The sequence below is a fragment of the Miniopterus schreibersii genome, assembly GCF_964146895.1.
Source record: "Miniopterus schreibersii genome assembly, chromosome: 3".
NCBI classification, from domain to species: Eukaryota; Metazoa; Chordata; class Mammalia; order Chiroptera; family Miniopteridae; genus Miniopterus; species Miniopterus schreibersii.
Window position 1 is genome coordinate 88345709 of NC_138103.1, and position 1153433 is coordinate 89499141.

A 1153433-nucleotide genomic window follows, 5' to 3' on the forward strand; every position below is an offset into this window, starting at 1 on the left:
TGTCGCTGTTGTCCCACATCATTTCAAGTCTGCTTTAAGGATAGCAGGACAGCTAAGGTTATCCAGTGGAGGCTTGGTGAGCACTGGACATCAGCACGCATTATGCATATCCTTGCTCGATGTGTCTAGAAAACAAGCACTTTAATGACAGAGATCATATCTTTCTAGCTCGGAGCAGTATCCCTGGTGTTTAACACCAGCATCCGATGCATGATAAATACAGTTGAATAAATTACTAAGTCAACATAGCGTGCCCTATTTAAAAATGTGCTTGGCGTGCCTGAGTAAATAATAAAGGCATATAAGATACAGATGATTAGTTGTAAAACAAAGAGCATATTATATGCACTCTTGTTTATATTTGTTTGGTTTTAGCTTTTCTTGATGAAGTATTATGCGCTGTGGACGGACACTATGCATATATGATGTAATCTATACATATCAATTAAAATTTAAAGCATGTAAATGAAAGAGTGTGAATTAAGGATAAGGTAGAACATAAGCATAGACTAGTTTATTGAAACTTTTTTAAGTAAAGTATGTTTTGTTTTTTATTAATTTCCTTCAGAGTAGATTGAGGTTGTTACCAATAGCTCGGTCATGTTCATATGGTTGCTATTTTTCCATATTCTCTCACATCTACCATTTAATTTCATAAATATTCACATGAATTACATATAACATCCTATCTATCAACCTGTTTACATGTACAGTCTTATTTGGAGTTCTAATGTTTCTAACTCATAAAGCAAAATTCAGCATAAAATCAGTAAGTGCTTTGTGCAGTTGCATCTTCTAACAATAAGTTATGCAATCAAGGAATTGTGTGGTGAGATCTTACTGTCTGTTAGCTTTTACATATATTTCTTGTTGTCTGTCCCATCTACTTTACCCTTATAATTTGGAAAACATGAAAAAGAAATGAAAAAAAAAAAACAATACTTGTTTCCAGTTGCAGGCAAATATAAGGAAGATGCAATGTGACCTTTGTGAGACTCTATATCACTGGACACTCTTTATTCTACTGCTTGGCTTGTATGCATGTCATCAGCAAAATCCAATATAACTAGTTCAATCTTTGCTTTAAATTCTTTTCAAGCATACATTTAAATATTTAAGATTTTTCATCAACTTATTTTCACATTCTTTTTCTGGGCATTGTTCTCATCTTAGAGATTTTACCTTCTTATTTTATTTGTCCCTATCTGAATATGGTACCTCCTAGTAGAACTATGATTATAATTTCAACTTTTAAGCCAAGCATTGGCAAAAGCAACATTTAGGAAAGTAGAATAATTTTCTCTTTGGTATTGTGGGAAAATAAATTTCATAGCCATTTGCTATGATGGGTTATTTTTGCAAATGTAGCAAGGTGATATATTAGGGAAAGGGGCAAACAAGTCTGGCGGGTTTACTTCCATCAGTGTCTTGGAGGTGCCTATGGTTGGGTATTTAATACTGAGTGCTACGGTGAAAGAACATGCCTTAGAGGTGCATAGTGTGCTTCAGGGGTGGCTGACACTTGAAGAGATCTTACCCCAATACGGTCAAGAGCCTTCATAAGCCATTATCAAAGCATAAAAGAGGGCATCTCTGTCTTATCTGTGAAGTTGGAAAAGTGTTCTTTAAGAACAATTCTATCATCTGTATAAATATAAATATTAACAATGTGACTATAGGTGGAAAAGGCATTGTGTTAGAAATATCAGAAAGGATAGAAACACAGGATTGAAAACCAGCACAATGCAGGTGAAAATAATACTGTTTTGTTTGTGACCATTGAAATATAATTTAGAGAGTAAAAGGTAAATTGGTTTCTGGATTGAATTTAGTCTTTCTAAACACAATATTCTTTAATATTTAAAATTGTTATATTAGCATGCTTTCTTCCTAACTCCAGAGTTATTTTGTAATAATAGAGATAAATAATGTGCAACTATTTATTCACTGTAAAATATTCACTTGCAGGTAGGTTGTTAATAAATAACTGTTTTGAGGGCATGCATTGTTTATTGCTATAAATAAAATCAGTGGTTTTATATATGGTATACATTTTTCTTATATATAACTGTAATAAATTGTAATTAAAGTCTCAGCTACTCCAGAAGGTAGCTTAAATATTTTACATATAAAAGGTGATTTTGATATAATACTTATTTATCAGTATCTGCTGCTAGCCTTTTTTTTTTTTTTTTAAATTTAAGAAGCAGTGGTATTTCCACAATACCTGCCCATGTGGAGGTTACCTATTAGCAAGTGAAAAAGACAGATAATAAAATAATAACATATATAGCACGTTAAAGCAGAAAATGTCACAGAGAATAAAATAAAAGGAAAGGAAAAACTAGGGGAGATGGTTCAATTTTTAATGGGAAAGATAGGGATGTACTCACTGATAGGTAATTTTCCCACAGGTATATGAGAGATATGAAGAAAACTATGTGCCTCTGGATCAAGGACATTCCAGGCAAAAGGACAAGCACCAGCAGGGACACGAAGGCAGACATGAGTGAGGTGCAGTCTAGAAGCAGTGCTGGGGCCCATGTGATGGAGGGAGTGAGACAGTAACAGGAAAAGAGGTGAGAGAGAGAGGTGGTCAGATGGCTTAATGCCTTTCTGGCCATTGCAGAAATGCTGTGTTCTTGTTTTTGCAGAGACAGGAAACAATGGGGGAGCTCTGAGCTGAGGACTGGCATGATAATATACTTTAAGAGCATCAGTCGAGTGTCCTGCGGGGATTACCATGAAAGCAGTGAAGGGTATCACTGGGAGTCCAGTGAGTAGGTGTTTTACCAGCTCTGCTTGACCAACAGCAGTGGTCTTGGACTTCAAGATCAAACTCATGAGACAAAATAGGATTTACTGAGCACCAAGTTTGTTTAGCTAAAGAGCACAGGAATGGGAATGTAGTGTGCATAGGGGCAGTCTGGTGGGGCACATGGGATGTATATGCCAAAGACAGATCCCCTCAGCTCTGGGGAGCCATCAATATGGAGGTTTTTTCTAATTTCATACCTTCTATTGCCTGGTGCAACTTCATTTAATCAATTTCAAATAACTTTCAATAACTTGTACTCACCAATTGCAGATAACTGAATAACCAATCTCCACAAGATGGTATGGGTACTGGATTCCACACACAGCGTGCATAGCAGGGCTCAGATTTATATTAAAAAACGGACAATAATCTTAGGCTCTCCATAAATTAGTGTATTGAGATTAAAAAGATTAAAACCTCAAATTCTTGAGACTAAAGGAAATGCTATGAATCTTAAAGATGCCTTTCCCTCCCCCCAGCCTTTTCCTAACCTGCTTTGAGATGGAACCTCTGCAGGCTGCTTATTTAGTGGTCTGACCCAAAGGAGCCCAGTGACTTTGTTCTTCGTCTCAAAAGCCTTTCTGGATCAGACCAGATCAGACATGTTCAGGGTGGTATGGCTGCAGATTTCACTCCTATGGGGGATATAAAACTGAAACTCACAGGCACACACAGGAGTGTGGTGGTTACCAGGGGGTCGGGGGGTGGGAGGCTAGTAAAGGGCAAAGAGGACCCAATAAATGGTGACAGATGATGATTTGACTTTGGGTGGTGAGCACACAACACCGTATACAGATCATGTATCATAAAAATGTACACTTGAAACCTATATCATCTAATTAACCAATGTCACCACAATACATTTTTTTTATAAAAGCCCTTCTGGGTGGGAACTTTGCAGACTCTGAAGAGGCTTCCTTTTACGGTTCTTACGTTAGAACCATTCTGAAGGAACATTGGTTCTTTATCCCTTGTCTCTTCAAGGCAGTTCATGAGCAAACAAAAGAAAACCACCAGCTAACATACAAGAAAAAGAAGTATCCAAGTTTCCATCTTAAAATTAGTACTTGGCAACTTCTGAGGCATTGGAAGTCACCAATTATCATTCTGGGTAGTGAGATACCACATCTCTTTCTTATAATTAGCACCAATTTCTGTTGGTAATTCTCTTCCCCACCCCTCATTTAGTTTAATTAAGAAGTGTTCTAATTAGGATGCCACATGCTACTGCTCCAATTTCCTCCTTTCATGAACAGTCTTTGAAATTTTTCTTATTCTTTTATATAGACAGTGTGGAGTTAAGAATGTTGGATAGGTTTTGCTATCTATGAATAATGTCCCATATCATAATTAGAAACTGGCTATAATCATCTCCCATTGCCCTCAGTTATCAAGTTTTAGCTGAAATCCTTATAAAATATACAGTTTTTAACATTTTAAAAGAGTATCCTGACCATATTTATAAAGCAGTGTCATTTGTTAACCCATCCAACTATGCATGTTATGTCTTTTCTTATCTGCCTGGAAAATACACAGACTGGAGGATAAGTGGGGTAAACTTGACTTTTAATGATGAATCCCCTGCTTCATCAAACACTTATTCAGCAGAATTAAAGATCAAATTATTTGCAAACTGACTAAGGTATAAATATTTTGCTTATAAAATATGCAATGTAAAATACCATATTTCAAAGAATACAGTAAATTTGATTACATGACATTTTTTTAACACTTGTAAATGATGCTTTATTCTGTCAAGAATCTCAACATCATCACTCACCCAATTTACTTAAATGCTAAATCACGCAATGTAAAATGAGAAACTACTTAAAATACTTCTATTTATAATTTCTTCTGAAGTATACTTTCTAGCACCATCCTCAATATTCGTGCCATGGTTTGTAAAACAGAATAGATAACATATAATGAATGTGAAACATAGGTACTTTTAGGTAACTAGCTTTTGTACAATATAGTTTATGGAAGTGAAATATTCAAATAGACATCTAAATAATTCAAACCTCTATTCGTTTTTGAATGGAACCACAGGCATGTATAAACTAAACAATGACTGGCGTCATATAAGTTAATACACCCATTCCACCTGAAAATGTATACATTTTCTAAGAAAACATCTCTGAAAATCTTGGAAATTATATTCAAATATGGCCGCACTGAGAATTTACTTGTTTCTTATATGCATTAAATTATATCTTTACAAAAGTTAAAATTTAGTTACACGTGCAATTTATTAATTGAGGAGGCATTTCAAGGACATTTGATTAGTATATGATGAAAAAGTAGATATTATTCACTTAATTAAGAAAATGACATAAACCTAACTAAATTAGTAAAATATATAATTTTCAAGATTTTCTGCAGTTTTTCAATAACTCCAAGTTATCCCTACTCCATGACAGATTTAATTGCTGGAAAAAACATAAGTAAATTTACACTTCTCATTAAAATCAAAAAGAATGATATTTAGCAAAACTATTTTTCTTGAATTTCCAGATGATTCCTACTAAAGGTATTTTATTGACTAATATTATAATATGATTAATGCTGACCTAGTAGTTTTCTGCTTTCCTCTAAATTACAATTATCTATATGACTAAAGGCCATGACTATCTGCTGTTTATATTATCAGGCAGAGAGAGGATCTAAGTAATTTATAGTGCTTTTGAAAGTCCTCTTACCTTTGCATAGAATATGTGCATATTTGCTTGAACTAAATATGATACTGCAAAAAGTCAGGACAACAATTGTCATTCCACAGACAAAGATAGCATCTCAGTGGGGAGAGGAGGGAGAGCCTATCCCGGGACCACAGGGAACATCTGGAGATAGGGGAGGGTCCATTTTTAGCCTGTGAGCCAGGCAACCAATATTCCTCTATACTCTTCCCACCGCAAAAGCTACACACGGCCTCGGGGACAGAACATATGTTGCATTTCAAAGAATTTTTAAAATACATTTATTATATTTCAATTTTCAAATTTTTAAAAAAGGAGAAAATATTTTATATCTATTTAGAACTAAATAGATGTAAACTAAAAAAGAATGAGCTTTATTTTATAAATTTAGGGATTATGTTTTCACTCTTGTTAGATTACTAATTCCTGTGGGTCACAAACAATATTTTATAAAATAAGATTTTCAACTTTTATTGATATATTGTACCTATTTAACTGAAGTATACTTAAGGACTATCATGGGTCATGAATTGTTGTAGGCAATGGTGATGAAAACATTCTGTTAATATAGTTTGCGCTAGAATAGACACCTTATATTAAGAAAGAGTGCAAACAATGTCTCAGCAAGCATTTGCTATGAATAGCAGAATATCCAGTTATAATTGTGTTAAAAAAAGAAATGTAGATATTTAGGTGGTTAAAAAATTAAGAATTGGTTTTGGCATTAAATAAGATATTGGCTTAAATGGAATGAACACAACTCACTTTTGTTTCTTACCCCTGCACCTGGGATTTGCTGGACAGTGAGGAGGAGAAGGTGGGAAGGCAACATGGTGAACTATTGTGTAATTAAAATGCACTTGTTGTATGTTAGTAAAAATAAAAACTACTCAAAGAATGAATTGACTCTGTTTAGCAGGATCAAGAATAGAGACGAAGAAGAAAATTTCTTGGCTTGGGTAATGAAATACAGTGAAAGGGCCCATGGAATGCAAAATTTCATACACACATGAACATACATGTACACACACGTATACAGAAATATCTACATATATGTAAATACATATATTCACAATTCTACACATGCTGTGTGTGTTTTTGATTATTTAAAGAGATCTGAGATCCTTAATAAAATTTTGTGAAAATTCATAACAATGTAAAAATTCAATGTTGTTAAGACATAAGAGTAAAACTCAGTTTTACCATTTTCTAGCTGTGAGTGTTGGATGAGTTATTTACACTTTGTGTGCATTAGTTTCCATATCCAAACATGGTATTAATAGTAAATAAGTTCCTCAAAGAGTTGTAAATTGAGAAAGTTAGTTAGTATTGCTATATGCCTGCTAAAAAATCAGTGATTGTTTTTAAATGACTTGTTTATTGAACATTCTTTTATAGCATCTAAAGAATATGATTGCATGTTGGAAATTAATTTATAAATTGATATTTCAATGTTGAAGTACAAAATGAGTAATGTTTTGTTTTCATTTTGTCCATTCAATATCTGTATTAAATCTCCGTGAATCGATAAGTAATGCAATGTTTCCAGAAAAATAAGTCATGTCTCAATATGTTTTAGATTTATTTTAAATGTTAATTTGACCATTTGGAAGGTCAAAATTCTGTTTTCCATTTATTGATATGCATACTAACATCTTGTAAGAAACCTGTTCAATTAAGCAAATGTGTTTGACATTTTTAAATGTTAACACATATGCTTTATTGTCCAATATAATAAATAGATTACCAAAATGCTCAGTCCATTTTGATTTTAAAAGAAAGAGCAATCACGAATGACAATATTTTTCTTGAAATTTATAAAGCACAGGGAAACAAACAGTCATTATATTGTAGCTAAGAATGAGATAACCCCATATTTCTGAGAAGTAGAGATATATTGGTTCTGAAGCAAAGTTTAGTTGTTTTTAGAACGTGAAAGTTAAATATAATTGGGGGCTGGTGATTATAATTTAAATTTCTATTTTCTCAAAAACAACATATATTTATAAGGAAGAAAAATAAAACTTTAATACATTATAATCTGTCTACAGCCCGGGTTATGTCAAATTTTTTTACTTACATATTAGTTATTAAAATATGATAAATAAAACTTCCTTAGATAATTATTTTTATGAACTTTATTAAGGTATAATTAATATACAAAGAACTGCTCAACTTGATGAATTCGGATATAAGCAAACACTCATTTTATCATCACCAGAATCAAGGCAATAGACATATCCAACACACCCAAAGTTGCCTTGAATGCCATTGGTTTTGTCTTTTTGTTTTTGTTTTTTGGTATGATGTGATCTACCCACTTAAATTTTGAAGTGCATAATACCATTTTAAGTCCCAGCACTCTGTTGTACAGCAGGTATCTAAAAATTATTCATCTTGCATAACTGAAACTTACACCCACTGAACCACAACTCCCCATGCCTACCACCTCCCAGTCCCTGACAATCACAATTGTATTCTCTGCTTCTGTAACTTTGATTATTTAGATACCTAATAGAAGTGGAATCAGGAAGGATTTGTCTTTTTGTGACCAGCTTAGCATAATGCCATCCAGGTACATCCATGTTACAAACAGCAGGATTTACTTTAAAAAAAAAAAAAAAAAAAGCCAATTATTCTCAAACTCATCCAGAAAATTGAAGTGGAGAGAACACTTACAAACTCATTTTATGAGTTTAGCATTACCCTGATACCAACACAAAAATACAAGAAGGAAAGAAAGTTATAGGCCAATATATCTGATAAACATAAATGCAAAATCCTCAACAAAATACTAGTAAACCAACCTCAACAGCACATTGAAAGCATCAGATATCAAGTGGGATTTATTCCTGGGATGCAAGAATGTTTGTTGAAACATCAGTTTGTATTATCTGCAAATCAATTAATGTGCTACACTACATTAACAAAATGAGGAATGCAAGTCACATGCTAGCCTTAACAGACTGGTTCTTTGTTATTGAAAATATTTGTAAATCTGAAACTATTTCAAATTGAACAAATTATAAGAAATAAAATGAAAACAAGCTTTAGATAATTCTTTACATGTTTTCTTTTTCACAAATGGATTGTGAGCAATGAAAAAGTGTTCTAAAAACAATAATTATAAAAATATACTGAAGTATAGGTTTACAGGTGGAAAAAAGACATAGATCATAATTAAAGTCAGGAAATTTTAAAGCAAATTCTGAGAAAGTAAAAGATGGTCCAGTTGATTTAACATAGGAAGAAATTTTGGAGAATCATTTGCATCTACAGTTATTAATCAGGTTTTTGCAACAACAGTAATTACTGTTTGACTCTTTTATGCCACACAGGGTCTCCTGTTTCATGGGAGAGCACACTAAACCCTACAAAATACAATGCAAGCAGGGCCAAAATATACTGCCTGCCTAAATAGTATTATCTTCTGTCTTATATTATCAACCATTTTTAGTAACTAATCATATTTTTTCTTTAATATAGTTGCCCCAATTGAAGAGCTGAAACCAGCAAAGAGTTATTTTCAGAAGACACAGAGAATAAATATTGTTTTATGGTCTGTTTCTGTTTCCTTTGTTGCTGCCTTGTGCCCGCTGGAAAAGTTTATTAATATTCCATCATTTCCAATTACCTTTTTCTTAGGGGAGGTAACCTGGGACAGAGGGATTTAAAGTTTTAGGAGAAATTGACAAGAAAAGATTTTTCATTGCACAGGGTTTAATATTGAAACAGTCTTTAATAAATATATATACAAAGCAAATGAGGTGACCGATTTTTGCTGAATCTATTCATTTAGTTATCTATAGTACTATTTATATTTATTCAGACTTTCTGTTTTAGTTTTAACATGATAAACAGGGAAAATAACAGTTTTTGAATAATTTGTGCCTACTATCAGAAGGCTCGATGAATTGCTTAAACCACTCGTTATTTTATATAAATCATTTTGTAATCTATAGAAAAGCAATCATGGTCAGATAATCACACAAAGCTATTCTGTTAAATAAAAAATGTTTAAGGCAATATCTTCTTAAAGTTGCTAATAAATTCAGGTGTCAGGTTAGTTCAAGATAGCTCTCTAGAATTTTACCGTGATCATTGTGTCACCGTATGAGAGTGCCCATGAGGTTACATTAATAATTACACACTTCATAATGGTTGACAAAGATCTATCTTTTTGATTGATGGTTAACGTGGATTGAGGAAAAACATGCCCAGGTTTGACATCCAAAAAAGTCCAGAAGTAAGTAAAACCTTAGAAGACTATTAGGCAAGCAATGTTGTTATTAAGAATGTGAGAGAACTTGAAGCATAATATTTGTGGCGAGAGACTGGTGTGTTTACAACTAAGATATCTAAGGGGAAAGAGCTTTGGGTAGTTACAAGATCCACAGTGGGAACTATTGTGAAAGTAACTAAAAGCAGGTGGAGATGAAAATCATTTGGGCGGAGAATTATCTTAATTAATACACTTAATTTTGGACACGTCTCCTTTCAGAGGATACTGAAAACTCCTAGGATTGTTGAAATATTTGGGGTGCAAATGAAGGGAGATTTTTGGACGAATGAAGAAGGGTGCCAAAAGAATACTTTAACTAGGGGAGATTATTACAAAAGCAGCTTCCTGCTCATAAGAAGGTTTAAAACAAATAACAGCAACAAAAACTTTTAGAGAAAGTAACATTCCGGGAAACTACAGCTGTTCTATAGTCATGTGACATATGGTAAAATGTGTAGTTTACAGGAAGGAAAATGGCAAAAAATGAATGCACCTTTAGACAATTTCTAGGGTTTAGCTAGAACCTGGAGCTTGAGAGGAATTAGGTGAAAAGAATACGTGGATTGTATTCACAATTGCATAAAGTTTACAGTGGACATGAGATGAGAGATCTCATGTAAAACCTATTGTATATCACAGGCCAATTATATTTAATCTTGCAATGGAAGAAATCTATATTTTTACACAAAGCAATGATCTATAGAAAAACTTCATGACAAAAGATAAGAAGAGCCTCCATGTGTGAGAAAGTCATGCTGCCCAACGTGTTATGGAATAAACATGAATTACCCTAATTCCTTCAAATACACATTGCTTAACTCTTCTATGTATATGTCGGTTTTCCAATTTAAGTTGTTTAACCATGGCTTTAAGTCTTTCTTTGGGATAACTTTCCACATTTCCCCATGACTCTCTTCTGTATTTTATTTCACAAACCACATAAAACTAACCATGAAGCAATCCCACGGTTCCACCATCTGTAATCCCTCACTCCGGCTGATGTTTATGGGCATGTGGGTTCATATATGTCCTCCGCATTTCCCAGTGCCAATGGGACAGAAATTAGACACCACAGTGAACATGCCATGTTCACACACCAAAGTCTAAACCCACCACATCAGATATTCCGTGTGTCTGTTGACATCTGTGATTTATCAATTAATAAACTCCCATATCTTTATATTCCCAGAATCAAGGCTCCCAAAGTAATTATTACATATGAGATCCCTGTTTGATCAACAGGGAGTCACCCAAATTTCTTTTGTACACTATTATATTTGGGGATGAACAGCTCTTAGAAGACAGCTCGGTGCTACAAAAATGACAGATTGAAGAGAGAAAATAGCAAGAAAGAAACCAATTAAATTTGATATTCATTGTTCAAAAACGTGCAAAAAGAGGCCCATCTTAACAACTTTTAGGGATATAAAGGATACATTGGATTTAAAGATACATTCGATATTTTGAAAAAAGATGTTTTGGGGAGGGTATAAAAGTCGATGAACTGGAAGCAGCTGAAAATAATTGTGAGATGCACTGATCTGCTGCTGAGTTTTCTGAAGTCCTTCCACCCTCTTAATGCTCGAAGGATGATCCCTGTTAGAGTTTCCTCCTTGATCTAGTGCACAGTGAGAGTGAGAGAAGCCACCGAGAAGGGTGAGACAGATCAGCCATACCTTGAAGTGGCCGAGGACCCTGCCTACCTGGAGGTTAGGGCACTGTGGACTTGTATCCTTACTTAGAGGTGCATGTGGTAGTGTGTCAACAGTTAGGCTATTATGGGTAATTTTGTATCGGAAATGCTGCATTATGTTGTATAATTATATGATAAATATAATGAATTTGAAAACATTTAACTCAAAGTGATTGAAATTTGTATCTTTAGAAAAATGCTTTTATTAGTGTCCAACATGTTGCTCAATCTAAGTTTCACATAAATGAACATACCATATTTCCTTATTAAATGTAGTAAAATAATAAATATTATCTTTGTATAAACAAAAGGATGTGTTCATTTCTACTGCCTGCAATTTTCTCACTTCTGATTATTTTAAAAATAAATGAGAAACAATTTTTTTCTTTTATTGGTTTCAGAGAGCTATGCCCCAAAGCAATTATTGTACATAAAGGTATTTTTAGATGGTAACTGTTTTCTCTCCATACCCTGTTCTTTGTAGTCTATGCATTTTTATACCAAGTGCATGTAGATGCTGCATATCACATTCACAGCCCTAGGAAAAGAGGTAATGAGGGATAACATATGAAAGTCCATAGAAATAGTCAATCCTGGGCTTTTGACTTTTATAATTCTAAGTTTTAACTTAAAATAAAAGATGTAGGAGAGTCATGGTTACCAAATTATCTTATGCCCAAATCTAGATACAGATAAATAATGTGTTGAGTCAGGGCTAGAGTCTTAACATTGGTGGATTCCTGAGAGCAGAGGGGGAGACCTGAGAGCAGAGTGTGTGTCCCCCAGGCCCTGGAATAGACTGGGGAATGTTCTCTATCAGTATGCTAGTAGGATGGTCTACACGGTGTGGATGGCCAGAGACACCTGAGATATGACCAAAGAGAACAAAGCTTTAGAACACTAGAGTGCACCTGGAGGCAACAAAAATAAGGCAGAGATATCATAGGTTTAAAAGGCAGGAGAAAGGGGGAGAAAATGAACAATGCCCTGTGTGGGCAAATTACTAAACATGAGTCCAGAGGGTGGACGTCTGAGGGCAAAAATAATACCAGGGAGACCTAGACTGTTCCTCTATCTCAGAACCACTTATTCTTCAGACCTCCTGTAGAAATTCAAAGGAAGTTCATGGGACTCTAAATTAACTAATATTAAAATGCCTTAATGTGTAAAATGGTATGTGAAATTAAACTGAAGTTTTAATACATAATTCATTTCTGCAGACTAAATATATGGGGTAACATTCGTGCCAACTAGTATACAGTAAAAATTAAAGAAATACACTAATTGTGAAAGTATTAGATTTAAAAGCAAATTTCTATCTTAGAAATATCATCCAGTTATGAAGTGCTCGTTGAGATTAGCCTTAGGAAATATTTGTGAACATTTTTCCCCCCACTTGTTTTCAAAGCTTCTAGACACAGAAGAAATTAGTGCTACTTTTGTATCACTACTTATTCTCCTACAAGATTCTTTTCATTAGAAATAAAAACACAAATTCATTCATATTATCCTGTGAATAACTGGTTGCAATTTAATCTTTTAAAAAATAAGCAAAGTGTAATGTTGCACTCAGAGACACTCAGGAGTGACCCCATGTTCAGCTTTTTTTCTTTTTTTCTTTTTTTACTTATCAGTAAGTCAAATGTGGAGAGAGCTGGTAGAATGTCCATCTATCAAGAACTGAAACAAATACAACTGAGATTGTTTTGTTCAGTGTTTTCTACTGATTCTGTAATTCAATCATTGTTTTTAAAAATGATTTTGCATTATATATAGATGAATGGCAAAATTCTTACTAATAAATCTAAACTTAAAATTTTCTTTAGTTAGAGTGGCATTAAATAGCAAGTAAAAAATCACCATTAAAAGCTTAGAGAAAGACAATGGAAAAAATAAAAAATAAAACTTTGTATTTTAGTATATTTAATGGAAACTTCTGTGGTGTTTTCTACTTTTTGAAGGAGCCTCAATTAAAAAAAAAAAATTAATCAGGGCCTCACAAATTATAAAAGTGAACCTGGATTAATATGTAGGCATATTTTAAAACTTGGAAGAAAATGTTTGTACAAATCCAAAATAATGTGCTTTTAATTGAGAGAACTCAGATTTCAGCCAACTAAAAAGAAGTTGATTTTATAATGAAATTACAGCACAAAGGCTAAGCATAGAACTTTCCTAGAGTTACCTAGAAAGCACAAAGGTAGTACAATGGTATTTTCTTTGTACTTTTAAAAACTGTCTTTTCTAAAACAGCATAAAATGCCCAATTTAAATTATATTTTATTAATTTTCTCCCAAAATGAGATTGCCATGTGTCACTTGAATTGAAAGAACATGTTGAAGTTATAGGTGGAATCTATATAATCTTTGAATATTATTCTGATAAATTTGTCCATATGTTTAAATTTATTTCAACATTTGGTAATAAACTAAATAAGCAACCTTGTATTTACCATCCTAGTTATAGTCATCAAATCAGTTTAATGGATGTTGCTCATATCATCTTAATAAGAACATCATCAGTATGAAGAGAATTGTTTCTGTATCAAGGTCTCATTGCCAGGGTAGGGGAAATTATATCTTGGTTTTGTTCTTACATTTGCCTTTAAGATAAGCAATGTTCTCTTATGTCAACTAAAGAAAAAAAAGTATCTTGAGTATTTGAGATTAAAAGTGGCGACAGACTGAGTGGAAGCTACACTGATACTCTCCCAGGACCCAACTGGAATTACAACTAAAATATAGAAAAACCATCCTGAATAAGCAACTGCAACTGAAGACGAGCTGGAGAGCACACCCATAACCAAGGAGGAAAAGCGGGGACCACATAGAGTCTGAGCCCTGCACCCCACACCCTGCTGGGTTCTGCAGCGCACATCAGAAATAGCCCAACCTTCTCAGCACCAAGGACAGAGGCATCATGCTCATGGCTGGGTTCATCACTGTATTTCTTCTTTTTCAATAAAGCAGTCAAACTTCAAAAAATAAAAATAAAAAAAAAATAAAGAAAAAGATATCTTAAGTGAGGGACTCATATTTTAGACTCAAAGAAGAGATTGATCTTTTCCTCACACCTGGGCACAACAACGGACAGTAATTTGCATTAAAATGTTGTCATTAAGTTTATGAGAAAAAAATCAATCTTGTTTTAAAGTTTAATGTGTCACCCTATGTGATAGGATTGTTAGAGAAGTGATAAGATGTTTTTGGCAGAATAAAGTTTAAGAAAAATGATGCTCTGACCTTCAAAGAATTGTACTACTTGTTCTTTATTGTGTGTTTCTTCCGCTGTAATCTCTAAAACAAGAAGGAAAGTGACAATTCTTGAAGATAAAGTAGATTTTTTAAAATTAGCTGACAAGCCAAGCATGTAGCAGAGTATGTGGGAACTAACGGTGAGAAGAGGTGGTCATTATCTTAGGTAGCTAATTAAAGTAACCACACTTCTAACCTACCAGGGTTAATTAGTTAGGGAAAGCATATTTTTAACCAGCTGGGTCAACTTTTCAGGAAGAATATCATTGAATTAGGCCCCAATGGCCCATAAAACTGTTTTTGAGGATAGTTAATAAAAAATCCAGTAAGAGTAGAATTGGATAAATACCATGGGTTTCATTATTGATGAACAGCAGAATACAGTGATACTCAGATAATTGCCACAAAGGGGCAAACAATGTACAAGACTGATTAAATGGAGAAATAAAGGAAATCAATTGTATCTTCACTGTTTTACTTTATATTTCATGGATATATATTAACGTAGGTCAATGATTATTGAGAACTCACAAAATAAGAGCTTTACACATTTTTCCTAATATGACATCTATGCACTGATCCTGCTTATTTTGCCACAGGCGAAGTGAGGTAAAAAATAGGGATGTGAATTTGAAACCCAAGGAAAGAAAGAAAGTAGGGAAATTATGAAAACTCACACATATTTAAGAAAATGCTTAGTAAGGAAATATGGGGTCTAGGGATATGTAATTTATTTAATAACAGGAAACACACCTACTCTTACGTGGATAAATAGTGACCATCAGAGAGTTAGAAAATGCACAGGGTGGTTTATTTTTTTCTTGGCTTGGGGTAAAGTAGAAAAGGGCACAAAAATTATAACGACCATCCAATGCTAACTGACTGCATAAATAATTGGGTATGAAAGAGAATTCATTACACTGTGGAAGAGCTGGGTTAGAAGGCACAGCTACAGGAAGGAAGAAGTCACAGAATCATCATTCAAGAGATAAACTGTGGACACAGAGGTTGTAAGTACATAAATATAATTTTAATAATAAGTAATGCTTTAATGTATTAAGACAATGGAGCTTAGCAAGGCTTTACCGGATGGTCTAGTCTATTCTGATCAGTAAAGAAATTGGTACAGACATAGGGTGCTGCTCTCCTAAAAAGCTAAACTATATCTCACTCAAAGCATTATTTCTCATGCCCCAGGCTGCAAGGTAACAACTACCAGAGGGGTGGCAGGGCAACAGACGTAAAAGACTGCAAAATATAAAAGTCACCTGCTATAAATTTGGAGGCAGAAGTCATGCTTATAAAACTTGATTTATTAAGGAAGACAGTGGTAAGTGTTTGTAGCCATTGACGAATTTTCAAAGATATGAGAAGAAGGAAAAGAGAGATTCTAGGAATTCAAGGCTTTCCAAGTACAGGGCAGTATATTCCTGAAATGGAATTTTATAAGAGGCCATTAAAACAAATTTGGTCTAATAGAGACCCAGGAAAAAGGTCAAATTAAAGATCACCCTCCCATCCAGTAAGATAATAAGAGAAGCAGGGGGCTAGAAAACAGGCAAGTAAAATACACTCAGCAGCTGTGTCTGGAAAGGAATTTTAGGTGGCAGAGACAAATGGATCAGAAGTTTATTAAGCTTCTGTAGGCTTATCAAAGAAACTGTTAGTTCATCCAGGGAAGACTTTAAATCGTCAAGATTTTTTAATCCCCAGGTACCTACTTTCTTTCAGGAGAGGAAAGGTTCATTGTAGACCCCTCAAGGAAAATATTGTCTCCATTCTCCAGTTCAGACGTGGCCAAGGTGAGTAGTGAACAGTTCTCAGAGATCAGAGACAGAGATAGCAAAAGCAGTAGACAAGGAGTTCCCTCCAGTGAGCAGAATAAAAGTTTAATCAAGGTCACTCCTTCACTCCCAGCATCCTGCCTGGGAACTTCAATAAAATCTGTTCCTGGTGGGATTTAAATTATTTTTGGTGTCAACAGTGTCCGCATCCCATTCTCTGCCTTTCCAAATGGGAGTGATTATTGTCTGTATCAGTGCCTGCCCCATCATGGCATATTGGGTCTGTGTGCTAGAGCGGGGAAGATAATTTGCCTTTTAAATTTGTAGGTCTCCAGACAAAAGAGAGTCACATCTGGATCTGATGGCTCCTAGTGACATGGACTCTGAGCAGTAATCAGTGACCAGATGGGACTTTATATTGTCTCTCACAGGGAGGGGTGAGAAGGATCTATGTTGGGAAGTGGAATAAAATGATTTCATACCCAAAGTGCTCTGTCACAGATAAGAAGATTGTTCCAAGCACTGTCTTCTTAGGAACACAGAGATCTGACCCTCCAAGTCTTTCTCGCAGTTTGGCCAGGGCCCGCTTGATAAGCTCTGCCCGGTAGAGTGCAGACATATGTGATCTAAAACACGTCGAGGTTTGGCCCCGAGGGGTGGCCCATCATTGTAGGACGTTTCCCTGCCCGTCTTTGCCCTTCAGCAGGGAGTTTGGGGTTTGGCTTTTCCAGATCTACGTCTACACAATGGAATGGCCTGATTCCTAAGTTGCCCCTGAGAAAGGGCCGGTCTGCGACAGACTGAAATGAATAGAAAATAAAAACTTGCTGTGCTAATACAAGGATATTTTGAAGCTTGTTTGTTATAACGACGTAGCCTAGCCTATCTCCTCTAATAAAGGAATAAAGACTATTCATAAAACAGATGGGAAAACAACACTAAACAAACACAAAGACAAACACTCATGAAAACATGGCGATTAAAGGACAGTGCCCCCAAAGCTCCACGTAATTGTCTTACGCTGCCACACTAACCAAAAAGCAGTGATTTTTTTCTCCTGAGTCTCTGCGTTGGGGACACATGGGAAGGGAGAAGCAGTTCCTGGACACGTTGGCTGCAGGAAGCTATGAGCAGCAGATTGCCTCTTGCACTGGCCAAGGCTCAGGAGCCCATCCTGAAATGAGGGGTTATCCAGCTCTCCCTATAGACCAGAAGAAATCTTTGCCCAGTACTTTCAATTCAGTAACTGAAAAAATGTAGAGAGCAAATCCATCAATTCATATACCCACAGCCCACCAAGATCTACTTTCCAAAGCCATCAAAACACAGAAAAGCAGGAAAAAAGACACCAGTAACTCTGGTGAAAAATGAAGGACTGTTGGGAAGAGACACAGTGGACCATCATGAGTGGGATGAGCGAGAAGGTCGGGGGGAAACACAGAACACAGAATGAGCATGCTGTCCAAGATCGAATATGAGGAATACTGACTGCAACGACTCGAGAAGAAATAACCAGAATAAAATGAGGTGATAGCAACACTACCAAATGTACTTCTCAAAGAAATAATCTTAATGAGGTACATCCACTCAAGTATAAAGAAAAGGAAATCCCATATTCAGATATTCCATACGACATGCTAAAGAAGTAGAGAACATGAAAATGGGTCAGAAAAATGTTAGTATAAGGGAGGAGAGCCAGAGTAGAAATTTCAAATAACATTGATCTAAAGAGAAAACATTTTAATGTAATAAAACTTAAACTTTCAAATGCTATAGAATAGATTTTATAATGCAGATGTAACAGCACGAATGTTTATACACCAAATGACTATAATAACAGCGAAATACAATAAAGCCAATTAAAATGTGCAAGTGAAAAAGAAGACAGAATAAAGACAGACTCAGTGAAGGATTCGTATCTCTATCAGAACACTGAAATAAGATAATGGAAGGAGAAAAAAATAAACTAAATCATATATTTCATTTGTACATAATCATATGTGTGCAGAAATAGAATCATAGGTATATATGATGCAAATATCAAAACACCATGATCCAAACTGGTTTTAAATTATAAAACTTATATATCATATCACAATATAATCAATGTTAATGTGCTGTATCTTCACAATTAATCCTAATGACCCAAACACTTTCTAAATTCCTGCCTTCATATTCTCAGCATTTTCTAACTTTATTAAAGTAAAATTGATAATTAAAAATTGTGTATAAGTATACAACTTGATAATTATATATATATATATATATATATATATATATATATATATATATATATATATATACACATACATACATACATATAATGAAATAATAGCCACAACCAAAGTAAGCAACATAAAACATATTCGTCACCTCACAGTTACCTTTTTTTGTGGCGGGAATACTCAATGTCTACCTTAGCAGATTTCAATCACACAATACAATGCAGCTGACTGTAATCGTGTGTACATTCCTTCTCCAGAACGTCTCCTGCATAACTAGAACTTTGCCCAACATCTCCTTATTGCCTCCCTCTTCCAGCCCCTAGCAACCACTGCTCTATGCTGTAAATTTGATGTGGGATGACTGATGCTTTGCCACTGATTATATTGTATTTCTATGTTGGAATCCAATCAATAGCATGCTTTTCTTCCTTCATGATTCAGAAAACCAAAATAAAAAGAGTAGGAGTCAGGCAAAGGAAGGTCTAATTAATATTTAAAAGGCGATGAAGGTACCAATGTATAATATAAGAAAAATGAGCTCCCTCTGACTGCACCCCAATATTGAATATAAATTCACTCACAGTCATTGGCATCACTGACCAATCTCACAGCAGGCTACCCTTCCTGAGGCAGGGACTGTAATAGCTTTTGTATGGAGCAGCAGAAAGTCGACCTCCGGCAATCAAGCAGGTTCTGCAAAAGAGAGCAAGAAAAATTTCTGCACTCTCAGTTCATCCTTGCAAACTCACCTTTAAAGTAGGCCCTCTGTTCTGGTCCAAGGTGCACTTGTATTTACCCAGCGGAGTCCCCTTCACATGAAAACATGAAGCTAGGAAAAAGGGAGGCTTTCTGTTACAATGTATATTTTTAAGAATGTATTTATATGTGTCTTTCGCAAACTTTCAAGTAATGGTGACAGATTATTTTCACTGAGATTATCAATATATATCCTTAATACATTGCCCCAAATAAAGCAATATTTTATAGATAATATAGATAATTTCTGGTGTAAACAAATGCAAGTCACTACTCATATTATTCCATGTTGCTTAAAATATATTCTATCTCAGGAGTACATATATTATATAAAAGGAAATTTATTTATTGAGAACTTTCTGTGCAATGTGTATGCATTATATGTGTATATACACAAAAATGTACACATTTTTGATAGTGGATATGTTTGAAAATGAGTTTTCAACAGATTATCTAATGACTTCCTTTTTCTCTGAGAAGTAGGAGGTAAAATCATCTACTGACATGAGAATGAAATCATAATTTTGGACAAACCAAGTAGTTTCTACATTTCATTTCTTTTTTATTTAGATGATCAATTACTCTATCAACCTAAAGTACTTATAAGTAACTTGCAGTTATACAGACATATAAAATATTATAATGCTTCTTTGAAAAAATATTTTAAGCTTCTATTTAAAAAATTGCCAGTGAATACATTATGATTTTTCCCCCTAAAGTGTCAAATTTTAACAACATGTTACATGATGTCAACATAACTTGGAAAGTTTCAGCCTGATTTAAATACAGCAATTAAATCTAACACACAAAATATATCTACTTGTAGCTAATTGCTTTTATTTAAAGCATGTTCAGCACTTCTGATTCCTTTTTGTTTCAGAGGAAGAAATCCAGGACTTTCTGACATAGCTTTATGAGCCTGCCAATTTTATAATTGTCAAAAAAGGCTAACCACAGTAAATTTCTAAACCTTTAGAGCAATTTAAAATTATATATATTTCATTGATTTGTTAATGTATTATCATTATTTTTATTGATTTGAATTTTTCTTTCCTGGTAAGTAACATTTCCAGTAAAAAGAAAATCACAATAAAACACAAACTCTTGGATACAAAATAATATCTTGCTAACTTAGGTTTTTAATGAGAATTGGGTTAAAGTTTTATATTAATTTAAAATATAGTATAATATAAACCCTTAACAATGTAAAGAATATTTATCTAAAGTCTATACACACCATTTCAAAATTAAATATATAAATATATGGTTTATAATTTTGCATTATTTCATTAAAGTTATTGGGGTAACATTGGTTAAGAGTATTATATAAATTTCAGGCATACATCTCGATAATATGATGTCTGTACACTCTATTGTGTGATCACCACGCAAAGCCTAATCTCCTTTTGTGACCATGTTATTTGACTCCCTTCCCTTCTTTGTGCTTACCCCACTTTCCTTCCTCTCTGGTAACAACATTCTGTTGTCTATATCTACGAGTTTGTTTTTTTGTTTGTTGTTTGTTTGTATTATTTATTCATTTGTTGCATTTTTAATACCCCCACATATGAGTGAAATCACACAATTCTTGCCCTTTTCTATCTGACTTATTTCACTTAACATACTGATCTCAAGATCCACCTATATTGCCACAAATGACAATATTTTATCTTTTTATGGCTGAATTGTATTCGATTATATATATGTACCACATCTTTTTCTAATCATCTGTTAAAGAACACTTAAACTGTTCTTGCCAAAATTGAAAACACTATTAGATTAAGAATAAGGATCTTACATCGATAAATTAACAAACTAATATACTAGATTCTTACTAATGATAAAAATATAATATCACCACTCTGTTGAGAATTCTCAAAATCTGTTGTTAGATTTATGCAAAATGCTATAGAATAAATAGGTAGTTTATGTTAAATATATGCTCTATATAGGAATTCAGAAAATACAGTAATTTGCACAAGAATGTAAATCCTTAAGGGACTATCTATATTTGTCTTTCTTATATCTTCAGGCTTAGCATAATATCAAGCAAACTTACGCATATCTTACATACATGATGAAATTAACAAAACAGTGGTAAAACTACAGGGTAAAGACTGATTTAATTTAATCATTAATGGAACATTAGAATATCAGTAGAGCAGCAACCTATGTACAATCATAATTTTGATTATAGAGATTCACATTCAGAAAATAGTTTCCAAGTTCACATGGTGACTATAATTAGAGACTGTATTTTAGAGGTCATCATATTTATACTTAAGTTTTAGATTTAGCTATATTTTCAGTATAGGAGAATAAACATTATAATTCTATTCCAATAAAATTTTTAAAATATCTGTTTCAAAACAAATCAAATAATTATACATATAGATTAGAAAAGATATATTATTTAGTAATAATTTTCTTATAGAGTTCAGGAAAAATAGATTTCTGTTATATTTTTCTTCTTCATATAAAGGTAAATATTATAAACACAGCAATGACATGCAGTTTCTCCCAGATAAGAAAGCAATGTGGTATGAATAAATGGAGCACAAGAAACTGTTTTAAAAGCTAATCCATTTTTAACAATGATAATTATACATTAAACTACATACTAAAGATATTTACATCTGAAATAAATTAAATAAATGTTATTAAACTGTCTTTAAAATGCTGTACTGTAGTAGAATGGACATTGAATTGGGTTAATCATTCTAATAACTATTTGTATGAACTTTGGAAACCCTTAACATATTTTCCATGCCTTGAGATTCTAAGCTATAAAAAAGCAGTGCGCCTTAGACTATATTAAGAATTTTAGGCTTTATGAACCATATTCACTCACTTCATAAACTGTCCTTTCCTATTAAGAATAGTGCCTCTGGAAGCTGCATTAACTTTTTCTGGCTAATTAGTTTAATTTTTGTGTAAGGCATAACTTTGTATGCAAGGATATGTGGCTTCATTGAATTCCAATTATTTCCACTTATACTAAATTATTTAGCTTTCACTCACTTTTTGGCCTTTTTCTCTTTTGAGTCTAATGAATTAAAGTCATAAAAAGATTTAGAACAAATAAGATGAACCATTTACTTTGAAACCATTTGATGGGCAATAATGAAGTAGTCATTCTATAATCTATTATCTACATTTAATTTGCATTGGTTACTTTCTCCCAACTATCCTACAAAGGAACAGAAATAGATTGCTTGAGATATTTAGCCTCAGTCCTACATTTATTCTTAATTTCTAGTTCATGATTGACCTTGAGAAAATAAAAAGTTAGTTTAGTATTAACATATCTTAAATTTTTGCCTAATTTAATAATATTATGAAATCTCCAGTCTTTTTAGAGGGCAACCAAATTTATTAATTTACTTAAAAAAACAAACTTTACACTCTTTTCTTTTTGGTATTTTTTAAAATCTGGATCTAATTCTATATTGTTGCTGTTGTTATTTTGCTTTAATAATTCTTTCTTTGTACTTAAAAAAGCCTCAAAAGCCTAAGTTTAGGGTCCTGATTGAGAAAGCAGCAGACCAGCTAGAAACTTAATGGTGAAATACTAGAAATGGAGAGAGTCTCTGGCTGGCTGGAAAGTCATAGGCACACACTGGGAAGAAACAAGAGTCAACAGAAGAAAGCTAAATTTGAAGCACAATTTAAATTCTCCTGGCTCTTGAACGTTCAACACAACCCACATCAGATCCACTGGCAGTGGTGGAAAACTTAAACACTTGCAGAGTAAGCACACAACTGTTGCCCAATTATTGACTAACCAATAAGTTAAACAAATAAAGGTCAGCTCCTACAAGGAAATGCTAAAAAAATTAAATGACAGAAAAAATGATGGGGCAGAGGCTAGAAGCCTCACATAGTGTGGAATACTCCTTATCAAATAAGTTCAGACAGGTTATAAACATAAATAAGTAAATAAAAACTAACATGGAATTCAGAATTGCTACAATGTGCTACCTGAAATGTCTTAGAAATATGAGAGAGAGAGAGGGACAGAGAGAGAGAGAAAATTTGAAGAAATATGGCTTAAAGCTTTCTATGTTTGATGAAAAAATATTAATCATAAGTTTCAATGCGTTGATGAACTCCAAGTAAAATAGATACAAATACACCCCCACACAGTACTTAACTACTAAAATTAAAACATGGAAAGTCTTGACAGTTGCAAGAAAAAAACATCTTCCACATACAAAGGAACAAGAATGTTATTAACATATGATTTCTTATCAGAAACTATGGAGATCAGAAGACAGTGGAATGATGTATTCAAAAAATTGGAGAAAAGAAAAAGCTGTCAATCAAGAATTCTATGTGCAGTAAGAATAATTTTTAAAATAAAAAATCAATGTGAATAAAGATATGCCAAAAAATGAAAGACTATGAAAATGTGTTGCTAGTATACCTAGCTTACAAGAAATACTATACGGAATCCTTAAGCAGAAAGAAAATTATTATAAATAATAAATCAAATCTATATAGAGTTCAGAAATAATAAATATAATGGTTAATATGAAAAATGCACAAATACATTTTCTATGTCCTTTTAATTTTTCAAAAAAATTAATATAGATTAGTAGTTGTAATAATCTATTATTTAGTTATTTTATATATACTAGTAATGCTGTACACCATTGTCATGAGGAGAGTGGCAAGCCAAAATTAGAGAAATATATAGGAACAAAAGTATCCAGGGTGAGAACAGTGCACCTACAATACAAAGTCCCAGTTAGGCACAAGCAATCCTGGGAGAGGAGAGAAAATCTGCTTTGTGAGAGCAATGTAAAGCCCTCAAAATTTCCTGAGACTGAAAAAGAAGGAGAACAAAACTCTGCAGTTTTACATTGGGGATTATCAAGGTAGAAGGTAATGAAAACATAGTATATGAGCTATTAAGAAGATACCTATAATACATTAACTTATTTAATAGTTTATCTATGCACTGATATACCATTAAATATAGACAAATATCTATCTATTCAGAAATAAATTTGGGGACATAAAATTTCACAGTCTGCTCTTTTTTTTTAATCCTCACCCTAGAACATACTTTCCTGGGGTTTTTTTGGGTTTTTTTTAAGAGTGAGACAGTGGGAGGGAGAGAAGCAAAGAGAGAGAGAGAGAGATCAATATTAGAGAGACACATTGATTGGTTGCCTCCCACATGAACCCCAACCAGGGCCGGGAATTTAACCCTCAACCTTCAGGTGCACTGGCTGGTGCTCTAACCACTGCGAGCAACACTGGCTAGGATACAGTCTGCTCATTTTTAATTAACAAAAAATTGTGAAGCTTTACTTATGTCATTAAGCATATATATTATTTTAATTATACTTTACTCTTTTCAGAGTTTATAAAACTCCAGCATATTATTAGAATGGTAACTTCTCTATCTTTGGTATTTCATTTATAGCAATTTATCCTGTTCTATTCATTGTTGACTTAATATAAGGACTTTCACATAAATTTAATTTTAATATCACATGAAAATGAACCTATACATAAAACTTTGTATAGATAATATTATACTTAGATAATATTAAACTTAGGATGTAAGATATTCAACCCAAGAACTTAAGGCTCAGGGTGGTGCTTTCTGGCCAACTATTTTGCTTGAAAGGTAATAGAGATGAAGAGTACTTTACTCAATTGCCCACTGTGTGTTAGCATTTAATTTAATTCAAAGAAACAGTTCAGTTAGGTAAGAATTATTAATCTCCATCTGGCAGAAAAATCACATATATAGTAAATACTTCCATTAGATGTGAAACATGGTCCTCTTCATCATGTTTTCAAATAAATCACAATTCATAATCTTAACATCATCTCTGTGACCTGTGTGCACCCTATTATGAATTAGGGGGAAAGGAGAAGAATTTATATCTGTAGTACATCTTGGCTGTTTGCTTGCAGTTTAAAATTGTATAAATTATGCAATCTTTCTCCTTTCTTTCATTTAAAATGTGAATCAGTGTTCTGTTGAGAGATGGTATCAGGTGACCATATCGTATTTTGATATTCCAACATTTTTCAACCACTCAGTTTCCTGAAAATTTTTCCTTTCTGGGAAGCATCAGAAGGCAGTATTGTAGGTATTCTGAGATATTTGTCTCCGTATCTTCTCCAGTTTCTGGATCAGTCAGGCTGTGGAATGTAATGTGGCTATTGAGAAATGTTTTTGTTTTTTCTCTCTTTCTCCATTGTGAGCTTTCTGATATTTCCCTCAAGAGGCAGTTAAAAAACCATTGACCAGAAGTTCCAGGTCTAGCTTTGCCAATTAAGAATCATGCAGGGTCCCCAATGTATTCCAGGGTGTTATGTATTACGGAAATCATACTCTTCTCACTGACTTCAGAAACCTTGACAGTTCTGCTTTTGTATGCTGGTTTTAAAAATTCCTTGAATTTCATGTTGAAAGTCATATTTAAGATTCTGCCATCTATCAAGCAAACATGGACAATGGCTTTTATACTTCGTATAATAACCACAAATATTGAATTTACGTGTGTATTGTTATTTAACTCTGAAAATGTCCTTTCTCACAACTGTAATTGATAATCCTTAGGGCATCATTGTTAAAAAAAGAGGTTACAATTGAGGAATATTCGATGATAATATTCTACAATATAGTAACACTTCTGAGTCAAAATCTAATAGAGATGTTTGAAATAATTTTAAGAAAATGTTTGCAAAGCATGTCAAGTTGCTTTGAAGGAAGTTCAATGTAAACACAAATTATACGAAGAAGTGAAACACAGCTGGGGTATATTACAGAGGATAAACTTTACTATTTTAGCTACAATTGTCTGCTGGACATATATTGACAATTTTACTATGTCTCAGTTTTTCTCTCTATAAAAATAAGGAACTTAGTTATTCTCTAATATTCCTCTGAAAATGGTAAATATATGCATATTATCTACAGACTATAGTTTAAATTTATGAAAGTAAAGTGTCTTGCAGTTAAATTATAAATATTTGCTTGCACTTATTTTCATTTAACTTATATCTATGCATAAAAATAGATGGATGCCTTATAATTTTGGGGGGGAAGATAATTTGAAGAATTTTAAAAATCAAATTTTAATTTATGGGTCTATTTTTGCATATTATTTTGGACTATAAATATAGTTTTTCAATATTATATCTTTCCTCTTATATCACTTTTCCTGAAACATATACATACAATTGTATAAATTGAACTATTCCAAAAATAAAGTTTTAACAACACAATGATTTTATCAAGGCTATTTTTACTTGAACAGTGTTTGTCTACTAAAGCAGGCCTGGATAGATATGGTGCTACTACATAGTAAATCCCATAATGAAGATATAAAGGGCAGTGCACAAACAGCATGCAGTGCAGCTAAATTTTCCTGATGGGATTGGAAATTGTATATAGAATGTTAATTTTTCAACTTGAAGTATGTGAAGGTTTATACAAAGATAAAGGTGTAAATTTATTACAGGAATAGAGAGAAAACATGGAGCTGTAAAAGACCCATTACTTTAGGAAATGACAGAATATTTTACGTGACTTGAGGTAGCAATGAAACTGAAAACACAGTACGGAGCTGGGAGCTTTCAATACCCAGCTAAGGAGATTTAATGAAAAACCATGACATATATAATGAATGAATAAGACTGAAATCATTAGATATGGACTCATATTTAGATAAATAAATATACGTTATATTGTTTGTATTACACCATTCTAACTGATAAGTTGAAAATATATAACCTGGGGTACATATTAGCTTAAAACTAACTTGAGATTTCTAAATATCTTTGCATCAAATTATCCCATCACACTGCACTACACTGCACACACGCACACACACACACACATCACAAACATCATCAACACCCATGCAGTTATCATCAAATATAATTTTTAGAGATGAAAATGTAAGTTCTGGAAGTAAGACATTTGATCTATCCCATTAGAAAAACCATAACTTTTAGACTAAACATTTGAGGTTATGTGCAGTTGGAAAGAGAGGTGAAAACAGAGCTCTGGAAGGTTCTCAGTAAAATCTAGAGGACTTGAAAAGTAAAGAAGATATGGTGAGAGTTGCAGGTGTTCAGGTTACAGGGTAGTGTACCAGACTCTAAATGGGTAACAGTACAATGGAGAAAAAAATCCACCCTCTGTATTCACATGTCACTTTAGAACTGAAACCATTTTAACATGTTTGCTGGGTCATTTTGTTCTCACAATTATCCTGAGGTAGACAGAGAAAAACAGACCAGATGCATTATGCACCAAATTATAACACTACTTATGTTCATATCCTTTACCTAGTCTACTTTTTCTTTCTTTGCTTCTTTAAAAATTGATAATAAAGTTCATCTTCTAATATGAAGGCATTTTGTTCAGATAGATATTTGGCTTTATTAATGAAATGGGTACAGGTGATTATAAAAAATATGCACAGCATTAGATTAACATTGGGCAATTTATATAATTTCTTAAGTTTATTAAGAAAATGTTCAGACAACAGATAGCATCGTGCATATTGTATAAGTTTTCTACGATTCTGTAAACAAATAACCACAAACTTGGTGGCTTAAACAATACACATTTATTCTCTCACAGTTTAGGAGGCTAGAAGTTTGGTATCAGTATTACTGGGTTAAAATCAAGGTATGTTGTGTTGGCAGGGGCCACAATTCCTCTGGAGGCTAATGGGAGAATTCGTCCCATGCTTCTTTTTTCTTCTGATGCTGCCAGGTTCATTGCTTTGTGCCACATAACCCCAATCTGTGCTTCCATAGTCAAGTTGCCTTTCTTGAGTATGTGTGTAATCTCCCCTGGTCTCCTTCTTATATAGATACATGTCATTGCATAAAGGATCATATCCAGATAATTCTGGATAATCTCATTTCAACCACTTATTTTTATCATTTCTTCAAAGGTCATGCAAAAGCCTCCCCCCCATCCCAAATAAAGTAACATATACCTTCTTGGGATATTCTCAAGGTACTAGGTCCTGATATCCTTAAGGGACATTATTCTGCCTCTTATAGTTTTCTTTCTGGCCTCCAAAATCCATGCCCATGGCATGAGGAAAATGTATTCACCACATACCAACATCCCCAAAGTCTCAATACACTAAAGCAGTGATTTTCAATATTTTTCATCTCATGGCACACATAAAGTAATTACCAAAATTCTGCAGCACACCAAAAAATATATTATAGTTTTTGCTGATCTTACAAAAAAATTGGTATAATTTTGATTCATTCACACTGGACAGCTATTGTTTTGTTGGCTGTCATTGTTTAATTTGAGAATCTAAAGGAAAAGAGGTCAGTGCCCTGACTAAATAGTAAGGTATTGCAAATTTAAAAAATTCTTGTAGCTCACCAGTGTGCCTGCCTCGGCTCATCAGTTGAAAATCACAGCACTAATGCATAAACACAAGCCCCAAATGTCACCTAAATACCATCAGTTCAAAAGTGCCAAATCTCATCATCTCAATTGTGTTTGTCATCTCTTCAGCCCTCATAAAAGGTTGCCCAGCCACACAATTGGTCTTCTTCCTAGTGCCTGCTTTCCTATGAGTCATTGTCCTAATTTTTCTATCTGAATACACTGAGAATTTCCCAAATCATTAAGTGCAGGTTCAATTTTACTTGAAAGTTTTTGTCCTAATTTATGTCTGTCCACTGCATTTGTTTTCTGTAAGGAGGCTATAACATCAATGCTTTGCTTGGAAATCTCAGCTAATGTTCAAGTTTCTTGCTTACAAACTTCACTTTTCCAAGAAATCGTAGGGCACACTTGAGCTATGTTTTTCTACCCCTATAGAGCAAGGACTGCTTTTCCTCTGGCTTCCCATGATAGATTCCTAATTGCCTTCTGAGCTATCTCCAGAAGTGCCTTTAATCCACCTTTCTACCCATAGTCTGTTTATGCGACTCTATCATTTTCATATTTTCTATCATGTGCTTCAAAATTCTTCAAGCCTCTACCCATTATCCGATTCCAAAGCTCTTTCCCCATTTTCAGGAATTTATTCCACAACATCTCATATCCTTGTACAAAAATCTGTATTAGTTTTCTATGGCTTATTTAGCAAATTATTACAAACTAGGTGACCTAAAAGAACATATATTTATTGTCTCAAGTTCTGGAAGCCAGAAGTTCAAAAGCAGTGTAACTCAACCTAAATTAAAGGGTTGGCAGGGCTTCCTTCCCTCCAGAGGACCTATGGGAAAATTTGTTGCATGCCTCTTCCACTCCTCGTGGTGGCCTCTGTATCACAATACCTTCTCTGTGTGTATTTCAAATTGTGTCTATCTACCCTCCTTTTATAAAGATAAATGTGGTTGTATTTAGGACCCAACACTTAAGATCTTTAATCACATGTGCAATAATATCATTTATTTTCTACATAAATGAACATTTCCAGATTCTAGGCATTAGGACATTATTTAGTCAACTACACATGTTTACATACCATTGCTTGTTCAAAAGCAGTTTTACTTTACTTAATGTCACGAAAATTTTGTTATTTCCAAAATTTCCCTTTTGTATTAAAGCATGATCTCAATTATTGAAGGAACTAAAGTATATTTTTTTTCAGAATTTCAAGTTAGATATCATTTAAAGGATTTTAGAGTATGTACTATTTTATTGTCTGATTTTCCTATTAATATATAACACACAGGCTTTATTTAGAATAATGGCATTTTCTTAGTGGGCTAACTATTAGATGTATTTATATTCTATTTTCTGGCATTCAGTAAATGGTTGGTCATGTAAATGTTATTAAAGGCCTAAATTTTTACATTATAAGATGGAAAATTCTATTTGTATTTTAAGACACATGGCATTTCATTGCCTTCTGGTAAAAGCCACAGCTAGAACATTAATGCATATCTTTAATATTCTCTGCTAAGAAGCAGGTTATTGCAAGAAAACCTGCTGATTTGAAGCAATAGGCTAATACAAAAATGTAGCAATTATAGATATACTACTATGCTGCAGGAATTGCCAGCCCTTGTATTTTAGCTCATTGTACTACAGTCTTCTTCAAAGGACGAAATGAGTCTCCAGCATTTGCTCCTGGGGAGTGAAGCTGTTGCAGTTTGATTTGGGGAATGACACTTCCAAATGTCTAACTACCTGTATTTGAAATGCAGATACTTACTCTCTCACAGATCTGCCTGGCTATCTGCTTATCATAATTGAACATGCAGTTTGAATCACTTAGGAAATCTGAACCAAAGAAAGCAGGATTATATCTGCTTGCTCATTAGTGAAATGCAAATGCGGAGAGCAATTAGGGTCTTGTCTTAGGGATATAAGATAGTGTGTGTTTGAATAAAAAAGTGTCATAGCACAAAACAGTGTAGGACATAATAGACTGGAACCACATTGCTTGAGGTGACTCCAGCTATGCTCCTGAGCCTGTGTGACATTGATCAAGTTATTAATCTCCTTTTCAGTAAAATACAAAAAGGGACTACGGTCAGTTTTATTATTGTTTCAAATTATTCTCTTCTTTCCTCAAGAGGCATACAACACCTCCTGACACCATAGTGTTGTGGTGCCCCTCCAAACATTGCTATGCTATTAATAATCAAGATTAATCATGTGACTTGTCATTGGCCAAAAAAATGTGCATGGAGTGGCCTGTACCACTCTGCACCAAGTTTTGCCTTCACCTACCCCACTTTTGCCAAGGACAGTTTGTTCTCAGGTAAAAGGTGACCTTTAAGCCTGAATCTCTCAGAATTAAGAAGCTGTGAAAAATAGAGCCACAGCCAACCCACAGACGTTAAAAAGGATGGGCAAAATACCAAACTCACTCCTTTGTGAGCCACTAAGATACTGAGGATTGTGCAGAACTGCACATAACCTAGAAAACGCTAAATAATACAAGTATCTATTTAATGTGCTTATTATGACTAAGATTCAGAGAGGGCAGTTGGTAGCACTCTAGGTATATAGAAGTATGCAGATATGTTTTCTCATTATTATTGTTACTGTTTTAAAAATCCAAGGAGTGATGGTATGAGGGATTTTAAAGGAGTAAGAAAAAATCCTACTTCACTGGTTATAATGTACTACACTGAGTCTAGGAGTGATGGGTATATTTTTCTAATTCTATTGGGAAATAAACAATAGAAACTGATTTTTGGTGTGAGTTTTCAAATACTCATGAGATTTATTCATTCAAGAAAAATCAGATAATCTCCCAAATCTTTCATATTTCATATGCCACTGCCCCCTCCCCGAAAACAGTAACAAAACTGGTGATTATATTATTTCAGAACCTAAATTCATTCTTGATTCTCCCCCAACATAATAAGGCTTTATTTGGAATAGGGTAAAACAGCTTTCAACAATGTTGTTTTTGATAATCAAAATTACTCTTAGGAGCATTAGACTGCGTTATTCATGTAACATGCAGGAGCCCAAGAGGGTAAAACTTTTCCTAGAAAGCTACAGTGATGCCCTGTTCTCCCCCTAAACTCCAACCCTATCCCATAAACTCCACCTGCTGGAAATGTAAGTGGCCACACTTGTCCTTCGAACGTCAAGAGCCTCTAAAGTAAGTGCGCTTGATGATTCCAGGTGTATTTCACCTGTAGTTCTATAATTTAGTGTGTATATATACTCTAAGTAGATCACTAGATCCTCATGAGCAGGAATTGATCTCTTTTATTTCTATTTATCGAGTATTGGCCCTAGATGATGGTCAGATTAACTACTTGGTTCAGCTTTGTCCTGCACATTAACAAATTACTGAATATGAAATGTTAATAGCCGTCTGAGAGGCAGGTGGAGGGGGCCTGGAGGAAAGAAGGTGAAGGGATTAGCCAAAGAGCATATATGCACAACTCAGACACAGACAACTGTGTGCTGATGGCCAGAGGGAAGGGGGGGGACTGGGTGCAGGTGGGCAAAGGGGGGACATGGGGACATCCGCAATAGCGTCAACAATAAAAGTAAAGTTAAAAAATATGGGGCAACTGAAATAAACATACTTTATTCCCTCATTCTTCTGCATGTTTTGTTCCACTGATCTCCAAGATCCATCAGTCCAACTTCCTTAATGGTCTTCTTATAAAGGAGGGTTTTCCAGATTTTCAAACAAAATTTGCTTTCGGTAGCCTTTTCCTTCTATTGTGTTCATTATATCTAAAATTCAATGATAAGTCAGATAAATATATGATTTGTGAAGGAGCTCTTATTGAAAGTATAATCAATGTAAAAGTAACTTTAGAGGTATCATGGATCCAGTAATGTCAAATGCCAGCCAAAATTTCTGACTTGCCCTGATTGCCATTTAGCACTGATAAGTAAAGTCAATTAAACTTTCCAGGGTCAATTGTATTTTTAAAAGAGTTTTATTTATTATTAATATGTATTGGGTACCAATAATATGCAAACCATTATAGGAAAGCTAAACTTATACATAGTGACCATTTCATTACTAAGTTGCATAAAAGAGACTAAAATGCTGTTAGCTAATATATGTAAAATAATTATTTTGTTCAAATAGTATGTTTGGTACATGCATTTAACCTATTTAACCAATGTAATGACTCAATATAGTAAATATTACTATAATTTCAGAATTATTAAAGAATCTTAGCTTGATCAAGACTGTAGAACTAAGACTTTGCAATCAACAGAAGACATGTTTATGTCATTGAAAACAGGTTTGTACCACTGTAAATTCTGAGTTTTAAATGTTACAATATTTGCCGTCTTATATTTCATTCATAAAAGGCTTTGGCTTTTGTTTGTTTTGTTTATTATAGTCCAGTGTGGACTCTATGGCAGATATAATTTTAGGTGCTGGAAAACAGTAAACAAAATAAAGCTAGCAAAAAACCACAAAAACCAAAACCAACACTGGCCTTCATGTTTCTTACGTTCCACTGGTTTAAATGTCCTCTCCTAACATTCTCTTCAAGTTATTTAAAATAGTAAATAAAACATACAAAGCCTGTAGTAACTTTACCAGGTAAAGGGATGAGACAGGAGACCTACAACACAGGGTATCCAGAGACAAAGGCATGAGTGACACATGATTTACAGGCCACAGCAAACGAAACTGCTTGAATCTAGGGTTTCAGAAAAGGTAAGAACACACTGACACTGGATGTGATAGCATGTTACAGATTCTGAAGTGTTATAAGAAATAGAGGGATGATCAGATTTTTGTTCTAGAGGTAATTTGGGTGACTAGGAGGAGTTAGGTCATGAGGAAGCAAGGGGCAGGACCATGGGTGTGAGACTGGGAAGACATTATTCAACTACCGCCAAAGTCAAAGTGTGACTTCATGGTTCTGACTTCACATAATGGCAGTGGAAATGGAGACTACTGTGATATAATCTTAAGCAAGGGAATAAAAATAAAGTTATCCAAAAGAATGTCAATATAGATATATAGCAGTGCTTTTGAAAATGATTTTCTTCAATGATGGTAAAGTTCTATAAATCTAGACTGTCCTATGCAGTAGCCAAAAGCCACATGCAGCAATTGAGGTTTAAAATGTGACTAATTGTTTCTTTTAAATTGAAATATTATCAGCTATGGCTCATGACTATCTCGTTGGCCAGAACAAGTCTACATTGTGGGTGAAACTAAAATGCATGAAACAATTTGGGGGAGATAAAGCAGTAAAAAAAAAAAAAAAGAAGCTAAACAGGCTATGAAGATTAAATCTAAAACAGTAAAAATTAATGGTTAAAAAAAAAGCCAACAACAAGGGTAAAATTGGAAGGAAGTAGTGAAAAAAAATATGTATCAGTAGAGATTAATGAGTAGAATAGGAAAATGTACAAAGCAAAAGTGGATCTCAAAACCATTCACTCATGGAAGGCTGAGGAAAATAAATAATTAAAAATCATTCATAACAAAAGAACAGATCCTTTACTATTTATTTTCATCCACTACTAATCAAGTTTGTACTCTTGCTTTCTCCTAATAAAATGGGTAATGAGGTTAAGTCTAACTGTCTAATGCATTTTGGGGGAGACATTTCATTTAAAATGTCATGCAAATTGAAATTCTAGTGAACTTTATAATTCACTATCAATTCTAAATAATTTTCTATCTTATTTTTTCTTCAAATTCACTTGTGATAGACTATAGTGTTTTGATTTTTTTTGTGTTTTTTTTGTTTTTAGCATTATATGAAAAGTTCTATATCAATTTTATACAAGGAGATTAATATGAACATTAATTTTATATCAACCAATTTTTACCCCCCAGTCTTATAATTATTTTAATATTATCTAGTATGGGTTTCTACAGTAATTTTTACCTATTTATTATTATTTTATTATAGCTAGATACAAAACATAGATTTTCATTTTCTACATATAGTAAACACATGTATTAAACTCTACTAATCAAGTTTGGGATCATATTTGATTTAATGATATGAATTTGACCATGTTTTACCAATTACTGATTCAAGATAATTCCCAGATAATTAAACAGGATAAAAAGTACTCAAATGTAATTTTATTTTCTCTCAAATATAATGATATTTGCATGTTTAATGTGATATAAAAAATCATTTACATTTTAGAGCTTAATACTAGTGGCTTTTGCTTGTTGATTTTATATGTATGATGCATATCACATATATGCTATTTATCGCACTAGTTATAGTTTTTCATATTTGAAGTATAATAAATGGTAATCACAAATAAATAATAGCCAGTGATAAAGTAAAAGTCTGGCTTTGGTTGAACTAACTCTCTGTCACTAACCATTTAAAAAGTAGAGATGGATTCTTCCAGACTTTCTTCTACAAATCTATCTTTATATACTTTTTAATGTAACAATATTCTTTATCTTTCGATTCAGCTGGCCAGTTTACTGTTGTTTTCTTGACGTCTTTCCTTGCTTGTTAATATGTTGACTTTAATGCCCATACTGATTGTGTTTCGGAGCACACACGCATCATGATCCATGTACTCAGTCCCCACTTGATACATACATAGGTTGTTTTTAATATTAAGATAATACAATGTATAACCCTTGGAAATTTTTGTGCCTATACCTTTGCACACGTGTACCATTCATTCTTTACAATAAATTCTTGAAAGTAGAGTGGCTGATTCAAATAATAGTCATTCTTTAAATTTTGTTCTCAAATTTCTGTACCATTTGAATTTTAGACAGTTGCATGTTCAATCCTGTTTTTCCTCAGGCTCTCAATAATTTTTTTTAAAAATGACAATCAAAGTATCACAGATTTTTTTTTCCTAATTTTTTAAAGTAATTAAACATCTGTTGATATATTTGTTAAACAATTTGTAAAAAATAATTTCAAGTTTTCATAAACTTTTAAGAATAATAAAGAAACATTAAAGATGAACTCTGTAGACATCTTTTCCTTGGCCAGCTGGCTTGATGTTTGGCTTTGCCAGTAGAGGGTGCTGGAGAGACATTGTAAGGCCAGAGAGGAAAAGAAAACTTCTTGAAATGGGCTGTTTTTCTACATAATAACCAGAAACTCAGCTGGAACAGGTGTGTGTGCAGGGGCTATTTTTCTCTACGGTGGCCCTGACGAATAAATTATGCTGGCACTGACTGGCAAATACCCCCACCAGCCAGCAGCAGGCAGCCCGTGAAATCCTGTGGCTCAGAGCCTGGGCTGCGCCTGGCCCAGCGGGCAGGGGCTTCTCCAGATGAGCTGCGGCTCCCAGACTCTTCAGGTTCCCTGCCGCGGGCAGGCTACTTGCTCCTTAGGCCGCCACTCTCCCCGTTACCTGGAGCTCAGTGTTAAGTTGGTGCCCACGCCTTGAATTTCTAATTCCTTGTTCATTCTCTGTCTGCCACAGAAACAGTAATTATCTTGTGAAATTTCAACTTCTGAATTCCTTAAATTTCTCCGTTGACCTTTTACTAGATAAAATTGATTTTAAAGACAATTTTCTGTTCCCTTTACTACTGTCCTTCCTCTCTCCCAGCAGGATCTAGCTGGTAAGTTTAGTTTTCATGTTTTGTGGTACTGTTTTCCTTCTGATTTTCTACTTTTTCCCCCCCTATTTTTGAGGCCCCAATACCCAAGTAATGAACAAATTCATTCAACAATAATTATTGAATGGTCAAGTGTTTTCCTGTTACTTTGAAAGAACATTTTTTGCAGTTAAACATGCCATGACTTGCTCTTTTTGTTCTGCTAAACTGCCTCTGTGCACCACTTCAATGCTGGGCCATTTATTTCACATGGTAATGTATTTGGAAGCAAATTAACCTATATTATCCTGTCCTCTACTGAAAAAAAAAATTCAACTTGAGGTTTCCCAGGGTAATTATTTCTCTATTTTTAATTTTTTTTATAATTAACAATCTCTTCCTTTTTTAAAACTTGTTTCTGAACAACCTTCTTAAACTGTATTTTTCCAGGATACAAAGTGTTTTATACTTTTGTAATTCACTGTAAGGATAAGTTGGAAAAACAGAATTTTAGAACTTCATCAACAAAATTAAAATATCTTAATTTTACTCCTAAATTGCCTGTGTTATTTAGTTCTCAGTTTTCAAATCTAGACAAGAGGTATTCTGGCTGGTAATTTGTCTGGGAATATTAAAATCTCTTTCTATATAATTTCAGTTGGGGAAAAGGGCAAGTTAACCTGATCATCCCTATAGGGATACACCCTCTCTTCAGGCAGAACCAAGTTTGAGGACATTTTATTGAGTTTCCTCTAAATCGCACTCAATCAGTTCCTTGACCATTTCCTCTTAGAATGTATTGCTAAATTTCGGCAAAATATATAATTATTCCCAAAATAACTAACAATAGTAGCCTGATTACAGTTATTTGGGAAGTTTAGTCAAGAAATTCTGCCAGTTTCTTAAACAGTGTATTATTATTTTAATTTTAGTGATAAAGATGGGCTGTTTTGATTATAATTTTAAATCATATTATATCTAAGACACCTCCAATTAGATATATTTTGTAGTACTAAACTATTTGCCAAATCCATGGGGGTACTTTCATAAAAATTCTAAAAATGAAATATTTCTAAGGGGAATAAGATAGGGCTCTTAATAGGTAACCTTGATCATGCATATTAATGTATTATCTGAACAGGTCGAAATGATAAGATGGCTGTCCTCTGGAGATGTTGCTTTTGTGACTAGTAATCCTAGAGGTATCCAAAGGAGAGCAAAGAAAGTTAAAATACCATCATTTTTAAAACTATAGTGTACAATTATCTTAATGTGCCTGCCAGGCATCTGAAACTTTTCCCTCTATTTGGTAAATTTATAACAAAAAAAGAATTGATGAGGCTCACCTCACACTACAGAAGAGAAATACAGTAATTTAGTAGGTTTTATTAGTATTTCCAATTATCCTTCACTACCCGCTGCCTTCACTATAATTATCCACTGCCTTCACTATAAAAAAGATTTTACATTTTTGCCTTTTGCCAAGTTATTTTAAGTGCCTCTTTATGGCAGGAGTTTAATTTTCTGCTCCATTAACATCATACTTGGCCATGTCACTTGCTTCCATCAATGAAATGTGAGTGGAAGTGATTGTGTACAAAAAGCAGAAACTTTCACAGACAACAAAGCACTCCGCCTTTGCACCCTAGATCCTGGCATGAGAAGTCGTAAGAAGTAGAATCTCTGTTCACATAAAACTGACATGTAAGATAAATAAGATGCATATTATCTTGTTAAAATTAGGGAGTTATATATGTCGCAGCATAATCTGAAGGAAGCTGTCCAACACATCCAGTGTCCCACCTAATGTCTGGACATATAACTGTAACCCACTGGAAATACCCATGAAGTAGGAGCCAGTGACAAAGATACAGAACAAGTGGAAAATACATTCTGTTGGCAGTGGTGGCTGGATGAGCCAGGTACATTCCCCAGGAGAAAGAAATGTAAAGTATTTATAGTTTAATGCTGGCCACAAAAGCTATAGTGAGAGCTGTGTTATACTTTTTATTTTTTTACAAAAAACATGGTCTCTGCAGTTTCTTCTGTATGGTTTTGACTGTAGCTCCAGCTTCTGTTTAGCCTGTGTTCTTCCAGATTTAGCATCCCTTGAATTTCTGTGAGCTAACAACCTGTTTCAGAAACTGTCAATAGAATGGGTTGTGGGCAATCATTTAGGGAAATGGAAACAATCCATTGCTGGTTGTCTGGCCATGTTAAAGACGAAGGCCTTGACCATGCTCATAGATACAGAGAACAAATTGGTGGTTGCCAGAGGTGGGGGTGGGGGTTTGGGCAAAATGAGTGAAGGGAGTCAAACTTTACAGACTTCCAGTTATAAAATAAATAAGTCATGGGGAAGAAATATACGGCTTGGGGACTGTAATTAGTAATACTGTCTGCATATTCAAAAGTTACTAAGAGAGTATATCTTAAAAGTTCTCATCACAAGGTAAAAATCCTGTAGCTATGTACGGTGATGGATGTTAGCTAGACTTACTGTGGTGATCATTTTGCAATATATACAAATATTGAATCACACTATGTTGCATACTTGAAACTAATACATGACATATGTCAATTATACATCAACTAAACAAAAGATGAAGGCATTTTACTGCTACTCTTATTGGGTGATTCTCAGACATCTTGGCCTGATGTTCAAAAAAATAATAATTAAATTTTAATCTGTGATCACCTGGAAAAAGCTGTACAATGAAAGCAACGATTTAAGAGGCTGAATGGCCAATCTCACACAACAGTATAAGGATATAAAATATTAACGGCTATAGGGTGAGAGAATTCTTTTCATAGTACTGAATAGCTTAGAAATGGGGAAAAAAGGGGGGATAAGTTTCCTAAATATATTCCTCAAGGTGCTGGCTGAAGCCTAGGGGCATTTTATGACTGAACTTAAGAACCATGTATTGTTTGGAGCAACTGGGCTGCAACAGATGAATCTAAGTGGAAAGTGTAAATTTGTAAATTGTCAAATTACAACTGTGGTTAAATTTAACATCTGAATAGGTCATTGGACATTTTTATTGGTTGTTTTATTTGTTTTTTTCTTCTCAAAAGCTGAAAATTATTAAACATTTTGGAAGCATAGAAAGAATCTTATAATCTTATAACAAAAAATACCTTGAATCCTGCCCCTTTATTCTTAAATGTCACCTTCCAATCTCCCAAGGTCTTTGCTGTTATTTTCCACCAACCAGTTATAACCTCACTAGAAATGGAATTAGAATACACTGAAACCTCAAAAACTCAGTATTCCTGTCTTCACTCTTATGGCATTCTTGAAAATACCAAAGGTTACATTCAGTGAATTCTGATTCTGGTGACGAAGGAGTTACATATATATTGTGATCTTACCCTCCAACGCATAAAACATATATGTATATGCTGAAGAAGCTATTACAAACACAAAAAATAAAGGTACTAGAGTACTACAAAAAGGAAGCAGAAGCTGGAGAGAATTTGGCCTTTAAGAGTCGTTTTGGGGTAAAGCCTATACTGATTTTTTCCCTGGCCCTAAAGGAATAGCCAGTAGATATGGTATGGATTTGAAAGAGTGGGAGGAAATGCAGGAAGGAGGGAGGAACGGACAGAGAGGGAGGATTGAGTACAAGGTGAAAACTAGGCTTTCTGCAACCAAATGTAAACATAATTTACAGGCAGGTTTTTTTAATTGGCTAGAGGGATTGAAACACATATTAGTAATCTGTAGTAGACATTTTTGATACAGTAGTTTCAAAAAAATGAAACCATCATCTGAAGATACTAAGACACCAGGAAAGAGAAGATTACCATCATACAAAATTGAAAATTACAGAAAAAAAATATTTAATACCAAAGATATAAATAAAACAAGGCAACTTCCTTGAAGCAGTAAAAATAAGGAAACATGACTAAATAGAATATAAGTTAATAATAATTAGGAAAGAAAAATGTATTTAACTTGTAACTGAGCTCAAAATATAGCAATAGTATATATACAGCAACCAACCTTTAGGTAATAAACATTCTCTTTTCAAGAGGGGAGTCAGGGATCAATAAATTGTACATATATTCTCTACCTGGTCTTTGAAGAACTTGGGATGTAAATTTTAAAAGTAGAAAAGAGGAACAAAATATCACCCTTATTGCTGATAGAAATAGGAAAGCTTTAGATCTGTATTTAAGAAGAGTTTGATGATACTGAATGCCATATTTATGTGGTCTTATCTACTAAATTATTGTGGGAGATGGTTCAGGGTTTATCTTCCCCCAAAGGTGAAGTGTGTAGGGTCATTTTAGAACTTGGGCATGCTGTGACCAATGATTTCTGAAGAGAAAGTAAGTAGATGCTGAGTTGAAAATCTTGTTATTCTAATATTTTCAATCCAATAAAACTTCACCTTCCCAAGTTCAAACTAAATAAAGTCATGGAAACATTAATTAGGACAGTACTTTGGAAAAAAACCTGTTTGAATTTAAAGTAGTAATGGGGAAAAGGTATTATTGTGCTCTTATTTTCTTAAGCTTTGGTTTTAATGATTACATCTAACAAGAGAGTTATTTCCCACAGGAGAAGCTATCAGAAGCCTATCTGGTCTCCAAATTTGGGGGCTACCCTCCAAATGGCAATCACCGTGCCTTTCAAAATACCCAATAACGTGGAGGACAATTTCTATTTTCCTGCCAGTAATCTCTGAAATAGACTGCACATTCATGGAATCAACTCTAAAACCAGTCTGAATCCAAGATTGAGAAAAGTTTCTTTCTGTCTCACTTTGTGTGCCTCCTTTGTCAAATAAGAGGTTCTGCATCAGTATATATTTTCCAGTAACATGAAATACCTCAATGTAATCAAATTTCCATGGGGCAAATTTTATAGGGAGGTGTAGGGGGGAAATGGACCAATCCCCAACTCCACAGTAGCTCTCTCAGGCAAAATTAATGATGCCAAGACATTAGAAAGAACTTAATGGGGTTAGAGTGAAGGGGGCTATGTTCTTGTTCAATGGGCCCACAATTCACATCCTGTGAAATTCAGCTCAATGAGAAAACATCTCTGACAGGAAGTTGATTTGGGCACTATTAATTTACCATATGTGTGGAAAAATAAATTTGTCTAAGCAAATTATGTTTTCTCTGAGAGATGAGTTAGAGACATGCGCTGTCTAGTGTTGACACCAGTTCCTTCATGAGGAAACTTTTCTTCATTATCAAAACCTCATAATTTCCTTTCTTCCTTAGCTGTAATTTTCTGGGACAAGTTCTGCTCCATTCTGTCTCCAGTTGGTGACACTGTTCCCCAAAAATCTCTTGAGATGATGCATTTGCGTCCTGTGCCCTCAGTGAGGTTTGCATTGCCTTTTGCCTCTAGGTTTCTCAGGAAGGCTAGTGTCATCCCAAAGATACAGATTTGAGCTGTTAGAAATTATGCTAGTATTTGCTAAAGTCTATAAAAGCCACATGGAGTCCTAGTCAAGCTGAGGGCTCAGAGGAGCCTGACTAGATTTGTTCAAGAATCATTGTAAATACCTGTATATTAGAAAGTTTTCGTTTGTATACCACTAAGAAAAAAAATTATGATTTTTCTGCCAAAAATAAGATTATTTGTTTTATTATTAAATCAGAATCATATAATTACATGGGTACGATCATATATATAATATTTATCATTGTTCCTCTCTAATTTTTTAATAGGATACAAAATTCTTTGGCAGATATATTTTTCCCTTTTTATTGTTATCTGAGATTTATTTATATTTTTCATTTTTATGCCTAGGCAGTAATCCTCACTATAAGTAACAATCCTTAGTTATCAAATGGTCATCCTATTATATGAACCTTCTCTTTTTCTCACTGTAGTTTATTTGATTTATTGGATAATGGTCATGATCTGTGCCATGATTAACAAAAAGCTGTCTGAAGACAGGACACTGATAAATATTTTAATTTTTAAAGATTTTAATCTAGTTTATATTTGCCAAAATATTTAGAAGTATATAATTTGCCTCTATTCTTTAAAATGAAAAGACACCTGAAGTCAAAATTGTCCTGTGACTGACTATTCCTAAAATCAGAACAAAGCAAATCAAGCAAACAGCAAATATCAACAAAAATATTCCCTCTTCGTGTGTTTTCATTTAGCCCCCAGTCCTCAGGGAGGGGAATTCATGACACATGTCAACCCAGGGAAACTGATAGATCACTGAACTAGTGGGGCAAGTGTCAGCTTTTCCTGTAAGTGAAGAAAATCTCCTGCCCCACCTCCTCCTATGAGTTCTTCCCCAGAAATCCTTTTCAGAAAATAGCTTCAGAAACCCATCCGTCCTGTGGCCGTTAGCCTGTCCTCTCCTCGGTGATTAAGGGTGAGCAGTGCGCCCGTATCCCGGAGGCCCGTTTCCTCACTTCACCCTCACGCGTTCAATGGGATTCCAAGTGAAGTACACTCAGGCTCAATGAAAAGTAGGAAAGGAATTACATTAAAATGAACTCACAGATTCAACAAGGTGGGAAATGACTTTTCAACCCTGGCTACTCTTAGAGGGACGGAAACCTCGCAAACCTTAGCCCCATTAATTTAGAATATAGATCTAGAGAAACTCTTTGAACGGGAAGAAATGTGGTTCTGGTCAAATGAGTCCTGTGCTAGACAGAACTGAATCTAGCAAAAGGCGTGACATGTTCCATATATCCTGAAAGTTACATTAAAAACCAGTCAGACATCCAGTAAAACACAGTTGACCTAATCTGGATTATAGTTTTCATGAGAGATAAACTAAGGCATTTGGGTTCCTAGATTACACATCCCCCCGATCAAGATTACTTTGCTCTTTCCTGTTCCTTTACTCCTTTCTTCTTACTTTCTAGCAATATCTCTAGCATTTCCCCTTACTCATGTTTGTCCAAGGTCTGAGCCACACAAAGTATTGCTTATTGACTGAGCTGGCACTAAAGTAGCAAGACATTTATCATCTTGTGTGTCTGTGTGAATTGAAAGTGCTTGTTTTTGTTGTAATTTTGAGATTGAAAGTTATTTATCTCTTCTTCATTCTGAATTTAGAAATGGACACAAGTAACCAAATGAACAGCAATAAAGAGTGCCTTGGTTATAATCGGTAAACTAGTAAGCTTCATAGCATGTTATAATTTATGCCCAAAGTGAGCATGAGATTTTCTTTACTTTCCAGGTGTAAGTCTTGATGTTGGGAGACACCTGAGGGAAAGACATTGACACAACTAATTTCAGGCCTGACTGTGTGGTTTGCTTTATAAACCCCAGTGCCAGCAGAAAAGACAGCGTCATAAAAAGACCCTAAACCGTCCTTAACGTCCATATAGGTTCAGTGGCTCTCTCCTTTAGTTGGCTTGGCCCTGTTTTTCCCTCGGCACTCCAAATTGTGATGGTAAATAGAATCAACTTCCCTTCCCCAAAACATTCTAGGAAGATTCAATTATTTTAATAATTTTCTATTTTTTGGATTATATGTTAAAGGATGTCATTCTTGTTTAATTTACCCTAAAATATGTGGAGCAATGAGTCTTAGTAAACAATCCCCAAAAGAATAACAATAAATTTAAGACTATGGGAAGATTATTATATAAATAAATAATGGGAAGATTATTATATAAATAAATTTTGATCATTAGCAAATATATCTAAATGGCAACAACATTATACTTAGAAGAATAGAAAATAAAAGGAAGCTTTGGTTTTCAAGTACCAAAACCAGTTTCAAAAAACACCATAGAATACAATATTTTTTTTAAATACTTTTGCTTAGGAAGCCCTTGCCTATAAAAGCTGTACTCTACATCTGGGCTCAGTTATAGCATTGTTACTGCCATTCCCCTGAGATTTTAATCAAGAGAAATGAAACATTTATCACAAATAAGCATGCCTTGTCTATTTGTCAGGTTTGTTTTTTTAAAATCAGTATATGATTTTTAGTCATCACGCATATGTTTTTTTATAACCTAAACTTTCTGTTGTATTTCCAAAATAGTGAAGGAGCCATTTGTTCATTTTTCTAGATGTATTAATTCCCTTCTGTCTCTTCACTCGCCTGGGGCGGCTCTATCGTTTCACAAACATTAAGCACGTGTTGTCTAAACAGGGCGATGCTGCGGTGACCTACACTGAGGTTCTTTCTGTCCTGTTGTGGCATCGGACATGCCACGCCCTTTCATGTATCTTGCAATGAAAAGTTAGTTTTTGTTTTTTGTCTACCCAGTAATGCAAATCAGGTGGAATTTCCTATGATGAAATTCCTGTTAGTCATATTTATTTTGCACACATGCATTAGTGTACAGGCTTTTCAAAGTCATGAGTGGACTGTGCCATCTTCTCTAATATCCCTCCCTGACTCACTGGCCGTTTCTCCCTTCAGGGTAGATTGCATAGTCTTCATTTTATGCTATCTTTGGAGCTCCTTGTCTTCTTTTCCAAGATTTTTTTCTTCTACTCCAAGTGTTATGTTCTAAAGCACTTTCAAGGTTAGATTAGATTGTTCCAGTGGCTGTATGTTTTTGACCCATGTCAAAATATTCTTTTCCAAATTGTATTTGTAAGAATTACTGTGTAACGGTTTATGTTCAGAAAATAAATGAGAAAAGTAGGAATTTAAAAACCAACTAATAACATTGAGAAAACAATGAAAATAACACTTTATTGTTTAAATTATTAAGTAAAATCCAGTTAAATACTGCTTAGCAGTTTGCAAGAAGTGACCACCCTTGTTAAGACAGGGAAAACACAAATAGAAGCAATTATACTGGTTGTAATGCTTGCACTTAGGTTAAACAACTACAGTCTGTGGAGAATCAAAGTAGATGCAATATAAAAAAGAAAACGGATTATTCCTCAAAGAATGCAATAAGAACAACAATGCATAATTAAGGTGTATCTCATGAAATTTTCATTATGTTAACATATTTACATACTTTTAAACATAACTTATTCCCAAACTCCAGGCACATAAATAGCATAATTATTTAGACTTTGAATAACTGTATTTCTAGATCATATTGTGTTCAAATACACTTGTGTGTGGAATATAAAGGTAAAAAGTTTAGATATTTTAAAAGCCTACAAGTAAATTTTGGCCTGTCAAACACTATATGTAGTAGTGTTGGTATTTGACAGATTTGTTTGTTAAGTGGCTTTTGAAAGAGTGATGACGGTCCTGAAATAACCAGCTCTGAAAAAAGAAGGATGATTGAGAACAAAAGTTTTCTTTTTTGAAAACAATGATTACCTGTGGTTTTGATATGCTTTACAATTTTTTTTCTCTCCTCCACTGTTTTCTGTATTGACATCTCTAGTTCAGGACAGAATACATTTCTAGCTAAAAATGTGTAACGGAACAATTTATTCTTGTTAAATAACATTCAAATTTGATTGGAATATATTTTCAGCTTTGATAATCCATCTTCTGTCATTATGGGTGCACTAAAGCCCCCGGGCATGAACTGGATCTTTCTCATTCTATTTGGCATAATAACATTTCCTGATTTCCTAGCATTTCCCTTTTCCATTCACAAGAGGCAAAAATTATAATGTCAGTGCCTCCATCATCTTTACTGGGCTTTGGTTTTAAAAACTGCTTTCTTTCATATGCTCTTTATGAACAAAAATATTTTTAGATAAGCGAGATAAAGATGCTTTTACTTTATTAGTATTTTTTCACTGCTATCGATAATAAGAATTAAACATATATTAGGTTTCAGTACTGAGGATTTTGACAAGTATTTTAAAATTTAGCCAGCATCTAAATATAATTATATCTGATAATTTTTCAAATAAAAAATAGTTCACATGAAGTACTTTATAAATTTTTTTTGCATTTTTATATAATAAGTGACAGAGAAATGAGACCATTGTGATTTATATTAAAAAATGAAACTTTGGAGGAACTGTTATTGTTTCTCTGTAACAAAAGCAATATTTCAGCTTTTATTTTTTGAAACTTTTTTCATTCACAGAATACAAGATACCCACACTTAAGTATAAGTAGTTACCCTCATATTTAACAGCAACATGTTTAAATACTACATTAGTAAAGGCCAGAACTCAAGGAAGGTGATTTAATGTTTATGATGTTCTTAACTTTTCTGAGTTTAGAAATTCATTAAATGAGAAAAAATGGGAAAGAAAAGGAGCTCAGAATTCATAAATCTAAGAAATCTGCCTATGATAGTAATCCTTTTAAAACAAATCTATTTTTAAAAAATCTTTGGCTTATGTGAACTATGAAAAAGTGTAATCATTCCAGAATTTAAAATAAGCTACAAAATATGCAGTGCAAAAATATTTTGGTTCCTATTAATCTCATCTTTTTTCAGACTTCCCCAATTCCTTAAAATTTCTTAAAATATACATATATAGGAATTACTTGTTCTCCATAAAATTCAGGTAAATATTCCTCTTCACTTTTAGGCGCACACATTGGATCATTCAAATTTAGGAAACCTTTCTTGTAAATGCATGCACATCCTTTTAAACTATGACTCTGCTTCTATGATAAAACAAACCCCAAAAAAGAGACCCACTTTAAACATGAGAGAAAACAAAACAAAACAAAAATACACACACAAAACCATGAGAGCTCAGCATACGGGGATAACTAGTTGGGATAAAGCGGGTCATAGCTGTGTGTCTGGCTGTGGTTCATGAAAGGACAGGCACTGAAGACCTGGGGGCCCCCTGGGGCCATTCAATAAGGCTCATAGAATTCTGGGGCACTTCTTATGCTTCTGCTGAGTAGTGCAGATTAAGATAGACTCTATTAAAGGAAAAATGTCGTGTAAACACACCTCCCTATTCAGCTGATGTGTCGTGTTCACGTGAAAGGCAACAATTAGTGTGCAATACTCTCAACACACGGATGCATAAAATAAAAACACCTCCAGATGGTAATCGACGGCCTATATTCCTCTTGCTTCCCCTCACAGTCTAACCAGCCCACAACCCAGATCCAGACCCCTAGGCAAATTTCTGCCCTGCAGGAGACTTCTAATAATTCCACTGCTCTGATCCTTTCCCCCTGTTGTCTCTTCTCAATGTGGTTTCCAGGCGGATTCTGGGAACCTACAAATCAGTTCATGTCTTTCCACTGGAAAAAATTTAAACTCAAAAATCAAGTCAAAAATCAGGTTTTGGTGTCTAGAAGGTTCTAGGCGATTAACCTCCATTCCCTTTTTGACATATCTCTTCTATTGTCTGCCTCCGTTCACCCTGCCTCGCTGACCATTTGCTGTTTCCCACGAGCGCCTAAAGCTCGCATTAGCTTTCCCTCTACCTGGAAAGTTGCGCTACTTCATATCTTCATGGCCCCTTCCCCTTAAATCCTGCCGGTTTGTGTGCAGGCTTTTTAAAGATATACTAGACCAACCTCTTTAGAATTACCAAGGCTCAGTGTTCTTATGCCTCAGTCTGCAGCTTTTATAATGCGCACTGCCTTCTCACAGACTGTGTAATATTGCCTTTATTGCTATATTCAGAGCACATTAAACAGTGCCAAGCACACAGTCCGCATTCAATAATACTGTTGCAATTTGTGAAAGTTTTCTCAAATATCCAAGGAGAAACTGTGATGCTCAGGGAGAGTTTATGTGTGTGAGTACATGTGCATGTGCATGTGCATGTGGTGAGAGACAGAATGAGCGTATGTACACATATGTGTCTGGATTAGATATGAGCCTTGGCATAGTGCACCGAAAATGGATATTCTTCATACACAGAAAAGGATTGTGTTAATGTCTAGGGAAGGGGAAGAAATTGTGTAGAAGTAAACATTGTGGATTTTAATGTTCTGAACCATCTATTTCTTATTGTGCCAGCCACGAGACTGTAGATTGTAGAAAACAAAGATAAGACAGATGTAGAGAAAAGCTATAATAGTCAATGTTTGTTACACACTGAGCATTGAGCTACAATTTATGGACATCATTCTGCTAATTCCCCTGCATATTTAAGAAGGTAATTTGAACAGCAATTTGATGGAAAGCGGTTCCAATGGTAATCCCAAACCATCTTTTGGCAAAAGCTGGGATGACACAAACAGCCTCAGCTGAATATTAGCAAAGAGGGAGTCATTCTGATTTGAGGCTTATGGAACAAAATCACGCTGAACAAAAGAAAAGAATGTCATTTGAATTGTCAAAGTATGAGCGAAACTCTGAATATATTGTTTCATTTTATTTGAAATAGGAGCAGCATTCATTAAACTTCTATGAACTGTAACTAAAATTGGAACACAACAAAGAAAGAAATATTTGAAAACTTATATACTAATAATAGCTTAAAATAAATTTAAAAGGGTAAAAGTCAACAATAAAATTAACTGTTTTTTTTTTTCCCAGATATATCACTATTAAAAAACATCTGAAAGGACTCACATTAGGTAGCCCAATGGCATAAACATGTTTTGTTTGTTGTTTTATTAAGGATGCTCAGAAAATGATGAGGTAGTGGAAGGCATATGGCACCGTTGACTTTAGTATTACTATTTTTTATGACATGATCCAAATTCTGTAATTTGAGAGGACATTTTTCTTATTAGAAGGCTTTGTACTTAAGGGAAAAAATTCAAATAGTACATTAGATTAATGCTGCTGGTAAAAATAACATGAAAATATGACAACTACAATTCTATTATTTGTGACCAATTTACTTATATACGTGTATATATATGCGCAGAGTGAACATTTTTCAAGGGAAATCATTTTTATGTTAATATGATAAACTTCTATTTGCATACGTACAGAAATCAATATTCTAGAATTTACTAGAAACCAGGGTTGCCACCAGTTTCTGGAAAATAGAGTGAAAGCACATATATGCTTAACATATATGGTGGTTGAGGTAACTTCTTGAAATATCCCATTTTGTTCTGAGTTATGGTGTTAAAGAGTAAGAGATGTATTATTCATTTTCTGTCTTAAAAATTTAGACAAGGCTTGGGTTCTGAGATACAGGTCATTGCAAAGGGCAGAATTGAAATAGGAAAGAAGAGCTTCTGGTGTTTCAGTGATGTCCTGAGTCAGAACCACTGATGAGTAGGCCACTCAAATGAGAGTGGGTCAAGGGTTTGGAGGAGGCAGAGCTGGGAAAATCCAGGAGAGAAATACAGAGGCTGGCAAAAGTAGGTGTACAGTTGTGAATACATAAAACAGAGTTCATTATTGCATTTTTTAATTTATGAATTATTTTATCATTTGTCTTATTATTATTGTTGTTATTACTTTGTAAATTATGATTTATCTTTTAGGTAATGATGGCTAGTAGTTTTGCCTACTTTTGCCCACCACTGTGCTGAAGCTAGTTGAAGACAGGGAGAGTTGGATGGAAGGACAACGGTAGGACTTTGCAGCCCTTTTGAGAGTTGGATTTCCCTGTTAGGCTGGGCTACCTGCCATGGGCCAGGGAAAATACATATACATGTGGCAGTGAGGAGGTGGAGCCTCTCATCTTCCAACATATCACTCACATGTCAACAACAAAACCTCAGTAATCAGCATAACGGAATGGAAAGATGATTTCCTTCCTACAGGTCTCTTGTACCATTCTAGAAACGGAAACTGACCTCTGCGTCTATGTAATCAAGTTGAATACTACAGCCCTAGATTGAGGATCCAAAAATGTCTAAATTAAAATATGAAATGATATTTTGATACAAACAAATATACAAATAGAAACATTGATCAGTGCTTATTTCAAGAGTGGCCCTTATTCTTTATCACATATTTGAATTATTTATTTATTTATTATTTTAAATATGTCTTTATTGATTTCAGAGAGAGGAAGGGAGAGGGAGAGAGAGATACAAACATCAATGATGAGAGATTGATGGGCTGCCTCCTGCACGCCCCCTGCTGAGGATGGAGCCCGCAACCCAGGCATGTGCCCTGACTGGGAATCGAACCCTGACCTCCTGGATCCTAGGTCGATGCTCAACCACTGGGCCACACCAGTCAGACAATATTTGAATTTTTTTTAAACTGAGCACATTTATCATATTCCAAATAATGATAAAGCTGTTTTTACTATTTGATTCCAACATACCTAGAAGTATAACTATTAAAAATGAAAAAATAAATTTACTTATCAAATATCAAATATGTTTATCAGAGATATTTGAACAGAGTTGTGAAACTGAAATATGCTACTCCTACTATATTTGCAACTACTAACCAGGATGGTGGGATTTATAGTACTCCAGGGCCAATCACGGGGGCCTGTGGGTGTATTCATCTACAGTGCATTTTAATGAGCTACATACCTACGGTCCTTTTTTTTAATCCTCACCAAGGATATTTTTTCCATCGCTTTTAAAAGAGAGTGGAAGTGGGGGGAGAGAGAGAGAGAAACATCGATGTGAGAGAGACACATTGATCGGTTGCCTCCCGCTCAGGCACCAACTGGGGCTGGGGATCGAGCCTGCACCCGAGGTATTTGCCCTTGGTCAGAATTGAACCCAGGACCCTGCAGTCCATGGGTTGATGCCCTAACCACTGAGCAAAACCAGCCAGGGCAATACCTATGGTTCTTTAATGATTTTTGCAGTTTTGTAAATCTCTGTTTATAGAGTTAGAAACAAACTAAGAACAAAATTTGTCCCAAATCTTATTTGGGAAAATATATTACATAATAGTAAAAACTCTGCTTCAGAGATAATTTTACATTACTGATAAAATGTTTATTAACTTGCTGATAAATTTAATGGTATAAAGAAGATTTCTGGGAACCTAGTGACCTACAAACCCAAGTAATGTCAACAAATGTCTTATTTTACTTAAGCAAATTTTGCCTTGTTTCCCATTGAACTGTCATTATTTAAAGTTCCTCTTTTGTAGACATCCTTATGAGTAAAGGATCTGGTAAGTGGCCTCCAGAGTTCTCTTTTTGGCATCATGTATGAAATAAAATTTTGACATTGTTTGCAATTATCCAAAGTTCATTTGTTTTATTTTATTTTAGTGAAATATTCACTAAAATTTCAATGAACTGTGACTAAATTTGGAATATACCGCGACAAGGAAATAAATATTTGGAAGCTTATGTACAAATAATTAAATTTTCCACTGAGATTATTATGTTTTATTACATGATTCCTTATGTCAAGTGTGCAACTTCCTAAAAATACATAAAGAGTATTATATAAAATAATATAAATGTATAAAATGAGAATGTTTAAAATATTTTGGGTTGCATGGTACTGTTCTGTCTGATGTTGTAGTTATATTTTTAAAATATAAATGTAGTTAATTTTCTTTCAATTAAAAAAAAATCCCAATTATATAGCTTAATTCCAGAATAAAGACCTCAGATTTTTAAACACTTTATCTGTAACAAATAGGGAAAAATCAGTTTTTAATAGAAAAAAATGCATCACAAATAGTTACCATGAGAGGAGAAAGAACTTGGCAGTTTTCTATATCTCTTAGATATTTGTCCTATCCTTGCTTGTTGCCTAAAAGGTAGCAGTTTTCATCAATAGCAAGTGACTTTAGTTAATCACTTAGTGAGCACACAATGCAATATAGAGATGATGTGTTAAAGAACTGCACACTTGAAACTTTTATAATGTTATTAACAAATGTTTCCCCAATACATTTTAAAAAATGAAAATAAAAGGAAGGAAACAAAATACTCTCTCAGATTCACAGGAGGTGGTGTTTATAACTGCAACACTAGACACTATAAGTTAGGAAAACATCCGGGTGCTGCCTTCTTCCAAAATCTTTTACTAAATTTCCCAAAGATTTTAATTATTTTTTTTATAACTTATAAAGAAACCCAAACTTTGCATAAATGGTTAGCTTCAAGATGCCTAAAGACAATCGCATTCTAAGGCCTACATTTATTTACGTGAAAGAAAATGAAGCTGTCATTTTGAAACTGACAAAATATTTTCTCTTAATGTAAATTCTTTGCTCTTCAAATATAAATAGATTTTGATGTTCTGAATTTCTTTAGATAGCCTTAATTTATTCATAGGATGAAATGGCCTCTGTTTTTCCTTGCAGGGTGAGAATAATCAGAAAAATTGTATAGTGTAACTCGCATCTTCTTTTTCTCCTAAGAAGTAGGATGCAAGCTCTCGACTGAAAATCCTCAACATATGTATTCCCAGATTATTTTAGTTTTTGTTTGGTTTTATTGCTAATATTCTTTTCAGTCCAGCTTCCTCCCTACCCCACAAGGGGATTGGTTCTCAATTGCAGGCATCGCTTGTAATGAAGGGATGCAAATGAGAAAAGGGCTATTTAAACTCTCCTAGGCACCTAGCAAATGTGTCTCTTGTTCTTATAGTTGTATAAAGGGGGGCGAGTTTCTGCCCTGCTGGTTTGGCTCAGTTGGTTGAGCACTGGCCCATGCACCAGGGGGTCACCAGTTCCATTCTCGGTCAGCACACATGCCTGGCTTTCGAGCTCGATCCCCAGCAGGGGGCCTGCAGGAGGCAGCCAATCTATGTTTCTCTCTCTCCCTTCCTCTCTCTGAAATCAGTAGAAACATATTTTTTAAAAAGGGAAGGATTTCTTAGAAAGGACACTTATCTTTCTGAAATTTTTTACTGTAACTGAAATATCCGTGAAAGGAACTGAGAAGGATTTCCCATTTTGTATCCAAAGAAAATAAAAGTTTATGTTGCATATAAACGAATAAGAGGTAGAAAATTTGCACAGTACTAATTACATCACTTTTTCCTTTGACTTTAATTTTTGTTTATCAAGGCTGAATATCATAAAACTTAGGAAAAACAGAATTGGAAAGTTACACCGAAAATAACATTCACTTAGTATGAACAACTATTTTTATTCTGATTTATTTCTAAATTAAATGTATATATGTAAAATTTTAAATACTTAAATATGAAAGTGAAGTAGTTTTTAAAATATGAGTACAGAATCCCTTGGGGTTTACAACAACATACTGAATAGGGGAACATTTTAATATCCACTGTGGTTTCTTTCATAAAATTTAATGATGTATGTGCCACCACCTTTAAAAAGTTTATGATGGGGGGGAGGGGAAGTAAATACCTTTCACAGCTTTCATAAAAATTGCTTTATAGAACTCTGACCATGAGATGATATAAATGCTATAAAGAAAGTGAGTCAAAAGGTACATTAAATAAATAGAACCAACGGCATCATATGTTTATGGGATACTATAAATCATCTGAATTTTAACTCTTAGAGGCAATAATCGTTTCATTTTTCCCCACTCAGTATTATTTAGTAAAGCAGTTTTGTTGTCTTTTTAAATATGCTCCCACTTGTGTACTTGTGAATCCCCACCAATAATTTCAAGAACAGAACAGAATTAGAGCTTTTATCTACAGAAGAAAGCCATGATGAAAAATATTTTCATGGATGTGACAGAAAAGTCATAATGCATAAATCATCAAAAATATCCCCCTAATTATTTTCTGGAATATTTAAAATTTTCAAAAGTGATTCTGAGTTGAAATTTTTAAAACTTATGAACATTCAAAAGTTTACTCAGCTGTATCAAAACACACATCCATTCCTTTGTGTTACTATGATTACATGTAGTTATTTGTCCCTTCTTTTAATTAATATCTAATAGGATCATGAAATTCAGACCAAAAGCTTATGGCAAATAGACTGGCTGTGGGAACAGACAATTCGTGGGCAGTGAGAGGAGCACAGTGACAGAAGGGTGAGCTTTGGTCATGGATGCTGAATGAGGGAAGTGGTGACTCCAGCATCAGGCCTGGAAAAAACTAAGTTAACATGCTTCAAATTTGAATTCTACATTGAAAACTTCATTCAACGATTGAAGAAAGCACACAAAAAGGTAGACTAAGTTTACATTTTGCTTTGTAAACCACAGAAAAAAAATTGGACAATAACTGTGAAATGTCTGTTGATATTGATCTCATGTCAATAAAGGATATGAATCATCATCTCCAGTAAAAAGTTTGATATTTTCTATTTTTAATTTAAAATTAATGTATTCATGGGGGGACATGGTGATAGAATGACACAGGGACTTTACTTGGGGTGGTGAACACACAATACAGGGTGAAGATGATGTATTGTGGAATTGTGCACCTGAAACTTGTATAATTTTGTTAACCAGTGTTACCTCAATAAGTGCAATAAAAAGGAAAAAATAAAATAAAATAAAGGCATTCATGCTAATAACTGGTCTGTGAGTATTAACTTTGACTATATTTTCATAAGTGTTCTTATTTTAATGTTCTAAGTACTTTTCGCATTCAATTTCTCATTATAATTCATTTTAGCCCAAGGTATGTAATGATTTTTCACATAATATATTTTGATGTTAGAAATATGAGTATAATGAACTTGAACTTAATTGAACTTTGGTCACAAAATACAATATAAAAAACCCTCAGCTCTGGTTTGAAAGAATTTTGTAAGTATTGTGTTACAATGCAGTAATTTTAAATGTTTTATGGGTCCATTACAATGATCTGCTGTATCTCTTCAAGCTACAAAATCCATGTACAATGGTCACTGATTTTCTAGGTTCTTAGCAGCTCCAACATTAATTAGCTGTATAATATTGAACAAATTACATTAACTTTCCCATATATAGAGTGAATAACTTTGGTACCCACCGTATAGTATCATTGTGAAGATAAAATGAATTATATTTATTTTCAATGAAGCACTTATCAGAATGTAAAGTGTTTGAAATTGTATTTCTGGAGAAAGCATATCATTTCTTGAGGAGATGCAAAATGGTGCAGTCACTTTGGGAAGACTGGCAATTTCTTACAAACTAAGTATAGTCACAGCATATAATCCACCAATCATTCTTCTAGGTATCTACTCGACTAACTTGGGAACTTATGTCCACATGAAAACATGAATGTAGATGTCTATAGTAACTTTATTCAAAATTGCTACAAATTCGAAGCAACCAACACATCATTCAATAGGTAAGTGGATAAGCAAACTGTGGTGCATCCAAAAAGGGGGATATTATTCAGTGATAAAAAGAAATAAGTTATCAAGTCGCCTTACATGCATATTGCAATGTGAACAAAGTCAGTCTAAAAAGGCTATGTACTACATGACTCCAATGATATAATATTCTAGCAAAGACAAAACTATAGAAACACTAAAATGCTCAGTAGTTGCCAAGGTTTTGGGAAAGGACAAATGAATAGGTGAAGAATAGGAAAATTTAAGGCAGTGAAACTATCTGTGTGCTTCTATAATTGTCCATATGTGATATTGTGTTTGGCACCACCCAACAAACTTTATATTACAAGAGTTGACCTTAATGTATTCAAAAGAAATCACTTATAAAGTTCAGCTATTCTTAGTGTAATATGCAGAACTTGAAAAAATAATCTGTATAACAAATGTATGAAACAACTTCATTGAAGGGTAGATATTGAAATCACAAATACGTAAAGGATTTCACTATTCTCCAAATTTGATGTTTAGATATAATGCAATGTTATTCAAATTACTAAAGAGATTTTTCTTTAAAGTGAAACTTGAAACCCATATTTGAAATATATATATACATATATATATATATGAACACATATATATTTAAATTGTCAACACCAGTGGAGACATGCTCAAAGATTAAGGTGGGAGGTTTTGCTCAAACTTCAAAGTGGTCTGAAAGTCATAGCAAATAGAAATGATTTTGATCTTACTAAAAATATAAACACAACATATCAAATACGTTGAAGCAACCTAAACAATAAAGAGACATTTGTATCTCTACATATTCATATTAATGTATTGAAGTAATCAACTCACTTCATACTTTGTAAAACAAGGAACAAGAGAAGAAATTAAGCCTCACATAGCCTGAATAAGAAAAATATCAGCGCATAAAGCAATGAAATAGAAGAAAAACATAATTAAGAAAATCAATGAAATAAAATGATGAATTTGTAAGTAAATCAATAAAAATGATAAACCAATAGTCAGACTAGTGAGAAAAAAGGGAAAGAAGACACAATTTACCAGTGTCAGAAAGGAACAGAAAGGAGTAGTAGAATTAGCACTACTAATTCTTGCAGATATTTAACAAAAAGGATAGTAAGGAAATATGAGCAATTTATGTCACTAAATTCAATAACTTAGAAAATGGGAACATTTATTGTGAAAGACACAAAATACACAAATTACAAAACTCCCTCAGAAGAAATAGATATTCTGAATAGCACCAGACCTGCTTTTTAGAAAAGTGTTACATGATCATACCACATAAAACCTCTCCCAAAAGAGATAAATTGTCCTTGTCAGAATAAACCTACTGGTTTGATACCAGTCTGGAGACAATTTTAACAGATTTTATTGGACCAAGTGATAGCTCAATGGTTATCATCAGCGGAGAACAGTACTCATGAAATTAGAGAGGAAACAATAGGACCACTAAACTCTGCCCACATCTCTATCTAGGTAATGGGTAACATTTGCCAGATTTCTTGTGAGACTCTCTTTGGAGGACAATTCAACTAGAGTCAAGATGTTCAAAAGTGAGAACGGAGCCAGAACTAGGAAGTGTTCTGATTCTCAAATTAAATCGATTTGATAGAAACAAGCATGTTTCTCCTGGCAGGGGGCCGAGACTGAAGATATGGATAAGTGGAGCGGAGATTTCCCTTTAGTTATTTATTCTCAGCATGTGGGGACCTGAGTCATAAGGATGACTGGCCTTCTGAGTGTGGGAAAGCACTGAGAGACACAGCCTGGCTACTCATGATTCTTTCCAAGCCACAGATAAACTCTAATGCTGTCCCTTTAGAAAGAAGGAATGCCACCGCACCTTCTTCAGCCACGTAAGATCTATGGGAAACTTGTCCTGATCTGACCCGGCTTGTGAGAAATATGTCCTGTGTCGCAGGGGTCAGGGCTGAGTGCAAGAAAGCCACATAGTATCAAAGTAATAGAACAGAATTAGGCGCCAATGACCCAACAGCATAGGCCTGACGATTATAGGATTTTTTTAAAAATGAGAGAAGAGAGTTAGTGAGTCAAAGATGACCTAAAAAGGATCTCCAGCTGCATATTTAAGACCTTGTGATGCCCTGATAGATAAGCTTTTTGGACAATTTGCAGAAAGGTACCAATATTTAATCTCTGGCAAAGGGAAAACTAAAAATATAAAAAAAATAAAAAATTCACCAACTAGAACTACTTTAAAATGAATGTAATTTCTTTGTAAAGCCTCTCATTAAATTGAGACCTCTGATTTAATTAGGTAGGGTCCTTTTCAAGCCAGTGATAAAAGGAGCAAAAGTCAAAGAAACTGAGTTAACAATTGAATGTGGGATAGAATCCAAAGAGAACAGAAAAACGAAGGAGAGAGAAGACAGCTGGGCAATATATTATGTAGCCCCACAGATTTTCACTAGTTTTATTCAAGTTAATGATGTTTACATTTATTAGACTTAAAAAAATTCTCTTCTTAATCTTTTTAATGAAAAAATGGCAAAAGAGATGATATAAAGAGTGTTTATGTAGATTTGAAATGACAGAGAATAACTCAGCCGTTTTTTACGGAAAATACTCAAAGAATAACAGTTTCCTCACAAGTTATTTTTGACATTGATGGGTAGCAAATAAAACTCGTGAAAACCAGAAAATTCAAATAACAATGTTCAAATTTTAGCACGTCTGTATGAGTTGACTTCTTTTATGTTTTTAAATTCAGTGATATGGCAGGTAATGCTTGCACTATTCTTTCACAATTTTGACAGAAAATACTAAAATATATAGTTATTCAAAATCTTCTTATTCATATACAAAGCTTACCATCATTCCACAAAACGACTTTTATTAATGTAGTTGAATATATAGTGAGACAATTTTACAAGAAATTTATATTATATTGTACTCATTTATTTAACCACACAATTATATCATACTTATAAAGTTACTGCAATGAATATATATAGGTATCTGTTACACTAAAAACCAGTGCAACATCTTAACATACAATTGTTTATACTCTACAGTAACATCTGAAATTTAATTTTTTAAAAATCACTATAGGGTAAGAGTGAAAATGTAAAGAGAGAGGGAGCGAAACAGTGAATATAAATATGAGTCACACAGCTGTTCATACATATATTGGCATTCCATGTAATTTAAAGGACTTTTAAATGAAGAATGGCCTTCCAGATATCCTATTTATTCCAATAGTTGTGGATCATAAAACCTATCATTTTATGACTCAGGCTAAGCTGTAAACGCAGTATCCCAGGACACAAATCCTTCAGTTGCCTTAGGATTCCACTGAAAACTGACATCAAACATAATTGGGTCCTTTCATCTTTAACTTAAGAAAGTGGTCAAATTTTCTCTGTATGTGCCTTGAGAGAAGTTTACCTCTCTTTATGTATCTTTATTTGGAGAGTTACTTGTGCAAAATCCTACCTGCCAACTTTGTCACTAAAGATCTAAAGGAGAACATGCAAGTTGTATTTAAATGAACTCTACACACAGTCAACAACTTTTGATGTTAGAAATTTTTGTTTTTCAATTAAACCACTAAAATTCTTTTACTTTTATACCTATTTTAACCCCTAAAACATCATCTGCAGCTTAATTTTGGAAATAAAAATTCTATCTTTATTCATATTTCAAATGGTTTAAGACTTGTCTATTAAAGTAAATTTTAAAAATAAAGATGTCAGGAATTTTCGACCAGTGTCAATGTGTATCTTTGATTTAATACCCCTATCTAGAACAAGTGCAAAATATATGCTTAATAATGTTTAATTACAAAATGTTGTATTTCCCAATATTATTATTGTGATAAATATATGTAAACTTTGTCAAAATTAATGATTTAAATCACAGAGAATGTACCTAAAGCAAAGTGGTATTTTACTAAATAACAATTAATAAGGTATAAACATGGATGACTTGTAAACCTTATTGAAAATATGTCTGTGAAGATTCTGGTTTTTGATTTTGTTAAAACCAAAAACAAATGGAGACCAGCCTTGAAAATTACCTGAGCAGACAAAACAAGTTTAGTCATGCAAGCAATGCTTAATTTAGCTTATTTGCGAGACTAACTTGACCTGGGTAATTTCTTGCTTAATGCCTCCGGAAATCATAAGAAACACTTAAACTGGTTCCCAAAATTGATATGGGTAACTACTAGCCAATTCTAATATTATCACTACTCACTGTGAAAATGAACAGTCACTGCCTTCCCACTATATAAGCTGCTTTATAAAAATATGCCTGTATTTTGGTTTGAGTGCTCCCAGTTCACTGTCTTTTTTGATGTGCGTACAATCAACTTTTACTAATTACGATTTCAATGATTCATTGATTTTACTTCTGTTGTTTCTGAACTTTTGACAGTTCACAGCATCAGAGTTGGATTCAAAGACCACCACCAACTCCATGGAAGGTGAGCAACCAGGTACTAGTACCCACCTAGCCCACTGAGCTCCCTGCTTTCTCACTGACCCTGGAGTTTGGGAGTAAGTCTCTACTGGAGAGCTCAGCTCTCCTTGTGGTTAGTGCTTTCCAGCTTTATTGCTCATAATTGTATTTTATTTGTTGAAGCTTCTTGATAAGTCAACCTATTCTGTTCAAAAGAAGGGAAATCATTTGATAGTGTTTCAGAAAATAGGGCTCCTTGTAGCTAAGGGGGCTTAAGGAAGCTAAAGGGAAAGACGGGTCCACTTGGTCTGAAACTCTCTCTTCACCTCCCTCAAAAATGCCTGCTTTCTATGGAAGAAAGGCATTCAAAAGGCAAAAATAAAATAAATGAAATAAAATAAATTGATGAGCTAGATCAACCATCAGGACTAGACATGGTAGCAAAGATATTGGAATTACCAGGCCAGGAATTTAGAAGAACTATAATTAATATGCTAAGGGCTCTAATGGAAATAGTAAGTAGCATGCAAGGAAAATGGGCAACGTAAGCAATGAGATGGAAATTCAATGAAGAACCAGAAAGAAATGCTAGAGATTAAAAACATGAATGAGAATGAAGAATATCTTTTATGGTCTTCTTAATAGACTAGACATAGTTGAAGGAAAAAAACCATCTCTGAGCTAAAGAATCTATCATTTGGACAGAATATAATAACAGGCGGTATATTATCTGCTACTCTTTGTTGAAATAAGGTGCTGTCAGTTATGTAGCACTTCCAGTATGTATGCTAGCTCAGCATCACTCTCAGCAGGAAATAAGTTAAGCACCTGAGAATGTGTGCTTGCCTGAGATGACTGCTCTCATGCCAATATCCTGAGCACAGCTGGTAGAGTTGTGTTAAAATGTTGAACTTGTCTTCTATTTTGAAAGCACCAGTGGCTCGAAAGTTACCATGCATGTTAATTGTCCCACTTTTAATGTTATCATTAATAATTGTATATGTCTTCATAAATATGGGCAACTTCATGAGATCAGGGAATATTCTTTGCAGAACACATGCCTGGGTTTCCAGTTTTTCAAAAATCATGCAGACATTTGCAGTTATAATATTAAGTTATTTTCATTTGCTAAGGGAATTTGTCATTTACATAAAATCAACCCCCCTACTTTTATACCCAAATTAAATTAGTAGTTGCAGTTTTTTCTTTTTGTAATTTTTTCAATTAAGATTAAAACTATTTTCTGCATTTTACTGTTTGTATAGTCCAGACACTTCTGTTATATTCTGTTAGTCAAACAGTCACAGGCTACTCAGATCCAAGGGAAGGAAAGAGGCCACACAACTCAATGAGAGAAGTATCAATGAGTGACTTCAAGTTCAACACACTTATAATTTAAATGGAATGCAATTAACAATTAGCATGGCTTCTTACAAATAACTTTTGTTATATTAAAGCTTGCTAAGTGTTTAAATACATGCTAATGTTAGATAAACTTTAAATGTGCTATCATTTAGGACAATATCTTTACAAGTGCTCATTGTAAAATATTATAACTTTTAGATTCATTTCCAGAGAAGGCAAAATTTATTGTTTTTACTGTATTCTTTCATTTAGTCATTCATCTACTAAAACAGAATTTTTCTGGACAGTAAACTATACTGTTGTGTGATACCCTATAACAGAGAAAGTATTGAGTAAATAGCCATTTGCAATACTATGTAACGTATTATAACAGAGAAGCACAAGGTTTTAAGTACACAGGAGTGATGTCTAACCTGGTTTATTTTGGAAAAGACTGAATGGAGATTGGCTCAATGAACAGTTTTTCACTTCAAAGGAACTGGAGGTAGTAGAATATGAGCAGAGGGGAATTTTATAATATACTTCACTCAGAGCTGATTCAGAAGGACAAAAACACAGGCAGACCTGGGTAAACACATATCTCTCTGAGGCTGGAGAGCTAAAAGGTGGCAAGTCATAAAAATCGCAATTTGTAGCAATATTGAAGGAGCTGCTTTATATCTCTGAGGAGCATAGAAGCAGAAGGGCGGTTTTATCAGAGCCATTTGTGCAAACATCCCTTGTCCTTCGTCTTGAAGAATGGACAGATGAGAGACATGAGTTGAGTTTTAAAAAACCGAAAGCAAGAGAGATGTTTAGGAGATAGTTCCTTGTGATTCTGGGGAGAAAGGATGGTTACCTAGATTAAGATGTTTGTTGAGAGACACAAACTTGAACATCTTTGAGACAGTAAGATCGCTGGCTTGGCAGGTTCAGAATGGGCTGGGATTTTAGGATTTTTTGTTTGTTCCTTTTTGTTTATGCTCATAGTTCAGGTGGGATATTTCATGATATTAAATTTATTTTGTAATTTTGACATTTATTTTGTAATGTTGAGGGGCTGGTAGAATATCTAATGAGAAACTGTACCGAATGTTTGGACTATGAGAAAATCACTTGGTTGGGAGGTCCAGACGAGCTCTCAGTGCCAAGGTCGTGAACCAAGGCGCAGAGCTGGATTGGAAGGCGCACAAAGCGAAGTCAGGGCAAGTCTAGGGCAGATGCTGAGGCCTTGAACACCCGTGTCTTGGAGGCAGCCTGGCTTCTGAAGGGCATTAATAAGGGTCTCTAGAGTTAGGGTGAAGAACAGAGGTATAGAGCACCAAGGAAATAATGAAATAAAGCCTTTCCAAGTTTATTTTAATGTTTAAACTGGGAAATATTTAAAAATATTTAAATATTGAGGGAAAAACAAATAAAAGGAGCAAGAGGGCAATTGTATATTTGGAGAAATTGAACGAACGGTTAAACCCTTGGACAGCAGAAAAACATTTTCTATTGGATAAATCAAATCTGTAATAGGGAGGAGCAGCTATTATTGTATTAATATCTAGTGAAGGGAAAACATATAATCCATTAAAATGTTTTAAAACCTTACCTATAGGAATACTGCATATGTATCTTAAGAATAGATTATGGAACATAAATAGAGAGAAATACTTCTTTCTCCAGTGATTGAAAAAAGCAATCTCAGATTTTGTATAACCTGACAGAAGATGTATTCATTCATACCTATACACAAATCTATACTTTTTTTCTTGTCATTGTGTTTACATCATTAAAATCTGACTATAAAAATGTTTTGAGCCCTGGCGGGGAAGCTCAGGTGGTTAGAGCATTGTCCTGATGTGCCAAGGTTGTGGGTTTGAGCCCGGGTCAGAGCACATACAAGAATCATCCAATGAATGCATAAATAAGTGGAACAACAAACTGTTGTTTCTCTCTCTCTCCCTTCCTCTCTCCTTCTCTAAATCAATTAATTTAAAAAAATGAAAAATTTTTTGAAAAATTTCTTTATTCAAATAAAGAAGAAATTATGTGTATATATATATATATATATATATATATAATTTTTAATTTATCTTTATTGTTGAAAGTATTACAGATGTCCCCTATTTCCCCCTATTGATCCCCTTCACCCCACATCCGCCCCACGCCCGGGCCTTCCCCATACTATTGTGTGTTTCCGTGGGTTATGAGTGGGTGGGGAGAGATTAATCATAGATATATTTGATTAACATCTATTTCCTTATTTAAATTAGCTACAGTATGGATGTAATGTAATCTTTTCACCTATTCTCTTATTGCTGAGGTCATTCAAATTTCACTATTATAAATAAAAGAGAGTTGGTAATTATTTGATATATATATTTGCACATATGTCTGGAAATTGCTACAAGGTAGATTTCTGATAGCAAAAGTGCAAACTCAAATAGTGAGAAAGTTATGTATCATTGAATAGAACTAACAACGTACCAATAGTCTATTCAGATGTGTATATACCTCTCAAAAATAAGGTCTATTATTAAAAAATAAGACTCATTCATCCTATATCTCCATTGTCACATGAACACAATGACAAACCAGCTATGTGTGCTTTAGATTTAAAACAGAAAGAAAGAGAGGCAGCGAGAGAGGATGCCCAGGTCTACACTGTCTTTACCTCATTTAAGTCAAGGTATAGGGACCTGAGCAGTCTTTCATGTCACAAATAATCATGAAGTTAATACACAATGACACAGATACAAAGAGAATACTTTGGATGACTTGGATAGCATCACTCTTACATAAAGCTATGAAATAAATCACAACTCAATTCAGAACATCGATTTTTCTCTTCCTAGGATTGAGACACCTTGCACTGCAATTTTGAACTGAATTATTTTCTACTCACCTCACAGCTAACAGAGTTGAAAATTAAGTGAATTTCAAGTGAAGTCAGGTGAAGCCATTCCATATTCATGATTCAATGTCTACAGACAGAAATAGAATTATTTATATTAGGATTTTGAAGAGCGTAATGGAGGACTCTACTAATGATTTGTGAAAAGTGATCCAGCGATCTGGAAATGACATGAGTAAGTAACGTCTAATCAAAACTTGGTTCTCATATGAATATTTCTATAGAGAATCATGTTGACTTACATTATAACTTGTGCTTAAAAAAAGAAAGGTAAGAAAAAGGTAATTAACCCATGCTAGCCAATTTATTTTAATTACATTCATCCTTTCCACTTTATAAATAAGTGCTCCAGAGATGCTGCTTTCATTTTAAATTGAAAGCACTGAGCGTGCAGTCTTATAACGCTCCCGCTTTGCATTAATAACAGCTCATTGACTTTACTTTTTTCCCTGTTTTCTTCCCATGTGCATAAAGGATGAGACGTTATACCTGAAAAAAAAATCATGGGAATGCATTTATTAAGAGCTACTATATAAGTGTATGTATATATAATATGGAACATGAACAGGGAGGCAGATTTCTTTCCCCAGTGATTTAAAAAGGCAATGTTAGAGGGCCTGGGGGGGCGGGGCAAGGTGGAGGGGTTAATGGGGGGGGAAGGGAGACATCTGTAATATTTTCAACAATAAGATAATTTTCTTAATTCAGTCCACCACTGTCTGTTAGGTCACAACTATCTGACTAAGACTATGCTAGACAGAAAGATTTAAAAGCTGTGATAGTTTCTAATCTTCAGGAGTTTACAATCCAGTCACTGAAACACGTAGGAGGCACATGAAAGAATTAAGGTTTAGATAATGACATTTGGGAGGAGATAAAGGGTGTCTACATCAACACACAGCCAGACACTCTTCATCCTTACTTCAGAGTTTTGCTGATCTATAGGAAGCGGTCCACCCCCATGCCCCCAAATAGAAAATATTTTCTTAAAAGAGAATAATAATTAGCCTTTTAAAATGCATCTCTATGAAATATTATTTGTTATCATTTCTTAAATGTGCAGCCTGTGTTGCAAAGGGTCCTGATTATTATGTTAAAATTCCTGGTCTCCAGGATCTTATCAACGCTAGGAGAATGACTAGAAGATTGACTATAGGATTGTAAAAGTTTCCTGCCATAAAAATCTCAGATAATATTTCAGAAAAAAAGATAACTTTGTGTGACTTGATTTACATGTAAGAAAAATAAAGGAAGCAACTACAACGGCCTCTCCTTAGTCCATACATCAAGTTTTAGAGCTTCTTTTATATACAAATTTGGTATTTATATACACATTGTATATAAAATATGTAAATAAATACTATATTATTTAATTACTTTCATTTCATTTTATATTACTATAAAATAAAGTCAATACTCTTTGGTACACAGGAGTACACCTAACCATTTTTATTTTTTGGCTGTGGAAAATGATTGTTCCAATATCTGTTTTAAATAGTCATTACCATCTCTGCAGTATTGGTTGGTCAATACTGTATATCTACTTGTATCATAAAAAATTATCTAAAATTTTCTACCTCAAATTTAATAAAAAATAGCCTCATTTATTGTGTTCTTGATACCCTATTATTTCTGAACACACACACACTATTCTAATTATTTCCTTCCTCCAAATCCTTTCTCTCCCATAAAAGTTCCAATATGTTTAAAATTTAAATGTTCACCTATCTTCTATTCAAAATAATTTTATGGTGAACATTGGGCATTTATATTAATTAGAATTAGCAAAGTTTTCACTTTTCAAAATAGAAAGAAACCTCCTATTAGTATATCTTGGTCTTCACATTAAAAAAATATTTGAACTGAGTGTACACATACTAAGGCAAAGCATTCAATAAAATATTTTTCCAAGAATTATTTATAGCTCCAGCAAGGTATTTCCATTTGCTTCTTGCAATACCATAAATGTATTATAAATAATGTAAAGAGTTCAAGGAAGTTTTCATTATATAATTGAAATTCCTGATGTTAATGCCCTTCTATAATCTGTATTCTCACTCTTATAAGGACATGATAGAAAATGCAAACAATGCACACATTTGTGAATCATTTCTGCAAATCCTTATACAACTTGATGTTTTAGTAAACTGGAAGATAAATGAAAAATTTACATGGCATTTTATCAGAAACAGCATGATTTTCATTATTAAGATTTTGACTGTTTACCCCAAAGGTCAAAAAGTGGTAGTTAGAATTATTTCTGTCACTAGCGATTCTAGTCATAAAATTATGAATACGGTAGCTGTGACACATTCATCTAGTATTGCTCAGCCTAGGAAATGTCACTATGAAATGGAGTTAATGATCCAATAAAGGGTTTTCTCCAAAATGGAACAACAGGGATACTGAAGAAATAGAAGCACAAGGTTTGAAAGCACTATGCTTGTATTTAATGGACACAGTTTGGGTTATTTTAATTTTTATTGATTTCAGAGAGAGGAAAGGAGAGGAAGAGAGAGAGAGAAAAACATCAATGATGAGAGAGTCACTGATTGAGCCCGCAACCAGGGCATGTGCCCTGACCGGGAATCGAACCCCGATCACCTGGATCCTAGGTCGACGCTCAACCGCTGAGCCATGCCCGGCCGGGCTGGGTTATTTTTTACCTACATTTTTATATCTAGAATTGAAAGTCTCTTCAATTAAAAATAACAGAACATGCACTTATATTAAAACTTATGTTTTTATACATAAGTAATATAAAAATGTTTTTTTTAAGGAACATTAATCATTTCATTTTACTGGATCTTTGCATGTTTCAAGGTCTTCAGTGTGAAACAGGAAGAAAGTAACCTACTTGCATGTCACCCATTCCCTGCAGCAAGGCCTCATAGGATTTACCTAATACATAAAGCAATAAGAAGTATATTGATATCTACATGAAAATTGTGGGCAGTGACTATGACAATAGATAGAATATTTGATTTTTAATGAACGTAAGGTTATTGTTAGAGTAATTAATATGAAAGTATCCATGCTCTCATTAAAAACTAAGCAAATATAAACAACTAACCGGGGTGTATATTTTCAAAATAACTTATTTACATTATCCTATGCCTGAAGTCAAACTTACGGATTCCTCCATACGATTTCCATGTGAATAGAAGTAAAATGTCAACCCTAAGGAGCTGCAAGGGATTTCTGTTCCTGAGAGTTTGGTTGACTAGATAGTCTGAAAAGTCCAAGTGTTGCAAAACAAATACATCTTATATAAAGTGTCATTTCCTTTCATTTTAAATGTTTTGCAAGCTCACAGAAAACAGGAAGTCCCTAAAGGCAAAATAACACAACAAAAGTAACTAAGAGCAGGAACAGATGGGGTGAGCAAAATGCAGCTATTGGCTTCACCATGGAAACCAAATGTCAGTCCTGGCCACAAGATGGATGTTAACCATGTTGAAGAATTTGGTTTTGAGACACTGAGGCAGGGAGAACAAATGAAACTGATACATAAAGTTTAGGCCTTTGTAGGAAGAATGCTCTGAATAAAAGGGAGGGCTTCAAAAGAAAGAAAGGTCAATATTTCAAAAAAGACTAAAGAAAGTCTTCAAGAATAAAATTTAATTTTCTCAAAAATTTTAATGTGAAATTTTCAAAAAGGATGATTACTATCTTTCCCCAGAAAATGTAAGATGAGAACTTAAAAAAAAAAAAGTATCTCCAAGTGTATGGATACATTATGGTGGATTCACATAACAGAATACTATACAGCCATGAACATAAACAAGTCATAGCTCCACACAACAGCATGGCAGAATGTGGTGGAAATAACTATCGAGTTTTATATAGTTTGAGCAATGACAGAACAAATCAAGGTTATTAGCAATCAGAAGAAGGGTTATCTTGGAGGGAGATAATGATTGGAACTATTTTCTGGTATGCTGACAATGTTACATTTCTTGATTTGGATGCTGATTTCACAGGAAAGTTTAATTTATAAAAATTCTTCCATGTATACGTTTATGATCTGCACATATTTCAGCATACATATTACTATTCTTGAACACATTAGCTTAAATAAAAAGGGAAGACTTTAATATAATTTATCATCTAAGTGGTCATATTTGATATAGTACTACTGGATCCATTCACCATGGATAGATTTATTTCCATTTATGGAGCTTTGCTACTAGCTCTACTCAACCTGCTGCTATGGTCTGGGTTCAGATTCCCAATCAAACTCCCAACACAAAACAGGCATCCCTCCACTTTAACTAGACTTAGTTTCAAGAAACTATTTATGATGGAAAACACTGTAGCTTTCAAAACAACAGCATCACATAATTTTTGAGACTCCCAGTTGCAAATTCCAGTGCCCTAACTTAAAAGTTTGACATGTGGTCACCATAAGTAAGATTGAGAATTTGCCCCCCCTTTTCAGTGATGGCTTGCCATATTTTAGGCTCCTCAGGTGGTCCACACACATACACTTCTAAGCCACGAGCTCACCTTATCACTATCTTTTCATTTGATCAGAATTTGTCTTCCCCTTTCCAGGTGCGCTGCTTGCTCAATTACAGTTTCCTTGAAAACAGCTCCCTCTTGTGTCCCTCTCTGACTTAACAAATCCTTATCACGCCCAAGCTGAGCTTCCAGAAAAATCCTTTCCACTGCTGGGTCCACACCAGATCCAGTTTCCAAAGCCCCAGGAACACCCTATTCCACTGGGGCCAGTGATGGCTGAGTTACCAAAAGTGCTGAGTCCTGGTGGTGATGGTGCGATTCAAGTGAATGCTGACCACCTCTAAGAACTGAATTACCCCGGCCACTGTGAACGGATTGTGTTCAGTATGCAGGCAAGGCTTCCATAGGCTTTCTGAGGTTCCAGAAACAACTGGTCACTCGTCTTTAGCTGCCGTATCATACTAATATTCACTTTTGGACATTACTCTGATTCCTACAGTAGCCATTTACATAAAGCAGCCTCCGACCTAGGAGCAGGCCGTGACAATGCCTCTGCCTTCCTACCCACGCAGGTGCCAAAACGGGATGTCATATCCTGGTTCACAGCCGCATGGTGGGCCAGCTGCTCACTGCGAGTCACAAACCACACAGTCTAGTTCTAAGGCAGTATTTCTTTTAAGGTTATAAAAGAAACAATATAAACATAAGCAAGAAAATGCTACGGAAATGATCAATTTAATGGCTGTTAATCAGGAGTCACCAAGGAATCCTGCTTGATGTCTGGTCTCTAAGTCATTCAAATGCTTTTTGGGAAAATCTTATAATGGCTTCCATTAGATTCTCCTTTTCACTGGAAAACAAAACAAAACAAAACAAAACAAAAATATCTCTTGGGTTTCTCCCAACCCAGCAACACAAGTTAAGGGAAATGGCTGAGAAAATCATGATCTTGCTTTGTGCAGCGAAGTCCTGTAAGGAGTGATAATTTCCTGTCTGTTCTCCTGGTCCCTCTGTGTGCTTCTTTTCAATTGACCACAGTTACTTTCTGTTTCCACCCCAAGGTGGTGTTTGCTGACCCAGATGGCCCTGGTAGTGATACTGAAAACACACAGCGATGGCCTTAGCATAGCTTCTACTTTGTGTGACAAATTTCAGAGGGAAGGCGGGGGTGAGGGAGCGGGGGGGGGGGGGGGGGGGATTAATCAAAGAGTTTATGTGCATAGATGCCTAAGCCATGGACACAGACAATAGTGTGCAGAAGGCCTGCGGGGGGGGTGCCGGGTGGAGGGGATCCATGGGGGCGCAAAGGGGGACATCTGTAATACTTTCAACAATAAAGATTTTTTTTTTAAAAAAAGATTCAGTCGTTTCTCCTCTGTAGGTTCCTCCCACAAAGAACACGGTCTTCCTTCGCTGCCACCTTCCTTAGCTGGCCCAGCCATGGCCAACTTTATTTAGGTTCCTGCTGTCTGTTCTTATAATAAACTATACAAAAATGTTCGGTGCTCACATTCACCGAAACTGGCATTACTGATCAGTATTAGTTTGTCTCATGCTGATTAGATGTTAAAAAGTATCATTCAGAGATAATGTCTTTCTTTTTCTTTGCTTCTTTGTGGTAAAGAAACCAGTGAAAAGTAGGTTCGTAAATATATGTTAACTAAATGTATATAGTTAAAAAAATGTTTTGTAATCTGGTATATTACTTTGCTAGGTATTTTGCATGACAAAATACCACAGACTGGGTGCCCTAAAAACCAGAAATTTAAATTCTCACAGTTCTGGAGGCCAGAAGGCCAAAATCATGGTGTCAGCAGGTTTGTTTTCTCCTAAGGCCATTCTCTGGCTTGCAGATGGCTGCCTTCTTGCTGTGTCCTCACATAGCATTTTCCTGTGTGTGTGCATCCTTGGTATCTCTTTTGTGCCAGATTTCCTCTTTTTTGTAAGGATACTCTTTATATTAGATTAGGTCCCATTCAACAGCCTTAGTTTAACTTAATCACCTTTTTAAAGACCTTATTTCCAAATGCAGTCATACTCAGAGGTACTGTGTGTTAGGGCTTCAACATACCAATTTTGAGGGAGCCACAATTCATAATATTTTCTGGAAAATGAAATTAACTCTAGATAACAAAGAACACATTGGCTTTTATTTTCTTCCCTCCCTCCCTCCCTCCCTCCCTCCCTCCCTCCCTCCCTCCCTCCCTCCCTCCCTCTTCCTTCCTTCCTTCCTTCCTTCCTTCCTTCCTTCCTTCCTTCCTTCCTTCCTTCCTTCCTTCCTTCCTTCCTTCCTTCCTTCCTTCCTTCCTTCCTTCCTTTTTTCCCTATTTGGTCTGACAATGTCTCTGGAGAGTGAATTCTGAAGACAAGAATAATGCCTTATTTCCCTTTCCATCTCTTCACACCTAATAGCCTGGCAATTAGTAGAGTGAAAAAAACAGTTTGTTATATTTCATTGCATTAAGCTGAGTTAAATGCAAGGACACAAAATAGAGCTAATTCACCATTAAACAACTGATGTTCACTTAGCACATACTTAATACCGAACTTGAGTAAGAAACCAGCATCCTTTTGATTGTCCTCTGGGTCTTTAAAATTTTCCGTTCATTTTCTTACACAGCTTAATGTGTTAATGAAATCTGTAACAGTTCCACACTCTCTGGTCTGGATATTTTCAATGCTGTTTTCCAGGTTCAACTATGCTATGAACTAATAAGGACAGATGAAAACCGCCAGAATTGCCATAGGAAAGTAATCAAATCCACTTTATTTTTTAAGATTAACTTTGAAAGTTAACCACGCTTTAGGTAATTCATTGTATGTTTGCTCAGCATACTAAGCTTGGGATTCTGTTTAGCACAACTTGCTCACTTTGTTATTATTTTAAAAATCATGAGCATATGTGTGTGTGTGTGTGAGTATATTTGTGTCCATATGGGAACTAGATAAAATGTGCCTTACATGTGAGGGTTTATCTATTAGTAGCCTTTATACAATTTCAAGATGCTAAGTTGTAGCTACAAATACAGGATGGAATTAAATCCAGTTTTCTAGAACGTTTACATCTCTCAGGAGTGGAAGGGTGTTTGATCATTTTTGGAATATAAAATAATGATTGAATGTGATGCGATATGCTTCCACATGAGTATTTACAGCATGAATACATGAGCTCAAGTCATTTGCTACTCCACATGAGTCAGGTAACAAAATGCTCTTACGGCGATTGATTTTTTTATCATTAAATTTAAAATTTTGCTGCACATAGGTTTTCAAATTAAAAACTCTAGAAGTGTAAAAACTAGGTTTATCTTTTCAAAGTATTTGTATATGTCTTTCATAACAATTGAGAAACAATGTTTACTTATGGGATGATTAGTAATTGTGTGTGTGTTTTGGAAAAGGTTTTTTGTGTGTGTTTTTGTGGGGGGCAAGATTGGTTGAAATGTTCACCTGCTTTACTATTTCTGTCGAAGCAGCTTTTTCTCAAGCCAGGATGAGTGCGCCGATATCTCTCAATAAATGTGACTATAAGAAGCCCAACCTACACTAGAAGGGGAGACCGATATCACGCAGGAATTAACAACTGTGAGGAGTGTTACGAAAGGACAAATAAAGAATTTTATGTAAAAGGATACTCAGTACAAAAGCAGGGATTAGAGTAAGAAGGAATAGAAATCCCAGCTCGGGTGGCTGTCCTGCTCTACCCAGGAGCTCACAGGGCCTCAGTGAGAAGACGCCACAGGCCGAGAGCCACGTCAGTCGCCAGCTCACCCCCTTGGTTTGCCTCCCCCAGGATTGGCACCTGTGGTGCCTGTCATTCACCAGCCAGAAACGGTTACTTAAAGTATATTATTCAGGTTGCAATTATTTATGGTGACAGAGCCCGTCTCTACCTTTACCAGAATGAAAAGTTTTATTCTGTTTTCAAATGGACTTCCAGTGCATTTTCGTAATGAAAACATGCCGAGCAACTTCCCATCACGTGGAACTTCCAAATACCTTCTGTTGCCATTTACTTACTTGACTTCACCATCCCTTCAATGAGGGGTTTTTTTGTTTGTTTTTAAATTTTATTATTATTCAAAATATTACAGATGTCCTTTTTCTCCCCAATGACCCGTTCCACCCCGTTCCTTCCCCCTCCCCAGTCCCTCTCCCCACCATTGTCCATGTCCCTGGGTTGTGCATATATGCACATAAATTCTTTGGTTACTCTCTCCCCCTCCACCCCAGACGCTCACCTTCTGTTTTTCAAGGCTGTGCCTTAAGATACGGCCCCTGCTCTCGCTCGGCTAGAACTCAGTACAGTTCCTTCCTCACTCCCACCCCTTTAGTTGACAATATCTAACAATGTCTTATTCATTTGCTTTGTTTTTTCCCCTCTTACCTGTCACAGAAATGCATCACTTTCACGTATTCTTTTTTCCTTAGGTATTAATGTAAAGCTAGCTGGTTAATCTACTGGTAGATTTATCTCCTTAATTTCTAACCCCTTTCACTCCTCCTTCTCTCACATTTTGAATAAAATTATAGATATTTTTTAATTGGTAGAATAAATATAATATTTGGTTAATACAAGTGTGGAAGAATAGGATAGAAACCACTCTATAATGGAGGTAAAATCACATATTTGATCCAGGAATGTGTGGGAAGAAAAAAACTAAATGAGTTCCAATTAAACCAAGCACCAGGCTTCGTAGACCCAATGCTTATTTTTCATTAGAAATTGGAAGAGCACACTCCTGGGAATATAATGTTTTACAGGAAGATTCTTAACTTTATGTTAATTAAAAGGCAGAACTAACCTCAGACTGAGTAAAGAAATAGCAATTGCTTTTTAGCATAAAGCACCAGAAAGAGCTTCATGGCATTTAATTGCTATGTGTGAACTTGAAGTTAATAGTATTTTACTCTAATAATGTATCACTCTGCACTAAAAAAGCCTCATAACTATTTATTGCCTACTGTGTTCCAGTGTCAAAATGTTCCTTCATGTTATATTTCTGTTGTTGTTTTATGTGTTGTTGTTTTTTATTGGAAACAAAATAATTTGCTAAAAATGAAGCTTCAAACTTACATAAACAAATATTTTAAAATTGTAAATAAATATATTTTGCTTTCTTAAAATTCTTATATTTTATATAAATCTTTATTTTGACACTGAAGTAATAAAGACCATTGCAATACATTTTAAGTAGGTATTAGTGAAATATATTTAATGTACTTCACAGTTGGAATAATGTGGCCACATTGGGAACTTTGAAAAATGAAAAGCAAACTTTAATATAAAAATATTTTGCTATATCATTATCAAAAATTTTATAAGAATCATCTAAGTAAACTATGTAAAGGACAAATCAAACAAATTTTCAATCTAAAAACAGGCTTTCACAGAATATTGATTTAATGCACATTAACACACTAAATGTTTTAAGAATGCCCTGGCCTGTTTGGCTCAGTGGTGAGAGCATCAGCCTGCAGATTGAAGGGTCCCGGGTTCGATTCCGGCCAAGGTCACATACCTGGGTTGCAGGCTCGATCTGCGGCTCTAGTCTGGGCGCATGCAGGAGGCAACCAATCGAAGTGTCTCCCCCACATCAATGACCCTCTGTCTCTCCCTCCCTCCCACTCTCCCTGAAAAGCAATGGACAAATATCCTTGGGTGAAGAGTAACAAAACCTTGCTGAGTGCAGCCTGCAGTGGGCCTTGATTTGAGCCATAAAGATCATTACTCTTTATATACTCTCTAAGAGCTCTATCCATGTGTCTTTTCCTCAGAACTCCTTGGTTTTTGTTAGATCAGTCTTGATGAGAGGGAGTCCATATGGTTTACTCCTACCTTTTTGTCTCTTGGAATTTTTAGAAGTAATGTTTTTGTTTTGTTTTGGATGTACCACTAGACAGCAAGCACAATTAAACTTCTGTCATGTCATAATCCATAAACCTTGGGGATTTGAGTTTGCAAAATACCTTCTATAACAAACTATGTGGAATGTAATTATCATTAAACATTTTCTCATCATAAAATTAACTACAAAAAGTTCAATATGATGCATGTTATTACAACTTTATAACTAATTCTCAGCATAGTTTTAATTTTGCTCTTCTAATATCATACTCCAGTTACTCAACTTCATAACTGTTAGAAAATTCTGTCTTAGTGATGTTACTCAATAATATGATGGAGATATATCGGTTCAATATAAATAAACTTTTATGAGTTTTTAGTGACAGTATTTTTATAGCTGAAGCTTGCTAAATACTTTTGAGTACTTATATATCCCTAACTAATTTTTTCATGGCTAAAACAAAATAATGAATACTATTTTAGTGAAGCAATTGTTTTCACTTAATTTTGAATATAATGAACCACTGCATGTAATAGATAAAGGTACTGTTTTGATTCTTGAGCTCGCTGGGGTAATATTATGCATTGATCATGGCCTCATGGTAAATTTCACTGTCCTTGAAATACATTGTTCCAATATGCCATTTTTACAGATATCTATATTTCTACACAATTTTAAGTCATTTTTAGAGCAGTTTTAGGTTCACAGTAGATTGAAAGGAAGGTACAGAAATTTCATATACATCCCCTAAGCCTGCACATGGATGGCCTCCCCCATTATCAACATCACTCACCAGAATGGTACATTAGTTAAAACTGATGAACCTACATTAACACATCATTATCACACAAAGTCCATAGTTTACTCTACGGTTCACTCTTGGTTGTGTACATCTTATCCGTTTGGATAAATGTATAAAGGCATGTATGCATCATTATGTCATACAGGGTATTTACATTCTTTAAAAATTCTCTGTGTCCCTTCTACTCATCTTTTCTCCCTCTAAACCTATGGCAATCACTAAAATTTGTATTGTCTCCATAGTTTTGTCTTTTCAGAATGACATATGGTTGGAATTATATAGTATGTAGGCTTTTCAGATCACTTTCTTTCACTTAGTAATACGCATCGACATTGCCTCCATGTCTTTTCATGGCTTGAAAGCACACTTTTTATTTAGTGCTGAGTAATACTGCAATGTCTGAATGTACCTAGCTGATTTATCCATTTACCTACTGAAGGACATTTTGGTTCTGTCCAAGTTTTTCCAATTATAAATAGCACTGCTGTAAATATCATAGTTCAGGTTTTGCATGGACATAAGGTTTCAACTCCTTTAGATAAATACCAAGGAGAATGACTGCTGACTTGTATGGTAAGAGTATGTTTTGTTTTCTAAGACATGGTCAAACTGCCCTCCCAAGTGGCTGTACCATTTTTCATTCCCACAGCAATAAATGAGAGTTCCTGCTACTTCAAATGCTCATCAACAATTGGTATTGTTGGTGTTCTAAATTTGGACTCTTCTAATAGGTATCTATATCTCACTGTTACTTTAATTTGCATTTTGCAGATAAAATATAAAGATCATCTCAAATATTTTAAAAATTCAATTAAATATAACACAAATGTGATTTCAGTGGTTTCTAAAAAGCCTCTTCTTGGGAAAAAGTGTAATTGACTTAAAACCCATAAACTTTAATGGGTTCATGGAATGAATGTTATACCTAAACTCAGCCACAAATAATACACTAAATACACAAAATAACCCCACAGTCACTGGGCAGTCTTGGCAGTTTATAAGAAAGGCTGAGCTTCATCATTGTTAATAATTTTATAATTTAGAGTTGCTGCATAAATACTAGACCTGAAATCTCCACCTATCAAGATTTTAATTCTTTTGGTTACACATATGGTTTCAAGTAAAATTCTATAAATAATCAAGTGACTTGCATTCAGTCAGTATAAGAATGTACATAAGCCTTTCTAAGTAAGTAATTCTAAATTTAATTTATGGCAACTCAAAAGAGAGATTACACAAAATCAAGATGCACCTAGAAACACTGCTGATCCAGAATGATATATTATAATAGATCCAGCTGAGAGTGCAGAAACCAAGTCATCATGAATAAATATATTATAAGAAAAGCCTTGAACAGCTTAATAAAATCCTGTAAATCACTGCTTCAGCTTGATCTACTGAGTCAGCATCAGCAAAGATACACACAGCATTGGTAAATGTGATTGAGCTTAAATTCTGTTGCTGTAAAAGAGGTTGGCTGATATTAGCAACCATAGAACTTAAACTTCCTTGCAAAAAATTTTTGAACCACATTTGTGACTCCTAATATTGTATTTTGTTTCAACACTTCCTTTGGACTGATAAAATGCAAAACTGTATGTTAATTCAATTTCTTTTAGTTTTTCAGTTTTAAAACCATATAAAATTGCCTAAATGTATCTCAGTTTGGATGTCTCATGAACACAATTTTAGCATGCCAAAATCAACCAATCATTTCTATCTAATATAAACCTCTTTTCATTTTTTATGTCTTATTATTAAACTTAATTAATATTTAAATGTCTATTGCTTGGCCATCCTTCCAGACATGAACTGGCTTAACAGTTACTACTTCTTACTGAAACTACAAGGAATCCCTGATTTTGCCTGTGATCTTTTGACATCCAACCCATTTTCAAAGTTCTGGAAACTGAGTTTTCTAAATCACAATAACTTTTTAGTTGTAGTGATACTTTCCTAAAGGAAATTAGATTTTCTTGGGTATAGTTTGATTTTCCTGGATTCACTCTAGAAATCTTTCTCTCCCATTAATGTATCAATCTCTAAACCTTACACAACTATATTTGCACCAAGTGCTCCCATGATATGAAATAATTAATATCCTAGTGTCATTTTTATTTATGCTTTTTAACATCTGCAAATGGCATTTCTGCTTTTTGATATTTCTTTACATCTAACCCAAATTAAACCCTTCCTCCTCCTGGAAATAATTTCTAAGTCTTGCCTTTTTCCCTATAAGCTGTTTAATGCATATATACACACACACACACACATATATATATATTCCATTGTAATATCTAGCTCATTGTAATAATTACTTGTTTTTTGTGCCTCTACCTGGGAGGTAGATAATATGCTTATAATTCCTGGGCCCCTAGCATTTGACACAAAGCTCAAGACATAAGTGATTTTGATATTTAAATGTATAAATAGTTGATATATAAATGATATACAGAAGATATTAGCACACAATTAGTAATCTGACAACATATTTAACCTTGAAGTGAGATAAACATGTGAAGCATATAAATTGTTTATAGAATTTATATTAAATCTCTCAGATAACCCCACATCTCCACCTACAAAACTCACTTCCCCAAAATAAAGAAACAAAATTATGTCTACTGACTAGATAGTGTGTTTGGGCTCAAAAATGGAAATCAACCATCATTTTATATTGTGATGATTAAAAGAAAAAGGTAAACACATGTTCTTATATGTAATTGTCTTAATAAGATACAATGATTGAGTCAATAGGAAATTAGATTTTTCTCATCTCTGGTTGCATTAGAGAGGGAAATAAATCATTGGAACTGAAGCTTGCATCTCCTATTAATAATGTGAAAGTCTTCAGCATAAAGTTACAGTGAACACCTGACTATGATTTGATTGAATAAACATGATATCTTTAGTAAATAAGCAAACGAACCAGATACCTACACTAGCATTGCATTAGCTGAAATTGCATTCATCATTGTTATGTTAACGACTGAGACCCAATATTTCTTTTCTGGTTCTTTTAGAATGGAGAAGAGAGTAGATTGTATTATATAGAGAAGCTTGGAAGAATGAAACAATCCTACACAACGAACAGGGTGTGAGAATTTGGGGTGGGCACATTGAGTCCTACCAATCAGTTCAAATTCATTTTATCCAATCACTTGTTTAATTCTTAATTCAGTTGGGATATTTAAGAAACATTGGAAACATCATTCCTTTTATATTCCATAGTTGTAAACTACAAAACTATAACAGTCTTTATATTTAATAATAGCGTTTTAATGTTTATTTAGCATATAGATGCATTTAATACATTAAAAATACTTGGGGCCCTGGCTGGGTTGCTCAGTTGGTTAGTGCGTTACACCTGTCAGAAGGGCTATCAACAAACAAGTGTTGGTAAGAGTGTGGAGTAAAAGGAACCCTCATGCACTGTTGGTGGGCATGCAGATTGGTGCAGCCACTGTGAAAGCAGTATGGAGTTTTCTCATGAAATAAAAAATGGAAATGCCTTATGACCCAGTGATTACACTTCAAGAAATTTATGCAAAGAAATAAAAACACTAATTCTAAATAATATATGCACCCCTATGTTCATTGTAGCATTATTTACAAAAGTCAAGATTTGAAAGCAGCCCAACTGCCCATCAGCAGATGAATGGACAAAAAAGACGTGGTGGAGATTAAGGATGGCAGCAGACTGAGTGGAAGCTACACTGACACTCTCCCAGGACCAAACTGGAATTACAACTAAAATACAGAAAAACCATCCTGAATAAGCAACTGAAGACGAGCTGGAGAGCACACTCATAACCAAGGAGGAAAAGTGGAGACCACATAGAGACTGTAGGCACGAAAAGGCTGGCTGGGCTCCCACAGGCAGCAGCTGAAGGTCCAGAGGGATCTCTCAGCTGTGGGGATTCCCACTGAGGACTCTGGGGCCTAAACCCCAGGCTGGGCGTCCCAGCCCAGAGACCAGAACTGAGAAAGGTGCCCACAAAACATCTGGCTCTGAAAAGCAGCTGGGTTTCTGTCTGCCAGGGAGAGAAGGCTGGAGCTGCAGGCACCCTCTTAAAGAGCCAACCCACAAAGTTTCCTGTGCAGTCACTCACCTTGGGCTCCGGTGCAGGGAGGGCAGAGTGGACTGGAGCTGTGTGAAGAGAATCTAGGGTTGTGGGCTCTGGAGTTAGAGCTCAGAGGGCACCCCTCTGGATTCCTGTGGGGAGTCATTCCCCCATAGTGAAGAGGACATTTTTCACAGGCGTACATTTACCTTCCAAGCAGCTTTTGCCTGAGGAGGAAGCAATTGCCTCACTCTGCTGGAAAACCTCTACCCAAAGGAGTTTCTACAGCCTGAGGCTCATTAAGAGACTCATAACAATCAGCTTCCCCACCCATGGAGTTTCTACAGCCTGAGGCTCATTAAGAGACTCATAACAATCAGCTTCCCCACCCATGGAGTTTCTACAGCCTGAGGCTCATTAAAAGAATCAGATTAACCAACAGGCCGGCAGAGGCAGATCTCAGAGTGCTTTGAGCCTTTGCCTGATCAGTTTCTGGACCCAGGCCTTGGAAAAGCAGGCTTTGGTATACATCTTGGTCCTGTCCAAATGCACCCAAGCCACAAAAGAGGGGACCTCAAGCCATGGGTTGTTGATAGCTCCGAACACAGTACTCAAGGTCAGTCACATGCAGCTTCTGACACTGGCCTGCACCAGACACCTTCTGAAAAGACTGAGAGTCCTAATACATAGAAACAAACCCAAACAGGCAGCCAAAATGGGGAGACAAAAAAAAACAAGCCCCAAATGAAAGAACGAGAATCTCCAGAAAAGGAGCTAAAAGAAATGGAGATAAGCAAGCTATCAGATATAGAGTTCAAAATACTGATTGTAAGTTCTCTCAAATAAAAAGCATGTATCTGCCATGTGTTTTGCTTCCAGGTTGGACTTTTAAAAGCATCCCATATGTTTATTTCAAAGCCTTTTCACTTCAACTGGTTGTCTCCTGGTAGCTCTGAAACATGGCAGAGCCAAAGGTGGAATAAGGTCCATGAAGAACCGTGTGGAGAAGAGGCAACCCACTGACCTGAACATCACTCTACAGCGTGAGTGTGACTACATTTGAACTTATTTTTACAGTAGTTAAGTCTAAGCTAAGAAAGACATGGTTAAAGTGTCCCTCCTCTAGATTCTAGAGAAAAATGGTTTACAGAAAGCAAATTTTGTTTTCTTGCTGCTAAAGATAAGTGGGGACCCAATTAAATACATTTAAAAATACATGTGAATAATATTTAAATCTAAAATGGTGAGAAAATACAGAATTGTTACACATTTACTGATTCAAAATCAAAACATGATGGACCTAGAGGGTATTATGCTAAGTGAAATGTCAGACAAAAAACCCCACAAATACCATATGATTTTATTTATATGTGAAATCTAAGAAACAAAATAAACGAACAAATGAAACAGAAACAAACTCATAGACATAGGGAACAAATTTATAGTTGTCAGGGGTAGGGTTGGAGAAATGGTGGGAAAAGGTGAAGGAATTAAGATGTACCTATTGCCAGTTACAGAAATAGTCATGGGGATGAAAGTACAGCGTAGGGAATATAGTCAATAATGTAATAACTATACCATGTCAGATGAATACTAGACATATCGGGGTGATCACTTTGTAAGTTATATAAATATCTACTCACTTTGTACACCTGCAACTAATATAATACTGTATGCAAAATGTAATTAGAAATTTAAAAAAGAAAATTAGCCTGGCCAGTGTGGCTTAGCTGGTTGGGACTCGTCCCTGGCACTAAAATGTTGCTGGGTTTGATTCCCAGTCAGGGCTGCAGGGCAGCCCATCGATGTTTCTCCCTCATATAAATGTGGTTTTTTTCTCTCTCTCCCTTCCCCCCCCCCAAAGAAAAAAAAATCAATTAAAAAAAAAGAAAATTGAATTCCATTTTTAAAAATTTAAGTAAATAAATAAACACAAATTTGATTTTTCAAATTAGCAACTCACTCATAAACACACCTACATATATAGGCAATAATTAAGGTCATTTGTCACTTTGCTTTACGACATTATGCCATAGATAAAATGTGTCCCTCCCCTATTTTTATTTATTGTAAGGGCATCATCCATTTACTTAAGATGGGTTTCAAAATACAACAAAAATATATGATTACTGAAACTGCTGAAATCATTGAGTCCTTCCTAAATTTCAGAATGAACTTAAATTGGTCATAATATAAATTATTTATAAGAAGAAATGATTTTAAAAATGTGTGCAAAACATTTTCTTTAACGTAAATCATTATTGTTCAGAATACATGTTAATTAATTTTTCCTCGAAATTATCACCTCTTGATTTTAACAATAAAATATATGCACTCAAATAAGGAATGTTAAAGGTACATACAATTATTTTCTTTGTTGTAATTGTATAATCAAGGTATTTTAATTAAAATATGACAAAACTATCTCAAATTAAGCAGAATGATAAACTTGATTATATATGTTAGATATGGGATGTTTAATGAAGTCCTGAGAAGACAAGTTATTAACACTGTCTGAAACTACAGAAGTGTATTTTAGAAACCACAAAAATTTCTGAAGCTTTGTTGTAAGAGTAAAATTTAACTGACTTAGGAATATACACTATTCTTTTGGATGGGAAAAATAACTTTCAAGTTTTTTGAAACATATATATATATATATATAAACATATTGGGGGAAGATGTGACTTTTGTTATAGAAGCTTGCAAATACCTCATCAAGTGTTTCAAAAAGATTTGCTCAGTGAACCATTTATAACTGTAATTAGAATTATTCCTTATAAATAAAAATGCCCTGTAAATATTTACTCCATGCTTAGATTTAGAAAGTGTTATTTTTGAAAAATAATTATACGTGAGCGGAGTTGTGTGTTTATGTTTCCTGGACAATTCATTATATGGATCTATGTGTACCCTAGACTAAGCTTTGGGAAGACAGATATTCTAGTCTGATGTCTCCAATTCACATAAGAGAAAGAGTAAAATAAAATATCATTGGTGATAGTACAAAAATATTGGTCACAATATTTCATAAAGAATCATAGCTAAAAGTATCAAAAAGTATTTATTTATTTTTATTTCAGGCAGAGTTTTTTTTAATGGTATTTGCATGTATACACCCCTGGAGCGCACCAAGTCTGTATCCTTGGATTTTACCCTTCTTTTTACTGCGTTAGAGATGGATTTATTTTAGAGGAAAGTTATTTAGCTCTGTTAGATTCACCTGTTATTTTCTAATAGGCATGGTTCAGCTCAGCATCCAAATTCTGAAGAATTAGTCCTGCTCATTTCCATTTAGATGAGTGCTTGATTAAAGCACAATGGCACTCTGACTTCTTAATAGAAACCTCTATATATTTCGATAAGAAAGTGTAATCTTTTTACACGGTTTAAAAGGCTGAAATTTGGATGCTGCTCAAACACTAAAGATTTATTTCAGTTAGCATTTTCATTGTGATGTACTTATTTTCCAAAGTTGTGCAAGTGTATAATGCTTTCTGGTAGGATATTTCCCCCCCAGAATAGTATTTTAATTATCATAGGGAACTTGAAAATTAATAGGCAGTATATAAGAAGAAACATGTGAAGGGTAAAGAGGTCAATACAGTAATGAAAGCATTAAAATTGAGGCTGTGAACTCAAATATTGGAAAAGTACAACTGCATAAGCCTCTAAATATTTTCCAACTTTACCAAGTATACACAAACTTTCTCATTAATCCCAAATATCATAAAGGATTTCCTTCTGTCAAAGGTCAATCTTTCAGGAAGTTCTCTCCTTATTCTCCACTAGTGACTTATTAAAACAATTATCCCTGTGGTTACTGGTTCTTTTCTGTAATACGCTCTGGAATCTTCCACTTAAAATAGAAAAAGATAAAGTAAAAGTGGTGGGGGGAGGGGCTTTCAAAGGGTCAGCTAGGCCTCTGTCTAGCAGGGCTGGGCTGGAAAATAACCCAGTGAAATTCGTTCTGACATGGCCTTCCTGAGTCCGAGGAAATTTCTCTCTTTCTTTCCCTCCCCCAGCCCATTTTGGTTCTTGACTTACGGTCACCAGCTACTAAACCTCTGCAGCCCTGCAACTCCTTGTTGAGTTTATGCTCTGAAGACCCGTCTCTCTAATGCTGATATCACCAGGACTGCAATCTTTAGTCTGATTTGTACAAAGTAAAGATAATATCCGTAGCGGCCATAAGGGGTTGCCGGCCTCACTGTGGATCTCACTATTAGGCAGTTTCATCCATGGCTTTAATGCCCCCATGTGACACTGTCCAATCATGCTCAGTCCAAGGCCTTACCAGAATGCCACTCCTCAGGCCAGCGGGGTGTAGGAGAGCGCGCAGGGCGCTGCTGGTGCCCAAAAGGTAAAGGCGCACTTTATTCATATTTATGTTTTTGTTTGTATTCGTTTATATTTGGAGGATCTGTTGGGAAAATTCTGGGTAAATGTCCCTCCTTCCTCACATTTCCTACTACACGTTCTCATGTTGACAGGCACAGTTGTAGCCCTTTTACTCTCAGGAAGGGAGGGAGCCTGAGAAAGCAGCTGTTAGGTTGAGGGCAAGTCAGAAAATAGAAAACACAAAGCCTGGCTTCTTGATGGCATTTCAGCTGCAGATGTAAACAACCCTATGGGTGCCTGACCTTTCGAGTCTCTGCTATATGAGATAATACGTTTTCCTTATTGAATTGAGATTTCCTACTTTTTTTTACTGGCAAAAGAGTCACATCTAGTGCATACTTATGTACAATTCTGGAGGGATGATTTAATAAGTTAATTCATGCATAGCACATAGCAGAGAGCCTGGTACACAAAATACCTTAAAATGAAAATTTTTACTATTGAATTTTTTCTTCTATTATTATTATATTAGATATAGTGTCTCGTAGTTTGAAACTTTAGATATACCTATTTTTCTTTCTCAATAATGAAATTTACATAATATTAAGAACATCTCTATTATTATATGACCAAGTAGCTTATCTCCTTAACATTAGTTTTTGAACAATATTTTTGGATGTGTGTTTTCTGATAAATTTCTGTATTATAATATCAAACTTTATTTCCTCCTGCAGAGGATTATTTTAATCTGACAGGTCTGCAACATCCTCAATGAATGTTTTGAGTGAGGAAACTGAACTGGAATTTGGAGAAGTTTTAGCCATTTAGTTGATATATTTTTTCGACTATGTTTATTTGTGTATCATACTATAATCTACATGTATGCATGGTTTTCCCCTTTTCATGTTTCTGTGCTTCACATGCTCCAAGGAACAAGGCTCTCATTTTCTCCCTGGTTTTAAAGGAGCAGTTGTATTTCTCTTCATATTGATAGATATTTTTGTCTGCCTCTTAAGGAGACTTCTAAATAATACTTGTTTTCTGCCCACTTACACCTCCACAGTCTGGGATGACTGTTGCCTCCAATTCATGAATCTTTCTGGAGTTCATCTGCACAAACAGATTTCTTCCAAGATTATTTCAGGAAGGTTTAAACTTTCGTGAATTTTCTGAATCCCTTAGATCTTGTCTATTCTATTTCCAGACTTACTCATATTGCTGCTGTTATCTTGTTTGTTTTCCTAATTCTTTGTTAAGTTCATGCTTTTTTATAACTTTACTGTTATTTTAGTGAGTCTTAAGTGGGAATAGAGATGAACACATATGTTTAATCCAACAGTCATTTCCAGATGTTTTACTGTCTTTTTTTTGTATTCAGTTTCAAATTACTTTGTACATCTCTATAAAATTAGTGCTTCATTACTTTATCTATGTCTTGCTTAATAAATTTTAAAGCACTATCTAAAATCTATAGGACAAGATTCAAATATCTTTCTTCTGGAACCACGTTCTGCCCCCATATTTGATTCATATTTTCCTAAACATGACATTGAATATTTCCACTCACATATTGGCTAATGCCCTACTCCCTTCCAGACCTCCTTTACGTTTTCTCCACTACTGTCTGAACAGAAGTGCTACTCCCATTTACAAATGTGGGTTTCTGGAGGGGTGAATTTATTTGTTCAAAGTCAAATAACAGTGCCAGAGTCATATTTGTACCTAGAACCACTGATTTCAAAGCCCGGGTAGTTCCATTACACCAAGACACTCTATAACTAAATGGTCAAGTCTGCAATCGTCTGGATTGCATCTTTGCTATAGCATACATTGTTTAGCAGTCGAGCTCTAAACGTGAGTTTTGAACAAACAAATAAAAATTCTCTGTACTTCTCTTTTGCAAGTAGAAATTATATATGCAATAGAGAGAAGGATTGTGCAGAAGAAATTGGCAAGCCACAGAATTCCTTAGGAAAAAACAGAAACCCTCTGATTATCCTTACCACAGATGACAGACACTATATTCTAAGCAAAATGTACTGTTCAGAGGTTTTAGATCACTGCCTTTGATCAGACACAAATCAGTTATATTAAACATAATTATACATCGGTTTTATCTAACATTTTGATGTGAGCAAATCCCTAAAAGTTCTCAATTTGATTCTAAGGAATAAATTCTATAGACAGAAATAATTTATTTGTATTTTAAAAAATTAATCAGACACCTGTAACTATATTCTTTTTTGTGATTGGGAGATTCTACTCAAGAAAATTGTGTCTCTAGCACATGAAAATTAAAGAATGAGAATGTATTTTGCTGGATTCATACTGAGGGTCAGAAGTCACTGTTTTCTGCTTAGTAAATCCTGCAGCAACATTGAAACAAACAAGTGGGGTCACTCAGCTTTGGGGCACTGTACACCATATGGGGACTTTCTAAGAATGTTGGGCTGTGAAAAGGGTAAGTACGTAAAGTTATACAGGATATCAAGTTAGAAAACACCAAAGCACAACTGTAAATTATATGAAAGATAAATACAACCTGAAAGGCCTTAGATATTTATTTCAAAAGCTGTGTTTTTATTAAACATGTGTATACAACAATAATAGGCATGGCATTTTTATAGGTTGTTTTGTCAAAGTGATGTTTCCACAAATTCTCAAATGTGCAATTATGGTTAAATCTTATTTTATTTAATATATGTCAGAGTGTTAAAATATTTTATCATTTTTCCTACCCAACAGCACCATGAAATATATATTATTTCTGCCCATTTTATAGCTACAAAAATATCTAGAATATTTAAGTAACCTTAAACCACATGATCTTTTCACTGTCCTACTGTTATTAAATGATAGAGGTAGGTTTTCTTTTCTTTTTTTTTAATATATCTTTATTGATTTCAGAGAGAGGAAAGGAGAGGGAGAGAGATAGAAACATCAATGATGAGAGAGTCATTGATCAAGCCCGCAACCTGGGCATGTGCCCTGACCGGGAATCGAACCCTGATCGCCTGGATCCCAGGTCAACGCTCAACTGCTGAGCCACGCCGGGCCGGGCGAGTTAGGTTTTCTCAATCACAATCTGAAATTTAAGTTTTTCCAAACCACTATACTGTTTTGTTGGGTGTAGAAATAAGGAAATCTTAGTCTATCTTCTGCTTCCAGGATTATCTTACTTTGTCCAGAGCGATATCCAAATTTCAGCTCCCCTTTAAGCAAAATGAGGGAATTTCACTTGTAAATTATGTTCCCCTCCTCCAGAACACATCTCTTTTTTGCTTAATTCTCCAATGTGGCCATAGAGATTGGGAACCTCACATATCGAAGAGCATATCCAATTACAAGGCCCATTCGTGGGGAAATTAGACTAGAGAAAATTTGTTTCTTATATGAAAGACAATCACTGAAACTTAGAAGACTATTCATTTTTTTTATATCTAGATTTTCATTTTCAGTCAATTTTATATTAGAATCAAAACTATATTTACTTTTGTACATCAGTTAACTAATATAAAGATGCATAAACTACAGGATCATTTAACCAACTGTGGTATGTAGACATATATCATTAACAAAAGATAAGCTGACATTTGTATATTATAATTTCTTTTCTACTGAGAAACAATATTAAACATTATGTAATTTCTAGTTACTTCCATAATTATTGATCAACATAATTCTCTAATTAATCATTTATATATAAAACACTAATGTTTATGCCACTTCTACCTCTTATTTATAAATCAGAAAATGTCTCTAGGTATAAACTATGTACTACTCATTGAGTTATTTAGAGAAGTATTACATAAGTAGCCTCTTATTTACTCTTTTAAATTTATATTTTATACCCCCAGCCTAGTGTCTTCATAGTTTAATTTTTTTTGCATCTATTAAAAAATAAAAACAGTATTAATGTTGTCGTGTTATATTAATTTTAAAATAGTAGCAAATAATTTTGGTTACTGGGCTCAGACATAATAGCATAACTATTAGGTCATCATGACTGAATGAAATACAGAGAGTAATGTAATTAAGAATTGAAGAAAGAAACATAAGAGAGGGTGATAAAGGAAACTTCACTCAGAAAACCTTTACAGAAGTGAAAATATATTTTGTCTCAAAATTTGAGGTATAATCCAAAATTGCTATGTATTATTTCCAAATGAATGTTTAATTTTATAAACCCCATTTATATAATTATATCAAATAATTGAGGAAATATCTAGTTGCCATGGCCTCTACTTATGAAAATTTGATATGTTTTCTTTATGATGGATCAATGTAGCAATGTCACCAAGATTTTTTTAATACAATATGTTTAAATTTTTAACTTTTAGGATATATTTATAATTTTGAAATTTTAAAGTTACGAGTAAAATAAAAATAAACATAATTAAGAATAATAAGTAACCTAATTAAAAGTTACTCTTTAAGAAACAAAGATTAATAAAATTATGAAATGGGACAGCAGAATGAGTTCAGAGATGTAAAGAACATTTTTCAAGTATGATCAGCTGTCATTAGGAGAAACCAGTTTGCAATTGTCATATTATAGATCTGTATAGTTCAACAAATTTATATTAGGGAAAAGTATACTGCAACATTCATAGGTGGAAATAATCTATTCTGTTATTAAGAGATTTTAGAAGATAGATCAGAAGAGCCCAAAGTAACATCATTTTTTCAGCATTCTTTGAATTAAGAAAACATTTTATACATAAAAATTTCAATTATTTTTATCTTGAAATGCTATTATTGTAATCCTCAACAGAAAGGATATTAGCATAACACAAGTGTAAATATAATATTCACTGCTAACCATAGTCTGTCATTGATTATCTAATAATTATAGATTATAGAGAATGCTAATGTTTTTTTTAGTTATTTATTGATTTTGATAGAGAGAGAAATCAGTTTGGTGTTCCACTTATTTATACATTCATTGGTTGCTTCTTGTATGTGCCCTGACTGGAGATCAAACCCACAGCCTTGGAGTATCAGCACAACACTCTAACCAACTCAGCTACCTGGCCAGGGCCTGCTAGTATTTGTTTTTTATCATGAGTTTCTGCAAATTATTGCAATTGGAATTTTCTTTAATAATAGTTTGCAAAGCAATCTACATCCCCTTGTTTTCCTTTTATTACCTTTTGTTTCATTTTGCTTTGTTTAGTTTACTTACTAGCCAACGTATTTTGTTTGACAATTAATATTACATTCTTTGCAGAACACTGATCAATGAACAATATTAATCCACTCTAAGACACAGTTGCTACCTTTACTATATGGTTTTTATGACATGGTTCATGTTTTGATATATATTTCTTGCCTGCTGGTAAAATCATGCTTTAATGATCAATAGGGAAGAAGCAGATCATCTTTCCCAATCAAGAAATCAGATGTATTTATTAGATGAGATGTAGATAAAGGGCTAAGTGAAGACCTTAAAATTATCTTGTATTAAAACTAATTGTATCTTTGTATTGAACCAAGAAAACATCTCAGTATCACTTCACTACATGTTAAAGTTATTGGAAAAACACTCTTTATAGAAATGCTGTCCATAATATGAAGTAATCTTTTCTGCCTTACATCGTTGAACTAGACACTGGAGGTATTTTATTGCTGGTCTCTCCACATGATACTAACTTTTACTGCAATGGGATATCTGCCTTAGTTTGAGTCTTTATTATATTAAGCCACATTTATTACCCATCTCTTTAGGGTAACAAAAATGTTCTGCTATGTGTGTGGTTTCCAATGTTTGCCTTTGACTTAAACAGGAATTGAACGGAGTGTCCAGTTGAGAAACTGCCAGAGGCATTCAAATGAGCCATATGCCATTAGCAGGCATTATATACTCATAAATCCCATATTTATTGGGAGCATTTTGCAATTCCAGAAGGTAGTCATAAAGTTATCTTGGCTATGTGTTGGAACAGTAGCAAACAGGAATTGCTGTCATGAAACCACTAGAATGAGGCTATGTGTCTGATGGCCTGAAATAGATGCTTATGTTAGAAAGAACTTCAAGGCATATGGCAGTCTCCAAACTACTTGATACAAATCAGCAAAACCATTGATCTAATCATTTATCTTCAGAAAATCTGTTCAAGTAAGACATTCTTAAAAATGTTTGATACAAGAGAATTTATTGCAGTACTACCTATAGTAAATGTAAATTAGGAATACAGTAGTGGTAATAACAATATGTTATTAATATTTATTGAGCCTTTAACTATGTGATTGACCGTGCCTAGCTTAAATTTGTAAACAACCTACTAAGTTAGGTCCAACTATTATATGCATTTTGAAAATGAAATAACACATGATACGTGCTTTGAACAAAAATCTGACGTTTTTGATATTTATGAGTTAGAGTATGCTAATGTCATTTAGACTACATTGCAAAAGTCTTTAATAACAAAGTTTATTGTAAAACTACAATAGAGTGTGTCTGCTTGTATGTATGTATGCATACTTTATATGAACCGTGCTTTATAACTAAAACGTGCAAGAAATATTCACTGTGCTCTTAAAATCAACTAATTCTGTCCTCAGTCTCATCAAGCAATGTGTGTGATAAATTTATTCTCAGTCATTCTTGGGATTTGCCATTATCTCCAGGTGGGGCTGGATTTATGGGTGAGCCACTAGTTTAATGCTCTGCAGTTGCAATCTTGAGATTCTTAGTAATGTTTTCTTTGAATTTGCATCTTCTCTGTGAATTTTGATGGGATAATGGAGTATGTATTGGGAGCTTCAAGACTCAACTCTATTATGGTCTGGCCATCTCTTTCCTCATGGCTAGAGTTCTATAGCACACACTGCCCCAGCCTCATTGTCTTCACCCAGTGATCTCGCCTCCCCCATTCCCTCTGTGTGTGGGCATCTGAGATGGGATATGGCAGAAGTAGACTTTGCCCAATGTTGTCAGTGCCGAAGTGGGTTTGGTGGATGACTCTGCCAAGGTGTGCTTCTTGCCAACTCCCAAACCAGGTACTGAGTGCATCTGAGAATGGAGGCTGTTGGTAATTATGATGTGAGAAGGTACAGCATGGCCATAAAGTCATGAATATTGTGAGTACTGCGGACAACCAATAGACACTGGCAATGATTCATGTTTCTGTGATATAGCTACGCATTCTATGGCTGAAAAATCTCCATAAAGGAAAAGCTGCTCACAATGCAAAGAAAAAGGGCCCCAGCTGCCAGTAATGCTAACAAAATAGAGGAAGGGTCACATCATGCCCCACAGCAAGTTTCCCCAGCTATTTTCATAAGACTTGCCCCTCTTGACCATTTCCTCATCTAAAAAGCGAGGTTTCTCTTTAATTTTCATGTTTGTTTTATCATTTTGTGATCATGTTTTTTAAGGCATAACAATGAAGAATGAATGAGGTTAATTTCAGTTAGCCTTTTCTAAAAGTTCATTCTAAACACAATGACTGATATAAATGTGTATAATATTAGTAGTTATATTTATAAATAAAACACACACACACATACACACACACAAAGTGCTTGACCTTTCCTACTTGCTTTCATGTCTCTGTACACTCTGTAATATTACTTACTATGGCAAAAAGTTACTCCTGCAGTATTTACCACAAAATCTTGCTCTGTGGTCAACCAATCTTGTTAACTTTTAACTTTGCAAATAGCATTAGATCTCTCTCTCCCTCTCTCTATCCAGAATTAAATTACCAGTACCCATTATTTCTCTAAATTAACATTTTATTTTTTCTATTTATTTCTTTGCTTTGTACTTACATTTATTATCGTATTTCATGATTTCCCCCAAACACATGCATACGTACACACACATGCACATAGAGTCTTTAACTGCAATGGAGGCTTGAGTAGGAGATAAGATACATGAAGTAGGAAGAAAGAGAAACTGTTTGAAAGCCACAGGTACCAAGAAGAACATCCACCCCAACACGGTGCTCTAATTATTTATATGTGGGTTAAAAAAGTGCTTCCACTGTGACCACTGCAAGAGATCAGTGTTCTCTGGAGGGAGGAAGAATTATGGGATCAATGAGCTATTCAGGACGCTCAGGCACTATTACTTGCTCCAGTGAGGGACTAACTTATCACACACTGCCAGGAATGAAGGTGGGACGGGGCTCTGTGGGGAACCTGAGTGGGAGATAAGATATGAAACCTCTAAGGCCATCTGTCCTTTTAAGAAGAATTAGAAAACCTTGTACAAGCGTTAGGAGTTGCAAATATCAAGTGTTTACAATAAGAATATAGCTTCAGGTCTATTTACCAAAAGGAATTAAGAATCTGAAGCAATAATCATGACTGTGCTACTCATATCTTGTGACTGTGGGCTAGGTCCTCAATCTTATTATTCATGCTTTCATTTCTTCAATTTGTGAAATGTAGATGACATAGTGTATGAGTTAATTAGTAAGTCTCCCTAAAATATAGAGCATTATTAAATGTAGTCAGAAGCACTAATCATTCACGTTGACAAAAGAACAAGTTTGGGGCTAGAGGACACCTTGTTTGTGGTAACAGCAGCAAGTGCTCTTTAACTTCTAATTTTATGTAAGTATCTTGTCTTCATTAGCAAAGATGTTTTCTGCTTTGATGCCGATAAATTGGACAGATCCTTCTAGTTGGTGAATATTGGCACCAGCCAGGTAGGTATTTTGTTAATGATCTCCATGGCACCTGATGTAATTAATCCCATGATAACAGACACATTGATGTAGCAAATACTGCTTGTGATCTAGGGTGGAGAGAAATAAATATAGTACTTCCTAATTGTGTGACCTTGAGCTAAGCACTTACAGGAGATTCAAATTTATAGTGGCTAAATATTCATAATCATCTCTTGTTCAGGACAGTTGTAAGTTGTAAGTCTTCAGTGATATTTTAAAGTATTTAAAAATGTTTTTTCAACTGCAAACAAGTAAACCAATATCATTACTATATACTTGCTCTAATTCTTCCAGGGAGCCTAAGTAGAAATGGTCAGTTCATAGTAATGGACATGACCAAAGTGGAGTCCCAGAAAGCAATAATGAAAGGGTTTACAAAATCTTAAAGTAAGATTGCTCAGCTTTTTAATTTTTTTCCTTCAACCACCTTCAGTTAGGAAAGTGTTAGAATAATCAGGGTTGAGGTTCTGCAGGTAAATAATATAAAGAAAGATAAAAGAGTAGATCAAAAGGTTTGAGGAAGTAAGAGAGTGATTATTATGGATCATGGATTCACAGTTTGGAAGAAAAAGGAGAGAGAACTTGCGGTTGAAGGAAAGGGGCGGAGAAGAGCAAAGTGGTGTGATGTAAAGTCCTAACCAGAGACAACTGGAAAATGTGGGCTGAGAGTTCGGAGTGTGATGCAGTTACTAGGAACAGCAGAAGCATGATTAAATTCTGTTCTTACTGGGGCCCCCAGGTCTCCTCCAGCACAATGCCATGAGTGGCATGTTCGTGTGGTACCAACATATCAGAGGGAAGAACCCCCCATAGCTCTGTCACTCCTGGGCGATGTTCAGGAACCCAAGGTACTGTGTCTGCTCCTGTGCACAGGTCCAGCCTCCACACTGCTCCGCTCAGTCCCTTCCTTCAGCACCACCCACCCCCTTCCTCATCCTCAGCAAACTGACTGAAGTCATCTCATGGGTCCCACAATCTTCAAGTTCTTCTAACTTGTTTTCAGCCTTGGGAAAACCAACCATTTGTTGACTTGCCTTTTCCCAAATTACCATCCTCTTTATTTCTAATCTGGAACACCTACTGCTTTACTCAAATTTAGGATTTTATAAAAGATTGGAAAAGTCTTTGGCTTTAAACAGCTGCTTTCTGCTTTCCTGCAATAAATGTCCATTAAGCAAGAAAACAGAAAACCTAAACTATCTGATTGAAACTGTAAGAGCAAATAGATGTAGGAAAAAAAATGAACCTTCATACCACCCCATTTGCATATTTCTGGTCAGCGCCATTTGTATCTGGGTGTGGAGTAGTGTGTATTGTATACCCTGAAAAAGGTTTCCAAAAAAGAGACTTATTGATGCCTTTTCAAGAATGACTGCAGCTTCACTATCAAAGTTCATTCCTTTGGGCTAGCATGGAGTCCAAACTGCAACACAAACATTCTCCCAGAAATAGCACTGGTATTACCAATTACTATGCCTTAATGTAAATTAATTTATCAACTCTTAGACTCTGACCATGGACAGCCAGTACTCTGCAGGTTGTTTAAATTGGACATAAAATAGTGTTTTGCTGGAGGTGGGAAAGGGAGTTTCTGAGCCTAACTGATATTCTTTGCCAAATTCACAGAGTGGTGTTTGGAGCCATCCCTGTCTGAAAGGAGGCAGCCAGAGTGGGAAGAATTACAGGAATATTTGCTTTCTCTATTTGTTCTTTAGTTTTAAGTAGATCTCAATTTCTGATAGTGAAAGGCCATATAACATTTCAAATTTATCTTTCTTAATAAAATCAGTAAAGAATTAATGTAAGCAAATTAAAAGTTAAGCTTGTCACAAAGGGGGGCATCATTTGTTTGACACTAGTGAACAGCCTGGATTTTAATGTAAAATATTTTTACAAAAGAAAATTATGCTGAGTTACACTCAGGGTAATTAACTTTTCAGAGGCAATAGCTTCAAACTTTCTATGTTTCTTGAAAAAAATTACTCCCAAGTAATTTGTTTGACTTTTATGAACCAGGGTCCAGTTATGGTAGGTATTACAGAGGAGCAGTAGCTGTTCAGCAAGAGGATGCTTCCCTCTGTGCTCTCAACAGCCCCTGGCTGGACATACAAAGGGCACAGAACTGTAGGAAGTTTGTAAATGCTTTGCTTTAACATCATTGTGATGCAGCTGGTAAGGCTGCGAGAGACCAGCTTCTAAGCAGTGAGAGTCAGGCAAAGAGTTTGAACCTACACTGTCAAACCCTTCAGTTCCACCCTCTTCACAATATCTAGCACAGCATCTCTTGCACTAGGTTTATACAGAGCCATTCAGGAGAATGAAATGTTTATCCTACAAATAATGGTTGAAAAAATATCTATCACATTCTAGGGCATGAGAGCCTTCTGGTTCCTCTCTCCCCCCGTCTTGTCTTCCAGTGAGTGGGTACACATCCTTTCAGTTTCTCATCCTGGCACACAGTAAGGTCCTGGAAACTGACGGCATGGCCTTGCACAACTTTTTTCAAGGAGCAGCCATTCAGAATATAAGTGGTGATTCCATTTCATAATTGCATTGCATTTTTAAAATATATATATATATATATATATATCTTTATGATTTCACAGAGAGGAAGGGAGAGGGAGAGAGACAGAGAAACATCAATGATGAGAGTCATTGATTGGCTGCCTCCTGCACACCCCCGACTGGGGATCGAGCCCGCAACCCGGGTATGTGCCCTGACCGGGAATCGAACCCCGATCGCCTGGATCCTAGGTCGATGCTCAACCGCCGAGCCACGGCCGGCTGGGCACATTGTATTTTTTCTAATTTAAGCATTATGTCTCTCCTTGGCTTTCCTACTAAGACCTTATGATTCACAAGATTTGACAAATAACACACTGTGCTTTTTACCTAACATTAGAATGAACATAGCTAAATACACTTGTGCTGCTTTTTTGTACACATGCAGAGGAATGAAAGAGAAAGTGTGTGGCTGGCAACAGCTGCTGACAGCTGGAGGAAATGCAGGAGATACCTGAGGAAAGCCAGCAGTATTGGGTACCGGTGGGGCTGGGGAGGCTCTGTATTCCAGACAATGTTTCTCTTTGTTCTGGTTTTCTTCCAGAAAATTTATGTGTCTGTGCAGCAACCCCATGATTGCTTAAGTATTAATTATTAATTACCTACTAATGATCAATAATTAGTTAGTAATGCAACCTCTACATATTTCATAGAATTTATATTTTATAAAATGTATTTTAAGTTATTTGTTAGTTACAATGTATTTGTACTCACGTAAAAAATATTAGGCATGGTTTGAATGATGATCTAATTTTTAATAGTAAATATATCCTGGACTTCTGGGAGAAAGGGCCATTTTAATGTGTGCAAGTTCACTAAACTGTGGATGCGTAAATCCATATGTAAATGTCAGACTTGCCAAACTTGTTAGATACATAAGTATAGACCAGTGAAGATGCTGAATAACAGTTCCAAATTATAGTGGTTCAGATGGGAAATATGAGATGGAATAGGGGAGAATGGCTAATTAAATATTAAAATTTTCTATAAGGATCTGGAAGATAGTGCTTTATTAAATATGACATGCACAAGAATGCCATGAAAAGGTATTGTGATTAAAGGTGTTTTTATTTGTAAATGTATTTTAACATTATAAACCAACTCTTGAGTCATCTGGGAGCCACACCTAATCATTGGCAGTTTGCTCAACCTATCAGTGTAACTCTAAGAAACATAATTGGGGGACTAAAGAAAAAGGTTTGCAAGCCTTCTTGCAACAATTTTTGCAACACTAAGAACTTGCATCACTAAGTTGGCGATGTAGGGTTGGTTATGAATTAAGCTCTGCTGGTTCTCCTCTTTAATTTTACTGTGAACCACTGTAGCGTGTTTCAATTTATTTTATATAATCTGCACCCAAGTAATTCACACTGGAATGTAGTTATTGCATTAAAAAATGCCTTGTCAAAAGTGATTCTCCACAGAAGGGAAACTTGCAGCTTAATGCTATAACTTTTTAAAATCTTTTGAATATTGGATGTGACCAGTATGTAAACTAGATGGTCTGCTATTCAAAGATGCTTCAGGATATTTCCTCAAATAGATATACTTAATATGCATTTGCTATATTTTCCATCTCTCCCTCTGTGAATTACAGCTATAGCCTCATAATTAGCCCTGATTTTACCTTTATTCAAGTTCAGTCTTCTACGTACTGTCTAAACACTTTGAATTCACTCATTTCATCTGAGTATAAGCAAAACTCTTTAAAGTGATTTAAAATCCCCACATGATTACCATGCCCCTCTTAGTTCTCAGACATCCTGAATTACTCTCTCCCTGTTGCCCCTCTCCTCCTTCCTTGACCAGACTGACCACATAGCTTTCTCCAACTGTCCATGTTAATTCCACATTTGGATTTTGTTCTGCCTGAACCAAATTTCCCCAAATATCTTCATGGTGAACCTCCTCACTTCAAATTTTTGCTGAAAAATCACCAAAAAGAAGGCTTACTCCTATCAGCCTAAATGAAAGTGTAACCCATTTTCAGGCCCGCTTACAATCATAGACCCTTTCCTTGTTACACTTTATTTTTCATTCCATAAAAACATAAATTATCATGTCAAACCTAATTTATGTGTTTATGTTTATTTTTATCTGTTGCCCCATCACCTCTACAGTATAAGCTTCATGAAGGCAGGTGTCTTTGTTTGGTTCACTGAAGGATCTTGGGAAAATGGAATAGAAGATGGCTCATTGAAGGCCATCAATACCAATATATATCTTTTTATTAAAAAATCCTCACCCAAGGATATGACTTTTTATTGATTTTTAGAGAGAGAGGAAGTGGGAAAGAGAGAGAGAGAAAGAGAAACATTGATGTGAGAGAGAAACATCCACAGTTTGCTTCCCATAAGTACCCTGATTGGAAATCCAACCTGCAACCTAGGTATGTGTGCTGACCGAGAATCGAACCCCCAACCTTTTGGTATATAGGACAACATTCCAACTAACTGAGCCACCCAGCCAGGGCTATTTTTTTTTTTAAGTTGAATTACATGAAAATGAAACAAAAGCAAGCAACACTTAAGCCAAAATATAAATGGTTGTGTAAAATTGTCAGTTACTTTTGGAAACAACTGGACAAAAGTGAGACTTTTTTTTTTTTTAGTGTATAGTATTGTACAGTATTGAAAATTCACTTTGGACTATTTAGAGCCCCTATGATGTTTGAATTTTGATTAAGCAATGTCTTTCTTTAAGTTCACCAAATCAATCCAGCAAGCAAATCTAAATGTCTAAACTCAGGCTTTCGTTTGAAGTACATATTAAATGATCTTTGAAATTAAGCGTTAATGATCATGACCGGTGAAGTAAATTTCAAATGCCATATTATCAGGAAGAACTTCATAAGAAAAAAATGTCACTTGACTCATTTCAATAAGCATTATTATGTTCAACAAATCAAGGGATAATTTAATTTTTCATCATATTAAAGGTTTATAAATTTCATCTAGTTTAATGTTCACAGGTACTCATAATTTTTGTTCACTTGGTATTTTTTAATTAAATCCTTAAGTCATGCAGTTTTCCCTGTGAGTAAAATCTTTCTTTTTTTTTTTTTCACCTCCTTTTTAAAAATATATCTTTATTGATTTCAGAGAGAGGAGAGGAGAGGGAGAGGGAGATAGAAACATCAATGATGAGAGAGTCATTGATCGGCCGCCTAGCCCGCAACCCGGGCTTGTGCCCTGACCGGGAATCGAACCCCTATCGCCTGGATCCTAGGTTGACAACAGCTGAGCCGCGCTGGCCAGGCTAAAATCTTTCTTGCATTTTGCAAATAAAGGTTATGTGCTACAGTATTCAAACCACAAATGTTCTGCAATGGCTCCATGAAAATATTGACCAATTTGTTCCTGAAACAAAATGGGTTATTCTCTTGGTTAAGTCTTAAACCATAGTGAGTATGACATGTGAAAAACTGCAAAAGATTTAGTGGAGTCTCCCCACCTTCCTTTTTCTGTCTTTTACGTTTCATTATAATGAAGAATTGAAATATAACTCTGAGCAAGAGCCCACTGCAAAGCCATCCCTTCCCCTTTTAAATAATAAGCTTCGGATAGTGAAAGTGTGAAATGATGAAAGGTTAGAATATGCCATAATTCATTCTTGCAAAGGTTATAATTGCATCACAATTTTGGTCAAAATCAAATCACTGCTTTCATTCTTCATATGTTAGTCAGATTAGTGTCAGATGAATACAATACAATGTTTGTTTCAACGGATCAGGATACTAGGTTCTTGCAAACCTTTAGTCTTAATGACTTTCCAAGTTACCTCGTGCATGAAGATTTATGTGAACCTACCCTTTCAGCTATTCCCATGTAAAACGAAAACCAGCCTATCTCATTTCAGGAAATGTGTCTCATATGGCTGTTCACATTCCCACGAGGATGCGAAGGGTTTGAAATCAATTGCATGCTTTCCAGACTGCCATCTGCAGCACTCGATCTGAAGCGTCAACCCACGAGCACGGGAGCATAGAGCAAGGAAATTGCCTCAGTAGCGTCACAGTGATATTTCATTACATTTTGTATTTCAGGGCCAATGGGAATCTAAGAAACGCTGCTAGGATATTATTGTTTAAATGTCGCAAATTTTAAAGGCTCATTCATTTTTCAAAACATATTCAATTCGGTTGAAATAAGTACAGATTAGCATCATAGTAAACTGTCACCAACCTATAAATAAATTTACGTCTGTCTCCCACCCCTGGGAACACTTGCATCCTTTCTCATGGGCCTGAGCCATTCTCTCTGGAACCTACCACTTGCCTTACTGTCACCTCTGAGTTTGAGACATTGACAACCCAGGTTTACTGTCCTCATGTAATAGTAAAAAGAGATTTGATTTTTGGGAAATACAAAAAAATATGAAATCTAATAATTGTATGAAGAAACTAAAATCCCTACCACCACATGTCAATTATCAACTCCTGTTTTGAATAATATATGCAGTGGCGCCAAAATGGCACATTTTCAATTGAGTTTTTGTTTATTTGTTTTCTCAAATGTCTATTAAATTCTATATACTTAAAACAAAAATGCTATCATCTCACTGTCTTATTTAATAATACTCCATGGCTCCTTAACTTTAAATACCTTATAAATTTTAAAACTAATTTATTGTTATTATTATTATTATTTTCTCCTGGCGAGATCCTTGAGAAACTGTTCAACTCTCAGGGAAATTTTACATTCCAAAGAAATGTTATCTCTGTAGCACACCATACATAAAGTAAGAGTGACCAGTAGAGATAGATACAGTAATCTATAAATCACTTTCGATTTTTTAGAGAATTTCCCCCCCTAGATTTATTTCTTTTGGCCATTTTACAAATCACATTTTTATATTTGGTTCTCTCTTCCCACAAAGACCTCAATTCTAACTTAAGTGATTAGTGCAGGAAAAAGGACTTTTCAGCCTACTCCCCCCTTTTTTATCTCTCTATATAAAACCACTGCTTGATACGTTTCTTATCTAAGTTGGCCTAAATATCGTATAACAAAATACTATTATGCAATATTTTAGTGAGGTATGTTTTCTGGCATATGGTATGTAAAACAGTAGTTTGTTTTTTTTCTGATATCTGTCACTGATTTAATTTGAATTAAAAAGTTAAATATATTTTAAGGAAAAATAAATATATAAAAATGCAAGTTATCACTGAACACAGGGGAAACAGGGTGAAGGATGAGCGTCTCATTCTCACTACTTTTGGCCAGAGACTAGTTACTAGTTACACCTGACAGGGAGACTAAAATTTCAGCAAAATCCCCACAGTCTTGTCCTTCTCAGGAACCAGAAGACAGAGTTCAGGGCAACCACAGCTCCTGGGGTCTGAGGGGAAATCTCAGAAAGAAGAGGATCGGGGAGGGGATACATCCAAACCTTTCTCTCAGATTCTTTACGCATTTGTGTACTAGCTGCAATTTATTTGTCACCCCCAAATCAATACTTGAATTACTTTCATGATTATTCACAGACATAAGCAAAGCAGCCAACAATTTAAGCGGCCCGACAGGCGTGGTCTCAAATGAGGCTGAACAAGGCAACGCTCAGCCTTCTGGTTTCAGCTTTTATACTTTAAAGAAGTTCCCCTTTTGTGCCGCCTATTTAGTGTCATGTTTATTTGCACTTTTATGATTTTTGTGGCTGATTTTCTTGCTTAAAGTGGCTCCAAAAAGTAGTGTGAATTGCTGTCCAGTGTTTAAGAAAGCTGTGATGTGTCTTGCAGAGAAAATAGGTGTGTTAAAGAAACTTTGTTCAGTTTTGAGTTATAGTGCTGCTGATGTGAATCCCAAGATCAGAAATAAATAATATACACTGAATGGGGGGCCATAAACAATAAAACATGGTTATGTATTTACCAGCTGAAAAAAATATTGTGACCAGAGGCTCGCAGGAACCTAAAGGCATAATTAATGATTACTATTTGCTAGTATGATTGATACCCTCTGTCTTCTAAAACAAATGCAAAATATAGCTAAATATCAAGCATACGGGATAATTAGAGGGCTGAAAATTAAGGATAACACTAGTGAGTCTATTGTTGAGCCCCACACTTTTCTATTTTTTGCACCTACTAGAGGGAGATTAGATTTATGATAAATAAAGTATGGTGAAGTTTTACATGAACTATAATAGAATAAACCTTTCACAATAGATATTCCTTAAAAGTGTGTTTTGATTTCAATAAACAAAACCTAATTTTATTTTTAGAAAAGTTATATATAGCCATCCATGGTCAACAGAACAAGCGAGACTGAATCTTCCAAACCTCCCTGACCTCTTAATTTCAACAATGGTACAAAAAATACACACGCATGATACAAAAAATATACATATGGCAAGAGAAGGCAAAAAATAAAGAAATACTAAAATGTAATTAATGTTCAATCCGTTTAAAATCAGAAATCAGAAGTCAACCAGTAAATATAGTTAGAATTTATATTTATATTTGAATTGTATCTCTATGATATTTTGGCCTAATATACATTTTAAAATTGGAAAGTACTTAATGTTAAGGGGAGTTTACTTCCATATATATTGCCACTTAACAAAAAAACAACACAAAAAAACAAGCAAACATTAAGCAAATCATTCTCAGGTATTCTATGACAAGTAAAATGAATTAGAGTTTTTAAAATGTAAATTTTGTGTCTTTTTTTATTGTGACACAATAAATTTTGTGTCTTTTTAATTTTTTTTTTTGCCTTGGGCTAATGTAAGCTTCAAATTCTATTTCAGAGTGAGTTTGATAATTCTATTTGAGGAGGGGAAAAAAAGGCTTCAGGAGCCAATTAAAAATCTACTTTGGGGACCAATTTCAGCCTGAGGAAATAAGCCATTTAAAGTTAATTCAAGTGACTTCTTTAAAAGTAGAAATTTGTTTTCTAGAAACTGGGTTTATTATTTTGTTTTGGATAGATTTAACTTTTCCAAAGACTGAGAATTGACAAAAATGTCAAAGACATGCTGTGATACAGACATGCAAAAGAACTAGTGAAGCACAAGTGTAAGAAATGAAATTCAACATTTCAGACATGGCTTCCTGAAAGGCAGAGCTTCTCTGGTGGCTGAGAGACAAGCAGAGTTAGAGCGTTAAAGAAAGTAGGAAAAGACATTCCAGAGGGTGGGGAAACAGGAGCTGAATAAAAATCAAAAGTGTCAAATTTATAGAAGAAAAAATGTTGCAAACAAAATAGGCATGTAGCCCGGCTGGTGTGGCTCAGCAGTTGAGCATCAACCCAGGGTCCAGGAGACTGAGGTTCGATTCCCAGTCAGGGCATGTGCCCGGGTTGTGGGCTGGATTCCCAGTGTGGGACATACAGGAGGCAGCCCATCAATGACTCTCATCATTGATGTTTCTCTCTCTCTCTCTCCTTCTCCTTTCCTCTCTCTGAAATCAATAAAGATATATTAAAAAAATAAAATAAAAGTATGTAGCCAAAAACTATGAGGGACTGTTTTCTAGATGAGAATGGAGGCTTTTTTTTTCTCCCCCTAGACCCTAGTTAGATCATTAAGGTGATAGGTTCATACAATAAATTTTTAAAATATGTAAATTATTTTGATATCTGATTTGTTAAATATGTGATTCAGATATATTTGAAGAGCAAAGAACAGATACATCATCTTCTAATTATACTTCAATCCATTCTGTCTTTCTAAATTTTAGACAATGGATTAGATATAACAGAGGTCATAGCAATAAAGAAATGAAAAAAGAGAAATAAGAGCAATCAAATCCCAATTTTTGCACAGAACAAGTCCTAAGGGTAATTAGTTTCAGCAACAGCTCTCCTATGCCTTCACGGTCATTAGTCATAACCTTGATTCTGCCAAATTTTTAACAAGCATACAGTGTTTTAAAAAAGATATTGAGCATGCAACTCATCATATTACTAAATAAACTGGCCATGTTCATTGTGCTCTCTTAAACCATTCTTTGATAATTTGGAAACAAAATCAATCCATATGTATCAAAACAATGGATTAATATTATCAAATATAGTAAAATTATAAGAAAATATTATGTAATAATCATGCATTTTATTTTGTGATATAAATATTGATGGTGTTACCACTGTCTTACATTGTTGTGGCCCTCAGTTTAGTTTTCTATATTTCTTTGACTTTTTTTTTTAATATATCTTCACTGATTTCAGAGAGGAAGGGAGAGGGAGAGAGTTGGAACATCAGTGATGAGAGAGTTGTCATTGATCGGCTGCCTCCTGGATGCCCCCGACTGGGGATCGAGCCCACCACTCAGGGAAGGGGCCTTGACCGGGAATCAAACTACAATCTCCTGGATCCTAGGTTAATGCTCAACTGCCGAGCCACACCCGGCCGGGCAATATTTCTCTGACTTTTAATTTAATGACTTAATTGGTTGTGTTTCAGTTGTTGGGTAAAATTTTTCATCTGTAGGTCTTTTGTTTATTTGATGTATTTTGGGGGAGTGGGACAAAGATAATTGCAATACAGGTTATATTTATTTAATAAAAAGGTAATTTGGAAAACATTTCACAATTATTACAGACACTGGAATCCAAGCAACCTTTTCACTTCACACTATCATTCTCTGAGACAGTTTTCGGTTGTTTTGTAGTTATCTAGCTATAATGTTTTAAAGTAAGTGTTATTTTGAGCATAATTTTTAAATTCTCACAATGACTTGATTTTATGAAGGCTTTCTTTGTTGTTCTGGGACATATGAAGTAATTTATATTCATTTGGCATTCCTAAACAACTTTATGTTTATGCATAACATAGAAAAGCAAGAATAGTTTAGATGATAGTGAAGTTATTAGTAACGAATGAATTCATTGCTATTATGTTAATTGTTCATTTTTTGCCCTATAAAGATATTAGGAGGGAAAAAGAAGTTATTAGAAGAGAGAAAAAGCCTAAATGGGAAGATTATAGGAAAAATAATAAACAGAATATTATGCATTGTGCTATAACACGTAAACATTCAGAATGAGTTTAAAGCAAAAATACTCTAACTCTAACCTGAGTAAGACTAGAAAAAATTTGTATCATTAGCAAATAAATAATATCAAATATAATGTTATCTGGAAATGTACAATGCCAATTTGACATATTGTGGTTAATTTGATCTAATTTCACTAATGTTCTATAATTTGGGAACAAAAACCAAATATTTATTTAGGTTTCAGATATGTAACTTAAAACATGGAGTTAACAGCCCAATGCTTAAGTCAATTTATGTATTACTTTGATTTGTTATGTTTCCACAAGACTGGCCTACACTGCTATTGCCTGAAAATGCATATATTATTACACACACACACACACACACAAACTACATCTGCTCATTTCCAGTTATTTTATTACTTTGTTTAAAAAGTTTCTCTTTGGGATCCAGCTAGATCAAACAAGACCATGACAAAGCCATTTAGTTAAGCTGTTGAGACTTCATCCCTGGGAAATACGTAGTAAGCAAAAGTTGTACATTTGATGGTGGCCAATTGAGTGGAGGCTACACTGACACTCTTCCCAGGACCAAACTGGAATTACAACTAAAATACAGAAAAGCCATCCTGAATAAACGACTGCAACTGAGGACTAGCTAGAGAGCAGCCCCATAACCAAGGAGGAAAAGTGGAGGCCGCATAGAGACTGGTAGGAAGTGCAGAGGCGAGAGGGCTGGCTGGGCTCCCACAGGCATCACCTGAAGGTCCCGAGGGATATCTCAGTTGTGGGGGGTTCCCTCTGAGGACTCTGGGGCCTAAACACCAAGCTGGGCTTCCACTGCGAGAAAAGTGCCCACATAAAATCTAGCACTGAAGAAAAGCAGCAGGATTTCTGTCTAACAGGGAGAGAGGCTAGAAATGCAGGTACCCTCTTAAAGGACCAATGCACAACGTTTTGCATGCAGCTACTCACCTTGGGCCCCGGCAGAGGGCTGGCAGAGTGGACTGGAGCTGTGTGAGAAGAATCTAAGGATGCTGGTTTGGGGTATAGAGCCCAGAGGGTAGCCATCTGGATTCCTGGGCTGAATCATTCCCCCACACTGCAGCAGAGGACATCTTTCTCAGGCAGACACTTATCACCCAAGCAGCTTTCACCTGGCAGGGAAGCAACTGCCCCACCCTGTGGAGTTTCTACAGCCTGAGGCTCATTAAGAGACTGAATAACAATCAGCCTCTTGGTGCTTTGAGTCTTTGCTTCTGGACCCTGGGCTTGAAAAAGCAGACCTTGGTGCACATCTTGGTCCTGCCCAAACATACCAAGCCCCAGCAGAGGGTTGTTGATAGCTCCAAACAGGGTACTCAAGGCCAATCATAAGCAGTCTGACATTGGCCTGCACCAGAGACCGTCCAAAAGACTGGGAGTCCTTGTAGATCTGCCTAATACATAGAAACAAATCCAAACAGGCAGCCAAAATGGGGAGACAAAAACACAAGCCCAAGTGAAAGAACAAAAGAATTCTCCAGAAGAAGAGCTAAATGAAATGGAGATAAGCAATCTATCAGATATAGAGTTCAGAATACTGATCATAAGGATGCTCAACAGCATGAGAAAAGGTATGGAAACTATGAAGGAAATTAAGAATGATATAGTAGAAATAAAAATATGTTGGAAGGAATAAATAGCAGATTAGGGGAAGCTGAGGATCGGATCAATGAATTAGAAGACAGGCAGAAAATAATCACAATCAGAGAACAACATTTTTTTTTTTAAAGATGACATTCATAATACTTTCAACAATAAAGATAAATTTAAAAAATAATAATAAATAAAATAAATAAAAGTTTCTCTTTGTACTAAATTATATGATAGATAATAGTCCCTGGTCTTAATTTTCTTCTTTGCTTTATACATTTAAATAAAAACAAGGTTACTATCAAAGTAACCTGAAAATACATACTTTAAAAATACAATGTATATTTCTTAAGTAAAACAGAGATACACATATTTCATAAAACAGTATTGTGACTTATAATGTTTTTTAAACATCTATCTTTATTGTTGAAAGTATTACAGATGTCCCCTTTTCCCCCCATTGATCCCCTCCACCCAGCATCCATCCCCACAGGCCTTCTCTACCCTATTGTCTGTGTCCATAGATCAAGTATAAGTTCCTTGATTAATTCCACCACCCCCCCGCCTCGCTTCTGCCTTCCCCCTGAAATTTGTCTGACTGCTCCACGGTTCTATATCTCTGTATCTGTTTTGTTCATCAGTTTATTTTGCTCCTTAGATTCCACATATGAGTGAGATCATATGGTACTTGTCTTTCTCTGACTGGCTTATTTCACTCAGCATAATACTCTCCAGGTCCATCCATGCTGTGCCAAAGGGTAAGGGATCCTTCTTTTTACAGCTGCATAGTATTCCATGGTGTAAATGTCCCACAGCTTTTTATCCACTCATCTACTGATAGGCACTTGGGCTGTTTCCAGATTTTAGCTATTGTAAATTATGGTGCTATGAACATAGGATGCATAGATTCTTTCTGATTGGTGTTTTATTAATCTAATTCTTTTTAATTGGAGAAGTAGATTTTTACATTTTTCTTTTTTAGAATGAACTCCATATTTCTATCATAATCTAGGAACTCCTAAGTGTTATTTGTATTGTAAAAATACCTTCTGACCCTAGTGAATTAGACCTGCACACAAAATTTAGTCACAAATGCCCATCTTTATGATGTCAAGAGCATCATGAGTAAACTTTCCAATCATGAGTAACCAGGTGCAGTCAATGTAAATATTTGTTGTGCAGTTATTTCCAATTTTAGATCCACATGGTATCATGAAGCTTTTGTTTGGGATTTAAAAACATATTTTGTTTCTTTTTAATTAAATGCTTCCTTAAGAATATCACATTTTTTAAAATGGAAATCAGATCTCTATATGTGATAAACTGAAACATATTGAAGGATATAATATATTGGAAAATAGTTATGTTTGTGATTCCTGCAAAAAAATACCAACGTAACTAAAACACTGATTTTTTTTTTAAATAGCAAGTTTAATTTGAACTAAACTTATTTATCTTAAAGTGACTTTCTCTTATTATGCATTTTTTCCTAACACTGTCACAAAAGAGGGATAAAACAAATAAAATGTGTTCACTAGATATTTTTCTACTACAACTTTATATTCACTGTGTAGAAAAGTAAGTGGAGGTGGGACAAAAAGACCATTTAAAATTCAAGAGTTTTTTATTCTATATTCTATTTATTGTTTAAATTTTATTGTTAAAAAAATGAACTTCCATGACCGTCTTCTTAAAGTAAGGCTTAATTGAGCCAAAAATGCTAGCCAAGAGAAGACTGGTCTTGGCCTAGACTCTAAGTCACCAGCAGCACGACTCCGTAGAAAGAGAGCATGTCCATCATCCCAGAGTCACAGTGTTTTTATTCATTAAGGAGGAGGGAGGGGAAGAAAGAGGTAGTCTGAAAAAATTAATGTTCATTATGGGCAAAGGGGTGGGAGAAGGTGAAGCGGGCCAGCTCTGGGATAGGTGCAGAGTCCGCAGCGAGAAATATCTGCTTCTGTAGATGGGCTGTGGGGAGCAGTCCAGAAAGCCCACGTGTAAACAGCAAATGGAGGCTCCTGGAGTTAGACGGTGCCTAGCTAAAATAATCTGTGGAAATAGCTGCCTGGAAATGAATCCAAGTTCCAACAGGCAATAGAAGGAATGTGAGCAATCTTTTGTTAGCTGGCCAGCAGCCATTAACAGACTAACAATTCTGCTTTGTTCACTCTCCTGATGCTGTAATTTAATTTCAAACATCTCTGAATTTTTTTCTTTTATATATATATATATATTTTTTTTTTCATATATATATGTGTGTGTGTGTATATATATATATATATATATATATATATATATATATAATCAACTTATTTAGTATAACCAAATGTCTTTGTTTTATAGATATAAACATATAAACACAAGCTAAAATTTGTAAAGTAAAAACAAAATACATTAAAATAACTATAAACCTGAATGTCCGTTTCTGCCCATTCCTGGCTGTGGTCATAATTAACACTCAACAATGATTCGATCACAGCCTCAGGGTAATTGTTATTTCAGTGGCCTAAATTTCAAGAGAGTATGACCCATGGTCATTACTAGGACAGACTCTGAAATATGGCTTACTGTTCAGACCATTCAGGACACACTACAGAAACAATGCACAAATAGATTCAATGTTGCTTTCAGCCTAGAGAATTCATCATTTCAAAATAAAACAAACACTGTCAGTGATCCTCACTGACAAAAGTAAGTTATACAATCCAGTTATATGATAGGTTAAAAGTAAAATAAAAACCAACAAAACAAGCAAAGCCAGAAATATTTTGTGTCCCATTTTCTACCCCATAAAAATGATTTGAGTTGGAGCCCACAGCTCTACATGGAACAGAGTTAGACTTTTGAATCAATTCCAGACATGTTGATTTTAGGGCATTGACTTAAGTGTCTTGGAAAGACCCAGAGTGTGTGTCTTGGAGGTAGGAAATAGTTGGAAAGTTTTCTTTAAGATATTTTCTCATACATCAATACTTGAGAGAGTACGGACTAGAGTTAAGTCAAATTTCCTCCTTTCCATTATGGCAACATGTAATCATAACCCTACGAGTAATCAAAGGCACATTCTATGACTAGAGCAAAATTGAAAACATATGAAATTTTATATTTCATTTATGTTAGTCAAGCCATAAGATTGACATTGTGGAATGGTTATAATATTCCATCCATGCTTTCCAAAGTTGTTTAATTAATATTTTTGACAGAAAATAAAAAATATACAAATTGAACCAGTACTGAATTTCTAAGCAGGGCACATCTAATAAATAAGCAATGCAAACATTATTACAAGTGATCAGATGGATTTTTATTGCCTGCATGATAATATATTTTACTGTCATAAAAGCTACTAGAAGCAGTGTTATCAAACATGAGTGCTAATTAAGATTTGATTTTTCTTTATGTTTGAAGTCAATATACCAAAGAAATGCAATAGCTTCAATTATGCTTTTGCAATTTAAAATATTTTCTTCTTAAAATTTCCAGAAAAACTTTCTACAGTATCTACTAATATATCATATTGCAGAATTTAGTCTCATGAATAGTAATCAGAGTCTAAAGGGTAAATTAAACTCACTGAAAATATATGCATTATTGTTTATTTATATAAAAGAGAAGTGATACTTTTAAAAAAAAATCAGAAGGTGAATATTGTAACATTGATTCAGGCATTGCATTTTAAAAATATTAACTTACAAAAGAGTAAAATCTTTTGTTGTTGTTGTTTTTGTAAACCCATAGCATGTATTTCAAATTCCACAAAAGATAATTTAATAATCACCTGCTATTTAACAAACACATCTTCTAGAAAAGGAATGATTAGGTATTCCAGGTATAAGAATTTATAAGATACAGAATTAGGGCAAAGGGGAGAGAGTTTAGAACTCGTCAGAAAATTCAAGTAAGGGTTGATTGAGGAGAGATCTCTTTTAGGGTAATATTGTAATATTAGTGCACTTGTTTGACAAGGAAACAGGAGACCCTCCAGGATACACAAAGTCAAAGGTGTATGCACAGAGCATGACAATTAATATCCATTTGGAACAGTCAGGTTTTGCTAATTGTGAGTGCTGGAAAAAACTTGCATATAATATTCAGAAAATTAGGTCATTTTAGGAAGTATTGAATTCTGTTGAATAGGATATATGAGTAGAATGGATAAAAATTTTTGGAGAGAATTAGCTTTGAAGCCAGCAACCTGCAAGGGTAAGATTAAAATATAATAAAGCATTTTATTAAAGCCTATATTGAAGATTATGTTAAGTCTATGTTAAAGATTATGTTAAAGTCTATGTTAAAGCCTGTATTAAGACAATATAGATGTGCATAAAATAGTGAATAAATATGAAATGAACCCAATGCCCATCATGTCCTCTCATTTCCATCTCTAAAATATAAGTTGCTTCAATCCTGCAATCTGCATCATCACAATTTCAGTACAAGCTACAGTCATATTTTATCTGAAATCCTGCCGCAGGTACGATATTGCAACCCTTCTGGCCTCTTCTGCACCTGTCACTTTACTGCTGATGAAGTACTTTGTACACAACATAAGTGTGGTCATTGACTTCCAGTTGCACACTAATGAAGACCAACCTCCTCTGTATGACCCTGAAAGCTCTTCATGGTCTGGCTCCTTCCTGTCCCTCAAACCCATCTGCCACATTGCCTGTTCCTCTCCAGCCATGCTAGCATTCTTTGTCTTTTCCAACAACCACAGGGTCTTTGCATGTGTTCGTTCTCTGGAGGCCCAAACTGTCTCTCCTTGTTGCATCGAGTGTTATTTACCCTTCAGTTATTAGCAGGAGCATGGCTCCTTTGAGGAATGATTACCCTGATGGAATTAATTGCCTCTGTTTCCCATTCCCATGGAATCGGCTCTTCACATTTGTAATACATGTCACCTCTGAAATCTTACATGCGGGTGTGATTGTTTGATATTTTCCTCTCTCACTAGATGAAAGGAGAGCAAAAGGAAATTGTTATGTTTGGCTGACGAGACCCTACCCCATGCATGATATATAATAAGCATGCATATGAACCTTTTGAGGCTATATTGTAGAAGTTCGTATTTAGCAGTCTAAAATATCTCTACATTTTTAAAATAAAAATACGGAGTGGCTACAAGTTTTTGAGCAAGGGTGTTTAAGCAATGAAAAATGCATTGTGAGGCAATCTGAAATCAATATGGAAGATGGAATGAAGTAGAAGAGAGATGATCCAGAGAACTTCCGGAAAGAGCGGGAAATAACCAGTTAAACTAGGACGGTGCCCACTGAAAAGGAAATGTGGAGACTGAGAAGAAAGCCAGCTGCAAATGTAAAAGATGACAATTTTGAATCAAATGGGAAAGTAGAGATAAAAATACTAGGCACAGAAAAAGGAAGTACAAATGTTGCCAATCTTATGAATAAAATTAATGAATGTTATTAATAAATTAAGATTGCATATTTGAAAACTTAAAATGAAATTCCTAGGGAAACACAACTTACTAAGACAGAATCAAGAAGAAATTAAACTTTATATGTTTAATAATCATTTAATTGTTTAGCGGTCAAACATCTCCTCATAAGGCCTTGCCTGGGAATGGCCTGGGCTGGGGGGCCCTAGGGCGAGAACCTCAGAATTGAGTTGCTTAGGCTAAGCATGGAGATCATGGGTGAGCTTCCAGCTTCAAACTGGGTGCGGAGCTGATGACAGTCGCAGGCCTGAGTTTTGGCTGCAGCTCAGAGCTGCAGTGCATCGGCTGAGCGCCAACTCTGGCGTGTAGAGGACGACTTTTCTCTATGAAACCTGTCAGGGAAAGCCTTTTACTCAAACATTAGTAATGTTTTATTATCTGGCAAAACTTTCAGAACACTGGGCATCTACAGGGCAGTTTCATCTTGGGTATATATTTTGTTTGGCTAGAAAAAAATTTTTTATATTGAATTATAAAGTTCTGAGACAGGTTGTGCACACTCTGATTTGTACCTCAGCCCCCACCCAGCTGCAGCCCCTATTTATTTCACCAGCCTGGCTACTGAAGGCATTTAAAATTATAACCACTTCCACCAAAATAATTGTGTTCTAAAACAGTTCCTTATCCAGTGTCTGTCTCCCACTTCAAAATATTGAAAAAGTTGCTACATAGGTATGCATAGCACTGGAGTTTTTAAATATATTTCCTGGAATTTTTTCAACACTTCTCAATGTCTGTGTACCTGCTGTCAGATAAGAATGTCAGATGTGTAGCTTTGGTTGTTTCAGTTACCAGTAGCAATATTCCTAGTAGCCTCACTCACGGGGCTGTCAAAATTAACTTCACATATTTGACCAACTGTACCTTAATATTCCAAGGCTCTCTGTTGTAATATATTTGATTTTCTCATATCACATGCTATTTACCTGAGATAAGCCATTTTTATTAAAAAAAAAAAAGGAATGGACTAATTTTGAGTAATTGATTAAAATGAAATAAATCCCTGAAGCTAAAAGGTTAATAACACCTTACAGGATAAAAGCTTATTCAGTTCTAATTAGTAATTATTGCATACAAGAGATAAACAACAGAAGATTTTGTAGTGTGTGTATGTAGAATATTTTATAATGTATGGGTATATTCCTATCTAGAAAGAAAGGTGGATCTATAACTGTAATTGAAATGAGCTCATTACTTTGTTTGAAGTGAATTCTCTGGACAAGTTCCATAGATCATGATAGTATTATACCTTACAGTAAAGCCTGAAGTGGAATGTGAAAATAAAGTCATCTATTAAGTTAATTGCTCTAAGCCAACCTACATTTTGAAAAACAGCTTTGAAAATTAATAGCCAATTAATTCCCAGCTGCTATTTAGCTTAAAAATGATCTCATTTCATAACTCAGATTAAGTTGATATTTGTCCACTTATTTTACATTTTTAATTTGCATATTCTTACATTTTTCATTAAAACAGTTTATATGTATGTTTTTTTCATGTCAAATGAAAAATACAAAGAACTAATGTTACCCTGTTGGCAAAAATAAAAAAGGCTACAAATGTACACACACATACAAACATATACATTCATGTATATGTAATTTTTATCTATTTCAAATGGTCAACCCATGCAGTATGGACTGAACGTTTGTAGGTTGAAACCAAAATTGTGTGTTGAACCCTAACCCCTGATATGATGTTAATTAGAGGTGGAAGGAAACTTTGAGATATAATTAGGGTTAGATGAGCTCATGAGGATGTGGCCCTTATTATAGGATGAATGCCCTATAAAGAGAGGGAAACACAGTGTGTGTGCGTGTGTGTGTGTGCGTGCATGTGCCCATTGATTTTGAAGGATATCCATAAAGTATTGAGTAAAAAAAAGGTGAGAAAAACTGGATAAAGTTCTTATAATAGGATCTTAATTTTATGAAACACTCGCTCGCACGCACCAAGGAAGGCTATGTTAGAATGTAACCTGGAAGAGAGCCCTTACCAAGAGCCCAACCATGCTGGAAAACAATTCTTGGACTTCCAAACTCCAGAACTGTGAGAAAGAAATTGTTCTTTAAGCCACCCAATCTGTTAAAAGCAGCCTGAACTGACTGAGAGACCATGTATCAATTAAGTATCTAGATGATATATGCTATAATAGAACTTTTTAATATAGTTTATTTTAAACTCTTATTTAATTTTTAATATGTATAACATTCACACTGTTTAATATACATGTATCATGTGATCGTTCCTAGTTACTTTTTTGTGTAGATTTTGTCTTCTTTGACTTGTTTTTCTACCCTAATTTTCTACTACTAACAAAATGATCCTGCACCTCACCACTCATTACTTCAATACCACATTTAATAAGAACATCTTAAATAGTTTATTCAAGTTTTATGAGAGACTTATGGACATGTATGTCTTGCTTTTCTTCATAAAATTGAGATCCTATTATAAGAACTTTATCCAGTTTTTCTCACCCTTGTTTTTACTCCATACTTTATGGATATCCTTCAGAATCAATGGGCATAGAATTTAATTTTTTCTCTGATACTTTTTAATCTAACTTATTTAGGTATGCTTGACATATCCAAAATTGTATGTATTTAATATACATAACTTGATGAGTTTGGAGATACATATACATCCATGACATTCATCATCCCTACAGTCTATGGCATAAACATGCGGACCTGGAGAACCTACATTATACTACATGAAATAAGCTAGACACAGAAGGATGAATACTGCATGATGCCACTTATATGGGGAATCTAAACCGTCCAATTCAGAAGCAGAGGGTAGAAAGGGGGTTACCATGAGCTGCAGGAAAGGTAGAAATGGGGAGGTATTAGTTTGAGGGTATAAAGTTTCAGTTCTGCAAGATGAGTAAGTCTTCAGATCTACTGTACAACACAGTGCCTGTAGTTTAAAACACTGCATTGTGTACTCAGTTTTCAATGAAAGCATGATATTAAATTTTGAACACATGCCAAAATGTATTCAGTCATTCCCTATTGATGAATATTCTGCTGTTTTATTTTCTTTCCATTTTAAAGTATAAAGTGGAAATTATTCTTGCCTGTGAGTTCTTAGATACTAATGCCTTTATTTTTTATGGGATGCATTTCTTGGAGCAGAATTTTTCAGAGGAAGAAAATATCTTTTTTTTTTTTGCCAGATTGATTTATATCAGTAATGCATATGAATAAACTTTATCTCTTATCCAAAAAAACCTCACAGCCTTTCATTTTTTGTAGTGTTTTGTTTGTGTTCTGGTCAATAATTTACTGTTTCTTTTGAAACTCCCTATGTACTTAGGAATTTGAGCGTTCTTTCATAGGTTTGGTGACTACGGGGATTTATTCTGAAAATTTTCTATTCATATCATGTGCAAATGTTTTAGAATATTTGTGTTTTTCTTGTCAACTTTAAGAACTAGTAGTATATTTAATATATTTGCCTAATTTTCCCAGATCTAAAATTTGTAAATTGATTTTGTTTTCACACTTTGTTGTTAAAGTTTGATTTTTATCTATTCAAATGTGACTTTGTTCTTCAAAGGCAACCTGTCTTACAAATGTATGAAACCACCTCACTGATGGAGGGAAAGCAAAAAGGCAACGATCAAAGCCATTTTGGACATAAGTGGAGTCTGTAAACGAAGTCCTTACACACAGTATGTAAGCACAAGGCTCCAGTTCTTAATGTGTTTCCCCCTCACAGGCCTATGGGTTAAAAACTCTGATACTGCTTTATATGTGTTCGGAAACTAAACAATTAATTAAGTTTTTGGCAGGTTATGGGAGCCAGGTTTCTTATTGTTAGGGTAAGAGTTAACAGATAACTGAGGAATGAGGAAGGTTATAATAATCCACATGAGAATGAATTAGAGTTTGATAATTAGTAGGAACTCATGTTTAGATTAAATCAGATACTGCTAGTGACAGAGAAATATTGAAATATATATATATATATCCATATCCATATATATATGAATATAAATATATAAATATATAAATAAATATATATATATATGAGTTAGTATATACAGGTATATATCTTGCTCTTTCTGTTGAGAAGACCTACAAGCAACAACATCCAAAAGAAAGAAACATATTGAACACTCGAATCTTGGTTTCTAGGGCAATTCTGCTATGCCAGGAGGCAAAGCTCCTCTGAGAAATCATGGCTTTTTAAGACTATGACAAGAAATACACAAATGAGCCTGGAGCATCTCGCATTGCCGGGACATAAAGAAGTTCTGAAAAGAAACACCTTCATGCTCAACATCCACATAGGTGACAGGGGTGCGTCAAAGGGACACAGGTGCCAACTACAAGACCTCCAATGGCTAAAGATATAACAATCTGAGAAGCAATATAAATAAAGTGATATTTAAGTAGTATTAGATTGTAATCCAAGATATAAATAGTCATGAATCCAGAATGAAATAAGTAACTGATTGAATAAATACACAGATGGTAAAGAAAAGACGAATATCCAGTGCAAGAGAATTCCAAAATAACTATGTAGAAACTTGCCTGTCAGGGAGATGTAACAGTTTCCTGCTCCTTTCGTGTGGGCTGTGCACAGTGCCTGCATTTCAGAGAGTAGGTATGAATGAAAAAGAGGGAGGTGGATACTTTCAGGGAAACCTGACACACTACTTCAGCCTGGTGCTCAAGGTTCATATCCACAATGATAAGTCATGTTGTAGTACAGTTGACCGACCCCTGAACAACACAGGCTTGAACTGCATAGGTCCACTTATATGCAAATGCTTTTCAATAAATACAATTGGGCCATCCTTTCACGTCTGGGGATTTCCAATGATGGATCAAAAACACTGTTTCAGTTCCCAAGTGGTTGAATCCCTATGTGCAAATGACTGACTGAGGAGTCAAAAGTTATGCACAGATTTTCAACCGTGTAGGGGTCAGTATCCTTAACCGCCACATTGCTCAAGGGTCAGCTACACATACCTTTGGTATGATGTGACGGTGATGTCACTTTCACTCTGTGTTCTTCCTCCTCAAAACATATAGCACCAGCCTAAGCATAAGAAAAATGTCAGATAAATCCAAATAGAGAAACTTTCCACAAAATTCCTGAGCAGTAGTCCACCAAACTGTCAAGCTTATCAAACAAAGAGTCTGTGAAACAATCATGCCAAGAGGAGACTAAAAAGGTAAGACAACTATGTGTGATATGACATGTATTATAAGCTGGAAAATAAAAATGCAAATTAGGTAAAAAATTAATAAATCTGAAAAATGCACTTTCGTAATAATAAAGCATCCATATTGGTTCACTAATTGCAACCATAATTATGAAAAATATTAATAATAAGGAAAACTGCATACAGAACATATGAGAACTCTTTATATTATCTTGGTAATATTTACATAAACCAAAAATTGTACTGAATAATTTACTTAAAAATTACTACAAAAAAATTTCAGTTTCCAGTTAGTTCAAAATACGTCATCAATGTCTGCTTTCCTGAATGATTTCTTTTACTTTTTTTATCTTTTCAATATTTGTTTTTAATTATCTAAAATTTATTTCATATAGTACAATGTGTTGCTATATTTTCAATGATTTCAACATCATTCTTGCTGCAGAATCAATTAGTGTATTGAGTTAAAAATTTTGACATGTATCTTTTCTCATTGTGCATCACTGAAATTTTACACTTATTCCTACAAGTTAGTGTATTTAAGCATTTTTATAAATGTATTCGTTTTTATGAGTCTATTAGATCCATAACATATTCGGTAGCAACTGTTGTAAGAGGAGCTGACAAATTAACACAGACCATCCTAATGTGCGATGGTGCTGGGGAGCAATGACGAATGGCGTTCATAAAATATGTATCTTAATTATAGTATTAAATTTATTCCTCCTGTTCCTTTTGAGTATGCAAGGTAGATTTGCTATCCTGCTTAACACTATAAAAATCTTGTAATATTAATATTTGAGTGTTTTATTTTTCAATATTAAAAATACGTATGAAACAATTTTTCAGATAAAAAATTAATATTTTATTGAATGCAAAATGCAAGATCAGATCCATTTTACCTATATTCTTTATTGAAATGGAAATTGTACACATACGCCTCACCCTTCACCCTATCACTCAGTGAGCATTTTAATATGCATTAACTCTCAATCTATGATTCAAACAAAGCAAAATGCACAATGATGCTGCCTGAATATAAAAACTTTACATACTTTTTAAAGGAAGCTAATAGTATAGAGAAAAATAACACTTGTAATGGGTAGTGTTTTCTTAAAAATACAACTGAGATTACCTAAAATATTTAGTTGTCATCAACAAACACAATGATATTTTTTGTTTATTAGTAAAAAAGTTGGGTGGCTAATTGCTATTGAACTACAAAGGGATATTTTGCTTGGTATCATACCTAGAGTTCTAATTCCCCCATGGCATACACAACACATATAATTAATCAAAGTTATAGTCATCAATAAAACAAATAATTAGAAAGCAAAAATGTCAACACATGTACAATCAATTAAATGCAAATGAAGAATGAATACCTAATATTTACATATGTCAGCTTAGCCTTGGTTCTCACCGCTGTAATCACCTTCTTTCTTACTGCTAACTATGGCCACTTGTTAGTCATCTAAAAACTCAGAATATTTTGAATCTCAAAAATCAAAATGTTTATTTATCTATATCTCTTCATCATTCCATGTTGAAACAATTCAATCCAGATACTCCTACATTCAGCTAAGCAAGGTAGGTAAGTATCTGCATGAAGGGGAGAGGGAAGGATGCCCAGCGGCCGGGTTTGGAGTTTGGAGTCTAAGTTTAATGAAGAGAACTTCTGCCAAAGCCATGGAGAGAAAGGAGGGCATCCTTGAGGTGGAAAGGACAAGGGTGAATGTTGGGGTATTGGAGTATGAGTGGGGTTATTAGGAAGTTGTCAGAGGGTAGATTGCAGGTTTCAGCTACAAGACAACATTGGTTACATACAGCAAGATTAGTCAAATAAGCCATGAACATATGTGATTTTTTTGGGGGGCAGGGGTAATTTTCACATTTCTAATTGATCTAACTTGCTTTTTATTTATGAACAGCCTGCAGTCATATATCTGCTGGGTTGAATAATTTTGGCTGCCTTTGGGACCCCCTGCTCTTCTCTGTTTCTATGTAGGAAATAAATTCTATTTATACTCTTTTATGCCCATATTAAAGGCTGCAAGATCTCCTAGCAGTGCTGCGCCTGTGTATTAGCGAGGGGCCAGGGTCACCTACCGCTCCCCCACTAAAACGGGCCTCCAGCATTTTTCAAGTAGAGCATTTCCCAGTTACAGAACTGCTGAGCAAGAGCAAAAACTTCAGTGTACTATTTCTGTGTTGAGAAATTGAAGAAACTGGCATCCAGAAAAAAATACAAAAGTTAAGAACGTTCAGCTACAAAAAAAAAAAAAAATGGTTTCTCAATACTTTCAATAGAATAGAAAAATAACCTTCGAAAGCCCTTCTCAACAAGCTGTTATGCCCTACCACACAAGCTCACCCTACAAAGCGTGAGGGCCACTGCTTTTGTCCTGTCATCCATCTCATCTTTACGACTTTATTGACTTTCTTCTTTCAAATGTCTTAAATATCGAATTCCAATTTCCTCCTTAAAGACAAATATCTCATAAAGATGTGGAAACAGTAACACAATGGCTGTTTGGGAAGAAATCACTGTAGTCCATTACTGAATTCACAATGAAGGAACAAGCACTTTTGAATCAGAGAAGATGGTCTATTGAGTAAGCTGATGCCATAGCTCCTTTGTGTGATGTTTCTAAATAAAAGTTATATTTCTGGGTGTATGTTTTGGTATGATATTTTTAGAAGCTTCCCACTATTTTCTTACACATTCTTTGAATGTTATGCATCCATGAACTGTATTTTACAGAATCCATCATGCTCACATCACAAAAACAGAGGATGGGTAGCTTTGAGGAGGAATGCAAGTAGACACATTTTCTTTCAATTTTAAAAAAAGCCTGTATTCATCCCTGTTGAAAAATGCACATTGCATAGTGCAGGCTTTTATGCTGCAATCAGGTGTGAGTAATGTAAGAATGGAGGGTGAGTTCTGACAAAAGGCTTTGCATTTATTACCTCTTTCTGAAGAAAGACTGAAGCAAGAAATAGACACAAATAATAAGAAGCAGTTCAATATACAGCAATTGCCACTATCCTCCAAATTTTCAACCTCTATAGAGAAATATTCAGTTCTTTCAATTTTTTGTAAATATATGTAAAACAGTCTCCACTTTTTGAAAAAGCTTTGGAAGGCGTGTACGCCCTTCCAGTGTCAGATGTTTCTCTGTGACTTCAGGTAATGCATAGAATTTGAGCTTTCACAGAGGTTCCATAAATGATTCATTCGTTCTTAGATTTACTAATCTCCTTCCCTATAAATTGTTCTTGTGTGGGCCAGTTAGTTCATTAAAGCGCCGTCTTGTTGACTATTTGCAATGCTTACAGGTAATTTCGTATCTGAGAAATCAGGTCTTTTTCACCAGAGGAAATTACATGATCAGTCATTACGTAAAGGAGTATCCTTGGTGAAATAACAAAAATGATTCTTATAGCCAAAAACTTAGAAATGGATAAAGTGAAATATTTTAAAATTACTTTAAGTGCAGTTTCTTTAATTCCAAAACTACATAGTAATGACTGGATGGAAAATTCAGACCCATTTATAATTGAGACTTTTTGCTTAGAGATTGTGCAAAAACATAGGTTCTTGCACACATCTCCAAAGTACTTCAGTGCTTCTTTGATCATAGTGATCAGTCCACCACCAATAAATTCATTATCCCCTTTGGAAAGCTTCCATCAGGCTCTGAGAAACATTTGTTTTCAGGCAATTTATGGGGCAAGGGAAACACCTTAGGGCCAGTCATCCATCCTGGTGCTTCATCCATCCAGTATGAAGACATGAAGATCTCTATTCACTTTCAAGTCAAGGAAGAACCAAAAAAAAACTCATTTCATGTTGTCCTTAAAGGCCCTTAATTGCTACCTGCATCTCTTCACCCCTAATCAAACCTAACACATCTCATTTATTAGACTTTGGATTTTCAGAAGACAGTGACTGCTAATGGAAATAAGGAGTGTTTGCTTTGGATACGGTAAATATCCCTAGAGTAAGAGATTACGAAAAAACTGGAAGCTGTATACAAACTAGAAAAATTTCGAACCTTTAAAATAAATTACTAAGGAAAAGCCTGGAAAAAGCAAACAAACAAAAAACAACAACAAGGACCCTGGAAGTTGTTTGGAACAGGAGAAGGGAAATAATAAGAAAAAAGAATAACAAAATGTGTCACCCAACAGGTTAGATTGAAACAATAAAAAATGCATAATTTTTGTTACCTGAACAATATCAATGGCCATTTATGTGAGCTTCCCATCAGAATAAATAATGTAAGATCATAATTAAAGAAACACAGCCCTAGCCTGTTTGGCTCAGTGGTTAGAGCATTGGCCCATAGACTTTGGGGTCCCAGGTTCGATTCTGCCCAAGGGCACATACCTCCGTTGCAGGCTCAATCCTTGGCCCTCTGGCTGAGGTTGGGGTGAGTGTGGGAGGCAACCAATGGATGTGTCTCTCTCAGATGGATTTTTTTTTTTCTCTCTCTCCCTTCCACTCTCTCTGAAAAGCAATGGAAAATATATCCTTGGGAGAGGATTAATAAAACAAAAAAGAAATACATAATTATGTCATTTTTCATTGAAGAAATTTTAAAAATTATTAATGCTTCAGAAGGCAGTGTATGTAACTATTTTTTTCTTAAGACAATCTCTATGCAGTAGCAATAATTATAAGAGTCAAGTGAGGTGGTAACTATACTATCACATTCTTAATGATGTTTCTGTAACTGATGTGATTGAGCAAAGCTAAGCTTGAGTGAAAAACAGAAAAACAGGAAATAGACATGGACTTAATGAACCCATTTCTATTCATTATTCAATAACCTATACTGAAGACAATATTTTAGGAAGTAATGTTACCCACCTTAGGAAAAATTAAAAAGTTAAAAACTGTGGACAGTTCTGCAGAAGACAGACATTGAATACGTAGCCGATAAGATACGTTCTGAAAGTGCTATTATTAGGAAAAGGAGAACCTAGTCATTCCTGTGAGTGAGATGGATGTTATTTAGCCAGGGTAGCGAGGGAAACAACTTTTTGAGGAAACTTTTGATCTGTGACCTAAATGATGAGAAAGATCCATCTACGTTAAGACCTGAGTAAAGAGTGATCTCCTGAAAATAAGAGTAAGTACAAACTGAAACACAGGCCTAGAAGAACGCAAGATATTAGCTTCCAATGAATGCAGTGAAAAATTACTGCAAGCTTTTAAAGTGTTTTAAAACTACAGAAATGCATTCTCTTACAGTTCTAGAGGCTGAAAGTCTGAAGTCACTGGGCTAAAATGAAGGTGTCAATGGGGTGCACTCCTCTGGGGGCTCTAAGCAAGAATCCTTGCCTTTGCCCTTGCCCTTGCCCTTGTCTCTTCCAGTTTCTGGTGGCTGCCAGCATCCCTTGATTTGTAGCCACAGCACTCCAGTTTCTTCCTCCATGCATTCTCTTATAACAAGTAGTTTTAAAACACTTATGTTAGACATTCCTCAAAAAGTTAAAAATGGAACTGCCTTTTGACCCAGTGGTCCTACTTCTAGGAATATATCCTAAGAATCCTGAAACACTAGTCAGAAAGAATTTATGCACCCCTATGTTCATAGCAACACAATTTCCAATAGCTAAGATTTGGAAACAGCCCAAGTGCCCCTCAGTAGATGAGTGGATAAAAAAGCTGTGGGACATTTACACCATGGAATACTACGCAGCTGTAAAGAAGGAGGATCTCATACCTTTTGGGACACTGTGGAGGGACCTGGAGAATATTATGTTAAGTGAAATAAGCCAGCAGAGAAAAACAGACATTGAATGATGTCACTTATATATAGAATCTAAAGAACTGATGAACAAAATAGATTCAGTAACATGGAAGCATGAATCAGATTGACGAATCTCAGAGGGAAGTTTGGGGGGGTGGAGAGGGAGAGATTAACCAAAGAGTTTATATGCATATAAACAAGGACACAGGCAATAGTGTGGTGAGGGACTGGGGAGGGGGTGGGGGCCGGATGGAAGGGGTCAATAGGGAGAAAAAAGGACATCTGTAATATTTTGAACAATAAATTAAAAAATAAAAATAAAACACGTTAACATATTTAGACTTAATGATATAAACTTTGGTTTGCTTATGGAATCATTGACTATAAATTGTTACTTTAGAAGTCACTTTATTCTATGTACAGTATTATGCAATATATAAACCTTAGTTAATACTAGAAATTCCTCTTCCCTGCTCATTATGTGTGGTTCTGCTGATCTCATCTGAGACTAGTATTCCTTAATTCCTACTTTCTGTTCACAATGTGCAGATTCCAACAAACGACAGCACAGGAGATTCTCTGCATCAATTACTACCTTTACCTCTAGTGATGAGTAGGCTCTAGTGACCCCTAATGACATCTGCAACTCCGTATCCATGCCCCAGTGTAATCTTCATTTGAGCATAGGTGAGACCTTTGACTTTTTTTAAACAAAAGAATATGGTGTGATGAGATGCTACTTCCATGTCTATGCTATGTTAAGATGAAAAGGACACTTGTTTAGCAGATTATTTCTTTTGCCTTCTCAGCTTGCATGCTTTGATGAAACAAGCAGCCTTGTTGGGGAGACCCACTGGCCTGGAGCTGAGGGTTCCCCATCCTAACAGGTGGCAAATTGAGGATGACCTCCAGCTGACAACCCACAAGGAGCTGCAGTTCTTGAGCAAACAACTCACAAAGAAATGAATTTGGCCAACAACCCCATGAACTTAGAAGTGGCTGAGCCTCAAATGAGACCATAACCCTGGACAAAAGAAAACCTCACTGTAACCTCATGAGAGATCCTGAAGCAATGGACCAGGTAAGCTGTGTTTGGGCCCCTGACCCTCAGAAACTGTGTCTGAGATAATATATGTATGTTGTTTATAGCTGCAAGGTTTTCTGAAATGTGTTATGAAACCATAAATAACTAATATATTTCTGAACATAGTTTCTTATCTCAGTTATGACAGATTTCATATGTGTCCTTGATTTTGGGTTGATCATGTATACAGGAACTTCCCTAATTTTTTTACTGTCAGCCATAGCCCTTTAGAGTTACAGATTTATGTATTTATGACAGGAAACATTCTTAATCTGAAAATGTCTTCATTCTAAGCATATAATTATTACAATAAAGCAGCCCTCTTAAATGTTTAATGAGTAATGGGGTCCTCAAATTTTTAAAAGTGTAAAACAAGCATTATTAACATTTTGATTCAGAAATTTCCTTGTTGTTGGGAGCTGTCTTATTCATAATTTTATATATATATATGTATGTATATATAATATAGCTATGTCATATATAATTTATATATACCTACATAAACATTTGTTTATGCATATATATTTTATACATACACACATACATTTTAATATATATATAATCTGTGTGTGTATATACAATTCTTTATATAAAACTATGTAGTCATGATAAACGCATGCTAAAAATATGTTGCATTTAAAATATAAACCATAAACATGATTATTTTCATAAAATTATTTAGCATTGCAAATGCCAATGAGAGTCAGTATTAGTGGGCATTTTATCATCCATGACCCAAAAGAAAATTATATTTCTGTTTTAATTCTGACATATGGTACTAGCCTTTGTATGACATTCTTGCTCACATTCAGCATTTTTGACACCAGATTGCTGCTTTCTGTGGAATTTGAGATGACATGAATAGTAACTTTGAATTAACTAGAAGTCAGTGGGCTGTCAGTCTTGGATAGGCCTTACATTCACCTGCTTGAAAGTCCAGATGCCAATGCCATGATGCTTAATCCCTTTTGTAGATTTGGATGGCAACTATTTTTTTTCCTTTCACTTCTTTTCAAATTCTAATAATTATTTGGAAGCACAGAGGCAGTAACTCACGAGTTTCATGGAGTATTTCTGCTGAGAACTCTGCCTTTTAAAGCTTCTAAAATACCTTTTATCTTTTTTCACTGAAGACTAAAATAGCTATGTTTGTAATTTGGTCTTTCTTTCCTTTTACACAATATTAGAAGGAAGTCATTCTTAATTGTAAATATAGATGTTTTCATGTATATTTGTGTATCCACGCATGTGTATATGTGCATGTTTTCCCCAAAGGATCTATTCAGGCAAAAATGCATAGTATTCAATGTAATCAAATGTAATTTGATTTAAATGTCTGCCTTCTGAAAAGCTCTTTGGTGGGATACTGAAAAAATATACTGTAGATTCTCAACCTGAAGTGCCAAAGCGTAAGATTTTTGGTAAACTTCAAGAATCTCAAAATAACCATGGTGGAGATAATATTAACAACCAGAAGGCAATAAGTCTGGTATGTGTTTCTACAAAGCTGCAGGGGGGAAATTTTTCATATTTTTTAATAAAGTTTTCAAACAAAGGTTGAAAACTAATTCAATGAGCACAATACATCCTCTAGCTAGCTTTAAGAAGTTAAACAATTTTCTTTTATACTTAACCCTTTTCATTTATCTATGTATCATTTTTCAAAATATATTTCAACACATCCTAAGATAAAACAATCTCCCACATAATTTATGAATCACATACAACCCTATAAAAATAAACAAAAATTCCATTAGTGTCATTTAATATCAAGACAATATTTAAATTTCCTCAGTACCCACAAAATATTTTTGAAATACTTTATTTTTTCCTGCATTAAGGTTAAATTGAGATTGGCACATTAAATGTAATGACTGTGCCACTTATGGACCAAGTCCTCTGATAAAACATCTGTGAACAATGTCAAATGTCAATTCTTCAAATAGTATCAAAAAAGCCATTTGCTGAAGCAAAGCTGCTTTATTATATTTTATTGAACTAATACACCCCTTTACAGATGTCGGTATTGTTTTAACGTGGAAAAATTAGGGGAGGTAGTTATGGACTTCACTGAAAACCAAGGAAGTAGATGGGAGGAGGCAGTTTATGGCACAGACGCTTTGGACGGGTTAGGACAACGAGGTGCGGCTTAAAGGGCCTTGGTGAGCAAGGTGCTAACCCCAAAAAGTAAGCTACCTTACCTCCCACAGTGGGTATCCATCTCCTGGACAGAGGGGTAAACTACTGTTCCTCCCCCCTCTTCCTCCTCCCTCCTCTTCCTCCCCTCTTCCTCCCCTTCCTCCCCCCTCCTCTTCCTCCCCTTTTCCTCCCCTCCTCCCCTCCTTTTCCTCCCTCCCTCCTCTCCCTCCCCCTCCTCCTCCTCATCGCCTAGACCAAATGCTTTGGTTTCAATTCTCAGAAACTATTAAATTCTTATTACTTCTTGTACAATTTTTATAACTTTAGCTTCAATGTTTAAATGCATTATCCATTTTATTAATTTTATTTATTATGTGAGGCAAGCATGATATTAATTCTTTCCCATATAAATACTTAGTTTTCCCAGCACCGTTTGTTGAAATGACCCCCGTTCCCCATGGAATTCCCTTGATAAGCCAACTTGGCCTTGTGTTGGTCTCCTGGCTGGGCAGCCTTAAGTCACAGAGCTGGGCTGCTTCTCAGCTCTGCAGGAAAGAAGCCTGGAAGCCAGGCCTAGCAGAGCTGGCGTTTCTGCAGCTGGGAGGCAGGATCTGTTCCACGCCCCCCGCCAGCTTCTGGGGGGCTCAGGCATCCCTTGACTTGCAGATGGCACCCTCTATCTTCACACTGTCCCCTCTATGCATGTTTATGTCTGTGCCTAAGTTTCACTTTTTAAAAGGACACAGGTACATTGGGTCAATGTTCATAAGGAACATTGTTACATTTCTTTCCTCTCCTTGAATACTGCATACACAGAATTTGGTTTTATGTAACAAAAAATTCAATGCAAATATTACTCCACAGTGCATAAAATAATTATACAATGCAAAGATATTTTATTTTTCAAATCCTATTTTAATCACAACGACAAGACTGGCTAGCATGTATTAGTAGAGCTTACTATATTCTCTGCACTATGGTATCTCACTGATTCCTCACAAACACCCTGTGCTTACATATTAAAAAATATCCATGAACTAGGAAATACTATGCCATTTTACTGATAAAGAAACTAAAGCACAGAAAGTCTATGACATTTCCCAAATGTCACATGGCTAGTAATTGTAGAGATAAGATTTATGAGCAGATTTAGCTAAATTCAGACTCCACATCTTTACCGCATTAGACTGCATTATATATTTTATAAGAAAGATACAGAAACAAAAGCGTAAGTATCTCTGTGATAAAGGAGTTAAAAAAGGAAGTTTCCTTAGAATGTTTTTGTAATGTATCAACTTAGAAACAACAATGTCACGTTATTTGGTATTGTAATTATTTGCATCCAGAAACATCTTTTTATTTCTTTATATATTCAACTGAACATAAGTTCCTTTAAGTAACTTTATTTGCCAAAAAAAAATGATAGTGTATTATACGTGTGATATTTTTGTTTGTTATAAATGTAAACTATAATACATTTTTCTAAGTCTTGGATGATCACAGTAGAAGCTGATTCACTGATAATTCAACTAATATTGGATATTGACATATATGTATATATGTCATATAATATCTGTCAGTACCCAATGGTTGTTGCTGAGGTGTATGGTTCAATCATAAAAAACAAAAACAAGAGCTATTCCAGCCACAACATTGGCTTAGGTTGGGGAAATGTCTGTGGGGGCTCAACTAAAGTAGTAAGCACTCAGGTGAGTGCCTGGGAAGTCCTAGCCAATAGTGTCACTATCTATAGGCTGAGACTGACATAGCACAGTATGTATGCACATATGTATATTCACAGATATACATATAAGAATTTCTTCTTGCTAGTTTTTGTCTTAATGGTAGTGTTGGGGGGCATGGTATGTGTGTTTGAGTTTGGCCTTTATTTTCTTGGTTTTATAAGGGGTATTTTCCATTCCATTGAGAGTAACTGACATCTGGATATTATTTGGGGGTCTTCTCATAGCATAAGTTTAACCAAACAGCATCTGCTACTGATGGTTACTTAGAAAAGTTCATCTGCTCCACAGGAAAAGAAGCATTTATTTAAAACATTAGTTATATAGCTGTATCTGGCCTTTTTATTTGCTTTTATAATCTGAACTACTGCTGTGACATGTCTTAAAAAATAGAATTATTATTTACTGTAATTAGACATTTAATAGACTGACTCATGAGAAGTTCTTGGACATCCAAGGCATCAAAGAGTCGATTATATTTTTAATCTTTATAACTACGCAAACAGTGCTCCTGAGAGATATTACTCTTGATTAATAGCAAAACGTAAGTATTAAAAGAAAAGGCCTATATTTCTCCTTGATTTCTAACTGCATGCTCATATGCCAGTTGCCACAGACAGTTTATTCAGCTGGACATTTGGGACATGTGGGTTACATTTTTACAGCTGCTCCAGATAGAAAATCTTTTCAGTATCTATATATTCAATATATCCAGACAACAAAAACAGCATTTTACAGTTGGCAGCTCCTCTGAACTTTCCTGCCTTCCTTGTGCCTGAATGAATTGATATATATCTTAGCGGAATCCACAGCACCAGGAGTTTCAGTTCCCATAAGCAAGGTTTTCAGAATGAAATTGCTTTTATTTTGATCTCAAGTTCTACATTCCCTATATTCAGAAATTTGCCAAAATAAGCTTCTGAAAAAAATGTGACTCTCTACCATATTGCCTCCATCCCCCAACCTGATGACATTTAGCCTTGGTTGCATCGCCCTCTCATTTGTATTGAAATGCTCTACTACTGACTTTGTAATAGCAAATGAGGCTTGCAGAAAGCTCCATCCAGAGAGTCATGTTCTTCTGTAAATGTGATAATTGCCCCCATTTGACTACTGATTCATTTGGCCTTCATCTGGGTAATTAAGAACAACAGAACTGTGATAACCACCTAACCACATGGTATTCTGAACATGTGCAACACCCTGTTTAAAGCATACCAATTTAATTAAATACATTTTGCAAAAGCCCGTTTTAAATTAAAAGGTGATAATTTTTTAAATTTACACTTGAAGGTTGAAGGCAGCTACTCTAGTGTTCTTTGGTCAAATATTATAATCAGTCATAATGTGGTGCGGTGTTCATTCATAACTTAGTTTTGCCTCATTTTACTAGAATGTGTGTGGAAATGTCCCTTAGTTGCTTATGTAGAATATATAGAATTTCATATATAGATCTTTATTTTGCTATATTACAAAAAGCTTGAACTTTATATTTTTGTTTCACGATTATCTGAAAAAAAAGGAATACTTTGTTTATAAAGAATAAAATGATCAGAGTTTAATTGCATAGGCAATATTACTTTTCTAATGTTCTTTTTCTAAAATATTCTCTTTCATTAGTTGGTTAAACTGATTTTGATAATGTTTCAATTTTCATTTGTGTTGGAATTATTCAACATACCCTAAAGTTGAATTATATTAATTTTAGCATTTGCATGAAATGTTTGCAGACTTCATTCAGCAATTCACTCTATCCATAAATTAATAATATTACATTTATTTCAAATACTTGAGTCTCCATTATAAGAAGGCAAATAAAGAAGTGAAGGAGGAAAAGACAATTTGTTAAGCATTATTCCATCTCTAAGTTCATTTCCAAAATAACTGATCCTCCCCCCTTTTCAGACATGCAGAGAGCAACAATGAACTCAGGAATGATGCTTTCCTCCAATAACTTTAGGGAATAAACTATGATAATTTTCAGTCAATTGTTGGTAATTCCACTCTTCTTAGCCTGTTATTAGTTTAAGGTTGGGCATATGATCAAATTATGGCCACTGAGAGATCAAAAGACACCCGATATGAGACTTCTGGGAAAGATTATACTAACAATAAAGTAAAAGTAGGGAAACATAAAAAAAGACCCCTTTCTCTTTGGATAAGAGATATTGTCATGTGCTAACCTGGAGCAGTGGCGCCTCTGTTGGAAGAATGATGTTAACCCTTGTTGTAATGCCAACGACCATGCCAAGTGTCGTGCTCAAGATCACCGGCTGCCTCCTTCAGGGGCCAGGCGCGCTAACCCCTGAGCCAGGGGGGTTCACTCTAGATCCGGGGACAATCCAAAGAAGACCATGGAGCCGAAGGAGGAGGAGACATTTCCTTTATTCAGCTGATGGCCAGGCTGATGTACAGAGAAATGAACTGTCTTCCCAGCAGGGCCAGCCCGGCATACACGGGGGACAAACCTGCACCCCTGGGGACAGACTGGACCCCTGGGGGACAAACCCCAAACCCACGCCTCTGAAAGTCCTGGGCCAGTCTTATAGGAGCCAGGATGATAGTGGCTGTCAGCCAGCGATGGGTCAGCCATTAGCCGGCTGACGGGCATCTGCTATGACTCTGCTCTATCATGTTCACGGAACTGCGGCCTTGGCCGGGAGAAGGTGGCGGGAAGGCCTCAGCGTTCCCCTTTCCCCCCACATGTCCATCACGGGAACTGAACTCTAAACCCCTCCACTGTTTAGCTGCAGAATTAAGTACCCTGGAACTGCCTTCCTGCAGAATATTTAGTCAGTGATATACTCACCAACCTTCATGCTGAACACATTTCTAGGTGAGTATTCTGTTCCTCGTGGACAAAAGTGATGAACAGAAAGGGAGAAATATCGCCAAAATGATGGGCACAGTCTCTGGCCTAGAGAGAGTTTTCTCTGCTTATCCCCCAGCCTTTTCTGCCCCTGAGACGGGGCAGTTACTCATCTGATTGATATACTTTAGAAAACAAAAACCTCACAACTACATGTAATCAGTGAGCTCCATTTTCTCCTTTTGGGAACAAATGCCACTCAAAAAGGACTGGGTGGGTAAATCTGCGGAATCCTGAGTTTCAGATTCAGGAGGTGCTTTCAGGCTCCCATCCTGCAGCTCTGCCCGGCTCCATTCATTTGCAGTTAGGTATTTTAGACTGCACCTACCCTCCTTCTGCTGTCTGTCAGCTAGGAGCCCGTGGGGGTAGCATGTCTTGTCTTAAGCACTCAGCCTCAGCAAGATCACCCTGGGCCTTCGAAAGGGAGAGGCAGCCCCAGCCTTCGACACTGAGAAGGAAACAGCCTTGGCCCCTGAGCCTGTGTGGGAGTGGCAGTCATGGTGAACCCCGGATCACATTTAGGATAGAAACGTCAACATACAAATTTTGAGGAGGAAAATAAAAATTCAATTCATAACATCCTGCAAATTCAAATTCAGGATAGCATATTTTCAGGAGAAATTGTAAATATTTGACCAATAGTCTTTAAAATTTGTTATAGGGAAAATTTAGAGGGTAGAGATCAGAGAGTCAAAAATACCAAAATATTTAGAATTTTTTACATCTCTCCATTTCCAGCTGTCATCTGTGCTAAAGCAATATCCTCCCAACTGTTCTCTGCAATACTTAAATTTACCAATGGCTTCCCACATAACTTAAAAATATATTGTAGCCTGGTCGGCGTGGTTCAGTGGTTGAGCATCGACCTAGGATCCAGGAGATGGAGGTTTGATTCCTGGTCAGGGCACAGGCCCGGGTTGTGGGCTCAATCCCCAGCAGGGGGCGTGCAGGAGGCAGCCGATCAATGAGGACTCTCATCATTGATGTTTCTCTCTCTCTCTCCCCCTCCCCCTTCCTCTCTCTGAAATCAATAAAGACATATTAAATATGTGTGTGTATATAAATATATAGTAAATACTTAACATGCAAGGTCCTCAGCATGATCTAGCAGGCCCCAGCTGCTGGTTTCTGTAGCCCTTTTTCCGCTTGCCCACAAGGCTTTTTTCTATTTGGTTTATCCTTTCAGCCACAAGTTGATTCTGTAGCTTTATCTCTGCACATTCTCTTGCCTTCATCAGAAGCACCTTTTCTTTACTCTACATGTCAGGCCAGATCTCTGCATTCAGTCCCTGACCACTATATCACACACAAAGCAATTTTCTCCACTCCTTCCCCCTGTTTGTTTCTGACTTTGCAATTTTATGGGATTATTTTTTCCTATATTAAAGCGAATATACCTATATCTGTTTTATTAACTGCTTTATTTTCAGTGTTTATCACAGAAAGGTTGACACATAATATGTATTTAATGAATATTTCATAACTACATTGAATAAAGAATGAATAGACTAAATGTTTAGCAGGTAGGTTTTATAGCACCTGGTTGTTAATTTGATGTAGTGGTGAGAAACATCTTTAAAAAAAAGATTATGGTCCAAATGAATGTGGCCATTAGAAGAGTTGATGAGAAAACTTAGGCTAAAATTTAAGGTTTTTGTTTGGAAACCATAGGAGATGGGTTTGGAGAAGCAAAATGGGACAGAGGTAGTTTTAAAAATGTATGAGAGGACTCATCAGTATTATCAGCTTTTACAAATATTATATACTAATTATGTACACTTATTAGATATCACTATGGAGTTAAGCAGTTTAAATGCGTTATGCCATCTCATAATATTAGTCCCATGATTGGTTTTATAGGTTTTGTATATATTGAAGAAAAAAAATGAGAGTGAGTGAGCCACAGAGGTAAAGTAACTTTCCCTAGGTCCTGGATCTGAAAAGGGCAGAACTTCTTGAATGTTGAGACTCACTGACAACAAATCTTATAGCCTTCAGGGGTTTGGATAATAAAATAAGATCAGGCTGGAAGCATTATTTTGTAATATTTTAAAAGTATCAGTAACAGTTCAGAATTTTAAAAGTACTGTCAAATTATCTCATGTGACTCCAATTGAAATTCTATTAGATAAATGGAATTGTGACTCTGAAAAAGAGATTATCAGGAATCTGACTTTTTATTCTGGTTTTCCCACCTAGCACCACTGATGGTTCCAAAAAATGATATATTTTAAATGAAATGGGACATTATTGAGATTTGGAGCTCTTCCATTGCCTATTTACCTGAAATGCACCAATATAAAAATATGGGCATTCATTGGATAGGAAAAGTGGTACCAATCACCATGGAAACATAAAACTATTGAAATCCATGATCCCTACCCTAAGCAATCCTATAAAAAATTTTGGTATATGGTAAAACTCAGAATACAGAAAATAAATACAAGGTTTCTGTTGCATTCAGTCTTTAGAACTAATGGCCGATACGTGACAAGCTTATTGGATTTACCTTATGCTCCTTTCTTCAGCTCAATATCCTACTTGACAACTTGCATTTTAGTGAAGAACAAAAGGGATCATACAGAAAGGACCAATGGAGAAGTTATTTTTGCCTATGTTTATATATATAACCAGGTGTCATATATATATAGACACATAGACATATAGACACATGATCCTGTTTTCATATTAGAAGTGATGTCTCTAATCCTGGTGCCTAATTTTGTCCATAGTATATAGTTGGTTATATAGTGATAATAGTAAACTGAACAGATACAATCTTATTTTCATTAATAGATATGAGTCTAATAAATATTATAGTTTCATGTATTAATTCAATAACTAATAAACACAGGTGAATCAGTGCAATGGATATTGGAAATACAAAGTCAAATAACATGTGGTTCATATCCATAAGAACCATAAGTTTCATAAAAACAAAATTCTATTAAAGTAGCAGTTAATAGCAGAGTGTTCCGTGTAGGGTAATCTTGGAGCAAATACAGGTTAGAATTAGAAGTAGGAGATGGTATTGAAGGCAGAGAAATCATCAGGTTACACAGTCAAAGTTATACAACTATTGATTGGTACAATAAAAATTAGTAGCTGTTTCTTATAAATCTAATTTCAAGATTTCTTATTTATTTTAAGGGATGTAGAGCTTGTTGCAGTGGCTTACATGTTAAAGCTAGAGAAAAGTAGTTGAGGGGGCAAAGGAAAAGGGAATCCTAGGAGAACATTGGCACATAAAAGCTATATAGACAGGATGATGGAGGGGGAGAGAAAACACTAATCTGATGAATCAAGGCAGGTAAATGAGAGAAGTCTCTTTTCACATCTGAACTTGGGCAGGGGTTTGAATATTAGGAAAAAAATGTTTCTTGCCTTGAAAATGCCATCATTTAAGAAATCTATATGTATGTTCAAAGCAGGTTGCAAAAAAATCAACTGAATGAGATTTAATTCAACCTAATGTAGCCAACCACAAGGCACAGATAAAAACACTCCTTTTCCCTACACAGAGCCCTAAAAGAACTGAAGGGGCAGGACCACCCTGCAGAGCTGCAAGGATGACACTGTCACTCCAGTTTGCCCAGAGGGCAGATCATCAAACCAAAAAGAATTATTCTCTATCCTTAAGATTTAACAGAATTTTCCTTGTTAGTTTTTGGTATACGTCACCTATTTCTTCTTTCCAGTTCCTTCTGTTAGAAATGGGCATGTCTAGCTGACCTACTATTCCTGTCCCACTATTGTACTTAGAATCACATAACTCCTCTGGCTTTCCAGGAGAAGAATTTTGCCTCAGGATGAATCATAGCTCAAGTATCTCCCATATCTGATTATTTAGATGATATTTAGATGAGACTTCAGATGTTACAGTTATACTGGAATGAATTAAAAATTTTGGTCAGTTGGGGTGGAATCGATGTATTTTGCATTAAAAAAAAAAGGGCATGGACTTTGGTGAGCCGAAGGTAAATGTTATGGACTAAATATCTGCGTCCCACAACATTTATATGTTGAAGACCCAATGTGACTACATTTGCAGATAGGGCCTTTATGAAAATAAGGTTAAGTGAGGTCATAAGGATGGAGCCTTAATCCAATAGCATGGGTGTCCTTATAGAAATGGGAAGACACCAACGATTCCTCCTCCACATGAACACAGAAGAAAGGTCATGTGAAGACATAGTGAGGAGATGGTCAACTACCAGACAGGAAGAGGGCTCTCACCAGAAGCCCACCGTGCTGGCACCTGGTCTCAGGCTTCCAGCCTTCAGGACTGTGAGAAAATTAATTTCTTTTGTTTAAGCCACTCAATCTATGGTCATCAAAACATCTGGTTGTACATTTGTGGGTTAATATGTAGTTTGCTTTGCACACATAGTGCCACTGTCCTCCCATTGCAATCAATCTCAGTCTTGGTTCTTAAAATATGTTATTTATTAAGCTGTAATCCTCCCTACAATTAAAGATATCTTCAAATGTCTTTCAAGCTTGCAAAAGGCAGTGATGAAAGTATGTGAGCCTAAGAGCCAGAGAAAAGTTCACAATTTAGAAACAAGTCTGACAAAATAAAATGCATTGAAAGAGGTTATGCCTAAAAACTAAGTTTGGAAGTGCACAGGTCCCAATCTACTATGCATGCAATGCTTTCCTGTGCCTTCACCACACTGTTGTAGTTTAAAGTGGCATCTATATAGTTATTTTTTGTTTTACATTTTGTTTTACATTATTTTAAAATCCCTAAAATAATTATTATATAAGCTACTGACTTTGGCATTTTAATATGTAAAATGTTTTTGTAAAAATACATATAAATATGTATTTGCATGTGGTGCACCTGTAGTATTACTTAAACGGTGTTTTGACAAAATATATATATTTATCATATGTATGACATGAAAAATTTTAAAAATAATGATTTTAAAATCTCTCCAAAATAACTTATTTCATCTTAAAATTTTTTGTTAATATTGAAAACTGTTATAAGAATTTATATAAGAAAATAATAGAATGTATGAATACAGAGGGGAGAGAGAGAAATGCAGGATGAAGTGTTTTAAGCTTTTAAAAATAGTCACCAAAAATTAATGGCAGAAACATATGGATATTGGAATGTATTCTTATTTTTAGTTCATATTTATCTGCCTTAATGGAATTTTAGACAACTCTCCAATTAAGAGCAGCTGGGCCAATTTAAAACCTACTAATAAACCATGTGAATATGAATGGTTCCAGACACTCAGAAAAGAGGAGGATTCCCTAAGAGGGAAGCTATCCACAGGATTCAACAACACTAACTGCTAGCTTTTAATAATGTTTTTCAAATACCAGACAGATGCCTCGATAGAATTTCCAGTTCCTCAGAGGATGTAGCTAAGCAAGCCTGAAGTTTGTATAAAAAGTCAGTTCTTATAGTTTTGAGTTTAATTGTGTCTTTCCAAAATTCATATGCAGAAGTCTCAACATCAGTCTCAAATGTAATTGTGATCGTTAATTTTATGAACCACTTTGACTTGGCTAAGAGACGCCCAAAACATTATCTGGTAAAACATTATTTCTGAGTGTGCCTGTGAAGGTGTTTTGAGAAGAGATCAGCACTTGAATGAGTAGGCTGAGTAAAGAAGGCCACCCTCACCAAAACATGTGGGTACCACCCAATCCAGTGGGGGCCTGAATAGAACAAATGGGAGAAGGGTGGATTTGCTCTCTGCTAGAGTTGGGACATCCATCTTCTCCTGACCTCAAATGTCAGAATATCAATGATCCTGGTTTTTGTGCCTTCAGCCTCAAAGGAAATTATATTATCAGCCTTCCTCAGTCAAGTTTGGAGATGGCAGATTGTTGGATTTCTCAGTCTCTATAATCATGTGAGCCAATCTTTACTAATAAACTTTCTCTCTCTCTCTCTCTCTCTCTCTCTCTCTCCCTCTCTCTCTCTCTATATATATATATATGTGTGTGTGTGTGTGTGTGTGTGATATATATACTATTGGTTCTGTTTCTCTAGAGAACCCTCACTAATATGGTAACCATATTTAAAAATAAGGTTTTCAGAGAGATAAGTTAAAATGAGGCTATTACGGTTGGGCCTAATTTCAAATGACTGGTGCCTTTATAAGAAGAGAAAGACACCAAGAAAGTGTACACACAACGGAGACCATGTGGAGAGGCAATGAGAGGGCTGCCTTCTGCAGACCAAGGACAGAGGCCTCAGAAAAACCCAACCCGACTACTACATTGTTCTTAGACTTCCAATCTCTAAAACTGTGAGAAACTAAATGTCTCTTGTTTAAGACACTGTATCTCATTTTTTTTTTTTAATGACAACCCTAGGAAATTAATAAAGTCACTAATGGAGGGAAAGGTACTTGGGGGAGCTTTTTGTTCTATGTCCCATAGAATGTGATATTGGACCAAGGGCATATTACAAATACTAGTTGATTTAATTCAGTTCCAGAGGAACATAGTTTTCCAAGCATAACCTCCATGCTATTATTATCAATATCATCTGAAAACTTCTTAGCAATACACATTTTTGAGCCCCAAGGCATTACCGAATCAGAAACACTGGGGATGGGATCGAACAATCTGTTTCAAAGAGCCCTCCAGGAGACCTGATGTATATTAAAATTTAAGAAAAAGTGTTTCTGATCTTCTGAACTAGCAACCAGGCAGGAGGCATGCATGAGTGATGCAGCCCAGGTGTAAGTCATCAGGAAAGGTCTGGCATCATGACAAACGAGAGAAGGCACACAGTTGCATTGGGGTCAAGGCCAGCCAACCCAGCTGGTTAATAGAGAATGACCTTTACTTTTTTTTTAAGGTAAAAAGCAAAATGGATTTGTAGATGGATATCACATGAATTTTAAATGTTGGTCGTCAATTCTAGTCATTGTTAACTGATGAACTAAAACATGCTTATGGGACAGTTCCATCCTATGTCACCTCTAATTAATAAAGGAGTTTGAACGTGGGTAATGTGATGAAAGTTCTTTTCTTTTTTATCTGTAAGATTCCTTGCTACTAGACTCAAAGAGAAGCAGAGGATATTGAAAAAATTATACTTTTTTTTCTTATTCATTATGATTTTTATACATGTTGGTTGGAGTAGAGATTTAAATGTACTGTGTGCATGTAACTCTTCACTTAGAAAATACAGTTTTAGAGTTTACACGGTTCTTTTTTTCACTGTTCTTGTCCCAAAGCATGGTTTTGATTTTGGCTCATTTAGAAACAGGCAGGCTGATGTTTAATAGCACGTCTCAGGTGGACTGAGGTCTGTTTTCAGAGCCCTTGCTGCACAGAGCAGCACTCCCACGGCCATCTGTGACTTGTATGTGGGGATTTAAAGATGGGGACGAGCTGAATGGGACAATTTCTCCTCCACTGACCATCTGCCACAGGTGCGGGAACAAGCACTGGTAGTATTTAATCTTCAGATGAAAGGTTGAATTAGCTGGCACGAGTTTCTTACTAAATCGCTGGGCCCACTGTTTGAATGCCACTTTCTCTTGCAGGACCTAACCTAGATTTTTGAATGCTGTTATTTGCTTATTTGAAGGGTTTTATTTTGGCACCACTTAAAAATGAATGCAGGGAGGGAACTAATTAGTGTTTTATTAAGTTCTTAATGGTTATAATGTAAAAGCATTTGCAAGTGTCCTAATCATCTGGTCTCTTTCTCCGACCCACTTCCACCCCTATTCCCACCCCAGGACTGCTGCTAAGAGCTTGAAGATGATATTTTCTGCCAGTGACACTACCATGAATGCTGACTATTGTTGGAAGAACATGAAATAAAGTCATTTCAAGTAAAGGATAAAAATTTAGTTTATCAAATAACCTATAAAAATTATTAACAGAATTCCTAAATATTTAAACTAGATTGGTTCAAATATGACAATTTATTTAAACTAGTTTTAATCATACATCCAGTTTGTCATTTTGGATAAATAAATTTTATTTTATAACCTAATTGATTATACTTAAAAACAATCTTAATTAAAATAAACACTTGGAAAGGAATTATTACTTTTATGATTAAGATAAAAACATTAGTTCAGAGAGGCTAAGTCACAGATCAAAAATACACATTTTTGATGTGTATTTAGAGTTAGAATTCAAACTCTATTCTATCTTTTTTTTAAAAAATATATCTTTATTGACTTCAGAGAGAGGAAAGGAGAGGGAGAGAGAGAGATAGAAACATCAATGATGAGAGAGTCATTGGTCGAGCCCATAACCCGGGCATGTGCCCTGACTGGGAATTGAACCCTGATCTCCTGGATCCTAGGTCGACACTCAACCGTTGAGCGACGTCCAACCAGGCAAACTCTATTCTATCTTAATCCAAATAATAATAATAGTTTTTTTCTACACAATTAACTTATACATTCCTGAACACACAAATTCCACAGTGTCAAATAATGTTGGATGGCTTTTAACTTTATTAACTCATTCCCAAATTCATCAAAAGACTCAAGACTCTAAACACTACTCTGCTAAACTTTTATGTCTCAGGCAACAGGATGCTCCTCTTTATTTCTCTTCCCCAGACACAGCGGTGACTGAATATATCTTCATTATTTTTTCCTTAGGAAAGAAATGATAACACTTCTATGTGTCTTATATGAGTTTCTCTGTATAAAATCTGTGATCTTCAAATGTAGGTTTTCAGCATTACTTGAAGAAGTCTTTTGAAGTCCACTAATTTATGACTATTATGACTTCTCTCCTTCAGGTCATGGGGTTTCGCCTTTCTCTCAATTAAGGGTCACTTGAGTACTCTCAGAGCAGTTCTTGGGACAGATTTATGGTTTACTCATGTAGAAAAGAAGCACTTAGATTTTGATGTTTTCAGAAGTTATGAGGCAGCCTCAGCCTCTGGCCTCTCTCAGTGAAGTTATTATAAAAGCAAATTCAAGTTCATAAATGATGAGCTCTAGCCTTCTTGTCACCATAAGTTCCTACACCCACTTCTCTTTCTGGATTATGGAGCTGGAGTTGCAAAATTCTGTCCTTCCATGGACATAGCTCATATATAATGGATCATACAGCTGAGATGGAAATATTACTGTTTTATCTAGTAGCTAGGTATGTTCCCCTCTATCTTCAACTCAATTTACAGTATTTGTGTCTACCTCACACTTTATATTTAAAATATTGACTTTGCCAGGTGTATTATTCCTTCTAGGTTGCATTCCCCAGTTGCTCAACCAAACACTGTTGCAGGTACTTCTCTGAACATATTTTGTGGATATGAATAAAATATATAATCATTGATTTTTAAATAAGGAAGATCATGCTAGATAACCCAGAGTGTCCTATTTTGACCAGCTGAAAGACTTTAAGAGCAGGTCTAAAGTTTCCCTGATTGAGAAATATTGCCTATGGGCAACAGCTCAGCCTATGCTCAAGAGTTGTAGTCTGCCCTTCCCTAATTCCTGCCTACCCTGCAAATAAAAGACACAATATCATAATCAATAGAGTGGATTTTTTTTCACGAAAAATTTATAACAGGAGAGAAAACATTAAACACGCCCCAATTTCTATTATTCTATTACTATTTTAAAATGTTACCCCCAAATTAGTGACTAAAAACAACAGATATACTGTCTTCCAGTTTTGAAGATCTAAAGCCTAAAATAGATTGTGTCGAGTTACAGTCAGGGTGTCTACATGGCTGAGTTCCTTCTGGAGCCTCTAGGAGAAAGTACTTCTCAAGGTCAAAAATGTTACATTTGCTAATTTTTCTGAATAAAATTAAATGTGGTGCTGCACCTGCCTGAATTACTTTGGGAAGAAATTAAATATCTGTTATTTTAAAGACTGACTCCTCTCCCTTTTTTCAATATTATAAAAATATTATGTAATTCAGAGAAATGGAGGAAAAGACTTGTTTCCCATTTATGGCCACCACCCCTGAGATTGCCACCCCTCAAGCCGCCATGGGCCATTCAAAAGCAAACAGCTTCAGAAATCTTGACATTGCACTTTCCCTACAGAATGTTTACCAATTACATTTATTGTTTTAGTGCTTCAGAGCTATGTATTGATTATATGGACAAAAACATAATTTTAAATGTCAATTTTTTCATACAGTTTAATGGTTTTGTTTGTTTTGAATCACTAATGTAATTGTTATTTGTTAAACACTGAACCAAAACATAAACGTGGAGGATTCAGAAGTGCATTGTTTACAAAGCATTCTTATTCTTTAATAATGTTTAGCCTGTAAATTCTTGCATCCATAGATGAGACTTGCTTATTGCTGGAATGTAAGGTCAGCATCATTCCTATTCCTATATTTTTAATTTTTATAGGTTTAAGCACTGAGAAATGTTATTCTCAGAAGTAAGTAGATGAGGGTAGAAGGGGTTTTCTTATAACAATGTCACTCAGTTGTTCTTCAAAGAATTACGGCAAATGTTACAGAGTGATTTACCTTAAAAACTGTTTATAATCATTTGTGTACTGACAACTCAATTATATATTTCTTCAAGTTTTTCAAATAACTTAGTATAATCACCTAAAAAATATTTTGTAAAATGTTTGTTATCCATTCATTAATCATTTACTATTTAAAAATGGAGGTAAATGTTTTGCACTGACCCCTTTGTTTTGCATTCTGGAGACTTCAACACTTGAGGCAATGCACCAAAGTAAAGTTCAGGAAGCTTGAAAAGTGTACTTTGTTCTTGAGAAAAGAAACCCATGGGAGAAAGATTCTTTCGATAGGGAAGAGTCAAAACAGAAACAGCAAGAATTAGAAGAGAGTTATTCAAATCTGACATCTGAAAACTGGCAGAATTATCTTCCTGGCCGAGGACTCTTCATTAAGCTTTCCCTTAAGTCCAGGGATCAACAGGCCTCAGACTGAAATTAGAAGCCTAGGTGACAAATTAATCAAATCAATTTTATTTTCTGTAAAGTCAAATCTCCACATTTATTTTACAGTTTGATTCAATCTGTTTTGAAGCCTCCCTTTGAAAATCACCTCAATCCTGAATTGTAATTCTAAAATAGATATGCAGATAATTACATTAAGAGATTGTTACATCATCTCTGGCTGCATTTTAGAGACTGAATGCTGCACTCAAGAGTTGGTTAGCAATGGAACTAGATCCAATACCACAGATCACCCCATAGCAACTTCATAAGGGAAAGAAAGCCTGTGGGGTAAGAGAAGCACATAAGAGAAGCACTGCAGACCAAGGAAGATGGAGGACTTCTGAAAGGTCAGATAATTTTCATTTCAACAGATGATTTCATTTCTCTACCTTTCCTATATTTTGCAGACTCTAAGAGCAATCACATTTCAGAGAAGACAACCATGCAAAATCGCTGAAGGGATCTGCTTGTGAAATGAGTCTTTCCATCACTTGGTGGGGTTGAAGGAATAAGCTAGGTAGAGGAATACATTAATAAGATTGTATGCATAGGCTTAGCTCCACAAAGAATATTCACAAAAATCCAGAGATATATACAAGGAGAACTCACTTTAGAGATGCAATATGGCTCTCGCAGCAAAGGCATCTGGGAGATGTTGAATTCGCTGTGACTGTTGAACTCTCTGTAACCTCACATTTGACTGACTACCCCAAAAACTGGAATGTCACCCAAAGACAAATGCCATGTCCCCAGGAAGGAGATTAATGAATGTATAGAGTGTAATAATTTTCTGATGTTTTATTTTAACTTTTCTTTTAATTTAGTAATATATTGTTCTCTTGGGAGGGTGACACAACCACCTGCCATCTCGTTTTACTACTAACCCCTTGCTATTAACCCCTTTAAAAAGGGACCCTGTTCTGGGAGGGTGTGGATTCTTCACAGCCCTTCCACTGGAAGTAGCTGCTTTACTGTTTATGTTAGTTTCTCCTATTAAAGCTCTTATGACTTTGAATAAGACTATGTGTGAGTTCTTTGGAACTGATCCTGAATTTAGACTTTCGGGGCTTTTCACCAACAAATGCATATCCTTGGGATTAAGGCATTTGTCTAAGGTCCATTTCTAAGTGTTTCAAAAGACATGCTGGTTTGAAGTTTTGCTCCACTCTTACAGAATGACCAGAGCTGTGGAGGTTACAGACATTGCAGATGAAGCACTCTTGCGGCTCTCCACACAAACTCCCTCACTGATATTTTAGTAATGCTGACCCCCAGTCACCTTCAGTATTTTAGGTATAGCCATGCAGGGTTGTTGCTAAGGTTCTCTGTGTGAATTTAGGCATCATCAATTGGCTATTACTGAAATGTCATATAAATCTTAAAACATAAATAATTTTGGAATACTGTGCAATTATTTATAAGTAGATAAGAGCACTTGCATTGTTATGATTCTTTCAGATAATTAACTTTGCATAAAGGAAAAGACTTTGACAAGTAATAGGCACTATTTCTATTTCAATGTTTTTAAACTAATGACATATAATTCTTAAAAAGTCAAATAGAGTGTTAATTTTTATTTCAATGTCTCTACCTGCAGCTATAAAGTGGAAAATGATGTTAAGAGCCCTACACTTCAACATCAATAACTCTTAATATTATACACACTACCATCCTAATACTATCTCTATCTCTATAAGTGTTCATTCTCACCCCCCCCCTCTTTTCCTCCCCATCTCTCTCTCTCTTCCTAGCTCTCTGGTTCTCTTTCTTTCTCTCTGTCTTTCTGCCTCAGGCTAGGTTCCACTTCCAGATACAAGAATTAATTCAACTATGCAGGCAGATTGAGTGTTCAGAAGTAATAGCATATCCAAAACAAGGTTACCTTTCTCTTTGCTGAGGTAGAAACTGCCAACAGACAATATGAGTTCAGGATTAATTAAAGGTGTGCCATTTAAATCAGCTCTGGACAAGGTGAGAGTTTGAATCATTACCAGATAAATATGTAGTTTTACTTCATCCCCAAGGGAGAAAAAGAAATCAGGGTAAGATTAATGCATCTTTCTCAATGGTATGATATATGGACTGCAAGGAGCCTCATAAGTAGTAATAGCATGGATTTAAATATACTTTGTTTCCTTGGATAAATAATATTTATATCATATAAGAAGCCTACAAGATAGCAAAAAAATTTTTAAAAAAGAAAATAAGGAAGGCAGGAGCCTCTACTAATTAAGCAACAACCACAAAGTTTTAGGACAAAGGGGCATTCTTTGGTAACATGGTCTAAAAGGATGTTTATTTAGGTAAAAAGGAAAAGTACATTTAGTGTAAGTGTTGTTGTAAAGTCTCCTTATTAGTTGTGAAAATAAACAAAATCCTCCCAAATGAGAATAAGCGAAGAATATTTATAAGGGCCCGACAGGGCAAGGGAGGCAGCCACCATCACTTGTGGAGACTAAGAGCCAGGCAGAGGAGTGGGAAAGATTTACAGTGGAAACATGGGAAGCTTCACATATGTCCCATGGGAGACTGTTGCCACACGGAACCCAGAAGTGGCCTAGCTAGAAGTGGGTCATCCCGTGGGATTGATTAGGGCATATAAGTGGCTTTTGGTGGTTAGTCCTAAATTGGATCTGGAGAGCAAAAATTAGGGAAACTGGCATCTCTCTACCAATTTCTTATCATTTAGGGCCAAATGCTGCAGAAGTTGTGGGTCAATAATCTCTTTTAATCTATGGGATGGCCATTGCCTATTAGTATATTCAATCTCATAGAAACTGCTTCAGAGTAACAGGAGTAACAAGGATTTAGGAAGATCACAAAGTGCTTAATCTCTCCTTTCTGGACATGGTGATTGGTCCAAAAAAATCCTTTTTCATTCAAGCTGCATTTATAACATTGTTCCAACTCCCCCAGACTTATTAGTTAGGCCCAGGAGGCTAAACTGGGACCCAGAGTCTTTCAGTAACACATCTGCACTTGGAACAAAGAGAGAACAAGACTCGATGAGGTAAATAGGAGAATGTGAAACATGGAATTGACAGCAATTCTACCCCCAGAACTGTGGCAGAGGCCAGTCTGAGAGATAAGGCTGTGATCCAGGGGAGAGTAGAGATAGGAAATCAGTAGAAAGAACATCTAAAAACAGTAAGTACATGTTTTTGTGAAATACAAAGCCAAGCAGTACCCTTGCCTTTCTTGGGATTTTGCACAAGAGCCAATTAATTCTCCTTGTTTGCCAAACTGTTTTTGTATCTGCCTCTGGCAGTCAAATGAATCCTGATTATTACTCATTAAGTATTTATGAAGCTCCTGAATGTATCTGACACTGTGGCATGTAATACTCGTGTTCCCTGATATTTGGTTATTTCCTCCTTAAGGGGCATGGAGACTACACGTCCAACTCCCGTGCCTTTGCTGTCACGCAGACTCATGTAACTTGTTCTGGGCAATGACATATGAGCCAAAGTGACATGTGTCATTTCTGAACTGGGACATTTAAATGCTGAAGCAATTTTTCATCTCTTCTTGTCTTCTCCTATAAAATTTTATGTAAGAGGCCTCGTATCATTTCAGTGACAGCGGGTGATGATTAGCAATGCAGCTGAAAGGCCCTGAACACTGGAAAGTGAAGATGGATCAGAATTTTGGCTTTACCCTGGGGATATGCGATATTCGGAAGATATTCTTATTATATATTCTGCTCAAAACAATATGTTGTGACAATTGAAAGTGATGACATTCTTTTAAGTAGGGAGTTGATGTGGGCAGACGTGTTTGCAAAGGATCACTCTGGCTACCTTGTTCAGAATAGATTGGAGAGAAGATCAAGTTAAGGCAGAGACTAATCAAAAAGCTTGGAATCTGCATGAGACAGAAAAAGTGGCTAAACTCCCCTTTACTGACTTTCCATACACAGCCATGAATGTTCTTTGGGTTCTATAGGCTGGTGAGTGAAAGAGAAAAGTAATACAGTTCCCTGAAATGCATAAAGTTCATTATTTAAAAAATAGTTATGTGCCAGCCTGCTTATAATTTAATTTTTATGCCTGAGACTACCTTCTATGAGCACATTCTAGCAACCCATAAAACAAATAAATTGAAACAGAATAAAACCTATTAGATATTAGAACTGTAGACCAGATTAAACACATTACTACAAAATTTAAATATGCAATTTCATGTCTACAAGCACATTAAGTTGAAAGAAACTTTAACTGAATTTATGTAAATTAATCAGTGAAATATGCTTTGGTATGCAGCATTTTGGGGGCATATTGAATATTCTTACTCTGTAAAGAACATATATAAAACGCCTCAGGGAAGATATGTTCTTTACGCATTTCCTTCATAAAGTGCAGAAGAAATAATGGTGAATGTGTCATTGTCTTCAGCGTGATTTTGGTGGACATAAATAAGATTCTTGGTGAATAAAATACAGAACCAAAGTTTATCATTTTTATAGTTTTTCTCTTTCTTTAAAAAAAGGTCATAAATATATATATGTATGTGTGTATATATATATTTATACAACTCAACACCAAGAAGACAAACAATTCAATTAAAAAATGGGTAAAGGACCTGAATAGACACTTCTCCAAAGAGGACATACAGATGGCCAAGAGACACATGAGAAAATGCTCAACGTCATTAATCATCAGAGAGATGCAAATTAAAACTACAAGGAGATATTACCTCACACCTGTCAGAATGGTTACCAACAATAAATCAACAAACAACAAGTGCTGGCGAGGGTGTGGAGAAAAGGGAACCTAGTGCATTGCTGTGGGAATGCAGACTGGTGCAGCCACTGTGGAAAACAGTATGGAGGTTCCTCAAAAATGGAGCTGCCATTTGACCCAGTGATCCCACTTCTAGGAATGTATCCTAAGAATCCTGAAACACTAATTAGAAAAAACATATGCACCTCTATGTTCATAGCAGAATTACTTACTACAGCCAAGGTCTGGAAACAGCCCAAGTGCCCATCAGCAGATGAGTGGATAAAAAAGCTGTGGCACATTTACACCATGGAATACTATGTGGCTGTAAAAATGAAGGATCTCTTACATTTTGCGACAGCATGGATGGACCTGGAGAGTATTGTGCTAAGTGAAATAAGCCAGGCAGAGAAAGACAAGTACCATATGCTCTCATTTATATGAGGAATCTAATAAATGAAATACATGGAACAGAATGACAGATGTCAGAGGAGAAGGGGTCTGGATGAAAGAAGGTGAAGAGATTAGCCAAAGAACAGGTATGCACAGCCCATGGACACACATAACAGCATGGTGATGGCCAGGGGAGGGAGGAGGGCAGGGGCTGGGTGGAGGTGGACAATGGGGGGGAAATGGGGGACATATGTAATAGTGTCAACAATAAAGTAATAAAAAAGAATTTCTATCATCAGAATTGTTTTCAACACTATGGGATTAATTTTTATCTCTTCCTTTTCTGTTTTGTCTTGTCAATTAGGAGAAAACAATAAAACAAAACTGATTTTAAAAATAAGAAGAGAGAGAGAGAGAGAGAAAGAAAAGAAAGAAAGAAAGAAAGAAAGAAAGAAAGAAAGAAAGAAAGAAAGAAAGAAAGAAAGAAAGAAAGAAAGAAAGAAAGAAGCAGCGTTGAGGTAAAGAGACAACTTGGAGAAATAAAAGCCTTCTAACAGCCAGCTTGCAGAAACTAAAACAACTTGCAATGATGTACAAAGTTGTTTTGATGCTTTTGTAAATCAAAGTGAAAGATAAATAGGAATCTATTAGAGGGGGGTTTATATGTACGCAGCTGGTGAAAGTCACTGCTTATAAACAAGAGTTATGATCGCTGCTTGCGTTGTAATTTGAATGCAGTATACTGGTAATGAAGATAGCAGCTATATGTTAATCTAAGAAATATCAGTGGGGTGGGTGCCCAGAATTTGGAGAATTCATTCTGTCTCCCACTCTCTACATACATGTGCATACATAAACTGACGCAGATTCAAGAGAGAAGCTGAAGAACCAAAAATAGACTCTGAACTTGCTTGATATTGTAGGCAACTTAAATTACAGTTTTTGATGTTATCTGTGATCAGCTCATTTACGTTCTATTGTGTTTGCTTTTATTCTGTTTTTTTAATGCGTTAAACAATGCATAAAAATCTGCAGAGCTCTGCAGAAAATGTGAATGCACTGGTTTTATTCTGTGGCAAATCCTAGTCGTTCTCTCACAGTATCAGTTTTTTGTTTGGAGCTCTGAGTGTTTGTTTGTATGTGTGTGGACTTGCACCTGTGTGTCTATGTGTGTCTGTGCTAAAAAAAAAATAGATAATTGACATAGCAAAGATATTTTGCATCGGTGTCAACCAGCCTCTATTTAAACAAAAAAATCTAAATAGCTTGTGAGAATGGTAGATGCATATTGTTTAAGAAGAGACAACTAAAAAATGTAGAATAGTATTTAGGTGTGGATAATAAACATGTAAGTAAAGCAGAAAATAAAATTATTCAGCTCTGTCCCTAAACGCATATGATCCTCTTTCCATGCTTTGAAGGTCCTACAAAGCAGCAATCTTTCATCATTTTATTATTCACTATCCCCATTACTTAGATCAGTGTTCTGCAAATTATTTTGCTTCAATGACTTTAACAAATACCAGAAACTTTCAATTCACCACTCTAATTATCAGAGAATTTCAGTGACTCATTGAAAACCAAACCAAACAAAACCAGACTTGGTAAGTGGTTTGCAAAATGACTTTAAGTTCCATTTGCTTTTACTGCAGACATGACAATCTGTCTGTCTGTGCCTGTCCTCTGTACTTACCAATTTCATTAGTAACACCAAATTTATGGAAACACCAGACACTGACATCACCAGGGAAAATCAAACAGAACTTAATCATGAAAACTCATAGAAGAAAGGAAGCGCATTCAAGTTCATGACCAAGTGGTGTATCAAGGGGCTAGATACCAGTGTCGTTTTGAGGAAAACCCAACTGCAGATGACAACTTCTGAGGAATTGAAGGTGACCTCACTTCTCAGATAGCTCCGCACCCTAATCCAAGTGTGCCTTTACACTCACAGCTGGAGCCAGTCTATTGTTTTAGATTTGTCTGGACAGATGCCAAGGACTAGCTGACCTCGGCCTGGCGTACTTCACTTATCACGATTATACGGTGTGCCATTTGACTAAAGGGCACAGCATAGGTCAGTGCGTTTCAGCCTAACAGCAGGTTGCATTAATCCTCCTCCTTGGAGTTTATGTGTGTGCTTAGAACTGGAACAGAACTTCAGAACTAGAATTAGGGTCACTTACCTCCATGTCTGCCGAAGGTCATGAGATCAACTCTGCAGCCCTTGAAATATCTTTATCCATAAAAATGTAGTATTTTTGCCATCTTCTATTTTACTCCCAGTTCATTCTGAATTTGAATAGGGAAAAATAGAGTGTTATTTATTAGTGTCCTGTAAGAACCTTAAGTAATACTAGCTGCTTCAACAAAGGACCCTCATGCCCGGGTTGCGGACTCAATCAATGACTCTCATCATTGGTGTTTCTCTCTCTCTCTCTCTCTCCCTCTCCTTTCCTCTCTCTGAAATCAATAAAGATATATTTAAAAAAACAAAAACAAAAAACACAAAAAAAACAAAACAAAACAAAAACCCACAAAAACAAAGGACCCTCAAGGTTAAAGTAGATTACAGGTTATTTATTTATTTTTCTCATGGACAACATTTAAATGAAGACATTCCTGCTCAGTGATTGGCTTTCTCAATATGGTAACTGAGGAACTTGGCCTCCTCCTGTCCTGTAGCTCCAACCTCCCAAGGGCCTCAGAGCTCTCCATTTTCAGCTGACAAATGTGGAAAGAACCTGAGGATTCTGAAGAGATTTATATGGTCCAAGCCTGGGCAGTGGGCACATTAACTGGGACTCAGTCACATGAAAATGTGGGGAAGTTGTGTACCCAGGAATAAGAGAAAAGAATTTCGGTGAAGAGCTAGCAACCTCTGTCTTAGCTTTTCAAAATCCAGCTTTGTGGAACATAGATTTGGAAGACTATGTAGATATTATATTATGTAAATGTGCTCACAACACATTTTGTTGTTGTTGTCATTAATGTGTCTGACTGTCATTAACATGCTTTGACTATTACAATGCCCCATGTACCTGCAGGTTTCTTGGACCAATGACTTCAAACTGGGGCTGAGGTAAGGGGGTTGTTACATACATATCCAAAAAAATCCTAGATTCAAGTCTTCTGAGGTCTGCATTATATGAATATAAGGAAAACGTGGTAACAGACCCTTAAATCAGTATAAGACCCTTTCTATAATCCATTTTTCTCAATACAAATTTTATTTTATAACAGCTATGTTCTAGTATACAAAAAATATTTTCAACCAACAGAAATTATAGAAACTATAAAATATCTACATATATTATTTTATATTTGATTAATGATTATTTTCCAATTTAAAAATTAATTATATTAATTATGTTATTTTATCCACATGCATTGAGTGGAGTCAGTGCTGATTCTGCTTTCCCTCCTCTATTTGCCATTTGTTTTCCTTGTTTGCCGTATTGTCTAGTAGCTAGAATTCACTTTCCCAACAGACTCTGTTACTTATCATTACCCCATGATTTCATTAGGTATCATTTATGTAAAGTATAAGCCTATAATTACATGTTAAGTTTTGCTTGCCTGTTAAAGTGTAATGTGCAAATCATAGAAATATAGATGATCATTTCCCCAACTTCCTAAGTGTTTCTATTCTGTACCATATATTATATATCATATGTTATTGGGAACATACTTTTGGGCACCCAGTTGAGACTGTATTAAATGAAAATGATGCCCCCTTGAAGGTGAGAAATGTGAAAGACTTGTATGTTGCTGTAACAAAGATACAGTAAATAACATAAAAATTCGTCTTTCTTTATAGTAGTAGTAAATGGGTAAGAAGTCAAGCTTTGCATGGCTGTCCTACTAAAAATATTATTTTAAATTATATTATATATTATAATGATATAATATACTTACATATATAGGGTGTCCCAAGAAAAAGTATACACACACTTTGAATAATTATAAAGGAAGTGTTTATTAAAATACATTTCATTTTCAAAATTGAGCTATCAGCTGTTAAAGTGTGTATACATTTCTGGGGGACACCCTGTATATTCCATCCTTTTGTTTGATAGAGCATTGGCCTCATCTGCATGAGCAAAAATAGACAGTTTTTTGTAAGATCTCTAGTCAAATTTACCTATGACAAAAATTACACTCATCTGAATAAAAAGGCAGTACTGAAATGGGAAGCTCATTTTCTACTCTAAAATATCATCTTTTGCTTTCACCCCAGTATCATTTCTACATTATTTATTAAACCCAAACCAAGAAATTATATAAAATATGGGCAAAGCTATATTAACCTGGAGAGTTTTAGCACTTATAAAATAACATATCATTCATGTTACCCATTAATGGCCCATTATGTTCTACATGTCCTAAAGTGTGTCCAGATGCATGTTTTTCTCATAGGCGAATGCAAAGTCTATATCCATTGTCTTCTGCCAGGAATTCAGAAATTAGTATTTTGGTGTAAGAGAATTATATGCAAGAAACTGAGGCTAAGCAGCCCTCCTATAGACCGTGTATAGTGTAGTCTAAATGTTCTTGCTGCAATGAATTCATCATGCCCTTGCATGGCAAAAATCTAAAATCATTTATCAACTTTGTTGTTTAATAATGTTTTTTAAAATTAGAAATAAACACTCTTGACAGTGATGAGTTTAAAAATGTGTGTTTTAATGAAAAATTCATGCAATGTTGATGAGAACTGTGTTACTTGCAGAATTTCAGTGCTGTAGTTTTGCCACTAACCATATGAACACAGATGTATCGAAGCTTTAAAAAGGGCAAAAAAAAAAATGAAGTGCTCTCTGGGCACGAAGCCCAGAGAAAAGGTGTTTCCAAGAGCCTCATGATTACATGTAGAGAACAGAATGTTTAACCCAAACAAAGACCAGATTAGCCAGGTTCAGGAGACTCAACAGGAATACAGTTTTCCCCAGACACCTCATTATAATTCAGCTTTGTGAACAATGCTCACCTCACAGTTTCACACATATCATTAACATCCTCAGACCTACACAACACCCACTCTCCACAGGAGATGGTTCTTACCTCTTAGAAACTACAGAGAAAATTAAGAGTCATAGAAGAGAGGGACAAAAAGACAATTAAACTCCTGGAAACTACTCTTTTTTACATGAGTTTAGGTTACTGACTATTTTTGTGGTTAAAATAACCCTAGGGAAAGCAAATTTCTTGAAACAATGAAAATGAGCCATTTAGTTTTCAAACTGTATAACACACAATAAAGCCTTGTTCTTCTCTCTCTTCCATTATTTTTATCATCAAGGCATAAAACATATTAATGTCTTATCACAAATAATGACTCCACGAGATTATGTTTGTTTGGGAATTTCAAAGTCATTTCAGAAGAATTAATTCAGGTGTTCCAGTTTGTCTGAAAAGCTAAGTAATATCATTAAAAGGCCCAGTTTAATTGCTTTGATAAAACATGTTTGGCATGATAGCCAACCTTTCAGATTTTTTTACATTTCATTCTGTACCTCATCTCCTACAATGACTCACTTCTCTTTCTCTCCTCGAATTCCTTCTCTTAGAATTTAAAGGCATTAAGACTTAAACTTTTAAAACCTATGTGGTAGCATATGATTATCTATACATTCATGAAAATTTATTAAGTGTCTAATCAGAACCTTACTTAGTTTTGTATATTCAGAAAAAAACACATATAAGCCCTCTTAGCAAAGGGTTCCGAATTTAATTTAGAGGACAGCAGCGAAACAAACAAACAAAATGGGCTCTGATGTCCTGGTTAGTCCTAGAATTATGGCAAAGATAAAAGATGCTGATGGCCAAGGTTAGGCTTGAGAGAAGTGATTTTCAACCTAGTCTTAAAGATTTATGAGATTATGGTCAGGCGGAGATGAAAGCCAATCTATTATGTTGAATTGTTTTCCCAACTCCTGGATGATAAATACCGTTTTTTACCTCCTTCAACTTTCTCATCCAGGTGGCATTGGGTACATAATAATAGTATGCAAAATGCTACAGGAAAGATTCCACCATGTCTTACACGGGTGGTTATGAGTTTAGAATTGAGGTATAATACTTGAGGGAGAGGTCACTGAATTTTGACAGCCAATCTGAAAATTTTAAGTTTTAGAAAAATATGGATGCAACTTTACCATAACTGTCAGTGGGTCATTGGAAAAGGGAAGGGAAAGTAATAAAACACTGTTTGTGTGACAACTCCCAGGTCCAGAGGGAATATTCCTGCCAGTTCATGTTGTGTTTGGAGGAAGTCTTCAGCAGGGACTTGGCCAGGCCGGTGGCTTGGGTGGTGAATAAAAGCAAGGCACATAGGGAATTCTGCAAGGGCTCCACAGCCTAACTATGGGTAAAGTACGGTGAGGTCTCAGTATTCTGTTGGCCTTCCTTTGTATTGGCTTCTCTTCCATCAAAATAATATAAACATGAGAAAGTGCTCTCAAAATTAGAGGGCACTTGCAACTCATTTCCTAGATCCTGTACAGTGAGGCGTGTGCTCAAGGGAGCTATGAGAAAAATAAATATTTAATAATTAATCCCAAAATTGTTCTGATGAGCTACCATCATGAAAAATCAAGGGGAGCTAGAATTTATAGGACTTTTATACACACTGATAAAAGATAAAGTTTCTTTGGTAGAACTTTATTTGCTTTATCAGTTCATTTTAAATAATATTAATAATAAAGCTTATAACTAGGAACTTTTCAAAACTAGTAACTGCAGAAATAAAAGAGAAATTAAATATAGAGGTTGAAATTCCATACCATTTTGTTAGTAACACTAAGAATATAATGAGTATTTTGTGTGATAATTTGGCTAGGCAGGAAAGTGTCATCATTTTGAAAATGTCTTGACATTATATAAGACTGGAATATAAAAAACAGTGGCTTTAGTAAATATCTGATTCAGTTTACTGCAAAATCCAGTAGAAACCTTTTTAAAATGCCTGTAGATTCCATTCAATCTTACTAGATTATGAACAAAAAAGAAAGATTTTGTTAAATGCCCCTTAAGATAAAATGAAACTTTTTGTTACCTCCTAAAACACTGTATTTAGTTTCATTCCCATTTTATAATATAGCACATGATGTGTTTTCTTTCACAGGTAAAAATCTAACAAATGACAAGAAAATGGTATTGAGTCATGGTAAAAGCAAGATTGACATGGGTACTATATTGTGTAAACTCAAAGGATTCTAATTTGTTTTTTTTTGAAGTTCAAGCTCTTCTACAGATATTATGTGTGTTTGCATGTGTGTATTTATATTTTCCAAAATTTAAGAATAATAAAATATTTGTATGACTTTCATCTGAAAATGTTTCAAAATAACTTGCAAAGACTGAAAGTTCATATTAACCCACAACCTATGACTAGAAGGTAAAACTAATGTAAAAAGTTAAAGAAGGAAATTGTTTTCTTTTCTCAGTATTACATTATGATTTATTGCAAACTGTATTGATTATCAATTAATGATCAAAAGTAATGAAAATCCAGAGTTCATATATCTCATTATTTGAATGTTATGAATATCTCCACATAAAAACGAATTACTCATGTTATTCATGTGATAATGTATTCTCTCAGTGAAGAACAAATGAACTTCTGCTTTTGGTTGGTTTTATGTATGAATTAAAGCTTTAGAAATGTCCATGAAACACTGTAAGTGTACTGTGCAACAATTCAGTGTTGTAAAATTCCCCCTTTTCTTCACCTTTTGGTTAAACTATCACTGGCACATTTTTATTTACCGGTTATTTTATCAGTTAAAGGACATAATTTACTGGTAACTAGAAGAATATTGGACAACTATTAACTTTTATATTCTCTCTAGGTCATTCTGCAGGTGTCACCTTCCAGCCTATTTGTTTCTGCATACTCTACATATTTAATACCTATGAATTTTCTTTTCATAATATTTGTTCACTCACCCAAATCATTAATAATGTTAAGTGAGGACAAACCCAGCTCCAGCACTCCCTTCCACCTTGAAAGATTGTGCTGACATAGAGGTTGTATCTGATGAATTTCTTTTAATTCTTCAGGGATTATGGATGTTGAATTAACTTCCCAGGGATGGAATTCTTTAGTACATATTTAAGACAAACTTCTTTAATGCACCCTAGAGAAATGGTATCCAAAATAGTACCTGAAAGAAGGAGATTTGTGTCCAGTGTGGGCACGCTGCCCGAGGATTCATTTTTTGAGGTTGGGGGAGAATGGACTGGTAAAAGCTGAAGAAAGGAGAGTTAAAGAAATGCACAAGTCTGTCTTTGCCAATTTCGTAAGGACCCATTCAGAAAATATTGCAGGCTCTAAAACGATGCCTTTGTTGAGATTATCAATTTGTTTAAATTGATAATAACTTAGTCTCTATTCAGGTGTTGGAATAGGAAAATCTGTCATGAAAGAGGTTTCTAGTTTTCTAATCTGAGAAGTCTATTTTCTTATTATCAAAGTCAATAGACATATCATGTAAGAAAAACATATTTGGATTTGTTTTTCTGTTCTCCTAAAAATTGGTTTACTTAAAATTGTTTGAACATATGATTTTTATACTAGTAGAAAATCATAATAGAAACAGATTAACAAGAAACTTCACATTGTCTGTATTGAAATTAAACTGAAGATAGAGAAGTTTGGTATTTGTTTTCAGAGAATATGACAATCTTCATAAAACACAGTCTATTTCAATAAAAATACTTTCCCTAGCAATAATATTAAGCAAGGAAATACAATGGAAAGCAGAGGTGCACACTTACAGAGAGCACCTTTTTTCCTTCCCAAATTCCATTTTATTTATTTTTTATTTTTTGTTGAATTTATTGGAATGACATTGGTTAATTAAATTATGTAAGTTTCAGGTGTACAATTCTATAATGCATCACCGGTATATTGTAATGTGTGTTCACTACCTCAAATCAAGTCTCCTTCCATCACCATTTATCCCCCTATTCCCTTTCCTAACCCCCTTTCCCCTCTGGCAGTCACCTTACTATTGTCTGTCTATAAGGTTTTTGTTTTGCTTAATTCCTTCATCTTTCATTGTTGTTGTTAATCCCCACCTAATCCATTGATTTTATTTATTTATTTATTATTTATTTATTTATTTATTTATTTATTTATTTTGAGAGAGAGTTGGAAGGGAGAGAGAGAAACATCAATATGAGAAAGAAACATCCATTGGTTGCCCCTTTGCATGCACCCAGGCCTGGGTGGGGATGGAACCTGCATCCCAGGTATGTGCCCTTGACTGGGTATCAAACCAGAGACTCTTGCTTGTGGCAGCTGGTACTCTATCCACAGAGTCACATCAGCCAGGGGAATTCCTTTACCTTTTTCAAACAGCCTTCCTACCTTCTTCTCTCTGGCAGCTGTCAGTCTGTTCTCTGAGTCTTTTTTTATTTCGTTTGTTAGTTACATTTGTTCATTAGATTCCATATAGAAGTGAAATCATGTGGTATTTGTCTTTCTCTGATTGGCTTATTTCACTTAGCAAATTCATTTTCTTGACCATAGTTGTATTAAAATATTTCTATTCTAAGAGAGATTCCAAAATATTTAGAATTTAAACAATGCACTTCTAAATAATGCATATATTAAGAAAGAATTCAATAGGACATTTGAAATTGTTTTGAATTAAATAAGTAGTAAAATGCAACATATTGAAATGCCTGGACTAAAGCTAAATCTGTAATCACAGAAATTTTATGCTCATATTAGAAGACTAAAAATATCTCAAAGCAATGATCTAATTATCTATTTCCAAAACCTATAAAAAAACAAGTTCAAATAAAAATGAAAGCAAGAGTGTATATAGTCAAAATAATTTAAAGTAGGATCTCAAAAAGATAGTTGCGTACACCTATTTCCTTGTCATTGGCTAAAACTCTTTCATTAACTGATTTCTCTTGTTCATTCAGCCTAAGGTCTCTTTTGCTTAAAAAAATCCCCAGCTTATTCCTCTCTCAGAGGCTTTGCATTGCTACTTCCTCTTATTAATTCTGCTGACAACATTCCCACCTCTGTACTCAGGGATATTATGTTAATAGCTTGAAATTAGACATGGTGGGAGTGTCTACCCCCTGGGAAATCAGCGAACACCACAAATCAAGGCTTTGTTATTTGGAGCACTAGTTTATTAACACCACTGTTTAGTAACTATTACTTAATCTGGTTTATCAAATCACTCATGAAAATACTGAATTATATTGCTTAAATGCTTAAAAATTAATAGATGTGCTTTTTAAAACTTCTATATCTAATTAACCCTTTGGGATAACTTTGGTATGTATCCCCAGGAGACGAGATAGTTGAGTGATCATTTACTAGTTAATCTTGAGGTGACAGGGAAGAGCCCTTGTGGAGATGTTGGAGTTCTCAGAACAATTAGATAGATTCAATTTGGGTCATAGATTGAGTTTTAGAATACCTCTCAAGAGGATGTTGATTTTCCTATATTGTTTACGGCCTTAAAATATGTATATTAAGCATTAGTTTTCTGGCTTTTATTGTTTTGGTGGTTTTTTAAAAATAAATATAGTTCTAAAATGGGTAAAATGCTTGTGGGATCAATATATCAGGGCCTTTGGGGTCATATTTTAATTGCTTGTCATGGTGAATATCTTGACTCTTTACTGTGTAACATCTTGGTTTTATAATAAAGTAATTAGTCTTTTTTATTCTATACATTCAAACTAGAAAAAAATAAGGAAAATAATTCACTCACTAATTAGTTTAATGACTTAACAACTCAAGTTTTAAAATATAAATTTGTTTAAACTTCAATTTTTTTCTATTTCATGGTGGTAAAGTAATTTCTGGAAAATCATTTCTGCCAAAAATATCTTTTAGTTTTAATTCCTGATTGAAACTTTTATAAAGGAGAAATTCTCTTGGTTGTGTTAGTGTCAAAAGTAGTCTTCTCAGACACAATGATGGACATTCCATTTTCCTTAGATAGACAATTCATACTGATATAACCAAAGAATATAATCCTATGTAACACATGTATATGCAAGCAGTACATGAAATACTTGGTGTGCTGAGACAGAGATAAGCTCCTACAAGGCACTGATTATTTAGGCTGCTAGTTGCTGCCTAACACACTCTCTCTCAAGTTGTAACAGTTATATAGGCTCTGTTTGGTCCAGATGATGGAGGTGAGTTTAAAGTTTGTTTTTTTTACCCTAATATTCATAAGATTGAACAACCCTTCCCTTACCTCAGTCTTGGATTTTGAGAGATCACTACAGAATCCTCAGTGAGAAGTTCCACATGGTAAAACTTCACCCAGATGGCTATTCCCTACCCCTTCCCAAAGCCATGCCTTACTGTGAGCAAGCCAGAAGCTGACTGGATTAGACAGTAATCATCGGCCTTGTTCAATTTCTGTACCCTCCTCATATGGATAATGTTGAGGAAGAGCTAAGAGGATGCCAGATACCAGAAGTCCACGTCAGTTTTTATAGAATTCTTGAAACGTGGGCTGCATCCCTGTTTCAAAGTTGACTAAGTTGGAGACGTAAAAGTTTAAGACAACCTACAACTTTCACTTCATAGTTTTGTATGATGTACTAGATATCATGCTAAAATATATGGATAATGTAATACATATCATGTGAAAATGTGTATTAAATCCTACAGCAAGCATTCACATTAAGATAACATAGTTTATGAAATCATTTTTCTATGAGAAGTTGCAGCAGTGTAGGTCTGCACAAGACTGGAACATGCAGGAAAAACCTACCTCACTCCTGGTTTTCCCCAATACTGAGTAAATGAGGCAGGGCGTGAGGCCTCGGAATAATATTTGGAAGCTGACCACGGTTATCAACTGATATCTGTATAGTTGGGAATATGTAAGGATGTAGCATAGCTATTTTGGTTATGCTTAATTACTAAAAGGATTTTTGAGTTAAACTAATTTATATTCTTATGAAGAAAAGATCCACAGCTAATGATACAATAATATCACTTAGCAATGCCTCATCTCAATTGGCCGGCTTAATCAGCAAAACAATTTATCTTCTAGCAACATGGAACGGAGGCTCAGGACACCGGCCTTGCTTTAGGCTCTGCTGGAACCCCAGCTGAGCCTTTCAGGATTGGCTTAAGGGGCAGGGGACTTTGGAACCTGAGGAATGTACTTTCACACAAATAAAGCCCCTTTTCTACATCTCATTCTCCTGTGAGAATCTTAGAAAAGTCTTTTTCTAAAGGTATCACAAGAACCTCAACCCCGCCCCCACACGGGCAAGGAATTTGATTTTCCTGTAACAAGCCAAGCAAGTTACTCTTTTCCAAGACTATGCTTTTGTGCCCAATGAGGTATTTGCTTTAATCCCATTACAAAACTGCTAGCATTTCTCAAAAGCAAAACAAAACAAGCACGGGAACAAACAAAAAAAACCAAAAAATCCCAAGAAATTTTAATGAATCAAACTGCCTGGTGTCACATTTTCTATTATAATTACCATGGAACAGGTCTTGATTTTTGCATAGTTTGTTAGCTCTAATACCCATTCACCTTTTCATCAGTCAAAAAACAAACAAAAAAAACAAAACTCTATTTTTAGCTGGACACACAATCATCTGAAGTAAATACTATATTCCCAATTATTTCTTGACACTAAGCATGAGGACTGTGATTAATTTTTGGACCATGAATTGCATGTGAGAGCAACGTAACTTCTAAGAAGTTAATTTTGAGTGGAGATATATCTTATTTTTCTGCTTTTCTCCTTCTTGGGCTAGGAGCTGTGGTAGCTGGATGTGGAGCAGCCAGATGAAAGCATGAGATGAAGCATGTGGAGGAAAGCAAAGCAACAAGGTAAAATGAGTCTGGATGTCTGATGAGCGTGGAGACTTCATATCTCCCCCGGGGTGTTTGCATACACCTGAGAGGAAAATGAACCTGTCAGTACTGCTCAAGTGCGTTCTCAGCCTGGCCTGTACATTAGAATCATCAGCAAAACTTTCAAAAAACATCAATGCCCAGTCCTATCAAGGTCTCTGGAAAATTGTCCATGGCCTGTAACTTTCCACTCAGGCATCTCTAAGCCAAGCTTATCCGCCTATTACGACCAGAGACCACAAGCTGCTCCCAAGTCACCTTGCTCTCCCCATGCTCAGGTCCGTGGTTGAATTTACCCTCTGTCCTTCCGTAACCAGGAGGGAGTGGGACAGTATTTTCTCTGAGCTGACCTTGTGCGGTGGAAACTTGCCAAATAAAAGCCCACAGAAAAACAACCACCCTGAATTCCTGAATTTGTGTTTTAATCTCAAAATTAAATCCTTTCACAGTCACCATATTTTAGAGCCTGATCTCATTTATCTGGGCAAGGTCCAAGGTACCAGTGTTCTGCCTTCGCAGGCAGATGGATATCTCTGGGAAAATATTGTTATTAGTGTTCAGTGACACAGAACTGAACATAACTGATTATTTGGTTGATTGTTCGTATTTGGAGTCAGGTAAAGTAGAATTCCAAACCATAACTTACTGAGTGCGTCGTTTGGGACAAGATGATAATCTTTGAGTCACAATTTTGCTCATCACAAAATTAAAGGTCCTCCAGTCACCCCCTTTCACATTAGAAAAAAAGAAAAGAGCAAAGATCCTATTAGTAATTTAAAGGATTTTTGTAAAGTTTAAGTGGTTTAATTAAGCAGTTTAAAAACTTGTATTGTTCAGGGAAGTTCTTCAGACCTTAAAAAGTGGCATTTGTACATGATTTTTCTCTATAAGATAAACAACTTAAAGATATAACTTTTGATATTTTTATGTTTTTATCATTGTACCAAATTAGCTATGACTTTATTTAAATTACAGCCCATGCTAATTTAAAGTTTTAAGTCTTGTCATAATTATAATTATTTCAAAAAGATATTCATGTTATCATCTGATGAAAAACTGTAATAATAGTATTTGTTTAAAGAAAATGTTCTGGTTTTAATCCTGCAATTTTTGGATTTCTTTTCTACTGTGCAAGATTTTCATATAACAAAGTATCAGAAGCCAAAGCACCCACAAAACATAAATATGAACAAAAAATATCTTTCCTGAACAAGTTCAGGCTTTATAATTTAATTGCATTTACACTGATGAGTGCACACAAAGAGAAATCAATCTGTGGGAGTTTATTTCATTGGTATTGAAATTGTATCTTCCCTGATAAGCTTGGCACAAAGTGCATAGCTTGTCTTCTAAATTCATTAAATTATTCTTTTGCTGCATTATGTGGTGTTTTGTAGTTTATATGGGCTTGCTAAATAGATCTTCAAAATTGGTTTTCCAAACTACAGAATAATAACTTCCAATATTTACCAAAAATATCTCATTTACTATAGAGACACAATAGAAGGGCATAAAATGAATATAAATATTCAATTTATTCAAGGTTCTTCTGAAGTCATTCTGAAAGTATTAAAAAGAATAGGCTGAAAACCCAGGTTTATAACACTGGTTATTGTCTCTACCAACTTAAAAATACCATTAAAGCTTGCTCAGTATGTTTTTGAAAATAAGAAAAAAATTTATTTTTACTTTAACTATATTGCAGGAACTCTGGGAAGAAAGACAGAAAACAATTGCAATGTATTCACCCAAACAAGACAAACAACCATGGACATCCCTTCAAATCAATCAGACAATCAATCAGTCATTCAGGAGAGCTGCCGTCCATTCCCTCGTACTTCACAAACGCTTCCACCAGGAGCTTGCTTGCGCCCTGAGTGCAGCCCTCTCTGGAGCAAGCTCTACATCTTTCCCATGACTTGCATATTAAAATTTAGAAGTGGAATCCTCACCTTACTTAATTTCTAGGCTTTTAGAAAAACTCAAATTCTACACCCTGGAATAAAATAATCTATTCTCCTAGGCACAAGTAAGCAATTGTCCTCCTGGATCATGAGCTTTATTAGTTCAATTGTTGGCAACAAGTTGATAGACTTTTTTTTTTCTGTTCTCACCTCCAAAGCTCTAAGCCCTTCAGTCTCACTGAATGATACTTATAATTTATCTCACCTTAATCTTCTCTCCATCTAAGCCTTCCTCTCACCAGGTCACCCCTTTTATTAGTTATCTATTGCTGCTTATTACACCAAATCTCAGTGGATTAAAACAAAGAAACATTCATTATGCCACAGTTTCTCTAGGTGGGGGATTAGTGAGATCCTTTGTTCATGGTCTCTCATGAGGCTGCAGTCAGGTGGTTGGCCAGGGATGCCAACATCCAAAGGCACAACTGGGGGAGAATCCACTTCTGAGGTCACTCAAGTGGCCATTGGGAGGCCCTAAGTCCTCCCTGGATGTTGACTGGTGACACTGGCTTCTTGCCATGTGGGCTTCTCATCGAACATCTTTCAACATATCTGATTTCTATGTGAGAATGTGACAGAGAGAGCTCCCAAGATAGAAGCCACAGTCTCTGTGCAACATAACCCTGGAAGTGGCATTGCCAGAGGCTGAGAGCAGTGAGCCAATTGTCCAGCCAGGGCAGGGGATTCCTCCGGGGTATGAATACCAGGATGTAGGGGTCAAATGGGGCGATTTTAAGCTGCCTACCAAGTCCCAAAATAATAAATTACCAAGCTGCTGTTCAGTAAATCAAGCACAGCAATCTTCCCAGCGTCCTGTCCATTCCGCTCACGGTTCCCACTGCAGCTGGCCTTCCACATCATGACGACGTCCAGTCTGTTGGCACCTCTGCCTTCTCCCATTCCATGAGAGCCTCCCTGGAGCTGGGGACTCCCGAGGACAAAAAATGTCTATTGCTCTTCTCAACCCTTGTTTCGTGTTAGAATCAATTGGGGAGATTTTTTAAATTCCAGTACCCTGGACCAACTGAGATGAACTGAACCAGTATTTCTGGGACTAGATGTTGGGCACTAATCCTTTATAGCAGCTCCTCTTATGATTCTGATATGCAGTAATATTTAGCAATTGACATTATACACACTACGATTACATAATTTAAACGTTCTATTCTCAGTAACCTAAAACAGGGATTGGCCAACTGCTTCTCCTGGACTAACTTAAATGCACCACCTGGTTTCGAAGTAAAGTTTTATTGGAACATAGCCACATTTATGTATTATCTCTGGGCTGCACTACAAGGTCAGAATTGAGTACCTACTACAGAGATCACAGGGCTGAGGAACGGAAAATACTTATTATCTGGCCCTGTAAAATGTTTGCTGAACTTTGACCTGTCCGATGTCACATGTCTCTTTTTTTTTTCTCACCATCATGTTGTTAGCTTCTTCCTTGAATTAATTCACCTATTTGATTTCTACATATTTCTAACTTTTGAACACTGCTGAAGGAAATCATACAGGAAAAATATTCTATTATCTTAAGGCAATGATCATCATTATGAACTAGGTTCTTAATGGTGACGGATACAACTTTTCAAAAATTCTCCACCATGCCCTAGTTGCTGACACCCCCTTCCTCCCTTATCTCTCAGCACTTTGCCACTATTATACAGAGAAGATATGTCATTGTATTCCCAGCTGCCTGGCGCTGAATCTATATACCCGCCTCCATGTGCAGGCATCATCTTTCTTTCTCCTTGATCCTGTGAAGGTGGCTGAGCTCCTTCCCTCTGCTGAAGGTGAACTCCTTTCCCTGAGCTCAGCATCTGTTCCCACCTGGCTTTGTGTGGAAATTAACATTGTTAATAATCACCTCTCTCTACTGTAAGTTCAACATTCCTTCCCACCCAGACCCCCTCATCAATATTTAAACAGATCACTTGGTTTCTATGAATACTTTTGTATCAATGTTTGTCACTTTACATCTCTAACTTCTAAGTTTCAGGTCTATATACATCAAATTTCTGTTCAACACATCAACCTTTCCCCACCTCAACTGGACAAGCTGCTCCAGAAAATAAATCTCCTACCATCTGCTATGCTAAAAGGAGAGTCATTACCAAGCTGTTGAAGAGATCTGGGAACTTCACTGTTCTTGATACAAAGTTTTAAATTACACATTTTATGCACATGCCAGGCCCATTTTCAGCACTGTTCTACCCCCACAGGATAACCCTCTCCAGGGCTTTCATGGTTTGAATGACTTTACATTTTGTTGACTTTCTTCTTGTCGCCACATAAAGACACTTACATTTTGTTAAAGAGAAAATTTTACAGTGGACACTTGTTAGAAACAGCAAGGAAGGCTTTGTCCGGTACTGTTGCGACATGTGAGACTGTTGCCGTAGGGGAGAGGTTGAACTGAACTCCAGATAAGCAAGCACGTCTGGGGATGTGCAGCCAGAGATCAGAACAGAGCCAGGCCCTCAGTGGAAGAAAATTGATTAGGTATCAAGTAAGGGCATTCTTGTTAAAATGGATTTTGTCAAAGGCAAGAAAAAGTGATCAGATATCAAGCGTGTGGGGACCCTAGATAAACTGCTTACCGGGATTGTTTGCTAAACCTGGAACTGAGAAGAGAGCCAGGAGGAGCCTGACTGTGTGATAAAGGAGGGAGTCCCTTCAGTTTCTCTGGCATAAGTGGCTGCGGGGCTGGAGACCTTGCTGTTAAGACGTGTATTCTAGAAGGCCTGTGATAACCCGATGCAAGATTCAGGAGTCATCCAGGATATGTCACCCATATTTATCACTTGCTTCGCCTAATGCGTAACACAAATAAGATTTGCTTTCTAAACCTCTAATCACAAAGAGGAATTAAAATGTCTAGTGCACCTCTTCTAGTTATGATTAAAATATTATGTGAACACTCTAGTGGCTATATTTGGTTTTCAAACTATGCTTATGAGTTTCAAAAATTAAGTGTATAGCATTATATACATTATGTTATATATTTTATTAACTACATTATATATAATTCTACACATATATACATCTATATCTGCTTTCTTCCGTTAAAAGATAAACTGAGACATATTATAATTTTTAAGAGTTTATTTGAGCAAAAAATTGATTTGAATCACGCAGCATCCAACCTAGCAGATAGACGCTCCGAGGAGCTGTACGAAATAAAGGCCTTTTATAGGCAGAAGGGCACAGGAAAAAGAACGTTATACCAGGTAAAAAGGCAGGTAGGTTTTTGTAAAGTTACTTTCCCTTAGGGGGTGGAAGGGACTATCCTGCAGATCACCTACCTAGTGCTGATCCGGTGAATACTGATTGAGTAGTTTAAGACCAAAGAGTATGTCTGAAGCTGGGTGGAATAGTGGGAGATTAACAGGCACATAAGAAGCCATTCCTTTGGCCTTTGATAAGAGACATTATTGTATCAGTCAGACATCTTCACAATCTAAAACATATTTTTACATTTTATATTATTTTTAGTTATTTATGAGAAATTAATAACTCCACTTATTACCTTCGATACAAAGAACCTGCAGCCACATTAACTTATTGCATCTTTTGAAGCCATTTACAAATTAAATTGCAGTTGAAGGGAGTAAACACACATCCTAACCCGTTGGCTTTGTGCAGTGGGTCTGGTTCACCACGGGGCTGTTGCTGCACTGAGAGCGGGGGGAACTAAATTAGCCAATGAGGGCATTTATCAGTTCAGCAAACCTGGAAGTGAGTTTTGTCATTGAGCCCCTCCCTCAAGCAGGGACCAGGCTTTAACCACCTTAACATTTATAACTAACGTCCTTAGACTTTTTTGCTCTGTCTGCCCAAATATAATTAAAGCTCCATGAGGCAAGGTTTTCTGTCGGTTATTTCATTCTTGTTCATCAGTATGTCTACAGTGTCTATAACCCGCTGTACAGCAACCATTCCAACATTATTCTCTTTTAAAGAGAAGCCAACATTTTAGCCTGAGTGGAGGGAATACATGCTTACATTTGGCACTGATTATATATTGTTTTTATGACTCTTTTTCTAACAAAATCATGTTTAATGTTAGAGGAAAATAATTTAAAGTAGTTTTATGCCTGAAGGATATTTTTCTCATATGAAATTTAAAATATAGTGACAGTAATATTGACTTTTATACTAATTCGGCGTTGGACGCAGTTTTCTCATCACAATAGACTATGCACTTGAAAACTGCTTGTTCATGTAATCCTGATTTATGAATATGTAGCATGTCGGGGTGGAGGAAGGGTAATGAAAATCTGTTTCTATGTATCTCTTTCCCTAAACATAATTTAGTATATTTATTCTTTTGGTCTCTATTCCCCAAGTAAAGTTTTGCAATGAGCACTTGGGAAAGTCTGGATACATGGAAGATAATTTAATATCCTACACTTAGACAACTGGTGACTTCATTTTGATTTTCCATTTAAAGTTTATAGTCTAATTAAAGAAAGTGCCCATATATCTAGAGATAATCATGGATAATAAACACATACAATTTCCATTATCAGTGGAGATTACAACTGAAGCACAAAAAGAAATGGAAAAAAAAGCTATCAGCAGTATGCAAATGCATATTCTCTTTAACAAATTGTTAGAGTGAAAGTATGGAAATAATTCAACACCTTCAGAGCTCATATACTTTGTGATCATCTTTAAAATGTATTCAAAAATATTTCTGTGTGCAAAGCATTTTTATAATGATCTTGTTTAAATGGCAGTATTTATAATAGTAAGGTATAAAATTACATTGCAGAACACAATTATTTCTCTCTCTAGAACACACATAATAAAACGAAGTTAGTTGTGTTTTTTCATAAACATGATTCTTAGTGGTGCTACTTGACCCTGCACAATAAGGGTACATTTTTTCTTAAAGTAAACACAGTAGAGTAATTCTTCACTCAGAAGATATAGTTATAGGGGCTGAAAACATTTCCCTTCTTTTTCTAGGTTCTTTGGTCTAATAATTAAATTGACAAAAATATAGCTCAGTTGGTTGGGCGTCATCCTGTGCCCTGAAAGGTTGCCAGTTCAGTTCCTGGCCAGGGCACATGCCCGGGTTGCAGGCTGGATCCCCAGTTGGGGGCATGCAGGAGGCAGCTGCTCAATGACCCTCTCTTCATTGATGTTTCTCTCTCTCTCCCTCTCCTTTTCTCTCTCTGAAATAAATAAAGATATATTAAAAAAACAAAACAAAACAAAAAAACCTTACTAAATAGATTGCAGACTGTACATCTGGAGAGAACATTATTTGCAAAAAACATTAAAATCTAAAACGGATAAAAATATTATTTCCTCAAAATAGGAAGTCAATGTTGTTACTGTATCGAATCTCATAAAAAATGTTGCTTATATTACTCTAAAATTCACATTGTAAGTAAAAATATTTATTTTGATACAAAATAGCTTTTATTCATAATACTCTAAGGCAAAACTGAAAATCTTTATCTTCTTACAATTATTGTTAAGTAATTTATGAAGGTTCTTTTTCATAAGAAAAATAATAAAAGCAGGAATACTTAGAGCTGTAATTTAAAATAAAAGTTTTAGAATTGTACAAGCTAGGAGCAGATTGTACTTCAGGCACTCTGTCAAAATGTAACCACTAATGCACTAAATATTTGTATTCATTCATTAGCACATATTCAATAAATTCCTTCCCACCCACCCCCAACAGGCAGTGTGTTGGTATCAGACATACAATCGTGGGAAGAGAGAAATTGCACCATATTATTGAGCTTAGAGAAAGTAAACACAGGCATAAATAACATTATTTTCAGTTGTATAAAGTGGTTCACAGAAAACAAAAAATGGACTGAGAAAATGAGCAGAGAAGAAAAACTTGGAATCAATAGAGAAGGCTTCACCGAGGCAGCACCATTTAGGCAGAAACCTGAACTATGAAAAGGAATTAGCAAAGAAAATATGGAGACAATACTTGGACCAACATGTGCAAGAGCATGTGCACAATTCCTGAAATTGGATAAAGCTTGGACTATTTGGGGAATTAAGACCAGTTTTGCCCCACCATGTGAGCTAATGATGGAAGGAAATGAAGAGATACACATTGATCAAATAACTCATGGCCTTATAGGCGGAGAGGAAGAGTTTGATTGTACCCTAAGTGACATGAGGACCCATTGAATGATCTGAAGAACAGCAGAGCCATAGCCAAACGTCTACCATAGTAGGATCTGCTGGAGGGAGAGCGAATAAGGGCTGGAGGAGGTGGGAGCTGCTGGGACAATAACTCGAAGAGATTAATTTTCCTCAGATGTCAGTTACTAACCTTCCCCAAGTTTTTTTCATTTCAGTAGTGAGGTCATCATGCCCAATTACCAAAGCCAGGAAACCAATAGTTGTTATTTTCTTTCTCTTGTGAATTAAGCTAATGGTAGTAGCAGACGTAGAGAAAAGTAGGCATGTTGCATATTATTTAGGAGACTAAGTCAATACACTTGAAATGGGTTAGACACAGGCCCACAGGAAAGTGAAGAACCAGGAGTGGATTCTAATGGTTTGGCTTGGGTAAGTGAGCAAGCAATGACAGGGTAGATTAGTAATGCATGTTTTAAAATACAATAGCCGTGCGAAACTGAGCATAACTCAAATACTAAAAAATCATAATAATGACATTGGATTGATAGCTTGCTTTTAGAAATATTTGTAGTGACACACAAGTAGAACCTCCAGGTGAGAGCATTCGCAGGCATGATAGAGACTGTTAGATCCAAGAACCTGTAAGCGGTGGTTGATGTTCTGTGAGCAGCAATCCCACTCCATAATTCCTTTGTCCTGACTCATCCTTAAATAGCTTTTGAAAATATTTAGAATTTTACATCAGGAGGCCCGATTGCTAAGCAGATCATGTCTTAAGTAAACTCTTGTTTGAACATAGTATTCAACATTTTTATTTTGATATTTTAAGGAGACCACAGAATTTGAATATTTCAGTAATGCATATGAACATTTACTAAATACACATGATGTTCTTGCATCCTCATATTCTCTGGAACTCTAAAGGATCCTATGTATAGTAGTGTTTTTGGTCAGACTGTAAGGTGAATGAAAAAATGGCACTTATCCTAATGTAAAAAAAACTTTCGCTCTCTCTCCATTGATCACTTTGGATGATGAAAGAGGTGTATCACCATTTAACTAAGAAGGGATGGCTTCAGGAGCTGCTCTAAGTGCTTTCAGAGATGGAGTTGCTGAAGGAAAAAGTATTGAAAACAATTGGTTTAGCTGTTCAGAGAGCGGAGAGAATGAAACAGTGATCCATCAATGTGTGGGCAGACAAGACGCTGGAAAATTGGGTAACTTGGAAATCCCTGGAAGGCGGCTCTTGAGTGCATTAGATATTTTGGGAAAATGTTATTAAATGGTGAACAATTGTTTCTTAAAGTTTCTAACTGTTTGGAATATAGAGTTACATGAAATCAAAGATTCCATTGTTATTCTAATAATGGATCAATCTGAATCTACTGAAAATATCTCCTATGCCATATTAATTTCATTCTTACCAGAGTGATATTTTAAACAATGTGGATTTGCCTGTGCTTGTGAACGTATATTCAGTAAAGTAACCAAAAACTTGTTTTTCTTCTGTTCTTGCTAATTTAATCTATTAAAAAATTCAGAATATGGGGCCCTACTAAATCTGCATTTTGATAAGATCCCCAGGTCACTTACAAATGCATTAAAATTTGCAAAGTACATTTTTATATTTTCTTCAGAGTACAGCCTACAACACAGAAGTGTCGCTCTTAAGTCAATCAACATTTTCCAGGGGCTTTCTTAAAGCTTAAAAAGAAGTTCTAATTTATAAATGGTAACTAAATTTAAGCTTTTTTTCTCACTATCCATGCTGCCTCACAGAAAAGTATATTTCAGCTTTAAAATTATCTTTTTGTAGTAATTCTTAATCCAGAAACAACCCACTTCATTATTCACCACAAACTATCACTGTATCTCTTTTCTTCCCATCTATAGTGGTTGTATTTCCAAGGGGACAAGATTTTAACAACCACAGAGTGGAATATATAACCTAAGGTCTATTTCTATTCAACTTTTGGGCATGGTTCAATCCTGTGTTCATTCACATCTAAAATCTGGACACCTCGTCCCACACTCTGTTGCCAAATCAGTCACTAGAAAGTCATGGGCAACTTAGAAAAGCTTTAAATGTACAAAGCTTTGCATTTTGTTTCAGTTCATGTCTGCCGGGTTCTCTTTTTTTGGTGGAAACTAACAGACATCATAACTTAGCCTAGACTAGTTTAAAGGTGCTCAGAACACTTACGCGAGCCTAGGGTTGGGCAAAATCATCTAACACAATGAATAAACTGTAGAATATTGGCATTTACCCTCGTGATCATGGGCCCAACTCACTGTCCCTGCTTGGAATCAGGAAAGAGTATATTGCAAGCCCTGGTAAAAACTCAAATTTCAAAATATGAAGTATGGATTCTACTGAATGTATGGCTTTCACACCATCGTAATGTTGAAATATCATAGATTGAATGATCATTAATCAAGACAACCTGTACACACACTTACACACAAAATTAAACCTCAGTAAGAGTCTCTCTCCTCACTCTCTCTCATATATATATGATAGATAGAAAGACAGATGATAGATTAGATAGATAGATGATAGATTAGATAGATAGATGATAGATATAGATAGATGATAGATAGATAGATGATAGATAGATAGATAGATAGATAGATAGATAGATAGATGATAGATAGATGATGATGATAGATAGATGATAGATAGATAGATAGATAGATAGATAGATAGATAGATAGATAGATGATAGATGATAGATAGATAGATAGATAGATGATAGATAGATAGATAGATAGATAGATGATAGATAGATAGATAGATGATAGATAGATAGATAGATAGATAGATAGATAGATAGATAGATAGATGATAGATAGATGATAGATTAGATAGATAGATAGATAGATAGATAGATAGATAGATAGATGATAGATAGATGATAGATATAGATAGATAGATAGATAGATAGATAGATAGATAGATAGATAGATAGATAGATAGATAGATAGATGATAGATAGATGATAGATATAGATAGATAGATAGATAGATAGATAGATAGATAGATAGATAGATAGATAGATGATAGATAGATAGATAGATAGATAGATAGATGATAGAGATAGATAGATAGATAGATAGATAGATAGATAGATAGATAGATAGATAGATGATAGATAGATAGATGATAGATAGATAGATGATAGATAGATAGATAGATAGATAGATAGATAGATATAGATAGATAGATAGATAGATAGATGATAGAGATAGATGATAGATAGAGATAGATGATAGATAGAGATGATAGATGATAGATAGATGATAGATAGATAGATAGATAGATAGATAGATAGATATAGATAGATATGATAGATGATAGATAGAGATAGATAGATGATGATAGATGATAGATAGATAGATAGATAGATAGATAGATAGATAGATAGATAGATAGATAGATGATAGATAGATAGATGATAGATAGATGATAGATAGATAGATAGATGATAGATAGATAGATAGATAGATAGATAGATAGATAGATAGATAGATAGATGATAGATAGATAGATAGATAGATAGATAGATAGATAGATGATAGATAGATAGATGATAGATAGATGATAGATAGATAGATAGATGATAGATAGATGATGATAGATAGATAGATAGATATAGATAGATATAGATAGATGATAGATAGATAGATAGATAGATAGATAGATAGATAGATAGATAGATAGATAGATAGATAGATAGATGATATATAGAAATATGTGTGTGTATACCCCATTGCTATTTGTTATGGGAATGGGGCTATAGAATAAACCCCTTCATTATCATTTGTAAAATATTTCTTTACTATAAAATCATGCACTTATTTTCTTAGTGTTTAATTTTCTTTGGATATAAAATATTATTTTGTTCCCTAGATGCAGGTAAATATGAGTTGAGACAGTCATATGCAGTCAAAATACACAGCATATTTTTTAATTCTGGAAAATATATATGTACTTTGGAATGTATTATTACCTCAGTTCAGATAAAGAAACCAAAATTTCTGGCAGACAAGTAGATTTCAGTCTGAAAAAAAGCAATAGTGAGTTTAACAGATGGCAAATTGCTCACATATGGAAAAACATGGAACTATACCAATATCTATAAAAAATGTTTACATATTGCTTTTAATTCCCTGGAGAGAAGTATAAAATTCAAGCAACAATTCAATTTTTATTTCCTGATTTGTAATTATAAAACTCTAGCAATTTCTTTTTCTTTTTCTTTATCTACGCAGTTTTACCTGAAGCTTTAGAGAATTATGTGAAGAATATATAATAATGGACATTTTACTTCCACAAGAACAGAAAGAAATTTATACTTTTATGCCCTGAAGAATTAACTCTTTTCTGTAAATGACATATGGTAGAGAATCCTTTTTGAAAATAAATACTCTTTATGCTGAATGGGTTTTTAAAATTTAAATTCATGACAAGTCAAAATACAGAGCAGACCAATTGACGTAATATAGGATTCAGTAATAAAAAGTTTAAACATTTCATAGTTCTTCCATTCACTTTAAATAGAAATTTTAGAGAAGATATTTGGGAATACACTGACAGACTACACACATCCACAGACACATAAGCAGCTGAGGGAAATTATCACAACTACAATGATTCCACTGAAGATCAGAAATTAAATTTTTTAAAGATTTTCAGTGGAAGCTCATAGTAAATAAAAGTAATATAATCGTTGCTCAATACTATTAATCAGCAGTACACAGAAACTTTAGACCATCTCTATTTACATCGCTTAATTATCAGAACTGAAACCTGAGGCCATCTGTGTCAACATGAATTAAAAGTTTATTTCAAAAAATTATTTTCAGGAAGATAGAACTGTAAACCAAAAATAACTTCATTGTTTGCTTCAGGAAGTTCCTGCAAACCAATTTATGTGTGTAAACAACTCTTGTCTCAGACAATAGATTGCTCATGTGGGCAGATAGCTGTTTATTAAATAGCAGTTTATTTGTGAAGACTAAACCAAGGCCCTCAACTCACAGTGTTCCTCAGTCTTAAGTGCTTATGTGACACACTTTACTTACTCTACTCAGTTACCGGCCTTGAAAGGCCCATCTTAACCCCCTGAGCCCAGGCTTCAGTAGTCTATTCATAACATAGTATCTACTCTTGGAAATCACCACCCTGTAGAAGTGGTTTGCTCCCTCTTAGCCACCCTTCTATTTCATTAGCTTTGCTTAATCAATGTTTTAGTTGGTTTCCCAGGGAGTCATTTGGATGGACCTGGAGAATATTAAGTTAAGTGAAATAAGCCAGGCAGGAAAGACAAACATCTCATGATCTCACTTATATGTGGAATCTAAAGAACATAATAAGTTGATGAACAAAATAGATCCAGTGACACAGAAGCATGGAAGAGATTGACAAATCTCAGAGGGAAGGTGGAGGTGGGGGAGGGGGGGAGATTAACTGAAGAATTTATATGCATATATGCATAACCCATGGACACAGACAATAGTGTGGTGAGGGACTGGGGAGGGTGGGTGCAGGGTAGAGGGGTTCAATGGGGAAAAAAGGGGACATCTGTAATACTTTCAACAATAGAGATAAATAAAAATAAAAAAATAAAAAACAATTACGGAGTTTCCACAGGAGCCAACCAACACCCCTTTGCATTATTGTTCAGGATCCCAGAGTTTCCCTGAGGCTCCTTGAATCATCCCCTTGGGAGACTCCCCTGATTACAGTGATGAAATGTTTTCTGTTGGATCTTAAATAATTTTTTTTCATAGGATTCTCAAATTCTGTTTATTTTTGACACTTAGAAATGAGAACTGCTTTTTAGGAATCCTTTGACCATTCTATGATATTTTATCCTTGACAAAAACCTGCCTTAGTACTTATATTGTTGATTTTCCTGAAGTATTTTTTCATTAAATTTTTATAAGGCTATAAAGTGAAATTTATAGGAAAAAGAACTGGCTTAAGGCCAATAAATTCATCTCTTAGGATCGCCCTAAAGACTGATGAGTTCAACGGATCTTGAGATCAACATTCTTATAGAACATAGTGTGTTTTGAGTTACCTATCAAAATAAACAATGTTACTTTCAAAGGTATTCATGGCTTCGTCAAAGAAATATTTCTCCTGCTCCCCAAGATTTTGTCAGTGCTTTGTTTTCTGAATAGAAGTTCCACCATTTTAGGTTGGATGTTTATTGTACAGATAATGTCTTTTGACTTTATAGGATACTAGACCTCGACAAACCATATCCACGCCTAATGGAATAGAAGACGCATATTAATAAACCCTGGATGAAGTAATCATCTAGGTGAAATAATATTGTTTCTCTTGAGGAGGGAAGTGAGTGTGCAGAAAGAAGTGTGCAAATGTATGTTTCATGACAAGTCCTCTTTTCTTCTGGAATGCTAATATTTAGGGCAATCTTGTAGCCTACAAGTTGGTAATAATGGAACCTGTTTTAACTTCAAGTATCCTTTGACAAAGAGATCCCTCTTAAGCCAAATAGGCCTAACTTGGACTCTTATGGAAGCAAGAAATCACCTTATATTTGGTTTAAGTCATTCATTATACTTCCTAGATCTGTTTTACAAAGAAGTCAACATTACAATATACTAAACCATGTAGGCATTTATATTGATTTTGACTACATTTTAGAAATAATAATAATAGATATCTGGTATTTTGTGCTTACTGTGCACCTGATACTATAATGATTGTTTTAAATTATATTATCTCATTTGATTCTTCAACAAACTTTTAATGTGGGTACTAAGAAAAAAGACTGAGAAAACTTAAACAGTTTGTACAAGCATATAATTATTTTTCTCTCCAGTTGTATAAGGGATTTTCTATATTTAGTTAATAATTTTAATATCAGTGAAGCTGTGAGCAGTATAATAGTTGAGTTCTTTAATGTTTACTCAGCATCACCACTCTATCAATTTGACAATGATTAATCTATTCAAAAAACGCCTATGGTGATTAAGGCAGTATGGTAAGCAGAATAATGGTCCCCAAGATACCCACATCCTAAGGCCCAGACTATGCGACTGTGTGACTTTTCAGGGCAAAGGGGATTTTTGACCTGTGATTATGTTAGGGACACAGAGATGAGAGATTATCCTGGGTTTTCCTTATGGAAAAAATCTAACCATATGGGTTAGAAACAGAGACCCTTTTTTGGCTATAATAAGAAGAAAATAGGACTATGAAAGAATTGTCAAAAATGCAACATTTGTTAGCTTTGAAGAACGGAGGATGCAGACCACAGGCCAAGGAATGAAAGCAGCCTGTAGAAGCAGGACAGAGAAGAGAGCAGGTTCCTGCCTGGAGCTCCCAGGACAGCAGGCTGCCTGCCCACGCCCGACTTATCCTATGCAGCGATTTTCAACTTTTCCATCCCACGGCACACATAAACTAATTACTAAAATCCTGCGGCACACCCCAAAAATATATTTTTTGCCGATCTAACAAAAAAATTAGGTATAATTTTAATTCATTCACACCAGACAGCTATTGTGGTGCTGGCTGCTGTGATTTATTTTCTTTTATTTGACAATCTAAGGGAAAAGAGGTCAGTGCCCCTGACTAAATAGTCAGGTATTGCATGTTTTAGAAATTCTTTTGGCACACCAGTTCAAAATCACTGGCCTAGTGAGACCCACTTTAAACATCTGATCTGCAGAACAGTAATATAATATATTTGTGTTCTTTTAAATCACGATGCTTGTAGTAATTTGTTACAGCAGCAGTAGGAAAAAGGTAGTGTTTTGATAAAGAAGAAGCAATGACGAGCATGAGAGCAGAGTTTCTTTTCTCCAAATGTTTACAGTAGAAAAAGAGAACAAACATTCGATATACAGGGTCCCACAAATTATTACACTTTCATTGTAGCTGGTGCTGTGGAAAAAATGGGGGTTCTGTAGGATACAGAGAATATTCATTGAACTTAATCAGCAGGAAATGTTTATTACTGAGTATTATTGTGTTTGTAAATAACATAATTATATTAAGTAAAAAGTGAAAGTTTGCTTTAAAGAAACTTAGACACTGAAAGGAAATGGAAGTCTTAATGGTTTGACATATTAACTTTAAACTGAAAAAAAAAATTGAAAAATGATAAGCAGTCTGACCCATAGAAGGATTGTGCCTGATTTTTAAAATCAAAAAGTCCTCTAAAATTACGAATCTAGTAAATGTCCACCCTGATTCAAGAGCTGTAGTAAAATGTACCTTAAATTACGTGGGATTAAGCTGGAGAAGGAGCAAACTGAATAAGAATGAGACTTGGAAAAGGAAAATCATCACTTAGTAAAGTAGTTGAATCTTATTTTATACTTTCTTGGCCGCTGAAATGCTATCAAGAAAGCTTGCCTCTTCCTTCCCCGTTTTACATGTGTGATTGTATCAGCTGAGTTGTTTAAGTGATTTTCTCCCTGAAGTGTCAGGGACAGTCACTCCCCACTCGGTTCTTCTATGTACATTTCAGAGCGGCACGGACTCTTCACTGTAAGTGAAAGGGATGTCTGTGCTGATTGATTTTCTGCGTGATTACTGTTTGTGATTGTCCTTTTCCCAAGATGACATGTAATTTTCTAGCACAGGTCAGACTATTTTTCAAAAGAATTACATTCTCAGCTTTTGCAGAAAGAGATGCCCATTTTCTGAAATGTAAACTTGAATTTCTGGAAAAGAAACATCAAATTCTCATACTAATCTGTAAAGTAGCTACATATTGTTATTTTTCAGAGTGAGACATCTCTCAAAGTGGCTAGTTTTGATGTATAACAGAAGCAATATTTTATTTTTTCTGTTACCCTGAGCAGAATATAACAGGCTGTGTGTGTGTGTGTAAATGGGATATATAATATTGCATACAAGGAAAAAGCTCATTTGACCAAGTGCATACTAATAACTAAACCAGAATTTCTTTACAGTATTGAGTTGTTTTTTCTAATTGAATAATTAAGACATCCAATTATTGCTAGCTGCTTCACTGCACACACACAGACGCAAGCAAATGTACTCCGCAAATATCTTATGTACTTTTTGTAAAGAAAATAATGCTCACGAAAAGTAACTTGTTTCCATGATACTGATTATGTCAGCACATTCCCTATTTAGCATAATGTAACATAAAGCTAGCATGTAGCATTTATTAGAATGCACATTCAACCAGGGTATGTTTTTGTTCAGTCTTCTCTGTGCTTGTCACCTAAATGAGCACTTGGAGTCTAGCATGTGCTTAAATAATGCCTGTTGATTACACAGTTAGTAGATTTTGACACAATGAGTGGGGTCTAAAGTATATAGCACAATCATAACCTTGTAAAAGATTACCTTAACTAGTATTATTTTGCGTTTTTATCAGTGTAACTGCTCCAGATATCATCAGAGGGCTTGCTTTTAAAGCACAACAAAGTTTATTAGAACTCACTGTGCCAAGGAAATCTGACCCCTTAACAGATTCTTAGCAGCGCCTCAGTAGGGAGACTCAGAGCAGGATCCCCCTGGTTGTGGAGTATAGACTCTAGTGAGTTAAGTGAGTTTTGAAAGGTAAGTAACATTGAAAACTTAGAATACAATAGTTCAAGATTGGCGGCCACAGCAAGGTAATAGTTGTGAAGCAAGCTTTGGTAAGTAAACTATTGTCAAATAGGTAAGATATTTGCTCCAGGGAGTAACATGTTGCTTCAGATAAATTGTCCGCAGCAATTTCCTAGGGCAAACAGTAAATTTATTTTATATTCAATTCCTTTTTCCTTCCTGGGCAAAGGCTTACAGAAAATAAACAAAAAATAACTAAGTTACATTGACATTGGTTGTTTCATATCTCATATCCCTCCCTCTTTACCCTGAGTTGGAAGAGAGACCATTATTATTTGGCAACATAATCAATCTACTATTTGAAGAGACATAATTATATATGAGATTTCTGTTGGGAGTTACTTTGACCACTATGTAATCAGATTTTTTTATGTTCTCTTGTTTGGATGATCATCTGTTATATCATTGGATGGGAAAGCATCTGAACAAAAGAATTTAAGACCCTGGAAATCACATTTTTGAACAATGCTATGAAAGAATGACAAAGGAAGGAGCAAGATTAATATTTGCAGTCCATTTCTAAAAGAGCCAAGAAAACCCATTTTAGTTGTTGTTTGTTCATTTGTTGCTTTCCGTTTTATGTCCCACATATGAGTGAAATCATGTAGCTCTTGACTTTTTCTGTCTGACTTATTTCACTTAGCATGATGTTCTCAAGGCCCTCCCATGTTGTTACAAGGGGCAGTATTTCATCTTTTCCTATGGCTGAGCAGTATTCCACTGGATAATGTACCACATCTTCTTTATCCAGTCATCTAGTGAAGGACACTTCAGTTGTTTCCATATCTCGGCCACTGTGTACAATGCCGCAATAAACATAAGGGTGTATATTTCTTTCCAAACAAATGATTTCAAATTTTTTGGCTAGATATCCAGAAGAGGTGTTACTGGTTCATATGGCAACTCTATTCTTAGTTTTTCGAGGAGCCTCCATACTGACTTCCATAGTGACTGTACCAATTTACATTCCTGCTAGCAGGGAGTGAGGGTTCCTTTTTCCCCACAACCTCTCCAGCACTTATTACTTGTCTTACTGATCACAGCCATTCTAACAGGTGTCAGGTGCTATGGCAGTTACCAGAGGGAAAGGAGGTGGGGTGCCGTAAAAGGTAAAGGGGGCCACATAGATGGTGATGGGAAAACATCTGACTTTGTGTGGTAAACACACAATGCATTATACAGATGATGTATCATAGAATTGTGCTTTTGAAATCCGTTTGAATTTTTGCAAAGAAGACTTTAAAGTTTTGCCAGAATTAGCCTGATGATAGTTGAGACAAGCAATAAAAATACACTTAACCTTTTCAGCAAAATTTCGGCCAAACTTTTATTGAACATAATGGTCAATTTTCCACACTGTGCTAATAAAGCTGAAAAGCTCGAACTAAAACTTTGTGTTAACTCACATTATTAGAATGGAAGAGTGTAAATCCCCTCTCGAGTTTTAATATAAAATTTATAACAATATAGTTTAGGATGTCCCTGAGAATAAAATATATTAAGAGCAAGGAGGATCTTGACAAACTCCAGGTCCATTGACACCAAGGACATTGATGTTTCTACTGGATGAAGGAATTAAAACCTAGACACAACAGCATTTGGCACATAGTTTTGTACCAGTCTTGTTCTTTGAACATAAGTATTTTTCTTTTAAGCAGGAAACTGCACATTGATTGAAAAGAGTTTATATTCATGTATTTTATTTACAAATAATAAAATTGGCAAATGTGAACTGTTCTTTGATTCATAAGTTTGCCAAATAAAAGAACTCTCACAATATTTCCCAGCTGATTACCATGCAGACCATACGGAGAAAAGAGAGTTATTTCTATCATCCTTCCTTTTTTAAGATAAAGAGATAAAACTTGTGTTATTTATTTAATTCTGGGTTCCCTTTTCCATTAATATCCAAGTTATCATAGTATTACTTATTTTGATCATTGGAAAAACCATTATTACCAAAAGGCTGACATTACCGAAAGTTAAATGCCTGTGACGACAGGACAGTACTTTGAATCAGGACGAATTCGAATGGGCGCAGGAAACAGCTCTGGAGCTTTTCATTCCTCTGAATATCAGCTGCTTTCCCGGCCCTTCAGAAACGCTCTGCTTCTGGGCAGAAATCAGGGGCGTCCTGAACAATGGCCAGCTCCTTTTTGAGAGCTTCCCTCTACCCCTAATTGCCAAGTCCTGCCAGTAATTTAAACATTAAATGATGGAAAGGATTTTAGAATCCAGCACAATTAGAAAAGTCTTTTTTCTATTAGAATGAAGCATTGTCTCTTGGGTCTAAAAATCTACCGAAATCACATTATTAAAATAGCTAGCCTGGACACTATCTTTCTGAATGATTTTAACCTTTGAAATAAGTGTTGTAGCCCTAGGAGATCAACACCCCACTTTTCCCTTTATGGGCCTTCTGCTGTGTTTCTACAGTGAAAGACACACACTGTCAGGACCATGCCACATGTGACGCTGGCTGGCAGCCTTTGAGAACGGCAGACAGACAATAAATCATCCAGAGCTGGAAGTCATTTGGTGCAACTTTAAAAATGTGCCTTACCGCCCATCACAAAATGCATTTTAATATCAAATATTTTTTCACTTAAACTTATGTATCAACCTAAATATTGGGATATGAAATGAAGTTAATTGATTGGGCAATAATCCCTCAGAATGTAAGTACGACCTTATTGCATTTACAGGACAGATTTGGTTCTCAAGCCAATCAAGTCGTCAGTATCACAGCCATGTTTTAGTCCTGAATTGTGTAGAGAAGAATTTATGAAAAAAGGGTGAATACAGATGTTTTTTTAATTCCTGAATTTATAATATCTTGGCATTGTGAATTTAGAAGGAAACATTAAAAATATTTAAAAACAAACACTTTAGGATTTATGACAACTAAAAGGGAAGCACTGTAACAGACACAATTCCTCTCCAAGGAAAGATTTTTGTCCCACTGCTGGAGTCGTATCATAGGAAAGCCTTCGGCTGCCAGCTCCTTGAAGGCCCATCTCAGCCAGGACAGTTATCTGCCACATGTTAGGCACTTCCTGGAGCACACGGCATCCAAACTCTAATTCAGACAGGTGTATAAAGCCTGACTATTTTGCCCGAACTGGGACAATCCAGACATGTCCCTCCAGTTCCAGAAAAACCCATGGCTCATATTCTTGCTCTCTCTATCCTGAGGCTACAGCTGCTGTTCGAGTGGGTGCTACTTAAAAAACTGTCAAGTACCAGATCCCCAGAGTAGGCAACACACGCTTCATATAGTGTTAGAAATAGAGGCCGCCATGTAAATTTTGTTTCTGCAAAATATTTCAAAAACTTTCATAAAATATACGTATTTATTGGTTGATTAAGTAGATTTATGAGAAGGAAACAATGGTGGGAAATGAAAGGAAGTATAAGATACCACTAAATAATCAGTCTCCCCATATTGAGCAAATATACAAGGTGCATATGATCTTTTCTCAGAGCCAAATATTTCAATGTCATGTGTGTGTGTGTTTATTGAAATTGTAGATTTAAACGGATATCATATATGAAGAGATTCCAAAGAGTATGTCTGGAAGAGTGGAAGATTAACATGGACATAAGAAGCCCATTGCTTTAGGCTTTGATAAGTGACATTGTATCAGTCTAATATCTTCACAATCTAAAATATATTTTACACTTTATATATATTTTTAGTTATTTATGAGAAATTAATAACTCCACTTATTACCTTCGATACAAAGAACCTGCAGCCACATTAACTTATTGCATCTTTTGAAGCCATTTACAAATTAAATTGCAGTTGAAGGAAGTAAACACACATCCTAACCCGTTGGCTTTGTGCAGTGGGTCTGGTTCACCACGGGGCTGTTGCTGCACTGAGAGCGGGGGGAACTAAGTTAGTCAATGAGGGCATTTATCAGTTCAGCAAACCTGGAAGTGAGTTTTGTCATTGAGCCCCTCCCTCAAGCAGGGACCAGGCTTTAACCACCTTAACATTTATAACTAACGTCCTTAGACTTTTTTGCTCTGTCTGCCCAAATATAATTAAAGCTCCATGAGGCAAGGTTTTCTGTCGGTTATTTCATTCTTGTTCATCAGTATGTCTACAGTGTCTATAACCCGCTGTACAGCAACCATTCCAACATTATTCTCTTTTAAAGAGAAGCCAATTTGTAACCTGAGTGGAGGAATTACATTTGGCACTGATTATATATTGTTTTTATGACTCTTTTTGTACCAAAATGATGGCTTAGTGGTAGGAAAATAATTTACAGTAATTTTATGTCTGAAGCATATTCTCCTCATGTAGAATTTTTAAAATAGTGATAGTAATATTGACTTTTATATTAATGTTGGACAAAGTTTTCTCATCACAATATACTCTACACTTGAAAACTGCTTGTTCACATAAGAGCTGACATTTCTGAATATGTAGCACGTCGGGGTGGAGGAAGGGTAATGAAAATCTGTATTCTATGTATCTCTTTCCCTAAACATAATTTAGTATATTGATTGTTTTACTCTCTATTCCCCAAGTAAAGTTTTACAATGAGCACTTGGGAAACTCTGGATGCAACAAGGATAATTTAATATCCTACACTGAGACAAGAGGGGACTTCATTTTGATTTTCCATTTAAACTTTATAGTCTAATTAAAGAAAATACACATATATCTAGAGATAATCATGGATAATAAATGCACATAATTACCATTATCAGTGGATATTACAACAACTGAAGCACAAAAAAGAAATGACAAAAGAAAAAGGATATCAGCATTATGCAAATGAATGTTCTCTTTAAGAATTTGTTAGAGTGAAAGTATTACAATAATTCAACACATTCAGAGCTCATATACCTTGTGATCATCTTTAAAATGTATTCAAAAATATTTTTGTGTGCAAAGCATTTCTATAACGATCTTGTTTAAATGAAAGTATTTAGAATTGGATGGTTTAAAATTACATTGCAGAACACAATTATTTCTCTCTCTGGAACACACATAATAAAATGAAATTATTTGTGTTTTTTCATAAACATGATTTTTAGTGGTGCTACTTGACCTTGCATAGTAAGGGTATGTTTTTCTTAAGGTAAACACACTATAGTAATCCTTCACTCAAAAGGTATAGTTACAGTTACAGGGGCTGAAAACTGTTCCCTTCTTCTGTTATAGGTTCTTTGGTCTAAGAATTAAATTGACATAAAACAGAGTAACAGGAGAAAAACAAATTTTGTGTGTATGGGAGCCACATTTTAAAAGTTTCTGTAGTTGGATCTTTAAATGTTATTTCTAATTGATAGACATGCCCACAAATAGGCAAAAAAAAAAATTATTTATCAATTAAATAATCATAATTTACTGGACTAGTACTCTAGAAGGTTAATCCATGAGAGATAGGCCCTCTATCTGTGGAAACACTTATAAACTATTATGACCTACCATGTCTACATAATACCACTTAATTCTTATTGGCAAGAATGCTATTTACACAAACAAAAAAGCTCTTTAAAAAGTTTTCTGTGTATAAATAAGCCGTATCTGTTAACACTGATTAAAGATGACAACAATAATAATTTTCCTTTTCTGTATAAGTATCTGAAAAGTTTTGATTACATTTTACAAATACACATCGCTTTAATTGCAGCTTTATTATCCCCAGGGCTTTTGTTAATTTGATTAGCAAAGCAGCACACAATTCTAATAGCAATGCATTACCTCTGCAGGAGAGGTTTTGGAGTAGCAACATCTATTTATTCTGTTCATTACTGCATAGGCACCTTTAAGCATCTTCTAAGCAGTTCATTAATGCTTAAACATGGAATCTGTTGCAAAGCTGTATTATGTATATGGGACTACAGCTTTTTGAGGACATATATTATTGAAAAATTTAGTAATAGCTTTTCTAAAACCATTCCTTAATATAGTCATTAAAAGAGTGCAAAAGAGCCTACTCTAGATATTAGGTTGAGAAACTCTTTAGCGTGTAGTATATGCTGAATGTAGACAATGTAAACTCATCATGTGCAACTATTTATATAGGTGAGTCACAATTCAGTAGGCCTAATCAAAAGAAAAATATCAGGACAAGTTTACACGCTATATGCCAAGGAAAAACTCTTTCAAACTGCTTCCCATAAGAAATGCCTGCGTGCTAGGGGCCCCTTCGAAGTATTCTACAGCACTTAGAACTGGGAGCTGGAACACAGCGCAGGTGAAAAGATAATCGTTCATAGTGATGTGATCTGCTGGTGACAGTGGAATACTGTGTACTGCTTTTCCTGGCAGCAGGACCCTAAGGCAGGCACTCCTCTGGCATTAAAAGAAGTAAGAAAGAGATTTTCTAAGTTTTGAGGGAGAAATATAGAAATGCTTAGATAGAGGGTGATATTGACGCTAATAGATTACCCCCCCCCCCGAGGCATTGGCTCATTATAACATTTTGTGACTTTCTTTGCTAATATCGTGCATAATTCTGTGGGTAATTCATTTTTATCCCTGCAGTTTGAGAGCAAGGAGAGGAGCTAAAAAAGAGTGAATAGCAGGGAATCAGTATGGAGACCACATTGCTGGACAGACGTGGAATCCTGAGCTTTGCCCACATCACAGAACAATGTTGAAGCTTAAATTCAGGAAAGAATGAGATCTCAGATGTTGTGAGGGTTGTTTTTATATTGATTTTCAGCCAAATCAGAATTTAGGACGTCCAAAGGACATGTACAAAATGCCATAGTTCAGAGTACGTTCAAGGGCCTTTCCCTCTCAAGACCCTGTCCGTCTTTTGGTGGCCTCAGCAGCCATGTGGACTAAAGTCACTAGTCCCAGGAGCCCAGGTCCCCAGGCCTGTCACCTTTATGTAATTTGAAAGGGATCGGGAGGTAGAAAGCAGGAATTTATCAACATTCAAAGGTCTACTCTATTGCTTTATAGGAAGATTTCTGCTGTACAACACCTAAATTCTCCAAACAGTATTTCTTATGACCTCTTTGGGTTTACATAAGGCTTTAACACAGCTCTCCGGGCCCTGGCTTCCACAGGACACGAGGCTGTGCAGGAAATCACCCAAACTTAGCAAAAAGTTGGCTATCACTGGAGGGCGTTGAATCATTAGAGATACACTACATGCAGCATAATATTCTTACTATCCCAATTCCCATCCAGATCCTCTGTGGCCAAATTTAAACTCTACTCGTAAGTAAATATTTGTATTTATTATCTATGACCCATTTTTGACAAGATGTATCTTGGAAGATAAAATGAGGATATCAAAGAACAATTTCTTATAACAATGCGTATGGCTTGGATAATAATTGTATGTTCTGTGTATCTTACTGCTTCTCAGTTCCAAAGCTTATTTTATTTGTAACAAATCACATCATTTTATGCATCAATTTTACTGCCAGGATTTCTGAAAGAGTTGTCAGTGATCAGTATGCAGAAGCCAGTTAGCCTCCACTGCAAAGATAATATTTCTGGAGTTATAATGAATTTACATTATTTCTAAGGACCTTCTGAATAAGAGAAGCCTCTCAAAGTGATGGTTTTAAAGGAGATAGTGCTTTGACAAAAAAGGCAACATGGGACATTTACTTGCAAATGATATTTTTGAATTTAAAGATAAAAAATATAGGTGTGCCTTGTTGGTTATAAATAACTCTATGCTTTATGTTACATAGATGCTTTCCATATTATTAGAAAATGTGCCACTTGAAAAAGGTCATGAAAATAGCTAATTTATTAAAAAATGATAAATATCAATTACACATTTAAAAATATTTTAAATGTTAATATGCATCCTTCTAAAATTTTTCCTGTCATCTTCTTCTGTAAGGTAGTTTTTCATTAGTAAAATTTTAAAATAAAAATTTTAATGGGGTTTTAAAACAATTCAGTAAGTTTAAGCATGCTTGTCTTCTGTAAATTAATTTGTTAAGGTTTTAATGCTATTAGTTTTATATCTATATAGCTAACTTAAATACCCAAATATTAATAGTCATGATTTTACCCCTGGCTTTCAACTGATCATACATATTTTTAAAAATTGCTTTTAAAATATTTTACTTCTTAATTACATCTTATCAAAGTTATAATTATACATGGCTGATTTTAAATGTTAAATTATTCTTCAAGGTTTAGAAAAAATAGAAATTCCCTACCTCATTCTGCATTAATAAATCTTCACATCTTAACCAATTCAATTCAAATAGAGATCGTCCTCTCGCAGTTTTGAATAATATTCTCTTATGTGACTGCCTGCTGATCCACTCTATAGGGTTTTCCCTAAGTAAATTGAGATGATCAATCTCTCCTTCATGATGTAATTAAAATGCATCACATAGACTTTAATGAGGTTTATCATGGGACATATACTCATGAGTTTATTATTCATCTTTTTTGTCCTGGTATTTTATATGGTACTTGAAATGTAGACAAATATCAATATATATTTATTTATGCAATAACTAAACAAAATAAAAAACTACTTTAAAAAATTAGGTTACTAATATTTAGGTCATATTAGGTCATATTATTAGTTCCCATTCACTTTGGTTGATTTTTAGAATATAAAATTGCTCTTAGAATAGAAACAATACTAGACTTAGAAAGGAAAAGAAAAATCAAAAAGTGTCAATATACTTGGTTTTTAAATATAGGCAAAATTGACAGTGCACAATGATAGCTATACATTGAAAGCAACTTGTTTCATTCTTAAACTTGATTGTTTCAAAGGCCTCCCAAAGAGAGGCTATGTAGAGATTTTAAAATGCCACAACCTATCGGACCTTGTCATAAACCCATAAGTGTGGCAACAATATTTTTACTTGAAGATGTTCATAAACCTTCAAAATCCTTGAACATAAAAAAGGCAAACTGTTCACTCCTGCTTCTGTTTCTACTTTCTTTCTTGGGCAGTTACTCCTCTAAGTACCAGCAATCGTTTTACTAAAGTAAAATAGGAGAGTGAACTTCATTACAGAGTCCAAAGCTCTGTCCCGGCAGCGATAATGATGCACAGAGGCAAGGGAGTGATGCAGGAACTTGATATGTTGGGACAACTTTTAATTCAACTGGTAAAAAAAGTTACATTCTGTATCCAGAAGTTATTTTCTCCCCTCTCTCTCATCTATCTATCTCCCTATCCATCCATACACCCATCTATGTATCTACCATCTGTCTATCTCTCCATCCATCCACTCATCTACTCTTCACCTGTTTATCTATCTATATCTATGATCTTTATTTAAATATTTTCTCACCATCTCAGTTGTGCATGCTGTGTCAACCCCTCTCAACCCCCTCAACATTCTTACAGGTGAACTACTTAGGTCAATGTATTACTGTCTCTATATTTTGTAATATTAATAAGTATGAAAATGTGTGAAGTGCTTTTTATACATTTAAATCTTAATATTGTGATAGATTGTAGCTATGAAAGTTTCAATGTTGTATGTTTGATCAATGATAGGGAAAATACTCAATAAGAGCCAATATATACTTTTCAGGGTTTACTTGAACACTATGTTGCTCATAGAATTAGAATTAAATTTTGTTTTATTTAAAATTTGTTGAAAATGTAATGAGGTTCCACATAAGTATTTTCTTTCAAAGTTTAGAAGAATAATCTTGGATTAAAACTTAAAGTTTCTGAAAAACATCCACATGAATTGATGTGTATTTTTTTTCTCCATTTGTTTATAAAATAAAAGTATCCTTCAGGGACCGTTTTTTTTTTTTCTTTCTTTCTAATATGCAGCCCTAGCTCTACTGCAGAGTGTTAAATTTCTCAAATGTGGTTTTCAGAGTAAATTAAAATTATACCGAAGTCTTTAGTAGTTAAAAAATGATACTCTGAAACTAAAGAAATACTATATAATAATAGTTCTCCCTTTTCCTTCTCAGGTTACTAAACCTCCTAATTATCTTATTTGATCACTTAAATGTTAGCCAACAAACAATAATGCTATTACTAACATCAGAGAGTAAAAGTCCACTGCCTAAAATGATCCAAAAGGTCACTTTCATGATTTATTTATAAACGTGTTTTTCTTTATAAAAGAGAGGCTTTATTTTTAAGAATAATATAAAAATCAATTCATTCTTCTGTATATTTATATTGTCATCTGTAGCTAAAACTTTTCATCTAATATCAGATTGTAGGCAGGAGTTTATATCTAATTATTCTAGCAGATGTGCTGTAGAAGATGCAGAAATAAAATATGGAGATTCATATTGGCGGGTTTACCACTGGGATCAAGTACTTTATTAAGTAAAATGTTTTGTTCAGAATTCTTAGCCTAGCACAATTTGATAGAGATTCCCAAATATCAGAGCATTTTAAATAGATTCTTACTTTAAACCTGGCATGTTTCTTGTAATATAGAATATAATTCCATTGAACATGTCTCTCTGTAAAAATATAAATATGATAAGAAAAGACTCAGACTAAGTTAAGTTTTATCAGCCATCAGTTTGTTCTGAAATGACACTGACTTGAAAAATGACTTATCGGGGTTCGTAAACCTTATTCTGTTAGCTACGGCTAGAGGTAGTCTAAAAGCTTTATTATCACAATATGTAATTCAAGACAAAGTTCTTTTATTAGTAATACTACTCAGAAAAGTATTTTTCTTTTGAATGTGTCAGTGCAAACTTCTTAAGGTGTTTCCAACATTATCTCCCATCTCTAAATTTAGTTTACTCCCAAACAAATGTAATTACTTTAAATATCTAAATTACTTGGTTGAATTTTATCTAATTTTTTTTAGTTCCCGGGTAGATATGAATTAAACAATCAAAGCCACCAAATTATGCTCTCTTTGCTGCTGCTGCCAACCTGTGTGACCTGGTACAGTGTGAGATGCCCACGACAGATGCCCTTTCCCTAGCTCACCTTCTCATACAGAGAACCATTTTTATATTATGCGATGAAGCTTTAATGTACTACAAGATGCACTGATAATAATACATTCCTGAAATCATTGAGAACGTGAAGAAACATAACAGAACAAAACCAGAAAACATGCAATAAACCTTTACGTTCAAATGCACTCCTCAAATCTGAGTAACATACACATTCAAATATTAGATAATAAGTTCCTCAAGACCTCCATTTAATTCTGCTGCTCCACTGGGCTATTTGTTTGATGATACCAAACAGTCTTCAAATCTAAAATACTATTTTTGGAACAACAACAACAAAAATAGCAATGGTATCCAGGCTAAAGCTATGCCCTAAAGAAAATATTATTGGCATCTGTTATTCCTTTGTTACTTAGTAAATAGTAAAATCCCTGTTTTTACCTTCTGAGAAGTCAGTTAGATACCACTTCTTTAAAAATTAAGAGACATTCACTTCTCTCATATTCTTCCTTTCCACTCCAGGGCTTAGTTACTATAATCACAAAATAAAAGGATGTAAGAGAAAAAATAAATACATCTATCTTGTATTTGAAAAAGGTTAAGAAAAAAATTAGAGAAAGTAAAGTTTGCCCTACAGAAATCATAACATAGTGCATTAGGAGATGATTAAAAAGTGTGAAACAATAGAAATATAGTCATGTCAAAACAGATTTACATAGGGATAGTCATATAGATAGTCATATAGATACCGATTTAAATAGCCACATACTTTATTATGTAGAATAGTAACTCACACAAAGGAGTTACAAGATTATTAAAACACATCTTATGAGACTGTTGTTAGGTAGGAAGTTAGAATGTGCTGCTGGGGTGGGGCCTGCCCTGGGATCCTGACAGGGGCTGGACCAACGCTGCCCTCAAACCACCCCTGTGGGCAGCCCAGCAGCCAGCAGGCCGCCTGAGGACAGGTTCTTGGTACAAGCTCAGAGGGAAAGGACTTGACCTCAGTGAGACCTTACTAGGGCCCTGAACTAATTATAATAAAATTTGCGTTGAGGTTTTGACCATCCCCCCTGGGTTTTTCTGTATGCGTTTGGGAAGGGGCATGAGCAGAAGAAACATTATATAACCCTTTTCTGTCGATCATTCATGATGCAAATGAAAGTCTCTACCCAGAAAGTCCCTGATTTACACCATATAACCCAGGAGTTTGGTGCCAATGTCTCCCTCAACTGGTCCACTCCTTGCTTGGAGTGTATTTTCAATAAACCCCACTGTGCTTAACTCCTTTTTGTTGACCTTAAAATATTTTCTGCATTGAGGAGAAGAACCGAGGCCCAGTCCGCAACATCTTCTACATGGTAAAATATTCCTGAGCACCTGGGAATGTCGGTGGTTGAGTAAAGTAAGTGGGTGTTCATAAGACAGCTATGGCCTGGAGATACGCATTTTGGGGCCTCTGAGTCTACATGGGATTCAAAGCCATGGAAGGGAATGCATTTTCCTAGTGAGAGAGTCTGGCATAAGAAGACGTAAGATTAAATGCATAGGAAATTCGAATTTAATTAGCAGCTGTAGGAAGATGAGACAGCAGGGAAGACTGGAAACAAGGGGTGGGAGTAGAATGTGACTGACCGCAGGGAATTGGCCCGCTGACCACCTCAACAAGGAGGGAACAGGACACACAGAGGCCTGGGGAGAAACCAGAGGGAACCGCAACTTGAGATACTCAACTCAGGGTAGGTTTGGTTGCTTACTGTGTTAAAATGAAAATCATCCATCAGGAATAATAAAACTGAGAGGTAACATTATAGAAAGAGCATATGACTTAGCCAAAAAAAGAGAGAAAACCTTAGGAAATGGAGAACAGATATGTTTAAAGACGATGATCTCTCCTCAACGTACAATTTCTGTATTATTTTTAATATTTTCAGATTTAACAGCAGCAAAGTTATTCCTTTTCTAAGTCATTTTATTATTTGTTACATGGGGAGATGTACTCAGTATTCCAGCCACAGAGAATAACTTAGGTTATGACTGTTAAAGCATTATGATAATTGAGGGAACTGTTAGTCCAGTGGCCTGAAAATGTGACCTCTCTTCCCTGTCCATCCTGTCTATCACCAGTGAAAGGGCCTGTTAAATGATGATTACTTAGAGAGGGCTGCTTTTTATTCCCTACATTTATGAACACACAACTAAATGAATTAGTTTGATGAATGAATCATACAAATGAAAAAACTCCACAAAGAATAATATAAAAAGCAAAACTTATAAGTGATAGGTAGAAAAATGCATACGTCTACAATTTTGGATATTTGTGCTATTTTAGCTTCTTAATTGGTATAATTCGCTTTTTTATCTTGTAGTTACTGAGATTAAACCGTTATCGAAATAAAGCACTATAAGGTAATGTGTGACTAAGTTTAAAACCATGAGTAATTCATTTGAAAATCGTGGGTTGACCCACTTCAACGGTGTCTGCAATGAGCCGAGTGAAGTGATTTCTTCTGGAACTGCACCTGGTTACTGCCTGAGATCCTCTCTCCTGCTCACAGATCAATACTGCACTCTTTCATTCATCAGTGATCATAAAGCTTTTCAATAATTCTAATTTTAAAGAATGATTACAGCGAGCATATAGTCATTGATTGCTTAAAGGTTGCAGCTAAAATGAACACAAAGGTAATTTTATTTTTAATGAGTGAGCCTTTTTGAAAGTCAAGCATTTTCCCTCTGACAAAACTTTATGCATTATGGTTGTGTATCTGATTATGCGTGAGCTCACACTGTGTGTGTGTGTGTGTGTGTGTGTGTGCGCGCGCGCGCACAGGTTTAGCAATAAACTGTATTGTTCCATAGCTCAGAAATTATTCTGCTGAATTGAAAATTCGTTTTAACTGAAAAATGGTTATTATTTTAAAGTTTAAAAATGGATTTTAAAATAGTTTAATAATCTGTGACGATACTACATATATGTTTACAGATTCTTTTGTGTTCCTCACATCAAGTGCTGGAACTTAATACTCCCCCCTTGAGTCTGGGTTGGGTTGAGCGACTCAGTTTTGGAATAAAATACCACAGGAGGATTAGAATGGAACTTCCGAAGTAAGGTTATAAAAAACTAGGGATTTAGTAGTGCCTTCTCTCCCTCCTCACAGGTTGGGGTGCTCTCTCTTCTCCCCTTCTCTCCTCCCCCTCCCTCTTCCTTCCTCCCTTTTCTCCAATCACTGTCTCTGGAGCCCAGCCACCGTGTAAGGAATCCCAGGGTATCTTGTCAGAGATGCCGTGTGGAGAAGAATGATGCCTGAACACTGAGAGGCACGTGCCAAGAAGCAGCCTCCTAGGTAACAGCAGCACCCACCCCACAGTGCCTACAAGTAGCCTCTTCAGCAGCACCCAAGGCTCCAGAGGATGCAACCTGGACTGACAAACTGGCTGCAACTTTGACGCACGAGGCCTTGAGTCAGAACCGCCTACCTAATCCATTTCATTGTGTCTGACTATGAAATGCATATTTGTTGCTTTAAACAACTAAATGTTGGGGTAAATACTGGGGTAATTTCTTTCATGGCAATAAATAATACATGGTTATATGTGAAATTTTAATGGAGAGAGAATTTCATTGCAATACAATTGATTAACTGTAAAAGCTCTACTAACATGATTTCCACCTTCATCTTTGACTCTAGTGATGCACCAGGAGAAAAGAGCCTCTTAGGTCCACTATTGGAGGCTTCAATAATCAGTGTTTATTACTCCAAAATATGCCTCTTGGTTAACCTCACTGTCTGAGTCCTGCATGTAGCAAGTGCTTACTCTTTGCTTGATATTATATTATCTTCATAGGTGTATTTAAATGCTCTAATATTGGGAAGATATAAGTAATTTGCATAAGATATTGACTCTTAACATTTTTATTCTTGAAAATTATGTTCACTTCATCCTTTTGATCATGTTTCTAGGAGCTTGCTGTTCAGTGCTAATTAAATGTGGAGAGGAGATGTTATACTGTGAGTCTCTTGCATAAAGTCAGAGGAAGCAAATCATTTTTGGAGAAAGATAATGAAGTGAGTTGGAGATAGAATTCCTTTTTTTCTCTTCACTACAGATAAAAACAAAATGGTAGAAAAGAAAAACAACAGGCAATACAAGGCACAGGGTTTGTGCTTTCTTCTCCTCTAGGGTGTACTGGAGGAACCCATCTGAAATGTTACCCCAAAAGTTATATGGAGCCATCACATCAAAGTAGAAATAATTACCTCATGAAGTTAGATAGCTTAACCCTAGTTTAAGAGACTAGGGAAGTAGGTGTTAGCTAATTGGCTTTGTCCAAAGGGGAAAATAAACCTCTACATCTTTATGACAAGAGATAGTTCTATAGCTTGGAGCATGGTGCTCTGCAGAAGGTAGGCCCTCCCCTCCCCCAGAAGAGATAGAGCCACTATATTCCTTGATATTTATATTTCAAAGAAGTGGCTCCCAAGTCCTTGAGAAAGATATTTCTAGGTGTTTACACTGGCAGGAGGTTTATTTAGTCTTAGAAAATTTTTTGCCTACATCTTAAAGAGGCAAAAAGAGAACTTATAATTACGTGCTTTCTAAAGTGAATGCTCTCTGGAGGTAAAATTAGCCTCTCATTTTTATTATGTATTTGCTCTTACAAACATGTATATTCTGCACACACGCCCCCAAATAAACAAGCTGCCAAAAATTATATTTTTAATTTCTGTCCCAAGTCTGCCCTCTCAGTAAGATTTAAATAGCCTGTGTCCACTAGGTCATGGCCTTCCTGCGGCAGACACCACCGGACCCAACACTGCCCCTCATTTTCTGTGGTTTCACTGGCAGTTCAGCAGACAGGTCTTGACAACCAGAGACTCTTCACAAAATCCCCTTCCCACCTCAATGCAATTGTTTTGCTTTTGGCTTCAGAGCCCATTCAGCCTCATTCAAGCAAACCTTAAAAGCAGGGAAGTTATCACCCCCAGAGAAATCCCTCAGTGGGGTGCAAGAGCTGAGGGATAAATGTTTCTACCTTCATCTTTCACACACACAGTTTAGAGTGTCTATTAGTCATCCTCCTAGGGGTCTTTGGCAGAACTGACTTCCTATTGCCCACAGAAACAGTCATAGTAACACATCCTATACTAGCTTTGCATATTTTTCTCTCTCATTTCTGCTGCTCCCTTTCCCTAGTCCCAGCCCTAAAAGATCCTTCTGTTTTGAAGACAAGTGTTTACATTGGTCCCAACTAGATAATCCAGGATAATCTTTGCATTGCAGTGTTTATAACATTGACAACATCTGCAAAGCTCGTTTTTGTCATTAAGGCAACATATTCACAGGTTCCAGAAATTAGAGCATAGACATCACTGAGAAACCATTCTTCCACCTACTATAATACTCACAGGCGATACATTTATCTGGATGTTTTCTCTGAGTAGCAAAAAGTGTTACATATCATGGTGGCAAAACAGTGCCACAATGTTACTAGCGATTAGACCTCAGTTCAGCAACCTCAGTACTTGAGTTCTGGCTAAGAAAGAATTCAGAGTTGAGACTCAAACTATAAGAGAAAGTTTATTTAGAAAGTCACAGAGGTAGAAGTGGGTCATAGAAGAAATGGGCTCAGGAAACAATTACAGAGGCAAAAGAAGGGGCCCTTGGAGCTTAAGAGGGAGAAAGGTAAAGGCAACGTGCCTGGGGGAATAGGAGGGGAACAGGAGTGCTCCCAGAGAGGGGGAGTGCTGAGTCCTTCATCTTAAGGGCTTTTAAGAGTGAAGATTTTAGGGGAGGTCCCAGGGGAGGATGTCAATAGAATATTCATCAGCTTTCCAGGTTTGTCCTTTCAGGGTCGTGGTCTCTACTGATTGGTTGGTGCCAGGGAAGGGGCGATTAGTCAATGTAGCTGGTCCTGAGGTCAGTCATGGTATTGCTTGTCTGGTTTTGCTGCTTTTCTAGGCCTGGAGCTGAAACACAACTGAGACCTAGGTGTATTTGATGGGGGTCAGAACCTCATTGTTCTGGGGACTTAACACTTAAGGGCTACTCTCCAGCCCCATTGTTTGTTCCCCCTCTAAGAGGGGACGGCTAACCTGCATGACTAACAACATGCCAGGAGAGGAAAGGTCAGGAGAGGGTCTGAGTCACATGACCAGCAATAGGAAAGGTCAGGGGGTCTAAACTGAATAACCAGCAGTATACTAGGGGAGGAAAGGTTATCCTAGGGGCAAGGTCATTGTTTTCCCAGTTTTGCCCTTTGCTAGGCACCCAGGCCTTTCCTCCCTGGTGACCTTCTGTACCTGATCCATTGTCTTTTCTGTTCATGTCTGTCTAACTGCCTACCACACGAAGAGTAGGGTTCTAAAATATTTGTTGTGTTAGAGATGAATAAAGAAGGTGCTAACATTTAATTTTTATGACATAAAAGCGATAAAACAAGATACTTGTAGAAAATTTCAGATCTTGAAGGGATTAGAAAATAACTCTCTTATTAGTCAAGAAGTCATAGTATCTGAAACTTATGCAGAAGAAATTTCGAAAGGTCCTAGGTCTAAATAAGCCATGTGTTAAAATATTTTGTTTACCACCCTGATATTAATGGTTGACTAACAGCCACAGGCTGTTCACAAAAATTTATCATTACCATCATAGGACCAAAATTACCTAGGGCTTTTGATAAAAGGATATGGCAACCTGACCACATTATACAAGCTAAAGTTCTTCATATCCAATACATTTTATATAAAGAAATGTGTTCAAAATAAAGAAAAGTGGGCTTGGAGGGAAAAGGGGGGGGGTAATATAAGTGGAATTGTAAGAGAATGAGGAAAGTTACTATTTCAAAATAACCAGTCCCTTTACAAGGGGATTATGATTCAGTTATTCTGAAACATGTTTAGTTCCTATTAAATGTCCAGCATTGAAATATAGAAAATTTAGGTATTTATAAAATTACGGGTGGTAGTACCTTCTCATTCCCTTGTTCGCGTTATCTCTTAGAGCCTCCTGATATTTGGAACATCTGGTCACCCAATCATTTAGCTTTACCCTCAAAGGTGCTTAAATTAAATATACAAAGAATGAAGGGGATGCAGTTTTTTGTACTTGCCGTGCTATTTAGCGACAGAAATTGAGAAATGTGAGAATAAGTTTGCCATCGTGTAACAGATTCAGAAAGCGGTCATCAGTAAATCACAGGGCCACTGCCACCCCCTCTACTTACCCACTGGTAAGTTCAGGACTTAACGCAGTAATGACCACCACTACCCTTGATGATGGCTCCACCACCACTGCGTTTATGCTTTCTAATAAACTTTATGAACATTCTCAATCTCGTATTTTAAATCCCCCTTAGCTTATGTATTTCTGCTAGATTCTAAAGGCCAGAGTCAGATGTGTTTTGAGAAATTACTTTAATTTGTGAGCAAATGTTCATTTTGGCACCTGCAGCCACCACGAGACTCACAGAACACCAGAGCACTTTTCCTGTCCTGACAGTGACAGCCCTGCATCCATTAGCAAGAGAGCCACATTTCAGCGAAAAGTCCCTAGATTAGCTCCCCCTTCAGAGCTGTGACCTTTGGATGATGAATGTGTCACTAACCCAAATATTTTTACAGCTTTTAAAACAATATTTTTTGTCAAAGCTTGGGACTAGGAATTTTTTATGCAATATGTGAAACAGATTCATAATATTAAAATATGATAAATGAGAAGGGTGAAAAATAATACACTTTAAGGAGACCAACCTTTCAAACCTGGAATCTCGTGCCCATGAGGGAACTGCAACTGAAAAGTTTCAATCTCATAAATCAGAGCTTTAATACCTTGCAGTCAGCAGAATCACATGATAAACTTGTAAAACTGTAGATTATCAAATTCTGCACCCAAATATTCAAGGAGAGTAATCAGGAATTTGCATGTTTAATATTTTACTCCACATGGGTCTACTGACAGATGAGAGAAGTCATTAGGAATTTGGTGTTTGCAGTCAGAACATCAGCATTTAAATCCCAGTTCCACCTTTTACTAACCACCTAATCTTGGCAATTTCCTTAAATTATAAGCATTAGTTCCCATAGCTGAAGAATGTGGGAAATAACTGTATCTATTGCACAGGATTAAATATGGTAATCATACAAAATGGCACAGAGTCAGTCCTCACAAGAATTATCGGTTGTCATTATTGTTTGCTGCCTGCAGAACGAAAGTAAAATAAATCTGTCTTTCCAAAACACACCATCTGTATCTAGGCAAGCTAGTTCCAAGTAGATGTTTTCTAAATATTAAGTTAGATGTCCCAAAATATTGTAAGAAATTTTCAAGGAGGTTCTGGTGTATACTCAACAGGAACACAGTTATCTTATAATAATGGGTTAGGTGTGACAGTAATTTCTGTGACTCATAAAAACCCTCATAGGAAACCAAACATTCTACAAAATATATGACAAAGTGAACTCTTTGGTTTTTTTGTAAATTAATGTGTTTTGTGTTTTTGTTTTTTTAAAAAAAAAAAGTCAGCCTTTTCTACCTCCTGACATCAGGCAATATTCACAACTCATTATCTGAGAAAATAGAGAAAAGAAAAAGCTTCACTCCCCTCACTAAAGAGGTCATACTTATATAAAATCCACACTAAACTACTGGCACTCTGGATCTGAGGCTGTGTGATTCCTATTATTTTATCAGCCCGGGGAAAAAGGTCAAACGTTTAGAAGCCCCTGCAGGGAGAACCTCTGCATGATCTTTTGTCACCGAGAAGAAGGGAGTTGGCAGTTACGAAGCCCTTGTTCTGGGCAGTTAGCTCTCCTCAGCTACTGAAAGGCAAAGCAGAATAGCCAGAGGCTCTCTCCTACCAAATTAAACACCAATTTGTAGAGCACAGGCCAAGATCTGGCAATAAGATAAAGCCCAGGGGCTTCCAACCAAGTAATAAAGGCAAATCTTTATGAGCAGAAGTAGAATAGAGGCGGTGCTGTCTTCTCATTCAGTGTTGCTCAAAACGCATTTCTATTGCATACTCTCAGATGGGGAGAATATTTAATAAGTAAACTCTTCAAGGTTTGTTAGAATCAAGAGAATTTAATGAGAGCTAGGTACCAGACTATCTGATAATCTTGAGGGGAAAACTTAGTCCACGTTTCAGCCTGAAATAAATACAAGTTGGAGCAGACACCTGAATCACAGGCAGTACATCACCAACAAGAATAATGACTTCTGTGTGGAGCAGAAGAGTGAGGGTGACAGCTGGTTTGCGGCAGTGCGTGTCCCACTGTTAGGAACTGCCCTGCATCACTGCCTGGATCCGAGGCCGCCATCCCTGAGGGGCGGGCGATGAGAGTTCTGCCTGAGCAACTGGAGAGAAATGACTAGAGCATCCTGGTTGGACAGCTGGCCGAGGTGAGCGAGCTGCCCTGGCTGAGCTTGAATGTCTTGATGGACAAGTGCCCCATGGGGCATGAGGCTTAGTGGCTGCTGTGGTCTGAATCATGCTCCCCTCATGTGTTGAAGCCCCAGTCCCCACTGCGATGGTATTTGGAGACGGGGACTTTGGGAATTCATTTAGTTCAGACAAGCTCATGAAGGTGAGGCTCTCATGATAGAATAAGTGCACTTGTTAGAATGACACTCCATAGAGTTTGCTCTCTCTTTAAACATCTGCAGGCCAGGAAGATGGTTGTGACCAGAATCTGACGATGCTGACACCTGATCTTGGACTTTTCAGCCTCCAAAACACTGAGAAATAAATTGATATTGTTTAGGATGAACAGTCTGTGCTGAGCAAGCCCCGGCAGTGACAAAATGTTCCTCTATGAAATACCAGGAAGGGAGCAGCTCCAGCACCGTCCTGGGCTTCCAAATAGAGGTCACTGCAATGTGAGTCAGACCCATAATGCTTTACCATTTGGCCTGCAACATGTGTAGGTTTTATGACATTGGGTATTAAAACCAGGCAATATCCATCAGGAGGTCATTAGAATTTTCTTGTATTTTCATGGTTATAAGCCATTTGCGATTTCTCTTGTGTGAATAGTTTGTTCATATCTGTTTCAATTTTTCTATTAATTTGCTGGGTTAAAAATGTTTTGTGTGTTCTTTATATAGTTTGGAATCTAATAAGAATTAATTAAATTATGTTAATAATTTATGTTGCTGTGAAATAAAATAAAACTAGAAATAAACCAACATGTTTATATATCGTTTATAATGCAAATTCATGGTGAGTCAGCTGGTCCTTTGTTCTGCATCATGGTCATTCTGAGATCCATTCCCTAGAGCCACTCTCTGGTGAGGACATTTCTGCTCCCCAGGGGCAAAGAAAAACAAAGGAAACAAATGGAGAATTGGCTTTTAAAGCTCTGACCCAGAAGTAACACTGTTGCACATGTCACTTTGATTCAGATTTTATTGATCAAAGAAAATCAATGGCCACACAGCTTCTAAGTTGGCAGTAGGCAAGTTAAGTCATTCCTGTCACATGTCTGGCAGGAGAGATTAAATAGCTGCCACACAGAACAGTATAAATAAAATCACAGTTACTTGGCATATATATTTCTCCCTTTTATCAGTGTGTTGGTGGGGTGACTTCTGGACAAAAGATTTTAATGATAAAGTTGTCTAATTTATTAAAGGTTCTTGTTATTTCTTCCTTGAGTGTTCTTAAAGAAATATTTTCCTATAGGTGTTCTAGTATCTTTTCAATGTTTATAATGCTTCACTTTTCACATGGACACTTTTAACCTACCTGGGATACTTTTGCTAATCATTAATATTATATTTTTTCATTTACATCATCTTTGTATTGAAATATATTTTACATGCTGCACTGTGTAAGTTTAAGATGTACACCATGTCGAGCTGATACATGTATGTGCAGTTATGGGATGGGCCCTGTAGCATTAGCTACGCCTCGGTCACATCGCATAGTGACGTTTCTTTTTGTATTTTTTCTCCCTCCTACTGTTACTGCTCCCGGGATTGCATCTGTTTTCCTCCTTCCCTCCTTCACAGTCTTTCTACTTTTCCTTCCCTCCCTCCTCCTTTCCACGGGTTTACCGACCGCCCCTGACTCTCAGGCACTGTGTCTGCTCCTCACACACAAAGATAGAAACCTAGGCACCTGCCTTCAGCCTATCAGGACGCTGACCTGCAAATAAATAACTGCAGCATAATGTCAATACTGTCATATTTAATTTTCATTTATTGTTACTTTGTCTAGTCACTTTCCTGTGAAATGAAGGTGTGCGATGTCAGCTTTGTAAATTTTAACTATATAGCATTTACTTCTAGAAACGGATGAAACATTTATCATAAGCTATGCGCATTGCTTCATTATTAAACAGAACTAAAGCCTTTTTTTTTCCTCCCTTGAATTTCTTCCATCTTTCATAGGCAAAATAAATTAGGGTGAATTTATATCTTTATTATATGCAACCATACAGCACAAATAAAAGCCTGCTATAGTAGGCAATAATTGTGTCCAAGTACATTTGGTTTTATTGTTTGATGAAATGCCACCTTTCCCTTAAAAGCCAAATCCTCTATTTCAAAAGGTTAAATAGGATGATATTTAAGTAGAATTCTAGCAGATTATATTTATAATGCAGAATATGGTCAATAGAAAACCAATCTCTGGCCTTGTTGAATTGCACTTAAAGAGGAAATGGACACATTTCCAGCCAGTTTCAGTTCCTAAATTGCTCTGCCATTGCAATCTGTGATTTTGTTCAGAACTGTTTCATTAAAAAAATTGCCTTTCAAAAGGCATACTAATAATGCATTCTACACAGGCATTAAAAATTAATCTACGTGGTAGAATATATTGACATGGAAAATGGTAAATAAAAAAGTAGGTTTAGAAATAGTAACTATAGTATAAAGAATATACATGCGCACATACTCCTCAGTTTGCAGATAAAAATAAAATTACATAAAAAGAAATATTCAAATTCATTGGTAGAAAAATAACAACATACAAGCTGTATCACACTCTTCTCAGCTTTGTCTCTCAACATGTTGTAAAACATCTAATGGAAATAAATACTTCTACCCCCGACATACCAGCTCATCTTCTATGCTAATAAATGTTTACAATTTTAAGCTCAAAGGGAAATCTATTTACATATAAGTCTATAAATAATTATTTCTGAGTACTAATTATATGCTGTATTCCTTTTTATTTTATTTGTTTTTCTTTGTTTCCTACAGTGAACATATATATTGTCTTTTAAACAAAAGTATCATTATAAAATCAATTGAAGAAATTAAAGTACACAAAAATCAGCAACGCCTAATAATAAAATAATTTTTTGGTTTTCTGAATTGTAGTCAAAGACCTAGTGCATTTGCCCATATTCAAATATTGATGGAAAGTAAAACACAAAACAAAAAAACCCCAACCTAGATAAAAATCAATCTTGTATTTTTTAAATAAAGCATTTAAATACTGCATAATTCACCAATTATGTTGCTTGGCATTATATAAGTCTGCTATTCTAAGGCATGGCTTGATATAAAATGTTAAATTATTCAGGTCTCTGATATTAATAAGAAAATAATTATTTGTTAAATTCTGTCTTTCGTGTAGATCAAGGGGGCGGAAACATATTATTAAACACATAAAACTACCGTGAATTTTAATGAGTGTTATAACTGATTGGCATTAGGGGAGCAAAGAAGCAGGACCTAATTAGTTTAGGGGTCCAGGAGGGCCTCTTAAGAAAATAAACTTTACTGAGTTCTAAAATTTAAAAATATAACGTGGATGAAAGAGAAATGGAACAATTTGGAAAGAAAAATTATACTATGACATTAGCCCTGAAGAAAAAATACCAGGAGTGCAGAATATCCTTTTTATTAATAAGTATATATATGAAGCTGGGTACACAGGATAAATTAATATATAAATTTTTAAAAATGTGTATATGAAATACACTGAGCTAAAACAGAGGGTTAGAAGAATGTCCCGAAAAGAAAATCCTACTCTCTCACTAATTTTATGCAACTAATATTCAATAATTTATATGTACCATATGCCTTTACAAGATGGTGCGATCGCCCTATTGTTTATAGTAAATCATTTCACATTATGCTTCTCCTTTTTCCTAATTGCCATAAAATCTGTACTATATGCTTAAAACTCTATTTAAAGAGGTGCTTGTGTGTGTGTGCTTGTGTTTTTTGCACCTCTTATTTCTTAAGGCTCTTTATTGAGTGAATAAATATTTCTTACCAGAAAAGGTGCCTTAGCTTGTACTTAATATGTCCTCTGTTTCTTTGCATAAGTAACAATGTTAAATAGTTTACTATTTAAGGCAAAGTGATACTGATTCCTGTTGTTTCTGTTTTCTCATAGGGCACAATTACGTGAATGTAAGCAAAAAGATACGTATTTACTCCTGCCCATCCATTTCTGCTCATTGACAAAGTGTTTACAAGTGGAAAGTGCCTGTTTGTGGGGGCTGGCGGGGGCTGTGGGGCGCTAACCACTCACCATTAGCCCTGCTTTCCTAGGAAATAAGTGGAAGTTAGTCTTAGTCTTGTGTTCACCTGATTCTACAGCTGCTGGAGGCAATGTTATTACTAAAGATGGCAATAGAGAAGGGGGTAATGATTGTAAAAAGGTTTCTCTATGAATGATAGAACAAACAGGAATCATCCATTTCACTCGCCTGAAGAGACCTTTATTTTCATTGCTAAAGAACTCTATAAACCTCAAGAAATGAGACTGCATGCAGGTAAAGAAAGTACTACTTGAGGGGGAAAATAACGGTGAGTTGTTAATTTTTTTTTTTTTTTTAATTCATGATACTTCCCCAATGCAGGATGTATTAACACTTTAAAACACTAGGGAAGCATTTAATATACTGAAGAACTTAATTTAATAGGACCCTAGGAACCTGAAAGCAACGGACTCAGTGGGAGAATCTGGCTCATTAAGTTCAGTGATGCAGCACCCAAAGGTATTGAATTTTAAATGAATTCACAAACCTAATAAATCACCCTGGCTGACAAGTGAAATATAATTTGTGAAAAATTTATTATCCATGATTAGCATGTATTAAACATAAGGTTTAAAAATCTAAGCAAATGTTATACTCCTAGTTGGATAAATACTCTAGATTGCAAGGAGACTCTGATGAATTCTGACATCAAGCTGCTCGTGGCAGAGTTTATATTTCTAATGAACATCATCTCAGTCTTTGATAGCTCATCCTTTACTTGCCACTCAGAGTAGCAAACGCTTCTCTATTCCTGTCACATATGCCCTTGGGCTTTGACTTCTAACTCCATTCACTCATCTCTTCTTGAATGACCATATATTTCCCATGCTTAAGCCAACGTCCTCAGTGTCATTTTGGAGGTGATGACAAATAACACAGCTTCTGTAGGAATAGGTTATGGCCACAGATAAGCTCTAAAATCAGCTGTGTGCTTTATGCCTGCCTTTCACTGCAGCAACACCATTCAAGGAAACACTCATGTTTTTAACTTCTGTCTTGGCCAAGATGGGTTTTCCCCATCTATGAAAACAGACATTACCTATAATTTCATTCATTTTCATGCATGGCAAAAGATGGCAAAATTCACAAACAAAGATTCCTAATTTCTTGATCTTATTGTCAACTTATGTGCCTGGTGGAATTCATTAACAATCATTTTTCCTATTGAAATTTGGACTTGATTGATACAAAAGTTGATAAGCATTTATTCTGCAGTATTCTATAAGACCATACTAAATACAATTCATGTCTTGGCTGTAGTGAATTAGATAGCAGGGGAGCATATCCATATTGAAATACCAGCAGCTAAAAATTCTAGGAAACTTTTATCATCTTTCCAAGTTGTAATTTTTAACAGTCTCCATATAATTGTTTAAAACTATTTAAATGATTCAAACATAATTTATGAAAAGACTAAGTTTGAAAATTTTATTGTAGAGAAATATCAAGCTGTTTTTTTGGGGAAATATGAAACTCAGCATTTACATTCTAAATGATAAATGATGCATAAATATATAGTAGACATATAAATGTGCAAAGAATCATTTACTTTAGAAAGTATACCCATAATTTCTAAAGAGCCTTTCTTTAGTTCTATAATTTATTTCAATGTTAAACTAATATTGCATTCATCCATCCATTTATAAACTTATTCAATATGTACTTTAAGCTTCTACTTTGTGCAATCTATATAAACTTTTTCTTGGGATCCTTACAATCCAGTATAAGTATTTACATCTTAGGTAGCAATAAATTCCACGAAAACATAAAAACATGATTAGAAATTAGGAAGTGTAATAATATGTGGAAAGACAGCTTTTAAAGAGGGGAAAGAGCACATGGAAAGGCCAAGAGGTGGGGATGTCTTTGGCATGTTCAGGAGTAACAAGGAGACTGCTATGTAGGAGCAGGATAAGTGACACAGTCTGAGGAGATATGATGTAAGTGAGACGTGGCTGGGTGGGGCCAGGGATCAGAGGACCTCTTATGGGGTTTGTTACAGACTTGAACTTTTACTTGGAGTGAAATGTGAAATCATATCAGGATAGTATATGACAAGTACAAAGACCTAGTTTACTATTTTTTTAAAGGCTGAAATGTAAGAAATATACAAATGGAGGAGAAAGCCACTGTCATCCATTTGGTGGTTGTTTCATTAATCTCTGTCAAGATATTTTTACATGATTATAAGACCCAGGGGGGCAGGGTTTTTTGTTTGATTTCTACCGTTGTACCCAGAATAGAACAATGTCAGAGATGGAGCCACTCGATGAATATTGTCTACTTAGTGAATATTGTCTACTTAGTGAATAGCATGAAGTGATGAACTGGACGAAGGTTTCAATGCCTGGCGAGATGCCAACATTCTGAACGTAGTTTGAAGGGGGAGGTAATAGATTAGCTGGTAGAAACTTCATAGGGTGTGATAAGAAATAATGATGACTTTTTTGGATTAGATGGAAGAAGGTAGTTGCCATTTATTGAGATAGGAAAAAAAAAAAAAGTGTGTGAAGTGAGTTTAGGAGCAGAGTGTAGACATGGGTGTTCGAACTAATAAATTTTATATGTTTAACAGATTTCCAGATGGAAAGATCACCTCAGAAGTTGTATATACAAAAATAATTATATGTGAGAATTCTGTTTATTTTTTCATTAATTACAACAATTTTACCTTGACCTCTGCTCTTATAATGGCTTCTGGTTTTTATTTTCCACAGTAATCTAGCAAAAAGTAATGATTAAAACCTGTTTAAATATCACACAGTTTCAGTATAATGTTTTATCATGAATATTCATTGGAAGCCTCAAGCAGTTTTTAAATGGTTTATGAGAAAAAGGCACATTTTGTGACCATGGGGGGAAAGAAGCCTAGAAGATGTATGGGAAAACAAGGCTCTGATGACAGTGTATGATCAGGAAAGCCTATATTCAGGAAGAATAAGCTGATTTTGCCATATATATTTTTTAATTTTATTTTTTGACTACAGTTTACATTTAACACTATTTTTTATTTGTTTTAGGTATAAAGCACAGGGGTTAGGAAATCATAAAATTTACAAAGTGGATCCCTGATATTTTAAGTACCCACCTGGCACCATACATAGTTACTGCATTACTGACTGTATTTCCTATGCTGTACTTTACATCCCCACGACCGTTATGAAGCTGCCAATTAGTCCTTCTTAATCCCTTTGCCTTTTTCACCTTTCCCCCAACACTCCTTCCTTCTGGCATGTTTTAAGAGAGGACCAAAGCCTCTCAAACTTTTAGCATAATAGAGCAAGTGGGTGGTTGAACGACAATGAATTTAGTCAAATTACTACTCCAGTTTATTTTTGGTGATTCGTTTCAAAAGTCCCATGAGGTAAACGTCAAGCAATAAGAATTTGGTTAAACTTCAATGAATTGTACAAACACAACCCAACAAAAATGATGGTTAGCTCTGTATCCTGGAGGCCTTTAATTATTTATTATATGTGTTTAGGAAGATTTCCTTTGTACAAGGTCTAAAGAAATCCTGGTGAGAGGGGGCAGGGGGGCATAATTATTCTATCTTAAAATAATAAAAATCATTGTTTTGAACTGGATCTTTATGGAAGCATGATGTTTGGCAGACTTAAAAATCTAAAACCATCTAAATGACACAGAACAATTATTATAAGTAAACCTCTCCTTGGTAAAATCTTAACTTTCCGTATCAAGGCCAATTCCTCAGCTTCCAATACATGCTTAGCACTAAAGCACAATGTAGATTACACCTAAATCTCCCAATCTAGCAAAACATGCTGGTGAAGGCCCTGATTTAGTGTCATTGCTGTTCCTTTACCTGTTTGCTTTCAAAATAAATGTAAACTAATAAAAAACATAAGCAATAAAAGAAGGGAAGACCCCCAGATCTGCTCAATCATGGCCTCCATTAACAATTTGATATATTATTTCTGTGTATAACTACTACATCCATTTAATCATGTTTAATAAGCTTTAAGATCATTATAATTGGCACTCTCATGACATTAGACAATTTGAATTATTTTGAAAGTCACATGCATAAAAGCTGCCCCATAAATTTTTATTTTCTGCTCCCTTCTTTTAAATCAACACTGATATTTGTAACTAATGTCTATCTATTTGCATAGATTACTATAAAATAAAACTACCCTAAACATTCTGCCTAGAATAGCATGTTATTATATAATAATAATGTATTTTATGAAATTAACATAAAATTACCTTTCCAGTTTATCTATGTTCTTATATTAACAATGCTATTTATTTTAGAGTTCATTACAGATTTTCATAGTAAATATTAAAAATAAAAACCTTGAGTTAATGCTTTAATACTCGTTTGTAATGGTAATTTTATAAAATGTTAGAGATATATGGTATAGTTTTGATTGTATTTGTCTAATGCATATTTAAAACTAACATTTGCCTATTTAAGAACAATGAATTAGATGTCATGGACAGCCATACAAAAGCCAGGAAAACTTTAATAATAGGGAACAGTTTGTTTGGTAATAATAATCCATTCAGCTCATCTGCTTAGCATATAAATTAAATAACACGAATCAAAGTGATTAGTATAAATCTATTACCTCTGTATGGAGTGTTATTGCTCCTTTGCTAGGCTGTTTATTAGAGTCTGTTATACAAGAAATACTTCATAAAATCCCAATATTTAGAATAATTTTTAGCTGAGTTTTTGAACTTCATATTTAATATATTTCTAATTGTTTCCAATAATACTAAAAGCAGAAGTGAAATGCTATCTAAGATATTCATTTAAGCAAGGTATGCTTATAATTATTTTATATAATTTAATTTAAGACATATGTGAAATGTACATACACTCTTTTTTTACAAAAAGAAAAATTAAATTGATTTTAGAGTGAGAGGAAGGGAGAGGAAGAGAGAGAGAAACATCTATGTGAGAGAAACATCTATCAGGTGCCTCCTCTGTATACCCCAACCCGGATAAAACCTGCAACCTGGGTATGTGTCCTGACTGGGAACTGAACTCAGCACCCTTCAGCACCGGACAATGCTCCAACCAACTGAGCCACACTGGCCAAGGTTGTATGTACATTCTTAATACTAATCCTTAAACCTTCAGAAGAACTTTAGTTAACTACATAACTCAGGAATTTTGTTGTTAAATACATCACTTATTTGTAAATATTTTTTAACTTAAGTAAGTGTTAACAATTACACTTTTTATATAGACATCTTTGTGCAGGTTTTCTGTGGATGTAAGTTTCACACACCTTTGGGTAAATATCAGATCATACAGTAAGAGTATGTTTTTTTGGTTTTGTAAAAAATTAACAGACTATCTTCTAAATTGTCTACCATTTTGCCTTCTCATCGGCAGTGCATGAGAGTTCCTGTTCCTCCACATCCTTGTAAGCATTTGGTGTTGTTAGTGTCCCAGATTTTGGCTAATTTAATAGGTGTATAGTGGTATCTCATTGTTATTTTAATTTGCATTTCTCTGATGACATGTCACGTGGAGCAGCACAGTTTCATATGTTTATCTACTATCTGCATATCTTCTCTGGTAAAGTGTCTGTTAAGATCTTTGGCCAATTCTTTATATGGGTTGTTTGCTTTCTTATTGTTGAGTTTTAATAATTCTTTGTTTATTTAGATAACCATCCATTATCTGATGTGTCTTTTACAAATATTTTCTTCTAGTCTGTGGCTTGTCTGCTCATTGTCTTAACATTGTCTTTCCAGAACAGTTTTCTTTTTTGTTTTAATTTTAATGAAATTCAGCTCACCAGTTATTTTTCATGTATCATGCTGTTGAGGCATTGCCATACCCAAGGTTATCTAGCTTTTCTCCCATTTTGTCTTCTAGGATTTTTATAGTTTATATTTTACATATAGGTCTATGACCACATTGAGTTAATTTTGGGGGATAAACTCTCTCTGTGGCAGGGTTTATTTGTTTGTATGTGGTGCCCAGTTGTTTCAACACCATTTGTTGAAGAGATTATCTTTGCTGTACTGTACTGCCCTTGTTCCTTTGTCAAAGATTAGTTGACTATATTTACGCAGGTCTATTTCTGGGCTCTCTATTCTTTTGCACCCATCTATTTGTCCTTTCTTTTGTCAACACCACACTGTCTTGATTACCGTGGCTTTGTAGTCAGCCTTGAACTGGGGTAGTAAAAATTCTCACTTTGTTCTTCAATATTGTGTTAGCTATTCTTGGTCACCTGTCTCTCCACACGATCTTTAGACTCAGTTTGTCGATATTCACAAAATAACTTGCTGGGATGGTCCATTTTTTTAGAATCTTAAATCCCCCTCCATCTTTTTTCCCTACAATTGTTTTTTTCTGAAGAAGAATTTGGGAGATTTGGCTTGTAGATTTTTTTTTGTAGGTTAGATTTTCTTGATTTTTTTTTATCGAATGCATATTCATGATGAAATTCAAAATATTCCTCTGGCCTCAATATGTCCCACAACTTGGCAACTGGAGTTAAACTACTTTTTTTATAACACTTTATTAAATTTATTGGGGTGACAATGGTTAATATGAACACATAGGTTTCAGGTTAAAGTCTTAATCAGACTCATGTTCAATTTTTTTTTGGTAAAGCTATATATATAGTGTTGTGTTATGAGAAAAAATATATCTATTCTTTCTTTCCTTTTTGTTTCTTTGATTTTAGTATGTTAGTAAAAGCTGGCACTCGTTACCTACATTCACTTGTTCATTGAGCATCGCAACGTGTTGCCATTCAAAATATCTTTTCTTTTTAATTATTAGTTGGATTTTTGTTGTTTTTAAAATATTAATACTAACATATTTTCCAAAAAGGCACCCTTATATAATCAAGAAAAAATATTTCTATATGCTGGCATTGTTACTACTTAGGTTATAATGCCTAATTGCTAATAATTATAAGGGTAAATTCTAACTGAAGATTTATTAACCAAGGCCCATGTGTTTAGTTTAAAAGCTCTAAGCCCCTTAAGGGCAGCTTCTTTTTATCTCCACAGTAGCTATCCTGTTGGTTTGCCCAAGGGGCTGGTAATCTTTTTATAAATGAATGAATGGGTCATAGCATCTTTTAGGTATCAGTAGAAATTGCTGAATGAGAGAGCAAACAGCCAGCTAAAATTAAAGCTCTATTCATAAGGATGGAGTACTGATTAAATGGGTCAATGAGAAACCGAAACAACAATCGTTTTTTTCCCATTGAAAGCTCGAAAGACCATGGGAAAGCATTGTCTGATTAATTGAACTAAAGTATTTCTTAGGCAGAAATAATTTCCATTCGGCATGCTCAGTAATGTTTTATTTAACTGCCTCCACTAGGGTTCCTTGATCAAAGCCTGAAGTGTGTGAGATCCTCAACAGCTATATTTGCTGTGCTGTCCCCCAAGAGGTCACCACAGTGACGCCGCAGACCCCTGACATCCACCCCTGTCCGTTGCCATAGACATCTCACTGGCAGTCGAAGAAGGTAATTAGAAGGTTTCTATGATGAGGATGTGCGTGCTTCAAGATGAGGTCTGAGGCTGCACTGCTGAAGGATTTATGAATTAAATTTGCCCGCTGAGCTGCAGCAAAGGTGACAGCATCTCCAGTTTACAACCGTGTTTTTAATTTAGACATGTTATGCATGGCCAGAAACAACAACAGTCATTTCCTTTTTACAAGCCTTATTACTTATAAATCATGACAGGGCTTAGCTGCATTAATTTGAAGGGATGAATAGATAACAGTATCAAAGCTGCTTAATGATTTTTAAAAAGTCCTTATTCCCTAAAGAAGCAAAAGGAAACAAACTAGCCTTTTCTATTTTTTCACATAAAAATAGATGGCGATGGGGAAATATTTAGGAGGAAGTATATCGATGCCGCACTTTTCTTTGAATGACGCCCAGAATTAAGACATGATGGCTGGCAGGTGGAGGGTGGAAAGATGAACAGGCAAGTACGGCGTTAATGCTCGTGTCAAGGTAGTAGGTTTAGATGTTTGCTCTACGATTCTATGCAAGGTTCTGTATGTTTGAAAATGTTTGCCATAAAGTGTTGGGAGATATAGGTTGAAATAGATAGGTACGGTTTTAAGATATATATAAAAAGAATACAAAGATTTATCTCACTTTTGCTATTATCCTTGGAAAACTGAAAACAAGTTGGGCTAAATTGCCAGTATGCTCTCTTTATGCTGCTAAGTATTTGGAAATTGGAACACCTATGCGTCTGAGTAGTGCTCTGAAAACTGCTCTTTGCAGTGCTAACCAGTTCTTCCCAGGATAGGTAGCTGAACTTCACGGGAAGCATAGCCGATCCATTTATTAAAAGATCTTCCATGTTAATGACTAAATACCAGTCTTAATTACTGTATACTAATCAATCTCAATGACAGTGTTATAGCTGCTTTCCTTTGAGTATTAATTGATTACTACAAGCTACTGATGGCCATAAACTCCTTGCACTTTGCACTTGCATTTCCTTTCTTCTGTGTTAGTACATAGTAGCCTCTACTAAAGAATATCCCTACAGGCTTTTCAACAAATTCTAGTTAGTATAACATTTCAAAAAGTATGAATCAAATGTCTGGAGATGGTATAAGATTCCATTAACAGACAATACATGAAAACTCCTAAGATGATATGTTGCTTAGGGCTGAGAAATACTGAATAATAATGCTCTGGAAGCCCAGAGCTCTGCACAAGTACATGCTTCAGGCAAGCTTGACATTTTTATTAAGACAAAATGGTGACTTAAAAGAAAAAGTCTACCAAGTTTTTCAGAAAACAAGGTGAGGTTTACAGAATTTGAGGCAATACAGTGCAATATTTAAGCATGAGGACCTTGGGTCAGGAAGCCCAGACTTAGAGCCCTCTTTGTAGCTCAGGGGCTCTGCGACCATGGGAGGTCCTGAAGTACCTCTAAGGCTCAGTTTTCCCATGGACAATACTGAGATAATAGTATTTATATATTTCTTGGGATTCTTATATACTATCAGATAAAATTATACACTCTCACCTATATTCTATACTGCTTGGAGAATAGTAATGAATAAATGATGGATATTGTTATTAACACTTCTTTTAGTAACTAATAAAGATGGGTATTCAAAATTAGGTTTTGCATCTTTAAAATAAACAAGTCACAGATTGGAAGAATTAATATCATTAAAATGTCCATACTACCCAAAGCAATTTATAGATTCAATGCAATTCCTATTAAAATACGCGTATTTCACAGATCTAGAACAACCATTTCAAAAATTTATATGGAACCAAAAAAGACCCCGAATAGCTGCAGCCATCTTGAGAAAAAAGAACAGAGTGGGAGGGATCACTTTACAGGACATCAAACTGTACTACGAAGCCACTGTAATCAAAACAGCCTGGTATTGGTACAACAACAGGCATATAGATCAGTGGAACAGAACAGAGACCCCAGAAATAGACCCACGCCATTATGTCAGTTAATAGTTGCAAAGGAGGCGAGAGTATCCAATGGAGTAAGGGCAGTCTCTTCAATAAGTGGTGCTGGGAAAACTGGACGGATACGTACAAAAAAATGAAACTAGACCACCAACTTGCACCATACACAAAAATAAACTCAAAATGGATAAAAGACTTGAATGTAAATCACAAAACCATAAAAATCCTGGAAGAAAACATAGGCAGTAAAGTCACAGACATCCCATGTAGTGGAATTTTCACTGATACATCTCCTAGGGAAAGAGAAACAAAAGAAAAAATAAACATATGGGACTATATCAAACTACAAAGCTTCTGCATAGCAAAAGAAAACAGCCTCAAAATACAAAGGAAACCCACGGTCTGGGAAAACATATTTGCCAAGGATGCATCTGATAAGGGGCTAATCTCCAAAGTGTACAAAGAACTCATAGTGCTCAGCAAGAGGAAGAAAAACAACCCAATTAAGAAATGGGCAAAGGACCTGAATAGACACTTCTCCAAAGAGGACATACGGATGGCCAAGAGACACATGAGAAAATGCTCGATGTCGCTGATCATCAGAGAGATGCAAATTAAAACCACAATGAGGTAATACTTCACACCTGTCAGAATGGCTCCATCAACAAGTCAACAAACGACATGTGTTGGCGAGGGTGACCCAGCACATGTGGAGAAAGGGGAGCCCTAGTGCACTGCTGGTAGGAATGCAGACTGGTGCAACCACTATGGAAAACAGTATGGAGGTTCCTCAAAAAATTAGAAATGGAGCTGCCGTTCGACCCAGCGATTCCACTCCTAGGAATGTATCCTAAGAATCCTGAAACATTCATCAGAAAGGATATATGTACCCCGATGTTCATAGCAGCACAGTTTACAATAGCTAAGATCTGGAAACAGCCCAAGTGCCCATCAGTAGGTGAGTGGATAAAAAAGCTGTGGGACATTTACACCATGGAATACTACGCAGCTGTAAAGAAGAAGGATCTCGTACCCTTCGGTACAGTATGGATGGACCTGGAGAATATTATGCTAAGTGAAATAAGCCAGGCAGCGAAATACAAACATCACATGATCTCGCTTATACGTGGAATCTAGAGAACTTAATAAACTGATGAACTGAATAGATTTGATGACATGGAAGCATAGATGAGACTGACGAATGTCAGAGGGATGGAGGAGGGCAGGTGGGTGGAGGGGGAGAGAGTAACCAAAGAACTTATATGCACATATGCACAACCCAAGGACATGGACAATGGTGGGGAGAGGGACTGGGGAGGGGGATGGGACAGGGTGGAATGGATCATTGGGGAGAAGAGGGACATCTGTAATATTTTAAACAAAAATTTAAAAAAATAATAAAATTAAAAATAAATAAAATAAAATAAACAGGGAAGATACCATTTTGAATTTGGAGTATAACTATAAATTCAGATTATTTAATAAAACTATATTTTTGTAGCTAAAAGACTGGGAAATCTAATGGATTCATGCATGTAGCTGTTTTAAAAAAACTTGTTGACTGGAAAAAATGTAGGTTGCTGAAATTATACATAAAGTTATTTTTCTTAGCAACAATATTATTTACGTTAAAAAGATTATATATACCACCACCAGGGGCAATAACTGTCTTGGTTAAATATTTTCCTCTTTTAAGTAAGACATTAGATGCCAGGCTACCCTAATATGTTTACCTTTTGGAGTGTCTTTTATTCCTATAACATTGGATGGGATTTTTCTACTTAAATTTATAACAACCACATATTATGCCTTTGAGATCTAGTTTTCCAAATTTTTAGAGCCCTTTAAAAATGAGATGTAAACATTTTACAATACGCAATGCTGATCCAACTTTGATAGAAATTATATATTTTATTTTAAAGTGTGTCCACTGACATAGTTTATTACATATGCAATAGAGATTAGTTGCCATAAATATGACAATCAATTCAGCAATTGAAAGAAGTATTCAGTTTCACTAGCTTTACCATTGTATCACAATCAAAGTCATTGACAGAATCTTTAATATTTGTTTAGGTACTAGAATGTTATAGTGGATTTTTAGCATCTTCAAGACATTTATTTATCTTATGTAAACTGCCATCCAAGTTAGGGTTGCAAGATTTAACAAATGAAAATACAGCTTGCCCAGTGTTAAACCACAAGTCATTGTTTGGAATAAGTAGGTCTCATGGAATATTTAGGATATACTTATATTATAAAACATTTGTTGTCTGTCTGAAATTCTAATTTAACCTTGCATCATGTGTTTTATCTGGCAAACTTAATCTGAGAAACGATGTTGAATGATTTCAAACTTTCAATTTTTTATACTAGCTCATTTTTTCTCTAAACTGGTAGGAGATATTGTAGTTAAAAACTGCATAGATTAACCTGACTGTTGTTGCTCAATGGTTGAGCATCGACCCATGAACCAGGAGGTCACCTGTTCAATTCCCGGTGAGGGCACAAGCCCAGATTACAGGCTCCATCCCCAGTGGGGGGCGCAGGAGGCAGCCAATTGATATTTCTCTCTCATTGATGTTTCTATCTCTGTCCCTTTGCTTTCCTCTGTCTCTAAAATCAATAAAAACATACATATTTTTAAATTGCATAGATTAATAGTTAGACTACTTATCTATATCTATATCTCTATCTATCCATTATCTACCTATTTTGTGGGTTTGACAGGTGTTTGATGAAGTGCGTCTACCATTTCAGTATCATACAGAAGAGCTTCATTGCCTTAAAAATTCTCTGTGCTTCACTTGTTCACCCCACCCTCCCTCACTCCAGAATTCCTAGCAACCAGCGATCATTTTACTGTCTCTTCCAAAAAGTCACATAGTTGGAATCGTACAGAATACAGCCTTCTCAGATTGATTTTCACTTAGCAATATGCATTTAAGATTTTTCTACCTTTTTCATGGCTTGAGGACCCGTCTTTTTTTTCCTGAGTAATATTCTATTGCATAGATTACCATAATTTGTTTATTCATTCAACTATTGAAGGAAATTTGGATTGTTTCCAGGTTTTTTAAATTATGAATAAAGTTGCTACAAATATTTCTGTGCAGGTATTTGTGTAACATAAATTTTAAAGTCATACAGGAAATACTACAGAACACAGTTCCTAGACAACGTTAAGACTATGTTTGGTTTTGTAAGAAATTGCCAAATTGTCTACCAAAGTAACTATACTATTTTCCAATGAGGAAAAAAGACAATGTTAGATCTGTTAAGGAGAACAATAGACCACAATAACTCGAGATTCCATAAAACTCACATAAAATTTTAGTAAAAATATATTTTAGTGAGCTCCTTTTTTGAACATATAAATAAGTAAATATTGAGTTCTTGCCCATGGCTTTACATCTGATCATCAATTCAATCACATTTTGGAAATAAATAATTTCTTTGAATTTGGGACCTATTAAAATACATGAAATCCTAATTTCTGCTAAACATGTGTTGAATGTAGCATTGTTCATTTTAAAGTAATTCTAATGTTTCTAAATGGAGATGTCCTTTAGTTCTTGAAATGTTATATAAAATAAAGTATTTTTTAGATGAAGAATTTCAGAAAATTTAACATGTTTATTGTTGTAACTCAAATAGAAGCCACTAAAAGTTATTATATTACTTGTCTCGACTTTGAAAACTTCTTTTTCTTCAAACAGGTTATATTACATCAAAATTGCAAGTTCTGGGAATCTTTGGTTAAGAAAGTTAAATCAATAAAATTGCTAATTTTCAGCCATGCAATCTTTGGACACATAGAGGAAGGAAATATTTCATTTTACTTTTAGTTCTATCTGTATAAATCACCCAACTGCCCTTTTCTGCTTTCCCCAATGGTGATATCGTACAGTGTCATCAAACCCTGAAAAGTTTGAAACTTCAATAGACTCACAAAAATGAGAGAATACATGCCCTCAGGTCAGCAACAAAATTCTTTTTTTTTATTACTATTTATTTCTAACTGCACAGACCCTGGTTGATGACTGTCTTAGGAGGACTTTTAAGGACTACTAAGGTGAAACTTTGGAACATAATACCTATATGATTTCAAGGTACTTTTTATATATAAAGTGATATTAAATTTCAGAATATAATAGTCAACATATATTAATTAAATATCCAATGTGTACTATTAATAGACGTATTTATTGAATGAATAATTTTAAAATGTTAATGGACACAACAGCAAATGAAATGAGGTATTTATTTGTTATAAATCACTACCAGTAATCTTTATGATGTATATTTATACAAATTTATCTTTTGCATGGTTTTACATGATTATGTTTTTCAAACTTAACTTATAAAGACATATGATGTCAGAGGCATAAACAGAAAATTACAGTTTTTTGTATTCTTTTTCTCTGCCTAGTTTTAAATTGAACTCATTGAAACCGATAAGCTTCAAGCCTCTGCTGGCTACTAAATGTGGGTCATGTGAAGGCAAAAATCCTTTTTTTATTCTCTTTAGAGTGACCAATTGTGAGCATGACACAGAAACTCGTTTAATTGGCCTTGTCTTCTCTACAACCCTTATAAGGACATGCAGTACTTAATATGAGATGATATATTGTATGACTCCACATAACCTGGTAGGTCCCCTACTCTAGGAATTATATCAGAGTAATATCAGATGTGAATAGCTGACAGCAAGTTCGCCTCTTTCTTACTGCACTACACAGAAGGAAATTACTAAAATTTTAAAAGTTTGTGATGCAGGAATAAGTGAGACCAGAAGGTGGGAGGCAGGCTTGGACTTTAAGGCACCACACTGTTCATGACTGACGTTCCTTTTGATGCGTTTTATTGATACGACTATGACGAAGAGGAACAATCCTACTAGATGTGAGATTCCCAGAAAGAAAATAAAGTAATTGTTTTCTAAGTATTACTTTTTGTGTTTAGGAGACTGAAGAATAAATTATTTCATCTGGTCTTGAGCATGTTTGCCCCAGATTACTGGGAATATATTGTCTGGGTGAGCCTCTAATTTGTTTTCTACTTAATATCCCATGCTTTTCTGCAATAAAAATCAATAAAGAAAGACAGACCTCCCAACACGATTATTTCACAATTACTTTCAGCAAATATGGCATCAATATAATGAGTAACTCTAGAATTTGAATTAGGTTTAGGACACCTGTTTAAAGTCCACGTTACTGAATTACGATATCATGGCAGATAATTTAAATACCCAGGTGGCTGGACAAACAGTAAATCAAACTGCTGGCCCTGCAACAAAAAAGCAAATTGCGGTTGATAACCAGCATTAACAGTGACTCGCAAGACCACATAAGCCAAATCAATAACTGCATACCAATCAGGAGTAATTAACAATCATCTTTCAATGTAGAAATATGGTCAGTCACAGTTCTCAGCTAATTGCAGCAACCTTTTTTTAATCTATAAATAATTCTAATTACATTCTATGAATCATGGCCAACTCTCATCCGATTTTTGTACCAGCCAAATAGAGATCATAATTAGAATAATGTTGCCACTGGACATAACCTACCCTTCTGATTTTCACATTGAAAGTAAAAATTTACCTATCCTTCCTAAAATATGACAATTGTGATTTTATATTTATGATTTTATTGTGGCAGGAGGACTTTGGGAGCTGCCATTTTCATGTGCAAAAAGTCTCTGCGCTGGCTCTCTTCACGCTTCCAAGCAAGAACTTTTTTCCACTAGATTTGCAATAAACCAACCCCAGTCTCAGGTTAAAGAATGGGGAAAGGCTCTGCAGAAAATCACCTTGGTTCCCTATGTCCAACTTGGACACGTGGTAAAATTCTGCTGCCTTAAATTCTTTCTCCTCAGTATCCCTGATTATTAACATAATCCCCAGTTTTCTGAACACCAGTGTTTGTTGGAAATATTTGAGCCTGAGCATAGACCTTACGGTCTCCACAGAGAGATTTTTATGTCAGCTATCTGGAAGAATAGACAGAGAGAGAGCTCCGAGGAGGGGTGTTGAGGCAATTTCATTTTTTGTTGCAGGTTTTGCAGTGTAGAGCCTGTGTGTATGTGGGTGTTGCTGTTGCTGTTGCAGACAGTCCGGGATTGACCTTTGCATTGGTTTCCCAGGGCTGCAGTAACAAAGTATCACAAGCCAGGTGACCTAAAAGAACAGACCTGTATTGTCTCGCAGTTTGGGAGACTGGAAGTTGGAAATCATGGTGTGAGCAGGGCCATGTTCCCTCTGAAGCCTGTTGAGGAGCCCTTCCCTGCCTCCTCCCGGCTTCTGATGGTTTTCAGGCACCCTGTGGCGTTCCTTAGTTTCTAGATAGGCCACCTCCATACTCACTCTCCACAAGGCCCTCTCCCTGTATTTCCATCTTCATATGAGGATCTTCTTTTAAGGACACCAGAGTTAGAGGATTAGGGGCCCACCATCCTGCAGTATATGGGCTCATTAATTTAACTAACTAGGTCTGCAGTGAATGCCCTTATTTCTAAATCATGTCACACTGTGAGGTATTGGAAACTAGGACTTCAATTTATCTTTTTTTTTTTTTTTTTTTTTTTTTGAGAGAATTCAACCCATGGCAATCTACTGTCATGATTTCCCTCAATATGGTCTCTGGCCCTTGGAAGGAACACTGGTCAGTATGTCTGTGGCTGCTTTTGTGGGCAACTCCACTACAGCTGCTGCTGCAAGTGGAAGTGACCACATGCGCTAGTCAAGACCTTGGGCTCCCGGAGTTCCAAAATTAATGAGCCCTGAGCAGGCGCTTGTCCCCATCTAGAATGCATAATTGTCACATGGGCTGAGCAAATCCTTCACTGCCCATATCCAAAAACCTTTTTGAGGTTTAGTTCATCCTCAATTATAAGCTATCAGCAACATAGAGTGAATTTAAAGAAAAAACAAATTACTTTGAATTTAAATGAAAGGAAAATTTTCTTGTTGATAGTTAATCATCTAATCCAGGTGATGACTATAAAGATGTAGATTTTTTTTCACTTAATTTCCTGGATTTTTATTTTAACAGTGTTCCACAGGTAGGATATTGTTCACCAGTTGAAGCATTGTAATCTACCAGTTATCCTACCTGCTATTACCATTCTTGAGTATCTAAACTCTTTTTAAAGAATTACAATGCTGTGATGAGGGCATCTTCACTGAGGTGCTCTAAACCTTCTGATTTAGTGCTGTGCATCTTGTCTGTGTGTCTTGTTTAATTTTACAATCACTAGGTTAGCATGACACCTGCCAGGGATACAAGAAACTGAGTGTGTATTTTAACTAGTTACTGCTTTTACCAGGTGAGTAATATAAATGATTACAGGATACTGATAGTTTATCTAAGATGCTTAAACAATGTCTGGTTCAGAAAAAAAGCTTCTTGAAGAGAGAAATATAAGTGTCTAAGCTGTGAGAAGTCTGCCTGATTTTTCCTGGCCCACTCAGGCCTCTGGGAAGAAGGAAAATCCAACTTTAACCATGATTTCTAAGCTACTGTTTTAGTCATTTGCTTCTACTTAACAAACCAACACAGAACAATAACTTATTTCTCATGATTCTGTGAGTTTTCTTGGGCACTTCTGATCTAACTTGGAGTGTTTTACAAAGCTGCATTCAGCTAAAAGATTGTTTGAGAAATGGCCTTGCATTCTCCAAACACTCCCCTCATGGTTTTTAGTCACTCAGTAGTCTAGGCCGGCTCCTACACCTCATGACTACTGCTTTCCCCAACAGCACATCTCTCCTGGCACATTTCATCCATCAAAGCCTAGACACAGGCTGGTCTAAAATCAAGGGACTATAAATAGACTGACCTTTCATGTGGGGAGTGGTATATGCATACATATTGGGAGTAATTGTTAGCAGCCATAATTGGAGACAACTTACCTCAGAATCAAATAACTGTGATTCAACATTGTTACTAATTCTACTTCTTACTTTCAATAAATGGTGACATTTTACTTTATTTATAATGCTCCAATCAGGGGACTGAACCCATAAGATAATTTGCACAGAGAGAGTTTTAAATAAAAAAGTTGAACTATAACAGAGTGATGCAATAATGAAAAATTGACTAGAAAAAAACTAAAAAATACTCAATTAGCAGATACAAGGAACAGTGTACATCCTTAGATCTGAATTAAGGTGCCCAAGTAAAAGTTATCCTCTACCCAGGGAAGCCCGGGAATGATAGCTCCAAAAGAAAGAGATATTTTTAATCACTTCCACTGGGGCAGAGATTACAGACAGTGATGATATGTAATTACAACATATTTTTCTAGTTCAAGTCACTGAGAACTTTTTTTCTATTAAAAACTAGAAATATGAAAATAGCAAATGAGATGGATAAGTTCTGGGGATCTAATGTATAGCACGGTGATTACAGTTAATCATACTGTATTATATACTTGAAAGTTGCTGAGAGAGTGGATCTTAAATGTTCTCCCCACAAAAAAATAAATGACAGTTATGTGACATGATGGAGATGCTAACACTACAGTGGCAATCATTTTGCAATAGGTAAGCATGTCAAATCAGCATGTTGTACACCTTAAGCTTACACAACATTATATGTCAGTTATATCTCAGTAAAGCTGGGGGGGGAATTTAAAAAATAGCAAGTATGATTATTTCTGATTGGACTAAAGATACTACAATAATGTTACCAAGCAATACAGACTTTTATTTATTCTACCGTAGAAAATGTACCGATTACCTCCACACTTTAACTGTCTAGACAACTTTGCATCACATTGTGTTAGGAAAAATAGTGACAAATTTCATGTCATTTTTTTTTTTTTAAGACGAAGAATTATCACATGGCCAATTCTCTGAGATCCTTTGGCTTAAAAATATTGTCTAAGCATGTCCTGAAAATGTTTAAACCATGTTAATTTATAGCAGTCTTTGAAAGTTTTTGAATGAAAATCAGAGAACAGTGTTTTCACATAGATTTAAAAGAGTTGAAGGTAACATGTTTGGAAAATCAAAAAAATATAAAATGTTTCTTGAGACATAGCTTTTGCTTCAAATATCCTTATTAAAACACATAAATTAACATTGATTATTAGTAGGGAGTCCTGAGTTTCATGACTTTAGACTTGAGATATTTATTTTAATCTCCATATTTTAACCCAAAGGACATTTAAACGTCATTGTTTGGCAACAACAACTTTATATTTCTTGTGCTAATTATATGGACCATTAAACTAAAATATGCAAAGTAATTATAACTATTCTGAACATTGAGATGGCCACTGAAATGCATAAATTAAAAAAGAAACAAAGATAGATTATCTTATGAGGAAAAGTTATTTCTTATATAACAGTTAAAAAATAATAACTCTCTTCACTTATCTTCTCCAGAGCAAAATTATTGCTGGCCCACATCACTACCAATAGAATTATCAATTACTGAAATATATACACAATAATAATTAGTGACCACAGCAATAACAAACTAACTGAGGGAGCACACTCAGTTTGAAAATGTGAATGTAACAGGTTATAGAGCTGTATGCTTGTTAAATACTCAACAAGTTGTGTTTAGATTATGGCAATGTAGTGAAATTAAGGGGGAGATAGTTTATCTGGGAAAGCCTACATGGCGCACCAAAAGAACAAATACAAATGAAAATAGTTAAAATTACATTGAAAGTTCACAGCTAATGATAGAATAAAATATTTTGGCAAAAGTATAAATCTGCAAGTGTTTTTTTTTTTTTTTACCTGTGACAATGAACCTTGGTGGAAGTAACATCCAGAACCACAAACCCACAATAACTAAAGTATAATTGTCAAAATTTGATATGAAATAAAACGAGTAAGTGAATCAAATGCTAATTGTAAAATTCTCAATATCTTGATGAAAATAATTGCATACAAAATATAAATGCAATAGGAAAAGTATATAAACAATTTTAAAAACAATGTGTCAAAACTTGATAAAGGTATTAAACTGAGTGGCGGAGTTTACTTCAGAAAATACATTTCCATGAAGATCCCTAATTCTATAAAATATGATAGAGATATGTGATCTCACAAAGCAGAGCGTCAAATCACCACGACAAAATCCAGATGAAAATATCCATTCACGGCAGTGCTAAAGTGGGGCCCGAGCAGGTCTGCCTCAGGCCAGCCTGTAGTATGTGGGTTCTTGAATTTTGCAGGAAAGATTGCACAGCAGGAGTTCAGGTGATTTTGAGAGTACATTTATTAAAGCGGGGGACAGTGACACAGAGGAAGAAATTAGGGTGGGAGAAACAAGAGGAGAGCCTAGGCAGGCTGCTCTAGAAATGTTATGGGAAAGAAATGAGCCTACTTGGGGCTATTTTGGCTCACTGGGAGTCAGAGAAAAGGGGGCCTCGGGGAAAGGTTCAGGGGTTTAGCTGGAGAGGAGCTGCCCTTGCCTGCTGCTTCCCTGGCTGCAAGTCTCTTGGGGACCCTTAGAATTCAGGAGAAAGTTCAAGCCCAAGAAAGAAAAGGCCTGGACATGGTCCTGAGAGAGTCCCCACTGGGTCTTCTGTCTTGAGGCTTCTTCTCTCTCTTCTGGCAGCAGAAATCTTAGGGGAGGTCTCAGGGGAGGGTTTCAGCAGAATATTCATCAGTTTTCCAGGTGTTTATTTTTTTCTTTTTTAATATAAGATGTTGATATATTAAAATGAGAGCACAGAGGGACCAAGGTCATTTTCTGGTCAGCGTTGTCTCTATCTTGGATTTGTCTGGTTTTAATTGTGGGTTTTTGTTGTTGTTGTTGTTTCTCCCAACTTCATCTGTCCATGGATTTGGCTGGCACTAATGGCACTAATTGGGTCTCTGTTATCTATCTCCCAGGACAGGATGATTTAAGCTATTTGCTCTCTGGTTAGGGAGGAGAGGTGTAAACCATTTGCTCTCAAGTGTCCTTGGTTCAGGAAAGATAAAATCTTGCAGTTTACTAGCTGGCAGTAAATTGCTTGAATCGCTTAGCCCCACTTGTCTAACCATCTGTCTTGGTTTCCTTTTTCCCACTTGTCAAAAATTCTCCCAACGTCTAAGTATCCTGCCTCATCAGGAAGGGGTCCCAGGGTCAGAGTCAACATTTCCGATGTCCAGCATGAAAGATGCAGTTCAGGGAACACTTAGACCGACCAATTAAAGAGAAATCGGGGTGTTAAATTTGGCTATGCTTGCAAAGAAACATTCAGGAAAATAAAGAAGCAATTATCAGTGAGCTAAGTTTCAGACTTCTCTTGCTGTTTTTGTACTCATATAATGAATGAGCAGCATTGTTAAAAGCACATTAATGTGCCTTAGGATAGGACTGGCATCCGGCCAGGAAATTCTGCAAACGCAGTTCTAAGGGGAATAAAAAAGAAATAGAGAAACGCAGAGTGGAAGTCGTATCTTGCATTCCCTTTGTCTCTTTTGTATAGTCCCAGAATACTTTTACAAATCAGTTTATGCAGCAATGGGACTCAAATTCTGGATTTTTCTCTGGAAAAGAACATAAGCTACTAAGGTTACAGCTAGAGAATGACCTCTAGTGGCTGGTGTAAAATGCTCGGAACTGCCCACAAGTTACACCTGGCCCAGATCTTGACACAACCCCCATAGAATTACCCTGTTATAGGACTAACAAATAATATTCTCATTTCAAAGATGTTTCTTATTCCCCAGGTAAGATAACCTAATTTTGATAGTATATCATAGACCTTTCCTTGGAATTGCATATCTGGTGGATCTCACTACAGTAGGTATACTCTTTGAAAATCGGTATATGCAGCCTTAGAATTGAACACAGAGCAAAACTGTCTGTGTTGGTGATGGAGCAAAAGATAAAGGAAACTCCAAGACATCAGAGGACAGAAGTCTGTAGACAGAGAAAGGGCCATGGGAAGGAAAAGAGCCAAGAGAGTGCACTCTTTGGGTCAAAACTGAATGATCTAGTGATGCAAGGGATAGAGGAGAAGCTTCGTCCCAAACATAACACATTTCGAAGGAGTTTGAAGAGCTCAGCTAATAGAGAAAGGAACCATGCACATAACAGGCAGTTCTACTCCGTATATGGCAAAGTTTGGGGAGGGCGGGGGGTGCTTTGGATAATGTGACATTTTCTAGTACCTACATAAATAATACCTGATCACACACACGCTTCGTTTTGCCAAATAATTCTGTTCCTGCCATGAAGCCGGGCCCCTCAGGAGCATGTTATCAGACTTGGGCAAAAAGTGGCATTGTAGAGACAGAGGAGATAAGCTGAGAAGCACAGGTTCTGGATGTGCTCAACAGCAGCTTATCAGAAAATGGAAATTTCTGCCCAGGCCTGCAAAGGGGATTACAGATATAAGATATAGGGAGGAAAACATCTACAGTCCTGCACAGGGCAGCCAGTGTAGCTGAGCGTCTTACACAGGGGAGGAGATGCGGGGGTGCTGAGGCACAGGGCCCTGCTACCCTGGGAAGGAGAACCCTGAAGTCAAGTCAAGCAGGAAAAAGTGCTCATCGCACCACGTGACCAGCACTAGAAATAGGAAAAGAAGACAGGCCACTACTACCAAAGACTAAAAGCAAAAATCCAAAGCAACAAGTATATATAGAGAAAAAAAAACCCATTCTCTGATAAGTAACAGCAAAAGTGCCAGAAGAGAAATGACAAACAAACTCACTTCAGGTTGCAAATGATAAGCCCGGCGATTAGCATGAATTATCATAGCAAATTCTCCTGATTCTGAAGGCAACTCAACGTGAAAGAAGAATCCGGAGGAGTTTCTATATGTTGCCTCCTGGAACAACTTCCCACGCACTCACCGGGAAACGGTGGGAAATCCAAAATTGTTGTGGTGCCCGGGTCCAAAGGAGCCCCAAGGGAAAGCGCTCTGCTCTAAGCTCAGTCGGGAGACAGCGCGGCCTGTGAGCAGAGCTGGCCTTTCTCACTCCTCCTCTGCGCATTTGCCAGTCTGGACTCTAACAGCCCCTGTTTCTGTTTCTGCAAACTCACTCACTTATCTGGGGTGAAAACTCCCCGGCCACAGGGAGGAGAGGGAAGGGGGAGAGACTGGGTCCCCACACTCAGGTCACTCGGTAGCTTAGCTTTCCCGGGGCCCACAGGACACGCTTGGGGGCGGTGTGGAGAGAGGCGGTGTCCAGCAGGGTTGAGGAAAGCTCCCTACTGGGAGAAATGAGGGGAAGAAAAGGCCTCCAGGACAAGTGCACACAGCTGAGCCAGCTGCTACAATGCATATTATTCTGCCCAAAATGTTACAACAGTCTAACCTGGGTACTAGATGTTATAAAATTGTGTATGCTCATCTCACTTCTGCCTTCTATGATAATAAAGTTGTGTATATTTTATTTATAAATGAGACTTCAGAGCTCAGCTGCCTGATGCTAAATCTACCATTAATGAGCTATGGGTCCTTGGGAAAAGATGAATATTTATACTATATACTAACTACATCATACGTTTACTATGGGGCTGAAATTGTGAATGAATACGAAGTGTTATTGGAAGATAGATGCCTACTTTTGCCCACCCCTGTATACTTAGCATGTTGCAATAGTGGTCGCTTACAATTATTGTTGTTTTATTTGGCTAGTATTATTATATAGTGTTAGAAAGCACTTTAAAATACATTTGTAAAACAAGGAAATATACAAATAAAGACTGCACCCAAGTGAAACATGAAATTTGACTTCCTTGACAGCTACTATCCTAAAATTTTAAGGTTAATTTACTTAAGTGGTTGTCATGAACATTTTAGCAGATTTCTCTGATTTTTTTCTATGAATACCTACGATGTAACTTTACTCATATACCAAAATATATTAGTGGTTAGTGAATGGAAAAGTGATTCCTTTTTAAGATGTAAAATAGTTTTCATAGCTATTTTCAATCATATGGATTTTTCTTAATAGTATATTAATGCAAGATATAATTCTAATTTAATCTTAGCAAACATTTAAAAAACTCTGTATTTAAGTTCTTGGCATTCAGATGAAGGTTCTCTTAGGGGGAAAAAATGCTTCTTTACTTTAAACAAGTCGCTAAAAATACTATTAAGATGTATACTCTTCACATAAAGTAATTACAAAAATTTAATGTGAAGTAAATTTAGAAAATAAGACAAGAATGTCTCCAACCTACTGATATTTAATTTCAATCTAGCAAAGTGGATCTTGAAATAGCATTTATTTCCACACTATGCTACACAGACAGATTTATGCTTTGTTGATACTATGACATCTGTGTTACTATCTGGCTTCACTGTTTAAAGATACTTTCTAAACATCAGAATGGGGGGAAAAATGGTTTTTACAGATACCAATGTAAATCTTAAAGGTAAATTGATGGATTTAGTTGAACAGAAGATGCATAAACCATGAGATTTCAGGTGCAATATACTTATCTCAATATTTGGAAATACCGTTTTGAACATGCTATTCTCACTAAGCCAAGAAATCTGCTCTGATTTTCCACCGAAGTAGAAGGAAAATCAGGCTATATATATTCATCTGCCGATGAACATGAAACTGACTTTATGAATGGTGTGTTTCCCACAAATTGGGTACAGATTATCATTAATGGAAACAAGTGGATGTGGAGAGACTGGAACCCTGCAGAGATTTTCTTTAGCACACTCTCCAGTAAATATACACCTGCAAAAAACTCTCACTATGCAAATTTATGCAAACATAAAATGAACTGTTTGAAATGCCAGTGTGCTGAGGACTTCACACATGGCTATAAAAAAGACATAAGATTGGTAGACACATTCCTGTCTCCAAGATTATCACACTTAGAAGTAAAAATATTAACTTTAGATTCTTTCTTTTTTTTATCCCCATACCACTAGTCACTGTTATACATAACTCTATCAACTATTCCCAATCGTTACTAATTTCTTCATCATGACCTGGGATATTCATGTCCAAAGTAGCACAAAGAAAACAGAAATCCCTTGATGGTATTTCGATCAGCTTATGTGGAAATTTTGCCCTTCAAGGTATCACGAAATGATTTTTTTTTTTTTAATTCAAAGAAATAATGTTCCACTTGAGCATGTAAACAAGCTCTGAAGGGTCAACAACCATATCCTTAGAAACCAGGTTACTGCCATGTTTTAGTGTGATCCAAAGAAAATCAAGGGCAGGAGGCACTTTCATCTCTCACTTAGACTACAGTCTCTTCTCTTGCATATTCTATTAGGCAAGTTCCTTACAGGGAAATCTGTCCTGTACATTTTGTCAATCAAAATTCTTAATTTTCTCTCTAAGAGAGTCAGGCATGAGCCCATAGGTAATGGATGGTAGGATGACTTGAGTTATAAACACAATGTTGAACTAAAAAAGATTCATCATCAGCCCTGGCCAGGTAGCTCAGTTAGTTAGAGTGTCATCCCTATGCACCAAGGTTGTGGGTTCGATCCCTGGTCATGGCTCGAGAAAATTATGCAAGAATACATGCTATGTATATGACCTTAGTTTATGGCTTTCCAAGTTGACAGTTATTTTCTTTCTGGTGGGGAGAGGGATTAGTGATCAAGAAAGAACATGGGAGGCTTTTGGAATGCTGGTGATATCCTGTTTCTTGATCTAGAGGCAGTAGTAACCCAGGTGTGTTCATTTTGTGTTGTGTATTTGAGATTTGTGATTTTTTTAGGTATGTTACATTTAAATTAAAAAGAATGTTTTCTCCTACAATTGTCCAAATATACCAAGTGATTCATATCATGATTAACCTAGATAGCTTTGAGGAAGGCAATGAGTGTTTTCCTGAGCATGGTTGACATGAATTCTTATTCTGACACTTGTACTAATGACATATTCCTCTGGAAGTAATACAGCCCCTCTGTACCTTATTTTCTTCATCTGTAACATGCAATAATTTAAAGTCTCTTTCATATTCAAAATTTTATACCAGATGCTTAAAAATTTTCTAATCAAGCTCCATGTTGAAATCATTTTTTTTATTGCATCCCTAAAAATTAATATAAACATTGCTCTAAAAAGTACATTTTAAAATCCTTAATCCTAATATATATATGAAGAGAAGAGTCAAGCCCCTGGGTACTATTAGGGTTCAATAGGATCCCCAAAGTCATGCGGTAGGCCCAAGCATTAAAGATTCGCCATATGAAACCTCATGTACTTTATCAAGTGTTAACATCTACAAAACAGCACCAGGTAAGCTGAGACAGTTGCCTAAGTGAGCATGGTTATATGTTGGATGATGTCTTAACAAGGCAACTCCTTCCCATGGGTCCAATCCAGGTTCACATTGGACTCAGTGGATAATTGACACATTTTAATATTTTTGAAATATTCATTATTATGGTGACTAGTTGCATCTGATTATTTAACCTCACCAAAGTTCTTTTATCTATCATCTCTAAATGGCAGGCATGGCTCAATTTAGCCAACAAAGTACTCTACTGCCAAGATTTTGACTTGTGATTAATCCAATTATCTCCTCTGCTATAAGGAGAAAAGATTATATCCGATGGTTTTGTTTCCTGCAGCAAAGTAATTTTCTGCATGAGCAGCAATAATGCAATGTGGGAGATTTTAATAAGAGGCAATTATTTTAAAAATTAAACCTTAAACAGAATCCAGATTGTAATATGGAAGAGATGTGCACAACATTATGAGTCACTTTAAAAACTGTTAACCCTGCAATGTGCTCTACTGTGAAACAGAGCAATAAAGGACACATAACTGAAACAGAAGAGATTTCTATGTCTCCTACAAATGCATATACGACACTGAGACCGACAAGGTAATACTCCCTTCTTATGGTATCCCATAATTTAACCAGCCCGTGGCTTTCATCTTTGAAATTAATAGCCTTTTTTAAGACAAGGAAACATTTTCGAAAAAGGTACATGATGATCATATTTTTCTTACCAAAAAGAAATGTTAATAAGTGAGATTGGAAAGTGACCAAGGAAAAAAGTGAGCTTTGGCAAAATGACGTCACTGAGTGTGCTATGGAAAAATAGAGCCCGGGCCTCACTGTTCTCGCCTATAAACTGGGATTATCGATGGCACCTTGGAGGTATCTCTGAGAGCTGTGTCGCCCTCTTTTCTCTTTCCCTATGTCCCTGAAGACAAAAAGCTTCTGGGAAAGGGAGGCAACGTATATACGTATTTTGTAAGTTAATTGTCTTTCAAAATAGATTTTATATTTAATTACATTTGAGGTGAGATTTTTTATAAAAAGAACAAACACAGCAGGCAGAAAAATGCTGAGAAGGGAAAGGAATGGGGAACGTGCTTGGTCAGGGGGACACCTCATCCATTTACACATGAACTTTCCCCTCGAGGCCTAGGGGTTCCTTCAGTTCCTCACCCCACACATTCTTCCCTCTCTCTCTTGTCTTCAAAGAGTGCTTCACAAGAGTTAAAATAAATGAAAACAAAGTGCTGTCATTTTTAAATGCTTCCATTCTAACTTGAAAATATACATAGCCCATCAATTTTTTAACTCCTCAAATTATTTTCCATTTGAATAACTCCTTAGTGGTAATAAAAAGTTAGCATTTTTGAATTTAAATAATGTGGTGGGTCTTTGCTAATTATTTTATATAAAAGGCCACAGTCATGGGTATCCTGGCCAGTCACTACATTCCACTTATGCTCTAAATCCTCTTAGCCGGGTCTTTTTTCCCATAGCAGTTGTTGATATTTCAGTTTATTTCCTCTAAAATTAAATGTTCTAATAGATCAATGAAGAGTTATGTTAAATTATAAATCACTGATTATATAATCTGGCAAAGCCATCACTAAAACACTATGGTAGTGGCATAAGGACAGACATATAGCCAATGGAATGCATTTTAGATTCCAGAAATAAATCCATATATCTACGGTACAATTCATTTTGAAAAGCATGGCAACACCATTTAATAGTGAAAGTATAGTCTCTCCAATAAATGGTATTGCAACAATTGGATATCCACATGCAAAAGAATAAAACTGGACTTCTACCTCACACTTTGCATAAAGTTAACTGAAAATATATAGTCACTGAAACCATAAAAATCATAGAAGAAAACATAGGGTTAAATTTCTATGACTTTAGATTGGGCAGTTGATCCTTACATATAACACCAAAGATCAGCAAAAAAAAAACACAAAAAACAAAAAACACAAAAAACCCCATAAAATGAAATTCATCAAAATTAAAAAGTTGGGGGTATCAAAGGGCATGTACTGGTTTGCTAGCACTACCATAACAAAATATGACAGAGTGGGAGGTTTAAACAATCGAAATTTGTTGAAAAGAACAAATAAACAGTCAATACATGTTAATTTTTAAAAAATAATCTCATCATTTTTCTAATGTCATAGCCCAGATTAAGCTGTGATTTGGACTTTTTTGCTAAAACCTGAAGAGCCACCAGCTTTCCAGCCTGTGATATATGTTTCTGCCTCTCACCGCCCTGCTAATATCATACACCAAGTCTGTAGTTTAGGTCCCGTTTCTTACAGAGTCACATTCTGGTATCATATCCTATATTTGTGATTGTAATGCTTGGCTGTGAGTAACAGAGTCCTAAAAAGACTAGCTTAAAATGGAGACGTTTATTCCCCTCTGACAGTGACATTCACATGCAGGCATCAAGCGGCCATGGGCCAGGTTGCTTCCCACTTCTTTCTCTGTGCCCCTTGTACCGCTCCTCCCGGTGGCCCCACATAAGACTGTAGCCTCATGTGGGCTTACTCCAAATAGCAGTGCAGAAGGCTCAAAAATGCATGTCTGCAGCCCTGCAGGAAATTCCTAAGGATGGGCTGTTGTCTAACAGCTCAGCTTTTGTCCCTTCAGTCACACGCACTCCTCACCTCCAAGCAAGATGAGAAATATATCTTTTATTCCAGTCGGCCTTGATGTCAATGAAATATTAGAGGCGCTGTATGAGCAAAAGGGGCATAAAGTGACAACAAGCGATCTCTGCATGAAATACGTTATTGCTTTTTAAGTGTGCCATATTTTACAATAATTTTAACAATAATGAGAGAAACTTTATTGATAGTATCGAGCCGTAAAGGGGGTGTGATCCTTCTGACTTTGTGCTTTCTAAATTTATTTTTCTTTTACAAATTTTTAGGTGTCATGAACCTTCTTTTCTGATTTTTCTTTTTCCGTGCTGTGTCCAGCCACTTTCTTCAGGCTGTGTCATCTTCAGTTTGGAAGCTGGTAGACACTGTCAGGAGAGACTTGATCAATAACAGACTTAATGAAATAGCTTAACCTGCACTGTCTAGTAATAAGCCACTAGATGCAGGCTACTATGTTAACCTATATTTATATTAACTAAATGTTTTTAAAGAATTAAGATCTCAGTTTCTGAGATATATTACCCACACTTCAAGGGCACAATACACGTGGCTCATGACTACCATGTTGGATTACCCCAATATAAAACATTTTTTTCATTTAGAAAATAATTGAAAGTTAAATTAGACAGGGCTGAGCTAGTCCAATAAGACGAGAGGAGCAGAAGCAAGATAAGAGTTTTTCCAGCCTAGAGTTCATGAAACAGCAGTTTTGCAGAGAATAAAAAACATTTTTCATTAATAAAACATATATTATAAGGTCATGCATAAAGGAAGATGTAATTGGATTTTTAGCCAAAGGCAAGATTATAGCCTTTTATGTCATTCTAAGTAACTTTGAATTTATAATCCAGGCAAGGTCATATTTCTACAATGTTCCTGCAAGCAGGAGTCCACCAGATATTAACTGGGGCTGATACAAAAAAAAAACAACAAACACAAAAACAAAACAAAAAGGAAGAACAGGTTCCACAGACAAACATGATAAAGAATTTGCTCTAAATGTACCTTTTTACTGAGTGACCATTCATATGAGCATATCACATCTCCTAAAATTATCATCTAAAACTTATTTAAATGTATCCTAATACTCAAGAATACATTTAAATAATTTTTTGAAAATGATAGATTTTTCCCCTTATAATCAGCTAATAGTAGAACCTAGTCATGTATAAAAACTTCAATTGTAAATAATAAGTCCTAGAGGATTCTCTGCCCAACAGTGGATTGGTCAGTAATCCGTCCAAGAAAAGTCACTTGGCAGTTGTGCGAAGGATGGATTTGAGAAGGCTGTAATTAGAAGCAAACAGTTCTGAAAGTTTTTTCAGTAATCCCTGCAGATATGACAAAATATTTAACTGGAATAGGAATGTTATGGAGGAAGAGAAGGGCGTACATTTAAGACAATATTCAAAAGCTACATCATAGATTATGGCTTATTGAATATGTGCCTAAGGAAGGAAGAGTCCGACATGACTCCCCTTTCTGGCACTGAATGATAGCCATGCCAACTCCTGAAATACAGTGTTAGAAAAAATGATAAAGTATTACAGGAAAATACAGCCTTTTAGTTTTAAAAACAAAATTATTTTTAAGCAGTTGTATATATCCTAATAGAACTAGGTACTTGTAGCTACTTTTTACTGACCCAGATAAGATGTTTCATCAGTCTTTTATTATTATTGTTACATTGCCACTGCTCAAGACATTAATACATGCCAAATAAGAATAAAGGTTTGGAGCAATAGAAGGGCTTTACATCACAGCAGTGCAAGATATTTAAAATATGTTTGAACTTCCTTGGTTATCTGCCTGAAGACAATATGCTTTCATAAAGTCCAGGTTTCTTTATGTTTATTAAGTAATAACTTACAATTCACATAATGATATAAAATACCTGGTTCTTGTTATATCATCTTGTAAAATACACTATTTTGTTGTATTTTTATATTTTTCTGTTAAATGTATAGATGCAACATCTTGAGACAATTTACCTTTTTTCTCCCATTTATAATTCCTATCTACTTAAGAGTCTTATTCTGAGGATACAGAGGTAAACTACTTATGAAAATTATAAAGCATGTATACTAAGATGTGTACACATATATATGTAAATGAGTTCTTGTGTTTTTACGTGGTGCGCTAAAGCCACAACTTCCAGTTATAGATGGATTACTTCTGGGAATCTAATGTACAACATAGCTATTATAATTAATAATAGTGTGTTATATACTTGAAAGTTGGTAAAACAGTATATCTTACATGTTCTCACTACAAAAAATGGTAATTATGTGATGTGATGGAGGTGTTAGCTAATGCTATGTAGTAATCATTTTGTAATATATGCCAAATTAAATGTACACCTTAAACTTATACAATATTATATGTCAATTATATCTCAATAAAGCTGAAAAGAAATAATATATAGCAGTTAAGGAGATATAAAACAAATGTAAATAATAATAATAACATAAGTTGAAAAATGTGTTAAGAGAGATACATAGTTGCCCTGGCTGGTGTGGCTCAGTTGGTTGGAGCACCATCCCATACACCAAGGAGTGGTGGGTTTGATTCCAGGTCAGGGCACATGCCCACAGCGTGGGCTCCATCCCTGGTTGGGGCGTGCAGGGGAGGAGGGTGGGGACGGTGATCTATGTTCCTCTCTCATCAATGTTTCTCTCTGTCTCCCTTCCTCTCTCTCTCATCAATAAAAGCATATTAAAAAAAAAAAAAAGAAGAAGCCTTAAATGTCATCATAATTCTACCACTAATGAGAAAGGTAACTGTGTACACCTCTCTGGGTTCAATTCTTTTCTTATATAAAGCTAGAAATTGTTATATATTTCTTTTTTAAAAATTAAATTTATTAGAGTGACATTAGCTAATAAGATTATATAAGTTTCAAGTATTCACTTCTATGATATGTCATCTGTATATTGGGTGGTGGGCACACAATGCTATATTGCTTTTTTTTTTTTTCAGATGAATCATTGAAACTATAGTCTCTTAAAAAAATTCTTCAAAACATTTTATAGTTAACTAACTTTTGAAAATATCTACTACCATATTTCTAAGTTGAATAATCACAATATATTTAAGTATTTTAAAGAACTGAAAACTCAATATATAAAAACATATATACATATTTTTAATTTGCCACAGTTTTTGAGATAGATACAACTGAAAAAAACTTATTTTCTTGTATCTCTTATTAATAACATCTGGCAGATTCAATCTTCTGCTGGAATACCAATGAAAATTTAAAAAATATAGATCTTAAGGATCACTTCAATATCTAAAATATTATGATTGATTTAGTAGAAATGAGTTAATAAAAGACAGTGTTCTTTTTAAAAATTATTCTTTGTTCTATTTCTTCATTAGATTTTTGAAGAAGGTAAGAAACATACTATTAACAACATGCTTATAACACAGCATCCCAGAGAGTGAATGAACACCGACTTTCTTTCAGGTGTACCTCATCTAAAGGATGTTAGGCTTATGGTAATCTAAACTGTCAAGATATTTCTAAAAAATCTGTAAAGGTCTTCATAGGACAACAAACTAATTTTTTATGCTTCAGATAGAAAACAACAGAAATTTAATTGCAATTTTAAAATTATATGAGGTTAATAAATAAATTGAAAGTCCTATAATTCTTACAACTGGGAGTATTTTAGTAGGTTATAAAAGTTATAGGGCAATTAAAATCTCTGCTAAAGAGAGAAGATAATACACAAGTGAAACTCATTATTCCAAACTTGGTAAATCTGGAAATGTCAAGGAAATACACACAGAATTTTGGATGATTAATTCATAATATTTGAGGAATAATAGACAGCGATTAATGTGCCCCTAAACAGTGAGGTTGTTCCAGGTATGTCATTAAATAGAATAGAAAAGCTCCCTTGACATGACCTTCAGAGGAAGGATATGGAAATGAATTGGCCACTGGCTATTTCTTACTCCTGTTTTCAACATTCAGATGAGGCCTCGGACATGGAACAGAATAGACTCCACACACACCAATGCCCTTGTATATGCATAATGCGATTCATAAAACTTTCTTCAAACAACCATGGAAGGGCTCAGCATATGGGTAATGAGAAACAGGGCCATCTTAAAGGATTTACAAAGACAGGAAGCCCACAACCAAGGATGAATTGGTCCATGAGTAACACAAACAGCACCATGTGAGGAAACAGAGTACAAATTACAAGGCGGAATAGACTTATTTCACAGAACCTGTGAACTTGTCCGGGGCTATTTTATGTTTTCTCTGAAAGAACATTTAATTTGCATGGAAAATAGGGCAATTTTCATGACAATGTCCTAAATAAGAGAGAGCATTCAAATGTCATCAATTATGCTTCCTCTAAAGCTAGAATATAAAATGCCCTTCCTCTTATTTTTTTTAACTAAAAATGTGTATGTCATCTGTTTCCTTTTTTCTTTGATGGATTCTTATAATAAAGGTACCTATTTTAACATATTATCAAAAATTATAATGATTGCATTACAGTGGGAAGAATATTATATTATTCAATTAAAATATATAACTACAAAACCTGTTCAACATTAAAGTGAATGCCACAAAATTAAAAGTTAAAAAATTACCTTCTATTCTGTATTTGGTTACCAATTCATGAATTAAATTAAGAAATTATTTTGTGTCAAATTTAGAAACAACCACTTGTTTTTCTTCTATGTCTCATATCTAAAGTATTTGTTTTATATGCGTAGATCTTGATGAATGTTCATTAACAAGTACAGACACTTTCAGTAAACTTTTTTGTTTTTTAAGACTTTTAGACATCCTTACTTTCTCAAAATGTTCTTAAAACGTATTTTATGTAGGGCTTGGTAGCCATTATGACTTCATGTAGTCCAAGTTGCATACACAAATAGTGAGGAGAAAACCCTTCTTATAAAATGAACTAGTTTCCTAGATTTCTATATAGCTATGAGGCCTATAGTGTGTAGCCATGTCTGCAAATCTGTAGATGTTTGTGTCTGTATGTGGGGAAGAGGGGTAGATTATAATACTTTTTAACATGGCAAATTAGCCTAGATCGTGTTATAAACACTTGGGGCCACATGAGGGAAAGATCAAGGTGCAAAAACCAGAGGTGAAAATAGAGCTACTAGAACTATGCAAAGAAAAATAAAGATATAAAAAGAGGCAAATAACCATTCCCATAACGGTCTGTGCACAAGTAAAAAGATTTTACATCATGTAGAGAATATATAGCAAACACGTCTACTTCTTGACTTTTGCCATTGGGAGCTGGCAGTCAGAAGTCCTAAAATCAAGGTGTTGGCTGGACTGGGTTCCTAGCGGACACTCTAGAGGACAGTCTGCTTTCCTGCCATTCGCAGCTTCTGGAAGCCTCTCCATTCTTTGGCTTGTGTGCCTTTCTCCCAGGACTGTCCTCTGCTTTGTCATCACGCCCTCTGAGCTGACCTGTCCCTGCACAGAAACCCTGCGAGCGCTGGGCCACCCTCATATTCCAGCATAAGCGCCTCACCCCACCAGTCTGCCTCCGTCACGCCTTCAAGTCCCTTTCGCCATGTAGTGTAAACATATTAACATGTTTCGGGGGGGTCATTTTTTGGGGGGTGGGAGTGTAACAGAGCCTACCACGCTCTGCAAGAATTTCCATTCAGGTCATTTTAGAGGGTTGTTTTCTTTTTTTGTTGTTTTTAGATTTGTATGGGAGAAAAAACTGGAGACTATAGCTAGAGAAGGGGCAAAGGAAGAAGAATGGAAAGGAAGGAAAGAAGGAAAGAAAGAAGGAAGCAAGTTCAGTTCAGATGATTATAGCAAAAAAAGGTAATATTTATGGATAAATTGTTAAAAACATGACTGCAGGGTAGCCAAAATTACAGCTGTTTTGGAAGGGAGATTTCAAATGACCACTGCAACACTTATTTACATGCACAAGGATATTAAGGTATTTTAATGTTAGCAAAATAACTTTAGATCCTTTTTTTAGCAATTTGAAATCATTTAAAAATAATTCAAAAGTAGTCATATGTTATCTTTACATTATGTCTAAAACATAATTTTACTGTGTTAGCACAAAAACTATACCGCGACCAGCTGGGTCACAGGGAAGGAGAGATGTGGGATGGTCCAGTGTATTCTCAGCTCTGCCATATTCCCCCTCAGCTTGTCCTACTGAGTGAGAATTACTGACCCGAGGGCATGCTGGCAGATGTAGTATTTTACCATTTTACAAAGCATGGTGTCCTATGTAGAACCTGTCTGCTAACATAAAAGAACTTCGTTGTTAAACACAGATATAATGTCTGCTCATTAGATATTATTCAAAGCCTGACTCTTGTTAAAGCAGAAGTCATTTATAACTGTACATTTTAAATACAAAATGTATAGATAATCGCTAGCACTAAGTAGGAGAGTAACAGGATCTTACTACATATAATATTTGTTCACTATATCCCTCTTTTTAAAAATGCATGCCAAGTAGGCATTCCATCAGTGGTTGTGGGTATGTAGTTTTGTCTCCTAAAATACAGGTTTTTTTGACGAAGTCATTTACTGTTGAGATGGTATATGTCTCTGATATGTCTTTCTTTTACTGCCTCGTAGAAAAAGTAGCTCTTCATTTATTTCAATACTGCAGGAGAATCCAGCAAATGCTTTAAGCCGATTCATCTGAGAAATATCGGTTCTCTCTCACCTGCTATAGAGCAAACCTCCCACACGGACTAATTTGTTCTAATGCCCTTCCTTTCAAAGTTGCAGCAATATTTTCAATTACCTTTAAAGCAGCATCTATCGAGAAAGAATTGCATTTTACTTTATTGCCACACAGTGTTATAGATAGTTTTGCTTTTCGCCATGGGAGAAAGATCACGTGCCTCCCAGTGATATACGATGTTTTGGATTTTGCTATTACAGGAAGCGTTAAACATGAAGTCTAAATATTTTTATTATATTGCCAGGAAGATAACCAGTAAACCGCTGTGGATACAAAGGCTTTCGGGGTCATTCTTCAACCCTTTCTAAAGCATTGACGAGAGTTTCCTATTTTTTATAAACTTTTAAGCATGCAATTAACCGCATCGTTGCAACCCTTTTAAGCCTCTCCTCAAACCTTCAGTGGCTTTTTAGTCTGATTGAATTTAAAGTTCTCTGAGGCAGAGTGTACCAGGCTCCGAACAATCAGACTCTCCACTCCCAAGTCCTGAGCTAAGCTCTTACCAACAGCTCTCCTCGGTGTGAGCCGTTTGGGCCAACTCATTTTGAAAAGCGAACCTCGCTCTTATCTCCGAGCATCTGTGCTTCCCTCTGCTTGGAACACGATTCCTCTGCCCCCAAGAATGTGTGGAGCCCACTCTCTTATTTCCTTTTAATGTCACTATCTTTGATCACACTTTTGAACATTGCAAGCCCCCCCACCGGCACCAGTCATCTAATATATTGTATAAGTAACTTGTTTCATCTTTAGCATGTAAACTTCTCTGGAAAATAGCACTCAGAACACAGCAGTTGCTTTCCTATGCTTTACGTTTATCCCCAAAGCCTAGAACAGTGCTTAGCACATAGTCAATAAGTATTTGTTAAAGAAAATTTTGCCGTTTTTTGTCTGAATTATCAATTATCTTTTAATTGGTTATCCTACCTCCATTTTTATTTCCTCCCAACATCCATTCTCAGTACAACAGATATTTATATAAAATGTTTGCTCAACAACTTTTGACAAATGGAGAAGTGGAGACGGAGAGAATACTTAGGACGTGTGAGGCCTCAGAGGAAGATGCGCTGGGGAAATGGTTCTAAGAAGATGCCGCTGACTCACGGGCACTGCTCAGAAGATGCTGCCCCCAAGCCGAGGTTTACTCTCTCTATGAGCCAGATCTACACAAAGACAGAGAAACTCCTTCATAGGCACAGGATTTGTTTTCACATTTATGTTGTCTATACAACTACAAAAGAAACTGATGAAAAGGTGGGGAAATTTTGCTGTAAAAGTCATTAAAATGTGATTTTTAGGCAATAAATTACTAATGTTATATCTATAAAATTAGAATATTATCCTTATGTTGTGTGAATACCATCTCTAATAATTATCTGCCAAGAGGCAGTGCCAAAGCCCTAACCAAACATGTATTTAAACAGTTGATAAGACACAAAAGTTCAGAATATGTAAATGGAATGGAATGCCTTTTGAAAATCATCAACTACTAGGTGGTTAGCATTAAGCTGAGAGGACCCCGAGGTAATACAAAGCTGCTGGGTTGATTCCATTGTTTTCAGGCAGTAGGGGATTTTGAAAATGTTGACGAGTTCTGTCACTAAATACAATACTAAAAATGGATTTAGCAATGTTGAAGCAAAGATTAAAAATATTAAATGTCAATGATAAAAAATTTAATATCATTTTAAAACCAAATGTTTCTCCTTGCAAATGGTTATGATATGTATCAATTAGAAGTAAAACCCAAGCAGTTATTTTCTATAACAAATCCAAGAGCTGAGAGTTCAAAGATGAAAATGCCAAACATGGACCATTAAATTCTATTATGGCGTGTATGATTAAAGATTAGGAAACTAAGGAATGCTTACATGATTTGATTATCTAATAAATATATTTATTTATTTGAATATATAAATACCAATGTGTATATTTGTATCTATAACTGTCTATGTATCTTTGATGTGACATTTATAATAATTTGAATACTATTTATTGCAATTGTGGCTTATGAGGGCCATGAACATAGAAAATGTTTTTTTCCCCTGTATTTTCCCATTATGCACAGATTTTATTGACTTAAATTAATTATTAAATCATATTTTGTTAATATTCTATTAGGGTAGATATAATTAAACACCTTTTAAATCAGATTCACAGCATTTACAAAAGTTTTGTTAATATGTTTTTATAACATTTTATTTTGGCATACATATATAACCTTTTCATAAAACTTGAACTAAAAGTGTGTGATTTTAAAAAATATACGTTGGTGTTGGTTAAGTATGTGTTTGGTTACAAGTTTCTGCCAGACATCCGTCAACAAATGCACACATTATTTATATATTTCTCCATGCACCGATATATATATATATATATGTGTTAAGTACCCACCACGTGCCAGACACTAAATTATACATGAGACACAATCATTAATGCACTTATTTTAGAGTTAATAGATACATAAAATTTATATAGGTTAAACGTTCGCATTAGAGAAGATGCCAGACTTAACGATGCAGGATATTTAAATACAAGATGAACTTTAAAAGTGAAAAGAATGTATGTGTGTGTGTGTGTGTGTGTGTGTGTGTGTGCGTGTGTGTGTGCATGCGTGTGATCCTCTGCGGCGAGAATGCATGCTTGCTCTCAGTCTACAAACATACCACCGAGGAGTTACTTCCTCACTTTTAAGCCTCGTCTGATAACGCTGGTTAATATTTTATACGCGTCTTCACACCTTCACTCCTTAGAGAGCTAACTGAATGCTGTATATTTCCCCACCTGAAAACCTCAAGGGTTACAAGGTCACAAAAACGTGTCTGGGAACGGTTTCAAGAGTTGTAAAGGTAAGTTAAAGAGTGTGCAAGGCTGCTTTTGCAAGAATGTCAAAACACTGGGCCAAGGCCTAGCGTAAATGAGAGCTTGAGCAGCGTGACACTCAGGTTTCTGCTTTGCCCTGTCTCCATGCCTTTCCTCTTGCCGGCATCTGTCATTATGCAGAAATGGCACCGACATACACAATGAGAAAGCGGGTAGAGAGAGCAGGGGATAGCTGTCTGCCTCTGCACGCTTCCCTTCTAACTGGGAGTTCTGCTTTTTCCTTCTCATAGCATCTTGTTTCTTTAAGCCCAATCCCAACTCCAAAACGGATGGGTTTCTGTTTAGCCCGTGTGGAGACACTGCCCGAAGACAGCCTAACCCTGTGCTCAGAAACCCTAGATAAAGTTGAGGAACTTGTGACCTGACCACAAAATACTCCTTGGCCTCCTTACGTTAGACTTAACCGATGAAAACAGAGCCAAGTCACAAAACAGAGATAATTGCTTTTAAGATTTTCATGAAACTGTATTTAAATTAAAACTGTTAAAAGCCCAAGGAAAAACCCTTTTATTTTCCATTCATATCAAATTTTTACTTAGAGCAACAAAACCTAACCATGTACATCTTAGAAGAGCCGCATCTGCGTTCCAGCAAAATATGTTCTTTGTTTTAACTACCTGGACCAGGAGGGGGTCAGTGGGGCAAAAAGGGGGATGTCTGTAATACTTTCAACAATAAAGATAAATTTAAAAAAATAAATAAATAATTCGATACTCTGTAAATACATGTGAAACCAGTAAATTCTGTTGTCTTTCTAACCTCCCGGGACATGAAGCTCCATACCTTCCTTAAGAAATATGCTTTCCCTAGAATGTTCCCTGCTTAAGTTCAGTTTCTTATTTAGCAGTCTACTCCTTCAGCTCAACCATCACTTTCCTGTACTGTATAGTTTTCTTTGGTGTTGACAGCCCTTTGGAATCTACTCCAGTGAGACTTACCATTTTGTTGCATAATTATTGGTCCTTAGGGATAATTTAAATAATTTAATGTAAATTATTTAAATAATGATATTTAAATATTATTACCTTATATTTTCTCTTTAAACACCTTCCTTAAACTAATAAGCACACTTGTCCAGTAGGTTCTCTTTAATTGGGAAGGGGCTATGTTTTCTAATATTGGAGATTATGCTCACAGATTCTTGTATTTTCTTCCATATAATTATAAAATGGAATAGTAAGATAATGTCCTGGGAATTAGGGGACTTGGCTCTGCTGGTAAATCATCTCACTCGGTCTTAATTTCCTTAACTTTTCATCTATATTTTAAAAAGAATATTTTGTGTGTACCGTGGCCCATGTCTATCATGAGGCATCAACAGATATGAAATTAAATTGACTTACAATGAAAGCACATCTAATTTAAATTGGCAGATATGCTGACATTTAGAAGTCATTTCAAACAGAAAATATGTCACACTGAAATCACTGTTTTTCTGCCAAAACAAGCTCTTCATTATGATTTCTTTATTTCTGCCAAGGATCTTTCCTTTGAATCATTCTCATTCTACATTGTGGCTTCAACCCCGACTCTAAGTTCTCATAATTTCCCATACCCGTTGCCTCGCCCTATTGATTCTTTTTTAAAATTTAACAACATATTTTATTTACTCAAACATACTCAAAATATTATCCTTTTGACATGTAATCAATACTAAAGTTATTCATGAGATATTTTATATTCTTTTTTTTTTTTTTTTGCACTAAATCTTCAAAATCCAGTATGTATTTTCCACTTAAGACACATCTCAGTTTGGACTAGTCACATTCCAAGGGCTAAAGAGCCATGAGTGACTAGTAGCTACAGTGAAGTTGCAGACTATGTGCTGCCCTATTGGTTCTCATTCACTAGTATTGATCAACAATATTTTTGTTTTTTATTTGCTTTACCATCTCTGCTGTAATCCATCTTAAGGGCAAGTATACACTGCCAGAAATGAAAATGTCTAATACCATTTTTTAAATTTTATTCTAGGCAAACCCTTAACCTAGTATTTAGACATTTTCACAAGAAAATCTTTTCTAAATTGCTCCATGAAATGGTTATAATAATTAATACTAATTAACTATGTGCCAGGCATTATTTCAATCACCTTAATTTTATACTTTGATTTAATTTAGTTGTCATAATAACAAATTCACAAGGTAAGCACAATTTTTATCACCATTGTGCAAGTGACAAAACTAAAGTTATAAAACCTGCTCAATGCCTCACTATTATGATCAGATTGATGATTTGCATTCAAGTCTGTCCTGTTAATTGCATTACAATGCCACCCACCTTAGGTTTTTTAGTCTCTGAATGCTTATTTATCTGAATATGTCCTATATTTAATGTACATTCCTCGCTCATTATTTCCTATTCAAGCATATCTGTCTTTAAAAGACAAGTTGAGGAATCTTTGTAAGGTCTGATCTTGTTACTTTGCCCAGAGTGTTCTCTTTCCTTCTTTAGATTTTACCTACTGTCTATAGTATTGCCTGGTTATCACTCTCATGCCAATTATATGTCTTGTATTGCCTATCCCATGAGGATTGAATGTGTCATACCACCAAAGTGCCAGGTGCAGAGTCTTAGACATAAGAGCTTTCAATAAAACTAATAAAAAATAAAAGTTTGAGTGCATAAACTCACATGCATTCAAACAGGTTATAAAATATACACAAAAAATGTTTGACCACTACACTCTGTCTCCTGTTGTAAACAGAAAATAAATAACTAGATAATAACCTTAATATACATTTCAGAATTCAGCACTGTTTTCTACCTAGATTTATAAAGAACATTATTTGCTTACATTGGATTGATTTAGGACCCATAAACGTCAACCTGTTATTTTGTGGAGCAACAAATAATCACATATTCAGACAGTAACTTTCAAGATAAACTTACACTGAATATCTTTTCCTGATATACTATTATATTGAGTTTTTCTGAGAATGGTTAATGGAAAATCATAAAGTTTCTTATTTAATATGTTAAATTTCTTTACATATTTATATGAATAAACATAAAAAGAAAACATATGCTTTATTAATAAGAACAATGATGTGTAATTTAAAATAGCTTACTCATATAGCTTAGAATAATACTCAACATTTATGAACTGTAAGGGAGTCTTGAACTTTTGACCTACTGGCTTTAAATATGAAGATACCAATAACTGAGAGGTTAAGAGACATGCTCAAATTTACCAACATAAACTGACATTGGCAGAGAAATTCTAACTTAGAGATGCAGTTCTATATCCTAATATTATACCACACTGCTTTCCCAAGTTATAAATCAAATTTGAAATTATTTACAATGTTTTCATATAATATTTTTATTTGATTAATCATTGATTGGAATGGTTTTAAAATATAAATAAAGATAGAGCTTAGTGAAAACTAATTATATTCACTACTGGTGATTTCAGAGCTACAATATCTGATTAGAATTAGATCATCACTAAGATTTTGTAAATAATAAATTATGTAAAGATAGATATTGAAATTAAAACCATTACTGTAGTAGCTAATGAATATTCTTAATTCTCCACATTAAGGATACTTGAAAATGCTATTTCATGAATTGCAACTGAAAACACAATAATAAAATTTTATTTAGAAAAAAAAGAAAATGCTATTTCATATACTTTGTGTTTTCTGCATTCTACAATTTTACTTTTTTGCTTGCTAATATTGAAAACTAAAAACAATGACATTTTTTGTTAAGATTGACCCATTTAGAAATTTCACTCCTTTCTTGTTTTGTACAGTGATCTTCACATTTATATTCACCCTGTTTTACAAATGTTAAAAACAAACAAACAAAGGATTTGTTTTGTCCAGTCTAACCTCCGTATTCCATCAGGGCCCTCACTTTCACCCTCCATGCCAGTCCTAAAGGGGGTACAAATGAACCATGTAGTTAATATAATGTTTGAGGTTTTATTTCAAATTTCTTAAGTCCACATTTTTAAGGCAATATAGTGTGATTTAGCACAGCTGGTTTTCTAATTTTCAACATTGTCATAAAAGCAGACTTCTTAATACCTCTTTTGCTTTGAATATGAGAAACACTAGAGTTCAAGAATTCACAGGTACATTTTCTCAAAGAAATAAAAAGAGTAAAATCAGTGCTTAAAGGCAGACAGACCATGAGAGCCAGGCTGCTGGAAGTTACTTTATAATGACTTTCTAGGACTGCAGATAAGAGGGAGAAGGCAGTGAGTGTACCAGATGCTGATTCAAAGAAAACTGGAGAATACTTGGCATTTGATAAGTTACAGTCAACAGGGTTGGAATGGTAAGAGGAACTGCAAAGACCTTCTTTGAAAGAAGGCTTATTATGAAATTATTTTTGTAAAGGTACATGCCGATGTATCTTTCTTATTGAGTTAAAATCATAATTTAGATACTTCTCTGTGTACTTCCATCATTCTCAGATACAGTTATCCCACCTGATCTGCTGAATCAGAGAAGCTGATAACTGACAATTTTATATGATTCAATCTACAGTAATAAACAAGTTCATATTTCCACATCTATTATTTTTTAAAAATCCATCTTGATTCTGTTAAATCCTCTATCCTCTATTAACAAGTAATCATATCCCTGTGACAAAAAACTAGTAGGTCAATCTGAAGATATTTCAACTGAAAAATAATATAACATTTTTAAAAGAAACAGAAAAGGCTATCTTGTTAACATAGTGTAGTAATAAGCAAACAAAAAACTCAGTTGAATCAGATCAAGGCAGTGCTAACATATGATTCAACTGAGATTGTCAAGGTGCTTCTATTTCAACATCATCTCGTGTGTGTGTGTGTGTGTGTGTGTGTGTGTGTGTGTGTGTGTGTGTTCATTTAGTACATCAACATTTGCTCTCAGTGAAGTTTAGACTCTGTTTAACATTCATGTTCAATTGCCTCCTGTTATCATTTTATTATACTACTGCTAGTTTATACTTTTCTTATATTCATTCTGCAGATTTCCTGTCCTCTTTCCCCTTAAACAATTTCTAGGCTTTTCCTATTTGTTTTCCTTTGCTCCCAGTGGAATTTCTTTCATTATAAATACTAGACTGACATTGTTAGTAAGATAGACTTTTAATTTTTTCTCCCTATGCCCAGCAGTCTGAGACTCTTCAAATCATGATAGCACCAGTTGCACCAAGAGAGATAATTTGGGCCTAATTAACTTTTGTTCATTAAAAATGACCTTGTTGCAGTGAAACGGGCATTAAACAGCCTCAGCCTTCTCAGAGATACATTTAGAAAACTAGCAAAAGCGGATGAGATCTTTTGGACACTTCTAAGTCTTTTAGTGATACGACTTAGCTAATGTTAGATTCGGATGGTGTTATTAATATTATCATCTTTAATGAGATGATCCGTTTGTCCTGTGATGCACAGAGTTGCTTTTCTCCAGGGAGCACTTTAACGTTAGTAAAGATTCACTGTCCTGTGATGTCGAAGTCTGTGCTCCTTCTCATGACAAATATATGCATTAACAGGATAGGTGAAAAACACAAATTTCCATGATACTATGATATACTGATTTATACTACATTAAATGACAGAGCATTCTCCTTTTGAAAGAAAAGGAATTTAGAAAATACAGTGATGAAGGGAGAATAGACTTTGGTGAGCACACAGTGCAGGATACAGATGGTGTGGTTTAGAATTTTACACTTGAAACTTATGTACTGTTATTGACCAATGTCACCCCAATGATTTCAATAAAAAATACATGTTAATTTTGGATGTTTATATTTAATCCCCTTTGTTTCTTTATTTTTTTCATAGATCAAACACATAAGCTATTTTCAGGTTTTTGCTTTACTTATATTGTAAATCTATAAATAAAAAAATAGCATGACTATAGCAGGAAAGGATTTGGTAAAATCCTTTCAATATATTTTAACTTACCACCACTAACAGCTCTGTTAATCTGGGAAAAATTAGTTTACAAAAATAATATGTATTCTTACGGACTCCCTTTCAATATTTACTTATGTTCTACAAACAGTATTATCTATACATTTCATTTAAAATCACACAATTTTGACTGTTACTTCACATATCCAAACAGCCCTCTTCAATCCTTTTTGCTTTCTGCTATTTTTACCAGTTCTCTCTATACTCTCCATATATATATAAAATAGATGTAACAGACCTGCATATGAGCTCTCTCTGTTACAATGTGGGGACACAAAGTGATTGATAAATATGAGAATCAAATACTAGTTTATATCTAGTGAAAAAAAGAATATATACTTTATCATTAAAAGGTTTTATATCATAATTAGACATGAAAGCATTTATTTTTGAACTTAGTATTTCTGAGATAGTATCTACTACTTCAAATTACAGATATCTAGCCCTGGCCGGTGAGGCTCAGCTGGTTGAGTTGTCCCCCTGTGCACCAAAAGCTCACCATTTCATTTCCTATCAGAGCACATGCCCAAGTTGTGGGCTCGATCCTTGGTCAGGGTGCATGCAGGAGGCAGCTGATCAATGTTTCTCTCTGTCTCCCTCCCTCTCCCTTCCTCTCTCTCTCTAAAATCAATAAAAACATATTTTAAAAAATAAAAAATACAGATAAAAGGTAACATAAAAAAGCATCTGTTTAGCAGTAATATGAGCTTGCATTTAAAGTTAAAGCTTATATTTGCTGATATAGAGGAATAAAGTCACAGAAAATGATCTTGTTTAAAAGAGGCCTTTCTCACCATATTACAGGAAATATTATGCTGTGGAGCTGGTTGGGTCTCACTAACAATTATACCAATGTTCTTGGTCACCTTGGATAAACCACCCTACTTCTCTGGGCCTCAGTTTCCCCCTTCATGAAATGATGAAATAAGACTAGAATCAGTTTTAAAACCTAAATGCATACAAATATTATCCTGGGGGCTTTTTTAAAAGATTCATGCTCTAGTCCAATGACCCAAATTTGTCTGGGGCAGTTTTGAGCATCAGTATATTTTAAAGTCCCCAGAAGCTTTATAAAACTGGACTGGATGATATTTGATGATTTTTGTAGTTCTTAGAAGTGTAAAAAGAGACTAATAAACTATATGTTGATATGATATAGCCTTTAGAAGTCAGTGAACCTAAAATATATCCTTGAAAACTTGAGATGCCTACGCTATTTTTAAAAAAGATAATTCTTATTCATTTTTTACTATTATGCACCACTGCCTGTGAGCATCAGCATGTGCTTCTACAAATAGCGTCTGCCTGGAGTTTTTAATGACTGAGGCATCCCACTCTTGCCATTCATCAAAAACACACCCCCTGTGAGTAACCACGGTACAGTCTGCCTTCTTATGAAAAGTAATAGCAATTCACTAAAGCAGTATAGTGAGTGCTACAGACCATAAGCTTATTGCTCCAATTACTCTTCAATTCTTGGAAGATAACAAGTGAAAATGAAATCTAGTCTTAGTTATGGTTCAAAGACATTTCTCTGCCAAACAGAGGCATATGTTTTCAAAGATGAAACCAAAAATTTAAAGGAACCTACCAGATTCAACTTCTCCCAATACATATATTTAGGTACAAAGAATAAAGCGATACTAAGTTTGATAAGGCTGCAACTTGAAAAAGGTATGTAGTTAAATAAGGAAAACAACTTTTACAAGCATAAAAGAATTCAAAACATTGTCTTTTTATATAAACTTTAATTAATCCTTTCAATGAGTATCAGAATATTTTTCTTCAATAGCAAGAGATAATTTAAATATATATTATATGTAATAATGGGTATTTATATTTATATACTATAATTAAATATAAGTAGTATAATTTAAGATAGGTTAAAATATTATATTTGCATATTTCAATAAATGGCCATGATTCCCATTATAAATTATAATCTGTTTATATATTAGGAATTTATCAATTAGCTATTACTGAAAACAACCTGAACACAGAGTAGCTTAAACAAAGAATTTATTTCACACTCATGTGTGTGTGGGTAAGTTCTGGATCTGCTGAGCTCAACTCAGATCAGTTACCTGACTCTAAGATGTTGGTTGGGTTCAAGTCTATTCCATACATATCTAAATTCTGGGATCATGGTTACCTGGGATATGTTTTCTCATAGCAGATGACAGAGCAAAAATGGCTAAGCCAAGACTGCCTCTTGTAATCTCATCTTGGAACTGGAATGATGTTATATCAACCATATATAGCAGCCAAGGCAAGTCTTATGACAAAGGGGGGGAATAGTGATTTGCAACTAATATCTCAGTTTATTCCATTAGTTTGTCAGTTTATATATATATCAAGAGCTGAATATATGAGTGGTGCAATACAAAACACTAAATATCAATAGTGAGAAAAATAAATACAGTGCCTCCTTTCATTGTGTTCAAAGTCCAGTGGAACAGAGAATGACACTAATCAAACAATTACACAAACACATCTATAAATAAATATTTTATAGTGCAATTAAAGAAAAACACTAGGTGCTATAAATTATATAATATTGAAATTCAAGAAATCTTCACAGAAAAAATAATAAATGAGCTGAGAAATATGTATTATGTTATCCAGCCAAAAATACTGTGGCAGAGACAAGAGTGTTTAAGGCAAATAAAAGCCTCAGCCTTCCATATCTGGAGGTTCCTCATTGTGAACTGAACTAACTGAAGATTGAAAAAAATATATATTTTTTAAAGTCATGTCGTGGCCCTGGCTGGGTAGCTCAGTTGGTTAGAACATCATCTCAATATACCAAGGTTGTGGTGGGTTCATGCTCCCGTCAGGGCACAAACAAGAATCAACCAATGAATGCACAGATAAGAGGAACAACAAATCAATGTCCCCACCCCCACCCCATCTCTCTCATCAATAAACAAAATAAAAGAAAGAAGTCATGCTGTTGCTGATATGTACGATGTAGTTAGGCCTGGGATTGCTGCATCTGAACTGAATATGTACAGACTTTTTTCTTATTATTCCTTACACAATACAGTTTAACAACTTTTTACATAGTATTTGCATAATATTAAGTATTATAAGTAATCTAGAGATGATTTAAAGTATACAGTAAGGTATGCATTGGTTATATGCAAATACTACTTACTGCATCTTATGTAAGGGACTTGAGCATCCTGAGCATTGTTGGATTTTGGTATCCACAGGGAGTCCTGCATATACTGAGGGAGGACTGTGTGCAAATATTTTATAATAACAGGGATCATGTTGAAGAAAACTTAATAAAGAAAGTTAAGAGAGATGAAAGAGAATTGCATGGGCTAGAACTGTAAAAAGAGGTAGGTAGGGTCAGGGTTGTCAAGGTCCTCAATGTTGAATTTTTACCTAAAAGCAATAGGAAGAAGATGGTGAATGCTTTTGGGATGAAAAATATTCATATTTCCATTAAAAAATATTATTTTAGTTTTATTAAAGATATTGGATTGAGGCAAGAGTGGATTTGGAATTTGTTCACTCAAAAGGCAGCTTAGCCTGTTCTAGTTTGATACTATCAAGACTGGTGCATTGGAGAAAGATTTTGAAGCTAAAAGTCAACATAGTGAAAATTTAGTTGTAGAGTTTGAGAGAGAGGGAATTTCAAGGTTTACCCCTATAATTTGGGCTTATAAAACTGGAAGTCTCATATACTCTTAGAAGATGGTTCTCTTGACTTCTTTTACTCTTTCTGATGCCTAATTATTTTAAGTTGCATTGTCACTTGTCCATGAAAGTACATATTCAGTTACACTACCATTGCAAGATATTTTCTTGTCTTCATATTAGAAATGAACTAGAATGTTGTTTAAGCAAAAACAATATGATCTATCTAAAAACACCAAATATGATCACTAAAACCATTTCAAAAACAATGAGTCTTACTATAAATAAATAAAAAATATTGCTAATATTTTTAAAGCTATCACAAATTTAATTAGCTAAAAATCACTACAGATGATAAAAATGATCATTCATATAAATCATTTGATGCTCTCATGTTGTATTAAAGCTATTATTAATTGAATTGAAATAAATTATTTGTGTAAGGTACTCTGTGTTCAGGTTGTTTAGTTGGATTGAAGCTATTTCTTAGGAAAAAAAATGGACAGTCATTAATCTTCAATTTTAGGTCACTATACTGGTCACAAGAGAGTAACATTATATTACACTTATGCTAATCACTACTTGAGCAAAGAGTTACATATTTGCTTCCTCATTTACATCAATTTTTTTCTAAAATATACGCATATCCAAGTTTATGGGGAAAAACTACTACCGGTTATTAACTTGGATAGTTATCAACATTAGTCATTCTTCTGAAAATCTTTCCCTTCAGTAATGTTTAGAGCTAAAATAATTTATCTGATAATAATTCATAGTTGATGGTATTATTATATTACAGGGATGATAATTGGTAAGTTATAGCCATGTTAATGATCTTCTAATGTTCATCGTCAATCTGATGGTGTAGCAATACGCAGAAATCATTAGATTACTAAAATTAATGTACTATCTTGAGGCCAAATATATTTTTCAAGTTTTACTGACTTCTTAATATATGTCAAGGCCTCTGTTGGAATTGGTGATGCATTAACCTCATCTTCAAGGACTTTAAAATCTAGCATACATAAAAGTCTACATATTTTTATGTGTATTGCACAGCTTCTATCTTTTAATCCAAAAACTTAGGGCTCTTTTGAGTTCTCAAAGAGATTGAATAAAAGGGCAGGTAGGTCAAAACATATTAATACTTGCCCTTTTTTAGAAGAGAAGTACAATAAGAATGCCCCTGACATGAGCACCTTCTAAACTAAAGAAGAGTAATTCTATTTGTTATCTACTAATCCAGAAATTTTCAACTGTGTGCCATGGCACACTGGTGTGCCTCAAGAACTTTTAAAAAATACAATACCTGCTCTGGCCTGTGTAGCTCAGTTAGTTGGAATGTCTTCCCATGCACCCAAAGGTTGTGGGTTCGATTCCTGTCTGGGCACATATCTAGGTTGCAGGTTCCATCCCTGGTCGGGGTGCCATAAGAGAGGCAGCCAATCAATATGTCTCTCTCACAGTGATGTTTCTCTGTCTCTCTCTCTCTCTCCCCTTCTTCCTTCTCTGAAATCAAATTTTTAGAAAAGCAATACCTGACTATTTAATCAGGGGCACTGACCTCTTTTCCCTTAGATTGTCAAATTAAAAAATGAAAACAGCCGACACAACAATAGCTGTATGGTGTGAACGAATCAAAATTATACCTAGTTTTTTGTCAGATAGGCAAAAATGTATATTTTTTGGTGTACTGCAGAATTTTAGTAATTAGTTTATGTGTGCCTTGAGATGAAAAAGGTTGAAATTGCTGTTTGATCTAAGACTAAAATGCCAAAAAGAAGGTTCTCAAACTTTTTTCACATGTATAACACATTCCTCTCAGCTATCTCTGCATAGTAGGGGTTATCAAATGGGTCAATATGAGCTGGTGCAGCCCCAGCTCCTAAAAGTATACCAGTGAACACTGAAGCTTCTCCCCCACTGACCCCTATGAATCCCTGACAAAACAGCATGCAAGGCTGCATTTGTGGATACCAGGCACACCAGGCCAATTCATTCTTCAGTGAACACAGGGTCTGAGCTCACTTTAATGTCTGACACATAGTAGGGCACAGACTTTTTGAGTAAATGGATAAATCATTCTAGTGGCAATATTAAATTTGTACTTGACAGTCTGTTTGAGTAAATAAAAAAATAAATAGGAGTGTCACTTTAAGAAAGATTCTACCTTATAATTTATAGTTTATATGTGATACATGTGCATTAAGGGTATAGATCAATACAAAAATTATATCTATAGCTACTTATTTAAGAACATGTAGAATAGATCAGAATTATGCCATATTATTAGGATTAAAAAAAAAAAACAACTAGAGGTGTTTTTTTATTTGCCTACATATAAAAATATAATGCAAATTTCCTGGACAACGCCTCATAACAGATACATGGGGTCACCAGTGAGTGACTTCTCAAAATTGTTACTAAATGATTTATTGGACATTTTGGCAAATAGACACAAAATGAAAAAATAAATTTTCTAGCAGCATTAAGAAGTCAGAGGTCAAAGAAACCTCAATCACCTTTTGCTAACAAAGTTCACTTTTAACATATTTAGATTTCCAACGCATTCATCTTTACCAGGCTTTTAAACGTAAGCCAAAGAAAGACTAAAAACTGAAACAGCAAGGATGGAATACCTAAAATAAAGAGAAGAAGAAGAAAAAGATGATCAGAGGTTTTGAAATATTTAGAGGCTAACTCAACCTGCCTTATATGTTCTCTTTCTTTGGGTCTTTTTTTCAATGTTTAAAGAGAATTTCCTGTTTTCACAGAGACAGCTACTGAGAAAAGCAAGTGGGAAAGATGAAGGAAGGAGGGGATAGTCCTTTTACACTAACTCTTTTTCACGTATTTATACTTACCTTTTAAATCCGCCATCTTCAAAATAGGGTACAACTTTGTGGAGGAATAAAAATATATAGAAAATAAGTCAAAGTAAATCATTAAAGAATATAATGGATCATGCCTAATGAGTTTTTTGCCATTTATTGAGATGTAATTGACACATAACATTATGTAAGTTTGAAGTCTACAATGTGGTGATTTGATATTCCTATATATTGTGCAATGATTACCACAATAAAGTCAGTTAACACATATTACCTCCCATAGTTACCATTTTTTGTGTGTCCATTTAAGATCTACTCACAGAAAGTTTCAAACATACAATAGTACTGTATTGTTACTAAAGTCACCATGCTGTATGTACACTAGGCTCCCAGAACTTATTCATCTTATAGCTGAAAGTTTGCACCTTTTGGACAACACATCTCCGTTTCCACCACCCACAATTTTAAGTCAACAGTTGCTAATGAGGGTTCATTATAGAACTCATCCTACGGGAGGACATGAGGTTGATACATAAGAATTGTTATTTTCCACTGAGACTTTACTAAAAGAGACTTTACTAAAACACTGGAGACATTTTCAAGGTACTTTTCAAATGTAAAGGAGAAGGCACTAGATGCATATAAGTGCAATGATTAGTATTTTAAGATCTCTTCTCTTTAAAGTATGAAATAGAATCTACAGTTCAACTACTTCCCATACTTTATTCTCACATTTCCAGTGTGGCCTGCTGATCATTTTTTAGCAACTATTCTACATGCATCTAAACAAAACAAAACAAAAAAGGTGGAAGAGGAAGGGTTTACATTGATCCTTCACACCAGCTACTCTTACTGACCACGGTTTCTTCTTATCTGTTCCTGTGTTTCAGTCACCCACCCTTGACCACTGATAGTGACACTTCCATTCCTACTGCCATCCTAATTAGTGGGCTGAACTTTTGATGGTATCTTAATTAGTGATTCAATTTGCATTCTTTCCCCACTCATCCCTTCTATTGGATTAACAGTTGCTATTAGGTTAATATGACCATTGTTTTAAATATTATCATAGGAATACAGGCAATAAAAATGTTAACTAGTTCAGAGGTGCTTATGATAAAAGAGAGTTGACTGTTTTGCCATGTCTTGTTCTTAGTCCAATTTTTCAAACTCAGCAATATTTATTTAGACATAGCTCTTTTTCTGGAGATTACACACTTAAATAATCCTTTCTAAATTATCTATTGAACATATACTCTTCTGATGCTCTTCTAGAAAAGTTGAGGAATTAGCTCAGAGATATAAAACTTCATCTCTTTCCCTCTTCTCAACAAAAATTAGTATTTTAATAATTTTATTAAGTACCACTTTACATTTAGACTACACATTGAATTTGAAGAAGAATTTTGCTGTGCCTTCTGTTTTAACAATCTTTTGCCTTCTCTCCCATTGCAGTCCCTTCCTATTTAATATTTCAGTACCTATTCCATTACTTTTCTTTCCTTCAATAGCAGTTCACACTTTCTGTTTCGCAGAACTTTGTAAAAATAAACTATTTTTTTTCCACTAAGGGTTCCATTTTATTCTGTTTTGCTATTATAAGATTATTCTTTTGATATAATTTCATTGGTATTTTGGAAAAGAGCAGAGCAAATGACCAAATTCAGTTCACCATCTTGAAAGATAAAACAATTGTATGAAACTTTCTAATGTACTTTTTGTTTGTAAAATATTCTGCAACCCCCTGGTTTTCCATGGACTACAACTTTTGACAGTCAGGCTCCCAAGAAAGCTGACCCTGAGATATGGATTAGCATGCATTAAATTTATTAGGGATGGCTCTCAGATAAACACCTATGGGAGAAGGGAAGTAGGCAGGACTGGGCAGACTAGTTAGACTGTGATGCAATCATAACAGCTGAGTTAACACATCAGCATTTTCCTGAATTGTGGTATAGGAGCCAAACCTTTATAGCCAAAACCACTAGTCATTGAATGAGGACTGTCCCCAGGATGGAGCTTGATGGAGCAATGCTGTCTGCCACCAATTCCTCTCCACCCCCCAAGTTGATGGGGACTCAATTTTCATTCCCTAGGGTGAGTGTTAACTGCTCCCCAAAATTTCGGCTGCAACCATAGAATTCAAAATTTTGACCTGGAATTCAAAACTGTGTCCAGTCTATCCCTAATAGATTTATTTTACACAACTCCACAGTATAAAGCGACATATTCTACTAAAACTAAGTGCACTCCATTGTTTCATAATCCATCTCGCTTTTCCTTTGACATCTGAGATCAGCTTGGATACCACTTTACCTATGAAACTATTTCTGATCAGAGGGGTTGCAATGACTCTTCCTGCCTCTGAATTCTTTTAGAATACTTTAGCATAGCCAACAGCACTTATGACAGGTCTCTGTATTATCATTAGAACAAGAATCTTATCATTTGAATCAAATGGAGGTGCTCCATAATAGCTATTAATGTAGTCATTAAGTAGTTGTTAAAATGAGAAAATGTTGGAAGGAGAGTAAAATACTGAACGATGTAGACAAAGCTACAGACAAGGAGATCAAATGTGAGCTGGGATTTCAAGTCTTAGTAAGTAAGCATGGCTTCCTTCCCCGCTGGGAATCCTCAGGTTATATGAAAATTTCCTGCTTGCAGTTTACTGGTTACAATGCTCAGGTAACTTGTTTCAGTACTAAATTGCTGTGTGACCTTAGATTTGTTACTTACCTTTCTGAACATTAGCTTCCCAGACTCAAAGCATATTTGTAGCTACGTAAGAAGATTAAGTAAGATACTCTTTAGAGCTTATTAACAATCCATTTAAGTTGATTACAACTTAACTTTAACGACATAAAAACACTCCATGTTTTTACTTCTCTCCCTTACACACATTTGATATTACCAATGTCAAGATTTGCATCATTTTATATTGTACATTCATTAACATATTTTGCAGTTATAGCTATTTTTAATACTTCTGTGTTTTAACTTTTATACCACAGTTAAAATCACTATTACATTATTACAGTAGTCCATATTTGTTTTTATCTTTTCCTTTACCAGAGAGATTTATACTGTTGTGCTGCTGCTTAGCTTAATTGCTGTTAATCCCATAAATTCCTTAGGCTTTCTTCATTCCTTTTATTCTTTTTAATTTATTGTGGTGACATTATTTTGCAAAACTATACAGGTTTCAAGTGTACAACTCAATAAAACATCATCTGCACATTGCATATTGTGCCCATCCACCCAAGCAAAGTCTTTTTCTGACCCCCTCCCCACCCCTTTGCCCACCTACACCTTCCCCCATCACCCTTTCCCTCTGGGTATCACCACACTATTGTCTGTGTCTATATATAACATATAACATAACATATATGTGTGTGTGTTTGCTTAATATAACATATATATATATTTTTTTCTTAATTCCTTCACCTCTTCTCATCCAGCCCCCCAACACCCTCCCCTCTGACAGTTGTCCGTCTGTTCCATGTATCCAGGCCTCTGTTTCTATTTTGTTCATCAGTTTATTTTGTTCATTAGATTCCACATATAAGTGAGATCATATAGTACTTGTTTTTCTCTGCCTGGCTTATTTCACTTAGCATAAGAATCTCCAGGTCCATCCATGCAAAAGATAGATTTCCTTTTATTTTTATCTTTATATTTTTAACAGCTACAGCAATCAGAGAAGAAGAAGAAATAAAAGCATCCAAATTGTAAAGCAGGATGTAAAACTGTCATTCTTCACAGATGACATAATACTGTACATAAAAAACCCTAAAGACTCCACCAAAAACCTACTAGATCTAATAAGAGAATTCGGCAAACTAGCAGGATAAAAAATTAATATTCAGAAATGGGTGGCAATTTTATACACCAATAACTAAATATCAGAAAGAAAAATCAAGAAAACAATGCCATTTACTGTTTCAACAACAAAATAAGGTACGAAAGTCACAAACCTAGCAAGTTTCAAATCCAGGTTTGTTTGTAACATGCACGTTTTCACCTGCCAAATGACAGCATACACCTAGATGGTATTTTACAGTTTTTAAAGTACTTACTCATAACCCTCTGAATTTGTCATGTAAGAGACCCTTAATAGGGTTGTGGTTGACAGGATAGGTGATATCGCTCATCTGACTTGTCAAAGGAGATCAAAGGCTTTCCCTTAATTGATATGCATGCCGCCTGAGCAAGAAGTATCCTGATATGATGGAAAGAGTCAGAAGTCAGAGATGTTATTGACTTATTCATTCATCTTCTATGCAAATAGGCATCAAATGTCTTCTGTGTCACAGGTACTAAGCTTTAATTCTCCTTTTGCCTTTGTTTATCTTCAGGATGTTGGGTAGTTGACTGCCTCATGATTTTATAATAAAAGAGCCAGGGATACCTATTCAAACAGATCCAAATGCAAATACTAATGTATGATTTGACCATTAGAAAAATATACCATGTACATAGTTGCCACTATCCTTCTAATAATCTTTGTGGGCTAAAAACCCTGCACTATCTGATTCTTATTATTTGCTAGATAATAATCTAAACACTTTAAAAATAAAGTCAGATTTAATCACCATAAAAACTCTGTAATGAAGTTACTATCACTATCACCTCCATTATTTTTTATAGTTTTACAACTGAAGCACAGAGAAGTTAAGCAACTTTCCCAAGGTTACACCCCCTAGAAGTGGTAGAGTTTGGATTCTCACCTAGAGATGACTCTGTTTCCAGAGCATGCTTGTAGTCACAATTTATGATGCATCATAGTGTTGTTCTGAGGGTCAAATTAAACTGGATAATGAATGCAAAACACCTAACATAGTCTGAGACACAGTATATATTCAACAAATGTTAATATCTTTTCCTTGTGAGCCTAGGTTTTATGGCTGCAAAGCTGTACTATTTTCATTATGCCACTCTGCCTCTATAAAGAGTGACAGAAAGGAATGCTGTGTCAGAGGCATTCTAAACCAAGGATCATGTAATTTATATTACAAAAATAGCAGCGGAGGAAATATGGCTTCCTATAAGAAAAACAATTCCCCTGTAGCATTTTTCTCTCTACAATCTGCATTTTTATAACATCAGGTCATTGCGTATGATTTCAGTGACTGGTGTTCAAATCTAGATAGCTAATTAACAATAAATTATGTAGCTGGAAAGAGAAAGCAATATATATTCTTATTCTACATTGCAGCATATCAGAAATAAAGAAAACTTTGATATAAGAATTTAAATATTTTCCTCCCAGTTAATTGAAGACTTAGAATGATTTTGAATTCCAAATGTACATAAAAATAGATATGCATATTAGTAGAGTCCTTATTCTTTGAGGATCAGGCTAACTCATACTTGATTGATTGATTAATATATTTGGTCATTGTATACTTCTTTCACTACTGTTTACCAAAGGTCTATTCCCTTAGGGAATGAAAAGCTGACAACTGTAACATAATTCCAAGAGCTCTAGAATATTCTCAGGCAGTTCCAGGGTATAAACCACATTTAGTAATCCAATAAAGATGCCAGATCACTTTAGCAAAGTCAGTAAAAAGCAATATTTTTTCATTGTGTTCTTTAAGTGTGTAACAAATTAAAAGATATCATGTCATCCATGAAAGTGGAATCAGAGACTGCTTAATTTTTCTAATACGTATTTTGAAAGAACCATAATATTTCATTTCTGGTTTTTTTCCTACCAAATATAAATTAGAATACTATTTTCCTCCATACAATCTAAAAGCTCCCCCTACTGTTGGAGAAGCTGTTAAGGAAACATCTTTCAATTTTAGCTTCTTAATCAAATCAACCAATGCTTTGTTCCACTGGTAGGACCAAAACAGAGGGAAAAATAGAGTTGTGGGGTTCAACCTGCCATATACCTCAAAGATCATACGGATTGAAAGTGAGAAGGATATGCTCATATTTTGTTCCTTCAACCTGCCTCATTTTATATTTTGAATAGTGTGAACATTTCACCATGCTGAATAAGATTCTGGTAGGGGTAGGGTATGCAATAAGAATAGAATTACAGTTGATTAATACCTACTCACTGCACTAACTATAAATAAGAGATTTTTCTTAGACCCTGGGAAACTGTGGAGGACATTTGTAAGAAGAAAAACAGAATTGTAAAAATAACTCAACCTTGAAGTCCAGGTGGCTCCATCATTCAGAAAGAAGATATATTTTGAGAGCATATCAATGACAGGACACACCTGAAGGGAGATAAATGTTTTGGGGCTAATCTTTATGATGGCAATGATAGAAAACAGACCCTGTGAACTTACGTAGTTTTAGATTTTCCCCCCACCCTCTAACGCTATATGACCGCTGGCTTGAGATGAGATGTCAGAGTAGTTTTTTTCACAGTATTATACCTGCTGCTCTCTCGGATCACCGGCATCTGAATAAAAGCACTTGAAGATTCAACCTTGTCTCTAGTTATTGACTCTGGGAGCAACAAGCAGCTGAACTTGGTTCCCGTTTCAATGCTAGAACACTAAAGATACCTCTTCTTTTATAATATATTTCTTCAATAAAAGTCAATGCATTTCTCTGTACTCAGACAGATATATAACTTAAGGGTCAACTTTGAGTATCTGAGGACAGATAGAATTGGTAGAAAACAGTGGAACCATTGAAAAGGGTTTATGGGACTGTCCTTTCTCTAAGGCTGGTTTCCTTCAGAAGTAGACACTGAGATGATAATTTGAGTGCAAGTAATTAATCTGGAAAGAACCCAGGAAGCAATTGAAGAGAGTGCAAGATGAGATAGGATAAGACGAAATCCAATAAAATATGCCTTAGGAAAGAGATTACTCCTTTTAGCGAATGAGGCCTGGTCATGTTAACAAACATAGAGAGATCTAGCACATATTTCAGAGTTGCTCTCTTGGGGCAAGAAAGTCAGCTCTCCCTCTGCCATTAGTTGATGACTTCTAAATGCCTCAAACCATTAATTCTATCACAAACCAAGCTGGCCTGGAGCAGGTGAGGCACACACACATGCCCAGAAATAAAGATATCAGAGAGTCACAGGTGTCTTCAGTAAGTGGATTTGTGGTACATAGACTTGAGTTTGAAGGGGGTGCAGCCTCAACAATATCAGCTACCTCTGGTTACAAAGACACATACAGATCATCACAAGGCCCTTTCATTTCTTCTACACCAAACCACATTATGATGGCAACTTGAGAATTTAGCATTCTGAGCTTTAAACAATTTGTTCACCTGAATTTTGGGGTTCTCAGTCCATTCTCCTGTGGGCAGTGAGGCTTCTCAAGAAGCTTTGTGCATTATGCATTGGGACATGCTGGGACTCATGGAACCGAGAAAGGACATTATGAATACTATGTAGAGACATCAGCCAGAGGGTTCTTTTGTTGTTCTTATGCTGTTGTTGTCTCGGCTTTTTGCATCTGGTAGGTAATTGTTTACATACACATGGCCAATGCTAAACTGAAGAGACCAAGCCTATGGACATTTTACTACACAAACAACTCCAACAAAGATAAAATTTCCACTAGAGCTTGTCTTTAGATTCTAGCAAGGTTTCATTCTAGTTGAAATTAAAGCAAAGAGACCAGGCATACCCGAGTCTCATTGACTTCTTGAAATTATCCTTCAGGGAGCATTTGACATTGAATGTAAGAAAGGTAACTGTCATTGTCCATTATAAATTTTAATCAGGTAATTTCTCCTTTATCTTAAATTCAATCTTCTCTAAGATGCTATTTAACAAGTAATAGGAAGCTTTCTATCAACAGTGTCTGCTAGGAATCAAATGTCAGTCAAATTACTGACCGTAAGTTTATTTTAAACTCAGTGTCTGGCACCATAATAGGCTATTTTAAATACATTAAACAATTCAATTTTGTATAAAACTTAAAAATTAAAAGTTACTACAAGTAAAAAATATATATTTACATATATAAAACAATATGTGGGAACTTCAAATATTGTTTATGGATTATTGAATAAAATATTCTAATCCTAGAAATAAGACTTAAATGACTAGGTTGACTCCAGAATGTAACCTAGTCATTTAACTAAGATTACATGACTTACTTAAAAATGGTGGTGAGGGGGTGGGGGGGGTGTGGAGCAATTGAGAGAGAAAAAGAAAGAAGTGTACAACAGCGTGGTGATTGTGGGGGGTGGGTGGAGGTGGAAGAGAGTATGGGGGAATAAATGGTGATGGGGAAAATAGTAAGCGCATATATTTTAAATGTTTTTTAATTAAAGTGATTGTTGAAATTAAATCTTGCTTTAAAATTCTGAAAAGGTATAATTATATCACTATTTAAAAATTATTTTTATATTTTGAGATTAAATAAGACTGGAGATGAGTTTAGTTCACCAGTTTAAAAATATTATGTTTAAAGAATTAATTACATAGGAACCAGATTTGAGAAATAAAATGTATCTTTCATTGTAATGATTCGGTTTCCAATTCTGATGCCAATATTGACAGAGGTGGATTCCACACCTCAAGCAATACTTGAGACCACTTGGGTGTCCCACAATTAAACTTAATACTGACATCGTCTACTTGGAGATAGCATCAGATTCCAGGGATAAGGGCTCAGTCCTACAAGGCGGCCCCACCTCCGCTCACCACATACACACTTCACACTTCAGACACTGATTGCAAGTCCAAGCTGTTACCTGTGTTTCTGCTCGACCAGCTCTAAATTGGAAGTTTCTTGGTTTGATTAATTTGCTAGAGCAGATCACAAAACTTTGAGGGACATATTTACCAGATTCACTAGCTTATTATAAAAAGATATAATTCAGAAACAGCCAGAGAGAAGACAGACAAAGGGCACGGGGTGTCCATGCCTTCTCAGAACACTGTTCCCCCCAAATCTCCACGTGTTCACCAACCTAGGAACTCTCCAAACCCTGTCCTTTTGGGTTATTGTGGAGGCTTCATTATATAGGCATGATTGATTAAACCATTGGTCAATGGCTCTTGATTCAGCCTCCAGCCCCTTTCTGCTTCCAAATGGGACTGAAAGTTCCAGCCCTCGAATCCCATGATTGGTTCTCTTAGCAACCAGCCTCCATCCTTACTACATAATACCCTGCTCCCTGTGCTCCTGAGTGAAGTAAAATTATGAAAGCCCCGTGCTTCAGATTCTGTTCTGTGGAGAATTCAGTCTATAAAAAATAGTGAGCACTTAAAAACCTTATGAGCAATAGTTTCTAAATATTGCCAATACATATCTTAGCACATGTTAATAATTATGTGACCTAATACTAAAGGGAAAGGAAATGAAACACAAGCATTTGGGGTGGAGAGAAGGGAGTCAAGTGAACAAAGAAATTATATTTTTAATCATAACTCGACCATATATTTAGCTGTGCAATATTGAGAAAATTAATCTTTTGAGAAACAGTTCTTAGATATATACTATGGAATTGATAACCTAAATGTTGCAGAGATAGCTGGTTATCCAACAAAAAATTGTGACTATCCTCCCATAGTTGTGATAGTTGATGCAAATTGGCTGCCTTCCAGGGCCTACAATTCTTAGACCCCATTGAATGTAGGTAGAGCCAAGTGACTCACTTGAGCTTAATGAAAATAAAAAACCAGTATGTAAAAGTTTGTTGGCTGCAACTTAAAAAATACTCAGTTATTTTTAGCACTGAGCACCTATGGTAGAAAAGAAAAAAACATCTCTCCGCTTCCCCATAATAAATCAAAATAGAAGAGAAAATGAAACTCAAAGTAAACAGAAGAAAGGAAGTAAAATCCCTGGAGAAATCAAACAGAAAACAGAAGTGCAGTAGAGAGATCATAGCTGGTTCTCTGTGAAGAATAAAAAAAAAAAAAAGATAACTTTCTTTGCAAACTGATAAAGGATAAACAAAAAGAGTGGAAAAGACACAAATTAAAAGAATATCAAGAGTGAAAGAGGTGATATCACTACAGATCATTCCAATATTAAAAGAAAAATCAGAAAATAACATGAAGAGCTGTATGACAATAAATGGGCTACGTTTGATGAAATGGTGAAACAAAAACAAAAAACAAAATCTCACTCAAGATGGAAGGAATAATATAAATATTACTATATATGTTAAAGAGATGTAATGTGCTTTTTAAAAAATTCCCACAAAGGAAATCATTTTGGAAGAAAGTATGATTTCTAAAAGTCAGGAGAAATGAGAGTAGTCAGTCTCAAGTTCACCTTTTAGCTACAAAATAAATACATAAATTTGTCGTACTTAGTACGTTGAATTATACAGAGCAGTGACAAGGAAAGAGGTACATAGCACACAATAATGCAGACTAATATCACAGGCATACTGTCAAGCAAAGGAACCTGAGACTTTCTATTTGATTTCATTTATACTAAGAACAAGAGCAAGCACAACTAATTTTGCAGGTTGAAAGTAATTTTGCAGGATAATGGTCACCCACGGTAAGGCTGGTAGTTACACTGAAGTTCTGGTGACGCTCATTTCTTTGTCAGAGTGCCCATAGCACAGGTGTATTCAATGTCAAAATCCGCTGAACAATATGCTTAAGACATGTGCATTTTTCTACATACATATTACATTTCATTAAAAATAATTAGAAATAGTCCGGCCAGCATGGCTCGGCGGTTGAGCATCCACCTAGGATCCAGGAGATCTCGGTTCGACTCCCAGTCAGGGCACATGCCTGGGTTGTGGGCCTGATCCCTAGTTGGGGGCGTGCAGGAGGCAGCCGATCAATGACTCTCTCATCATTGATGTTTCTATCTCTCTCTCCCTCTCCTCCCTTCCTCTCTTTTAAATCAATAAAGATATATTTAAAAAATAATAATTAAAAATAAAATGCCACCTGTTATATTAAAAAAAGCACTCCAATAAAGCACCTGCTTTCATCCTTCCAAATATGATTATGTATATGTCAGTAACATCTGATCCATTGGTTAGAACTACAAACCAAAAAATTTTCTCTTAGAAAATTTAGAGTTATATTTTTCTAAAACATAAATCTATCCTTTGATATATATTTGTAAGTGGAAAAGACATTAATAAGTTTCATTTTCCCAACCGCATGAATCACTTTTATATATAAGTCATAACTGATTAAATGATGCTTCTATTGCTCTAAAAGTTTTTACTTATTTATAAATTTTCCATTAACTAACATGACACTGCTACTTTTAATCTTAGAAGAAAACAGTTTATAGAAGCTTAAAATCATGTGGTGCAGACTGCAATAACTAAATAAGTGCAAATAATTTCTGATAGTCTTATGCAATTCAATTTATTACTGCTCTAATTTTTAAAAATATGATCATAGAAAACACGTCATGATATTAATTTTTTAAATATAAAATACATGACGTGGTCACCTCAAAGTTTCTAATACTCTACCAGAAAACTAAACTGAAAGTTATTGCTATATAGTGTTTCTTTTCTTCATTTTCTTCTTAAGGAAAGTGGTAATTTTACACTTGTGTTTTATTTGATATTTTATGTATTTTTCCTTTGGTACTCACAATTTGCAATTCTGGGATAATAATTCACTTAAAACTAAGTATAGAGGTAGAGAAGGTATAAATAATGAGTAAATGAATGTTTGTTGATAAATGATGAATATAATGAACAGAAATAGTTAATGATTAACTGGATAGCCACAATTTCAACACTCGTGTCAAGTGAGAAATTCACAGTACACCAAAGCAATGATACGCTATAACATGCCAAAAATGTATTGGTTCAACCACATCCTGAACTGGAGAGAGTGAAGTTAACGATCTCCAACATGGTGGAAATGAATAATAGAAAAATACACTGCTGAAAAACAGTAGAAGTTTGTAAATCATTAATGCATGCAGGATAGATTGAGAATGCAGCACTTCCATTTGGATGAGCCACTACTCTGAAATGTCAAATTTCTTTTAAACAGACATCAAATGCATTTACTTTAGGAACTCCTTCCCTTGTGGATATTTTGTCCCTGATAGAAAATGTAAATCATTGATTAGATTACCACAAGGCTGTTATTTATAATAGTATCAACTACAGATAAACTATGAAAGCTCAGTGAGACGGTTTCAAATCTCATTTTGAATGCTATCAAAATGCAATGCACTTAGGAATCTCACTACATTCAAAATCAAAGATTTATTAACTGCCGACGCAAATGATGCATTGAGTGTGGAGCATCACGGGAAGTGAATCAGTTAACATTATTTATTTGGATGTCATTAGCATTGAGTAAAAATGGTGAATAAACAGAGAGAATAGTGTTGTTGTTGTTTTAAATATTGTTGATATTCCACAGGATCCAAATTAAATGGAAATGTTATATAAAATATAAAACTAGGTAATAATTTCAAGCATAGTGGATACCATCAACCACTTTAAAACACTTAGAGTTAGATTCTTGCATTAGTCCCAACAGGCAACTTCCGTGCCTCCTAATCCAAGTTTAGAATTCAAAACAACTGATGAATTTGACAAAACACACACAGTAGTCTATACTAAAAAACACTGCCATTTATAAATACAAGTAAAACACTGGAATATAGAATTTAAAAATAAAGCAGTTATAAATTAATATGGTTTTAAAAACAACTGAAATAAATTGATAAATTAGTATTGCAGAGCATAACTTAGGAAAGACTTCATTAGAGTAGGCCAGTTTGCGGGAATACCGTTGGGTTCATATGTTGAAGTGGAACACAGTAGCTCTGAGTGTGCAGACACAGGGGTGTGAATCCATAATTGTGTAATATGCTAGTCTAAGAGCAATTTCATTGAGAAAACGTAAATTTTATTGCATCAAAGTAAGTTTCAGGAGTTTTAAATTTCAGGAACAGAGTTTTTAAAAAGTCAAATTTCATATCTGCAAGGATAGAAGGGTATTTTAAAGTAAGGAATTTCAGGGTCATTTTTTTCTCTAAAATATGAAAATTACAAAACCGTAAGCCCTAATGTAAACTTTGATATATTTAATACATGAAGATTTTTTAACATCTGGACAATAGTGGCAAATTTTTAAATCATCCAAAATACCTACTACAATAATCATAAAATAAAGGAAACAAATGATAAGCCTAAGAAAATAATTTAACTATATAGGGCAGGCTAAGGGCTAATTTGCAGAAAATATAAAGTAAACTAGACAAAAAAGAACTGCCAATTCAGAAAATATTGAAAAAAAGAACTACAAAATATCTATTGTGCATAACACACACACACACACAGATATAAAAGTGGTTATAAAATGTATTGAAAAATTCTCACAGTCAATGTTAATTAAATCTATGGAAATGAAGAAAACAACAATGGAATGCTATTTTTTCCTATCATATTGATTAGCTTTAATTAAAAATGTTTAATAATAATGCACTTTAGGAAGAATTAGGCAAACATGTATACTTGTTTATAACAGGTTTTAACAGGTTCTAGCAGGTTTTATAACATTGTTTTATAATAAGAAAAACAGAAACAAATATACTACCAAATATTAACCCCTGAAGAATTTCAACAAATTGATAGAAAACATAAAAAAAGTACAAAGTAGAAATTACTGAACTAAAGAATACAATAACTGAATTAAAATATTCAATAATAGGTTTTAACAGTACATTAGATCTAGTGTAAGAAACAATCAGCAAACTCCAAGACAAGCCAGTGGAATTCATCCAAATTGGGGAGTAAAAATAAAAAATAAGATAGCTTAAGGGACTTAGGGACACTATCAAGAACACTAATATATGCATCAAAGGTGTCACAGAAAAAGAGAGCTAAGGGGCAAAAAAATTATACAAATAAATAATGACTGAAAACTTCCCTAAGCTAAAGAAAGACACAAACATCCAGAATATTCAAAGTATGATGAACCTAAAGAACCCACACAGATGTACATTATATTTAAATGGTCAAATGTTAAAGACAAGGAGAGAATCATAAAAGCAGCAACAGAAAACAACTTGTAATATACAGGGAACCCCCGTAAGCAAAAGTGGTTCCAAAGGGGAGTCTATAGTGACATTAAGAAAAAATAAACACCTCAAATAAACAGCCTTACTTTACATCTCAAGAAACTAGAAAAAAAATAAGCTAAGCTCAAAATATGTACAGTAAGCAGACAACAAAGTTAAAGTGGAAATAAATGAGAGACTAAAAAGACAATAGAAAAATCAATGAAACTAAGAGCTGTTTTTGTAAGATAAACAATATAGACAAAACTTTAGCTACAATTATCAAGGAAAAAAGAACACAAATACATAGGATTTGGAATGAAAAATGAGCAGTTACAATAAGGTATCACCCAAATACAAAAAATCACAAAAGAATGCTATGAACAATTATTTGTATGTCAACAAATTGAACAACCTACAGAAAATAAACAAATGTCTGGAAACATACAACCAATCAAGACTGAATCCTGAAGGAACAGAAAATCTGAAAATGCCAATTACTAATGAAGATATTCAATCAGTAATCTAATGCCTTCCAACAGATAAAGTTCCAGGACAGGTTTTACCAACTACGGAAAGAAAGAGCGTTGTTGGTTGTACACTGAGATTGTGGCCAGTTCTTTGGAATTTTTCCTGCTGAGCAGTAGAATCCATTTTCCCTCCCTTTGCGTGTAAACTAACCTGACTGCTCCGACCAGGGCAGTGTGGCCCAATGACTGGATGCCAGCCCTGAGCCCAGCATTTAGGAGGACTGGCAGTTTCTTTCTGTCTTGCAATCTAAGGAGTCATGTCAAAACATCTGACTACCCTGAAGGAGAGATTACAAGGTAGCCCTGATCAGGTAGGAGCGAGGGACCCTGCTGGGCCCAGCCACCTACTCACCCTGCAAAGGTCAGAGGCAACTGTGTGATGTCACCTTGGATGCTCCGGCTCAGGGATACTGACAGCTGAGTACTACTCCCTCGAAGAAGCCTAGCTCACCCCACATGGAGCTGAACAGTCACTGAGGTAAAATCCTGACTCACAAAAATCTTCAAAAACAGCAAAATGGTATTGTTTAATCCACCCATTTCTATATAGATTTTTATATATTTTAATAGGTAACTGGAGTACTGTTTCTCGCATCTTATAATAGAAATTTATTTTTCTACTTAGGATTTTGTTAAATTGCATTCCAACAGTGCATCACATGACATCAAAATTACGTAAAGGTGCAGATTTGCAAACTTGAGGAAAAACAAAAGCACACTCACCTCCACAAAGTAAAAATATTTTTTAATTCATTATTTATCCCTAAAAATGCATGTATCTAGTTAGAGTATTTTTGTAGAGATGGGGGGAGGGAATGCAGATCTCATTATTAGACCAAACACTTCTTTAAACCTAGCCCTAAAGAATTCCCTAAAAACCCAGCTGACGGAACTATGAAACAATTTCTTCAAAAATATATTTTTTTCTTCTTTGTTGAAGGAATGGATCTGGCAGAAATGCAGCTAACAATCAAATACTGCTCCCAGACAACCAGTAGACAAGATGAAATTTTCCTTTTAGCCAGACACAAAATAAATATTGCAAAAATCAAAGTAAATCATATGATATATGATATATTGGAACCAACCATTGCCTGTTCTGTCTATAAAAATATATCTCATTGGTTGACTTCAGAGTCTTTATTATAAATGAGTAAAAGAAGTTTCTCCTAGGACTGCAGATAGAAAGCCTTTTCTTATAGACTTACAACGAATGCAGAATGGCCATTTTTGCTTTTATGGCAAATTGTTTTCTGGACATAAGCGACACACATGGTACTTTTTTGGCTCACTCTACAATACAAATCGAATCCTCTTCTGCATCCTCAGTCTATCTAGAGCATTATTACTACAGTGATTCAGACCTTCGTCCACGGCTGGACTGCTTGAGCTAGTATCTCGGCCACAATTCCTAGCGATGTGCCCTTGGAGAAGTTATTGAACTTTTCTGACCTAAGTTTTCTCTGTGAAATACTTATCTCATTCTATGTAGAGGGGAGGGAGAGTTTTATGATTAACGTTAAACACTTGGGAGTGGATTCATGGAGCTCCCGGTACTTCTAAAAGTGGAACTCTAGACTGTTCAAATGTAAAGTGTTTACATTTTACTTAAACTTATTAGGGTGACATTGGTTGATAGAATTACATCGGTTTCAAGTGTACAATTCTATCATACTCCATCTGTATACTGCATTCTGTGTCCACCACCCAAAGTGAAATCTTCCTCTTGTCGCCATATATTTGACTCTCATTACCCTATACCAACCCCCCCCTTCCCTCTGGTAACCACTGAAGTGTCCTTGGATAGGTGGTTAAATAAATATGAGGTGCATGCATGCAATGGAATACTACTCAGCCATAAGAAAAGATGAAATACTGCCATTTGCGACATGACTGGATCTTGAGGATATAAGCTAAGGGAAATAAGTCAGCCAGAAAAAATCAAGAACCATATGATTTCACTTAAATGTGGGCTATAAAACTGAAAGCAACAAATGAGCAAGTGAAACAAACAAAAACTCATAAAGTGTTTACTGAGTTAGTTATTTTAATATCTGCCAAGGCAGTCACCGTTTTTTATTTGTTGAATGTGTTCTTTATATACCCCCCTTCTTCTGCATTCTCTAATTTTGAGCTTTTGATATAACTCCATTTATCCCTTCTCAGCATATTAACTTTTCTAAAAATGATTTTCAGTTTCTCTGGCGGTCACAATATACATTATAACCAGGTCTGCCTTTAATTTTTCTTCTTGTAAAATGACTCATTCTCGCTAGAGCTCACGACATACATTTTAAACTAAACCTGCCTTTAAGTAACAGTAGACCAGTTCGCATCTAGTGCAGGTGCCCAGTTCCCTCCTCCCCGGGCCTTGTGGCATCACTGTTATCCATTTAACTTATTTTTATGCGATTGTCACCCACTATAGTGTTACAATAATTACTTTAAAAATCTGTTATATTTTAATAATAATAGAAATTAAACATTTTATTTTATATTTATTTATTTACCTCCAATGATCTTCCTTTATGTGCATTCCATTTTCTGAGGGATATTTTCCTTCTTCCTGAAGATTTTAACATTTCTTGCGGGCCTGGCCCGCTAATGATGCTTAAGCTGTTTTTAGCATCTTAGATAGTCTAATTATTTCTCATGTTTGAAGGGAAATTACCCTGGATATAGAATTCTTGTTTGGTGTTTTTGTTTTCTCCAGATCCTTAAGGATTTTATTTAACTCATGTGCTGTTTAACATAATCCCGAGGAGTAGTCCGCTGTCATTCCTGTCCTTTATGCTTTAGAGATAAGGGACTCCCAGCCCAGCTTTTCCTCTCACTAACCACTTTTATTGTCTTAAAGAATGGACTCCAAGCCTTCCAGAGCGGTGTGGATAAAAAGTAACTGAACAAGGTAACAGATGGATCCATTGCTAGGATCATCCCCGGAGCCTTCAAACACAAAGTCTGCCAGGGAAGTTCCAGTGTTTCATCTTAATTAATAGTGTTATTTTAAGGTCCAGGCTTTATTAGCTAACCAAGTAGACTATAAACAACACTTCCAGCTTCTTAGACCATCCCATTAAACCCTGAATCCAGAATGTTGATAATTATTACAGTGTTTGATCCAATTCAGCATTATATTCTTTCTCCTTGACTTAACACCCTAGGAATCCTCAGACATCTACCAAGAAAGGAACAAGTGAACCTGAAATACTTTAATTGTATAAGCAAGTGATGTGCTAACAGAATGACTTTTACTTCTCCATCTGAGCTTTGTACGTCTAGCTCTTATTACAGGCCCAGAAGTCATAAAGAATTATGGGGATTAGTCATGAGAAGAATTATAACTGACCCAGGATCAGTCAATAAATTTTTTGTTAATGCATATGAAGGCTGTTACCCTTGGAAAGGAAGGCATTGGGCTGTCTCCAAAGCAAGGAAGTTTCAAGATAATCTGATTATTTAAATGTCTCAGCCTCTCCTGTGTATGTCTAAATATCCCAATCCTATATCTCAAGGCTCCACTCTTTCTCCTTCAGTATCTTTTCCTTAGCCTAAGAGACCTGTTAATATTGAACAGTTCATTATACTACAACCTTGCAACCCACAGAATCAGGCTCTGGACATGATTACTAGTCAAGTCTACCAATAGGCAACACATATTGATTAGGTGAAACTGTGAGGAGTCACTGAGTTTTGCCACAATCCCTTGTACTTATTTTAGGTATTTGAGAAAGAGGTTTCTCTGCCCTAGCTATATCAATGTTTTATCAGTCAAGGTAGGTGGCAAAGATATAAAACCAATCTATACCTAATAATGAATTTCAGATAATAGAGCCAAACAATTTCTAATACTTTCTTTGAAAATATTCTATTTTAAAATGAAGAAAGAGGCCATTGACACAGCATGGAGGGAACTAGAGAATATTATGCTAAGTGAAATGAGCCAGTCAGAGAAGGACAAGTACCATATGATCTCACTCATATGTGGAATATAATAAACAAAATAAACTGATGGACAAAGTGGATCCAGAGACATAGAAGCATGAAACAGACTGAGGGATCTCAGAGGGAAGGCGGGGAGGGGAGTGTGGGTGGGGAGAAATTAATCAGGGAACTTGTGTGTTTATGGGCACGGCCCATGAACAAGGACACTGGTGTGGGGAGGGCCTGGGGGTGGGATGGATGTGGTGTGGAGGGGATCAGTGGGGTTAAAAGGGGGACATCTGTAATAGTCTTAATAAAGATAAAGAAACATTAAAAAAAATGAAGAAAGAAAAAAATCCGACGACAAATAATGCAGAATTATTCATTTGTTTGTTTCTAGTATCTAGAAATAAAATCTAATCTGTTTATTCATTCATTTATTTAATTTTAATTCAAACTTTCAAACTTGTATCCTGTGACCTTGACAAATAACTTATGGAGTTTTTGAATCATTTTGTTTTGTTTTTAGTAGATTTGGTCTTAAGTATGTTAAGAGGGTATCAACTCTACCTTCTGCTTTGTTGATACTTTTCAAATGTATATACTTTAATTGTTATCATAGGTTACCTCAACTCCAAGATTGATAATATAATCTAACTTCTTGCTAATTGTATTTTAATAAGGTTCTCAGTTCGGAGAAACAAATTCATAAACTATTTTCTTATAGATAAACAAACTCCTTTAAAAAAAAAAAAAACACCAACAGGTATTTTTCAATGTGTTGTCTTGGGTCCTAGGAATCAGACTTACCTTATTAGTTATTTAAAAACTTGGAATACAAGTCAAATCTACTAAGAAGAAGTGTGATTAGATGTTTTAGGAGAATCTGTCCATGTGAATCTAACTCACACTAAAACTTTAGGACTATTGATAGAGATTTTCTAAATCCTACTGTTAAATTATGCTGACCAGCAGCACAAGGAACTTGCTCTTATACAGAAATGCTTCTAGAGATACATTTGTAATTGTGCAATTGAACTGAGGAATATTATCACTGTACATAAAAAACTTCTGTAAATTATAAGAATGTTGTTGAACATGTCACATAAAATCACTAATGATTTCCTTTATTAAGAAAGTATCCAGGATTAACTATCTCAGGTCAATAAGAGAGAAAAAATATTTTCCTGTAACGTGTTTTTAAAAACTGTGACATTTAATTTGGTTATATGCACAATTAAATTTATTCATGTGTAAGAGAACTGAATCACATATAAACTGTCACCAAATAAAGGGAAGTTTTATAAATGAGCAACAAACAAAAGAACACATGGAGAAAGTCAACAGGGAAGGGAGATGTGGAGAATTAGTTGTTTTCCTTTCTCCTTCCTCCACAGGCTGATTTGCTGAAAACTATCAAGAAGAGCAGTTTTCCCTCGGAGGAAACTGACTCGGTTATAATGGAAAGTAATTTCGGTTATTTATAGGTTCCAGAGAAGCCTTGTGAATTCAATTCTGGCTTGTTTATCTCTGGGCAATGGCATTGTTTTTCCTTCTGCTGGCATCTTCACCTTACTTCTGCCAGAATTGCCCCGTTTCCCTCTTTATGATTCCTCGGTGTGCTGGTATATTAATTTTATGAACAAGTTATGAAATCTGAAACTTGTTCATCCAGTTCACATCCCAGTTACACGTATTCAAAGCTGTAACTGAGCATCGTTCTCTTTGTATTTTGGCTGCCAGAAACCCATGAGCTTATTTCACCATCCAAATTTAAAAACTGTACTGAGTTTCATTGCACACATTTCTGTGTTCTGGGTCTTACTGGTTGAAAAACACTCTACTGCTTCCACCCTGCTGATCTCTATGTTTCTATACTATAGGTGTTTTTGTAACCTACCACAAATCCTTTTGAAAATATGGGGAAACATTTTTTAATGTTTAGTTTGATAGCTGAAAATTTATATTGTCATTAATATTTCCTCTCTATTGTGCTTTTCCTTCAACTCAGTACCTGATATAACTGAGATAAAGATATCTATAAATTTCTGCTTTTTTTTTTTTTTAATCTTCATTTGAGGATGTTTTTTCCACTGCTTTTCAGAGAGAAAGAGAGAGAGAGAGAGAGAGAGAAACATCGATGTGAGAGAGACACATCAAGTGGTTGCCTCCCACACGTACCCTGACCTAGGTCAGGGATCAAGCCTGCAACCCAGGTATGTGCCCCTGGCCAGAATCGAACCCGGGGCCCTTCAGTCCATGGGCCAACACTCTAACCAGTGAGTCAAAGCGACTAGGGGGAGCTCTGCTTTTAAAGAACAAAAAATATCTCTGAAGTGGAGAAGCATAGGCACTATTAAAATGCAGATCATGCTTATAGAGCAAACACTTTGAAATTAAACAGAATATACATTCCTTGCAATAATTTTAAAAATTTCATAATTCCTTAGTGCAATCCACTATAGCAAGCCCAATCTTCAGAAAAAGCTTTGATGAAAAATTCTCCAACTTACTCTGGAATCCAAATACGTAATTCAGATTCATCCCTGAGGCCTACAATTTGCTTTGGAGATTCAAGGGAGCTTGCCAACACATTCTTGTAACTCTTCTCATGTGCTAGTTTGGGGTATTTCAACTATAAAAAAAAAAATCCCACATCTTTCAGTGTTTGGTGCTAAAGTATTTCCTGCATGTTTCAGTAATCATTTTTTTCTTTCTCTCTTTCACGGTACCTGAAAGCAAGAAAAAAAAAAAAAGGAAAGAAAAAGTACATAGAAAACATCCTTTTGTGGACAGAGTAAGACCCTTTGTGATTTAGATCTCTCTAGTCAAGTGGCATGATTGTGTGCATAGTGCTTACTACACTGACAAAAAAGGAAAACTCCCCCCCAGACTGAAAATGTTTTATTCGACCAATCATCGCTTGTGAACCTATATTCCTGTTTGGCAAAAGGGAGATAGTCAGATCCATTGTTTTTAAGGGAATGAGATCTGGGCATGTTCATTCCTGGGCTGTAAACCGTGGAATCACCTAGCTGCCCTGAGGTGCATCTTTTCCGATGTCCCCAGCTCCTTCCCCAAGTGTAACAATGCCTCCAGCTACTTTGAGAGCAGCCCCTGCGAACTTGCTGCTTCATGAGGTTTCCCATTGTGATCTGGCTTCAAAGGTCTGTTGTTCATTTTTGTTTCTTACTTGCCACCAAAAGGCCCATCAGGGACTAATAAGGCAGAATTATTGCTCACAATGTAATTCAAAGGAAGTTTGCCAAACTGGTGGCCAAATGGAGTTGTGCACATTGCTTGATCTGAATTTGCAGGCGGAATTTGAGTGACTCGCTGCACTCGCCCTGAGGGCCCGTGAGCTGTCCTAGCTGCTCTTACTTCCAGGGGAGGCGGCAGCCACCCCGAGCTCATCTTCCTGGGGCTCCATCGACCGCCAGGTTAATTTGATGGGAGTTTGGTCATATTTAAAAGAGTTTATTAATTTTGAAAAAAATTAAATATCTTAACTTTGGTTACCAGTCTTTAATAATATCCCCAGATACGTATTTAAAACACGTATATTTTTTGCCCGGCCGGCGTGACATCAACCTAGGATCCAAGAGATCTCAATTCGATTCCCAATCGGGGCACATGCCCGGGTTGCGGGCTCCATCCCCAGTAGGGGGTGTGCAGGAGGCAGCCAATCAATGACTCATCATTGATGTTTCTCTCTCTTTTTCTCTCTCCCTTCCTCTCTGAAATCAGTATTTAAAAAAAAAAAAAGAAAAACAAGTATCTTTTAATAACTTTGAAGCAATAATATGGTTTCCACAATAACATAATATTCATGGTAGATAAATAATAAATGTCTTGCCCCGCAGGGCGTGGCTCAGCGGTTGAGCGTCGACCTGGGATCCAGGCGATCGGGGTTCGATTCCCGGTCAGGGCACATGCCCAAGTTTGCGGGCTCGATCAATGACTCTCTCATCATTGATGTTTCTGTCTCTCTCCCATCTCCTTTCCTCTCTCTGAAATCAATAAAGATATATTTAAAATAATAATAATAATAAAAAATGTCTTCCAAAATTATTTCATGGACAGACATTTCTCTTTCATTAATATCTTGTAGATTTGTGGCAAACCTATTCATTGTCTTTAATTGGTAGACATCAGTTAGCACACGCACATGTATGCATGTAGATATACAAATATATAAACAAATATATACCAGATATGCAACTATAACAAATACACATATCAATTAAAGCTGAATTGTTCAAACAATTGAATTGGATTGAGTAGAAATTTAACTTGCATGTTCCCAGGTTGCCAATTCTATTGAACGAATATATTCCCTTAGAATGCTGTTTTCCACTGTTAGTTAAATTGCATAAAGCAACTCGAAAGTTTTGTAATTTATCAAAATACATCAGTTTTATTTTGGACGTTTGATTATCAGAGCAATTACTATTGATGTCTTTCAAACAATGAACTATTTTCTTTTCTCACATTAGCTATTCCTTAATTGAAGTCAAATTTTAAAATGCTACTCTGTTATCTGATAAAATATGTATTTAATTATAAACGGTATTCAGATCAAATACAAAAATGCAGATTTTTATGCTATCATACTTTCAAGTATACACCACAATATAATTATTTATTACATGAATTCATCAAGCACCATGATTTTAAAGGTAATTTTGTAAGGTATACTATTAACTTGACAAATTAACATTTATGACAAAAGATAAAAGATTAGAATTTCAAGAAACAGTCACATTGTGAAAAGACAAAATTCTTATACTGTATCTTAACTGCACTAGTCTGCTAGGGCTGTCATAGCAAAGTACCCGATGGCTTGAAAACCAGAATTGTTTGTTTCACAAGTCTGGAGGCTGGAAGCCCAAGGTCAAGGTTGCAGCAAGACTGGTTTCCTGCAGAAAGTCCTTAAGCTCCCCAGTCTGCACGCGGTCTACGGCGCTGTACCCACCTGCGGCCTAATTACCTCCTCTTAGAAGGACAGCAGCCATATCGGTCTAGGGCCACACTAATGACTTTACTTTCACATAATTACATCTTTAGGAGCCCTATCTCCAAATAGTCACATTCAGAGTTACTAGGGGTTAGGGCTTCAAGTTAGTAATTGTTGGAGAACATAACTCAGCCCATAGCATTAACATGGATACTCACATTTCAATCCAAAGTAGATTTATGCATAAGCTTAATTTTTAAGCACCTTTTCAATACAGCCTATGAACATTGATTTTTCTGATCTATTATTGTCAAAGATCATGGAGTAGTAAAACTATTCAATAGTTTATTTGATGAAATTTCAGGTTTCAAAGTGAGATATCTGGAATAGTCAGCAAATTAAAGTGAATCATCTAATGGCTTAAAAGTTATATTTCACCAATACCATAAATTTTAGGTTACCTTTTAAAAGATCAGGTTCATATATTTCCATTATTATATTATTTTTTTGTCCTTTATTTGCTATGAATTATAAATATTTACATATGCCATATGTATGTGTATAATGCATGTATATAACGCACATATACACATATTTATATGTTTTTATGTATGTGTATTATATGAAGATATAAATTTATACATAAACACACAAAGATGTATATCTTATATGCCTATGTCTAATATATGTAGACAATGTGAAAATTTCCATGACCACAGAATTCTACTTTGCTTTTCTTGTAAATTTTTTTAAAACCCAAGCAATATAGGTTTATTTCTATGTTCATTAGAACACATTAGAGCAAAATGTCACACACATGAATACACTTTTATTCTGAACACAGAGCAAAGTACCTGTTGATGAGATGACACTTTGTAAACAATACATGATTGTGTATTACGTGGATAAGACACTAAATGGATGGAGCAGTGTCACAGGTATTGTCAAATAAACACAAGTGTTCAAGAGAATATAAACATAGGTATTCAAAGACTAAAAAATCTTTGCTAAGCTGCAGGATATGTCTATATTTAAAATGCTTAATTCTAATATTTTTGTAATAGAAAAGTGAAGAAACCCAAGAGCCTAAAGACATTTTTTTCTCCCTCAGCTCTTTCCACTGTTGGCCAGTTTTGTAACCTGAGAGCGTTTGTTCAAATACTTAAGCCTCACTTCTAAGTCTTTTACTTCTTAATTGTGGTTCCTCTCCACGGGTTTTAGGTTATAAGGACTAGTTTCAATTTACTGGTTTGTGACATTTTCAGATTTCAAGCACCCAGTCAGTTCTGAAGGATTAGAAATTTAAGCTTCTTAATGTGTTTCCTGCAAAAAGGTTTTATTAAAAGGAAGCCGGAAAAATTACTTCAAATTATTTTTTAGAGTAAAGATCTTTAGTTATCTCTAATATGTAGCAATGGATTTTTATTTTCTTATCTAATTTTTTAATATGAGTTTTTAAAATATTTTAAATAAAATAAAAAGTCACTTAAAATACTTTGATATTTATTTCTCCCTTCTTACTTATACCAAATTTAATTGAAAAACTCGTATAAATGCATGAACCAGAGGGGGAAGCAGGAGGGCAGAAGAATTACTTACTAACCCTAAATCAATCTCTCTGAACTTAGTGTTTGGTAGGTTTTGTTGACTAGTTTGATCAGAAGTTTTTCTTGCCTTGTATGTGATAGACTGTTCTTTTCTATTTGTGTGTGTGTGTGTGTGTGAGACTTCTTTTTAATTGCCATGTCTCTTTACTGAGGAATAAAAAAAGTACATGCCGGAAAGTCATGAACTGTAATTCTATAATTCTATGACTCTTATTGAATGTATACTGTTTGTAATCACCAACACAATCTAGTTTAAAATATATGCATCACCCTAAAAGTTTCTGCTGGCAGTCAACCCCAGCTCCTATATTCAGTGCCAGGCAACTATTGATTATATACATACATATGTATATCTGTTTATATGTATGTACATGTGAATATGTAACATTTATATAGATATATGTATATCTAATACATATGTGAATGTTTATATGTGTATATATATGATACACATTAATTTTGTGTGTTTTCCTAGAAATTTTATTTAAATGTAATAAAGCAATACACAGTCTTTCAGCTCAGTTTTTCACTTGGCACGTGGTTTCTGAGACTTGCGCGTGCTGTTCGATGTATCTGTGGTTCGTTCCTCTTCATTGCTGAGTGGTACACCACTACATGAGTACACTATACTTTGTGTGCCCATTTACCAGCTGATGACTATTCAGATGTATCCAGTTTCTTCCTGGGAACATTTGTTACAAGTCTTTGTGTGGATATAGTTGTAATACCACTTGGGTAGATACCTGGAAGAATCATCCTGGATCATATACAGGTCAATATGTAACCTTAGGAAGCTGTCAAACTGTTTTCCACGGGGACTGCCCAGTTCGCATTTCTACCAGCAATGCAGGGCCAAAGGCCTTCACGTCCTTTCCAGCACCTGGCAGTGACAGCTGTGGATTACAGCCCTTCTTGCGAATGACAGTGCTGGCCCACGTTGGTTTTAATAAGCATTTTTCTCATGGGTAATGATGTTGAGCGCCTTTTAATATAAGCATTCCTTTGTGTATTTTCTTTCTTGAAGTGTCTACACAAATCTTTGCCCGTTTTTTGTCTGGTTTGTTTTTCTTCTATTATCCAGGCGGGCGCAACCTCATCACAAGGGTCCTTGTCAAGGAGAGAAAGGAAGCCACTGAGAGAAGCTGGGATGGAGGAAACAGTAGTGTGAGTGGTCCCACTGCTGGGAGGGGCTGAGAGCCAAGGAAAGTGGGCTGCCTTTCCCTCGGCGTTGTTTCCCAAACAGTGGCCACGGCCGTTTGCATCGGAATCACATCTAGTTCTTATTTTAAAATGAACTGAGATCCACCTGTTAAACTGCACCAGTGGGTTTGGTGAGAAATTCTAATTCCAATTTTTAAAAGCACCCCGCGTGATTTCACGCACACGTAAGCCATGCCCACTCTTCCACGGAAAGCTCCCTCTTCCTGCTCTACCCCCGCAGGGACCTCAGCTCCCAGTCCCGCTGGTAGCATTACGCTGGGGAGAGAAGCCAGCAACTGGGGAGCATCCTCAGCTCTTCTCTCTCAGATCTTAGACAATCTATGTGATATGTTTATTTTTTGGCGGGGGGGGGTGGGTTGGTTTGACTTTGTCATATCTGATGTCAACACCTAAACTCAGGTTTTCATTGTGAATAATTAAATGTACATATTTAACCTTATGTTCTGGCTAAAATTTTGCTGCAGTTCTCAGTTGACAAGGCAAGAACAAAGAGACTTCTAAGCCAGGCCTGAACGTACACACCTGGCCACCAGGAGGCTGATGGACTGGGTCTCAGGAGCACACAATGAAGCCCACCAGCTCACCGCCTGACCAGGTTCAGGATGCTGATCATCCTGTCCTGGGAACCAGTAATGACATTTATCAAGACCCAACACCCCCTCCAGGGACTCAAATCCCAGGCCCACACATCACCAGAAACCCCTGCATGCTCCCTATTCACATGACCTCCCTTGGTTCCCCTACATAAGCTCACTTCTGACAAGCTTAAGGGGATGGTGGATATTAGGGTCTTCACCAGTCATCTTCCCAGATTTCCAGCATCTGATATTATTAAACATGCACTTAGAATCCAGCCCCTGCCTCTGGTTTTCGCTGATGGTGACAGGAAGCACAAGCCCCGGACTCAATTCACCTCCAGTTTCAGCATCTTGCTTTTATTACTAATTTTTTTGGTAGAGATTTTCCACTTAGAGTTCCATGAAAGTTTTTTGAGAATCAGCTATTAAGTCTATATTTCAGCTAGCAGAAGAAGAAAGATTTTTTTAAAAAAAATCATTTCTTTTCCCTTTGAGAACACATTTTATTCACCACTTCCACTAAAATTTCCTTGACCAGAACTAAACCACATGGTTGAATTTTAAAAATGCAGGCGGTCTTACCTCAGTATTTGACCATTTATCCATAAAATATTCAAAGATTTAAAAGGAAGAAAAAAATAAAAATTAGGGGCATAACTATGAGTTTCTATGAAAATTGTGCTCTTATAATCTTTACTATCTAAAACTTCCCCTTTGTTGCCATTTGATTTAGCTAAATTAAAAAAAATATATATGATTAATTTGCAATATGTAAAGACATCTTAACAGTGGCTGTGCACTTTTAGCTTTGGCTTATGTTTTTCTTTAACTTTCAATTCAGGACAGGATCTTTATATTTCTTATTTTGGGGGGTGTTTTTTTTTAATGTATCTCTATTGATTTCAGAGAGAAGGGAGAGGGCGAGGGAGAGAGAAACATCAATGATGAGAAAGTCATTGATCGGCTGCCTCCTGCACGCCCCCGACTGGGGACCGAGCCCACAACCCAGGCCTGTGCCCTGACCGGGAATCGAACAGCGATCTCTGCGATCCTAGGTTGATGCTCAACCGCTGAGCCACATCCAGCCAGGCTATTTCTTATTTTTAAAGCTAACACAGATGTGGTTTTAAAATTCCAAGAGGAGTAAATTAGTTTCCATTTCAACCTGCATTGCTAACTCAGATAAAATGTTTTTAAAATGCCAATTATGTCCTGTATGAAGTAACTTCCCAGAGTTTCTAGTAGTTATCTTCATAAGAATCAGGATGGTTGCTTTCTTTGAATTAGAGCCACCCCTTCAGCCTGTGTTCTCTAGAATTCCCAAGGCAATCATCTTCAAAGGTTTTTCTCAGCTGGATGGACTGTCTGAGCGCATTTCACAGAGCTTGTGCTCATTCATTCTACGTGGATCTAACAAAGTTCTTCCTGCAATTACCCAGCCGATAGCCTGAAGTCAGGCCGCGGCTTTCCATTTTAAACTACTGGAAGTTGAATTTTCATTTAAAAACACATCATATAGTTGCAACTTAATCTGACAGCAATAATACTATAACGAAAAGAAAAAATGAATCAGCTTCTAAAGAAATTGGCAGAACATATATGTCTAATGTGCTAGAAATAGCAATCATAATATATCACTAAGTCAATTACAATAAAATATTAATCTCTTGTGTTTTTTTGTCCTGGTTGGAAGAATTTCTAATCTTTGACCAATTTATTAATAAAGCCACCTCTAGTACCTCACTGTTTATAAAATGGTTTCCAATCAAATGCTATTTTTATGTTCTTCATACAAAACTATAAAAGTAAAAAAATATATTTAAAATGAATATACTTTTGATACAAAAAGATATGTCTTTAAATTTAAAATATTCACCTAATTTAAAACACATTAGTTCATTTTTTTACGATGACATAAATAAGGAACCATTCTTATGTATATTTTATGTATTAAATGGTCAATACATGGTTGCTAAGTAAAAAGCAAATTAATGGATACCATATTAATATTCATAATTTTCACATAAGACATTCTCTAAACTGATAACTGCTTGTGAATTTTAATCTAAACACATTTTACATTTAATTTTGTCAAAAATTAAAGTTTGTGTTTGACTTCTATAATTATGATACATACTAATGTCACTTAATTTAAATGATTTGTTTTTTATGTGCCATATGGATTCTTGAGGCAGTCACAAACATTTTTATTAATATAAATATTTATACAGCATTTTTATGTTACCTCAGTTTTAGGAAATAGAATGAAAAATGAAAAAAGGATATTTTCTTTTCTGTCTTGCCCAAGCCTTTGCCTCCTTTGAGAACTTGAACAATACTGAAGAGTGACATGGAGACTTGATGGATATTAAGGGCACATAAGCACTAATGGTGCTTAGATGAACTCTCTCAGAAGAAGGGTGTGTTGGAGACAGTAGCAGTCACAACAAAGCAGCCAGCAGGAGAAACATTTGTATCAGGAAGAGATGACCCAAGGCCAGAGTCAGGACTGTGTTTTCTGTGCAGTTTTATTATGCTAATTCCCTCAGAAAATTTCTCCTATGATATACTGTTGGAAGGAACCCATAGAGGGTAGTTTACATATCTAAATTATCCAACATTAATTTTCAAAGATCCCTGAGCTGTTTGGGAGAGGGGTGAGCCCAGCTTCCTCCAGGCTGCCCAGGCACTGAGGACTCCCAGGGAGGGCTTGAAACCAGCACTGGCACCGGGGGTAGCCCTGGGCTAGACAGTCCATGCGTCAGTCAAGATTTTGGGGGTAGAGACAGTGAGTATTGCAGAAAACTAAATAAATAAACATTGGACTAAGAATGCTAGGGCTGTTATACAAATCTCTGTCTAGGGCACCAAGCAAAGCAAGTATGTTAGAGAGGATCTGTGGTCACGTTTGAAGAGAAAATTGCAAAACAGAAGGATAGTGGGAAGGAAACCAGGCACAAATCAAACTAGGTAATTTAAAGGGAAATCAGGAGAGAGAAGGACCTTCATAATTATTAGAAAAAGGATTTGAAGAACCTGGACAATGGCCGATGACAGCAGTAAGATCAATGGGCATCTCGAACTGTAAACCTGTTAGAATGAGACCTCAGAGGCCTGAGAGGACTGCGTTTAGCAACACGTATGACATTCTCTTCATCCTGAACGTTCCAACAAAGATCTGTGGACCGCTGAAAAAAATGGTTAACTTTGTAACTGTGGAGCACTTGGACATGGTTGGACGGATGATACAGGTCATCTCTTTGTAACACACTTTATCTTCTGCCAGACCCCAGCGCATTATTCTCTAGACTATCCAGAAAACAAAATGAAATTAACTTTTCTATACACGCTCTATGCGGAACAAGAACAGCCCGATCCAGAGGTACCAGTAAGCAGCTTCAACAGGAGGTGAGGGCGGGTAAATGAAAATAGTCACCTTCATATTTACTTATTTTTATTTTTTTAAAATATATCTTTATTGATTTCAGAGAGAGGGAGGGAGAGGGGGAGAGAGAGAGAAACATCAATGATGAGAGTCACTGATCGGCTGCCTCCGGCACGCCCCCTGCTGGGGGTCGAGCCCGCAGCCCGGGCACGTGCCCTGACCGGGAATCGAACCTCGACCTCCTGGATCCTAGGTCGATGCAGTCACCTTTGCATTTAGAGGTCCTTGACGAGACCATGGAAGGAAGATTGGTAAACATAGTGGGGCAGATGCAGCCAGTGGGGAGCTGGGTGCTCTTTCTCTAAGAACAGGATTGGGAGCTTTAAATGGCAACAGCACCTACGAGAATTACAGGATACTTTATAGTTGAACACTTCAGGCTGCCTTTAGGGAGATCCCGGCACTCATGAGTTTTAAATGAGTACCATTCATCAATATAAACGTGCAATCAATGTTTTGAATTAAAAAGACTGTTAATAAACACATAAACAAAATTAATTAGTGCCTTGGATCTTGAGTTCAAGATGAATTTTGAAAAGGTAGAAAGCCAGTGTACTTAGTGTTAGGTTTAAGAAACACACTTCAGTTACACAGAAGACACCTTTTCTTTGCCTCAAGCAGGGGTGGGGGTTGAGTCTGAGTCACCACACACCCTCAGTACTCTTATTTCCACGTGTCCTGGCATCTTCCTCATCTTAACCCATATCACATCCATTCATCAGTTCCTGAGGCTCTTCCACCCTGCCTTTTAAAATTCATTGTTACTCCATAAAATCCTCTGTATCTCTATATCTTCATTTCATGCTATAACAGTGCCTTCAACTTGTCCTAATAAAACCCTGCTGTCCCCTAAGGCACCGCTAGCTCCGCTGGTCTCTTGAGGGGTGCTGTGTTAGACCTGGGGTGGGTGTCCTTTGTTCTGTTCATAGTTACTTTCATACTTTTTTTTCCAGCCTCTCCCCACCTTCAACCCCTTCCTCCTTGTCTTTACACTCAGCCCTCCTACCCTCTGGCAACCATCAGTCTGATCTCCGTATTTATGAGTCTGTTTCTAGTATGGAAGTGTTTTTATGTGACATCTAAATATTTAGAGAGTTAATAGAATTTAAAAGTATGGTTCATAAATACAGTTCTATTCTGATTCAGTCACATTTAGGATACAATGGAAAAACTCACAAAAAAAACTATTAGCACATTAATGGTATGAAAACTTCAGCTATATATTTTTTCAAAACTTGGAGGTAAAGATAGATTAATAATTTTGGCGAACCCACCAGTGAGAAGAGCATTAGCTAAATAATGAAAGATATCAAAACTGAAATGATTCTATTCATATGGCTGACTTTAAAAACAATCTCAGGGGGAAGACGGGGAGGGGGGTATGGGTGGGGGAGATTAATCAGGGAACATATATGTTTAGGGGTGGGATGGATGTGGGGTGGAGGGGATCAGTGGGGATAAAAAGGGGACATATGTAATACTCTCAACAATAAATATAAAGAAACATTAAATAAATAAATAAATAAATAAATAAATAAATAAATAAATAAATAAAATAAAATAAAATAATAAAATAAAATAAAATAAAATAAAATAAAATAAAATAAAATAAAAATAAAAACAACTGACATCAGCAGGTCAGAAAAAATAAAATAAGGGGTATGAACACAATTTTATTTTAGGCAATGACTAGTATGTTGTAAAGAAAATATATAACTGTATGTCCAGTATAATATCACATTTGCTTTATTTTTGTCATATTAAATAAAAATATTTTTCACAAGATTCACTTAACGTTTGGAAACTCATGAATGTTTGTTTTTACATTACAAACAGTAAGAGAAAAGAAAATATTTGTGTATTTCTGAGGTGTTTGGAATTACCCATAACTCTTAGAATTGCCTATAATTGAAGGTATCGATTTCTGTTCTCAGCTACAGCCAAGGATATAAAGCTACACCCTGGGAAAGCACAGAACTTAATCTCCTAGCTCCTTCTAGCTCTGCTGTGACCCTGCAAACAGCTACGGTTACTAGCTTCTTGGAAACATACAACCCTTGACAAATTTTACTAAAAATAATTTTTTTTTTATGATCATGCCATGAATCTCTTTGGCAAGAATATGGATTCAGTCCTGCGACCAGGTCTGAGAACTCTGCTACTTATTTCAAGAGCAAGCCACTAACTGTGGGTTATGAATTTGTAACCTGCCTTATTTTGGGGCCAGAAATTCAGACATTATATAACTTATTATTTAGAATCTGTATAAATTTATTTTGCCACTGTTTCAAGTACTCAGACTTTTGCTGGTGTTTTACAATGGGGTTTCTTCAAATTGCACTACCACATGGTGCCTGCCCTTTCCTTTCTGACACTCTTCAGGATAAGAGTAAATTATTTGCATTTTTTTCTACCAGTGGGGGAATGTATTCATTTTTCCAGGAACTGTGTTCTCAATTTCTGACAGAAAATCAATAACCAATTTCCCTCCAGCTGAATATAAAATAAATAAAAATAAATAGAAAATAGAAGAAGAAAAAAAGTGTTGCATCTGTTAAAGTAAAATTCAGTTCTTTCATTGAACTTTTGTCTTTTGCCAAACAGTGGAGAATGGGCTTATTGACCCAATTTTTATGTCCCGTTAACTTGTGTGTCAGCCCATTTGCTCACGCTATACTCAAAACAATTTAGAATGTTGTGCCATCTCAATTATAAGTATTCTCCTACTAAGCCCCATATCATATACATATATATTTTGTTAGCCTATCCATGTACTATGGCATAAAAAACAACCCAGACTTCATTGAAGGAAACAAAGTGGTAGATACTTCTATTACTGAACAATAGGGTACCCTGGGTATTGTGCAAGAATTGAGGTTGAGGAAATTATATCTTCATTAACTTAAAAATTACCTTTAATTATAGTAAATACAAATTTTCCAAAATCCAAATATTATTTAAAGTTTGTGGGATGTGGCATCTCTAGAGCTAATATGGCATTTGAAAACTAGCAAGGTCTTCCTCAGGCAGAAGAATTAAATTGTGCTTTATAAATAAGGCAAAAACACATAATTTCATATGATAAAACCACTTTAAAAAAAATTGTCATATATTAGTATAAAACTCAGGACAAACTAGTTCTCCAAATGTGAGTTTATGGTTTTTAATATATTGTTATACTTTTTGGATTGAATTATTGGAGTAGAATTTCGGATTGAATATTGGAAATGCATTGGGTTACTTTTTAAATTTTTTCTTCATGTTCATGTTCTTCAAAACGTATAGTAATCTTTTTGATGTGTCCACCTGATATTGATTTAATCTTTTCATTATAAAATAATTTTGGAAATACACATCTTCTGAAGGGATTAAATTGAAAATGTTTATTTCTACATGTAGACATGGTAGAGGTAAGATTAGGACATGCTTATATGTTATCTTAAGTCCAGCATAATGGTGACATTTAATATCATAATTAGATCATAACTAAGGAAACATTAAAATCAGTCAGACCTGATGTTCTAACAACACCTAGGCTGAAATTTCCAAATCCAGGGTGATTGTCTGCTCAAACACATTGGCTGTAATGAGATTAACTTGCATTATTTTTTTGGTAGTGAAATTTATTAAACCCCCATTCCATTCAACAGGCCCATGTTGAGAAAGCACTGTCACTGGTGTTAATGGGTGAATGTGTTCCTTCATTGTACTGGGGCAGTTAGAATCCTACTCTTGATTATAAATCAGATGTGCCCTGAAAAAAAATCAATTTCTTACAATTGAAAGAAATAAGAAAATATCTTTAAGGCTAAAAAAACCCCCAAACTTTTAAAAGATATTAAACATAAAGATACTAGCAGTTGTGTTCTGTTTCTCTTGGCTAAGGGACACAAATAATAAATTTAATACACACATGCATAGTGTAACATTATGTAAAGCAGAAATAAATCTGGTTACTCTAGATGGTGCAGATCCATGTAATATATTAAAAGTTCAGGCATTCTTCCTTCTCATCATAATAAGCCAAGGCATTTCAGCCCTTGTCAAACTGTGATAGAAACTTTGCTTTCTAGAGGCTCTTCCCCAGCAACTTTTACTATCACCAACACAGCAGATATTGGAAAAAGCCAGTGACCTGAGTGAAAGTGGAGAAATATTCTGATGGAATATTGTCATCGTAGAATCTTAGGCAGTGTGATCATTTCTCCCTCTCCTTTTAGCTTATGGTGTTAGTGGTTGCTTTCTCAAAAGAGAACTTACTGCAAAGTAAGTGAACAAACAAAATAGAAACAGACTCATAGATGTAGAGATCAAACCTATTATGGTTAACAGTGGGGAGAATTGTTGGAGGGGCTGAGTAAAAAAGGTGAAGGGATTAAGAAGTGCAGATTGGTAGTTACAAAATAGTCATGGGGATGTAAAGAACAGCACAGGAAATATGGAATAATGTTGTAATAACTCTGTATGGTGCCAGATGGGTACTTGAAATATCAGGGGGAACACTTTGTGAAGTACATGACTGTCTACCCACTATGCTGTACATCTGAAACAAATATATACCTAGGAATAAACTTAACCAAAGAGGTAAAACACCTGTACTCAGAAAACTACAGGACAATAGAAAAAAAAAGAGATAGAAAAAGATATAAAAAAGTGGAAGAATATACCGTGTTCATAAATTGACAGAATTAACATCATTAAAATGTCCATACCACCCAAAGCAATCTGTACATTCAATGCAATCCCTATTAAAACACCAATGGCATATTTCATAGATCTAGAACAAACACTCCAAAAACTTATATGGAACCAAAAAAAAGCCCAAATAGCTGCAGTAATCTTGAGAAAGAAGAACAAAGTAGGAGGGACCACAATACCGGACATCAAATTATACTACAAAGCCACTGTGATCAAAACAGCCTGGTACTGGCCCAAGAACAGGCATATTGATCAATGGAACAGAACAGAGAACCCAGAACTTGACCCATGCTTTTATGGTCAATTAATATTTGATAAAGGAGGCAAAAACATAAAATATAGTAAAGACAGTCTCTTCAATGAATGGTGTTGGGAAAATTGGACAGATACATGCAAAAAATGAAACTAGACCACCAATTTACACCATACACAAGAATAAACTTGAAATGGATAAAAGACTTAAATGTGAGTCATGAAACCATAAAAATCCTAGAAGCAAACATAGGCCAAAAAAAATCAGACATCTCACATAGCAGAATATTCAGATACATCTCCTAGGGCAAGAGAAACAAAGGAAAAAAATAAACAAATGGGACTACATCAAACTAAAAAGCTTGTGCAGAGCAAAAGAAACCATCACCAAAATGAAAAGGGAGCCCACTGTATGGTAGAACATATTTGCCAATGATATATCTGATTAAGGGTTAATTTTCAAAATATATAAAGTATTCACACAACTCAACAAAAGACAATCCAATTAAAAAATGGGCAGAAGACTTGAATAGACTCTTCTCCAAAGGGGACATACAAATGGCCAAGAGGCATAGGAAAAAACGCTCAACACAACTAACCATCAGAGACATGGGAATTAAAATGACAATGAGGTATCACCTCACACCTGCCAGAATGGCTGCCATCAATCAATTAACAACAACAAGTGCTGGCGAGGGTGTGGAGAAAGGGGAGCCCTAGTGCACTGCTGGTGGGAATGCAGACTGGGGCAGCCACTGTGGAAAACAGTGCGGTTTCCTCAAAACATTAAAAATGGAGCTGCCATTTGACACCCCGATCCCACTTCTAGGAATATACCCTAAGAATCCTGAAACACTAATCAGAATGAATATATGCACCCCGATGTTCACAGCAGCATTATTTACAACAGCTAAGACATGAAAACAGCTCAAGTGCCCATCAGTAGATGAGTGGGTAATGCCTTATTTTATATACTTTTTTCCTGAAATGAAAAATAATGCAATTAATCAATCCATCATAAGAATACAGCAGAGACAGAATAAAGCAATCTACCTCCCTGGAGGCTCCAAACTTAGAAGAGTAAGGGTTTCATATATTCATTTGCAAAAATAAGTACATATGTATAAATACATATACATATATATTTTATTTATTTTCCCAGAAATCAAGGAATGTGAATGTTTTGGTAACCTTTATTTCTCCAATGTGTCACATAATGTCTAGCCAGAGTAAGTCACTAATAAATGTTTGTCGTAAGAATAGATGAATTTTTAACAATAACAAAAATAAAGATGTCAGCTAATTTAATAAAATGTTGAAAAGTGTAAAAAATAATTAAATTTAAACATTATTACATTGCTGTAGATGATTTTTAAAATGAACTTGGCATCTGGTTGGATGCATGAGCTCATTATTTTATATAACTACTATAAAAACAGTCAATTTGCTGATGTAGTCTGTAACAATTTATTATAAATTCCAGAATAAAATTATATTTCAATGCCCTAAGGACATTTATTGGGAATCATAACGACCAGACCCTCATAGCTTGGAAAATAAAAGAGTGTTACATTAAAGTATGTTTTTTTAATGCCTCATTTTTTTCCTTGTGGTAATTTAAAGAAAGAGCAATTTGTCATACATTAAATATGGTGTATGTGTCTGTGTGTGTGTGTGGGGGGGGGGGGATGTTAACTATTCCTAAAACTATAGTTAGTATTCGTGGGTTTTTTTTCAAAATTTAGTATAGTTTCTCTGTCCTTGTTCATACGAAAACAGAACATAAGAATACATTTCTGCCATGAAACCTCTTTACTGAGAGGTGCAAATTAGATCCCTGATTAATAAGATTTTCCAAAAGAAAGAATGAATAACGATGAAGGTGCCCAGGAGAATATAAAGATGTAGTTTTATTGCTTAGAGTGACTTAAAAATCTTGACAATTTGATAATAAGCAGAAGAAAATAAAAGATAAATAAATCAGTTTGTATAAAAAAAAGTTTAAGAAGCACAGTGATGTGCCCGGTTGGCGCGGCTCAGTGGTGGAGCATCGACCTAGGACCCAGGAGATCGCGGTTCGATTCCCGGTCAGGGCACAGGCCCGGGCTGTGGGCTCGGTCCCCGGTCAGGGGCGTGCAGGAGGCAGCCGATCAATGACTCTCATCACTGATGTTTCTCTCTCTCTCTCTCTCTCTCTCTCCCTCCCTCCCCCTCTCTCTCTCTGAAATCAATACAGATATATTTTTTTAAAAAAAGTATAGTGACCTGAAAATTACATTCTTTGGAGCCAAGTTCTTCAAATTCCAAAACACATCTAGGTCTCAAATATTATGCACTAACACAAGACACGCTGGGACTGGCCCTCCCGCAGAGTAAAACTATGAAAATACTCCCACCAATAGAAGAATGGGTGGGAATCTGTGGAACAAAGAAAAATAATAGTTACTCTATAAAATTGGAATCTTCTCTCTCTCTCTCTCTCTCTCTTTTTTTTTTTTTTTTTGGCTGAGATAGGTAGGACAGGGAGTGATGTGTGGCAGTGATTGCAAAAAAATCTAACAGCTAATTTTAAAACAACTTCTATATGGAATGGACAATGAAATAACCTAGAGATAACGGAAAGATTATCAAGCTCAGTCTGTCAACAGGAGACAGAAATGAGATAAAAAAGGCTTAACCGCTGAAGTCAGTCCAACAATTGTCCATATCAGGGTGCTGAAAATTATTAGCTTTGAGGCCATGGGAAACTATATAGTTTCTCAGTGCCTCAGTTTTCACATTTAAAAAAAAATTAAAAGTTCCAATGTTATAACTAAGAAGTTGATGAAAATGCATTTCCTTCTGAGTGAACTACAAAGCGAAAGATGTGTGTTGCAATAAGAAAGAAGTTTACTTTTCTAATGCACTGATTTTCTTCAAGATTAAATTCTTAGAATGGCCCACTTCAGAAGTCAGGCATCTTTGATACTGAAAGACACAGATAGAAGAACACATGCATTTCTTGAAATTTAGGTAGAAACAGTCCTTTGCAAGGTAGAAAACTGGAAGTTTTATAGATATTTCTGATTTGTTGCTGCTGTTTCTACTTGGTTTGCTTTTCTCCTGAGAACTGTCACTTACGAGTGATAGGACTGTAGGTGTGCTTTGAAATCAGGTTGAGAATTGGAATTTGCATTGTGAAATGGGGGGTGTTAATTTAATGGGACTGTGTGTATGACATGAAAGGTGTGAACGCACAGAGCTGGGAATGAACACACTACGTTATCACTAAATGTTTATTCAAGTTCTCTCCAGGACTAAAACTTAGGTGACTCTATTTCTTAAAATAAGAATTGGACTAATCTCTAAGTATTTTTCTAATTTAAGAATTATACTATGGTTTCTATAGAAAGTTTCCCTAAGCTTTGTAAATTACTTATATACTTGAATGCATACAAGGGACTATTCTATTCCTATGAGAGCAAATGCTGAGACAAAAATGTCCCATCCTTATTAGAACAAAAGATTTGAGCATATCTGTAATGTGCTTTCTGAATGTGACTTTCTACACCTGCCATCATGAGCCTGAATTTTCAAGGTAATTATTTGAGATTCTTCTTCATTTCTGTCTTCAGCTATAACATTCACATGTTGGGCACCTAATATATTTTTATCATTTTATTTTGCATATGACCTTTTCACTGTGTCAAGAAGTTAAAGGATGTTATAATAAATGTTCTGTGTAAACTCTAACGAGGAAAGGCTGGAATTTTGCTAGGCTCATTCTTTGTGTCCATCGTGTTAACTCGGTAAAACAGTAACTTTTTCCCACATTACCTTCCTAAACAATAACTTGGTGTGCTATATTGTCGTAGTTGAACAAATATGCATAATAGCAGTTCTCAAACATCAAATTCTACCTTCATAAAATAATGTCATTGGATTAAAGACATGATAGATTCACCATATTTAATATTTCACATGATATAAATATATGTAGGTATACATACACAAAGCAGCAAACATATTTAAAAATTCATGCAGAAAAAACATTATGCTCACAAATTTTATCACTTAGACGTCATGGATCAATTCCTTGAGAAAGCTACCGAAACTCACATAGGAGAAATAAATAACCTGAATTTCCCTTTACCTATTAAATTATTTAAATTCATAATTAATGTAATCCACTATATCTATAAGCTAAAAAAGAAAAATAATTTCATCAAGTTATTTAATATAGAAGCACATTGGACAAAATCAAAGAGCCATTTATGATTTTTTAAATCTCAGTAAATTAGAAATAAAAAGGAACGTTCCCAACTTGATTAAAAAAATTCTAAAAAGAAAAAAAAATTATCATCACCCCTGAGTTTGGAACATGGCGAGGAGGTCTGCTATCACTGTTCCTACTAAACCTTGTAGTACAGTAAGCACATTCTTAGATAGAACAGTAAGAGAAAAAAAAGAAGTAAAAGAAATATATTAAATAAAAAGATGAAAGAATCTTTATTTGAACAAGACATGAATGTCTATGTATAAAGTTAATATCATATACTAAAAACTGAAATAATAAGCAGATATAGCAAGATTGCAACATGCGAGTTCGATTTAAATAAAAGTCAATTGTTTTTCTATTATCAACAATAACAATAAAAGATTTAAATGTAACATTTATAATACTAATGAAAAAATAAACATTTAGCTATAAGTCCAATAAATTATATACAAGTTCAATCTGCAGAAAATTGCAGAAATTATGAAAGAAATCAAAGAACATCAAAGTTAAAGGAGAGATAGTGTGCGTTATAGATTTTAAGGTTGAATATTGTTAAGATGTTAATCCTTCCAATTTGTTCTATAGATTCTATGCAATTCCTATCAAAATCCCAGCCAGCTATCTTGTAGATATAAATAAATTGGCTCTAAAGCTTATAAGGAAAAGCAAAAATCCTAGAATAGCCAACCTAACACTGAAGAACAAAGTTGGAGTATTCACACTCCAAGATTTCAAGACTTACATAAAGCAACCGTAATCAAGACAGCATGATTTTGCAAAGAATAGATACAGAGAAATAGGGAACTGAATGGAGAGTCCAGAAATACATCCACGCAAATATAAAAGGTCAAAGCAATTCAATAGAGAATGGAGATTGTCTTTTCAACAAAGTGTGCTGGAACAATTGAATGTTCATCAGCAAAAAAAAGTGCTTAACACACACAATACAACTTTCATAAAAATTAACTCCAAGTGAATTTGCCTCCATAAAATGGAATGATGTTCAGCGATAAAAAACAATGAGCTATTAATGATTGAAACTAGAAATGCGCTATTATTACAATACATACAAAAACATGACCGAGTCTTAATTTCGTATTGATAAGTGAAAAAGTCTGTGTAAAAGGGCTACACACTGTATGATTCCACTTAGATGACAGCTTGGAACAGCCAGAATTATAAAGACACTGCACACACCAGTAGTTTCCAGGAGTCAGGGCGGGAGTCCTTGAGTGTGTGAAGCACAGAGGATATTTTTAAAGCAGTAAAAGTATTTTATGTGGGACTGTCCTGGTGGATGCTTAACACTGTGCACTTGTCAAAATCTATAGAACTTTACAACATGAAAAGGTTAGAGAATCTAATGATTGAAGATCGTGACAAAATAATCTGTCTGACAAATTGATGAAACACCCTCACTGAAGCTAGCAGAGCGAGAAGGTGGAGACCTAAGTGACCTTGGAAATGAGTAGCGTCTATAAGACGAAAGGAAAACCACTGTGATCAAGCTGTTTTGCATGAAGGTATGGCTTCCATTCTGACATATATACACTGGAATTGAACAATTAAGTAAATAAATAGCAGATATTGGGAAGCAGGTTTCTCAGTTTTGGAATAAGAGGTACATATAAGTGAGAGAGGAGACTATACTTAATGATATAGAAGGATCCAGTTGGTAATGAATTAGAATTGGAGACATTAGTATGAACGAATTTTTGTTTAATGAAGGTACAGTTGGTCATGTATAGAGGTATGTTTGTACACAGGTTGGTGTACAAACATATTTCCTTGCTCTTTTAATCTGAGAGGGCCTAGAAATACAAATACCTCAATAGCAAGGAGCACACTGAACATCTAGATCTTTGCTTGTAATACAGTTTTTCAGTAAAAGGACACATGGATTTTATGAGGAATGGCTGACCCTACAAGTAGGGCAGGAAATACACAAGTTGATTCTGGAGCTTGTAGTGGCAGATAGTAAGAAAGTGCTCAAGACATATAAGCAAACAAAATGATCCAAAACTAAGCAGTAATGGGGATATGTATAAGGCACAGTCACCAAATAAAATAGCTTTATAAGTAAAGTAGTATTGGGTTGTGAAAACAGTATCAAATAAATATCTGAGTCCCTATTCAAGTAATGAAATGATTGAACGAATAAGTGGAAAACAGACAAATCATCCAGGCAATGCTCCCAGTAGTTTATGTGGACATTCTGCCCTTGAGAACTGGAGCCTAACTCTGCTCTCCTTAAGAGTGGGCTGGGTAGAGTGGCCTTCCAAGGAGTGACGTATGAGACGGGAGGGAAGTAAATAACTTACAGTTAAGAAACATGACAAACGATGTCAGCCCGATGATCAAGGTTAACATCAACAGTCATGTGTCACTGTGATAGTATGTTCCTTTGATGATAGGTGATGAGAGTGGCACTTCACCTCTGTGGTTATCCTCCCGAAAGTGCACATAACTAGTCTAACTATGAGGGGGGAAACCAGACAAATGACAACTGAGGGACGTTTTACAAAATACTTGACCAATAATACTTGAGGCTATCAAGGTCATTACAAATGGGAAGCCTGAGAAACTACCACAGACATGGTTAACCTAAGGTTACCTAAATGTGTTATAAAGCATGGGATCCTGGAACTGAAAAAGTATATTAGGTAAAACTAAGAAAATCTGAATAAAATGTGGACTTTAATTAATAAAAAGGCATAAGTATTGGTTCATTAATTGTGAATACACCATACCAATATAAGATGTATTAGTATTGAGTGTTGAGAAACTAGATGTAGAGTACATGGGAACTTTCTATACTTTGCAATTTAAAAAATTTATTTTTTTAGAAAGTATTTCAATAGCAAATTAAAAATGCAATGAGAGTCTATCAGGAAGAAGACATCAGTCCTAGAAATGAGAATCATGCATATCCCAGTGGAAATAGATTGATATAATAGGGCAAATAATTCAATCATCTATATCTATCTATCATCTATCTAATCTATCATCTATCTATCATCTATCTATCTATCTATCTATCTATCTATCTATCTATCTATCATCTATCTATCTATCTATCATCTATCATCTATCTATCTAGAGAGAGCCCGACAAAAGGACCCGAGTTCAGAGTGTAAGTAACAACAAAAATACTAAACTCTGCAAAAGGTAGATACTTAGATCTAATAAGTTTCAAGGCATAACCAAGTATATTATACAGAAAGCAGCAAATATATACAACTAGATTTAAGAAGTCTTTGAATATTATGTAAATAAAGATGAAAATTACTATTATATCAAGAGATTTCCAATTGGCAATGGTATAAAAAAGAAATGAGAACAGATGGGAGAAACTTGTGGGATTATTTATGTAGGTTGTGGGAGGCATATACAAAGCAATAGAGAGAGAAAAAGTGAACCAAGAGGTGGAAACAGAAAGTTGAAGATGAGATATGAAGGTGTGCTAAATGCTATACACATTACAGAAAGATGAAAGCAGGATTTTTTTTTTTTTTTAGTTATATACTTGCTAGTGAACTTCAAGAGAGCATATAGGAACAAAGACGGAATTTCAGGTTTTTTCAGTTATATGTGGTTGAGGTGAGAGAGCAGTAATGGGGTGGAGTGTGCATATCATAACTGTGTTAGGGTCCTGGCTCTGCCACTGGCTAACTATGACTAAATAGAAAAGTTACATGTCTAAGCCTACTTTATTCATGTGCAAAATAAATTTTATAATATAACTCATCAAGTTATTGTGAGCATTAAATGTTTGCATCATAATTTTTGGCAAAGCCTATGCTCAGTGATCAGTAGCTCTTTTATTATTGTTGTCACATTTAAAAAAATTCCTACAGAAGAAGAGAAAGGAAGAATTGTCATATAGTCTCAGATAATTTTCAGTGACAACATATAAGACTTTTCAATCATGGCAAATACCATATTCAGTGGATGATGGATTAGGAAAGGCATAAGATAAGCAAATTATATTTAGAAATTGGGGTTTGAAGTGGTAACAAGGGTGAAGCTACAGCTGAAGCTAAAAAGAAGAGAAAATAGATAAAATTGGACTGAAAAGTTCAGGCAAGTTAAAGCCAGGGTAGTATATAGATCATTAATTTGAATGTTTAAAAGGGGGTGAAAACTGAAATAGTTTCAAATACATCAATTCTTGTTAATATAGAGATCAATATTTTTCATTGTATAATAAAGTTTTTATCTGTATTGTCTTGAAATCCTGGTTCTTGAGAAGTTGATTGACATCACAATCAATGATGTTCCGGTTCTTTCTTTTTTATTAGGAAGTACAGTGATATCTTTTGGTGTGACCCAGAATTCCCGTGTTAATTACACTTGTCATTGCAATGTCACATTTAACAGTGTAGAAGCTGGAAAGAGAGTGGAAAGATTCTTAAAATTGAAGTCGAGATTAGATTTACTTAAACTCTTCACAGTTAAAAGGCTTTAACCACCTATTAATTTATGATATTTTTGATCTTGCACAAGTGGTTCGAACACTCTTACCTCTATTTCTTTAATCTTAAATTTGGGCAATAAACACAACATACAATTAAACTTCTAATAAAGTTTAAGAGCTTTTGGGATATTTAGTGAGCCTGACTGCTATGAAATTCTACTACACTAAGAAATATAAGGACCTTGACTAAAGGGAGTAAGTGGCAGTCTAAAACTTATTGCAAACTGGAATTCACAAACATTTAATTACATATATGTATGTCTACTGCCTATAACAATGGATATTAAAAAATATCAGTTACCTTTTCCAGCTTTTGGCTCATTTTGGCTCAAATATGCCTATATTTGTATAGTATGTCCCTTTCATTCTAAGATAAAGTTATAATGGTAATGTAACCTAATGATAAGTGTGTATTGTCAATAATAGGTACATATAACATACTATATGTACTATACATTGTCCATTAGCAGACAAGCATGTTGGATACGTTATTGGAAGGCTGACGGAACGGAGATGAGGGAAGCTGGGTATACCAACGACAGAGCAGAAAAGCAGTGTTGCAGCACCGCAGAGAAACTGTGTCTCATCACTGCCCTGGGATGTGTCAGATTTTGGAGATGTCAAATACGGCAGAGAACGGAAGTGAGACATGATTTGAATAGAGTAAGTTAAAATGAATGCCCATGTCTGTTTTTCCCCATACGGCGTTTGAAACACATAATTCAGAGGAAAAGAGTCATCACAAAAAATATTTAAAAGAGCAAGGGGTTAATATCCAAAATATATAAAGAACTCATATAACTCAGCACCAAGCAAACAATCCAATTAAAAATGGGCAAAGGACAGATTCCGAGACGGCGGCCGACGGAGTGGAAGCTACACGGACTCTCCCGGGACCACCTGGAATTACAACTAAAATACAGAAGAACCATCCTGAATACGCAACTGAAGACGCGCTGGGGAGCACCCTCATAACCAAGGAGGAAAAGGGGAGACCACAGAGACCGGAGGAGCGAGAGGGCCGGCTGGGCTCCCCCAGGCAGCAGCTGAAGGTCCGGAGGGATAGCTCAGCTGGGGGGTTCCCACTGAGGACTGGGGGCCTAAACCCCAGGCTGGGGTCCCAGCCCAGGACCAGAACTGAGCAAGGTGCCCACAGACCATCTGGCTGGGACAAGCAGCTGGGTTTCTGCCTGCCCGGGAGAGACGGCTGGAAAGGCAGCTACCATCTTAGGGCCAACACACAACGTTTCGCGGACAGTCACTCACCTTGGGCTCGGTGCAGGGAGGGCCGAGTGGGCTGGAGCTGTGGGAGGAGGTCCAGGGGCTGCTGGCTCAGGGGACAGTGCTCAGAGGGCAGCCACCCGGACCCTGTGCCGAGTCATTCCCCCAGGCGGCACAGGATGTCTTTCCCGGGCAGACTTGGACCAGCCAAGCAGCTTTTGCCTGGGGTTGGGGGAGCAACTGCCCCGCACTGTGGTAAAACCTCTGGCCCCACCCTCTGGAGCTCCCACAGCCAGAGTTTCATTAAGAGACTGAATAACAATCAGCCGCCCCACCCTGTGGAGTTTCTACAACCTGAGGCTCATTAAGAGACTAAAAACAACAATCAGCCTCTGGGTGCTTTGAGGCTTTGCCTGACCTGCTTCTGGACCCAGGGCTTGGTGCACGTCTTGGTCCTTTCCAAACCCACCCAGCCCCAGCAGAGAGAGCCACGGGGTACTATGCAACTATAAAAAAGGAGGATCCCTTTGCCTTTGAGACAGCAGGGTGGGACCCGGAGAGTGTTATGCTAATCAAAATAAGCCAGTAGAGAAAGACAAGGAGCACATGATCTTACTCAGCTGTGGACTCTAATGAACAAAACAGAACCAGAGACACAGCAGCATGGAACAGACTGAGGAATCTCAGAGGGAAGGCAGGGGTGAGTGGGTGGGTGGGGGTGATTAACCTAAGAACTTATATACATATATGCATAGCCCATGGACACAGACAATGGTGTGGTGAAGGCCTGGGGGTGGGGGGTGCAGGGGGGAGGGGATCAATGGGGGGAGGGGTGAAGGGGGCATTTGTAATATTTTCAACAATAGAGATAAATTAAACATTAAGAAAAGTGGGCGGGGGAACAGACACTTCTCTCAAGAAGACATACAAATGGCCAACAAATATGTGAAAAGATGCTCAGCTTCACTAGCTATCAGGGAAATGCAAATACAAACGACAATGAGATACCACCTCACACCTGTTAGAATGGCTGTGATCAACGAGACAAGTAGTAACAAGTGTTGGGGAGGCTGTGGGGGAAAAGGGGCCCTCACTCCCTGCTGGTGGGAATGTGAACTGGTGCGGCCACGATGGAAGACAGTGTGGGGCTCCTCGAAATACTAAGAATAGCCTTACCTCATCACCCAGCAACCCCTCTTCTGGGAACCTACCCCCCAAATTGCAAACATTTACTCGCGAATATACACGCACCCCTATGTTGACTGCAGCATTGTTCACTGTGGCCACAACATGGAAACAACCCCAGCCCTTTGACAGACGATTGGATAAAGAAGATATGGTACATGCATGTTATGGAACGCTACTCAGCCACAAGAAAAGATGAAATACTGCCATTTGCGACAACATGGATGGATCGTGAGAATATCACGCTTGGCAGAAAAAGTCAAGAACCTTATGATTTCACTCATATGTGGGATATAAATCTGAAAGCAACAAGTGAACAAACAAGAAAAACAAACAGACAGAAAGGTATAGACACAGACAATGGTAGGTGGTTACCAGAGGGAAGGGGGTGGGGGCTAAAGGGTAGAGGGGGTAAAATATACGGTGATGAAAGATTATTTGGCTCTGGGTGGTGGGCACACAATGCAGTATACAGATGGTATATCATAGAAATATGCACTTGAAACCTATATAATCTTATTAACCAATATCATCCCAATAAATAGAATTTTTTAAGCCTAATTAACATCATCAGAGAGAGTAAAGAAGCAAATGATGAAAAAACAAGATCGAAATAACAGAGAGAGAACAGAATCACACAACAGAAAGTTCCTGAAATTAAAAATAAATCACTAGTAGGTAATTAGAACTGGAAGACAAAGACGAAAAGCTAATTATAAAAATAGAGTAAGATATAAGGTGGGAAGTGATAATTAAAAGATAATACAATTAGCTCCAATCTAGGACATTTGAAAACCACGTATTAAAAATTTCATAAGGACTGAACAGAAAAACACAAGGTAGGAACTCATCAGAGAATAAATACAAGGCGTCTAGTCCTGAAAATGAAAAGACTCATCTCAATACATTAGTGTGAAATTTCATAACACCAAGGAAAAGACAAAAATCTGAATATTGTCATAAAAAATCCTATCACATATGAAAGGGGTGATATATGCATCTTCCTGTTTTACAGGCTGGGTCGGATGCTAGAATATGATAGAAAACACTTTCAAAATATTGAAGAAAAAATTAAAAGAGCACTGTGAACCTAGGCAAGCTATAAATTTGGTGAAGAGGCAAGAGAAATTTTCAAACACAGAAAGAATTATAAAATTATTTTTCTAACCATCTTTTTTTTTTTTTTTTAGCAAAATGATGTTGCTTACTGACAAATTATTAACTCTACCATTCTCTACTGTAACTCTAACATCTCTACCATTCAAACTTGCTGACAGTTATTACTTAAAAATTAGTTGCCTGGCTCTCCTGATGTGTTATGTGGTGAGTGTTAATATGTAATCAACCAAATCCATGCTACAAAGATTTTTGTTATTCATATTATGTTTTAAAGATCTCTCTGGTTATCATAGTTTTATGCAATCAATATTTAAATTGTTTAATGAACTTTATATAATTCTAACTGCAACTTAAGACTCAAGAAGTTTTAGAAGAAACTTATATAATACCAAGAGCAACAAGTTAATTTTACCAAGAGAGGAAAAGAGAAGGAGATTAAGTTGTTTGCCCCATATGACATTCCCAGCTAGGGATAGAATTTGGTACAAAAGCAATTTTAGATTATTTTGAGTATATCACCTTTTCAGTCTTATGTGTTGATGGAATACTTTGAGCACAATTAAGGTTACATTTTATATATATATATAACACACATATGTAAAATATAATTTATAGGTATATATTTCTGTGAAAGTAAACATTCAATATAAAAAGTAATTACAACATAACATATTGTTAATGGCCAAAATTCCCCACGTTAAGTTCTAAACATTTTTATATTGCTTAATGCCTGCATGAAGGCCAGTGACTGTTATTCCAAATAAAAAAGGGATTCTGAAATATTTCAAGTATTGAAACATTAGGTCTAGTGCCTTTTGTAGTGTAAAAGGTATCCTATAATACTTCCAATTTATGAGAACCAAAGACCTCTTTTCACCATATCACTCCTCTGGTTTCCCCTTGTACCTGAAATTATTTCCATTCAAGGTTATGTTTTGTTTTTCAAATGTTGGATTGCTTTTTGTAAATCAAATACTTAAAAACATTTCTATTAACATCTGTGTTAATAGAAACATTGGTTGTTATGGGCTGAATTGTGTACCCCTCTCATCTGTATTTTGAAGTCCAAACCCCCAGGACCTCAGAACTGACTGTAATTGATGAGAGGGCCCTTAAACAGTTAAAGTCAAAAGAGGTCATGTGAATAGGCTCCGCCTGACCTGTGTTCTTAAAAGAAGAGGAATCAGCAGTGATGCAGAAGGATGGCCATCAACAAGCCGCAGAGAGGCCCTTAGAAGAAGCCAGCTCTGCGGACACCTTGGTCTTGGGCCTCCCTCCAGACCCACGAGGAAATAAAGTTCCGTTGTTCCAGCCACCCAGTCTGTGTGCCAGGCGCTCTTATGGAGCCCTACTAATGATGCAGCGGTGTAGGAAATAAAAGATGGAGATACCAAAAAAATAAAAAATAAAAGCTTATTAGTTTGGAGAAAAGACCCACCATTTTTATGTTTGTTTAGTATCTCAGTCCCATGGTTTACAATGACCTCGCCCTCCCAAGTTTTCTCCATGCCACCATTTTTCTGCGGGATCACTGTGCAGCAGCAGTTAGATTCTCTAGCAGGATGCAAGACGCAGTAATTCCTGGCAAGAGCTTACTGGTCAGCCCAAAGCGATCTTGCATTTTAAACTTCTGGAAAGGAAAATGCATCGAATCACATTGCTACGGAAAACCCAGTAGGTGCCTTAATTTTTTCTCTGGTATGGTTATGATATCACCAGCTTTTTTTTAAAAAAAAAAAACAACAAAAATTCCCAAAGCATAATATACTGCAAATGATTAGGCTACATGAATATTCTAATGCTGTTCCCAGGACTGGCACAAAGGGAGTGCTGAGGTGGGGGAGGGAAAGGAGTTCAACAGCTGCTCCTGAGAGAGACAAGGCAAGTATGAGACACCAAGGGGGTGGGATGGGACATGCAGGTTCACAGGGCAGAGCGGCCGCACAAAATTATTAGTTACATCTTTTCGAAGTAAGCACTTAATAAAGAATGGGACTGAATATAAGCAGCTGCCTGTATTATTCAGATTTCTCCCTGTTTTCCCCATGTGTGAATTTTTATTTTCACAACCTTGCAAATATAAATGTATTCATAAATATTTCATAAATAGCTAGATATGATGGATGGATCAGGATGGATCTATAAGGAATTTTTATTTTTTTCTCATATACAGTTTCAATATTTCAGTAGTCACTTGTATACTTGTAAGTTTGTTAAGTACATTTCTAGCTAGTGTACAGTTCAGTTGAAAATAACGCATGTGTGTAGTTTATCTGAATGCTTTAAAATCAAATATTTCTTAGAAGTCTGTATCAAATTAAACAGGGAAATTCTTTACAAAGGAGTTGTAGGGATAATTTATATTGAAATTATTGTAGATAACAGGATAACACAGCATCTCTGAGCCTCAATATAATAAGTGCTCACGAAGTTGAAACCCATGTGAATCAAATAAGTAAATCAACTGCCTAATTTTGCACTTAGTTCATTTTAGGTGTCAGTTATTAGTTCAATATTCTGACTTCTCTGATATTATTTTGTTCAGTATTGTACAACAAATAATTTTTAGGCGTGCTATACTTGCATCTTGTATTATTTGATATGTATTCTATTTTCTTTGGTCATCAAATAATCACTAGATTGTAAGAAATTCTGAGTAGCTGATAATGGATATATTTTCATGTTTAAATTAATGGCGTTTTTCCCCCCAAAAAAGTTTTCATAGAAACACAAAGTTGGATCTATGAATGAAGACTTCAATGACCTGGTCACCTGTTAAAACCAACCTTCCACACACCAGCGCAGTATTAAAAACAAAACCAATATTTATTTTAATACGGAGTTTCAGCCCTGAGGCCTCTCTTTATAAAGAGGGATTTTGTAAAATTTCATTTTTTAAAAGTTTATTTTTCTGATAAAAAGCAACATTTTAATGAATAGCTTTGACATGAAGTAATGTTAAGATCAGACATCGCTTTTAAAATTCATGACTTACATGTTGAATTTAACATCGCATTTATTTCCACTTTCTGGAAGGGTGGGGAAAACGAATGTGTTTCGGCATACAGCTGGGAAAAACTCTGCATGATAAGAAGATGGAGTTCAGAAAGTATCCTGCAAAGGAATCAGCAGCCGGCGTGCTATTGCTCCGCGACGTACCAGCACCGTCCTCGCGCCCCGGGTCCGAGTCCTGCGCGTCACCACAGCGGAGTGCACTGGACACCGCTTCAAACGGTAAGAGTTTCAAGAGGCACTTTAGTGGAATTAAGAAAAACCTAACACTCTTCCACCGCGATGCCACAGAGCTCTCTTCCTTCGGGCCGCCAGGTCAGTACATTGGATTCAATAGGCCTGAGCGCGTCTCAGTGTATTTCCAAAATGGCAAAACGAAACCGAGCAAGGACACAGGGGGGGCTGGCTCTCCTGCGGGCGGAATAAACCGAAAGTGACGTGGGATAAACAGAGCGGCTCGCTGGAAACCAGCTTCCCCAAGGACTCGTGTCCGCTAAAGCCCGCGCGCGTGCGTGCGCGTCCGTCCGCGTGTTTTCCCTTAAACGCCCGCCGAGAGCCGGGCTCCGCCCTAAGTGGCCCCGTCGGGGCGGCGCCCCTCCTCCTCCCCGAACAGGTCGGCCAGGACCCTGAAGCGCGGCCCCCAGTCGGCGAGGAAGCCGAAGTCCTGGTCGCCGTCGGCCGCCGAGCCCAGCGAGCTGAGCGAGCCCGCGGCCGAGCCGCCGCCCTCGTAGGCGTAGGTGGCCAGCGAGTCGTAGGGCGGCGCGGCGGGGTCGCCGTCGCTGTCCCGCAGCCGCCGCGCGATGAAGTCCCGCACGTCCGCGTGGTCCGCGTGGTCGGCGGGCGGCCGCTCGCGGGCGCGGGCGCGGCCGGGCGCGTCGGGCTGCACGTCCCTGCGCGCGCCGCCGTCCTCGGCCGCGGGGTGCCGCAGCGCGCCCATGTCGAAGGCCTGCGTGTCCTCCTCGCCGCCGCCCTCGTCGTCGTAGTGGATCACGTTGTCCCTCACGTCCTCCTTGGAGGTCATCAGCGTGTCCTTCTTCTTCTGCCTCCGCAGGGCCACGTACAGCACCACGATGACTAGGAGACAAAAAACGGCAATTTGAGACCGTCGGCCGGGCTCTCGGACCAGCCGCCCGAGGCTCCGCAGCGGCCTCCCAGCTCCGGGGGAAGCGCCCGGGTCAGTAAGCGGCGGGTCTGGGGTCACCTTTCTTCCCGTTGCCTAAGCTCGACTTCGTTTTGAAACTGTAACAGGCAAGAAACCATAGCCAAGCTATTTGTAACAAGCAAGAAACCATAGCCAAGCTGTTCGCGAAATCAAACAATGACTGCCTCATATTTAACATGCTCTGCATTTAAATATTTTACTGTCTGGCAAAAAGTGTTTTACAAAGTGACAAAAAGAAAAACGTTGTTGTTCGAAGTATACGGAGATCTGTATAACACTGATATTGTAAAACTTGGTTACTGTAGCCTGTAAGCAATATTTAAATGTTGTTCACACCTAGATGTCCCCATTGTAATGCTAATGTGTTTCTAATGAAATAGACACAAATCCTCATATGAGAATCATTGTTAAAAGCAATAAATAAGCGAGAGAGAAAGAGAAGAAAGAATATACAATATAAGGGCCTTACTTTTATAAAGCATATCAACTAAGAGCTCTAATTATTTAAATTCAGTGTCCTGCCATATTGAGACGTTTTCCAAACCAAATGCCTAGCGTTCATATTACCTTCCTGAAGCATGACGATATTCTGAAATGGTTAATTTATGTACTCTCATTATTGAATATCTCTTTGTTTCCAGTTGACTACAGCCATCATTAGATAGTGTTTATTTCTTCTACAGGTAAATAGGCACAGATTCGAACCATGAAGTCAGCACTGAACTTCGCTGGTCATATAGCCCCTCTCCTCCACAGTGGTGGTAATCGCTGAAAGACAAAGTGTGTTTGATTTGCGACAGCAGAGCCTGGAAGACTCTTGTCACAGGAACCATGGAAGCCCATTTATTCCCTTTTCCTCCAAAATTAGAGTTTGATGAACTGAAAAGATGGGGGAGATCAGGTAGAGCTCCTGTATAATAGGCGCATAGGCCTCGGAGAGATGTTTATCACTCAGCGCTCCTCCCAGGGTTTAGGCAAATTTCAGAAGTAAAGCGAGTATTTGCTGTTTGTTCACCCGGGGAGTATGTGCGAGGCTGCAAACCTCTCAGAGGTTTCCTGCATGTAAACTGGCTTCACAGTTGCCACAATTGAGAAGAAGACTAGTGAGATGTGCTTGAAGGCCGCGTAGAAGGCACAAGATTCTTGTGCTTCCCCTTGCCCTAGGACGGCTATGGAAATGGTTAAGAATAAGCTGGAAGATTTAAAGTCTGAGATTGCTTAAGGAGGTCAAACAATAGATGGACTTTTAAGCAGACCCCACGGCAAGACTAAGAGTGTCAACGTTCACGACTGTATACTAGCAAGTGCACAGTGCTGGGCCAGTGCAGGTGCCCTGGGACACGGGAAGCATTTGGATGAGTAACCGGCAGATGGCAACGTGTGATGAGGCTGACCTGTGCACGGTTAATTGCCACACTGTAACAGTGCCAGTGGCCAGAGGCCAGCCTCCAGAACATGCCAAGTCATGCTAGGAAGAAAAACAAATACTCTATGACGCAAAGAACTCTAAGAGAAAAGAGGAGCATGAAAGAGGAGTGGTTGAGTTGAAGTTAAACACCCAACTGATCATGTTCAATTTCAGATATGAAAACATTATTTGAATCATCCCTTCTAAGGTTTATATCTTTATCATAAACAGATGCCAGATACAATTTACTGTAAGTCATAATGATATAAAAAATACCTTGTTCTACGTGCCAAGGGCACGTGTGTGGAATCAATATCTACAGCATGCAAACTGGACTAGAACGTTCCCTCCAAGCCAACGTGGGGTCATGACTGGAAAATGTTCTTCACGAGCTATTGTATAAGGCCTTACTCCATGCTTTTCACCAGAGTATTTTTTAAAAAATTCTCACCCAAGGATATTTTTTCCATTGCTTCCCAGAGAGAAAGGAGGGGAGAGAGAGAGAAACAGCGATGTGAGAGACACAACAATTGGTTGCCTCCTGAACACACCCCGAGCGGGCCGAGCCTATCACTGAGGTACGTGCCCTTGGCCAGAATGGAACCAGGGACCCTGCAGTCCACGGGCTGACATGCTAACCACTGAGCCAACCCGGCTAGGGCAGCCCTAGTATTGTTTTAAGTTTTGTTTTCTATCCTAGAAATACAGGGAGGTATCTACATTTGTCAGGAATTTTTGTGGTTAAATAAGAAGCATCCATATATAAACTGATTCCACAGAGTCCAACTGTGTATCTGTTACCATTTTCATTTTAAAAAATGACGAAAAAAAGAAAAATCTCTACTTTTGCCATCCTGGCAATGAATTAGTAAGGGAAATGGAGTTAGCTGAAGAGTTGATGGAAGAGGGAAACCCCTAAGTAGGTTTATGCTTATGTTCACAGAGATGTTACAGAATTCATTTATTTCAGTCCATTTCATTTGGGGTGCTTCTAGATATTTCAGTGTGATCTCTTCTATTCCTGTGGAAGTGGTTAGAATTTTGATGAGAAGATGTGAGAAAAGTGGAATAAGAATTGCTTCTGGCTGGCAGTTTAAACAGAAAAGAAAATTAAAGGTTCCCTTACTTTCTCTCTATGTCTTTCTTTTCCTTTCTCTTTTCTTTATTTATTAAACTGGTGTTGAAGAACTATTGCTCATCGCTGTGTTTTTTAATGGTTATATAATATCTTAAGGACTAATAATTACTAGGATGTAAAACAAGTGGAGAAAGCATTGTTGTAAATAGAATATTTGTTATAGAAAATTTCATTGCGGCAGGTTCCACAAACTATTATTTGGAAATCCCCTAAGGCTTGAATGCGCTTTTGTATTTTTGATGATGTTATTTATGCCTAATGCTATATATCCATAGAAAAGTATGAAATAGAAAAATAACTTTAATAAAAATGTAATTCAATGTAAATAGATAATCTTCCTTCTAAGCAAATATGGCATCTCAGTGAAGAAACACGGATTTACACTGTAAATTAAGGACATACGGGAATGACGAGAGAGAGAGAGAGAGGGAGGGAGGGAGGGAGGGGGGAGGGGGGAGGGGAGGGGGAGGGGGAGGGAGGGATGATCCATATTGAAACCAACCTAAGAGTATAACAATGCAGAGCAGGATTGCAATCAAAGCCCCAGTGCTGAGTCCTACAGGTAGAAAAACTGCTTCCACATTACAAGACAGGATGGTACCATCAGAGTCACATCTACAAACTCGAATGGTCATTGTGTTAGTGCTGCTCTGGACAGGATAACTGCTGTCTTCTATTACAACAGGGAGGAAATACAACTCTTGCTGCCTCCGGCTGTATCCATTTCTTCTGGCTTCAATTCCAGCTGTGTTGTCTACAAAACAGGACATTTATGATAAGGTGGTTACCACGAGCTTCATCTCAAAGTAGATTGTCTGTTAAATAGTAGAGAGCTCTTCTTGAATCAGTAAAATACGTCATATTTTAATTCTTTTATCATAAAAGCTGCCAAAATATAATCCAAATAATCGTTAGGGAAAGAGGAAACATTAATCTTCTCTGGCATAAGAATTAAATTTGCTATTTAGCAAGAATATAGGATGGCTTACAAAACAAGAGGTCTGTGTGGAATTTAAAAAAAGTTGGGATTCATAGATGCAGAGAGTAGAAAAGTGGCCTCGAGGGCCTGGAAGGCGGTGGGTAAAACAGGAAGAGGCACAAGCTCTCAGGCTGAAGGTGAGTAAGTCTGACCTTCTAATGTATAGCATGGGAGCTACAGTTGATAACTTTATAGGGTGTAATTAAAATTGCTAAAGAAATAGAACATTAATGTTATCACACAACAAAAGGGTAAATACAAACTATGTGAGATAAAAAATAAAGTTCCTATCCACTTCCAAAAAGCTTACAGTTACAATATAACAAGATAAAAGAGGTAATATGGTAAAAGGCATATGAGTGGCACATTCAGACCGTGAGGAAACACTGTGTGAGGCAAGGTGATCTGCTTCATATGATCACAGCTAACTAGATAGAGGTTCCCCAGCAAGGAATCAGTGGTGGAAAACAGTCAATACTTCTGTTACTGAACGATGTGACCATTTACCTAGCTGTCCAAGTCAATGATATGAAAGTCCGGTTAGTCGTCTTCTCTGTCATCCTTACGTATAAAATCTAGAGGATCTAGCTTTAAGCCCTATTTATTCAATCTCTGCCCACTTATCTCTTATTCTCACACCCATTACCCTAATCTAAGATTTTTTCACCCAATTTTTGCAATAATATAAAAACCAGTCTTATATCCCTGTAGAGTCTTTTCCACTCTGTTTCCAAATGGGTCTTCCTAAATGCAAATCTGAACACGGCATACTCTTGCTTAAACCTTTCAAAGATTCTCAAGTCATTGTATGTAAGTTACAATCTCTTTAAATGGCTTATGTATAGGATGACCCTGTCTGGTTTGTCTTCGCTCTAATTTGTGTATGCTGCTCCAAGTTAAAATTACTAATATCGTTCACTTCTACTCTCCAAAGTGCTCCAGTTTTCATGATAAAATATGTGTTCTCTCTACTTATCAGGCCCTTTATATTTGGGGCTCTGTTTCATGTATAGCCATCCCTCACATTTCACTATATGATGCAGAAAATACTACTGAATTTCCTTCTGTGACAAAAATGTGGGGATTCTTATTTCTACCCCCTAAGTATTTTCAGCAAGCTGTTTTCTCAAAACATCCTTTGACTTTAATCATTCACCATCATCAACATCTCCTTACATTGTGTTTAGTTGTTGCAAAAAACTCAAGTGTTTTTAATCACCATTTTTAACACTATGGAAACTTAGAAAAGATAAAATACCCAAAGTCACAGAACAAATAAAGTCAGAACCACTGAGCAGTATGTTAGCCTTAATAGTTCTAATCCAGTGTCATTTATATTTTCAAAGTGGTTGTAACAGTAGCAGATATGACAGTATAATTAGTAGTAATAGCGGTGGTAGTGATGGGTATAATAGCGGTGGTGGTGATGGGTGCAATAGCGGTGGTGGTGATGGGTGCAATAGTGGTGGTGGTGATGGGTGTAATAGCGGTGGTGGTGATGGGAGTAGTGGCGGTGGTAGTGATGGGTGTAATAGCAGTGGTGGTGATGGGTGTAATAGCGGTGGTGGTGATGGGTGTAATAGTGGTGGTAGTGATGGGAGTAGTGGCGGTGGTGGTGATGGGTGTAATAGTGGTGGTAGTGATGGGTGTAATAGTGGTGGTGGTGATGGGTGTAATGGTGGTGGTGATGGGTGTAATAGTGGTGGTGGTGATGGGTGTAATAGTGGTGGTGGTGATGGGTGTAATGGCGGTGGGAGTGATGGGTGTAATAGTGGTGGTAGTGATGGGAGTAGTGGCGGTGGTGGTGATGGGTGTAATAGTGGTGGTGGTGATGGGTGTAATAGCGGTGGTGGTGATGGGTGTAATAGCGGTGGTGGTGATGGGTGTAATGGTGGTAGTGATGGGAGTAGTGGCGGTGGTGGTGATGGGTGTAATAGTGGTGGTGGTGATGGGTGTAATAGCGGTGGAAGTGATGGGTGTAATGGTGGTAGTGATGGGAGTAGTGGCGGTGGTGGTGATGGGTGTAATGGTGGTAGTGATGGGAGTAGTGGCGGTGGTGGTGATGGGTGTAATAGTGGTGGTGGTGATGGGTGTAATAGTGGTGGTAGTGATGGGAGTAGTGGCGGTGGTGGTGATGGGTGTAATAGTGGTGGTGGTGATGGGTGTAATGGTGGTGGTGATGGGTGTAATAGTGGTGGTAGTGATGGGTGTAGTGGTGGTGGGAGTGATGGGTGTAATGGCGGTGGTAGTGATGGGTATAATAGCGGTGGTGGTGATGGGTGCAATAGCGGTGGTGGTGATGGGTGTAATAGTGGTGGTAGTGATGGGTGTAATAGTGGTGGTGGTGATGGGTGTAATGGTGGTGGTGATGGGTGTAATAGTGGTGGTAGTGATGGGTGTAATGGCGGTGGTGGTGATGGGTGTAATAGTGGTGGTAGTGATGGGTGTAATAGCGGTGGTGGTGATGGGAGTAATAGCGGTGGTGGTGATGGGTGTAATGGCGGTGGTGGTGATGGGTGTAATGGTGGTAGTGATGGGTGTAATAGCGGTGGTGGTGATGGGAGTAATAGCGGTGGTGGTGATGGGAGTAATAGCGGTGGTGGTGATGGGTGTAATGGCGGTGGTGGTGATGGGTGTAATGGCGGTGGTGGTGATGGGTGTAATGGCGGTGGTGGTGATGGGTGTAATGGCGGTGGTGGTGATGGGTGTAATAGCGGTGGTGGTGATGGGTGTAATGGCGGTGGTGGTGATGGGTGTAATGGCGGTGGTGGTGATGGGTGTAATGGCGGTGGTGGTGATGGGTGTAATGGCGGTGGTGGTGATGGGTGTAATGGCGGTGGTGGTGATGGGTGTAATGGCGGTGGTGGTGATGGGTGTAATGGCGGTGGTGGTGATGGGTGTAATAGTGGTGGTGGTGATGGGTGTAATAGTGGTGGTGGTGATGGGTGTAATAGCGGTGGTAGTGATGGGTGTAATAGTGGTGGTAGTGATGGGAGTAGTGGCGGTGGTGGTGATGGGTGTAATAGTGGTGGTGGTGATGGGTGTAATGGTGGTGGTGATGGGTGTAATAGTGGTGGTAGTGATGGGTGTAGTGGTGGTGGGAGTGATGGGTGTAATGGCGGTGGTAGTGATGGGTATAATAGCGGTGGTGGTGATGGGTGCAATAGCGGTGGTGGTGATGGGTGTAATAGTGGTGGTAGTGATGGGTGTAATAGTGGTGGTGGTGATGGGTGTAATGGTGGTGGTGATGGGTGTAATAGCGGTGGTAGTGATGGGTGTAATGGCGGTGGTGGTGATGGGTGTAATAGCGGTGGTGGTGATGGGTGTAATAGCGGTGGTGGTGATGGGAGTAATAGCGGTGGTGGTGATGGGTGTAATGGCGGTGGTGGTGATGGGTGTAATAGGGGTGGTAGTGATGGGTGTAATAGCGGTGGTGGTGATGGGAGTAATAGCGGTGGTGGTGATGGGTGTAATGGCGGTGGTGGTGATGGGTGTAATGGCGGTGGTGGTGATGGGTGTAATGGCGGTGGTGGTGATGGGTGTAATAGCGGTGGTGGTGATGGGAGTAATAGCGGTGGTGGTGATGGGTGTAATGGCGGTGGTGGTGATGGGTGTAATGGCGGTGGTGGTGATGGGTGTAATAGTGGTGGTGGTGATGGGAGTAGTGGCGGTGGTGGTGATGGGTGTAATAGTGGTGGTAGTGATGGGTGTAGTGGTGGTGGGAGTGATGGGTGTAATGGTGGTGGTGATGGGTGTAGTGGTGGTGGGAGTGATGGGTGTAATAGCGGTGGTGGTGATGGGTGTAATGGCGGTGGTGGTGATGGGTATAATAGCGGTGGTGGTGATGGGTGCAATAGCGGTGGTGGTGATGGGTGTAATAGCGGTGGTGGTGATGGGTGTAATAGCGGTGGTGGTGATGGGTGTAATGGTGGTGGTGATGGGTGTAATAGTGGTGGTAGTGATGGGTGTAATGGCGGTGGTGGTGATGGGTGTAATAGTGGTGGTAGTGATGGGTGTAATGGCGGTGGTGGTGATGGGTATAATAGCGGTGGTGGTGATGGGTGCAATAGCGGTGGTGGTGATGGGTGTAATAGCGGTGGTGGTGATGGGTGTAATAGCGGTGGTGGTGATGGGTGTAATGGTGGTGGTGATGGGTGTAATAGCGGTGGTGGTGATGGGAGTAATAGCGGTGGTGGTGATGGGTGTAATGGCGGTGGTGGTGATGGGTGTAATAGTGGTGGTGGTGATGGGTGTAATAGTGGTGGTAGTGATGGGAGTAGTGGCGGTGGTGGTGATGGGTGTAATAGTGGTGGTAGTGATGGGTGTAATAGTGGTGGTGGTGATGGGTGTAATGGTGGTGGTGATGGGTGTAATAGTGGTGGTGGTGATGGGTGTAATAGTGGTGGTGGTGATGGGTGTAATGGCGGTGGGAGTGATGGGTGTAATAGTGGTGGTAGTGATGGGAGTAGTGGCGGTGGTGGTGATGGGTGTAATAGTGGTGGTGGTGATGGGTGTAATAGCGGTGGTGGTGATGGGTGTAATAGCGGTGGTGGTGATGGGTGTAATGGTGGTAGTGATGGGAGTAGTGGCGGTGGTGGTGATGGGTGTAATAGTGGTGGTGGTGATGGGTGTAATAGCGGTGGAAGTGATGGGTGTAATGGTGGTAGTGATGGGAGTAGTGGCGGTGGTGGTGATGGGTGTAATGGTGGTAGTGATGGGAGTAGTGGCGGTGGTGGTGATGGGTGTAATAGTGGTGGTGGTGATGGGTGTAATAGTGGTGGTAGTGATGGGAGTAGTGGCGGTGGTGGTGATGGGTGTAATAGTGGTGGTGGTGATGGGTGTAATGGTGGTGGTGATGGGTGTAATAGTGGTGGTAGTGATGGGTGTAGTGGTGGTGGGAGTGATGGGTGTAATGGCGGTGGTAGTGATGGGTATAATAGCGGTGGTGGTGATGGGTGCAATAGCGGTGGTGGTGATGGGTGTAATAGTGGTGGTAGTGATGGGTGTAATAGTGGTGGTGGTGATGGGTGTAATGGTGGTGGTGATGGGTGTAATAGTGGTGGTAGTGATGGGTGTAATGGCGGTGGTGGTGATGGGTGTAATAGTGGTGGTAGTGATGGGTGTAATAGCGGTGGTGGTGATGGGAGTAATAGCGGTGGTGGTGATGGGTGTAATGGCGGTGGTGGTGATGGGTGTAATGGTGGTAGTGATGGGTGTAATGGCGGTGGTGGTGATGGGTGTAATAGTGGTGGTGGTGATGGGAGTAGTGGCGGTGGTGGTGATGGGTGTAATAGTGGTGGTAGTGATGGGTGTAGTGGTGGTGGGAGTGATGGGTGTAATGGTGGTGGTGATGGGTGTAGTGGTGGTGGGAGTGATGGGTGTAATAGCGGTGGTGGTGATGGGTGTAATGGCGGTGGTGGTGATGGGTATAATAGCGGTGGTGGTGATGGGTGCAATAGCGGTGGTGGTGATGGGTGTAATAGCGGTGGTGGTGATGGGTGTAATAGCGGTGGTGGTGATGGGTGTAATGGTGGTGGTGATGGGTGTAATAGTGGTGGTAGTGATGGGTGTAATGGCGGTGGTGGTGATGGGTGTAATAGTGGTGGTAGTGATGGGTGTAATGGCGGTGGTGGTGATGGGTATAATAGCGGTGGTGGTGATGGGTGCAATAGCGGTGGTGGTGATGGGTGTAATAGCGGTGGTGGTGATGGGTGTAATAGCGGTGGTGGTGATGGGTGTAATGGTGGTGGTGATGGGTGTAATGGCGGTGGTGGTGATGGGAGTAATAGCGGTGGTGGTGATGGGTGTAATGGCGGTGGTGGTGATGGGTGTAATAGTGGTGGTGGTGATGGGTGTAATAGTGGTGGTAGTGATGGGAGTAGTGGCGGTGGTGGTGATGGGTGTAATAGTGGTGGTAGTGATGGGTGTAATAGTGGTGGTGGTGATGGGTGTAATGGTGGTGGTGATGGGTGTAATAGTGGTGGTGGTGATGGGTGTAATAGTGGTGGTGGTGATGGGTGTAATGGCGGTGGGAGTGATGGGTGTAATAGTGGTGGTAGTGATGGGAGTAGTGGCGGTGGTGGTGATGGGTGTAATAGTGGTGGTGGTGATGGGTGTAATAGCGGTGGTGGTGATGGGTGTAATAGCGGTGGTGGTGATGGGTGTAATGGTGGTAGTGATGGGAGTAGTGGCGGTGGTGGTGATGGGTGTAATAGTGGTGGTGGTGATGGGTGTAATAGCGGTGGAAGTGATGGGTGTAATGGTGGTAGTGATGGGAGTAGTGGCGGTGGTGGTGATGGGTGTAATGGTGGTAGTGATGGGAGTAGTGGCGGTGGTGGTGATGGGTGTAATAGTGGTGGTGGTGATGGGTGTAATAGTGGTGGTAGTGATGGGAGTAGTGGCGGTGGTGGTGATGGGTGTAATAGTGGTGGTGGTGATGGGTGTAATGGTGGTGGTGATGGGTGTAATAGTGGTGGTAGTGATGGGTGTAGTGGTGGTGGGAGTGATGGGTGTAATGGCGGTGGTAGTGATGGGTATAATAGCGGTGGTGGTGATGGGTGCAATAGCGGTGGTGGTGATGGGTGTAATAGTGGTGGTAGTGATGGGTGTAATAGTGGTGGTGGTGATGGGTGTAATGGTGGTGGTGATGGGTGTAATAGTGGTGGTAGTGATGGGTGTAATGGCGGTGGTGGTGATGGGTGTAATGGCGGTGGTGGTGATGGGTGTAATGGCGGTGGTGGTGATGGGTGTAATAGCGGTGGTGGTGATGGGTGTAATGGCGGTGGTGGTGATGGGTGTAATGGCGGTGGTGGTGATGGGTGTAATGGCGGTGGTGGTGATGGGTGTAATAGCGGTGGTGGTGATGGGTGTAATGGCGGTGGTGGTGATGGGTGTAATGGCGGTGGTGGTGATGGGTGTAATAGCGGTGGTGGTGATGGGTGTAATAGTGGTGGTGGTGATGGGTGTAATAGTGGTGGTGGTGATGGGTGTAATAGCGGTGGTAGTGATGGGTGTAATAGTGGTGGTAGTGATGGGTGTAATAGCGGTGGTAGTGGTTGTGGTAGTGATGGGAGTGGTGGTTGTGGTGGTGATGGGAGCGGTGGTGGTGGGAACGTGAAGTGTAGACATGATGCCACAGGTGGCAGCAGAATGATCCTGAAGGTAGTATGTTTGGGCAGTGCGTTAAAGGATGCGAATACATTATTGTGTTTAATATAAATACTAGGATCTTGACATTTAGTATAAAATAACACATTAAGTGTCTACCATTTATGTAGACATTCTAATGACAAAGCTTCTATTTTTAACTTGTGCTCTACCGTGTGTTATGCAAATAAAAGTTATTAAAAAGTTACCTATTTGCATGTACAAGACATATGCACATGGAACAAATGATATATGTAAAACAGAGAAAGCATTCTGTTTCCCAAATAGCCTTTATTTTTTCTTTTTATTACTTGACTCATTAAGGGACTATCCCATTCTAAATGGAAGTAATTTGCCTCATTAGATGCAATGTATAGAGGGTAAATATTTTATTTACTGCTAACTATAGAATTTTGTATTTCTCATATATGGATTTCCATATTTTATGAATTTGAGTGCTTTTAGGAAAAGCATTGATTTCTACCTTTGTGTCCTTTTACAAAGTTACATGTTAACAGGTACATTTTTGTGTGGTTAAACTTACTTCTGAAGTCACGGACTGTAAAATTTGGATTGATGGCAGCTTCGGGTGATAATCTAAAGGAGAACTGCTGCCCAGCAGGGGAGAGATCTCGGTCTGCAGCGCTGACTGTCTGAATGATCTGAAACAACGTGCAGATGAAACTTGAAGTCAGTCATCAGCTTCAAAAGGAACTTTACATACCAGGCTAAAAAGTTTATTTCATGCAGCATGCAAGTAGACAGAACTGGTACAATGAGGGTCCGTATCAGTGGAAAAATTATTTACAAATAATTTTATTTACTGATTTCAGAGAGAGGAAGAGTGAGGGAGAGATAGATAGAAACGTCAGTGATGAGAGAGTCATTGATCTGCTGCCCCCACATGGCCCTGGTGCCCCCTACCGGGGATTGAGCCCGCAACCCTGGCATGTGCCGTGGCCGGGAGCGGATCCCTGACCTCCTGGTTCAGAGGTCGATGCTCAACCACTAAGCCATGCCAGTGGGGCTACAAGCAATTTTTATAAACAGATAAACATTTATAGGGTATGCATTAACTCCAAATTGATATCTGCATAACTCAAATGCTTAATAGCACTGAATATTCTCACCAATAAGCAAAATAAAATTAAAATGCACTTGCTTGCATTTTAAATTAGATGAAATAAGTGTGTTTTAACCTAAATATGAAAATGCTTACTGGAAACAAAATCTGCGAGTGTTTAAAAACCCTTGCATTAGCAAGTTTTCAGCATATTTTGTGAGAATGAGTTTTACTTTCATAAATAAATAAAATGATGAGAGAGATACAGAGGATGCACATCTGTTCTGGTTGTTATGTTTGTTTTCCTCCAATGGGTAAAAGTTTTTTTTCATAAAGTTTTTTAAAAAGGAAGCAGTCTTCATCCAGTTTCAAAATTTTTCCTAAATTGTCCCCATTGTGTTTATCGTAGTTAAAATTCTGATACTTCATTAAGATGCCTTTAAGAATTTGGAGATTAAAATTACTTCTGAGAGCCCAACTGTGAAATTGATAATTCACTACATAAATAAGCAAATCAGAACCGTTTTGAGTATTTGAAATATACAGCAAATTAAAGCATACTGACATATTTTTTTCTTTTGTAATCTAGGTGCACAGATTGATTTAATCTTTTAATTTTTTTGCATAAAACACTCTATTTGCTTATGACTGAAACTCATTTTATTTTATTCATTCATTCACTCATTCTTTCATTCTTTCATTGATAACAGGGTAGAGAAAAAAACTAGCTGCCCACCAACCACCCACACATAAATCCTAGGACTTGGACAGTAACTTTCAATAGCTATGTGGCCTTCTCTCATGACATCTCCCCACTACAGCAATACTGACTAAGGAAAACTGGATTCAGATATTTTGAATAATCCAGATATTCTTCCCCAAGTCACCAGAGAAAGAAGCTTTACATTTTCATGAGCTTAAAAGATTTTCAGTACCCCCTTTCATAAATGCATGTGAGCAAAGCTAGAAATACTATAGAAAGACACACTCTACAGGTGTTTGCTTATGGGTTTATGGTTACAAGTTCTTTAAAAATTTTACAGTGAAGAAATGGAGAACATAGATTCTGCAAAACCTAGACCTTTTGGTTACACAACGAATGTTCACTAGACCATCATAACTTTATTCCCTGTGGTATTCGCTCCACATTTACACATGTGCCATTAATTTATGGGTTTACCAAATTGTATGGTTTCTTTAATTAAGACACATGATCCAGGAAAAAGAAACTATATGTATATATAGTGTGTGTGCGTGTTCATATTCATGCGTATGATGTATAACCTAAAGCACATGCATACAATGGGTCTTCATATACTCATAATTAATAATATCGATAACATACCTGTCCTGGTTTGGCATTTTCACACACAGACGTTTCATATGGCACAGCTATTTCTGGTGGAAATTCATTGACATCTAGGACATTAATCAATATGTTGACTTTGCTGGTTAATAATGTGTTACCTGTTGAAAATATAAAAAGAGAGAGGATGATCACAAAATCTGGTCAGTTACTGCTTTTATTGAAAGTAGTATCACCAAAAAATATTTTAAGTCAGTCTTCATTTGGAATCCCAATGACCCTTCTTTATGGGAAACTCGGAGGTGCTGTGCCATGTAAATATAGGTGAGAAGGGGATGAATGAGTGGGGTTTCGATGTTTCCTCATCAGAGCACTAGCAGTGCACTACACCAGTGCTTATTCCTGAAACTCACCCCAGGCTAAGGCCAACCAGTTAGCTGTTCGTTTATCACAAGGGTCACCACCATACCAGGGTTAGTTGGTTGAACCAATCACCAACAGTGATACTTTTCACTGGATAAAACATGTTGTTTTTAATGTTGGGTACACATAATTAAAATGGTGTTGGGTAGAATAATCTATATATTTAAGTAACTCTCCCAAAAAGGTTCCTCCTGAAAAGAAGGGTGATAAATTATAACAAAAATGAAAGAGAAAGGGCTTGTTATAAATAAACATTATAATAGCACATGTCAGGAAATAGAAGAGAGAATATGGAAAGCTAGGGTACGGCTTTCCATGACTTGCTGGTGCCCTGGCCAGTGGAGCCCAGTTGGTTAGAGAGTTGTCTCGTGCACCAAAGGGTCCGGGGTTTGATTCCCAGTCAGGGCACATGCCCAGGTTGTGAGTTCAATCCCCGTCTGGGTGTGTACCGGAGGCAACCAATCTATGTTTCTCTCTCACATCTATGTTTCTCTCTATATATCTCTTCCTCTCTCTCTAGAGTCAATGAAAAACATATCCTTGGGTGATGATTCAAAAAAAAAATTACTTGCTAGTGATAAAAATAAGAAAGAAAAAATAAACAAGCTTTTCTTCCTGCAGCATCAAAAGGAATGTTGGTTGAATAATAGATGAGGAAACACTCATTAGCTTGTTCTATGTATTCTGATATCAAAGCCAACTGAAAACATCACAAGGAAACAAAAGAATCAACTAATGTCACTATGAACATAGTTGTGAAATTTTCTTAAATAGCAGCAAATTCATTTCAGAATATTATTATTATACTAACACACTGGCATTTATCCTAGGGAAGCAAGGTTAGTTTAATGTCCAAGAATAATCAATATATAATACATTATTAAAAGAAAGAATAAAAAAGTCACATTGCCATCTCAATAAACTCAGAATTAGCATTTAACAAAATCCGACGCTTGCTTATGATTAAAACAGAAACAAAAACTCTCAACAAATAATGAATTGAAGGCAACATCTTCAACCTGACATAGTCTATCTACAAGAAACCTGTAGCTACCATCATACTCAATGATCAAAGACAATGTATTCTAATATTAGGCAAGAACGTCTGTTCTCGTTACTTGTTCAGCATTGTACTTGAGAGTTTATCCAGTGCATTCAAATGAAAATAAACTTGAAAACAACTAAAAGTATCCAGATTGGAAAGAAAGAAATCTAGTTTTGTTCAAAAACAGCATGATACTATAGGTAGGAAATCCTATAAAATTAAAGAAACTAATAAATATAATAAAGGAGTTTGTCAAGGTCATGGGGTAAGAGAGCAATAAAAAAAAAAGGGCAACTATATATGTTAGCAAAAAGCAAACTGAAAATGAAATTAAGAAAAATAATTCAATTCACAATAGAATCAAATATAATGAAATATGTAGGAATAAATTTAGCAAAATAAATGCAGTACTTATAAACCAAAATTCACAAATCATTGCTCAAAGAAATAAAATGTACTGCTGATGAAAAAGATTGCTGTTGGAAATATAAAATTGTATGGTCACTCTAGAAAATAGGCTGGAACTTTCTTTAAACATTATACACAAAATTTAATCCAATAATTCTACTCCTAGGTATCTATCCAAGAGAATGAAATAAGTGTCTGCCTAAAAAAACCTGTATGCATATAGTCCAAAACTGGAAATAATTCTAAGGTCCATTTTTCTATGAGTGGATACGTATTACATAGGCATACAATAAAAAATTCCTCAACAATAAAAAGGAACAAAGTACTGATATGTTCTACCACAGAATGAACATCAACAGTATTATACTTCATTGATAAGAAAAGGAGACTGACGTTGCTCCTTGACTTGGAGCTTGCTTAGCTTCAGAACGTGATGGGGCATTTGGGTTTCTGAAGTACATGAACCTTCACAAGATTCCAGTCCCTAGCTCTCAAGTCTTCCAGACTTCCCGGAGGAATGAATTCCTAAAAGTCATTCCTTTTAGATGAACCCATTTAGAATCTCTCACCCAAAGAAACTCTATGATAGTTTGTTATGCAGTGACAGATAACTAATCCTGGTGATAAGAAATATTAAAATATATTTTAAAATATACATTAAGAGGAAAGAAGGATTCTCACTAACGGCTGAGCTGGGATGGAGCCTGAAAGGACAGATGGCAGAGGCCATGGTGGGAGAGCAGTGGCCATGCAGGAACTTTGCCCGTGGGGCCTGCACTAGGGGTCAAGCTTTGCTCACCAGGGGAAAGTGTTCCAGGCTTTCAGAAACTTCTATCAGGGCTTCTGCTTCCACAGAGATCAATGCAGCTACTGGCATTCACAGCCCTCTGGCCAACTGATGTGGAGCCGCCAAAATTTGGAGCCACGTGTCCTCTTGCCCTGACCCACAGGGGCTCTGAGCCCACCTACCTTCCCTCTGTGGCTGTGTGTTAGGACTGAGCCAGGGCCTGTGGGGCAAAGAACCTGGTCTGGAGGGGCAGGTCAGCAAGGGTGAGGAGGGGGCTGTTCCTGGAAGTTCCCTCTCCATCTGCAGATGGGAATCATGGTTACTCCCAGGAGTCTTAGCCTGAATCAGACCCTGACCAAGTAGCCCCTAGCCCCAATTCAGAGCCTGGACCTTGGGAGTTAGCAGGCCAGCTGGAAGGATGTGTGTGACACCACCATGGACAAGGAGTTGGACAGTCCAGATATATCCTGACCAACGGCTTTCACGCCCACTGCCTGGCTACTCAGGCACCTGGCAGAAGAGCAGACAGAACTTCCCACTGGATGTCATTAAGCCTGACCTCAGGGCAGGGTCCATTCCCGCCACATCATCCCCCACAAATTCTGGGTGAGCAAGTAGACCAAGAAGAAGCAAGGCGTGGACCAGCCAGATCAGATGCTGGCTCTTCATGAGGAGACAGAGCTGCTGCCCCTTCAAGCCTGGCTGCGTTTACCTGCACCAAATCCCAGCTAAGGCCTCAAGCTCTGGTCCTACCTGGCCTGACAGTATGCAGCTGGCCTTTGGAGTAAGGTGCTGGGCGCAAAAGTGTTCCTAGGTGGCACGCAGCATGAGGTGTTCCTAGGTGGCATGAGGATGAAGTTCTCCTTGGACTGTGCCCTGGCCATGGCCTTCTGGGATTCAGGAAACCTATTGGATCCCAACAATTCTCACCAGGGCCACCTGCAACCAGGATTAACGTGTGGGGCTGGGGAGTAGATATTTTTCCTTTTCGGCTTGGTGGGGGATGAAAGTAGGAGCCCTTCACCCGATGGGCTGCAACAGTGACACAGCTGGGAACAGGGGGTGGGGTGGTCTCTCAGTAAGAGGGGGGACCTTGTCTTCTTGCCAGTTAAAACCTCTTGGTTTTAACTTTGCTGTTTTGTAGAAGGATTCTGAAAGAAAACCAATAAAATGCACCTAAGCTATTGAAAGAAAAAAAAAAAAAAGGCTGACATTGCTGGCTTGAGTTGGTGCTCTTTTGGATGAAATCATCTAAAGTTCCATTTTTTCACATGCCTGGTGCTTGATGCTGGAGGTTTCCTAGAGGGCCAACTGGAGATGGAGACAGGAATACTCATCCATGGTCTCTTCGTGTAGACTGGGCTTCCTCACAGCGTGACGGCTAGAGTTCAAGGGCAAGGGTTTCAAAAATGACAGAAATAGAAACTACTGTTTTTATAACCCAGCAGTCACATATGAATACTTCTTATGTTAGTCAGGGCCGTCACCAGTCCATCCCCATATTCAAGAGAGGGGAAGACAGACCCCACTTCCAATAGAACAAATGTTGGCCTCACTGTCAGAAGAACTTGTGGGATGGGACAGATACAAAGGTGTGGCCATTTTTGGGACTTGGAATTAGAAATCTCTTTTAGAAATGGGTTTGCTAGTATTTAGCATTGTATTTGATAAATCTTAGAAAAAATAAATTTTCAGTCTAGAACAAAGTTAGAATTGCTATAACCCTCTGGTTCTCATGCCATCCCCCTTGGTATTATGGGGTTTCACAAGGGGCAATGGGAAACCTTTGGCTTTATGCACAATTCCCTTTATGTAGTATATTGGGGTTCCATATAAGATTTCATTGGCAAAGTTTCCTGATGATCTACAAAGTGTGAAAATTACAGATCTATAAAAAACCCATTTATAGGTGCAAAAGCTTTCTTGCCCTGTGATTTATCAGAACCAAGATTGGAAGTCTCCTTATTATGTTTTCCACCTCCCTGTAACATCTATCAACTAACTCAAAGAGCAAGAAAACACTGCCTGAGATATGCCTACGTAAATGATGATCACATATTTTCAGTGAGCTGCACTTATTCTGAGATCTAGCCACCATGATGCGAGGAAGCCTACTTTACATTTGAGAGTCAAGGTAGTGGGTTTTTAAAATAAAATTTGTGCAGTAGATACTCATAAATACTGACCAAATGATAGAATGTTTCCAAGAACCAATAAGAAGTGTAACTGAAAATGTTTTGAAAACCATAAAGTACTAACAATTTACTTTTATGTTTAAATACACTGAAGTTATTTGGGTTTCTTATTTTTAAAAATGACATCTGCTTTTGAATAACTATAGGAGTTAAAAATCCAATTTTGTAACTGTGTACTAAATTACAACTACAATAACCCTGAGAATGAAATCTTAGCTTTTTACGTCAAAAAACTGAATTATAGTGCAAACTGAGCAAGATATAGCGAATAAATAACACAGGCTTTCTTTGTCTTTTCTCTTTAAATCAGCTTATTTAAAATGAGAAGATAAACCACAGCTAGTAAGAGCTCTGTTCAATCCCGTAGTATGATCTGTACTAGACCGAGCAATTCATAAAGAGGATTTACATTAGTCTTCCATACCTAAATCTTCTATTTACCTGCTAAAGTAAATATTATCTTCTGGGCTATTGGCGACAAAAACTGATCTCCAAAAAAACAAATCTTTAAAAATCCCGGCAATTGATATTTTTCCCAATGAAAACAGTAGGGGGAACCTATTGTTGATTTTTAAATCTGTGCAATAACATAGAGCCTCAGACAGGCTGAGTTTCTGGAGAGCAGGAGCCGCATCGCAGTCATCTCCACGCTTCCAGCGTTTAACAGGGTTCCTCGTATACGCTGGCAAAGGGGGGGCATCAATAAATAACGACGGTTTCAAAAACGAGAGACAAAGGTGGATCCGATACAGCCATGAGAGCCCAAGGTGCCCAGCACAAAGCTGTTTTATCTCTTACCCGTCCCTGTCTACTACGTTCCTCATCTAATTAGCTGGCTAAAACGCTTCTGCCTCCAAAAGGCCTCTCCATTCGCTTCTACCCACCTGTACCCTGTCTGTTCTCCTGCATTTCCACGTGTCCCCTTTTCCTTACCTTAGCATGGCTTAGGAACACATCACTGCCATTTCTCATCTTTCACAGACATGCTCACTATAACCTATGTTAATTAATCCCAGGTTTAGTTATCAAACCTCAATCCCACTCCTGATTTCCTGGCGAGTACCCACACTGATTGCATGACTGTTTGGATGAACGGCAAGCACACCAAATTCAACCTGCTCCAAGCCGAGCTCGCGTCTCAGGGCAGCACCTCTTTCTCTCTGCAGCTGCTGCTGTGGCTCCGGGCACCGCTCCCCTCCCTGCCGCCCCCGGGAACCTGACCACCGACGGCCCTGCCCACTCACCGCGCCCCACATCCAACGGATACCACTCGTCGTAATTTCACCTCTGAGCTTTCTCTCATTTTCTCCACTTCATTGTATCTTCCCTGTCAGGACTTTAAAAGCCACCCTGGTTGTTCCCCAGTTGCTACCACACCTTTCCACTGTTTTTCCGACCAACCTCCAACCCGGCCTCCCTCCAGTCACTGCACCGTGAGGTAACCTGCACACGTTTTCGGAAGTACCAGTCAAATCAAACTGTGTCTTTGATTACATCTTCGGTGTTTACCTAATTACGTCAGGTTCAAATCAAAACATCAGAATACCCCGGGGCTGAAAAACCTTCATCGTTTCTTATTTGGATTCTCTTTTTTATTGGGGGGGGGGGGTACAACTTGGGAGATCTACCTCTAGAGAAAGAAAAGACACAGAAAGACAGAGAGAGAGAAACAGGAATTTTACCTTCCAGTGACTCATTTCCCCCTATACTAGAGAGTGGCACATGCCATTTACATCACTTAACATACCATTTTAACATGCTTTCACTATTTCTACCCTAAGCTTTACTTTTCAGTTTAGATGCTGTGTTCTTCTGAAGGATTCAGTGTGGGCCCAATGTCCTGCTTAGTTTCCATGTTAACATGGTAGCCTGTTATTCTTGTTGCCAGTTTACCTCCTTTCATGCCCAGTAGACTGTAAGCCCATCTGAAGAACATTTTTTTCTTTGTGAACCTTATGCTCGGAACACAAAGGGTGGTGTTTAATATGTAACAATAAGTACATAAGTAGTAAAATGTTGCTGATACTTTTATATTCATGATAAATATAAAGTTTTTGAAAAATAAATAAGTTTATGATATGAATATTGTTCACTTAACTTGTAATATCATATATTTCACACAAATACAAAGCTACTCCCAATTTATTCGTTAATTATGCACATATCCATATGTTCCAGAGTCTGACAGACCATGGGCATCAAAGACACGTAAGATCAAGTCCTTGATATTAAGAATTTCATACTTGAGAGGATCACAGATTTTTTTTGATATCACCTATTTTACAAATGAGTGAAATAAAATACAGTGCACGATGTCAATAAAATAACATTTTACATGTAAAAATGTTGCCTATTTTTGCATTCCATTCCTGGCGTGTGATGTTAAAAGGAATTTTCTGTGTATATCCGTAATTTTTATCCAAATTTCAACCTTCAGGTGAAAAGCTCATCGTGTAGTTTAATTTCCTGAGAAAATTAAACTACATACTGGATACTAATTAAGAAAAAGAAAAACAAGACTAGCATTACTCTTGTGTATGTGGTTTTGATGGAGCAATTATACTGATTTAAAGTACTGTTAAACAGTTTGATTACGGTAGTATACCATAAGCAGCTGAAAGTCTAAAATAAAATATAAGGTATTACAACATAAATTTGAATTCCACTATATTTACACAGCATGTAATAGTGAGGAAAAATGGTATTATTCCTAAATTAAGTTTCTGAGTATAGTGGCGTTAATTATTATTATTTCCATGTGAATGATACATTGCAAGACTTTATGAAATGCTATGAACTTTACAATTATATAAATTATATAAATGAAGTGATTCTCTCTTCAAAGTATTACTCTTACAAGTAGTACTAGTATATATCAAACTTATCTTTCTTCGAAAACACAAAATAGTTCATATAGTTACTTGGGGGGGGGGGCGGGATTACAGAACAGTAGGTAAACTTCCTAGACTCATACATGTAAAGTAAGACATTCATGAAAAATAAGAGACTGACAATTATTTGGGCAATAGAAGGAAAAAACTAAGAATAGGCAAGTGAATAGTTGTCCTTGTGAAAGTGGGTTTTGTAGTGAGAGAGTCCAGGGCTCCAGTCTTAGCTTTGTTCTTTGCTGTGTGACTCTGAGCAACAAAATCCCTCTGACCCTCCGCCTCCTACTCTGAGCCTCACACATAAAGTGCGGACGATGATACCCACCTTGAGTTTAGGTATATAAAGCCATGAGAATAGTTCAGTTTATTCGTTTAAGTTATTATTACTTATTATTATTCTATAAAACTTAGGTACTTCTCATCTGGTCTCAGAACACATGTCATGGCTAACTATTACACAGGCAGGTGAAATCCTTCAGAAAATTCTACCATAACATCTATTTCTTTGTTTAAATCCTTTATCACTTAATGACCACACTCTTCAGTCAGAATCTCCTGCAGCCTCTACCTGGAGGTATATGAGACCACACTTAAATCTGAAGGCCCTGGAATTCAACATAATTTGCATAGTTATAATTTATTAAAATTATCTATTTTGGTGAATTTCTAACTACTCCTAAACTTTACTACCCTCAAAAATAGGCTTCAGTCTTAGTTTTCTCATAACCCAAAACAAATAGTGTTTTGCATATAAATGATACTCTATGCAAGTTTATAAAAACAAATGTATGAATTTATGTTAAGCCTCAATTATGGATAGTAATCCTAGAGTTTTATTTTAATATACATATGAAAATGATACCACTTGCATTATGTTGAAGTTAAAAGAACTTATAACAAAATAGATCTATTTACCCAATAACCTTAAAAATCAATTGCCTAACAATTTAATCCCAATTCATAATAATATATATATATTGAATTTTTCCCAAATATAGTATTTAGTAAGTCAATCCACTGATTTTTTTACCTATTCCACAATGACTGGAAATAATCTGTTGTCATCCAGATATATACATGACCAAGAAAAGAATTATCTCTGGTATCATCAGTTTATTTTATAATTATATAAAATATGTTTTAGGGTTTTAATGTAGTTATTTTTAGTTATTTTCCCCTAATGATATCTGTTATAGTAACAGCAAAATTAGAAATATCTGCATGTTGAAAATTTCTGATAATTTGAATGAAGTGAATTTTTGGAGCTTCTGTCTCTTTAAAAAGTCTCAAGATTAGGATCATAAAAATAGCAAAGCAGTAATGCATAAAAGAATTATTAGAAGTCTAATAAAATTATTTGGACCTCCAACTACAGCAATACTGATTAATGACTGCTTTTTAATTAATTAGAAGTTGTTCAATCATTGTACCATTTCATTTCGCCTGAGAGTTTTTATAGAAGATTGAGGGCCCAACATATGCTAGTTCAATTTTCAACAAGGTATACTTATACAATTGTGTTCTTTTTGGCACAGCAAGTGTGGGCTATTTATTTCTCATTCAGTATGAGGATAGTTTTCTGCTCAGCTGACTAGTTCAGTCAATGAAAATAGCCTTATGCACTAGAATATGAATAAACTCTGTGAATTCAAGCAAAATAAAGCCCACAATAAGCTATTCTTGTAGCACCTTTAATTACCACAAGGTATGTGTTTATCCTGTTTAGTTTTCACACAGATATATAATGTTGTTTATCCTAGCAGACTTCCTAAGGGCTCTAAAACCTATCCACACAGTGGTCTTTAAATGAATACTGGAATAGACCAGGAGTAGGTAGAGATTTTAGAAATATTAGCTTACCATCACTTATATTCTGTATACAGATTATGTGTCTAAGTCACAGTTCTCCATATGTCCCAGTAAGGGCCAACATAACTTATGAAACTCCATACACTAGGGTTTCCTAATTTTCATTTAAGTAAATACTATAGCCAGCAAGTTGGTGTGGCAGAGCCAGCATGTGCCCTAATTACATTCATAATTTAAAAAATAGCATTCACTAAGCTTGAAAAATCTAAGTTTTTGAGGATCAATGACACTTGCTTCCACTGTAAGGGTCCATAGTCTCCTTCCATTTTCTAAATGGTTGAAGCTCAATGCTCTGATTGTAGGTCCCAGACCTACTCCTACAGGTGCTCTCATAGCGTGATGATGGTTTTGGTGGCCTAGATAGCCACTGGGGAGAAAGGGACGTTTCAGAGCTACAATATAGGTGACCGCAGATTTTCACCTTGAGTTAAGGTACAGGGTCTACTACTCATACTTCAAAACATGTACAAGTTTTGTGTGTGTGTTTATAAAAAGATTAGACAGTATTCTAAATAATAATCTATGGACAATATGTCTTTGTTGATTAGAAGTTATTTGAAGAGACTGCCTCTGGTCAGTTGTCACTTACTATGTCCAAGTCTTATACTCAATGTCTCCAGATGCTCATTTTCAATATATTGCTAAACATCTTAGGAAACTAAAGCTAATTTTCTACATACAACATGATTAACTCCCCCCAACATTCCAGATGAATGAAATAATTGAAAGTTAGCATGAAAAGAATGCTGGATGACATATGTATCTGTAATAGGATGTGGTACTGGAGACAAGAAAGATGCCAAGTGTAAAAGGAAGCTTTAGAAAAATAAAGAGAATGAGGGCTGGGGGGCTCCAAAGGGGAGGTTGGCTTTAGGTTCTGCTGATAATATCTCTGCTCAGACAGCTCACTGGGTCATCTGTGTTCAGAGCCTAGCTGAGCAAGGAGGGCAGGAGATGGCAGGACAAAGGATGCAGTGGAAGAGTAGCTTGTAATGTGCCCACTTAGCATGACAAAGATGTGTGAATTTCCTCAGGGTCAAGTAGGTACCGCAGAAAGGAGCTGAAATTGAGGAATGATGCTATTAAATCAACAAAGAAGGCTGCCTGCTGCACAAGGGGACACTGGAATTAAAAAGCTGCAAGGTCCCCCACTGGTGTCCATATCACATTCCTATGCAGATGGGATGCTAGACTGCCCCCACGCCCACCCCCCATTAAATAACTAAAAAAACCATAGGAGAAAACAGTACTGTATTTGGGCAACTGCCTTACTGCCAACCTATTTTAGTCATAGATGTAGTGACGACCAAACACTATATGGGGGCAGATAAGAGAGATTTGTGCATTTTTATCCCCTATCTCTTTTCCACTCCAACAGACTAGAGAATCTGTATCCCCACAAGCAAAGAATCGTAGTTCCAATTTATTGTGTCATCGAGTTCTGCAGCTATCTATTGCTGTGTAACAAGAAATGGCCCCAAAATGTAGTTGCTTGAAATAAATACACTTTTTGTATTTCTCACTATTATGTGGATAAGAATCTGGGCAGCACTTGGCTGAGTATACATTCCATTTCACATGGCATTGACAGAGGCTATGCTGTGGTCTTCAGCTGGCAAGTGGCCTGGACAAGAGGTCAGAGTTTCACCCTCACATACAGAACGCTGGCCGGTACGGTTGGAAGGCGGAGCTGACCTGGGACGGTCAGCCTGGCCACCGACATGTGACCTCTCCATATGGCAGCCTCAGGGTAGTCAGCCTTCTCCCAGGACAGGTCACCGTTCCAACCTACAGGAGGCTACATTTACTTTTACAGTAGGCTTTACCTTGAGTACTCAGAATAACCTAAAGGTAATGAAATGAGCTAAAGCAGTCACTGAGGCCTGGGAATCGGTGTCTGACTCTTCATTTTTGGAAGCAGTTGTTGAAGATAAACAAAACTGTTTCTTATTTACGCCCCACTGAGTTGAGATTGATGAAAAAGCCCTCCAACAGAAAACATTCAGTTAGCTCTTCGCCCGCATTGAGAGGTGAAATTAGCTGCCAACGTAGTTGCACCAGAGGCACAAAGTGCAACAGCAAATGCTCAGAAGGGATTTCCCCAAATCTTTCAAGAGACCAAAGGCAGGACTGGAAAGAAAGATACACTTTTGTTACAAACAACTATATTGCCAGCCAGCTGGGGCCACCCCCACCTAATCAGTTACCTTAAGAAGCTGTGATTTATATCCTTGATTGTCCGGCCACACAAGACCTATAATCGCTCAGTCTAGAAGATTCTCTTCTGGACCAAGCAGGAATCAACACAAGGAATCACTTTGAACCATCCTATAGATGCTGAGTGACTCTTTGAAGAAGTGTACTTAAAACTCCTGCATATTCCACAGTGATATTCATTTAAAAATTACGTTCTAATGAAAGCAGAAAGAAGGATGAGGGATGGTTTTAAAAATGCTGTCTTCAATTTCAGAAAATCTTTCGGAATGGGTAATTTTATGTTATAATTATTTCCTCCCGCCTGGCCAATGAAGCTCCCAACCCCACACGGGGATCCTCTGTGGAAGCGCAGTGGGGAACGTGGGGGACTTCTGAGGGCGCAGGGTGGAGGGGCGAGGCCCCACAGGGGAATGCAGCGCCGGGCGTCCTGCCACCCTGCATCAGGGCGCGCTGGCAGCTGTCACAACCTCTCCAGACGCACGCTGGGAGCAAAAGGAACAGGTTTCTGACTTCCCCCGGGGGACCACTCAGCTGTCAGTCCAAAAATGAAAAACACCTCGGCAGGGACGCGTTTAAGAGTGTTAAATCCAAAAGCCGCAGCGTCCCATTGATTCCGTCCGCGCCATACTTACTAACTTTACGCGCAATTATGGAGAAATTATACTGCGCAGTGCTCTCTCTGTCCAGCAACTCGTTAGTGGCGATGGTTCCTTCCGTTCCATCTATTGTAAAGTAGCTGTCCCCATCGCTCCTCCAATCTATGAAGTACCTGCACACAACAGTATAACAAGAGACATGCAAATGGGCAATGATTACACATGAATCATAATGGCAGTCAGGCTAACCTGACACAGTTCCTTATTTTTCCTCCCCGTAGCTATTACCTACCTCGCAATAAAGAAGAGTGTAAATGACAGCTTCTTTATTGCAAAGTCAGTATGCTCAAGGGGAAATGAGAAATAATGAAAGATTTAGGACTCCTGCTGTTCATATTATTTTAGGGTCTTGACACCTTGAAAGCTCAGCAGAGACTAAAATTCTGAAGCTGACCACGGGTTTCCTTAACCTGCTGAATATTAAAACTTTTTCAAGCAGTAAAAAATGCCTTAATGGTAGCTTTGGGAGAGCTCGGGGTAGGGGAGACATCTGCAAACAGCTACAAAGGACTTAGGCCAGAGCAGAAGTAGAATCTGTTTTTCCACAGATAGAAAAAAGGTATTGCATTAAGAAAACTGAGGGGACACTTTTAAACTGACAATGTGGCAAATGCACAGAAATCTTTCCCCAAAACACATATAAAAGGGCCATTGTTGTTTATTGCTCTAAGGATCAGACACGTTTCAAAAAAACCCAGTGACCTTGGCTAATAAGGTCTTTTTATCTTCTTTATTAGCTACCCTTCTTGGTAATAACAAACACTACCATTTTTGTGTGTGAAGCAGCTGGACTAAAAAATCCAACGAAAGGAATAAAACCACAGAAATTGAATTTATATAAATCTTTAAGTAACTAGAGACATATAGTGATATATATATATATATATATACATATAAATTACTATTTTCAAACATATATTTTCAATCATAATAACAGACATTTTGAAATCTTACCATGTCCTGGACATTGTTGCAAATGCTTATGTATAATTACTTATTAAAACCCCACAAAAGTGCTAAAAGTGAGTATTATTAACTTTCCCATTTTACATATGAAGAAACTGAAGCCTAGAGACACCAAGAAATTTTCCCAAGTTCACATAGCTAGAAAGTTTTAGAGCTGATATTTGAACCAGGTCATCAATGTTTTCCTCATAATTATTATTATATAGTATTACAATTTTAAATAAACATTTTGCATGAAAGGGCTCTGCTAACGGAAAGGCTCAGTGCACCATATATTATCACCATTATTCTGGCCAGCTGAATGAAGGCAAGGTCGTTACCAACTGGCTGAACGCAGATGACATCATCTATCCATTCATCATGGTAATTTAGTTACGGTACCTATTTCTAAATAGCAAGATATTCTTTTGACAAGCTGGTTATTTGAAACTAGGGCCGTGTGCATACCATTTCAGTGCTAAAGCAAAACTACTTGTCAATATTTGTTAGTTACTGATTTTTGAACCAGAATATTTTTGAGTATTATAGGATCAAGGTATGAGTCATGCTGTTAATCTGCCTTTGATAATTCTCTTGGTGATTTGAGGGGTGAGAATGCATTGATAGTCTCATGATTTCATGTTGTGTCCTGTCTCATAAGAAAGTTCTCAAAAATTACAAATGAAGGCACATTTGAAAGTCAGGGAGTAAAGGATATAATGATCTTAATTCTCCCTATCACTTAATCTCCTTTTCTGAATCAGAAAGCATTTTCTCACAGTGGCCCTTTCCAGAACCTTTAGTCAATTGGGTCCAGGCCTAAATTAAGAAGAAAATTGCTACTGAATCTCTTCAGTGACTATAGCATTTCTGAAAGAATGTTGGTGTAGGTTGTGTTCAACTGTATATTTCAGTAAATATTTGTTCAGTGCCCACTATGCTCTAGACACTGTTACTAGGACTGAGACATATAAAAATCAATAAAGTGCAATCCCACCAATGAAGAATCTTGTTGGGCAGACACATATAAACAGATTTCAACACCTGCTAGAGGAACAAAGAAGACACTACAGTGTGCAAAGAAGACACGTAGGTCAAACCTATTGGTTCAGACAAACCAATTGGTTCCTGCACATGACACTTGGCTGATGTTAGAAGACTACAAAGGAATTATTGAGGAGAGTGAGGCAGACAAAGTGCAGAAAGAAGGAAAGGTATTTCGGGAAGCTGCAAAAGCAGTAGCAAACCGGTGGAGCTTGTGTGGGGAACTGACTATAAGTTGCTGGAAATTGTGGAAAAACATTCGAGAGGCCCAATAAAAGTTGTAATTATTGCTTTTTATGATTTTATGTCGATTAAAGCTAAAAAATCAAGGAAAGCATATATTTTCTGAAGAGTTTCTGAGTTCTCTAGTCTTATGTACTTCCTATAACCCTGGGAAATTCTCCGAGCCACTGCTCCTGACCCTGGGTGAAGGCAGAGGGTGGTCTTCTCATTTTGGCTCCCCAGGAACTAGCAAAATGGAGTGAATGATTGAGCCCCATATTATCTGCCTGCCAGGGGTAGAGCCTGTGCCCTACGAGTGGAGCTGGGTGGGGGATATAAGCTGTCCACCTCCCAGCCACACTCACCAGTTGTCCTCTGAAACTCAGAGTTGGAGGGGATGAGAAATGCTGCATCCTGCCCCCCCTTGTAGGATGTTCTCTCTCTTACTGGGAACCGAGGGGAGAGGAACATGTTTTCTCAATCACACTTGCCCAGAGTGGGTTTTCTATCAAGCTGATTTGGGAGATGGGAGGGGGAGGGAAGGATCAGGTCCTGTGTCAAGTGCCACAGTCTCTTGCCATTCTTAAAATATTTTAGATGTCCTTCAGTAAATATTTCTTCATTTGCTAGATGCGTTTAGAAATTTTATAGGGACAGTAAATGGTTGATTTTTATTTTTTAAATAATTGAAAAAGTAATTTTCACCATTTGTGCTTGTTTCACTGGGGAGTATCTGCAAAGTAGCATTCCAGGTCCTTGGCAACAGAGATGAGTAAAGCTAGGCTGAGGAAATTCAAAGGGTCTTGGGTAAGAAAGACAATCACGCACAGAAAGTATATAAACTATCTTATATTTGCCAAAATCGACATCAAAATTGAATGCTGCTATTTAAACACTGTATTAAATTCAATGCACAGATTCTATTTTCTCTACCTGCCTAACAGCTAAATATTTCTCCTTCAAAGCAACATAGTTAGGGCTTCAAGAATGTCTTATTTAGGACAATCATCTTTTTCCAGTTTGCTAAGGACTTTCTCAGCTTTAGTGCTGAAAATACTGAGACCTGGAAAACTCTTCAGTTCCAGACAAAATTGGGACAATTGATCACTTTACTTCTAGTTAATTATAACGTGCAGCAATGTTACAATTTATAAAGCGGATTAAAAAAGAAGTATATTTTTGTACAATGAATCACTATACACACAGGTTATTTTTTATTGTGATTTTAAGTTTTTCTGGTAACATTTAAAAATTCTAAAACTTACATTATGTGTACATAAAATTTTATGTCTGTCTTTTTGTTTTATATATCTATATATCTATCAATGAAAATCCAATATGCTACAAGTGTAGTAAGCAAATTTATTTATCTAGTCAGTTCAGTCTAACAGTGACATAGAGTTTGATTTTATAAATCAACTACCACTGAGATGCAGTGAAATGTAACATGAAGAACACTGACTTTTTGGACAGAGGGGAACTAGGGTGATATACTAATGCCTTCACTTACCTTGGGCAATCAGGTTAGAAGTTCCCCTTCTAATGCCTGTCCTCTTTCCCTCCTATAATATTTGGAAAATAATACCCACCAAACAGCGTGATAGTGAGTGTTGTGGTAATGATGAAATGAGAGAAGATATATGTGCTTTGGCACAGAATCATGTGTGTGCGCCTGTGTATCTATGTATTCTTCCCTTCCTTTCTCTGTCCACATTACTAATTATGTTGTATTACTTCCCAAATTAAAAAAAAAAAATTTCGCCTGGCCGGGTGTGGCTCAGTGGTTGAGCATGGACCTAGGACTCAGGCGATCAGGGTTCGATTCCGGGTCAGGGCACATGCCCGGGTTGCAGGCTCGATCCCCAGGAGGGGGCGTGCAGGAGGCAGCCGATCAATGACTCTCTCATTATTGATGTTTCTATCTCTCTCTCCCTCTCCCTTCCTCTCTCTGAAATCAATAAAGACATATTTAAAAAAAAAAAAAAATTCTACCATTAAAATGTATGCTTAGTTCTAGGGCCAAGCTGTGACATGCACAGCCTCTGACTTTAAAATACCTGAGCCCAGAAGTACAGACCAGGAGCACAGCTCTCCAAGCCGTATTTCACACTGTGGTGCTTCTGTCTGGCCTTCATTCACTCTTTGCTGGCATCTAATTTTTACCTCCATCGCTTTCTTCCCGAGTACCCCTGAAATTCCTTCTTCCATCTTCTTCTGGAGAACTCCTGAAACTTATCTGAACATTTTTTACTCAGCTCAACCTCTTCAGCATCTTCCCAGAGCTGGTCAGACCCCAAGACTATAGATCTAGTACTTTCCCGATGCCTTACTTTTATGTGACTGACGAATCCCTGTGCCTGACTGAATGTTAAATATGCGACAACTACTACCAATTTTTATTGGGATAATTTTCCCAAAATAGCAATGAGGAGACATTTTTTAAGAAATGATCATCCATGGACTAACAATGGAACCACCCTTACATTTCCTGGACATTTCAGAGAACTGGGGTTCTAAAATATCCAGATAATTTTTAAGATGTATACCCTCCCAGAATGAACCACCAATTTTTATGTTGGTTTTGTGACAGTCCAGATGCAATTTTAGGGTGGAATGATATTTTAATTGCAACTAATCACAACAGTATAATAAGAAGTGTTTAATTTGGCCTTACTCACCTATTTAAATGAGCAAAATCCTTAAATAAAGAATTTACGTTATACTTATTTGAGCAGGTGAAATATGACAGTCAAATAAAAACCAAAAAATTATTTATGACCTATATAAAATGAAACATCTATATTTTGTACAAGTATGCATAGTGACTGTTGCTAAGAAACCTGTTTTAACAATTGAACAGAAATAAAAAACTAAAGCATTAGCCTAATCTGTGCAGGCCACCTGACAGAATTCAATTTTATTCCTTTTCTGTAAATTAGTTTTCAGAAATGCTTTTAAAAAGTTGTGTTCTCTTTATGAGGTAAGCATTTCCCTTAAAACTGTTACTTTTCATTTGCCTGGTAACTTTCTCACAGTTAATGCAAAAGCTAACTTTGACCCTGCCTCAATGCCCAGACACATTTTGTAAAAAGTACTTGATGTCACAGTTACTCTAAAATATTACATTGCCTTCTTTAAGCAATAAAGATGTAGGAGCAATGAGTCAGGTCACAGTAGGCAATATTCATTTATTCAGGTCATAATAATAGCTAACATTTCTCATATTCTCTTACTTGCTAATGTGTTTTCTAAATTTTTTGTCTTGTGGCACATAATAAAATGAAAGTAAATTCAGTCCAACTAATTTCCACAAACATTTTCCTGAGAATCTAAGCCTCAAACAGAACATTTAGATTGTAATTGCTTCATCAACAGTCACAATTAACTTTTTTTCTTAGGAATCCCAATATGTTTCTCTCAAACTTTATTAAATAGTAGCTGCTAATTTCCTATTAGTCCCTTTTATTTATTTACAGTTTTCTAATCCTTCTCACGCTTACTTTCCCCTTAGTGGAATTAAGTTTATATCTTAAGATAGTTTGCATAACTTCTCGTTTGTTTTATGAGAAACTAAAAACTACACAAAATTATGACTTTATAAAGGCAAACTTCTGTCCTTAAACTTTGCATTTGGAAGTATGTAATATTAAAATATATCTCTAAAACAGAGAAATGCCTCATAGTCAAATGTTATTTAAATTATAGTTGCTATATTGTTATTTCCCTCAATTGCTTAAGCTTCCCTCATTTGTTTTGGTCATTTTTAAAAAGTCATATGTGACGTTCTGATTGTGTGTCCTTTTATATCTGAATCCCAAACCTTTCTACCTGGACTTCAGTTTACCCTTCAGAGGCTTTTAAGCAGTTTGGTTTAACGGAACAGTTTGGCGACTTCTTACAAATCTAAACATACTCTTAATATATGACCCAGCAATTACACTCCTTGGTATTAAAAGGAAGGAGTTAACAATTTATGTCCACATAATAATTCCTGCACAGAGATGTTTATATAGCTTTATTAGTAATTGCCAAGACTTGAAAGCAATCAAGATACTTTTCAGTAGGTGAGTGGATAAATATCCCAAACAAACAATGGAATATTATTCAGCATTAAAAAGAAATGAGCTATCAACTCATGAAAAGACATGGAGGAATCTTTATGTGTATTATTAAGAGAAATATGCTAATTTGAAAAGCCTACACATACTGTATGATTCCAACTATATGACATTCTTGAAAAATCAAACTATGTATACAGTAAAAATATCAGTGGTTTCCAAGGATTGGTTGGGGGGAACAATGAACAGGCAGATCATAGAGGAATTTTAGGGCAATGGAAATCATCTGTATATCTTAATGATAGGTACACGGCCTTATACATTTGTTCAAACCCACAGAACGTAAAACACCAAGAGTGAGTCCTAAGGGAAACTACAGTCTTTGGGTGATTACAATGTGTAGGTTCATCATTTGCAACAAATGGGCCGGCTCTGGTGGGGATACTTGTAATGGGGAAGGCAATGCCTATGTTGTGGCAAGAGGTATATAGGAAATTGCTGCAGGTTGGAACCTGAACAGCTCCAAAAATATAAAGTCTAAAAAAATTTTAAAAATAAAACATTTTATACCAATACCTCATTTAATCCTTACAAAAATCTTTCTAGATAAGTAAAAACTAAAGACTGGATAATGTTTTCAAAATTTTAATTTTGATCATTTAATTTAATATTTAAAGTAAATTTTACATGTTGCTATAGGTACCACTATATTAGCTGGGTCTCTCTTTCTTCTCACTCCCTAAGCATGTTTTGAAGTTGAGCTTAGTTTTTTGCCCATATAATAAAATTTGTGATGTATTAGAGGGGACTTCAAATGAAAACTAGCTTTATGATAGCCTTTAAACCCATGATAAAAAAATCAATTACAATTGATTATATAATTTTTTCCAGAAGTGTGAAGAACAGATAAGATTTGGGATATAAGATAATTGTAAGTAGGACACGGTAGACTTTTATATATTAACATCCAGTAACTAATTATTTAAAATATTATATTCTACTTGTGGGGATTCATAATGGCTTTCTATGTATTAGTTAATTTCCCTACTTGATTTTAAGTGGTAGGCTTTGTTTAGAAATTTCATTAAACAAAAAAATAACATGAAAAATAAACTATTTAATTGTTCTATTAAATACTGTAATTTTGAATTTATATATGTACGTTTACCTTCATTATATAGATTTTACTTTACACCATTAGTTTCTTATCATTCAATATTTACATAGAGTCAGTTTAAAACTGAATTGTTAATTTTCTCATTTTATGCACAAAATGAGTTTGATTAGATTTTATTTTAAAATTCATTCATAGGATAACTAAGATTTTTATGTGTTTGGAACAAAAGTGTCACGCATTGAACAAAACCATCCATTAATATTTCTCTGTAACTTAGATCACTCATACTGAAAACAAATATTAATTTCCACTGTAATGAAAGAGTCACTTATTTTAAATTTTATTTCTAAACTTAAGAGACTGCTGCTGTGAAACCCCCCAACCCACTAGTTGTGGCTACACTCACTCCACTCTTACGCGATTCACTGGAGCTCATTCCCACGAACTATATAATGAGAGAGTGAAAGGATAGAACATTAGAGGCCAGAAAATTGGTGCATCTAAAGGCAACGGGTAGAAGAGTAAAGAGACACCAGTAACTAGAAATTAAGCTCTGGATGGGAGAACATATTCACGAATGATACATCCTATAAGGGGTTAACATCCAGAATGTATAAAGAACTCATACAACTCAACAACACAAAAAACAAACGATCCAATTAAAGAGTGGCCAGAGGACCTAAGTAGACCCTTCCTCAAAGAACAAACAGGGGGTTAGCAGGCATGCGGAAAGACAGACGCTCAACTAACCATCACAGACGCAAATTAACCCAAGGAGACAGCGCCTCACACCTGTCGGAATGGCTGTCATTAATAAATCCACGAACAAGTGCTGATTTATTAATCAACAGTGAGGGTGTGGGAAAGGGAGCCCTCCTGCTCTGCTGGTGGCAACGCAGACTGGCTCGGCCTCTGTGGAAAGCAGTGTGGAGGTTCCTCCAAAGATTAAAAATGGAGCTGCCTTGCCCCAGAGATTCTACTTCTGGGGCTATACACGAAGAAACCCCAAACACTAATTCAAAAGAATATATGCGGTCCTATGTACAACGCAGCATTATTTAGAGACAAGATATGGTAGCAACCCAAGTGGCCACTGGTAGGTGAGTGGATTAGAAAGCAGGGGTCCGTATATACCATGGAATACTACTTGGCCATAAAAAGAATGAAATCTTTCCATGTGTGACAGCATGGATGGGCCTAGAAGGTTCCATGATATGTGAAATAGATCAGAAAGAGACAGATACCGTATGATTTCATTTATATGTGGAATCTAAAGAACAAAATAAATGAACAAACAAAACAGAAACTGACCCATAGAAACAGAGAACATTAATGGTTGCTGGAGGGAAGGAGGGTTGGGGAACTGGGTAAAAAAGGTGAAAAAGTTAGTAAGTAAAAACTGGTAGTTGCAAAATAGTCACAGGGATGTAAAGTACATCACAGGGAACACAGTCAATAACATTATAATAACCGTGCATGGCGCAGGTGGTTACTTGAAGCATTGGGGGCATCACTTAGTAAAGGATACGACTGTCTAACCTTTAGGTTGTACACCTGAAACGAATACAAAATAATACCGAGTGAAAATTCCAAAGGCTGAAACAAAAAAGATACCAACGATCTGGGCAGGAGAGACCAGAGAGGGCATATCTGGATGCATTGCAACTAGCAACCTTTCTTGTAAGCCGTTTGGACCCGATTTATGCAATTGCATTATGGCTCTTTGCTGTGTGCAGTGATGATAAATTAGTAATATTAATAAATACCCAGTTGTATAGAATAACACAGTCCTCATTTAATACCTTGCAGAGCAACCCTGTGAAAAGACAGTTAAGCACAAGAAAATGAAACAGCATAAACATGTCAAGTAGTTTTACATTTTGATGCTGATCTTTCTCAACCAATTTTCGCTCTCATTCTTAAGTGAGCAAACACGTTTTCAGACCAAGAAAAGATGATTCATACCCCGTATTTCCTCAGCTGACTTGATTCAAGCTTATTGTTTACTCGAAGGGCATGGAAGAAAGGCAACTTTCATGTTGATTCAAAAGCAGTTTATCTTTTGACAACCCCTCATGGGGATCCATCTGTGTCTACAGCTTTAGTGAGTCAGTAGCCATTAGAAGTTAAGACTGGGGATACTATTTTATCTCACATAAAATAGCACTTGTCAGGTACTAGCTCCTGTGACATTAAAAAAAAAAAATCGGGTTTGTAGGTGGAGAGTTTCTCTAAAATGTAGCTTTCCTTTCTCACAGCAGGGTCTTAACTCTAATCATTTTCTTATATTTAGTAGAAGGTGGTAACTCTCACCTGACCATTACCAAATGTAATATTTTTTACTGATAAACTCTCTGATTTTTTTCTTTTCAGGTACTCCATTAAATCATAATTTATTAATATTTTGACCTCATCATTCTTTATAGGTCCTCAAAAATAGAACAAACAGTAAATTTAAACAACCTAGCAAGTTCCCCAAGAATAACATGTTCCCCTGTGTCCCAAAATTGTCCTCATTTATTGCACGGTAGAGAGTTTCAATCCCTATTTATTTACTTTTTTATTATTTTCTTTACAACCTTCAATGTTTTTTTCTGTAACTTTATATTCTTGAAAGTACCTGTAAATCTACTCACCAGACATTTGCCACTTTCACAATTATCAACCAACAGCACATGCAGGGGCTTCAGGAACAAGACTGGTGAATGATGACAGGTTAATATATAACAACTACTCACACGGCAGATTCCTGAGAACACCCCTACAAACGCTGGTAATAAATACAGCTTTCTGGAGTTTCACTGGAAGTGGGTCATATTGTTTTATGGACATGCAGAACAACAACTTGAACCCAGCGAGTAAATTAGCCAGCCTTCGACATGACCTGTAGGGACACTCGGTCATTGCTGTTTGTCCTCCCTTTCCCAAGACAGTGTGCTCTTCTTTAGAGTTCTACAAGATCACAGACCTGCTTCAAGAAGGAAAATATATGGGCCACTTTGGGGGATGGATTCAGATGAACACAAACAGCGGATCTTGCTTTCTCTGAAGACATTGCCTAAGACTTTTCCTATATGCTATGAAAGTGTTGAGGCTAGGGCTTTATGGCTGATCCATTTTTTTTTAAGCATTAATTACCCGATGGCATAAAATATTACGATACATGTGTCTATATAGTTTCCCTATATCAATAGAGCAGGGTTTTGCATTAAAAGCCTACTTAATGTTTCTTTGATCTGGTTCTTGTATATTAAGCTTCAACCTTTAGAGGTGCAATATTCAGACTCAGATTCTCTCTCCCCCCACCCCCCACCCCAGTCCCACACCCCAATACTTGTAGGCAGGTGGGATGTGGGCATGTGGCAAGGAATTTGAACATACAGAAGCAAAGCTGAATGAGAAAGTCTCAAAAATACGTTGCAGGATGAATGTATGAGTGCGGAACAGGGTAATCCCCACCGAGCTTCAGCTTCAGTACTGCAAGTGGAGGTTATGGGTTTGAGGGAGCGGGGAGAGGGATTTTCTTCCGCTTCCACACTCCAGAGCTTGCTTTGTAGACTCACCACCCTGTAGCCTACGTCCACAGAAGCTCCTGGCCAAGTCTGGGACTTGAGAAATTCTGTAATTCATTCTGCCCCAGGGGCTGACTCTGGCTGGGCTTCCAGCAGACAGGCTGGCCCAGGGAGAAAATGAGCTGCAGGCTGCCAGTGGCAGCACCATCGTTTTCCAGCTCTAACTTTCCGAGAGGCAGGGATTTTAGGAAAATGTATTAACCGCCTAATATATTCCAGGCGCTATAAGCTATCTTATCATTAATCATGAGAGCCACCCTTTGAAGTCGTATTCTTGAAGCCCTTTGACATGAACAGTGGAGACTGGGCAGCTTGAGGGGCATGTCCAGCATCACCCCCCCTCTGAACCCCGCTGCAGGGATTTGTGCCACATTGTTTTGTTCAAACCCCACGGCTTTCCCGCGTGGCCTAATCTCTAGGCAGGGTCAGTATATTTTCACGCAGGTTTGGGCAGAGTATTTTTAAAATTTTTTCTTTTCTTTTTTTGGGGGGGTGGGGTGGGGGGGCTGGGGGGAAGGTTCTTCGTCTTACCTCACAGCACTGCCGCCCACGTCGAGGTCCTGCGCGGTGACAGCGCCGATGATGGTCCCCACGGGCGTGTCCTCGTACACGTCCATGGCGTACAGCGGCCTGCCGAACACGGGGGGCTCCTCCACGTCCAGCACGCTCACCTTCACCGTGGCCGTGTCCCTGAAAGGGCCGGCCGACTGAAACCGGTGGTCCAGGTGACGGTTGGAGGCTTCCACTTTGAAAGTGTACGCCTTCTTCGTTTCAAAATCTAAGGGCTGCAGCGGAGACAAGCCAGAAGTGAGGAGACCGGTCGAGCGCAGAGCGCAGAGCGCAGAGCGCAGAGCGCAGAGCGCAGAGCGCAGAGCGCAGAGCGCAGAGCGCAGAGCGCAGAGCGCAGAGCGCAGAGCGCAGAGCGCAGAGCGCAGAGCGCAGAGCGCAGAGCGCAGAGCGCAGAGCGCAGAGCGCAGAGCGCAGAGCGCAGAGCGCAGAGCGCAGAGCGCAGAGCGCAGAGCGCAGAGCGCAGAGCGCAGAGCGCAGAGCGCTCGCTGTGGGCCTAGCGGGTGCACCCCTGCCTTCTGCGCTGCAGGGCCCTTCACTTACCAGGCAAGGGGGTGCTTTCAAAAAAATCACCCACTTGCCGAAGGTTCTGGGTAGCTTAACATAACGTGTTGCATACATTAAAGTGACACAGATGGGCCCGTGGGTGCTGGGCAGGGCTTCCTGATTTAACACGCGCGGGTTTAAGAGCAACTTTTCAGGGGAAACGTTCTCTGCCCTTACGCGATGCTGACATCTAGTGGAATTAGCAGCGATGCTGACATCTAGTGGATTCAGCAGCGATGCTGACATCTAGTGGATCCAGCAATGATGAAAACATAACCTCGAACAGGGAAAGCTGAGGATCGTCTTTACATGCCACCTAAAAATAATGGCTATACAAAATGTGTGGGTTTTTTTTTTTTTTCTTTCTTGGACTACTTTTCTTGTTTTGACGATACTATGATTTTATATTAAACCCTTTTACATGTCTCTGTCTTTTCGCTAAAAAAGGACTGTATCAGGATTTACACAACTCGCACAGTGTTAATTGTGAAAAGCTTTAGTCTTTTGTTTTCGCAGCACTATGTAAATGTCAGGCACTAGAATTATGAGGCATCGTGAGGCTATCTCACCAGTAATTAAGTTTTTGAACATATGCAATAAAATTAAAGAAAACTGAAATGTAGTATTTGAAAGTCCCGTCACCAATTGTGTTTTAACTTTACTACTGCTTATATTCACTTTTTTCCTGAATATTAGTTTTATGTTCCCAATAACCGAAAGTATTATATTCTAGAAATATGGTGTTGCTGTGATGTTTTTATATAAATGAAAACTTTAAGGTCAAGGACTCTGACTTCTAACCACCTACGAAAAATTAAGGTAACATGAAATTAACAGATTTACTGGGGCCTTTAACACTTTCTACTTTCTAAATTAATTCCCTCTAGTGTGACTCTCAGGACTTGCCACACTTGCTAATTGCTGTGTGGACCCATCTGTTTTTTTACCTCAGTTCGCCTGGGGGAAATAAAGAGGTATATTTCTCTCTTTCAAGGACAACGTTGTTGTTTTCTGTGTTTTCTCTGTTGATGGAAGAAGGGAATCTAAAAATTACTGTGAAATCTTCAAAAACAATCACAGTTCCATGGAGCTTGGTATAGCAAACAGTAATACCTCTTGGACTTGACATAAAATCTTTTTCACAGTAGTTTTCATTCAGACGGATCTGTCTCTTTTCCCTGTAATTATTCCCTTCCTTTTATATAATTTGTCCAGTTTTTACTCATGTTTTCATCTGCTTTGTCTTTAATGCTTTCTTTTCCTTTTTTATATTTTTAGTTGCTCACCTCATAGCTATTTACATAGAATATTGATTTTCTTCCATTTCCATCTTTTTTCCTGATAGGAATTTAGATTCATCTTTTAGCCAATAAAAGTAAAGGATGGCACGCTAACATGCCACAGTTGATAGTATATTATTGATTATGTGAATAGGAATACAGAGTCTTAAAAAAGAGGGGAGATAATCCTACAATGCCTTAGGTTTGATTGGCCAACACCTTGTTTTGTTAAAAGGTATCAAACCCATGAAAAGACAACCTATTTGCATAATAGGACAGCAAAACATTATTCAAGAGGAAAACATGAAACTGCAACACAGAGACTGGAAATGTTGGGCCAGAAGGAAGATCAAAGCAAGAGGATACACGTTTTCAAATATTGAAAGGCTACCATGTTAATCACCAGTTAGGCTTATTCTGTTAATCTCTTATAGAATTAATAATAGCCCGGCCGGGCGTGGCTCAGTGGTTGAGCACAGACCTAGGATCCAGGCGATCGGGGTTCGATTCCCGGTCAGGGAACATGCCCGGGTTGAGGGCTCGATCCCCAGTGGGGGGAATGCAGGAGGCAGCCGATCAATGACTCTCTCATCATTGATGTTTCTCTCTCTTTCCCTCTCCCTTCCTCTTTCTGAAATCAATAAAGATATATATTTTTAAAAATTAATAATTTAAATTCTTAAAATGGTAACTGTAGATTTAAAAAAGTAAGAAATCTGTAACAAATTAAGCCATTCAAAACTGAGTTAATTTTAAAACTTTTGCTGGCCTATGTGGTGGTGAGGCCTGAGATACATCCGCAGGACAGAAAGAAACGACGAAAATTAAGGTTTGCTCTCTCTCTTCTCAACAAACGGAGAACAGTGGGAGACAGGTCATTCTGTTTGAGGAGTGAGCTGTTAGAAGAAGTACTAAGTTCCCCATCCCTTGAAGAGTTTGAGGGAAATCTGATGCCTTAAGAGATGTCTGAGACAGATGGATGTACAAGGTAGAGGTCTGCACTAGCTAATCCAAATTAAAGAACATAGAAAAATATATTTTCTATTTTTGTAAACTCTGTTTGCCCTGTGAATGTTACACAACATGATTTTCAATCATAGTGATCCCTAACTTCTGGCTTAAGACTATTTTGAATTTATCACCTTGAGTCCTTTTGCCCAGAAAACTTTTTGAGCTGCCCTGGCTCATAGTTATTCCCCTTTTTGGCCCAGAATTAACTTTTATCCTAGGATGTAGGAGTTAGTACCAATTGTTCCTCATTTCCCTCTCTACTGTCCCCTAGAGATCGAAATACCTCTGGTTATCTATATGATTAGGCAGATTTTTCCAGATAAGGCTTCAATTTTATTTACCTATTTGATTAAAATTCCACAGCTATATGACGTATTTCACTCTCCACTTTAAAGTCCATTTCGATCCTAAATTTTTTAAAGGAAATCAGACATAGCCTATGCCTTTTAAGATAGGCTATGTCTGATTACCTTAAAATCACAGCAGGCAAACATTTGGTGGCTGGGGAGACGTAGAGTGAGATGAAAGAGCCTTTCTGTACATACAGGGGCTTTTTTTGCAACTGAAAACTGATATCCTGCAGTGATCAAAGAACTAGAGAAAACTGTAAGAGAAATGCTACAGTAATAACCTAGATGGTCTTATTTCTTCATGGCCCTGCCCCTTAGGCAATGCCACTTTTTAAAACTGAGTAGCTCAGAAAGAGCAAAGATAAACAATACTGATTTCTCTCTAGTGACTTTATCCAACCCATGCGACTGACTACCCTCCACTTTTTGTGGAGGGAGGGATGGGGTGGTGTCAAGGAATGAAATTCATCTACTTCACAATCAACAAAAACTCTAATATTTCAAATAAATATAGAACAGACAGGATTATTTTTGTTAGGAAAAAAAAACATATTCTATGATAAAAATCGATCATTGTAAAGGTAAGCTAATTTACCCTTGCACAATAAAATGCCTTTGTGGCGCAGCTTAGTACCCACTCAATCTGATGACCCTTTTTAGAAAAGTAAGAAAATGATCGACTAAAGGGCATTTAGTTGAGTAACTCCTTGCTCCAAAGGGGGTGGTGGGCAGAGACATGAGCAGAGCATGTATGAGTAAGTTAGTTAGACTTTTTTAAAAAAAGATGAAGGCAAATCTTTACAAAAACAAGGACATATTATTTGTAGAAACAAATAACAAACACAGCTTATTTTTCTTTGAAATTATACATATCGGACTGGCTAAAAACAAGAGACCAGGGAGGGCATATCTGGATGCATTGCGACTCACTGGACCTTTCTTCTAAATAAAGAACATTTTTTCTCATTTTAAATGAGTTATTCAAAAAGTGACCACATGATGGTGCTCTGCTACCAAATCATGTGAACTCACCTCCTTGCCTTTCCTTTTAAGGCTAAAAGAAGAAAAGAGGTTTTAGTGACGAACAGGGCATAAGTAAAATATAAATGTCCAATGGGACCAGCTGAGAGCTTAGCCTATTTATTAAAGAGTCCTGGTGGAGATAAAGTATTTTATCTCTTATATTTTTAAGAAAAAAATGTTTCGGATTCAGTGGGATCACTGCTATGTTTCTTTGAAATGAAATAACAATGCCAAGTAACATCAAGCTAATAAGGATTTTTTTAAATTCCAAAAACCTTTTACTGATTTTTAAATATATAGGAAGCAATTTCAGCATTTTTTATTTTAAACATAATATCATTTAGTTCCGAATAGATATTTTTGTAGAAATGATACGGAACTGTTTGAGACATTATATAAGATATTAATTTGTCCTTTTACATAATTTAAGTATCATCCCACTATTTAATTGCCCAAATTTCTTAATCGGTAACAAGAAAACCACACTGCTTCTATAAATATTTATGTACTTCAGTATTTGAACATTTTTAACTCATGTAACTTCACATTTATTTTATATTCAATAAGTATATATATATTCTCATTAATCCAGTAGGAAAAGATACTGGCTAGAAACCTAATAACTTTAGCTCTTTACTTAATAAAACTGCTGAATTTAAAACACTTCTTCCTTTCATTTTACATGTAGCCATCTTACCAATATCTTGTGCCTGGGAGGGATTTGTAGTTTCATAATGTTATTCTGAATTCAAAGTGACACAGTGAAATGGCATTTTGTCACAGTGCTCATAAACTGAATCCAAGTTCTGGTTAATAAATAAAATTTAAAAAATTGCCTTATTTTATTTTTCTCAGCTCATATAAGCCTGGCCATCACTTATCTTCTTAGACCCTCCCTCTATAGAGAAAGAGGAGAGGGGGGTAATAGCAATGGGAAAGCAAGTAAAAATAATGGAGATAAAAGAGTAATGAGAATATATGGTTCAGAGAACTTCCAACATTTGAACTTATTTTAAGTGAGTTAGAAAAGGAATGCTCTCTGAAAGCAAAGGATATCATGCTCTAATGTTAACAAAACAAATAAAATAACTGATGTTTAAAAAAAACCTACATTTTCGAATGTTTATTTTTAGGCTTTCTAAATGTATTTGGTATACTTTGAGTATAATTCCTATATGAATATGGCTTTTACATCAAGTTCATTGCGATGACATGTTTCGATATTGAAGGGCACATTTCAAAAAAGTGATTTTGAGGTCACTGTGAAACTAAAACACCTCTGTTGATGTTTATATAGAAATTTATTATTACAAATCCAGTTCTTCTAGGACACTTAATGATCAGTTCAAGATAAAGTTTTCCCAGAAGTTACTGGATATGTGCCTAAAGACTTGTATCATACAGTCTTCACTTGGAAAAAAAAAACACTATTTAAACAACTTCCAAGGAACAAGTACATGAAAGGATGTTGAACATAATTAGGCATCAGGGAAATGCAAATCAAAACCACAAGGAGGTATCACCTCGTACCTGTTAGAAAGGCTATTATCAAAAAGACAAAAAAAAAGAAGGGTTGGCAAGGATAAGGGGGAACGTAATGAAATCTTGCCATTTGTGACAATCTGGATGGCACTCCCGGGATGACAGTAGGCGAACGACACCGGGCAGGGAAGACAAGCACACCATGGAATTCTGAACACGTGCAATCTCAGACAAAACAGCAAGCTTGTATTTGAAGGTTGCTAAGAGGGTAAATCTTGAAAGTTCTCATCACAAGAAAAATATCTGTATGGGGATGGGTGTTAACTGGACTTATTGTAGTGATCATTTCATGATATATACAGATGTGAAATCATTATGTTGTGCACCTGAAATTAAAACAGTGCTTTATCTCAACCGCACATCAATAAAACAAGTGCGGTTGTGTACATTAATTTTGAGTTTTTAATAAACTTTATTCAATTGACTATTTTCTCATTATTTTATTTTAATGAAATCATACTGCCATATTTAATCAAGACATATATATATCTGTATAAATATATACGCACATATATGTATGTATATACCTGTATATGTGTGCACACCACACATGCACTCACTACAATATGCTCACCAGCTATGAAGGTAGACCAGTCAGTTGATAGATAATAGGCAGTTAAAAATTTTGTTATAAAAATGTACTCCTGGGTTACATTTTAAAATATGTTTTCATTGATTTTAGAGACAGAGGAAAGGAGAGGGAGAGAGAGAGCGAGAAACACTGATTGGATGTCTCCTGTATGTGACAGGATCGAACCCACAACCTGGGTATGTGGCCTGACTGGGAATTGAACCGGCAACCTTTCCATGCAAAGGATGGGGCTCCAACAACTGAGCCACACCGGCCAGGGCCTGAGTTATTTTTTAAAATATTTGATATAAATAGTCTGTAGATTGCAATTTTCTTTTCCAACAGAACAACAGGTCAGCAGGTAAGGGTTGCCTGTGGTCTTTCCTTATTTAAAGATGAAAAGAAATTACAACACTAAAACCAAATCTATTCAAATACTTGGTGTAATTTATCGGATGATCAGAATATTTATAAAAATCTGTTTTGGCTGTCCCTTTAAAACCCAGGCAGGATTTCACAATTTCTCACAACGCCACTGCTACAAAGACCATGCTCCACATCTCCATCCCTGGTGTCCTCTATTATTCCTGTGGTCTCTTAACTAGTCCATTTCTATTCTCAGTTCTTAGTCATTGTTCTCCTCAGAGCAGCCAGAGTACCCTGGTTTCTCAGGGTAAACGTCATTTATAACTAAAGCCCAGGTGGGCTTCCCGAGTCACGATCCATCTCCAGTCCTTGGCTTGTACCCCAAGGATCTCCACGGTGGGCCCTTCCTCTGTATCTCTGACCTCATCTCCAGCTGTGGACACCTTCACTCACTGCACCCAGCCCCACAGCCTCCTTGCCCAGGATGCTCCCACCTCAGAGATTTTGCAATTTCTGCTCAATCTTTCTGGGGCACACGTCATTCAGACACCACATGGCTCATCTCGTGCTTGCTGTATGTCTCTGCTTCAGTTTCACCCCAACAGAGAAGCCTTTCCTGACCACCACGTTATGAGGCGGCCACCACCCTCTACTTGGCCTGCTCTCTCTCTACTCTGCTTTGTTTCTCAAACTCGAATTTAAGGCTGCTGACTGTGCTTTTGACTTTGTTTATGGTTCTCATTTCTTTCACACCCCTGGTAGTAGAGCTTGCCCAAATCAGGATTCCTCCACTGGGGTGTCAACGCTCACCTACGGTGTGAGTTAGGTATTTATATTCCCAGAAAAGTCATAAAAGGGGCAAGACCAGGCCTGGTGGGGTTAAAGAAGTTTACTTCTATATCTTATTTTTAAATTAATGTTTTCACCTACATTTGTAACAATAAAGAATTAAAAGTGAATTAAACTCTGGTAAGAATTTTTAATGCTTTAATCAAACTAATGGGTCTAGTTGTTTCAACAAATACATACCTGTTGAATTACAGAATAAAAGTGCCAGTAGGAGTGAATACTTTATAGTAAACTGATCTTGTTTTATTTGAAATATTGCTAACTTAAGGAAAATTAAGATTACCGTCCTTCATATGTTTTAGTCTTTCTGTTCTTTAGTCATTACTGGGTAGTCAGCTATCTAAGAACTTGTCTACGTACCTTCTTCAACTTGATGACTCCTTCTTGCGTATCTTCATCTGTGACGATGTCAAACAAATTCCCCCCATCTCCTGGAACAATGTTGTATTCAATTTCTGCGTTCTGTCCAAAATCTGGATCCACAGCTCTTATTCTTCCAATAGCTGAGCCAATAGGAGAAGATTCAGGAACTTTCAGATGGAAGATGCCTGATGGGACAGATTTAAATTGTGTTGACAGTGGAGTTAGTCAGGTATGTAGGAAGATTACCAGGCCAGAAAAATACAGTCTATAGAAAATAAGTAACATTTAAAACATACTTGTAAAAAATCAAAAAGGCAATGTTCTGTCAAGTTAAAGATTATAATTAGTAGTAATAGATCCTTTCCTAGAATTTTAATTAGGTATTATAAATAGTAAAGCGTTCTAAATTAAAATTACCGTGAGGAAATATTTCACATGTTAACAGCATCAAAGTGAGCCTAATATCAATGTGACGGTGGGAATATTCATGGAATTAATTGGTATTAATACAACAGAATGCAGGATATAAGATAGATTTTAAAAAAAAATACATAGATGATAGATGATAGAGGAAAGACAGATAGTTAAATATTTATAGAAAGTTAAGGTTATGTTTCCTAACATAAGTAAATATAAAATATGTATAAAATAATATAAATATAAGCATAGATGGACTATTTACTCAATTAGAATAAATCATTAAACTAAAAACAACCTGTAAAATGATTATATGTATAAGTAACCACATTTTAATCCATGATGGAATTAAGTACAGTATTTTACAGACTAATATTCAACTTATGTTCAGAATATCTGTACTGGGTACCCTGTTAGACACTTTTACACACTTTAAAAATTAGTACATAAAGTTCTAGCTCCCAGTTTTTTAGAATTAAAAAAAATTGTGGGCTTGATCCCCAACAGGGGATGTGCTAGAGGCAGCCCATCGAGGTTTCTCTCTCATCAATGTTTCTATCTCTCCCTCTCCCTTCTTCTCTCTGAAATCAATAAAACATATATATTTAAAAAATACATAAAAAATAAAATACTTATTTTTCAACACCAGGTGGAGCACCAACATTACTATTCATTTCATACTGAGTCAGAAAAGCCTAGAAAAATTCCTATCTGTATAAAATATACCAGAATCATAAAAAATTGTAATTTTCCACAAAAATATGTAAATTGTTTAAAAGAATTTTCAAAGTTTTGTAAGATATAACATGAAGAAAAAGATTCAGTGTAAGCTATTTTACTGACATTTCATCAAAGTAGATATTAATGGATTAAATAGCAGTCTGTTCAAATTAAAATAAGAAAAGAAAAAAATGGGAGAACATAAAAATGCAAAAGCAAAACTAGATACAAAATTACGAAGTTTACATTTTGATAGTGACTTTCCAGTTTAAACCTCTATTAATGGATTTTGTATCACACTTGCCACGGGTAAAGCAACCAAAGTAATTAATTTGTTTTGGACTACTAGTTACATGTCTAAAAATTAAGTCTGGAGTCTTTAATGGGTTTTTGAATGGTGATGTTCATTCAACAAAATGATAGATAACAATATAACACCTATTGACTTCAAGAGGTAAGAGAGAGAAAAAAAATCAATCAATACTTTATGGGGATACTGCCAAATAGCTTCTTTTTTCTTCTCAGTTCTTTTTAGAGGCCTTATAGTTCTTTCACAATCAGTTTCAATATTTGGTAATTTCAGTAGACCTGGCACCCCTTACATTTTGCCATCTGCTCTTCCCCTGCCCCCCAGAAAAAGATACCCACCACTGGCTCTTGTAATGTTAAAATGAGCCTTATTTACACCCAGTGGACTTTGGCTCAATGGGACATGTCATACATTTAGTCTCAGGAGAGCTAAGTATTTACCTAAAGCTTGTTTGGTTCCATGTAAAAGACAGAAAGTACACTTCACAGCGGTATAAAATACTTGTGTAACTAATTAATTTAATAATGAATTAACAGTATACCTGCCTTAGGAGAAGATATGAAGAACACATTTAAGAAATAAACTAACAAGTTAACATGGATAGATAAAATTACTCCAAGCGTCAATAATAGAGCGTTACTATAAACATCATAAAATAATTTTAGTTTAAGTCATATTAACTAAGCTAGCAGGTTCTCATAGGCTAGAATTATATTTCATTAGCTTTTATTCCCTAAACACCTAATACGGTGGCTGTCATATAGAGATGCTCAGTGTCTGAGGATTAGAGCAGGGCCTGAGCTTTAGGTAACCAGAGCCAAGAGAAAGAATAAAATCACATTTTACATTGTCTACAAGAAGACTAAAGATAGCTATTCAAAGGGAACTCGTCTGAGTTCAGACAGTCATGATTACGTAAGACCTAACGTTACTTTTCCAACCAACTTTCTATGGATTGTGTTTGCCAATAACCACATTAGACCCTGATCCTTCTGAAGCATTCCTGAAATATTAGAGAAGATGAGGATGCTGAATTCCAGTTTAGTGTTTCCAGAAAGTGTGTGACACCGTAATTTAACGTCATACTAAAATTCTGAGGGAAAAATTCCCAAGAAAAAAGACAAGGCATAGACACCTGGGTTATTTTTATTTCCTTCCTTCCTTAATGTCTGTTACATAGAAGTATGGTTTATGAGAAACGTCTCCACATCCTTGGCTTCTCAGTTTGTGATGGTGACAAAGAAATGGAAGAAACACTAAAAACCCTGAATGTACAGTATGATTGCTCATGGTCCAACCTCAAGGCGCATTCATAATTGTTAGGGAAAGTCTTGAATTTTTCCTAATAAAACGGAGCAACGGAAGTCTGTGTTGAATAATGTACTGTAAAACCTCATGTAACGGGTATATAGTTAGGAAGCTTTGGGCAGAGCTGACAGGTAGAGAGTTGAGAGACAGAGCTGTCAAGTCCAATGGATTCTAGATTTCAAACAAGGCCACCGGCAGTGCGGGGTGGGCACGGTGGTGCCCCACTGGGGTGTGAGTCTGGAGTGGGTATTGAATGGAATCTTCAGAAAAATATGGGCATCCGACTTTAAAAATGTTTGCCTATTTCTGCTTCCTCTATCTGATCAAGGGGGACAATTTCAAGTGAGGTTTGTGCCTCAGCTTTCCATTTGAACATTTCAAAGCAAAAATAAAAGAATCAAAAATCAAGGGAAATAATCTTGTCTGGTGTCATCACTTAGGAATCATGGTGAGTGAAGGTGAAGAGTTCGGCCAGAATTGAGAGCCTCCAATGTCAGAAGCATTTTTAAAACTCTGAAAGGTAACCAGAAGAACATCAGATAATGCACGCTCTAGACGAAAGAGCCCTCACCACCACCATTTTCAAGACAGTATGCCGAGATACGAACTTTATGTTTTATGAAAGCAGATTTTATGAGGCCAATAGCAATAAATGTGAAGACAGCTATTTCTTGGAGTATTCTATCAGTATAAGTTCAACAGCTGTTTCTTAAAACTTTGTGAGCATACAATATGCCTGAAAATTTCATAATTATTTAATGGCATTGGAAAATGTATGATAAATTGAAATAGTAACCTTGTCCAAAAAAGGATTGACTGAGTAGTATTCCAATAACATGCCCTACCAAAATTAAGATATAATAGAAGTAAAAGAGTGATTCCCCACATACGTCTTTCTTATGCAGAGATTTGAGGTCTTGGTGTACATAAGACCCACATAGGCAGAGCCCTGTATTTCCTGTTCCTTACGTAGCAGAAATTCATTTTAGTAAGGTGGGAGACACATTTATTAAGACAAGAATTTCTCAATAAAATATCGTAGTGGGTAAAAAGCCTACAGAATATGAAACAAGTCAGAGAAACTAAGCATTAGTCATGTCAGATTGTTTGGGTTCTGCCGATTCATTTCCAATGACTTGACATTTTATCATTTCTAGAAAACTCCACAGCAATAAAGCTGGGGTCATTCAGATTAATTCAAAACCAAAGTAATCTCCGGCTGTGCCAAAGCTGGATCACTTATGATGTACTACATAATGACACTGCCCGCATCTTCTAGGCCCCTGCTCCTGACGCACATGAAACATCTCAATGGCGCCACCTGGACAGCACAGGTTAAGAAATAAAACAAGAAACTGTTCAGAGTCAATCAAAATATATACTTACATATCCATCAACATACATGCCATGCTTAACAAAATAACCCTGTTCCTGCGGAAAAGGAGGAACCTGCGTGTAGTAAACTAAGGTGAAGTTTAGTAAAGAAACTCTATAACTTCTTACAAATTACATTCCTTGTTAATTCCAAAGTAAAGGTATCTGTTACTCAGCTATAGGCTGAGCAAGCCTCCTCTCGGGATCCACGCTGTTTAAAAAATCATACTTTATTATGACTCATGGGGGGGAGTATGTGTCAAGGACATTCATTGATACCTAAGGACAAAAGATATACAGTATATTTCTCCCCTTTATTCCTCTGAAATTTTCAAGTCTTGATAAAAACACCAAAAGAGATATATTTACTTAACAAAATATAAATTAATGTTATAGTTTACTAAGAAATAAAGATTATAGAATCTGAAAAATAAGTGAAAAAATGAATTATATAATACTGTAAAAACATTCAACAATAAGAATAGCAAATTAAAAATGAAATAACCCATTACAAATTCTTTTTTGACATACACTTTATTTTATGCTTATACAGGAATAACTAATCTAAAGTTTACTCAAAAACAATATGCGAAAAGTCAATGTTCAACTGCACTTAAAGCTTATCTGTAAGACAAGTAACTAACTTGGACGTAAATAGTATTTTAAAATACTAGTGTCCTAGAAGTACTGGAAGGTTTAATTAGAAATTATCTCAAATTATTAAGAATGTTAAAGGTTTTTAAGAATGTGAAAACATATTTTGAGTCCATCTAAATAATTATTTGAAATGCATCATTTTTATTTAAACTTTAGAAAACAAACGCATATGACAAGCTGTTAATTCAGTGATTGAATTCAGACATTAACCGGTTCCAACAGTGATCCTCCATGCTTGCATGTGTGTGTCTGAGATTTACCATCTAATTACATAGAAATGAAATGTTGCTTTATCTGTGTTTTTTGGTTTTATTACTAAAGCAAATATAACAGCACACAAAATGATTTCACCTTATCTTAAAAAAATTAATAAGGAAATGAAAGCAACTAACATATCTGTCTGAGAAAGAAGAAACTGTGTATAAACAGTATACCTGTCATGGCATCTTATTAGCTCAGTGTCCTTAGGCAAAATATTTAATCTTTTTTCTCCTAATCTGTAAAATTGGGATAATAATAACAAATAAGTATAATTATATTATCATTTTTATTATTATACCTACGTATCTTGTAGATTTGTGTTTGAAAAGTCACACACTATCGTGCATGAAACTCAGTAATAGTGTCTATTATTGCTAGCTGTTTTTTAAATAGTATTTTTGTAGATAATCTCCAAAACTGTATTATAAGATTTTCCTATAGGAATGACAGTAATCAACAGTAAAGTGCCTACAGAGGTATGGAGATGAAAGAAAGGAGGTGTTACAAAGTTCTGACCAGTCATGCTAATTTTAACTGAAACATTTCTCATACCTTGAAAACTGAAGGATTTGAAAATAAGAAAAATTTCTGTGGTTGAAGAACATTTTATGCTATTTCCTTGAAAGCCCGAAGCTTTGTGTGTTTTCAACAAGCCAGAATTAAAACAATAGAAAAATAGTCCACAAGGAGATCTTGATTTAAAAAAAAAAGCTGGATTCAAGCTGTATTTTAGTCAATCACACTAAACATGCAGTGAATGGAATTTCTCCGTAACGACAGAAAACTTCATTCCTGATCAGAGAATGAATCTGGGTGAACACATTTGTGGAAGCGTCAAGGATCTGCATCAGGAGTTGCACTGTATTGGCTGAATCGCTTCACCTTTATAAAGGTTTTAAGTGCCCAGACTAGATTTTAATTAAACATGGACATGAATATGAATTGCCATGCACATGATATCCAGCATATTAATGGATTGAGTTCTATGAATTTTATTTAATGATAGCAATATTTCTTTTCTCAGAGCAATGACAAATTATATCCTGTAAACTTTTTAGTTCTGAGCTGCCAACACAACACAGAAATTTAGGGCAAGATATTGCCTTGATCTTTTTAGATTCTTTGGATAATATATTCATTGTTAAGTCTTCCAATAACTCATATTATTAATATTTGATTCAACTACAGTTTTTAATAGCCTCCTCCATGAAATAATGAAGAAAAAAACAAGCGAACAAAAAAATGATTTTGTTTATCCTGATGGCGTTTCTAGCCTAGTGGGGGACCGTGATGTGATTTATAATAAGATATCTACATATCTATATCTATAGACATATAGATACAGACATATATTAGGTCTTCCTCAATCCGTGTTTCTGGAACAGAGTTCCTAACATCCCTATGAGAGCTGGAAAGGTTTCTTCGGTTATATTAATAAGGTGACTTTTGTACCTTACTAAGGATGAGTGATGGTTGCAAAGAGACCAACCCTGTGACTAAAAGAGAGGGTTTCAGAGAGGGGCTGGGTGGGTGAGTGTGGGAAGGTGCTGGGGAGGGAGCGGTGCACTTGGAGGGGGCACGGAAGCCCTGCTCCCTCCCCCATCCTTGCCCTGCGCACACCTTCCATCTGGCTGTTTCCGAGTCATATCCTTTTTGAATAAACTGGTGAAATAGTGACTAAAATGTTTCTCCGAGTCCCGTGAGCCACAGCATCTCTCCTGAAGCACATATCTCCTTAAAAAGCTGTGTCAGTCTGTCCTCCTGGTTTTCTTTAAACCCACAGCTTGCTGCTTCTCAGTTTCCCTTGGTGGGGTTCTCACAAAGAATCTGGACACGCAGGTCTCAAAGTTGGCCGCATATTGGCATGCTAGAGAAAGTTTAAAAAATAAAAGTACAGAGTTCTGGCCAAGGAATCCTAATTTAATGGCTCTGAGTTTAGACCTGGTTAAACTGTCCTCTGTTCTGCTTTGCCATTGTGATCAAGAGCCCTCGTCTCAGGCTGTCTTTATCCAGGCTTTTTTCTTCATAGGGATTTCATCAATCCCTTGCCTTCCTTTACTATCTTTATATTAATGCTCCTTTATATTTTAATTCCAGACAATACACATTTTAAGTTTCACACGTGACAAAGCATACTCTGATTCCCGTACTTCACGTGGATATCTCCAACACATCCCGGCCTGGACATATTCAAAACCGAGCACATAGACTTGCTATGTCCCCAGAAGAAGACTTCTTTTAATTCTCACCATCTTAGCAGGTGACATTACGATCTTTCCAGTTCCAAAACTAGAATCTTATTTTTCAGAGCAAATTCATTAATATTATTGATTTTTTTTACCTCTTAATTCAAATCTATCCACATATTGCCATTTTGACCATCTGTGCCTCCATCACAGACTGAATAACTCACAGTTCTTGTCTGGATCACCGCAACTGCTGCTAAGTGGCCTCTGTATCTCTGCTTTTCCCACCCTCCCCCCACCTGCAGTCCCTTCTGTGCTGCAGGGCAAGAGTAAGAGGGGTCATGCCTGTCACTCTCAGGTAGAAACGTCATTCCTTCTATCATGGAGAGGACTTTTGGAAGGAAGTGTATACATTTTCAGAAAATACATGAATATCAATATAAAGGAAAGAAATAACTTTCAAAATAGATAGTACTCTTTAAGTAGAACAGACACTTAATAAATTACAATAACAATAGCAATCATTTGTATAGTGCTTTCTATTTTCCAGGCACTTTTCTAAGCCACTTTCTATTAACTAATCTTATCCTCACATTCAGATTATGAGATACATACTATTATTATAATTCCCAATCAGTGATGTCCTAGTAAATGTTTAAGAATCGGGTCAGATAGTGAGGGCGAGCAGTCGTAAGCCCTTATTTTGAGTATTTTTCAATTTCTGTGGTGTGAGTACCCCCAGCATGGCTGATTTTGAGCCAGTGCGACATCACTGAAAGCAGAGCTGAGAGATGTCCACGCCTGGTCTGAGGTCCTGGTGGAGCCAGCTCCAGCACAGCACTCTACCGGCCCTCAGATGAAGAACCTGGGGGGACACAGTGGCCACTCACAGGCCGTGAGAGGAACCAACCAAGCGACACTTCTGAGCTAAGCTACAGTCTCTCAGTTGCTCTGCCCCTTTCACTTCACTTGGTTTTATTGCCTGAGTGTTAGTCCAATGCAGACAATATTGAGTTAACATAGACGGTTTATCAAAGTGCAAGTAATTCAAATTTTTCTTAAATCAGCCACACTGATGAATGCAAATTCCAATTAAGCCTGGATTGAGCTGGTAGGATAGACTTGGTAAAAGTTTCACTTTTCAGCGCTTATAGAGCAAAATCAATGAAGATATAGAGAAAAGAGAATTAGGAGATGTAAGAGCATTCCGGGAAAGAGATATAGCTCTAAAGAGAAAATGACTTCTGCCTCTGCATCCAAGGATAAAAAGGAAAATTTATTATACCTCTTTCTCGTTCCAATTCTCCCTTCCTTATTATATAGCTTCTAACTTTCAAGCACTTTTTTGTTTTGTTTAATACTATAGTTCTACAAATGTGTAGATTCAATAAGCATGTATATATATTTCCTTGCAAAACTAATCATTCTTTGTAACTTTTTTCTTCAAGAAATTGTATTGGAAATCCCAACCAAACCAATTCCAAATGAGCTATGAAAAACAACCTACTTATATTACTTAATAAATGCCAGAATGAGAAGTGTTTCTGATTCTCAAGAATATCTATATTTAATAAATGTGATTTATATACTAACCACTATCCCCATTAAATAATAGTAAACATGATGAAGATCTTGGCAAGAGTTCACAACATTTCAAATGCATCAATAACTTTCCATCGTTCATCCATCTTATGGCGCACATTTAATATTCTCTTAAAAGCGCCGTTAAATATGTAAACTTTTCTTTTTTCTTTGTCTATGTAATTTCTGATCCATCTAACAGAATCCAGTAAATGGGTAATACTCTAGGAGGTGAGAGTGATATTGCCCAATAATTTTACATGCAAAATTATGCCACATAAAGTTTTATTCCAAATTATAAGTAAATTAAGCACCTTATAAACTAAGCTCCTGAAAAATGTTTGGAATTGAAATTACAAGGTGATATTTACTCACCCAAAGCTTTGATTTCTCACAAAAATATTTTTTGAAATAGTATGAGGATAGTCTAGAAAATTTAAATTTGGTAATAGTGTTTTCTTTCATAATATTTTGGTTTCTTTTGGCCAAAGTGATTTTTTCAATAGTACCTAATTTTTTGATCTGTAAATTTTATTTCTGAATATCCATCACATATTCACACATCATGTATGTACACAATGGTTTACATTTTCTGTAACTGCATGTATTTTAGTATTTTATTATTTGAATGCTCCCTGTCTCTTTGTGTTTTATTGCTTATGCCTAAAATGTTTCATTTGCCTACTACTTCTCTCCCTTTGCATAAATTATATTCCCCATTCTTTCAAGGGCAGCTTAAAGTTAATTTTTGTTGAATTATTTTCTTGCTTTGTACTTCCATTTTTAAAAAAATTCTTTAATAATACATCATGCTTTTGCAATGGTCTGAAGTATTTTGGTACACATTTGCTCTCACACTGACTAACTCTTACAGGTTTCAGAAATCAGTGTTATTATTTCCTTTAAAATCCTCTCTGTAGTTATCTGGGTGCCCATCTCATGCATTTATATATCATTGTGTGTGTAAGACTATCATTTATTTTACTTCAGGTAGTATAATTGCCCATTAACTTAACCATCTCTCCATTATACATAAAGCTGCTGGAGGGAAGAGATTAAAAATTTTTATCCCCTTTACGCCGTAAAGAATATTGATATAGACTTTTTTGCATCCATACTTCAATAAAACTAGCAATCAATGCACCATTATTCACTGAATGAGGTAAATTATTTTCTCTTTAGTATTTGTTACTAAAATAGATTTCTTGTGTACAATATGTTTTATTTTTATAGTTTTGGTATTGCTTATAATCTGTTTAACTCTTCTAAAGAAATGCTTTAGAAGTCCAATTTCTTTTCCTGTGTAAACACTAAGACCAGTGACAAGGCAAATATGAAATACACAAGTTTACAACATGTGAAACAAATGGTGACTTTATGATGCCTTCACATCTATGCCTAAAAATTTAAAGAGCGTTATGTCTTCTTGAATCTGCCTCATTTTGCCCAGGCCTCAGACCGCATTCATCGCTTCTGCGTTTGTATCTGTCAGGACTTTCCCTTTGGCTTCTCTTTGAGGAACCCTCTGTTTTCAGCCATGTCCTGCTCGTCTCCACTCAAACTCCAGCCTATCAGCAGACAGGCCACCTTTCCACCTAAACCATTTCCTCACATGCTCTTGCTCTTCCACACCCCTGAGTCCCATAGAGAACAAAGTCCTTTCTGTTGTGCCACCGAAACACCTCTCAGTTCTGTCTCCACGAGCCTCTTCCAGACCCCTGCCCCGGATCTGCGCTATGTCTACACTCTCCTTCAGGCTTTACCAAGTTAGCCGAGTAACGTTCCTAACACACTGATATAAGATATCGCCCGTGTTCGAAAACACAGAGACATAGAAATATATGTTTACATTTCAGAGTTGTGGCAGTCTGTAACCAACATTGTCTTTTTTCACTCTGTTAAATTCTCACTGCATACTTCTTCTCAAATGCTATGTTCTTCCTAAACATTTTCTTAATAATCCCAATTAGATCTAGTTATCATACCCTATTTATGCCAATATTTTTTTTGATCATGTTCTTATTTTGGAATTTTATTGTGGTTTTAATATAGTTATACATGTAGATATTTGTCTTATAGTTTGCCTTGTAGACATAACATCTTACATAAAGGTTGCAGGAATTTTTTATTGACTAAAATGTGATTTTCATAGACTGCAAATATAATAAAATAAATAAGCTTTTTAAGAAAACTAGAGAAATTATATTAACAATCAAAGTATATATTTTTAAATCTGGGTAAAATTGTTTAAAGTAGTATTATTATAATAATGCACATACATCATTATGTGCATTATGTGCATTTAATATAAACTTATTTAGGATAAAGCCAGTGAATATCAGTCTCCATAAGCTGGGAATCATGTAAGGTTAGCCCACAGCCTTCCTGATATCTATTTTGATAGAATCAGAAGACTAAAACTTCACATGAGAAAGGATTTCTTTTTTACTTCAATGGTAATAATTCGGTATCAAGCAAATAGAGACTTACTTCATAGATTAGTTTAATTCTGTAACTGTGTTCTATTCAGGTTAAAGTAAAACTAAATCAACACTCCTATAGCTAGAAGCAGTCAATGTAAACATGTTGGTAGGCATTTGGTTAAAACAGACTTTAAAATATCACTCTCTTTATGACTAGGAAATCCTGTTAGAACAAATAATAATGTCCTATTTTCTACGTTTGAACTTGTTAACCAAAAAAATGGTTTTCTTGCTCTTTTATTGTATTAAACAAGAAAAAAAAGAAAACACTTCTTTATATTCCCTATAAATTATCTCTTTCCAGCCAAAATTGTACATGACGTGCTTCATTTCACTTAAGTCATTTTTATATTTATTATAAAATTATTATACAGTAACAAAAGACCAAGTGGGACAAGTATGAATATTTTGCTTTATGTGAATTAACCACATCACTTAATTGATTTGATCTCATAATGCATAATTTACATCAGCTTGTTAGATAGTTTTGTCATTTAAAATTCAAGTAATGGAAACAATCAGCATGTTTCTGTAGCTTATTTTAACAGATGAAAATCTGCTACAGATATTTTTGATTAGAGTAGATGGTAGCTTTATAACTCTAGGAAAAAGATTCTGCAAAGAAAATATGTTGCCTTCATATGACTGCAGGGAGAGCTCTTTTAATATTCCAGGTACTATTTATATTTATGAAACAGTACTACTACCTTTTTATGGACAGTTTTCTAGATTATATGTAGGAGTTTTTGGGCTAAACACAGGACTCATAAAAAAAGATTACCTTCTAAGAAGGAGAGTGATAAAAAGTTAAGAGTTCAGAAGTCCCCGCGTAAGATTAGGTCTTGATTATCTCACCTAGCTGCTGTGTGATCTTGCAAAGTTTATTTAAGATTTTTTAATAATACAGACTTGCTATTTTATTTCTAAAATTGAGCTGATACTATCCTGTCATTATAAGAGTTAAATGGGAACACATATGCAGATCACTTTGCATAGTGTATGACACATAGTAATGTATTAGTCGATTATCATTGTCACCCTGATTATATCAAATTACAGGAAGTTTTGATATCTCAGGAACCACCTATTTTACAGCAAGAAAACAGCAAGCTATTTATATTTGAATGATACAAATGTATATGCGACTTACTTTTATCTCTAACAGGTTTACAGAAAAAAAATGAATGTAATGGGTGTTTAACAATGTCACATACGTATATATACTCACAAAAATCCAAAAATATGATTAGTAAATATTGAGAAATTATCTTGTGCATAGTTAGCAATGGAAAGTGAAATTCATGTAGTCCCTCTGAAGGAAGACATATTTCAGCATAATTGCTTAAAGGCATGAACAAATATAGCTAATTATTATTTATGTCTGGGGTATATGTTACCTTGACTTCTACATTCAAAAGGCCATTATTTCAGTTTGTAGTTCTATATCATATATGCAGTTTGATTGCTCCCCATGAGAATATTCCTGCAGAAAGAGCCATGGCTTCTAAAGAGATGGCTTTCTGTTTATAAATGGATTCTGTCTTTTCCTCTGAAGGATGTAATTCAAAATGACAGTACAGTAAAAAGGGCTTGACACAAAGGCATGTAACATTTCAAGGGAATTAATTATTTATTCATGCAAAATGTGAAAGCTCCCTTTCTTCTCATGATTTAAAAATATCGCTCACCTGTTAAAGTTCAGACTATAGTTCAAATATGCATGTAACACAAGCAGAAAATAATTGATCACGGTGATCTACTTGGTATATTTCCTCTGCCCTCTCTTTTCTGTTTATGGTGACCATTCAACATACGTCATGTGACTCTCTTGCAGCTGTGTTCTAAACAAATAGTTTTAGGGTATCAGGTAAAAGAAAAGAATAACTTTTTGGTTTTCATACTACATCAAACTAGAAGGATTTTGAGCTTCAGATTTTAAAAAAAGGAACCTCTGACACATCTGTCTAAAAAGTTTTTAATCTTTCTAAGCCTCAGTTTTCTTAACGGTACAATGTGGAAAATATGTGCCTTAGAGTTGTTGTCAAAGGAGCTAAGATAATAAATTTTATGGCACAGCATGTAAGTGCTCTGCAAGTCCCCTGGTCTTTCCTGCTGGGTCTCTCCTAGTTACCCCTAAACCTACAGGGGCAGCTCTCAAACACGCCTCCTGCTTTACCCAGATTCTTTCACAAGGTGAGATCTGGAAGCGGCCTCCCTGCTTCCGTGGGCCTGACACCGTCCTGGTTTCCTGAGGGCACCTAGTTCCTCTCCCTCTGAGACATTTTCATTCCCCTGCACCCAGTCTACTTGTCTAGGTCCCTGCCCCAACTTTTACAACCACCCCTAATCCATACCCACAAAGTTATGTCCTTCCTTTGGCTGAGTTTTACATTCCTCATCTGAAAACACCTCACTATATCCCTGGGAATAAGAATATTGACACTTCCTAGGAAGATTTCTGCTATTTCCTGTACTCTAGACTGAACATGTTTTATATGCACAAAACCCAACAACGCCGCATTTTATAAAAAAGCAGAGTGATCTCCCAAACCGTCTTCCTCCATCAGCCATGACGCACATCCCATGGGCGCAGCGGGAAGCAGCAGCCGTGGGGGCTGGGCCGGGACCTGTTCTTTATTGCTGTCCTCTGGATAATCAAATGTGTGTTTCTGTCTCCGGTTTAATATTTTTTTCTGTTTTTCTTACTAGTAAGGTAAAGGAAAGTTTTGCTCTAAGACTCTCTGTGTTATTTTTTTTTAAATGTGTTTTTATTGATTTCAGAGAGAGGAAGGGAGAGGGAGGGGGGAGAGAGAGAGAAACATCGATGATGAGAGTCATTGATCCGCTGCCTCGTACACGCCCCTGACTGGGGATCGAGCCCGCGACCCGGGCATGTGTCCTGGCCAGGAATTGAACTGTGACCTCCTGGGTCATGGGTCAATGCTCAACCACTGAGCCACACCGGCCAGGCAACTCTCTGTGTTATTAATAACAGACGATATCCTAGCCATTTTTCACTTATATTGCATTTGCTAAAGTGTGATGATTTCTAATTGCCACTCATAACATTGGCCATTAAAATTTCTGATGACTAAGTACAACTATTTCCATAAAAAATGATAATGAATTTAAGAAAAAAAGGACAACGTAGTCAAATATGGAAAACCATATAGCTAAAGGAATAAAATGTCCATCTAGTTAAATATTCTCAGTGTTATAAAACTTTGTTAGATGAACTCAAACTTTCCTTCTGGAGTCAGAGGAGGAAAATCATTTTGTGTATTTTTTGTTTGTTAAACTATTCCTGCAAATGAGCACCTAGTGATTTACTCAAGTGCCTTATTTAACCAGCAATAGAAACATTTAGTTCCCATTCCTAAGTCCCAGGAACATTGAACTAGTCCTGGAAAATGTACCAGAAATCGAACAGGTACTAATTGCTGTTAAATGTAACACTGCAAAAGAAAGCTAGATAAAGCACAAGCGAGAAATAATCATTTTCAGTCTGAAACTGAGTTACAGAGAAGATACATGTGTGAATCATTCTATTATCATAGAAACTATAGCAATGCTTACCTATTGCAAAACTAAAATAGAACTAAAGTAATGTAAATAGCACCACTTTAATAGCATCTGATACACAAAGTATATGAGATTGACTCAACACACAATCGCTAAAGAGGCAGAGAATTCTTATGGTAATAAATGATATAGAAAATAATATGGTAGCACATATGTCAAATGTCTTAAATTGCATTGCAATTTTCTTGTGTATTACTTTTTCAATAAATAATAAATTAGAGCAATATGCCAATCTATTGTGAATATTTGACTTTAACAGAAATTGATAGCATAAGACATTTGTTCAATTTTAGACTCATTTATATTATTTTCTATTAAAATCACATTGTGCATGAGTCCAACGGAAAACTTAAACCCATAAGTCATTTCATTTTTATCCATTACTTTTTATTTCTTAAAGACCAGAAATATCTGGAAAATTACTGCAATTCCTGTAGCATTCAATGAAATATAAGAAAGCATTTAAAAAGCCGCACTAACTTAGACTTAACAGGAAAGCACATACTTTTGGGGAATCGAGGTGGATTGTCGTTGACATCGGTGAGGGTGATGTTGACTATTGTCGTTCCGGCCAGCCCTCCCAGCTGCCCGCCCATGTCCTTGGCTTGGATGAGCACTTGGTATTGCTCTTTGACTTCCCTGTCCATGTTCGGCAAAGCTGTTCTAATCACGCCTTGAGGGGGAAAAATAACAAAAGGATAAATACTGTAAATGCTGTATCTTCCAAAATAAAGTTGTCAGCAACAAAAAATTATTCTACTTGGATTCACTAGCAAAGACGCAAAAACAAAAATTATGTGTCTTTTGCAAAGTGAAACACCCAAAATAAACGATATTTTGGGTGTTTCACTTTGGGTAAACTATATATTTGGGGCACAATTAAACATGTTATGGTAGCAGCCGCACAGTGGGGCGTGCAGCACTGTGGAGCATGGGGAGGAAACACTGGATCAGCTCTAGGAGACGGTCTAACTCCTTGAGTCAACCAGGTCTGGCGCGATTATACAGAACGACCTTGTCTTTAAGAGGGATTGCATGTGTTAGATGATATGGCTAAAGATATAAATATATACTAAAAAAATTAAGTGATTACACTGAGCAAGAGATTTCTAAAGACTGCCATTTTCTTCTTCATTCTTAATTTTTTAGGATAAATATATTACTTTACTGTTTTAAACACATTAAGTATCTCCTTTGCGTATTTTATTTTGTCTTTCAGGGTTCCTATTAATTATTTTAGCCACAGTTTTTTACTTAAATCTCACGAGACTTTGCCATTGCAGGGACCTTGACTCTCTTGTCACCAAGTTCCTCCACCATCTAGGGCAGTGCCTGACACTGAGAAGGGATTCAGTCAGACCAAATGACTAATAGAGAGACCGGCTAAATAAATGAATGACTCTATAAATAATTAAATTTACAATCAGGAATCACATAGTATATATTCATATTTACATATCCTATTCATTTTCTGCTCTGTGCCCAAGTGTAGAATTAATTTACATTTATATTTATATTTATTCATAGTGAAATAACTGAAACCTTCTGGATTTGTTGAAAGTAACATTATAAATCAGTTTTATACCAAATTCCAATCTATAGCCAATGGTTTTAGCAAAAGATTGCAGAGGATTTGTCTTGAACCCCTGTGTCTCTGATAGCATTGTTTCTTAAATAAAGTAGCACATATGAGGAACAAAGAGAATATCAACTGCCAGACACAACGGATAGCATCCAAATCATAAACTGAATGTCAGTCCCCATTTTATCCATTCTTTCCACTATCGATTTACCATATGCTGTCCTGTTGCTAATTCAGATTTAACTACAGTCTACGATTTCTTCTAACCCTCGGCAGGAAATAGCTGCAAAAAGGCAATTATTTTTTGCTACTGCTGCTTAATTCATGCATTGGCACTGACACTCTTGCATTTTGATGTTTTTCCTCTCTTCAGCTCAGATTCCTAATGTTTCATTCCCAAATCTCTGAACTAAAATTTTTCATCTCTGCATCTCAATGGCCTGGTCCTCTATGCCCTAAGCTACATGACTTCTGCCTGCATTACAATGTTTATATATTCTAGATAAATGTCTGGTTTTAACTCATATGCATGTTGCATTGTCCAGTTGTTGATCAGATCTATCTTTACTCAATTCATTTCCAATATGAAAAATGTGTGTGTATAGATAATTTTGATTCGATTCATTTCTAATATGAATATTCCAATATGAAAATGTACAAATGTGTCTTATATACATTTTAAAAATTCTGTATGAGGATATGTTTTATTGAATTTTTAGAGAGAAAGGGAAGGAGAGAGAGGAAGAGAGAAGAGAGAGAGAGAGAGAGAGAGAGAGAGAGAGAGAGAGAGAGAGAGAGAGAGAAATGATTGGTGGCCCTCCTTATGCACCTGACCGGTGATCGGTGATCGGTGATCGAACCTCCAAACCTAGGTATGTGCATTGACTGAAAATTGAACCTGCAATTTTTTGGTGTATGGGGCAACCCTCCAACCACCAAGCCACCCAGACAGGGCATATATAAATTCTATACACACACATATATTAATCTGCTGTAAAAGAGAACAAATAGGCATTATCAGACATATTTAATAAACAGACTAGATATTTTTTCTGGTGATTTGTTAAAACTGCCTTCAGGACCTCAAACTGCCCCACCCTCCTGCTCCATCCTGAGTCCGGTAGGTGAACTATCAGCTCCTTCTAGCCCCCCTTCTAGGTAATGCTGCTCAATTAGAAGACATGTTAGAATTTAGAGAGCAAATAGGGCCGTTTGTGAAGTTTTAAAGAAAATCTCCACTGATGAGTGCGATGTGCTTCTGCTTCCCCACTAGCATTTCCACTTAACACCCCTGTCTCTGAGAAATAAAATATGGCATTGGTAGAATTTAAATTTTTAGAGTTGAATCCGGGGAAGCAGCTGGAGTTCAATATGAAAAGAGAATCTTTAAATATTGTGCTCCATTGAATAAGTCTGAGGGAAAACAAACATGCTTTTCAAAAAGTTACTCTTCTTATGGGATTGTTTATTAACTGCCTAACATTTAAAACCAGCCAAACAAAAGTACATTGTATGGTCCTGAGCAAGAAGGAGTCTTGTCAGGGACTGGGCTTAAGTGCTAGTAGGATTTAACCAGCAGAAGGAAATGCTACATTCTGTTATTTCAGGTCCTAGGTTTAAATTCATGAGTCCATCTCTATTTTTCAGTATTTGTAAGTAAACATACAGTGACAACCTTGCATGATAATAGCTGAAGAATAAAAAGAAGAAAAAAACATGCATTTTATGGAACAGTGTAAATACTTTTCAGGAGTGATACCACAACATTTAAATAATTTTATATACTTCTGAAATAAATCTTATTTATTGGAAAAAAAGAGTAGATAGGCAAGTATAAATTGGATCCTAGTATGATCTGAGTGCTTTAAACCTGATGAACTTTTCAACATCTATAATTAAGATAATTAGAGTAAAAGCAAGAAAGAGAAAAAGAGATTTTGTTTCTGACAAAATGAATGGCTGAGAGGATTATAAACTTAAAACAATATATCAAGGGACGCTAGTCTTCCAGGGGTTATATTTGCCCTGCACAATCACTGCCATGCTGCATGCAAGACCCTAAATCTCGGTGGATCTTAGCCTAATTTGTAAAAATGTGTAAAATATACCAATAACAGATTGAGATAAAAATAATGCAATACTATATATGAGAAATAAAATAGTACATATGATAAGCCAGGATATGGTTTTATATGAGCTATTTCTTGAATTGAGTGTGACACAGGGCTGAGATCTAGGACACTAGATTCAGTTGGCATTTGTACTAAAATATGTTTCATCCAGCCACTGTTACTAGGGGTGAGCAAACTCTTCACTTGCTCCTTCAGGCCCACTTCATATACTTTTCTAGACTTCTGGCTGCCTTAGGCCAATGGGCAGGAGATTGGATGGCATAAGGCGAATGAGGCTGGGTCTCTCCTTTCCTGGAACCTCCCGCATCCCCTGTGATGGGCCCTCACCCACAGGTGCCTGTGTCTCCAGGCCCTTCTCATTCCTGCAGCCCTCGTGTGGCAACAGCAGTCACTTGTATTCCTCCTCCACGGTCTGCCCTGCTCCACGGTTTCCCTACAATCTGCTCATACTTTAATAAAGAACCCTCTTATTAAATGAATCTCAAATTGCCCAGTTGGGTGCCATGTATTTCCATCTGGGATGATAATTAATAGAGTCTCTGTACAAGATTATTTTGTGGAATGTGCATCTAATGGCTATGTGTTCATGTGGAGGGGTGCGGAGGCTGTAAAGAAGTGCTTAAATAATTAAGCTAATCTCAGATGGTAATTTAAAGCATATAATCTCATAAAGCACTACTCTTATTTATGGATAAGTATTAACCTCTTTTTCTTTATAAGATGAAAACTCTTTCTTCCTGGAACTCATACCAGCCATTGAGGGCCATTTTCTCCAACAGCACAGAATACAGCTAGTTCTTCTTGTACCTGACAGCTCTACAACTTCCTAAAGGCATGTATCACATCCCCCTGGAGCATTTTCCTTTCAAGGTCAAACATTCTTAGTTCTGTCTGCTGATGTGTGCATTCCATGATTTTTAAAATAAGGCAAGTGAAGTTCGCACAGAGTTCTCACAGGCTGTGGCAAAGCAGAACACAAGGAGACCATTGTCTGCAGTGCGTTTTTAGCCTTAAATAATTTAAAATAATATTAAACAGAAGTTAAAACATGAGATAAATCCTTCATAGTGATGTCTGTTTTCCTCAATGAAGTAATTCTATTATTAATTCTATGCATTAGATAAAATATTATAGTGTCTATTGTTTGATGTTTTATAGATTACGAATGTCTGTCTAATTAAATTTTAAATGTAAAAATGTATGTAATATAATAGCATAATATGCTAATATAACAAATATGTAATAATTTATAAACATTAATTATAAGTATAAATGTTATTTAATATTCTATAGATTTATCTATATTTGTTAGTTTTTAAAATATTAGTTAATGATCATTTGAGGTGTATACATGAATGTGTTTGCATTTTAATTCTCAGTAAGTTACTTCAGAGTTAAGCCAAATCATTGCCAAATTTGCCGATGTTAAAGAAAACTATTGTTCCTGGGCTCATTTAATAGGACATATCAATTTATACTGTTTTTATATAAGCTTTTCTATAATCACTTAAATTGAGATGCTAGGAGTGTTTGCCAAACATCAGTGCCAATAAAGAAATCTTTTTTGAATTTTCTTATTTGAAATGAAAAAAATTGGTTATATTTATTTCTTCATAAATACTTAGGCACCAAAAGTTTTGATGAGCCTCTTTCTTTAAAAAAAATGTTTTTAACTGCATTCTACATTCAAATGTAGAAAATTTTAGATGTTAGTCTTTCATGCATTTTATTTAATAACAGCAAAAGGAATCATAAAAGGAAGCCATATGGCTGGAACAAATGGAGACTGTTTCTGAGAAATTGCAATTATCCTTGATTTTTTATTTACTCTTATTAACCACAAGGTGATAAATTTGACAAGAAGTCTTCTTAATGGTTTCTGTGCATGAAAAACTAGTTATCATTCTATTAATGAACTGTTTCACCTTCCTCTCTTTTCCTGTCCAGTGGTCTGAGGTATTGTTAGTACCAAGACTTCTGTCTCCAGTGAAAATCAATGCTTCAAAAAATCTATTCCGTAGTTTATGCCAGAACTGTTTCTCCTTTAGTTCTAAATAATAAGCGTTATATAAAAAGTACAAATACACAATTATAAAAGTCACATTATGAATATAATACTCTTCTGCAATATAATGCTTTCTAAAGGCATGAGAATTTATCTAGAGTTGATAATTAACAAGTTAGGCAACATTAATAGATGGTTAATTGATTAACCTATATCTAATTGGTATTCCAGATGTTAGCACACACTTTGAGGAAGTATAAATGTTTAGCCCATTTGCCTATGTAGTGTCTGGAATTCATACCTTTCAAATTGATATAGCTCTGTAAAGATGTATTTACAAATTTAAAATACCTTATTTGTTCAATTAACAATTTATTGCATTATTTTAAGCTATGTAATAAGGAGTATTGAGTTCAATATGCAATATACTATAGTGCATTATATACGAGTTGATAAAATAAATGTCATTGTGCAGTTTCTGATTTAACTGTGACATGGAACACCTACTTTGATCACTGGTCAGAATGAATGGTTCTTAGAAACTATCCAGCATGCAAAAACAGATTCTCTTGAAACAGGGGGTTCTCATTTTATTAAAAAATGAATACAAGCCTGGCTGGTGTTGCTCAGTGGTTGAGCATCTACCCAGGAACCAGAAGGTCATGGTTCGACTCCCAGTCAGGGCACATGCCCAGGTGGTGGGCTCGATCCCCAGTGGGGGGCGTGCAGAAGGCAGCCAATAAATAATGTTTCTCTCTCTCATCATTGTTTCTTTCTCTTTCTCCCTCTCTCTTCCCCTCTCTAAAAATAAAAATTAAAATTAAAGAAAATGAATACGCAATTTTCCTGCCCTTTCTAGACTTCCCATAGTTTCTTACATATTTGGTTTTATAAACTGCAATTTAAATGGCTTGACTTACAAATGAGACTGGTTTTAAAAACATAGACCCAAAGAATCTGTAATCTTAGTGTTTCCTGTTTGTCAACTATTTCCTTTCCCCTACTAGAAGCATAGGACTATATTAATCCAAGTCCATCATCCATAACCCTTGATAAAGATAGTAATAGAAGCTCCATGGTATTTCCACACGTCAACAAGGCCCCAAACTGAACATAATTGAACCCAACCAAGAAAACCTGAAATAAAAGGCTATTTTACAGAGAAGAATAAAAAAACAAAACCACTAAGTCTGGACTTCTGAAAATTTAAAGTAAATCATACAGAGAATTCTAACTAGCAAATCTGGATTAGATACATATATGTGAGAAGATTTATATTTACATGAAGTTCAACCCAAAGAAAATAGTTCTGCAGCAGCAAGGTAAAATCCTATCTTCCTTTGCCTAATTCCAGCACATGGAAACTTTATTGCAGTATTAGGATAGGCAACTTCCCATGCCAAGATTTAATTAAAGTTTAAATATTTGAAGGCATGGTGGAAATGTTGTCTCTAATTAAAAAAATTACCTGTCTTGGGATCAATAGAGAAATAAGGTTGTCCCTGAAGAATGCTGTAAACGACTCTAGCACTGTTTCCATAGGTTGGGTCATCTGCATCTGTGGCCTTGACCTGGAGCACATATGCACCTGGAAAACAAGAAGAAATGACTCTAGCATCTATTTTACAGAGCTCAAGGTCATGTAATTTATCTGCTGGACTACTTTTTTTTGGAATTTGGCATTACTTAATGATTCTGTGAGTATATGATGTCAATGAGAATAATTTATCCATTACAACCAAAATGTTAGGCAACAATATAGGTAGTGCAAATGATACATGTATTTTAAAAGCTGTGTCCATTTCCGGTATCTAGATCATTGAACGAAAACTCATCAGGAGAATTTTATCGATTTGTACACCATAGAAAACATGACACTGCTTACATTAGCTCTTCTGCTTACTACAGATGCTTTAATTTCATGATTAGGATATCAATAGAAAAGCTAAAAGGTTTAAAGGCTTATTGAACTTTTGAGGGTGTAAGTAATTTGCAATTGCAATTTAAAAATCAACCATTACATACCAGCAATAGGAAACCTTTAATTAGGATAATATTTGAGAAATTGAGGAACCAAAAATAATTGCAATTATAGCTACAAGAGCACCTCTATGCCTCTAGATTGAATTAACCCAATGGCTCATTGACATAGGAGAACATTAAAGACAATCCTGATTATCTGTAGCATTTCTCATTTTTTTGCTACTTGGTCATATCACTTATGTACTAAGAGAAGTTGAAGGGAGATTTTTTGTGTTTTTGTCATATATTCATAGTCATAGTTGAGTCTTCTTTTAAGAACTTTGTTTTGAGTTTTCATTAAGTATAATTGTTATACAATCTTCTGTTGGTTATTTTAGTTTCAAGTGTACCGAACAGTTATTTGACATTTTTATACCTTACAATGTGATCACTCCACAATTCTAGTAATCATCTGTCACCCTGTAAACTTATTACAGTATTAACCATTCCTTCCTTTCTGGTATCCATCCCTTTGGTCTCTGACTCTAATAACTTTTTAAGTGAGTATTTCTTCTTACTGTCCTGTTCAATGCTACTATTCTGAGTTGAGAATAGAGTAAAAATATATATCAAAAACAACTTGATATCAACAAAATAAAGATGTTGCTAATGAAGAAAGGGCATCTCTACTGAGCTCAAAGGGAGTAATTTGTGCATCCAAAGTTATCAAATGGGCAGCAGGCCCTTCGCCTCTTGGAAGAATCCAAAGGAACTGCCCAGTTTGCAGACTCCAGGATCGATACTTTCCATTCAGCTACTCATTCAAGTTTCTGTAGAAATATTTTGACACGACATCTGGACTTTACAGTAAAAGTACTGAGGTGCAGTGGTATTAAAGTAGGCATTAATTTGTTGATTCACTCATTTTTTTCTTCCAGTAAGCAAGTGTTCAGTGGTACACACCATGCTCCAGGTACTACTCCCAATATACAATAAAAAAAAAGTTACATAATTATTTACTCTGTCAAATGGCATGTCCAGCATGACAGTTTTTTACTCTACACTCTTTTTTTGCATCTGGGGTATTAAATCAACACACTTGCTAGAAATACAGGGAAAAGATAAGTAGATCAGAGTTGACCTGTGGCCTGTATAAAATATTTTTTAAAAATTCCCAGATATATGTGGATAATCTAATCATTAAATATGTTCATTGCTTTTTATCACCCCTGCAACTGTCTCAACTCACTTGGATACTCACTTAACAATTGCAAGGCTGAAAAGCATCCTAACTGCTTCCTCCTCTAGCTCCTTTTACACAGGAGTATCAGTCATTGTCCCATAACACAAAAACAATCATCATACTCCATTAAAAAAATTAAAAATTAAAAAAAAATCTAATGGGCTTCTATTCCTATTGAAAGAAAAATCATCTAAACCCATCGACATGCTATGAATAGCATGACATGAATGGGTTTCAATATCCCTCCCAGAGCAGTTTCCAACTGTGCTGCCAGGGACCTCGTGCAGGAACCACAGAGACTTATTGATGGTTTATCTGAGGCCCTTTCCCTTCTCTGTGCTCTTGCCCAAATGATCCTGCTATATGAAGGACATTCACATCCACATATGGAGGAATCCTACTCATCCTGATTTCCCAGATCCACATCATTTCTGGGAATCCTAATTTTTCTGCCCCAAGTAGAGATGTTTTCTCCACCCTTCTGTACTCCCATCAGCTTTATCTTTATTATTTTAAGCTCTGTAAGTAAATAGTTTCAAGCACTTTATTTAACTTTTCTTTTATTAAAATTATTGGGGTGACATGATCATATAGGTTTCAGGTGTGGGTTTCTATGTTACAAGATCTGTATATTGCTCTGTTTGCCCACCACCCAAAGTCAAATCTCCTGTCACCATATATTAGGACCCCCTTCATCACCCATCCCCTTCCCTCTGGCAGCCACCACACTGCTGTTTGTGTCCACGAGTTTCAGTTTTATATCCCACATATGAGTGAAATCATATGGTTCTTAGCTTTTTCTGACTGACTTGTTTCACTTAGCATGATATTCTCGAGGTCCATCCATGTTCTTGCAAATGGCAGTAGTTCACCCTTTCTCATGGTTGTGGAGTATCCACTGTGTACATGTCCCACATCTGCTCTATCCAGTCCTCTATCACAGGACACTTTGGTTGTTTTCGTACATTTTGATTATTTGCAACTCAATGTGTCATGTGTTCTTCTCATGAACTATAAAATCATTTACATCTACAGCCTTTCCATATTCATGCTCTGTATGTGTCGTGTCTATCATGAAGTCAGTCCCAAATCAATGTTTAGCAGTTGGATGCTTATGGTACTCATATATACACACAAATGACACAAATACTGTACACACAATACTCTAAACTGGCAACTGGGCAGCTAGTTATGGCCTTTACAGTATTTTTTTAACACTAAATTTGGAGTTTAATGTGCCTTGAGTTTCAAATGTATCAGTATTCTCACTTAAGAAAGCAGAACCCAAAATGAGTGACATTACATTAAAAAATCCCATAAGTAAGACTTTGCCACAATACGGAATGCACACCTAAGGGGATTTAATATAAATTTCATTGCTGAATAAAATTAACCCTTCACACTGATGCATAAATGGGAAGAGAGAGAAATTTCACATGGCATATCACTTTCTTTATGTATTCATTGCATTATAAACAAGAAATAATAAACTTAGAGTTAAGTAGAGAATCATAAATATATAGAAATTCCTTCTCAAACAGGATTTTATTATTACATAAAAAGGCATTAGCAGCAGAGAAATGTAAAGCAGAAAGGTTTTCAGAGCCAAGTCAGATACTGTGTGTGTGTGTGTGTACACAGATGAGATTCCACAAAGAGACTAGACACTATAACACTGAAACATGAGGCCTGCTAAAGCAGAGTTTAATTACAAAGTAAAATTAAGCATAGATGCCCAGCAGGTGAGCTCAGTCTTTAGTCACTGGGCCCTTTAATCCACGTTACGTTAGATTTCACTGCGCTGCCCAAGCACACTTGGCTCTCCCTTCTGGGGGTTATCTTCCGACACTTGGCCCTGAAAGTTGTTCATGACGCCTCTGCCTTCTTTATCTCCCACGGGGGCTGCATATAAGGCCCTCACAAGGACTAAGAATACCAGTTCCTGAGCCCCCATCAGAAAGTCTAATTTAATTGTTCTGGGAATGCCAAGTATAACTTTTTAAAATCTTACCAGATAAGTCTAATGAGCACCCAGGCCTGAGAAGCCCAGTCCCATGTAATTTCCCTAGAAATGTTCTCCAACAGATGAGGTTGCATTGCTTACCACTGTGAAGGCCGTATTTGTCTCTGGAGACTCAGTGCCTAGATGAAGCCTAGATCGACCACTAGCCAACTGTGTGACCTCAAGTTAATTAGTTAACCTCTCTGTTTTATGTTTTCCATGACAAAAAATAGTGAAAAAAATGGTATCCATTTTCATCAATATTAAATGAGCTAATATTTACAATGAAATTATGCATTTTCTACCTAGCATGTGCTATTTAAGTGTATGTAAATAAAATAAATACATACAAACTCACTTTCTCTTCTCCTGAACCACACATAGGATGACAGCTCCCATATGTGACACTAGCATGGTTCCTGTCCTCAGGCTCCAAACCTTAATGTTCTTATATTGGTCTAGACTTTATCTCCCATATGTTAGGAAAATGCAATTGTGAGAATATGCATTGAAAACATATGAAAGTGAAAACAAGTAGACTTTGATGATTGGGCCACTTTGTTAGAGACTCAAGCAGAGTTTGTATATTCATTAAATCTATCTGAAATAACCAGAACTTTTAAAGATTAGAAAAGACATTTGTCATAAAAATCTCCCAGAGTAGAAGTAGTGCCCGCTTGAAATGTACTTCTAGGACCAGAGCAGGAAATTTGGTTTCTCTCTGCACCCAATTCTGACCCTATTCAGCCTGGCCTCACAGTGTTCCCTGGCAACCCTAATGCTATGGCATCAACCTAAGATTTGTTATTCAGCCCAAGGACCCAAAAGCACTCTAAGGTTATAAAATTTCCTCCTAGATAGGTCCTAAAAATTTTAGACTATACATATTTATACCGTGTGAGTCAACTGTACTTTGATGGATAAGTGAATCCATTTTTATGAGCCTTTTATCTCTCCTTTGTGTGCCAAGAATCCTATACCAGGAACATCAGTACAAATGCTAATGTCTGCTCTCCGTGACACTTACTGAATTCCGATTTTCAGTGATGGTACAAGTTGTCTCCTTTGTGCCTAGTGTCACTTGAAAATTATTTTCACAGGAAATTCCATAGGATTCATGATGAAATATATAGGTTTGGAATTCATTCCTTCAGTGGCTCTAAGCTACAACTCAGTGAGTTTTGCATTTTTTTCTGTGCAACATTGTATTCTTGAAGGGTAAATGAATCACTTTTGATTCAAATGCATTTATCCAAGGTGTTAAGGAGCAGTTAATGTGGTTAATTAGTTTATTTAAGACACACCCTACACACCTAAACTTATTTATTTTTATTTGATTGGATGATTCTGCCATGTTAAGGGTAAGAAAGGTCTATCTATCTATCTATCTATCTATCTATCTATCTATCTATCTATCATCATCTATCTATCCATCCATCCATCCATCCATCCATCCATCCACATAGCATGTATCTATTTTCTCTCTCTCTCTCTCTCTCTCTCTCTCTCTCTCTCTCTCTCTCTCTCTCATCTATCTGTCTATCTACTTTTAGGGGAAGGAAAAATACAAATTGATTGTGTGTATAGGCATGTATCTGTGTGTGTGTGTAAGCCGGAAGTAGGAAGTACTGAATCCTAGAACCAGCTCTGCAATTAGATATATGATCTTTTGCAAGTTATTTTGATTTTATAAATATGAGTGTCATATCAGTGAATAAGGTAGTAATTGTCCCCAAATTAATCCCACCTAATGTTAAAAAGTGTTCATATATATATATTCATATATCACTATTTCTCTCACACTTCTTTGTATATGAGAAGAAGCTTAATTAACTCCTTTGAAGGTGTTCGGCTCAAGTCTAAACAGACAAACACAAACTTTTTTCCCCTGGATAATAATGATTGATTAGGGAGTATAAAGATAACCTATTTCAAGTCATAAAAACCAGAGATGTTTGCTGAGATCTTCTAGAAAATGCCCTCTCTCTTTTCCTCTGGATGCTGGTGAGCAAATGTCTGGGACTTCATTAGCCACTACAACACATCAGGGAAAAGTGATGAGAGACAGTCACACACGATAGGTCACAAACTTGGGAATCCCAGGAAAAATAAGTGGGGACCCTTAATCAAACCTGGATGAAGCTCAACCTCCAAGCATTTTGGTGATTTGAGACCATAAATCCCTTTTTGTGTGAAATTTTATACTTTGATTTGAATTGGTCTTTTCTGTTACTTCCAAATTAACAAAATTTTGGCAATTCACTTAAACACTCTAAGCTTCTGTTATTTCTAATCCAAAACGGGAGTATAAATAGCCGGGATCTCATGGAACTCATGTGTGAGTTAATGCACACAAACTGCTTACGTAATAACCGGCACATAGGGAGCCCATGTGAAATGGTTGTTGTTAAAAGCCTTCATCTTTATAACAAGAAGTGAGACTTCATTGTTTCCTTCTAGCTGAAGTAATATGTCCTACAAACTGAAATAATATCCAATCTTAACTCTTTCCAGAATAACTTTCCCATTACTGCCGATTAATCTTTTGGTTATAGGATTTTGAACATATCACCACTGTCCAAATCCTTCAGTGTTGTGCCTTGAATTGCTGCATCCAGTTTGAACTCTTTCAAGACTGTTCACAGTCTGATATCCATCGATTTTTTTGTTTTTCATTTTAAAATTTAACTCTTCAGCTTTTTCAAACCTCCTCGCTGGGGAAATTTGTTTTTCCATCGTCCAACAAAAATGGGAGCTTTGACAATGAATTTTTGGTGAACAACTCTGAGTATCTCATCTAAGAATTGGAAATGTGTAGCTAAATTCCACAAAAGGTTTGCACAGTATAAATTAGGTATGTAAATTACTTTCCTTGGTTTCTTCCACCATTGTCTGCATCTCAGCCTCTTCCCATAATCCAGTCTACCCTTGGAAGTACTACAGACAAACCCATTCATTGCTCACATTCAGGAAAAGTAAGGAAAACTGATTTGTATCTAGGCCCTGGTTGTAGGTGCATTTCGATACTTCATAACTTATTGATTTGGTAATTCAAGATAAAAAATAAGTGTCTTACTAAACTAAAAAAATGATTGTAGAGCAATATTTGTAAAATTATGTCAAACAATATTGCCAATATTTAATTGAGAAGCAGTGTCTAGGTTTCATCATTACATTTTTAGCCCCAGGCAGTTACCAGCGGACTTCTTTGTTCATGCCATAATAAATCAGGCATGGATGCATCATGCTGATTCTCCCATTACTGGAAATCATATTTATCAGAATTTATTCTTATGTCAAGATGTTTGTGATATATATGTAATTTGCTTTACTGCCACAAACTCACACAGACACATATGAAGAGCATGTAATGCAATTGTGGAAATTAACGAGATTTATTATTGTTCCTTTCTCAGTATTTTCAATTAAATTTTTAACCAGGAAAACACAAGTAACTTGAGCCAGAAACAGATTGGCTGTATTTCTTTCACATTTTGGCAGTGGTCTGTGTATTTCTACTACTACTCCTCCATTGAATTGCTACCCTTTTTATAGTGTTATATTAGGCAATATTCTGTTTTCATATAAAAAATATATTCATCTAATTTTTGCAACTACTCTACAAGATATAACTTATTATACTAGGCTCTGTTTTAAGCACTTCTCATATATTAATGCATTTAATCCTCACAACAACCCTATAAGAAAGATACTGTCATCCACTTTTACAGATGATGAAACTAGGGCAGTGAGGTTTTATGTCATCTGCCCAAGGTCAAACAGTTATAGAACTAGTTAAACACTCAGCTGATCTGATTGCTCAGTCACTGCTCTTAGTCACTATGCCACACATCCTGTTTACATCAAAATGGTTATATGCAGGTTGAACTGGGTAGCTGGTAGCATAACTTTTAGCTTCATAATGTTTCACCCTTTCAATAAGAGATTCATGCAAGATCACCATATATGGTCAGACACAATGGTGCCTGGATAATATAATTTTATGTTTCACCTGGATAATATAATTTTATATTTCACCTTTCTGAATCAGAGTTGCACCTCAATATGTCTTGCATATTGATTGATATGTGTAAAGTAAAAATGTGTTTTAGTTTACAAAAAAATAACTCGTAAGTCTAAAAGGAACAATCTCTAGCCCATCTATTATATTTTTTATATAAATGTACTTGGATTTTAATGGAGTTTTAATTATTTTGTTTCTTTACACTCTATTTGTCTTTATTATATATTTCATCCAGTGCTTTCCAAACACTCCAAAAACTCACTAATATCAGTATGTGATTAAGTCCCATTTTCTTTAGCTCCTCCCAAGGTGCCCACCCACCTGCTTTTCTTCACTGCTTTGCTGATGGATACTTCTGATCTCTTCATGTCTTGTTTAACTCTTTCTCAGTTTAGTTCCTTGTTTTTGATGGAAGAAATCCAAGCAAATTTCCAGAAGCGTACTGGGAATATATATTTTATATGTACGGGCTTGAATTTATCCTTAGAGTGGATTTGATCATTTGGATTAATCATTCTCGGTTGGAAATTGTGTTTCTTTGTAACATAAACCCCGTACTGAACTGACTCCCAGCATCATCACGCTTCCACGTCGCTCTTGAGAAGTCTAATGTAGCTCTGATTCTCCATTTAAAGTGTCCATTGTATTTGTTGATTTTTCCTTTTTGGTTTTGACTTTTGAATTATTTTTTGTTTCTTTCCCCACTCATAAATTTTGGAAATTTCTCATCATATTTGGCATTCTGCTATTTAAAATGAAGTTTATCGTTTATTTTCATTCATTATCCAGTGTGGTCACTGGGTAGAAATTTTTAATCTATAGCACATACTTGCAGATTTATGAACTTCTTATATATACTATTTATTTTAAAATAATCTGCCTTTCATTCTCTCTGTCTTTTTTTTCTGGGACTATTTTTCTTAGATTCTCTTGGTTGATAATTTCTATTATTCTTTTGTCACATTTAAAAAAAAAAGATCTGGCATCTTGTTCTATTTTCTTGAAAAATGTCTCCTTTTTTTTCTTAAATGTGTCTTCAAATATTACACATAGGCACTTAATGTCTAATTATTCCAATTTTCTAATATCTCTTCTTTTATTATAGATATTATACTTGAATTTCTGTGGACGTTGAAGAAAGTGGAACATTTTCTTGATCTCATTACTAACTGATATCTCTCATTCAAGACCATTATATTTTTTCTTTCATAAATGTGTATCTTATTTAGAACATATGCAACATTTCATACTGTAGTTGTCCTCTGTGTATGTGGTCAGAAGTTGTTTATTTAGGGAGTCTTCTAATCAGTGTACCCGGGACAAAGGTGGGCTGTGAAGGTGTTATAGGTTTTGCAAGAGTTTACTTGTCTCTGCCCATGAAGCAGTAAGCCAGGGCTGTGGCCACCAGAGCAGTGACTAAATAACCTCTGGTCATGCATTGTGATATGTTAATATCAGTATTTTATTAATATTAGTATTTATGTGATCAAATGTGATATGAAATGTAGAGAGTTCTTATTTAGGATTTTCAAACCTGCACACTGGTTTAATTGAATAATTTTATTTTTCTAAACTTGGCAATATCTGTGACTTCCCACTTATGTTTCTACTGTGCTCTATCTTCATCTTACCACTTAGAATTTCTCCCTAATGATAATTCTTTGCCTGTCCTTCATTTACCCAATCTTTTACCCCTTACTGAATGCTATTTTTGGTATGACGGATAAAATATTTAAACATGATATTTGTAATTATTTAATATAGATGGAAAATTAAAAATAAATGCATAAACAAAATAAGAAATAAAATACATTTGCTATTATGAGAAAGTAGCTGAAGGAGAAATTCATTCCATGTGATAGACAAGTTAATATTTCTCCACTCTAAATGTGTATCTTATTTAGAATATAAGCAATGCTATTAATAATAAATTTAAGTAAACTGAGATCATTCTATTCATAATATATTGTAAACTGCTTTTTAAAATTTAACAATGTGTATCCTTGCATGGATGAATATTAGATAATTAATTTATTTATAAATTAGTACTAAGTATTTAAAATAAAAAAGCATATTTGATTACATATTTCTAATGCTACTCTCATATTTTTTTAGGAAACTCAAAGATCAGCATACTTCATTGTTCATAACATTTTTATAGTTTACTTCTTAAACAGTTTTTCAAGAAATGAAACAGAAAAATAGCAGAATTTTCTAAAAAGTGGAATTGGATCACTGAAAGTACTTATGGTCTTAATTTGTGAACCAAAACAATGTATAAGAAATATTTTTCTTTTAAATATTATTATAATTTAGCGAAAACAAAAAAAGTGGGAGAAGGGAGATTTGGTCTCTGGCTCACTGCAGAGGAACATTGCAGTTCTGATCAGGAGGCCACCACAGTCCGAACACACTCCCCGCCCTGTCGCCACCGGTATTAGAGAAGCTGAGTCCCCTGCGCCTGTAAAGAGGCATTGCCTTTGTGGGGCTTATCTTCGAAAGAAAAATATTACCAGTAATATGCTCCGAAGCTAGACTTCTGAAGCTGCTTTTACAGAAGTAATGTGAGCAAAATATTTTACCTAAAAGAGCATCTTCTTAGCCTACACATTCACGTGTGCGCAGAGTTGATAACACACATCACCAATATCCTCAATGCTGCACAAAATCATGAAGGCAGATTCTGCTCTTCTGCATTCCAGGCATCAAAAAGTGTGTCTTTTTTCTATTTTCTCATTCTCTCTGCTCTAGGAAGTAACCGTATCCATTCCATCAGTACTACGGCTTCTCAGTACACATGATGGAGAACAGCCGTCTTTGCCTGGGCCCCTCTGTGCTGATATCAGAGGCCAGAGCTGCCTTTCTTAGCATATCCGTTACTCCACGCTGGCCGGGTTTGACTTTTATTGCCTACAGAATGAGGTACAGTATCAGAGGCGGTCTAAAATACCAACCGTTATAATACAAACTATATTTGACCAACAAAATAAATCTCAAAGCTTCATTTTATGTTTCAGGAAATACAAGAAGCAAGTGACACTTAGATGAATTAATCCCACGAATAAGGTGGCATTTTTCCCTTTGCAGAATTATAATAACCTCTCACACCTGTTATGTGGCTGTGTGTGTGCGTTTCTTTATATTTCAAGATGCAAACAACTAGTTTATTTTATTTAATTGGTAAGTTCTTCTTTCCTCACTCATCCCCTCATCCCAGGTATATCATTTAGCACAGCAACCACCACAAATATTTAATTAACGGTTGCTTAAATAACTGAATGCCCTTTTTAATGAAACTATTGAATAAATGTATAAAGTTAACTGTTTGATACAACAGTTAATGGAAAATAAGAAGAGAAAAGTGCAGTCTTTCAGATAATTATTGGATTAAGAAAAATTTCAACTGGTATGTTTCTCGTGTGCTTTTACTATTCTAACTTACTCTGGGATTGAAGCTCAGTGGGAGGAATAAAAATAATTATGTGTTTTACATTTGTTTACTTGTATTTGCATGCTACTAAATATAGGCCTGTCCCACATCCATTAAAGCACAATTTTAGAGGTAGAGGAGTCCTACAGATGTAGGTTTTGCAGAAGAGGTGTACATAAGGAGAAAGAATGCTGGTGATTCTCTATGTGGTTGAAAAGTAGAATAGCTCAATAAAGCTCATTTTTAAAAAAAACTGCACCAAAAATACAAGGTCGTTTTCAAGTTTAGCTTATAAATTAAATGTAAGTAGTGTTATTTAGGGGGAAAATAAAGATAGAAAAATAAAGTAATTTTTAAAATTTAATAAAGTTTTACATAAAGAGACACTAAAATAAGGAAGCAACTTGAAAATGAAAAAAATCTGACATTTAAAACTGGTTTATCTGTTTTCATAGAATGTAGACAAGAATTCCAATAAGTGATGGCATTAAGTCCAAAAGTCATGCTATGTCAGTATATTATCTAAAATACTTTTCCCAAAAAAATGACTCACCAGCGGTATCTTTCACATACCAGAATGGCAATTCATAGTTCTATGTTAAACATATTTCTGTTCTTTTTAGGGTAGATAACATTTAAGATAAAGTAGAATTAGGAGAAGACTAAGGAGTCTGGAAAATGCATCCTTAGGTCTTTGATACTACATTCCAATCTCCTTTTATACACTGAAAACAAAGTTAATTTAAAAATGTGGAATTTTTAGGCCTTGCCCTATTTTTGGAGATTCAAAAGAAATATTAACATTGGACCCTTCATGGACTCAGACTTCCCGAGCTACAAGTTACTTAAGATAAAATCTCTTTTTAACCCTTTTGATTTTTTGAAATGAGGAAAACATTGAATTGTATCTCCTGTGGCCTTTTCCTATCACAGTTGGGAGAAGAAACTAAATCTTTATTCTCAAGGCAATGTTCTTTTCACTACTCAACACTAAAAAATATATATTTTCTGCATCAACATTTCCTTTTAAAAATTTTTTTATTGATTGATTTTAGGAAAGAGGAAGGGAGAGAGAGAGAGAAACAGGGATCTGCTGTTCTAGGTAAAACTAGCAACCTTGGCATTGGGGACAATGCCCTACTCAGCTGAGCTACTCTGCCAGGGGTCCATCAAGATCTCTTAAACAGGCCAACCATGAGGGCAAGTGAACACTGTGGCTAATGAGGCAAATACAATTACAATTAATGGATGTTTGTCTCCTTTCCTGTGTGTTCTTTTCATAAAAGAACACTGCAAGGTCTCTCCACAACCTAAACAATAAGTAGAGGTCAATTTTTGGATTAAGTCATCTATATTTGGATGTGGCCAAAGTAGCTAAATTTATCTCTATGTAAGACAGTAAATGTTTTCTGCAAGCAAATCAATATTCCATAATTAGTTTCTATTTATATTTAATTCTTCTTGATAAATGTACCTTATTAATTATTTGGAAATAAGGAGAGAGTATGTGGCCAGAAGGAAGGGAAGGAAGAAAGGAGGGAAGAGGTGGGAAAAAGAGAAAACCAGGAAAAACTCCAAATTCATGCTTAATTGATGTCTACTAAATTTATTTCTCTTGGACTTTTTCCAACTCTGTGCTGAGATATTTAGCTGCCTGTTACTGATTATTATGCCAGGCTGATGTAAGACATTCAGTTTTAAATCCATTATAATTTTTTGACTTCATATTTAAGTCATAGTTAAATTCTTACCATTTTCAGGAAAACATAAGAATGGTTACAAAGCTGTTCTCTATTTGGGGAATAAAAAAATGTATAACATTTTGAAATGACTCCTAGGATAGTGTTATAATTCCATTTGTTTTGATTAAATAATAAAAAAAAACAATAACTGATAAATATTTTCTGGGTTTAGTCATATAGATATTTGACAAGGCTCAGAGTGACATGGTTTTCACTCATGGTGATTAGCTTTCTTATTGGTTTAACATGATTTTTCCTGCAGTGCAACAAAAACCACCTTAGGGATTCCTCCAGATATAGAGAGGTTGGTGATTTTAGGATGGCAGTGGGAATAAGTGGCAGATTTCATTGTTGTCCTTTTTCTTAAGTCCCTCAATCATATGCAGCCAGGTTCTTAGGTCCGGAGATTAATTCAGATTGAAGAAAGAATAATTGGAGAAAGAAATAAGCCTTCCTTTTTGGTCTAATTTCATTCACCAGAGTATTAAAAATCACAAATTCTTCCTGTAGCAGAAGCTAACATCATATATTAAAAATGTTTAGATTGATTTAAATATATGAACAAAAATATATATGTTTATAAAAATGTTTGGACCAAAGTAAAGTTATTCACAATGGGAAATCTTCTGGAAACTCTAGTGGACCGTGGGTCTCAAGGATCCAACCTATGGCCCGTCTGATCCTCAAAGAAAATGCTGCTGCCTGAATTAGTTTTAGAAAGAGCAAATGCATGATATCCATCTCTGCTTTCTCCCTTACAAAACCTGCTTGAACCAATAAATTTACTTAAATAACAGTTTAATAAAATAACTATCTAAAATTTAATAATGTGGTGTAGAACAGCGATTTTCAACTGATGTGCCTCAAGAATTTTTAAAATATTCAATACCTGACTCTTTTGTCCTGGGCACTGACCTCTTTTCCTTTGGATTGTCAAATAAAAGAAAAAAATGACAACAGCCAATGCAACCATAGCCACCCAGTGTGAATGAATCAAAATTATACCTATATTTTTGTTACAGCAGCAAAAAATAGAAGATATTTTGGGGTGCGCTGCCGAATTTTAGTAATTCGTTTATGTGTGCCATGAGTTGGAAAAGGTTGAAAAATTGCTAATATACAATAATGGTCACCGAGAGGAACCAAACCAGCAGCAACGCTCGGCACAGAACTAGCCTCGCTCTGGGTGAGAACTGAGGGGACCAAGCTCGACCAGCGGGTCCCCCTTCTCCGGCCCTGCCCTGCGACTTACCGGCATGGTTCTGCATCTCCTTCAGCATCGCCAGTATCTGCTGGCAAGTATCTCATCTGCACTACACTTTAAATGACTTAAACAGTTTCAATCACTATCTTCTAAGTTAACTGTAATATTTCAAGTATGGATGGATCAATCTAATGGGTGTTTGCAGAGATGATTTAGTCTAAACCATGGTTGAGGTCAGAAGACAGGATTTAGGAATTATGCAATAGAATCTGAAACATCAGATGGACATAATAATAATATAATAATAATAATAAAATTCAAGAGAATGGAAGGAGAGAAAAAAATGGGGCCCTGAAGTGCACAAGTTTAGAAATGGTCACATCAGAGAAGAAAAGGGCAAATCCAGAAACACCCCCTATGAGCACAAACCCTCAAAGAGAAATGTTTGTGCTGCTTTTTTCTGGCTGAATAATGCTGATTACCTATACTAGCTGCCTACCAGATGTATCTAACAATGTCTTTGGATTTTTGGTGCCATACTACAAAATTTGTGTTTTTTTGTTTTTCTACTTTTCAAAAAAGGAAACCTAAATAGTGTTGTAATTATGATAGTTATTGACTACAATATGGACATGTGCAGAGTCACTCTGCCACTAAGATTTTTATAATGAGTCCTGCATATTTTCATATCTACTACTATATAAAAACAAATGCACAGATGCAACATTTAGAATTAATTTTATCATTCTTCCCCACCACTGGTCTGAAGCCCGGTAGAGTTACAAATCCATCAATTCATAAGAGAGACACAGGAACCAAAATGTTTTCTTAAGCAAATAGCTGTAAGTAAGATTTTTCTGTGGGTTTTTTTGGTTTGCTTTTTAACTATAAATGCGGAATAAATGTTTTAACATCATAAAATAAGGATTCAAGAGTTTCATACTTTATTTACTCAAGATATCATTATTTAATGCTTGTTACTGGTGTTTTGTTAGGTGCTGGTACATGGACATGAGTGAAGGAAATAGATCCTAAATAATTAAAGTATAATAGGTGTTTCATAAGTGCAGAAATATACTTAAGCACACATACATGTGCACACAAGCTTACACAACATGTACACACCAAAATACAATGCAATGCATTTGGTAGGTATAAAATACATGCAAGACACACACACACACACACAAACCCCAAACCAAATACACATGCCATTTGAAAGAAAGATAACCTGATTTTTTTTAACCTAGGTAAATCTGTTTGTAATTTTATCCAAATCATATAAAGAACATTATTCCTTTTTGAATTTAGAATGCATGCAAGGCCTCCGAGTGGTTTTTCTTACCAACCTCTAAAAAAAAGGTAGAGTTGATTGCTTTTTAAATCTTTATCCCTTTAGCAGCACATAAGGAAAGTCTGCCATTACCTGTGTGTCTTTCTGGATGAATTGTGACTGTTTATCTCTCCAGCAGTCCCTGTATATAAGAATGGCAACACAGAGCATAGGTGATTGGTAATATTTGCTCGTGAGTTAAAATCTGAAGAAAAATGAGTCTATATAGCAAGTAAAATAAAAAGGACTGGTTTTCAGACTACTATTACATATTAATCTGTTATTCTATTATTATTTAGTTGACTTTAGATGTTCAGCTTTAGTTGTCATAAAGGGGGAAATGACAGAGTATAACACCAGAAAGAGTGTAACACAGCTATACAGAGGATAAGTCTGCATGAAGCTTTCAGGGAGGTCCTTCTACCATCTACCCTGCACTCTTCTCCTTCACCCTCACACACCCTTTTGGGGGGAGTTCTATGGGGATGCAAACCAGAAATGTAGCAAGAATGGGATTGCGGTTCCATGTGGGAACAGAAAAACAGACGTGAGTAGGCTCGCCCTGTCCCGGAGTAGAGAGAAGGAACCATGGTTCTGCACGACTGTATTTTATAAATGCATGGAGCCTTCCTGACCCAGCACATCACAGAGGGATCATCCTGTTAAAAAGTTGTTGTTCTAGAAACATCTCTCTATTCAGGCAGCAAAGATTTTCTTCCAAGAGCCATTCAGGACAATCTGGGAAACTGCATCAGCCTCTGAGCTACACTGCTGCTCCTTCCTGCCTCAGGGGTCAGCTCAGCTGTGTCCGTGGATAACCTCTTGCCATGAGAAGTGCTTCACAGTGAGGGGGGTCTCTGCTCCCCTCCACCTGAAGGAGCTGCTAAGGAACAAGAACCAGTCCTACAACCCTGGAGAAGCCCAAGGCCTGACAAAGTGGGCAGGTTTAAGCACCATCTATGAATGCGAAGGTGGGCAGTGGCAGGCTTCCTTGCCACACTCATGCGTGATGGTAAAGATAGCAGGGTGACCCACTCCCACGCTGGACTGGGCCCCTCAAACCTCACTTCCATTCAGCAGTGCGCGACTCTTGGCTGCAGCCCGAGAACTGGAAAAGAATGGACCAGGCTAAACAACTTCTGTCCCTTGGCAGCCAGCAGATGCCTGAGGGGAGGGGAATGGCTTTCATACCTATACATGGCGTCAGGTTTGAGCACTGAATCCTGCGTATAAGAGCGGCACAAGATCTACCCTACCTGCTAGAATTACAACCAATCATACGTGCTTAATTCAAAAAAATTGGGCTCACCAAAGGACCATGAGGAAAAAAACCCTGTGTGTGTTGTGTATGTGTGTGTGTGTGTATATATACACACACACATACATATATTCTTGAAGAATTATATATATATGTTCTTGAATAATTATAATATATGGATCTTTTGATAAACAACCAGTATATTTAATACCTATGCCTTTCCAAATACAGATCATCTTCACAGATTGGGCAATTAAGAAGTGACAAAAAAATCAATTTTCCAAGCTCAACTATCTAAGAGATGGCACACTCTTTTCAGTATATGTAGATTATTTCAGAAGCTGTCGCATGAAAACCATAGGATACACATGATAACAATCCTCAGCTGATTATCGGATGTCATATCTCTCCTTTCCATTCACCTGTAAAACGTCAGATTGTCGTAACCATCTTTAAAGACTGAACTTGGAAGAGACACTGAATGCAGTTCAAGGTAACCCACAGTCCAACTAATGTAAAAACAAATACCATTTACCTGTCGTTTTGAAATCAACTCTCTGAAAACCTGTGAAATAAAAGTAAATTTTAATGACTGCTTGACAGATGGCTAAACTCCTTGACACTCCCTGCTGTTCCAGATCCTTTCGAAAAGTGATACTCTCGATCCATGAGCTGTTAAACATATGGAAACTTACCATTGTTGAGATTTATTTGCTAATATATTTGGTGCATATAATTCTTCTGAAAGCACGAGTAAAAAAATCCCAGTTTAGAACAATGCTGGAGAAAAAGTCAAAAGAAAATAAGTGGATCTTTTTGTTTTCTAACTTTTATTCATAGAATAATTGAAAAATACAAAACAAGCCCGGCCGGGTGTGGCTCAGCAGTTGAGTGTGGACCTAGGATCCAGGGATCAGGGTTCGATTCCCGGTCAGGGCACATGCCTGGGTTGCAGGCTCGATCCCTAGTCGGGGGCATGCAGGAGGCAGCCGATCAATGACTCTCTCATCATTGATGTTTCTATCTCTCTCTCTCCCTCTCATTTCTTCTCTCTGAAATCAATAAAGATATATTTTTTTAAAAAAGAAAAATACAAAACAACCAAAATATGAAATAATTGTTTATGATCAAACCTGAAAACATTTTGAAAGAGATCAACATAAAATTTGTGTTATTTCAAAGGAAATTTCCAGAAAATATAAACTGAAACTTTGCTCAATAGGAAGCAAACAAAAAAAACTGTACATAAGCCCCATGGCAAGGCATTGCCATTTTCAATGACCCCTAAACTAATGGTCACAGATTTTCTCTGTACATCTGATGGAGAGAAATTTTCACTTTCAATCCAGGAATTGAAATTCATTGGTTGGAAATACTGGTTTCATATGACTTTGGACATCTAGAAAGCTTCTGGCATTCTCACAGCTTATGTTATCAATCCTTTTTATATTTTGCTAACAAAAATCTCCCAAGTGATGCCTTATGTTCCTGAAGAGAAATGAAGCACAGAATGTCATTATGTTGAATGAAAATTTACTGACAAAGCTGATCTGAAGTTCCTAGGGACAGAATCATTAGCCTATCCTTTAGGCCTCAAAGTTTCTGAATTACTCAAAACTAAAACTGACAGAGAGGAATGTCAGGGTAGTTTTTTTCCCCCCATTGTATTTAAGCCAAATCTGAAATAATCATAGATACACAGATATATTATGTTAGTTATGTATGCATGTCTGCAATAAAATGTTGTTTATAAAATTTCACAAGTATTTCTGGCATAATTTGTAAGGTGAACTTATAAGGTGAACTCAGCATTACAAAACACTTATCAGAACTATTTTAAAAATAAGTGTAAACATGGGTCACCTAAATTTCATCATTTGCAGTGTATTAGAATATATCTTTAGTACTATGACACCAACTAAATACTTCTAAAAGATTGAAATTTTAAGTACTTATATGCCATCATTAAATTAGAGAAAAACAACATCATTAAAATGGTAAAGAATATTGGGTTGGTTATATGCTACTTAATATTTATAATAGCTTTGATATTTTTATTAAAGTCATCAGAAAATTGACATGTTCCATCTTAATGACAGGTGTGACCTTATGTATTAAAAGCACTGTTTTAAATATTCAACGACTGCTTAAATCAACAGAATTATTCAAAAGGTTGGTTTATTTTGGGAAGAAATTATAGAAGTAAGCCATACTTATGATCATGAAGTATAGATTAAAATTTAAAGAAACAATATGAAGAGGGAGAATTTCAATCTTATAAAAGAAACTTTTGATAAGTCAAAAAGGTAGTTAAGCTGAATGAAGAGAAGTAATAATGAGAAATGCGACCAAACAACTTGAATTTATCGTGGGTACTTAAAAAAGATCTGATCTAAGAGATGAGAGAAGGAAAAGGCATTTCTCCATGGCTTAAACTCTCCAGACTTTCTCCCACTTCTCGTCCCCACTTCTCTTTCTGCCTCTATGATTTAATTCATACTCTTCACCTGGGGGTTCTTCTTTCCTACACCTTCTACATTTGCTGTAAATCTGTCCTTGAAATCTAAATTTAAGTATCATAACCACCATGGATTTATGTGTGACCTTTCTGGCCACGATGAATTTTTTCCTCTGTGCTTCCACAACACGCTTTACTTATATTCAATTATTTACTGAATAATTGCCACCTCCCTTTACAGATCTTAACGTACAGAGTTGGCTTCGCTCCTGGTTTGCACACCTCTTGAAGGCACAGGCCATCTGGTTTATCTTTGCATCTCTCTTGATAACCATAGAACCTTGGCACCTGAAAGGAGATACCTGATGCAATGCAGTAAAAGCTGGTCCTGAAATGGTCAATCAAGACCCTAACTGGAAGGCTGAGTCAAAAAGGTAAAGGGATTAAGTAAAGCAAACAACAAACCAACAAACTAAAAACCAGACAATAGTATGGTGATTGCCAGAGGGAAATGGGGGGTGAGGGGAGATGGAAGAGTGCCAAGAGGGGGTAAATGGTGACAAAGAGACATGACTTTGGGTGGTGAGAGCAGGATGCAGTGCTGGTTTTATCAAGTCTGCAGCCTCACTTCAAGACCTACCTACATATATAATTTTCCAGCAAATTTGAGTTCCCAAGAAACCAGATGTTTTCCCTTACCTCCATCTGTTTGCACCTAATACAGGCTGACAAATAATATCACAGTCCTTCAGTCATTTATATTCATGATGAGGTTCAATTATTCCCTTAACAGTTTTGCTATATCTGCATATTACTTGCACGATTATCACTATAGCTTGAATATATAACAGACACTCTATGATGAAAGGAATTTTTTCCCTGTTAACCACTGTGCGTATAAAACTTAGCATAATACCTTCCATGAAATGAGCACTCAAGAAATATCTATTGAATAAGTAAATGAACAGATAAAGGTATGAATACATGGGATCTATTTAAATTATTATAATACATACAAAGCAGTATTATCACATTCTACCTCTACATGGTTGCCTCCTCTAGGGTCCGTCCTAGAGGTCTTCCACCTACTGGTTATGAAGGGGACTTGCAAGTATTAAACAAATGTAAAGTGGTTTACCACTTTTTCCCAGATCCTGTCTACCCAACGTATGGTTCCAGGGTCAGCAGTGAGCCAAGAGAGAGAGCCAACAAAAACAAAATAAATAAATAACAAAAGTCAAAAGATAGAGTTGAGGAAAGCTCTTAAGAACTAAAGCAAAAAGGTAACAAGATGGAAGGTAGGACCCAAAACTGGAAGACAAGTAGCTGAATAATACGAATTCCAGGAGAACAGAAAACGGGACTCAGAAAAATCAACAGTAAAATGTCCAATTTATTTCCTAGATGTGAGCACATCACTTTTCAAATTAAAACATCTCATTAAGAGCCCTGCACAATAGATAAAAATGGACCCACTATAAGACTCAAGACTGGAAATTTTCACAACCTTGGTGATCGGCCTCTGTAGACCCTTCAGGAAAGCAAACATCTTAGTCCAACTTCAGTCCTGCTCTCTGTTGGATAATATTCTCTTTGATGCTTTTTTTGCCCTAAATTCTGCCAATAAACCTCATTTTATATTTTCACCATGTCTCCTTCGGTGTGTTTGGCCTCTTTTCTATTATAGGACACAAGTCTCAAAAATTTTACCTACAGTATATCCAGTCACAGGAAGCAATTGTGGAGCAGGCCCATGCTCCACTAAAACAAGGAAAAACAATGAGGCAGAAGATCAGAAGTTTTAGGAAAAAAGAGAAGTGAGCACAAGAGCAATGAAACCAGACTGGAGTAGGTCGGTTTTTGTCAGAGTTTTTTTTTGTGCGTTTTTTTTTTTATAAATAAGCTAAGACATATGAGAGCCTTCTTAAATGTTTGTTTCTTTCTAAGTTCATGGTGTCTAGAGCACTGCCTGGTAAACATTAGATTCTCAATATTAAAATTTGGAAGGAAAGAAGAATTGAAAGGAGAAAGTAAAACAATAGATTGAAATGAATGTTTAAAATCAGATAATATGGCACTATATGCATACATTTATACTTATAAAGTTGTTCAAACATCTCATCTTTAAGTAATGCTTAAGTCCTTTAAAAAGACTGGCGCTTTAGGTAGGTTTTGGAAACAAACTAGTGTTCTAAACTAGTTTAAGTTAATTTCTTAAGGAGAATATTTTCCAGGTGTGTATATAATCAAGCAGACAGGTCAAGGTTTTCATAAGATCTGCTGTGCCTTTCAGTGTTCTTGACATATTTATTCATTGAGCAGACACTTGCTTTTACATATTTAGCAAAAACTGAAGTTTGTAACACTCTGTGTCCAAATTAATGAGGTTTTGACACATACTTTAGAAGATAGCAACACATTATTAGCCCAGAATAATAAATAGACACTAAAATGAGAGAACTGACAACTCTGACGTTCTTCTTGTCACCTTACTCTCGGGGGAAGGACAAGGTGTTAAGAGGTGCTGAAAAACAATCACAGAAGAGTCATTTTCTGACTCTGTTGTCCAGCTTGATTTACAGGCGCTCACCCTTCAGATTGCGTTTTCTTTTCCCAGCTCCCACAGGAAGATACTCATTTTTACTGTGCTTATTAAACCACAGTTTAGGCAGCTCGATCAGAACTTCGGGGCCTGACACTCTTTGAGGTCCAGGCGTGCCCAGCGCCGCCCTGCGCTTCCTGAGCACCCTCAGATTTGGCTTCCATCACCCCTCCTCCAGCGGCCCCTGCCATCACCCACAGATACGAGGTGGGACAGGAGGGCCTGGGAAAACCAGCGGCCGATGTGATCAACCGGCTGTTACAAAAGACAGCCTCAGTCTTACGGAAATACAACCTCCCTCGATGCTGCTATTTATTGGGGGCCACATGGTGTACACTCCAAGGCCCTCTCACTGGGCCCCACAAAGCCTGCAGCGCTCAGGTCTCTCATGTAGAAGACGGAAAAGCGAATGAGGAATTTTTTTTAAAAAGCCCAAGTAGGGAAGACTTAAACAGAAAACCTTTCTGCCAGAGACCTCTCGTGTTTGTGTGGCATGGGGTGGGGGTGCGGGCGTGAGGATTGGGGGTGCATGGTGACGGGGACAGATGCGGGGGCACAGAGTCAGCGACCCAGATAGAGAAGGAAAGGAGGATCGGTCACGATTTTCTCCCTAATCTTGAGAGCACCGAGTGAGATTTAAGTGGAAACCGCGTGTGAAACTGCAAAGCAAGCACATGAAATGTAATTTGCTTCTACGTTGGCAAAGGGAGGGGACTGACTGCAGGTGGGCTCCGGGATAATCTGTATCGTGCAATGTAAGCTTGATGGAAATAGCTTCAGAGAAGCGTGTGATTGCTGCAGCCAATTTAAAGTTGGAAGCAAAATATGATTACTCTGTATCTGGGAGCTCCTAGCCCAGCCCTATCCCAGGTGGGAATCAAAGACTATCCAATTACTTGCCTCATTTCCAAAATCTCAGAACTACCCATGGCCTCCAAGTCAGGATACTGGTAGAAATGGGATTCAAGATAAAATTTCTGCCTTTCTCCCGGGCTTGGAATGATCACATTTCAGCAGTAGATTCTAGTATCTGACTCCTTCCAAAAAATGGAAAATTACCTGCTCAGATATATTCTACCCAAATACTTTGAGTACCCAGAATAATATCACTTCCTCAGTAAGCCTCAGTTTTCTCTGTTATAAAATGGGTATAATGATAAAGGTTTTAAGCTCAGAAGAGTGACCAGTGCATTGTAACTGTCCCAGTTAAGTGAAAAATGTATTACATGTCGCCTTTCTTGACTTGTTGAGAAGATGGATTATTTCTTTGTGTTTTTCTAAGGGTGGCACTTGGGATATTTGTGTTGAGGGAAAGTGGTGATGTAAATCTGCAAATCAGCCCTGGCCAGTGTGGCTCAGTTGGTTGAATGTCAACCTGTGTACTGAAAGGTCACTGGTTTGATTCCTGGCCAGGGCACAAACCCAGGTTGAGGGCCCGGATGGAGTGTGTGTGTGTGGGGAGGCAACCGAATGATGTTTCTCTCTCTCTAAAAAAATCAATAAAATATTTTTAAAAATAATAAATAAATAAGTGAATCCGCAAAGCAGGAAGGGCTTTTGGTTAATTTTACTTAAGAGGTAGTTGGATGGCAGAGTAGGATCAAGCACTGGGCAATAGAGAAAGAGGGGGCAGATTAGTGCAACAATTGGGAATTTGGAGATACAGCACTGAAAGAGAATTCTTACAAGTTAGCTTACGTGTTAATAATTGCAACACTTATCACAGAAATGCTTTATAACAAATGCCTCAAGATTCATTGGCAAACTACAGTAGGCAACTACTCTCACGCTCACAGTCCTGCAGATTCAAGCTGGGCTCCTCTAATAGGCTCTGTTTCCGACTTTGGGTCTAGATTGGGGGTCCGGCTGTGCGTGGCCACCCTCCGTGGGATGGGCTAAGGGCTGACCCATGTGACTTCATTCTGGGGCCCAAGCTGACATATTAACAGGTATCTGGGAGAATCTCTGTGGCACTTACAGAGCATGAAAAGAAAAACTGAACTGTGCACACACATGTTGTCTTGACTATTGTCACGCCTCTTAACATGCTGTTCACCAAAGCAACTCATATCACCAGGCCTCAAATCAAGCAAAGCAGCCTCTTCTGCCTGTAGGAGGACGAAGTCCCTGAACAAAGAACATGGGCATGAGAAGGGGTGCTTATCTTTCATACAGTGTTACTCTGTCCTCTGTCTTTATCAGTAAGTCCCCAGAAAAGGTTGTGTTTTTGAAATCAGATTGTGGGTATAGTCTAGTTGCTTGTTTGCTTCATGTAACTGTCTGTGAAATCGCCTCCAAGTTAGGAGCAGGGGATAAAAGTGGCCAAAAAGGGGCACACATTTGTTTTACTAGGATTTCTCCAACTTAACGGTTTTCTGGAGCTCAGTGTTGAAGAATTATGGTTCTTTCTTTGCTTGTGCCATTTATTTTTTTGTACTTTCTCCTTAGAACAAACAGGCCAAATAAAAACAATAAAGAAGATGCCCCTTCCACTGTTAAATAATTCAGATTTCATCTGTCTAAATATCACCACCATCTAAGCGTCTAAAGACGCCAGTATCCCACTGTTCTAGTATCTACCATTCCTGTCTATTGAATATGGGGTGTACTGTATCTCCAGTAATGATCATTCACAACGGCGAAGCATGTATCCACATCTCTGTGATCATATCACACTTTTGCTTGTATTTAACTTATTTAATGTCTCATTGGCTATATACCAGATTGGGGGCGACCCAAAACTCCTCACACCAGGCAATGCTGGGGGGCATACCAGTAAATCTGAACTATTTCTAGGAAAACATGAAGTCAATTTTGTAAACCTTTTGTTTGGTTCACAATTTTGCGCTGTCCAGGAGTGAGAAATGAGTTGTCACACATTGCAGTTAAAATCAAGAAGAGAATATTTAACTGCAATGAAACACTGGTTCCTATACTCTGAGATTTCTCAAACCAGAAGCCTTTCATTACCTTTATAACAGCAATGGCAACAATACTAATTAAAGCTTGGGGCCAGGAATGTGATTGTCCATGAGTTATAAGTGAGTAAGGACAGTCAAAAAAGAAAAAAATAAACATTACAAAACTCTACTACAACTTACAGGTTCATTTCCTTAGGGGCATTTGTAAGCCAAAATGAAAAGAAAGAATGGTCGAGAGGTAATCTCATAATAATAGGCAATTTAGCTGTGGAGAAAAAAAAGCATGGCTTTGTCCTGATGTTGTCCCCTTTTGTCACTCGTTGGTGATAACACCATCATAGACTGGAACTTAGAAATCATTAACTTAAATAACTTTGTGTTTAACCTCCCCATTTCAAGAGGAGTTTGATTGGTATGAAACTCCAAATGCTACAGGGGTCAAGTAGAAATCTTTGGTCACAGAGAGAAAATAGCTGTGATTTGACCCAGAACTAGATTGTTCCAGTTTAGAAAAATCTATGCTTCTCTGCTCTTTTTCTACCTATAGGAGTATGCTTAGCAGTCATTTCCCATTTAACACCCAAGCCACCACTTATTTAAATGAGTTGCCATGTGGAAAACGTGCATGTGCTTGCAGGCAGAGCATCCTAGATGCATTATTCAGAACTCTTCCGGCTACAAGTGATAGAAAATCAACTCAAACTGCCTTAAGGGGGAAATGCACTTTATTGACTCACATAACCTAAAAGTCAAGAATGGTCTGGCTTCAAGCATGTTGGATCCAGAGGCTCCAAGGATGTCATCAGGACTCATGCTTTCTACCTTGGGGCTCTGTTTTCATCTGCGGTGCCTGATTTCTCAGGCACAGTGACAAGCCTGCCAGTGGCTCCAGGTTTACATGTTGTTCCTCAGCCACTTTAGGAGAAGGAAAATGTCCCTGTCTTACAAAATAGCTCCGACATAAGCCTTAGAATTGGAATTCTGGCATGAATTGTGTGCTCTCCCTGAACTTACAACTGATCGGCCAAATCTGTCTTATCTCTGGAGCCGATGCTGCTGCAACCCTCCCCACAGGAATGGAAACTGTGAGAAAGAGCTAGCTCCTGAGAGAAAAGCAGGAGAATATATATATATTTAACCAAAGGAAGAAGAATTGGCTAGGATGCTGGGCAGCCATACATAACCTCCCCCCTGCCCCCCACTGAGGCCTATCTACAACCAACGTCATTCCTTCTTCTTTGCTAAGCGAAGGTGTTTGATAGGTCCTAGCGTTTGTCCTTCCAGAGGCCTCAGGAACACAGATCCCAAAGGGTAATGGAACTAGAAGACTCAACAACACAAATCCAATCAGTGACTTCCGTCTCTGCAATCAAGATGTCCTTGAGGGATATTTCTTGAAGGCCTTTGCCTAGTTACAGGCTACAACCTAATAATAAGCCTTGTAGTGTTGAAAAAATATTATTTTGCAAAGTTAATTTACAGGAAATGAAAATAACATATGTGTTGTCATCTTCCTTCCCCCAAGCAAGTATTAAATCTAGTCTTTAAAAAGGCCCCAGATAGACATCGTAAATGTTTCTTTCCACTGATGGTCATTCCATTACTTAGCTTAACTACTCCGTAGGCAAATCCCAAGCTCTTCATTAAAGTCAGAATTTAAATCCTAGTAGACAGAAGTATCAAATCCAAATACATCCTAGAAAAACAAAATCATCCTTGGGCTATAAATGAGAGGTCAGGCTCGATGCTTATTTTATAATACTTATTAAAATTCTGTAATTGTTGACCACTACTTGACTTTTGCCTAAGATTTGATAAAAGAGGGGCTGTTATATACAATGATAGTACAATTCTCTTGTCAACAATTTTTAAATTATCATTAAGAAGCTACTATAATAGAGTATGTTAGAGATACAGAAGAACAATCCAACACAGCTGAAGTCATCAAGAACTTAGGCTCTTGTTGGAGAGTTTTCTCATGAATATTAATAAAATATAATTTAAAAACATGAACAAAAGACGCATAATACTTAACGTTGGCATAGTTTATCCTAACTACATGAAAGCATTTATCTGTGCTTGTATTTATTTTTTTTAAATATGTTTTTAGCCCGGCCGGGCGTGGCTCAGCGGTTGAGCGTTGACCTAGGATCCAGGCGATCCGGGTTCGATTCCTGGTCAGGGCACATGCCTGGGTTGTGGGCTGCAGCCGATCAATGACTCTCTCATCATTGATGTTTCTATCTCTCTCCCTCTCCCTTCCTCTCTCTGAAATCAATTAAGATATATTTAAAATAAAATAAAATATGTTTTTATTGATTTCAGAGAGAGGAAAGGAGAGGGAGAGAGAGAGAGATATCAATGATGAGAGAGTTATTGATCTACTGCCTCCTGCACGCCCCCTACTGGGGATGGAGCCTGCAACCTGGACAAGTGCCCAGACCTGGAATCAAACCTTGATGGCCTGGATCTTAGGTCTAGGTTAATGCTCAGCCACTGAGCAATGCCCAGCAGGGTCACACTTGAGTTTCTTGAAGGGGACAAGTGGGCTTTTGTTCTTTTAATCACAGTCACTCCTCCTCTTGCAAATGGAAGCAAAACTATTCTATATAACTATTTGAATGTAACTATTCAAATGCCAATGTTCATGTGTAGTGCATTCATATTGTACTTTGTTTTCAAGCTGAAATCAGACTCGAAAATCTTTTTTCTTGTTTTTCACCTGAAAAAGTTTATAGCTTCCCTGGTTAGATTAAGCCAGTTTGGCATATGATGGTTATATTACGTGGATTAAACTACTTAAAACCCCAATCACAAAATCCATTGCCTAACAAAACTGAGACTTACAAAGAGAAATTAGTTTGGGCAGTTTTTGTAAATCTCTCATCTTAAAGAAGAAAAGCAAGAAAGACGGTTTCCAAATATATATAAATAAAGTTACCAGTTGCTGGGTGTTCCAGGAGAAAATTAAGAAGCAGCTGTGACTTTGAGAGGGTCAGTTTTAACACTTTCTGATCCTAGTAAATATTAGGTAAGGTGAACATATATTTAGAACCAGAGACACATTTAGTTTTTGAGTGAAAACTAAATAATACACAGGAAAGGAAATGGACTGGAAAATTGTTAAGCAGCCTCATTTATTTTTGTTTTTGGGACTTCAACAGCTCATATCTATCCATCAGCTCTGCATCCAGTAAGGCCACTTCAACAAACACACAACAGGATTTTAAGTGGAATTCCGGCTTTCTGGGAGTTTTTTTTTGAAGTCCCAACACTGAAAATAAAAGGTGTCAAACTCTTCATATTTGTAAAGATCTGAAAATAATATTGTCCCAGAGGGTGATCCAAAACCAGTCTGCCGCAAGTGGACCATTAGCTGCCCTCCAGGCTATCTAAGGACAAAACATTCTTGGGGGTGTCAGTAGAAAGGGTGACTTCAGAGCAGCTTTGTCAACATTTACTACACAGAATCATCATCAAAAATGCTCGGCTGTACCTGAAACGTTACATCCTGACTGCTGGGAGTGGAACCCTGGCGTCGGCAGTTTTTAAGGCTCCCAGGTGACTCCACTGCACAGCCAGGTTAGAGACAATCCAGCATTTCTCTCTCTCCCCATGGTGCTCAAGTGACACATGAAGAACTTTGGCAAGCTTGAGAAGTCTCAGCTAATATACTGGGGAGCTTGGGGCTCAGAAGGATCGCTGACCCACACCTGAGAAATTTTATAGGAGGGAAGACCTAAAGAGGGGGCCTGGTGTGTGAAGGAGGGAACAAGTATTAGAACTTCAGCAGGAGAAACTGTACTTCTGCCAACTGCGGAGTAAAGGTGCTGCCTTATGGGAGCCAGATGTGGGTAGTCTAAAATAGAAACATTACACACAAATACAAACATGTTAATGCTTCAATTACACCTAAGATGTGCCATTATTTCATAAGTTGACTACTTTCCCTCTTCTTTATGCAAATTTTTCTTAGCTTCGCTTAGAAAAATTGTCAGTTTTATCCAATTAACCCTCAGCTTCCAAGCGCCATCCTCAATCTTTTGCAGTATTTATTGCCACCAGTAGATGCCACTACTCTCTTTGAAAAAGCAACGGTAGATGGCCTTGATTCACAGAAAAACAGTGATAAATACATAATTTATTAAATCTATAAGTCAACACTGTCTCTGAGGAATCATCTGGATGCACTAAAATTTTAATTAGTGTTTTACTTGCTATCTAAAGATCATTATAAGCTTGTCACATGAGGATCAAGCATTGACAAACATTCTCATTGTCAGGGTTGGTCAGAGTTAACGTTAAGGCTTCAAAATTACTTCCCCTCAAATATTTAAGGAAAGAAATATTTCTACATCTACCACCACCATTGATGCTTCCAGTGATGAAATTAAGGGAAATATCCCCACCACATTTTGCAAGAAGTAAGTGGTCTATTCATTTTACACTGTCATTTCTCTTTTAGCAATATTATGATATATATTATTTAAAACACATAATTATTTATACATATATCTTACATTGACTGCAAAACGTTCAAATTGTTGTACGAGACTTTCATTCACTCACTCATTCGTCCATTCATTCAACACATATTTATTGAGACCAACAATGCCCAAGCACTGTTTTAGGCACTCGGATTACATCAGTGAATAGCAAAATCTAACCAATGTTCACGGACATGTAAAATCTTATCATTTATAATAAATAGAAGGATTTTGACTGACTTAAAGTGACTTGCCTCTAAGGTCAGATATTTTAGATCCATCAAAAGATATTTAAAGTTTTAGAGCAACATGGGTTACTTTAAGTTACCTGGAACTACCTATGGACAAGCCCCAAAGTCAAGGTAGCCTTTCTGTGACTTGGCACAAAAGCCATTCAGAGAAACAATGTGGCATTTCAAGATGGTATGGTGACAAGCGTGAAGTTGTGTGTGGTATGTTCATTTGTTAATTTTATCCAATTTTCCTGAGCCTCTAACAACCCAAAAGCAGGCAGGAAAGTGAGTGCGTGGAGCAGGAATAGCAGTGGGGGGGAAAGCACGTCAGGAGTGTTTTGATAGTCAAATATCCTTCAGCAAAGCAACAGCTTCCTCTGCAGCAGAGGCTTATGAACTGCAGATTCTTCGTAATTCTACATCTGCTGCTCACATTTAGGAAAGCAGTTACATATAGAAAAACCTTTTCCTCCAAAGCATTAACATTGTCATCTTTCTTCTGTGTCTGTCCTTGAGGGACATAAGGTTGATCAACGACATTTGTTGAACACGTTATGCTTAGGAAATGCGAGGAATAAAAAATAGACGATTTTAAAGGCACAAGGCATACTACCCCACATTTTAGAAATACAGAATTACTATATGGCTTTGAGTGCAACTATCATGAATTCTTTCTTAAACCTTCAAATTATAAGTGAGATAAGTTAATATATGGCTGGCATCATCCATGTACTTGTCATAACGTCAAGATACGTTTAGCAAGGGTGATCCCACATCTGATCCTAAAACTAATATGTTTATTTTATTCGTAAAGGAAGTGGGTGTGCTCTTTTTTTGAATTTAACTCAGTTCCTCCTACAGCAATTTCCCTCTCTCTTCCTTTGTTTGCTACTAGGACTCTCTTTTTTTCCAATCAAAACTGTCTGAGGCCAGGAGCAAGTGCTGGAGACCATTAGCATCTCGTCCTTGGAGATCCTTTTTGAATTAGCAAAGTGCTTCCGTGAGTCACAGCAAAGGGCGCTGGGGTCAGTCCAATCACCGGATGAAAAGGAACCCCATCCCCTCTGTCCCCTCATCCCTCAGCGATGCCACTTCCTTTTTCCCTTTTAGATATGACGGGAGAAAAAATCTGCCACTACCCATCTCCCTCCGAGCAGGATGAACCGAAGGCCTGCTAGCTGTGCATTCCGCTGGCTTCGCATGAACAGACTCCATCTGCGAAACTCCAGGGACACTACGGAGGGACACAGAAGACCCTGTAAAGCTTTTCCCTGCGCAAAACTGCTGGCTTTCCTTCCTTTGTCATCTGCTAATTTTAAAATGCTCCTTTATCGGCGTCTCTTCAGAGTACTCAAGTCACTGGCAAAGTCTCAAATTGTTTTTGAACAGGAAGAGAAAAACCCAAGAGTTTTTCCATGTGATGCAAAACCCCAAACCCGTTAGAGTAATTTCTTATACTCTGGGGGTGCCCAAAGTAGGCAACTTCAATAGGTACATTTCAGAAGAGTGTGTCATATTAGGGAATGACTTTTTTCAGAAACATTTTAATAAAAATGACATGATAGTCGTATCTCATAAAGATTATCACCCATTTGGCAGAGGAATAAGGGGTTAAAATGATCTCTGTAATCCACCAATCACGGTGGGGGGAAATGATTTCTATCATATAAAAATTTTTAATAATTATTTCAATAATAATACACATTATTAACAATACAGGTTATTGCTGTATAGTGGTTACTTGAATGTAGGTTGCTTCTTTTTTTTTTTTTTTAAATATATCTTTATTGATTTCAGAGAGAGGAAAGGAGAGGGAGAGGGAGGGATAGAAACATCAACGATGAGAGAGTCAGTGATCAGCTGCAGCCCGCAACCCGGGCCTGTGCCCTGACCGGGAATCGAACCCTGATCGCCTGGATCCTAGGTCGACGCTCAACCGCTGAGCCACGCCCGGCCGGGCTAGGTTGCTTCTTGAAAAGTTACCTCATATTTAAGAACAGTGCTATTCAGAGTTGCTGTATATTTAGACAGAATTGATGCATGAGGTTGATGGATATGAAAATACTTTTGTCAAATATCACCCAATATCACTTTCTTTGGGCAGGTAATTAAGATACACCTAACCTACACAGTTAAATTCACAGATTCTCAGGATAGCAAGAATGGTTAGCAAATAACGAGTCCAAAGTCACAAATTCTACCCCTGCTTTCACTACTCAATATCTTCTTGAATATGAGGACAATCCCTAAAATTAGCTGAGTCTCAGTCACTTTATCTGGAGGGCGGACGTAACCATTCAGTTCACTCATTTGTTTCAGAATATTTATTAAGCATCCTTTCTGTGCAACATTATGCATATTCTTTTTATAACAATAGACTGATATAAAAGCTAAATAATAGGATAATTATTATAAAATAAGTTCCAAGTAACCACAAAATTATTTTTTATAAAATAAAAATAATTTAAAAAATTCTAATCTACTGTATATAAAAGCATAGAAAGAAAACGGGAAGAAAGTGTCCATCTGCAGAGGACTATTCAACTAGATCATGCTATAGCCTCCCAGTGGAATATATAGATTTTTGAAAGAGCAAGGAAGCTAAACTGATATGGAAATCTGTCTAAGATACAATGTTAATGCATAAAACAAGCTTCTGTTAAAAATTAAAAAATGATACACACACACACACACACACGTGTATGCCCACAAGGGCACGCAGCAGTCTGAGTACATGTGCTTTCAGGGGGGCTCGTGGGAAAGAGCAGAAGCTTTCCCTTCCTTTCTCCCCCGCCCTTCCCTCTTCCCCTTTCATTCCTTTCTCTGTGTCCACTCCTTTTCTTCTCTTTGGCCTCTTCTAACTCTTCTAATCATGTTTGGATGGTTTACCATTTATTGTGCTAAGTTTAAAAAAATTAAAGTGTTGGGATCATGGGCTAATTTGATATATTTGTTTTTATTTCCTATATATTTCTATATTAAAATATGTGTTATTAAAACATTTATCCATTCAGTCATGGTGTTGCAGACATAGGCAAACTTTAAAACTTCACAAATCTGAAAGGGGAGAGCAGGGAAAAATGATTCTTGGTAAAATATATATTTTTTTGGTAAATAAAAATGTAACATTTTCCTCTTGAACTTTTTTCTCATATTTCTCAGTTAATTGAGGGAAAATGTTTCAACAATCATAAGTCTGTCTTCCACTTCCTAGACGCTTTCATTCATCTATTCATTCGTTCATCTATATTTCATTTATCTACTTATTTATTTAATAGACATATATTAAATATATACTTTGTCTCAGTCAATATGCTGTGTATAAGCAAACAAAGATGAATAAAGTATAAAGCTCATGCCCTTTAAGAAGCATAAAGGATCCAATTATTTAAACTAAAATATCTGCAAAGTCTGTTGAGTCCTGTAGGAGACGTATGCTAATTGCAGAGGAATGCGAGAGGAAAAGTGAGACAGCTAAAATCTGCTTTATGTTGATAACAGGGAAATCTTAGCAAAGAGTATACACTTAAATAGAGTAATTAGAAATTATGAGGTTTTATATTGAGGGCCAGTGATGATGTTTTGGTAATTATTTCCTGCTACTGAAATTTGAATATGAGTGGATTGTCCCTATTTCTGATGATGTCAGTATTGCAAGGTGACAGATTCATAAAGTAATAATCAAATCTTTCAAAAAAAGAAATTATGGCAATCAACTGGTGTGTGAATGGAGTAAATCATTTTAGGGAAAGAAGTTAAAAGCATAGCCAAGCAGGGTTAACACAGCCTAGGGAAGAGCCACAGCAGCAAGATGGGGAGGGAGGGGTTCCCAGAGCTCGGGTGAGTGCTGAGAACTGTGTGATGTTACCGGTGCACAACAGAGAAATAGGATAGAATAAGGGATGTCCTGAGGGTCAGGCCATAAAGATGGGATGCTAAAGGGGATTTGACTCTAGAAAATGGGAAGCGTTTCATAAGCAGAAAAATATTGGTTCAAAATTTGACAAGGCAGACTTTAGTTATTGGTAACCATATTTTTCCTCTAATTATAGTTTTTTCCCCTCTGAGCCTCATTCTATTTCTTCTCATAAGTCCATTTTCAAGATCTCAAGAAGTAGAATCCTTCTTTCCTTTCTTTTCTTTCTCATTTTCCTTCTCTTCTTCTACCAGGTTTGGAAGGAGAGCAAGTGATTGAGTAAAAATTCTTAGAAAAAGTCTGGGCCATTTTGAAATATCTACCTAATGGAAAATGTATATACATTCTAATCTCACTATTACACTTCTCGGTACATACGCAATTTCTTTTATTCTTACACTGCACAAAGATGTAGGTTGAAACCTATTCACAGAAACCCTCTTTATAATAACAAAACCTGGAATCAACTTAATTCCCCTTTAATAAGGAGATGGGTAAATCAGTTTCAGTATGTGCCTGTTATAGAAAAATATGCAGCCCTCTAAAATATGAGTTAGCTGCATATGTACTGAAAACGGTAAAAAAGAACATCAAATAAATATATGCATGCCTTAATAAAAGTTGTACTACAATGATAATTTATATATATATATATGTGATATATCTTCTGTAAAAATATAAAATTATAGAGAAGACTTTGACTAGGTAGTACATAAAGAGTAGGACAAATTAGCTGCACTTTGAATTCCATATATTCGGAAGCTTTGAATCTCTTCAAGATTATATAACAATCATATTTTTACAATACCAATGAGTTAATAAAAACAAATATTTGTTTAGGGCTTAACAGAACCTTTGGCAAGATATGTATTTTAATGAGGCTAACATGATTTTTTCTAATTTCTTTCATTCAATGAAATACTTAAGTTTATTGCCTTCTTATTTTTTCTTATTAAAATAAATCATTTGCATTCATCATGAAAATTAGTTTTAGATTACAGGAATTATTTCAGAATTAATCACAAGTAATGCATCTTGATTACCAAAATGTACAAAAGGAGGGAGTTGTAGAAATAGTAATGGGCATAAGTAGCTATATTTAAGACAAAATGGAAAAGATTAAAAATTGAATTTGTGCTTTTAACTCTGACAACATAAATACCTATTCAAATATTAATTCCAATGACTTACAAATCTTTACTTCTCCTTTGGATATGCTCTGTTAGTTTCTACCCAGACACGCACACACAAAACTCTTGGCCAGTTTATGTCACTTGTGAAGTTTACAGCTGTTTCAAAAATTGGTTGAGTTATAGAAACTCACCATCACCTCCACAGGCACACAACCCCTCAGATAAATAAGCTGTAAGAAACTGGTTTAGTATTCAATCAAATCCATTCTTCTTTAGAAAGTGACTTATGGAAATCTGATTATATGCAGTTACTTTATGTAGTATAAAGTTAACCACATTACTAGGTAATCCAAATGTAATGGTCACAGAAAACTTTATATATATGTTTGGTCAATCTTTCCCTCTCCATCTCTCTCTCTCTCTCACTATCCTTCACACTTATTTTTAAAAAATCATTCACCTGAGATTACATGAAAAATTCCAGAATTTTCTGTAAATCATCTTTAAGCCTATGTTTGTTCTTGAAACTATTATGCTCATGAGAGAGTCACACTTGCCAGTTATAAATTTTCCCTTCATTTCAAAAGGGATTGAAGTTCTGAGGTGAACTTTCATACACCTATTTTAATATTCACTGCTGCCTGCAAGCTAGCTGCAGGTCATTTTAGTTACCAGAAGCTGCACTAATTTGCAATATCTTTCTATGACTATTTGTAGGTAAAATTTTGCAGGCACCTGCCTCCAGCCAAAGGCAAGCTTTAGGATAGCAACATAATCTCTGAGAGAAAAATGTGAAATAACCTAATTATCTAAACATCAAAAGGAAATACACCTTACTTGGCAATTTTCTCAACATTTATGAAAGGATAGACATTAAGATAATGGAGTCATTTAACCAACATGCATACTTAAATCAGTAAAATCGTTATATGAAAATTTTTTGAGCTCAAATGTTTCAAATTATGAATAATTTGTCAATTTATGCTTAAAACCAAATTTGAGAAATGTGAATGGCCATGCCCATTAAGAAAATTGATCCAAAGTCTGTCCCACTAAATGAGCTTGTATTAGTGATTGTGTGCTTAGATGTAGTTGAATTCAAAGAACTCTTTGTGCCAAAACATTTATACTATATACTTGACAAATTGATTGGTGTGTTTTGATTTTGCAGTAACACAGAAATTAACTGACAAGGCCTTTAGGAGAAAGAGCATTAGGTGGAAAGTCTCTCCACGTTGAATCAGGATGAACAACGGAACCATCCTCATGTTTGAATGTAGACACTGATGCAGCCAATTGCATCTCCTAATCTAGCTTCTTTGCTGTTTAGAAGAGTATTTTATTTTTAAATATGGAAACTGAAGAATGCATATTGTGGAAGACAAAATAATGGCTCCCCCAAATGTCCACATCCTGGTTCCTAGAACCTGTTGATATGTTACCTAAGATGGCAAACAGGATGTTGCAAAATTAAAATATGGGGCCCATTGTACATAAAAGATGAAAACTTCATGATGGTGACAGCAGAGATTTAACCAAGTGTGGGGCCCTCTAGCACAGGACCCCGTGCAAATGCACAGGTCACACAGCCATAAATGCAGCCCTAAAAAAGGAGTTCATCAGAAAGCATAGAAGTTTAAGCTAGGGCCCACATCCATATTTTCATGCAGAATAGCGTACATATCTGTAGCAATAGATATGTCTGTATACAATCTCAGAATTAGATTTTAATGGGATTTTATAGATTATCTAGTCCAACCCTATCTTCTTCCAAAGGAGAAAACTGAACAAAGCACTTTAATTATATTAGTAGTTGAGATAAGAAACACATGTAACATTATTCTAAACACATACACTCCAAAAATTAAGGGTAGAGCTACTATACAACCCAGCAATCCCTCCCCCCTCCCGGGTATCTACCTGAAAAAGTCGAAAACATGTATTCGCTAAGATACATGCACCCCTATGTTCACTGCACCATTATTCATGGAGGCCAAGACATGGAGACAATCAAAGTGTCCTGTGATGGAGGCTGGGTAAAGAAGATGTGGGACATGTACAGGATGGAATACTACTTAGCCGTGAGAAAGGATGAACTACTGCCATTTGCAACAACATGGATGGACCTTGAGAATATCATGCTAAGTGAAATAAATCAGTCAGAAAAAGCTAAGAACCATATGATTCCACTCATATGTGGGATACAAAACTGGAACTCATGGACACAAACAACAGTGTGATGGTTGCCAGAGGGAAGAGGGTGGGGGGTTGTGGGGTGAAGGGGATCTTAATATATGGCGATGAGAGAAGATATGACTTTGGGTGATGGGCACACAGTGCAATATACAGATCTTGTAACACAGAAACCCACACCTGAAACCCATATGTTCATATTAAACATTGTCACACCAATAAATTTAATAAAGTGTTATAAAAAAAATAAACACACTTATGCATTTCTCCTGACTGCCAGTTTAGTGCTCCTTCTATCATGGTAGTAGACTTCCTTGTTTTCCATCACTGGAAAACTGACCTCCACATCTCTGCTCTAATTTGATGCTTCAAATATTCTTTGACTGGATTGTTTCATGCTGTGTTTAGCAGCATAAAGAATGCTAATGACTTAAAGAGAGTACAAGAAATTTGAGGAACTGTGTGAATTGATGATTTTTATATAGTAATGAAAAAATAGAAGTGGAGGAATTACATAATTTGTTGTCAAAACGAACACTTTTGGGAGTTGAGACAATAATATGTTGGAAAAACAAAGAGAACAGTATTTCACTATAGTGTAATTATGCTTTTTTAAAGCATTATTTTCTTTATTATTTATATTATTTATTATAATTATATGTACATCTTTCATTATACTAATTCTCTTATGGTTTGGAATATGCAGATTTAACATTTGTAAGGAGAATTTTAATATTATGTTTATTAAATTTAGGAATAAAAAATAGGCATTACAGAAGCTTTGTTTCTTGGAAGCTTGATAAAAATCACAACATGATGTCTCTCAAAGACATGAAAAAAGTTATAAGCAAATGGACACCAATTAGAAATGAAAATTCCGAAGTGAGAGTACATTCTGAAACCCATGTGTTGCTTAAACCAATCAGAGCATCTGTCTGCTTTTCTATTGTAAAACAAGAGAGATTTTGCTCCTGGATAAACAACTGATGTTCTGAACGAGGAAGTGATCAGTTATTAATTGGATCGATGTCTAGCTGGTCTCAGTAGCTTTTATTCTCAAAGTACTATTTGATTATGGTTGTGAGCAGAGTGTATCCTGTACTAAATGCAAGCAAGGGAATAGCAGGACTTGATAAAGAGACAGAGGAAAGCTGTGTGAGTGACATGGTTTTATTTGTTTGGGATGAGTACTTGCCCCAGCAGACAACAATGCCATTCATGTTGTTGAGCAGAGAGATTATACAGTGTGTTCCCTTGTGACATTCATATCCAAGAACTTTATTGGCAGACAGGATGGTTGAGAGCACTAATTCTTCAGCTATGATTATTTTTAGGTGTTATGTGAGATTGTTCCACATTAAGTTCTTTAATTCATACACAACCTTGAGTATCCCCATTTCACAAGTGAGAAAATCGGTACTCATATGTGTCAAATCACTTGCCTATAGTCAGTCAGGTGGAAATTAATGGAGCTAATATTGTCTTAATCAAATGCCAATCTCTTTCACATAAAATAGAGGTTCCAAAATGTTACTAAAATAAAATCAATTAATCTTGGGTACTCCAGGGTCTACTCTGTTTTCCCTATAATGTTCTGCCTTTCTAGAACTAGGACACCCTTTTTCATTTTGTTATCAGTGTTCTGCAAACATTTTTTTAGCCTTGCTCTTCTCATTTGTACTAATCTTTCCTTTATATCTTTCCAAAAATTACCCGCATGAGAAATAAACATATGGACCCCCCAAAATAATTTTTAAAGGCTTCTTTCTTCTTCTATTTACCAACTAATAATCTTATTACTGTAGTAAAAATACCCTCAACAATTTAATTCTAAGGTCTCAAGTTTAGAAACTCTAAACCTACTTCTATCATTGGAAATTAACATATGAAGACAACATTCTTGGCAGTTGGGTGTGGGGCTCTTTTATGGTTCAGGTGACACACAAATAATATTTTAAAAAATATAAAATAGAATTTCTATATATTATATTTATGCAACATTTTGTACAGAGCTAAGATCTCTTAGAAAATGAATTATTTATAATCTCTTTTATATTCTGATGTTTAGAATTCTTTGTTAGTTTAACTATGTACCAGCTTATTCTTTTAAAGAATCAGGGATAAAAAATTTAGGTAGTAAACATTTATATGAACTTGAATAATTCTAGAATATCCATTTCGACTAATCAGGCAAAAATGAGAATAATAAAATGCAACTCAGTTTAAATAATAAATGAACATATTTGACAACACAAATATAAACATAATTATATGAACGAACTGCTTCTAACTGAGGCCTTTAGTTAAACAGGCACTTAATATTAATTACAAAAATTATTTCTATAAAGATGATAAATTCTTTCAGAAATGTGAATTATATTTTTTAAAAGATTTGGGAAAATGGAAGTGTGTTTTCTCCTCATAATAAAGTTTCTACTAAATTCTTGTGATAACACTGTTTTTAGTATAAATCATTCCAATGTTAAACAGCATAAACTTGATTAAACATAGGCAAAAAGAGAAGAAAAGGGCATGAAACAAAACCTTTGGATATTCAGGCTGTCATGAATTTCTTTCTTGTCTAATTTAAATGTGCTGTAGCTAATGATATTTTGGCACTTTCTTACCATCAAAGCATTTCATGAAATTAGCCTATTACAATATTTTTCTTACAGCCAAAATTAACATGAATGAGTTTAATTGATTTCTTTTTCTTTCCAGAGCTGTGAACAATTAAACAAATTGTACCACACGTTTATATTCTTTTTTGTTAATTATTCATAAAATCATACCTTCCGATTGTCTTATTTTCAAGTTTCAGTATCTTGGTCAGAAATGAAAACAGTGCCCATCTTGATAAATTCACCTAGCTTTACTTCCTGAAGAAATGTCCTGGAACAGTTATTGGGTAGTGCTTCTTAACACTGGCTGTTGTTATTCAATTTGTTTTCAGTAACTTTTCAGATTTTCTTTCACCACTTGTACGAATCTCAGTGAGATGAAAGAACTATGAGTCCTGAAAAATCATTGGCGGTAAGAATGTTTCAACCCAATGTGAAGGTTACCCTCTTTTGGCCTTCTTGGATTTTGTTTTAAACATACACTTTTAATTTTTTTAAAAAATATGGTTACATAACTGGAAGAATTATTATTTTTGCAGGGAAATAAATATTTTATCACACACTATTAGTACTTAATACAGTGCTTAAGGGGTTTTAATAAAGTCAAACTATTCCTTTCAGCATGGGCTAAGTGGAGACTTGCTTCCAGTCTTCATTTTATCTCTGTTCCTGGCTTCCTTCCTTCCTTCCTTCCTTCCTTCCTTCCTTCCTTCCTTCCTTCCTTCCTTCCTTCCTTCCTTCCTTCCCTCCCTCCCTCCCTCCCTCCCTCCCTCCCTCCCTCTCTTCTCTTTCTTCCTGGAGGTATTTTCTAGAGTAAACACTTTTTTTCTTCATGTATTTAAAATGTGGACCTTCTCTTAACCTCCTCTCTGATACTCAATCCACCACCTCATGTCTCAGCACATTTTCCTCTAAAGACTGACAGCACCCACTTCAATCTTGGGCGCCACATGGTCTCTGCAGCCAACTCTGGCACTGTGACAGCGGGCACAGACCATTCATAAATGAATGAGTGTGAGGCTATATGCCAGTAAAAACAGGTGATGCGCTAGGTTTAGCCCGCGGAGCAGTTTTCTCTCCTGCATTAGACTGTTAGAATGAATGCTTTCTGAGGACGGGGTGTGGTCAGTTTTTCTCACTGTTCTAACCCCAGTACCTAAAAGTGTCTAGTAGATAATAGGCATCCCATATGAATATGTTAAACATATATCTAGAATAATACATTTGGCAAAATACAGTATTATATGATTTGGAAAACAATAGGATCCCGTAGAAATCAAAGCTTCACTGAGTAACTACGCGGCTTGATGATGAATTACTATGCCTAGGACAATAATTCACTATTTCAATTGACTCAGGTGCCACACTTGGTTTTTATTGTGAATTTGGTTAAAATAAACAGATTTCCTAGGTTAATTTCTGGATAGATTTTTACATAGTGACACGCTCTTCACTGTTCTGAACTTGAATTACCCGCACTTGTTACATTGAGTTATTTCCAGACACAGATTCCAAGTCCTTCATTGTGTTTGGGTTAAAGATCTCATTGACTTAGCAGTCCTGCCGTCTTGTCTGTCTTTGAGTCTGTTCACTGATGGAATATTTGCACCTTGATGGATGGGTGTCATCCATCAGTGTCTGGCTGCTTGAAGTTATTTCCTTTAATACTAAGCTTCGTTTACACCCATCTTCATGCCTCAACGCATTGCAGGGTGGAGAGGAGAAGCAAAAATTGTTTTTGGAAAATGTAGCTGACACCCACGTTGGAGTGTCCAGTACAAACAAGTGAACCTCAGAGAACCCCTCCTGCCAGCGGGGTTTATGTAGGTGCAACTGCTCTCCCAAGATCACTTACCATAAAGCAAGAGAAAATGGGGCCAAGGTAGGCTTCTGCCTGCTTTTGTATACAGACACTCACCAGAACAGAGCAAATAAGGAAAAACAGTCCCTCAGCTGGAAGACAACCTTAAGGAAAAATGATGTTCACGGCTATCCAGCCGGTAGCTGGCAAAGCAGTTTTTACAAAACATATTTAATGTTTACAGCCACTTGGAGGCTGGGGAAAGAGTAATACTTTGAAAATATGTTTAATGTTTTGAAGTACTCAGTGGCCAAAAAGCAACTCCTGCTGACATATATTTAATGCTCAGAGTCATTTGGCTGTTAGGGGAAAAAAATAAACTTCTTGTTAATTTTTAACATTTACTGCTGATCAGCGGCTGCTAAAGCAACTATCAATGCAGCATGGTTTATGTTTGGGGACACACTGTGCTGCTACAAAAACAATTCATACACTTCTCTCGCAGCCATAAAAAAACTGTCAATACCATTACCTTTGCAATTGTACTGCTAATAAAATCATAGGAATCAAACCAAGGAATGAAATGCTCCCTGAACACGCAATCATGACATGCTATGGCCCTGAAAACAGTCCTGCCACGCTGTGAGCTGTGGCCACATAGCTGCTGACCCGGGATGGACCAGCAGGCCTGGCTCACTTTCATCAGGGGTGTTCCAGTGAGTCAGCAGATTCCCAAGCAGAAGCATCACCTGATAATTGGTGTTTTTTTACAAATCAACAGTTTGTCTCCATACATGAAGGTAAAACAGTACTCTGCACCAAAGAAACTTTAAATTGGAATAGAAAGTCTGTTAGGTTTTTAAATAGGTTTGGTACAGTTTGCAGAAAAAAACAGTAGTAAATTTGAGCTCATGTCAGAGGGAACAACTATATGAAAAAAAAAAAAAGATTAGATAATTAACTTGGACCGCTGTATCTTAGGCCTTTTCACCGCTAGTTTCCTGATAATAATAAAAAATACTTTCCAGCCTGAAAAACCAGTATTTCTGTGGACTTGGGCCTTATGAGACATTTCCTAGGTCATCTTTGGCCTCTCACACAAAAAATAGAACATTGGACAGCTCAACAAATTAAGAAGGGAAAACTGAATGAAGGACCCCTGATTTAAACACTTTTTAAACATGTGAACATACAATCCAGAGACAGTTGACTCTAGGAACACTCCAAGTCCCTTTACGAATCAGAGAACTCCTTCCTCTTTGCTGATCTAGAATAATTCAGTCTTCAGACCAACTAGGGGTGGGGAGAGGCAGGCCTTTGTGCTGACAGAGATACGGGAATGGAAGCGTTGGGCTGCAGCTGCAACAGGCCAGAGCAAGGTGCTGGAGCCGGAGCAGACTGAGGCAGGCATCCTCTTGGAAGCACTGCAATGGGTGTCAGAGATCTGTTGCTGCGAGGAAGGTATCTGTGCTTGGGGATTCAGAGCACTAGTGAGGTGAGCAAAACCTCCACAGCGAGAGAGAGAAAACAGTGGAAACAGCCAGTTCAGATGATCAAAGCTCGAATGGAGTCATCAGGGCATCGGCAAGGGGATTGAAGGGTTGGTGACAGTGAAAGGTTGGTTATAAACAGGGGCTTAATCAAAAGAGAAAATACATTCAAGATAAAAAGAGCCAGAATTCTCACTCTCAGAAAACAGAGTTATAAATTATAAAAAGGTTTAAGGAAAACTGGAATAAATGATGGTGTTAGATTGGAGTTGGCGGTATTAGAATGAAATAATTGTTTTCCATATATGTAAAAGGACACACAAATATTCTGTATGTATATACGATTAAATATATTCTTTAGCTGTGCCTATTGAAAGGGACTGGATTCAATGACACTCCAATAGCAAAGAATACACATAGAAACCAGATTTTGGCTTCTGAATATTAATCTTCATATAAGAGAGTTTCTAGCATATTCCAGGGCTGGGCAGGAAAAGTGCAAGACAAGTCCCAAACATAGTTTTTGGCCGGAAAGCAAGGGATAATTTAAAGAAGTGGTAATATCTAAAGGAAGGACCAGCTAGCTCATCTGATATCGTAAACTAAATTTAAGGCCCCCAAAGACATTTTAAAAATCACTATCCCCAAAATAAAAGGTATAACTAATTGTACATTCTAAAGAGCTTTGGAGTCACACTTACTTTCTGATATACAGGAGTTAAGCTTTCATATAAAAATAAAGATCAAACAGTAAACAACACTGCATGAGCTTTTTGTAATGATTAAGTAGAACAGTGAATGGAAATCTATAGTTCGATTTTCTGGCCTCCAACTATTGCTCAGAAAATGGTAGGTCTTACTACATAAATTATAATTCAGAATTGACATCTATAAAACGTGTCATAGAGACCTGGGTACCAATGACCCAATCAGCTGCCTCAAAACAGGGTAGCTCAGGCTGAGTAAGATAACACAAGTATAAATACGGATTTGAAGACGTTAACTTGTCAGCGCTCTAGGAAAGGTAACTTAAACTACACACCCTACTGATGCATAATTAGCAGATCTGGAGAGGGCGCATTAGTGTAATTCATTGTTACTCTAGTGATCTTAGAGAATTAAGGCCACATTCATAACGACCAGATTCCTCTCCAAGGAGTGACTGAGTTGGAGAACCTCTGGATCATTAAGTCATTTCCTTAGGTCAGAGTAAAAGCACTTTAACTATGAATATTATTTCATGGCATATTGGATGTCGCACAAGTTAGTAACAAAATGACCTTTCTCTTAAACAATTCATAGATTCACCAGAATTTTCTGCAGCTTTCAGGAACTAAATATATTCCACAGTTTTACAGGTCTTAAATATTGATCTCCTCTGAAATCTTTACCTATCCCGTTCACCAACGTCTGCCCTTTGTACAGTTATGTTCTTTATAATTTTCACTTTAGTTAATCTTCATTCTAGGTTTAATTGTTCACCATATTTTCAGATGTACACTCCATTATTGCTAAATAGACATTTGCATGATAAACTTTGTTTCAATATTCCAGTATTTCTTGGTATTTCATATTACAAAATAAGCTATTTTACTATACGTATTTTTACACTGCTCAATTCTTCTCTTTTATTGAAAATGAAGTAGGAACATTCTCAATTATTGGGAAAGAACAGCTATTTCCTAGAGAATACCTCGAATACAGATATATAAAACTGAGAGAGGGATTTGCTGAAACAACAATGTACTGCCCAATATAACATGGTAAGCTGCATCTGATCTTGACCAAAAATTATTTTTATATTCTAAAGAAAATTATACATAGGCAGAAATTGCCTAGATGAGGTGTGAGTTAAAAAAAATAGAGAAAAAAAAAATATTTGTTAGACAAAGTGATTAGAGCAGTGAAGCATTTCTCTATGGTAAGAAGGGTATGCCAGGGACTGGAGTTCAGGAGCTCTGGGAACATCAATATGATGCCTGGATGAACTGTTGGCTTTGGTTAGCTTTAGATTGGCCATGTAAAAGCTAAAACAAAAAACACCACAAATCTAACTGGGTCTCCTTTGCTTTTGGTTATATGGGTATAGGCAGGATTGTCAGGAATGGTAAAATTAGTGTCTGCTAGATATTCAATTTATAGTATTTAATTTGTACGTGGTATTTATACATTTTAGTATCTATTCAGAAAGAGTATATTATGTAGATGCAGTATATTCTTCTATAGATCTCTCTGATACCTCACAGTAGTACAGCAAACCATGTCTCAACCCAATAGCATGCAAAAACTATTTTGTTCTCTCCATCACCTACTACTTGCCTGATTTTCCAGATTTATTCCCCTCTTCTAAACACTAAGGGTGAACTCCTTATTTAAGGGCTCAGACTCTGCAGCTATCTTTTATCCTAACTGGCACAACACAGAACAATTGTTTGTAAGAGAATTTTTTAATACTGGAGAGGGGAGTGTGTGTTTGCTTTAAGGATGCTCTTTGGGTAATAAAACGTCACTGAGGGTCATGAATTCATGTAAATATCTCCAATTTTCATGAAGTCAGCAGCAAGTTAAACCATTTATTACTAAAGAGCATTGTCTCCTTAAAAGCCACCTTTTTCCTCAAAATATTATCTTCATTTTTCTCCCCCTGTAAAATCAAAGCACGATTTTAAAAAATCGCTTTTCCTCATTTCAGGGTCTACTTTTCTAATAAGGCATCTTCCAATTGTGTTTCTAAATCTCTAGCAACCATAGCAACACATAAAAGAGGCAGCTGGAAAATGTAGCAGAACCTGAGTAACAGATGTGCAGCCTTGAGTACACACACACAAATTTCAAACCTAAATGAACTACTCTGAGCTAATTTCTCAGGTCAAGGAAAGAAAATGGTCTTTGAATGGCCAAGAAGGTCACAGGCACAATTTCAAGTGCATTTATGATCAATCCATGTGACAGCTCCTATAGGCAGTAACCTGCTTCTGCCCTCAGGGTACTGAGTGTGACACTCCTGACTCTCCTCATGCGTCAACGACCGTTGGAAGGGCAGCAGACGCCCTCTGAGGGATGTAGGAGATACTAGCAATGTCTCACATAGGAGTTTCAAGTTGTTACCTGGAAGTGATGAGTTGCTTTATCTTACAAATGAGCTAGAAACTAAAATTTACTTTGAAATAAATTAAGGGATTGGCAATGGTGACCGAGGAATAAACGTTATAATTAAAAATTGTCATTAAACCTGGAAAACTTAACTCATCAACCTTAAAATATATATTATAGGACTTTGTAAATTTAGGTTGTTATTGAAATGTGATTTTATATTATTATTAGTCATAAAGAAGGAAGATGATACTACTGTATAGCCTAATTGTAAAATTATTCTAATAATGACTTCATAATCATATTTGTTTCCTGGTATGAAGGCTTAGCTACTATGGTGACCTATAGCCACAAAGAAAACAATTTCATTCTCTGGAATCTCTATTGAAGGAGAGATCCACAAAGAATGCAACACACCCCTTTCGGAACCACCTTCAGACTCAGATGTAATACATGCTTTGGATAATTTACTTTCAGCCAAGTATTACTATCTGGTGTCGGTAAGTGTGGTGGCTCCCTCCAGCTATGGAGGTATCTGGAATTGTAATGACAATTTCAGCGCAAAGTGAGTGTTGCACTGAAAGTACAAAGGAATTCTGAGAGCTCAGGGCAATGTAAAGATTGGAAAAAAGTGAAGGATGTTATATATCCTCAATATTTATGAATCTATATATTTAGAATGACGACAAAGGAACAATTAAAAAGAAAGAAAATTGAAAAAAATTAATGAAAGTAATCATATCCTCTATAGCGGAAGCATAACCTTATGGGTTACAAATAAGATGTTTACATTGACTTGCAGAAAATAAACATGAAAAGGCCTTGTAGCACCTACTCACCCACAGGAGACATTTCTGGGACACTTGCCACATATGGTCCATCCAGAAACTTGGGCTCGTTATCATTAATATCTTGCACTTTGATGATGAATTCTGATTCCGGCTCCAGGGGCTTCCTGGTTTCTATGTCCACAGCCTGAGCACGAAGCGTGTAGAAAGGTTTTTCTTCTCTATCCAGGCTCCTTATTGCATGAATGTCCCCTGTAGTTTCATCGATGGTAAAAACGGAGCCCGCGCCGTCTCCTGAGAGGGTGTATTTAACGGTGCCCTCTCCCTTATCTAAGTCAGAATGGAGCTGGGGGGGGAAGGGGGGGAGAGAAAATGAAAACCATGAAAGGATGGTTCTAGGGTAAAACGCCATACTTGCAGTACAATTTTTTATCAGAAAAGTAAAACAAAAAAATATATTGTTCTTTTTTTGCTGTTTGTTTTTATTACACCGACTTTTTGATTATAAACATTTTAAAACCAAAGTTTGAAAAATATGTGGCGAACACCTGTATATCCCAAAGACTCCACCATTCACCTTTTAATCTACTTGACTTGTCACATAGATAGATCACATATCCACCCTCATTTCAGCTTTCTGTCAATCCATCTTATTTCTTATAACACTGCAGAGATCAGAACACCCCCAAATGCATCAGCATGCATAAATATGACTATTCTGAACATTTGTACCTATTTACTTCTTTGATATGCTCTTGGAGATACAATTTTCATAGAATAAAATACACAAACCTTAAGTGCACTTATTGTTTCATTTTTCGTAACTGTAATTATAGTAAATTTTCTCATCAGTACCAAATCATAAAGTTTCCAAATATCCTGAAGATAGAAACCAAGGACCTGAATTCAGTCGAGATAAGGTGAAGAAACTGAGAAAACATGGGGCCTTTCCATTTGAAAGGAGAGGAGAGTTCTGGCAGACCAGGACAGCTTCCTCACGCATGGTGCCCTTCTCTCATTGTAACACCCCGACTTTCAATGAGTTACGCAAAGTCACTCATCCAAATGCCGGGGAGAGTCACTGGTTATCCTTTCACATTCGCAGACGAATGCCTTGTTCTAAGACACTATCTACAGGGTGTCCCGCAAAAATGTATACACACTTGGGCTGCCATTATTAACTCCACTGGGTTAAATCTCAAAAGAAAGAAGCATCAGTTGAGTTATCTAAAGTGTATATACATTTTTGGAGGACATTCTGTATTTGAAACCTTAAAGAAAAGTTTTGAACTTCTGTTAATTCCTTTTGAAATTCAACACATGTATAATTCACCAGCATAGTATGAAATAGGATATATATAAATGACACAAAGGTGAGGAAAAATGAGAAGAGAAATTATCATTGTGATACTGTAAGTCAGTGTATTTCAAAGGGGAATCCAATAATTAATGGAAGATAGACCTTGTCTTGTAGATTTAGAAATTATTCAAAATGAATAAATATGTTATATATATTAAATTACATAAATATTACATTATATGTAACTCTTTAATAATATGTATACTTAAAAATGTATTTTAAATACATAGTTTTTATTAATTTTATAAAATATATATTCTTATAAATAATATGTATTATTTTCATTCAGATGCTGATCTGTTTTAAACTATTCTCACTCATTTGGGTACAGCATCTGATTTCAATGTCCACGTTTTTATATTTAAAAGTTCATTTCAGTCAACAGATAGGTCAAAGGAAAAGTGTTAAACTTTTACAGTGTCCATAGCCATTTGAGCTGTGCTTTAAAATGTGCAGACAAAAACAGTTCTCTTGAAAAATTTTGGGTAAGAATGAGTTCTATTTTTCTTTTTTTTTCTTAATGTTTCAACACCAAAAAAAAAAAGCTTTGAAAATATTGTAAGTTATATAAACATCCTTTTGCAAATAGACTTTCTGGTATTTGTATTACTAATATAAAAAAAACATAAATTCAACTGTGGCTACGTCTTTGTTCTTAAACTCTACATTCTGGTTTAGGTTCTGTAAGATCGCATCGTCATTCAAATGCATGTTATTAAAATAAATTTATTCATTTTGTAAATTTGTACTGATTTCAAAATTTGCTCTGATAGCGTATTCGTACGTGAGTCTGAGCAAAGGATTTAGACCCGAGAAAGCCATATAATGAAGAGAATGAGGAAACGATACGGGGTCCCTAGATTCTGATTTTTCTTTGAAAGTTTCTGGATATTTTCCTCAAGTCTAAGAAAAATGCCGTGAATGACAGGAGGAAGTTTCCCTTCTAATTATTTACAAACTGCTGTGAAGTGTAAGAAGTTTCAGGGGTAAAATCAAGCTGAAGATAAATCTTCTTTGAACTTAGGAATTTCAAATTACAGATTTCAACCACACTATTAAAAATATTCAATGCACTAGGTATTGCTTTTGCTCTCGAATTTATCTAAAGATATGAGACGGGCAAAAGCTCAATGCAAAAGCAATGACTTCATAAACTGTATCCATTTTGCCAACAGCTCAAAAAATATGTGGTAATATTGTGGAAACCAAGTGAAAACTCTAAATAGGGTTTTACAACGTGATCCAAGTAGTTACCAAAAAATCTTCATTTAGCTAAAATCAGAACCATTTTCTTTTCAAACCGACATAATAAAAAAGCAAATGTGTTTTCAGCTCTATCCGAAATCCAAATTAAATTAGTGTTGTTACTCCTGCTTCCACCTTTCCCTTCTAATTTAAATTTGAGTTTTGCAGAGATGAAAGCTTCAAAAAAATATTTGAAAATATGTTAAAATTTGAACTGAAAATGAACTTGATTCATGTAAAGCTCCTGAGAAGATTAGAATTTTTATAGTAGCTCATTGCAGGATAATGCCTTAAAGGAGATCGCGTACAATAATCTGCACTGGAAGGCAATATGCAAAACTAGTTATTCAATGTGTTGATTAAGTCAGACACATGGGTGACTAGCTTACATCATAGATGTTTATCCACAATTAATTCTAATATTAAATAAATGATGTTGGCCTGATATTGAGTGTTGTAGAATTTTCTTCATACTACATATTCTTATAAAGTGAAAATCCCCATCAGCCTCTTACCTAAGAGATAACTTCTTTGATAATTTTTATACACTTTCAGTTATATATGTATTTATATATTAATAAATGCACATAAATATATATATGCATATCTAAAATGGTACACACATATTAACATATTCACATATTTTCTTATATGTATATATATATTTCTGATTACACATATATGCATAATATTTAAAAATAATAAATGAGTCAGTACTTTCAAAACAATATACTATAATGATATTTCAGTGGCATTTGAAATGATTCAAAATTAATTTTGAATGTTTGTATCATATGCATTTAAGGAAGCCAATGGGTTTTGCTTATCTCTTTATAAACAATGTGATGAATGTATAGGTGTTTAATTGCTTAGTTCCTCAAAATAAAAGGGTAATTTTCAAGATCAAAACCATGATAATTTTTATCAAAATTTTAGAATCTTGAATGATTCTAGAAATTGATCTCTATAGATGAAATTATTATTTTTTTGATCCTTCAGCAAAGGATTTAATTCAGGCATAGCTTGCACTGCGAAACTACTTAGTCCATTTGCATAAACAAGGGAGGGCTACCGAGGGAGGATTCCTGTGCTCTGGCTCATCTTTGGGTTGTGTTACCTAGAAAACTCACATGATGCCATTTTTTACAGGCACTTTAAGCTACACACACAGCAAGCTAGTAATTTCTTCTGGCCATTTAAAAATAACAGCAAGCAATGTTTCTTATTTCAATTATTTTTAAAAAGCTGTTTCTGAGTAGGTGCTGACTGTATTTACTGATTGACCCAGCCAACTCCAATAAAATCATCTTTTAGTATTGACACTTAAAATAAAATTTGTCCTAGAAACAGAGTTCCCTAAATGATGGATGTAGAAATATGCGGTGTCCAGGCAGTTGTTTTGTGGAAGGGGTGTTGTTATTTTCTGATGTTTTCCAAGTCATCTCAGATGGAGCGTGAAAATGAGATGCCAAAAGAGGCTTAAAAAAGATACCAAGCTTCAGAGTGTAAGTGAAACTGAATTCTAGCGCTTAAAAGTTTTGAGAAAGCTAATCTAAAGTTAATCTCTCTGTTTATATTTTAGAAACTGCTGCATAAAAGAAGGAATGTATTCCTCTTTTCTCTGGGTTGAAAAGTGCGCATAAGAATAGAAACTGCTTTTATATTACTATGTCCAGCAGTGATTTTATTTTCATTTGCTATTTGCCAGGATAGGGGGTGATTACTAGGCATGGGGAGAGCATGGGGTTTGCTGAAAGGAGAAACTGTTTTATTTACATACAGGATGCATTCAGATAAACTTGCAAAAATGAGTGTAAGACAATTTTATGTGAGTTTCTTTGCCTGAAATAATTTCATTATGTACAAATGACTTTTGCTAGATTCTCCTTGGTGATCTTATAAAATACTTAGTGTTTCCATTTTTATAGTTGCTTAGTTTCCTGTTAATGCCTATTATGTTCTCAGGAACATCACAGTGGCCATTGTTATCAGCTACAAAGCCATTAGATTGCTTTTTAACGCATTGTTTACTGACAAAAGAAGACCAGACCCAAAGATGATTTATAACTCTGTCTGAGTAATGGTATAATGCAAAATTTCTCTCTTTTTGAAGCCACTGAACGCTCAAGAATATTTGACATCTATTCCACTCTGCTCCCAAAGGGGGTTCATTTGTTCTTCCTGGCTTGCTTGTTGCCATTTGAGCAAGAGGAAAACTGCTTTACAAGGTTGGGGATTCCCTTTAACAGCCCAATGTGAGTTGAGAACTCCCCTGCCTGGGTTACAGACTCAAAGCTATTTATCATCTGGAAATATTTCAACTTCTATTTAAGAAAGTAGAAATCCATTTCAAAAAGGCCCACATTTCCCCAGAGGTACGCAGAGGAAGAGCAAAGAAGAACAAAGGCTATTTACAATGCTTGGGAGCAACAAAAGCTAATGTTCTAGGATATATTATGCATCCTATTGCTAAAAAGAAACAACAGACCCAAAATGGAGTCACTTGTGTTAAGCCCCACATCACCCACCCAAGTCAATTAACCTAATTGCAGTCTCAGCCTCCCCCAGGAATGTACCTATAAGCAGTCAACCTGGAATTACCTGGTCAGCACTAGAGAGACGATCTCTGCCAGACGGGCCCCTTCCTTTCCCCTTAGGACAGCGGCCTTGCCTGAAACAATGAGTACTTTGCTAATAATTTTCTTTTTCTGCCTCTTTTCCATTTTTAAAAACCTTTCCTCTCTACAGCTTGGCTGAGCCCCTTTCTGTTTGCTTTATGGGAAGCTACCAGATTCATGAATCACTGAATAAAGCTCATTTGATCTTTCAATTTACTCAGTTGAATTTTTGTTATTTAACACTGCTAAGGAAAAATTACATTATCCACCTGATCCTCTCTTTCATCTTTCTGTTTGTCCTTGAGTACTGCATGTGTGGTTATGGGAGGGGCATCCTAACTCTTTTTTCAGATTGTCCTATTTTACAACTTTAGCTCACCCAGATTATATTATATCATTTGAGAGTGTCACAATATATTAGCAGGTATTTCTGCAAAAGTTTGAGAGGTCATTGGCATGGTGCCTGGATTTGGAAGAAAAAATATGAAAGAAGGTTAAAATAATGTCTTTACTACATTTCCAAAGCTGTAGAACATTTTTCACAGGGCCATGCTTTAGGTAACAAAACATCTCCAGACAATAAACTCTTCTGATGAAACCGTGAGTAATGGAATCTCTATTTTTGGAATACGAGTGAACTTTATATGTGACTTCAGGTGTGGTTATTTTTCAGAATACTAGATAGATGAGTATGTTTTATTCTAGATTTAAAATGCCAAAAATTATGGGTAATTAATAATAATGACACATTATTACAGATAGATATTTGTTAGTTTGTTATTTCTAGCAACTATCTCTCCAGGTTATTACTTTTATTATTAGCCCTTAATACCAGTAACTGTGAAATAGTTTTATAAGCTTTATTTAATTCTCAAACCAATCAGTGATATACTGACATGATAATTCTGATCAAAGAAATCTTTTTAACTAAATTCTAATAGTTGAAAATGTAAAATTTAAATTTTAAAAGCCATATATTGTACACTAACCTCCTTGCATATGCAATTAATAAAGCAGTCAGAACTAAATATTAACTCTAATGTAAAAGGACTGATCTAAAAAATCCATGATCATAAGAACACATCTGGGGTTAAAATTCCAAACCCATTACTTCTTACCTGGATGTTACTGTGTAAGTTATTAAATTTTGTTGGATGTCAGAATCCTCATATATAAAATATGGATTCTAATATTTACATTGTAAAATTTGGAGGATACTGCAAAGAATTTAACTTTATGACATTTATTTCCCTTCATTTCTCTCCATGTACATCCAAATGAACCCTATATAGCAATAGTAGTTTCCATTTATATTAACATATTCATAGGCACAAGAAAACTAATTGGATCCAAAATAATGACAGAAAACCCTATCAGGCTTCTACTTTTTGCTAGGCAATTTTCCAGTAGCTTTGTAAGTCTAAAACCACTCCAATGTTCAGAATGACCATGAGTCCAATCCCCTTATCCTTGTTTTCAGATACAGAAATTGAGGCACAGAGAGGCAAGGTTCCCTCAATATACACAAATAGAAAGATATAAAGCTGAGATTCAAATCAGGTATTCTAACTCCGTGTGTCATTGGGACTAGCACTTAAATCAAACTCTTTCAATTTGATTAATATAATGTCATTTTTCTTAACTTTCAAAACTGGGTCTCTCTTGAGAAAAAACTTTTTAAAAAGTCATTGACTCTTTGGAATGAGAATTAGATTACTCACAGATGCAAACTACCTAGAATTAGTTCTGTGACATCAGCTTGCTTGAACAAAGACTGCATTATTATGGATGCATTAATAAATATAGTTTAATTCAAAAATGCTTTGGACTGCCCATTATTGATTCCAGGGGATACTAAAATAGAGAACATAACATAGTACTTGCTCTCAAGGAGACACGAGGCCAGTTGGGAACAATATGGGTCATCACAAGAAAAATATTCATTCAAAAGAGTTTCTTTTTATAGTTTTGTGCTTCTCAAATCACACTTTCCTATTTAAAAAATTTAATGAGCATATACTATATATTTTAAAAGCATGCTATGGCCCGGCTGAGCTTGGCTCAGCGGTTGAGCATCCACCTAGGATCCAGGAGATGGCAGTTCGATTCCCGGTCAGGGCACATGCCCAGGTTGTGGGCTCCACCCCAGTTGGGGGCGTGCAGGAGGCATCCGATCAATGACTCTCATCAGTGATGTTTCAACTCTCTCCCTCTCCCTTCCTCTCTCTGAAATCAATAAAGATATATATTTTTAAAAAAGCATGTTATGTTTGTGTTTTATTTAAAATACAAATTGATATATTTATAGTTCTCAATTCCCAAAAGTATACTAGGTGCCAATTATAAATTTGGAATAATTAGTAGTCAACTAGAAAAAAATGAACACTATACTGAAGAGAATATACTTACTTTTATATAAAAAAACTCAATTAAATGTTTTTTTCTAAGTTTCTGCACATTGATTTTATACCATAATTTGTTTTGAAACATATAAAAACCCATTAAGCTAAAAGCATAATGGAGTAACTCTATGTTTTTATTATTAACTCTATTACATATGTTTGCAATTTCCCCCACTTTGCCCACCTCCACCCAGCCTCTGCCCCACCCTCCCTCTGGCCATCACCATACTATCGCCTGTGGGTTACGCCTGTATGTTCTGTGGCTAATCCCTTCACCCATTTCACGCAGCCCCTCCTCTCCCCTTTCCTCTTCATTTAATTGGAAAAAGAGCCATGAACACGCATGTTTTCTTTCTCACAACTAGTGACCATACAAGTAGACACGGGCATGTGTGTGAGGATGGTTAGGTTTGTGTGTATACATGTTGTATGTGAGAAAAAAACATGTTATATTTGTGTTTTCATCTGCTCACATATGCACATTTTTTGCAAATTGAATAAAAGGCTGAGTAGACATACACACTATAAAACAATGCTCTTAAGATAATGCAATCTGAAATTACATGATCTGCTTATTTTCAAAGGTAGTTTGAAGGTGACCCATTTTCTGTAGCATGCTTTACTGTAGGGATTGCTTTATGTCTTAATCACAAAACCATCTCATTGAAGTCTTTTATTTCCCTTTTTCACTTTACAATAAATACTTAAATGGATTTTTAATTTATAATATCACAAACGCAGAAAAAATAAATCCAAGTACAGATTGTGGTTTTCTCGTATTATGAGTCAAGCTATTTTACGTCAAATTTACTGTTAAGTACTCATATATCTCAGTCTTATATACATAAATATTATCTTATTTGCATGGCATTTATGTATTAAATATTCACTTTTTTCCAAATAGTGTGAACATGAGTAATCTTAATGCTAAATTTCAATGTGTTAAAGAGAAACAGAAACAGACTGTTCCATAAAAGAAATGCAGTCAGTTGAGCCTTGTTTCTGAATGCAGGTTAACCGGATACTTTTTTTTAGAAGATCTCATTATAGACACATTAAGGAAGAAATCATTCTCAGGGTTCACTTATTTCCCACTAGGGCTAATAGGATTGGGAAGAAACCTCCAAAGAGATAAACCTTTGACTTCAAATATAAAAAGAAAAAAAAAAAATAAATGAGTGAAGGAAAAAATGAAAACATCTCTCCCAGATGCTAAAACCTCAATTTTCACTGCTTTTCAAAACTATATACTATTGGAGGCCTGAGTGAAATAAGGTGATTTCAGGCTATTGCATTAATAAAGGTCAAAGTTTTTTTTTCTAAACAAGAAATTCTAGGTTTTAAAAGCAGGTGCTTAATTTGACATTACTTGAGACCTTAAATGATGAATAAATCAGACTTGTATTGTTTTTCAAGACACTGAATTGCATTATTATTAAACTTTTCTAAGGATTCATGGCATCTATGGACTTGTGTATGTGCATATGTATCACACTTTAGAAATGCTAACATACACACAAATACTATAGATTGTATAGCTGCATTTTTTCCAAGGTTACAAAATAGTTTATTTACTGATCTCCTTTCAATGCTTTTTATACTTTTCAGCTCTCCGTATATCATTGTTTGCTGATTAAGATAAGCTATAAACAGAATTTCTGAGATTATACAGAATCCAATAATACTTATTGTATTATTGCAGACTTAAAAACCTGTGTGCACTTAATACAGAATTAAATCCAGATCTAATCTTCATTCTCAATTATGATTGAGTTCAGACATAAGGTGTTGTAGGCAGGATTCTACAATGTTGCCCAAGATTTCTCTCCCCATTTCTCTGCATGATCCCTAGAAATGAGAAGCCGATGGATTTAAATCTATGGTTATGCTGGGTGGGGCTGACCTAGTAACAGCAGACCTTTAAGAGCAGGAAGGCTTTTTCTAGGTTTCAAAAGCATCAGAGACAAGTGCCCAAGCTGGCTTAGAACAACACAAACGCCCGTGTTGCGGTGGCTGATACAGGGCGGTGACCTCAAGGAGCTGAGGGCAGTCCCCTCTTCACTGCTGGCAACAGAAAGGGGTCTTCTGTCTCCTGTTTTAGATCAAAGTGAAATATCTCCCAATCTTAACTTTTGAATGAGAGAAAACTAAGCAAACGATCTACTGTGTGGTGAGCTCAGAATTGAGGGAGGAGTTTTCATCACTTAAATTGTTGTGGGAAGTCAAATGAAATGTGTTGTCTCACTGTTACAGACATTTAGGTTGTGGCACAGGCCTCTGCTCTTGCCATTCAAGTAATAACAATTAATTAAACTTGAATCAAATGCACAGATTCAGTAATGTTATCATGCTCCATACCAGTATTCTCTAAGCCAGCTGTCCTAAGCATTTTTTAAAATGGAATTTCCTATAATGAAAGCTTAGCAGCTACATCATTATGCAAAATATATGTTGAATGAAGCAGGGTCAGTTTCTTCCCAGTCCCCTTCCCCAATTCAAAATCACAGACACACACTGGAAGCTCATAACAATTCACGGAACACTTCTGACATTCTCTACTTGAACCTTTATGAATCCACAATGTAGCCACTGCCCAAGTCAATCGCCCAACTTCTTTTGGGGGGGGGGGGAATAGTGTGCTGAACATAATATCTCTTTAATTCCAAGTTTTGATTCCTCTGATATAAAAAAAATACAAATTGTATTTTACTGTATTTTAGTTTAAAACAGGCTTCACGTGTTGCCTTATAAAATTTTGAATACTTCCGCTGCTCTGATCCTTCTATTCAGGAAGGTATAACAAACATGGCATCCTTTGTATATCCTGAAGCCTTCTCTGAGAAGTTGCCATATTATTGGTTGGTTTTTGAGTACACACTTGCTGCTAATGATGCTTGAAGTTTATTGACCCTGCTCATAGGAAGGAGAATAGTAAAGCATTTGAGCAGTCACCTCAGATATATATCAGTTCACATATAAAAATGTTTTTCATTTTAAAAGCTGCCTAACAGAGGTGTAGGCTACATCTTTCTTGTTCCAGAACTATTTCCATCACAACTCTTGAACTGAGCAGTCCAGCCCATTGAATAATTAATTCCTTGACTGGAGAGAATGGCCACTCTGGCTGTCACCCAATTATGTTGATCACAGGCAACAATTAAACCAAATTGGAATACCTTGGGATCAGGTAGTCCAAAAATATTGTTAGTGTAATTTGAATTGTTAAGAAGGAGGAATAGATTTTTAAAAGAGAAGACAAAATAGTGTTAAAGCAATGTCTTGTTATAACATCCGATCATGCCTTTGGGACTGGAAAGTCACTTGGAGAACATTCTTTCAATTACTTCTTTTCACAAATGAGGAAATTGAGAATCAAAAAGGCTAAGTGATTTCCTCAATATGATAGAGCTAGTTAATTACAGAAATCAAAATAGAAACTGGGTTATCCAACTCTTTGCCCAGAGTTCTTTCCATTAAACCAAATGACATTACCTGTTCCTATTTTGGGCCCACGTGGCAATGAAATCAGCCTTATAATGTTTAATAAATCAAAATATTATGTGCTTATACAATTTTAAAAGTTTAAAAGTAAAAAAAAAAATCTTTAGTTTTCTCAGGGTTGCAGATAAGATAAATTACTTTAGATGTATTTCATTATGATTTCATATGTAATTGTGTTACAAAATTTATATGAAGGAAAAGTCAGTACCACCCAAAGGCATCAGGGATTGAGAACAGATCGATGCTGGGCTTACAAATGGCCACATCAATTTTGAGCCCCATTAGCAACACGGGAAAAATAACATGGAGTGAAATTAGTAGACATAAGCTTTATTATGCAGGCAGAGAACAATATATATCAAGTGAAATGGAATCATTTGATTATTCATAATTATACTAATCTTTTCTATTTAAATAATTTATAGAGATGTACTAATTATTTTATAAATGTTGGTTTCTTTGACATCATTAATAATCTTTTCCTCCTTAGCTAAGAATAACGAGTCTGAAGCTGAGGGTATTAAAATATTTCTCCAATATATTGCAGCTCAAAGGTTGAGAGACGGGAAAGAAAACTCATGTGTACTGACTCAGTCTAAATAACGCACTTTCTCTTTTACTTTATTTTTCATTTTACTGTAACCAATTTTGAAAGTTTTTCAACAACAACAACAACAAAATCATTTCCCCTCACATTTAACCTTTTTAAAAGGCCCAAACCCTGTAGACATGAAGAGGCAACACTGTCAAATATTTTCTGCACTTCACATTTTTTATCACATGTTATATTTTGTGGGGCATAAAATTTTATGAAGCTATAGTTACATGCTTGCAATGGATTTTAAATCTTTTCATTTTCTGTGCCATGAGCGAGAGTTGTAAACCTGAAAAATTAAAGCTGCAATATAGTTTATCTTACCCATAAATAGTTGACTGTACATTGTGCAGTTTTGAGGTAAGTAATGATAAGGCTAAAAATGAAATTTCTCCAGGGAAAGCTATGTGATAAGTAGCTAGAAATGCCATGACATCACTGCAATTATGTCACCTGAATACAGAAAGAAAACTCTCGGCTCCCCATATTTACACACAACGAATAGTTACGTATAGTTGGTTCAATGAGTAAAATATTATTATTTTTTATGATGACACAGCTTTCTTTATCACTCCTCCTTTTATAACTATGAAAATGTCAAATAATACATGCATTCTTAATAGTTGTTTTTGTTTGCACTGTAAGTACAAAAACCAAATAAACTTAAAATTTCAAGCTAATACATCATATATAAAGTAATATACCTGATTATTTAGGAATACTTATAAAACCTGCGGTGTCCACACATCACAATATTGTTTTCAATTTTGAAGTAAGAATTTTAAAAGTTATTACATGATATAAAGTCATCTGTGAACTGCGGATAGGTTTTCTTAGCTGGAAACTTGCTATGAAAAGTAAGCTTTAAAAAAGGCCCTTCTTCTTTTGAACTCTTCCGGTCGGGTAGATCGAGCTTATAACACAAGACCAAGATGTATGTGTGATGGAGACAGGGAGGAATTTTAATATTGGGGTGTAAACTGTGCTTTCCCCTTACTCTCCTACCTAACTGCCGATTTCCCTCGCCCCTGACCCTGTGCATTTAATCAGAATAAGCACTTCCTATCCCTACGGAAAAAAGCAGAGCCATGGTAACATTTAGCCACCTAGCAGCAGCAACAGCCAATAGAAGAAAAACGGAGCAGAGCGAGAAATGTCCTTCTTTATTAAATCTGGAGTAAGCTTAAGCTTTTGAAATTTAAAAAATATACATATAAACATACACTCTAATGAGAATGCAATTCTAGTCCCTCCTCCATAAATCATGTATGGTTTTTACTATTAGCAACAACAGAAATTGTCTAGCAACAACATAAATTGTTTTTTGCATATTATATCCCAAGTTGATCGCATGTAGCGCAGAGAGCAGGGCTTCCTGCTTGAAATAATCACTAATAATTTTGCCCGGCTGGGCGTGGCTCTGCGGTTGAGCGCCGACCTGGGATCCAGGAGATTGGGTTCGATTCCCGCTCAGGGCACATGCCCGGGTTGTGGTTGATCAATGACTCTCTCATCACTGATGTTTCTCCCTCTCTCTCCCTCTCCCTTCCTCCCTCTGAAATCAATAAAAAATATTAAAAAAATAACTAATAATTTTGTATTATTAATAACTGTGACATCAACTCATACCTTTAAAAGAAAGTTGTTTCTCTTAAATATGAGGGAAATCAGCTTACTTACCAGGCACTGTCTGAGTAAAGAATCATTAAGTCTTTTTTTACTTTTTTCAGTTGAGTTAGAAATCTTTTTATTCAGAGCTCTCCCCCAATCTGTCTTTCCCTGCAGTGGCTTGTCAGTGTCAGTTTCAAACCGTACTCGCGACACTCTCCATGCTACAGGCTCCCTGACATGTCAAATGTGACCAGGCAGAGCTGCCACGCTGGAGCCTTACGGGTGCCAACAGCTGTGCTGCCTTCTGATCTACTGCAGTGGTCATCCTCACCGTGCTCCACTGTCCCATCTTTGGCCAGGGGCCTCTTGAAAATGGCTCTGGTGAGACAGTAAGTCTTTACAAAACATTTCAAGTGCCAGCATTTCAAAAAGAGTGATAGTATTTTCTTTCACAGAAGAAAATTTAAAAATATAGGGACAATATTTTGTGTCATTAGAATGACTATCTTTGGTGGACCACAGCTGATCTCCTGAAAAGTGAATCCACCTTTAGTACTTTACCAGGCACCATAGTTTCTGTCTTTCTTCCTTCTTTTCTTTCTCATGGGAAGTTAAAAAATTTCTTCCTTCAAAATAGGGCCTATTAAGGGAAGAAGAGTCTTATGTTCGCTATAATTTACGCACATGTAGGCAAGAAGTTTGGGTGCTAGTAGAGCTAACCAGTAACATGGTGACGGCCTACCAGGCAGAGCTGGGATTCCGCACAGGGACATAACCAGCACCCTCCGGGAGATGCGCTGGCCCTGGAGCCAGAGGCAGGGCCATGGCACAAGAGCGGGTGGAGGGAGGCGGGGTGGTGTTGGGTCTGGGAAGATTCAAGCATCACAGGAAGTAACCGAACCAGACAACACTGCTCCCCTGGACATCGTTTAAGGCGGATGAATTTGAGCCAAAGATAGCTTTTGTCCAATCTGAAGAAACATGGGAGCAGGAGTTGTTTTATCGTAGCTGATGGACTGGATGCCACTATTGGCGTCAATACCCCTGCAAAGCAAGAAAGAGTAGAGTGAAAGAGAAAAGAGCTTGATCCCAACCAGGGATGGACCGCTGGGAGCCAATTTAGACTGGAACCTTTTAACTTCCCATAAACACTAAGAAGGGAGATGATTTTGTTGGGCTGCAGTGTCTCTCTAGGACTTGAGTTAATGAACCCTTTTTTACAATTCCTATCACCAAAAAACCAACCAAACAAGCAAAAACACTGTTTTAAAGCATCGCATAAAATAAATTAAAGAATCTTAAAAGAGGTCATAGTTCTTCATTTCCATTCACAGAGCTTAGATGGAGTGCTTCTCCCACTTACAAATTTGCAGCTGGGCATTTGCCGGGAATGTTTTATTAAAACAATAGTAGCTATTAATTGACTTCTTTTTAAAAAACTAATTTTTATTTACTAAGCTTTCTTAGCTGGCTCTCATTAGTTCTTCTTCAGGTATCAATTAATTAGACCTATTGTTCCACCATGAGAAAACTGTTCAAGAATCTCTAGATGCCTTTTGTCACATACTTTTGTCCAGGTCTTAAAAATGAAGCACAGACATTTAAAAGGTAAACTGCAGGCAGCGTCTTCTAACATCCCCATTACATCTAATATTATATGATTCAAAACATGAGTCCAAGAGCAAATAAAAATGGACTTTTTTTTTCTATTCAGAATACAAAGCCACTGAACTATCTCTTCAGGTTTGGTGCCCCATCAGTTCACACTACGCTATTTTCACAAGAAATATGATTTGATCTGAGAAGATCTGCAGCAGCCTGAAACATATATTCCCAGCCCGTGTCTCTAAGAGTACTGTAGCCATTAAGTGTCCTCCATAATGGCTGTGATAAATCTTACTATTAGTGAGCAATATCAGTTAAAGGCATCTCTGGAGCTGCTAGCCTAGCCTACAGGTTCCCACCTACTGTGGAATTTTCCAGTCATAATCGTGGATAGGTCAATCTATTAAGGTTTCTCTCAAAGCAGTAAAGTCAGCAATAGCCTAAGGCTTCATTTTTAATTTATTTTTATTTTATTTCATGCAAATATCTTGCAGGATATCATTGAAAAGCAGGCTTTGGAACTTAACTTCCTGAGTTTGGTGTTATGATCTTGGGCGAAATAGTTAACTTCTTATGTGTAAAATGGGAAGGATAGTGTTAGTTAATAATAATGCTAAACAAGATAATAAAAGGGGCTTCATACACAGCAAAAGGTCCGCACTACTATGTACTGGCTATTATTTCCTTCCAGCTGCTTCTGCCTCCTTTCTTGTTCCCATTGTTATTGGAATGAATCTGCTCTTGCTGTTATTGCTGCAGCTTAGCCACGGGTAACTACTGCCCTCTGGTTCTTCTTACGCTTAATGTTCTTCTTTTATTCCTACCTTGAGAGCCTGAGCCCACATCTATGTGTACTTTATACCCGTTACATGGAATACTGAGTAGTCTTGGATATGCCTGAGATCAAATGTTTTCTGCAAGACAAGGTAGGTCATGGGGTATGTGGAAGTCTCTGAGAAAATAGGTGGACTAGACACAGGCATGCACTTTGAGCTGGTTAACTAAGACCGAAAAGGAAGGGCCTGGATGAGGCCTCTTCATTTTTCCTGTGTCAACCCCAAATTGCTCCATCACCATGACTGTTCCTAGGTATCAAGTGATATAATTGTTGCCGATTCCATCTCTAGTCATAAAGTGTTAGTTATTGCTGACTGGAAATATTTCAGCAATCAATCTAGGACCCTCACATCGCTGCCATATATATATAAGAAGCAAATATTATTACATTCAGTGCCCAAGTGATGGCCAGAATGATGAAGGAATGTTTTTCCTGTCATACATATAAACACAGTCAATATACAATTCATTTTACTATATTTTTCACCTATAAAATTATATTTACACTCTATCGAACACCTACTTAGCTTAAAACAGAGGTTGTAGCAGTTCTTACTATCAACAGATTGTTTACCTAGGATTGTTTTCTTACATTATTAGAAAAATAACAATAATCAGGAAAATTTCATTGACAGTTCCTATTTCTGAATATTTTATTCAGTAATTAAGAATCATTACAAATTACATGAATTTTGAGAAAAATGGAAAGTCATCTAATAATTGTGTATCTCCTCCATGCAAAAATAATGTGCTCACTCTAAAATTTCTCCCATTGAATAAGTTAGAAAATGAATGCCAAAAAATATTAAATAACTTGCCCAATCCTACATAGTTAGAAGACAGGGAGTAAATATATAGGTATAAATGGCCCTACACTCTAAATTTTCCACCTGTATTTGTTGCAACTTTCAGTAAATTATTACTCCAGAGCATTAAATTATAAAAGTCAGTGAGATATGTTACATTCGCGTTTACTAAGTCTACCTGAACTTCTGTATTTAGCAATCTCTTTGAAGATATCGCAGTTTGTCTTTGGGGATCTGACTGCAAAGTTGATGAGTGTGGCAGTCACTGCTAGTGACTATTCAATATTCATTTCCCCTTCGTCTTTATTAATACAATCCTTCCATATTAATGGAATCTATTATCGATGGGCTGTGTTTTGGCTAGCAGTATGCTTAATGAAAATGCTCACCTCCCCATAATACTTTGGAGACAGAGTAAATATGAGATTCCATTTTGGCTAATGAGAAAAACATGAACCAAACCTTTTGTGACTTTCAGGAAAAAATTTTTAAATATACAGGCCCATCTGGTATATGTCCTTTTTGATGCTTTTCTTTCACCTTTCCCTCTTTTATTCTTTCCCTTTTCCATGTCTTACTGATGGAATGGCTAGACACATAGGCCCTACTTTATGGGCATAGAGAAGAAAGCAGAAAGCTTAAGGTGATGGATTGGAAAATTAAAAGGCCATTTTTGATGTTATCTTGGACTTGTTGGACTAGAGCTAGGATATCTATCTCTGGACTTTTTTTACACAGGACAAATAAATCTCCGTTGGTTTAAGAGATTATAGTTGGATTTCTATTCCATGCAGCTAACTTCTAACTTAGTAGATATTTTTCTTCATGCAACAGCACTTATGTTTGTAAAATTATTTACAATTTATAGTAAGAATCAAATTTCTGTAAACATATAAAAGAGAGAATCTTAAACTCAATTTGCTCTATAAATATTCAATTTATTAATATAACATAAAAATGCTCTAAACATTTTTGATTGAGCTATTTTACTTTGTACTATTTTCTAAATAAATATCTCATTCAAAGAAAACTTAGTCAAGAATCTCTAGTAAATAATAAGACAACCATTTTGTAAAGAATTTTAAAGATAAAATTTAAGGGGAATCGTCTATATTGGAAACAACTACCTTCTGCTGCAAATCAGAAAACAGGTCTGTATACTAATTTGCATAAAATTATTTTTAATCTTATGCTTAATAATGCCATTGTCATTGTTTAATTATATTTTATAACAAAATATAAGCTTTGTACTTTAAAATGATAATCAGTTCTTTATTAAATCTCTTCTCCATATCTTTTCTGCAATGCAATTAAAATTCAATCAAACCAATTACAAATTGTTTAGTTTTAAGCTGTCTGTTTGAGATTCTGTATGTAACATGTTTGCACAAAAAGTAATTTTTTTAGGAAAAGGAAAACATGGTGATTTTCATTCAGGAGCATGTGGTCTATTATTTTAATACAGAATATTATATAAAATTTGGCCATAACATTTCATGTTTCTACACTAGTCCAAAGATGCATCATGAAACAAAATATTTCATTAGCCTATAGAGACAAGATTCAGTGGGCATAGCAATACTGAAAAAATCAACATAATTAACATTTCATAAGCTCATATTTCCTGACTGAAATATGATTCTGTGAAAATGGACTCAAAGTGGGTACAAATAGAGGTGCTTATTTATTGAGCACTCTGAAAAAAGTTTAAGGCACATTCATAACTGACAAGTATCTGATTAGCCTTGTTTGAACATTATTAATTATGCTTTCAAAAATAATATCATATAGTTGAAGAAAAATATTAAAACAAAAATGAGCTTTTGATTTAGTGTGATATGCTTAAAAAGTGAACATTTTTCATTTTAATGGTACCTGTGTGGGGACTATATATGAGTGTTTAGGGATCTTACTGCCAGTCAGAGAATGGAATTCACTTCTATAAATTTATGAATAATCCTTGCCTTATATTATAGATAACATTTTCAGGATGATGCATTTATATTAAATATGTATAAAAAGAACTGTAATCTTTAAGTATAAATACTTTCTCCAAGTGTTTATGTGACTAATACTTGCAGAGAATAAAGGGTTTACTTAACTGAAATTAATAAACATAGTCAGGTTTCACTGTTATTAAAATATGATTATTTTCTTTCATTGCTGTCACATTAGCAAAATAACTAAAACAATTTTAAAAATCAATCCTTAACACTTTAAGTAAATATTCCACTTATAGGTCCAGTAATATAGAAGCTAACAATTTCATTTAAACGGGGAGCTATTATATAAGGAAAGTCAAGGAGAATATGTCAGAATAAACACTGTTATTGGAAATAACATTTTGAAATGGATTCAGTTGCATTCATAGTGGGCTGTCCTTCTGAGCACTATGGGAAAGAATCGTTTTATTAGATAATTCCAGTGCTGCACTGCCCAGGCTCCCAATATGGATAACTGACACATACTTATATATAATAAAGGAAAAATGCTTGCTTACAATATGGAAAATAAATGTGGAGATAATAAATAAAAATTAATTTAAATAGTAAATCATAAAATTGGCACTTGACTTTCTAGAAAAGTACCATATTGTCCAACCAGCTCAAATTTAGAGCAGTAGGTCTAGAATACAGAGACTTTACTTCCTTTTTACCCAAAAAAAACCAGAAATTTACCTTAGCTCTATGTAAGGTAAATGAGAATTGGTTTTAGTTTAGTGTATTCCTAATAAAAGTTTACCCCTACAGAATTCTGTGGGTCCATTTGATTTTATTCTTAAAATGTTGTGTCTGTGTATTTCAATACATGTATTTCAAATAAAATATCACAGTTATCCTCTCTTTTTTGATTAATATTTATCCAGAACAAAATTAAGAACACTGAGTTGCTGCGATACTGATTTGCCTTTGGTGCATGGTCCTGAAAGATGCGTTTCTAATAAGGTATTCTGAGCAATCTTATATCGCCTGGTAACCCATCTTCTAATATTGTGTCCTCTTAGAAGCTCCGTCCAGTCCTTCTGATGAGCTCTCGTGTCTGGGTTGTGTTTGTCTCTGTCAACTACACGTCACATTTTACCGCTGCCGTTCATACACAAGACATCCTTTCCTTATCACCACACGGTGAGCTTCTTAAAAATTCTTAAAGGTAATATTGCCCAATATCCATCATAATTATTTGTACATAGTAGCTAAATAAATGTGTGTGTTTTTGTTGTTGTTGTTCTTTAGTTTTATGAGTAAATAAATGAATTGAATGGCCAGTAGGCCAAATAAATAAATAAATAAAATAACAATTTAGACTTATTCTAAACCAAATCCAAAAGCATAATATTTAGTTTATTTTTGAAATGTCCTATTAAAAGTATCGTTCTGTGTTCAAACATTTTTTTGGTTCAGACTTATCTTTTATTTCCTCTTTTCTCAGAACCTTGAAGTAATAACTTTGTTTTGAAATGGTAGGGATTTGACTAAGAACCAGATGGCCTAATGCTGAAAAACCCCCTCAAATTCTGGATCTAGGCTGAAGATATTTATCTTTGTATCAGTGAATGAAAACTACAAACCCCCTCATCAAATCCCCCAGCCCATTTTCCTCTCCTTTCTTCCGACACAGCCAATCATTCTTTTCTTGTCTCTGCTCATTTTCAAGCTGAGAACATATGGTCTTGCATTTTCATAAGACACTTGTCAAAAGTCAATTCTTTTGTCACTCTGTCTTTTTGTAGTAACTGTTAAAACCGATTGTGATGCCAACTCTCAGTGCATAAAATCCACAAATGGAACACTACTGGAGAAAGGAAGGGACTAGCAGACATTGTTAGCAGTATAAACGGCTCTTGTTTCACTCAGTTAAAGCCAAGTCCTTCCGATGGCTTTCAAGTTCCTCTGTTTTCTGGCCCCACAGCTCATTCTCATTGTTTCCTTTACACCTAATCTTACATCTAATCACTCACCCCTGGCTCCCTGGGTCCCATGCACACTGGCTGCCAACTCACAGAACTCGCACTAGCTGTTCCCTGGCCTAGAGTGCAATTCCTAGATGTCCACACGACTAAATCTTACTTCCTGCAGTCAGTATCACTGCTCAGATATCACCAAAATTAAATATCCCTGTCAAACCCATTTTAAATTGCAATTGCTCTCACCTGGAACACTGCTGATTTTTGTAACTCTGGTCTACCTGTTTTTTAAATAACACTGGTAACCTTTCAACATACTGTGTAACATGTCTTGCTTGGCCCTCACTTTTTTTTTTTTAACTACCCTGCTGGACTATAATTTCTAAGAGAAGAGGGATATTGCCTGTTTTATATGCAAATGTGCTCTAACCACCAGAAGAATGCTTTGATTACTAGGATTATTCAATAAATACTTTTTGAGTTAATGAATACATTTATAATTACTATTACAAATGCTTTTTAAAAAATTACCTGAAGTTGTACATTTGGTCAACTTGTTCTCCTACTCTCCACTATGGTTATTTTAAATGTGTTCAGCTCACTTAGAGCCCCCAGCCAGTCCCTTTACCTGGGCAGCTCGGTAAGGTTATCCAGTGCTCAGATTGGCTTAATCCAGTGGAAGACTTTTCGGTCTTCTCTAACAGCCTTTGATGCTATTTACCATTTCAGCCTTAAAATCGTCTTTCGTTGGCTACTGAGATGCTACACTGACTTGATTTTCCTTCTGACCATCTGAACCTCTCACCCATTCCCTGTTCACTGCTGCACTTCCAACACTGCTGTATTCCCACAGTTCTTTGGCACTCTATGGCCACACAACATATAGTTGTTTCCCATGTTGCCAGAAATAAAGCTGAACCTTTTTTCATATCAATTTAAAATACCCTCAGCCAGTCAATGTTTCTCTCTCATTGATGTTTCTATCTCTCTGTTCCTCTCTCTAAATAAATAAAAACATATTAAAAAGTTGGACTATATCATTAAAAAAAACTCAAGTTTTACAACCACTTCAAATTTGATTATACATTTTGCTTTTTCTGTAGTCTTGCTCACAATGATTTTTGTCTTTGTGTGTGTGTGTGTGTGTGTGTGTGTGTGTGTTTTCTTCAAAGTTTTTGTTGGAAACTCATTTCCTGAGGGAATTTTTGAGGCCCAAGTTTAAGGAACGGTTCTTAATAAGTGATTTGAGTTTGCATCTCCCAGGTATCTGGGATCACTTCCAACCTGAAACAATATATTTACATTTTTGACTTGAAGATTTTCTGGAACCACTACTCAGTATGAAGGAGAATGCATGGATAAAAATTCCCTGGAGAGTTTTATCTCCCCTTTTTCCACACTGAGCAAATTCTAAGACAGGTATGTTTATCTCCCATATCCTTTTATGGGGTGGAACTTGCTTAATTTTTTGAAAGTCTTACCCTAATTCAGGAGGACTAACCTGAGCTATGGCCCTGCTTGTCTTCTATCCCATACTTGTGTAAGGCCCATTAAATCTCAGACTCTAGGTTAACGGGGATGACAGCCATGGGAATGCACCATCAGGACTCCTTCAACAGACTCTGGAACAGGGAACAGAATCCACTGATTGAGCCTCCGTTTGCCCTGCATAACTGCCAAGGCCATGCTTTCCTCAAGGTGTTCCCCACTAATAACTAAGCAAGGCAGGATGCAGATTCCTATGACTTTAACTGGGGGACTCCCCACCTGCCTGGCCAGTAATACCTTTTGGGGGACTGCTCTGACATCCGAGCTGTCAGACCTGCGTCACACTGCAAAGTCTCTCCCTTCTTTGGCTTGATCTTTCACACGCCTTTTTCCTAAAAGTCTCCTGCACGTGTAATCACAAATGGGTGATTAGAACTGACACAAATGGGGAACTATTCTAAGACAAGTATAATTCCCCAGAGCAACATTACTTATTGATTCTCTCCCCCAAGCATTTACTTTACATCAACAACTGTGCAGTAAAAAACAAATAATAACAATATTTTATTTTGAATGCTAGGCATTCTAGGAGGAAGATTTTTGTTTCCCATATTGCCAGAAATGAATCTCAACCTTGTCTTTTTCTTATCAATTTCAAATAGTAAAGTAAGCTCTTTGACTAAAAACATTACATGCGCTAGTGAGAAATTTATATGCTACGTTTTTTTACCTTAATTTTTTCTTTTATACTTTTGTTAAAATATTACTTTACCATTACGGAGGGTGTGTCAGTATTAGCCTAACATTTTCTGAAGTTCTGATGATGCATAAATGTGACTGCATCTTAAGCTAATAAAATAGTTTATAAATTTTCCCTGCTTCTTCACCCTCTTTCTGTGCAAGTCTTCACAAAAAGATCTTTTTCTCCTTTCTTCTCTGCCACGAGAAGGTTGGACTAAATATTTACGGCTGTTAACCCCCATCTTTTAAGTTTGTGCATTTCATGACACTTGCATTTAACCAGGGTTGAATTTACAAGGCTTTTATTCTGGGTGAGCGCCCCATTTCACCCAAATCATGAGTGCTCTTTGCTTCGTGGAAATCTATTGCTTCCCCCCTCCCCCCCAGAATCAATTATATCTTAGCTGATCTCTTGCCCCTTTTATTTTCCCTGATAGTTTTCAGAATAAAATGTGCAAACTGCTAATGCATTATTACTCCCATTTTTTGGTAGTCCATTCATGAATAAGGGTGCAGAATTGTCTGTCTCAGGTCTATTATAAATTTACAAATTCACTATTCTCAATCAGGCCCAATATCAAAATTTCCCTTGCCCTGGGTTAGCAATACTCTCGGTCATCTCTGTTATTTAACTGTAAGTTTCTCTTAATAAACTAAAATCATACGCATATTATTTGACATAGATGAATGTGTCCATCCCCTCAGAGACTTTTACATTTTGTGTCTCTCTGCTTCCGAATTTGGGGATCTGTTCCTTCATAAGTTAAAGGTCTATGAAGAATGCTCACCACTGAGGACTCCTTGAAACCTCTCTCTAAGCAGAGGTGAAGTGACCTTTGATTCATAAATGTGTCCTTACCAGGCCCCGGATTCACTTTCAAGTATATGATTGGCAATTAACCCTCAATAATGACTTGCTGAACTCTACTTCCATTTCAGGGGAAATAATCACAAGCATGCTCCCATCAGTGTATCTGGGAAGGTTAATGAAAATAAGCAGCATTTAAGAAGGACTGGTGGAAAGACAGTGGGCCACCATTTCCTCTGGATACTGGAAATTCTCCCTTAGGTTAAGTCAGATCAGTGTAGAAAACTAATCCCCTACAACAAAAATAGACATCTAATAGAAATGCTTTTACAAAATGTTTTAACAAAGACAAAAACGCTCTTTAAAATTTACCAGATTATTTACTACACAGATGTATTTTCTTAAAATGTTTAACCATAAGGATATTGTTAATGGACATTGTTTTCATTAATAGGCACCCTCTTCAAAAAGGCCAATGCGAGATACTTTCTTATCTGACTTAAAGGGTCAGTTTGTCTTTTTACTGAGTGAAAACAACTGTGTGTCTGTGCATGTGCATGCACACCTTGCATTTAACTTCTGGAAAGTCTGATCATATACCTGTGTCATATTTTTAAAAAGCAGATAGAAAGCTTAGAGCCTCATGGGAAACTTACTTCTAGAAAATAATGTTTCCTGGCTTGGATTTTACATACTAACTTAATCCATATAATTTTTCTTATTCTAATTTTCCCTCTATTCTGACACCCTTGCTCAATTAAATTTTATTTAATTTTTAAAAATTATATGCAATTATAAAATACATTAATCCTTCCTGAAAAAATGCATAAAATATGCAAGTATGGTATACACAAAAGATTAATAATCTATATACAATTTACATTTCATTCTTTCACATACTATCAAACTGCATGCAGTATTTCGAATTTCATATACACATAGCATGCATTTGTTTACCAAATAAAGAAAACTAGACTTTAGAAAATTAAATCATTTCCTCAATATGTTTTGTTTATTTTAAAGAACTACTAGAGTTAATAATCCTGGCTGGTTTTCATCTCAATACAGTCAACTCTCTATTATCAAAGTACAGATTAATGGCTTAAAAGTTAATTGCATTCAAAAATTTCGTATAGATTGATGTAATTAAAATGCATATTATAGTTTTGAAAAGTTATTTTAATTATTAAAAATCAGTCTACACATCTACAGACCTCAGAAACGTCTGCTTTTGGAGCTTCTGATGAACCAGCAAGTGCCATACTGGGTCTACAATGATGTGTCCATTCCCTTTTCCTTTGTCTGTACTGTATTTTTTAACATAAAAAAAGAGAAATATGAAAGGCTTTTAACATTTTACTGTTATGTAGATTTCAAATAATTGGAAAAGTTGGTAGATTAGAAAAATGCATTACAATCATTACAAGGAGAAGAAAGGATTTGAAATAGGACAGAGAAAAAAGATGAATTAATCTATGTTGAATACCTATTGAGATCTTTAAGTAGAATGAAAAAGCTCGTCATTGTCTCTCTGACTTACAAGGTATATTTCTCCTATTTTAAGAGTTAAATTTGTTTGTCTTTCACTTGACAGCTAGTTACAGGCAAAAAGCTTTTACCCTGATGATTTACAGAACTGTTAAAATGTCGATGTGCAATTCCACAGAGAATCGTAATGGACTTTAGTAGTATCAAAGTATGAAAGATGATTCTGTGCCTTTAATATATTATACTTACTTGCTCGGGCCATATAACTTTTAAAAATAGGAAATGGAGAAGGAGTCTGAAAATCTTGATTTTAGTGTAGCCTTTGCTACTTAACTGTAATTGTGACATAGAGCAGGTTATTTCATTACTCTCAAACTGTTTTCTCTACTTTGCATGAAAATAACAATGCTACCCTTCTTTCATGTGTATTATTATAAGATCAAAATGAATAAATACACATGAATGTGTAACTATAACTTTGTTTTATTTATTTAAAACTACTAAGTGAACCCTGATCTTACAGGATATAACAAATGTCACCTGTAAATGCAAATGCAGTGTTTTCCTTATTTGATAGAGGTTAATTCACATGAAAATTTTGGTATAATTCATACCAAGTCACAAGGTGTCAAGAGAGGTGGTCAAATTACACGGACACGCCAAAACATAAAACACCAAAATGTGTAAGAGTTCATCCAGAAGATTATACATGCTTCTTCTCAAATGTTAAAACTATAAATAAATAAATACACAACCGATGGGATGCAAATTCCAATAAACTTCTATGCAATGTTCCATAACACATGAAATACTTTGGGGTCTCTAGTATTATGACTTCTCATTAGCTGTGATATATCATCCATAAAAGGAATACAGGGTAAGTTCCCATTTCTTAGCTATTTTTTAGAATAAAGCACTAACACAAAAAAAACCAAGCAAAAAAAAAAAAAAAAACACACAAACAAAAAAAACTTTGTTGTAACATCCTAAAATTGAAAACTTAAAGCTTTAGATTAATTGTTCAAAGGCTTTTTCATATTAAGAAAATAGATTTTTTTATGTGGTCCAGATACCTTTTATGAATCTCATTTTTTAAGTTTCTCTTATTTGAATATACTTCTTTTTCCAGCATTGGCTTCTAGTAAGAATCAAAAAGTAAAAAGAGAGGATTCTACGTCTTGAGAAAGGAGATGCCTTAATAACATGCAAACAAAAAAGGAAAGTATTCTGGTCTCATATTTGCTTGGAATATCCCCTAATACCATTTATGAAAGCTCCCTGAGTACATGTTGATTTAAGAATAGAAATGTTCAGGCTGTATATATAATATACACATACATCTACATATTACATCTCAATTACATTAAATGATTTTATATAGGTATGTTTTACAAAGAATGTGTGTATATGTGCTTATTCTATTGAATATGTCATGAAGGTTGATAGACAAATTCTTCTATTGATGGTACAGGTTAGAAATAACTGGCTCATTTAGGGTAGGTCAGGCCAATTTGTGCTGGCTATGGACGAATCAATGTTAAATAGCATGCAAACAATCATCCTACAATGCAAACAGAAGCATAGATAGAAAATAATTCACAGTGTAAGAAAAGTTTAAATTATTCATAACAGCATTCATTTGCCTTCCAAGTTATCTGGCCTACCTGAACTGCCAAGGAACCGTTTAAAAAAATTACAGTAAGCACATCACTACCATTTCACAGTCTCATGGTACCGTCTCAAAACATGTCTATGTTTGATGGTACTGAATTTCAGCCAAAAAATGATACATATAAGAGGCATGCACTTTAAATATATCATATTTATGCAGAATGTTTCAAACTTTAAATATGCATATATAAGACCTAATTGGTGTAGCTGAAGTAAAACTGCTATAAATATGAGCTCATTCACGAATATCATGATGATCTTCACTGTCGATGTAAGGAAGCAAAAATAATGGAAAATTTTCCAGACTTAAAGCAGGAGATAAAACTGTAGAAGTATTTGCTCAGCCATTAATTGTGAATCAATTTGTTTAATTTTCTCACAGCTGATTTTGTTTAATTAGGAGATGACATTAACTAACTCTGCAGTTCAACATCATTGCAAAGAAAAAAGAGGGTCCCTAACATACTGTGTCTTTCCTATTTAAGAAAATATATATTTAGTGAGTGGTTAATACACATTATTGTGTTGTAGTGTTTGCTATGAAAGTAATACTTTAAAGTTTCAGAATATAATAGCTTATCACAAAATAGAGATATACATATTGCATCAATTTTTTTTTTTAAAGTCAGTGCTAACATAGCATGAGGGAAATATAATTCAACTAGAGAAATGAAAATTTACATTTTTATCTCTAAAACTGAACACTGATTCTCTGGAAATGATTTGCATTAATAAAATCTGTCAAAATGTGTTGAATATATGCAACATTTAGACAAATGTCATCATTATCTCTGGCTCAGACATGGTTTGAGGCCCATGTTCATCATGGTCTTTATTATATCATCCATGAATATTAAGACTGCAAATGACTTTCAGCTACTTATATACATAATCATAATATAATGTCCTTGGCTTTATAGAGTCCCAGAATAATGTTGCATATATTCCTTTTCCAACTTACTTTGTTCTTTTACAGTGAACAGATAGTTTACACTGGAGATTTTTGAAGCAAATAATCAGTATATATTCATGTAGCTTACAGTATCATATTGAACACAAACTTAGTTGAAAAGATCACTTAATTTCCTAAGACATGCCTGTAATATGTGATTGTTTTTTTAAAGGTAAATGGACTAAGGAATTTGTTTAATAGCATCCTGCTTCCTAGAAATCTATTATTATATCATTATGCAGGAAAGTGTCAGTTATACAATATCCTCTTTAGAATTATATAAAGACAATTTGCTCTTAAGCTTTGGTCATTGATAATAGCTAGACTGAATCAGATTAATTATAAATGTCACTGTTTTGAAATTGCTGTTCACTGGTATTTGGGATCACTGATTACACTGCAAAAGGGAAGAAGCCTGAGAGTGTCCTCAGACTGCAGTATGTGATCTTCCTCGGTGGTCAACAGTAATGGAGGTACCCTGTTTAAAAGTTTACATGGAGCACTTTTGTGGTATTTGCTAATCCCAATAGACTGATTGCAGTCAAGTGCATGTAGGCTTGTACCCGCCAAATAATTTGCAATTTTTTCTGTTCACCTTTATGGAACCATTTTTGTGAGATGTTAAAAGTTCTCTAGGTCAACTGGGCTCAGTGTAGGAATATTTTACACAGCAATACCTGCACTTATCCAGTTCTACTTCAGCAATTTTTACTCTTCTTTGAAATAAACCTTTGGACTTATAGACAATTTTGACATCATTGTGTTAGCCAAAGAAGTCAGTATTTTCCACAGTAACTGGAGTTATTGAAACCACATTGACCTTGTTTACTTTCTGGGCTGAACTCCTTCTGTTTCTTTGAACCTGCCTCTGTCACATCCAAAGGAAGACTCCAGAATCTGCTTCTACTCTGCTCCAGGGTCAATACGGGCCATCGTGTTTACTTAGACCTAGGCTACCGTGTGTTGATCCTAGCATCCTTTCTCTTTGCTCTCACTTCTTTTTCCCTGTACCTCATCCTCTTTGGCAACTCTTTCTCCCTTGAACCTTGACTAACAACAACCCTGATGATTTACAGAAAGAATTGGACCAGTGATCAGAAACGAGAGACATCAAAACCTAGAAAAATTCAGTTGTCCCAACCATAACTTTAGCCATTAGAAATGAGGAAAAGTACAACCTGAGCGAGACCATGAGGCCCCATGCTTCTAATTTCACCTCACTCTATGAAAATGCCAATGCAGCTGCTGAGGAAATAAGCTGGTCTCCAGATGCTTCTCACTGAGCAATCAGCTGAAAGACGCCATTAATCTCTATGTGAATAGTAATAACTTGTGTTTACATTTTCAAAATGATTCTATTATCTGTGAATTTTGGACAAGATCATAAAGAGACTAATCTCAAGAAACGTCCTTCTATTTAATGAAGGAGATGTAAACTTTGGGGCCAAGTTTACCATGCACTTAGAGAAGCAATTTTTTAAAAAAATGAATGAAGAGAGTGAGAGATTGAGAATGAACAGATATAGGAATATCTGAGTTGCTTTGATTTTTTTTCAACTGAGATCTCTCTTTTGGCTTTTACCATTATTTAGTCCAGGTTATCTGCTTTTCTTGGATATTATGAAAGTGTTGTGTTTTTCCAATATTCATCCTTGCTTCCCTTGATTAAGCTAGTTTAAGGAGCTTCAATTTTCAAATTCAAAAGTAACTTAACAGACACAATTTTGAAAAGATAAATTGCCTACTTTTTCCTCTTTATGATAAATATTGATAAGTGCTTACCCTAAAAGAGCCTCACAAGCACTCAACCAATAAAAGTCCATTACACACATTTATTTCAAAACTTAACACATTTCAAACTTTATTATTTCAAAACTTATCACAATCAGTAAGAAAGATGATGAGATCTAAGTTGTATTGATATGGATTAACTGGGTAAATGTTACCTCAAAAAACAGTATGAGTTCCATGATGACAATGGTATTCCTCATTTGGTTTATGGAAATTGCACACATGTGAGCACTCAATGTTATTTACTTAACAGATGAATGAGCAAATATAACATGGCATGTGCAAGTATTCTTGAAACTACAAACTAGATTGTCTGAATTGAAGCGAGGCTATACTTCTAATTTGACCTTGGATAAGTAGGCAAGGAGCTTTGTTTACGTGGAAGTCATTGGAAATAGTGTTTTAAAATATCTTCTATACAACTAGCACTTTCAAGTGCTAGCATACCAGTGACTCAGTGGTAAAACTTATAAAAATGTGATCTACTGAAGACTAGGACTATCGGTAGTGTTAAGTACAGAAATGTTCAACAATGTACTGAAAAACATAAATGTTTCAGTGTTTTCTGATTTTATCATTTCGGTATATTATTAGAGATATACATCCTGCCCTGCCCTGTTTAGGCCCTGTTCTGTATGCTGGAGAAAGACCTACTACATGATGATATCTTTGCCTTTATGTACCTTCTATTTAGGTGAACAACATAAAAGTGAACAAATGCTTATATTCTAAGAGTATATTTAATAAATTAAAGAGCATATAGTTAGAAATGCTTGTGCTGAGTGTCAAAGTGGGTGTCCCTGCTCCATAGCTTTGGTCATTAGAACTGTACCATTTATTGAGCAGATCCATAATATTTCAGGCAAAAAAAAAAAAGGCATATGCATAGCACTCAGGACAGAAAGACTAAAATAACCTTCTTGGAACACAAAATAGTTTGACCTGATGTCAGTTTCAAATACATTTAGAGACATAAGATTAATGCAGCTAATAACAACACTGGAATAACTATCCTATGAAAGGTATTCAAGTCTGCTCATTGCAAAATGCCAGAGTCTGGGTGGTGTATACAACAGAAATTTATTTCTTATAGTTTTGGAGGTTGGAAAGTCCAAGATAAAGGGGACAGCAAATTTTGTTCCTAGTAAGAACTGCCTTCTTGCTGTATGCTCACATTTGAGATATATAGCCTCTTTCCTCAGTGTGTGTGTGAGAGACACACATACAGAGAGAGAAAGAGAGAAAAAGAGAGAGAAGAGAGAGGGAGAGAGAGAGAGAAGGTGCTCTTTTTCTAATGAGTCCACTAATCCTATGGAATTAGGGCCTTCCCCTAATGACCTCATTTAAACTCAGTGGACTCTTAAAGACCCTATCTCCGATAGATTTTGGGGCATATCATTCCAATTCAGTCCATGGCATAGGGATTCTGATAAACTCCTCATATGAAGTATTCGTTTAAGTGATCTCAAAGTTTCTATCTGGTAGGTATTATTATTATCCCTATTTTAAGTGTTATTTTAATATTTTGGGCCAAGGGGAATAGTTTTTTCTTGGGGAAAGAAGAGAAGAAATGAGATCTGTCAGAGGAAGACACATGAATCAAGCAGTCAAAGATGTGAGCAAAGCAGGAGGACTCCAAGGGAGTACTGAGGCGTCAAGGCTACTTGAAATGGTAGAAAGACACAGTGATATTACATAGTATACATTTTGAAAATGAGACTATAACAAAGCTTTTAGCAACGGTTTATATAAAACCTTCCTTGATACACAGGTAGGAAAAGAGCCGCCCATATATAAAGTACAGGGGTGATAAGAGGAAATTGAAACATTTTACCTAAGGATGGCCTCTTTGTTCCTACGCCCTTCTTAGAACTGCTGATGCCCTCAGAAGCCTGTCTGCAGTAGAAGCCACTATGTAAAGCTGCTGAATTAATGGCCCAGAGAGCTGTGACCAAGGACTTCTCAATGATCCTTCTCAGAATCTTGTTTTATCAAGAAAGCAAATCACATGCCAAGGAAAGAATGTGAGTTAAAAGAGCAACACTGCAGAGTAGGAAATAAAAATGTTACTCAAATTGAATATAGTAAGTCAATGACCTCAGATGAGTGAAAAACTTCTGTAGGTTGTATTGGCTTGATCAATCCTAAATTTAGAGAGACAATTTGATTCTGTCATTAGAGCAAGTTGTTAGACTAGCCAAGTTGCTATTCATTTTAGATATCCTATTATGAATGAGGATCACTTTATTATATCATGAGTGAAACTGATAGAGCAACATATTAAATTTGGCTAATTTACTCTTTAAAATAATCTGAATATTAAAGCCTATAGACCTTCTTTCTATCCCATAATTTTCTTGGTCTCACTATAAAACTTTGATTTAAATCTAAAAGCCAAATCCTAGAAGCACCTAAAAGTCAAATGATGCTTTGAATTTTCTCTTCTTTTGATACCCTATATTAAATTACTATCAGTACATCTGTCTGATTTACATCCCAGTGATATATGGAATTTACCTACTTGTCTTTAGCTCCATTCCCATCACAAAGAAAGATGCCATTATCTTATGTCTAAGGTACCAAAAAATAATCCAGCTGGTCTCTTTCCTTCCGTCCTAACCAATCTTTCAACAGTAATTTCAAAGAGTGACCAGAGGAACTTAAAAAAACAATTAAGTCACAATGCCCCCTCCTTCAGCCCCTCCAATAAGTTTCAACTACATATACCATAGCATAGCACCCAAATCTCTCAGTCTGCGAGGCCATGCAAGGTCTACACTTGACTTCTGTGATCCCATCTTGCTGCACTCTCCTTAATGCTTACCGACCACCCAGCGCATCCAGAGCCTATTAAAATCAAGGTCTTGTCTGACTCAGGCCCTTTGCACATGCCTTTCTGCTTTGGAGAACTGCTTCCTCCCTCACACTAATGAACTTTCTAAAGAATGCACTCTATTGGGTATCATCCATTTAAGTATCCCCATTATTTACTTTTTAACTGTACAAGTCACAATTTGCTTAATTATTGGTATACAGAAGTACTCAAAAACACAAGTGTTGAATAAATAAGCAAACAGTTTGCTTAGTGGTTGGTATATATTCCAATGATTAGAACAGGCTCTCTGGTTTCCTGAAGCTTTCATTCTCTCTAGTACGTAAACAAGCTCCCTACAGAGCTAGGTGGAATAAACTAAACATTATGACACAAGTAGCAGACTGCAATGGAAGTCGAGGTGGAGAAGATATTAAATGTATTCTGGAAATAAAACATGTCTTCTGGACATATTAAAATAGGCTTGGGTAGCCTGTGCTAATAAACTGTCATAAATATAAGAGGTTTAATACAATAATGGCTTAACTTACACCAAGTTGGCCATGTGTTTGGGACATCCTAGGAGAGTATTCTCCATGAATAACTCTAGATGGGGCCTAATTTGGCTCTGCCATCTCAGCACAGGCCTGCCAAGCTGCTGATGCAGAGGAAGAACGTTCTTAAGCACATCACTCTGACTTACCACTCATTGGCCGGAACTACTCATGTGATCCCACCTAACCGCCGAAGTCCTGGGCATTGGGTGGAAGCGCATGGCTCTTCTATGAGCTGTAAATGTTTTGGCTGCCCTGCGAGGCGATTTTTGAGTACTGGGGTGAGGTAAACTAATTAACTAAGTACACAGTCAATGGTGATTGAGATTTTTGTGAATTGAAAATATATTACTATCCTCAAAACTACACTATGCAGTGGCTATAGATATAAAAGATAATTGTGCACTTTTCTTGTATAACATGATCTTGTGTTTTGTCCCTTCTTCTTCCAGAATGTTTCACCTAATATATCACAATAATCCTTTAAGCTTGCTATATAAAGCTGCTTATGCCTCTTTAGCTCCACTTAAAAAAATAGCATACAATAATCTTCATTGAATTATGAGTATTCTCCTACTTAAAGGGACACTGAAGGCCTTTTTAAAATCTAGTGAAAATAAAACTACTCAACTTCAGCCACATAAAACATCACTGCTATATAAAAGCACTTTTACATTATATGAAAAACTGACGTAAGTGGAGCCATTTTAAAATAGAACTGGAGTAGCCATTTCAGACCAGCTGCCTCGTAATTCTTGCACTTTGGACCTGTGGGGTGTCTGAACTGGGCAAAATTACGTTTGGACTGAGCTAAACCAACAATGTCTTACAACTGTTTGTAAAGCTAACAGGAAAGCAGACTGATGATTACCGACATTCTTTTGAATCAGTTACCAGCCATATTGGTAAAGAGTAACCTCTCTTGTTAACAACAATAGAAATTCTTTTCTTTCATTCTTGTATTTATTGTTCTTTTTCTCATGAAACCACCTTGCCTTCGCCCTGTAATTGAGACATAATTTGAGTTGCTAGCTGAATCTGTGACCCCCCCCAAATCGCAATTTTTTTATCTCAAATAAATACTTGTTGCCTCTCACTCTGGCTTTTTCTTTTTAGGTTAACAATTAGTAAACAGAAAATCCAAATGCATGCACTGCCTTGTGCTCTATTATATTATTTCAGATTTTAAAAAAATTTCAATTAGACATTTGTATCAATTATTTTATTTTGCCTTTATAAAAATCCATGTAAGTAATGGAAAGGAGCATGTGTGTACTGAGTAAATACTAATTAACAATTTTCCTGCCAATCTAATTGGTTCCAAATCTAAAAACAAAATGAATAAAAAAGAACCACCCATCGATTTAGCTATGAAGACAGATTAAAACAGAAACAAAAAAAACACTACCACAATAAACCTGACTGATCACGCATATATGAAAAGAGAGAGGGGGGAAAAACACCTCCAGTTTCAAAGTTTTCATTTCTTTGAATTTACAATTCTCAGAATCTAGAATTTACAGAATTAATGACACATGATTGACCTTGGTAACAGAGAATATAAATTTCTTAATCCAAGGAGTTGTCTTTCTTGAGTCTTTATATTGATTAATGGATAAATCTCATGGATAGAAAGACAGATAAATATAAACAATGTCTATTATAGACAGATGTAAACATTATATGCAATGACTACATCTCTATTAAAATACATATTCTTAGTATTATTGAGATGAGGCATACAAAAACTGTTTACAGCCTCAGGACAGGAAAGGATGGCATTACTGCAGCAAATACATCCTGACTTCCCATTGTATGCTAAGTGCAGGGGATTCAGTTTTGAGAAAGGTAGCCCAGCTCTCTCTTCATCAAGGCATTTACATATCAAGGGAGAGGTAAAAATATACAAAGAAGGATCCCCAGTGCAAGTGCTGAGAGCAGAAGTTCAAGGTGCAATGGAGCAGGTGGGGGTGCATCGCCTTACCATGCTGGTCAGAGAACAAACAGTAAGTCAGGGGAGCAGGGGGAGTTTTCCCCAAACCTTTCTATTGTTAAAATAAGTACTCCTACCACATGCCATGAGACCACATATAAAGAACATCTTGTTTCAAAAAAAAAGTGGAGACAGGTTTATTCGAACTTTTAAATTTTTCAATAACAAAAAAGTTATAATTTTATAATGAGTTACATGCAGAAATTTTAGAACTGTATTTTCTTGCCTAATGCACTAGGAAACCTGCATCTTGTGAGTGAAATGTAATAATTTATATGCCTCAGGAAATTTCCTCATGATGTGGTCTCAGCATTACAAGAGTGAGACAAGCGAGATCTACTGGACAATCAAGTCTATTGTTCAGGATGTGGTTTCACCACAATTATTTACATACATGTTGGAACTTTTTCATGGCAATTTCCCAGCTCATGGTTTTCTATTATCTCAATATTACCAGGTATAGAAAGACTTAAAATCTTCTTCCAAAACGCTGTAGAAGTGTTATTCACAGAGAAACAGACACTGATGCTTCAGGTGAGCCAGGTACATGAAATCTCTTATTTCTGCGTCAGTTTTAGAAGAGATGGAATCTGCTCTGAATAAAACTATCTACTTAATGTTGATGGTTATTTGAAAAAGAGATAATGCCTCTGTAAGAATTTTAACTCAATAACTATTATTACTGTATTATTATTATTATTAATGTATGATCATTCTTCAGCAGACAAAATTAACAGGGATGGATATTGAAACCCAAAGATGAAGGAAGGGAGAGAACACTTAGAGTCAGGTAAGTGGTCCTGATATGTAAATAAAGTGACAAGAATCACTGTCAATTTCCCACCCAGTGTGACAGCCCACATGTGCCCATGCTGTTCCTCCGCAGAAACCTCTGGATGTTCGCTTTGTAGCACTTACCACGGTTTGTAATTATAAACACGCGTGGTGGTTTGATTAATGACACTGCCCTTCCTAGCTTCTGTGAATGTAAGGAGCATGAATATTTTCCGACTTGTCTGGCACATTGTAAATCCTCAATATACATTTAAATAAAGTCACTGAATAAAAGATTGGAAAATGATTTCATAAGTTAGTAGAATTCTGATTATGTCTCAAGCGTGGAAATGCTCATATTTTTTTCTGTTTTTATAAGAAAAAATTTATGCAATGCATAGCATGTTTGCGAGTGCCTGTGGAAAGAAAAGGCCAAGCTAGGAGTCAAGCAGACACAGGGCCTGCCCAGGAGACCCCACAAGATCAAGACGCCTGCTCTCTTGAGCTTCATGATATTAGTGTGTAAAGGAGAATTTTCTAGTATCACTCTTTTACACAGAAAGTGTATTATTACTTACATATAAAGTACAGACTGGCTAATATAAAGTAAGCCTTATGGAAAATCAAACTTTTATAGTCGAAAATATTCTACTGTAACTTTTGAGGAACTGTTGAGGGGGTGGAAATAAGATAGTTTTGAATTGTCCAAATAAGCAAGAAAAATGTGTTATAAAAGTTAAAAACAAGTTATTAAAATTACATTGGAGGCTAGACTATCACTCTTGAGGTAGGTAAGTTTAATAATCTATAACTTTTTGTATTCTGAATAAGCAGATAAAGCAGATCGTTCACACAATCTTCCGATATCTGCTCATGTATAATTATCGCTGGTATTTCAGTCCCTGGTTAGACTTATCCTGAGTGCTGAAACGTCAACCCTTATTCTCTATGTATTTTGGATCTTGTGAAAAGTAGGAGTGATTTGGAATTGCAGTGTTTTCCCTTTGGCACACAAAGACCTAATCAAACAGCAAAATAAAGTAGAAAGACCATGTTATTAGACATCAGCAGATCAAGGGTAAAGATCCAATTTATAGAAATTATTAGAAGCATTAACCTTGGGGAGGTAAGTTAACTTTTCTGGCCTCAGTCATATTACATGACATAATGTTAACTGCCAGACCAATACCCAATCTTATGGAGAGAGCTGTAAAAAACATGAACTATGCTAACTGTGGAAACTGTTAAGAAGCTACATCATATTTGCTGTTTTATTATTTAATACAATGAGAACAGCAAATGTAATAGGGCTAAAATGTATCTAAAACCCAATTACCAAAAGAAAATCAGAAAATCAGATGGTCAATCATCAGATGTTCTAGATTTGATCTCAATTTAGAATTAAATGTTGATGGGAAAAAAGGTTTAATTTATGTAAAGGCTTTACTTTTTTTTGTATTTAAAACACACACTCGTGCGCAGGCACACACACACACACACAACACACACACCCCAGAAGAGTAGTCTAAAAATCTGATTTTGATTTAACATTATGGAAAACCTTTCAAATATTCTAAAAGGAAAATTTACCACTGTTTTAACACTCCATTATATTTATGACGCGTTAAACTATACAAATGCCAGCTGCCAGAATTCATTAGGATTATCTGAGAATCCCCTTGTGAAGTCTCAGAAATCCATTGTTCGATTCTGAGTACGTACTCTTCCTATCAATTAAAATTAAACTAGTAACAACTACCTATTTTTGGATAGAGGCAGCTGGCATTGACATATAAGGGCCATTATCTGGATTCTATTACACATTTGTGGGGGGAAAACCCACAGTACCTTAGCTGGTATGACTGGTGCACTGAATTAATACGGGAATGCTTTTTACACCGTCTTACTGTTTATCAGTCGATGCATGTGCTCTTACAGGAGAAAATATCCATTTCTGAGCTCTGGCTTTCTACTCACACTGAGCCTATTGCTTATGGTGATTGAATGCTGAGGATCGTGCAATGTGCTGGAGAGGAAAGCAGTAAAGAATTGCCCTCTGGTGCATCCAGGGACTGTAGGCAGAATCGCTGGGCAGTAACAGGATTCATTTCCAATATGGTATGACAATGATTGTCATTCTGCGCTGGCCCAAGACAGACCCTGGTCAAAACTCAGGAAATGGGAGACTTTCAGAAAGCCGTAAGTTGGAAAGCATTTTCTCAAGTGGATAGTCATTTATGGAGAGACAGAGGGATGGAGCTCTGTTGTTGGGTTCAGTTTAGAGTTTTCTGGTCGAGTTCTTTTAGAATAATTACTGCATATAGATTTTTAGAGTCACGACGTTGCTAATGAGCCTTATGTATACAGGACATATTTCTTTGTCATCTGGAAAAAGAAAGTATTATTAGCCTTTAGGGGCTGTAAAATTTAATCAAGCTTTAATTGATGTTTTAAGGCCCTGTAAAATTTCCCTTAATCACGATTTCATGTGAAAAAAAGTTAGTAATAGATTTTTCTAAACTAGTATCTCCTAGCCAAATACACCAAAGGGTAGCTTTGAGATAACTCATTGCTTTGATTTAATACAGTCAGTTTTCCTAATCTAAGAGAATTTTATTTTTGATGACTTAGGAAATGAATATTGAATTTAGAGAGGGAGTATGAGAGGAAAATTAATATTTACCTGTAATCCTCACCTGTAATTTTTTTTATTGAACTCTAAAATTGAAGACGGAGAGAACTGAGAGTATAAGAAAACTGAATTTGGGACGTTGGATCAAAACAAATAAATCATATATTAACACAAATATAAAATATTACAAACAAATAAAAAGCCTTTATAGAACATATTTATAAAAGTTTCAGAACTACCTCAGACACAATCAGTAAGGAAATTATGCAAATAATAGTAAAGACCATGAAAATAGGGAATGACAACCCAGCTGAGAACTGTGGTATGAGTAGCCTATGCAAGAATGAAGATCTCTGTATCTAGGAGAAAGACGAATCTATTAATATTCCAAACACACTATAATTTTCATTATTTATGAGTTATACATATGAAATATACAATTTATAGCTTGTTGCTTATATTCATGCTTGAATTAACTCTGAGGTATTTTGCATATAATTCTCATTACAGAGCATGGATTCAATCCTTGTCAACAAATTCTTAGGTTTAGTATATTTATGAATTAGAGATTCCTGGCTGATATTGATGCATATATATGCTGGAGTTAATATATACATATGCTGGGAATTAGTGGTCTATATCTATTACCAACATAACTCTGGTGCCAGAATTTAGCAACCCACACAGAATGAGTTTTAAAAAGTATTTCTATTGATTAAGCTTTATGTCATTGCAAAACAACACACCCAATCATGCCAACCAGTAATTCTGTGTCTTTCCCATCTGCCTCACCCAAGTCCAGCTGCTTTTAATTCTAAACTGTATCTCTAACTTGGCCCGGCGGGCGTGGCTCAGCAGTTGAGCATCGACCTAGGATCCAGGAGATGGAGGTTCGATTCCCAGTCAGGGCACATGCCCGGGTTGGGGGCTCGATCCCCAGTCGGGGGCGTGCAGGAGGCAGCCGATCAATGACTCTCTCCTCATGGATGTTTCTATCTCTCTCTCCCTCTCCCCTCCTCTCTCTGAAATCAAGAAAAGATATATTTAAAAAAATAAATAAAACAAAATAAAATATAGCTCTAATTTGTACTTTTCTCTCCATGCCAACTGCGGATGTTTTAGTTCAAGCCCTCATGTCTGTGCCAAATTATTCATGGACTCCCTTCCTCGAGTTTAATGCACATTCAGTGTGCTTCTATGTTCCTATCACAGAGGCCTATCAAAACGAAAATGTGATAACTTCTCCCCTTTGTTTTAAACTTAACCTCTAGAAAATGCACTCTCTTTTCTACAAGAAACAAACCAAGTGCCACATCGTGTATAAACAGCCCTTATGAGGTGGCTCATTTGGAATAATTTCACATCTAAAATATTTATTTTCCTTCCCAAACTCTTAATTTGTGCTCCTTCAGATGCTCTGAACACTTAGAGTTCACTGAAGACCCATATGGATCTGCACACCCATGCTTCGCAGACAGCTTCCTTTGCTGTACCTCCACTTCTTTCATGTCCTCCACAAGTTAATTTAAATGTTGAGTGTCTATTACCAAACATTAATGTCAATTATTACCTAATACATAAAACTTCACTGTGTTTTGTCCAACCTCTCCTTCCCCACTTACTTTTCCAACTCCTTAGACCCACTCCATTGTGTTGGAATTAACCACTCATTTCTACAGCACATCTGTAACCTAGGTTGGCATAACTTTCAACATTTTGTAGTGTGCTTATATCATTTCAAATACATCTGATTATGAGCCTCTTATGTATGTCACTGTCTAAAACACAGCCTGACACAGTGGGGATTCACAAAGATCTGCTTAATTAAATTAAACAAATTTTGTAATCTACTGGCTAGTAGGTAATTTTCTAATAGAAAGCTCCAGTTGCCCTTTTTATTGTATATCTCAGCAGTTAAACACCAGTTCTAAACAACCATTACATGCATTTTCTACTTACTATGTCAGTTCATCTGCTATCCAATTATCACCCTTTTAGGCTGCACACACCTGGAATTAATTTAGTCTTGGATCCCTGTGACAATTTCAAACTCTTTTCTGTGGTACATTATGAGCAATTGAGGAAATTACAGTCTGTTCTCAATACTGGGTATTCCATGGAGAGTTTCCGAAAAAGCCGACAATTTGGAACTAAAATTCCCTGGTGAGAGTTCAACCATGAAACCAGCAAATATTGTGAGAACTTCATCTGCCCTGTGTTCATTGATCCTACAATTAACATCTACGATGCAATTCTGCCACCAGTCAGTGTTCTGTTGAACTCTAGGGCAATGTTTCTCAAAGTGTGATTATTGGGGCATCTACATCTGATTCATTAGGCGTCTATATCTGATTCACGAGGGTTTCCTATTAAAAATGTAGACTCCCGCATCCTACCCAAAACCCACTTATGCTCTGTCAAGAAGGAATCTGAAAGTCTGATTTTCTTCTTGTAACAGTTACTCTAAGCAATTACGATAAAACCTAAGTAACTCTTGCTGTAATAAAACCTGACAGCTGTTCAGAGACATGGGTGACTCCTCCTGAAGATGGACTCCTCTGGAGTCGAAGCCCCCCGCAGCCCCACTCTGGTATTATTTGAACACTGTGTCTCTAAGCTTGTTACACAGGAGGCACTTAATAATTAGGAGCTTAGTTACTATTTTGCTATATTATGAAAAAGTCAATTCTAGGAGAACTCAGATTCCAAATAATAATCTTTTAAAAAATTGTATTGAGTTGCCACTTTTATTTAAATATCATATTTCCATTCTATACATAATTATATTGGATACTGATATCCAATATCACTATATATAGCATAGAGTAAATAGTATGTAACTGTGAAGACATAGATGAATCTATGTTAACTTTTTGATTGTTGTTAGATCCAATCAATATGACCCATTTTAAAGAGGTGGGACTTTGCTGCTCCATTTACAAGAGCAGTTGACCTTGGCTACCCTACTTCATTTCTCTAAGTGTTGTTTTTATAATTTCTGCAACAATAATACTCATGTGACGAGATGCAAATTTTTAAGGTAAAAAAGCTTCTAATCTTTCCCTTCTATGACCTTCTAAAAATGACTGACTTCGGTCACTTCAGTTATTTCCCCTCCCTTTATCTTTAAATTTGACCCCAAGTGGAAAACATATTGGGCATTGCTAACAGGAATGGAAACCGCCTTTCGGAGACTGGGTAGGCTGTGGTTTAAGAAGAGGCATTTGGGGGAAGCACACAGAGGATAGGAGAAGGAAACTAAGACTAATATTATTTGGGGATTGTATGTTTCATTCATTGTATCCGATAGTAAAGAATTGGAGTAGTTTCAAACCCCTCTTATCATGTGGAATGTTTTTTTTTTTAACTGCAATTCTTCTCTGGGATTTGAACATGTGGGTCACCGCTTCGTGCATTTCACAAGCCCTTGTTTAAAATCTTGAGAGTAAAGGCTGCAATGTGTGAAAAGCCCTCAGAGCTTTGCCCTGCACAAAGCACAAGCAAAATTCAGCAACGCTGTCCATTAAAGGTATTTTTCTCGGATTGTTTCCTCCTCTATCATCTTGTTTAAGAACATCTCTGCTACACTGTTCCCTCATATCCACGCAGCATTAAAGGAAGAGGGGTTTGTGGCTATTTTATTTTACAATGTATTGGTTTCACTTCAATGAGTATAACTGGCAACCTAAAACTATGTTTGATTATCTCCTTTCAGCCATATTTCACAAAATATTGTTTGTGACTATTTTCTTAGAAATCATTCACCTGTGACGGCCACTGGCCTTCCTCTAATCTCCCTTCTATTCATGAAGCCACTTAGCCAGTTGTGTGGAGAAGCTGACCTGAAATTTAATTTTGTCTAGTTTTGTGCACACACACTGACGTGTTGTGTTTGCTTGTCTGTTTCACCCCTTTGCTTTCTAATAAGATAAGAAAGTAACAATTTTTACTCATTTTGTTTCAATTTGCAAGATTTTTCCCCCCATAACCATCAAAAAATTATATTCAAAAGTTGTTTTGACAAATGGTATATACATTTACTGTTTTCCACATAACTTTCGTTGTCACGCTTCATGGGAAATCTTTCTCAGGTAAAATAAACATTTGTTACAATTGTTCAATTTACCTTAAAGTGTGTTGGAGCATGGGAATTCATTTTTAAACACTTCATCATGAAAGCAAGCAAAAAAGTAACAAGTTAATAGCATAAAATCTAACCAAGGGACTATTCAAAGCAGACTTCAAAACCTCTTAGGTATAGACCATTGTATATTTTGCCATCCAATATTTATGCAGCAAGAATGCTTTACACTTATATTTTAAAATGGATACTTGAAGGTTTTCTTATCTCTTATATATTTATTTCATGGTTATATTTTTCAGTTTGTTTTTTCATTTAAGAAATCGGAGGCTCTCTGTTATTGGGAAAAGAAATCATCCTTTGGGTAAGTGAAGGGGGGTGTCTGAAGTACCATTCTGCGTTGCCGATGGTCTAGAATCTCTGGAGCAGTGTCGCGCAAGGCCTGACGCTCTGAAGCTCTTCATCTCCACTGAAACATAAACTCCCTCAGATGTTCTTTACCCCATAATTGAGTAATTGTGATGTCCTTCTTCAGGGGCTGAATTAACATATGTCTTAAGTTACAGCCCATTCAACATCATCTCTTTATCTCCTTGAGAGTGACATCACGAAATGAATAATATATGTAACGCTCGGTGCCTTCCCAGAGCTCTTCACCCACAGCCTGGGCTCATTTGGGAGCCTGCTTTACTCTCTGTTAACGTACTTTGTGTGTCAGAAAGCATAACAAACAGTGGCAAATGTTGTCCTGGTTAGACAGGTGCCTTGCCCACTATTCTGGTCAGGAAAACCCATTTTTGGACTCCAGCACCCCAATTTTGTGAGCTACCCAGGACAAATAACAGAGCTTCTCTATGCCTCCAGTTTTTACCCTTCAGATGCAGAAAACAATAGCACTCCACTGTTGGGGGTGCTGAGATAATCAATGAAATAAATCCTGAATACTTTCCAGGTAGAAATCAGAAAATATTAAGTTTTGGGTGTAATTATTGCTATTATTATAGCTCAACTCTAACATTTATGCTATTACCCCATCTCTCACCGACGTTTTCAAATGCATCCCATTCTTGCCATTCCTAAGCCTTGCATCAAAGCCGTGATTTCCTACGCCTAAATCCTTACCTCTTAAGTAACCTCACAGTAATCATTTTACAGTCACCAAGAATAAACTCCCACTGTTGTGGGAAATTATGTTGTGTCGTTTCTCAGAAGCTAAAGTGGTTTCCAAGAGCATCAGGATTATCGAAGTAAGCTACAACTTGAAGGATCTAGACTTATTTTATTAACTTTTGTTCTTTACTTGTCTGTGTAGATCTCCTACCATAATTTAGTTTTTGCTATCAACTCTGGTCACGAAAACTTTTAGTCTACTTTTTTATGTGACCTCTAGGCTATAACATTGGTCATTCACTAAACACTAGAAATACTTCTCCGTTAAGAAAGTTTTCTAGAAACACGATCCCCACTCCATCATCAACTCTTCCAACTTCTTCATCTACTCAAATTTTATAAAAATTGTAAATTATTCCTAGACCTGGCAGAACCAGAGAGCTTGTAGATAAATTATGTCCCCAAATAATATTTGAGTGCACCTGGTGAAGTTTTGAGTTTTACAACATCGGAAGCTAGAACATTTTCAACTAGAAACTTTCTAAGTAGTTTCTGCCTTCTAAAAGGCCTAGGGTTTACTTTTGACTCACACTTTTTCTTAGCTCTGAAAGAATGAACACAATAGCCTCCTGTAGTCACACAGATACATCGTCTAGAACCTTCCCAGGGATGCGGGGGCAACCTTTTCTAACAGGACACTGGTTTGGCAAAGGTTAAACCAAATCTTAGCTGATATTGACCATTAAAATCAGACTGCACTTTTTTTCCTATGCATCTATTTCATTTGAAAGTTTATAAAAAACAATACGTTTCTGGTAGTAATATAGAGGCTACTCATGTGATTAAGTATGTCCAATGTATGTAGAATCCCTAATTGAGGCCAAATGGTCAGAAGAATAATAGGAACCTCTATGAAAAAGAGTCATAGAAATGATCAGGAAAATTCTGTGTCAAAACCAAGACTAGGCCATGGGAGAATGGTGTTAATTGATCCTAGAATGCGGCTAATCCTGGACGATCTGCCAATGAACTGCAGAGGACATGCCTCCAGCAACATAGCTGCACGCATGCCGGGGTTTAGTGAAACTGTAAAAATACGGCCATAGCCTTTCAGGCCAGGAAGTTTTCTAAATGATGTACATACTAAGGTGGCCATGTAATTTGTTATCCAACAGGGATACTTTCAAAAGTAAATATGGGTGCTATTAATAATTTCACCCTAATATCAGGAGTAACCCTATACCTGACTGGATTATTGCTGAGAAAAAAGAAAATCTTTTTTTTTTTTTTTTTGCATCAGGAGGAGCAGCCCTGGCCTTGAAAAGAGACCTGCACTGCACGACCAGGCAGAACTGGGACTATGACACTGTTCCACTCTGCCCTTTACTGTCTGCAGGAGCAGCTGCAAGAGAGACTTACTCCTGAAAGGTAGGAGCCAAGTGGGAAACGACTAGACACCCTGCCCAGCTGGCACATGGGGACTTGTTTCCTAATAATCTCAAAATAGCAAGGAAGAGTGACCTGCTTTTGTACCCCTATATTATTGAAGCTTAGGGCTTAATGGGGAGCAACTTGAACCCTATATTTTTACTCAACAACATTCACTCTTCTCTCTAAGCTTTTATTTTAGTCATCCTAAAATTCTCACAGTCCCTGTTCCTACCCACTCATCTATATCTTATTGTTCTTCTGAACTCTCACCCAGGGAGCTTAGTATATTGAGAGCGCACATAATTATTTTTCTGTAAGTAATAATTTTATGTAATTGAACTAGAATATTCCACACTTGGTTAATTATTAACTTAATAACTGTTCTTGATCACTGTTTGATTAAAAAAATCACTTAGTAATATATATTCATAGCTATTAATGAAGACATCACGTTTGAAATACGAATGTGACTATACTTCAAAACTGATAGAATGATAAGTATTCAATAATTACTTAAGGATATATTCAATGCCTCATATGATAACTAAAGTTTGGTACTTAATCAAAGACTGCATGTTACAGAAAAATCTAATCAGTGGAATAAAAAACTAGAAATATAGCCTGCAAATTAATTAGTAAGCTCATGTTTACACATAATGATAAAATTGTACATCTTAACCAACATGTCTAAACTTTGAACTTAAATATTACCATTCTAATATATGAAATCTAGATTTCTTCCATGAAATGCAAAAGACTCTGACCTTGATTTGGTCACTTGTTCACATGAATATACTTTGTTTTGACCTGACTTCCCCAATACATTGTAAATCCTGAATAAACTCGTTTCACCCTTGCTTTATGATAGGAATCGCTGCACTCTTGACAAAGTGAACTTAATGAAGTCTACTAATAATATCCCTATTTACTGTGAATATGTGTCCAAGATAAGATAATAGAGCACTGTTGTTCTGGCCACATGGCTACACTTAGATAAGGGAACGAGAGACTGGGACATGGGCATGCGGAAAGATTCTTGGCACTCTCAGGTAATGGTGGAAATGGAAATTTATGTCTTACTCCACAGGATATGATAGATTGCCCCTATATTTTTCTCTTACCCCAAGGAGTGAAATTGTACATTCTGATGAAGCTCCTAGACACTTTTCTGTTAAGCCCACATCCCCACACTTGCATCAGAAATTTTACAGTTTCTACACGGGGCAAAAATGCATGGAGAGAGCATAGCACAGCAACATTAATGACACTGGCCGAGCCTCTAAATACATTGTCCCATACATGGATTAAGCAATCCCCACAATAACCGTAGCATTTTCTTTCCATATTGTTCCTGTTTTAAAGATGAGGATGCTGAGGTGATGAAGTTATCCAAAGCCACAGCAGAGCCCATAATTCATTCACTGCACCCTGACGGTTCTTTCTCATTTCTGACAATTAGCCCTTTCAATTTTCAAGACAGAGACAGGATTGAGAGCAGATCTGAGTGCCTACAAATGAAAGATACGAGTTCATATAGCATTCTTGTTGTGTCGAGGTTAAATTTCTAAATAAGTGGCAGCACATGTTTTCTGTAAGTGGTCAGATAATAAATATTTTAGGTGTGGTGAGCTATACTGTTTTTGTCCTGATCACTTAACCCTGACATCTTGCAGGAAAGCAGCCACAGACAATATGTAAGCGAATGAGCATGGCTGTGTTCCAATAAAACTTTACTTTCATAAACAAGATGCAGGTTGGATTTGGTCTGAAAGCTATAGTTTGCCAACCCTTTATCTACACTCCTATTTGAAAGGTTCTATTTAATGTTTATGTTTTCCTTTATTGCCCAAAATATTCCTCTAGAACCCCTTGACCTTGATGTAAAGGGTAGCTTGAGCAGGAGCGTTTATTAAGCAGAAAAGCACTTTCAAGGATGCTTACATACTTGTCACCATTATGGGGGATAAATGAGTGATTAAGAATCTTTAAAAAAACAAAAACAAAAAAAAACCCTGCTAATTACACAGATAAAAATTTTTCTTTAATCCAACTCCATTTTAGAACCTCTCTTTCCTCCTAGGAAAAATAAAGCAATGAGGTTCAGGAAAGGGGGTGGATTCTGAGGAGCGGGTCAGTTCAGACACTGGGATTTTGGGGACATCATTTTTTTCAGGAATAACTGGATACTAAAATGGCTTTCTTCCATACACTTGTCACTTCCACTTCTCCCGCCCCCAATCTATGTGGATGAAGCCTCAATGTTTCATGACCCATAAGGGCCAGATACTTACAAACATCACCTTAACTAAAAAGAGGAGTGCTTGTCCAAGCTTTCAGGGAGTGATGATGAAATTCTACTTGTTTAAGGACAGTCAAGCTGTCAAGTACATCACTCACAGCTCTGTGTCTTCCAGGCAACCAAGGGATACGCAAAGATTCACAGTAAAATGTGTCCCTTACAGCAATTCCTTGATATTTGAAAATATATTTAGGATATTTTAGAAGTCTTTAATGACTCTAAAAAGAAGTCTAGTGTATTTTTGTACGTATACTGTTTTACCTCTTAGAATAGCCTCTATTTTTACCCTAAATTTCCCTCCGTTTTGGTCTCTTAAGACATTTTCTAAACAAGAAAGGGGGGGAAAAAAAGGAGGAAGGAAGGAAGGAAGGAAGGAAGGAAGGAAGGAAGGAAGGAAGGAAGGAAGGAAGGAAGGAAGGAAGGAAGGAAGGAAGGAAGGAAGGGGGGAGGGAGGGAGGGAGGGAGGGAGGGAGGGAGGGAGGGAGGGAGGGAGGGAGGGAGGGAGGGACAGGAAAGCTACCAATGCGTTGTTTAGTTTATAGTTTTACTCAACAGAGAATTGCATTTAGAGTCTTTTATATATCATGAAAAAATATCATTGCCCATCACTTTCAAAACAACATTCTGAATTAACATCTCATATTTTTATGATAGGATGGCTGAGTATATGATAAAATCCTATAAATATATCCAAACAATCATTTCAAAGTTCACTAGCACTTAGTACTTTGTAAAATAAAGAGAAATTTAATTTTATATGAACTGTCCACTTTATTACAGTAAATCACTCTTTATGGTGGAAAAAGTAATTCTTACATTTTAAACAAGGAGTGAGATTATCAGTATAATTATGAGGAGGTTATATCCCAAACCACTGTTTATATCCAGTGGCTGAAAGTTACATTTTCATCTATCATTTAGATAAGAAAAATAAGGACGTATACTGCAAAGATTATCCTTATTGAGAATATAACCAGTTTCAGAGACCAGCATCACTAAGGAGCAGAAGTAGATTTGGGGCATTTCTTCACATATTCAGCTCCACTCCTCCTCTATATTTATAATTTTAAGTCTAAGACTCAGAATACAAGTGGGTATCAACTCTGGGAGGAGTTTTTATTTAATGTTGCTTACATAGAAAGGAGAGAGAGAAAGAGAGAGAGACACACAGGAGGGGGTCATAATTTGTCTACCGATAAAGCAACTCAGTTAACTGACGGAAGAAAGTATTTGTTTCTAACTTTACTAAGTCACTATATTATATGATGTTGTTTTAGTGAGTCAACACACTACATAGCATCAGGAGACAATTTTCCATCACCGCTTTTGTTCCTGCAGGTCTTACACAGAAAGTACTAACTTCCTTTTTTTTTTTATGACTATATATACCTTCAAAAATGTTTATACATACAGCAAAGCACCTTGAAAAGGTGAGATAGTGTCTTCATCCAAAGCAAGGGGTAGACATGCTCACTACCTAGTAAAATGGAGATAATGTCTCCTTCCAACCAAAGGGCAGGAATGACCCGGGTTCCTCTCCCCTAACGCAGCCCACTGCATGGACGCCGCCCACTTGGGCCCATCCATTTTGCCCTACGGTTCATGCGGCAATGAAAACTGACTCGATTATGCTGATGCTCACGTGACTTGTGCTGTGAGTGGTAACATCCCTTTTCTCTGACCCAGGTATCTCATGTCTTCTTCCAACATTCATGAAGCTGTGCAAGACTAACAGTGCTTGATAGTTGACATAAAACAACAAGAGCAACAGCATTGCTCTAAAGTGGTTATACTGATATATCTTATATAGGAAATCCTTTAGACCATCTCTATGGGAAGTTCCAGGAGGAGAAAATGATTGCTTTCATAACAGCAATTTTGTATATTAGTTATATTGATTAAATGTCAGTAGCAATAAAATATGTGATGTCTCGTGAACAATGGGATATACGTAGACGGTGCCTTCCACGACAGCTGTTTCACTTTTTTTCAGAGTTGAGAACAAGGAATGTTTCTCATATTTATGTACTATGCTTAAAATGCACCCAAAGAACCCACTCATTCAAAGTGTATGTTTGAGTCATAGAACCATGCATATAGTCATTAAGTCAATGCTGTTAGAAGATAAGAATGACAAATTTGAAATTCTTATTATTTAGGTCACTATATTCCCTATTTTTCTGTTATATTTTCATACAGGTGGCCTTCCCTTCAGTGCTTCTCTAGTAATTCCATTGGGTTCTATCTATCACCTGGTATAAGATGTAGGTCATAGATGTATATCAATGTTAGCTCTCAGACAGCAGCATTTTCCAAGGAATCCAACTAATATTTTATAGGAAAGATTTCAGTAACATATGCACACACACACACACACACACACACACAGTGAACTACACTGTTAAGTTTATGACATATACACTTGATATATTTCCTGTGAATATATGACCTGAGTATGTGATATCACACCATATTATTAGTACGGATTGACACATTTGTGCTGAAGCACTGTTGTGTAGATAATTATTATAACACCTGGGATTTAAATCAAAGACTCCTAACTCTTTATCCCAGCTGTTAAGTAATTGTGGTTGAGCAACATTAATAAATAATACAGAAAAGATGTTTAGAAGGAAAAAAATATTGAAATATAATGAGATATAGGGTGGAAGAACAACAGAAGGAGGAAGAGAGGAAAAGAGGAAAGGAGAGAGAGAAAGATAGGGCTCAGGTCTTAATGCTGTTCACGTTAGCTTTGACATGCTGGTTTTAGTGATTCATTTATTGACTTAAATAGAGTTAAATTTCATTCAAGGTCCTGCCAATTCAATTAAAGTAAACACATTAAAGCTTTATGGCATAGATATTATAAAGAAACTAGCATGCCAGAAGCAGAAAATAAATTGTAAAGGAGCGAGAACTGGCACACAATGGGCAGTGACTTGAAAAGTACTTTCTTGTGTTATTTAGGTGTTCAAGTTCCATTTCAAGCAATTTTCCTTCTAAATATAGTGCTATCTAGTCATATTCAAAGGCGATTATTTCAAAGATACCCTGATGTTTGAGAGAAACTATAAATATCAGGGACCTGTTTGAGAACCAAGGTGTGCATTCAAATACCAGGCTTATCTAATGGTGCCTTCTGATGTTTAGCTACAGAAAGAGCAAGCAGCTAAAGATGCTTTGATTAGCAGCCAGGTCAATACATTTGGCAGCCGTAGGCTTAGAAACAAGACCTTGATTTAGGGCATTAGAATATACTGCAACGGTTCTCAGATACGTTAGTTAGGCAGGAGTGAAGAGGGTGCTTAAGGTTTTAAATCTGTATGAAGACCGAGTTGGTTGGCATAATGAACCTTGAATCTCAAATGAACAGGAATTACTCTGATACGGAATGCTCACGTTTTAGGAGTAAATTGAACATGAAAACTACATTATGAGCTTCTCTTAAATCTACACGACTCAACAGATAGATAGATGATAGTTGAGCCATGAAAACATCTTTTAAATGTGTCAGTATAACTTTATGATATAATTTGCATTTTTATTGGGTGCAATGGGTTATATACATGAGTCAAAATATTGCCCTAATATTGTGCTAATTTAGAAGACATCCCAGATAGGCAAATTATTTTTGTATTGCAATTATAGCTATTTTAATAAGCTACTTTACCATCCCTGCTTTCCCTTTTCCTCTCATTCTTTTTACTAATCCAAAACCAAATTCTTCATATAATTACCAAAACGTCTATTTCCACTGCCTTGACTTTCATATATATAAAAGCATATATTTTTGCTGCTAAATCTCTTTGGAACTTTAGAATTTGTAGTTCCACCCTGGTTGGTCTTAGATTTAGGTTTTGGAACCCTTCTCTCTCTTCCATCATGCTGGCCTTATAATTCTGCAATAATGAACAGACACAATCATCTGTTCCTTTTTCTTCTGCCTAAACCATCTTGATGGTAAAGAAAATCACACACCATCACACATCGCTATTAGTTCCACCGCCTGAAAATCTTTTAGAAATAAATTTTCATTAAACCCTTAGAGTCAACCATCACTTCTTTCTCCTGACTAATTGGCCATCTCCTCTTCAGCAACATCTAACCGGGTCTATTATTTCTGTGAAAGTCATTGTATGGTAGTTTTAACTTAGCTGGGCCATGGTGCACAGATAAATATCATTCCAGATGTCTCTGTGAAGGTGTGTTTTTTGTTTGTTTGTTTTTGGAATGAGATGAACATATTAATTGGTGGACTCTAAGTAAAATAGGTTGCCCTGCATAATATAGGTGGGCCTCGTTCAATAAAACAAAGACTGACCTCTCCCAATCAAGAAGGAGATCTGCGAGCAGAAGACCTTTCAGCTCAAAGTACGGCTCTCTTTGGGTCCCCTGCATGTTGTCCTATCTGGCAGATTGTGGACTGTCACATCCACAACAGCATGATCCAAATATATTTAAAATAAGTAAATGAATGTAAATATAAAATTGTTACATATATATGTGTGTCAGATATATAGACATATATACACATATACACATATATACATACACACATATATATACACATACATATACATATGTATATATCCTATTTATTTGGATTCTCTGGCGAACCCTAACTAATACAAATTTTGGTACTAGGATGATTCCAGAAGAGTAAAATCTTATGGGTGAGTTTTCTTAATTGATTCTGTGGTTTCTGGAACAGATTCTTTAATCTAATTAGTTTCAAAGATATTAAAGAATCTATTTTCAGATAATGCTGCTAGTCTGTGGTGTGGTCTAACAACAGAGATATGCAAAATGTCACCATTGGATACTCCTAATTAAATACTTATAAGAGGCAAGAATCTGGGTGATCACTTATATGATACATTTTTGTCACTCATAATTATAATGATATAGCTGGTTGCTCTTAGTGTTGCTACATCTCTTAGTCTGTTTGAGCTGCTACAGCAAAATACAATAGAGCCAGTACCTTATAAACAACACAAATTTACGTTTCACTGTTCTTGAAACTAACAGTCTAAGGTCAGAGTGTCAGAATGATCTGAGAATGGCTGTCTTCTGGGTTGCAGACTTCTTGCTGTGTCCTCACATGGCAGGAAGAGCTAGGAAGCTTTGTGGACCATTTTCTAAAGGTACTAGTCCATTCATGAGGACCCCATCCCTATGACCTAAGTACCTCTCAAAGGCCCTGTTTCCTCATATCCCCACTTAGGTATTAGGATTTCAACATACGAATTTGGGGAGACACAAACTTTCAGATCACAGCAGTGGACAAAGTGTGGAAAGAAACAAATATGCTCAGGGATTTGAATTCCCAACTCAGGTGCCACACAAATAACCTGACAGCTTTTATGTCTGTCAGAGGGAGAACTTAATCTCCTGTAGACATAGAACTGATATTGCTGAAAACTATTCTAGCACCTCATCCTGTGAGTGGCTGAATTACAATGCAAATGTCTACTTTTAAAGTCAGTGCATTGATTGTGAAGGAATGAGGTCCTAAACGTTGGAACGGAGATGTGTGGGAGGACCTGGGTGAAGCTGGGGACACTGAGACCTTAAATTCTGATGAGTCTTCTTGGTCAGCAAAGCCGCCTCTCCATCCCCATGTGAGGAAATTAACCCTGACTGCCTGAAGAAACTGTTATGGCCTCCCCAGAGTCAACTGTCACACAAGACACTGCTCGTTCATCAAGAATCCACCCTCCCCGCTCCTCTTTACAGCAAGATCTATAAATTGACTCAAGTCTCAGGAGTCCCTGAAAGGTGAGGTATAATGTGTAACCCACGAGGAAATGTGTTACACACGAAAAGAACTACTTCGTTTTTCTAATTTATATGGACAGAAATCTAAAAAACACATGTGAGAATAGATATTAAAAGTGTGAGATACTGAATGAAGAAACATAAAGTTGGATCGGGCTGGATTTATTGATGTGGGCCAACTAAGCAAATATCCTGCATCTAATGTTACATTTAATTCTGTGGGAGTTAGAAAGTGCTCCAAGAGTTTGTTTGGCTGAATGTAGAGCAAAAATTTGCCCACAGTAAATAAATTTGAAATTCCAGACCTGCCTTGGCTTACCATACAGAAAGAGACTCAAAGGCTTAGGGAGATTGGAACACAACAGATTTGTCATTTCAGACCTGCTCACCCACTCTGGGAGGTTCCACAGGACACATCTTTCACCATGACTTTGAGAAGTAAACTTGAAAGGGGGGCTCCAGCCGCCTTAAAGAGCTCTGTGATGGCTCTTCTCTGCAGGCCAGAACTTACAAGGAGAACTGCTCCCATGGAACTGGGAACTCTAAATGCAATGGGAATGACTGGATCCTGGGGGGACAGGGGTTGGGTGGCAGCAGTCAATGGTCAAAAGTAAGGTGGGTGTGGTACCATAATGGACAGCAGAGATAAAGCAGCAATCTGAATAGTGGGACACACTGGGACCTATGGAATTGGCATTGTTCCTAGGAATAAAATAGATAGGAAGCCTATTAAATCCTTACTTGACCTGTATCAGCAAAAAGTTCTAGTCAAGTTAACAAAACTTTAACCTGAATCATAAAAACAGAGTTATAGCCCTCAGTCAATTCCGCCAGTTATAGACCCAGGACCCCTTGAATGAAAAAGGCCTTGCCCCCTTGAGGAAGGACCTCATAACACTATAAATTACAAAAATGTATACGGTTAATGCTTCTTCTACCTTTCCTCAAAGGGTGTTACCAGGGTTGCTGGGTATGGGGAAAAGGAAATAATCAGACTTTAGGGAACTACTGGACACTGGCTCTGAACTGACATTGATTCAAGAAGATTCAATAAGTCACTGTTGGCCCACCAGTCAAAGTAGGGACTTAAGGAGGTCAGGTGGTCAATGGAGTTTTAGCTCAGGCCCATCTCACAGTGGGCCCAATATGTACCTGAATACATCCTGTAATTGTTTTCCCGGTTCTGGAATACATAATTGGAATAAATTGGAATACATATACTTCATAATGGTGTCTATATAAACCTATGTATATACACACACATATGTATACATATTATATATATGTATATATATCATATTCCATAATTGGAATAGCTATAATTTTATCTGTAATGCTTCCCTGAGTCTCCAGACTGCAAATTTTGGACTTGCATCTGCAGTCTCTCCACACACACACACACATACACACCCCCTATTGGTTTTGTTTCTCTGGAAAACACCAGCTAATAGGGTATCTATCACATCAAACAGGGCACAGCACAGATGAACCTCTTTAATCCACCCTTTTGAAATGTACTCACTGTGCCCATCTCTCTCTCCTTTCTTTAAGCTCCAGAGAAAGCCATTGACGTCATTTTGACGAAGGTCCCCTCTGGCGGACTGACTGCCCACACCAGCTCAGGGTTTTCAGTCATCACTCCATTTGACTTGTGGAGTTTGACATTACTTGCCATTTCTTATTCTTAAAACTTTCTTTTAATTTATTATCCATGGCACTATCTAATTCTTCTTCTTCTGCTTTGCAGTTAAAAATCAGGGTCCTGCCCGGCCCGGCGTGGCTCAGCGGTTGAGCATCGACCTGGGATCCAGGCGATCAGGGTTCAATTCCCGGTCAAGGCACATGCCCGGTTGCGGGCTCGATCAATGACTTTCTCATCATTGATGTTTCTATCTCTCTCTCTCCCTCTCCTTTCCTTTCTCTGAAATAAATAAAGATATATTTAAAAAAAAAAAAAAAAAAGAATTAAATTTCTTTAAAAAAAAAAAATCAGGGTCCTCACATCTTCCCTGTACATTTTCCAGGCCGCGTTACCCGCTTAGGTGATTCTGACTCCCATCTGTACGCCCGTTACTCCCATGCCTCTGTATCTACTGCCGGCCTCTTTTGTGAACCTTGGTTGATGGAGCCAAATATCTATGAGACAGCTCGCCTGGACAATGGTAAGTAACTACGGACACACAATGTCCAACGGCTTTACTTCTTGAGAAACAGGCTGACACAGGGCACTAGTAAAACAGAAGTCAGAAATTTGTGTCATTTTTTCTTCTCTCCCTTTATTCCCTATATGTAATTATGTGCTAATTTTTTGCCTCATTCTTAATATTCCCACGACCAAGGGATCTTGAAATCTTATATCTCTACCTTTCACATCGTCAACTCTAATATTCTATTTCCTTCATTGACTCCTGCACAAGGCTCCTGTAACTTTCTCCTGTATATGTTTCCTATCTGCGCCTCGGTTTCTCAGTCTCCAGTGAGTCTTTGAAGTGGCTCTCTGAGTGGTCATTTTAAAGCTGCAATTCTGTCCAAGGGAATCCTCAATAAAGACACTTTTGTGGATCTTGACACCTTTAAGAACAAATAATACTGCAATGTACAGAAGGTGACTATAGTTGATAATACTGTACTGTATATTTGAAAGGTACTAAGAGAGTAGATCATAAAATTCCTCATCACACACACAAAAAAATGTGTAACTATGTGCGGTGATGGATGTTACCTAGACATATTGTGGTGATCATTTCACATTGTATACAAATATCAAGTCATCATGTTGTACATCTGAAATGAATACAATGTTATATGTCAATTATACTTCAATTGAAAATAAATAAATAAGGCCAGATTAAACTGATCTTGGTATCAGAATGGAACCTCTCCACACTTTCTGTATTTATTTATTTTAAACAGTTGGCATCACACTCTCTGATTACATTAAAATATGGTTACCTAGGCCCCCCATGAACTTTCAAGCCTCATAACTTATAAAAATATATTCTCTGACTATCTCTTCTGAAAAATAAAGTCATCCTTCAAGATACATCTCAGGTGCTTCCTTACCTGTGAAGCCTCCCTTGAATTCCTCCCTCTTTTAGACCTAGCGATAGATCGTCCTTTGTCTCCACTCTCCCTAATAGGGTCTCCAATACAGTACATTTGACAGAGTACTGAAATTATTGTTAGCTCCTAAGATCCTTATATGATAATAAACTGTGATATTTTCTGGTGCAATGGAGCTAAACTACCTGGTTTAAAAATCCAGTGTCAGCATTTGAATGTTGTGACATGAGGAAGTTAATTAACTTTTCTGTGCCTTAGTCTTCTCATATGGAAAATGGGGCTACTAATAATAATCTTCCCCAAAGTGCTGTCCTGAAAATCACAGTTTCTGTATATAAATCAATTAAAACAGTGCCCAAAGAAGCACTCAATAAAGTTTACCTGTTATAATTGCAATCTAGGGGCCTCCATAGTAACTTATGCCCACAAGGCGTAGCACTTTTCCAAATTGTAATACACTGTCAATCAAAAATATGCTGAATAAACAGGTGGGTCTGGAGTTAGGGTTTACATATGTTTCAGTTTAATTTTTTGACATTTTAAATAATTTAGATTTAAGAATTGTTAATAGAAATTATTTGAAATCATAACTCAATTTCCTGATTATTGTTTGAAGATAAAATGGTCAGCATTTTCTTGATCCATAGATTTGAGACTATGGCATAACTTAGTACTTCACATACATAAGCACCCAGTTATATATATATTGGTGTAAGCACCCAGCTTACTATGTGTGTGTGTGTGCATACGTCTCTGTGTGTGTATGTGATTAATAAGACAGGTCTTATTGGTGGAGGCTCTGGGCATTTGATAACGTGTGAATTAATTTCTTGCCAATCAAATTAATTTCTGTGTTACTCTGTAATATGGGACCTTATATTTATTCAGGTCTTGTATTAAATCCAAAATGTCCGTTTGAGGAAAGCACTGGCTTTACCTCTGTACACAATTGTGATTTCTTTGTATATAAAGTAATGATCATTATAAGCAATACACAGTTTGGTCTTTCTTGAAAGGATGTCAACATTAACATCTCTTCCTTTTAAATATAACAATTGCTGAAGCTAATGTCCACTAAGCCACTCAAAACCTTCCCACCCCCATAAATTCCTACATGAATAAATTATTTTATATTTGAACCTGGGGAAATCAATTTTTCCTCTCAATAAGTAAAGCTGAAATGATGGGAACTATGAAAATTAATGTTCCATAGATGCTCTTGTTGCAAAGAAACAGAGTTAAATCTGAAGCTCAATTATAGTAGTTTGGCTGATCACTGTGCTTGGCACTTTTGCACTTGCCATTTCCTTTAGCCCTATATTCTATATTATTTATAATACTTTAATTTTCTCCAAACTATCTCAAAGCTTTTCTAGAAAGAGCAAGAACATGAATATATTTATATATGTTTACACACTTACATATAATGGCTTAAATTGGTCCCCGTGTTATCGTATTACTATTCCCACATCTAGAATCGTCAACACAGAGTTAATTAAACTTTAACAATTTTCCATGTGGAAAAGAGATTTGGCAACTGCTGTTACATTGACACTAGAAACACACAATGCCTCAGAACCATGGGTTTATATGATACCTTACTCGTGTGGAGCCATCTGCCTCTGAAAATGCCTTAACTTAATAATGGGTTCAAACTCATGCCTCTTTCTTTTCAGCCTATTTGTAAACACTGACTCATCTTTTAACTGAGTTGGATGAATTCCATTCTATCATAACAAATTTTGTTTGGAAGAACAAAAGGATAAGTAGCTCCTAGCTCCATTTTATTTACATCCATTAGGAGGTGAAATGCTACTCTATTTAAGACAGACTAGAAGTAGTTTCATTAATTTTTCAACAAAAAGTCAACTTTCTCACCTCAAAGTCCAGCATCTGAAGTGTACCAACCTGCTTCAGTTCAAACCAGAGCACCCCTTTTCACCAGACATTCCCAGGAACCCCGGTTCCCTGTCTAGCTTCTGTTATAAGCACGGTTGAGATAACTGACACCCATGAGGTAGTTTAGAGCTATGTTACCCCTGCACTTGTCTTGGATTTCAAAACTCAATCCTTATGTTAAATTAACTCACCAGAAACAAGTGCACCAGCACAACATGAACCTGTCTCACCATAAAAATGTTTTAGTGATTATTATATTCCATGATTGTATGAAGAAATAGTATAAGTAGAAACAATGTACAGTAACGCCAGGGGGCTTTCATGTTTTGCATGTTTTGGAGTACTTTTCTCAAGATTTTCTAAGACTGTTCTTGTGCCCAGGGTTATCTGTGGGCAGCAGTGCCATCTGGGTGGGATGCTCTGGGCTGGATTGAAGCTGCTTGGGCTTTAGTGTCTTCTCCATCAGTGTCCACTAAGTCTCTGACTTTATACTCAATTTTGGAGCTTACCAGATACCTCATGGAACTCCAGGACTGGCCCAATGGAGTTGTCCAGGGCAGTGTGACCAGGCCCTGATTCCTAGTAGGTAGGAATCCTGTCAAGGACATTGCTCCTACTTAATGGAACTGAAGATTTTTGGCAAGATTACAGAAACTGAACTGCCAGAATGGTGCTCCAAGACCAATTTGATGTGTCTCAAATTGTATATATACATAGGTGCCCCACAGGAAATATTTGTCTGAGGACTCATACACCGTATGGCAACCTTGGCTATGCCATCACTTTCAACAAAGGTTTCTATTTGAGGACCTTCTGCACTGTATTATTCAATATCCTTTAAATACCTTTCCAAAAAATTCCAAAAATGTACTGCAAAAAAATGAAGATCTTGAATGGATTTTCTTCTTTGACCTAACATTGAAATCATAAGACTCACAATGTGTCTTATTAGTTCAGTATTCCAGAAAGTTCTGAGGACGTTAATGTTCAAGGGACTTTCTTTTCTATACATGGGCTTCCTAATACTCCTCTTACTATGGTTTCCTTTTTCTGTCCTTAGATTTCTTTTAAACTCTCTTTATGCATATCTGTTTTTTCTTTTGTTAAAACCATGACAAAATCTTTTAGAAATTTAAAAATCAGAATTAACAAGATCAAAATAAAATATTTACTTTTCTGGGGAAAAAAATTTCCAGTGGCATCGATGAGTTCTATCTATTCTAGATATAGATCAAACATTTTATGTAAGGAAAGTAGCAATAAAACATAAACGTGCTGCAAAAGACATCTGCCATCAACTATTTTGTGAAAAAACTAAATTTCTACAAACCTGCAATACGACTAGAAAACTGCGTGCTGTGTTGAAGATCAATGTGTATGTATTTGGGTTCCAACATTTCTTTTAACTTGACCATAAACAGCTTCATAAGTAGCTTGCAAAACATATAATAAATTATTTATAAAGCATAAGCCAGCCAAGTCAGATACTTCAGAACCATAGTTCTAATTATGCGTCATGTTTTTAAGGGGGAAAGGCAGAAAGGCATCTTGGCCATTCAAGGGTACCCACAGGAGTTTATACCTGGTGATTTTTGTTCTATTTCTCTCAGGGGTAAACAACTTCAGAATGTCTGTGAGCAATAATGTGCTCTAAGGACATTTTTAATGGCTTTTATGTAGTTTGTTTAGCAAAGAATGTAAAGAATCAATATGTCTGTGAATAAGCAGGGGTAATTAAAATAAACTTTGAGTGATATTTCAAAGCGTACCCGGGTGACCGAGGCAGAAAGAAAAACCAGGCCTCCTGAACTTCATTCCCAGCGTTCAAGGAGCTGGTCAGTGCAACTCCTCCGCGCCCCTCCGCGCCCCTCCGCGCCCCACGCGCAGGGCCTGCCACCCCGCGGGCTAAAGCCGGAGGCCTTACCTTGCCCACGTACTGCGGCTCGGAGCCCATGTACTCCTCCAGCACGAAGAACTGGTTCCACACCCAGCCGCGCCGGACGCGCTGCGAGCGCGGGTGCGGGGCATGGTCCCGCGCCGCCGCCGTCTGCTGCAGCTGGGGCTGGAGCGGCGTCAGGAGGCCGCCGTCGAGCAGGACCCAGAGAAGCAGGGACAGGCAGTGCCGCGTGAGCATTGGCGACGGCTTTCCCTCGGCGGGGCGACTCGGGCTGCGCGGGACCCCGCGGCTGCGGGCTGCGCCTGCGGCGCGCGCTGCTCTACTGGCCCGCTGGCGGCGCGGGCATCGGTCCCCGCGGAAGGGCCTCGGCGGCGCTACATCCCATCCACAGGCGCCTGTGAAGCAGATGGAGAGAGATGGGCTACATTGACGGAAGGGCGCGACAGCCGTCACAATGCTCGTTACATCTGGCAACATTTGAAGAAACAGAGACTTTTAAAAATGCATCTTGATACATGCTCACTGCTGTTCAACCTGTTAACGTCGATACACTTTTTCCAGACTTGAAAGAGCGTTAGTGACAATGACACGAAAGGAATCGTTTTTTTAAAATTGAATAGTCATTTCAAGGATAAAACACTGATTTTAAAGTGAACTGAAGGAAGGTTTTGCAGCCTCAGCACCACGGGCATTTTCGGTTGGATGATTCTCTGCTGCTGGGGAGCGACCTTGTCCATTTTGTGATTTTTTTGGAAGCATCTCCTTTCTTCTGGTCAATAGATAACAAAGTAGCATCCTCCCCACACCCAGTTGTGACAACCACAAATATCTACAGATACTGTCAAATATCCCCTGGGAGGAAACAAACAGGCCACGATCGAGAACCACACATTTAGAGAAATAAGAAAAAAAGAAAATTTTTAAAAGGCAAAAAATGTCCCTAGTAGATAATACAATTAATAAGACCATCTAGGAAACAAACAAGATAAATAACTAAAGGTAAAAGTAAATGATCTTAATTAATTATAAATCATTAATAAGCTGCCAGGTGGCTTTATAGGTTTTAAGTTAAAACAAATGCTTCTCTTGCCTTGGCATACCAGAAACTCCAGATAAGTGGGAATTATTTTGTAGACTGCGTCCAGCTCAGAGCAACATTGGATCCCTACTAGAAGGACAGCCTCTACTCTGCATTTAGGTAAAATAAGCTTTAAATTTCTTTTTACAGCAAACATTTTTTTTCATTCATTTATCTAAAGTTCACTGAGTATCTACAATGTACTAGGTCATTTGTTATACAGTACATAAGAAAAGAGACACAACCTTGCCTCTGTTAAATCAAAAACAGGAAACAAATTAACAGTCAAATGAATAGATGAAGGAAGATTTACCAATGCTGTGAAAATAAGCAAACAGAGTATCCTGATGGCAAAACATTAGTTAGCGAATTAAAGTTGGTAAAACCTGTCAAGTGTGACAGGTACACTGAGAGCTACAGGAATAGGAGCATCCCTGTGTTTTGCAAGCAGGTGGGGGAAACGTGACCTGATTGCCAGGTGATTTCACACATTTGGCACTAGGGGCACAATGCCCACAGCCTATGAGGTTTCCAAGGGCCAAAAATGTTGGAGGCCAGAAATTACATATAATTCTTTCAAAATAAGAGAGCTAAAATCAAAATCAATACATGTTCAATTAAATGTCTATAAAACATGGCATTTTGTCCACATGTCAGCTGCAATTCAGTTCAATATTATCCAGTTTATCCAGTTACATATAACAGAATGAAAAGTACAATGCGCTCTTCACGAATATTCAAATATCAACATTTAACGTGGAAGCAATTCCCCAAGCTTAAGGTAGGATGTGAGATGGGGAGTGTATATTTATTACTGGGATCTGCACAGAATCTTAACTTCTATCATGAATGCTTCTATTTTAATGTGAATTCTGCATGATGCAAAGGTTTTTAGGAACTCACATATCACACTGTAGTAGAAATATCTGTAATTAAAAATGTAAAGCCTTCTCACTGCACGCTGGGGATCTAATGTACAGCATGGTGACTATAGTTAACATTATTGTATTGTATATTTCAAAGTTGCCAAGTGAGATGCTAAAATCCAGGATTTTACTATGATCGTCACAAACTTAACAGGCCGCCGTGATCTATTTCTGTCCACTAGACCCTTGCCATTCTTCCCTCTCTTGACTTCAAATCCTTTATTAAGTAAATCGTATTATTAATGGTAGTTGTAACAATTATATTGTAGATGTACGTATATAATTATTTGTCACTGTTTTCTGGGTGGGGTGAAGATGGGCTATGACAGTGGCAAGGATGCCTTCTGCAGCAAGTCCTCACTTAACTTTGTCAATAAGCTCCTGGAACTGCTAAGAAACAATGTTTATCAAAACCAGTTTGGCCACAAGCTAATTACTATAAATGAAGCTTAAGTTCCTAGGGCCCTTAATCACATTATAATAAAACAACATTGAATAAAATGATGTTATTCAAGGACCTGCTGTATCTGGCATATGGTAGGTACCAAGTATATATTTCAGTTTGAATGAATTAGCCATTAAATATCAACTAACCTTTACTGAAAATTAACTATGTTTCACATAGTGTTGTATGTTCTGTACCTGTGCAATTGTTCTGTGAAGGAGATGCTATTATTACACCCATTTTACACATAAAACAGTAACAGAGCAGTTAAAAAGCTTGAACTTGGCCCACAAATTAACACATAGAGACAGATTTGCCCTGGGCAGTCTGACTGGAGCGCCCATCCTCTTGGACACCGCTCTATGCTGCACCTGTATTAATGAGTGCATAAATAGGTGAAAACATCAAGGCTTTCAAATCCTAGCAAGACAAGCAATATGAGTTTAAAGACCTGAGCTGCAAATCCTTTTTCCAAAGCTAAGCAGGTGTTTCGATATTGGGCAGCTTAATTTTTCTTATACTCATTTAGATCTTCTGTAAAATTAGAAGATCGAAGCTATCAGGTCAATACAGTTCCTTCGAAGTCAGGATATTCAGGATTCCCAGCACTCACCCACCAGGATATAAAAAGAGACACATAATTCTACACAGAGGCAGAAAAAAACCAAACACCGAAAAGCAATAAATGGCAGGGCCAGGATGTTAACGGGATTAGGTGGTGGCTGAAAATTAAGGAACTGCACAGCAGCCCAGCTAATCCACCCAGCAAGGCGCTGGACAGCCAGGTGAGCTGACAGGGGTCTGCACAAAGAGGAAGGGAAGCGGTTTCCAACTGCGCACCTTCTTCCAGCTCCCCGCACTGGGGACCCTGCTGGGTAAGTCAGGGGAGAAGGCAGCCGGTTAGGCCTACTTGGCCACTCGGGATTTGGAAGTCACTCCCAGCCTTGGTGTACTTTAAACAAACCATAATAAAATGAATGAATAAAAGATGGGCTCTAGCACAAGGCAGGTCTGGGGAATAATTTCTAATGAAGCCACAGCATAGTTTTATGCTAAGCAATGTCTGTTAAGTAGCATTTGAATTGTGGGCACACCATCAACAATGTTACATAGATGATGAAATAAAACACTTTATATTTCATCGCCACTAGAAATTGTGTAGGTGCACAATTTGTAACTCATGTTATTGCAGCAGAATCCTAAAATCCATTCCAAGACGATAGCACTGCAGTCCCTTAGTGAACAGATGAACAGAGACTATTTTCAACACAGGATGCTGTTCCCAGAAGATCCCAGCCTCTGGCCACAGTTTCATCAGGGAGCTTTTAAAGGGTGTATCACAACAAAAGTAATGCAAGCAGATTGAAGGACTCTGTTTCTTAAGTGAAAGGGAAACAACTCCCCCAGGCCTGAAACTTGGCCTGAGTTACAAGAAAAAACCATCCACCCATCAACCTGGGTACACTTGCCCCAGCACCAATGGTGTTGTTATAAAAGCAACAATAGCAGACTTATTCTGGGGTGTCAGCACCCGATGGAAATATGTGAACCTTAAAGAAGACATATTTGTTACAAAGAACATCTCCAGAGGTATATTTTATTCCATATACTGGATTTGGGGCATAGTGTTTAAAATTTTATATTTGTCTGCTATCCCTAAACTTTCGTAGAGGAAAGGTGGCTTTCCAAAGACCTTCCAGACTTGATAATGAGTCCCTGGAGCCAAATATTCCTTTGAGCAGAAGGGAGATTTTTTTTTTTTTAACGGTCATATATCAAATCAGGTGACACATGGCTGTGAAAGAGCCAGTGACAGTTTTCCTGTTAAGTGTGTCCAAAGCTAAGAGAGATCCAGAGGTTGTGGTTTCTGTAGTTATTTATATAGTTTTGGGTGTGTTTGCTCTAGAACAGCTTTTGATAAAAATATATTATTTCATATAAATTACACTGCAAAGTCTGGCTTTGTTAGATGTTTTCTTAGGCTGACAGATGTGTTAATTATCACAAATGCTCCTCTGTATGGGTAACACTCTAAGGCTGCCTGCGTATTGGAGAACTCTTCCATGGTCACTATCCCTCTGGACTGTGCTGTAATTTTTTAATGGCAAAGTAACAAACAAACAAAAATAATAGATTTACACTCTCCCCTTTGTAGTGAAAAAATGGTCTTTTAATTTGAAATAACATATAGAGAGACATTCTTTTCCATACTAAAAACAGGGCAAAATAATTTATGTAATCCCCAAATTATTAAAATGTCAACAATAAATTTTGCATCTCACTTTATATAAACAGTTACTTTAAAAATGTAAGTTTTAAGAGTGGTTTAACTTTACATTTTTAATTTTCTGCTTCATAATGCACAAATGCATTATCCTCAATAATAATTTAAAGAATTTCGGCCCATCTGATAATTTAAGAATTTGAATCCTAGAAATATAATCTGAAGGTTTTAACAGAGACATTGTTATGTACAATTTTTAACCTTTGTTCAGAAACGAAAGCAGTTCTTGGAATGCCTTGGGGATGAGCAAACATTCCTACTAAACCTCACTTGGTCCTAATAAACTCACACCAAAATAAAATAAAATTTTCTCATCTCTGTGGTGCAGCAAAACCCTAACCCAACTCTTCTATTTTATAAATTTGACAAGTAGAAATGGTAAATCAATTTCTGTTGCCTCTTAGGAGTAAAACAACGATGCCTAAAGGTGACAACTGCTCTATGACATTAATGTGTGGAGTTCATTGACCCTTTCTCTCCAACTTGTCCAGATCCTACTCTCTAATGCACACATATATACACATATACATATACACACACATACACATATACACTGAAATGATACTGGTATCTCCAATAAGCCAATAAAAAATATTGAGGAAAGACAAAAGGAATTCAACATGGGACATCTTTCCAGTACATGATGACAAGGGACACAATCTCTCTGTGAGACGAGAGATTTGAGAACACATTTGCCTTCATGGTGGGAATTTAACTGCATTGTTAGAACACTCTTGATATGATGTTCTGAAAATGGCATTTTACTTCTTTGATCTTCCTCTGAAAAACCTGTGACACCAGTCTAATCATCAGAAAAACATTATACAAATCCCAACTGAGTGACATTCTATAAAATACCTGACCAGTACTCTTGAAAACTGTGAACACAAGATAAATCTGAGAAGCTGTCACAGCTAAAAGGAGCCTAAGAAAACATGACAAATTAAATGTAACGGATGGGATCCGGGAACAAAGAAAAAGGAACATTAAGTAAGACTAAGGCAATCTGAGTAAAGCATGGACCTTAGTTAATAATAATGTATCAATATCAATTATTTAATCTTAACAAATGTACCATACTTAATGTATGATATTAAGTATAGGATTGAGTGGGTACAGGGTACAGCAAATTCTCTGTACTATCTTTTCAATTTTTCTGTAAATCCAAACCTATTCAAAAAACAAAGTTTATTGAAGAAAAATAAATGGAAGCCTTGGGATTTGTAGCAAGGATATTTAATAGAAGAGAAAGACAAAGGAATTCCCAGCAAACTAGTAGGGAAATTACAGGAAGACAACGTTATGCAGGCTCAGGTAGCACCAGTCCCAATGGGAGCAGAAAAAAAGAATTCCAAGATGCATAACTCCAAGAGGGGGAAAGGAATGGAAAGTGAATCACAGGGTATCTTTAAATGACGGAGAACAATTCACACTTTACTGGGGAATTTGTTGATGAATTAATGATTAATAGATTAAAAAAATAAGCAAACAGAGAGGTAATTATTCATTCCTTGGAAACAAAAAATGTAATGAATTATATTATTAAATTATTATATTCAAAACTGAGACTACAATTTTTGCAACATTATGAGCTTGCCTACTTTAAGACATCAACAACACTTGGGCAAATAAATATTCGTTAGACAGTTGTGTTTAATCCATGTTAAAAAAGAGACACTTGTGCTAGGCCCCAGGTCAGCAAACCAAGACTTACTCCCAGTTTCAGTATCTCTCAGGGATATGACCTCCAACCAGTCAATCTGGAATTACTGTATCTGGTCAGCACTAACGAGGCAATCTGCCCGAAAGACCCCCCGGCCCTTTCCCAAAGGAAGGTGATCTTGCCTGAAATAATTCATTCTTTGCTGGAAACTTCCTTTTCTTCCAGCCACTTTTGCCTATAAAAGTCTTTAGTTTTGTACAGATTCTCAGGGCTCTTTTCTAATGTCTAGGTGAGAGCCTGCTGGACTCATGAATCACTGAATAAAGCCAATTAGGTCTTTACATTTATTTAGTTGAATTTTGTTTTCTGACACCAAGCTTCCTTGGAAAATCAATTCTTAAGAAATTAGAACCATTTTGGTAAATTGAGAGATCATGGTCAAATATATGAGATATTTTAAAAATATTTTCTGATGAATGGCTGAGATCTCATTATCTAGAGGCTTGGCTAAGGGTTATATAAAATGGTGCAGCCTACTTTCTCACAGGTAGAGGAGACATTTGCATGGAGTAATGAGACAAGAGCAGGATAAAAATTATGTATTTAGAGTCCTCTTTAGAGATCACCTTTGTAAATGATGGGAAATCAGTATTAGGAATGATCCAAGGGCTGCAAGTCACAGAATCTCCATTCTGATTACCCCTTCACAATGCCGGGAAGAAGTATACTTTATGTGCAAAACAGTTTGGATTTATATGCTGCATTCAAATTCTGCATCAACAAAATAAGGCAGAGTGTTCCAGCTGCGGTAGACTGAAGAGGGCTGACAGGACGCCAGCCACCAAGGATGGATGGGGAGCTGCTCAGAAAACCAGCTTAGTGCAGGGCTGGATTAAATCCCACTCCTAGCAAAACAACCAAGACTGCAAAGGACCTTAAATTTCATCACACCCTTTAAACATCATCTTCCTGAATTCTCAATCTTATGCCATTTAATCAGGAGTGAAGAAAAACAAAAAGTGGTACATTCTGAGAGCGGAACGAAACAGTAGAGCACCATACTTCTGGAATGGCACAGTAGGCCCTCAGTAGATGCTCTCCACAGCACAAAAGCAGTTTTACTGAGAAAATTACTTAAAAACAGTCATTTTAAGTTGCTGAAAATTGTCTTAAGCATATACAGCAAATGGAGAAACATTCATTCAAGGAACTCTACTAATTCTTGGTAAGAACAGCAAGAGTTTGTAACATTGAGCCATGACCTGCTTCCTTAGATGATTTTTAAAAAATTTACCTTTACTGTTGAAAGCATTTCAGATGCTCCCCTCTCTTCCCCCATTGACCACCTCTTCCCCGCTCCCACCCCCTCCCCAGGTCTTCCCCACACAATTGTCTGTCCATGGGTTATGCATATATGCATATAAGTTCATTGGTTAATCTCTTCCCACCCCCACCCCCAAAATACATAAGTCTGTTGCACGCTTCAAAGTCTCTGGATCTTTTTTGCTCGTCTGTTTATTTTGTTTATTAGGTTCCACATATAAGTGAGATCATTGTGATTCTTGTCTTTCTCTGACTGGCTTATTTCGCTCAGCATAACACTGTCCGGATCCCTCCATGCTCTCTCAAAGGGTAAGAGATCGTTCTTTTACACAGCTGCATAGTATTCCATGGTATAAAAGTACCGCAGCTTTTTAATCCATTATTTTTAAGTTTATACATCCCAGGTCTGTGTTACAGAAGCTCTCTTCCCTGGGCAAATGTGCCCAAGAAGTTGGAGGCACTCTCTCTCCGCCCAGGGTCTAGTCCGCAGCTATGGTTTCATCCCCGGAGGGAAGGCTGACAGCAATGTTGCTCAGCCCCTCTCCCCAGCCTGTGCTGCAGAAACCCTACTGCAGGCAGGTGTGGTGGAGTTAGTCTCCATTCTCACCAGCCCTCACTCACACAGTTAAATTCTACTTCAGAGGCGCCAGGCTAAGGAAACTGGGGCCCAAGCATCCCACTAGCTTACATATAAGGCAGAGATTCCACGTCTGTAGCGGCATGAAGAGGGCCGGAGCTGCTACCCCCCCCCCCCCCCAGCAAGGTTATAGTTACGGCAGCAGGGCAGGCAAAGCGGGCCCGTCCCCAGCTCTGCTTCACGGTGCAGACACTCCTCCCAGGAAGGCCGACGGCGGAAAGGACAGAGGGCCCCGCTGCTCGGTCTGGCAGAACACACTTTATCTTCAACAGGATGTGAACGCCTTGTCTCGGGTAATTGCTGAAAATAGTGGAGATCTTGGCGGAGAGCAATTATGAGGACGTTGGTGGGACTCTGATGCAAGCAAGTGGCAGAAGCTTCATAGAGAGAACCAGGCACAAAGACAAGAAGAGCCCTTCGGGGTCAGTGAGCTCCAGGGGCTGCGAAGGGTGCGCACAAAGCTAAGGGCTCACTCGGCAGCAACCACCGGAGGGGGTGAGGCAGATGCCAAAGCGCTGTCCTGGCTGCACCAGGCCCATCAACACAGGCAGGCCCCACACTGGCACAAAAGGCTGAGGAAAACCAGCCTAGAAAACGATGCTCATCCCTTGAAGTCTGGGAAAATGGGTGTATTTCCACATGTATGGCATCTCAAGAGCAATTCGAAATGAAACCTTCCGGGTACTACTTCCCAGCTAAACATGGAGCAAAAAAATTGCTAATGCACTGATCAGTAACAGCAGCCACACGTCACACAGGACCAAGGCTAGAGGTTAAAAATCTTAGCGGCTAAGCAAGCTCAAGCACAGCCACTGGCCAACAGGTGGCTTATGCCGATGCAGGGCCAACACCACATGTAGCCAGGTTAAAAAGTCAAATGAGGCCAAATATGAACACAGATATCAGAGACTGCCCATTGTGGACGTGCACTAGTCACAAAAGACTATCTATATGGATTTCATGAATATGAAATGTGCACACTAGCAAATACATAAAGACAGGGCAGATTAGTGGTTGCCTAGGGCTGGCATTTGGGGTGGGGTGTGTGGAATGATTACTGGGTTTCTTTTGGGGTGACAAAAATGTTTTCAAATTAGACTGTAGAGATGGTTACACAATCATGTGCATATACTAATAAAACCTTAAATTGTATGGCTTACATGGGTGGATTGTGTGGCATGGAAATTATGTCAATCGCAACAAATTTATTACAAAAAAAAAAAAACCCCAAAAATATACAAATTACCAAATGATAGACTTCATACTCAAGATTTTGGGCTGTAATTATGACACCTAAAATTGTTTTTTCTTCTTGAAATAAATTGAATCAAGCAGATTTCTAATGTACATCTATGACAATGATCAGGATTGAGCTCAGTACTTACTATGGCTCACATTCAAGAGCATGCCCACTGAGTTGCCACTGCTAGTGCCTCAGGCTGCACCATGACCACCTAGGTATAAATAAATGCTTTACAGTTTTTCCTTAGCATTACCTCACATTCTTCTCTAAGTTGAATTCTTGGTGTATGTATTACAAATCTTCAAACTGAGTCTAGAAAACTATAACTTTCTACAAAGTCTTGCAAATATTGTCTCTTCATTATCTATTGTAATCCACATTATTTTTGTACTTATAGAACCTATTTTACCTTTAAAAATATATTTCTTTAACTTTAAATTACTGTAATACACTGTTGATTTACTAAAATATCTCTGTATGTGATGGCCCTCCTGGCATTCATATGTCACAAGGGACATACACGGTATTTCTTTGGGGAACTACTATAATTTCACTCATTGAAATATATTTTATTTTATACTCAATTATTTAATCACTTGAGAAATATATATTATTTACCAAGGTACCAGCTATGCCATGTAACTTTATTCTTGATCTCTTTTGCTACAATATTTTACTAGAGTATTTTTTCCAAATTCTATCAATTGCTATTTCTTCAAATAATTTACTTTTTTATTATGAAAATCGGAAATTTCCTCTGTACCCAAATTTGGAAATACAGTATAAAAATACTTACATTGACACTCAGATTTTTTGTCATTTCTTTAACATACAAATATCTAACACCAAGCACAATTTTAAACACTGCAGTTTATTACTGAACAAAACTGACATAATTTCCTGTCTACATGTGTTTCACTATGGTGATAATAAAAATATTGATATAATTATCTGAATATTTTCATTTCTATATTTAAAACATTAATTATGTACTCTATATGTGTGTTATATGTTTATGTGTGCCAATATGGGAAATTTGGAACTGACTTGCAAGATTGCAGAACATAACTTTTTATTATTCTCTATGTGCATGCTTCCAAAACTTTCTTAATATCAAGGTCTTATTAGAAAATTTATAATGCAGCATTGACTATTTCATTTTCCCAGAATGTGAAAAGTATAATGTCTCCAGTGTTCCTGGGGACAACAGCCAAGTCTATCTTGGATTTCAAACATGCCTAGAAGGACTTCCATGTTTATAAGAGTGATTAAATATACATGGAGACAGTTAAAATAAAAGTAAATAAAGTAGAAGAGAAAGTGTCAAAGAGTGAGGCCTGTGAAAAAACACATATTAGAAAAAAAACAAAATACTTGCTCAATTTTATAAAATTTCATAAATCAAAGTTAGTAAAATACTATTTCTAAAAAATTCCATACACATGATGTAATTCTATAAACCCCAGATGAGGAAACTGAGATCCATATGTTAGACAGTTATTAATAGCATAATCTAGGGATTGACAAATATTTTATGTAAAAAAATAAGGTAAGGAATATTTTAGGCCTTGTGGGCCTCAAGGTCTCTGTCATAAGTACCCACCATTGTCACTGGAGCCAGAGAGAAATCATAAAAAATATGTAACCAAATAGGGGTGACTTTGTTCCAACAGGACCATATTTACAAAAGCAGGCAGTAGGCAGGATTTGGTTAGTAGGCCACAGCTTGCTGACCCCTAAAATCTGAAGATCCTTTGAACAGTACCTTTTGAGAGGTAGCGTAGAAAAGTATCTCTACAGTCACTGATAATTGGGTATCAGCATTACCCTTTCCACGTCAATAAGACCACTGGGTTTGTGTAATTCTCTTTCAAGTACGTGAAATGTTTTACACTAAGCTTCGGAATCCCAGGAGGTGTTAAATAAGTCAACATGATGCCCAGGGAGCTTCCTCAATCTTTAGCTAACCTTTATTCTTTGTAATTGACGGATGAGCTTTCAAATAATGTCCCTTGATTGCTTCGAAAGGGTAGGTACCCTTCAAGGGACAGTAGAAAACACACCACACCCCAGAGTGAGGAGTAGGCGCTACTCTGCACTGACCTAAGTCATTAGAGGCTCTGAAGTAAGGCCTCCAGTGTGGCTTGTGCATGTTCCCTACTCTCCTGATTAATTGATCCGGCATTACGGCAGATGCCAGCTCTGCCTTTCAGCACTCACACACCCCAGATGGGTGACAGAAAGAAAAACAAAACCTATAATTCTATGACAGCTTCTAATATTGAATCTTGATGTATCTGGTCTCAAGGAGCTGGACTAATGACATTTCTATCTTTTTTATTATTGCTTTTTTTTTTCTTCTTTCGCCCTGTCTCTTCCTCTCTTAGGAGTTGTCATGCTGTTAACATTGGTGAAAAATACGTTAACATTGAACTCGGAGATGATGCAGGTAGCTCTCATTCTTACAGCCGGCGATCAAATGATGAGGCGGGGAGGGAGGATCTTAGCACCTGCACAGCTGCTCCGCAGCACAGGCTTTCTCAAATGACAAACAAACTGTCCTCTATTTGCTGGTGTGAACACGTAGACGAATATTGACTTGGACAGGTGCTGAGCTTCTCATATATTGCATTTCACTCCCTTTCAAGTACCACCAGAGTCCTTATCACTCCTCATGCAGTTAATCACTTACTGCCTATTAAACAATTAATAAAGTCCAGAAACTCAACTGCTTTACAGATTAATAAACCCATGCAAAATGTGTCGGTCGTTCTAGGCTTTCAAAGTCAATGATTCAGAATCGAAGGTTATGTGTAGAAGGCGGTAAAAATAACACAGCATTTCTATTTCTTATTTAATCGGAAGGTTATATTTTTCATTTATTTCCTGTAACATTACTTTGAATTGAATGTTTATTCAAATGCATCATTGGTGACCTATAAGTATATGAAATAACGGTACGATGTAAGTAGAGGAAGTCACAGCTGCTTGTCAGGTCAGGATTTTGGCTATAAACATAAATTTGTCAAGCTATTGCACTTTGCATCATTATGGTTTGGAAGAAAAATCGATAATGCATTTGTAAGGTAGTTTTCATCGAAACAAAACAAAGAAACAGTCTGTGGTGAGGCCACACTTTAGGTGAACTCACAGTGGAATGTTATAAGAAAATGTAATGGCAAACCTACAGCTTTATAGATTGAGAAGCCTGTCAATCGGCGCTAGAAAACTTGCAAGTAGGTAGATATAACACCTACTTTTTGCTGGGCACAGCATATAAAATAGGTAATTATCTCTTATCTCTGTAAATTTATTAGAAAAGTACTTTTTAAAGTTTGGCTAGCAAATAACTTGCCAGTTTATGTGAAGATGTTTGAATTAGATAACAGAAAATTAGTATTATCTTACGTGGTTTTGGGTCTAAGTTTGGGAAATACTCATTGTATGTTGTCGAGTCTTTGCGATGTGTGCATTTGGGAAGGGATGCGGTTTCATTGGGAGACAGATTAAATGAGGGAGGGACGCAGGATTAGAGGGAGGAAGAAAAGAAAGAAAAAGAAGTGAAAAATTAGCATTATCATTGTCAGGACTACACTGGAAGGACCGTGCATTTTGTAAGTCTTCACAACCAGACATCTATCCGGGTAGGTACAGAACTGTGTGTATTTAAAACACTGGATGATATTGGCAATTCCCTCCAAAGTGAACATATCAATTTACATTCCCACCCAAAGTCCATGAGAACCTGTAGCCCCTTGACCTCTCAAATGGTTGTTTCCAAACATTTTGATCTTTAACAATCTAATAATAGGTAAAATAAAGCCATCCCCCACACACGCGGAAAGTTGTTTCAATTTGACTTTGTAAATTGTCTCAGAGGTTTCTTATCTTCATTACATGTAAGGCCCTTGGTTTTCACTTACTATCTTTTATTGTTTTTGTCCATTTTTCAACGAGACATGTATTAATTTGCTAGAGCTGCTGTAACAAAGACCATAAACTAGATGGCTTAACCCACAGAAATGTATTGCCTCACACTTCTGACGACTAGAAGGTGATGGCAGGGTTAGTTCTTCCGAGGATTATGAGGGAGGATCTGGTCCATGCCTCTTTCCTAGCTTTGGGTAACCACAGAAGTCTCTTGACTTACAGATAATGTTCTTCCTGTATTTGACATTGTCTTTCCTCTGTATGTGTCATTGTCTCTCTCTGTCCATATTTCCGGCATTTTTAATGACACCAGCTGGGTCGCATTAAGACCTACCCTAATGACCTCAGTTTAACTTAACTTCCTTTATGAAGACTGATTTCAAATACGGTTACATTCTGAGGTTCTGCGAAACTTCAACATATCTTTTTCTGGAGGGCCACACATTTCAACCCATCACAGGTTAATCTATCTTTTTCTTTTTTAAATTTTAAGAGCTTTCTAGGTAATAACGAACACTGGTCAGATGTGCTGTGAATATTATTTCTAGGTTAGTATATGTGCTTGACTAGTTCTCGGATTATTATAACAATTGAAATTTCAGATTTTCATGGTCAAATTTATTATTCTTTCCATTAGATTTCTGAGTGTTGTTTCTACTTTTTGATATTGTCATCTACTACTCTCATTTACTTGTTATGTGATCCTTTGGCAATCTTGGAATGCATTTTGACATACAGAATGAGGTAGGAATTCAGCTACTTTTAGACATGCCAATTGTCCTTTTATTAATCAATAAGTGTAATAATGCTATAATATAATAATAACTATCGAATTTAACTATATTCTGGGTACTCTTCTGAAAACTTTGTTATTAGTCATTTAATGCTTATAAAAATCCCTACTTTTATCATCCACATTTTACTGAGGAAGGAACTGAGACACAGTGAGATTCAGCCTGCCTGTCCTAAGGGCTCCACACCTCCACTGGCCCCAGTTGACAAAAAGTCCAAGAGCTCTCCAAGTTCCAGGTTCCAGGAAAGGATGACCTTCCTACGGTTTGCATTAAAAGATACTATGTATCCAGTAGATAATAATTTTATGCCTATGAATCTCTTTCCTACTCCTCCAGGTGTATCACACAGTGGCACCTATTTCATACAGTGTAAGAAGACATGACTATTGAAGTTATATGCATCATAACAGAAATAAAATCCTAAAATGAGAAGACTAAAGATCTCATAGGTGAGCCTTCTGGCACCACTCAGCTGGTAGGAGAGGCAACTAGGAGTGTTTTTCTTATTTCCCTTGGACTTGGTCTCGTGTAGTCCTGGTGTCTTCATTTCCTCCCCACTGTCCATTCTCCTGAGTCCCAGGCTGCTGCAAGCCCAGTCCAAGTGCATGAAGTATGTCAAAGACTGCCTGTGGGACATGCCACAGAACCACATTTCTACTCTCCTTGAAACAGATCTTCTTTAGAGGTTTAATAATTTGAGTAAATCAACAGGTACCAAGCTAACTTCAATGCAAGGAGCCTGAATCCCATGTGACACCAAAATGGAAAGTTTAATTACCTCAGTAAAATAAAAGAAAATTATATTAAAGAACTTTGATATATAAAAATATTCACAAGAAACTCATAATAATATGCAAGAAAAGAGATATGAAACAAAGAACGTAAACGGTACTGGCTCTTAATTAGTAATTATTAAATAATTAGCTTTAATTAATGTGCACACATAATGTGATGACCCGTTTTCCCATGGGTCCATAAGGTGCTACTCATGAAGATTTTTATCACTGCATTGTTTGTGGGTAGCAACTAGAAGTAGGCACATGGCTGTGCATCACTATAGCAGTAAGGATATAAAATGTGTTACAGGCATAAGATGAAATACTATAAAGCAATCAGAAGTAATGAACTAGATTTACACATAGCAACAAGAATAGACCTCAAAACTATAAAGCTGAGTAAAAAAACAAACAAACATGAAACAGGATACTATTTTGAACAAAAATAATGTCTGCAATGTAAGATTTAGAAATAAACAAATGACATCACTATTTTTGTGACACTATCTAAAGCATAGTATGGAAATAGGATTGAAAGGACACATATAACATGCTCTTGAATAACTGTTCCTAAACATGTGGAGGCATGGAAGAGAGGCGAAGGGAAATCATATAAAGAATGAGAGGTATTACAATGGGCAGTGGTGCTGGTGAGCCATGACATGAAGCATGGGGTCTGACAGACAGAACAATACCGCTAGGGCCTTGGCATGTGGGCAACTCAAGCCCAGAGTCCAACAGAGATGAAGTGACTTTATTGCCAGACACACGTCATCCTGAGTGATAGCAGATGACAAATGATGACAGGCTGTGAAAGCCTTCACTTTAATGTCTTATGTCACATTCGGCTCATAATAAACTTGGAGGGGATCTGAAGTAGTTATCAATGTTTATTCAGTAACTCCCTTAAGAAAATGAATGTTTTGTACACTGGTACTATATTAATTTTAAAATTAAAGCCACAGCACAGACTTGAGAGAATTACTTTTAGACTTTAGAATGCATAATTTAAACAAAGTTTATAAACTTTATCAAACAATTAACAGGCTATCTTTAGTCAAATACTTGATAAAGAGAACCATCATTAAAATGTGTGGAAAATGCTGCCTACTTTGCCAGGGGCTGAGCATAATACATGATATTTCAATCTGAGGAAGGTAACTGCCCATGCACCTCCTGTGTTTCTGCATGTCTTGCAAATGAGGCACTGACTGCCCTTTGGGATTGTATTTTCAAGGATAGAATATAGAGATGGGTTATATCTCTGGAGCAAAGAGCAGATCTCCTTACAGTCTTGGGAGATAGAGATAATCTCTCTCCCCAGTGCAAGTCAAGCACGCTTACTGCCCATAACAAATGATTCAGGTTTCCTAAGTTCAGGGGTCCTCTCCTGTAATTCAACTCACTATGTGTGCAGATGGCACTTGCTGTTATCACATCACCTTACGGGATTCAAGGTTCGGGGAATGGCACAAGAAAATGCTGATACACTGACCACTGCTGTCACTGAAAGTATTAAGTACACTGTCTCTGACCACGACTCTCAGGCGTTCCACCAGCACCTCTGAAGCTGCAGCAGACTAACTTGCTAGCTTGTAAGCAGGGTAAAATCTCACACAGTTCTTTAACAGACATCAAGAGAAAAACCACCGGGCACTCCCTAAACTCTGAACGTTTGAGTCTGTGCCTATATCCAAAACAAGTATATATTACTTACGGAAGACATTAGAAGGGATTCCTTAGATTAAAAATGTATATAACCATGAATTCATCACAGATAGTTAAAATACTTACTTAACTAGATCACATGATCTGAATACTTCAGTATGTTTCCTAAATCATTATATTCCTTCTATTTTCTTGAATGAGTGGGTGATATGGTTCTGTGACCAATTCTGACTTCTGTGGTGGAAGTTCCCCCATACCACCAAGCAATTCTGGGGGACTAGCTAGGTGTCCTATAATTCAACTGGATTTTGACACTAGCTAGAGATAACATCAGATCCCACAGGTTCAGGGGTCAGTCCTTCAAGGCTGCACCCTCACACACACTCCAGATACCAGTAATAAGCCCAGGTTATCACCTGCGCATCTGACCCACTGGCTATAGATCAGGAGGTCCAACAAAACTCTCTGTGGGTTCACTTAATTTGCCAGAGAAACATTTTACTTACTAGATTAGCAGTTTATTGTAAAAGGATATGACTCAGGAATGGACAGATGGAAGAAATAAGTAGGGCAAGGTATGTGGGAAGGGGTTCAGAACATCCTGTCAGAAACACCAGTGCCCCATATCTCCACGAGTTCACCAACCTGGACGCTCTTAGAACCCTCTCTCCTTCTGGGTTTTTATGGAGACTTTATTACATAGATATGACTGATTAAAACATTGGTCTCTGGCAATTTATTCAACCTCTAGCCCCTCTCTCTTCTCTGGAGGTCTGGGGGGTGAAAACTTAAGTTCCAATCCTCCAATCATAAGGTTGGTTCTCCTGGCCACCAGCTCCCATCCTCAGGGGTGGTCCAAAAGTCAACACATTAACATAACAAGAGACACCTCTGTGGCTCTCATCACAGGAAACTCCACAGGCTTTCAGAACACTGAGCCAGAAGCTGTGGGAGAAGACCACATACATATGAGAAATATAATTTGATCATATAAATAACCGAATATATATTTCTTATAAATCACAATATTGCAGTGGGTCATGGTAGTTAGTTATTCACTGTCCCTTTCCTGTGACTTCTTTTCAAGTAATACCACCGTTCAGGTACCATTCATGTTATGACTACATGTCTATTCACTTGTCAAGTTATTTTCTAAGATGACAGTAGTGATTTGACAAAATAAGAACACTGATAAAATGGAGTTGTAGAAAAAAGAGACATGCTTTCAAAAGTCACCCTTTATTCTACAATAAATAAAATACTGAACGCTGAGGTAAGAGGGATATGAATCAAACGTAGCTGCTTTCCCATTTTTCCAGAGAGCAACCCTTTCAGGCTATGGTTGTAATTCAGGAGCATCTCTATACTTAGTTGAATAATCCAATTTGAGTTTCACTGCGTATTTGGCATTCTTGGTTACAAGTGAATTTTTCATTTACATAATCACATTCTGCCCACTTAAATATTCCCTGTGCAGTTGCACTTTTATATAATATACTTGTTCACCATCTGTCCTCAATTTTGGTCAAGAGACGCTTCATATTTTCCAGCACTCTGCATGGTAATTGTGCCACCCCAAAAGTCATTTTTGTTAATACACATCTGGGTTATGTACTGTCAATAAGACACTTTAGGCTCTTACTAGCTGAAAGATGAACTGCCTTTGAAAGCTTTATATCCAACTATCAGAAACAAAGAGAAAGTTCCTTCAAAGCCATCAAATATATGTGGAATTTTAATGAATAAGTACAAGCCAGCCGGAGTGGGTCAGTGTTGAGCATCAACCCATGAACCAGGAGATCGGGGTTCGATTCCCGGTCAGGGCACATGCCCAGGTTGCGGGCTCGATCCCCAGTCGGGGGCGTGCGGGAGGCAGCCGGTCAATGACTCTCTCATCACTGATGTTTCTCTCTCTCTCTCTGAAATCATTAAAAACATATTTAAAAAAAAAACACACACAAGCACAATGATTGTATTAAGGAACTACTTGAAATAAATGACTGGGTGTGTAAACATACATGTAAATGACTGGATTACATAGATTTCAATTCTAGACTTCACTTTAAAGTTATAATGAGATGTAAAATAATTTAATAATACTCATTATTTAATTTTTTTGTTTAGGTTATTCCCTATAAGATTATAAAATAAAGTATTAAATTATTGAGAGATCATTTGAGTATCAGGTAGATTAAGCCTCTGCTATTTCTTTTTTTCTGATAATTTGAAAAGAATATTAAATGCACATACAGATAGAATATTTTTGTTCTTACAATAGAAAAAAACAAAGACCAATTATGTCGCCTGGGTTTTACTAAAAGACACTCTAATGTGAAAATTTGTTATATGCCTGGGAGGCTTTTTCCTCTGAACAGGGGTCTAGTTTTGCATTTCAAAAATGGTGAAAAAAATATATACACACACACAAACACACTCACATACACACACATACATATACTCTTTTTGATGCACTCATATGTTTGTACACACACACTCAAACATTTCTCTTCATTACATTTATTAGTTTTGACTACTCTTACCACACACAAGAAGCTATAACTTTGGTAATGTTTTCTAATTGGATGATTACATGAGTCACAGACTGATGCATAAACTAACTTAAATAAATAGATCAATAGAGTTATGTAAACCTTACTCTTAAATATTTTGTAATCTAGATTAGCTGTATGGTCTATCATGCTCTTTCTCCCTCTCCCTTAATTCTTTATTGCATTTAAAACTTTCAAATACTAAATTGATATAGATCTCCAAACTCAGCAAAACTTGATCAAAATATTTATAAAATAATTAGCCAAGTTTTCTAGCAATGGTGTCAGGGAAGCACACAGTTTAATGGTCAAAGCAAACTTTTGAGGTAAAAACCTTAATTACTCACTCTGTTTCTGTGACTTCATGTGAGTTTGTATGTGTGTGTGTTTTAACTATTTCTTAGTAGACCTCTCTAAACATCCATTTCTGTTAAAGGGACAATTTGATAGATCTTTCCAGCTCATAGTGTTGTTGTGAAAGAATATATGCAAAGAGATCAGCACTGTACACAGCGCACAGTGAGCTTTCAATAAAGGGCAATCGTGGTTATTTTAATATTAAAATTAAATGATAACCATAGAAACAGTTATTCAAATATGTATCAAAATAGAATATATTCTCTGCTTTTTTTTCTCTCTCTGTATTATGACTTCCTCTAAGTCATATAGGCGTCATTTCTATTTTAATAACTTTTCACTATTCTTTGCTTTCTTATGGGATTTCCCCTGGGGGGGGGGGTGAAGATCCTGATCTAAAAGAATAAATATCCAAGTAACTGTGTTGCTGTTTGACTTTCAGCACTAGTTTTCAGCAACATCTCTGCTTTGCTTAATATTTATTACACAAAGTGCTATGTATTACCACAATGAGTACTTCAATAAAATTAAGAACATATACACATGCAAATACTGAGCTCTAATATAATTATTTTTTTTTGTCTCTATTTCCTATTAACTGATATATGTTCATTTTAAAAACTTCACAAACAGCAAAAAGTAGAACATATAAATCACTCTTAATCTCACCATCCAGAGTAAACCAAGGTAATATTTCTCAGTGTGTATTATTTCTAGATTTTTAGATATCATCATTTTAAATGTAATTTCTTATGTATTTTAGCCTGGTTTAACTTGGGTACCAAGTTAGGTTACAGTATTTTGAACAGGGTAGTTTTTGACAAACATTTATAATCTAGAATTTTATGGATTTAAAAAATTACAGAGATTATCTTTCCATGATATGTTCCTTTATAGCTGAGTAAACTGAGTCACCAAGAGTTTAGGAGATGCTGTGCCTACACATACAAAAACGTGTGGGAAAAGAGAAAAAAATTAGAAATTCTCAATCTTTGTTTTCCTAACACTGGTATTAAGCTTTAGAGAGGAAGAGAGAGGGGGGTGGAGAGAGACAGACAGACAGAGGGAGAGAGATATGTATTGGAACAAGAATAAATAAAGACTATACTGTGATGTTGCACAATGTGCCAGAGGAAGCTGGTGGGCACTGTGGTAGAAGGTTCATTAGATATGACTCTTCTTACCCTGACATCAGAGCCATTCACAGCCTGGTTCTTGCTCTTCTGTGTGGCTGGGATACACTGTGAGCTGATTTATAGGGACCCTCTCAGTTGCCACCCTCCCAGGTTTCTGCCAATCAGAGGCCTGAGAGGGCATCTTGAAAGCAAGAGGGAGATACCTGGATATCCCTTCCACTCCAACACCGAGTCAGGTGGCATCTCCAGCAGCCGGCTCCAGTTGCCACGGGAGGGCCCTCTGGGTTCCAGCTCCCACTGGGTGACACAGCCCAGGGCTTTGGAGTGCGTACTTAACCACCTTTGTCCCTCCAGGCAACATTTGCAGTAGATCTTTGTTAGGCTTCTTTACTATACCAGTTGGTGTCTCAGCCAGTCTTCCTGTCATCAGTTTCCTGCACTGAATTCCCACTGTTCCAAATACTCTGAATATTTTTATTGTTGTTTTTCTGGTTGGAGTGTGTAATTGAAATCTTGCTTTCTATGCCATTCCTTCAGGATGTAAAAATATACCATTTTCTCTATGATCATTTTCTAATGATGTATAAACGTATCCTTTGTCTTTACTCAGGGCATACACTATCTGCCTTTGATTATGTCTTAGACAATTTTTTATACCTATAAAACATATCTAGCTATAAAAATATCACAAGGGATCATATTTCTTAAAAAAAAATCACTATAAAGGTGATTTAAAAAAATTGTCAAGTAGTTTGCTTACTACATCGAGACGAAAAAGCCAACAAACGTAGTTACCAGGAAAACTGCTGTACATCCTGCCGTTTGTTGCTAAAAAAATAAAGTAGCCGTGTTTTCTCTGCACCGTTGCTCAGTTTTCTGGGAGTAGTGCTGTAGCTTCCATATATGAAATGAGTAAGTGTGCAAGCATTTTACTTGAAGGTACCTTATATCAGTTTCTTCCTTCACATGGAAATACAAGAGAAAATCCAGATATTAATAAAAAGTGCTTACCATCTGTCTCTTAAAGCGAGAAATCAAGTAAAAGCATGCATATTGCCTCTCATTTAAGAATAAAGTATAGTCTGGCCGGGCGTGGCTCAGCAGTTAAGCATCAACCAAGGATCCAGGAGATCGGGGTTTGATATCCGGTCAGGGCACATGCCCGAGTCTCGGGCTCGACCCCCAGTCGGGGGCGTACAGGAGGCAGCCGATCAATGACTCTCATCATTGATGTTTCTCTCTCTCTCCCTGTTTCTCTCTGAAATCAATAAAGATATATTAAAAAAAAAAAAAAAGAAAGAATAAAGTATAAAATGACTTCCAGAGAAAACCACCCAGTGGATTTGGAAACAGAGGGCAAGACTTTGAAACCTTGCGGATTTGTTGTAGCAACTGCAGATCTCAGGAGAACAATCTCGAGGCTAACAATCCAGGAACAAAGTGGCTCAACGTTTACATCTCGGTTTCAGTCTGTAAATCCCAAAGTAATCCACATCCTCTTTTAACCACCCAGATAAACACTCCTATTTGCATAGATACGCCATTTGATAGCATTCAAACACTACCAAGTCTTAGTGCTCTGATAACAGTGACAACAGGGCTTTCCACTGTCTCCTAGGACTGCCTTTTACACACAGGCTTTGTAGAACTGTGCATGTCAGTCGCAAGATCACAGTGTCTGTTTCCATGGCAGGAGTGTTTATGGCATACAGCTTTGTTCTTTACATGGTTTAATTTCATTTTAGAAATCATGATTTATTCTCAATGTTTTTAGAACATTTATATAGCTACAAATACATTATTTCTACTCAGTTTCAAAAACGTATCTGATAATAAGATCAGAATCTACGTTATACGATTAGTAGCTATCAAGGTGTCATATTGTCATCAACTGCTTCATGGCACCATTTTTCCCCCATTGGTTGTATTTCTGTTTGTATTTTCTATTCATAAAATAGCCAGTTTAATGTATATACATTGGCTATAATATTAGGATGACAAGTGTTTGCCTTTGACTGTTTGACTAATTAGACATGCAGCAAATTTGAAATCAAGGCTGGCACCATTTGCCTTTTATTGTTATTGTAACTTTGGGCAGTGACTGGGAGTAGCAGAATTTTGGCTCTGGTGACTTTACCCCCTGGTGTCATAGCATGAATATGCTTCATTTCATGGCAAAAGGGATTTTGCAGACGTGATCAAGTTACTAATCTTTAAAATTAAGAAAATTATGCTGGATTATATGGGTAGGGCCAATCTAATCACACAAGCCCTTAAAATCCAATCTCTCTTTCCCTGGTGCAGAAAAGGAAGTATGGGAGATATGGGAGTGGGGTTAGTCAGTTTCAAAGCATCAGAATAGTACATATCATTTTTGGCATTAAAATAAAAGGGGGCAAGTATCAAGGAAATGGGGACATCAGTCCTACAACTGCAAGGGACTGAACTCTGCCAACAACCAGTGATTTTAGGAAAAGAATTTGAGCCCTAGAGAAGTGTCACCCTAGTGAAGATCTTAAATCCCAGCTATGCCTTAAGCACAGCATCTGCTATGCTATGCTGGACTTCTGTTCTACACATCCATGAGTTCATAAATGAGTGTTGTCTAAGCCACTACACCTGGGGTAATTTGTTATAGCAGCTCTGAGTGACTGATACAGTGACTGGCACCATCTTCAGCCAGTTCTGCTGGATCATCTACAATACTCATTTTGATGCTCCTGGATTTTTCCAGCATTACTGCTATTTAAGACTCGATTGCTTTGATTTTTTTTGGTACAGAAATAAGTGAAGAGAAACAATATGTTATGGTAGAGTGAGAGATAGGAGTTGCTCTAAGCTCGTGTCTGCCTGCTGCAGTTGGTAAACTCACTCAAGTCACGGAGCCTCCTTATACCACTAGCTCATTGCCAGCACACAAAATGCTCACCCTAATCTTCATGTCAGGGATCAAGGGCTACAATTCTATGAAATACTTATTGAGCTTTGTGCAGAATCTAAATTATTTTCTAGTAGCTTTGAAGAATACGAAAGTAGTTTAAGACACAGAGTCAGCTTCTTTATAGCTTATTTATTTTAAGTACCCTAAATAATACATACAAATCCTTAATGAATGACAGCATAAAATCAAGTCCTGGAATGTGTGCTTCAGAATCCAAGGCCTATTCTATTCCCTAAGTGTATCATTGTTACAGATAATGAGTCCTTGATTTAAAAAGCTGGACGTAACCCAGTTCTGAAAGAATGAGTGGAACTGTCATTCACTTTAAATTCATAAATGTTAATGAGTATTTAAGCGCTGAGCTACATTAGAAAAACAAGGATAAATGAGACAAAGCTCTTGATATTGAGGAGGCTACAGCATGAAAGGTAGACACACACGCACACTAATGAGTGTAACAGTAATTATAATATTAATGCCAATAATAGCAAGTTCTCTTTACTGAGTATTTTATATATTTAATTTTACATAGATTACATCACTTAATTCTTATAATAATTTAATAAGTTTAAGCACTGTAATTACCCTGATCTATAGATAGCAAAATAGCAGCACCAGTAATCTAAATAAATTGTCCAGAATCATATATCTAGAAAAGGGTAAAAAAATGATTCATACTAGGAACCCCAACTCAGAATCATGCAGAATCAAGCCATCATCCTGTAGCTTTTTCAATACTGCAATACATAGGTCAAGTATGCCTAGCTATTTATTCAGTATATGTACTTAGACACACAATCACAAAAAGCACAAATGTTTAAAAACCAAATTCTTGATTTATTTTTTTAAACTCAAACATAGTCCTCTGTACTGATTCCTATTCATGGGAATGGTACATACATCTAAGTAGCTGCACATGCCAGAAGCCACTTCAAGTAAGTTTAACTGAATCATTCTTTGTCCCTTTCTCTCCCACCAAATAACAATTTCAATCCAACACCCAGACTGTTGGGTTAGCCTCTAAGTCTCTTAGGTCCATTTATTAACTTGATCTCTACAATTACCATCTCAATACAAGTCACAAGTATCTCTTGTGGTTCTGGCTTAGACCACTATACACCACCTCACAATTAAACCATTGCAGAGGCCTCCTGATAAAAATGCATTTAAAAATGAAAAATTTTAAAAGTAACTTCAAAGTCTCAAATAGTACATTTACTCTACTCATATATCTTTCAAAAATGAAACAGTACAAAACATTTTTTATTAAAATTTCTGCCTTTTCTTACTCTCTAGAATCCTGAAAAGTTAAGGAACTCTCACCATTATATTTCCGAACAATATTCTTTCTCTCACTTATCCACAAACTTCCCATATACTTTATATTAATCTTCCTTTTCTTCACCTTCTAATACAGTATTATCCCAAGATGTGTCACATGCAACTTCTTTAAGAAATATAGTATTCCAGTCATCCTAATTGATTTTCCTGCTATAATAAGAAGGAGCTATATATTTGGTGAGGGGAAAAATTGGATGTGAAGTAGTTTTGGCCATTAGGCCACAAACAAATGTTCTGTTTTGGGAAGTGATCATTGTAGTCACTGAGTGTTGACAGTGAAAACGATGAGAAGAGCAGTGTCAATGAGGGGATAGTAGTAAGACTGCCATTTTACTTCTTATGGGTTCCTACAGATAGAGTAAAGCTCATGTGCTGGATGCAGACCTGAATATCAGGGGTAAGGCAAATACTAATTCTTGCTCAATTTCAAATCCTCTCTTTTTGGTATGAGGTTATGAGCATTGAAATTCTTTTTGCCTCAGTGTACTCATATTGCTAAAGAACAGTATCATACTGAACAATGCTAAATCTTTCATTTCTTAAGTTGCATTGAGAGAACTTGATTTGCAATATATAAGTTAGAGGTTCTTGTCACAGTATTTTCTGGTTTTTTAAAAAATATATATCTTTATTGATTTCAGAGAGAGGAAGGGAGAGGGAGAGAGAGAGATAGAAACATCAATGATGAAAGAAGTCATTGATTGGCTGCCTCCTGAATGTCCCCGACTGGGGATTAAGCTCGCAACCCGGGCATGTGGCCTGCCCAGGGAATCGAACCGTGATCTATTGGAACCTAGGTGGATGCTCAACTGCTGAGCCACGTCCGGCCGGGCAGCATTTTATGTCTTCATAGACAAAGTGACTACCAATCTCTACAAGTTATTTATACCTTATCTTTTTTATTCCCTCACACAAAGTAGAGCTAATATTTATAAGGGAAAAACAGAAATGTGACATACATGCTAATTTTAAAATGTCTATAACCTCAAATATATACCAGAGTCCCTGGAGTGCTTGGAGGATACAAATTTTTGTGGTTAAACATTGACATCATTCTCTAAATAAAAGGACACTAATAAAAATTCCATTAAAGGGGATACCAATTTGCATTTGAACAAAAAACAACACTCTGTCTCACAAAGTTAAAGGTTGTTTTTTTGAGAGCAAAGTTAAAATGTAACAAACTTCTCTTACTGACTCTTATTATTTTTGTACCCCTAGTAAATCAAGGGCAAAACCTGAAATATTTCATTTCCTTCCAGATTTACAGAACTGAAACTATCATTTCTTTTCTGACAGCTGAAACTTCCAGTGCCAACTAATAACATTACCAACAATGTATTAATTATGTACATATAAATGTAATGAATGACAACAATGAAACAGAGACGAGAAAGAGGAGTTTGATAAATTTTGTTATTTTAAGGTAATATAATTAATATATATAAAGGCTGTTGTCAACAGCATCATCAATCCACTGGACATATGGACATGTCTAGACTTCATCCATAACAGCAGAATACATATTCTTCCCAAGCTCATACGGAATATTCACCAAGATAGACCTTATTCTGGGTGGTGAAACACACCTTAGTAAATTAAAAAACAAAATCATACAATGTCTGCTCTCAGACAACAATGGAATTGAACTAGAAATCAGTAGCAGGAAGATAACTGGAAAATTCCAACATGGAGGTTAAACACGCCTCTAACTTGTACACGGATCAAGAAGAAATTGCAAGAGAAATTTAAAGTATTAAATACATGGAAATGAAAACACCACCATTCAAAATGTGTGGGGTGCAGGGAAAGGAGTGCTTAGAGGGAAATTTATGGCACTGGATGCATATACTAGAAGAAAAAAAAAAAGATAGTAAATAAGTCAATCATCTACATTTCTACTTCAGGAAACTACAAAATAAGGGTAAATTAAAACAAAATTCAGTAGATGAGAATAATGAAAATTAGGAGGCGAAATCGATGAATTGAAATCATGAAATCAATAGAGAAAATTAATGAAACAAAAATCTGATTCTTTGGGGAAAAAACCCATAAAATCAGTGTATGTCTAGCCAGGCTAAGAAAACAATTAAGAGGATACATATTGCTACTCTCAAAAATAAAAGCAAGTACATCGCTACAAATCCCATAGTCATTAAAAAAATAATAAAGGAATCTATGGGCAACTCTATGACCACAAATTTGATAACCTAAATGAAATGAACAATTTCCTTGAAAAATACAGTTTTCTAAGACTCAGACAAGAAGAAACAGACAACCTAAATAGGCCTGTATCTATCAGAAACTGAATCAATATTTAATAACCTTCCAAATAGAAGGCACCAGGCTCAGATGACTTCACTAGGGAATTCTATCAAACCCTTAAGGAAGAAATTATACTAATTCTCTGCAGTCTCTTTCAGAGGATGGAAGAAGGGAATATCCTCCCTCATTTGATGGAGGCCGGCGTTACCCTTCATCACATCTCTTCAAAGAAATGCGAATTAAAACAATGAGGTACCACTACACACTACTAAAGGGCTCAAACCCAGAGCTCTGACACCACCAAATGCTGACGGGGACGCGGGGCAGAGCTCACTCATTACTGGGGGAATGTAGAACGGCACAGCCACGCTGGGGTCAGGTGGGCAGTTTGGAAGAACTAAAACTCTTACCAGACCATTCAGCAACTGTGTTCCTCGGGACTCACCCAAAGGAATTAAAACATGTCCACACCAAGATCTGCACCTGGATGTTCATAGCAGCTTTTGTGATAATTACTAAAATTTGGAAGCAGTAAAATGTTGTACATTCAGACAGTGGCTATTATTTAGCACTAAAAGAAATAAGCTCTCATGCCATGAAAAGGAACATTCTTTTTACATTATTTCCCCACTTTAGGCCCTGTGTGACTACTCCCCTCAGAACACGTGCCTCATCTATTTTTGTTCAGATCTTCAGCTAAGGGGGATAAATAAAATATGGTCCTCAGAAGCCATATTTTATTACTGCATTCTTTCCCTCTGAATTAAAAATAAACAAATAAAGAAAAAAGTAAAAACAAGTGTATTTAAGAGGGTGTCTTGTTTGTTCCTGTGTGAGGTTTATATGTTTCCCTGCTGCCATATATGTGGGCAATTTTTTTTTTTTAAATGCTTGTTTTCAAGATTTGAGTTTTGATATAGTCGTACTGTTTTGTTTGTTTTTATTTTGTTCTGTTTGCCTTGCCCTGCTTAGCCACTTTTCTTCTGGTTCCACTCAGTGCCAGCTGATCAAGAGGCTTACCATGAGCTTCATTCTACTTCTGCTGACAGTGTCCCTGGGGAAACACACGACCACTTCTCTGGGCTCATGTTGAGATGAGTTCCAAGTGAACCACCGGGTCTTCCCCAGCGGTGCCGGCAAGCCTGGCCTCCATCCTGGGTTTAAGGGAATCAGTGTGGTTTTGGGGTTGTTTCCATTTTCTGTCAAACCACAGCCCTTTCTGCAGAGAAACGCCCTATATCAACTTCTTGATCTTCTTTTAATTTCCTCCAAAATCATACTGGGTCTGGATGACACTGCTTCGATTTTGGGGTGAGAATCTGGACCCTTTTCTAGTTTCAGATTTCATTGGAATATTTAAAAATGTACTTTTGTTTATTTAATTCAGTTTTGGGGGGAAAATTCTACAAGCTGCCTTTATATTATCAAATTATTTTTTCCAAAATTGACATTAATTTTTAAATAAGAGATACCAAGGGTTCAAATAAAGCTCAGATAGAATTAAAGTACACGTAGGCCTGAGAATATAAAAGTGGACGTCTATTTATCCACATGCAATAATGGGGTTCCCTCTCCGCAGACTGTGCGCTGCTCCTCGGTTCTAAGTGCAGCACTTAGGGACACACACTCGGCCTTCGGGTCGCAGGGACTCGAGCTTATAGGAGAGGCAACCTGGAGCCATCAGCTCTCTAAGTGGCCCTCCTGTCCATCCTGTAGACACATCAAAACTGATGTCGTCTGCCATGTGCCTCGTTTTCTGCTGTTAGGTATCCTGAGGCATTATGAGAAAGCTCCTGGCTGCATCACATCTTCCTGGGGTTTGAGGTGACAAGAGTGACAGGAATTCTGCCCACCCTGCGAAGGGCAGTGCTGCAGGTAGGTCAAGGTGGTCAAATTGTGTGAAGTCATCACTTTACCGTGCATAGAACTAGCTTGTATATATCTTTAAGAAAACATAAAAAGGCAATAAATATCAAGCAAAAACTGTTGCACTCTTCAAATGCCACCCCCCTTCCTGTTGAGTGTTTCCTTATTGCAAATGTCTGATGCACCAAGGAATTTATTTTCTTTATCAGGCGGGCGATCCTCTACTGGTGAACGGCTGCATCTCTCAGGTCTGGGCCTCCCCGCTCCCGCCCCCTCGGCCGCCCGCAGGGGGGGGATGGCACGGAAAGGGGCTGGTGGCGGGCTCTGCCGGTGCCAAACTGCTAACTGTCAAGATCTTCAAGAAAAGGACGGTTTTCTGTTATTATCCCGGCGCCACGTGAAGAGGCCCTTAAACAGGTTGCCCAAGGTTGCCTACACCTTGACTCATTCCAGTGTTAAAAGATGGGCGATCAAACAAAGAGTGAGCAAGAGCACACGCGTTAAAGCAGGGACTGCGGGCTAATTCCACAGAGACGGAGACAAACCCTCAAGACGTGTCCGTGCGGGGGGCTTGCGCATTCACAGCGCCCCAGTTCCTCTCGGAGCCCATCCAGACAGCCACCCTGGGCCTTTCCAAACAAGCACCGGCGCAGGGAAGGCTACACAAAGGGAGGGGGATGCTGAGAATAAGGGAAAGAGGAAAGTAGGTAGTAAAAAAAAATAGAAATAATTCAATGAAAAAGAGTATCTCGGGAAATACGGTTAGATACATGAATTAAAACACACCTTTGGTGTTTTTAGAACCACAGAATACTAACCAAAATCTTACACTTCTTCCCCCCAAGACCTAAACGTCTGGCACTATTCACGCCTTCTGCAATTCCATGCACTTTAAAACTTCAAACTCATTCATAAGCTTTCAGAATGCAGAGCTATGCAATGAGTCTCAGGGCTGGTAAACCTAGGCTACCTGAGGGCGTGTCGTTCAGGGCCGTTCAGGGCCAGGCATCACCTTTCTGCTCCACAGGGGGCAGGAGCGCCGTGCACAGGCCCGGGAAGGGCCTTAAATGAGATCCTCTGAAGGCAATATGAGCAGTGGCTATACGTCCGAATCTTGGTCTACTGGTGGAATTAGATATTCAGCGACACTCTCGGACTCAGAAAATGGTAGACATAATGACCCGGCATTCCCAGCTTGCATGTAGACCATGCTACTCCTGCGGGGACCTTCTATGACAGCTCAGGCTGCGACCTCCCGCTCCTTACACGCAGCCTCCGAGGCGCCACAGTGCACCGCCGCTCTTCACAGGCCCTTCGCGCGGCAGCCGGGACTCCCGTGCCGACGGCATCTGCTCTCGTGTTAGGCTGATGTGCAGGGTTAGATGGGCAGGTGAGCCTCTGATCTTGACCAGAAATGACTGCCCCGCTGCCAATTAGAACAGGAAAAGGACAGGTGGAGGCTGAACTTGGAATTAATAGGAATAATAGACGCTGGGGATGCCTAATAATGCTCAGAAGATAATGCCCTCCTTTCTTAAACTGACAAAATTTACATAGTAAAGAGACATTACTGTCAATCAAGCAGGATGCAATGCCATGAGAAATTATCTGAACAGTTTTTCTTTTTTCAACTACATGTAAGATGTACAGTTATTTCTGTTAAATATGGGTATTGTTTTATACATTTGAAAATATATCTATTTCACACAAATGGCAAAAATAAATGTCACCCCATTATTTTTAACACATGATCCTCCAGGATAAGTAAATATACCCTCCTATAAGTACATACACTTCATGGTAAACATAAAGTTAATATTATGATAAAAGGTAATTAATAGAAATGGAACAGAGCAGTGTTTTTTATTTACTCATAGCTGTTCCTCCAAGGTAATGAGGAATCTTCCTCAGTCTTCTCTCTCACTGAGAAGCAGTTCTTGAAGTTTACAGGTGGCGTTCGTATGTACAAACAATAACTACCTTTGAACCAGAGCAGTTAAGATTGCTTTTCACTTTTTTTCTCAAGGAAGTTTTCCAAATTATGCTCTACTGAGCCAGAAGTATACACATTTGCACATCCCGGTACCATATAAATATCTGCTCCCTTCCCTGGGTAAAGGTGGATTTTAAGATACATGAGGGATAACTTGTCTTCAGTCGTTAGCATCTTGTGGAGACTACTTGTGCACAGATGACTAGAATGTAAGAGTCTAGGTGACAAGTGACAATAAGTTTAAATTCCAAAATCTACTCAGGATGAGTAATAACAGCTTGCAACTTGAAAAGAGCAAAGGCTGTTTTAAAGGAAGTTGTATGAAGGATGAATCAGGTAAATACAGGCATAATAAAGCTAGAAAGGGGCCATACTTCAGGTGGGGCGGCGTACGGCAGTGAGAAGCGTGAGGGTTTTGTACGTGCCCAACCAGCTCAACTTTACTCCTCGTGTGACAATGGCCAGTCACGTCCATTTTTTCATCTGTAAAATGGACAAAACAAATCCCACCTCAGTACTGCTGTGAGGGTGAAACGCAATCGTGGGTGCAGGATGCCAGGCAGAATGGCCTGCAGTAAGCATTCCCTGAATGACACAAGTTTCATGTTTACGATTATTACTGTCACTCCTGAAAGTGAGAAAAATCTCAGCAAAAATACAAATTTGGGCAAGCTCTGGGCAAAGTTCTTTCAATGGGTTTAATCAAAGCATGCTTGAAAGCAGTCCGTGGGAGATAGCACTGACAGAAAGTGCTTGTTGAAGTGAAATTAGAAGCTCTTTGAATGTTAGAATAAAGATACTGTGCGTGCCCTTTTACCTGTCCACGCCTCGCCTTCGGCGCATGCTCACTGTTTTTCCGCTTTCAAGAAATAATTGTTTAGTTGCTTTTGCTTGATTCAAATGAAATTTTCTGATGGCTACTGAAAACTGGCAAGCAGATCAAAGAAGCAAACCTAGTGCAGCTTTATGGATTTATTACTTAGCAGCAATGTGTAGGATCCAGTAGAGGAAACAAGAATGGAACACTATTACAATGATTAAGGCTAACTGTAAATGTAAACTATTAACTGGAACAATTACAGAGATCTGATGGATGTGAGAAACACATTCAAATAAAAACCCTAGTATTTCATTAACATTAGTTGCATGACAGTTGCAAAGAGGAGATGAATTATATGCTGAAGTTTACATTTCAGGTTCCAGGTGTCTTGGGTAAGAGATACTGTGTGTTAAATTTGAGACATGATGAGTTTGTTTTTACCAGTTGGTTGAGCTCAAAAATAAGTTAGAGATAAATATTTAGGAAATATTAACCCAGAAGTATTGAAAAAGAGCATGAGAAAGAAAACCTGGGTAGAATTCTAGATTCAGGGAGGTGTTTGAAAGGCTAAACAAAAAAGATCACAGAAAGATAATTCCAGACATAGAATGGAATCAGAAATCTTAAGTGAGCGCCAGAAGTCTTGTCAAGAATAGACTAAATTCTAAAGAGAAAAACAAAGGGGCGTTACTGAAAAAGTTGAGAATCGTGGGAGATGCTGGCCCACTAGTGACTTTTTCTTTGAGTAAGTTTCAGTAAAAGAGCAGAGATGAATCTTAGAATGGAAGAGATGGGATGAGTCATGAGAGCAGAAACAATTCATGTCAATTATTACATAATGACATTTGCATAGAAGAAGCCAAGAATCAAAACAGGATGAGATCTTAAAAATAAAGCTTCTGTTTATTTTTATATCTTTTTCAGGGGAAAATATTTTTAGACTAAAAAACTTGAGTATAAAAAAAAGAATACATTAAGTAGACTTAGAACTTCTCCAGGCCTTCGTCCTTCTAGCCCCTGACCACAGGCAACCACTGACCTAGATTTTGTCACTATGGATAAGATTTATCTTTGCTAAATTTTCTATAAATGGTATTATAAGTATGTATTAATCTGATCCTGGTTTCTTTATCTCAACATAATGGTTCGAAATTTTCCATGCCATTGAGTATGCGAGTCATTAGCTCCTTATTGTTGCTGAATGTATTTCATTGTACAAATAATATCCATTCAATTAATTTATTTTATCCAATTTATCCATTCAATTATTGATGATTTTGGGAAAGTTTTCTAGTTTTAGGCTAATATTAATAAAACTACTGTGAACATTTTTGTACAAATATTTGTGTAGATATATTTAACTGAGAGCTTTTATGTAATTAAAAAAAATAAGTATATTTTAGAAAACTGGAAAAGCAGGTATTTGGAGTCTAGCGTTGGCTACTATGTTTAGATGAGATAGTAGTTTTCCTAATTTTTAGATACCACCACATGTACAAAATATTTCTTCACCAAGTCCTTATGTACGTTGGCTCTACAGACAATTAACTGTGTGACCCTGAGTATAGGCCTGACCCTTGTTGAGTCAATAGCTGATGGGATAGGACAGGCTGGTTTGAGCGGCTGGTGTTAGTAGTTGTCCTCCTGCATGCCTGTCTCAAAATGATCCCAGAGCTTCAGAACCAGAATTTCTCTCCTGATTGATTAAATGGCTCTGCTACTCTTCCAGGTCACCTGCTTCCTTGGTGAGATAGATCCTGAGCCTGGCTTTTTTCCCCTCATCTTTACACACACTTTCAGCAGCCAAATCTCACTGGAAAGGAACAGTTTCCATGGCAGCTTGTGGGAGTACTTCTCCATCTGTGTCATATAACTGCAAGAAGCACTCGCAGATATTTCTGACCAAAGGAAACAGACATACACATGCTGATTCCTTATAACTCACAGAAATATATGTTGGGTGGAGAATCACGCCTAAGAATTAGATCTGCCCTAATATAAAGAAACAGAGCAATCTCAGATCCTTTGCTGGTTCTCTGCTTGCTGAGGGGAGCTTGGATTATTTTGAAGGGCATTATATACTGCCTCTTTTCTTGGGCATCAATGTGCATGATTAGGAGGCAAAAGGCAATGGAAAGGAAAATTTAAATTGTTGTTTACAAAAATGTAAAATGTGTATCTCCGTGGAGGGCCTGGACAATCTTTATAGGGTATATAGTATATTGTCTTTAAGAACTTATTTCCTTACACTAGTGTTTCAATCAATCCACCTAGTTAGATAGATGATAGATGAGATGATAGACAGACAGACAGACAGATAGGCAGATAGATGATGGATGGATGGATGGATGGATGGATGGATGGATGGATGGATAGATGGACGGATGATAGATAAACCTATTGAAGGCCTTGATTATAAGTGCTACAGTCCCATTGGATTGTTGGTGACGCAGTTTTCTGAAGGGGAAGAAAGAGTAAAGTGAGCTTGGGAGGCACCCCTACAGAAAGCTAAGCCTAGGCACAGGAGCACAGCGAAGAAATGCCTTTACATCTGCCGTGTTCATGTTATTTCTCTTTCCCATTAGACACCTGGGCCAGTTATAATAAGCATCTGCAGTGTTAAATTATGGCTGTTTTGCATTTTTAGTTTTATTTCCCTGGAGTAAACAATCCCAGACTTGTGTGACATCTGAGGCACAGCAGCCTTGTACAAGAGGTACTATGAATAAATAGGGAGGAAAAAACAACACACTCATTGAGGACAACAGAAGAGAGCAGCAGAGAGTAGTGGTTTAAGGCAAATATGAATGAAGAAATTCCAGACTATTACCAGGTCAAAAAAGTCAAGCCCCAGGGGTGAGTGACATTTGTAGTCAGATACAAGTAAAACAAAGAAGCAGGGCCTGATCCAGGCAAAACTCTTTTTCCTTAAATACTTGAAAAGAAGGCGACCACTGAAGAGAGGGAGAGTGGCAGATACCTAGGTTGCAGGTAGCTGTCATCCAGCTTGGCTATGCAACTCAGGTCCAGAATTCCTTCCGATCTACCGATCACACAAAATTCCAGAGACTCGTGACCTCATATTCCACGCTTTGCTCAGGGGCGTTTGTTTTGATCAGACCTATTCAATCTTCAATTATTGCAAATTTCATTCTCAAACAAACATTCTTTCCAGAAAATATTTTATGTCATTTTAAAAACTGATAAAAATCTGAAATGATTGTATTCATTCAAATACTTTGATGGTCATCCCAAACACATAAATTAAAATTTAACAGAGTTAGAGATTGACAACACAATATAAATTTGTTTTGTACAGTCATATGAAATTAATACAAGAGATGTTTAATGTTTCTAGTCAATATTTCTGAAGGGGCTTTGTTATTTTGTTATTTTACCTAGTATCTTGAAACTAGAAGTTATTAGTGTCTTCAGAAGAGTTTCATTTGGTATCTTTGAAAGTTTACCATGGCAGGTTTGTCTTGAGGGTGTTTTAATCAGACTGTAGAGGACGATCATTAGTGAATTCTCATATTCATCCATCAATCTCAAGCTGTGGCTCACACACCGCCCCAAAATTCAGTTCAGAAATTTATGGAAAAATTGTAGCAATTTTGACATTTCAGAAACTAGTTGAGATAAATTGAAGCCTCTCAGGCAGAGGACATAAAATAGACCCTTATTTGTAATTCAATCCAACTGAAGTATTTTAGTTACAAATTTTCATCTAGTGTTCAACTAGATGTTTGACGTCTAACCTGTAAATTCCAAATAAAGTAAAGCTGTATAAATCTAATTGTCAGAACAAGGCCAATTCTCTTACATGAATTTACTTATAATTAATTCTGAATATGAAAGAGGCAGTTTGACTTGAATTAATTAATTAAATTGTTTATAGTACATGGGTTTGCCTTAGACTCTTTGGACTGCCATATGAAAAATACTAGAGACCGGGTGTCTTCAACAATGAACATTTATTTTCCACCATTCTGGAGGTTAAGAAGGCTAAGATCAATATACCAAAGATGTGATCTGATGAAGGCCCACTTCCCAGTTCATAGACCACTGTCTTCTAGACGTGACCTCACGAAGGACAAGGGAGCTCACTCGTGTCTCTTCCTATAAGGGCACTAATGCCATTCACGAGGGCTCCACCTTGACCACCTTCCAAAGACCTCACCTCCAAATATCACGCTGGGAATTAGAATTTCAACACAGGAATTACGGGAGGACACATCATTCAGTCCATCACAGGGTTTATACATGAATACTATGCACACACATAAATAAGCGCATACTCTTGTCAACAATAAAAACAAGTAAAATAAGGCCTGCCAGTCTGCTTAATCAATCATGTTATTCAATCAGTGTAAAATATTGCTAAGTTTTAAACTAGATAGTTAATTTCACTTTCAACTATTCTCACCCACAGGTAAGGTTTCCAGATAGATCTGAAATAGAAGAATCGCTGAGGATGAGGGGCGATCACTTCTAAATAGCATGCCAACAGTGGGAAAGTCTGCACAGTTAAAGCCAAAAAAAGAAGAACCAAAGATAAAAATAATTATGTAGAATTACTGTTATCTGAGATCCTTAACTTCAGATAATGTCTCATTGTGAGAGTCCACACTTACTTTCCACCAACCCACAGAGCTGGCAGGACCATTTCTACTTTGTGGCACCTTCAGATTCCATGGACAGGAAGATGGCAGAGTCACATCACCTCTCACAGGTGCGGAAAGCAAGGTGCCAGGAGCACTGCTTTGGAGGAAGAACAGGGCTAAAGGCGATGACTTGCGGCCTATTAGGTTGCTGTAAACACGACTAATTGTCAGTGGCATCAGCTTCACTGTGCAGGACCCATTCCAAGGACTCCAGAGCTCTTCCTTTTCTTAATACAATATTCCCTAGGATGATGGGTGCAATTGTGGGGCCCGTCGGGAGAGCTGAGAAGCGTGATGGGAACTTTTGTCACTGTTCGAGAGTGAGTGAGCTGTGACATTAAGTGGGCTGTGACATTGACTGAAATAGATTCACTCAGGGAGACAAGTTAGATATATCTTTGATATTTTTATAAGAAGCTGGATGGAAAAAAATTAAGCAGGAGGAAAGGAGAGACAGGATAAAAGAAAATGCTTTCTTCTCATTTTTGTATTCTTACGATGTCCTGATTCTTCAGCCTAGAGCTTTAAATATTTTTGTAGCTCCTTTCTGGGGAGACTGTCATCTTACAGTAATTTTGTATGTATTGAGCTCCTAAAGCTATGGATGCTTTATAAAGCTACGATGTAAATTTATTTCTCTCCACAACCCCAGTCACTTTCCCTGTCTCCAAGTAAGAAGCAGGAGATGTAACATTTCATTGTTAATTACAGCAACAGCAAGCCGGCTGCCAGAGAAAAACCCCCAGCACTCCCCCCACCAACCCGCTGAGCTTTCAGCCATTTACTCATTAAACTTAGGATGATGATGGAGTTTTTAAAACCTGCTGCTTGCAATGGACAGTAGGCCTTAAAATCTGTCATAAATTGCTCAGTTGAGGGTATCAAATAGCAAAGAGAGTGATCCAGTTTAAGAGCCAACAAATTATGCCATAAAAGGAGGTTGTGTCTTTAACCGAGCTTTCATTTTTACAAAGGAGGTGAGGTCAACCCTGTGACTGTAAGTGGATGCTGCGGGATTATTTAACTGAGAGCAGTTATTCACAATAAAGGGCTAAACCCACAGGGGGGAAAAACCAACAACAAAGGAACAACAGCACACTAAGGTGCCTTTTGGTTTTGGTTTTAAACAACACAGTCAAAATGACTAAATCCACTTTTGAAAGTATATTTTCCGTAACATATTAATAACAGGCTGCATGAGGTGAAAGATGAAAGCATAATGCAAGGTTAGTACAAGTCAAAATAAAGATCTAAGCATATGAAGGAATCTTCTCTCCCATCTAGCAATAGATTTAAAAACGCACATCGTGTTTGATGTTTTTCATTCATTCATTCACTCATTCATTCATTCAAGAAATATTAGTGATTGCTTATTATGGACCAGCTGTTTCTTGAAAGCAATTTGGAATAAAGGGTGAGATAAACAGGGAAAAAAGGTTTTCCTTTGAGGGAGAAAGACAGCAAAAAAGCAATAAACATAATATATACTTGTTAGGTGGCCTGTTTGAAAGGGGTGATTTGAAAATAGGAACAGTGGATCAGGTAGAATGGATTGGGAGGTCAGGTGTGGTAGGAGAGCAGGGAGACGCAAGCGCACCCAGAAGGAAACGTGCGCAAACGTCTGGGAAGCGAGGGAGCCGGCAATATGGACACGTGGAGGGAGAACAGCTATCCAGGTGCGGTGGTCACCATAAAAGACAGGATTTGCTGGGAAAGCACATCTTCTGGTTTTGTTCAATAGAAAAGTTTGTGACAAAGAGCAGAGGAGTGCCTTGCTGTGTGGTGCCCCATATGAAACAGCTCTTTCTAATATGCATCAGGGCTCATCAAGACCTGATCGTGATACCCTACAGTAATTTCATCCACTAAGCACTTTTTAAAGGCCTGTATTTGGCACCGAAAATGCCATTATAAAGAAGGAGTTGTGTCTGAAGGTCGATATAGGCATGGTGCGCATGCTTACATCAACGTTCAATTATAATCACAATACCAATATATTTTAAAAAGCTCATATCCTCACTAACAGTAACTTGTGATTATGTTAACAGAAGAATTTTACTACCATTGTAGAGCCATATTAATCAATTGTTTAGAGCATCAAATCCCGGGTTCAACTTTACCCGGGTAATGTTGCTATGAGGTTGGAAAGAAGAAAAAATATTTTGGTGGAAACATCATTGAAACAATAAACAAAAATTGGAGAAAATCTGCTATTGTGATACAGGGGGTATCATTTAGAACTTGAAATCCTATAATCCTATCCAGGCAAAAATAAGTGATTCTGGAAGTGTATGCCAAAGAACAAAAAATAGTCAGTAGCAAATCACCAAGCATGAGCTGACACCACTAAAAAAAAATCAAATTTATGAATCATTCTAAAATCTAAGCATGTCAGTCTTAATTGTGTGTGTTGTTCTATGAAATTCTCTTTAACCTGACCTTCCAACATGAATTGCAAAGCACACTTGCTATTTCTAAGGGTCTCTTACAAACCCAGAACTTGCTATATAACTTATCTAAGAAGCAGTCTTGACAGCAAACACACACAGTTTGAATTATAGGCTTTGTTTTCATATCTTGTACTTTAATCGGCATTCGAGTTTCAGTAATAAGTTCTACGTGGTCCAGAGTGTGTGACTGTGCATGCAAGTTATGAGACCAAACAGTACAATATTGATAGGTTGTTTAGCATCTCCTGGGATTGATATTAATTCCTATTCTCATGCCCCCTCCCCCCACTCTCTGAACTTTGGCAGCCTGGGTGCTGCTTTAGGACATTTACTAAACATACTTTTGCACATTTCTCAGTGACAATTAGATTTAACGACTACTTTTCTTTATTATAAGTTCCCCTTTAGATTTGTGATTTTAATTGTGAAAAATAACCATGCACACTCATGGCTGTGTGCTCCCCTCAATCTGTCCCTTCAATGTCCCAGGAGCAATTGGTGCCATTGAAATCTTCACCTAGCTATTCTCCTTCCATTGTAATTGGTGGCATCTATTTTTAAAGCAAGGTCTATTCTTGTGCTATTGTATTTTGGTAATTTATGAGAACCCATTGCCAAAAAGGGGCACATGGGTGCTATAAATAAAGCAGTCTGATACTTGTTTGAACAAAACTGGGCCCATGGATGACTGGCAATAATCTCTAATTAAGGTTAGAGGACAGACGTGTCTGTAATTTCTCTGAATAGCCATTTTATTTCTCATTATACAGTACAGTGCATTCCACAAAATGATAATATTGAAAGATACCAGCAAGTTGTTAAGAATAAAAGAAACACAGTATTTAAGGTATATTTTATTGTTGCATATTTAAATAAAAACAGAATAAATGTGCATTAATGAAAAAATTATTCAAATGGAAGCAATGAGATTTCCATTGTAGAGCTAGAGATATTTCATATTTTAAAAGCTTGTTCCCTTTGTGGTAACTTTTGTTATTTAAATTCGACTTAACCTTCCCTGTCTTCTAAAATTAAAAAGAGGACTTGCAGTCCCTTATTGTCTTTATTCACAGCTTAAAAAAAATAATTTAGTGGTTTAACTTGGCTCAGGAATTATAAAGACTTAAGTTCTAAATCTAAAGGTTGCTCATTTATAAAATGGCTTAGGTGCCTCATCTGCAATATGAAAGTTTTAGAAATATTAAATAAAAAAGTGAAAGCCTTATTATATTTAATTTAATTATACAAAATATAGGGAGTTTAAAAACAATTATACCTACAAACTAATTCTGAACTAATAAGTAGATATATTTAAAAGGTGTGTTTTTTGTTGTTGTTGTTAGTGAAATTTTTAGTTGCTTCTCCTTTTTAAAAATTGTTCCTGAAGTGTCCTTATTAATGTTTTTAAAGAAATTAAATTTGGGAAAATAAAAACAAAATGAAAATTAATGTGTAACTTTCATATTTAGCAAAAAGTCCTGTACTTCATTGTCCTTGATCTCAATGGAAGCCTTTTTAAAATTAAGTTAACATTTTAACACCTCAAATGTGTATCTGAATAGAAGTAATATCAAACAGATTATGAGCCACTGCTACAAGATCTTAATTTTAATACTATGCAGACAAAAGATGTAATTTAATATTTTGTTATACTCTTAATTTATCGCTCTCCAACTTTTGATATGATGAATCCCATCTTTTAAACAAATTATTAACTTTGTAGGACACATTTATATACATGGAAAGACTAGATATGAATGGAAATCCTGTCAATTAACAAAGGTCACTCATCCCAATGTAAACCATAAACTAAAACCGTTACAGACAAAATAGCCAGATAACCAGATACTCTTTTACAACTTTTCTTCTAAGAATTTAAAGTTTTGTGAAATATGACATCATCTATTTCCCCCCCAAATATTATTTCCTTCCACTAAAAAACAATCATAAGTCTGGAAGGTTGTCACATTGTGATTTATTAATTCAATCCTTATGATTCTTATAGTTATCAAAAATAATCTTCATATTTAAAAAACCGTCTATTTACTACTTAAAATATGTTCTCTTGTAGGTGAGTATTCACAGCAAAAAGCCACTAGTTAATCAATAAAATTAGCCTCGTTAATTACATTGCATTAGTTAAGAAGAACCCAGTGTTTAAATTACAGGAGGCTTTCAGGAAGCGTGCGTGTTGGCCGCAGTGTGATAAGACATGTGCCATAACTGTCTACATTATGCTTCCGGATAGCTGGTGTCACCACTCTGTCACTCTCCTCCATTCCACAATTTGCACAGAAAATAAGCAAACCAGGACAACTCCTTAAATTCTGGAAATGTATGGCAAACTGTCAGTTTCCCTTCTGTAAAAATGTTTATCTCAGGATTTCCCCGGGCACACACTTTCTCAATAGGTCTAGCCCTCCTTTCCAAATGCAAAGGAAATTCCAGTGACCAATGGGGACTTCAGTGCTTATCAACATCACAGCCAGGACAGCTTAATTCCTTAGATTAGTACTGAGCTCAGGCCAGCAAGGGTTCCTGAGAAATTACTGTAAGTATATTTAAAAGTATCTAACTTTATCTTTCTCCTGTCTGCTGAAATGTAAGCCAAGGCCACATGGCTTTATCTTAATCATGTTTGAGCTTAAGAGCCATCCGTTGAAAGCCTGTCTCAGTTCATAGATATGAGAGACGGTAATATTTTAGCAATTCCAACTGCCAAGTTGCTAAGCAATAAAACTATCTTGGCCCTTTCCTGCCAGTTCATCACGAAGAACTACTTAGTTTTGCTTAGTCTCTTGGTGAAACAAATGGAAAGCAGCTGCACCAAATGGCCTTTCAGATGCATGTGCCAAACAAATCCCTGGAACTTTCAGCCCTTCACACGGCTAACTGAGATGGCTCCAAGCAGAGAAATCCTAGAAAAATCACATCTTACACAATAGTGATTAGACTTACACAAATATTAGCTCTTCATTCTAGCACCATGCTCTTGTCCCCTAGTACCGTTAGCCAAGATAAACCTAAGTGCGATGATTTCTCAGCTAAACATACATTTTTCATGCTCTGTCATACTTGTCAAGCTATATACGTTAAATTAAATACATGTTTCTGCTTACTATTTACTTGCATTTTAAAAGTTTTGATCACACGATGACAAAAGGTATGCTGGATGGACAACGTGCAGAAGGAGAGAAGTGTGTTAAGTAAAAACCTACAATTCTACTTTCACGTAAGCCCAGTCTTGGAATATAATTTCTCAGGCCCCGCCCCCCATGTGTGTGTGTACATGAGTATGTGTATACATGAAACTTCTCACACTTGTTTTTTCTGACTCTGTGGTTCCCTCCTAAATTTTGATTTTGATGAGAACAGGGCTTAGTGCTAGACATTTATTCCTTAATTGAACAGGTATCTACTGAACATCTACTAAGGTACAGCAATACACCCAATGCTAATTAGAATGATATATTCTAATAGCATGATTCTCTCTCTCTCACTAACCTTACCTTTGAGACACACATGAAGAAAAAGTTACACCCCAAATTAATTAGAATAGTGATAACACCTATGAAGGGAAAATGTAGTATCCATGAGAGCAAGTTAGTCTGCTGAGAGAAGCGGATATTAAGAAAAATGCCCTGGAAGAAGTCACATTAAAGTTGAGACCTACAGGGCAAAAAGAATCAGCAGAAGAGAGGATCTTCAGCTACTCAGTAGAACTGGAAGGTGTGTGGAGTAAAGAGCTAGTGAGCAATGAATGATGGACACACATTAAGGACAAGAGGTAGACTAAGGCCTGCTGGTCAGCAAGGATTTTACATTCTTAAATATGTTTTTCCTAAGAACACTGGGAAACCACTGCACAGTATTAAGCAGGTCAGTGATATGAGTAGGTCTATAACTTGAAGATAGATAATGGTGGATTTGGCCAAGATGATGAAAACAAAGAGACTGGGACTGAAAAATACTTCAGAGTTAGAACTTAGTGATGTCCTGAATGTAAAGGGCGTGGTTAAGGAAGATAAAGGTAAACATTATCATAAAAGCAATGGCACTTGTTGGTACAACTCATTATCTTAATTATTTCACATCTATTAGTTCATTTAATTCTTATAATAACCATATGAAATAGTACCATTATGAATCTAATATCAGAGAGTGAAGCACAGAGATATTAAATAACATGTCCAACTCAGACAGCCATAGAGTAGAGCTAGCACTCAAACTAGGGTGGTTTGGCTCCAGGAACTGTCAATCATTACACCCAGGTTTTTGGAATGAGAAACCAAGGGGATGGTGGTGCCATAAATTGAAGCGGAGAACATTAGAGAAGTAAATCTGGGCTTAAATATAAGACTTTGAATTCTGGACTCTCTGAACTTGATGTGCCTTCTGTGATGTGTAAGTGCAGATGACAGGTCTGGCATCCTAAAGCTGAATGTGAGCAGGAGATATCATTATGGGACTCATCAAACTATAGACAATCACTAAAGCCAGATAAATGAGATCATCCTGGTCTCACTGTATAGAAGAGAACGTCTATGCTGAGTAAAGGCGGCTGGCATAGGGCTCTGAGAAGGATTTGCCTAAGTAGTAGGAAAAATCAATGGGGAAGCTGTCACAGAGCCAAAGGGATACCTTTGTCAAGGAGAGGACAGTCAATCGGTACATTGTAGGTTCTCAGAATGTTTATTGATTTATTGACTGTTCATTAGGCTGTACTTTATCATCTATACATTTTTACTTGAGTGTTCTCAGATCACTTCATTTTATGCATAAATCTACAATTGTGATATATGAAAGGTGAGTCCTTTTAGGGAAGAGTCCAATTTTAGAAATAATTTTCTCTAAAAACAGTTTTTTTCTTTCTCCATCCAATATGTGGTTCAGAAATATAATTAATTTATAAGATCTAAAAATCAGCACCAGTTAGGAAATCAAACAGCAGAGAAAAAAGAACATGATTTTTGTACTTAACGGTAGAAATCAAGGGTGTAAGACAGTCAGATGGATGAAAGCCAGAGACTTCATATCTCTGAGATTGTAAGATGGGGATCCTGACTACTGGCAGGTAGCTGTTATGCATGATTCTCTCTAAAAGTACTTGGCGTTTGTTATTAATAATCAATTCCTGTTCCTAGTGATCACTATTTTCTTTTCATGATACAGGGCAAATCCCGGTGATTAGTTTCTTTTTGTTCTTGAAAAGGCAAATGCCACTCTGCCAACTCCACTTTGCTGATGAGAGTTTACCTTGAATTTTAATGTTGAGTGGAGGGCCAGGATAGAAAACACATATCATCAAAAGGAAACAGAAAGTATTACAAACTGAGAGAGAAGGTGGAGACAGATGCCTACGCTGCACCTTGAAATAAAAAGAAAATGGCAAATGTCCATCAAATGGCATTTGTTCACCAAGAAAAAAGCCCCAGAATTTAATCTGGCTGAAGGGTCTTTTATGGAGGCAAAATAGGGGGCAGTGTAGAAATAAAGTATGCAAATAAGATATACATTTTTACTAAAAAATGAATTTCTAAGAAGCTAAGACCGGAGTTACTGCTGGACTCCAGAGAAAAGGAATCACTAAGAACTTTCCAACCTCACCCTCCCTTGTTTACCTCCATCACTGAAAACAATAAAAACCACCATTATTTATTAACTACCTAGTATTTAGCAGAAAATATGCTTGACACTAAGGCATAATTTAATTCTTAAAGGAAAACTGGTAGTTTATCTCTGTTTTACAGAACTGTGAAATGATATGGATGTCGGGGTGAAGTGACTTGCCTGAGGCCACAGTGTCAAACAGGAATTTATATTCACCTTTAAATTTAATGTGCAGATGAATCGCCTAAAGTTCTCGATAAAATGCAGATGCTGAAGCAGAAAGTCTGGGTCTGGGTTTGAAATTCTTCCTTTCTAACAAGACTCCGAGTCACAGGGAGTGGCCAGAGCCTTTGCCATGTTGCTTGTTTCCCTATTAGAATCGTAACTGGGTCCTTGGGTTCCAAGGTTCTATGAAACTCTGAAGGGAGAGGTAAGAATATGGTCTCTGCCATCAACTTCTTAGTTTATATTCTGGATTTGAAACTTGGTAACCTCTTCACCTGGAGGAAAACACTTAAAGTCCCGAATCCTCAGTTTCTTCATCTGTAAAGTGGGCGTTAGCAGTAGAACCCTTTCACACTGTCACTACAAAGACGAAATTAGAAAATCCATGTAAATAGGAGCATAGTGTCTATCACATAGTAAATGTTCAATATATATTAGCTGAGACTTTGAAGTTAAACAATGGCTTAGGAAATTCAAGAAATAGCTCCCTTTGCTAAACTTTGTCAACCCCATATAACATTGTATTATTTGGTCATTGCTATATATAAAGAAGTGACATGAATTTATCCACTTAAAACAATCCAAATTTATAATTGAACCATTTTTGTTGTTGGCCAGGATTTGGGTACATTTTAGCTGGGTATTTGACTTAGGGTCTCAAGAGGCTGAAATCAAAATGTTAGTCAACTACTTCCTCACTTGGGGGCTCAACTATGAAAAGAAGCACTTGCTTACAAATCCCCGCGGGCAGTTGGCAGAATTCATTTCCCTGTGGGTGTAGGACTGAAGTTCCTATCGTTTGTTAGCTGTCAGCTGGTGACTGATCTCAGCTCCTTGAGGCTGCTTTCAGGCTATGCCACGTGGCCCTCCATCTCAGCAATAAAAAGCTTCCCTCACACTGAAATTCTACCACATCAAATCTGATTCTCCTTCTGCTCCCAACTAGAGAGAACTCTGCATTTAAAGATCTCAGATGATTAAATCATGTCCTATTTTAAGGTCAACTGTGCATGTGCCATGACCAAACCACCAAGTAAACTCTATCATTGTCACGGTCCCCAGGATTATGCAAGGAGTGTACCACAGTGGGAGGGAAACCTTGGTGGGCAAGTTAGGTTATTGATTACTCCAAGCATAACAAGGGTCACTATATAATAGGAGAGCTCTAAACTCTTAACTTTTCAAGTAAAAAATAAAAATTTTAAACTTGATCCAAAATATTAGGAAACATGCACAGTTAGAAATTCAGTTTTGAGCAGACATTTAGGTATTTTAAAACATGGTGCCATTTAACCATGGTACTAACAATTGAGAATATTCTGGTTTTTTAGAGAAACATAATAACTTTCTTGGAATGATATATTTTGTGCACGTTTGGGGTTTTGGAACAGATCATTGAACAGAAGATGTTTTAAAGCCCTTAAAAATCTCTAAAAAGAAAGTTAAATTTTGTACCGAAGGAAAGAAGTTGATACTGGATGAGAAATGTAACATAAGCAGCATCTAGTTAATGTGTTTGAGGAAATACACTCCCAAGCCAGAGGAGAAAACGAAGGCAACGCTGATTAAAAAAAGATTTACAGACATGAGCTGCATGCACTTGTTTTATGGACTAGAACAATTCACCGCCTTCTAGAATGGGAAAATATGCAAGGACTCATTCTGCCTTATGGGCATCTCCGAGCTTTTAATCTAATAGAACCTGTACGTCAGCCAGCAGCAAGTCAGGGTCTCATTACCCTGACTGCTCCACACTTGATGTGGAAGGTTAAGTCCCTGCACAAATGTACCCCTTGGGGTTCCCTGAGGTGGAGCTGCGGTGGTTTGCATCTTTACTTACTGACAAGAAAGGGGGAAAGAAAGGTAGCATTGAGTATTCTGTTCCTGTTTTTACTTACGCATTCACGAAGAACACAGAAGTGGAGGCTCCGCGGCCTGGCCTAAGGACTGCGCCCCGCGCTCTTTGTCTCACTCATCTCATCAGAAGTCCGTTTCTAAGGATATTCAGTAGACAAGCCCGCCTGCTCCGTCTCTGCCATAATCTCACCTAAGCTCACTGGGAGATCTGCGAGCAAGTTCAGCTTAAGTGATCCAACTAATAAAAGGAAGGTAAACCTAAATTGTACCTTAATAAGAAAGAATATATAAAGAGACTAGGCAGAGACTTTTTCAAATACAACTTAGTGAACATGACTTTTATCAATGAACAAACAATATCTGACTATGCAGTCTTACTCGAATTGGAAAAAAACCGTAACAAATGTTAGGGGGTTCTTGTTTGAATTTTATGAAGTAGCATCTACCTATGCTGAAAGAAAAAATATAGAAAGAGTGGGATATTTTCTGTCTGTAAATCACTGAGAAAAAATGTAAAGAACACATGCATCATTTAAGTTAGTGGAAGAATAAATGTGATCTAAAAACACACACATTTTGCATATAATACTACGTGGCTGGCTGGATTTTGCTGTGTTTCAAAATTTGAAATGCTTAAAATAACCTTCAGTGAGCAACAGAGAACTGAGACGTTTTAAAGTAAAATTATAACTGCGCTTAATCTCACATTGTCTTCTTAACCTTTTTGACATTTTAATTGCTGTGCCACTTCTCACTAAGATGGCAAGCGTTTTTACATATGCATAATGTAACCTGTATAAAGTGCATTGATTGAAGTATAGATGGGGAGGCAGGATGTTGGAACTTTCCCCACTACGAGCGTATTGAATATCTTTCTTTTTTTTCTTTTTAACTGGAGGAAAGAAAACACATGTTTTTCAATGTCTCTATGTTATATGAATTCTAGTATGGGCATTAATAGGTGAAAAAGTTTAACAAAAGAAAGACTAGAAACTTGTCTTTCATTTCTACATGGGAGACACTGCAGGAAAATCAGTAACTCCCTTGGAGTCTGGTGATCCAGTTGCTTCTGAGAAATTTACATCTCCCCGACAGGCACTTTGTAAGGTCTGGTTTACCTGGGTCACAGGAGTCCACATAATTTGCATCTTGAGTAATTTCTCTCTTTCCTTTCACCTGTTCCATGGGGAAGGAAGATTGAACCTGGTCATAAAAAGGAGCTCATTATGTCTCAGCTGAGAAGAGTAATTTTGTAGGTGCTCCTAGAGTGCAGGAGTACCACAGAGTGGCAACATTTCTCACAGATCCTCAGACCTATACATGCTGCGGGAAATGAAAGTCACACGCTGAGGCATGTTTGATGCATCTGACCTGACATTCACCAAATAAAATTGAAGTGCCCCATCACGATCATTCATGAAATATGATCACAAGATAGGTATACAGATCATTTGGCAACAAATATGCAAGAGGAAAAATATTTAGCTCACTTCTCATAAATCTGAAAAAATAATCTCCTATATCTTATTCCGCCCTTTAAAATTTTACAAGGTCTAAATGTCAAATAAATGTTTATGTTATTATATGATATTAATACCTGGGTATTTTCACAGTTTGTGTAATAAGCTTAATTTACAAATAAATAAAAATCAAGAAGGCAATGCTGAAATATTTTTGAATCAAAACTAAATAAAACGGCATTAATTATAATTAACTCTTAAGTATATCTGTTTGAATCTTATGGCTAATGTGAGTGAGTCAATTTGGATAAAAATCTAAATAAATATTTGTCGGGGTGTCTAAAATCCAATTGAGTTCAATGTTTTCTCTGCAGGATAAAGATTATAATGAGATTCAAATATATTAATGTTCATCCTATATTCATGAAAACTAATGTCTGGGTGTAAATAAAATATCTTATTACAACTCATTATATTGTATTCAAACCCAGTACTTTGGGACTGTACATAAAATGGAGAGAGACTACAATTTTAAATTAAATGGGTTCTATGTATCTACATCATTGTCTTCCTCTTTGCAATTTGGGATGAATCTCTTAAAAAAGAATACAGCCCAGCCCGGCATGGCTCAGCGGTTGAGCGTTGGCCTAGGATCCAGGAGATCGGGGTTTGATTCCTGGTCAGGGCACAGGCCCAGGTTGCGGGCTTGATCCCCAGTCAGGGGCGTGCAGGAGGCAGCCGATCAATGACTCTCATCATTGATGTTTCTGTCTCTCTCTCCCTCTCCTTTCCTCTCTCTGAAATCAATAAAGATATATTTTAAAAAAAAGAGAGAGAATACAATATTTAGGCACCTATATTAACTTAGGAAAGTCTATTTAGTACCCTTGAAGACGATAGTAACTCTGGCCTAAGTTGTGATTCCTGGAAGCAGCCCCCCATATCTTACAAAAATTCCTGGTGTAGTATTGGTCAAGGGCATCATCTAGAGAGGGGAAAATGGTTTTACTGATATGTTCCATGCATACTTCGTCACTATTTTACATATAATAAAATATATAATATTTACTGAGCTCTAATCACAGATCAGATGGCATATTAAGTGATGCAGGAGCATTTTTTATTAGTGTACAGAAAACCATCCTGATGATGATATAACACAGCTGCCTTTTATTGAAGGATCCCTTCATGAAGACTGTACTCACATAATGAGAAATTAATTTTCACATGGAAATAAATAAAAAGCTGAATGGGTGCATTCTTTAGAAATACGGTGATAATCTGGGTTTCTTTAGAGTATTTCTGAATCCAGTGTCTGTTGCTCTACATGGGATGACATGTTTTTCAGCACTAGCCCTTGTATACCCAATTTCAATATTATTACAGGGTATACTTTTATTTTTAGCCTGATCCCAATGCATGTTAAGATAAAAGCATAAGCACAATCAGCACAATCAACAACTTCTTGATTCACTCCTCACTGACAAACTAGCACTAGTCAGCCTTTTCAATTCTCTAATGTCCTATTGCTGCAAAAACATGAAAAAGGCAAGATCTGTAATGGTGCCCTCTCAGTTTTGGAATTTGTGGTACTTAATAGCTTTACATCCAGTATTTAATAGTTTGCATATAAAAGCGAGACTTCATTATTTGCCAACTTGTTCTTGCTATATCGTGGACATCGGTTTCCCCAGTCTTTAGAACACAGTTTCTGTAAAAAGTTTATGTTTCCCACAGTAGATATTGTAGCAGCGGTGAGTACTAAGGAGAAAGAGAGGAAGAAAGCTACCTGCAAGTCAAAGTAACACATCAGCTTAAAGAGAACGAAGCTATTACTGGATTCCACTCACAGAAAGGCCAGAGGTGAGAGAGGACAAGATGGGATATATTGACAATGGTACATAAAGAAGGGAATGAAAGATAAAGAAAACACTGCTTTTCAACAGTAAATATGGTAATTTATTATCCAACTACTACATGATGAAAGTGGCCAGTTTTTTAATAATAAAACTTATTAACGTAATGAGACTATGTCTATGGTTATACACATCTGTGCTAACAAAACCTTGTTATTTTAATCAGAAAATGGTGCATGGGGTCATTTTCTTGAAAATTCTTTTTCAATATAGCACCACTTCCCCTCTAGATATATTAATCAAAACCATGTTATCTCCTTTCTCATCTGTATGTATGTCCTACAGAGTCTGGATAAATTTCCCCTCTGGCAGTTCTTTGTCAGACATAATCACTGTTGACAAACACTATTAATCATTTTATTACTCGCCAAGTAAAAATTTTCATCTTAATGCATGTGTCTGCACTGCAGATATTTAAATACTGAATACCTACTATAGCAAACACTCACGTGGGTTTTTATCTGATAGACAAATTACTTATCTATCTCGCTTAAACCCATAAACTTCATTACGGCCTATCTACTGGATGGGTATGAATGTACTGGAATCAATTTTACCAGGAAATAATGTAAATTGTTTGTTAATAAGATTAAAATTATTACCGCCTTCTGGAAAGGGCAGATCGATGAACAAGGTGGTAGCCAAAAGATTATGTGTGTTGTGCGTGTGTGCACGTGTATGTGCGTATGTTTAATGATCCCTTAGTCTAATGTGCTAGACAGACAAACTATAATAGATGTGATAAGAATAAAACATGTACCAGGTCAAAGAAAATTAGAAAATCATCACCCATCTGTTGTTCCTCTGTCCCAGCACAACTAAGCAGGCATGTGCTCCGGAGAGCTCTGCGGTTCCTCGAAGAATCCTCATTTCAGTAGGGCACCCATCATTTGGCAATACAGGTAAGACTGAAAATGGATTCAGTCTGGTAGCAATATCTCCACAGAAGGCATGTTTTACAGAAAAGCTTAAACAAAACATATGTTTAACATTCTAAGTTGGATGTGTTAGATGTGTTTCCCAAGGGACAGTGTGGTATCTCCTTGGCCGAATATTTTCAGAAACTCAGTTTTTATTCTTAAGTCACATCAGCGATGTTTAGCAGGAAGAGATTAATCAAGTAAACCATTCTTTTAGGCTGGGTAAGTGCCCATAGATATTGACATGTCCTTAAACAAACCAACCAAAATGAATAGAAATATTAAGTGCCATGAGCAGAGCATGATTAATGCTAGAGTGCCCTCGGCAACTATGTTGGAGAAAACAGGCTTTGCATGAAGTTCCTTTTCTGATCCCCTGCAGTACACGTGGCCCCTGGGATGCACACACTCTGTGCCCTCGCCCCGATCCTCAAGTTTCCACGACACTACTGAGAAAGAAGACACAAAGGGAGGAGGCATATGGAGCTGAGCTGTGACAGAAGCTTTGCTAGACTCATGCTTTGCACTCTCATCTGTGTCTTTCATCTCTAATACCGTCTTTAAACTCAGTGAGTTCCTTGTTAGCATGATATACTATAGAGTTTCTTTGACATGACCAATTCTGAAAATTCAGGTGGGGAGTTTTAGATGATTTGCAGGTCCTTATGAAAAAAATGAGTCAGGTTTGGATGCCTAAAAAAATAAATCACTTAAAAGAGAGCATGTGTCTGGTAAGCATAAACCAAAACAGGTTGAAGAAAGACATCCAAGAAAGACTTCAAATGGATGCATTAACTGCAGTTGGAAATTAAATTTACATTTAAGATTCCTAAAAGCTTAGATACTAGAGGAATATAGGTATATTTATAACTGTATAAACATCATGCATGGTAGCTTAATTATTGTGTCTGATTAAAAAACCCCCACACATTTATGCTTTTCAAAGGATGAGGGATTCACCTTCTACTGAACTGCTCTTGTCAAAATCACATCCCTCAGTTCTGAGCTACCCCTGACCTGGCTGAATACCCCTTTCTTCTTCTATGGATTGTACGTCACATTCCCTTCATCTCACCACATAGGTTATTCCTGGACAGTCTCTAGGGTTGGTTCCTCCTCTTCATTCTGACCTTCTGATGCCTCGCCTAAGGACTCAGACCTTGGCCATCTCATTTATTGTGCTTATATACATTGGATTTGATTTCTCATCTAGTGTCAGGACTTTAAATATCCTCAATATGGTGACAACTCCCAAGCATATATCTCCATCCCAGACCTCTCTCCTGTTCTATTTTTATGTTAATGGTACAGAGACCCAAGTGTCCACTGCCTACTCAACAGTCGCCACTTGGATGACCAATACGAATCTCGAACTTGGCGTGTACAAAACTGAACTCGGTTCCTGCAACCTCCGCACAGAAAAAAAAGAAATCCTACCCAAAAGTTTGATGTCATTCTTGAAGACTCCATTTTATGTTCTACACCCATTCCATTAGTAGAATACTATCAAAATATCCATATTTTGAAAAATTTCATCACCTCTGTTGCCATTACCCCGATATGAGCTACCATTGTTTCTTGCCTGGGTTACTGCCATCTGCAACAACACTCAGGGTTGGATTATCAAAAGAAATCCCCACCGGTGAGGGAACTCATGCAGTATCAAGCTCACCAGCAACTTCAAGGACTCAGGTAAACAAGAGATACAGGCGGGGCCGAGAGAGCTCTAGGACCCACCTTATGACTCTCTACGTCCATTATTTATCTCATAAAATGTGCTCTTTTCAAGAAATAGATGAAAATTCTAAAGTGTTTGGTCCCCTCACTTGAACAGAAAGAAGCACCTTTCTCTACTTCATCCTTTATAGTTATATAATTCACATTCTATTATCCAGGGTGTTATGTCTCACAAATCCATATATCCCAGGTTTGTTTACTAAAAGTAATCACGGAATAAGTAAGAAACGCTGCCAGAAACTTCTATAGTAAGCGCTCTCCTCCTAGCACAACAGATTTAGTTTAATTGCCAGGAGGTCTGTCATTGCCATATTTAATAGATCAGACTTCTCACCGAATTTGTTTCCTTCCCAGGTGCTTTGCCTGGGTAAAGGGAATTAACTCGTTGAAGGCCTGCAGTGTAAACATCTCTGTCTCCCCTCCTAGCAGTGTCTCTGCTTTCACCCCTCCCGCACACCCACAACCTATTCTCAGCCAGCAGCCAAAGGGACGGGCTAGGATGTGGGTCTGGCCGTGCTGTCCCCACGCCCCTCACCCTGTACTGGCTGGACATTTCTTTCAGAAGGACAATCAAGTTTCTGACAAAGGCCCCAAAGGCCCCACATAATCAGTCCATTTTCTTCTCTCTCTTTACCCTCCGTCAATGTTCCCTTAACTTTCTCCTCTGTCGCTACACTAACCTCCTAGATGACCCTCGAATATGCCAGCTCTGTCCCTGCTGTTCTTCTCATAGGAACACACAAGAGTAGTCCTTTGAGCTCTGGCCAGTGTGGCTCAGTGGTCGGAGCACTGGCTTGCACAACAAAGGGCTGCAGGTTCGAGTCCTGACCCTGGTCAGGGCACATGCGGGAGGCAACCAATCGGTGTCTCTCTCACACTGATGTCTCTCTCTCTCTCTTTCCCCCTCCCTCCCTTCCACTCTCTTTAAAAATCAACGGAAAAAAAATATCCTCCAGTGAGGATTAACAACAACAAAAAAGAAAATTCTTTAAGTCTTTACTGAAGTTTCAATTTCTCAATAAATAAATCCATGATGACCCTGTTAAAAAATTGCAATTACCTACCCAACCTCTGCGTGTACAAACACACACGCACGTGAGCGCACGCACACACTCCAATCATTTGTGGCTACCCCCTTACTGTGTTTTATGTTTTCTTCATTATCAATTATCACCTTATTTTTTATTATTAATGGCTCTTGTCTTACTCTGCTAGCACGCAAGTTTCAGAAGGGCAAGGATTTTCAACTCTTTTATTTACTGATGTGTCTATCCCAAATACCTATAGGAGGACCTGATATACAGTAGAGGTAAGTATTTTTGAATTAATACATAACTGCTCCACGAATGACATACCTGCCCATTTATATTGGATCGTCTCTTGATAGAGGCTGTTTTTTCTTATACCCATATCATATTGTCTGATAGGCCATGCAGAGAACAATTTATCCTAAAACACACTTCACTTGAAAAGCATTTTCTGTTTCTAAAATTGTAGTAATCAAATACCCAAATTAACATTTTTCAAGTATTTTGCTAAAAATATTTGAAGAGTAGGTCAATCAGAATAAATATAAGTAATCATTTTTATAGTCATGCATTATCAAGTCCTTATATTGCACAATTTTGCTAAATTATAAAAAATATATACAAATACTTAAAGCATTCCGACAGAAAACTACAGTTTAAAACTAGTTTAAAAATGATTACAAAGAAGGGCTTCATTTTTACAGAAATGCTGCTACTCTAATGTATTTTATTTCAGAAGCATTTTCAATTCAGTGTTTATACTTGAAAAAATCTCATGCTTTTACAAACGGTTGCTCCCTGAAGAGAAGGAAAAGATTTTACAATTTCAAGAAGTAAAAATTACTGCAAAAGTCTATTCAAATCTAAGAAATCTTTTAACTGGTGAGTAATACTATCTACATAGCTTGAGGTTCAAGGGAAACTTGAATTGTTGATTCTCAATCTTCATGCTTCAGATGGAAATATTTTGGAAGAAAATTAAGTTATTTTCAACTGAGAACAACAAACTAGCCTAAAAATCATCATTTACCCCTTATAGTCATACGCCTTTAATAGCATGAGACATATATATCAATGAGAAAATAGAGATCCAGATTCGTGTAGATAGACCCATGTCAATCAGCCAGAGAAAACACACATGGAAATGGATTTGGGTTTGGTTTGTGAGACAGCCTGTTAGAATATCTCCATTTATATTCTGAGGGCTGCTGGTCACTTGAATGATTTTTAAGCAGAAGAACATATAAATGCCAATCAAGGAAATTACTCACAGGAGCCAATGCCTTTCTGAGAGAAAGATACCCCAGGGACCTGGAGTGACCTTACACTGCCAAACCAAAGCAGATTGAAAAGTTTAATGCCATGGACAGATTCTGACAATGGTAATGATATTGGTGTCCTTGGCTTGTTCCTCCTCTGGGGAGTGATAACTTTAAAAGCTTTGATTTTTGTTTATCATGAGAAGTTCTTTAAATATATGGCTCTTCAGCCTCAATGTCTCTGGCATGCCCCATTTCTCTTCTGTAGATCTGGAATCAGCCATAGGAAATAAAAAATGGCAATATTTTTAAAGACATAATTTAAATCTGTAATCCTACTTTGGAACATATAAACACTATACATTGATAGTGCTATAAACAGATAATGATATCATAATGAAAACTAGATTTTCTCATTTTATATGGGTTTGGATATTTCTTTTATGATGTATTTTGTATGTCACTCCTCTGAGTCTAGTTTCATTAATGACATTAAAGTGGCACATAAATATATAGATATGACCCAAAGAGTGACATCAACCTACACCTTCTCAATCATGTTGATTACTCTCATCTTTCCTCACAACACCATCAATGAGTGGGTGTATTTCCATTGTTTCCAAAGGTCATCATTTTCCTCCTATGACATATAACTGCCATGAATGGCAGCTGAGGTAGGACAAGAGAATTCTCATGGCACCTAAAGTGGGAAGCTGAGGGTGGTCAGAGGAAGGTGGAAGTTTTTTGTTTTTATGTATTAATTGTGGGTTCTGCACCAATATCATCTTTGTTCTGGTTAAGTGTGACTCTGAACTTTGTAGGCTGATAGTGCCCTATGTTCATATGCATGGAGATAATATGCACATATGTAGGTATGTATTAATGTTGAATGGATTGCAAACTAAAATTATGTGATTCTTCTCTTCATGTCCTGTCTTCCATTATCACATTACTGGGCTCGCCTAAATCCATTGATATTGTCCACTTTTCTGAATTCTGTTTTACAGTTGGAGTTCAAGTTTCCGACAAACGTGGTATGTTCTATTTATGCATAGTGATTGCTCATATATTTTGCTGTCTTCAGAAATCTTTAACAGACTTTGCTATCTTAAGCTACTTGAGGGAAGGAGTCATTTAATTTTAAAACAGTTTACTTAGCATGCATTACAGAGTCAAATAAAGCAGATGGATACACATTTATGGTAATCTTAATGCTTATTCCTCTCTTGTTTCCTTCACGTCCCATTAAAAAGTAAAAGCAAAAACAAAACTTGGCTTTTGTTTGTGTGGCTTTTGCTTGTCAACTCCTTTCCATCCTGACCCTGCTTGCAGCTTGCAGATATAGACACGTGTTATTTGTGTTGTACATGATTCAACTACTGTTTTGATTTATGTGGTACAATGTCTGATTTATGTTGTATATAAAAATAAAGGGTCTAATATATTCCGTCAAAGAATAATCAAGGTAAATAATGTGTGCATGGTGCATACACTGTGAAAATAAATACCACGGAGAGACAGCAGCTCTTGCTGTGAGGCACACATCTTCCCTGGCCATCCCCGCTGACAATAACTGCATCCACAGGGAAGAATACGGTCCCTTTCCTATGTCACACAAAAAGGAAGTGCTACTGCTTCAGATGCATTTTATTTCCTTCTTTCTGTCTGCCTCTCTGTCTGTCTGCACATCCCATCTCTATTTCTCTTGTCTAATTCCCCTTTTTAGGCTTTGTCTGTTTCCCTTTCCTCATGTGTATGTCCATCTGTCTTTCCTTTTCTCTGTCTGTCTCTCTGTTGTGTCTCTCTCTGGCTACTTCTCTGTCTGCTCGCTTTTCCTCTGTTTTTGTGTCTGTGTGTGTCTCTCTCTGCTTGAACACATACACACACATTCACATTTCCTCATTTTCATTTTATCTTCTCATATTTATATAGAAATACAGATACATAATTTACACTTTATAGGGGGAACTCATTACTGTTCTGCTCCCTTGCATAGTAAAAATCAATCACACTAACCTACTTACTGAGCCCAAGTTCTTCCTTACAGTTGGCAAACCTCCTAAGAGTCTGAAAATGAAGTCTTATCCATAATGATGACAGGGTGCATTAGGTTTGCATAGTGCCTTTTTAGTCAGATCGTGGTGCAGCCCATTTAGACCTCTGACTGCAGGAATGCATACAGAATTTTTTTAACACAGTGCCCTTGACAAGCCTCATGGTAAAGTCTGATGCTGAGAAAATGCCACCTGGAAGAAAAATAATTTACATGTAACACTCCCATCCCTTGCCTGCATTATACGGTGTAGGAGAAAGGAGATAGAGGTGTGATTGTTTGTTCAATGCACATTATTTACGAAACACAACTTTAATTGCTTTATATGTAATATCCCATTTTATTCTGTGTCACATGTTTATCCGAGTTACTTTTATTTTATACAGGAGTAAAATTAAGCTCTAAGAAAATAAATTAACTTGCTTACTGTCAGAGCTTTAGAAAGTGGTATGTTTGGGATTTAACTCCAGAGCCAAGGGTACTGAAAAATACCCTCTTCTCCAAGTGTTAATATATTTTTTCCACCAGCCCACCCCCAGTGCTTTCAAATTCCTAGGAGAGGTTCAGTTTTTATTGTATAAATTTACTGCTTATTAAAAATATGCTTACTTGTAATAACCCACTAAGCTTTTATTTATCATTACTATCATTGTGTTACTGAATTATTAGTGTCTCCTCCCCAAAGCTAGCATATATTAAATTCTGAATGGGTAAAATGCATAGCTGAATAACTTGTGTAAGGGCAGAAACCTGAGTGAGACCAAAAACAGTGAAAAGCATTGATGAGGGATGGTAAATAGCCAGCCCTGCTGGGGGAACTCACTGGGGGCATTAACATCCAAAAGAGAAAACACCACCACTAGGATCAAAACCTTGAAGTTCTTCTGGTTTTCTAGGGATATCGGTTTCGAGGAGTTGAACATGCTGAATGATTCACCTGACTTCCCACATTCCATTTCAGCTACTAACATGGGCTGAAAACCTGACCACTGGGCTCTATTAGGCAGATTTACTTCTCTGACATTTTTAAGCCTCACAACAATTAATTTAATTGTCAACATTTATTGAATTAACCTCAATGAAATAAGTGGCTAACGTGTTCCTAGGATAGTTTTGCGATGTGTTCCAAGTTAGAGAAGTGAGAGATGGTAAATAAAATGAGGATTCAAAAAGTTTTTTTTTTTCAAATCCTGCAAGTCCCACCAAATCATCATTCTTCCCAATCCCCCTCTGGACTGAATGTTATACGCTGAAGGAATATATCTAGTTTAGCATTGTATATCCACCCACTGGCTGCAGATCTACTTTGTGACAATGATAACCTTAATAGTAAGATACTTTTTCTAACCTTCAATTAGATGAAACCATAAAGTTAACATTTATCTCATTCTACTCATCATCAGTATTTATAGTTAATTAAAATTTTAATTAAGCAGCATTGTAAGTCATCAGAATTCATGAGCATCTCAAATCAAAAGGCCGGTAGGTATATGCGTAACTGCAGGTTCTGTCAGAGGGACACACACACTTGTTTTTGCCATTTTTAACAGTTAAAATTAGATATGCCTACATATTATTTAAGGGGGGAAAAACAATTTAAGAATATCTAGTTCAGGAAAAAGCCTGATCCACTTAACAGCATCCTTGACAGGGAATCAGGACTTTGTTTCTATTCCTAGTTCCACACTGAGCAGTCCTTCAGGTTTAGCAAGTAGCTCACTGGTCCTGTAAGTTCCTGTCATTATCTCTAACACTGATAATAACTCTGACCTACCACACAGGGCCACACAGGGATCTGTAATGATTAATTGGATAATGTCTGTTAAGTGCTTCTGGCTACATAGAATAAATGTACTATATGGCCATTAAGTGTTGTTATATTGTCAGATGTTACTCCAACGTAGGATCGGTGAGTGACTGTTTGATGATTATGAGGAAAGTTACTTCCTCTGATAATATGAGCACAATACATATTGATTTAAAAATATATTCCTTGTAATATATTTAGACTTTCTGAACGAGCAAAGCAAAGCAAAAAGCAGCATTCTACACTGCTATATATTTTGTTAATCCTTACCTGAGGATATTTTTTTCCATTGATTTTTAGAGAGTGGAAGGGAGGGAGGGAGAGGAGGAGAGAGAGAGAGACATCGATAAGAGGGAGACACATAGACTGGATGCCTCCCTCAGCTCCCTGGTGATCCCCAACCTGGGCTGGGGATCGAACCTGCGACCCTTTGGCGGTAGGCCAATGCTCTAGCCACTGAGTACAGCACCCACGCTCTACACTGTTTTCCAGTTGCATATGTAATAGTGCTCACTATCTGCCAGGCACTTTTAATTAAAAAGCACTTTCTCCTTTCAATAATTTTGTGTATGGATGGTATTTGCTCAATTTGCTTTTATACAAAGAACCTGGGACACAGACACTTAAATGACTTCCCCAAAGCCACAGAGCTGGTAAGGGGGAGAGCCGGTGCACAATGCAAGCTGACTTCAGACCACCTGCGCTCACTACTCAGTTTTACTGCCTGTGTCTTATGTTTGCTCTTACATTATATTTATCTCTCTACTCAAGAGCTGGGAAGTGTTTTGTTATATATCACTTGCTTATCTGTCGCACTGAAGAGAAACTACGTGGGATTCGTCCAAGCAGAGCCGCCAGGGACAAATCTTAAGGAGGTGTTGTGGTATAAGAAGGCAAGAGTGGGAGGAGGAAAGGTACTAGCCTGAGCTTTCTCTTCCATAAAGCCTGCTACTTCTTCCCAGGCTTTCGGTTACATATATTTTTTAAAATTTATCTTTATTGTTGAAAGTATTACAGATGCCCCCTTTTTTCCCCCTCATTGACCCCCTTCACTCAGTCCTCCCTCCCCCAGGCCAACCGCACTATTGCGTGTCCATGGGTTATGAATATATACACATAAGTTCTTTGGTTAATCTCTTCCTGCCCCCCTTCCCTTTAAGACTAGTTAGTGTTGTCTTGGATTTAGGTGTCCCCAATGTTTTTAAATGCAGATCAAATAAACAAATGCTATATGAAGTTATTTTATAGCATGGGGGGGCATGTTTTCTTCTCTAATCTTTTATCAGTTAGAATAATTTGGACAGTAAACAAAATAAAACCCCAACACAAAGTGTTTAAAACCATAAAATAAATTATCTCTCAAAACAATGAATCCAGAGATAAAGTGGTTTAATTCAATAGTTAAGTCAGTATCTTAACATTATCCTCAGTGACCCAGACTCTGTCCATAGCTCTCCGTTTTCTTCACCTGGTGCCCTGACTCTTTCTTCTGAATCCCATAGCTTCATAAATGAATGTGAGTTCCTGATGCAATTAGCACTCTCTTGACAAGGAAGAAAGGAGTACTTATTAGGTAGACTGCTATAGAGACTGCTATTATTCTTACATTTTCCTGACTGTACTTCATTTTTTGTTTCCCATTCTTGATATTCCTAGCATAAGAATAAATGTATTTAAGTGCTATTAATTTAAAACATGACTTAATGCAAGTTTGACACAGCAAAATAACAAAAAGGTCTAGTCCACTTGATTTTGTGGCACTGCACTGAGCTGAATGTTCTCCTACTTCTATGACTCGGAGGATGACTCATAACCAATCATCCTTCAAATTCAAATGTGGACAGTATCCAAGATTCAATAATCAGACCCACTGGCATGTATGTCTGATGTGCATGTTCTCCTAGATGTCATATCAACATGTTCAGTTCAACAGACATACACAGACACAAATTCCACCTACCCAGTCTGTTCATTTCTAGACTCCCCTCTCTAATATATTATTTACATTTTGGTTTTTAAACTTTTATTTAGTATAGTTTGGTGATGTATATTTATACATATGTATACATAAATATTAAATATTATATGTATATATGTGTATATAGTTTATATACTTAGTTTAAATACATACATATGCATATATATGCATATACATGAATATGTATATTACATTTGGAATGGGCTCTAGGGAACTCTAAGTCTAACCCCCTACAATAGTTATACCAAATCTTTTGAAGAATTGATAAGCAAAACATTGGTTAACACTTCCTTTCTATGTGATAGCGTAATATCATTTGTACTGCTTTTATTATACTGAAAATTCACTGTGTGCTGTAGCTAATCATATAATTATATTGTTACTCCTACTAGACCATAATAGAAAAACACAACTAATCTTTATATAACATATAATTTTCTCAATATTTTCCATTGTATATTTTTTTCAGGGCTAACAGATACCATATGACAAAGGACTACAGTTAAATAAATCTGGATAATACTAATTTAAACAAAATTGTTGAACCTGTATAAGTTAATATGCAACATGCCATTCTAAGTGGAATGAATACAGCATGCTGTATTTCCCAAATATATTTGACCAGAAATCACTTTTTTGTTGTCGTTGAATTTGTAGTAGGGGTAGGGTACTGTGAAATCCATTAGGAAATGATAGTAGCATGAGTTGTAATTCATAAAATATTTTCAAAATATATTTTACTTAATTTTCACCAAACATTTGAGGTAGTTAGATCAAGAATTGCTATTACTTTTATTCTGTGTAACAAAAAGTTAAAGTTAAAAATAGGTTTCATCATAAATTCAAAACTAAAATGGGCTCATAGTTCAACTAAGTCCTGTAGCTTCTGCACTAGGGATGCTTAGCATATGTGTATACCTACATTTTCTTTGTATCTCTCCTTCAGCACCTGAGACAGTGCCTTACACCTTGTAAATAACAAAAAAAAGATTCGAATTTCACTTGATTTAATAGTAAATTACTATTAGAAAAAAATGTTCAAGCAAGAAGTATTACTGTGTACCTAATATTTTGTGTACATGTTGACATAACAAAATTATTTTTATTTAATTAGTTCAAGATCTATGGCATTTCCGAAAGCTTGTCAAAACTGAAAGTAGATTCTGTCTTCTTTTCTATCAAAACTACATGTTTAGAGTTCAATGAGAAATTAGATGTAAATCATGAATTGTAAAATCTGTTCTGACATAGCTCTAGGTAAGAAATGGGATGATTAAGCCAGACTATAATGAATATAAATAGTGTTCTACCTGCTCTATTAAGTGAATGAGGTGAATTAGTCAATACAATTTGTCTTGAGGACAAGTAAAGAGAGAGTCAAATGTATCCTTAAAAAGGCAATATTATTGTGGATTTATCATTAACAAGCATCCCCCACACTCTGGCCATTGACAATAAAATATACAAAAATATGTTTTATAACACATATACATCTGGTGTTAACCCACTTTGCAAAGCTGAAAGCTTTAATCAAATATTATCTATTGTACTAATTTATAAAATAAACAGCCTTATTTTACAAATATAGGACACTGGGACCATCTCAATGCTTTAATGACTTCATTTAGTTTCCTTATAAGTCGTCCCTTCTCTCTATAAATGTTATTGTTATAAATGGTCTATATCTAATTACCCAGAGTTAAATTAAAACTTTCAATTAAATACTGATTAATTAACTGTGTATTAAATAATTTAAAATTTACTACAAAAATACTTATTTTTCAACCACAAATTTCAGATAAAGGACAAAAACTTGGCTATGTGAATTATATAAAGAATAACACATCTTTTCTTTTAAGGGTGAATAAACTTTTTGTTCGTATTAACAAGTTGTCAATATTTTGCTATATATTCACACATGATAGCATTAATTAGGAAACTGTGCAGCCAAATTTCCCTTTTGCAAAACAAGTAAACTCTTTGTCCGTTGTCAGATTATGGGGAAACATATGATTATAATACAAACAAAAATGTGGTAGCTTCTCTTATGTCTACAGGGTTTGGCAAAAGTAGGTTTACAAAAGAAAAGTTGATCCACATTTTTTGGGAAACCTGAGGAAGAAACAAAATATGTATATATTTATTTGCCTAGTTGCTATGTTTGAATTTTCCTAAATGTCAGGAGAAAAGGTAAATTTGTACAACTAACACTTAAGAGAATCTGGTGTTAACTTTTTTTTCTTTAAATACAGCTAAGGATTTATAGGTTGAATGAACACTCCTGAAAAAGAAATTTGTAGAGGTGGCATCTATGTAGGTCACATTGCAATGGGAAGTGAAAATGCCAGTGGGAGACTGAAGTCTAATCAGGATGGGGAGAGACAAATCTGGGTACCCCTGGGGGCTCATTTCCTCCACCCTTTCAGTGACTTTGCAGGCAACTGCTCAGCTCATCTGAACTAGTTCAAGAGAAAAACAACATACCAGCGGCAGAGCTCAGGAGCTTTCAGTCCACCACTTCCTCCACCAGAAAGTACCACTCATAACAGTTTCAAAATGTTTTTCTTCTTCCCTCCTAAAAATTTGTAGACCATTATAAGGCTGAGGTCTCTCCACTCGAGCCTTCCTAGCAGTCAGTCCAGCCTGGCCCCATTTGACCTTAGCATGTCTCTATGGATTATTGAGAGACTGGGGCATCCTATGAATCATCCTACTTCTCAGATTATAGATTTCCCCCCAAATAATTTTATATAGACACTTTTATTTTATATATAATCTTACGGTACTAGCAGTGTGCGTATCCCTGGTCCTTATAATATAGAATAACACTCTTATTTCTCTCTTTTTTTTAACACTCTTATTTCTAAATGCAGCAGCAAAACCTTGACATTTTATATTAAAGGAAAGACTTAAAGCTCTGTCAACTCCTGCACTGTTTTCTGCTTTTTTTTTCTTTTGAAAATCTATTCCAAGGTAAGTTTGTATTGATCAATATAGAATATCTTAATCCATGCGATTTAGAAAAGTCATTCTTATACTTCTATATAGTTATGTTCAGATGACCACATTAGTTATATAACAGTCTGCTCAATTATCTATTTTGCTTTCTTGCTGGCTTCCCTACCTCAATAACCAGCAACTTAGTTTCTCATATCAAATTCTAGATGTCATCTTTTATTCCGTTCATATCTATTCTAACTGCAGGTCTGGTTGCTTCTAACTCAAATATCTTTTTGCTACTCCCACTTGGCACCACCTGTCTAGTATAAATACCCTACTACAAGCCGTCATTGCTTTCTGTCCTGACTGCCATCTTACCTGGTCTCCCTGCTGCCACTCTCCCTCTCATCAAACCAGATTTCTTTCACAGGTAAGTCAAAGCCACCATTTAATCAGACCATACCAATCCCCTTCTGCTAGGAGCAAAATCCAAACAGAGTCTCCTGGGGACCTGGCTGTTTTCTACCCCTTGTACTTTATGAATTACCATCCTCCCTTCGCTTCTCTTGCTGTTCACCAGCCATATGTCCCTGGAATGCCCTTCACCTAGTTATCTTCGTGCTTACTTTGTCCCTTTAGTTCCCTCAGGTCTTGACTGAAACGCCATCTGATCGGAGAAGCCTACCCTCACCACTGACTCACACAGAGGCACATATTCATCTCCTACCCCATTGTTCTATCTTTAATTTTTACTCCTTAGTATTTATAATGACCGATATAATACATGCTTATTTAATGCTTCACTGAGTATAAGTGCTGCAAAACAGGGTATCTGACTTTCTAGCTATTACTGCATAGCCAATACTTAGCATATTGCAGGCTCTGAAGAATTATCCATTAATCAAAGTGTTTATGTAAATCACATGGTCAGAGTATGGCAGAATCAACAAATCCCCAAATTATACCACACACAAGAATAAACTCAAAATGGATAAAAGACTAGCAAAACCATAAAAAATCCTAGGAGAAAACATAGGCAGTAAAGTCTCAGACATATCTCAGAGCAATACTTTTGCTATTTCCTAGGGCAAGGGAAACAAAGGAAAAAATAAACAAATGGGACTACATCAAACTAAAAAGCTTCTGCACAGCAAAAGAAATCATCAACAAAATGGAAAGAGAACCTGCTGTATGGGAGAACATATTTGCCAATGACACATCTGATAAGGGATTAATTTCCAAAATATATAAAGAACTCATACAACTTAACATCAGGAAGACAAATAATCCAATTAAAAATGGGCAAAGGACCTGAGTAGATACTTCTCCAAAGAGGACATACAGATGGCAATAGAAATATGAAAAAATGTTCGACATCACTAATCATCAGAGAGATACAAATTAAAACAACAATGAGGTATCACTTCACACCTGCCAGAATGGCTCCATCAACACACGAACAGATGGGGGTGTGGAGAAAAGGGCACCTAGTACACTGTCGGTGGGAACGCGGGCTGGTGCAGCCACTTTGGAAAACAGTATGGAGCCTCCTCAAAAAATTAAAAATGGAAGTGCCTTGTGACTCCGTGATTCCACTTCTGGGGACGTATCTTAAAAATCCTGAAACTACAATCGGAAAGAATATATGCTCGCCTATGTTCATAGCAGTATTATTCACAATAGCCAAGATCTGGAAACAGCCCAAGTACCCATCATAGGTGAGTGGATATAAAAGCTGTGGTACAGTCTGGCTGGCAGGGCTCAGCATTTGATCACGGACTTATGATCTAGGAGATCGTGGTTTGATTCCCAGTCAGGGCACATGCCTACATTGCGGGCTCAGTCCCCAGAGAGGGGCCTGCAGGAGGTAGCTGATCAATGACTTTCTCATCATTGATGTTTCTCTCTCTCTCTCTCCCTCTCCCTTCCTCTCTCTGAAATCAATAGACATAATTTTTAGAAGAAGAAAAAAAGTGGTACATTTACACAATGGAATACTATTCAGCTGTCAAAAAGAAGGAACTCATACCCTTTGGGACAGCATGGATGGGCCTTGAAATTATATGCTAAGTGAAATAAGCCAGTCAGAGAGAGACAAATACCATATGATCTCAATGATATGTAGAATCTAATGAACAAAATAAACTGATGAACAAAACAGAACTAGAGGCATGGATCCATGAAACAGACTGACAGCTGTCAAAGGGGAGGGTGGTCGGGGGGACTGGATAAAAGAAGGTGAAGAGATTAGCTAGAGAACACGTATGCACAGCCCATGGACAGGGTCAACAGTGTAATGAAGGCCAAGGGAGGGGCAGCAGGGGTTGGGCAGAGGTGGGCAAAGAGTGGGGGGAAGTGGGGGACACCTGTAATAGTGTCAACAATAAAAAAAATTGTGCATTGTGTATAATGCTTCTAGAATCTCTTTGTTTCATACAAAATAGCTTTGCTTTGTTGTTGTTGTTGAAGTTATCACTGTTAATTGTTTTTATCTTTCAAGGAAAATAAGAATATACTGGGGAAAAAAATGTAACCAGAAATTTCCTCTAATTTGGGTATGGGAATCACCCTATAGAATTTGATAACTGAAAAGTTTTGCCTCCCAGGGGAGGAGAGTATATATTCCAGGCTTAAATTATGTATCACAGCAAGTAGGTATAGTGTCAATTTAGAAAACTGCATGAATTCTTTGAAAGTCCAACTATTCAAAGAAAATCCATATTCAAGCACAGACTTTAATTTGGAGTTACTTTTCTCTTGGATCTCTATATACCTTTGAAAGTGATTAAAGCTCTATAAAGATTGATTTCGGCATTTAGAAATTAATCACACACATGGCTGGATTGCAGCCATTGTGACTGCTATCCTAGGGCAACCTTGCTCTGTGAGACCATGAAAAAGTGATTAGAACCACCTACCACACAGCCAAACACAGACACACAACCTATGAAGAAGTTGCTTTACATGTTCTTTTCTCTAAAAATGTCACTTAAAATTTTCTTTTTGCTTTTTCAAATATTTGTAAGTCTTTACATATGACAGAGATCATTTTGACTAATGAAAAAGTAACTAGCATTTATAATATAGCTCTGTCAGTTCTTAATACCAATAATAAAAGAGCTTTTTACTATCTCCAAATTATGAAAAATAGACAATGGAAATGTTGGTATCACTACTGATAATGAAAGAAAGGAAATGATTTGACTCCTGTACACTTTTCCAGATACATCTTTCTGCTTTGGTTTGGTTCCATAGCATGCTCCAGGAATGCCACAATATAATCTTGAATATTCAAGACTTTCTCTCATCTCTCTTAGTTTACTAGATCAGGCCTCTCTGTCCAGCAGAATTTTGAAATCTTGCTCTTTTTCTGGCAAATTTCTATTCAGATTTCAAAATCAGAGCTCAAAGTTAAGATCCTCCAGATGGCTACCTTCTCCCCATTCATCCAAATGAGAAATTATTCATAGGAGAGTGGACTCAACTCAAATACCATGGATATCCTGAGATCACTGGCTTATTCACATGTTTATTAAAATTTCCCTTGGATTACTGTAATACATTATTGTAATAGAGGATATTATTTACCCTCACAATTATAAATATATCTATAAATAGTAATATTTTTAAAGAAAATTTGTTTTAAATGTCTACATATTCCTTGGTTTAAAACCAGTTTTTCTGTTATAAACAGCACTGCAATACAAAGAACATCTCATCATACATCTTTGTACCTTTTTCTGATTATTTCTATTAATTAATTTGAAGCTAAAATTTCTGGATATATGATATTAGCACTTAACAGACATCGTTAACTTACCATTAGAAAAGTTTGTACCAACCCCTGCTCTTTACGAATAGTTTATAGGGATGCTCTTTGCTCTCAAATTTTGTGAACCTTGTTATTATGAATTGTTTTAATTTCACAATCCTGAGAGGCAATCTATATTGTTTTGTGAGTCTTTTATACCAAAAGAAAACTAGAAAATAGAAAAGAAAGTCTTAACACCACTATGATTTTGGAACTGAAGGGACTTTCTTTTTCTATTTTATACATATCTACTTTCAAAATTGACTTAATGAATTGATTATGTGTTAATAGTAACAAACACACTGAAAGTATTTGCACTTGAAAAGCTCTCTAATAATTTAACTATGAAAGGACAGTCTAGCACAACGATTAAGATTTTGAAGTAAGGACTCCAACAGGCCTAAGTTCAAATTCAAGTATATGAACTTGAAATGCAGGTCACCACCTGAAATATGAGGGCAATAATACCTGTCTTCTTAGGTTTAAAAATCATCTTATATGACAGTTTTACTTCCTCCTTTCCAAATTGGATGCCTTTTATTTCTCCTTCTTGTCTGATTGCTTTGGTTAGTTCTTCCAGTACTATGTAGAATAAGGGTGGTGAAAGAGAGCACCCCTGTCTTGTTCCTGATTATAAGAGAAATGCTTTTAGCTTTTGCCCACTGAGTAGGATGTTGGCTGTGGGTTTATCATATATGGCCTTTATTATGTTGAGGTATGATCCTTCTATTCCCACTTTGCTGAAAGTTTTTATCATAAATGGGTGCTGGATTTTATCAAATTCTTTTTTGCATCTACTGATGTGATCATGTGATTTGTACCCTTTATTCTGTAATGTTGCAGACTTAGAGAAGTACCCAGCACATAACAGGCAGTCAATAAATGCTGACAATGAGTAAAGTAGTGATGAATGGAGCATCTCAGATTCATGCATTTACCAACACAGACTGGAATTCACCTCTACATTTTTGGACAGCTATTCCTTACGGTGTTTTCTTCCAAAGATAATGAATGTAAGAAAGCAAAACTAATTTGAATGTGATTATTTGTGTTGTTATCAAATTTGGTTTATGACATGGTATAGGCTATTCTTTGAAGCAGGTTAATTGCTTTGTCCAATAAGAGAGATTTAGTACTATAAATAGAAAACAAAGCTTTTTGGAATTTGTCTTTAAAGTATTTAATTGAAATTAAATATACCCTATGATATTTTCCTCATTATCTTGAAGTTAAAGACTTAAATTAAAGGTTTCAGAAATTTATTGTTTTAATACAAATCTAAAACTCAAATTATAATTCTTCTAAAATTCAATAAACTAATTTTAAGAGACTGTTAGTTAAAAGTTAACAGACAGACAGACAAACAAACAAAAACACCTTGTAGTTTATGGCACATAACTCCTGTGTGCTAGAATGTTTTCAAAAATCTTTCTCAGTTTCATCATTAGTATTCCCACTAGATGAAAATCAACAGTACTACAGAATTAAGCAAGGGCATAGGAACACGTTTAAAATAAACTCACACCTAAATTAAGTGACTGAACAAATGTGTCCTTCCATTTATTGAATGAGCACTTATAAAGTCCTAGACTCTAGAGACTTAGGGAGGTAATAAGAGTGGGGAAATTATGTGATCTGCATCTTAAAGACTGAGTAGCATTAGTTCAAAGAGAGTGGACAGGTATTACCAAGCAGAAGCAACTAACACATGTAAACAGAGCAGGGAAGTTCGAGGTGCCTTCAGAGAAACTGGTTGTGTGGGAAGCCTGCCTCAGAAGACTGAGTCCAGGCAGAAGGAAAGTTGAGGATGGACTAGATAAAGGAGAATAGATCTTACTCATCTCACTTTATCAAGAAAATTGAAACTCTCAGAGATTTCATCTTTCTCATAACATCTACTGTGAACATGGGTGGCATCATATATGACATAAAATAGAACCTAGAGTATCCATTACTTAACAGCCTAGCGTTGCTGGCTTTTCTACCTAAGTTACCTTACTGTAACGCACTTTCCTCAATACTTCTAACTTTCAGCTACACTTTCAGGAGATAACCTTGTCAACTACTTAGTAGAGAAAATTAGATCTGGACATTGAAAGTTACCCTAACAATCTTCCTTAAACATACAAATTCACGTAAATCTACAATTGCCTTTTTAATTTTTTTTTCTTTTATGGTGGTTATATCCTCTATTCTCCTATGTAAGGCAGTGTTTTACCAAAGTGTTCAATTCTTGATTGAAATATTAATTTTTGAATAGAATGCCGATAGGGCATACAGTGTCATTACCCACAGAATCTATGACAACTTACTGTTTTAGATCTGGTTGTCTTGCCAACTCAAGGTCACATTTTTTATTAGACATCTATCAGCACATTATTTTGGGCAACTTGAATTACACTTCATCCCTGACCAGTAAGTGGTACCTACATTCACCCATTAGACATCTAGGAGTCATCCTTGAGGTCTCCTCCTGTGATTCCTCTCTTCCTCCACGCAATCAATTAGTAAGTGCCTTAAATTCTTAAGCACAAATTTAAAATCTCCTAAAATAAGCTTTAAGTCTTGCCATTTCTCTCCATAATATTTACAGTCTTCATTATTCCAAACTATCTCAATCTCTTTCTGTCTTTACTTTCCATTCTGTCTCCCCATTTCCACCTTGGTTGGTCTCTTTCACTCTGTTTCCCAATCATATCACTTTCCCTTCTACCCTTAAGGCCTCCAACTGATTTCCTTTAAATTTAGGATGAAGACCAGACTTAAGCCTTTTACAGCCCTGATTAATGAGTGACAATCTCCTATTCGTTCTCTGTTCAGATACAAAAGCCCTTCATTTCTTGAAAATTTCTGAGCCTCTTCCTCTTTCAGTGATTTTGTTCAATATGTTTTCTTTGTTTGCATTTTTTGACCCCCTAACCTAACTTTTACTATGCTTCAGTTTTCTAATTAAAATCTCCTTGCCTGACTTCCCAGATTCCTCAGGTCATTTCAGTACATGCCCCTGACATGTGTTAGGCAGTAATTTTGCATCTGTTTGCTAAGTTATTGATTAAGGTCCCTGTCACCGCCTCTACTAAGGGCAGCTTCAGTGCCACCACAGTTTCTTCAGTACCTAGCCTGGCAAGTAGTTCAATCTCCACAGGCGCTCACATGGAAGAAGGAATATTTAATGTTCTAGAATGAAAGGTATTGAAGATAATTATGCAGGTAGGGATGTGCTTAATTTTTTTGTTTTTAGAAATTGTACACGGCAGGAAAATAAAAGAATCTGAAGGAGGAGGGGTGATCTAAAAAATAGGAAAATTGGTTAGGAGGTTAACAGTCTAGGCTCCTGTCTAGACTGAATTTATTGACTAAGGCAATAGCAGTTGGCTTAAAAAGGAGAGAGTAAAACTGAAAATAAAAGTTCATGAGAAAAATGCAGGGCTTGTTTCTGGGTGGCTGAGCTGGACCAGAGAAAAGGGGCCAAAGGAGCAAATGACTGTTCCTGTAAGTTATATTCAGATGTAGAGCAGAAGGAGAAGTTTGTGGTAAATTCTTACTTATCTCTTACAAAGATTGAATTAGAGTTGTTTGATATGGAGAATTCTAATAGGATACAGAGACAAGCACACAGTGCTCAAAGAGAGCGATGCACTGGTGAGAGAACTTTCGGAGTCCCTGGTACAGGTAACCGAGATATGAGCTGAGCACACAGAGACCACACCATGGGGACAATTACATTTTAAAAGGAGAATGAACGTATCTGAACCCAAGGAAATGAATAAAAAGTGCCTATACATGTGGAAAGGAAACAAGAAGAGACTGGTTAATACTAAGCAAGCAAAATGATACATTCCAGACGAGAGTGGTGAATCAAGGTGAAGGCTAAGTAAAACAGTGCCCATGGTATTGAGTGATTAGAATCCCTTTCAGGAATTACCGAGTGTATTCTTAGTGGAGTAAAATGGATAGAAATGAGTCTATTGGAGCTGAAACGTAAACGAAGCAGAAAGCCTCAGAAGTTATAGTACAAACTACTCTTTCAATATTTGGGGTTGTAAAGAAAAGAGAGCAATATGGTGGTAGCTAGATTAGAAAGCAAGGGGGGGGGTAGGTGTTTTTGTCTAATGAAATTTAATGAAACCAAAAAGATTTTACCCTTACATAGTACAGGATGTATTATATCTCATGCAAGTCACCAAGGCCTTTCCTGACCCTGCAGGGGGACAAAAAGGCTACTGTAGGTAGGACTCTAGAGGATCATCAGAGAGGATCTCACTCAAACCAGCAGGAAAATGGAATCATTTAAGCAAAACAGAACTGACTGAAGATCCAGTGGACTGTTAAAAATGCAGAACGCCAAAGGCACTTTGCAAGGTCATTAAATTTAAAGGATCAAGAATGCAGTTAAAAAATCAGAAATCCCCCAAGCAAGAAACTCAGTAGTCAAGGAGGACACTATGTGACAATGACTAGAACAGAAGGAGCTCTTTTTGGCTTATGTTTATGTTATCTAATATATGAAGGATGACTAGCATGCAAAGAAAGTATAAATAGCTTAATGATGAAAACCCCACAATGTTCAGAATTAGAGAGACCCAAGCCAACCTTCCAGATTTGCGAATCACTAAGTGTTTGACTTTAGACAAGTCACTGACTATCCCTTGACTCAGTTTATTTATAAAATGGGCAGGAATGCCTACTCTTAAGATTGCAGGGGGGACTTAAAAAGACAATAGACCTAAAACATTTAACATGTAAGAGCTGACAAAAACCATTCTTGTTCTCGATCACTCCTAACTTGAAAGGAGGTGGTAAAATGGATTGATAAAATTGATCCTCTGCTTTTGAAACTAAAAATAGTTTTTCATCCCCCCAAAATATATGTTCTTTAATTGTCACTAATAAAAAATTATAGCAGTCTATTTTTCACTGGGTTGCAGTTCAAGGCAGAATAGAACTTCAGAGCCATAAATACCCCTTCCCTGGAGCACCTGTTTAATTTGTTCCTCAAAAGCTATAGCCAAATAATTTTCTTCCAGTCTAACATTGCCATTCCTAGTAATTGTGCACCTCATGGCCCCAAACGAATGAAGAGTGACTGCTTTTGATGTATGTATATGCACAAAAATGAACTCAGAAGATCCTAACCCCAAAGGGAGAGAATTAACTAGAAAAGATTTTGAAAAGTCTTCAACACTATGCATTCTTCTCACCGAGGGCCCCAGTATTGGCTTCACAGAGGCAGCACTGGACAAAGTCAAGGTGTGAGTTGGCCATGCTTGTCACCCTTCTGTGAATGCTACTCCCCAAACCATAGCCTACCACTCTTCATTTTCTCCATGTGGAAAATGTCGCCAACTTGAGATTTTCCCTTAGAGCTTAGTTTTATGCTTGGTAAATAGTCAGTAATGATGGAATGCTTTTATGGTTGTTTGTTTTGTTATTTTATCAAGACTCAGTTTACTGTTTCCAGAGGTTGACTTAAAATCTTCTTCCTTCTTCCTATTCTTTGCAAATGAAATATTCAATTTGCTCATCTGTAAAAAAAAAAAAAGAGCAAAATCTTCCTCTTTGATAATAATTATATCAAGAATTACAATTATTATCTGATTCTTGCAGAAATGGGACCCATGAGTTATCAGCAGGCAACCTGAGTCCTAAATTATTTGAAACAAATAGCTGTGTGCTACAGAATCAAAGAGACCTTGACCTAGATGTTCGCAGTGTGTCTCTTTTCACGGAGCAGGGAGGACATTATTTATCATTCTCAAGCATACTGAGGTGCACCAGTGAGAAGACCCTGGTGCCTCTGTCTCGAAAGGTAAGTAAAGCAATACCACGGAAATAAATATGTGACAGTACAGCAGGGTCTTTTATTTTATGTTGCAGCAGACATTTTAGTGATAACCCATCACTGAAATCTGACACAAAGGAGGAGTTAAGGGATTAGTTCCATTTACATTTATTCCACTAAAGAGATCTCTATCTACATGAAATTGTTTGTCTATTCGAAGGTCCACAAAAGGAAGAATATGCTCTGTGGTTTTCATGAAGAATGCTACGAAATCACGGTGAGGGGCTTTATAGCAACAAATAGGAGTTCCTAGTCAAATCAAACACATTCATAATTCCCAGAACTCAGTGAGGAAAAACACTCGAGTCAAATGTTTGGTTCTAAATACACTCGATAGAAATTCCCCTCATGGGAATCTTCTCTCCTTAAGTGCCCCTGGAGAGGAATTTTCTGGCAGAGTTAAGTGCCTAACATTATTAGGAAGCTTAATTTTGCACTGCCTTCTTGTGCATGAACCATACAATTTAGGCAAAAGTAACATTTCCTCTCTCAAAGTCAGTTTAAAATACACATATAAAAGGAACGTTTTTAAAGTAAAAAACTATTGTCGTTCACTGAAAGTCCTGAAACAAAATTTAATAATGCCAGTTGTTGTTTGTCCACTACTTTTTAAAAGATTTTTATTGATGTTTAGAGAGAGAGGAAGGGAAAGAGAGAGAGAGAAATATCAATGTGAGAGCAAAACATCAATCAGCTGCCTCCTGCATATCCCCTCCCCGGGACTGAGCCCAACACCCTGGCATGTGGCCTGACGGACTGGGAATGGAGCCACCAACACTTTGGTGCACTGAAGGATGCCCAACCAACTGAGCCACACTGGATAGAGTCACTTCTTTTTTATTTGATTTCACAGGGAAATGTTTTGTAGTTAATCTCTAAAACTACAGTCAAACTTTGCTGAATGTGTATAAATAAAGAAAATGAAAATCTATTCATGTATCTTTCCGACAGTGCAAGAGATACAGCAGCCATTCTATGGATAAAATCTACAGCTTTTTATATACCTGCAAGAGACACTTGGAAGAAGTGAATTTTTAATAATGCAATTGATAGAAACTTGAATATTTGTCTTTCTGAACTGGAGTGATAGAGAAATAAAGATATGTTAGAGAAAGTACTCACTCATACAGGAAGTATTAATGAAAAATAGCCAACTGGGTACATTTATTGGAGAAAATAATTTTCACTACAGTCTTAAGGATGCGGTGAAACTCCAAGTTTAAGTGTTCCAGAATATTTTAACTTATTAAACATATAAATTTATAAAACAATGTGGATATTAAGATTGAGAGTTTCATAATAAAAATGAGGGACTGATACACATTAATTATTAGGATATGATCTTAGTTTGCATTTGCTGTCAAGATTTCTTTTCTCCTTAAGTGTTCTTTTTATAAATTATTCGTGTTGCCAATAAGTGCATGTGGTTTGGCGAGGGATTGTTCTTAGGCAAGCACTCACACAAATGCACATCGAGTCCCCCAGGAGCAATGAAGCCCTGCCTGGCACCTTCGCAGATGGCGCTTTAGTTGCTGGCAGGTGATGAAGGTGGGGAAAGACACTTGTCATCTCAAATCCCAGAGACCAACGCTTTCAGCTCCGAAATGAAAATATCCCGCCTGTAAGTCCCTCAGGCGGAAGGGCCGCCACAGCACATCACTGGAAACCACGCCTCTGCGCTGGGCGCCAGTCAGCAGAAAATAAAGAGGTCCCCTTGGTTAACAAGCAACTGCACGTTTCCCTTTCATGCCTCTCATCGCTCTTGGCATTCACGGCCACAGTGGCCACTTAATCAAGATTCCTTTTAAACTTGCGACTGTTAGCTGAGTATCTCAGAGGGCTGATGCCCTTCACTTTGAAGTCCATTCTGGCCCCAAATGCATTAATCTGGGCTGCCTGCATTTTTTCCTGTGCTGCACGTACTATATACTCCACATAAAATAAAGGACATCGACCTTGAGAGAGAGAGAGAGAGAGAGAGAGAGAGAGGAGGAAAACCAGAGCAGAAGTGGCTCCGTCAAAGTGATTCCTATTCCCTTTGGCCGAGGCGGCGCCATCCTTGTCACCTCGGAGTCCACGCCTTACGCGCAGGCGGCCCACCTGAGTGGGGAACTTGCTCTGCTGAAGTGCCCACGTGCCGTCGGGTGGGCACTGCGGTTTAGAGGGAGAGGTGCTCTGGGGGTGAAATACAACTTAGGTGGGAGGAGTGGGGCCTAGAAACATCCAATCACCTATAATGAATGGTTCTGATCTGTGCTGGTCACGTTCCCTCCTTTTAAGGGGTGATGCGCGGATGCCCTAAAGCTGCAATGGGCAGGATGGTCAGTGTGGAAGGCACTGACTCTATCATCCTAAGTCCTTCCTTCAGGTCGGCATCAGAAATAGGAATATGGAAAAGAGCTCTGATCATCGCAGCCAAATTTGACAAACTGTCACCGACCTGCCACAACACCTCCCAAAACTTCTATAAATGCCTCCTGCCTGCTAGCATGGTAAAGGGCTCTGTGGCCACCGTCCATCCATTCTGAAGCTAGGGATGTTTGAGTATCCTCAATTAAAACTCTCTCAGAAGCAAGATTGGCAAGCATTTATTTATATATTTTCCTCAGAGGCGGCAGGGGAGGCATGGATTTTGTAAAGTAGGCAGGGTGCTGTTCTGTGCACCGTGGAGAGGAAATGCTGGGTTGGAATAATTCTCCTAATGTGAAGCTCTCGCCATTAAAACATAAGCCATAAATGTGGAAAGCAATTTGCTCAGTAGCAAAGAACTAACAGGGTTTCTTATTGTGATTCAATAACAAGGGAACATGGAGAAGCAATGCTGAAAGAGCTCCCCTAACTCTTTTAATTTCGTTGAAATGTAATTTTCTTCTGTGAAATCAATGTGAAAAGTTGAAATCGCTTTTATTGCACTCAGAAGCAAGATGTATATACATTTCATGTAAATTAACATTTTCCGACTTCAATAGATGTAAACACTCTTTCATTCGCACGTTCCAAATGAGAATTAATAAAGACGTGAACCTACGACGTGGCCGACAAACAGTGAAAGTGAGTGCACAGCCAGGTCAAAAGTTGATGTACTTAAAGTTCTAATCCGGTTTGTCATATTTTATACACTGCTTCCCATTCACTAACAATTGATTATAGTTTGATGAAGATTTTATGCCAACACAAGAGGTTGATAAATATTAATAATAAATATGTTGAAAATCAATAGCATTATTAATAGAATCCTTCCCATATAATATGGTCAAAATCAATAATGGCATATAAATATATCAGATGCTGAGATACTATATATTATATGATAGCAAAATCAAAATCAATAGTACCAATCAAGGATTCTATTTTATTATTTATACTTATAATAAGTAGATATTTCATCTGTACCATTCTATTTTATTGGATATAACATGAATCAAATAAATGTTAGAGGCCATAAATGATTCTGAAACATTTATAAAAACATATTTATTTGTTAAAATTTGTTGTTAGCTCATTTCTCTTTATGGCATTATCCACACGTAAAAGACAAAGAACAGAAATACCTTTCCTTTTTTGGCTGTTTTTAATGGCAGCACCCAGTAGTGAGTCAAGCAACGGCTTGCAATGTGCACTCCACAGAGGAAATGACAAAGATACCAGAGCACAGATGCATACTCAGCTCGCCCCCACCCTCGCACCCAGCGGGCTGTACTCCAGCTCCTGTGCGCTTTTCTCGGGCCTGCTCCCTCCACAGCTGGTGAGCTGACACTTTCCATCGCTTCACCTCTTGGCAGCAGATGCCTCTCACTTAGGCACAGATGCTGAGTATTCAGCCATCTCTAACATTAGCCTTGTGTTCTGGACTAATTGGGCCAGCACAGTTATAATTAAGATTTGAATGATTAGATAACGGATATGATTACTTTTGTAATTAATCCTCATATTGAGTCATCATGATCTGTCCTGGGTAATGACCACTGGTCTATATTTAATTCAAATTGAGATGATTCATATCCCTTACCCCTATCCCAGAAGGAATGCATTTTTTTAAAAATGTGACACTATGTATAGACATCTAATTTTCATTTTTCAAGTAAATTTTATAGTGATCTTTTGGATGATGAATACTCATTTTAATTCATGCAGACAGTTTTTGTTTGTTTGTTTTTTAAGAATCCCACTTTGGCTGCTGCATTGTCTTGGTGTGTGGCTACATATAAAAAGTGCTTTCCTCCTTCACTGTTTTCACAAAGTTTACAGTGTAATGAAAACATATACATAAAAACAAACTGAGAACGAACCCTGTCCTCTCTCTCATCTGCACAGATCTACAAATATAATTTCCCATGGTTTGGCCATGAGTTCCTTCTCTTATTTCTCTCCACATTTTAGCCACATCTGCGGTAGAACTCTGAGGCTAAAAGACACCTAGAGTCATTAGTCCAAAGCAGGCCTATTAGGCCTCTCCTCTGCTGATCTCACACAAAAGCTGGCCTATCTTGATCCACCCCTTCCTCAAGAAAAGAACCACCAGCTTTGAGATTCAGTCTGCACACTCTTTCGTCTCATCTCTCCTTCCCATTACCATCACACCCCAACCTATCTTCAAATAATGTTGACTTTCTCTTTAAACATTTCTCAAATGCACCCATTTCTCTCCATCACCACACTGTGGGGGAATCCTGATATATTTCTTAAGTAACATAAGAATTTTCAAAACTCCCTCATTTTTGCCTCATTTCCAGCCTTCTTCTCTAAAATTTCAGTCTCCTCTCCTTTGGCTGTGCATCTCCATCTCTGCTTTGAGCACTCTGGTTTCTCTCGATCCCTTTAGTACACCAATTTCCCACCTGTCATTGCATGAATTCTTCCATTACTCTGGCAGCCTTCCTTCCCCCCATCTAATTAACTACACATCCTCAGATCTCTGTTCAAACAGCAATTCTTTCAAGCCTTTTTTTGTCTCCCTAAACCAAGCCAGGCCCTTCCTTTCTACACTCTCATAACACCATTCAAATTTCTTTCAGAGCACTCTCCACAGTTATATCTATATGCTTTTTTGGTGATTATTGTAGCTTACAGTTACATTCCACTATTAAATCAATGAATCATAACTTGGTACTATACTCAAAAAAGGGCCAAAATGTGTAATTAGCAACAAAGGATGGGAGAGGTCTCAGAAATCATTACTATATGTTTATTTATAACCTGGCCATATATATCAAGTGTCTGCAAAGAACATAATCTTTTATGCATGTGTTTATATATTATAAAATTAGTACTCAAGTAGCGTTAATATGTGACAGACAGAGTACAGGACACCAAGGTTATAAACAAACTTCAGACATAGTCTGAGCCTGAATAGAGTTTATAACCTATCAGTTAACACAAATCTGTAAAGAGAAAATTAGGAAGCAATATGGCAAAGGTAATAAAATAGATAATCAAATAGGCTGATGGCTAGAGATCAGGGAGAGCTTCATGGTGAAGGTGATGTAAGCTTTGAGTTTTGAATCGGGAGTAAGAATTAGCCAGAAAGGTCGGGGGGGGGGGGGGGATAAGAAGGGTAAGTGCAGGTACACTTCAAGCACTGTGAACAGCACAGACCAACAGCAGGGAGGGCCGAACACACCGCGAGGGATGGATGAGTGTATGTGCACATGCATGTGTGAGCACATGCCTACTCATGTGACTGCAAGCTACTCACAGTGGCTAAAGAGTGATGCACATGCAAAGGAATGGAGAGAGATAAGGGGCATGGAAGAAGCTGGGTGTGTGTCCTCATATTTCACGTTAGAAAGACGAGCTAATTTTTTGTGGATAACTGCGATCAGGCTTTACTCTGGAAAGTGGTAAGGTTGATTTGTATTTTACATAGATCATAGCTGGGGGGACTGGACGTGAAAGAGACTGGAGATCAGAATATCAAAGAGGAGGCTGAGTTCCTTAGAGAATGAGGACCTGCATTTAATAGAGAAACAACAAACATGCCGATGGAGTTACACAGTTAAGGAATTAGGAGGTAAAACGAGAGCCATGGCACAGGGACGAAGTGTGGGGGGAATTATCATAGTTTAGGGAGACACTCAGGTTTCAAACGTGAATGCTGGGGAAAGTGGTAGGTTTAACAAATATACTTTAGCTTATCTGACTCAGAAATTAGAGTCCTACAGATAAATCTTTTGTTTATTTTTTGAATAATAGTCTTACCAATTTGGACGCATGCAGTCTAAGGTGAACTAAAGGTATTATAACTTCCCAAATTTGGGCTTAATGTTTTTAGGAGAAAATACATTCCGAATTCTAACCAAGAACATTAAAAAACATAATAGGGTAGCTTGGTTGAAACTGGATTCCAATGCAGTGAGTTTTAAAGCTGTAAATGTTAGAAAGGAAAACTCCATTTTCTTTATGCTTTCAATAACATTTATTTACGTATTCCTTCTTGTTGCTGAGCATTTTTGATTACAGGTGGACTCATGAGATACCTTTGGGCTAGAGCTTGCGCTGAATGTCAACCTGTTTCTTGAATATGCACAACTTAGAATAAGAAGCTAATCATTCTGTCATTATTATAAATTAGAGCTGCGATTTTTCAAGATGCTGCATCTTTGACTTTTGTAAGTATACAAATTTGTTTAAGCTGCCAAATTTGTCAGGTGAGTTCTTGGGGAGAACACTGTCCGTATGATTGTTCATGCAGTTGTTTTTCAGGAGCGAAGCTCTGGGAGTATGGCTGAATGAGCCAGGTGACTCCACTGCACACTTTTATTCAGGAGAGAATGATCAAGAACTTGGTGTGGTTCAGTTCAGTACTGGATGAGCGGTATCTTACATACCATGCCATTTAATAACAGCTAATACGCATTGAATTTATGTAGGATTATTTTCTTCTAATATTTCTGTTAAGAATAGCTTAGTGGGTAGAAGAGGAGATTTTTTAATTGAAATGAGTGCCCATTTTCACAACAAATACCTACACAAATAAGACTGTAGGCATTAAAATGAGGGGTCCATGTTCAAAGCCTAGGAAGGAGTCTGGAGCTATGTCTCTGACACCTCATTGGCAGTGCATGCTGGTCTCGCTGCCAGAAGACCTATTTGAATGCAACCAGTTGGGAGAAGAAAGCTGGCCCTGGGCAATCACAAGGGACAGTAACAGAGAGGGAACATTCCGGTACCAGGCTTGTGGGCTTGAGAGTTGATACAGTGCCTCACACTTGACTAACATCTTCTATATCCTACTCTCTACCATTATTTCTTTACTTTATAAAAAAGAACTTGCCACTTGGTTGGCATGTGCTGTGTGCCTCAATGAAACAGCCAACCTCAAGCTGTAAGTAAAAAGCAATAAAGGGGAGGACAGTGCTCATTCTCTGTAGCTGCAGTCCTATGAGCAATGCAGACCAGGACAGGGGCCACTGTTGCCCAGAGGAGTTGCCATCTCACAAGATATGTCAGCAGGAGGGGCCTCTCCTGACAGACTGCAGGAGGTCAGACAGGGAAACACAAGAATCTGATTTCCAAGAGCAGGAATGAGCACCTTGGGAGTTTTCATAAACAGCCAGAAGAAACTCAGAGTGGCTCGGGTGCAGCAGTCAAGTCAGTGGGTCCTGAGCCATCATAAAGGTGGTACTTGATGAAAATAAGACCCTATTTTATTATCCAGGCCTAGACTTTTGAGTTCGCATAGGCCCTCAATAAAATTTAATCTTCTATCCTCTGGGTAAACAGTGGCTTTCCTAGCTTGAAGTTTTTAAAGACCCTGGAAGGTAAGTTTGTAGCTGGAATCAGGGACATGGATCCTGATATCTGACACCTACGGAAGCTGAGAGAATACATGGGGAATGCCAGCGAAATGGGCCGGCCAGTTAATATAATAATAACATCCCAGCAGCATTGTACTTGCCAGAAGCCAGGCACATCGCTAAGGACATCTGTCACGGCCTATCATTATATAACCACCTCGGAGGTCATTACTACCACCTGGAGGACAGTGGAGAAGGAAACCAGGTCCTGAAAGAGTAGATCGCCTAAAGTTGCAGGTAGTAAGTGGTAGAGGCACAATGAAAATTCAGTCTGATGAACTGCAAAACCCTTTCTTCTACCTGTTGCCTCATTACCTTCTCAGATGGGCTTCGAAGTCCTGGATGCCTTTGTGGTGACCCCACAGAGGTTGGGAAAGGCAAAGGAAAGACAGTTATTTCGTCTTTGAGAAACTGCTATTCACCAGGCACTAACATGGGTGTTTTCTGACACTTTTTGTCATTTAATTCTCAGAATAACCAATGAGGAAATGGACAAATATATGATACCTTTTAAGCACAAAGAAGCAAAGAGTGCTCTCATTCTTACTCTCTAGCCACCGCGTTTGTGTCTCTTCCATAATTCTCTGCAAAACAGGGCATGTTTTGCCAGTTTTCCCCCTGACTTTCTTGTTACTGAATTTAGCCCCACACTGGGGAATAAAAGCCTGAGGGTAAAATGCTCACCCCTTTTTCTGGACGGTATCTCTCACACACACTGATACACACACATGCACCCACCTCATCATATTTTCTCAACTTTAACCTATTAGTAATACCACCAGGCAGCATGCATTTATGTTGATTATAGAATTTAACTCAAGATGTTGAGTTGGCTTTAAATAAGAACATAAATAAGAACATGCCACATCTTACTTTTCTGCATACTATATTACAGAAGCCCTGTGGAACTGTATGTGCATATGTATGTGCATATGGGTGCATATATATGAATGAATATATATCTGTGTGTGTATATATATATATATATATATATATACACATGCATATATATATATATATATATACACACACACACACATTATCTGTCTGTCTACACTTTTAGAATTTTCTGTATTTTTTTTGTTGCTTTTTTTTTTAGAGAGTGGAAGGGTTGGGGAGAGAGAGATCGTGTGAGAGACACACATCTATTGGTTGCCTTCCCCATGAGCCCTGATGGGGACTGGGGATCAAACCTGCAACCCAGGTACATGCCCTTGACCAGGAATCGAACCCATGGCCACTGAGCAACACGGGCCAGGGCTGTATTGCTTTCTGTATGCTCCATTTCAGTAAGCATCTTCCATGCAAGGCACATAGATAGTGAGAAACTGCTTACACTGAATTGACCTCGAATACACAGCTCCCAGAGTCCCCTAATTTGTTGCCATAAAAATGGATTATCTACATGGGATGAGGGAATTTCATCTAAGAAGCCAATCGGCCTAGAACTATTCCGGAAGCATCCTCAGCCTACGTTAGGCTTCTCTGTGCCCCTTCCTTGTTGCCTCTGTTTGTTCTCCCTCAGGGACAGTGAATTTGGGACACACTGTAGCTCCTCATTGGGTCTCTGGCCTTTTGATTGTCTCATGCAACAGACCTTTCCTCTTTTCACCAATCCTTGGTGTTCAGGGGGGCGGTCAGTCCCAATTCTCAATCCCTAGCCCATCTGATAAAAAGAGATCATGATACTGATTAGTAAGAAACTGCTGGTTGCATTTCTAATGCAAGGGCCTCAATACCCCTCTTCGGAGGGTGGGAATGGTGTTGGGAAGTGTAGAGTCTGTCACGGAGTTAGTTCCAAGGAGGTGCTTTAGGAGGGAAGTGGCTTTCACAGTGCTGCTTCTATTCTATTCAGGCAGCTCTTCTGTTTTATTCTAAATTGGCTTTTATTGCTTTTTATGAAGAGCATGTATTGGCAAAGTGTCCCTATTACAGAGTCCTCATCTAAAATTATGGCATTATCACTTTTTCCTGAAATACATCTGTACAATAAAAAGTTTTGGGCAATTACTTCATTTCTTCTTCAACCGCTCCCCAGATGATCTTCTCATACACAAAATCATTACCATTAAAATTAATAAAGCATCAAAACAAGTATAGATTTTCAGATTTATAAATTTGTATGCTTCTCATCAAACTGATCGTGCACAGATACAAAACTGATGCTTCGAACTGATAGTACGCAGATACATAAGAAAATAAATGTGGAAGTGTGAAAATTCTTATACGCTTCTGCAATTATTTTCTTATGTATCTGTGTACAATCAGTCTGAAGACTATAAATGATTTTGCATGATGCTCTTAACTTGCAAATTGTTGTAAAAAATTTCATTATGATTAAAATGACAAAATGAGTATTATTTCCTTCACAATAAAATCAGTATCAACCTTATTTGAAAAAAAGAGATAATTTACTTATAATTAAAGTTTTGAGTTAACATGCAATGATCATTATAAAAATATTTAAAAATCATACAAATCATACAATGCATGTCTGTTTATGTGTGTATATATCTATCACTATCTCTATGTATCATCTATCTATCTGTCTTTGTATCTATTATCTACTTACCTATCTCCATGTAATTACCATTGACATCAAGGTGCCCATTTCCAGAACCTTAGAAGCCTTCCTGTTGTAACTCTTCTCAGTCACTTTCCCCTATTTTTCAGCTAAGTGAATCACGCTATAACATTTTTATTCTTTTCATGGTACTTTCATTTTGCATTCATTACTAGTGAGGTTCAAACTATGCTTCAGATGCACCTTGCACACCAAATGAACATCTTTTATGAACAGGATATATGAATAATAGTTATGCTATTTGACAATGTACATAGTGGAAAATGCTAGAAACAAGCATTTCTGAAACTCTTCAATATTTTTATTTTCATGTGGAGATCATAACTAACGCCAAAAGAGCATAATGCTTAACAAACTGTTTCTGCTATTTAAATTGCATCTAGCAACCTAGATGCTAAGCTTGTTCCATCTGCATTATTGTTATGCTCTTGTCAGATTTAGATAAGTAGCTCCAGGACTTATGGAAATTCTACTTTTCATTCCTTCCTTCCTTCCTTCAACAATTCAGCTTTATCCAGTAAGTAGTTCATACACAAAATTCAAGGGCTCATTTTTGAAGACATCTTTTGCTTTCATTGGTTGTGGCTCCATGTGAACAAAAATGCTCTTAATTCTGGAATTTCCCCTTAGAATGTAAAATGTATGAAACACTGCAGTAAGTATTAACACTAACTGGGTCACTCTCCTTACCAACCCCAGTCCTAACCCTAACCCATACCTCAAGATTTTGAAATGTTTACCCACCCTAGCAAGGTTTAATATTTGAAGCTGGACACAATGTCCATCAAGCAATAAAGTGCTGAGGATGCAGAGCCTGGGTACGGTTGACAAGTAAACTAGTTTTTTATGTGGAACAAGAGTTGTATATTGTGTTCTGATTTGTTAATTTCTAATCCCACTTTTTCATAACCAGCTGAAGGCAGTCAAAGAATATTTGACTTATAAGGTTCTAAGAATGATACCTATGTATACACAGTTTTTAAAATGGGAAAGAGTTTTCCCAGATGGAGCAAATTACTTGGGAAGCAAAACTTTAACTTTACTGCTTCCATTCAAACCCAAATCATCAAATTCTCAGGTGGAATAGTGCTACACAGACATACAAACAAAAGACAATAAAGAGGCTCTGTCTCTAGGTGTGTAGCTACTTTGTCACAAGGGGCAGATATCCTAAGAGTCTGTGAAAACTGGATGTAGGAAAATCTAGAAGGGAGTAAGTGTGTGAAAAGGCTGGCAGCTTCAGAAATTAGTATGTTGCTCAAGAGCAAGATAACACCACCAGCCCTGGCAGGCGTGGCTCAGTTGGCTGGGCATCGTCCTGCGCACTGAAAGGTTGCTGGTTTGATCTGAGTCAGGGCACATGCCCAGGTTGTGGGCTCGATCCCTCAGGGGGCGAGCAGGAGGCGGCCGATGGATGCTTCACCCTCACGCTGATGTTTCTCTTTCTCCCTCTTCTGTCTTTCTCTAAAAATCAATACAGATGCTTTTTTTTTTAAAAAAAGAGTAACATAACAGTCATTGCACAACAAGCTTGATTTCTTTAAACAGATCAGTGTGAAACTTTCATTGCTTTACCTAAAAGTTTTCGTGTTAACTGTGTTGGCTCACTGCTGCTTAGCTCTGTGTTGGTCTCCTCCCCTCCTGTCTGCAGACCAGGGCTTAAGTGGGTCTGCTCTTTTTTTCTAAAATATCTTCAAAGCAAAATGGCATAGCATCTAATAGAAAAAAATTCTGATATCTAACTGTACTTCTAAGTAGATACAGAATTGTGGGATATTAAACCCGTTTAGTCTCTTTTTTTCTTTCCCTGATGAGACATTTCTCTATTATCTTAATATTACGGTCCTCCTTGGACACCAGTCATGGCATTTATCTTGGGCTTATGTTTGTTTCTGCCTTTCAGATGTCTGCCTTCAGAGGCACTGATAAAAAAACACACACACATTATATTTAGTGGATCTGCATTAAAAATCACTTATTTTCCTGACAAGCTATTTAAAATGTCATTTGTGCTATGTGAAGGCTTTTAGAAAAATGCAGAGACCTAGACTCAGATGACCCTCCTGTTTCTGCAAGGGCTGCAATTTCCTTCTGAGGATCATGGTTCCAGGGAAAGTATCTGGGAGAGACGCACCTTCCAGAACTAATGCTGCTGTTTACTCTCTATGGATTTCACCTTACCCCGTCTAAAGGATGAGTAACACAAGAGTTGAATTATGGTAAAATGAAATACAGTAGCGTGGTCACTGCTTAAAGATGAGGCCTCAGAGGATCTATTCCGGATGCGCTGTGGCTCAGCTGGTTCTCAAACACGGCCCCTTTCTGCTGTTTGTTCCTCCAGTCATCCTTCGCCAAAGGTCAGAAAGCCTGAAAATTAGTGTAGACCTCCGTACTAACCATCTGCAGTTTAGGAAATAAGAAGGTCTGAGAGTGGAGCTTTCAAAGAGAATGGACTTTGAGGTAAAAATATGCATGTTCATTGATCACAAATGAATCTGAAATGTCACCCAGTTATTACACAGAAAGGTGCTGATTGAAAACAGGCGACCTTTACCAAAGTGTGTGAACAAATTTTACTGTTCATTGAAGGTTAAGATACCCACATAGTCCAGTAGTTGGATATAATATATGAAATGCATTACATAAGTCTGAGTGGTTACAGGCATGGCAAATTTTTGAATTAATCTAATTATTACTATATTTTTTGTGTTTTTGGACATTTTATGAAGGTGACACGGAGAAGCAAAATTCCACTCAGGACGACAAAAATTTAACTGCCCAAGTGGAAGGAGAAAGCTTATGAATAAAGATTGGTTTTGAATTTAGAGAGCTGCAAGACCTGCCCATTTTTATTTTTTTTTTTACAAAGAATTTGTATACATTAGTGTCCGCACTGGGAGTACAGTAGTGAACGAAATAGCATAAAGTCTGCCGTGAAGGAGTTTGGAACTTAGCATTTTAAACCATGTAAAGAGGTCTGTGACTGGAGTAGATGGGGCATCAAATGTGCTATGGAAACTGATAGGAGGAGGGTTTCAACTAGACAGGTTGGGACCAAAAACTATTCTGATGAAGTGACAACTTGAGTTTTGCTGGTCAAGATATCCTGCCATGGAAAATGTCAACTTCAAATGACAGGCAGAAACCATGAATTTCAGGGATAAGACACCAAAAGATGGCTGGGAAATAGACTGCTAAAGGTTACGTAAGGCAAGAGAGGGTACAGCGTGCAGACCTTGCTTACAAATGGATGCCACAGGAAGGTTTGCATTAGACCCTCAAGGAGAGGGGACACTGAAAGGGGAGCCTTCAGCAAGAACAATAGTATCAAGTTCATGTTGAGAGGGGCAGTTTCCGACAGTAGGAATCACTGTTTTGTGGAGAGGAGGGTAATAAGAGACCACAGACGAGCAAGTGACAGATGAAGGTGGTGTGAGTTGTGGGGAGACAAGGGTGGGAATTCATGTGAGAGATTTAGAAGGTGTGGCTGAAACATCCAGATGTTGATTGGATGTGTAGAGCAAATTTCTAACTTGACCCATTGGGGGTCATTTTTGGAAGATTCTTTGATCCTTCCCTCCCCTCCTCTTCCTCTCCTCTTCCTCTCCCCTTCCCCTCCCCCTCCCTCCCCCTCCCTTCCCTCCCCCTCCCTCCCCCTCCCTCCCCTTCCCTCCCCTTCCCTTCCCTTCCCTCCCCTCCCCTCCCCTCCCCCTTCCTTCCCTTCCCTTCCTCTTCCTCTCCCCTTCCTTTCCCTTCCCTTCCCTTCGCTTCCCTTCCCCTTCCCTTCCCCCTTCCCTCCCCTCCCCTCCCTCTTCATTTCCCCTTCCTTTCCCCTTCCCTTCCCTTAGATTTAGAAGGTGTGGCTGAAACATCCAGATGTTGATTGGATGTGTAGAGCAAATTTCTAACTTGACCCATTGGGGGTCATTTTTGGAAGATTCTTTGATCCTTCCCTCCCCTCCCCTCCCCTTCCCCTCTCCTTCCCCTCCCCTTCCCCTCCCTTCCCCTCCCTTCCCTTCCCCTCCCTTCCCCTCCCTTCCCCTCCCTTCCCCTCCCTTCCCTTCCCTTCCCTTCCCTTCCCTCCCCTTCCCCTCCCCTTCCCCTCCCCTCCCCTCCCCTCCCCTCCCTTCCCTTCCCTTCCCTTCCCTTCCCTTCCCTTCCCTTCCCTTCCCTTCCCTTCCCTTCCCTTCCCTTCCCTTCCCTTCCCCTCCCTCCCCTTCCTTCCCTTCCCTTCCTCTTCCTCTCCCCTTCCCTTCCCTTCCCTTCCTCTTCCTCTCCCCTTCCTTTCCCTTCCCTTCCCTTCCCCCTTCCCTCCCCTCCCCTCCCTCTTCATTTCCCCTTCCTTTCCCCTTCCCTTCCCTCCCCTCCCCCCTTCCCCTTTCCTTCCTCTTTCTTTCCCCTCCCTTCCCCTCCCTTCTCCCTTTCCCCTTCCTTTCCTCTTTCCCCTTCCCTTCCCTTCTAGGTACTGAGGCTTCAGCAGTGAATAAAATAAGGTTTTTATCTGCACAGAACTTATGGTCCCATTGGAGAACCCATTATCAGGCAGTAAGTATTAAATGTTAGATGAACAGTAAGGAGAAAGAAATGGAGGGGGTGACATTTTGTACATAACGGTAAGAGAAAACTTATGGGAGTAAACTACATCTCCTACTTAACTTTAGTGAAAGTTAACAACAAAGTACTGCTCGAAAGAGACAGCGTTTCTGCCAAACAGAGGAACACCTAGATTTCATTTCTGAAATGAAAGGGTCAAAGTGTTATCTCGAAAGAATGTGAGTGACACTAAGTTTGAACAGGTCTCTTTGAGTTTGGTAATCCAGTAAGAATAGAGGCAACACTGCGGGCTTTTCTGTTCGGTCACACGCAGGAGAGGGGTGAATGTGAACACTTTTCCGAGTCAGTACTAGTAGATATGACCATCCGTCATCTGCCATTTCTCTGAAACTCTAAAACAGAAGTAAATTTGTTTACCCAACTATGCACTAGAGTCCCTGAAAGCCACATATAAATACATAATTGGCCAAATTTATACCCATGTAACCTCTCATTTGGTTCCAATTCCTATACCTTTCCTATATCCTTGGCACAGCATTTTAAGAGTGTCTTATTTTCTCTCCCTTCAGCCATTCCCAAAACTAATTTTCTCCTCTGGTATATTTCTGTTTTGTTAACTTTCATGTGTTTATTTAAATTTACACACACACACACACACACACACACATACATATTTAATTTGAAGTAGTCAAGAACAGCATGCAAGATTCAGAATAGAGTACCAATATATCTGTCCCTCCCATTCTCAAAGTGCTTTAATCCTGTCCCTGGGTTGAAGTTCAAACTCTTTACACAGGCAAAAATGAAGTTGCCATTTCTTATACATATGGCACACCACTGTCATGTTTTCCCAAACTAACGTGGTCCGGGGGGTACGGAAACTCTCTTATCATATGTGGGTGCCTTTGTACACAGTATGACCTCTATTGGGAGCTTATGATCCCACCTGTTATGTCTGTCAAAATTCAAGCTGTCCTTCAATTTATAGCTCAGGAAACTTCTGGGAAGTCTCCCATGATCCTGAGTTGAGTTAGGAGCTACTCTTGGTGCACTAATCACACCCTCTAAATGTACTGATACAAACACAATGTCAGGAAGTGGTTCCAAGAGCTTTGGACAAGGTTCATGTGCATGTGTGCACTGATTTTAGGGAGAGAGAATGCCCTTAATTTTCTCTACCTGACATATAAGGTGAGGAAATAATAAAGCTTCTTGTTTATAATAACAACTATCATTTCCCGAGCACCTGAACAATTTTAACTATGTTTTGTCAGTCATCTCCTTTATTTCTCACAACACTACTATGAGATCGGTCCTATCATTAACTCAATTTTAATGATTGTAAAAACAAAATTGAGACTCCTTAACTGATTTGCCCAAGGTCACTGATCGAGCAAGTTCCCTCAGTGGGATCTGAACCCACGTAGCTGAACCCAAAACCTAAACTTACAGCCACTATACATTTTGCCCCATCCTTTGTCGGCTGAAATTACAAATATATATGATGTTGGGGCAATTATAATCATTCCGTTTGTAAGAAATGAAGATATGAATTGAATTGTTTAATGGGACTGATACAACAGACAAAAATGTGGAAAACTAGAAAAAGTCTCACCACTGCATAAAGTGTTAGGAATATCACCCAGGATAACACAGCCTCTTTGTCTCCTCAAGGGAGAACTCTCTCCTTGGGCCTAGCCATTATGAAGAATAAAAAACTGTGTCTCTTCTAATGGACCTAAGGGGATTAGCCTTTTTTCTTTCTTTCCTACTACTCTCATGACTTCAACTTATTCATAATTTCTGCAGACCACCATCTTTATGTTTCTCAATTTGGCTCCTGCCCATTAACTGCCAGCTATCCACATTTATTCATATCTAAGGTCACCAGGTTCAATATTTGTTATCTAATAGAGAGTATCTGTTATTGGAATGTAGTTTTGTAAGGCTGCATGGTAGTCACTGGCCACTGTAGAGGTGGCTGTCTTAAATCCAGGTACATTCATTTTTGCTCAAATCTACTGTGGCCAGCTGGGCCTAGACACAGGATCATATTTTCTGAGTGAGGAGATCTATGCATTATGGCCATTCAGCATAATGAGCTCCTCTGTAATACTGCTTTTTATGTCATGTTCATTCCTTTGGAATAGTAATAAAGGAGATATATATATATATATATATATATATATATATATACACACACACACACACACACACACACACACACACACTTTGTTTTTCTATTACTCATATGCAACTAGAATAAGCCAATAGGTTACCATAGAGCTGAAAGAATGGAAAGCAAGCTATCTGGCGGTTGGATATTATACAGATATTTTTTTTATTATTTTTCTAATCATAACTGAATTCATTATTTGCAGTATCTGGTATATTGTCACATTATCTCCATAATAATCTATAGCAAATCTCCGTAAAAATGGGAAGTTTATATAAAGTCAATAGAGGAAATAGATATTGAAATGCTTTATTTAGCCCACTTTTCAACATTCAATTCCAACTGTTAATTTCTTTATCTTTTCTAATATTGTGAATGTCTTTGGCCATGGACATGAATTCTCCTTAACTTCATTTTAATCTCACTGCAATACAATAATCACATTGTATTTATATCTATTTTTATTTGATATTATCCTGAGAGTATGTCAACTCCCCTTGGAAAGATGTACATATTACAGATACTAAATTTAAGTCCCGAATATCCATATAGTAGTGTTTTTTCTGGCAATACTAATCAGAATGAGTTTGATGCAAAGATATGAGCACTATCCTCTTTTAGAACCTGAAAGAACAAAGTATATGCTTGTTTCAAACACTGGTGGTGATGAAATTTACAAATAATTTATTGTGAGTTAGCACAGAGTTCTGAGGGTAATATAATTAAGCTGTACTATCTTAACAATCATCTTAAAATATTCATGAGTATCACATCAAATATTGGAAAAAGTCACCATATACAAGGTTATAAAGAAGTAGAGCATAAAGATTATGAGCTTTAAACGCAGCCTGATCTGAGCCTGTATCATAGATCCAGTACCTTTGGGATGCCCTTAGCCCAGTTACTTAACTGCCCACAGCCCGCATCTCCTCATCTGGGAAGCTGGGGTAAATAACTTCCATGTTATCATTTTGATTTGATAACTGTACAATCATACACTAAAACTTTAGAGTCTAGAGGTCTGGCATTGAGGAGGCATGTTAGACATTGCCTCTCCCCATTGACTTTTATTGAAAATACCACATACTGAGGAACAGGTTATAAATCTTAAGGCAACTTTTATACAGTTTTAGCAGATTTATTTGGTTTAAATTTTGAAACTGCCTACTCTAAGTAAGGTTATCCTATAAGATGTTTTCTGATCTCATGGAAGGAATAAATTACCGTCAAATGGATGAAAAACGGGATTCAATACAGACTCTAGAGGTAAGGTGGCACCTAGGAATAATATAAGTGGGGAAAAAGGAAGTCTGATTGAGGAGGCAGTGCTACCAAGTATGAATAGATCCTAATTCTCAATTGCACACAAGATTTTCTCCATTCCTTTTCAGCCTGTATAATGCAAATTAAAATAACAACTGCAAGGATAAACACCTTTAAAAACTTTAGATATACTGTTTTGAATTAAAACTGCAGTTATCTTTATTTTAAACATAAGTATTTCATTATACACTACACATACCTGCAATGGTGAAGTAAGCACACTGAACAAAACTTCATTGGGTAGGATACCACCATCAATTCTGAACGTGGCACAAGAACTTGGCACAAGGAATAGTCCCAAATACAGAGGTGTTTTCAGCAACGTACCAGTTTCTCGCCAGCAAATGTGGCCCTATTTGGTTAATGTTGCCTCTTGCTGTTTCCCAAAGTTGCTCAAAAAATGAAAACTCCAAAGACCCAGTGACAGTAACTGTAGTTAACATACTCTTTTCTCAGGGATCCTTGAGTCACCTGAGAAACCATTTCCCCCAGAGAAAAGAGAAGTCTCAGTGCAACAGAGGTAGATAAATATCTTCAGGCTCTGGCTAAAAACATACAACCAGCAAGTCCATGTCAGCCCCTATGGGTATTCTAAAAATAGCCTATTCCTGTGGGGGCAGCAATAATATCAACACCAGCCTAAAAGGCTCTCCAGAGAATTTCAGAAAGATAGCCAATTAATATAAACCATGTTCTAGCATCTTAATAAAATGTTCCATCTCAGCATACCCACGGGAGGGAGGTGGAATCAACGTTCTGTGAAATACGAGTGCTCATTCTACAAAGCACATTCAAGATACCTTTATACATCTTTACACAAAACAGCCAGATATCTACATAGTGCTTTAGCATAACTGATTAGTTACTAAAATTCAATATGTGTAAGTGTATATCATGTAATGATGTATATTTATATTTAAATGACATTTGTTTCTTTCATTGTTGAAAGAGCGTTTGAAGCACAAGCACTGCACAGTAAGGTGAGCGGTTGCTCTAGTCACCCACGTGCTCAGAGTGCTAACCAATCAGTCAGTCAGTTACAATTGTGACAGATTTATTTTATAATTCTTGATTACATAGAAATTGATCATAATATGGATAAAACCATCAGGCTATATTTATATGTGTAAAGTAAAGTAGAAAAGGTAAAGTTTAGGTGTATCAATCTAACTTTGGAAAAAAGTTGCTTCCATTCTCTGTAGGTACTTGTAACAAATTTATGAGAAAAATGGGTTTGGAAAAAAAATAATGTGGACTAGTTTACCTAAATTACCTAGATAATTGCCCTAAACTACCTAAATGCAAGCATCACCTGGTTTCACTCTAGTTGGATAGCAAAGTGCAACCTCAAACATAAAAGCCACGATTTCAGTAAACACAAACGTAATCTCTTATTGAAGAATTCTCTAAGAAGTGGACTTTACTTTTTTATTAATTTCATAAAACAAATCCATCTGTCTTGTATAAGAACTACAAATCATATCAACTGCTTTTGGTTCACTGTTCTTAACAGCTCCATCGGAATCTTTACCATTTAAATAGTGATTCCTAATGGACACTGTTAAACTATTCAAGGACTCAGTCCCAAATCCTTCACCGGGGGCGCTCACCGCTGTTCAAGTGGCGAGCGGCGCAACATTTCAACTCTCACTTGCAAATTTTCTTTGCACCTAATTTAACGCCTAATGTAGCTCTCAGAGATTTTACCCTATGACATCAACAAAATACTTCAATCAAAATCCAGTTCCCTGAGCACTGCACGGTCCTCCAGGTTATTAAACAGGCGAAATGGGAAATTAACTCTTTCCCACACCTCCCTTTGCGTCCTCCTGCTGCAAGGAGAGAGACGGGCTGCACCCCCCGCAGCCCCGGGCTCCTCCAGGGCCCCGCGCCCCGAGCCCGCCCGCCCCAGCAGCCCGGGCTGCGGTGCAGAGCGTCTGTCCGTCCGTCCGTCCGTCCGCCCGCCCGCCCGCACTCCCAAGCGCAGCCCCGCGCGGACCCCGCGGCACTTACCTGGAAGGTTCCCCGGGCGCCCGGTGAGAGCCGAGTCTAATCCACCGCGAGCGGCGTGGGCACATCCAAGTTTGCAGCCGACCCCCTGCGAGCAGCTGCCGGCGGTGCTCCCTTTTCCTGCTTATGTTCCGCCCCTCTCCGTCTGCGAGGACAAATTAAAAAAAATAAAAATAAAATAAAAAATAGCGGCAACCTTCAGAGGTGCCGGTGCGTCGGTCAGGACTACGCGGCGATCCGGAACGGGAGGTCCTCCGCGAGCCAGCTGCCTCTGGGGGCTCCCCAGCTGCTGTGACCGCCTCCTGTCGGGTCCCCGGGGCTGGGCGACAGTCATTGACCTGACGAGCAGGGCACGATCCGCGAGCCCCGGCCGCGCGCGGAGCGTCTGGGTCTCCCGGGGACTCGGCAGGGCGCCCAGGCCGCGTGGGAATCGTCGTCTTTAGCGCGACTGGGTGCGCAGCGCCCTGGCGCTAACCTGGCACGGGGATCAGCCGCAGTGTCGGCCACCGGGGCTTCAACCAACGCGCTTCCTCCGCGGCCTCGCAGGTGCACTCGGGGTGCGGGTCAGGCACCCTGAAACAACGGACAGGCTGCCCGGTGGAGCTGGTCTGTAAGGCAGCTGGACAACGTCTCAAGCCTGCTGGTCCAAGAGAAAGCCCTGCTTGTCTTCGCCCCAAGCCTGGTACATACTTCAACCTTTGTCTAAGTAAAATGAATTTAAAGGTTTATCACAGCCCTCCAGAGTGCAGGTTTTTGGTTTTAAAAAAGGAAGTATTCACACTAAAGTAGCTTGTTTGGCAGTTTCTTAAAGACAAAGGACTCCAACCAAGACACAGAGAATACAGCATTGCTTCTGTAGTTTCTCAAAGAGCATTTTAAATTAGCAACACACTTGCAAGAATGTTTGCAGTAGATACTATAACTTGAGTAATGTAGGGAGTTACATTACACCTGAAGCGTCTCTTGTATCTGTTAAAATACTGATTGTTTAAACCACAGCCAAAAAAGCAAGCCTATGAGAGAATCAAATGTCAAATAATTTAAACGTCCTCAGGTGCCATTAACAGCCTGCTGATACCTATCCTTGGACCACCTGAGAAGCTCTTCAACCTCTTACATCAAAAGTTACCACTTCCCTGAAGAGAGCTCATTCTTTCAAAAAAGGTCACTTAACTAAATGCCAAAGCCCCAAATGGTCAATTTTCGTCAGCTTTCACTTCTGTAGGAGAAAATTATTCAAATAACATAAAAAGAACAGATGAAAAAGTCATTTACATGTCTGAGAGTGAGAAAAATCTCATTGCCAGGGAGAAAGCTGACAAGTGTCCTCTCACGAAGATACAATGTGGCATGTTCCGCATTTCTGTTTTCCAAGTAGATCTCACTTGGGACATATGGCATTCCCTTATGCCTGTGTATGTGTGTGTGGAGGGGGGGAGGGAGAGAGAGGGAGAGAATATCTGCATTGTAATATTTTAATATTCACATATACTTTAGAGGAAAAAAAAAAAAAATTTCAGTAGAGGGACGGCCAAAACATAATGGAGAATTTGTTTGCCACGTATGCTTCCAATTTACTTAAAACATGCATTCATTAAAGTATAAGCTCTGTAAAGGTACTTCTTTGACGCAATAAAACCTCAGCGTAACCGATCTGCTGTGAGGGAGCAGAGCCCTGAACTTGAACAGATGCACCTGTGGGAAGCCCCAGGCGGCGGAACGGCCCAGGCAGAGCGTGTCCCAGGCCTCTTGTTCCCTCAGCTGGTGGAGGGAGAGAGCTGAAGGCCAGGAACCCAGCCCACCCCACGGGGGCACCTTCGCTGCTGCTGCTGCTGCGCAGGAAGCTCCTTATCCAGTTACAAACTGGCACTGGAGGGTTGCAGCAGAAAAGACGCTGCTTAAGTGGAAATTGATGCACATAAATAAGTTGTACACAAATAGTGCAGGAAATGTAACTGCTAATTTCTGCAAGGATCCTGGCTAGCTGTTAGCACAGCACTTGTAAGTGCAAGTCGAATGGGGTCCATGTTTCTGAGTTAAGTGGTCAGGAATTAAAGCCCCTGTTCTTGTCTTGGTCTAGCCTCTTTCTGAAGCTTTTTTTTTTTAAAAATATATCTTTATTTATTTCAGAGGGAGGAAAGGAGAGGGAGAGAGAGAGATAGAAACATCAATGATGAGAGAGTCATTGACTGAGCCCACAACCCGGGCATGTGCCCTGACCGGGAATCGAACCCAGATCGCCAAGGATCCTAGGTCGACGCTCAACTGCTGAGCCACGCCCGGCCAGGCTCGTTCTGAAGCTCTTAAATGGTGACCTCTTTTCAAAACTTTTTAGACAAGTGCACTCTAAGTTAAGCTAACGTTAGCCATAATCGATAGTTTCTACCCGGGAAGCCTTGACTAAATAAAGATCACACCAATGGTATCTCTAAATAACCAGTCTTGTTGTCCTCAAAGGATCAGGGTCTTTCACTCTAAATATTTTCTACAGAGAGTAGAATGTGTGGCTCTGTGTTAGTGTTTTTTTTTTAAACTATGTTAAACAAATAATTGATTTGATGTGGAAGTATACTCATGAGTAATGAAGCAAATTAACACTATTTTGTGGGGAGAGTTGAGAGATTAGTGATAATTATAGGTACTATATATTAAATGCTTGCTATGTGACAGATACTTTGCATGTAACTTGGCTGTAGCTACTGTCCATGAAATCCTTAAAACAATTTTATTAAGCAGGCATTATTATCTTTTTAATATTTTTATTCATTAAGCTACGGCTCTGAGAAGTTATGTAAAATTTGCCATTGTCACACAGTCAGTACAGAGCAAATGCAGAAATTAAACTCAGTTAACTTAAACTGTAAAATCTTGATGCTTAGAAATTCCCAAACATTAAAACCAACAAATATACATGGTTTCAAAAGAATAGAAAAATTGTCTGGTTTTTATGTCTTACAAAACACATTTTTACATTGCTAAAACTTTTACTTTGTGACTGATAAATTATACTGTGACAGTTTAGTCACAATAGTTATGTATATTTTAACAGAAAATAAAATTTCAACAAAAATAAACTTTAGCTTAAAAAAATAAACTCAATCTAGAATTTCCAAAAGGTGTAATTTCATTACCAAAAATTGGTCAATTTCAATTTTTTTTTATCTCTTTTGCAATCCATTCTCTGTTATCGTCAAAAATAATTGTTCATGTTTTAAACAGGAAAATGACTCTAGGTTAACTTGAAAGCATTTATTAGAGATATATTGGGCCAAAATAATAATGATTCTCATATTTCAGTTCTCCAAGAGAAGTAATATAATAGAAAAGCTAAAAAAACAAATGAACACAACTATGGAGCTGAAAAATTCATTTCTAGTTTGTTCAAGCTTTATCTAGAAGTTACTTAAAGCTACCATTTCATACGGTCTGATGAAATTCTCAGACACATTCTTTATCTTACAGAGGAATGTGACCACACTTTTCCAAGGCTTCTAATAAAAATTCTATTCTAAAAAATGCTAACTCAAATTAAGTTGTCAGCCCTTAAATGTTGCCAAGAAATGTCCCACATGTTATCTCATTTGATTATTACAGGAATCTTGTGAAATAAGTTACTATAAGTATTTTACTCATATTTTAATGAAGGGAAATTAGGAACAAAAAAAGCAAGTGACTGTTCTTTGGACAAGGTTTATTGCCCCTTGTCTTGTTTAACAAAAATGTTTGTCTGAGTCATGGTGTAATCGATAATGAATCTAAATGGATATTTAAATGGAAGCTACTATTTCTTCATTTGTTTGCGTTTATTCTAAAAAGTGAGAATTGTAATTGTGATGTAATAAAGAAAAAAATTACTGAGCTGGTAGGAAGCTGGTGATTTATATGTACAGGAATTTCTTCACTTAGATTACTTGTAGTCTTTTCTTCATCTTGACTATTACATTAAGATAATAGTTTAGAAGTTGGTCTTAAAATTCTTATGTGAATCTCATCTTGCTTCTCTATGAACTTCAGGTTCAAATATTACCTCTCTGTATCTTTTTATGGTGATTTAATCATCAGGGGAGAAATCCCACATTAGTGCTCATTGCTTTAAATATATTTAAGAAAATAAACTAGCAGCTTCACAAAGTGATCATAAATTGATCTTTCAGCAGCAGCACTGAGCTAATACTAGGACAGGAATGTCTGCTGAATGCTAATGCATTCTCATGCTCTATACATGTGTCTGCTTATGTGGAAGTCATGGAGGCTTGACTTACCAGCTTTTAAGGTAAATTTTCTCATTCTTGAGGTCAGCTTTGCTCATATGTACTTATGAGATACTGCTAACTTTTGGAAATAAAGAAAGCTAGACTGGGTATCGGAGAGCTTGCACTGCAGTCAAACTTCTGGCACTAACTAGCTTTATAACCTTGAGCCATTTAGAAAGCTTCCAGTTAATTTCATTGGAAAATGTGAGAAATCAGACAACATTATCTCGAAGACTTCAGTCAACTATAAAATTGTTATCTATTTGACTAATAATGTGTGATATCCTCTTTCCTAAATTCAGAAAAAATCAGGCAGTCAAGAAGAAAAGGTTGTACTTAATTCTGCTTTTTCCCCCTGCTCATGCCCTGTAATGACCCTAACAGTTCTATTTTGTTCTATAAATGACATTATCATAAAAATATTTTGTTTTCATAGTTCAAGTAATTTAAGAATTAGCCAAAAATCATTGATTTGAAACTGAATACAGAATAGGTGGAACAAAATCACTAAAGTCAAGAATATGACTTAATTTTTTTAAGTCAGTGCATTCCTTTAAAGGCACATGGTTGTTATAGTACATCTACAATGTTCCCCAAGCCCTTTTTCTTTACTGTCCTGGTTGGTTAAAAATGATGTGTAATTTAATTTAAATGATTGAGAATTAACTTAAACTAGGGAGCATAATTGAAAAATGAACATATAATATTAATATATTTTGTATTTTTAAAGCCACAATTCCATTTCAGTAGGCAGTTGTTTTAAAATTTAAAACAACAACAACAAAAGAATGCATAATTAAAAGAAAGAACTGGCTTTCAGTAGACACAATTGCTTGGCATTTTAGCTTTTTCTTGTTAGCTCAGATTTATTCTACTTTGTATCTTTTAGAGGTTTGATTAGTAAGTGAAAACAAAATGACATAAATAATATAAAAACAATAATATTTAATTCAATTTATATCAAAATTCACTTAAAGCTACTGAAAATTAGTGATGACGAGAATTATGTATATAAAATCCAAACCACACCCATTTTAGCCATGATTAAACTATCTTTATCAACAAATGTACATAAAATACTATTTAATAAACAGTGTTGCTCAGTACAAAAAAGGAGGGGCATGTTGATTTCATTAATGAGTAGATATTTTTACTCTTTTCAGGAGTCAGAAAGGGGGGAAGAAAGAGTGAGTGTAAAGTTATGAACTATAGAAAGATCTGGAAGCACTAATGTGATAAACAGCATTAATTAATTTGCTGTTCACTAAAACTTCTTAAGATAAAAAGTCCTAATTTAGATGAACCTATTAATTTGAAATTATATAACTGTTATACATAATTGTTTAAAGACTTTTCTACCACCAAATACTAACATTGTTAACATTTTAAAAATTCCCTAACAATAGCAAGCATTAGCAATGATGTAGATAGAATATCTATAACTCTCATACACTACCCATAGAAATATAATATGGTGCAAACACTTTGAATACACCTTGGTAGTTTCTTAAAAATTTAAACACATATCTATTGTGTAATGCAGCTGACTCCAAGGTATTTACCCCAAAGACAAGAAAGCATATGTCCATTCAAAGACATGCACACAAACGACTGACTTTATCCATAGTATAAAAAAACTAGAAACAAGCCAAATAAATGTCCATCAACAGGTGAATGGATCAACCATGGTGCATTCAATCAATGAAATCAATTAAAAGGAACAAACTACCAGTACGCTAAAAAACCGAACCACGAGGTCATTATTCTGATTGAAAAAAGCCAGAGATAAGTCACAAGTATATAATTAATATGGAATCAAAACATGGTGGCAGGAGGCAGAAAGGTGGTTGAGGAAAGATGGGGGTGGAACAAGAGGTGGATGGCAAAGGGGCACAGGAGACCTTCTGGGGGATGATTATGTGTCTCGACTAGGGTGGTGGCTTCAAAGGTGCACGTCTGTCAAAACTCCTCTAATCTGTGCTCCACACGCAGGTCATTGTATGAGTTACACCTCAGAAAAGCTGCAGAGACACACACCTTCCTCATTTCTCTGTGGTAAAACACTACTGTAATTAAATTGTAAATGCCATATTATATCTATAATAAGGTAACAGTTGGCATATCTTTAACCTTAGTGCTATTTTTCTAAAGAAACCACATTGAAGATGAAATAAATTCCCCTACTTCTTACTTCCAGCAGTTTCTTAAATTGTATAGAGAATCTTCCAGTCAAAGTTTAAAAAACTACCCTTAAACTTAAAATCCTAGTACCTATTTAGATAATATTTCAGCAAAATTTTGTATAAGGACATAAAGTACTATTTGATTACAAACAATGACCGCTGAGGAGTGCTTAACTACTTCTTCGTATGCTTGTGTGACCGCCCATTTGCTCAGAACTTGTCTTCAGTGCGCGTGGAAATCTACCCTAGCCTGACGGGAGCATCTCTGCCACAGCAGGCGCCTCCTCCACGGGAAGATAATTGGGCTTCCTCAGTCCTACCTGCAGCCGACAAGCCTGCAGATGAAAAGACTCCGCAGCATCCTAGCCTGGTTTTGCTCCAGAGCGGCCCAGACAGACAATCTCCCTCCCCCCATTTACATATTTACTAAATTGGGCTTCTTCTCTGGGTTTCGTGGGCCTCCACTCACTTCAGAATAGCAGGTTCCACTCTCCCCTCAGTCGCACTGACTGTAACCCCCAGTTTCCTCCCATGTCAGGGGCTTTTTCACTCTTGGCCAAAGAGAATCATTGGCTGCTGTCACATAGAGACGAGGTGACTGCCATCTGCCCTGCTGACTCTATTTTCCTTATGAAAAACGTTTTAAACGCTCTACAGTGATACAGGGTGTGAACACATCCCAGGCTGTTGGTGAACAGTCTGAAATAACACTTTTACTACCTCGTATACATCAAGTACATTGACTTAAGTTTTTGGAATAATGGTGCCGTGGTAGAAATAGTGATAAAAATACAGGAAATCTGGTGACTCCCTGGGATTAAAACAGCACAGACACAGGACAACAGCAAACAGCAGCTGTGGACTGTTGGGCTGGCTCTTTGCTTATGCCCAGTTGCCTCAGTTTCCTCATATTAAAAATGAGGGTAAATAGTACGAAATGAGTTTATGAATACGCAGAAATAAGATTGAATGATTTACTATACATGGAGCGCCAAGAAGGTTACTGCTACAAAATGAGGGCTCAGTAAATATCAGCAGCTATTATTAAACAGACGGACGATGTATAAGCAAATCCTGAACATTATGTTATTTCATCTGTATGGATTTCAATGTGCTGTGTAAAAGATAAGGGCTCATTTCTTTGGTGTTTTCTTCGGCTTTAAGTGACTAATGCTAATGGACCTACCTTGAGGATTTAGTTCTAATTCACTAGATTACTGCAATTGTACTGCATTCATGTCCCCCCAGTAGTATAGGTGTTATTTCATTTCAGACCTCATAAGGAAGTTTGCTGGCCAATATATCTTAAACCCGACTCCAAAAGCTACTACTTCCATCCCCCAACATGTCCTATTGATAGTGGTTAAGAACAATAGCTGAAAATATATTATTATAAAACTTAACAATTGAATATTATTACTAAACCTTAAGCCCCCAGTTGCTCGCTGAATAAAATGTAAATTTCTTGACTATAAAAATTCTCCTTGATCTGCCTATAAAGTGATTTCCCACCATTTTAAAGACAAAAGCTGGTCTCTTTCATTGTTATCAGGATATAATTTCCCATCCTGTATGATTTTATTCCTGGGGCTTAATCTAAAGTCTTTCCAAACTTTACATGTGTTGATGTTAAAGGACCTGTACTATTTAATAGTGTGCACTGTGTTTAATGTAAGTACTAGATACAAAATAGACACTCTGTAAATATTTGCTGAGCACACAGTATAATGCCCTATTGAACAAAATATTGGTTTTCTGTAACTGGCAGATGTTCACCTGCTCCATCATTTTACTATTTTGCTTAACAGCAGCACAGGAAAATCTTTAGGGAATTAGATTTCCAGATGCCTGCGCCCTGCTTGGGAATATGAAAAGCTTCACATTATCACACCCGACTATTTCATTCAGGGCCGCTCTCTCAAAGGGGCTACAAAGCAAGGGCCATTTAACTTTATCACACAGTGTTATTTTTTTAAATCAAAAGACCAAGAATAGCATTCTTGATTTCTAATGGAGAAAACACTGGTTATAGTATGGTGCCTTTTCATGTAAGTCATCTTTTGTAATGACAAGACAACTTTACATTTAATTGAATGTTTTCAATTCACATACCCTCGCTGAGTATGTGCTCTTCTCCAGTTAACAAGTATTTTTTATTTCATAAAATTGTCATTTTAAGCTTTTTTTTGTTTTATTAATTTTAAACTCAGTGCTATAGATGTGAAATATGAGGATCATATATTATTAATATTTCTTGAGATAATTGATTATTCACAATTTATATCTTCATTTATAATTAAAGTATACAATTTATTATATTAATGACAGAGGAAGAACATACTTGCAGTTAGTTGCAACATGATGGATTGTAGTAAGTTGCCACACTCTGCTTTTACTAGCTTTAATTAAGAAAAAAAATCACATAATTATGAAACTCACTCTAAAGCAAGACGATTTAGCAATAATTTAAATACATAAAAATTCCAATAGAAACAAGAGTAATCCTTTTATAAATAACTTGAATAATTCTAATTATTCCAGAATTATTACAATGCAAACTTTGTTTTCTTTCTCCTGCTTACATTTAATAGGAAGACTGTGATCCTGTTCTAGTGAACTTTTATTGCTTTCAAAGTGAGCAACTTGATAGAATAATTCAGGCTTTTCTGAACTGAGTTTTGGCATATACTTGAATGGACAGCTTAGCTAAGAGTCTCAATGGAGATAGCCCTCTTAGGACTATCTACTCAATTCAGTCTTTTTTTTTTTTTTTTAATCCTCACTTGAGGATTTTTTCCATTGCTTTTCAGAGAGAGTGGAAGGTATAGAGAGAGAGAAAGAGAGGGAGGGGGGAGAGAGACAGGGGAGGGGGGAGAGAGAGAGATACATTGATGGGAGAGACATATGGATTGGTTGCCTTCCACACTAGTCCCTGAAGCAGGCCGGGGATCAAGCCTACAACCAATGTATGTGACCTTGGCTGGAATTGAACCCAGGACCCTTCAGTCCAAGGGCCAACAACCTAACCACTGAGCCAAACCCGATAGGGCTCAATTCAGTCTATTTTAGAAGAGCTAGGGAAATAGACAGCCTGGCTTAAGGTCATAGATGTGTTAAAATTCTGATGTTTATGGGTAAGTACTTAATGCTCACCAGGTCTGAAGTTTGGCACTAAGAATGAGTGATTCAGGGACACAGATGAGCCCTGAAGCTGTCTGAAGTTGAGGTGATCCCTGGAGTTGCACTAAACTGAAAAGTGATATGATCTTTTCTCTATATAAGATATAGAAAACAATAACAGAATTTTAGCCAATTTAGTACAGAAGGGACATCTTTATGAGTGATTTTTGCTGGTGCGGTTCTCAGATAAAGCAAGCCTGGGACTGTGCGTGTACCCGGGATTTTGTGACCTGGTATACAATGTGGGAACATCCACTAGGAGGATTTCATTCTTGGGTTTTACATTAGGCCTGCAGACTCTTGCTGTTATGTAAAAAAGTGAGATTAATGATATTCACACAGGAAAAGGGGATTCTTATAATAGGAAATCTGTCAAATCTATTTGGAGTTCAGTGTTAGGGCTTGGCCCACCCAAGCACTATCTGCAATGGCCCCTGATCATTCCAGGAGTTTTGTGGAGGAAATGAAGTCAGAAGGAAGGCAGTTAGTGTAGGTGGGGCTGTGAGAAACTGACTCATCTATGAAAGCCTGAGAGGTAAAATACTGGCAGTGAAAGACCCAGCGCCCAAACTGCGAGCAAGATAAGCACTGGGTGTGTTCCAGGAAACTGAACCATAAAGGGGGTCAGTCCTATAAGAAGAACATTCCAGAAGAAACCAATTATTATCAGGAGATTTGTCACTACCAGTGGGCAATGAGGTAGGTTTCTAGAAGGGAAGGCAAGGAAGAATTAATCAGGGACACAGGGACCTGCCAAGAGCTACTGCTCAGTAGGGCTTCAACTCTTGTAAAGACTAAGATACAGAAAGTTTACTAGGTAAAGTAACTTAGATTAATTTAGGGTAACTTTCCCCAGATCAACAATGCTAGAAAGTGGCCTATCCAGGATGGAAATTCAGCAATTACTCCAAAGCCTGCTCTTAAAGTCAAGTCCTATTTGTATTTTGATCCATAATACATCCATTTTATAGTGTTATATATTTTCAAAGAGGTTGCAAACATATCATTTCCTTTGCAAATTACTATATGTATAAGGTTAGCAAATCATATTATGTCCATTTTACAGATGAAGAAAGTGAAGCTAACATAAATTAAGTGCATCCTACCTGGTGTCACACAGATAATAAATTAAAAATAATAAACTACAACTCAGATTTCCTGACTCCCAATTGTCAGAGAGGTTGATGAACTTTTTTAAAAAGACTAGATAGTAAATGTTCTAGTGTTTGTAGCAAAGAGGCAAAATTGAGGATATTATGTAGGTACTTACATAATAATTTTAAATAGCAGCATTAAAAATTAGTATCTTTCTTTGTTTGTGGTCTGTACAAAAATAGGTGTAGGTCTAATTTGATATCCTCAGGACAGTGTTTATCAACCCAAACTATGCCAATTCAGGTTTGAGTATTTATTTGCAATAGCAACCTAATCTCATAGTGATGAACTGAATAGTCCTATATCACTGTGCATCTCTTTTACTCTATTAAGTTGTACTTTGTGTAGAACAAGCTTACATAAATAAATCTTGATTTACACAAAAGATACTATGAAATAACATAGTGACATCCATAAACTTATAAAATAACATGTTTCCAAAATTCTATCTATATTTTATGTCTATTTATATTTTGATTTCGGGTAAAAAAATATCAAATTCAACCCCTTTCAAAATGAAATTATTATAACTTGCTGTAAAATAAATTTATATATAATATTTTTTCTCCATAGGTAAAATTTGTGGGTTGAAATAATCACATTGTCTTTCTCTCAGTATTTCCTAAAATACACTGAAGGCATTCAGGTATCTGAAATCTGTACCATGAGAGTATAGTTGCGTACTCTGTGATATTTCCAGAGAATGGTGACTTTGTGTCAACTTTGATTATGGTATTTTCTTAGAATAATGTAAAAAGGAATTCTAAGCTTATAAACATATAAAAGCATAGCTTTTTAATATTATTTTCCTTCAGAAAGAATTTGACCTGAGCATGTAAGCTTCAGGAAAAGATTTTTTACTCTAATACAAATAGGGGAATTTTATTAAATATAAAAACAAGAAAAATGTCAATATGCTCTTTCACATGACAATTAAAACCAGTCATTTTGTCTTCCCAGTTTGTCTTTATATTCACTATGAGTAAATGATGAATTTAAAATGGTGACAGCAATTACTGGTAATACAACTGAAATGACATTTGAAAATTGCTAAAAAGGATTATAGCTTTGCCACAAGCTTTTAATATTTTTTATCTTGAAACTTTCAAAATAATACCACTGTTTTAGAGAAAACTTTATTCAACGAACATTTTTGTAGATAAGTGGATGACCTTACTTTCATCTCTTATTTGTACACTTAGGTTACCTAGAAAAAGAAAGTGTCAACTTGTCACTCTACAGTATGATATATGAACTGAAGTAATCTTAGGGAAAGCTTGGAATTTACATCCACATGAAAAACTAAAGCTTTGCTCAGGGAACCCAGGGAACCAAAAAAGTTTGCCAAATTAATAGGTATTACCTTTCTACATCATAGCATATTTAAGGTCTTTTTTTCTGAATTATGAAGAAACATGACACTGAGTAGAAAGAATTTGTAAGATTGTGGTGCTTTGTGTTTGACTTGAAACCATTTTACTACCCTGACCGTGGACACCAACGAATGGCTCTAGAATATGAAGTATGAGTTGACACTGAATTTACTGCAATGTCAAATGGGTTTATAAAATATGTAAATAGAATGCTATTTGTGTTATTGATGTCTTTCTATTTTGTTGATCATTCCTAAAATACCACTATGTTTGAGACATGCACAAGGCCACCATGTACTTGCTCACAACACTGGATGGATGTATCTGACAGTTTAATATGCATTTGAGAAAAATCAGTGTAAAAAGGAATTGCTGGTCACAACAGACTGTGGTGCAGTGACACTTTGGAAGGAAAACAAATGTCTTTGTTTGTTTAAAAACTAGAACTACTGATAGTGTTCTTTTATATGTCAACTTGGCTAGGCTACAGTCCCCAGTTATGTAATCAAACACCAATCTTAGTGTTGATGTAAAGATATTTAATAGATGTGCTTAAGGTTCATAATTAGTTGACTCTAAGTAAGGGAGATTATCAGAGATAATTCAGGTGGGCTTGCTTAAATCAACTGATAGTTTTTAAGAGTGTGGATAAGACTAGGAAGGAAGGAAGGAAGGAAGGAAGGAAGGAAGGAAGGAAGGAAGGAAGGAAGGAAGGAAGGAAGGAAGGAAGGAAGGAAGGAAGGAAGGAAGGAAGGAAGGAAGGAAGGAAGGAAGGAAGGAAGGAAGGGATAGAGAGGAAGGAATAAATTCTGCCTATAGACAGTAGCTTCAGTCTGTGCCCCAACGAGCCTGCTTCTGACAGCCTACCCCACAAATGTTGGACTTGGTTAGTGAGCTCCTACAATTTCATAAGCCAATTCCTGGCCATGAAATCCTTCATATATATATATATATATATCTCCACTGGTTCTTCTTCTCTGCTGTAACCCTGACTTGATACACTCAAGTCAGCAGATTAAAAATTTTAAAACTTTCTGCAAAATTCCCAAAGGGAAAGTGAATCTTTTATAATGCTAACATCATACATATAGTGGTTGGCTAACAATAACAATGACACAAACAATAGCAAAAAACAAACAAACAAAAACCCAACACCCACCAATACCTAGGGATCAAGAGTATAATATGAAACAGATCGTGGAATAACAAATTCAGACATAGATTATTAATTAACTTCACTGTGTCATCTCCTTTAGCTACTTTACTACAATCGTCCTTTTTCTTTTTCTTTGAACATTTCTTTTTATATTCATATGTGTGCATTACTGAGGAGTGCAGCATCAAATGCAAGTGTAAAGCTAACGCTGCAAAGGCCTTTCTGTGTTGGTAGTAGGTGGAATTCGATACTAATCCCAAGGACCATCACTGTTATGATAGGAAAAGAAACATTTGTAGATGCAATGAAAGTTACAATTGATAGCCAGTGAAGAGATTATCTGGTGAGCCTCATCTAATATAATGCACCATTTAAAAACAGAGCATTTTCTCTAACAGGGAACAGATGTAAAAAATTTGACTAAAATGGAGCTGTTGTTGGCTTCAAGGTGGAGGAGACTCTGTGGAAAGCAGCCTCTCCTATGTGAGAGAGACTCCCAATTGATAGCCAGCTACAAAGTGGGACCTCAGTCCTACAACCACAGCCACTTAATTCTGCCAACTTTCTGAATGACCTGGGGATCTGACTCTGCCCTAGATCCTCTAGATCCTCCAGAGAAGAAGGCAGCCTAATTGAAATCCTGACTGCCACCTTGTGATACTCTCATCAAAATGCCCAGTTGAGCCTGCCCAGACTTTTGGTTCACAGAAATGTGAGATTATAAATGGGTGTTTGTTTATGCCACAAAGTTTATAGTAATGTGTTTCACAGCATAAGAAATTAACACTTTTCATTGCAAGACATTTGAATCTCTCTAGTACTGAGAGAACATTTTATTTCTTGTTGTATCAGAAATGCTTAGTGAAGGGCCTGGCACATATGTGTTTAGTACATAGCAGTTAATGATATGAAGAAAGAAAATGCTACAGAGGACCTTAGACCCTGACCTTTAACGACTTATGTAGACTATCTCTTTCCCATACTCTTTGATACATGTTGACTCAGTATAATACATGTAAAGAGTAAGATTGGGTACTTTCAGGTTTTAAGATGTCTCAACAGCCATGTGCATTCTAATTCCATTTTAAATTTGGTGTGTGACATATTATATAATTTAACATATCTAACTTAATCAGTACTAGAGAATATGGGATAAATATAGAAAGGCCTCCCAATTGCTTCCCCCTGTATTACAAAGGACAAATATAGATGGATGTAGGGTGGAGTTCTCCAAAAGTCTAGGTCTTCTCCCTTTTGTACTAATCCCAATATGATAAGTGTTCTACTATAATGGAACAGGCAAAGTATATATAGCTTGGAGGTTGGGGGGAGGAGGGAGTCATCTGGATACTCAGAGATCCAGAGATTAAAGAATCAAATAAATCAGTTTATGTAAGTAAATAAGAATCCACATACATTTCCTTTTAAAATTGGAAACATATTAATAGTGACTTAGTTTTGAAAATTTCAGAAATAATTTGACCAAGGAATTTTTTGTTTGATTTGGGGGGCTTTCTCCCCAAATTTTATGTTATTAGATCAAATTATTTACTTAATTTATTATTAAATTAATTAATCATTATTAAAATGAAATAATACTAGTAGTATTTCTTGAGTTTAATTTGCAAAATGACTCATAGTGAGAACTCTGACGAGTAGCTGCACTTGAGTCCTCAACTAGTATAATTCAGATCCTCTGAGAACATCCCTTTGTGTGAGAATACAAAAGGCATCTCAATACAACAGACATTTTATAAAGTTATTTATTATATATTGTCTTTCATTTTTTCAAAACACTGAGAAATTTCAAAGATATTATAAATATCTGTGGAAAGATTGTGATTCTCTGTAGTCCCTTGTTTGCCTGCACTGAATTCCCAACTTTAATACTTATGTGGCCATAATGGACCCATCAGTGTTCATATGGGGTGAGAATTCCATTCTCATCTGCAACAGAGTAATTCTTTTGTAGTGGCATGCAACCTTTGGTAATTTTTCCCCTTAGTAATGTGTACCCTTCTGGATTGTCTTTGAACAGAGTGAAAATTCAAGTTACTTATTAATATTCCACATCTGTAGAATATTTTGTAGGCAGTGTAGATTGGACAGAGTTTGTTCAGGCCTCAGCTTTGCTATTTAATAACTGCAAAGTTGGGACAAAAATTTAAGTTCTCAAACCCTGTGTTTAAATTTGTAAAAATGGGAATAATAACAGTACCTATATTTAGGATCTTTAATTTCATTAAACCATTCAAAAAAGTCTCAATAATACTTAGTTCTTAATGTTAGCTATAATTTACTGTTATTATTAATGACTAGCCTTAATAACAAGTCGCAATAATTTTTTTGAAAAACATACATGCAAATATTAAAGTATCTGAAAAGAATACTGGCCAAATGTAACTTTGAAGTAGCATAAGATATATTTAAACTTTAGGCCATGGGGGGGGGGGTATAGACTTTTTTTCTGTTAATAAGAAAATTGAGCTTTGCAGAATTTCAAAGTTATTATTTTAACATGTGTTACTGGGTAAAGTAAGTTTCTCAAGGAAAACTGAAATGATATCTGTGCACAGATATTTTTTTCTTTCTCTTCTGGTATAAATAAATAAAGAATAAATTACGAATTTTTCATAGAGAAAGAATGTCTTTTACTCTCCTGGCCTCTGATAATCAAAACAGGAGTACAACTTAATATCACGTAGTATACATTTTTATCATGAGCTTCAGGAATTACTGTTCTGCTCCCATTAATGAAAACACAAGCATGATTCTAATTAGCTCTAATGTGCCCTGGAAAAGCATAAATCCCTTAATAAGCTATGAGACATGAAGGGTGGTCACCACCTCTACCTGCCAAATTTATCATATCCTAAGAAAAAAATCTCAGTCTATTAATTCTTTCTTCTAATTAAAATTATGACTTCCTTTATAAACATAAAAATAAATTCTTTAAAGAAATATCTTTTGTTTCACTATATATACACATTTATTTTAATAGTTCTATTAATAGAATGGTTTTATGTCTCCTTAAAAGGTAGTATTTAAGTTTTTTCTTCATAACTACAGGCACTGTAATTCTTCAACTGAGTAGATCTCCAACCAAAAGTACTACTATTTTGAAGAATTTGACACTATCTAATTCATAGCAACAATCATCATCTCCTCCTACCAACTTTGCAAGTTATTTCTGTTGTTTCGGTGCGCTCACGGTCAGGGCGAGGGCTTTCCTTTTTTAACAAGGTGACTCCTGCTTCCCGCAGGACCCTGTCTATTAGGCTGCGTCTCCTTCTCAGTCTTTGGAGTGAAGAGGCGATTATATTCAGTCTCTAGGCACACACACAATTTAAGTTTACGTAGTCTTCTCCACCTTTGCCAAAACCGTTCTAGGTATTATATTTAAAATAAAATTTCGCTTCGTTCATATGATGTGGAAAGGCACAGAAGTAAACTCAAATCGTGTCATTTACATGAAGGCCTCAGATAGAATGCCAAGTATTCAGTTAGCTGGTAAAATATTATGCTTTGTAATGGCATTTATGATTTTAGCAAAGGGATCCCCCCTTTCTTTGTAAACCTTCAGGTATGTTTTCCCAAACAATTCTAAGATCACCGCTTTCTGATCTTATAGGAAGGGTTGTTTCTTATCTCCTGCATTCCAAGCCCACGCCAGAAGCCTGTGCCCTTGAGCTGGTTTTGCTTCCTCAGCTCCAGCCTGTCCAGGACTCTGCTTTGCTTTGTGTTCAGTCTATCACTGAAGTCAAGAATGCCAAAGTCTTCACGTCATGGGACCTGACTTCTGATTCCCACACTCATACTCACTTTGAATATTTTATATTCATGCTACACTATATTATTTCTCTTCTTTAAAAAAAAAAAAGGGATGACATTGGTTAATAGGATCATATAGATTTCAAGTATACAATTCTATGATACATGATTGATATATTGCATTGTGTGCCTACCATCCAAAGTCAAATCTTCCCTCACCATATATTTGGCCCCTTTACCCTTTATTACCCCCTATAGTTCAAATAATAAACTTTTTTTATTTTTAATTTTTAATCTTCCCAAATGACAGTTTAAAAGATAATGACTCTTTCACTCTACCAACTATGTTATCAAAGGGTGCACATACAAATGGACAACAGACATGAAAACATGCTCAAATCCACTAGCTATTAGGGAAATGCAAATGAAAACTATGAGGCCGCCTGACACCTGTTAGAATGGCTGTGATCACCAAGACAGCAATGCCAAGTGCTGGGGAGGCTGCAGAGAAAAGGAACCCTCAGTCCCTGCTGGTGGGGATGTAGACTGGTGCAGCCACTACAGAAAACAGCAAGGAGGCTTCTCAGAAATTTAAGAAGAGAGGTGCCGTATGACCAGCAACCCCTCTCCTGGGCATCTAACTGAAACACTTGGAAATGTTTATTCGCAAAAATGCAGGCACCTCTATGTTCACTGCAGCATTATTCACAGCGGCCACGACATGGGAACAACCAAGTGTCCAAACGATTAGATAAAGAAGATGTGGTTCATATACACGATGGAACGCTACTCAGCCACAAGAAAAGATGAAACACTGCCATTTGCGACAACATGGATGGACCTTGAGAACATCATGCTAAGCGAAATATGTCAGGAAAAATTAAGATCCATATGATTTTCCTTATATGTGGGATATAAAACTGAAAGCAACAAATGAACAAACAAACAACAAAACAAAAACTCAGACACAGACAAGAGTATGGTGGTTACTGGAGGGAAGGGGGTGGGGGGTAGCAAAGGGTAAAGGGGCCAGATATATGGTGACAGAAGATGATTTGACTTTGGGTGGTGGGCACACAATGCAGTATACGGATCATGGATCATAGAAATATACACTTGAAACTATATAATCTTATTAACCAGTGTTGCCCCAATACATTTAATTTAAAAAATACTAACAAAAATGTAGAGAAGGGAAAATCTTTGATTTCTCAATAATTTATTGAAAATGATATATAGAAAATTGGGAAGAGAGGGACTCTACATTCAGGGCAGGGCATCTTAGTGGGGCCGGCTCTGTGGGCCACCATGGAGAGGTTTATTTGTCCTTCCTCCTGACTGTGGTGGAAATAGAAACCTCTGTCTACTTATAAAAGATCACGATTTAAGAAACCTCCTGTTTGTCATAGAAAGATATGTGTAAAAGGCTGGTTAAGTATTGAGTAAGAGCTACTGCGGATTGCTCCTTCATTTCAAGGAGTGTCACCCAACAGTTCCAGCCAGAGCGCTCACAGAAGACGTAGCTGTAATTCGCATCCGCACGCCCTGAGGGGATGAACCACATGTCCATCAGTTTAAAAACACACCAATGCCCTTGCCCTTGTTCACAGACCTGCTAACCAGTAACCTGTCTGGAGACACACGTTATCTGAACAACTGCTTAATATTTACTACAATAAGGCGTGGCTTCTGCTCCAGGTATCCCTCTAATTCTAGTAAGTGCCAACTCCGAAGTCAAGCACACCTGTTCCTTTTAGGGAAAACACAGGGTGATTATATTCTGGTAAAGCATATGTCTTTACAACTGAAAAAAAAAGATAAAAGAAAAATCAGTGAAAAGTAACATCTATTGATAAATAAATGAGGGTGTGGTGATAATGCTATAAAAATTTAGCTACTGATTTAGAAAATCAATTTGAGACAATTTGGAAATGCAAAAACATAAAATACTTCATGGCAGAAAAGGATTTGGTTTTTAGGGATAAGTACCTCAGTTTGTTAACACGAATATGCAGAAAATACACACACACACAAACACACACATCATAAATATGCATTAAAAAGAGATGAATTAATGCTCCTTTTTACTCTGTACTTTTCAAGGACAAAAGGCCTATTGCTGAGTGGCTGATAAAGAAGGCTTACTTGGGCTTTTTGTTTGTACAATACATGGTAATGCTATCTTTATTTTTCCAATAGTATTAATATTATATTAGAATTGCACAAGTTGCCCTGTTCATGTTCTCATTTACTAAAAACTGCATCCATGCCAAACTAGTTTCTGCTTACAATCTATTGTCACAAAAGGGAGAGTTTGAAATTTTTTCATAGACAAGATGATTCATAGGAGGCCACAGCACAAAGCAATTTGCACATTTCCTTTACTTTCTCCAGCCTGTTGAAAGAAATAGGTAGAATGTAACTTACGCTTTTTCTCAGGTTCATGAACAAATAAAATGGAGTAATAACAGTTAGTAAATCACACCGAAATGGTCAGATTAGCCTGTTCTTTTACTGTTTTCAAATAGCAATGTTATATCTTGTGACGAGTTTCAGTGTGCACATTATATGAGAAAATAAGATTTATCCACAAGATAATGATCCTGATGACACTGGGAAACTATATATAAAAACAGAATCCATTTAGTGAAAACCATGAAATTTTAATCTATAGACCCTCCTTATATTCCATTTTAATGTCTATTTGTATTACATCAGTATGTAACAGTATTGTCTGAAAATTAAAAATAAAGAGGAAAATTCCCACTTTACAGTAGTTGTGCTAGTTTATAAATCGACATAGAATTTTTAATAGAACACCACCTATTCATTCAAACTTGTTCCTATGGGGTGGTATATTATTAAACACCGATTGTAGGGAATTTATGAAGAATAATCATAGTTTTCTTAATCATTTTAATATTTATTTATTTCTTTTTAATTAAATGGGTATTCAACAAACTGTTCATTAAGAGTTTTATGTTTAATACTACTAATGAAATTAAATGAAAAAATATATAGTATCATTAAAGTAGGGTGTAAGAAAAATGTTAGTGCTAAAATAGCTGTTTAGTAGGTACCTAGAGATATATATGAAAACCATATTTCATGTTGTAACCCTTTCATTGAAAACTATTACACTATGAGGCATATTTATCCCTTTATCCAGGTAGAGGTATAAACACAAAGCATATTTTTTAAAACCCCAAATTATACTTTTTGTAGGTATTAAAAAGTGATATCTAAGTGAACAGAATAGAAAAAAATTGTAACGCTCTACCATATGTAGAACTAAAAACAAAATTGTTGCTTGACCAGCTTGAGTTGTTGAGCTGCAATAATAAAATCAAGTACCATTATTAATACATCTATATGGCAAACTGAAATAATTACTAAAATGAATGAAATAAGGAGAGTGAGAATTTACATCATACATGAAAAAATAGGCAAATTTCTTGGAAAAGAAAGAACATAAACAAGAGTACACCTATTTCAGAAGATATTTTAGAGAGTCCCTAAACTATTAATAAATTTTAAACATAATCTGTAAGGATTAGTCATTTTCATTTTTAAGGACTGTGGAGAAAATGTACATTTTATTATATTTAATATATAAGATTGCATTAAATAACTAAAAGGGCAAAACTGGGATTTTCTTTTCTATTTTCTATTTGGTCAGTTGATATTTGGTCTTAATAGACATATAGCAATTTTTTTTTTTTTAAATATCAGAATAGGAAACCCCTTCTGTGAATTTTAATTATTTTCTGAAGAGCAGCATGTAACAATGCTATTGTTTTAAAAATGTATGTGGAATTATTTCCTATATCACCTTTAAAGCAACTTAGAGTTATAAAATCAGACCTCTAATTAATTTCCAGGAAATAGTGGCAAAATAAAAATTTGAGAACTATAAATGATACAAAATATTCAGTGCATTAAATATGAAAGCCTCCAGTTCATATCAATAACTGCCTTACGAACATAAACCCACTGCACTTGGCAGTGACTTTTGGGAGGACATCAAGGCACCAACATAATGGTGATTAATGCAACATTAGACAGTTGTAACGGCTGGTTATTTTACTGTCTAAAGATACTGTTTGTATTGAAATATTGTGCTGGAAATGGTTATTTTAATTTCAAGATGATTCTAACACACTATAAAAAGTACTTTATCTTCATAGTTGAGAGGCAAGCCTCTCCCCGCACCCCACGTGCTTTCTCTCTCTCTCTCTGCCTCTTCCTCTCTTTCTTCTACTCTGACGTAGGAGCAACTCAGTGTATATTTATTAAGGTGCTACTATAAAAATATCCAGCTCCTTCTGTATGTGGTTATTTTAGATGGTATTTAAGGACCTCCTGGGTGTGCCTAAAAGGAAGTTTTGCTCATGCAGAAGCCCCTGAATGTTTCGGTCTAACTTGGTAGCTTGCTGCCATGTCCAGGAAACACGAAGCATCGTGTCAAGTCCACAGTTTGCTAATAAAAATGTCATCGGTAATTCAATATTACTGCCGTTTTACTGTTGGACATAAAAATAAAACAATATTAATGTGAGTGATCAAACACCAAATGCCATTTCTTCAGAGTCAGAATGGTGTTTTATAGGGACTCTCTTAAGTTACAGTATTTTTTGAACAACATGAGCAGCAACATTTCATCAGTGTCATGGTTATATTTTTGATACTGAATGATATAAACTTGGACAAGAAAAACTAGATAAGGTCTATAAATTTCAAGACAACACACAGAAATGTGACTCATATTTTACAGAAGTTTAGTTGGGAGCTAAATTGGTTGGCACTTTTCTCTCCTGTAATCACAGTGAGCACTATTTGAAATGCAACTCAAGGGACAAAATTTCATCAATTTATAATAATTGTTTATCTATAATCCTAACAGTACCATTTGTTATTAAATTTATAAGGTCATTTTGAATTTGTTTGTACAAAAGAAAGTATATAACATGTCTACATTTTTACAAGCTGATATAAAAAATTTTACATGAAATTAAAAAATATTATGACAGCCCTGGCCAGGTGTTCAGTAGTTAGCTAGAGCATCCTCCTGATAAGTCAAGGTTGGGGGTTCAATCTCTTGTGAGGGCACCTATAAGAAAGCAACCAATCAATGCATAAATAAGTGAAACAAGTTGGTATTTCTCTCTCTCTCTCTCTTCCCCCCCCTTCTCCTTTCTAGGGCAAATCAATAAAATATTTTTTTTTTAAAAAATACCATGAAAGTTACCAATTTCATTAAAAAAGTTAAATTGTAGGTTTTCAAACTCATTTGTCTGCAAAAACAACTCTTTATATATCACTTTAGGATATTTAATTACCCTACATAATACTTACTAGGTAGAAAAATATAAAAGTGAAACAACAATAGAAGAAAAATTTACACATACAGAGGGTTCCATATATATACTGCTTTGACTCTATATCTAAATATCTATGAACATGTGCATATGTCTGTGTATCTTTATCAATCTTCCATCTACCCATGCTTTTGTAAGAAAGATTGAAAACTCAGATGCCATAAAACACATAGACAAATACAGCAATATCAAAATTAAAATCAGAGCCTAGAATGCTAATTAAAAATATAAATGAAAAATTAAAATATTTTATCTCATTTGAAAGACAAAGGGTAGTTTTTGTTTTACTTTATAAATGTTTATACAAATCCACAAAGTCTGACAACCCAATAAAAAACCTGGTAAAAGACTTACACAGGGAGTACATGGTATAGAGGGAAAAATGAATTTAAAATGACTTGTAAACATATGAAATAATGTCTGATCATACTTCAAAAATAACATTATTATTTACGCATACCTGAACTTCAGATCATTATCTTGCATATATGCTACATGATTTTTTTTTTGCTGGGCATAATAATTTATTTTTCTAAATCTTAACTTTATTAAGATAACATGATTATTTACTTAGTAACTGTAAGAAGAAATTAACAAAGAGAATATATATGTAGCATAATTGGAAGAAATACTCAGGCATCAATTACTACTTGAGTCAATCTAACTATTAATTGTTGGCCATCTCTCTCTGTAAATCCTCTATGATTTGCTTCTGTTGAAACTTTGAACCTCAAAAATAATAAGGAAAAATTAATGGGTGCATCTATACCAAGTCAAATACATCAGTATAATATGACATGCAATATGATAATGAGTATATAATAGTAAACAGAAACAGAACTCTATTTTCAGTTAAGAAACAAAATTTTAGAAAATTTTCCTTCAACTTAACTTTTTTGTGAAACATTAATTTTCACGTTATTTTTCTAATTTTAGAAGCATACATTAGAATGAATAAATGATAGCAGGTATAAAGAATTGATGGGGATAGTATAAAATAAAAGAAAAACAGAAAAAAACAGAAGAGAGTACATATCACATTTAAAGAAATAAAATGCTGGTGATTTGACTCTCCAAGCGACATGCCCAAAATGTTACACCTCAGTTTGTCTTGTAAAAATTTAAGGGTGAAACCATCTACAAAACAAGATATTGACAGGGCACATACACAGTTCGGAAGAAAAATGAACTGTATGAAACAGGAGATGTTGAAGGCAATATGCTGACCAGGGCACAACACCATGGAGGCCTCATTATTACATATAATTTTTAACTTAATTCTAAGGTTTCTTTCCATATATAATGACAGCCTATTAGAGTGTTCTCATTAATTCCTGTATTTGTAGTGTAGGTAGACTAGACACGGCAAAAATTACCTCCAAGCTATTGGTGATATTATTTCCAAATGACTGACCTCTTCTCAATGGCATGTTTCGTGTATCTGAATCTAACTGAACCGCACATGGCAGGAGATTCAGGCCCGGAGCCAGCGATCTTCCTGACTGACCCTGTTCCCAATGCCAGCTCTGGAAGGAGCTCCAAGAGCAGACCAGCCTCTCCAGGCAGTGTTTAAAATAGATTGTGCTTCTGAGAAGCACAAAATAGCTCCACACCTGCTGAACCTGGGAAGACTTGCTTACAGAGCTTACACACGTTAAACGGTTGGCAAACACTGGCATTTGTCACCTGTATGGGTTTTCCTGGTGAAGCCTGTGTAACATATTGAGTTTTCTTGGAGGAAGCAGCTGGAGTACTACTCAAACAATTCATCTTTTCTCAGGGCTTGATAATTATGAGAATTCAAATGGCTAATTAAAAATCTTGTGTGTCCTATGTACCATTTCGGCAATTCTCGGTGTGAACAAAATCCGTGAGAGCATTTTTGAGCCCTGAAATAAAGACCATATTTTAAAACAGCTTAAGCTATAAAAAAAAATCTTACTATGAGAAGTTATTTTGAAAGGGAAAAGATTGTGGCAGGGAAAGAAAAGGCACTAGGGATAGTTTTCCTTGCTAGGATGGACATAAGACAGGTAAGCAAAAACTTTTTTTATCCAGTAAGTGTGAAATTAGGCTTTTGCTAATTCTAAACTCAGTATGGCCATAACAAGCTCATATGTGCCAAGTGGTATGTATGCGTGTAATCCAACTCTCATAGAACGATACAGTACGAGCCCCACTGCACATGTTTCCATTAAATTGCACATCTATGCTCATCTTATTCATTCCGAAACAGAAACGTGGCTACTGAGCAAGTTCCAAATGCACAGCAGCCCCAGGTATCAAGTTATGCCAACATTTCTAGACATTAGAGAAAATCCTGTAGCATTTCTCTTCAAAATAAATACATATTGCATATAGATGGTGGGGAAACACATTTGTTTTTCTTGAACTCTCTTTAGAAAATATTATTTGATGAAATGTTAAATGATATATAAGAATTTCTAACAGTGGGTGTTTTGTGCTTAGACTCATCATAAGAAAAGTGCACATTAATTACAAGAATTAGTAAAATGTTGATTCTTCAATGGGAACATGACTAAATAGTTCTGAGATGCATCCATATTGCTAGCAACAAGAGGGGTGATTTCTTTCTGTCTGGGTCTGTCTGTCTGTCTTTCTCTCAGGAGCATTGCTGTTTCCTCAGAAAACTCCCAGTGAAATTCCCTAACAACATAAATTAACCAGAATTGAACATAAGCCCATTTTTGAACTGATTCCTCTCCAGGAGACAGGATTACTGTTAGATAAAATAATTTGAGAGAGGGGCAGTGATAGGCATCCACTGAGGCACGGAGCCCTGTGGGGAGAGGCTGAGTACTGAGTAACACTGAGACTCTGGCAGCAAGAAGGGAGGAAACGAAGCCAATAGGTCCCCACAATATCCGCTACAGTGAGGTTTAAAAAGCAAATACATTAAAACTAAAATTATGATGGAAAGGTTCACTGCATGTTAGGAGAAAAAATGTGTACTTATAGATCTCTCTATCTCACTGTCTATAGATAGGTAGGTAGATAGATAGATATAGTTAGATGATAGATGATGATAGATAGATAGATAGATAGATAGATAGATAGATAGATAGATAGATAGATAGATGATAGATAGATAGATAGATGATAGATAGATGATAGATAGATAGATAGATGATAGATAGATGATAGATAGATAGATGATAGATAGATAGATAGATAGATAGATAGATAGATAGATAGATAGATAGATAGATAGATAGATAGATAACTTCCAGCATAGTTGTTATTGTTATAATTTCAAGATAAATTGAATTTGCTGTTTCAGGAAGTGAAACGATCCATTATTAGAAAGTGATGAGCTAATAGGTATCGGATACACAGAGTAGCAGGGCAGAATAACACATTTTGTTCATTTTAAATTTCTTTTTGCTTCCACTAATGTAGAAAAATAATGTAATTACTGTCATGTATTTATATTTTAATATAGGCACATAAATGATAAACTAAAGGTCAGTAGGCCTGTGATAACATGAAGACAATTCAAAACCTGAAAGCCATAAACAAAGAAATGAGCATACAAAATCCTCCCCCCAATTCACTGAAGAATTTAAGCAAAATTTGTATTCCTGTGGTCAAAAAGATGGGCTAATAACATTTCTAAAGTAGTTATTGTTAACATATCCTTAGAACAATTATCATCGATGCAGATGAAAAGCAGAAGGAAAGGAGAGGAAACAGTAGAGGAGGAGGGGAGGAGGGGGATGGGAAGGGAGGGGGGAGAGAAGGAAAGGAGCAGCTGAAGAATGGAAAGAATAGAATAGAATAGAATAGAATAGAATAGAATAGAATAGAATAGAATAGAATAGAATAGAATAGAACAGAATAGAATACATTTCAGAAACCATTTGATCTTGTAAGGGTGTATTGTTTCAAGTATTTAAATACACACACACACACACACACACACACACACACAAAGTAAAATGTTTTTCTTATTGTGGGTTGCACTGAGAATATTTAGAAAGTTTCTGTTCTAAAAGGTTGACAAATACATATTTATTATAAATACTTTTCATATTAAATGTTGATGACATATAAATATATTTTTCCACAAAAGCAAAATGTTCAAAACTAAACTCCCATCTAATATTAAAAGAACAATTTTATTCCAGCTCATCAGAATTTCAAATTAAGATTTAAAACTACTTTAAATAGAATTTCTATCAACATTACCCACATGTGGAATTAAGAGCTAAACTCAGACTTATTAGAGCAGTTTAATAAAGGGATGGTGTTACACATGTATAAACTGTTGCCATATTCTGGAATTAGGTTATACAAATATTTCCCAAGTATTTCTATGGTCTGCATTTTGATAATTATTACTTTTAAAAAGAAAAAAAAATAGCATTTTAAAATGTTTTTATGTAATTTATGTGTATATAGACATATATTGCTATACCATAGAGCATGCTGTGCTACAGCTAAATCATTAGGAAGGATAAGAGCCTTCTGATTGGAATTGCTTTGTATCAGAAAAATCACAAGAGTCAACGGCAACATAAGCAACTCCAGCTTTCTTGCCACTATAGCTACAAGAGTGTTAATTAAAATGTTATTGATAAATATCTACTAATACGCATCATAGTTTAAACTAATTCCAACCAAGTATATAGCATTTGAATTACAATAAGTTAGCAAACAATAAAATTCTTGCATAAATTGTGTATTTAATTTCTTTAGGTTTTAATTTATCTTTATTGTGGGAAGTATTACAAATGTCCCTTTTCCCCCCATTGATCCCCTCCACCATGCACTCCTCGCCCCCCCCCCCCCAGGCCTTCACCACATTATTGTCTGTGCCCATGGCTTATGCATACACGCATATAAATTCTTAGGTTAACCTCTCCCCACCACCCACCTACCCCCACCTTCCTTCTGACATTCATCAGTCTGTTCCGTGTTTCTGTGTCTCTGGCTTTATTTTGTTCATCGGTTTATTTTGTTCCTTAGATTCCACATATAAGTGAGGTCATGTGATGCTTGTCTTTCTCTGACTGGCTTACTTTGCTTAGCATAGTACCCTCCAGGTCCACCATGCTGTGTCAAAGGGAGTCTGGAATACGCACATTATTTTATTTGGTGGGTTATTACAAATTTGCATAATATTTACATCATATATGAAAAGGTTTAAATGCAGTTATTACCATCACTTATAGGTACAGGTATGAGATCTTCACCAACATATGCTCACCTAATTTTTTAAAATAATCAAACAGCGTTGCTTCTATAATAAGCTCTAGAGAAAAAACACACTGACAGGATGTTTTATTTGTACCTATTTTTATCAAATTCACTATCGTACTCCTAAGCAGAAAGTATTTTCCTACATTTGTATTATATTTTACTTGATCAAGAAGAATGTTTTAAAGAGCATAGTGATGGCCTTCAAATATGAATAATTATACAATTATTCCAACATTTATAAAGATATCTAAACACCACTGGATGTTTAAACCATTTTCACCAAATTATATTTGCACACGGATTCTCAGATTTGCATGCATGCATGTTCATTTATTCTAAAATTCTACTTCTCCCTCTTTCAATGTTTTTCATTTGAGGCTATTATCTTAAATCGCAACTCTCTGCAGACATTTTATCAAGGGACAGAACTAATAAATGCCAGGTGCTTAGCTTCCTAATCATTTAGCTTAATATAGTTGTGGCAGAAGAGTAGAAAATGAGGCTGTGCATCCTCTGATCTCTAATCTCACGTCTCATCACAATGCAGTCTTACAGTGAGGTTGGGCCTGGAGATCACTGGTAAACCTTATTTCCTGACTCTTATTTCCTAGCTTGGATTCCTTATTTATGTTACATCATGGGAGTATATATTACCAGCAATGATAGCTGATTCTCGCCTTTATCTTCCCTTAGCTCCATCTGAACCGACCACATGCTACGTGACCTCTCGAAGACTCCAGTCACATCAGGGTAGCTCTTTACACAGACAGCTACCAACTCTGTAGGTCACTTACACTGAGCGACCAGCTTTGAGAAAACCAACCACTTCTCGTTTTTTCTCCAGCCTTGTCTCCTGTGGTAGACACTTCCTGCTGCAGGTTTTAGTTCTGATTTTTCCTCATTATTTTCTTTTCAGTTATCCTGCACCTCAAGTCTATATTAAATGCCCTCTGTTGATAGATCTACCTGTCTTTCTTCATTTTATTTCTTGACTGCAGTATTCCAAAGATCTTCTCTCTCAAATATTAGTCTCAAGCTATTTTTTTGTTTAATACATAACAATGTATGATCCCTTCATTTACTCTTAACGTTATTTTGAATTAGGTGGACTGGTATAGGAAAATGAACAGATACATGATGGAAGTTTGAGTTTAGTTATTATAAATTTATTTATTAGAGCTTTTATACTAATGGATATTTCAAAGGGAAATAAAGAAAATAAGTTACTCAGAAAGTGCAAAGTAGGCAGATATATGGATGAGAGCATTTTAGGCAGCAGAAACAGTAAGTGCAAAGATCCTGAGGCAGGAGCATGTTGATATGTTGGAGGAACAGTATTGGCTTTCAAGCAGCAGGCAGCCAAACTTGGGTTCGGTATCAACAATGTCCACTCAGCCCAAGAAAAACTAATGTTCCACATCACAGTAGATCAGGCTAAACCACCCCATTCACTTGGGCCTGAATAAAGGTTTGGCAAATTTGAACTATAGTTTTCTCCCATAATAATAAGTACTGTGACTGAAAAACTTCTACAAGTCTGTTAGTGTCTAGTGCTGTTTTATTATATAAATGAATAGCCATAAGTAGCAAAAATTACATGTAAATTTTAGTTCTGAACAAATGCAGAGGTATGTGGGCAGACATATACACAAAATTTAAATGAACAAATCTTGCATGGGTCCATGAAAAATTCAATGTCCTTACATGAAGCCCCAAGAGTTTAAGCTTGGCAATCAACCTTTTGTAAGGTAGGTCATTTTAATATCAAGAATATCTCATTTTCCAATTTTGGTTTATTTTTACTTATTAATATTTCAAATCCTAAATACCAAGAGACTCCCAGGAATATTTTCAGACTTCTTGTCCCATTTCAGGGGCTATTTTAAATCAGAGAGAAATTATGTGCCTGCGACCTCTGTAGCCCTTCCTTATTTTACACAAAGGGTACATGTGCATAAATATTTGCTGTGAAGTCTATTTTCACTTAAGTGTGTAGGCATGATCAGTTCTGGAAACTGCACTTTTGGTGAACCCCATGAATGAAATATAAAATAAAAATAAAAAGAGAAATTTAAGATACGGGACCAGAACCCACATTTTTAGAATCAGACTTTTGTTGTGTTTGCTGAGGAATCTACTCAACAGCATTTCCAAGGCTTTTTCATATTCCTTACAAGTTTGATAGCTGTGTATTAACTGTGGCTAAATTTATAAATTACTGTGTACTCCAAATTTTGACTTAAACTCTATGCTTATCAGAAAACTAAGCACTATCACAAAATACTGCTTTTTTTAAACCATTTATATTTAAAATACACGTAAGAATGCTCTCAATAAAGATGTTAGGTTATGCAGAAATCTAAACTCTCATGGTTATGCAGACACCTAAGCTGCCATTATATACAACTTTACTCAACATTTCATTCTTTCTTTCTTTAATTTGACAATCCACAGATATGCATTTTAATACTTGGGACTTATATGAGTAATGGATCTATTAAACTCTTTACAACTTTTCTATGAACACTGCCCCCAATGCTATATTGCCACACAATTGTGATTACAAGACTGGTATCTCTTTTACTGAGAGAAAAAAACAAAACCCAAAACCAAAGAAACAGAAAGTATCACTGAACCATAGTGTCAATTAACTTTAAATTCATAGAATAGCTGTGAATCTTAGAGCCATACAGCTTTTCACTGGACCCGGTGAATTATCCGTCAGGGTTAAAGAAAACATAACCATTTGCCTCCGGTGTGCCCAGAGTGTCTGAACTCCAGGGAGAGGGAAAACACAAGTGGAGTGGACACCAAAGAGTGTGACTGGAGACAGCTGCCTGGGGAGAGGAGATACGTCGCAGAAGTGGAGGTGAGATGAAAGATAATGAAAGCTCTGACAGCAGCAGCCACAAGCTGTGTCGAGATTAGGTTTACAAAGTAAGATCTGTATCCACAACTCCAACCTGGTAGAACATTTCTATACTTTAAACAGCCTCAAGGAGATGTTTTACTTTTAGCGACAATAGAATGCCAGTACTGTTATTACCACCTAGGTGTCTGAAATGGTCTGATTACAATTCATGAATGGAATCATCAGCCAACTATATTTCCCCAAAGGATAGGAAACACAAACACTGCAGAGCTAACACGGCTGCATTTGTTATTGTCAGCTCAGATGCAAGATTCTGAAATTAACATTAATTACCAAGATTGACTTTTATTGGAAAGGTAACAGAAATTTCTCTACAGAGTTTTAACTATATGTTGGTATATTATGTATTTTAACTGCAATAAAATATACTTACAGCTTATTAATTCGTTTCCATATCAATCCAACATGTATATAGCAATATATATGTAACACAAAGGTAAAAAAACTAACAATGGAATTCTAATGCAAACTGGGGATTATGAGAAGCTATTTAGAAGTGTCATGAATTGAGCCTTAAATAATAGCCCTACCCAGAAAGTAGGGTGTGAGGAAAGTATTTTAGAATAACTGAATAGAATTTGCAAGCTCCTTGGGATCTGAAAAAAACATGGTATCTATAGGGAATTTCAGACAATTTAATACAATTTGGGCTAAGAAGACACTAAAGAGTGTTGGATTAGGGTGATTATATATATATATATATATACATACATATACACACATAATATAAATAAATATGTATGTATATATTTTACTTTCCCCCCACAAAACTTAGCGGCTTAAAACAATGAGAGCAGTTACCTACTATGCTGGACAGGGCCTATCGGGGACAGGTCGTCTCTGGCCCACGGGCGGGAGCGCTCGGAATCACGCGAGGCTTCCACACTCGCGCGCCGTGCCCTTGACGCCGGCCGGCCGCCCCGAGGAGAATCCTTCCGGGCAGGTGCTGGTTCCAAGGACGGGCGCTGCTGTTCATCACCCAGCCTCAGAAGTCATGTACTGACTGCTACCTTACAAGTCAGTCACTACGTGCCGTCTGTAGGCATGGGGAGGGACATCAGACCCCATCCCTCGGTGTCTAAGCATCAACAGCCCATAGTGACAGCAAGTAGGAAGCTTCTACGACCGCATCTCGAGCCTCCTCAAGCCCCGCACATCGCAGTCTCCTGGCTGCAGCCCCCCCGGCCTCAGGCCCTGATGTGCACCAGGGATGGACATATACCACCAGCCTTCTCTCCACGGGCCGCATGCTTGCTATTTCCAATCCGACCTTTCTTTTTTTGCTAAATAACTCTTAGTTTAATTGCTCCTTTATCCAGTATTTTTTCCTTGCCTTCAGTTACCTAAATTCAAAACAATAGTTCAAAGAAATGTTTCATTTTGTATCTTTATTTAGTCCAATCCCTGGGTTTATGGTAGTTTTCTCTCATGTTTATCTAAACCTAATTATTCAAGCATTTTGTCTAAAAGTTTCTGCGCAATCGGGTTACACTACGTGGTGACAGATGATTACTAGAATTTTAATGTGCTTACTTGGATATTTGAGGCCAACAGCACAATTTATAGTGATCAATGGGCTTGTCTCACCGAACAGTATATGGATCCAAATATTAACCCATGATAGACTGGAAATTAGAACAAAAACAAATAAAATGTCCTTTACCAAAATAATGTGAGAAATACTCATCTAATTAATTTTGACCCCTATCGTCCAGGAAATACTTTTTAAAAATTAGATATATGCATATTACACATAAGCAACAAGTTATTTTTATTGTAATCTGCAAAAATAAGAAGATTTTGATGGGGAAACTATATTACTGAAGGTTTTCAAATTTTCTTACCAAGTCCCAGTAGTTTGCTAATATTCCATTTGAAGACTGAGTCTGGTCTAAACTATCACAGTTATGAGCAATAACCTTCTTTATTTTCAGAAATATGGTGGTTATTACAGATTGCAGAAGTATTTTTCTAGCTCTGAAATATTTCCAAATGAGATAGTGAGGATGTCAATAGCCATCTTTTTAATTATGGGCAATTTACCCATTACAAAGGAGCATTGGTTCTATCAATATTGTTGATTTTAGGTTTTAGTTTATTGACCTCAAGGAAACTACTATTTTTATAAACTAAAATTAAGAATAATGAAACTGTCCATGCTCTTTCATAAATATAACAAAAATTCTGGCTTTGTTGCAGTATTTCTTTCACATTCTTCCTTGATTTGCAGGTAACTTAAGCTATGCAGAGGACATGTTTTTTACTAGCACTAATGCATTTTTAAAGATATTTACATTGGAAACTACATTATTCAAGTGTAATTAATTCAGCCTCTGCTGAGGTAACCTTTGAAGCTGACCAAATTGAGGGTCCTCAGATCAAAATTCTGGCAAATTAATAATGAAACATACATAGAGATTAGTAGCAGACGACCCTAAAGGTGAGCAGAGCTGTTCTTCAACATATGGAAGCAACAGGGCAATAATGCCATTAAAAATACATAATTAGTTCAGCCAGGTGTGGCTCAGAGGTTGAGCATCTACCTGAGATCAAGGAGATTGAGGTTCGATTCCCGGTCAGGGCACATGCCCAGGTTGCGGGCTCCACCCCCAGTCGGGGTGTGCAGGAGGCAGCCGATCAATGACTCTCTCATCATTGATGTTTCTATCTCTCTCTCTCCCTCTCCTTTCCTCTCTCTGAAATCAATAAAGACATATTAAAAAAAAAAAGACATAATTAGAAAATTTTCTTCCAAGGTCCATTGTGTGCCCTTGTAAATCCAGAAATGACACCACTAAAGAACATCTCTGGTAGTATAATAAAAATAGATTATCCTTCACAGTTGTGCCATAAAGAATTTTTAAAACATTCTGAAAACAGTATCTTGTTGTTCAGGGCTGACTTTTCATAAGTTTGAAATATGAGGATTTTGAGCAAACATTCATCCCCTCTTTTAAATGTATACATGAAATTATCAAGATAGTTGTTGGAACAAATCAAAAATAGGATTATCCAGTATTGATTGATTTATTAACTGAAACTGATCATTTTGAGAAATATGGCTCTACCCCCTCTCTCTTGTTAGTATGCATTCTACTGTCATTTTAAAAATTACTGTAATATAATGGACATACAACATTATATTTGTTTCAGGTGTACACCATAATGATTTGATATATGTGCATATTACAAAACGATCACAATATGTCTAGTCAACATTCATCACCACACGCAGTTACAGTATTTTGTGTGTGAGCGATGACAACGTTTAAGGCCTACTCTCTTAGTAACTCTCAAATGTACAATATAGTGTTATTACCTGCAGTCACTACGCTGTACATGACACACTTGCTTTATAACGGCAAGTTTACACCTTTCGACCACACCTGCCCTTTTTGCCTAACCCCTACCCCCTCTTCTGGTAGCCACCGATCTGTTCTCTGTATCTATCAGTTCAGTTTTGTTTAGATTCCATATATAAGTAAGATAATATGATATTTGTTTTTCTGATGGAATAATTTCAGTGACCTTGACTAACACCAAACTCCCTGACTAGGATACAATTTTTATAACCCACGTTTTAAACAGTTTTCGTTCTGGAAAGAGATACATAAAACAAACAAAACTCGGGCTACCTATATTGTACCCTGTTCTTTTTGGTAGTGGTGGTGGAACTACTTAAAAATGTAATTTTCAGCAGCACAGAGTTAATTTAAATAGAAACAAAACAGGTACCAGTTGCTTTTCTCGTCACTTTGCCAGAACCCATGACCCTGTGGAAGAATCCTATTTCCACAAAAAATAGACTCCATACAAAATACTGCATGTAACTCCTTCACAAAAGTTGAGAGTATAGTTCACATATATAATTTGGGTTAAAAATAATGAAAAAGATTGTTTACTTATCTCTGAGTTATCTCATTTTCTTATTAACTTATTTCTTGTCATCATTTATCTCTTTTCAGTGTTTTCCTTCCTTTTCATCATTTTAATTTCAGAATATACCATTTTTAGTATCTGTTCTTTAACAAAACCATAACCAGGTCATGCTTACTGCTACAGTTGAGGTACTGTCAGCATTTTCCTAATAAAAACTGCTCTTCAGACGTCTATAACTCAACTATAGAAATTCGCACTGGGCTCATCTTGTCATGTAAGGTCAGAACCTGGAGCAAATTTATTTAACCAATTTTCAAGCAAATTAATGTCACCAAGGCTCTGAGTGGTGTAAACATAAATCAAACACTGAAGAAATGTATCCCCCCAAAATAATGATAACCTTTTGGCTGATACTTATTTGAAAGTTATTTAGTTGTTCTTAAATTTGCACATGTCCCACACAGCTGTTGAGAAACTAGTTCTCGGATAAAGAGAAGGCAACAAATGATGGCTTTCCTCCAAGCCACTAACATTAACATATGTGGCCATAAAATAAATGGCCTTGACGGCAGGTGGCTTACCCTCAAACAACAACCCAACTTCTCAGTATTTTACACAGACAACTATGTAAAACACGTTAAGGCACCTTACAGAGAAAGAAATTGTCCTACCAACAACTTTACAAAACCATTAGAAAAACCCTGTAAAAATTCCAAAAATGATTTTCTCATTTTGTATAACATTGAAATGACCAAAGAGCAGCTATTTATGTAATATTATTCCATTGTTTTATATTACTGGTGATAGTTATGATGTTTCTGTAGATAGGCTTCCAAAAGTAAAGACACAAATTTAAGTAAGTGTATATTTCGTGAATGAAAAAGGGGCCACGTTCTAAACCTGACAAGCTCAGGAGAGGCCTGCGTGGTGGCCTTACAAACTCAGGGACCCAAAGTCACCGCCTAGGAGGCTCTGAAATGAGAACTTTCAAACTAAATATGGTGGATAGTCATGTCCTAGGCTGGTATCTTCCCTGACAAAGGTCAATCTTTATCTTAACTGAGCCTGACTACTGTCCTTTTGTATCTACAATAACCTACCATTGGAATGCAGGGTAATTTCCTTTTTTTTCTGGCCCCCCCACTATACCAGAGCAGAGACCACAAACCCCTCATTGTTATTGTTGTCATGTTAATTGTTAACTGTTAACAGTCCTATACGCACCTATGCAAAAGAAGTGTGAGTCTATCATTGCCCTTGTTATCCCGTCCCAGGGGCTTCCCCACTTTGCTTTCTCCCTGCTCCCAAACCTCTCACCAATAGACTTCATGTCACCTCCTCAGGCCTCCTCCTTTTATTCTAATGTTTAAAATAAGGTGCAAAACTACCATTCTCCGGAGCATTTTCTCAACCCTTTGAGATTTTGCTTCCCTGTAATTGTCAGTTTGGCTCCAATAAATTCACAGAAAATCTCTACAGGTTTCAATGTTTCCTACATTGACAATGATCACGACTGGAGCCAGGAATTAAGAGTCTGGGAAAGGAAACGGTTGGGTGTTCCTTCTTAAGGTCCCTTCTACTAAAGTCATTCACAGAGTCTGGAGGAAACTATTTTTAAAGCACATTAATGTTTTTATGCCGAGCAACAATAGAAAAAAGTAAAAATTAAGAGAAAAAAGAGAGGAGCAGAAGACAGGAAAGAAAAAAGACTGCACTCAGCAGCAGTACTGACATTCTGGAAAATTCAGGAGAAGCCATTCACATGGAAAAGCTATTAGAAAGGACGTAAGGTCAGGGGTTTATTATTAAATGCAAGGCAGGCACTTTTATGATAAAAGTCAAGTAAGATCTCAGCACCCAGATAGCAACCTGGCCTTTCTGTAATTCCATTCCATCTGGGGAGAATATGCATCCATGTTTTTATCAGAGATGTAAGGATACAGTTTTTATTTTGATCTTATTACATTCTTATTTTAAAACTTTACAGTGTTTACATAGCCATAATAATGATAAATACAATCATAATGATACAGTTCTCACTATGTGCTTAAAGTATCAGTATTTCATATTCGCAACAACTTTCAAGCTTAGTGTTATTATTATTAACTCTACTTTATACACAAGAGGAAACTTTCAGTTAGCGAGCTGAAGTAACTAGTCTCATGATTACGAGGCAGTAAACCTAGAATTCAAAGCCAGGAGGCCACGTATCTACAAAATGTGTTCTTCACCACATTATGTTAGGTATTTCTCATTTTAATATGTCATTTGCTAGTTGCTTCTTTTTTTTAACCTATTTCTCTAATGTTAGGAAGAATGGTTGTTTCCTGCCATTTCTTTTAAGAAACCACATTGTTTTGAACATTGCACATATATGTTTACTGGTTTCCTATTATTTACTCAGACTGCCGATTGAAAGTGGTACTCCTCGGGCAAAATGTATACACTTATTTTACATATATTTTGATTATGTTCTACGTACTGAATATAACTATGAATCTATATTCTTGTCAGCACAGAATTAGGAATGTGTGTATGTGCACACAGGGCCACACACATATTCCTTTCTAGTTGAATAGCTATGAAATGGCACCTCATTCATTCATTTAGTCATATGTGAAGCTGAACATTTTTTAAGTGTTTAAATAAATTTATTTCCTTACTTTGCTCATAATCTCTCTCCATACTGCTTTTTAATTGTTTTATCTTTAGTGAGTTCATTTGCATTTGTAGTACAATTTTCTAGGTTTAGTGACAGCAGCATTATTTTCATAAACACATACATTGGGCACAGAGGTATGAAATATTCACTACATACATGAAAAAGTCCAAAATTCAATTTGGCTTCAACATTATCAACTGAGGCCTGGGGTATTTGTCAAAGGCCACTGTTAGGAGATATGACTGGGAAAGATCATGACAGCTAGATCACAGTCTTAGTGCCAGCAGGTTTGAACCTTTAAATAGCTTGAAAATGAATCACACTTTACTGAGACTATTAGAGACACAATCTCAGCCCAGACCTTGATTGGTGAATCAGGCTGCATTGGGAACGAGAATTGGTTTTAGATGAGAACCTGGATGGGAAGAATTTATCCCCACTTCATAGGTCCATGGTTCACAATTGGGAGTTCATGAACTTGGGTGGAAAACACATACATCTTTGTTCTCACTGATCTCAAACTGAAATTTAGTGTTTCCTTCCATTAAGTATTTAGGCAACAGCCACAGCAGCAGTGTCAGTATCTGAGACTTTGTCACTAAAATAATACAAGTTATTGTTATTTCACCTACAGTTGTTGCAAATACCTCAAAATACTATTTAAACTCAATGTAGCAATTACTAGGCCCACTACTAGGTCTTGCTTTCCAAAATATATTACTCCTTACATGCCTATATTACTATGTCACATGGTTTAAGTATTGATAAATATGTTCCAGATAAATCTTTTCTTGATCCTAAATTTTATTTGATAAAGTTAAACGCATTATTTTGAGAAGAATCTGAGCCCCTGAAGGTTAAGAACCCCTGAGGGAGTGTGTGATTTAAATGATATTCAGGCACTGAGGGCCTGACCAGGATAAAAGTGTTCAGATGGTGAGGAGATTACACATCCTTAAGAGGGCACAAGAGCTGATTCTCTCTCTCATGGTATATCCAGTCAGTTCAGGGAGGGCAGAGTGAGCATTTGAAGGTTTTAATTCATTTCAAAAAGACTAGATCCGATCCTATTTCATGCCCAGCTCCCCAAGTCCAGGACTGTTTTGAACAGAAATGTATTGACGCAAAGCAAATGATCAGTTATGATTATTGTGGGTACCAGCGAATGCTCTCTGAGGAATGCGATGATAGATTTTGACCTTGGTGGCAATTTGACTATGAGGTCATGTTTCACTTACTTGGTTGCAAAACAAGATTTTCCTTTCTCGATATCAGAAAGAAATTCGTCCTTCCTTAACTGTAACTATTCCTGGTATTGCTTGTGTGAGGCAAAAAGTGTGAGCCTGCATGGGCCCTGCTGGGAATCCAATCTGTGTCTGCAATGCATTATAGGCCTGTCACCCCAAATCATTTGTGGTGAGACATTCTTTGACTTATAGACATTTATCAAGGTCATGCTGCTGTAAATGACCCTCAGTTTGGAAAATGAGAACAATCTTCACAATAACTTTTTTTTCTGAATAGTTTCTGTGAGCTTGACGTTTCCTTAGATAACTGAGAAACTAGCCACCAAGCCTTAAGGACAACGAATTAAATCAGTCAAGAGTTCTGGCCAGAGAACAGTAGATGTGTGCGCATCGTTTTCTGACAAAATGCTCCATACACAGTATGAATGGGGCATCTGTTAGGTGTAATATCAGTCAGTAGAAGGCTGGAATGCTTAGGGGAAGCATATGAGGAAAAGGAAACTGGAAATAGAAGAAACATGGGGTACTTTTTAAGCAGAAATTATGATGACTGATTATAGCACAAACACTTTCTCTTGCCAATTAGTGTAGAAATCAGGACCTCTGGAAAACCTCAAATAATCAGTTAAGAGGCAATTTTGTTATATTTTAATAATTTAGTTACAATTCCCTCAATTTCTGGAATACTTAACTGCTAGCCTTGTTACAATATTGAACTTTCTCTTTAAAGAGCAAAGTTTTTTTCTTTCACATTTAGTTTTTTCATTTAGGAAAAGAATTGATAGTGAGACCACTGGGCCTGTTTCATCTGCCTACGTAATTTTGACACTAATCAATCAATTCATTGAAATCTATTCATTGTCAAGGATCCTAGGTGCAGATGAGAAAGCATGGTTTCTGTTTTCCAAGAACTCTCACTCAATTGGAAAGGAGTAATGTGAAAACATTTCTAAAATACAAATTGGAAAAAAATATACTAAAAGAGAAATTTGCACAATTGGTGTCACCCTTTCTCTAAACAATAGCCTCCTCTCAAAGGAATTGTTTCCTATCCTCAAGGAGTTCTAAGAGAGTACAGAAGGCAATATATAAACAAGTATAAAACAAAATAAACATGTATAAAACAAAATAAAATATACACAGTTATTGCCACTAGAGATTGAAGAAGCTTAAAAAGGGGACCACATGAAAATCCCCTTAGTCATTGGGTTGAGTTAATTTTGCAGATTAAGTCCATGGTATATTAAATATGTTAATGTATTATTACGTATCATATTAAGTATAATATGGATGTGACATAATGTTTTGCTTTGTCAACTTTTAATGAAACATTAATCTCAAATTTGCAGTTTAATTTTGTTTTTCATCCAGTACTTGATAATTTTGTTGCCCCTTGGAAGGCCTGGCACTTTCAGGGCCTGGTGGGTGAGCACCCAGCCAAGAACACTGGAGACTGGCATGGTCATGCAGCGGCCTTTAAGCAAAGCTTTGAGATTCTCCAGATTGAATGGAGTTGGCAGTAAATGCAAAGATACCCCAGGGCAGGAAAATTGCATGGACAAAGCCTCATGGATGGCATACTGTGTTGGTGGAGGAATGTGAGGTTTAGTGAAATTGCCAAGCAAGTGGGAAATTGTTGAAAATTACCAAGCAAGAATAGTTACTATTTAAAAATTGAGTCACTAATTTTCAGCTGCAAAAATGATTAATTATAAAATTCAGTATGGTTCATAAACATCTCTTAAAAATTTATGTAATCATAACATACTATCTATCTGTAAAATATTCCCAGTAGCTGGTATATATGTGGGGAATTAATATTTCTTTTAATTTCTATATTTCAGCCTTACTTTTCTTATAAATCACAATTCACTTTAGGCTTTAAAACTAGCCCTGAAGAAAATTGTTGAATCAGATTATTTCTTTCTAAGATTATTTTCTATTTAATAAATTACATGATGTTAGTCATAAAAGAATGAATCCTTCTTGATTGTATTAGTCTCTCTCTTCTTACTTCCTTCTTTCATGCCTTCCACATTTATTTCACATACACAACACAGATGTCCAATACGGTGCTATGAGGGTTGTAAAAATAACAATAAAGAATAAAGAGTTTGTGCTATCAAGGAGTTCAGCTTATAACAGTGGGGAGAAATGACTAACAGTGTTTCAGGAACAGTTACATATGGTAGTACAGCTAGCAATTATGTGGATGGACTATTGTTCTTCTCTGGGAAAGGTTAAAGTTCTGGGGAGATTTCATAGACACAACTATAAAGGCAGGATATTGGGAACAGTGCCAAACACTTTACTATAGAATTAAATTAACTTTAACATGCCTAAGCATAACTTCTTGCATGTTGCTACTACATTCACCCATTTTTAGACTGAGGACATATGTAAAAGTCTTAGTGACTCACTTTTTTTCTGGGCATTTAAGCTATACATCCATTTTATTTAAGAAATGAATGAACATTTGGATTATGGACTACACTTTAATCTGTACACAGAATGCATTTTATATATTCTACTGATCCATGATATTTCTACTAGAAAATCACTTATATGCAACTAAGATAAAAGTAAAGGCTTCCTTTGTATACTGAATTGTTTCAACTCACTACATTCCCATTTATTCTAGGGGGAAAAAGAGATTTTATCCTCTGAAGGAGCCACTGCATTTTCTCTTTGACAAACATAATTTGGATTTCTGTGAATCATATTTTAGATTGGCTGAGATACATGCAGAGTAAACCGTATCGGTCATTGTTATGCATTTTCCTTTCTAAGCTACACAATTTAAAAAGACAACTACTCACAATTATGTACATTTTTACAATTTCTCAACAAAGCATGAGACTCTTGTATTTAGAAAATTTTCGTCAATTTAACTCCCTTCCCACCACCTCCTCCAGTGTATCCAAAGCTGCTTTGTTTGTGGCATATTTTATCACCACTAATAATATTGCATTTGTGTTTGTAGAGAAATGAAGGAGAGATTGGGAAAGCAATAAAAGGGGGAAACCCATTATTCTTGGAGAAACTAATTGTATAATTTCATTCTATTGATTGACTGGTTGTATATAATCTGTTTTAATTCCTCAATACTCCAAACCCTATATTGCTTGTTGGTCAGTAGGCCATAACTTCTGGAATCCAGTATGACCAAGAGAAAAATTAAAAAATTAGTGCACTGATTATTTGACCTACACAATTATGAAATTTGACTGCTGTGTTCTAGACTAATACAGACAGCTTTGTTTCAAATCCCGTAATACCATCGAATAACATCTGACTTCAGATAGTTTATGCTGCCTGCCAAATAGTCATCCCCATTTTTTTCCCCCTGAGGGAGCTCAGCTACTTTCAAAAGGTACATACTTCTGAAAGCTCCATCAATTGGCTCAGGGTAGAAAGCCCTTGTATCAACTTCAGAGGATAATTCTGATTGATATTCGCCAATCCTAGTGGTTCCCATTTACAACTCAAACCAGTGACAGACAGATGGGCTCTTCTGCATAGGTTCTCCTGCTCTTTAAAAGAAGGCATCAAAAAGAGAGGCTTTTTTATCCACTGGCCGTCACAAGCTCCACCTCGAGGGAGGTATCAAAACATGGAGGAGCACAGAACCATCAGAACCGCAGAAAATACAGTTGGAGCCTGGACTCTTACTGGGGCCTTTCGCATATGCAAAGTTGCAAGTTTCTGTTTCTTAGCAGTTACACATAAAACTTACACTTACACATGATCAATTTGGCACCTTCTAGGCCCATATAAAGAAGTGGAAAAATCCTCAGTCACTCCTTGGGACTGATTAACATAAATGAGGTAGGTAGGAATGGGGAGTCTGTAAGGGGGGCAGGGGAACATGAGGGAAATTCTGTTAGAAGCATAAACACTGCCCTAAAGCCACGAGTGGTCATTCGGAATGAACAGTTGTCTCTCCTCTCTCTCTTTCTCTCTCCAAATACATTACACACATGCATGACTCTGCACGTGTGTGCGTGCGCGTGTGTGTAGCTGTGTAATGAATTTACACATACCCTCTTGGACAAATAGGGCACATGGTATTTTAGAGGATAAGCATTCTCTGGGGATCAGCGTGCAATGTGTTTATATGAACTGCGTGAAACAGAGAGAGAGTAGTTTTAACTCTGGTTAGGAACCCAAAGGAAAAAGTGAAAGAATGCCCAACTGTATAAATGGGAACAGAAATGTCGTCTGTATACTTGAAAAACTTTTATAAGCATTGTCTAAATTATAAAGTAAATAAGAAGACATATCATGTCTAAACTGAAGAGCGTGAATGTTAATATATGCTTCTAATTTTATGCTTTGGGGAAAACTCTGCTGTTTATCATAAGATATTAAGGTAGAGGCAATGTTCATTTCTTACCAATTTTAGCTGTTCAAACTGTCCATTGTGTGTTGCTTTTATTTTTAAAATGCTTTAACTTTTATTATCTCTAGAACATACAGGGTCGTATTATTTCACAATAGAAACATCCATTTTGTAAAAAAAAAATCCGTTTTCTTTTCAGGAAAATGATATCTTTTACTTATCAAGCACATCTTACGCAATATCCTGTGTTTTTAATTATTGAATAACTCTTATGCATCACACTGCACATGTTAGGAGGCGGGATTTCTTTATACACGTTTGACGAGGGAGTAAGTAGGTGCACACACTTGCATCAGAAAGATCGGTTAGTACCGTGGGGGCGAGTGTAGGCACCAGGACATCCTGCATGGACTCAATCCTGACTCGCCAGCTTAGATGTTTCATGGGCAGATTTTGCCCCGTAATCTCAGTGCTATCATCTGTGAAATGGGCGCAGTAAGAATACTTTCCATGCAGGCTTGCAGGGAGTGTCCAATGATTAATATAGGAGCTTTGACACTTCTTGGCAAAGTATAAGTGTTCAGTAGCACTATTATTTTAGCTTTTGTTTTAATTGATGTTATTATTACTTGATTAAAAAAAAACAGAGCTTTCATGCTTTTGGAAGACACAACATTCATACGTGTAACTGTTCTCTTTGTGTAGCCTAATTGCTTCCACCCTTCAAAATATCTAATGCAGAATAATACAGTGTTGATATCTGTAGCTATAGCTAACCTTTCTCCACTTTTTTATACTATTTACCCTTATTTTAAAGTAAATTTACTCATAATATTGAATCTGCTTAACCTGGCTGTTTATATCCTGAGTAGGGTTTCCCCAAATATATAGAATCTTCCTATAATAAGCATGCCGTCTTTAACTTCTGGTACATATAATTTTATCACATTATACAGATGAGAGCAACTTACTCCATGATCAAACTAATGTAAAACTAGCCATGAAGACCATAATGGAATCAAATGCCTTGATCATAGACTAGAGCAAAGCAGTCAGTTAGTTGATGACACAAGAAACTCCAGACAATACTTCCCAGCCTTCATCTGAAATGACACCTTGCTTACAGAATCTTATGAGATCAATTACGCATCTCCTTATGGCATGAATAATTTATACATTTTTATTAAGTCAAAAGTAAAAATGTAACAAATATGTTCAATGGAAAAAATTTAAAAAACCCAGAAGTTTGTACCACATAAATGTCTAGCACAATCTTGGGACCAATTTTAATTTTCATTTAAAAAACAAATCACCATCATCAGGACACAAGCATTTCCTGAAAGGATACTTCAAATTATAAAATCGTGATTGGTTCTACTTATTTCAGTATGGATAATTGCATACATATTCATATATTTTAAAGGAGGTTTTGTATTCCATGTCATCTGACTCACCATTTGCATAAAGGCATCTTCTATATTAAAGCCATCTGTTGGAAGGGCTGAAAATATGGAATTGTGTTTATTGTTTAAATAGCTGTTTGTTTTTCTGTCTCTGTACCCCACTTTACTGATTAACAACCTGACATTCTCAAGATAGAAACTAGAGAATAAGTCATTGCCTTCATGTCTTTTCTTTTCTGTTACTAATCGTAAAAGCAAAGCTCTAAATTGGGTTCAAGTATGTTTATGTCTGATACAAGTTCTGAAAATACTTTTATTTAATTTCAACTTCTTTTTCCCATTGTTGTATAAAAATAGCACACTCTTTACTGGGAACATACTGCTCATTATATTTCTTGTTAATAAGTAGAATTCACTTTTAGATTCAAGACTAGGTTATCAGTTCGAGAAGCAACTTACTATATTTTTAATTAACTGGGTGTTGGTGGCATGAACTTGACTCGTCCTTTATTTAATCCAAAGGCAACCTGTACATGAATAACATATAAATAGTAATTTAAAAAATAAAAGAAGCAAATTATGATATGAGGCATCTGTTTTTGCCCCCAACACTATAGCAGTTCTATGGTTTTAAATGTGTAATAATTTTATTTAGATTTAATTGAACTATAAATATGATTGTTTTAGACCTTATTTAAACTACTTTCCCACTTATAAGTATTTGATATGTTTCAACATTTTTCTTAAACTTAAAATAAAAATAATACTTTTATCGTTGAATCATTTTATGTTACTATAATGGAATGAATTGTGTGTCCCCCCATAATTCTTGTGTTGAAGCCCTAAACCCAATACCTCAAAATGTGACTATTTGAAGATAGGGTCTTTAAAGAGCTAATTAAATTAAAATAAAACCGTTAAGGAGCGCCTAAATCCAATCTTGACGTCCTGATAGGCAGAGGACATTCGGACATGTGGGGATGCCTGAGCATAGAGAAAAGACTACATGAGGACACACGGGGAGAAGGTGTCCCAATGAGAGGAGACAGGAGAGAGGTCTTGGAAAACACAAAACCTGCCAACACCTGGATATTAGACTTCCAACCTCTGGAATAGTGAGAAAATAAATTTCTGTTGTTTAAGCCTCCCTGTAGGTGGTCTTTTGTTACGGCAGCTCTAGCAAACCAACATAAGTACATAAGTGAAACTCAAGCAAAGGTGCCTAATATAACTACAGCCAAGTGATTTGACTTTTAAACTTGTTAATGATATTTATTTGCATTGAGGAATTTATAATTTTATTGAACATTCATTTTATACCACTATCTTACTGTGGCCCAATGCATCTCTTTTATTTTTTCATATAGAGTTTGAGATTTCTGCTGTTTTAAGAATTCTTTCCTGTTTCAAAGTTGTAAAGAACAGTGTATATTCTGAGTAAATGAATGAGTTTCGGGCTAGAGAACATCCTTGCTCAAACTGAAACTCTTCTTATAAAAAAATTAGAAAATGGACCTGAATTTTACGAAGAAAGGATATATTTCTCAGAACTATTAAGTTCAAGTCCATAATACCAGAGTTTTAAATGGCTACTTTACAAAGTATATTCTCACCTCACGTGAACACCTCAAGCAACAGATAAGCGCAGTGCTCATTCTGAGTCCTTATGTGGGATGAGAAACCAAATAATACTACAGTTGACCCTTGAACAACACAGGGGTTAGGGGCATGGAATCCCCTGCACGGACACAAATTCACACACAACCTTTGATTTGCTCATAACTTAATTACTAATGGCCTACAGTGAGCCGGAAGCCATACTGATGACATAAACAGTCAGTTAACACATAGTTTTTATGTCATATGTATTATATACTGTATTCATACAATAAAGTATGCTAGAGAAAATGAAATGTTATTTAAAAATTATAAGAGAAATACATTTACAGTATTTGTTGAAAAAATCTGCTTATCAGTGGACCCAGGTATAAGTTCACACTTGTGTTGTTCAAGAGTCAATGGTACTTAAAATTCTGGAAATTTTGTGTGTATAATCTCATTATTAAGCTTTGCCATGGCTAGAATATATTATAGTTTGTATATTTTCATTTGAGCAATGCAGATTCTTATCACCCTATTTCAGCATTTACTGCCCAAAGAAGAGAAAGTTACATTGATAAAATTAATCTTTTACCTCCGCTCTCAGGTTGTGCCAGGGAGGCCTCCAAATGTGTAGCTTCACTTTACTTTTTATGCGCAAAATGGGAAGACTGATTAGCTTGTTTCCTCACCCTTACCTACCTACTCACATATCTTCCTTCAACTCAAAATTAAAACTTAACAGGTGAGAAAATAGACATCTATGGCAGTGAATCATTTTATTTTTCTCAATTTAAGTTCTACAAAATCATAGCACTAAAGTAGTATAATCAGAAATATTCATTAAAAAGAATTACCTGGGGCTTTTAAAGTGTATGTGTATATTCTTGGAATTTGTAGCCACCATTATAAATAGCGCCTCAAAAGGGAAAGATAATAAATAGTAGCTAATATTTATTGAGAACTTGTTATGCCAGGCACTGTATTATGTACACTGCATGCATTATTTCAATTATTCCTACTTATAATAGCAGTTAAAGAATATTAGAGTGCAATTATTTAAGTTATAATGTGCCAAATATTGTGCTATGCATATGCCATATATTTTCTATTAAAGTTCGTATTTTAGAATAAAGACATGGGCTTTTATGTGAAGAGAGTAAATGAAAGCCCATTTGAATATTTCCAAGTAATTTTACAAGAGAAATCAAAACAAAATAAATATTATAATCTTTATAATTCAACTTTGTTGAACTTTCCATATAATTAAAAAAGGATTTACCACATATTCTCTGTAACTTTCACTCTTTAGAACTAGCCCTAAAATTAAGATATAAAATTTATTTGCCAATACATCCTGACTGAAATCTTGCCACAATCGTGTTTTAGATATACGATTTTTAGATACAATTTTTTAATGGGTAGATTTTATGGCAAACAAATATATTAAAGATAAATATAAGTTTAAGTGTATCATTTGTACTAGTTCTGAGTTACTATTTCAGTAACTCAAGCACACACGTCTCTATTCACCTGTACATGCTGCATACCCGTAGAAACGCAGCACACACAGGTGTGCGTGGCTCACCTGTGCGACGAATGATGTGGGGCGCTAATAAGAGTCTTTAGTCTACAGAGAAACTTATATGGGACATTCTAGAAAGAGTCAGTTGTATAGTGGTAAATTTTACCATCTTACTTCTTAAAAGTGAATTTACCTGATACACTGGAATACAATTCAGAAGAGAGATTTTAAAGTTACATGCATCTGTGACTTTCATTTCCGGAGTTAAATTTCAGGTGCCTTTTCAAAATAAGATCTAATCAAAACAAATAGCCAAACTTAGGTTTTATGGTATATTTTATAAAACCCAATATGAAGGAATCATTTAAGAATCTTATTTATTTTGATTTAGTAAAAGTGTAAAATTAGAGATTATGAAAAGTGCACCAATTTCTGAGTCCTAATATCCTGCATTTTCTCCCCATAAAACCCTTCCTTGACTAACAGCTACATTTAGAAAACTCTAAAACTAAGAATCCATTCACATTTTATCTTTCAGTAAACTCAGTCATGTTATAGAAATAGAAAGAGCACAAAAATTCCTTTAGCCATAAGAGAAGATATATATTTATAATTAGTTTTTCATCGTGGAAGTTGAACGTTGGGGTCTGCATTCAAATATTTAAAATTAGTGTCAGAAGATTTGAAATCAGGTGCTGAAAACTATTTCTAATAGAAGCAGCTTAAATTATTTATTTTTATCCCTTCATTTCAATAATCATGAAATTAGCCCAAACTGATTCATGCTGGTGAATAACTGTAAAGGTGGTGACAGTCCTTTCATTGTGTGGCTTCCATCAAAGTCACAGAAAGAACAATATAGATCAGATTGCCTGAGGCTGGTGATAAAGGTGGGACATTTAATAGAAGTTGTTTGAAGACTTGAAAGGCCAATTTAGATTAAGAGAAATCATTATACCTAGTTTTTGCCCACTTGGCTCTTTTTTTCCTGACAAAGAGGCACACTGCAAAGCAAAAGTATTCAATACTTAAAATTAATACGTGTCATAATGAAATATGGAGAACTGTAAAAATATTGTTTTTTCTTTTCTTCAATATGACAACAACCAGTCCTGGAATTGATTAGAGAATATGGACCATATCCTTTCCCTGTGATCACTATCTATGTAACTGGAACTGAGCTTGTATTAAATCAAGCCTTAAGTGTACTGAAACTGAATTATTTTAAAAATCATTATTATACTTTCATACTGCCATCTGAATGATTACCTTCATCCTCTAAAGGTTAAGCAGCATCGCTGGACAATAGGACATTAAAGAAAGGATTCTGGGGCTGGTTAATAAAAAAAATAATCAGAATATATCTTAAATCTGAATATGAATAAAAAATAAATTGAGGGGTAGGAGAAAACAATAAATCACCCCAAAATAGAATAAGATTTTCATGTCTATCAGCTCATGAAATGCCTTAAATAATATTGTATGTTATAAGGTATATGATATGTCATAAACAAGTACTTCTGTCAAAAGAAGCAGTAGTGCATTATTTGCTAGAACCCAAGCTCTTGATAGACAACTTGTAACCTGAAACACACCAGGCATGTGATGTGAACTGAAACTCATTCACTCACCCTGAGCAGAAATAATCATGCACTTTCTGCAAATTAACATTAACACTAGAAGAAGTGCTACATCTGAGCAAACAATAATAATGATGATGATGATGATGATGATGATGTCAGATTCCAGAACTTACTTCAATCTGTCCTACTAGAGCAGACTTGGGCCAGGAAGGTCCTGGCTCGCTTGGTAGAAATCTTGCATCACTGAACATACCCTGGGAAGGCGGGGTGGCTAGGACAGGCCATTCTGCAGATATTTTATTTCTGAGACATCCAGTACTACTCTGCCTTAGCCAGTCACTTTCATGACAGATTCTCTGAAAAAATACCAGAAGCTCTGGTAAAATAAAAATAATAAAATAATGGTGATAAGTAGTAGTGGTAGTAGTAAAGTAGTAATTATGATGTACTAGGCACTGTTGTAACACCTTTTTTATTGTAGACACTGGTACAGATGTCCCCCATTCTTCCCCTCTGACTTTATCTCAATGATTTATTTAAATCTCACAACAGCCCTAAGGGTTAGGTTACAGATATTATGCCCACTTTACAGATGAGAAAATGGAGGCAAACTAAGATTAAATCACTTGTCTAAGGCTGGGAAACTAAATTATACAGCCATAGTTTCAACTCAAAGGATGTTTTCGATGCATATAATCTTGCTCCCTTCACTGTAATATTGTACTGCAGCTAAAGTAGCAGACAGTCCTCAATAACTACCACTTGGACAGCAGACTCTGAAATCTGCTTCCTAACCATAGCCATCAAGCCTTGCCAGTCAGCTCTGCCAAAGCAGGCCCCGCTTCCCTTAACAATAATCTGTAATCTTCTGCTATGTACACTCTCAGTGGCAGACACACTGTCTCCAGCTGAGCTAGTGTTTCTGCTGTCACCCACCTCTCACGGACGATCCCAGAACTTTCTTCAACCTGTGCTACCAGAGTAGAGTTGGGCCAGGAAGGTCCTGGCTTGTTTTATGGAAATCTTGCATCACTGAACATATCCCGGGACGGTGGAGTGTCTAGGACAGGTCGCTCTGCCCAGAGATTTTATTTTTGAGGCATCTGGTACTACTCTCCCTTGGCCAGTAACTTTCATAACAAACAGATGCTCTAAAAAAAAATACCCAAGGAAAGTGGATGCAATATGGGAATCCCTCCCCTATCCTGGACATGAGTGAGCAGCACACCAAGTCAGTTAGATATTAACATTTACAGAGCACAAACAGACACAGAGAGTGAACTAGCGGTTGCCAGGGGAGAGGGGACTGGGTCAAAAAAGATAAAGGAATATAGTCGATAATATTGTAACAACTGTGTATGGTGCCAGGTGGGTCCTGGAAATACCAGGGGGAACACCTTGCAGAAACCGAGACTGCTTTTCTTCTAATGGTGGTCATCTGGGAGCTTGAACACAAAACTATGGGAAAAGGGACATTACACTTGTAAACAGATGAGAAGACTATTGACTTCACTACCAAACGACAAATGACAGACCAGTGCAACAGTCCTTACTAATAGGGGATACATATCGAAACTAAAAATAAAATGACCACTGAAATCAGTAGTGCAAAAGCCAAGTTACTTTTCATTTAATTGAATAAAGCAAAGTAATAAAGCTGATGAGAATGCTAGTGTGACATTAAAGATTTGAGCTCTGTTGATTTTGCCAGTGCATTACATCCTGTTGAAGATTTGTTGGCTCCACCACCTGGCCTAACTACCGAACCTGTGTCAGCCAGAAGGATCTGAAAATGAATCAAATAAATGAGACAATGTAGACAGTGTTCAAATGAGTATCTAACTCTCCCTCTTTGCAAAATGCTGAGATATACAAATGACAAGACACAAATCACCTGACCCTGCTGAAAGAGAAGGGGAACATAAGGTACTTTAGAAATCTTTCCAGACATAACTTTCTTTTTAGTCGAATTTTGGCCTTAGAAAGGATACATTCATGTTATCTGAAAATTTCCTTATGTAGACTATCTACTTTCTTAAATATAATATACATGTTAATTAGTACTCAACAATGTCTTAACTCTTTCTAGTTTTGTAGTTTTGATCTTAATATACATAATTCTGGGTGGATTTTGTAACATATATTCCACCCTCTAGATGTCTGCTTTCCAAAGAGGAGAGGGAAAGGGAGCTGCAGAGGTCATTATTTAAAGAGACCAGAGTAAGCTAAACTACAGCAAAATAAACGCCCTAACATCCTTTGCATCTCTTTGAGTTTACAAGGTCTTTGACTGGAACTCCAAAGACACTAAACAGCACAAGTCACAGGCAAATTTATCTAAATATTTCCACTTCAAAGTTCCCAAACCTTTGTTATTTAACATAGCTGTCAAAAAAAACACAAGGAATCACATAGATGGAAGTGATATGTATTTTATCCATACTTATAGACACACATTTACACATTTATAATATGTGTAAATTGTTAAAATAGTTATCTGTGCTTAAACATTCATATGTTTTAATAACCCAAAGAAATGTTGGCCTCCCAACTAAAGTTGGGAACACCTGAAATGCAATATAAATTGAACAAGAAGCGTACGTAGGATTTAATGGATGTTTTAGGCTCCAAGATTTTTATGACTAGTTTTACATATTACTTCCAGAAGGCTGGTTCAAATTTATTAGAAGTTATAACTTGATGAAATTACATGTGATAATCTGTGATGCCATAAAATTTTAATTCCAATTTTATGTTTTAGTGATTTTTGTGATTTTTTTCTATTAATTTTTTATGAACAGATGAAAGGATGGTAAATTGCTACAAATTATTTCTTTATATTGAGGTGACAAAGAATATTTCTTGCATAGGTTGTTTTATTTAGCATGTGTCTGTTTTAGATCTAAAAGAAAAAGAGGGAAATATGTTGATTATATCTCATGAGTTCTAAAGGACGTAATTTCAATTATACATTTCATCATGAGACAGTCACAAAATACGTGGCATCTTGTTACATATGCTGTATAGGATCATTTAAAAGATTTATTGATTTTAGAGGGAGAGAGAAAGGGGGAGAGAGAGAGAAACATCTATTTGTTGTTCCGCTTATTGATGCATTCAGGGGCTGATTCTTGTATGTGACCTGACCGGGGACTGAACCTGTGACCTTGGGGTACTGGGACAACGCGCTAACCAACTGAGCTACCTGGCCAGGGCTATGGTCATTTTTAAAATATGCCCATGATTTTAAGAAAACATGATATTGCAGAAAGGGGAGCTACAGGTAAAGAAAATGGAGGCAATGATCTTTCACCTACCACACAGTAGTCAGTGGTTTGTAGAACAGTATAATTTTTTAAATTGTGTGTTTTTGACCCAGATAAGCTAAGTTCAATTCGTAGCTCTGTTACTACTTATCTAATGTGTGGCTTCTCTAAGGTACTTTTTGTGTAAAATAGGCTCAAGAAGACTCACTTCATGGACATCAGAAATGACCTGTTGTTTAACTGGGACAATCTAGGTTTGTGCCCCTTGTCCCGATGTCCTGTTTGGTTTCTCGCACTTGAACCAGGTTTCTGAACAAGGGGTTATGAACAATAATCGCAATAAGACAACCTAGGATGGCTCGGGAGGCCTCCCCTTGTCACTGGCAGGCTCCGCACAGGCCTGTCTAGTGGCCCGTGAGACACACGTGCTGGGACCGCTCTCCCCTGCTGCCTGGCTAAGTGGGAACGGCGGCCCGCGGTGACCGTGCCTCTCTTCCCGACCCTTTCCAAATGCCCTGTGCTCTAAGGCGCCATGGAGGACACACGATAAGATAAAACACACCAGGGGAGCTACTCCCTCTGGGGTCTGGTGACGGTAAGCTGGTACCTCATGGCCCTGCAGACAGTTACCTGCACCCATGCAGCAAACTCCCAAATAAGCCAGCTGCCAGCTGCCCACTGGAGTGGTCCTTGGGAAACACCTCAAATGACCTCAAAGTAGAGATGCTGGAAAACCAATTTATTCTGAGCAGAACAGATAGACTGTATGATAGATATACTCCATTTATATGGTTGGTTATTTATTTTATGATCAAAATCTATATTTGTTTTATTGCTTGGTTACACATTTAAAAAAAATAAAATAAACCATTAGGCATCAATTATTTAGATAGGTGAACATTAAGTGAAAATTAAGCATTAAATTTCTATTTATGAAAGGTAGTGATGGATATAAAATTTGCATAAAATGTGTCCAATGTCCACCATGTATTTGATAATAATGTAACATGGAACACAGAAGGCAAAAATTTGTGTGAGAAGCAATGATATCTACTTAGAAGATACCAGTGATTTTTAAGAAAGTTATGCCTCAAGATTACACTGAAAGTGCATGGCTACAAAAGAGTCATTTACATATTGCTTTGTTGAGAAATACTTTATTTTACAAGATAAATATTTCTTTGAAATTAAATTTAATCATTTTATTTCATGATTTCTGATGTGTGTACAAAAGGTGAAGGAATGTTAGCTAATTATTGACTTGATAATAGGAAAAGATCTTGTCAATTAAATGTGCAAGTGAAGCCTACATCTAGCCTGGCTCTGAGAGTGTGTCCCTTAGAGGTCAAGCACTCAGGCGCCTCCCTTGCCTCATCCTGGGGCCAGCACTGGTTGTTATATGCTTCAAATAGAAAATCTGCTAATTCCATTTAGTTCATTATTTTCATCCAGTCTATAATATCAATAAAACTTTAAAAAATTCAGTCACAGGTAACATATCTAATATTTTTAAAAATTCAGTTTAAAAATTCAACATGAAATATAAAATTATTTGTTTCTACAACAACAATACAAATATACATTTTTGTAAATTATAGTGGGGAAAAGGCAATGTTCTTAATGAATAAAGAATATAATTATAATTGTGGTATATACATAATTCATAATCAGGTCTATATAAACTATGAACATTCTCCAATTCAAGTAAAAGCTACTGTTACTTTTAAAACGGCTTTAATATATAACTGGGTTACTGACTACATTTTTATTGGTAACCAAGGTGATGTTTAAGTTAATTATGAACACAAAAAAAGAATGAAAAATTTAAGACTGAACCATAACAGCGCAAGAACATTTTCTCTTTGATTCTATCTGTTTTTAAAATATGGCTTTAAAATATATTTATTTAAAATAAGATTATATGAGGAAAAATGTACCAAGTAGCACAGAAAAGCTTATGTATCTGTTATTTATTGCTCCATAAAATATTACAAAACTTACGAGAAATTAATATACCTTTCTTAGCTTATGGTTCCTCCCTCCCTCCCTCCCTCCATTATTGAGGTATAGTTGACATGTAATATTATATCAGTTTCAGGAGATATGACTTAGTGATTCTATACTTGTACATATTGTAAAGTGATCACCGCAATAATTCTAGTTAATACATGGAGAAGTATGTGTGTATTTTACATCCATCATAACAATTATTTTAGAAACTGGAAAAACAATTTTTCTTTCCTGGAAAGAAAGAAAAAGACTTGGGCCATGGTTACATGGGTAGTAACTTTTTTCAGGTTTGTGTTTGCTCCTTGTTTGCTCCTAGCTCAACCTCAGAATTTCATATATATGAAGGGCTACATTGTAGGAAGACTAGCCATGCTTTTCCTCAATATTTTAATTACATAGTTCTTTGCAAATAAATTATTTATTCAGTGTAGCTTTGGAAGAGATACACTGAGTCTCATTCATTCATGTAAAAGTGTGAAAATCAGTAGTTATTTCAGATATTATGAGAATTAACAATAAAACTGCTTAGTTCTTTGCTAAACACTTAAGAGAGATCCACTAGATATCTGTTGAATAAATGAATTCGTATTATATGGGGTTATATAAACCCTAAGTAAAATTGAATTAGAAGAATAAATCTGGTTTTTAAAATTTGAATCTTGGTATCAAAGTCAATTTTCAGTTTGTGAAAACTGTGTTTGTTTCACAAACATATTTGTGAAAAATGTGATTTTTTAATTTGTTCTTTGTTCTTTCAATGCATGCTGAAGACTTTGGAAAGGGCACTAAAATACTGTCAGGTCCTTCATTAACTCAGCATTTAGTTATTTGAGGGCACCTATATTCCAGGCTCTTTCTTGGTTCAGAGGATGCAGCGGAAAAGAAGGTGAAAGTGTGGCCTTATGGAGATGGCATTCCTATATGTAGGTAAGCATGCATGGGATAAACTCATATGTACAAACTCTAGTTGAAATTATCTTTGTAAATGTGTCTTGACTATTACAATTATCTTTATCAATTATTATTAACCTTAATAAGCAGCTCTATGGCATATTGGCAATATAAATACTCTTAGTTTGATTTATAATATACATTGAGAGTTATTCTTGTAGCTTCAGAGATTTCTTTATGTATATTTTCTTGTAAATTGCTTCTGAATTTCTGCAGAATTAAAATATCTTAGATGTAATGTTTGGCCAAAACAATACAGGTAGAAATGGTATTAAAATATAATTCTCACAAAGGCAAATTATGCAAAACAGAAAAAGAATAAATGGGGTGCTAGCAATTTTTTTCCAATGATTTTCCCTCTTCAATTAATCAAGACACTCAGTTGGCTTGAAGAATATATATAACATCTAAGACAAGCTATCCATCTTGGCTGGCACTGAAAGTAGATGGGCCATTCTTTATCTTATAGCATTTTTACTATATAAACCTAAAAGTATTAAATGAAATTCTAGACACACAAGGTTAAAGAAAAGCAGAGTCAGGTTTCATCTTCGGCAGTAATGTTAAATGGTCAAGGTGAGGAACGAAAATAATGCCCATGCTTTGTGAAATACAAGGGAAATGTGAACCAGAATGTCAAGAATGATGAATATAACAGAAATCTTCTCATAGAAAGTTTGTCTACACAGCATTTTCAACAAATAAACCACACAGTCTTTTTTGCTCTTAGATGAAGCAGTGAGTCAATAATTTTCAGTAAGGCTTAATTTGACTATTTGAGTCGTTATGACAACATATTTGACTGAATTTGGGTGTTTGAAAATAAAGATATTTTATAACACTTCTAAACAAACCATATATATATTTGGAGTTTGTGATATTGAGACTTTGGCAATGTAATGCAGTTTGTACTGGATGCTTTGCCTTCCTGTTCCTGTGAGTTAGAAAGTCCCTGGGTGATTCAATAAACATTAAAAAAAAAAAAAATTGTTTTAATGACCAGAGGAACCACTGAGGAAACTATGGAAGTTTGAACAAGCATTACAATGGAAAAGGCCTTAGACTGGCCCCCTAGGTACCCCTGCACCTACTAGGTAGATCAGAGAAACAATGAAGCTGGCTGACCAGGAGAGACTCATGAACGAGAGGTGCAGTCAGCAGTGCGGGTGAGAGAAACGGCCTGGCTCCGCCTCGAGTACTTGGTTCGAGCTCTCTGACACTTGGCTATATTCCTGCCTTTGGGTCCCATGACACATCTCTATATTCTCGTAATAATATCTTCCTTTTGCCACTTAAGTCTGGTTGTTTAGATGCCATTATCCTACAGCCAAAAGAATGCTAAAAATAATAGGTTTAATAGGTTTTATTAATATTTTATTAGGTGGTCTCATTTTTCTAAAGTAATTCAGAAAGAGGATTGAAGTTAATAATATAAATGCCAATTAACATTTCCAAAATATAAATAAAATATAAAATTAATTTAAATATAAAATATTTTGTATAAAGTATACAATATGACAAAATATAAAAATAAATGTGTTATAAATTGGTTTGAAATTCTTTATAATGGCATATTATGAAGAAGACTGCTACCAAAATAATAACTACTAATGGGTTTCTAGAGAACCACGCTCAGTTCCTCTTCTAGGGTATAGCTGATCCTAGGTGCAGGCTTTGTAATTTAGCACGTTTGGATGTTTATGGAGCATCCTACCCACTCGGTCAGATGAGTACTGGATCGTGCACAGAGGGTTATGGGTTAACGTCTACCTAATTATGACCCTCTGGTACCCTCAGATATAATTTCAGACTTCAGTGTCCAATACGATCATCTCCTTGGATTCCATGATTAAAATGTTTGTTAAGTAAAAGCCAGATCCATTCTCTGGCTCATGGAGAACATTGAGAACACATACAGATATGTCTCCCTATGTCTCCTAGACGAACCTTATCTATCTTGACTTGAGCATGAGGGGAATTATCAAAAATCTACAGCTCAGCCCAGCCCGTATAGCTCAGCAGCTGAGCACTGACCTAGGATCCAGGAGCCTGCAGTTCCGTTCCCGCTCAGGGCACAGGCCCGGGTTGCAGGCTCGATCCCCAGCAGGGCGTGTGCAGGAGGCAGCCGATCAGTGACTGAGATATATAGGTGGGGAGCTATTAGAGAAATCAGTATTGTCTAATGTCATGTTCTGGCTTGAAATGCTATGGGTGAAACTAAAGGTCAATTATAACCCCAAGTATTAGATATATCCCTGTTGTGTTTACGCTAAGTTTAAAAACTATCACACATCCATTTATTGTACTGCCAGAAACAATATTTTAAAAATCTGACCAATCTATTTGTCTTGCTCAAAAAAAAAAAAAAAAAAATCAACATTAGTCATGAAAACTCTACCAACCCCACTCTAGGAAATGTTTTCTGTATTAAAAGCATTTACTTTAGAAAACTTGCAGTAGTAAATACCTTCCCTATCCCTTTGCGATACAAATCTCCCAGACTCCAGTCAGATGTAAAACCCAGGAATATATTTCTCAAAAACCTGGGAGTCATTCCTTTGAAATGTACTCATCAAGAAAGACAGACTTGTTAACAATTCCTGGGGAGCTAACGAGCTCACTGTATCACATGGTGATTATTGGTAATAATACTGTGTGTACATGGAAATTGCTAAGAGGGTAGATCTTCAATGTTCTCACCACTAAAAGGAAATAGTAATTGTGTGACAGTGTAGAGGTGCTAGCTAATGCTAAGGTGGTGATCATTTTGCAATATATACATGTATCAAATCAACACACTGTACACAGATGCAATGATTTTCAATCTGTGATGGATACTTACCAGTTAGAGAGAAACTTTATTTTTTAGCTTACCACAACCTCCTATAATTAATTAATGTCCAAAGTCAAAAAGCAATTTTGCAACAACTAAACATGAAATATTTGTAAACAAACTATTGGATAGGCATTAGTTTGTCCTAATTAATTTGATTCCTATATTTTCAAGTACACATGTTATTTATTTGCTTTAGAGAAATTGAGTTTTTATCAATAGAGAAAATTAAATTGTGCTAATCTGCTTGAAGAGTGAAGCTGGTTCTGGTTTAAGAGCCTCCAAGTGATTTCAGTAAACTTTTCTCAATAAACCTTTCTAAGCAATAAAGTTTTGCTACTTTGTTCAATAGACAATTAAATACTGAAGACAATGCAGCAAGGATTCACTCCCATGCATAATACAACTAAGGCACCAGCACAAAGGAAACAGCAGCTTTATGAAATCATACAAGATGACAACAGTCCCTTGGGAAAGTAAATGATTATTACATATATTTCTACTGTAAACTGCCTGGTAAGGTATCTATACATGTGCATGTGTGTATGTCTATGTTTCTACATGAGTTGAATGACACCATATAGTCAAAGTATGTAAAGCTTTTAAAATAAGATATGTATTTATGCTGCTCTTTGATGAAAGTACAATCATCATTCAGCACTTTATATTCATTCCTTCCACACTCCTAGATTCAATCTAAGTTAATAACATATATGGCAAAAAACAAAACAAAACAAAATAACAACAACCCTGTTTTCTTACTATCTTGAAGCTTCTTCTAAACCTAATTTATTACACAAAAATTATACTGGCATTTATAATTTACCTTCAATTATTAAGTACATTAAAAGGGACTGAAATATTTTGCAAACATTATTTTAGACTGCTTGTTTGAAGCTGAAGATTCAAAACAATTTTTAGAATTTCAGATGGTACTTGCTCAGGTATACATGCTACTCAAGATATTAAGAGAATATCAAGAATGTAGGTCAACTGTTGAATGAGAATCTATGTATTTAAACAAATGTGTGAATCTTAAATATCTCAAAGCAAAAGAAAAGTGTTCTAGAATATTGCTTTTTATAAAAGTGCTAAAGTTAGACCAAGGTGTACAGTTTTGTTTTAATAGACATTTAAGTTATCTGATCATTGCATATACCACTATTATGGCATATACCAGTTATTGTTATTGCATATACCATTCATTCAATAAATAAGTTTTGACAAAATTATTTTAAAGTGGAGACAGGCTGTTTATTTTAAAGTTAGTAATTTAACCTCTCTTTAATTTCTGTCTTTTATTCTGAAATTTTGAAATACATCTTAATCCAAATGGAGATGGGAAATATTGATATTACACAATTGAATTAGCACTCGGTTGTTGGTTGTAAAAACAAAAAGAAAACCTTATCACTTGGTGTTCATTGTTTTATGACCACCCTTCTATTACATCTATTTACCTAGTTTTGTAGCTCTATTTGTAAAAATAATGGCATAAAATTAAATATTGATTTAATTCATATTTTAATATTTTAAAATATTAATTAATGAGACTAAAAATTAGAATCTTTACTCTCAGAATAAACTTTTAGTGATTAAAAATTTCAACAAACTTAAATAACCTGGTGTTTCTTTACAAAACAAGTCTTCCTTTCCCGAACCATAATCTTTCTGGTAGTAATCTTCTGGTAGTATACCTATTCATGAAAGGCATTTACACTTACAGAGAGCTGGGCCAGAGAATTTGTGGAAGACATATACCATTCCTAAGACAAAGGTTTTTATACAAGAGAGACAGTTTGATAGAATGAAGATAGTTTTATATCTTTTCCCCAATTTTCTAAGAATTAAGCCCATTTCCTCCAGAAATGATCAAGTTCAGGAGACAAATTTAAACCAAATTCAAAAGATTTATATATTTTTGGGAGCTTAAACAATTTTTGGAGTACTTAGGCTACTTGTGGACAAATTCATAAAAATTATGAAATTCTGCCAAGGAAGGATTTAAATATTATTATTTAAATCATTATGTGTCGAGTAGCATAATGTAATACAAAGATTGTCTTTAAAAGAGCTTGGAAATGTGGGATGTTTGCCATGTTTGACATAAATTAGTTCTGTGAACCTGAATAAGTCACTAAGTCCCTTTGGCCTCTGTTTTCTCTTGGCTAAGAGAAGGGGCCTGGTGAGATTTCTCATGTTTCTTCCAGGTCCAGATTTTGATGACTCTGTCCTCTGAGTCAAATTCCTATGCCTTGTTGTTCAGATTGTTAGACAGATAAGTCAGTAGTTGTATTTTGCTGACGTTGCCAAACTGTCTTTTGTTGTTTGGAAGAAAGTCATTTTTCTTTCCTTCTTTCTTTCTTTTCTTGTTAAGAAACAATTTTAGTTTGGTGACAGAAGACGGCTTGGTAATATTTTTAGATAGTCGTTTTATTTCCTTTTTGTATTTTTATGAAAATTCACATACTCTTCAGAAAAATAAATCCCAAACAAATTAGCTAAAGCTTACAGATGACTTTCAGGGAGGCCCATAAGTACTGAGGCAGGTAATAGTGTGAGAGGTGATAAACCCACATTTTAAAATCCATATATTGTCATTGAAGCCAAAATAGATGGAATTTATTATTTTATAAGTTAGAACAGTAGTAGGAATGAATAAAGGCTTCAGGCAATGATATCTGGATGAAAATAAAATTACTCCACACAGAAATAGCAATGTCTAAAAGGTACACCTATTTGCATTAAAGATGTGGAGAGCCAGAAGCCACAAAGTGAAAGTGTGGGTGCCACTGGGTCTGTGGTATGCACTCTGGCTCTGTAAAAGCTACAGTGGTGACGACGTTTATTAAGAACCCACAGTATGTATACACTGGTTCCTCTCCTCTGTGCAGAATTTACAACTGGTTTCTCTCGATTTTGTAAATGACTGTGTAATATTAGCCAAGGAAAGTGGATGTTTCTTCCATCTGTAGTTCCAAATTAAATTTCCCCTTAAATCCATACCTTCCAAAGGTCAACATCATGAGCTACTCTGAGAATTACCCACCAGGTTATTGCTCCTGTCACTTGCAGAGAACTGATTACCGGCCCTACCATACTCCAGTTTTCAATTGAAAGTGTGGATCACAACAATTTTGAAGCCATAGATTTTTAACCTTTTGCAATAAAGCTCAACTTTCAGTACCACATATTTCATCATAATGTTGTGAAATGTTATAAATCATTTCAACGCAAGAAGGTGACAATTAAGAATCAGATATTTGTATTTAGTATGTGTAACGTTGCTTCCATACAGCATCCATAATGGTCATGTACAAAACTCATTTGTCTCTTAAACAGGTTTAGTGTTGTCCTGATAGATAGAGCTCAAGAAGAAAACTAATAGCATTCTTAATAGCATTTTATCAATTTCCTTTCAAGACTTATTTTTCTCAAGGTACATAACTGGTTTTTAAATATATATATAAATATATATATATATACCTTCAATTAAATAATACTTATCTAATACCTTTTTATGACCCAATAAATAAACTGATTAATATTTTGCATAGGATTAATGGAATTTTGACATCATTAACCATGGCCATAAAACAATAAGCAAAATTAATTTCATCCACAATAGGAGTTAAAGAACTAAACAAACTTGATTGGATTTTATAAATTTTACCTTTCACTTCAGAGAATAGGTTCAGTAACATATTTTTGTTGAACAAGATTTTCTATCAAAAACAATTTAAATCCTACAGATGCTTACAAAAAAACTTCCAGGTAGGTACTAGAATATAGTGACTATTGTGACCTGTAAAAATATTGTTCTTGTTCTCAAGAGACTACCAAGATTTATTTATATATATATACATAATGGGTTTACATATATATACATATATATATGTAAACCCATTTGTTCAACAGTTTTTAAGGCCACCCCGTGCACCTGGGACCAGTAGCAACGCCATGTCGAGAACTGATGACAAGGTAAAAGAAGGATTTGCCACCATCAAGTGTGTGGTGTGGGAGCATACACAAAATGACTAAAGTCAATTCACTAAAAGCAAGTGCTACCTAGTTTATTGATTATATCTAAACTGAATTATTACATTTATTTATATTATTTTGATATTATGAAGTCATTACCATTGAACACATGAGAGTTTTATAATGTCAAGGCAACATTTATTTTAAAATATTGAAAATTATAAAATAAATACTGAATGAAAATAGAGCATATTTCTATCTGGAAAATGATGCCTATAAAATTAATAGAAGAAATATGAGTAAACATATACTATAAAGATAAAATTTTGCTTGCTGATATGACAATTTCTACATTATAAAGTCAGCAGTAACAAAAAAAAAGGCAATATAAATTCAAAAAAGCAATAAATTTATCATTACTAATTCTCATTACCCAAGTATCCTAGAATCACGGCTATTTTGAAGAGATTTGTGCCAGCTAGTGCATGACTGATAATCTTACAGATGTGTAGCTTTTGGACCTAGACAATACTTTAAACATGGTATTTCAATTTATGGTCTACCATGTTAGTAGAGAACACTGAAGTTGAAGTCTGCTCTTCCATCAAATTCTCATAGTAAATTATCATCATCTCTGAGTCTCTTGCACTGTAAACTAGAGATCATTCCATCACATCATATTGATGACCTAAGACCCATGAACTAACATATTTTAAGGCCATTTTACTATTTCAATTTTAAAAATCTGTATTTTTTCAAAATTAATTACAATAAACATTTTACAACATCCCCCAAAGTATTCAAATCACTATTTCCTTCTAGCATTAATGATTTGGTTCACAGATTAGAATTATTTAATGAAAGGGTTCTGAAAGGCCACATATTACCCAGCAAACTGATAAGCTAAACTATCAAATAATCTATATGACAGCATGGCTTTCTTTACATTAATTCTTCCTGTCAAATATTTAAGTACTCAGTGTCTTATAGAGAAGCAAACTCTCCATGTCACCTTTTTACATCAAAGGATCTGTGTGTTTCTATGTGTGTGTCTGTGAGGGCACACATAGGTATTTTCATGTGAATATCAGTCATAGATGCCTCCCTTTTGGGGTACTCTTAAGTCCAATTTCAAAGGCATACATGCATATACTATTTACCTGGCATAAACTCAATACTATTAACTAATGAAATGTGAAATCAGAAAGGCACAAAAAGACTAAATTGGAAGTAGAGAAGCGTGGTGATGGAATTCAGCATTCAAATACATATGTAGGAGACATGAAGGTGAGGGAACAAGCTTTCTTGCATCTCTTCCTGTGTTTATAGATGATATGATGTGAATCATCACTAACTGCTCTCATTTGAATGTACAGGTTACCCTTGGGCATCAATTAGAACCTAACTGAGGATGTAAGTAGCAGCTAAAACCCAACAAATGTGTATGTAGAAAGCCCCTTGAAACATAATCACTTTCCCATCAAAGCAGCAGCAAGGATATTATAACCAGGCAACTGGGACACCTTGTCAGTTATGTATAAATTGGGCAATAAAGAAAATAGCTTGACATAAGGGATGCCACATCCAGAGAGAGCTGCTAAGGGAATGGAATCTTCACTTCAATTTGGGCTTGTCTGCTGTAATTCGTCATCACTAGATGACGCCAAGTCACATGGCTGAATTGATTTACAAATACTCAAACAACCAAGCAACAAAAATATTGCTAAAATCTGTTCATACTATAAACAAAATATTTTTTCTGAGTTTTAAATTAGAATATTTGGAAAAATAGGCTTGAGATGTATCTATAATATAGGAAAAAAAAAAAACCAAGAAATATATTTTGTATTTTTTTAAAGTCCCCACATACAAAATTTTATTCACTTTTACTCCTGAGCTACAGTTCTGAATATCTTTTTACCCGCAGGAGGGCTTCATCTCACACATCCACTCTATCCCCGACAGAACACTAAAACTGAATGCACTGCTTTTTACCACTTTTCCCCTTTGGTATTTCTTATTTTGATAAGGAAGTCTCAATTCAGATACTCGGGCATTGTCACAGACTGGCTTCTCTGAAAGCAGATACTAAGATGGTGTTTGAAGTGTGAGATTTTTTTTCAGGATTGTCCTCTGTCAGAGGAAGGAAAAGAGGCAGCGCTGGGCACAGGGGAAATCATGGAATGCCATCCTGGCAGATGAAGACACAGGCAAAGCTCTGGCCCTAGGATGGGCCACCAAATGGCCCTCAGCTGGCTTCAGATGGCTGGGCCTTTCTGCTCTCTGATGGGTCACTGGATGTAGGCTGTGCTCCAGAAGATGAAATCTCAGGAGAGGTGTAACTGCAGACATCTGGGGACACATGACCATGTCTACCACAATCTCCATCTCACCCCATAGCCACATGCTCACTCACTAGGTCCAATAAATGTTGATTGCATAATTTTTTTCTGCTACATCTTTTTTAGCTTAGCTGCTACTGTCTTAACACTAGTTGTTTTTCTTTTTTCTTGGTATTTGTGCCCATTTCTTTGTTTACATTATATCAGGGGAGCCTGAAACATCTTGCATGCACTGATTGAATTACATGGCAACCTAGCCCTGCCTTCTATGTGGACCACAACAGCATCACCAACCTTAACAGCCATCCGCCTGCACTCTGACCAGCTGCACTGCTCTGATCCTCTGTGCTAATGGTCTTGAAGACCCTCATCTTTAGACTCAGGCTGTCTCTCCTGATATTAATGTTTTCTCCTGGCCCTTCATGCCAGCCTTTAAAGGTTCACTCTCATCTAAGAACTCTTCTGCCTGCCAGCAGGAGTTTATTATTTTCTTCCTGGAACCAGGTCCAAAATAAGCAAAATGTTAGTTTGTCTCTAATAGCAGTGTAACATCTATGTGAACATCTCCCACTGAAATGTCTGGTACCTGCGGACACTGACAATTGGTTTTGTCTTGAAACTTAAGGAAAATGAGACCACAGAGCTGGAGGGGAAGGAGGGAAGGAAGGAGGGACAGGGGAAGAAGGCTGGGGGTAGACAAGGTACCAACTGGTTAAAAGTGAGGTGTTTGAGGTCACAGAAGAATTTTAAATAATCTACTTGTCAGCCATCTGTGGGGCACCGTCAAAGTTACTTAACTTCTCTGAGTTTTATTTAGCGAATATACAAAATGTTGATATTCATACATCATAGAAATCAAATGGGGATTCAAGTCACAGTTTCTGACACTCAGTTTGTGCTCAGCACATGATACCGGTAACAACTCTGGGCTGTGAGGTGAGATGACGGAGGTTTCTGTCTGTTCTGCCTACTGGCAAAATAACCTGTTTCTAACAAGTTATTTCAAAGATTTGTGTGAAAAATAAAGTATCTCAGTGTTACCTAACACAACATGCCAAATATTTGATTAAAATATTTAAATATTAAGTTTTAAAATATTAGCTGTATTTTTAATTGGTTAATTTTTTTTAATATAGAAAAATACCACTCTTCAATGTAAAGTTCTGTGGGTCTTTTATTAAGATGTTATTTTCATCCAAACCTATATTTAGTTATATAGTAATATAAACACTTTGAGTAAAAGTAAGCTGCTCTATGGAGTGGATCTAGAATCCTTCATCTCCACAGATCTATGGGCAAAGCTGATTCAAAACCATTTTCTAAAGAGAATTTGAGTCCTAAATGTGAGCCCACAGCTCACTCCCGAGAGTTTTTACTGAGGTTTTAAGCCTCCATAAAAATATAACAGCCCTAACCCTACTCTGACTATTCCTAAGGAAAATGGCTCTGAATTCCCGAGGCTACCTGAAAGAAATGTGTTTCCTGCCTTTGGCAGGAAGTAAAATCTAAAATCAATGTCAGCCAAAACTTACTGAAAAAATTGTGACACTAATTGATTTTCAAGGATGCAGTCCAGCCTGTCCTTTTAATTGGTTTTAAGCATTTGTGATTGAGGGATGGTGTCACCCGCCTTAGGTACCTCCTTGCCAAGTCTCTCTGAAGGACAGTAGAGTGGCTGATGGAAAGGGTCTGGGCGCCTGAGTGCAGATATTTCGGTTTCTTCTTTGATGCATCCCAAGTACTGGCGTCTGTGTCTAACACATAGTAAGCTGAATAAACATTTGCCAATCATTCTACTTTAGTACAGTGACTTCATCAGGAGACCACTCATTATAAGTATCTTTCTAATTATTATACCAAGAAGGATCATGCTTTCTCTGGGAAATTAGTTTAATTTTATATCACAGCCAGTTAAGATTGTAATAGAAAAGAATTCCCTTTCACACAATTTTCAAAAGTCAGAAGACAAACTTCTGTTTCAGCTTAAGTAAATCATATGGGTCACTATGGTATTCAGTTTCAGCCTAATTCCCAGCAATACTTTATAGTGAAATTTCAATTTATATATATTTTTATGATTTTATTTTATGTTATTTTAAAGTTATTTGAGATGCTTTCTGGAATAAGCAAGTTATATAAAAAGAAAGAGATGTGTCTAAATTTTCTTTCTATTTTAAGATTAAACTGAATTTTTGTAATTATTAAGGAGTGTTGTAAATAAAAGAGCGTTATAGTAAACAACCCAGGACCACAGACATTTCCCCAGAGTTCACCACTATTCTCACCTCTCCTGAGGGTTTACACCTCTCCTGAGATCACGCCCTCCCTGAATGCAGCCTGCAATCCAGGACCACATCAGACAGTGTGGAAGGCCCAGCCACACGAAGGGAGCGGAGGACCATTTGATGGGCCACTCTAGATCAACCCACTCCTAACAAAAGCTGAATTCATTGACCAACTATTATTGAGATACTGCCATCTATATTAAGCAGAGTTGAATGTTTTTAATAAAAAATGTATCTTTGAGAATGGGCATGGGATTTTTTTTAAGGGCCATAGCATTGTTCTAAATTTAGATTATGATGATGACTGCACAACTCTGCGAACACACTATACAGGATTATGATATTTATGTAAATTTCAATAGAGCCATTTTTCTTTAAAAATATGTTATGGCAGCGACAAAAAGTAATACAAGCACATTGCCACAAATCTAGTAGCTTTAAAGCAACACAGATTTGTTCCCTTAAAGTTCTGGAGTCAGAAGTCTAAAAGCAGTTTCTCTGGGCTAAAGTGAATGTCAGAGCAAGGATGATATCTTCCTGCAGGGTAATCCCTTGCCTTGCCTTTTTCAGCTCCTAGTGGCCACTTTTATTCTTTGACATGCAGCCCCTTCCTGCATCTTCAAAGTGCATCACCCCAATCTCTGCTTCCCTCGTCACATCACCTTCTCTTCAGGCTGACTTCTTGGGCTCACCCAGATAACTCAGGATAATCTCCCTAATCTCCTTATCTCAAGAGCCTTAACTTGACCACAACTGCAAAGTCTGTTTTCCTAAGTAAGGTAACATTCACAGGCTCCAGGAATTAGGACATGAACATTTTAGGGAGGCCATTATTCAGCCCACCAGGATGCCCAAGTGCAAATATTCTCACACACACACACACACACACGTATACACACAATCATCTTCCAGATAAGAGAAAGACAGATATAGAGAAAGGTAATCAATGATACAATATGATAGAACGTACTCAATAGGGGGAAGGGGAGGCAAGTCACTTCACAAACAAGGTTTATAGTGCGGCACCATAACTCGCATGGAAACTCAAAGGCCAGTTCTACTTACATACTGAGGTTGGAATAAAAACACAGTTCCAGTAAAAGGGATGTGTTTAAAAAAAAAATAAGTGTGTGTATATATATATATATATATATATATATATATATATATATATATATTCCCTGTTCTCTAAAGTTGTTGTGTAAGACTATCAGTTTAGCAAAAAAAATCATAAGAGTGTGCATGTTTCTAAAAATCCCAAGAATATAGAGGATACATAGAACAATTATATGGGTGTGTGTTCTTAGGGAGCCCAGACATAGACAGAAAATGAAAAAGGGGGGGAAAGGAGAGCAAAAAAAGAAAATAGATGAAACTATGGATATCTTTGAATATTTAGAACACAAATGTGAGTAAGCTCTCTCAGATATAACTTATGAGCCTCAAACTGTAGTTTTTAATTTACAGTGCTTTACTGTTGGGGTAGGTCATCTGGAATTCTTATTCCAACGGCACCTCCCCAGGGATCACCAAGGACCTTGTTAGATTAGTCTATGTAAGTGACACATTCTTCCAAAATAAACCACTCCAACAGGATTTTTCATTTGAGGAGAGTGAAACAAATAAAAACGCTATCTTAAATCCTTTGGCTCCCAAGTCCTCCCATTAATAAACAAATAAATATCAAGTTTCAAAAGCAGCCAGAACAAAACAACAAAAACAAACATGTAATAAACTGCAGTTCATGTCACCAAAACTTTCAGGTCTAATTTGCTAATAGCCCAGTTTGACATTTTTCCTTTTGGCACGCTGAAATTCCCTTTTATTTCAAGCAAGCCTGTGCCATGGCTTGCATCTAATAGAGAGAAAAAAATGATCCTATTATTCCTAGGGCCACCTCGAGGGCACACTGCAGCTTGCAGAGCACATGGCGATACTTATGGTGTCAATAACAATGTCTAAATAACACAAGTTTTAATCATAGTCATGTTTTATGACTATGGATGCTCCCTGTGCTCTTTTTAATTTGATCAGATTGAAATGCGCTGTCCTGATTTTCATGAATTAGGGCACAGTCATCCTTACTCAACATCTGAAGTCTCAGATGTTCCTTCCCACCCAGTAATGAAAAGGAAAATTATTTTCCTTGGCAACTCGGATGGTATTCTGGTTAATTATGTGGATGTCATTCTGAGATTATTTGTGTATTTTATAGCTGGAAAGCCCTCTACTCCATTGACAGGTGTTTTTTCTTAAAAAAAGATTTTACTACTTTATTTTGTCTTATTTTAAGGACTCTTCGAATTTGCCTGAAATTCTTTTTTGAAAACAAGCAGGCAGTGACATACATTTAAAAATATTTTTTCATTTTTATTAATTTCACAATATTATAAGTGGTGTCTATACATCCAAATATAATGTGTTTCCACAACCTTCATGTTCATGAAAGGCCAGCTTATAAGATGTAAGATAAAATTTATAATAATTGGATAAGCTATCCTTTGGAACTTCTCAAGGATTGCTCCCAAACTACACTGGATTTAGAAGTGGATATGTACTTCCTCTCTCAAAAAAAAAAAAAAAAGAAAAGAAAAATCATTCAGAAATGCATTATTGGCAAAAAGGTTGTATAATGTGATTAACAAAGTTAAATTATATCTTTAGAAATTATGAACTAAAGTGGATTGTTTTGAGTGAACATGTTATTCAGTTGGATGTTCTTTACAATTATTTTCACTTGATTATTGATGGATACACCCTGAATGAACTGATATAAAATAGGCTTCTAATTTCTAAGATAATTTCTTTCTAATGACAGGCTGCACAGCTGGTCAGTGGCAGGAACTGTAATTTGCTTTTGATGACTTCTACACTACTACATTTCCTTATCATTGTAGACCTCTAAATAAACAATGCTGAGGGGGTAAAACTTAAGATTTTTTTTTTTTTTTTTTTTAGAGAAAGAGGGAAAGGGAGAGAGAGAGAGAAACATCAATGTGACAGCGAAACATCAATCAGCTGCCTCCTGCACACCCCCTACCAACGGTGGAGCCTATAACCCGGCATGTGGCCTGACCAGGATCAAACCGGCAACCTTTCTGTTTCTCTGGACAGTGCCCAACCAGTTGAGTCACACTGGCTAGGGCAGGAAACAAATTTATTTTCAAGATAAGTGCACATCATTAAGCTCTGCTGGTTAATGTATACAGAAAAATTTTAAATCTTCTCATGTAAAAGCAAATATAGATGAAAGCAAATGTATTATTTAAAACTGTCATGAACACCCTAAAACCAAACAAAAGCTTCTCACATTACGTATCATTTCACTTTCCAAATTTAACAATCCCCTACCATAATATAATGTCGGCTATCTGCCATATATTGAGTATGCAACTTAACATATGATCACTTAATACAGACCACGGAGGCCAGAAAAAAGTGACACTGTGAGAAAATAAATTTTTGTTGTTTAAGCCACCTGGTCTGTAGTATTTGTTATGGCAGCCCTAGGAAACTAAGCATAATATACATAATTTTAATAATCCTGAAGACAGTCACTACTGGAACCTTTTGGAGAAGAGGAGTTCATAGTCTTAATGACCATGGCTAAACCACAGATAGAATGAATACTAAAACCCAGGCCTGAGGACATTACCTTTTATACTGTGTTTCCTGCATGTAAAGAGATAAACCCATTGAGCGATGCTGTTTCAATAGAATGCAAATGGCTTTGTATGATATTGCTTATTTGCTATTGATTAGGAGACAGTAGAGATCAGTTTTATATATCCTGGTATCACGACCCAGCACTGCAGGACTAATCGTTTTATTATAGGTGTTCTAGTTACAGAGCTACTCTAGGGAATGAAGATGACAAGAAATTTACCAAAAAAACCCAGGTGTTACAGATGGCATATGTGAATCTGTGCAATGCCAACTGATTTTAATGGAACTGCACAGCCCTCTTTGATTATCTTTAAGTTTAAAGAAAATGGATTTATAGAAAAAAAGTTCTTGATCAATTCTATGATCCTCTCTGCTAGCAAGTCCCTCTGAGACCCACACAAAACAATTCATTTTCCTGCCTTGGGTTTTCTAAAGTATAAAATGACTGTCTGCAGCTTTTGCAATGTTGGACTCTTAAAGTTATATCAAGTTTTCAAAATAAATGACTTGATCAGACCTTTGATTCCAGAAAGAGGGAGCTGAAATATATTTCTCTATTCCTCACACTGAGCACAACAAAAAATCCTGAGCATTATATATAAAATGAACAGCGAAGACTCTGAAAGGTGGAGAGAAAATGACAGATGAACTAGGGACCTCAGAACCCACAAAAGGACACAACAATGGGTTCTCTAGTTTTCTCTTTGCCTCATATATCCTAGGCGAGAGCCGAAGAAGTTGGTGTCCCAGAGATGGGAAATGGTACAGAGCAAAACCCCAACAAAAGCCTACGTTCTATCCAAACTACCAGAAAAGGGTCAGCTAAGCAAGACCAACAAAATTAGATAACAACCGCTGTATTTCAGCAAGACACCACAGGAAAAAAAACACAAACTATTGCTTCATCTCACCCACGCCAGAGAAGGCCAAGCAGCAATTCAAGGCTCTGTACTTGTCACACTGTAACCAAGTGCCCCAACCATCCCATCCAGGCTATGACCAAGAAGGCCAGTGTGGAGCTGGGATTCTGTCCTCAGTGATGGGAATGAAGCTGACCTTCACCCCACCCACAGTCTCAGTGGAGACCACTGCACTCTTAGAACTGAAAAACGTGAGAACAAAACAATGATGGGCTCAGAGATACAAAAAAGAATCGCTGAGCTGAAATAAAGAACAATTGTAAGTACACTATCTGAAAAGCAAAGAGAAAATAGACTTAAAAAAAGTAATGAATAGAGCCTCAAGGCCCTGTGGGGCTATAAGAGTAGATCCAGCATTCATGTCACTGGAGTCCTAGAAGGGTAGGAGAAAGAGGGTGCGGTTAAGAAGTGCTCAAAAAAATGACTAAAAACTTCTAAATTTGGTAAAAATATATAAACTTACAAACTCACTGAGCTGAATGAACGCCATATAAGATAAACCCAAATAGATCCACCTGAAAATGCAACAGAGTCAAACTTCTGAAAAATAAAAAAAAAATAATCTGAAAAGTAGCAAGAAAAAAAATTCTATAGAAGAAAACCAAGATGAATGACAATGAATTTCTCATCACAGACCACGGAGGCCAGAAAAAAGTGACACTGTGAGAAAATAAATGTTTGTTGTTTAAGCCACCTGGTCTGTAGTACTTGTTATGAAAGCCCTAGGAAACTACGACATATGGTATTTGGTGGCATCCCATCTAGGGAGAGTTTGTAGGTACAGGGTGAGTGAAGGGCCCCCAAAATGCGCAGGATGGGAAGGCAGGCGTAGGTGGTCTAAGAGGAATGAGAGTTACAGCTGATGAGAAGAAACAGAATCCTAGTGAATGTAAACACCCCCCAAAAAAGAACTGAAGGAAGAGTATAAACATAAGAGGTCACTGGGGTTAAATGACCTTTTTTTAAACAGAAAACTTTATAGTAGCTTTGTCTACATATTTAAATCCTTCAGTGGGTGAAAGCAGATGTCTCTGGGCTGTTCTTTTATACAGGTAAAAAGTCATTGACCCCTTTATCATGGTAGGAAGAACAGTGTGTGCAGAGTTCAGATTTTGTTTCAAGATAATGAGGGGATTTTTGTTGTTGTTGGTTTTGTTAATTCTCACCGGAGGATATTCTGTTCATTGATTTTTTTAGAGAGAATGGAAGGGACCGGGAGAGACAGAGAGAGAAACATCGATGTAAGAGACACATCAATTGGTTGGCTCCTGCACTTGCCCCAAGGGAATCAAGCCTGCAACTGAGGTACAAGCCCCTGACTGGAATCAGTCCGTGGGCTGATGCTCTAACCACTGAGCCAAGCCAGCTACAGCAATGACATTTTTATATAAAGGTATCTATATTCACTTAATAAGAAATAAGAGGAAGAGATGGATGAAGCTAATGGGGATTAAAAGTGAGGAGACTAGTAACATTTGAGAGTAAAATACTGAAGTTATTAAAAAAATGTAGTCAACTGGGAAGTCTTACATGTGTATGTCAGATATTTACTCATAAAAGTAAAGCGAAGGTTAAGGTTTGAAATAAGTGCATATATGAAAGTGAGAGGCTGGACCCATGGGCTGTGGATTCTATTCTAGTTAAAGAAATAATTACACTTTTTGGATTTGGGAGGAAAGTTTGGGGCAGATAAAGAGTTTTGGACTTTTGGGGGAAAACTTAGGGGTATATTTTGAAGAGTGCAAGTTGGTAGAAGAACTGTAAGTGCAGTAATAAAAGTTGGTGTTTAGGTTTTGTGCTTAAAAATCTGGGTGGCTGCACTGCCACACACCTTTTGTAAATTCTGTGAGTGAGGTCTGAAACAGAAATTTAAAATTTCACTTTTTTTTTCCAAATCCTATTGTAGAATGCTAATACCTCATATTCCATAGTATTAGATTTAAGTGGGTTCAAGACCACCCAGCTGACGAGTAGATTTCTTAGCCTCTCTTATAGCTATAAGTAAAAAAGTGATGATGTCCTGACAAGAGAGTGTGACATGTGCCACCACCAGTTCTTATTCTTAAGGAACTGGGGCTGTTCAGACTGAATGTGAATATCTGTGAGTGCAGCAGCCAGAAAGGAATTACATGCATCAAGGATGCCAGACTATTAAGCTCTCTTCAGTTCATTCTCATTTAAGAGAATTCTAAGAAATTGTCTCGTTTTAGTATCAATATTTTAAATAACTTATAAACTCTTTGGGATAAGGTTCAGATACAAAATAATCCATTTCCAAATGAGCCCGCACACACACACGTGCACACACACATGTACTGCCTAAAAATTATCTACCCTGTACCTTGTGGCTACAGGAAAAGCTCAAAGTATAATAAGCATTTAGGCAATAAATAGTCCTTGTTCACGCCATTAATAATGCTAACAGTAGAATTTTAATAAAATTAATGATGTTATAATATGTCTGTGCACCTTCGCAAAGGTAGACTTGATTTCTATGCACAAAGCAGAGGGGGGACTCAAAACAGCTGTGAACGGCACCGATGTATCGACCTAGAGAAAGAACTTATTTTAATCAGTGTGTTTGGACAGAAGTTCGCCTCAGTGTTTAGATAACAAGTCCCATAATCATCTAAGAAACTAATGCAAATGTTGCTTTTTCTGACCTGTCCTCACAAGTTCTCCTTTCTTCCATCTTAATGTACAAAGTCTGGAATACCTTAATGGGAAAGAATCATCTCAGTTGCTTGCAGGAAATTAGAGAACTGAATAACCTTCATTCTGAAAACGATCAGTAGGGTCACCTCTATGTGCCAAGCAGACTGTCGAATGAAATCCCTTTAGAAAGCAGCCCTCGCACGTGTAGGGTTCACTAGCCAGTGGGAACAAAGATTCTGTTAATAAGTGCATGGAGCTACCTGTTGTTACTCTTTCAGTCTACAGAGAAATCACCTAGCACTAAAAGATTGGCCAATTTGCTATTTTCGGGCTGCCTCTGATATCCCCAGCTCCTGACTTTTTGCCTTCTGCCAGGATTTACAGGCTGCATTTGCTGACCTATCATTCAGGAACTTGTGTGCAAAAAAACTGCCCACTTGGAATGAAAGTTCATCACCCCCGTGCAAAATGTACAGGGGGAGCCTCTCTTAGTCCTACGTGAATATCATTTATCAAAGTTCCACTGGAAGATCACATGGCCTCCAAAGTACTATAATTTTGTTCTATAACGAATGCTCGCAAAAGTGTAATGTGTCTGGCGTGAGGCAATCCAGGTAATAAGTGTCAAAATTGTACTTGAAGCCACTGTCCTCTCGGCCCTCAGGCCATCGCTGCCTGTGCCAGATTTGATTTTTACTCGGCACACGTTTGCTTCTGGGGACCCGCAAGGCTGCCCTTCTAATTTGCCTTTCAGAAGGAGTCCCTTTCAGTTTCTCCTGTCTGTCCACACATATATGCCAGTGTAAGTACATCTGTATATGTACAGACATATTTTTCAAATGTTAAACTATTTTAATCATTTATGCGTGGAGATCCTCAGGTCTGTGTAAATCAATCATTGAAAAATATATATATCCAGTATAAAAAGAGTTTTTGATGCCTGCACACACCAATTACATACACAGATCTCTCTGCTTAGGCAAAAAATTCTTAAATTTTTGAGGGTCTAAAATACTGATAATTTATGACAGTCTTATGTAGTAAGACTTCCTGTAACCTCAGTTTTTAAGGGGAAATGGACATTTCATCTCACAGCCATTGTGTGTTATGCAGCAAACACATGGAGACATCAGAGCTACTTAGACTTTTAGATTTCAAGTGAATCAGGAAATATTTTTAGAGATGCGAATTCAGCACTGTGAGTTAAAGGAAGGGTAAGTAATGCAGACGGGTGCCCCAATTATATGAATTACAACAGAAGTAGAATCACTGGTGATTCTCTAGACCAGGAGAGAATGATGAATGAAATATAGAAACAAAAGTTTCACTAGGAAGCTCGGATGTCAACCTCTGTTCCTGTTTTTTAGAAAGAAGACAAGAGAACTCACAACATACACCAAAACCCAAGTCCTGTGTGGAAAAGGAAGGGATAAGAGAAACAGACTAGACAGGTATTAGCGGTGCCCCACGGATTTTCTTCTGTCTGGAGTGGTAGGCTTTATAACTTATAGGAATACAGTTGGCTTCACTGGGTTCCACAGCTCAGTGCTGCAAGAGCTCACAGTGTAACGGTAAAGCAGGACTCAGTGAAGTCCTGTGTTTAAGTAGGCGAATGGAATGAATAAAAATGTACATTGTGATTAGGTTAATAAAATGCCCTTCCGAAATATGTGTAAACTATATTTATGGCTTATAAGCTAGACTAGTAGAACATCACCTTTTCCACTGGGATCACTTTAGGATTCCTGCAGAGGTGGGGCAGAGAGGAGAAGCATGTGGGAGAAGAGAAGACAGGGGGAGAGGGAGGTTGAGGGGTACTGAGGCCTACACCTATAGCTCAGGAGGAAAACATCTGGAGGACCATGTCATCAAGCCTTCAACCTTCAACTACTAAAGCAACCCTTTCAGAACTAAACCTACTTGGGGCCTCCCTTATTCTGACCCAGAAGGGCAGTTGGAGATTTGCTCCTCATGATCATTTCTGACACGTGACCTGAAAAAGAGGAAAGAGAGAAAAAGCGAAAGTCCAACAAGCAGAAGCAACCAATGCCTGAGAAGAAACCAGAAAACATAAAATATGAAAAGTGAAGAAATTATAAGAGAAATTACTGTGTTGTACATGGGAGAGATTTAAATATTAATATACATTATTAAAATAATTAAGAGATGTTGTACATCAGAGTCATGCTATTCAATGATCTTGGATAGAAAAATTCAAAGGGTCTATCCAATTTATGTGGTAGCACCTTTTAAAAATATACAACTGTATTATTTAAAAAATTAAATAACTTTTTTTCAGTTAAAATAACTTCAATAAAAGATTAAATAAAATAAAGGTCCCACATTTTTATTTATAAATTATAATGATCATATAGTGAATATTCTTAAAGGAGAGACTACGTGGAATGCAAGCAAGCAGAACCCCAGGAATCAAATCTATAAGATTTACTTACTGACTATACATGTACTTAGTATTTAACCCCTTATTAGAAGAGACATAAGGTTAAAATTTTATATATGATCTTTTGCTTTTCTCCCAGTATTACTTAACTAAGGCTACATTGTAAAATCTCTGGAGATATTAATAATGGGCTTATTTCCTGTTTATACCACATGCCCGAGATAAAGGGCACCGCAGTTTAACTGTATCATAAGTTCAGAGAGGGCAAGGACATTATTCTGAGTAGGTCTGTGCTTCTCCATACTAGCTTGCACAAAATAAATAGTAAATGAATATTTTGACTTAGGGTTAATAAGAAACTAATCCTTATTCTACAAAACTTTACTTTAATAAAAGGGCCACATGATGACAGTGAACAAATAAAAAAATATTTCAAAACAATAAATTCAATGCTAACTCACTGCATTCTTTGCATTTTTATACTTCAATAGCATTTTGTTGGTCTATATTGAGTTAAATTTTTCATTGCTATTACTTTTTTTAGTAGCTCAGTGCAGATCTTTTATTCACATACCCACCCTGCTATATAATCCCAAGCAGCAAACTATTATTAAAGTAACCACAAGTTAAGTTTGGAATTAAAAAATCCTTATGAGAGGAAGGATTAGAAGAGAGGAAACGAGCAGGGAGCTCAATTTCAGATCAAAAGTTGTGTCTCCAGACCTGACAGAACAATCAGTCTTTTACTTTTACAAATAAGCAGATTCGATATGCATTTCGTAAATAGCAAATAAATGAGGAACCTCAGAATGTCATTTTAATGAGTGTGACTTTCCTGGCTGCAACCACACATCCCATATTCACTGAAGCTTCCTGTGTAGGATGCAAGTCAGGAAAACTTAAAAAGCACTTAAAAACCATAGCAGACAATGAAAAGTAAGAAAGGCCATTTCGATTTGCTGAAACAGAAGCCTAACAATAGGCCTTCAATAGATACTCCAAAGGTGTCCTCTTAGGATTCCTCTCATGGGGTAAGGTTGCTCGTGCAAAGGCAAAAAATATCAGAAGCAGCAGAGAAAGATTCTTTAAAAAAATACTAGAAGTTTCTTAATTGTGTTTTAGTTTTAAAAAAAAATGGTAATCTGCTTTGATTTAATATTAAATATGAATGCATGAAATAACACTCTTGCGAAGGTTAGGACTCCAGAAATATTTTATATCATTATTGACTCTGCTTAGTCGGCTCCAGCGCCAAATACTCTTTGGGAATTCAATAAATATAAATTGATGATGACGATAACTTCTCTGAGACACACACACAGGTTGAAAAATCAGTTATTAAGTCCCTCTGCATTTTAACTTTGAATTTGTCTTTCTAAAGAACTGGAAATCAGATTTATTTTGGATTGGCCTGCTATATTCTGATGAGAGGCGAAGAAACTGCAGACACAGACTTTTCATATGGGTGATGCAGAGTTTATTTATTAGGCTCATTCAGTGGGCAGGTCAGTGAGCTATCTGTTTTGGTGTCACCCACTGCATTCTGGGGCATTGAGCCCTTGGGAAACGACAAACTCAATTAGAGCATGAATTAATATTTTATACACAAAATTTCACAAGTTATACTTGGTTGAACCGAGTAACTGAATTAAAATATGATTTATAATTAAATCCTTATCAATCATCCTAAGAGTTCAGCCAATCTGTAGAGTTGGTTAGTCTTCAGTTCTTATTTAAAATGGTGAAGTGACTTGTCAGGTAATAAGAAAAATCAGTTTTAGGCAGAAGACAACTGCTTGCTGCAGTACAGTCACATCTGTGATTGATCGGCAGCAGCGTGACGGTTGATCATTCATGACATGGACACCGCAGCAGAAGGCTTAGCTTAGACAGTGGAGAGCTCGAGCTCGAGCCTGAAAACAATTCAGAATTAGAACAGGCCTATGCTCCAGAAGATGTTTCATGTTTCTTACCTCGTAAAATATTGCAATTAAACTAGATCTACTACCAATAATCACATGACTCATAGTATTAAAACCAAAATTATATTAAACACAAACAGGTGTATTATTGCTCTTGTAAAAATATTGTCAAACCACTCATGACATGGAAAAATGTCATCCTGGGTCCTGGGTCTTATTGGAGAAGAGTTACTTATTTAAACTGCCCCCCTCCCTTTTAGAGCCGTTTTAGGGTCATGAACACTGACTTTTTCATTAAGAAAAAAATCAAGTTAAATTTTATCCAATGGCCTCTTGATTATAAACTACTTGTCTATTATCAGAAATTCCAAGACAAGATTATAAATTTGATGTTTATTTGCATGTGACTTAATATAAAGCATGGAAAATAACTGTGTAAAGGTTCAAGTCTGAAATGGGTTTGTATAGGAAGAATCAAGCAACAAATGATTGGTGGTCTGTGTGTACAAGATCCAGTAGAGGAAGAAAATAAAGAAAAAATCAAAATGGCATTAAAACGAAGAGACACGGAGTTGCATCACAATGAATGCAAGACCGAGTGCTTGTATGGTTTTTTTTTGCCTGTTGCTTTAAATTTTAGAGAGGGCGGGAGAAGAAACATGTTATTCATCACAGATTAGAGTCTAGATTTCAGAGCATTGCAAATTACTTGTTTTATTGAATCCTTCATTTACTCAACTCTAAGTGTCCATAATAGTATTTTGCTTACCTCAAATAGTCATGAGGCCCATTGAATTAATAAATGTGAAATAAATATATTTATTGTTTTCAGTTTAATGGGGCTTTAAAAATAAGTAAAAGGACATAATCAACTATAATTTTAATGCCTTCTTTTGTCTATGCTCTTTAATAATAGAACACAGCAAGTCTCTTTATCCCAAATCTGAAAATGAGGTTTCATTCACTCTAACCTGTAATCAAGTATAATAATTTATAGAAAATTAGGGGCCAGTTTACATTAAACAGCATAAACTGAACCTGGCTAACTTAATAAAGCATGATGGGAAGACCATTATCTGAGTAGGAGGCAGGCTTAATATACCCTCTACCTGTAAAATGCCATTCAAAGAAAATTGACTCAAGATTTATAGCTGTAGGTAATAATTCAATGTCAGTGAAAACCAGGCCCATGCCTCAGCAGCAGAAATTAATCCACAAAAATACAGTAGTGTTTTACTTCTGGGTGGGAGAATTATACCTGCTGGTGACCAAAAACTGTACCACTTAGAATTTGGCAAAATCCAAAAATTATTTGTTTAAACACAAATAATATTAATGTTAAAATAAAAATCATAGCAAAAATAGGAATCTCTTGATTGCATTTAAACCTGTTATGTAGTAAATAAAAGTCACAATGCTAGAAAGTATATTAAAAAGTCTACTTTTAGAAGGAAAGAAAAGTTTAATTAGATAATGTTTGAAATATAAATGATGAGGGTTTTACCTTGTTGATTTCATATAACACTATTATGAAAAATATATATACTGTATCTAGAAAATAATGCAAATTTATATTTCTATCTGCCATGTCACAGTAACTACAGAAAACTAACTGAACAATCTAAATTTACAGTATCACTGACCAGCACTCTCCAATCTGAGCGAAGCATCTCACTTGTGCAACCCCAAAACATAGGTAATTATAAGCAATAGAGCTCATTAAGATAATTAAATTGGATTAATGAGTTGGAAACCCATATTGAATATGACCCTAGAAGGGAATGGGCATTAATAAATCCAGTTGTAGGCAGTTATTACTACATATATCACTGCAGAATGGTATATTTTCAAGATATTAAAAGCATTTAGGAAAAGCCCCACCCTCCTTTCCTGGCTAATGTCAATATTTGGAAACAAAGCAAAACAAAATTCAAGAATTTCTGTTTTTTCAGAATTCTAATTCCCAGTTGTCTTTACATGTCATGAATCTTCAAAGAACAGCTACATACACATTCTGACCATCTAACAATACATTGCATCAAATGTATGCTCAAAAGTGTCCTAGACAGACTGGATTGAAGAACAAGAAGTGGACATAAGGAAGAAATGTTTCCTTTTCAGTTGTAAAAAATTGTACGTGTGAAATCCTGTCAAATTCTGTGTTTATATTTAGCAGTGAGAACATACTGCATATCAAGTCCTTTTTCTAGCTCCGCCACTGATATCGATCATATGGAATGGCAAGGTTTAGTGCTTCATAGCATTCAAAAGACACTAAGGTAACCTGTCTTTCACTCATTTCAGCTATGTATACTTGTCTCGAAGTCTGACTGTGAAAATAATTGTCAAATATGCAAAGCAGCAAGAGCTGAGGCAAATTCTATTGTCTAAAAAACCTTGGACTCATGTTCTTTTTGATTAGTAAATATATATATGTATGCATGCACACACACAGGGCGGGGGGGGTGGAACAAAACCTTTTTTTATTAAGTGACCATTTCATTGTATAGTGCTTATTTCTAATTTTGTTAAGAAAGTCACCATTCTTTTAAAGGGCAGAAAAGTGTAGAGAAAAGTATATTTTCTGGTTGATATGAGACATTTAATACAATAGAAACATCTAATTGGAGTCACAGGAGGTCAGATGGCTTTGTCCCCATACTTAAGAACTCTAGTAAAATAAAAAGTCAACATGTAACGTCTCTAAACTTACCAAAAAAGATATGCATATTTTCTCATAACCCATACACATGCAAAGTCATTTTTATTATAAAAATAAGCAAACAGGTGGCATCATTTAAAATGGTAATGATTTTTATGAACTGTCAGTATTTTATTATTATGTAAAAATTGAGAGTTCCCCACAGGGTCATTGACTAGGAGATAAATATTTGTCTATGTGTCCACATGTGTGTGTGTGTAAAGTAGGTGTTTTCTATGAAACATTGCAATTGCATTGTGGGCCAATTTATATGAACTAGACTAACACTTTCGGTATATTCTCAAGATTTATCCATGTAAAATAAGTTATTCCTATGGAGCATCATAGATGGCTGATCCTAGGTGAAAATAAAGGGATAGATATTTCTCCTTTAACCTCTTATTACACCATTACCTTTCAAATTTTGAAAGCGTATAATTCTTCTTTGTTTTAGTTTTCTACTGTGAGTCATTTCCTGCTAAAACAAAACACCTTGGATCACTCCCCTTTTCCCAGAGTACACATTAGACTGAATTTTTAGAAGCCTTTACTTAAGCAAGGTAAAAAATGGCCTTGTCCTGTGATCTGCCCTTGAGAGATTTTGCTAGATCTAATCTGATTAATAGACTTCAAAAATATGTTTCTGTAATAAAAGTAAATGGGTTATAATGGTTTAATATGTCAGCTGGATGTATCTACATTTGAAAATAGATTTATGTACTGTCATGAAAAAGCATGAGTGTATAATCTAAGAATATAGTCAGTATGGCTTAATGTATGATATTTGGAAGTGGAGGTTGGGACACTGGATTTAGATAGAAAAAAATAGAATAAAGGCTTAAAAAGCATTGCTTTAGCCTGGCTGGGCGTGGCTCAGCGGTTGAGCATTGACCTAGGATCCAGGAGATCAGGGTTAGGTTCCCGGTCAGGGCACAGGCCCGGGTTGCAGGCTCGATCCCCAGTCGGGGGCGTGCAGGAGGCAGGTGATCAATGACTTTCTCATCATTGATGTTTCTGTCTCTCTCTCTCAATCTCCTTTCCTCTCTCTGAAATCAATGAAGATATATATATATATTTTTAAAAAGCATTGCTTTCAACAGACTATCTTGAATCACAAAATGTAGAGGCCCACAAACTCTCTACTTTCTAAACTTCTATTTGAGACTTAAGTGATTGATTCTAAATAACTGAATTCATCTGTGTGTTTTTTCTAAAATATGTTATCAGACTTTTCAGTTCTAACAAGAGAAGTGGGTGAATGACATGGTAGCAGATTGAAGAGCCATTTGTGTGGTAAAACTATTGCATATGTTGTCCAAATAGATGTACAAAGGAGAGAAATAGAAAAACAAAAATGGGGAAGATTTCGAATATCTACATCTGGCAATAGAAGCTAGTCAAAGAATGTCACAGGTGTTGAATAGGTTGTGGGGAGGAAAATAGAGAAGACGCTGAACTGGATTTGGGATCATATCTGTCATGGGCTTTTAAGAAATCTGGATTAGAGCTTGAATTTTAAGAATTCTTGCATGTGGAGTGTTTCAAGGAAGTGTGAAAAGCTATACAGAGTCTTGGGAAGGAAACTTGAGTCTACTGATACTTAAGTGGTACATCATGATGCTGGTAAAGAAAACTGAGAAGGAGCTATGGAGGGCAGATTAACCAGAGTAAGAAAAATGAGAATTTAAAAATAAGGTTTTTCAAATAAGGCTGAGTAGTTAAAATATTCCAGGCTTAATGAAGTGATGTTCAATTTAGAATAAAATTAACCTTGATAATCCATCTTATAGTATGATCAAATACCACCACACAAATTCATGCTAGAGGAAGGTTAAAGAGAATATAGATTAAAAACAAACAGAGCATGCTACCAAACTGAGAGTAGGGGTCAGATTTAAATAGGATGAAATTCACAGAGAAGTTAATAAGGTTCAAGACTACAAATAGAGACTCTTCCTTTGAGAGGCTGGACTAGGAAGGGAACAAGAGAGCCTGAAGCTTTGGAAGGCAGAGAGGTCTGTGTGTTAGGCAGAACTCCAAGAAGACCCCAATGAGTTGGCCTTTCATATAATATCCTCCAAGTGCTGGTGCTTTTTCTAGCCAATAGAATACGATGGACATGATGAGATGTCACTTCTGCAATTATGTCACTATATAGAAGACTCTTAGATGGAAGAGGAAATTCTCTTGCTGGCTTGGAAAAAGTAAGTTGATAGGTTGTGAGGGGCCTGTGGAGGACCACAAGGAAGGGGAATTATGGACCAATGAGGCCTCTAGGAACAGAGAGTGACGTTCAGCTAGCAGCCAGCAAGAAAGTGGTGGCCTCCGTCCTACAACTGCAAGGAAGAAAAATATGCCAATAACCACCTGAGCTTGGAAAAGAGTGTAGAGTCTGCAAAACCACCAAAGTCCTATGAAACTTCCAACTGCAGTCCTGATTCCCGAGCAGAGGTACCAACAAAGCTGCGTGCCACCTCCTGACCCATGGAAGCTGTCACATAGCCAATGTGTCTTGTTTTAGCCACTAAGTTTGTGGTACAGTATAAAAATAACAGAGTCTGGAAAGGAATCCTGTATACATTTATGTCTTGCAGATAAGAGAACAAAGTGACTCAACACACAGAAAATGCACCTGAGCCTGGATGGAAATCCTAGGTCTAATTTTTCCTGTTGTGTAACATGGGATTGCTGTGAGAAGGTGAGTTAATTCAGGTTAAGTGCTTGGTTCACAGTAAGTGCTGAAATAAACATTCGAAATCTTGGAGTTGGGTGGTTTTTGTTTTGTTTTTCTTTAAAGAAAAACAATTGAGCTAACATGCAGTGAGAAGAATGGGCCGACGAAGCTAACGATTCATGACAAAGAAATTGTCAGAGAACCTAGCCCTGAAGAAAACTGGATCCAGAGAACATGAAAAGTGAACAGTGAGGTAAATAAATGTGACTATAAAAAACATAATCTGGCTTTACTTCATTTTTAAAAGTGGACACAGAGTTCAATGATTTTAGTGAAAAAATTCTCAAGCTTCTGGAGGGTCCTCAAAAAATAGGTGAAGGAAAACAGATGGCCAGTATCAGGATATTATTAAGCATTATTTCTCCATTTACAATAGAAGGAGAGGTACACATGGCATATACATAGAGAAGATTTTTCTTATGTGTTGGGAGCCTTAAAATTTGAACTTATAATTATTGACTACTAATATTCTCCAAATGTATGAGCACATGCATGTGTGTTAGTGTACTCAAAGACATCTGTTTTTAAAGTCTCTCTTTTTAAATAAAAGAAGGAAATACTTTAAAATTAGTTTACTCTAGAGAATTTTTATACTTACAGAGTATCTTTTAAACAAAATTTTTAGGGCTATTTTAACATTATATGTATACTAAGCATTAGCACACTTAATAGATACATTTTTTTACCTTCAGCCTTAAGTTATCAAACCTAGTTTCTTCAACCCCAAGGGTAGTATGTTTCATACTATTTTCTAGAAATTCTGTTTTTCAAACTGTACTTTAGTGAATTTCATAACTAGAAAATGTTCTTCAAAGGATCTTCATTTATTTGGAGTCACTCACTTATTTACCTGTTCATTCATTTGTTCCCAATTATTTACTCAGTGCCAACTATGGCTGTTTTGAGAAGCTAAGTCAAATATTCTATAGACAACAATTCTATGATATATCTCAGTCTTGTTGAGTTTTCTAAAACATTATAAACTGTTATGGATGCTGGTAATGAATATCTCCAAGAGCTTTTCCATCTCATTTTGCTGAAGGCTAAGCATCTATGTTTCATCTACTCTTCAGAATGGCTTGGAACACTGAAGCAAAACACTTAAATTTTCCATTTCTCTAACAGATTTCAAAAGTACCAGTGTTCTTACTAATTTTGATTTTGAAGTCTGCTAAATCAAAACAAAACAGATGTTCACCTTAAACAGCACACTCTAGCACTGATGTGATGAGGACTGTAGAGAAAGGTCCATGACAATCATTCTTTCATTAATGGATCCCAAGTGACTTTATTAAATTGCGGCATATATATCATGCCTTGGCTCTCCCTGAGCTTGCAGTCAATTACAGCCCAGTATCTGCAGTACTTTTCTCACAGGAAATACTGTTAAATAAGTCCTTCCCCTGACCTGTAACTGTCAAGTTGGTCCTTTTGAAATTTAATGTGGAAATTTCTCTAAAGCTTTGTTACATAGTGTACATCGTCGCAACCTGGAGACATCTTCTGCATCACAACTTCAAAATCCAAGGCACCAGGTTCCTAACCAGATTTGGGTCAGCTGCAGATCCTTGCACTTGTACCGCTGTTTTCATGACAATTGCTAATAGAAATGGTAAATGCATTATTTAGCATTAATAAATATTAATCTACTGAAGATACTGTATTTATTAAACTCAGACTGATGGCTGCAATGTTATTAATTGGTTCTCTCTGGGTATGGTTGCTTAACCAATTAAATTCACCTAATTTTATAACTTTACATTTCTTCATTTTTCAGAAGAGAATATTTTAAAAATCAAGATACATTGCATATAACCACAGCAATTTCGAGGTTGTGCGCTCTACTAACGATATCAAAGAGGAGAATGGAACTAGCTGTCATTATGTTCTGATGTCAAGACTGGCTTTAGAATACCGCATTGTGGGTTAAGTTCTTGTGATATGTATATTACAATTTTAGACATGTGCCTTGGATTAACATCAATCTCAACTGTCCTTAGTTCACAGAATACCTTTTTTCCACTTTTGAAAAGGGTATCATTTTCATCTGTAGTTTTATTTGCATAATTTCTTAAAGAATTTTTAAAATGACGAGTACATTTTCTCCCCAGATTACTCTCAAGTTTAAAGCAGTTATTGGTTCAGTGTGGTCCAAATTTAAAACAAACAGTTTCTATCATTTGACAGAGAACATCACCTAAGTGACTATAAAAATGTCCTAGATATATGTCACTTTCCATCCAAAAATATATGAATGTCATCTCCAGGAAATAGATTCTAGGTTTTAGTAACATAAAAATAATACTTCAAAAATATATTGAAAATATTTTGTGCAGGAAATTTCAAGCTGAGAATTGGTGCATCACAGGAAAGTTGAACATGAAACATGGTACCCACTACAGGAGCCCTTGACATTGCTTGATAGTTGAAAATTGTTCAGGGATGATTGCCCACTATGAGCTCTCTTTAAAGGGTTCCATTCATGTATAGTACAACCTGCTGGGAAAGGTCGCTGGAAAAGTCAAAACCCTCAAAGTTGGGGAGTTTTATATCTTAATGATCCTTTGAAATGTTACTCACTACAGAGTGGAGTGTGTAGACTGTACCTATAGGTGACAGCAAGAAACCAAAATGAGGGGGGGGGGGAGGGGGAGGGGGAGGGGGAGAGAGAGGGAGAGAGAGACAGAGAGAGAGAGAATAAATAAGAGTGAGAAGAGCCCGGCCGGGATTGGTTTAGCGGTTGAGCATCGACCTAGGATCCAGGAGATCGAGGTTCGATTCCCAGTCAGGGCACATGCCCGGGTTGTTGCGGGCTCCATCCCCAATGACTCTCTCATCATTGATGTTTCTGTCTCTCTCTCTCTCTGCCTCTCTTTTCCTCTCTCTGAAATCAATAAAGATATATTCAAAAAAAAGAGTGAGAAGAGCCAGATGTGAGCTCCCCACCCCTAGTTATGTTAAAGAGAGCTTAATATCTACTTAGGATACATTTCATACTGGATCAATATTTAATGCTATATTTGCTTATTTACAAATTATTTGAGGCATTTGATGGTGATTATTATTGCTCCCCACCCGTAGTTATGTTAAAGAGAGCTTAATATCTACTTAGGATACATTTCATACTGGATCAATATTTAATGCTATGTTTGCTTATTTACAAATTATTTGAGGCATTTGATGGTGATTATTATTACTATTTATGGCATTTGTTGCATTGCCATCAATATTACTATTAGCATTAGTTGAAGTACTAGTAGTTTTACTATTACATTACAAAAGCTTTAAAACTTCCTGTATGATATGATCTGTACTGGAATCAGAATTAGGCTACCTCATGTGGATTTCAATAACTTAGAGAAAGCTTTTCTCAGGTGGACATTATGGACTTGGGTTAAGCATTCTGTCTGTGGGGCACACGGCTCTCTTTTATGATGCTTCATCTTCCAATAATCAAAACCAAAGCTCATGCCCAGAGAACCTCATTGTGACAGGCAAAATCTGAAAGCTGTTATTATGGTGAAGGCCATTTGTGCAATGTGTTCTGGGTCTGGCACAACAATTACAGGCAGGAGCAACTATCACATCTCTGAGAGTGTTAGGATTTAGATAATCTCATCTGGTTGCCCCCAGGACAGACTCCTGCCCTTTTGCTGAAATAACCATTACAGTTTCCTTTAAGCCTGAGAGCTCCTGAAGCAGAAGAGAGAGAGTGGTGTCCTCACTCTGAAACCTCAGGGATGGCACCGAGGTTACTGTGAATTTCCTGAAATCATGTATCCTGCTTCATTTATTTCTGGTGTGGGAAGTTGTTTTGTCTACTGAGCCAAATTAGTGCAACACTAATTTAATCAGAACAAAAAGGGGCTTAATATTTACTTTATTTACTATTTAAAGCTTCAATTCAGCAATGTATTTTTCATGGAATTATATAGCATGAGAACAGACTGAAAACATTAAGTGATGTTCATATTTAAAATCATGAAGAGACAGCATTTTTTACTTGAAAGCGAGGATGTTTGGAACCAAAGCATTACTCTGGAATTTGCTAGCTCTATTACCCTGAGTGTTCAGCTTCAGTTTTCTCTTCAGTAACCTGGCACTAATTGTATGGAACCACCAGGACACAATAAGGACTGAATTAACTCACTCATATATCAGATAAAGATGGTCTGTCCAGTAGGCTAGGCACTAATCATTGAGTCAGAATTCAGCAGTAAGGAGAAGATACATTGGGCCTTACAATTTAGTGATGGCAAAGCTCGGAGTACAGTTAGAAAAGAGCCTGGCAAACAGTAGGCCCTCAATAAATGCCAGTCTCTCTCCTCTGGATTGGGCCACTGTGTGGAGGCACTTCCAGACTAAAAGAATGGTATTCTCCTGTTAATGGTGTGAAGCATATCATACCTGGATTTCTACCCATCTGAAATTATAATTTCTTTTTCTCTATTTGTCTTAGTCACATTTCAATTCTGTTTGTAGAAGTTACTCCTTTGGTTTCAAAATGTTAAATTGCATTTTTCTCAGTGAAGATGACATCAGTGTGATCTCTTTGCCTGGCATTCAAGGCATTTGTCCACTGTCTTTCTTTGTATCTTGTGCTTCCATTGTACCACATATGACTGATAGTTTGCCCATTCTCAAATATGTTCTTTACTTTCCTAAAACTTTGCATTTTCACTTGCATGTCACTCTTTGAGAATCCCTGTCTTACTATAGATGTAGTCTAGCTTATCTTTAAAGAATTTATGAAATGGGACCACATTAAAAGATTAATGAAATGAACAAATAAATGAACATGTGCACCTCTGAGTTCTAGACCATGAACCTCCTAAGAGAAAGGCTCTCTTATTATTTTTTTAATATACAGGTTCATTTAGCATATATTTTAATGCATTTATATTTTATAGGCTTTCCATTAATTTAAGTGAAATAAAATAACTGCTTAGATCAGTTTAAATTCATAATTTCAACAATGGTGAAATAGGTATAAAAAAGGATTCTAGATATTTTATTTGATAGGATTTTAATTTTTCTATTCAACAAATTACATAAATTGCAGGTGTCATAATAAAATAATTAAATTTATTACTGGACTGAAATGCTTTGTGATAAATATTATCCTTAAAAATTATAAAAGTTAAAACAGTTTTAAAAAAGAATTTGACCATATTGTATTTATACATAAATTATAGTTTCATTACTTTTATTGAAATGTTTGCCAGACTGGAACTGCACACTGAGAACAGGATTGCCAAATATTCTAGTAAGTAAACTAAGTAGAAGCACATATTGAAGCAAAGCAGAAAGGGGCTAACTGTCTTTTTTCTTTGTCTTTTGAATATCATAAGATAGTTCACTTGCACATTTTAATTCACTATTCAAGTATCTTTACTGGATTTGTCCAATGTATAAATGAGTATTACGCATATATATTAAAGAATGTTGGAGAAGGAATTATATTCATTTTTATCTGCAAAACACTGCCTGGTAAATATTCTCCTCTCTTTGTGTATACAATTATTGGTAATCATTCACAGTTGTAATTTTAAAATGCAGACAGAGAGTGGCTAGGTATGCAGCAAGGCGTTTAGTCAAAATGCTGTGGATTAATGTTAAATCTAATTTAAATCTAAGTTATTACTGTTGAGTTATCCACCTAAAACAAATAGAAAGAACAAATAAATGAACAAATATATTTGTAGGCAATGGTGAGGAAATCTAGACAGAGGAGGATTTGGTTCTCAGAGAGCAAAGCAGCAGGTCCTGAGGCTATTACCTGTAGCCGCAAAAGAAGCTCTGACTAATATCCATGTAAAACAAGTTTTTAATATTAAGTTTAAGACAGTGGAATTTAGGTAAAACGTTGGGCTTTATCAAGTAATGTTTTGGCTTCAACCATTTCCACCTGCTTACACAGTGGCAGATTTTGTCCAAGTAGATGTAAAATCTTAGTGGGAGTAAAACTACAGAGAAATATTACAGTGTGTTCATTATATAAGAGTTTACCAAGATTATATTCTGACTTGTTTGAATGAAGAGAAACAAAAAGTAATCAAGTAAGGACAGATCTTTAGGTTCGTTAGGTAAATGGACAATGGAAGCAAAGAGAGAGGGAATAATGGGAGTAATGGGGTAGTCTTTGAGCAAAGATTCGCAGAAATAAAATAAGAATCGGTGCTTGATCACATAGCCATAAGCTTGTTGGTTTGCATTTGAGGACAAGGGGAGTTGAATCTAAAAGTGTAATGTTTCAAAATCGTATGCCATTTACCATTTTGAAATTAGTTAATTTAATAAAATATCATACTTTCTAAAATGAAAGTATTCAAGGCTGAATAAATATACACACATATATCTTAACAATTTATATACATTGCAAAATCATATTTGTAGCATGTATTATGAAAATTAGAATATTAAAACAATTGCTTTTTTATGCATTCATATCAAATGTTATTTTAATTATTTCCTTTATAGAATTATACTATGGTCTTTTAGTGATTCATGATCCATTAGGGCAAAGATCTCTGTCTCCTCTCTAGTTATTTAATGTGTATAAATCACTTTAAATAAAATGTTCAATTTAGAAATTTGCCATTTACATATAATCATGATAGGAATAAAAAGTTCTAGACTATTTTGACAACTAGCATTTTCCTTACTACCAGCTTCAATGCCCTAGATTGTACTAATTGCAGAGGGAATTAACTCAAACATTTCACTTGGGAAAGACAGTCAATTCTCTCAATGAAACAGTATATTTTATGTAATATCACCATCATATTACATTTTATTTTTTGTGTCACTCTTGACTTTCCAATTTATTATTTTAAAAATCATGTCAATAAAATACTTTCTGTTTAAAGCTCTGTTAGATGTTTGGGATCGTACTTTTAGCCATGTTTTATACTTGGAAACCAACAGACTCTTTTTTCTACATTATCTAGCTCTCCCTTTAAGTTTTCAAAAAGCTGAATTATTTTATACCTAGTATCTGCTAGCAATAAAATTGAATCCACTCTTGCCTACCAGCCTTTTGTCACTCAGTAGTCTGTGTTAGTAGCTGCTTATTCTCTTTTCTCTTTCATATTTCTGACCCTTTTTTCTTCCTATATGTTGCCTAGTATTAGGAGGCATGGTGATACTGAGGTTGTAAAAAAAAAAAAAAATTAAATTAAAGGAAAGAAAGAAAAGGAAAAAAACTTACAATGTAGAAGCTGCTTTCTGCCAGCAATAGAATTACAGAGAAAAGAAAATGTTGAATTCTGACAGGATTAGCCTGCTGACTTGCTGAGTTTATGAGCCCTGCAAAGAATACCAATAAGAGAAAAGATAGAAACTCGGAGACTGTTATAAATCTGACCAACAGACCTCTTCACCACGAGCTGGGAACTAAGATCAAGTTCTGGATGCCATTAATGGTATATAAAAACTTTTTCATCTGCCTGTATATTTCATAGTCCTAAAAAAAACCAAACACTAACAAATATCACCCATGTAATGGCTTATAACTTTCAAGCAGTTTTGACTTGCACTATTTCTTTTGGTCTTTATCACCAGAGTTAATAACATCTCTGTTGACAGGAGAGGAGGCTGAGGCACTAGGAATGTAACAGCTGATTGAGGCCATCTGAGTTCCAACAGAGCTGGGACTCACACCGTAGAATTCTCAGTTTAATTGTCCTATTCAATCCATGTACCACGCGGTCTTTCACGACCATACAAACCTATAAAGAGAACAATGATTTATAGCCAGGCATTCATTTTGAGTGTGATTTATTTCATTAATGTAAATGATTTTAGATGTCTGCTCCATTAGGCATCATAATGGCTTTCATTACTAAACACATTCGCATTTTGAAGTAGAAATGGCTAATATCTTCTTTTTTGTGGGTAATTTACTGACAAGAGGGGGATTTTCTCATTATAGAGTAATAATGATTTTAATTAAATGTGCTCTGGCAACACTAGAAATAAGAATACAGTTTGCCTTTAGTGAACCGAATTTGTCACCTAGGAACAGTCCTGGTGTTCTGAAGTCCTAAAAGAGAAGTTAAAGGATAGATAATAAACATTGGTTAAGTTTTTTTTTTTTGTGTGTGTGTGTTTTCTATAAAACTTCACATATTAAATACTGGTACCTCTTTATTTTAAAAGGTATTATCAAAATATATAAAATAAAAATAAAAAGGTACTCTCTTTTTATATTTTTACATCTTTGAAAATAAAAATAAAGTCGTATTTTTTTAAATGAACTGACTTTTCCATGTAAATTCTCACTGGCTTTCCCATGTAAATGCAAAATACTGCCCTGAGAAAGAAACCCTGGTTCCAGAGCTTATCCAGATCATCATCCAGTGCCCAATCTCCCACTAACAATTTTGGTACCTTACTGGATCCCTTAGGATGGTGTACATGTGTTTGGGTATAAATCAAGCAACAAACACAATCTTGTAGTAATACATACATACATATACACAAACATACACATGCAGAACTTCATAGTTTTAAAGGTACCATGATTCTCTATGACTAAACAATAGAAACTGGTGAATATCTTTATATTAAGGTACAGAAATAAACTTTGGAATGGATTATCCCATCAGTTAAACTGATGATTAGTCCACATGTTCCACTACTGGCCTACTGAGAATGTCGATTAAATAAGCAAACCATTGATTCTTTTTTTTATTTTTTATTTTATTTTATTGCTGAGAGTATTACAGATGTCCCCCATTTTACTCTCTTTGCCCCTCTCTTCCCATCTCCTTCCCCACCCCTGGCCTTCACCGGTGTCTGTGTCTATGGGCTATGCCTATATGCCTATACATTCTTTGTTAATCTCTCCCCATTCTCCTTCCTGCCTCCCCTCTGAGATCTGTCAGTCTTTTTCATGATTCTATGTCTGTGGTCCTACCTTGTTCATCAATTTATTTAGTTCCTTAGATTCCGCATGTAAGTGAGATCATGTGATATTTGTCTTTCTCTGACTGGCTTATTTTGCTTAGTGTTATATTCTCCAGGTCCTTTTAATATTAAGCTAGCCAACTATAATATAAAAGCAATTAGAATGGTCAAATAGACTTTTTCATCATGGTCAAGTACAAAAAACATTTCTGCCCAAAGCCTAAGAATCATCAGACATAAACAAAAGCTATTTTTAGAAATGTATTTGTTTTAAGCTAAGCAAAATCAAGGCAATCCATTTGTGTTGTTTATGCAAATTTGGGGGAAGAAAAGAAATACTGCCTTCAGATGGAAGCCCCTAATAATAACCAATGAGACTATACAGGTTTGAAAACTTTACTTATATTAATAGCATAAGTTAGAAAATGATAGTTCCCATAACATTTATATAAACATGGGTTTCATTATACTATTTATGTAAATTTAAAGTCAACGAAATTGTCATTTTAAAATATACTTATCATTCCCTTTTAAATGTGTATATAACCTGAATGTTAACTGAATGCACAGTCCTGGGGAATTAAAGAGACTTTTCTTGAATCTTCCACCTTATTTTCTGGAGTAGTTCAGGTGGGCTTCATGATATGTTTACTGATCCTCAGGCTGATCGATTTTTATGGTCACTCTAGTTTCTGAATCACAGCAACTGCTGAGCTCCTAATCTCACTTCCATCTCAGTCCTACAGCTGACATATGATTTTTTTCCATGTCAACCTCATTTATCTAAAATTTCAAAACAAACAAACAAATAAAAAAAACAACACTTTAATACAAGATAGGCAGTAAACTCTACCTATCTGGGGAAATGGATCAAGGCTACATGTCAGAAAGAAAAAAAAAGTCAAAATTGAATATTAGATTGGTTACTGGTTAAAATTCTTTTCACCATTTTACCACCGACCATCTATCTCTCTGTATCCTTGTTTTTGTGAACCTGTCTCCCACTACATAACTCCAAATCTCTTGACATATTCTGCTATCCATCCCTCTCCCATTTCTCATACTCTTGCTTTGCTCTCTCCAGCCAGACTATGCCTTCAGGTCATCACCTGCAACCATCAACATGGCTTCCCCAAAAGTAAACCTTGCAAAACTTGTCCCAAATGTTAAAGTTATCACTTTCATCCTTGCTATAGACAGATGGTGCTTATTAATATAAAGAACCATCTATATTGAGCAAGTAAATGCACATATCCATAACTTACAAAAATAGTTAGTGAATATATACTATCAAGAAATTAAAACATTTAGAAAAGGAAAATAATAAAATAATGAAGACTACTGAAAAAAATTCCTTATGTTTAAATATGCTAAGCACTTTACTTGCAATTTTAAACATTTTCATAGCAATTCCAGGGGACTATTCCCATTATATATATGTATATATTTATTATATCTGTTATATCGGTTCAGGTCATATAGAAAATTAGTGTTGAACAATGATAAACCCCAAACATATGGTACATATTCCATACTCTAAACAACTTCAATGCTATTTTTACTGAAGAGAGGAAATCTCATACCTACAGGACCAAATGATTTTCTTACAACATAAACTGTATGCATAAATTACTAAAAACAAGACTGTATACAGGTCAACCGATGGTATGAGAGGAAAAAGTGCCTCCAGTGGAGAAAAGTATCAGGAACAACTAGCATAACTAAGAGAAAGAGCTTCAGGGGAGGTAATTTTAATTATTTTCTGAACAACTAAAAGACTTTAGTTGAATAGGACTTTTCTATATATGTATCTATGTGTAGATATATAGATATAGATATTATTTGTATTTCTTCTGCAATTTTAAAGAAGACAAACTGCAATATAGTTATTTCTGATAAGCCAAGAATGAGAATGGCAGAAACAGAGAAAAACAGCAGAATTACAAAACTGTCTCAGTTGGTATTCCCCTAAGACATGAGTGTATTATTTACTCGTGCAGCTAGTGTCAATTATTTCTGATTTCTACTGTTATACCTGTTTTTCCATCTAGGTGGAAAGTTGACAACTATTTTAAAACTGACATATCAATAGAGATTGCATGGAGTTCGAAGTTATCTGCTCACAGAATTTCCTTATTAAATATAAACTCAAGACTTCAAATATCAGATAACAGTCTGTAAAATAATAATTACCACCATGACTGCAATAAGAAAGAGACTCCAATTAATATAAAAATGTCCTTCATTTAATGTGGAAAAATTATTGTCAATATACAACTATATTACTCTTTTTTGTATTTTACAGAGAGAGAGAGAAAGAGAAAGCTTTAGAATGATCCAAAACAATGCTCTTTTCCAATGGGATACATAAATCAGTATGAAATTTTAAAAATTGCATTTCCTATTAGCAGGTAAAAGTTGATCAATTTCTCCTTCAGTAGAACAAACACAAAGCTCACATCACTTGCATCAAGAGACAGTGGAGATAGCACGGAATTGGGAGAGGGCAAAGCAGAGTTGTAACAACAGGCTTTATCCTGATAAAAGTTCCGTTTTAAAAATGCATGTTGATAAAAATTCTAAACTTACAAGAATTTAGAAGCATTTTTGTATGGTATTTTAATGCATATTTCATTAAATATGGGTTTAGGACATATAATCAATATTATTAACAATATACTTATTTCTGTACTGTTAAAGTGCACTGAAAAATCTAAACAGAATTAAATAGTTTTAGGTGCTAGTCCATCAACAGTTTTCTCAAGATGTCTTTACCTCCTACAATGGGTAGATTTTCTTAGTGCTAAAAGCGGGGCATGCATACCCCACCTTGAGGGAAACTGACAAAGGTCAGCGTTCTCGAGTCTGTTGCATGACACTGTGGAGTGTCATGAATCTGGATGATTCAGCAACACAATACACATAAATGAGCCAAAATAAAAATTATTAAAAATAAACACTCAAAATATCTTTCTCAAATACAATATTTTTGACCTGGATCCTGTTGATATGAAATTGAATTCAGCAGAAATTGTAAAAGGGGAAAATATTTATAGAGAAAGTCCGTTCAGAACTTAACTAAATATGTAATTTGTTTCTGACTTGGTAACAATAAATAAATTGATGGTAGTCCACAGACATTCAATTCACTGAATTCCAGTTATATTCATGATGGTTCACCAAAATCCAAACTAGCTAACTAGCTAATAGTGAGAATAAACACACTATTTAGAACAAAACTTTCATGTATCTATGTTTTAACCTAGAAGATATTTAAAGAACAATAACTTTTAAAAATTATAATATACAAATAGATGAAGGTCTGCGTTAAAGTTATATATATTTTAAACTGAAAACTTCTAGAGACTGTGAAGAGAAATTGATAACTGAAGTAAAATAATTAAAATGTAACACTTAACTGAGTCTGTAAATGAATAATAAAAATATTCTTATGAGTTTCTTATATTTATCAATATGCAGAGTTAATGAAGAAATGCACAGAGCTTTTATCAGCATGTTTTTTCCAGGTGTATTTAAATTTCTATTAAATATTTTGATCTTTAAGTAGCAGGTAGTTAACTTGAGAAATACAATTTAGGGAATTAAGTTCAACTTAATTCCCTTAAAACAACTATTAAAATTACAAGGGAGGGAGTGACTGGATAAAGAAGGTGACAGGATTAGCTAAAGAACATGCATGCATACCCCAAGGACAAGGACAATAGTTTGGTGAAGGCCAAGGGAAGGGGAGGAGGGGGTGGATGGAGGTGGAGGGGTGGGGGTGAAGAGGGACACCTGCAATAGTGTGAACATTAAAAATTTTTAATAAAATAATCGCATGCAAACTGGGCCTGTTATGTAGACAGAGTATAAAAAATATTTGTCTGATGTCTATTAGAAGGCATGAAGATGACATTTCGCTTTTCTAAAAAGCCTTTCTCATAGCTAGTCTTTACTGATTAAAATCATCTTCAAAAGGTAAAACACTGGGATTTTCATAAGCTCCTTCTTTGGCTCCACCCAACCCTTAAGGCAGATGTCCTGGGGAAGCTGAAGAATATAACTGTGGAAAACCTTGATTGCTGTCTTGCTTAGCTTGGGCTGCTGCTCTAACAGTATACCATAAAGTTGGTGGCTAAACAACAGACATTTTAAAGAGTTCTGGAGGCTGAGAAGTCTAAAATCAAAAATCAGGCAGATTCAGATTTTAGAGAAGACCCTCTTCCTGGCTGGAGACAGCAGTCTTCGCACTGTATCTTCAGAGCTTGCACTGAACCCTTTCTCTTCTTAGAAGGGCACTGATATAATTAGGAGTGCACTAGCCTCATAAGATCATCTAAACCTAATTATCTCCCAAAGGCTTCACGTCCGAATACCATCACTGAGGAGTTTAGGGCTTTGACACATGAATTTTGGATACAAACATTCAGTTCACAATTACTGTCTTTATATGTCTCCTGTAGAGTATCCTGTTTGATAACCCTTCGTTAAAACAAGACGCTCATAGAACTAAAGCTTTTAAAAAATACATCTTTTGGGGCTGAAGATAGTGTGTGTTTATTTAGACAAAATTTATTGAGTAGAAATGACACCAGTATCTGTGCCATCTTTAATCTAATCAAACAAAACCTAATAATCCATTATTAGAGAACAGTAAATTAGGCAAAGGAAAATAGAGATTCCTTAATAAATTCCTCATTTTCTTCCAACTATCATATGGTTTGCACCAGATGATGCTCTTAAGCAGTGCTATGTCCTGTGGCTTTAGAGGCATTTCCCTATGGGACTCCTCTCCTCTTTCTCCTACCCCATTGGGCTATAATATGGTCCGTAGTTAGCAGTAAAGCAGGTGTTGAAGCTGCCACTAACAAAGAGATATCATACAGTCCAGGTTTAAAAGATACAAGTGTATTGCTTTATGCCAAAAATATATTGCATGTACCAGGAAAAATAAAATATATAACTTTGTTTTATTTTGCTTTTAGGACATTAAATGTTGAAGGGGTTAGGGGAGCAGAGAAAAAGAGAGAAAGAAGAGAAGCCCATGTGTCCTCAATAAGACGGATGGGAAGAAAAAACTATGCTTTAATAAATGGTGTAGCCCAAGGAGTTAAAATAGTAACCAAAGAGATTTCTAGGTGAATTATATTAATACAAGGAGATCTGATGCACCATCTAATTTTGTGTATCTCCTGGGAAATCACTTACCTGGTTCATGAGAGATTTGCGATGAGCTGTTGGCTGTTGGGATTCCACAGGGGAGATTTTCTCTGTGACAATTTACAGCAGGAAATCAGGAGGCATACATTAGTAGAAGAAAGCTACAGGTGAGAATAAGACATGCTGAAGAGTGGGTGGATCCAGCAATGGAATAGTTATAACATGACCATGAGGTGGGGAGAAGTGTGACTCAGACAGTTTGCTCCCTAGAAAGAGTGCAAGTCGAATAGTCACTACTCAAACTGACTAAAGAATGAACGAACGAATGAGCGAATGAATGGTGCCAGAGGAGTTTACACAAGAATCATTCATTAATTTGACCTTATCAGCATGTCATCTCTATATAACAGTTCTATGAATTTGGCCTGTGGTAAGATAGCTCTATTGTGAATGTGCGGATAGAACAAAATTTGAATAAAAATGTACCTGGGGCAAAGGCAGTGTTGAAAATAGAAATTAGGTCAATCACAAAATTCAAATATTTCAAACTTTTGTCTGCACTGATCTCATTGTAAACACTCAGCAAGGAGAAAAATCAATAATAGAAAAAACTTATTTACTCCCCACATCCAAACATAGCCACATTTCAAACTAAACTGGACTAACGGTAGAGTCGGATCCCTTCCTGCAGAATGACTGAGTTCACTCCAATTTAAAACTCAAACATTTGTATTTACATCACCATCGCTGAGCATTTCACTTTTATTCACTAAAATGTTTATTTCTTCCTCTGGTAAAACATATGGCCAGCGACAAATTTTCTGAGCATAAGGATACAAAATTTGAAGGATGCAAATCTTGTTTTTCCTTATTAATGGGGAATAACTTGAAAAAAATAGTGAAACTCGGAAGTTAACCTCTTCAAATATCTACAGAATTGGGTATAGCTGATAAGTGCTACTGTTCCAGTAAAATTGTATCATTTCTAGTCCTGAGGTGGCACATTTGGTTTGAAATATTTAGAAGGCAATTTTGTCACTGACATACATTCAACGCTATTAATAAATGACCTCTAGATGCCCAGCTCCCAGATTACATAAGATGCATCAGATACCTATGTCATTGCCAAAGAGCTTACACTCAGGGAGATAAATAATATATGTCAATAAGCATGTGATAAATACATTCTGATAAATGACACAACATAAGAAAACGGAATAAAGTTCTATGGATGCACAAAGTTAACGGGCCAGAATAATGAAATCTCCATGGAGAAAAGCTATCTTCTTAAAGAAATCCAGCATAACTTTGATTTCAAAATTAATTCATCTACATAAATGCAACTCTCTGCAGCTATTATTTTTAACCACTTTCCGCCCCCCCCAATAATGCTTCCACACCATCATCCTGGCAGTTAATTTCAGCCTTTCATGGACAAACAGAAAACAAAACAAAACAAAAAAACAAATAAAAAATCAGTCTAAGCTACTGTATTGATTAGCTGGGGAGAATGGGTAGGGGGGTATTAACACTTGATTTTATTTAACATTTATCCGGTGGTTATTTTTACTGGAAATAGCCTGAATTAATACTCAGTGCATTTATCTAGAAAATGTTTCTGAATAAACTACTTTTAGAAAATAATTTAAGGGGACTATAAGCTCTTTTGTTTGCTTGTTTGTATATATTTTTATTTTGTTTTTAATCTTCACACAGTAAAATCTTTTGTTCTTCCAACAGCTTCTCTTTCTTTCTGCACTACCTTTGCTGCAGGCACCTAGTGATCCAGTTGGTCTAATTATGTCCATGTCTTTCCACTCAGCAATCTGGGATGGGCAGGAAGGAGGGCTGGAGAGGCCAGGTGTTGGTACAAAAAGGGAACAGAGCCAGGAACAGGAGATGGAGCCAAGAAGAGAAGCACTATCTTAAGAGATACTTGATTAACCTTGCTGTCTGGTGTATTTCATATTCCTTCATTCTGTATTCCTACAAATATTTAATAAAGCATATAGTAGTTGGTTATAGTTTTGGAATTGGATTTGTATTACTTGAAATGAAACACATTGCTAAGTTTGACCTCAAGGCAGAGACTCCGTGACAGCAGAGAATGCCCAAGGGACCTCATCACATTTTGGGTTACAGGTTTTTTCATATATAGCGTACAATCAGAGGTCTCATTAGCCTCCTATCTCTGTTTGGCTAATGGTGTGTATTTATGTTTTATATTTCAGTGCTCATATCAGGCAAACACAGGAATCCACTCCTCCCTGAGAGCGGAGATTTACACCATGGTGTTTTTTAATTCTAGGATATATTTATTTTTTTCACATGCTTAAAGCTTCTTAAGTACTTGCAATATTTATATTATGATATAGATTCAACAAATGAAAATTGTGTCAAATACTGTGGGTTCCTTCTGAATCTGGACCTAATACACTCTTCATGTAACACACTATATCTATAAAAGCAAATCTCTTTATAAATGAGACAGATTAACACAGATTTTTCCCTTCAAATATACACTGAGGTCAGCCTTTTATTTTTCTATGAATTGTCACCAGGAATATGAATTTAACTATAATCATCAAACACTTATATCACTACTACATGGAAAAAGTGAAATGTAACTCCTTTAGCCTTTTATCTCTATAAAAACATGTTGAAACAAACTGTTTTATATTTGTGAAAAACCAAGTACATGCTCATTATTAATCAGCAGTAATTATACACAGACCTGAGATTATACTTTACTGTAATGCTTTGACTAGAACTTTTATTAATATGGTAGTCAATCTGTATGAACAGTAATCTTTGTATGAGCATCTCTGTGCTCCAGTTATTAGGTAAATTAACTGACTTTTAAAAGCAATTATATATATTTTACACACATATAATATTATTGCGAAAGGAATCAAGCTACCATGAAGGAATTGAAAAACGAACGTTGGCTAGAGCGAAGAAAATGGTGAAATAGTGTAGAAAAAGGGTTTGACACTGTAGGTAGATAGGTGCCAATCTTTATAGGAACTTACAAGAGATGCTAAGGCTTTCCTTCTTTATTCTTAGAGATTTGGAAAACCTTTGGAGGATTATAAAGCTAGAGTAAGATACGATGAGATTTGAATTCCTAACATAGAATTTGGAGTCAGTGTGAAGAATGAATTGTAGGACATATTTAAAATAGGTTAAGAGAAAAGGCCATCACAAGACCAGAGATGATGCTAGTTTAGGTCAGGGTTGTCACCCTACTAGTGGGGGGGAAATATATATCCCTTCACATGCTCACGGTTGCAGATAAACACGAGTTCACATTTAAATTGGTTGAATCATTAATGATAATGTACTGGCCTATAATTTATGCCTAGAAGTATGATGGGATTTTGACAAAGACAATAAGCAGACCTCAAGGTACAACTTCTGAAATGTCTGTCACCAGTTTCCTTAATGTTTTATCCTAGGTAAGTATACAGTGTGCTCCCAGAGTGAATATGTGGGTTTCTGTTGGGGTTAATACAACAATTCAATAATATCAAGGACACACTGATATTCTTTGATTATTTCAACTCTGTAGTTCCGTCCAAACTTCCTGTATCAAATTTCTAATGTGATGCTCTCAGTTTTCAGTAACAATAAAGTCCTATTTCATTTCTCATCTGACTACTGAACTTGTTTCATAGCTCCTCAAACCATAATGGACAAGGGGTGAATAGCACCCTAAATTCCTAACACTAAGAGTTCACATGTGCTACATTTAATGTAGTGGGCATCTTAATACCAGAGGTATTAATACCAGGTGTTGCACCTGGAAATTCATACTATGCTGCATTGCTAATCTACTAAAATTTGCTGGAAATTTTGTGAAGATTAATTTATAAATATTACTTCACTAACTAATGAAGAAAAATAGTTTTGAGGATATATTTTTTAAGGTTTAGCAAACTATACTTTATGATGAATAACGTGTTATTTTCCCCCACAACTTGTGCAAAGACATGCTTAACATTTACATTTTAATATCTTTAGTTTGGGTCCTAAATAGTATCATCCCAGCATGGAATTGTTGCAACAGGCACAGGTAAATGCACTGGCTGTAGAGATTGAGTCAGTTGCTATTCAGAAGCTATTGAAATTCAAGACAAAATGCATTCATGTATTGGCAGGAAATCAGCTGAAGGACTTTTTCCTCATTTTCAAAATTCATATTTTTCCTCTGATAAATATAGATCACATATATTATTATAGCCTGCCCAAAAATCATTTCCTTGCAAATATTTATGCAGTATTTTTTGGTTAGGTTAATGATGAATGTCTTGGAATGCTACCGTTAACAGAAGAAGCAGTATCATAACTCACCTCCAGTAGACATATATAGCAAAAGTAGTTTTGATAAGTAAGATCACACACTTTATAGAGTTGGAGAAAAATAAACTTCTGGTTCAGATGGATATAAATAAAGAATTAGGAATTAGGATTTAAATCACCTAAAATGCCCACTAATATTATTTCAAAAAACAAAGGGAAGATTATTTTATAAGTACTGACACTCAAAAGAACTTTTTCTTTGTGTATTTTGCTGTTGAATGCCACTAAACAGCATCTCCTCACTTGAGTTTACAAATCAAATCAGTAGCAACATAACTTTGAAAGTTATATTATGCTTTGGAGAACTACACAGCATTTGGTCCATATATCCTACTGTTGAGTTCCTACCTAGAGCAAAAACATTGTCTTTATAGGTCACAAAGTGTAATGACTCATATATGCCTGCATTTATTGCCTGACAAGCAACTTTTACTTGAAGTAATTTCTAAAGTTAGTCAAATACAATGGAATGGATGGTACTTGCTATTATCTAATAAATCCATCTATTATTTTATAGATATATCTGCTTATTTAGTATTATAATGAAACTAAAAAAATCCCACATTTAGCAATTTTAAAAGTGAATACCATAGAGAGTCTGAGAAGCAAAGATAGTAAAATAAGTCATTCGGGGTAATAGAATTGTAGTATGAAAGTCACTGCAGTCTTAAGAAAAACAAAAAATTATTTTGTTGTATATTATGAAAAAAATGCTAAGTTGTGGCAAAATAAAACCGATGGAAAGAGATTGAACTCTAGGGTAATTTGTTTTGAGGTAAAATTAATGTTCAATTATTCTGTGTATTGGAAAAAGGGGGCAAATATAGTCAGTAGATATATCTTTCTTAACTATTTCTCACTAGGGAGACAACAAATGTTCACAAAATTTCCATATCTCAAAGTTTCAAGTTACTCTGAATTACCCAAGTCATGATCCAAGTCTGGATTGCCCATTGTATAAAAAACAAATCATTGACATGATTAAAAACTCATTTACCTTGGTAATAAAAACTAGTGACAACTGTGAAATAAGAGAAATTTTACTGCAATCAATGTTAAAAGATGTGCTGAAAGAATGTTTCCTTTTATGTCCTGTGCAACCTTAAGTCTCTGTTCCTCATTTATTTCCATACCAATGAACTGCAAATAATGATGCGCCTTTCAAGGGATTATTGTGAGGCTCTAGCGGCAGGATGTGTTTGGTACGTTTGGTAAATTGTGAAGCTCCGCTAAATGTTTAGAATGCTAATTTCACCACCAGTGGACTATACAATACAGACGAAGACATACAGGTACATAAAGGAAAACGATAAACTCATAGAAGAGCTTGGGAACAGGGAGACTTAGGAGGTAACAGGCCTAGTGGCAAAATTATTACTCCTCAAGCAACATTGAAATAAACCGATTAACCCTCACTGGGGATTTTTTTAGCGTAGATCATACTAATTATTCCTCCAGAAAGCCTTTAGCACAGCCACACTTCTTTGTCCCTTCTAAATTATTTATTCCAAAAGGCTCTTTTATTAGGCCTCTCTCTGAAATAACTGAAAATAGAATCAACTCAGAATACCTTTCTTAATATAACGTAATTGTATGCAGTTCTATCACAGACAATGTTCTCAATATTTACTCGTCACAACATTTTGTGCATATTATTAAGTAACAAATGATATAGCTTGAACGAAACAAAATAGAAATGACTAGATATATATCATAATATTATTAATTATTGTCACAAAGGCAAACGCATTAAGAACTACACACATTCTTAAAACTAAGCCACTTGAGACAACATGGATAGATCTTGAGAATATCATGCTAAGCGGCAGCAGCCAGGCAGAATGGTGGTTCTCAAGGGGAAGGGGTGGGGGGTGGGGGGGCTGAAGAATAAAAGGGGTCCTAATATATTGTGACGGAGGATGATCTGACTGTGGGTGGTGGGCACACAATGCAGGCTATAGATGGTGTACCATAGTATTCTACACTCGAAACTATATGATCTTATTAACCAATGTCACCCCAATAAATTTAATAAAAATATCATAAAACATTTAAAAACTTAATTTTTAAAATTCTAGTCTAATATATTTATATTTTTAGGATATATGTATAATGATGTAATTGCATCTTATTAAATTAAATTAGACATCCCTTACTGTTTTAGCAATTCATATAATTGCCTTATTTTGAAAATGCGCATAAGAATGCACAAATGACAAAAAATCTTTTTTATGTAAACAGAGTAATTAATACAGAAATCTCAAATTCTCTTAACAGTCAAAGTCAATATGCTCTTAAGTTTGAAAAATCCTGACTCACTGCCTTGACCAACTTGGGAAACATTAGGTAATCAGCCTTTAGTACGATAAATACACTCATAAGGCATGTAAATGAGATTCAGGGAGGTATTACATAAGAAATGCTGCAGGATATGACACTGAGTTGCCCTTTCTTTCCATCTATGATAATAAAGAAGACAAATTATGACAATTTCATTTAAATAGGGGAAAAAAGATAATTTAATCTTAGCATAAGGAATAAAAATTGATGTAGTTGATCACAACTGCAATCTATTCCATCTTTCCCTTGAGGAAAAATGCCATCCTTATATATGCTCATCAACATTGAATCAGAATAAAAGTGTACTTATTGGCTCTCCTCCCTCAGAATATGTGAAACTATTAGGCACGTGTCCAAATACCCAAGCAGTAGTCAATTAAAAATCATGCTCTTTGTCTATAAACTTTTAACCTTTAATATCTCAAAAGTGTCAAAATTACTATACAGTCACTGATGTTTTGGTCAGTGGCTGACTGCATATAGGATGGTGGTCTCATAAGTTTCTAATGGAGCTGAAAAATTTGTGTTACTTAGTGATATCATAGCCATCACAACATCATAGTGCAATGAGTTACATGTGTGTTTGTGGTGATGCTGGTGTAAACAAATCTAATATGCAGCCAGTCTCTTATACTCAAGATGAGTAAATAATTAGGGAAAAAATTATGAAGCTGTGTAATTTGACTCATACCACCAAATGGAATTTTATGGATTCTTTGGACTGGTGGATGCGATATGTTCTTGAACTTTAACTTGCACTGTCTTGACTCCTTTCTTAGAAGTCAAGTACAAATTCTGATTATAATGCTTCTTTTGGTGTATGCAGCGTTACAATACTCAGGTGAGTGACTTTAAGAGAATTTAATGCTTCTGTGCAATTTGTAGCCAAAGAAATGATACAACAAATAATTTTCCAGCAAATGGAACAGAAAACCCTGACACAGATACTATAACAGCTACCTTCAAAAACTTATCACATGGCTACTCTATATCTTATACATACAGGGTGGGGCAAAAGAAACTTACAGTTGTTTGTATGGAAAAATAATACAATAATTAATAAATAATAATACAAGAATAAACTGTGTTTCATGTACTCACAACTGTAGGCCTACTTTTGCCCCACCCTGTACACCACAAAGTCCTGGAGGTCTATACTGATCATGCCTAAGGTGCTGTATCTTTAAGCTTTGGCTGAAGGATGATAAAAGGTGGAGGACAGTAAGGGGGCTGATAATTGAGACCAACATAATTCTTTGTCCCTGGTTAAATAGTCCTGAAGGAAAACCAAACCCAAAAACCTTAAGTGCCTTGCTCAAAGAACCACTGGCTCCTAAAGGATATGAACCAATTAAACAGCTTATAATACTAATAACTGGTTCAAAAAACATTCCTTTTAAAGTGTGACAACCTCAGCCTAATGCAACAAATTATCAGACTTACAATATTAGTGTTACAATCACCCAGTCCAGGCTCTAAAATCCTATGAATATCCTTTCTAATTCCACCATTTGGAGAAATAAGTAAGACTGTTAGATATGATATTCTTCCTTATTGCAGTAATTCCATTAAATTTAACTCTGATCAAAAACAACAACAACAAAAACACACACGAGAAAACAAAACAACAACAAAACAGTGGGCCTTTACCAAGAGCTACATGCATCAAAAGAGTCACTGCTACAAGGATTTTAGGAAGTTGTCCTCACTGTGTAATCAGACTTCCAGAACACATAAGAAATCTGAATTTAGTTTCAAAATTGGCATTCTGCCTTCCTGTGAGTTTTACTTTATCTAGATAAAGAAATCAGAAAATTAAATTCCATTAATTTATAATAAAGTACTTTATTAAAATAAAGCATGCTATTTTAGGAGGTATTTAAATAATTAGAGATCATATGACAATTAATTTGAGAATAACAAATAATTAAAGGCCGACATACAAATATAATTTCCTGATAGTATAAAGATAAAAAAGGTATTTTATGTTAAGAACATTAATCAAGGTTACAAATTCTAAGACAAGGGAAAAAAGACATTTCAATTTCTGCATTTATTAGTTTTTGATACCAGATCTTTTTTCATAAATTCCAATTTGAAGCATCTTAACAAAATTTTATGACAGCAGTCTTATTTTAAAAATGGTCAATTAAAAAAGTTCTTAAAATTACAGCAGCTTTAATTCTAAACAGAGAATCACCACTCAAACGTAAAATGCTTTTGGGAAGGGATATAAGTATTAAATATAACTCTTCTGATAATGCATAAATGCAATTAGATCAATATTTGGGATTACAAAAGAAGCGCTGAGTAGCTATGAAAATCTATAACTGGAGGGTTTATATTTATTTTTTGTAATGCTTTCAAGAAAAGGAACTAATACAAGCAAAGTACCCCAACTGGAGTTCAAACAAACGGCCATCCATTAAAGTTTTTCAAAGCATTTTAAACATCTTTTCTATGATCCTTGACAGCTGAGGGCAAACAAGGTTCTTTGTTAATTTATGACTAAGCTGATACCTATAAAGATCCTCCGAGATTACTGTAAGCTCCAACTAATGTCCATTTCCTTTATACTACATTTGGGCTTTCAAGAGTGATGTCCTCGTAGGTGGCTATCAGTCTCCCAGACTCATTTACCTGAATACATAAAATGAAAAGTGACGAGCTTTTGGGGTGGACTTCCTATTTGGCACATTAAAGCTAATTTATCATAGATTAATATGACCTTAACAATATCACCTTCTCTCACTTCATTTTACTTTTTCAAGTATGAAAAAAGACCTTCATGGATAAAAACAAGCAGAAATGGGTTACATGTTACAAAATAGTTTTTGTATTGCCAAGTTTTATGCTATTCTATGCACACATCAAGTCCTTAGGAAGTTGAAATCATGCACAGTCATAATGAGGTTCTAATGTTAGTTTGACGAAGTAGTAGTCTTCATCATTTTACTTAAAGAAAAGAATAATGTTCTTATTCAAGTAAAAGTAAATTTTACTTGAAATATCAATATAGGCCAGAAAATAAATTCACCCTTTGGTATGCACATAAAATGTAGGTGAGAGCACCGACTGCAGTTCTATTTCTTTACAAAAAAGTGTACGTTAAAAAGAAACTACGTAATACTATGATATACAACATTTGTTTAATATGTAGTTAAATGATTTTTGACATAAAAATGACTATTAAAGAACATATAAAAACATAGAAATAGGTACTGTATTTACATAGACTCATAGATGTTCCAGCAGCCTGGGAGACATATGCCATTTGGCCTTTTTCCGCATACACCTGTAAGGAGGCTTGCCTACAAGCCTCTGGAAATGCATGGAGCACCCTTATTATGAAAGGACATGGGGGTCATGGCAGTCGGATATATTTATCATGACTTTGGACCTGCTTACATCTAACTTCAGAAAATGTTATTAATACTCAAAAATAGGAATCTAAAAATAAATCTCTTTAATTGGATTAATAGTTCATTATTCTTAAATAAGCACTTCTTAGTAGACAAAATGTGGCTTAACAATTTTGAATTTGCAATCATAAAATTAGCCAAATTAAAGGTTGTGCTACCCAACCCTTTTTATTTAAATAGCAAGGAACTATAAAACCATGCCTATAATAATATTTCAACTTACTTCAAATTTCTTTCTGTGGGCACATAACCAAAAACTTTTAAGCTGCTTTCACATAAATTTTAAAGAAATAAGGTAAAATTAGTCTACATCTGTCTATAACTATAATTCTTAAAATATTTTATTATAGGCATTTTAATTCTATATATACAGATATAAATAAATATATATGTATATATAATTTTTAACTTGTTTAAAAATCCTGCATCCTCTAGGTTAAGGAGAGCAGCTGGTTTGACAGTTGCTACATTAATGGTGGGAAGAACAGAATTGTGGCCAAGAACACAAGGGCAAACCCTATTTGCATGAAAAGCCTCACATGAGCTGTATATAAATCATTCCAGCATAGTACTTTTTAATCTACGATCATAAATATAAGTTATGCTCAAAGACTCTGTGAATTTAAAAATAGCAGCCTTACTATCTTGACCTTAAAAACATGACTCAAATGTTAACGTGGGAGAAAAAAATTCTACTTACTAAAGATTCAGAGTTAGATTAGACTTTGGTTGGGATGATGCTAAGTTCTGTAACAGACTTAATTATAGAGGGTTGCACTCCTTTGAGAGAGCTGGGAACAAAGTGATGTCACTCTATGGTAGTTCTAGGAACAGGAGGCTGAGTCTTTCTCTCTGATAGAGCTAAGTGCAGAGTATTGAGAAGACAGACTGCTGTTAATAGGAATGTTTCCCATATGAGGCGACATTCAAAATGAGGCCTGAAGGATAAGTAGGAAGAATGAGGGAAAGTCATTTCAAGTAGTAGGAATGGTTTCAATACAAATGGAAAATAAAATTATTCTAAGTCATGTATCATTTTTAATTCATTTATTCAAAAAATATATATTGAACACCAATTTGACTTCAGATCTACATATATTAAAAAATCATCAGCCCGGCCAGGCCTGGCTCAGTGGTTGAGTATCAACCTAGGATCCAGGAGATCGAGGTTCAATTCCCAGTCAGGGCACATGCTCGTATTACAAGCTCGATCCCCAGCAGGGGGCAGCTCATTAATGACTCTCATCATTGATGTTTCTCTCTCTCTCCCTTCCTCTCTGTGAAATCAATAAAGATATATTTTTTAAAAATCATCAGAATTTTGGTTCACTATTTTATTTAAGCTATTTTGAGGCTCATATGCCAAAAAAACCACACACAACACTTTCCTGATTCTTACTCCCTTTCACATTAATAATAGAGACTTTCTCTTTCATGGCAATTCATTTTTATGACCACAGATTAAATATTTTATAACTGTATATTAAAAGAGTAAATATATTACCTAAAATGCATTGCAAGTGAAATAAATATTCCTCCTAAATAATCGATATAAAATGTCTATTTATTACTGATAAAGTTGTTTTAAAAATGTCCCTGTGCAGTTCAGAGCTGAAAATAGGAAATCATCTAAGGACTCAAACATTTACCCTATAAATACTGTGGTCAATATATATACTAGTCACATAAGACAGACAATAGCAAAAAGCCTAAGAAAGCACTTTTTATGAAGCAGCAAGTCCTTCTTTTAAATCAAAACAATACTATGGTGACTAAAAATTTAAATAATATTTTATATTATATTATTATATATAATATAATAATTATATAACATTGTTATATTATTACATGTTATATTATAATTATATACAAGTCATTTTCAACCTTTTTCATCCCCTGGCCCTCATAAACTAATCGCTAAAATTCTGAGGCACACCAAGAAATATATGTTTTGCTGATCTGACCAAAATCATACCAATAGGTATAATTTTGATTCATTCACACCAGTGGCTATTGTGTTGGCTGTTGTCGTATTTTTTTCATTTGACAATCTAAGGGAAAAGAGGTCAGTGCCCCTGACTAAATAGCCAGGTATTGCACATTTTAAAATCTGCAGCCCAGCACTGTGCCATGGCACGCCGGTTGAACATCGCTGTTACATAATAGGACCTGAGAATTCAGCAAGGGGCAGCAATAAAATGCGCCAAAGGGACAAGGGCCAGAACCAGCATGGGGACTGTGTCAGATGGAAATACTTGTTATTCACTCCTCAGGTTTCCAAGCCAAGGAATGTTTATTTCGGTGAAAATCCAGGCCTCTTTTCCTACCCATTAATTCAGTCTGCTCCAGCAAAGGAAACTTAACCAACAGTGTTTGGGGAGAAACCCAGGCCTGAAGGGCTAAGCCTCCTCTGGGTTTCCTTCTCCATCCAGCCTGCCTGCACGGAGGGGGCCTTCCAGTCTGCTGAGAACCCTGAAGTTGTGTTGGTTAATTTTACTCTAATGTGACTATTAGGAAACAGCTTATTACAATTACCTGCCATCCTCTTACCTTGTATCAGTAATTAATTACAAAATCTGACACTTGATTTCACCTGTTTGATTCCTGAAGCTCTAGCAACAACTTTTGCATCATTACTGGCTTTGTAATGGACAAGATATTGAAACTCAATCTGTCTCAATTTATTCATCAGTAAAATGAAGATAAGGTTTTGAAGATTAAGTTAATATTACAAATATAATAAGTGCTTAGCCATATTTGACATGTAGTGAGTCATTGTGTGTTAAACGCCATTAAGTAAATGAAAATTATTAGTCCCTTTACTATTCAAGTAGTGAGATTAGCAAGGAATATAGGGTTTAGCTCATTCAGCTCTGTTGAACAGAGAGAAATTTGGAGTTTATTAAAAGCACAAACTGAAGGTACACTGTGTATAATGTAGATTACATCAAAAGAAGAGTCAGGTGCGGCCTAACTTTATCTGAGCTGCCTTACAAGGGAAACCCAGTAGAGGAACAGCAAGATAAAAAGGGCCTGTGTCCCTGGTGTTAGAGGATAGGAGAGGTCCTCATCTCTCCCTGCTGCTAGTGGGGGTGAATGTCTCGCGATATCCCAAGAAAAAGAATTTTCTGAGACTCTCACAGGAGGATGAGACACAGCAGAAAGCTGTATTTCTGTGGAATTAAAACCCTGAGTTTCCAAAGTCCCATTTCCCTTTGCCTCACCAGAGAAATGTAGCTAGGGTTTCAGTAGAGGTAAAGTCAGAGCCAGTGTCCAGAGTTTCCTTTCCACATTGGAGCAGTGTCCAGCACAGCACTGGACTAGCCTCAGTTGTGTTTCTCTGCTGCGGCCCATTAGTCCACTGTGTGCGGGGTCCAAATGGCCTTGGGCCAATTGGTCCATGCAAGGAAACAGGAGCAAAGGAGCCTGGGAGCCGAAAATCCAGTTCAGTAAGAAAGCAAACTCCTTTGTTCTAGGAGATTATGTATTCCCAAATTTTTGCACCCCTGCAGTGGCCATGCCCATTCTGGACAATGAATTCTGTTCCCAGGTGTGACTGAAAGACAAGTACCTGCCCTCAGTCATCACATCTTTACTGGGCATGTGTCCATCTTCCCTTTGTTGGACCCCCTTCCCTGTGTTTTGCAGGGAATAGACCAGTTGTTCACTGGGCAGTAGAAAGTTGCAGCTTCCCAGTGAAACAACATGCCTATAATGCCCGGCCTTCCCTTTGGGCGTTTCCTATTATTAATGACTAGTTAATCACAAAGGTATCATTGGGACACATGGAGTTTAGGCAGTTTACAAGCCTGTACCACCACCACCTACCTACAAAACTTTAAGTGAAAATTGGGCATTTTATTTACAGCATTATAAATGGTCATTTTACATATGAGGCTAATCCAATTAACACAATGAAACTAATTGGAACTGGGTTGCTATAAGGAACACAGGAGATTTCACTGGCTTAATAAAAGTTGTCCCGCAGCAGATGGCAAGGATTCATGTTATAGATCTATAATGCAGTAGTGAAATATGATAAAAATTTCCTGTTTTCCCTCAAAAGTCAGAAAAGGTCCTGGAAAAGTCATATAAGAAATTATAAGAATTTGCTATTATAAGAATTTGCTATGCTAAAATATGTTTTTCTAAAATGTATATGTTGAAGCACTAACTCCTAGTACCACAGTATGTGGCTGTATTTGGGGAGAGAAAGTCCTTAAAGAGGTGACTGATTTAAAATGAGGTCATTGTGCAGTTCCTAATCCAGTATGACAGGTGTCCTTAGAAGAGAAAATCAGGAAACAGACACAAACTGGGATGACCATAGGAAGATGGTCATCTACTATGCACAAGCCAAGGACAGAGGCCTTAGCAGAAACCAGCCCTGCTGACACCTGGACTTGTAGCACCTAGAACTGTGAGAAAATATGTTTCTGCTGTGCAGGCCACCCAGGCTATGGTACCATTTTATGGAAGCCCTAGCAAATTAACACAGAGATAATTAAAACTGACTTGTATTAACTACTTTTGCCACTCTTAGGAAAGTCTGATAAGAGGATAACTCAGCATGGAGATAAGCCCTTAGGAGAGAGATGAGTTTGATGAGAGTAATGGCAAGGAAGGCCGTCTCTGGAGGTAGCATCACTTACTCACAGCAGCCCAGTAACATGGCGCATTGCTGAGCCGAGAAATCAGCCGCTGCTGCATCTCACAGTGAAACAATTCTAAGCCCTGCCTCTCAAGATGGGGCCTTAGCAGGAGGCCAGGCTGTGCCTCGGGTCTTCTTCCAGCACCTGCCTTTATGGGTCCTCAGGGGAACAATAAAAACCAGCCTGGGTAAATATCTGATATGGATTGCTGCTTCACACCACGGCCCTTTGAAAATTATTTCTAGTTACTAATTACAAAATTAGGAGGTGTGGGGTTGTGAATGGAATCCAAATCGTGTAAGTCTTCATACTTAAGTTTTTCATCTATTAAGACGATTGGTGTTTTTGTAAGGCAATCCTCTCTGGATTTCTTGGTGTTCCTCCTTGGTCTACACTCCTAAGCAACGGAAATTTGCATGTTATAATAGAGAGCGTCTCTCTTTTCCCACAGTGCAGTCTGATCTCTGCCTTCTAAAGGTGGTGGATAGATGGAGCCTTTTTTCTCCTTTCACCAGAGACGTGGGATCCTTTTCAAAGGGTAGATAAAGCCCTTCTTATCTCTCCAGGAGACGAAGTTTACATCCCTGGTTATAGAATTTCTCCACCTCCCCCCAGAGAAGATCTGTTTACACAGAATAAAAGATAAGCTCTTTTTCTTAACTCCAGAAGGGAGGAGCAGATTTGTCAGAACCTACAGAAGCTTCAGGATTCATAATTTTGGAGTTTGACTCCTGAGGCGCAGTCCACGCGGTACACTCACGGTACGTTTGCCTTTACTGCATAGTCCCACGAGGAATCAGGGTGTGGGGCACAGCAGGGGCGTGGGGTTCTGCGAGTAAATAGGGAGGTTTTCCTTTCTTCTCTTGTCTCTGATCAGTATCTGGTGTGTCTGCTAATATATTCACGTGTGTGTGTATGCGTATTAGTATACCTCTCCATCTATCTATCACCTATCTATCTATCTGTCTGTCTGTCTGTCTGTCTGTCTGTCTGTCTGTCTGTCTGTCTATCTGTCTGTCTATCATCTATCAGTCATTATCTATCTATCCTTCTACCTATAACAGTTAGGGTAACATCTCAAACTCTTCACAGTTTTATGACTTGAAAGGTATTTATTCAAATGAATATGGCTAAGAGCCAATATGCAAGAAGTGTTTTGGATTTTTCTTTTTTGAGCATTGTAGTGGAGGAAATAAAAACAAAAATATAAACAGATAAAAAAATATCACAAGCCAAGTCTGCAGCCCCTCAAAACATTCCTTAGGCCAACAAACATACATCAATATAATTCTCATTTTAAAGCCCTTCAGCCTCTAAAAAGGACATCTGTTTTATTGCCAACTTCGCATGTGGACAGAGATTATAATGGGTAAAAATAAACCTTCCAGAAAGAGGGATCCAAAGGCCATAGAGGACAATGAAAAAGGGAACTCCTGCCAGAGAGCAAATCCATCCACTAGCAGATGGTCTACCAGGACTTAACTATACCTGGCAGTGCAAAGAGCCCTTATACCTTCCCAGACCAACAACTGCCTCGTGTTTCCCACTCTCCCTTTGTCTGAATGTGGGTTGTAACGGGTTACTCATTACCTCAATACAACCGTATACTGAACATGTTAGGGACGCATAACTAGAATTTCCATTTACAGGTGTAAAGCAAATTTTTCCACCTACAGCAATACTTGAATAGAAAATGTTAACACAGACTGCTATGTCTTATCACAGCCATTATAACCAACAAAAGCTATTAAAAATGAAATGGTCTTTGATTGACCCCGCTAAGCTGGAACCTCACTGGCCTGACCAATGAACAAGGGCTCTTGTTTTAATCATTTGTATGCAGACTCCTAAACTTATTCCTTCCTAATTAGAGAACACCTTTTCAAACTCATTAGCATAACTAAGAAGAAATAACACAGCTTACTTTTCACCCTTTCCAGCAGTTAGACACTCTAATTTGCCCCCATAGTAAACCACTACGAATTTTTTCACTGGTGTGTCTCCTTGCCTGGCAAGTTAAAATCAGTTTGCTCTTGTTTTTTATTGTGTGTTTTAAAAAATCACTGAAGATTGTTATACAGAGGTGAGAGCGCAACAAAGAGCTGTAAATGGACCTGATACACGGGACTGCATATCACAGAGAGATTTTGAAGGTTGAGTTGAATGGCATAACCATTTGGGGCTTTAGGATTGTTTTTCCCCCTAGGAGAGAGGCTGAATGCATGCAATAGAAATATGAGTGGTATGTCATTGTAGTTAAAAGTTTCAAAACTCACAGCTTGGGGCAGAAACTTAGTATTATGTTCACTTTTTTGATATAATTAGACTGTCAGATATTTTGCTATCCATGTAGCATTTATTTTTAAACTCACTGGTAGATATGGCTATGCAAAAAAAAAAAAAAATCTGACCGACTGGAATTATGTAGAAGTACATGCAGCTTCCAGGAACATTCTTTTTTTTTTTTTTTTAATATATCTTTATTGATTTGAGAGAGAGGAAGGGAGAGGGAGAGAGAGAGAGACAGAAACATCAATGATGAGAGAGTCATTGGGGATCGAGCCCGCAACCCGGGCATGTGCCCTGACCAGGAACCGAACCCCGATCGCCTGGATCCTAGGTTGACGCTCAACTGCTGAGCCACGCCTGGCTGGGCCAGGAACATTCTTTAAATGATAGCATGTCTTTTTTCCCCTTCTCCTTGTACGCACTTTACATGTGGAAACATGAAGCCTTAAGTAGTTTAAGTATCATTGCCACGGTCATGTAACGATTAGGTAATAAAGTAAGCTTTTGCACCCAAGCAGTCTATTCCAGAGAATTAATTATTCATTGCAGTCCCTAGAGAGATGCTTCACTTTTTTGAGTTCACTCTATAATGACGGACTGCACACATAATCAAGGGACTCACTCAGTTTGTAGTCATTCCAGTGTGCTCTAGATACAGACATTTTTAGGCAACCATTCTCCCTATCAAAGCTGTAACATACATGAAATCAGGGTACAAACCATAGTATCTTAGATCAGAACCAAGGCAGAGTCAATGAAAGATCACAGAGCAACCTCAGCTGTAAATGGCACCACCTTGACGGAATTAGTGTGGACCCAGCCATGTGAAGACCGAGGCAACTTGGTAATTCATCACTTACATCAAGGGCTTCATACCACCTATGAATTTTCCAACTACGGTAGTATCACTAGATTTTAAGTGCTAGTATAAAATAAGTAAAGAAAGTAGGAAATACGTTTCAGTGAAAAGATATTATGTTGGGACTTAGGGACCTACCATTGCTCTGATTCTTAATGAGTCAATAATTAGAGGGGTACCCTAGGTGCATCATCTACCTCACCCAGCCTCAGATTTTGTAAATGGCCATTAAATGATAATGTTTGTATAATTAAATATAATACAGCATTAAGCTATATTATGCTAAGTACTGTGCTTATACAGTAATAACACCAACTTGACATGTTTCAAAGTCCTTCTGGTAGGTAAATGCCAAGATGTGAGGAAGAAGATTAAGACCAATCGTAGTACTTTTTAAGAACCATAATCATAAAATCAATTTTTATCACTCATCTTTATATGCAATATCCAAGCTACACTAGCAAATATTAGGAAAGACTAAGTTATTAGCTTTTGGAATTATAAATATATTTAGAATTTTTTGTATTTTATATATAAAACATATATATTTATATGTATAGACATAAATCATGCATGTGTATATCTTTTGTAAAACAATGGCTTTTGAGGACTGGCTCTCTTAATCTCTCATTTTGAATTGAGAAAATTCAAACTGGTGGCACAGAGCAGCTCACCTATATAGATTATGGTAGAATTCGGACTAAAATAAGAATCACTGATTCACACTCTACCTTTTATATACTACACTCCAATATTCATTTTAGTAATATAAAAATATAAACTTGTGTTTCTATCTCCAAGTATATTTCATCCTTCTAATCAAGCACCCTGCCTTATTTGCCTTTTTTATTTGTTTTATTAGCTAAAATATATAGAAGCAGCATCATAGAAGGACATTAATGTGTAAAAAAAGTATTGTTACCTACTTGCCTAAATTATGTGTTTGATTAAAACTGCTATAACAGCCATGCCTTTCTAACCAGTAAAATGAGTCTCATGCATCAAGGTAATGACTAGACCTTTAACATGATATATTGCACAGTACAATACCTGTAGAAATGAGCTAGGAAGGCATAATTACAAAGGAAGTGTGCGTTTGAGGAAACAACTTTGCAATTAGAGGCATGTCAGTATTTCTATGTTAGCCCTGTGCATTCTTAGTAACCAATATGGTGTTTTAACAATTATAAGATATTACAAACTGTTAAATGTGAAAATGAGTGTTTATCCATGAGGAATATTTTAAAGTTAAATACCTTGCATCACTTTATATTTATGTATCAATAACATATAACAATCATCTGCTTATAAGCTAATAGCAATTTATTTTCTAAGGCTAGTTTATGTGCCTTGCTAGCTTCATTGTTTTCATCTCCTCAGTAACCTGATTCTATAGCACTGGGAATCAATGCTGGAAAAAAAAAAATTAAAACACTTTTAAAAGTAAGCAAGACTCACCAGAATTTTTACAATATTAATTCAGCCTTCTAAAAATATGTAGTGGACACTTCTTTCTGAAACCTCAAAAGGTCTCACACATTACAACCCAGAAGCAGAGGACTGGTCTCCAACCCAAACTCTATCCAGCCAATGGTGAGAACTCAGCGGAAAAATCCAAACAACTCAAATTCTAATTAGTGGTACCGGTATAGAGAAAATAGTAAGCAGAGTGGGAAATAAAATGTTTTTTAAAAATAAATTTAGTTACATGTTATTTAATAGTGACAGAAGGGAGTCAACTGTGATAAACAGACCGACTTAATGAATCTTAAGTCCTCAAAGAAGAGCAAAGCCAAGCAACACTGTAATAACACTTCTTTATATTTATAGTGTAGTTGCGCATCACAAGATGTTTTCATAAACATGATCTCTTTTTTTAATTTTAATCTTTACAAATCCCTATTTGTTTGTAAAGTCAAGGGTTCACTTTCCTATTATTCAGATGAGAAAATAAACCATTAGGAAGTTGTCTAATTAATACATAGCTGAAGTGCAACGGTAAATGAGAGTCATCATTCAACACTAGGTCTTCTCAGTCCCTTCATCTTCCCACCCCCCTGATTTGTAATCATCGACATAAAAATGCCACCTATATGATATTAAAGGTAAATTGATTAATTGTAATTTTCTGAGCTACCAGTTATAATGTTTGCAATTTTTGAACCTGGCAATTTGTTTAAAGCTGAGGCTCCCCAAAATATATTATTCTTTCCACTAAGCAGTAATGAAATTCTTTTAAAAGTAAAATGTTATGCAACAACAGTGATCCAATGAGCATATTTAAAAGATATTCAGAACAAAGCCTCCAAGATTAGAGAGACTGATAGCAGCAAGTGTGTGGTAATACAGAAAAATATCATACCTGCTTATTGTGTGTTGATTATGCAACAAATAACCTTTTGAAAAGTACATTCAGAAGAAGCAATATGCAATAGAGTTGAAAGGATCTCTACACATAATAAATTTTTAACAAGCATATGAGCATAGGCCTTGAGAAAATAAAGCAACAAATTCACACAAACTCATACTGGGAAGGAAAGTGGCAAACATAGAAGCAAGTAAATCAGGTTAAATGCTATTATTTTATTCATACCTGGCTATGGACATGTACCTAATCCTAAGTAATGAAAAAATTAGAAACTTTGCTTCAATTCTGTTCCTGTTTTAGTGACTACCGCGGGGGGGGGGGATTCACCTAGATCTCAGGAGACTTCATATCAGTGCAAACACATTATATACAAGAGCCTACTGATAAGTCCCCTTGAATGAGACTCTGACATCTTAAATTCAAAAATTACAATTTGAGCTAATTATGCATGCTATCGCTCCATAATGTCTTCTCTTAGGATTATATATTTTATTGACAGTCACCATTATAGTTTTTCCTAAACTACAGCCCTGTGGCTCTCTTATTAGTCACAGCCAAGGAATCACCGAATCCTAACTTCAACAGTTCAGAATTCACTTAATTTTCTCCATCCAGCTCTCATTATTTCAGTTACAACCATTACCGCATCCTGTCTGAGTTACTAACATATCCTCTAAGCTTCTGTTCCTTTCTGATTCTGCACAGGAAGGGCTTCTCTGGATCCCCAAGCGGATTTGAACACGGTCTAAATCAGAACCTTTGCTGCCTTCCCTCAGGGACCTCTGCCTGAGCGACGTACTTCATGAATCTTCCTGTCTGGAACCAGCCTTCCCCGGCCCCCTACAACGCCCCAGTGACCCCTCTGCCCGCCGGCTGCCTCTGCCCCACAGGGGCCTTCGCTCTCCCCATTCCTCCTCCTGCACCTCCCCTCCTTCCCCTTGGTCCAGTGCACGCACCGAAACGCGCGCCCTTCTTAGCGAGGCCTTCCTCTGCTCTGCTGAGACTAGGCTTCGTTCTCAATTACCTCTTCACACAGTGCACGTTTTATATTTTCCACTATTCATATTTGATGGAAGTTGCCTACGCCCTTCTCTGTCTCTCCACAGATTGTGAGTTTTTGGATGGCACATGCTCTGTCATCTCCTCAAAATCTACCAATTTCAATGTTTATATTTGGTTTCCATAAAATTTGAAATGCGAAACCTTGTTATTGCTATCAGCAGTCATGTAACTAAGCAGAACAGTGTGCTTAATAAGAGGAGAAAACAAAATACTGAACTTCATTTATAAAAAAATTATTTAAGATAATTTTAAAATGTATGAAATGTTAATATAGTATAAATCTTTCTCAATTAAAGATTGATTGTAATTGCAGTGACTATATATTACTGCTAGTTATACTACTTCAAGGTAAGAATTATCAGCTCTGTTTTATAGATGATAAACTGAGGCTTATTTAAGTCATTTGCTCAAATCATATGATTAGTAAATGGTAAGAGACAGGCTTCACTCCTTCATCTATCTGACAGTCCACGAATCCAGAGATCACCTTGGTCAACTTCACCATGTTATTTCAAACCACAAGCCATCCTAAGGTACACTGGTCAGCACAATCTGAACAAAAGATTAGTCTATGTCACTACATTTAATAATTATTTCCCCCAGAGGACAATTTTAAAATACATAAGTTACAGTGTTCCAATCAGTGTAACACATTCACTTATATTATTGGAAGAGTGTGCTTAGTTTTAAACTTACATATGTGTGATCCAACATTTCTGTTGCTATATGTTAGAAATCTAGACAAGAGAGCTTACATTTAGGTTACCCTTTAATATGATGGGCCTTGTTCCTATACGGCCTCCCGGGAAAATCATAGCTTGAGAGGAGAGGTTTATGTGAATTTTCACAGTCTGTGGGTGAGCGCCAGATCTCTCTCTGTTGAAGTGACAGCTAGGTTACATGAAGAGGGTAATGATTTAATTCTGTATTTCAACATTTTCTAAATCACAGCGTTTTTATTTTCTTTCCTAAATAGGTAGGTTATTGCTTTTAATTCAAAATGTCTTCTTTCATTCACAGCACATCAACCCTGCAAAATTTCCATCATCTTTTCAAGCAAATATCAGAATTCCCTGATGAGTGTTTTCTAATATTTATTGTGCATAAAATCCACTGGCTTCCACCATTCCAATCCGCATAGGAATAAAAACACATTTCTTGCTGTGTTGTTAAGTGAAATATTGATCATCACATTCATATAATATTCTTATAAAAACATGTACCTAACTCAGCCTGGGTCCATATGGTATAGCCAATTGAATTAGAATTCAAAGTTCTATTATAGTTCAGAAATGTGTGCGTATTTTTTCAGTCTTTTATAGGACTACCGACAGTTAATCATTAGGGTGAACCATTACTTTTAGTATATAATACCAAAACAATGTGAGTCATATTTTACAAATATCTATGTGTTTAATAAATATGATACTTATTAAAAATTAATGTTGATCTGTACCTTGGTTATTTTATCTTCATAGAAAGTTATTCTCAATAGGATTATAGCACATACAAATGATTTGGAGAATAAAAAAGCTACCTCAAAATATAAGCTAAAATCTACATTTTCTGTACCAGAGTAGTGACTTAATTATGGCTTACATTGTCTATAAGCATCTTTACTATTTGGAAAGTTTTCCCTTTTTTTATATAACCTTAACAACCATCATTAAGGAGGACTGTGTGCATTGTTACACTCATTATTGAGAAGGGAAAGGGGCATAGTTAAGTGAGGGAATAGTCATGTTCTAAAAAGATGCCTAATGTTGAAGACAACAAACCCATGCCTACTTTTGGTTGATAAGGCTCTAAATAAGCAATCTTCTTTATTTAAATCCCTTCTATTTTTGAGAAAATGTTTCTTTGTGCCCAAGTCCAGATTCTCCACGTGCGTTTTATACTCCTATTTTGTTTTTTCTTTTGTAAGAATTTTGCTCCATCTATAATCTGCCATCTATTGTATTTTTCATATTCCCCTCCCTCTTTTCATTAAAATATTAAAATGCTTAGTAGTCCTCTATCATCAATATAATTCTCCTTCAAGTCTACATCCTTACAGATATCAACCATAATCATAATTCTAGCTCTTGTCTTATATTAACAGTAATTCTTCTAGAAAGACAAGTACTTCATTGCCCCTGCTGTTTTTGAATATCTCATTCAATACTTTATCTGCTTACTTCTATTACTTGTAGCTAGTTAGTAGTTCCACACTGAGAAAACTTTGAGACTGGAGATACAGATTTGAAAATCATCAGAATATAAATAATTTTGGAGCTATGTGAGGGCACAATGTTTCCCAGGGATTATGAGTGTCATGAAAAGCCCAGGGGAGAAAAGCTGAACTCAAAGTGCACTGGAGATTAAGAACAAAGACAGAGAATTTAAGCTTTGCTAGAAAATATACAAGGAAACTAGAACAGAGTGCTAGAAAGAATACTGAGAAATCACAGTTACAAGAGAAAAGATTGGCCAAGTTCTAAAATGCCACTCAAAGGGGAAATAAGATTGTCTACACCAGCATGAAGGTCATAGTGAGCTTGTTGGCAGAGGACTCAGTGGGATAATAGAGGTAGAAATGACATAAATAGGTAGTGAGGATACAGACACTATATTTTCATATTTCAAGTTCATGGAATCTGGCTGTGATGAAAAGTTACAGAATGATAGCTATGGCACGCTATGTAAGGCAAAGTTGTGTTTTAAAATAATAATATTTCTTTATATTAGCATAGCATACAGGTATGCATATACACACATAATGTATGTCTACACTATAATCAGCTTCTCAGTATTTTATTGAGCTTTCCCCTTCTTTATTTTCAGTTCGTTAATTTTCTTCAGATTTTTTTGGTATGTTAATGTGACTATTTTAGAAAAATAATGCCAACTGAATCTAACTTTCCTGCTCTTTATAGCTAATTTCGAATGCTTTATTTCTCTCTTTACATATCACCAGTATTTTATAATTTTTATTTTCCATAAACTATTCATTGAAAAATTTCCTCAGTCTGATGATTAATTATATTTAGTACCAAAATTCAAACAAAATAATTTATACTCAGATAACTTAGGAATATAATTTCTGTGTGTACCTAAGTGAACATACTTCATATTTATAATTATATGCTTTTTTCAAACTGAAAATATTGAAGTTAATAGGTAGGCACCAGCACGTAGAATTAAAATCTATTTAAAGTTTGCAGACAAAACAAAAAAACACCTGGGAGACTTTTAAAATATTTTCTGAGTTGGTTAAAAGGTTTATTCATAACAAGTAACATTACTTAGAGCTATTTAATCAAAATGAAGCCTCCTTATTTAGCAAGTAAAAGAGTACATTGTTTTAGCATCAGCTGACGTATCTCAGATGAGCCTTTTCTATTACTAAAATATTTATCAGCTCACATACAGGATGGATAAAATTATCTAATGCAAATCTTAGTTTCCCATACTATATAAATTTCATTAAAAAATATAAAAATTATATATATACATGTATTTGTATGTATCTCATATATATATATATATATATATATATATATATATATATATATATAGACAGTAGTAGATAGATATCAATATAGATATGCTTTCTATTAATTCCAGGTTTTGGACACTTACCCTGGGTCAAGCACTCCACAGGCATTATAGTATGAGCAGTTGAACACAGTGAAGCTAAGATACGTAGCTAAGATAGGTAGCTTGCAAGTCCAATGAAAGCATGTAACTAGCTGAGTAGTCAAAGTCAGCTTTGATTTTAAAGCAGTTTGTTCCCCTCTTCTAGCATATTCACTTTCCAGGCTTAATGAAATCCTTTATTAAGCTGGGAAAATAACCTTTCTTTAGGAATATAGGATGGTCCCAATTACTTCAAGTCAAAACTACATGTTCTTCAAAACTTCAAAGTCTCCTTTCAACCTTGCACCATTTTTTTTCACATTACATCTTGACTAAAACTCAAGAACATACCAATCTTCATGTAAAATACTTTATTAAAATCTCTGAATCTACTGATTTACCTCTTGTTTAGCCCTAGATTTCCTTTCTGTCAATCAACATCCAAACTTCTTTTAAAAGTCTGCTTTAAACACATCCTCCCAGCAAAACTTCAAAAAAAAAAAAACCCACACAAAAATCAAAATTCTTAGCTGTCCCTACTTTTGCATATATCTATGACACTAATTTCTTATTTTTCATTTCCATTTCTCCTGTCAACACCATTCAATTTTTCTGCTGTAGAATCATGTATATCTTCTACTGTATTCTTACTCAATCAACCCTCTATAAACTAAGCACTAATTTACTAAATCAATGTAACACAAACAGTATCTGTAGATTACACTTTTCTTTGAAGTAGAGGTATTTCATGCTAAGTTATTCATATTGGGGTCTATTGAATTTTGTGGCCTTTCCAACATCTATACAAAGATCTTATGACAAATTTGCAAGTTTCTAGGCTGTATGTGTGACATTGAAACAATGAGCCTGTATAGTTAATTGACATGTTCAAAGTCACAGCATCTTTGAATAAGAGATGAAGAGTATCCAATTAATATTGATGGCTAAATAATGAGATATTAAAGGCTGAAAGACACTAATAAATACTCAATGCAAAGACACCTGCTGAATTATCCCGGGGCAATGTATTGGGTGCAGCACCTACCATTTATTGTGATCAAGGCTCTGTTTCTATTGGCCTTTTATAAATCCCCAAGATCTTTCACTACTTAAGGAAATACCTTAAATGCTCGCAGTCCTCCTGGAGGAGTGATTTTATGCTAAATTAAGTTGTTGGAAGTGCTCTCCCACTGACTTCCATGCTCCAGAAACTGTAGCTATTTGAGGTATTCAAATTAGCAGTGCTTCTAGTGATAATGGGATCACCCCAACATCCAAGGACCACATGAACCTTGGGGTTGGCAGTGGAGAGATGAAAGAATTTTCAGGGTTACATCTCATGGGTGAAGAGAAATAGGACACTGGTGGCTACCTTTTGCAAATGTACAAATATAGAAAATAAATATATCATCATTTGGAAAACAAATAAGAATTCATATTCATTTGAGTAGACTGAGAAAATTCTTTGGAAAATTCTAAAAGTCTTATTTTATTTACCTGCCATTTTTTACATTTCTTCTTATTTTTTCTTTTTCCTCACTGAGTGCTGTGGTTATTGAAAATCAACTGCAAGATTACAACTGTGTCTTCTCTTATCTTTTATAGTGTATGTTATCTCTGAGTAGGTAACACTGCAATGAAGTGTTACCGAGCAATTGAGAATCTGTACCTGGAATAAGTGGCTATCACACAGTAGAAATGCTGGCAAATGGAATTGTTTATCATTGTATATAATGGGACAGCCAGCAATGGTTTGGTTTTGTGCTTTCTCTACCAGGAAGCTAAATTTAGAAACTATGTTTTTTCTTGGCAAGTAGCTCACTTTCAAGCTCCTGCAGGTTAAATATTCTTTAGAAGCTTCTCTGCAAAGGAGTTAACACTCTCTAGGGCTCCTCTAGCCCCTTCTTTTTTTAAAAAAATTATCTTTATTGTTGAAAACTGATGAACAAAATAGATCCAGAGGCTTCTTTGTAGTATGCTGTTGACTTTTAAAAAAGAGAGCGAATGCAAATAATCTCCAGGCATATCAAAAGGTGACCTATTTATATTAACAAATAAGAATATATTAAGAAAAATTCCTATGCTTATATGTTTGCAAGGTCCTTAAAATTATATTAAATATAGTCTCCATAGTTTTCCCTTTTCCATAATCTCATATAGATTGAATTATACAATGTGTGTAGTCTTTTCAGTACAGCTTCTTTTACTTAGTAATATGTGTTTAAGATCCTTTTATGACTTAATAGCTCATTTCTTTTTAGCACTGAATAATATTCCATTGTCTGAATGTACCACAATTTGTTCTCATACTGAAGTATATCTTGGTTGCTTCCAAGTTTGGGCAATTTTCAATAAAGCTGGTGTTTGTGCAGACATAAGCTGTCAACTCTTTTGTGTAAGTACCAAAGAGCATGATTGCTGGATCATATGACAAGAGTCTGTTTAGTTTTGTAAGAAACTGCCAAAGTGGCTGTGACATTCTGCATTCCCACCAGCAATGAATGAGAGCCCCCGCTGCTCCACATCCACGTCAGCATTTGGCATTGCCAGTGTTCCAGATTTTAGCCATTCTGACAGGTGTATAGTGGTATCTCATTGCTGTTTTAATTAATTTCATTTACAAAAATATTTTAATAATAGAGAAATATGGGGTGCTTATCAAATAATTTATTCTTCTTATTTTCTAATACATATAGAGAAAAATATTTCTTTTGTTTTCAACATCCCTTATATTGTCCTGGAATCCTATGCTTAACTTTCTTCTCCCACTCATTTCTCTTTATACCTTTCTTGATGGTTTCTTTTTAAATTGAGGTCCAATATTTAATCAGCTCACATTTTCACCATTTTTAAAATAAAAGTTTTCCCCCCACAAATACACATTCATATTTCATTCATTATCATTCTTTTTATGCAATCATTTATGAATTCAACACACATTCATTCAATGATGAATTAGTACCTGAAACAATGGTTGTGTTGAAAATATTAAAACTCATAGGAATGCATTCTTTAAGGAATTCAACATATATGTTAAAAGAATAATTACAATATAAGTAGTATACTAATAATAAATATAAATATAAATAGCTAACGTTTATCTATCCCCTACTATATGACAAGAACTGTACAGAATATTTAATAAATATATTTTAATTTTAAAAACAAAGCTATAAAATAAGTTATATGGCAGTCTCTATTTTAAAAACAATTAGGAAAATTAAGTGCTTTCCCAAGGAAACCCACTACTTACTATCTGGATAAGAATTCAAACACAGACACACTGGCCATAGTACAAGTGTCCTTCAACTAACTGTGCACACAGTTTTACCTTATGGAAGTGACTTTTTGAAATTCAAATGGATAGCAAGTTGTAGCAAGAGGATTATAACTCAGAATTCAGAATCCCAGCCTTTTGAATCTGGAAGGGAGTATATATCATATCTAGCTTCTCTATGATGTAAAAGAATGTTTCCCATACTGTGGATTCTATAAGTTCTCTGAATTTTCCTGCTTATGGTAATTTCTCATGTATATAAGTACATCTAGCCCCAGCACACCAACTTAAATATGGTAAGCTTGCTTTCAATAAATGTTTTTCAGAAGGATCAATGAATTAGAGAGATTCATCAGAAATGACTAAATAAATATTTATAGAGCTATTCAGAATATACAATTTGTGTGGAATGCTAATGTCACCATTGTAACTAGCTAGTTATTAGCATTAATAATAGGAAAGGAACAAAGGGAAGGACAGGCATAAGCATGGTCTTCTGGAGAGCTTCACCAGGATGCTGCAATTTTACACTCCCCACAGGGAACCACTTTTCAATGTAAAGCTGCAACTTTACATTCCCTACAGATCACTGGGGGGAGGGATCCAACAAAGGGGAAGATGGGTGCATGCACAGTAAAGTCAGGGTGATGCAGGGTAAGTGCTTGCCTGTCAGTCTAACCTGGGAACAAAAAAATTGGCTAGAGGGGTTGGAGCTGCTGCGAGCATGCAAAACCTTGAAAAGTTACAATCTGCACACAAAGGATTTGTCTTTCTCCTTCCCCTTGCTTCACTCTTGCTTCCTTGCACTCACTTGTTCCATGACCCATGCTAGCCCACCATGTGGCCCTAGAAGTTGCACAGCTCATGCAATGACTTGCAATGGACTGCAGTTGGGAACACAAGCTAAGTTAGCCGGATGCTAGATTCCACTGTTCAAATATTGAATGGATGCTCTGGACAGTGGCTTTGATTCTAGCTCTGCTGAAGACAAAATGGGACTTTTCCATGGCCGGATGGAGAGGGAGATGGGACCTTGGAAACTCAGGGGTTTAGTTCTACAGAAATAAAGCTTTCCACATTACCTCATCCTCCCATGGGGACCTCAAGAAATTCTCATTCCCAAAGTACCCCAAGAATACCACCTCCACCAGCAGCAAATGGGGGCATGGAGAGCACCCCTTTGATAACACTAATATTTGTTGAAACATGGTAGAACTTGAGGACATAAATAAAGGGGGGAAAAAAGAAAACCAGCGGAATATTTTCCCCCTTATATCATTATAGTCTGGGGGTCCTGGAGTTTGATATTTACCAGGAACTTCTCTCCACAAATTCTTTCTCCATACACACTTATATCTACACCTTCACATATGTGACCCAATACTCACAAATTTCTTCCTCCATTTCAATTTCCTTTTTAGTCCTAAATTGTCCTCTTTTCTCATTGACTGACTAGATATTTCCATTTGAGTATGCCACAGGAACATTAAAGAAAGCACATGCAAAATAATCTTCAATATGTTACTCTCCAAAGGATCCTTTAGCTCTATTCTTCTCAGTTAAATAGATAATCATCACCACATTCTATCATAATGCTTTCCTCTCATATTCTTTGTGTCTTGTCATCATAGCCACACAATATCGTGGATTGTACATAAAGTCATTCAACACAGGACCTATTATCTAATCTTATTCATACTCCCCACCTTAAAATTACTTATTTCTCAACTGAGAAATATATTTGTTTTTCTGTGCTTCTGTCTCAAATTATCTCAGAATTATGCTATTTTTGTCACCATAATTCATTGATTAGAGCATGTTACTATTCATCTGTTAGTCCCAGCCTTTTTCTCTCTTCCCTGCCAAAATTTTCAAAGATATTAGAGTTGCTAGTCCATGTTTTTAAGGAAAAAATGTGCAGCCTTTTTGGGTTGCTGATGCTGTGTTAGCAAAATAATGCAGCTCTAAAAGATTTTCATGACAAACCGAACAGGAACACTATCTGACAAAACACCCCCGGACATTTATTTAACCATCAACGCAGGTTATTTAAGAAATAATTATATAATGAAAGTAATTTTTAAAGAGAATATAATTACAAAAAAATCCAAAGTAGACTCTACTAGGCCAGTAGTTTAAAAATAGGGAAACAAACAAAACTATATCAAATTAAAGTAGAACTGTATTCTTACTGAATTTTATAATGGAGAAAGCTGAAATATAAATATAATGGGATTTCTAAAATTCTGTTCTGGGAAGTCCATGATGAAAGCAGTGTTGCTAAGAATCTCCACCAAAGAAGAAATAGGAGAGGGAAAGGAGAGAGGAAGGAGGAAAGAGCAGAAAAGCAGAAGGGGCCGGAGGAAGTGAAAAGGGAGGAGGGAAAGAAAGAAAAACAAAGGAAAGGTGATCTAAGGTGACAAAAGTTTAAGGAAATTATTCTTGGTTAAGGTGTTCTCCAAGATTTGTAATGCACATGTTTCCCATATAACCAAGGTGTCAATAATTTTTACTTTAAATATACCCAAGACTCCAATAATTCTTAGCACACAAATTTATCTTTGTCAAATCTATTTTTTTCCACATACAACAAAAATCCTTTTTGTCATAAAAATTACTTCATACAAACCTTTTTGGAATTGATAATAGATCAATTCCCTAGATCATTTGTTTGTTGCCCCCCTTTTTTTTAGGTAGTAAAATCTCTTTGAATCTCTAGCAACCAGCAGAGTACTCAGCAAGTATGCCATCCTTGTCATCATTTAAAATGTCTCAATCTTTATTCTAAGCTAAATTCTAAAATTGCTTCCTCCAGGAAGCTTTTCCAGACCCATCACACCTGGTGAGGTCTCCTGTCCTACATGCTTTCCTTGCTCTATGTACTTTTTCCCCAAACCCCCTAACACAACTTTAACTAAACAATTAGTAATGGCATTATCAGCATCATTTTCCCCTAGAGAATGGGAAGAGGAACTAATTCTGACTTACTGATCATTGTACCCATAGTTCACAGGATTTGATAGATACTCAATAAGAAACTGTTATTGACTGAATCAAGACACTGATGTTCAGAGAAATGTGACCACCTCCTATGGAACAAGCTAATGAGTGGCAAGTTTAAGCAAGAGTTCAGGTTTAAAACACAGCTCACAACTCTTTCTTTTAGACTTAACCGTTTTCTTTAAATCTGGTAACCACATGGTACTTTTGGCTATTTCAATTTGAATTTAAGTTAGTTAAATTAAATATAATTAAAATTTTAGTACCTTATTTACACTAGCCACATTTCAAATGCTCAGCGTCTTATGTGGCCAATGGCTAGCGCACTGAAAGGTGGAGAAGAATCTTTTCAGCTTTGCAGGAAGTTCTATTAGACAGCACTGCTCACACTTGACTCTATCAAAAAAGTATAATATAAAAATAATAAATTAGTCCTCTCATTAAACTGAAATATTAATCATATCTATTATAACGATGTACCTAGCTTGGAATTCTTTATTCTTAAAGACAGGTATTATTTTTTAAAAATCTATAAAAATTTCAAAAATATCACTTGAGCAGTAAACTTAAACTTAACAGTCTTAATATACAGCTTAAAATAATATAAATATGGCAATGTGAAAATGACAAGAAGCCTCTGATTTATCTCTGCTGATGACAGACAGTAAGAAATTAGGTTCAATTTGATAAGAGAAATTTAATTAAGACAAATAAAGTGACATAGCTTATGTCTACAAAGCACAATGTAAACTGAAGATTGGGTTAATTTAATCATTGTGGATAAGCCAAATAAATAGAAAGGACAAAGAAATGCATTATGACCTCCAATACTAATTTGGGATATGTAAATTGACTCTATTATCTGGTTAATAAAACAATTATTAAAATTAGTACAAGCAAAGCCAAGGGCTTTTGGACAGTGACAAGGTATATTACAGAAATAAAAACTGACTCCTTACTTTGGGAAAAACATAAATAACAGAAAAATATTGCTCTAAATTTAAGAGATATCCTTAAAATAAATTTCGTTTCAAGAAAATATTGATAAAAATCCAAATGATTATATAATTTTTAAAAATGTTGTAATGTGAAAGTGATTTAATGAGTAGAAATGGGTTTAGGTTTTTTGGGAATGAGGCAGATTAAGGAAACAAGGAACAATTAATTTCACCACATTTTATGCTATCAAATTGAGAAACTCTTTAACAGACTTTAATTGGAGGTTTTGATTGCACTGACCTAAAACTGGTCAATGGCCTTAACGTGTAAAACATTTTCCTTTCTTAAATCATTTGAACCAAACATTATTAGATTAAGACTTTTTAGTTATTCCATTCCATTTACTAATAAGCAACCACATAATTGTTAGTAAAGTCATAATTTCATATATACATATTTTTGTTTCATTATTTTTATACTTTTAGAACTTAGAATGATGAAGAGGAATGTGAAAGAATATAAATGAAGTTCCAGATATTAATATGAAAACATGAATGTTTATCATTGCTTTAATAAAAACAAATGATTTTTAAAATGTGTTTTCTAAAATATTTCAATTCACTCATTAACACCTCCAGAATACTATAGATAGATTAGTTAATGTGATAACTACCACCTAATTTAAGGTTCTAAGAAAATAAACTTTGTCTGCATAGTGAGTGAAATCATGGCTACTATGATAAAAGGTGATTTATTACAGCTGCATCTTCACTCATGATCCCTTCACCAAAACAACACTAAAAGCTTAAGCAGTTTATACTAGTCAGGAAAATTGTGAAAAAAATGCTTACTATTAATTTAAATAAAATAATGACTCTGAAAATTGCTCTTTCTAATTTTGGATCATTTGTTCAAAATTAAGACAGTTAATTAATAGTTAGCATTCAAATCCTGGCTTGTTGAAAAACGTAAATGGCTGTCCTGATATTCCTTCAAAAGTCAGTCACTTAACTATCATCTTTGCACTTTTCCTGTGTCTTCCTAGAGGATCAGGACAACTTTCTTCTGGCTTTCCAACTATGATTTCCAACTCAAGAAATGTGTTTTCCGTAATTTCAGATACAATTGTGGTTGTAAACTGTCTCCTTATTAAATATCCTTATAAGAAAATAATTATACAGTAAAAGAAAAGCAACACAATCACCAAAAAGGAATGATGAATTACCGCTTTCAACAATTAAGTCATACCAACATTTCACTGCATATGGTTTTCCTGAGAATGAAACTTCTATAAAAAGCGGTACTTGGATTTCTTAGCATGAAATGAGTCTGACTGGACATAGAAATATTTTTACTTATGCCTTTGGTTAGTAATAAAAACTTTAAATGCTTAGTTTACGGCTGTCAAAAGAGAAAATATAAGAGATCTTTTCTCTCGGGAAGTGTGAAAAAACAGGAGCAGATTTTTTAAAAAAATACAATACTAAGTGACAGGCTGAATGGCTATATTTAAAATGCCATTTAATTTTTCTCATTAATGTTTCTCATAATTATATTATCTTCATTCATTAAATTATAGAAGACTGTCAGTGGAGAGAACAACTCTGGTAATGAAAGGAAGGGGCAGAAATAAACTAGACAGTTACTTCCTCTTAGCCTTGGTCTTGCCAACTCTTCATTCACATTTGCCACCTTTCAGTTACTTGCTACCTTTTCCTCTTAAGAGTTTACATTTTCAACGGGAAATTTTAATCCTGTGAGGCCCAAACCTGACGGAGACCTCGGTGACCTTTATTTCTCTCTCACTGCGACACTAGATAATTCTGTGATCTCCCTCTTTCATTCAGTTCCCACTGCTGTGCAGTTGCTTGTGTAGGATCCAGGGACCTAGTAGAAGACTACACTCTGTCGCCTTCTCTGCGACAGGAGGGTGTGAGGATGATCCGCAGTAAAGGGGCAGATCAGGACCCTTGAGGCGGAGCAGGAAGCCTGGGGTCTCACGCAGACTGTGTTTGACTGGAAGCAGGCGAAGGGAAATCAGCTTCCTACCAAAGGGTCAAAGGGCACCCCTGGTCCCCGAGGGGGGTGGCCGTAACTGAACCGAGTCGCCGGTCTGATCGTTTGGAAGTCCACTGGGACGCGCTTTCTCCTGCCTGTGGAGTAGCGGCATCGGCGCCGTGCAGCCCCCGGTGGTCCCTGCTCGGGGACCTTGAACATCCCTCACCTGGGCTCCTTCACAATGTCGAGGCGACGCTTACGAGCTCACAAGCAGATTTAGTGACAAAGTTTTATGTCCCATCACATCGATGCGTATCGCCTCGTGTTCAACAGAAGCCGAGCTAAAGATAAGCAGCGCGTTCCCGATGATCTTCCGAGATTCGCTCCTCGCTCCAGGCTTCCCGTTCCGGCCGACACCAGCACTCACATCTCTCTAGGTCAAACACTCGGGTCATCTTGCGGAGCAGGTTCAAGGCCGCGCTCGTAATTAATAAGTAATTAAGCCCAAGGCCTAGGGTGTCCTATATATAATGAGACTGAGGTGATTGTTAAGTCCTAAACCTATCATGAAAATAAAAAGTAGCATACCAATTATGTGTGAGCTGACACTTAAGATGTCTCAGCTGACAGTTGTCAGATAAGTGACATATTGTGAATGTAAGACTTTCAAGGCAGCCTTGCAGCTTTATTAATCCATTCAATTCCCATAACACGAGCCAGAAAATATTTTAAAAATTGATTCCATGTTGGATTTGATTTAAAATATATTTTCAAACTGTCACAATCCGTGATACAAATATATTGGAATAAAGCAAAGTTCTATTTATCCCACTTAGGTTGTATGAATCAATCACTGCTTATTAGAAAATAAATGCAACCTGACTGACTAATGCAAGTTAAGCAGACATTAACTTTAAACTGAGGAGTTTGACATGATTACACACACACACACACACACACACACACACACTTAGAATATTATTGCCATATATTTCATTTCCCCTTTGCTGTTTCCATGGGGCAACAAAATTAGTGCTCATAGAAAAAATATTTCAGGGGCACTTTTCATTCTAGTTTGTAGTTGTATAATTAAGCTAATATTATTTATAATAAATATTTATCATATTTATAAAATCATCTTCTTGTCACTGGGACTGAATGATATGAAAAAGGCAACCTGCCATCTGCTGTGTTACTAAAGATGCAAAAATCTATCATTGCCAATGCTGTCATACAGTTTTTAACGTTTTCTTTTTAATGTAAAATTTCAGAAAACATGTTTACTTGGTTTGAGGACGGCTTTTAATCTTCCAGGTGAAAAACATGATGAGTAGAATGGGAATAACCTGTATTTCTCCAAAGCCTCATTTACGTCAATTGCTTAGCTTAGTAATATATTTTGAGACTTTTAAACAGAAATACATGCTGAAAACAAATTCCATTTCAGCGGTATTTCAGATAATGATTTACGTAACTATAAATTAAATAAACGATTCTGAATATTATCAACTATTTCCTTTGATATAAAAAATTTAAGGGAAGAAAAATACAATTAAGAAATGTGTCCTATACTATTTGGGCATCATCTGCCATAGGCAGAAACAAAATATATTAACTGAAGAGTAGAGAGTATAATGACATTTCTGTAAGGATGTAAGAAATAAAAACATAATTTTCTGGGTTTTTTTTAAGTGACTCATGTTGCTATTATTTTTTTAGTTCCCAGGATATCACAGACTTTTTCTTCCATAAACTAACAGATACAATTTTTAAATATATATATTAAATTTCTTAAGTATTTTAGTACTTTTATAATATGTATACTATATTCTCAGAATGATTTTGCTATTTTTTTCAAAATTAATATTTAGAAGTCATATTATCTAAAATAAAATATAATTTTAAAGAAGATATCACTGCAATTGCTCTTAAAAGACAACTGAATTAACAAAAGAGTTTTTTAATGTTAAAAACAATGTAAATTTGCTTTGGAAACAAGAAAAAGATTTCATACACATGCCACAAATACTTCGTGAAATTTCTCTAGGTATAGCATAGAAAACAACTGGTGGACAGAAAACACTAGGGACCTTCTTAGGATTCTCCCTTGAGAACACTGCACTGTTTGGAAACATGAACAGACACGAACCCTCCAAAGCACTAACATCCTCCAACAAATCAGTGAGGGCTAAAGGGCAGCTGAACCCAGGGCCTAACAAACAAGATGAATGACCTAAACACTAAAGGTATAATCAAAGTACAACTAAAGTCTCCTTCCACCGACCCCCACGTTACGTAAGTACACCTGTTCCACAGAATTCATTCTTTCCTTCCCTTGGATGGAATCTAGAGCATGATACCAGGATTATTCCAGTTACTTTTAGAGAATTAAACTTCTGTTTACTTTAATCAAGAGAAATTTTATTTTAGTTCAATCTAGTTTTGTAATTAATATATCCAGTCCTGTGTAGAAACGAAACAATAATAAAAAAACACACATATATTTTTAACTTAGACCTTTTTCTTACCCGCATCCAAAATTCTCTCACTACCTTCAGAGATGGCAAGAGGAAGAAAGTGGGAAGAGAGATCATAAGTGAGTGGCAGGAAAGCTCCACTTGGGCAGCGCCCTGGAGATCTAGCATTGCCGCCCTGTGGGCATGAGTGCTCTCTGGAGCTCGCCTTTTCTCTGGGGTGCACTATGGCAAGCCTTCCGAGTGCCCCCCTCCACTCTAAAATCACCCGGATGCCTTGCTTGTGGTAAAGTCTACATACACAGATGTGTCTTTTTATAGACCAATCTGCTGGTTACTTGAAAGCAATGTTTAAGCCTCTGAGCATCTCAGGGTATGCTTCTAGCTTCTTCCCAGTGACGTCTCCCAGCTTTCTCAAACGAATCAGGGTGTCTTTCTTTCAAGGGTCCTTGGAAAGCAGTCGCCATCCTCTGCTCTGGGAAACGCTGGATAGGTAGGCATCCTCCATTCAAGCTACCTCTAGTCTGTCCATGGAACAACTGCCAGGCCTAAACTCTCAGCCTCTGGAATACTTAAATTTGAGTCCAACGTGTCTGTTGTGTCCTTCAAGTTCAAGAGACTTACTCATGCCAGTTCTCTAAGCAGACACATCAAAGCTGCTCTCCCTAGGCTGTGGGTCCACAATTAACTAAATCACTTCCCCCCCACCCCGAATATCCATCTCTCTCACTACTTTACTTTGAACATTTTATAACTTCCAAAGAGTATATGTTTCCTAAACTTTTCCAGGACATTTATTTTGGTGTCAATTATATGATGTAATAATTTGGGGTCTTTTGCTAGTGCAAAACAGCATCCGAAATAATGTATCGATAAATACCTGAGGAAGAGCATTTTTTCAGAAACATCAACTGACTACAAAGTACAATTGTGTTGCTTTCACAATAAGAATTCTCATTCACCTCAAATGTCATGTCACAAAAAAGAAACAAAAAGCATGATAGAAAAAGCAAAATTTAAAGAGAGAGGGAAAAATAAATATTTCCAGGGGATCATATGTATAATGCCTTAAATACATTTATTGCTTTATTAATTTTTTATTCAGGTGCTATGGGACGAACATTTCACTGTAACTATTTTACACTAAAATCCAATAGAATGCTTGAAAAAGACAACCAGCATTTACAGATTGAACAAGAGTTTTCAATGATCTTGGAGCAGAATTAGGTACCCCTTTCATATACAAGCGAATGAAATCTGAAACTCCTTGTTTCGAATGCATTATGAATATGCCTCTTTACAGGAAGCACACAAAGGCATCTCTCCTTTCATTCCTCACTCCATTAACTCCCTGGACAAAAGACGCCTGCAGATCTTGGGAGGGTTCAAAGTCTTTCCTTTGAATGTTTCAGATACGCTGAGCTGTGAGAGTGGGCGTGTCACATCAATTTCACTTGGATAACAAGTATTTTAAAAAAATAACACTTCCTTACGTGTCCACAGACTCTAACGTAAAATCCTACTGAGTGTGTCTGACCAATTCCAGTTTCTACTTTGAAATAAAAAAGAAATCAGAAAATAACTTTGAAATGAAATCTGTTATAGTTAAATGAGACAATTAAATGTCTACAAAACAGCCTGGCTATAAAAAAGTAAAATTATAATATTAACTCATTGAAAATAGAATGAACAAGACATCTGTAGCAGTGTTCTCTTTAGTTACAGAAAAAAGGTTGGAGATATTTCACAATTATTATTTTTATGGCATCTTTCTAAAATGATAATAACCTCTTTCAAAGCTCATCAAAACCAGAGAATTAAAATAACTTTACAGCATGTTCTACATTATTTTTCAGCTCTCCTAAGGAAAGTGACCTTCCAAGTTTGTGGCATGTTCTTACCATCCATCAGGTATTAGATTTATATTTGATATTTCCATAAGAATGAACATGTAAACGCTAAAAATTACCATGGCCAAAAGACAAATGTGGATGTCCCTCTAAAGTCTGCTCATGCAAGGTCTTTTCTCACCCTCCCTTATCCAGTTGCTCATGACAAAAGCATAAAGATTATATTTATTCAGCTTTTCTTATCCTTCATATTGATTTATTTTAGCAGATTTTTCCCATTCCAATTTAAAATCACATTTTCACTGTCTACCTTTCCCTCTTTCTTAGTTCTACTCTAATCTTGCACTATGTCTACTGCAATAGTTTCTTAACTTGGCATCCTGCCTCCATTCTCGCCCAGCTGATCAAATAATTCTTTAAAACAAAAATTATGCCCAGTGGTGAGAGTGTCAGCCTGAGCACTGAGGGGTCATGGGTTCAATTTTTGGTCAAGGGCATGTACCTTGGTTGCAGGTTTGATCCCAGGCCCCGGTGGGGGCGTGTGTGGCAGGCAACCAATCCACGTGTCTTTCTCCCATAGATGTTTCTCTCTCTCTGTCTCTCTCCCCTCCTCCCTTCCGCTCTCTCTAGGAATCAATGGAAAAAGTATCCTCAGGAGAGGATTAACAAAAACAACAAAAAACAAATATAAATTATACAATGCAATTTATCTGTCCCAAATCCGTAAATGTCTTCCATCTTATTTCAAATAAAATTTAATCTTGCTCTGGCTAACAAAGTGTGATTTACCAATCTTGGAAGAACTGCATACTATCATAGATCTATATATGACAATTTTGAGAGAAAGTACAATATTTGGTATTGGTATTGTAGTTTTCATTAATCCATGAACATTTGGTATTTAAAATTAATACATTACCCCAAATACGGAAGCTATTTATCATTTTGAATATAAGATATAATTACTGAACTAAATTAAGAAGCAAAAGTTAAAACTAAAAAAGCCACTTTTTGGAAATCCTTAAATGCATGTTCAATAAAAACAAAATGCAGTTGGTAACACATAATTTACTCTCTGAATTATCCTACTCTCTCATCAAAACTTGCAGTGTATGGTATGATGGGGAAGAAAAATCTGAATTTACCTTTATTTTAGTCAGAAATTAAGAAGCTTCATTAATTGGTTAGCTCAATTTTCATTTTGAAATTAAACATGATTCCTGCCTTAAAAGGACAATAACTTTTTCATAAATCATGGCAAAATATCACTTAAGTATTGGTTCTCTTGGGGAAAAAACTAATTAGTAACGTTTGCCAATTTCTGATCTATAACTCCCAACACGGCTGAATCCAAGTTACCAACCTGACATCACTGAACAGAGTATAGAGTTGGCAAGAGCTATATAGTAGCACCTCATTATATAGTATTTCTGCCATATAAATACAATAGATAAAAAACACTTAAAAACAGATAATAACAAAATGTAGTACAATAATTAGAAACAAAAAGTAATGTTTATTATCAATGTTTTATATAACTAAAAATAATCAGATTAAATTATACTTAATTTTAATAATGGCTGTGTTTAATACCTACTTTGCAGAATTCCTAAGAATTTAAGAATCACCTCTAATGAGATAAAATGAACTGACTCCTGCACACCATTCCTTAGAAATCCAAGACTTCAAAGTGAGCTTTCTGCAGGTCCTGTGAATAAAGAGACTCAGTATATTTTACACATATTTGTTAGCTTTATCTGGCCTACCCATTTTGAGCATTTCAAGAATGAGAGTTATGTTATACTATGTAATACGTTTAAATAGCACGGAGCTGAACATGTAACAGTTATCCTATAAAACAGATTTTTAAGTACATCTGTGACCTGCTCCTTCTAGCTCAAAAAGTTTTTGAATAGAAAGAGCATTTCTGCAGAAGACTTTAAAATCTATGAAAGTTAAATCTCATTCAAATTATATTCATGATATAAATGAATTAGCTCATGCAAGTTTCAATTCTGACATAATTTATGCAAAATCCTGACATATTTTCCCTAACTTAAGATACATGTCACCTAAGAGTGCAGGATCTCTGCTTGGCTGACATTTGCGGGAACTTCAAGGTAAAAAGACAAGTGTGGTAATCATAGCAAAGTAGATCAAGAGGGCGCACAACAGTTTTGAGTAAGCTTGGGAGTTCAACTTGTTTGATCTCAACTGAATTATTTATGATTTAAAAAATTTTCTTCTTTGTGTGTGCAGTGGAAGCTATTCTTTCTAAAATAAAACCAGAATTAAATTACCTCCTGAAAATGTTGAGTCCTTCCCCTGACATTAAAGCTATCAGATATCCTAGGTGTTGGCCTAGATTCTGTAAGTTTGCGCATGAGAGGAATTCATACAAATCCAAGTTAGTTTCCTTTGCCAAACAAGTGCCCCTATAATTGCCAGGGGGTACATTCCAAACGCTACATGCCTGAATTAGCTTCCTAGGGCTGCCATGACAAATACCACAATCTGGGTGGCTAAGAGTAACCAAAATTTATTGTTCTAGAAGTTAGAAACTTCTTTGAATTCACCGTGTCAGCAGGGCCATGCTGTCTTTGAAATCTTTAGGAGAAGAATCCTTCTCTGCCTCTTACTGGCTTCGTTGGTTTGCTAGCAACTCCTGGAGTTGCTTGGCTTGCAAGTGCATCATTTCCATTTCTGCCTCTACTGTCGCATGGCTGTCTTTTCCTTGAGTGTGTCTATCTTCTCTTCTTATAAAGACAACAGTCATGTTGGATTAAGACCCACTCTAACGACCTCATCTTAACTTGATGACACCTACAAAAACCATATTCCCAGAAAGGCCACAATTACAGCTACTGGGGTTAGAATTACAACATATTCTTCTTGTGAACACAATTCAACCTATAACAATGCCTTACAAAGTACAGGCTGCCCCGTCTCTAGTAGAGGAATAAATTCCCCTTGGATGTACCACAGATTTAAGATGACAGGCCAACTATTGGGGATTTAATTATTACACAATAACTATTATGAAAAGGTAACACCACAAAATTGACATTATCCTTTTCAAATTTAATACATAATGCATATTTTTAGATATTTTAACTTTACATTTTAGTTTACAATTATATTTCAGTAATAGTTTATACATTCAAATTAAAATGACTTTATATTTAATGTGAGGTTCAAAAATGTTTCCATTCGATTGCTCTTTTTAATCTATTTCCATTATAGTTAATCATGTTTCCTGTTCATTACAAATTTAAAAAAAAATCTGAATGACAGAAAACATGATTTTTTTATCTATTAAAACCTGCTCCCTTTTATGCACCTTGAATAAGTATATCCATTTAATAGCACTATAAAATGTTGGCATGAGTGTAATGAGATCATTAATTTTACTGCTATAATCATGGTATGAGGCTAAACTGTACCCTCAGCAAGGAAATGAGTTTCCAACTGTTTCAGGTATCTGTCTGAGACTTTCACTGTACAATGTGTACTCCTTTGTAATTGAAGAATTAAATATCTACCATTCATGTTTTAGTTTTCAACTTAAAAAAGACATTTTATCATATTAGGTCAGGAAGCAAACTTTTGTGCTTGCCCATCTTTTATTTTACTTTTTAGGCTTGTTTGATGTGTACAATAAAACTTATGAAATTTCACTTAATGTTTTATTCTTACTTTAATGCCAAAATTAAGATTGCAATCATTATGTAGCTTATATAATCTTATAGAAATAATGAAAATTTAATATATTTCAACATTAAAATGTATGGCTATGCTTTCTTTAATCACAGTATAAATAAAAAGTTAAATCAGACATTATGCCAAAAACTGAATTACTGTATGAGCAAAGAGTAGTTAAGGAAAGTATGAAGGCTATGGATGTCTCAGTTGATATGGTTCATACATTTTTGATAGTTAATAAGATGCATGTGACTATGATAAAAAAAACAAAAACATACTTTGTCATAAAGCTGCAGCATGTAGAGGAGAAAATCATAGTCCTGTAGAGCACATTAGAAAAGTCAAAGAAAAAAAGCACAGAATAATGAATTTAAGAGAATGAAATAATTGATATATAAAAAAAATGTTTTTTTGAAAGGGCACAAGTAAACAAAAATGGAGGTGTGATATTATTTAGTTAATGTTGAATTACCATTCAAACTTTTGAAATTCAGCTAAAAAATTACTCATAATTTAGTAAATGCAATAAAAAAGATGGAATGTTAACTTTTCACTGATGGGAGAGAACTTTAAGAAGTTTCATAATATCTAGTAATATCAAGAGCAGAAGAAACGAGACTGTTCATAATCTTTTAGTAATCACTTAAATTGATGAAACTTTTCATGAGAGCAGTTGGCAGTAATTAGCAAAATTTAAATATGCTCTATTTTTTACCCAGTGACCATAAGAAGTGAGTACAGGATACTCATTTTATTACTGTTAGGAAAAGAAGTGTATTCAAGTGAGGGCTACTAGTTAAACACATTATGGGTTGTCTGTAGGTGAAAACAAATAACAAAATTCATGAAAGACTGAGGCAGATCTCTAATGAAAAACATATACTCCAAGACATATTAGAGAACATAGTAAGGTACAGAACAGTGTGTGTACTGCAATTGCCTTTGCGAATATAATTTTTAAATTCAATATCAATGATACATATAAACCTTCAGGAAAGGACTGAGCTGAGAGTGATGGGAGAGCCCATATTTAACTGCATATAATAGCCCTCTACTTATTTATTGCTTATTATGAATTTATTTATTTACTTATTTCAATGGTGGTTTCCTGGGAGATGATCTTGATGATCTTTCTAATTGTTATCATTATACTTTACCATTTTTATTGAAATTTATTAAACTTTACATAAAAATATCAATAGTAAAGAGTAAGGAAAAGGTATTTAATAAATATTGCTGAAACATTTTAACAAAATTGAAAAAAAATCAATGAAAGCCTTACTTCATGTACAAATTACTTCATTCTACACATTCAGTAATTCCAGATGAATCAAAGACCACGTAGAAACCAACTGAAATACAGTTGCACTGTGACATCCTTTTGAGTTAATAAAGCTACTGTAATAATCATAACCTGCATGTCTTTTTCAATATGAACTACTTTTGCCAACCCCTGTATATTATAAGGACTACTTATGGAATACTGAAAGAAAGATAGCTAGTGAATCTTAGAGGTTTAACAGAAATGACAAAAATAACCCCCCAGAGCTATGCACACTGTTTTCAGTATTAGGTATATAGATTTAAAACTATAAAAATTTTTAATGTCTATTCTTTTTCTTTAATGTAAAACTTATAGTAAAACATTATATTCAGTAGATATAAAATAGATACAGCTATAGGTAAATGGACATACACACATGTGATGGATACTGTTTTAGATACAGATATATACATGCTCATATGTTCTTCAAAGTAGTGAAATAATTACAATATCTGATATATTGGAAATAATAAGAGTTTTCTCATGTAAAACATCCCTTTCTTTTTTTTTCACACATCTGAATTTTTTGTAACTGTTTATAGTTCTGATATAACTTTTAGTCAAGTACCATTTCCCTAACTTGCCTGAGGATTAGGATTATCTGGAGTACTTAACAAATATTCACATTATTGGGCCCTAACTCTGATAAACAGAATCAAAATCTTATGAGGGTGAGGGGCTGGGACAAGTGTCATCATCAAACAATTAGGTAAACCCATTATTCCTAAATGGCATGTGACCTTACAGAGCACCTCAAAGTATACCCAACATGAAGTGGGAAGCAAACATATTTTTAATAAATTATTGAATGGGTCCTGTATTAGTTTGCTAGGGTTGCCATAACAAATTACTTTCAACTGAGTAGCTTAAACAGACATTTTTTTTGTCTTGCAATTCTGGAGGCTTGAATTCCAAGATCAGGTGTCAGCAGGTTTGCTTCCTTCTGAGGACTGTGAAAAAGGGTCTGATTCAGGCCTCTGTCCTTGACCTGTGGATGTTTTTGTTTTGTTTTGTTTTTTCTCCTTATGTCTCTTTATAGTTTCCCTCTATGCATGTCTGGATCCAAATTTTCTCTTCCTATAAGTGCATAAGCCCTATTCGATCAGGGCCCATCTCAGTGACCTCATTTTAACCTGAACATCTCTGTAAAGACCCTATGTCAGGTAAGATCACATTCTGTGGTACTAGGGGTTGGGACCTCACCACAGGAATTCAGAAAGACACAACTGAACTCATAACAAGTTCAATGGCAAATATTTATTTTCCAATGGCATTCATCTATGTTTAATTCACTATTAATAGGTAGTCACTTTCATTTCTTTCTAAACTTCCTTCCTTCTACCATTATGAAAGGATCATATACATGCAGAGGTTAACTGTAATCAAGTTCAATGTGCTCAGGCAATTTCTAGGTTAGGAAGCACAAAATCCATAGTGTATAATCTCATAGAGAAATTTCTAATTTGTTTCTGCCAAAACTTCAGTGTTGGGGTAATTCCTCAAAGCCCAGCAGCAATTCTCCTTCCCCATTTGACATAAATATGTGAGAAGTAAGTCTGCACATCTTTTCTTTTCCCTTAAGATAAGAGAATAAAAACTGCCTGTAACCCTGGCAGAGGTGAAAAGATCAAAGACAAGGTAGAGCCTTCTGGCAGGGAATCTTTTGTCATGATGAATAATTAATGAGCGCCTCAGAACACAGTCTGCTGCTCCTGAGCACCCAGCCTCCACATGCCATGGGATACAGATCTCAAGTTGTAAAGGATTCTTATTTTATAAGCAAACACCTTGAGAATCAGGGTTTAGATTCTGAAGTTTGATCTTATGTAATTTACTTAAAAATCATGGATTCTGGAGGTCATAGGCAACTATCGTTTTCTTAATTTGGATGCACTTTTATTATTGATACTTTAAAAATCTTTACTCTTATCTCCCTTTATTTTCCTATTTTGTGAATAATTGATACGATTCTTCCCCTCCATTTTTAAGATCTAATAATGGTTCTCAGATTATTTGACAGATATGAAGATATAATATCTACACACCCAAGCTATTAAATACAGGGCGTTTCTCAGCCCTCAGCTTCCTTGTTCCTTTGTCCCTCCGCCATACTTGACTGTCAAAACCCTATTTCTTGTCTTATCCAACATCCCTGCTACTCTTCATCTATATCTGTACAACTAAATTTGATGGAAGAAAAACACACAACCACAGTAACTATTCTCACTTTAAATTCATCTTCCTGAAGTATAGCATTTTTGCTACCTGAAACTCAAGTAGATTTCCCTACTCAAAGGAAAGGAAGCAACATCTTTTCTCTTGTCAAACTTCTAGTGTACTCTTCATCGTCTCGCCTGATGACCTTTATCTTTATTTTCTGGAAAACAGGAAGCATTCCAAATAAAAATTGCACATGTACGCCCAACACCCCATCTACAAACTCCCTGTGTGTATGTACATCCGCGTGTCTCTCCCTCGCTTTCTATTCAAATGGAAGAGCTTGTCACGCTCTCCTCTCAGCCCAACTGCCTCTCTCCTTTGTGCAAGGGACCTTACAACCTCTCTCCTACCCACAGTCGACTCTTACAACCTTCTTCCACAATTGTGTCACCATTATTTTATCTAGTTCCTGCTGAATCGCTCCCAGAGATATAGAAGTATTTTGTAATATTATATTCTACCTTAAAACAAGCAGAATAGTCCCAGGATCCCACATTTCTCTCCCCATGTAAGGCTGTGTCTACTCCAATTTTAGGTAAAACTCAGATGGCAAAACAGCTCTGTATCTTCTCTCTTCAGTTCACCTTTTGTTATTTTCTCTAGAACAAGTTCCAAATAATACTTTTCCTCATTCCTTCAGGTCAGGGTCTCTTCAAGGTCAGCAATGACCCCACATCTCCATAGGTCTCGGCCATGACCTTGCTCCAATAGCACCATATGACACAAATCAGCCCCTTATTTCCTGAAGTGCTTTCTTTATGTGGATTCCAGAACACCACTCTCTATAGAGTCTCACTCTCTCTGAGTTGCTCCACAACTCTGTGGACTGTCCCATATTAGGATTTATTTTGCTGGATGTGATTAATAAAAAAATCATTCTGACACCTGTTAAAATTGTAAGAAAGACTTTATTCAAGACTGTAGCAATAGAGGTATTGAAATAGAGGAGAAAGGCTGTGTTCAACTCTAAGACAGCTGGGGATTTCTAGCCAAAGAGCAGAGGGAGGGGTCAGTGGATGGAAAATTACTAAAAGGAGACATCAAGGTTAGAGAGACTCCTGCAAAACTGACTTAACAGAATTCTTGCTGAACTCAGGTTAAAGACATACCTGGGAGACGGGGGATGAAGAAACTGATCAGGTATCAAGGGTGGTCTGATATCGAGGATGCAAGGATCCCCACTAAAATGACTTAGCAGGATTCTTGCTAAGACCGGGCTGGACAGGTCAATGACAGGTTCCAAGATTGTGTAAAGTTTAGTCAAGGGTGGAATCTTTGTCAAATCCCAATTTTTACCAAGTTCCGAATTTTAAGATGCCCCAGGACTTAATCTTCAGGCATTTTCTATTTTCCATCTATAGGGCGTCCCAAAAAACATATACACACACTTTGAATAATTATAAAGGCAATGTTTATTAAAATACATTTCATTTTCAAAACTGAGCTATCAGCTGCTAAAGTGTGTATACATTTGTTCGGTACACCCTGTATATTAAGCTCCTAGGTGATCTGATCCAGGACTATGGCTTTAAATACCACCTATGTTTTTAATTTTCATTTTTTAAGTTTCTAACCTGGATAGTTTCCTAAATTCAGACATAAATATCCAGCTGGCTACTAGACAGTTCATTTGGACTATTTATATGAATTTACATCTTAACATTTTCAAAATCTAACCCCTGATCTTCTCCACCAAACCACCGTCTCTGCCTTCGGTGTTTCTTATCTCAATAAATCACATTACATTGTAGAGTTATCCTTGATACTTTTCTTTAAGGCATTTGTATATCCATTCTATCTAGGCTTTGTGACTTTAGTCTTCAAAGTAGATCCAAAATTTTGCCACATCCAGCAACATAATCTAGGTTCATAATACCTTCAACCCCCATGTAGACTATTACACTAGCCTCCACTAGGTCCCTGGTTTCCACACTAGTCTTTTTATATTGTATTCTTCATTCAGAAACCAGAACAATCCTTTTTAAATGAATGTAATATAACATTACCCCTTTGCTCAATGCCCTCCAGTGACTTCCCATTTTACAAGGAACTTTGCAATAAAATCCAAGTTTATTGCCATGACCCTGATCTGTCCTTGGGATTCTCCTCTATCCTGGCCCCTCCTGCATCTTTCCTCCCTTCCTCACTGTCCTCAAGCCACAGTGACTGATGAGCTTGAACACTCATGCGTACATCTGTGCCTTTGCAATGACGTTCCCTCTTCCAAATATCGTCCCTTAATTTTGGATCTGACTCATTTCCTCATTTAAGTCAAATCCCTGTTCACATACAAATTTATTCAAGAAGCCTTCTCAAACTCTTTAAAAATATTTTAAATACTTTCCCCTTTTTATTGAATTTATTGGGGTGACACTGGCTACCAAAATTGAATAATTAGCCCAAAGTGACACAGCTACTAAATGTGAAGCAACAGAATTAAAATCCAGAGTTCATTGTTTTATAATACACAATATTGCTATACAGTTGGGTTAAGTAAAGACTTAATAATGAGTCACAAGGTATAACATGTTAAAAATAAAGATTGAAAAAAAAAATTTTATGTATGTTTCCAGAAAATTGGAGGAGATAATAATACCGATCATCTAGTTGGAGGATGGGGTTTTGCAGAAGATGCACAATTTAGGGATCAAATAAATATAGGTAGTGACAGAAAATAAGTTCTGAGAAATGCCATAAGTACTTACAAACCTCATAGTAAATGGACAGTAAAGGAGAACATTGGGAAGGGAATTAATCTGGGAAAGCTATGATGAAAAGTGATTACTTCCATCATGGCCATGTAAATTAGTGGATAAACACGGCTGAATTGACAGAAAAACTTGCACAGTGTAATGAAACTAAGATGGTGCATAAACTATCCTGTTGTTAAGGATAATATATAATAAGCAGATCAGCATGTGGATATGCTTCATCACTAGGAAGTATTTTTTATTTTTGTGTTTGTACATATACTAGCCCACAAAGATTCCAGCAAAGCAGGGTTAACTGACATTTGCAGGGCTCAAGGCAAAAGTACAAATGAAGAACCACACACCATAAGTCTTATTAGCAAACACGGATGAACCAACTAGCAAATTATCAAATACGTTCTATTCTCCTACCTTGACAAATAAACCGTTATAACTGACTAAAAGGACAGGTGACACAGAGGGAGTTCCATGTCTACCATGAAGCAAACCCTGGAAGCAGTCTGTGGCTGATTGGTCAGAGTTGGGGGTATCTAGTAGGCACTTTCTCTTGAGTTTTGGAACTCATCCCCTCTTGGTGAGAGGCAGAGCCAGCAAACATCCTGAACAGGCCAGGGGATCCTCCTACCTGAATGTAAAAGTCATATTATCCAAATAAATGCCCCTGAAATATTCATACATTTTTTACTTGGGCAATATGATCTAGTTTGATTTTTAACTTTCATATTCATACTATTTTATATTACATATTTGAACTTTCTTCAGAAACATGTTTTAAGATTATATTACATATGGAGCAGTTTAATTTTGCCATCCAACACAAGAAAAATAACTCACCCATTAAGAGAAAATTATTTAAAACAACCTTTACAGATCTATAATTTATATATTTTAAGTAAAAAGTATAAGAATATTATGAAAGTATTTAACAAGTTGAATAGAAATAAAAAATATTGACTACATTAATATAAATTTATTTCCAGTAGAGAGGATGCATAAGAATGCTATATTTAAAAACAAAAATATAGTTCCAATTTGATATTTAATTCACTATGTGTCAAACTGAAATGCAGATGAAGTTAAATCTATTTTGTTACATAAAAAACATACATAAATATTGTAATGGAAAGTCACTAGAGATATTTCCCTTAAACTCTTTCATTCATTTTCCCCCAAAATTCTTTATTCCAACACTAAGAAATTGCAGCTTAATCTTTAAAGACACACATTATAGCTGAAAAAAATATCCAGGAAGGAAAAATTTGCAAAGAAACAAAATATTGTAAATGTAAATTTCAGATCACTTTTAAATACTAGAAGCTGCATTGGCTATGATTTACCTGGCCTAGCAAAAATAACATTTTATAAATCATAGAGAATTTCCTAGAGATTATTTTTTATCTGAGCCATTAATATACCAATAAAAATAGTAATGAAAAAACTGCTTTCCACCTAAATGTTAAATCCTTAGCTTTATATTAGATGAAAAAAATTAATCACTCACCTGGATAATTACTTTTCAAATTATGCCTCTTTTCACATAACCATTCTACTTATCTATAGCTATAGACGTTTGAGAAAAATGAGGTTGATTTATTATGCATTTAGTGGTCTATCAGCTGTCTACTTACCCTGTTTGGGAATTCTGCTTAATTTTTTTATTGCATTGCTAATTTCCATATGATTCTGAATCCATAAGGACAAAGAATACATGTATACCAGAATTTTATAAATTATAATTTTATTATATAAATGACATGATTTGGCTATCTTGAAGACAGTTTGAAATTTGAGTTTAGGGTAAAAGTTAAATAAGATAATTAGCTATTTATTGAATGGTGTATTTCATAGTGCAATTAAGTTGATTTTAAGAAACGATTAACCCAAATTAAACGTGAAACTCACATGCTAAAAATGTATGGACTTTGCAGATTTTGTCAAGTGGTCAGTTGGGCTCTTCTCACCTTTCCCACAAGTTTAATTGGTCAGGAGCACTGTCACTGGTGCCTGTAAAATTTATCTCAGTCCCACCCGCACACCTTCACCCTTTCTGCTGCCCTTTTCATTTCCTAACCACACTTACTTTGATTGCAAATGATATTAAACTTACCATAAACATACTCTGTCCTCTAAAGTATAATCAACATGCTTAATTGTATAAAATAAATACCACTCAAAATGTTATCAATATATTGAAGTAAATCTATTTAAAATTCAATTCATAGATGTGTCTTCAAATTTCTGCTTTAAAACTATATATAGTATTTATCTAATACTTACAATATAAGGTGCACACTACTGGACATTTGGAATGTTATAATGTATTATAGATGACTTAATCTGACTCAAGTGTTTTCCAAACTAAAGAGTCCCCATCAAACAATTATTTGCCTATTTTTATCATTGGGAAGGTGAAAGGCACATGCTAGAAAAGTCCCCATACTGAGGTGGATTGAGGTGGTTCATTAAAAATCTGTCCCAGAGCCCAGCGGGAGGTCTTCCTTGATACCTAGAGAAGCGCTAGGCTTTGTCCACCTATCTCAATGACATACACACACGCACACATACAAACACACTGTTCCAAAGGCAGGTATAATGTTCCTGGGCCACCTTCAAAATGGTCCAATACAAAGCAAAACAACCGCCACAGCGAAACAACAAAAACTTCCAAAAACCTCATGAGCAGCAAAGACTCATAGGCTTTCAACTTATTCACCTGCACCGATTACAATAAATGATAATGTAAAAGAAAGAAAGTCAAAGTTACACATCCTAAGTCATATCCACAAACCCGCTCTGGTGAGAAAAATTAGCTCACTGAGAACGGTAAAGTGAGTTCACATTTCCATTATCATTTGCGTCTCCCGTCATTTTCTAAATAAGATCACGTCACTTTAAACATGAAAGACACTTTTAATCCAAGTCCTGGATTAAGTCATGTTATAGAGAGTGTCACTATTTCTTTGTAATGTGTTCCTGATGAGGAAAACTTTCAATATAAAGTCAAATTTTATTTGAAAATTGCAAAGTAAAATGGAAATTTTTATTGGTATTTGTATTTTAAATACTGAAGTTCAGGAATAATTTTTAATCAATTTTTTTAAAGAAACAGTCTAAAACAATCTAACAAACAATTATTAGTCACTAAAGAACGATATTCACAATATCCGAAAGGGAAGTGCATGTTGAAATAGAGGTGTAAGTTTAGCTACCTCATCAAAGTATTCAAACAAATGATATTAAAAACAAATATATTATCATGGCCCATGGACTTCTACTCTCCAAGCCTAATAAATGTCTAATTACCAGAAGGACAGTGTGGATGGAGAAAAGAAAGCACCATTCCTTGTCGGTTATGGTTTGAAAATCACAAAGTGCATCCACTTACTAATATAATTAAATCATATACCATCAATTGTATCTGGGAGTTATTTTTCATTTCCTTTTTCTAAAAATGCTAGTGCACAGATACCATCCATCAGGTCATTTTGAAAGCTCTTTTCTAGTGTAACTGAAGAAAGAAGATGGAAGATAACACTTGCTGTCTGCTCTTTATCACAGAGAATGCAGCATAAATACAATTAACTTAATAATATTTCAAAGTGTTCCAGCATGTTTAGGCTTCAGGTTCTTTCTATCCGTGGAGTGATTTAAAGGCCATTCACTATACACATGAAAAAGACAAGTGGCCAATAAACAACAGGACCACATGCCAGGCAGCAGGGCTCAGGGGAGCAGGCGCCCGGTATCCCTGGGCAAGGCGTTTACACTGGGTGCTCTCACTCTCAGCTAAGGCTACTGAATATAACAGAATGAGTTTTAAACATAATTTTCACAACCTGCCTATGATTTATTTTGCCTAACAGTTTAATAGCTGATTTGTCATTCTCCACCACCAACACTAATTTTTAGTAGAGAAACGGCTTTGCAGTTGAATTGCAGGAGTTCCCTTAGAAGCAGATATATTCAAATAAATAGCTGTACTGTTTCCCACCCGTGGCTGGGAGTCAGCAGATGTGGAGGGCTGACTGTAGCTACCGAGTTCTCCCCAGAATGACACTTGCTTTGCCTCCGTGTTCTTGGTTATGTACTTACACACACTCTCCCCCATTATGCAATGAAAAGAAATGTGGTTCCTTTAATCTTTGCATTCTTAATTTCTGGAACACTTTCAGGTAGATTGTTGTAAATGTTTGTTTGACAGGTTTTAATTCACCCCCCTCCACACACACACAAAAAAACAACAACAAAGTACATGTATTAACCTGCTACTAAGTGCCCAGGGCTATGCTAATAATAACTTCATATAAAATAGTAAGCAAAAGGCATGTGGTCTCAGAGTTAATGGAGCTAACTGTTCAGTGGGAAAGTCAGGCATCAGAGAAAGACAAACAATAGAGCCCATGCCATGGGGACCCAATGCACGGAGAAAGGATGGCCACAGTGAAGTCATGCCAGGACGGCCTCTCGGAGTAAAGAGATGCACAGGGTGACAGAGCCCATCAATCTACTGACCCAAACTAACACTCGGAACAGAGACTCCTGATCTTATCTTTAAGGTTACTGAGCTAATTGTAAACATTTAACACAGCATGTAGGTAGGTATCTATTTGTTGGAAAGTAGAAAATGACATGTCTCATATAAGAAACTGAAAGTTACATTTCTATAAAAGTTTTAATAATTCACTAAAATACGTCAAAGATCGAGATCTGGAATGAGAGAGAAGATTTGTTTGTTTTTAATTTTTAAGTTTTGTTGTTACTATGTGTGTTTACTGACACCCATGTGATTAAGAGAACTAAAATGTGTTCATTATGCAAAACCAAAACAAAAAATAGACAAACATTTTAAACTCTGTCTCCCACGGCTGTCCTTGAATAGTGTCAGAAAATACTGCTAAGTCCTCTATGACTTTACTTTCAAGTAGTTCAAAATAAGTCTTAGCTTTTATTTAAAATATAAGGTAGCTCATTGATTCTATCAATTTAGACAACTTTTTTTTGTCGTTGTTAATGCTCATCCTAAGATATTTTTTTCCATTGAGTTTTAGAGAGAGTGAAAGGGAGAGGGAGGGAGAGAGAGAGAGAGAGAGAAACATCAACTGGTTGCCTCCCACACTCGTGCCATCGGGGCCAGGGGTCCGATCAAACCTGCAACCCGGGCACGTGCCCTTGACCGGGAATCCAACCGGAAACCCTTCGGTGTGCAGGCCGACAGTTAACCACTGAGCCACACTGGCCAGGGCAATTTAAAAAAAAAGTCAGAACTCTAAATTTGGAGCCAATTGGCACAAACTATATTTTTCTTAATTTTTGTTCACACCGGCAGATCAACTGCACAAATTACATCTAAGCAAAACTGTACACTTCAAAAAGATCTCGCTGACGTTATCTTGCTGTTATATTTATGACATCAGATTTTCGTTTAAAAAAGTTCTTCTTCACTAGACAATTGCACTAAGTAACTTTAAATTCATTAAGTATAATCACAAAGTACATTTAAAACAAAGTTTTGGGGTCAATTTCATCGGTTATGCTAAAGTACACAAGCTTAAAGCTAACAAAGGTGAGGAAGCCTTTACTGAAATAGTAGTTTCTGGAAGAGCCTCTGGTCACTAGGACTTCTGCACAGTCTTCCATGGAGAATGCCCGTGTGCCGGCTGGGCAGGGCAGTGAGTGAGCCTGAGAGTCATGGCAAAGATCTGAGGTTCCTTTTATTTCTTCTTTCTAATTGCAAAATAGATTATCAGTATTTGCAAACTGGATGCCATGTAATTTAAAAATTAAAAAAAGTGAATCTTTTTTCCAGAAAATGATCATTTATTGCATATTTCCTTCAGATTATTTATTAATCAAGATAAATTGCTATTTAATCTTTGTTGGTTATGACTTATAAAAATTAAAGCTGTTTTAATTTGTAGGTAACATCGCCTGGTATATTTTATGTATTAAAGTTTTATTTTGTCAGCATGAGTGCATCTTATAATTTGTGCCTTATCAGGCTATTAAAATACGTTCCTCTGAGTACTCTTTCATTTCCTCCCTGTCATATGTCGAGCTTATACAGCATCATCAAATTTCTACCAAGGTGATAAATATGATTGTGTCAGAGATTTTCCCAACAAATACCATTCACCTTGGAAGATGATAAATTGATACATGTCCATCATAAAATGTCCAAACTAATGCAGTCAATTCATCCAATATGGCCAGACTGTTCTTTCAGTAACGGACACCCTCTGACAATTTAATGCTTCATTTGCTTAGCTGGTACTTCATTCAACTTTCTTAAAAAATTATCTTGTGACTTTGAGTTTTATAGGACGACACTCGTACACATCTCATTGCCAACTACCATTTTTTCTCTTCTGTTTGTTCCTTTGAAGATATACAGTTTTCAAATTAATCATTGTAGTTAGAAAAGGAAATATAGGTTTTGTAAAGAAAAGTTTTTGGAAAAAAGTATTAACTATTAATTAAGAATATGTCATGTCATAAATTTTGCCTGAACAAGTCATTCCTCCAAGTGCAGGAGGAGACATGCAAAGGATGTATGATAGTATTGCTGCCTCAAGTTTCTTACAATCCAGTTAGAGAAACAAAGCTTGTAGAAATAAGGAAAAGAAATGTGTATACACACATATTTATTTATTCCTCAGTGACTGTTTATTGAACACTCATTCTGTGCCAGGAACTGTTTGAGGTATGGGAAATACAGGGGAAGACATGGTTACTACTCTCATGAAAATAGCTTTCTAATGGTGCGAGACAAATAATACAAAGCAAATAAATAAAGCAATGTAAGGAAATAGATGGTTGCTGGGTTTGCTACTCTAAAAGTGCATGGTGAGAAAAACTTATATAATGAGATTACATCTGAGCAGAGATCGAGAGAAAGCGAGGGAACAGCTTCATTAACATCTGCTGGAAAATCTACCAGCAGAGGCAACAGCAATGTGGAACCCTTAGGCAGAGCTGAACTCGGCCTGTTCAAGACCGTGGAAGACTTGGGTGTAGAAAGCAAGAATGAATGAACGACAGCAGGCGTTTTTAGGGTCATATAAGGCAGGGAACTCCAAACTCAGAAATAAACTTTGTTCAAAAGTAAGGAATTACAAACTATATGAGTCATGATTTATCTAAAGGATAAAGCATAATGTTGCTAAACTTAAAAATTTCAGAGAAATACATAGAAAACCCTAGAAATTAAAGATCAAAATATTGTATGTTATCTATCATATTTACTTCATATAACAGAATTGTCTGGTAATATAAAATGTCAATTGGCTTAAGTAACTTATTTTGATACAACATCCATCACCATAAAGTATTAATGGCAAAAGTAATAATCATGTAATACATTCTAGATTTGGGATAATGTAACTCTGAAGAAAGTACTTTGTAACAAAGAAATGCACCAGTGCAGTCTTCCAGTTTAACATGAATTGACACACCTGATACTGAAAAGTACAGAACCTGACAGCTAAGTAAGGCTTCAAACAAAACCTGACAATAGTCTTTGTTTGCTTTTCCTGCATACATTTAAATTATGCATCAGCCCAGCCAGTGTGGCTCAGTGGTTGAGGATTGAGCTATGAACCAGGAGGTCACTGTTCGATTCCCAGTCAGGGTGTGGGCTCCATCCCCGGGAGGGGGTGTGCAGGAGGCAGCTGATCAATGACTCATCATTGATGTTTCTCTCTCTCTCTCTCTCCCTTCCTCTCTCTGAAATCAATTTAAAAAAACATCTAAATTATGCATCAAGAGTTATTTAATCATTTAAATAATAAATGGAAGGCCTTTTATGTTGCATATAACACACACGAAAAAAATATTTATTTAATTAGAGCCAATTTACCTTACCATCATTTCAATGCTGTCACTCTTCCACTGCACTATGTTTATTTTCTCTGTTCTGATGCTTTGATATCTTGGGTCCTTGCTGACCCTGGAGGGAATGCCCTCACAGAGTTAGCTAATTCCTAAAAATAGAAAACTGGCAGGGAGAATGTTTCACATGTAAGCCAACCAATCAGAGTCCATACCAACAACCACCTTCTGCACTGGGCTCTTAATGCTGGGCATCTCTACTAGGTACCAGACAGTTAAGCACGGCCCCTACGACTCAAAGCCCACTGACATTATTCAAAGTAGCCAATCCTAAGCCTGCTTCCCCTGACTCACCCACTCCTTCCTGTGGAAATTACAAGGATTTCTATACAGGTTCTCTTGTGCACATATCCCTCTCACTCTCTCTGCCTCCTAACTCTGGTGCTTTCCCACGTGGCCCTGCATGGTGGGTCAGGACTCCTGTTTCTAAGGAACTGTGCATTAACAGTCTTCCTTCAGGACAGTCATTTCCATGTTTGCATGTCTTACCATAGACACCTGATTAAAACAGGTCCCAGTTAAACAGGTCCCATTTTTAAACAGCATTCTTTATTATTATTATTAAATCTTAAAAAGAAAGGTCATTTGATAACAACATTCCATTTTGCCATATAATGACATTAGAATTAAAATGACCTTTCTACTATTGACATAATTTTAGTTATAATTTGGATAATGAAACTCTGGCCACAAAAACAATTTCCAGTTTAAATTTTCATTTGATATTATTGAAAACATTAGCTGCATAAGCTGCAATTTTAGTTGCAAATGTAATGACTTTAAATTTTTAGACTACTTCACAATGCCTATGTGCAGTGAAACACTTCTGCTTAAATGTGTGTCAAATCATAATTTCATATTATTCTTTGATATCCTTGGAGTCTGCCTATTGAGATACAAAAGGTATAATTTTGAATTATATCATCTCTGAATTGAATTAGTACAATCATAATGGCTGAAGTAATAATGACAAATATATTGCTTTTGCTTTATTTTAATTATACCTGGAAAAATACTTTAAACCATAAAGAGTGCCTATTTTTTATGATATTACAATGTTATGCTCATTACTCACAGGAAAGCTTACACTACTAATTTTGTCACATTTGGCTGCAATGAAGGAAAGATATATGTTATATAAAATTAGTATTTATCCTTTCACAATGTAGCTTCACACTCCTTCCCTAAGGATCCCCATTGTGATGCCCCAGATTCAAAGCAATCCATTTTGTCTATATTTCACAGAGTACAGCTTTCTCCTCAATAAACTGAATAGAAACGGGTTAATCAAACCAAGAAATCCCTGCCTGACATCTCATACTAGGATAAAAATCAGAAAACAGGAGAACCGAGAAATAAGAAGTGCTGATAAATATCTACTGTCCATAAGATAAGGTTCCACAAGGACAGAAAATCCATAGAGGAGAAAGGAGAGAAACAGGATCCTCTGCAGATATGTCAACTTTGGAGTTTTCTTAATCAGCAATCACTAAGAAGTGGGGAGGAGACTAGTTTGCCAGCTTTTTCTCTACTAAATGTAAATGTGTATTGTAAACCTCACATATCTACTAGCCACTGTAAGCATTATTTCCTCTATATATGTAAAGAATGTTTTATAGCAAAAATATAGGAAGGACATAGTACTAGTCCCCTTGAATACTGAAACTAGCAGTTTTTTGGGTTTTTGTTTTTGTTCTTTTGTTACATGTTTAATTCAAAGTTTATTACAGAAAAGTAAGGGAACATTCGGAGTATGTTTATATAGAGCTGAAGAGCAATATCTCTTTTTTTTTGTTTCGGTCAGCCTTGTTTCAGCTTGAAATATACTCCATCACTTTATTATAAATGACATTTACCAATGTCAGGTTTAAGAAGGTTTAGCAATTTCTCAAACACAGTTCTACATTTTTGCTTAAATTTCACCTACTTGATAATTGTCTTCTCTGTCCTATTAACCACTCGTCCATGAATTCATGCCATTTTGCACCATTTAAACTTCTCTAGCCATGGTCACCACTAGTCTCCCTCTTGGTGTTTTTTTTTGTGTGTGTGTGTTTTTTGTTTGTTTTTTTTTTAGTTTTTTCTAATTTGTTAGGGTGACATTGATAAAATTATGTAGGTTTTGTATAAAAGCACTCAACACATTGTCAGGATTGGCACTGTGGGCCAGGGAGGTGGAAGCACAGATCTGCTCACTCTTACTTACCTCCCCCTGCATGTAAAACTATCTGGATTCCAATACAACAGACAAACCATTGTCATGACACAAAAGTCCATGGGGATGGCGTACTCGTTTTCTAGGGTTGTCAGAACCGAGAATCACAGACTGACTGTGATTCAACAACAAAGAAACCCACTGTCTCCCAGTTCTGGAGGCTAGAAGTCCCAGATCAAGGTATCAACATGGTTGGTTCCTTCCGAAAGCCATGAGAGAAGGTTGTGTTCCAGGCCTCTCGCCCCGGCTTGTAGGTGGCTGTCTTCTCCCTGTGTCTTCACATCAACTTGTGTTTCTTGTCTGTGTCCAAAATTCCTCTTCTTATAAGAGCACATGTCATACTGGATTAGGGACCATACTAATGACGGCATTAATTTAATTACCTCTTTAGGGGCCTTCTTTCATCACACCCTAAGGTAATGGAAGTTAGGGCTTGAGCATGTGAACAGGGAAGGAAAAATTCAGCCCAGATTTCTGATCGTTAGAGGCTGTGACCAAGAGCCAGTGTTGCAGGCGCAGGGATGTAGCAGCATGGAGAGTATTTTCCTCTCACCTCCAGAACTCAGTGTGTGGGGTACGCAAGGAAAAGGGGCAGGACAAGTGCTCCATAAGTGACACCCACTGCAGAGAACACTAGGGTGTCCAATTCACAGGCCGTCATTCTTTCTAGACAAATACCGCACTCTAGCATGCAGTTCACCCGGTCCATAGAATTTCCCGTTTTCTAGACCTCCTTCACTTTTCCATTCCTCCACCATTATGCAGTCTTGTCTTAAATGCATTTGTCAAAATACTGCTTATGCGTCCAGCTCTGTCTAAATGCCTCGTTCTTCCAGGATACCATCATTCCCACACCCCTATATTGTAAATAAACTTTCCCTTCTCTGCTCTCCTCAGAAGTTACCAATAATTTTCTGTTTTCTTTTTAAATTTAATTTATATATTTTTGAGAGAGAGAATTATCGATTTGGTGCTCCACTTATTGCTGTGCATTCACTAGTTGCTTCTTTTATGAGCCCTGACCAGTGCATGGGGGTGCTCCAGCCAACTGAGCTACCCAGCCAGGGCAATTTTATGTTTTCTAATCAATTCATTTCCTTACTCAGTATACTCTTGTGACCACTGATCACACAGAAAAGATGCAAACTTCTCACCATGGCCAACAAGACCTGCAGTATTTGGTGGCTGCTGACAATCTCTACACTAAAGGTCAGCCACTCCCGCCGCTCTGGCCTTCTCTTTTGTCCTTCGAGTTTGACAAGGTTGTCCCTCTGGTTCCTTTCTAACAGATCTTGCATCTGCCCTGTAAATTCTACCTGCATGTGGTCACATCACAAATTCCACTTGGTCATTTACATTGGGGCTTAAATTATTTCACCACACAGCACTTCTCTAACCACTAATCAGAACTTAACTCCCAGTTTTTCCACCTGCTATATCAACTTGCTTATTTGACTTTATTGTACTTTATTAATCTCTAATCATTTCTTATTTATTAATCATTCATTTGTTGATTTTCTGTCATTGTCAGTCACAATATAAACTCCACTAGAACTAAAACATATCTGGTTTTTTCAACTCTATCCCAATGCAACCAAACTGGAATACATGGAGGAAAATTGTTAAATAAATGAATGAATCATTGGCTGGATGCCTATAGTAAATTTCATTCATGCATACATGAATATATTTGAGACATTTTACTTGGCACTGAGAATAGGTTTAAGGTTCATGGAGCACCCCATATCGAAGATGCCATTATTATTGAAACTAGAATAAAATTTGTAAATTAGGTAAAGAAGATTCAGTTCCTCACTGCATCTAAATATTTTTGTATAATTCTAATGTGGACCTCCAAATATATGTTTCCTCCAGTATCATCTCTTGTCAGGGATTATCAATTTCTGCATCTTTAGCTCAGCTAGCCATATGGTTCAAAACAAGAAATATAAATATTTGATAGTTTCAGCCAGTATAGAAACAAGTTGTAATATCTGCTAGGAACTTACTTTTTGAGTGTTCATGTCTTCACCTGAACTGGTATTGTATACAGTAGTCACTAACCACATGCATGTGGCCATTGAGATATGCAATGTGGCTAGTGAGACTATGGAACTGCACTTATACTCTCACTTAATGTTAGTTAAATTAAAGACTTAAAGCAAGACAAAAGATTTCGTATAAGAAAAATGTGAGACTTTGTTGGCAATGATGTATTTACTTCCTATTTAAAAATACCATTCCATTGTGTTTATATCACAAAATTTACAAGCATATCACCGTATGTGGTAAGAGGCCTAAAATTAAGACCTGATATTGTGTGCCTTGGCATCTGGGGAAAACCAGGAGGGTGCTGAATATCCCAGTGATCCCCTATCGCTTGTGCTCCCCAGGATAAGCTTCCACAGCCAAACAACCTTCCTAATTATAGGGACCAGGCACAGTGTCTGAACATCCCTGAAGAGCAAATACCAGTTCCCTGACAGCCAGAAGGATTATTCATACAAGACAACCACGTCCGCCTACAGGAACCAGATCATCTCACCCCCTTGTTATTACGAAACCTGCCTGCCAGCCCTTGCTTGTTCCCTCTTCCCAAGAACAAGCCCCGTGTGGCCATGTGTGGCCCAGTGTCCTACCTCCCCCTGCAGGCTGAGAGTATATGTCACTAACATATGCCACTGATCTCATCTGTCCAGTGTCCTGTGCTGTGTGCTCAACCATCACTGCAACCCTAGGGCAGATATCTCTCCTTCATCAGCAAGGCAAAGAGAAGGCAATCAAAACACAGTAACATTTTGATTTACTTAAACTTGTATGAACATAGTTTGCTTATGGGCGATAGTTTATATTAAGTTCAGGGTATGAATTCAAAACATATAAACAACTCATTCTTCTTCAATGGCTTGTTTTCAATAACCAATGGTTCTTATTATAAAAAAATGCCAATATTCAATTAATTTTGCTCTCCTAAAACAGCAGTTATAAATGGTTCTAATTAATCTTCGAAAAATATTCCTTAATGATAAATTAAATACCAGTGTGTAAAGGGCATCGGTTCAATGAACAGCTATTGTCCAACTTCCTTGTAGTGTTCCTTAAAGTTGGGCAGATCCTAGAAAGTAAAACTTCACTTTTCATATTCTTTTGAATCTAGGACTTTATGTGACTTATTTTCTGCCTATAAGATGTGCTTTAAGATATAGGGATTCAGCTAGAAAGAAGAGAGAGGACAATAGTGCCGAATCACCCAACTTACTGCAGTCAAGCTGGCTGGAGGGTGTGGATCTCCGCCGGCAGCCCCAGCTGTGGCTTCCTGGTGCCTGGGTCGCAATGAAGGTCATGTGTCCCTGCAGCTAACCATGCTGTGGTGGATTCGATCCTGTCCTGGAGCAGTAGTCCCCTTTTCTTGAGTCTCCTTACTGCCCCAAGGGAGAAAATCCTTTGGCTGGCCATTCCTTTGATGATGTTCTGAGTATTGTTCCAGGAGGTTCAGATACAGTACCGGCCCTCCCATCCTAATGAACATATTTTTAAACATGTATCTCCATGTAAAAATCGTTTTCCGCATAACAGAGAGTTTTCTGTAACCTCTTACTGGACCCTGGATTTTTCTGGTGCCTTGGAGTCAATCAACATGATAACAACGCATCCCTTGAAACGCAGTTTTGGGTATAATGTGACTGGCAATTACTCCTCTCTCCCATACTTTCATTGGCTCCAGTGATGCAATGGCTAATTTTCTATGAGTGAGTTTTTGAATCCCACTTAAAGTACTATGGTATATTTAATATACTTCTGAACCAAACCTGATACTTCTGGGTCCCCAAGTCACTGATAATTGTAACGCTAAGCCAAAATTATAAACTGAACATCTAATACAATGTCATTGTCGCTCATGATTTAGTCTCACCTTATCTCAACTAGGCTAATCCTTTTTATTTAATATTTCCCTGAACAATTCATTGCCCAGTGAGGTAGTCTGTAAATTGGGTAAAATTTTGCAAAGTAATCGTGGATAGAAGGGGATAAAGCTATTCCTTTAAAGACGGAAAAGTTAAAAATAAAATGGTGGAAAGTAAAAGTATATGGATGCCCTGAGGTGGGAGCAAAGGCTGAGCCACTGAAAGGCCAAAGTGACAGGCATGCATTGGACTGAGAATGGGTCATCGGGCAGAGTTGGGACAGGGCCTGAGATGAGGCCAGGAGACCTTGAAACTTGCAATTTAATGTCAGATACAGACAAATAAATTCCCAGTAACCCAATGTGATGAGCCAGCCAAACAAAATGAATGTGACACAGATTCTGGGGATGAGAAAGGCACAAAGAGCAGAGTGACATACAATGTATGAGCAGTAGATGGTCCAGGGTGAGGCGGTATCTGTGTGAAGGTGGCCAGGAGGGGAGGGGAGCCCTGGGCAGAGTCTGAACCCATGAGCACCCCACAAGTACATAGGACTATAGCTGAGAAATGGAGCGTTTTGTAGTGTACATGGTTTAGCATAGGGCTCAGGGTGGAGAGTGGCTCTAAATAAAGCTGCAAAGAACGGACCACTCAGCGCCTTGTAAAACATATAGGGTCACAATAAAGTTATCACTAGAATCCCTTATCACTCTGGAAACACAAGGAGTACTCCATGATAAGGTTGGAGAATTCAATTCAGGGCATAATTATACTCCAGAGACACTTATGTCAAGCTCTAATATTCCCAAGTGTAAGAAGACCTGCAATGTTATGAAAGGAAATGCGATGATAATTAAACTATCAGAAGGCGACAACGCAGCATCTTGCACTCTGGAAGAAATACCAGATGCAAAAAGGAAACTCCCATTTGCACAACCAAAGGAACAGTTATCCTATATCTCACCCCTTCTGTCAGACCCAGGGGATACACGGGATGACATATGCTTTCTATCTAGTTTCAAACATGTGTTTAGATGACAGGCAGCCCTTAGGGGCAAGGGAAAAAAATGGATTTCAAACAACATGGAAAGATGGGATAAATATCATGCTTAAAAAAATGAATTTCTCCATCTGTCTCAGCATATGCAGCAAAAACTTTAAAGGAGCCTATTGCTCTTCACAGAAATATGTGCCAGGGTGGGGATTAAAATGTTCATTGAGAATCTTTGAACATTGATTACACTGATAAGCTGTAATGTGTGGCAACAAATATGAAAAGCTAGAAAAAGCGGATATATTTTTGTAGATTTTAACTCAATTAAAAGGGTTAGGGAGCTAGTACAAAGAATTGAGTAAGGACCTGTGTCTGTCCATAGTTTAAAGGGCAGCTTCCCGATGGCAGTGAAGTCTTGCTATGAAGTACATATGGAAGGAGTCTGACAAGTTGGGAGGCACGTACACTCACACACACTCACAAACACACACACACATCAGAAATAGATGTTCATCTTAAGACAGTTCATTAAATAAATGATGAAGTAATTAGCAAAAAATATTGGAAATACAATAGGAGAAAGTTCAGAGAAATAACAATCACTAAGAATATAGTGGAATTCATGAAACAAGGTAAACTGAGTATGAATCTTTTAAGTGCCTGCAATGGGAGTTAGCTGGCTTGAAATGGAAGGGGACACATGGTTTTCTAGCATCAAAGAGTATAGTAAAAGGAGAGCATTACATTCCTTCTAAATCCCATAGCTCAACAAAGAAACACATAACCTATCTATTAAAAACCAGTTAACCTGACACTGTTCATGGTGTTTAAAATTAGTATATACAAATATTAACTTCCGATTCTTACAACAACCCTATGAGAGGCACACTTATATTACAGATAAAGAAAATGAGTCATGGATAGGTTCAATAACTTGCCCAAGATCATACTATTGATAAATAGCTATATTGGAACTGAATCTAGAAAACACAAAAGAAAGCCTTTGCTTGTAACTTCTACAATGTGATGCCACACTGAAGACATCTAACTACTGGTACCCAATTTGTCCCAGCAGCCCAAAAAGGCCCAATGGAGTAGATACTACTTTTTAATCATATGGTGGATAATGCAATTCCTTCCAATTTTGATGACATAAAAATTGGGTTTTTAACTGTGTTCACATGCTCTGGGAAAAGTGACGAAAAATAATATAGATTTATTCTGACTGATGTCACTTTGTTACAATCATTCCCTGGTAATTTGAAATGCATATGACAAATGTTTCTTTGTGAATTTTGAACCATGAGCCACAAATATGTCTCTATTTGCGTTAAAATATATAAAAATCCCAAATGGTTTAAAGGCAAACTGCCTTTAAACACATACATAATTTGCTTGTTTCCCAATATTTTAGCTACATCATTGGCTATTATAGGACTTGTGAGAGAGGACTTCCTGCTAAGGGTACACTTAAAAAGAAGTGGTGAAAGAAGGCCACACCATTGATCTGTAGCAAGCAAGGCTGTAGGGTCAAGAAAAGTTTAGGAATCCTAAGTGGCTTTGAAATAAGGTAAAAAAGTCATAAAGAAACTCATAATTGTAGTAAGAGTTGATGAAACTAAGTGTTGCCAAAGGGCCTGCATATAAACATACAAGGGATATTATCCAGAAATGATGATGGAGATTTTCTGACCCTAGAATATGAAACAAAACATCTCTGCCAGCTTCCAGAGCTGCCAGGCATGGCTGGGCCATAAATTAATCACTTCGGTAGAATAGACCCTTTATCCACAGTTTCATTCCGTGATTTCAGTTACCTGTGGTAAACCTTGCTCCAAAATATTGAACAAAAAATTCCAGATTTATAAGAAAGAGAGACAGAGAGGGAAACACTAAATTCACATAACTTTTTTTATAGTATATTGTCATAATTGTTCTATTTTATTATTAGCTATTGTTGCTAATCTCTTACTGCATAATTTGTAAATTAAACTTTATCATAGGGATAAATGTTTAAGAAAAAAAATATATAGGGTTCAGTCCTATCCACGGTTTCAGGCATCCACTGGGGGTCTTGGAACATATCCCCAGCCGATAAAGGGGGATTACTGTACTCTAAAGTCTCCATAGTAGCCAGAGTATGACAATAGTGGAAACTTCTTAAGGATTTCGGTGTCTTTCCACTCCAACCACCATAGCTAAATACTGAGATTTTTATAGGGTTAGAAGGCATGCTGTGCCCTGATTATAAACCAACAGGACAGTTCCCTCAGATTTATTATAGATACAAATGATAACCTTCCCTATGTTCTTTTTACCTTGCTCTAGTTTTGCAAGAACTATCTATTTGCAATATCCAAACATCAGATATACAAGCTCTTGTACTTGCATCGAACTACCTACATTACAACAGCAGATCTTTTAAACTTCATCCACCTATATATTCTAATGGACACTTATTAAACAAACATTCAAATGTTATATATTATTTATGATTAGTTTTAGTCATTGCCCCCAAATGATACGAAGGCACTTGTTCTAACCATTCTTTTTACATTGGCATGCATTGCAATGTCACAGATTATATGTGACGTTGATTTAGCTATGCAGCGAAAATATTATGCCTCTGTTTTCAGAACTGATAGGATTTTTCTCAGGAGAAACCTCTTCTTTAGTTTAAAATTTTGTTAGATCCAAAAATTTAAGTACTCTGTAAAGCTTTAGATCAGTACATTTGGGGTACTGTTCAATCTTTCCCATCTCACTCTTGGCTTGTATTTTAAGACAAAAGGGGCTCATATGACCTTGCACAGCTGGGAGGGAGGGCTTCCTGAAACAGTGGTGATCCTGCATTGTGGGGTTGGCTTGCATCTGCTGAGATATGTCGAGTGCAGTTGCTTCCTTGGGTATACTTGTTACATAGTGTTGATATTTTTGGCTAATAAGCATGTCACCTGTTCTTCTGAGTTCAGCCAGGACTTTCCTCTGTTAACCATGCTGCCCCAACCTCATAATTCTTCAAAGGCTGCAGATTTTAGGTGTGGCCCCCTTGCACAGGTGTCTTCTCCAGTATCCAGAAGCACTGAGCAGACTCCTTCGCCCTTGGTGTAGTAAGCTCTACCCATACAATGAATCAATTTTCATACCCTGAGATGAACTGATCCCTGCTCTCCCTCATCTCATTAACATATTTCTCCATAAAACCAGTCAGCAACATGGGGAAGCCATTATTTTTACTTCCCTATGTCATACCTTCTCAATCAACCACAGGGGAATACGGCTCATGGCTAAGCCACCTTACAAATCACCATTTGTGCTATCTGCCCACTCCAAGCTCAACTTCACTGAAATATAAGAGAAACGTCATGATTTCATCATGCAGCACACCTCTCCTTAATACTAAATGAAAACAAAAGATATTTAGAAAATCTATTCTTCCTCAAAAATGCCTCTCAAACTTCTGCTTTGATGCTGAAAATTAACTGCCTTTATTTTATTTCCATCAAAATATTTCTCACCACTCCATCAACACAGCTTCTGTCGCTGTCAAGAATGCCATCCACGTGGTGAGTTCCAGTGGTCTGTTCTAAGTCCAGGACCTAGGCTGATTCCTCACAGCACTTGACCCAGTTCAAAAGCTCCTTTCACTTGATTTCAAGAGGACATACCTCTTTTTTTTTTTTAATATATCTTTATAGATTTCAGAGAGAGGAAGGGACAGGGAGAGAGACAGAAACCAACGATGAGAGTCATTGATCCGCTGCTTCCTGCACGCCCGACTGCGGATCGAGCCCGCACCCCGGGCATGTGCCCCAACTGGGAATCGAACCCGGATCTCCTGGTTCCTAGGTCGATGCTCAACCGCTGAGCCATGCGGCTGAGCGACATCCCTCCCCGTGTTCCTCCTCCTGCCCTGACCTTTGTTTCCACACCCTTCTCATTCCCTTCAGCCCCGACTCCTCTGAGCGCAGTGCCCCGAGCCCAGCGCTGTGGTCTCCGTTCTTCCTAAACTTGCTCCATGAGTGATCTAACCCTGTATCAACCTGGTGAAACCATTTTATTGTGAGAACAGAGTTGCAGCTATGGGGTGGTCTCTCGGGCTAGCCCAGCCGGGCTTGAATTTTATATGACTATTTTCAACTGCTTAGTCAACATTTTTTGTTCTTAGATGTGTAAAGGCAGCTCAGGCTTCACACACTCAGTGGCAAAACCATCCTCCAGTTGCTCAGGCTGACCTCTTTCATTTTCTCATCACACATAGGACATGCCACCACATCCTGCCTCAACCTTCTTGCTTGTCACCATGTGCTCCACTGTGTCACTGTTCCCAAATGTTATCATTGTCATAAAGCCTTAAAAAGGGTTCCCCACCCCACCCCCTGCCCGGACTGTGCATCATCAGCACAGCAGCCCGGGAAGCCCTCTTGAAAGGTCAAATGCATCAGGGCGCTGCTTTTCTCGGGTCCCCCCAATGCTCTCGTCTCCCTCAGAAGGAAAAGCAGGAAAAGCAAGGCCCTGAACCTGCCCCCAGGCCGCGGTGCAGGCCCCGCTTCCCACCGCCCTTCCCACTCGCTCTCGCTTCCGCCACACTGGCCTTGCTGGTTTCTGACTGTGCCCATGGACTGGCTCCCACCGTGGCTTCTTGAAATCTGTAGTTTACTTTGGAATGTTCTTAGATACTTCCTGGCTTGTTCTCACATCTCCTTCAAGTCTTTCCACGTGTTATTTTACTGGGAAGACCTCTGAATATGCTTTTTAAATTGGCAAAATACAGTTTTTTCCTCTACAGTACAGAAAGTTCCTATCACTTTTCCCAGCTTATTTTCTGCATAGAAGTTATCATTTTCTAGAAAGTGACTTATTTGTGATTTGAATGATATATAATTTGTTTGCTTTTATTCTACTCACTAGAATGTACGATCCAATGTCTTTAGTACTTTTTAATTATATTTTCACAAAATGTTCCCTTTCCAAAGAAGAGTCTTTGACAAAAGTAATATATAAACTGTATTCAGTTAGGGTAAATTAATTTAGGAATCTATCATTCACACCTCCCCAATCCAAGCACTGGATGCTTCATGTAAACTATGGAGAACATTAGTAAGAAAAAAAAATAGTCAAATTAAATTAATTTTTGTCTATGCCACCCATTTTACAGAAGCATTTGAAATATAAAACTACATTTAAAATGCTAATAAACTATATTTCACATATTTTCCCCAGTTAATCATTATTTTGAAAGTAATTCAGATATATAGACATAAACACAAATATTTGTCTTTTTAAATGCTAGTGCTTTTTTTTTTTTTTAGCACATTCTAGTAGCCAAGATTTTGTGGTTAAACAACAGTTGTTATTGTAAAGTCAAAGTGGCTTAGTCTATCTTTAGTCCAAAAATATGCCATAAGTTTTTCCCATATATGTATCACAGTACCAGTCTTAGTGTAGGTGGCAAAGAAACCTAGCTGAGTCCTAAAGTTCTGCACCTTCCTTCTCTTGAATTTTTCCAGGTAAAAGCACCACAATGTTGTTAGAAACCAGATAAAAGAACAGCTAAATGCAATGATATGCAACAGGACACAGCTTAACTTTTATTCTAAAATCATTAGATAAGGTGATATGTGGTACTGAATCCCTATTCCACAGGAAGAAAAAGTGGTAGCTAAAAAGACATTTGAACTAAATTGGAGAAATGTAGCATTTCTTGGCATAGGGAAAGAAAGATTATCTGTCCCAAGAATAGCATGTAGAACAGGGTACTCCTGACACAGAAGTAGCCCAGATTACATCATCGGCAATGTTACTCTAGTTCTGGCTTTCTAAAATTTAAATGAAATCGTATTAAAATATGACACAAAATATGCTTCAATGCCAAATATAAATACATATTTTTAATTGCTGGCCACGCTGGATTAGCCACACTAGAGCCCCTCTTAACTAAAATAGATCATTAGCCCTGGCTGGTTTGACTCAGTGGTTAAAGCATCAGCCTGCGGACTGAAGGGTCCTGGGTTTGATTCCAGCCAAGGGCATGTACCTTGATTGCAGGTTCATCCCTGGTCCTGGTCAGGGTGCATGCAGGAGGCAACCGATTGATGTGTCTCTCTCACATCAGTGTTTCTCTCTCCCTCCCTCCCTCCCACTCTCTCTGAAAAGCAATGGAAAAAATATCCTTGGGTGAGAATTAAAATAAGTAAATAAAATAAAATAGATAATTAAGTATTGGTTACATTAAAATAATCATTGCCCAGGGATATTTGATATTAAACTAGGAAATCAGAAACTAGAATCTACTGTGTCTCCTTAACATAATTATTCATAAATAAGTGATTTATTTTCTGTTCTATCCTGGTGTTTTTATCAAATTGCCAAGTTCAGTTTTATCATGAACCTGATATAAAAGAATACTGAGAAAATTAACCAATTAGTATTTTTCAAAGCTTTAAAATTTGATTAAAGTTTCCTGTCTTCAAGAAAAAATGAAACCTTTCACTGCATATAATTTACTCCTTTGCATCCAAAGACCTTTGATTAGAATAATTTTTCAAATATAAACAATTAGTAACAGACCATTTATTTACTAAGTGTTATATGAGAGACCCAGCTGTCTGTATCTCCCTCATTTGACTATTTCAAAGATAGAATTTTCTCATGACATTTCACTATTTAAACATGTTTATTAGCTAAATAAAAAGTTCTTTGGGGGTTGGATATTTTAAGGTTATTTTCCATATACTGCCCAGGAAGAAACATATTTCAATCTAAGAAAAGGATTAGCATTTTCATATCACTTGACTCCACTTTTAATATACCCTAGAAATATATCTTATCATTCAATTTATTTTGATGTGGAAGGAGCCTTTTTTTAATCAACTTTAAAATTACACTCTGCTGACTTGCAAATGTCAGGTCCATGCTAACTGCGAGAAGCCTTAAAAACTCTTGGACATTTTCCCTGCACAAAGAGTCCATGCACTCTATGTTCTAATCCTTCGCTTTCCAACACTGCCTTTACGAGGTTAAGAAGATGAATGCTCATTGCTTTTAATCCTTTCCATGATTTATGAGCCTCTTGGTATCCTTTCCCCAGAGCAGCTACAACTGTGTGGTTGTTCTGCCGGCTGCTTATATGACACAGACATCTGCAAAGTAAATTATGGATTGTTGTCCCATAGACCATAACCGAGCATTCTCTTCATCTCTCCTGCAGGATTTTTTTTATTAGAACAAAGACCATGTGCAATTTTACCTCCTTATGTATTGAAGAAATTGTAAGCTAACCTAAATGATAGCACAATAACCTAGATTCAGAACTGCCACATCACATCAAAGCAGCATGACATATCAACAGAATTACCTTAAAGCTAGAAAACAAAATCTCCCATTTATGTATACCTTCCTTCTTTATTTAGGGAATTTTATCTTCAGGTTCGCAGAAGGAAGGTGACCTCTAAAATGAACTAAAGCTACATGACATGAAATAAAGACACATATGAAGGACCTTGGAGTTTCTGAGTGTGCAAGATTTTAAGAGCATCTTGTGGCCTGTGGCTCTTTAAAATAATATTGAGTAAAGAAATAGAAAATTACATAAAGGAAAATTCATAACAGATTAGAGTATCTTTTTATTTATTTATATATCTTTAAATATATTTTTTGATTTATTGATGAGAGGGAGAGAGAGACAGAGACAGAGGGCAACACTGATTTGTTGCTCCACTTATTTATGCATCGTTGGTTGTTTCTTGTATGTGCTCTGACCGGGGACCGAACCCACAACCTTGGTTGTTGTATCAGGACGATGCTCTAACCAACTGAGCTACCTGGCCTGCTTGGAGTATCTTTTTTAGACTTTGTTTTACTTCCCCTAATATCACTTGTAATAAATCTGCTTTAATAATCCTAGAAGCTGGCAGCAATCATGAGTAATTGGGAAAGTTCTTTCTTTTGAATATGAAGCCTCACAGAGTGTAAGTTGAAAGAGTCAGCTCCCTCTCTATTTTCCTTTCTTTTCTGCTCTTATTATTCCTTGTAGATGATAAACCATAATTTGCAATAAGTCCATTGTTAGATCCTAACAGGCATGTCTCAAATGACTAACCTTTGACAACTACCAAAAATTAGAAATATCCAAGAACTTATTTTCTTCAGATGTGCTAATTGTAACCCAAACAATAACCCATCAGGGAAAACCTACGCTAACAAAATTTACGAAATAATTTTTAGTAATGCCTTACAAACTACATTTCTTTTTTTTTTTTTAACACATGGCTCTGCAATTCATATTTTGAACCCTGTTTTCAACTCAGCAGGATGCTGTGAGCACTAACACCAGCAATGCTCAAACCCACTCCTGGCGGAGATCTGTTGTGTTGCTCTTTCTGCATTTCCGTCAGCTTCTGTTTCAGCCCATCACTGCTGAGAGACAGTGTTCCCTAGTGTCAGGATCTGATATTCACACCAATGCCCTACAGACATTCTTTTTTATTTTTTTAAACATAGGTACTAGATTTATTTGCCTCTGTGTAAACCTCTGTCATTTGCAAACCTTTCTTTTTGTGACTTTGACTTGCTTCTCCTCATTATGAAATAAATTATGAAGTGATCCCTGAAGGATTCGATTTAGTTAAAACCCCAAATTATATAAATATATCTCTATATAAACAAATGTCACCTGATACTGATTACATATAAATAGCTGTGTAAGAAATTATAGAAATAAGAACTGGTGCTTCCAAAAGATTAGAAAAAATATATAAAAACATGATCCCCCAATACATTGCCAGCTATCATCATTTTACACACACATACACGCCTGCACACACATATGGCTGTGATGAGGTTACTTCTTTACATTTAAAAATAAACAACAAATATGGCTCCACATCACATACAATATAAAACCCACAGCCCAGATACACTCTTAAATTCATTCAAGATTCTTCATTTGGGCCTACTATTCTATATTTATCTACCATCTTCATATTTGATATAGATTACAGTCTCTAACATCCCAAATGGTTTACAATTCCCCAAACATGAAATAATATGACATATCTTCTTGCCTTTTATACACTTATATTCTCTTCTTTGTATGTTTGTCTCCATTTGTCTTTAAAGTCCAATCTCTTTTCTGTGTTTTCTCACTTTCAACCCTAACATGCAGAAAAAATCCCATTTCAACTTCTCCGCAACCATAGCATCTGTCATGTTGGAACAAGAAAGTATTTTATGGATTCCAAGATGACGGCAGGCTAATAGGAAGCTACGCTGACACACTCCCAAATTGGAACTGCAACTAAAATATAGAAAAACCATCCTGAATAAGCAACTTAAGATGAGCTGGAGAGCACCCTCATAACCAAGGACCTAAGCAGAGACCACACAGAGACTGGTAGGAAATGGGGAGGCACAGGAGGGCTGGCTGGGCTCCCACAGGCAGCAGCTGAAGGTCCGGAGGGATAGCTCAGCTGTGGGGGTTCCCACTGAGGACTCTGGGGCCTAAACCCCAGGCTGGGCTCCCCAGCCCAGAGCACCAGAACTGAGAAATGTGCCCACATAACATCAGGCTGTGAAAAAGCACTGGGGTCTCTGTCTGCCAGGGAGAGATGTCTGGAAATGCAGGAACCTTCTTAAACGGCCAAAACACAAAGTTTTGGGTGCAGCCACTCACCTTGGGCTCTGGCGGAGGGAGGGCAGAGCGGACTAGAGCTGTGTGGGGAGAGTCCTGAGTAGCTGGCTCTAGAGATGGAGCTCAGAGGGCAGCCATCTGGATCCCTGTGCTGAGTTATTCCCCCATACTGCAGGGGACGTCTTTCTCAGGCAGATATTTGCAGTTCAGGCAGCTTTAGTCTGGGTGGGAAGGGAAGTAATTGCCTCACCCTGTTGGAAAACCTCTCACCCTACCCTATGGAGTTCCTACAGCCTGAGGCTCATTAAGAGACTAAATAACAATCAGCGTCTGGTTGCTTTGAGTCTTTGCCTAATTTGCTCCTAGACCCAGGGCTTGGGAAAGCAAACCTTGGTGCACATCTTGATCTTTTCCAAACACACCCAGCCCCAGCAGAGGGAACCGAGTGCAGAAAGCTTCAAACAGGGTACTAAAGGCCAGTCACAAACAGTGTCTGACAATGACCTGCACCAGAGACAATCCAAAAAGACTGGGAGTCCTAGCAGATCTACCTAATAAACAGAAACAAATCTAAACAGGCAGCCAAAATGGGAAGACAAAAAAACAAGCCCCAAATGAAAGAACAAAGGAATTCTCCAGAAGAACTAAATGAAATGGAGATAAGCAATCTATCAGATATAAAGTTCAGAATACTGATCATAAGGATGCTCAACAGCATGAAAAAAGAAAAGGAAACAATAAAGGAAATTAAGAATGACAGTAGAAATTAAAAACAAACAAACAAACATTGGAAGGAATAAACAGCAGATTAGGGGAAGCTGAGGATCAGATCAGTGAATTAGAAGACAGGGTAGAAAAAATCACTCAATAAGAGAACCAAAAAGAAAATACAATTAAAAAACAGGAGGACAGCCCAGCCAGCATGGCTCAGTTTTGAGCATCAACCTATGATCCAGGAGGTCACTGTTTGATTCCCAGTCAGGGCATATGCCCGGGTTTCTGACTCGATCCCCAGCAGGGGGTATGCAGAAGGCAGCCGATCAATGACTCTCCTCATTGATGTTTCTATCTCTCTCTCTCTTCCTCTCTCTGAAATCCTTACAAATACATTTTAAAAAGAATAAGCGAGCATTCTAATTTCTTTAAATATATCCTTTATCAAGTAATTCTCTTTAAACTGTTCTTATGTAAAATGATTATTGAACTCATATATATATTGTGGTGGTTATTTCTTCGGTTATAATACAGAGAGAGAACCAAAGGATGTTTGTGAAGTGTGCTTCTCTGTTATTTGGGTTTTGGGCTATGTAAAGCTTCATTAAGCTTTTTTTTTCTTTCTTAAAGATGCAAAGTCCTTCATTAATAATTACAGTGGCATGGCATTAACTTTGTATTATTCATACTTGCAACCCAGATAATATTTAAACTGATGAAATCGTGGTTCTGTAAGAACAAGTTGGCAGTTACTGGAATTAAATTTAAAGAGTAACTTCTTTTACTCTATCAATCTAAGTATAAGGTCTGGAATGACCACTCCCCCCAAATATTATTCAAGATAAGAATTTAAAAATTAATCCAATTTCCTCTAGAATGCAAATATCTTATAAAAAATAAAAATACTCTCTATATAAAAAGTCTGAATATTGATGACAATAAACTGAAGAATAAATGGATGTTGCCATCAAGGATTAGAAATCAGTAGTATTTGAGATAAAGAATGTTTTCTTGCATTTCAAATTTTTAATCTTGAAAAATTTTATCTAAAAATGCATATAGTTTTAATTCAAATCTGACACATGAAATTAACTGGTAATGTTATAAATGTAGATTAAAGCATAACATTATTTTAATAAATGTATCACAAAATAAATGTTAAAAACAAAAAGAAAGTATTTAATTTCTGGTTATTAAATAGGAGTATGCAGAGGGAGTTTGAACAAATATCACAGCAAGTTCTATAAAGCGACATTCATTTAATTACATGTTTGCCTCATTTCTTCAACCTTCTTGTTTCTGAGCTAGTATATTAATAGTTAATCATAATTGATCACTGATTGGGAACTGAGAATATGAAGTTTGTTTTGGTTACAGCCTAAGAATAGATGCTCCAATTACCAAGCAGGGAGTGTCAAGGCGACATTTTAATTAGCATCGCCAGAAGGTTAACTGTGAGTCTTTAAATCTGAAGATTTAGATTCATGCCATAAGCAAAGGAAAAGCAGCCTACAACTGCCTGCCCAAGAAACAACTGAACTCGACTCTGCCATATTAATATTAATATTTTTATTAATAGACAGGAAAATTTGTGACATGGTCTCTTTCTTTCCTGTGTCAGAGTTTCATCTGAGGTTTGCCTTTGAAGTGAGATATATCCAACCAATTTAACAAAAATAATACCCACTACTTATAAGGGAGTAGGCAAAATGTCATAAAAAAGAATATAAAAGATAAAAATCAATTTCAGTCTTAGAAGCCACATACCCACTAGCTCTTCTCAAATCTACTTGTAAATTGAAACATTGAGAAAAATACAGTAAAGAAGCTTAGAAATATAGAATTCTTGCCAAAAGAAATGATTACTTAAGTTTCATGGTTTTGTCATATTTTTATCAACCACCTGTAAATATAAAAATATTTGAATATTCTGAATTTTAATGAAATAAATATCTTAAAAAGTAAAAAAGTTTTTAAAGATTTTGAATTTTGAAGTATTTATTAAGAGGTAAAAACATATATATCCTGGTGATATTTAAGTGTCACCTACCTTTAAGAAGTCTGGCATCCTTTAAAACCCCAAACTGTAACTGAGTTCCAAATGGACTATATTCCCAAATAGAGCCAAGCACAGCTGGAAAGACAAACATACCCAAAGTTGTAATGTCAATTTTTTTTTAATAGATATTTATTTTAGAATATTTTCCATTTACTTAAAAACTGCAAAGATAGTTCAGAGTTATTGTATATCCCACATCCAATGTCTCATATTGTTAGCACTTTATATTTCAATGGTTCATGTGAGACAAGTTTTGATAATCTTGATGCATGAATTCAAAGGAACCAACATGGATAACATTGTTCTGATTTTCTTAATTTTTCTCCTAATGGCCCTTTTCTGTTATCACTAAATTATCACATTGAATTTAGTCTTCATATCCCCTCAGCCACCTCTGAACAGGGATAGTTCCTGCGATTCTCCTTGTTCTGATGACCTTGAGAGTTTTGAGGAGTAATAATCAGAATGTCTCTCAAGTAGAATTTGCCTCATTTTTTTCTCATGATTATATGGAGGGGTGGGGGAGTGGAAGGCTAATTTTTTTCATAGCTGATTTTTGGAGGAAGACCACAAAGGTAGCGTCACCCTCAGTACATCATATAAAGGGTTCGTATCACCAACATGACTTTTGTTCTTCCTTTCCATGCCGTGTCTTTGGAAGCAAATCACTAAACACAGCCCACACTCGGGAGTTGGGAGTTAAATGCCACCTCCTTGAGGAAAAAAAATACCTACAATATCTATTTAAAATTCCTCAGCAAGACAGATTTCCCTATTCTTCCCATCTGTTTGTTTGCTTGTTTGTGTACTCATTCATTCATTCACTCATTCTGTAATTTGTACATACCATTGTGAACTCATGGATATTATTTTGTATTTTGTTCTATAATCTAATACTACACTATTTATTTTGTTGCAGAAATCGTTCCGCTTTGGCCCCAGCGAGCTCTTTCACTTGGCTCTGTGACATTTTGACATACCACAGTAATTGGTTTATTGAGCACATCCTTACATTCCAGTACTACAAGATAGTTCATGCTAATCTTATATATTCCCTGCCTCAGACCTAGACTCAGCAGAATCTCCAGGGTCGCTGGTTCCTTTCATTGGAGAATGATATTGGAAACCAATATTTGATCACTAAGTGTGCTCCCTGCTACCCAGGGACCACTGACTCTAAGCCTTTCAGTGGACTGAGCTAGGAAATATATCTACTTACACTAATGTGTACACGCACATATCTGTAATTGTTTCTATTACGCAAAAAATTATTTCATACTGATATCTCTGACTATAATCCCATAATATATTTTACACAAACATCATCTTGTGTTTAATAGAGTACATTATTAAAAACACATCTTACACTTCTGTCTGAAATGTTCCTATCTGAGTAATATATCAGCATTAAGAATAAGCATTAAAGATCCCCACACTAATGAGGAAATATGTGCCTTGTATCTGATGCTAAGGGATCTTTGTGAAAGTCCATATAAATGTATTATCATTAATTCCTACTCAAGTTTATCATGCTTGAAAAAGGAAAATAGCCTTAAGTAATGTGTTCATACAACCACAACTTCCTGATGGTTTTGTCAGGTGTTATACATTGAAACAATAAGAGGAGCATGAAGAAATATATTCCATAAGAAGAACCAATATATTTTCTTCTGTTAATGCATTTTAAAGAAATAAAAGCTTAAAAATGTAAAAGAAATTACAGAATATTTTTATGAAAAGGGCTAAGAAATCTTTCTTTAAACAAAATATTAAGAGCACAAACCAAATTAATGATATATTTTAATTAAAATCAAATCATGTATTCAAAATTAATCTTCACAAACCAACAGAAAAACTAGTACAATGACAGTGAGAAGATTTTTGCAATTCATGGAACAAAGTTAAGAGTATAGATTATATTATGAACTTCAATAATTAATAAAATATTGAACTTACAAGGACATAAGCTCAATATTTTTTTGAAAAGAATACTAGGACTTCCAATAAGCATATAAAGAGTGATTCCACATCAGCCATTATCAGAGTAATCCAAAATAAAATGGCAATGACATATCCATTATATTCGATTTGATGGGCAAAAATATTTAATTAAATAGAATGTCCGAAATTATCAATGATTAGCAAGGATGTGGAGTGATGGAAGCATTCACTTAGTGGTGGAAGGGCACATTGATACACAGCTTTGAAGAACCACATGGCGATATCTAGTAAGAGCGAAAATGCAGCTAATTTCTGCCCCTGTAATTACACTCCTGCATGTACACACTAGACAACATTTTGCAAATAGGTGCAGAGATACATACAAGACTGTTTACTGTAGCTTTGTTCAAATTCCTAAAACAACTGGCAATTTTTAAAGCACTTGAATCAGAAAAAATGCAAATACTAGTAATTGCTTGACATAACTATTTCAACTATTAAATTCATGGAACTATTTTTATTAATCATTTATTGAAAAATATTTAACTACCTTGATATATATGTGAATGTGTATCTCTGACTGTGTGTGGTGGTGGTGTGTGTGCGTGCTTGTGTGACTGTGTTGAGTATGTATATCAGATAAAGAGAGTAAAATTATGTTTTTTTATATTGTAATCAAAATTAACTATCCTACCTAACTTAGTCAAGGGGAACAATCACAAAAACGAATCAATATTACTAAAACGAGTCATGAACACATAAATATTTGAAAACAGTGGGCAAGCACCGTGAACTTGAATAAAAGAGGACACCACTAGAGTCAGGAGAAATGGCACATTTAGTTAAGTCTCTCAGGTGACAAAAGAATATGACCAAGCATCATTTTATCTGTGAAGGCGATACATCAAAATATTAGTTACGCTCTTTTTCGTGTTTTTGTACCTGCCTGTGGCACCAAGATAAATCCCCTTATAGTTAGCCTGTCCCCTTCACTGTGGGCAGCGATACAGATGTAGAGCAATGGAAACAACTGGCACCGGAAACATGCAGGCCCAGGGAAGCCTCAACAACAAGCAGCAGCACATACCTTTCAACACCCCCAGGGCACTCGTTCAAGGGAGCCACAGGCTGCAGGAGCTCAAGGCCTGGGCCGGGTCCCCTAAGGGAAGGAACCCAGGGCTAACAGCAGCGGAGGACAAGCAGGTCACAAGCTGGCTAAAAGGACTCACTGCAAAAATCACAACTTGGTCACAGACAGAGATCTCATTTTCAATGTTCCTACCACAGCGAAAAGGGTCTGAAAAGGGGGTAAAACCTTTATCAATGCCAGGGAGCAGGGAAAGGATCAGAAACAAATCTACGGTGAGAATATGAGATGTGCCTATTTCAAGAATAATCCCGAGATATTTGCAAGAATTTCTTCCCCCAAAAAATGTTACCAAAGAAAATAGGTAGAAAACTCTGGTAAAATCCCACTATGTCTAGAATGAAAAGATTGAGGAACTGAGGTTCATCTGCTGAGCTCCGCACTTTGAATTCCTTTATTATTATTATTTTTTACTTAGGAAACATAAAAATATTAACTTTTTCAAAGTTTACCTACTACTATGAGAAAGAGCTAACACCAAAGGAAATTAAATTACATTTTAGCTATGAGACTTGAGGGCAGAAACAAAGGTCTGTCCACAGATTAAAGCAAAAAAACAATTAAGCAAGTTTCTAAACAAGGAAGGAAGCCTCCACAGTCTCAGCCTTGCTGTGCAATAGAAACAGAGGTGATGATATGTATTTTCACTTAATTACATAACAATGTATTTGTATTTATCTGTACAAAATTCACATTAATACAAAGGAACATTGACATTTCTAAAGAGAGAAATCAGGACATTATCATTTCATAGGTGAATAGGCAGAGATAAATATGCATGTGGCATTTTGCAATGAAACATGTTCGGCTCTTTAGAATTCTTCATTAGACATAAGGATATCCGCGGCAATCAATCCATGAAATAAGGTAGATTCAACTAACTCCAAGAACAACAGTGGAGGTGTCATTAAAACCAATTTACATTGCCTTGCATGAAGACTTGTATGAATAATGCAGTCATGCAGTCTCACTTATCCAAACTGACTTAAAGCACAGAAAGAAATATGAAGTCGTATTTATTGGAGCATGAGCTAGAAAGAGACTATGTAGGAAGCTGTGCAGGAGCTCAATCCATCAGGGTTTTAAAAAACGCCGTCAACTCACATATAAGTAAAACGAAGCCCTTCAGTGATCCAAGTATTTAGCAAAAGGGAATTCTTAGCCAATGTTTTAGAAAGACAATAGTTCTTTGTAGGTAAGTATATGTGTGACCATGATATATAATATAATAAAATATCTGCCAGCTCGTCATGAATTCGATTAAAGGGCCACCATTGGTTTATTACAGGGCCACGTAAACATACTGCACCTGGTTTGGGTTAATTATTTATTGGGCAATTCTGCTGTGTACCTTTTAGATGCCTTTGCTCTGCTGCATTATTTGTGGGACAAGCAAACAGGCTCGCTTTCTTTCTCCCTTCTCCTTCTCACTAGCGCATGTTCTTTCAATCAAATAGTTCTTTTTCTTGGCAGGAACTAGGAGGAAGAGAGGGGACTGTATGTTTCATGTCCCTAATATGCTTCTGGTAACACAGAGCTTATTAAAAAGAAAAATCACTAGAGGAAGTGTTTTGTTTCCACTTTTATCAATTAGAATTTTAAACTCTATCTGTATTTGAAACTTAATGAGTAATTGAATGGGGGAAGCAGAATCATTAGTAGACATTAATATTTTATTTTATTAATATTTAATGATATTTATCTTAGTAATATATAAATTGCATTTGTATACTCATCTTTTTGGTTAGTCCCTTGGCAGTTCTGAATTTTGCACATATAATGTTTACCATTTTATTCTTTGAATGTGATAAGTGAAAAGTAAATAGGAGCAGTATTAAAACTGTGGAGCCTATATGTATGGTCAGGTCTTTAGTAAACAGTGTAGAAAAAAGACATGTAAAATTTATATTAACTTCCAGATGAATGAAGAACATAATCCATGTACCACACCAAAAAGTGATAGAGATTCCTTATGAATAAGTACAAATGTTAACTATTACATGGTGGTCTATGGTAGTCAGGCACTATTTCAATAGCAATATTAGCTTATTACCTAGAGTAGAGTCAGGCAACTTCTATGTAAAGAGCCAGGTTATTAAGTATTTTAGGATTTGCAAGCCACACAGTCTATGTTGCAATTGCTCTACTCGACCATTCAGTGTAAAAGCAGCCACATGACATTTGAATTAATATAGCTGCATTCCACTAAAATCTGCAAAAAAAATAGGTAGCAGGCGAAAAATATCTGCAGGCCATAGATTACTGACTTTTAAAGTAAAGGAACTTGCTGCCTCCAGATATGGGTTTCTTGCCAAATATGCAACTGGTTTTTATGATGTATTAATCAATGTCTAAGCCTACAAGACACAACCAAATTGGCAAGGACTTAATAGTTAGAGTCCAATATTACTTGTTGGTCACAATTAACAATAATTAATGTGGCGTGTCCTTAAGTGCATCAGGAAAGTACTACATTTGTTAAATTACTTCTGCTGTCAACTGCCTTAGATAAGAAAGCTTTTCCAATGAGAGAGTCACTGTGTTTGAGTGATGGTAAGACACAGTCCCCTCCTAAAGATGGCGAAGTATTAGATAATCACTATAGTGGATACGCCCTTCATGCACTTTACCTTAGTGGTAATAACCACACAAGGTTAGAGGTATTATCCCCAGGTTATAGATTAGGAACCTGAAACTCATCATGAATATATACAATGACCAAGCTCACACTGATAGAAAATTAAATCAGAGCATCAAATACTGGTTTTAAATCTAACTCAAAAGCTCATGCACTCTCTTTTTGACACGTTACTCAACTGTGGACACTGTCTACTAAAGCTCTTGTCTATTTAAGTTGTGCTTGGGAAAATGACTTGCTGTTTGTAGCCACTGCAGATTTCACTGAGCCATCATAAACTGAGCCCTGGTCAGCTTTCTTTACATATTTCATCTCTTCTGTCCTCCAAACTCAGATTTCTCCACACCCTCCTTAGATCCAAGCATGAAACTGCCTTCTGTTCAGTGAACTGCAAGAACCTCTTCCAGGAGAGCTTGTAACTTCACTACTTTTCACTCCAAAGAGCTTTGAAGTGTTTCATTTATTACTTTCTTTGTTCTTTCCTCCAAAGTAGCCTCTCCCCTGCTTTCCTAGAAGCCTATACATATAACCGCCTTGATTTTGCCCTTTCAGACCACCTCCACTTACGCTTCATTATGATTTCATTTCTCTCACACTGCTGCTTCCAGGCCTCAGCCTACAAACGTGCTCAGGCCTCATCCAGCCTCATCTTAATCCTCCAATCCCTCAATTTTTTTGCCAATTGCTCCCCATTTATTTTACTGCAAAACCTCTTGAAAAAAGTCTATGGCCTTGAGCAAGTTTGCCACTCACTCAAATACCATTTCCCCGGGCACTGAAGCTTCTGCATCCGGAGTCTGCTGGAATTGATCGCTCAAGGTTTTCCTGCAGCCCTGGGGAAAAGCTCTCCTGATCGGCCTTAACGCCAGGTATATAGATCTCTTGGTGGCAATTCATGTTGTTAATCTTTCTCTTAACTTTAAAAACATTTTCTTGGATTGCCTTTTTTCTCTGTTCTTTCCCTGGACTCTTTCAGTGACTGTCTCCTTTAAATTTCTGCTTTCCTTACAGGAAGTGCCAGTGTTGAATTTATCTCATATTTATTCTCTCTTCATACCCTTCTCCATGGGAATTTCACCAGCTTTCATAGCTTCTAATATTATTCTACGCAGGTTCTGTATCTATATTTGCTCTATAGGCTCCAGATTCTCTTCCTTCCATTTTCAACAGACTGTCTGATGTCCCTCCATGAATATATCACTAACAGGTAAAATGTAATATGGTCTAAAACAAACTTACCCCAGGCACACCCACAAAGGAAACCAATCTTTCTTCATCAACTACAGCTCAAATTTCAGCTTTTTTAAACTATTCCTCTCATATGCATGTTCATATGCATAATCACTCCCCCCCCCTCTCTGCTTATTTTCCCAGATAGCACAACGGTTGCAGGTCAGTCCTCACGCCTCCCCGTTTTATTATAGATTTTATTAACCTCATTTCTCTCAATACTTCAACTGATTACACGAGGAATCTTCACATTAGGGAGGACAATTTGCTTTACTCAAGTATACTGATTAAAATGTTTATTTCATCCTGAAACACAGGGAAACACCCCAAACAATATTTGGCCCAATATCTGAGCACTTCCTGGCCCAGTCAAGTTGAAACATAAAATTAATCATGGTTCCCTTTATACAAGGCAATACACACATTAGAGACACTGGCCATCTTTATCCCACTGCCAACAGGCACTGGCAATAGGGAGAAAAATGTTGCTCTTCACTTTACTACAAAAAGATTATTCAGTTCCAGGATCTGACCACACAGGGTCAGCATGAAAGGATGCATTTCTTACTTAAAGAAAGTTCTTCTGGGCAACAGCACACAGGGACACATCAAAGATAAAACAAAACATTAAAGGAATGAAATTAAGTTGTTAGGATTCAAGTTCACCATCCACTACAATAACTACTTCAGTTTAGGCTTTTTTCATTCCTGCCTCACATTGTTAGGTGTTATTAAGTTAAAGATGTCAGTTTTAAGTGAAATTCAAACCATCCAGCAGTAAGAAAGTCCCTTCTGGAGGCTGGGTCTTGCAGGAATGGGGATCCTTAATAACTAATCTTTATTCCAGGAAATGGAATTGTACAAAGAGGTAACCTTAGGAAAATAATTATGAGCATACCTACTTTTCATTCTGCTTTTTCATATATTTAACTTTCACATTAACCTAGATGAATTGTATATGGATTCATTTAAAAGAAAGGACAAGAAATTATCTCCAAGTCCATTAAAATATATTGGCTTCAGATATTTTTAGAAGGGCAGAGTTTAAAGATGTCTAACATTTGGCTGAAAGCATAGAAGTATTCTTTCTTTGAAAGAACTTTGTAAAATGGAAATACCTGCCTCATTAAAATGATCAGTTTGCAAAGTATGAATTTTAAAGTGCATTTGTTTCTATAAAAAAAAAGACCTATATTTAATGATCTAAATTAAACTTTTCCAAAAATAAATGAATGCCTTAAACTGATAAATATTTTAAAATTCAAAGTATTATCACCAGTAACAAAAAACTTTGGGATAACTATACCTTCTCAATAATATCTGTAGTTGTGTAAATAAAATAATAAATAGCTCCTTTCAAATTTTTTAATTACTATCTGTATTGATCTATAGGTATATTTATTATTGGATTATCAGAAGAATTTATATATGTGCTTATTTCTAAATAGGTGCTATTGATCTCAGCTAAAGTTTTTTGAAAATTACATTCTTCATTACAGAACTTTCTTACTTCTTTTGGAGTCCTCTTATTTCAAATGCATCCACATGTACTTCTCGTAAATTTTTTTATATAAATGTGTTTTAGATACCTTACCCCAAATCCCTCAGTACTTATATAGATGACAGAGATAGAGATAGAGATAGAGGTAGAGGTAGAGATGTAGATTTATTTCATATTAGTTCTCTCTCTCTGGAGAATGCTTACTAATAAACTTGCCCATTATGAAATATTAAGTCATTGCTGTTTTCTTAAGCCACTAAGTCTAGGGGTGGTTTGTTAAAAAGCATTAGATGACTAAAACAGGGCAATTAACAGTTATGTAACCAAGGGATAATGAACAGTTTTGTTAAAAATTTAGTGTTATATAATCTCATTACCTTTAATAACTTTTGTAATGCGCATTTTATGATTCTTTAGACTACCTGATCACCCGTTGCATTTTTCTCTCATACACTTGATGCTGTTAGACTAACATTCATGAATTCAACATATTTCGCCTGGCCGGGCGTGGCTCAGCGGTTGAGCATCAACCTGGGATCCAGGTGATCAGGGTTCGATTCCCGGTCAGGGCACATGCTCGGTTGTGGGCTTGATTGATGACTCTCTCATCATTGATGTTTCTATCTCTCTCTCTCCCTCTCCTTTCCTCTCTCTGAAATCAATAAAGATATATTAAAAAAAAAAATTCAACATATTTCATAGTGTTATCTTTAGATTCAAAAAATTGAATTTTTCATAGTTATTTTTGTGAGGTAAAGGGGTTCTGAAAGTATTAATTGAAAAGCTGGGATATGCTAATGTAAAATTAAAGGGATTTTAAATTATGAATTGAAAAGGTAAGCTTTAGTATGCTAATACGTTATTTTCCAAGAGACAAATATAAAATTGGACTTTCCCAGAATTTATTTGACTGCATAACCCTTTCCTAATCAATCCTCTACAGGATCAGGATGACAATATTAACTGTGGGGAGAGGCAATGAAAATATATATGCTTTGTTCTCAAGTGGAAAATTTTTGTTTTGCGCTCACTTTGACCTTTACCCCATCGCAACCCTGGGTACCTACATACTACTTCTGATCTTGGATCAGCAATTTCATTATTTTTGGTCTTTACTTCTTTGCTCATATGTATTTAAAAAACCGAGCAGTGTATCTAGTTTGTATGGCTTCCATGAAGATTTTTATATAATAAATATAAAGAGGTATTATTTTAAATGAAAATTAAAATAGTAATTACCATATTGCATGTTAACAATTGTTGCTTTGTTATTGTTTCCTAGCTGAGGCATTTCAATAGATATTGGAAATGGTGTTTTTACAGGTCCTAGTGTACTTATTTATTTGTTGAGACTTACGCTAATGTGTTGAATCGAACAATATCATATATGACTTTGATAAAGTATGGCAATGCTGACTGTCCTGCCTAAAACCCTCCCTCTTTCTTAGAAACTCTGTAGAGTATATAACAGAACATTTCAATTTAGAAAACATGCATTACTGAAAAAGCAGAGATAAAACCACTAAACTAGTGATCACAAATTAAATCTATTTGGGGATACTGAACTACTTTTTGTTTATTTTCATTGCAGGTTAATTGTATGAACTTTAAGTTACACATTTCAATGCTTATCTCAGCTCTGAGTTCACTTGACTGCACAAAGACCTCTCCTTAGCTTTTTTTTTATGGTTTTCCTGATGTAAATGGCCTCCTGTGTGACCTATAGAAATAACACTGAATTTTAAAAAGAATACTCAAAATTCATTAAAAAGATTAAAGCAATAACCCTTGGGCTTTGACCCCATCAGTGCTGACCTACCGAGAGGCTTTGCTTCCGAATCCTGCAGACCAAATACGCACCTTCTGTTATGACCTTGAGACACAGACATTTCCTTACTGCTCTGTTAATAGAAAATGAGCATACGGGCAGGCTGAAACTTTTAGTAATATGCATATCAAGCAAAACTTTAAAGGTAAAGGGATTAAATATTGGTAAAGAAATGTTCTTTATATTCAACTGCCACCTGGGTAAGAATGTGGCTGCTAACTCGTGGTGCAAATAAAGCTCCCTTAAAGATGATTGAAGAGGAACGCCTGAGCTCGAAAAGGAAACACTGAAGTCCACTCCAGTGGGTGGAGCAGAAAGGTTAACTCCAAATAAAAATTATATGTTTATGAAATCTCAACAGAGTTTAAGGTAGTGGTGTCATGTCTTAGAACTTTAAGACTGGGAATGACTGCTGTGTTTGGTCATCTGCAATTGTCTAGGCCAGGTGTATCAGTCAACTCCAGCTGCCATAGCAAAATACCATAAACTCGATGGTTTGTATAACCAAAATTTATTTTTCACAGATCTCGATGCTGGAAGTCTCAGATCAGCATGTCCCTTGCTTGCAGCTGTCCACCTTCTCATACGGTGGAGAGAGAAACAAGCTCTCTGGTGTCTCTACTTACCAGGGCATTAATGCCATCAGACCAGGGCTCCACCCTTTTATCCGCATCTAACCTTAACTACCTACCATATATCCCATCTTCATGTATCACCACATTGGGAATTAGGGCTTCAACATATGGAGCCCTAAATTTATGCAGACAAAAACATTCAGTCCAAACACTGAGGTTTTCTAGCCATGGCACTACACACATTAGGGGCTAAATTATTCTAGGTTGTGGGCAGCCTGTGTACTGGAGGATGCTGAGCAGCACGCAATAAACAGAATCCAAAACCTGACTCATCTCTCTAGTCCTATCTCGGCAAGTTGCCGCCAGTACTGTCAACAGCACGTTCCTGGCCCGGAGGGATATCTAGGGAGGCATCATAATCCTCCTCACTTCACCTCCACCTCGCCCCTACAGTTCATAGTCGATTCCCTCTCCCCTGGAGTAAACCCTTCATCTCTTCACCCCTGAATTACTGCAGTACTCTCAGCCAATATTCTCAGCCAATCTCTCTAGTTTCACTGCATATCACTTCCCTGGCAACTCTTACAATTTTTCTCAGGGAAATTCTTTCTTCAAAAACCATTAACAAAGGTGATATAGTCGCTGTACTATAAATTCCAAACTTTCCTGATCAGCTTGAAGGTGGGGTTTCTTTCTCAGCATCAGTACCACTAACATCAGGGACAGGAAACCCTACTATTGTGGGGAGCCTTCGTGTACATTGTGAGATGTTTAGCAGTGGCCCTGGACTCTACCCACTAGATTCTAGTGACACCACCAGTCTCCCATTTGTCACAACCAGAAATACCTGTAGACACTGCCACACATCCCGAGGGAACAGGGAGGGGGAAATCACACTCATATGAGAAACAGTGGTCCAGATAGGACTCCTCAAACTACCCTGTTGAAGAACCAGTTTTTCCCCCAATGTATTTCAGGTCGATAATTTTGTAAACACATTTATGCAACACTTATGCTCACCTTGTGTTTGGTTTATCTCAAACATCAAAACATTTAAGGAGTAGCCCTGATATATGTACCACATTAAAATAGAGCACCACAGACCTCTAGTCAGGAGTTATACAAATCCATTATACAACAACGTAGGTGGCAAATTCAATAATATTACAACTCATAGATAGAGACTTGTAAATGGCTCTAAGCAAAACTTGCACACAGGAAATATCAAGGAGTTCCTTACAAGGGCAAGTGATGCATGTGCACACTGATATTCTGTGTTGTACTAAATCAGTGTCTGTTCATATTTGTACATACATCTCTTGAATGAGTGAGTGAATGAGTGGAAGCACACTTAGAAGTTTTCCTCCTTAATCTACCTAAAGCAGATGAGTTCACTGAGTGAGGATGCACTGAGGTGGGGCTCTGTAAGAACACAGGCTGCACCTGCACATCTCCAAGAAAGACGCTGAGCACACGGTAATAGCTCAATTAATATATGCTGAGTTAAAGAGTGTATTAGTCATTCTGACTATTTTACCAGTTAATGAAAGAATGAGTGAGTGAACAAAGACGGATGGAATAGTTTTTCTTGAAAAGGGTCGTGAAATTTTTTCCAGTGTCAGACTGCACAACAGATTTTTTTCTTGCCCCCAAGGTTTATACTGTCAAGATGATATATGGTATGAAAATACATGTCAGAGCTCAGTGTAAATATGTGATGTTTATAAACTAAGATACAGATAAATGGCCAAATAAATGAGGTGATGCCAAAATTCAATTCCAGGAGAAGTTTGCTCATTTGTCCTTGAGGGTGGACATAAAACTATGTACAAGTGAATGAATGAGCTGGATGTATGCAATCTCTACAGATGCCTTGCATCCCAAAGCTTCACAGTTGCACCGTTTAATCAAAGTAGCAAGGTTATAAAAACTGTATCTCCAAAACAGAACCCAATCTTGGTTTCAAATGATTTTATGATGTCAGCTCAACAATTTGATCATATTGCTTGAGTTGTAAAATGTTAAGACAGCTATCAGGCTGTTTTTAATTTACTCTCTTGGCCTGGATCCACTCTAGTTCTTGTAACATTCTGTCAGCACTATTTCCCTATTGAATGCCAATGAGATGTTCTACTGTGATTTCTTGTTTTTAAGCCAATATTCCAAGTGAACAACAAAACGTGTGTGATGATCGTCGGAGACAAAACATTTTTTTCAGCATAGAGCAATTATGTATTTTTTAATTACCAAATTATCACACAATATAGCTTAAGGATAAGAGTTTATGTGTGTGCATGTGTATATACTACATATATATGGAGAAATGCTATATCACTTCATTAATTAAATATTATATTTAAGAAGAAAATTATACAAATTGTAGAAACTGTGATTTATTTGTGCTGAACTCCACAGAGTGGGTTTTTTTGCCAATTAAAATTTTCCTATACACATTATTAGATCTTTAGAATAAAAGCAGAAAAGGAAGAATATATCTATCACACTTTGAAAGCAGCTGTCTTCACATCTAGTACTTTTATGGTATAAAGACCTTCCTCTGAAGCTATTTTTAATACACAAATTGCTATACAGTTTGAAAAATCCGTTTATAAAATTCCAAGGCTACAGTACTTATAAGTGATTATATGCATTAGTAACAAAATGATTTACACAGCATTACTTTTTGTAGCCTATTACTCTGGTGAAATTAAAATATGATTCCACTTACTTTCAAATTTAAAGAATACATTTATTGTGTAAAACCATGTTCACTCGTACAATCCTGGCATTTGTTCACCAAGAGTTTTAAGAAAACACCAGAGAGATCCAAACTTGAAAAAAGAAAAGAAAGAGAAGTGTTAATTCTGTTAAGCAAAATTACACATATGTGGAAATTCTTTCCAAAGTTTTAATCAGTTACCCATACCTGTGCCTCATGGTTTGCAGTCTCTATATTTTTAATACTTCTCTGTTGAGATGTTAAAATGATCTCACTCTTCCCGGCCGATGTGGCTCAGTGATTGAGCATCTACCCTTGAACCTGGAGGTAAAGGTTCGATTCCCAGTGAGGACACATGCCCAGGTTTTGGGCTCGATCCTCAGTAGGGGGCGTGCAACGGAGGCAGCAGATCAATGATTCTCTCATCATTGATGTGTGTGTCTCTCTCTCTCCCTCTCCCTTCCTCTCTCTGAAATCAATAAAAACATTTAAAAAATGTGTCTTGCTCTTACTGGTAGGGTTATCTTGGTAAGGAAGAGGGAATATTCAGTCTCATGGTCTCCAAGAGCAGTCATTTGTTTCCTGGTACTGTATCTAGGTTTGTATTTTTAGAAGTGACTAATAAGTCCTGCGTAAAAGGCATTTCTGCCAGGAGGATTAATTGCAGCTATCATGCTCACTGAGACATGAAAGGCCCCACCTTCTGTCATGAGAAGACAATGGTATGAGACACCTGAGTGACACCTCCTCTGTCAAAGCCCCATAACATCCCACCTGGACATGCAGCTGCTACAGGGCGTGGGCTGTTTGCCAAAACCTCTTCATTTCATGTTGCCGCCTCTTAATTTGCACGTGAAGTGTCAGATGAAATGCTCAATGCTCAGCGAAACCATGTAAAACCCTAGCATCTAAAATAGACATAACTTTAGTTAGGTTCTTTGGTTAATCTCTTCTCAAGTAGGATCTATGCTGCGAGACTTTTCCAAAGACACGCCTGCCACAATTAGGACTAGAACGAGGATTTTTCTGGCTCTTCCGGGACTTGAACCCAGTGCCAAAACCCTGTAACTCTCCTCAATTTTGTGAATTGAAGAGAATTGATTCATGGATATCTGTTTTTATTTTCTCAGAATGCAAAGCCACTAAAGATGAGGTGTACTGACTTTATGTTAATTTTATAGATCACTGTGATAAGTTTTGAAAGAGGTACCTGCCTTAGAAAAATGACTATAACATTACTTTTAAGAGATGGTAGGTTTCTGATCATGGTTATAATTTGTAATATTTATTCAATGTTAATGACTGCAATTTAATTTTTATCTGCAGGGTAGAATAAGAGAGATAATATTACTATATCTCTTAGTGTAACTCTGATGTTCTTGCTGACATAAACTTCCTATTACATAAACTTTACCTTGTTTTCAAAAGCAAAAAAACTACTTTATTTTAGTAAATTATTATAGATGTTGCCCCTGAAACCAAACTGAAAACTTCCTGGAAAATAATTGGTAGAAAATAAGTGGATAGAGAAAAAAAATGATCCAGATCTCCCAATGAATGTTGAATCGTGATTACTACTAAGTTATTTTAATAGCACAGCCGTAAACCAATTTTAGTGATTTATAATCACCAGGAGAGTCCCCAGAAGTGGCCTTGAAATTAATGATAGGTTTGCATTTAAGTAACCCTCCTTTCACAATGTTTTTTTCTAAGAGGAACTTCCTTAAGAGAAATACTTTGACTTAATTACTGAGACAGTTCATGTTTATCACCTTTGGCTGCAGTGGGGAATTTTTAAATGAATGAACAGAAATGTGATTCTTTTCTCTCATGAGGTGCAAGAGCAGTGAAGTAATGTAAGTCATGAAGAAAAATCCTAAAAATGGTAACACTTGTCAACAGAAACTAGGACATTGAACTTAATTGCTTCAGTTAATGATGCCTATGATACAGATTTCCGTACTCTCTGCAAAAGTGTGTGTGAAATTCACAGATGCTTGACTTCAATTTTATGTTCATCGGCATTGATAATTTTTGTCAAGAGCATATAAATAGGCGAATAGCAATAATTATGATTTGTTCACAAGGCATTTTCCTATGTGTGTCTTCTTAAATAAAAAAGATGATTTTCCTACTGATATATACTTAATAAGGTCAAAGAACACCCTTGACTATAAATTCCTACAACTCTTCTATTAAGAGGAAAAAGCAGTAAAATTGGAGCCAGGGGAATTAGGTTCATACTTAACTGTTATATTGAGTTAACTGCGAGACTTAAGGCAAATAAGTTATCTTTCAGCCTTTAAGTGCCAAATGGAGTTAAAAATACCTCTGCCACATATAATATAGAGTTTATAGGAGAATCAAATGAGATAATGGAAATAAAACATGTAAATCAAAATGAGGAAGGTGTCAAAAGGTACAAAATCCAGGTATAAGATAAATAAGTCCTGAGTATGTAATTTACAGCATGGAAACTATAGTTAAAAAATACTGTGCTGGCCCGGCCGGGCGTGGCTCAGCGGTTGAGCATAGACCTGGGATCCAGGCGATCAGGGTTCGATTCCTGGTCAGGGCACATGCCCAGGTTGAGGGCTCCATCCCCAATGACTCTTTCATCATTGATGTGTCTGTCTGTCTGTCTCTCTCTCTCCTTTCCTCTCTCTGAAATCAATAAAGATATATTAAAAAAAAAAATACTTTGCTGTATATTTGAAAGTTGCTAAAAGAGTAGATTTTAAAAGCACTCACCACACACACACACAAATTGTGTTTATGTAAGGTGGTGGGTGTGTTAAATGACCTTATCGTGGTAATTATTTTGCAATATATTACATTATACACCTTAAAGTTACACAATGTTGTATTTCAATAAAGCTGAGAAAAAATCAAGACTTCCCTCTTTCCCCTCATGAAAAAAGTAAAAAATTAAAAAGAAAGATTTGAAGTAGTGAAAGAAGACAATAATGGGGCACAAATATGTCCATTTTCTCTTCTCTCCTTTACGTTTTCTCCTTATCACAACTGCTTTCCACTGATGCATAGCAATATGAAATTAGGCAGTGCTCACAAATGGAGATTCCTGCTGTTTAAAATCTGATGAAAAATTAAACAGCCGAAAGAATGACAAGACGATAACTGATGAGGATAGATTGGTTCCACGTATAATGAAATAAAACCATCCGGCGACAGCAACTCACTGCACATAACAGTTCTGGGCCCTCTCACTCTATAGCAAGACCAGGTCCTTTCCTACCAGCTCAAGAGCCATCACATTCGGCAGGGGGGTTAAAACGGTGCCCAGAGGGTCAGACTCGCAGAGCCTCATCCTTGAATATAGGATAACCCATCATCAAATGGCGCTGCTTTTCTCCCCCTTGGTGACCAGTGATTAGAGGATTTATGAGCCCCCATGGGAGAGGAAACTGCAGGTGGCCATCATTTTTTTAAATTAGAGAAAAGCTAAGTGTAAACTATATTCTAATGAGAAGTGGGACCTCCGTGCCCTGTCGGTAGCAATGCAGACCGGTGCAGCCATGGTGGAAACCACTGTGAGGTTTCCTCAAAAACTTAAAAATGGAACTGCTTAATCACCCAGTGATTCGCTTCTGGTATACATTCTAAGAAACCCAAAACACTAATTTAAAAGAATATATGCACCCTCAGACCATATATTTTAAACCATTTGGTAAGCATTTACAAAAATAAAGCTATGTCCTGCACTTAGTATATGTATAATCCTTAATAATTATTGTTTAATCCATAAATATCTCCTTTCATACATTTAAAATGATGTTAAATAAATATGTAAAATATAATTATATTCAAACTTTTTCACATTTGTTTGACATCTTTAAACTAATGTATAATTACTAAAGTACAAGATGAAATGATCAGGTCAACAGAGAAGAATTTTATTGGTAAAGAATTATGTAAAATATTTGTTTCATTAATTATATATACGAGTTAAATAATAATGTCAGTAAAGTACTCTCTAGATTTGTTGTGTCAGAAACTACAGTTTTACTTGATACAGTCATGTGTTTAATTCTATAGCAAATGAAATAAAGATTCATATTAATTATACTAACTATAAAAGCAATAGCAGCAGTAAATAAAAGTAAAAAAGAGATATTGGTGAAAACTGGCATTTTCAGACCATTTTATTGCATAAGTTCCTTTGTGTAAACAAAGCAGTCGCTGAACTTCCATACATACAGCCAGTTTACATGAGATAATGTTAAGTTATGCCCTGTCTCTAAAATATTGTGAGACCTTGATTGCATACCTGGAGAAAAGACTGCTCTCTAAATTTTCAGTTAACTTTATGGTAGACTCCACCATAAATCACAGAACACAAAATATTGAGCAACGTTCTCTTATATCCAACATCTCAATTTACTAAAGTGTGTCACTTCTACATAATAAAGAAGGGAGAAAAGTGCAATGTGGTGTACCAGAACAGATAGGCGATCTACCATTGCATGAGGTATCAAAGTAAATTCATTTTCCAGGCCTTCACTTACAATCTTAATGCTTAAATATTTCACGGTGTTACAAAAGGCAAAGCTATTTATCTTACTCTTATCCCAAGCAAATGCAAAACAAATAAGCTAATCTATTCAGTATTCCATCTGAGATATATATATGTGTATATACATATATTTCAAAATTTGGATCTTAAAGTGCTTCAGATGGTCATGCATTAGTAGACAACTTCTGCCTTTTACATCATACTGACACATTTTAAATGGTGCACTGGACTCTGGATGATAAACACACATGCAATATACAGATGATGTATTATAAAATTATGCACCTGAAACCTATATAATTTTATTAACCAATGTTACCCCAATAAATTTAATAATTTTTTAAATAGTGGTGCACGCCCATTTGGGGGCTGTTTTACAGAACATATGCTAAAAATAGTGACTTACAAAAAGTTCACCTTTACAACTCTTGTAATTCTAAAAGACAAAACAGTTAAGTAGCCAAACTTAATAGAGTTAGTATGAAAGTTATTTTTAAAGCTTATTTTGTGAATTCTAGTCCATTATCTACTAATTCTCTTTATCTAGAATAAGAGATCTGTTACACAGTCGCATGTACACTTCAGTCAATAATACTGAGAGACAGAGATGTATCTTAATCTTAAGAAGCTAGTAACTCACCTTCTCAATGACTGGCAGGTGATTCAGAATGCTGAGAATACAAATGCATTAATTAGCTGTTGGCCCAATTGTCCTCAATGAAGAATGGATGTGTTTTTAAAAGAACATTGCCAGATAACATGCCATCCTTATATTTTCTAAACTATACCGTTTTCCTGATTATATAATCTTAGTAAATAACACTCTCTTTTCATTTATTGTTGCATCCTAAATTTATGATAAATTAAAACACGTGGCAATATATTCCAGTTCTGTTCATATAGTCAATGCAGGATGAAAATAGAAAAATGCACTTTTATAAACAATGGATTGATTATAGTTTAGTTTGATATGTTTGTTTGTTATGTTAGTTTGTTATAGCTTGTTTGATATGTTTTGATAGTGGGTTAATTAACATTAATTATACAGACAGTCGCTGATTTATGATGGTTTGACTTAAGATTTTTGACTTTATGATGGTAGGAAAGCGATACATATTCAGTAGAAATGGTGCACTGGATTTTGAATATTAATCTTTCCCCAAGCTGGTGATATGCAGTAGGTCACTCTCTCCTGATGCCAGGCAATAGCAGTGAGCCCCAGCTCCCAGCCAGGCACATGATCACAAGAGTAAACAACTGATATTCTGCAGTATAACTGCTGCTGGCATTTTCAGATATTGTATGCTGAGCACATTTAAGGTAGGCTAGGCTAAGCTATGGTGTTGAGTAGGTTAGGTGCATTAAATGCATCTTTAATTTACAATGGGCTTATGGAGACATAACCCCTCCCCTCAAGACTATTTGACCCCAAATACATGTCTCAAGATTTGCTTTTGAGAAACCCAAACCTATTATTTTGGGGGGCGGGGACATGAGGGAATAAAAATTTTACTTTTCTATCATTGGATCTCCCAACATTGCTAGGCGTAGCATCTCAAATCTCAAATCATGTGAATCATGGCCAAGACCCTTAATGATCTTTTATCAACTGTGGGATTTATTTGTTTCAGTTTGGTTTTTTGTTTGTTTGTTTTTTTGATAGAGTTGATTTGTTTTTCAGTTAACTGACAGTGTTTTATGATGATCCATTCTGTATATAACCTGTCTGTCAATAAAGAAGGAAATATTGATATGGGGCAGTAGTTGCAATTCACCTAGTAGTGGCTATGTAGTTCTAAAAAATTGGAACTTTCTAATATAGAGAGATATTTTATAGATTTATACTATCCTTATTGGTGTCGTGGTTAATCTCCAAAACAAAAATCCATTGTGAGACAACTGAACATTGATTTCATAACAGACATCAGGTTTTGACTGACAATCTCCAGATTTTACAAAAGATCAAACGTAGCTTAACTTAAAAGATTTTCCAAAGTTCTCTCAACTGTGGCTGATATTTGTAACTTTCTTACACAACAAACTTCTTGACAGCTCTCACTGTATCTGTTGCCTCTACTTCATTGTCTCACTCAGTTCCTGTCCAAATTGGACTTAACTCCAACAACTTCACTAAATTACCTTTAAAGTAATTCATCCACAACTTTACCCCACCAACTCAAGTCACTTTTTGGTCTTCCTTTCATTCAACTTTCACAGCAACATTTTTCACAATCATCACTTCTTGAAACAGAATCTAGGACTCCCTCTCTCCTTGTTTGGTTCATATCTCAGTAATGTATTTCTCCTTCTCAGATCAACAATGTATAATGAAATACTTTTAGGTTTGGTTGCTAGGCCTTCTATAATTCATTCCTGGAGTAACTCCATCTAGTGATAAAATCTTAAATCATTTGTACCTTGAACTTTGATCTCATTTACAAACTCCTGACTGGCGTTTCCCATTGCCAGTTATAAATCTGATTGCCTAATAAGCTGATTAAACTTACATGTCAGACTCAGAAATCCAGTTTCTCTGCACAAACCTACCCCTCATATAAGGTCTCCTCTCATCAGTATATGGGCTTAACTCCCCTAGGTGCTCAGGATAAACCTGCGGTGGAAGTCATTCTTCATTCCTCTCTTCCATGCACCCAACACTGAAAGCTTCAGAGCATCCAGTTCATTTTAATTCCAATGTATCTCCAGAACTGACTAAAGATCTTTACTACTACAACTTGAGCCCAAATGATCATTATTTTTTTTTTGTCCACATACTGCAAGCAATGGTTTCCTTAATATTATTCCTACTTCCTATAAACCATTCTTCAGCCAGTATACAGTATAACCATTTAAGTGCTTAAATATGATTATAACATGAATTGCAAAATGGTACAGTCACTTTGAAAGACAGTTTGGAGGTGTCTTATGAAAGGAAAGATACTTTTATCATTGTATCCAGCAATTATGCTCCTTGGTATATACCCAAAGAAGTTGAACACTTATGTCCACACAAAAACCTGAATACAGATGTTTATGGCATTTTTATTAATAATTGCCATAACCTGGAAGCAGCTAAGAAGATGTCCTTCAGTAGGTAAATGGACAAAGAAACTGAGCTACATTCAGACAGTGGAATATTATTCAGCACCAAAATGAATGAACTATTGAGTCATAAAAAGACATGGAAGAAACTTAAATGCATATTACTAAGTGAAGGAAGCCAATCTGAAAAGGCTACATACAGAATGAGTCCACTATATAACATTCTGGAAAAGACAAAACTATGAAGACTAGAAAAAAATCAGTAGACACCAGAGGCTACCTGTCACGCAGGGATGACTAGGCACCATGTACAGGAGATATTTAGGGCGTGAAAACTATTCTCTGTGATAGGATGATGGTGGATACCAGTCATAATATGTTTGTTAAAATCATAGAAAGTACACCACCAAAAATTAACTGTAATGTAAACTATACACTTTGGGTAATTATGATGTGTCGATGTGTGTTCATCAGTTTGAAGAAATGTATCGCTCTGGTGAAGGATGTTGATAATGGGGGCGCTGGGCATGAGGATGGCAGGAAGCATATGGAAAATCTCTGTACCTTCCACTCAAAATTGCTGTGAAACTAAAACTGCTCTAAAAATTAAGTCTATTTTATATTGCAAAAAGAGTACATTGGGAATATTTATTTAATGAATAAGTTGTTGACACAGAGATGATTAATAGGAAAGAAGGTCATTTCGATGTTTAAAATTAACACCTAATGAACAATTCATTAAATGTAACACAGCTGCATTTAAGGTACATCCAATACAAAGATAAACCCAGTATGTGTCTGTCTCAGAAAATAATGCTCATTACAATAGGCTATCTATGTAAGGATGTCTACTAGCTACTGACTTCATTTAATTGCACATAGATATTACTAAATTATTTATTTTACATGCCTGTGCTATGATATGAGCCATTTATCATAGAGAAAAAATAAAAACAAAAATCAAACAAGGGCTTTTAAAGTCTGCTTAAATGGAGTTCATTGTAGTGATCTAGCTATTACCCTCTTAATCATGGTGATAGGACACTATAATTAAAATAAAAACAAAATGCTGCTTACCCAAGAAGAGTATATCTTCCTTGAAAAAGATCTCATGTGAGTGATATATTACTTAATCTGGCACAGCATACTACTCGATTAAGCAGATTAAATAAAAATTCCCCATTGCCAATCAGCTGAACTCCTAATACATCCTTTCTTCCCAACTACCTAGTTTCATCTTAAATTTATGTTCTTGTCTTCTCTCACAGAGGAACAGAGAGAGAGAGAGAAGGGCAGGTGGAGAGATGGAGGGGGAGAGGGGGCGATAGAGAGGGAGAGGAAGGAGAAGTCTAGGGCTTCAAGTTGATACAACAGACACATTGCACATATTCTTTTATATATCGGAAAAGTACAACTTAAAGCAAATAAGGGCATGGATTTTCTCACGGGAAAACAATAAAAAATAAATAAATCCAACAGCTCCAGGCTGAATCTTTCTTTGGATGCTTCATTTACATCATGTCTTCACAATAAACCAACCATGCAGTGAAAGCAGCTGTACATCTATGGAAAATAAAACATCATCTCTTTAAAAATATCCTCAAAATGAGTGGTGTGTGGGAAGGCTATCCAACCTTTCGTTCTTCTGAAAGGAAAAAAAAAAATTGAAAAATATAGAAACTCAAAAAATACAGTGTCTTCTTTCAAATTTCTTTTTAGAATCATAGATTTTAAATATGAAATAAGTAAGCCAGAGATGTTGTGTTTTCTCCCAATACTTTAAAATGATTTCTTACTTTATGATCATCTTCAACAGCTGATTTTTATAGACATTATACTTGATGTGTGTCTAAACCCATATCTCAATTCAGCATTTCCTTAAACATCTATTTAAGTATTAATATTTTTAAGATTATTCATATTTATACTTTACATTATATTATTGAGATTTTCAAGCATATTATTGAAAAAGTACATAATACCATAATAAAATAAAAACAAAAAATAAAGACCAAGAAAGATATGCATTACTATATATGTATATACACACACACACACACACATATTATTTTTTTTAAAAAAAGGACACATATTTACTAGATGTACAATTGTTACAAGTCAAACTGTATTTTTGAGAAACGTTTTGGAAATTAAAGCACAATAGAGAAACACAATCTGCCACATCTCATTATTTGCTAGGGAAAATATTTCAGTTTTTCATGGGAAGAAATAAGTTTCCACATTCAGTTTAAAAATAAGTTTTAAAGTGGTGTAAAGCAGGACATAATGAGAGAGGCAATAGATTAAAATTGACCAGGGAATCAGGCCAAGTAAACAATCTATGGGTCCCCTTGATATTCAGTGCATGAACCCAGAAATTCTTCAGTCCAGCCTATCTATTGTTGAGAAAATAGGTATGGAGAGATCCAGTATGATATTATGTGCTAGCCACTGGTTGTTTTAGAATTTCAACTGATGATCAAATTCATATGTAGTGTTGTTTTTTATATCACTTTTGGTTGCAGAAATAATTCTTTATTGGCCCGGCCAGTGTAGCTCAGTGGTTAAGCGTCGACCTAGGATCCAGGCCATCGAGGTTTGATTCCCGGTCAGGGCACTGGCCCGGGTTGCGGCCTCGATCCCCAGTCGGGGGCCTGCAGGAGGCAGCTGATCAATGGCTCTCTCATCATTGATGTTTCTCTCTCTTTCCCCCTCTCCCTTCCTCTCTCTGAAATCAATAAAGACATATTTAAAAATAATAATAATTCTTTATTGTACATAAGATGGCTGTTTTTCAGATCAAAATTTTTATTAGAAAATATTGACAGACTGCCTTAACATTTCCCTCAGCTTGACGAAATTTTAGACAGTTTCCTTTCTGACTATAGGCCCCTGACTTCCCTTTTAGAAAATCTGCAATTGTCAGTTCTTCTTTGACATGTACATCTTCTCCCAGCCTCTTGCCAGTGCTGTAAATGAAGAACACCGTTCTCAGGGACTTGGCGACCATCCACTTTGAATGGAAGAGTCAAAAAGACAGAGCCCCTGTCTCTCAGTCTCTGTGGGTGGGCAGGAGCCTAAACTAAATAAGGGCCAATTAACTAACAGCCGTGGCCCGATCACACTGACCAACCTCCTCCCAACATCTCCAGGACTCTTCCAATAGCTCACCCCAGTGTTTAAATTCTCCTGCCTTTTGTTTCAGGGGAGTTGAGTTTAATCTCTCTTTCCTATTGCAATAGTCTTGAATAAAGTCTTCTTGCTTATTTAACTCCTCCAATCCATTTTTCTATCACAATATACTGTACATGTAACAACACATATGTGCATGATTAATTTTTAAAATACACATTTTCACATATCCTAAAAGAAACGGACTAAGCTAAAAAAAACAGAGATCAGTGACTTGAAAGCATATTTTCTCTCTACAAAAAATTATTTAAATAGTAAGAGCTATATGACAATATAACAATTTAATCTTGACAATAGGTCAGGAGCACAGTGGGCGGAGTACCTCCTACTCGGCTCTGATAGTCCGTGAAGGGATTGCCTAGGAGGTTTGCCTGAATGGAAAATTGAACAATGACTGTAATTTTTACAGATGGACAAACAAACAAACAAACAAAGGCATTTTCCGATTTTCTGTCTAATAAAATAGGCATGCAAAGTAATCATCTAAACTAACAGAAAGTGGGTGTGGTGGAATGAGAAAGGGAAAAAGAAAGAACATAAATGTAATATGCAAAAATCACCTTCAGTGGGCTGATCAATCTCTTCTTAAACTTATAGAAAGCTCAAGTCGAGATTCACATCTGTGTTATTTATTCACTTTTGGGCCTAGTTTGAACACTCATAGTTAAATGCACAATCACTGACGATGAGAAATCTTAATGGTTTTCAAAAATTACCAAAAAATCAGTAACATATCAAATCAGAAGCTCACATTATAAAAATTAGCTGATCATGCTTGAATTGAGTAATTATTCTCAATTTTTTTCTTTTCGGAGCCATAGAATTGATAGTAACTTCTAACTGTGTAACTTTGTATTATTCAGTTTGGAAAGTAAATATTTTTGTCTAAATTATTTACCTCTTAAAAAAGAAAAGCATGCCTCAAGTTTACAATGGTAGACTGAGCTTGTTTCCTTTCATGCCTAAGGTTTGCTACAATCACAAATAAAGGGAAAACACTGACAAAAATCCATAATCATGAGAAAAATAAAAAGGAGCCACTAAAGGCAGAGATTTCCAAAAGCTCATAGAGGAGATGGCATGGTTAGCAGAGGCCAGGACATGCAAAGGGTTAAAGCAGAGATTTCTGCAAAGCGGAAAGCCTTCTGCAAAGGCTCATATAGACACAGAAAGACAGATACTATATGATCTCGCTTATATGTGGAATATAAAAATGTCACTCTTACAGCACCAGAGTAGAACAATGGATGCTTCAGTGACAGCCTTTCCCAGCTCCTTTCTTTCCCTGGGCTCCTTACCACCTCCCTTTATACCCTCTAAAGTCCTGAAGTCCTGAGTACTGGGAAACTAGCTATAGATTTGTTGTTCAAATAAAAATAAATAGGTTACTCTTCTTGTCCTGGTAATGAAACTGACAGATAAGTAACTTTATCCCATAAAACAACTTAAAGGTCATAGGAACCATTGGCTAAGTTGTATATGACTCCCAATGGAATGGAAATCAAACAGCAAAAGAGGGGGAAAAAACAAAAAGAGTGGACTAAAAATTCTTAATTTTGCTGTATTTTAGTTCATGAACATATATCAGAAAAACACAAACTATGTACATTTTAATTCAAAATTATGCAAACCATTTGGAATAGTGCTATGAATCCTTTTTATTCCAAAAAATAAAATATGAACCAACCAAATGCTCATAAGGAAGAGGCATTTGGTGATGCTGGCTTTTATCTGTTTTTAATTGTCTGTAATATTCAGCATGGACAATTTTCCATGTTTTCCTCTCAGTACGTCTGCAAATTGTAACAGGGTGAAGGTTAAGACAGCTGTGGGTACAGTCACAAAGGAAACATTTGAAGACAAGGCAGGCTAGCTCTTGCTCCTGGTACCTCATTATACCTTTTGGCAACAGTGTTTCTCCTCAAGGATTATTGACCTTAATTTTTGTAGCATCTCTAGGTTATGAGTCAAAGTAGCTTTCAGATTTTTATAGATTGCGGTGTATATGATGGAATCCACAAAGTTTGCTGAAGCCCCCCAAAATATTTCTTTTCTGGAAGCTTTTAGTCCTTTATCTTGCAATAAATATGTAGATCCTTTGAGATTTAACTCAGAAAGCTGGCCTTAGAAGTACTATCTAGGACTTATGGACTTCCTATTCTCCAGCTAACTGCCAATGAAAAGCTGTACTTTTTGTGGTAATTTATGTGAATAACAGTGTCTTTAAACTGATGAAGTTATCTTTAAAATTACCTCAGTTTTCCTTATTTATATAGACTTAATTGAAAATTTTTTCTTTCCTCCCAACATATAATTAATAAAATGTTGAAAACTAAAAATAGTAACAGTCAAAATAATATTGCAAATGTAAAATTATCTGAAAGGCACATAAGAATGTAAAATCAATTCCTCCAAAAATCATTCTTAAAATAAAGAGACTGAGAAAAGAATGTGATGTGTTGCAAACATCAAGTTCTGGTTTATCTTTCTTACAAAGATGTTTATTTTATATTAGAGTGCTTTAAGAAACTATTGATTTCTACACCTTATATAACATTGTGGATTTTATAAGTCAGACAATTGCTTTCTTTAGTCTTCAACAGCAAAGTGAATTGTATGCTTCCTAGAGCAGAAGGCTGTTTTGTGCATAACTGGTAGTCTTCTACCTGGTACACAGAAGGGAAGGCTACATCATCAAAAATGGTAACACTATCTTTTTCCTATTTGTCATATATCAATTTTTTTTTTTCTTTTGCATATAAAAATAAAGAAACCCCCAAATTGACAAAACATATTTACTTTCAATTCCTAGGCAGTTTTGCTTGAAAAAACAAATTGAACAATGGCATTTGTCAATATTTTTATAACTTTCTTTAGCTTAAAAGTGCCCTTAGTAAAGCTCTTGTATTTGGTTACAGTCAACATTCAAATAGAGTTACTTTTTTAATCAGCTAAGTTGCAAAACGATATAGGTAACTTAGACAAAGTCCACTGAGCCAGGAAAACTTGTTCTTTTTACTTACACATAGGCACAATCCCTATTACTCAAATACCCCATTTCCCCTCTATCAGCTCAATGGTGAATATTTTAACCTAACAAATAATTATAATTTATTATAATTTAAGGTAATTAAAATTATATAACTATAAATTGAAGCAAACTAATTCTGATTAAAGTCAGAGCTAGAACTCTAAAAAGACAATCAATCTGCAATTTTTATATTTATTTTTGACCTCATGGCGTTGGGAGAAATTCTTCATCCTACTCTTTAGCCTGGTGGAGATTTCACATAAATGGAAGTTTCCAGAATACAAGGTGGGGCAAAAGTAGGTTTACAGTTGTGAGTACATGAAACACAGAGTTTACTCTTGTAGTATTATTTATTAACTAGTGTATTATTTTCCATAGGAACAACCGTAAACCTACTTTTGCCACACCCTCCGTGGCCCTATGACCGAAATGTATTTTGAAAATATAACTTCTGGTATTTATAATAACATGCTGTAATATTGACAAGTAAATATTTTTAAGCTAACTAAAACAGCTATGTGTCATAAGGACTTCTCACAGATGCCTCAGTTGGCATCATTAACCCAGGGTTTTGAGTTGGCCCAGACTCACCATCAACCAGTGTGAGTCACAATTAACCTGAAAGTCCAATTTGAAGATCCTTGTACTAGAAATAGCATCTCAGAAGATTTTCGAAACAATGTTTTTTCTGTAAGGATGCCTGAATGTCATGGACATCTGTCCCTGTTAGGGATTATGTCCCAATGTCAGGGTACAAGACAACCTGCTCCATTTAATCAGCACCTCTCAATTTTCTTAGATCTTTTCAGAACAACAAATAGTTCAGGGTAATTTTTACATTCATGCCTATTATTTCTCAAAGGCTAGAAAATGATCTGACAAAGTAGTGCATTATGGAGAGATATTTCCTGCTACAATTTACTGTCCTTAGTTATAATAATCCAAGAGAAACCAAACTGGTATAAGACAAAGTGTTTGTTTTATTTTCTTCTTTTTTCCCTTGTTTCCTTCAAGTGCAAAAATATGTGCCAGTTTGCTTTGGCAAATATTGATCAAACACATTCTACTTGCCAAAATTTAAATAAGTTATTGATAGTGATTGGTAGTTGGTAAATGTTTGTGTGCATATTTAAGTAGATGCAGGTGTAGAATCAGCATACTTTATATATTGTTAAGCACATTTCTTGGCACTCATGTCCCATGTCATATTTGGACTTACTCTTGTCACCGTTAACCCGCTGTGTATCTGTGTTAAATGTACATGAACAGTAATTTCCCATTCCTGAACCCAAGTAAATTATCACTGTGTAACTTCTTCAGTGTCTACAACACACGCCACTTTGCAACACACTTTATTTCTATCTCATATTATATGTAAATGTGGAAGCATAATGTGGAAGGCTTAACTTACTACTAAGGCATTGGAAAAAACTGAATTGTACTCTAGATTCTAATGGCTCTTTGAACCCTATATATATCCTTTTATATATAAAGGGGGTAGGGGAGCCCAGCTGGTGTGGCTCAGTGGCTGAGTGTTGACCCATGAACCAGGAGGTCACGGTTCGATTCCCAGTCAGGGCACATGCCCAGGCTTCCAGCTCAATCCCCAGTGGGGGGCGCAGGAGGCAGACGATCTACGACTCTCTCTCATCATTGATGTTTCCCTCTCTCTCTCTCTCTCTCTCTCCTTTCTTCTCTCTGAAATCAATAAAGACATATCTTTAAAAAGGGGGAGTGGGGAGGAAGGAGAGGGTAAAGTGGAATAAATGGTAACAGACGGAGACGACTTGGGTTGGTGAACACAGGATATTATAGAATTGTACATTTAAAACCTATATAACTTGATTAACCAATGTCACCTCAACAAACTCAATACAATTTAAAAAAATCCTTTAGAACTTAAGGCAGCAAAAATGTACACTAACGAGATTTTATTGTCAGAGTCAGCATAAGATTAAAAGTACACAATAAAAATGCTTTTCACTTTCATCTGCCTTTAATGTACATTTCTATTCTTCGAGAACTTATTAAATTTATTTGAGACTCAAGCTGTCGGCTGCAAGTTCAGCTAAGTGCCTGCAAGAGGTATATGATTCTTTGAAATAAAGGTGTGAGCATTAGGGGACAGTGTGCATGTAGAGGAAGCATGAAGATTGAAAGAGATACTAATTCTGTCTGCACCTGAAGCTTCCTGTCCTTAGACTTCAGCTAGAGTTGCTTCAGATACTTTTAAGAAATAAAGACAACCTCTCTCCACTCTGACATGACACTTGATTTTACGTGTTAAGTAGAAAATGTGTCTGTACCCAAACTCAGCAATTCCTAAGTGATATAGGCAACAGAAAGTTATATAAAAGCTCTTAAAACAAATAATTTTAAAACAGATTAAAGAAGATTAAATGTTAAGAGCACATTGGGCCCTAGTAACAGAGTTACTAAATAATAGATACTTGAAGCTCTAATAACTTCAATATGACTCATCTCTCAGAAGCACAAACACAAGGAAATGCCACATAATATCCTATCATGCCCTGCAATTCTAACTTACAGAACAAAATCAAATTGCTGATAGGTACTGGTATATATGCCGAAATAAAATGTCTATTTTTCCTTAACATGTAATACTAAAAAACCTAGTAGTGAAACAATATCTTTATTCCTTGAAAATTTATTTGACAGAAATATGCCAGTATTAAGCAATTAAAGGGATTGTCTCTCCTCATTACTTAAACACAACGAGAAAACCCCACACATTTTATTTCTTGCACAAAAGAATTTGGTGGGATGTAATTTTGCATGCAGGGATCCTTTTTTCCTCTAATTCCTTTCCCTGGGGATTAAATTATTTTCAAACGGTAACAAGGTTTTCAAATCCTCTCTCAACTCATTTTAAAATGTTGCAAAAAGCAAGTCTTGCTATATTGGATTTGTAGAAGTCTCAGGTTAACTTCAATTCCTTTTATATATCAGTATGTAGAAAAAGACAGGCTTCTTTTATCAATTAATGTGAGAGGGATAAAACTCAGAATTTCCTTCTTCGACTTCTGATTCTAAATAAATTTGCTACCTCCACTTATTCTGAAAAATAAAGCCAGATTAAGAAAGAGTACTATATTTTATTGGCTGCTCGCATAAACAGACCGTGAGACAAATCCAGAAACACGTCATCTTCATTCCTCTCTCAGAGACACAGTAGGTGAAGCACCTGTTTTACATCCTCGGGACTGTCAGCAGGCGTCAATCTATTTCACTTCACCCTCAAGTGATTGCACACGGTTTTGAAAACTGAAATGCTTTGTATTTTTAAAAATTGAGCAATAAAAATAAAGAATATAAAATTGTAATATTCACTTTGCGTCAATGCAAAATGTCCCTCTCCAAGATTCATGAAGTGTCTTGCTTTGCTGATGTAAGACATTCTATAAATGTGCAGTACTGGTGAAAATTGTGCTAACAAGAGCTAGATATTCCTACAGGAGCCACTCAAAACTCTTTTATTGGTCTTCTAATACAAAACCTGGAGTTGGCTTCAGAACTTTAGTTAAATAATTTTACAACATTCTCCTCATATTAATCGGTGCATTTATACACCTAGAGATATATGTGGGTGTGGCTCTATATTTTATATATTTCTAATTTTTTAAATCCAGTTTCTAGGTCTCAAAGACTTCACAGGTATTTCAAGGTAAAACTTGAATGTTGTGAGTTCAGTTTGCATGGAAATTTCCCCCAATTAAATAAATTAGTTGCATTAAATTAATGTTATGGAACCTTTAGAAAGAAATTGCTAAAGTCTGCCTAAGGTGAAATACATGTTTAGGGGAGAAAGAAAACAGACCAGGAATAACAATCAGAATAATTTTTGACTGGTGTGTATTAACTCAAATTGACTTTCTCAAAGAAAGAAATCACTTCTGAAACCTAAAATGTTGGTGTCAATCATTCGGGTCCATTTTAGCGGCAGAATGCTCTGATTTTATCTGACCGGACTAAGTATCTTGCGCTATGTATGAGACAGACCGTGCTATTTATTTTTTCTTCAAATGTCCATGTTTCTTCCTTCAGCTCTTTGATGAACAAAGTGTTAGATAAACTCCTTGAGTCTGGGGATTGTGTCTCATGGCCCAGAAGCCCACAGCAGGCACTCGCTGGGCGGGCTGGGATCGATGCGTGCTGTTAGCACACCGCTGGCCCTCTAAGCCCCTGAAACAGAGGTGCCCCTCAAAACACTAGCTCCCAGCCAAGGGCCAGGCGAAATGGTCCTGGGCAGCGCTGACTCGCTGTGAAGTGCAGAGGACTTTCTTATTGGGGTCTTCTTGTGGAATAATATTTGATAAAGCCTGATAAGCTCTACCTTTCCTCTCTCCTCTGGTCACCTCTTAGAAGCACGAAGAAGCTTGGAGACTGTCTATCTGCCCCCCCCCCCCAGCATCCCTCACAGAGGGAAGGCACAGTCAAGGTCAGAGGCCTCAAGAAAACTTTCTTAATTCATCTTTTCTACTTAATCTCATAGAAAGCTGTGTAGGTAGGAATTAGGTTACCTGGAAGAGAAGATTATAGCAATAAAACAGAAACATTAATTAAAAAGATCAACTACATTGCAAAGCCTTCTCACTTTTGTAATATTCATTCCTATTCCCACCTTAGGTAACAAACAGTATCCTACACTTGCCATCACACTGCTTCTGGCTCAACCAGGGAGCTCCTTTCTGATTTTTTTGTTTTTCATTTAAAATCAAATTTCCTTATATTATTATTACGCTTGTAAGTGTTTTATCTTTCTGTATGGGCTGTTAAAATTATAACAAATATTGTGGGTTAAGTGTATCTGAAGGACCTTTTGTCTTCATTTTTAAAATAGTTTTGAGAAGGATATTTGCTATGTGTTTATTTTTTAATGGACTATTTTGGAATTTAAACAATATTTAAAACTACTTCTTTACTATGATCCACATAAATTTTTTTTGCCATTTTACAAACTGAAATGCATTTAACTTGAGGATTTACTGATATGTTACTGAATATAAACATGTTTATAATTTTTCAGGACAGGGAAATTCATGGAGGCAGCAACTTTCTCTTAAGGCTTTGCCTTCAACACACAGTAGGCTTCTTTTATTACTTCATAAATTAATGAATTGCTATTGACATTCTATTTTTCTCAAATTCATGCCATCGATTTCTTCCACTATGTGTGTTCCCAGTCTTTCCTTTTCCATTACAAGGACCTATTTCTTAGCTACCTAATTTTGCTTTCATGAGACACTCTGGACCTACCTAGGCCCTTCTAACTTGTTCACATGCCATCGATACTTCGGGGTTTCAGATGTTCAGCTAGTGTGTATCTGTGTGTAGCTCTGAAAGTGACTTCTTTACATTTTGGCAAACAATCACTGCCCAGTGAACTCCAAAGCCCCATCGCACTCACTCTTCTCCTTGGGACCTCTCACATGGCCATGATATAGAACTTTAAACTTAAATGGCAATGCCTGTCCCAGCAGGGGTGCCGGGGACTCTGCGTCAGTGCTGCAGACACGGGAATTTCCGGCTGCCAGCCAGCCAGGTTCAGCCGCCCATTGAAAGTGCCCACCAGCTGGCTCTGGGCTTCATCGCCAGAGCCTTCCCCACGGCTCAGAGCCCACCTGGCACAGTCACCGCCTCGTCCTGTCCAGAGAGGCGAAGACCAGGGCAGAGCAGGAGGGAGAGGAGGCAGCCTTCATGTGTTGTAGTCAGGTCTCCAAGTGACTGTCTTCCCCAGTTGTTAGATATTTTGAATAGCACTCCAGGAAGTTGGATAAAGAAGAGATATCTAGTGTCCTTATAGGAAGAGAGAAATAAGCCATTTAAAATCCAATGGCTGTCCTGTTGTGTGCAATAGTGTTTTGTGCAGTAACAGGATCCCTAACCTAATCTTGGCAGTTAAAGAAGCAGTATCAGAGGAAATGCCCCTTAAGAGGTACAGCCAAGAAAACTGGGGTGAGCTATGGACAGGGCAGGGGGAACCTCCTGTGTGGAGGCTCCAAGGCTGAGCAGGCTCCTGACGTCTTGGGAGAACATGAATATTTCAATGGGGGGAGCACGGAGACTGAGAGAGGATTGGGCGAAAGTGAGAACTGGGGGAATAGAAATCACAGGATCCCGTGTGCCAAGGTAAAGAAATCGTCCAACCTTTGTCTCCTCAGCCTAGCAGAGTTTGCTCTCTGACACGGAAATCGGATCAAGTCCCCTAACTTCCCTGAAACTGTTCCATTCACCCCTCAGTTCCCAAAGGAGCAAGCCCAAGCTTCTATCTGCACTTCACTAGAATCATATTTACAAAATGGTACTGATTTGTTCTTAATCATGGAAGGATCACTCCTCTTTATACCCATCACAACACTTAAATGGCCATATATAATGGTAGCTAAGAGCACGGACCGTGGAGCCAAGAAGCCTGGGGAGGACTCTGGGTTGTGCCCATGATTAGTTCTATGATATAAAAGTTATTCAACCACCCAGCCCTTATCTGTAAGACATGGATAATCACAGAACACGCAAAGTGTGCAGGAGATTGCCTGACCCAGAGCAAGCATCAGCAACCATTTATTTTTCTTAAATTATAACACTGGCACCAAGGAAATGGTCACAGTATAGGAGAAAGCCATTTTATATACACACACACACACACACACACACACACACACACACACATATGTGTGTATATATATATATAATATTTTTTCTGAATAAGTATTTGATCACAGAATAACATCTTCTTCCAGGTATTATATAGTATGGACAGCTAGAAGGCAGAAAGTTATAAGTGCTTAATTTAAAGTTATCTCAGTCAAGTACATTAACATATTTTAATAACTTCCTACATCACAGTAATAAGCCTGAAGCAGTTCCAGGATGTGTAGGCTGGGCTGGGGAGGCAGCCCAGAAGGAAACTAGATAAAGTGTAAACAATTCCAAAGATTATAGGCAGTTAATGGAATGGTCAGGGTAAGATTATATCTTCATTTTAAAAGGACATCAAGAAATAATTTAGGCAAATTAGATAGTTAAAACTATATCCAGGTAATAAAAAGCATATTGAATTACTGATATTATTTCAAATTCTTTTTTTCTCTTCCAGAACCATCTTTACAACGCTCATCAAAGGATGTCGCTGTATTTATAATAATTAGTGACAAGACCTAAAATTTCTTTTACTGTAGAGAAAACCTGATTGCCTCACCACCTGAAAGGAACAAGTGACCTCCATTCCAGCCTCACTAGTCTCAAATTAACCTCTGTAAATACATTAGTATGCTCAGTACCACCAGGGACACAACTCTAAACTCATTTAAAGGCATTAGCATTTATAAAAACCCAGCCAGGAGAGGGAAGAATGTAGCGTGTGGCCTGGCATTAGGAAAACTAAGCAGTCTATCAAATTTTCTCATTACTTTTATTTTTTATTATTTTTGCATATTCTCTTTGAATGGAGACTATCGGTTTCTTTTTATCTACATCTAATAAAGGCCAATTATGCAAAAAGTTCTACAAAATTCAAAGGAATTTTTCAATAGCCACAGCCAGATGCATCAAATGCTTCCCCTTAAGGTTGTTTTCATACATCTTTATCTTAAAACAGCTCTTGCTGCAGAAGGGATATCAAAATTGCACCTTTTAAGTCTGTGTTCCTTTTTCTAAACCCCTGGAATGAAGGACTTCTATTTTTCTTTAATGAAACTGGGGGTGGTGGTGTCATGTTCTCAGGACATTAGTACGAGTTAGTAATTGAGCCAGCGTCATCCTTTACGTTGTACAATTTAGACTGTGCGGAAGGGCTCATAAAGCGAGCCTCGGTCTTTTAGAGTACACCGCTTCAGATTATAATTATGCCCAAAGGCGCAGCAGAGGGTTTCTGACTACAGATAAAGAAATAAACCAGTTTTCTCTGCTTTTCCAGAAAATCAAACTCTCTCCTGTCCACGGTCCCCGGTTCCTGCGCGTGCAGAGCCCGACCAGAGCATGCAGCGTTTCCTGTTTGCTTCCTGTCCTCCCTCCTTTTTTTGGGGGGGGGGGGGTTTGGCTAGAAATATTGCTTGCATACACATTTGTCCAGAAGGGAAATCAAACTACTATTTAATTTTTTAATTCAATGTATTGGGGTGACAATGTTTAATAAAATGCTTAAGCTTCAAGGGTAATGTCTATGATACATGATCTGTTCATTGCATTGTGTGCCCACCACCCAAAGTCAAATCATCTTCTGCCACCGCGTATTTGACCCCCGTTAGCCTTCGATACCCCGCGCCCTTCCCTCTGGTAACCACCACACTGTTGTCTGTGTCTAGACATTTTTGTTTGCTTGCTTTTTTTTTTATTATTTCCAGTTTTATATCCCACACACGAGTGAAATCACATGGCTCTTAGCTTTTTCTGTCTGTCTAATTTCTTTCACTTAGCATGACTTTCTCAAGGCCCATCCCTGCTGCCGCAAATGGCAGTTCATGCTTTCTCGTGGCTGAGTAGTGCTCCACTGTGTACCTGAACCACGCCTCCCCCTTTTAATCACCTATCGAAGAACAGTCCAGCTGTTTCCATGTCTTGGCCACTGTGAATAATGCCGCAGTGAACATAGGGGTGTGTACATCTTTGAGAATAAATGTTTTCAGGTTTTTCGGGTAGATCCCCAGAGGAGGGGTTGCTGGGTAATATGGTAACTCTATTCTTAATATTTTGAGGTGCCTCCAAGCTTGTAACTGCCATGCCTTTAAAACACTTCATACATATAATACCTCTCAATAGGGAGGAATTATGCAAGGGTGCAAGAAATTACCATCTGATATATATTGTAATTTTAAAGATATCTAAATTTTAGATCTTTAATAAATTATAATCTTCAACAAAATATGCAAATATTTAATATAAAACCGATTGCAAAGTTGAAATTGCTAAACATTGCATTGTATAGATACTTTAGTGATTTTTAACAAATCCAAAATAAAAGATAAAGATTAATCTCTAAAATTCATTCAGATAGTAAAAATTCCAAATTTCTACAGACTTATGTGACTAGACTGCTTACCAAATTATTGAGGTTTTTAGTCTAGAAACAATGCACTAGCCACGATGCAATCTAAAGGGCCATCCACTGCCGATCGGATAAAGAAATCTGGGACATATACACAATAGAGTAGAACTTGGCCATTGGCCGTAGCTTTTAGTAGCGGTTAAACACCATTTTAATTTCAGCCCAGCATCGACGTTTGCAGTGTATTAACTTCAGAAAGGACCGACCTGCAGCTCTGCTCTGTTGCACAGGCCATGTTTTCTCTTTCTTTCAATTTAAACTAAGTCTCCCTATTGTCTCATACGTTTCTCTTGACACTAACACTATGTGCTGTATTCTATGGGTGGCCTTTCCTGAGGATAATTTTAAAAATCTGTCTTTTTCCAATTATGAGAGGTGTTCTATAAATTCTTTGGGGTATATTTGTCTTGAGATGTGTGCCCATAACTCCCATTAATGTTGCCCATTTAAACTTGATCTAATGCTTTCCTTTTCTCTCTAAGCGACTCCAGCCTCGCGTTGATGTGGTTTTGTTTATAATCTCTCTACCACCCCCCCTTTCCTACATGCAGCCTCTCTCAAATGCTTTGCATGGAGGTCATTTATGAAATTGTACATCACAAAGTAATATAAGACCAACTACTTTTCTTGAAAGGTAAAGTACTATTGCTTCTTTTCCAGATGCTATACTGCCAATATATAAAATACAATATTTAAGCATGGTCAACCGAGAAAGAGTAATTTTGAACTAAAACAAACTTAGCTGTAAAAATAGCTTGATTAAATTCATCAATGAAACAAGGACCCGTGGGAATTAATGTTGCAGAAGTTATGACCTAGACAATATTAAAAAAATGGCACACTCCTCATTTTAAAGTTGAGAATATATTACTGGCCTGCAATTTTATTTATTACTGTGAACATGTAATACAATTCTTTTTAATACACATTCTCTTGAATGTAAGCAATCTGTGAAAAGTCCCTGTCTTCATATCGTTTTCTTCAGCTTTTATTTTTCTGCTTTCAAAATGCCTCCTCATATCCACATTTTTAACTCATTCAATACCCTAATTTCCAGAACACAACCCCCCATTATGACAATGAACTTCAGCTCTATTCCACTTGACTTTTCTATAATACGTATAGTATTATAGATATTATATAATATCATTTACCTACAGGTACATCTCAGGACTTGTCAACACCAGGATGTATGGTTTTTAAGAACTGGATATTGTGATACAGCTTATTTATTTCCCTATGAATTTTTTTTCAGTTTTATTGAGAAATAACTGACATATACCACTGTGTAAGTTAAAGGCATACAGCATGATAGTTTGATTTACAGATATTGTTAAATGATTAACACAATAAGCTCATCTAACATCTATCTTATCAAATAGATACAATTAAAAAAAAAGAGAAAAGGGGGAAAATCCCCTTAAGACAATACTCTGCTATCTTTCATTACCCTTGTAGCTAACCCTGTGCGTGATGAACCTGTTCTCACAGTGTATCACTCCAATGAAGTTTCATTTCACAAGGTATTTAGCTTGAATACTGTGCCCATCAGCTCTAATTCACTTGCTATTCCAACTTTCTACCACAATCCTGTGGTCAAAATAAACCTTGGATACTCCCAGTCATTTCATTTCTCAGGTCCAGCTCCAGGTAGCTCAGTATTATTAAGAAAAATATTCACAGAAAGACTCCGTTACAAACAGAAGGTTTCCAGCTTTCTCTGGCAACTCTATTAAATTCATGGATTAAAAAAATAAAATGTTTCCAATCAACTTCTCGAGGCCTTTTCTCTTCTCCACTATCACTGCTTTGGACCTCGAGCCGCCCAGCCCATTGGCCTTGTTTCCAGCACAGCACCTTAGCCCGCTAAGTAAAAACAGTAGCGCTCTCTTCTTTCCTCTCTTATCTACAATAATTTCCACTTTCCCTTTGTCTACCCTTCAGGCTCAAGGGAAACAACTCCCTACCCTTCCCAAGGCTGCAATCTTCTGCCGCCTCCAGAATCATATAAAATTTTAGTTTGCTCCTCTCCTGTGGCTTTCATCTTTTACTCTCTCGCCTCTCCCTTCATTTTCTGCCCCTCCTCCTTCCATAAATTCCTAACAAAAATGTTAACGCAAGCTTCTTCTAACATACCTTTCTTAGGGTATCACTCTATACCCTGCTTTCCTTTCTAAGCCAGGCTTATTTTACAAAGATGATTTGTCTTTACTGGGTTTGTATTTTAACCCCCATTCTTTCTTAAATCCACTCCAATCTCATCATTTTATAATTCTGGAAAATAGTGTTGATGATGTTTTACATGCAAAAGCAGGCAATCTTTTACTGACCCTCACATTGCTTAAACTGTATTATATTTTTGTACCACAATTTTTTACCTATTTGTCTATTGAGGGAAATCTGGTTGCTTCCATATCTTGGCTATTGTAAATAATGCTGCAATGAACATAAGGGTGCATATATTCTTTTGAATTAGTGTTTTGAGTTTCTTTCAGTAAAAACCCAGGAGTGGAATCACTGGGTCATAAGGCTGCATTCTTGATTTTACACTGATCTCAATCCCTTCCCATAGGACACCTTCCTCCCCTGATATCTGAGGCACCGGTATGTTCCAAGTATTCTCTTTCTCAACTATGTTAACAAATTCTAAATCTGTATTTCTTGGCCTAATATTTCTCTTCAATATCAGACCTATATTTCTAATATTTTCTAAAATGCCACATTATTTTGAAATGGGTATCCAAACCCAAAGTTCCCAAAACAAAACCATCACCTATATCTTTGGAGAAATAATTATTTTTTTTACCTTAAAAATGAATCATTATGTCCTTATAGTGTTATATCCAAGTGCTCTGATTTTATTTAATCTCCTAGCTCAGATCTTCTCATATCAAGTTGTTTGCTTTTTTAAATTACACTATTCCATTTTAATTATCTCTCTTCATAGGATTATTTTTAATTAGCTACAATTATTTTGATTGAAATGGCAAAAATCTAACTCCAGTTGGTTTCTAACTCCAATTGGTTTAAACAAACAAACAAAAATTATTGGGCCAAATGATTTAAAATTCATAAGGAACCTCAGCATGAGGCATGGCTGGATCCAAACATGCAGCTGACAGTGTCAGTTGTTTGTACCTCTCCTTGCTGTAGCTTTGCTGACATCTTTGTTGGCTCACATCTCAAGCTCTTTCTGTTTGTTCCCACAGTGGTGCTCTCATCTAATTTCTATCAATTTAGGGTTGTGATTAATATAAAAAGCCTGTCACTTGATAGTTCCAAATAATTTATTATAATCAATAAGTATTACCTACACTTGATTTGTTATATATCTTCTTAGAATGACCAGGAGTTGTGCTTGAACTGGCCAAGTCTAAGACTCATGCCCATCCTATAGTGAGGACTATGTTATTATCTATTCAATATTTAAAAACTCAGAATACAGGAAGCCTAATGCACAAAAAGAAAAATGCTTGACAAGATAAAAACAGATACTAATTATCTCAAATACAAATCTGACACTTGACAAATACAGCCCAAATATTTGACTATGGCATTCAGAGCTCTCTACACACTGCCCACTTGGCTTTTTCCTTCCACCTCTCACTAATTCCTGCCTTCTAACAGCCCAATCCTTGACACACTGGGACTCCTGGCTCCTTGAAGTATGAACCATAAATTACTTGCTTTTAAATTTCCAGCACTGGGTATGATGCTGAGAAGAATGTGCCTGGAGGAGTTCTGGGCATACAGTATAAGCTCAGTAAATATTTGTGAACTTAAGTCTCTGTAAGCAGCTGAAACTGTGCAGGAAGCAGCTGAAATAAACATTTTAATTTACCAATGCAAATGGGGGAAAATACAACATGCATTTACATTAAAACAATCTTTATAGGGACAAAATTACTTGTTTATTGTGTCTTGATATTTGAAGTTTATTTCAGGAACACATTGCTCAAATAAAAATTAAAAATTAAAAAGAATAAGGACTGGCAGTCCTCGCTCTCCAAATGTTTCCAAAATTTAGTCCAAAATGTACATTTCCATCAGACTTTCCTCAATTAATTACCCATAGCTACAGTGGAGTTACTTCTCATTGTAACACTTTGGCACAGTTTTCAGCTATTCAGTAATTATTCCAAATATTAAATAATGCTCTCCACATATTTTGCAAAGACAAATACAGCTATATCAGTTTTAACTGAAACTCTAACAATTAATCAAAAGAAGAAATCAAATTTTTAACAAGTCCATGCAAAAATAGCATTAAAACTGTCACAAAACACATTAATCTACTTTATAAATATAGTTAAGCACAATTATCTTTCCTACATAAAGCTATATTTTACATAGTGTTAGTTCTCTCTGATGTAGGAAATGTATCTGCATGGTTTGATCACTATAGGATATAGAATTTAATATAATATTTTACTTAAGATCTCAGAAAACACGAAGAGATTATCTGACACATCCTAAGCATCTATCCACAGGTCTTATCCAAGTTCAACAGAGACAGGAAGACATTTTGGCAGATGATCTCAAGAAATATGTCTGGGATTGCAATGGATATTTTATTACAGAAGTTGATATGCCAGGTCTTGATGAACCTAAGAACAATTTAATCTTCATAGTCATTTTTCATTTATGCTTTCACTCTTTCAAAAAAAAAATCCAGATAAATGGGGGGGGGGGTAAATTGGAACTATATACATATGGTTATTTCATACTCACTGTAAACTTAAACTAGAAAATAACTTACTCAAGGGAAGGCATCATTCCTCATCTACACATGTTGCTTACCTAACACAACACATGGTGGTATGTATGTGCAACACAGATGTAACTGTGTTACAATACAATGAGTTTACACAAATTTGAGGTTCTAGCCAGTCTGTTGAGACTAAAACAAAGACCCAGACTATGAGTCACCAATCAGAAACTCCCCACAAACCCAGTGGCCAGATGAGTGGCCAGGGTATTAGAAACCTGACCCCCACACCTAGCTGATGAAGCTGATCCTGGGCTTGCTGCAGACCACAGTGGATGGCATCACGCATCTGGAGACCAGGTACCTGCAGCAGGACCTGGAGCTGGAGAAGCAGGGGCACAGTCAGGCCACCAGGGAACAGGAAACCATCCTCACCCACTTAATGTGTCAGGCGGTCAACTTCTTACAGTCTGGAGCCACAAGTAGCCTGGAGCTCCACCTGCCCCACCTTTCCCTGGACTCTAGGTGTGATGTTGGAGGTGGGCAGCAGGCCCAATCATCCAGGCAACCTGACCAGCTAAGTCACCAACTGAGTGATTCGGAAGCTGCATTTGTCAGTCATGACCTGTCCAACCATGGGATTGACATCTCTACCATATAACTCCAGATTCCATGACTACATGACCTACGCAGGAGACATACCAGGAGGACAAGAACACTTCGGGCTTCACTGACCTTGGTATCAGTGAGAACAAGCTCTGCATTGATTTGATGACTGAAAGGTTGAGTCAGAGTGACAAGAACTATGTTGATGATGCCCTTTTGCAACATTCTGACTGGAGAGGACAAGCATCCTGGGGGAAGAAGTTTCCAACCTACTGCTGTAAGGCATCTGCCTAGCTTGATGCAAAAAATGTGGTTGTTCTAAGTGGCTGCAGCTCTGTCTTCTCGGCCTTGACCATGGTTCTGTGGGATTCAGGTGAGGCCTTTCTGACCCCCACCCCCTTCTATTCTGGCTTCAACTTTACTTCCCGCCTGTAAGTGAAAGTTGAGCTGATTCATGTCTATCTGGACTGTGAAATCACTGAGGTGAACACCCGTCCATTCCAGCTGACTGTGGACAAGTTGGAGAAAGCACTGCCTGAGGCTAGGCTTAAGAGGGGAAAGGTCAAAGGCCTTGTGCTCATCAGCTCTCATAATCTTCTGGGAGACATCTACTCCCGGGACTCACTCAAGGAATACTTGGAATTTGCTGAGGTGCAACCTACATGTGATTACAGATGAGTTTTACATGGGGACTGTGTTTGATGAATCCATCACATTCCATGGTGTTCTGAGCATGAAAAGTTTACCTGACCCCAATAAGATCCATGTGATCTGAGGCACTAGTAGGGTTTAGGATCTCTGGCATGTGTTTTGGCACTCCGAACACCCACAACAAGGAGAAGGGAGCTTTTGGTTTCCTCCACAGCATCTCTGCGATCACCAAGCACAAGATATGTTGGCTAATCCAGGTCAGAGAATAGACTGACAAAGTGTACTGCCCATTAATCACTCCAGGCTGCAGGCAGCTCACAGGTACATCACTAACGAGTTGAAGGCATTGAAGACCCCTTTTCTCAATCATGGCTCTAGTCTCTATCAACTTGAAAAAATACCTGGACCCATGCATATATGAGGAAGAACTGCTCTTTTATCACTGTTTCTTGGACAACTAGCCAATATTGTCCCCTGGCAAGTATTACATGTGTAAGGAGCCTGGCTGGCTGACCTCATCATTTCAGATGAACCCCTCCACCTAAGTCACTATGCATCAGTGCTTCAGGAACTACTGGAGCAGTAGCAGGATTTGACAGTGAAGCAACTGAAGGATGCACAGAGGGAGTAGGTGGTCTGCCTCCCAATCAGCAGCTCCAGCCAATCACATGCTCGGGGTGTCCCTGACATCAACCTCTGGTCCATAAAACTGTAGTACTGACCTGCTGCTGTGACAAAGCAAACAGGAGGCTCCTCCAGAAATGCCAGAAATGGGTCCAGCTGACCCGGTTGGTCATCACCCTCTAAACTGAGCACCTGTCATTTTTGGAAGCTTTGTGTTTTCTTAATCTTTGCTAGCCATTTTGTGGTGTGAAATTATTTTAGGGGGTTTTGGGTGGAAAAGTCTATAGGAGCAGGCTTTTAATTAAATATATGTTTATCACAAAGAATTAAAGAAACAGAAAACACTTGATGAGATAATTGAATCAATGGATTAGGAATGGAGAAGGTTCTGAAGAGCTGGCTCTCCTCCCAACCCATTGGATAATGTCTCCTTGTGTGAAGTTTAGCATTACATTGCAAATTAGGAGACTTGAATTCTAAGCAAATGAATAACCTAACATAAATTTGTGTTTTCTGTGTATGTAAAATTAAGATCTTGGATGATGTAATCCTCAAGTTCCACTTCTACTTTAAGATTCGGTGAACGGCCTGTAGTTCAGGAAGAAAAGATAACTTTGACATTCCCCAGTGAATACAAAGATAAGTATGTATTGTCCAATGAATTCATAAACTTTGCAGTATTTTTGTGAAGCAAACAAAACTTGTCAACAATCTATATTTCATCAGAATTATAATAATATCTCTTGTTCATGTAACACTTTAATTGTAATTTATACTTTAGTTAGTAATCTACAAGGTCCTTTCAAGTACATTATCTTAATTGACCCTGATAACAATACACATGTTTACATAACCCTATGTATAATCAGAGGTGGTATCATCTTCCCATTCCCTTCCCCCATATCTGCATCTCCAACAGGAAGATAATTGACTTTTAGAAAACTTAAGTGATTCACTGAGGTGTACACAGCTGGCACTCACTGCCTTTTTTGACTAAGTCAATATTCTAAGTGAAAATGTCAATGCTATTTCTTCTTTTGTGCTGGATCTGTCTGCAGCCCAATTATGCCTTATTTGCTTTGATTTTTTCTTACAATTGAATGCCAAAATTCAGAGTCTGATGTTCAAGATCTCTCTCATAAGATGTAGACGCACCTATCCAACCACGTACTAGATCTTGTCAGCTGGATATTCTAAAACTATCTATGGTTCAACATTTTTTAACATGTCTCTCCTAAACCAACTTTTTAAACATATCCTGGTACAGAAAATGACACCATTCATTATTCATTTGCTTGAACTAAAAATTTTACACTCATCCTTTATATCATGTAGTCAGTCTTGGGTGGAGGAAAGAATACTGATAAGATTTAGTAAAAGACAAGGTCAGTAATAGACAACACCAAAGCACGCACTTGAGGTGGTGGGAAATAAAACAAAGAAGGATTAATAACTCTCCTTCTATTTCAAGTTGACAACTTTTCTTTTTGAGACTTTCCAATCTGGGTAACTTTAATGTCACTGGATAGAAATTTAGGCATTTTCTGTAACATATAAGAAATTATCTCTTTTGTAAGAGTAACTTTACAAATAAAAAGGCTACAAATCATGAAAGACAAAAATATTTGATCTTTGATTTCTAGCCCCAAAATAATGCCCTTTGGCCATTCCCCAATGAATTCTGACACTGTCTTTTTGGTAAATCACAATATAAATATATCTTCCTTTTATCAAATTTGCCTATGTATCTTATCACTGAAATTTTACTTTCTTGGATATAGATAGTATTTTCATTTCTACTAATTCTATAAAATAAAACTACTTCTGAATTATTAAAATATTGTGAAAACATCCCCAGCTCAGAGTCTAACACCACTGGGATTGTATGAAATATTTGATAGAACTACCCAAGAAAAAAGTTTAAATATTGGTTAAGGCAAACATTAGTTCATTATAACATTAATAAATATACTTACATAAATATTAAATGAAATATATATTATTTTATTATCATTAGGATATTTATAGTGCACACTTTTACTTTTAAGTAGTAAGCAAAGGGATCCCAACAGTAGCACATGTATATTCTTTTCTCAAAGGAGAACACTTTAGACAATGGCCATAGCTATAATTTTCCTGGATTTTGGTAGCTTCCAGGCAAACATGATATTCTTGGACCTGACTTAAGCCTATCATTTTTTCAACTAGCATAATAATAAAAGTAACTTAAACATCATATGGTCTCCACAGTTTGCTTCAATAATGAAGAACATAGCCTCTGGACTCAGAAATTTTGCGTTAAATCTAGGCCCTGTGGAAATAGCTGTGTAATATTGGGATATATATACACATATATATATTCCATCATACACCAATTGGACAATTAGTATGCAAAACCTCTAAGACACATTCAAAAGGGAATAACTACATATGCAAATCAACCATTAAGTAAAGATTCAAAGTATGTTATTTTCCTTTTAATACTACCATTTGAATAATATGGTCGTTTAAAATACTCCTAATTATTTCCAACTACTGAAGAATTCATAATTTACTGATGTATGTCAAAATAATTAGCTGTCAGAAAGGAGAAAAGCATGTTTTATTCTGTAAAAGGGAAAATTTTCCCTCACCTATGACCCGCTTTGATTATGTTGATTCAATAATGCCAGACAGTTCCAGTCAAGCAAGGACTTATGTCTCTTGTAACTACCAGGATGACAGACTTTGTGTTCCGCTTAATCTTGCTATTCTACTGAAATTAACCATGTGAAAGAAAATAAACCTGACATATCAGAATAATTTGACAATTAAGAAAAGTATCATGATGTTATAAATAACTTAAATGAGCACGGAGCAAAAAGAAAGGCAAAATGAACCTTGCTTCCCATTTCATCATTTCCTTCAGATTCAAGGTCAAAGCATCCGCTCTTCATTGCCTTCCTAATGGAATAATCAAGCCTTGCTTGGAATTAAACCAGGAAAGTCATGAGAAGATTCACGAGCCAGGTGAGAGAGTATTGTGAATAAAATAATTGAATAGGTATTAACCGGAATGTTACGTTTTCCAAAATATATAGTTCCTCATGAGATGCCAGGTAATACATTCTCCTGTTGTTACAATCACTGCTAGCTAAGAGCACTTGCCACTCATGACACACTACATTTTATCCAGCAGTCCATGATGCCAGTTTCTTTGGGATTACAAAAAAATAAAATACCCTCATTAACAGTGTGATAAGTACTTGAAAGCTGTGCCAACCTTTAACACACGTTGGCCAATTGAAATGGGAAAATGCTCTTTATTGATTGGGGAAAAGCTCTTGTTTGAAGATAATTGACTCAGTCTTTCATTGACAGAATACCACCTCCGGAAGAAACATATGCTCTACTTAGACAACACAGATTAGATTAAAAGGCTGATCACTTTTTCTTTACTTGAGCACAGTTCCTGTTGACTTAGGAAAAATTCTCTCTGCCTATGAATCAAAGGTTTATGGATCATCTGGTCTACTTTAGAAGCAGAAAAAAATCTTCAAATAAGACATTTACAGAGAAGCAGATCATAAGAGATATAGAAAGGCAGGAATTTCTCATAGAAAAAAAGTGGGAACAGGGGCTTAGTGGTCAAGAAACAACAAAGAGCTTTTTTTATTTCAAAAAATAGATGCACTCAAATCACATTTTACTGCACTAAAATAATCACTGCTAAGATGTTGGTACAAATGAAATGCTCAGTTTTGGAAAAGTTCGGTCGGAGATGCCAATGAAACATGCAAGTAAAAATGCCCAGTGGCAGAAGAAATAAATTGCCTGTTGTTCCTCAGTGTTGGGGTAGAGAGCAGAAATAAACACACGTAGTCACAAAAGAGAGGAAGCCTGAAGATGGAGTGCCAGGGCACTGTGATGGTGAATGCTGTGGAAATCAGACGTTTCAGCAGTAAAACTGAGAAGCAGTGAGAGGGGCAGTAACGGGCAAATCCGAGTTTGGTAACCCAGAAGCCAAGGGAAGAAATGCTCCCAGGAGAAGGGAGTAATGTACTGTTCAAAGTGCTGCTGGAAGTCGAATTAAAGGGTCACAGAACTGACTCTGTGGTTTCAGTGTGACTTTAATAAAAACAAGGTTGGTGAATTGATGGGTATGAAAGTGTGATTTTATAGGGTTCACAAGATTATGGGAGATGAACAATGATAGATACTAGAGACACAACACTCCGAAGGAGCTTTCTTGTAAAAAGGAGTAAGACTTGCTTCACTTACCATAATACCCTCTAGATCCATCCATGCTGTTGCAAATGGTAAGATTTGCATACAGACTTTCAGTTATAAATAAGCCACGGAGATGTAGCGCACAGCACAGGGAATGTAGTCAATAGCACAGTGACAGATGGTTACTGGACTTAGGGTGGTGATCACAGCATAAGGTATATAAATATCAAATCACTATGTTGTTCGCCTGAAACTAATGTTCGATTGCATGCCAACTATACTTTAATATTTTTAAATAAAGTAAAAATTCAAATTGCAAAAAAAAAAGAAGACTCAAGAAATGAATGGGTTGGTTAAATAGGAAATGGCTTTATGAGAGGGGGCTTTTATGCTAACGGGAACGGTCCACAGAGGGGTGAGAGTGGTCAGGCAGGGTGAGAGGCAAGAGAAGCTAGTTCACAGCTGGAGCATCTGGCCTCACTAGGGAACCTAGGTGATCCATTATAGCTGTGATGGCAGGAATCGTATGCAGGACATGTTCTAGAATACAGAAAATTCAGACTACGTGGATCACATAATACTCACCTAGCCAGGTTACTCTGAGGACAACAGATAATTGTCATAAAGTTACTGATAGGTGGTGATTTTTTGTAGGTGGTAAATATCAACTATTTCTTTAGGCACATGCTATTTACTGGGTTTCCCTACTCAGCACTGTGTATGTAAGGACCAGACTTGCCAGAGTTCTATCAATTTTCAGGAAGCTGTGGTTCTTTTTATTTATGTATTTTTAATTGGATAAATTTGACATGTAACACTGTATAAATGTAAGGTGTGAGGTATGTTACTTTGACACATTATATTGTGGCATGGTTGCCATTGTAATGATATCTATCACATTACATATGCTAAGCGAGATAAGTCAGACAAAAAAACAAACAAGTACTGTATGGTATCACTTATATGTGAAATCTAAAAAAGTCAAACCTGTAAGAGGGAAAAAAGAGAGTAAGATGGTAGTTACGAGCGATAGGCGGCAGGGGGGGAGACTGATGGTGTTTAAGGCTACAAACTTGTAACAAGAACTACATAAACCATAGAGATCTAACATACAGTATATTGAATAGAAACCACAACAGAGTACTGTAAGCATGTAATGCAATAAGAGCCGTGAATCGTACGCCCACACACTCAACCCAGAACACAGCCAGCTGCCCTGAGCCACATGTAAAGCTACGAAGACGCCAGCACTTCCACGGGGGTTCCCCTCCCCTTCCCCAGAACAATCGGCAAGTGTACACTTCAAAAGGAAAGGCGTTACCAAAAAAAAATCTTTAAAAAAATTACAAAAAAGCAAATCATCATCATTAAAAGGAAAGGCTGTGTGTATTAAAAATACATTTCTAAATAAAAACACTGTACTTTTAAAAATGGTCAAAAAGAGTAAAACCATCAAGATGCTCTCATGTTGTGGGCCATGAGGTCCCCCAGCTTAACATGTGGTGCCTTGGGGGCCCCTGTGACACAGGGGTACTCTGCTATGCCTACCCACCCTGCTGCTTAGCAGGGGCACACCTTGTTCTGGAGGGTTCTCACTTGCTCCAAGGGTACCACTGTGCCCAGTGTGGCAACTGATCCTGGCTCGCTTCCCTCCACCACCGTCTCTGGCCAGAGCACCCATGAGAGTGGCTGGAGGTGAGGACACCTCTCTCTTTTCTTGGCTCCTTGAATACCTAGAGGGTGTGGCTTTCCTCTAAGAAGCTTGAGGATCCTCAGTCTCTCTGTCCTGGGTTTGCAGAGGGAGAATAAGATCTCTTGTCTACTACGATGTTCTTGAGGGCTGCACAACACACTCCCTGTTCTATCTCCTGTGAACACAATGCCTGGAACGTAGTCTCTCTCTCTCCAATCTCCCATCTCTGAAGGAGAGCTGTGAGGGCCAAGGTGAAGGCCTGGCAGAAAGTAGATAGGCCCCAGGTGGGGCTAAGGCCTGGCCAGAGCCCAAGGGTGGCTCCTCTCCTCCTCCCCACAGGTCTAGAGTAGAAGGAAGCCAGAGCTATTCCTCGTCAAGCCAGAGTCCCAGTGGCTCTGGCTGTGCTGTCCTCTTTGATGTCACAGTGAGACTGCTGTGGTGGCTTCTTTATTCATCTTCTCCTTGGGCACACTATGGTCAAGGGGCCAGCCCATGAAGTTCTTGTGTGTTGGGTTGGGTCCCAGATGTGTGTGGCAAGACCAGGCTAGTTCTAGTGCCTGAGCAGTCTGATGTCAGTGATGCTTTGCATCTGCACTGCTTCACTGCCCTGCCCTTGGCCAACAGGCTGACGAGCAAGAGCAGCAACTCTGAGGGGGTGGCCATTGGTAGGTGCTGCTGCAAGCCATGGGTGAGGGACACATCCTGGGGGAGGGGCCTCAGAGTGTGGTAGATCCAATCAAGGATGCTCAGTGTGAACCAACCTGATGCCTTCCTCCATGGTGGTGCAGAGGCAAGAGGCATCCTGGTGACCTGGAAGTACAGGAAGGACTGCTGGCCCTGGTGCAGGCCTTCAGCAGCCAGGTGAGCAGCACCTTGCACCTGTTCCACAGTGTCTTCTCTCAGGTCACCCAGGAGCACCAGCTTCCCAGAATTCAGGGAAAAGACACGGACCTTCTTGTTGGACCCACAGAAGCCAGGTAATTATAAGCTATTTAAGGGTACTGCTTAAGCACTGGAAGCCACCAGGAGCTCAGTGTACATGTAGTACTGACACCCCTACCCCATCTGGGTGAGCTCCAGTGCTCTCAGAGCCAGGGCACAGTCACCTCCAAAGCAGGGAACCCCAAGGAAGCCAGGAGGGGTGCTGCCAAGGGATCAAGATGGATCTCTGGTCCATCCAAATCCTGGAGGAACAAGCCAGTTAGGGGTGGGGTGGCCAGCCTTTCAGTCTTGAAGCTGTATCCAGCCCTCAGTCTCTCCAAGATGTCAATATCACTTATTTTATTAGTCTTTAGAGTCTCAGCTATGTACCCAAATTATGAAGACCCTCTTAGCCACTCGCTCATACTTATGCACATCAAGTACATCACTGATGCACTCATGTCTCTCCTTAAGCTGGGAAATCTTTTCTTCCTCCTGGCATCATGGGGAATCACTACGCACATGTAAGTTCTCTCTTCGTACTCTTATAGCACTCACAACACACTTCTGTTGCCACCAATCATATGTACTGAAGCTCCTGGCCTGAGTGTTTGCGTTCTCTGCTAGAATCTAAGAATAGCTATTATATATCATGTATCTTTATATCTCCAATTCTTAGCACATTCCCCAAAATATAAATGTTTAAAAATACCTGCAAAATTCCACGTGGGCAAAAATAGATGTATATGCAGTCACACAGATACTGTGTTGATGAATGCTAAAAATCTAAGCAACTGAAATCAGGCTTCCTTTCAAAGAGAGAACTCTGCCTTTGTTCAAGGAAATGCTTTGATAAGCTGTTTCAAATGCAAGGTGTAATGCTGAGGTTTGAAAGGGGGAAAAAATAGTTAGTTAATTCTACTTGAGAAATATGCAGGAGATTCCCTAAGTCTTCAGTAAAGTGTGCCATCGACTCAAAGCTGGGTGTTAGTGTTTCTCTTTGATTGTTGTTTGCTCTGTTCTGTTTTGGTGAAAGTCAAAAAAGTAGCAAATTTTCTCTGTGGTCAGAAGATGTAAAGCATGTGTTAGAGTATAGGATGATCTACACACTAAAGTAGTACATTAGAAAACAAACAAAGAAAAAAAACGCACCTTGGAAACAGGTGGGATGAGAAAATCTGTAAATTTCTCCAATCCCATCTGTGTCAGACACTCCTGTCCATGTTCCCCAACCTGATTTCCTCTTCTTGCTAGGAAAACTGCTAAATTACAAATATCCAAACACACCTTACTAGTTTGTTCATGTGACTAAGTTGTACCAAAATAATGTGAATTCCCAGGCCTCTTTTAATCAACATAAACATTTCATGGTGACTGCATTTGCTCTTTGCTTTTGTTAATGGCCTGATACAGACAAGCACAGCAAACTTGGAAAATGTGTGAGAAGCCTGTACTGCTAGAATCTGGAAGAAGAAATTCTTGCACCACAGCGCGGAGGAAAACCTTCCACTAAATAGAATATGTATCTTTGATTTCAGGCGAGCAAGAAATTTTTTTTTTATTCTACCTGACTCATCATACATTTGGAATATTTTGGAAGGTTTGCATATATGCAAGATTTCAGTATTAACACATGCAAGAACAATAATACATTTAAAAAATAAAACCATCCCAGTACAAATATCTTAGGTCATATGGAGGTAGGAAAATGCAGTTTTTATACTACTCTACACTTCAATTATGTCAACAATTCTCAAGTGATCTTTTATATTTTGTGGAATCTCAAGAGATCTGATACATGGCCATTTAAGTAAAGTCTCTTTACTATTGTTAATGTAGAAATTGAAGCCTTTCTCGCCATTGTAACTGCAATCAGTTCAATGAAATATTAGGTTCTCAGTCTTCAATTTTAATACCTTATTTTAGAATTCATTGTTTTTTGAAATATTCTGCTATGTTAGTATATCTAGTGTGCTCTATTAAACTTTGTTAATAATCAGACTAAATTTTCCTTTACTATGAAGAGAAGAAAAAATAATTTTTGATCACTTAATATAATTCAGGTACTATGGAATGCAACTCTATATAAATAATATCATACTACTACTATTATCATTCCTTTTGAGAGATGACAATATACAGAAACTGTTAGTGACTAATTTGCCCAACATGACAGAGGATTCAAACCTGACCCTATGACCCCATACCCAAGCTCTTTCCTTCAATTATAGCATCTGTCAACATCTTCAGTATCTTCATCTACTTCATTATACATATTGTGGCTGGAAAATTTTCTTGTTCTCCTACATTTACATGCTCTATTCTAATGATGTGGAAATCCATACTTTTATCCTAGCTACCTCTTGGGTGTTTCAGATCCATATTTCTAACTGTCACCTAGATATTGACATATTGATACTATCGGGACATCACAAATTTATTCCAAAGCTGAACTCTTATTACATACACTTAAACGTTCCACTCCTCCTATAGTTAAATTTGAGTCAACTGCAAAATCATTCACTTTATCAAGTAAGTCACAAACTTGACAAGTACCCTCAATTCATCTATTATTTTACTCCCCATATTCAATAATTAACAAGTTCTGCTAATTCTGGGTCCCAAATCCTTCTTGGTGTCACGCTTTCATCTTGATCTCCGCGTGGGTCAGGGTGCTAGTGGCAAACAGGTGCTTCACAAAATGTGCTGAATTTGGAATGTTTGATACAGGCACTGTTTGTAGGGAAGAGTTTAGGGAAACAAGCAGAGACAATGCCGTTTCCCTGGACTGTCAATATTGGAGTAGCCCTTGCCACTACTCAGCTAGAAAGGGAGAGGAGAGGACTGTCCCAGACACCAGAGAGGCTATTAATATGGAGAGGGTGGCTCTACAGAAGATGAGGGCTTTGGAAAAGAAATGACCCAGGAGGAGTACAGTCAAATAAATACTTATATTCAGCTGACTCCATGCCTATTTTCCCATCTTCTGCCACTATCTCCCATTGGCTGAACCAGAATCAAATTGAAAATCAGAGCATAACCCATTTAGCTCAGTCTTCTAGGGAAAAGATCAGGACACGAAACGGTAAAGAGCAGGTTTAGAGGGGCAAACGGAAGATGTGCCTTTGTTTGTGCTCCATCATCTCTTCTAACTCCTGCCCTAGTCCCTAATGTGGCATTTCCAAATTAAACCGATGCATTTTTGCAAAACGGGAGGTGTGATTTTTGTTCTCCATGGCACTAAATTCTGAATGGAATACCTGCATCTTCAGCGACAACGACAAAATCTTCAGTAATGTTTTAAAAGACCCGATAGAATTTGGCCCCTCCTTATTTGTTTTACCCCTTACTCTATGGTCTAAAACCACGCTGTTTAAACTAGCCCTGCTTTTAAAAACCCTCTTCAACACCGTGTTTCTAGTGAGCTCCCTCTCTCCTCCAACTCCTTGTTCCGAATTCATTCCTCTGTGCAACCTCCATTCGTTTTCAGCCAAAGCTGGTGCTGAAACATCATTTACGTTTCTATACATCTTCATGCAGGTTGCTTGTCTTGTAGTGTGCAGTGTATGCATATCTGTGAGATACACACATTTGTACTCCTTGAATTTGGTCACATTCTGTGTTAATTATTGTGAGGTATCTTGTAGTTGGTACATAAGCTATGTTCAAAAATATGATGGTTGGGTAAAACCAAGACATTGTGACAACTATTGATGATTCGGTATCTATCCAAATACATTTATTTTCTTACAAATATATCTGTCTCTCTTCCTTTGTTTCTTTCTTTTTCTTATGAAATCGTAGTGTGCCAGTGGTGGATTCCAATATAAATATCATCTGGCTGAGTCTCTCCATTTTGTATTATGAAGTCAGGTTGCTGTAAATTTAAATTCTATGTTCAGTGTATATTTTGGTATTCGAATCTAGAGCGTAAGTCAGTAGTTCTGACTGTCAGGTGTGTTCTCTCTTCTACCATTTTATCTAACTAGATTGCCCTCTTTTTTTGTCCCTTCCCCTTGTTCATATGTGAGATTTTCCATTGCAACTAGTAATAGCCATAGGCTTTTTGGGGAGCAGTTAAGGCATAGCATTTACTCCTCAAATTTGACACATTTTCTAAAAATTTTATTTAAAGGTTAAATTACCAGAATAGTCGCTAGTTTAAGGCAGGGAAACAACTGGGAAGAAATGAAATTAGAAAAAGCTACACCTAATAAAGACTGAGTCCAATGGGTTATGCTCATTTCCTATTCACTTTATCTTTAGCCTGTTTGATAATATTCATATTCTTTCATGTTTAGGTAAAACAAAAAAAGGGGGGGCGGGTGAGTGACAAGCAGCTTAATAGAATGCATCCATAAAAATCTTCATGTCACATTTCATCCAGAGCTAATTTCCCACTTGAATTATGACCTCTGTAATAGGAGACAGAAATGGAGAGCCTGGAACATCTATCACTCCTGACCCTGGCAGACTGAAATGTGACCACTTCAAACTCAAATAAGTTTTAGTTAACTTCCAAACTGAATTAGCAGATGAAGAGATGATAATATTTTTAAATGTAGTGAATATAAATATTGGCATTGACTTTAATGCACCCTTATTGAATCTTATGATGTATGAGGAAACATATGTAAATACTATTTTTAAATCATTGTAACCCTCTGCCACAGCACAGCAGGCGTCCTCTGCAGGCTTCTGTAGCTACACTGAAAGTCAAAATGCTCAAGTGCCCTGACAAGGTTATGATGACTTATGAGATACAAATCTCTTGCAGTATACAGTAAATAAACCAGTGCTTTAACCTATGTATTTGAAAATACTCAGTATAGATCTGCAATTGCCAAAACATCTTTACACGCTGTTTCCAACATGTTCTGTATGTATTTATGCATGTCTTGACTTGTTCCAGAAAGGATTAAATGTGATCAAAATGCATACATGACAAAAGATAAAATATAACTTGGCGAGGACGAGCGTGAATGCAATGTGCAGGGACACAGAGAGGTGACTGCTTTGACTGAGGGTAGAGGAATATTTTGGCTAAATATCTTCTTTTAATTCACTAGCAGTCACGTCTATCACATTTGTGGAAATAAATAGATCCCCAGAATGTTAGAGTATAGCTATAAAACTGTTTAGTTTAACACATTTTAATAGATTTATTTTACATTTTGATTAAAAAAGACTACGTTTCTTGATTTTAAAAAAGTCTCAAGCTGACATATAAGAAGTGAGAGTCTGTTTCTTCTTCTGTCTTGCTCTCCACATATTTTGCTGTGTACAGATGCCTCATTTTATAAAATATAAAATGTAGGGCATGAATCAATATAGATTCTATTAGCAGAGATGAAAGATCAGGTTTCACTGATGTATTCAACACACATTTATCACATCTCCATGATATACCAGGCTCTCTTTTGGGCTGCTTGCAAAACAATGATGGAGAGAAATCGACACACGCCCTGCCCTCTGAGCACTGGGAGAGGCAGGCGCACGCTATCCAGATGTACTGATGACCCTGTAATTGCCCTCTCTGGGTAGATGCCATCCAGGAGAGCTGCAGGCTATTCATAAAGCTGGGAACCCGGCCTTACCTGAGGGGCTCAGGGAAGATTTCCCTACGTGCAGTTATTTTGAGCTGAGCCATCATGAAGAAGAGCATCTGGGAAAGAAGACAGTGGAAAAAGGGGCTGTGGAAACATGATGTGATAGGGGAGAAAAGAGCATTGCAAAGGCTCTGAAGCTGGAAAGGGACAATCTATGGAAATCCAACGGGAAAGAGGCCAGTTCAGTCAGGGATATATACAACGTGTCAACATGTATTAAGTGTGGGGGACTGCTATGAAAAGGAGCTGACACAGATGGAGGAACAGGCCGGATCACACGGGCTGGAGGCATTTTTGCCGCTCGCTCCTCTTCGCCCAACTAATCCATTACAGATTTTCATTTAGAGAAACTGAAACGCAGGCTCTTACCATGAGCAGTGAAAAGAATGTCACGACTCCCTCATCGCTTTTACTTGATTAGGTCCTTATGAAGTCTTGGACATGTCTCAAATTAGCTAATTTTAACCAAAATTAATCACTGAAAACGGTTTATTTTTTGCTTCGCTGCTTGTGTTGGGCTAAATTGTTCCTATATGTACCCAAAGGAAATAATCAGTCATTATGTATAAAAATTACCAAAGGCCTTCCTCACTTTTATACTTGGAAATATTGGAAAAAGGGCGTTTTCAAGCTCTTGGGAAATTTTATGTACTAGCAAGGAACTCGTGAATAGATGCCTATGCTGTTCGTTGAGATCCCTGTCAAACAAAACTTAGGTCATTCTAAGAATTAAAGGGAAGGAGGCATCCAACAAAACAAATAAAGGAAAGAAAAATGACACAAGATTAAGCAAACTAACAAAAGAGCACCTAAATGAGCCACAGCTAAAGGTGACTGTCTTACTTATTTACCCCAAAAAATTGTAAATGAAAAGAAATAGTTATTTCTTCTGCCTTTCCTGAGCAAATTATGTTAGTCAAATAGATTCACTGATGAGGAAAGGGTGGTCTTTCCATAAGAACACCACACCAGATAATAAATATATGGTGAAAGGTATGGCTGGATATTAAGTTTTAGCCTTTGAGGGAGTGGATCAGCCCCACATGCTGAGATCTTTGGGTGAAGAACTAATGAGAAATTAGGTATTCACACGCTACCTATTTATCAATTCATAGATTATTTGGTTTTTGAGAAGCAAGACCTTGCAGGGACCAGCTTGTCACTGCCAAGAGCCCGTGATTAGTCTTTGGGACGTTATGGGTGGGATTACAAAGGCTTTGGATGCCTTGTGGTTTGAAATAATGTGGAACGCACAGCATCTCCTGTAAAGCATGACTGACAAAGACAATGAAACTGTATAGTGTGAACATCTGCAATGTCAACTGGACTGATCTTTTCAACCAGGCAATGTTACGAAAGAGAGGGCAGAAAATTAAGAGTCACAGCAACAACATGCAATCTGTAATCCCTGCTTGTGTCCTGTTTTAAACAAATAATGAAGATATTTTGGGAAAATAAAGGATATTTAAATATAGATTATAAACTAGATAGCATTAGGGAATTCATGTCAATCAACTGTTAAAATTTTATTAAGAAATGGAGAAAAACAACCTCACTTTTTAGAGGTATATATTGATGTATTTGAGGGTAAAATGCCAAGATGTTTGAGGTTTTATTTGAAATTCTTTAGGAAAAATAAATGAAACATATTAGGCTAACATTTGATAATAAAATTATATCTATATATTATTTATATTTTTCTTTACTTTTCTGTGTGTGTGAGGTTTTTCAAAATAAAAAAAAAAGGAAAATACATATATAAAGAAAGCTTCAAAGAATATAGACATAAATAACTGCCTCTTATTGATATGACAAAAAGAAGGAAGAGAGGGAAAGGAAGGACAGGTAAGGGAAGAAAAGCACAGGGAAGGTCCTGTGTTTAAGGAAAACATCACCTTGCTTTATAAGACCTAACATTTTCATAAGGCTTTGGTCCATAGTGTTAAGCACCTTTGCATCTGAAGTCTGCCCATTACTATATGTCTGCTCTGTGCCTACAGTTTGTCTCATGGCTCAATCCCCTTATATCTTCTCAGCACCAGATACTATTTTCAGAACTTAACCTGATAATTATGGACATCCATATTCTTCAGGAATGTCCACTAACTAGAATCTGCCTTTGTTTGATTCTGTCCGAACATGGAAATTAATGCATTTCATGCAAGAACAACAGAGAGAAGTAGCTGATCCCAACCCAATTTACAGGATAACTAGCAAACTCAGCTGCAATTAGTGTTTTCCAAAGCACAGGCTCCTGCCTGATACTACTACAGTGTTAACCATCACAGGAAATAGTTCTCACTGTTTCCCATAAACTGCCAAAAAGAGAGTCTACAGGTGATGACAATCACTAGTACTATTCATAAGTAATCAATATGTTATTGATGCTGACCTGCATGTATAAGATGAATTATGCCCCTTTCACAGATACAGAAACAGAATCTTAAGTCAACCAAGTTGCCCAAGGTCAATTGGCTAAAAAGCATCTGAGCTGGCATTTATAGTTCAGCTTTCTCTGCTTCCAAAATTAACGCACTTTTCTTTACATTTCAGATTCTATTTTAAGTTAAGAAAATATTTAGTTTCCAGAATTCAGAATTACATGTCATTTCCCATTACAATAATGGTCCGTGATGTGATTTCCAGGACATACATGAATGCAGGGTGTTATGTAGCACTTTACCTTTTTGTCTTTTACAACTGCAAGTTGAGAATAGTTACATCCCTAGGCCATTGTGAGCCTGGATCAGCATATTCCAGAAGCCTGGCCACCAGCGTTAGAGATCCTCTGATCAGCACTGCAGAGACCCAGAGCAGCCTCAGTCAGAGACGTGCCTGCAATGACAGTGACAGACCTAGTCCTGGGTGTGTTACACTCAGGAATCCGAGGACACTTCTGTCAATACCCAGGGCAATGCTGAGAAAGCTCTTGTTGCACTGTATCTGAACTTTGAATTGTGTGCTGACCTTAATTGGCAGCAAAACTCAGCACTGGGTTCTTTGCTGTCGGAATATCACCACAAGTATTGAAAAAGTCTCACATTTCCTGAATATTGAAGTCAGGGGTCAGTAGCTGGGGGTAATTATGCTTCTGTAGGTCATTCAAAGACATGTTTTTAAAAAATATCTTGGGCATGAAATCATAAAGCGCTTTCTCACTTTCTATTATTTCTTCTTCCCCTTGTGTGAGCTGGATTTCTAACGGTAGACTCAGATTGGATTCATTTATATCAGTAAGGGTTTCTTTCATTTGTTTTTGTCTCCATGCCTTTCATTGACTCTGCTGCTTTTCAGATGAAAACTCTATAGTTTACATCTCGAACATTACCAAAAAAGAAAAAAAGAAAAAAAAAGGCATAATTGTTTTAAAAAAGAGGCACAACTGTGAGAACACACCTGAGCAAACTGCCAAGATCACACAGCAAGTTCTGTCCCTGGGATCCAAATGATGTCAGCTCCTGCTGGTTTTACATTAAGCATTGAACACAGTCCTAACTATATGGGCATCTGGCTTTTCAATTATACTTTTATGATTTTGTCTCTGAATCCTGAATATATATTTCTGGTTAACAACTGAGTACCTTGTATCTTTTGCAAATTAATCAGGATTTCTACAATTTCTTTTTTTCTTTTTTTGAACCTTTTATCTGATCTCTTATACCGTTATATATATACCTCAACCCATTTGAATTGTATATAATACCAAACTGTCAGCTGTTATCTATGCTTCCCACCAAAACCTGGGCTTCGCTTCCTCTACACAGTGAGATCTCTCATGATACATTGAGATCTACTGCAAATTTATCCCATATTTTTTAAACAAACAATTTCTCTGTTGTTTACTATTTGTTTATCCCTAGGAAGGCTTTACCAACATTGTAAACTGATCCTAGCTTGCAGCATGGCATGCTTTAGAAACAGCAAAGCCCTCTTTATTTTGTCCAGAAATTCTGAGTAAATTAAAATTAATTTTGTTTTATTTTACTGTATAAATTTGAAATGGAAGCAAAATGCTGCCCATACAAGTCACTTTTGTAACATGAATACGGAACATAATAATAGTAACTTTAAGTATAGAGAACTTAGGAAATCATCTTTTACTCATGATGACATTTTCGAATTCTTTCAAGATATTGGTAAATACCGTATTAAGCAGTGTTTTTTAAATTTATTTTTAATTTCTTTTTAATCATCATCCAAGGTTATTTTTTCCATTGCTTATCAGAGAGAGAGGGACAGGGAGAGAGAGAGACACTGATGTGAGAGAGGCACAAGCAACTGGTTGCCTCCTATACGCCGCCCCAACAGGGGCCAGGGATCAAGGGCACATGCCCTTGGCCAGAAGAGAACCCAGGAGGCCTCAGTCCAAGAGCTGACGCCCTAACCACTGAGCAAACCGGCCAGGGCACCAGTGTTTTTTTAAATTATAGTGAAGTTTGGAGATAGCAAATAACATTGAATTGTCAAAATGCAAGTCACAAATTACCGTTTTCATTTCATCAGTATGAAAGTATAGATACCCAGAATGGCCATTTCACATGAAACTACAAATTAGATACTGAAACATAAGAAACAACATTTAAAATGTATCCCTGAAGTGACTAATGAAGAAAGACTGGAATAAGTATCCGTAATGATGAAAAATAATAAGTGAAAACTAAAATGGGTTGCTATAGAAAATGATTAAAATTTTAATTTATTAGGAAGACGCAACAGTTTTACATGTATATGTACTTGATAACATAGTCTATAAATAGAACTAAGACACAAATACAGAATCATGTACAAAAATAATTACATTATGTTGAAAGAATTTAATATTCTCTCTGCAATTATTTCAATAAAAAGACACATTTAAAAATAAATAAATAGACTGCCTCTGTTGGGTTGGTTAGAGAGCTGTCTCATGCACCAAAAGGTCACAGGTTCGATTCCTGGTCAGGGCACACACCCAGATTGCGGGTTCAAGCCCCAGTTGGATGCATGCGGGAGGCAACTGACCGATGTTTCTCTCTCACATCTGTGTTTCACTCTCTCTCTCCCTTCCTCTCTCTAAATGTCAATAAAAAATAAATAAAACTTTAAAGTAAATAGACAAATAAGAACATAACCAGTCAAAATGTAATGTATTAACAACTTGCTGAACTTCCAGTTTATAGAACGTTGTATCATTCCTCATTTTAAAGTTCATTATTTTATATATTTCCATAATCCAGATAAAACGCGGCATTTGTAATAAATGATCAAATAATGACTGTGTCATACAGGCCCCATTATTTAACCTTAATCAAGTGAGAAAAACATCCATTTGAACTTTAAATCAAACAATAAAGTAACCTCTAAAAACATCTATGGTGAAAAGAAGACATTTTAAAGGATATTTAAAAATACTTAAAGGTGATAATTAGTAAAACTACATAATTTTTGGATTATGCAGCAAGTACATTTTATTAGTGTCCAGTTGCTGCTGTAACAAATTACTACCAACATAATGTCTTAAATAATATAACTATTATCTTACAGTTCTGGAAATCAGAATTCTGGAAAGGGCTTTACAGAGATGGAATCAAGGCATGAGCAGGGCTACATTGCTTCCGGAGGTTCTGAAAGAGAATCTTTTTCCTTGACTTTTCCAGCTACTCGAGGCCACTTGCATATGGCTTGTGGCCCCTCCTGTCATCATCAAAGCCATCGACATAGCATGTTCAAATCTCTAAGTCCCTGCTTCTCTTTTCCACTTATAACACTTTTATAATTACATTGGTTCAATTCAAATCATACAAGATGATCTTAATATATCAAGATGTTTAATTTAACCTTACGTCTGTGAGGTCTTTATTTTTAGTATATATTCATATAACATAACATATTCACAGAATCAGGATTTAGTATGCGGAGCTTTCCTTGAGTGCTAATATTCTGCCACCCACAGCAGAATTCGAGAGAACATTAGACCTATAAATGATGTGAGAAAGGAAGAGAGGCTCAAAATAACTGAACATGCAACCTGAGAAATATTAGAAAGAACTCAGATTAAGCCTAATATATATACATAATGGGAACCTCAGTTTTAGAGGAAAGTATCAGAAAGAATATGTAAATAAATAATGGCTGAACTACTTCTAAATTTGATTTTTTTAAAAATTACACATACACATGCAAGCATGTCAATGAAATCCCAAAAGGAAAAATTTAGATGTATTCACACCTAGACCTAAACACATAATAATCTAATGTTGAAAGATAAAGATAAAAATAAATTTTGAAAGGAGTGAGAGAGAGAAAGAGAGAGACCGACGCTCATTCCTCAAATAAGTTAAGAGCTGACTTTGAATCAGGACAATGGAAAATGACGGATGACAGAAGTCAGTGGGGGGACATATTCAAAGTGAATGAAGCAAGGGGCATTCCATCAAGAATTTTATTTCCAGCTTAAACAACCTTTAAAAATGAAGAAGACATTAATAAAGTCCCAGGTAAACAAAAACCGAGAGAACTCATTGCTAATGGATGCGTCCTACCAAAAAAAAAAAAAAAAAAAAATTAAAGAGAATCATTCAGATTGAATACAGCAATATTTTTAAATATCATTGGATGAGTTTATATAATATATAAATAAGCAATTGAACAACTATCCCACATAAAAAGATGAAGATAGGGGTTTTATTGGAGTAAAGTTTTTGTATATTATCAAATTAAGTTTGCATAATTTGAACAAGATTGCTTTAAGTTAAAATGGTAGTTGTAATCCCAGGGCAACCACTAAGAAATTAACTTTAAAAATATAATAAAATGGAATCAAAATTGTACACTAGAAATTATATGTTTAATACAAAAGACAGTAGTAATGGAAAAGCATAAAAACAAATAAAGAACCAAGAGTTATAGGATATCAATAGCAAAATGATAGAAGTAAATACTGGATTATTAGTAACTACGTTAAATATGGATTGATTAAACATTCCACTCTAAAGGCAGAGAAGCAGGTATTAGTCGAGTTGATTTTAAAAAGTTATACTATTCTATGTTCTATGTTATCTACAAGAGAGACAATTTAGATTTTAAAACAACATATACACAAATATTATGAATGGGATGGGAAAAGTATGCCAGGCCAATAGGAACCAAAGGAGCAAAAGAGAGCAGAGAGTTGTACTAATAAAAGACAAAATATATTTTAAAAGAAAAATTGTTCTAGAGACAAAAATAATATAATTACAAAAATATTGCCCAGCCGGGCTTGGCTCAGCGGTTGAGCGTCGACCTAGGATCCTGGCGATCGAGGTTCGATTCCTGGTCAGGGCACATGCCCGGGTTGCAGGCTAGCCGACCAGTGACTCTCATCACTGATGTTTCTATCTCTGTCTCTCCCTCTCCTTTCCTCTCTCTGAAATCAATAAAGATATATTTAAAAAAATATATTAATTCACCAGGGAAATATAATAACTATTCACTTATATGGAGCTACAGCACAACCCCAAAATACATGAAGCAAAAACTTACAGAAATGAAAGCGGAAATAGACAATTCAAGAATAACACCATATGATCTCACTTATATGTGGAATCTAATGAACAAAATAAACTGATGAACAAAATAGAAACAAAGACATGGATCCATGGAACAGACTGACAGCTGTCAGAGGGGAAGGGGGGGGCTGGGTGAAGAAAGTGAAAATATTTGGCCAAATACAGTAACGTATATGCATTCCCCTTGGACACATATGACAGTGAGGGGACGGCCAGAAAGAAAGGGGGGGTCTGGGTGGAGGTTGGCAAAGGGAGGGGAGGGGGACATCTGTCATAGTGTCAACAATGAAAATAAAGAAAAATAACAATTACTAAAAACTTCAATAACCCATTTTCAATGACTGATGAAAAACTAGGCAGAAGATAAAAAAACAACAGAGAAAAGGCTTGACACCGTAAAGCAATCAAACCTAGCAAACATTTGTACATACCAACACCTCCACCCAACTAAGACAGAATACTCATTCTCAAGTGGATGTAGAACATACCTCTTGACAGACCTTAGGTAGTCCCTAACACAAGCCTTTATACATTTAAAAGCACGGAAACAATATAAAATACGTTCTTCAACAACAGTATAACAAAATCAGAAATCGATAACAGAAAATTCACAAATATGGAAAAATTAAGGCACTTCTAAATATCCCGTATATAAAAGAAATCACAAGAAACATTAGAAAACACTTTGAGATGACTCAAAACAAAACCACAAAACATCCAAACTTATGAGATGTAGCTAATGACATGTTCAGGGGGAAATTTATAGCTATAAATGCCTATATTAAAAATAATGAAAGGTATCAATTCAATAAATTAATCATCCATCTTAAGATACGAGAAAAAGAAGAGCAATTTAAACCCAAAGCTAGCTGAAGGAAGTACATAGTCAAGATTAGAGGAGATAAATAAAATAAAAAAAAATTTTCAAGGAGACAAATCAATAAAACCATGGTGATTATAGTTAAGAATACTTATCTATATTTAAGTATATTTAAAAGTTGCTAAGAGTAGATATTAGAAGTTCTCATTACAGGAGAAAGAAATGGTAACTTTGTATGATGATGAATGTTAACTAGGCTTACTGTGCTTAGCACTTTGCAATGTATACAAATATCAAATTATTGTGTTGTATACTTGAAACTAATATAATGATATATGTCAATTATATCTCAATAAAAAAGAAATACTGATATAATACAACTACTCATTATTGGCAGTAAAACAATGCAAGGTTACAATTATTTCGAAAGAACCTTTATAAGTGTTGATATTACTGATAATAAGTCAACTTTCTGTTAAATGACACTCTGTCAAACATGCTCAGAAAACTCTTTGTGCCAATCCCATCTCTGGGCAATACCAACCCTCCGTCACCCTGGAGGGGAATGTCAACTCTGTTACCGGCTACACGTTAGCTCTTAAAAATCCTTCATTATACTTGTGATAATTACTTCAAAGAAAAGTAAATGGAAACTAAAACAGAAACTAAACATCTACTATGATAAGCACAGATGCTACAAAGTGCAGCATAAGCACAACACAAAAGCGTTCCATTTTAGTCAGGGAATGAAGCGTGGTAAATTGCCCAGCCGGAACATCAAAAGGGTGCAGATTGCGCTTCCTCTCTCATGACCAGCCAATGATTAAGGATCATGGTCTCATTAAAGCCTCTTGCAAAAAATCAACAAACTGGTACTTTTTACTTCTATTTATTTGACATAAAAGTTGTTTATCTTCGTAATTGTAATTAAGGGTTGCAATCATCAAAGCATATTGAGTATATTAATGAAAACTATTCTTCTCTGGTCAGTTACTATGGTATTCAGAGTGAAAAAAATAAGAGTTAGCAATATCAACATTATAAACCTAATGGAGTATAGTGATAGTTTTTCAACTTTAAGTTGTTATTATTATTGTGCTATTGTTGTTATTATCTTTCCTGAAAACGCCTCTGGAAGAAAATTTTATATTTTAAGAAACAAGACCTGATGAAAGAACCAAGGAGTTTAATACACATCCGCATGCACACACTGATAAAAATAAATCATGGATCAGTTTCTATGTGTCAGAAACTATATCCAGTTCTGGATTACGAATAGCCAATATAGCAATCATCAGGCAACTGAAAATCTAGTAGAGGAGCTTAGTTCATAAATATTGTATCTTGATGCTCGAGGTTTGCTCAAAAAGTTACAGAAGTGGTGAGCACCTACCCAGTCAAGAGTGACGGTGTCAGAAGGCCAGAAGAGGATATCTCAGCTAAACTACCCATGAATAAGTAGTAGTCAGCTATAAAGAAGATGAAGATTAGTGGAAAGGGCATTTCATAAAGTGAAAATAACATAAGCCAAAGTAGAAGGCTGAGCAGCAGAGGGATGTGATGTGTGCAGAGAGGAATTACAAGCAGCCGAGCATCCTGGCATAAGGCAGGGAATAGTGCAGGCAGTAAAGGTTGTGTCAGTTCACACCCCCAGTTACATACAAATGTATAATGTGAATCCTAGTTCCATCATTGCCAATCATTACTAATGTGCCTGGGCAAATTATTTAATCTTTCTGAGATGACCTCTAACCTTTCTTTCAAATTCCCATTGATTGAACCGGAAATCGGTGTCTGAAAGTAGCCATCTTGCCACTGCCCACAATGATCATGAGCCAACCTGCAGACTGTCCTGGACTGAATTACAACCAACAGGGGCACAGATTGTCATCAGGCTATCAAGCGTTCTGCACATGCTACTTTACCAGCTCTAAAAAGAACACTTTTATTTCCCTGTTTCCAAGGACTAAAAATCCTTGTAAGTGAACATATAATCTCACCTTCACTTGTTAAACTTAGTGTTCTAATTCTATCTTCACTGATTAGCTCCATTCAAGTTAGCACCCTAGTGCCCCTGACAATCTGCCTCAGTACTAGAACATGAAGCATTTAGATATGACTCACTTCAATACAGCTGAATCAGAATTTTCAGGGTGAGCCCCTCAAATTTATACTGTGTCAGGGTCTTTAATGATTCATAAGTAGTCAACCCATTAATCTAGAAGACTCTTTTTTCATAAACAGACATTAATTAATTTAACATATATATGGAGTACCAACCACATTTCAGATACTCTTCTTAGTGTATGAAATACAACTGTGAGCCAACAGGACAAAATTCCATCATCTTTAGGTTAAGCTCTAGAGGAAAGGGGAGGGCAGATATAGAAAATAAATAAGGAAGGATGTAACAAAATACCCCTGGATATTATGCTATTTTGCTCATGCGGTGAATACATATCCCCATTTGATTCTTTTGATATGAATCCTGTCCGTCACACTTGCCAACCTCCATGACAGTGTCTCTTTTTGTCGGAATCTCTTGGGAGAGAGGATGACATTTTCTTTTTTTTCTTCTAGTCCTGCAGTATGATCCAATGTATATTAGTATATTACGAAGAATCTAGTATTATTTTGTCATGTACTATTTTAAAACTCATAACATGTATTCTGTACATTCCCATTTTCTACAGGGTATTTCCAAACTACTCAGCACAGTGCAAGTCCTGCTCTAGTTATACTGTGTGTGTCATCCTTCCCTCATTCTTTGTTCTAATCACACTGGAATCCTCAGAATTATCTCAGCATGATGGGACCATCCTCGGCTCATTCCTCTACCTATAATTTAACATCTCATTTTGCTGCTCTTGAATTTTCAGTAGTCTAGTGGTCATTTTCCATGGGAAATGTCTTTAATTTTCCTCACACAGCATTAATTGATAATTCTTTGCTATGCCAGCAACATTGAAAAATTGTATATAATATTTTTCCTTTATCTCTCAGACCCATATTTTATCAATGAGAAAAACATACAAAGCCCATCAACTTCTCATCTTGACCATTATCCAAGCACTGTATATCTTGCTTGGACGGCTGTAAACGACTCCCGGCTTCTTATTTTGCCACAATTTACAGATCCTCAGAATTATTTTTGTAGAATGTAATCCAATAATTTCTCTCCCAGTTTTCAGTCTTGAAATCCTTTATTAGCCTCCACTTGAAATTGAATTAAAATCTTTTATCCTAAAGCTCTTCCTGATGTGCCTCCTGCCCCCACTTTATGTCATCATCACCTGCTATGTCTCAGACTAACACTAGACTCAATTCCTTTCCTTGAAGACACTGGGTGTACCCTGGCCTTAGGCCCTCTGCACTAACCAAGGCTTCTGTTAGGATGCTCTTCTTGCCTTTCATTATGTGGCTGGTTCCTTTGGTCTTCCAATAGCAGCCAAAGTACGTCTCCACAAAGGAGCCTTCCAAAACCACATGATCTAGTTTCCGATATTTTAAAATTTATTTTTATTTGTTAATCTGTTTCATCACACTAATATATAAACCCAGGGGATAGAGTCCTTCTCAGCCCACTTCAATGCTGTATCTCCAGTGCCTTGACTAGTGGCTGGAACTCAATACATGTTTTGGGGGAATAAATGGATCTTATTTATTTATTTTCAGCAATCTCTACGGCTATGACAGGAACAAATGTGGCCTCCATGTCAGCCCGGCTCTCTGCAGAGGGTCTGGGATGCAGTAAGACCTCAAATATTTGTCATATAAATGTTGAGGTAAAGTCAATGTTTGCAAGAGAAAAATTCAATATATCACTTATCAATATACATCCGTAATAGAGCAAAATAATGCAAATAATTGCAAATACTTTTCTACAGAAATGATAATGTGTAGTTCATCCTTCCCCCATTCATAAATGAAACATTATATGAAAAATAAGTAATTTAACTTTCATGACTTACTCTTGAGCTAAATGATACATAAATATTTCATGTCCTCAGGCTGCTGGAATAACACAATTTGCTCATTGGTATGAGGATGAAGTATTTGGAGCAGCTCCTTCAGGAAGCATGTTCTCTAAGTCATTCTGCTTCATTTGCTCTGATTCTTTGTGATTCATAAGTTTTCTCTTGCCCATGACCTTGGTATGGCATTCCTTTGAAAGAGTCAGATGGGTTTAGGAGTGAAATCCATGACATTAGTATTAAGGAAAAGTAGCTGGCTTATAAGAGAATAAAGTTCATGATATTTATGGTACCGGGTTAATCTTATTTGTGGGCATGTAGCTATAAAAATGAGAATGCCAAAAATGTAAGCTGTAGTTTAAAACACCTAGTCAAAAATTTGATCATTTTGTTATATTTTATTAAAAGCAATTTTTATAATGAATATAGTTTACTAAGATTTACATCATCAAAATACTGCTTTTTAAGGGCCACTAGAACATATCTATTGCTAAGCTTTCCAAAGTTAAAGTGAAACAATTATATAAAATAAGTACAGACAGAATTCTACAGGGATAATTTAATGGTTATACACAATCCAATTTTATCCTTACCTTACTATCCAAGTTTTTGTGTCTAGAATTGATTTTTCTTTTTGTTACTGTGCACGTGAATGAGGTTCCCATTGGAATTTATGTCCAGGATGCCCCATAATTCCCAAAGGTAATAATGAAAAAATAAATCACCATACTTCACAATGTGCCTATGAAGCTTCTGCATTGATGCCTAAATCAAATTAAAGGTCACAGAGATACCTAACTCCCTTAGCATTAAAAAAAAAAAGTGCATAGGAAATGGAAAGGGACTGCAAATATTTAATAATATTAATATCTGATGAAATAAATCTAGCATTTAATGGCATTTCCCAATTGTTTTCTCAGCCATTAAGTCTATATTGCAATCACGTGGATTGTTTGCTCTGGGATGTTATTTGGTTTTACATTAAAGTTAACTTACTATTGTGATTTGTTTATTTTTTTTGGTCCCAATTCAGCTCCTGAATTCTGTGTGATCTATCATCCCTTTTCTTAAAACACTATATTTCAATGAATCAGTAAAACAGCTCATTTGAAGGGAAAAGAGAATTACTTTATATCTCTTCTAGCTTTTTTCCGAAAAACATTTATTGGATACTTACATGTTAATACACACAAAATCTAGGTTCTATTTGGCAATGAATTGTGGGCAATATCATCCTGAACTTATTCAGCACATTCTTGATGATGTTGTAAACAAACAAGTCAATGCTAAGTTTTTGCCAAAAGAATTTAAAGTTGAGCACATTAAGCATTCAGAGAATTAAATATCCTCTGAAACCTTGTAAAAGAAAATAGATCTGACAAAGTAATACATTTAAAAAGCTTCTGAGTTTAAAGATGCAAAGACTATCCTACCCAGAGAAATATACTGTAACAGCCAAAGTCAAGGAGATGACTCACGTATGTCTTTAGGCACACACTGATAGGAACAAAATGTATTGGATTATGGAAGTGGAAGATTCCCACATAAAGTAAGAGTATTATTTCTTGTCTTTTCTCTAAGATAAGAGGGAGAAAGTAAATGAAAATACAACTACCAAAAATGAATGAATCAGTCATTTAATCATTCTGTTAGTTCTTACACGCACCCTAAGAATTAAATGACAGGTTAGCACTCAGGCATAAATTGGGTATGATTTCAATTCTGGAAAAAGAACCACATGGGCAATAAAAAGTTCTGAGTTATAACCATCCATGCTCTTTTGGTGCTTGGCTATGTAACTAAGTTAACCCAATACTTAGCCATCTGGGCCTTACTTTCCTCATTCCCAAGGAGATGATTAACTACTTGATTTCAAAGTATCTTTTAACAGAAGGCTGAAACTTACTGGATAATTGCTCTTCTCTGATTCTCATAACACTGACAATAGTCAAAGCCAATATTACTGCAACATTATAGATTGCAAAAAGAAAAGAACACGAACTACTTAAAGACAGGGCTCAGGTCACAAGACTAGTTAATGAGATGAAGGCAGGACAACACAAGTCTCCTAATTTCTGGTTAGGTGGCTTTACGGCACACTAAAATTTAAGAAATGGCATTTCTTTGCCAGATGCATTTAGAAAACAGTGCATAATATCCATGACCTAGATTAGTTTATGTTCTTCATAAAACATGTAACACTTTAAAAACTAGTTTACACATTCAATTTAGTATTACAAATAATTGATCATTTAGGAGAAGTAATAAAACTAATTTTCTGAAACTCATAACTCATAAACTACTCTTTTCAATTAACTCAAGAGATGATTAAAAAAAAAAAATTCACATAAAGGAAGCACTAGTGGGGGAATAACTACATAACACAAATGATGCAAAGGCCCTCATTTACTTGTGAGTATAGCGAACATGGATTCCTGAGCGAGAGTGCCAAACTTAGAAACTTGGCTCTTCCACATTCCAGTGTTCAATCGATTTTGGACAAGTTACTTAATTTTCTGTGTACCTCACGTTGCCCATAATAAAACGGGGAAAATTATAGTGTTACCTCATGTAGCGTAGTGATTGGTACACGGTTATAATTCAGCATTGGTATATATTGTTAATATTTAAATCCTGTAACATTTTCCAGCACAAAAGCATTTTTATTTTATTCTCTATAATAATTTAGTTTTGAATTAGTTTGCTCAGACAGCCATAACAAAGTACCATGGACTGGGTGACTCAAACAACAGAAATTTATTTCTCAGAGTTCTGGAGGCTGGGAAGTCCAAGGTCCAGGTACCAGTATTTCTCTCTACAATGAAGGCTCCCTTTGTGGCTTACAGACAGCTCCCTTCTCCTGAGTCCTCACATGGCCAAGAGAGAACCAGCAATCTGCTGATCCCCCCTCCTCTTATGAGGACACTAGTTCTATTAGATTAGATCCCCACCACTGTGGCCTCAGTCAAACTTCATTACCCCCTAAAGGCCCTGTTTCCAAAGACAGTCATGTTGTTGGTAAGGTCTTCAACACACAAATTAGGGAGGGACACAATTCAGTCTGTATCAAGTTCCTACTAAGTTGAAAGTGCTGATATTTTCTATTATAAGTGAAATATTTATTCATCAACTTCTTCTGAGCTAATCCTCTGTCCATATTCATTGCTAGGCAATCCCCAAACTCATATTTCTATAGAAGGTCTCACTTAATATTATGCTACAAATTGTTTTTATTCTTCTAATTTAAAAATTAGCCATTGTTATTATTTTTTAAAGTAGATTTTGACTTAAGTACATCACAATCTCTGATAACCAACATTTCTGAAAGCTCATTTATAACTCTGATACCTTACCTAAACATTTGTGAATTGCCAGTAATTCACTTTACTATAATTTGAAGTGGTTCTTAAGAAGCTTATTTTACCTGCCACCCTAACGTAGAAAAGATCAATTTGAGGAGTCCTGAGGCATGCTCATACTTTTGTTTTCAATGTAATTGCTCACCAAAACTATGGAACTGCACGACAGAAATACTGTAGTGGCTGACCTTTAATCACATATGAACTGGCTTAATATATTATAGTATGCCACTATTATTCATAGCACAGTTCAATACAAATTTTCCCTAGACTATACATATGAATCTGATTACTTTTAAAACAAAAATGTAATCAGTTCATTGTATCTACCTGCTGCTTGGAACTTCTGGTCTCCTAGAAGCACAGCCTCCTCCAAGTGTCCTTGGGCATTAGCAAGTCAGACACATCCAACCAAATATCACAATACTTCACAAAGTGCTCTCATGCTCAGTTCTACTGTTTCATGGAGTAGGACTTTGACATGCTCAAGACCACAGAGCACGTAAATCTACTATGATGATGTACTGATTGAGTAGATAAATTCTTATAAATTTCTTGGTCAGCTCCATTACCTTACAACCTAAATAGGCATCAAAGGGGCTGGGCACCAGACAGAAATGACTACCCGCAACTTCACTCTACCCCAGTAACTGAGGTTTGATGCTCTTAAGATTATTGTCTTGGGTTTAGAAAAAATTGGCTGCATTATCTTTTAGGAGATGCCCTGGCCCTCTACCCATGCCTTTTCACAAACCTTCCCACCAGTTTTTCACACTTGCCCAGGTATAAATGAAACCTGGCCGTGTGATTTAATGTCAGGTAGGCACAAGTGACGGCATATGATTTGTACAAAACACAATGGTCCATATATTCAGAGGCAAAGTTTATTTCTGAGTTATTTTTGAGGGGCTTATTTTATGTGTCATTTCAATGTAATGCCCATTATTTATGCAACAATAAAGGGCAAATCAGGACAATTGCTTTTTACCCTTTCCCAAAATTACACAAGTGATCCATGATTTGTTACTCAGTTTAAAAGAAGTTTTTTCTCCTGCAAATTACTATAGTTTAACAAAACACATCTATGAATCAGAAAAAGAGAAAGTAAAAATATCAGGATCTAGGTTGCAAATGAAATGTCAATTATTAAGATATGACATTTGTATTCTCTGATGTGTACACTGCACCTAATTACAAAGCTCTTTGTAGAAGGGTAAAACAAAACTTGTCAGTGATGGACAAGGGAAACAGAGGTTGTCAAAAAAGCTGAGTATGAAACAGAAACTAAGGTCTTAGCTATGAAATGCCCATAATAAAAATGTTAACTACATTTTACAACAGCCTGAAATGTACCAGGCATTCTGCCAGGCTTCTGTATACAATATTTTCCGTGTTTACAGCAACCATTACCTTATGAATAGGCTTTGCTCCTTTCCCTTCACGGGCGAACTGAATGAGTCAAGGAAAGGTTAGGTGACTGCCTAAGGCCAGGAGAACTGGGACTCAGACAGATATTTCCTTTGCCAGTGCCAGTGTCCTTTTCATGCACTAGGGTGTCACATGTGAGAGTAGGAAAGCAGAGAGACTCATATTTCTTCATAATAATCAGAGTAAGACAGTAGGAAAGAAGAGATAAGGGACAGCAGGAAAACAGTGACCGGTTTTATCTAGGTGAGTGTCATTGGGCATTGTAAAACCTGTGATCACAAAGATAAGAAACACATAGAGCACTTAGGTAATCTGACATTTGATGAATAATGTGACACTATCTTTCTTAAGAAAACAGAAAGAACAACCTAAGATTATTAAAAATTATATGACGATGCCAAGGGTATAGAGTATACATGTCATGAATTGATGGTGGCACAAGTTTTCTACAGTCACATTGTAAAGCCTTTTTGCTATGACCTAGTAAAATCGAAGAGAAGCCAACTGATAAAATCCAGGCATCCACTCCTTAGATCCTCAGATCTCACCAGGAACATGCACAATACTGTTTATAGAAGCACTGGTTTAATGTGTAAATAAAAGTCATATATACATATGTATCATGTTTATATATTCATTTAGTTTGTATCATTGCATATATAGGTATGTATATATATAATATATGTGTGTCTATATAACATAGATGAATGTGAAGCAAATGTGTACAAAATTAAATCATAAAAGAATACTTTTAGTATGACTCCAATAATATAAGTGTGAAAAACAGAAAAAAGTAAACAATATATTGCTAAGTCATACCTACATAATAAAATTATAAAGAGATGCTAAAAATGATTAATCAGATGTTTCGTATTAGTGGTTATCACTGAGGGGGGAAACTAGCAATGACTGTGTGGAGAGACACACAAGGACTTTCAAATGAAGGATTTGTTTTATTTCCTAAGCATGATGCTGGACATATGCCTGCTCCTTTTATTATTTTTTAAGCTACATAGAACGCATCTAGTCTTTTAATGCATTTTTCTTCATGGAATTTTATAAACAACCGGTAAAGCAGTACTTGGAAATATTAGAGACATTTAAACTGAATATTCAGAGAGTGATCACGGTGCCCTTTACAGGGACAACTGCTTGTCAGTTCCTTACTCCCTCAGAAGTGTCCTTTGCACACTCATATGTGTACATTTGCGAGAGGGTAATGAGAAAGGTAACATAACTGCTACCGGCACTTAGCAGGCGGAGGAAGGGGACCGCTCTGTCTCCTCGGGTGTTTGGCGCCAGTTACCCTCTTTCACCCTGCGCCCTCCGTTCATCGGAGAGGGATAACAAGTGTGAGATGATCTGGGGCAATGAAGCATCGCTGGGCACACTATCCACCGCAGAGCCACTTTACAACATCGACATCAGAAGCTGCTGGGAGGGAGATGGCAAGTGCCTGTCAGCCACTGCAAGGAGCCTGCAAGCAGCCCGGGCACTGCGGTGCGAGCCAAGCTGAGGGGCAGCCTCTCCCTGTGTGGGGAGAGGAAACAGGTGGGAGAGGTGCCTGCTAATACCCACACTGCCTGCTTTCAGTGTTGTTATTGCAATTAATATTTGTGTTCAGGGATTCCCATATTTGATATTAGAAAAATGTAGGAGCCGCCTTTCTGAGGCCGGGGGTCACTTGCCCTGCCTGGGGCCTCCTGGCCTGCCAGTCGGCTGGAGGGTGAGGGCCAGCCCATCCGGGGGTCCCATGCTGCGCCCCTCATCTTGGTGGTGGGAAGTCTAGATGGTAATATCTGGGGAACTGGAAATAAATTCTTAATCTCCTCCATGTAAACCGGGTGGCATTTTAAATGCTTCTAACACTATAACTGAGTACCTTCTAATTTAGAATTTTAGTTGGCATTTCAACCAATGATTGCAAAACTGGACCACCAAGAGGACTGAGGTGCTGACCCGGAGCCCAGCAGATGCTCTCCTGGTCACTCCGGAAAGGAGCTTGGGTTCTGGAGGCTTCTCAGGGGTGTAATGCAGCCTGGAAACAAAGCACCTGGCCCCTGGATCCCAGCTGTGAGGAGGACCAGCTCTGTAAGATTCAGGCGATGGCCCACTATGTGCATGTGGGGGTGTTTTTAATTGTAAATAAAATGCCAGTCAGTATTGCAGAGTCTGTATTCACTGGTCCTTTTGACTTTTGATCTCCACAAATAAATATTTTCATACTGGGAAAAACAAATTAAACAGAAAAGTCTTTCTAGAAAAGGAAGTTCCAATTATAACAAACTTACTCAGAGCACTATACTGTAGAGGAGCTTGTGGCCCCTTTATTTCATCAAGTACCACCACTCAAAATATTTTTAATAAATTATGAAGGAGGGCTTTGGACGCCCATCTCACTCTAAGTAAAAGCCACAATTATCTTGACTGAAATGTCGCCTTCCCAGCCTTTCCTGACAACCCTATCATTGCAAACTGCCTCTCCCCACCCCAAACCCACACTTCTATGTTCCCGCTCTTCATTTTTCTATTTATAATACCAGATGGCTATGGGGTACAGGGATCCTTTTGGGGGCCAATAAAATGTCCTCAACTGATCGTGATGATGGCTGCATACTGAATATACTGGAAGGCAACGAGTTGTACACTTTCGAATGGTGCGTATACACTTCTACATGTATACTTTTAAATAAATTGTATGCTATGTAAGTTATATCTCAAAGCTGTTTGAAAAAAGATTGTGAAAGAATAAATCTCTCCAAAGTCTATGTTCCAAGTTCTGAAAATCATAGGGGAGTTCTCTCTCTGACACTGAAGCATCAGTGTCTCAATTCAGGCTGCTGTCACAGAAATATCATAGATTGGGTGGCTTAAACAGCAAACATCACTCACAGTTCTGGAGGCTGGAACGGCCAACTTCAAATTGCCAGCAGAGCCAACGTCTGGTAAGGACACCGTTCCTGGTTTCTTGTTTTACCCTTTCCTGGTGGAAAGACAAAACAGTAGCGAACTCTCTAGTGTCTCCTTTTATAATACCATAATGAGGGCCCCGCCTTCATGACCTAATTACCTCCCAAAGTCCCCATCTCCAAATATAATCATATTGAGGATTTGGGTTTCAACACATAAACTTGGAGTATGGGGTGGTGCAAAAGCATTTAATCCATGGCAATTATAATTCTAAGAGTTAATCATCAAGTAGAGCTACAACAGTGAAGGTAAGACACAGTCCAAAAACGGCAAATGATTAAAATCTAGGCTTGGAATGATGAGGGTGAAATTCATATACATAATAGCCACAGAACAGAGAAAGATTAAAATGTGAAGTATGGCCAAGGCAATGAAGACAGGATATAACAGATATTCTGAGAAGAGGGTAATGATGTAACAGTACAGTGAGGACTTAGATGAATGCATTTATTATGCAAATGATCCCCTGCACTGCACTTAAGGGGTGACAATGATAATACATACAACCATAGAGCATAATCGTGAGCAACACCAGTGTTTTGCACAGTTAAAATGACACGTGATAAATTAAAACAGGAGGTTCCTTCTTGACATTCTTTAGCCCACTGTTATCTAAGAGTAAGTGAAGCACATCACCAGAACCACCAGTCAAACTGGATTATATGCTCTCGAACGCGTTCTTGAATTATGAGATAGTATTTTGACTAGCTGCATTACAGGTCAACTCCTTTTAAACAATGTCAAGAAATTCCATAGAACCTGCTTCCCATTCATTTTCTCTTCTGTCACCATTTTTTATAACTTCATCTTGCAGTAACTCCTTAAATGCACTAAAGAATGCCGTTAAAATCAAATTTTTATTAAATTTAATTTTTAAACATTGCATGTCAATTACATAGCTTATATCAAATATAGGATTTCACTAGTACAAATTAGAACAAAAATCAAGTTTCTATTTAGTCAAAATATTTGTTTGAAGGTATATAAGCATTCCTTAGAAATGTATGTATTTGCAAGGAATAATTAGGTAAACAGCTATAGGTAGGAAAAGAGGCTCTGGGGGTGTCAGGGTTCAGACAGTAAAAGGTGACCATCTGTAAAATTTGAATTTTCCTGAGAAATATCTAGAAAATTCTGTATGTGAGCGCACTGAGACTGGTTATTTCATGATAGAAGAGGCCGGGGGGAGGAAGCTGAATGGCTATTTGCCCAAAGAAAAAGTAGAATGGAACCAAATATTTTGAGGAGGAGCAATAAACACGTAGCAATGTACTCACTTCCTGTAAATCCACAGATATTTAGAATACAGGCCTTAATTGTAGATAGAAGAAAGAATGGAATATTTTTGTCAGATTGGGAAGTTTTTTCCATATCTTGTAACTAATAAGCAGCATTGTCATAATCATCACCATTCCCTTCACAGAGCTCAGGCCCATCCCCTCCCCCACATCCCTACTCACTGCCTGGGCTGCCTTGCCCAGACCCCTGACCTTGAGTAAGTCCCCAAGGCTGTCTCTAATGAATGCCTCTAGCCTTGAGCTCCTCATTAGGCTCCAGATTAGTACACTCAACTGCCTTTTACCACCTTCACTTAGATGCAAAATAGGAATAAAAATTAAATTCTTAATTATACCGCCTTCCAAACAACCCCTCTCTCCTTAAGGCCCCACTACAACAGTCATTTATGAGTAACTCTGGATAAAAGTAAAAAACCTTAGAATTCACTGTTGATTTCTGTTCTTCTCACACATGTCAGATCAGGTCTATCAGCAAGTTCTTTTATCTCTGCCTATAAATTACATCCTGAGTCGCATATCATTCTTGCTGTTATTGCCTTTGTCAGTCACTGGCATCCTTCACATACCTATAAGGAAGCCCATAGGTACCCATGCTCCACAGAGCAGCCAGAGACAGAATAACTGTTTAAAAATGCAAATCAGATTCTGTCAGAATCCTGTTCCTAATCTTCCAGTAGTTTCCTATGACACCATCTGGATGCAATCCAAAATCTATACCGTGGTCCACAGGTAACTATGTGATCAGGTTGCATCCTGCCTCTCCAAGCTTTTGGCTCACTTTACTCATTACTCCAATCTCATCATGCCTTTTATTCAACACACTGAATTTATTCTTACCATACTGTCATTATGTATCACATACATACATATATACATACAATCTCTCCTGGCTACTTTCATCCACTCTCTCAAGGCTTGAAAAATCACCAATGCATTATTTCTAAGCTGTTATTTTCATATAATACCTCTTTTAAGATATTCAATTACTAATGAGTAATTACTCTTGAAAGCTCTAAAAGAAGAACTCAACCCCTTTCATTCCCTCTTTTCTTACCAAAAATATCTGCCTTCATTTACTAACACCACTATCAACCCAACTGCTTATGTCACCTGAATATGCCACACTGGCATGCTGATTAAAAAGTTTTAATGACTATTAATATCAAGTGTGAAGAAATATATGAACAACTGGAAGATGTGGACATTGTTATTGGGAGAGTAAAGTGGTAAAAAAGCATCAACTTGTGAAACTGTTTCACAGTATTTAACAAAACTAACCATAAGCCAACCCTGTGACCAACAATTCTGTTTCTAATACAAACTCAAAAGAATTCAGTGCATGTTTGCCAAAATAAAGACCTATTAAAATATTCATAGAAGTTTTATTTGCAATGGAGAAAGATAGAAATAAGCAAAAATATGTATTAACATATACTAGATAAATGCATTTTTATATTCTTAAAAATAATGGATCGGTACATAGCTATACCATAAACTATTTCTAGATGACACAGTACAGATAAAACTGTTACTAAAAGTGCCAGAGAGAAAATATGGTGTACTTAGAATTCTATTTATATAAAATTTAAAAACAGGACAAAAATCAGAAGAGTGGTTATACTGAGTGGAGGAGTGTGTGGAAGTATTGACAGAAAAAGTGAATGTGGGGTATCACAGGAGTAGCTGCTCTGTATCATAACCTGGAGTCTGATCACCGAGTAGCAATCATCAAGGGTTCACTTGGGATGTGTGCACTTTGTTTCATATAATGAATCTGCAGTATTAGTAAACATACAAAAAGCAAAGCTCTTGTAAGGCACAGAAACCATTCCTTCCTGTGTCATACAGTTTTACTTTACTTGCTACCGAAGCCCTCTGTGTTTCCACTTAATGACCACAGGCACATGGATTTTTATTACTCTATTATTTACAGTATTACGATTTAGCTAGTCCACATTTTAAAACTCATTTGATAAGGAAATATTTCTATGGTGATAGTTATTGCCAACAACTGAATTATATTTCTAAATTCAATCCACAATGACTTTAACAGAATTTCCCAAAGTATAAACTCAAGTTCATTCAAAATAAAGCAAATTAAAACCAGGAAGAAATAAAATAATAATTTGAGAATGGAGAGCAATGATATTTGATGAAAAAGAAAGCGAGAAACATGTCCAATTTTTCTCCTAACTTGTCCTTCAATTATAATGACTTGTGGAGTGAAAAGAAAAAATATTGATTAAACATAATTTTGAAGAGCATGTATCACTTACAAATTACAAAATTATGAAAGCTCATGATGGCTCAGGAATTGAAAGAGCACCAAGCTCCTTTAAATAAATTCAAATCTCTTGGTCTGAACACTACAAACGTGCAATTCTGGGGATTAAGAAATGGTTATTTGAGAGTCACTGCTCTGCCTACCACACACATAATGAGTTTGGAGTGTCTCTTCAGCATCTAAGTGATCATGTATGTAAGCCACTGACCACATGGGGCGAGGTTCAGGGTGCACGCTTTTGCTGTGGTGACCTGGCAGATGAGTGAATCTCTGGTTCAGGATGAGAAGTGGTGGGCTGTTTCATTAGCCGAGTAAATTGAATATGGAGAACTGACCATTGCATTTAGGAAATAACTATGATGTCATTTATAGGGGCAGCTTCCATGGATGAGGGAGAAAAGAGCCCACTTAAAAGTGGTTTGAGTGTATAATATAGTATTGTAGCTATAATAACCATGCTCTGCATTAGAAGTCAAGCACTTATCCATCTTCTAGTTGCAAGTTTATATCCTTTAACAAGATTGTCTCAAATCCCCCACCCCTTAATCCCTGCTAAACACCATTCTCCTCTGTTTCCATGGGTTTGGCACTTGTAGATTCCACGTGTAAGTGATATCATACACTATCTGTCTTTGTCTGACACCTCACTAAGCATAAGGCCCTCATGTCAAATGGCGGGATTTCCTTCTTTCTCATGACTAAGTAATATTTCACTGTGTGTATATAGGTGTCACATCTTTCCTGTCATTCACTGATGGACACTTAAGGTTATTCCCATACCTTGGTTATTTTGAACAATGCCTCAATAAACATGGGTGTGAAGATATCTTTTCAATGTATTATTTTCATTTCCTTTAGATGTTACCCAGAAGTGGGATTGCTGGATCATATAGTAGTTGCATTTTTTATTTTTTGAGGAATTGTCATACTGTTCCACTATATATATATATATATAGTATGCAAAATCATGTGGTATGCTTTCAATATGTATAATTGTTTTTGTCAATTAATATTAAAGTGGATTAAGAAAAACATGAGAGAAGAACTGAATTTAATCAGAGCAGTCAACTGTTTTTAGGAATTTTCCAGCTAAGCTAGAAGAAATGTAGTAACAACTAAAAAAGAAAGGTTTATTTTGTTTTATTTCATTTAAAAAATAATTAATGTAATTAATTATAACAGGTAAGCAAACCAATGAAATCATCAAGCAAACAGCTATAGATAGATAGATGATATAAATTAGATAGATAGATGATAGATATGGATAGAGATAGAGATAGAGATGATACAGAGATATAGATGATAGATGATATATAGATATTAGATATAGATGAGAGAGATAGAGATGATATATAAATATAGATGGTATAGATATAGATATAGATATAGATAGATACAGATATAGATAGGAACTATTGGAACAATGTCCTTGAGGATCCCAGTGTTGGCTTTTTGAATGTATATGGGACAGTCAGCCTCAGATGAAAGCTCAGAAAGTTTTTCTATAGGAACAAGAGACAAAGCTGAGGAGTTAGATATAAGTGGATTTACCCCTATAGATTTAATTTCTATGATAAAGTAGTCAGCAAGGCTGAAAATCAGATGGGGAAAAAAGAACTGGAGATTGCAGAAAAGAGATGTGAAACAGTTGCTGGAAACAAGACTGCATGGAAATGGATACTTTCTGCACAGTGACATATGTCCAGCAAGAATTTATAAAACTGCATAAGACATAAGAAGAGACAGAACTTATGTGTATTGATGCATTTATATATACACGGATGTTTTAGTCCATAGTAGGACTAATATATGCCTATAGTTTCATGTGGCTGCCACATCTTTAGGTGCCATAATGAGAAATACAGTTTTCCAGAATACAGGTGACAACATATTTCCTTCAGTTTCATACCATACTTTAAAAGGCCCAGCCTGCATGGCTCAGAGGTTGAGCATTGACCTAGGATCCAGGAGATAGCGGTTTGATTCCGGTCAGGGCACAGGCCCGGGTTTCAGGATTGACCTCCAGTAGGGGACGTGCAGAAGGCAGCTGATCAATGATCCCTCATCACTGATGTTCTATCTCTCTCTCCCTCTCCCTTCCTCTTGCTGAAATCAATAAAGAAGATATTTTTTAAAAAAATGAAGGTTTCAGAGGGAGGCAAAGAAATAAACATGCAGCTGGGTTAATAGGTGTTACATGTATAGAGGCAACGGACAAAGCATTTCTGGGTCAAAAGTAATAGGATTGGTTCCTGGTACTTATTCATAAGCCCAATGTAGATAAAATTTCAAGGCATAAAAGAATCTGAGTTGAGGACCACAGTAGAGATCATTCCGTAAAAACTTCCACTCAAAATAGGGAGCTGCGGCTCTGGAAGAAAGAGCCCTAGATTAGAAGGAATGATCTTGGCTCCAGTCCCTGGTCTGTGATATGTCTTGAGGAAAGGAACAATCTTTTACTTTCCCTTCCAACTGACCCAGTAAGTTGTAGGATGTGTCTTCAAATAAAAACAAATAAACAAGCAAATAAACAAACCTACCTAAATCACTGCATAATATCCCTGAGCCTCAGTTCTTTTGTACTCATTTAAAAGTGGGATAATATTCCCGGCCGGCGTGGCTCAGTGGTTGAGCATCAACCCTATGATCCAGGAGATGGAGGTTTGATTCCCACTCAGGGCACATGCACGGGGTTTCAGGCTTGGTCCCCGTTGGAGGCAGATGATCAATGACTCTCTCATCACTGATGTTTCTCTTCCTCTCCCTTCCTCTCTCTGAAATCAATAAAGATATATATATATATATTTTAAAGTGGGATAATATAAATTGCTTTATCTACCTTAAAGATACTCTTTGAGGACATTGTTGATACTAAGTCATTTGTGTACACATCGCTTCTAAAAATAAAATCATAGTTTTATTCATTGTGCATTGCTTTTTCCTCTCTAGTAAAATATTAGGTCCCATCCTCTAAGATCTTGATCATATTTTGAAGCCTTGTGAGTGGAAATCTTTAGTATCAGAGCTCTTTGGATAAGATTTACAACTACTAACAAGAATTTAGAACATTTAGGAAATTTCAAGAATATCCCATTAAGACTAGAAAAAAATTTTAATTTGCTTTCCATGAGTGTTATTTTACATCTCAAATATAATATTATTTTTAAAAAACCAAAACTGTATTCTTTTTCTTCATATTGAATTTTGAAGACCGATAACTCAAGTTTTATTGCTACTCTTGAGGTTTAAAAAAGGTTAGACATAGACATGTAAGCAACATACATACAACAATAAGTGATATTCTAGAAAACCCGTAAGTGCAGGAGATACCTTAAGGGAGAATGATCTTATTTCATGATTCCCTGCTTATTTGTGGGTTAACGAAGGGACAGGCAGTCCTTGCTAAGCATTTCTTTCATTGGCGCCACCCTTCAATTTATGCCCCTGAATGAGCTTCTCTGAACCACTGAGACAGAACAAACATACCATTATACTTCTTTTGCACATGTAGTTTTAACCTAGGATTTCAACGTTAAAAGTTGCATATTCTCTTCTGTAGTATGTGGATAGAAAGTAGATATACGATGGCTATCCCTTTAAATTCAATGGGATTTACAATGCTGTCTGAAAGAGAACATGATAAGAAATCAGTTATAATAAGACAAGTGTCCTTATTCCGAAAGAAAGAAAGCAATTCTCACCAAGCTTTTGTTTTCGTTTATGCCTGTCTTTGAAGTAATGCAAAGGCAGCCAACAGGAAAATCCGAGCTGGTCATGGTCTCCAGGAAAAAGACTTGAGGCCCTTATCTTCCCACATAAGGGAAAAACCACTGTGTCTCAAGAGTTCTATTGAATCTTTATTGCCCAACCTCTTAATAAAACTCCTTCATTGCTCTGTCAAGATCTGCTGAATGAGTCAGAGTCAGAGATAAACCAAAAAAAATCCTGCAATGTAGCAAAAGTGAGAACTGCTTTTCTCCATAAATTATGTACATTTCCCTGGTGGAAAATGTCTTCCATGATACTATTTTCTCCAAGGCAAAGGCTTTTGAGAGGTGCTTAAATTACATTTTTTATTTAGAATTCAACAGTTCAAAGATATCTCTATTAATAAAATCGTCAATTGGGATAATAGGTGAATTTATCTAGCTTCTTTAGTGCCCAATGGGGTAACATTCACATTAGGTTCTGGAATGAAAACATCAATGGGAATTAAAATGGTATGATGGATTCAAACAAAGATATAAATCTGTTTAATTTTCTGTATTATGAAACAGGTTTTCTCCATATGTTGAATGGAAAAAACTTCAGCCATATTGTAACTGTACTGTTTGGAATGGCAGTTTGATAGTTTACACACACACATCCACAACATATACATAATTTGGGAATCTGCTCTTGTCTTTTAAGTCTGCTCCTGCAGTTTATTAGCTTAGAGAAAGTACCTATATCTTAAAGCTTGGATTATTCCATGTGACTGGGGGACATTAATACCTGACTCACAGTGATGTACAAAACAAAAAACAAAAACCAGTAAATTAGAGAATATTATGACACAGTGAATTTTATTGGGTGTTAATGGAAATAATTTTACACTTGGGGAAAAATTCCAGTTGAATTTACTAGCGCTATGAATACATTCTCTGAAAACCTGAGCCAGAAAAAAAAATTATACCGATATATTTAGGCATATATTTGTACTTTTTTTATAATCTCAAAACTAAAGAAAAGTATTGCTTGTCTGGAACAAAAAATAACTGTATACTTTATCATTTTGTTTACTTTCACTATCTGTTAACCTTTGCAGTTGCTTATTATATTCTCCCCATCTCTTCCTTCATATATATATGGACATATGTATAGATAGATATATAGTATGCAAGCATACACGCATACATACTGTCTCTCTAGAAACATACGTACATTCAAATATACATGTACACACAGGATTTTTTTAGAGCTACTAAAATTTAAGTTGCAGACATCATTCATATTTATCCCAAAATACTTCAGTGATTTTCTAAAATTATAAATATTACCTTTTACAGAACTGCAATTGTATAATTGTGAAAATCAGCCAGTTTAACATGATATCACACTATTATCTTAGTCACAGTTAACATTAAAATTGTTTTTGTGTTCCAATAATGGTCTTTATATCCAACCAGCAATGAATCCAGGGTAAATGTTTTAAAAACCACACTGGAGTTAAAAAGGTTCATATTTTATTCATCTCATGTTTTTAAGGAAAAGGTCATTGATATATTAGATACATTTCTCAGAACCATTGTAAAAGATTAAAATCTTTAGAACTCATTTTACTATCACTAACATCTAAGCTGGATAAACAAAGTGAGCACATATTTATGTGCAAATACACATACACTACAAAGATACACACAAAATACATGTAAGAAGGCTCCTCTATTTCAGGGTTAACTTTAACTACAAAGTTGGTTTAGCCCCAACTATTTATTGCTCTGCACTGGCAGTTAAATTATAGAGCAGGACAAGAATTCACATTCCTCACTACAGTAAAACTTCAACCTGGGTTTGTATTTGAAGATCGATGCCTGACTGGTAGTAATTAGTTCTTTCATTTTACTCACATCAGTCTGCTGTGTTAGAAATCACACATATTTGCTACAACACATACTGACCAATTTTGTCTTAGCACCATCTACCAAGATACTAGGAGTTCTCAGATAATATTTGCATTGGGAAAATAATGATAAAGTAGGGAAAATAATCTAACAAAAATTTAGCCAATTTGTTTGCTAAATGAAAAAAGTACAAGATAATGTTTCTCCTTCACCCTCCAATAATACTTTTCCACATTAAATCACTGTTAATTATTTGCCTTAATTTTTTAAATCCTCACCCAAGGGCAAGGGCATGTTCATTGATTTCGGGGGGGAGAGAAACATCAATCAACTGCCTCTGGCAGACACCTCAACAGGGGATTGAACCCAAAGCCTAGGTATGTGCCCTGACTGGGAATAGGAATCGAATGTGCAGCCTTTGCGACAAAGCTCCAACCAACTGAGTCACACTGGCCAGGGCTAATTGCCTTAATTTTTAAAACATGTTTCTGTCCCCCATTTACTCATGGATTTAAATATGTTCCTATTTAGATATTTTAAAAATGTGAGGTTTTAAATAATATCACTGGTTTTCAGTGGTCCTTTATAAAATTAAATATCATTTTGATGTAGTAATAAAAATTTTTAAAAGCATTGATCAAAAGCACCTTTCTTATCTAAGAGTAAAAACAATTATATAAAGAAAAAACAATAGCTCCAAGTTTTCACTACTTTCTATTAATGAACTGAGGAATCTAAATTGGGCAACTTTCTAAATTCTTTGCAGTTACATCTCTGTAGACCTTGTATTAGAATTTGGATTTCTGCTTCCCAGTGGGGCCTGCTACTTTCATTGTGTGATTAGAGGCAGCAAAGAAACCTTGTTTATACAAATAGAAAGCTAATGAGATGGTACAATCAATGTGACTACACGATCATTTCAGAGTCACAACTCCACCACTTAATATAGTTCCTAACAAAGAATTAGCTGCAGTCAAGGGAATACCCTGAATGAAATTAGCTTCTCTTCTGTTTGTCTTTTTATGAACTGTGTTGAATGCTAGAGCCTCATTATTAGTGCCCACTCCTCTTTTAAAATCATCTCCTTTGTTTTTCTTGAATGTTTCAGCAATTATTATTCTATTTAGTGATACACTAACGCAGAATTATTAGAAAATTCCCAAGTAAACATTCATTCTGAGTGCAGATAGTATTTTTAGGAAGTGCTGTATTTCATTGTCAACTGGCAACAGTGAATTTTTCCCCCTTAAAATTTAGTTAAGGCAGTGTTTGCTTTCAGATATTCCCTAGCCACAGATTTAAGATCTTTAATTTTAGAAATCATATAACCTCATTTCTCAAGTTACACACCGAGGAACCGAAATATTGAATTAGGCTACTCTGCCATTCAACATAAGAACATTGGCTAGAAATTTAAATTTCTAGACTCCCAGGATAGACACATTTTCATATGCTGACATTCCCCACCATCTTTCCCTACACTCAATTACTGGTATTAGTAAATTGCTTCAATTTATACAAATAAGAAATAGATATTTAACAGACGATGACATTTAATAGGAATTGTTCACTCGCTGATAAAAATAGACTATCATATTTATTTCTTTTCATTTTACACCTTTCTATAGTCTGATCCTGAGTGTGGATTGTGACTGAAGCTAAAGAGCAACACGCAGTTGTCATTATTTCTCACTCCTCTGACCTAAGGAATAAGAAAGTATCTTTACAATGTTCAAAGACGTTTAAGGGATGCTAAACCATGTTTTGACGAACCAGCTGTCAGCTGGTTCCAAAGGTCAGTTCCCTCACGGTACACACACACTGTGTGATATACTGCAGTCGGCCTGCTGGGCAAAAGCGGAAAAACAGCCCTGATGGTGCCAGTATTTCCTCCACGCGAGAACACTCAGATTTTAAAACTCTTCGCAAGGTCAGAGAAATCAAGGACACAAAACACCTTGGTCTTCGCTCTAAATGTTACCAATTATAATGTCCTCTCCCACTAAGAAATAAGGTGGAGTTTATTATTAACAACCCTAAAAATACTTACACACCTGGGCTCAGGTTTTTACTCTGTGAACCTAGCTAGAGGAATTCTAAATATAGAAGAATGGTTTTATGCACAAATGTGCTCACTTCAACTGTGCAATGATTTAAAAAAATAGAGATGACCTAAACAAAAATGATAGCATGCTTAATTAAACTCCGAGAAGCAGTTCAAGGACACAAAATAGAAGAAATGAATATTTCTCAGGAGGTCACATGTATTCCAGGTAGCTTTCATTCACTCACTCTGTCTTGTACAAAAAAATCTCACATACGTCTCCCAAAAACCTGAGCACTGGTCTTTGAATTTTACAAATGAAGCAACTAGTTCTCACTGTGACCAACAAAGGCAGGCAACCTGCAGTGACGACAAGCCACTTATGTCCAAAACTCACACTCTTCATTATTGTTACAGTTTACATTTCATATCTCTAAATATAGTTTTTATCAGAAATTTAAATATTCTGTAGGTCTTCATAGGCTACTATAAAAAAATAGTAAATAATCAATATTCTCTCATGCAAATTACTGTTTACATGTAAAAGTGCTTCTTTTTAGAGAGAGTTTGATGCTTCACAGGAGTCTCACTGTAGTCATGCTTTGTTTCATTTTAGTGACATTTGCTGATTTAGAATATTCAGTAAAATGACAGTTCATCACCTTCTTTAATGTAATAAAATAGCCTCAGGCTTCTTTTAGTCTGGAGTGTAATTTTGCTGAAGTCCAAATTTCATCCATACAGATTTTTGGATCACACGTAATGAGCCATGCTATGTTATAAAAATAACTGCTTTTAACTCAGCAAAGATATAATATTAGAACATTAAACAAATTACAATCAGATATGCCCAAGTATTTTGGATATTGTTTGTGGATACCTGGCAGAAAGACAAAAAAATATATATAGGTAATTTTTTAGTATAAAAGCAGGGGTGGGGCTTTGAGCAAGAGACAGAGACAGAGACAGAGACAGAGACAGAGACAGAGAGGAGAGAGAGATTAAATTTAACTCTCAACAGTAATGGTAGAATTAGATGTAGAGCATACACACTGCAGCATGCCAGTACATAAAATTTTATCAGAAGAGAAATGTTTTATGTTTATTATTTGAAGTTTTTGACTTTTAAGAATTATTCATTATAGCAAATTTCCAGAATAAAATTTATAACATTTTTTTTTACATGGAGAGCTTTGCCTAGTTAGTAGTTTTTAAATAACATGATTACATGTAAAACCTCAAACTAATTGACCAATTACACATTTGGTCATCTTTTTACATTTTAAAACTTGCTATGATTTTTTAAACCTAAGGCAATTTTTTCCATATAGCTTTGTTAGCTCATGAAAGTCACATAAATGTCTAGACTTTTGGTGTTTTCATTTTTGAAGAAGGTAGAACTGCAGTACATGAAGTCTTTTTCAGTATGTTGACCGATATATACTAACAAAATGTTAAAAGGCATTAAAATGTTAAATATTTAATGCACTTTCAAACTTCAACAATAAATTTTGAGTTCTAAATTCATTTACTAAATTGCTAACATGTACAGCATGATTCCAGGATTTGCTTATAAACACTAATACATATTATTAATTGTTTTTTACTATGGAGATACTATAGTTTCTCAATAGAGTAATCGTAACAGCAACTGGATAATTACTTGACCTTCACACAGATTTTCTCTTTAAGCACAACTGTATAATATTGCTATATCTATTCCACATATAAGAATCAAACGATGGACACATTAAGCAATTTTGCCCAAGGTTACATAAGCAGATAGCAAATCTAGGTAGTTCAAATACGTATTATAGCCATTGTTATGAATTTAGTTAAAATACCTTAGATTTCATTTAAATGTATTTAATTTCAATGTAGATAAATATCTATATGATACATCAATATTACTCATAAAACAGATTTTTAGGACTCACAATCTTTTACAAATACTAAGAGCGATGATACAGGAAAGCTAGAATAATATAGGAGAGCTAGAAATAAACCATGGTGTGTTTCCCGTCAAAATCATCCACCATCCAGAGCTCCTGGCCACACAATTAGCCCCCAAAGAGGATGTCTTTCTATATTCCTGTCAATATATTGATTGCATATGTTTGTTCTAGTCAAGCTTATTAGAGAAAAAGCAAATTTTCAGGATGAAAAATGTAATTTCCCAAATCTCTGAGAGAAGAATATAAGAGAAGCAGGTGGAGTAAAAATCTGGAGATGAGGGGAATACAGAGTAGAGCCAGACAGATGGCACACCAAATGGAGAGTGAAGCCAACGCAGCAATACTGCACTGAAAGGAGCGTCCAATGACCTGTACAGTTGTTTGTGTGGGGCATGCATACACATCCTCGACTTTTCATCTACTTAAAATTGTCAAAAGAAAAATCAACAATGGTCAGCCCTGCTTTTGATATGCATGGACTTGTATCTGATGCATGTGAAAAGCGCTGAGGTTAACAGAGACAGGAGTCAAGGATATCATGGATCACACTGGTGTCTGGATCACACACTGAATCCAGAGAAATGCAACCAGGGTTTGTATGAAATTTTGCCAAAAGGAAATAGGAAGAATGCTTTTAGACACTCATTTCACATTACTTTAAAAATAAAAGAGAATTCAGCTCAATACAGATCACAAACTTTAGAAATGAGAGTTTTTGTAGCATGGTTCAACAAACAAAATAGAAACAGAGGCATGGATACATGAAACAGGCTGACAGCAGTCAGAGGGGAGAAGGGAGGGGGCACTGGATGAAAGAAGGTGAAGGTGTGAGGGCTGGGCAGAGCTGGACCAATGGGGGTGGGGTGGGGACATTTGTAATAGTTTAAACAATAAAACAATAAAAATTAAAAAAATAATAATAATTGTTTGCAACTGACTTTTAAAAGGTCAGATTTCTTTCTTTTTTTTTACTACCACACAGTATTGTTTTTTAGATATCAATATAAGTGAAATCAGATGGTATTTATCTTTCTCTGACATTTCACTTAGCACAATACCCTCTAGGTCCATCCATGCTGTCTCAAATGGTAAGATTTCTTTTTTTATGGCTAAGTAATATTCCACTGTATGAATGTATCACCATTTTTTATCCATTCATCTACTGATGGGCACTTGGACTCTTCCATTTCTTGGCTATTGTAAATACCACTGCAACGAACACAGAGACGCACATATTATTTCAAATTAGTGTTTTGGGTTTCTTCAGATACATACCCAGAAGTAGAATTTTTCTTTTCTTTTATTCTTTAGATCCCAGCTAATGTCTTCTCAGCAATGTTATACTATCGATTATCACCTCTTTCTCATATATTTTCCTCTTACAGCATCATTCATGCCAGTATTGCTAATGTTTAAGTCTTCCTCATCTTAGTGAAAACCTCCTTGATTAAATATCCCTTTTCCAAGGGAACCCTTGTGCACTACTGGCAGGAATGCAAACTGGTGCAGCCACTGTGGAAAGCAGAATGGAATTACCTCAAAAATTTAAAATAGAACTACCTTATGACCCAGCAATTCCACTTCTGAGATATCAGAAGAAACCTGAAACACTACTTCAAAAGAATATATGTACGCCTATGTTCACTGCAGTGTTATTTAACTTATATAACTCAACACCAGGAAGACAAACAGTCCAATTACAAAATGGGGACATCTGTAATAGTGTCAATAAAAGTAAAGTTAAAAAAATGGGCAAAGGACCTGTCTCCAAGGAGGTCAATAGCCAAGATTTGGAAGCAGCCCAAGTGTCCATCAGTAGATGAGTGGACAAAAAAGCTGTGGGACATTTACACAATGGAATACTACTCTGACATAAAAAGGAAGAAACTTTTACCTTTTATGACATCATGGATGGACCTGGAGAGCATTATGCTAAGTGAAACAAGCCAGTCAGAGAAAGAGGTCAGAGAAAGAAGTACCACATGATCTCACTCACATGTGGAATTTAATGAACAAACTGAACTACAAAGCAAAATAGAAACATATCCATAGAGAGCAGATTGACAGCTCTGGGGGAGGAGGGTGTGGAGGGATTGAGCAAAAAAGAAAAAGAAGAGAGAACTCATGGACATGGACAATGGTGTGGTGACTGAGGGCAGGGGGGAAGGTGGAGGTGGAAGACGGCATAGAGGGGATAAATGGTGATGGAAAAAATAATATAAAATAAACAAATATCCCCTTTTCAGATACACTGTTCTTTCTCCCCTCCCCACCACCTCAAATAAAAACACCCCTTAGGGGAAGTCTGGGTAACTCTCAGCATTTCATCAGTATATATCCTCCCACTTCAGAGTGGCTCCTGACACCAAGCCAACCAGTTATTTCATGTTGTTAAACTACATAAACTTGTTGTTTTTTTCTCATTTGTCTTCCTGTTCCTTCTGGTAGCCCTTGACCATCTGGACCACCTCTTTTTTAAAACTATTTCTCTTTGGCCCAGTACCTCTGTTCCTCCTTTTATCTCTAGAAATCCCTTTCTCAGTCTTGGCTCATTCTTCTTCTTTCCAGCAGTTGTTTATGCGGAGGTTTCTCACAGCTTCCCTTTTGTCATATAGTCTCTTTAGACAACGTCACCTTCACTAATAGACTCTGTTTTAAGCTGCCTGCCCAGATGCCTTCTTACTCATGCAGGGGATTGAGTACTGCACATCACTACACAGACACCTTAAAGGTATCTCAAAACCAACATCTTGAAGACTAAACCCCTATCAAACACCGCAAATATTTCCGATATTTTAAAAATATTTCTTATCTCAGAAAATGGAACCCATACCAATGCAATTATGCAGGTCATGCACTTGGGCCTAATTCTGAACACCTTGTTCTCAGTCATCACTTACGTTTAATCTATATACAAGTTCCATTAGTTTTATGAATGACGATATTGGCTTTCTCTACCTCTCAATCTTACCACTCCCATCCTTGGCTAACCCCCACCATTTTCTATCTAGGCGACTGCAAGAGTCTCCTAACTGCTATTTTTTTTTTTAAATCTATTCCTACTCAAATCAAGAAAAGGGTGATATTTTTATAACAAAAAAATTTGCCATATAAACTATCTAAAACTCTTCGATGGCAAAGTAAATAAATAAAAAATGTGTATATTGTAGTTACAAAAGAACTTAGTGGTTTCCTCTGGCTCCTAAAGATACACAACAAAATGCTTAACATGGCACATAAGCCGCTGCATATTCTGTTTCTGTCTCTGACTCCAACCATCTCTGACTTCCTGCCTCAATCCGCACTTCAGCTAATCACCCATTCTGCGCAAGGTCTTGCCACACCACCTCTGCACTCCTATATCAGGAAGATTGCCCGCATTGGTCCTTCTACACAGAACATGAAACAGATGCTTCACAATTAAATAATATGCCCTTTCTCTATTTTGTATAGTATTTCAAGGAGGGTTTCATGTCTCCCTAAAGGACAGAATCATCCTTAGTACCTTGGCATTTTCCTTGGGAAAAATTTTTCTTTAATACTGTTTCAGTTGTGTTAACTCAGACTCCCTTTTGTGAATTCTCAAAGAATTATCACCCTCCCCTTTCTTTTCCAATTTCCAGCATTTTAATCTTTCTGTGCATGTGTGAGTTGAAAATCTATATTGATAAGAAGACGTATTGAAATTTCATTCTAAGAAGTCAGATACTGTAGGCAATGGGATTAAGCAGAGACTGTATTTGGCAAGGGTTTTTAGCACTCAGGGTTAGTCCTCAGCAGGCTGACAGTGGCATGTTGCAGCCCCAGGGGCCTCTGGGCTCCTTAGGTTCACCTCCTGAAATGGGAGGCTGCGTGTGTTCAGAATGGACTATTCGAATCTGCATTACTGTGGTTTTTGCTTTCAGGGTCTAAGCAATACTGCGTAATTAGAAAATTATGCATAGTGACTTAGTTGGATAGATGAGTGCCTTGATGTCCAGAATTAACTTATTTTACCAAGGCCGCCAACATAATAGTTAAAAGCATCATAGAAGTTTAAAAACCTATTTACCTATTTGCTATGAAGATTGGAAGCGCACTCTAAGGATAAGTAAATATGTTCCATGCCTGATGTACATGTTGACAATAATTATTACCAGCGATTTACTTCATTTGCTTTTACTTGTTTCCCCATTCAAATGTACCTTTAGGTTGCATCAAAAAATTAGAAAGAAATGCATTTTATATCAAAGTGATTGTTTCATTCTGTGTACCATAAGAATACACAGAACATTAAAATTATCTTAAGAAAAAAATATTTTATCGTCTATAATTTTTAAAACCCATCATGGTTCAGCAAATATGAAACGCTACTTTGTGTGTGTTTTTGTGTTTTCAAAGCAAACTGAACATTTTTCCCTCTATTCCTCATTCAAATTATGCTACTTGGTCTTTCTAATTTATTTTATTATCAGCTCACCCTTTTTTCTTAATACAAAAAGTAAACCCTTGCAGCTTATCTTTCTAACTCTACTTCTATAATCAGAGATTTTTATCCTCATGGAAGAGATTCTCTCAATCTTCTTTGTCTCCGTTTTACCGTCTCTGATGGTTCTTGTCTCATCTCTGCCCTGTCTCTGCTCTCTCATCTTCTCTTTTCTATGACCTTTCTCTCTTTCTCATTGTATTGTAACCTTGTATTTATATTTTTATATACCTAGGTCTTTTTCAATAATGTCAGCATTTAGTTTAACTTGAGATGCCAGACTTCATTCCTGGTAGAGGTGTTCAAATGTGTTATCATAACACTTGCTCTTTTCCTCTGGCTGATGAAAATAAAATTACATTCTCCCCTTTAGCTATTTTTCAGAGAGAATCCATTCTCGAACACAGCGAATTAATATACTTTCTCCATGAACCGATCTGTGAATTTGCCAAAACACAGGTATCAGAAGATAAAGCTCCAAGCTAGACAAACTTTCTCATTCAAAAGTAAGGAAAATTCTAAGAGTTTTAAATGATTAAATACACATCCAGACTCAAAAACAGAGATGCTGTGGAATAGAGCTGGACAGGGAGGAGCTGCTGAGGAAAGAGGTCAGAGTATATGTATATTTGTGGCACACACAGCAAGTTGCCCACCTAATATATTCCCCCCTCCTTCCATACCAAAGAAGTTTAGAGATGACAACATATACAACCAAAAACCGACATTCCCTGGCCTGTCTTGCAACTAAGTGTGGCCATGTGACCCAGATGGGACCAATGAAATGTAAACGGAAGTCCCCGGGTCTTATTCCTAGCAAGCCTTCTCTGAATGGCACAGACTCGTTCTGCATGAACATCTCCCCTTTGCCCTTCTGGGCACCTGCAGAGTGAAGTGCCGACACTGTGGGAGCAGCTATACGGGAAAATATACAGAGGGCATCGCGAGTCCTTCATCTGAACGTGTAGCCTGCAACCAAAACAGGATCACCATGTACTTCCAGATTTCTCCCCCTTCATTTCCTTACCCTCCTTTTTAAAATGGCTTTACGACAAGAGAACTGCACATATTTAAGATGTACAAATTGAGGAGTTTGGACATAATACCATCACCACAATCAAGGTAATGCATATAGCCAACACTTCCTAAAATTTGTGTCCCGTGTGTTTTTTTCTTTCTTTGTGTGTGTGTGTGTGTGTGTGTGTGGTAAGAACACCACATGCGATTTACCCTCTCAGCAAATTTCGAAGTGCCCAGTGCTGTACTGCTAACTTTCAGTGCAACGCTGTACAGCAGGTCTCTAGAACTAGCATCACTGAGCCTTTATATCCACTGTACACAACCCTTCATCTCCTCCTCCCAGCCCCTGGCAACCACTATTGTGTTCCCTGCTTCTGTAAGTCTGTCTATTGTAGATTCCTCACACAGGTGGACTCATGAAGGATTCGTCTTTCTGTCACTGTCTTATTTCACTTAGTATTAGTATTCACGAGGATGTGGAGAAATTGAAACCCTTGTACTGTAGTGGTGGGATGTAAAATGCAACAGTTATAAAAAATTGTATGGAGGCTCATAAAAAATTTAAAAAGAACTACTGTATGACCTAGCAATTCTGCTTCTCGGCATATAGCCAAAAGAACTGAAATCAGGATCTCAGAGATATGGGTACTCACTTGTTCATTGCAGAGTTATTCAAAACAGCCAAGACATGGAAACAACCCATGTGTCTATCGACAGAGGAGTGATACACACACACACACACACACACACACACACACACACACACACAAACTGTATATATAATGGAATATTATGCAGCCTTTTAAAAAGGGCATTCTACCATTTGTAACATGGATGAACAAGATTTCTTATATGAGCAAGATAAATTCTCTATTGTGTGAGTCACTGTGATTTGGGTCTTTTGTTAGGAACAGTCGAGCCTACTCTTAACATACAGTAATTCTGTTATGATAGAAAGAATTCAGAATTACATAGTAGTATAGGAGACTGTATATTACACATCTGGCTATATCACATCTTCAGTTCTTCTATATGTTGATTATCACTATTAATTAAGCTATTTTTCTTGGCCTTTTACTATGACCATCAACCGTAACTTTTGGCTCAGGAGTTTAGCAAAAGGTAAATGCAAAAAAAAAAAAAGTTCCAAAGCAAAATGAACATGGGTGGGTGATTGTGTATGTAAAATCCTTCAGTGCTTTTCTGAGGCCCCATACTTTGCAGAAGATGTAGACCCAATAGCTTTTTAAAGTTTATTTTTCTATAATAATATTTTATGATTACTAAAATAACATTTAGAATATAGAAGTAATAATTTTTAAAAAACACTTCACTTCTGCCATCTAGAAATAACCACTACTCTCTTCCCGGATAATAAATCCTTTCTAGCTTACATGTATCTATTTCTAAGTAATATGATAGGACATTTTAAAATACCAATGATATTTAATGATTGAAAATATTTCATCATATTGATATACACTAGAGGGAGTTATTAAACTATCTTATATTCAGAAATTGTGGTGCTTACAATCATTCCCTATGATAAATATTACTATGTTATAGTACATAAATCTTTCCTTGATATAAATTCAAAGTAGACTACACATCTTTTTTAAGGTTTGGTGTATATTTAAAATCAATTGTAGACTTTTGCTCTTTACTTAGGAATGTGTTTACTTCCTGCAACTTTTCACTATGCTACCATTCAATATTAAAATATTATCATTCAAAATTAAAATTTGAGTGTTGTGAATCAAGTGGAATATTTACTTTGTCTTGTAGTAGGTTCAAAGTTTTCTTTTTAGAATTCTTCATCTGGCTACCTTCTACCGAAGGAACTGAACTCCCTTATGATGCTCATGTGCATATCAGTAAGGTAATCTATTTATTCATTTATTTATTTACTTATTAGACTTACAGTTACTGCTCTAAATTTAAAATATTTTTTAAAGGGAAGACAAATTTAAGCAATAATATTGTGGTAAGTTAAGTGGTGACAGATAATTAGAATTAGTTGGGTAATCACATTGCAAGTTATAAAAATGTTGAATCACTGTATTATACGCTTGAAACTAATATAACTAATATAAGATTGAATGTCAACTATACTTAAATAAAAATAAAATAAAATAAATAAAACTATGTAATGATAGAACCATAATAAAAATGGATTTTTCTCACAGATTTTCTTAGTATCTGGACTCCAAGTTTGTTGGTGACATCTATATACTGAAATAGGGAAAACAGGGTAGAGTAGGAGTTTTCAACCTCTATTCTATTGCCATCTTGGATCAGATTATTCTTTGTTGTGGGGATTCTCCTGTCTATTCTAGGATGGTTAGCAGCATCCCTGGCCTCTCCCAGCTAGATGCAAGTAGCTCACACCCCACTGTAATGAAAATGTCTCCACATACTGCCAAATGAACCCTAGCAAGTAAAAGATCCCTAGGTTGAGAAGCCCTAGAATAGAAAAAGATGGTATGTCTCCACTGGCTAAAATTCAACCCAAGCCAACATCCACAGAGAGAAAGGTTAACTGAGCCAAAGAAACAGAAGAAAAGTATTCAGTAAGAAGACTCTGTGACTATTACACAAATACCTTTACTTTCCACATTTTTTTTTCCTTTTGGGTAAGCATTGGCATTTCTTTTTTTAAATATGTTTTTATTGATTTCAGAGAGAGGAAAAGAGAGGGAGAGAGAGCGAGAAACATCAATGATGGGAGGGAATCATGGATCAGCTGCCTCCTGCATGCCCCCTACTGGGGACTGAGCCCAAAACCCAGGCATGTGCACTGACCAGGAATCGAACCGCGATCTCCTGGTTCATGGGTAGATGCTCAACCACTGAGCCACGGCAACCAGGCAGCATTTTTTTTTAAATCCTCTACCTCACGTCTATTTTGCCATAATTCCTGTCTCTAGCCCCTTTACAGGTTCCACCTCGTTCGCTTCCACCTTCACTGAAGCACTTTCATGCATGTAGATGTAAAATCCATCTCTTTCTCCTCTAACAAATAAAGCTAGACAATTGAACTACTGATTTTGCAAAATCTCACGCATGTTATCATAACTAAAGATAAATCTTTACAACCATGTGTTGGAAGACAGACAGGTCAAACTAGAAATAATTGTTCAATGTGAATTTTAAATTTGTGGGGTTCTGAATCTTGCCATATTCCTTTACTGCTTACTACAACACAATTTTAATCATATTAATAAAGTCTAAATGTATTTCCTGAGTTCTCAAGGTATTCCAAAATGTTGTGTGGTAGCCCACACCTAAAGGCATTCCTGAGCACTGCCTAAAACCCACTCTTAACTTCCAGTTTCTCTCCAAGACAGTCACAGTCTTGATTTCTTTTCTGACTCTGGACATTGTATCATTACCCTCTTTGGACAGACATACTCTTCATTATACCCAATCTTTCATATTTGATAAACCCCTCGTGTAAGAAGCCAATTATCGATGCTACGGCTGTCACTGTGCTCCCTCCATTTCTTCTGAAATCAGAAGTGTACTTAGAGTGTAAATTAGGCCACACATAATTGATGTTATAATGTCAGGTAGACAATTCCTCTTTAAGAACATTTCATAGTGATTTTACTAAAAACAAACTTGATTATTTCTTTTTAAGCAAATGCAATTATATTGTTCCCACATGCCTATCATAATACTAAATACAGTAACAACTTTTGGCAAAATAAAGGTTCTTCCTGGAATGCTTAATGAATATAAATTATTTGTACTTATATTCTTGCTCATTTGTAAAGGATTGTGGTCTTTAAAAGGCTGCTCTTGGTTAATATGCTTCCTGTACTATTGATAACTTGATCAGTATTAACTTCTGTATCTTTGTACTTCTGCATTGAGTAGTGGTAAATTTTGTGTCCAGGAACAATTTTTATCACAGATTTCATATGGATGTACTTTTAATGAAATTGATTTTACAGCAAATAATAGGCCTTGCAGAGTTGTTGCTAGGAAGCTTACTTCTACCTATAAGGAAAAATGAGATTTGTAATTTACCCAAGTTTAATAGATGCTCCCAAACTAGAGATACTAAGTATTAGTGGTACCTTTAGAAATTATTTACGCAAGTGAATATAAACTCAGTTTCTAGACTTCTTGCATCTCTATCGGTGAACCTGAGCACTTGTTTACAGTGCTCATTCTGAAGATTGATGGTAAGAAGGAAAAACAGAAACTGCACACTCCCAGTCTGAAGCTGATTTGAAAAACGGTCAATTATTGTATGGATACTTTTAAACAATGCACTTAACTGAGAAATTCAGTTTACATAACATTTTTAAAAATATAAGATCCTTTAGACAAGAATCTCCTTATCCAATACAATCAGGACTATGCGAATTGGCCTCCATAACAGAGAACTGTTTTGAGGAGTTTACTCCTTGCGGGGGCCCGAACAAAACAACAGTACGATTCTTTGTGATTTCATGAACATGGAGAGACAAATACGTGTAGACTATTAAAAGCTTATTTTCTTATAATCAAACAACAGTAATGCTAAAATTCAAGCAAGCAAGTTTACATGCTTTGAGGGCACTGAGACAAAATTCTTGTTATTTTACTGAATTTTACAACTTTATTATTAAAGCAGGGTCTTCAGATCCACTAAGGAACACACAAGCAGCAGCAAAGCAGTATAAGATATCATATCCATTGAACAACATATATTTAGAGACGACACTATTTTCAAAAATGACTTTACACCAACTTTGCACCAGTATTCATTCCCCTCAAATTCACACGCTCACAAAATAATATGTCCCCAGTACTATGCTGCTTTTCTTGTTTGTAACATCAGGTATGCAATTTTTATAACATGGGATAAATAAGGTAATGTAAAATTGTAAGTAAATTTTAGGTCAAACTCACCAGAAAATTAAATTACCATAAGTAATTGGTTTAATACTGCCAGGAAAACATTGGGTAACACCTGTGAAGATCCTCTCAGAAAATGTCCATGTCATGATGTAACTTTTCTTCAGAGAACATATAACTTGAATTCCCACTTATTTGCAGGAACTTCTAACTGTCTCTGTTCCCCACTAGCCTTAAGACCATAGACCACACCCACCTGCTTATCACTGTGTTTCCCGCACAGGGTCTCATACTGACTTGTCACTCAGAGTATGCTGACTGAGTAAAGAACATCCTACTCAATGACAATTCTGGCCAGACACAAGCCATTTTGAACACCAACCACTTAACAAGGGAAACATTCTACTGTACTATAAAGCACTCTGCTAAGTACTAGAAGAAAGAAGAAGACAATACAGACTGTCTTCAGTCTGTATTGTCTTAATGGAATGCAGGCTACATAAACATCCACAGGGTGGTAAGTCTCAAGTAGCTGTGTGCATATTGTGAGTATACTCTGTTGAATTTAATACTTTAGGGAAGGAGGCATTAAGGGAAAGAAACAATATTAAATCCTACTACTAGTTAGGAGTAGATGTTACTTCTTTTTAATAATAATAATACTTCTCACATTGAGAGACTAGACTCATCAATAGTATGTCCATCTATACAACTGATCAGATATTCATAAAGTTTACGGATTAAATGACCAAGTTTTCTCCACCTTAGCAATAGCTTTAAAGTGGCTTGGGACACTGTTTAAAAATAGAAATTCTGACCCAAAGGCAGTGCCTAGATGACAGCTGAATGCTGCTGGCTGATGCAAACACAAATTAAATTGAGTGAGTGTGACAAATAAGGTATTGAGTTATGGATTGGTTTTATTGATGCTCCTGACTTTGTGCCCTAACCACAGATGGCTTAGCCAAAAGTTCAGACCTCTGTCTCAAGCTAGGCTGCTCAGAGACGGGAAACTTCCAAGGGCAGAACAGAGACGGGCCTGCTGATGTGGCACCTGACACTCTCCCTCCCCGCTCCCTTTCAGCGGCTGCTGGTAAAACTCCCACTTACCACCTGCAAATACCTCTGCATTATTGATTTTTCAGTTTTCCACAATCACTGGGTATTATGTTGAATCCTGAACCAATATTAGTAGATATAACTGGTTGAGAAAAACCCTCAATAAACCAACAGTTATTGTACAAAAAAAGCCAATGTTAAATGTGTTTTTAGATGATAAACTCTTAAGAGTGTATAGCATCAACCTTGCAGTCACCTTAAAAACCTTGCTATCATTACTTTGTAATAAAAGGAGGCAATATAATAAAATTTAAAAACCAAATGTATTTTTTCAAAACTCGATATTTTTGTACAAAGAAGGAAATGACAATAAACAATGTAAAAGTGTACTTAAATATTTTCAGTAATTAGGAATTCCAAATGTTAAGAGCTAATTCTCTTAGCCTCACCAGGTAGCATCAGACGGTTAGGCTCTCTCTCCACCTCTTGATTAGTCTTTGCTCCAAGCACATGTAAGACATGAGATAGAGAGTCAGTATTCCTAGATGTAACTACATTAAATGCATCCATTATTTTATATTACACAGACATTTTCCATTAAATTAAGAAATCAATATATCTCTGTTAAACTTCAGAGTTTATGGAAGTGCATTTGAGGTTATCCATAGGGCAATCAAACAAGGCATATTCACAGTAATTGCCAGTTATGTGTTGCAATGAAAATCCATAACCATGGCGCCTTAAAATATGTGCCTCTCACATACTAAAAGCATATGACAATAATTCATTTCCTAAGTGATGTCATCATTCTTATAATTAAAAACGATCAGGTAAATGTTAGGAAACTGGAAGAAAGTGTGTTTATTGGAAAATTGAAAAATATATTTAAAAATAAATAAAATTGGAAACAATGAATATTATTCTGTCTGTGTATACTGTCATCACATTTATAAAAAAAAAAAAAAATCAAGAATTTCACGTGCAACAAAAATATCTCCTCTTTCTTTTTTTTCCTCTAGAAGAGAATGTATTTTGAAGAAACTTTATGTTCTTTTTCTCACAAAATAGTTATAATAATATGAATAGTTTAAACTTTAGATTTGCCTTCTCAAAGATTCTCAATTAAAGAAAAAAAGATGTGTGCCCAGGGGCCAGTCTTTATGCAGACTATCTACCACATAAATTTCCACCGACCTATTAATGGCACTTTCTGTTCATAGTGACTGTTGCTTTTGGCATAGGGCAGGTCTCTTGTGCAAATCATCTACATAATAATAAAAAATCTCTATAGAATATATCATTTAATTCAAATTTCAGCTGAATTGATAACTTTAATAACTTAAAATAATGGAGAGACATGAAGTATAAATCACTTGACCTCTACTCCCTAATTAGTCCAGGTGGTAATATATTTTCTAGATGCTACCTTCTAGAAGACATTGCATAAAGATGTTACTACAGGTAAAATTATGAAAACACATCCACTTAACATATGAGATTGAAAATGTGAGAAACTGCCCTACTGGCGTGGCTCAGTGGTTGAGCACCAACCTAGGATCCAGCAGATGGAGGTTTGATTCCTGGCCAAGGCACATGCCCACATTGCAGGCTTGATCTCCAGCAGGGGGCGTGCAGGAGGCAGCCGATCAATGATTCTCTCATCATTGATGTTTCTATCTCTCTCTCCCTTCCTCTCTCTAAAATCAATAGATATATTTAAAAAAAAACAAAGTGAGAAACTATTTCTGTCAGTTAAACTGTTTATATTTAAAACAAAAACTTTTTTTTAAACTCACCATGTAGAGGTGTAAACTGCCAGACTATGTTTGTATAGGTTCCAAGCATTCACTGTCTCACTTACTAGAATGTACTGAACACTGAACGAGAAAGCAATTTCCTTGAGGAACAGACAATAAATAGGTACCAACATTATTATATAATGTCTTGCTTAAAAGTATAAACTTAGAAGTATACCCAATTTATGGTAGTAGAGAGACAACACAGTGTTTAGCAATTGGCTTGGGCAAACCTGAATGTGTCCGCCTCATTCACTAACTCTATGACTTGGGTAAATAATTTCATATTTCTCTCTTTTCTTCACTCTAGAATAGAGACAGTAATTTTAAATACCTCACATGGTTGTGGTAATGTAACAGATGATAATGGAGCAAATGAAATACATTAACAGCATTTAACATACTGAACTCAGTCAGTGCTAAAGAAACCTTGTTTCTATTTTTATTATGCAATTATGGTTGATGATTATCTTTGATATTATTGCTGTTGTTATTGTTGTTGCTGTTCATAACATACCGTGGTGTCTCTTTCAATTTTCCACAAATAACAGCAGTCAGGTATTATATCTCCATGTAAAAGGTAAAGAAAGAAGCTCAGAGTACTCTGAGGGCTCACCCAAAGAACATGAAGCTGGAAAATGGTAGGGTTTAGAATAAAATCCAGGTGTTTAACTCTATGTTTAAATCTCTTTCAATAACTCTAACAATCATGTAATAGCATGTGTCTTTGGCAACCATTTTCTTAGGTTATGTGAATTACCTGAATTTGGGTGATTCAGCCATTCCTTCGAAGCACATTTAGCCACTCAGAGCCTTTTGGAGTTAATCAGGACATACTGCTCACTCATCACCTACATTCTTACTCAGATCTCTCTTTCTCATCTGTTTCTGGAATGGACCTTTCACGGACCCTCACCTTCTCTACCCCTGAAAAGTTTTATCTTGAGACTGCATCACTACACATTTAGTACACAAGACATGTCATATACCTTCTCCGATCCACAAGTACTTTATTACACATCTATGAGAAGCATGACTAGTTTACATTCATTAAATTTTTTAAAATGTAAAAAATTTTACATTTGGCTGGTGTTGCCCAGTGGTTGAGCATTGTCCTAGGAACCAAGAGGTCACAGGTGGGGATTCCAAATGACAGCAGACTACTTGGAAGCTACACTGACACTCTCCCAGGACCACAAAGGAATTACAACTAAAATATAGAAAAACCATCCTGAATAATCAACTGAAGACTAGCTGGAGAGCACCCTCATAACCAAGGACATAAAACAGAGACTGATAGGAAGTGCAGAGGCACAGGAGGGCTAGCCTGGCTCCCACAGGCAGCAGCTGAAGGTGCTGAGGAATATCTCAGCTCTGGGGGGTTCCCACTGAGAACTTTGGGGTGTAAATCCCAAGCTGGGCTTCCCAGTCCAGAGCACAAGAACTGAGAGAAGTGCCCCCATAACATCTGGCTGTGAAAAGCAGCCGGGTTTCTGTCTGCCAGGGAGAGACAGCTGGAAATGCAGGGACCCTTTTAAAGGGCAAATGCACAAAGTTTTGTGTTCAGCTCCTCACCTTGGGCTCTGGTGGAGGGAGGGCAGAGTTGACTGTGTGGAGATAGTCCAGAGGAGCAGGCTCTGGGGATGGAGCTCAGAGGGCAGCCATCTGGATTCCTGTGCTGGCATTTCCCCATGGGCCTGAGGACATCTTTTTCAGGCATACCTTCACCATACAAGCAGCTTTTGCCTGGGGGGAGGGGGACAAGCAATTGCCTCACCCTGTTGGAAAACCTCTCACCCTACCCTGTGGAGTTTCTATAGCCTGAGGTTCATTAAGAGACTAAATAACAATCAGCCTCTGGGTGCTTTGAGTCTTTGCCTGGATTTGCTACTGGATACAGGGCTTGGGAAAGCAGATTTTGGTGAGCATCTTGGTCCTTTCCAAACTCACCCAGCCCGAGCTGAGGGAGCCATAAGATATGGAGTGCAAAAGCTTCAAACAGGGTACTAAAGACCAGTTACAAACAGCATCTGACATTGACCTGCACCAGAGACAACTCAAAAAGACCGGGAGTCCTAGCAGACCTACCTAATACACAGAAACAAATCCAAAAAGGCCACCAAAATAGACAGACAAAAAAACAAGCCACAAATGAAAGAACAAAAGAATTCTACAGAAGAAGGGCTAAATGAAATGGAGATAAGCAATCTATCAGATATGGAGTTCAGAATACTGATCATAAGGATGCTCAACATCATGAGAAAATAAATGGAAACTGTGAAGGAAATTAAGGAATGACACAGTAGAAATAATAATAAATAAATAAGTAAATAAATAAATAAATAAATAAATAAATAAATAAATAAATAAATAAAATATTGGAAGGAATAAACAGCAGATTAGGGAAAGCTGAGGATCAGATCAGAAATTAGAAGACAGGGTATAAAAAAATCGCCCGGTTGGGCATGGCTCAGCGGTTGAGTGTCGACCTAGGATCTAGGTGATTGGGGTTCGATTCCTGGTCAGGGCACATGCCTGGGTTGTGGGCTCGATCAGTGACTCTCTCATCATTGATGTTTCTGTCTCTCTCTCTCTCTCTTTCTCCCTCTCCTTTCCTCTCTCTGAAATCAATAAGGATATATTTAAAAAATAAATAAATAAAATAAAAATAAAAATAAAAATAAAAAGATCACTCAATCAGAGACCCAAAAAGGAAATACAATTAAAAAACAAGAGGACAGTTTAAGAGAACTGTGGAAAAACATGAAATGTAACAATATTACCATCACAGGAATGCCAGAGGAGGTCAAAAGTAAGCAAGGGTTAGAGAACCTTTTTGAAGAAATAATGGTAGAACATTTCCCTAACTTGGTCAAGGAGAAAATCACACAAGTTCAGGAGGCACAGAGAGTCCCAAGCAAGAAGAACCCAAAGAGGCCCACACCCAGACACATCATAATTAAAATGCCAAAAATCCAAGACAAAGAGGGAATCTTAAAGGCAATGAGAGAAAAGCAATCTATAACCTACAAAGGAGCTCCCATAAGGCTGTTAGCTGAATTCTCATCAGAAACTCTACAGGCCAGAAGGGAATGGCATGAACTATTCAATGTAATGAAAAGCAAGGATCTGAAACCAAGACTACTCTATCCAGCAAGGCTATCATTCAAAATAGATGGTGAAATAAAGAGCTTCACAGGCCAAAAAAAAAAAAAAGACTAAATGAGTTTTATCACCACCAACCTAGCATGATAAGAAATGTTAAAGGAACTGCTTTAATAAGAAGTTGAAATAGAGAGAATGAGAAACATAGGCATAAAGAAATAAAATGGCCATAGATAAATATCTATCAATAATAACCTTAAATAAAAATGGATTAAATGGTCCAATCAAAAGACATAGGATAGCTAAATGGATAAGAAAACAAGACCCAAATATATGCTGTCTGCAAGAGACTCACCTCAGAACAAAAGACTTACACAGGCTGAAAAAATAAAAATAAAAATAAAATTAAAAACTTCCGGAGGACTTTAAAGGAGAGACCATCAGCAACACAGTCTTAGTAGGGGACTTTAACTCCCCACTGACTTTACTGGATAGATCTCTCAGACAAAAAAATCAACAAGGAAACAGTGACTCTAGATGACACACTAGATCAGATGGATTTAATTGACTTTTACAGAACATTTCACCCTAAAGCTGACGAATATACATTCTCCCCAAGTGCACATGGGACATTTTCAAAGACAGACCACCTGTTAGGACACCAAACAAGTTCTCTACAAGTTTAAGAAGACTGAAATCATATCAAGCATCTTCTCGGACATTTACACCATGGAATACTAGGCAACTGTAAAAAAGAAGGATCCCTTACCCTTTCAGACAGCATGGTGAGATCTGGAGAGTATTATGCTAAGTGAAAGAAACCAGTCAGAGAAAGACAAGTATCACATGATCTTACTCCTATGTGGAATCTAATGAACCAATGAACAAAATAGATCCAGAGACATAAAAGCATGGAACAGACAGGGGAAAGTCGGGGGGAGGAGATTAACCTAAGAACGTATATGCATATATGCCTAACCCTTGGACACAAACAATAGTGTCATGAAGGCCTGGCGGGGTGCAGGGTAAAGGGGATCAATGGGGAGAAAAAGGGGGGATTTGTAATACTTTCAACAATAGAGATAAATTAAAGCATTTTAAAAAATGAAAAAAGTTAAACTCAAAGAAAACTAAGAGGGCAAATTTGGATTTCCAGCCAGGGCTCATGCCCGGGTTGTGGGCTCGATCCCCAGTAGGGGGCATGCAGGAGGCAGCCGATTGATGTCTCTCCCCCATCGATGTTTCTATCTCTCTATCCCTCTGTCTTTAAAAATCAATTTAAGAAAACATAAAAATGTAGTTTTAAAATTCTGAAGTTGCTATTTGTTACACATATGCAAATACATGCTTATCGGCTGTGCACTCAAGAAGAAGGTATTTGAGAAATCCAGTGGTTTTAATTCATTACCTCTGATTAAACTGCTTGAATTATTTCTAAACAGACAATCTTTAAAATTATACTTTAACACAGAAATTATACATTTTTAAACAACTCTTTGTGCCTGGCCGGGCATGGCTCAGCAGCTGAGCTTCGCTCTAAGATCCAAGAGATCGGGGTTCGATTCCCGGTCAGGGCACACGCTCAGGTTGCGGGCTCAATCCCCAGTCGGGGGCGTGCAGAAGGCAGCTGATCAATGACTCTCTCATCATTAATGTTTCTATCTCTCTCTCTCTCCCTCTCCTTTCTTCTCTCTGAAATCAATAAAGATATATTTTTAAAAAATAAAATAAAATAAAAATATACTACTCTTTGTTACAACACCAACAACTGCTAAACAGTGATTGATCCCTTAGGTATCTACTTACATAAAAAATGCAGATTATATACATTATATAGTATATTACACATAAAATATATGACACATAGATTTTCTTTCTTATTCAAAATGCCAAGTTTAACAGTTGGCATAAAATCTTAAGTTCATTTTTAATTGTGTTTCATCTTCTAACCTAAAAAAAGTATCTAATAGTGTAAAGGCATTTTGACAAACTGCATGCCTGACTCATATTTTCTCAGGTTGTTAGTGGAGATCATTAAATGTTGGGTGAAATAGGAGCTGCAAAATGGTGAGCTGTCACATCACTTTAGCTTTAATGAATTTAGGGAGTCATTTTTGAGGTATGCTGAGTATTTAGCTATAAAAGAGGCAATTTGTGAGTGTTTTAGCACTAAACATTGGCTTCAACTTTTTAAATTATCTAAATGATTCTCCACATTCCCCCTTCCAAAGATATCATAAGGTACACAATATACTTTCCAAAAGCAAGCTTTGAAACACTGCAATTGTTTCAGACTTTCAGAAATATAATAATTTCTTATGCTAGGTTTTCAATGTGACATATACATAGAATTAGGAGGCTTTTTTTTTTTTTTTGCTTGTTCTGGATAAATTTTGTGCAAACTTATTCTTAATGTATCTTTCACTATGGAATTGGGTGGAGGGGCAGAGCTTACTTGTAACAATTATTTTATTTTGGTTTCTGTATCTGATATTATGACATGAAATCCATCAAACAGTAAAAAAGGAAAAGTTTCCAAACATACACTCATGGACACATAAATCAAACTACAAAATCTACAGTGTTAAGAAAATATGAATCTCTTTATTCAGTAATGGAATCACCTTGAATTCTTTAAATCAATAGTTCACTGAACCTGAAGAACAATTTTCAAGCTCTGGCACACACATAATCTGGTTTATGCAGCGAGCTCAATAGTTGTTCAATATGAGAACTGAGCCTACCTGTTACAATAAAAATACCTATACAATACAGACCCTTAAGCACAAGATACTTTCAACCATCAAAACTTCTGATCATGTGTGTTGTTCCATCAATATGTGTGGATATTGCCTAGATACGTATTAATTTTAGAAGAAATAAAGAGTTTTGCACTTAAAAAGCAGTATAAATAATATCCATTGCACTTAAAGTTAAGCAAGTCTTATTAACATATGCATGACTGTTTTATGCTTTATACTGAAAGCTTAACAGAACACAACATATACTATAGAAGTCCCTAACATGGTGCCTTGTACACAATGGAGGTTTTATTCAAAAGTGTACGTGGAGATGTGCAGCCTTCCCAGAACTCAGATTATTCTAAAACCTCATAGGAAACTTGCTAAATCATTTGCAAGTCTAATTTCATAGAAACATTCTATTGCCTGTTTATCTTAAGTATAGTTGGCATACAATATTATACTAGCTTCAGGTCTATAATATAGTGATTCAACGTATATATTCCTCACAGTGTGATCATCTCACTAAGCCTAGTAATCATCTGTCACAACAGCACCGACCGCACTGCTCTTCACCTTTTCACCCATCCTCACGCTCCTCTCCACCCTCGCAAACGTCAGTTTGATCTCTGTTTCTATGAGTCTGTTTTGTTCGGTCTTTTGTTTTTTTAGAGTTTACATATAAGTGAAACCGTATAGCATTGTCTTTCTCTGTCTAAATTATTTCACTTAGTATAACACCTTCTTAAAATAGAATTATCTCAGAAGTAATTTCTCCTGTGAAATTCTAACTTTTCTACACTTTGGGAAAATTTTACTGGAAGACTAATTTCAATGCAGAAAGTGAAACACTGTGCATAACTCTAAAGAATGAAGGTACTCTATAGATCTATTGCTCTCTTTAGTAACTTTCATCCCTCAGGGACAACAACAACAACAACACTATCACAACTCTCATATTAGATGTTAACTAGTAAATTAACACTTTGTTATCAACTACGGGAAAAAAAATCATAGCCAGACCTAATATCATCCAGTGAGATGATCTATAAACAGTTTTCCTATGAAAACGACATTGAACAACTCACATTAGCTTCTCTTTTTCTACAGTTTTCAAACAGTAATAAATTTTTTATTATCTTCCATTCAATTCCATGTTAATTTAATTCCAATTAAATTAATTTCATTTAATTCCATATTCTTGCTGATAACCTGTTCTTTTGTTCTCTGAGCCATGGTAAGACTGCCATTTCTTAACCAGACAGCACTTATTGGAAATTAAACCTCTACTAATGTATTATAATTATTACTGGAGGGTGATTTGCTGCTCCAGCAGGGAGTCTCAGCCAATGTGAAGGTAACGCTGCTTCCAGGGAACTGTTAATATTTCTTCTTCACTGAAATCCCACATAATGGATCTTGCCTAAGGCCGATTAATGATTTCAGAGCTGGAACAGTGATTTGTAGCTAAATCAGTCCTCAATGGAGGAGATTCAGGGTTATTTCAGTCAATAACGTTAAATAAGTGTAAAGAGTAACTTCAGTTAACGCGCATGTAATCTAGTAGGTAAGAAAGAGAGAGGCAGTAAAAGGAAGTAAATAAAGGTAATCCTGCGGTCTGTGCATTTCATTTACACATATAACAGATCCAGGGGAGAAACACACTGCAGTGTCATCAGACCCATTGAATTACTTCACTGCAACACATTTTCTGCATTGAAAAAGCAATTTCCCAAACAAGCAAAAGCAAATTGAGCTAAGTGCCTAAAATAAATCAGCCTCTTTCCCTTCCTTCTTTAGTTTATATCACCTTCCCCGCTAAAGAAGAAACTGGGCAGATAGCCTGGAATGAAGCTTGTGCTGGACAGATTTGAACAAGGGGAAAAGGTTTCCTCTAGGATGATACCCTACAGGCACATGGCCTCCAACATTATGCATGCAACCCCAGCTCGAGGGACTCCGCCTTCTGAAACAATGCAGGGCATCAAGCCACAGGACACGACCTTGGGATCCTTTGCCCTAAGGCCTCCATGAGGAATGTGTAGAATCAGTGCTCTCTAACCACTCAATTTTATCTTTCTTTGTTAACATGAAGCCAATATCAATAAAAGACAGTAATATAACTGCAGTTAAAGACAATGCTATGGACCTTAATGTGTGTCTTCCAACCAGCATTTCACTAATGGTCCTGCTTCCCACTGTTCCGTTGATTTCTAAATAGGAAGTAAGGAAACTTATAAACAGTCTGATATGCAGTGTTCATCCAAGTTTCTGGCTTTTGACTAGCAAAATTAAGTAATTAGAACTGAGTCCAAATAACATAGCAAGGCGGGCAACAATTGCTTGTGAGTTCAAAGCTGCAGGTCTAGACATACACTCATTGCAAGCACTGTCATTATAGTGAATTGAAAATGAGAACTGTTAATACCTTGATGCCTTTACTTAGCTAAGACCTACAATTCGAAGTAAAACATAAAATATGGCCCACAATTTATTAGGTTTTCAAAAGCCTAGAATAATTTGGACTTGCTTAATATCTCTAAGCACTCCACCCACAGTTACTAAAGCTATTAATTTATTTTATGTTTCTGTAAATTTGCCTATTCTGAATAACTCATGTAAGTAGAATCATATGGTCTTTTGTGACTGGTTTATTTTATTTAGCATATTTTCAAGGCAAATCCTTTTAGCAAGCATGCGTCAGATGCATTCTTTAATAATGCCAAATCATATTCCATTGTATGGATACAACACATTTTTGTTCCATCCGTCGGTGGGCCTTTGGGTTGTTGCCACTCTTTGAATATTAAGAATAATATATTTATGAACTATTTTTAGTAGTTTTTATGTGGACATATGTTTTCATTTCGCTTAAGAATATAGAAGTAGAATCACATGGTCAAATGGCAACTCTATAATACATTTTGAGGCCCCATGAAACTGTTTCCAAAGTAACTGCATTTCTCTGTGTTCCTATCAGAAATGTGTGAGAATTCCAATTTTTCCAACTTCTCACAACACTTGTTATTATAGCCACCCTAGTGGGTCAAAAGTGGTATCTCATTATAGTTTTTGTTTGGATTTCCTTAATGACTAATGATGTTATTTTCTTACATGTGATTATTGGGCATCTGTATATCTACTTTGGATCTTTTATCTATTTTTTAAACTTAGTTATTTGTCTTCTTCTTATTGAACTGTAAGAATTATTTTTATATATTTCTGTATATATTTTTATATATTCTGTATATAAATTATTCTGTATATATTTTTCTATATATTTGGTTTAAAATATTTCTCTTATACTGTGCGTTGTATTTCACTTTCTTGATAGTATTCTTTGATGCACAAATATTTTTAATTCTTATGACATTCATTTGGTCTAATTTTTCTTTTGTTATTTCTTCTTTGAGTATTATGTTTAAAAAGTCTTTGCCAGCCTAAGGTCATGAAGATTTACTCCTATATTTTTTCCGTAAGAGCTTTGTAATATGTAGCTCTTACATTTTGGCCTATGATCCATTATGAGTTAATTTTTTAAATATATTTTTATTGATTTCAGAGATTGGAAGGGAGAGGGAAAGAGAAACAGAAATATCAATGATGAAAGAGAGTCATTGATTGGCTGCCTCCTGCAAGCCCCCGACTGGGGATCGAGCCCCTAACCTGGGCATGTGCCCTGACCTGGAATCGAACCTCAATCTCCTGGATCCTACGTCAATGCTCAACCGCTGAGCCATGGTGGCTGGGCATGAGTTAATTGATGTGAGAGAGAAAAAAAAATCAATCAGTTGCCTCCTGTACGTGCCCCAACCAGGGATCAAACCCAAAACCTAGGTATGTGCCCTGACCAGGGATCAAACCTACAACCCTTTGGTGTACAGGACACTTCAACCAACTGAGCCACCTGGCTGGGGCATGAGTTAATTTTCTCAATGTTTTGAGGAAGGGTCCAACTTCATATATTCATGTGGGTATCTAGTTCCCCATCCCCATTTGTTGAAGTGTTTAGTTAGTAAGATTTTTAATAGTGAATAAGATACTTGCCTATTCTAAGCCTCAGTGTATTCATTAGCAGGATAGGGGAGACTAACAGAAGTACCTAATTCACTGACTTATTTTCAGGATTGAAATCAGTAATACATAAAAAAAAATGCCTAACATCATATTTAGCACATAATACATGCATTTTAGCTCTTAATAGATTTCCATGGGGTATCTTTACCTCTTTGTGTGCCCCATATTATCTCCTCTATCACCTGCTGCTGTGAAAAAAATTATATTCTTAAAATGTTCTCTATTCTTCTGCCATAGATAAATACATAGGTACATAGACAGGTAAGTAAATAATAATAAAATTTTTCCCATGTGATTCTGTCAGCTATTTCTTAAGAAATACTTGAGAGGGTAATTCATAGTTAAAAATACAGAATGATTAAAATATAGTATTTATAATGAAATTATATTGCTTTCATACAGATACAGATACAGTACCTTCTCCAAAGAGGACATACAGATGGCCAACAGACATATGAAAAAATGCTCAAAGTCGTTAATCATCAGAGATGCAAATTAAAACCACAATGAGGTATCACTTCACACCTGTCAGAATGGCACTATCAACAAACTGACAAACACCAAGTGCTGGCGAGGGTGTGGAGAAAAGGGAACCTAGTGCACTGCTGCTGGTGGGAATGCAGACTGGTGCAGTCACTATGCAAAACAGTGTGGAGTTTCCTCAAAAGATTAAAAATTGACCTGCCATTTGACACAGGGATCCCACTTCTTGGAATATATCCTAAGGAACCCCAAACACCAATCACAAAGAACTTATGCACCCCTGTGTTCATAGCAGTGCAGTTTAAAATAGCTAAGATCTGGAAACAACCCAAATGCCCATCAGTAGATGAGTGGATAAAAAAGCTGTGGTACATTTGCACCATGGAATACTATGCAGCTATAAAAAAAGGATCTCTTACCCTTTGGAACAGCATAGGAGGGACCTAGAGAGTATTACGCTAAGTGAAATAAGCCAGTCAGAGAAAGAAAAGTACCACAGGATCTCACTTATATGTGGAGTATAATAAACAAAATAAACTGATGAACAAAATAGATCCAGAGACACAGAAACATAGAACAGACTGAGGGATCTCAGTGGGAAGGCAGGGGTGGAGGAGTGGGTGGGGAGAGATTAATCAAAGAACTGATATGCTTATATGAATAGCCTATGGACACAGACATTGGTATGAGAAAGGCCTGGGGATGTAGTGGATGGGGGGCAGGTGGTTAATGGGGGTGGGGAGGGGAAGGGGACCTCTGTAATACTTTCAACAATAAAGATAATTTTTTTAAAAAGTTGTTTGTATATTAATGTTTCTTTTACTACAATGTTCCTCACTGTGGTACGATAAGAAGGATACTTGGTCTCTGTCCTGGTTCCTGGCACAGAGCTCCTAAAACCCTTAGAATTTCCTGAGTGATAAAATAGCAGCATCTGCTGTTTTATTGAGGAGGTTCAATAGCTTCATCCTTGAGGACTAGTCACTAAAACAACCAAGTCTGATTAGAAGTTTAGAAATTTCAGCTTCACCCTGCTATCTCTGGGAAGGGGGAAAGGCCTGGGACCGAATTAATCACTAATTGACAATGACTTACTCCATCATGCCTTGTAACTAAACCTCCACAAAGCCCTTAAACAACAGGATTCAGAATACCTGCAGGTTCTGGGAGGATGGTGGGTTAGGGAAGGGCTTGGAACCTCCCCACTGCACCTTGACCTGTGCATCTCTTCCATTCGGCTGCTCCCGACTTATCCTCTTTAATAAACTGGTAACAGTGAGTGAAACGCTTTCCTAAGTGCTGTGAAATATTCTAGCAGATTATTAAATTTGAGGAAAGGGTCCTGGGAATCCCTGATTTATAGCTGTACAGGAATACATGTGACTCAATCAAAGGTGCAGACCACCTTTGTAACTTACCAGTTATGTGACCTTGAAGGGATTGTTTTCACCTACATGTACTTGCCCATTTAGTTGCATGAGAGTAACAGTATCTCTCAGGAATTTCATGAGAACTAAATGGGGTAGTGTATGTGAAAATGCTGTCAAGATAGAAAGTACCAGATAAATGTTATTTACCTAAAAGTTAAGTTCAGTGTAAGAGAGAAAACTAGAGACAACTTATAATTAAGTTGTGATTTGGAAATGTAAAAATAATTATTTTTAAAACGTCTAAAATAATTTAATAACTCCTCTGGGTATAATGATATAAAATATAAACTGACTATAGAATTACATGTATATTCAAATTATTCTCACAGCTTTCAAATAAACATAATAGTGAATTATTGAATTATGAATTCTTTTTTTCCCACTTTGAATTTATCTTGTGCAAATTGTTGAATCCATTGGCCAACAAATAGTGGATCCTGCAGCAATGGACATTTCTATTATATTCTTTCCTCAATAACCAATAATACCATCTGCCAACCGGAGTGCTTTTCTCTTCATTGAAAATCAAAAGAGTGTGTAATTATCCCAGTGAAAGGGATTTCTCAAGAAAAGAAAGTGGAAGAAATATTTTCTTGTTGCAATAGAAGAAAAAAAAGTGCTAAAAAGTTATGGGATGTTGTATAACGTTATATAAAATCATAACACATAAAAATAAATAAACAATATCAGTGGGGGCATAATGCTCTAAGTTATTAATTACTGAAATCTCATATTTTTATGGCTCTGGCATTTGGGTTAGAACTAGATTGAGACTGAGAATCTCTTCTAAATTAATTAAAAAGAGGGTGTTTTGAACGATAACAAAACTGCCAATTAACATTTATTTACTTTTGGAACAGGTGTTAAATGATTGATTTCAAAGTGCAGTAATAGAGTCTGCTTTATAACTGAAGCTGCAAAAAATATTCACACCCTAAACTTAAAAATAGGTGTTAAAAAGGGGAGGGAGTGATTTAGAAATAAGTAAACTACAACTGTACATAATTGCATTAACACCATGGATGATGTCTAGCATTCCACCCTGTATCAGTAATATACTCCCTTTAGAATGTTCAGCAATATATATATATATATTTAATATATCTTTATTGATTTCAGAGAGAGGAAGGGAAAAGGTGGGTGAGAGAGAGAGAGAGAGAAATATCAGCTGCCTCCTGCACACCCCCGACTGGGGATCGAGCCCACAGCCCACACATATGCCCTGACCGGGAATCGAACCATGATCTCCTGGATCCTAGGTAATGCTGCACTGCTGAGCTACACCTGGCCAGGCTGTTCAGCAATATTTTAAGAGAACTTGCACAATGTCCTGGTTGCAACTTTTGGTATTGCAGGGATTCTGGTGTGGGCACCTAAGGTGGAAAGAGAACACTGGGAAAAGGAATGGTGGGGTGAGAACTGTTGGGCTTCCACAGTATCCACATGACCATCAGAATATCTTTGATTATCAGCTAGCTGTAGAAATGTGCATGCAGCATTATAGTTGCAACTTACTAGTAACAATGTGTTTCTCAGTAAGAAAATATGTTTATTTTTTAAGGTGCAGCCTTTCATAAACTAGAATAATTTCCTGTTGTCCCTCTACCACACCAATAAAATTTCACTTCACATTTCAAGAGTATCAGAATCTCACTTAGTGCTTTTAAAATAGTCATGCATGAAGTGTTTTACTTAACATTCTCCATAATATTGCAAAGTTGAAATGCCAAGAATTCCACTGCTATTGAAACAATTAAAATAGCAGGAAACCTATACTAGAACCCTGATCTTGCTGGCAGTAAGACCAAGTAAGTATGTGACTTTCAAAGAAAAACAAATCTTAATAATAATTCTTATCTTGTAAAACAGATTGAAGTGACTTAAGAACTTTCCATTAGACTTGGGAAACCAATTTCAAGTCCAGGGTTGGATCTACATGGCAGTTCCCCCAGGGAATCTCTTTAGGGCACCGTTATAAAAATGTCATTTGATGACACATCATGCTACTGTACTTTTTTGTCACAAGGAATGGTAAAGTAAGTTATATTGAATTATAGGGAAGGGATGATTTTAGGTGACAGTGTAAAAGACTTTGATGCGGAGATGTTGCAGGTTAACTTCAAAGCTAGACCCTGCTGTACATAAGAGGACACATAAGTATATCCTGAGGAACACACCTTTTCTTCTAGTCAACTACTCACTTTTAAGTAGGTCCCAACTGCTTCGATAACACATCGCTGTTATGGACTATGTTCTCTCTGCTCAAGTTCACACACTGACGCATTAACCTCCAATGTGACCTCAATTGAAGAGAAGGCCTGGTAATTAGGTCCTAAGGATGAGACTCGAATCCAATAGGACTGGTGTTTTTATACAAAGAGGAAGAGGCCGTATGAGGCTATAGAGAGGTACTACTGTTTCTAAGTTGGAAGAGAGGCCTCACCAGAAACCAATCGCCTGGCACCTTAGACAACCAGCCTCCAGAACTTTGAGAAAATGAATTTCTGTGGTTTAAGCGATACAGTCCATGGTATTTTGTTATGGCCATTCGTGCAGACTAATGCAACTGGGCTCACTTTATATTCTGGAAACTATCGTACAGGACACATTCTCTTAATGGCCACGTAAATGAAGGCATTTTACATAAAAACAGTTTTACTGACTTAAATCATCCTAAACCCTCCTAGACTAGTGGTGACAAACTAGAACCTGAAAATACTCTGTGATATTCATAAGGAAAATCCCAAGTATGCCCTTTCCATGGATGACTGAAGGGATGAGTCTGCCTAAGTGTGTCAATCAAAAGTTTTAATTGATGCCATTGTCACCTACAAACGATGTCACTGAAAAATATTGCAACTAGCTGTATTCAATCTCCAGATATATAGATATATAGATATATAGTGTGTGTGTGCACAGATATGTATGTATGTGTATGAGAAAGAGAGGGAGAGACTTAGACAATTATTATAAATATCATAATTTAAAGGTGAAAACTAAATAATTCTTGCATACATGCTTTTTGGTAGGAGATGAGAGATGCGTTTTATTCATTAATAGTTGGATATAGCTCCTCTCTATTCTGAAAATACAAAATGTAAAGACCATATAAGAGAAAAAGAATGAGACCTAAGATTCCCAGATAGTTGTCACTGTCACTGCTGTATTGTGTTTGATGTGCATTTCTTGTTAAGACAGAAAAGTAAGTTGTGTATTCTGTGAGCAGAATGGATGAGAGTGTGCTGATCTGAAAAATAATTTGGTGTATTGCCTCTAAAGCAGCGATGCGAACAAGAAAGAAATAAAAGGCTGTGAGAACTTACATATTTCTCCTCATGTGCATCAAAAGCTAAAAGAGCAATAAAAGGGTACATTCATACTTCTACATCTGGTGTGTTATTTTTCTTCCACACAAAGTCCTAGGATCTGCCACTCCTATTTATCTTCTAGCTCTTACTACTCGTTAGCGATTTAATAATTGAAAATATATCTTTATAGTTGTGGTTATCTTTGCCATATAGGGTTCAGTTTAGAACAGTTATTTAGAAATGATACCAATAAATGTGTTAACACAATTCACTAGAAAGTGGAATTTAGTGTGAAAGGGTTCCCCATGGGTCTTATCTAAGATTTACTGATGTATTAAATTTTCAAAAAGGCTTTACCATACAAAAGCTCTAAAGTAAATGTGAATTGTAGCATCAACAAAAAATACAGCCAAACAAGAGGACAGTGGCCCTTGGGAGAGATGTCTTGGATACTACGCACGACCATATGAAAGCAGCGCATGGCTCAGTGCTCAGACATAAGATCTGGTCCCCAGAAAGACACCACAGATGTTTTGCCCAAATACACAAATATGATCAATCATATGAGAATTAATACAAGTAAATCACACTCAAAAGTGTAAATATAAGACAGAAGGTGTGATAAGACATAAATAGTTTTGTTTTGGATAGAATGTTCTCTTCCAACAGATATCTTCAAATAAAAAGAAACATTATAATCTGAAGATTGCCCAATGAGCTTAAATTCAAGTCAAAGTAGGGAAAGTTGGGTAAATCAGATTACTGTAGATTGTCACTCTATCATGTTAGCCTCATGCATGCACATGAACACGCAGCACATTCCTGTGGCATATGCTTTTTATGTTGGGAGTGCTAATGACATGCTGACAAATTAAAACTCCCTGAGAGATGTCCTCCAGGCTCTTCCCCTATTAGCATATTAACCAGTTTCTGTTTCTCTTTCCCTTCAAACTTCAGTGGGCAAATGATCTGTTTTGAATGCACCAGGTTGCCTGGCCTCTTTATCCAGTCTTATTTCCTGTCAGGTCTCTGATTTTGTTTAGGAATTCTCCTCTACGCCACACAGGATTGTGCTCAGGGTGGCTGACAGCTCTCCCAACTCAAATAGAACCTGATTTTTCTCTTGATATATTACTTTACCTATTGCCAGTGATTAGCTCAAACATGTTTATGTTATTTAACTCTGGCTCATGAAATGCATAGTGAAATAGGTTGAGTGACTTTTGATAAAGTTTCTTATTTCCTAAGCTGACACCACAAGAGAAGATTTTCTTTTGCGTATGACTATTGTTGAGTCTGGGTATCATAGGTCAAACAAATAAAAGTGTCTTACAAGCATGATTCTTACTACTCAAAGGACAGAGCCAATACCGGTGGTAACGAAGAGAAGAAAATATGCTAGATTGTTGACGACATCATTCAGCTATTGAATTTCATAGTACTAATGGCCTCTCTATGTCTGAATACTCAGGTACACGAGACATAACTAGCCCTTAACTAGGACCCAATATTATGTTGTATTTATGTTAAAGCTGAAAATACTTTTTAAGGAACAGAGAGTTGTACCATATTCTCAGGACATCCCTCTTCATATTTTCTTGCTGGTTTCTATTTACAAAGGAGAAATGTAGCCTGGATTTCTTACTTTTCCCCTTAATGCTCTGTTTCTTCCCTTTTACCACTTTTTTTTCAGGATTCAGTCATTAACCAAGTTCTTTTTCCTGTCCACACTCTTTCTATAGTTAATCTGATCAGATCCCTTGGCTTTTAATCTGTTCATATGCCTCACAATTCCAAATATATTTCTCTAACCAGACTTCTTTAGTGGCTCCTGACTCCCATAACCAGCTGCCCAGTTGACCTACCATTTGTATGTCTGATAGTCATCTTAAATTGATCATATACAATATACCTAGCCCTACTCTCCAAGTTCTCCCAATAGTTTCTTCGTTAGTAAACGATACACTCTGATTTATCACCACGGATATCACTATCTCCAAATAGAGCCTGAACTGTCCCAAAGCTCTCTAAGTCCACAATTTTGAAACACTACAAACTTTTTCTTAAGCACTATCATCCCATACCTATTCCAGAGCAACGGGGTTTTAGTAAACAAAATCAGATTGTCACTTCTAAGCTTAAACTTTTCAATGACTTCTCATTGTCCTAAAAATAAAATTGAGCTTCTACAATATCATGTAAAATCCTCCATGAGCCGGCTTTGCCTGTCTCTCTGACCTCACCTAAAACTACATTCATCCTTCCAAGTCAAACCCAGCCACTCTGGATTTACTGGATATCCATAATGTCTATCATGTTCTAAAGCTTTGCCTTTTCTTGCCAGTTTTATATATCAATCTGAAAGAAACTTTAACTCCCAAATCTTACCTGTCAGGCTTTACACGTACAATCTCAGTTCAAACATTATTTTCTGAAAAGGATTTCCCTCACTACTCAATCTAAAACAGTTATCTTCCCAAAACTCTCTATAAAACATTACCCACACAAATTTGTAAAATTTGTAAAATGTTCCCAAAGTTAGAGGTCACTGGGCAAGTGTTCTGTTTTCAGTGCAGCCTTGATGGGCAATGCAGCTTAACATATCAACTCATACAGTGAATTCCCATTTTTCTAAAATTCTTCTATTTTATTTTTTTCCATTTAACTTACTGATAGCTGACATAACATTTATTACTTGTTCATTGCAGAACTTCTCACAGACTTCAAACCACTTGAGAGCTGGATTTTATTGTTGCTTTGTTCACTATTATATCGCCACTGTCTGAGGGTGTTAGAACATAGCAGGTGATCAACAAATATTTTTACATAAATGGTTAGATCTTGTTTTATTCACAGTACATACTCTCTGAAATAATTTTGTTACATTTAATTCTGGACTTCTTGCTTCTAGAATATAAACTCTTTTGAGAACAAGGAATTGGCTTGTCTAAATCACTGTAGCATCTTCAGTTCGAAGATAATCATCTGACAGATAATAACCATTATGACTCTAAGCATATGTGAATGACTAATTTCCTTGATAGTGATTTGACAATGGAGGCTTGTGTTTGGCATCAACATTTCTTAAATGTTGTACAGTTTGTTTCAGGTTTTCTTTCCCTGTTCTTACTTGGCAATGTAGTAAAACATCCTGGTGAAGTGTTCATTCTGCGGATACCAGGCCTGTCTTTCAGTCCTGACTTCCACTAACTGCTGTATGGAAGTTTATTTAATTTATTCTCCTCAAATTTCCCATATGATTAATAAAATAATAACATTATCTATCATGGGGTTGCTGTAAAAATTACATGTGTTAGTATTAAACCAGTGATTCCTGCAAACTAATTGTTCTGAATATTATTAGTCATTCCTTTTTGTCCAGCTTAAGTAGGAAGACTCCTAGGTACTTTTCCTAGTTAGGAGGAGGTCAGCACCCACTAGCAATCGCAAGAGAGGTGTTCAGGAGCTTCAGACAATCTCCCACCACCCAGGTGTAATCCCTGACTTTGCTATGGGCAAATTCTTCTCAGCAACATCCTCCTGCGTTTTCTCTACACCCAGGAGAACTGAGTGGTAGAACTGCCTAAGAAATTTCCATTCTCTCCCTCTCTCTCTCTCTCTCTCTTTCCCTCCTCTCCCTCCCAATCTCTGCCTCATGTACCTAGTGAGAATGTAATATGGGCTAAGAAGGATGAAAACATTTTTCTTTTCCCTCTGGCTTGAAAATGTCTCCCAGCCTAAGTTACCAAAGCTCTTCACCTTGAGTAAAGAGCTTGTTTGGTAACTATAACAAACAATCTTCACTTTCCTTTGCCGATTTTTCCACTGTGCATATTTCTTGTAGAAATCTTTCTGGTTTAAATCTCATGGGTCTGGTTGAGAGACTCTTTGTCCCTTGACATAATACTACCCTACAAGGCTACAACCTTCACCATCATTTCCCCAAAACGTTATCAGCTCCTTCTGCTGTGATAACATAAACAACTTCGTTAAATGAATAAGCTAATTTTTCTGAAATAAACAATTTTCCCCTCTCCTTTTCCCTTCCCTGATTCAACCCAACTTGGCAAAGAACAGGGATGATCTTACCATGTCTGTCCTCTCCACGTTTCACTCCCCTGCTCACCAATTTTCAAGAGCTTTCCATTTCCCACAGGATAACCGCCCATATCTTTGCCATTTAAAATCATGTATCAATGTACACTCTAATCCTAACATTTGCAACTTCTATTTCCACACTTTGTGTAAAAGCACCCTTATTACAATCAAAGGGGTCTTTCTGCTACACACTCGTAGACACTGCTATCTTTGTGGATGTCTTCAGATAGTCTTTTCTCCAGCATGGATACCACATCATCTTGTCTACCTAAACTTCCAGCTGAAATGCCATCTCTGGCTCTCTGAGCAGTATGGCCTTGCATGATTTCTCTTTTCTCGGGATATGATTTGTACTGGTGCCCTATACAATCTGTGTGACTTTCTTCCTTGATAACTGTCCTTCACCTGAGATTTTGACTCGATGTTAATAGAAAACTATTTTAATCTAAAGAACTTAATAAACTGATGAACAGAATAGATTCAATGACATGGAAGCATAGTTGAGACTGACGAATGTCAGAGGGATGGAGGAGGGCGGGTGGGTGGAGGGGGAGACAGTAACCAAAGAATTTATATGCGTATATGCACAACCCAAGGACATGGACAGTGGTGGGAGAGGGACTGGGGAGGGGGATGGGACGGGGTGGAACGGGTCATTGGGGAGAAAAAGGGACATCTGTAATATTTTAAACAAAAATAACTTTTTTTAAAAAATGACATTTTACAGTACTTAGCACCTTTTATCTTCTACAAAAAGAATAGTTACTGAAAATTAATTATTGATAGTGTCTAAGTGAAAAATTTAATCAAGGCCCTGTAATTGTGAAACAAGATGCCAAATAAGAAGTGCTAACCCCAAAATAATAGTCCAGAACTGAGGAAAATTTTAAGTATCCTCAGCATTCTTTGGACCTTACCTTTATACTTTTCCCCCAAGGATACTATGCTATCCTTGTTGTAACTACATGAGTCAAATTTTTAAAATATATGTATTTAATGAAAGAATAAAGAATCATAGAATAAAAATGACAAATTAACTAACATTTCTAACTTTTCTTCCCACACTTTGTGTAAAAGCACCCTTGTTACAGTCAAAGGGACATTTCTGTACACACAAATTAATTAATTTTAATAGGAAAAGTTGAAATTGGCTTTTCATCCCAAATGTCCTCTTGACTTAATAGTGGTTCTTCACAAAGAAAGTCAACATATTGTATATATACGCTGTTTTTATAAGATTTACGAACAAATAGTTGAGGTTAATAGAGCAGACACACTCTGCTGTGGCTGTCCAATGTAAAACAGTCTCCTTTCTTGGGGAGCTGTCCTCTCACCAAAGGGGAAGATTTAGTTGGTTCTCAATTTTTTTTGTTTTTGGGTTTTATTTTTTGTTTTTATCTCTATTGATGAATCACAACTGAGATTTCAAATAGTTGATGATGCCATAGCAGAGATTTTGTAATCATTTCCTGCTGTGTTACTAAAAAATACCCTATAGGGAGATGTGCTATTAAGCCCTTCTAATGCATAAGTGACCATTAAGTCAAATGACAAACCATATGGAGTCCTCTCACTCAACAGTGTCTTGTTTGAAAGGACAGTTATTCTTGATGAAGATACAACACCAAGGTGTGATTTATTTTAAAACTGTTGCTACAATTTTTTTATTATTTCGATATTTAATGTTTGTGGTGTTGGACACAATGCTGAACTCTTAAAAATATGTTTCATTTCCTTTGCCATGGTTTCACTATCTTTCCTTTGTGCTATATGCTCTCCACATCAGTGACTTGAGTTTTAATTTATGATGTTTAAATTCCACCGGACACTTGACAATGTTTTTCAGGGACAATTAGATTCCAAAAGCTGTTGTGACTGAGGATTTCTAACCTTGGAACCTTTCTGTGGTCATCTTCTCCAGTGTATATGCAGAGGCAGTGAAAGCAGTGGACAGAGCGGCTGCTGAGAGATTATGCTGAAGTGCTGGGCAGAGAAACGGGGAGACTGAGGTCTTGCCAAGGGTGCTTCTGCCTTGGAGGTCTTAAAATAGCCCTGTATGCTTGTAATAACATCCATTTGCTTAAACAAGTTCAAATTACTTCCTGTTATTTGCAATCAAACGTGTTTTCAACTAAGCCAGAATTATTTTGAAACACTCCTGAGGAAAATTACATAAAATATTAGGGTTATGTCACTAACACCCCAAAGGTTCAGCAAGAAATTCACAGGCAAGAACCATGAAGGAGAAACCTTACTTTAAGGCTTCTTATATTATTTCAATATTTAATGTTTGTGGTGTTGGAAACGATGCTTACTTTGTGCCATTAAGTATTAATACATGTGGGAGCTTACAAATAATTTGTTAGAATATTTATGACATATCATAATAATTATAGGAAATCAGAACTACCTGAACTCAGAGAGACAGACTATAATAGATTTAGTATTAGGACGAAATACTATAAATAACACTTTACCATTATTGATAAAATCATCCATATCCTTTATGTTCCTTAGATGAGTGGCACATGCTGTGCTTTCACCTTTTGGAAAGCATAATTTTCTGGTGTACCCATTATAAATTAATTTTCTTTTTCTCCCATATTACAGTTTGGATTCATAAAACTCCACTGTCCTTATACCATGTATAAGTAACATTATGTTAGAACTGAAGAGAGGGCCTCTCCTTGGTTTATACAAAATAAAAATTAAAAACTAATTAAACAAATTATTAATCTTCTTTGTGTATTTTTGTATAATCTGTGGCTATCTTTTTATATAAACAATATTTACATATTTATATTTATTTATATTTATATATTTGTTAGTTCTTTGAAGTAGTAATTTTATTTTCTCAAAATACAGAAGGAGGAATTGAGATGTAGAAAGTTTAAATATACTTGCTTCAGGGCTATAAAGCTAATGAATGGTTGAGCAGCAAGGATCTTAATGAGGTCAGTAAAACATCTTCACTGCTTTTCTATTACAAATCCAAAATCATGTCACCTAGCTCTCAGCTTCAGAGTCTATGGGAAATTGGTAGCAATATAAACTCTCTGGCTTCCATTCTGTAATACGAATTCAAAGCAATCTTTCTAGAGAAAAAAATAAGGGCTGCATTAAGAAAAATACACAGACACGTTTCCTAATTTATGCAACTCAAAATGGGATTTATTAAAACTCTTTCAATAGTTAAGTATTTTGGAGAGGAAAAAATAGAAAACACTCTTCAAATTCAATAAACGGCACACCGAAAAAATAAGGCTGTGTGTGCCACCAAGGGAGATGATAATTACTTTTTTCCTTTTAATATGCAAATTGGGATAAAGAGATATAATAAAACAAAAAAGAGAACATTACCGCATTGTTTGTATTTAATCATTACTTTTATGTGTTTGCTAATATGACTAAAATTGATGAAAATTTCTTCAGTATCACTTTTTCCCTCCCCTAATAGCATACTTGATCAAAATGCTATAATAAGGTGAATGGGAAGTGTTTCCGTACATTATGGTTTACTTGCATTTTTCCTTGAATAATTATCATAAAACCTGATGTGACAGTTTTATTTATATTTTTTTAATTCTGAAGAGGCTACAGATATCTAAAAATTGTCTGTTACAGAACTGGCATATCAAAGCATTCAACGAGCTTTGGGCAAAAGAAATCCCTTTTGAGATAAAGTGTTGGTTCAGACTGCTTAGTTCTAGAGCATTAACTAAATTAGTTTGTTTTTGCTGGCAGGTACAGACGTCCATTAGTTTCCACACATTTTGCACCTTTTAAAGTATGTCCATATAGTGTGTTCTTAAATGTTTCTATTAATAATTAAATGGTTTTCATTTATAATTATTCCCTTGGCTAGTCTTAAAATGAACGTGTATATTTATATTTTTCAATTTTAGTATTTAAAATCTACTGTTTTTATTTAATAATTTGTAATTTATATCCCGTATTATAAAAGTAATGGAGTTGTTATGAAACATATACACAAACCAAAAGGCCCAAGGAAGAAAAGCAAATCCTATATAACAAACCGTGCTTCTGTAAACAATATAAATATTTTTTTCATATCTTACTCATTTTTTCTATGATATACTTGTTTTCTTTGGTTTTGTATTCCAAATTCAATTTAACATTTTGGCTTTTCACTGAAAGTAAGTTCTTCCATGCATTAGAATAATGTTATATATCTCAATTACAGAGTATGTAATGTTTAACTATTGAATACATCTTAGCTAGTTAGTAACTTCATCCATAAATAACAACTTATTTTGAATATATTACTATTGTAAATATGGCTACAATGAGCATCCCTGTATATAAATTTTCATTACATTAAAGTTCTCTATTTGAATTATTGAGCCACAAGTTATCAGAATTTGAAATGCTGTCTATAGGCATCAAAGTCAGAGAAATGAAGGTTTTAATTTCTTTATAATATGTGGTGTCAGTATATCTCTTTGTTTTTCACCAATATTCTGAAAGGAGAGGAAAATCTAATTTTAATATCCCTTTACACTCTGCATAGCAAAATGACTTAAGGCAAGAACAAAACAGGCTCGTTTCAAGAATATTTCCTAGATCCAAGTATCTAAGCTCAGAGTGTCTTTTCTGCAACTGTAACATTTTTCCTTGCTAGTGTCCCATTTGCCCTTATCACACATCTGGACCCTCATTTTAGATGCACCACTGTGAATTGGCCTTATTACAACCTAATCACACCCTACCCACATTGCACAGCAGAGTGATTCAGGAAGACACAACATTAAGCCTACTAAATATGCATAAATCCCTTCAATTAAAACTCTGCAGGATCGTTTTCATGTTGAACATACAGACTAATTGTTAATATCCCTTTGCTGTGCTAATGTAATTATTTGTACAAATTAAATTCTTCATAATATTTTTCTAAAATTTTCATTGTGCAATACTAATAGGGATGAAACATCTCTATTGAAATGATTAGGAGCAGTTAACTTCTAACTAATGAATGCACCCTTATTTCAATATTTACCATGTTCTCCAATGTCTTTTTAATTACTTCTGTAGACCATCTCTCAATTGTATTGTGCATATTACATTTATTGAAGGAAGGTATGGTGCATTTAAATCACTGTACCATCATCAATGTCATACATAATAAGAGAAACAATCAAACCACATCAACATTAGAGCCATCGCCTTGAAGAGCCCCTCAAAAAACGTTACTCTTTTTTTGAGGAACCCTTTTTGAAAATTTCATCAAAAACAGTTGCTTTCGCCACTATGGTATGAAATATTTTACTCATTTACTCTAGGCTCAGATATGACATCTAATGCCCCCATCCTTTTACAAACTCGAAGCCTGAAGGTTTGCTTGAGTTTGACATTCTCTGCTGTCATATATTTGATGTTAGATTATGGTTTCTTCTATGTTGAAATTGGTGAAAAGTTAATTTTGGGGTATCTTTTGATAATAAGAGTTTGGAAGACACTAAAAATAGTCTCCAAATGGAACATGTTAGTTCAGAAATAATGCATTCATTGGGAAAATAATCTAGCCTTTCCTCAATTTTTACTTGGCTCTATAACACGGAAACAATAAGGCCAAACACATTCTCAATAAAATGACTTGGAGTCTGGCCTAAAATTATGCTGAGATAACAATGTTAGACATGGTAACAATTCCGTTAATTGTAATGAAAATGTTGTGCCTTCAAATAGAAAATGTTGTCAAGGCTGGTCTCTCACTTTGTTATTCAAGTCAATTATTCACACAGTATTTCATTTATGAAACAGGTTTATGTTTACAGTTTGTTCTGTACTATGCACTGTGGTGAATATGGGAGATATAAATTCAGTGCCGACACACAGGGCCCATGTGTTCACAGCACTCTTACTCAAAACAGACACATGCAACCAGAGAAACACATTCTCCCAAGCACACATAAATGTGAATTAATGACTTTCTAAGATCTCTGAACTGTGCTGAGAAGTTATAGTTGTGATCTGACAAGGTAAGGGAGGTCAGAGATGTTTCTTCTGAGAAAGGGTTGAGCACAACAAGGTTGGTGCTATGTGTGAAAGGAAAGAAAAAGCATCCTTAGGCAAAGGGTACAGCTTTACGGGGAGTTACTGGGTGGAGGGGGTCAATGAAGAAGAAAGAAAGGACACATCTGTAATACTTTCAACAATAAAGATTAAAAAATAAATAAAAATAAAATACTGACTTTCTTGGATTTCTTAAGCCCAGACTGGTACATGAAAGAGAAACAATTGTCCATTTGTTATAATTTATATTATTTTGTGTTTCTACTAGCCAAGTTTATTTCCTAATCAGTATAGAACTCAAATTGATTTAAAAAATATGAAGTGACTAACTCATATATCTCAAACTCCTAGCTCTGACTTTGAGATGTTAATATGTTATGTTTCATATTTAGTTTTTGCTTCTAAATCTGGTCTGCGTTTGAGTCAAGAGACAGAAAATGTATTTAGGTTTATTTAAAGCAAGGATTGACTTTCAAAATAAGTTTTTATTCACTGCATTTAAAATTGTCCTTCCACATGTGTTCTGTTTAGATTCTAACTTAGGAAAAAGGACACCATCAGCCCGAGGTGCTGATGGTAATGACTGTTGACAGCTAAGCCACATATGATTTTCAGAATAAGGTTTCTACTTAGGACCAATGAGTTGGTTTTTGCAGAACTACTTCTTAATGTTATTTATATCAGCCTTTTGGGTGTAAGGGTTTTTTACTACTATACACAGTATAATAATGACTTTTTCTGGCTTCAGATGCAATCAGAGTTTAGGAATTTGCAAAGGAGAAGCCATAAGAAAAATAAAGCAGGTAACTATTACCACCCTCCCATCAGAGAATTAAGACTTTTTTAAAGACTTCCTTACAATTAGCAGCTCTTTTGCCTATTTTGGTTGACAGCCTCATTGGAGAGGGTTGTGGTACTTGGGGTCAGAAAACCTGTGGCTATTTGGATTCTTCCAATTAGAATGATTTGCTCATGTCATTAAAAAATAGATTAATGATACCTTCACACGATAGTTATGAGGGTTAAAAATGATATGTTTGAAAGTTATTGGCATAATTATGTGCATATGTTATTTCCTTAATATTCATTTGGTCACTGCATCATGCATGAATGTCTTGTATTAATTCTACTGTTTAGAATTAAGGGTCCTCATCTTAAATTGTTTGTTTATCTCTTAGGGCATCATTCAGTGTCCTTTATCCTGGTACTTTCCCATATGACCATTTGTAAAACTGAAAAAATCCAGGAAAAATAGGTGAATGATAAAGAACAAAATTTTTAATAAAGGTAACAATAATGAAATAACATGTCATTGTGTCATCTGAACTATGATAAGGTCAAAGTAAAGTAATGGAAATATATTGGGACTTTGGATATTCACATTATGGATTCTAGACATTAAACCACAGTGGAAAATTAAATGGTTAAATAAAACAGCTAGGAGTTAATATGAAAGTACAGGATGTGGGAATGCTCCTAGAGAGTGTTTGCCACTCCATATGCAACCTGATGAGGTTTTAGAAGGTTTAGTTCCTCCAGAAACAAATCACACAGGCCTCAAAAATGATATTGTTCTTGAAGAAACAATTCATCCTTAGAAAAAAACATAGTTTTACTTAATTTTGCATTTAAATAGCACTGTAAATTCACTAACAAGCAGACCTTGTCATAAATCATTAAAATAATATGTAAATCTGACACTATCTTTAGAATGAAAAATTCTCAGTAAATGAATCTGTATCGAATAGATTATGGAATTTACCAATACATAATCTAATGGAAAATTTTTGTATTGATTTTCCTAAACGATTTGTGAACTTATTCAGTCCTTTAGGGGGGAAAAATGTTTGTGAAATAACAAAGGACACATTAATAGTTGATTGATTTTTAAGGGATTAAGCAAAGAAAAATTAAATAGAAAGACTCATGGACACAGACAGCAGTCTGGTGACTGCCAGGGGGAAGGGGGTGAGGGGAGGTAAAAGAGAGTAAAGGGGTACTCAGTGGTGACGGATGGAGACTTGACTTGGGGTGGTGAACACACCACACAATATACAGATGATGTGTATATCTGAAACCTATATACTTTTATTAACCAATGTCATCTCAATAAATTCATTTAAAACACACACACACACATACAAAAAAAAAACACCTTGAAATAAATGTGTTGATGGCAAAAAAACAACAAAAAACTTTGTACTCTGAAAGAAATACCATTTATCACTAGGACTTCGGCCACCAGACAGTCCAACAATGTGAATTATAATTAAGGATTTGGGACATAGGATATCAGTTCCAACTTATAGAGATCTGGAGACTAAAAAGTATTAGCCCAAATTTCTGGGAGAGGCTGGAGGCTAATGGTCAGCCAAGGAGACAGCACGTGATCAAGCTCCAATTAAAACTATAGATACCAAAGTGGTCTTCTCTACTTGTCAATACTCTCATATCGTCACACCTCATGATTGGAAAGAGGTAAAACCTTCCATGACTCCACAGAGAGTAAATGACTGAGAGTTTGGGCCCCTCCTGGATTCTTCCCATCGGTCTCTTCCCTCAGCTGAGTTTAATTTGTATTCTTTCAATATAATAAACTGCTAAGGGTAAATATAGTGTTTTGACTGAGTTCTGTGAGTTGTTCTAAGCAAATTATAAGGCGTGAAGGTCGTTTTTTGTACTCTTAAAGTTGTAACCAGGTGATCTATGGTGAGAGTGGTCCTGGGACCCCCAAACTTGTGGCTGGTGTTTCAAATGAGGGCAGTCTTGTGGGGCCTGTTCCCTCAGCTGGGACGTAAAACATTCCTCCTTGTGCTCCGTAATTTCTGGACTTGCTTTGCACAGTGCAGGGGGAGACAAGGCTTAGACACCTTTCTTGAGGGAGAGTTGTACAGGACAAAGAAAAAGAGACTAACTGATAATTCTTAAAATACTGTTCACTGTTCTACTTTAAAGGCTTTGTAGACCCTAGATAGTTTCCAGAAAAGATCTTGGATTCTTCTCTCCCCTTTTACTAGATCTTGGAGTTGCTACTTAGTCTGTCTTAGGCTGTTTCCACTTTCAAGTCCATATGAATGTAGTATTAGTATCTATTTCAAATAACCTTTGTGGGGATTCACTGATATAATGCCTATCAATAATATCAGACTTATTATAAACATATATAACTGTCCTTAAACTTACACAGTTGAAATACCCAACAGCTCACCCTAATATTTTCTATTCTAATTATGATAAATAGTGCATAATGTCATAAATCCGAAGTCAGGACAGAACTAAGAGGCTGAAACTGATTTAAATATTCACAGATTCAAGTAAAACACATAAATTTGGCAGATAAATTAGGTACAATAAATCCACCCAGATGTCTTGCCAAATATGAGTACACAGAGCTGCAGTCTTCAGCTACTTCACGCGCATGTCCCCTGGAAGGAAGCAGATGCGTATCCATGTTCACTCGGGAAATGGCGTGCTTGCATATCCACTGTGAAAGAAGAACGAATGCACAGGTGACAGCAGCAGCCCTCTAAGGGAAAACTCCAGAATTGATGCTACATTTGTGTTTCTGCCCACATGTGTTTATGCACCTTGAGTCACATGTGAGCAAAGTGTGTAGTTCTGGTGTTTCTATTCCTGCTGTATCATCCTGGCAGCTACTGGAAAATATCACCCTGATGGAGCAGAACTGCACTGGGGGCATTCCTTGCATATAGCTTGTAAACACTGAAAAGAGCTCTTCGTGTTGCGGGGGCAATATAATCCAACACATCTCTATAGTAACTCAGAGGAAGATCAGAAAATATAGTGCTACTGTAAAGAAGATAATTTCTAATTCTTTCCTCTAAAAGGTTTATAAAGCATTCATTTTATAGAATTTTTCTTACAAATACAAGGTTGTGCATTGTAGAAAATGTCAAAATTCACAAATGTACAGAGGCAGAAAGGGGTTGGAAGAAAAAAAAACTCACAGGCTCCCCACACCCTTAGTCAAATACACAGTCATATGAGTTTCACAAAAAGCACAGAATATGTATTATTTTTTATGACCAGTAGAAAGTAACTTTCATTAGATTATACATCTGTGCATTCTAGAAACTGCCCAAAATAAGACAGAGGACTAATTAAAGGTGTAAATTCTAAATTGGGGTCTGATAGTGGACCAAGAAAAGATCTTGGTCTATAAGAATACAGCATATAAAGCAGCAGTTCACTCAGTGGCGAAGAGCTAAAGATGGTTATGAAGGCCCATGAACAGGTAACAACCAAAGATCTATAGACAAAGATCTATAACTTCAGGACATCTCCTGGCACAGGCATCATTCTTGAAGCCCAGTACCTTGGAAACATTCCGTATTGATTCTAAAGATTGAGACAATAACTTTAAGAAAAGGTAGTTTATTTTCCATCCCTATTTTCGTTTTAAAATTTATATGGATAATTACATGTGGTAAAAGAGAAGAAAGTGAAGTGAGCCTCAACTGTTTTTTTGGAACATATCTTATAAGATACACTCATTGTAGACATATTTTTAATTTTTATTTTTCAATAGACACTATTTTTAGAGCAGTTTTAGGTTCAGAGCACAACAGTGGAAAGCAGATTTCCCATATATCTTTACTCGCCACCCCCTAGCACTATAGTCTCCCCACTATCAACGTTCCTCACCAGAATAGGTAGCATTTGTCACAACCAAAGAACATACCTTGACATAGCCTTACCCTCAAACTCCATCGTTTCAAAGTCTCACTCCTGGTGTATATTCTATGGGTTTTGACAAATGCAAAATGACATGCATCCACCATTATGGTATTAAATAGGAGTTTCATTGCCCTAAAAACCATCTGTGCTTAGCCCATTTGTCACTCCCTGTTCTTTAAACTCTGACAACTACTATTGCTTTTACTGTCTCCATAGTTTTGCATTTCCCAGAATGTCATATAGTTGGAGTCTCACAGTACGCTCCCTTTTCAGATTGTTTTTTTTCACCTAGTAATATGCATTTAAGGTTTTTCTGTGTATTTTCATGGATTGATAGCTCATTTCTCTTTAGTGCCAAATACTATTCCATTGTCTGGATGTACCACAGTTTACTTATCCATTTATCTACTGAAAGGCATCTTGGTTACTTTGGGATATTGCTAATTATGAATAAAGCTGCTACAACATTCATTTGCAGGTTTCCCTGTGGATACAACTTTTCAACTCAGGTAAATATCAAGGAGAATGATTGCTGGATCATTAGGTAAGATTACATTTTGTAAAGAACTGCAAACTGTTTTCTAAAGCGGTTGTACCATTTTGCATTCCCATCATCAATAAATGGGAGTGCCTGCTGCTCCACATTCTCGCCAGCATTTGGTGGTATCGGTGTTTTAGGTTTTGGCAATTCTACTAGGTGTATAGTGATATCTGGACATGACTTTTTCAAAGCAGAGAACACTTCAAAGTTCACAAAATCTCTGTGCTTATTTCAATGGAATTAAACTGATTCTCCGAGAGACTGATGATTTACTTTCTACAGAACAAAAAAGAATTTCGTATCTTCATTCTAGAAGCAGTACAAACAGGACCTAGTGATTTCTAAAGACGTAGATTATATATTCAAATAAAAACTAAATGTTTATAGATTTTGTTTTATAAGCATTTTTGTTCTCTTAAAAATTTATGCTATTTATACTATAATATATTTATTTCCTTTAGTGTCCTCAAAGCATTTTTCAAATACTATTAATTATTATAATACATAACATAAAATGGATAAATGGGGGATGTTATCACCAATTTGCATCTAATAACATAGAAGTTTAAGGGTCTTATTTATCAGATCAATTATGATCAACTTTCCATTTTAATCTTTATCAGGTGCCTTACTAAAAATTAACCAGGGTGCAGCCGGGCATGGCTCAGCAGTTGAGCATTGACCTAGGATCCAGGCCTGGGTTGCGGGCTCGATCCCCAGTCAGGGACATGCAGGAGGCGGCCAATCAATGACTCTCTCATCATTGATGTTTCTGTCTCTCTCTCTCCCTCTCCTTTCCTCTCTCTGAAATCAATAAAGATATTAAAAAAAAAAAAAAATTAACCAGGAATTTACAATAGAGAAAAGTCAATGAACAAGAACTTGAAGAGGTTTATCATAAATATTGCCATTCAATACTAAGTATAACTACACAAAACATTAAGTGTGCTATTGATTACTTAAATTATTTCACAGATGATTAGTGTATTTTAGTACATATTTTTGTTGATTAATTATTTTGAATTATTTGGAGAATGTAATTTTTGACCCCTATTTCTTCCTTAGTAATATCCAAAAAGAAAGTGCACTTTACTTAATTTGGTATTGTAACTCCAGAACATAAGTACTGTCTTTCTGTGCATTTTATTTATATATAACATTATTTATCCAGTCAGTACTCATTTATATTTACCCACATATTTATCATTTCATGCCTTGTAATATCATGCTTGTAGTATCTTTGAAATAAACTCCAGTATTCCTTTAGAAGAATAATCTTATGCTTATTTAACTTTATGTCTCTTGGTAATAAATTCCTTTTTGTTTTGTCTGAAAATATCTTTATTTTGCCTTTATTCTTGAAGGATATTTTAGCTAGGTAAGGAATTTTAGGTTGGGATATTTTTTCACTTATTTCATAATACTGAAGATGTTTCATGGTCTTATGGCTTGTTTCCTTTTAAAAGATAGTTTTACATTGTTCCCCTGAATGTAGTGTATCCTTTTGTCTTATGCAGTTTTTTATTATTTACTTTTGTTATCTGCATTCTTACATTGCTGTACATAGTTGTGAATTTCCTTGAATTTATCCTGTTTAAAAGTTTTTGAATTTTTTGACTATGTAAGTTATTGTATTTCATTCATTTCTAATAAATATCAGTAATGATCTTTTCAAATATAGCTACTGCCCCATTTGTTTTCTTATTTCTTTGTGAGTCTACAAGTAAATATATGTTTTCCTAACTCTACTTACAATATAGTTTATATCTCTTATGTTTTTTAAAAAATATTTTAGTTTCTCTGTGCTTCTTTGATCCATATGTTCCTGATTATTAATTCTGTTTATCTTACCTACTCTACTTTTAAAAGCACTGGTTGGATTCTTAATTTCAGCTAATGTACTTTTTTTCAATTCTAGTAATTCCATTTGGCACCTTAATTATTCTATTTGGCAATTCTGCTATGTAACTTTTTATATTTTGTAGTCCTCTGCCATATTTTTTTCTTGTCACTTATCTTTCAAGTAGACTAAGGGGATTACGTAAAGTCTATGATGATTCTATTCATCAAGAATTTCTCTAGGTCCCTTTCCATTGTCATCTTTCTCATTGTTGTCATTCATGTCTGATCTTCTCAACTGCTTTATTAAGTTTTATTTTATACTGGCTGTATTTTTATTTTATTTTATTCATGAAACAATTTGTAGTAATATCTTGAGGCCTAGAAAAATATTAAAGTATTTTATAAAACATGTGTGTTTGCTTCTCCTAGGCATCTGCAGAGAGCAGCCATCTGGGATCAACTTAACACAAGTTTTATGAACTGTAGGATTACTGGCATTTGGAGACAGGTAAATATTTGTTATGAGAGGCTGTTCTATATATTGTAGAGGATTGAATAGACTCCCTGATCTCTGCTAATTACAAATCTATAGCATCTCCCTTCCCCCACGTGTGACAACTATAAATATCTGCAGATAATGCCAAATATCCTTTGGAGGAAAAAATACCACCAGTTGCAATCCACTGGCTTAACCCAATTTCAGGAAATAAAATTCACCGTCACTCCCAAATTGATTGAATCTACGCTAGAATTGATGATGCAGTTGTTTTAATAATTCCAATCTTAAATGTAAGGGACAGTCCTGACCTTCAGGGTCCCCATTCAAAATGTAGAATTTTAACAGAGCCCAAAGGTGGTGGGATCTAGGCTCACTTGTCCTTTTTAGGACATAAGGTGGAATTGTACTGCTCAATCTCCCAGACTCCTGGCTTAGCAAATGTCCCTAGGATAAAAGCATTCCCAAATGCTGGATTGTTTCTTTAAATTTTGTATTTACAGTTCCTCATCACCATTTTATCTCTCTGATTTAATGTTTTATTGCTGTCACAATAATTTATCACACACTTAGCACCTTAATAAAACAGATTGATTTTCTCATAGTTTCTGTGGGTCAGAAGTTGGGGCACAGCATGATATGATTTTTTTCTCAGCATCTCATAAACCCAAAATGAAGGTCTTGGCAGGGCTGTGGTTTCTCATCCCAGTCATTTCCAAAATCACTGGTTGATGATAGAAATCATTTCCTCCTCATACCTATGTGGTCCTTGCAATCTCAGGCCACCAAAGGCATAATGCATTCATTCAATTTATGTTTCAAATCTCTCTGTTCTGGGTCTGCAGAAGAACTAATGTAACGTCTCATGTAATTAAATTGTTCTGCCTGGGTAATCCAGGATAATCTCCCAATTTTAAGGTCAAATGTTTAGTAATCTAAATTATATCTGAGAAGTCCCTTGAGCCTTAACATATGCACAGATATGATAGCTCATTCAGGGATTAGGGTATGAAATCACCTTGGGGGGTATAATTTGCCACAATCAACAATGCATTCAGGAAGATTTCTTTTTCCTTTTAATATTTTTCTTTTTCTGGTTGTCTTCAACTAAGCATTAAACTGAATACTTACTCTGCTATTACTGAACACATAAATCCTCTTGGTCAAGTTTTTGGTCAGTGCTTTAAAAGTTTGTCTTGCAATTATTCTTAAAATTCAGGAGTAGATATTTTTAAATTATCACCATAAATTAGATAAATTTTCTTCCCTCGGGATCAGTTTTTGGTGAGTTATACACAATTTTGCCAGTCTATAACAATACTTTTATGACATGGTTCAGAAGACGACAAAAATTACTCTTAGCCCTAGAGCTACATATACAGAGGATATGATTACAGCTTTTACTGCAAACCTTGTTGAGCATGCTTGAATTCAAGTTGAAATATAATGTTTCAGTACATGTACACCAACTATCAAAGAAGTACAGTGTCACACATAATTATAAAGAGCTCAGAAAAAAAGCACAAAAGGCCATCTGTGAGATGTGAACAAATGTAGCTGTTCTAAATATTTTGCTGTTTTTAAAGTTGAGGATTCTAAAGTTTAAGTAATTGATGTTTAGATGAGTGAAAACCAACACTGCAAAAAAAATCAAATTTAAAAATGATTTGTATAATGTTGGTCATCAAAAAGTTATCCATTAGGATTGAGAAACATTTCTTTTATACATAAGAATAATTCACTACTGGAAAATATATAATAATATGGACATAGACAAACATTAAAAGACAGAAGAAATATTTATGACAAAATAAAAAATATTGTCATAGCTCCTGTCAAATTTATCATTTTTATTAGCCATTACACAATTAAAAGATTAGAGAGATATGGTTGAAGGTATAACTAGTTAAGAGATGTGGCTGAAGGTATAATTAGTTAAGCTAACATGTGGTCATATAGGTGTAGAGTGAGTTCTTAATCCACCATAATTGGTAGAATACAGACCCTCACACAAGCAGATTGCTAGGTGAAGACGGACACAGAGATCAGAGTAATGCTTTACAAGGCAAGGAATGCCAAATATTGCCGGCAAAGCACCAGAAGCCAGTAGAGTCGTGGAACAGTTCTCCAACACAGACCTCAGGAGCAACAGAAACTGCCAGTCTTCACAACTGGGAGACAGCAAGTTTCTGCTGTTCAAAGGAATCCAGTGTGTGATATTTTGTTACAGCAGCCCCAGGAAATTAAACCAATACATTCTCTTTTGAAATCATCTTCCCATTGATAAAAATAAAACAATATTTGTTTCAAATTTATAAAATGAATACTTAAGAAAGTCATGAAAAATCATCTGAATTTGTGTCATATGTATAATTAAATAAGTTTCTAATACTTAAAGAATAATACTTAATAATACTTAGAATACTTACATATACTTTTAATACTTGATAAAATAATTTTTAATACTTAAGCAAGTCATGAAAAAATTATCTGAAAACTTGTGCATCAGGTATACTATGGCAAAAACAGAGAGTAATTAAGAGATAACTGAAGTTATCCCTAAGAACCAATATTAGATAATTAACACAGTTTTAAATACCAACTGGCCCTAAGTGAACTTTCAAATTAAGGTTAAAATTGCTTTACTGCTTTCTGAGTAATTCACAGAGTTCTAAATGAGTAAAAAGAAAAATAATTTGCCATCACTGTTTACTTAATTAGTTTTATGATGTTAATTAAATATTGTCAAAGGTAAAATGTTATAAAAGTTTAATTTTAGCTTTTATATATTTATAATCCAAAAGATATTTTTCCAAAGAAATATGCACAAAACCAGTAAAATTCAAAAACTTATTTATATGAACAGAGATTTTATATTACATTTAAATTGTCCTTTTCTTTATGAGTCATTTTTTTTTCATTTTTAGTTTGGCATATTCATCCTGCGTGTCATGCTGTGAATCATTTCTCCCAGCACTTTTTCCTATTTTAACTTCTATGAACACTGTTTTGGTTCATTTATATGCACCCATGATGCCATACTTTTGCCAACATAAAACTTAAACTGATGAACTAGACATCATTTTCATGTCAAGTCAGCCTCTCTCCTCCCCTCATAAGTTCCAGTATGTAAAATGAACACATGGTCAAAATCACACATGAAATACAAATAATAACTTATAGGGTATTTCTATTATTAATTAAGGGAGCAATCATCCCAAACTTCTCATATTTCCTTAGGTAGAAAACTGTCTTCCAGAAACATGCCTGGCTTCCCTGGTTCCTTCCTGGACAGGGATGGCTTTGATTAGGGTGACTGTGAGGAGCGACCGAGGAGCGCGTCTTTCAGCCCTCTCTATCTTGGCTTCAGAACTGGACAGTCTGCAGCCAAACTACATTCCAGTTGCCCTTCTGCCATGAAACAGAGGGCCGTGCCCAGACTTGAAGACTGGGGAGTGTCGATACCTCCGTTTGACAACATCTCCCTGGGTTTCACATTCTCCATCCAAGGATTTAAGATATAAAGCTAAGTCTTTAAAGACACACTCTGAGTTTGATTCCTAGTTCCTGTGTTGACTTAGCTGTGTGATTTTAGTTAAGTTTCTTAAACACATTTTTCTCAGTTTCCTTGATTTAAAATAAAAATGACACTACAACCTGCTCTAGTTTTCCATAAAATTTAAATGCGCTAATAAAAATAGAATTCATAGGAAGTGTCTGGTATCTAATAAGTATTCATTATTATGATAGCTATGATAGTTTCTGTGTTGCTTTTAATTGCTCAGTGGTTGGGTATAATAGATCCTGGTGTTATTTGTTGACCACCGAATTCCCAACACTTTTTGAGTAACACTGTATTTTTTAAAATTGAAAGAATAAATTTGAAAAAAATTGTTGAGAAATCCTAATCTAGAGGAAGAAGGGAAAACTAAATATAGACTAATTCCCAGGTTCACAGCTTTTCACACATTATCTAATTAAGTGCAATAAAAGCCTGGCTCTAGTCTTTAGTTATCTTAGTATTAAACATTGAGGACAGTGAGGTCAAATAAATAAATATAAAATGGAGATACACAGGATAGCTGCAACATGGTATTTTTGAGTCCCTTTCATGAGGGAACTGTGTAAATTTCTCGACAGTGTTATGGGTGCATATAAGTGTTCTATAAAGATCAGACATTGTTTTTACTTGAACAAAAACAAATTAATTTATAATTATAATAGATTGTTCCTTGTTGACTAGTCTTGCCTAATTTAAGAATTCAATTCAACTGATTGCAAAAAGTGGACTTGGCTTCAGTTACATCAGTGTCTAAATTGCTGGATCTGCAATTTACATGTTGTGCACTCTTAGGGAAATGAATTATCTTTCGTGAATTCCAACATATTTTCTGGTCAAAGGTAACACTGCTGCCTATCACAACCTACTCAACCTAAAACAATCCTATGTGATACGTAGTAGCCATGTGTTAAATATGTAGCTATTCCAATGGTAGTATTTTTACTTTATTCCTTCATGCTTTTTCTTTCTGATTAAATATGCACAATATATGTAAAATTTTATGAGAGACTAGCGTTTTAATGATATTGGTTGACTGTTAGAATGTTTTAGTAAAAAAAATGAGATTTTCATGAAATATATATATATGTCTATACACACACTTTAATAAGGCTGGGGAAAAGTCATACATAAAATATAAATTTATACAGAAAAATATCTCCTGCTTAAAGTATAGATTATTAATCTACATTGCAATATAGTCCTTGAATTGCAGTTTAAAAATTTTCCAGAAACAGAAATTATATTTCTAGAGTAAACTTCTATACAGGTAAACACACATACACACATACACACACACACTTCAGGAGAGAGAAATTTTCTGTCCACAAATCATATCAAAGAGCTAATCTTTTTAGAACTTCTAAATAAATTGGAATTGACCTGTCTAGTCCTGTAAAAAAAATCAATGGATTTAAATGAATTTAAAGCATCCATGACTGAAAATATTATTTATTTTCTTTACTTGAAAAATGAGTGTATTACTCATGTGTAAGTTTGGGCTTCAGTGTACACACATTTTTGTTCTTTAAGCTATTGCAAATCAATCTGAAGAAAAGTCTATACAAAGCTTGACAGGTAATCTCTAAAAGATTAATAACAGAAGTTCTAGGCCAAATTTCTCACTCAAGTTTTATTACATATGGATTCAATTTCTGATTTTCTACTAACAATTTTTTAATCTTTTCACTTAAATTATATAAAAAAGTTAGAAGAGTTTTACTCCAAAGCATGGAGATTATATATGACCCTGTATATAAAGTACTAGCAACATAATTTATATATATGTATATATATAATATCTCCCACAAATAAAATGTGAAAGCTCTCTTACATAACATGTCTATATAGTTGTATGTGCATGCAACTGTTTAATTGAGATAATATAATCCATTGGTTGAATCCAACAAAATCCTTCTTGCATTATTTTGTAAAACGTATTTACAAGAAAGATTATTGTATTTAATTTTGCTATTGCCTTTGCCTTTTCTAAGACTCATTTTTTTAACAAGAGTAAATTCTTAATAACATTCCTTATAGACACATACATATTTGCGATATTATTGTAAATAAAGTATTTGGTCTGTTAGAGTCAGCTTTTTTTTTTACTTTAAAGTTTCTTTTTATTGAGGGATGATATTATAAAATCACAGTGAATATTTTTTCCTTAATATACTTAGTCAGCATTTTCACATACGTATCCGATAGATTTGGGGGGAAAATAGAAATAAAAGCCAAAGGCTGAAAGTTTAAATGCAAGAAAGACTAGAAATAGAGAAGTCATAGTTGCCATAGCAACATAATCTTGCCCGATTCATATTACCCTTCTCTTCACAAGAAGATTTTTTCAAAGCTCTGTAGAGTTTCTCCAACTAGAATGGAAATGTTGTCTGTGTGCATTTAATATAGAACTTTAAGGCACTGTTAATGTAGCCCAGATTCAGCAGAAGAAACACTATTTCAAATTTAATTCAGAAAGTATAATCAATTAAGGAGATTCCTAGTAATACAATCTTTATGGAATAAGGTATCGTTAAGACTATCTTTTTGCTTTTTTCCAGTAGACATAAAGACAAAAGAGTCTCACAGTAAAATTTTAGAATCATCTCAAGGTTTTACTAACTCCAGTTTCTTTTATTTCCCAGTAGCTTAGCAATGGGTTTTATAATAAAACAACGAGTATTAAATGTTTTCTTTATCAGTAAATAGAGTATATTTTTTTCTTACTTCTGAGTATGGACAAGTTTCCTCTAATTTTTTGATGTTCCAATTACACTTAGAGATATATCAGGAAATTAATGTCACGTACCAACCCATTCCATAGTCTGATTTCTACCTACCTAATCTTTTGCTATAAAGTAAATTAAATAACCAAAAATAAACAAAACCCTTTATATTGATGCTATAAATAATTATAAAACATTTAGTTTTATTTCAAAAATATGTTTTTAACTCCCTTTACCTACTGATTTAACTGATTAAATTATTAGTATAATTAATTCCTAAACTACTACACATTTTTGTGTAATAAACAATCACTGAGTGAGAAATATTAGCTAATAGAACATAAATTTAAAAAGACAAGTAACATGGTTAGCGTATAAAATGTAATACAAATGAGAATGGGCTTCAGTTATTAAAAAATAGCTATCTCTGCATAAAAATTTATTATCTAGGAAAAAATCAGCCATAAACTCATGATACCCTAAGCGTAAGCATTTTAAAATATGGTATTGTGTAACATAATAACTGTTTAAAACACATCTCTATTGGAACTTTTGATGGGATACAGACATATTCCATTATACGGTTTAATTAATATAAATGATCACATAAAGCAGAAAACGTAGATTCATTTAGCCCATTCAGAACTACATAAACGCCAAGCAACTAGGGAATTTAATGTCTTATGTTCTTCATGTTAACTGTCTCCTCCATATTCAGCTTAAAGTTATCAGAAACATTTGTTCAGTTCTAGATAAAATGAGACACTTTGGGGCGTGGAGTAAATTATACAAAAGGCATTAGTTGTGATCATCTGGTTAGAAAGGTAGAGTTCCTGGGGAGTCAGGAAATTGCACTTCAATGACACAATACATTGAGCAAAGTCATTGAAAGACCAAGTGAGTAGCTAGAAACTGCTCAGAGTAGGAAGTAGCTACAGAGGGAGCATAGCAACATCCTAGGGCAAGGTCTACCAGCAGATCCCACGGTTTTGCCCTCATGACACTAAAAACACAACAACAAAATACAGGTAATAGCCTACTCTGTCTAGCATTTGCTGTGCTCCAGTTGACTTATTGTTGTATCCTGTGGCTACAGAGACATGCCTTAGGAAATTTCAGGTAAAATATGTTTTCTTAAGTTTAAAATGCAGCCAAAATTGACAACATCTGGCTTAGCTATGGGCAAAATGACTGTTTCTCAGACTTGACCTTGCTAGTCTGATACTGTTACATCTAAATAACTGACCTGGTAGAGATGAAGATGAACATTTCCCTCTGCCTCTCTTCCCCATGTGGTAATGAAGTAGACACCTGACATACTATTGTGAAACACATTAGCCCCTACATCTTGCAGAGGCTTTGGAGAAAGGTAATCTCTTAAATTATGACAAATAGGCAAAAAATGCCCAACTTTAAGGAAATACATTTAAAAATTTCAACTCATTTAAAAACAATGCATTTTTTTTTACCATAACTGTGCTAACATGTTAAAAAATATAAATTCAAATGGACAAAGACCATCAAATTGCACAACTCCAGGGATTTAACATACATACATACATACATACATACATACATATATATATATATATTACTCCAAGGGCATAACACAAAAACAGTAAGTTACACACAATGCAATATACAGATCACGTATCACAGAAAAGTATACTTGAAACCTATATAATCTTATTAACTAATACATTTAATAAAAAATAAAAATAAAAAAAGTTACAAATTCACATTTTACACTATGTCTGAGCTTTAAGCTTTTGGTTTTATTTCAAGAGTAGCCTCACTTTTTTCTAGGTCCAATTGATATTTACATATCTACAGGAAAAGAATAAAAGTTTTCACATTACACAGCTGCCATAAATAAATGTAGTGGATTTTGGAAAAGCTTTGCTCTTCATTCACCAACTCTAGTATGCTCTTGCTTGTTTTAAACAAAAAAGCTATCTATTGGTATTCATTATTCCATATATCTCTTTTTAGATACAGATCAAGATTAAAATGAAAGATCAGAAGTCAGTGAAGAAGACAATAAGATAGTTTTGTTGATTAGGTTTAAACAAAATATTTTATGTGCTATATTTTATTATCATTTTCAGAAAAATATTAGAGATGTAATATGCAAAAAACAAAACAAAAATCAGTATCTTTACATCCTATTTTTCTGACTGCAATAAAATAAATATATTTACTACATTTTGTTTAAACTTAAGAAATTTAATTTTCTTTTACTTACATTAAAAAATTCTTTTGATTCCTATAACACCACTTAATATCTATATCAACAGCCACTCATTTTTTTCCTGGACAAATATTATATTTTAACTTCATTTATCATTTTATAAATAGATAATTTAGGAGAAAATGAACATATTCCTAGTATTTCTAAACAACAAAAATAAAAATAAATAATAAACAAGCACACACATCTGTATGGAGATCTAATTATAGAAACACTATGTAGACCTCCAGAATGGTCATGTGAGGAATCCTGTGGACCCCCACTGTAGTAAAATGAACATAATTTGTAAAAAATAATAAAAAATATTAAAATTTATGGAAAATTTTCTGAAGACATCAAATAAAAAAATTAAAAGTCTACTAAATTCATGTAAGAACAGCTGGAGCTTATGGCATTTGAGTTGCAAACCAGAGCTCTATTTGGGGTTTGTAAAGCCATAAACCCAAGGGCACCCTTTTCCCCTGGCTTTCAGTCCAGAGCTACAGAACTACCCCAGGAGGGGCAGGGCACTGCCATTTCTAATCATCCCAGGTAGAGGCTCTACTCTAGGCAAGAGATGCTGGAAGGTATGGGAACTCTTTCTCCATCCAGCCCCAACTCGTAGGGTGGAAGCCCCACCTGATTTGCAGCAAGCTAAGAATACTGGGGCCCTGATGGCCCTCATTCCAACTCACTCACAGCATAAAATTTCTACCCTGGGAGAGGCAAGAAGAAAGACCAGAGGTTTCTGCCTCACAGAGCTTCTGGCTCATAAAGCAGGGTTGTTACTCCAAGAAAAACATGCCACTATCCCCACACACATCTCTGGAGCAGGGACAAAGAAATTTGATGGAAGAAGACACAATCTGAAGAGGTGATTATGTAATGCTAAAAGACAGTGTGCATTCTTCACCTTTCTTGTTTTAACTGATTCAGAAAGCAATTATATAAAATAATATGTATACAGCTGCATTGTTGGGACTATAATATATAGACAGGTGCTATATTTGACAATAAAGTACAAAGTAGGCAGATGAAAGTGAAACTACACCAGATGGAACTCGAATTCACTGAAAATAATGAAGAGAACCAGAAGTAGTAAATAAGAATGTTAATGTAACAAATCCTGTAAATAATCAATTGCTCTCCAGATAGCTTCACTGGTGAAGTCTACAAAATCTTAAAGGTAATACCAAGTCTTCACAAAGTCTTCTGAAAAAGGAAAGAAAAAGAATCCTTCTCGATTAACTCTACACTGACAGTATTACCTCCATAGTAAAATTGAGAAACCCATCACAATAAAACTACAGACCAAAATCTCTTGTGAATACAGACAGAAAAAATCTCAACAAAACACTAGTTAACCAAATATATCAACATATAAAAACAACTATACATCATGACCAAGTGGGATTTATCCCAGCAATGCAAGATCAGTACAACATCCTAAAAAACAAGTATTTATAACGTATCATAACAAGAGATCATGGTACGATCACCTCAGTAGATGCAGAAAGAGCAGTTGACAAAGTCCAAATCTTTATAATAAAAAAAACAATACAACAAACTTGGTGTGGAAGAGAACTTCCTCAACCCGATAAAAACACAGCTAACATCAAACTTAATGCTGTGAGAGTAAATGCTCTCATCCTAAATTCACTAAGACAAGTATGTTCACTTTATTTGCCAGTGTAATGGAGGTTCTAGCCAGGGCAATTAGGCAAGACAATAAAATAAAATACAATCAGATTGAAAAGGAAAAATGAAAATAGTATCTACAGATGACATTCTGTTGTGTATAGAAAACATAGGTGAGTTAGGCAAGATTGATGGGTACATCATTGTACAGATATAAATTGTATTTCTATACAACAGCAATGAACAAGTTGAAAATGAAACTAACAAAACAATTCTACTTATGATCAAAAGGAATAAAATCCTTTACCTAGGAATGATTTTAACCAAAGAAGTGCAAAACCTATACTCTTAAAAACAACCAACCAATGTTGAAAGAAATAAAATCAAAATATGTGGAAATATATCCACTCTTCATGGATGAAATGACTTAATATGAAATAGGTAATACTGCCAAACTGGTCTACAGATTAAATAAACCCTCCTTTATAGTTCCAGCTGACATTGTAGCCAAAATTGACAAGCTGAACCCAAATGACATGTGGAAAATCAAGGGACTCAGAAAAAGTACAATGGTATTAGAAAACTCACATTTCTGATTTCAAATCTTAACTGCAAAGCAAGAGTATTCAGGACAATGTGTTACCATATTTAGGATAATTATACAGATCACTAGAATAGAATTAAGAGTTTTAAGGACCTAGATATTGGCCTGATTAGTATAAAAGACACATTTCTTCTCCAGCAGGATGTGGAGATTATGAAGCTTTACAAAGAAGATGGGTAGAGAGATACACACACACATATACATGCACACACATGCATGCACACACATACATGCACGCACAAACACATACACACACACAGATATCAAGTAACATGGGCAGGAGATATCCTGTGCCTTACTCCATGCTTAGACCACTCTAACCCCACCTGTAGTCGGGGTCAGGGCACATGCCTGGGTTGCTGACCTGATCCCCAGTAGGGAGTGTACAGGAGGCAGTCCACTGATGTTTCTCTCTCTCTACCTCTCTCTTTCTCTCTCTCTCAAATTAATAAAACAAATTAAAAAAAAAAAAAAGGAAAGCAAGGAAGAAAGAAATATTTTGCCAATTCAACTGGAGACAACTTATCTTACTGAACACTTTGGGTGGACAGAGTAGAGGAAAAGGCAGGGGTAGAAGAATAGGAAAATATCCCATAAAATGCCATTCCATGGACTTTTAGAAAATCACTCTTATCTCTGTCCCATCCCAGGTTTCATTTCCATACTTACCATCTTCAGGGTTTATGTGCCTGTATAGGAGCTTCTGTGAATGCTCTGAGTGGGGTCCTGTGCTTCAACATATTCATCGGTGTGTCCCTAAGTGCTGTGCTCTTGAAGTGCATCAGTGACTTTAGCTGCTCTCCCGTCCTGTTACTCTCAGTGTGCGTGTGTGTGTGTGTGTGTGTGTGTGTGTAATCTGTTGTATTTTGAAGTCTTTTTCTCTTTTGATGCTTCAACAGTTTTCTTGGGGAGACTGATGAAACCTATGCTCAGTCAACCCTTGGACACAGAAGCTCCCCAACAGCTCTAAAGTACAGATTATTATACACCTGACTTACTATTTTTATTTTTATATGGCAAATATTTAGGGGAAACATTTTTAATATTAAACTGAGTTGATTCTACTTCAAAGGATTTAAGCTTTATTGTCCAAATTATAATTCAAGCAGTGTCATCTCAAATTGTACTTATTTCAGTTTCAAAAAAATTGAACATTTTTAGCCCCTATTACTAAGTATTTCATATTAGTATAAAATAGTAAAATGGAATCATATATAGTTAGGTTCTGAACCTTATTCTGAAACTTCCTTTCTGCCGGACCTGAAGCAAGTTCCTTAAGCCTTAGTTTCCAAATATATAAAGAGGAGTGCATTATTCCATTAGACCTTGCTTGCTGTGGGGAGAAATAAATGACACTAAATTAGATGACTTTATCACAAATTAATGTATTTTAAGATGTAAAATTTAAATGAAACTTGTGATTTCTCAATTAGAATGTTAAATAATTTGCTTTTCAGCAAATAGAAATACGTTCATAGATAATTAATATTAATATTCTTTCCAGTCTCAAGTAAGAAAAAATGTCCTTATTTATATGCAGATTCCCTAAATTGCAGCGCAGTCTTACATATTTAGAAATTGAACTAACACTATAATATTCTCAGGAAAAGAGGCTCACATTTCCTTAATTTTATGCCATTTATTTATATAATATGGATCTCATTCAGCTATTCTTCTAGGGGTTAATTATTGCTTGAATTACTTCACTAATCTGTTCAGTATTCACCTTGTTTGCTACATGAGCAGAATACTGGTCTTTTATATATACACAACCACATAGTTATGCTGAATGTATCCTCTCTACTTATGTATTTAATAGGTACAAGAAAAACTCAACTCCCAAGTATGTCTTAGGGTGAGCTAGTCAAGAGGCTACTGTTTGTGATTCTCACTCTCTTTACTGTAGTGATTGTCAGTCATTGTTAAATATTTATTTGATGTTTACACTGTGCTAAGTAGTAGGTTTCCTTAAAACTTAAAGAGGGAAAGCAGGACACTAACACCAGGTATGAAAACTACATATGACAATGGCTGTAACTAAAAAATTTCAAATTGACAGTAAAATAATATTTATGTAAATTGAAATAGTCCCATGAATTTAATTTTTGTAAAATATATAAATATATAAGCAAAATATTTTCTAATATATATAGATTCAAGGAAATGGGTTCACCATGCATATTACTTATAAGTATTTTTAGAGATGACATATTTGGAATATATTAAAGTGGAGATGAAAGTATGGAGAACAGAATTATGTACAATCAGGAATCTGTTATTGATTTCTTCTGCACATGTTTTAATACTTGGTCTTCCTAGAGTTGGGAGGCGGAAGAATTTAGCTGAACAGTTTTGTGATTCAAAGAACACTTATATGTTACCATTCAATAGGCTAAAGTTGTATTATATATAGAACTTTGGACTCTTAAATGAAGTATCTGAGAGCAATTGTAAGGAAGATCATCTGGTTTGAAAATTAATGCATTAAATAATACTACATTGTTAAACATTTCTAGTACAAAACCAAAAGATAGCTGTGGTATACTTTAGGAACAAAAGATTTCAAGTGCATTCTCCACTCTAACTTGAAAATGTCTGATAAAGAATCATAGGGACCTGATGTTCAAAAACTTGTGGAAAAGTCCTCAAGAGAGAGTAAATGAGAGATGGATTACTTTGCCATTTCTCTACAGGGGACAGCCAAAGAAGATAACTTGCAAAAATTTCTCTACTCAGGAAGTCTCCATTTTCTACCTTTGACATTCAAATGACAGAACTATCAAGCCAACACAGTGGGCTGCTTAAATTAAATAACAAAAGCATATTGACAAATGTATTTAGGATCTAATGTCCAATTTAAAAAGGACATTTGGAATATATTTCATGTGGTATGAGGTAGGGACCTGACTTTACTTTTTTTCCATATGGATGATTAATTGTTCCAACATCATTTAATGAATTGTCAGTCCTTTCCCCACTAATTAAAAATAACATCTCTTTCTTATACCAAATTTCATTAAAAAGTAAAAATAAAAAGGGCGCCTACATATTTGCCATTCTGATTTTATAATAATATATTATTTTCCATATACATATTTTATGTATACACACATATACATATGCGTATATACACATTCACATTATTCTATGAGATGGCCAATTTTATAGCCATCTACATATTTTTTCCTTTTAGTTTAAATCTTAAACAGTCACCTGTCTCTGCCATAAGGCAAGCATTTAATTTTGTTTTTTCAAATCTACAATCAAGTAAAAAACACTTGTTAATGTGATCTCTCTTCTTGTTTTGTGTTTCTTTTTACCATGAACTTGAAATGTCACCTTCATCAAAATATCTAATTAAGTGTGCAGTGTCAGGAAATGGAGTGTTCTATCCCTTCCTATCTGTCTGGCCTTGGGGAAGCTCAAAGATGCTTCGCGTCTGTGTTCTCATCTATAAATAGGAGTAATAATAGCGCAAACTGAAAGGATTGTTATGAGAGTAACCATCTGTGTATGATGAAAATTTGAAAAGAACCTGGTACACAGTTAATGTTTAACAATTAGCTATGGGCTAGCTAACTATATCTATATATTATAAATAATATTACTAAATATTAGGTCTTATGGAATTACTGACCCCTCTTTGACTTGTCTATACTTTCACTGGAATGAGTCATTATTAAACTTTATTTTCACTTTATGATACGTTTGCTAAATTATAAGGTCAGAAATGTCATACCATTCTTAGTCAAACTGTTCTTCCATAGATGAAAACTGTCATCATTATATCAAGTTCTCAAGTGAAGATTTAAGCAAAGGAAACTAACAAATCCCATTGAGATTTTTTAAATTGTGATTATGTTAAAGGTAAAGATCAATGTGTGAAGACTTGACATGTTTTTAAAATCAAATCCTTTCTCCTACGAACATCAAAGTCATAAAATTTAAAATGCAGTGTTTAATTTGTCATTTCAGAGACTAATTTTTGTTTTTATAATGACAGAGCAATTTGAAAGGTCAAAAATATTTACAGTGAGTGAAATATAATTGGTCCATGTGTGAAATATAATAAATGGTTCATCAGTCAATTGAAAGAAACTAGTTTACTATTTAAGAATTAATTTCTCCAAAGTATAATTTGTGTATGGGTATAGCACGAATACAACTTGTATATTAAAAGTTGTATCTCTAGTGAATCCCACTTAAAGTAGGAACTTAACTTGAAACACAGACTGCACAGTGCAAGTGTTCCTTCGGTTAATTGATCTTCAGAGGCTATTCAGAGATATCCAATTATCACTTCCCCAACCCCACAACAGTAGCAAGAATTAAACAAATAATAAGGTCACCTTCCCTTTCTACTAACAAGTAGGGCTAAAAAGTGACATAAGAAAGAAATAGCAATGATCACTGCTTTATTATGTTTATAAGTAGTTTAACAGAGATTTTTCCCAAAAAGCTACAAATATAGATATGCCGCCTATTTTGCCAAAGTAGGGATTTTATTGTAGTTGTTTGCATTTGGAAAGCTAACAACAAACACAGTTGAACATTACAGGTGTGAATGTACCTGTTTATTTACATCAACTTGTTTCAGAGAACTAAAATATATTTAAAGCCACATGTTATTAGTTTGAGATATAATAAGCATATTATGTGTGTTCACTCTTTTTCATTTAATTTCTGATACCTGTTACTGCAATGTATTAAATTGTTATTTATTATATACCTGTTAACTCAGCATCATAACATTATATCAAATCAGCATGCTCTCTAGTTCAGTGTAAAACCATTTATAAAATCTCATGGTGAGCTTAAATAATAAAATTTAGCTTAGGATGCTTACATTAGAATTTTTACACTTCAAACTATGACTACTAAAAGGCAAAAGCATATAGAAATAATTAGATGATGGGCACAGATTATAGCAGCCTCCCAAGAGCAGCTGTACATAGAATTATTGATAGAAATTTTTAAAATTGAGAATTGCACAAGCAAAGTGAGACATTTGGTGCTGTGAATTTCACTTCTATCTCCAAGTATCTACCTTGATCCTGATGTCCTAGCTCATCCCCTCAATACTTCCAAATCTTAAAGCAATGTGCACTTTAACAACCTAGATATGGAGCAATTGTAAGTTAAAACTCAAAATGCTAGAACACATAATTCATACATAAAAATGATAAAACATGCTAATTATAAATTTTCTTTACCAAGAAGTTTTATCCATCAATAACTTCTGTTTTTTAGATTATGGTGATATGCAAACATGCAAAGAAAATTTCCAAATAAATTCACATTGTACACTAGTGGATATCTATCCTCCTCTGTAAACAATTTTAATTATAACTGACATTTTATATTGAGCTTTTGTGGCTCAAAATTATTCAATAAGAGCATTACAAAATAGGTGACTCTCTTCAGTAATCACTTAAAATTCCTAGTTTTTCTAAGTTTGCCTATAATAAAATAGAACCAATGTTTTTTTATTAATTAGGGTCTTTTATTTTTCAAAATTAATTCAGTAATACAATAGTAGTAAATAGCTGTAGGAGTAGGGTATGGTTACACTGTTCAAATTCTTGTATTCTGGCAACTCAAGAAACATTTGTCTTCTAAGTATATTAAAGAAGACTTGTTTCCCATAAACAGCATACCTATGCTATAATCAGTGAGAGAAAAACTGACGAAATGCCAAAGTGAAGATACTTGTGATGGTTTTGGAGAAAGAGATGTTTAAAACTTTTTCAGGGAATAAACTACTTTTTAAAAGTCTTCAAATAAAATATATGTAATGCTAAACCACAAGACACAAATATTTTTTAATGGAACAAATGTTCTGATGAGCATAAGTTCTATTTTCTGTATAGACTGAATAAGTTGATTTCTTAGTTGTCCTGCTCTTTCAAGTGAAAAAAAGGAGACAGTGTTCAAACACTTTGGTACTGGAAGCAGTACCGTATATAAGAAGGTGATGGAATAAGAGAAACATGAATGGGTAGATTGGGTGCAGCAAAGTGCTTCCAAAATATAGATAACACTGGCAACCCAGAAAATGAGAACCCAAATAAAACTTTTCTGAGACACGAATGGAGAGGGGTAGAGAAAGATAAAGATAAAAGCAGGGTTTCCAAACCTTGACCTGCTCAGTGTAGAATATTGTGAAGAGAATAAAGATGCCTGTTTATTTTCTTTGGGGCGCTGTTTCCAGAAACTTGATGAAAGATTTGTGCTTTCTTTTGTAATTTAAACAGAGCAAAGCATACTTTTAAGATCTAAAGCAAACTCTTTGTAGAGTATACCAAAGACTCAATTTCAACTATTATATCTACAGAAATAAAATCCTACAAAAGTATTAGTAGACACTGTGAATATTGTAATAATGGCATGGAACCTTTTTTTTTAATATATTTTATTGATTTCAGAGAGAAGGAAGAAGAGGGAGAGAGAGTTGAAACATCAATGATGAGAGAGTCATTGATCGGCTGCCACCTGCACGCCCCTGACTGGGGATGGAGCCCACAACCCGGGCACATGCCCTGACCGGGAATCAAACCCCAATCTCCTGGATCCTAGGTCCATATTGAACCTCTGAGACACGCCCAGCCGGGCAATGGCATGGAATCTTAATATTAAATTCACTTCTGTAAGTGCCTCCCACCAAAACTGTTCTTTAGAAATGCTTTTTCATTAAATTTTATTAAACAAAATAAAAATAATCTCTCTCAAGGATTTATTTATTAGGGGTTTGATTTCAGTTCATTAATTATGGCCTTCGTACCAGGCCCTGTATATGCGAGCTACAATATCTGCCCTTGAAATTCACTCGTTAGGGAGACAAACACAAAGAGGGTTAGCACAGAGTGACTATGATGAAGGCATACATGATGTGGGAAAGCAAGACATGATGCTAATTTGAGTTTTAAACACATGCTTTTAAGACACCAGCAAGGAATGGTTCATTGTACAGTATTTGGTTCTGGTGGGCATGTTAGAGCAAACGGCTGATACAATGGCAAGTGAGTTGTAATTCTCCAGCAGAACTTGGAAAGATGAACATAAGCAAGAGCATGATCCAGAGCACAGAGACATGAGGGTCTGGCACTTTCAGGTAATGGAGATAAATGAGAGACATGCATAAAGATCAGGTGGGAAATGAATCTGGAAGGAAACATATGGTGTCACGGTGTTAGAAAACATCAGACTGTCTTGAACTTCTTTGATTCATGGAATGCCTAATGAATGCCTTGCAAAGCTGGTGCAGCATTTTTTTAGAGATGAAGTAAAAAATAATAAAATTAGAATATTAGATTTCCCCCCAAGTTCTCGTTAGAGTGAATAATTTTAATGGTCCTGTAGATCTAAACGCCAACAGAGGAACCAGGTTATATAACCAAGAAAGAAATGTTATAGATTTACTACACAGAGACAAGGTGTTTTCAATTATTTTAAATACAATCAAATTTGTATTACCTGGTATGAGTTGAATACATCTAGCACCCCAGGAAATTCAACTGGGGAAGGCAAGGTTTTTTTGTTTGTTTGTTTTTAAATATATCTTTATTGATATCATAGAGAGGAAGGGAGAGGGAGAGAGAGAGATAGAAACATCAATGATCAGAGCGAGTCATTGACTGGCCACCTCCTGCACGTCCCCCCTGCTGGGGATCGAGCTCACAACCCGGGCATGTGCCCTGACCAGGAATCGAACCGCAACCTCCTGGACCACAGGTTGATGCTCAACTGCTGAGCCATGCTCAGCTGGGCAAGGCAAGGGTTTTTAAATATCTACTACATATGACACTATCTACTTTTCTCCAAACACTTAAGTGAATACTTCATAAAACAAAAGGCAAAACTGAAATTTGGGAGAACATGGAAATGGGAACTGAGAAGTAGTCCTCGCACCCCATAAGTGTTCAGAAATGCAAAGTTCCTTCTTACCTACATCCTACTACAAATAGAGTTGAATCATTATGTTATGGCATCATTATTGTTGAGCTGCATAAACACAAATACACACACATATTTATACACACAATTTCCTAATTCTAATTCATAAGAATTTTCTACTTCTCACTTCTTCATTCATCATACATTCCCTTAACAGTGTTATGTCTCGGACATACCCCTCTGGTGAAACATCATTCCTAATATAGTGCACACATTTTCCCAATGAACGAACGTGTATTATTGTATTACAATGATATATTTCAATATTACAATAGCTGTATTTTATTTCAGTAGTGGGAGCAAGTTGGAAGGTGCATGGGTTCCTCTTACTCCCTGGAGAGATCAGGAAAGCCACTACAGAGGAGTGCTATTTAAACTGGGATTTGGGCATGAGAACCACAGAAGGTGGTATTGAAGAGGAAAGCTTGGGCCCAAACTGTGGAAGGCCCTGAATATCATGTTAAGGAAACCTGACTTTATACTATAGGTACAGTATAGGTACAGGTAATGTGAAGCCATTTGAAGTCTTTCAACTAGAGGTGACTTGATCTACTTTCTGTACCACAAAAGTAATTTGATGGGACAGGTAACTACAGTGGGCAGAGCACCCAATTAGAAAATCGTGGCAGTAGTCCAGATGAGAAGCTATGATAACCTAATTGAGATAGCACCAATAGAATAAAATCAAAGGAGAAAAAAAAATCTCAAGCCATGACATGTGATAGTGGGGATAGAGAAACGAGTCAACATCCAAAGAGATGTTTCTAAGTCAGAATAGAGTTAGTGACTAAATTATATATGGCCATATAAGAGGTACAATAATGTAAAATGAACTAGAATGGCTAACCTTAAAGTAGAGAATTCAGATTTAGAAGTAGATTGGGGAAGTAGAGAAATAAAAAAGGTTAGGTTTTCAACGAAATGACAGTGAAGTACCTGCAAAATATGAAGTTAAAGCCATTTGACACCTGGACAGGCCGTTCTGCAGCTCAAAGGAAAGGTTTCAACTGAGTATACAGATTTGTGGTGGTTGGCATTTAGCGATATTTCATTTTAGAAAAATATGTACTCAAAAAAGGTAGAGAGAGAAAACATGAGGACCAGGTTTATAACCCTGGAATAATAAAGAATGTTTTAAATAAAATAAACCTTTGAATCTCAGAAATAAGAATAATAAATGACTTTACTGAGGCCCAGAAAATACTCAAATGTACTGAAAATGGAAAAGTAAGGGAAGAAGGGACAAATAAACGGTTTAATTTGCAGGGAAGGGAAAATCTGGATCATAACTTAGAGAAAGTGAGATAGAAGAAAATATAATTTCTTTAAGATGGCACTCATCTAAGAACGTTTGCAAGGAAGGTCAAGACCATCCAGTAGTCCCTTTCTGAGAATATTTAAGTAACAGAAATTCACAAAGATGAAATCATTACATCATGACTAACATAAGATTACTAGTGTAATCAAAGTACTTCATCTTGTTTGCCCTGAAATGTACGGTCTCAGTCTCCTTTGGTCATGTCAACATACCGCTAAGAGTCTTTCATATCCCTGATTATTTTCACATATAAAGTTAACATCACTTCTCAAGATATCACACAAATTATTATGATCTTATAGTTTAAGTTACGTGTTCAACCTCTAGAAGATTTGTCATCTTTCTTAAAATAGAACAATAATATAGAATGTTAATGTTTCCTATGCCCATTTAGAAGGTGTTTTCAAGCAGTTTCAGTTGACCATTCAAATATATCTGCTGTCAAACCAAGGTAATGTATTTACTCATAATTTTGAAATTTTTTTTTCAAGCATGTTTCCAGCTATCAAAACATATTCAATAATCTTGTAACACATTACCATAATATTCTGATCATATTTTATTTGAAACACTTAAGATGCTACCATATACATTTATTTTTTGTGAGATTATAAACTATCATTATATGTACATAAACATTATATAATCACAGTTTGAAGACTATTGGAACATAAAAACCTATTTGGATGGTGCTCTCTACACAGCTAGCCAGCAGAGGCTATACTTCTTTTGGGAAAAGTGATCACCTTGAGACTAAACAATGTCAGTTCACTGATGCATTATAGTTTATTTGCTATCATTTACATGCAGTGATGTTAAAAAAACACACACAACAAATCCAGTATTAGCTATTAAAAACTAATGTATTATATTACAGAAACAGCTGCTATTTATTTTGATTTTGCTTAACGGCAGGTACAATTAATATTGTTTTAGGCATGGATTTATAAAATTTTCTCCATGGGTAGTCTCATTAGAGAAAATGTTTGTACTTAAATACCCATGAAATTCTTTTAATATTTGTTAATACAGAACATTACAGGAGAAAAAAAACCTTAATGTACAATGTACTAAATTAATTAACAGTAGAGTGACTTTAGTAATTAGCTTTCAAAGAAACCAAAAAGTATGAAGGCTGTATTAACAATGGTTTTCATTAAATATTATGTCTTTTCCTTCAGCTCTTGTTTCTTCAACCTAGTGTTATTCTAAATATGAGACTTTCCATATGCATACCTTTATCAAGCTATGCCTGCTCTTTGTTTTAAGTCCTGAGATGCAGCAGTAAAGAAAACAGACAAGCCATCTCTCCTGGAGTTCATGTACTCCTGGAGAAGACAGGCATGTATGACCACACACAAATACCTAAATACATGATGATTTCCCATGGTGTCAATATGGGTACAGAAACCTAACAAAGAAGATACTAGGGATACAGAGAGAAAAGGCCTTACTTAGAATAGAGTGGCCCTCAAATATCTCCTCAACAGGTGATGTTTGGCTGAGACAGACTAACAGGAAAGAGTCAGACACCCCTATGCTAAATGTGGTGTTATTTAAATAGCCCAGATATGGAAGCACCAAAGTGTTTATCAATAGACGAGTGGATAAAAAAGTTGTGGTACATATGTACAATGGAATATTACTGGCCATAGAAAAGAATGAAATATTATTATTGTGACAACATGGATGGACTTAGAGGGTATCATGGTGAGTGAAATAAGTCATTTAGAGAAAGATAAATACCAAATGATTTCACTTATATGTAGAATCGAAACAACAGAATAAACAAACAAAATTGAAACAGATCATAGAACAAACAGAGAACAGACTGATGGTTGCCAGAGTAGATGGTGCTTGGGGATTGAGTGTAAAAAGGGGAAAGGATTAAGAAGTAAAAATTGGAAGTTACAAAACAGTCGTGGGGATGCAAAGAATGGCATGGGGAATATAGTAATATTATAATAATTATGTATGGTGCCAGGTAGACACTTGAATTATTGGGGGAATCACTTCATAAATTATATAAATGTCTAACCACTATGCTGTATACCTGAAACTAACATAAAATAATATTGAATGTCAACTGTAATTGAAAAATAAAATTTTAAAAATAAAATATTGAATTAAAATATAAAAATACCCAAAAGCATCAGAGCATTTGCACCAAGGAGATGATCTAATATACTTTAAAAGAACAATAACCCAGCTGGCATGGCTCAGCAGCTGAGCATCGATCTATGATCCAGGAGATCAGGGTTCGATTCCCGGGCAGGGCACATGCCCGGGTTGTGGGCTTGATCCTCAGCTGGGGTGTGCAGGAGGCAGCCGATCAATGATGACCCTCTCATCACTGATGTTTCTCTCTCTCTCCCTTCTTCTCTCTAAAATCAATAAAGACATTTTTTTAATAGAACATTAAATATTTTTTGATATTATGTTTTGAACAAATGGAAGAAAAGATAGTGTAGAAGGCAAGATTGCTATTAAAGCATATTGCAGGGAACTGAGTAGAGTTGAATGAGAAGGCATGGAAAGAGAAATAAATAGTTGAAAGATATATTTTTGTAGTTAGAAGATAGTTCCCCTAGATTAATACTCTGTCGGTCCTCTAAATTTTAACTTTGAGACATATTACTATTGTCTTAGTACTTACAAATTTTTAGCAACCATTTATTTGTTAATAAAAGGAAGGAGAAATCAAAATGCCTATTTTCTAACTTGAGTCCCTTCTGTTGTAATTAGATGCCTATTTCCTCATATTTTTCCTCTTAATAAAAAGAACAGCTGCTCACCATCATCCATACATTCTTTTTATAAACTTCAAGTCTATTATTAAGCAGTCCGTAAGCCCGTGATGCCTAATTCAAATACAATCATCCAGATTGACTCTCTGAAGTCAAAAGCACCAAATATGATTTAGTAATCACAGTGACAAAAATAACCTAGAAATCATCCATTAAGAATCAGTAAAAAATGCCAGTAAACAATGTGGAAGTTTTTAGAAATTTGACTAATAAAGCCATTATTTTGTGCACCAGCTGAGAAGAAGGCATGGTCACGTGTTTGCTAACTGAATATGTGTATTGATTAGAAAGTTGGGTAACGACTCAAAACAGTGTCTCTGGCTTCACAGAGCTTATGGACCAGAGTAGGAGGCAGACAACTGAATAGGCAAAAGTGAAATAGAATGGTGAGGACTCCAGACTGTGCAAAGAACAGGGAGCATGGGAACCTCTGTGGAAAGAGGGTGAATCTAGATGGTGGGTGTTTTTTTTCAATTACAGTTTACTTTCAATATTATTCTGTATTAGTTTCAAGTGTACAGCATAGTGGTTAGACAATCATATACTTTACAAAGTGCTCCCCCTGATATTTCAAGTGCCCACCTGGCACCACGCACAGTTACTACAATATTTTGACTGTATTTCCTATGCTGTACTTTACAGCCTCAGGACTGTCTAAATAATTTGTACTTCTCAATCCCTTCACTTTTTTTCACCTAGCTGGCAACTGAGCCACACCAGCCAGGGCTTGTTTCACTGTTTGATAAAAACTGGTCATGGCTTGTTACATATAGTATAAAAAGTTGATGTGATTATTAGCTATTTTCTTACCTAATTTTCTTATTACCTATTTTCTTCCCCTGTCCATGTTTCAATTCTATAATTCAGACTGTCATTTAAGAAATACAGAGACCACTGCCATTCATTGATACACTTTTGTCATCTTTCAGATTCTTCACATGCCTTCTAAAAGCATATAATGTTGAACAACTAACTATTAAAATGTGCAATTCATTTACAAGTGTTCTGATAATCCTTAGTGACCTTGGATTTTCAGCTTTGTCAACCTCTCAATAACAGCTCACAAAGGTTAGAAAAAACTGCTCTCTCAAGAAATCCCTTAAATGAAGCAAATTTTAAAATCCTTTCATGCATTACACTGTCAATCACTGTGGCTAATCCCATTCAAGCTCCATAATTAGTATTCCAAGGTAGGGATCCCCACCTGCACCAAGTTGTACAACATCATGCAGTGAGGAGGGGTGTGTGAAGAGAGGCTCCCGGGAGACCTCTACATGACAGAATGTGTAAATCAATTTTAATTAATTCTGCCTCTTTAAATTTGTCTGCTCTTTAGGAAAGATTGCAATCTGCCTCTGACACTATGGCAAGATAATTAACAGAACCACTGTTGGAGACTGATAGCGGCTGAAACCTGTGGCAGGACCTCCCTGTCGTCCAAGTGCCGTGGAATTGTGAAGGTAAATAAAGGACACGCAGGGCAACATTAGCATTACTACCTAAGTGCGTTATTTATCGCACACCTTGTAGTGTTTTATTTATCTAGCATGTAACAGAAATGAAGAAGGTTGCTTCTAAAACACTTTAACTTGTCCTGGCAACTATCTCAGGACTCTCTGGCAAAACATCTGTCATTAAGACCGCCCACAGTCCCTCTCAGTGGCAGCAATAGCGTGCATATTGCCCTGCTTCCACCCCACAGAACCAGTCAAGCAAACAAAAATTATCCCTAGATGAAAAAAATAGTTGTGAACTATAAAGATAAATATTAAAGATTCATTATATCTCCTAACATCCATTTAATATAGGTCTTTTGTTTGTTGTTTGCTTTGGGGAGTTTTTTGGCCAGAATCTGGTCTCTTTCCATGTTACCAAAACATTAAGAATTCTCCTATTAGATAGAAATGAATAGCATTAACCAAATCAGAGTAAACTTTGTTTGCTTTAACAATACTAGAATTTGACATTATATATTCCAATTGTAAGATTTGCTCAACCATTTAGTGACTGTCTTCAGAGCTGCAACAGCCTGATTTATTTACTTACTTATTAATTTACTCTCTTACTTATTTACTTACAGTGGGCAATGGAAGGGCTAGGAAGTTATATACTAAAATACTATGAGCAAGACAGCATGGTTCAAGCAATCATCTCTATATTCAACATGCATCAGTCACTATTTATTAAGAACAGTTTGTCCCAATTTTTCATTTCCAGTATCATTCCCTTAGGCATTCTTTGTGGTGTCATATACTTAGAATATGCAGTCTCTATTTTTATTATTAAGGAAATAACAGGATGTTAAGACTGAATAAGATCCTTGCCAGCATACCATAAAGAAGGTGAGTAAACTCAGCCTCAGGGGAAGTCAAGAGACTTACTTAGTCCTAAAGTTAGTGAGAGAGGGGATCAGAGCTGGCAAACCAGACTTCCGACTTGGGACCCAGGAGGTATTTCACTAAGGAGGCTGCTTTCCAATCTCAGAACAACAACAAAAAACTTAGCTTGATTTCAAAGAGGCCACACAAATGGATTCTTTATTCCAAAACCATCTTTTATTTTTTCAAATTTCTTTTCCCAGTTTCTGGTATCTGGTATACACACATATACCTCAGAATTGAAATGACAAACATTCCTGTCCCAATTCTAAATAATTCCAGAAAAGCATTTTTCACCTGCTTTTGTGCTTTCAAGAAAAAACAGGATTAGGCAAAATAACTTTGCTGTTTGCCCTGAGATGTTTGCTCCTTGAAGACTTGGAACCAAATGAAATAGCATAGCATCAGGGCTAACAGCTGGCCTACCAGTACTTGCTTGCTTGTCTCAGTACCCTCTCCTCTATGCATATATCAATCAAGAGCTATTATGCCATTAACTCTGCCCAACCCAAACTAGTTCCTTGAGTTGCAAGACTTGACTAAAAATTATCCATATTATTAAGAAATAATTTTAATGAAACCCTGTATGTATCTGTCCCTGCTTTCTCCCTTCTGAGATACTCTTAAGACTCTTTCAAGAGGGTGTTGTCACTTGTATTAGTCAGAATTCTTTAGAAAAACAGTACCAAAAAATATTTACATAGAGAAAGAGAAATTTATTTTAAGTAATTGGCTCATGTGATTGTCAAGACTGGGAAGACCAAAATCTGTAGGATGGGCTAGCAGGCTAAGAACCCAGAGAAGAAATGAAGTACAGTTCAAGTCCAAAAGCAATCTGCTGGCGAAATTTCCCCTTCCTTGGAGATTAGTCTCAAAGTCCTTGAACTGTTTGAATGAGGCCCACCCATTTTATAGTATATAACCTGCTTTACTTGAATCCTGATTTAAACGTTAATTTCATCAAAAAATACATTTGCAGCAACATTCAGCACATATCTGGGTACTGTGGCCTACCTAAATCAACACACAAAGTTAACAACCATGCCCCTTATAACAGTAAATTTAGCTTAGTTTTGCTTGATCAACAATTTTTCTAGTGGTCTTTCTGAGAAATTGACAGCTGACACATGGCTTGCAAGCATCAGGCCCGTGTAGAAGTGTCATAACTAAGACAATCCAGTTTCTTGGTTAACTCTAGAATCTCCATAGGAGATAAGATTCACGCAGAATCTGAGTTCCTTTCCGTTTGGTTAATTGCAGTATTCTCAGTGCTTAAAACACTGTCTAATAAATAACAGATACTGAACAGATATTTGGAAAATAGCTGAAATGAAAAAATAGATTAATAAGTCAGATCTTTTGGAATTATTATTTGCAAAGGAGAAGATAATATTTTCAAAATAACCTCATTATCTAAACATATGTACTGTGGAAACTCCTAAAATTCAGCACTTAAAAGTCAACATATACCAAACATATGATTATAGCATAACCTTTTATGTGTCTAACACAGATATTCAGACCCACAACAAAGAGAGAAAAAATTTAGTTATTTTTTATTATAATTGAAAATAATTTTGTTCCATATGGGAAATTAAATTTTAAAAACTCTTCCTTATTCATGCAAATATCAGTAGCTTTAGTAATCTGTTTTCCATTCTTATCTTGTTTCACAAACAGTGCTTACACATTTTTTATTCCTTAGATATCATGGTCTTTTTGTCATACATTTCCTAATTTCTTAATAAATGGCACTTTAAAGATGCCAGGGCCAACAATTTCTTTTAAATATGTTGTTTGGAGGTAAGGGAACTGACAATCTACTATAGTTAAAAAATATTATTTTCTCAATATATCAAAGATTTATATAAAACCAATAAATCATACCTGGGGTCTTCACAGTATTGCCACTGTTTTTTTAATTGTTCACACTATTGGAGATGTATCCCATTTTCCCTACCCCTTTGGCCACCTCTACCCCACCCTGGCCCCCCACTCCCTTGGCCCTCACCATGCTATTGTCTGTGTCCACGGGCTATGCACATGTTCTTTAGCTAATCCCTTCACCTTCCTTTATCCAGTCCCCCTACCCCCGCCCCTCTAACATTTACTAGTCTGTTCTATGCCATTTTTAAAGATAGTACTTCTCTTTGACCTCACATAGTCACTTAAACTATGGTCGATAATTAAGAGTCTGTATAATTCAAGGCGGTTATCTGGTACTTTAGCTATAAACTCAGTGAAAAAGTCAAGAACATTTCTCTCTTAATATTTGGAGCTGTTATCTAACTGTGCTTACTATTTCTGGGGGATAGCAGAGAGACAGCTCAAATCAATTTTTTGTTTAATTACTTAATCTCAGGTTATGTTACTCATACACTATAGGATTCATATAGTCTGTTTTCTTCTAAAAATTTTAATCATAACCACATTGGGAAAGGAAAAATCTTAATTCAATTCTAAGCAAAACATAGTAAGATAATTCTATCATCTGGAATGCAATATGAATCGCAGTATATTTCAAAATAAATAAAACTGTCTTTAAATTCAAAAATTCCATTCAAAACTATCCAGTTATTGAGTGTTTATTATGTTCCAGGAACTAAGCCAAGATGCCAGGAGATAATTTTGAAAATATATGGAAACAGCACTAAAGCATTTTTATAATTTAAATGAGTGTGAAATGTAGAGTGTGATTTTTCCATATAGTGGTGATTTTTTATTAGCACAGTTGCAAAGATTTGTTTTCTGAGAAATCAGAGGTGAGTGGAACTCAGAACATCAACATTTCAGTAATGTGAAACTGAGAGAAACTATATTCCGTTCTTCAACTTCACCTATTTAGAAAAGAGGGGAAGTATTAAGAACTTAAGTGGGATGATCCCAACATTGGGAGTGAGGACAGATGGAATGTACTCTGCTCTCTGCCACTGACTTCCTGTTTAGTCATAAACAATCACCTATATTCTCTGGGCCTCATTTTTTTTATGTCTAGATATAAACTAAAGTAGACAGACTAGATAATGTGACATTCTATAATTATGAGAAAACTTAATCCCAATTTAAAATTGAACACATCTAATTAGATATATCTTCCAATATCACTGTCTTGTAGTGAGAGAGAAAATTGTAGAGATAAATAAAATTAAAATATTTAAACTATAACTTGTTAAAAAAAAACAACAAAACTGTATCTTCTCTTTGCTTAGACTGTTTTTTTCTTTTCATTATAATTTTTTTGTTTTTTTTTTGCTTAGAGGTATAGCATATATTTGGAGGGGGTACTACCTCAACTGCACATTAATCAGAGTTTCCCAAACCTCTGCATCTCCCTAAAAAAGGTTGTCATCATTATAATTTTTTAAAATTTATCTTTATTGCTGAAAGTATTCAAGATGAACTCTTCCCCCACCCCATTTCACCCTCTCCTCCCCACTCCCACCCCCTCCCCAGGCCTTAACTGCACTGTTGTCTGTTATGCATATTTATGCATATATGCGTATAAATTCTTTGGTTACTCTCATCCCTCCCCCCTCCCTTCCCTCTGAGAATCATCCACCTGCTGCATGCTTCCATGTCTCTGGCTCTGTTGTGCTTAGGCTGTTTTGACCATCAGCACTTAATATAATCTCTTGCAGCAAGAAAACAAACAACAAAACAAAACAAAAAACCCAAACTTAAACCTTTTTCTAATTTAAAGAAAAACTTTTTCTTTCCCTTTACGTCTAATTCCCACAGACAGAAAGCTTGTGCCTTGCAAATCCTAGGTCTTTTAATAAATCAATTACATATTGATTTGTGATAATCTAAACTTAAACTTAGGTGAGCAGGAGAAATGTAGAGAGCAAAATGCCATGCAAGGTGGACAGAAAAAAATGCCTGGTTAAAATGTAGGATCTACAGACAGTATATCTTCACAAACCCTACTTAAGTCCCGATATATTCCATATTTGTTTACTTGAATGCTCAATCTCAAAATATTCATGCAGTACTAAGAATAGTATGTGATGATAACTATAAATATACTACTAGTACTGGTGAAAAGCCTAATGACTTTTAAAGATACTTGTTTTTAATAATATTGTGGATTCAAAGGCAAATTCAGGCTCAAAAAACTGTATGCAAATAAAAATATTAAAAACTAAAATTAACTATGTTGCTCATTAATTATATATTGCATATATACACATATAGTTATGTTGCTCACAAATTATATATTACACCTATAAACATCAGTATAGATTATATATATGTGTATATATGTATATATTATGTATATGTGTGTATATATATATAATTCCCACGTATAAATATTACTCCAATGAATTAAACTGGAAAAGTACAGGTTCTCCCCAAGGTAAAGTGAAATCTATACTTGACTGTGCTTGGCTGGATCAGTCTTGACAGCAGGGGGTACTTTATAACCTTAAAATTTATCACTGTTACATAGAAGATACAGGTTAAAGGATGCCACAGTCAAAACAAGATTTGTGTCATTTGTGAAATCACTATATCACTGATACAAAAATTGCAGTCCATGGCATTGCCTTAGGGTCATGGTAGTTGATAATGATATACTTGAATATCTCATTTCAGGAATAGGTAAGATGCCGGAGTCGGCCAAGCCCCCGAGCCAAACTAGAAAGTGTATTAACCAACCCGATGTATTCATTTCAATATATTCGGTTTGATTTGAGTCAAAGAATTGAAACGTCAAAATGATTAGAGGAGAATTTTGGACTAAACCAATATATTTGGGCAACAGTCGATTGTGAATAATCATAACACTGAGGTAAACACTACATTTTCTTTCTTTTGGTGAGATTAGCACACATTGTGTAAGTCGGCTTCCTGAGATCATGGCCAAGGTCGGAAAGGAAAAGAAGGTAAACTGAAATGTATGCAGCATATTCTACATTTGCTACAAATGCATATATACTTGTTGATTATATTGTCCCATAACTTCTTCATAATTACCTTGAGTGTTTATCATCTCTAGACAGGCTTAAATAAATTCGTGGACACTCAGCAACTAAGCACAACAGCAAGAATTTATCCAGATCTTGGACTAGTTAAAAGCAAATAAAGAACATGCCAACAAAACCACCACAAATAAATATTATAATAATAATACAGATCTGGCTGGGTACTCTACCCTCTACATTATTACATTATATAGGATCCATGTCCATCTCACAAGGAGCTCACAGCCTTTGGACACGTACGTAAGTGCCCATGTGTGGGGCTGAGACAGGCTGGGACTGGGCAATTACAGTACAGCATGTTACTGATTATGGTGTTGCTTACACAGAGCTCTATAAGCTCCAAAGGATGTCTTTCTGACCACACTCTGATGGGGGAGTGTTTTCTGAGAGAAATACATTCTAAATTTAAAGGAGCGGGATTTTTCTAGAAAAAAAGAAAGAATGCAGAGGTTATGAGAAATTTTAGAACTGTAAAAAAGACAAGGGTGTCTAAAATCAGGAAAATAATTTGCGACCCATGTATTAAATTTGGCAAATACATTACAAAGTTATTGTTCTGTCCAGTTCACAACTTTTTGCCAGACTGGTTCTTTTTTCTTTCTTTTTACCAGCATTTTCATTCACCCAGAGCATGTGCTAAATTAATAAAGAAGTGATAGACATTTTTGGCATTATAGTTTCAGGCAAAAGCACACTGCTAATTAAGATAAGAGCTCTAATTAGAAATATCACATGGAACACATTTTAATTAGGCACCACCCCATGCACATGACATTAAACATGTGACTGAGAATACACATAGATGCCAACGGGCAAGGAAAAGGTTGAGAGTTGGCCTCTTCTACACCTTGTGTTGTGTACATGCAAAATTTCCACATTTCCAATTTCCTAGACTTTAGCCGTCAATGTCCTAAAAGTATCTGGTGTGATAACTTTGTGTTTAGGCACAGTTTAAGCTCTAGTGGATCATGAGTTACCCCACTGGCCCCCAAAAGGAAAAACTGATGAAGAAATAGTACAGAAATAGAAAAAAACCTCCTAAACAATGATTCCCTTCCTCTTTCCACCAACTGCTACCCATCAAGCTTTCTCTTCCTCTGGCTAGTCATACAAACTCTAAATGCATTGTATTTAAGTATCAACCATATTTATTTCTTTGTAGATTATTGTTTATTACTTAACCTCGTTTTGCTCAATGAATATATTTTACTGTGAAGACTGTTCAGGTGTTTTGGTAACAATAGGCACAGAATCTTTTTCATTAGAATTTATTGAAATACTATGAACTATTTGCTCCTTGTTTGGGGTCAGGATTTAATGGGATGAGTTATTAGAATTAAAGCATAAGCATGCACTACTAGTGAAGTATGATTTCATGTATTTAAGTTAGTTGAATCATTACATCAAATTTCCAATGGCTATGAGTGAACATCTTTCATTTATTTACTGACTATGTGTGGGTTTTCTATGAAATGTCCATTTAAGTTATTTGCCTTTTTCCTAGTGGTTGCAGTTCAGGAAAGAAAGACATTCTTTTTTTCTCAGTTTGGAAGAAATTGTTGGGTGTATGAATATCATGACTTCGATATGATTTGCAAATGTATTTTTTTTAACTGGTTGTTTTCCCTTTAAATTAGTTGAGTTATATTATGCCATAAAGATATTAAATAATTTCCTTTAGAAGTCTCATTGCATGTTTAGCAAAATTTTCACAATTCTAAAATTTTAAAAACATTTATGGATATTTTCAGCTAGCTTGCTCTTTAAATTTATTTTTATTGTTGACACTGTTACAGGTGTCCGCGTTTTCCCCGCCTTTGCCCACCTCCACCCAGCCCCTGCCCCCTCTTCCCTCTGGCCATCACCACACTGCTCCCTGTGTCTATGGGTTTTGCATATATGTCTACGGCTAATCTCTTTCATACAGTCCCTCCTCCCCACCCCTCTGACTGCCGTCAGTCTGTTTGGTGTTGCTGTTATTGTTGACGTGATGGATAAATGTAACTTAGGTCTTGAAGCCTTGGGGGCTTGCTACTACCCTACAATCCCATTATTTAACCCACACAGTAAAAATCACTGAAAGAGTTCACAAAATAAATGCCCTTCCCATGGAGATCTGCTCTTCACAGCAAAAGAGAAAGAAAATTTCCATGTGTGTAAGGAGATATAAGTAGAGATATCCCTAAAAGAAAGCAAGGAATCCTCTATACTTCTACCTTTGGAATCATTCCGGTCCACCCTTTAATTATTTCTTCTTTATTGAGAAGAGGAGGTGGGGGAGAGGCCAAGGCTGCTGTCTCAGAGAAGTACACCTCCATGGGAAGGAGGCTTAGCATTCAAATGAACAAACAGTGAGAGCTAATAAATTTTAAAAATGGACTGAATGACACAAACATAGTGTGTTTGGCATAGAAAAAGTGTAATATATTTCTAAATGAAAATATTTGTCACCTTTAAATTTCTCTAATTTCTATTTTTATTCAAGAAGATAGGCTATTTTTAATCAGCATGTAAAATCAATTTGTATTCCCAAATTAATATTGCAGATTAAAACCTTTTTAATCATTCTCTAGAGAGCTTGCATTTTAACAGATTTTGCTGAATTGAATAATTTGGTTACAAGGTCATTTTCCCAAAGGGAACAAAAGTTTGAAAACTAAAGCATTTAAAGTACATTCCTAAATCTATTCTTTTTTTAGTTTTCTTATTTAAGAATATATCTTGCAACTGTTAAGTGGTCACTAAACTACAATTTTATGTTTAGAACAAGAACATTTATAAAAAAGGGTGTATCTTCAAAGCAAAAGACAGAAAGCTAGTCCAAAATTTTTATCTTCATTAAAATAATATACCTATAATAGTTTTTTTAACTATTATGCAATCTTTGAGTTTATTTTATAGTTTCAGTTTTCAATGATTTGTATGTGTTTCAATCCTAAAGGAAGTTTTACAACTAAATTTAACAGTCTACCTTGGGATCTAAATGTTTTCACTTTTTAAGCAAATGCTCTTTGATGTTTATCAAAGCCTTCTAGCTGAGAAAAAGTGAACAAAATCTTAAGAAATGGTTGTCTCCAAATTATTTATATTTAAATGTGTTTCAGACATATGGGGAGAAAATATTTTCACTATAAACATATACATTTCACAGGGGACATTTCTTAGGTTGGACAAGTGGGGATTTAAGTCATGTGTACCTAAACTAAAAATATAAATTTAATTAATTTTAAATTCTCTGTTACCTATTTTACCAGAGAACTTCATTTAAAATATTAGAAAATCATTACAAATCTTAATAGAATAATTAACACTGTCATTGAAGACTGATATTAGTTTTTCCTCTTTCTATCCTTAGAGCCTCACACAGACTTTGGATCCTAGTACATCATACACAATCAATGCATTTTAAATTGTTGTATCTATATAGTCAAAATCTACCTTCTCTATAATGAAGTAAAATTTGCTTATAGACAACTTATAATACTGGCTCTTGGCTTTTAAAATGTGTTATCTATGAACAGCTATGTATTTATAATTTTTATTAAAAGTTTTTCATATACTTTTGGTAAAATATTTGCTTTCATAGCTCATAAACAAACTCTAGAAATAATCTAACAGCTCATTATCAGCTTTTACCAATCACTACTTACACAATAAGACTTTTTTGGGTTAAGCAAACACTATGTAACTTTATTCAGTCCTATAAATCCTCTGTCTTCACTATAAATGTGTCAGGCTGATGGAAAGAGTGAAGACTTGGATGAATTGAATATGACCAGGGTCAGTCACCTGATTGTTTCAAATACCCAAGTCATTTCAATTTGTAAATATATTTTGAACCCTCTATAAATACAAATAATGCATTCCAATTTTGTATGTTATACAGAGTAGTTATGCTCAAAAAAGCGGGAAAAAATGAAGCTTGGTTTTTCTAAGTAAAACTTTGCGGCTGAAAACTGTGACAAGAAGCTTGGTCACATTCAATCTCATTAATCACTCCAAAGATGAAATATTTTTGCATGAATTGATACAAATCTTCTGGTTTAACAACAGAAATTGAAACTGAAAAGTGCTTGGGGCACAGAGTAAGTGTAATTCATATAATGAGCCTCTTTGCCAGGGCACCCTTTCTTCCCCCTTCTGGTCTCTTTCTTTTCTTTGTCTGTAGTTATTAAGCTGACATTCCTCAAATCTCTTCCCACCAACGGATGCTTTCATTTTGTGTTTCTTCCCATCCACTGACCTATTTTCCTCCATTTTAACTCCAACCTACAATTTAAAAGCTTTGTTAACTGTATTCTCAACAGCAATGGGCAGATTTCCTTTGGAAATAAGTGAATGCAATTGTCCTCTAATAGAATCCATACTTTTTAGTCCCAAGTAATTAAGCCTATGAATTCCCCCTGCTCCTTGGGCCAGAATGCACTTCCAGGGAAGGAAGATGAGATGAGGGCGAGTCAGCATCTGGGAGCACTCCTGACTGGCAGGAGGATTGGGGGAAATGCTGAAGCTGATTTTTTGGAAAGAGTATGTTCAAAAAGAAATGTGCTCCTTTGCACCCTGAAATAGTCTTATCTATGACCTGGGTTACCTATTCTTCAGCAGTCTAAAATTTGATTGCTATTAGATGATGATATCTTCCTATGAAATATAAAAGTCAGGGATTTTTTTTTTTTTTTTTTTGCCTGTTTCTTGTGTGCTCTTAGTTGGAAAACTTATGTGAAAACTATGGATTAGACCTGGTGGAGCAGCATGCCTAGACCATGTGTTAGAGGGCTCACTTGAGTGTTCACAATGGAATAAAGAAATGGGGGACTCGATCATGGAGTGTTAACTCACGTATATTGAATAGCAACTTCTGGTTACTTCCAGAAGTATATCCCTCCAATAGTACTCACTTAGATTAAAAAAATGATTACATCTGGATATTTTTTAAAATATGCTATAAAATCATAGTGAGGTAGAATCAGATGTCATTTTTTGTATGATCTAAAATTTAATAAGTACCACCTGGCTACTTTATAATGTGAAGAAAAATTAAATTTGGGATTTTTTTTTTCCATTGATTTTTAGGGAGAGAGGAAGGGATGGGGGGAGAGAGATGTGAGAGAGACACATTGATTGGTTGCCTTCCGAAGGCACCCCAACCAGGGTAGGGGATTGAACCTGTAACCCAGGTATGTACCCTTTATCAGGAATTGAACCCTGGACCCTCTGGAATATGGGCTGACGCTATAACCACTGAACCACACCAGCCAGGGCAATTTGGGGGAATTTTTTTAAATCCTCACCAGAGATATGTTCATTCCTTTTTTAGAGAAAGAGGGAAGGAAAGAGGGAGAAAGAGAGAGAGAGAGATTGATGTGAAAGAGACACATCCATCAGTTGCCTCCTGTCTGCTAAAAATCAAGCCTACATTTTGGAACTTTTAAGCATTGAAACATATTCATAAATACACATATGACACTTTAAATGTTATATCAGGAGTAATGTTCATAAAATGCCATGGAAAAGTTCATTTCTGTTAATAAATATATGAGAAACACCATTCCAGTGAATTTTATCCTTGAGTAAAGGCAAAACTTAAGTAAAGATGAGGAGATATGAGTTTAACTCAGTTCCCTCAGGCCTTTATGATTGACCCGTGTAGAGCACTGAGTTAAGACGGCCTCATCAAAATCAGGTGATTCACTGAAAACAGCTTTCTAAGGTAGAGGAGTTAAAATCATAATACGAAAAAGTGCTCTTTAGTTATAGAATTGACATCTCTCAAGTCCGGAGAATAAAACCAGATGATTTCAATTCAGAAATTACTTGGGGAAATATAAAGTGCATTATGAAAATAGCACGTGTTGTTACAGCTATTGATAACATTATTAGTTTAATGTTAGAAATGTACACAAATAGACCCAATTTGTTAAAAGAACAAAAGAAAAGAAAGAAGCACGCAACAAATCCTGGTCCGCAAAGGACATTTTCAAACAGTGTATGTGCCCGTGAAATAGTTTGACAAGTCGGTCTCAAAACCTCATCTGAATCAGCAAAATAAGTGCCCACGACGAGGGCTCCCTCATCTTACTATTTTACGGCAGTCTTCCTTTTTGCTTTTGTCCATCCTAATAGAACAAGTTCTCTATTGATAAATCACTCCAAATACTTTTAAAATCACAGAAAGCTGTTTATAGGTTATTCATTGCAAAATTTTCTTCTGTTTTGTGTATAATTGGGGTGGGTGGAAGGTCACTCAATTATTTTCTCTCTATATTTTTATTAAATACGTATATCTTATAATTCTTACTCATATATGGTCAATATTATCGGTATTTACCATTCATTTTTTTTCACAAGATACACCATCTAATTTTTGTAAAAAATTATCCTATAAATTCCAGTAGAGTTTCCTTTATTCATTTTCCTGTACAAAGAATGTTATATTACTGGCCGATTTATGGATATGATTTAATTACAACCTTCGTGCTTCTTTAATCTTTTAATAGAGCAAGCCTCTGTCTGACTTCAAGACTTGTATTTCCAGCTTCTTACTCTATTTTGACACTTTCTATTTCATATATATACTTCCCCTTTCACCTTAAATTTCTCCACTTCATGTATTTCCAAGCCTGGACAAAGACTCCTCTACCCAACTGCACTCTTCTCTTGCTCACCAATCTGCCCTAATTAAATTGTTCACCATCAACTGTTTCTAATTTTTCCTTCCTAAATACTCCTCAAACTTCTACTAAAACTGCTCTAATATAATCACTTATTACCTGGATGAAAAATCAGTATACCCTACTTAACTTTAATGTATTCTCCCTCTCTCTCTCTCCTCTCTCTCTATATATATATGTACACACACACACACATATATATATATATATACATATATATGTATGTTTTTATTGATTTTTCAGGGAGAGAGAGGAAAGGAGAGGGAGAGAGAGAGAGACATCAATCGGCTGCCTCCTGCACACCCCCTACTAGGGATGGAGCACAAAACCTGGGCATATGCCTGGACTGGAATCGAACCTGCAGCCTCTTGGTACATGGGACCACACTTAATCAACTGAGCCACACCATCCAGGGCTAATCTAGTCTCTTTATTAGACCCCTTATAATTTGTGTCCAGATAAACTCTTGCTTTACTTTCCTGATGTAACACAAAGTGGGTTTTCAGTCTCAGAGGCCTTGGCAGGCATCCAATTAAAATTTTAAAGCAGCGTTTCAATGTATACATTTTGAGTTATACCTTTTACATATGGTAGTAATATGAAGTTTACATTCACAGCTCTGTTATAAAGTTATTATAAAAGTTTTTCTTTATATAAATTTAAGGAACTTTTAAAACTGTAAGTAAAAAAGGGTGAGAAAAGTATACGGTTTGTGAAACACGGGCCTATGAGACAAACTCCATGATCCTCTGAATGGTAGAACAGCTTTGGACTAGTTTTATTCGGAAATGGGTTTTCTTACTTTTGGGAACTTTTTAATTCTCAAGAATGCTATTGCCATAGATAATAACTTTCATTCATACTTTAAATCTTTATTTATTAAGTATAAGATAACAAATGGCAAGTTGAGCATATTCTTGATTCTTAGCTAAACGAGTGTAACTAAAATTTAAATCAATAAAATGTGTTATTTTCTATTATTTCTGGTTGCCTGCCAAATATTTTTCTGATTTTTGAATTAACAGAATTTCTGAGAAAATGATTCTTAATAGATCATTACTTATTAACTATTAATATCTATTTATTATGACCAGAATACAGAAGTTGCTGATAATAGGACTTTAGGTTTAGAGGAGGCTTAAGTCAATATATAGGACAGTCATTAACATATCTGGGGAAACTTTGAGAGAAACAATAGTTTTATTATATCACATTTGCTTAACAAGCATCATCTTCAAATAACAGTATTGGAATAAAATTTATTATCACTGTCATATCTATTTCTTTTATCAATCTTTTATTTTCCAAGAGTGTTGAATAATTTATTAAATATCTGTGCAAGCCACTCTGCTTTTATAATGCAGGGGTTGGTAAACTTTTTCTGTAAAGAGCTAAGCAGTAAATGTTTTTAGCTTTGTGGGCCATGAAGTCCCTATTGCAACTACTCAATTATGTGGCTGCATCGCAAAAACAGCCATTGACAATACATAAACAAATGGATGAGGCTGTGTTCCATTAAAACTTTATTTACAAAACTAGGCAGGGGACAAATTTAGCCCACAAGCTGCAGTAAACCAATACCTACTCAAAGGGAAAATATATATGAATATATTATCTATTCTAAAAGAATAGGTGGCTCAATTGGAGCATCAAGCCATGCACCAAAAGGTTGTGGGCTCGATCCCAAGTCAGAGCACATACAGGAGGGAACAGATTGATGTTTCTCTCTCTCTCTCTCTCTCTCTCTCTCTCTCTCTTTCTCTCTCTCTGAAAAAATCAATGAACATATCCTCAGGTGAAGATTAAAAGAAAAGAGTGTTGGGCAGATAAGAGTCTAATGTCTATTGTCCTAGAGCACTGAGTTAGAAAGGCAGGAAAGAATGAACATCCATGATAATAAGAGCTGTAAGAATCTAATCTAACATATTCCCTTCCTGAGGCGTAGAGGTTGAAAAGAAATTAAGTAAAAGTTCAGAGATAAAAAGTGGATTTGTCTTTGAGGAAAGAATATTATTAAGGGTCTTTTCATTTCAGGCTTGATATGAAGAGAAAGGCTGCCATATTCAAATGTGCAAACATACATATACGCTGTGCAGGAAAGAGCTAACACAGCAGTCCTGAAGTCACTATCTTCCAAAGCACATTTGAGGGTTGGCCCTTGGCTGGCTGTTGGGAATCTGGCTGTTTTAGCCAACCTGCGCTGCTGAGCACCTGCGTCCCTTCCTGAAGTCTGAAATTTCAATAGTTGTGGCTGATTGTTGCTTCTACATGGCCACTCCTCAATAAAAACCTTGGAATCTGAGCATCAAGCAGGCTTTGCTGTTGCTGCATTCTGCTGTTAGATGAAGGTTGCATTTGGTATGTGTAGTGGAGGAGGAGGGAAATAGGAAGTCTGAGCCTGGACTCCTCCAGACTCAGCTTGATCCATCTGCTTCCTTGCTGATTGTGTTAGTAAAATATAGCTGTGAGCACAACTGCCTCTGAGTACTGAGAGTCCTTCCAGCAAATCACTGTGTACATGTTCTTAGGATTCTAACACACACACACACACACACACACACACACACACACACAAACACTTGTCCCAGTTACTTCAAAAACAAGTAGATATTTTCTATTCTGTTCTCTACTATTGCATTTTTTCCATTTCATTCATTGTATTCTAGAACACTGGCTTCTAATTAGTTTAATTTTAATGCCACCCATCCCACTGCATTTACATTAAAAGCTATTAGTATCTTACGATATGATTTCCTGACCCACTAATGTGACACTGTTCTTGGTAGTCTACTGAGCTATAATCCTAACTTATCTACCTTATGTTTTTCACTCATTTGCAAAAAATCATACAGAATCTTTTCTTCAAATCATTTTAGTACTTATCTATGACAAAAAAGACGTATAGCAATAACATACCAGTTATCCATTGCTGTATAACAAGTTATGTCAAAATTTATGGGCTTAAAACAACATAAATTTATAATTCATAGTCTCTATGGGTCCTTCTGGGCAGGTCTCTCATTAGGTTGTGATCAAGTTTTTAGCTGCGACTACCAACATTTCAAGGCCCAACTTGGGAATCCGTGTCCAAGTTCACTCACCTAGCTGTTGACAGATCCTCATTCACTATTGTCTAGGGTCAACAGTCCTTGTCACTTGGGCATCTCCCTGGGCCTGTTTGCAACATGCAACTGGCTTCCCTCAGGGCAGGCAGGAGGGCAAAAGGGGACAAGCAAGACAAAAGCTAAAGTTATTTTTGGAAGGTAATCTAAATGATATACCAACACTTCTGTGTTGTATTTATAAGAGACCAGTAAGTAAATTCAGCCACACTCAAGGAATGGGAATTACAGGAGGGCATAAGCAATAGGAGGCACGGGCCATTGAGGCCAACTTGGAGTCAGCTGACCACAATACGAAGGAAAACTGTTTTATACTGTTTTAGCTTATATATGTTATGTGTGTATCTATCTATCTATCTATCTATCTATCTATCTATCTATCTATGTAAGTATATTTGTATGTGCACATTCTTCTTTTGATGAAAGCCATACTATTATTTTTACAGATAGGAAAACTGAAAATAAATGAGGTTCATTCAATCAGAACTAGAATTTGAGCCCAGAATGCCTGGTTACCAAGCCCACATTTGTAATTCCATCATGACTCCCTACATAGATTCAAACATAGAAGCATTATTTACCATTATTTAAAACTCAGTTAATAAACTTTTAAAAAAAATTGAAATGAAGGACTATGTCTTCAGTGCATGTGTCAGTTAATCAATAAATATTTGTTTGATGAACAAATGAATATCATAGTTTATTCAGAATTTCCTGGAATGGCCTACATTTTTTGTATAGGTCATAAATGTAAGTCTTTGCTTTGCATATGGGAGTGAGAGAAAGGAAGAAGGCAAAAGAAAAAGAATTACAAAATAAGTGAAAGAAAGAGAAGGAACAAAAGAAAAAACAGATGAAAGAAAGAAAGGGGAGAGAGAAAAACAAAGCTCGAGGGAATTTTAGTTTTAAGTTGATATCACACTTAAAGAAGTAGGATGGATTTTCACAGCTGTTGTATGTAAACATATTGTATACAGTTAAAGCATAGCACAATGAAAACTTTGAAGATTAAGAATTAAAGTGATCTAAAAAACAACAGAAGTTTGTACCATAAGATATAATTGTACATACCCCAGGAGGACAATATTTGTAAACACAAATGAATCATGTTTGCAGTTTAAAAATACAGTAGTGGTGTGTGATAAAGCTTATCAGCATACTAATGTTAATATGAATATTTCTTTAAAGTTAAAAGAGACAAATTTGGAGTTATTTTACTAAAGTCTGCAGGGTTCTGGAACAAAGCAACTTATTAGATTTAATATATGTCTCATAAAAGTGTCTCAGAAGTACTAATTTCATGCTTGACACAACTTTTCATAGGCTTTGTGATTTTATATCTCTGATTTGCAATAAGCTAGTTTTGTTGGATGATAAACTCTCAAATTGCAGAAATTTTAAAACGGAAAGATTTCTTTTTAAAATATAACTATGAAGTTTGGTTGGTAAAATATGAAATATGAACCTTTAAGTGAGTTCATTTTACCAATGATAATGTAACTATAATAGCTACATATTTCTTTTAAAAAATAAAATATAGTCTTTTTCAATTTTCTCCCCCACATAGTAGACTTATTTATAATACAGTGAAATCTCAATCAGTAAAATACTCAAGAGTTTGGTGATCCTTACCCTTTCCTATCATATACAGACACAAGCTGACAGAAAATAAGTGGTTGTTGGTTGGTATAACAGCAGTTCCTGAACTTTTAACAAGCACATAACATACAAAGGGAAAAGCATGTTTTAAAGTCAAGTGATGACATCATTCATAAGAGAGGTACATCTTCCACATGAATTAATATGATGCTAAAACTGTTGTAAAGTGAATGGTCAGTACATTGAAAGAAGAAACAAAATGTGCTCTGTTGGGCAGGAGACATGTAGGAGAAGATAAGCCTTATATTAAAAAAAGAAAGGTGAAAGAGCCTAGTTAAGTTGGTGGGAAGAGAGATAGCAATCAACAACACATAATAAAATCAGTGATGGGTTAAAAATAAATTATATTTTCCTATACTAATACAAACTAATAGTTCTTAAAATTCTCCAAGAGTATTCCACATGCCAGCCTGTAAATGGATTAGTCCAAAGACTTCTACTCATAAAAATTTAGTACTTACATGTTAGGACCATAACCTAGCAAAATGACTCAGGTAGCTTCCATCATAGCACAGCTTTTACAGTGCTGTAATCACTATACTTAAAATAGTGTCTACTGCAGTGATATTCAGTACATATTTGTTGAATGAAAGAATCTAATGTTTAATTGAACATCTGATCTTGAGAATCTTCTCATTACATCCAAAGATAGTGCTCATTTACTGTGGCAGATATCCCCATTACTGAAAATTTTAGCTTAAAAATGTCCTTGCTATACAAACTAAGACTGATCTTTAAGGAAAATCTATCCATTGGCTTCATAATACTCCTTGGAGATATGTACAATAAAAATGAATCCCTCTTTTGCTTGGCAATCTTTTAAATATGTGAAGCAAGCTATTTTAAGGAAATATTGCAGAGATGTTAATTTATGATTTCTCTTCACTGTATTTCCAACCCCAATGACCCCACACCCTTTTTCACAATATTAGCCAGATTTCTGTGGATAAGGGAGTTTGCAGGACCAAAGAAAATTTACCTGAAAATTGTTTATCTTTTGTAAATACCTAAATTGTGCTGTTACGAGAAGTGTCAGAGACCATGTCCCACAGCTTGAGAGAAGGATGATTGGCACTGGGCAGGACGTCAGTCACAGACCCAGTGTGTTCTGTTTGCCGTGGGAGAAACAATCACCTTTCTCAATTATCATGCTAGTGTCTCCAGAGAGAACATACATAGTAAACATGACAAAATATAAGGGACCTTTCATTCTTCAATAGATAGCATCTGTCTCAGACTTAGGTGATCCTTTAGAAAAGAGAGCTACAATTATGAAAAGATTAGTTTTCCTTCAATCCCCTTTGGATGGTGGCTATAGATTCTAAATTAACTTTAGTCAAGGAACATTTTGGAAAATACATATATCAATGGCATGGCAATTGCATTCTCCTTAGAATTGGTTGAATCTATAAGTCTAAGCTTTGTTTGATTCTCCTCTTTGCTAGTAAGTCTACAGAGCATTATGAAATAGTCAAGCGCAGAAGGTCCAGTGCCAGGGAAAAAAAGGATTATAAGCCTATTATCTGGGAAAATATCCTTTACCTGAATCTAAGGTTTTACAAGTATAAAAACAGAGTGATGCCATTGGGTACTATTTGGGATACAACCATGGGGTACCTACCACCAAAGAAGAATATAGGTAAATAGTAATAATGTCTGAGAGTTCACTGCATATTTAATGCTTTAGAACTGAGATATGAATATTTCCTCTAATGCAAATATGCATTTCTCCAGGCAGGCAGGACTACATGTAACATATTTTATCAATTCTAGGATATCCCATTTTGTTCATAATATAATCTCTCAAAAATTGAGGAGCATTTTCTATTCAATAGTGTGTCAGAGTTACTTGAGGATATTTTAAAAATTTTAATTATATAAACAATGGTGGTACCCATAGAAGCACTTTTCAGAGATGGGAGTGTCAGGAATCAGGGCTTCTATGTGGTTTATGTCAATAGGCATATCAAGCTACTTTCTTACTATAATTTGGTGTATCATGTATATAGTGGCAAAATATGTTGGCCAGGACACAGAAATGCCTGGCCCGTTATCAGTTTTGTTTTTTGTTTTTTTTGTTGTTTTTTAAATTTATCTTTATTGTTGAAAGTGTTACAGATGTCATTTTTCTCCCATTGACCCCCTCCTAGTGTTGTTTGTTTTCCCCTCAGAAATACTGAATTGTCAAATGAGGTAAAACCTGGCTCTGTGAACTTGGCAAACCTGAATAGGATCAGAAGGTATATCTGATTTTGCTGATCAAACCCCATCTCTGGCTGAGTGTGCAGTAAGGAACCAGAAGCTGGATCATCAGAGTAACTGTACCAGCAAGGGCCCCTGGGTGGCAATCAAATAACACATGATATCACCCATGGATATTTCATCATCATCACCTACCTCAGCTGGTTTTTTGGGGGTTTTTCTAAGGTAGAAAATATAACTTCTATAAAGCAGTTTGAAGTGTTCAGTACCTATAGGGTCCTCAATAACTTTTGTTTCTCAAGTTGTCATTCCCTGAATTTATTCTAATTTTACCAACCACCTCAAAGTAAAGTACCCAGAACTGACAAGACTCCTGCATGCCTATCACTTCTTCAATCTGGTTACTGTATTTCTGTTCATGAAATATAAAATCCCATCATCTCTGTTAGACTACATCATACTATTGATTCATATTGATCTCACTGTCAAGAAAAACCCACAATCTCTTCTACACACACTATTGTTAAGTGATCCTATCCTTTGTATGGTTGGCTTTTTGGACCGGGGAACAAGACCTTACATTTATCACTTTAAAATGGTTCTTAGTTTGGTCCTTCACTCTTTGTTGTCCAAATGTTATGGATTCTCTATTCTGTAACATAAAGTATATACCAAGCTTCCCTGTTTTTTGTCATACTCAAATCTGGTGATAATAACTGCTTTAGTTTTCAAGTTATAACTTGACTAGCTACAACTCCTGAAATGGATGGGAATTCATTTAGATCCTGAAGGAATGTGCTAAAACCTTCTCTTTAGACTAATACCATTTTGCACTGTCCTTTACCTAGTTATAAAACTATACCTTTTATCATCAAGTTCACATTGATGTGTCCTAGTCGCCAAAACCTTCTGAGTAATGCTTTGATCAAAATCAATCTATTACATTTCTTTGATCAGTTTGTCTAACACTCTTGTTTAAAAACAGGGTAAACTGCTGTGACATAGTGTTTTTTTGTGTTTTTTAAAAAAAGCTTGCTGAAATCTAAGAAACACAATAGTACCTGAACTCATTATGTGCTCTCACCCCTTAACTGCTAGTCTTGTACATGTCCAATTCCCTTTTATGGAACCACCAAAAGGAAGCATAAGGATTCTAGAAATCCCTCCCTCCTTCACAGGGATTATATCCTGGCAATGCTTCTTAACAACCTGTTGCCCTTACTAAAATGCTGTCCCCATTACTACTACTGCAATTGCTAAAGAGTAGCTAAGACTAAAAGGATTATTGATAGTGAAAATCCCTTTAAAATAAATTACAATGACTTTACCTTCTGCTTAACTCCTACAACACATGTGAGTATGAATCTATTTCTTCTTTAATGTTTGACTGGACTATTGAGACAATGATCAAACTGCCTGCATAGGTTGGGTTCATTGAATCAGTGAACTTCAGCATTTTTCCTTCTTGTAGAAAACTAATTTGTAATGAGAACAGTTCTTAAATTTAATAAAGCACTTAGAAAAAACTATCATGAAATAAAAATATTATAAGAACATTCAAACCATACAATAAAAAAATACAATCTTCCCTAAAATTAATGTTAAGAAACCTCTAATGTAAAAGCATTGTAAATAATTTGAAATTTCTATCTTCATAGTATATAGCGCTTTCAACATATATTTAATATATAAATGTGCTTTTATTAACATGTTAGAGTTAATGGATTAGAAACTAATACGCTAAGTTTGGCAGAGAAGAATACCTGTTAAATTTTTATTTTCCTCCAGGGATGATAACATATCACTGTGAGAGAACTTTCACATGAAACACCATTTTTAAATACCTTTTGCTCTTTGAGTTACTGCAATTCTAGATGACTATCTTACTGAAATCTCCAATAGGTAATTATATTCATCAATCATAAGGTACTCACACTTAATGATATTTACTGAGCACTTTTAACAGTTATTTTGTGCTAGGAAATATACATGTACATATAAACATGTTTTGACATACTAAAAAATATAGACATAAAACATGAAACAACACATACACATATCAATAGTGCAACTTCTGCTCTCAGAGTTTTATTCCTAGAAATCTAGTAAAAATTGTATTAACTACTTAATAATACATATTTATTAGTAGTAAATTTGAATGTAATTAAGTTTTGATTTATAATACTATTTAAAGGATTTTTATTGTCAGTCACAGCACATCATTGGTAATTACACAATAATATAAATGTTAGGAGAGAGGTCTGGGGAAATGGTTGGGTAATCACTAAGAAGGTAGTAGCTAATTCAGCTGGGAGGACTCAGGGATTCAGAGCTTGTTGAAGAAGCTGTATTTGTGCTTTGTAAACTGCCTGTAATAAATACTATTATAAATACAATTTCAATTTTGACTGGTATGTTTCTTTCTGCTGTTACTGACATGGGAAAACTATAGCAGCATCAGCAACAATAGTAACAATAACAAATATAGTATTGGTCAAACTAAATTGAAATTTCTTGATTAAAGGAATTTGTTTTCTTTCTCACTGTTTAGAAATGGTCAGTCTACATTCTCTTGGTTTTGATCTCTGTAGACTTAGTAGCAGTTCCAATATGTCAGAGGGCTGGGCCCATGAGTAGCTCTTGGAGAAAGTCATTTATTAACAATGCAGCTTTCATCACTTGAGCAACATGCCAAGTTTGGGAAGCCATTAGAGATTTTGTATGAGCTTTTCAGGTCATTAACTTTAAAAAAAAAGAATTTTTTTTTAAGTTGGTGAATATTTTATGCCCATTTTAGACTGCTTTCCAGTTCTCTTTGATTTGCTGTGGCTGGTGGGTTTACTGTCTTTTAACATTCTGCAGTGCTGTTAATATCCTGCTTCTATTTTTAACCTTAGCAAACAATATCTCACTTTCTGAGTAAAGTTTATAAATAGAACTACTTTCCCCAATGTTTGCTATATATATATATCTCATCTACCAAGGTTGTTTAATGAGAAAAAGACTTAGGACTCCAAAAAGTTATTCCTGTCTTCAAAAACAAAGAGAGAGAGGGAGATTTCAAATACTAATACTTTGTGGCACAGTTTTTGTTTTTTGTTTGTGTTGCTTTGCTTCATTTTTCATGAATGTTTTTGAAGGCAGGGCAGTTGTGAAAGATTCAGAAAAGTGATAAGCATATTTATTAACTGTTTTAAATATTCATCACCTGTTTAGATTTACCTGTATATTTATCAACTTCACTTAACAAAGGATCTTGGATCCTTTTTCCTTTCTTTAGCATTTATTTTTTTATAATTCTGAAACATATTCTTTAATAAATTTTTCCTTGAAGGTCAATTGTAATATCGCTCAGAATTTTATTTTAAAACCTTTATTTCACCCTCGTTTTTTAATAATTATTTATCTATAAATACGAACCTTTTGACTTTACTTCTCAGATTCTACAGTTTTGATTGAACCCTGACACAATTGCTGCTGTTGAGAATATTGCTGTCATTTTGATTGTCATGCTTTGTATATTACTTATTATTATTATTTACTAGCTGGCTTTTTGCTATCCTCTTTTTGTTCTTCTGCAGCTTAATTATGATGTTTAGACATGGATTTACTTTCATGCATTTTGATTGGGCCATTTTAAAATTAATTTCTAAGAAAATCTTATTCATTTACTCAATCCATCCTTTCCTCATTTCCTTGAAATTTATATTCTTAAATTTCTATTAAATGTATGTATACATCTAACTCTATCATTATTGCTTATACTTTCTATGTTTTAATCTTATTAGATTGCATCATGCCATATCCAAGAGTTATTTCTTCTAATTTATTACTCTGTTCACCTATGTTTGTGTTAGTCAAACTGAATATTAAATTCTAATTCCAATTTGTTATTGTTCCAAATGTCTTTATTTTCATAAATTATTAGGTTATTTCTATTATTGGATCATGGACAACCCATCACCATATTTTCTCCTATACTTGTATGTTTTTCAATTTGAATTATTTGGCAACATTTAGACAGATTTATTATGAGAGCATCCCTAGATAACAGATTTAGGCTGTGTTTTCAGAGTGCCTTTCCATTTGTTTACACTAGGCATCTCACAAATATAATAAATACCAGATTACTTTTGTATTAATTTCACACCTTGGTGGCAACCAGACCAGGTAAATGGTGCAAATTAGAATCCGAAACAGGACAAACACAAATCTACTGTCTGAGTTCTTAACTAAACATTTTCATTCTTCTCTAAGCAGAGTCCATGGAGAACAGAGTTTGGAACTTTATAGTAGAGGGTACTTTGAAAAATTTATTTCTGGTCCATGGTCATTCAGTTTGCCAGCTCCTTCAAGGCTAAAAATGTAAATATAACTTGAATTGGAAACTCATAAAATGATCCAAGGTTCTGTCCTTAAGTGGACATTAAAGCCCAAGCCTTTAGATTTCAAAAATCAGTGTGCCCTCCCACCATCCATCCCCACTGCAGGAAGCTCCATCATCAACTTTTCCACTTTTTGTAGCCTGAACCAAGGTTTGACTGCCCAAACTCGTGGGACAGGCGCTGGTAAAAGGAAAGTGGTTTACTCAAATGCCGATCAACTGAGGAGATGAGGGACTCTTGTTGCAAAGCCCATTGTAAGAGTGGGAAATTGTAACTCACCCCACTATTCTTTTGACACTGTTTCTGTAAAAGCTAATGCTGACTATGTAGCTTGTAGATAAACAGTATGTTTGTATAAGAATCCTAGGAACTAACTTCAGAAATAAACTCCAACCTCCAGTCATCCCAGTTCCAGGAGATTTGCTGACCTTAACATAAACCCAGGATGACAAAGACCAGGGTGTTGCACACCAGACCATCACTTGATCAATTTCAAGATCCTTATCAGAATGGGCTATGCTGCCCTGCACATAGAGAACTTTTCAACTCCCTCCCCTTGATTTCTTTGTTCCGATTTCCCACTCCCTCCTTATAAATACCTCTGACTATACTGAGATGTTGAGATGGTATTTGCCACAAGAGTCTCCCATCTCCTCAGGTGACAGGCACTTGAATAAACCACTTCCTTTTACCTGTCTCACGAGTTTGGCTTTCATGGGGTCAGGCAATAGAACCTTGGTTCCAGTTACATTTTCATCCTAAATGGTATTTATCAATGGTGAAATATTTTCGCTTTCTCAAGTTTTTCTCTGCACTCAAAATATTACTTTGTATTAAATGACTTCATTTATAGAAGTTTCTATCAGGCATTATTTCAAGTTATTTAGTCTACCACATTTTCAGAAATAAAAGTTACGATTTTATCTAAAACAATCAATTTGAAAAATTTTACTATTTAAAAACTGTGCTTGACAATGTGAATGAATGGCCTACTAATGATAAAAATAGGCATTAAAAATTCAGTAAATTTTCAAAAAACTTGATAAAGGATTTTTTCCTCTTTTTACCACTGCAATTACTTAAGACTAGAAGGAGTACTGATAGTACAAATCCCTTTAAAATAAATTATAATGGCTTCAAATTATGCTTAATCCCTACAACACATATGTAATAAAGAGTATGACTCCACTTTTTTTTAAGGTTTGACTGGACTATTGAGATCATATAAGCCTTATCCTTTCCTTTCCCTGTTTCTGTCCAACATCTGGAAAAGCTGATAAGGGAACATCTGATGCTCCTTTCTTTAGCATCACCTGAGAGTTCAAACTACACAAGATAAAGCACACTCTAGAAACACTCCTCAACAATCATTTAAAAAAAAGGTCAATCTCATTTCTCTGCTCTCTCAAACCTTTTGGTTGTGCTTAGAGCCTCCCTGATCTCCCCAAATGCCTCATAATGTAAGTGATAAAGCTCAAAAATCCCCTTGAGATATGTGTGTGGGGTCATCAGTCTTGACATCCAAATCAAATTTGGGGTGGAAATTTATACAAATTTGGGGTGGAAGTTTATACAACAGCAGAGCATTTATTTTGCAAAACACTATATGATGTAAATCTTGTTATGAATTGTTGAGAGTTATTCAAGTTATCAGTCCACATTTTTTTTATAGGAAAGAATTATCAAGAGTTATTTTTAAATTATTTAAAAATTAAAGAACTGCGTATATATTTTGAATGAAGACATTTATTCAAGCATAGAAGAGTAAAAGTCTATATTGTTATATTCTGAAGTTTATACGACTATTTAAATCCATTCTACTTCAGAAGATATTTTGTTTTATTCTTTATATTCAGATGGCACTAAATGGAAAACAAAATAATTAAAGCAAAGATGGAGGAATATGTTATAATTTGGTATGGTTAATATATTTCAAATAAAAGTTATCAAAAATTTAGCACCTGCATTTATTTCACTAAAGTGTTTTAAGGTATATAAAACAGTGAGGCAAGTCTTCAGTGAGAAAAGCTGAACATAAGAGATATAGCTGTGTAATTCCAAACCTATTAAATATTTAAGTATGATATGCAAAGGGAAAATCACCTATGAAGTATTATATCAGAATTTTGAGAGTGATTAATTTTAGGTGATGTGGTGACAGGTGACACTTACATTATCTGAAATTTCAGACATCCTTCTGAGCGCATACATGCACATATTGATGTTTATATATTTTTAGACTCTTAACCAATACATCATCTCCAGTTAAGTAAATCTCAAGTATTAGAAATGGAGGGAGCCTCTTCCTTGATGCAAATATTTAAAGCATATGAAAGAAAAAAATTCTGCATTAGCATGTATACATAATACAGTTTAAAAAAAAAAAAAAAAGAGTAGGATAGAAGACATCACACAATTGTTTAGAGTGATTCTCCATTATCTACAGGAAGAAGTCATTTGCATGTTATAAGAATTAATCACATTCATGCTCTCTACTTACTTGCATCCCTATTTGATACTGAATAGCCTGGTAAACACCACAAAGTCAGTTGAAGCAGAGGGAAATGAGACTTTAGAGACCACACTGTCTGCTTTACAAGCTACCTTATTACATACTAAACGGATTCAGATCACGCTTGATGAGTAAGAGAGGTGAGTGATATCCTTCTGGTCTTTTTCCAGGGGTTTAAAAAGCCTCACTTTGCTGAACATTAAAAAATCAAGCTAAATGAGATTTTAATGGACTTCCTTTAAAAGCAAGCAGCTTGGTTTAGTATATATATTTTTTTATTTTTACCTATTATGGAACTAGAAGAGAACAGCCTGCAATTTATTTACTTTGCTATAAATATCATAACCTTATATACCTATACTAACAGGCAAATCTTCACAAAATATTCAACTCCAGATTGAGCACATACATAGTATGTTTTGCTGACTGTTTTGAAGTAAGTAGTTGCACTGAGAAGTATGTCACACAAAAAGAGAAATGCCTAAACCATAAGGAAGGATAAGTTATTTAAATCCATCTGATGGAAAGGAAACTGTGTTAAACAAAATAAAATTCTGAGGATCCTACAGCTACGTCATTTGATATTTGAGATTGAAGTAACTTTAATTTGAAGCACAGCTTTTTAAATATATTTAAGAAATTTCAACATTTTATTCCTGAAGGCTTATCAGTTGTCAGTTGCTATTTGGAGAAACTTATCACAAGTTTATCTCATTTACAAGAATCAGTTATGTGGTAACAGGCATAAGTATATTTTGACATCTGAGGAGAGAATAAGTGTGTGCTTATTTTCTGTCAAGCCTAACAATATAAATATTTAAAATAATGAAATCTTACAAAGGACATATTCTAGAAAGAAATATACATATATAAATAAAATACACACCCTTGAATAAAATAATTTAAATATATGTGTATATATATTTTAGAAATATACATATTCATATATTCTATGATCAACTTAAATAAAACATTAAGCAAAGTTGAATTGTAGGCAGACTGAGGTGGATAAAAATATCTAATTTTTTTAAAAGAAATTAAAAAAGCAGCAATACATTTAGCAGGTCAAAAATTAGAATCTATAGTTCTAATTTGCTCAAAAGAAAAATTTACAGGAAAGAACTTGCTTAAGAACTAAGGTAAATCTTGTTGTTTGAGGAGAACTGTCTCTGATATTTGAAAAAATATAACCTGGTTTTATAAAAGCCAAAAAAAAATATGCTTCCAAAGACTTTAATTACTTGGTGTCTTTTAACAGAGTAGAGGAGGAAAATATTTCTATAAAATTACTAATGGAAATTACTACTTAAAACAGTTAAAAACAATGGTAAAACAATTCAAATGCTCCATGCAAAGTTGATCAAAGTAAATATGTCAACTTAAGAACATTCAGAATATATTTCTTATCTTAAACTTTATACCATTATATGTTAATTTGGTATTTATAAAACTCTTTTATATTGATAGATTGGATTAATGCCCATACTATTTATAATGGATATTTTAATATACTATATATTATGCTTCTGTATCTTTAGTTTAACACAGGCAGGATGAGCCCAATGAGGTTTGTATCTCCTAAATCATGAGCTTTTATTTATTCAATGAAAGCAGTAGACAAATAAAATGTTGAAACCCAAGGGAAATAATTACTGATGAGAAATCTCACTGATAATCATTTTAGTATCTTTCTCTCAGCAAAGGTTTATTAAGTATACCCAAAGGTCAACAAGCTCTGCTAATTCCTGAATATGGATAGATTAAAAACAGTCCTAAACATCAAGCAACTTCAAGGATCATGGTAAAGATACAATGCACAAATTGATTAAGCTTGCATTGGCAGTTATTAATATGACTATTCATTGTGTTATTTTTCCCATCTTTTTATAAAAAGAACTCATATGCCACGGGACATTTTTATTCTCACAGTGAACACTAAATCAGAAGGAAAAATTCGAAGAGCACTTCAATCTAACTGAAAGAGGAAGGCATCTTTACTCAGCAGTATGTTACCCTCTAAAACCTAGAGGAGGGAAGAGAAGATGAGAGGAATTAAAAACAGAAGTGGTAGGTTCATTGGAAAGTGATAAAGTACAAAAGGTCAAAAACTGGAAGAGAGGAAGAGATTCTTTAGATAGGTGATAGAAAAGCAGACTGGAAATGGTCCTGCGATTTCAGAGTAGTGAATCTGCCATTTACTGTTCTTGGTGACTTGTAAATCCCCCATAAAGCAATGTCCTGGTCCACAGCTACACTACGTGGGGATTGGAAACAGAAAGGGGCAGCACAGGATTCTGACCAGATTAGATCAGAATCAGTGAAGGAGTTTCATTCTCAGCTGGGGGCTGAAAAAACACACCGGTATTGTTACCATGGTGTAGTGCTTTGCTCAGTGATAAAACAGAGGCATGTGGAAAGAACTCTATTAAAACAAAGATGAAAGTGATTACTGGTACCTGATAAGGATGATGTCAGGGGTGACTTTAAAACCAGGAAATGCTGTCACTGTTTTTACAGAAATAGATTTAAAGGAAACTATTTTCCCAAGGTGTGGGTATTGGGTCATTACATTAGGTAGTGCAGGATCCTGGGGCTAGCAGAAACAGGACTGCACACATTGAAAGTGATAAGAAAAGTTAATGAAAACTAGAAGAGCAGAATCATGTAGGGGTCACTTAGAAAAGACTGGTGACTTCTACAGAAGGAGTCTTAGAAAACAAACAAACAAAAAACTCCTTATTTGTCATCAGGTCTGTCCCTGGTCATACTCAATGAGAAGACAGGGGACAGAGAAGACAGTTGGGGTAATAAAGGTAAACCTGGAATAGAAAGAGTGACAGAGAAAAGTAAAGAGTGGCTCTTAAAGGGCAAATGGAAAGTATTTACCCGAATCCACTGTTTTTGCTGGGCTGGATTTTAAGGAAATTATTTCTAAAATGAACTCAGGTTCTATCAGGATGAAGAAAGATTTGACTCTTTGTGGATGGGGTATATAAGGTTATGAAAGCATGAAAATGTATGGCATCATCTGTAAATTGCACATTCTTAGGCACTGTTGGAAAGTTGTATAGGGATTAAAAGGGAAGATTAAAAGGGGAAGACATAACACTTGGTCTGATCCTGAGTGTGTGTATGGCCACCAAGCACATCTCCTCTGCAAATGCACATGCTCTCGTCTGACTGGACATCACTTAAAAAACAAGTTCAAAGAGAAGATTGTTAAGAATTCTGTGAAAGCAGAGCATTAAACCAAATGCAGGGCACCTTTTGAAAGAGCCCAATATGACTACACGGTTTCTATACCCTGAAATTTTCCCGGCCAGCAGCTGATAGTATCTGAATTTGGTGAGAAAAGAAGTGAGTTCCACAAGTTAGTTTCTGTAATGCAACTAAAAGCCTCATGCTTGAGGGTGTAGAAATAATGCAGTAAAGAGAATTCATGGAATGGGAGGTCGCAATAAAGTTGAAAATAAAGATTCAGCAAGATTTGGGAGAAAAAAGCCTCTAGAATAAAGTTTAGAGTCAAATAATGGGATTTAGATGTCATTGTTTCAAAGGGAGTTAGCAGTAAGTAAACTCAAAAACAATGTGATTAGAGAGAGTTAAATGAAGAGAGCAAAGATGACAACTGACAGTGAATACACATTGCAAAGGAGATTGGCCAGCCCCAAGGGAGGGGTGAAGAGATGATCACTTGGATTGGGGAGAAGTGGGAAAGGGGTTATCACTGCAAAGTTGCTGACCTCAAACACTTGGAAACTGGTTTAGGTATAGTGAGGAAGATAATGATTCAGCTGCCAAATTTATAAAGTCAGGGGTGGGCTAACAGGAATATCGAGATTAAGGGGAAAGTGCTCACAGCCTCGAGAGAATTTTTTAAATTATAAATAAATAAATAGAGCTATAGAATATTAATAAAACCACTTGGTTCTGCAGTGTGGGATACCTGGGCCAATTATTAGCCAACATTACAAAGGACAATTAGAGTTGTACTATCATGGAGAGATTATAAATTTTAATTGTGGCTAGGAGATAAAATGCTAGTTGTGAAAAAGTTGAAAAGACTTGAAATTTAACAATAAGTGCTCTGTCTTGAAATAGTCTACAACTTTTAGAACCTATGTTATAAAAAGTTGTCCCTTCTTCTTGTTTACCACCAAGAAAACTTCCTTTTTTTGTTGTTGTTGTTTTTTTTATCTCAGTGGTGGAAATACACTAGGACATGTTGGTTTTCACACCTCTGGTAATCTCCTCTCTGAGTGAGGGCAGAATCTGGGACTGCCTTTTAACCAACAGAAGACAATGAAGATGTCATTTCTGTAGTAATGTTATTTAAGATTGTAAATCATTTTTCTAAGGAGGTTTGGTCTCCGTTACTGGTCCTTAGGAAGCAAAAAGCCAGGTTGAGGTAACCTACATGGCAAGGGGATGAGAGAAGACACTGGTTATATACTTAACAGCAAGAGTCATAAGTAATAGATCCCACAAGGAACAGAATGTGTTGACAACCATGTGAGTTTAGAGCTTGATTTTTCACCAGTCAAGCCTCAGATGAGACTGCAGCCCCAGCCAATGCCTTGACTGAAGTATTATGCAACCCCGGAGCAGAGACACAAGCTAAGCCATGCCATCTGGCTCTTGACCACAGAAACTGGGAGACAATAAACTCATGCTGTTTTAAGCCTCTAAATCTGTGATAACACTGTAAAGGAATAATATACAATAACCACAATCTCAGAATCACATTCTCCTAAATTATATATATGTTTAATAACCCATTTTTCATTTGCAGAGATGTTAAGGAATGCTTGGGTATTTGTTGAGTTGGCCATTAAATATAAGTGAGGCCCAGCCAGGCGTGGCTCGGCAGTTGAGCGTCGACCTAGGATCCAGGCAATCAGGGTTTGATTCCCGGTCAGGGCACACGCCGGGTTGCGGGCTTGATCCCCAGTCGGGGGCATGCAGGAGACAGCCAATCAATGACTCTCGCATCAATGATGTTTCTATTTCTCTCTCTCCCTTTCCTTTCCTCTCTCTGAAATTAATAAAGATATATTAAAAATAAATAAATATAAGTGAGAATGAAGATATTTCCTTATATAATCCAAGTACACTGAGTATTATAAATGCATGGCCCACAGACAGTAACAGATGGGGATCTAACCAGAGACTGCCCTATCAGTCAACTTGGAATGCCCAAAATAAACATATGTTTTAGTCACACATTAAAATGTCTCTGCTGCTCCACCAAGATTATTCAAATCTAAAATAAAATTTTCAAAACAATTATATATTTAAATAGAAAAGTAGTTACTAAGAATTCAGTGCTTGCTATTTTAATCATTATAGAAATAAAGATAAGAAAACTACAAAGAGATTCATAGGATTATAGATATCTCTGCTTTGGCATTTATAAGACAATTCATTAGAAAAACTGTGCATTTATTAATTCATCGATCTCCTATTTAGCAAGTAATTCCTTATTTCAATAAATATAAAATCAAACTATTCTTAAAGAACAACTTAAGATAAGGAAAACACAAACTGCAAGAAAAGATGAAAGTCTAAAGTCAATTTTGTTTTATTCATAGCTAAGCATAATTATTTTCAGGAATTCTTTTGTTTATTGTTATTGCTGTTTTTTCAGAATACAGCCATTGGCTATACTTAAGTTTTTTTTTTCACCTGCAGTAACTACAGAAATTTATTGTTTAATTTGATATGTCTAATTTGCAAACTTACTGCTCACAGTAATTAGTAGAACATTTAAATATATAAATGAAATGAAGTTTATGTATAAAAAAGTGGTATTGATGAACAAGGCAGTATGTTTCTAAAGTTAAACCATACAAAGCCCCTATAAATTATACATGGTCTTCTGCCAGATGATTTTAGGAGAGAAACAAACATTACAAAAATAAAATATCAGAAGTGTTAAGGTTGTCAGAAAATATTCACTCCACACCTAGTGTTTCTGGCACAGAGAAGTGGGTCTCACTATTGCTTGAGGAGGAGAAAAATGAAAGCCAAGAGGGAAAGACTGGCATTAGATCCTGGAATAAGTTGGTGATGATCACATTCAACTTCTGCTCCAGCCAGGAGGGACCAACACATAACTAATCACAAATGAAGCTGGTTTCACAGAAGGCAATGCCTAATCAAAGGTAAAACTAGAACAGAATTTATAATCTGGTGATTAGATCGATTATTCTTCCTTTGGCCATGCTCCTATTATCTGAGAGGTTTTAGCATAGAAACTGGAGATGCAACAATGGACACGACTTATGGAGTCTTTCCCTCTATGTAAGTTAGAATAGAAGAAATAAGACTTTCAACAAGTAATTACAATTAAGAATGATGAAGATTATGAGAGGGGAAATAGGGAGATTATAATAACAAATTATATGGAGACATTCTTCTAGAGAAAGACATCTGAGGGGAATAACTTAATAAACTGCAACATGAAAGAGCAAGAAGGAATTAGGTGGGTCATAGCATTAAGGGAGAAACAAATTATGCTCTGGGCTCGAAGAAAAGATGTGCGAATTATGAAAGGAGTTAAAGGACTTGAAGGAAGTCCTCTATCCCAGAGTTTACAAAAGGAAAGAGAGTGGCCATTTTTCATTTTAATCTGATTTTACCAGAAATGTTTCATGTAGAATAAAATCAGTTTCATCATCAGTATCATGCCTCCACAAGTGAACTTCATTTTTCTTCCTTGATAACATTACTTTAAAGCTACTTTCTTATTTTAAAATTTGCTTAAAATTGAGAGCCTTGAACAAAATTGAATTTTACTGCTTTGTGATAGGTGGTTCTGTAATTATCTCCAATTAATAGAAAGAAAAAAAAATGAGGCTTAGGGAAATTAATCAATTCTCCTGAGGAAATTGTCCTTACAGGATTCAAACCAAGAACTTGCCCATAAAATGTACATGTTATTTCTTCCTGGAACATGGAATTCCTTTCACAAGCCTTATAATAGCTAGGCTTCTTAGATGCAGAGAGCTTGCCTAATCAGTGAGGCTAAAAAGGCAAATGGGAATATTTTAGCAAGCAGCTCAGGAAAGATCAATTTGTCAGTTTTGACATGAACCATGGAGGAAAGCATCTAGTTTTCTTGGACGATTAAGCCAATATAGCTACTAGAGAGTGAAACCATTTACTTTCTGCCATGCAAAGTAGATAAATTAACATACTAATTTTTAAAACACTTTTAGCATTGATTGGATGTGCTCCAAGACAACAAATTGACAAAATTTTAGCTAACGCAGCTATGGCAGAACCTTCCTCAGCTTGAGTCCCTGAATGGACTCATTCGGCCTCACTCCAACACATACTTCAACTCATTGGAAGGTGAATTTCAGTCAAGTCAATCCGCTGCTATTTGAGTGAAGGGTTTCAGCTCATAACAGCAAACTAATATAAAAATCAAGCATACCTCTAAGTATCTGCCACAAAAAATAGGAAAGAAAAGGATGTTATTAATGATTTGTCTAAGGAGAACATTTTCCTACCAAATTTAAATCATTTATTTTCTTCTACCTTATCAACATTTCTTCTTGGAAGAACAGTTCTCTTTTAAAACTAAAGTTATTTAATTTACATCTACATTGGTCTCCTCCCTACTTCCTCATAGCCTCTTCCTAGGGTGGTTTCTACTCAAAGAAAATGATACCATTGATCATACTTTAGCTCAGGTTTCCAAATTTATTTTATTCACATTGGAAACCTATGACATAATAAGTCTCCTTATTTACTACATGTAAGCTTTGAAAGTAAGGTGATACAATTAAGTTTGATAGAGCAAATATTTCCTTCAAATACTAACTAAAAATTTCAATAATTTGACTGACAAATATTTTAATTACATAAAATATTAATTGAAACATTTGTTAAAGAGTATAGCCTCCAAATATTTGTCAGTTGACATTTTAATTATAGTTTTATATGTATGTATTCATTTAATTTCTATAATAAGATATATTGATTTGATTATTTAGCTACTCCATTTTTGGCTCAAATAAAAAATCTAAATTCAATCTTGACCTTCAAAGTCCTTCATTGGGAAAAGTATAAAAACTGTGTATCATTAATTAAATCCTTAGTTCTACTCAAGCCAATCATTATTCGACTAATATACATGGGTTGCAAAAATGAAAGGACTTGATGCATTATTGGAGGGAGGTTATAGCTATAGATATAAAATAAAACCAAAAAGTCCATATATAAAAATTATAACACATCAGACAACAAGAAAATACTTTGGAATTTAGAGCACCATTCTCATTTTCCTTCAAACATGTCCTATTAATTAATTCATACACACATTTGGTTATACTAATCCTGGAACCACTTATAACATTGGTAGGATTATATGATATAGTTTATTAAGTGCAACATTACTGTTAACAAACACTGTGTTATATAGGGCATGGATAGCACCTTGAATTTTGCAGTAACATTAAAGTTTGTTGAACTTATTCATTGGGAGAAACCTTTCAAGGATTGAGCTAATATTCACCAACCCTAAAAGGAGTAAGAATAATAAAAGAGCAATAAAAGATACATGATGGTAGATGTTTCACCTAATGTTTCTGTAAATCCCATGATGCCTCTCTGTTAATAATGTGAAAAGATTTTATTTTGAAGTAGTAAACATCCTTTCTCTTTAACATAATGATACCTTGTAATTATAAGAACAATACACCATATTATGTAATACACAGAGACACAAAAATCACAACCCTCTTCTAAATAAATAGAATTTGAACAAATGAAATATGTACTTAAATGAATTTATTGAATTTAATAAATATATACATATTATCCTGTGCTACGTGTTAATTCTTACTTTTAAAGATTTCATCATCTTAGGTGAGTAACTATATATATATTCCTGAAAACTTTAATTAAAAAAAAAAATGCTGTATCAAATTAATCTACTGTGTTTCAAATTGTTTTAATAAGTTAAAATTAACATTGCTACTTATCTGTTGGTTCAGAAAATTCTATGTTCCTGCAGTCCCTCAAGTAGAAAAAAATCTATTTTAATTCTAATAACATTAACCAAAAGTCTACATGTCATGTTCTATATACCTTTAAATTATGTGATCTTCATAAACTTATAATAACCTGAGAAGAAATAGTCCTATATTATGCTGAACAAGGTCCTTATAAGTATAGTTTATTAACAATTTATAGTATAAAAATATAAAACTGCATTGCCTTATATCATAACTCATGTACGAAAGGAATTGCAAAGCCCATTTAAGGATTCTGAATTTTAGGACTGCTCACCTCAAATTCACTGCAGGCAGGCTGTTAGTTAAGTTCCAAGTAAATCCTGACATAGATTTTGTGGACCATGGAAAGTGAACGGTATTGAAGAATGCAAAGCGGTAGGATTATGTTGTATGTGGGTTGTACTTAAAAACAGAGCATAAAAATCAAACTGCAGCAAAGCGTGGTGTACACAACAATGCCTTTTAAATATCAGGGAACTAGATCAGAATCAAAAACCTTCCTCAAATAGCTGTGTGTCCCTTCCAAAGTTACATTTTCAATTACACTGGACCTGCTGTCCTGGTGAGGCTTTAAGAATACTCTGTAAAGGCAAACCCACTGCAAAGGCAGACCTGGCATATCTCTCCCCCCCCCCCCCCATTCTTTCACATTCCTCGCGAACTCAACTCTACTGCAAGGCTTTTCTCTATCATAGTTTCCCCGGCAAATGGTTCCATTTGTTTCATATTGTGTCATACATTAGAGCTTTTCTCCGACGCACCAGCACTGCCACTGTTCATTCTCATCTTCCCTGTACCCTTTTCTCTTCCCTCCAAGAAATGTTCTTTACTGAAACAACTCCACTGAATTGCCCGAGGTCTCATGCGACGTGTGTGCATGCGTGTACGTGTGTGTGCACGTGTATGTGTGCTGAATGGAAAGGCGCTGGTGTTGGAGGATGGTCATCTGAGCCTCCACTTGCTTATTAGAACTTCAAGACGGTGACATGAAGAGAGCAAGCAACCAACATCCTATGATCAAGAAGAATGCTTAAAAACTGAGCATTTAAAGCAGTTATTCTTGTCAAATATGTCATACTTTAAGTTACAAAAATCAGGCATTTCAAAGGTTTTAATGGTTGGGGAAGAATCAAACAATCTGACCAAGTAAAATCTCTTTCACCATGAGACCTGATCATAGTCAATCGCTACATGAGGGTTTAAAGTACCTTGACATTGCTTCTGAACTATGCCTAGAAAAGAGAACTCAGTTGGTTGCCTTAAAGGGCTAATACATTATTAGTAATTTGCTTTCAATGGCCATATCTGTATGGTTTGCCAACTACAAGAAAATACATGAGTTTAATGAGAAAAGAGATCAGTTTCAGGTAATTTTTTATCATCTTTCTTATGGCAGGCTAGGAACCCTGACTGGCTCCTTTAATAAATATAATTTTTAAAAGATTTTGATGAAAATATTTCAAAAATGAATCACTGAATTGGAAGAAAATAAGAAATAATCAAAGGCCAAGAACTACTAAGTGGTATGTAAGCAGAAAATCAACCAGACATACACCCTGATGGTGTTGTCACCAGGTGATCTTAAAATCTGTTTTTTGTGGTCATATGGCTAGAGGGGCAGGTGACAAAGTGGTCATGCCTGACATAACAAGTTAGAGAGGAATGTTACCTCTTACATAAAAGTGAATCGGAAATTAACCCAACACTTCAAGCTCAGCCGTGCATCGTGTCATGAGACTTGGTGCTGAGTAAGAAATATAAAAAAGAGAAAGACGGAAAGCTCCTCTAAAAAGATGTGTCCAAAAATACCCTATATGTGTTTGCACCCATAATGAAACGGGGGGCTCGTAAATCTACAATTGTGAATTCATTTCAAATAGTCTGAACTAAAGCAAAGTTAGCCCAACACAGGCCCCAGAAAATTCCTACATTTAATAGTTAAAAGTAAATATTATGGATATAATACCACACACTATACACACATGGACACCCCCTAAGGAAACAAACCATCATGAATATGAGTCAATGGTCAAACAAGATGACCAAACACATAAAAACTGTAGAATTATCACATGCAATATAAAATACATGTTCAACATTTTAATATTAAATGAAAAAATAATAACAAAAGATGGAAAAATAACAGAAAACTTAAGTACAAATAAGATATCCAGATGTAAGGAAAAAATATCTGAAGTTTAACAGTAAATGGAATAGTTTAATAGTAGTTTATGCATAACTAATTAGAAATTAAATAAACTAGAAAATATAGGCAAATAAATAATATGCAATGTTACACACTGAGAAAAAGCTTTACTTCTCCTGAGAGGTTTTAAACTCTAATTATGTATGCACCCAGCAATACATAAAAGCAGTAACTACAAAGAGATAGAGATGTACAATTATACATTCATCCATTCATTTCTTTCTTCACTCATTTATTCAATAGTAATTTTTAATGTTTACTGGGAGCCATATGCAGTTCTAGACATTGATAATATAAGAAATAAAATACAAAAGAAATGCTTTCTTTACGGAGTGTGTGTGTGTATAGGCACACATACAAGCATGTATATATACATATAAGTATGTATATATTTTTGGAAGGAGGGGACAACCAGGTAAATATATTAAGTAATGCCTGGGAAAGATTTGATGACTGTGGGTTAGGGGCACAATTTTAGATAGGGTCATCACGTGAGTCTGGGCGAAGAATTTGATTATAAAGTATAAAACAATTTTATGAGAGTAGGTATAAATAAGTATAAAATTTTACCCTAAAAATATCACAATGCTATGGGTCAGGGGATCTAAAAAGAAAGAATTATTTGTAAATACTACCTCTATAGATTATGTTATACGCTAGTAGATAAAATTGAAAAATATTTGGCAAATAATTTTTTTAAATTATATAATTTCCTGAATAAATGGTCTTATCAAAATTATGCTGAATTTTGCATTAAAAATGTTGATAGGTGTTTCTTTGGAATGTTATTATGATTTTCTCTAGACCTTATTCTACTTAAATCCTCACCTGTATATATCCAAGTCAGAGGTGATACACATGCTTCTCATTGACATGAAGTAGGGAGCAATGGTTCATAACATGAAGTTAATTGAACATTTGATCTCAATGACTAAATCTAATTACAGTGTGTGGTGAAAAGACCTAAGGATTTTAGAAATTAGTAGAAGTAATAGGTGAAGAAATAAATATTTATGGTTACCAGATAAACTAATATGATCTAAAAACAAATGATTTGAAGTATAATATCTTGACTGTACAAAAGTCATGATTCTCACTATATTCTTTGCTAGAAAACAAAAGATTTTTTCAGGTACAGAGTAATATAAATAAATTTAGACAGAGCAAAATTCATAAAGAATAATGTAAGTGAAAACTATGTTACTCGATTAAAAAGTTGGGCATGGTGATCATGGTAACTGTCTGTATGTATGTACATGTTTTCATTCATTTAACAAATACATTTTATTATATTTATATTATTAAATTTTATTGACTACCTAAATATTTGGATGGGAAAAATGTTATTTTTTTTATATCTTTCTAGGGCTCAAATTAAGATTATCGAAAAGAAGCTAGATGATCATTTCCAACTTTTCTGAAGGTCAAAGCAGCAGCCTCAGTAAAAATTTGGTTCTCATTATTAAAAGAATCATAGGAAGTTTGCTCAATTTCATGAAGTTTTTGCTATGAAAAGAACTCTAATAATAGATCAGTTATTGGAAAAGGAGGCATACTATAGTGAGGACAAGCACAGATTTTTAATTCAGACATAAGATGATTTAAATTCTGCTCCTATCATTATTAGCTGGAAGACTTTGGGGAAGTTACTTAATTATCTGCGGTCTTATGTAATATTTTCAGGGTCAGGTAAACGAAGGGCTGTTTAACACATTATGAAAACTATTTCATATAATTCATAATATCTCTCAAGTTTTCATATCATCTTCAAGATATGTCACATTTTATATACAAGAAACCTGAACTGCCTGCATTTTAAATTCCCTAAACAAAATACTGAAATGATTTAGTAGACTGATTTAGGTCCCAGTAATTTACTTCCTTGTAATAAAATTATACAGCCACAGCCTTGTGTTCTTCTCCACACCTTGACTTGGGGGGCTTAGACATATATCTTGCCAATATCCCATTAGATATATATAAATTTGGAAAATTTACTCAATATCAGATAGAAAGTAAAATGAGGAGTTCAGGTGAAAGGGACTTGGCTAATTCCTCTTGGATAGATTGTACCAGCTATATTTCCAAAGATGAATTATAAAAACAGGAAAAAAAGAGCAATTAAGGTATAAGCAAAATTTTCAGGAAAAAGAATTAGAGCCCATATGAAAACAAAAGTAAATAAAATATCTTTGGGAGATATTTAGAACTTATCTAGTCTTGGTGATTGATTTGGTGGGGAACTGGAGAAGAGGGAAGGGTGAAGGGGCCTCCCAGGTTACAGATTTGCACAACTGGGTGGAAGATGCTATTACTGACTACAATGAAAAACAGAGGAGGCATAAATCATACCTAAGAGGATGGGCTTTGGCATCAGATACAACAGGCTTCCAGCCTCAGCTATTCCACTTAATAGTTTTGTGACCTTGCCATTAAATTTATCTCTTCCAGACATGCGGTGTCTTCATATATAAAATAGAAAATGTAATAAATAGCTCAGAGGGTATTGAACCATTAATTGTAATAATATATGTAAAGTACTTAGTATACTACCTGACATCAAGTAAACATTTAAAAATATTAGCAGCCCGGCCGGGCGTGGCTCAGCGGTTGAGTGTCGACCTGGGATCCAGGCAATCGGGGTTCGATTCCCGGTCAGGGCACATGCCCGGGTTGTGGGCTGGATCAATGACTCTCTCATCATTGATGTTTCTATCTCTCTCTCTCCCCCTCCTTTCCTTTCTCTGAAATCAATAAAGATATATTTAAAAATAAAAAATAAAAAAATAAAAAAATAAAAATATTAGCCAATATTTTTGTAAATATTGGGAGTAAATACAGGAGTATAGGAATCACAGGTTCATTCTCATGTCTCAGCAAAGTCTGAGGTTCAAGGAATTGAACAGGGACTTATACGTGCATTTGGGACTATTTAGCATGTACATGTTCATTAAGATTATTAGATTGATGATTTTTATCAGAAGCAATGTACTGGGGTAAGATCAGCGAGAGGTGTGGGATTGAGGGTGTCATCAAAGTCTCAATGGGAGACACCTATGAAGGAAAACAAAGAAATTAGCACATAGGGGTGAGGAATTATAAAACACTTAATAGTATAAAACATAATCATAACAAAATATTCTAAATATATTTGTTACAAAAAACAAACAGAATTAAAAATAACACCTTTTCTTTCTTTTAGTCCGTAATTCATTTCAATCCTTGATAAGTATGTGGCTTTATAAGGGACTTGGGGACGACTGTAGCAGATGAGAAGGGAGCAAACGTCTCAGTAACGAACAAATACTTTTTATACAAATATTATTTCTGACCCGAGACCTCAGAGGACAATAATGTCCTAATTAAATCCTTGATAATTATCCTTTCACATTTGATGAACATCTTTAGTAGTATTCAGGGTGTTTTTTTAACTTTAATTTTCAAGATCGTTGTCTTTTTTAAAAGGAAATATATTATTTTCAAAATTCAAAGGTTAGTCTCTTGAATATACATCTCTCACGCAATCTCTCTTCACTCAGTAGTTCATTTAGGTTTCGCATGAGAAATTTTTTTCCTCTACTCTGCATGAACTGAATTTTAATGATTGCTCAACTTTAGCTAGAATGAAGATGTAATACCTCACAAGACCAACGAATGTAGCTGCTTGAATCAATGGAACAAGATCTAGAATAGTTTCTAAGTTCCTGACAGCTTCACAATGAGCTGTGCTGGTAGGACACTGACTGGAGACCAGCGCAATGAAAGCAGAGATAAAACTGCATTCATCGTAATCTCTTCAGACCAGAGCACGGTACTTGTCACATAGTTGAGGCTTAATGAACATGCCCTGTGTGCCACAGATTTTGTGAAATCACAGAACAGGTTCAAAATGCAAACTATGCAGAACTGCTGATGTAAAAGTCATGCTAAACAATGACAAATCCTCTGCTTAAAAAGAATTTATCATCAAGTACCTTATTATAAATTTCATAGCAAAGAGTTTCACTTAATTATCAAGAACTTGCAAAAGTCAGAGTTGGCACATATGTGGAAATAATGCTATTTCAGAAAACACAAGAACATTAGATGAAACTATTCCAGATTTAATTTATTCAAAACTCTTAACTATTTGAAATGCTCTCTGTGGGAATAATTCAGTCTTTCAGGGACATATAATTTGCCAATATTGTTTTCTTCTTGGTAATAGTCATAATGTATGTCTCAATGGTCATTTAAATAAATCAAGACACATTATGATGCACTGAAATTCCATCACCACTTTTGCAAAATTACATTTTCATTGACCAAATAGTCAATGCTGTAACACATGGTTATTTTCATTAATCAAATAGAGCCATCAGAAAGCAAACTTGCACTAATAACAACTAATCCACATAAGACACGCAATCATCCCTTTTAGTTTTGTTTTAAACCAAAGGACACAGCCCTCCATTAACTCTGCCCTCAGTGTCTCCCCAAGAGATATGCTAGATAGCATGGCTATCAGATGTTTTAGTTAATCATCCTTGACCTTCTATCACTGAACACAATGTATTTTTGCTGTGTCTGTTGCATTTTTAATTGCAAAATTCTTCATTCACTAGTTAAACCTCCTTGTGTTTTGGAATAGGTGAGCGGTCCACAGCAGTATCATTCCGCTGAGCCAGTTAGCGAAGAGGAAACAGAGATAAATGTGTTGTTGTTTTTTCCTTAGGCCCTCTATGTCTGAAAGCCAGAGTGGTGATTTTTCAGAGAGCATAATGAGAAAATAAGATAACTAATTTATAATTATAGGGAAGATCAGAAAAAATAACAGGATATTTACTGAGAAAAATCAAGTAGTTAATTAATTTGACCTCGACACTAACAAAAATGTTGCCAAGTAGAGCTCTCCTAGGTATGTAGTAATTAAGTATGTTCATTGTAATGAGCACATTTATTACAAATATAATGTACTCTTTCACCATGACTTTAAAAGAGGTGTAGTTTAAAACCTCCCTTTTCCAATCTTATTCCCCTTCAATACAAACTCAAGAAAATTGCAACCTGAATAAAGGATGTTATACTCATTTTGTAGAAATCCCATACTCTGTAGATCAAATATCCTACAAGCCAACTAATTTTTTATGTTTTAGGAATATTATAAGAAACTACAATTATTTTCAACTATATAATCATATCAGATTTTAATAGCAAGTATTCTAAAAGTAGCAAGTACTCTAAATAATCCTATTTTTGTATAGTACTTTTACAACAAATCAGCTGTTTTTCAAATACTGGGAAAGGGAGGGGAGGAGAGTGCCTGGAGGGGTGTTACGGTAGATGGAATATGTCCACCTCGTTCATCATTTTATGTCCAGTGTAGAATGAGCGACTGGAAAATAGTAGGTGCTTAACAGGTAAGGACTGCTTATATAAGAAAAAAATAAAAGTTTATTAAGTCATTATGTGAGTAGATCTACAAATAAGAATAAGATGCTGAAAGAATGGAGATAAATAGGGACAAATGCTTTCAAGGAAAATTTAAAAATCAGATGGGGTTTTAAATAAGAGATGAAGGTATCACATTCCTTATAAGGTAGTATTGTTCACTGTATGGAAAGGTGTCTGAAAGGAAACAAGTTTCACCGGGATGATATTATGATAGAGAGGAAATCTATTACCCTTATTATGGAGATTTTAGGACACTTTATTTCAAAAGAAAAATCTAGAAGGAAGAAGAAAGGCAGGGAGGGAGGAAGAGACAAAAGGAAGGGAAGGAGGGAGAGAAGGAGGAAAGAATGACTATGGAATATAAGCGTAGCATCAGCAAATGAAAAAGCATTAAGTGTGCTCATAAAATAAAGAGCCGAACCATCTTGTAATAAAATTTGCATTTCTATTTAGCAAAATACTGCAATGAAAGGAATTTTGAAGATTTCTCTTGCAAGAATCTGTTTGTCCTCTGTTAAAATGCACAATTCTTTTAGAGGAACATTCAGTGTGAATCTAATTATCATATTATTACTATTCCTATGTTCCTACCCATTCTCTAATCACATGGAACATGGTTAATTTTTGCTTTTTCAGGACCAAAATTCTTAGGCCTGTTATATATTCTAGTTCTTGAATGGGGAAAATATTCTGGGAATGGAAAATAATAAAGTGATTAATAGATCTGCAAATTATTAAAAGTTAGAATGTCCTAAAAAATTACAGATGGGAAAAAGCATTATGAAGTACATTAATATTTCAAATATACTGTACTATTTACTTGCAGTGTTAAACATTATTGGAATATTCATCCCATGTTAGGAGTAAAAATATAACTAAATATTCATTTGTTTTTTGAATTGGGGCTAGATCAAGGAAAATAATCTTACTAATAAGGAGATGGGTTTATTTAGCGATCATTCATTAGATGTCATTATCTCTCCATGAAACCAACAAACTTCAATGGCATTATTTTACCAGTAACCTATTTCTGGCAAGGGGATTGTATCTGCACTTACTATAGGGTCTTCCACTAACAAACTATAAGTCCCACCTGTCTTCCTTTACTCCGTAATTATATATTTCTCACTCATAAAAAGTCATCTGTGAATCTGGGCAAATCTCTAGGGCAGCTCTCTCAGTGCCGTGGCTCATTTGTTCACTTCCAATCAGTCCATGGTTCCCTAATTGCTGGTTGACATGACAGTTGAAGAAACAGTAAAAATAAAAAAAAACTCAAACCAGAAATAAACTTGTTCCATACGAAAGCCATGGTCGCTGTGAGTCAAATTTGACTTGGTAAGCTAAGTCAGAGGCCTGCTAATACCAATGGTGTTGAAAATACAGCAGATCCTCAAATGAAATAATTTCATTCAACCTCACATTGTTAAAATATTGAAGCAGAAAAAAAATCAATTCCTGGCAGGGCAACTGTGTGGAATGTGCACTTCTCCCCATGTCTGTCTGGGTTTTCTCCTGGGATTCCAGATTTCTCCCCCATTCCAACAAATCACCATGTCTAGCTCATCCTAGTCAGAGAGAGAGAGAGAGAGAGAGCACTTATGCCCTGTGATAGAAGGGTGTCCTGTCCAGAGGTGGGTCCCACCTTGTACCCTGAGCTGCCAGGAGAGGCTCGGGGCACCTGAGACCCTGAGCTGGAAAAAGTAGATTGGAAAATAACGATCTTACTTGTTTTTATTCATCTTTTTTAAATGTATGTATAGCTCATCAAAGTTTAGTATTAGAAGTGTCTGGGATCTTTATTTAGTAGTTTGGTGATATTTTTGTGACCAGAAATATACCATAGGGGCCTAACTCATTTTTATCAATTTGACTATGGGAAAATTGGTTTTGTTATACATCATTTCACTGAAAGTCACAGTTTCCAAGAACCTACAGATGACACTAAGTGAAGACTCGCTGTACAATCATTTTTTTTTTTCTTCAGAAAGAGGAAATGAGTCACTGGTCAACTATAGCAATGACTGCAGAGAAAGTGTGCTATTCTTTCCTTCAAAAGAAGTTACAGACGCACCCTTGTGCAACAGAAAACTACAAAAGTAGCAAGAATAATTAAACCAGGAAAAGATGCTTAATCTAAAGAAACCCATATCTCTCTCCCCCCCCCCCTCTCTCTACGGTCAATAAAATAAATTTTTAAAAATTAATTAATTAAATAACTAAATGTAAGGAGACTCATTATATGATGTAGGCAGGGAAAAGCCTGATACCTCTGGAGGGGTTTTCTTTAAAAAAACAAACACACCCAATCCTTCCCTATAGAATGGAGACAATTTCATTCAATTAATCAATTGTAAACATCACTGCACTAGGGCCATACAAATGACCAACAGGTACATGAAAAGGTGCTCCACATCCCTAATCACCAGGGAAACTGCAAATAAAAACCATCAACAGAATGAAAAGACAACCTATTGAGTAAGAGAAGATACTCATGAATGATATATCTGATAAGCAATTAATAGCCAAAATACATAGGAAACTCATACAAATTAAGACCAAAAGATGTCCAATTAAAAACTGAGCAGAGATTGTGAGTAGACATTTCTCCAAACAGGACATACAGAAGGCCAACAAACACATAAAAATATGCAGTCAGTATGGGAAACAGTATGGAGGTTCCTCAAAAAATTAAAAATAGAACTACCATATGATCCAGCAATTCCACCTCAGAGTGTTTATCCAAAGAAAGTGAAAACACTAACTCAAAAAGATACATATACCCCAATGATCACTGCAGCACTATTTACAACAGCCAAAACATGGAGCAATGTGTATCCATCAGCGCATGAACAGAGAATAGATTCATGGTTGCAAGAGGCAGTGAGGTGGGCAGGTGGGAGAAATGGATGAAGGTGGGAGAAATGTACAAACCTCCGGTTGTAAGATAAATGAGTCCTGGGGATGTGATGTACAGTATGGTGACTATAGTTAATACTGTACTGTCCATTTAAATGTTGATATGAGAGTTAACCTTAAAAGTTCTCATTTTAATGTCAACATTAAAATTTTTTAATGAGACACATTTAAAGAGTAAAATAAAGATGACTTTTCTGAGTAAATAAAGTTCCCTTAAGAAAAAAATTGTAACTGTGTGGTGATGGATGTTAACACACTTAATGTGGTGATCATTTCACAGTATATACATATATCAAATCATTATGTTGTAGTCCTGAACCTAACACAATGTTATAAGTTAATTATATCACATTTTTAAAAAATTAAACTCTAGAAAGCTATGTGAACAAATGAATTAATTTATTTTAGGGTCAGTTAATTATTCAAAGGCATACTATACAAACTTCTTGGTTCTCTGCTATAAAATTGCACAGTTCTATTGCAGGATGTTCAGGAAACTCTGAGAAACTGTGTAATTGGTGTGTTACCTCCACAATGGACACTATCACCATTCCCACCATTTTCACAGGAACTTCTGCTTTAGTTAATTATCTTATGTTCCTTATCTGAATCTTTAGCTCCAATGGAGTTACCATTTAATGGGATATATGGATTAGTGTCTAAAAAAGAATATGTAGAAAGTCCCATGTAGACAAGGACTCCTGTCTTCACTGCTGCAGACACAGTGCTTAGAACAGGGTCTGGCATATATTAGGTGGCTAAATGTTTGCTAAAATGAAAAAATGAAATGAATAATAATATGATCTTGGGGTATCAAATTTGATACAAAATAATCCAAAAAACATGAGGATAACATTTCAAGGATATTATTACTCCTTCCAGACTGCTGCTGTATGTCAGGTAAACATTTTGTATTCCGTGTAAATGTATGTGAGAACACTCATAGGCTGTTGACATTTTAGTCACGTAAAAACATATTCATTATTATGAAGAGAAAAGTGAAAGACCACATCTCATATTTTTTCCATGTACAATCTGGATAGAATGTAGTACTGAACATTTTATTATATATTGCTTTTCAGTATTGCTTCATGTATACTAGACCACAGAGTAAAAACAGGCTGATTCAATATAATAAGCTAAACATTAAATAAAATGTACATGGAAACTGCCCGTAGGTGGATAATGAGGACAGACCTCAAAGAAAAGGGGGAACTTGAACAAGGACACTTGAAGGCAGCTTGCCAAGCGGGTCTCTGGTAAACAGCAGTCTGGTCTGAGAGTGGCTAGCAAACGTGGAAGAAGCCTTGTTAAACTCTCCAGGATAAGCAGGGAGTCGTGAGAGCAAAATGAGCGAGAGGCAGAGAAGAGATGAGATGAGAAATACATTAGGACGCACATCACACAGCCCCTTGGCATTTCCTGGGAGGTAAATAGGAAGCCATTAGCTGGTTCTGAACAGAGGGGTTGCATGATCTAATATGTTTTCAAAGGATGATCCTTGCTGCTGAGGCTAATCTTTGGAGGGCTGGAAGCAAGGAGACGAGTTAGGAGGCTAATCCAGTAGTAATTCAGGTAAGCAATTATTACTACTAGACTCATGCCAGGAACAGTGAAACGGCTGAGAATCGGCAAGATTCTACATATACTTTGGAAGTAGAGCCAACAGAGGATATAAGAGAGTTTGAGAATTTCTGCTTGAATAACTAAAAGAACGGGATTTATCAACAGACGTGTAAAATCTGAGAATAAAATGTATTTGAGAGTGAAGACCCAGAGTTCGTTTTGGGCTTATAGATTTGAGATGTCAAATAGGTATCCAAATGTATCATATGCAAAGAAAGCAGTTGGGCAGAGATTAGATTTGGGGAGATCAGAGCTGGAGACATATATTTGGGAAATGGCAACATATGGTGTTTAAAACTATGAACGTGGATTAGATCACTATATGCGTGGGTGTAGAGAGGCAAAAACAAAGCTGTTTCAATATTAATGGGAAAGAAGAAAGCAGCAAATAAAACTGAGAAGAGACAGAGTGAGGAGAAAAAGTAAAACCAAAGGTGTGTGGGCATCTGGAAATTCAAGTTTCAAAAAATTGTGTTAAGGAGAGAAAAATTAACTGGGTGAAATAAGTATAAAATAAATTGAAGACAGAGAGTAGTCTTCTATATATACAGGCATTTATCAGTTGGCAGAAAGTTTCTGGAAGAATACATGGGAAACTGCTGGTGTGAGCAGAAAACTCTGGGAGATCAGGAACTAGGTAAGTAGAGAGGGAGATGAACATTTCAGCTTAACACATTTGACAATACCTGATGTTCTTCACCATGAGCATAACTTACACTTATAATAAAATATGAAAATATGCATTAAAAAATAACAATCATCACCTAGGTGACAAAAATGTATCAGATGACAACTGATGAAGACACCAAACAGGTTATATTTGAAATCAAAAACCCTCAAAATAGCATCCATGGAACTATAATGGAATCCCAAACTTTATTAATTACTTGGATTAAACATTACCTCCAGATGGCTTCTTTTAAAATGTAAAGATGTCACCAGAAATGTATAATGTTAAGTAAGAAATACCTAAAGTATGGCAGATGGCTAAAATTATTAGATGTATATAGACAACTGTGCAAAAGCTGTATGCAACATAAGGGAGAAATGTATGTTCTGTGACTCTGTGAACATAGATATAAAGATACATTGTAGAGTTCAAAGATAGGAGGGGCATGTAATCCAGTATCAGGCTGTCCTTGAAAGACATGGCCCATAAGGATTTTCACAAGGGAGTACTGAAATGCCATTGACCATGATGGAGGCTGAGAATAGTCAGAGACCAGGACTAAAGTCAAATTAATAACCTGAAATCAGTACTAACCAGTAAGCCATTGACTTTATAGGCCAAAACTAAGGCAAGATATCTCTAGAATAATAAATTACAGAGTCAACCCAGAATCAATGATACAATTCCATAATAAAATTGGAAATGTTAAACTACCTGGTTTTCTTAGTATGGGACCAGAAATAAAGTTGAAAATATTTTGAGAAAGGATGGGAAATAGAGACTATAAGACATCTTAATATTTTTGTAATTAGTTGTCAAAAATAGTCAATGTCCCTAATCATCAAAGAGATGCAAATTAAAATGACAATGAGGTATCACCTCACATCTGCTAGAATGGCTGCCATCAACACATCAACAAACAACAAGTGCTGGCGAGGGTGTGGAGAAAAGGACACCCTAATTCACTGCTGGGGGGAATGCAGACTGGTGCAGCCACTTTGGAAAACAGTATGGAGTTTCCTCAAAAAATTAAAAATGGAATTTGACCCAGTGATCCCACATTTAGGAATATATCCTAAGAATCCTAAAACACCAATCAGAAAGAATATATGCATCCCTATGTTCATAGCAATGTTATTTACAATAGCCAAGATCTGGAAACAGTCCAAGTGCCTATCAGTAGATGAGTGGATAAAAAAACTGTTGTACATTTACACCATGGAACACAATGTCGCTGTAAAAAAGAAGGATCGGATCTTTCACCCTTTGTGTCATCATGGATGGACCTGGAGATTATCGTGCTAAAGGAAATAAACCAGTTAGAGAAAGACAAATATCAAATGATCTCACTTATATGTGGAATTGAACCAAATAAACTGATGAACAAAATAGGTCCAGAGGAATGGATACATGGAACAGACCGACGGATCTCAGAGGGAAGATGGGCTGAGGGGGATGGGAACAGATTAACCAGAGAACATATATGCATATATGCGCAGCCCATGGACACAGACAATAGTGTGGTGAAGGCCTGGGATGGGGTAGGGGGTGGGTGCAGGGGGTAATGGGGGATCTCTGTAATACTGTCAAATTATATATATACATATATATACATATATATATATGTCCTTCCATTTATATACATATTCAAATTTATTTTTGTCATTGTAAAATCTCCCAATGCAGTTTTCTAAGTGCATTTTAAACAAGCAGTAATACGCCAGAGGAAAAGTAAGGAAATGCCTTCATAGATTTTGTAACCTGTTACTTTCCCTTTATTTCTATCAGGGAAAGACAGCTCTATCCTTTGTTTGTTTGCTTTTGTGAAAAGATTTTTGGATCCACCTTTTCAGCCTAAAATTATCTCCTTACTTTCATGGCTTTCAAAACTTTCTTTGGCATTAAAGAATGGAAGAGTAAGTGCACTTACAAAAATTGGTTAAGTAACCATTAATGAAAATATCTTGGCTCTGTGTTAAAGCTATTAATCATATCTTTGTGACTAGGAAGCAAAATACAATAATTTTTCAGGGTAGTTCTCCGTGAATCCACAATACTGGGGATTTTTTCTCAAGTCTGTTTGTAAGAACACTCATAACTTACCAATTTTCCATGGTGACATGAACTAATGGACCATCTTTAAATAAATTCACTTAGAGATCCAGTATACGGCACAATGCTCCCTTTTTCTGTAGTGCTGTAAAATTAGCATCAAACACAGAAAAATTTACCATTCTTCACCTCCCCCATGGTTGTCATCTCTACACTGTAAATCACAGAGCAGGAATAAATGAAGTTGTTTTCCTCCTGTCATTCATATTTCATAGCTTTCTCTATAGTGTAGAAGTATTTCATTTTTAGGAAGGATTAATGCCAAAAGGGTTTACTGCCTCTATCAGAAACATTTAGCTAGCTTTAGAGATCTTACTGAAGAGTTGCTTTTAACATCTGTGTGTGTGTGTGTGTGTGTGTGTGTGTGTGTGTGTGTATACACACACACAGTAATGAACATGTAATGTGAGAGCATCACAAAAATTCTTTGAAAAACATTGGAAATACATTTCTAATGTATTTACCTTTATTTTCAAGATTTCTTAGCACAGAATATGCCTCTAAAGAAACTGCAGATTTAATGAAAGAATAGAGATGTAAAGGAAGCAATCTCTATGCTAGAATCATAAAACAGATTTTTGGCTCCTTGCTATGACACTTAGAGTTGATATAACAGTTTAAAATTATGGGACTAATTGGTCAACCTGTCTTATCTCTCTGTATATGCATGTGTGTGGGGTGTGTGTGTGTGTGAAGGAATAAAGGTAGATGATAAATTTAAATATAATTTGGATATGCCTGGTTATGAAAACATGTCAAGGAGTTGTCTGTACATCCTTAAGAAAATGACCATAAAATTTTTAAAAAATAAAGAGAGAGAGAGAGAGAGAATGTCAGCCTTTCTCTTCAAAAAGGATGCCCAGATGAACTCTGAATAAGCAGCTGATATGGTCATGAGGAAATTGACTCTTAGCTGAGACTTCATATTCTTGGAAAAAAATAATAATTTCTGTGCAGTTATCAGACACAAAGCTTCATGGACATGCACACTGAGATTTCTTGTAATGACCTGGAAATGTTACAGGAACAAGGGAAGGGGCTTGACTCATTATTTGGTTGTGATAACATGACTCAGCAGTGCTGAGATAATGGGCACCTTAGCTCCCTGCGAGTCAAACAGCTGCATGATCCACCATTAACCTAAGGGAGCCCTCACTCTATTGAAGCAACCCTCCAAATGAAGAGGTCACAGCCTGTTTAAAAGCTCACAGATTTGTTAATGTTCCACGGACTTAGAGTCTATTAGATCAGATGGCCTGAACATGTACAAAATTGTAGGCACTTTGGATAGCTAAATTGCTTTGGTGTGTATATAAATATTTTAAAGAATATTCTTTGAAATTTGGTTTAAACAGAGAAGGCTGCATTTGTGACACTATTCTGCAAAAATATGCACATGTGTCAAGTTGAAAGGAAAAGAAAGGACTCTGTAGAGAAATACTCCACAAGAGGAAATAAGTTCCCACTCTAAGCAGACTTTCATAATGCAATTAACTCCATTAGAGAGAATGGAATTTTGAACACTGTTCAAATTAAGGCAGTGCAGTTAGCAGCAGCAGCAATTCAGGGAAAATTAGCAATGCCCTTCTGTAGAGAGCCACTGAATTAAACCTTGGAGGGCTTTAAGATTAAGCCATTTAATTGTTACTTCAGGAGCTCTGGACTTTGCACAGACAGGAGTCCAGGTGTTAATGCCGATTCTCCTCTGTTACTTTCAGATAACAAAACTGAATCTCAGAGCCAATTAAGAGGAATCTTGAAAGGCCTTGTATCCCTTTTCAGTGGGTCCTAAGAGGTTTATTTTAATTGTAGACACCATGGGGAATCGGGACATTATACACAGTGAGATAGTATTGAATCTTGAGTTGGAAAGATAACTAGTACTTGTCCAAATTATTCTGTCTTCATTTTAAAACCATTTTTTTGTAGGCTGGCACCACATTCTATTCTTTTTCTTCCCTTACTCATTTTAACAAGAGAACACTGTTTCAGTATCGAATACTAATACAAAAGGCATGACTAATTAATCATTATTACATTTATAGGGCAAGTTATATGCATGAATATATCACATTAAAAAGTCATGTAATTCACAAATATGTCTCACTCTCCTGTCTAAAGATAACTGCCCTTAGCATGTGATCATGTAAATTGTTCAAGCCCCCTTTATATGCATCTGTATGTTTAGGTGAATCTGTGCTCACATTCCTTCTTTCATTCATTCACTTATTCATTCATCAAACAAACACTTATTGAGGGGTCTCATAAGCCAGCCATTACAGTAGGGCTTTCCTCACAGGGTTTGCATTTATTGTTGGAAGACAAGACAATATAATGCAGTATCATGTAAGCTGAAGCAGGTCCTATTTAGAAAAAAATTAAACATGGATAAAGGTAAAGATAATTCTTCTGGAGAAGAAACTTTATTTACAACTTTATATTGTTTATATTTCTAACTTTATATTGTTAGAAAATATAGCTGTGAACTAACAATATTTAAACCAAGATCTGCACAAAGGGGGGAAGCTGAGTGAATGAAAAGTCCCTGTGGCAGCAGTAAACTTGGCATAATGAGACAGAAAATAGAGGGGCTAAGCCAGGCATTGGCTTTAAACCATGGAAAGTACTTTAGTGATACTGGAGGGTTTATATCTGGTTGCTGTGCAATGAATTAGTGGTGGACATGGATAAAAGTAGAAGAAAGACCAGTCTGGAGATTGACAATAGTGGTTGGATAAAAGGTACCTAGGGTGGAGATAAGAAGTGATTGGATTAAATATATATATTTAGACCATAAAGCTATGAAGCCAGTAGATTCAATACTGACACTGATTGTGGGGAGATGGAAGGAAAGCAAAGCCTCAGAGCTGGCCCTAAGTTCTTAAGAAGTTAAATGAATAATTATGTAATTAACTGAACGAAGAAGATTATGAAAATGAGTATATTTAGGTTGTGGTGAGGAGGGGCAGAAGCCAAGAGTTTGGTTTTGAACAAGTTGTACTTAAAAGGATTATTAGATCTTGCTATGGACTAAATTTTGCCAAAATTTACAGACTGCATATGTGGTTATATTTGGAGATGGGACCTTTGGAAAGTAACAAGGTCATAAGGATGGGGTCCTTGTGATAGAATTAGTGCCCTAATACGAAGAGACACAAAAGAGCTTGTTGGCTCTCTCTCTCTCTCTCTGCATGAGCTCTAAGAAGGCATGAGAGTACACAGTGAGAAGATACTGTCTATAAGCCGGGAAGAACATTCTCATGAGGAACCAAATCAAATCAGCCAACACCTTAATCTTGGACTTCTGAGCCTCCAGAACCACGAGAAAATAAATTTCTGTTGTTTAAGACACTCAATCTATGGTATTTTGTTCTGGCAATTTGAGCAGAGTAATACTGATATGCAAGTGGAAATACTCAGTAGTCATTCTGAGATTGGAGTCTGATGCTCAGCACAGAGAGTGGAAACAAAGATCTGGAAAGAGGTATTCACATGACATTTAAACCCCTGTGACTGGATGGAGCTACCTCTTCAGAAGTTTCTAGATTGAGAGGTGAGCAGTGCCTACAACTGCATCCTGGGATATCCTGCTTCTATTTATAGGTCTGAAGTAGAACTCAGCAAAGGGGAATGAGAAGCTGCAGTCACTGAGAGAAGAATAAATACCAAAAGACACTGGCAAGCACATGAAAAAACATTTCTACAGAAAATAATCTAAGTATTGAAATTGCTGGATTTTGTACTTTGAAGGGTACTGCCAGATTTCCTTCCAAAAAGATGGCATATTTTGCAATCCAGCCTAAACTCTATGAGACGGGCCTGTACTTTTGTGGTGTGATTGTGTATTTTGAACATATCTGACTTTATTATTATTTTTTCAAATGTAACAACCATTTAACAATATTGCTATCTAGAGGTGTGTTTAAACTTTTGGGCTGGGGCAGATCACATGCCATATATTTTCATTTATCCCCTTGTTTCCTTCATCAATGCTGTTATATAACCAGAGGCAGATAAAACTCCTTGTTCAATAGATATGCAAAATATTGAGATTCGAATGTTTCATGGAATAAACATCTCTTTAGTACTGCTATTAAAATGTATATTATTTATGTTTAGTATATACGAAACGTTGCTATATATTTAGATTACTTGACACAACTCTAATTCTGGTTGCCACTGATACAAGTCTAATACATACTGGACTTCCCTCTACGTTAGGATCTAATAATGGTTGCCATCTTCTAGTAGGGAGTTTAGTACAAATGCATACTGATTAAGATAACTAGATGTCTAACTGTGAGACACTGTTTTCCTGGGCTTCCCATTCATGCTAAGTAAATATACACCAAAAACTTTGCCAAGAACTTAGTTTTCACTTTTTACTTACTATCCTGTTGTTCGTAATTAGGAATGAGTATAGTAATGACATTGCTTTTAAGAATGCCTGAAATCACATCCCTTGGAGTAATGGTTAAACTTCATGGAAATAAATACTGACTCACAAAGTTGCAGGAGGACATTTTCTTTTGGGTATATTGTTAGTTGCTTGTTCTGTCAAGCATTCCTAAAGTTTCTCCTCAAAGATAGTTTTAAATGCATCACACCACTTAGTGTTAATGATAGCACCACAACATTATTTTTTATGGGCAGTGTCTATTAGTGTTAATTTTCTCTACTTCTCAACATTTACCAAGCATTTGGATCTCTTTCAAGTACACATAAAAGTATTACTTCGTATAAATTAATTAGTATCGCATTTTGGTTGAAATTTCCTAACAATTCTTTTTGGCATTCAAGATATTTTAATAAATGTTGAAATGTCAGCTAAAACTATTTGATATTTTGTTTTTAAATATGATTTCACTTGCATTATTAAAATTAATGACATCTAATTGTATCTCCTGTCTATTCCCTAGACAAATTTTCATCTTCTCTATGTTGGATTATAAACTCGGGAGCTTTCATCTTCTCTATGTTGGATTCTTGGGAGGCTGCAGGATGAGTAGGAACTGACATCCACCCACCAGAATCTTAAAATTTTATACAGAGGCCTTAACAGGGTTCAGTCACATATTCAGTCCAGATGGTCTCAACACCACATTACTCTCTCAAGGCTGTGTACTTGAAGCAACAACTAGTGTGGGAATGGCAAGAGGACCATCCATTCCAAGGGCAGGGGAAAGATAAACTGCCTATGATTGCTCAGGTGTAGTTCAAGGGTTGACCAACACTTACGTCCTCTTGATGACCTGCTCTAACAATCTAAGACCTTGGTTATCATTTACTTCTTTCTCTTTCTAATGATTTCCATTTCATATGTTCACATGTTCAAGCTTTTATTTAAAAAAAAAAAAAGTCCCCAAAACTTCCCTTAACTCCATACTCTCTCCCTCTAGCTCCATCCTATTTTCCTCTTTGCTTGACTTCTAAACCTTTTGAAATACGGTGGTAAAAGTTTCATCATAATCTAAACCTCACTGATTCTTTGAACTAATAGAAATATCCAGTTATATCTATTGAAAACACTCTTGCCAAAAATAACTGTTTTTTAGATAAGTGACCTGAGGACCAACTGCATCTCAACGTGACCAAATTCCAGCTCATAAAAAATCCTGGCCACCACACATTTTTATCTAACCCAGTGGGCCAGTTCTTTATAAATTTAGCTTGCTATAGTCATGGGAATCTGAAAGAAGAAACATTTCACCATTAGTGCATGTTCTCTATGGGATAAAATTATACTAAATCAAAAGAAAACAACAAGGATCATAAAGTTAAGTAATTTGGCTCAAAGTACCCATATAATAATTCTCAAAATTTGGATTCAAACCATTGTCTGACTCCCAAGGTTTGATCTTTCCACATTTTAATGCATACAATGAGTCAGGACTCATCTTTACATGAAGAAAACCATTTTTTGTGTGTGTGTTATAACAAATTTCCAGCAAATAGAAGTTCTAGAACCCACTGATTATATGGCATTCTTAAGGTGTAAAAATCAATCATACTTGTAACTAGCATACTATTTTGTGGATGAGCGTATATTCACACATATGCCCTAATGTTTAACTACTTCTTTGGTACTTGGTACAGTGTATACATCACTGTCATTTGAGTGCATAGATTTAGGAGTTTATATGTAAGTCCTATATTTCTCTAACAAGTATCTGGGCACAAATTAGGGTCTCACCTTCTCTCATTAGAATCTTCACACATGTATGTATAAGATGTTCATATTTTACATTGTTTAAATGCCACATCCCTCATATCAAGGTAATTTAAATCCTTTTATAGCGTAATGACTTAGATATTCACAAAGCAAAAGATATGAAAGAAATCCATAACCCTTTAGCGAAAAAATAACTAAAGCATATTACAAATTTAATTTATCCCTTAGTACCATGAACTATAATAAAATAGTGATTCAAACCTGAATGGACCTACATTTATAAAAACAGCAAACATAGACCTTGTTTTCAATAGCTTAGGAGGTGCTTAATAAATTAAGTGTTAATTAATAATTGAATAAAGGAATTCTTAGAATATCCAGGATCTCACAATAGGTTGAATAACATTATGTCAAGCCCATCATGATTTTTCAATAGTCATCATTTTCTATTAGCCTTATCTAAAAATTGTACTTACCCCATGTTATTAGTTATCTTAACATGTGATGCTAAAAAATAACTGAGTAACCAGTATTTGATGTTCAACACAGACAGTGTAATTCACATTCACATGCTCATGCAATTTTTCCTTAAAGTTTGGTGATGACGTATCAGCCTTTCAGTACCGTAATTCAGAAAAAGAAGCAATTACCTTAAATACAAATATTACAATGATTAAAAATCTCTGACTGTAAATTGTTCAGTTTTCATGTATTAGCAAAGTAAAAGTTCCCAGTAAAAATCATAATTTGTTTTCTTATCTAATGATTAAGTTTATTTTATTTTTCTTTATATAAACTGAGCCTATTAATAAAAAAATGAAACTAAATGTTCATTAAACAGGAAAGGTGCAATAATTTCCACCTATAGTTTAATATAAATAGAATCATGAATTGGTGCATTATAAGTAAAATATCTATTGATGTGGTAACAGTGACATAGTAACACAGGACATAATTACTTTAAAAACAACTTTAATCTGTTTAAAGACTAAAAGAATAGTATCTTAAATGAATCTCTGTAATCACAGTTTATGAGAGTCTACTAGTACATCATTTTATTACACAAGTCCTTGGATTGGATATTTTGACATGAAAACATGGCTCACCTCTGAAGAGAACCATCACTCTATACATCTTCCTATCACTGTCATTAGGTAGATTAAATAATATGACATCTGAATGACACAGGTGTGAAAACATAGTAATATTTCACATTTTATTCAAACATAGTTTAGGCAGACTATCTGAAGTTCAGTTTCATTAGCAAGGGTGATTTGATGTTCATCACAGGGTTTTTTAAAAGGCAGAAGTGACAGATATTCTTATCAACCACTAAATGATAATTAATTTCAACCAATATCACACACTATTAAATTTAATACATTCTGCAAAAATATCAGATGCAAAAGATGCTCAGTCTCAGAGGAGTAGTTTTGTGTCCCATCCTTAAAGGAAGCAGTCATACTGAAGTACAAGTATGTCACGTGACTCACCAACAGGGATTGTTTTCCCCCATCACTAAGCACTGTTTTCCCTGTGATGAGAACATCACATTTCATCCCACATGTAGAACAAATGGCACCCTCCCTCCCATAACAACTCAGGTCTCTTTTTTTGTGGGAATCATCTAAACTGACCACATCACTAAGCAGATCAGTGGAAGCAATGAGGTCCAGTGGGATAAAAGGATTCCTGGCGTGCAAACTTCCCCCTACTGCTTGAAAATGGTACACAGCCATGGAACTTAAGAATCCAGCCACGGGAGATTTGCTGAACACAATAGAAAAGAAATGAGGTCTTTTTTTAATGGGGAGGGGGCTTAACATTGGCAGGATTAAACTTGGATGTCAGTCTTCAAAGTAAGAGCCATTAATTAATAAGGGGATTGGATTTTCAAGTTAATATGAAACCTTTATTTTTATTCCGGTAGTTTCTATAGCAGGTGCAGGATAGCCAGCCACTAGACCTTGTTCCTGAATAAGCTGATGTGCCCGTTAGTTAAATTAGTCAAGGGATAGCTCTTACTCTGTGTGTAGCTCTGCTCTCGAGCATTCCAAAGCAATTTGTCAAGCACCTGCTGATGGCTCAGGACGAGTACCCACCTGCCTTTCAATTCTGAAGAGAACTGTGCTCAAATCATGGAGAAAATTGCAATATAAACCTATTCAGTTAAAGTCCTTTCTAGAAATGATAATAGAAATACACAAATTAAAATGATCCCCAAGTTGTTTAGGATAATTTAATGAATAAACAACATCACTGATTCATGAGGTTTGATCTTCCTGGGCAGCTGTGTGTCTGGATATCATTTTATAAATCTTAACACTGATCAGGTGCGCTGAAAAGATCATGCTAATACCTGCTTGGCATGGCTGGATTACCATGTTTTGGTCATGCATAGTGCAATTTAAAACTGTAAACATGTTTTCAGAGCCTACTTTATTTAACCCCACCCCCCACCCCTGGCAGTCAATATGTAAAGTGATTTTCCAGCTGAGCAGTTTGCCAATGAGCTTTACAATACCTGGTGAGAAACTGAGACTCATGACATGGGCACAGAACCTGCCAAAAGCATGTCTGCTCCCCCCCCCCCCAAACAGTATAGAGAAATAATAGGTCTGTGAGAAACATCAAACACTGTGAACTACAGATTCCAAAGGCACTGTGATTCCATGTAGAAAGAAACAAATAATGACGTTTTTAAAAGAAAAAATATTTATAAAATGCTGAAGGTCCCTTCCAACAATGACCTGCTTGCACACGGTACACTGCGCAAATTTCTGACTTTCTAAACGTACCACCAAATGCCTAAACCCCTTAAGACAATTTTGAAATGCATATTATATAACCTACAGTCCTCTGGTAATCCACCTCTCTTCCACGGGTCCCAAATTAGTTTTGCGGCAGGAAAGTCAGAGAGCTGTATACACCGAAAGACTAGCCATTAAAATCTTCCCATCGCCTCGCAGTTGTGATTTTTAATGAAGAGCGAAGTTTTAAAAAACCTTACGGGTCTTACTAAAAATCAGCGGAGAAGGGGGCTGAGGGTTTTGTATTTTAACACGAACCGGCGGAGGCAGGTATTGGCAGCAGCTCTTTGAAAATAAAGCATTGCATATCTTGTCGTAAAGGAGATAAACCTCCGCAAAGCCACGTATAAAATAACCAGTTGCACCCCTCGCATACTTAATTATCTTCAGGGGCGCAAGCGGAGCGGCGCTGAGGACGGCGCCCGGCGGCGACAGCCCCTCGCCCTCCCCGCGGGGTTGACGCGCCGGCTCCGGAGCCCGGAGGCCGCCGAGTTGGGAACTTGGGGAAGTTTGCAAAGCGCAGCCCCGCGCCGGCTCCGAATTCCGAGGCCGGCTCCGAGCGCGGCGCGCGGCCCCGGACGGCGCCGGGCAGCAGTCCGGCTCCCGGCGCGCGCGCCCCGACCCGCGCCGCAGCCCGGCCCCAGCGGGAAGCCTTACCTGCCGGCGGAGCGGCGGCGGGAGCGGCGGCCAGGCGGCCGCGGGGCGCAGCAGCCCCGCCGGGCACCGAGGCGAGTCCGCCCTCTCTTCTTCCCTCCCGCGCTCTTCCTCGGAAACCGCCGGAGCCACGCGCTGCCTGGCAGTTGCGTTCCCTTTCATCCGCAGACGGTTCTCGCAGCCCGCGGACCCCACTTTCTCCCGGGAAGCGGCTGCCCCTGTTCTCAGACGCGCGCGGCCCCCCGCGCGTGGCTCGCCCCGCGTCCCCCGTCAGAGCGGCGATGCCCGAGCGGCCCCGGCGCGACTGCGGCGGCGGCGGCGGCGGCGGGCGGCCAGCCAATGGGGGCCCGGGATTCCCTGCAGTCCCCGCCCCGCCCGCAAAACCAAACGGCGCGCCCGGGCCGCGCGCGGGAGTTGCGGGAAGTAATTGGAGCGCGGGTGGACCTGCACCCCGTGCGCGCTTCCCCGCGGTCAGCGCAGGGGCTGGAGCGGGAGGCAGGACCCTCCGCGGCCGCAGCGCCCGCAGCGCCCGCCGCGCCAGCTGCTGCGGGGCCACGAGCGCCGGGCGTCGCGCCGGGAGTCGGGCGCGGGACCGCCGGGGCCGGGCGGACCCGGGAGCCGCCCGACGGGAGGCCGGGCTCGCCCTCCAGCCCGCGGCCATCAGCGAAGGCCTTTACCAGGCGCTTCCCTCTCTCTAAACTTTGCCTGACCCAGAAGCAGGTGCTGACTGGTACTGACCCCATCCAGGCGCTTCCCACTCGCTCCCTGCCCTGCTTCCAGGCTGATGGAGCGAACCTGCCCCAGATTCCGTGAGGAACTGGTGTTCAGACTGTATGAATGAATCTAGTTTGCTTCATTTCGTATGTTTATATATTGTGAGATTTTTTTTCGATTGATTTCTTTTACTTAGGGGGTTTGTTAGTGATGACCTGCAACTTTATAGAATATTAAAATGACTTTTTAATCTTATAATAAAGACTAATACCATTGAAAACAACAATGCTGCCCTTTTCAGGATGGCACAGCCGCAGTGCATGCTCCGTCCTTGGTGATCTTGCTCTAGTTTCTGTCGCCTCACAGCCTCCCAAGCTCCCGGGGGGGATGAGAAACTGGCCTCCTATGTGCAGGGCAAAGGGAGACCTAGGACGCAGCTCTCCAGACTGGTAGATGGCAGGTTTACTAACCCACAGAATTAACAAACCAGCCCGCTTGGGTGCTGCGAGCCAGGTAGATCTTCGCACCCACCTGCCAGAATATTAAGAGTTTAAATAGAGGTATTACCTGTGTTCAGACACGGACACAGCCCTGAGGGTCTCAGCAACATCGTTCATGCTCAAGGCTGCTCACTTGCCACAGGCCTCACTGCAGGAGATGTGGGCAGAATGCACATTCCCAGCACCGGGGACGGGTGAGGAGCCTCTGATTTCTCAGGTCCTGTTCAGGTCCACTGGCGATAATGTACTTTAGATGACCTCCTCCAGCAATTTCACTATTGGAGTGCTAAATATTAAATAAAAATTTACTTAAACAAGTTTGTCGGGAATCATTTATTTTCTCTCCAAGAACCAAAGACACTTTATCATTTATATGTCAAGAATGCAGCAATATTTGGGATAATCATTTGAGAATGTCAAAAATCTCGAATGCGGAATCTCTCTGCAGTTTAAAATATATAGAAATACAAGTAGAATTGGTAGCTTGAACCACTGCACAAATAAGAATGTCTTTTCAATGTCACTGTTGAATAAGAATAAAATTAATCTGTCTTTCTAAAATCTTTTTGTTCCACTGAAGTAATACAAATGGATTGATGCATTTAGTGTAGCCAAGCTTTGTGTGTCCTGACAAGTTGAAATAGCTTGGGGACACTTTACAAACAAAACAATTTTGTTACCTGTCCATCATGTGATGGAGGCATAGAAAAGTGTAATATTTACAGCACTGTATGCTTGTCACTATAAAAAAGGGAGCACTCACTTTATTATAACTCACTCAGGTAGCCAATAAAATTTTATTCAGCGCTTTCTCTGGCAGAGTATAGTCTAGTCACCTGGCTTTTGTGAATAAAGGAATATGCTAATGAATGGAAAACATTAATTACTGCTTTTTCAATTTTTTTTGATTGATTGATTTTAGATAGAGAGGGGAGAAGAGAGAGAGAGAAAGAGAGAGACTTCGATTTGTCGTTCCACTTATTTACTCATTCATTGGTTGATTCTTATATGTGCCCTGATGGGGGATTGAACCCACAACCTTGGCGTATCAGGATGACGTTCTTACCAGCCAGAGCCCATATTTATTTCTTAATTTTAAAATAAAGTGCATCCATTTATTTGAATTAATTTGTGGTTCACAAATAACAAGTCATTTTACAGAACACTGTCTCTGTTCTGTTGGTTAATGGTTTTCAATGTGCGGTTCCCAGACAAGTAGCAATGGCATTACCTGGGAACTTATTGAAAAGGCAAATTCCTAAGTCTCTCCCCATTCCTGTTAGATCAGAAATTCTAAGGTGGTAGCCAGAAATCTGTTAGATGACCCCAATGCTCACTTATGTTTTAGAGTCATTGCTCTAAGGAAGGGGTTAGCAAACTACTGTAGCCAGACCAGCACCTGCTTTTGTAAGTAAAGTTTTATTGGCGCACAGCCACACCCATTCTTTCCATATTTTCTGACTGCTTATGTACCACAATTGCAGGAGTATGTAGTTGCCACAGGGACCTATGACCTTAAGTCTAAAATGTTTAGTATCTGTCACTTTAACAAATACCTATCAACCACTGTTTATAATACATGTTATATAATTACTACAGATGGCAAGAATTCTGAAAGAAATAACATTTGAAGATGGTGTGGGCAGGTTAGGACTAATGAAAACAATCAAATTTGAAATAGATTGAAAATGATGATGTGATAAATTATATTTATGTGTGTTTTTTACAGATTTTTGCTGTTCAACCCTGGAGGAGAAATGTATTTCTCTTCAGTCTTGGTATATGAACTGCTTTGAAACAGAAATGGAAAAAAACAATATCACTTCCAAGTTTGAGAGGAAAATAAAGGCTTGATTTGCCAGCCACTGAGGTTTTGGGGTCTTGTATTACACACTAGAACCTAGTCTATACTGATTAAAACACATAAGTAGAATTAACATATTTAGAGTTATGAAAATCAGTGCTAAAGCAAACACATTGACAAGGCAATGAACTGGAAATTAAAAATCATTTTGGAGGGGAAAAAATAAAATGAGTAGAGATTATTTAAGGAAGGAATTCCCTAAAAAGTAGGAAATTAATATTTTTAAAAATTATGAGAGATAATTAAGGCTAAGGAAATAGAACTTAATTATTTAGCAATGGGAAACAATGGAGGACTGCTTAGAAAAGGAATGACATCATCAGAATTATACCATTGGAAGATGACTCTGTTGGCAAAGGAGAGATAGAAAGAAGATAAAACAAAAAAATCCATCACAGGACTGTGAAAAATTAAAATATGATGTAATCTGACCCATAACTCAAGCATTGCCACCTACATTAAATGAGTCAACAAGTTCCATCAACTTGACCGCCAAAATACCATTAAGGCATCATTTTATCATTTATTTTATCCATAATTGTCACTGTTTTGGTTCAGGCTTTCACCTTTTCTCCCTGGATGTTTGTAGCCATCTCTTAATAAGTATCTGTCTCCTCGACATATCTATTACTGGTCAACTGTAGCTTTGCTTCACAATTTCTTTAATCCAGGACCCTCCCTGGTTGGTGGGATATTTCCAATCTCATAGGAGAGGGAGAGAAGACAGAAACCAGGAGATTTTGTTCAAACAATAAATTTTTCTCAGAAGTGATACACATCACTTCTGTTTAAATTTCCTTTACCAGTCACAGTGCATAATGCCACTGTCACAAAGATACATAACCTTTCCAGAGGAAAAGAAGTAGTGGAAGGGCTAGTGATTATTTGGAAGAATAATAAAATCTAACACATTCTCCTCTGAGCCTAAAACAACAAAAAGCTGAGGTTGCCTACCAGGTGGTTTTCATGTCTACAGTAAAGATCACAAGTCCTTAATCTTCGTTTTTGCCATTTTATATGTAGTACTTATTGTTAAATTTATATGTTTTTAAAAGAAAAAAAGAATATAAGAAATTCCATGAGTTAAATAAAAATATTTTATTAAACTATGGATGTAGAAAGTACAAAGAAGAAAAATTGAGAGTGAATACACTGAATAGTGTTTTAAATCTTGGAGATCGTGCATCCTTGCTTGTGTTCTCTTTAAAGCAGTGGGTGGATCCAAGACCCATGTGTACACCCTATATACCAGCTGGCCTCCGGAACCTGCATAAAGGCACCTGACCAAAGTGGCTACTGTGAGTAACATGGCTTGACTCCACTGGGGTTTCTAAAGAAGTATACAGAATACCCTCAAGAATTTTCCAATCAAAAGGCCAGAAGCCCCCCTTTCCTTATTTATCTAGACTGCCTCACTGTTGCTGCTTTTTGAGATATCTACACCTCAGTAACTCCCACCATTGTTTCCAGTGGAAAAGGAGCCTGAGAGCAGTAAGCAAAGACCAGCTGAGCTCACTTGAGGGATTCATCATGAACAAGGAGGGGAATTACAACCACCGGGATCTGTGTAGGCTGCACCTAACATCAGAGGGTTCAAGGAAAGGTTAGCTGTCATCTGATAGCCTAAGTTAACACTTATGTCATTAACAAGGGGCAGAAAGAGAAGATAAATTCACAGCCCTGTAATGTCGAATATTTTGGGATTTAGAATAGAGTAAAATATCCAGATTTTCTAGGGTGAGCTGATGACGTGAAATGAGTGAACAGAATCAACTGCCAAAGACTGTAGCGGGAAATAAGAGATTTGACCAGTCATCATAATAAAACACTACAAACACTATTACTAATAATAAATTGGTTGATGTTTACTGAGCATTAACTACATGTCAACACAAGGTTAAATATTTCACGTACATTTTCATAGCATGTGTGAAGGTGACGATATTTTCTGTAGTCTAAAATGAGGAAACAAAGTAATAGAGAAGTTAAATGACGTATAATGGTCATAAACATAATAATCGGTGGAATCTGGATTTAAATCATGGCAGCTGAACTCCAGAGCTCATTTTCATAATCCCTAAACTCTAATGCTTGAATCTAATATTTCTTTATTGCCATATGAATACAAAATCTGAATAGAGCAGCTTTATAATTCTTGATTTCAATGGTGGGGAAAAATCTTGATTATTAAGAAACAGTATTTTTCCCTCATGAACTGACTGGTATTTTAATAATTCATTAAACAAATAATCATTGAATTCTACAGTGTCCATTGCTTTGTGTTAGAGGTGAATGGTAAATGCAAAACAGTAAACACTATATTCTCTAGGGACCAAAGGAAAGTTTTTGTTCCTCATACATTACAGCAACTAGATATTTTACCACCAACTATGTACAAACTAAGTAATCTTGTGTATGTCCATTAGGAACAGAAACAAATGTAACATTTAAAAAGGAAAAGATGCAACTAGTAGAGGGTTTTGTCACAAAACAGTGAACTTCAGACTCAGCGGGGTTGCAAACAGGTAGAGATCAGACCGACTTCAGTAATGTTCTGACTTGATCAGAAATGTATATGGGACTCAGCATTATATAGAATAAGTTAATTTTTACAGACCCTGTATGTTTGACATAAATAGTATCTCAGGTAAATATCACATAATAATCTAAGAAGATATTTATAATTGCCTTTTTATAGATGATATAACTGAGGCTCAGAGGAGAAATATTCTTTGCTCAAGGTCATTCTGACAATAAGTGTCGGGATTCAGAATCCTGATTCAGCCTCTGTGGATTTCATCCTAATGTTTTCTCTTTTTTCTCAAAATGACACCTGCCCAAACTGAGTTGTCTAATTTAGCACCACCTGATAATAAACTTTCTCCTTAGCCTGTGAGCTGCCATCAGTCAGTAAAATCCCACTCTCAGCTACCTACCACGTGCTGCTCCACACAATGGGAAAAACTCTGGTTAGATATATTTTGGAGGCAGCCATAAGTATTAGTAAATATGTGAAAATAAGAAATACAGGAAATATAAACAATCCTAATATGTTCTGAAGTACTGGGGAAGACCGCAAAATATAGCTGGGTTTAAACTGGTGCTAAAAGTTGAGAACAATTTGGAAGGTTAGAAAGATTCACATATTCAGGCTTGAATCTTCTGTAAATTAGCCTGGTTGGGACCTAGGACATATATTATGGAATATTTATAAAAATATTAAGTAGTCACCATATATTAGATCAATCAGAAAATTAAAAATGTTTTATTTTTTAACTTACTAAGACTTGGGGATGGGGCACCAGTATGAAGCAAATACTATTCTGGGATGGCTAGGGCATGGATTAAGAGGAAAAAGGAATTGCCCAGCTGGTGTGGCTCAGTTGGCTGACTGTTGTCCCATGCACCAAGAGGTCACCGGTTCAATTCCAGGTCAGGGCACATGTCCATGTTGCCCGCTTGATGCCCAGTGGGGGCGTGCAGGAGGCAACCGATTGATGGTTCTCTCTCATCCATGTTTCTATTTCTCTCTCCCTCTCCCTTCTTCTCTCTCTAAAAATCAATAAAAACGTTGTTTTTAAAAACAGATGAAAAGGAATAAATGAAAATGCGATTTTGAAATGATTTTGAATTAAAAAATTATAAGATACCGAGGCTCCCTGGATATAGATGATAATGCACAGGATGATGTTAAACATTAATCTGAATTTTCAAGTTTAAATAACTAAAGAAATATCAGTACCCTTGACTGATGTTGGGAAGTTTGGAGTTAGCTTATTTATAGAGGGATTATTTACATAAGTTCAATTTATCATTCACTTTTACCAGAAAAATTTAAATAAAAATGTTTTGTCAATCCATGGTAGATTACACAGCTGGGTGTCAACTTCATAGTAAGAATAATAAGACTAACAATAACAAATTAATTGTGTAAACAAATGATGTGTATACGAAATGCAGTGAATTTCATTGCTATCAGAGTATATGCACTCTAGAAATTCAAGCATATGTTAATAGCTTAGGAGAACGTCATATATCTAAAAATTTGTACTTTCTGTCCTTGACATCTTTATATTTCTGTCGCCTATATGTCACATCTATCACAAATTTAAGATTTAAAATTTTAACCAAATCTTATATAAACATCCGATGTAAAAATATTTTAAATTAAAATGTATTTTATACTGTTTTCTATCAAATGTATACAGAACTAAATTTTAATTTAAAAATATGTTTACGGTGTTGAGCAATTGCTTAGTTTGATAACATTATTACCTTCTAGATATTATATTGATTTTAAAGCAAAATCTATTTATTTCCTGATTAAAAACTTTCATAATATGTCTGATATCACATTCATTAGAAGTATAAGTACTCCGAATTGGAGCTGCTAATATAAAATACTAAAATATTTTTATATCAATACCCTGTTCTCCATTTTAATCGTTTTAAACTCCTCTTTTCTATATGTATTTTCAGTCCATTTATTTTTTAACTGGGGTGACAGCACTCCTATTTGCCTTCATTATTTCCCGCTTTAGAAAGGTATCTAAATGAAAAGCATATATTTTAGCGCTTCTTGTAATGTTAGATTTTACAGTCACAGGTCTACTACCGAACCAGAACAATCACAGATGGGGAAATCATGTGTTTCACACATACAAGGAGGGAGAAAAATGAAAACAGAAGTGAAGAGAGGTCGCGACCTGTGACCCGGAAAAGGAGGCTGCGTGCGCCGCTCACCCGCTCCGGCCGCTCGCGCTTCCGCCGAACCGCAGAGCCGCGCAAACCCAGAGCCATTCCAGGCCCGGAGGCCGGCGGCCGCGGGAGGAAGTCACCCAGAGCACGTGACTTCCGGCGGACAGAGAGCGGCACCGGAAGTCAGAGGCTCCTCAGCCCTGCAAGGGGCTTGGAAAGAGCGGGAAGCCCGCAGCTCGGCGCTGGCGAGCGGTTTCCCAGGGAGCAGCCTGGAGCCTGACGATGACGGTGTTTCTGAGACCCCAGGACCCGGTACGTGACTGAGCACAGGTAAGGCCTCCGTTGAAACTCTTCATGCTGCGATGGGCTCGGCCTGCGGCGCGCAAACTAGCCTCGGAAGGCCCCTTCCTTCCTAAACCTGCCACCCGCCAGCCTGGACAGCTGTCCCTTCAGTCTCCTTGACCTCCCTGTCTGGCTGGGTGGCCACTTTCAGATTTCACCAGGGACGCTGCCAAGGTTGCAACCCAACTAGGGCTACTCGGGTTCACATTAATGAACAAGAATATGAAGGCAGTGGGTAAGGAAAGGTCGTTTCCCTTGTTTAGTGGTACTGTGGGCTCAGCAAGCTGTCAGGGGAGCCAAGCCAAAGTCCCAAGACTACTCTTGAATTAATGAAACCTTGAAGCAGGGAGAGATGGATAAGAATGTCTCATTGCAAAACAACAACAAAATGAAGATATAAAAATAAACCAACGCAATACAAATAAGGCTGCCTTAGCATCACTCTATTTAGTCCTAGACTGGACATACTGGATTTTTATTTGAACAAGACAATATACCAGCTCGCTCTTCTTTGAGCTGTTTGGGGGCTCCGCATGATAAATAGCCCATTCAAAGTCAGCTTATTTATCAGGGGAACTGGTGGATAGGCAGAGTTTCTGATAAATGGCCAAGCAGATATCATTCCATTTGCAATAAAAAGATGATTAGAGCAAACTCTTAAGGGATACTGGAAATCATTACATTGCAAAATGACGAATTTTAGGATGTCAAATTTCTTTACTGCTGCTTAACTCAAATCTACAAGTCCTGGGTAATAAAGACCTGTCTAAATAGCATCATGCATGAGTATAAATGAGAGTTTTACTTCCCTATAAGCTCAATGTGATTAAAGTAAGATATGACTGCCAAAAAAAGCAGACTATTGAAGTGGTTGAATAGAGGTAGAGTCAAACAAAAAGAAATATCTCTTCAAAAAGATCCTAGACTAAGTGAAGAACTTGTAGAAAACAATTGAGACAATAAGCACTACTAATTTACCTGTTTTTATGTGGAATAAGCACCTAACTAGGAGTGCTTGGTTTCAAAGGGCAAAATTGTACTCAGTGACAAAAGTTACAGCTTAAAATCAACCTTCCAACAACTGGAATAGTCGAAAGATAAAGTCATCTGCATGAAAATACTAGAAGTTTCCCTGGTACTAGAAGTGCACAATCAATATATATATGAAATCGAACAACTTCATACCTGTAGAATTGTAAAATGACAGGAAAGGTTAGAATACTTATGCTAAAATTGACATTGCAAAAGGAAGAAAACCCACTAATATTCTCTCTTATTACTCTGTTATGTATGGTATGAGCAATAGTTGGTTTTAGAGGAGAAAAGCTTGGCTTTTTCTCCCAGCTTCAGAGCAATAACATGCCAATGCCAATTATCATTTCCTTGACAGCTCCATTTTGAAAAATCTTCACAATTCCTGATATTTTTTATTTTTAGCACCTCTAGTGAGTTATAATTTGCAGTCCATAAAATCCACCCATTTTAAATGTACAATTTAGTGAGTTGTAATACATGTGTACAGTTGTGCAGACACCACCACAGTTCAATTTTAAAACATCAAATCGCCCAAAATGATCTTGATGCCAATTTGTAGTCAGTCGATTCTCAGTCACATCCCAACCCCAAGCAACAATTTAGTCTATATATGTTGGGCTTCTGTACATTTACTATAAATGGACTCATACAATATATAGTCCTTTGATATGGGTTCTTTAAATTACCATAATATTTTTGAGCCTCATCCATGTTGTAGCATCAGTAATATATTACATGTATATTGCTGAATAGTATTCTATTGTTTGTATATATACCATGTTCTGTTTATTCATGCACCAGTTGATAAACATTTGGATTTTTTCCACTTTTTGACTATTCTGAATAATGCTGTTGACCCTTAGTGTAAAATATGTTTTCATTCTCTTGAGAATATTTGTAGAAATGAAATCACTGGGTCGTATGTTACGCGTTCATTTCTTGTAAAGAAAGTACTATACTCTTTTACAAAGTGACTGTACATTCCCACCAGCAATTTAAGAGGATTCTAGTTTCCCATACCCTTTCCAACAGTTTGTATTGTGTCCCCATTTTGGTTGCCTGTTTGGATTTGTTTCTGTGTATTAGGTAGATCTGCTAGGACTCCCAGTCTTTTGGATGGCCTCTAGTGCAGGTCAGTGTCAGATGCTGTTTGTGACTGGTCTTGAGTACCCTTTTTGGAGCTTTCCGCATTCCACATTTATGGTTTCCTCTGTTGGGGCTGGGAGCATTTGAAAAAAACCAAGATGGGCACCAAGGTCTGCTTTTCCAAGCCCTAGTTCCAGAAACAGATCAGGCAAAGACTCAAAGCACCCAGAGGCTGATGGTTATTCAGTCTCTTAATGAGCCTCAAGCTGTAGAAACTCCACAGGTTGGGGGAGAGGTTTTCCAACAGGTTCAGGCAATTGTTTGCCCCCACTCCCACCCACAGGCAAAAGCTGCTTGCATGTAAAGTTCTGCACAGGAATCCAGGTGGCTGCCCTCTGAGCTCCATCTCCCGAGCTAGCAACTCCAGGCTTTCCTCACACAGCTCCAGTCCACTCTGCCCTCCCTCTGCTGGAACCCAAGGTGAGTGGCTGCACAGGAAACTTTGTGCATTGGCTCTTTAAGAGGGTGTCTGCATTTCCACCTGTCTCTCCCTGGCAGTCAGAAATCCACCTTCTTTTCAAAGCCAGCTGTTATGTGGACACCTTTCCAGTTCTGGTGCTCTGGGCTAGGAAGCCCAGCTTGGGGTTTAGGCCCCAGAGTTCTCAGTGGTAACCCCCCACAGTTGAGATATCCCTCCAGACCTTCAGCTGCTACCTGTGGGAGCCCAGCCGGCCCTCTTGTGCCTTTGCGCTTCCTACCAATATGGGGTCTCCGCTTTAGGTCCTTGCTTATGAATGTGCTCTCCAGCTAGTCCTCAGTTGCTTATTCAGGATAGTTTTTCTATATTTTAGTTGTAATTCCAGTTTGGTCCTGGGAGAGTATCAGTGTGGCTTCCACTCAATCAGCTGCCATCTTGGAATCCTCTCTCTCTCTTTTTTAAATATGGTTTGTGCATTTGGTACTGTATCTCAAAATATTAGTCTTGTCCAAGGTCACTAAAAGTTTTATTGTTTCAGATATTAAATTTTGGAGTATGATTCATTTTGAATTAAAAATTTTTTTTTGATATGATGTAAGTGCTAAATTCATCTTTTTGCATGTGGATATCCAATTTTCCCAGCACCATTTGTTGAGAAAAGCTATTTTTTCTCATTGAATTACCTTGGCACCTTTGTGTGAAATTAATTGAAGTGGAAGATGACAAATTCCACACACTATGAATATCTTAGTATCATTTTTCCCTAAATAAAACCCATATCTTTCAGTGAACAAAGAGTAAAATTAATGAATGAGAAATATTATCTCTCATATCCACAGTTCCTCTAAAGGCACAGTAGCCCAGAATTTATGTACAAGCCTGCTTAATCAAAATTTAGTGTTTATTTATTTAGCATTAATTGTTTGGTGAAGAGAACAGAGAACGTTATTTGAAAAGTAATTTTCAACATCTTAATATTTAAAATGCCTTTTTTGAATAAAGTTAGTTTGAAGTTCCTCTTTGTTGTTTTTCTTTGCTTTTTTTTGCTACTGCATTGTTTAGAAATAGAACATATTTTTATTAAAATGCCTGAGTTCTTACCATATTTCACTGTATTTCCTTCCTGCACTTACCATTTAGTAGGTTAATTATGTGTTGACACAGTTTGTGATAAGAGCAGTAGTCTATATTGTAATAAGAGGACAGAGTATAATGGAGAGTGCTTTTTAAAATATTTTTGCTAAGAGCTGATACTTATGGTTGCCGAGTGTGAGATAGTACCCAACTTAAGATATTCCTCAGGGAATGGAGGGTGATCTTTAATATTACAGGCGAGAAAGCTGACTCTGAACTACTGTTATAGCAGCTTAATGGTTCCCAGTGGGAGATAGTTACAGGATTTATTTCTTACATGATGATTTGGGAAATGTCATGCTTGTACCCATGTCATGTAGAAAAAACTTACTCAGGATAAGCCATTCACTGATATAGAGAGTAATTTGAATGCTATACATAGAGTTTACTAGAGAGAGAAATCAAAAATATCTCTCATTGGCTGAAAATTTAGTGTTTTAAACACAAGGGAAATACAAATTTACATGGGAAATCAAACATCAGGATTACATCAGTAAAGAAGGCAAATACAGCTGTAGGAAACCAGAAAATAAAATTAAACAGGGAAGGGGAAGGGAGGGGAGGGGAGGGGAGGGGAAGGGAGGGGAGGGGAGGGGAGGGGAGGGGAGGGGAGGGGAGGGGAGGGGAGGGGAGGGGAGGGGAGGGGAGGGAAGATAGCTACAATATTTGACAATGATATGAATTTTGTGACTGTGGTAGATTGTGGTAGTCGTGGCTTTGTTTTGTTCAGATCTTTCTGTATCCACTCTGTCAGTGGTGTCCACCCACTGTTATTATTGTCTTGGGCATGTGAAGATATGGCCAACAGTAGCAAACATGACACAAGTAATTGCTTGAAAGTACTTGAACATTGGAGCTTGCCCACTTGCTACTCTTTCGGCCACTGCCAACTCTTTCATGTACAGAGGTGTGTGTGTGAGAGAGAGTGTGTGTGCATGTGCGTGTGTTTAGTTTTCTGGTGAATAGAGACATGAATAATATGCTATCTCAACTGAGCCACCTTGGACCAACCATCCACACCTATTGCAACCTTGGCAATAATCAGCTGAATTCGGCCCAAGATAGGGGAGCCAAGAGTCCTCTAGTTTATCCCAGAACAAACTTCTGATTTACAGAATTGTGAGGTAACAAATGGCTGTTGTTTTAAGCCATTATATTAGGCATCTGTGATTTGTTAGGTAGCAAATGCTAACGAGTTTTTTATTTTAGTAAATATGATAGTATGTTACAGATATATTTTTTTAACTCTCACCCGAGGATATGTTTAGAGAAATGAAGGGAGCAAGAGAGAAAAAGAAAAACATCAATGTGAGAGAGAAACATCAGTAGGTTGCCTCCTGTACCCACCCCAGCCCACAACTGTTTGGTGTATGGGGCTACACTCCAACCAACTGAGACAACCAACCAGGGCTGTACATATTTTTAAAGCAAAATTTCAGTAACTTATACATTTATACTGAGAAATTATAATTTTTAGTCTTATATATGTAGTTGATAACTTGATTGTTTTAATATTGACTGCATAATACAGTATGCTAAGAGCAAAAATTAACACTTTTCATTTTAGAACATTTTTAACTCCTCTATACATAGGACCAACAATTTAATAATGATAACTTAGCAATCATAATATTTCATGCACAGCATAATTGGCTTAAATAACAATCTTTTTCGGCATGCTTTAAATACATGACCAAGAACAATAATGGTAAAAACTACATAGCACTCTTTGTAAGTTTCAAATATCAGCTTAATTATATTCAGCCTGAAAATACATCATTATCATTTTTGTTTTATTATATTCTGATACACATATTGGAAAAGGAAATTGTTACTTGAATTTTTCCAGCCACTTAGTAGAATTATGTGGAATGTAATTGTGTGTTTAGAAAGTTAGAGGGATTGGTAAAGAATGACAGTGTGTATTTGGTATACCAGTCATTTTAGATGTGTAGAATGGAATCAAAACAAATCATCTTTGTGTATTATGAAATAGCAACTATATTTTTCTCAAGTCTGATCACGTTCTGTCTAAATTTATACTTTGGCAATAAATCACCTTCCTTTTTCTTTTATTTCCCCATACTATTTACATTCACTCAAAAGTGCCTCCTTGAAAATCATTTCCAATCTTCTGAATTTTAGAATAGATTGTACTAATTAGCTATTAGCAATCTGAAAATACTGTTGGAATATTTTTATTTATTTACTTTTTATTTATTGGTTTTAGAGAGAGAGAAAGGGAGAGAGACAGAGAGATAAAGACAGATTGATGTTTCACTTATTTATGCATTTATTAGTTGATTCTTAATATGTGCCCTGACTGGCGATTGAAACCTTGGTGTACCTAGACTACATTCTAACCAACTGAGCAACCATCCATTACACTTGTGAAATATAATAATTTTAGGAAAATATAGTAAAGAGAGACATAGGGAAAGAAAACAGAAAAAACAGAGACTGAAAATGAAAATGCATTTATTTTGGTAACATTTTAATAGAAATACAAGTGATTACTAACTGAATATCCATTCTTTGCCATCAAAGCACTAGAGGTAAAATAAGCAGAAAGCTGGGAGATGTGAAGAGAATCCCTGGAAGTGTGTAATTCATTGTGGGTGTTTACTTGGTTTTGTTTGTATGTGTGAACAGGCAATACAGGCATATAGTGCACTATCAAAAATGCACAAAATGGTGTGCCTCAGGGGAAGGACATTCTCTTCCAACTCTGAATTTTAATATTCAAGTTTCTCTCCCAAAAGGCAACTAATGTCACTATCTTTGATGTTATTTTTTAGAGAGATGTCTGAGTTTCTATAGTTCAGATTTTCTCCTTATATATCTAAAGGATAGTTTTCTGTGCCAAAGAAGCCAAACTTATGTATTTTTCAGTAGGATTTTGATGGAACAAAAATCACAGGAGTTCTGTGTTTTTGATCTAAAAGAAAAGAGAAAAAATGAGCTTCTTTAACTTCCTCAGTGTTTATAAAATCCATACAGAAAGTCCCAGAGCCCAACAAGGAATCTTTATATCTCATAGCATTCAATTGTTGACCTCAAGAACTAAAAGAAACCTAGAAGCTTTCAAAATAACTTTTCCCTTGAAGTCAATTCAAGACTTTTGGTTTTATATGAATTACCTTGAATAGTTTCTCTTTGTTTTGAAGAACAAACATTAAAAATAAAATATCCTATGTATTGTATCTTAAAATGAGGCCATTTACATTTGGCTTTTATAGAGATTCATAAAAGTCCATGTTTTTTTATTATTTTTAAGAAAACTGTTCCAAATCATTATTTTCTCACCTGTCAGATGATTATACATCTCTACTCACTGCCATATGCCATAAAATGCTTCCTGTGGGATGAGTTTACCTTGCCATGTCATTGCTATTAGGCTTGGTCATGTGCCTCTGTTTGGCCAATGGGGACCATCCCTTGTTTGTACTCTTGTTCTCTGGTCTTGCCCTTCCTCCTGAGAATCACATCACAAGATTCATTTGGGTCTGCTTATTCCATTTGGTTTCTGGCTTGTAGACACAGAACTGAGTTTTAACCAACTCAAAAGCAAGAAAGAAACCTACATACAAGCCGCTAAATGTGGAATGTGAATGCTCCACTTGTCCTGCCGTCAAAAGCCCTTGAAAACAGAGTGAGGGAAGTTTGTATGAAAACAGAGTGAGGAATTTTATCCAGTGATAGTGCAGACTATAATTTAGTAAATATTAATTCCCCTCCTCTTCCTGTAAGTGAATGGTGTTTATTTCTACACTCCACTGATGGCTTTGGCCATGTGACTTGGGATATTAGCAAACCTGATGTAAGCATAGGCATAGGCTTGCAATATGCTTGTGCAAGGGGGAATTGTCTTGTGTTTCTACCACTGTCTTTAGGAAACACAGTCTAAGAATATTAAGGACTCCATTCTTGATCAGATTTAGTCAACTTCCTGTAAGATCTCCTTTTTACTAGACCTTCTTCTGAGCCCAGTTTTTTTTGTTGTTTTTTTTTAAAGAATCCTGCTAAGGGAATTGATGGGAAATCTCTCCACCTTTTATTTTCAATAAAGTTCTTCTTACCCCCACCCTTGATATCTAATCAAGTTTCTCTCCTCCCCCACCCTTAATACCTAACCAAGTTTCTTTCCTTTTTTTTTTTTTTTTTAATATGTCTTTATTGATTTCAGAGAGAGAAAGGGAGAGGGAAAGGGAGAGAGATAGAAACATCAATGATGAGAGAGTAATTGATTGGCTGCCTCCTGCACGCCTCTGACTGGGGATCCAGCCTGCAACCCGGGCATGTGCCCTGACCAGGACTCAAACCCAGATCTCCTGTATCCTAGGTTGATGCTCAACTGCTGAGCCATGCGCGGCTGGGCACCAAATCAAGTTTGTTATAGTAATTTTCTATTGATTGATTCCTCATCTTGCCTGTTGGCTGTAAATTACTAGTGGTCTATGTGTGTTTAGAGTTGAATTCACTCTCTCTCCCCTGTTGCAGTGGTGGTGAAGAAACTCTTCCTTGCTTATTTAAATAGTCAGATGGAAATTTTCTTTTACAGTATGGGGAAAATATTGAACAGAGCCATCCCACCCAAGCAGTAGGACTCTAGCTTGAAACTGAGCCCCCAGATGACATGCACACCTCCAACCTGAAGGTGAGATGCCCCAGTTTCTCCACAGCTCTGTGAGCATGAAAGAGAGAAAAACCACATTTGTTATATGCCATTGAGTTTTAGGAAGGGGTATTGTTACCACCAGTGACTCACTGACATAGATACCTGTTGTATTGATGATGATATGAAAGAAACAATTTTGCTTCTTGATCAAAATGAAATTGAAAAAACTCATTCTAGGGATTTCCCTATGAAATGATATTAAAAGGAATGATCATTATAGTTACATTAAGATATATATGGATGCCCAAAATGAATAATATTTTTGAGTAACATTTGTTTAGTGAGGACTGCACAATCCGCCTAACCCCTTAATAAGGGAATTTTGTGTAAAATCTTTAATTCTCAAAAATGTTGGATGTTTCAACATATATTTTATAAGATAGGGTCTTTTGATGCATTATAATATTGGACATTTGACTAGATATTCAATGAAAGTGGTTCTTTTGAAGTGCCTTAAGTTAAAGATATAATTTATTCGAATTTTATTTTGGTAAGAGTATAATCAATCAGATTACAAACTAATCTTGAGTAAACACCTTAAACTTATTTGGTCCTGGGCTTTGCTTTAGTCAGAAAAGTGTAACAGTATTTATTATTTTATAATTGTTACCAGCTCAGTAAGTTCATGCTTCTTAATATTTATTATGAGCACTTACTGAGAATAGAATTATATGTTCTACATGGACACAAAGATACATAATATCTGATCCTAAAGAGTTATATAGTATGGTTAGGGAAAAGCAAGAACAGACTATATAGAGTAAAAAAGTAAATCAAAATTACAAAAATTATCTCTATTCAGTTTAGAAAGATAAAATAAGAAAAGCTACTGGTGAACTTAGCTGGCATGAAATTTTCTCTACATTCACTAGGGTTGGTATTATACCTGGAATTTTAATACATCATAGTCAAACTACATTATTGATATGTCTCCTTAATGAACTGCCCTTTATTGAGAATCCTACTTCTTAGACATTCTCAGATCAAAAGAAAGGTACATTCTTATATTTGAAAAGCAAGGTTATTATATTTTCTTCTAAAAACTTGTTAGGATTTCATACTGCTTAATAAGTCAAAAATAATGAGTTTCTAATTTTTTTCTCTGATGTGTTATGTCGTTAATTGTGAACCATTTTTCTATTGTATTTATTGTTCTCACAACATAAGTAAAAGGATATTCAGGAGACTAAAAAGCTATTGGTGAATGCTAATATTTTGAAGATATCTTTACGTATAGTATATATGATGGAAAGGATATTTTATATTTTTGTAGTTAAATCTATACTGGGAAATTAATGTAGGATACTGATAGGTGTTTATCAAAAAGAAATAAGAAAATAAAACTTGCTGTCTATGATTTTTACATGTTAAGGGAGAAAATGTTCTTAAATATAGTTTTAATGTTCACTGCTATTCAGTTCTGCCACATTGTCCAAAGTTTATTTTTTCCCATATGTCAGAAGTTTAGCACTAAACTTTATATTATTTTAAATGTTTATTGTATGTTTATTCTAAAATGTAATTTAGAGGGAAGCATGCCCTTCATTCACAGTGTAAGCCATAGGATTCACATAATGAACAACTTAGTGCAGATAGTGCAGATACTAACATGTTCAATATTTTAGACATACATAGGAGACTTTAACACCTAGATCAAAATTGTTTTCATATGCAGGTTATTTAGGTGATGCTAATTAGACTAAGGGTATTACATAAATTATTTTTATATGTATTTTGGAGTATATTCCCAAATTCAGACACTTGACAATCATTCTTCCTGATCTCATACCATTAAGTATTTATGTTCTATTAGCAATTCTGCTTTTCTCTTTCGGAGTATAAATCCCTTTTTCCTATCCTGTTGTGCATAAGGAATTATTTCTAACTGCAAAATTAATTGCTTTCCTTATTAACCTAAAATTTCCCACTATCTTAAATCCTAGGATATTTACTTTCTTATTCTCTTTCCTCCTTGTTGTGTACATTGTCTTATTTATTTTAATTATACAAATAAAACATGAATTCATAGCCTTAAACCGTTACAACCAATTCTGTTTATCCTAACTTCCAAATCCCATTCATTCCATTAATCAGAAACTACTGGTTTTCTGGTCGTTTTATTACTGATATTGTTTTCAATATGGTCTTCAAAATATACGGCCTGACTTCATTAGTTTTTCTTGAATGGTGTCATAATGTAGATATTATTCTGCAACTCACTTTCTCACTTGCAGTGCAAGTCCTAACTTGGCAGTGCAAGTACATAATAGCTGTATAAATATTTCTCTAAGGTGTAAACTAGGAAGTTGTCTTTTAATCAAGTGCATTTTATGTATGAATAAGTGCAGTCGTGTTGCTCTCCAATGTAACTGATGAACATACACTGTAGCTGGTTCTTTTTGAGAATACCCACTTTCCCATCACATTGTTAATATTTGATATTATCAAACAGCATAATTTTTCTTATGTGATATTTGAATAATGCTATTTGTATTGTTTTAATTTACTTTTCTCTATTTTTCATGAGACTGAAAACATATCTCTTTATTCATGTTTTGCATTCTTATTACATTGTCTGGGCAATAATTAGAAATTAAATATTGTTGAAAATTTAATTGAAAAGCTTGTAATATTTCATGAATAGATATTATTTATGCTATAATTTTCTTATGACTATGAAGTTTATCAGCTTTGATAAAAATCCTTATATTTCTGTTTTTTAGCAGTCATTTGTTTGATTGCTCATTAGGGTACAGAATATTTATTGCATGGCAAATGCTATTTTTTTGGCATCAGTGGAGATGATCACATTGTTTTCCCCTATAATTAAAATAGTGAATTACATAATGTTTGCTGATATTGATTTATCTTCATTTCCTTAGTGAAACATGGTGTGAAATATAGGTTTGCAGGTACCTATCTTATGTTTTCATATTTATTATTTGGAATATCAAATGTCTGATTTCAGTACCTTCACACATAAGTGATTGTGATGAATATGCATATACAACACCCAAACCCCCCCTTTCTTTGAGGGCAAAGGAGGACAATACATGAGAGGTTAGATAAAGATCAGGGTACAAAAGGGGCATAAAGGAATTCTTCCAATGAGTTTTTGGGCACTAGAGTTCAAATTTATATTTATTTATTCCATCAGCATATTACCAGTGCCTCTCATTTTAATTTTAATGTGAATCACCTAGGGATCATGTTAAAATGCAGGTTCTGATTTTATGTGTTTTGGGGCCTGAGATTCTAAATCACTAAAACCTTCCCAGGGGATTTCTGTCCTGCTGTTCTATGAGAACTTTGAGGGGCAGGACACTCACTGTACTCCCATAATTTAGAAAAAATCTTAACAGAAATGTAGGAAATCAGGAAGGGGTAGATAAGAGCAGCATGAATCTAGGGGGACCTTTGGGGACAGAAATATTAACTCATAGATTCTGGATGCTGACATTTCGACATTGGGAAAGAAACTGGGAGACATGGTAACAGGATTCTTTAAAGAAGTATGCTGTTAAGGAAAAACTGTGGAATCAGAGACAACTCTCCATCCCACCCACAGAACATGTGTTCCTTTGAATGAGAGGAAGAGTAGAGCTTTGTGTTCTTTAGTTATAGTGTTTAAAACCTCATGCTCTAAAATATCCTAAACGTAATCATTGGAATATACTACAGTGTACAGAAGAAACCAAATGGCAGTGCTGCCTTATGAGTGAATAATACCAGCCACTGGTAAAAAGATCAAGATAGGCAAAGGAATTACTAATGACAATTATTTCTTATTTTTGTCTTTATTGAATACCCTTTGCACTCAGAATCACTACTTGATAATGTATTTAACTTCAGTTTTCCTATGTTTATGAAAAAAAAGTCATTGCTAGTATTATTCTGACAATATGTTGATAATCTCTTCTTTAAAATGAACATATCACTAGACTATTTTTTTAATCCTTACCTGAGGATATGTTTATTGATCTTAGAGAAAGAGAGGAAAGCAGAGAGAGAGAGAGGGAAGAGAGAAACATAGATCAGTTGCCTCCCATCCATGCTAGACCAGGATTGAACCCACAGCCTGGGTATTTACTCTGACTGGAATCAAACCAGCAACCTTTTGGTGTACGTACGGAATGACACTTCAACCAACTGAGCAACTTGGCCAGGGCAAGATCACTAGAATTTTTATGAGAACCTTAACTATACACCTAAAGCACATTTACTAAAATATCATTCAAGGTAGTATCTATAGGTGGGATCACTTCATAAATTATACAAGTGTCTAACCACTATGCTGAATATCTAAAACTAATATAAAATAATACCGAATGTCAACTGTAATTGAAAAATTAAAAATACGGTTAAAAAAAATAAAACATCCTTTAATGTCTCCTACATACACTGGGCTCCTAAATTAGGGGGAGGGCATTTTTAATGACAATAATAATGCATGAAGTTTTCATGTTGAGACACTGCAAGAAAACTATGTATAGCAAGCTCCAGTTTACTAACAGAGAATCTGAAGTGTGTTTATAAAGAAACAAAATGATACAATTTAAAACAGCTCTGACATCTATCCAACAGAAATGCTTCCTAAAGATACTCCATGTCTTCAAAAACCCACAGAGGCCTTGATCTGCAGGAGTCATGGTATCTGAAAAGAAACTTTAAGATAGCATAGTGAAACATGATATTGGCACCTCTGCCTGCTGGGCTAATCTCCCCCAAACATACACCCTGAAATCTGCTGCCTTTTCTGTGAGGCTGGGAGAGAATCCCCGTGCTTCAGATACCTAGACTGACGTTTCCCAAATTGGTCATATGTTAAATTCTCCCAGTGTCCCATCCCTCTGAGTCGTCATATGATCCATTCCATGAATAGGCTCACCTGTTCTTTACCAGCCATCACAAGAACTCCTTCCAAATATACTTAATCCTGTATGTGAGAGAGAAAGGTGATGAAAATAGGCATAAGGTCCTTTTGATGAGACTTGTGGTTTCTTTCTCAAAATTGTTCAAGTTTATCTGTGGATAAATTTTCTTTATTCTACCCCTCTCTTGTGTTAGGCTCTCTGTTGTTTTTTTTTTCTTTTCAAAATGATTATTTCAAGTCAATTCTTTATTCTAGAACATTAATATTGCAGCTGTCTACTGATAAAACATTATATATAGCTGTCTACTAGAAAAAGCTAAGACCTTCTTTTGCACTGATTGTTAATTTGATTTCAGGTAACTGCTGTTCTATAATTTCAGTGAAGTTGTCTGCCAGAGGGGAAACTGAACCCCAACTCTTTTACTCACTAGTGAGAGGAAGAAGCTATCTGATCATTCTCTGCTCTGATCTCCTCATCTATACAGTGAGGATAGTACCATCTTTCTCATAAGATTTTTGTGAGGACAAAGTAAAGTAGGGTGATATTAATACAGAGTTGGTGGCTTATCAGTTGTCTCTTGTCTTTCTGTCATCTGAGGTGTTAGAGCAGTTTTTGCAGATATGTATCAATGAGCCTGGGTTGGGTGAACTCTCCAAAAATAAAAATCTGAGGCATTCCACAGTGAATATATAGTGGAGTAATATAAACTACATGTATTTGTTTAATTAGATGACCCTACTGGACTAATTCAGTTCACCAATGATTATATTTTTTACCCAAAATATCAAATTAATCTGCTACTTAGTTCTCCCAAAAACTTGAAACTAAGTCTGTGCCAAAGAGTGAGACTTCAAAGTTTTAAGGTTTATGAAGACAGTGGTGATATCTGTATTTGTCACATTAATGTATGAATGTGAAATGGAATATGTTGCCATTATGTTCCCTATAGAGGTTGAAAAGAATGAACAAATGCATGGAAACTTATCGGTGGCCAGTTAGACCATTTCCTAACTAATGCCAATTTTTTTGTTGTCTTTTTTATTCACTTAAAAAATGAAATTATTTTTCTGTCCAAATGCAACTCAATTTGAATTTAAATGAAAATCAACATACATTTAATATATAAATAAATAATGGTTTGACACACTCTCTATTAGGATTACTTAATACATAAAGGATATCAAAGCCCAATTTTAAAATATGCAATTTTTATGAGATATACTGACAATGAACACCAGAGGGTGCACATACTTAGAAATGAATTCAATGAGGGCATCTTGGAAAATGATTTTAGTGCTCATGCAGAAACCAAAAGGACCAGTTATTGATACTTCCAAATTGTTGTATGAACACAGTAATTTATAACTAAGACTTCCATACTAATATTCCCATTGGTAAAATGAAGTTCAATTTCATCTTAGTCCAGGCGTTACTTAATAAGGTCACCAGCACAAACCCTTCAACACTTTTTGTTTTGTTCTCCATTTCATGTTATTGCTCTGTTCAGAATATTATCCGTCATTACTCCCATTATCTTTTTGTGTCCAAATTTTACACAATCAAAGCCATGGTTCATATTAAGGCTTTACATTTTCTAAAGCATTTTAGAATCTTGTGTTTTTTAAGTATATTTTCTTTTGCATCAAAAAACATTGCACCTTGCATCCCATCATTTTTAATTCCAGTAGCTTAGTATGAGGAATTTGAAAATCAAATTATTCTATACTAAATAATATAAATGGAAAGGATCACATTACGTGTCTTACTTAACATAATTTGAACTGAGATATACACAGAGAAAGTCAGGGTTAGGGGCAGAGAGACACACAAAATATGGCAATTAGCCACGTCCTTAAAGTAACTAATAAGTAAATGATAATTAAATAATAGATCATGAGATACAGTGAAGCAGATTAGAAGGTACCCTACTAATTGTGTGAAGGGTAGACAAGAGTACAGCCAAGTCAACGTCACAATGGAGCCCTAAATGTGGCAATAAACCAGGCTGCTGAGAATAGAGGCTTGTTCTTTTTTTGAATACAGACCAGTTCTCGACATTGTGTTATGCTGTTGAATTACGATTTGATTGCTGAAATCATTCCCCATCTTTCTGACTTTTCTGTGTATAAATTAAAATCAGCCTTTATTAAATATGATAGTGAGAGCTTGTCTCTGTTCCTAAATATTTAAAAAATAATGCCGGATGCTGCCTTCGTCAGAGTTTTCCTGAGTGCCTTAAACATTGGCCTGTCAGCACCACTCACCACAGCTCAGTGTTACTGTTTCTTGTTGTATTCTATGGCTCCATAAGCACCTACATTTTCTTCCTACCTTATTGGGCATTTGTTCTTAATCTAGTTTGCTAGTATATCCAGTATATTTAGTTTGCTGAAGTATCCTGTTCTATCAGACTCTAAAAAGTGAAGATTTTCAGGGCTTGGCCAAGGGCTGGATTCTCCTTTCAGTCTAGATTCTATCCCGGGACAGCCCATTCACCTGAATGGTTTTAATGTCGTGGGCATCATGAGGAAGCCGATTTACATCCTGGAGTAAGCTTTCCTCTGAGCCAACTGCCTTCTTATTATCTGTGCTTGGAAGTACCATATAAATATCCGCATGAATATGTTGTCAGAAAATTTTCTGATCCCTGAGTCAGACTCTCCCTTTCCCATTCCAAACCCACGATCCTTCTGCTCGTCTGTCCCAAAGGAAGCATTTTCTTCACCTCCCCCGCAGCCCCTTGTGCCAGTGTCCTCTCCTGCCCAATGTACTAAAAAAATAGCCACCTAATTCCTGTTCTCTTTCCTCCAACTCATCAATATATAGTAGCCGGAAGCAAATTTAGTAGGTATCAATCTCATTATGTCAGTCTACTAAAGAAAATATTTAGTGACTTCCTTTGTATTTTAAACAAAACAGAACTCTTGTGTTGTAACCTATTTGGTCCTACCTGACTTTCTCCTGCACACAGTCCTAACCTCATTCTGTCACTCTTGGTAGGTCACTGTAGTCCAGCCACATGGAGATTCTTCAGTTTCCAGAACACTCCAAGCTTATACATTCAGGGCCTTTAACAAGCTCTTCCTCAGCCTGTAAAACTCTTGTCCTAGAAGTTAGAATTGCTGGCTTCTTCTCATTCTTTGGCATTCAGCTGAAAAAATGGTTCTTCACTGATGCATTTCCTAACTACACCATCTACAAGTTCCTTGGATTATCCACAATCATAGTATTCTATTCATTTTCTTGAAAATTCTTACCGCCATTGTAACTTAGTTATTTCTTTGTTTCTATTCTACTTATTCTGGCCACCTTTCAACTCTAAACTCCAGGGAGCTGTCTTATTCATCACTATTTAGCCAATATCTACCAGAGTACTGAGAATACAGTATCAGTATCTAGAGTAAAGTGCCTAGAAAAGAGTATCAGAACATCGTAGGTGATCAATAAAGTGGTAAGATTGTGGACTTTGGTATCTGGACAATCTTGTTTGAGTCCTTGCTCTAGGACTTCTTTCACACTCTAGAGCATCTCTAATTTATTTCTGAGTGTTTTCATTTATAAAATAATGTGATATGATCTTGTGGACATGTTCTGCAGTGATATTTTTTATTTTATCGGACTAGTAATATTACCTACCTTATTGGCTTGTGGGAGAATAAAATGATAGTTTACTTTACAGTAGTAGAGTGGTAACTAAGTAGTGCTCAAAGTGAGCACTCAATAAATACCTGCAATGGTGATGGTGGTGGTGGTGATAATGGTGATGATGATGATGATATTTTTAGAATAGGAATATGACAAGTCCTGGTGACTTTCTTACACGTAAGTTGTAGGTATCAGGGTCTGCTTTCCAGCCGTGCTACTTATTGAGTCATACAGAGCCCTACACTTAGAAGAGCCATTATTAGTATAATATTCTGCTGTCACCATCTTGAAATTCTTAATAAATTTGATAAAAGAACCCTGCATTTTCATTTTACCCTGTGCCCCATAAATTAGTTAGCCAGTTTTGGTGGGTGTAATATCAAACTCCAATAACATTGTTCGTAATTGCTAAAGCAATGTGTGACAGGCATGCTACAATCAAGGCAATGTGAATCATATGAATGAATAATCACTGCTTTCCTTTGCATTGGTAGCTATGCAGTTCATATCCAAATTTATCACTTAGTTCTCACAATTGTGCTGAAGCCTTTGGTAATACATTTCTGCATGCTAATATTGCTATAAGCTTTTTCTTCTCTTCTATTATTGTCATATTAACTTGATTTTCCTCCAGTTATATGCTTTTATAAGAGCTTTCTTTAATGCTCCGTGGAATGAGGCAATTGATAAAAATAAACATTGATTAATATGCCTTTCATAATTACTTTTTCATTTTTAGTTTCTAATATGTATGTGTATATATACACATACGTACATGAATATATACATATATATTTAGACTGCCTCACCTCTCTAAAGCTTTTTAGCATGTAGAGAATAACTCTTTTAATTTTTCAAAGACACAAGTCACACAGGTCGATATGAAAGATTCTAATAAGCTTGAGTTGATGGTGCTCTAGGACTGACCAACCCAAACCATAATCCATGGCTTAAATGAGAGAAAATAATGATTGTGTTCAGTCAGATCATCAATTTGTCCACAATATATATCTATGAGTGAAAGGTATTTCCCCAACTAAGACATCTACTTTTTTAACTTAGTGACTAAGTACTCCCAGTGAAGCAGACTTCCCAGGATTCCCATGGAAGCCATCAAGCTTACCAAAGGGATCTATGACTCTTAATCTGTTGTCAGCATAGGGTGCCAATATTACATAACAAAATATCATTTGTTTTATATATCATTTTAAAAAACATTATTACCAATGTAGCATTTACTAAAGCAGGCATTAGCAACATTTTTCTGTAAAGGTCTAGAGAGTGAATATGCTTTGTGAGACAGGCTACCACTGTCTCATCTACTCAGCTCTGCTGTTGCAGCATAAAAGTGGCCATAAAGAATATGTAAATGCAAGGGAAAGGCTGTGTTCCAATAAAACTTTATTTACAAAGACAGATGGCTGAACAGTGGCTCACTGCATTGAAGGATTAATTAATCCCTGTATTAAGAATTTGCAAACTAAACAAGACAATATAAAAAATGTATTAAAGGCAACTAAAACTTAGACATTTTTGTGTCTTGTCATTAGTCATTTGAGTAGGACATATATGTCTATTCTCACACTAGCCATAGCTCAGAAAAAAATTTTGGACTCCAGATTTAAAATTGAAAATAGGATCAACTTGTGAACTATTCAAGAAAATCCACTTCACTACCTTAAAGTAAGTAAAGCTACATTTGAGGCAGAAAACACGATTACCCAGCTTAATGGCACATCGTATTATCCAAAATTGGCTAGAATGAATTTGTCCAATTGCAAAAATAAACGCTACCATGGGAAGAAAAAAAGTGATTATTATTGAATCGCCAAAAGAAGTGCTTCAGGTTAAAATCAATTCAATGCAATTTTGTCACATCTTGTTTATTTGCATATATTCACTTCTAAACAATGGCAATACATATATATAACTATTTTTCATGGCAAATACGTGAAAAGCTGATGTCCTTATTAATAATTCCAGGTTAAAGTATCACATGGCCTGTTACTGTGATTGCAGAGGTTATGAGAAATATAGCCAAAAAATGCAGAATAAGTGCAAGTCACACACACACACACACCCCTTTTTTCTGTGAAGGAGATTTTTAGTAGGATTGGTATGGCTTTGTGTCTGAACTGGCAAGTGAAAGAATTTAAAAGATCCTAAAGATATTTCAAGGATTTAAATAACTGAGAATTATGTGAAAAATGAGGAACAATTGACAGTGAAATATGTGAAGAAAAGTTAGTTGGATTATGTAAAAATTGATCTTTACTATATATGTTTATTTCATTAAAAAGCACCTTATTGTGGCTTATTGATTTCCATAAAATTATTTTCTAAGTTCTTTGGGTTTCAATTTTTTAAAGAAATGACCTGGTTATTAGCAGGCTTTTCTTAACAGAAATTTGATTTTCTTCCAGCTTCCCACATTTGTGGCATATTTGAGTTGATAGTTTTTATTCAAGAAATACTCCAATGCATATTGCTGCTTCCAAAAGAGGTGTGTGTGTGTGTGTGTGTGTAAATGGGGAAATAGAAAGGGAATTCTAAAGATAAGGGATAAAATACATTATTTTTTAGATTTTAATAGAATAATCCTAGAGATTATATCTGTCACTTCAGTTTTGGTACATACATATATTTGATCAGTGACTTCAAGATTAACACCATCTTCTTTCACAGAGCCTGAAACTTACACATATTATATGTTGTAAAAGATACATTTGAAAACATTTTTATTCTCTCTAAGCAAAAAAAAAAAAACCCAACCAAAAAAAAAACCCACAAGTAAATAAACAAAACAAAAACAAAATCACATGGTAACTTCCTTTGATAGAAAAATTAATATGTAAAAGTAAATCTGAAAATTCTGTTTCATGCATGGGATCCCAAAATAAGTCTGAAAAGTTTCTCTCCTTCTGTGCTCCATTTCAGTAAATTTAGACTCGTCCAGAAAATATCTGTGCTTTTTTATTTTTATCTCTCTCTCAGTCTTACTCTCTCTTAGTAGACTCTAGTCAAAGATACTGCACTCAGAATATTATATGAATTCACACTCTATTCCAAACACTTTTCTATAACATGACTGAAATTCAATATCCTGATGGACCTCCCAATCCCAATCCCAGTCCCAATCCCAATCCCAATCCCAAGTCTATGACTATACTAAATAATTAGGTTTTATACTCAACAGACTATAGTTGTAAGTCTGTTGTCTGTTCCACTTATTATATCATTGACTTCCTTATGATCTCACACCTTTTAAATATTTTTCCTATGCATTGTAGGAAACCTGCATTATTATTTATAACCTGTTCCATAAAACCTCCCAGTAGAGAAGAATTTTAAAGAAATATTTTCATAAAGTGGTCTAGAAAAGGCAGTGTTAACATATTTCCTGATGAGGCAAGTATTAATGTTTGTCACTTAAATCTGCCCTGCCCTATTAGTGATGGAGAACTTAAAGATTTTTTTTGCAAGATAAGACAGTAATATCATCTTACTACCTTAAAGACACCCATTAGTCATGTCCCAGGCAAATTGAAATTTATGACTCAGACATAATTCTTCCAAATATGCCTGCTATTTATAAAAAGGCGGAGATATATGACTCAAAAATAACACTAAGACAGAAATAATTTTGCACTTCACTTTGCCACATTGACTTTCTTCTGGAATGTATGGCAAAGTCTCCATGTTTTATGAACAGGCTTTTGTCAATACTATAGATGTATATTTCCAACTTCTAAATCAAGCAAATCTCTAAGTCAAATAAAACAAATGATCAACTCCAGCAGAGGCAAGGGGAGATGTATATATATGAACTATGCATTAAAGATTGATGGAAAGCCATACACACTTTTAAATGTCCCACTGGTGACATGGACTATGCCTTAAAGAGAAGGTTAAGAATGTCACATATCACTAGAAAAATACTAAGTTGTTCTATTCATCTGACAGCCTCTCATTCCGTATGATCAATTGCGGAGGAACAGTGTAAATTTTTTGAGGGGTGGCAGAGAAGATATAAGCAGAATGTAGCAGAGATAAAATATGTATTTTTCCCAAAATGTGTACAGATATTGTCAAGAGCTTGGGAAAGAACAATGCTTTCTGTATACTTGTTACTCACAATAACTTAGTATAAAATACCAAAATTTTGGGTGGGGTAATAATAGTACTTTCTTTTCTCTGTGAACTATCCTGTCTTTCAACTTAAATTATTTGGGACTTTTGCAAGCACCAAAGATGTAAATGAAATATTTTCTCCAAGATACATCTTTGCCCTTGAAGAATGATCAAAGTTCTACTTATATATTAACACATTGTTTGCGGGTAGTTTTCATCGAGCGCTCTACTACCAGTCAACGTAAAACGTATAAATACGTTTCCCGCATACAATGCGTTAACATTAAATACATTTTCAAAAACTCCAGTGGCAATAATTCTATCTTCAGCCCTGCCTTTTTAAATCATCTATAAAAATCAGAGATACCAATTTTTCCCCCCAGTGGAATATAAGCATTGCATTAGGTGAATATTAAAATGAGGATCTTAAAATGCACAGGTTTTTGTTACAATTAAATTATTTTCTTAATACCCCATGTCAGGTGTTGTCCAAAGGGAATTATTATATTAGAAAGAAAAACAAACAATTTGGACTTATATGTTGTTGAAAACCATCACCAATTTCTAATTGGGTGTGTTCATATTATACTCTTACTGTGCTTCAAAGTAAAAGAGATTTTTGTCTTATTCCAAGAGCCCTAGGAAAAAGTCCACATAAAAAAAAGGAGAGTGACATTTGTGTTCTGAACACTCTTCCCTTCCCTGTTATGAAGGGTAGCCTCAAAATGTTGTGTTTTTGTCATGTATTTCCCTCACAGATTTTTCCAGAAAGTTTAAAAATTGGGTCAGATGAACAATCAGGCATATGAGGGATGAGGGAAGCGCTTGTCTCTGTGTAAGCAGATCAGACAAAACATGAATTCAGTCCCATGCTACTAGCTGTGCTGCATCCACTCTGCCATTGTAAAAGTGGGAGTTGTAATTTAATTTGGCTTTAGTGTTGGATAGCATATACTGAATATGATTGCCACCTGAGATGCAGTTTATTCTCCTGCAGTTCCTGCTCAGAGACTCCTCATTTTGTCTGGACTGATGGTGTGCCCAAGCCACATATGATGCATATGATATTGTGTTGTGTCTGCAGCAATAATGACAGTCCTGTCACTTGTCAGTCCTTTAATTTACCCAACTCCTTTGTGGTTTGATGTTGGTGGGTGACCCAGATATGGTCAAAGAGATACCAGGGGAATTCTGTTGTGTAGATGCTTGAAAAGAAATGTTTTTCTAATAAAAAGGGACAGATGATAGTTGGTGATATTCACTCTCCACTTCGTTGAACAAAGGTTCAAATGATGCCTGGAACTGCAAGGCTCAAGTTCTGACTCTGAGGTCACATGCATTAGATCAAAACACAACATGGGAGAGTGGGAAGCTAGATGAAAGTCTTTGTGCCCTGATGACACTGTTAGCAGCTGCATCATCGAGAGCACCATGATTTCTAGATTTCTTTCAAAGTAACAAAGATAACACCCTACTAATTTAAGCTTATTAAGTGGATTTTCAGATCTTTGCTGGTATAAGCATTCCCAATTCTCACAGCCCTTAGTTGGAAACAAAACAAAATGAGCTTTACATAAACGTAGAGAATTAAAAACAATGGTAAATCTTTATTTAGCATGGGTGTTACAATTTTATATCATATTCTTTTGGGTTCCTGGACCCAATTCCAAGGTGTATGTGTGTGAGAGAGAGGGTGAGGCTTCCCACACAACAACAAGCAATTCTCTTCTCAGACACCAGCAGGGTTTCTGAGAATTCAGTTCAATTCTGGCACTGTCTACCTTGAGATAGTATCAGATTCCACAAGTTAAGGGTCCAGTCCTACAAGACTGGCCCTAACATGCACACACACGTCAAAAGCCAGCTACAAGCTAATGTTGTTACCTTTGCTTCTGACCCACTAGCTATAAATTGCAGATTATCGTGACCTCTTGTCTGGGTTCAATTAATTTCCTGGAGTAGCTCACAGAACTCAGTGCAATATTTTACTTACTGCATCACCTGTTTATTATGAAAGGACATAACTCTGGAACAGCCACATGGAAGATATACACAGGGCAAAGTATGGAGAAAAGGAACTGTTTCCATCCTTTCTCTCAAGTCTTTGTATTCTCACCAACCCAGAAGTTCTCTAAAATTTGAGCTTTTATAGAGGTTTCATTACATAGACAGAATTGATATAACCATTGGTCATTAGTGATTGAGTCAACTCCCAACCCCTCTCCTCTCCCAGAGGTCAGGAGGTGAGACTGAAAGGTCCAACCCTCTAATCACAGGGTTGGCTCCCCTGGTCCCCTGGTCCCCAGGTCCCATCCTTAGGTGCTTTCCAGAAGCCACCTCATTACATAACAAAAGATAGCTTTATATCACTCATCACTTAGGAAATTCCAAGGCTTTTGGGAGCTGTGAGCCCTGAACCATGGAGGAACACCAAATATATATATATATATATATATATATATATATATATATATATATATATATATACATACACATATATATGTAGATATATATGTATATATGTGTGTGTGTATATATATATGTATGTATATCTAGGTCATCTGAATATTTCTTATAAATCACAATATTACACATATATCAATATGTACCTAGTAGTTGCCTCTGTCAAAATATTAAATCATGATATGCAAAATTATTTCTATTTGAAACCAAAATTAAGTCAGTAACATACTTACAGAAATTAAAAATGAGGTAAGATCGGACATATAAGATGGATGACTTTCAGTACTTCTAGTACAATAAAGTTGTAATAAGGGTTAAAGTTACATTCTTTATATTTCTGTGTTTTCTAAATTAAGTAATTTTGTTTACTGAAATTCATTAATTCATTTATATGAATTTTACTTTCACAAATAATTCACTGTAGACATGAAGCATACACAGAGTTCAAATTCACTGAACAAAGCTCCAAAATGCTATCACATTTTCTTTATATTAGAGAGTGATGTAGGGTGTACTGTTCTGAATATTGTGATTGAGTGTGTACATTTGAAGACTTATGACTAATGACTTGTCAGCTGGAGATAGATATTTAACATAGGGTATATGCTAGAATACCATCTTTTCCCCATGTAAGTATACTTGATTTCTCAGACATTCCAGTTCCAGAATTCTTATTCTTAAGAAATAATCCCCAAGAATAAAGAAAGGAATAAAGAATAGAAGGCAGTTAGAAACAGATAACCTATATTAAATTATCATCATATAATTTCTAAGACATTCAAGATATTAATAAATCAAAGTTTAACTTCAGCCTCTTCAGTTCCCACAAGGTCATGGATAGAAGTGATAGGCAGAGGATTATCTTGGGAAACCTAATGGCATATGCACTGTCCACACATAATTTGTGTTTTCACCCTTAGCTCTAATTATATTTTTCCAGTGCTTATTCATGGAGCATTTCCTAGTAATAAAGATGAAACTGCCTGGGAGACCAAAAAATCCATGCTATTTTTTGAGCTTGTTATCACTAACAGGCATTCTTGATAATGTTTTAGATGAGTTTTCACCCATACCTTCTGCTATGAGAAGCAGCATCTGTTGACTTGGTTTGGATCTGGCTGAGTAATTTTCTTTTATCTCATTGAGTAATCAGATTTTTTTTAAAATTAACAAAAACAATAACCACTGTGATGCTTTGTTTGTTTATCCTGACCTTAGGTGAGAGAGAGCAGAGATGATACCTTTAGTATCTCCTTACTTCCAAGTTTCAGTAATCATCTGGAAGCTCCTTCTCTGTGTAAATACAAAGGAGGGGAAAAGAAAAAAGAAAGAGTGTCCCATAGTATCTTGTGAGTAAGATAAAGAAGTATACTATAGGCTTTTTCTATTTTTCAAAAATATTTTTTGGGGAAAAATGAATACAATTCTATTTTTTTCCCCTTAGGGGACACATTTTCATGTAAATATAATGCATCATATACCAGGCTTTAGTCTGTAATCATAAGTTCTGAATATATGGCTATAATATACTGTTTCTGTAAAAATATAAAGTTAAACCCTAGAAATAAATATCAGATCAGTAAATAGGTGGTATATAGCCAGCAACAAATACAATACATGTACTAATAAATAAGTCCTACACCATATTTGTGATATAGGACAAAGCAAGAATAGTACATCAGTAAATAATGGTAACTTGAAAACTATATCCAATAAAAATGTTTCTATAGAATTTCTTTGCAGTATATTCAGACTAAACAAACAGAAAAAACTTAAAACTTGGTACACATCAAGATACCAAATACAATACATTTAAATAAAACCCTCAGATATATAACATGGTTGCTATACAGTGGTATTGAGGGGTCACCAAGACCACCCAGAGTTTGATGATGTAAGAAAACTCCCAGTACTGAGTATATTGTTGTACTCATGGCTATGATTTCTTGGAGTGAAAGAACACACAGCAAAATGAGCAAAGGGGAAAGACTCATGAGGTGAAACCATGCACTTCATTAAGAGTCAGTAAAATTACAAATATTATTTATTATTTAATAGACCAATTTACTTCTGTTATTTTTAAAACTCTAAAGAAAGTATAAAATACATATATACATATATACATACACACACACACACCCCTATATATATATACACATACACAAACCATTGATCCATATGCACTGGAAAATTCAATGGTTTTTAATATGATTACAGAATTCTGCAACCACCACCACAATCAATTTTAGAATATGATCACCCTCAAAAGATTCCCGTGCCAGTTAGTAGCCAATACTCATTTTTCCCCCAGTTTCCCAATGCTTAGGCAACTAGCAACCACTAATCTACTTTCTGTCTTTATAGATTTGCCTTTTTTAGACATATCATGTGAATTTAATACACTGTAAAAATGTGCTCTGCTGGAGCACTTTCCATTCTGTTTGACCCAGACTCTTGTCACTGAACACTTAGGTGATTGTGTGCTTTCTGCTGTATCTCTGCCTCTAAGATACCTACAGTAAACTTTACTGGTGTAAGGCCTTTTGCATGTCAGGCATGGGTAAACTAGACTATCTCCAGACTAGGAAGCAATGTGGAACAATTTTTTAAAAGGGGGGAAAAAGACACGTAGGATATCTAATCTGAAACTAATCTGAAATAGAGGAGGAAAAACAGAGAGATGGTACCTTTAATTATGAAAGGGCTGGTATTTGGAAGAAAGAACTGCTTCATAAGACAGAACTAAAAACAAGAGTTATAAATAGAGAGGAGGCAGTTTTCAGCTCAATTAAGGAGGATCTTTCCAGTGTTAGGGTCGCTCATTAATTTAATGACCTGCTTCGTAATGGGAAGAGTTCCTGATGGGGGATATTCTCAAGCATAGGCCACATGACAGTTTATTCGAAGAGGCTCATAGTGGGTTGGGGTTTAAGCTAATGGACTTTGAAATTCATTTCTTTTTATTCAGAGCACTCACAGTGACTCAAAAAAGGCTAACGCATTCCCTGAAAATGGCCATAGGGAACTAATTGATCTAACATTTATTGAATACCGTGTTCTAAGAGATACAAGAAGTGTATGGAAAGTATTAAGAATTATTTTCATGCCTTTGATAAATAGGTTACATATAAAGTAATTTTTGCAATTAACTTGAAGCTTAAAAATAGTGATTTATTTTTACATATTTTAAAACACATGCTTCAATAGATTTTACAGGAAATTTATAAATTTTCTGAAGAAATATACAATAAGCAAAGATACAATTCAGTGCAGTCCTTCTCTAAATGTTTTCAATTCTGAATAATTGGGCATTGCATTAATATATATTAGGCAACAATCTTTAAGAGCAGGAAAATATTGCTATTTTTAGCACCTAGCAAAATACCAGGCTTTCAGTTGGTGCTCAATAAATTTCATTTTAATTGAACTGAAGTGATACATAATCTATATTGTTTCTTTTACAGATATATATTTTTATCAATATTATTAACAAAAATAACAAAATAGAATCATACATACAAGTGCTGCATTCATGACCAGCAAAAGTATTTTGTGTCATACAACTGGTAAAAGTTAGGCTGACCTTTGCCCACACCATTATTAATTCTTTAGGTATTGAAAATAGCTGCAGGCTACAGAAAATAATTTACTCTGAAAAATAATGGAGACATTTTTTAAAAGATTATTAGGAAAAGAGTAATTTTAGCTCAAAAACAAGCAAATAGTGGTTCGAAGAAATTACAGAACAAATATCTGAGAGCAGAATAGTACTTATATATTCATTCTCTGTTAATTTATATTTGGCTGAATTGTTTTTCTCACAGTATGTGTATGGCAAAACCTGCTGGTTCTTAGTAGTAATGTTTTTCTCTTGCTCTCATAAACTGTAAATAATTTAGCTGTCTTTCCTGTTGTGAAACACAGGAAATTTTCCATAGTATTCAGTTACCATCACAATTGAATTTTGAGCTTGGACTTCTGCTGAATCCTCAGCACCCTCAGGACAACTTATTTGGCTGAAGCATAAGGTACATTTATAACTAAAGAAAATATATATTTTTTAAATCCTCACCTGAGGATACATCTTCATTGATTTTGGAAAGAGAGGGAGGAAGGGAAGGAGGGAGAGAGGAAGGGGGAGAGAGAGAGAGAAAGAAAGAGCAAGAGAGAAACATCAAATGGTTGTGTCCTATAAGCATCCAGACTGGGATGGAACCCACAATCTACATACGTGTCCTGACCGGGAATTGAACCCAAAACCTTTTGGTGAACAGGACGATGTTTCAACTTACTAAGCCACTCAGGGTGAAAATATTTTTTAAGTTAAAAATTAGAAACAGAAAACAGCATATGTTATAATTAAAACAAAAAGCTATAGTACGGGAAAGAAAAATAAATCTCATGTGACTAGCTTAAAATAAATGTTTGGTCATTACTCAATGTCCTAAATGAACTCCTAATGAGATGTGGAACTTTATTATAATTTCAAAAATGCAAGTAAAACCTTCTACTTCAGAAACTAAGGAAAAGGTACAATGAGTAACTAAGCTCATTTTTGTTTTCTTAAGAAACACCTGTTTCTGTTTCTTCCGCAAATGAGTAAGATTGTTTTGGGCACCCTTTTCTTTCCAAGTGCTCTGTCATTTTTTAGGACTAAGCAAGTCTGTAGTAGCCAGGCAACCACATGTTGGCCACGTTGGCCAGTACATATTTATGCACAGGACTTTAAGGAAATCAAATCAGGTGGGTTTCCCACTGGTAAATATATTCGTTTTTGAGGATTGCCTTATCAAAATACCACACTGCGTGGATTAAACAACAGAAATATATTTTCTCTCAGTTCTGAAAACTAGGAGTCCAAGATCAAGGTGCTGGCAAGTATGGTTTCTCCTGAGGCTTCTCTCCTTGGCTTGCCCTGTGACCTCACATGGTGTTTCCTGTTTTCCCTACAATCCTGGTATCTTCTTTTAGTGTGTCCAAATTTCCTCTCCTTATGACAGCAGTCAGATTGTTTTAGGGCTCACTCTGTAGACCTCATTTTAACGTAATCATCTCTTTGAAGGCTCTGTTGCCAATGTAGTCACATCCTGAGGTGCTGGGGGTTAGGGTTCAACAGGTGAATTTTGGAGGAACACAGTTCAGCCTATCCGAGTGAGCTTCCATATTTTTGCAGGAGAAATCTGGTTAATCATTATGTTTATAATACTTTATATAAGCATAAAATTATACACATTTAGCCATGAGCTAGAGATACTCTCCCATATTATAAAGATCAAAGTAAGAGAGCTAAAATAACAATTTGGAGAGTACCCAAGGGTGCTCAATGGAAAATTCAAAACAGAGTATCCTTTTCATTTTAGAAGTCATGAATAAGGTGAAATATATTAGAAAAAATGGGATTTCTGTGTCACGTGACATTTTTAGATCCTTTATAGCCTCTTCTTGCCTTAATTTTTATATGACATGTTAATTATTAAAAATTTTCCAAATAATATAATTAAAAATCTAGTAAGAGAGAAGGGTATGCAATGAGCAATATTTCTAATACCCCCATCTTTTAAGGAATAACAGTACATATAAAGATCGAATAAGCTAAACTCAATTATTTGAAATGTGAAAGAAAGGCATGCTTCCAGGGTCCTCTTAAATCAAGCCTGCTATGTAGATATGAGGAATTCCAGTCAGATAACAAAGTCTCAAGGGTGTGTTCCAAAAAGATAAAACTTAAGAAAGTTAGAATGTAGGAAACTGATTTTACATTTCAGAGACTACTATACTCTATCCCAGTTGCTGGCTTTTTAGTCTCCATTGAATACTGCAGCGTTCATCTCGTTTTTGTCCCACACTAGGAAGAGATGACTGGAGTGCCAGAAGCAATGAGAAAGAAAATTATACAACATGTCCTTTATGAATATCTATAAAAATGTGCGGTATCTTGAAGCACAGGCTAAGTGAAACATAATGAGTAGGAACAGACAATACATGTGCAGTCTCATGAATATTCCATTTGGGGAGTGGAAGAAGGTCCTCAGCTGGAAACAGTTGTTGGCTTGGCCCTGCTTCACCCTAAGCCCCAGTTCTGTCTGTCCCTACCACGTAAGCCAGAAATTTACATTCTCAAATTTGTGGTGTACACCCACTATTTCCTTCTTAAAAACTGATTATCTTTCAGAAGTCATTATTGTAAATGTACATACATATACATACACAAGAAAAATTATTCACAAAGTTGTAACACAGATTCATTGAGCCTTTCCATAATCAAAATGCCTTATTTTCATCATTATACTATATTATATTGTTGGGTGAATATATATATATAATTATTTATTTCATATAATGTTCTGATAAATGTTAAAATAATGCTTTATTATCTCATCTTTTAACTTTTTTTTGATAAATGGTTTACGGTTATTCTGACAATCATTAGATTTAATGCAACTACACTGATGATTTCTGAAGGCTTGTATAATCTTCTCTTTATCCTTGGCATGAAGAGTTATTTCGATTTGTATATCTTTTCATTCATTCGAGCTTGGTCTTGGTAATTTTTTCACTCCAAGTAATTTTCTTTATTCCAGGTGTTTTTTTTAATAATGTGCTCTTTTGTCTATTTAAAAAATATTTTTACTATTAAAAAGCCTATGAAAATTGTATTTGTTTTGTTTTGGCTTTTCTGGGTCAATCTTCATTACCTATTTAGTTTTTTCTCAAAGTTTTGTTTCTTTTTTTTCTTTCTCTCTATTTTAGAATATATTCTTCACCCTTTGTTAACTTTTATATGAAATACTTTCATCAGTTATCATTTAATTGCTATGTTTTTTAAATGATCTCTTTCTTAGCCCATATTATATTATAAAAGTAATTTAGAATCTCATTGAAAATAATCACTGATTTTCTGCTTTTTTGTGACACTTGGGCAAGTTTTTCTTCTCTGTTATTTGTTTTATTAGTGTACTTTCATATTTTCCTTTATGGTATTTATGATCATACCTATTTACAATATATGTTGATTAAGATAGACTGTTACTGCAAATATTCTCTGACCTTACCAGTGTCTAGTTTCTGGTCAGAATGTGTCAAGGAGACTTTACAGTAGGATGTGTAAGGAGAGCATAAGTAATATGGCTAACCACTCCTTTCCCTGCCAAAATAATAACAGTTCTACTCAGGTACATAACTCATATTTTGGGGGCCCCAGAATTGGACAAGTTAAGTATACTTTTTTTTCTTTTCTTTTTTTTACCTTGGAGCAAATGCTCCACTGCACAATAGACATTGGGGAAATTGGGTAGAGCTGGCCAAACCATTCAGGTGCTGCAAGATTAATCATCTACTCTATGCTCTTGGTTTGTGCTGACTAGGTCACTATGAAGAAGAGAGGGATCGAGGGAGTATATAGTATGAAAAAAATGCTTCAATATGAAAAATGAACAGCTTACATATCCACTGCAACATCCCCTTCTCTAAGCTCTGAGCCCTTGTATCTGTCATTACGACAATATATGCTGTTCGTCATTCAGGATTCTACCTGAATCTTTGTCTGCTGATATCCAGCCTCCTTCCTACAGCCAGTGCCTTCTGTTAATTTTTGCTTTTGGAGAAGGGAGGAAAGAAAATATGTATGCTCAGCCTGCCATTTTTCCTTAGTGTAATATTCACAACCCTTGGTTATCTGGACTCTACCCACAGCTCCCCACAGTGCCTCACTTTACATGTTAAGCTGCATCTAAGGGCCTCACTCTACTTGATTTCTCACCAGCATGGTAGATAAGAAATGACTTCCCTCTTCAAAAATATTTACTCCCACCTAGCCGGGCGTGGCTCAGCGGTTGAGCATCGACCTAGGATCCAGTCAATTGGGGTTCGCTTCCCGGTAAGGGCACATGCCCAGGTGTTGGGCTCGATCCCCAGTTGGGAGCATGCAGGAGGCAGCCGATCAATGACTTCTCATTGATGTTTCTCTCACTCTCCCTCTCATTTCCTCTCTCTGAAATCAATAAAGATATATTTTAAAAATATATATATTTACTCCCACAATCTCTACCACTCTGAAACATCTTTAAAAGGGTAATCTGATCAGTTTTGCCTTCTCTCTCATTTTCCATAAATTGCATTGCTCTGGAGGCGGAATTTGATCAGTGTTGTGACCCTCTTCCAAGAAGGATCTCTCAGTATAGGGACTTGTGTATACGTGTTCCTTTGCTGACACCTGACAACTCATGCCTGTTTTAGTTTTTCTTCTACTTCTGTAAGGGAGAAGATAAATACATGGTCTGACACAGGGAGATTTAATGGAAAGACTATATACTGAGCTGGGAGCACCTCTGATCCCAATATACACATAGAACAGTTTGACAATTTAACTGTTGACCATAAGGAAAATTCAGATGATTTACCTCAAAGAAAATTGAAATGATTTTCTGTGGGAAACTGGAAGAACTAATATGGTCTTACCCATAGAGAACCAGTCTGTCATTCTGTGCCCAGGCACAACAATTAGAATCTCACACCATCATCCTAAAGATAAGTCAGAGTAGACTAAATCTGATGACATACAAAAAGCATAGTCATCTCTCTTCTCATTCTTAAAAGTAAACTGATTCGGAAGAATCACCTGAGATTTGAGAAATTCTAAAATCTAAAATAAAAACCCAAGATAAACAAAGGAGAAATGACCTTGAAGCAATCTGCAGAAGAGTACATGTAAAAAACAAAAACCGAAATTAAAAAGCTCTAGCATCATCTTTACACAGACTTTTAAAATCTTACATTCATAAACCAGATATGATGCTAATATGAAGCAATAATCATAGATTAAAAATTAAAAATAACTAACATGAGTAATTAAAAGGAATGATATATCTCTCAAAATCTTAAAAAATGCAGCAACCCTTCCCCCCAAAAGGACAAGTTATATTAAAAAAAAGGAATGTTATGTAAAGGAATAATCTAAAAGATAAGACCTATTTATAATAGAATGCCAAAAAGAGATATAACTTTAAAAAATAGCAGAGGATAGTACATGTTGGAATGAGAAAAATTTCCTGATCTGAAGGAAAATGTGAAGCTTCAATCTAAAAGAACATGCTGAGGGTTAGATGAAATTAAAGAGAGCACAGCTAGGTAAACTTCCAGTAAAATCTTAAGAAATAAGATAAATAAGAGATCCTAAAAATCCTCTAGAAAGTAAACAGATTACTGACAAAACATGAATCAGTCTGACATCAGAGTGATTAAAAAATGCTTGATGGATGAAAACAATGAAGGAGCATGATTTACAATTAGTCAAAATATTAATCAAATTGGGAAAGAAAAAAAAGACTTTTTTTTTTCATTTCAGGGATTCAGAAAATTTACCCTCATAGTTTTCCTAGAAAAGCACTTGAGGACCCATGTAGCAAAAGAAGAGTATAAACCAGGAAGATGGCATAGTATCCAGAAAAAGTATAAAACACCCAGCAACCAGTCACAGGAAGGCCTAGAATAACAGCTCCATGGAAAGCCTTGAACAGGAGGGTATATATTTCAGTAAGCAGGTTGCCAGAAATCAATGAAGATCTAAAATAGAATGTCCCTGAGAATTTCGCTCACTTGAAGGTATGGAATTCTAAGCAAAGAATATAGAAAAAAGTTGGCTAACGCTACACACTAAGATGAAAAAGATACAGTTCAAATATGAAAAGCTTGGTCCAAATTAGGGCATTAGTTTATTACAAAGTATAGTATTGATACTAGTTAATAAGAAGCTGGAAGACATTAGAATTATGCCAAATAAGACATTTTCTTCTCCTAAAAGTAGAATAAAAATCAAGGGAAAAAGCTGCATAGGATTATATAAACTGTGTGGCTCAATGTGGTTGGCCACTGGTCACATGTGGTTGAATTTTTATAACATACAATTTTAACATACAATTTAAACATACAATTTAAAATTCAGCTCTTTAGTCTCATAAGCCACATTTCAAAGTTCTCGATGCCACATGTGGCTAATGGCTACTCTACTGGACGGTGCAAATATATATCATTTTCATCAGCAATTTGTATTGAGTAGTGCTGATATGGAGTATTTAATTAACACTCCATAATTTAGGTAGAGTATATGCCTTAGCTTGGGCAGCTATAAAACATATCATAAACTGGGTGGCATAAACAACAGTCATTTATAAGTTCAAAATCAAAGCACCAGAAAATTATGGTGAGAACCCTCTTCTGGTCAGGATGTCTTTTTGCTGTATTCTGACCAGGTACATATTGAGAGAGCTCTGGTCTCTTCCTCTTTTTATAAGGTCACTAATATCATTTGGGGTCAACTTCCTGGTCTCATCTCAACCTAATTACCTCCCATAGACCCACCTCCAGTACTATCACATTGGATATGGGGGTAGGGGATACAAACATTCGGTCCATATCAGTATTTTAATACCTAACTCTATAAATTAAGGTGTAAAGAAGTGCATGGGGATGATATTAACAAATTTAGTGTATCACATTATGACGTGCTGTCACACAGATACCTTTTTGTATCTAAGTTTACATCCATGGCTTTGATTCAATTGGGCTTTTTTAAGTAGGATGCTTTTCTCTATCTTTGAGTTTTATTAAGCTGAAACAAATCTACAATCTTCCTTTCCAAAAGACTCCTCAATTCTGCATTTTTCTTGGAGCCATCTCCCTTCTAGTTTTGATATTTAAAGCTAAGTCATTTAGAGCTTTAACTCTAGTGTCCCATGAGGTGCTAGTTCCCTACTGGGGACTTCTTCCTTCCTGTTTGATTCTGCCCATCATTTCATTCATTCCATTCTCCCCGTATCCCTAGGTGGGATGTTGCTAGGATCCCAGCAGTCAGAGGTGAAAAATATTCAGCACTTCCTATGACAATCAGCCTTAAGAGACAAGTCCTGTCCTTCACCGGAATTAAAGCTGTATTATAAATCACTCTGAAATAGGCTCTGTGTCTTTCATCTCACCCATTAGTCAGTAAATTTTCCACATTCCTCAGGTAAATTTTTCTATACAAATGAACTGGTTAGGGTTATCTATGATAAATAAAAATAAGTTTGTAGCTTCACTGCCTCGATAAAGTCCATAAAATGCATTTTGAGATTTATTCCCCATCAAGCTGACCAGGATCTTTGTTTTAGTTCATGTTTGTTCAATCTGGCACTTATTTTTTACTCTTTTAATATTATTTATTTCTCAGTATTGGACTTCAACATTCTCTGAGGTCTTACCCAGAATATAAAATTAATCTCTATTTCCCCAGCAAAACCTTAAATATAGCTTATTATGCTCTAGAAGAGGTCATTATAATAACTTGTACTCATTTTTCTAGCAGGAATGTACATTTCTGTAATGAAAGGAGTTTATACCGAGCTTGTTTGCACATGACATCTAGTGTAATGCCTGAAAATACTGTGGATTTTCCATAATGTGTGCTGATAGACTGAAGAAATTCTTGCGACAACATCAAGCAGGCAAAATTACATAATCACCTCTCCTTTGACTGCATATTCTAGTTTACTATATAAAATTTGTGGCACAACATGGGGGATCTAAATAGACTCGCAGTTCATTGAATGCAGGGACTACCTCTTATTATCTGTGCATGTGATTGTGATTGTCATATAGAGAATAAATAAGATAGAGATAACAGAAAATCCAGTCTGAAAATAGGGGAAGACAATTTAGAAATAAGATATACATAGAAGACTTTTGGAAATAAGCTATAGACTGTAGAAAACTGTATATAGCTACTTATAGAAAACCATCTGACAATACCTCAGGATATTATTTACTAGGGAATTTTATACACACACACACACACACGTATATATACAAACACATATCTTTTAATATAATCCCTGAAAACAATAGTAATTTTTTATTATCATAAGAAAATACTTAGGCTATCCATGATATTTGATGACAATGAAATATTACTAAACTTTGTTGAAGATTTATTGAAATATTTACACACTGAAATGTAAAGGAATGGGTCAAGTAGTCTCGCTTAGCATTATGATAAGTGAAATAAGTCAGTCAGAGAAAGACAAATGCCATATGATATCACTCATGTGGAAGTTAAAACAACAACAAAGTCAAGCTCACTGATACAGAGAAGAAATTAGTGGCTGCCAGAGGAGAAAGCTGAAAAAAAACCCCAATTTATTAAAAAAATAGATTAAATTTAATGATGAATATTGCAAGCACATAGGAAGTGGGAAGGATTTAGGAGGCTGCAATATTAGAATTTGTGCAGAGGTAGAAACAGAAACAAACCCTTTTCCTGCCTCCTCCATCCTCTCACTTTAGCAGTCCTAAGCCTGGGACACAGAAGGAAAGTGAATAAAAATGTGAAATTTAGAGCTTTTGACTCTGAATGAACTGTTTATTTTCTTTCTGTTTTTGTTTTAACCAATGTGCCTATTGATGATGGTGAAGGGTATATCTATTTTTATTCATTTATTTTTAAATTTTCTATAGCAAACTCCCCACTTCCCTCTTACAAATCTGATAAAAACAAACAAACAAAAAGGTTGACAGAGGACTTGCACACTCACTCAAAGTTGCAAAAATAAGAATTTTATGCTTTTTTCTAAGTTAACAATCTTAATTTCAAGGTTTTAATAATTCAGGTTAGTTATAATGAAGTTTCTTAAAACGTCTTCTTTTCACTATTGCAGTATAATTCAAATTTATAGTGATTTGTACTTTTATTAATACATTTTTATTGAACCCTGGCTGGGTTGCTGATTAGTTTGGAGCCTTGTCCCATACATCAAAAAGGTAGTAGGTTCCATTCCCGGTTGGGGCATGTGCAGGAGTGAACTGATTGAGGTTTCTGTGTCACATACCTCTCTCTCTCTTTCTCCCTTTCCTCTTTCTCTAAAATCAATAAACATATTCTGGGGTGAGGATTAGAAAAATATTGAAACTAGCCTTCTATAAATACAAAATATAATACATAGAAGAACTGGAAGTTCAGCATTTAATGATGCAGTGTCAAGGCATATTAATGTGAAAGTTTGGTCAAGTTAAACAAGACATACTTAACTTCTGAATGGCTCATTAACCCACATAGTAGAGCTCTGATTTGCAGTGGAGAAATTATAATATACTGCTAAGTAAAGTCTATCTTATCAATTATCTCAGTATTGCTTGTGCCTTAGTTTATGACATCAAATAAATTCACAGCAGGCAGCATTCCTGGAGGAAATAATGATAATTAGACCTAATTTTCTATAGTTATAGGAAATACTGGAATCCAGGAAATACATTGCCAAGAGCATAGTTAATAATTATTGATATATATTCCACTTAGTTTAAAGTGATTATTGCATAGCCTTAAGACTGGAAATTAGTTTCATCTAGATTTAATGATCACCATTTTGATCTGACTTTGTCCTCATTGTACACTTAAACAAAATAAAATTAAATAAATAAACAGTATAGTAGTGTATCTAGGAATACTGGCTTTGGAAAACTAACCATAGGTTGAATCTCTATTCCACAATTTTCTAGCTCTGTAACCTTAAGAACATGATTAAGCTTTTTGTGAATTCAGTTTCCACACTCATATATCATTACCATCCTTAATAAGTTGTTGTAGCACAAAATATTTGTGCCCTATACCATGTGCCTTTGATCTCTTACCTATGTCAGCTCTGTGTGTGGTAGAGTTCCCAAGATTTATACTAGTTTCTCACCTTTTCTAACTCTACTTTTTCTTTTGTAAGGGAGCTTGTTTAGCTGTGCTGCATTCAGGAAAAACCCAAGAAGTAAACATGGGATGGGCACAGGAGTACAGGTTAGCCCCTGGTGCAACTTCACCTCCCCCTGCTTAGGAGATACAATTCTGTGGTGTATTCTACACGATTCCTCACAGAACTGACAGTAGGATTGAGCCCCAGTTGCCCACAGTTCAGTAATATGTATGCAATTTTCTTTCCTCCGCTGTCACATCACCTCTCTTTTCCATACCATCTCCGTTTTTTCCTCTTACTTTTTCTAAGATAATCTACATGTATCTAACTACTTGTCCCAGGTTCTGGTAGACTCATACTAGAGAGTTGATCTTCATTGTCTTCATTGTCCCTGTCTTGATCATTGTCATGATCCCAATGAACATTGTCATCATGATTATTTGATGTTTATTTCCATGTTTCCCCATTATTATAGGAAAATATTAATTCCTTAGAAGAGGTAGAGATTTCAGTGACTGATACATTTATTTGACGCACTCAAATGCAAGTATGAAAATAAGGCAATTTTAAGAGAGGTGTCGTCCCTTTCTGGTTATTATGGTTCCATTTAGTTAAATAACATCAGTCAGAATTTACATAATGTAGATTTTGTAATGACTGGTGAACTATTATGATGTTATTTTCCTTTCCTCAATTTAACCTTACTATAATGCTGAATCATATCAAATGATATTTATCAAAAGTATTTTTAAAAGTACGGGAATGGGAAACATAATTTTCAAAACACTAAAGCACATAGGGAATCCACATTTTTATAAAAGCAGATTCAGTCTAATAATTTTTACCTACTCATCAAATAGTCATAAGTAGTTGAGTTCAATGAAAATACATACCAGAAGATGGTAAAGTTATATGCTATAAAGTGTTATGTAACTTGAAATATTTATTAACTCAAATCAGTCCTCCCCAGGATTACTATATTTTATCTGCTCAGCATATAGTAACTTTCATTTTGATCCTTATTACTTTAAAAACATTACTAGTTCAAGTTAGATTTAAGTTTTATTGTGTTCAATAGCAGAATTGCATGCACAGGGCTGTACTATATTTTTTTTAAAAATCAAGGCATAATATTTTCAATTGAATCATATTATGTATGAGATGCAATATATTAGAATGAGAAAGCAAAGCCACATTATAGTAATAGCTTTGAGATAGTCGTTTTAACATATAATAAAAAAAATTTGTTGTATAGTAACATATATTTAATACTAATGGTTAAACATAAAGAACATGGACCACTTAAAGTGTTACTGTGTCTATTCAGTAATTCCTCACACAAAATAGCTGTACTGTGCCAGGACTAATCTGAGTTCTGTGGACCAGCAATAAATATGATAGAATTACTTCATTTTAGAAGGCCATAATCTCTTAGGAAAATAAATAATAGTTATATCTTATAAATTCTCAATTCTACTCATTACAAACAAAAGTATAAAAAGTATAACTGGTGATGATTATGAAATTTTATGAAAACTTACATTTGAACTGGATCTTGAAAAATAAGGCAGTTTCAAGTGTGTGTCTTTGAGGAGAGAATTTCAAGTAGTATGGTATTGTGAATGGAAAATGGGCCAGGGTTAAAGAGAATATAATTAAGTCATTGTTGAGTTTGGTAGAATATATTGTGAAAAATCTAGAAAGATCAGTTGGGTCATATTGTCATAGATATTGTATTTTACACTTAGATATTTCAAATTCACCCTGTAGTTAATGAAGAAGCTATTTGAATATTATAAGTAGGTATCTCCTCCTTAACATCTCACTTTTGGGTTTCTCAAGCACTTCTCAAGAAGACATTTCTTTTGGTCATTGTCTGTCAGTATTCTCCTGAGGTATGATCTCTTCCTGTCCCACAGTAACTCTCTCTGTGTGATTGATAGTGAAGTTCCGTTTTCCACTGCACTATTCTTTCCTGAAAGACAAACGTCATATATATCTACATATCTTCCCACAGAAATCTAAGAGGAATCTCAAAGTAAATATATTTAAAACTGACCCATTGACTTTATCCCTTAAATGTTTTATTTCTGTTTCAATAAATTACCACTAACACACACACACATACACGCACACACACACACAAACATTTCCTCAAGCTAAAAATAAAAGGAAACATCTTTATTTGCTTGCTTTCTCCAATAACTTATACTACCAACAGGTCCTGACTTCACCTCTGAAATTATGAAGATCTTTTCTCGACTTCCTTTTCACGTTTATCACACCCTGTCTCCTAGACCAGTGGAAGAGCCGCTTAAATTGCCTCCCTGCTTTCACCCTTGATTTCACCCTTTAATCCATTCTTCACTCCATAGCAATGGGATCTTTTAAAACTGTGTTGCAGTTTTCCTTATACCGCCTTTTCTCCTCTTCAGCGTGCTCAGGCCACACCATCTCTCTGGCTATTCCTTCGGCTCTAATACTCCAACGTATTTTTGTGAATATCTCTTTCTCGTGAATAATGTTTTACTAAAGGATTACTTCCCGACTAAGACCTTACTCAATACAATGCCCTGCCAATTATTTTTTTTCTTACAGTTATTCTCTATTTTACTAATTACCCACTGTTTTATCTTCAAAATTTTATAATTAGCTTGAATTATCTTTTCTACTATATGTTTGTTTGTTAATTGTCTGACATTGACCCACCAGTAAAAAATAAACTGGAATTAACCCTATAACAGCAAAATTCATGTTTGTATTATTTTACTGCTATATCTCCAGCACCAAGGAACCACAAAATATTCGTAGAATGAAAAATATTTTTATAGGAGCAACCCCAACATCAGTGCCACCCCAAGCAAATATGGGACATGAGCTTCAGAGAAAGAGATTATAGCATAGTATTCATTTATATTGGCCAAATGTCTACAACAATAACTTAGCACATAGAAAGCATTCCATGAATATTTGTGAAAGGAGTAAATATCCTATGTTAGAGAAAGAAGAGATCCAGAGATAATAGATCTCCCGTAGCAACTGTATAGTAAAATTCAGGATATTCCCAAGTGTTCTCAGACAACAAATGTAGATGGCAGCTGAATGTTGAGTCACTGAGTACTACTAAATGGCTAACATTGTAAGAGTCAAATGATCCTATAACAGAAGTAATGAAGATAGCAACATGAACTATGGTTTCTGGCAATACAAGAGAGATCAATCAAGAAGCCAGGGAGAAGACAGCACCAGCACAGATACTAACACTCTTAAGTTTAGGCCCCTTTTGCCCCTTTCAATGAAAAAAAGTTCCCATAAACATATGTTTTAGATAGGTAGAGATAAGCATTTGCCATAATGAAAAGAAAGTTAAAACATCTGACTTTAAACAACTATATGACTTTCTGGGTCAAAATTTCTTAATTGAATAATGGAATGATGATGATGATGACAATGATGATGGTGATGACAATGATTATAATGATGTTTATGATCTTATTAAGTTGTCATGGAAAGGAAATGCTTTATAATATATAAAGTGCCAACCAAATTGTCTTGTTTTTGTTATCTAACAAATATTTAAGATGTTCTACAGATTTGTTAGGAAAAAAATAGTATGTAATCTTTCTGTCAAAAGTTGTCCAGGAGCATATATGGTGGCAATAACTCGGCCTTGGCTTCAATTAGAAATAAAACCAGTGATTAAGCACTAAAACCACTCAGTTGACTTAATTGCTGTATTTACATGATTTCTCATTATATTTGACTATGTAGAGACATTTGCTGATGGAGAAGGACTTTCTTCCTTATGTCTGTTCATCACCTGCTCTGAAACTAATTTGGATTTATGGGGGGGGAAATGGCAGCTTTTATAGCCTAAATCTTTCCCAGTATATTTCACAAGATTGCTAGGAAATGAATTTCCAAAAAACATGCAAAGTTGAGCATTGCCATAATTCTAGACTACTATAAAGAATGGAAGACAGATTTTGGTTTACTTACTCAATAATGTTTTCATAAACATATTTTACAATTTTCTTACTCCCCCAGATTTGAAATTGTACAATTATTGAATGCTTTTCTAATTTAAGAAGATTCCAGTTATTTTATATTTTACTTGTATTTTGAAACAGTTTTTGGAGCCTTATGCCCATACACATTCAGATTTTCCTAACTCAAATTGCCATAAAATACCATTGCAATATAATTAGAAACAGAGCATCCACAAATTCTCATTTTAGTTTCTTATAATACATATTTATTAATTGATTATCTTAGTTACATATTAGAAGAAGGTAGTGGATACTTCATGTTTTGCTAAGGAACATCAAGATTTAATTGATCCTAATAGCTATTTAAAGATATCTTAAACCTCTTCTGTGAGATGTGAAATTATGTTGAAAATACCTATAAACAGGCTAGTTATACACGCTAAGAGAAAGCTAACTTTGGCATTGGTAGACAAATTAGTGAGTCAGAAGATAGTATCAAGTTTTTTGACAATATTGGGAAAGGAATCACCTAAGAGAAAACACCTAGCTCCTCCCCTCAGGGATCAGAATTGCAGAAATAGGGATGATTGTCAAATGAGACAGTGATTGTACAAGTCATGATGGAAATATATAGTAGCTATTTTGGGAACATAAAACTAGTTTCTGGAGAGATGATCTCAAATACTTGAGATTTCTTAGAGCATTATTCCCTCTCATACCCTCCGTGGGAGGTATCTGTTTGATTTAATGTTGTATTTTTACTTTCTTTATTGAGCCATGTTAAGCCAGCTTGCTTAGGATGATTACTTGGTAACCCAATTACAGAGATTGATTCATACAGTGAGAGTAAGGGCAGCAAGCTATCAGTAAAAGACGTGGACATTGGAAAGAATGTAATTCAAGAACTGGACAATATAAAAAAATATAGGGGAAGTGGAGTAATACCAGTTAGAGGAGTACAAGGAGAGCTATGGTGGGATTAAGAACAGTTGAGTTCTAAATATGAACCATACTGATTTTGTGAACCTTAAAATCTCTATTATTTAGTCCTTGCATATTAAATAATTCAAAAATTGTAGGACTTAATTGAATTTTACTCAACTAGACCTAGAATATTATCTTAGATTTTTCTGACTCCAATTGCCATTTTCTTTCCAATATACAACACTAACTTAACTATTACTAACAGCAGTCATACATGGTCAGGAAGCAAGTCATAAATCTGAAGTGAAATAACATTACTTAGCCATGTAAGAATGTGGTGGTATAGAAAAAATAGAAACATACTTTCTGGATTCAGGTAGTACTTAACAATATATTTTGTTCCAAAGAGGACTAATATATTATTGATTGCATTTAATTAGGAAATATTTTGAATGTAAATCTTTGACAGATAGCTATAATTTTTTTCCCCTCAGAAAAATCTCTAGAGAGTTGCCCATAGCAATTGTTTGTGAGTACTCAAGGAACACACTTCCAAAATTTATTTATTTTTCTTACATCTTATGTTTCAGGGCAGTAATAAATTGAATTAATATGCTGATGTTGGAAAGCAGAACATTTAACATTTGACATTTAACAACAAAAAATATTTTAAATAAGTTGAAATCACAAGCTTTACATTAGCAAATTTTATAGAATTAATGGAATGACCCGAAATGTTCCATGCATATTTATCCACATCTTTGTCCTCATAAGGTTTACTCTGTAGTCAATTTCCTTAAACGGATTTTAATCCAAACTGACTAAAGCACACAGTTAACAAATGAGGCAAGTCTGAACTAAACACATATTAATGTGACTGAAAATACTGGGCAGAATGAAATGTTAACAAACAGTTATCAAAAGGTAAAATCTTGACTGCATGGCCTGAGGTTACATTTCAATGATGTATGTAAACTGGGTCATGAAGTTAAAAAATGATAAACTCAGCCATTTTAGAAGTACCTGAAGAGTGACTCATTTTTAGTTGCCAAATAAATGTTATCAGCTCTGTCTGGGTTCATGATCCATGCAAAGTTTTTTGGATTATTCTTTGAAATTAAAAGCATCACATAGAGATCACATTGATTTAAATATTACCACATGATTGTATAAACCTGTTTATAGGTTTTCATTTTTCATTTTAAGACAAATATTGCCATACTCCATAAAAGGATATGGTACTTGCCGTATAATAAAACTACAGAAATGAGAGTGAGCTACTCATAGTCACCAGAGTTACCCAATTAACATCAATGTTTCATAGGATTTTTCTTGCAAATTATCAACAAAGCAAAACAAAATCACTTCAGTATGTGAACCTCATCATAAAAAAGTCATTTGAAAGGAAATATAATCAACAACAAAAGGAAATGGCATTTAAATGATACTGCTTCGTGGAATGGAACAGATTTAAAACACAAGGAATGTCTTCACTTTTGGAACAAACTATAAACACCAACAGAAGCATTGAAAAAAACACACAAAGATTCCTGGACAATTAAGTAAACATGAAGCTAGGACACCATACTTTTTGGAGTGTCTTGATTGAGCTGTGTGTCTGAGTCAAGGAAAGAAATGACTTATCCCCAGGACTAATGGTAATAACTTCGGTGGAAAAAACTTTCAGATTCTACAGTCAATAAGTGGAACACAAAGAGAATAAAGAGTGAGTAGCAGAGAAACAGAGTTCTCACACCTTTTAAATTTTCTAATACATAAATATTGAGCATGTTTATTCAATTTTTTAGGTCTTCTCAGCAGGAAGAGAAGGGAAAAAATTGTGATTGTTTTGAGATTATAGTCACTTATGTTGAAGGTGAAGTGAGAAGTCTCCTCTTAAAAATATATGTTAGACCATCTTCTACTTGATGTCCACAACCGTAGACTGTCAACATCACAAAAGTAATTAAAGCCTCAAAGGTAAAAAGATGCATTTTTTAAAGTGAAGGCTCTGTTTTTCTCCCCACTTCCTCCTGCCCATTGTCTTTGATGTATACATGTACACTTTAGTTACTTCAGGGGAAAAAAACTGAATTTACACTTTTTTTTTAAATGAAATAGATTAAAAAAAAAAAGCAAAACAAGCCTCTGGAGTTTTCCAGCAAACTAATTTGTTATATTGGAGTAATGTGAGTGGTGGGAGAAAAGCAATTGTTCCACAACTTGTTCAAATAAAATACCCATTTTCTTTAAAGTAGCACAGACAGTGAAAGAAGCAAAGACCAGGGTTTGAATCCTGCATCTGCCTCTTTTCGGCTATGGGACTTGGGCAAATTAATAGCCTGAAGTTACTTTACTTTCTGAAACTGGGAAAACAGTAGTTACTTTTTAGTTTTTCCATCCTGAAGAAATAGTAACTTGACTATCCATATTTTATAATCTGTGACATGATAATAGGAACTTGGGGAGCAATTCTGGATGTCTCAGTGTTGGTTTGGTGGCTGTGACTCATAGACTGGCTCATGTGCAAATTAGTAAGAGAATGGCCACCAAAGGTATGGAATCCTGTCACTAGTCTAAGTGTTTACCCATTGTTTAAATAGCCTAAAATTCGTCATTGCTTTTGTGCTAGAGATATTCATGTCTGTGGTGAAAGTCCTTTGACAACTTCTGTCTTCCTCCTACCTCTCCATCCCTTTCCCCTCTCTCCTCTCCCTTCTCCCCTCTCTCTCTCTACACCAGCTTTGCAAATATTTTCTAATTTGGATAATATTTTTGTATGGCATTGTTCCTATTGAAACTATATAACTACAGTTTCAGTTTGGAATTTAGTCTCTCTGTTTAAGATGATCCTTCATGAGGAGTGTCCTGAAATTATATCTAGGAATTAACATCAAAATTCATATGATTCACCCTTTCTTGGGGAAGGCTATGCTTAATATGTTACAAATTGATTGAGCCCTTAAAGCTATCTCCTCTGTGAAATTAAAAACAGTCACAATATGCAAGATGTACAAACTGTTGTTATGAACATTACAGACATGAGAAGATAATCGAAATAAACAGTGCATATTTTATAAAATAGAAATGTATGATGACCGCTTTCATGCTTCCAGGTATATAAACTCATGTAAGTTCAGATACATTCTTCTATTAAACTCCATTGGATATAGCGTCAACATTTCAAGTGGCCCCAGTTAGTTTCACTGATTCTTATATAGAAACAGAATCTCAATAAACAATTTAATGTTATTTATATAAGAGGAGATAAGTTTGCAAAGGAAATTCCTTAAAAAATAACATTAATGTAGTCTGGAATTATATAGCATGATTTTTAAAATCTTGAAAATAAAAAGGGCTGAATTTGTCTAAACTGCTAATAAATTTGGGGGGGGGGAATTTTGTCTTGGGTATGAGGCCCAAGTGTAGATCAATTGGAAATTCAACTCAAGTTTCCATCTGCTAGATATTTTTGAATCTGATATAGTGTAAATTTGTATTTAAATGTTTTAGACTCAAAATGTTGATACCACGAAATCACCATTTTGACTGGCATTGATTAGAATCTTTGTCTGGCAGTTTCTGCAGAAAGTCCAAGAACTGAATATAGTAACAGTGCAACTCAATTAATTGCCTACGGTGATGGACATCTAGGGCAAAATATTCAAAGGGCATCCACTATTTCTTCTTCTATGACGGCAGGTTTGAGCTATTAGTTTCCAATAATGCATGTGTTGCCAATCCTGCTTCAACAGAACAAAGGATGTCAGTGGAAGCCTTCAGAGGGGTAAGAGGGTTGAAGAAAGTTATTTCTGCTATGGCTAAGATGTATGGCACCAGCCACACAGATGAAGACACTGCCTCTAGTGGTTCTAAGATGAAAATCTGATTTTCTAGAAGAACTAGATGTTTAAGTGTAGTAGAACTACAGACAGAGAGATTACAAAATGTATTATTTTGAAGCATAAATTTAGTTGCACATACTATCCATGAATTCTCTCATGCTTATTATAGTTCTTTATCTCTGACGAAATTCAGATAATTATAGATAAGGGAAGTACCAACAATCTTACCTGGCTAGTTTCTTTCATTGTAAACTGGCAAATGTTGCAATTTGCTTAGTGTGTACACCACCTCCTATGGGTCACATTTTGCAACTAAGTAAGTTTGCCAATCTGTAGTCTAGATTACCAGCATTTCCCTGTAAAAATTTTGGTGGTGATTTTTATAATGCTCTTCTCTCTCAAATTCTTTAGTCAATTTGTCAAACAAATTATCCATGGACATATAGGATGCCTTATTCAACAATAGTATTCTGAGCAACCTTGCCACTTTCCAGGGAGTCTAGTTTATAGCAAAGGAAGGATAATGGAATATTCTGTTGTTACCTCTAATCTGAACTACCTGGTTTTAACTCTCACCAGCCTGAAGAAGCAGTGGAACGTGCTAGGCAGTGCCTTTTGGGGTTAAGATGATACACTCAAGGTGCAACATGTGCTCCAAGTCAAGGAGCAGTGTAGGATGTTATTTCTTCCACAGCCTACATTCAGGAATGAGGGTCAAGGGGGTAAAATGGGAATGAATTTTCTTACTAATACCCCGACCAATCCATCAACAAAGGGTTTTTTCCTATTTTGCAAATTGGCTGCTGTTTTATGGATATTTCCCAATGAAGGAAGAATTACTCCAAAGGGCACAGCAGTTTTAATGGAAAAATAAAATTTTCTTAAGACAGGTGTTTGAGACTGCCACTTGGCCATATTAGGATCCTCATGCCAGTTACAACAGGCAAAGAAGAAGGTTAGCAAACTAGTTGGAGTAGCTTGTTCTGACTTTACAGAGGAGTATAGGTTTACAAGGGAAGAAGGCAGAGAGTGTCTGAAAGGCAGAAGATCCTCTAGGGCCCTCTTAGAAATCCTATGTCGTAAAATAAAAGCTCTGTGCAGGTATGACTGCTAATGCTCAGACACTGTAAGAATGAGGATTTGGTTCTACTAAGCAAGGGACCATGACTTTCTGAGGTAAAAGGGAATATAGAGCTAGAAACAGAAGAAAGTCATAAATACCAGTTATGACCACATTACCTATTGTACAATTGGAGATTTTACTTATTATGGATATTCTTTGCTTTAACATGAATCTGCTTGTATAACTACTAAGCAATTTTTTTCATTTCCCACTGTCATAGTCCTAGTATCTAATGTATGACATAGTCTTATATCTCAGTACAGTCATGTGCTGATACGGACATTTCAGTCAATGATGGAACGCATATACAGTGGTGGTCCCATAAGATTATAATGAAGCTGAAAATTTCCTATTGCCTAGTGATGTTGTAGCTGTCATAACATTGTACAACACATTACTCACATAGCTGTGGTAATTCCAGAGGAAACAAACTTACTGAACTTCCAGTGTTTAAAAGTATAGCATATATAATTAAAGTAGTAGGCTTTACCATCTAGGCTTGTATAAGTACTCTATGATGTTTGCACAATGACAAAGTCACCTAACGATGCATTTCTCAGAATGTATCCCTTTTGTTAAGCACTGTAAAACTGGATTTAATTTATAGGATATCATAAGAAGAATAAATCTTACCAAATTATGAATAAAGAATACTTATAAATCTTTTTTTATAATGAGGGTTAGTGAATTCTCAGTTATTTGAGGTATGGTTGCCTCATGTGTGGAACAGATAATTGCTATTTTCTGTATTTGGAAATAAACATAGTTGTAATAGGTGTTAAGAATGCCAAAGTATGCCACTGTTATCTTGCTTAAACTGGATATTACATTATTAAAAATGTATTCCCTAAGTGGCTGCTGGATAGAGTTGGCCAGTGGAAACATCAGTATTTCCACTATAGTAGCTGATGTGTCTAGTTACTCAGATATCCCTGCAAGCCCCAACTTCTGTTTCATGCTTCAGAATCATTAGGGAGGCTTCCTCTCTACTTTCTACTTCTGCTTCCAGACCTTCACTTCCCCGGTTTCTCCCAAACTTGTGTAAGCTGTAATCCTTCTAAAAATTCTCATTTCATGTGGCAGACAAACCCTGGGTTAACTCCCAATACCCTGGCTCTTGGATCATATCTTCATGTAATTCCTCCCCTCGAGTGCAGTAACTGTTTGCTGCGTCTAACCAATAGAATATGGCAAAGTTGATGTCAGATCACTCCCTTGATTTTGTTACATTATATAAGACTATCTTTTATTAGACTGGAGAGAGATCCTCTCCCACTGGGCATGAAGAAGCAGGATGTTTTGACAAACCGTCTAGAGTGAGCAAAATGTGGGAGACTTCTAGGAGCTGAGGGCTTCCTTCTTACAGCTGTAAGGGATTTTATTCTGCCAACAACCGCATGAGTCTGGAAGCCAACATGGGCTCCAGAAAGGAGTGCAGCCTGGCTTACACCTTGACTACAGGTTTGTGAGACCTGAACAAAGAAAGCAGCTAAGTCACATCTGAACTCTTAACTCATAGAAACTGTGAGATAATGAACCTGTGTTGTTAAGAGTTTATAATTCTCTGGTAATTTGTTATGCAGCAAGACAAAAACGTAATATACCTCATAACACTCATAATGGTTCACTTTCCTGACCCCAACCTTGTTGACTCACACTTCATAGTAATACTTATTAAAGTTGGATTTTATACTCACTTCTCCCATTTTTACCCCCACTAAACTGAAACTTCATGGAGGAGTTTTCTTCTCTGAACCTCCAGTGTCATGTATACAAGGTACCTAATGAATAGTTAAATGACATTGACCTGCTGATCAAATCAGTGAATTAATGAACAAATTGTGATTCTATATCAGATTTTGTTTGGCAAAGGAGAATGAACCACGGTAGCTAAAATTGAATTGTCCTCATTCTATATCAAGATAGTGAATTGCTGTAATTTCAAATCATTAGCATAATTTCAAATCATAGGGTTGCTTTAGCATAAGGTTGTTTCAGCCTAAGTTTAAAAAAATCGTTTTAGTTCTATATAGGAGTCATGATGAGCAGTTTTTGACATCAGAATCACCAGAGGGGCTCTAAAATATGCAGATTTATAGGTCCTAACTAAAGTATAATGATTTAGGATTTCTTAGAGTGGGGCCTCAGAATACATATATCATACAGAATCCCCAATTGATGCCCACTCGCACTATTGTTTGATGGCTATTTCTGGAGAAGCATGGCTTTCTTTTTCAAAAATTACAGATAAAACCTGTTTTCAAATAAAGTTGGTGCTTTACTGTGAAAATTGGAAAATCAAAATTCTCTGTACTTATAATTCAGTGATAACAATGAATTCATGGGTTGTTTTAAAAGTCAGAAGATAATTGAATTAAAAATATATATATATCAGAGTAAGGAATATATGCCAACAATTAAAAAAGGTATTCTATCATGTCGAACTGCAACTTCAGAATTTTATGTCTTATGTGTTAAAAATAATACCCTAAATTGTTTTTGAAATGTTAAAATGCAGGAAACAATCTTTTTAAAAATATAACTGTGAACATAATGTCAGATTGTGATTAGTTTTTCATAATTTAAAAAAGAAGCCCTGATTTTATTTCTGTTAATTAGATCTCAGATTTGTAAAAAGAATTTTATTACTTATTTCTTGGTCCTTGTTGAAGGAGGAAATACCGTTAGATTTCACTAGTATCACATTGTTTGCGAGTAGTTTTTATCGCACGCTTTACTACCAGTCAACGTAAATCGTATAAATACATTTCTCGCATACAATGTGGTATAATGATATGTGATCTTTAAAACGTATTCGTCAAAAAGCCCATAATAGTCATTTACTGAAATGTAACCAACAAGAATTGTAGCATGCATCATTATACCTAAATCAGTTCCAGAATTTTCTGATTAAAAAAAACAAAACAGTTCTAAATTTTGAAATTGAGGAGCTAACTGCATTTAAGAAAAAAAATGCAAGACTTGAGAAAAGCCTATCAACCCAATCAAGTGAAATGGCTCAGATATGAAAATATCTCCTATCAATATTTACTAAACTGCAATGGTTCTTTGGAGTTTTAAAGGCTTAAATCAATAAATATCAGTCAAGATGACATTTTAGGAACATAAGAAATTAGGATTTAGACAGCTACCAGTGCGTTAATGGCAGTCATTTTATTCCAGAACTAATCATTTGAAAGTATACTGTAACAAATATATATCCTACTTACAATGTTATGTATTTTTAAAATGTTAATAAGTTTAGATCCTATAAGAAAAGTATTAAGCAAACAATTACATTGCAATGCTGAAAAATATATTTTTTCACGGGAATCTTTAGTAAGTGGTGGAAGATTTATACACTGAAGAGAAACCAGAGCATCAACAATATATTTTTACAGAAAATATTTTGACGAAGTTTAGAAATGAAATATATTTATATTATACTTACTAATGAAAAACAAATTTTCTAGAAATTTGAGAAACTTAGAGAAAGCTGTATACTAGTACAAAAATAGAAATGTTTACATGTACCGTAGTTTACAAAAGTTTGTTAAATTGTGTCATTTGATGTTTAGTAAAATAGTAATATATTTACTTTAATGTTAAAATGCCAAACACTAATTTGCCTTTGCATACAGTATAATTAGATTAAAGTACATAGTAGTTGTTACTCTCTCATCTATCCATTCTTTCTCCATAGAGAACAAAGCTCAGGATCTCAATGTATTTTTTGCAAAATGATATGAAATGAGTTCATTCTTACCAAAAATATCATGGGACTAAAAGCTCTATAAATAACTTTGACTTGATTATTAAAAATGCAGTATAGTAAAAGGCTTAATAATTACAGCTTTTTGTATTATCAATTAAATTTTAATTTTTTTATTTTCTGAATGTATTCATAGAAGTATTTATCTATGACTTTTCATAGACAGCAGGATAGAGAAAACAATGACAGATTTAAAAAATAAAATCTAATTATAACTCATATATAGAATGATAACTACTGTTTTGGAGACTAATATATATTTTACTAAATATTAAATAGATGATAAGCTGCTTAACATAGAAAATACTCGTAATGGACCAAGCTTCTATTATTCTGAAATTATTTGCTGAACTCTTTTCGAGATTTATATCTTGTAAAAGAATTTTAACAAAAACAATCTCATTATCTTATTCCCACTTTGTTTAGTTTATTGCTGTATTCCTGTAACCTATAAATGATGACTCATAGAATAGAACAGCATATATGTGTGAAAAAATAAGTTTATGAGTGACAAAATGACATAAAATTTGGTGAGTTCTGACAGTTACAAATATTTGTCAGATTTTTAGAAAGATTAAAATGACTAAAATTTATTAAAATAAATATTAGTGTTGAATGTTTCAAAAGAACTTGCTTTTCTTTTATAAATTAATATAAGTACCCTGCACACACACACACCATCCACAGTGATTTGCTTAAAGCAAGAAAAACAAGAATTGTTTTCCAGCCATACTGTTTAAACAGGTCAATATTTTTAGAGAAAACAACTATGTCTCTATTTTCAAACATTTATCAAAGTTTTTTAAATCAATAGTGTAGTTTTTACTAATAAAACTACAGTCCTTATAATTGCAGGTCGATATTTCACACTTCTGTACATCTTAAATTTTGTCAAAGCACTTAATTAACAGTAGAAAACTGTTTTCCTTTTAACTAGATTTCTTTTTTTAAAGTCCTCAGGCCATTTTCTGAAACTGGATATTTTCAAATATTACCCAGATACATGAAATACTGGTTTCCTTTTCTTATCTTGTCTTTTTAAAAAATGTATTCCTTCTTTTGCTTTAACACATTTATACTCTTGATATTTTTCTTTTCAGAACTAATTGTATTGTTCTCTAGTTCTTTTTCCAGTATTGATTGCACCATTTTGTCCTCTGTATCAGTTTCTCTCAATATTTTATTTAGTGATTTATCGTGTGCCCACAGCAATATTCTAGATGTTTTTCTTCCAACTGATGTATTGATGTATTTTTTTTCCCTAATTTTAAGAGCTCTTTCTGTTTTCCAGTGTTGCCAATTGTTCATTTTTCCCTAGAATCCTGTTCTGCCTTGTAGGTAAAATATGATTGAATATGGGGACACTATAACACATTTTAAAGATATCATTATGTTTTACTCTCTGAATTAGTCTACTAAATATTTATTTTAGTTTTTATAGTGAATTTTCTGTTTTCTTACCCCAGTGTATTAGGATCCTTGATTGCCCATGTCTCTTTAAAATGAGGAAGACTTGCTTAAGTTTTCCCAAGTAGAAGATTGGATTTTTTTGCTATTTTATATGTATGTCTATTTTTCCAATAGCTGTCACCCCGACATAGGAAAATAAAATAATTGGAAGGTCTTTGTTGAATATTAGCACATCACACTATAGGGTTGGTAAATGGGAGAGAGAAACTATGAACAGGATTTACCTAGGGCTACCATGATCCATGTCTCAATCCTATGAGAATATGCTCAGGTATTTTTTTCTAGTTGTAAAATGAAGCTGCAAATAGATGTTTGGGGGTAGAGTTGGCTTAGTTGTTGCAGCGAGAGGCATTCAGCAATCCCCTTATTTTCCTTACTTCCTGCCTGTACTATTTATATTATACTCAGATTTTCCCTTCTCTTCTGTTTGGCAAATGAGTTCCCTCCTCTTGGCTTCATTTATTCTGAACTGTGAATTCATTTACTCTGCCTCAGTGGTCAGCATCCTTTCACCATCCACATATCTTCTAGAAATTTGATGTCATCTTTTGTCTACTCTCATATTCTTTCATTCTTGTGATTGTAAATCTGTTAATTTTTTTCTTCCATGTACATAAGGTCTTGGAAGAGAAAATAAAAGCCTTATGAATGTTGGCTATATAGAACTTGAATTCAATGTGATCTTTCAGTTTTCACTGTTACAGAGCCTGTTACTGCCTAAGGGTTTAATTGTTTAGCACAACTGCTATATTGGCATTGCCATCAATTTAACATGGCATTACATGTCTTTGCCTCACTCATTAGTGATTTTGAGCCACTGCCTAATTAGATACAAAGAATGTAACAGTAGGGTGCTGGGGTTTTTTTCCATTCAATAAGCATTTATAAAATAACTGCTCTATTTCTATTGCAATGTTGTATCTGATGCAAAAGTAATAGGTAATATTTTATTCATTTATTTGCCCATTGCACTAGGTAAAGCACTTCACACACAGCACTTCCTCACATCACCCTTTTGAGGTAGATAATATTATTTTTATTTTTCACAAGAGAGCTCTAATATTCATCCAAGTCGACTTACCCACAAATGGCAGAGCAGAAAGAGAATGCAGGCTTTTTCTTTCATCCAAGACTGTGTTGTTCGTCAATTTCAAAATGTTCAGACTTTGATCTCAAATAGTACCTAGGCTAGAGAAAGAAACAGAAAGATAAACAACTAGTCATTTAACATGAATGATGTTTCCACTTCTGCCTTTCCTAATTTCTACCCCTTTACTGATGCCCTTTTAATTCTTACAGGAATAGGGAATGGTGTTTGGCTCCCCAAAGCAGGGAGCACCCATGGTCCTAATTTTAGTCAAACTGCTTAGTTAGGAGAGGCAGGACCAGAGAGAAAGTCATCCATTATTTTCCTGAAGACAGGTCTGTACATGAATTTCACCGCAGGAATTAGCATTGTTTTCAAAAGAGGAACATATTTTTTCATACTACAATCAAAATAGGCATCTACATTTCATGAAGATAAGTTAAATACTAAGAAATGGGATTTAATAGGGCAGGTTGAGCATAGCCCTCACCACATTTCAATAAATATGTCCATCTATAATCACTTCTGTACATAACAGTGGGGCGGAAGTACATTCTCAGACCAGATATTTGGATGCATTTTGGGAAGATGAAGAGTTGAAGTGATTGTCTGGAATTCAAAGCAGAGACAGTAAAGAGGCCATAGCCCGTAACATTCATAAGAGATGTTTGTAAAACATATGGGCATAGGAAAAGAAAATATTTGAGCTGAGGTGGACAGGCTTTTTGCCTCATTCCTGTATCATAAATAAAATCTGCCAATCACACCATGTTTTCAAACATTGAAACCTCTGTCAAACTCTCAAGCTAGGCAGAGACCTGCTGCATAAATATATCAACACAACTGCTGAAGAAATCTACATAGTTCCCTATGTTAAACATTTTAAGTTTTGATTTAAAAATATGAATGGGTGGCAAAATTATCAGATACTTAAGGGAAATCAAAACACAAATTTAAAAACTAATGACCCAAATAAAACATAAAAATAATGTTTATAATGTAGAGCCAAATCAAGAAATACGAAATAATTCAAAGTTTTTCTAATAGTAGTTTCAAGGAGATTTAAGAAGACACTGGATACATAAAGATGGAATAGCTGTTATAAAAAGAAGAAATGATATCATGAATGAGTTCTTAAATATTGAAAATGTGATTATTTAAATAAAATACAAAATGGAAGGGCTAGAGAAAAATAAATCAAGGAAATCTCCCAAATGTAGAACAAAAAAATAGAGATGAGTAATATGAAGGAAACAGTGAGAGACATGAATCGTTAATTCAGGAGGTTTAACATTTATCTCAAAGGAACTGCAGAAAGGTAGACCTGAGGAAATGGAAAGGAGAAATTTTTCAACAAAATGATAAAAGCAAATTTCCCAGAAGTGAGACATATGACTTGAAATTGCAAGAGCTCACCTAGCGCCTAACAGGATGAGTCAGAAAAAGATATACAAAGGAAAACAAAATACTGTACCTTGAAGAAGTCTGGCAAATTTCAGCATCATAAAAAGTTTCCTAAACTTATTTCGTTATTTCTTTCATGCATTCATTTGTTCCTTCACCATTGAGTGACATACATTTACTATAAAGTGGCGAATACAGGAGGAATAGTCACTGCCCTGTTGAAGGTTCTACTATATATTAATGGCAGAAAAATGCATGTAAACAAAGTATTATAAAATTGCATTGGTCTGCTAGGGCTGCCATAACAAAATACCATATAGATTAGACAACAAGAATTTGCTTTCTCATTGGTCTGGACGTTAGAATTCTAAAGTAAAGGTACTGCAGGGTTGCTTTCTGGTGAGGGCTCTTCCTGGCTTGCAGATGGCTGTCTTCTCACTGTGTCCTCACACACAGCCCTTCCTCTCAGGCACTGCTAGTGCTGTTCCTCTTCTAATAATAGCACCAGTCCTATTGGATTAGGCCCCCACTTTTACAACATCATTTAATCTTAATTATCTCCTTAAAGATCCTATTTCCAAATACAGCCATATTGGGGTGCTAGGACTTCAACAAACAAATTTGGGGGCCCTGCTGGGCATGGCTCAGTAGTTGAACATCGACCTAGGATCCAGGAGATTAAGGCTCAATTCCAGGTCAGGGCACATGCCAGGGTTGTGGGCTCAATCCCCAGTTGGGGGCATGCAGGAGGCAGCTGATCAATGACTCTTATCATTGATGTTTCTCTCTCTCTCTCTCCCTTCTTCTCTCTGAAATCAATAAAGATATATTTAAAAAAGAAAAAGAAATTTGGGGAAACCAGATTTAGTGCATAACAATAATATTGGTTTGATGGTGTAAAATAAAAATAGAATAGGGTGGGAGGAACGTGGTGGCAAACTTTTTATGTACAGTTGCAATGGAAACCCTCTATGATCTGAAGATATTTGAGTGGAAGTTTGAATGAGGTGGGATAGGTGAAGATATAAAGGGAAGAGTATGCCACATGGTGGAAGCAGCAAGAGCAAAGACCAGAGGAAGAATGAACTTAGTCGTTGGAGGTATAGGAACGCAGCCAGAGGGTTTGAAATAGAGGGTCATAATGCTGTTGTTGATGCTGTGGCCAAGTGCAACAACAAAAAGGCTTGGCATTTTATTTTAAGTATAATGGAGGAGTCGTGGCAGCCGGGTGTGGTTCAGCATCCAAACTGATTAAAGTCCATTAGTCTATTGCGTGGAGTCTAATATGGCTGTGCACCACATGGGCGTAGGGGAGTGCATCCCCCTGCCACAGGAGGGCCAGGAACCCAGCTGCCAGAGAGAAGAGAGCTTGCAGTGGCCACGGCCATTCTGGCCACTGACTGGTTTCCAGATGTGATCCACAAACACGGTCCTACATCACTCAGACCTCAGTGGGCATGCAACTGTCTGGCCTTGCCTTCCCTCCTTTCCTGTTAAATAATAGCCAGGTTATTACAGCAGCATCGCTGGCACCATTGTTCCTGAGCAGTGTGCTCTAGCAACAGGGACTTTTATTTTGTGCTGGCAGCTGGATGTCAGCTCTTAGTGGCTAAATAGACTCTCCCAAGAAACAGTTTGTAGAAAGGTACACCTCAAGCTAAATTTGGAGTTTATTTCTTTCATTTCCCTCTTGCCTGGAACAATAATGTAATTAATCTATCATTGGTTTAGAGTATGTTATTTTCTTTATTAGCCTATTAAGAGATACTATCCTGTATACTAGTGGTTTGTGAAATTATTGTAACTCGTGTAGTGAACTTGTGTTAAATAGGTTATTGGCAAGACAGTCTCAGCTTCTAAGCATAACTTACCCTCAAACAAAACAAGCTGGAAAAGTTACCTCTTCCTTTTCTCAAAGTGTGTTTTTTATTATTAAAACATAAAGTATATATTATGTGCACGAAATACTGGCAACATATTTTACAGAATGGATATACCAATATTTACTTCCACCAAAAGTGTGTAAGATTCAGATTTCGCCTTATACTGCTATTTTTTTCTATTTTTGTCATTCTAGTGATTGTGCAGTCATATTCCATTTGAGTTTGAATTTTCATTTCCCTGATGCCTAATGGTTTTCAGCACCTGTCATTGGCCATTTTGGAGCTCTTATTTGTTGAAGGGTCTGTTCACTTTTTTGGCTTATTTCTAATTTTATAATCTCTCTTTTTCTTATATATTTGTAAAAGATCTCCACATTCTGACTATAAGTAAGTCTAATTTATCAATCTTGTTCTTTATCCTTTATATATGCTTTTGTGCTCTTTTTAAGTAAATCTTTGTGCCTCCCCCCAAAGTTTATAAATATCTATATAACATACTAAAAGATTTATTGTTTTAGCTTTTGCGTTTAAGTCTAAAATCTGCCTGGATTTTGCTGTTGTTGATTTATTTTAGGTGTAGATCAAGATTTACTTATTGTTGTTTTTTTATTAGAATACATAATCAAATTTGCACTATTTATTTCAAAGTCTAATTACTTTGTCTATCAGGTCCCCTTCTTTTTGGTAGAATTGGACCATATGTTTGCTTCCCCAGCACCACAGAGCTGTGAACAATACTGCGTAAACTTCTGCTTTCTGCTTCGCCTCTGGGCTTCTTGCCCCTGACCTTAACTCTCATGATACTCTTTAATTTAAATTATTAAGACTTCTTTGAGTAAAGCATTGCTATCTCAGCAACATACACTTCCCAAGCACAAATGAACCTTGATTAAAAACGCTGGGATGCCCATAGAAATCTAGAAAAAATGTCATTGAGCTCATTGAATATATGAATACTATATGTAAAATGAAGCTAAATTGATTTGCAATCTATTTATTTTCCTGATTAAACCCATTGAATTGAAATCTAAATTTAAAAAAAATCTGAAATTGTCATTCTTGGCAACCTTAATGCCACTGATAGTGTAGTTTTAAAAAAAATTCAGAAAAACAGTAAGTAGAACAAAAATTATGAATGCAATACTGTATTTAAAATAATTTTTGTTATCATCGGAGTGTTTTTGTTCTCTCAAAATCCTAATCCCCAAAGTTCATGATAAGAGGAGGTGAAGGCTTCGGGAGGTGATTAGGTCATGAGAGTAAAGGCCTCAAGAATTACATTAGTGCTGGAATAAAAGAAGCTCCAGAGATCCCTTGCTTCTTCTATCATATGGGAACACAGCAAGAAGGTACTGGCTATGGACCAGGAAGATGGCCTTCAGCAAAATGCAACTATGTTGGCAAATTGATCTTGTACTTCTAGCTTCCAGAACTGTGAGAAGTAAAGTTCTTTGTTATAGTAGCTTGAATGGAATAATACACTTTTGTTCTATTAAACAAATTGTTCCTGTTGCTCCAGGAAAGCATGCATCTCAGTGCTTCTCAAATTTGGGTGAACAAAAGTATCACAGGCCATTCTTGTTCAAAATAAAGTAAATTGTACCATCCCTCCAAAAAATTTGATTCAATAAATCTGAAGCAGGAAGAAGGCCAGAAATTGGAATTTGTTTTAAGATCTGTACCTGAGAATTCTGATATATTTTACTTTTGGACTACAGTTTAAATGGCCTACAAAACTTGGTATGCTGGTTAAGTTACAAAGGAGAATTAGGTGAGAGAAATACTAATGAGTCAGAAAATATCAAGGGCATTTCTGGAAAGTTAAATCAATGTGCTTCATATGCAGATTTCAAGAGTTTGTCAAGTGGCATATTCACTATGCAAGAGATCACACAACAAGCATTTAAAAGTGCATGAACATTTTAAATAACAATACAGTTTTAAACACTTAAATATAATATATCTGAGGCTATCTAGGGGCCTCACCTTGAAGTCACCTCATTAGCATAAATTCAGGTGTACTCAAGTGGGACTTGCTATGAATAACAAAAGGCACTCCTATCATCTTTATCACTAAGGAAATTCAGAGAGTTTTAGAAACCCTGTGTCAGGAAATGATAAAAACACAAATATTTTAATAAAATTTGCTTCTACCACCTTCATTAGGAAAGTTTTTAGGAGCTCTGTGCCAGGTACTGGGGACAAAGACTATATATATCATATCTTATATGCAACAAAATTGATTAACCTTTAATAATAAGATATATATATTATATCTTATTATATCTTATTATATACCATCATCACATCTGCCATAACAAAATACCACAGATTAGGTGGCTTAGACAACAGATAACAAATTTACCTTCTCATAGTTTTGATGCCAGAAGTACAAGATCAGGTTGAAGTCAGGGTTTGTTTCTTGTGAGACCTCTTCTGAGAAATATGGCTGCTGTCTCTCTGTGTCCTTATATGACCTCTCTTCTGTGTGTGTGGAGGGAGAAAGATCTTTCTCCCACTTCTTATAAGGGCACTGATATGGGATTAGGGCACCACCCTGTGACCTCACATAACCTCAGTTACCTCCTAAAAGGCCCTATCTCCAAATGTAGCCAGTCACTTTGGGTGTTAGGGCTTCAATATATAAATCTGGGGAGGAGCTCAGTTGAGTCCAGAAAAGATGAGATTTCAGTCTAGGCAACATGGACATGCCGGCTGAGGTGCAAAGAGCCACAGTGCTCATGCCTGGCAAGTGCCCTGTATGATTCCAGACAAAGCCATCCTTTCTCACTCATAATTATTTTCTACCATAGGATGAGTGGCATCTGAGTTATCCACTATGCCAGTAGCCATTATATTAAAACAATGTGACCTTGAAACCTTTGACATCAGCTGGCAGTCAACATATTATATTAATCCCAGACAACCACCATTTACATGCATATTTTTAAAATAAAATGTTCAGTGGTCTTGGCTGAATTCACAGAAGACATGCACTAGATTTCATAAGAATGAGTATTTGGGGAATCAAGAACTCTCCACCCCTGATCTAAGTCATTGGAATATATAAACATCACAGCAAAATAATTACTTGTCCCTCTGTTTTTCCCCAATCTTGCCATGTAACCTAGATTTCTTTATACTAGTTTTAAGACTTAACTTTTGCGTAATTAAATTGAATTATCCTATTATTTAACAATGCAATATAGTGGAGTGCATCATGTAAAAATTTAAAACTTGCTGCAGTAAAGTCCTTGTGCTCACATATCTTAAAAATCACTCAATGAAAACAAAGCTTAGTTCTAGAACTAATTTTATATATGGGCTTCAGCCATATGCATAAATAACATTTCCATCTGTTACATGCTGGGAAAGTCACTTCAGTTTAGCAATGACAATCCAGCTCCTTAGCACATTGTTAAATCTTTCTTAGATAGGTCTCTCCTGGGAAATGACTCGCTTATCAATGTCATAGATTAATATTTACACAATGTATTGTTGAAATCACCTTTTTTTTTTTTTTTTTGCCACAGCTATTACATCCATAGATTTTATCTCAGAATATCACCTGATAATGTAAGTAATATAGGAGTAATCAGACCACTGGGAAAGTGAGGGTAAAGGAAAATAAAGTCAGAATCTGTAGAAACATTACAGATAAAACGGACATAACGGTTTTCTTTCCTCCTCAGGGGTCAGTTTGCGCTTTTCTCCTCACTACCCAGTTTCATGCCACCCAGAGCAGAGAAAGGACAGGAGGTGACAGTTACTCTGCAGACTGTTTTTTACCTTCTCTCTTCCCCACTGTCAGGCAGCCTGGCTCCAGGGGAATAAACATGTAGGTGGACTGATTAGATTACAAACTTGGGGAAGGTCTTTTATTGTTTAAGGGGCAGGATCTTATATATCTGGCCTCTGCTGGAAAACTGTGAATAGAATATGGAAAATATATGCTAATTATTGTTTTTATACTAATTTCAATTCAAATTTCAAAGTACTAAGGTACTCATTCTGATTTTGAAGGCATTCTTTTATGTCCATTTCACAAGTTCACCTGGGTACTTATTGAAGACCATTGCTTTTTTTTCCCCAGGTTACTGCTTACAACTCTTTATGAATGAGAATAGGAGAAAGTCCTGTAGACAGATAAATTAAAACCACATATATTTAGCAATTGTGGTGGAAAGAAAAAGAAATCAAAACTGGTGTCAAAATTATTATGCTAACATTATATCAGAGCAAATTTGAACCAATAGTACCAAATATAATCAAATGATTTACTTATATTAACATTTCTGTGACAGGATACGACCTTTTTTCTCAGTCCAAGTGATTATTTAAATTGCTCAAATAGTTTAGAAGTAAAACAAGTATATCTACTAGTTGAGTTTTTATTTTCTAGTAATGATTACATTCATTTAAAGTATAGTGTTTAATTAAATGAACAAATACTGTTCTAGAATAATAAGAAGCTAGGACAATTCCAGGACAAGTGGAATAGGGAAGCTGAGACAGATTGTTAAACAGCAGTTTGCAGCCACCTAGTAAATCCTATCTTCCCTAAATCAAGGACGCAACAGTAAATAGTTTGAAAAGCAGTGAGACCAGATTAAGTGGCACACCTCAACGTGGCAGCCTCAGGACCAGCTATGTTGGCTAATGACCTGCCTTGGCACAGACCTATCTTTGGAGACCACAACCCTGAAAGAACACACCTGGAAAGCTGATGAGTATTCTATTGAGACCCTCCCCTGAGATCTCCCCTAAGATTTCCACCTGCAAGAGAGAGGGAGAGAAATATGCTCAGCTCAAAGGACCCAGGGTGTGAGCTCCACCCCCCCAGGGGAACATGCCACTGCCATTTCCTTCTCCCCTCCAAGGGGAGCAGTGGGCAGTGGCAGCTCATCCTGGGCTTACCCCTTGAACCTGTCTCCAAGGCCTCCTTCTCTCTCTGACTTAGTGAGCCAAAGCAGCTCAGCCTAGGGTCTCTTGTTGCTTCTTCCATGCCCTTCCTTGTGTCACTTTCCTAGGTATATTTTGGTTGCAGCCAATAAATTCTTGCTTTCTTTTCTATATTTTGTCTCGTGATTGAAATCTTTTCCAAGAGAAGACAAGAAGCGAGGTCTTCTTATCGTCTCCCTGGTAACAATATCAAGTAGGGATGTTCAAAGAAGTGACTTAAACTTAGATAAGTTAAGATATTGTAAACAAGATTTTGAAAAATATTGGACTTTGTTATGGGCAAAGATTTCAAATTGCATAGTATGATTTTCATACAAAGCCTTGTTTGTTGAAACAACCTTTATCTCATTATTGTTATTTAATCTTATTCTCTAAGTTTACTTAACAGAATAAGTCTTTTTATTTTGAGATAGCACAAAATATGTATTTATTTCAATAAGCCTGATTCATTGGTGCATTAGAATACATATCAAATATAATATATATAAACATTTAAATTCTAAATCAGCAAATTACTTATTTCAGTTTATTTTCTAAGATGAAGTATTTTGTTATTGTTATTTGCTGTAAATACAAGTAAAATACATTATTTTCAGAATAGGATAAGAATCTTCAGGCTAAAATAATCAAGTTCCAAAGAAAATTCTAATTTAACTATTTAAAAAAGTGAAGTAATTAAAAGTAGTTGAAATAAAAATACCCATGTACCTTAATGTCTCCCATACTGCATTTCAGAATGTTTTAATCTTATATATGTTGACTCATTTCCTGCACAAATAAAACCACCAGGTTCCCTTATGAGATATAAACAAGAATATATAAAAATGTATATATGGCCTTTGTCCTGCAGTGGGAGATGCTGAAGTGATGAGTGTTCTCTTCTGATTTTCCCTAAAGCAGAGGTCTTCCTAGATTCCCAAGTTATTTGTCCTTTGTTTTATTGTTCATGTTTAGCCCTTCCTTCTTTTGATTAGTTGATAATGAAGATCAATTCATTGAAAAAATTAAGATGTTGTCATACCTAATGAATATCTTTGATTTTATTTGGAAAAAAAATACACAGAAACAAGAGCAATGCAGTCAAGTTAATCATTCATAACCTACCTTGGAGTGTAAACAGATGTTTTAATTAAATTTGACTGTGAGATAAATTATCCCTTGGTGTGACTTAATAAATAGCCATTGGTACAGTAAATTAAAATACATATATTTACTTGGCCATTATTGCTTTACTTGTTTATTGCAGTGAAGACTGCATTTGCTTCAATGCAATCCTTTGTAATCTTTTTGTAAGAAGAAAGGTTATTTTATTTTCTTAATGTGCTTTTCTATTCATCAACTTCTTAGAAAGTCTGTGATTGTTTTATCATCCATTTCTTTTCAGTCAGTAAATGCTTAGTTATCTTTCTGAGGTGAATGGAAAAACAAGAAAGACCGCTAATGTTAATCATTTTTCTGGAAATATAATAAAATAAATAGTTTTCCTAAATTTTTATTTCAATTTAGATTTTTATTGCATTGAAGTGTTTGCAGAAGACTTTCATTGCTTGTGTTAGAGCTTGTTTGTGGTAGAGGTGGGTCTGTTAAAGTTCTTTTTTCTTTTTTTAAAAAAATATATATCTAGTGATGTATTAATTCTAATAGCAATAATTGAAAAATGTTATTGAGGATTACTTTCTTCCTTGTCTAAAATTTTAAAAAGTCATAAAACCTATTTGAGTTCTGTGATTAAATAAGGTTAATAGGAATAATTTACCAGGAGGTCTCTGGAACAATATCCAGAATCAATGTTTGCCTATAAAACAAGGATGCCTTTATATTAGAAGGAAGTTTTTCTTATTTTGGAAGAAAGTTTAGAAGCACTTTACATGCATCTGATCTATTTCATATTCCTCTTTAATTTTGGCTAAATCCATATACATTTTATGTCAGTGTTCAGGCAGTTTCTCTTTTCTTTTTATTTACTTCCCACCCGTACCTCTTTTTTACATGTCATTACTTATATGTAGCTTGCCTGTGAAATGTTTCCAAAAGTTTTAGAGATTGTTTTAATTTTTTTTACATTTAAAAGAAAACTCAGAATACTTTGAAACATGATTTCAGGGATAGGAAGGATCTGTGACAATTTTTACATGGCATTTAATAGCTTGAACAAGACTTACTTTATTACACTAAAATGTTTCCAACATAAAACGTGATACTAAATTTTTTTTAATGTTTCACATAAATTTATCAAAATTATTTTTGCACTTTCAGCTTTTTGCATTATATGATTATTTTCAAAACACAACATTACCTCCTATGAGTTACAATCTTTACGTAATTACAATCAAATATAATCCTTTAAAAATATTAAAGTACTCAAAATGGGTATCTATAACAGTGAATTTGGTATAAGTTAGAAGAATTACACTGTGACTACTTATTTTGTTTAGTTGGAAAGATGAAAGCATAGCAGATGCTTATAAATGCATGTTTTCCTTACGCTATCACAATTGTATTAGTCCCCAACTTTGACGTTTGCAGGAGATTTGCATGCAGGAAAGTGATTTCAGAATGCTCTCTTATTCAACACTTGGAGGTGGTATGAAAGAAATAGGATGGGACAGAAGGAAAAATTATGCTATGCTGTAGCTGCATCCAAGGTCTCAGTTTAGTGCGAGGGGCAGTAGAGCTAGGGTGGCACTTAGTATTCTTCCACCCTAGGTAAGCGGGAAGGATTCATACCCCCGCATCGCCCAGTTATGGGATTCCAGCTGGCTGCAAATCTTGCTTTAGACCATGCAGCTCACTTTAGGCGGAGGGAAGCCGAAGGGTTGGATTCAGCTGAGAGATGTCCCTGCCACTATTTCCTGCAGCCGGGGAAGGAGTGCCTCAATGATTGGGGATTGGAGAACCTGGGTGGCATTACATTGATTTGATTTATATGCATTGCACTGCAGATGACTGAGTAATATCTCATTAAAATCTCACAGTCCTTTTTCTGCTTCCTGTCCTATGAACCTTGGCGTGGGCTTTTGACCTTTTGAGTTCATGATAACAGTTCCACTTCTGTGCATGTGTATGTGTTAACAATTCAGACAGTGTGTGGGTAGGCAAATGTCACAGACTTGCATTTTCACCTTTTTTAAATAATTGAACCTCAGCAAACACAAATAAATTAGACTTCTCTTTATAAGGTAGTTGTAGAGAATGGATATTGAGTAGGCTTTTAGGATATTTTCATTCTTTCTATTAACACTTTAGATATTTACTTGCTAAATAACAATGTTCTTTCATAAAGAGTTTAATTTGAAAAAATGGCAATAATTTTACCTTTTCCAGGGAATATTAAGCACATATGTCATACAGATATTTGTTTTCCACACATTTTCTCTATGTATATAATAAAATGATTTGACTTTCCTATTCATGTATCTACCATTCCCACTAGATTCTTTCTAAAGTTGAATGTCTTCAATGTCTTTGATATTGTCACAGCATGCTATTTTTATAAATTAGGCCAAATAATTAAGCGGATTGGAGGATTTCCAAGGGACCTGGCTCTTTTACGAATATACAGAGAGCTCACACAGTTCTTCAGAATCATTAGGCATTTGAAGTTGTTTCTCAGCCAAGATGCAAACACATGGTGGTAATTCATGGCCATTCAGGTTTTCATGTCACATTTTATGGAACAGAGAAAGAAACCTCCATCCAGCCTGAAGATGTACTTTTATGATGAAATTACTTTTTTCTTTAGTAAATTTGTAATTAATGGTATGCCTTACACATATATCTTAATTTGGGGATCACAACTACTATTTCCTTAAGTCTTACTGATCTAGTAAACATAATCTGATTTAATTTATTTCCTATATTCGTATCAGATTACAGAGAGTAATTTCATTGGTAAACTTTGGGAATTGAGTATGAAATCTATTAAGATATTAGGACTAGGCTTTACAAGATATTAGATAGGACTAGGACAGTCAACAAAACATACTCAGGTTTTGCTGAAGGTGAAAATAAAATAATGGAAAAAAAAGTTAAGGACTTTTGTGTACTTTATGTATAATTTCTTTAGATTGTTGTAATAATATTGTCATAGATGTGCTAATCTTTGTGGTTTTGTTTCTGTTTTTTTAATCCTCACCGAGGATATTTTTCCCATTTATTTCAGAGAGAGCGGAAGGGAGAGAGAAACACTGAGGCGCAGAGAGACACATCGATAGGTTGTCTCCCACACACCCTGCCCAGGCCGTCGATCAAGCCTGCAGCCGAGGCACGTCGCCCTGGCCAGAATCAAACCTGGGACCCTCGGGGTCACAGGCCGATGCTCTAACCACTAAGGGAAACTGCCCAGGGCTAGATGTGCTGATCTTTGTCAATGCCATGATGAAGTACGATAACTCACCTTTTTTAGGAATTCCTTAATGTCTAAACCCCAGATACTACCCCGATGAACATGTCCTTTAAATTAAAAGTAGGAAATGTGTATTAAAGTGAAATGAATATATTTTATTAAAGTTTCAGTAGTAAAGACTTTTAGCCTCTTTCCTTGCCTCTTTGCAAATACAGTTTTGTTAAATTTTAAAGGAGTGGTATATTTTCTCTGACTGAAAAGTTATAAATGGGATTATCTTTTGAAACACAGCCCAGTATTTTAAACTTCAACTGATATTCGTTACTCTCTCAGAAAGGACATTTTGCATGTTATTCTTATTTTTCATTATTTTATTTTTCAGAGATAGGAATGGAAACTAAAACTACAGGAGGCTTTCATATTTCTGTGATTCAACAAATTTTTAATATGCCAGAATACAAGCAAAAAGTAAATGTGTGAATCAAAATTTTAGGCTTTCATAAATACATTGTCTATAATTATGTAAAATTTTGGTAGAAATGAGATACATAAGTTTGAAAATTCTCAATTAATTTTCTGAAAAGGGATTTTTTTTTTTCGGGTGTTCAGCAGAATTGCCCATAGCATGTTATTATCACAGCTTACTATAACTGTTGTCCTGCTTTACTGAATCACCCACCAGAAGTGAATGATTGTAACTGATGAGCTCCAAAAATTTGTGTTAATTAATTTAAATATGTGTTGTAATGCTGCAATAAAAACAATATTACTCATTATTTTGCAGCTCAAGGACATTCAGTAAGTTTCTTTACCAAGATACTGATTCTTTCAAGATACTGATTCTTTCCAAGGCCCGATCCCACATATTTGACTACAAAATTCCAGATCAAATTCTTATACTATGAAGAGCAATTCATTCATGTCCCCTAAATTAGATTAAGTGAATAAATTGGAAGTCATTCAAGAGATAAAATGCATTCTTCAGAACTTTTTGTGTGAATGTCAAAAAACTGATTGGCTTTAAATTAAAGACTAATTATGTATTTTTATAAAGAGAGAATATATGGATTCTGACCCAAGAGAAAAACCCTTTAGAATTAGTAAATGTATCCATATTGGTTTATTTTGATATTAGAATATGAAAATTTAACCTTTTTGGGTATGTGATTAGATGATTTTCAAACATACTTTGCACAGAATTCCACACCTTGAGACTTTAATATTTGTATGTGGTATCTGAAGGGGGAAAAAAGTCCTGGTCAAAAAGACAGAATAAGATTCCCAATTTATTAAACACATTTTTTATTGGATCAAGAAAGAAAGAAAAATGCACTTACTAATGAAACACCATGAGTTATCTTTCAGTGTTTGCACTACGACAGTTACCATACCCAGATTCCAATCTCAGTTGCTTATGTAACCCTTCCCATATGGCAAAACTTTTTTTTTTGCTATATCCAAATAAACATATTTTTGTTAAGATGTCTAAAGCCCGAAGGCATTTTAAAAATTTTGTCACCATAGAAACAAAACATTTCTGTGGTTGAGATATTTTGATCTTGGTCTGTTTGTTTATAAAGACTAGAATCTAATTTTAAATTATACTAAATGCTTTGAATCTGACCTGATTTTACTGCAATTATAGCTATAACTATAGATGATAGATAGTTTGATAGATATTGTCTTAAAAGTATTTTTAATTGAATGACATGATATCTGTCTTGATATCAACATGTAAAGATAAATTCCTTAAAAGCAGATATTGTTTATTCAGTCTTCTTCTTCCCTTTGTTGATTACATAGTGAAGTGCTTGACACATCATAGACAATAATTACATTTTAAGTTCAGTAATAGTATTCTTGAATTAGATTACTCTCTCCCATCAGTCATTTCATGTATCAGGAGAATATAATATAAAACTAAGTAAGGTGCATATAAACAAAAAAATCATTGGAAAAATCACTTCGCATATCTAATACTTAACATTGATTTGTACAGTTTATTTCCATTAATCTGTTCTTTGGTCATTGTAGTCAGAATGGAGATAAATATTGTCCAAAATGTCTTCCTCAAAGGAAAGAAAGAGCTCTTCAAAGGCCATTTGAATTTGTTTTAACATCTATTCTCTCATTCATAACTGAGCTGAGTAAAACTGTTGACAGATCTTCATTTTTATGCTAATATTAGAGTCATTTTAACTCTTACATTTTACTTGGTCACTTTACTAGGTCACACATTTCTACACCTTATATATAAGGCTGGAAACTCTAGCAGGAAAGTATAGAAAGTTGATTGATAGGAAGTAAACTACTTTTGAATAACAGGAAATTTATGAAATGTAGAAAAAGCAGACCCAGAAGGTGCAAAGGGGAAAACTAGAAGTTAATGCCATGCATGGCATTGCTAAAAACTTATATCTGATACTTGCTGGAAAATATAGAGAAGAAAGATTGGACAGTTCTGAGTTAGCAAGACACATGTTCAAATTGCTCTCAGTGAAATTAATTTAGAACAAGGCATTTAGTTCGTAATGGAGAGACCAGAGATAAGAGATTGAAAATGCCTCTAGTAAGGATTCTATTCATTTGCAGTTACCAAATTTACCCGGGAGTATAGTTTGAATTTTGTACATTTTGACAAGTTGCTTGTTACTTTTAATCACATCTCTCTAATGGCACCTTTACATAAAACATATCATATTCCTGAACATTTTTTGCACATAATTACACTTGATTATCATATTTTTTTAAAAATCAGAAACTGAAATAGGCTTATTAGTAAAATAGTAAGATATATATTGAAAAACTAGCTAATTCAATAACCTAAGGAAAGGAGAAAGAAAATAGAAACTCCTTTGTTTTCATGCCCATCATGTTTGCTCACTGTTGCATGACCGGTAGAGCAGAGGAGTCCCTAATTCCCCATTTAATCATAGATCCTAGAAAACACATCCCAATCCTCACAAAACAAAACCCAGCATCATAGGACTCTGATTTATTTTGTCTTGCAAGATAAACATCTATTTTACATTTGGTTTTGGCGAATGGAGCCTGGATCTGTGCTTATTTGCAAGATGCTGATATCTGCTCTTTCAATTTAAACTACTTAAAACCAAAGAGACACACAGAAAACGGACTTTTACTTACTATATGAAGAATGCAAGTTTTGACTGATTAGCTGCAGTAAAAGAAAATCAAGGTTGTCTGCAAAATTATCTGTGATTCAAAATGCAAAGAATCAGGGCTCATCGGAATTTCGAAAACTATTAAAAAGGTGAGTTTGGTCTGGGTTTACTTTATGGACAGATCTCTAGGTTATACATACAATGTAGTTGAGAGCAAGCAATACCTTCTTTTTATCAGTTGGGCAACTGAGGCATCAAATGATAAATTATTTCTTATAGGTCACTCGATATACACAAGAACTTCTAAATCACCACCATGAGGGAATACACACACAAAACCCACATGTTATATTTCTAGCTATTTCAACCTCTCCCAACAAGAAATCTCAAAACTCATTAAGATACTTAAAGTGATTTACTCATGATTAAAATCCAAGTAATTATTTTACAGTAAATGATTGTGAAAGTTCTTTAATTATGTATAGTTTGTATTAATGACATTGTGTGTTGAAAAATATGAAACTGAAGTGCTGAGTTTCTTTAATATGTGTGATGGTTTATTTTCTGTGTCAATTTGACTGGGTCTGGGGTGCCCAGATTGAACATTATTTCTGGGTGTGTCCGTGAGGGTGTTTCTGAATGAGGTTAGCATTTGAATCAGTGGACTCAGTAAAGTATACTGTTCTCCCCAGTGTAGGTGGGCAGCACCCTATCCATTGAGGGCCTGAATAGAACATTGTTTGAACTCAGACTCTAATTTCACTTCATCTTCTGCCCTCAGACTGGTATTTATACCACTGGCTTTCCTGGTTCTCAGGCCTTCAGACTCAAACTGACTTATGCTACAAACCACCCTGGCTCTGCAGTTTGCAGACAGCATATCCTAGAACTTGTTAGCTTCCATAATCACAAGAGCTCATTTTTCATAATCTATATATATCTAGAGATCCTCAACTTACACAATATCTCTGTGACTAAAACTGAACTCTGTAAACGTTTTCAATCTTTTTTTTATGATGAACTTACACTTATAAGTATAGCATATTATTTCTTTAACAAAGATTTTCAACTATTTTCAACCACTTCATATTCTATAAAATACATTTTTAATTAATAAATGATAAACTAATAAAAAATTTACTATGCAATATTGGAAGCATAAATCTACATCATTATTCTGTAATTAAGGATAGAAAAAAACTCATAAGTTATTTCTAGAACCTGCAAATAGAGAAGTGTTTATAAGAAATAATGCATAGAGACAGGTAAATTAAAAATATACTTCGCACATTGGACACTTCCAATGCCATCGCTATACCGAGGGAATTTACATATCAGAAGACAAAATTATATGCTGGGGACACAATCTTGTTTTCTTCTTTTGGAGCTTGGAGGTTGGGCAATGAAGAAATATGCTGACTAGCAGCATGGCCATTATTGCTCATCCTCCTGTTCTATGGAAACAGCTTTTCACTTGAAATTATACATTTCAGGCAGATCGGTTCTTCGATGCTGGAATGTTAAATTGTCATTCCTCTGCCAGAAATCTTTGCTTGGTAAATACACTGGCTACCTTTCTCAGGGTTCCTCACTTTCAGCTTTGCTGGTTTTTGTAGCTCAGCCCCTTGCTCTACTCAGTCCAGTTCCCTCAGCCTGGCAAGCAGCCTAAGTCCTCTAGGCAATGCCAGGCTCAGTGAAAGGATGTGAGCAGGGCACAGGGTTTGGCTTTCTGGCGACTGCCAACTGGGTCCATACCAGAACAGTAGAGTATTAATTCCTTCATGGGACACTTTGACTAATGTCACATTGGGGTTAAGATTAAACAGCCAAATGAACTGTCTCTTTTCCTCCCTCTGCAGGACTATTTCTAGTCGTAGTTTTTCCATGTACCCTGTCTCCTGATGTTCTGGTAGCTAAGCAGATGGAAGTCCCAAGCAATTGTCTGTATCTCTTTAAGGCGCACCATGAAGCAACAAGACGTCATCTTGTATTGTGTTTCCAGTCTAGCCTGTCTTGTGTCTTTCTTTTCCCTTTTTGGTACCAATATTATCCTTCAGTAGTTTAGCATTATTGTATATTTTGAAACTCAAGGTCCACTTTCTGGGGAACCTAGGATAAAATATCATATGGTCCCTGGATCTGAAAGAACATGAAAGTTTGTTCCCTTAATAGACTTCTCCCAACACTTTTTCTGGAGCTTCGCCTACATGATCTGTGGGTATAAAGCATGTGGAGTATGACATGGAAGGCTATGTCTCTCTTCACAAAAACTGTGTTCCTAATTCTGCCATTCCTCATAATTGGGCTTGAGTAATAAAAGCAAGAGCCATATGTTTATTTACCACTTGTTGAGCATCCGTGTGTATCAGACACAGTGCTAGATGTTTGAGGCACAAAAATGAATGAGATACAATGCTAGCACTCAGAGTCCATGCCTCAGAGTCCAACTCTTTTATGTTTTGCTAATATAAGCACAAACAATGGCACTGAGTTTTATCTGAATTTTATTTTATATTTAATCAAAATCAAGTCCGTATTTTAATAACTGAGGGAGCCCTTTGAATATATACTTTGGAACATTACTTTGAATCTGCTCAAACACATATAAAGTAAGTTCGAGTTTTTGTGTTTAGAAATTGAGGATCTTGGGACCCAGAAAAGTTGTTAGTTGTCACAGGTAACAAAGCATGCAGATCTTGTCTGACCACAGATTCAACCTGTTTCTATAGCAGCTCCTTTTTTTTACCCTGCTCTTGATATCCCCACATAGAATTTCTGCTGAATTGTCAATCTTAGATCACTGTCATCCCTGTTCCAGCTACGATTGGAATAGAGCTCACTGTTTATACATGAAGCAAAGTAGTGCAGTGCTTAAGACCATACTTCACCTTTGGAATTAGACGTATATAAGATCAAATTCTTTTATATTTTCTTGGACGAATTCCTAACTTTAGAACTTTTAGTTGATTGAACTCTAAATTTGTAATACTCTCTTTATAAGATTCTTTAATTTGCCTATTTTGCAAATATATTTATGTTTACTTCCTCCTGCATGTTAGTACTTTTTGACACCGGGAATGCAGAAATTAACAAAGCATATAAAGTTCCTGATCTCATGAACCCTGTATCATAAGGGATAGATAGATGATAGTAATAAACTAGTAAAAACATAATGTAACTGCAGGTAATATTAAGAATATAAAATAAAGAACAGCAGAATAAAGGATACAAAATGAGAAGGTGGAGATGTTTTAGCCGGGGCAGTCAGGGATTTGAGGAAGAGGGCTGCATGGTCATTTGTGTAAATAGCATTTTAGGTAGAGGGAACACCAGATACCACTGTGTTGAGGTAAGGCCCTGTCTGGTACAGAGGGCTTTATATCTGGAGGAGAGTAAAAGAGAAGAGGGAAACTTGCTGGTCAGACACTCAATCATTTGAGACTTTCAGGGCATTTGTTTTTTTAATAAATAGGAAAAAGCCACTGGAAACCTTAGGCTAGAAGGAGCCAGACAGATAAGAACAAATACTGTATGATATCACTTACAAGTGGAATATAAAAGAGCCAAATTCATAAAAACAGTAGAATGGTGGTTACCAGGAACTTGTGGGTAGGGTAACTGGGAAGGTGTCACTTAAGGATACAGACATGCAACCAGTAGATTAACAACTCCTGGAGACCTAATCTACAGCATAGTGATTATAGTCAGGAACACTGTATTATAAACATAAAAGTTGCCAAGAGGCCAGATTTTAAATGTTCTAGCCACACAAAAAATAAATAAGCATATGACATCAGCTAAAGCTAAGGTGGTAATCATATTGCAATATATAAATGTATTGAATCAACATATTGTGCACCTTAAACTCAGACATTGTTATGCAACAATTGTATATCCATTAAAAATATTCTAACATACCTCTAAAGAATTGGTCTGGCTGTGGTATGGAGAATGTATTGTAGACGGAGGAGCTGAAGAGGAGACACAGATCGAGATGGTCCTACAGTTGTAGAGGTGGGAGTTCTGAAGATTATACAGTAAGGAATCAAATATAACTTCCACAATTTTGATTGTATGACTAGGTACAGTGTTGCTAATCAAGAAGAAAAACAGGTCCCGGGAGCCCCACTGGTACTTTCTATTTGGAATCATAGAATCTGAAGCACCTTTTTCCCATACCATTCAAGAATTGCTTCCCCCCTTGCCCTCTCCATGGAGATTTCACTTCTTTGGGAATCACTTCTCTGGTTTGCAAGGTCCTCCTTTAATATGCTTTCATAGCACCTTGCAATTTTCCTTTCACAGCACTTCCAAGTTTCAGTGCAGTTACATTTTTAGTATCTGTATTTTCTAGTAAACTGAGATTCTATCAGGGAGATACTTGCATCTATATTATTTATAATCTTATAACTTTGTCAGCCCTTAGTAGACACTTAAAAATATTCTGTGAATGCCCACATGAAGTCGTCCAGTAGATTTCTCATAGCCGCATCACGATAATCATAAGTACCCTAATCCATTTGTACAGTGGCCCTGGATTAAATACTGGAGAGTTATTCAGCCTCTGATCTCTAACATACTTTTATGAAAACCATCCTAAATCAAATATGGTAAAGAATTACACAATCGGTAACAATCATCTATCACAGAGTCCTGGCAAAGATAAGGATTCATTGAATATTGAATGAAGGGATAGACAAAACAATATATACCTCCCTTAAACTTCTGAACAAAGCAGTGCTTCTGACCCTGGGATACTCACATAATACACCACTTCAGCCCCAGCTGGAGGTTCAACTACCCTTCCAAAGGCTCAAAAGTCAAGTGATCAGCTGAGGAGGGACTCTGTATTCTCTAGCTGTAAATATACAACTTTTTATGTTTGTGCACAGTATTAAGGTCAAATTGAGGACTGCAGAAACCCTAAAGATGAGTGTATATAGAGTTTATAACTTTTTAAAGTGTTTTTTTTTAATGCATATATTTACATTTTAATAATTATCTAAACTTAACATAGGCTTATTCTGGAATAAGAGAGCACTGACAAAGACTTGCCAACGTGTGATTGCATTTGGCATTAACAACCACTTTGTTGCCAGTAGTACGATAATTGTAGAAAGCTACTTGGAAAATTACAGAGGAAGTTGGCAGACTTCATATTACTTAATGGCAAGTAAAAGCTATTAAAGGAAGGGGTCATCAATCAGAATCTGAAAAAAATAAATAAAACCAAATGATTTCTTCTAAATAAGAACTACCTGGGTTTATAAGACAGTGTCTTTGAACAAAGCAAAACCTTGATCTTATACAGAGTTTTTAGAAATGTTGAGTTCAGACAGTCTTTCAGAAGTAGATTTGGGGTTGGTTGACCTTAGCAAAAGGGGGATGTTACTGGAGAGAGGCTGTTGCTGATGGGCTGCTATTTGGGGGTATGTGCTTGTCACTTATTAGCTAGCTTCCAGAGGTGTCTATTGAAATCTGTCACTGATTAGTTGGGATGGGTTTATTACCAGCTTGGTGGTTAGCTGTTACTATGAGTAATGAGTAATCAGTCATTCTCATCCTTGACATGAAGTACAAACATACTTTTCCCCCATCACCCCCTATTTTTCACCTCCTACCAAGGACAGATTTTTATCACTATTGTTGACTTTTTTAAATTGATGCCTCACTTGAGAATATCTGGTTTTCAGCTTAGTGCTGATAAACATAATTTCATTCTAGTAATATTATTATTATTATTTGTTGCCTGGCCGGGCGTGGCTCAGCGGTTGAGTGTCAACCTAGGATCTAGGCAATTGGGGTTCAATTCCTGGTCAGGGCACATGCCTGGGTTGCGGGCTCAATCCCCCGTCAGGGGCATGCAGGAGGCAGCCGATCAGTGACGACTCTCTCATCACTGATGTTTCTATCTCTCTCTCCCTCTCCTTTCCTCTCTCTGAAATCAATAAAAGATATATTTAAAAAAAAAATTATTTGTTGACTCTTACGTTAGGGAGGAGTCTGAAGCTTTTTTTGTGATTTAGAAATGCCATTTTATGTGTAAACAATGTATTATTTCTCAAGACATTTTAAACCTTTTTGTAAAACCTCAAAGCCTTCAAATTATAATATTAACAACCTTCAGGGTGAGCTTTTAAGGCTCTGCACAGTGAACATTCAGTGACTATGAGCCATATCACAGTGACTCTTAAGTATTATTAGGAGGAACTGAAAAGTGCTTGGGGAAAATGCTTCAGGATCTCCCAAGCTTCACAAAGAAGGGAGGTCTTAAAGCCTCCCCAAGACTCTCTTAGGTAACCAGGTTATCTTCCACTTGTGCTTAGATATGAATGTTTCTCTCAAATGAGAACTGACTGTTCTACTCATTGGTGTTGTTAATCCAGGTACCACATGAAGTTTAGCAGATTTATTATCCATAAATATTTAAGCAAAGGAATTTAATCAGGTTGTTGCCCTTGGAGAATTTGATGCAGTGTTTACTGTTGGGCAAAGTATGAGATGAATTTTTGAAGAATGCCTGGGTTTTCCCAGTCCTCTATGAGATTGTTATCCTAGGGATTCTGTTCCAACAGTTTATTTGGATAATTTCAGGCAGCATTTGAGTTGAACCTTAGGTGTATTTGTAAAGAGACATAGTCTACTGAGAAAATTTGAGATTCATACATTTTACATATTTTAACTATTTCATGGAACTATGTTATCATGACCTGGAATTGGGATCAATGAGACTTGCACAAAAGAAAAAGAACTCAGGAGCTACAAGAAGAAAATAGAGCCATTTCCATGTTTGTTCTGGGTGCTGCTGTTAGAAAACAGTCACTGTTACAGTCAAGCACATTGGCAGCCCCTCTTCCAGGGCAAGGGCATTGTACTGTATTTATGTATTTGCTACAAAGAACATCATTTTGGTATTTCCCATAATAAAGTTGTAAAGATCTGTTTATTTCCCTTATATGAGTTTTATGTCTTTAAGATTTAAACTTAGATCTGCCCACCAGTTTGAATTAATTTTGGAGCATGGTGTGAAGTAAGGATCAATGTTTATTTTCTTTTATGTATCTATATAGATATAGATACCAAATTTTTCTAGCACTATATGTTGAAATCGCTTTCTTTCATCACCTTAGTCTCTTGGTATACCTCTGCCAAAAATCAGTGGACCATCTAGATGTGAATTTATTTCTGAACTTTATTTTCTTCCATTGATCTGTATATTTATTCTTTACCCAATAATACACTGGCTTTATTTCTGCATTTTCGTAAGTACTGAAATCAAGTTCTGTCAGTCTTTCAAATTTATTATTGGTTTTCAATATTATTTTACCTATACAACTCAATTCTTAGAAGAAGAAAAAAGAAAGACTCCTGAGATTTTGATTGGAATTTTGTTTAATCTATGAACAGTTTAAGAATTGATAGTTAACAAAATTGAATCTTCCAATTCAACAACATGGTATATCTCTCCATTTGCTTAAACCTTTAAATTTTGTTCATCATAGTTTTGTAGTTAGGTTACATTTATTTCTAAATATTTTATGTTTTAGTATTTTAAATGGAATTAAATTATTTTCCAATTTTTGGTGCATGTATAAATATGTAATTGATTTTTATACATTAACTTTTCATTTCTTGACCTTCCCTTCTTCCTTCCTCCCTCCCTCCCTCCCTCCCTCCCTTGTACCCCTCCCTCCCACCCTTTCTTCACTACTCTCTATTGTGCCCATACTGTATGCCATGCACTGTCTTTCAGCAGAGCAGGAGAGGCATGTTCTAGTTCAGAAGTCAAGAGGACAGTCACGTAGTGATTTAAACTGAGTAGCTGGAGGGATAGTTTTATACCGTTTTATATACACTAATAGATGGTTCCAAATTCTGCTGGGAATAAGATTGACTTCAGTTAACAAATAATCTCAGTTAGGAAAATTCCCAAGTCTTTCTCCTTTTCTTTTATTTAAAATATAGCCTTTTAAACAGCATTACAAATTTTTTGAACTATATGTCTTTTACATAAAGTAGCAAATGCCTATAAATAGTTGAAAATACAAGAAAATAATAGAGAACACCAATTTGGAGCATTTTCACTTTTTTTCTAACAGTGTCTCACGCATTGTGAAAATGTGGCTTCGTTTTCTTTAAAAGTTCCAAACCACAATCAGAAGTAATTTACATAAGAGACAGCAGGTAAGAACGTTTTGCAGCATGTTTTTCCCTTTGTACAGGAAGAGAAAGAGAAGAGGAAAGAAAAGAAAATCATCAAGGAGTTTATGAGGTCTTATCTGAAACGAAGTCGAACATTAAAAAACAGCCCTTGGCTTTTGATGGAAAATCACTTAAAGCCATCCAGGTTCCATGGAATGCATTTACGGCAACGCAGCAGATGGGGTTTTGAGTAACATCTTGAGTTAATTTATTTTTGAAGTACACAATGAGTTTTTATGATATAATTGAATTGAAGAGTCGAAGAGAATTGCTCTCGTTATTTTATAGTTACCTTACAAAGGTATCAGAGTATTTGTGGAATTATTTTTTTATATATGTAGACTGTACTCTTAAATGAACATCAGGCATATAATTTTTAAAAATGTTCTTTTTAGTGTAATTCTGAGAAGAAGATGCCAAGTTAGTGTGTTATAAAGCTACTCCTGTGATATTTCTGAGCCAACCAGCTTGTGTGGCATTGAGCAAGGTCTTGGTTGATGTTATGATAGAATTTGAATTTCTTATTATGTTTATATATTAAATACGAAATCAACTTGAATTTTTCATTAAAAAGTAGAAGTAAGCCTTTAATTTGTTCTCCAGCTCCTGCTGTGTAGACACAGGACATAGTAATTTAGGTTAAAAATGATCTACTTGTAGCAATTTTATTAATAAAATTAAGAGAGATTGTGCTTAGACTCTCAAGGGTGCCTACTTTCACTTTTACTTTTGATAAGGAAAACTGGAATAATAATACAAATAGGGTGACATGGAACTGACAGTCATTTTACTTGTGATTTGGCATAGCATACATCTTCCTGTAGTTTTTAAAAATACTTGTATAATTTTAGAAAGCCAAATTGTACTGACCAAGTATATTGTGAGAAAGGTTTTATCCAAATTCAGCTTCCCATTTTTGTTGCACTTAGGAAAACATAAAATAATATATTTTCGTAGAATAAATTATAGTAAAATCCTGTAATCCGTTTGAGGAATTTTGGAAGCCAGAAGAGAAACTGTGAAAGAACATACATTGCTCTTTTCCTCTGGTTTTGTTTTAGTATCTACTAAAAAGAGAGACATTGTAGCAGAAACCCTGAATGTTCACTGTTCTTTATCTGAAGATCTGAAGTCCAGTTTTCTCTTGGCTTTGCAAGGACATGAGGTTCTTTCTGGTGTACAGAGTTATTGTAAGGCTTCGAGTACACAGAGGCATCTATCGTAACCTGCTTGGTAGATCTGAGGATGACAGGTAACTTGTCAGCATGCATGCTCCTGGCCTTCCGCCGTGGCAGCCTGGCAGCCTCTCTGCACTCTTTATTGTGCAGGTGCCTTCTTTTGGCAGACATGTTCAGATAATAGAGCAATCTAATCAAAGCATCCGTGAGACTCCTCACAGAACGTGTGCCACTTTGGAAACATTTGCACTCACCATATGGCAAGGGCATCTTAGGCTCTGAAATGGTGATCATTTGAGTTTCAGTCTTTGAAAAGCATGCAGGATTTATTATGGTGCAAATCTACTCATCTTTAGACAATCTGCAAGGTAGTTGCACAGTTAAAGCAAAGAGCAGTTTGAGTTTAAATTCCCTGATAGTAAAGAAATGCATTATTGAATTCAGCCCTTCTTCTTGTCTCTTTAAACTTCCTAAAATTTGAAAAAAAGAAGCATTACCCTTTTTAGAATGATATACCATTACTACACTTTACAGTTGAAAAGAAAGGCATTTTTTTCATTGAATCTTTGACTGACTAGAAAATTAATTAAACTATTTCTATATAAGGCTCTTTTAATTAACATATATGTTTGTAGATTTAATATGCTTATACCAACAGATCTGGCAAATAGGAAACCTATCAACAGTTATGTATACATACATATTGCACATACACCTACAATTATAAGTAGAATTGTTGTCTCAGTGCACATAAAACAAAAGAAGTTGGAGCTGAGTTACTGCAGTAGTCATGGAATATTGCTCACTTTATTTATTTTGTAGGATAGAGGGTAGATGTATCAACCTCCTAATCAATGGATTTTGCAGGTTGGTTCTGTGAAAAGTACAAGTTTAACTTTTTGTTAACCTTGTAAAAATTTTCAAGAGAAAGTTGCATTTCCAGTTTCTCTTTTTTCGGTAATAAGAAACGAATCATCCAAGTTTTTTTTTTTTAAAGTTCATACATCTTAAGCAGTCTTTTTAATCATAATCATATTTATTTGAAAAAATATCTCCATTCAAAATTATTCTTAAAGCAGTGTTGGGTTGGAGTTTTTAATTTTATCTTGAGATTCATTTTCAATATTTGATACGGCAAATATTATGAACTTTGTAACATATGTCACACAGCATTTTCCACGCACTATTATCTGGTTTTACAAAATAACTCACACTGTCCATATCCATGAGCTTCTCTTTATTTAAGAAAGGGAAAGTGTACAGTTATTTTATATATATATATATGTGTGTATATATATGTATACAATTACTTTTGATTGGATAACCAGGTCATTTATAAAAAGTTCTGTATTTTCATGTAAGTTGGTGTATTTAGGAAATAAGATGAAAATAAATATATAGAGATTATTGTTCATTAAAGTTTTTATAGTTAATCACCCTATTTCTACATCTATTTGGAGAAAAAGAGAGAGGGAGAGGGAGAGGACAGAAGAAGCCTGAGTGTCTCTCTGTGTATTAGCTTGAAGTGCTATCCTGCCCATAGATAGTATGACAGGCCATGGACAAATCAGAAGCGTGGATTTTCTCATGAATCTTGGAAGTGGAAGTGGTCCATGTAGCTGCTCCTTGCACATTTAGGTTGGATATGCATGGGTGCCCAATGTGTTTCTTGGTGTCACATGCCTTAGCAGCAACAGGGCAACACCAGTGTAGTGCAAGCCTGAGGTAAGGGTTGTTGCTTTGTGCTGGTGTGAAATTGGGCACCCTGGAGGAGGCTGTGCAGGGCACACGCAAAGTTGTTTGCTCTAAAGCTGGGTCAGGTGAAGCTGCGTGTGTCCCAAGTGGTTCAGTAGTAGCTCTGTTACAGGGTTCCCTGAAAATGGAACACTGAATTGTGTAAAATAGTGACATCTTCACAAGAATTTAGTGTTTTATCCTCTCCCATTCTGGTAACTTAAACCATAACTATTACGATATATCTTAATCGAAATAAGTATAATTCTCTGTGGATCTGAGCTAAGATTAATTTTATCACCTGGTTTATTTTGAGTAGGCGAGTTCAGATATTTCAAAGATCATATATTCATTGGAATAGTTTTTTAACTTGGATTTAAAAAATAACCCCCTAAGGTTTACTTTGAAAAAATTTCAATCCTTCTAATTTAGTTGAGAATGAGGAGTGACCTACATCACTTTTTTTCCCCCCTAATAGGAGGTAGGCGAAATAGAACAGCATGTTTAGTCTGAAAATAAGCAGCCTGGTTTGTCTGAGTATATTTATAGCTGGTATATTATCTTTTGCTCTTTATGCTGGAAAGATTAGGGCTCAGTGTATTTTGAAGGAGAAAAAGTAGAACTACCCTGGGAAGTAAAACTATTAAGAGCAATGGACTTTCCCACCATGAAGCTGCGCAAGACATACATATCGAGACCTATCAAATGTGCCTGTAACTTCTGCGTAGGGGGTAGGAGGCTAGCAGAGAAACAACACAGGCAGTTCAGAAAGTAGCCTGAGACCAAGGTCAGGCTATCAAGAATGAAATGGCTGAGCTTATACTAGTTCCAAACAATTTCACACTGCAGGTAGAATGAGATCTAAGAGATGAAGGCATGTAAGGCAAAAGATAAGAAAAGGAAAGAGAGGAAAGGCAGCAGCTTACATCCTACTGCATACCATTTGCTTTATATGATTTTAAAATATCCTCATGTATGTTTTCACACCCATGATCACACAGATAGGTGCCTATCTTTTTGTCAGTGCTGGGCCTCCCTCCTACTTAATAAGCCTCTATATCTGAATCTCAGGTTATCAGTCCATGGTGCTTAGTACTCCTTCGTGGTGTAGGGAACCTGCTGGCTGATGGTCAAACCCCTCCGTTCTCGTGGATTTTAGCCCTGGTTTATTACTACTCTCTCCAGACCACTCCTGTCTTGGTTCTGTTTGGTTTTATTATTCATAGGAGTCAGCTTCCCACACCTGGGCATCTTGACTCCTTATGCTTTTCTTCTCCGTGCCCTTTTCTGTGCTGCTTCTGTTATTTTTTTCCTGTAGAATAGTCTTGAACCCCCCAAATTTATGCCCCCCCTATAATCTGCTTCAAGCATCACCCTCTCAGTCTAATGTTCATTCCCAGCTCTTCATCTTTCTCACTTACTCCCTCTTACTCTGACTTTAAAAAGTTATTAAGCCTGGCCTGTGTGGCTAAGTGGTTGAGCATGGACACATGAATCTAGAGATCAGGGTTTGATTCCCGGTCAGGGCACATGCCTGGGTTTCGGGCTCCATCCTCAGTAGGGGGCATGCAGGAGGCAACTGATGGATGATTCTTTCTCATCATTGATGTTTCTACCTCTCCCTCTCCCTTCATCTCTGTGAAATCAATAAAAACATATAATTTTTTAAAAAATCATTATACCTCGTGAGCACCTACAATGCATTTAACCCATTGTTGTCCAATAACCCCTTCATGCCCTCACTTCCCTCCTTATTTAACTTAAATTTTATAATCACTTTCTGAATACACTCTAACTCTTACCCATCTCTCATTTTTTGATATTTTTTACAAAAATCATATTTAAGTTCAATTATTTATCTAACTGAATCCTGCAGCTGAAATTATGGAGGGAAAATAGCATTCTTACTAGTAACTTGAAATTGTGTTATAACCATAACTCTCACATGGAATCCTAATGCTGCCTAGCAACTTCAGTTCCCTCTTTTCTAGAAAATGTCATGTTTTTCCTTGCTCCTCATATCACCAATAAGACCTGTTCAGTCTTAGCCAATGATTTAGTTTTCTGTAGGACCCAAAAGAGACAAGCATCTAGAAAAGAGCTTCTAGGCATTTGTACCACTGGGACCCATCTACCAACATACACACTGGGGTGTTTTTTTTTTTGGTCTCTGCTATGGTAGATTAACAACTCTGTTTCCTCTCTGAGGCCAAATTCTGCTCCCCCCACCGCCTTTTTAAAATCAACTTCATTCTCACTTCTTGCTTTCCATCATCAACTTTTCGTCTCCACTGGCTCATTTCTCATTCTCAAGAGCGCATGGACATGATATTATTTCTATTTAAAAAAAAAAAAAAGTGAAACAAAACTTGTTTTTATCTCTACTTCCCTTTCTAGCAGCCTGTCTCCTCTCTGACATGGGAAGAACCCTCCACTGTGTTTTCTGCATACATTCTTTCCAGTCCCTCATCCCATTCTCTTTTATTTGCTCTTTGATAAATCTCTAGCTTCTAACCCATTATTAAAACTTCTCAGTACCAGTTGATAAATTCAGTATTCATCTTACTTGACAGATCAGCAGCCCTTTGTCCCAGTTTCTTATTCTCTCTTCCTTAAAATAATTTCTCCAGTGTTCAGGTTTTTATTATATCTTCTCCCTCATGCCTCTCAGTCTCTCTGCTGGTTCTTCCTCATATCTAGTACCTCATAATAGAGGAGAGCCTCAGGTTCAATTTGGGAACATTTTTCTTCATATTTTCTCTGTTGGTGATTCTGTCTAATCTCATGGTATTAAATACATTTTATTCTATAAATTGACAAATTTAGTTGTCCATCCTAGTTTTGATTCACTCTCTTGTTGAGAAGAGAGCTACCCTGCTAAAGTTTTTAATGCCTTATCAATCAACTAGTTGCTCCAGTCAGTATTAGAGCTGCCCTTTTTTCTTTGTCTTCTCTCACTTTGAGCTTCACATCCATGAGAAAATTCTGATGGTTCCACTTTCAACGTGTATCCAGAATGTGTCCACTCCTCACTGTCTCTATGATGACTTTTCTGGTCAAACTACCAACAGACCTCTGAATAAATGCAAGCGTCTTCTCTTACTATTTCCAGCTTTTTCCAGAGATTTCACTGATATTTGTCAAGGAATAATCAAAGACTACAGTTAATCGGTATCAAGGCTGAAGTATATTAGCTTTCCAGGCAAGAGAGTGTGTCACAGTGGAATGAGATGATTGAGTCTATCTGAATGTATAATCTGAGGGCACAATGGAGAAAAATCTTCTGATTAACATAGATTTCTGAAAGTCTCCTTTTAATTGACAATAGGGGATTGAAAACTGCCTGGAGATTGATCATTATTGCATAATGATATCATTTATGTAGGTAGTAACCAGGGCACAATTCCCCCCAAAATTTAGGAGGAGTTTTTTAAAGTTCAAGTAACTCCAGGTCATGAAGTGAATAGATGGTAGGGACATGTGCAAGGTTCAATCAAGGATTTCCTTTATCATACTTAACCTTTCTCATTGTTTTTCATAAAATTTCAACTCTTTATTTTAGTCTTTCATTAATAACCTTCAATATTGGGAAATATATCATTCCCTATTGAAAATGATCCATATTCAAAATGATCCAGCACTCAAAAAAATGTCATCTGCAGTTCAAATTTTAAATTATAAAAATTTATGCTTTTAGAAAAAAAGTTAGCTATAAAATTCATTTGGTTTGATTCTAAGAAACTGCCTTCAGCTGCCTAGTGCAGAATTAGGTAAGAGGTAAGAAAAATGACTATTTTTTCTTGTCCCCTTATAAACTGCTTCTCTGATCCTACCCCATTAACTCTCCTTTGAACTAACTGTTAAATCCTAATGTCTGCTTAGCACTATGGTGGTGTGGCTGCAGTGTTTTGATTGATATTATTTCTGAGAACCAAAGCATTTAAAGATGAGTTATTCCAAATTACTTTTCTGTAAATATCGACCTAAATTGAGTGTCTGTGCTACCATTGTTTGAGTTTCCATTTGATTACAGCTGCTGCAGCTACCATGGCTGCTGAAGAGAGCACCTCTGTGCCAAAATAATGCTAGCTCTAAATGTATGCTTCCACAGGAAGGGACCGGATGCTAAGTTTCACTGCATTGTTTTCAGAAGAGTTGTGGGAGTGCCCAGGAGTAGCAGTGATGGTAATGGACGTGAATCTATTAGGACTGGTAGCTTGAACAAAAGGGGTGCCGCTGGGACCTATAAGTGTTCTTGTTAGGAGCACATATTTTAGGGATATGAGTAGTGTTCTAACACATTTTCAGGAAAAACAAAAATCTCTGTATCATATTTTTCTTTTGTGGAGCTACTTTACTTTATGGCTGCCAAAATCTCAGCTAGAAATTCCTAATGTGCTAACTGAGCTAACCTCTGAGATTCCTTCCAGCTTTAAAATTCTACAATGCTGTGGCAACTAGTACTGAAAATGTACTCATGGTTATAGTTTACTCCCTAAAATAAAAATGGAATAAAGCAGATGAAGATCCAGGTGCCACATGAAAAGCAGAATGACTAACTGTATCAACATGAGGTACATCGTGTCCTCATTGCTCAAATCCGAGGCATGTTTTATAGTAATTAGCTATCCTTGTGCATAGATATACATGTTTCCTGTGTGTAGAAAAATTAATTCTGTGCCAGAAAATTGAAAGCATGCAAGTCAAGAGAGTTATGAAGTCTGGTGACTTTGATTGTTTGTTATATTTTCTTAAGTATTTGTCAATAAATACATCTCTATTAATTGAAGATTGTTCAAAAATTATAGGTAACTTGATGTTGAAAGAGGTAAGGTTGATGCAAGTGAACCACAGCATCTTGTATTCTATTAATACACTTAAGTACTTGATGTGCCCTAATGGTTGTATTTTCCATGAATAAAAATATATAATTCAGGAACTAACAATGAACGTAGATACTTATGGAAAATTTAGGAGGCAAGAATTTTAAAATGATTTTTAGACATGTTGATTGCATAAATATTTGACTTTAGACTTTCCACTCACTGAGAAAACAAATGAATTTAATGAGGAAGCAAATTAAGAAGTTGGATGTGCATTGCAAACATGACAAGATGTTCAAGTAAATATTTAAAACATAGATCTAATTGTTTTGGTGTTTGTCTGTAATTATAAAAAGAAGTATAGATTCAAACTGTTGATAATAGCTCTGTGCACCTAAATGAGCCAGCCTTAGCACAAATAAAAATATCTTAGCAGCACAGATATCTTATGTATGTAACTTGTTTTATGTGTCAGGTTGATGCTAAAGCTTGCTTTCCCCATTGGTTCAAGTTTCTCTTTCTGAAGTAACTGCACATTTTAGTCATTTAGATGTTACTTAGAAGTCTGACTATACAAATTTAATTACACTCTAGAAGAGAGCTCCTGGGGAAGCTGTGGGCAGAGGCAGTATAGAGAATACTTGAATTCTGAGTGCTGAAAGGTAGAGAACTTTCCAAAGGATGATTGAAAGCTGATGATCAAGAGTAGGATGGGACTTTACCAAACTAACCGCAGTTCAAAGACCTGTAAGCCCCATGTTTAAGTATTATTCCTGTTTAGAAACACAAAGATTATTGGTATAATTTTTTCCACTGTATTTTAAGGGACTGTTTTTTCCTGTAAATATGATTGATTCATTTAAAATAATTAGAGAAACAGAATGTACAGACACAGATGCAGGAATCCTAGTTAATGTTTCATATTGAATGAAACTTGTGAAAGATATTATCTGATTATTTCAGTTTTCTCAATGAAATAAGAAGCAAGATCAAAGCTGAAAATGAGGATAGGGAAGGAGTTTTGAGGACAGGGGATAGTGTGTGAGATATTGGTCTGAGAGACTAGAAGAGCAAATGGACTAGGACAGTACAGCACTGTTGTAGACCAGCATAAAGGCCCTCTGGAGATGAGTGACAGGGGTAAGAAGTCAGTTCGATGGAAAGGTCATGTACAGAACGGGCTTGTCTATGATGGACAGGCTCTTAGTAGATAAAGCTGGTTCGAGTCAGGACTGAGATTTTAATAAGAATGCGCAATGAAGCAAAATAAGGGGGAAAAGTTAAGAGGAAAGGGAAGACTATTTGTTGACCATGGAAGTTAAGCTCTAATGAAGAGCAGTGAGGATACCAAGGGAGTGAGGCAGAGTAAAGGTGTCATAGGGTTAATGGATTATGATTTCCTCTGGTGTCAAAAAATAGAGATAAGTAAGCTAAATCATGAAAATTAGAGTCTTGCCAGTCTTTGCCAGAGTTTATACTTTACTTTTGAGGTGTATTTTTTTCAACTTAGCCAGTGGGGAAAGAAATATAATTTTAAATACAATACATAAAATGGATTTTCAAATTTAAAAAAGTGTTGGGAAACAGGTAGTAAGAGAGTATAAATATATGGGAGATAGGTAGAAAGATATATAGACAGGTGATAGATGATAGAGGATAGATAGATGATAAATAATTTTAAATAAACTATGACTAAATAAAATAAATCTATAAATAGTACAATTTTCTTGGCTCTTCAAGTTTCGGAGAACAAAACCAACCATATAGTTTGTTTCTGCCCAGCCTCTTTGCCTTGGGTCTGTGAACGACCACATGTCTGCTGAATGATAAAGCAGTAGCCAATTTGATCCTGAAGCCCCAGGAATAGAACTGGCTGCTGACAAAGAAATTATATTCTCATTTTCACTAAGCCTCTAAGATGTCCTCTCAAATAAATATTCTAACTGTGATGGCAACAAACACAGTAATCCACGGAAGACCTGGTAGTGGAAGTAACAGAATTCAGACAATGAAAGTTGTTCGACTAGAATGCATTTAAGCACCACATTATTGATGACTTTTGGCAATGAAAGTTAAAGTGGAACTGTGTAGCCGTTTAACACTACCAGTTTCAGATGGAAGGTAAAAGTGAACAGTGTCAGTTTACAAGGAGATTAAACATTTTATTCCTTGTTTGAAAAACAAATGAATTGGATGTTTTATTTTGACAAAATATGAAAAGGGATATGTGTTATTTTTAAAAATTTAGTAGTTGAGTTGGTTAAGCCACCTTAGCCGCATTTAAAATTCTCATTATAAATGATTTGACGTATCTAGGAACAAATTTTGACAAAATACTTTTGATAATACAGTGAATTTTAAAAAATAACTTATAAGTCATTCTTGAGTTTCTAGTCTTGTAGGGAAATCTACATAATAAAACAACATAATTTGCATTTTATCAATATTGTTAAGATTTTAATTCTTACAACAGAAGAACTGTGTATTCCATATAATCGACATCTTCGTTGCTATTGTTTGGGAGATAACTACTGCAATAAAAATTTTTCTATGAAGATGAATATTCTCTAAAAATAACATATGATGAGACGATGCTATTTCAAACTGTTATCCTCAGCCTTAGGAAAAATGAAATCCTGTATTATAGTATGAATATGCAACCAACATATTGTCAACTAAACTTAAATTCTTCCAAAAAAACAAAACTTGGGACAGCTTTTTGTAGGATGCTCATTAAATGTCAAGAACATAACAAGAGTAAGGACCTGTGCATGAGAGAAAAGAATCAGAGAAATGCTGAGAATAATTTTAACAGGCATTGGATTAGTTTATTTATGTAGAATAAATAATTTTCAAATAATCATAACTTCTCAAACATAGTCCTCAATATAAACATTTGTGTTTTAGAGATGAGTGTTTGCTCTCTTTTGACAAATGGAGTTGAGTGTGAGTGAGAATTTTGGCTTCTAACACTTCCTTTATACTCTTAGGCATGGCATTATAATTTAGTAAGCTCTAGATTTAGCAGGTTTGGACTTAAATTGGGTTTTATCTCATATTACCTACGTATATAAAACCAGTGCCTGCTCACACTTTTATCACCTCTTCTTTCTTCCCAGTACATGTCAGGCTCACATTCCCAGGTTCCTTGCTGTTGAGCAGGGCCACATGAGAATGAACTAGGGAAATAATGCATGTCGTTCCAGGATAAACCATTTCTATGTGATGGAAACTCTTCTCTCTCCCTGTTGTGAAGGTGGTGGAGGAAGCCTCAGAATAAGATGAATGAGTACTCGACAGAGAATTGTCAGAGGACTCCCTCCAGATCTACAGTAGATTTAGCGTAAGTAAAAATGAAATTTGCTATGTTAAGTACCTGAGAAATTTGGTTTTATTTGTCAACCCACAAATACACACTAGCTACATAATATAAGCTATAAATTAATATCCCTCAGTTTTTTTGTGTTTTTTGTGTGGTTTATGTGTGTGTGTGTGTGTGTGTGTGTGTGTGTGTGTGTGTGTGTTTATATATTGATTTCAGAGGGAGGAAGGGAGAGAGAGAGAGAGATAGAAACATCAATGATGAGAGAGTCATTGATCGGCTGCCTCCTGCATGCCCCCTGCTGGGGATGGAGCCCTCAACCGGGGCATGTGCCCTGACAGGGAATCGAACCTCAATCTCCTGGATCATAGGTCGAAGCTCATTCACTGAGCCATATCCCTCAGCCTTAATTTTATGTTCTGGAATAGAAATCTATGACACACACATATGAAATGATAGCTGTTTTATTTTGTATTTTTTAAAAAGTTAACAGATTTCCTATGGGGGGAAATAAACTGATGTGGAATTTATTTGAATTTTAAGTTTCTAAAGAGATCACTATTCTGTACATATAAAATAAATGTTATCTTTAGCATTTAGTGGAAGGTTTTATTTATTTTTTATTTCTTGCAAACAAATATTTGACTTCTGTTTTGAGTGGAGCAAAGGCAAAGTGTCTCATGGAAAAATATGACTTAAAACCCATAAACAGGTCTAGAAAAGTTAGGTGAGACTAAGGACTACTAATTTATCATCATTCATAGATAAAAGTGATGTAACTGTAAGAAAGAAACACGTCCTATTGAAAATGACAGACTGCGTTGGACTGATTATTTATGTCTTCCTCAAATTCATATATTGAAAAACTATCCCCCAATATGATGGCATTTGGAGGTGGGGCCTTTGGGAAGTAATTAGGTTTAGGTGGCGCTCTGAGAGTGGAACTTTATGATGGGATTAATGCCCTTAGAAGAGGAAGAAGAGAGGGGAGAGCTGCCTCTCTTTCCATGCATACACGTAGAAGAAAGACCATGGGAGCACACAATGAGAAGGTGGCATCCACAAATCAGGAAGCCACTTTGAAACCTGTTAGCAGTTTCTTTAAAAGTTAAACATAGCTACCATAATACCCAGCCATTTCACTTTTTGGTATTCACCTAAGACAAATGAAAGCATATATCCATGAAAAGATATGTGGAAGTATGTCATAGCAGCCTTATTTGTAAAAGCCCAAATTGGAAACAACACTAGTATCTGTCAACAGTGAATAGATAAAATATAGTGGAATAATACTCAGAATTTTTTAAAAAGCTGATACATGCAGCAAAATGGAGGAAACTCAAAATCATTAGGCCAAATGAGAGGTGTCAGGTAAAAGAGAATACAAATTTTATGATTTCAATTATATGCAATTTTAGAAAAAAATTAAATTATAATTGCAAGCCAAATTATTGAATGCCAGGGGCTTGGGACAAAGGGATGATTACACTGCAAGGAGATACATGGAATGTTTTAAGGATGAACAGAATAATCTGCATATTACATATGTTGTTAGGTTTCAAGCTCATACTATGGTATCATTTATTTAATGGCATATTTTAAATATGTGAAATGTATTTATTCCTCAATATAATAGTTAATAAAATCAAATACTTTGGAGATATAATTAGAACTGAAAATTCAAAGTTTCCTCTCTCAAGTTTTCATGTAACTTAATAAACAGTATTTAAATAAATAAATGATATGCCAGACTGAAGAATTTGGGAAAAGAGCTAAATAAGTTGATGAGAAACAAAAGAATATAATAAATATAAATGTATATTAACAAATAGAATATACAAAAACTAGCATTTTTAAATAAATTCAATAACTAGTACTTTGTAGGAAACCAATTAAATAGATAAACCACTAGCTAATCTAATCAAACAAGGGAATAATTACTAATTATAGGACAGTATTTTACTCAACTCTGTTCAAATAAATTTGAAAATTGACTTCAAATTCTTAGAATAAATAAATTACTAAGAGAGCATAAAATGTAAACAAACCAATTATCATGGTAGGATTTGAGAAAGCTGTCAAACAACTCCTCGCCAAAATAAAACAAGACTGATTTTTCACAAGTGGTTCTGTCAAACCTTCCAGATATAAATATTTCTAGTGTTATTTAAATGTTTCCAAACAGAAAGGAAGAAAAGTTTCCTCTCTTTTCCACGAACCTCCTTCTTTAAGAAGTTAGCATGACCTTTTATTATATGCTCTTAGCCCTCTTCAAATGCTTGCTGACTTCACTGGTGGTCTCGGTGAGTTATGGTAACTGCCATGGGATATCTCTGTGCATGTGTATGTCCGATTGCTTCAGGTGGCTTCCCTTATCTCTATTGGAAGACAGTAACCTCTGTGAAAACTGAGGGGTGAACGAGCCTCTTCCTTCAGGAATATAGTCTGGCAGCTGGCAAATCAGGGTTGGACATTCCAGGACTGTTAAACTAAGAAAAGATTTTCTCTGGCAGTAAAGCAACAAAGGATTGCCCCTGCTGAGTGGGACAGCTACCCTGTTTTTCCCTTCTGCTGCTCTTGACAGGGTTGACCCCATGTTAGTTATAATTCATGTAATTCCCTTTCTTCCTATTTAAATGATTGTCAATTCATTTTACTTATAGATATGTCTGAATCATTATTTAAATTTAAGTGTAAATATCATGAATCACTTGAATTTTATTCTACATAAAATATTTTAGTAATATCTCTCTATAATTTTTAGGGTTCTATCAAAAGAAAACTTTTTTTTTCAACCCTGCCTACCTGAAAGCAATTATAATTTGATCTCTGTTGAAAAAAAAGGAAGTTGAATCCTAGTGAACAATGAGTGATAGAATATTTTTCCAGTTTTCTACTGTGATAAACTATACATAACATAACATTTATCATTTTAACCATTTAAGTATATGGTTCTGTGGTCTTAAGTACATTCATATTGTTGTGCAACCATCATTAAAATCCTTCTCTAAAATTTCACTAGATATTTTCAAAAATAAATGTAAAACCTTATTGACCTACTTAAACTTTTTGTGAGACAAGGAGATAAGAGTAATATTTAAAAATTTTAAGAGTAGTCACTTGCCGGTTAATAGTCTTAACAATCAACCCTAGCTTGTTCTACATTTTAATGAAAAAATAGCTGAAAATAGTTATATCTCTTTTTGGAAAGATTATTTCACCACTGTCAATGTACTGATTATACAGATATTATCAGAAGTAATCCAACACCTTGCAATTTAGGTGTCATGCATGAATATTAATTACAGCAAAAATCAAATCAAAATTTCAAACAAAATATATGAAATGACTCATTCTTTCTGCAGATGGTTTCTATCTCAGAGTGACTTGCTGCCAAGACACATAAAATTTTAAAATAAAAATCAGTGTCTGTAATTTCAAAGTTTTCTGAATCTTTGGTTATTATTGATGAAAGAAGAATTACAAATTGCCAGTTTCAAAAACTTAAATTGGTGTGTGTGTGTATAAAATCATATGCCATATATATATATGTATATATAGTGTATGGTAACTTGACAACTTTAGTGTCTGATCTGGAATTCCAGGTTTTAAAAATAAATTCTCTTTTTGTTTGACTTTCTTCTACAGTATAACTTTTATGTTTTAACCTGTAAAGTACAACACATATATTTCAGTTTCACTTTAGATACTTTAATATATTTTACTTCTCTAAAAGCAAATGTATTTTTACATAATTAAATATTGTTCATAAACCATAATTATAACAAGTAATTCCTTTCTCATTTTTCAGTAATGTTACATAAATCATAGATATTTTAAATGCAAAATGTAAATGCTACCTAAAAGCACTGAAAAAAGAGAGATGTCAGGGTCTCTAACCAACTGACAATAATTTAGAGCATTGAAAACCATTTCCCCCATTGGTTTGCTTCTTTACAATTTTCCCCTCAACTTGCCTCAAAAACTGATTTAAGGTTTAGTAAAATGGTTGCATACTTTTAAAGTGGAGTTTGAAAACTAACTCTGCAAAGTGTGGATTCCCTCAGCACAAATGTGTATGCACCTCCCCTTATCTGCTACCTCCAGCAGGGTCAGCCAGAGGAGAAACACTGTAGGTGCAGTATTTCAAGCAGTGGAGACGGATTGCAGGTGCTTAGCTGCTTATGCAACCATTGGGAAACCTGAAGCAGAAAGGTCAAGGAGGCTCTGAGGAAATGCAGATATGTAAGAGGTGCAAGTGGACTGCTCTTGAAGATTCTTGCTGCCTGCGAGATTGAAATGGGTGTTTTTTCTGAAGACAGAAGGGAGCTTTTGGTGAAGCTTCAAGTTGGCTGCTGATATCTGTGAACCTGTTCACAGCTTCCACTGGTGAATAATTGCTTAGGATTCTCTTCCAACTTCCAAATCTTGCATGAGTGCCTCTCATTAGGAGACTCAAAACTGGAGCCCTGTGAGTTAGGCATTCTGGGAAATTCAGATCCAGGCTTCTCTACTAAGATAGAAATAAAAACAGAAAATAGAGAATTGCTGAAGGCTATTCTGAGAGAAGCGCAAGCACCCATCTGAGAGAAGTGGAAGAGGAATCTTGGTAGAAGATATAAAATCCCTCTCCTGAGCCTTCCAAAGCAATGAAATGCAACCTTAGACTATCCTCAACTTACTTGAATTGCTCTCTTAATTGATAGTTGAGAAAATGTATAAGAATGCTGGAAAGTCAATTCTATTCCCAATGTAATTAGTATTTCATCAGTTCAGAGCCAAACCCTTAATAATTGGCAGAGCATATCCCAAGCATTAAATGCACAATGACTTCAGGGACTCTAGTAGGTGGTAGAGATGGGGAAGTAACACAAATGTTACTAAATAGCCACCAAATGCAGTTTGCCACCAGATGAGTCAGATTTCACTGTTATTCAGATAATGCGGCTGATTTTACTAAATAAAACTTAGTTTTACTATATTAAGCTCAAGAATGAACTGTCCGATTTGTACCGAGGACTTGCAGTCACAGGCACAGCCTCAATTTGTACTGAAGGGCAGACATTTTCAAGATTAGAAAATTGGGAAAGTTCAAAAGATTACGTTGATTATCCCTTTATCAGATAGCTTAAGATCTCAAATCATTTTACTGGCCCTAACTAGCATGATTGATTAAATCGTTCTTACTCTCACCCAGATGTGTAGTTATTAGTGTGCTGCACAAAGTAGAGATAGTCATGTAGAATCAGGGTCAAAGCATTTGCAGAGCAACTGTGATGTTCCAGAGCCCCGATGATTTTGCTGTGCACATCCATTTGATTCACTTGACATCAAGGACAGTGTATAGAGCCTAATGATGCGTATGTGTGCCCATGTGTGTGTGCACATGGATGTGCTTGGGCTTGTTTCATGAACAGTTTGCTAAGACCTCAGCTTCTCCTCTATTAGGACCTCTGCTTCTCCTCCTTAGTCTACAACAAATTAAGTTTCCTTTTTATTTAAAAAAATCTTTGATTGCAGCTATTTCCATTTTACATTTCAAGCATAAATTTTATACTCTAAATTGGACATTCCAGGTAGCTTTTTTACATAAACAAAAGGTATATTTTCCTACATGAGAAGTCCTATTATTCTTAAAATTTTGTACTTGTTCAGTTTTCATCGTAATCTCCGGGCGTTTTAAAAGTTAACAATATCCCACCATTCTCACTGTTAACTTAATACTCAAGAGCCACTAGACCTCATCTACTCTTCAGTCTGTGTCAGGTCATTACTACTGGGCCTGTTTCCTTAGATTAGGTTGCCTAGAATCAGACTGAAATTGGAGACCTGTGTGAGGAGTTTTATGAGGAAGAGCTTTGGGTAGCCCTGTGAAGGAGTGGGAAATACATGAATTTAGATGGCAGAGCAAGAAGCTCACTTGTGAAGCCCACAGGGAGATCTGGTGCTGAGTTAGCCTTTCCAGGATATCTCAATTGAGCCATTTGTATCCCTGCATTAGCTAATCATGGCAGGAGACTTCCCACATATATAGAAAAGTGTTAACACAGCAAGCCTGACTGCCATGCTATGAAGGACCTTACAAGGTTGGCCTTTGGCTGATATCAAGGAACCTGGATTTCAGGATGGCTACCACTACCTTGGCTCCCTGCACCTAAGCTGGTTATGCAAACAGTATGCTTTATGCTGATTACCTGCTTTACTTCTGGGAGTCTGGAATTTTTAGTACATGTCAAAAGATGCCTACATGATCAGGCCCTGATAAAAACTGTGGACTCTTAGTTTTTAATGAGCTTCCCTGGGTGACAACAGTTCACACATGTTGTCACAACTCATTGCTTGGGGGAAATAAACACACACTGTGTGACCATTGGGGGAAGACTTTTAGAAGTTTGCATGTGCTTTTCTCTAGACTTTGCACCACGTGTCTTTCTTTTGCTGATTTTGCTTTATATCCATTTGTTGTTATGAGTCATAACTGTGAGTGTGACTACTTGCTGAGTCCTGTGAGTCGTCTTAGTGAGTCATCAAATTTGGGGGTGGTCCTGAAGACCAGAGCATACCGCAGAAGCAAGCTTACACTTAAACACAGCCGTCCCCTGTGGTCTAGGACAATTCCCAGGGAAGAGGCAGCTTTGAAGTATTTGCAACTTGTATTTCCAGGTGTGTGGAACAGGAGCTTGTCAGACTGAAAGAGAGGATTCAGATGAAAAACTATTAATCCAATAATGTGAGTACCTATGTCACTCAGATCCACATGCTTTTTCTATCAACTGTGCCTCAATTGGGAAGAACATCTTCAGAATTACTGGTTGGTCTTGTTCCCTGGAGCACTAACAAGGGACAGGTTAGTGGAATGGAACTATAGCCTCTACTGCAACATAACTAACATCATCAGCCACTTCTCCCTCCCTTTTCTAAGGTTCCTCAAGCTTTGCTAGCACCTTTGCATGTCTAGGCAGTTTGCCTGGTGGAGATCACCTGGAATTCATCCCTAAGGGTCCCAAATCACTTGGTAGCATGTTTTTCTCAAACACTATCTCCTCAAATATCAATTTATCTTTAAAATGGGGTATGAGATTACCAAGAGATTGATTGGTGCATCACCTGAGCCCCAAACCTATTTTTCTTTGCTCTCATTATATAATAGCAATGTTATATCCTTCTTATGATCAAGAAAAATTAATCGTATCAGTAGGTGACTTTTTATTTGTCTTCTGGTCTCTTGAAATAAGGAGCCTGAAGTGACAGGGCAGCACCATAACTTAAAACTATAGAACTACTGCTCTATATACAGGCTAAAGCATTAGCCTTCTGGGAACTAAGACTTCTCATCTTACAGAGCCCAAATTTAAGAGGTTGAAAGTACAAATAACTCAACTGTATCACTAGGTGTTACAGTCAGTTAAGCCTCTATTACTTCTATCCTTTCAATTCCAAACCTCTGTATTGTACCTCTTGCAGGTGCTGAGCCATATGCTATTTGTTGATTATAGTGTATACCACATCCTGAAGGATGGTACCCCATAATATCAGGATATGATCTTCTATCTCAATCCTCCACTGCACCCATTAGAGACTGTTCCTCTAGTCCATCAGGCTGGCAATTTCTGAGTGGACCAAAATGGAGAAAATAGTGGATATCATGTTTATGGCCAGTAGCCACTGCCCCTTTATATAAAGTAGATCATTATTCCTGGGCAATGTTATATGAGAATTTATGCCAGTGGATGGAAGACTTTAAGTATGGTTATGCTGGCTATGGTCCTGCAGTCAAGAAAGAAAAACCTAAGCTGAGAATGTATGTCAGTCCCATTCAAGGCGACTTGCTGTTATTCCAGAGTAGAAGCCAAATGTAATTAACTTGCCACAATATGACTGGTTGCTTTTCTTACAGGATGGTTTCATATTGGAGGCCCAAGTTGGGTCTCTGTTTCTGACAAGTCATATATGTGACAGGAGCTAAGTTAGAGTGACTATGCATAGCAGCCATCTCTGCCAGTACAGCTTTTCCATTCATGTGCCCATTGTTTCAGCATTGGGTTGCTAATGACAGCAGTGACTGAAGTCAGTGGACCCAGTGATTCTATCTAACTGGTTGTTTAGTTGTGAACTCTCCCTGGTAGTGTCAAACATGACACACAGATCTTTACACTGCATGCCCACTCCAGTAGATTCATATCTGTGCCTTTTCCTCAGAGATTGTTTATGATCTTCCAATTTTCTCCTTCCACGTCTACGTTTAATAATAAATAAATGTACAGTTATATGGTCCATAGTTGATTGAATGACCAAATCTAAAACTGCTGATAAATAGATTGGTGTTAATTTGCAAGAAAGTCTTTAGACACCTGCTAACAGAGCCTTTCCTGTTCCACCTCTATTCCAGTTCCTGGAACAGAGACGGCACGATGAGTGGATTTGAATGTGAAACTAATTTAGAATGTATTAGTAGTAAGTATATTAGATGACGGAGTAGGATGAGAAAGCATATTGATGAGTTAGGTGGACCAAGGCAAGTTAAATGAAAAGTAATGAGAATAAATATAAAATATCAGGCTCAGCTCCAAAGAAACAACTGCAGAAACACGCAAAGAAGGAAATGTCTTCACACCAACATTTGTGAAAAAGATATATGAGTTCTGGGTGACTGCAGCTTTTTTATGATTCTGTTGCATGGTGCGAAAAATGCAAATTTGATATTAGACTATATTAACATAAATACAGAATACAGAGTGGGGAATTGTATGGTCCCACCATAACCTCAGACTGAAAAAGCAGTTAGGGTACAAAATCCAATTTGCATCCTAGATTTTAAAGAAATGCCATCCAAAATAGAATACATTTAGAAGAAAACGGCCAGTTTCAGAAAATGCTTTACTGAAATAAATAAGAAAAGAGTTTTTACAAGTATTCAAAGTACCTTGCTCTAGAATGACAAATATTAGATATAGATCACACAATTCCAGAGAAAAAATATTTGGTGGAATAAAAAGGAAATATGGGTAGTGGTTCCAAATAATTATAGAAATTTTTACATGTTCAAGATGATAATGGGATGGGTTCGGTGTTTGCCTGGGCTTTTGGAGAGCAGACAAAAAGTTGTAATTAGTATTTAAGAGATTTAATGGGTTAAATGCCTGTGAAAGATAATGGGGAGTGAAAACTATGAGCATGTAGCAAGAAAAAACTGAAAGCAGAGGGGTAAGGAAGAATTGAATTGCAGTGTAGATCTTAGAAAATCTCAGCCATGTTAAGGGCAAGTCCCAAAACTAGAAGAGCCATGGGAGGAGTCACATTTGGGAAGATAGGGCAGGTCTCTAGGACCCCTAGTCATTGGCTAGGCACAGTCCTAGTTGGGTATGTCTTCAATACGAACACTGGCAATTCCAAAGGTGTGACATTTGAAGACTGCCTAATAACTGAACTTGCTTGAGAGTTGGATAATCTTTCATCTTGTGAAAGAAACCCCTACTCATTTACAATATGTTTCATTTGAGCTGCTGTCCTAGAAACGATGCTAATCCATCTGCATCAGTTAGGTTTTTCAGAAAACAGATGCAAAGACTGGGCGAAGGAAAGCACCTGGGAAAGGAAAAGGGAACTAGTAGGAATGTGTTGGGGGAACCAACGGACCATGATGCAGATCTGATGAAGGCTCTAATAGCTGAACCCAAGAACTCTAGAGCAAAGACAGCCAACCAGAGGAGTCCTGTATTGGGTGGAAATGGCAAGACCCTTTTTCGCACATTCTTATTTAGCCATTGCCTGGAGCCATCTTGAGAAGTCTGATCTCAGCTCAGATGATGAGGAATTAATACCCATGGGCTGTCAGCTAACCATACTTGTAGCATATTCTTTCTTGAAGAAGGATCTGGGTGCTACATAGTCCACTATTTCCCCATTAATTCCACCTCTCCACTTGTGTTCAGTCAGCAGTTCCTCCTATGTTCCAGTGGTTGTCTTTACCTGGGTGTACATTTAAAGAGGGAGGTTAGTAAGACAAATGGGACAGCAACTCATTGTATCCCTCCTCTGTTATACATTCTAAATTGCACTTATTCCCAGCTATCACCTCTGCTGGTGTTTTGACTGACCTAGGGCTGTAACACAAATCTTCATTTTAAGGGTCAGATCCCTTAATAATCATATCCTTCTCAAGCAGGGATTGCTACCCTTTTCCATTTGTAATCAAAATGGGCATAGGGAGAACTAATGGACAGCCACATGCATCACTTGCATTTTGCATGTATTCACTTTCATGATGCTCTGACAGCAGCCTATCTGGTTTTCGCTAGACAGGGTCAGTTCCTCTTGCAAATATGGTGACTTCTTTTTTTCCTACCAACTTCCTAGGAAAAGCACTTTTTCTGTAGGACCTCTATCCCAGCAGAGCCCAGAGTTCTGGAAATGGGAAACATACATTAACTATCGGGATGCCTTCACCTCTTGGTTCCTGGATACATGTAGTTGTCCTATTGAAGATGCAGTTACATACAGACATCTCTGATTCAGAGCGAATGGAACCCTATCATCAGAATATTGCTTCAAAACTGGCATTTCAGATGCACATTTAGCAGGTCATACCAGATCTTATTAGTCCTACTGCTTCTGAATGGTGCCATAAGCAATATGGGTCCATCTGAACTTCCTTCATTATGAATGGGGTCCCCCTCTTATACTCAGTTTAGGGTATTTCATGCTTATGACACATGCTCCATAATGAATAATGATCTTGGTTGAGGCTCAGCAAGTAGGCAAAGCAAATCCATGCTTGGAATAAATATCCATTCCTATGAGAACAAATCAGTAGCCATTCAGGACATTAAGAGCCAGTTGATCTCCTTGAGATCATACCAGGCACTCTGTGTTGCTCTCTGTTGTACAATTAGAGGTAGCAAAGCTAGATCAACCTTGTTAAAAAGGAGTGCCTGCATATCCTTTATCTCTGTTGCAATGCACACATAACTGTGTGCTTATTCTGCCAGCACTAAGTGGCTGCTGATAAAATCTGGTTAATATCAACTGGTTGAGTCATCAATATGTATTTGTTGTGCAGCACTTCTTCTGTGGTAGTCATTTTCTGTTGCATATTAATGTGCTGTAGAAAGATCTTCACACTTTGTCCCCATTCTCATCTATCAGTCAATATGCCTCTACCCCAGACCTCCTGTCTCTGATTTTCCAATCTCTTTCCTCTGGTCTCCTGAACAACTAATCAGCGCATTAAGCACTACTCTCAAATGCAGCCACTTCAAATGATGTGGACAACCAGGTCCACCAGCCAAAGCTTGACCCATTGGAATGATTTTCCCTTTTATCTGTCTTTCAAGGCTACCTATAAATTAGCCTACAATGCAGCCACTCTTTAGTATATACTTGAACCAACAAATTTAGCTAACCGACTGATAAACTCAGCTTATCTTTTTTGTCTACCTTCAGGTGGTCTTATGGGACTTTTCATATGGACATTAGTGTGATATGAGTGAGGAGTGCTGGTGCATTTGCTCTATGTGTCATGAGAATCCTGGTGACTTGCTCATATCCTCTTGTTTGCTTATGTCTTCTAGTCCTGCTTGTGCTCATTTCTAACTTTTTTACTTTTATCTTTAAATAGATTTGCTGTTGGACTTGCCTACTTGGAAGATCTAATAGGACACAAGTCTTGATGTATAGTGCCTGACACAAGTTCACTTTTGTCCCATTGTAAAGCATTCTGACTCTGTCAAGGAAGGGTGCATGCCAAAAACTGTTGTTTTTCTGTTATTGTTTTTTTTAAGACATGTAACTCTGTTTCAAGGGCATGGTCTTGACCTAGAATCCCATGGGTTTATGCTGTGCTCCTACAATATGGCTTGCTATAAAATCAACAGTGCATCTTTTGCTACCACTCATTCTTCTAATGCCTTACATTTGCTGGAGATGCTGCTTGTACCATTGCCTGGACCTCCCACAGAGTCCTTCCTTGCTCTCAGCCTCACTCAAAGCAAGTTGCTTTCCATAACACCTGGTATATAGGCCAAGGAAGTATTCTTGATGGTGGAATGTATCACCTCCAGAACCTCAAGATACCTATGAAGTGTTATACATGATTCTTTATGATAGAGAATGCAAGATGCAGCAATTTGCCTTTTGTTTCAGAGGTGATTTTTAAGTATTTGGACCCCTGAAGATTGTTCTGAAATGGCACATCCTTGATATCCATAGGGTTTTTTTCCCACAGCTCTCAAATTTATAGATTTTGTTGAGGGCTCAATCATGCCAGCCACCTATTGATCACACTGTCCAGTCTTCATGATAACATCAATTTATTGGATCAGTGTGATGTTCTACACAACTATGATTCCAAGACCAACATAGCATATGCTGTTGGAGCCACTACTTGTGATCTTGTGGCAGTCTACAAAATCCATCTGATTTCTGCAGGGGCCAGACTTGTGAATCAAATGGGAGGTATTATGAAGACCCTTTCCTCCTCATTCCTTAGATTTGTATTGTTGCACTAATCTCTACCATTCTGATACACCATGCATTATTACTTTTTATTTACTATCTTGGTTGGGGGAAGTCTTAGAAACTTCCACTTGTTCTTTCCTGTTATGATAACTCTCACTACATAGGCCAAGCTCCCCATAAGAAGAATACTGCATAGTGTAAAAATTGCAGTTATAGATTTAGAGACAGATGTCATGACCTCCAGACAGATTATCTAACCCAGTTGACCTACTAAATGTTGGATTTTGGCAACGTTTTCATTTTTGCCTGGACCAGAAGAATTACGGGGACAGATAAATAACACTCCATATATCTGAGAATCAATGTCAACTCAGTCCCTATGTTCAATAGCTGTTAAATTGTCATGTAATTTTCTTCAAACATTGTACTGTCATCCAAGCAAATAGCTATGGCCACTTGGAAAAGTACAATTATTAAAGTATATTATTACTGTGATGTTTTTGGGTCCTTATTCTTCTGGCCCTGGAACTCTCTTCAGTTATATGTTCCAAAGATCAAAACTTTGGAAACTGCATTATGACTATTACTAGGTTACTTCTCTCGACCTCCTGTTCTCTCATTACAGCTTTATTTAATCATATGTTACATTCTGTTGGTATTACACAGCATCCTTTTTAGCTACCCATCTCTTTTGCTCCTGGAGATACCATGTTTCATTATCAGTTTCCGTAACACCCTGCAGCTTAAACTCCTCTTGGCTGTAACTCTGATCTTGACAGTCATTACAAAAATTGCATCTCCCGGAGGCTTGTGATAGTCCTTCCCTTTGCTATTAATTAGCCAAGCTCTGTGACCTTTCCTGCCTTCAGCTTTAACCTGCCAAGGGTTGTTACTGAACTTCTTAATGATGCTGGTGCCACTCTTACCAAGGTATCCTTGATGGCCTTGGTAAGTGGTGTGTCCTCTGGGCCTTTTCATGAAACAAAATCGCCTGGTGGGTCTTGTGGCCTCGTTTAATATATCTGCTCTAGCGTGCATGTTCGCCTCGTTTGTTTTTCTTTCTCTCCTCCACCATCTGCTATAGCAGTTAAAGCTCTTTAGCTTCATTCATTCTGGGCACTCATTTTCTTCAGGCTTCTAGGAGCCAAGTTGGCAGTGAGTCTGCACCCACTGCAGCAGTTCTTGTTAGATTGTTAAATACTATATGCTGAGAGGATTCCCTTACAAATGAGTTAGGCAGACTGCAAGGTATGAGGCAATAGTCCTCATGAGACTGCTCTCACTTCAGACACTAGCCATGATTTGGGGGTCTTCCTAGGGCCACCCTCACTTCAGACCAGCTGGTTATAATTTGTAGGTCCCAACAGACTCCTTTAGGTTCAGTAATTGACTATAATGACTTACAGAACTCCTTGAGAAATATTAGACTTATTGCCATGCTCGCAACAGGCAAAAGGTACACATTAGAACCAGCCAGATGGATAGGGTAGGATCTGTGAGGATCCAAACTTGAAGCTTTTATCATGCTCAGGGACATGTTACGGTCGCAGCATTAAAGTGTGACAATACTCAAAGAGCATCACCAACTAGGAAGTCTCACCCAAGCCTTTAGTGTCCAGAGTTTTTTTTGGGTTCAATCACACACTGTCTCTGTCTGAACTGTAGCCCTCATCTCCGCCTCCCGAACTCCCTCCCGTAAAGGTGAGTCACCACTCCCTCTGGAGGTCTGAATTAATATGACATGCTTCACAGCCCAATCATAAATCTCATTGTTAGATTGTCCTAAGGCCAAAGCCCCCAGGAAAAACAGACACTCCTTTCAGGAGATCCCAGGGGACTAGAAATGATCAAACAGTAGCTGAGGGCAAAGGCCAGAACACTCTTTGGGTAAATATAATTCTTCCCTATACACCCCCATATTGCTAAACTCACCCTTCATCTGTCTTATATTCTAGCCTCCTTGACCACGCACACTCATAGTCCAGGCCCATGGGTGCTTCATGGCTCTGACATGCTGGCAGCTGCCAGTCTTTTCAGTTCCTTTTGGGAATAGTCCCTTCCCTTCCTTCTCTGGCCCAGCTTATCTCAGACTGAGGTATACTGTGGAGGACAGGAGAGGAGGTAGGTGCAAATACTTAGGGGGACCCTATTTTTTCTGAAAGACCTCCCTTCATGGGGAAAAGTGCTAGCTCTTAGTAGGCAAGGATGGGCCACATCTGCAGTCTCTAAGGATAGTTTGGGGAACAAAATGCCCCTACATGATGTGCCAGGATCCCAGGTTTTCCAAACAGTGTTTTAACATTAGTATAAAAAAGCTTCCTCAGTTGAGTGTTCAATCACCTTTAGATTTTCTCACCCCCTTACGTAGAAGAAAAGGGCCTCTTTGTAAACTACCAAAGAGGTCTTCTGGTCTTCACACCTAGTTTCTTAGGCCCTTAGGTTTTCATTATCCCACCAAAAGGTGACAATGCAACTGTATAGTAAACACCCAGTTCCATTTTCCACCATGATTTGTTGTCTGTGCTTTTCGAATGTCAGGGTTATTACAATGGTTAAGGGGTTTCCCTAGCAGAACATATGCCCAGGCCGTCAGTGAGAACATCACCAATTGGGCACCCTCATATCAGAGAACTGCTTGTGCCCTGAGCTGGGGCTTTCTGTGTCTGCTGGCCAATGAGTGAAGTGGCTCCAAAAACTCTTCTTTCCACCTGCTCGTTCAGGCATCGCTCCCGTTACCATTATGCCAATCTGCTCCTTGGGGTAATAGCCTTTGAGATGCAGGTAGAAGTAAAAAATTTTGTGAAACATCTGGAAAATGGAAATGGAAAAAGCAGGATTAAGCATGAAAGCAGTCGAAACATGAAGTAGGAATGACAAAGACTTTATTGGCCAACAGGGAGCTACAGAGCAAAACATTTCTTCTTAGGGGAGTCCTACATGGGGGAAAGTGGGAAGGCCCTTGGGCTGCTACTCATTATGTGGGGACTCACAAAGAGCATGATTGGCTCAGAAGATCCAGAGAGGCTGACCTGAGGGCGATTAACAGCTCAAAGCTGGCAGCCAGCCCCCCTCACCCGAGTCCTTCTTGGTGGGGTATCTGAGTCGCACATCTCCACATCCATTTAGCTTCAGCCCCATCATGTAAGATGCGGCAGAGTTACACTAGACTGATAGGGCTATTCTTTTCATTGTGTGCTTGTATTTTTAGAGAGAAAAAACTATAAGTAGTAAAATTGGATAGCCTGGTCTATACCATTTATGAGTTAAAATACAATAAACATAAAAATATTACATACAACCCTTAAAAGGATAGTGCTAGTCATACAAAACATTATATGTGCCTAGAAAGAAATGCCATAAAAATATTAACTATGTTTTGCCTTTAAAAGGTAAGTGTTGGGGTTTTAGAATATTGAAATTGTTTTAATATACCTTATTCTTTATGAACATTTGCAGCTTTTGCAAATGTTTAAATATCTTTTAGATATATGATAGGTAGGTAGATCTAGATACATCCCCTCCACAGTATATTGGCTCCTAAAGCAGTGGACCCTCCAAAGACAGACAACTTGTGTTCAAGTCCTCCCGCACTTGCTGTACCATTTTTGATAAGTTACTTAACAAAGTAGTTATTTTTTCTCATTTATAAAATGGAGATTATAACAGTAACACTTAATGCAAATTTATCTTATGTGGACTACATGTTTTAGGGGCATCAAATAGTGTCTGGATTAACTATAGAATATTATTACTATTTTGGAAACTTTTTCAGGATGAAAACAGGGTGAAATGTTAGAATGTTGGAGTTTTTAGGCCAGAGTTTGACCTGCTACTTAGATTTGTAACTTGGTGGAAATGAGCTAATATCTATGAATCTTGATTCAACATCTTTAAATTGGGAGTGATTATGGAGAGTTTGCAGGGTTTTAGAGAATGTTGAGTGAGTGAATGCATGCAGGTTTTTAGTAAAATGCTGTAATAAGCCTCTGTGATGATGATGATAATTTTCATTTGAGAAATTTATGAAGTGAAATAACTCTTATAGCAAATAAACCTCATGGGATCTCTTCTTCTCAGTGAACTGGAACTTAAGTCATCATCATCACTACCATTATTATCATTATCATTGTCATCATCTATAATATTGTCAACAGTGTTATCTTCACTCTCAATTTTATACTTTTAGCCAGACTTAACCAATACACTTACGCAAGGAATTTTCTGAAACACACAAATCAGTCACTTTTTCTGAGAAAAAAACAAAACTGCAAAAACCTCAGTTCCTAGGAGATCCGCTAATTTTTATTTCAAAACCGAATACTCATGTTTGAAACAATAAATTACAGTCTTAGATTACACGTTTGTTTGTTTTAGCCTGTGCTTAATTTCCTTTTTTGAAAAATTTATCAGTTTTTTTTAAAGTATTACAGATGTCCCCTTTTTTCCCATTGACCCCTTCCACCCCGCACCCACTCCCTTCCCCAGGCCTTCACCACACTATTGTCTGTGTCCATGGGTTGTGCATATATGCATATAAATTATTTGGTTAACCTCTCCCCCACCCAAACCCCACCCTCACCTTCCCTCCGAGATTCATCAGTCTGTTCTATGCTTTTGTGTCACTGAGTCTATTTTGTTCATCCATTGGGTCAAAGAGACAAGAGAGATAAAATATAGTCAATTAACTAGAAGCTATGCTCACATGTATTTAAATGATGTAACTATTGCCCGGCCGGGCGTCGCTCAGTGGTTGAGCATCGACCTAGGATCCAGGTGATCGGGGTTTGATTCCCAGTCAGGGGACATGCCCGGTTGTGGGCTCGATCCCCAGTGGGTTGCGTGCAGGAGGCAGCCGATCAATGACTCTCTCTCATCATTGATGTTTCTATCTATCCCTCTCCTCTCCTCTCTATGAAATCAATAAAGATATATTTTTTTAAAAATTTAATAATGTAATTATTATTTAAGAATAGTTCATTATTATATTTAGCTTTGGAAATTAATACTTTCAATGTTCTCAAATTAACTTGATTACATGAAAGATGTCATTACTAGAATAAGATCAGACAGTTTTCTGCTGTTAAGTTTGCTTACTTCATAGTATAGTCACTACTTCTGGATTCATCTTAGACATCTAAAAAATTGAAAAAAGTGACTAGCCTTACAACAAGAAAATATACTGGAATCTAATAAACAGAATAGACTGAGGAACAAAATGGATCCAGAGACACAGAAGCATGGAACAGACTGAGGGATCTCAGAGGGAAGGCGAGGGTGAGTGGGTGGGGAGAGATTAATCAAAGAATTTATATGCTTATATGCATAACCCATGGACACAGACATTGGTGTGGGGAAAGCCTGGGGGGATGAGTATGGGGTGGAAGGGGCCAATGGGGGATCACTGGGGGGAAAAGGGGGGATATCTGTAATCCTTTCAACAATGAAGATAAATTAAAAAAATAAAAAATTAAAAAAATAAAACTGCGTGAAGTGATAGAGAGGAATAAAAGCATCCTAATTTCTGAACAACCAAGGTAAGAGATTCATATTTTTTACTCTGTTTTCCTACCATTTACCTGTTCTACACGGGAGAATGAAAGTACCATGAAAAATGGAAATTAAAAAAATATTTTTATTACCCACAGAAAATCTATGTAGGTGATTATACTCTGTCTTCACAGGGGAGTGAACATAAACTGGAATAATTGCCCATATCCCTAGGCAATCAAGAAGAATTCTTTGGTGTATTTTACTTTCTCGGATAAGCAGCTCAATGACCTATCAGAGGAGCAGGTAGCTATTCAGGCAGCGATTCACTAAAACTGGGCACATTTATTGAATTCTTTCACAGTGTACATAAATAGGTGGGCATAGCACAAATTTGTGTTTTTAATTGATGTGATAGAAATTAATATACTTTATATAAAATGAATACTTTTGTCTCTTCACTAAATTTATTGTGCACTCTTATTTCTTGCAGTTTTACAATACCTACCTGAGAAGTTAAATATTAATATGTAGGCTTTGCCTAATATGGCTAAAAGTAGTCTTTTTTCATTCAGCTCTTTTCAGTGTAATCAACAGAAACATTAAAATACAATCTGAGCCCAGCCGGGCGTGGCTCAGCGGTTGAGCATCGACCTAGGATCCAGGCGATCGGGGTTCGATTCCCAGTCAGGGCACATGCCCAGGCTGTGGGCTCAATCAATGACTCTCTCATCATTGATGTTTCTGTCACTCTCTCCCTCTCCTTTCCTCTCTCTGAAATCAATAAAGATATATTAAAAAAATAAAAATAAAATACAATCTGATGTTCAAACAATGTTTTAATATATAGCAAGTAAGAAATATATGAGACTCATAAATTTTAGCAAGAAAAAACATAATTACTATAAACTAATTCATGTAAATAAAATTCTGATTTCAATTTTTTATTCAATAAAATATTTTCCTGAAATTATAAGGGAAGTTATTATGATAAAATTCAAAATTTCCAAATATGTGAAACTTGATCCCAGGCAAAGTGAAATATTTTTTAAATTGTTTGATATTTTTACAAATATTCCATTTGTGGAGGATAGTACCTGATCTATTCCCCAGAGGCTGGCTGAATACACTCTTTCCTGCTACTATAGGAATAGTATCAGGTTTTTCAAACATCATGGATATAAGAATAGAACAGCTTTTACCTCATTAGTTTAGAGTTTTCAGGTTGCCTATTTCTTTTTCATTTTGAAATATTTCAGTATTGAAAAACTAATTAAGTGGAGGTATTTCTCATCACCCCAGTCAGTGCAAAATGATACCTTTGCTTAATGTTGGTATAAACGTATTTAAGTTACTGGAGGGAAAAATTACACCACTGAAGTAGAAGTGATTGTGATGACTTCTAATAGAGGAAAATGGAGAGAACAGGCAAGAAAGGTTAGGCTTACCTGGGATTTCTTTTTATATGGCTCTTTGGGGGGAAGGGAGGCATGAAGGCATTATTATATTACTGTGAAGTGCATTTTAGGCTGTTTGTGTCTATGTATAAGCCATTTTAGTTTCTAAGTATTCTTGCCTATTTAGTTTACTTACTATATAAAATGTATGTGTATTTTTTTCTTTATATGATACCAGATACACTTCTCTATTTCTGACTTTTACCTGTTTTATAAGGTGTGTTCAGTCAAGAACAGTGAAATTAAAATAGGCTTATCATTGATACACGATTCAAACTAATGGTGACTGAATATAGGCAATGCCAAAATAGTGATAGTCTTTCTATCTCAGCTGGCACTGTTGAGTTATTTTCACTTTATTACCAACCAGTATTCAATACTACAGCTCTGTAGACTTACTCTCCTCAGTCCAATCCTTAGGTTCTTTACCATGATACATTGTCCAATATTTGAAATGAACTCTTTAATTTTAACCACCTTTTTCTTTGGCATTTGAGAATATTCCCCTCCTATCTCCTGTTTTTGAGCCTCGCTCACAAAAGATATAAGGAAGTCATATTTATAGGTGTCTGTGAAGTTTGAATGTATCATTTTACCCACCAGGATGAACATCTTCTCTTAGCCCTGAAACTGAATCCACTGTTTTCATCTGTTCCACAGAAATTGTTCAGCCTTTGTGGACACATTTAGTAACAGGTCTAAATTCCTCACACTGCTTTAAAGGTACTAATAAAAGTGTATATTCTACATTGGAACATCTGATTAATATGCAAAGGTTTAGGTATATTTGTTTAATAAAATAATAAAATACGTGGTCCTAGCTAGTGGTTGATATATCTTCATCTAAAACATAAATTGTTATATACGCATAGCTCTATATGTGCATAATTGTATGGAGTTATCTCTATGCATAAGTATATGGTGGATGTTATGATGCGCAGCTCAGATCCTCCTTCAGGCTGAAGGTCTGTTTCCAAAGGTTGATTGGAGTATTTCTAACAGAAAACCCTCAGCTGTCACCATTCTTCCAAATTACCAAAGAAAGGTCATATTTGTACTTCTCAATCCCTTCATCTTTTTCACCCATAGTCAGGGGGTTGTAAAGCATAGGAAATATATAGTCAATAATATTGTAATAACTATGTATAGTGCTAGTTGGATACTGGAAATATCAAGGGAAACACTTTGTAAATTATATGATTGTCTAAGCAATATGCTATAGGCCTGAAAGTAATGCAACAAATATTGAATGTAAAGCATAACTGGAAAAAAAAATTTAAAAAAGAAAGATCTTATCAGATCCTCTCTGGGAAGCCTTCATCTAGTGACAGATTATGAAGGGCAATAAAGGTCTGATTGTCTTGTCCCTACTGGGGACATCTAGAAGGCCATTGAAGCTGAAGAGCTTCCTGTCGGCTAAGCTGGGTAGCCATGGGATTGAATCTCCTGCAAACTTCATTTGACCAGTCCCCCTTCCTTTTTTCACTTTCCATGGGTTTTGATCCTAAAAGTCCTCCCTAGTGAACATCCTGCATGCTAATAAACGTCTCAGAGTCAGCTTCCAGGGAACATAACCTCCAATAATCATGGACAGACAGATATATAAACAGTGGGGTACTTAGGTAGCAATTACACAGTAACTAGTTTGAATTAAATGGGGATCTTCTACCAACTTATTTCCTCAGATGGTAATATATACAAATTTCTTATATTATGGAGATTTTCTTTTGTATCTTTTTTCTCCACTACTTGCGAATCATATGATTTGGAGGAGGTTATTTACCTCCTGTAAATCTCAAAATTCTTATCTTTAAATGTGGTTGCAGTTAAGTCAGTGAGACAAGTCATGTTAATCAGTAAATATCTTTCCTGAAACATTCATCACTTATTTGCTATTTTATTTTCTAAAATTATGCAAGAATACATTTTCTATTCAGAATTTGAATATTGTCCTCCTCATAGAGGTAGATAAAGTCATAACATGGTGTGATATTTTCTAACAGTCTTTTTCCTTCAGAGGCAAATATGAGTAAGAACACATTCAGAGCTATAGTTCAAATAAACTCTTTACCTGGATTACAGTTTAATTATGCAGTTGAAGAAGACTTGATTTGTAATAAGCTTCCTAAATGATAAAAAAATACTTATGACTTGAGGTTGGGTCATATATACAGACATCAGGCTTCAGGAAATTGTCTCTTGGGATAACTTTTTCTTTCTTCTGCCTTATACACAATTGAGGTGGGAGAAATTAAATGGAATGGGAAAGAATCATTAGATATAATGCCAGCAGATTCTTTGTGTTGCTTCAAAACATAAAAGAGAGGGTTTTGTGGTGGGGATCAGAGTGCATAGTAAAACTTTCATTCAGTAGGGTCGTACATATGCTTCTTTTTTATCAGAAAAAGATTTTCTTTGATTTTTGGTTGATGGAAACTTTTGCATATCACTGGAAGAGGGCATTGTGCCATTTTACACTATAAAATACATCTGGGTAACCTAAGGCAAGTTATTATAAATCATAAGGCAAGTCAGGTTTATTGAATATCAGATTTCCATTAAATCACATTCATACACAAAGAGACAGTTCAAATTGTAATTGAAGTTGTCAGCTTTCATTCATCTTATGGAGGATTATTCCAGCTGCACATTACTCATTTTTTTTTTTGTACTTTCAGTCAATTTATCTGAGTCTGCTTGCTGTAAGATGAAAAACAGCAGGCTGAGGATTGTTGTTGTTGTTAATTCTAACACAACAGTAGTTATTTTCTAATCACAAAGGCAATACTTTTTCTTCATTCAAAAAATAAGTAAAATATAATTTCATTTTACGTTTTACCTATAATCCATATAAAAAGACAATCAATAAAAGTGATCTACCACAATGACTTAAAATGCAGAAATGCCAGCTCCCCAGGAACTGTCTGAAAAATATTTTTAAATTGAGAAACTTTTAGTAAGGCACAATGAGAATTATTTAAGTAATTGAATGATTCCTAATGAATGCCAGATAACTTTTATTCTGACAAATGCAGGCTTCCTGTGAAGTAAATACAGCAGCTTTGAAGTTTGCTGAGGGGGACAAAATTGCAAAGGTTTTAAAAATGGATCTTTAAAGAAGCAATTAAAAATTTTCTTATTTTTATCAATTTCTAAATTATATCATTATCATCAACCTCATAAAACTGCATTTGATGTTGTCATTAAAATACATGATATTTTGTATCATTCAAATTACATGTAATTTGTATAAACAGCATGAATTTTTAAATGTTATCTCAATTAGTCCAACCACAAAATAGTATGAATGGAATAATTGAATTATAAACTTTGGAAGTCAAAGATACTCAGTTCTTGTCCAGTGCAGAAGTGAAAGTATCCAAGTACTTCACTTGATTTTTTTCCTTTTGTGTTTTCTTTCACTGTAAGGCTTTTGTATAATTTTCATTTTGTATTAGCACAAATATTTTCCATGAAAGCTGAATTTTTTTGTTGGTTTCTTCAAATTCAATAATAGACTGAAGTTGGATTGTCAGATAGAGATGAAAAATCTGTTTTGGTCGCATACCTTGCAAGCCTGCATGCAGGCTACATACCTCACTTAAGATAACGGCGCACAAGCTAAGTAGAAAGCTCCTATTCTAGGCCAGACCATACTTGATGCTCTGATTTGTTTTAAGTTTTAAATACATTAATCTTTTTCAAACTTTATTTATCACCATTTTAACTGCATGGAGAGTAATAGTTCACCTGCTGGATATATGCCAAATCTCTCCTGAGCTCCTCATTTCAAATAAAAACAAGGTCACAGAGAGATTCCAGCAGGTTAAAAGCTCCTTGGATAATTTTCCCTTGATGGTTTCAGGTCCGAGAGGCCATCTTCCACTTTTCCTTCTAGAAAAAATATATTTCTATTCTTCCTAACCCTTTAGCACTATACTTGAGTGCTTTACTTTATATTACTAATCAACATCTGATTATTTTATTCTTTGTTTACTTGCTTACTAATCTCCCTCAGTTGACTATGAACAGTGACTCTCTTCGTCAGTGATTTGCCGCCAGTGCCTACCTAGCACGGGGCTCGATATGTAGTAAGCACCCAATTGGCAATTTCTGAGCAATTGAATTGATGATGATTGACTAAGTGATGTAATTAATTATATAAATGTTATACTTTAATATATTTAACTGCCACCCTAATATCACACTTATTTTTCTACACTTTTTATTATTATTAATACTTTGAGGATCTTCTCAAGATTATTTTTTGTTTTTACCCATAATTAAAGATTCTAAATAGATTCTTAAAATTGATCATTGGTGATTCAGTACATGTTTTTAAGATTTTTAACATATGCTTCTCAGAAGCCTCAGTAACGTTGCATGTTACCTTTTAATTTTTTGACAGTTTGGGAGGTAAAAATGTCACCTTGCTATTTGTTGATTTTAATTATTTGGCTGCTATATAGTTTTTCTTTGTTTTGTTTGTTTGTATATCGTTTTCAAAGTTTTTTTAGTGAACTGAATTTTTATCACCTTTGTTGACTTTTTCTATTATGATATTTTTTACTGATTAACAAAATTATTTTATGTATTAATAATATATACCTTTTGTATAGATGTGGCAAATGATTTCTTAGTCATCGTAAAATTGTAATTTTTATGGTGACTTTAAGTTACAAAAATTGTAGTATTTTAGGCAATCAGTTTTTTTAAAAATATATCTTTATTGATTTCAGAGAGGAAAGGAGAGGGAGAGAGAGAGATAGAAACATCAATGATGAGAGAGTCATTGATCGAGCCCACAATCCGGGCATGTGCCCTGACCAGGAATCAAACCCCGATCTCCTGGATCCTAGGTCAACGCTCAACCGCTGAGCCATGCCTGGCCGGGCAGGCAGTCAATTTTTAATATTTTATAGTTCAATATCCTAAAAAGGCCTTTCTTGACAATATATTTAAATAATATGTATAATTCTCTATTATATATACATATTTTACTTAACTCTTAAATATTTCTTCTAATTGGCATCTGCTTAAATGAATTTATAACAGAAATACATACAAGTGAACTTGACATACTTTTACAGTTCTGTTCACCTTTATTAAGCTAATCTCTTTTCCATCATTCTACTAAGATTTCAGGCAGACAGTTTGACCTGTAGTCATCCTTCATGTGCAAGAAAATTCACATGTATTTTGGGATACAAGGACACGTACTACATTTGCCTGTAACACATTGTTTTGAGTGTATAGTTATCTGACTCCTTGTTGATCTGTTCATTTTAGATTGTGGCCTAAATTAATATATACCCTAATATAGGATTAAGCCTGCCAGGTTGACTCTTCCTGTCCATGTCCTTTATTTTTCTGTCCAGCTTCTTCCATACTTTGTTTTTACCTCTTTCATATTGCTGAACACTGAACATCACATAGGCTATGATTTGTTGACATGTCTATTCCACAGAAGACTATGTGGTTGGGACATGTTTTATTACTTATCTAATTCTGAAGGAGATATTGAGCTGATTTCATTGATTTCCTCCCAAGTAAAAGTGTGATTTGAGGATTTACTTTTGATACTATAGCCATTCTTCTAGCAAGTCAATTCCATAGCCCTAATTTGGAGATATACATCCTCTGTTGTTGAAAAGGAATTTGCCCATGTGCAATTAGTAGAATGAGAACAAGCAGGTGATAGTTATATAAGAATCCAACATGTAATTTACCCGCAGGGACATGTCCTCATTGCAGGCCCTTCCAAAAGTCAAGTGAAAAGTCTATAGGTGCTACACTGAAGACCTGATGGCCCCTAGGTTTTGGTTGTGCTCCATTTGCTTAGTGATGCTTAAGTGGAAGCAGAGGTTCATCACATGCCTCCTCCAAGACCTTTCCTCTTCCCAAGATCTACCAGATTGGACTTTTCCCATCCCCTATATTGTTTTTATTCTCTGACATTGAGAATCCTTCTTTGTCTTGGTGGTGTGTTTTAAAGATGGTTTACAGTGTAAAATTTGACGTTTAGCCATTTTCTAGCTTTATAATGTTTTGACTTCTCCTAAGGTTAATGATGTTGAAACACAAAAGTGAAGAATGAATTTATATATTTTTCTGAAAATTTTTCTGTGCAATATCTTGCTTGAGATAATACATGCACAATTCCTCCAATACTAATTGGGAGAATGGCTATATAGAAGTGTAGACCTTGTGAACAAAGTGTGAGTGATCAGTTATTCGAAAGTTCATCCAAAAACAGTGATTAGTAAGTGTCAGGCAAGTGTGTATGTGTGTGTGTGTGTGAAACATGGTTGTTAAAACATACATAAAACCTGCCCTTGTGAAGTTCAGATTCTAGCAGAATTTCAGCTATTGTTGGACATGGTTTCCTTGTTCAGCCACTGCTAAACAAATATTTACTGAGTAAGTTACTAATGTCCGAGTGAATTAAAAGTACTTTCCTTATGAAGTTCAAAATGTAGGATGAAAAAGACAATAAGTACCCTTTTTACTACAAAACTAGATAGTAGCTATAAAAGAGGTGAAACAAAGTACAGAAAAGAGCGATACTTAAGTCAGCCAAGAAAATGACCCAGGAAAGCTTCCCCAGTAGAGGTGACATTAAGATGCACTTTTCAGAATATATACTTTTTATTTCTGGAAAGAGAATTGAAGAAAGCAATTCTACATGTGAGGAAAGGCATATTGTTGTGGGACAAAATGGCTCATATAAAAGCACAAAGATCATTATGGCAGATGGGAATGAAGTGTGCACCTGTCTCTTCAAGTAACTCTCCTTTTATCTGCTTTAATATATATTGTCCCACTTTGCCTTCCCAAAATTTACATCGAATTGTTATTTCATATCTGTATTATACTGAAAAGTAATTTTTATTTTATTAAACAAATACCTCATTTTAAAAATCACTTTTAGTAAATAGCCCCTGAAAATTTGGAAAGATCAGATAAGAAAGCAATTACTGGGGTCTTCTAAAGTACATATGTTTTGTGATCAATTCCAAATATTACATTTTGAAGATATTTTCAAAATGTGTTTATATTTTTCAAATCACAGAGGAACTTGCATTTCCACATGTAAACCAGACACATTAAACACTATCTAAAACAAGAGCTTTTCTCCAGCTGAAGAAAGTGGTGAGAGATATTCCAAAAGAAAGAAACAAAGCAGAACTGTAGCATTAGAAACTGCTTAGCTATTTGAGGACTGTCAACTAACCCAGTGTCATCAGAATATAGGAGTGGGTGTGAGACATAATCAGGCATCTGGAAAGAGAAATTGGGAGCAGATTGTAAAGGGAAAATTTTGGCACACTATTACATTTGCTTTAGAGTTAAAATCTGAGTAAATTAAGACTTTGAGTAGTAAAAGTCCTGGTAAGGACTACTGTCCTGGAAATACGCATTTGAAGAAGAGATAAATATTTGAGCTTATGTTTACCCCAACCTCCAAGGTAACAACATTGGGGAATATGTACTAAAGAGGTATGAGCACCATTCTGATGGATAGTAGTAGATGTAAGCATGTAAAGCTCTGAACTCTATTAAAATGTTGACTGCTCTATTTGGCAATCAGGTCGAATCGTTAGTATACTCAACAACACTATAGGTCTTATGCTCTCTCTTGGTAAAGAAAAGAGAAAAGAAAAAATATAATATCTATCTATCTATAATGACAATTTTACTTTCCTAAAATGAAATTTGTAAATACAACCTAACTCAACACACACAATAGTTGAAATAAATAATACCCTAAAATCCTAGTGCACATAGACAGTTGCAGGCATGGGGGGGGGGGTACTACATATCTGAGGCAGAAGTAAATGAAAGAGTAGCTGGGATCCATTTTCAAAAAGTAGCATCCAGAAATTCATAGAGTTGCTGGGTAACACTATCCAACCGCCCACCCCCAAAACTCCACATATTTAAAAAGCAGAATTAAGACTTATACATGCACACAACCCAAAAAATTGTATATGTGCACTTCGACAACACTAACTTATTAATTGGACATTAAGTCAGATTAAATTAAGAATAAATTTTTAAATTTAACTGCATCTGGTTATATTTATCTGTATACATATGAGTAAACATCACTTTCTAAAAATTCTTACCTGAGGATATGTTTTTATTGATTTTTTAAAGCAAGGAAGATGTGGAGAGAGAGAGAGAGGTAGAGATAGAAATGAGGGAAAAAGAGAAAGATGTTAGAGAGACACATTAATCGGTTGCCTCCCATGAGCACCCTGAACAGAGATAGAACTGGAAAACTAGGTATGTGACCAGACTGGGAATTGAACCCGCGACATTTTGGTGTACGGGACATTGCTCCAACCAGCTGAACCACTGGGCCAAGGCAGTAAACATGACTTTTATATCTAGAGCAGCAGGGTCAGAAAACTTTTCTAGACATTTTTTCATGCTTTGTAATAATCTGCAAGTAGAAAAAACATTAGATTTATAATGCAATTTCTAAATTATATTAGAGTAGAAGCTGTTATATAAGTGATGGAAATAAAAAAATCCTGATGTGTAAGAAATGGGAGTAAAACAACTACATTTATTTTTATTTTTTTAAATATATCTTTATTGATTTCAGAGAGAGGAAAGGAGAGAGAGAGAGAGATAGAAACATCAGTGATGAGAGAGTCATTGATCAGCTGCCTCCTGCACGCCCCCGACTAGGGATCGAGCCCGCAACCCGGGCGTGTGCCCTGACCGGGAATCGAACCCCAATCGCCTGGATCCTAGGTCGACGCTCAACTGCTGAGCCACGCCCGGCCGGGCTACATTTATTTTTTAAGCTGATCATTTATTTTGGATTTCTTGACTTAAACTGCAGACATTCCTGTTTTTTTGTTTGTTTGTTCATTTTGATTGATGAAACTAAAAGAATTGGAAGAGAAGTAGCATTAACTGTAGAATAGAAGCAATGTTTTAAGGAATGTAAGTGAAAGAAGTGACATTATACATTTACAAAAAAGTTTTTTTGTGCATATATCTAATAAAATCAGACTATTTATATTTAAATGTTTAAAGTTGTAATCTAAATAAAATCCAAGAATATTATAGTTTAAAATAGAATAAATATAGAATTTTTATGTAATTTCATTTCTTGTTGAAATAAAAGGAATAAGAACTTTATAAGAAAAACTGAAGACAGCAAGCAGTTTCTCCGTGTTCATCAAGGACATGCAATTAGGAATAATGGGAAGAAATTTAGGGTAGTGCAATTAAGGCCAACACTTTGTTGGTGAGAACTACTGAGTAAGAGTCTGGATTCTCATAGAAAAAGGAGAAACATCCTCCCACGGGGCATTTAATGCAGAGTAGACATTACACTAAAGGGCATATTAGAAACAGTCTTTCTCTTCTCGCAGAGAAATGGACCCAATGGTCTGATTCCCACACTTGTTCCCTTGTATTTAGTGAACCTGAACCCATACTGTCTGATTTAGCATTTGCTTAAAGATTCAACGAACTGAAAGAATTCTCAGAACCCCAATATTCAAATACTATTGTTTTTCCCCTCTATGTCCACTATTTGATAGATCAGAAAATTATTTGAACCTTTAATTTCCTTTCTGAATATGAGAAGAGTAATTAAATACATAGTCTGAAAAAGCAGTAATAAATTGAAAATATGTGCAATATAAATTCAGAAGTTTACCTAGTTAGGTTGTATCTTTTGTTAAATATTGAGGCTTTACATTCTAAAATACTACTGATTAAAATTTTAAAAGATCTTTCAGAAAGGACACTTTGTTTTGCTGAATCCTATTTTGTCTACTCGTGGTGACTAGAATGGAGGCCGTCTTTAAATTCAGTGAGAAGCCCTGAGAAATAACTAACAAGTGTTATGAAAGCGCAGAAAGATGAACAGAAACAGGCTTCTTTTTCAGCGAGATAATGGTTTTCTTACCATATTATCTCTTTGGTAGTTTTCTGTTAGTTGAAGTCTAAAACAACCTTACTGACATACTGTTTTACCACTATATAAATGTAGGAAACACAAACTTGCTTTTAAAGGAGTTTGAAATCACAAACTTTCCAAAAATGTACTTCAAAATTTAAAAAGGACACAGCAAGCTTATTAAATAAAGATAAAAAATCATCTCATTAAATTGGTATATAACATTTTAGAGTTAAAATTATAAGTAATTTTACAGATTGCTATGGGATAATATTAAGCTGATACATATATATATTTGAACCAAGGTTCAAATATAAAATACACACACACACACACATATATATAGTAACAACCTGTTCTGGAACCTCTGATTAAAACCAGTAAGATGTTGTTAACATGACACTTCAGTGATTTTATTTGTTTATTTGATTTTGGTTTGGGGTTAAGATAAGTTTGAGGACAAGTAGTTTTATTTCAGTTTAATCAAGCTAATTAAGATAGATTGAATGAGGAGAAAACATATTTAAAACTGTAGTCTTACATTATTCTTAAACAAGAATTACAGGACTTCCTAAAAGGTCCTGTAATTGAGCATCGTGATCACTGGATTTAGGAATGATGGCCCAGGTGCAAAGATTTAACTGTGTTCAGAAAAATAAGACAAATAATAATTTAGGGTTACTTTTGAATCCTCTAGATAAAAAAGATATAATTATTCTTAAATTATAATATAATTTTATCTAATCTAACAGACCCTGGGCTAATTATATGTTTGAGGAACCAAAGAAAATATCCAGAATTCCCAAAGGGAAAAAAATACTATATTGAAGAGCTACAAAAATTGTGACTAAAGAAGAAATGCACAACTTTAACATAGATAATAAAGACATTAAAGTTGTTAAAGACTGTGCTTACTTTGGTTCAATCAGCAATTTAAAGGGAAATTGTAGCCAAGAAATCAAGAGAAGGCTGAGACTCAGAAGGGCAGCAGTGGAAGAATTAGGAAAGATCAGCAAGAGGAAATATGTGTGTCAGGAGAAACCTAAGATCATCCATGTCTCACTTTCTCAATTACATGTATGGATGCAAAAGTTGAAAAGTGAAGAAGGCTGATAGGAAAACAATTGGTTCATTTGAAATATGGTGTTGGAAGGGAGTCGTGTGGATACCCTGAACCTCTAGACGAACAAACAAGTGCGTCTTAAAGCAAACAAAACCTGAAACATCCCTGGAGGCAAAAACAACAAATGGAAGCTGCCCTACTTTGGGTATATCTTGAGAAGGCAGGGTTCTTTGGAACAAACAATGATGCTGGCAAAAATAGAAGGCGGCAGGAAAAGACAAAAACTGCATATGAGATGGACTGACTGCATAAAAGATTCAATAGGCATGAGTCTACAGGAGCTGAACAGAGCTATTGAGGACGGGACATTGTGGACATCACTCATTCACAGGGTTGCTAGGAATTGGAGCCAAAGGGAGTATAATACACAGCTGTATGCTAGGCTTTTTCATACTACTAGATTATGATTTCTTTCATTCAGTGATGCATTTTTCTTTTTCATTTTTAAATAATAGATAAATGAAGTGAGACATAAATAGCAGAGGGCATTTTGAAACAAAATCAATATATTCTAACAGGGTTTAAACAAAATTTTAGTTTTATTAGCTGTTTTAGATGCTTGAGCAGTAGTAATACATTCTTTCCCTATTTCTCATAAAGTACAATTATATTCATCAGGAACAAAGGAGCCTACTTCTTATAATTTACATAAATTTTTATCAGATCATCATTGTTAAAATCTCATAATAAAATACAAAGTTAGAATTTTAAGGGTCCTAATATAGAGCTTATATAATCATCAGTTATTTAACTAGTTAAAATATTTATCAGTACCATCCAAATTTATGAAGAAAATATATGTAATTTTGTAAACATACCAGTAATTTGTTCCTCATTTCACACAGAAAAGTTTGTTTTACATATAAAGTTGATAATTTAAATAACATTTCAAAAAGCTCTTTAAAAATGAAAATATTTCTTATGAAAATGTATTACAGAAGCCTCAGTCTAAACGGATTTGGAAGCCATGAAGAGAGAGCTCTCACCCACTGCCCTCATTGCAGCTTCCATAATCAGTAGAAAGAAGGAAGATTTCCCTCTTACCCTAGCAAAACAAGCTGCCCTGCCCTGCTCTGCAGCCACTGAGAAGCTGCAACCACTTCAGATTTTTATTTTCCTCCAGTGAACTTTTGTTCAAAACAACATTCCCAATGTCCTCCTTTCCTGTATAAAAGAATGCACTTCTCCTTTGCTCTCCAGACTTGCCTATGGCTACCATAGTTTGCTGGTGCCAAACTGCAATTTCTTTGCTATTTTGGAATAAAATCAATCTTGCTGGTAGAATTCCTTACCTTTTTATTTTAAAGTCTGACAACCTAAAGGCCAATAATTAATATCAATACACTATGGTATATTGATAATACTACCTTAACGATGAAAAACTTACCATATGGAATGCTATATTTTATAAACTTTAAAGAAGACAAACGAGAATAATAGGAGGCGACACTGCACTGAAAAGTAGCAATATTCTAGGATGGTAAGGAAAAAATTCTAAATTAAGAGATAAAATGAAAAAGTTTTCAAAAAATGTACAAATTCCTGTGTGTTTTTAGTTAGTACCCAAATTATTCATATTTTACATTCTTAGAAAAACTCCTACAAATAAATAATGTTTGATAAGGATTTAAAGATTGGGTAGAATTTTGATGGAAGTAAAATATGATAGTCCTAAAAGAAGTTAAATATCTATTGAATAAATAAATGAAGAAATGGTACTATCTAGAAAAAAACATTTATGATCCAGGGAAGACCATTAACACAGACAGAGAGTGAACTGTAGAAGGAAAGCAGGGAGCATATTCCATTTAGCAATCCTGCAGGGTTATCATAGAGGATAAGATGAGAATTTTGGATAAATAAATATAGATCAACATGGTTTCCAAACTCAAATGCATTATTTATTCGATACAAAACTGGAAGACAATGAGGATTTGTAGAGATTAATGTTAAAATTATTTTTTTATTTTGGAAATACTAAGCGGACAACAGTGGGCAGAAAAGATTGGCATGACCAGTGTTAGGAACCTATAAAACAATGTAAAGTTTCTTGGGGATTCATCATATGAGAAGAGCATAGAGGAGATTTTCAGAAAAGTAGGATTGGTAAAATTGTTTTAGACACTAAACATGTTGGATACATCTTTCTTTCTCTCCGCTGCAAGTACCCATATAAACTTGCTTAAATTACACATGAGACTTGTTGGCTCACATAGCTACATGGTCCACAGACAGTTATTGCCAGATTCAAGCAGGATTTGGTGCTGGAGTCCAAACAACTTCATTATGACATCTCTAGCCCAACTTTCTGCTATATTTTTCATAAGGTTGCTTTATTTTCAGGTTATAATTAGTTACCCCTACCAGTAGTTCCTGGCTAGCATATTTTTTTCTGTGTCCCAGACACATTATAAATAACGTCTGAGCAATATCTAGGATTCACATGCTTGCATTAACTTGATACAAGTAACTTCTATAGCTTGGAAGATAGCATCATGCTGATTGACTAGTAGTGGTCATGTGACCCTTTGTTAAAACTGAGGTGGAGCTGAGCATGGAAGAATAGATAGAGACAATTTTCAAAAGAATGAAGAACATTGATATTTGTTGTAGCAAGAATGATGAATTTTTAGACATTTGGATTTATCCACCTGAAGTGATAGGTAGTCTTCAACAGTCTCAATATAGTGGCATATGGAGAATTATTATTAGAGCTTATAAACATAAACTGTGGCGGATGGTAAATAGTAAAGCAAGTATATATGCATTTTTTAAAAATGTAATGGCAAGTGAAAGGGAAAACATTTCGTCTTTCTTTTCTTACATCTGTTACCCAAGATCATTACTTCACTACCAAGTCCAGTCTTGAATCTCTTTTTCCTTCAGTCTCTCACAGCTTCAGTGTTTCTCCGGAAGCGAGCTGGCTCTGAATGTGCTACATTGGAGTGACTCTCTTGGAAACATTCTCACTACATTGTTCTTGGTTCTACCCTTCCCTCCATAGAGCACTTTATCTCTGATCCACCCACCTATCTGTCTTGTCCTCTCGATTTGGAGCAGTGAGCATTAGTGAGATTTAAGAACTCCAGGGGAACAAACTCCACCTCTTAGGAATAGCTTTTTTCCTTATCAGCTCTTGAAATGTCCCCAGGTCTTGTCCAATACTCCAGCTCTGTAGACTTTTCTATCAATAGATTACTGACTTTCCTAGCTCCCAGATAAAATTGGGTCTGTCAAGTAGATGAAATTAAATACTCTTAATTTCCCAGCTTCCCAGCTTTCTGTAACTATTGAATATCAACTCTTCTCTGGAATCTTGGCGCAGAAATTTAAAGACCCCAGTCTAAAGTAATTTATGTGCAACTAGGAGAAATACAGAAGGTAATTACACTGAAGCAATGCTCATGTTATGTTAGGGGTAGGCCAAAATGCTGCAGAGGTTCTTTGCTGAACTTGGTTCAGAAGAACACACCTGCCCTAGATTTTAAGGGCAAATTGGAGTTACACTGACAAATATCAAGTGATAACTAATTGCAGACAGTAGGATCATCCTCCTTAGGTTTCAGAGACAGAAAGTGTGACTGAATACTAAGGATTGTGGACATTGGCTTATAACTAAAGGCAGGGCAAAAGGAGTGAGAGTTGACTACAAAAGCATGAAGATGAATAGGAACAAATAAAAAAAGATTTTTTTTCTTTAGGAAAACAAAGCAAAGGTGGAAGAGTCAAACAATAAAAAAAAAATCAATAAAACATTTCTGAATTCATTTACCAGGAGGCAATGATTGCTTTGACAATGAGGTCTCTATGAGGACATGATGAAAGCAGAAACAAGATTTCCTGTAATAAGGAGAGAATGGGAAATAAGAGCATATTTCAGCAGGAACCATAAAATATTTCAAAAGAAGCTTGGTTGATCAAATAAGAATCAGATTAAAATGGTAGCTCTTTGGAAATTATAATGAGAAATATTTGTCTACTTTTTTCTCTAAACCATGTAGTTCAGGTGCCTTGGTCACACAGGTGACCTTGTAGCCCAAGTAAGTCATCTAGACTACTTTTTTTTTAGGGAATCCTTATGGGCTTTGGGATAGATCAACTATTCTCCTATGAAATTAGGTACTATGAGAACCATGCATCTCTGAATCTTCCAAAATTCTTCTTTCCTACCATCTTGGGGAGAGACTGTAGATATAAAGGAAACACATACACAATGAGAGATGAGAGAGAGAAATGAACAACAAATTGCCTACAGCAGAGTTGGAGCACCTGCCATCTAGCAGAGCTCAAATGCAGAACAATGTCTAGATTTCAGTTAGTGAGCTCCAAATGTCACATTGAGATTCAGCTAGCTGGGCTTGCATTTCTGTTACATAAAACTAACAAGATGCCTGCTGAAAATAGATATTTACATTCCAAAGAAAATTTTATTAAACGGTTAAGAAGAAAATCTCTCCTCTTTAAAACCAAAACTTTTACTTTTGCTAAAATTCCTTTCTCATTCCATCTTCCCATTGAGTCTCACCCATTAGTGGGTTTTTTTGGTTTGTTTGTTTCCTTTTATTTCACTTTAGTAATAGTTCTATTGAAATATAACACACATAAGGAACAAAACATAAAAGCACAACTCAATAACTCACCACAATGTGAACACCCATGCAATCTTTTCTTTTACACAAAAGTACCACCATACTGATTTTCTAACTATATATTTTATTTTGTTTGTTTTTGAACTATTTACAAAGGGGAGTACACAGGGTGTATTCTTTGTGTCTGTATATTAGTTATTAGTGACCTAGCTATTTGGGATACTTCCCTTCCCAGTCTCCATGTAGCTGAGACAGTTCTGGCCAGTGAGCTGTAATCAGAATATCACTTCTGACCTGAGCTTTTAAACTGACAACATAAGACATTCCCGGACTCTTTTGCCATGAGCTGTGAGCTTCACATAGCACGCACAAGAAATAAACTTTGACCAACCACTGAGGTTTAGAGTTGTTTGTCGTTGCAATGTAACATGCTCTTTTCTAAGAGAAATATCAGTGTCTTTTTCGTTTAAGTTATTCACTTTAATATTGTTTTTTAATAGCAAAAATCTGGAGATAAGTGAAATGTCCATTAATACATGGACATCAATACATCAATCTTAAATGATACTTCACCCACCAGTATAAAACACTAAGTAGCCATTAAAGATATTGAAATACACATGCTGCTTAGAAATGATACTCATGTCATATTAACTGAAAGAAGCAAAAAAAAGTAAAATATGTGTGATCCATTTTAATAAAAGAAAACTGCAAATACATTTATATACAGATAATTAAATTTACACCTTTATGTTTTCATAAATATAGAAACAAAATGGAAAGAATACAAATTAGATTGTTCTTAAATGTTAATTGGTGGATAAGATAATACTTATCTTTTTGTTTCAGTGAGTATATAATAAAAGACATAAATGCAGTGTGAGGCATACAAAGCAGCACGTAAGATCGAGAATGTATGGAGGGGGTGTGATTAACTCCGCTCGCCACAGTGGGGGTGGGTGGGGGGTTGGGGGTGGGGGTTTTGGAGCTGCTCCAACGGAATGACGATAACACAGCATTAGCACAGGAGACGAGAAAGATGGGAAAGGAAGAAAGTACGGAGTCACGGACTACAACGGGTGTACTGCATTACTATGTATACCTTATAAAAATCCCAAAGGCAAGGAGGTATACAACAGTGGGGGTGCAGGGAACCACAGGTAATATGACATTTCTGGAACTTTGAAATGTGAAGGCTGAAGGGGGTGTAGTAAGTGAGAAAGTTGTCTTTTCCTTTTGTTGATGGTTTCCTTTACTGGGCAACAGCATTTTAGTTTGTAGTCCTGTTTGCTTATTGTTTTCTTTTGTTTCCCTTGCCCTAGGCGATATATCAGGAAAAATATTACTAACAGAAATGTCAGCGAGTTTACAGCCTACATATTTTTTCTAGGAGTTTTATAAGGTTTCAAGTCTTACATTGAAGTCTTTAATCCATTTTGAGTTTATTCTTGTATATGGGATAAAGAGATAGTCTAGTTTCATTTTTATTTTATTTTTTTGCATGTACCTGTCCAATTTTCCCATCACCATGTATTGAATAGACTGTCTTTACCCCATTGTAAAGCAGTATCTTTTAATCTGGCTACACCATCTGTGTTTAGTTAATGTAAGCATGGCATATCTCCTTCCAGACTTCTACTTTCAAACTTACTGTACTCTAATATTTTAAATTTCACCTACAACAAACATATTAATAAACTCATGCTTTAAATCCAGCCTGACAAACTTTTGTTTGGAACAGTCTATTTCAGTGAAGGTAATTAATGGTATGCTTTGCTCTAAAAATAACTTGTCATTGTATGATTTCTAATAGTTTTCTTTTACTAAGGTATTTTTATATTCTCACTTTTGCCTTTCTTTTATATTATATTTTATTATTTTGTGTTTCCATGAGCTTGATAATTTATATTTCTCAGAACACGTGTGTGGCATGAGGATATGCATTGAAGGAGAAAACCCCCAGCATCCAGCATGCATATGTTTGGGATTAATACATGCAGGCATTAAAGATTGCTATTTTACCCCACTGAAAAACAAACAAAAGCTAGACTTTCAGTGAATATTTTAGACTCTACATGTACCTTTGATATATTAAAATTATTATAAATTGATGAGCTTACATCTGAAGTAATTTTCTTTCATATTGAAGTACAACCAACAAGTCCGATGCTGCCAAAATGTGTTGTTTTTGTTTTTTCAAAATTTCTTCTCATTCTCTTATTTTGCTGAGGCTCCCTTATTGTCTTGTTTTTCAACAAGCTGTATTTCCTGAAAATCTTAAAGATTCAAATGACTTTGTACAGCCCAGCAGAATGATTTTAAAACAAACAAAACAAGTAAAGACATTTAACCAAAATTAACTTTATATCTGAAGGTAAGACCTCACGATTGCAAGAGATGAAGTTTTAGCAGTCATGAATATGTGCCTCAAGGTAAAATTTTAAAGTAATACTGTCTTAATGACCTGTGAATAATGTTATGGATAACATTTTCAGAGATAGCATATGTAGTTTCTTAAGAAACTTAGATGGCAGTAAGAGTAGACGCTTTGGGAAAATATTTCATGAGGTGAAAGTTAGCTCTAGAAATAAAAGTCAGTATCAGAGATTCATGTAAAAAGTTTGTATTAAATATTTATATGAAATGTGAGAATAAATATATTACTAATATTATATATGTAGCTTCATATAATATATATAGATCTATTTTTTAAAGAAAAGAACATTGTCATAGACATTTGTCTTATTAATCTATTTTCCTGAAAGTTTAAATAATCAATGTGCCCCAAAACTTAAAAAAAAAAAAATTCTATTGGGAAAATGGAAAATCGGCTATCTTCAGTTGAGATTATTGTTTATTCCAGAATGTATATGAAATACATTTTTGTACTAAATACAGCTTTGATTTAAACCATCTTGGGTTGCTTACTAATATATGAAAAGTATAGTGGGATTTTATCAATTACATGCTTGTTTTTATAAAGAGTAACAATTCTCATAATAACCAATTTGAATGTTGTTTTTTCCTCTCTGTTAGTAACTAAAATTAGAAAGGGGGAAAGGTAGAGAATATGGCTATTTGATTAGGGATCCTAAACAGACAAGGAATAGCTTTCGCTGTCCTGGAAAGGTGGTGATATGTTAACAATACTGCTTCTGTAAACTATACTGAGCAAGTGATACATTAGTCTGACCATTGCTGTCCCATTTTTTTAAAAAAAATATATCTTTATTAATTTCAGAGAGAGGAAAGGAGAGGGAGATAGAAACATCAACGACGAGAGAGTCATTGATCGAGCCCGCAACCCGGGCATGTGCCCTGACCGGGAATCGAACCCCGATCGCCTGGATCCTAGGGCGACGCTCAGCCACTGAGCCACGCCCGGCCGGGCTGCTGTCCCATTTTTGATGATAAAATTTTTGTCTATTTCTTTAACTTACTTGAGAGATCCTTTATTGAGTGACCGGGGTGTCTATCAAATCTGTAATTTTAAACAAATGCCAAAAGGGAACAGAAATGGTACTTTTCCATAAGAAAAGCATTTTCACAGCGAATATTCTCAGGGCAGTGGCTATATTAGTTCCATTTTGAGCCTCATTATGAAATTCATGACTTCTCTCTTCAGGAGGTCAAATGCCCTCTAACAAATCAAAATTAATCAGGTGTACATGTTTGATTAGTTCCACTGCCATAGCTGCAGGCCATCTACCTTGCCACTGAGTAGGGGCAAAAATGCAGGTATCGTATAGTTTGTCCTTTAATTCTTTCTGTGCTGTGACCTCACCTTTGCCTCTTGGGGAGCCTAAAATAGCAAGGTTACTGCCTGAGGCTTCTGAAATAGCAACGAGTTCTGTTCTTCCACAGTGGGTGTGGTATCACTCCATTACAAATCATTTTTAATATGGCTCATTTTGTCTGTGTATAATTTCTCTGCTGGCTTTAAACACAAGAAATTGAGGGGAAAAATTAATATATCCTTTTGCTTTTTGTTTTCAAAGTACTGATTTGGTGTGACAAGCTGTGACATGAACGTCTCTCATTTCTGTTATTTGGGAATTTTTCTATTTTGGTCAGATCAGAATTTTACTCCATAAGCATCTGATATAGCATCTCGAATTTCTGATAAGTGTAATTTTTCCGTTCACTTTTCACCAGGTTTCCTTTCTGCTTACTTGTGCTTTGCCTGTCCTGTATTATACAGTTGACCCTTGAACAACACGGGTTCGAATCATGTGGGTCCTCTTATGCACAGATGTTTGTCCAGAAATACCTGAGCAGTTTTCGATCAGTGGTTGGGAGTCTGTGGATATAAAAGGGAGTCTAAGCCCTTTTACACATGGGACTTGAGCAGCCGTGTATTTGGGCATCCATGTGGGTCCTGGAACCAATCCCCCTGGGTGCTGAGGGAATAATTAACTTTCTGGGAAGTCAATAGTTGAAGGCAGGCTTTTGACTAGGGGTGAGGGTGGGCGGGGATTGGTGCCTCTAACCCCTGCGTTATTCATGGGTCAGCTGTGTACTGCTACTGCTCGATTCCTCTTCATGTCATTTCTCTCATTTTTATGACTTAAAAGACGTCCACATGATGTTCAGGTCTTTGTGGACTTTGTGAACAATTTTTAATACAAGGTGATGAATAGTTTCTAGAACACCATTGAAATGCACCTTTCTTTGTGTATTTATTTTTTTAATTGCAATTTTGTTTTTGTTAATCCATACATGACAGTATGCAGAAGAGTCACGTAGATGTGTAACAGTGACAGATGCTGGATCATTGCAGTTTTAATTCCAGTCACGTATTCCATGACTCCTTCATTTTTGAAATATTTGGCCAGAATGTAACTTGGGAGGTTTTTATTAAAAATATTTACACATGACAAACGTGCGCTGTAAATATTTAGAAATGAATAAATTCACATTAAATAGAGCAGCATCCTTGTTTTATATGTGCAAGCTAATTAGCTGTAGATATCACAATTGTGACCATTTAAACATACATATTCAATTTTTACTATGTTTTTATATACAAGTTCCAACATTATATATCTTACAAATGAAACTAGAAATTAAAAAATCAATTAAAAAATTAACCAGTGTCCTAAATATTATCTTAAAAGATTGATGGGTTGTTATTTGATATACTCCATGTTGATAAATGAAAATAACAGCAAAGGATTACGGTTAAAAATTGTTCAACAAAGAATAATAAATAATAATGCTCAACAAAGCATAATTTGAAGATAAAAGAAAGTACATTTTCCAAAGATTCTCGTGAACCTTTATGAACAGTGAGCATGACCCTCCTGTAGTAAACAGAGAAGAATCAGAGATACCACTATGCTTCCAGGAGGCTACCTGTTTGTTTTGACAGGTTTGTTTCACTGTTTGACTCACCAAATGTTACAGTTACAACAGTAATTAGAATTAATTATCTCAAGTCCTAATTATACCAAGGACATACATTTGATTTTCATACAGGCCTTTGAAATAAATCCAATCAATTAGGTCTATTTCACTCAGAATTTATACTTCAGACATACTGTTAACTTCTTAGAAGCACTTAACAAAGATCTGTGAACTACTGATGACATTAGAAAACAGCTGAAAGGAAAAGAAAAATCACCACTTTTGTTGGTAGGAACAATAAAGGAATACTGGCAACCAAGGGGAACATTTAATCTACCTTGAAAAAAAATTTTTGTTGTCATTCTTTTTGAGCAAGATCCTTTTTGTGGCATAATTCTAAAAGCAAAATAAAAAGCAAAAAAAGCTTCAGTCCTTATCACTAAACTTCATCCAGTTATCATTCATCACCTGAAAGTTCAAAGAATGAAAAACATAGTCTCCAGTTTGGGGAGATAGCTCTCAAACACAATTTGCCTACCACATATGATAAGAAAATGACAATTTTCCATAAATTTAACAGTGTTTAGATTAGACATGATGAAAACTGAGATAACCTTAAACTCTTCTACTTTGAGAAAGCAAGAGAAACATCAATAGTAGTAGTAGCTAAATAAGAATTACAATTGAGGAGACATTTCTCATTTCAAAAATCCACTAATATTATCTTTGATTCAAAAGTACTCCATATCAAAGGCATTTGACAAATGGTATTTAATATGGATGCACATTATCTTATACTCATAAAATCCATAAAAAGTGTTAATGCTGAATCTAGCTTAGAGATTGTTCCAGAGGGGATTCTGTTGTGAGTATAAAAAAATGCAGCATGTCAAAAATATGCTAAATGGAGTTTTAAATTTCTATCATATTACTGCCTCCCAGGCAGTCACAACATTTCTACATAATTGAATATTTTCATTGTAGTAGTCCAATTATCATTTTAAACATAACCTACACAGAAATGTTATATGTAGTATTCTAGTCTCTTGTATTAGCTATTATTGCCAAATATAGTAATGGTAGTTTAATAAAGAATGTCATAGAAAAAGTTTGTAAAATGAATATACGTAATCTTTTCTCTCCTAAGAGCAGAAGATTCAAGGACTATTTTTAACACAGTAAAGATAGCATCATCTTACCTCATGACTTTGACTAAAGAGAAACTTATATGGAATAGACTACAATTTCTTATATGACTGATGAGAAGATAGTTCATTCAAATTAAGTTCATTAAATTATATGCATAATGCTTTTGAACTTGACTGTTAATATGCCATTATTTAAGAATTGATAATCAAAATCAATTTTAATTATGTTATTCATGTTATATATATTTTTTTAAATGAAAAGGGTAAGTCACTTAAGTCAATTAGTCCAATAATATTGATTTACCTATAAAAAGCCAATGAACTTAAGTCACTTTTATAAGACACAGAGTTAATCAGTGTACAGAACTACTGGAAACATGGCTCTTAATTTCTAATTGAGGAAATTAGGCGATTTGGAAGCTGAACATAAAATATGTAAAGGTTAATGGATAGGAGATTTGAGGAAGGATTACAAAATCATGTGAAACACAAGTCTCCAAGACTTCATTACTTATTGATTGGGGATTGTGGTAGACAAAATGAAGCATTTCCTGACCCCCCCCCCCAAAAAAAATAGCCACATCCTAATGATAGAATTAAAATTGATACTTATCTTGCCTTAAAATAAGGGGATTATCTTTGATTAACTAGGCAGGCCCAATGCAAGTACAAGGGCCCTTAAAAGTGGTAGAAGGAGGCATAAAGAGAATACAATATGGAGAGTTTTAGTTGTGTAACAATAATATAGAATCAATAATAATTGAAATGATTATTAGCTTTGCCATCTCCACTGAGGAAAAAAAGGCATGGAGAAGACTGTTTTCTCAGTATAGCAAAATACAAGCATAGGTGTGGTGATAGACTAACCTGTGTTTGCAGCACAGAACAGGCTTCTATTGTCTGAATGATCGTCAAAAGTATACTCAACATCCAATCTATCACCTATAAAGTTGCACCTATAAAACGAACCCCATCTATTTACCATGAGAATTAAATGATACAGTAAATCGAATTAAATAAACCTGCCATATTATCAAACATATAAAAATGTTCGCTATTACTGTTATCACATAAGATAGTAACTTTCAAAATATATATGTATTCATTTACCTTATATACATGCATAATACATAAATAAGACTGCCATTATTTAATTTTAACAATTGAAATATATTTTGTTCAAAAATAACTAAAAAATATATTTTGTTATATAATTTTCTTAGTAAATCATTATAATAATATTACACAACCTTTTATAAGGATTGGGAAAGTACATGCCTTAAAAAAATATTTCTTTTGTGAATTCAGTTCACTAGTCAGGGATATTACCTGACTGCTTTTACAAAAGCTAAGAGTGTTAAACCGATTCCATTATCTGTTACCTGACTGCAGCTCTAGAAACGACAGGTTCTTCCTGTCACAAAGATAGAGCGCTTGATCAGTATTTAGAGAAAAAACAACAGTTTAAGTAGGGCATTGGGTTAGCAGAAAGATGCTGGCACTTTACTGGCTTTAGTCAAATCTAGAATTGGCAAGAACAGCTAGGAAAGGAGACTGAGCACTAAGAGAGCAACTAGGGGTGACTGAGAGCAACGCCAGGTTAGTCCTCCCGTGCGGGCTCCCAAGAGGAACAGCAGCACAGTCTGAGGAATTTGTTTGCTCCTGTCATAGTTTAAGGTGGTGGCTAATTTAAAAACTGTAGACTATAAAATTCCTGTAGACTCTATCTTAATTATTGTATGAGTTATTTTCAAAAATTAGTTTAGTTAAATCAAGTTGAATTTATTTCAATGGGTTCATGCTCTGTGCTTTATAAACATCGCCGCCTAATGGTAATAACCTAGAATTACACCTCAGAGCCCCTTCTATGGACTCTTCGGGTTGTACAGAGACCTCAGCCAGGAAGGAGGCGGGTTCATAGCTATTCACTAAAGCAGGAGAGAGAAAACCCCTTGGCACACTGGACTTTCAGTTAATACTGTTGGACACACACGGAGAATGCATTTTCTCTTTTGAAATATGTCTAAATAGATATGATAAAAGGAGGTTATCTACAAACTAAGTAACCTTTAATTCATATATGAAATATGGAAATCAATTATACATTGTTGTTTTGAACTACTTGTTTTTAAAACCAGTTTTAGCTAGTTATGCCCAACTGGATTATATTGTTACTGAAGGAAAATGCTTTTTTGTTTTTTCTCCATAGTGTACCTTCTATATTTTTAGAATTCCACGATACCTATTGTTAAGTATCTGTATATTGTTTATCAACATTCACATTCTTGGTTGTGAGCAAAGAGAAATCCTTAGGGAAACATGTGACATCAAGGTTTAGTGCCCTGGTATTTTCGGCAGTTTATGTCAGTCCTTGCATGTTTGTGTAATTCTGTTTTTCACTCATTTTCTGTTTCAAACCATCTCCAATCAAATTTTTAAACTCATCATAGGGAACTTAAATCTTCTCAATTCCATCTAAAATCTTCGTAAAGCAGACTAACGATTACCTAATATTATTGAAAAAATAACCGTAATTTGAGGGAATGCGATGAAATCGTATGTCATGGTGGTTTTGGGATAAAGAAAGAGAGAAAAAAATAAAGCAATCATTTCATGGTCAGATGATGAGTTCCACTCCACAAAATGTAATGTTTCTAGGAATATTTTGAAACAGGTTCCTAAGAATTAGCACTTAGCATTCTGCCATTTCTAGTCGTCATGCATTTGGGTGGAAGTTTAGATATGTCTCAGTGAAGCAAGTCGCTTGTCATCCATCGTGAGCATGCTGACAGCATCAAAGAAACATTTCAATTTTTGAGTTCCTTTTAAGCTCTTGAAAGGCCATAGATTCTCTTGATATGGTCACATTTCTCTGTCAAGAAAAAAGAAAAATAACGAGTTAGAAATAATAAAGAAAATCTTGGTATTCTTTACTCAGATGGAACACTCTTGATGCTAGTTTCGCCCCTTGGGTGAAGAAAAAAGCTCTCCAAACATAATTCATTCATCCCACATCTAAGCAATCATCATGATCCCCAAAGAAGTCTTATCTTCTGTTGTGAAAACCATCAAATCATTATAACAGAAAAATACCATTTTAAAGGGTTTTTAAAAATAATGGATTGGGATTCACATTCTGTACAACAGAGATGTGATTTTAAAGATAATAAATATTCCAGTGCTTAACTGAACTTAAGATAAAATTACTAATTAATTTTTTGAGTTAAGTTTCTTTGAGTGAGAGAAAATTAAAACTCAAATCCAGCTTCGTTAGACAAAATAAATGTTAATTTCTTGGTTGGCTGAGGAAAAGTATATATATTTTGGACATGTGAGTAGGTAAATTTTTGTTTAAATAAAGGCCCAGGACTCACTAATATGGAAGATTGTCTGAAAATAAGAGTTTGCTACTAGCTAGCAAACTACAAGAAAGGAATTAGACGAATGAATATGTAGCTTTTTTAGTGCTAAGAGGAAGCATCCCTGCACACAAGAGTTGAGAATAATAAACCTTTGCTTTCCACAAAAATAAATCTATAATCACTAAGAAAAAAGAAGAAACTCTTCTGAGAGTTCTTAGACAGATTTAACAATAAAGAAACATTCTTAATCTTCTCTGTGTTGACACAAATGACATAAAAAATGCAGTTCATACTGAACATAGTCTAAATGAACTGAGGACAAAGAAAGAGATGCAACTTTAATTTAATTCAAACTGTCTTAGAAAATTCTGATGCTTCTGGTTTAAGTCTGGTCCACTGTACTATAGGGGAATCTCTTGCATTTTGTATATTTTTACTACTATCAAAATATAAAAAATAAATTGACATACCTCTCAGAAATGTCAGTTTCAAATCAGGGCTAAACAACAGTAGCCTTCATTTTGAAATTAAATCTGCACATAAATAAACATTTTTATTTGCATTACTTAGATTTATGTCTGCAGCTCATACAGTTTTCATTTTTCCAGCTTCAGTAAAAATGAAAAATTATAAACATGATATATAACATGATATTATAACATGTGAAAGTAACAGAAATAAATTTATTTGTATGTGTAATTATGTTTTTTCTAAATAGAGAAGATTTACCTTTAGCTTTTAAGGCAATCAGTGTTCTAGCTATGGTTAAGTCCTAGTATTCTAAAAGTTACTCTTCAAAGTTCTGTCCTCACATTTATTATATTTTCATTTCTGTCATTGATTCCCTCGGCTTCCATTACAAAATTTTCGTTCAAGCCATTATGTTCCCCAAGAAGCCTTCTGAGAACCCTCAGCTTTACTCTGATCAACAGATGGTTCTGTTAGCCTCTGTGAGAAATCAACAGTCAATACTTTGAAAAATTCAAAATTGCTGTGAGAAACCTCTTGTCTTACACTCTGTTGTATTTCACTCTCACTTTCAATATACTATAAACGATCATGAACAAATAAACTGATTACCTGAACTGTTTAAATGCTTCTATCACAAAGTAAATAATGGACTAGTTATTTAAAACTTTAAATACCACATCTTAAAAGTTGCCATTGTGCGCCTTTCTCAGAGATAGGCTTGGGGCAGCCCATAGGTGTGTCCTTAAACATAGCTGTGTTCCTGCGCCTTCTTGAGTTGTCTTGTTTTGCTCTTTCTTCTGTGTCTGTGAACATAAATAAGCACTAGGTTTGAGTTTGGTTAATTTTATCCAGGATTGTCCCTATGTCTCATGCCAAAGATATGAGGATGTATTTAGGGTGTGTACCTAAGTGTCATTACAACTTTTGCTTTTCTTTATACTCTATAGCAACATAATTGTGCAGAGTGTATATTGTGTTTAAATGGACAGCTGCAGATATCCCTAGTTAAATTTATGGTAAAAAAATGATAAGATAAATTCTTGATAATTATCTTTTCTTTTCTTTTTAACTTGCAGCATATGTTCCTTAAATTGTAACAGGGATATTTATAAAATAAATATATTCATTTATGATCTCAAATTTTTTGGTTTTTTTTTTGGAAAGAACTGAAAAGTTTCCATTTTGGTTGTGATATATTTTTTAAAAATATATCTTTATTGGTTTCAGAGAGAGGAAGGGAGAGGGAGAGAGAGAGAAACACCAGTGACGAGAGTCACTGATAAGCTGCCTCCTGCACGCCCCCCGCTGGGGATCGAGTCCACAGCCGGGGCCTGTGCCACGACTGGGAATCGAACCCTGATCTCCTGGATCCTAGGTCGATGCTCAGCCGCTGAGCTATGCCAGCTGGGCGGCTGTGATAACTTTTTGTGGGTAATACTAACCGTTAAGGTTTATTACACAAAAGGATACGGAGCAAAATAGCGAGAAAATGACCCGAGGCCAAAGGGATCCCTGGAGGCCCAGTATAAGCTTCAGGAATGTCCTCATCTGAGGCACAGAGGATGCCCCACATCTGGCTGTGAGCTGCAGGGACACATGTGGAATGACGCTCCCCAGGGAGACCCAAGTGACTCGCAGGGTCCAAGGCTTTCATGGGAGTGCTGATCTCAGTTGTGATTTTTAATCTAATTTATGGGCTATAGTACAATTTAGTACATACCTCTCAACAAGAAAAAATAAGGAAATGAGTTAATAACTAATTTAATTGTCTCATTTTACAACAACATATACATGATTTACCAAAAATAGTGCCATTTAAAAATATCATAGCCACTTATGTCCCTGGTCTTTTTAAAGCTTTGGCCTGAGGTGTGCACTGTGCCTCCGGTGCCAAAACAAGGGTGAACTTTCCCATGACAGAAACGCTTTCTGACTTTCTGAGGATGGGAGTGACTGCAGAGGTCATGCTCCTGCAGGAGTCTGAAAGGAAAGGAGCAATGTTTTTTTAGAAATAAAGCAGTGGAAAATCAGGCAGTGTCGGTGCAGAACTGCTGCCAGGAACAGGATCTGATGCGGTACAGTGACATCATGAGAGCCATCCCCATTGCAGCCTGAAGGCTCATGCACATAAGTACTCTAAAACAGTCAAGCTAGAGACAGCTCTAAATACAGAGCCTCTTCCATCCTTCCTTCACGCTTTTCTAGTAGCTACTGGTCCTGACTCCCTTGGTCCTTCCTTTTCACAGCTCACCCTTTTACCACCCATCCTGTTCCTTCCATGTAGGGTCTAATTTTGACTTCCACAAGTAACTGCTAACTTCCCGATTTAGATCTGCAGGCCGCCTATTTTACATGAGTTCTAGACTTGGCTAATATTTTCTGATTCCATTAGGTGATATTTTGTAGTTTATGATGATAAAAAGTAAAAATCACATATAGTTTTTGAAGATTTTATCACTTCTGACACTGCAATTCTATAATGAAGCATAAAAATAAGCAGATATGAGAGCTTTCAAAAACTTTAAAATATATATCTTTATTATTACCACTATTGCTATTGAACACTGAACTGCAGCAGTATTTTGCTATTAAATATTAGCTAGTGATGGAATCTTTGATATAGATTGGGTGTTGGGTGTTTTTTAAAAAAGTATAAAAGTAAATAAATTTTACTGTAGAACTCAGAAATATTGTAATTCAGGTGTGCTGTAATTTCAAAATTATTTTTGTTATTACATAATCTTCCTTCATTAAAAAAATGAAGCATTAAATCTCAAGTTATCAGGGACATTAACAGGTGGAATTATTACTATCATTTTTAAGAAGGGAGTACAAAATCCAGGAAATCAGGCAACAGAAATGAAAACTTCGGGATCTATAATGCAGGCAGACAGTGCTGACTCTGGGAGCTGGTCTGTGTGAGAGCAGGTCAGGATCCGAGGAGACTGGGGTCTTCGGGAGCAGAAAGGACCTTAGATCCAGTGATTGCACCCTGCCCCTCCCCCGCCCTTGGAGTCACAGTGGAACCGTTGGTTGGTTCGAGTGCTAGAGTGCTGAAGTCAGGGAGTGAAATACTAAAGGTGTTCTCAGCAAACCCTTGCAAAATGCATTTCTGTGAGTTCATTCTCAGTCAAAATTTGCTGATGTATCAAAAGCCCAAAAAGTAATATAAAACCTCAAATTTGTGTGGTTTTAATATGGACAAGATTTTTATTAGCGTAAAAATAGTAAAACTGGGTAGCAATATATGAGATGAAGTAAAAATAATTATTTAAATTTTATGAAGTAACTTTTATAAGATTTATGATAAGAATTCTTTATTGACATTTTCTATTTCAACAAGCATTTGCCCCGTAAGGCAAGAAAGTGGGAGAGACTGGTGACTAGATGTCACTTTTCTATTCCAAGAGAGACATTCATTCAGCCATTTGAACAAATTTAGAGATATTTGTAGAGTTAGACTACAAAATTTTGTTTTCATAGCATTACAAGTATAATTCATATCTGATGAAAGTGTAAATACACATAGTAGATTTTAAATTAAAAGCTTTTTTATATAGTTATAAACAAATATCACTCATATTTTAAACTTTTAGACTTTAACTCAGAAGTATAGAGATGCAATATAGGCTTCTGTTAAGATTTCATAATTCTAATTTATTGGAAAGAATACTGCATTAAATAATAATGGAGTGAAGGACAGAAAAGAGCAGAGTTGAGGGTGAGGGGGTGGGAGAATGGAAAGAAGAATTTTAGTGTTAAAAATATCAAGAAGTTTGAAATGTATTTTTGACAGCTACTTTCGGATTACTTTTAGACTGACAGAAGGGTTGCGGTAGTGTTACAGAGCACACCACGCCCCAGTGTTCCCTATGGTTAACATGCTACATTACTGTGGTATAACTGTCACAGTGAATAAACCACTGTTGATTTGATATTATTAATTAAAGTCCATATGGTGTTAAATTTCCTTAGTTTTGACCTAATGCCCTTTTCCTGTGCCAGGATTTCACCCAAGATACCTTGTGATATTTGGCCATCATGTCTCTTTCCAAAATGTGTTTTTGTACCTTTTAAATATAGACTGTAACAGAATGCATTGCACACTGGGACTGCTAAAATACTGACACAGAGCAACCATGTTACACAGGTGGAAAGGAATTATCGAGCGCTAATACACCAGGGCACATAAATAATGCATGACCCATATCTGCAAGGTTACATCGGAAATCCTATATATTGAATAATATTGAGACTTAAACTGAAGAGAACATGCTTTCTAATATACAAGGGTAAAGTATGGCTGAAATTGGCTAAAGTAGTTTTTACACACAGGATATTTTTTCAAGTTTATTCAGATAAAATAATATTCTGTGTTTTGAGTAGAATGTTGAACTCTGAGAAACACTAAGATTTTTTTCTCATTCAAAAGAGAAATGTTTTCAAATGAATTTCGTAAACATTGTGATGCTATTTGCTTAAAGACAATCGAATATATCAGTTGTCCTCAAGTTTTCTCATCAGTGGAAATATAATAAAAACCTAAAGAATGCACGTTTCTTTGCCTTTTTCCCCCCAAAATTTTTATTTTATTATTATTTTGTTAATTGTCACCCAAGGATATGCTTATTGATTTTAGAGAGAGAGGAAGAGAGAGAGAGAAACATCAATGGGTTACCTCCAGAATGCACCCTGGTGGGGGATTGAATCCGCAGTGGTTTTGGTGTATGGGATAGCTCGCCAACCAGCTGAGCCACCCACCCAGCTGGGGCAGAATGCACATTTCTTATACTTAAGCTATGATATAAATTTTGCGTTGGGCCATTAAATCCTTTATGTCAGTTACTAGTTCATACCATAATTAGGAACATTTTAGTATCTAATAATGACAGGACTTATCAGATACATAACTATATTCCAAATTGTTGTAGATTATCTACAGGTTTTAACTCATTTTATCCTTGCAGCAACTCTATAAGTACTCTTATTAACCCCATTTTTAGAGATAGGAAACCTGATAAACAGAGATAGTAAATTGCATAGGGCATTTTGGCTCTAGGAACCTTTATTTTAATTTCTACGTTCTATAGCCTCATATAGGAAACACCACAGTACCAAATTTCTAACAGTTGTAACTTAAGTTTTGAGTCCCCTTAATATCTGATAAGGGAGCAATACATACTATTTCAGAGCAGTCTAAAATGTATTATGTACCTGCACACACATAAACCATGCTCCCCTGTATGCTACATAGATCCTGATAATACTGTATATTTTGTGATAGATTACAGTAGCAAAAATGTTTCTGTGTGTTTGAAGAGTATTACTTTGTTGAAAGTAAACTTTTCCATTTCAGTGGAGTCATTCATAACTGAGAATTACAAGACATTTTATCATTTCAAGATTTCCTGTACAAAACTCCTGTGAACTGCATTTTATCATTCCTTAGGTTTCAAGTAAAATAATCATATATTTGAGCAGGAGTTATGACATGACTTCACATATTCCCCATAATAACACCAAAATAAAATTGAGTTTTTACAAAGTTCTCTTAAGCTCCCCTGATATTAAATTTAGAAAATCCTGTGTTCCAGAAAGGATCTTTTACCTGCATTGTATCACTTATTGTAATGATCACAATACTTCTGCAATGGTGGGTTGCAAATATCTAACCAACTTGAGAACCTCTTCTTTGCCAGTCACCCTATTAATTGTTTGTGGCACAACAGTGAAGAGTCGTCACTCAGGATATTAATAATCCTTTGGGAATGATTGATACATAGTATCATTAATATGCATGAGTAGTAAAATATGACAACACTGAGACCCCATCTCAGTCTCGCTGAACCAGAGTCTAATCTTGATCCTTTAATGAGACCAGTGCTGTGTGACTGAAACGTAACACAAAGCATTTATTTGAAAGGAAAGCGTTAGTAGCCACTCAATTTAATATATCCATAACATTGTCTAGTCAAGGAGTAATTGTTATAAAAATTTGTGATGCATTTTGCATTCTTGTTTTGCTACTAAGATTTCAAAATCTGTCTATTTTAGACGTATAGCACACTCTCTTCTGACCAGCCACATTTCAAGGACTCATCAGCTAAGAGCTTGGGACCAGTATAGAATCTCAACCTTGACCCCCAAGCCTACCGAATTTTACCAGTATCCTCAGGTGATTCATATGCACATTAAAGGTAAGAAGCACTCTTCTTAAAGAGGGCACATAAGGAAGGCGTGGGGGAATTCCTATTGGAAAGTTGGCAAAAACTGCTCTGGTCATCAGGGCCTACATAGCCTCCCTCACTTTTTCAGAGTTCATTTGTAATTGAAGGAAATGGATTCAAAATAATGATACCTAAGAAAATAAGAGGCAATTTAAGAAAGTTGTTTCAAAAGTGTTTACAACTATCCTCCAAACAAATGTCTTTGAAACCATCTTGACATCCACAACACAGTGCAGTTCTCTGTGTGTATTTATTTTGTACTATCTGTATTTTTTCAATAATTTTAGGCTAATTTCTTTGATAAGTATATATCTTCTATTTGGACAAGTGTGTTGATAGATGAAATTATGCAACAGATAAATAAACTCACTGTGCTGATTTAAGTGTTATCCACATATTAGATTTAGCAAATAATTCATGGCTTCAGTGACACAGTTCGGAGAACAGCTGGAACTTGAGTAATCAATTATAAATGCATCTCCCCCAGGCACCAAAACAAAGATGGGAGTTTATTCCAAAGTGTTAAGAATTTTTATTCCCTCAGCTACCATGTCATGTCAAATCAATCACATCTTTGAAATGGTGACCAAATTCCCCGAGTTATGGCATGTTGCTCGCTCGCATAATCAGGCAGTCAAACTTTTATCTGGGTGATGCTCTTGTGGCTACTTATCTTAGTTGAAGTAAGTCCAAATGTCTTTTAATGAAAAAGCAGATATAAGTTCAAGGGATAAAAATGGTTTGTTATTGTGTCTTCTCTTCTAGTGTTTGTTATATCAGTGGTTAAGTGAAATGCTACCTAAGAACTTGGGCTTTTGAATCAGAAAGGTCGGGTTCAATTCCTGACTCTTTCACCCCCTAACAGAATAACCCTGAGCAGGTTAAATCACATCTCTGAACTTCCTTCTTCTCATAGTTAACATAAAGGTGATCAGTGTTACTTACTTATTTAAGAATTAAATGTCTCCGTATGATAGTTGCTTGTTTAGTGGTTCCTAAATCATATCGGATTTTACAATAACAAATTACAGTAAAGCGAGCCTCAGTTTGTTACTCTTACTAAAAGAGAAAGCCCTGATGATAAAGACTCCTAGAGTTATTTTCTCTTTTGAACTTAACTCTAAATATATGACTCTGCAGCCCTGGCAACAGGAGCACATTATCATCGTGAACATCAGCGGCCGCAGCCACCCAGAGTGCCTAGATCTGTCAGGTAAGACCTCCCAGTGGTGATGGTGGGTGGCTCACCTTGGGCAGATGAATGACCACAAGGAGACTGAGAACTAAGAGGACCTGCATCAGCGTGTCTTAGTCTGTGAAACACTTGTCGAAAAAGGTAGGACTGTGTACCAGTCAACAACTTTGCTCTTTGCTTCAGAGAAATTGCTGGAGATCCAGTTATCTTGGATAATAGGCTATTCACCTAAGCCAGCATCTTATGAGTCAATCAAATCTTTTTATCAAGATTCACTTCAAGTTATTCACCTCATGATGCCCACTTATCCTAAAAATATTAGATTGTGAACTTTGCCTAATTTAAGCCAATTTGACATTTTTTGGACACATGTTAAACCTCTTGAGCCTGGACTGCAAAACCTTATCATTATCTGTTAATTTCTCTTCTGAGACACTGCTAAAATTCGCTTAAGATGGAGTTCACTGTTAAGGTTATAAGTTCTAACAAATGTAATTTGCTATATTAACAAGTTGTCTGAGTGGTATTTGGGAGAGTTCAACTGAAACAGTGTTTTGTAGTGGAAAGAGCAAAAGACATTGGAACTAGAGATTTTGGTTGGATTCATTACTTAGACTCTAGCGAGCTGAGACACATACAAGTTGCCTGATGTTTTCATGCAATATTTTTGTGGATGAATTTATAATAATGATCCCTTCTCTTCCTGCATCACAAGGTACTTAAGATTATACAATATAATGATGAAATGAAAATACCTTGGTAATTATTGAATGATTATACAAATATGAGACTTTGCTTAGTAGTACTATAAGGTGTGCATAAAATTGATCACCCAAGCCAAAAACACTTTTAAGAGTGAAGGTGGAATATTTATGTATGCCCTGGGATACTCAGCATAAAAAAGGAACTGTGCCAGACAACTATTATTACTCAGTTATTCGTGTGAACTCAGGTATTTCTTTCATTTTGTTGATAGTAAAACATATCTTATCACCACCACCTTCTCTGCTAACACCACCACCACAACCACCAACAATGACAACAAAACAGTTCTTTCTTTTGGAAGAGTCTTAGGAAAACAACGTCCGACTTAAGTTTAGGGCCAGAAAAAAGATTCAAATAAAGCACTAAATAGATTTCTGCCTCCTGACATCTCAGGGCTTGTTTGTTTTCTTCCTTGTATCTGGGGCAAGTGAACCAAATAGATATATAAAGAAAATTTAGCTAAAAATGCCGTGTGGTATTTAGCTGTTCTCTGCCTCTTCACGAAACAGCTAAACAGAGGAATTAAGAAATAGCTAAATGCAGTAAATACTCAAGTGAGTGTGAAAAATTAGTAGTGAAAAAAGGAGAGATCTTCCATGAAATATTTACATACTAGATATCAGGTCTCTGACAAATAGAATTTTCATTTTATTTTGTTTTCATTATTTCAATGTGCATAATTTAAAAATCGATTTCACTTTGTCACAGAGCAGGACACCTAATCTTTTTAAAATGACATTGTCATGCAGTACCATATTTCAGGTGGGAGCTGAAACTCGTCAACTTAAAAATAACATACATCATGAAAATGTTAATCACAAGGTATCTTCCAAACTGTAGACTTTAAATTTTATGCAGCTAAAGCAGTTGCCGCATTCTGATCCTTTTTCATACCTCCATATTTTTAAATCCACTCAATGGTTTATATTTTCTAATAATTTTGTTTATTATATTTAATTGTTAAACTTTTAATGTAAGTTGGATGCTGAAAATAATTATACAGAATAGAAAGGCCAAGGGTCTTGTTCTTCTTTATTTTGCTCTTTGAACTTAATAAATTAGCAACAAAGTAAACTAATATACATAAAATATTTCTCTTAGCAATTGCAAATACTTTAAGGAGGGGCAAAATAGGTTAAAATAAATGATAGCAGATTTAGGGGGAAGACAGTACAATTAATAAAACCATGTCATAAACATTCACGCTGTTTAGAATAAACAGTCTATAAAAATTCTGTGAGGTTATTAGCATCTAAGCTAAAAAGTCACTAAGGAAAACATTGCAAGAATCTATTAAAAAGATATGAAGAAAACTTCTTAGATTTGTGTCTGTGTGTCTGTGTGCATTTGATTGAGAGAAAGGAAGAGTGAAAGAAACAAGGTGTCAAAAATGATAAAAATAGGATAAATATTGAATTAAATAATATAATAATATTGGCTGATTTACTATATTTAATGATAATTTCTGTGTAATGATGAAGTTACTGAAAATGATTAATACTTATATTAGACTTAAATATGGTATAAAAATGATCTCCCCTCAAAATATATTTTCAATACATTTCTTTTTAACTCCACATTTTTGTATCAAAATGGAATGAAGTACAGACTGCATATTCTTTGAATTTTTGAGCTTTTATTTATTTGATTAATAAAAACAAATTTTATTGCTACTCTTGTTTCTCCCTTCAACAAACCAATGCTTCCTTCCTTTAAAAATATTTATTTAACATCCTAAAATCTAGATAATTGTTGAGTCCAAATAATGCCTACTTACATGTGCAATTAACCAATAAGCAATATTACTTAGAACATTGACAATATCTGTAAAGTTTATTTAATTCCTAATAGATTATTGAAAGTCTAAGGTACAACTCTAATTAATTTAGAGATGAAGCATTTCACATTTTTTGTGTTTGTTTGACTGACACTATTTTTCTAGAGAAACTAAAATGCATGACTATATTTCACTCTAACAATGACAGTTGTATTATACACTGTATGAAAACCAGGTGCAAAATGAGAAAGAATTGATTTCATTTTTTTTAAGTATGTACCAAAAGTAAGTAAAAACGCAATTATACAGAACACTGGAAAATTGTGCTATTGTGGAAATGTCTCAGGAGAATTTAGGCTTTGAAAACCATTCACATTTTCTAATTGCGTGGTATTTATAAAATTCATTCATAAACAGATTAGTAATAAAATATGACTTTTGCTTTTCATGGATTTGTATTTAAAAATTATCTTCACCAAAGAAGGCAAATACCCCCTTTTCTCTATAAATTATTTTAGAATCACAAGAATCCTTGAAATTTACATTTTAATCTTAGATTAAATAAATTCAACTATTTCTTTAAACAGTAGTTTAGAAGAAATAAGAAAGCTTTCTATCCTAAATGCAAGAGGAAGGCAGTTTCTCAAGATACTGCTTGAAAGACAATAAGCATGAAAAGGTATTTATGAGGCTTCAAGTGTATGGAGCTTCACGGAGGAACAGCAACAAAACTGTTTGGGAAGGGAAACCCGTGCAAAATTTCAAGCATACTGGCCTGTGCCTTTTCAAAAGTGCATACATGTGACGTGAGTTAGAAAATGGGACACCAACAATGTCACTTGAAAAAGTTCTGGGTTGTTACTTCTTAGTAACTAGGGTTTGACTCAGGGCTTGGTGGAATTTTCCACATGGGGGCCAGGAAAAAAATGTAATGAGAACATGGAAATTCAAGGTAGTTCAGAAAAACACAGCCTCTCATGCTTAATTATGTAAGAAGCCATAGCTGTCTTTGAACCAACTTGACAGTTATCTTTCTTTGTACTGTACAAAACTCATAACTTATTCAAATATGAATAATTTTAAATTTTAATTGTGACATTCAGCTTGAACTCTAAAGTTTTATGTTATAAATACTGATTGTTAAATCCAACACATTGTGATTATTACTCTTATTTTTGTTCAGAAGCTGGTAATTGTTCTGAAGGATTACAGTGACAAATTACGTAGAGTGCTCTAACTAAATAGTTTCATTATAAGATCATTTATAACTGTTGATATTTATTCAGAAATATGGTGCAAAGGAAAAAATGTCACATGCTTTTCTTTCAGTGTATGTTCATAATATGGTTTTCCATTTTTACTTCCTATTCTCAATATTATAAAGTACATATTTTAAAGACTTCGATAAGCATATTTTGTGTGCCGATGCAATTTTCATTAATACCTAGAGCCCAAATGTATAGAAGTCCTGGGTAGACACTAAACAGTAGTGGATTCCTGAGTGATGCTATCTGTTGACATCATCATTTTTACTACAAATATTTTTCTTTAGATGTTCTTGAAATTATACTTCAAGGTTTCTATACTGTAATTTTAATGCCATTTTTTTAAATAGCTAGAGCCATGACCATTCTATTCTAATTGTTGTCTAATGCCATGTACACCTATCACCTGCACACTAGTGAAACTATTTCTATGTACTGAAGAGAACTTATTTTATGTGAGATGGGGTAAAAAAATTTTACCCATCAGAAACTGAATAGCTATATATCTATAGATTTAATTCCTAAGTTGATTAAACACATATTTTTAATAATTACACTGTTGTCACCACTGTGCAGCAAACATAAATAGGTGAAGACACAGACCCTGACATTATACCAGCCATGGGGTAAGACACACAAATCAAATAGATATAAAATAACATGATAATTCCAATTATCATCTGCTTTGGACAAGAAGGGGTCCTTCCTGAAAAAAAAAAGACTCAAGAAGAGTGTAACCTCAGCCTTGTTAATGGATTCACACTTGGCTTTAAAGAAAGGCACTGCAAAGCTATGGAGGCAGCTAAGGGTGGCCTCTAGCCAACAGATAACTAGAAACTGAGGCCCTCACTCCAACTCCCAAAAGGAACTCAATTCTGTTAACAACTGTGTGAATTTGAAAACTGATCTGTTTCCCATTGAGTCTTAAATTGAATGCCTCCCTGGTTGACATTTTGATTTCAGTCTAGCAAGACACCTTGAACCAGAGGACTCACCTAAACTGGGCTCATAGAAACTATGAGGTATTACATGTGTGTGTGCATTTCTAAGTTGCTAAATTTTCAGTTGTTTGTTAGGCATCAATAGATAACTAAGGCAGATTTTTATATAATATCAGTGTTGATTGAGATGTTAAATGAATGGTGGAATTTACCTGTGGGAGTAAATATTTCAAGGAGAATAAAGCTCTGTGCTGAGTTAGTTAAGGCAAGGAGTTGAGAAGCAGCAGTGCCCTTTTAGGGAACTGGCAGTGGTTTATGCTGCAGAGAGTTTCAGGCAAAAAATAAGGAGGCAGCCAAAACCCAGAAGAGGTTATATATCACTTTAGGGGACCTGGGCTTTTAATCATTCTTGTCATGTAAAAGTGTAGATAGAGCAGAGGAGGGAGAGGTTTGAATATGATTTAGATAGATAACTTATAAAGAGGAAAAATTTAGGACAGGCAAGATTAGTAATATATTAGTAATAACTAATATTTATCAGGCACCCTTCCACCTCATTTAACATCCACAGCCTCTTCCTTAAATTTTAACTGTTATCATTTCTAATTATGAGAAAGTTGAGGTAGAGTGAAATTAAGTCAAATTATGAAGGATGCAGGGCCAATAAATTGCAGAGCCAGGATTTGAACCCCATCAGATGCGCCCCCAGAGACCATCTGCATAACGCCTGGTATGCGCTGCCCCTCTGTGGTAGCTGCAGGCACTGCGCCGTGATGGGCGGTCAGAAAAGCATCCTTTCAGCGTCCCACTTCTGGCTTCACACCTGGCCACTTGTTCCCCTCCCCTGTGACAACGAGCTTTGTCCCATTTCCCGCCTCTGCTGCTTTTCTCAGCTCTGTCTTCTCTCAGTTTCTCAGTTTTCGTTCTATTAAGCTTCACTGAATCACCTGGTGGCTCCCCTGTTCTTGTCTCTTCCCATTAGGTTTTAGACGCTAGTTTAACGTTCATGAAACATCTTAACATTTTTTCTGAAGACGGGAAGCAGTCTCGCTCCTTACCCTCCAGGCCATTCTTTATTCGCCCAGGCTCATGCTTTCCGCCGACGCTGCTCAGATGAGCTGAGAGACAGGAGTGTGAACTTCCGCAGAGTGCGCGTTTCCCACGCACGCCCGTTCCAGAGTGCGCGTTTCCCACGCGTGCCTGTTCCAGAGTGTGTGTTTCCCGCACAGGGCTGCCCGCAGCTCGCCCAGAGCTGTGTCGATAGACCCCTGGGCTTTCCCAGTGGGTAAGGGGAGATCAGGCTGGAGGAAGCGCATGTTGAAAGAACCGGTTGCCTTTAATTGTTTTTGTTTTCGTTGTTGCTGCTGTTCCTAAATCTTTCTCATAGCACTAGTTGAGCTCCCAGGACACCAGATCGATTGCCCACAAGCAGTGTAGCTGTGAGTAAATTCCGTGCTCTTCACCTCAAGTTTGTCACTTCATAATAACACCTACCTCATAGAATGTAGATGACAAAACGCATGGTAAGAAAGACTCACACCAAGCATTCAAGTATTAAAACTCACAAATACATTAAAACTTGCAAAAAGTGGCAAAGTTTCATTCAATTTGGAGGGCAATTGTTTTATATAGTTGACTAGTACTAATTATTATCTTCTGGCTTGAGCCCTAAACAGGTAGATTATATGCATGTAGAGTAAATTTTAGAATATGTTTTCTAAGAATCAAAAGTGATTTAAAAAACTAATGAGCTGGGTTGGCATGGCTCAGCAGCTGAGCATCGACCTGTGATCCCGGAGATCAAGGTTCGATTCCCAATCAGGGCACATGCGGGTTGCGGGCTCAGTCCCGGGGGGGGGGGGTGCAGGAGGCAGCTGATCAATGACTCATCATTGATGTTTCTATCTCTCCTTCTCCTTTTCTATCTCTGAAATCAATAAAGATATATTTTTAAAAAACAGCTAACAATATCTCATGAATACAATAAGTTGACTAAAATGAGTGTTAAACTAATTACAGCATATCACATTAGTTGTTCTGAGACCCCCCTTGGTCCAGGCTCACCTCGGTTGTGAGGTAGCAAGAAAGTTATGTCACTTCAGCCTCTTCTTGTCTTTACTTCTCACAGTAACTTCCTGACTGGCACAGGTTTCATTGAAACCTACCAACTAGATGCATTTTTTGTCTATTTAATATAAATTACAGATAGAACTGTGTACTGTACTAATTCACTTTATTTTGTGTATGTTTTATACTATATTAATAGTTTATATTGTTTCTGTTAAACAAACATATAAAATGGAATAATTTATTATATATTTCCCTCTAAAAGTTATTTTCAAATACATGCTGTAATTAATATTTAACCTACACATTCTCCCAAATTAAGGAAATAAATCTTGTACTTAAACAAAATTGTCCATAATTAAAGAAGATCGTGTTTCTTCTCATTGGTTTTAATTACAACTTTCATTTTTCCTGTGAAATCAGTTTATGACTTTAGAATATTAATGTTATTTTGCTATATCATCATAAAGGTGATTCCTGCTAATGGGAAGTTAATTCAAATTAGAAACATAGTAACTATAGTGTCATAGCTGTCATCTTCATTTATAATTTATGTTTTAAGTGCTTTCTCTATATTTTCTTACTTTCTACTGTTGTTAGACTCTACACTGTTTTTAGTACCACCATACACTCAGCACACACATAGTGATTTAAAAAAATAACTTTATTTTACTTTTACCAGTACTTGTTTTTATACCTTTATGTAACCCCATTCCTCAATTTGTTAATGTCAAAAATTTGAAAATAAAACAGTATTAATGTCTCTTTATGAAATAAAATATTTTTTATATTTATACGTCCAATACCTGGCCCTAAGACACATCTTTTGTTGGTATAATCTTGAACTTTTGTCCACAGCTCAACAGGTAAAATTAAAATAATAAAATAATTATAAATATTATGTTACATTGCCTTACACGTTCATCTACTTAAAATTTTGCATTTGTTTTGTAGCTATATTTCAGTTATTTTTTTGTTCAAATGATTCCCATGCTTACTTTTAAACCCATCTTAATAAAACTTTCTTATTTGTGGAGTCTTATGTTAATCAATAGAACTCAGAATCAAGTAGATTTTGTTATATAGGAAAAAAGAAAGTACAGTAATAGAGGAAAAAACCCTGAAGAGATGGTGTTCAAGGAAGCAGCATTTAAGCTACAGCTTAAATGTTGAAAAGGTGACAGACATGGAATGAGTTATGAGAATGATTTTCAGGCAAAGAAATGAGCCAGTCTAGTGCTTTATCTTTCCCTGTATTATACAAGGCAATGAAATAAAGGCAGACCGGTCAGCTTGGGCCTAGTGTCAGGAGAGTAATCATGGCACATAGTGTAAATTTCTTTTCTTGTTCATAGAGAAGTTAACAAAGTTTTTGTCATTGTTATTTTTTCGTTTTTAAAGACTTTATTTTTGAGAACAGTTTTAGGTACACAGAAAATTGAGTAAAAGTAAAGAGACTTCCCGTATATTCCCTGGCCCTACATACACATAGCCCTCCCCCTCTATTAAGATCCCCCACCAAAGCAGCGCATGTGTTATAATTAATGATGCTGTATTGACGCATCATTATCACCCAGAGTCCACAGTTTACATTAAGGTTCACTCTTAATGTTGTGCATTCTGCGGGCTTTGCCAGGACTATCACGACGTGTACCCATCATGAAAGTCGTACAGGGCAGTTTCACAGCAGAAAAACCCTCTGTGCTCCATCTGTTCATCCCCTCTTCCCCCAACGCCTGGCAACCACTGGTTCTTTTGCTGTCTCCATAGTTCTGTCTTGTCCAGAATGTCATGTGCTTGGAATTTTATGGGATGTAGCCTTTTCAGGTCAGCTTTTTTCTCTTAGTAATAATGGCTAAGTTTCCTTGATATCTTTTCATTGCCTGGTGTCTTATTTCATTGACCACTGACTAATATTCTGTTGTCTGCATGTAGCACAATTTACTTATCCACTCACCTGTTGAGAGTTGAGGATTGCATTGCACCTACCGATCGAGTTGGGGAGAGCTCACATTCGACAATATTGAGCATTTGTTTCCATGAACAGAATTTCTCTCCCTTTATTTAGTTGTTTGTTTTTATTTCATCGATCAGAGTTTTGTAGTTTCTTCATATAGATCTTGTATATATTTTGTTAAATTGACACCTAAGTGTTTCCTTTTGGGAGAGTGAACATTAATGGTAATGTGTTTTTAATTTTAAATTTCACTTTTTCATTGCTAACGTATAAAAGTAATTGGCTTTTATTGTTAACCTTTTCTGCTACAGACTTGCTATAATTGTTTATTAATTCCAGGAGATTTCTTTTGTCAATTCTTTCAAATTTTCTATACAGGCAATCAGATCTTTGGTGACAAACATATTTATTTCTCCGTTTTCAGTCAGTGTACCTTTTTTTCTTTTTCTTCTCCTCCTGCTCCCCCTCATCCTTCACCTTCATCTCACTGCTAGAGTTTCCAGGACAGTATTGAAAAGCAGTGGTAAGCTGGAGCATCCTTGCCTTGTTCCTGATCTCCGACCTCAGCAGCAGGGCTCACTTTCACCATGAATTATGACATGACATTAGCTGTGTGTTTTCGGTAGACATTCTTTATCTAGTGGAAGAAGACCCTCTCTGTTTCTTGGTTTTTCAGAGTTTTTATCATTAATGGGTGTTGGTTTTTGTCAAATGCCCTTTTTTACCCTACAATATATGACTCCTTTATTTTTATCCCATACTGTATCAAAGATTCTTAGTTAAGCTAGAATGAAGGCGAATGAATGAATTAAGTAGAGTCATCTGGAGTGCCTTTTTAAAAAAGATTTATTGAGATATAATTGAAATACACAAAACTGCACACCTTTCGTGTCCACAATGTCTTGAGTTTGTACATTTGCACACAACTATGAAGCCATCACCACAATCAAGGTAATAGATCTACTGCCTCCAAAAGTTTCCTTTAGTCATTTTATTTTGTTTTAGTTGTGTGTGTGTGTAGGTTTGCATCTATTGATATGATTATGTGACAAGATTTTTTTTATCTTATTGCTGGATTATATGAATTGATTTTCATAATTTAAGCCAGACTTTCTCAATGTTTATACCTGGGATAAATCCCACTTGGTTGCAGTATATAATGACTTTCATACATTGTTGGATTTGACTTGATAATATTTTGTTGAGGATTTTTGCATCTATCAGGAATATCGGACTATAGTTTTCTTGTAATGTCTTTGTCAGAGTTCAGTATTAGGGTAATTTTGCCTCATAGAATGAGTTAAGAAGTATTTCTTCTGGATTTATCTTGAAGGGTTTAAGCACAGAGATTAAACTGTATTTATTTTTTGTTTGTTTTTCTTAAGCTGACATAGGCTGCTGTTGAGTAGTGGATTGGAGGAGACAAATATATAAACAGCAAGACCAGATCAAAGGCTTTTTCCCTGACTACTGCAGAGATGATAATGCAGGAATGAGAGGAAATAGAGCAAAGCTAATGGCCACTAAGCATATTTTGGAAGTAGAACCAACAGGACTTGCTCAGAAATGAGTTGTATAGAATAAGCCAAAGGGAGGAATCAAAGATGACAACATGTTTTTTCATCTGAGCCATTAGGAAACTGATGGCCTCAACCACCGAAGTGAGAAAGATGGCAGAAATACCAGATTTACAGGGCAAGTCAGCCTGACATTGCAAACCTTAATTAGTTTATTCATAAGTATGTTCCTCAGTTCATCTTCAGGACTAGAGTTCTAGTTTAGAGTGATCTATTCCTCCAATGGGTAGTCCAGGTCAGAGGACATTGGTGTGATATTCCCACATGCCTTTTCTTCCATTTCTACTGGGAGGCCGATTTCCTAATTCACCAGTGCCTTTAGTCACGTTTTGAGGAATATTTAAAATATTTTTTTTTTTTAGATGACTGATCGCTAATTCTTGCAACACAACCCATTTTCTTGTGAATCAGTGGAATGGATTAGCTTTGGGTGTTCTTCATTTGAATGTAAGTTCTACCATATATCATAAATATCTCATAGTATGTGGTTGTCACCATTATCTAGTTTCAGTGTTGAGGAAAATGTATTTTCTTCTTTTAAAAATATTTCAGGGATCTTTTAGAGATGATAGCGAATTAGAAGCTAGTTCTTACCCTGGCATCTTTCCCTTAAGCCCCAGATGCATATTTATGAAAGACATTTGTATATACACTGCATTGCTGACTTCAGGGCTATGCATAAGAATAGAAATTTTATATAGGCCATATGGCTATTGAATTTATTTGCTATAAGAATTCATTTAAAAATGTCCAATTTGAGATGATTATGAGAGTTAATTATGTGTAGCATAACTGAAGTTAGAGTGGGCATTAAAGAGCTTTTGTTTAATAAACTTATTAAATTTTAGATTAAAAAATATCTTCACCAGCAGGGTGTTATGCAGCCCAGAGCACTCATTTTGGAGTTTAATAAAATAAGTCCAAAGGAGTTTTCCTTGTTAAAACATGTTTTATAAATAGATTTAATGTGCTTGATTTAAAATAACCTTATAAAGGCTAAAAAATTAGAATGAAATCACACAAAAATATCTTGAATATTTTCAGAAATTATCTGTTCTCTTTGCAGCCACAAGACCTTACATGGCTTAAATAAAAACAAAAAAATGACTATTTTCACATTTCAGAAATGAAAATGCATCTTGATCCAAAAATGACTTATGTGATTTGCCTAACAACTTTGTTTTGAGTAACAAGAACAAAAATAAAACAAATACAAAGTCACTTTAATTAGCCAGTGGAATTAAAAAAAAAAAATCAACATTTAGAATTTTATTCTTTCCAGTTAAGACTTATCACCGGGACAATCTGTTTCAGAGGAAGGAAACCGATATAATACCTACACATGAAAAGACATGAAACTTGCTTAATTTTACGTGTTTTCTTTTTTACCATGAAATTTGAAACAGAACTCAGATTTAATAAATTAGTTGTTGTTCTCTCTTGCTTGGAAACTTCTGGCAGCCTGAAGGGCAGAACAAAAAAGGAGTGGGACACAGAGGCAGTGCCCCTCTCTGAAGTGTATTCCTTTCTGAGTTGGAATTTCAGGGTGGGGCCTGCACAAGTTCTCTTCAGCAGACAGAAGCCCACGATTCCCCTATTTGCTGTTTTCTGGCAACTTCTGCTGACACCTAAATGAACGCGGGTAATGTCAGATGGCCTTGGCAGAGACTTCAGTGTTTGCTGCTGTCTTGATTCACCAATGGTGAGTCAAAGTATACCACTCTCTGTTAATGAAGACACCAGGCATATACTTTTGTTATGAGGACCAAGAACCTTAGTTTTATTACTTCTAGCATTATTACTCCTTAGCAAACTCTCAATTTTCCAAAAGTCTTATTCAATCCAATTTGGCAAAAGTTCCATTTTGGGCCAAATGGAAAAATAATTCAAATGTCACACTAAAAATTCTCAAACAAGATTCTTGGAGAGGTTAAAACAGCTTGACTTGTTTCTGCTTTAAAGGGAAGACCTCTATTTCTCTCTATTTCATTGTAGGAAGTAGTGGGCATCTGTTGTGTCTTTTCCTTCAATATCATGTTACATGTTTCTGCTGGTGACTACCCAAAATTGTCCTGTAGGACCATCCTGTCCTACACACTAGTGTTCTGATCCATGGGTGGGGCTCTATATCTAGCCTCAGGGTGGATCATATGACTCCATTTAATCATCCAGTGCATTACAAGCACACACACACAGTAGTGATTGGTTCAGGGGGGCAATGTTCTAAATTGGCCCAATCAGAGGTATACCTGGGATTGTTATTTATTACAAAAAGAAGCTATCTTTTAACAGAGGAGGCTATGAGCATTGATCTGGTAGGCACCATAGAAAGTGAAAGGATACACCGTAGGAGTTAGCTTAGAAAATCTTGAAAACTCTGCCTGATGATAGTTTGAATCCTAAATATACTGGTGCTTGAAACTAGGTCTAAATGCAGAGTTTTTGAACCAATAAAGTTGTTTTTTACTGCTTAAACATGTGTTCCCTGGATTATATGTCACTTGAAATTGAAAGATTGTAATCCAGATATTACACAAATTTGCTTCCCTGTATGGTGGTCACTGAAAACCCTCAAGCATCCCATTACATCAAGTGTGGGCAGGAAGGGCTGCTTTGTAGCATAAACCAATTTCTGTAAGCAGTAAGTATTTATAAAATGGCCAATTTCAAGCAACTCACATGATGTTACTAAACTCCAAGTTGGGAAGAGATGGGCATGATTGATTTCCTGTGAGTCACTACAAGCCACCGTTAACACAAGTAGCATTCTCATTCCTCCCTGACATCCTGTACTCTTAGAGTTTTTAAATTTAGTAGAAGGACTTTTGGTTTCCAATCTGGCATGTTGGGAGCTTAGAAGTCATCACTACATCCTAACAAGAAGTAAAATGCTAAACAAACTGAAAAATATCAACAACTCTTCCTAGATTAAGCAGAGAAATGAAGTCATAGGGCAACAAACTGCTGTCCCCCAAATCACCAAAATAGGCATGTGGAGAATCACAGAAAATCACAATTTACCTGAGCAGAAATCCACACTCAAAGTCTCCACAGGAGCCAGTACTAGGGTAGGAAACCTTGAACTGGAATTGATGAATTATTGGAGGCTCAGTGTGCACAAGTCTGACTTTTAAACTTCGGGAGGGACCCAGTCTTGGAGGGACCCACACTTTTGTTAGTTTTACCTCCAGGAGCTCTACAAAGTCCTCAAAGTGACTATCAGAGAAAAATTCCCTCCTGCTTCTGGCAGTGGGAGGGGAAAAGAAAGCATTTTGAAATACTCTAGAGCATTTTGTTCTTTTTAACAAGGCCTGCCCTCAGGAGAAACTCTTTCACCAGAGCCTAACCTGCTGGGGTTTTTATGGGAGACTAAACTAGCTGAGGGATGGAAAATACTCAATTCCAGTCCCCTCCAGTCATCCTGTCTTTCCTCAAATTAAGGGAAAGCGGCAACTGAGAAGCACTGGTGAAGTTCACAGCCCCAGGGTCAGACTCTACTTAAGACTGAGACCTGGTCACAGAACTAAACAATGCTACAGAATAGTGTGATTGCTGCAGAAGCATTCCCAGGACTTATCATAGCATCTGCCACAGTATAGACCATCATATAGAAGGGGATATAGATACAGGCATTCATATATACGGGCTGGGGCAAAAGTAGGTTTACAGTTGTTTGTATGGAAAATAATATACTAATTAATAACTAATAATACAAGAATAAACTCTGTGCTTTGTGTGCTCATAACTGTAAACCTACTTTTGCCCACCCTTGTATATATACATAAGCCATGGACTTGGGCTAGAGAATCTCTGGGCGCTCCTTCCCTCACTCTTAAACAGCAATCCTACCAATAATGCCCAAGATTCCCTATCATCAGAGCCTCACCTTAGTGCCTACTAAGGAATCTGCATATTTTTCATGCTTTGATATAATCATGCTGTTACTAGCTATATAGCAATACTTCCTTGAAAACATAAGCAAGTTCTTTCATTGGGCAAAGATAGAAACCAGAAGAGAAAACTTAACTACCACCCTCCCGACCACCACCCCCCTAAGTTTTTCATTAGCAGATGATACTTCATATATTTGATGGCACTATCTTAGATTATAAAATTATTACTCACCTAAGTCACCTTTCAGAAAGTTGCAATAGGGATATGTAACAATTAAACCTCTTTTTTTTTTTTTTTTTTTACTGTTTTCTTTTACAATCAGACACCATATGTGAAGGAGCACATTCAATTTTGAAAAACCTGTTTGGTTACAATTCAAGCCAAATGCAATTCTCACTAATTGCTTTAAACTATTCCACAATAAGGAGGCTTTAAAATGTTGGTCCCAATATGTGTTTAATGTGAAAAGTTAAAATGAAATTGTAATCTAAGATATTTTATACTTAATCTGGAAATAATTATCCCTTGATATTTGCAAAACCAAACGTAATTAACCCTAGACACAGTTTCAGATTTGAAAAAAAGAATAAAAAAAAAAAAGGTAGTATTAAAAGCAGTAAATCAAAGCTAATGAAGCAACATTAGCACTTTTATGCTGTAGGTTCTAATTAGAAAGTCTGTTAATGAAATTGGCACATTTACTACTGTGAACAATTATTTTCAAATTAAGGTTGGCAATTAAATAGCACGATTAAGCTCAGGGTAGTAGGTTTAGGTAGGGGCATGTCAACTATTTTGCATGCTGTATTATGTATGTCAGTTTAAGCTCTGACTATCTGCTGATTAACAAATGTAAATGGCATGTACTTCTTGGTCTTGGCAATTTGTGCAAAGAAATTTCCAATTGCTTTAAGTACTGTGTCTTGCACAGTAACTTGGAACTACTGGAACCCCAGCCTCCAGCCTGCCCCACTTAAGTAGACTTTTTCCTTCCTGTAAATGTCGACCTTCCTGAAATATGCTTCTGCATTTGTAGGCTCCATTCACTCCCCTTTCGCTTGGCTTTAACTCCACCTTCAGTACCGATGCAAACAATAGCAATTGCACAACATAGGGGTTTCAGATTTTTTTTAACACTAGTAGATTATTTGATCTTTAATACAAGCGTTGAGACAGCTATTATTAACATTTGTATTTTCTGGATAAAATTGAGATTCAGAAATATTATTTCAAGACCCTCTTAAAGACACGCCATGATAGGGCAGGGCGGAGATGTGAACAGAAGTTCACTGCAAACCCCATGCATCTAAAAATGGAGCTTCCTCTCATTATGTCTACTAACACACTTTTTTTTCTGATTGAATTGTGAAATGCACTTCCCCTTCTACTGGATTTCTCAGTATCCAATACACTGACCACTGTCTTATTTTGAAATTCCCTTGACTTTCAAATCACAGTTTTTCCAGTTTTGCTTTTCTATTTTTGATGTGTCCATTTTATTTGTTTTGCTAAGTTTTCCTCCTAGTTCTAACTCCTACACATTAACAATGCTCACTTCTCAAGCTATGTTTTCATTAATGCAAAGTCCTGGGGATGCTGCATCAAATTATCCTGGGCAGTTGCCATTTATCAAATTATTATCTCTTTGATCCAAATGTACCCTTCATTTCCTCCTCTGAAAATAGAGCTGAGCCTTTGATTATTTGTATTTTGTTGAAAGGCACAGTTTTAAACTTTGCCAGTAGAGGGTACTAGAGAAACAGTGAAGGAAAAATAGGTATTTAACTTCAAGGCTATTTCTCTGGACAGGCGCCTGCAGTGCAGTTTCCCTGGCATTCGGCTTCTTCAGTAAATGGTTTTTATAGCACCTGGTTCCTGCAGTGCAGGGTGGCCACCAGTTAGCTCAGCAAAACCACAGGTGGCTTTGCTAAGGGTTCCAAGGTATGGCACCTCCTTGTGGACAGCTTATCACAGAGGGTTAATTTCCAGCCAGTTCTGACATTCGGTGAGCCAGGGTCATGACCTTTCCATTGAGGTCTGGATCTCAGGTCTGAGGGGTAACCCAAGAGTGACTCGTCCCTCAGTGCTCTGTCTCAGTCTGGGTGTAATTGTGTAATTTAGTGATTGCTCCTCGCATCTCCTATTCCAGTAGTCTTGAGAGTTCACTCTCTTCTTAGCAAATCCCCTGTGAATTTCAGTCCCCTAGGATAGATCATAGTTATTTATATTAAACTTGCCCTGTTCAAAATATTGTGTGGTTTCCGCCTTCTAGTAGGTCCCTGAGTAATGCATCCACAGACACTTAAAACATCCTCACGAGTTCAAAAATAAGCTCATAACCTAACCTCAAGAAAGTTAGAATTTCTCCCCTATTTCCTATATTGCTGGTCATCCAAGAAAGAAGCTTTGAGTGGAATTTAATTTCTTTTGCTTTCTCTTATTTAAGCCACAGTATCACACAATACATAGATCGGTGCTTACACACACTCATCGACTTAATCTTCAGATTCTGTCAATTACAGAATAACAATTTCAGGATAATTCTCAAATCTAATACATGTGGCAGAAACTAGAGATCTTCATCATGTCTTCCAATAATTATTGTCTTCTTAATTTTTTCCCATTTAAAGCACTTTTGCCAACAGTTTGTCTCTTTGTTCTGTGGTCACACCATTTTAGTAAAATCCATCCTTTTGGTATTCAAGTTATCCCACCTTTTCCCAGGACTACAACTTCTGAGTGCTGCCTGAGAAAATCACACAACTGGGCAGTGTGGTACAAAAATAAATTCTTGGTCATGCAGCTCACAGGGCTCCCGACAATTCACTTCTAGTCTCTTATTTGCCACCATGAATTTTGAAAATGCTCTCCACACTTCTCACGTCTCCAGTACAGTCCTCGGCCTTCACCTCTTACCACTCATAAAATAAAGTCTATTTGGAGAGAATACCAATGTATTGCTGTCTCTATTAAATTATCAGCTCCTGATATGTACCCATCCAATTTTTGATTTTCTTGATATGGTAGATGAAATATCTCAGTTATATTCTTATACTATAAAACCAATTTCTGTTTTATGGAAAAATTTATTCCCTTTGCTTACCACTTTAGTGTCTCTTTCTGAACCCACTCCTTCCCATCAGCATTTATATATTTCAACTGTATTCCATTACCCAAAAAAAGTAACAATAAGCGTGGTCACCAACACAGTAATCCTCTTCATTTTTCATTCTCCTTCATCACTAGCATCCAGCTTGTTGATCAACCAGGAAATCTGGGATTCCTTTCTCTCTAGCATTTAAACAACTGCAGAGACTCTTTATGCTAGACTTTTTTTCAATTTGTTTAATTCTATTTCCACACCAACATAAATGTCATTTTTCATCAAATTTGACATGGATTTTTGCAAAGCTTCTTCTATTCATCGTTAGCTACCAGATTTATTTTTGAATCTCCATTTAAATTACCTTAATGAAAATACTAGTGATTAGATCATGTCAATTTCATACAACCAACCTTATACTTTTTCATAATCCCTACACAAAAAATTATTAGAATCCTTAAAAATTTCTTCTGGAAGCTTTAAAATATCTACCTCCCCATCATATCTCAAACAACTTTCTTCTTTCCTCTCCTCCTCTATCTACCTCAAAGGACTGTGTTCTATTCTCCACAAGTCACTGTTTCTGAAGATGCGATCTTTTTCCACACAGGGATATTTGCAAACATATGTCATTATGTTCATGTTTCTATGGATGATAATTATATCTACTTTAGTTGTTTTCAATAATACAATAAATTTCCACTTTATAATATATTAGTATGAAATTTGAGTGAATATTAAATGAATCCCCATTATATAAGAGCTTGTTGTCTTCAGATAAACTTGCAAAAGACTCAGTCAACAATTCATCTGAACTGTTTAATTATCTCTTTCTCTTTATATAACAGTTTGTTTTAATTTTTTCTTTTTTAATGTATTTTCTTCCATATTGAACTCAGTTGAAGATAGAAATTATAAGCAATAATGATGTTGAATTATAGTAAGTTAATAACAACTCTGGAAATAGACAATAAGATGACTATCATTATATTATATGTTGTCTTCATATTATTAAAATCATGTATATCACATCAAGATTTCTCAACTTTTAAAACAAATGCCAATACTAAAAAGAAAGAAATAATAGCGAATATATTTATGTATTTTACATATTACACATGAGGTGTTAATATGCTATTTGTGGTTTTAAATAACAATCTAACACCCTCTCTATTATCTCATTATTTAGAAGCAAAGTCTAAACATTATTAAGATGAAATACTCATTTATTTTAGCCCCAAATATGTAAGAACCACAAGCAACTGCTTATGAAAGTATTTTATCTAAGATATCATAAAACATAATTGTATTTTAGTCTACATTTTATTGTATTCCCAGGTCTACACCTTCCTTTCCAAAATAATCTATATACAATATATTGTCCATTGTCATATTATTCATATATTTTTCTTAAATAATCTTTTAAAGTAAACAATATGCTTATTTGTTGTTAAATGGCTCAAAGTTGCTTATCTAAAATATGTATAAATACATTGTGTTTGTATTGCTGTAAAAGATTTTATTAAAACACATTTACAATACAAACTTTAATTAAAAATAGGTTTCTCTATAATTTATAATGTACCACATAAAAATGACAAAAATTCTTAAATTCTTAAGAGGATTTATATGATTATATTGTACTATTAAATAATCCCTCCAGCCTAAAATAAACAATACTGAATTACTCTAAAGGACCATGTTCTGTCTTGCCTTAGGTCTTTCACTGATTAGGTTTCCTCTACCTTAAAAACTGGGCTCTATTCTCTTTTCAGGCTTTCTACTTATTTATTACACCCACTTGATTTCTACTTATTTGGTCTAAGTACAAGTATCACTTCCTTCCGGCCTTCCCGGATTCACCAGTCTGGTTTAGGTTACCTTGACATTCTGTTTTAAAAATACACATAGAATTATTTGTTACCTACCTGATTCTCTGGAAGAATTTAGGAACCAAGAGTTGAGAGAACTTACCTGCTTTTTTCATATGGTGTACACCCATCATCTAGCAGGGTTTGTTTTGGGGTTGGGGGACTGTATGAATGAATAAATGGCCTCTTAATTTTCCTATTTGCCTTGTAATTTGTTCTCCTCAAATTGTTTCTCTAGTAACTGCTAAAGTCATCCACCAAAAGTGCTCATTGTTCAGTTAATGGCACGAGCTCACCTACAGCAGAAGTTGCCATTCTGACTGTTTAATTGGCGATTTGCCCTAGGGATTTAATTACAGGAGCACATTCTTAGTTCATGCTCCCAAGGGTTCTGAGTCTGTCGGCAGACTGGGGCCTAGGTGGTTTTCTGGCCAATCTTTGACAAACACTATTGTACAGAATAAAATCTAAGTTTCTCTGAATGGTATGTAGTAATGCCTACTGTTTTCTCACCTATCATTCATTTCTCATATGCCACTCTACACAGCTGTTCATAGTCCATAAAAACCATGCACTTTCATGGTTCACTGTTTATACTTTTCTCCTCTTTAAAAAAAAATCAGAAATTTTGTTTCAAAATTAAGGTTAAATGTTAAGCAAATTGTTTCTACATTTTCAAATTTGTTTTCTCATCAAAAAGATTCCACATGTAGAAAGACCAGGAAAAATGCCCTATGCAAATACTATGTTTTTACAAAAGTGTTGTACATGCCTACAGTGTGGGACCACACCATCTACTTGTCTGACTAGTGTAGTTATACTCATAACCTGAGTTTTAGGGTAGATTCCACTCCCCAAGGTGAACCACCTGATATGCCAAGCTGCTTATTTTGGTATGCCTCTGCACTTAGTGTATTATATAAACACCTTTTGCCACTTGTGGCTGTCCCAAGTGAAGGAAGTGTCCCTCTAGCCTAGAAACTGTGTTTTATCTTCTATATATTCTTAACATCGAATGCAATACTCAATCTGCCAAAGGGCTCCAATTAATTATAGTTGAACCACACTAAATACTTACTACCATTTACTATTTCCTCTTTAATAAGGGCTGTAATAAGCAATATTCATATAGCATCTCACTCATGCCTTCCACCATCAGGGTGTTCCCAGGTAAGAGATGGGCAATTAGGATTCAGAAAGATTTAAATTACCTAAGATTAGACAGACAATTAGAATCTGGATTCTAACTAATCTAGCCATAAAGTCTAAATAGCAAGTAATTTTAGAAAATCGCTAACTCTTTATGTAATGGGCCACTTAGTTAATCAGTGAGCCCTATGTTACATGTTAAATAACCTAATTATTACCAAAGGCTTTTCTACTTTAGATTGCAGTATTATAAGTTATTAGTGTAATGATTTACTCTATTTCCATGCTCTGTCCTGCAGCATGAAGCCTAAGGGTTTCTTTAGGTCAAACTTTCTAAAGCAATGAACAACCACTTTAGATGTAGAGCAGAAGGAAGTTGGAAGATCTTGATAAGGATCACGTCACACAGGGGGGCAGAGGATTTCTCTTGAACTCTAATTAAAAGAGAAATGAAATTCCTAAGAAATGAGTGAAGCGAACCCTGTGGTTACTGTTTTTCATATTATAAAACTTCATTATGTGCTTTTTTAATGTTCTTTTTTGACTCATTAATTTATTATAACATAAAAATTAACCATCACTGTCTTTCTGTACAATTTCTTTTTTACTCTCTAGATTAAAATTATTTTAGTTGTTTCTAATCATTTAAAAACCTTAAAATCATTTGGGATACTATAAGACTTCATAATAAAATAAGGCATTATAGTTATTTTGACCTTACATATAAAAAGGGTCACACATATATTTAGTAGATATGGTTAGAATACAAATTAATTTTCCCAGGTTGGAATTAATATTAAAAACAAAATACATGTGGCCAAGTCTAGGTCTAACATAGTAAGCAGTATTTATTATGATGCTGAATGCTATATGCAAATGTGCTTCCAAAGTAAGATATGTATAAGAAACTACATTAAATAACATCCTATCTTCATAAATATTAGAGTAATTATACCATTAAATTTATGTAGTCATTGATTTTTATTTTTACCTCCAAGGTTTTTTTCAGCCCACAAATATGTTGAAATGTCCAGCAGATTTCAGTTTTTCAGAAAAGTGTCACGGTGTTTTATATGAACATTGAGCTTTAGAATAATTAAAATTTGAGTGTAAAACCAAATTTATCAACATTTACTATTTGAGAGTGATTGATTATCTCACTTATATTCTGAGTCTCAGTTTCATTTATAAAATTAACATAAGAGATAATGGTATTACCTAATAGCAGTCCTCACTCATGAAGGGACTGTCATGTGTCCAACCCAATGCTGAAGGCTCTACATGTTGCCGAGTCAGCCATAAGTCTCCGTGATCTTCCTGTAGCCCCAGCTTGGAGGCCGAGGGCATGGCCTTTCAAGTCAGAATTCCTGCTAATAATAATCTCCCAGGTTCTGGTCTTAACATCTCTTAACTGTGAACTTGGACATTTTAGTTTAGTCTCTGTATCTCAGTGTGCTCATCTTCAAAATGGGATAAGAATAATAATACTTCATGGGGATGTGGTGAAGATTAAGTGAGCTAATATATGTAAAAATGTGTAAATCAGTGCCTACCTAATAGTAAATATTAGGAACTTCTATGATTACAAAATATATTGTGTGTATAATTGTATGTTCTCTTAAAGAAAGTAAGTATGTTACTATTTGAAAGAAGGATGTTATTTTAAAGAGGTAAATACCTACTGGCAACAGTTCTCCATGAGTCTCCCCTTTCTGTGTGTCTTATGAGCAAAGGCAATGTCTGCCTTTTTTTCTGGGCTGTCTTTCAAAGATTTTGTATAGTGAATAGCCTGGCAAGATAGAATAGTATCCCCTTCTAGAGAACAAAGCAGGTTTGTTTACTGTCTGGTATAATAAAAGTAATGATTCTTTTCAGAGCAAAGGTTGAGTAGACTCATCAACCATTATAAAATATTCACACATTTACGTTTGGGGTTCCTCCCATGTAATGCCACCCACTGCTTTAGAGCTCAGGGAATGCTACTTCTCTGCTATTGCTGGTTGTCTGTGTAATAGACTGCCCCTCGTCTCTGATTCAGAGGTTTCATGCTTTCTGCCAGCACCCATGGAACTGCAACAAGCTAACTTGCTAGCTTTCAAGTAGATAAAGTCTCGGATTCTTCACAGTTTTTGACAGTTGAACAAAATAATACATAGAACATGGGTTTCTGGACTAGGAAGAATGAAGACTTGGGGACCAATTATCAAGATCTGGGGGAAGCCCATGGGTCTATGTAAAGAGATTATTAACTAAATTTTACAGTCATTTGCTACACAATAAATGGTCCTTCACCCTTGCCTATGAATAATGAAGAATTGACTAGGTGCTTATAGGCCAAACCACGATGTGGCTTCAAAGGTAGCTGTTGGAATGGGCCGTGGTTATCGTCGATGCTCCTTTGGATGTGGGAACCTAGCAAATCTGGTGGTCAGCATCAGGTCCATACCTCTATAAAATTAGTGCTAAGGTCCTTCTTGCAGTCAGGAGTTACAGAGTCACACACCTATGCTGAGTATTAAAGAAGGAAAGCTTGTGATTTATGTGGGTAAAAACACAGGCAATTCATTATAACTGGCTGGTTTATATGAAAGGTGAGGGGATGGGACATGTGATACTTCTTAAGGAGGAATGGCCTCAACTGGGTTGACTTAAAACCCAGCTCCTCCTATAGGCTATAGTGCCAACTTTTAAATCCATTCAAATAGGACAGTAAAAAGTCTGACTTTTTATCATGGTACCCAGCTGTTGTGAGGGAGATTTAGCCTTGGAAAGGAGAGTTCCCTGAAACAGTGAGTCTCCTATGGAAAATCATGGAGAAAAATTGTTCTGTGTCCAGGTTCTTACTGCCCCAGTGAACCACTGGAGAACAACCAACTGGCCCAAAGAATTCTAGTTAAGTTTTTGGGGTCAACCTTACAGCTTTGGAAAAATCTACTAGACCTTATATTGAAACAAGGCAAAAATGCCATGTGTTACGAAAATGGGGAAGCAGATGTCCTGGATTAAGGTGGACTTCTTTAAAAAAATCACCACTGTGTGAGTCACTTAACACTTTTAAATAATACTTGTTATCTTTTTTGTTTTTTGTTTTTTACAAGGTCACTGTATATATTCCAGGGACTATACCTCTTGTGTAGTAGGCAAATATTAACTTCCCTTCTTTCTAAAAACACTGTTACTTGCACCTTAAGGGTAAATATAAAAGACTCATATATTGTAAAGGAAATACCATTAGTAGATCATGTAGCCCTCAAAAAAATACATAAATTTATTCAAAATCAAGCTACCTTCACTTATTCAGGGGAGCTTCCAGAGGAATAACTGACTCATTATTTGTGTGCACGCTATGGAAAGCTTTCCCTGAGAGGGAGTCATCCAATTAGAAAAGATTGAAAGAAATTTTTTTCTTAACTTTAGCTCAAAAAATCAAAGACACTACCTTGTCCATGGAAGGTATGCAGGTCATCTTCAACCCACTGACCAGTGTTATTATAGATGATGGAATTATCTTAGACTTCCCCCTTGCTGGGCAGGGTGGAATCACCAACACATCTTGCTTAAAAGCTTGGTCAAGTGAAAAATCAATAGGAAACTTCAGGAGGAAGTCACCTGGTTTAATAAGGTAGACCCTCATGGTTTGTGAAATTTATTTAGTTGGATTTAGGACCTTGGAAGATATATTTGAGGTCAATAATGCGCATTGCCCTCATCTTACTCTTTGCAGTGGTCCTAGTAATACATTTAATTTAAAAAATTGTGAGCCCGGCCGGGCGTGGCTCAGCGGTTGAGCATGGACCTAGGATCCAGGCGATCGGGGTTCTATTCCCGGTCAGGGCACATGCCTGGGTCGTGGGCTCCATCCCCAGTGGGGGGCCTGCAGGAGGCGGCCAATCAATCACTCTCTCAACATTGATGTTTCTCTCTCTCTCTCTCACTCTCCTTTCCTCTCTCTGAGATCAATAAAGATATATTTTAAAAAATAAATAAATAAAAAATAAAAAATTGTGAGACAAATTGAATGAATTGTACCCCCACCTCTATCAGTCAGATTAATCAGAGAGGCTAATGTAATTGTAGGAAAATTCATTAGAAACCAAGATGGTATAGAAACGAGATGGGTAGTGTTGGGAAACAATTCTCCATGGATTTCTGTTTTCATGCACTTTGCAAAATAAAACTTTGTTTGTGTAGAGGACTATCTTTCCAAGGTTGGCTGTATAGCAAACTGACTGGGAAAAAAGAGATAGTATTTTTCTATTAAAAAAGGGCAAGTTTGCTTAGTGTCTAGTATAATAAAGATAATACTTCCCTTTGGCGCCAACATCAGGCAGGCTTATGTCTGGTGTAAGAGATCTCGTTCCCTAGAATTTCTTCCCATCTAACATAATCCAATGGATATACAGATGTCACAGGGCCCTCTTTGTGTCACTCCCTAAGAACTGAGGCTCAGAAAACTTGCAAATGCTGATACTTTGGCTACTGCTATTTCTATGAGTCATAGATTGCCCTTTGTCTTTCACTCAAGAGTCTTGAGTCTTCTTCCAGCTCCCAAGAAACAGTGGCAGGCTAACTAGTTAACTTGCAAGTAGGATAAAATCCCACAGTTCTTATGCTATCTAGAAGGTGTGAGCTGAAACTCTTCTCCTTCATCTTATAGGATAGCACAGTGGTTACCAACACAGAATTTAAATATAGATTGCCCATGTTTGATTACTTATTAACTTTGTGATTTGGGACAAGTTAAACTCCTTTTCTTTGCCTTGGATTTTGTCATAGTCGAGGATCTAAGATGGACTCCAAGATTTCTGCTCCTGGTATGTGCATTATGTTTAATCTGCTCCACCCGAGTGTGAGAGCGATTTGTGAATATCATGGGATTGTACTCTCGTGATTAGGTCACTAATCAGTTGTCTTTAAAAATGTGGATCATCCTGGGTGGGCCTGACCTAATGAGGTGAGCCTTTTTAAAGATGGCCAAGAAGTCAGAATAAGAAGTCTGACAGATGGATTCAGAGCAGCAGCAGAAAGTAAGAATTAATGAGTTATAAAAGGAAAGCAAAACAAAAACAGAGTGGCAGCAGACACTTCCCTCGGGCCTAGTGGAGGACGAGCACAGTTACGTTGTAAACTGCCCTTGGGGAGGAGGGGTTTCTAAGACCTGAGGGCCTCAGTCCTGCAACCACAAGCAACAGAACTCTGTCAGCCCCTGACTGAGCTCCACAGGATGGTGACACTAATTTTAGTCATGGGAGGCTCTGAGCAGCGGATCCAGCCAAACCGTGCTAGACTCAGTCCCTCAGAAAATGGGAGATTAAAAGTTTGTGTTATTTTCAGGGGCTAAGTTTGTTGCACTGCTTAGAAAACAAGTGCAATTTTTTGTTTGCATCATGAAAATGTGGTTAAAAACAGTATTTACCTCATAGGTTCCCCGGAAGAATAAAAGGAGTTAATATACATTAAAGTGATTTCAAAAGTGCTGGCGCATAGTAAGAGCTAAATAAAGGCTGGGTCCGCCTGCACACGATTGTTGTAAGCTTGCAAACATTTGCATTTAAATCCTAATAATTCTAATTTGGGGCACCAAGATACAGAAGTTTTTCAGTTATATAAGAAAATAATCATAGCTCTGAAATCATTTCTAATGCGCTGTGTAGACGTTTGGCTGCAAGTATAATGTTAAGTAGAAAGACTATTTTTGCTTCTTCCAAGCTTCCTGGAACTCTCTAAAGCAAGTAACATGCCCGACGCAAACTGTGAAGCAGGCAGAGCTGCTCCTTTAGTTTCCAGGCCTCCTCATTCCCCTCCCCACGTTTTAAAGCTTTAAAATATATGTATTCCCACACAATTGAATAATTTTAAACATGTGCATAAATATGATAAAAATATAGTTGTTTTCACTGCAGTGTGATTTAGCTCTTGTAGTTCTGGTCTTGGACTTTCCCTTCCTTTCGCTTCTCCGTCTCCCCTAAATGGCTTACTCTCCTCAACTCCTTGTACACCTGCAACCACAAAACGGCTAGTCTGCATTCTGCTGCATGAGCACGAACACACACACACATATGTCGTCCTATCAGGTTCCACAAAAGTATTCAAACTATGCATATGATACATTACATTAAGAAGTATAACTTATGTGTATATGTATGTATCTATGCATGTACAGACACATGTGTGTATGCGTTTTATGTATTTGGCATTTCTCACTAAACAATAAAATGCATTCCACTTTCATAGCTCCTCTTTGTATTCCATTTTTAATGTCTTCCCTTTTACTCCCCCCCAAAATAGACTCTGTCCTTTCTTGCTTGTCTTTTAGTGAGGAAGTAGGTTGGGTTGCATCTTGGGAGGAGGGAGGAAGTGGGGAGGTGGCAGAGGATCAGTGGAGCTCTGTGGGCTGTGCTTGCATCATGCTGAGGGGATGACAGCAAGCGGCTGCCTTCAGAAGAAACGGGGGAGTTTTCAACCCAGAAGCTTGTGGTGCTCTGTAGGTGTTCTTTAGACAGCATTCATCAAAGTGATGAAGTGTGTGGTCCCCATGGCCGTGTTGCAGCCCCGAATCTCTTGATCCCATCAGCCAGTGACTCTGATTTTCAGAATTAGCCACTTCTTGGAGTTGAGACATGATTTTCCAGTAACACTTGTCAGAATGAAAGCATAAAGCAGAGCTTCATTTGCATCAAGGTAAAGCAGCAACATCAACGCTGGGATATCAGTGAGCCAATAGAGATCAACGTTCTATTTCTGTTTCAAGGCTTTTTAAAAAAAATGATGTTATATAGAAATAACCAATAATTGTTGCCCACCCGGCCTAAGAGACCATTCACAAGGAGAAGGTGATAGTTAGCACTGAGTGAGGATATTCATCTCAGAGCAAGAGTCAGTAATTATTACGGATTGGATTTTGTCCCCCCAGATTCATGTTGAAGTCCTAACACCAAGTATCTCAGGATGTGACCTTATTTGGAGATAGGGTCTTTATATGTTTACTAATCATCTACTAATCAAGTTAAAATGAGGCCAGTAGGGCAGACCCTATTCAATATGAGAGGTGTTCTTATATAAAGGGGAAATTTGGAGACAAATGCACACAGGATAAACACTATGAGCAGGGACACCAGGAGCAGATGGCTTTTACAAGCCAAGGAGTGAGGCCTGTGGAGAACAGATCCTTCCCTCACAGCCCTCAGGAGAAAACCAAGCCTACTACACCTTGATCGCAGACTTCCAGCCCCCACAACATTGAGAAAATATATTTCTGTTGTTGAAGCCCTCTAGGTTGTGGTACTTTGCTACACAGCAGCCCTGGAAAATCAATATCACAATTTATTCGACGAATCTGACCCACTGCCTGCATTTGTAAATAGTTTTATTAAAACACAGCCACAGAAATTGATTGGCATAGTGTCTATGGCTACTTTCAGACCAAATCAGAGAATTGAGAAGTTGTAAATGAGACTATGTGGTCCTAAAATATTTTTTATTTGTCCCTTTACAGAAAAAGTTTTTCAGCCCCTGACACAGAGGTCTAATCTCACCATTTCCCATGCTCCAGAAGTCCTAGCCTCTCAGATCATTCACCCTCAGTCAAATTCAGACCTCCACATCTCCTTGGATAAGATTCAGTTTCTCCTCAGCTCCTTCTCCACATATCTTTCAAGATGCATTCTGGATCCCATTACTTATCACTTATGACAATCTTCTGTAAAGTCAAACTCCTCTGTGAATCTCCCTGTATCTCCTGCACAGGTGGCCAGTTGGCTATGCCCTGTCTAGCTTTCTCAGTTCTTTCTCAGTTAATGAATGTGTAGTATACAAAGACATCTGAGCCCCAGCAAGTTCATGCTTATGTAACACAGACACACAGTGTCACACTGTGTGATGAAGCCCAGCTACAAACCCAGGCAGTATGTCCATGATGCTATACACTTAATTGTTTGGTTGTATTTTCTCTCATTTTTCCTTCCTCTTATGACACTCATGTGCAGAGTGTGCAGGTAGGATTGTTATACTACTTTCTTATTTTCACCAGAAAATTATTTCTTTATCTTTCAAAATGATTTATATCCTATATCTCCTGTGATTTACATACAATCAGACTAAATCACTGCTACCCTTCATATATCCTGCCATCATCTGACTTCCTTGTATCTTCCCTGAATATATCTTTACTCATGTGTCCTTGTATTTCTAGATTATTCTTACCAAGTGAAAATCTAAGCCTAATTAAGCCCAACTCTCAATGAATCTGGTGCCTGTGGACTCTTCATCTCTCCAAACCAACAGCCTCATCCTTGATCCCTGGAGCAGGGAGACCTTTCTTTCTGTTTGAGGAAAATTAAATATATTGGAAGGAACTGCATCAGCTTTCCTCCGCCAAATCCACTGACATACCTGCATCTGTATCAATACATGGTGCTTATGTGGGACCTTACACCTGTGCTCTGTAAGACCCAGACTTGTTATTGTGTATGGAACCCAACACTTCTTTTTTACTCCAATCCTTAGAGGCCACAATTATCTTTCTCTTGATGGCTCGTTTTCTCTTGTTTTATGTATCATTTCCATAACCATTCAAAGATGTTGTAATATCTACATGCCCAGTTTAAAATAAAAACACCTTCTTTGAACTTAACATCCTTTACCAATCAACAAAATGTCATGGCCTCTTTGAGAGCAAAATTCCTCAGAGTTTCTGTCTAGACTTTCGCTTCAAGCATAAAAGAATAACTTCTACTACAGAAAACAACAGAAACCTGAAAATTACATGGGACAAATGCTTTCAAGTGTCAAAGCGAAGATTATCTGGACAAAGTTAAACAGGAGAGGAAAACTTTATTATTCAAGGCTATTGTAATAGGAGAGAGATGCCAGAACATAGTTTGAGCTCAACTCTGCTGACAAAAGGCCACAGAGTTTTTAAGAAGTCAAGGTGAGGGGAGATCTTAGGTTATCTGTTTTTGCTAATTGGCCTTACCCAAAGGAAAGATAAATTTGTTCTATCTTCATGACAGAAGGTAGTTTTACAACCAGGAGCAATGTGCCTGCCCTATCCCACAGAAATTTGGCTCCTCTCCTTGTATGGAGACCGAGAGACGGGGCCACTATTTTCCTTGATGCTCACATTTGAAAGAAATGGCTCCCAGGTTCTAGAGAAAGACATTCCTGAGTTCTAAAACTGGGAAGAGGCTTTTTAAAGGATTTACATCTCAAAGGAGCAGAGGAAAGATTTAGGATAACAAATTTAAGATTCTAAAATAAATGCTCTGAGAAAAGGAAGCTCAGGATGCCGGAGTCAGAAAGAAACCTATCTAAAATTTAGTCAAGCTGAGGGGAATGCAAAGTTCCTCTTGGGTACAGGTTTCCAACAACACACGGCACAGGAAAAAAAACAGAGGGAATTAGCTCCATAGTAACCTGGTACCTGGAGGAGTCCAAACAATGCTATAGTCTCACTTAGTTGAGCAGGCAGAGATCCCAGTTACTGCCTAGTAAAGAAGCTGTAACTTGCAGGGCAGAGCAACTTACATGATAGGACTGCACAGGAAGCTGATAGGAAGAATCTAGGCGTTCTGGCAGTCCAGAAGTCTGTGTGACATTTGCCTCAGCTGCTTGGCTGAGGTCTGGGCTCAGCATGCGCAAGATAAGACTGTGAAGCTCAAGAAATAACCTGCTATGACATCAAGATCTAAATAGTGGAAACAGAGATAAAGCAGAACTTAGACTGGTACATTTGTAGCCTAGCCAGAGTGAGACATTTAACCTAGTCCCTCGGGTACTCAGGTGAGGCCCAATAAAGCCATATAACAGGACAAAGACACACACCTAGAGCAACATTACAACCAAAATGGGCTTGTCCTAACAAAGAATAAAATCAAATCCACCCAGTACTCATCCATGAGCAGGCCTGGAAGTTAAAAGTACAATTGCTTGATGAGGTGACCAACACGCCCATTCTGTCTTTTCCCACTGCTTCACGTCTCTCTCCCCTACCCCCTTCTCACATTTATGGCCTCTCGGAGAGTTTCCTAAAACTTGTTAAGTAAAGAAAACCGTCATCACCTGGTCATCACTTCCTGCATGTGTCTTCATGGTAAAAAACACTAGCTGGGAGTGGCCTACCGCTGTCGTCCATCCTAAATCAGGGTTGACCCAGAAAGAGGGTGTTGGTAGGAAGCACTCCCCAGTGATCACAACTTCAGGTGATGCAATTAAATGTCAACTTAGAAGAGATGGTCTGGCCCTGGCCAGGTGTTTCAGTTGGCTGGAGCATAGTCTGGTACACCAGGAGGTTGCGGGTTTGATTACTGTCCAGGCACATGCTCAGGTTGCAGGTTTGATCCCCAGGTCAGGGCATGTGTGGGAGGAAACTGATCAACGTTTCTCTCTTACATAGATGTCTCTCTCTTTCTATCCCTCGCTCTCCCTCTCTCTCTAAAAAATAAAATGCATTGTATTAAAAAACGAGAGAGTGAGAGATGGTCTAATTTGTGGCTCTATACAGATTTATTAGTGGTAGCTGAAAGGTTGACCAACAGGTCAGGAATTTAAGGAACATCATTGAAAAAATTGATGACCAGGTGTTGTGCAGGAGAGACTGAATTTATCCTGCAGATGTCAGCAAGCATCTTTCCTTAGCCAATCTAGTGCCTGCTCAGAGGGCCCTTGTACTCAACATGGCTTGGTTGGCAGGGATGGAGGCTATAGATGGGCCAGATTGTCCTATTCCTCTTTGAAATTGACCTATGGCCAAGTGCTGAGTGATGAGCCTACCAACAACAGAAATCAAACTGAAGTTATAGATACTGACCTTGCAGATACCTGCCAAGGTAGGAGTCTGAAACCCTTTTCTGTAAATAGCCAGTTAGTAAATATCGTAGGCTTTGTGAGTCATATTGTCTCTGTTGTAGCTACTGAACTCTGCCTCCATTATAACCTGAAAGTAGGAGATTAGAAAACAAACGGGTTTAGCTGTAATTCAATAAAACTTTAGTTTCAAAAACAGAAACTTGACCCAAAAGCTGTGATTTGCCAAACCCTATCCTAAGGGAATCACTCAGCAACCAGAGGATTACATTGTCTCCTCCCATTATGGATGGAGCAGGCAGTGCTTTCTCTTTAGAAGAACAGACAACTAAGCCTCCTATGCATTTTCCTCTCCACCATGCACTGCTTTTGTTAACCTCAACATTTCTGGAGTACCCTGACATTTCACTCAAAATAACTTTAGATAGTTATTTAAAGGGAAGGCTGTGGAACAATGACTGCATGGCCACAGAATTTGCCAGTAACAACATATACCCCATTACCCAGAAGTAGCCGCCTTCCTTGATGGAACTGGAAATGCAATGCAGTTAAAGCAGTAAATGACCACAAATCCTCAGTGGCCTAAAAAACAAACAAGCAAACAAAATAGCATTTTTGCATCAGCATCTGACTACCTGTGTATCTGCAAATCTTTTGGGGGCTTGTTTGGGTTTAGCTGGGCTCTATTATAGAACTGTTCCCCATGTTTCTCATATGAACACCCAGGATGAAGGAACAGGACTTAATCTGTGCATGGTCTTCTCATGACAAGAATATAAGAAACTGAGAGGGAACACACAATACCTTTTAAAGCCTCTGTTCTGCTTAGAATTTCTACGCTTTGCTCTATCCACACATTAAAGCAAGTCATTGGACTTCTTTCAATCTCAATAGGTAATATATCTCCAATATATTTTTATTTTAGCCTCAAATATCCTACAGTCACACTTTCTCAAACTAACCACAGGCATAGCCAAAACAAAATTCAGAAATGAAGGATTTTTTTTCCTTTTTATACAGATCTTGTTGTTGGCCTATCTGTCTTATATCATTTAAAGGTATCTGACCCTGGCTGGTGTGGCTCATTTGGTTGAGCATCGCCTCATGCACCTGAGGAATCCCTTCTCCAGACTCCTCAGTGCACAATCTCCCACCAGAGTGCAAGACTACAGAACCCATCATTGTTATTTTGTTCCCTTGCATACCATCTCTATGTGCTATAAATGTTAATTGTTTACTGTGCTATACCCACCAATGTGAAAGAAGTATTTATCTCTTCATTTTATTCTTTATCCAATCCCAAAGATTTCCCCACTTTGCTTCTTTGCTTTCTCCCACCTCCCTGATCTATCACCAGTGAATTTCATGTAACCTTCCTTATGCCTCCTCTTTTGATTGTAATATATAAAATAAGGTGCAAAACTACCATTCTCTGGAGCATTTTCTCAGTCCGTTCAGATTTTGCTTCCCAGCAGTTGTCCTCACTTTGGCTCAGGTAAACTCATAAAAATTATTACAAGTTTTGGAGTTTCTTACGTTGACAACTAACTACTAGGGATAGCTGCCATTGTCAGGGTAAAAACAATAGCTTGGATGATGCTGAAAGAAATAGGAAGCAAAGAACCTTCTATTTCCTGGTATCCTTTAGAAGACCCTTTGGTTGAGTCAGTTGACATAGGAGAAATGTGATATGGTGAGTCCCAGGCCTAGCATCCCAAAAAAATATAGAAAGGTGATTTTGTAACTAAGAGAAAGTTGCCTTATAACCTATACACTCATTAAGCTTTCAACACACCAGGAAAATTCATACTGAACTATTTATTGCCTCCATATTTACATTTTCATTCTTGCTTAGAAACACAAAAGACTATGCCAGATACAATATTTGGATTAAACCTCTATATTTATAAAAATTATAAAAAATTTTGAAATTATAAAAATAATTATGTGTTTTGTGTTAAGCTGATTAAAAATTGACTTAAATGCATAGCATATCCTTCATGCTATTTTGTGGGTGTTCTTCAAGCTCACTCACTCCTTAAAATAACTCTCTATGTTATCTAGATTTATGTACAACTTGATTATCTTGATTCCATCATTTTGAATGGTCCAAGGAATTACATTACATTTACAATTGAAATCAGATTTTTAAAACTATTCCAACAGAATGTGTATCACCAATTAAAGTCTTGCCATCACTGGAGATTTCCAGATCAACCACATAAACTGCTGTCAGCAAATTTAACATTTGCATTACTGTATGTTCAACATTTTTAAGCCTATCAGTAGTATATGCACATAGGAAATATACAGGGTGTTCCCAAAAAATGTATACACATTTTAATAGCTAATAGCTCAATTTTGAAAATGAAATATATTTTAATAAACACTGCCTTTATAATTATTCAAAGTGTGTGTATACATTTTAGGGGAACACCCTATATATTTTAAAATGCAGTATTTTAGGCAATAAAATTATATTAATGTTCTAACGAAAGCATTAAATGTCTTCATTTGGCATGACTACTCTCACAAGTTCATGTAACCATCTTCTGACAAACTGACATAGTGTCACTTTATTTTATCTCTTACATTTGGTCCAAAATAAACACTTCCAAATTTGGGATATCTTCCCAAATCAAAGTGGATAAATCGAAGTAAGAATTACACAATTTTATCTGTACATTAGTCAGGTTCTTTAAAGTAACAGAACCAATAGTATATAGAAAGAGATTTATTATGAGGAATTGGCTTATGTGATTATGGAGGCTGAGAAGTCCCAAGATCTGCAGTCTGCAAGCTGGAGACCCAGGAGAGCTGATGGTTTAATTTCTAGTCTAAAAATCAGTAAGTTCCAGACCCAAGACCTCATGTTTTAGTTCATGTCCAAAGGCCAGAAAGATCAACGCCCAGGTCATGCAGTCAGACTGGAGGAGTTCCCTCTTTTTTTTTTCTTTTTTTTTTAATATATCTTTATTGATTTGAGAGAGAAGAAAGGGGAGGGAGAGACAGATAGAAACATTACTGATGAGAGAGTCATCACTGATTGGCTGCCTCCTGCAGGCCCTGGACTGGCAACCGGGGCATGTGCCCTGACCGGGAATCGAACCACAATCTCCTGGATCCTAGGTCAATGCTCAATTCCTGAGCCAGGCCCTGCCCGGCTGGAGGAGTTCCCTCTTAATAGAGAGTCAGCCTTTTTCTGTTTAGGTCTTCAACTGATTGGACAAGAGCCACCCACATTAGGGAGGGCAATTTTACTAACTCAGTCTATTACTTCAAATGCTAATTTCTTCTAGAAACACTCTCTCAGACACACCCAGAAATAAAGCTTAACCAAATACCTAGGTACTCTGTGGCCTAATCAAGTTGAAACATGTTATGGATTGAATGTTTGTATCCCCTGAAAATTTCTACATTGAAGTTCTGATTCCCAAGGTGAAGGTATTTGGAGATGGGGTTTTAGGAAACTAATTAGTCTGGATGAGATCATGAGGGTGAGGCCTCCTCATGGGATTAATTCCCTTATAAGAAGAGACACCAAAGAGCTTACTGTCTCTCTCCACCGTGTGAGGGCAAGGCAAGAAGGTTGCCACCTGCAAGCCAGGAAGAGTGTTCTCCCTAGGAACTGAATTAAATGGCACTTTGGTGTCCATCATCTTGAACTTCCCAGCTACCAGACTGTGAGAAATCCATTTCTGTTATATAAGCCACCCTGTCTATAGTACTTTTGTTTCAGCAGCTCAAGCAAATTAACACATAAATTAAGCATCAAAATATGTAATATGTAAATAAGGAGGGGAAGAAAAGTGCTGAAAACAGAAATGCTCCTGGGTCTCATAGAAAGGGTACCTCTTAGGTAATCTATAGGCTGAAAAAGTAAAATTGCTTAAAGGTTTTTAAAAGGAGTATTTAGAAGCACAGATGCTCTTTCCTGCCTCAACGGCAAAGCCCCAAGCATAAATTAAAAGTAATAGATTCTGTTGGTTGTAGACTTAACACGATCAAATTTGAAACCCTATGGAGTTGTTGATTCAGGATATTCTGGACTCACCTGAAACAGATCCACTAAAAGTGGGAGTGTGGTGTCATCATGAAAACAGGATCCACACAAAGAAAATGAGAACTCTGCAATTTGCCCAAGTTTAGTTCCCAGGATGTCTGCAAATAGATTTATGCCCTAACTACATTTCCCAAGGCAAGAGATTAAAGAATATCTTTCTGTGAAAGCTGACTTGCCAATGGGAAAGAACTCCAGAAAATTACATTTGGGCTCCTCTATTAAAAAAGTAAATCCCACTAGGCTCTCAAAGCGTACAATTAGCATTTGAGTCTCTCATTATTAACTATGTAGGTGTATCTGTGCAATGTTTAATGTTTTCATAAACAGTTTTTTTTTCCCTCCTGGAGCGTGGCAGGATTGTATTTTCCTGTTGATTGATTTAAGGCATAGCCACTGCTTTGGTCAAGAGAATGTGAGTAGAAGTGGATTTTTATTTTTTTTCATTTCTGGACAGAAACATTAACAGCTTATTTCTGTCATAGTATTGGCTATGACCCACAGCTGCCACTCCATCAGCCAGGGTCACAGAGTAAACATTATCGTGACACAGAGCCGATCCCCAAAGCAAACTCTGATGAACACATAGCAGGAGACATACTTTATTGCTGAGATTGTGGAGACATTTTTTTTTTATTACAATATAATGTAGTTATCCTTACTGATATAACAAAGAAAATTCCCAAGACATTTGAGCAAAGGCTCTAATAAAAGACATATTTCAAAGCAAACAAAAGAGAAACAAATAGTTTAGAGATAAAACACAAATCCTTTGAGAAAAACTTTAACAAAATACCAGTCTTCTTAGAGTCCTAAAGAAAATACAAAAGTGGTGGATAATAAAATAAAGTACAATCAGATAACAATGAGTATATCTTTAAAAATAAAAAATAAGAATAAGAAAGAAAACATTTATAAGATATAAATTGAGAAAATTCCAATGGACTAGGTAAAAATAAAGATAAATATATATATTTTAAATGTAAGAGTAATATGAATGTTAGCATTCTCCAACATCATAATATGAGTTGCAGGAGACAATAAAAAAAAAAGAAAGAACATAAATAAGAAAACTTTCCTAAATTTATATTGAAATAAAGTGTCTATTAAAAAATAAACAGCCCAGTAAAGGGAAAAAAATAAATTTAGATCCCGATATTAAGACATATCTTTGTAAAATTTGACATTATCAAGACAGGGAAAATTATTACTAGGAAAGGGTTAGGAATCAAAATGGCTTCAGAGTTTTTAAGAGCACAAATGGAATCTAGAGTGTCAGGGCAAAGAGGTCTTTGCAATCCTGAGAGATTCTTCATCCCCAGGATTATCTTTGGGGAAAGCCGTCGGTCACGGGCAGTGAAACTCACTGCCGAGTGGAGCTCCCAGGAAGGCCCTGGACAGTGTGTTTCGTGCAGCTGAGGGAATGGACTAATAAGGAGAAGGGAATCCTGCCGCTGGAAAGAGTGGATGCAGCGTTAGAACAAGGCAAATGCACTTTAAGAATGATGGACAGTGAAAATGCTCAGGAGGTTAGCTTTGTAAGATGACAGAGGAAGACCGGGAGGTACATCTCCAAGCGAAGGAAAGGAAGAAGTGAGACGAGGGAGGAAACAATGGAGAGGAGGGGGGCTGTAGAAACTGTCCTTGAAGACAAATGTGAGGAGACGTTTTTTATCTGTCACTGTTTGGAAATTAATTCATGATAAGTACATAAAATTAGCAAATTAAAATTAGAAAAATAAAATGTATATGTAAAGGCCATAGAGGGTTTAAGATATCTTAAATCTCATTCCATGCTAACATCAACATAGTATATAAACATGTGAAAAAAAAGAAAAGCAAGAAATGGTAGTAAATGTAGAAGTACGGAAGCAAATAGCTGAAAAAGAAAGTTAATGACTTAAAAGTGATTGTGAGGAGAATGAATTTAGAATGAAGAAAGATAAAAGAGATTAATTAAGTAATTGATGCCTATAATTTAAGCCAAGAAGTAATTTTTGATTATTTATATTCTGATTATACATTCCTCTGATAAAAGTACTCTATAATAATTAAAATCATAAAATGCCTAGTATTTTGGTTGTAATTTTCCTGAATATATAATAATGGAAACCTATTAAGTATTATTATTATTATTCACCTTTGGGAAGAGATTGTGAAAGAATATGAATGAAATAAGAATACTTACATTATAGTGGCAATGGACAGGATATTTTACTTTTAAGATTTCCTTTGAATATTATTATATAGTTATTCTACCAATGGGTTAAAATTTTAAAACAACTTGAAGGAAAATAGATTATAAAATTATTGGACAAAAGTATCTATTTGTAATACTTGTAATTTGATTCATTAATTCACATACAAAAAACAAATGTAGACTCCAACTGTCAATGATGTTTACTCGTGTTTGGGGGTTGAAGTTTACACTTTTTTATTTTACTTCATGTATTTTGTTTTACAAGGAAGTTTTACACCTCAAAAAATAATTTTAAATGTTCTAAGGATGAAAAAGAAACCATGAACAGAAAAATGTAAACCATTAATTGCAGGGAATCCTGTGAAAGCCTCAAAACCTAGGAATAAATTGCAATTATTAAATGAAGAAAAACAAAGTGGGTGCTTGACTTTGCCTGAGAGTTGGAGTGGAGAAGGCAGCATCCAGTTAGAGATTCCTGGGATTAGCCTCAAAGACATTTGAAGGAACCTTGAGAGACTGAACCAACTATCTAATAACATAGGAGGAGTAGCAAGACTCATAGGAAAAATCTTCTACATTTGAAGCAGAAATTCTTGGAACCCTGATGACTTTATCCATCGCAGGAGAATAAAAATACCCGTGTGCCAATAGAGTGGACCCTATACATGTAAAATGTGCCATTCAGATTTTTCAGCATGGAAGGATTATTCCCAGCTGCTGGGAAGGAAGCTGGATGACATCTGGATGACATGCCTTGGCTTTCAACCCTCTTTACGTATTTTCCGTTTCTGGAAAAAAAGGATTTTTCCAATTTCCTACCCATTTCTGCATCCAGTGACTGGTCATTGTGAAAGTACAAAGATCTGGCTTCTTGCCACACACAACACATCCCTGAAGCATCATCTAGTGTTCAGTATCCCTTCTGAGTCAGCTGAAATTTTATATATACTGCATTGCGATTTATTTTTCCCCTCCGCCCAATCATGCTTTCTCTTCTTCCCCACAGAGGTTGACCTTTAGAGCACTGGCTAATATGAATATACCACAAGGTCATGTTCATCTCCAGTATGCTTCCTGGGGAAATTGATAGTCAGTGATGGTTGAGAAAAGACACTAAGAGAAGATGTTGCAGTTCAATCACTATTTGCAGGCTTGTTATAAGGACCCCATCCCTGTGTGGTCAAGTATGAACAGTTCTTGCTCCTAGCATGTGTTTGCAGTGTATTTGTTAACATTTTCATCAGTGGTGAAATGTGGTTTTATGCCATTGGAAGAACATGCACTAGCAATGGAACATATCAGTCATTTGAGAAATATAGGGGAGATAGTAATTTTAAGGACAGTGGAAATGGACCACTAAAGAGAAGAAAGACACAAAGGCTGTGAGTGATTAATCATTAAATGAAAGCTTTATGTAATAGCCAATGATAAGTTGGCAGCTTATTAAGAGACATTCATCTCCATCGGCTAGAGAGCAGACACAGTTTAGGACAGGGTCACAAATTAATCATAGGAGGAGCTGAGTTCTAGAGAAGCTTAAATCTCAACCTAAGTAGAAATGTTATACTGAGGTCCAGGACTTAAATAAAAAAGAATAAAACCCTGTCATAAGAGATGGAGAGATAGGAGTTAATATATTTGATATTTTTGAATCCCCATATTATTGTTGATTCCTCAGAATCTCAAGAAATGGCTCACTCCTTTTCAGAGCATGGCAGTCTCTCTTTGCTTGAAGAAAACACAGAGGCTTCTGAACTAAAAGTCAAAACATAGTCTCTTCAAAATCTGCTTTCTCCCCCTCTCTTCCCTCCCTCTCTCTCTCTCTCTCTCTCTCTCTCTCTCTATCTCTCTATCTCTCTATCTCTCTATCTCTATCTCTATCTCTATGTCTCTGTGTCTCTCAAATGGGTTGCACAATGGAAGCTGTGAAACCTCCACAAGAAGATTTAATTTAACATTGACATTGTTTAGAAATGCCACTGCTTAGGTGGAACTGTAAAGCAAAGAGCAGCATTTTATAGTGCTTGATATTGTTGTTGTTTTGTTTACTGATCAAAAATAATCTTTTCAGTAGTTTATCAACTAATTGCTCTCAAGGTGTGGGTACCACCTGGAAAGTGTTTGGAAATACAAATTCATGGCACTACTTCAGACATACTGCATCAGAGAGACTCTGAGGATGAGGCCTGACTACACACACACACACACACACACACACACTACTTCAGACATACTGCATCAGAGAGACTCTGAGGATGAGGCCTGACTACACACACACACACACACACACACACACTACTTCAGACATACTGCATCAGAGAGACTCTGAGGATGAGGCCTGACTACACACACACACACACACACACACACACACACACACACACACGGCCCAAGATCGAACCTACATCCCAGGTGAGTGCCCTGACTGGGAATGGAACCCGAAACCCTTCGGTGCGCCTGCCAACGCTCTAATCGCTGAGCCACACTGCCAGGCCCTTCCAAGAATTCTTAAACAAGCCCTCAGGTGATCCTGTGGCGATGCTAAAATATGAGCCCACTAAGAGAGAGACCATGTAAATTTCCTCATTGTTTACTATTATTATTTTATGACTAACCTGTTTTTCCTTATCAAGATAGAAGTTAGCATGGATAAATTTTCATTTTAGATTGTTAACCTAAAAATGTACTACTAATTTATATCCAACATGAAATTTTATTTTCCCTGAAACAAAAACAGTATTAAGGATCATGATATTTTAATATAATTGAGAATGTTACTTGAGTTTCCTCAAATACATTCCAAGTAATTATATAATACTTTTCTATCATTTTATAATGAGCTACTTCTAACAACTAATTTTTTTAATAGTTCATAAAAATAGATGTAACTATATTTAGATAAAGAAACATTTTCAGTTACTATCAATATTACCTTGACTTATAAAAGAGTAATGGTAATTAGAGAAAAGCAATTTAGATTTTTAGTTTAGGAACTTTAGTATCTTTGAAACAACAAAACCAAACAGCTGATAGAGAAACTGAGATTGAAAACAATGAAAGTATTTTTCAGTTCCACAACTTGGATCCTGGATTAATACAATATATAACCACCAACCAAAGGCAGGGAAAATCAACTTATTATCAACTGGGGAAAAATCATGCTGAGTCACATCAAGACAAGTTGCTACTACTACATAGTAATTGGCAGCCAGTGGTGTGATCTCACTGTTTGAAACCCTTGTTACTTTGGAAGCACATTTTTGAGCCCTCAAATTATTAAAAAATGTTTTAAATCATAACATGTATAAAATGCTATTATTGAGTCATACAACTTAGCGTCTTTTTAATTCTGTAGATGTCATAGAACAAATCATAATTCTTTTTACTTTTCTTTTCATGATATGCAAGGGAATTAATACCTCAAGTCACATTCAGTTTCTTCCAATTCTAATGCAACCACAGAGTTCCTGTAACCTTAGGGGGGATTATTTTTGATCCATGTTTTTACTTTAATCAATTATTTCTTCTTATTTTACAATATGTTTAAAGGTCCATTTGTGTTTTAGTTCATTTGAAAAGGAAACATACTTTTATGTAAAACCCATTTCTTTGATTTTGTTTTCCATTCCTCTGCTCTTGGTTAGTGATAAAGACCATTGTTTGCATAAAAGGGAATTGGTAGAAAGATGGGTTTGTCTGCATTTCCTCCAAAAGTACTTACTTACTGAAATCTAGACATTCTTACTTGTGGTAAGATTACAGGACTCAAAGCTTCCAAAGTTTTCTCCCAGAAGTCAGCTGAGCTAACCAAAGGGGCAAAAATAGTGAGAAGAGTCATCACCGTTATAGTGATAGCTGGGTTCAGGGGAGGCTGCAGTGTAATTAGGTACGATTCTGGTGCTCAAAGCAGAAGGTCTGTTGCAAACCCCTCATGAATCTACTGGGAACTAGAGGTTCTTTCTGCCATCGTAAATAAGCTTTCCCAGATTTGCACGTAGATTTATGACAGAGGCTGAAAAAAATAAACAGTGCTGACTTAATTAGAACTATGCAAATAATGTTAAAAGCCAAGGCTAAAATTGCATGGCTCAGATTTTCTTTCTTTTTGCCTCAAAATACAATAAAATTTAGCTGTTCCTCATACTGACTTTCTTTTGTAGTAACAAAACAATAATAACAACCCATGTTAAGAAACAAACTCACACACTTGAAAACCTAGACATACAGAGAGAAAATAAACATCTTTGTAATAAAACAATATATGCCAAGTTTCAAAGAC

At 36.1% G+C, this 1153433-nt stretch overlaps 1 protein-coding gene and 1 pseudogene across 2 annotated transcripts; one reads left to right on the top strand and one right to left on the bottom strand.

Moving 5' to 3' along the window:
- Window positions 1-301162: 301162 nt before the first annotated feature.
- CDH12 (cadherin 12) lies at window positions 301163-962695 on the bottom strand. The gene is made up of 15 exons (XM_081131650.1): window positions 962404-962695; window positions 743248-743331; window positions 698900-699029; window positions 569807-569948; window positions 475796-476163; window positions 416071-416365; window positions 369554-369673; window positions 362872-363039; window positions 347485-347672; window positions 339551-339804; window positions 328038-328174; window positions 315613-315734; window positions 313749-313866; window positions 305582-305833; window positions 301163-302445 (listed from the first exon to the last, which is right to left on the bottom strand). Exons 5-15 carry the CDS (start codon window positions 476003-476005, stop codon window positions 301940-301942), a joined length of 2370 nt encoding a protein of 789 aa, XP_080987776.1. The 5' UTR covers window positions 476006-476163; window positions 569807-569948; window positions 698900-699029; window positions 743248-743331; window positions 962404-962695; the 3' UTR covers window positions 301163-301939.
- Window positions 784705-786124, top strand: LOC308554935 (putative inactive 1-aminocyclopropane-1-carboxylate synthase-like protein 2 pseudogene; annotated as a pseudogene). Its single transcript has one exon. The product of its transcript is annotated as a putative inactive 1-aminocyclopropane-1-carboxylate synthase-like protein 2 pseudogene (transcript).
- Window positions 962696-1153433: the final 190738 nt, after the last annotated feature.

Excerpts from the sequence above, each read along its gene's own strand:
- CDH12 (XM_081131650.1), bottom strand. The coding sequence starts at position 476,005 with ATGCTCACGCGGCACTGCCTGTCCCTGCTTCTCTGGGTCCTGCTCGAC. Across the intron at positions 416,366-475,795 it reads AGCCGCAGTACGTGGGCAAG|CTCCATTCTGACTTAGATAA; the intron begins GTAAGGCCTCCG and ends TTCCCCCCCCAG. Across the intron at positions 369,674-416,070 it reads CCCAGAAATGTCTCCTGTGG|GTGCATATGTGCTCCAGGTC; the intron begins GTGAGTAGGTGC and ends CTTGTTTTCCAG.